Genomic DNA, 903,650 nt, shown 5'->3' with positions numbered 1-903,650 from the left:
CTGAAGCCCGCACGCCTAGAGCCCGTGCTCCGCAACAAGAGAAGCCACCGCAATGAGAAGGCCGTGCACCACAATGAAGAGTAACCCCTGCTCACCACAACCAGAGAAAAGCCCACGTACAGCAACAAAGACCCAACGCAGCCACAATTAAAAAAAAATAAAAAAATAGATGGACTCAATTTCCCTTTTAAAGTAAATATTTCCTTGACATATTTATCAAAGAGTTTCCTTTAAGAAGATAACATTGGTGGAATATCTTTTAAACATACTGAGTTTAGATTTACACTGATTTGGGAGAGTTTAGGGATGCATCAGTGACAAGTCCATTGAAAAACAAGCAGGCAAACAAGTTTAAAAAAAAAAAGACAATTATTAAGTTTAGGGAAACAAAAAGGGTTGCAGGAAAGGAAAGCTAATCATAGAATCCCACATTACTCAGATGTGACTAGCCTATGCATACTTATAATAATGTAAATACTGAACACTGATGTACTCAAGATACTGTGTAACTGTATCTGTAGGATAGGAATAAGGTGAAGGGGTGTGTGTGCCGAGTGAGGTGGGGCTGTCAGTAAATAATGACTAAACGGAAAAGAAAAATAGCCATATAAACATACTACAAGAAATATAACTATAAATACCAAGATAAATAGCTAAACATTTTTGAAGTCATTGCCTCAGGGAATGAGGAGGGAGGTAGCGTTTGGGGACTGCTGATTCCTCAGCAAGCTCTGGAGAACAATCTGCCTCTTTATAATCTGTAAGTATATCATTTTGATAAAAGTAACTACTTAAATCTAAAAATGCGTGTTACATTCCATCATGGAATACAAAAACTACGTTTATACACGTATTTAAGAGGTCTTTAAGGATTAATTACAGTTCATCATTCCTATTTCTGAGGAATGGAATTAGAGGAATGGGGAGAAGAGGAGGAGAACTTTTATTTCATAAACTTCAGTAGAGTTGATTTTTTGAATGAGCACATATTGTTCTGTAGAAGTTAAATTTCTATGTAAATAAACATTGAGGGACTTCCCTGGCGGTCCAGTGGTTAAGACTCTGTGCTTCCACTGCAGGGGGCGGGGCTTCAATCCCTGGTTGGGGAACTAAGACCCTGCATGCCGTGCGAAGCAGCCAAAATAAGAAGAAGAAGAAGAAAAATAAGAAAATATATTAAAAAATTGAAATAAAACTTTCCAAATTAAATAATATTTCATTTATATTAAAATTTGTATGCAATCATAAGCATCGTACATGAATTTTGAAACTCAAACAGTTTGGCTGAAGTATCCATTTATCATTTAGGGAAAATATAATTGTGATGCACAGGAACAGACTGATCAAGTGGCGTATTGGATGAGATTAAGTGAGATCATCGCACATGAAAGCACGTTGTACATTTTTAAATGCAGAACAAATGAATGTATTAATTATAACCCATGGAGATCTAAACCACAAGTGGGCAAATGGCAGCCCAGAGAAATTTATGCTGTTTGGGTTAATTGTTTACTACTAATAATTACCTTAACTCAATTCAGATTATTATAAACAATGAGAACCTATGGTCACAGAAATTTTAAAAACTTTTATACTTAAATGTATATACATATTCTTTTTAAACAGTTATAGAGTGATTAATAAAAGTACTTTCAAACATAAAAATATGAAAAAGTGAAATGGAAATATGAGTTCACATTAAAAAAATATAAAATTTCATACAATTGAGAGGAGCATGTTCCTGTATTTTAAAAATAAGTGATCCTGGGAATTCCCTGGCGGTCCAGTGGTTAGCACTCGGCACTTTCACTGCCCAGGGCCCGGGTTCAATCCCTGGTCAGGGAGCAAAGATCCCAAAAGACATGTGGCGCAGCCAAAAAAATTAAAAATGATCCTAAGTATCAAATCATTAAATTATCTAAATTCCACTGGATGCATTTAAAAGACTGAAGTAACCATTTTATTTATTTATTATTACTTGTATTGGAGTACAGTTGACTTAAAATGTTATGTTAGTTTCTGCTGTATAGCAAAGTGAGTCAGTTATAAATATACATATATCCACTCTTTTTTAGATTCTTTTCCCATGTAAGTCATTACAGAGTATTGAGAAGGGTTCCCTGTGCTATACAGTAGGTCCTTATTAGTTATCTATTTTATATATAATAGTGTGTATGTCAGTTCCAAACCCCAGTTTATCCCTCCCTACCCTCCTTTCCCCTCTGGTAACCATAAGTTTGTTTTCTAGATCTGTGGCTCTATTTCTGTTTTGTAAATAAGTTCATTTGTACCATTTGTTTTTAGATTCCACATATAAGTGATATCATATGATATTGATATTTGTCTTTCTCTAACTTCACTCAGTATGACAATTTCTAGGTCATCCATGTTGCTGCAAATAACATTATTTCATTCTTTTTTATGGCTGAGTAATATTCCATTGTATATCTGTACCACATCTTCTTTATCCATTCTTCTGTCGATGGACATTTAGGTTGCAATGTCCTAGCTATTGTAAAGAGTGCTGCAGTGAACATTAGGGTGCATCTATCTTTTCGAATTATGGTTTTTTCTGGATATATGCCCAGGAGTGGGACTGCAGGATCATATGGTAGCTCTATTTTTAGTTTTTTAAGGAACCACTATTTCATTTCTAAGTGCCAATGTTATCAACATGCCAGAAATTGTATTCTTTGGAACTACTTCAAGAATTATATTCTTTAAAACTATTTATGATCAAAATATATAGATGTCAAATTAAAACCATGTGAAGGGTATATATTTCTTCCTAATGAAAATTAAAGACATTTTAAGTTATTTTCCCTTATATGACCAAAAGAGTTTGAACATCACTTCCTTAAGCCTCTCACTAGAAAGCCTGGTATTACTCATCCACACTCCAGACTAACAGAGACACAGAAACATTTAGAGGAGTGTCTCAACCATATCATCCTTCAATGCTCTTGGCTGAAGTCAAGGTGCTGAGAGCAGAAGCAATACACTTAATTGTCAGGACAAGAGTGGATGTGGAGGGATGGGTCCAAACAAAGAACAGTATACGTAGGATTATGCGTAGCTCATCACATTACTATTGCATACTGCAATAGACCTTGCCTACTGGACTTTTCTAATTAAACTGTTATTTCTCCCATTTACTACATAGGAGTCAAGTAGGTGATGTTTGCAGGACAGGTAATAAAGTATTTTAGGCACAATTCCAGCAACATATATATTTCACCTACTTGTGCACTTTTTAAATTGTCAAAGGTCTGATGACTGTCAGAATTCCATCTGTGGGCTCTCCATGGCCAATTTTAGTCATGCTGCCCTTAAACGATTGAAACTACTCCTTGCTTATTGATTTTTCATACCGTGTGAAATGAAACCTTGTCTCTCATGGAGTTTTGGAAAAGCAGATAGAGATGCTGCCATAATCTTTGATTTAACTTGAGGGCCTCACTTCCTACCTGACTGAGCTCATGTACTTTCATGGAAAATTATACAGCCTCATCAGAAAAGCCTCATGAGTCAGTCCTACGAGGAAATCTAGAGTGGGGACTGCTCCTACCCAGGAAAAAGAATGTCTTATTCAGCAGGGCCCAGCAAGGAGAGAAAGCAGCCTGGATGCAACTGACTCAGCAATGCCCTGAGGAAGGGCAGCACCTTCAGCTTCAAGAAAAGGCAGAGGCTCATGGGAATTCCCTGACGGTCCAGTGGTTAGGATTCCGTGCTTTCACTGCCTGTGGCCCACAAGCTGAGCAACGCAGCCAAGAAAACAACAACAAAACAATAACAACAAAAAAAGGCAGAGGCTCTTTGACAACCTCAAAAAATAGCATTACAGAAATTGCTAGACTCTCGTCTAATTTTGCATTTGGTTTAAAATAAACCTCTTAATGATTGCAGCCATTATGTAGCTTGGCTATATTCTGAACAGGTTGACACACCCTGATTAAAAACCAAATGTATATGGACTTCCTTGGTGGTGCAGTGATTAAGAGTCTGCCTGCCAATGCAGGGGACACCGGTTTGAGGCCTGGTCCAGGAAGATCCCACATGCCGTGGAGCAACTAAGCCCATGAGCCACAACTACTGAGCCCATGTGCCACAACTACTGAAGCCCACGCGCCTAGAGCCCGTGCTCCGCGACAAGAGAAGCCACCACAATGAGAAGCCCGTGCACCACAACGAAGACCCAATGCAGCCAAAAATAAATAAATAAATAAAATTTAACAAAATTTGCTAGGCTATGAAGAAAAGAAGAAAAAACCAAAAACAAATGTATAAACAAAGAATAAAATAGAAAGATTAATTTTTCTTCTCTTAGCACCAGTATAACCATATTTCATAGAATAAACTAGTTGTATACTACATTATCTCCATAGTTCCTTCTGATTCCATCAGTGGTAATCTATGCTTCTAGATGTAGCCAATTCACCACTGGAAGTACAAAAGGACCAAAAAGAAATACTATCTAGATAAAGGATTAATAGAATCATCGACTTTCAGAGCTAGAGATGCCATTAGAGGTTATCCAGTCTAGTGTCTGGTTCCTGATGAGGTAAACTGAGGCCCAGTTAGTTCAGATCACCTAGTCAAAGATGAATAATGGCAAAACTAGCATTGGAATCCAGTTCTAGTAGTCTGCTGTTTTGCAGACCTTCTGTTTCTCTGATCTTGGGGTATGAAAAATGCATTGTAAAAACAATGGAAAAAAAACAAAACAGTGGAAGAGTCCTGCCTCCCTTTGACAGTTCCGTTCATCAGCGTAACTGATAGACATCCACACTCCCTTCTTTCCTGCCTCCTTCCCTCTACAGCCCAGAGAAGTTCTAAGCCCCCATTCCTCTTGTTCACTGCAGTTACAGGTACTCATGGACACAGCTCTGGCCGGTGAAGTGCAAATAACGTCTGTCAGGGACTTAAGGGAAGACTTCACCTTTTGGGATAAAAAATATATAGAGCTACCATTGCCCTTTTCTTTCTTCCTGCCTTGAATACTATTTGTAATCCAGAGCTGAGCCAACCATCCTGTGAAGTGACAAATCTGAAGTAATATCCAAGAAAGTTATAGTGATGCCCTAACAAGTTTAGGTCACTGAACCATCAAAAACAACTACTTACTTCCAGTTTCCCTGTGATAAGAGGAAAAATAACCTCCTCTTTGTTTAGCCACCGTATTTGTATCTCATGTTACCTGCAGCCAAAAACATTCTTTACTGACATTTCCTTTCCCCGTTTTGTGTATAAAATCATACTATACATGGGAGATCCAGGACACCAACTTGGGAGCCCATTTTGAGGGTAAATGTGTTCCTGGTGGCTTAGGTCACCTGAGGAAATTTGGGAAGCGTTTCCTCAGCATTTGCTACCTGTCCTTCTGAGTTCTCTACTCCATTTTCCAGTTCATTTCTTGTAGGGGATTGAAGTGGCCCCCAAAAGATATTTCCAAGTCCTAAGCCTTGGTATCTGAAAATGGGACCTTTTTAGAAAATAGGGTCTTTGCAGATGTAATCAAGTTAGGGATCGTGAGATAACATCATCCCGAATTTAGGATGGGCCCTAAATCTGATGACTAACATCTTTATAAGAGAAAGGAGAGGGAGACTTGACACACTCAGACTCAGGGCAAAAGACCATGTGAAGAGGGAGGTAGAGAAAGGAGGGCAATCTCAAGCAGAGGAACAGCAAGGACTGCCGGCAGCCACAAGAAGCTGGGAAAGAGGCATGGAATGGATTCTCTCCCAGAGTCTTCAGAGGAGTGTGGCCCTGCTGACACTTTGGTTTCAGACTTCTGACCTCCAGAACTATGAGGGAATAATTTTCTATCGTTTCAAGCCACCAAGTTTCTGGTCATTTGTTATAACATCCTTAGGAAGCCTATATACTCTCAAAGATGCTTAGTGCTTCGATGCTGAGAGAATAGTCTAAAGCAGGGAGAGTGAGGCACACAACATACGGAAACATATCCCTAAAATATAATCCTGTTCAGGGCACAAGGAGGGCAGCCCTTAATTTTTTCATGAAAACCCTACTCCAGAATGTAGCATAGGGCTGGAAGGACTGGGAATTTGATGGAAAAACTGTCGTTTACTAAGTACCCTAAAAGTTACCTGGATTGTTTTTTTTTTAAGAGAACAAAGGCAGAGTGAGTAAACATTCTGCCCAAAGGCCAGGCATTGTGCAGAATTCTATCTGGTTACAGAGAGTTAAGTTGAGATGTTTGGAAATGACTGGGGTAGCTTAACTTGTTGAATCTATGGGACAATGATGGGTGGGGGAAGGGAAGACTGTCATTTCACCAGTGAGTGTCACAGATGCTAGATGGTCTGTAGTTCTCAAGAGTCCACATAATCAAGCATATTCCTTCCCAAAATATCAACATCATCCCATTGAGAAACTGCCCTAGAAAGTCCTGGGAAAGCTCAACTATGAACACTTTCATTTTTGTTAGGCATCCTTCTGAGACCCACACACCTTGTGTCCATAGGGGATGGGAAACCATCCTCCTTATCCACATTAATTTTGGATACTTTGTCCAGGATCATGGCCCTAAGTTCATGCCAAGCCTGCTTCCTTCTCACTTGCTTGGGAAGGGAGAATTCAGCAAATTCAACAACTAACTCATCATTGATCAAGAACAAGAGGCTGTGTTTTATTTTAAATAGCCATTCTCTCCATTATAAGTTCTAGTAAAGGCCATATTAAAATTGTAATTAATGAAAGAAATGTTAATTCCAGTGATATTTAATGAGCTCATGATTCATTAACTTGAAAAGAATCCATTTGTTTGCATAAAGTGAATCTCAACGATGGAACTATGTAATTATTTAGTATGAAAAATGATAGCACATTTAATAAAATTAGAACAAATTTTGGTAAATTTTACAGGTTAGGATTAATTAATAATAGTTATATATATAATGGTTTTATATGTTATATGTGGAAATTATTATAATAATTTAAATGTTCTAATGTAGTTCTAATATCACAACCCCAATTGTAGCACCCTATTCTTACTCTTACAGTAAAAGTTTCCAAGTCACCAAAATGAGCCAATAAAATTAAAGTTGTATTCCTACTATCAAGTCTGCTTCTTTAATAACAGATCTATTGGGTGTGGAGATATAATGGTTTTATTTCACCTGGGTTGATATAATGTTCTCTGACAATCACTGTTTTCCTAAAATCTGTATCATGTTCTTAAGAAACAAATACTACACCTGATAGTTTTGTAGAAAGAATGTGTTATCATGGTAATTTTTGCCTCTTAGAAATAAGCAGCAAGATAAAGAAAAAAGGGAACATCTAGTGCAAGACAATTGCTAGCTCTTGAATACATCATTTGGCTCTATTTTATTTTCCTGTGTAGAAGAAAGCATGTCCTTTTAAAATAACTGAAAACCAGCTGCATATAAGCCATTGGGATTTCAGTTATTTTTCAGAGCAGACAAATTATTTTGGATTAACAGAGCATTTATTTTATTATGAGGCTCTAAGAACAAACTGTTCTGTGTTAATGGTGAAAAGAGGGAGACTATTTTATACCAAGTAAAACTGAGGCCCAGATCCATAAAGTAAAATGCCTCAGTCGGTGATAGGACAGAGACTGGAACCCAGATGTCCTGAATCTCTGCCCAATATTCCATCATTAAAATGCTAGAAAGTTTCTTCTGGGAAAAAGGGGAAAAAAGAGAAATCCATAAGGAAAGAAGAAAACCTTTGGTGCCCATGGCAGACCCAGTGACAAGGAAAAAGTCATGCAAAAGTGCCATGATTTTTCCAGAAAGTCTGACCTCTAACTCGCCTCATGGGGAAAGGGGTTTTCTTCTGGTTGTGTGCCCTCCAGGATTATTTTGGGTCAATATCCTGCAGACCGTGGCCAACTCAGTGTGTATTCAGCTGTAACAGTATTTGAACCTCTTGTAAGTTCATCTGTGGGTCCTCCTGTGAATGGGGCCTTTTCACAATAGGGTGAGCCACCTGCTGATGTGGAAAAAGGAAGTACAGATTTGGAACTGGACCTAGGAATTTAGGTGGTCACAGAAAGGCTAAACGGACGATACGTATTCTCTAAAAGTGTATGTTAGATTCTATTTGGATTTCCCCACGATAACTATACTGACTAATGAATTCCAAATATCCACTTTATCTGGCACTGTATAGACTTAGCTTTAGGCCTGGTATAGACATGGCAAGTGAATTGAGTCAGAATGTGGAAAATCCTTTCATGTGGCAGTTTATAGAAGGGACTGAAGTCATCATTCCATTGATGGTAAATGAGCACAGTAAGCTTTTTTTTCTACCTTTGCCAAGTTTCACTAATTCTATTAATTTATATATAGTAGACAATATCTGGTTGGTTAGTTGGTTGGTTGGTTAGTTAGTTTATTCATTCATCTATTCATTCAACAAACATTGATTGAGAACCTTCCATGGGAAAATCTTGGACGAAAACAACGTGAAGGAGACACAATGACCTTGTCCTTAAGAAGCTCACAGCTAGACAATAACAGACAATAACAATGCAATAATGACAAGTTCAGGGTAAGTGGCATGGGGATGGATGGTAGAAAATGGTCAGCCCAACTTGGGCAAGCCAGGGAATTTTGTCAGAAAGGAGGTTAGGGTTAGATATTTGAACAAGGAGACAGAAGGAAGAGCAATTGGAGCTAAAGGCATTTGGGGCAGAGGAAAGAGCAAAGCCACAAAAGTCTGGAGTAACACTAGGTTGCAGTTGCTGAGGACTTACTATGGCCAGGTGCTGTTCTAGGCATTTTCATGCATTAAGTCCTTTGAGTCTTATGACAACTCTATGAGGTGGGTGCATTTATTTGTACAGGACATGAAAATTCAGGTCCAGAAGGGCCAGGTCACTCTTCCTTGATTTCAGGTGTGGTGAAGGCACAGCTGAGAGTCCAGCCCAAGTCATCTGTCCTCAGAGCCCTCGCTTTTCAACAGCATCGTGTCCCGATGGGGCATCTTGAGTCTAGACAGGAGAGTAGTTTGGCGTGACTGAAGCATAGGCTGTGTGAAGGGGTATGGGAGGATCCAGGAACAGAAAGGGAGTGTCGGGGCTGTGCACAGCCTCCAAGCCTCAACAGCTGCCTGGTGAAGACAGGCAGAGCAGAGTGGTTTTTAGAAACAGCCAGTGCTTGGTGCCGGGCCACCACGAAGACCAGAAAACAAAAAGCAGGTGTTGAGAAACATGAATCAATGGCCATAATGTTGGTCGAATCACACATCCAGATGAATCCAATTCTTAACTTACCTTACTGCTATACCACTGGTTTTTGTTCTTTTGTGACATCTTTATTCTTTAGTCAGCCCCCTCAGGTGTTAGACGACATGTATTTATTTTCAATACAGAGTTGTACAGGGAATGTGATGACACTGTTTAACATACCGGGACAGATCCTGAGGTGTGACAATCACCAGAATGGATGGTGCAGTGATTTTATTGCTCCATTTCTCATGGTATAACGCATAAGCCCATGGTTTCCTTTTCCTGTGGGCATGTCTCTTTTTAAGTCACAAAAACAGCAGAGTCAGCTAGTGGAGCACTTGAACTTGGTCAGTGTCTGGTGTCAGGAAACCCTCACACAATCCAATTCCAATCAGCATGTCCCTTTGGAAACTGTGCGCTTCTGGTGTGACCCCAGCAGGTTGCAAGGGCTCTAAAGCTAATGGCTGGTGTCCGGGCTTTAAGACACAAATATGTCCCTGGTGTTTCATGTGGAAAGCAACAAGTTGAGTAAGGATGTCAGCCACCTGGGATTTTTACCAGTGGCCTCTAAGGGAAAAAGTGTCTTCTGGGGCACCAGGACCGACAGAGCCTCATACTATTACCATAGTGACCCTGATGATGAAGTTAGCCCACATGCATCTGAGCATGAGAGGTTTGCTTTTATTCCACGTCTGCTGATAGACTGATGCATTTTTTCCTTCTTTGCTTCCTTCCATTCTGGGTAGAACTGTCTCTAGGGTGTTAAATATATAGAAGACAAAAACTTACAAGATGGAGAGCTATTTTTTTCTAGCCTCTAAAAATGGATTCTTCTTTGGAGGCTAATTATGAGGAAGAGAGAGAGGAGGGAAGGAAAGAGGAGGGAAGGGAAGAGGGGGGAAAGAGACGAGGGGGGAGGAGAGTGGAGGGGAAGGAAGGGGATGGGAGAAGCAGAGAGAAAAGGAGAAAAGGAAAGCAATTTTCCTATTAGTGCAGCAAAACTGTTGCAGTGGTTGTCACCCTAAAGCCCAAGGGTGATCTGGCCACCAACCAAAGCAACATGCCTGATCCCTTGGTCTATGGCCCCAAGTGCAGCCCACGGAAGGCCCAACCAAGTTCTCAGAAATACTAGAGAAACTTACTTGTCAACGTGTCTATCACCCAGCCCTTGGCTATTTCTTACCATATTTTCATCTTTAATACTTAGAGCAGGAGCAGCATTGGAGCGGATGACTTTGAGAGAAATGGAAATGTTTTCCACGCATTCTTCCTGCTAAAGAACAGCGGGAGAGCTGTGTACATTCCATGTTTGTTGAAATTCACGATGAACGGGAGACTGTATCAGAAACAAAGCGTGATGCTACCTCCTCCAACAAGAAGCCTTCGATGACTTCCCATATCTGCTTTATTATTTTGAGCTACCATCTCTGAAGTATTTATATTGTTGGCAACTATGAAATTTATCTCAGTTTAATCTTCAAAACAACTTTGTGAGAGAAGCATAAATATTCCCTTACTAGCATCCTGGGGAGTATAATCAAAGCAAGATCACACACCTGGTTAGATTACGGAGCTCAGATTCAATCTCAGGCTCCGAAGCCTAACCTTTTAGCCACTCAATTACAAGAACTTCCTCCAAAGGCACCATGTCACTCTCTTTGGTGTTTATCATGTTCTGCTTTTTGAAATTGTTGTTTAAAATACTATCATGAAAGATATTTCTGATGTGGAATTAAGTTTAAAAATCTGTATTGGAGGCCCCCATTTTTGCTGCTCACTAGACACAAACTTAGAGAAATGCCCATAAAACCTCAGAGTCTTCCTTCTTTCCTCTGTGAACATAATGTCCTCATTAGGTATTTGGGGCCAGCACACTGGTGCTCAATGTGCCTGCATAACAGGGATGTGTTTTAGACTTTTTTCTATTCTCCACATCACCTAGTAGGACACAGAGTAACAGAAGATGCTAAAAAAAAAAAAAAAAAACCTTTGAATTGAATTGAATTCTTAACACTTGGAAATAGGTAATGTTTCTAAACTTAAGCTGTGTTCTCATTCTTAAATATCTTTTCAGTCTGTTCTGGACTGACTATATATTTGATGTTCTCCATATCCTTAGTCATTTATTTATTTGTTAAAAAACAAGTTTAACTTTGATTTTCCATAGTTTCCACTCTTTATTAGAAATTAACTAGCTTTCCCTGGTGTGGTAGCAAAAATATGGACCACACTGCATGATCCACTTTCTTTTTAGCTACACCAATGGCCAGTGTCCAACGCTGCTTTGTGATAGTTGGGTGTCAACAGTGGAAGGAGTCTAGACAGTCGGTAGCCAATATTCTGCTGAGGGATCTCGTGAGCTGATTAACTCTTGGGGCTTTGGTTTCCTCACTTGTAAAATGAGGCTTGCTAGAGGAAACTTCTAGGTTTCCTTCTAGCTTCCACATCCTATGAAACCCATTCCTTCACCTAGGACAGTGGTGGTGTGGTCTAGGAATAAGACAAAGTGCTTGTACCATTGGCCAGTAGCCTATATAAGCAGCTGGTGACAACACTACTTCATGTACTTTGGAGCTTCACACCCGCCAGAGCTCTCTATCCCAGACCGTAAAGTTGAGATGAGATTTAACGTTCTCCTTCCCAAGATAGGGCGTCTAGGATAGAAGGAAAACTAAAGTTCTATTGCCGTTCCTTTAGTACTGGTTGGATAGTTTACCTCCTTAATGTGTTACTTTTTCAATTAAAAAAAAAGTTAGAAAAATAAAATGTCTATCTCCTTCATCCAAACAGCCCTGCTTTCTTTGTCCCAGATATGGTGACATTTCCCCCCATTAGCATGAGTTGAATCTGGATTCGAACACAGGACATACCTCAACATCTAAATAAATCACTCAGACTGGTCATTTTTATTTTAGCTCATTGGCTCAAACTGGTCACATTACAAACAGCATTTCCCGTCTCCTTTGCATTCTGTATTCCCTTTAGAGCATGCTTTGTACTTGCCTGTCACCTTCACTAAACCCCATGCCTCTTGAGGACAGAGATCTCTACTCCCACCCATGTTGGACCCTAGTGTGGATTCACCTTTGACTGAAGTTAAACGGAAAGGAGCATCTCCAGATGGTGGCTAGGGGTCCCCCAAGTGTTCAGGTCCTCAGAGCTCCCAGGAGCCTTCCTGAGCTTGGGCTTGAAGACTATAGTGTGCTCTTCCGGACCATCTCAGGAACTCTGAGAACCTCTCTTGACTTCCTCAGAGGTCTGCTAAGTGCGTGCTCTTGGCTGGAAGTTCAAGAACCTCCAACTGTGTACTAGTAAAAAATATATATAGAGAGAGAGAGAGAGCCTGGCACAGAACTCCTCAAATCCTCGTAATTTCTTAAGTGATGAGAACACTAGGAACATCTTTGGTTCTAAATATTTGGTCTTTGACCTGGTTCCTGACACAGACCTCCTAAATCCCTTGGAATTTCCTGAGTGACAGGAGTGTCTTTGGTTCTAAGGAGGCAACTCTCGGTCGGCTCCTGGATGGCTTCAGGATGGGAGCTGGTCACCAGAAAGAACAAGCTATGATTAGAAGCTTGGAACTTTCCACCCCATTCCCCCATCTTCCAGGAAGGGGAAGGGGGCTGGAGACTGAGCTAATGATTGATTGTGCCTATGTGAAGAAACCTCCATAAAAATCCACAGTGTAAGGATTTGAAGAGCTTCCAGGTTGGTGAACATGTGACGGCATGGGGAGAGTTGTACACAGAGATGGCATGGCAGCTCCACATCCCTTCTTGTGTACCTTACCCTATGCATCTCTTCATCCAGTTGTCCATCTGTATCTTTTATTACATCCTTTATAATCAACTGGTAAAAGTAAGCGTTTCTCTGATTTCTATGAGCTGTTCTAGCAAATTTTTAAATCCAAGGAAGGGGTCATGGGAAATCTAATTTATAGCCAGTAGGTCAGAAGTGCACATGACAACCTGGGACTTGCCTGGTGTCTGAATGGGTGTAGTCTTGTAGGCCTGAGCCCTTAGCTTATGGAATCTGACACTAACTCCAGGTAGATAGGGTTAGAATTGAATTGAATTATAGGACACTCAGCTGGTGTCTCAGAGAATTGCTTGGTGTGGGGGAAAAAACAAAAAACAAAAAACAAAAAAAAAAAACCCAAACATCTGGTGTCAGAAGTATTTTATGTGTGAGTAAAGGAAAAAAGGGGAGTGTTTTTCTTGGACACCATCTCCCTTGTTCTAGTTCTTAGTCCAAGAATATGTGTATAGCAGATGCTCAATACAATATTGATGAAGTCAGTAAGCCAGTTGATCTTCCCGCATTGTAACCCCTCTCCTCTTGTCTACTCCATAGAAGGTCCTGGCCTTTTTCACAAAACTTCTTTCTTGCTCTGCCTTTGAGAACTGGCCCATGTCTGGAGAAGTTGGAAGGGGTACTGGGGAACAGTCTCCTGCCAATATTTCTGTTTACCAGCATCACTATCTTGTTCTCTCACCTTCTGAATTTCTGTGATCATCTTACCTTGGCCTCCAACGCCAGTTTTCACTCTCCTGCCTGGACTGACCCCTGAGTTCTCAGATTGCTGGCTGGTTCCTGAGGCCAAGGCTTAACCGTAGGGCCTCTTACACGGCTGAGGCAAGAGAGCATGATCTCACAGCCTGCACGTCCAATCTGGCCCAGAGAGAAGCTGTTGGCTCTACTTAAGAGTTTTGGTTTGTTTTTTCCTTACAAATTTAAATTTAGTTGCAACTTTTAAAATTTTCACATAAAAAAATGTTTTTTTCTGTCTTAAAAAATAAGTTGGAGAATTTGACAACACTGAGTCATATTGTTCTTTAATGACTGCTGCAAAACTGGCTCAAGCCAGTCTAGTCAGATATAACTATTGGGTTCTTCCGATAGGTAGACGGTAACTACTAAAAACTTTCAAGAAGGTGGGAGTTAGCCACTCTTCCCGACTTCTCAGTGAGTCTCAAACAAATGTCTGCCACCACTTTAGCATTTATTGAATAAACGCCCGCTGGCATGTTGTGTATTCTGTGAGGTTGATGAAGCTTTACCAAGCTCTCCATCATCCTAGATGCTTTGACAAAATGTTCCCTCCCGGAAGATGCAACACGATTCTAGAGGCAGGATTCTAGTAGCCCCCGTGTCAGCATCAGTAGACTTCAATGCTCTGACCCAACGGCAGGATGCAGGGATCAAGCTTTGGGTAGCATCCTTACAGGTGTCACTAGATTCTTATAAAGGGTTCATACGTGTTTGGGGAGTGTCTCTAAAGCATACTCTAATTCTACCAATAAGAGCCCATTTCTGACGTCTATTATGACAATTAGCAAGTCACTGATTTTAAAAAGCTCTGACATTCCATTTGTTTATTAACTAAACTTCTGATGTTGGTCTGACAGAAGTACTTATAGTATTCACTTCTGGAGTGTGGCCTTTTTGGTATACTATTGGCTGATATCCCTGCAGTATGAATTCCTTACAGTTCATAATGCCTGCTACATCTGGTCTGTAATTTAATGTTACCACACACAACTTATCACATCGTCTAGGCTAGCAGTTCTTTACCCTGGCTGCACATTAGGATCACCTGGAAAACTTAAAAAAAAAATTTCAGTGCTGAACACCACCCCTGAGATTCTGATTGAATGGCCCGGTAGGGCCCAGACATCAGTATATTTTTAAAGGTCCTCGGGTGATGTTAAAGACCAGGGTCGACAACCAGCTTCTTCTAAAGTGTTTTACAATGCATTGCTGTCATGGTAACAATAATTAGCTGGAGCTGAGGGGAGGCTGCTCTGTTCAAAGGGGACGGCGTTCTCCACTGGCCTTGCCGGCACTTATTTGAGTGACCCTTGTCACCTGGCTGGTCCTCTGGCAGCCCTGGAACTCATAGTAAGTCTACTTCCAGCCTCTAAAATATTTCTAGGCTTTCCTAGGTCCAATCCCTGCATAATCAGTCCAGCCTTATTTGCTACCTAGTCCTTGGCATGATATAAAGCAAATAAAGAGAGGTAAAAATTAATGAGGAAATTATACTTCCATGCAAAAGGGCAGATTTTTTTACAGAAAGGAATTTGCTTAAAAGAGTCCATGCCTGAAAAAGGTTTGAAAGATGCCAGGACAGCTCTAAAGAAGATTTTTAATTTTTCTAAGCCCTTATATCTTCTCCTCAGGAAGATGTCCCCAGGTAAATGGCAGAGGCATAGTACTGAGGCTTGTTTAAGCTGTCATTGACTAAGGAACAGGGTGATATAGCCAATATACCCCACCATTGACTTGAGTGTGGTTTTTTTTTTTTTGAGTTTTTTTAGGGATTATTTTATTTATTTATTTATTTATTTTTAACATCTTTATTGGAGTATAATTGCTTTACAATGTTGTGTTAGTTTCTGCTGTATAACAAAGTGAATCAGCTATATGCATACATATATCCCCATATCTACTCCCTCTTGCGTCTCCCTCCCACCCTCCCTATCCCACCCCTCTAGGTGGTCACAAAGCACCGAGCTCATCTCCCTGTGCTATGCGGCTGCTTCCCACTAGCTATCTATTTTACATTTGGTAGTGTATATATGTCAATGCTACTCTCTCACTTCGTCCCAGCTTACCCTTCCCCCTCCCCGTGTCCTCAAGTCCATTCTCTACATCTGAGTCTTTATTCCTGTCCTGCCCCTAGGTTCATGGGAACCACTTTTTTTTTTAGATTCCATATATATGTGTTAGCATACGGTATTTGTTTTTCTCTTTCTGACTTATTTCACTCTGTATGACAGACTCTAGGTCCATCCACCTCACTACAAATAACTAGAGCATGGCTTTATACAAGAAAAGTTTCGTTAGAAAAGAGTACTTACTGCTTATATATTTTACTTATTTCTTTCCTCTAACTACTTATCCTATTATTTATTTCTTTCCACTCAATTTGAGCAAAAGCCAACAAAAATGTTTCTCCACATTAATGATTTTGCGACCATTTTATACGACTACGTGCAAATTCTGATTATTCTAAATATTTGCTTATTTTCTTTTTCCCCCTTCTTGGTTGTCCTAAGCTACTTTCACATCTTTCTCCCCTTCTGTTTCAGCTTGTATGTACCATCTGTTAGCTAGAATAATAGCTCTCTAACTTCCTAGATAGGGATGAGGGTTAGGAGAGAGAAATATTTAGAATTCCTTGGATAAGGCTGGAATAGATTAGCCAGGTATGAGTACTGGGACAAAATTCCTAGGAGACTCCGATATCCAGCGTCAGTCTCCTGCCCTCGTCGTCCTCCCCTACGTAGCCCCTCAACCCCGTCTCCCACGCCCACCATACACAGAAAACTCGAAAAGCACTGACCACAAACCGAGGGCTTTATTTATCAAACACCTCAGCAATTTCTGTGCTGATGCTCAGCCCATTTAATGTTATATTCCAGGCTTAATGGCATCTGTTCATAATCTGAATTTCAGCTGTCTCTCCATCTCTCTCTTCCAGTCCTGTTTCTCAGCTTCGATTGCACATTGAATCACCTTAGGAGCTTTTAAAAATGCCCAATGCCTGAGGTGCCCCGCAGACCAATTAAATCAGAATCTCTGGAGGTGGGATCTAATAATTTTTTGAAGCACTCCAGATGATTCCAATGGCGCAGAAACACTGTTCTAAATTTATGAACAAATGAGCTGCTTCTAATCCACTCATCGAATTCCTACAAGAAGTTCAAAATCCAGTGGTTTTTAGGCTATTGTATAAAAGAGTCTCTCTAGGATAGGGTGGCCAGATAAGCAAATAAAAATACAATTTCTGTTAAATGTGAATCTCAGATTCACCAAGTATAATTTTTTAGCTTAAGTATGTCCCATCCGGGATATCTGAAATCCAGACTTAACCAGGTGTCCTGGATTTTACCTGGTAAGCTTACCCTGGGAGTTAATGACAATGCAGATCTCTGGGCTCTACTCTAATCCAGTAGATGGGGAGTGCAACAAGTGGTTTATATTTTTAACAAATACATCAGATGGTTTTGTTGCAGGTGATGGGCCACATTTTTAGGTGAGAGGTGCTCAGGCACAGGGAAAGGCCAAAGAACCCACACAGGTGCTCATCAGGGCATTCCAAATGAAGAGGACTTATATATTGTTATCTTACCTGGAATGATATTGGAATATCTTCCTCTGGAGATGTTAAATAAAAATAGATAAGACGTATTGATTAACAACTAGAGGCCAGACCTTGCTAAGTGCTCTGCAAGCATAGTTCATCTGTTATTCCAGCAACTCAATGAGTTGGTTACTATTTTACAGCTGAGGAATCTAAGGCTCAAAAGAATGTAAGATGTCCAAAGCCACACAACTAGTGACCAGAAAAACCACAGCCACGGGGCCATGTTCCTACCCTCTGAAATGTCTGGCCAAATAAGCCTAAATTTTATCATCAGAATGTCAAGAGATGTTTTTCATTTATCCGTTTATTCATTCAACAAGTGTTTATTGAACTATAACTATAAATCAGGGACTGAGTTCAGCTCTGGGGATAAAACTGTCAACAAGATAGCTGAGTCCCTGCCTTCACAGAGCATATGTTAGAATGAAAAGGAAAAAAAATAAAGTGAATACAATAATTTAAAAACGTGATTAGTGCTATGAAAGAAAAAAAAATGGGCTGAGATAGAAAGTGATAGAAGAACCTAATTGGGTGGTCTAAGACGGCATTTCAGTTGAGATTTAAAGGAAAAAAGAGCTGTCACCATGCACAGAAAATAAAAGCAAAACCTTTCCAGGAAGACACAGGGACATATGCAAAGACCCGGATGTGGGACAGAGTCATCAACAGAAACTGACTCCTGCCTTTGGCCACACAGGGAAATGGATGTGGAAAGTGGTTGGCCTAGCACGGCATTCTGGGAGGCTGGCTGTAGTTTTCTGGTTGGCATTCTGTGTGTTATGTCTCATTTGCTGCTTTGAGTGATCGGAATATTAAAACAGAAACTTACCATCTGAGCCATGACCACTGTGTTGTCATCTAGAGACTCTTATCTTCTTGATAAGCTCACTCAGGCGTTGCATGTGAACAAGGTAGAGCTTGGCCAGCGCTCAAACGGAAAATTAGATACAATTTGCAAGGTAAAAAACAGAGCTGAGCCGTCAATTAAGAGAACACAGGCATGAAGATCTAACGTTATGTGAGGAGCTAGAAATATTTATTTCTAAGGTATATTTAATAATTCAGTATGTTATTAATTTATCATATTTTTATGATATTATGTTACCCCTAAAAGAATCTTCAGAAATAATAAGCATGACTTTGGTGTGTAGTAACTTACTATATGACATTAAATATCCAAAATATATACACTTTCAGGATAACTAGTCTGATGATGAATATTAGATAATGCTCACAGCTAATTTGCTTAGTCTTGTAGGCCTAACACTTTGTATCCAATTTCACTTAAGCAGTGAGTAGAGGCACCAAAGGGCATGGGATTCAGATGGATGGAGGGTAAGTTTCATTTGCCTGGTCTCTGACACTCACTTAGCAACAATCAATGAGGCACTGATAGCATTATTGATCACAGCGATGGCACTGTTGATTTTAGGAGTCATTGCAAGCCCCCCAGGACTTTGAACAAGGGATCCTATTTCACAAAAGGTAATGATTTTCAACATGTGCCAAATTTGACCCTTTACCCTCTTGGAGAAAAAGGAACACGTTGTTTGGAACTAGAATTAGCCTGAGACTGAACCTTAGTACCTTTTATATTTTCTCATCATTTAAAGAAAAGCCTGAGACTGAACCTTAGTACCTTTTATATTTTCTCATCATTTAAAGAAAACGTAGGTCTGGTTGGCTTGACTCCCCACCATATCCACCCTCATGGGACTCCACAGGGCGCACAGGTTCTACCCTATAAACTCCAGGAAATGCCATTCCAGGAATTCTGCACTGTGACACCCTTCCTTTGAAGAGAGAGGTCGTTACAGTGTAATCATTATGTTGAACAAGCACAACTTGACTTATAATCAGAACTCAGCCATTCTATCACTGTCACTTTAAATGTGTTGACATTTTATTGCCCCTGGATGAAAACTCAGGTAGACTCAGGACTTTTTCCCTGGCTTTTAACTAAATCCCAATCGTATGACCTCTTTAAATCATAAATGAGTTCTTAAATCAGAAATTGGCATCTAGACCAATATATTCATCAATGGCCGAAATTGATTCAATATTGGATCTTTTTCCCACATCCGGCTTAGGTCAGCTTTAGGCTAAAAGTCTGAAATGAGAAAAAGGGGCAGAATTAGCCCTTTATCTATTTCTCTACTAGCTTCTCCCTCTATCTCCTTTTCACCTTACCCATTGTTTGCAGGACAATTTCTGAACCCTCCATGAGAAAGCGAGGGGTAGAAAATTCTATTTGACCAGGTGACTTTGCAAATTCTTATTTGACCAGGTGACTTTGCAAGCTGGCTTCACACTCTCTGGGATGGCATGTGCTTAAAGTAGATTCTGCTGAGCACCTGTGTGGGTTCTTTGGCCTTCCTCGAGCCTGAGCACCTCTCACCTAGGCTAAGCCATGAATAGTACCTCCTGGAATTCTGTCCTGCAGCAGCCTGGTTTTTGAAGAGAGGGGTTATTTTAGTGCAATCAGTATAGTGAATAAACAAACTGAGTCAGAATCAGAACCTAGGTCTTTCTTATTCGTCTTCCAATTTTCATGATAAGGGAATGAGCATTTTCTTCAACTAGCTTCTCTCAACCTGCCCTCAGCTGTTGTTTTGCTGTGGGTTCTCCTCACTTAGATTCGGCTTTGAGTGGTGCTCTTGCCAGCTCCAAGCTGGTTCCTTCTCGCATGTGATCCACAACCGGGTCCCAGACAGACCAGGACACGTTGCTTCCAACAGGCTGGCTGATCCACAGGTAGATCTGTTCATCCTGCTGCTTTAGCATGCCGACCACCGTCCACCATCCCCTTGACTACAATGAACACATGTCAGCTATGTAAAGTTCCAGAAGAATCTCTCAGTAGGTTTGGAATCAGACTGCAGCAGACTCTCTTCTCCTCCTAGGGGACAGGGGTATGGGGCCAACAGTTCTCTTTGCAGCAACACTGTCAATAGAAATGCAGTGTGAACCACACCAATCATTTTCATTTTCTAGTAGCCAACACTAAAAAGAAACATGGAAATAATGGTAATAGTATATTTTATTTAATTCCATATGTCCCAAACATTATCATTTCAACATGTAACCAGTATATAAAAGTTACTAATGAGCCAATTTATAATCATTTTTCCCCACACCTAGTCTTTGAAATCTAGTGTGTATTTTTACAATTAAAGTACATGTCAATTTGGACTAGCTACATGTGGCTAGTGGCTACTATATTGGACAGTGAAGATCTATTTAAAAACCTCTTCTACTTTCTCCATTTTTTAATGTAGCTTTATTAAAGTATAATTTATATGCCATCAAATTCTCCCATTTTAAGTGCACAGTTCAATGATGTTTAGTAAATTTACAGAATTGTTCAACCATTGCCTCAGTCCAGTTTTAGAACTCTTAGGATCTCTTGTTTCATTATACCCAAGTTGAAAATAACCTGCCTAGGTACATCCTTTACTAATTAATTGTTGGCAATAGCCATGTATTTGAAATAGTGTGAAATACACCTTGTTTTCCAGTAGTTTTGAAGTGTATGGCTTCTTTCTCATTCTAAAGAATCACAGGAGAGTATTTTTAAAGTGCTTAATTTATCCCAAAAGGGTTTGTCCTGAGAACCAATCTCTATATTATAATAACATGTAAAAATGGGACATTTTCATCACCCTAAGAAGATCTTTTTCCATCACTACCTGTTCCTACATCTAGGTCCAGGCAATCCCTAAGCTACTTTTAAATCCCTATAGATTTGCCTTTTCTGGATATTTCATATCAATGGAATCATACAATATGTGGTCTTTTGTTTCTTTCAGTTAGAGTAATATTTTTGAGGTTAATTCATGTTGTAGTGTGTTTCAGTATTTTGTTTCTTTTATTCTCAAATAATATAAACAAAATATACAGACCGGATGTACTACTGTTTGTTTATTCATTCCCTGGTTGAAGGATGCTTTGGTTGTTTCCAGTTTTTGGCTATGATGAATAATGTTGCTGTCAAAATTTGTGTACAAGTCTTTGTGTGGACATATACTTTAATTTTTTTTGGTAGATTCCTAAGAATGGAATTGCTGGAACATATGGTAAATTTATATTTAACTTATGAAGAGACTGCCAAATTGTTTTCCAAAGTGGTTACAACATTTCTGTCTACTTTCTGATTCTTTTTTTATATATTCTTGACCTTAGAATCTAAGTGCCAGGGAACTAGTCCTTCAAAAATTCTGCATATAGGGTTCTGCATATTTGGTATCTAACGGTTATCACATAGTCATGTCTGTAGATATAAAGTCGGGAAGAGCCCCATTTTAACATCTTATTATAATACAGAGACTGATTCTCAGCACAAGCACCTCTTAGGAAAAGTTAAGCACTCCTTCAAAATGCTCTCTCATGATTCTTTAGAATGAACAAGAAGATAACACACTTTGAAGCTACTGGAAAACGAGATGTATTTGCACAGCATTTCTAATATGTGGCTATTACCAACAATTAATTAGTAAACGATGTACCTAGGCAGGGAATTTTCAATTTGCGTATAATAAACAAGAGATCCTAAAAACTCTTCTGGTATCCTGGGAGGGACAGCCTTCCTGATTAAGTATTACTAATGGGCAGTCTAACTTTGAAAGACACTCATGAGTGCATCAGTGATGGCAAAGTTATAAATTAAAAGCCCCCGGATGGAGGAAGAATGGAGAGAAACACTGGATACAATCTCCATGTGGATTACAGGAAACTATTCTGTTGTTTCTTGCTTTTATTATTAAGCTTTTATCAGTTTAATAATCCTGTTGGGGTTTCTGAAAAAGGTTGAAGCCAATGTCTTATGACTCCAGTGATTTTTCTTGGTGTTCACTGGAGGGGAATGGGAAAGACAATGTGTAGATTTAATCAGCATTTGATTTTCCTCAATCCCTTTGCATGTAGAGAGGAGCAGCTGGTAGTAGGTAATCTTGCCCTTGGGAATTATCAAGTAAAAGAAAGAGACAAGCAGCAGCTTTTACAAAGGCAGCTTTTATGAGACTGAGCTAAAGAATCACCAGGGAAGCAGCTGGGTTCACCATTTTCATCCAAGTAATTACTGGAAGAGATAGATGGTTTTCAAGGTCAGTGGTAGAAAGAGGAGCTAATGGCCAGCCCTTCCTCTGGGAGAACGTTCACAGGAGAGAGGATGGATGAAGATGTCAATTTCCCTGCTTGCTTGAAAGCAGCCAGGGTATGTTCAGAATCAGGTGGGAAAGACAAGAGTTCAAATTCTGCTAATACCAGCTCTTAGTTATGTAACTTTGGGCACACGTCTTAACCTCTCTAAGCCTTAGTTTCTTCATTTGCAACATGGAGACAATAATACCCATCTTGCAGGTGAGCATTAAATGAGATAATTGGCTAGGACTTATTTCCATCCCCTCTCTAGAAACCAATTCAATTTTTTTTTTTTTTTTTGGCATCTGCTAATCCCAAACTCCCAATCCATCCCTCCCCCATCCCGCCTCCCCCTTGGCAACCACAAGTCTGTTCTCTATGTCTGTGAGTCTGTTTCTGTTTCGTAAATAAGTTCATTTGGGTCATATTTTAGATTCCATATATAAGTGATATCATATGGCATTTGCCTTTCTCTTTCTAACTTTCTTCACCTTATATGATAATCTCTAGGTCCATCTAATTCAACTAATTTATCTAGGAGTCTCCATCAAAGACAATCAACATCTAGCTGTCCTTCTCTTTTGAAATTCTTCCCATTGAAGATGTTTTGTAAAATGATGTCTTCTGGTTATCATAGCCACTGTAACAAATCAGACCTTCAAAACACATCACCTTCAAAAAATGAGTCAGGGAATACCCCGGCATCCCAGTGGTTAGGGCTCTGTGCGAACTAAAATCCCACAAGCCATATGGTAAAAAGGAATCAAAATAAGTTAATCTCTTCTTGGAAACAAAACTCACTGAAGGCTTATTTATTGCATAGCTACTCCTGTGATCAAAACCAATTAGTGATACTATTCCCTCTGTATCAATTTCTTTCTTTTAACAACCTATCTTAAATAAATGTTAAAATCAAATATACCCAATAAAAAGAAAAGAGATAGGGCTTCCCTGGTGGCGCAGTGGTTGAGAGTCCGCCTGCTGATGCAGGGGACACAGGTTCGTGCCCCAGTCCGGGAGGATCCCACATGCCGCAGAGCGGCTGGGCCCGTGAGCCATGGCCGCTGAGCCTGTGCGTCCGGAGCCTGTGATCCGCAATGCGAGAGGCCACAACAGTGAGAGGCCCGCGTACCGGGGGAAAAAAAAAAAGAAAATAGATAAAGGAAGAGTGATCAGGAGACTTAGGGCAACCTTTCCAGTAAAAAGTCAAGATCCCTTGCCTTGGGCTTCCCTAGTGGTGCAGTGGTTAGGAATCCGCCTGCCAACACTTGGGACATGGGTTCAAGCCCTGGTCCGGGAAGATCCCACATGCCGCGGAGCAACTAAGCCCTGCGCCACAGCTACTGAACCCACGTGCCACAACTACTAAAGCCGCGCGCCTAGAGCCCGTGCTCCATAAGGAGAAGCCACTGCAATGAGAAGTCCATGCACTGCAACGAAGAGTATCCTCTGCTCGCCACAAGTAGGAAAGCCTGCGCACAGCAACGAAGACCCAACGCAGCCAAAAAAAGAAAAAGATCCTTTGCATCCTGTAACTATCAAATAAATAAATATTTTAAAATGAAGTTTTAAAATGTGCACAAATTACGTTCATCATAGTGTCATTTACATTTTTTAAATGGAAACAACTTCTATGTTTAAAACTTAAAATTGGGGTAATAAAATAAATTACAATGCTTTCATAATATGGGTTATCATACAGACAAAACTACATTGAAAGGCTTTTTAATGACATTGGCAATGCTGAAGAAAAATAGCAGGTAGTAAAGGCAGGACTGATACATATATTCTTGACTTGTTAAAAAAAATTGTACACAGAGAAACACTGGAAAAGGTAAGTCAACATATTAACAACGAACACAACACTACTTAGCTTTCAGCCTGACATTGTGGCTTGGACTTGTTCCAGGGAGAGCTGGTCTTCCCTGTGGCTGAACTAGGGCCTCTTGTTTCCCTGGGCCTCTAAAAAAGACATGTCTAATGTTATGTGGAGGTGGAGTTTGGGACAGTTTTGCATGCCCATCCTTGAGTGCTATTAATAGCAATACTGAGCCAAACCTGGTTGCTGTTACAGACCACATTGAAAACCAACTGTACCATGTACGTTTATTACCTAGCAGTCAAAGAACTGGATTCATAGAATCAGGAAGAGCTTTCTGTGTGTTTGGGGGGTGGGGGGTGGGGAATACACACACACACATTAGTTTCCTTGAAAGTCATAGTAATCAGTGTTTCAGAGGGTGTTCCAAACTCACATATATCAGGATCCCCTGGAGTCTTAGATAAAATGCAGATTCTTGGGCCCAGTCCCACATCTATTGAATCAGTCTCTGGGATGGCAACCTGAATTTTAAACAACCTTTCAAATGAGACATTCAAACTAAAGCTAGAGAAACTGTTTTCAGAGCGGCAAGTTCCCATGCGTGACCAAAAGAAGTTATGTTCCCTCTATTCTCCGCACACGTGTTTATTTTCCCCATGTTTATTTGGGCACATTCTATGTTGACAGTTAAAAGTCATTAAAGAAGCCCCAGATAGCTGAGTTGAACTTTTCTGTGAACAGAGAAAGTAATCTCACGCATTGGGCCTTAAGCCAATTTTGTTATCAGTGGGAGAAGAAAGAGATCTTCAGAAAGCCCTGCATTTGTGTCACTTGCTCCATTTTCCATCAAAGATGGCTATTACTTCAATTTCAGGCTTCTGGCCTCCAGTTTTTTAAATTCTGTTCTTTCAAGTATCTAAAGTAACAAATGTTATATTGACAGAGAGTTTGGGGAGAAGGTTCAACTCAGTATTATTTTTCTTTCTTAACAATGCTCTTTATTCTGGTTTTCTTCCTTTGTGTTCTTACTAAAAATTTTTATCCTATTTTCCACTTATTAGAGAATAATCAATATACTTCCTAACTTTTTCCTTTCTAGGCTTAAAATAAAATCGATTTCATTACACATACAATTAATGCTCAATATTAGGACCTCAAGCCCATTTGGTCTTGCTCTCCCTCTTGGGACAAGGCTGATTCCCCCCTAAGGGCTTACAAATGGGCCCGGCTGCAGTTTGCAGGTGCAGTCATTTAGCTGGAGGCCCAGTCAAGATTTACATATGCAAATGTTGTGTGGATGTGCCCAAACGGAGTAATTGTGCATGCAAATAGGTGATTAAATAGACAATTACCAAATCTGCATGAACGAATGGAAGTTGTGCATATTCAAAAAGCAGGGGGCACCTGAACATTATGCAAACAGGCAGCTTTCCTCAAAGCCTGTGAAAACTTGGCCCCTGGGGCCTCAGAGTTGCAGAAATCCCAGAGCAAGCTGATCTCAAGTTGCACAAGTGGAATTTACTCTTTGACCTCAGCTGCCATGGTAATGATCAGAACTCTGACAAGGTCATCTTCAGGAAGTACCAAGGCAAAAGGTTGGATTTCTGCCATTTCTTTCTGTATACTAGATTTAAAGCAGAAATTTAAACTCAATATTCTTTTATGATCGGTGGTAAGAAATGAGTTTTGGATATTTCAGTATGCACACTCTTTGAAGCCAAACCTCAGAGCAGGTACAGAGAATCAATCCAAGTTAAAGTACCATAACACAATGGATGCAATTTGGTAATGCTCTTTCCCACAACTGCGCTGCCAGGATTGAGAGTGGGGCTTATTTGATGTCAGGTAGCAGTTTTTAGTCTGTCTTTGCGGGCTAAGGAAAAACACCCATTGGTTTTAATTGCTCATTTCTTCACAATTTGAGATCTCAGGGGTCCTCTACGTCCCACATAACAGTGATGGACGGTGTTGTCAGTGGAGTACATCAGTGAGAAATGATTTCACGTAACTGGGGGTTTTCCTGAGAAAAGATTAGTGGTGATGCCTAGACTAGACCACTAGGTGCCAAAGAGTTTGAGGCAGCAAAAGAGTGCCAACTGCTGAAATTCTCATACTTTTTACCAAGATATTTCATCTCTAGGATCTTCTACTAGGATGTTTTCCCACGTCAATTTTATATGAACTGCTTAGAGTCTTTTAGTTTACAGTGTAAGAAGTGATATTAGTAGAGACCATAAAATCAATTACTCAGCTCAATCAGTAAACTGGGTAAGTGAAATAATTTCTTTACTTAGCACCTGTCAGGAGGAGGAGGAGGTTTCAAAACATTTGTACCGGGGCTCAGAAGTGAATGGAATTAGCCCTGTTCCACAGAGGAAGCAGCCAAGTTTCCTGTGTAGAATATCAGGGAGCGCCATAAGGCATGCAGGTGTGGAGAAGCACCTGGCAAAGGAGATGCTCAGACACCAACTTCCAAGGACTCTCGCAGCATTATCTTCCACAGGGGTGCGTTAGAAGCTAATCCAGGATGCCCCCAGAACTGCAAGTCACACGTACATAGTCCATTTGTCCAGGAATGCATTTAGTGGAGAAACTTACTTTACCAGTTTAGTCTCAGAAGCCAGAGAAAGCTGATAGTTTTACTAAGTATAAATGGAATTGTCAATTCTTCACTTTTCACAAGATCTAAATAGGTTTTTCACCAATTAATCAAAAACCAGCGACACAAATACTGCAAAGCAGTATATATGTATGTGTACACACATACGTGTGTGTAAAATATATATATATATTTGTAGATATATGTGTGTGTATTTTCATACTAATACTAAAATTGTATTTATCTTTTTCACTGTAGCGCCATTTTCACTGATGCTAAAAAAGCCGCGGTGAGTAAACTTGCTGATGCCTTACTAGGAATCAAGGCAGTGCCACCAGTATCATTTTATACTTCACAGAAAAGAAAAAAAAAGAGCCCCCCCCCCCCAGTTTCACTTAAGAATGCCCTTGAGGAAAAATAAAATGCGTGTTCATTTTATTAAATCTCTACCTTTGAGTACACATCTTTTTAATAGTCTATGTGATGAAATGATAAGTACACATAAGGCACTTCTAAGCTGCATACAAAAGTATGTCGGTTACCCTGAGGAAAAGCACGGGTGTGTTTGTTTTAGTTGCAAGCTGAACTAGATACTTTTTCCATGAAACATACTTTAACTTGAAAGAAAAACAGACAAACTCTGGTTACTCAGAAATAGATACTTTGCAGATTTTTTTTTAATGTAAAGTAAGCCTGTCACTTCAAGGAAAATAGCTGATGGTATTTGTTGCCAATAATAAAATTAAAACTTTCAAGCAAAAATTAGAATTTTGAAAACTTGTAATGTACCACTCTGAGTTTAACAGCTTCCCAATATTTAGAGATTTTTCTGATGAAATCCGTGGTAATATAATTGAATATAATTTTTTGAGATTATAAAATGAAGTATCGGGCTTCCCTGGTGGCGCAGTGGTTGAGAGTCCGCTTGCCGATGCAGGAAACACGGGTTCGTGTCCCGGTCCGGGAAGATCCCACATGCCGCGGAGCGGCTGGGCCCGTGAGCCACGGCCGCTGAGCCTGCGCGTCCGGAGCCTGTCCTCCGCAATGGGAGAGGCCACAACAGTGAGAGGCCTGCATACCGCAAAAAAAAAAAAAAAAAGAAGTATCAATTTGAAAAGCAATATAATTCAGTAGTGAGCCAATATGTTCCAAATGACCAATGCATGATGTTACAAAGTTATTCATGGGTAAAAGATCCATCCAAAGTGTAAGATAGAAAAATATATTTTAATGTTATAGAGTTCAAAATGTTTACTGATATGGGCTTTGATTGCACGTTACAATTAACTTTTAAGAAACTATTAATTGTGGAGTTTTGGTCTAGTGTCAAAGAGGAATAGCCACAATTATCTAGAAAATATGTTAAAATAGTATTCCTCCTTCCAACTATATATTTCTATGAGATCTGGGTTTTTTTGTTTCCATACACTTCTACCAAAACAACATATCATAACAGATTTAGTGCCAAAGCAGGTATGGGACTCCATCTGCCTTCTACTAAGCCAGACAATAAAGAGATTTGCAAAAAAAAGTGTAAAATACTGCCTCTCTTCTCATTCATTATTTGTTTTGGAAAAAACAGTTATTTTTCACAAAAATATGATATTTATGTTATCATGTAATGGGTTTATTATTGTTCTTTTAAATAAATGTAATAAATATTTTTAAAATTTTGTGTTAAGTTCAAACATGGTAAACATCAGTAGATAAAATCCATGTAAATAAATCCCCTTTGAGGTCCTCAATAATTGTTAAAAGTATAAACGTGTCCTGAACCTAAAAAAGGTTTGAGAACTGCCAGTTAGAAGCAATGGTTTGTAAACTTGTTTTTAATATCAGAACTCTGTGCTCAAAGGAAATTTTATGTAAGTCTAACTTACAAAAATATAAAATCAGAGTTGCTCTGGTTAAATGGGGAAAAATGAGCCAAAGGCACCCCTGTTTTACCCCTCCTCTCTCCCCTCCCACCCGCCCTTAGTCCCTCTATAATCCCAGCTTCAAAAACCTGTGCAGAAGCATCAATGGATGTATCAGGCAGGCGGCAGGAACTGAGGAATCCCAGGCTTGTGGGGTGGAGAAGGAAGCAAGGGTGAACTGTTAAGATGAGTGATGGGGGAGCATCTAAGCAGATTGTAGGCGTGAACACCTTTGCTGTCTCCTTTTCAGTCCATCAAATGGCAAGCACTCAGGAGTCCAGAGATCTCTTACTTAAAAATACTTATCTTATGGCTTCTGATCTCGTAACTATGTGTGGAATCACTGGTGAAGACACCCAAAAGTGATTAACTGACTTTATGAAGAGACAGTGGTGTCTGAGTGTAGGTGTATGAGGAACATTCTTGGCACATTCTTTCCTCGGAATTATCAGTGTTCACGTGGGCAATTGAGGATTAACTTCCTCCCGAACTGTGGGACAAAATATCATTTTGAAAGACCAGGGAATGGAATGAAATACAGAAACACACAAGAGAGGGAGATAACAGTAGCAAGACTAGGGATGAGAATTCTTCCAGGCGGCTCTGTGTTCTGGACAGACAGTAGTGGCAGGGGGATGATAATGCCGGATAAAAAGGACTTGCAAGTCTTTATCTTTAGCTCTGACCTCTGTCCTGCTATCCAGAAACCCCAGTCTCCAACTTCTGGGCTTTTACTTAGTTATCTCAAAGGTATCTCAAATTTAATTTGCCCCTGACTCACTGTTGCATTCCTTCTGGATCTGTGTCCTGTTGTCATTACATCACCATCATTCACTCTGTCAATAAATCCAGATCCCCTGGAGTCCTGATGATAAAGGTTTAATATCCTTGGAGTGAACAATTGTCATCATCATTCAATGTCTAGAGCTCCCTTTACATTTGGGGAGAATCCACCAGAATTATTAGCACGTATTCCCCTCCCCTCTCCCTGTACATTCAGGCTTCACATCCAGAATTTTGAGCCAGATAGGTTTAACAGAATTGGAACAGAGCACAGACTCAGGGTAGCAGGTTTAGAGGGAGTCGTGCCGAGTAGCAGCAGCCATGCTGCTGCATCTGGGGCTCATTTTTCCTCTAAGATAGTGGAAATCCTCCCTGCTTGTAACTGTCCAGAGGTTCCTTTGCTGCACATTTTCTAAATCCGATTCTCAAGCCTCAAGTTGATTATCCAGACCAGTCAGATAAAATCCTTCCAATAAAATCCTTTCTACATACATAGCCAGAGTCTGTTTTTCTTAATTGCAGTTAAAATTTCTTGAATTATGTATGCCCTATTTCCTTTCTATCTTTTAGATTTCTTGCCTCCAGATCTAATTTATCTCCCCTAGTTTAAGCCCTTATCATCTGGACAAGGGTCATTGCTTCTCCCTTACGTCAGTCTTTCCTCACTCCAACCCAGCCTCTTTCCAAAGATCTTATCAGAGCATTATCCCCCTGTTGAAGAACAAAAGCGACCAGATCTTCATGGCTCCTTTTGCTTACAGAATAATATTTGAACATCTACATACCATTCAAGGTCTTTTAATCTACTCTCTAATATCTAGCACTCAGCTCCTTGGCAACAGCAGCCAATTCAAAATTATCCTTGTAGCCCAAGGACCTAGCACATTTCCTGGCAAAGAGTAAGACGCAATAAATGTTTGAAATAGATGAAAGAATGAATTAATGACTTATTTTTTACTCAGAAACTTTGTGTACTAGATACAACTATTTGCCACTAGTCACACATATTTGCCACTAGACACAATTATTATTTCCCAAATTCTATAGAAACAGTCATGTCTTTTTATACTTATGAAAAAGTATGTATAATGTGTGTTATGAAAGGTTTTTTCCTCACAGTACTCTGTTTGCATTGCTGGTATCACTTACCACAATGTATTATAGTCAATTAGATTCTGACTGCCTTACGCAGTAATACATCAGGCCTCCCAGGGCAAGAGCCATGTCTTATTCATCTTTGGACCCTTAATGTTTAAGCATGGAATAGATGCTTCATAGATTCTTGCTGAACTTGCCTACCAGGGAAGTGTGTGGTTAGGAGGGAGTGGATGAGTTCTGCTTGACAAAAATTCCACTTCCCAAACTCCTACAAGAAAGCTTTCAACATTTCAATGTTAAATGCGATCTTTGCTGTAGGTTTTTGGTCCATGGCCTTTGCCAGATAAGGCCTCTACCTTTTGTTCCCTGTTGCTTGAGAATGATGACTCTGAGGGTGTAATATTTGAATATGAGAAACCTTGACCTCAACCTTTCCTCCTATCCCAGACAGCAGAGTTGCTGGGCTGTGGTACTCACACTGTAAACTGCACAGACAAAATTAAAATAAAATCTCCAAACTATTTCTGATAACGAAGAGGGTTCTGAAAGCCTATGAACATCTCTATAATTATCTCCAGTGAAACCTTCTTATTAAATTTTAAACTCTTTTCATTTTGGCTTCTGTCACATGAAGAGGGTGGATGGGAATGAAGCCTGGGAAAATTATGAAGTTGTTAATCCTGTTTATGTTCATTCAGCACAGAGTTTGGGCTTAAGAGGTGTAGTGTGTGTAGGAAGGTAATTGAAACATCTTTATGAATGAAACCCACTAGTAATTAACAGATGCTATGGCTTGTTTTCCTTTGGCTGGGAAAGGGAGAGGGGTCAACCACAAGCAATGCATTTTATATCTTGTCTCACGTAGACAACTGTGAAATGTTTAGTATGTTTATCAATTTTTTTTGCATAAGCAAAACAAGGAATTTTATTTAATTCTTTTCTATATAATGAGACTAAGATATACTGAGCAATGTAAACGTTTCCAACATTATGGATTGGTTTCCAGTGGTTATCAACCTATCTTGGAGATCCTCGTTTAAGAGTCTTTCTCCCAGGTCCTGCAGCTCCCTTTTTTTAGGGGTGTCTCAGTCAGAAGAGCTATGCCATGAAGGCCCAAGAGGCGTGGACAAATAGCAGCCTGGGCATGCCAAGTGGTGATATCTGCTCACCCCTCATTCCATTTAGACAAATGAAAGATTATAGTCCCATGAGAAAAGGCAGCTACAGCCACACAATGCTTTGTGCGCAAAGTAAATTACTAGTTTCCTGTGATCTTTCTGACAAGTAAATTACTGCAGAAAATAGCATAGATGGGAACACAATGACAAAAAAAAAAAAAAAATGCAGAGATTAGTACTTCAAAAGAGCTATTAGACCTCCAATACAACCATTTCTAAAGAACTCCAGAACCTCACCGCCACCCTAACAGGAGGGGACTTCTTTTTCCCCTCATCTTCCTATAGCATATCTTGAAGAAAAATAATACATGACCGGAAGAGTTGGAAGTGGATTTCTCAGTGATCAAATACCCTTTTTTTTGTGATCAAGTAGATGTTTAAGAAGACAAGAGAGGACCTTGCTGCAGGGACTGCTGTGCCCACAGTCAGTGTAAGGTCGGGTCTTAACAAACGGCACCGCGAAACAGAGGAAAGCTTCAAGTGAGCTTTATTAGGGAGCGCTCCAGGGCGAGGTTCACTGGTCCGAGAGAAAGGGGCCAGAGAAGTCGCACCCGGGCGAGGGTTGGGCAAGATTTTATAGGGGAAGAAGGGAAAGGGGTGTGGTGAATCTGGGAGGGCGCAGGGTATTCCTTATTTGGTGGTCTTTCCGGGTATCCTGGGGGACCGTTAGTCCCGCCCCTCGAAAGGCGGGAAGGCTGGGCTGGGTTCAAAGTCCCCAGGTCAGTTCCTGGAACTGGGTGGTCCGGAAAGTCTCCAGGTCAGTTTCTGGAACTGGGTGGTCCGGAGAGTTTCGGTCTGATGCAACCTGTGAATCTGATTGTGTTCCCCTGCCTCGGGCCAGTTGGCCTTACAGTCAGATCATCCAAGCTTGGCACCAAGGACCACAGGGATAGCGTATGTTCTGCACAAGAAAAGATAGCCTCTGAGAAAGTAAAGATTATTCATACATACATACATCTTAACAGTTTCTGACTCTACCTATTATTTTTGTTCAACAATAAAACATAAATTCTGGGACTTCCCTGGAGGTCCAGTGGTCAAGACTCCGTGCTCCCAATGCAGGGGGCACGGGTTTGATCCCTGGTCAGGGAACTAAGATCCTGCATGCCAGGCCACACAGCCAGCCAAAAATAATAATAATACGTTTTAATTTTGTTTTTTATGTGAAATAAGAGAAGCCTAAAGCCTATTCAAAGCCTAAACTCTAAAACACCCTCTAAAAGTTCTATGAACCTCCAGGGCATGACAATAAAAGGTTTATTAGCTAAGTCACATGGAGCAGACTAGGGGAAGGTATTGAAATAATAGAAGTAATAAACAAATCACAAATATTGTAAATTTCTGAGTTTCAATTTCATCAGGGAAATATCTTGAAGTTGACAGACTTCATAAAATTTTAGAGTCAAATAAGGTTTTTAGCAAGACTTAGTGACATAAAATGACCTACCCAACACCTAAAATATCGCGCGGTGGTGCTGACACCAGAATCCCGACATGGCACTCTGTTGAGTTTCCCCTACTAAAGTAGGGATTTCTTCCAGAAATCTTAGGGCAGGGCGCTAGAGCCAATAAAGCACTTAACAGGAAAGACTGCTCCTAACCCAGCTCAACTGATGTCTTCTTGTGTGACCTTGGGCAAGGGGCATAAACTCTTTCAAGCCCATTATCATCATTTTATTTTTTAAAAAATAAAAATCACTCTTGCTTAAACACTCAAAACCTCAGAAAGTAGAACTCATCCAAATTGGCTAGTAAGGCATATAGTAAGTGGATTAAGAAACGCATGGACATAAAAAATACTAAAATCTTTTCCAAAGCTGGTGGCCTCTGAGGTCCTAAGTGATTGACAGCAATTCCTTCTTGTTCACACTGTACTGCCTCAGTTTCCATTTTCTTATCACAGTTGGTTTTTTCTGGCATTGAGTCCCCTTCCATGGTCTTGACAAAACTGACCTAAGAGCACAAAATCATTGATAGCTGTTTAGACACCAAACACATCACTTCTTCCATTACATTTAAATAGTACCATTTAAATTCAATTCAACAAACATCTTTGTGCCCTTGTTGGATAAATAAGACTTTGTACTTGCCTTTGGAGACTTAAGGCTTTGTGCAGAAGATAGATACATTATCAGAAAATGACCTTTGGGACTATAGTATAGCTTTAGGTCCTCTGTCTCTTTGTCAATTTTATCCCAAATAATCCTGCACTTCAAGGTATTTGGTAGGAACACACGTACACAGTAAGGGAAGAAGTTCTCTTCATTTGAAAGGGCAAGCAGAATGGCAAAAGGTTCAATTCTTTGAGCCCTTTTCTGTAAGCTGTTTATTTGAGGAGCAGAGGAATTTAGTGCTTACTCAGTTACAGTAGACTGCTCCTATCTGCATTGGTTGAGTAGATATCAATGCGTGATTCTAAGGTGGGGCCTATGAATGTGTATTTCTAACAAATTCCCAAATGATGCTGGTGCAGGACCACATTTGAGAGCCCCTGGTCTAAGCAATCAGTATTCAAACTGAGACATGTATACATTTAGGGATACAGAAAAACTTTTCCAGGGGTACTCAGGAGTCGATCATTTTAATGGGATCAAAGTTTCAGATCCTCAATCTCTATATTACTCTTTCCTAATAATAAAGTAATTCGTCTGAGAATTCATCAGTGGTTCTACTTTTCTGCACCCCCTTTTGTGATTGTCCTTTTCCCACTTTGCAAAAGAAAACCACAACCCTCCTCATCAGGAAAAAATTCAAAGAATTGAGTGAGATTACTATTAAAAAATTCCTTCCATTTTTAATCTACTTATTTATGTGAATAAGGTTTCTTACCGCTTATGTTTATTTAAACAAAATAGGAATAGTATTAAGGCTGAACTCTGTCTTATTCTAGCTTAGGTAATTTTTATTCATGGATCCATGAACCCATTAAAAAATAAGACAGATAATAAGGCTTAGTTGCTCTGCGGCATGTGGGATCTTCCTGGACCAGGGCTCAAACCCATGTCCCCTGCATTGGCAGGTGGATTATTAACCATTGTGCCACCAGGGAAGCCCCTGATTGGGATTACATTGAATCTATAAATCATTTCCCGAAAAAGTGTTATCTTAAAAATATTGAGTATTCTGTCCTTTGAACAAAGTATATCACTAAATTTATTTATGTCTTTTAAATTTCTCTTAGCAATTATTTATAATTTTCAGTATGTTGGTCTTGTTCTTTTTTCAGATTTATCCCAACATATTTCATACTTTTTATGCTCTTTTATTTATTTTTTTAAAAATTTTAAAACTTTTTTTATGCTCTTTAAATTGTATTTTAATTTCAATTTCCTATTGCTTGTTGCTAGTATATAGAATTATACTTGATTTATGTATTCAGTTTATCCTACATCCTTGATAAACTCCCTTATTAATTCTACTAGCTTTTAAAAATTCCATCTGATGTTCTATACTGCCAATCATATAAACCACGAATAAAACATTGTAGTTCTTTGTTTCCAATATGGACGCCTTTTATTTCTTCTTGGTTTATTGCAATGGTTACAATGCCCAGTACAATTTTGAATAAAAGTGGTGAGACCACAAATCTTTGACTTCTTCCTAATTGTAGGGAGAAAGTATCAAAGTTTCACCATGAAGTATTATGGTAGGGGTTTTGAAGGTACCCTTTATCATGTAGAGCAAGTTCTTTTCTGCCCCTAGAAGGCTGACAGCATCTTTATTATGAAAGGATGTTAAATTTTGTCAGCCACTTTTTCTGCATCTATGGAGGTGGTCATATGATTTTTCTTAGTTTGTTCATATGGTGAATTACATTGATTGATTTTTCAAATGTTAAACTAACCTTGCATTCCTGGATGAACCCCACTTGGTTGCGATTTATCATTCTTTTTATTTAGTGTTGGATTCAATTTCAAAATAGGCAAAAGATTTGAAAAGACATTTCACCAAAGAAAATATACAGATGGTAAACAAGTACCTGAAAAGTATGTTCAATATTATTAATCATTAGGCAAATGCAAATTAAAATTGCAGTAAGAGGGCTTCCCTGGTGGCGCAGTGGTTAAGAATCCACCTGCCAATGCAGGGGACATGGGTTTGAGCCCTGATCCGGGAAGATCCCACATGCCGCAGAGCAACTAAGCCTGTGAGCCACAACTACTGAGCCTGCGTGCCACAACTACTAAAGCCCACACGCCTAGAGCCCGTTCTCTGCAACAAGAGAAGCCACAGCAATGAGAAGCCAGTGCACTGCAACGAAGAGTAGTCCCCACTTGCCACAATAAGAGAAAGCCCGCACACAGCAACAAAGACCCAACACAGCCAAAAATAAATAAATAAATAAATTTAAAAAAATAAAAATAAAATAAAATTACAGTAAGATGCCATGCCACACTTACTGGAATGCAGTGTTAGGGAGAATGTAAAGCAACTGGAAATCTTCAATCTAGCTAGTGGAAATATAAAGTGGTGCAACCTCTTTGTAAAACAGGTTGATACTTTCTCGAAAAGTTAAACATATGCATTATCATGTGATCAAGCCATTCCACTCCTAGGTATTTACCCAAGAGGAATGAAGGCATATGTCCATACAAAACTGTTCACAGCAATATTTGTAAAAGCTGTATTTGTAATAGCTCAAAATTGGAAACAATCCAAATTTCCACCAACAGGTGAATGGTCAAATTGTTTTATATCCATACAGTGCAATACTAATGCAGCAATAAAAAGAAACTATTGATATATGACAGAACATAGATAAATATCTAAATAATCATGATGAATGAAAGAAGCCAGGTTAAGAAAAAAAGAGTACATATTATATAGTACCATTTTTTTAAAATAAAAATAACCAATAGTGACAGAAATGAAATCAGTAGTTGCCTTGGGACAAGACAGGGTCAGAGTGGGATAGAAGGAGAGGAGCTTTACAAAGAGACACAAGGAAACTTTTAGGGCTAATGAATATAATATGTTCATTATCTTGATTATGGTGATGCTTTTATAGGTCAAGAGTATACTTACAGTATGTGTAGTTTATTGTATGTCCATCATGTCTCAGTATAACTGTTAGAAGTCAAAAAAGGGCTAATATTCTTATCTATAAAGAGCTCTTGTAATCCACAAAGAAAATATAAACACCATTTTAAAAATTTAACCTTATTTGCAATCAAAAAAGTTTAAATTAAAGCAAGAATGGCTGAACCATATGTGTATGTTTAACTTTTCTAGAAACTACCAACCAGTTTTCCAAAAAGCAGTATTAGAAAAATAATGGTACCTGTGTTGGAAAAGATGCTTGTTGTAAAAACACACTCACAGTTTGCTACTTTAGTGAAAACTGATACAACCTTTCTCAAGTGTAGTTTGGCAGTATATATATATGTATATATCAAGAATGCCACAAGCAATCATAACCTTTTTCCCCAGTATTTCCACTCCTTGGAATTTATCCGAAGAAAACAATCAGAGAAAGATAAAAAGATTAATGTATCGAAGCCCCAAAATACTGCAACTTATAAACAGAATTTCAGGAATACATTAATGTCCAAAAAACAAAGGGTTGCTTAAAGAATTTAAGATATGTTCAAATAACGAAATGTTGTGTAGCTCAGTAACGATCAGTTTCTCAAACAATATTTAAAAATATAAAATACATGCATTGCAATATTTAGGATTTATACTATTGTTTCGTATTCATAGGTAAACTCATAGACACATGCACATCTGAATTCTTTTATGATTAGAATTAAATCTAGGGACTTCCCAGGTGGTCCAGGGGCTAAGACTCCACGCTCCCAATGCAGGTTTGATCCCCGGTCAGGAACTAGATCCCGCATGCCACAACTAAGACCTGGTGCAGCCAAATAAATAAATAAATACGTATTTTTTTAAAAAAAGAAGTAAATCTAGTGATAAAGCATGACACAACTTCCTTTTATTCCCCTTTATATACTTTTCTGTTTCCAACCCTTTTTTAATCATGAAATACATAATTTTATAAACATATAAATCAAAGTCATGATAAATAATACATAACTTTTGTTTCCTTCTATCATCCATATCTGATGTAGGACACAGGTGTCAGGTTTGTGTGTGGAATGGGGAGATGGTACACTGATCAGGAAGACTACACAAGGAATGATTTGAGATAGTTCTCTTTCTCAGAGGACTAAAATAATCTCAGTAAAAAAAACCATGGACAATTATATACAATGCCTCTCCTTCCACCAGCTCAGCCTTTCCCATTCTCCCCATTTTTTCAAAAAATTTTTTTTAAAGTTTTAATTTATTGATTTATTTGGCCATACAGCACGGCATGCAGGATCTTACTTCCTTGACCAGGGATCTAACCCATGCCCCCTACAGTGGAAGCACGGAGTCTTAACCACAGGACTGACAGGGAAGTCTCCCCATCCCCTTTTAATATTGTTTTCTTATGTATCATTTCAAAGCATGTAAAATCTATGTTTTTGAGTTTTTTCCCTAAGGGAGCTGGAGTGACACTTCTTGCTTCCAGGAAAGCTACTTTAAACCAGCAATGAAGAAAATGGAGAAAGAAACAGAAAAATAGAAGTGATGGAAATATTTCAAGGTCAGAGCCAAAAGTTTCACTTTGTCCAGAAGGGAAGGGAGGGACCTGAAAAGAGGAGGAAATCAGTGATTGATAGCACCACTTGCGGAAGAAGTTTTTATCAAAGGGGACAATGGTGTCGCCCATATCCTAAGGTCTTCTCCCTGCTCCGAAAACGACTAGTCCCAAGTCCCGCTCTGGCCCACTCAGATCAGTGTCACTGGCTCTGTAACTGACAAACGAGTTTCCCTGAGGAACAATTGGAGGTGTCTTGACAGATCTGAATTATGTCACTGGTTAAGGTTTAGTGACCTTTACCATAAACTGTATTTTATAGGTAAATTAATCAGAGCTTTCTGTAATTATAATTCCATATTCTCTAATTTATAGGTTTTTTTCTTTACAAAGTAGTGCAACATTCTTCCTTCTCCCCCTTTATATGATCTGATTTATGTTAGAGAAATTATTATAGTTCTGATATAAATGTTAAATCTCATATTTGTGGAGGCCTCTCTACCACATTCCCTTTGCCAGTGAATGGCCTTAGAGCATTTTTCTTATAAACAAATTATATCCTACATATTTGCTGGCGCTAAGCAATCTGCCACATTCTTACATGTCAAGACTTAGCCGTGAATTTACAAGAATGGACACAAACAACCTCAAGTCTTTAGATCTTTGATTATTTTGTTTGACCATTTGAGCTCCTTCCTGCTATGGTCCCTCAGCTGCTCCTGTCACAGGATCCAGCTCTGATGTTAAACACCTGGCATTTCAAGGTTTCAAATGTTCAGACAGGTAATTATATCATGATTACACATCTCTACCATTTACTTTCAGCTTCTAAAAACACATTAGGACCAACAGTGTTTCCTGTCAAAAAAAATTATGTGAATACAAATTTCAGTTGTTTACATTTCAAAGCAACACTGTAATAATAAACAAATTCCAAGTGGCTTAGAAAATAATTGGATATACATATTTTTGAAAAATATTTTTTAACACTTATTATTAAACTTCATACTGAGTGTCCAGTGACATGCACAATAACAGATTTGCATCCAGGTATATCACTGTGAAATTTCTGACCACTGTAAAAGTGAAGACCATACACACTTCCAGAGAGAAAAGAAATGTTCACATAGGAATTAGATCAGGTATTAGGATGTCTTTGGACTTCTCAACAATAACTGTAGAAGCTTGAAGACTGTGGAACAGCCCTTTCAAAATTCTGACTGAAAATGATTTTCAAATAGAATTCTTTACAAAGCCAGACTATCAGTCAAGGCTGAAGGTAGAACAAAGATATTTTCAGAGCTTCCGGATCTTAAGAAATTTATCTTCTTTGCGTGATTCCCTAGGAAGCTTTTGAGAGTTTTTCCCCGCTAACCCAAGGAAGACATAGCGTGGGTGCTAACCCAGGAGAGAAGCAAGGGGATCCCAGTGATGATGGTGCAGGGAATTCCCACAGGACCACAGTGCAGTAGGAGATGCCAGTCCAGGGATAATCAGGAGAAATGTATTCAGTAAGAGAAAATTGACGGAACACCTGATAATATCTGAAAATACTGAGAGGAGACTTAAATAATTGGAGGAGATTTTGGGGTTTCACTACTGATGAGTTTACAGAAAACTAAGAAAGGGCAAGACAGTTATTAACGCCAGGGAAATTTTTTTTTTTAAGGAAAGTTAATCAGGGTATACTACTTAGATCATAATCATGTCAACACTGAGTAGTACTCTAACCAAATTAAGATTTAAACATATTAGAGGCTGTCCTCAAGAAGTTGGCGTGACTGGCAGACTGGAATGATGCTAGAAAGATAAATTCTTTTTTTATAAAACTGAGCCACATTTTTAAAAATAATTTTATATTTATTTATTTGGCTGCATCAGGTCTTAGGTGCGGCATGCAGGATCTTCGTTGCAGTGCACAGGCTCTTCATTGTGGCACCCGGGCTTCTCTAGTTGTGGCACATGGGCTTCTCTCGAGTTGCGGTGCACGGGCTCTAAAGTGCTTGGCCTCAGTAGTTGTGGCATGTGGGCTTAGTTGCCCCACAGCATGTGGGATCTTAGTTCCCCAACCAGGGATGGAATCCGAGTCCCTTGCATTGGAAGGCAGATTCTTAACCACTGGACCACCAGGGAAGTCCCAAGAAAGATAAATTCTTATCTTAAAGTAGGAAATCAATAGATAAGGACAAAGAGTAAAAAAGTCAAGAGAGGGACAATCACGCATTGAGAGATGTAGAGGTAATAGAAAAACGAAGGGCAAACACAGTTGAAAGTGGTTGCCTTTGGGTATTTGAGCAGGACATCATTAGTTTGCAACAAACTCCGTAGAAATAGTAAGCTTTTTTAAACCACGTGTGTCAACAATTTTTATAGAACTATTTATGAAAATTTGAATGAAAGGTGGTGATGAACATTAAAGAAAAAAAGCTGATGCCTAGTTCTTTTTTCTTCTCATTACTTCTATTTAGTATATTAATTGTCCTGAGCACCTTCTTTGTCCTTTTGGTACACAGAGATGATACTGGATACAATCCTTGCCCTCAGGTTTTTACAGTCCAGTAGAAGTGATATAGTCTATAGTAATTATAAAAAGTAGAAAATCACAAGCGTCAAGAGAGATGGACAGGGCTTCCCTGGCGGCGCAGTGGTTCAGAATCCACCTGCCAGTGCAGGGGACACGGGTTCGAGCCCTGGTCCGGGAGGATCCCTCATGCCGCGGAGCAACTAAGCCTGTGCACCACAACTACTGAGCCTGCGCTCTGGAGCCCATGAGCCACAGCTGCTGAGCCCACGAGCCACAACTACTGAAGCCCACGCGCCTAGAGCCTGTGCTCCGCGACAGGAGAAGCCACCGCAATGAGAAACCCCTGCACCTCAACAAAGAGTAGTCCCCGCTCGCAGCAACTAGAGAAAGCCTGCGCACAGCAAAGAAGACCCAACGCAGCCAAAAATAAAATAAAATATATTAATTAAAAAAAGAGAGAGAGATGGACAAAATGCCATGAAATTTAGAAGGAAAATATCACTTGCAGCTGAAGGAGCCTCAACGGAGGAGGAGGCATCTTCATGGTCCTCTGCAGGGGCAGGCTATCAAGAGATGTAGGCAGGGGTGGGCCGGGCCAGGGTTAGGGAGGGGTAGGTGAGGAGGGGTAGAAAAAGCTCAGGGTGTTTGCAGGAGGCCTCATGGGGTGGAGTTTGTTGTAGCCCAGAGCATGTGTAAGAGGAATTAAGCTGGGAAGGCCGGCTGCAAATATATTGTGGAGGCTGGTTGTGCCAGCTTAGTGGTTTCTGGGGATTCAAATGCTTTTCCCATGTACTTTGACCCTTTGTTTTCAGAAATGTAAATCTGCAGAAAGAGATGGGGAAGTCTAGCTATTGCATTATTCATAAAGCATGCTGTCTCTTAAAGTTCCTTCACCTACTGAAGCTTCTTATATCCCACAAGAGACTTTACCAGTCTCTCTAATTAAACTTTCATTTCTCAAAGGATTTTTTTCATGTTATGGACACCTTTATACAAGAAAAACTGAGCTGTATTCCTCCCTCAACTCGACCTAAGCCTTTTTCTTCCCCCAAAAGTTAGAGAATGGAATGAAAGTAAATATTCTGAGCTTCCTGAATTCTTCCACATTTTAAGTGATTTTTTGAAACAGTTTTGATTTTGTACTGGATTTGCAGCATCAACTTATTAATATCAGGTGTACCAAAAAAATGTTTTCCTATGATAGGGCAGGCTTGTGTGGAGGCCCTTTTGTCTTGCCTTTCTCACATCCCACTTTTCTGTTGAGTTCTGGAAGGACAAACTGACTCTATGATCCTATGGGATCCCCTCACTGCATCCCCCATCTATAGGAGTATGTCAGAAGCTAAATATCCCTTTCAGGGTAGCCGAATTAAGTTCCCTTACAAACAGCTGCCCCTCTAAAACCATAAGAGAAGCTAAGAGAAGAGCCATTAGGGAAAATTTATCTGAATCTCCCATGTCTGAGTCTTTGCTCTGGTTTCCATCCAATTAGGTCTCTTTAGCTCCCAACTTGGCTTTCTCCCAACTCTAAGCTTTGGATTTTTAACCCTCTATAGACATGTCTGAGAATTCTATTGTGTGTGGATCCCTTTCACTGACCCCTCTGGAAACTGCTCACAAAGCATACTTCCAGATTATGGATTTAATATGACTTCTGATATTACAATCTATACAATGACCCAGCACATCCCAGATCCCCTCTGTAGCTGAGTATGGGGCTTGAGAGAAGTAAAACAACAAAGGCTGGTTTAAGAATTAAGTCCATTTAGCCAGTGTACTTGTTGAACAATGCCCCTGCTTTGGGGCCTGGTCTTTTATTTCCATCTCCTTCTTATTTGTTTCTATGGAGCACAGCTAAATATCTAGGGGCTGGCAAGCCCAAGGCTCCTACCTGCTGCTTCTGGACCAGAGTTTGTGGCATTTAACCACTAATCTAATGCTGGAACTTCTAACCCGGCACCAGGGCCTTAGTAGGATGAAGCCTAGGGAGCAAAATTTATCCAATTACCTGATCCTCAGCTAGTTAGAGGAACCATGATGACAGTTGAAAATCTAAGTAACAGCTCCATCTAGTTAATATCTAGATCCCAAATAAATACCAGAGAAATTATGAAACCAAGAAAAAAAAAAAAAAACCTAAGCAGAGGATAAGGAGAAAGAGAAGCAACCAACAGTGTCAGTTACTGGTTCAGGGATTTATTTACATTTTGTCATTTAACTTGGACAAAACTCTTTAAAGAGAAAGGTGTGTGAGGTGGGAGGGTACTAACACTTTTTGAACACTATATTAGTCAACTTTTGCTGTGGTAATAAACAAGATCAAGATCTCAGTTGTTTTTTTTTTTAAAGAATATGTTGGGGGTAGGAGTTTATTAATTTATTTATTTTTGCAGTGTTGAGTCTTCGTCCCTGCGCGAGGGCTTTCTCTAGTCGTGGCGAGCGGGGGCCACTCTTCATCGCAGTGCGCGGGCCTCTCACTATCGCGGCCTCTCCTGTTGCGGAGCACAGGCTCCAGACGCGCAGGCTCAGTAGTCGTGGCTCACGGGCCTAGTCGTTCTGCGGCATGTGGGATCCTCCCAGGCCAGGGCTCGAACCCGCGTCCCCTGCATCGGCAGGCGGACTCCCAACCACTGCGCCACCAGGGAAGCCCCTCAGTTGTTTTTAACCATGTATTTCTTGCTCTTGAGTCTGGAGGTTGGCCCTGACTCTGTTGGGCTCTGCTGGACCCAGCCAAGTTTGGATGGACTTCACACGCCTTCTTTGGGGAACACTAACTGGGGTATGTTTATTATGGTGGAGGGGAGAATCTCCAGAGGAGTGAGCAGACTCACATGATACCCTAAAAGTCTCTGCTAGGACCAATCTCTTCCACTGACATTCTACTGTTCAAAGAAAGTCCACGGTCAAGCCAAGCCAAAGGTCAATGTGGTAAGGATGCTGTAGTTGGTAGATGCAACCACGTAACAAGTGGTTGGTCAGTACTGTGTTTACTGGAGGTGGGATATTGTTGGAGCTAATAATCTAATCTTTCCCAAGCCCTCATCCTGTGTCAACTACTTTGTTATTTTTTATTTTTATTTTTATTTTATTTTTTGCGGTACGCGGGCCTCTCACTGTTGTGGCCTCTCCCGTTGCGGAGCACAGGCTCCGGATGTGCAGGCTCAGCGGCCGTGGCTCACGGGCCCAGCCGCTCTGCGGCATGTGGGATCTTCCCAGACTGGGGCACGAACCCGTGTCCCCTGCTTCGGCAGGCAGACTTTCAACCACTGCGCCACCAGGGAAGCCCTACTTTTTTTGTTTTTAATTTTAGTTTACTACAGTAGATTTAAGAGATAGAAGGTATAACTGACTTTATAGGTAAGGAATTTGAGACTTTGAGAGGTTAAGGAATTTGCCCAAGGACTGGCAAGTATTGGATCAGGAATTTAACCCCAATCTGATTCTCAACCACATTCTTTTCTCAATACTTTTGTCTAGAGAGACTATATGTCTAAGATCTAAAAGAATCTAAGACTACTAGAAAGAAATTGTGCATGAAGCAGAAATTGTGGGAATCATTTATATAGAGAGTTAAAATATAAACCTAATTAAGTTTAATAAGTGTACATGTTAGAAAATTTTCTTTGAAACCCTCTTTTGTAATGCCACACTTCGGAAGGATGGGGTAGAGTGCAGTAATGATTAGAGTCTAGAGTCACTATATGAAATTGTAGAGAAGCTTTCTTTCCGTGCCTTTCTGTCTCTCTCTGGTTTATTTCTTACCTCATTAGCCCCTGTTGTCTGATCTAGAAGCGCCTACTTCTAGTTTTTTGTTGCAGCCCCTCCCTTGTGCCAGCCCTCCAAGGAAATGTCCGAATTGTACAATATTCCTCTCTCTGGAACCACGTAAAATCTCCAGACCATTAGCATTTCAATCAGGGGGTATATATTTTGAAAGAGGATTCCTGAAAGAGCAATGTCTGACCCCCAGATAATGTTTCTTTGACCCTCTGACCCTGGGACCTATTGCTAAAGGAAATATCTTTCAATGGTGGAACTTTCTGAAAACTCTACAACAGGTCATGCGCACTCCAATTAATCTGAATGCATGGAAAATGATTTCATTTTTATGAAGGGAACGAACCTCCCCCCTCTTCTCATTCATAGTCTAGTCAAGTGGATTTTATGCTTTGTTGAAAATAGATGTGTGGTTGCCAGCTGGGATGCCTCTCTACCTTTTTTCCCACGAGAAGCTTCTTATTTGGAAAAAAAAAAAAGTTTTTTGGTCTGTTAACTTTGAGGAAAGCCACTCCACACATACTGATTGTGAGGAACAGAAACAAAGAGGATTACTTTTATGACCCCTTCCAAAATATCTTCTCTAGCTTTCTACCCCACTGAAACAGAGGGTCTTCTCTCTAAAGGAGGTCAGAGAATGAGAGAAAAGAAAATGTGAGAGCAATTCTCGCCTCCATCTTTCTCCGGTTCATCTGAATATGGGTTTTCTAGCCAATAAATTACAAAATTAGGTTCATTGTAATTAAAAATAGAGAGATTAATCCACCATATTCTTATTGTGTGCTTGGTACATTGTTAGTATTCAATGTCTGTTTGTTGAATGACTGAATGTGTTGCTGAGTATTAATCAGGGCTTAGAGCCCACTGAATACATTAAAGGACTTTTCATTTGTGTTTATTCTCTATCTGAATATTCAGAAATACTGGACATATATATGTCTTAACTTTTGTGATTTAAAATGGTATCTGAACCATCATAAGTGCTATTGTCTGGATATATCATAACAATTTTCTTCAAAAGTCACTAGTTGTAGGAATCATCATCCCTTTCTTCTACATAAATGTACGTACACTGCCAAAATATTTTTATAACATGATAGAATTCTGAATAAACTATCAAGAGAGGGACTACTCTCTTTGTAAAATGTGGAAATTATATTTAAAAAGAAACACCTACCATTTAAGAAACCTTTTATTTATGCAGAATACACTCTTGCATACACATAACACAGCATTCTGCATTGCAGCAAGTGTTTCTTTCAAGTTCTGCCTTGCAAAGTCTTGGCTGACTGACCTAACGGTATGGCTTGGTGAGAAGGCAATAGAGGTCAGTCAGAGGAGAGTGGTGTGGTAGAGACACGACAAAGAGTAAGTTAGTGGATCATTGCTAATGTCAGAATTCCAGAAATGCCTGGGATGCCGGGATCATTCCTGCTGGAGACTGAAATAACATAACATAGCGACCCCGGCTCTGGAGAGTCCTGCCTCATTTATTCTGCACTGGAAACCACCGTAAAAAATGGTCCTTAGCCTCGCTGGAGCACTGACCTACACTTAAACCGAAAGAAACCAGTAAGAGTTTTCCTTACAATCCCCAATGCCAATATGCCTGAAAAAATATGTTGTGGAGGGAAAGGCAGGAGAAACAAAAAGCTTTCATGAGCGTAACTTATCTTTGTCACAAAATCAGTAGGCTTTCCAGAGCCATGGAAATTCAATAGCTTGGCATTCATAATAAAGATTGGTTTGGGTGATTTGTCTCTCTCTAATAAGGCAGGCTTTGGACCCCAGCTTCCCTGCCTTTAAAACTGAAAAGGGGTGGGGATTTCTCCATCACAGCCAAGTCCTCTCGCTTGTCTATTGTCAGGACTTTACAATAGTACTACTTGTCTGGCCAAGCCTTGCTTCACCCAGGAGAACAGACCTCACATTGGGGCGTGGAGTAACAGATGCCCAGCTTTCAGCCTCCTTCAGCCTGCTTGTCAGCCTTTTCATGCATCATAGATTCATCTGTTTCAATGAAAAACCCAGAGCAAAGCTGCAAGTATTTGTTTTTTTTTTCCTGGAGACCACTTTACAGAATGTGTCCAGATATTCACTCTGGAAACTAGGCCGGCTGCAAAAACATGTGAAAAAAATTTGAGTGCTCTGACCTGACCTGGCTCTCATCAGAGGAAGCTTGTGACCAGGCACCCATCAACGTGGTTAGTCAAGGGGCTTAGATGGAGGACAAGGGAGAAAGAAGAGGCTGGCTATAGTCAGTGGAACACCACACCTGAGGTTTTCCAACTCAGTGGCTGGATGACACCCAGCACAGGTTCTTGAACATGGCAGGGGAATCAATAGATGTCAACTGAATTGAGATAAATGTCTAATATATATTGAACTCCTAACATGTGCCAGTCACTTCATCTACTGTGCATTAGTCCTAATCTTCATAACATGCCTAAAAATAGATATGTCAATATTCTTGTTTGACAAAGAAAGAACAATGAGATTCAGGGAGGTTAAAAAACATGCCCCAAATCACACAGATAGTCAGTGTTACAAGCAGGAATCCAATCAACATCTATCTGACTCAAAGACAAGGCCCTTTTAACTGCTCCAGAAGACTTCTCCTAGCTACATTGTCAGGCCAAGAAATGAGCAAGCGAAGCCCACGTTAAATGATATTGCTTGCGAGTTGTGAGGACCAGTGGTCACCTTCTCACACTTAAGCTTACATAACTCTATTGGAGTTTAAAAACCCGGGTTTTAGTCTTGCCTCTGCAATTAACTCATGCCTTTTGCTGTGTGGATGCATGAGATGAAGCATATACACCCACTTTCTAAACCCTACATGCATAGCCTAGAAATGTAGGCTACCCATAGTAGTGGAGGAAGAGCCCCGTCTGGCAACAGAGAGAATGCTGATTGACAGAACGAAGGAACGACTGAGCAGGACCGTTTGGGTGGCAGCTGTCTTTCCTTTCCAAAGCTGCTCTAATGGCCCCTCCTGGAAATGCAGGAGATGAACACCCGTCAATCAGTCAATAAGAACAGATCGTATGCTTACTCTGTGTTCACCCTTGATTAATCTGCAAGCCACCTGCAGTGTGGAGCAGTGGATTGGAGGCTGGGGCCACGATTGAGAAATAAGGTGATGGGAGCCCAGCTGAGTGTGGCAACAGAGGGGACATTGAAGTGGTCAGCGTTGTAGTGTCACTGCTCCCTCGTCCTCCCTTTCTGGGCAGGAGCCCTTCTCCTCACTTCTCCCAGCTACATTCAAAGAGTGAGTCCGGGGCTTCCCTGGTGGCACAGTGGTTAAGAATCCACCTGCCAATGCAGGGGACACAGTTTCGAGCCCTGGTCCGGGAGGATCCCACATGCCAGGGAGCAGCTAAGTCCGTGTGCCACAACTACTGAGCCTGTGCTGTAGAGCCCACAAGCCACAACTACTGAGCCCATGTGCCACAACTACTGAGCCCACAAGCCACAACTACTGAGCCCACGTGCCACAACTACTGAGCCCACGAGCCACAACTACTGAGCCCACGCACCTAGAGCCCATGCTCCGCAGCAAAAGAAGCCACCACAATGAGAAGCCTGTGCACCGCAACAAAGAGTAGTCCCCGCACGCTGCAACTAGAGAAAGCCCACACGCAGCAACGACGACCCAACGCAGCCAAAAATAAATAAATAAAATAAATAAATTTATTTTAAAAAGTGAGTCTGCACAGAACCGCTGAGGTGGAAGAGAGGTTGGCCCTCTTTCCCAGGATGAGCAGCTGGCAGATGGGCCAAGTAGAGATTTAAGGGAGGAGAGGAAACCAACGCACTGAATCCTGGAAACAGCTGTTAATCACACGAATATGCTTAGTGAAAGAGCATGAAGCCGTCAAATACCAGAGGCAGCCTGCTCCCCAGCACGCTTAAAAACTTTCAGCGTGGGCATAGAGAAGGAAGAATGAAGATTCATGTTTGTTAAGACCATCAGTGCTTTTATTTATTGTATGTGTTAGGACTGGGTTTACTGGGAGTGACCAAAAATTAATATTAAATTGGCTTAAGTAAGGTAGAAATATGTTTCTGTGATACACGCATGCATGAGCGTGCATGCGAGCACACGTGTGTGCACATGCACGCACGCACACGCACACACACACACACACACACACACACACAGTCTGAAGATGGTGGGCCAGGGCTGATAGGCTAGCATTAGGAACCCAGACTCCCCCTTTCATGCTGTTTCCCATCGCATCTTTAGCCTGTGACATCTACCTAATGGTCCAAGATAAAAACTCAAACTCTAAGCACCATCTCTGAATTCCAGCCAGCAACGTGGAGGAAAGAGCAAACATACATAACCACCATTTCTTTCAGTGAACTCCTCCAAAGTTTAACATGACATGTCTTATATTTCACTGGTCAAAACTGATGGCTTGATCTAGCTGTGAGGAAGCTAGTTGGCCACGTTGCCAGCGACGACTTGTCTGCTCTCTCATTACGGGAGAAAGGGAGGATGGATATTAGGAGCCAATTTGCAGTATCTGTCGTACAGGCATAATTAAATATAATGCCAAAGTTTCTTCACCACAACCCCTAGAAGAGGCCAGCAGAAAAGGCCAATGACTCCTTCCCATCCTATCTAGATGCGTGGTGTGGAACCTGGAGATAATGGTCAGCAGGTCACATATAGATGCACTGCCATCCCACCAACTGAACTCACTTTGGAAGGTAATAAAACAAAACTTCCAAGGAAAATAGAAGGAGGAGGAGGGGGAAAAAAAGAAAGGCCAAAAAGAATGAGTCCAAAGAGAGGAAAATTAGTAAAACTTGGCAATAGATTGGTTTGGGAATTTCAGTACTACAAGTAGTCTGACATGAATTTACAGAGGTCCCTGGAAATCAATCCTTGGTGTCCCTCTAAAACACGCACACACACACACACACACACACACACACACACACAACATTTTACTCACGTCCTTGCACACCCACAGCTAAAGATCCATCGTCACACTGATGTTATTGGTGTGTATTTGGGACTTGGTCACAGCTAACTCTTGTTTGCTAAGTACTGTCATTTCATAAAGATGATTTACATAAGGACAACTTTCTTAGTACCATTTTACTCTTTCAGGATCACCAACAACTGGGAACATATAAAATATATATTATCTGTGACTTCCTTTGGGAATGCAAAACACATATTGGATGTAGAGGAAGAAGTGTTTCCCTCCTCCCTCCCCTGTTGCTGAAGGTAGTGGATAGGGGAAAACATTATTAGACTCTTGCTTAAAAAAATTTTGGGATTTGGGGGTTTGTGACAGCCCTTTCATATATAATGTGAACTATATAATCAGACTGCCAGTGTATTTGTTGCTATGTAAAGGAAAAACGTATTTTTTCAAATAAGGCAGCTCTACAAAATGTATAAGTTAGTAATAGATAAATATGATTCAAAACTCTCATTAAATGGAAAGCTCAGAAAACTTTGGATTGTATTATAAAGCAGAGCCAATGAGAAAGCCGGTTAACAGCTACCGTGTACTAATTACTACTCTGTATATTTTCTAAAGTAGATTTCCATTTTACAGATAAGGCAACTGAGGCTCAGGGGAGTTAAGTCACTCAAGAGCCAGGGTCAGGATTCACCCTGGATCTAGGTCTTTCCATCATCCAGCATGATAACATTGACCAGCATGTAAATGAGACCACATAATTATACTCATCCTGATGGAAATCTTTTTAGTGGGGGATATAATAAAAACTGATGCTTTTTTTTTTCTTTTAACTAAGATATCTGAGTCAGTGTCTATGAATGCATAATATCACAGATTCCACATGCAAAATATACCAATTTGGGTGAAATTCCACTTTGGTTTTCTTTAATGTAATTAGTTTTTTATTAAAATCATCAGAAAATGTGATATTTTGAAATATGTGAAAATATATATGTGAAAATATATACATTTTCTTACTGTGCAGAGCTTACTTTTTTTTTTGCAGAGCTTACATTTTAAGGTCACATTTTAAAATATGTTACCAAAATTTTCACACAGTATGTTTCCACTCTTTTTTTTCCCCTCAAGTTTATTGATATATAACACTGTGTAAGTTTAAGGTGAAATCCTACTTTGGAATGAAAGAAGCAGTAAGGAGGCTCCAGGAGACAAGATTTAGCATATTAAATCCATGCTGTGCAACCGAGAGGAAGGAGGATGAAGAAGGAAGGATGTTAAAAGTTATAATTAAACATGACATTGACACCTTGCTGGTGAAGACTCAGCACAATGGAAACATTTCTTTGTTCTACTCTCCATGCAGATTTTTCTCCTGAAAATTACATATTAAAATTTGTTTAGATTTTTGCCTTTATTCAAAAAATATATGTACGAAAGGAGCATAGGCAGGGAATCTAAGATGCAGCACTTTCATCTCATTCATTTTTTAAAATTAGAATTTGGAAGCAATAGTTTTGTTTTCCTATAAGCACATTCTTGATAACTAATCTTTCTGGTCATTGCAAATCGTGCTTTGGATTATTTTAGTTATTTAATGGGTAGATTTATTCCTATTGTGTATGAGCAATACTTACCTCATCTTCGACATTATGCAAATACATAGAGACTTTAGCCTTTAACGGAGAGTCTCGGGGCAGGAGCAGGCTGAAGGAATTAAAACAGGGAGGACCACATTCTTTCTCCTGGTTCTTTACCTCTGCTACCTGAGTGCCTTAGACAGAGCCAGCTAATATACCAACCCCACATGAGATAAAGTCTTCCCATATCCTTTCCCGTGTGTATTATATCGGAAAGAGTTTGGAAAGCATTTCCCTAGAAGATTCAACCCTTGGTCTGTTTTCTCAAAAAATTAAACCACTAAAATAAATTTAACATTCTAAATGCAAGTTGATGACATTTCTATGTGAACAAGTCCTGTTTTACTTTAGTAACTTTCTTCATCTGTAAAAATAGGAACACTTCCACATCTACACCATGGGGCAGTTGTGAGAACTGAAAAGGCAGAATGATTGAAAGCAACCCATGGCCTGAATCATAGTACAAAGACAAGATCTATTAGCTTTCTTTCTTCTTTCCCCCAAATCCTAATTTGTGCATGTGCTAAATGTTCACTAAAGTTTAAGCACCTTGAGGTCAGGCACCTTTTCAATTTATCTCAGTTTCTGCAGAGCCCAGAAAATTATCTGACAGATTGAATAATTCTTAAATGAATGACTATTCATTTCCTTCTCTGAGGACTTTTATATCCACTTTCAAATTCTCATTTCTTCCAAATTTTGAAATTTAGGCAACAGCAGATGATACTTCTAAGTTACAATCTCACCGCAACATTTTTTGACACATCATTCAATATGATTTCCCATCTCACTGAAATAATTCTCCAGTTTCTCTTGAGGGAATTGTGAAAAATTGCATTCATGATCTAGCTCTAAATTCTTCTACAGAATGTGGTTTTGATAAGTAAACAAAGACTTCAAAAGTTTCCTTCTATTATGTGTGTACTTAAAATGTTCAGTCTCAAGTTACTTAAGACTGCTCTGAACCTGAAGTAAGAACTAGTCACTTAGAAAAAAACAGAAGTTATTCAAACAAAACTTAGAAGTACAAATCTGCCAAGGAATTTTTTGTTTTTGCTGTTTTGTTATCTTTTTTGTTTTGTTTGTTTTATATCTTAACTACTGGAAAAGTCATTTCCCAGTTATCTAAGAAAGCAAAGTTATCTAACAAAATGATTAGAGTTTTCTAGCTTTTGAGTATAATGTAGGTGTTTTCTTGCTCTCTCTTTTTTTTTTCTTTTCTATCCTCCCCTCTTTCCCTATTCATATTGGTAAACTGCTTTCTAGCCATTTTGAGGAACAGGTTTTTTCTGGCAAAACTTAGTCCAAACTTTTGTTCAAAAGCAAAGAAAAGTTGTGGTTTACACGTGCCTTTATTCTGGGAAAAATAAAATCAAACTAAACATTCTTTGCCTTCAGCCTTCAGTCTTGTCTTTGAAATGCTTATACAGTAGCTGATCTCTGGTAGGACAGCTTTTGCCCTGAAGAGAACTTCTATTTATAATGTTTACATATGATCCCAAAAAAGGAGGGAAAGGAAGAAGAAAATTATATGCACGGAACTTTATTTAGTCTCCAGAATCATAACCCAAAAGGGAGCTGGTCGATCAAAAGAATGGGGGTGGGCAGGGTGGAGAGTTTCCCACTCTCGGTATAGAGATCTCCTGTTTCCGTCCTTGAGAGGTCACTCTCAATCCACTCACAACCCCTCTTGACAGGGAGGGAACCGCAACATGACTGCTGTGCAGTTCGGGAAGTGTCCCAGTGTGGCTAACTCACTCCATCTTCATCAGAGGAGACAGTGCGTGTGGTTGAACGCAGACACTTTGAGAGGTTTGTTCAAAAGCTGAAGCAAATCAAAAGAGAACAAACAGGTGGCATCAGGGAATGCTCAGCTCATGAAACCTGATCAGGTCCACCTTCAGCATTTGTTCTAATAGCCTCCTGCCCGCTCACCTTCCTGCCTCTGCCTCTGTGCACTCTCTTCCACACCACCTTTGAAAACACAAGTCTGTTAAGTCCCAACGACAAAGTCCCAAACTCTTTCACAACCTAAGATATCCCTCATAAGCCACACCCCCCACCGTGTATTGACTGTTACCTCCCCCTATTACCACCCATTATTACTCCAGCAATATCAGACTCCTTATAATTCTGATTTTGATGCCCATGGTGCCTCTACCTGGAAAACCACGTGTCCTTCTGTGTTCCCAGGAGTCAATCACTTCCTTCTTTGGGCTGTTTTCCCATTCTGTGCCCATTTTTATTATTGTATCTATCACAGTATATCAATGGGCAAGTCTCTCCTCTACTTTAGATTGCCACACATGGCCATGCAATGTTTTCCCCTCACAACTCCAGAAAACACTGCTCATGTTGTAGAATATATGAATGGCTCGTGGGACAGCTCTGCCTATACTTGTAGTATTAGTAATAGTAGCTGCTGTTTATCGAGTATAAGCCAAGCACACTCCTCTCTCATCGCATTTTATCTGCATAACAGAATCATGAATGGAGCACCATTCCCACCTCCAGTTAATGGCTGAGGAAAAGGAAGCCAACAAACCATAAGGAATTTGGCCAAGGTCCCACTGTAAATTGTGAATGCTCTAGGCACAAGGTCTGGGTCTAATTCTTCCATCCACCTCCAGTGCCTAGCACAGCTTCTAAAGTGCAGGAACCCTTATGTGTTTATTTGGAGCCTGAGCGAGAAGGCACTGACTCTCCTCGACTACTAGAAGGGTTTTGTATAAACCAGGACTTGGTTGCACAAAGATCTGGAATGTGAAGAAATTGAGGCAAAATGGCAGTTATAAGGTCAAAGAATTTTTTTTTTTTTTTTTTTGCGGTACACGGGCCTCTCACTGCTGTGGCCTCTCCCGTTGTGGAGCACAGGCTCCGGACGCGCAGGCTCAGCGGCCATGGCTCACGGGCCCAGCCGCTCTGCGCCGTGTGGGATCTTCCCGGACCGGGGCACGAACCCGTGTCCCCTGCATCTGCAGGCGGACTCTCAACCACTGCGCCACCAGGGGAGCCCAGCTCAAAGAATTTAAGTAATGTAAATCTGAAAGAGCAAATTCTCTGTCATTCACTCAGCCGTTGTTTGGTGAGCACCTCCTCTACATCAGGCACTTTCGGCGTCTGGGACATGTCAGATCCTTGTCATCATGAAGCTTATATTTGAGCTGAGGGAGACATATAATAAACATAGGCATAGTAGATAATTAAGGTATATAGTATGTTCAGGTGATATGTGCTGTGGGAAAAGAAAACCTGGAACAGGGTAAGGGTGGAGGTGGTCAGTGTGAAATTTAGGTCAGCATACCCCTCACTGAGGAGAAAACATTGAAAGCTGAACAAATACTGAAGGGGATGAGGGAGTTGGCTAGGTGGGTACCTGGAAGAACAGCCCTGGTGGACAGAAAGCCCCACGCATAGTCCCTAAAGCAGGAGAGTATCTAGAATGTCAAGGAACAACGAGGAGGCAATATATCTGGAGTAGGATTGCTAGATCAAACACAGGATGCCAGTTAAGTTTGAATTTGAGGTCCAGTGATGAAGTGTCAGTGCTATAGCTGGCTGTCAGGGTACCGAGGTAGAGGGGTATCTGTGGTAAAAGAAAATGATAAATATTACATGGAACAAGCTTATATTAAAAAAAAGTATTAGTTGTTTCACTGACATTTAAATTTAACTGAGCATCCTGCATTGGTTTTTGCTCAGTCTGGCACCTGCCATGTAGAGCAGAGCGAAGAGGGGAGAGTAGTCTTTTGCCTTTCTGCCTCTCTCTGCAGGGAGCTGCTCTTTTCCCCTCACAGCCGTCCACCTTCTCCTATGTGGCAGGGAGCTTCGAGCTTTAGAGCTTAATTCCACAAAGTTTGCAATCAATGGAGTCTGATTCACATGTACTGTGGTTCCAAGTTCAAGAAGCCAGGAGAGAACTGGATGACCCAGTAGAAGTAGGGACCATGTGGTCAAGAAGACGATGCTCCAACAGGATTGGCTGGAGTCAACCAAGTACCTTCAGTCGTGTTAGACAGGACAGCTCCCAAAGGAAGAAAGAATGGTGGCTGAGGGAGACACCGTGCTGTGGTGGTGTCCTAGTCTAGTCAGACTACTATAACAAAAATACCATAAATCGGGTGGCTTACAAACAACGCACATTCATTTCTCACAGTTCTGGAGGCTGGGAAATGTCTGGAGAGGCAGATTCAGTGTCTGCTGAGAGCCTATTTCCTTATAGACAGCTGTCTTTCCCCCTATGACCTCAGAGGGCGAAAGGGCAAGGGAGCTTCCTCAGGCCTCTTTTATAAGGGTTCTAATTCCATTCATGAGGGCTTCACCCTCATGATCTAATCACCTCCCCACCTCCCAATACCGTCACATTGAGGATTGGATTTCAACATATGAATTTTAGGCGAACACAAACATTCAGACCATAGCAGACAGGGTAGGTGCAGACAAAAGATATTCACACTTAGATATCTTGGCAGACTCGTGGCATTAAGTGCCTAATTAGACTCACTGGAGGATAGAAGCAACAGATAATAAAAAATTCCCCAAAGTGATTCTTCCAAATGTAACTTGGATTTGAAATGTATTACCCATATATGTTTGTTTGTTCGTTTGTTTTGTTTTAAACTGTTATCTTTAAAATTATTATGTCATTAATTAAACAAATACCATTCTTAATTGTCTTAACATACATCAAGCGTCCTTAAGGAGAATTGTTCCAGAAGCATGCTTGATAATGAATGGGTAGAGCTTCTTAGAACTCAGTTTCTCACAGTAATCCACTACTAAGATAGTCCACATTTAGCCGATTACAATGTTAACCCTCCTACCCTGTCTTCAGCACTGCTTGAGTGGATGTAAATTCTAGCATAGAATTGCACCCCAAGCCGAATCCAAGCCGGATTACAGAAATCAGTAAAAAAAAAAAAAAAAAAGTGTTTGAATGTCTTGAAGGGCCTGCACACCTGCAATTCTGTCTTGTAGAAGCTTTGGTTATACTGGTGACAGTAACTTCACAGAATTCAAGCCATTTATCACCAGATTTTCCAATACTTTTTGCTGATTAACTGTAATTATGAGGTGTCACAACTGTAGCCGGCTGTCGGGTTGAGGTGGGGAAGTGTCTGTGATGAAAAGAATTTGCAAGTGAACTTGGGTGAGAGAATGTTTTTCCAGCAGGAGAAGAAGAGGGTGTGTGGGTTCTGGTGTTTCGGGATTGTGGGACGCTGTTTAGCCCCACACAGCTGAATAGAAATTGTGCCCAGGGGTCACACCAAAACCCATCAGAAACCACACATTATAGCTTGAAGCCTCCTCTCTGCGTTCCCTGTGGAGCTGGGGCATCTTTATTTCATATATCATTTATTCCTCCCATGGAGGGATTTCACAAAGGAATGGTCTGGAACAGTTATCAAGTTTCTTGGGACACTAGCTCGTGTGGGTCTTCCATTTGGGGGACCACATCTCCACCACTCGGGTTTCACACCATCCCTTTCTTTCCAGACAAACAAACGTATTTGTTAATTTGTCTATAAAACAAGCCTTTTACATTTCTCTGGAGACCTATTCTCTAGTCATACCCAGAGTCATGTTTTTATTTGGCAATGTTGCTAGAATAACATTCAGCGCAGGAGAATCACTCTGGTACTTTCTCTGTCATAACATATAAACACATGCTGACAGAAGGCAAAGCAAAGAAGAAATACATGTGTTGACTTTGTCAGACTAACTTCCTGACCACTTTCACAGGCTCTGCTTAATGACTACACCCACACATCAAATACTCCTCAGAGATGTGCTTATCAAAAATCATGTAAAAACCTATTGTGAGATTTCGTGGCGGACATCACTAATTGTCTGACACTCCAAATATCACTGGAGAGCTCCAGGCATGTGACGGAAAAAGCTCAAATTAAAATAGTTTTCATCCCCTTTACTTGCCAAATCCCAAGAGCCACCCAGCTCTTTCGAGAATATGGAGAATTCCAAACCCACCCCACCAGAGCTCTGTACAGCAGGAGATGAGATGAGTTGGTCTCAGGCATGGGATAATATCCCTAACGCCAGCACTCGTTCTTCTTCTTTTATTTGATTTCAACATGGCGTGTTGGCACACCCACTGGAGGCCAGGCACCGTGTGGGTGCTGGGAAAAGGTAGCCTCTTCTTTTATAGCCTCTCATCAGGGTCTTGAGGAACAAGTTTTCATCCTCGTAGTGTTTTAACAAGCTCCCACAAAGGCTTTCTTCCTGCCCCCAGACCCTTTTGCAGGGAGATTCTCCTTTCCCAAGCCCTCCCAAACAGCCGACCCACAGGGGGATAGTGCCGGGTGCCTCATCCTTGAGTTCCTGCGTTCACTAAAGATAACCCAAGGCAGGAGGGCCGGGACTCTTCCCCGGAGTTGAGGTGTTCCCTTTGTCCACTAGCCAGGGTGCCATTATGGAGAGGAGTGTGGTGGCTGTTCAGCTTCTTTGTCCAACCTCCCCTCCCCATCCTTTGCTGTCCGTCAACTCAAACTCCTACCGGGACACACTGGGAGAAATGCTGTCACCAATGAAAGGCCTCAGCTGCCTTGCAGCACTGAGTCCCTCTGCCAGCTCCCCCGGCCTGGGCGCTGGCGTAAACGTCGTGCTTCCATTTAGAGGACGATGAAAGGGCACGATGAATACAGTGAAGCCCCTTGAGGTTTCCTTTTCAAGTACACCCCACCTCTAGGTACCCCAAAATGGCCTCCCCAGGTTCTCCTCGTCCCTTTTCTAGTCAGAAGACGATGACACAGAGAAGAAACAGTACTGCTCAAATTCGAAAGCCTTCGTCCCCGGATTGTCTCTGCAAATCCAACACAGGGAAATTTCCTCCTTTCATAATATTAATTTCTGTAGCACCTGCCCCAGTTTCCTTCCTCTGACTCTGCTGGAATTGCCTTCTACCCGCTTAATGAGATGCAGTTTTCACTCTCCTTCCAAAGACCTTTGTGAGTTTGGGGGGAACCTGACAGAGGAACTGAGCTAGTCTTAATGCTGCCTTTGAAAGGTGGCAGAACATTACGGAGCCAGGATTTTCCAGCGGTGAGGGTGAAGCGTGTGTGGGTTCAGGAGGTGCTCCTGTTACTTTAGAAAGAGAGGCAGACAAGTCTTCCCGTGCATCCGTGCAAGGCAAACTCATTCTCTTTCTGCTGCTGATTCTCTCTTCATTCACTTCTTCTCCCTCCTGGAGCAGAGCGTGGCTGCGGGGCCCACAGCTAGATATTTGTCATTCAAGTCTTTTTGGAACAAAACATAGATCACCATTAGCCACGTCTTTAAACACTGTTTGTGTTCGAGGGGGAGAAAATAAAAAAGATAGATCAGGGCTTCCCTGGTGGCGCAGTGGTTGAGAGTCCGCCTGCCGATGCAGGGGACGCAGGTTCGTGCCCCGGTCCGGGAGGATCCCACATGCCGCGGAGCGGCTGGGCCCGTGAGCCATGGCCGCTGAGCCTGCGCGTCCGGAGCCTGTGCTCCGCAACGGGAGAGGCCACAACAGTGAGAAGCGCGCGTACTGCAAAAACAAACAACAAAAAAGATAAATCAGGGAGGGTGGCATAAAATAACCCAAGCTTAATGAAATGTCAATGGTATTATGGATCACCCTTCCTGGTAGGGTACACCTGGACCATAGCTGCCGACATGGGTTCTTGAACAAATGATTCCATTTTTAAAATATTATTGCACTGGTTTGGTTCTATTTTCTCTAACTTACTAAGTCTATTTTATTGCTTTGTTCTCACTATACTTCTTCTAATGTACATGTTACTAAGTATTTCTTGGTAACGCTCCATTGTTTATGATGAAAAATAATACTGAAGAGCGGAGCAGAGAAGAGTCAAAGGGCATTGTTGAAAACACTCTGTGAAAACCCTCCTCCCGATATTCACCTCTGTACGTGCTGCCCTAATGATGGACTTACCGGGTCTAACTGATGAACTCAAAGGCAACCTCATCCTTCAGTGCCCAGCGAGAAATGGTCCTTCTCTGTCAGACTTGGTACGATTCTACAGGCACTTGTTTCCACTGCCCCTGCCCCCAAAGCATCCTGTATGACTCTGCTGTGAACACTGCCTTTCGCATCTCCCTCCCCAGCTAGACCACCAACCTCTGAAGAAAGGGAGCTATGTCTTTCATCTTTTGAGCTGCGGTGCCTGGCACGTAGTGGGGAGACAGGAAGTGTTTCCAGAGTATGTTTAAATAGACTTCTCCCCATGTCTTTTTCACTCTTCCATCTTGCCTGAATTTCTGCTAATTGACCCAGAACATTTCCTTTATCTTTATCATGGCCAATTGAGATAATGATGCCTACCAAATCACACAGACTGTATGTGAGTGTGTTAACTGTTTTAAAAAGCTTATACATTGGTGGTAGCACATTTATTATTCTGTCAATTAGATGATCGTAAGCTTTCTTCTAATCCAGAAAGAGAATCCTGGACTCATATGGTCCTTAAGTAATTTATATAGTGAATGCTTTGACATTCCTTTTCCCCATCTGTGAAATGCAGGGATTGAATGGCGTTGCTCCAAAGTCTCTTTTGGGTCTTGAATGCTCACGGAGGATTAGCCCTATTGTGTGGGGCAGGTAAAGTTGGGATGGGAAGCAGAAGGAATATAATAGAGGCCCATGCAACTATCATAGACTTCAAGAAGCAAAATCTCTTAAGGGGCTATTTTGATTAGTACTCATGGCTGCCAGCTGTGACTCCAGTCACAGGGGCTGAGGGAGAGATTTCACTCCTCATTCAGAAGCTGATTTGAGAAATGGACTGGGGTATAGTCAGGGACAGAATCTGAACACTGATAAGCTTCTCTTTTATTAACTATGAATTGTTTCCTTCTTTTTTAAATATACTTATTTATTTTATTTTATTTATTTATTGTTTCTGGCTGTGTTGGGTCTTCGTTGCTGCACACGGGCTTTTCTCTGGTTGTGGCGAGCGGGGGCTACTCTTCATTGAGGTTTGCGGGCTTCTCACTGTGGTGGTTTCTCTGCTGCAGAGCACAGGCTCTAGGCACGCAGGCTTCAGTAGTTGTGGCACATTGTCTCAGTAGTTGTGGCTCGCAGGCTCTAGAGCGCAGGCTCAGTAGCTGTGGCACACGGGCTTAGCTGCTCTGCGGCATGTGGGAACTTCTCGGACCAGAGCTCGAACCTGTGTCCCCTGCACTGGCAGGTGGATTCTCAACAACTGCGCCACCAGGGAAGCCCTCTTTCCTCTTCTTGATGTTATTCAATACAATACATAATAAAGCCTATTTAAAAAAATAGTTTACTATTAAAAAAATAGTTTATGGAGTTTTTTCCCATTAAATAATATTTGGCAAAATCTAATAAATGTGTTCTTTCTTGGTGTTTGTATTTTGGGGGCAATCTTCCAAAAGCTGCCCAAGCAGAAATGAAGTAATAGTATATAGTCATAGCACACTTTCATACGTTACTGATTCAGTTGTGCAGACTTGTTTCATGACAGTTTTTCAAAACATAACCTTATGCAAAAACAAAAAAGTTTTATATAAAAGCACTAGCTTGTAATATAGGCAATAGAAGTATTATTATTATTATAATTACATCTTAAAAAAAGATTTATCAGTGGGTCTGTAAGTGGACATGTGCCAGGTCCAAAGAGAAATAAAGGTCTTGAAAGATTCCAGTGACATGGTACTTATAAGTAAATATGTTATGGCTTTTGCTGCTGGTTTTTTAATTATTATTATATTTTCTCTTATTTTTTTTAGAGTCAGTAGACAAGAACACTAAACACCATAAAAGGGATAGATTAATAGCAGCATAAGATTCTTTCTTTATATATTAACTTTCACTTTTGTTATAAAATAACAATTTGGGATATTTCAGTGTCGCTCTGATGTTCTGATACTCTGTCCAGGAAATTTTGGTAGTAGAGATAGCTCATTTATTCTGCTGTTCCATATCTAAATTCTACATGACTAGCTACCCAACCATGCAAATTACATTTAAATGAGCTTGACCTGGCAAATTCATACATATTTTTTGTTGCGGCTTTGTCCTTGCTCTGCTATACCTATATGTTTTTTTTTTTTACGTAACCTGAACAATAGCTTCACTCATGTGATTTTGGACTCAGTACTAAATTCAGTGTCTTTCTTTCAAATTACAATGTTTTAAATTCTAGACAGGGTCTTTTAAGAATGAAAATGCACATGTACTTCCTAATTTATTTTTTAAAAATGAAACAAATCAATTAACATTCTACTGAATAAATGAAATGTGGAGATTATATATTATTATTATTTTATACTTATGACTCCTCTGCTTACTACATTCTATCTTTTCATTGTTTTTTCCCCTCTAAGCATGCTATCAATTCCTTTCCCCCTGCCCCACCCCCAGTGTCCCATTCGCTGCTTCTACGATGCACCCTCTAATAACGTGATGGGGGTGATGGCTGGCTGTGTTATAGCTGGGCCGCTGGTGGTATCAGGAAGCAAACTTCACCATTTACTTAAAGCTTCATCGCTAGGAGAAAACTGACCTAGGACTAATTACAAATTAAGAGCATCTGTCTTTCTAAAGTAGCAAATATTTTTATCTGTGGTTGTGTGTGTGTGTGTGTGTGTGTGTGTGTGTGTGTGATTTTAAAGTGACTGTTAACTTACAAATGTCAAAATTAATGCTTTGTTGTTTATTTTTTTCAAAGCATTAGGAACTGCATTTAGTCCTTAGGACCCTGCTAATGACTTTCCCCCATATCTGGCTTGTCCCAAGAATGCTCAATAAGAAGACAAAGAAGCAGCACCAGGGATGAGAACACCAGACCGGACCAACTAAGTGAAACTGTCAACCCCCCAGGGAGGCATTAATAGTTTATTGGGTATGGAAGATGCATAACCAAGTAAAGGAAGAAGGCTAATAACCTTTAACATTAAGAAAAATCACTATTATTGTGACCAGTGTAGCATGAAGCACAAACAGAATACTCTCTGGGCAACAAAAAATAATGTGTAGCCCACCAGAGCAATTAATAAAATGAAAGCACAGTTTCTTGCAGATGGATGTGTAGGGGAATAATGGCGCAGGGCTGCGCTGAGCTGTCATGCATCAGATACTACATCTGTTATGGAAATCAGGGGAAGTGGGGGCCTTTTGTTCATGCGAGAGCCCTCCCAACAGGGATTTGGCTGGAGTAGATTTTCTTGTTATTAAACATGATTTCTGGCTAGTCGAGAGCAGATGCTTCTGCAGCATTTGGAACTAATAACCAACCTTCAAGTGCATGCCACCCCTTAAAGAGGCTGGTACTGTTGGAGAGACCAATTTCAGCTCAAAGATAATGTGTTCAGTTCAGTTTCTACTTTGCACATGAATGACACTGATACCAGATGAGCCTTCTGGCCTAGAGTTTGCTGGAGACAGTAAAACAATGACTTTGGCCCTAAAGAAGATCAGAGCTTTCCAGGTGTACTTGCGAAGGACAATTCAGAATCAAGACAGCAATGTCGACTTTAGTTGGAGAGCAGAGAATGGGAGCAAAGGGAAAGATATGCAAACTCTTACGTATTTGGCAGGTATCGCCAGCCCAGGCTCTTGCCAGGCTCTCACATCTGGGCTGTGACTTTTTTTTTTTTTTTTGGCTGTGTTGGGTCTTCGTTGCTGCGCCCTGGCTTTCTCTAGTTGTGGTGAATAGGTGCTACTCTTCGTTGCAGTGGGCGGGCTTCTCCTTACGGTGGCTTCTCTTGCTGTGGAACACGGGCTCTAGGCACGTGGACTTCAGTAGTTGTGGCTCGCGGGCTTTAGAACGCAGGCTCAGTAGTTGTGGCACATGGGCTTAGTTGCTCCGCAACATGTGGGATCTTCCCGGACCAGGGCTCGAGCCCGTGTCCCCTGCATTGGCAGGCAGACTCTCAACCACTGCGCCACCAGGGAAGCCCGGGCTGTGACTTTTGTTGAATGAAAAATGATTCATGAGGGATGTAGGACACCACCTAATCACTAAAGAAAGGCAAGTTTTCTTGATAAACCACTTGAATTCAACTGCCCAACATGTTTCTCCTGAGGTTTTTTTCCTTTATTTCTCTCCAGACACAGCACATTAATTTAACAACAGCAATAGCAACAAATAAACAGATCATACATTCTTTCCATGCTAACTCTTGCATAGATGATTGTTTTTAAATAACAAATAGGCATTTGGATCAAAAATTTTGCAGATACAAATGAAATTTGAATCAAAGTGACGAAGTTTTTTTTTTTTTTTTTGTCTGAAACTCAAAATAAATGTTTGAAAAATTCTAAAGTGCAAAGACTAGGAACAGCAAATAAGTATACTTTTACATTTGGTAGGTATTCTAATTTAAATATGTACGAGTATAGATACAGTCCGTGCTTTTGCTATTCACCTCAGGATCTTTTTTTATTCCAGGAAGTATCCTGTAGCTAGAATTTACCTCCCTAGAAATGAGACAGTAATTCTGGGATGGAACCCATGCCAACCAAGACATAGCTTGAAATGGCAGCATATTAGGCATTTCTAAACACGAAAATAATAGTCCCTATTTTGTTTTTATTATTGTTCCCAAATTTTAGAGGCTTCATTTTGAACTTGTTAACTCAACCCTTGATTACAGCTTGAAACGCTATTCCTAAATATATGAATTTTGACGTCCTCTCCCAAACTTTCCCCTATGATTCTATGCGGCCTAACAGCTGCTTCAACCTGTTGCATTTCAACTGCCACATATGATCCCCTCTTTGACACAAGTTCAATTCAATATGTAACTAACAAATCACCTAGAGCCTGGGTCCGGAGCACTGAATTAAACCAGAAGGTTTGATTGATAGATTAAATCTACTCTTGAGAAATGTGCCTGCCTTTTCATAGATAAGCTTTCCAACCAAGGCTTTCCAGTGTTGCTATGTATCTGGGACCTTCAGGGACGAATACCATAACAACAACAAAACAAAATTTGCATGTGTAAGTTGCTCTCAGTTCGTGTACTTTCACATGGTTGATGACCTTTGATCCAATACTCACTGTTATTTGGAGAAGGTAGTCAATGAATATTGTTACCCTCATTTTCCAAAGAAAGAAATTGAGGGTGAACTGGGCCATGTGTCTCACTGGATACCACACAGCCAGAAAGTGGTGCAGCTAGGACTGATTCCTGGGACTCTGACCCAGTAAGGAAGGGTCCATTTAAAAGAAACATTTGTAACTGTTTTATACCCATTCCTTTAAAAGTGCAATTGATTTTTTTTTCCCCCTGAGATTATAGTTAGAATTCTTGGGACTTCCCTGGTGGTGCAGTGGTTAAGAATCCACCTTCCAATGCAGGGGACATGAGTTCCATCCCTGGTCGGGGAACTAAGATCCCCCATGCAGCCTGCGCACCGCAGCTAGAGAGCCTGTGCGCTGCAATTACTGAGCCCACGTGCTCTGGAGCCTGAGTGCCACAACAAGAGAGAAGCCCACACACCACAACGAAGAGCCCACATGCCACAAGGGAAGATCCAGCATGCCGCAACTAAGACTGACGCAGCCATAAATAAATAAGAGTCAGAGGAGGAAAGAGGTCATCTTAAAAAAAAAAAAAAAGTTCCTGCTAAAATCCAGGACAAATAAGATCCACAAGCATTTTTGAAGCTAATACTGTCTTTCCACAGAGGCTAAATTTTTGCCGTCTTGTTTGGCAGGTGTTAGGGATACTGACTGTAAGAAGGCTTTTTAAATGAGATGTCAACCTGGGCATCCCAGACACTTTTGATCTATAAAACCACTGTGGATATATGTTTTTTATGATTATTTTTCACAAACAGGGTTGTTAACCCTAATGCCCTGGCTAGTTTCCAGATAAAGGATTACAATTTGCCTTGCTAAAAACGTTCCCTGCTGCTTTAATTAGATATGGTATTTTCCCCTCCCTTTTCGGCACAGTCTGGTTTGCTCTGTCCTGTCAACCAGCTGCTGTCACTCTCTCTAGGAAGATGAAATAATTCTTCTAATGTCAACAGACAAAACGATAGCCACAAAGCTGGATTTCAAAACAATATATAAACTTAAATGACTGATGGTTAATATTTTAAAATTAAACCATAGAATAGGAAAGGAGCTTTGAAGATTATCCCTTTAAGCTGGGTCAGAGAGAGGCCACATTTCCAGGAAACCAGAACACCAAATTAATTTAGCCAACTCTGCTTTTAAAAATCTAGCCGATTCTGGCAAAAGGAAAAGCATAGAAAGGAAGAAAGAAGGAAAAGAGAGAAAGAAAGGGAGAAAATCAAACCAATTGATTTTTGTAAAAAGGTTTACTCAGTTGTTTTGCTATTATATGTGCATAGTAAGAAAGGTCAGCATATTCCTTTTTATTACCATGATGGCAAATAATTCTAGACCCTCTACTAACATCCTAAATTTGACAAAGAAGCATTTATTTAGCTAAGTGAAAACCATTTAAACCAAGGACCCAGAAAGCAAAGAAAAAATAAAAGGAAAAGGAATGTTCCACACCTTGGAAGTTGATTCGTGAAGAAAGATGAAATATTCATAACGTGTGACTGTAAGTTTTCATGGGATTATGTGGGAAAGGCTATATCCCATATGGTGTTTCCAGACTGCATCCCAGAGAGCTGCCATAAGGTGAGAGCTGGCGTGACAGAGGCGGCGTCCATCTGCATTTGGAGATGCTGCCCCTGACAGAGCAGATCTCCATATCTGGACCTGGCTCAAAAGCTGGATGGTCCGCTTCAAGCCCACACAACGACTGTCCTTTGCTTTACACGTGAGATTGCTGGATCTGACTCTGCCTCACAGATAACGCAAATAAGTGCCTCCCCACTACGAAAATAATTCCCATTTTGGGTTGCTTCCTGTATACATACATTTCTATGGATTCCTTTCATTCATACTGCTTCCAAATCTCACAGTTCACACGCTTCTCCCTCTTTTTCTGTTTCAGTGACCCATTTTCTCCCTTTCATTCCTAATGAACCACAAAACTGGAATTTGAAAGTGACAAGTACCATTCTTCAGGTCCTTAATACACTCATTTAGGAAGTTAAAAGTCTGAACATTTGCATAATAAATCCATGGAGTTTCGATGACAAACATAACAACATGGTATATTTATGGCATAGCACATGGAGCCCATCTTGAATGCCTGTATTCAGAGAGGTTATCAGGCCCAGCAATATGGAGTGGTGGGGATTGTGGAAAACTGAAGGGCTCATTTCCTGTATAAAAGGGACAGCTTCTAATCAGCACCACATTTGATTTGTGAATTATAGTAACTAATTAAAAAATTTTTTTTAATTCCATCAAGGTCAAGCTAAACATAGGTATGCCCACTAGCTTATGTATTTATATTCTCAGGAGAATGGTTACAATGTTATACTGATATTAAATTAAGTTCAATGAAACAACAAGGCTTTACTGATTAACACAGGGAACAATGTTCAATATCTTATAAGAACCCATAATGGAAAATAATCTGGAAAAAATATATATATATACACATATATATAACTGAATCACTTTGCTGTACACCCGAAACTAACACAGTATTGTAAATCAACTATAGTCCAATAAAAAAATTAAGTTCAGTGAAAGGCTAAACTAGAAAACAGCCTCAGTTGTTCAGAGATGAGAGGTTGGTTTTCCTCGTCATCCAACGTACACAGGATTTCCCTTCACTAGTGGCCCTGTGAAGGTGACTGACACTCATATGAAGGACAAATCAGATTACTTCCAAATCTAAGGTAGGAGTCTAAGACTAGGGACTTTCCCGACCACACCAACATGCTCTTTTCCTCATTACTGTACTTCATTCGCTTCTGAAAGAATTTTTTTTAAGTGGTTAAAGCAGAAAATGAGACTTTTACGGAACTGCAAAATAAATAATTCAGTAATGCATTAAAAACAATAAAGAATCCAAATCATTAAGAATAACTGTGGTTGGTAACACCAGGGTGGCTAGCAGGAGACCTGATTTCTTGGCTTTTACCAGATCCGTGCCCTTGGACGACCCATTTAACATGTGTTGACCTTGTATAAAATAAGATAGTTGAAGAGTGAAGTAAGTCAGAAAGAGAAAAATAAATACCGTATGGTAACACATATATATGGAATCTAAAAAAAAAAATGGTTATGAAGAACCTAGGGGCAGGACAAGAATAAAGATACAGACATAGAGAATGGACTTGAGGACACAGGGAGGGGGAAGGGGAAGTTGGGATGAAGTGAGAGAGTGGCATGGACATATATACACTACCAAATGTAAAATAGATAGCTAGTGGGAAGCAGCTGCATAGCACAGGGAGATGAGCTCCGTGCTTTGTGACCACCTAGAGGGGTGGGATAGGGAGGGTAGGAGGGAGACGCAAGAGGGAGGAGATATGGGGATATATGTATACATATAGCTGATTCACTTTGTTATACAGCAGAAACTAACACACCATTGTAAAGCAGTTATACTCCAATTAAGATGTTAAAAAAAGAAAAAGGTAGTTGAACTATATCAATCTAGTCAAAGGTCCAGGTCAATCTTACATTAACAGCAGACTCGTTCGTCAAATGGATTTGCCTATAGAACCCACTAACAGAACAGATACAAGTGGAGTAGCTTGCCTGGAAAAATGTAAGGCCTTTGATGTCCTATTGAAATCACAGCAAGGCCTCCTCCAAGCCCATTTTGAAGCCACTGGACAAAATTTTCTCTAAGTTCCTTTCTATCATTGAAATTCAGATTTTTTATTTACTAGAGGTACATTAAATTCTACCCACCATGAAAATAAAATGATCTTTTTTTGCTCAAAATAAAATTCTTCCACAACTTCATTATCAATATTAACAATCCCCTATTAATTGCCCATTTTATACTAAAAATTTTCCTTGCCTTAAAGAAGCAATATAGGGACTTTCCTGGTGGCACAGTGGTTAAGAATCCGCCTGCCAATGCGGGGAACACAGGTTCGAGCCCTGGTCCAGGAAGATCCCACATGCTGTGGAGCAGCTAAACCTGTGCACCACAACTACTGAGCCTGCGCTCTAGAGCCCATGAGCCACAACTACTGAGCCCGCGAGCCATAACTACTGAGCCCGCGAGCCACAACTACTGAGTCTGCGTGCCACAACTACTGAAGCCCATGAACCTAGAGCCAATGTTCCACAACAAGAGAAGCCACCGCAATGAGAAGCCCTTGCACCGCAATGAAGAGTAGCCCCCGCTTGCTGCAACTAGAGAAAGCTCGTGTGTAACAATGAAGACCCAACATAGCCAAAAATAATAAATAAATAAAATAAAAATTTAAACAAAAAAAGAAGCAATATATTTGTGAAGATGAGATTTTAGTATGAAGCGAAAATCTATCATTATAAACCAACTAATAAGAATAAATAAACTTTACAAATAATAATTGTATTACATACATTATATGGCTTATCTGGTAATAAACGAGGTCACCTTTATTTTATGGTCCAAATGACATTGACTCCAAGCCCTAATTCCATAACATCCTCTAATTATTGCTGGGACTCTCCAAGGGTTGCTTCACTTGTGCTCACAAAAGTCTGTCTACTGGAATCAGCCTTCACCCTCAGCCAATAACTAACTGCTGTGATCTTTCTCTGTGGCTACAGTTCCCTCTGCCAATGTCAACTGTTCTCCAAAGGGCCTGTTTGTTAGCCTGCTGCTGATTCTCCTCAGGAGACAGCAGTCTTGTGGATGCTCCAAAAGTCCCTCCTCCTTGAGCTACGGCAGCTCCAGTTGCCGTGGAAATGAGGAGAGAAGCCTTCCCTTCCCAGGAACACGCATGCCCATCTGTTTAGTTGATCTTCAAAGCAACACCCAGCATTTCCAGAATCCTGAAATGATGCTTAAGAGCTGGTACTCAGATTCTTCACCCTTGGTCTTGTGATATAAACTCTCAGCTCAACTCTCAGTAATTTAACACCTGCGTTTAAGTAAATTATGCTTTCAGAGAGTTCCCCCAATACTGGAAGGACATCTTTATTTATGGAGTGAAAGGTGCATTTTGAAGATTTTCTTAGTGTGTCATTCAGGATGGGCTAGGATATATCTTGCATATTCAGAATATGCAGGAACAACAAACAACCCCTAAATCTTAGTGACTTAAAAATCAAGATTAATTTCCTTTTTTTTTGCGGTACGTGGTCCTCTCACTGTTGTGGCCTCTCCCGTTGCGGAGCACAGGCTCCGGACGCGCAGGCTCAGCGGCCATGGCTCACGGGCCCAGCCGCTCTGCAGCATGTGGGATCTTCCCGGACCGGGGCACGAACCCGTGTCCCCTGCATCGGCAGGCGGACTCTCAACCACTGCGCCACCAGGGAAGCCCCAAGATTAATTTCTTGCTCCTGTTGTCTACTACTCATGGGTGAGCTGTAAGAGTCATGAGTTGATGGACTCCGGCTCACCGAGGAGAGGTGACTTGGTGATTTGATGGACTCTTTTCTATATCATCTTCTAGAACCAGACTGAGGTTTCAGCCACTATTGGTTATATTGCTGGTTGCTAAGGCAGCAGGAAGAATTCGGAAAATCACCCATTGACTTGACGCTTACAACCAGAAGTATCACATGTCACTTAAATTCTCAATTCATTGGCCAAAGTAAATCATGTGCCCACTCCTAACTTCAAAAGAGCAGCGTGATCTTACCCTATGTCCCAACATTTGACCAAAAATGATGATTACTACACCCCAAAACAATCTTCCACAAAACTTAATTGGAATCTCTACCTCTAAAGATAGAAAACCACTTGCAATTCTAAAGGCCATATTCTTCACCCACCTTCTACCTCTCAATATTCCAAAAATCTCAAGAATCAGCATTACCCAGCAACTTGACTTATGGTTGTTAAAACAGTTCAGAGGAAAGAGTGGCCATTGACGAGGGGGAAGTTAAGGAAAAGAGAAAGAATATGAATTGGAACTTGAAGGAGAGGATTTAGATTTTTTAAAAGGAAATGAAAAAAATATGGTGGAAATCACAGACATGAAATCACAGACAAGAGAGCATGGGGAGCCGTGAGGAGAGAGTTTGCTTCTCTGTGTTGTATATACTTTGTCGTACAGTTATCAGCGACATAAGTCTGGAGTGGCAGTTTGGAAACAGATTGTGGAAGGCCACGATTAAGAATTTGGTCTTTGTTCTACAGAAAATGGGAGCCATTAAAGATTTTGAGACGAGGTGATGATTGCAATATGAGAAGATAAATCTGTTCATGGAGAAGTTGATGGATTGGAAGAGGGAAGCCTGATAGAAGAAACTAATTAGTCCACTACTGCCGTCATCAAGGGCTAGACAAGGATGGTGACAGCAGGAATGGTGGGGAAAAACAGCTGGGGAAAATTGACAGGGGAAGATTTTAATAGGATTGGTTGTATGACTAAAGGAAAGGAGAAAGGGAGAGTAACCAGCTCTGTGCCTACTTACTCTTCTGGTTAACACTGCCAGGATTAACAGCAATCTCTCAATACACTCTGTGTGTGTGTGTGTGTGTGTGTGTGTGTGTGTGTGAGAGAGAGAGAGAGAGAGAGAGAGAGAGAGAGAGAGAGAGAGAGTTGGGGAAGGAACGGCAGTGAGAGAGAATGGATGTCTGTGGATGCCCCGTAAGACTTTCTTTTTCATCTAGCTGCATGCATTAACTTGGCCCTAGGTACCATTAAGAGAGATTCAGTGTCCAATAAACTGTGTAGTGTTATGATGATGGGTGCCTACTATTTTTAGGATAAATGGTGATTTTGCTTGTTAAATAGTATATACTGCTGAACCAGTAGGACCATTTTGTGATTTCAGTGTTTTACTCTTAAAAATCCTTCTCTTGGACTTTGCAATCCAAATTGCCCTAAAACACAAACTAGGTTTGGCTTTTCAGTTAATTGGTACCAACAAGCTCTTCTTGACGAGTTCAAATCATACCTTCGAACATTATTATCCCCCTACACAGCCCCTCGATCAGACTTCCCTCGTAGAATCAGAGTCTGTGCCTTAAGTTTTACCATATTTTGCCTGCTAACACATTTCTAGCAACATAATATTAATATTTGTAAATATTTTCTTTTAGCTTATTCAGGAGGCTTTGCTCATGGCATTTTTCCAACTGACTGCTTCAAAGGATCCACAGGGCCAGCTGTAATTTCCCCAAGTGACTCTACTTTTGTACTCCATCCTCTGCATCTGGCAACTTTGGGCTATAGCAGGTATTGCTGTTCATATAGGATTCAAAAATATGTGTTTTATTCCCAGTCTTCCTCCCTTTCTTTAAGAGCTGCCCACAGAAATAGAGACACAGATGTAGAGAACAAATGTATGGACACCAAAGGGGGAAAGTGGGGGTGGGGCGGGATGAATTGGGAGATTGGGATTGACATATATACACTAATATGTATAAAACAGATAACTAATAAGAACCTGCTGTATAAAAAATAAATAAATAAAATAAAATAAAAAGAGCTGCCCACAGTCTGTGCTGCCAGCTATAAAACACTACTCAATATTTGTATTTTATACCTAAGGACTTGAGCTGTAGAGCTAGTTCACAGTGGATGGAGACCGTCACCAGGTTACTGAAGACATTTTTATCTGTAACTTTATTAAAGCCACCATTGTGTCCAAGTCAATTATTTATAAGAAAAAAGATAATTTTTTTAATCTCCTATGCTTTATTCTAGATATTGGGTTAATTTAATTTCATTTTTTAATTTTTATTTTTTGGAATTTTTGAATTTTATTTTATTTATTTTTTTATACAGCAGGTTCTTATTAATTATCCATTGTATACATATTAGTGTATACATGTCAATCCCAATCTCCCAATTCATCCCACCACCACCACCACCCCCCGCCACTTTCCCCCCTTGGTGTCCATACATTTGTTCTCTACATTCTGTGTCTCTGTTGAAAGAAGATAATTTTTTAAAGTGGTTTTTTCTCTTTTTTTTGCAATTGTTTGACCCCACAAAAATCAGAAGGCACTAACGGACAACCAACCCAACCTCATGGTGCCCTGAGTGAATACAAGTCAGCTTAGATATATGATGGACTAAAATCCCACTACTTAAGGCTCCAAGCATTGAGAGGAACAGCCATCAAATAAAGTGGTGTTTTAAAGAATTCCAATATTTTCTTCTTAAAAATAAATTGTTTAATACACATCTATCACTGAAAGTCAACACCAAATCAATTTTTTTAACGTCTTTATTGGAGTATAATTGCTTTACAATGGTGTGTTAGTTTCTGCTGTATAACAAAGTGAATCAGCTATACGTATACATATATCCCCATATCCCCTCCCTCTTGCGTCTCCCCCCAACCCTCCCTATCCCACCCCAAATCAATTTTTAATCATAATCGGAAATACAGTATACTGAAAACGGTATCATACTGATGTAAGAGTGCACTGATCACAAACAGCACTGAGAGTAAATAAATTATTATTCTCCAGAGTTTGGAGTCATATTTGCCCTGACTCCAGTGACTACAATTCTAGCCACCACTCTTGGGTTCTCTTGCTTATAAGATGTCAAAGCACCATGCGACTTTAATAAAACAGTGTGGTGCAGCCTTAATAATAGATAAATAGATCACTGGAATAGAAAATAGAGTCCAAAAAGACGTATCTATGAGAGAATTTGGTACATCATGATGGTAAGGAAAAGATGAATTATTCAATAAACAGAACACTTTGGGAGAAAAAATTATTGTGATATCACTTCAAACAATACACCAAGATAATTTTGCAATGAATTAAAAAACTAAGTGTAAAAAACCAAAACTAAAAAGCAATAGAAATAATGTGGAATGATTAGCATATGATTGTACTTTCATTTCTATCTTGTACAATATTATTCAAGCATTAAAAATAAGATTTATCTATGTGTGCTAATATGAAAGGACATCTATTTAAGTAAAAAATAATTTTCCTATAGTATAAATAGTGTTAATTCCTTTCATGTAATAAATGTGTGTGTATATAAACACATATACTCATGTATGTACACACACACAGGCACACAAGGAAAGAAGTGGGGAAGGATAACCCTCACTGCCAACAGGAGACTGGTAAGGAAAGAGTTTGTGGGTGATTGGAATATTATCTATTTTTCATCTATATTTTACCTCTATTGCCTACTCTAATTTTTTTTAATTAAGCAGAGATTTCAGTTATCTGGAAATAAAATAATCCCTCCGAATAAAAATATAATATTTGCTATTGTTCTATGCTGATGAAATGAGACAAGGACATCGTCAGTTCCTTCCAAAAGCCCTCCCTGTATCATTAGGTGAGCTATCATTTATCCATGCATCTGAGCAACAGCTTCCTAACTCATCTCCTGCCTGAGTCCAGCACCCATTATTCCCTCCCATCAGTCTTCATAGAGATGACATGTGGAGAGCAATGCTCCAGCCCCCAGCTGTGTCACCTTGGATGTCCCTTCTGTGGATTCCCCTATCTAAATTGCTGTGCTGTTTTAAAACATTCTGTGTTTTTTCCTGATACCACATAGCACATTTCTTTATTTACTGTCTGCTTACTACTCTGTCCTGATCATGAGGACAGGTCTGTGTGGTTCCGTACAGAAACTTCATCATCTGTCACAGTACCTGGAATGAAGTAGATAAGTAAATAATAAGTATTGAATGAATGAATGAATTGCATGAATAAACGAATATGGATTAAATGAATGAATGAACAACTTATTTAAGACAGAAACCACTAGTTATAAAGTATATCCACCAAGGAGAAAATAGAAACCTAAATATCATTTACACATAAACAGAGAAGATTTAAACACAGGTACCCGGAGAAGAAGTGGGCAGTGAATGAACACTATCTCCTGATTTTCTTAGAATCTTTTTGAACAAGAAGCATGCCAGGAAGCACTGAGTGATAAAGGTCAGATTTGTTATTTACAGAGCTGCCTGCATTTTCCAGCTGTATTTCAGGTCGGGACTGGCAAGATAACAGGATACCCAGGAGAGTTCTTCTTTGATTCCGTAAATGAATGTTCTAAAAGAAACATACTGGTGAAAGACACAGCTCTCAGACCCTGGAAGGAGCATAATGCAGGACTGGCCTGAGGGAGGGAAAAAATCAATAGCTTTAAAAGAGAATGAGACCAGATTCTTTACAGCTAATGTTGGCAAAAGGAGAAGCCTCAGGGGCACTGATATTGGCACTGTCTCCATCAATTTCCTCTGGCTCTGCTTGATAGCAGATACCAGCAGGGCTTAGGGATGCATTGGGGTTAGCCGGGCCAGGGATGGGTAACTGGGGAAGCCCAGCTGGCTTACAGAGATGATTTCTCCCTGCTCAGTTCCCTCCACTCAGCCACTGGAAGCCCATGGGGCATCCACTAGGCAAGAGCCTGACCCTGGGAACATTAATTATATGCCTGAATTGAAATTAGGCATCCAGTCAAGAGCTTTTCCTTCATCAGCCATTGTATTCTTGCCACATAATGGAAAAGAAATGAAAAGATTTTAACAATTAAAATCCTACTGTTGAGGCTAGATCATCTCAAACCGTGCAAAGAACTAGGCATAGTCCTCCTCAATCCAATTGGTTAATGATGGACAAAGGTTTTAAACGTAAACTTTGTCCTTATCACAGGGGTCTGTGTTCTTTAAGGAAAAGAAAATGGTTTCCCATGACAGTATCCATTAATCAAAATCAATAACCATAAAAGCAATTTTTTTTTTTGAGTTAAGGGAGAAGAAACCATCTGGAAAGAGAAACTTGACTCCTCAGAAAGGAAACATCTTCAGCCTAGCTTGCAAACTAAATAATCCCTTTACCAGAAAAGTATGGTTTTTTTTCTTTTTTTAAAAACAATGATATCATCCAGCGTTAGGCTGTGATATAGTCTTTCTGTTTGGGGTTTTTTGGTTTGTTCATTTATTTATTTTTTAATACAGGCATCACTTCAGATTCCAGACTCTCTTTCCTAACTTTAATTATGGCATCTTTCTAAAATTACATTGTTGAGATGGGTGCTCTGACCCATCTCTTCTTGGTCCATCTTTTATAAATAACAAATTTTCATGACCATGCCACTCTCATCACTCTGTCTTAACTACTTTGCCCCAATTTTGAGTTTCATGTGCAAATGACATTTACTGATCATTTACTTATAGATTTTAGTATTTATTTAGTATATGCTACAGGCAATCTACAATTACAGAAAAGTAACTTAGAGCAAGTTTGACTATAGGTTTTTGTATTTTAATTTAAGCTGAGAATCAGTAAGACTACCTTGATGTGAGAGGAGAAATGCCCTATTTTTTCATTTTCTAGCACATAATAGGAAATGTAAGACCTAATTATAAATCAGAAGTCTCTCATTTTACTATTTATAGAGAAAAAGTTATTACTATTCATGAAACTTCAGTGTAGTTCTGTACCAGCACCTCTATCGGGTTCTTCTGATTTTTCATGGTCACTTGGAGACGACTAAGTGAAACTTGGAGGAAGTCAACCTGGTCCCAGTTCCAGAATCACAGACATCTGCTTCACCAAAGGGGAGAACTTTTGAGTTCTGCCTGTGATCCCTGCTGATGGCAAGAGAGTTGAGCTCTACCTGTTTTAAAAGAAGGAATTGCAAAAATTATTCAACTAACTTCAGTCATTTCTCTCATAACTAAAAATGCATACTAGCATTTTTAAAATGCAGAACGTAAGCTCCCATGGCCTAAGAGACAAGATAGCAGTCCTGAAGCTGCTTGGGAATCAAGCAGGTTTGAGTTCAAATACCGAGCTCACAACACATTAGCTGTATAATTTTGCAAAAATACATAAATTCATAAAACAAATACATATATGCATATATACATAGTAATTAAAGTCAATGGTTGCTATTAATCATTGATAATAGCAGTTATATTTGGATAGTAAGATTGAATGACTATATGAATTGAATACATATATGTATTTCTCTTCTTTGGGCTTCAGTGTCCCCATCTGAAACGTAACTTAAAGGGTCGAAATAGTGCATGTAGAGCACTTGGCACCTAGTAGATGTTCAGTGATTATTATTTTTAATATATTTGATTTTCATTATATTGAAAAGTACAATGAAAAATAAAAACTTAATAAATATTTTCTAATAGCAAAAAGACAATAAACTCCTTTCCTTTTCTGTTGAATGTATTTGACCAGAGACCGTGTTGGCTAATCTGGACATTGAATAGAAGCATCAGTGCATTTTTTTTTTCTAGGCAATTGTGGTTGAATAGTAATGAGTAGTTTAAATTATTTTTCCTAATAAAATAATCTTGTGACTTTCTATGCTATAAAATTTGGAGAAATTATCCTTCATTCATGTGCTAAAACTGGCAAGACTTGCATCTTAAGAAGAAATCTAGTCTAACCTGCAGTTTCTTCTTCTACCCATCTTGGTGAGGAGGTGGATGGTCAGAAACCTTCAGACTTTCATTTATTTATTCATAAATGCTGGCCTCATCCATTCACTAATATGTGAACTTTCATGAGAGAAAAAGTCCTCAAATTGCCTAATCTGCAAGTAGTATAAAATATTTGTTTGAGAGGGTTGATATCTAAAGGTAATTTTGTTACTGTTGTTTCAAGAATTGATTTTTCCTTTATTACACAATAACAATATATTTGTCAAAGGAAACATCAGAAATACAGATTTTAAAAGTCATTCAGGGACTTCCCTGGTGGTACAGTGGTCAAGAATCCGCCTGCTAATGCAGGGAACACGGGTTCAATCCCTGGTCCGGGAAGAGCCCACATGCTGCAGAGCAACTAAGCCCGTGTGCCACAGCTACTGACCCTGCGCTCTAGAGCCTGTGAGCCACAACTACTGAGCCCACGTTCCACAGCTACTGAAGCCCGCATGCCTAGAGCCCATGCTCCACAACAAGAGAAACCACCACAATGAGAAACCTGTGCACCGCAACGAAGAGTAGCCCCCGTTTGCTGCAACTAGAGAGAGCCGGCGCGCAGCAATGAAGACCCAACGCAGCCAAAAATAAATAAATAAATAAATAAAATTTTTGAAAAATTAAAAGAATTGTTTAAAAAAAAAAGTCGTTCAATCCTACTATCTAAAATATAACTGCTATTAACAATGCTTAAGAGCAACCACTGAATTTAATCACTGTATATATACATATATATATTGGCTTTTTAAAAATGATATGTAGCTTGGAAAATTCATTTTCCTTAAAAAGTAAGAATCATTAGGACTCCTTCAATCACAAATGCCATATGGCTTAAAAGAGGGAATTTATTGGAGCTTGTACTGAAGGCTGAGGATTGAGACATGAATTAATCTAGTATAATCATTTGGCACTTTAGACAACCCTGTGAGGTGTATGCTGTGAAGGCAAAAGCAGATGTCCATTATGTAATACAAGGTAAATATTTGTACATGTGGTTGAAAATAAATATCTTCACATCAACAAATATGCTTTTATAACATTAAAAGGGAAGATTTTCTGTTTTAGATGTTTCATGGTTTATTTAATCAATTTCTTATTGTTGAACATGTGTAGTAAGTAATATAGTGATTAAAAAAAAAAAAAGACAGACTCAAAAACTAGTTTATTTACACTGGGCAAGTTTTTTAACCTCAGTTCTCTCATCTGTAAAATAAGGATAATAATAGCACACACTTAATAGAGTTATTTTAAATTTGAAATGGATTAATTCATGTAAATTGTTCAGAGCAGTTCCTGGCATATAGTAAGTACTCAATGAAAAGTGGTGGTATTATTATTATAATTACTGCTAAAGTTTAATGTCAGAGTGAAGAATATATTCCCACACGTGAGGTAAGAAATTTAGCACAGTGTTTCTATTCTCTTTTCCTATTTGTTTATATAAGCTTAGATTTGGAATCTATAATAGCATTTTAGATTTGGAATCCATATCAGTATTATTATGGTATTAATTTTTACCTTACAATTCCTTCACATATTCTGATAATGTTTTGACATTTACATTTTGTTTTGTAACTAAACTTATAGCTGTGCTGTGTGTGTGTTTTTAAAATGCTTTAATGTTGACAACCAGCACCACTTTATAACATGATCTCCTATTTAGCTCCTCATTTTATTTTTTCTCTCATAGTATATATTTAAGAAATGTTTTTCAAGAAAGATATTAGATGTTACATTTTCTGTTTCTACTCATATCTGAGCATGCATTTCTGATTTCTTTACACATAAAGAACAATTTGACTAAGTATGAAATTCATGACAAAATTATTTCCTTTGAAAACCTTTTAGATCTAATTCTGTTATTGTTGTTGCTGCTTTGGCATTCTATTATGGATATTGAAACTTGCTTATTTTTTGCTTCATTTGTAAGTAAACCATCTTCCTTGAACTCTGTATGGTTTTACTTCACACTTTGGCCAAGATGCATTTAGGCGTAAATCTTTTTCACTGGCATTGGCTAGAGCATGGTGATGCCCTTCAGTGTGGAGCTTCCTAAGGAAATTTTCTTCTATGATATTTTTCATTGTTTTTTCTATTCCTTTTTTTTTTTTTTTTTGACATGCATGCTATTTTTCTGCCCTTTCCCTTCCACATAATTCACTGGATTGGATATTTTCCGTTTGCCCCACAGATCTAGTTTCCATCTTTTCCACTATGTTCTATGTTCTGGGAGTCTGATCTTTATGACTGTATAACTGATTCTCCTGGCCCTCTGCCTTCCAGTTGTCACTGGCCAATGGGAAGCATCTTCAGAAGATCACAGGGCAGGAAAAGTTGGATATTTATTTCCTCAGCTCCCTCCTCACTGGGTGAAGAAGGCTGGGCACTGCCTGAATCTTTCTAGCTCTAATCACAACTTCTACAGGCTTTCTTTGACTGCCTTCTCCAGGTTTCATTGCTTGCTGCTCCCTCACCCCTTCCAACCTGAGTATTGCTGGTTGTAGATGCTTCATCAGTATTTATTGGTTTTCCTTAACCCTGCCCATACCATTGCTCATATAGTTCCTTCTTTAACGCTCAGTCTACTTGATTATCTATTTAATAATTTCCCACAAGAATGTTTTCTCCTTTACTTGTATAATCATTTTTCTCTAATTTTCCTCATATTTTTGTCCTCCTCTTCATCAGTGAAAGTTTCTCAGTTTTGTCGATAGATAGTGGCTCTTTAATGCCTTCTTTGGATATGGAGGTATTATGGATAATGAGGCATTAATCTACTATATATATAATATATATTCAGTACACTTGCATTGATTACTTATTCAGTTTCTTTTTCACTTTATTTAGGTGCTTTAAAAAAAATCTCAACCTGTTTTCTTTTTAATAATTGTCAGTTCTTGCTCTGTAGAAGACATATTTTTCCTTGCTATTTTGTTAGGTTGCCAGATGTTTACTGACATTTTCCCCTTAAGGCTACAGACAATTATTTTCAAAGACAAGATCTTATTCTGAAACTTCTTGTCACTATTCCCTTCTCTTTTCAGCAGTTTTCCCCCCTCCTCATAGGCTCCAGTTTTCTTTCTCTACTTATCCTGGACTGAGGTGTCACAGTATAACCTGCTTGTACCTTTCCCCTCTTTCTTCTCAGCTATTCCTGGGCTGTATGTAATTTGCATACATGCAGAAAGATGCTGACAGCCAGGATGATCCACCATGGAGAAGCACTCAGGGATGGATAGCGATAGTTGCCCAGTTCTTCGCTATTACAGGTCCTAAGACTTAAAGTAATGAACATGTATTAGGAGAGTTGTGAAGTATTTACCTACTTTTTTCAGGTGAACCCTTTTGTATAAAACAAAGCTGTGATATACCAAGAAGTAGTATGTTATAATAATTAAGAAAATAGATTTTCTTGGTCTAACTGTCAACACCACAATTTACTAACTTTATGTGAGTCACTTAACTTCTCTGTGCTTTTGTTTACTTCAACTGAAAAACAGGAGGAATAATAGTAACCGAACTTATAGGATTGTTTTGTAGATTAAGTGACTAGAAGAAGTAAAGTCTTAGAACCATGCCAGGCATACAGTAAATACCATATAACTGTTTGCCATTATTGCTGTAACTTGCACCCTGAGGAAGTTTTCCCTTAATCTGATTCCTTTATAATTAATGCCAATTATCTAAGATCTTAGTGAGTCAGTTGTCAGTTATGTTTTTTGATGTTAAGTTTTCAGTTTCCTCTTTGCCTTCCAGGTACTTTAAGAAAAATGTATTGAGAAGTTTGGGAGTGATCTTCAGACTTTCTTGGAATAAGCTGGACCACCAATATGCTGTGTATCCAACCCATAATTTCTGGACACTGCAGAATTGGTTTTACTGAAATGGGTTCCAGAGTAATTTCTAGCCTTTTTAGATTGAGGCTGAAAAACGAAGTTTATAAAAGTCAACATTGCAACTGACTTTGGAAGTGTCTTACCCTAAGAAAAGAGAAGTATAGGGTAGGACATATGTACTGTGTTGAAAGAAGAAGGAACACTACCCACGTGTGCTATGGTGAAACATCTCCAGAAAATGTGGAACCAAGTTTCAAATCTTACCTGGTTGCTTTCAGTCTAACACTGCTTAAGGGAGCCCCAGACTTTTCAGAGGAAATTACAAAGGCAAAGATTATACTGGCTTTGGAAAAACTCGAACAAATAAGAATTCTTTTCCCCTTTTATCCCCTTTGGTTTGCACAAGCTTATGCAAAATGATTATAAGAAAAGAAAAATAGATGAAAAATGGCCTCCAACTTCTACTGTTGATATTACGTATATATTTTTTATCCATATTTTTATTTTGCAGTTTCTAACATTGTTTTTGCTTATATGAAATTCCAGCAAAAACATTAATTACATAATTAAAAAATCCCCAAAGCAATAGGAAGCAATATTAAAATATGAAGCAGCTCAATAAATAATAACTTGTTCACTGAGGTAGCCACATCAGTTCGTGTTTGACTTTTTTAATCCAACTGTTTTTTTTGTATTTATTTATTTTATTTATTTATTTTTGGCTGCTTTGGGTCTTCATTGCTGCGTGTAGGCGTTCTCTGGTTGCCGTGAGCGGGGCGTACTCTTTTTTTTTTTTTTTTTTAATATTTGTGAAGGTATTAAACACATCAACCTGAGACACTTTATTAATTAATTACTTTATTTTTGCTGTGTTGCATCTTCGTTTCTGTGCGAGGGCTTTCTCTAGTTGTGGCAAGCGGGAGCCACTCTTCATTGCGGTGCGCGGGCCTCTCACTATCGTGGCCTCTCGTTGCGGAGCACAGGCTCCAGATGCGCAGGCTCAGTACTTGTGGCTCACGGGCCTAGCCGCTCTGCGGCATGCGGGATCCTCCTAGACCAGGGCTAGAACCCGTGTCCCCTGCATTAGCAGGCAGGCTCTCAACCACTAGCGCCACCAGGGAAGCCCGGGGCGTACTCTTCATTGTGGTGCTCGGGTTTCTCATTGCCGAGGCTTCTCTTGTTGCAGAGCGCGGGCTGTAGGCGTGCACGGGCTTCAGTAGTCGTGGCACGTGGGCTCTAGAGCGCAGGCTCAGTAGTTGTGGTGCACAGGCTTGGTTGCTCCGCGGCACGTGGGATCTTCCCGGACCAGGGCTGAAACCTGTGTTCCCTGCATTGGCAGGTGGATTCTTAACTGCCGCGCCACCAGGGAAGCCCTCTTTAATCCAACTTTTAAATGTCATATCCTTTCTATATGTATACATTTGCAGTATGAATCGTGATTTAAATTACTGGGAATTAATAAAAACTGCTATCAAAGAAACTGTTGAGCGATTCAGTTACCCTTTATTGCACCAAACTAATGTCTTGCACTATCAGTACAGTCATATTTTAAACAGTGTCAGCTATTTAAATGAGCCAGAGAATTGACTGAATGTGAATTACACGGGTCCAAAACAACAGGGACATAAATTATTCCTACAGTGGCATTTTATTTAACTTATGTGATAATTATCTCAACTCGAAACAGGCATACTTAGTGTTCTACCAAAATAAATCAGTGATAGAAGGAATTTAGGAAGGAGCAATGTATATGTGCTAAATCTGGCAGACCCACCTAACATGTAGTGAAGAAAAGATTTGGCCATTGTCTAATTATTGTAATCTAATATGGAGAACAAAATTGAGGAATGTTTTAATTAAACAGAAAATAAACAGATCGCTGCTTGGTTATGGCTGTGTAGATGAAAGCTCAGGGACATCTCTGAGCAGTGTTTTGTTTTTAATGGTAAACTTCTTGTGTCTTTGCGAAGAATCAACCTCAGTAGTATACCCCGAATGTGGGTATATATGTGTATGTTTTCCCTCAAGTAAAAAATATAAATACTGTGCTAAAGTTGTGGAGAGGAGAGGACCACACACGTAAATGAAAGAAACTTCAGAGACTAAAATAAAACTAATGGTGTACTTAAAGCTCTTTACGTGGCAATATGCACTTTGATGAGGATGATGGGAGAGTCGGGAACTTTTATGTCTGAGAAGCTAGAATGATAATCATGTCTTCAGCAAAAAGGCATGCATAAGCTCTGCTACAAGTTTCACCTCCAAATGAGTGGAAGGGCAGGTTTTATGTTCCGGAGTTTACCCATACAGGAAGCAATTGAGTTTCTAAAGATGAAAGCCTGTAAAAGGTCCTGGGAACAAGCCAAAGACAGCTAACATCACTGACAGGATATGATGAATGATAAAAAAAATACGTAAAGAATAGAGATATAATCTTTGGGTTGCTTGACTGATCTTTTACAAAGAAAGATTTTAAATATCGTTAAATGTATAAAATCTTGAATATTTTAATATCTAAGAATAAAGGTCTGTTTTTAGTGGTATTCGTTATTTACCTATCAGAGAGCAATATGAATCACTTAGAAATGTAATTATCTCTAAAGAGATATTTTAAAATAAAAGTGACATTTTAGGTATAAACCTAAGACTGACTAGAGCATTTTGTGTAGAAGATGGAGCTGCATGTTGTGATTTTTCACTACTTTCATGTATATTTCAGTAATAGTGTTGCATAACTTTGTTAAAAACAGAAATTCCAACTTTTTCTTTGTCATTCTTTTACAAAATCCTATTTCTAAAATTCAGTGTCAACAATTCAAAACACAAAATAAGGTTTCTGATTTATTTTCCTTCATGTGTTTCATGTGTCTTTAAATCCCCCAACCCCCTGAGCTTGCTCTAATGAGGCATTCCTTTCTGACTCCTTCCTGTTTCAAAATGTATCCTTTCTCCTTCCCTGTGAAAACAACCCATCTCTGACTAATTTTTAATTACTTGACTCTGCTAAGGAAACTAAGAAACTGATTCAACCTAAATCAAGTAGATGGTAATAATTTTTTATGTCACTTTCCCAGTGAGAAGGGAAAAACAGTTCCTGACATCTGGGAGCTGACCTGGTGCTCACAGCTAGGTCTTGGAGTTCTCCTATTAATAAATTCAATAATAATTATAATAGTTAATAACATCAATTATTTCACAGAACATCAACGTCAGACCAGGGTACTCTGGGATCATGATAGATCAAGGCAAAAACAAGACTACTGGGCTTCCCCGGTGGTGCAGTGGTTGAGAGTCCGCCTGCCGATGCAGGGGACACGGGTTCGTGCCCCGGTCCGGGAAGATCCCACATGCCGCGGAGCAGCTGGGCCCGCGAGCCATGGCCGCTGAGCCTGCGCGTCCGGAGCCTGTGCTCCGCAACGGGAGAGGCCACAACAGTGAGAGGCCCGCGTACCGCAAAAAAAACAAAAAACCAACAACAACAACAAAAAACCAAGACTACTTTGTAATAATGTTAAAACACAACAAAACATGAGCATTGTCAATGTCACGAAGTACCATCTACTACCCCCTTGCCCAGATAATATAAATGAGTATTGCTTATTCACCATGTCAGATTTAGTGTCCCTCTATTCTCCTTTTTTTTTTCTACTTAAGATTCATTAAGATATCCAACCATAGAATTCACCCCATATTCTGACAGCACTCAATCCAGAGCAAAATCTCTCCTGCATTCTTCAAGTCACCTGATACAAGTTCAGATCCTACAGTAAGTCACGCTTAACACTTTCTTGTTGAGATGCCCTATGGTTCTCTGGTTGCAATGAGAAATACACCCAACAGTGTTTGATATAGGTGTGTTTTTGGTCTTTTGTGTGGAGGACATTGACACCAGATACCAACCAATGTTTAATAGCTCAGAAAATTCAAACCAGTGACTGAAGGTGAGGCTTTTCAAAAAGTGAACGGGCAGTGCTTAAATCCTATTGGTTAGGTAAGCTTTCTCCCCTAGCTGTAAGAGAGCGTTGCTTGAGTTCGTACATCCATTTTCATTTATTAAATCATTCATTCATTCAATCATACCTTTTTTTTTTCTTTGGCTGTGCCATGCAGCATGTGGGATCTTAGTTCCCCGACCAGGGATTGAACCTGTGCCCCCTTCAGTGGAAGTGCGGAGCCCTAACCACTGGACTGCCAGGGAATTCCCCATCCATTCTTTCATTAAACAGATATTTGCTGAGTACATACACTATGCCAGGAAATGTGTTAGAATCAAGTGATAAGAAAAATCAAAGTGCCTACGCTCATCAAACTTACAGGTTAGGTCTGACAATAATTAGATAATTATTTACAAGTGCAAAGAATGAAGAGGATTTTTGCATTATACACTTCGACATTTCCTCTGTCACCCTGAAATTAAAACTGTTCTAATCAGATACATATTCCTATTTTGTGCCATTTATTCAACACATGGGGGATAAACAGATCAGTTTATTCACTACTGTGTTAAAGAACCTAAGAAAAAAAAGGCTCTCCTTGCTACTGCAACTGAAATCTTGGAGTAAATATTAAACATTAACTATAATTTAAATACAATTTTTAAGTCTTTTCTGATTTGATTACCTAACTCTAATACCAAGAGTTTAAATTCCTTTCCCTACCAGTGGAAAGCAAGATGGATCTTTTAACCTCATCAGCATAACAAGATATGCAGTGGGATAAAACTGAGTCTAGGTTACAGCCATAACCTTGTCTAGTGAATTGCTAGACACACAGCTGAAGAGCTATTGATGATGATATATTCCCATGGGAACAGTGGGAGACTTCCTAGCCATGGATTTGGCATCACCTGAGGGGTCAGACACTGAGCTAAGTATGTGCCACGCTATCTCTCTTAATCTTTACTCATGCATATATTTATTAATTCAAGTATTCATTCATCAAGCTAAACTTTTTGAGCATTCCAGGCACCGGGCTAGATACTGGGGACATACATTAATCAAAGAATCACAGATATAAACATAAGGTTACAAGGTGTGATAAGTGCTAAGGAGGAGGGGGCATATGGTACTATGGGAGTATCTGATGGGGAAAATGAATGGATTAAGAAGAGCTTTCCTGGGATGGTGCTAATTATACTAAGAGCTAAAATGAGTTAAGATGTTCAGGACAAACCTGTGTTATAGGTATTATCATAACCACGTCTTACAAAAGAGAACTGAGTCTCAGCCATATCTAGCAATGGAGAAGTGGGTGAGTCAGAATTTGAACCCATGTCTCTGAGATTTTTACAGTCCAACACGTAGCCACCACATGGAGCAGCTCTGTATATCCTTCCGTTAGAATGTTCCTGCTCTGCTGGAAATCTGTGTACACACCTGCCTTCTCAATTAGACTATGATATCCTAGAGGGCAGAAGCTGTACCTTACATGACACACAGTTCCAGATACATGTGTCACTCTCAAAAGGTTGCCTAGATGATAATCAACATGTTCAGTGCAATTTTGTTCATTTTAAAAGACCTTTTTGACGGGGAAAGGATTTCGGAGATTTTATGTATCATAAAAAACAAATGTCCATGGAATTTCGAATTGATGCTGTTTCTTTCTTTTCTTTTCTCTCAATTATAAAGATATTTACTGAAAGTCATTCTCTGAAAATTATGGCTGCTCTTAAAGCTGTATAATTTTACTTAAATAACCTTGGTGGCCTATAGCTCTTTGAAGGCTCCCCTCTTTGTTCGATTTACTAGGAAAATCAAGGCTAAAACTGTGGCTTATTCTAAAGCAATTTCAGATCTGTGTGATATAGGTCTTGATCCAGCTTATTTTCCCTTCCTCATTTTTTTTTTTTTTGGTGTATCTATTTATTATCTTGTTTTGAATACATCTTATATGTCACCTCTAGTCCTTGGAATATGGCAAGATATAAATGAATAAACAAAAATTATTTTAAAAGGCCTCACAAAGGAAATTAGATTTAGAGAATTAACCTCCATAAATCTAGTTCCATTATTCTTCTCCTATGTGTTTTTTTTTCTTTTTTTTTTTTTTTTAATCTTTATTGGAGTATAATTGCTTCACAATACTGTGTTAGTTTCTGGAGTACAACAAAGTGAATCAGCCATATGCGTACACATGTCCTCATATCCCCTCCCTCTTGAGCCTCCCTCCCATCCTCCCTATCCCACCCCTCTAGGTCATTGCAAAGCACCCAGCTGATCGATCTCCCTGTTCTTTGCCGCTGCTTCCCACTAGCTATTTTACATTCAGTAGTGTATATATGACGCTACTCTCACTTCACCCCAGCTTTCTCCTCCCACCTCATGTCCTCAAGTCCATTCTCTATGTCTACATCTTTATTCCTGCCCCGTAACTAGGTTTATCAGTGCCATTTTTTTTTTTTTAAGATTCCATATATATGCATTAGCATACGGTATTTGTTTTTCTCTTTCTGACTTACTTCACTCTGTATGACAGAGTCTAGGTCCATCCACCTCACTACAAATAACTCAGTTTCATTTCCTTTTATGGCTGAGTAATATTCCACTGTATATATGTGCCACATCTTCTTTATCCATTCATCTGTCGATGGACATTTAGGTTGGTTCCATGTCCTGGCTGTTGTAAATAGTGCTGCAATGAATATTGTGGTACATGTCTCTTTTTGAATTATGGTTTTCTCAGGGTATATGCCCAGTAGTGGGATTGCTGGGTCGTATGGTAGTTCTATTTTTAGTTTTTTAAGGCACCTTCTTACTCTTCTCCTTAGTGGCTGTATCAATTTACATTCCCACCAACCGTGCAGGAGGGTTCCCTTTTCACCACACCCTTTCCAGAATTTATTGTTTCTAGATTTTCTGATAATGGCCATTCTGACCGGCCTGAGGTGATACCTCATTGTAGTTTTGATTTGCATTTCTCTAATAATTAGTGACATTGAACATCTTTTCATGTACCTCTTGGCCATCTGTATGTCTTCTTTGGTGAAATGTCTATTTAGGTCTTCTGCCCATTTTTTAATTGGATTATTTGTCTTTCTGATATTGAGCTCCATGAGCTGTTTGTATATTTGGGAGATTAATCCTTTGTTGTTTCATTTGCAAATATTTTCTCCCACTCTAAGGGTTGTCTTTTTGTCTTGTTTATGGTTTCCTTTGATGTGAAAAAAGCTTTTAAGTTTAATTAAGTCCCATTTGTTTATTTTTGTTTTTATTTCCATCACTCTAGGAGGTGGGTCAAAAGAGAACTTGCTGTGGTTTATGTCAAAGAGTGTTTTTCCTATGTTTTCCTCTAAGAGTTTTATAGTGTCTGGTCTTACATTTAAGTCTTTAATCCATCTGGAGTTTATTTTTGTGTATGGTGTTAGTTAGTGTTCTAATTTCATTCTTTTACATGTAGCTGTCCAGTTTTCCCAACACCACTTATTGAAGAGGCTGTCTTTTCTCCATTGTATGTTCCTGCCTCCTTTGTTGTAAACTAGGTGACCACACGTGCATGGGTTTATCTCTGGGATTTCTATCCTGTTCCATTGATCTATATTTCTGTTTTTGTGCTAGTACCATACTGTCTTGATTACTGTAGCTTTGTGGTATAGTTTGAAGTCAGGGAGCCTGATTCTTCCAACTCTGTTTTTCTTTCTCAAGATTACTTTGGCTATTTGGGGTCTTTTGTGTTTCCATACAAATGGTAACATTTTTTGTTCTAATTCTGTGAAGAATGCCATTGGTAGTTTAGGCATTATAGGGATTGCATTGAATCTGTAGATTGCTTTGGGTGGTATAGTCATTTTCACAATATTCATTCTTCCAATCCAAGAACATGGTATAGTCCTCCAACTGTTTATGTCATCTTTGATTTCTTTCATCAGTGTTTTATAGTTTTCTGTTTGGATGATCTGTCCATTGGTGTAAGTGGGGTGTTAAAGTCCCCTACTGTTATTGTGTTACAGTTGATTTCTCCTTTCATAGTTTTTAGCATTTGCCTTATGAATTGAGGTGCTCCTATGTTGGGTGCATAAACATTTATAATTGTTATATCTTCTTCTTGGATTGATCCTTTGATCATTACGTAGTGTCCCTCCTTATCTCTTGTAACAGTCTTTTTTTAAAATTTATTTATTTATTCATTTATTTAGTTGTGGCTGTGTTGGGTCTTTGTTGTTGCATGCAGGCTTTCTCTAGTTGCGGCAAGCGGGGGCTATTCTTTGCTGTGGTGCATGGACTTCTCATTGCAGTGGCTTCTCTTGTTACAGAGCATGGGCTCTAGGCACACGGGCTTCAGTAGTTGTGGCACCTGGGCTCAGTAGTTGTGGCTTGCGAGCTCTAGAGTGCAGGCTCAGCAGTTGTGGCACATGGACTTTGTTGCTCTGTGGCATGTGGGATCTTCCTGGACCAGGGCTCAAACCCGTGTACCCTGCATTTGCAGGCGGTTTCTTAACCACTGCATCACCAGGGAAGTCCCTCTTGTAACAGTCTTTATTTAAAATTCTATTTTATCTGATACGAGTATTGCTACTCCAGCTTTCTTTTGATTTCCATTTGCATGGAATATTTTCCATCTCTTCACTTTCAGTCTGTATGTGTCCCCAGGTCTGAAGTGGGTCTCTTGTAAACAGCATACATGTGGGTCTTGTTTTTGTATCCATTTAGCCAGTCTGTGTCTTTTGGTTGGGGCATTTAATATATTTACATTCAAGCTTATTATCAATATGTATGCTCCTGTTACCATTTTCTTAATTGTTTTGAGTGTGTTTTGAGGGTCTTTTTCTTCTCTTATGTTTCCCACCTAGAGAAGTTTCTTTAGCATTTGTTGTAAATCTGGTTTTGTGGTGCTGAATTCTCTTAGTTTTGCTTGTCTGAAAAGCTTTTGATTTTTCCACCGAATCTGAATGATATCCTTGCTGGGTAGAGTAATCGTAGCTGTAGGTTTTTCTCTTTCATCACTTTAACTATATCCTGCTACTCCCTTCTGACCTGCAGAGTTTCTGCTGAAAATTCAGCTGATAACCTTATGGGGATTTCTTTGTATATTATTTTTTGTTTTTCCCTTGCTACTTTTAATATTTTTTTCTTTGAATTTAATTTTTGTTAGTTTGATTAATATGTGTCTTGGTGTGTTTTTCCTAGGGTTTATCCTGTATGGGACTCTCTGTGCTTCCTGTACTTGGGTGACTATTTCCTTTCCCATGTTAGAGAAGTTTTCAACTATGATCTCTTCAAATATTTTCTCAGAACGTTTCTTTTTCTCTTCTTCTTCTGGGACCCCTATAATTTGGATGTTGGTGCATTTAGTGTTGTCCCAGAGGTCTCTGAGATTGTCTTCAATTCTTTTCATTCTTTTTCCTTTATTCTGCCCCTTGGCAGTTATTTCCACCATTTTGTCTTCCAGCTCACTTATTCCTTCTACTGCCTCAGTTATTCTGTTATTGATTCCTTCTTGTGTAGTTTTCATTTCAGTTGTTGTGTTGTTCATCTCTGTTTGTTTGTTCTTTAGTTCTTCTAGATCTTTGTTAAACATTTCTTGTGTTTTCTCAATCCATGCCTCCATTCTATTTTTGAGATTCTGGATCATCTTTACTATCATTACTCTGAATTCTTTTTCAGGTAGATTGCCTATTTCCTCTTCATTTATTTGGTGTTGTAGGTTTTTACCTTGCTCCTTCATTTGTGACCTATTGTTTTGCTGTCTCATTTTTTAGTTTTCTTTTATGAGTGGGATTGTGTTCCTGTCTTACTGGTTGTTTGGCCTGAGGCTTCCAACACTGAAGTTTGTAGGCTGTTGGGTAGAGCTGGGTCTTGGTGCTGTGATGAGGACCTCTGGGAGACCTCACTTCAATGAATATTCCCTGAGATCTGAGGTTCTCTGTTAGTCCAGTGGTTTGGACTCAGAGCTCCCACTTCAGGAGCTTCGCCCAACCCCTGGCTCATGAACCAAGATCTCCCAAGCCATGTGGGGTGGCAAAAAAAAAAAAGAAAGAAAAAAATAACAAAATAAAAAATAAAATTAGACTAGGAAACTAACATATATGTTGGAAAGAGTATAAAAATAAAAATATAGATAAATCACTAACTGGGAGGTACAGCAGTACCACAATAATGAAAAAAAAGAGGAGAAGGGAAAAGAAAAAAAAAAGAAAGAAAAAAAGTGGGGGGAGGCCTTGGCTGTGGAGGGTGGGGCCTAAGCAAGGGTGAGGTTTGGGTGGTGGGCGGGGCCTATGTTTAGGACCCACAGGGCTGGAAAAGGCCCTGGGAGCTGTGGAGGGTGGGGCTTAGGCTCAAGGAACAGAGGGGCCCAGGTGTTCCCCCCACCCCTGTCTCAGAGAGCAGGGGACCTCACCTGGGAGCCCAGCAGGCTTCCTGGGCTCAAGTGGGCAGGGCAAATGCCCTCCTCTCCTCTTCTGCTCCTCCTGGAGGGCCCTTCCCACCTGCCTCTCCTGATCTCCCTGGCCTCTACTTCTCCTCCTCCCTCAGTGTCCCCATGTCCTACTGGTTCACTTGGGGGTTCCCCTCATCTCCTTGGGCATCAGGGTCCCCCACCAGAGGTCAGCAGGCCTAGTTGTGGGGAGATGCTAACTCGGCATCTTCCCATACCACCATCTTGACTCTGCCCCGTTCTCCTATGTTTTTTTAATCTTAATCTTTGTATCTGGGAAAAATTAAGGAAAGATATTCAAGGGAAAAGAAAACAGAAAAAGGGCTGTAAATGGAGTGCATCAGGGTGGAGCCATAGAAGGAGTTAAGTGGTGGTGATGATGATGATGGGGATGGTGATGGAGACTTAGAGAATAATTGTCTGGATACTTTCTGCAGGACCTTTGTACCAAGAGTAAATAGTTCTGTCATCTGGCTCCTGATTCAGTGCCAAGTGCCAAGATTGAATTGGTAAGTAAAGGTAATAAAACGTGGAGGATACGGGTATTAAGACTGGCGAATGAGCAAAGTAAGATAGGAAAAAAGGCAAAACTACAATCTTGGGTGAGTGTGGGTGAGAGAGAAGATGGGCATTTCATGGAGTCAGTGTTCTAGAGGACTTATGTCTTATTTTAGAAAAATAAGAATACATTCATAGGTTCCTTATGAAATTAATTTATTTGAGCAGATGTCTATCTGTAGAGCTTTGTGGCTTTGTGGCTAGGATTTCTACATCTTAATAGTTCACCTATATTGCAATCATCACATAAGTAGCAATCTAGTAAGAGCCTAAACTTATTTTCTCTCAAGTCCTCAGGCACTTTAAATCTTAAACTGATTATCATCAATTTTCAAAATAGTCTCTTAGGATAGCTACATAACTAGGTCTTCTAAAACTGAGTGACATCTAGTGAAGGAAAAACAAAACAAACCCTGATCTAAGGTTAGTTTTTAAAGCAGATGCTAGATTTTGGCCAAACTCCTCCACAACGGGAGATTTAAAAAGGCTGTATGTTATTAACACAAAGGAATTCTCTTAGAATCTCCAAACACAAGAGACAGTCCTACCAGTTTAACACAGAGAAGAGAATTTGAGTTTCGTGTGAATATTACATCTGGGCTAATTTCACTGTTTAATTTTATACAGAGATCTAAACATCTGAAAAGAAGAAAAAGTCAGGACTTTCTTCAGTTTATTTTATATTGATGTGTGAGCAAACATTGACACTATGGAGGATTTGGTTTGGCTCGCTAACAAGCCCAAATGGAACCACTCCCTTAAAGGGGACATGTCAGCTAATGGTTTCCACCAAATCAGGTTGCTCATAACAGCAAAAGGATCAAGGAGATAAGAGAGAAAACAGTGGGTAAATCAACTCAGGGAAATTCCTCTGTGTTATTAGTTCAATCAACCATTAAATCAATACTTAGTGAATGTGTATAAAAGATGCTGTGGAGGGATTCAAAGGAAATACTCACTGTCCAGACCCAGGCAACGTCAGTCGGGACTCTAGTCTTTAATTTTAGTAATGGCTTTAATAATTTTAATAACAATTTAAATCCCTTGCCAATTGCAACAGAAATTGCTTATATTCTTGGAAGAAGTGTGCTACTCTTTACTCTGGTCATGATGGGGAGATTCATAATTCCCTTCCATCTTTAACATACTATCTTGTCCTATACTACAATATAATTCAATGATTCTAATTCTTATAGAGCATTAAGTAGGCCCACTTTTAAATCTCTCCAAGTGTATTTCACTGCTAAAATACATCTTGTTAAAGAAGGCCTATGTTTTTAGTGTATAATAATTTGTTTCATTGTTTATTGAACAAATCCATATTGGGTACTCATTTTACACTTTACATAGATACTGTGCTAGGTGCTGGGGATATGACACCTAGGGCTCATGGAGCTTGCAATTGCGTGGTCTTTATTACAGCAATTCACTTGACAAAGTTTGGGAGGCTTCAGCATGGAATTAAGATTTAGAGAACTATGTTCTCAAGAAGCTAGTTCCACTTTTCTTTAAAAATTTTTTTTAATTTCTTTAACTTATAAAAAAAGCCTATAATCTTCATTTAGCCCCAGCGGTACACTAAGGTGCTATGAGAATGTCATCAGGAGAAGTAAAACTATGGTGAGTGATACACAGTAACTCAAGCAACTACATTGGGTTAAAAAAACAAGAACTATGAGACGGTGAGAAAAAAGCAGGGAGGATGAAAAATTACAGGTAAGCGAGCCAGAAAAAAGTCACTACTGTGTAATTATCTGTTACTTAAGGATGTGGTCCCTGTGGTTTCAGATAGACTTGTTTGAAGCATGTTTTTCTTCAGGGTTGGCAGGGTTATAGGCAGGGATTGGAGGACAAAGAAAGAGAAATCTTTTAGGGGAACAAACACAGAAGAAACTGTACTATGAAGTCTCCTAGCTCCTGAACATTGCCACCTGTCTCCTGGACTAACCTGTTGGCAGCTGTAGAAGTTACATGCATTTTGAAGAAACAAACCAAAAACGTCTTGATGATATTTTCCCATAAGAACAATGGCAGAATTTTACTAGCAGAGGATATGGCATCACCCAAAAGGCCGGGCATTGAACTAAGCGTGAGCCATTTCCATGTCTCTTAATCTTTAATCATGTGTGTACAGTTGACCCCTCAACCCTCAGGAGTTGGGAGTCGTGTTGGGGTGCCCACCACCTGAGACAAAAATCCTGAATAACTTAACAGTTGACCCTCCCTATCTCAGTTCCGCATCTGCAGATTCAACCAACTGCAGACCTTGTAGCACTATAGCAATTTACTGAAAAACAAACAAACAAACAAACAAAAACTGCATATAAGTGGATCCACACAGTTAAAATCCATGCCGTTCAAGGGTCAACTATATTCATGCTTTTAATTATTCATTCATCAACCTAAATTTATTGAGCATTTATTAGGTTCCAAGTGCTGAACTAGGTAAGGACACACATTAACCAAAGAATTATAGATAAAAATATAAGTTTATAGCTATGATTAGTGCTAAGAAGGAGGGGCGCATGGTGCTATGAGAGTGTGTGATGGGGAAAGTGACATTGTTGCCGGGGTTAAGAAGAACTTTCCTGATACAGTGCTAATCATGCAAAGATCTAAGAGGAGTAGATGAATAAGCTCTAGAGATCAACATTGTACCTCTAGTCAACAGTACTACATTGTAGACCTAAAGATGTGGTAAGAAGTGGATCTCATCCTAAGTGTTCATTTCACAATAAAAGAGAAAGTAAAGAGAAGAAAGACAGAAGAAAGAAAGAAAGAAAGAAAGAAAGGAAGAAAGAAAGAAAGGAAGAAAGAAAGAAAGAAAAAGAAAGAAAGAAGAGGAAGGAAGAAAATTAAGATATTTTTGGCAAACTTATGTTTAGGTATTATTATATCCCTCTCCTAGGAGAGAGAATTGAGTCTCAGCTATATCTAGCAGTGGAGAAGTGGATAAGCTAAGTAAGATTTGAACCTGAGTCTCTGTGAATATCTACCACACTGAGGTGCATATGCTGAGCTCATGATGCCACCAATCACGATGCTGAAGGCTAGAAGGGATCTTGCTGTGGGAAGTCTTCATCAGCCTCCCCTCCAGACAGGTGGAAGCTTGTCTGAGGACTCCAGTGCTTCCCTCAATGTCCCTCTGATACTGTTTCCCATTAGCAAGTTCTTCTTTGAAGCAAAGTATATTCTAATTACATTTTCTGTTAGCTTCTGTTATTTATTTCCTAAGCAAAACTGAAAAATGTTGACCACACTGTCTCACAGTTGAATAATAACAGCAGAGCAACAAAGCTGAATTCCATGAAGCACCTTTGAAAAGTAAGTCTTGTTACTTCATTTTCTTATCCTGAAATGACATGGATTACTTGAAAGCGGTAATGAGGTTACTTTTCATATTTAGAATGTTCTCATTTTTCTTAGGTTTGTTTTATAATGAGGTCTGCTCTGGGCCCTTCTACTCCCTCTTCTGTTTGAGAGGCCTGATTCCAGTGTCATGATTTGCACTGTCCCTCTGAAAGTGTAGTGCAAGGTGAGGTCCAGTTTTCCTGAAGACTTCCTTCCTTATTGTTACCTCCCACTCCAAGACTGAATATATTTTCTTAAACATAATTGCTTACTTTTTTCACGTATTCACTTGGGGTCATATTAAAAATGTCCTAGATTCTTTTCTTATTTTCTCCAATACAGTTAATTATGTTCCATATTCTATTTTTATAGTTTTCCATCCTTCCCTCCCCAGCTCTATGTTTAACTCAGCACATGTTCTTGCTAAGTTTTAATCTCTTGGCTTTAGATGAGCATAGCCCTCATTTGTTCTCTTCCTTTCTCCTGGGGTGGGCTAGTATCAGCAGAGAAAATATGGAATATTAACTTTGCAGTTCATTCAATAAACACATAGTTATTGAAAGCCTATTGTGTGTCCGAAATCAGCCCAGATGTTTGGTTACAGTGATGAGTAAGACAGATATGACCCCCTTATACTGTGATACATCCTATGATACGGGAAGTATCATAGATCCAGATAACGGGAACATCTAACCCAACTTGTAATGTCAATGAGAATATACTTGGATCAGTAATATCAGAGTTGAGATTTGAAGGGTCAGAATGAGTTTGACAGACAACCGTGGCCAGCCATGGAAAGAGAGAAGAATCTTTCTGGGAGAAGGAGCAGCATATGTGAAAGTCAGAGAATATAACAGTGACATGCTTCTTTTCTTTTTTCCTAATTTTCTTGCAAACTAAAGAATGCAGAAGATCATACATTAATAATTTACTATTTTGTTTGGGAGAAAAAAAGCTTATATCTTATATATGTAGTATTATATAAATAATTTCCTTGTAGAATTATTGCCTATAAGCTTTGGGATCAGATTATGACCCATTTGGAGGGTCCATTTGGAGGGACAACTGGTCCATGGACTGTGAGAGTCATTGATTTAGGAGAATTTTAAGAAGATCCTTAACACTGGAACGGACCACAGGAGGGGAGGGAACCAGTGGCTGGGAAGAGAGAAAATGTCCTTAAAAATGAGACTCAATGGATGAGCCAGGAGCAACAGGGGCTGGACCTTATAAGCTATGTAAAGATGGCAGAATATGATCATAAAAGTAACGGGGGGCTTCCCTGGTGGCACAGTGGTTGAGAGTCCGCCTGCCGATGCAGGGGACACGGGTTCGTGCCCCGGTCCGGGAAGATCCCACATGCCGCGGAGCGGCTGGGCCCGTGAGCCATGGCCGCTGAGCCTGCGCGTCCGGAGCCTGTGCTCTTAACGGGAGAGGCCACAGCAGTGAGAGGCCCGCGTACCGGGAAAAAAAAAAAAAAAGTAACGGGGAGCCCCAGTTTCAAGCTGATTTCTGTTGTTTCACCAGGGAGGGTAGCAGGCATTGTATTCTATCCATCCCTTCTTCTCCTATAGCTTCCTTTGCTCTCCATTAAACTAGATATAGTAGAAATAAAAATAAATTAAAATGATACTTTCTCCTATCCCAGTTTTATGAGAAACGACACCATTGATAAATTTAGAGGGGGAGGTTTGATTAGAATAGACCCATGTTTAAATGATCACCCAAAGGATTTCTAATTGTGGGCAGCCCTTAAATGGAGTAACACATACAAAAAAGCAGAGATCTGGAGTCTGCTGTCTAGAAGCTTCCTATGTACTACTCTGCCTGTGGTCTCTCACAAACTGCTATTATTTCTCTACCTTTCTTCAACCTGTTTTATGTTGTTAGGGAACTGGAAATCCAACCCAATTTTTCTCTTGAGCGATGTCAAGAGATGCCAAGGAAATGGGCAGCATTCTATACAGAAAGCTGTTTTCTTCCCACCTTGGCAGGACATCAGAGAGTGACGAAAGTAACCATGATATGAAAGGGCCACCTAAGTTTTGGTTCCTCCTGGCTGACAGCTTCATTTCAGAATCTTGCTTTGCCAACCATATCCCAACCCACGCAGCTGGAAGATTTACTTCAATGAATCTAGATCATTCTTTAAGCATAGAGGCAACCTATGCCTTTTCTTCCAGACACCCATTTCTTTATAATTAAGTCAACATTATAGGTATCTCCCACCATCTTCCATTTAAAGCTGCGGAGAGAATGAGTAACTCCTGCATAAGGTGGATCTAACAGACCCTGGGGTGAGCATTTTGAGAGTCTCACACAGAAGAATGGCTTGGCATGAGAAGGAGAGGTGGTGCTTTCATTATCCCTTATTATGGACTTGAGGATTTGGATTTGGATTTGAACTGCTGAATTCTGTTCTTTAGGACAGCTCAGCTGTTACCGCTGTTCTGCTCTTGAAGTTAATTGGTCCTACCGCATATATCGGTATTCCTCTTTGTCTAGAGACACACTCACACCATAGTGCTTATGTCTTTATTAAAAAAACATGTCACCCCTTTTATTATTGATTATGAAAAAGAAATACCCTCCATCTTCTGCACATGAGATCAGGAGAACACCTGAGCCTTCTCCCTTTTAATTTCAGGAAAAGTATGAGTTTGCATTTGGAGGACAAATAGAGACATTGCCTTCACCGATAGAACTGGACTCATTGTTGTTCTCCGTCGAGTTACAGAGGGAAAAAATAGCAACCATTTGCAATGTGATCTCTTCTTTTTTGTCCTCTAATACTTCTCAGACTCTGTCTCTGAGACTTAGGACGTGAGCAGAGGACTTCAATAACAATAATAATTACAGAGAGAGAAGACTGTTTATACTTCCCCAAAGTTACTTATCACTCTGAATTGTGGTTTTATTTGTCTTTGACTTTCTTACCCATTAGACTGGCATTCATAAGGACAAGGACAGGGTCTAATTCACCCTCCTCTATGCCCAGCACAGAACTCAGTGTCTGACACATGGAAAGTACTCAAAAATTATTTGCTGACTACATCAATGACTGGGTCCACAAGAGCAAAGGGCATCACTTAAACAATGATCTCCATTGTATTATTTTTCACTCTCGGAGAAGTTCTGTTGCATTTGCCAGCAGCGCCACAAGTGGATTTGGAAGAAACCATATACTCTAGGTCAACCAAATGGGAGATTCACAGTGGCTGGGCCTCCTCATGCAATGGTCTTGCAAGGTCTGGGAGAACAGCCACCCAGGAGGCCCGCTGGTCTCTGCCATTAGCCTCCTTCTAGAGACCTCAGGCAAGTCCCTGAGTGTAGCTGGTCTTCCATTTCTCTTGTTTGTAGACCAGAGGAGTTGGACACAGGAACTTCTAACCTGGAGAGCACAGATTCACGGATGAACACCATGGCAAGCCTGCGAGCTTCCTGGGATTGTGTGTGACAGATTATGGTTTTATGGGTATGTGTACTTACACATATTTTTTGAGAGAAAGGGTTGATAGCGTTCATCAAGTTTTTTTTAAGAAAAATAACTTTTATAAAAGATTAATTAAAAAAAATAAAATTTAAAAAAAGGTTAAGAAACTCCTGAATAGCTAACTTTTGATATCCCTTTCCCGTATACGATTTCTATACTTCTAAAATTCCTTCAGCCACAGCATTTTCTTTTTCCTCTGATTGTCCATTTGCCCCTCATCATTCACTGCCTCATGATACTTTAACTATTTACATATGTCCAGGTTAAACTTCATCTACATTGTTTGAATCTGGAGCTCAGTCTTTTATTTCTCCAAATGCCCACAATAAATGGTGATTGAAAATTTTTGTAGATTTATTTTATCCCAGAACACTATTTCCCCTCAAATCCTCTATGTCTTCCAGGATCAGGGCTATAAATCACACCATCCAAAAGGAGTTTGAGAGAGAGTAGAGGGATTGTTTGCTAAGACCGTCCACATAAGACGCTAGTGGGGTGAGATGCTAGTCCAGGAACTTCTGGAGACACTGAGTGAAGACAGTGAAGATTGCTGACACTCACTAGGAATGGCAGGTAGGCAATTCCTAAAAGTAGTTTGGGTCTGTGGTAGCATCTCCACGAGCCAAGGCCATCGCCTCGTCATCTGAAGAAGTCAAATGTAAGGCATGAAGGAAGAGGACAGTTTTGGTTAGCCTACCTGTATCAGTTTCCTAGCGCTTCCGTAACAGATTGCCACAGACTTAGTGGCTTAAAACAACATAGATTTATTATCTTATAGTTCTTGAGGTGAGAAGTCTAAAATAGGTCTTCAGGGCTGCATTCCTTCTGGAGGCTCCAGGGAAGAATCCCTTACCTTGACCTTTCCAGCTTCCAGAGGCCAACTACATCCTTTGGCTAATGGCCCACTTCCTCTGTGTTCAAGGCCAGCAGCACAACATCTTCAAATCTCTTTCTCTGTCCTTCTGCTGAGTCTTTCATCATGTTGCCACTGTCTGACTCTGAGTCCTCCTGCATCCCTCTCACAAGGATTAGTAATTACCTGGGGCCCACCTGGATAAGCTAAAACAATCTCCCCATCTCAAGATCTTTAACTGATCACAAAGGCAAAGTCCCTTTGATAAGGTACCAGATAAGGTAACATTCACAGTTACTGGAGATTAAGAGGCAGGATTGCTTGGGGAGCCGTTATTTAGCCCATCATTAGACCTCATGTTTGCTTGCATCTATTTATTTATTATGCTACAGCTTTGTAGGAAGAGTCATGTTCACGGATATTATGTGCAAAGGGAAATTACTTGGCTAAGTACATGAACAAGCAGTAAGAAAAGAGGGAAGAACTATGTGCCTGGAGCTGAAGGGAACCTAAAATTTTTAACAAAAGGAACCTAAGGAATGAAGGAGTCTTCTCTCACCAGCAATTTGCCGTATCTTCCACTTCTATATCATTCATGTGGAAGACTGGTAAATTGGGAGGATTTAATAATAATTACAGTATTGTATTATATATAATATATATATATATATATATATATTTTTTTTTTTTTTTAATTTTTGGCTGCATTGGGTCCTTGATTCTGTGTGCGGACTCTCTCCCCTTGTGGTGAGCCAGGGCCACCCTTCACTGCGGTGCGCGGGCTTCTCATTGCGGTGGCTTCTCTTGCTGAGGAGCACAGGCTCTAGGCGCGCGGGCCTCAGCAGTTGTGGCGCACAGGCTCAGCCGCTCCACGGCATGTGGGCTTCTCCCGGACCAGGGCTCGAACCCATGTCCCCTGCATTGGCAGGAGGACTCCTAACCACTGCGCCACCAGGGAAGTCCCTATGTTATATACTGTAATAATATTATAATACAGTTGACCTTTGAACAGCGTGGATGTTGGAGCTCACATCCTTGGTGCAGTTGAAAAATCAAATACAACTCATAGTTGGCTCTCAACATCCACGGCTCCCCCATATCTGTGGTTCCATATCCTTGGATTCAACCAACCATGGATTGTGTAGTAATGTAGTCCCCTATTGGGCTTCTAACCAAGCACAAAGATCTGAAGTCCTTATACAAATTCTACGTTGATGATGGGCATCCACCATTCACATTCACATTGCTCTTCCATAGTCACCGTAAATGGACCTCAGCCATTAGGATGCACTTGAAAATTCCTTTTGCACCATCATATCATAGCATTATAAGTGTGGTGTAACGTGTGGCTATTTCATTGGTACCTGGCTACATATTGGAATGTTTCCCACTGGCCACTATCTATGACTCGGTTAATATCCATGGAGGTCACACCTGGACATGGTGCATCATGGTTTTTTTGTGACTGTCTCTCTCTAATCTATTATAAACTCCCTGGAACAGAGATTTTGCTTTGGTCATCATTATGGGCCAAGCCTAGAAACGTGGCAGGCAAATAGTAGGCACTCGATAAATATGTGGCCAATGAAAGGACAAAAATAAAAACTAGGAGATTTAGAACAGAATGCTAAAGTCAAAATAACCCATAAAAAAGGACATGCAGCTTTGAGAGTTTCAGGAGTCATAACGGATGAGGCGATTCTTTTTTTATTCCTTCTACTTCTAATACAGAATAACTCCCTGGGTTATTTCTAAATTTGCAATTAAGGCACATTTAGAAATAACCAGACTCTTTTAGCAACTATTCCTGTTCCTGAAAAAGATTAATAGAAGAGAGGCACAATTAAACTCTAACTCAGAATTTGAAAATCACTTTTCGGTATTTAAAGAGGCATTAATCATGATCATTAATCAATAGAAAAGAATGTTCACAGAATGCTTAGAAGAAATGTTTGCTGAAGCAAAAAGTCAGAGGAGAAAAGGAAGGCATACATGCCTAGGGCTGAAGACCAACTTTTTTCTTTTTGGTTTAACAAATTAAAGCTGCTGGAAAAGAACAATTCACCAGAGGGAAACATTACTGTACAACCTATAAAATACCGCCAAGGTCAGCAGAAACTCAGCTGTTGGTTTTTTTTCTCCTGTGTCGGTCATTGTTGAGAAACGAGTTCCTTGCAAGCCTGATTTAGATATTATGCCTCAGAAGTTAACACCAAAGATTAAGGAAGTACTTTTATTTCCTTTACTACATGCCGACAAGAATAAGTTACAAATATTTTCGGTAATTCTGTGCTTTTTAAAATTTTTTATAAGACTATCCGTAATGACAGTGCTCTGTAACTCATTCACTTTTGCTAGATCCCTCTGCTTTGTGTTTCTGAGAATTATTCCCAAGCAAGTCACTGTACCTCAGACTTTGAAAGCCATTTTAAAAAAAGCAAGGATGCAGTTTTTATATGAAGGGACTTAGCTGTGTAGAAGTAGCTGAGATTTTCTGAGTAGCTGTGAGATACTCCACGTGGAGTATCTTTGGACATTTCTGTAAAACTTGCGTGTAAGAGTCTTAGCTAAAGACCGGGTTTATGGGCACCCAGGCCTCTCTTGATCCTAAGCTATTCCATGCTGACTTTATAGCTTCAGGTCACTGGGGAAGCCTGTATTGTATTGTCCTGTGTTATTTAGAGATGCTGCTGCAATAAACAAGATCATTTTTGCTTTCCTTTTTTTTGTGCTGCTTTCCCTTAATCGTTGCAATAGCCGGGTCCTGGGTCACCTATACAATAGGTTTCTGCGAACAACAGCACGCGTTGCAAGGTGGATGCTGGTTTAGGAAGTGTGGCTTGGGGCTCCAGCGGGCAGGGTAGCAAACTAGGCTCATCATCAGAATTAAACCTGTGACCTGAGACTGCATCATACTGTTTTATTACTAAAGTGTTGAAGGAAAGTTCCACATTTTCTACGAATTAATCCTAGGCAGTGTCGTGGCTCTTTTCTGTTTATGGTCAAATCACTTAGTCTAATTACTCTCCATGTCCTTCTTGGGACCTGAAATCATCATGAAAACCTTTTTTTTTTTTTTTTTTTTTTGCGGTGCGCGGGCCTCTCACTGTTGTGGCCTCTCCCGTTACGGAGCACAGGCTCCGGATGCGCAGGCTCAGCGGCCATGGCTCACTGGCCTAGCCGCTCCGCGGCATGTGGGATCTTCCCGGACCGGGGCACAAACCCGCGTTCCCTGCATCGGCAGGCAGACTCTCAACCACTGCGCCACCAGGGAAGCCCCCATCATGAAAACCTTTTATATACACAGATTTATCTTCCCCTAACAAACTCTGACTTCTGCCAGAAATCAAAAACTTCCAAGGCCTACTCACCCAGGAAATGTTAGGTCAGATCTTGCAATCACCTCTATTAAAGAAAACTAAACAGCTATATCAGGAAGTAGGTAATAAAAGGCAGATCACATTTAGACAAAGACATGGTTACTTTTTTATTTGAAGAAAAAAAAAGTATGTTTTAATAAATACTGCAGAAACATTGACCAAACAAACATACAAAGTGACTTCAACATTTAAAAAACTGCAATGAAAGTTCTGCTTTATAACAGTTATAACTTATTTTCTTTTTACAATATTTAAATACAGAAAGCACTTGCCAGCTATTTCGTAATACTGCCCAAAGCATAATGCTGCATGAATCAAAGCATAGCATGTTGGTAAAATGTCTGTATTTCGTGGGAAATGACCGGAATGGCATTTTCTTGCAGAGACAGAACAAAGTGCTCGTGAGACACAGACTGAATGCTGTAATTACCTTAATCTCCTTCCTGCCACAATTGAATGGGAGCACAGCTTCAACACTTCAAAAATGAAGCTTTATCATTGGAAAGAAAGCTCGTTTTCAACAAGCGCCAACAATAAAAAGGTCAGATCTGGTTTCTTCTCTGAAAGAAGCTCTAAAAGTAACTGGTCAAAAAATATCTGTAAACTATTTTAAATGCTGACTCTTTTATGCAACGATAGTGATAAAGTATCAAACACGGGCCTTGGTGGAATCTGGTTAAGTGAGGTTTAGCAATCACTCTCTAGAAATGCCCTAGGATGGTGTCAGGACTGACATCACATAATTTTCCTCTAAGGATTCTCGAAAGCTTGGATCAGAGGGTCCTTCTGTATCATGTTCATTGAAAGAAAGTGAAATAAACAAACTGATCATCAGATATTGCCAACTTCGGAGCTTCATCCCAAAGGAGGTTTTTTGCTTTGTACTTTTGGTATCTTAATTCCGGACGGCTTAACTCACAAACTGTGCTTTCTGCTACTATCCTTCATTCGTTAACTCTTCAGATGAAAATAGTACCTACATTTTTTTCCCCCTTGGACCATTCCATGACGTCAAACCAAGACACCTTTTATTTGACTTTGCATTTTTATCAACGATGGCAAAAAAAAAACACAAAACAAACCACACACCCTCTTTTCTAAACAGCACACAAAAATATCACATTGAGCAATTTACCACTTTTTAATGACAATCACAAGGATGAACAGAACCATCAGACTGAATAAAAATTGACACTTTTTTTCTAGCTGACCTATTCGATCTTGGTAGTGCTGGTCTGCATATCTTGCAAGACTGCAAAGGCCTTTCTTGAGAACCATCTCGCTCAGCTATCTTCAGGATGGCAAGATTTCAAAGCCTCACCAACTTTTCCTCTGGATATCCCATGGGTCCTGATACAATTTCCATTTTAATGATGAGCTAGGAGGAAATTAGATCACATCCTCTAGAAAACTAAATGCTAAGGTCACAGTGCCAGTTCCCCAATGAGGACGGTGTATTAATATATACTTTTTGTAAAGGAGATTAAAACACTTAAAAATTAAATCAAAGTAGAGATCCATGAATAGATTGTAACAAAGAAAACAAAAACGCAAGCACCATTCAGAGCGTGGTTTTTCTTCCTGGAGGTCCTCGCATTCCTCCTCACCCTCTAGCCCATCTGAATCTCTCTTTTTTGGCATATTTTTCAAGTCACGCTTCAAAACTCTTCAATGAACTCACTTCTCACCGCTTGTTCTACATGCCGAACCTAAGGACAGGATTCCAAAAAGATGAGCATCCTTCCAAATGCCTCCCGAGCCTCCAGCATACGTGACTTTGGCTATGCACTTTGCTCAGACTTCACCTTTTTTTTTTTTGTTGGTGGTGTTTTCCACACTAGGTTTCCTTGTCCTCATTAAAGATAACCAGAGATTCACATCACAGTGCAACTCTTGGCTTTGTCCTTTCGTAAGTCCGTAGCCACCGCGGAGAGTTCTGGTCTGCTGGGCATGTGTGAAATCCGCTTTGTCGCCCTCTGCGATTTGTTCCGCTTAACGTTTTTATTTGTCTTGTTTACACATGCCAAGGTGGCCACGTGAAAAATGTCTCTGACGCTGTTTTCTGACTGTAGAGCTGAGCATTCGATGTAAGTAGCTGCTCCGATCTGTTTGGCCATATTTGCCCCCTGAGAAGCGAAAAAAAAAGGGCCTGTGATCAGCAATAAGTCTTTGGGGAAGTGTGTCTTCTAACACCACGAAATAATGCATAGCAAAATGTTTCTAATGTGAACTGAATTTTCTAAGGATTGACGAAAAACAATTTTTTACATTTGAACTGCCTTATTTATTATTTCATAAATATTTGCAGCCAAGACCCAATCCTAAGATGTCCAATTATCATCACTCAGTAGACACTGCTTGACTTCCCAGAGGTGCTGAAGGCTGATCTAATGTCACTGGGTCATCAATAAACGAGGGCCACGATCAAATAGTTAGTATGGGTGATTCTAAGAACCTTACTATTGGAAGAGAGTAAAAAAGCTGAAGACCATGAATGTAAATGCTCTGGCAGGGTGATCTGGCCCCTTGAGCCTGTTCCAGCACCTCATGGGGCACTCAATTGCTCTTTTCTTGAGCGTAAATGGCACTCAAGACTAATAGACAAGCTGTACAAAAAACAGGGGTAAGAGAATTTAGAATCAATTTTGAAACATATATGATTATGTCTTAGGGACAAAATAAATTGAGGAAAGGAATAATACTTTCTAGCATCTACAACTTACTTAGGAGACACAAAATATGTAATTTCTAAATGCGGACCAGACAACCAGTGGACACAATAATAAGCATGTGTGCATCAAAATGACTTATTTACCTAGCCAGATTTTTGTTAATTGGAATGAAGGACAAAGAAGACCACAGTATGAATGGTCAAATGATGAATACTAAATAAAATTCTAGCTGTTTCAACATGAACTCTCTTTAGAATCTGGTTGTAAGTTTTAAGAGAATGAACTTCTGAAACCAATTCTCCTCCTTTCTAAATGCCTGAGGGAAATGCGTGCAGAAATGATGAAGCTCTAAGAGACAGTTTTCTGGAGTGCTCTCTTTTACTGACAATGGCCTTTTTAAAGTATTGTATTGTATTGTGTTGCTGAGTGTAAAATAAGATTAACTTTAAGAGTAATACTTTAAGAGTATTACTGATTTTGACCACATTCTCTCTTAGAATCGATTTCACTTTAAACCCAGTGAGAGTTGCAGAGATACAGAGGGTTGACTATGAGCCACTGTTTCTGCACTCAAGTGATCAAATATCATGTGAGTCCCCTACCGAATGACAGAGCATTTCACATTTTAAAGGATTTTTTTTTCCAAACACGTCTTATGTATACACACACACACACACACACACACACACACACACACACACACACACGAATCCTTACACAGTCAACTGCTAAATAAATACTGGAAAGCTCTTTGAGAGAGTCCAGAATCAAAGTATCACCACAATTTCAGCCAAACCTTTTCCCAGATCACTTTGGTGCTCACTTAGCAGTTTTTACATTAATCTGAGCAATGGGCTGCCAGGAAGGGGCTGGGATAGTTGCTGTGAAGGCAGAGGCACAGAAACGCCAGCCCTTCTCATCTGTGTTTACAGATGGTCACGGCCTGGACACATGGTGCTCATTCTGCATCTTAGGAAAAAAAGGGGCTAGCGCCTGGCCTTGACCCCTGGTTGAGCCTTTAGAAAAGCAGCTACTTTTTCTTTTATTTCCTACGAATGATGTTCCATTTCTGACATTCTAAAATCTATGTGTGCCCACTGACTACATACCTACCTGGTCATAGGACACTGGGGTCTGCCTGTGGTTTGAGAGCTCTACTAATGTACTGACATCTGTCCGAAGATCAGATTTGCAGCCGACCAAGAGCATCTTGGTGTTGGGACAAAACTCCTGGATTTCACCTTTCCACTATGGGGGGGAAAAGAAGATGAAAAATTAACAAAGTGCTGGCATCCATAAAGTGGAAAACAAGGCAGGCATTGGAAATGGGACTCAAAAAGGACATTTAAAAGAAATTATCACTTCAGATGCAGAAGCAAACTTGCATTTATCCTCTACGTAGACATTAAATGTTGCTGCTTTTTAAAGTGGATCCATTAGGGAACCATATTCTTCTTCTCTGTGACTCATTAACTGTCCCTACTGCAAGAGACCTGTTGGGTGTCGTGAGAAAGTAACTAAGGCAATTTCTTAATTATTGTGGTATCTCTGAAAGATAAAAGTGCCTTAAGCATAATTATATATTCTAACAAGTGACTACATCCTCGGATATGTTGAGCTGGTACTTCCCAGCATGGAAGACTGGGAATAAGGCAGAGCCAACACAAGCACAGATGTACATTCACTAATCCCACCTAGAGAGACTGAGCTGCCACCATGTGCTGAAATCTCTACTGAGATTCCAGAGACTGGAGATAGAGTTAACAGAACAGAATGTCCTGCCTTTAAGGACCTTCCATTGGTGTGGCTGAATCAACAAAGACCATGACATTTGCAAAGGCCCATCTCAGGTTATCAGGGAGGCATCTGGTCCCATGGCTCATATGTCCTTGAGTTAGTCTCAAATGACGTAAGTTATTAATTTAGTCTACTTTGGCTAGTTGTTTCATGACCCAACAGGAACTCTTAGAACCTCCAGAAATGCCTGGCAGGGAATTCCAATTGTCCTCTTAAAGAGCAAATGGATGACTTTTTGTGGTTTCACTTCCTCAAGCTTGAGATGGCCATCAGGGTGAGAGTCAGGAGTTCAGAGTGTTCACAGGAGAGCTCAGCTCCGGGGCTGAGATCGGGAACCTCCGCCTGCCTCTCCCTGCCCACATTCACAAATACGTACTCAGTGCTCTACGAAATACTGTGGTGGTTACAGAGATGATTAAGATGTAGCTGAGTCTTCTGGAAAGGAATTCACAAGAGAGTGGGGGTGATTAAGTCATGTCTATAATACTAGATAAAAGTGACATCCTGCATGAGTAATTTAAAAGACCTCTAGAGGAGACATCTCCAGATCTAGAACTGTGGGCAATGAACTCTAGTCCAAAGTACACCCGTGGATTGAAGGGAATAATACATACTTTCCATAAGAGCCTAATTTATCCACCAACTCCTCCCTCCCGCCCTCCCTCCCCTCCTTCCTTCCAGCACTATTTAGAGGCATCTATCATGTGCTAGATGACACTGGAGTAAGAACTAGAAGGTGAATTGAAAAAAAGAATAAGATCTCTCCAGCTCTACGTCACCGTAACCTCTTTGATATTCAAGGACTTAAAGGATTCAATTAACCAAGACAAACCATAGCCGGGATTATCACGAGCCTTAAACTTCACACACATGTAAAACACACGCATTAATATCTTTAAGGCCAAAGTCACTACACATTGGGTCTTAGCAGACAAAAGCAAAATAAAACAGGAGCAAGGCTCTTCATCATAAATTATGCATAACCCGATACTACATCAAGTAAGAACTCCAGTACATAAGCAGTCTCTTTTATCTACAGACAAGCAAGAGACAAGTTGCTATGTTGTTCCTCAGCTGTGTGACGGCTCTGGCCTGCCCCAGGTCTAGCAATTATTCACAAGCACCGAAGGCAGGAAAGGTGTATTCCTGCCAGAATCTGACAGTCACATTATTTGTGCTAGATACAAACATTACTCAAAATCGAAAGCTAAAAAGAGCCTTTAATCTTTTAAGAAATTCATATTTCATTGAACTAACTATATTTGTCATGTTTAGTAAAGAGACGGGGTAGGGGGGATGATTAACCTTCAAATCCTAATTTCATAATGACACACAAGGCCAGCAGTCAAACATGATAGGGAAAAATAAACTAATAGAAACACACAAAACACGAGGACACTGCCTTGCTCTTAAGCACATCCTCTGACTAAGTCTGAGTGCGTGGAGAAGAAGGGGGCTCTAGGGAAGGTCTGATTCCGAAACTCCACAGCACTCAGGCCAAGACTGAGAGGTCAGCTAGAGGCTAATACACGCTGGTCCTTGGACGGGCATATGCCTTTCTCTACCTACCCGGAGGCTTAGTCCTAGGTCGGCGGAGCCCGAGGAATGCTCCCCACCCCCCGCCCAGCCTCCCCAGGACCTGTGACCCACCTGCCATAGGGTGCCTTCCTCCTGACCCCCCCTGGGTTCCATCCAGAGCTTCCTCAGATTCCTTCCCCACCTACGGAACCTCACACTACCTTTGCCTCCAGAAACTAGCTATGTGATATCATCTGTGACATGTGTACACGACTGTGTTTACTAGTATCTGACATCACCTGGTCTAATGTCTGTAAACACACCCCTACTCCTCCCCTATTTATTCTACTTCCGTTTCTAATAAATAACATCACTACTGAAATACAGCTTCTTTACTAAAACAGCTATTACTGCATTCATTTCAATCCCTGAATTGAGGTCAAGAGTAAACCTGTAAAGTAAAGCACAAGCTACAGGGTGAATGAGGACGGAAAGAAGGAAGACACACTTCGCAGTAATGGAGTATCAGTATTTTTAGCTGCCCCACTGCCACCCAAAGGATAAACACAGAGGCTCTTTTTTTTTTTTTTTTTTTGCGGTACGCGGGCCCCTCACTGCTGCGGCCTCTCCCGCTGCGGAGCACAGGCTCCGGACGCGCAGGCCCAGCGACCATGGCTCACGGGCCCAGCCGCTCCGCGGCACGTGGGATCCTCGCGGACCAGGGCACGAACCCGCGTCCCCTGCATCGGCAGGCGGACTCTCAACCACTGTGCCACCAGGGAAGCCCAACACAGAGGCTCTTAAAAGGGTATTTTGTTTCTTAAAATGAAATAAAATGTTGAGCAGGTTCATCATCAAAACTTGGGACACATAGGAGTGGAAACCCTGTTATAATGTGCGAGTGTCCTTTTCAGTGTTTTAATTACAAGACATACAGCAGGGAATTAACTGCAGTGTTTGAGCTCCCAGCCAACCACATGTTTCTACTTCATATCTGGGCCAGTACTGATCTGCGTCATCACTCCCCAAGCACTTGCCTTTTTCAGGACACTGTCCAGCGTCTCTGGTCTACTGATGTCAAAGCAAATCAGCACAGCATCTGAATCTGGGTAAGAGAGGGGCCGGACGTTGTCATAGTAAGGAGAACCTGAGAAGAAACAAAGAAACACAGGTTTTCAGATGAATATCCCCTTTGCCTGTCATGCATGAACTCTGCCCTTTTGAATTGAATCCTTGGATGGTCACATGGCTCCCATCTCCTCTAATTCTTGGAAAAGAAAGCAAACAAAAGCCGAGTAGTACTATATTCATTTCTACTAGAAGACAAGGAAACCTCACTTGTATCTGACTTAAATTCGAGGGGAGGAGCCGGGATCTTAAGTTGAAATCTGCACAGTTCAAAGAGTAGAGCCCAAAGGCACCTAGGTGGAGGGCAGAAGTATCTGGAACCAGATGGTCTGGAGTGCAAATCGACCTCCACCACTGCAAGACGGGGGCAGGCGGCTTCAGGTCTCTGTGCCTCCGATTCTTCACGCATGAAAGGAAGATGACAACAGTACCTACCTGGGATTCAATAAGCCTGGGCAGTGCCTGTCACTTAGTAACGGATCAAGAAGTCTTAACTATGGCTATGGCTGTGCTGTTGCTATCGAAAGCTGAGTGGTAGCAAGCACAGTCACAGGAGTTACTTCTTGGGAAAGAGCCCGATATTCAAGATCACTCAGTTAGTACAATGGAGAATGGGGGAGGGAGGAAAAGGGTGGGTTCAGCCACACAAAGAGAACCATCGTGAACCTCATCAGCACCACCTTATCTCCAAGTTACAAGTTTGTATAAGCCATGACCTTTGAGCTTGCGTACTTAAACTTATCCCCAAACCCTGTATAGACTCTCTTCCTGTTATAACCAAAGAATGTAATAAATGCCATACTGGATCCCGTCACCTTTTTACCCTTTTCCATCTCTGGGAGTGACATCAAGGCATGATCCAAGGATCTGAGCCTGCGTTAAATCCAGGGTTCCCTAAAGGTTCAAGTTACCAGCCGATTAATTTAACCACAGAACCCCCTCTGGTCGTTTAGGAAATTTCTTCCATTCTTTTAAAAATCCCAAAGGATGGGCAATTGCATGAGGCCAGTTATTATAAAATGGTGTGCCTATCTATAAAATCAAATAACAGCCGGCCATGCTATTTATTTTTTGAAAAATCATTTTCAGTATACTGACATTTCACAAGCACAACATGAAATCATTTTCCTAGGAATGTATGCATATATATATATATATATATATATATATATATAATTTGACTCCAGAATAGAGAAAAAAAATCTAAGCCACCAGACTTTTTGAAACCCAATTTCATTTTGACATCACCTTCCATTTCTAGCAGGAAAACATGACATGTTGTCCCCTGATAAATCAAAACCTCAAAAGTCAAAGTCAAGGAAAGAGAAAGAACTAAAGAAGCTTTTCAAATAATCTTTTACATTTCTATCAAAACAAAATTTTTCAGGAGGCTGCTCTTGAGATCTCAAAGTTACTGTCCTAGTTAGGGTGCACCATTCTCTTTTCACAGGATATTGTGGGTTCCTGGCATTCACTAAGCAACCCCAGGAATGCTGTGGGTTTTTCACCAGCTGCTTTAGGGATGGAAAGTGACAACTTCAAGCAAGAAGCAAGGGAAATGTTCTAGGAATCAGGAAGAAAAGTGTGAATAAATATAGAACAACTAAGCCAGAATCTGTCCTGAGCTACAGCAGCTCCCTGCCCACATCTGGAATCAGGACCCTGATGGAGTAGAGACTGACAACAAAAAGATACTTTCCAAAAGCTTAAAGCGTTTAAAGTTAAAAAAAAAAAAAAAGCCATTTAAAATAGTAAGACCTGTAAGAATAGGCTGTTTCTGAAAGCTTCTTTCTGAAAGGCTGTTTGCTGAAAATGACACGCTGTGGCTGCTGCCTTCTCAGCCACTCAAAAAAAAAAATCTGAGGTTACAAGAAAAATTCACAAATAGTTCATTAACTTCAACATTTTTGAGAGGATCAGAAATGAGATGGCTTATCACTATACATGCATACACTGGCATTTCCATATTTGTTCTGTGAAGTTCAGACTTTCTGAATTGCAGCTTCTGTTTCCGTGTCCAAAGTCTAACCTGGACACAGCTTCTGCTGTAATTATTGGGGAATCTCTTTTTCTAAACATGGAATCAGAAAATTCCAGATCATAGAGTGGAAATCCAAATACCAGACACATACATGAGGATTTCCTCCGCTCTTCCAAGTTAGCAGGAGATGACCTGACCCCAAATCTAGAAGGTCACAGTGTTCCAACAATTCAGGATGTCAGAAGCCTAACTAGGCTTCAGAGATCTCCCTTCTTGGAAATCACTCCCATTGGGAAGAAAACTATCTCGCTGTGGATATTTTCCAGTCTTCAGCAGACCTGGACTTTGTAGGACAGGCTTCTCCAGGTGCCTTATTCCTTCAGGACATAATCTTTGACTCAGATGAAAGTAAGTACACACTGCTAATCTCTGATCTAAGACTACTCTACATAACAGTGAAAACCATCTTTTCCAGACACAAAATTAAGGAAAGACAGTTGGAGAATTACAAGGGTGCTAAAATAGAGTAATTAAAATTTGAACTACTGGGAAAATCCAGAGGAATGGTTTTAATTTCCAAGCCACCACGTGGCTGCAGAGAATACCCCTCCCTTTGTGTACTGGGCTTCTCTCCCCCTCCCATTTTATGGCCACAAAGGGGATGTGGCTTTATCTTCTTCAGCCCTCTGTCACTGCTGGAGACTCCTGCTTCCTAGAATCAAGGGAACTGCCTTCTGTACTTAGTGGGTGTACCCAAATATCTGCAAAATGTAGGTACTGGCCTGACTTTAAAATGAAGTGGAGTTTGCAACTGAAACCAAATTCTTATGGAGGTTTGATTCTGCTTTTGTTTTTATTTGGTTTAATGTTTTGAATGAAAATACATATTAAATATATATATATATATATATATATATATATATTAAGGTTCATGAGAAATATGCCACCTTGCTTGTTGAGGTACATAAGTAATTTTTAAGAGCTTTAACAAGATCTAATTAGGAGTGACACTTTGATCTGTCCTATTACTTTTGCTAACGAACAGCGCTTTTAGATCCACAAGACTGTCCAAAGGTAGTAATAAAACTGATCTCCACATTTATTAGTTATAAGCATAATTTGCCCAACCACTAACCACAAGAGTAATTTGTCATTAAACTTAACAAGACCACTTATTCTTTTTTTTTTTTTTTTTTTTTTTTTTGCGGTACGTGGGCCTCTCACTGTTGTGGCCTCTCTCGTTGCGGAGCACAGGCTCCGGACGCGCAGGCTCAGCGGCCATGGCTCACGGGCCCAGCCGCTCCGCGGCGTGTGGGATCTTCCCGGACCGGGGCACGAACCCGTGTCCCCTGCATCGGCAGGCGGACTCCCAACCACTGCGCCACCAGGGGAGCCTCATTATATTTTTTGATAGGGCATGGTTAAAACTTTGAATAGAAAAATCCATGGTCTGTAGTTTTTCAGAGTAAAAAAAGAAAACTGATAGAGAATGATAAAAGAACTGTCCTACCAGGAAGAATCTAACAATCCGTCGGCTAAGCACGACCTTCGGGCGGGGTGTGGGAGGGTGTGGGACCCGGGGTGGGGTTGGGGGAGGGTGAATCCAGTGTAACTTGCAAGTGTTTACTCTGCATTTAAGCGCTTGGAATTCTTGCCTATAAAGCCCAAGCTACCGCACAAAGCAAGGAAGAAAAGCAAAGCTTGATGGTGCATGGTGTGATCACAGGCATGCGGGGGCTAACTCGTCACCCAAGAAAAAATAAAGAGGAATTCCAGGAATGCCCCTATGAAGTGAGAAGCAATACAGGGAGGGAGAAGTGACACCAAAGGAAGAAGCAGAAAGCAAGTTGATGAGACAGGAACAATACCTGCCCCTCACTCCTCCATCCCTCCAGAAAAGGCTTACAGCATTCTGTTAAGTCAAACAGTAAAATATTAACTTCTACAGATTTTTTTTTTAAAGATGCATGTGAAAAGCTTCCAAGGTAACTATAGAACTAAACACAAGGCAAGAAAGAACACTGAATAATTGTGTATTATGTAGAAAAGAACTGAACTTTAACTGCAGTATATAGTAGGTACTGACATACATATAGTATGTACTCTAGTACCCAAGAAAGTACTAGATCTAAAGTCAGTTAGTCTAGGTACTGAGCTTTGCTTGTCAAATAAAACTCTCACCATGTGGAATAGGCTTTCTTGCACAGGAGAGTTCTCAGATGCAGCATTTCTCTTATACTTTGTGTAACTTTAAGCACCCAGCACTATTCCAAGGTCCTTTCTATTTAACCATCAGAACATCAAAAGGAAAATTTCAAGAAATTCCACACTGTAAAGAAACGATGACACCACATATGCAAAAAGTGTGCTCCCAAACCCCACAGAGAACAAGCTTTGCTTGGGTGGGGACTGGAATAGTGCCATGTGAGGTTCTCTGAGTCCTTCGAGTTTGGCAAACATCAGCAAAGTTCCAAAAGGCTTCTGAAACTGTTCAGGTCTACCCATCTTTGTCTTCAAGATCATTAATTCTGGATGAGAGCCGTCTTTCCAGCCCAAGAATGGTCACAAAGTGCCTCACCCAGAAACTACTTCTGCAGACACATACCTGTCTGCTTAAGTCATCTCTTCACAAAGACAGAGAACACACCATATATGTACATAATTAAATGTAAGAAGATTCATGCCCAAAAGGGAGGCTTTAGGGAACCTTTTGCAAAATGAGTTCAAACACTGGGAGGCTTTACAGGAGCTTGAGAACTGAGAACTCTAGTTGACTATTTCATAAATACAACTTATTTTACTTGAACCTTAAATCGAACAACTTCTCTTTCTCCCGTAAGAAATTCCTACCTAGAACAATAAACTCAGGGATACTGCATATTTTGGGGAGAGAAAATATATTAACTTTTGGTATTTTTAGTGATCACCAAGGGGACACCTGTACCCAACAGCAGTCACCATGTGGGTGATCTGCCCAGTTATTACAAGATTCCATTTCGTCATGCCATCTCCACTCAGAGTGAAAGTTCCAAATCAGCAATCATCTCAGGAATGTGAATCAAGTCCGGGCAGAACTCTGGGTCTGGCTCAGTATAAGACTGTTGAACTCTTTTTCCAAGCAGTCTGCACTACAGGAACCAGGCCCTCAAATAGGCAACAAGTATTGCCAGGAAGGATATTTTATTTGTTTCTTCTATAGGTTCAGCTTAACAGAAATTATAAACAGATTTTATGAAAATTTGGGGGCATTTCTCTGTTGCTACTGAGAAAAGAATCAATATTTTCAATTTCCGGGAACAATGCAGATACGTAGCTGTATAGAAAGTCAAAGAGGTAGAAATAAGACTATTTTTGAGCTTTAAATAAAGGTTTAGGGTTAAACTCCCAATCTTACTGAGATACTTTAAAAATATAAGAATCAAAACATTTTACTTAAAGTGGAACTATAGTAAGTCACAGAACTTTAGGGATACGGGTAGATAGGTATACTTCTAAAAAAATTACATTATCTTTCAGAAATAACCCATGAGTGAATCTGCCCTGCCACATACTATGTCATCAGGCTCATGTTTCAAAGCTAGTGTGCACAACACCCGGTTGGACTTCTGAGGCAGCTTACGTTCATGCCAGTGAAACTTCTGTTATGTCAAGGGGGTCTCTGAGTAAAGTTGGCCATATATAGTAACTGAGGAGACATTTAAAGGGCATCAGAAAATGGTTGAGACACAAGTAATTCATGTGGCATGGACCACCAGACACCATGAGCTAGCTGGAGGAACTACGTGGTCCTTGGTGTCACATCTAATGCAAAAGAACTGGATTAATGAGAAAACATCTGGTTATTTCAGGTGGCATCAGAATGATCAATCTGGATGCCTCACTGAAAATGTGCAACTTAGCAAGAAACCAGATTGGAAAAAAGCTGGCACTAAATGGGGTTTAAATTAAAGAGAGACAGAGAGAGACAGAGATCTAGACACAGATATAAACTTAGAAAGGGAATTTATATCTTCCTCCTTTTTTTGATCTATAGTTTCAACGGAAATCATTGCACAGTGGACAATTCTCCAAATGCAGTTTTATGTATTTCTTACTAGAAATCACTATCCAAACTCAGGGCTGTTTTGCCTTTAACCCACATTTCTTACAGAGTTTCACGGAGAAAACTCAAGAGTTGAACCTGGCTTTGGAACTCTAAGCTCCTAGAGCTCATTACTACCTATGATCTAACTGGTTTTGTGCAATTTTGCCCTTGATATTCACAACACAAGCACCCATGCTTCTTTGGCTTCTTCATAAATTCTTGCCCTCCCCCTTCCTCTAACAAGGTTAAGTTAAAATTCCTCAACTTTCAGAATCTTGTTCTCCCTGATAGTCATTCAACGTAAGCATGTTTCCAAGTGGGAGGGATGTTAAAGAGTTCTTAAGAACTGAGTCAACTTCGAGAGATGAGGAAAAAATTGTGGTGGGCTTCGATGAGTCACAAGTCAGGGGGCTTGGGCTAGCCCTGCAGCCTTCAACAGTTTTTTGGATCTTCTTGCTAAATGAATCCAGCTTTAGAACCTCCAGGCCCTGCCTCCTATAAACAAGTACTAGACAGTGAGTACCTCGAGGGCAGGCACTGTCCTAGCCAGGCTTGTCCCTGCTCCCACAGCCTTTAGCAGAGTTCATGCACACCAAATGCCCTAAAAAATGTTTACTGGTTTCAATCATTTCTATAAGTCTTGCCTTGATGTGTTAATTTACATCTTAAATCACAAAAAAGGGACCAGTGATCCTTTTGATGCTGCTTTTCTGGATTAATTACTTACTAACCTCCACATTGCTGAAACGTTTCCCTCCCTGTTAAGAAATATTTCAAGAGTGCTTGTCACTGAGACTATTCTTCAAACCTGATGTATGATCTATAAATATAACAATATATTGATAGGCAGACTTATGGCTATAGAGGAGTTTGTCCTCAAAGTCAGGCCATGAGTAATTAAGATTTTCCTCTCTTCTCTAAGAATACTACATCCTCTGTTAATACTGCTAAAAACTAGTACAGGAAGTGCTAACTTTAGCACTCGTGGCCTAAAAGAACCTTGTATCAGGACAGGATTCAAAAGAATGTTTATGAGGCAACAGCATAGTTATTGTGGGTGAATATTAGCAGCTGAACTGAGTATTTTAAAACTCACAATATGCCTTAAATAAAATGTGCATTAACTTGCCCTGGTTAAAAGCTGAAATGAATGATTATTACTCCCTCAATCACATGTGCTGAAATTACACTGCAATCAAATCACTTAGGAAAAGATATGGTGATCCTTAAGTGACAAAGTTTCTGTTATTAGTAGACACTGGCTTCATGCTACAAATTGCCTCTACGCTTGGCAAATCTGGCAGATTCTGAAGCACAAGACAACTTTGGTCTCACTTATCACTTCAAAATGTTGAAACCATTACCCATTGTTTTGCAGAAACTCACTGAGTGAATTTGAAAAATCTGCAACTTTTAATCAAAATGCTCATCTTGTTATCAATGGAAGGGAATAGGAAATATTTCTCATTAAAATCAAGAAATCATAGACCTGTATCCAAAGACTACCTTTTAGAGATAGTCAAAAATCCTCCCTTTTAGAGGAGTCACAGTGCCGTTATTTATAAGAGGGTTTTGTTTCCTTTTTTTTTTTTTAATTTTTATTGGAGCGTAGTTGATTTATAATGCTGTGTTAGCTTCAGGTGTACAGCAAAGTGAACCAGTTGCATATATACATATACCCACTCTTTTAGATTCTTTTCCCATATATATAGGCCATTACAGAGTATTGGGTAGAGTTCCCTGTGCTATACAGCATGTCCTTGTTGATTATCTACTTTATATATAGTAGTGTGTATATGTCAATCCCAATCTCCCAATTTATCCCTCCCCATCCCACTTTCCCCCATGTAACCATAAGTTTGTTTTCTACATCTGTGACTATTTGTTTTGTAAATAAGTTCATTTGTACCATTTTTTTAGATTCCACACATACGTGATATCATATGATATTTGTCTATCTCTGTCTGACTTCACTCAGTATGACAATCTCTAGGTCCATCCATGTTGCTGCAAATGGCACTATTTCATTTTTTTATGGCTGAGTAATATTCTATTGTATACATGTACATCTTCTTTACCCATTCCTCTGTCAATGGACTCTTAGCTTGTTTTCATGTCCTGGCTATGGTAAACAGTGCTGCAGTGAACATTGGGGTGCATGTATCTTTTCAGGTTGTGTTTCCTTTTAGGGGGGCTGGAATAACTTTAAGCAGCCATAAGAAAACAACTGGCAAAGTGCCATTTGCGGCTGCTTCTTTAATTGGTGTGTGCCTTGGGGGTAGCGGGAAAAGTTTCCTGCCTGAGGATCTAGAAGATCTATCAGCGTTAGGGATGCCTAACAAGGGAAATCCAGAGCAGTCAGATGGAAAGGGCACTTGGGTTCAAGAATCTGACAAAATGGGCTCATCATAGGTTGCATGTGAGCCTCACTAAGTGGGGAGAGCTTCCTTCCCCCCATTCTCTGCCTTGCCTGGACTGTATGCATCTTAGGGGTAGGACCATATTTTAATTAACTCTGTATCTCTAAGGCCTGAGAGAAGCCCTGCACATAGTAGATGCAGAAAGGACGAGAGAAAGAGGGAGAGAGAAAATGAGACTATACATTACTGTGCCTCAGAAAGTAGGGAATGAATTATCTTTTCTCTTGGTGCAACGAGGCCCCACAAATCCTAATTCCACTGATGTTCTTTCCTACACCCAAACTGGCAGAGTTCTGCCTGTGCATAATCGTATGCTGCTGGGGGAAAAGGAGAACCCCTTATGAGAAGCTGTCCAAGTACAGAAACCGGATATAAGAACAGCTTCCATCTCCTACTGTCTGCTAGGAGGCTAAGCAGGATGTGAATGCCATTCAAAGGGCAAAGTTTATGCCATCTCTCTCCCTATGTAGGAGAAGTTACACGCCTCATTTTCCCTCTAACTTTCACAAAGTTCTAGAAGGGGAAAAAAAAATCTGACATTTAGGACTTTAGACACTTGGCTTGGATATTTTCTCCAGAGTTAAACTGATAGCAGTTGGAAAAAAGAAATGTATCAAGAGGCATCAGGCATACACAATTATTTTCACAACCCAAACTAAATAAATGTCTTAGTGGGCAAAGAAAATGTCAAATGTTTGTCAAAAAATAATCCTGTTCAGAAATTTGCCATGAAAAGCTTGAGATGAAATGAAAAACAGTTAAAGATACTTGAAATGATTTGTTGCTGATGCAACAGTTCTTGCTAGATGTATTCCACTCATGAACGATAAAACATTTTTGGTGGAAACGGTCTATTCCTAGAACCAGGCAATGCTTCATGACTGTGTTTAATTAACTCACATTTCACCTCACAAACAACACAGTGGGATTGTAAATAATTCCTTTACGCCTTTTTCCCAGTATGTATAAAACTCAATCTAAATTTGAACTAAGATTTCATTACTGGATAATTTTGCTGTGTGGTATTTTCTTAATCACAGTCTTTTCAAACCTTTATATTTTAGTTAAATATGCATAGGTTTTGTTTCATTAAACAAAAATAGAAGTGATTATTTCACTACAGACTTCATTTCAGGTGATTATCTTTAATTTGATGAAAGGCAATATTTATAAAGTTGCCATTCTTTGTGCACAGGTAATTCAGTGGTAATAAATATCAGGGACTCTCATCTCCTTGGAAGCGACGCATATGATTATTCATTTGTTCATTCAACAGATTTTATTGGGTGACTTCTGTGTGCAAGGCATGATGCTGTGTGTGCAGAGACCACAAACTGTAGTTTGGATTAAATACTTGAAATTATACGAAGTGATATTTATCTGCACATGTGAAGCAGAGCCTCCAACTATAAACTGCCCACATTTTGTTTTCTAGGCTTTGTTAAACATGTGCCTTTTCTCTTCTTTAAAAAAAAAAAAAAGTCAATTTGGCTCTTTGGGCACCTAATTTGAAATCTCCATTGGTGGTCCTGTGACTCTGTGACCGTTGAAGCTTGAGTTGGGATGCACAACCCAATATTCCTATAAGCCCACCCATGCCCCCTCCCTGCCCAAATGTGTCTCCTTCTTAAATCCACCAGAAAGCAGTGGCTCTCTTCAGAGCCTGGCTTGCTTTGTAGGTCGTGAAAACTGCAGGATGGGATGGCAGACCCACTGGGACTAAGAGCTGAAGCCAACCAACATCCTGGAAACAAAAAGACTTGCCTGCCTGGTGATCTAAAGTCAAGAAGTATACAGCTGGGAGAGGTCCTGCACATTATGTGGTTCTGTACCCTTTTTTTTTAGATGATGAAATGAGACTCAGGGAGGTAGAGGATCTGCATACAGAAGTCTGTGGTAACCAGTAGCTAAATCTAAACATAGCTTCGTATCAACGACTGGATCAGACTCACAGACCCCATACCTAAATAATTCTTATCACGCATTAGGTCCAAACAGGCGGGGGGAGGGGGCTGAGAATCGGTGTTAATTATTGGTACCATACCAGCTGTCCTGCCCACTAGGCGTAACAAATACCATGATATGTCTGGGAATTCGAGCCCATTAAGTACTAGGCTGTGTACAAATCTGATGATGGAAACTACTGAAATAAGAAAATACTAGAATTCCGTCTATCACCACCTTCCCTATAGTTTCAAGTGTGCAATCCTCAGTACAAACACGGTGAGGTCCCGGTTCTGCTACCCTTGGCGAGGCTCCAGGAAGAGCCTGACTCTCCAGGGAGAAACAAAATCTGCATATCTTACGGCAGCCCTAGGAGCATCTGGCACCAACCGTGAGAGGCGCTCGAGCGAGACTTCTCACTTGCCTTTGTGCCGGCACTGCCTCCGGCGACCCTGTCAGTCAAGGTCTCTTCCTTGTGCTCTCTAATCCCCTGCGTCCCTCGGGGGCTCCAGAGGTTAAAGTCGAGGGCTGTGGGAAGCTCGCACAGCCCAGAAGCACCTCCACGAGGCCACTCCCAACTGAGCGCAGGTTCACCTCGCGGGCCTCCCCGCCCGACGCAAAGCCTGCGTGCTGGCACTCGGGTGCTTCTCCTCCCTAGTTTCACCCGGGATTTGGCTCGGTTCACCCGCGACAGCCCAGCTCCCTGCTAAACCCCCAGACCTAAGCTCAGGGGCCTTCACCCGGCCTTCCCACTGGCTCGTCCTCCTGCTCCAGAGGCTACGCCCTTCCTGGGAACAGCACTCCGCCGCCAGGCACCGCAGGCTGCGGCGACGGGTGCCTGGCTTCCAGCCGGAGATTCCCGGGGATGCTCTCCCGCCCCCACCGCGCCTGGCCCAGCCCGAACCCCTAACGGCCGCGCGGGGAAGCCTTCCCCTCCGCGCTGTAATCGGCCCTCCCTACCATCGCGCGCCAGGTTGGTGGGTGGGCGCGTGGGAAGGCGATAACCCGGCCTTGAACCCCAGACCCTTGAAAATAATTCACCATGCCAATAATTCAACTGGACGGGAAGGTCAAAGGCGAATAGGATGGCCCGCCTTGTAGACTGGAGGAGGGTGATGCAATGGGTCAGGAGGGAATGGCGTGGGCCGGGGGGCACCAAGTGTTCACGGGGGCGGGGGAGGCTCGGATCTGCCGCTCGGCACCGAGGCGGCGCGGGCAGCCGGCCTGCAGCTCGGAGAGGAGGCCCAGCGACCGCCCGCCGGGTGCTGCCCGCGCAGCCAGCGCATTCCAGGCAGTAGGCGTCACGAGCGCCGCGGCTGTTTGCGCTCACTTCACTCTCTCCCCAAGCGCGGAATCCGCCTGTAACTGCGTTGCTTTGGGGATTTTCTCCCACCTCCCACCACCCTCTCCGCGCTCCCCGCCTACCCACCAAGCAGCAGGTTAGATCCTGGAGGGGCGCGCTCGCATCCGAGAGCCAGTTGATTCCAAGGCGGCACACGCATGCCCCAACATTTGGCCTTTCCGGCCGCCCCGAGACGACTCGGGCACAGCTCCGCGGCCACCCGGCTACAAGCATTTTCTACCACTGGGTCACCCCTCGGGCAAAGAGCGCCCTTCTCTTCCCACAGTTTTCCCCCGGACCCAATGTCGTTCCCCCACCCCCACTCAGAAGGGACACAATTTTCACACAGCAGGGAATCCCTCGTAAGAAGCAAAGTTAAAGGAGCGGCGCAGAGCGAGCGCTGGTGGCGCGCTGGCCCGTGCTGAGAGCGTGCCAGGCGCGGAGTCCCGCTACCCGCCGCGCACCCCTGAGCGGCTGGAAACCCGCCCGAGCGCCACGCGGTCCGATGACTCTCTTACCCGAAGTGTCCCACAGGCTCAACTCTATTCTTTGTGTGTCGATTTCAAAACTGGCCGTGTAATTCTCAAACACCGTAGGGACGTAATTCTGGACAAGATGGACAGGGGAAAAAAAGAGTGCAAAGAGGTTATCTTAAAATGCACGACACCCGCAGAACACCCTCGGATAATCGCCTCCCCACTCTCCAACTGAAAAACGAAACCCCAAAACCCGCACCCACCAGGTCTCACACTGAACACGCGGACCCTTCCGAAACCCCTAACTTCCCTCTCGCCCCACCCGTATCCTCCAAGACCCAAGGATCCAAATCTCCCAACCCCAGATTCTGCACACAGGACCGAACAAGTTTCAGAAGCTAGCAGCAGAACGTGCACGCGCATCCCAACCCCTCAACGCTTCCAGCCCACTTTCCCTTTCCGGGCAGTCTAACCAGGAGGAAAGTAGTAAACGGTGAGAAAGACGGCCGAAAAAAAGAAAAACGGGTGAAGGGGGGAAAGTCAGGGGACACCCACCTCGACGCGGGGGTCCCCCGGGCCGCCCCCCTCCTCGCAGCCCCGGCGGGCCACACTCACCTCGGGGAAGCAGTCTTTGGCGAAGACGTGCAGCAGCGCGGTTTTCCCACACTGACTGTCTCCTACCACTACTATCTTGCATTTCACGTTCTGATTAGGATCCATGATAGATTTACTGGATAATTTCTGGCTGGCTCTTCTCTCCTTCATTGATCTTGCCTTATTTTCTCTCGAAACAGAAATTTTCACTTAGGAGGAAAAAATATATATATATTTCTCTTTCTATAAAAAGCAGATATATAAAAATAAATCGCAAGGCTGGCGGGAACCGCTGAAGCGCCGCGCAGACGAGGAGAGCTAGAGGAGCAGGCTCATTCCTCTCCTCCGACAAGTTTTATGCCTGATTCCACACGGCGCTTCCCAAGTCCAATTCCGATCCGACTGCTTTGTTTCACGCTCTCTGCGCGGCTTTATACCCCCGGCCTTCCAATCCTCTTTCTCAATGAGAGAAGGAAACTGATCCGCCTCCTCCCCTTTTATGGAGCCTGGGAGCGAGCGCCGTCTGGCTCCTCGCAGAACACGTAGACAATGCGCCCTCTAGGGTGACCATGCGGGATCGATTTCCAGACCAAGGCTCTGCGACGACTTGAAGACCCCAATGACGCTTTGCTGAAAGATGGGACTGTACAAGTCAAGGAGGAGGTGGGAAACTGAATTGTCTGTGCATATTGATTTTTATCAGAATTTCTTGAAAAAACGTTTTCATAGGGGCTGATCTACGGAAGCCTCATAATGAACATTTATGAAAGCAAAAACATTTCCTGCCCAACACAGAAGGGTGGGGAAGGGTTAAGTGGCTGCATTTTGTTACAAAGTGTTTTGTATCAGGTATATAGGCCATGGAACAATAGCTAAGCCGGGGTACTTCCGATGCCGGAACTGGCTTGCCTGGGTCACAGCAAGAGTGGCTTCTGAAACCAGCGAGTTCCAGTGACTCAGGAGGAGAGAGAAAGGTTTTGAGGAGAGGGAAGGGGAGGTGGGAGGGGAGAAGAAAGAAAAGTGGAAGATGCTCATAACTGAGTGACCAAAGCCATTGGAGACTCAATCCTACTGCACTAGGGACCTAAACACACAAGGTCAGCCATTGCCCCTGTCAGTGAGAAGAGGGGGTAGGAGGGATTCTGATCCTGCCCTTTAATTCCTTTATCTGTAGCTTCCCTTTCTCTGAAATCAAAGCACCCTAGGCTGAACCCAGAAAATAGAAATTTGCTTAGCTGAAAAATGCAGGTCCAACCCTTCACTCCCTCTCCACCTCGCCTCCGCATCTACCCCCTACCCACCCACCTGAAAGTCTCAGAGAGGACTAAAAATGGCCACACGTTTGTTCTCTCTACCCTATAAAAAAGTCCTTCTTTTCTCATCTTCATTTCCTGTGCTTCAAGTGATCAGGAGGCTTCACCTATTTTTAAAATTTTTATTGAGGTATAGTTGATTTACAGTATCATATGCTTCAGGTGTACAATATAGTAAATCAATTTTTAAAGATTATACTCCATTTATAGTTACTATAAAATATTGGCTATATTCCCTGTGCTGTGCAATGTATCCTTGTAGCTTATTCATTTTATACATATAGGTTGTACCTCTTAATCCCCTACCCCTGTATTGCCCCTCACCACTACCCTCTCCCCACTGGTGACCATTAGTTCGTTCTCTATATCTGTGGGTCTGCTTCTTATGGTATATTCACTAGTTTGTTTTATTTTTTAGATTTCACATATAAGTGATATCACAGAGCATTTGTCTTTCTCTCTGACTTATTTCACTCAGCATAATGCCCTCCAAGTCCATCCATGTTGTTGCAAATGACAAAATTTGCAGAGGTTTCACCTATTAAATTGTATTAAGGACATTGGCCAAAAAAAAAAAAAAAAAAACAACCGTATAGGTTCCCCCATGGACACTTCTAGGTTTGTAAATGAGAAGAAGATGAAGTGAAAAACCAGAAAGTTCAATATGGGGAGTGAAAAGGCACAATGATAGGTGGTTAAAAGCATACATGTAAGTATCAGCCCTAGGACCATGAAGACTCAGGGATCTAAGGATGGTCTCCTCTTCCTTTCAGAGTAGAGAAAACTGGAGCCGCTCAAAGGAAGACTGACTCAGTGTGTAGGGCTGTGTTCATACACACACAGGGCTGACTCATAGAAAAGGGGATCGCTGGCCCTGCTCAGATTACTAAAGCAGCACTGGCCAAAGTTTGCTCTGCAGAAAGTGTGCTCACAAAAAGCATCCTGCATCCCAATTAGTGATTGAGACACTGTGCCCGTATCACCCCTTGAAGATGTGCCAAGCATTTTGACATATTACAAACGGTAAAAAGCTCTATAGAAAGGTAGCATACCTAACGTAGTTTAACTCAGCATTCCTCAAAACTACTTAAGCACAGGAAACTTTGATCTAATTATTTACTTGTTTGAGAAGCAATGGACATAGTGGCTGGGGGCAGGAAATCACAAAGAAGTGTATCCGTGTGACCTCGGATAAGTTACTTAACCTCTCTAAGCCTCAATTTCATCATCTGTAAAATGAGAGTCGTAATAGTAATGATGAGGAAATGCAAGTGAAGTTTGCAGGATAGCTTCTGGCACATTAAAGAATCCTCCACCTACTTTATATTTCACACGTAACTCTCATTTTCACTTCTCAGAACTGTTGAACATATCTTGGGAAATTCTGGCCTCATGAGTGCACTCACTAATTGGAGCTAGGAGAATAGATCCACCCTTTTTTTCCTCAGATTTTTAACTTAGGAAGTTGCTCCTTTCTGGAAATATGATTTGACCTACCACATTCCTGAATTGATATAGTTTATGTGGTTAAGCTGCTCTAACTAGCAATAGTTATGAATTATTAGTATTTGGCTGACAATGAATAAGATGAGCATGTAATTTATCATATAAGCTGGGACACTTTTGAGAGCAGAAGGGGGTACCACTAATGGTCAGAACAACAGTTGTAAACAGGGTCTGGCCCAGGCAAAATGAGAGACCTAATCACTTTAATGAATAATCTGGAACCATAGACTATTTTTGGAAATCAGGTGACCTGAATCTCCAGGAATCTGCCAGTTGCTGAGTGAAATTTTTTTAATTTTTAATTAATTATATTTATTTAAATAAATTTATTTTATTTTTGGCTGCGTTGGTTCTTCGTTGCTGTGCACAGGCTTTCTCTAACTGCGGCGAGCGGGGGCTACTCTTCGTTGCGGTGCGCGGGCTTCTCATTGCGGTGGCTTCTCTCGTTGTGGATCACCGGCTCTAGAGCGCAGGCTCAGTAGTTGTGGCGCACGGGCTTAGTTGCTCCTCAGCATATGGGATCTTCCCGGACCAGGGATCGAACCCGTGTCCCCTGCATGGGCAGGCAGAGTCTTAACTACTGCACCACCATGGAAGTCCCTGCTGAGTGAAATTTAATGGCTGTGTAATAGGGTAGAAAAACAACTGCCTGAAGTCACCAGGCTTTGAATCCCTTTAGGCTAAGAATTATTTCCTTGTCTTCTTTGAGTCTCTACTACTGTGTAGTAGATACTCAATATATTTAAGAAATTCATTTAGCATTTAGTTCAACAAATATTTATTAGGCACCTGCTATATTCCAGGCACTGTTCTAGAAACTGTAGATATAACAGTAAACAAGCCAGCCTGCTTGCTGCTCTCACAGAGTACATATGCCAGACAAGAGATAGACAATAAAGAAGTAAGCAAGTACACAAATAAGAATGAATGTGCCAAGTTCTATGAAGACAAAACACGATGGCATGATGAAGCGTAGGAAGGTGGGGATTAGACCCAGTGGCCTGGCAATGCCTCTCTAAGGAGGATGAGTCTTTAATGGTGAGAACAAATCAACCTTGAGAAGGTCCACTGGAAGGTAAGGGAACTGACAGTGAAAAGGTTATATGCAGAAAAGAACTCAGCAGGTGGAAGAAACAGAAGGAAGGCTGGAGTCAGTAGGTCCACTGAAGGAGGGAGAAAATAGATAGGAGAGCAGGAGAAAAAGGACAGGAGCTAATAAATGGGCCTTGGAGATAGGTTCATAGAATTTGGATTTCATTCTAAGGGCAATATGTAGTCAGACACAGGAAGGCTTGAAGCAGGGTAATGACTTGATTATTTGAATGAATGGCTCCAATTCTAAGTTTGCAGCTGTCACTCCACTAACTATGACTTTGATGACACTGCTTATCTTCAATGAGATTTTCAGATCTAAATGATATCTAAAGTCCTAGAAAAGACTAAAATTTTAGATTGCAATGAAAGGTTTTCCCTAAGGAAAACATTCATTTGGAAGGAGTGCAGCCCCATTTAGGGAATCATACATTACCTAATGTCCTGTCTTTTGTTATTCTTCTTGTTTCCTATTACTCTCTCCTTTCTCTAATTACCCCTAAGTTCAAGAGAAGAGAAAAAATAGCAAACATTTCCATATGGATTGGTTACTACATCGTGTGCATTCAGCATTCAGCCGCCCTAAGAAGTCTGAACTTAAGAATTCTTTCCTCTGTGGTTAACAACCCTCTACTTACTAGAGGGAAGCACCCCCTCCCATAGAAACTGCATCCCCTCTGACACAAAACAGGTTGATTCCAGGCCTGGAGAGAGGGCTAACTGAGAGAGAACAGCCATCTAGGGATGGCACAGACCTGATAAACAACAGCTCTGTGTTCTTTCTATGAGCACTGGCCCACAAGTCAGGACATTGGCTTTTAGTCCCAGCTAAACTAAAGCACTGTCTGACCTTGGGCAAACACTGACTGAATTCTTTTCCTTAGTTTCATCCTTACAAGACAATGATAATATCTGCTTCCTTTAAGTCCCACAGTAAGGCTGCTTAGAAGATCACATGCCCTCTACTTTCGAACATTCTTCTTTAGAAACACACGTCAGGCATCCCCCCCTCCTCCCTTTTCAGGTTCAGTGTATTTAGGGAGGTCTGGGCTCACAGTGGAATATTTAAGGCATAATCCTAATTGTTTATTCATGGTTGCCTGCCTCTCCTCAGACACCAGCAGAAGTGTTTGAAGGAGCAAGTGTGCCTTGAGGAGAAAGCCCTGGTCTCTTATAAGCATCGTCAACGGAGCAGAGATAACATTAAAAACAGAAAATGTGCATGATGCTTTCATAGACGTTATGTCAGAAAATATGGATACGAGTCATAGGCATTCTCTCTGAGAATTTAAGAGATGGTGCGTATGAAGTAGCTTCAAATACATGAAGTCCAATATAAAATAACAGCAGGAAAAAAAATTAAAAACTAAAAGAACAGCAGGGTGTAAACTTGTGACCTGCTCTGTAGTGAACGGTGACACTTTCCCAACTGTCCCTTTTTTGAGATGGTTAACTCAGCTGGCCTTATATAACATCAACCAAACAGGAGGCGGGTTTTTTTTTGGAGAAAGAGGAATTGAGGAAAGAAGACTCATAAAAGTCAATGGATTGAACTTGTTGTTTGGGAAGAATCTGTTCTCTTGGAGAGGAATCTTTTCTTTTCTTTTCCTTTAAAATTATGGCTGAGTGTCCTGTCAAGGGCATTGCAATAAGCTGTGTAGGCTGTTTGGTAAGGGTACTTCGGTCTGGGTTGTAGAATTTGGTCCTGTTTTTCCTCATTAATGCTGACTGCTAATATGATTTACTGCTGCTGTGTGGACTTAGCCCTCACCCTTTAGCTGACAGGAAATGACACAGCTCTGTGAATGTGGAATAATAAGTCATTGCCCAACTGATCATCCTTTTCTCTGTTTACAGCAAATTTGACAAAGAATTTGTTGCATACTTTAGAAACGCAGGTCCATAATTTTTGTTCTGTATATCAAAGGGTACATATAACCATTTCCAACTGCCTCTTCCAAACTTCAGTGTCACTGATTCCTAATGACATTTCTTTTATAATTCAGGATTTCCTAGGGGGTAGAACAAACAAACAAACAAAAGATTAACATTTGAAGAATTAATACAGGATGATAAGACTTATTGATACTACTAAACATCCAAATATACTCTATATCAATTTGTCAGTGCAATATGAAAACTACTTAAGAAACTTCCCTAAGAAAAAACTTTAAAGAATGAGTTCTTTAGAAATTGTTGTCTTTGAAAAACATTAGTACATTCAAAAGATATACCATTTTCAGTGTTTTAGGAGTAGTCAAAGAAAAGCAAAGATTATTACTGAACACTAATCAGGCCATCTTTCAGAGACTACCAGAGCTTCATTGCCAATCTGATGAAATATACAGAGCTGAGTTACTTATGGCAATGTCCATGGTCAAGGGGCATTCAATATTTTATTTTATTTTACTTTTTTTTTTTTTTTTTTTTTTTGCGTTACGCAGGCCTCTCACTGTTGTGGCCTCTCCCGTTGCGGAGCACAGGCTCCGGACGCGCAGGCTCAGTGGCCATGGCTCACGGGCCCAGCCGCTCCGCGGCATGTGGGATCCTCCCGGACCGGGGCACGAACCCGCGTCCCCTGCATCGGCAGGCGGACTCTCAACCACTGCGCCACAAGGGAAGCCCCTTATTTTACTTTTTAAATTAATTTTTATTGGAGTATAGTTGCTTTACAATGTTGTGTTAGCTTCTACTGGCATTCAGTATTTTAATCCAAGACTTAAAAAATGGAGTCACAGATGCCCTATCAAATTTCTGGAAAAATCCTTTGTGAAAATTCTTGTCACTTATGTTGAAATACTTTAAGAAAGAAAATGTGAAAACTTCTTTGAGCTTAGCATTTATTTACTGAAAAGGCAGTAGTTGTTAGATCAAATGTATAAACAAAACACTCAGTAACCACTACTTTATTATTTCTGAACTCAGAATGAGGAAACAGGAAATAATTGACTAGAACAACTTGAAATGAGTCATTAGCTTAGGCAAAGACAAAGACAGACAGTAGATTTTAAAGTTAAATAACCTCAATTTGCTGGTATTACTCTTGAGACCAGCAGCTCTCAATTTATGTTTAGGCAGAGGGCTACTATTTTGGTAAATAAAACCAATCAACCAACCAAAAAATTCACAGATGTTCCCTGGAGGACTGTGCCCAGAACTAGAAGTCAAGTTGCAACAATTTTGATAACAAATCTATAAAGAGATGTCTAGGTCTGGTACTCCGTGTATAATATTGACTTAAAAATTGAGTGCCTTAGGCGGGATTACATTAGATCTTGAATCACGCATGATCCATGAACAAGGACTATAATGGATCACTAGTGATTCCAGACGCAGAATTTGAGAATCACTGCTCCAGACCGTTTTTTAGGGTCAAAAGATGTTTCCTTTTGACAACTGATTCGACTTCAGCTGAGTGGATGTAGTACTTCAGATCATAAGCTCAACTGGAGAGGCAGTGCTTACAGAAGAGCTTATGACTGTTAAAGACTGTAAAAAATATGACAATATCAATTCTCTCTTCTTTTTTGTTGCAGAAATGAGAGCAAAATTATTTCATTTGCTTTCATTGAATTACTTGGTATGTCTTATGTTCTTATCCTAGAAGATCCTTTCAGTTAAATATTCTTTAGTTCCAGGGTGTAAGTTCAAACCCCAAATCTTCTTCTTTCCTTTGAAGGAAACCTCTTTGAGGGAAGAGGGCGTCCTGGAAAATATACCCCAAATGCTCAAAACAGTACTCAAGAATATCTAAGATAATGCAGATCCGGATAAGGTCTTGCAACCACCGATTTTTGAAAACATATATAAAGGAGACGAAAATTATTCTTTTATCCCTGGCCAACAAGAATCTTGCCTTCTATAAACATCTTCTAGTCTTGAGGGTCCTCTGGGTCCTCCTTCTCCCCTCTAACTTTCAAGGAACCCTCTCTGAAAGGCACCGCTTTTTACCAGTGCTGGCTATTACACACTGAGTGCTTTGAATGTGATTATGAACTGACTGTTAGCGCCTTCAAATTGTCCACATAAGTAGAGGTCAAATGACTCACCACAATCTGATCCTGGCCCTTATCCAAGACTTTTCTGTAGGTCACATCATTGTCACCAAACCACTACAGACTGGCTATAGGTTAAAAGAATGTGTAAACATTACGATGCAATGTCTGGTAACTAGCAAGATATGTAAGTTGTGTGTGAAAAAAAACAAAAAACAAACCCCTGTCCTGTTCTTTAAAGGCGTAGAGGAGGTCCTAATTCATCGATAATACAATTCACCTTAATTTTAACTCAGAGCAGAAAGCTACCATCAGCACACTGTATGTAGCCATTGATCTTAATAAATATTTACTGAGGATTTATGCCAGGACACTTTGTTTTGGCTTATAGCCTCCATGCTGCTTCTGAAAATGCCCCATGGTGCTTCCACACTGTCACAGCAACGCTATGGAATCGATCCAATGACTGCTCTCAGGAGTACAGCATGTCATCGAGTCCCACGTATAGATGTCTAGATTCCTGTTAGATGAGGTCGCTAAAGGCTCTTAACACATTGGCACCAGGGCAATTAACGGTGGTTCACATATAATTAAAACAGACATTTGAAACCAAAGTTTGAAGTACATCATAAATCTTGGCATGATGAGAAAAGAAAAAAATTAGGGAAAATATGAATGTATTTCTTTTTATTAAAAAACATGAATTAGAAAGAAAGGCTAATATTAGCATCCTAAAGAGAGGCTTATTTACTATAATGTACAATGGAAGGCATTCAACTTCGACTCATTTTCCAAAACAGCTGACTAGCTGTTGCCCAATTAATACATTTTGGAAACTTTCCAGAAGTGATCCTTTCCATTTCCATTTACGAATTCACAGTTTTACTCCCCGCCTCCCGGCCGAGTTCTCAGTTTGTATTTTCAGCAGTCTTGGTGAGTGCTACCTGGCCTACACTTCTCAGTCTTGGGGCCTGGGAAGTCAGGTCAAAAGAGTTGGAGGAAAGAGAATCAGCAGACTTTGCAGTTCTCTGGAGCTTACCTACTGAGCCATCCATGGACTTCAAGACCTCTTGGGGCCTCCCAAATTGACTGGTGCTGACAGGATTTCTCACAGCGCTCTGAAACACACCGACGTGAATGACTAGAGACTATGAGAACAGCAACTCTAACCATGAAAATCTCTTTCTGTAATAGTCCAGAATGTCTGGGTGCAAGGATAAAAGAGGAAGTCTTTCTGAGGGTCAATGATTTGGGTAATTCCAGGCCCCCAGTATCCACTGTTCCCACGCACACAGCCCTGCAAAGCTTTTACTACCACGAGGAACGTCAGTTTGTATTAAAATATAAACAGAGCATTAGACGGCAGACCCAGTCTCCAAAGGAAATCTGGGAGACAATCATGGTCTCTAGGTTTTCTAAAATTACACAGGAGTAAAAACAATGAGGTTATAGTTTGGAGGGCAAAATTTTGCTTACATCGTGAAAATATAAATGACCCTCACATTTATTTTTAAAGCCCAATAAAATTACTATGTTTAAACTCAATGCAAATGAACGGTTGTGTTCGCCTCATGGTTCAATTCAATGATGCACTGCATTCCCCTCTCTGGTCTTAAAACCTCTATGGAGAAGTGGCCGGAAGAAACTGAAATGCAGTTCCTTGCGATGAAACTCTTTCTCAGTTGTGAGCCAGCCCTAGAGGCTTATGGGCTCAGGCACAGTTACTCACTCTTTCCTTTCTGGTCTAAATCTGGTTCGAGTATCTATCAGAGAAAGTCTTAAAGGGACTGAAGGAGAGTCAAGAGTGTAAGCACTGATGGGCCACTGACTTTGACTTTGAAAATGGTGGGTAATTGTAAGTGCTAGAGGCATCCAGATATAATGACTTCATACGGTGTTGGGAATATGGATATTTTGGTTACCACTAACTAGCTTGGTGATCATGGGCAAATATTTAACCTCTCTGGGTGTCAAGTTCTCCACCTGTAAAATTAGAGAGCTGACACAGATGATGTCTGATATCTTGGACAGCTTTAAGGTGCATGGCCTATGCCTCAGATTGGTTTTTAGATCAGTGGGAAGAACTATGTCCCCATTGCCTGCTTTCCTTTCCATCAGCCTACAGCACTTGGCTCCCAATGTAGGGCTACAAATTCAATTTCTTTAACATAGATACTCTTATTCAGGTTATATATTTCCCCTTGTATCCATTTTGGAAATAACGTTTCTCAAGGAATTTGTCCATTTCATCTATGTTGTCAAAATTGTTGGCACAAATCCATAGTATTTTCTTCTTCTTCTTCTTCTCCTATTCTTCTATAGGATCTTCTATAGGATCTATGGTGATAGTCCTTCTTTCATTCTTGATTTTGGTATTTTCTTTTTTCTACCTTTTGTTTTTGATTAGTTTTGATAGAGGCTTCACTTGTATTCACTTTTCAGAAGAACCAACTTTTGATTCTTCCAAATGTTAATTTTATTATTATTTGAGATTCATTTCATTGACTTCTGCTCTCTTTATTTTTTTAATTTAAAAAATTTATTGATTTTTATTTATTTATTATTATTATTTTCTTGGCTGCACTGGGTCTTCATTGCTGTGCACATGCTTCTCATTGCAGTGGCTTCTCTTGTTGCCGAGCACAAGCTCTAGGCACGTGGGCTCAGTAGTTGTGGCTCGTGGGCTCTAGAGCGCAGGCTCAGTAGTTGTGGCACACGGGCTTAGTTGCTCTGTGGCATGTGGGATCTTCCCGGACCAGGGATCAAACCCGTGCCCTCTGCACTGGGGGCGTGGAGTCTTAACCACTGGACCGCCAAGGAAGTTCCTTAATTTTCTTTTATTTTTCTAGAATTTTAAGGTGGAAGCGTAGATAATTAATTTTAGAGGTTTCTTGTTTTTCTAATATAAATATTTAAAGCTATGGATTTCCTTTTAAACATTCTTTTAGCTGCATCTTACAAATTTCAATATGTTGTATTTTTTATTGTTCCATTCAAAATATTTTCTAACTTTTCTTGTGACTTCTTCTTTGGCCAATGGGTCATTTAAAAGTATTGCCTAAAATCCAAATATTTGGAGGAATTTATTGATATCTTTTTGTTATTGATTTCTAATATAATTCTGTTGGGATCAGATAAAATACTCTGTGATTTCAATCCTTTTAAATATATTGAAAGTTTTTAATAGACTAGCATATTGCCTTTTTTGTTTAATATTTCATGTGTGCTTGAAGAGAATGTATATTCTGCATCTGTCAGATGTAGTAGTCTATAAGTCTATTAGGTGACTTCTTGTTAGTGTCATTCAAATCTTCTGTATTGCTATTGACTTTTAAAAAAATTATTTGTTCTATCAATTGCTGAGAGTTGGCTGTTAAAGTCTCCTGTGATGATTGTGAATTTATCTATTTCCCTATTTAGTTTTGTCAATTTTTGTTTCATGTACTTTGAAGCTTTTTTATTAGTTGTATTACATTCAAAATTGTCATGTTTTTGATAAATTCAATTTTTTATATTATAAAATATCTCTCTTTATCTTGGATAATACTTATTATTTGAAGCCTACTATGACATAAATACAGTCACACTAGCTTTCTTATGATTAGTGCCTGGATAGTGTTTTATTCCCTATCTTTTTACTTTTAAACTGTTTGCAACTCTATATTTAAAGTGTGCTTCGGGACTTCCCTGGTGGTCCAGTGGTTAAGAATCCGCCTTCCAATGCAGGGGATGTGGGTTCCATCCCTGCTCGAGGAACTAAGATCCCACATGCTGCAGGGCAACTAATCCCGCGCACCACAACGAAGAGCCCGCGTGCCGAAACTAAGACCTGACACAGCCAAAAAATAAATAAGTTTAAAAAAAAGTAAAGTCTTACATATATATAATTTAAAAAAATAAAGTGTGCTTCATATTGGTGGCATATAGTTGGGTTTGTATTATTATCTATTCTGATAATTCTGTTTTTAATTGGAGATTATATTTAATATAGTAACTGATATAGTTCAGTTGGCTATGATTTTTTGGTTGCTTTTGTTTTTTCATTTTCCTGCCATGCTAAGTTTCCTTTTGTCATATATCTTCTAAACAGGTTTCTAGGTGTCATCCTATCAACTTGGGCTGCTTTTCTATCTCTCAAAGGAAGTAGATCAATAGAACATATACACACTAAACATAGTCAAATGAACAGGGACATGGAAAATAAGTCAGTTGGGAACGTAGGTTCTAGGATGAATCACACAACTCATGGTCATTATGCAGAAAGGACTTATTAGAGGCTCAGTGTCAGTACTGGTGGTAGTTGTCTGGGACCAGCACCAGGCCTGATACTGCTGAATATTTTCTTTGGTGATTTGTGAAAATTATAATTAAAGGAGCAAATGATGTATTGCTGGGTGGAAAGGCTGGCCAGTCCATGGTTGCCCAGATTATAATAATGAAATACTATGTTGGAGGAATAATGAGTAGCAAACAAAATGAGTGTTAATCAGGTAAATCTTCAGCTGATACACTTAACAACAAAGCTAAAAATATTCTAAGCTAATAAGGATGAACAAGATTAGCAGGAAAAAAGTCTTGAGGTTAACATGAATAAGCAAATGATTCTTTTACCACTGAAGTTCAACAATTTAAAAATATTATTGTGAGACTAGGATTCAGAAATAATAATAAAGCAAGTCACAGTGGTGACCTAACTTCTATACTTAGCACCAGTGTGCTATGTCCAGTTCTAGATTCCCTAATTAACCTGGGAGAACTGGAGAGATTTCAGGGAAGCATCAGAACTTTGGTTTTAGAGCTAGACCAATAGTCAGAGAGAAATCTGTCCAAACTTCACATTTTACTGATGATGAATCTCAGAAAGGTTGAAGTGTTTTATCCAAAGGCACACACTTAGTTTGTGGCAGAATTGTAACTACAGCCTTAACTTTTAATCCTTTGCCTATTGCTCTTTCCAGCTCTCCAATGAACTAGGGATTTTGAAATGAGAGGAGATGAGGAAAGATGCAGGGAAGTGAGATTATTCATTATAGAGAAGAAAATGTTCAGATTAGATACAATACCTATCATCAAACCTATAAGAATTTCTTATTTAAACGATGACCAGACACTCTTCATCTCCTCTAACCAGGGACTTCATTCCCACGGATGACTGAAGGAAAGGAAATGCACAAGAAAGTATTACAGGAGGAATTTAGGAAACACAGAGCGAGAACCATTACTTATTAGTGTGGCAGCTCATAGTACCTGTTCCCCAGAAGTTTGATTTTTTAAAATTCGGATATGTTTCACCTATGTAAAATGGTAATTGCTACAGATGGGAGGATCTTGTTCGAGATCCCTAAGCTTCCACACTAGATCATTTTTATTTGCCCTTATTGTGTGCCTCTTTATCATTCTCTTGCGAGATCTTATTCCAAGACAGAGAAATAAAACTTGAAACCAATTAAATAGTCTTGTTCTTAGTACCATCCAATACCATTCCCAGAGTGAGCTGACTCCCTGCTGAGCCTTTATTGTAAGATTGCCACTTTTATCTTTTACTATAAACTACTGGGTTTTGGTGTTAGGTGAGACAGTTTACCTAAGCACGCCCTTGGCTGACCAAAATGTACTCGCAAGAGCTACTGGAAAGTATGACCCACTTGTCAGCAGCAAATGGAATTCTTCTTAGTTAATATTATGGCAAAATGTTAACTTGTTAAGTTGTGAATTGTTCGAGATAACAATTTATTACCAGCTTACTGGGTAAATAAAAACCTGGACACTACAAACTGCATGAAAAACTACAATTAAAAGTCATTGCCTGTAGTGCATTTTGCTTATAAGGCCAATACTTTTTAAATGGAAAGCAAGTTCAAGTAACATTAAAATCTGTATTACATAATTTCAGACATATGGACTTGGAACAACCTGCATGATCTTCTTAGAAATTCAGAGATTGATTGTTGTTACTTTACTCTCCTGTGCTACAGATAAAACAACATCACATCTTTGATAGTTGAAAGTAAATTGAAATTCTTTTTTAGGCAAGTACTTTCAGTCAAGAAAAACAGCTTTATGTTAGTTTATATCAAGGTTGATTCTTTTCCATTACGTAGGAGTGTTTACAGATGATTTTGACAAAGGTCACACAACCAAATCATTATTTTTCTTTAAAGAATGCGCCTCTATAAGAGACAACAAAATGAGAACCAGTCAAAGAAAGTAAATAAGTTTACTTCTCTTGAACATACATGAGGATCATTTGACTTGTCCACATCCCAGATAATTTACAAAGGAAGAAAACAATTACACTATAACACCCAGTTGTTTGGAATGGCTTTGGTGTTTTTAAAAACATCTCATATTTCATGTTGTTTTCCATCGAGGAATATGCACCCATTATAGGACATTATAAAGTATTTTGCTATCCCATGGAGCCTGTGTCATACATTTTTTAGGCCCAGTCATATTCTCCATATATAGAGACAGGAGTTATGTGTAGTGGACTGGGTAAGAGCTTGAACAATGGAATCTGAGAAAGCTGGTTTCATATCTGGACTCTATTTACTTCCTGTGAATGAACACTGTGGGCAAGTCACTTAACCTTTAGCTTCTCTGTGCTTGGGATGATTACTCAATTACACCCTTTTTTTTTTGTGGTACGCGGGCCTCTCACTGTTGTGGCCTCTCCCGTTGCGGAGCACAGGCTCCGGACGCGCAGGCTAAGCGGCCATGGCTCACAGGCCCAGCTGCTCCGCAGCATGTGGGATCTTCCCAGACCGGGGTATGAACCCATGTCCCCTGCATCGGCAGGCGGACTCTCAATCACTTGCACCACCAGGGAAGCCCCAATTACACCCTTTTGATTCTAGTAACTGGGAGGGAAGGTAACATTCACCTCTGACTTCTGTATTATTATTATTTTTTGCTTGTCCCTAAGCTTACTCACTGTGAGAGAAGGCAGAACAACCTGTAGAAGTCCAAGAAAGCTGGTAGTGACGACACTGCAGCCCTATAGGATACCCCACAGTATTCTCCACCCTGGAGGGAACACCAGTACCTTTCTCTATCTTGGACAGAATGAATCTTAAGACATCATCTTGAGTGTCTGTAAACATCAATAGATAGACTTTGCCACTGTTTCGTTTAAAATTACACATGTGGTGTACATTACCTGAATATTAATTAGAGTGATACCAGAATCAGACCTTCCCTTTTGCAATCCAATAGGGAGTTAGAGTTAGATGCCATGATTTCCAGAAAGTCAAGCATTCCACAAAGAATAGCACTAGAGCTATTCTGAGGACTCCCATGGACCTCTATGGCATATTTTATTCATTTCTCTGTACCTTTAATAAGTATGGAAAATGTCTTAGTTAGCTTGGGCTGCCATAACTGAAGAGCACAGACTACGTGTCTTAAGCAACAGAAATTTATTTTCTCATAGCTCTGGAGGCTGGAAAGTTCAAGATCAAGGTTCGAATGGGTTCTGTTTCTGGTGAGACCTCTCTTCCTAGTTTGTAGATGGCCATCTTCTTGCTGTGTCCTCACATGGCCTTTCCTTTGCGTGCATAAAGAGAGAGAGAAAGAGAGAGAGAGACAGAGACAGAGACAGAGAGACAGAGAGACCTCTTCCTCTTATGCTAAGGTCCTCAGCCCTATCAGACTAGGGACCCATCCTTGTGACCTCATTTAACTTTAATTACCTCCTTAGGGGCCTGTCTCCAAAGACAGTCACATTGGAAGTTAGGGTTCAACATGTGAATTTGGGGCACAATTGAGTCCAAAGTAGACAATAAATAGGGAGATTTACTGGCATTGTCTTAATTTCTTAAAGCATTTTTATGAAAAAGGCAGTTATTTAAATGTATAAGTAAATGTGATTTGATTTTTTTTTACCTTTGCTAGATTTTTTAAAGGTAAAATACATTTGTATCTTTGCTTGACTTTGCTAGACTTTTATATTTATGAAATATATTTCAGATATTTCCTAAATCTGAAAATGACCTTGTTATATCACTAGCTGTTGGGTTCAGAAGATCACCATAGTCTTATAAAGTGTCTTGAGAAAAACCATGCAGAGAGCAAGAGACATTAACGTCATATTATAAGGCTAGAGAGATTGAGTACAGCGCCTCCAGTGTAAAACTGATAAAACTGAGGTCTAAAGAAAATCGCAAATAAGTAACTGAGACACCTCTGCAACCTTGACCAGCCTCTGACCTCACTGATCTTTGCTTTCCTCATTAACTCATCCACAATCCTTCTTGCTCCTATCCCGGTTCTTTTAAAGTCCAGAATTAAATGTAAAACTCTTCTGTGGATCCAAGGTGTAACCCGAACCTATAGCTGAAGAAATTCTTGTGCCTGTGTAGTGGTGGCACAACTTTGACCTTACAAATTGATCCAATAAATCTGAATTTCAAAGTGAGTAGAGATTCCTAGGAATTCTGTAGGTCATAAGATGACCTTATTTAGGAGAACAAATAATGTAATAATATACAGCCACGAAGAGAAAGACATCAACTCCGAACTGAAGCAATTTATTTAACACTTGAAGTTGTTGGCATATTTAACAGTCATCAGATAGACCATAATACTGATAAAGCATTATATGGGTTAATTTATAAAATGTATTCTTAGCAGTTATGTAATAAACAACACTTGTCATTGATTGAGTACCTACTGGCATAATTGCTTTGCTTTCCAAATTGAGACAATCTTCCAATGTCACATAAAGTATTTTAAACTACTATGAAACATACATTCATTTGCTCATAAACTGAAGATTTTATAACAAGGGCAAAATAATTAAAATTTTAAAAACAAAATCATAGTTTTTTAAAATATTTATTTATTTATTTGGCTGCATCGGGTCTTAGTCGTGGCACGCAGGATCTTCATTGCGACATGCGGGATCTTTTTTTTTTTTTTTTTAATTGCAGCATGTGGGATCTTTCAGTCACGGCATGCTAACTCCTAGCAGCAGCATGCCAACTCTCAGCTGCGGCACGCGGGATCCAGTTCCCTGACCAGGGATGGAACCTGAGCCCCCCGAACTGTGAGCATGGAGTCCTAGCCACTGGACCACCAGGGAAATCCCCAAATTATAGTTTCTTTTTGTTTTTTTTTTTTGCGGTAGGCGGGCCTCTCACTGTTGTGGCCTCTCCCGTTGCGGAGCACAGGCTCCGGACGCGCAGGCTCAGCGGCCATGGCTCACGGGCCCAGCCGCTCTGCGGCATGTGGGATCTTCCCGGACCGGGGCACGAACCCGTGTCCCTTGCATCGGCAGGCGGACTCTCAACCACTGCGCCACCAGGGAAGCCCTAGTTTTTTTAAAGGTAGTAAATATTTTATTATATCCAAAAGTATTGAGTTCCAGTGCAGTGAAAGCTGTCAATTCACTCAACAAACCTCAAGAAACCGAAGAAACAGAGACCCTCATTTAATCTAAAGAGAGAGAAGACTGATGGCTAAAAACAACCAGGTGCTAAGTTCAGTATTCCTGCTGTGGTTATGAAGATTGTAAAGAAGAATCTATAATCTCATGCTTTTTTAAAATTTGGCTAATAAGCATGCATGCATGTTTGTGTATGTTTCAAGTCTTCCCTTTTATTAAGCCTCAGATTCAGCTCCTGCCTCTCTTCTCTATGTGGATCTGTCTTGTAACGTGGAGTATAAGACTCTCTCTGGCAGACACCATCCAACTATGTCTGCTGTGGCACACATCTATCTTGAGCAGTCAGCACACCAGACCAGCCTATCCGTGAGGAACCTTCTCTCTGGAAGCCAGAGTGCCCTTTACTAATTGATTTTTAGTAGAGAACTGAAGGGTAATCTTCCTAGGAGAATTGATTCTTCTCACCTAGGAGAGATGACTCTTCTGGAGAAGAGTTTGCTTTTTCTGGGCTGCTCTTCTGACTTTGAACTAACAGAATTATTTGAAGAAGCCCAAAGCATCACCAGTTTCCTCCCACCTCCAGTTCTGAAGATACACCACACAATCACCTAGAGGCATCTCAACTAAGTGAGCATGACTGTCCTAATTAGGCAAGAGTCCTCACTATTAAATATTATTAGACTTAATTTGGTGCCCTAGAAAATTCTCGATGAAGTCCATCCCACTAAGGGCAGGGCATTGTAAAACCACAGCAACACGCTCAGAAAACACTTCTACGGTAATGTTTATTAGGTCCCAAACTATATCATTTGGCGACATAATCTCTAGGGTTATAGAAACACCAACCATTAAAGTTGAAAAGAACTCTGGAAATGCCATCGTCTCTGACCCTGTCACTTTACAGATGAGGAAATAAAAACCCTTGGTGGTGTGGTTGATTAGTAAGGAGAAATAAGACTAGATTTTAGGCCTCCTGACTCTTCCAGCCAAGAGCCCTTTACGTGATACCATTATACATCCTAAAATATGCCAGTGATTGAAAGCACATCTTGAAAGCTGTGATCTCTCAATGTGGCTGTATTGGTGGTGGTGGGATTACAGTACTTAGCTTTGCATTTCTAGTGTTTTAACCTTGAGGAAATCAATCTTACTGCATCTGATTTTTGTTAACTATAAATCAGGGATAATTTTGTCTATCTCATGAAGCTGTGGTGAAGATTTAATAAATACTGAATGACAAGGTGCTTTCTGCAAATACAGTGTTAAAATGGAGATGACAGTGTTTCTCTAGAAGTTTATCTGCGACTTTTGGCTCCAGATGGTGGATGTACATGTGTTTATCTCTACCCTACTACCCACCATGAAACCCTGTTAAAATAATAGTAGAGAATAAGGGAGATAAAATCCTGTAACAATAAGAAAATGGTGGCCAGGGAGAGGGGAGGTGAGCATCAATAGATGAGATTTTCACAGAGTTCTAGGAGACAAACATGGGATGAAGGGCTGGTGGGCAATGAAGCTGACCAGTGGACAGACATGAGTTCATGTGGAGAGACTTATGGCTCTGGCTGGAGATGGCTTTCCTTGAAGAACCCTGAGAAGGATTAGGACTGAGAAATGGCAGGTACTATTGAAGGTAAAGAAAGGTATGGGACTAACAACAGAGAGCACAACCCGACTGATCTTCACTAACAAAACACCTGGCATCAAGGTATCTACTCACCACCACTACCCCTGCTACCGCAACCACTGGAACCAAAGGGCTCTTCTCTAAAGAAACTGAAGGAAGTGGTAGAAGTTAGGGCAGATGGCGCTCTCTGTATTCTGCTGCTTAGGGGCACCAAACTATGAGGGTCCCTTGCCTGCCAGTTCCCCCTAGGTAAACATTGCTTGTAGAGAATCCCTATCTCTATACCAGAGCTCAGAGTGAACTTGTGTTTTGCTTTTTTCATTAATATGATAAGGCAACAGAGAAACAGAGGCATTTTTAGAAAGCCTGCAACATGAAAGAGAAAGAAGTAAAGAGAAAAATTAACTTTAGAGAAAAATAAGAGAATTCAGGAAACAGAATGAAAAGTCTCTAAATGGCATCCTTAGATAGACTCAAGAGGATATTACATCCATGAAAAGTAAAACAATATGAAAAAAGGACAGAGGAAAAAAAAGAGCTCCTGGAATTAAAAATTATTGCTGAGATTTAAAAAAAATACAATGTTTATAAGAAAAGGTAAACGATAAAATGTTTCAGAAAATAGTCAAAAGAATGCAAGAAGGAAAATATGTGAAAAGATTTTTAAAAATAATCAATCTAGCAAATATATTGTCCAAATAATGAGTTTCAAAAAGAAAGAAAATTAAAATCGGATGAAAAGACATTATTATCAAAAAATAACAGGAGAAAATTTCTTGTAGCAGAACACGGACATTAAGATTGAAAGGGCTTAATAACATCTATACAAAATGAATGAAAAACACATAATCAGGAACTTCAGTGCGAAATTTCAGAACACTGAAGATAAAGAGAAGTCACTAAAACTTCCAGAGAAAATACATGTGTATGTATATATACTTAATGCTCAAAGTCAAGAAGAAAACTCACATACACTTTTTCAACAGCCACTCTGAATGCTAAACAACAAAACAAAGCCTTCGAGGCTGGGAATATGATATACAACCCAGACTAACTATCAAAGAAACGTGGTATCAGAATAAACTCTTCTCAGAGACTCAGCCTCCCAAGCTTTCTCAGAAGTTTTTGAGGATATTTGTCAGCAAAGTGAGGGAAGGGACCCAGGAAGAAGAGAAGCAGAAGCTCAAGTAAATTGTGTATCCATGCCAGGAGAACAGTTGAAGGAGGTCTCAGAACGCCAGCTGCCCGACAGTCCCACCAGAGCAACCAGGACAGATGGGGAGAGGAAGGAGGCTGTGGAGGGATCACTGCGAGGGGGGCAGCCATGATCCTACAGAAAATAAATGATAAAGGGAGAATATGATAACAATTGAGAATATACTAAAGGCAAATGAATCAAGAACGAAAAAAGCACTTACACAAAAGGAAACGCCAGTGAACAATATTTATATAATTGCACTAACAGAAACACTAGTATTGATTTTCAACCCTTTCAAATAATCTATAGCCAAAGTACAGAAAACTTAGCAATGCTAATAAAATGTAAACTTATCTATGCTTATAGAATATTATGAGCATGTCAGTGTAACAATCGAATTACAAATGATAGAAATTGTAGTCAGGGGAAAAAGCTGGAGGAAATGGAGGGAGTGGGTAATACCTCAGATAAGAAAGTATGGAGACATATGACATTGCCTTTGGGTGACTAAGAAATAAAAAATTTAAATATATTTTTTTCTTAGAGTTACAGAGGTTATGTTTGGAGGAAGCAAAAATAATGACATAATTATGTTTGGTAGGAGACTGGCATTAGTGATGGAGAATGTAAATAAGTTGTTGTTAACTTCTATAGATAAACCCTAAAATTCAGAAATCAAGATATAGCAGTATAGGTAAATTGTTTAGAGATACAGGGATAATTATCCAAAGAATAAAGGAGTTAAAAGTGGTTGCTAGGAGAGGAACTAGAGAAGGATGAGTGATGGAGTCAGGAAGGGCTTAATCCCTTTCATACTACACTGTAATTGACATTGTTGGTTGACTATCCCAAATCTATTTGCCCTTTCTTCCTTCTTGAGACTGCCCTGATTTTGTCTGTATTCACTTGTACCTAAACTCCAAAGATAATCACATTTCCTTTGCTTGGGATCTGCCCAGCGGAATGGGAAAGGAAGGCTCATGGGGTGGAGGAGGGGTGTTAGGACATATGCTGTACCCTCTTCCTGATGATGTTGCCATATGTGGATGAGACACCTTAGGGCCAGTGAAGCCATTTGAGTGTGAGATGAATTGGAAAGAACACAGGTTCTTCATGACAACTGTGAGTGGCTGGATTAACCAGCCTTGAAGCCTACTGTAGTATCAGATAATCCTCCCCTTATTTTTTCAGTCAGTTGATTCAAGGCTTTTGTTACTTGCAGCCAAAAGTATCCAAATGGATACATAAAGCCCTCCTGTATTATTTGATCTTATAAAGCATAAGAAAGTATTATATTCATTAGAAATAAAGATAAAAAACAGTGTATTTAACATTACAAATTTTACTCTAAACACAAAAAGTCCTCCCTCAGCATTGTACAGTTTTATTTATTTTTTATACAGCAGGTTCTTATTAGTTATCCATTTTATACATATTAGTGTATACATGTCAATCCCAATCTCCCAGTTCATCCCACCCCCACCCCCACCCCCCGCCACCATGCATCGCATAGTTTTAAAACATGTGTTTTTAAAAATTATCCAGTCGCAACATCAGCCAGTGGGAAGGTGTGTAAAAGTAAAATGGAAGTCTACGTGCCCAGGAGTCATTAAGCCTCAGCACTGCGCATCTTCTCAAACTGCAGTGTGCATAGTTTTTACTGTGATTATGTATTTTACCAAAAAAAAAGTTCATACTGTATATACTCTTTCACAACTTGCTTTTTCACACACACTATGTCACAGATACACTTCCCTGTTATGAACTTTTTTATGACTGTAGAGATTTCTGCAGATGGATGGACCACAATTTATTTAACCTGCACCTTATTAATAGATATTTAGATTGTCTTCAGTTTTTACTAATACAACAAATGCTGCCAGAAACATTCAGACACATGCTTCTTTGTACCAGTATTTTTCTAAGATAAATTCCAAGATGTGAAATTGCTGGTTCAAAGGACACATATGTTTTAAATTTTAATAGATTAGAAATTGAAAACCCCCTTCTCCCCAAATGGGCTGCGCTATTTTACACTCCCACTAAAAATACAGGAGAAGTCATTTTGCCACATTTTTACCAACCACTGATATTATTAATCTTTTAAAATTTTAGCTCACTGTTGTTTCAATTTGACTTTTTCTGATAAGTAGTGGAGTTTATCTTCTTTTCATATGTTTATTAGCCATGCATATTTTTATTCATATATTTACATTATTATTATCTTCCTACTTAGCTATTTGTGTTTTTCTTGTTATTTTGTGTTCTTTGTCTCTTACAAATATTCCCTTTATTATATATGATCCAAGTATTTTCTCCCAAACTGTTGTTTGTCGGTCTTTTAAGTTTTTTATTGATAAGTGTCACAATGTTATGATCCAGGGCTTTAAAGACTTGGGTAATAATATTTATTTGTTTGACCTTTCTTATTGTCTGCATTAAAAATAAATTAAAGCAATACCAAACTATTGAGCAAATTCTTATTGAATGCCCACTGTGTCCAGTAATCTCAGAAGACGCTAAGGTAGAAAGACAATCTCTGATTATAAACATCATCCAATACACGGAAGAGATAGACCTGTTAGAATAAATAATTCTACTACGGTAGGTTTTTAACATAACAGATGTTGGAGACAGGGGAGAAAGAATGCTTAAAACTACCTATGGATTGTCAGAGAAGAACTCATAGAGGGGGAAGAATGAGTTTGCTATTTCTATGAGTTCTTAACTTTTTATACTGTTGAATTATTATTATATACTAATAGTGTATGAATCAAATATAATTTTCAACTTTTTAGTAGATTTAAAAAATTATTGATTCTCAAAATTTTAATAAATAAATTCTTCAAAATGTATGTATCTTATATTGCCATTAAGTCGTGTGTTTTTAAAGAATTGAATAATGAGTCACGTGAATGTGAAACACACAGAACTATTGCCTTTTTTAAGCATTCATTCTAATATTTCAATTCCTATTTTTAATAATCTGAAATCCTTTATACTTACAGAAATATGAACTATCTAGCATTACTTTCTAGAAACAATTTATAGATGCATGTTAAAGGAAAAGTAACAGTTCCTCGCAATACCTTACGCAGCCTCTCCACACACGTTTAACGGAGGAGACGTCAGAATGCTTCTTTTCAATCTTTGAAATCCTTTGATACCCCTACCCCTACCCTCTTCAACCTTGACATCTGTCTCATCTTGCATCAGCTATCCCACAACAAACTCAAGATAAAATTGTGAATGCAACTGCTCATAATATCTCAATACCTCTTTCATCAGTTAGGGTGTTAAGTACATTGGAAGGCTAGACTACCATCAACAAGGAACCATGAGGTATTGAAATAGTTTTCACATGCCAATCTGTAGCCCAGTTCTGTTCCTATGACCTTTACAGCATTTCTGATCCTTCTCCACCCCATCCCCTTCTTCCCTTATTGAAAAGCGCAGTCCTTTTTCAATATTCATCTGAAACCCACAACTTTCATCTCCAATGTATCTCTGGTACTCCCTCCCAAGAAAGTCAGAGCATAACCTCTGAATACTTTGAATTTTTTAATAATAATAAGAAAAAGTCAAGGTAACTTGGCTCTACCTGTAGTTCTAAGCAATCAGAGATATGTTTCTAAATAGCTCTGGGGGATTTCACCATATGACTCCTATTAATGGAAATTGCTGAGCTAATCACTCCGTGTGACATTACAAATATTAGCTTCCCGTCCAACTTTGTTTGAAGCTTTTCTGTTATTTCTTTTGCTGTTAGAACAAGAACTGTAAATCTGGAAAGGATTTTTAAGATCAATCAAGTCAGTCTTCTAATTTTACAGATGAAGAAATGTTTCAGAGGTTGTTACTGACCATTAAATGGCTGTGTGATTTTGAGCAGTTGGATCCACTGACTTTAAAGACTGGCTTGGAATTTAGGAAAGATGTTTTTAGGCATTATCTACATAAAAGATAAGGGGAAGTGAGGAAACTTGAAGCATAAGCTAGGTTATCTGAATTCAGTGTTGCAAGGGTTTTCTTTTATCCTACAAGCATTATTATTAATGGTTGTGTCCATATTTGGAAGTTGTCCACTTAAAAGATTATATTGTAGAGAACATAAGGGTCACCAGATCAGCCAGCTAAAGGTTTGTCATTATTAATAGGGGCTAATATGGCAGGACAATTTCTCTATATTTTGTTATGGCTCCTTGAATAAAAACCCTGCAAGTTGCAGAAGCATCATAAAAATTAGATTTTAATAAGTTTTGGTTGAGTGGGTTTCCACTGTACAGATCACTGTTAAACCCCTCTTGGACTTTCAGTGAAGTTAAACAATTCTGAATAGCTTTTGAATGAGTGATGAACAAGTCACAAGATGGGACAAAATGCCCTGCTTGTATTTGGCATGCCAAAAATTCTTTCTCAATAACATTGCAATCCTTCTTGCAGTTTCTTTCTCAGTAACATTGCAATCCTTGCAATTTGCAGAAATTGAAATTCTTCTACATTTGTAGGTTTAGTCCATTTATTTCAATCAAATGAAATGCCTGTTTTTCTTTTATGATATCATGTTTTTTGCTTTTTTTTTTTTTTTTTTTTTTTTTTTTACGGTACGCGGGCCTCTCACTGTTGTGGCCTCTCCCGTTGTGGAGCACAGGCTTCGGACGCGCAGGCTCAGCGGCCATGGCTCAGGGGCCCAGCCGCTCCGCGGCATGTGGGATCTTCCCGGACCGGGGCACGAACCCGTGTCCCCTGCATCGGCAGGCGGACTCTCAACCACTGTGCCACCAGGGAAGCCCTCATGTTTTTTGCTTTTTTACTTTAGTTTTTTAGGATAGCAGAAATAGGTTCTTTTGGTGATTTTTTCACAATTAAATATTTTAACATATTACTAGGATTACACACGGCATATGGTGTACTTTACAAGCTATTATCCTTTCAAATATCTTCTCAGGTGGAGAAAAAACATTCGGCATTTATTCATGTATGATTCATGATCTTCTGACTTCGTATTTGTGGTGGCCATAGTGACCCAGGGCTTAAAAAAGCACAAACTATTTCAAGTCAAATCTGACTTTTATCTTTGTCTCTTAAGCTTCTATTCCAATTAAGGTGGAATACTGTGAAAAACAACAGTTCATACAGTTTGTTTTTCGTTAGGGAGAGGCAAATGTGTGACTAATTAAAAGAAAGCCAATCACTATTGCTGTTATAATTTCAAACCTAAAATTTTCTAGAAAAGAAATCCTTTCTCATGTATATATTTCTATCTGGAAAAGTGATTTTTCATCGAACTATTTGAGAAATGAGTGGCCGCTTACTTAAAGCCACAAATATGACAATTTCACATGTGGAGGTTTTTGAGTTATTTTTTAAGATCTTAATTTCTCTCACTGCATAGAGAACAGATGACTCTCATTTCACCATATACTGGATTTTATCATGGTGAAAGATGATTTAATAACTGCAGCCTAACTATTCATGTTATTTCTACTTTGTACTTCCTAAGGAATAGCTCATTACATGACATCAAAGCCAAATCCTGCAATTAGGAAAGAGTTTATATTAACTGGATTTTGGAAAGAGGAAACAACAAAACCACTCCAAATTCTTGAAACAACAAAAGAGAAAACACAGCAAGAAAACAAGCCTTGGCATTTGCTCATCTCTTTTAACCCTTGCTCCTTCATAAAATAAAAACAGGTTGGAGGAATTGCGAACAAAGGGTCTTAATTGCAAAAAAATTTTTAGGAGTGTTTGAAAGGAAATGACAGAGTACATTCATTGAGCCTGGACCAAGCATGCTTGTCTCATGTTTTTAGTTTTGTTCTCTTTAAATACTCATTTAGAATCTGAACTTAGTAATGACACTATGGGATCCTTTCACTTATGTTGTACAGAGAATAGTGGTGAACTCAGGACAACCAACCAACCAAAGAAACAGAAGCATATTTGGAAAAATAAGCCGTGAGGCACAGCTCATGCAAAGAAATCTCATCCCTGGGTCCATGTATGCTTGGTGGGAAGAATCAACATGCTAAAGCTGGAGCCCCTGTGCTGTTAGGGATGAGCTTGGCTTCCGGCCGTGCCTTTTTCAAAGGTACAGAGATTTGTGGAGAGAAATGCACTGATGACAGGTGGGCTCTTCCCTGCTAAGTGGGATGGACAGAGGGGGTTGGCACAATAGCTTGCAATATTCGAGTACAATGATTTTTGTTTCTTATAAAGACGGAAGCTATTCTTTTTAAGCATGTGGTTTCAATGGTGCATGTTTGATTCATGACTAAGAAATCTTTTCCTCCATGATGTATTAGCACCCTTGTATAATTAAAAGTTTCCCTCCTGAAACTTATATTGGGCTGAATTCTGTTTTACCAAGGTAGTGAATATGGCATGGACCATTTAGGTTTAAAACACATCAAAAGTGTGGAAATTTGAGATGTTTTCTCCAACTATTTGTGGGTGGACAAAACAATTACATCTTGAATTTAATACAGTAAAAATCTCTGTCCTTCCTCTACAGTTTGCAGGCATTAGATATAATACTGGTGTGAACAACTTAGAGAATTCTTAGTTTCATCTCCACCTCAATCTTGTCAGAATGACAGGGGTGTGTGAGCTTAGTTGGATTTAACTGGATATGAACCTGAGCACATATTACACATGCAAATCGAGTCTCCTTTTTTAACCATAAAAGGCATGAACATAAATTCCAAAGCTGATTCCACAGTAAATGACATGGGATGGCAATATTAATTCCCTTTGTGGACCTGTTTGTCCTGCTGTAAGACAGAAAACTTTACCTCTCTTGAGGCTTGTCCTTGCAAGCCCATAAACATTTACCTGTCTAAACTTATAATTAAAAAATATATCCTAATCCTTTAGCAAGTAATTATATTGAGTATTATTTACCCTTCGTAAGAAATCCCTTAAAGATCTAAAGGGTGACAGCCTCATCAACTTTTTTTTTTTTTTTTTTTATGGTACGTGGGCCTCTCACTGTTGTGGCCTCTCCCGCTGCTGAGCATAGGCTCCGGATGCGCAGGCTCAGCAGCCATGGCTCACAGGCCCAGCTGCTCCGCGGCATGTGGGATCTTCCCGGACCGGGGCACGAACCTGTGTCCGCTGCATCGGCAGGCGGACTCTCAACCACTGCACCACCAGGGAAGCCCATCATCAACTTTTTATTGCCTCTCTTGATGCATTTCCATTTTTGGAACTCTCCCCTTACTTTCTGCTTGACATACAGGAACACAAAAAGAAATTCAAAGGAAGGTATCTTGAAAGAAGAACTTCATTAAATCATTATCAAATTAGAAAAATTACATACTCAAATATCCCACACATGTATAATAAGATGAGAGATATATATGTTTGCATGTTTGAATGAGATATACAGTCTTGGCAAATGTAAATATGCATAGTTTTCTCATACAACACGATTAGAGAAAATTACATATTACATATTTAGCCAATTACTCTTCAGAATAATTTTCTTCATATTTTCCTTCTCCTGAGCTAAAATGGCCTTGATGACCCACTGCTACCTTCCTTTTCTGCAGTCTCACCCTCACCCACTCCCCTCTTCTGCTCTGCTCTACCATCCTTCACATTTTATGCCTTTACGCAGGGCCACCTCATTCCTCCTCCTCCGGTTCTGTTCATTTTCCCAGATCCTTCCAAGTCTCAGATACTGGGCAAGACTCCAACTGTTTGTGGGTGGACAAAACAATTACATAGAAACTCTAATAGAAACACAGAAGACTCCCTGTCTGATGTCATGGATGGCCCCAGACCGCTGCTGGTTCTCTGCATCTGTTTGTCCCTCGGTCACAAAGAAGAGAATATGTTATCACTCTCGACCAGAATTTGGTTCACAAAGAGTCCTTCCATTCCAATCCACTGGTTTATGGGAAGTCCGGTGTAGCCAAAGCACTTCCTTCTAGAGTAAGTCCATATCCTTGCAGGCTTTGGACACATTTAAGGCTAAGCTTGTCTTGCATGTCTGTCCCTAAGTGTAGAGCAATATGGGGAAGCCCAGATCTGTTGGTACAAGCCTGAGTTCTAATGCAGGTCCTGGGAAATCCCAGGGAGTGTGCCTTTAATTTGCAAGTTAAAGGCACAACCTAAGCGGCAGAGCCTGCTCCTGCCCCAGCAGCTACTCAGCAGGCTCTCTCTGCAGCCTGGCAAGACCTGGGAATTTCAAATTCTGCCATCAGTTCTCTAAACACCTACCTCAGCCTTGTTCGAGTAGATCTGAGTTTTCAGACAGCTCTGCTTCGGCTCTGAAGATAGAGTCAAGGTGGGGGTTTCTCACAGATTTCCCTCTCTCTCCCTCTTTCCACTTCGCTGTGAACCCACAGGGGCAACGTTGAGGCTCCTATGCCCCTATGACAATGCTTCAGCCATTTTTAAAAAAATCATTGCTCTCCTAAGGAGCCTTTTAAGACATGTTTTTCCTAATAAATTAGTAAGTTAATAAAATTTCCCCATGACAATTTAATACCATAGATACACCATATATCCGTTTATGTACTGTATGTATCTCTGTGTTTGATACATAACACAACTTAGATGCTTTTAGTCCCTGAGAACCAATCTTCACCTTTTGGAGGTGATACTGTCCCTATCCAAATGTGTGCTCTTTGGATTTTCTGTTTCGCGGACATAGGGCTGACAGCTAACCAAGGTCTCTTTAGCCTTTAGGTCATCTACCTGTGATAGCTGCCTGTGTACAACATTCCACTTCATTCTCTCAGCGGTAGTTTATTTCATGAGTATCCTGCCAACATTAGGAAGCACCAGGAATCTGCACAGGGCTGTTTCGGCCAGAGGTCGGGCCTTTGTGGAGATGGGAGTGGTCCAAAAATGAAGTCTGTATAACATTCCTGTGGAGTTAACCACTGTACTAGCCAGAAAGCATTCCCCTGATCTCAGGCTGATTGTTGCCTGGTTCTTTAGCTAAATACCCAGAGACACAGAGGTGATGCACAGCACATGCATTGTTTATGAAATATTCCCAGTGGAATAAGGATTGATGCTGGAGGGGGGCTGGTCTGCGTGTCTCACACAGGAATGCTGGCTGGGGGCCTGGGGTGGGAGGGAGAAAAAAGAAATGGTGCAGGGAAGCCCTAGTGAAGAGTAAAGTGATGGTTGCCTCTGCACAGGGGTTCTTCTGAAGACCAAGGACTATGCCTCCTCTTAAACCTCCACTTTGCACTTGCTCTATACAACGCTTCTTGTTTTCGAGACACAATATGGTCAGGGCTGCATTTTAGGAAGCTCAATCATTACTCTTTAGAAGTATATTTAATGACTTTCAGTTATCCACAGATTGAAATGCATTATTAAACTAGAATTTCAGGCCCTCGGTTGAATGACCATACTCATTTATCTGCTACTTTTCTCTGACCTGCAGTCTACATCCTCTATAACACCAGCTCTAAACTCATTATGACCCAAATACCCACTTACATGCCTTTACTGTTGCTATGATCTCTTTGTAATAGGCTCCCCTTCTCTTGCCACCTACTCAAATCCTGCCCTTCCTACACCTTCAAGGTCAGCTTCTAGAAACCAATTTCTGTTTTTTCCAAACAGATATTTGGAAATTTGGAGGATATTAATTCTTCCTGCTTCGAACTCTTACTTCCTTCCCTTGTGCAATCACCAAAGAGGAAGTTAAATGACAATAAAAGGGAGAATAAGGTGTTTAGCCCCTCTACTAACCTGTAAGTCCACTGGGAACAAGGATTCAATTATATCCATCTTTGAATCTTATACAGTGACTAGTGCACATACTGAGAACACAACAAAAGCAATGAATTTCCTGTGTTGATTCTGTTGTGTTGTTGCTTCTGGGCCAGAATAGGGAAGAAACATCCACCTCATGTCATGTCTTCTGTAATGGATAATGAGACCTGAGCTGGCTCTAACAGTAAAGAGACACAGATTCATTTAGATAAACAGAGACGAGGGATGTTGTTGTCAGTCTTTTTGTTTTGTTTGTTTGCTTTACTTTTTAATGTTTTCACTGAGGAAAAAAGAATTGACATGACCAATGGACCATATAACCTAGATGGTTTTCCCTCTTGTAGCTTAATATCTCCTGTTAATTGCAAAGCTAAAAATAGTCCCTTTAACTGGAGCTGATGGAGATCATTCACATGGTGTGCTGGTTCCAACAACCCAACTCAAGGAATCATTCATTTCATTTGTTTTTATTATTTTTTCTCAGATCATCTTTTTTTGGGTGGTCTCCCTGTTGCTCAGTCCCCTCATATTATTGAAAGTTAAACAATGTAGCTAGATGCAAAAATCTAGCTTTTATTATTATGTGTGTAGAAGATACATGTTATTTGTGATATTTTTTTCATTCTTTTCAAAGACAAGTCATATCCAGAATCCAATGAAAAAATTGAAACAGACCAGAAGACACTGTTGAGGTGAAAGTCATTGTGTGCTTGGGATTCAACAGCAAAGCAGTTGAAATTTGAAGTATAGCGGGTTTTTTCTACACTTCTGGTAACCATGGGGTTAGCAGAGTATCTTATATATGAAGCTTGTGGGAAGGAAAAACCTTGGAAATTCTTCTACTGAAGAGTGACTTAAGCCTTGTTCTGACACATGAATCATGGCGTGGTGCTTTCTGTCAACACTCTTTGCTGTCTTCAGAACCAGAAAAGCCAGTATCTGCCTGGTTACTGGTGCTGCCACCACTGCTGGAGAATAGCATTGTGACAGTGGAATTTTTCTGAAATCATTTTTAAATAGTGGCATGTGCCCAGGAACACTCAAATGATATTTTCGTCACAGGTATCTTTTGGACATATTATTGATATCCTGCACTATATAAAATGACATTTGGAACAACTTAATTTTTATTCTTAACTGAGAGAAGGAGAAAATATTCCAAGACATTCTTTTAGCATCTGAAAATGTCTAGGTGTCGTGTATGATGGAACTAATGTGCTTCTCTTGTTAATTTTAATTCAATATTATCTTCAATATTCAAATCTTAAAGTAGCTATATATAGTTATACATTATATATGTTAATTCAAACTATTTGTATTGTCCTTTTCCTCTTTTGTGGAAATCATCATTTTAGATCACTCTTTTTCTTAGAAAAGCAAAAGTAACCATTTTAGTATACTAAAAACTTTCTAGAAATTACTAAATGAGCTCTCTTTAATGGTTTTTAATCCATTCAAAAGGAAGAGGGTATCAGAGAAAAGTACATGGCTAGATCGTGCCAACCAAACTAGTTTTTTATTTACTTATCTGAACATTTTATCAGAAATCATTCTGTGTTTTCTTTGCTCGCTATAGTTCTTTGAACAACTGCTTCTACATTTATTAACACAACTTCACTATACTTCACTCCCCCATAAAAATCAAACAAAATTAATTTATGAAAGTCTTCTTGGGACCTCCCTTGTGGTCCAGTGGTAAAGAATCTGCTTGCCAATGAAGGAGACACGGGTTCGATCCCTGGTTGGGGAACTAAGATCCCACATGCCAGGGGACAATTAATCTCACATGCCATAACTACTGAGCCTGGTGCCTCAACTACAGAGAGAAAACCCCACATGCCACAACTAGAGAGAAGCCCACGTGCTGCAACAAAAGATCCCCTATGTCGCAACCAAGACCCGATGCAGCCCCAAAATAAAAAATAAATAAAAGTTAAGCAGAAAAAACTTTTTTTTAAAAAGTCTTCTTTTCATGTATCAATAGATTCCATTAGACTTTTTCCTTCACTGGCTCTTCCCTCTCCATCATACCTTGACCAGTTTTCTTTGTTGCAACACAAATACATGTTCGTCTAGGACACCGTGATGATGTGTCCTCACAGGGCATCTTAAGTCCACTTTTCCCATCCCCCAAGTGAAGGTTCCATACATGAGTCTTGTGTTACCATGCAGAGGCAGAGGAAATCTACTAGTTTTCTTAATCCACCAGGCTTATGCTCCCTCCTCTCAATCTCCCCCCCACCATACATATACAGCTAATATATAGAATATATATATCTAAAATATGTATAGCTAAAATTATAGTATATAACATATTAGTAATATATTATATATATTAGCAATATGTATAATAAAAATAGTATATATTTTATATAACATATACTATAATATAGTGTATATATATATTTTATAATATATACTATATTTTACATGTATATATATATAGCTAATACTGGTTTCAGTCTCTCGCCTTCTACATGGCTTGTTTTATTCTCATATCCAGTCCCCTTTAGCTCGGACTGTCTCTTTTGTCCATTTTGCCCCTGCATAGTGGGCATACTTTTATTCAGGGGCTGGGGCTACTTTACTCTGGTACCCAGTCTAGGAGCCTACACATAACCAGGGAGGAAATGCAGGCATTTCTTGCTACTGATTCTTCTACATTGTCTTCCACTCTCACTAGTCACTCACTGCCACACCACTGGACTCTATGAATCCACTCTGCCTGTGAACATTGAATATTAGAAATAGCTCCACCACCCCCCTAATTTTTAATTGGCCCTGCTTCTTTGCGACATTCATACCAGACTGCAACAATGTCCGTAATACCTTTAAACACCCAACTGTCTTCATAATCTATATTCAGCTTCCCAGCAAGACTACGATTTCCTTGAGGACAGAGAAAACAACTGATTCATCTTTGTCTGCTGCCCAGCGCTTCACTCGGTACACGGCACGCATATCACCTATGTCCAACAATGGACAAATGCTGAGAGTTTCCTCTCCTTTTCCCCACTCAATAAAAAAGCCTACTATTGTTATCACGTTCAAACCACTGTGGGCTTATTATAGGAAGTGTTTAACTTATAAATTGGTTCTATTCCAGAAAGGCTGTATGACACAGAAACCCATTGACCATCTCTGGAGGTATTAGTCACCAAGATGCTGTGCTGGATGGGATCCTATGAATGTGGTGAAAGGACTGTGTAGAACTGCCTTCTGGGAGCTGGCGGCCATGGAACAGTGAAGGAAGGAAAAAGGGAATGAAGACAGTTTTCTGCTACCAGGTGTGGCTTTGTCCAAATTCTAAGGTAGATTAAGGTCATTTGAGATATTCTTCCACATTTTATTTTTTATTATTTGCAACAGTCTCCCAAATCGTGTTGTGCTTTCCTTACTCACCCCTGCATCCCACCTCCACTGTGACTTACTCACCCCTACTTCCCACCTGCAGAGTGACTTTTTGCTGGTCTATACCTTCCCTGCAAAAGCTCTGTAGGAGTGGGTAATGAGAAAGACTAGCAGAGGAAGCTGATTTTAATGAGAATGACAGCAGCTCTGATTCAACTAATATCCACTAAAGTTGGAATAACTAATAGCATTTTTAATTCTTCTGTTATTCCCATTTTGATGTCTTTCCCCACAGCAAAGTATATCAGTTCCTGCTTTTCTCCAAGTTCATACTCTGCAACTTTCTCACAGCTCTGCTTGCTTGTTTATTGCTGTGGTCGGGGTGTGTGTGTGTGTGTGTGTGTGTGTGTGTGTGTGTGGCAGGGGTGGTGGTGTCTGTGTGTTTGTTTTGGCAGAATCAGCAGGGTCTTTAGCAGGCGGGAGAAGACAATACTGAAGAGGGAAGATCGCACTGGTTCTAAGTGCAGGTCATTTGTAAATCAGGTGTTTATCACCGAACAACTGCTTATACATCTAAATATCCTTCATAACATCTATGTTATGAATCAACATTTTTGTATAAGAGTGAATGGAGGGTTCTGTGGAATTAGTAAGCTTGGAATTCCGTGAGGCTGAAACTCTGATCTATGACTTTGTGCTGGGAAGTCAGGAATGCATAGTATGTGGGAAGTGCTGTTGAGGCTCCGGACCCCTTTGGGGCTCCATTTCATAGTCTTTGCAGCTTGAAAAAATAATCCACTGAAAATCTTTGGTGGGGAATGTAGCCTTCAGACAAGTTTTCTTTATTCTTTTGTGATTCTAGAAATTTGATTATACCAATTAGGGAGAGTTCATATTTCCTAAATGTCCCCAGGGAGTTTCATGTTTTATTCTTTGGTTATTCACATACAGTTACGAGTGTGAACAGGCCTCAACCATCAGAGAACATCCCCAGCTTCTTTGAAGAGTCAGTAAGAAAAGAATGCTCTTCGGGTTGATAATATTTGATGTAAAAGGAATCAATGAACGGCAGTGATGGTGGCCTCCATTGTTCTCCTTTATAAATAATGTAAATCTCTACGTATAGAGAAATTTATATAACACATGAATATGTATATATGTTACACACAAATTTATATGTAGGATGAAAAGTATATATAGCTGAACAAATATATCAACAATCACAAATATCTGTGTTATAGTATTGTGTATATTTACACACATAATATATATATATAGTTCTATGTAGACAAACTGAAATATGGCTAATGTCTGAGGCACAATGATTATGTTAACATTAGAAGTTTGAATATAAATTAATTCACAGCCCTGTAACCAACGCCAGCTCCTAGCTCCTCTTCCCAACAAAGGAACGTGCTGGGAAGCGGCTGACCCAAGCAGCTGTGTGACAGAGAATTCCCGGGACCCTCGTGCCCTCAGCCCTGTACCTTTAATCCATTTGAAGTTGGATTAAAGTACGGGTTGGTGTATTATCGTATCCTGTTGACATATTCCTCCTTGCTCAGATGACATCCCTCTGTGGTCTAAATGGCAGACCCCTTCTGTAACTATGTTTCTCACTGTTATTTTTAATCACATTTTCTTTGCCTAACAAATATTTATCGAAGGTCTACCGTGTTCAGATACCACGATGGGGAGATGTTCCTCTTGCCTTTAGGGAGCTCATCATCTAGAGAGTTATTGCCTTGTATTATGTGTCTATAAATTTGTATGATTACTGTGTGTTCAGGTTTACAGATTTAGGGGCTTTTTTTTTTTTTTTTTTTTTTTTTTGCGGTACGCGGGCCTCTCACTGCTGCGGCCTCTCCCGTTGCAGAGCACAGGCTCTGGACACGCAGGCTCAGTGGCCATGGCTCACGGGCCCAGCCGCTCCGCGGCATGTGGGATCCTCCCGGACCGGGGCACGAACCCGCGTCCCCTGCACTGGCAGGCGGACTCTCAACCACTGCACCACCAGGGAAGCCCGATTTAGGGGCTTTTTGTAAAGGGTATTTATGTGCAGATGTAGTGAAATATAAGAGAGTTATATTACATAGTTATTTGCAATGAATTCTAAGTGCAGATCTAGGAACCAAATTAAGGAAAAAGTCACTGTAATGAGAAGATAAAGTGCATCTTATAAACAAAAAAATAGAGTTTTAGTCTGTGAAGAAAATAAAAAGCCAATAATGTGCATTTTTCTGACAGTGATTGATGAGTTCCCAAATATCTCTAGCCTAAGTTATTAAAGTTAAATAGTAAAACAATATATCTTCATAAATCCTTGTGTAACTTTGACTTTATAACTAACTATGTTATTGATCAAATGTGGTTTCCCTTTACTAAGGAAAAAAAGCCTTTAAAAAATCTCATATAGCTTATAGGTATTCAAATACTTTGTAGAGGGTAACATTTTGATGAAGAAAGTGAGAATAAACCAGGAACATATGGATTACATTTACCTGAAAATGTGTTGACTATTTAAGAGGTTATAAGGGAAATTTCTGGCAAAAAATCTCCCTTGATTTAGAGTACGAAATAAAGCTGAAAAAGATACAAAAAGGTGGGTAACAGGAATATTTAATATACAGAGTCTGCAAGAAGTTGAATTGCTTTCCTATTCAAAAATGTCTAAGTCTATTCTGGAAATACACAGCCAAGTCCTGTAACGACTGGTCCATGCTAAAAACTCAATTGTGCGTGAAATTTGTGGAGTGACCCAAAGAGCAGCCAGTTGCAGAATCTTACAAATATCACCCTGAATAATACAGGATTTCCAACATGTGACTTGGAAAACCTCTTACTAGTAGCTGGGGAGTATATACATTGCATGCGTGCATGCGTTTGTGTGTGTTAAACATCTTCTAGCAACATGTTTTTGGAAATAGAGTACTTGTATCCCAATAATTCATTGTCCTATCACTTTTTATGATGCATTTGCATGAATTTCATTCACAAGTGTAAGGTTACCCACCTTTTGTACCGAGGTCACACGTATAATAACTTTCCTGAGAGATTGGTGCAGGTGTGCACACCTGAGCCTTTGGAAGGGGATGAGGGAGGAGACTTGGGCATGCTCTTCCTCCCGTGTGGGGACGGGGGCATTGTTTGTGGTTTTTCTCTCATCTCTGCTCTCCTCTCATTCTCCTAAAGCCCATGTAGGAGAGATTCCAGGGTTTCTGAAACCAACTTTTCACCAGCCAACTGCTGGAAAGTTCCTCACAGCAGGATGATTATACGTGCTCTGCAAATCTTCGTGGAACCGAAATGCATCCCCTTCTGTCTGCCATTTCTTCCTAGACAGGAGGAGGACACTGAGAAGTTCCAGTGGTGACTGGAAGAGAGAACTATTCAGAAAACAGACCAAAATTAGAGCGGCACCACAGTGCTGAGTGGTCCTCAAGCCTGAAGTGGTTTGTGGGTACAACCAGGGAGGATCAGGTAATCGGTGGGTGGCTCAACACATGGGCATCCTGACTGAAGTCTTCCATAACTTCCAAATGTTTCACACTTCAGCATTGTACCCAGGTCTGGCCCTAGACCTCAAGGGATTGCTCTTGTGGTTTAACATTGAACCGAAGCCGAATGGAACTTGGAATCTCCCAAATTGTTGCCTCCATGACCCCCGAGAGCCAGCAGCCTCCCTCCGTGCCCCGGCCCCACTGAGAGCCACAGCTTCCAGGAGCTCATGATGTGCAGAGTGGCTTGCTGACCATGAGGAATAGAGCTGTTTCCACACTCCAGTTGAAGCCTCTACGTGCAAATTCTTCATTCGTGTGAGTATTTCTCTTTTGTTAAGTACAGTCTGACCTTCTTGAATGATAATGATAACTAGGACATTTTTTTGACAATGCCAAGCATGAATCTCTTTCTGTTTTTCAGAAATTGTACATTCTTTCCCCAGAACACCGTAAGCTTTCTGATCTTATAACACAGTTCTGGAATTTACGGAACATCTGTCTCATTCTTTTTGCAGCCAGAAAGTACGGAGAGGGCCTGATCGTTGCTTTGGCTCCATGGTGGAGCTGGCACCACAGCCCTAGAAGTGCAGGTGAGAGCAAAGCATAACTTTGCTCCCCACGCACAGATCTAGGTCTTTCTTCACCCCAGCGTCACTGGCGGCATGTGCAAATCCTGACAGAAGAACCTGGTAGGTAAATCCCAGAGTTTCATGGCAACCATATCAATGGCAGGATCTCTATAAGCACCAGGCAGTCGGGCCACCCTTCCCAAACGCTCCTGGGCATGTGGGCACGTGTATGGCCAGGGAATTCCTGGGCCCTGAGCTTTGACACCACCTAGAGCACTGCATCTAAGGTGATTCTCTCCCCGTCCTCCCTGACGGTCAGCCCCAGAAACGCCTGCAGGGGAACAGACTCTTGGCCTTGGAACGGCCTGGTCTACCAGTCTCATAAAAAGGGCAAAGCTGGAAGGGTCACACGATTCTTTGAGATTCTAGACCCATCTTCCAAGCCCGCCACTTCTCCACCCCATTCTCTATCCATGGCTCTCAAAGTTTTTTGACTAGTTTCCACAGAAATCTCAGCCCAGCACAAATACACCCATACGCACTGATACATACACTATATGTAATAGAAAAAATAATTTCACAGAACATTACTTACCATTGCATGCTAATGCACTGATTTTTTCTATTTGATTTTTATCTTTTTCTTTCAATCCTTGTCATAACCCACCAAATGCATTTCAGGAGCTACAATCAGTCACAGCCCCATGGCTTTGAATAAAGTGCTCTATATGATGTGGCTTGTTTGCTGTTAGGAAACATTTTAATAATATAATAATGATAGCTGTGATTTATTTAGCATCTACCACATGTCAGGTACTGGGCTGGGTGGTTTACACACATTACCTCTAATCCTTCAATACCTTTGCAAGGTAGATGTTAGGCACATTTTACAGAAGAGATATTCAAGTTTAAATAGCTTAAAATATTTTACTTCAAATATTTAATTTTATAATGCAGTTCGGCTTTTTGAAATATTTTTATGCATAATGACAGAATATATATGTGTGTGTATAGATATATTGAATATATATATGAACACGTATACCCTATAAAATAGTGAATGAGCTTAGAAGGAGGTGGGTTACATGTGCAGGAGAGGCCCTCTGAGAAAAATAATCCAATGAGCTTTGTGGAATAATTCATGAAATGATGTTTAGGCTTGGGCTAGTGTAGCTATAAAAGAAAAGCTTGTCCTGTGTCAACCTGTAAAATTTTTGTAGGCTAAAATTTTTCTCTTTCTGGAGAGAAAAATTTAACATATTTGTTTTTGTCTCCCTTAACATGTTATAAATTTTTTCTTATAGCGTATATATAGAAGTGGGTGTGCTACCCAAACTTGTCTCAACATATTGCCAACAAAGTATTGATAATTATCAATACAATGGAAAAATGCACCAGAGAGTTGATGTTATTTGATCAACCGGTCTCTAAACACTTGGTTAGGCTGATCATCCTCAACAGGAAATGATTCAAAGACAGCGATATTCACTGCTTCTGGTTTTGTTCCGTTTTGTTTTTTAATCTACTTAATACCATTGGTTCTGAAGAGTGAATCACAGTTGATGTTTAAAGACAGTTTGTCTCTCTGGACAGTACAACACTCCCAGGCTCAAGAGTCAGGCTGTGGTACGACAGAGGAAAGGCACCCCCTTCGTGGATATTCCTTGCTGTGTCATGGGCTCCTGGCATTTGTATGTCTATGTTAGGTTGGATGTTATCAAATGCGTTGCTTTTCCACAGCCTTAATACTTATCATCTATTTATACTGTGGGATTATTATATTTTGTAGTTGACACAAAAAAAGCAAGCAATCTGTCTGGATTGTTCTTTATGCCCTGGAACAAGCCTTCTTGACTAATAGCCAGCAGATCACAATCAGCTCTGAATCTCCAGCCAAATACTAATTAATTACCTTATCCCCCTCCTCTCAGTTCAGAGCTTTTCAATGACAGCTGAACTCTACATTCCCACTGACAATCAAAACCAGCAGTTGTCCCACCTGAACACAATCTGCAGAACCAAAAACCACAATATGGAAGCTGCAGGAATTTTTTGATCGTTTTCCTCTGCCTTTTTTGTGGAGGTGGGAAATAAAGAGAAACCAATCACGATTAAATGAGAAAGAAGTTACACATACTGGCTTTTTAGGGAACTTTCAACACTTCATGTTACTTTTCAGGAACAGGAAACTATAAAGGCCAATTCAGATCTAAACATCTGTGGGCTAGGATCCATAATGGGCCAAAGGATCAAATATGACAGAAGAGCAACAGAAAAGAAGCAGGTCCTGCCTTAGTGAAATAAAACACTCTTCAGAAGAGAGTGGTAAAAGCGCTACTTAGAAAAATAAGGCCAGCATGGATGCAAGTAAATTCTTGGGTATAATGATCTTAATTAAAACATCTGTAAGAATTTATAAGGAGTTCACCTAAAAACAATTACAGGGAGTAAATAGATAGTCTCATCATCAGCACATCATCAGAAATATTTTTCTAAAAGCCTACTTGTTATTTATCTGGAATTCCTGTAGTAGTGAAAGTGTGATGATGTGTAGGAGCCCACATGTGCTTATTCACCTCTTGACTTTTACAGTTGTCCCTAAAGAACTACTTAGAATGGCGACAGTCAAAAAGTTAAAGGATCCTGGACATACCTTTAATTTTACATTCTTGGAGTTCCCTTGTACTTTTTTTTTTTTAACAGAAGAGGAGTCCTAAATTATTTTTTCGTTTGTTTATTACGCAGGCTTCCTTAGATCACAAAGAAATATTTTTAATCTTCTTGCCTGGTGTCAATCACATTGTCCTCTTTTCCTTGGCCTATGGGAATCTCCTTCTCCTTCATCAGGGCCTTATAAGGACAAAACTTCTCCTACTCATTCAGTGACAATCATAAGACCCCAAGAAAATCATAAGTCATCAAGTACACATGTTGCTGGAAGGGAATCTGACAAATTTTAAGAGGATATTAAACATCCATAAGGCCATCCATTGGCAACTTGTGATGAAATGAGATGAATGGTGGTCCTCAACTTCCCGGGACAGAAGCTATCTAAAGAAGCTTAGAAATGCTACCCAAGGCATGTAGACAATGACTGTTGAAGCTCATACAGGATAGACTCCAGTTTTGATCGTAGAGCCCTACCTACATTCATTCACTCAAAAGACCATTCAATGAAAGTAAAATTTGGATCTTTTCTTGCCAGTGATGCTGGAATGGCTAGGACCCCCCTGAAAGAGCAGAGAACTGGGTAATTATCTATCAAAGCTCACCTAGGCGCTACACACCTCAGGGATATTTTTTAACTTAATGGAATTTTTTTGTCTTTATTACCTAAATGATTTTTTTAAGTTTCAAAAGTTAACTCTAGCCATGTGTACATTTTGTCACTTCTCTCACGAAATCGCTCATGAATAGCTACATGACTGTTTCATGTAATATGACATCATGCAAATAAACCAAAGCATATTTTCTGAAATACTACATATGACAACAAAAGCCAAGACATGGCTCATGTTCAACAATGGGTTCTACTTCAAACATTTGGCTGAAGGAGAAAATAAATTATAAATTTTTTAAAAAGCTGGGAATATTTTTACACAAAACAGACAGCAGTTACCAAAATCATAACTTTTTTTGTTTTGCTTTCAGCATTGCTGGGTTTTCAGTACTTTTTTTTTTTTGGTCACACTGTCTGCATTTTAGACACAGGACATCAGATAGCTAAAGGCAACGTTCCTCACTCACATTACTCACGCGAGGTCTCGGGATGTGCAATAACTGAACTCACGGTCAAAACAAAAACAAGTTCATGATCCTCAAAACCACAACTTTTAATTATTTCACACAAGTAGAACATTGCAAAAAAGTATGCTGGTATCTTAGTGGGACAACAGCATTCAGAACTAAAAGTATTCTTTCCAGATAAGACGTGTGAAATGTGCATTTCCTAGTTTCATTTTCTCCTGATCGTGGGGCAGATTTTTGGGGTGACAGGCATCTTTAGTCATGGGATTTCCAGATGTGAGGTAGAAATACTGAGTCTTTCTGATTTCCCATTTAACCACTGGCTTCACCACTTTAGTCCTCGATTTCTTTATCTATAATTGAATGCTGTGAAAAAGACAGTATCTAAGACTGCTTTCATTCTACATTTTGGGAGTGTATGATTCTTTCAGAACTTGGTTGTGAATTCTGTGAGTGTTTGAGAAACTTTATCTCACTAAAAGAAGTACGAGTTTAATTCACTCACTAAGTTGTTTGCCTAAATGTATTAACCTTTGTGCCATGATTCTTAACATTTTCACACTGCGTATTGCATGTTGCAGATATTAGTTCAGTGATGCCATCCGGGGAAAATCCTTGTTTCTGCATGAGGCAGCGTCATTGACTAGCAGCCACAGTTTCCTGTGGCCTTCAGGTTTTGCCTTAAGATTTCTTAGAAAAGGAGCTGGTGATAAATATTTCACAGTCTAATTAGAAAGGGTAAGATAATTTTTACAAGTTGGATATCCTCTCTAATTTACATCTCCGAGTAACTGAGGAATGACTAATGTGAAAGCAAATAGTATTTCAATACGTACGTTTATTTGTACCACACTTCCAAGATGCAGATTAATGATAACGCCTTATGAGTTGGTGTTAGGACATTATAGTCTTAAATATCATCTCAACATTTAAAAACACATCCTCCTAAGTATATCTTTTTTAGTTTAAGCTTATGTTCAAAGGAAGAGAACTTTGTTTTGTTTCTTTTAAATCTTGTAGTTATTTTAATAGATGTGTTTACACATATGTAAGGGAGAGAAAGAGTGAGAGGGAAGAAACCTTGTTAACTTAAAGGAAGGTTAGGGCAGGGAAGTTGAATGAGGAAAAAACAAATTCATCATTGTTTGCAGCACAGCCTTACACATATATTTCAGATAATTTTAATTTCTTATATTTATTCCACTCATGTGAATATTGTTTTCTAGTCACTCTGTTTATGTCTATACAAACTAGCTAAGTAAGAAATTAAGACTTCCTATTAAATATGGTGGGGTGAATTTCTAACTTTATCTCAACTCTCTCCCAAAGCCCTACTAAAAAGATAATAAAATTTTTTAAAAGGCATAAACAGTGTTGGGCTGGAGCCAGCTCTTACCTGGTGTCAAGACATAATTGTTAAATATTCAGGACTCTTACAAGCCATTGTTAAATTATCGGTAGCTTGAAAGCAGTCATAGTGTGAGTACACACCACTAAAATGAGCGAATGCTACAAAGTAGGGCCTTTTCTTTCTCCTCTTTCTCCTTCGTTTCTCAGAGAGCCATTTACCAGCACACCACTGAACAAACCCATCAGGAAAGAAACTTTCAGAGAGTGAAAGACAGGAGATGGGAGTTATCAGTATGAATCAAAAGCTAGAAAGCTGATGTTTTAACTGGTAAATGACTTAGTTGACTGAAAAAACAAAGAAAGCCTTCAGTGAGGGAAAGTCTACCCTCTCACCCCAACCCCAAAAGTTATTCAATGCAGAAAACCCTGGAAAGACTTATGAATCTGAGACCTGAGTTGCCTGTGAAAGCAGAAGGGCAAAGTGGGGCTGAAAATAGGAAGAAGGTTTATTAAAAGAGAAATTGGATCCTTAGATCCAGCACTACACCCAGCCAGGTAATAACTACTCCCATAACCTGAAGAAGATGGGAGAGGTTAAATAAGACAGCTATAAACTGTGGTGCAACAGCGGTGCTGAGAGTGAGTCCGATGTGCTGAAACCAGGGGAATTAAGTGAGAAGTAATGTACTGAATGGAGATACCCAACTTCTCTTCTCCTGCTCAGTTTCTAGGATGCTGAGAACCAAGTATGAGATTGGAGGACTAAAATCTAAGGAAACTACCCTTAGGGATGGTGGGTAGTTAGTGATGCTCAGAGTTGGGGATCTCCCAATAAGGGCCTGTTCCCTGCCAGGTTAGCCTGTGGTAAAGCCCACAGCTGCCTTCACCTTTGTGAAAACCAGAGTTTCTAGATAAAATCTTACTCTTAAAAACTTTACTCTTACAATGTCAATGGACAACCAAGAGTCGACAGATATTACAGGAAAGACTTAAGTAATGACCAAAACAACTAGATTAGAAAAAAAGAATCTGAAGGAAATAGAGACAATGTAGGAAAATATTTTTAAATTAATTAACATTTTCAGAGCTATAGAAGAAGATATTACATCCATGAAACAAGAGCAGCAGGCTATGAAAAGGACCATACAGAGAAAAAGAACAAAATCTTTGTAATTAAAAATATGTTAACATAACTTAAAAACTTACCAGGAAACTCGAAAGATAAAAATAAGGACAAATCTCAGTAAGTAGGACAACATAAAAGTAGGAAAATTAGAAAACTTAAAAAAGGCAAGTCTAACTTCTGAATAATGTTAAATTCTAAAAAGGGAAAATGGAACAAAACAGAATGGGGAAATTGTCAAATAAATAATAATGGAATATTTCCTAGGATGAAAATGAATGGATTTTCAGATTGATAGGGTCACAGAATCACAGAAAAATAAATTTTAAAATACTCAAATAAAGGTACATGGATGCAAAAGTTCAGCATGCTAGAAATGGAAGATTCTAAAAGCAACTGGAAAATAAGGAATCAAAAAGTCACTTTGAGAATCAAAAAGAAATATTAGAAAATATAAATAATAGACCAATTCCTTGGAAAAGTTGCAGGAAAATTATTTTCAGACTATAATTCTATTTTAAGCAATATTAACAAACGAGTATGAGGGTAGAAAAAATATATTGTTAGTTGCAGGTAGAAAATAAATATTTTTAATTGCAAGGCCTCAAAATGATACCTTCCACATACCATGTCTTCAGAACTATTGGAGGGTGTGCTTCAGCAACATGAGGGAATAACACAAGAAAGAGGAAGCTAGAGGCTTCAGGAAATAGAGGTTCAGAAACAGAAAAGAGAAGGAAATTCCCAGGACACTGATGAGGAGAAGTCCCAGGACAACAATTGCCCTGCAGGCTGGTAGAGAAACTAGTCCAGAGAAAGAGATTGGAGGGCTCCAGATGGAATAACAGATATGTCGGAATGCCTAGTACACATTTGGAAGAGAGTTTGGGGATGAATTAGCCATTGATAGGTAAAAAAGTAAATAAAGGAAAAAACTGGAGTAATGCTTAAGTACAGGGAAAGCATGTTATACAAAAAGAAATGTAATCATAATTAAGAACATTGTTAATTAATGGCTAATATTTCCACTGTAATAACAATTTTGCTTTAACCAAAAAGAGTAGTGAGGGTAAAAGATAAGTGCACCTGCTTTTCTGTTGGGGTTAGGAATAGAATAGATTGAAAAAGCTAAATTTTTAACTTTCACAGTAGCAAGTCAACAGATAACATCTACAACTGGCTGCCTTCTTAAATCATATACATGTATTATTTTGATAAAAATTAAATGTATATAAAGCAAACAACAAAAAAGAAAAGCAACTAAGGTGGAAAACTTAAGCCGAACTCCATCACTTTTCCAACATTTTGACACCATTATTTGAACAGTTTAGACATACTTAAAAACTGAAAATCATGACTTCGATTTTCAACGACCTCAGGGTCTCCCAAGGCTATAATCATGGTGTTGCCAGGGCTGCAATTTCATCTGAAGCTGAGGTCCTCTTTCAAGCTCATGTGGTTGTTTTCAGAATCCACTTTCTCACAGCTGTAGAACTCAGGGCAGCCTGCTTTTTCAAGGCCAGCAGGAGAGAACATTTCTGACCTCCAGACTTTCTTTGAGCTGATTCATGATTACGTCAAACACACTCAAGATAATCTCTCTTTAGTTTAAATCAAAATTAACTAATTTGGGGCCTTAATTACACGGCATAATCCCTTTACCTTCCCAAATAAAGTAACTGAATCATAGAAGCAACAGTCCCTCATGTTTACAGGTCCTCCCCACATTCAGCAGGGGGAGATAACAGGACTGCAGGACATATAGACTAGGGTAAGGGGATCTTGAGGGCCATCTTAGACTTTTGCCCACCCCATCTGGTTTGAGGCTCTCATCTACAGCTGTATTTTCTCAAAGTCAACTTTAAAACTTTGCAACCCCCAGGAAAATATTCTAGGATGGATCACTTTCCTTTTATATGCACTCAGTTTTTCTCTGTTTCATATAATCTAATGACACCCTTATTCCCTATTTGAATATATATTCCAAATATTTGTTAGAAACTGAAATTTAGAGAGAAAAATTATGGGAATTCAAATTCTCCAGGGCAACTGCTTAGGTTAGTTTTTCCAAGATCTGCTAAATCGAATTTAATTCTTTCTTAAATATTATTATATATGGCTTCCACCCTCCTCCCCAATAAAACAGCTGTTCCTGAAAAGGCAAGGAATTCATGCCTAGATTTTACCTGAACAAGTTTTTCAAAAGAGAACGTTATGAATAAAGCTTGCATTCTGGTGACCTTTCCATTTCTATAAGGGAGTAGTTCATTTGAATTAAATAGAAATAATTTGTTTTTGTAATAAGCAATGGCTGACAAGACCTATATCATTGTTGAAATCTATTGTTTTTATCCTAATATCAGAAGTCCTTATGTTCCCCCTCTCTGGAGACACAGTATTTACCAGTATTACTTCTTACTGGAACATTAAAAAGTCAATTTTCTTAGTCTTTTAGAGCAAAAATCTTGGAGAATTGCGATCCTCTTATAAATGTTCCTGGAAGATAGTAGTTACAAATACAACAGTAAAACTCTGAAGGGTTTACAAGCCTTGGAAAGTACCTTGAATCCAGCATGCATTTTAGAATATATACAAACTATTTATTAAAAAAAAGAAAAGATGATGAATTGGGCGATTGGGATTGACATGTATACACTGATGTGTATAAAATTGATGACTAATAAGGACCTGCTGTATAAAAAAATAAATAAAATTAAATTAAAAAATTTTTTAAAAACCCCAAAGTTATAGAAGGTTTGTAAAAGATGAATCTTAGGAAAGGAATTTTATGTGTGATCAAGCTGGATAAGATTAAATGAATTTATTATAATTGTTTTAAATATAAACTTTAAGATCAATACTGTACTTATGTAAAACTAGAAATTAATTTTCTTTCATCTGTTAAGAGGACGAAGTTTTCTTGGACTATTGCTCTGCTCTTAATAAGACATTATGAAAGGCTTTTCTTTACCTTTTAAATGATTTGCCTAGAAAACAAAGAATGTGTGCCTTTTCAAAAAAAAAAAGAAAAGAGATTGTTCCTGAAATTCAGTTTTAGGAACATATGAACAATCTTTTTAGCAAATTGAAATCAATACACATACTTATTTTTACTTTTTTAGATCAAGTGAATTATTTTTGGAATGCAAATACTTGCTTTTTGTCTTATTTGTTTCGAAATTTTGTAAGAAGAAATATTTAAAATGGGGTGTATTCATATAAATGCTTTAACTATGTATGGAATGTTTTATTAAAAGGGAGAACCCAGCTTGGAAATTATGATTTTCCAGCTCTAATGTGTGGAAACTCACCACACTTCTGGCATCACTTTTCCAAAGGGGAAAAAAATGATAAATCATTTCAATAATTCTTAGTCTGTTCTTTGAATGTTTCATGAGAAAAGTAAATGAAGTTTGGAAAGAAATTCCCCTTATAAGTTCCAAAGAGTATTGCCAAACACTTATTTTGAATTTTCTTTTAATTTCCAATTTTTATAAAACCTTCTGGAAGAGTGCTGCTAAAACAAACTGAAGAGTTCTAATAATCTATGTTACAGTTAAATATGTTAATAGTCACCATAATTGTCCCTTAAACCAATTAGATTTTAGTACTGATTTCTTGCTCTCTATTCCTATCTTTCACTTAATAACTTTATAGTTTTTCTTTAATTAAAATTTTTTTTCTGAGTATGTTTTGAGTTCCTCTAATTCTAGATAATACAATTTTTCTCTTTTATATTGGTCAGCTCATTTCAGAAATAAGATATATTTTGCCATTTTCCTTCTTAAAAATCTTTGTGTGATTTTTCAGCATTCAATAGGTGCTAAAATTGTGAATTTGGTCAACAGAATAACTAAGTGGTACGATATGAGGGGAAGCACCTTTAGCACAGGAAAATGTCTCCAAAATAAAACTATTTTCAACTTTTTAACACCATTAGCAAAGCTACCATAGTATATTATTCTCTATAGAAGAATCTTTTAATCTTTTTCATGTTTAACCAAAATTCACTCCTTTTATTATTATAAAATATATTAATCATACTAAGGTAAATATGTTAAAAGAACTTTTAGCCAGTGTAAAAGGCTGAATGAGGAAGAAATAAATGTATAGCAATGATGTATACTGAATTTAATACTCAATATCTTATAATAACCTATAATGGAAAAGAATCTGAAAAAGAATATATGTATAACTGAATCACTTTGCTGTACACTTGAAACTAATACAACATTGTAAATTAACTATACCTCAATGCAATACAGACTATTTTCTGACCAAATGGGTCATGCAATAATGTGCATAGGTGTTGAACTCTTAAAAGAATTACAAAATGTTCATTCATTCATTCGTTCATTTCCTAATTAGAGTTTGGAAAAAACTTCTTGAAATTCTCATATTTTATAATGTAGCAGATTTGGCTGTGCTAATGAAGTCTAAGTTAACAATCACACTTTTTAAAAATACAGAACTTGGCTTAATAACGATTTTCTTTCTACTAGGCACTTTTGGGAGAAAAGCCATTTTATTTTCATTCTTAGAAGGACTTCATGCATGAGCTTGCCACTTCACAGTGTATTTGTCAAACATGGACCAGCTTATTTTTAATCAATGTGTTAGGAGAGGTAAGTTAAAAGGGCATATCATCCTACACATAGGAGGCAGGATGAATTTTCAAATTGTTACATTAGAGAAATGTCCCACTCTGTAGAGCTAAGCATCTTCAACTGGAGTTTTCACTGTTGATGGGTACTTCTTTTTTTTAAAAAAATAAATTTACTTTTTAATTTATTTATTTTTGGCTGTGTTGGGTCTTCGTTGCTGTTCATGGGCTTTCTCTAGTTGTGGCGAGCGGGGGCTACTCTTCGTTGCAGTGTGTGGGCTTCTCATTGCGGTGGCTTCTCTTGTTGCGGAGCACGGGCTCTAGGCACGTGGGCTTCAGTAGTTGTGGCACGCGGGCTCAGTATTTGTGGCTCATGGGCTCTAGAGCACAGGTTCAGTAGTTGTGGCACACAGGCTTAGTTGTTCCACGGCATGTGGGATCTTCCCGGACCAGGGCTCGAACCCGTGTCCCCTGCATTGGCAGGCGGATTCCTAACCACTGCACCACCAGGGAAGTCCTTGATGGGTACTTCTATGCAACTTGGTTAGAGAGATAGCATCTCCCTGTTAAAGTTATGATACAGGCAGTTTATGCTGATTTTCTTAAGAAAATCACAAATCACATACACCTAACATTTTAAACAAATGTTATCCTTCCTAAGCACTTTTTGATTAAATTCCTCTTATTCATTTTAGTACTAATCCACACACTACTAGCATGGACATTCTTGAGAGCAAAAAATCTTTAAAACTGAATCTTCTCAATGGAATATTACTCAGCCATTAAAAGAATGAAATAATGCCATTTGCAGCAACATGGATGGACCTAGAGATTGTCATACTGAGTGACGTCAGACAGAGAAAGAGAACTATTGCATGATATCCCTTATATGCAGAATCTAAAAAGAAATGATACAAATGAACCTATTTACAAAACAGAAACAGACTCACAGACTTAGAGAATGAACTTAGGGTTACCAGCGGGGGAAGGATGGGGGAAGGGATAGTCAGGGAGTTTGGGATTGACATGTACACACTGCTATATTTAAAAAGGATAACCAACAAGGACCTAGTATATAGCACAGGGAACTCTGCTCAATGTTATGTGGCAGCCTGGATGGGAGGGGAGTTTGGGGAAGAATGGATACATGTTTATGTATGGCTGAGTCCCTTTGCTGTGCACCTGAAACTATCACAACATTGTTAATCAGCTATACTCCAATATAAAATAACAAGTTAAAAAAAACCTCATCATCTTATGACTATTTACAGGGAGTTATTGGAAACCTGAATTAGAAAATATGGATTTAGGTAAATGTGATGTCGCCTATATCTATATATAATAATAAGATGGATTTCTCACAGTTTATGTAATACATATTGTTATAGGTTATAAATGTTGAAAAGTAATTAATCTCCCATCAAGGAGAGCTCTAGGCAAAGTTTAATTGTATAAATGTTGTCATTCACAACTTATTTTTTTAGCCATATCCCCTACTCTAGCCACTGTTCCTCTTCTGTCATACCCATGGTTAAAAACACAGACTTTGAGTCAGACAGACAGAACTAGTTCTAATTTTAGCACTTTTTAAGCTGCTTTCTTTACTTCTCTGATCCTCCAAGTCTTCATCTGTAGAATGCTGACAACAATGCCAACATCGTAGGCTTATTATGAGAAATTCCCGCCTTGATGTATATGAAATGCCGACACCAGTCTCTGCCAGGTAGAACATACTAAGAAGAAGCTCTCTGCATTATCACCCTCCCCATCATTGTGAAGGTTGGAGCAGCAGGAAGAACTATGCCAGAAGTGGCAGCAATAACAGCAATATTGGTTTAAACCCCCTGTCCCACACCAGACTCTGTTTTTCTGTATCAAAACCTGTTTACAGGGAAAATTCTGATATATTCTTGAGGGCATAAATGATTTATGGACCCTCAACAATTATTATTATTCTCAGAAATATATTTAAGTGAGTGAAAATTAAACATATGACATGAAATTTAAAATGACATGAAAATAGTAAAAACCTAATACAGAATTTCAGGCATCAGTGATCCAAATAGCCAAGGTACCTTGTATATTCATGTTCCAATAGTCCTAATTTTTTACCTACTGGTGCTATCTTGGTCAGGAATTATTTCACTGCAAAGAACAGAAAACTACAAATATTATAATAAGAAAAAAAAGAAATTCAAGGGAAGGGATTTATTATGAGGAATCAATGCTATCTCATAACCCAAGGACAGGACGCATTTCTTCCTTCACGTGGGCTTAATTCTTTCTTTATTCAGACTGTTGTTCTCAGTTTTTCTTGGCTCATGTGCCAAACATGACCATCCCTGTCCTGGTATTACAAGGAACTCTATGAAAGTTGTTTTGGGGAGCTTGTACTTTTCCTGTTTCACTTGCTACCTTGTAATAAGCTTTCTGCTTTGGATCCCCAACTATCTCCTAAAGTAGTTGAAGCTGTCAGCCTTAAATGTAAACAAGATGATCTAAATTGAGCCTAAATATTATACCCATTTTAACATATACTATGGTCTGCCTGGCAAGGTAATATGCTAGAGCAGGGGTCCCCAACCCCCGGGCCATGGACTGGTACCGGTCCGTGGTCGGTTAGGAACCGGGCGGCACAGCAGGCAATGAGTGGCAGGTGAGCGAGCGAAGCTTCATCTGTATTTACAGCCGCTCCCCATCGCTCACATTACCACCTGAGCTCCACCTCCCGTCAGATCAGTGGCAGCATTAGATTCTCATAGAAGCATGAACGCTACCGTGAACTGCACATGCGAGAGATCTAGGTTGCACGCTCCTTATGAGAATCTAATGATGATGATTAGATTCATCATAATGCCTGATGATCTGAGGTGGAGCTGGGGTGCTGATGCTAGCACTGGGGAGTGGCTGCAAATATAGATTATCATTAGCAGAGAGGTTTCACTGCACAGAGACCCTAATAAATGAATTGCTTACACACTCATACCAAAACCCTACAAACCCTATCAGTGAGTGGCAAGTGACAATTAAGCTGCATCTGGTGGCAGGCTTTAAGTCAGAATCCGACACTTATTTTAGTCCTTGCATGGCCCGTCCATTATTTTATTTACCACTGCTGTCGGTGCCTCTTTCCCACACTGAGCCTCTTCCCCACACTTGTCTCAGTCATAGTTTTGGTAAGCCCACAAGCTAACCCTAGCCAAAATGAGTACAAACCAAACATCAATGAAGGGCTTCTTTGAAAAGGGGGAAAGACCCAATGATGAGACAGCAGAAGGCTCTACGATTGCCAACAAAAAGAAAGCTGAACTTAAAAGAAAATACCAAGAGTCCTACTTAAATTACGGGTTCATTGCAACAGGTGATTCACATTCTCCAAGCCCGCTTTGTATAATATGTGGCAACCAGCTATCCAAAGAAGCCATGAAACCTTCAAAACTGCTTCACCACATGGAGACCAAGCACCCTGCATTAAAAGACAAGCCTTTGGAGTTTTTCAAAAGAAAAAAAAAATGTGAACATGAAGAACAGAAGCAATTATTGAAGGCCACCACTTCATCAAGTGTGTCTGCACTGAGAGCATCATTCTTAGTGGCTAACCGCCTTGCTAAAGCTAAGAAGCCCTTTACTGTTGAGGCAGAGTTGATCCTGCCTGCTGCTAAGGACATTTGTCCTGAACTTTTAGGAGAGGCTGCTGTTCAAAAGGTGGTACGTGTTCCTCTTTCGGCTAGCAGCATAACTAGACGAATTGATGAAACAGCAGAAGATAATGAGGCACAATTGTTACAGGGGATTAATGAGTCACCGTGGTTGACCCGTCTACCGATGTTGACAACAAGGTGACAATGCTTGCTTTTGTGTGATATATTTTCAGGAGGATGTGCATGAGGATATGTTATGTGCACTTTTGTTGCCAACCAACACTGTAGCTGCAGAACTATTCAATTCTTTGAATGACTACATATCAGGAAAACTGAATTGGTCATTTTGTGTCGGTATATGCACGGACGGAGTGGCTGCCATGACTGGGTGGCTTTCTTGTTTCACTACTCGAGTCAAAGAGGTCGCTTCTGAATGTGAGTCTATACACTGTGTCATCCACAGAGAAATGCTGGTTAGCCTAAAAATGTCACCTGAACTTAACAGCGTTTTGCAGGATGTGATTAGAGTTACCAACCACATTAAAGTACATGTCCTTAACTCACGTCTGTTCGCGCAGCTCTGTAGATGGACGCAGAGCACACACGTCTTCTCTTATACACAGAGTGAGATGGCTTTCTAGAGGTAGATCACTGGCCAGAGTTTCTGAGTTACTAGAGCCTCTCCAGAGATTTCTTTTAGAAAAACAGTCACCACTGGCAGGACATTTCAGTGACACAGAATGGGTCACAAAACTTGCTTCCTTGTGTGACATATTCAACCTGCTCAATGAACTCTATCACTTCAGGGGAGAATGACAACTGTGTTCAAGTCGGCAGATAAAGTGGCTGCATTCAAAGCCAAACTGGAATTATGGGGGCCGTGACTGAACATTGTTTTTTTTTCTTTTCTTTTTCTTTTTTTGCGGTATGCGGGCCTCTCACTGCTGTGGCCTCTCCCGTTGTGGAGCACAGGCTCCGGACGTGCAGGCTCAGCGGCCATGGCTCACAGGCCCAGCCGCTCCGCGGCACGTGGGATCTTCCCAGACTGGGGCACGAATCCGTGTCCCCTGCATCGGCAGGCGGACTCTCAACCACTGCGCCACCAGGGAAGACCCAACATTGGGATTTTTGACATGTTTCAAACATTAGCAGAGATTTTCAGAGACTGAGCCAGGGCCTTCTTTATCCCAGCTGGTGCATGGTCACCTATCTCAGCTTTCAAGAGAGTTTGAGCATTACTTCCCAACCACAAAAGACCCCCTAACTGCGGAGGAATGGGTCCGTGGCCCAATTGTGAATAAGCCAGGTGAATCGACTTTGCTCGTGCTAGAAGAGGATCAACTGCTTGAGATCACACATGACGGTGCCCTTAAAAGTATGTTTGACAATCTCCATACATTCTGGATTAAAGTCAAGGTGGAATATCCTGAGATTGCCACAAAAGCACTGAAAAACCTGCTTCCATTTCCAGCATCCTATCTTTGTGAAGCAGGGTCTTCTGCAGTGACAGCAACCAAAACAAGATTACACAGTAGACTGGACATAAGCAACACACTTCGGGTGTCACTGTCTCCCATCCCCCCAAGATGGGACCATCTAGTTGCAGGAAAACAAGCTCAGGGCTCCCACTAATTCTGGTGAGTTGTATAATTATTTCATTCTATATTACAATGTAATAATAATAGAAATAAAGTGCACAATAAATGTAATGCGCTTGAATCATCCCCAAACCATCTGCCTCCTCTCCACCCTGGTCCGTGGAAAAACTGTCTTCCACGAAACCGGCTCCTGGTGCCAAAAGGTCGGGGACTGCTGTGCTAGAGTCTTTATTCCTATTTAGATGGGAATTCTCCCCTTTTTTCCCACACTTTGTTTTGGGAGCATGGGAAGTGGTATTAAATTTCCTTTTGTTTATTCATACAATGTGAGTTTGTTTTCTATAAAATTATCTCTATTTGTTTCTATCTATCATCTATCTATCTATCTATCTACCTATCTCTCTATCTATCTACCATCTACATACACATTTTAATTCTATCTTTGGGACCAGAAAATTAGCCTTTAATTAAGTGAATGCACTTGCTTTGTATTGCTTCTCAGTTCCCAACAGAGGTTGACCAGTCTTTGAGTCTGAATGACAGTTAACTAGAGAGAGCGGCTCATGGGCCCATTTTGGTTCAGGGCTCCATCTTTGTTCTACTTAATTATGGACAATAGTAGGGACCGTGGGACTCAGACCCTTTAGGTGCAGAGTAAAGGCAGGTTCTTCAAGAAAAGAGTGAGAGAGTGGGGAGGGAAGATTGGAAAAGAAACTTACAGGAGTAGCCTGCAAACTTCAGAAATCCCACCACCTAGGCCAGCAGGTTTCTATTTTTGGTATGCATGAGAATTGCCAGGGACATTTGTTTAAAAAATGCAAATTCTCATGCCCCATCTTTTGAACATGACTGTTTATGTTGAAATAACTAACACGACACATTGTTACTTGTTGGTAAATTCCACATTACTAACCTGTGGTAAGAACAAAATGTATCATATTTATCTTTTCAGCATAAACTGGCTTTTCTAAAGAACATTTTCTGAGTTCTTAATGCAACCAACAAAATGGGAGTGAAAATTCTTTAAATAGAAAAATGATACATGAGGCGATATTTGATTATATTGAATAAACAATATATGAGAAGTAACCCAAAGCTTAATTTCAGGGTCATTGTGATTTGATTATTGTTGAATATAATTGTTTAAAATTCAAACCATCTTTCATGAAGCATTTTCTTTTTTTAAATATTGAAGTATAAATGACTTATTATATTAGTTTCATGTGTACAACATAGTGATTTGATATTTTTATATGTTAGAAATGATCCCCATGATGTCTAGTAACCACCTGTCACCATACAAAGTTATTACAATATTATTGACTATATTCCCCATGCCGTACATTACATCCCTGGGACTTATTTATTTTATAACTGGAAGTTTGTACCTCTTAATCCCTTTCACCTATTTCACCCCTTGCAACCCTCCCGTTTGGCAACCATACATGTGTTCTCTGTATCTGAGTCTGTCTTTGTTTTGTTTGTTTGTTTGTTTTTCTTTAGATTCCACATATAAGTGAAATCCTATGGTACTTGTCTTTCTCTGTCTGACTTATCTCACCTAGCATAATAACTCCTAGGTCCAACCATGTTGTCACAATCGGCAAGAGTTCATTCTTTTCTTACAGCTGAGTAATATATATATACATATATATATATATATATATATATATATATATATATATAAAAACATCTTTATCTATCAATGGATTTTTAGGTTGCTTCCATATTTGGCTATTGTAAGCAATATTGCAATGAACATTGGCATGCATAAACCTTTTCAATTTAGTGTTTTTATTTTCTTTAGATAAATGCCCAGGAGTGGAGTTCCTAGATCATATGGTAGTTCAATTTTTAATTTTTTGAGGAACCTCTATACTGTTCTCCAGAGTGGCTGTACTAACTTACATTCCCAAAGCAACACTTGAGGGTTCCCTTTTCTCCACACCCTTAGCAACACATGTTATTTCTTGTCTTTTTGATAGTAGCCATTCTGACAGGTGTGAGGTGATACCTCATTGTGGTTTTCATTTGTATTTCCCTGGTGATTAGTGATACTGAGCCTCTTTTTCATGTGCCAGTTGGCCATCAGTATGTCTTCTTTGGAAAAATATCCATTCAGATCCTTTGTCCAATTTTTTTAAATGAGTTGTTTGGTTTTTGTTGTTGTTGTTTTTGATGTTGAGTTGTATAAGGTCTTTGTACATATTGGAAATTAACCCTTTATCAGATATATCATTTGCAAATATGTTCTCTCATTCAGTAGGTGGCCTTTTTGCTTTGTTGATAGTTTCCTTGGATATGCAAAAGCTTTTTAGTTTGATGTAGTCCCATTTGTTTATTTCTGCTTTTGTTTCCCTTGCCTGAGAAGACATGTCCAAAAAGAATTCTGTCCTCCAGATCACTGACCCATTCTTCTGTATCGTCTAATCTGTTGTTGATTTTCTCTAGTGTATTTTTCATTTCAGTTATTTTATTTTTCAGCTCTGATTGGTTCTTTATATTTTATGACTCTTTGTTGAAGTTCCCACTGTGTTCTCCATTCCTCTTCCAAGTTCCATGAGCATCTTTATGACCATTACTTTAACTCTTTTCAGTTAAATTACTTATCTCCGTTCCATTAGGTTTTTTTTTTTCTGGGATTATATCTTGTCCTTTCATTTGGGACATACTCTTCTGCCTTTCATTTTATTTGACCTTCTGTGTTTGTTTCTTTGAATTAAGTGAAACAGCTACCTCTCCCAGTCTTGAAGGCGTGACCTTCTGTAGGAACATCCCCTGTGTAGACTGCATGTGTTGGGCACCTCTGGCAGGCCAGCTGGAATTAGAGCAGGCATGGGCCAGGGGATTCTCAGGGTGCAGTGTGTGAGGTCACTTGATGGGATGACTGGCACTGGAGTTGACATTGCCAGAGGTTTCTGGGGCACATTGTGTCGGGGCCACTTGGTGGGATGTCTAGAACTGGAGTGGGCCTTGGCAGGGTGGCTAGAGCAGACACGGGCCAGAGCATCCTGGAGCATACAGCACTGTGACCACCTTGGCAGGACAGCTTGAGCCGGGATGAGTATAAGCAGGGGGACCTGGGATGCCCCACTGGGGCTGCCTTGGGGGGACAGCTGGAGCTGCTCTGAGCCAGAGGCTTGGGACATGCTGGGGATCATATTCCATGCTATCAATGTGTTTATATATGTAAGGTGCTCAGCATAGATACTGGTAGGTGAGAAACACTCAATAAATCTTAGTTTTTACTTTATTACTTACAGAAGTTGGATATAACACAGTAATAAGGTGTTGACCTGTGCTCTTTCACTATATATGTGTTTACTTGTAGATGAATAACAGAGATTTATTAGGAAATCTATGGATTGATGCCATAGAAACTTCAGACTATAACTACAATTAATACTATCATTCCCCCTAATATATTGTTCTTATAGCTTTTCCTTTTCCAAGGGTAACTAGGTAGACAAGTAGATAGATAGACAGGTGAATTAACACATAAATATATAAAATGAATATATTCAGTATAATTAATAGTTATACAGCTTTTAGTACTATGGTGTATGCTTATCTAGGTGTTTGTGTACATATGTATGTAAAAATGTTTTTTATATGAGGACTTAAGTATTTTTCCAGTTAAATGAGTATACATTTCAGTATTAGTGTTTTTCCTTTTAAAAAATACATTTAATATTTCCATATATCCAGTGCTGAAACCTTCATCAGATGTACTTTAAACTTATTTTGTGACTGGATCCTTGAACCCTGCCTACAGCTAAATAAGTTGGAGAAATTTCTACTTTCTGGAAAGAAGCACTGCTGGGATATTTGGGATATTTAAAGCTGGTTACACTTCTCTAAATTTTTAGAATTACTAGCTGTTTAACACTTACTTCTATTTCTATGTTCCTCCTTCTTCTCTAAAACACATCTTCTTTCTTTTGAGGAGTCCTATTTGGTGACTTCTCCCCCACCCTTTTGTTCAACATGCTAAGGTAGTTTCTCTGTTGTTTCCACTGACAGATATCAGTTTTCCATTTGTAGAAAGGATCTGGGGGAAATTGAACGATGATCTAGTCAGCTCACCTTCCCAAGTCAGGAAAAAGGGAAAAGTAAGATTCTATCCGCTACAATTATTATTTTGGAATTGTGGTGTAAACATTCCCCTCTGACCTACACCTGACAAAAAGCGTGGACTATTAACTCCAGTCTGCATCTTTTGGCACCAGGGACTGCTCAGGCATTGAAGGCTGAGTTGATAGTGGCTTCCCACAGTGGGGCTGAATTACAGGGCAAAGAGTTGTCATGAGGACCAGCGTGTTTGCACATGGCTGTGTCAACCCAAGAGTCATAAATGTGACATGCAAGCTCTAAATTTTCTAAGAAGTGTTAATATTTAAGAGTACATTAGATCCAGGAATTTGTAAATCAGCAGTTTTACTTTGAACAGATCTCCTGCCAGTTTTGACATTGTTGAGTAAATTGGCAGCCTGTTTGCTGTTGTTTCCTCTTTTTGAAATTTAACCTCTTGGAAAAACAGCAGTCTGAGATGGTATATGTCTCAACATAGGCCACCAGAGAAGACCACTTAAAATTGTTTTTTTGATCTGGAGTATAAATTCCCCTCCAGCCTTCTAGCAACTTTCTTTCCTCCTTTTAAATCATTTTGACAGGGCATCTTTGCTGGGTTCACTTTTTGTGCCCTTTGAAAAGCTGGGGGCATAGGATTTAGGATGGAATATTCACTCTTGGAGTTTCCTACAGCTCACATTGTAAAAGAAGAAAGTTCTCAAATTTTCACGCTGTGAAAATTTTTTACTTTTTTACTCCAGTTAACTGATGTTTAATTCCATGCAACAGCATTTCAGATGTCAGATTTTTTAACATTGTTTTAAACACACGCAGACTTAGAATTAGCTGTGTTTGAATAATTAACAGTAATAGAGATAGTGATCACAATGATTCAAGTCATTGTTGTAAATAATATATGTTTAATATATCACAGCTTTATTATTTTTACATTGCAAACAAAAGTTTACTGTTTCTGAGTGGATTCAGAGGAAAAGTTTGTAGGGAAGGGATAGGCTTTGAAAAGAAATCAGTTCTAGGATATTCAGCCTCTGAATGTGTCTCTCCATGCAGTGTATAGAGATCTGGATATAATAGGATGATGATTCATGATATTTCTCTTGGATTAAAATTGGTTCAAGTCTTTCTCTGCCACTAGTAACAAACTATATAGCTGGCCCAAATCTGCTTTTTTGGCTTTTTAGTCTCAAATGTCAGTTGGTAGAATTCCATAGAAAGGAGACTTTGTTTGAGACAATCAGCCATGTTGGTAAAACAATGTTTTGTTTGGAAATATCACAGACTGCTGCTTCAAAGTGCTTAATGAATGGGTATGTGTCTGTTTCTACATTTTTTTTTAAAGGAAACCAAAAGATAGGAAATACAAACCTACACATTAAAGAGTTCTGCCAAATGAAGAGCTCTGTCCTTTTTATAAAGACATTCTCTGCCAAGAGTTTGCCAAAACCTAATTGCAAATAAGCATCACAACTTCTCACAAACAAATCAGGAAATCCTGTGAACGGATGCCCAGTGTTTTCATGTGCATTGCCAAAAAATCACTGCCCACTGGGCAGAGATAGAAGGAGAAATATATTGCAATGTCTATATATGGGTGTACTAATATCCTGCGGTTCAGACCATAGCTTCATAGCTATGATAATCCCTCATTTACGAAGCCTTTGATTATCTCCATAAATGGTGAGCAAACAGTGGTCCAGACAGAAAGGGATTTTATAAGTTCTAGTTTCTTGTAGAAAAACAAATATTGGTGTCTCTTTTCCAAATACCTGGAAATATGGATTCTAATTTTTTTTTTAATCTGGAGTTAGTTCAGTTTTATTTTGGTGCTAAGAGGCCAGAAAAATCTCAACTAGTAGAGCAATAATTTTATGGATTTTTATTTTTAAGGCAGTACTTAATGAGGCAGTAAATAGTAAAATATTTTTGAAGTCAGATTTTTGGCCAATCTTTAAACACAATGAATATCATTTCCTATCACTTTGTGATAGGCAGTATGTTACTCCTTTAAATATATGCAATAATTTTAATAGTTTGGATCCCTATGAGCAAGTTAATACATTTTCAAAGAGTTCAGGAAATTTATCTCAAATTATTTAGCTAGCAAATGGCAGGTCTAGATTTTTAACAAAATTTTGTCTTACTCTAAACCCTCTGCTCTTTCTTTTTTATAAATTTATTTATTTACTTATTTTTGGCTGTGTTGGGTCTTCGTTGCTGTGCGCGGGCTTTCTCTAGTTGTGGTGAGTGGGGGCTACTCTTTGTTACGGTGCACAGGCTTCTCATTTTGGTGGCTTCTCTTGTTGCCAAGCATGGGCTCTAGGTGCGCAGGCTTCAGTAGTTGTGGTTCACGGGCTCAGTAGTTGTGGCTCAAGGGCTCTAGAGCGCAGGCTCAGTAGTTGTGGCACACAGGCTTAGTTGCTCTGTGGCATGTGGGCTCTTCCCGGACCAGGGATCAAACCCATGTCCCCTGCATTGGCAGGCGGATTCTTAATGACTGCGCCACCAGGGAAGTCCATAAACCCTCTGCTCTTTATGACTATATTCTAATGATTTCCTTATATCAATAATAAGGCAAAGCATCTCACTTGACTCCAAAAAAGAAATTAAAAATTCTACTTATAATTTAATCCACAGAACTAAATTAGTATTTATTTTCAAAATATCTCTCATAACTTCCTTTATTATTTCTCACATTATTGAAGCGGCATAACTACTTCCACTATCTTTACCCTTAATCTGACCCGGGGCCAACAAATGTACAGCACAGCTGCTGCACCCGCCTTTCCCTCACCCCTGTCAGACATCACTAATAGAAAACCACGCTTTTCTCATTGAGGCCAGCCTCAGCCTTGTGTTCTTCATCACAATGCTCCAGACAAACAATACCAGTCATCTGAACTTGCACCGCCCACCCCTAAAAAAAAACTATATTTGCCATTAGAGATTCATTTCATCCTGCGCACTGTTACCAGAAAAAATCCCCTTAATATATTTCTCTTATAATTTCACTGTTCTGAACAAAGTTAGTCAGAGGCTCATTATGGCCTACTACCTAAAATCAGATTCTGTAGCTCCTCTGAGAGCTTTCCAAAAGTTTCTTCTCAGCCTTTTCTTCCCCTCTCTTTACTCTTCTCCACAGATTTTACCTTTCATGTCCTGAATTTTGCATTCTCCTATCATTTGTGTGTTTGCTCTTGATCTAAGAATGTTGCTTTGTTCCTTTCGAGCAGGGGTCCCCAACCACCAGGCTGCAGACCGTTACCAGTCCATGGCCTGTTAGGAACCAGGCCGCACAGCAGGAGGGGAGCGGTGGGCAAATGAAGCTTCATCTGCCGCTCCCCATCGCTCCTCATCACTCGCATTACCGCCTGAATATCCCCCACCCCCCGGGTCAGTGGAAAAATTGTCTTCCACGAAACCAGTACCTGGTGCCAACAAAAAGGTTGGGGACCGCTGCTTTAGAGTGATACAATGCGCCAGTCATTTTAGGTCAATCTCCCAACTATTTCAAAACCAACAGATTTCTTCTTTTTCCAAATTTCCAGATTTTCAATATAGTAGAAGTTCTCTAATTTAATGAGAGCAAGACCAGTGGTTGACTGGTCAAATAAACAACAACAACAACAATGTTGGTCAAATAAACAACAACAACAACAACAACAATGAATGCTAAAGGAAAGAATCATACATTTAGTAAATATTCTAATATATAACTTTAAAAATTGTACATTAATTCATCAAGCTTCTGATACAGGACCATTTTTCTTCTTTGATTAAGAGTCTGTTAAACAGCTCGTACAGCTCAATAGCCAGGAAACAAACAACCCAATCAAAAAATGTGCAGAAAACCTAAATAATCATTTCTCCAGAGAAAACATACAGATGGCCAAAAAGCACATGACAAGATGCTCAACATCACTAATTATTAGAGAAATGCAAATCAAAACTACAGTGAGGTATCACCTGACACCAGTCAGAATGGCCATCATCAAAAAGTCTACAAATAATAAAGGCTGGAGAGGATGTGGAGAAAAGGGAACCCTCCTACATTGTTGGTGGGAATGTAAATTGGTGCAGCCACTATGGAGAATAGTATGGAGGTTCCTTAAAAAACTAAGAATAGAATTACCATATGATCCTGCAATCCCCTCCTGGGCATATATCTGGAAAAGATGAAAACTTTAATTCAAAAAGATACATGCACCCCAATGGTCATAGCAGCACAAGACATGGAAGCAGTCTAAACGTCCATCAACAGATAAATGGATAAAGAAGATGTGGTATATATATATATACAATGGAATATTGCTCAGCCATAAAAAAGAGTGAAATAATGCTATTTGCAGCAACACGGATGGACCTAGATATTATCATACTAAGTGAAGCAAGTCAGACAGAAAGACAAGTATCACATGATATCAGTTACATGTGGAATCTAAAAAAAACGGTACAAATGAACTTATTTACAAAACAGAAACAGACTCACAGACATACAAAATAAATTGATGGTTACCAAAGGGGAAAGGTGGGGCAGGGATAAATTACAAGTTTGGGATTAACATATAGACACTACTATATATAAAATAAACAAGAAGGGCATACTGTATAGAACAGGGAACTATATTCAATATCTTGTAATAACCTATAATGGAAAATAATCTGAAAAATTATATACATGTATAACTGAATCACCCTGCTGTACACCTGAAATTAACACAGCATTGTAAATCACTATACATCAATTTTAAAAGCCTACTAATAGGAATTTTACAGCATCTTCCTTGCATACAACACATTCATAATGCTTCCTTCATGATTCCCAATTGTGTTTTTTTTAGAAAGTGGAGCAAGAACCTTCCAAGTATCATGAGTGCAAAATCTACCTAAATTTTTGTGATTTTTTTTCCCCTAATAAAATACAAGAAGTTTTCTTGCAATACTTAATCTGTTCATGATTGTTTCTAGCCACTCATATTTAAGTCTTTATAAAGCAATCAATTTAGTTTTCATACAAAAAATCCCCACAACTCTCTTTATGCCCTATACTCCATTGATTTAATTATGTGATTTTAATAACAAGTACCACTGATATATTTGGAACAAACATGTTTGGGCAGCACAGCACTCAACCTGCCGCTGTTCTTGAGGGGTCTTGAGAGCTGTGGGCAGGCAACATGCTGTGACAATGTACTTGAGTGAATGGAGAGCTGAAGTTATTTGAGAGAGTTGGTTGAGTGAATGGTGAAGAGAAATTCTTATTTATATGCATAGTCTATCTCGTTACTTGGCTCTGATTATACACAGATTTTGGGGGGAGGGGCATAATTATCTTTTTATGTAAACTGTTGTAGTTGATGCTACAGAGCTGGAACTTCAAGATTTCTTCGGAGTCTTCCCCACAGCAAATCATACTGACCTTATAATGAGAATATATAAAGTATTCAATACATTCTATTTGCTGATTCAACTCATATGGCAAGGTGAAGAAGGGAAGAGACTTTTTAGAAATCCACAGAAGGGAAACACTCCAAAGATTCACAACCTCAAACAATATATTGTAATTGGACTGGGAGAGATAATCAGAACATAAGAACATTTTGGAAACTAAGAGTATGGTTCCTGCACTAAAATTTTGGATACATTTATGGATATGAAGTAGTGTCCAAAGCACAAAATAAATCAGTGGTAATTGGGGTCATTGTTTAAATAAATAATAATAGAAGAACTTAACATTGAATAATTAAAATGGCATTTTAGAATTTCAAAAACATTTTAAAACATTTTTGTTTCCATTATTTTAGATATTGTCACTCTATTATTCTCAGTTTAACGAAAGAGAAATGGAAAGGCTGAGAGACTTGTCCAAGTGATCTAAACATCGCTAACCAACCACAGGGTACCCAAAATGTTCTTAGTTCTTAGTCAAAAGACTTAATAGCTTTTTACCAAAAATAACTACTTCAGTCAAAGAGAGAAGGATAATTGCTACTTCCACAAAGTAAGAAACCAGCATGTTCCAGCCCAGGAAGCAACATTAAATGACCACCCACATACCCCATCACAGATTTATCTTCTCCAGCTGCAAGACCCTCTTCTCTTTGGCTTCCCACCAACCTAGGAAGAAGAACTAATGAATACACAAAGTTTGAAATAGATGCAAAGGCCGTATGTGTAAGAAGTGCCACCGTGCTTAATTTAATCTCTGGGTCAGCTATTTCTTGCTCACTGGTGCAGTCAAGGATCCAAGCCAGACCTTTGCAGAGACTGTGGTGGCTCGACATCTGCCAATAAAAATACCCACTGTGCAGAACAGGAAACCTCAGCCAGGCGTTGAAAAGTCCTCAGCTTAGGCAACAGGCAACCTTCTTTTTTGTCTGGACAACAAGCTATTGGTGGTTCCCAAAGGCAATCGTGATTGACCACGTGTGTGGCTGTGTCAGGTGCCCACTCAAGAGAGTGCTCTGGAGGCACAGCTTAAGATTCATCCATTAGAGATGCATTTCTTTATTTAAAAAATTTTTTTTCACATCTTTATTGGAGTATAAATGCTTTACAGTGTTGTGTTAGTTTCTACTGTACAACAAAGTGAATCAGCCATATGTACACATATAGCCCCATATCCCCTCCCTCTTGAGCCTCTCTCCCACCCTCCCTATCCCACCCCTCTAGGTGGTCACAAAGCACTGAGCTGACCTCCCTGCGCTAAGAGATGCATATCTTTAAAGCAGAGGTCAAAAACCAGGGGCCCACAGGCCAAATTCAGCCTTCAGATGGATTTTGTGTAGGCTAAACAGCTGTCTGCTTTTTCATTTTTTTTTTTTAACATGAATGCATTTAGATGGGGTTTTTGCCAGTTTCTGTGATGTAAATACTCTTACAATGTCTGATTACAGGCACAGAGTTAGGAAGGGATGTGCACAGCGATTATATAGCATTTCCATCATACACATAAAATAGGAGTAAATAAACTAATGTGCTTATATGATTAAAAAAAACCTAGTAAAATAATCAGAAAATGATGAGTTGTGATTATTTATGACCATTGTTTAATTTAACTTATTTAATTGTAAGTTTTTATAATTTAAATTTTCATAACGGCTGTGTTTAATAACCAGCTCCCAAAATTCTTGAAAATGTAACATTTGGCTTTTGGGAGTCAACATGAGCCAGCCGCAGCACACCCTTGAATACCTTATTGTGACCACAGCAGCCATTGTCATCATTGTTCAGGCTCTGGAAGCTGAATTTGGATCTCAGCTCTTATACTTACTGTGATGTGAGCTCACACACACTACTTAACTACAGAGAACCTTGATTTTCTCAGATCAGAAGCTAAGTTAATAATGTTTATTTTGTTAGTCTATAGTGAGGAATAAATAAAATAACATATGTGAAGGTCTTAGCACTGTATTTGGCACATAATAATCACTCAGTAAATAATGACTGTGTGTTTATTTTAACTCTAGGTAGGAATTACTTGATTAGATTTGTTTTGCTGCTACCTTGAAAACCTGCCTGCAGCACCTCAAAGAAATTTTATGAACAGAGGAAGGAAAGAAATCAAGGAGGCCTGAAAAGACTGGGATGGAGGGCAACATGGGGTTCTCAAGAAAGGAAGAGAACAAAATAGGATCAAATGATACAGAATTAGGATGAGGGAAAGTAACTCAAAAATGCAGTTGAAAATCCTACATCAAGCCATATATATGCTATCCATTAGGGATTCAGTCTCAGTTTCTCACAAAGGCTGTATATTCTCTCCATAAATTATTGAAATAATTTCCTTGAATGGACAACATCAAGTATTGAATAATCCCATCTTATTCCTTTGGCCCAGATAATTCAATCAATAGTGGACATGTCACCCGCGCTCAGAAAATTAGATGCTCTCATCCTGAAATTTGAAATTTACACCCAGAGACTGGAGTGAGTCGGTGTTGAGTGCTGCCACACTGCCAAACTCTCACTGGCCACGAGAAAACGAGGAAAGGAAGTTGATCAGCAGAGCTGGAGAAAAGCGACATAGCAACACACAGAAATGAAGACGGCCTGGTCCCATGCAGAAAAAAGGAGACAGGAGACAAGTGATGACTTTTCAGTTCTTATAAAGTCTAGTTATATTCCTTAAACTTTGTTTCTATGAGATGAACTATTTTCTTTATAATAAATGTCCTTAACCTAAACAAGCTGGAGTTGGATATCTGTTCCCTACAGCCAAATGATTCCTGACCAGATAATCTCTGCCGGTTTTAAAGTTCTATGAAAATACACAAAATCACAGTACTTTACAGCTTGAAGTGGTGAGATTCCAGCCCCCTTGATTGAGGTATGACCAATGGACTCAACGGAATCCAAAGAAATTAAAAGACGTGCATCAAGTCACTTATTTAGCTTTATTCTAAAGCTCACTTCAGCTGGGTCCTAGGCAGTGCCACGATACTCCCCGCAGTACAACCATAATGGTGCGCTTCCAGTTTAGAGCGGTAGCGTGTTAAAGAGTCCCTGAGAGTGATACTATTCTCAACCATCAAATCTCAATAACTCTTTGTCTGGTATCTCTTTTATGAATAATATCAGGCAGAACAGAGCCAAAGCAGGAAGTTGGTCTACCAAGAGGCAGGGTTAAAGCATGGACTTTGCAATTCACTTTGCAATTCAACTGACCCGTGTTCAAATGTTTACTCTTGCTCTGACAATCTATGTGGTTATGGGAAAGAGACATGACCTCTCTAAGCTTCAGTTTCTCCTCTAAAATGGAGATAAATAAAATTATCTAATTTACAGAGTTGTTGGAAGATTAAATAAAATAATGCATAAATGTATTTAGCATATGCCCCTGCCATGTAATAAACATTCACCGAATGTTAAAATTGTTCTTGATCTTAGTATTGTCAATGGTAACTGGTCAGGTAGGAGTCAGGAACTAAGTCCAGTAGGTTCTGTGTATTTTCACCTTAGGATGCAATGATTTTTTTCCTTGGCATAATGATGTAAGTTTATATAATCTGTAGCAACACCCATACATGTGTATTTCTACATGACACAAGTCATTCTTTCAAAAATAGATACTTATTAAATCTTTTCTTAAAAATGCGACTGGGACTTCCCTCGTGGTCCAGTGGTTAAGAATCCGCCTTCCAATGCAGGGGATGCAGGCGGGTTCAATCCCTGGTCGGGGAACTAAGATGCCACAGGCCCATGCACTCTGGAGCCCACACGCCACAACTAGAGAGAAGCCAGCACTCCAAAAGGAAGAGCCTGCGCACCGCAAGGAAGTTCCCACATGCCGCAACTAAGACCCGACGCAGCCAAATAAATAAGTAAATATTTGAAAAAAAAAACCGCGACTGACTTCAATCCAGAATACAGTTGAGATTTAATGTCCTTTGAAAATGGAAACTTTTTTACTGGGTGATTAAAAATGCAGCAGTAAATGTAATAAACCGTCAATGTTAACAGTCAGCATTAAAAACAAGCAATACCTTTCCCGGGGCTTCTATGAGGCAGAGCTACAATAATTACTAACTCAGCAGCTCAAATGAGGAAATACTGTGCAAGCACAGCTACACTTCATTAATGCAGAAGAACCAAACTGTTTTCAGCTAAAAGGAATGTGTAATGCAACATAATTAAACAAGTGGCGATGGATCAACCTGGAAACTTTACAGGACATCATTACAGCTCTAAAATTCCATGATGCAGTGTTTACTAGCAAGATCATGATAATCTAGAGCAACAGTTCTCAAGCTTCTGTGACATAAGAATCCACCTAAGGAACTTGTAAAAAGTGCATTTTCCTGGATCCCACCCCTAGCCATTCAAATTCAGTGATTCTGTAGCACTAACCAGTTATCTGTATTTTAAAATCAAGCTATCTGGGTAATTGTAACCCAGGTGATCTGGGGAGGACTCACTCTGAGAAACACTGATCTAGAATCTCAGATAAAGTAACTTTTTGGATGAGATGGAAGACAATGTTCTGCAGAGACAGCTTTTCTTCACAGGCTCGGAATGGAGGCAGATCTAATTCTTCAAAAAAGAAAAAAGAAAACAACTCACACTATGCCAGTCTTTTCAATTAGCTGTACCTTGACTCTCACTGAACCTTAAACAGTGGGTTCTGTGGAAATACCAGGTGTTAGTAATAGCTCAGTTTGTCTCAAGGGAATTGAATGACTAATATGGAACTGCAGAAGCATAAAGGAATCTCAGGTTTAATGAATGATTCAGTGCACGAGAGGTATTTTTTTCCTCAATAATCTGTAGATATAAATAACCAAACATACATTTCTGCAATAGTGATTGCCAAGTATTTATTTTTAAAAAAAATCTCAGAGACTAAGGGATTTTAAACTTTAGTAATAATACACTTCACCTGAAATACTGTTGTTGTACTTACCCAGTCAAGGGAAGCAGCAGCAAACCTTTCAACAGTCACCAAACTGGTATTTAGGACATTAGAATTCTAATTCACCTCTGATGTCAACTCACTCGCAATTTTAGGCAAGCCATTATCCTTCTCTGGATCTCAGACTGGACTTGATATCTCGAAAGTTCTTTTCTATTCCAGTGGTCTGTAATAAAGTGTTTACTATGTGCCAGGAACTGTTCTAATGGGTTCTAAAAGTGAACCCATTTAATCCTCGCAATCATCCATGAACTATGTACCCATACTTTAATCCCATTTTATAGACAAGCATACTGAGGCACAAAGAGGTTAAGTAACTTGCCCAAGGCCACTGTGCTGGTTTATTTTGTGTCAACTTGGCTGGGCCACTACTGTGGTCCAACATTATTCTGGATGTTTCTGTGAGGGTGTTTTTGGATGAGATTCATGTTTAAATGGTGGACTTTGAGTAAAGCAGATTATCCTCCATAATGTGTGTGGGCCTCATACAATCAGTTGAAGTTCTGACTGTGTGGGCCTCATACAATCAGTTGAAGATCTTCCAGAAGCCCCAGGCTGCCAGCAGACCACCTTCAGACTTCATCTATAACATAGGATTTTCCTGGCTCACCAGCAGACTGCCTTTGGACTTGAACTGTAACTCTTCCCTGAGTTTCCAGCTTGCCAGCCTCCCTTATCAGAGTTTGGACTCACCAAGCCTCTAAAAATCTTGTGAGCTAATACTTTAAAATAAATCTCTCTCTATATATATATGTATACACATCTTATTGGCTCTGTTTCTCTGGAGAACCTTGACAAATACAATCACACACTAGACTTCTGGTACTAGTAGTGGTAGAGCCGGGCTTTGGCCCCAGACAGCCTGGCTCCCCAGGTGGAGGGTAAGAACGATTCTATGATGCTAGATGTCAGCCAAGCATCCCCTCTATGAATCCAGAGTCATCAGTGAATGTAGACTTGTAAATAGAATTTGCTCTTGTTTTTCTCTGTATGTCTATACTGATGATATTGTTCAACTGGGCATAATAAACTCATGAAACATGGAGCTCCAAATGTGATACTGAAGAAACTAACACAATGCATGTTTGATTACAGGAAGCCATGTGTTTGGGATACATACTCAATCTTTCAGAATTGATTTTAGGGAGTAATTGCCATCCTACAAAAAGTTCCTTATTGACAGAGACCCGCCCCCACACCCCCAAATTCTGAGTGTCTGACTCACTGTGGCAGTCTTTTTCTTCTTATTTGTTTATCTTGCTATCTGCTCAGTAGACACTGTCCTGGAAGATTCTTGGAATACTTGGTGGTATAGGTGGATTTAAAACTCTCACTTTAAAATGTTATCCTGTTTTATTTCAATGTACTTAAATAATTAAGCAATAGTAGGTTCTTATGCTTCCTTTGTAATGTGTGCATATGATCGCTTTCTTTCTCAAGACCCAAATTCAATTCTTGACCCTTAGATAAAGGTGACCCTACAGACATAGCTTCGGACTGGCTCAAGAATAGATCAAACAATCAACTATCACCAACTGTCCAAATATCTGGTAAGGAGAGAAAAAGCCAAAGATGTCCTGCATCTTCTTTTCACTAGAAGTTAGTTTTAGATTCCTATGGAAAAGTCAACAAAGGTTTCTGAAACTCAAGAGAAGCCACTACCTTCAAACGTACTAAGTATTAAGGCCGAGAGGTTTCACTGGTGGAGGTTAACCGACTCCCCTACAGACGTCTGGTTCAAGCACCTGAAGGCTGATAGCCTGGGAAAAAGAGGGTCCTCTAAATGAAGGAAACACTTAGCTAAGGTTGGAGATCAATGGACAATTTCTGGTTTTTGTGTGTGGCTCAAATGTTGTCCATAACTCCCCTGACCCAAACTATGAACTCTGAAACATATATTATAGCAGTGGAGGAAGAAGAGGAGAAAATGTGAGTTGTTCTATTTAAGACAGAGACTGAGCCACTGCAGCCAGATTCAGTCAGTGCGAGAAAGAGGGGTTCAGAACATTTGGTTAGTTTCCTCCCTCCCAAATGTCTAGACTCCCAAAGGGGTGTGCAGACTTGCCTCTCACTATTCTGGTTAAAGTCCTCTCTTCATATAAAATGTCACTGGTTATATCGGTTTGTTTGTGTTATCTTTGAACTCGATGTATATTATTCTACCTTTGTCAACATCCATTCCCATTTTCTATAAGCTTTAAACTATCCCAGATGCTGAGCAAATGTGAATTCTTTGGAATGTGGCTGGCCTCTGTAATCTAGTTGCACAATCACTACTTTCCCTCTCCAAATTCTGTGTAACTGTCGATTTTAGGCACGCATTGTCTAGAGCATTTATATGCTGTAGTTTAAGACAGACGCCAAATGTGTAAAAACATAACCTTGATCGATCACTATCAGCCCTGATGCTGTTTAAAAAGAAAATGGACTCTTAAGTCTGAATGCTTATCTGCTGTTCACAATTGCTTAATGTTTCAAAGTGTATGCTCCCAATGTCAATTCCTTAGTTGCCTGTCAAGGCACTTTCCATTAGGCATTTAGCTTCCAGCATGTTCTGTACACAATATAGCCAGAGCTTTAAGGATGCCAATTTAGATGTTAAATATATGAATCAGCATCAAAGCCACATGATGCTACTTTTCCTCGGCACCATAGTGTGACCACTTTCCCTGTGTCTAAACTGCAGAGACACAGTGTCTTGCTTGATAAAGTTGTGTGTGATAAAATCACATCCTAAACCGACCGTGCAATGAAGACTAGACTTGGGCATAATAAAAATGCATGGCCCACATACTTTTTGCTGAGATTTAGACCTCCTTCCCTATCCTCAATCCTCTGCTATAGTTCTATTATTTTTTTGCTTTTTTATATGATGCTGTAAACATGAAAGGAGGAAGGGCAGTCACAAACAAATAAGAACAAAGAGAACAAAGCTAATACAGGGAAGCATTGGCTTGGTCTCAGTAGACATTTGCAACGCAGTTCTGTGTATTATTTATGAGTTATGGAGATAGGCTATGTTAATAGACCAAGGAAAGAATATTAAAAAAAATAAATCAGATAACTTTAGAATACATAGCATAGGCCTGGGGAAAATATATTTATTTGCTTTTGTCCAAAAAAAGATCAATACCCTCCTTTTAAAAGGAAGCTTTTGAGAAAAATCTCCATATGGTATACAAACTTCCTGGAGCTTCCTAACATCAATAGCTGTCTTCTTGTTGGCATTTTAATTGATTTCCCCAATTCTTCTTTTTTTTGGGGGGGTGTCTTTTTAATAAGCAATTTTGTGTGGTCAGTTTTGTCAACAGATCTAATAGATCTAATTCTGTTCATAAAGAAGATTGAAAATAAATATGGTCCTAAAAATCCAGCTTATGCCATTAAATCATTGATTAACTAAATAAAAACCACATCATATTTTTGGTTAAACCACTTGTTTAAGTTATTGTCAGGCTTTCTTCTATAGGAGTTGAGAAACTTGATTAATGAAAGCTGGCCTCTGCGGAAAAAAAGAGCTTAGTCGTTCCATATGTCATAAAAAGCTTGATTGGAGACTGAGCAGAATGTAATTCTTTCCTTTCTGGAGGAAAATATGAAATTCTTTCCATAGCTTTTGTACTCCGATCTCAAACCTAAATGAATTATTTTTGTCCTCGGGATTTTTCTCAATTTGAGACCAGCCATGTTAGGGTAGACTGATCACTGGTGGGATGAGCTGCTGCAAACAGGACCTGAGCTTACCCCACTCCTCTGATTAATACCTCATGGCCTAACACATCATTATTAACAATGTAGTGGGTCTTTAAAGCTTTTGAGTTTTCAAAAGCTGTAATCAGTTAAAAACTGCAGTTTGGGGGCTTTCCTGGTGGCGCAGTGGTTGAGAGTCCGCCTGCCGATGCAGGGGACATGGGTTCGTGCCGCGGTCCGGGAAGATCCCACATGCCGCGGAGCAGCTGGGCCCGTGGGCCATGGCCGCTGAGCCTGCGCGTCCAGAGCCTCTGCTCCACAACGGGAGAGGCCACAACAGTGAGAGGCCCGCGTACCACAAAAAACAAACATCAACAAAAAAAACCCCTGCAGTTTGATCAAAGCCTTGTGTATTAGGAAAACTGTGCTAAAAAGAGAAAAGTTTTTGGGAGAATCTTAATTTTGCCTTGGGCTAGATCTGGAGCACTAACCTGTTGAGTTATCCTCTTGGAGTTTAGGAAAGTGCTGTGTTTTTATCTTGCATACAAGCAATTTGAGAGTCTAATTCAATTTTATTCCAGCCGATGCCCAGCAAGAAGATGCCCATGGAACCCCTCAGGATTCTAGATTTCTTCACTGCCCTTTACTGGCTTCTTGAACAAGGAGGTGTGAAGTTGGGAATGGGTGGTAAATGTGAGTATATTTGGCATATGAGAGAGTTACCCACCACTGGAAGGAGAGATGGTTAATATTGCTCCTAGGAATCTTCTTATCCTGAAACTTTGCTCTGAGGGAGAGCTGGTGATGGTAGATAAGGAATATGCTGCTGGGGATACGAAGGTAGGACTGCTCAAGACTAGAGGAATGGATCAGACATACCAACCCTTCTAATATTTGCCAAGAATTGTACCATATGCTGGAGACAAAAAGGTGAATGGGCTCTCCTGCCGTAAATAATCACAGTATGGTCGGGGAGATTTGTATGCAAAGATGACTTTGAAAACAAATACAATATGTGCATTAATATTTGAACTATGTACAGAACATAGAAGTGGTACAGAGATAAGTGATCACTTCATTGCTCTGAAAACAAGTTCAGGTTTTTTATACATTAAGTTAATTAAGAGAGAATGTTTATCTAGAACGTACAACTGACAAGAGATTTTAACACTAAAATCTGAGCTTTTATCTGTACTCTAATGTCCTCACTTTCAAGAAGTAAGACATAGTGTTGGTGTGCGTCTGTGTGTGTGTGTGGGGGGTGGTGTGTGTGTGTGTTAAGTGAAAAGGGTGATGAAGCAAAAGTTTTTCTTCCTCTCCTTTCCATCCTTCCTAAGTGGACCAAATTGTCCTTAAGTCTCTTTGCTATCACTTCCACTTTCAGCCAAAAATTGACTTTTACAGGCTTCTGCTGATAACTAAGCCAGAATAAGTGAAGTGGGAGCCATATAGATTCATAACTAAGATGTGTAATGGGTTTGCACTTAAGGAAAATATCATATGCAAGGGAGTCATTTTTTCATGACCTCAGCTGAGAAGAAATTGGATTGAAAGAAATTCTGAGGACATGGAAGAAATCGAGCCAGTTTATAAAAGGTATTAGGAAAATCGTTTGCTACTTATTAATTCTGACACAGCCCAAGCACCAGAACTGACATTTGCAGAAGCAAGTGAAAATAAATAAAGACCAAAAACACCAAAAGAGAAACAGAAGATTCCCTTAAGGGAGAATGTGTTATCAAGTATATCCCACAAAGGGGGAAGGAGGGGACTAGAACAGTACTGTTGAAAAGAACTTTCTGTGATGATGGAGTGTTCTACCTATTACAGTAACCACAAGCCACACGGGGCTGTTGAGCCCTTGAAATGTTTCTAGTGCGACTGAAGAACGAAATTTTTACTTTTTCTTTAATTTTTGTCAACTTAAATTTAAATAGTTATATTTGGCTAGTGGCTTCTGACTGATAGAGGGTTGGGGTATTATAGATTTGGGATGAGTGTGATGGAGCGAGGAAGGAAGGCCATCCCAAGCACAGGAGCACATCATTGGCAAAGGCACAGAGCGGGGAATCGGGGCTGCTGGCTTAGGCTGGCATGGCTCTACTGTAGTGTACTGAGGTTAGGACTGGTGAGAAAGGTAGGCTGAGTTATTTCCCTGAAGGGCCTAACATGTCTACTCAGGATTTGTATTGTTATTCTGCAGGCCATGGAGTGAAACTAGAGATTTTGGGGGTAAATGAGAAAAAGATCAGATCTGTGATTTAGAAAAGTAACTCTGGTGTCAGTGTTAATGAACTTGCAGAAGGACGTGGAGGGATGAAGACTAGTTAGAAGGATATAAGAAGGGGTCAAGCAAAAGGTGAAGGTTAACTAGGATCCAAACAAAGGACCAACAAAACAGGGACTGAATATGGTTGAACAGAATGCACAAAATTTGGTGATACATGTGGGTGTTTAGGGGAAACAAGAGACAAAGGTAACTAAGAGGCTTTAAGATTGGGTGGATAAGTGATAATATTCATCAGGCTAGGGTAAAAAGACAAGACTGGGCTTATTGCCTTAGAGGTATTAGCTTGGCATCCACTTAAAGATGAACAAACAAATACAGAAATGAATTAAAAGTCTTCAAATGGGTCTTAGGCCAGAATCTCAAAACCAACATGCCCAAACCTGAGCATGCAATTACCGGATGTCCAACTGGGGGTTGGGAATGCAAATCTTGAGCTCAACAGAGAGGTCAGAAATAGAGACATGATTCTTCTGACTAGAAATGGTAATGGAAGTCATAAAAATGTGAGCTTGATTATCCTCCTTACTAAGGAGGATAAGGGCAGGATAAGGAAGCATAAGGACTCATACTTGGATGAGTCAGTAAGGGAGACAGAGAAGTAAAGACAGAGAATTTGGAGAGGAACTCAGGAGAAAATGACCAAATTAAGAAAGAATAAATTTCGTATCCTGGAGCCTATGTACTCAATAAGATGCAAACACCAAAACAAGCCATTAATTACTGTCTGTAGACTACCTTCCATCTCAGTAGGCCCCAGGGTAGGACAAAGACAGAAAGACCAATGTCTGGGGGTGGGTCAGGTTGAAGGGGCCATGGATACAAGAAAGGAAGTACACCCTATGGTTGTATTACTGCACATGAGGGGAAGAATGAGTGCGGCCAAAATCACGTTAACAGAGGCTTGGGAGGGGCCAATGACAGTGGGAGGAATGGGCCAAGATTGGCTGTTTCTTTCTTTCCAGATTCTGAACAGGTATCTTCGATTCTCTGAATCTGTTTCCTCCCCTCTAAATGATGTATAATTATAGGATTCGTAGGATAGTTGTGAGGATTAAGTGAGAGGATGCACTTGGCATGACAGGGGTTTGACAAATGTTAGTATCCTTCCACCCTTGCCCCTCTTCACAGTTTGGTATCAGGCAGGTGCCCCGTGACTGTTAACTGTAATGTGTCAGTTGAATGCGAAGTGTTTCAGTGTCCTTTGAACAGATCCCAAGCCTCTAGAAAAGGACAATTTCATCAGAGTGCTTGCACTCTTAAATCATCTCAATTCCCTGGAAATCAAAACTCTTTGGGTCAATGTCTCTGCATTCATTTTGAAGCTTACCAATTCTGGCTTTTAGAACACAAAATTTTAAAAAGAGTGGGAGATACCTAAAATAAGTAATTATACATACCAGAGAAGTTTGAAATTAACCCATCTATATATCCATATAGCAGCCAAGTTATTGCTGACTAATTTCCAAGAGGACAGGAGGAGGTTGCGGGGGGACGGGGGAACAGAACTAAGACTCCTCAAAATTTTCCCTGAAAGGTAATAACATATGGATAACTCAATGAGAAACAATATGGAGTAACTGGGTGATCTAAGTCAATGCATATTTGGTGGTTAGGGAAAAGAGGAGAGTTAGGGGTTGCGTTGATCTATCAGTATGATTCATATCTCTCCACTAAAACTATAAGTATAGTTTTAAAAGATATGTTCAAAGCTTCTACCAGAAATTAGTGCTTCTCTGTAATGAGTGAGCGAGTTCAAAATATATGCTTTACTTCAGAAAATTGGCATGTAAAGTGTCCTAAATGAGCAGTATTGATTGGATGATTCATTGGTTTATTCATCCATTTATGCAGCAAAGTATGTTATTGAGCTAACATATACTATGTTCTACTCTGTCTACCAGGAGCTGGGATAAGGTCCTTGTTTTCACGGAGTATGCAGTCTAGTAGGTAAGACAGGCATTGTACAAGTAATTGTAAGCAAGAAGTTTTAGAAAGACACACAAAGGGGCTCTCAACCTGGGGGGGTATAATAGCAATAATGATGATGAGATAATACTTGTAACAGTGTTTACTGTGGAGCAGACATTGTTTTCAAATATTTTACATGTATCATTTTATTTAATCTACTCATCAACCCTTGAAGTAGGTACCTACTTCATATTGTCCCTATTAAACAGAGGAAGAAACTGAGTCACAGAAACAGTCAGTAATTTGCCCAAGGTCACATGGGCAGTATGTGGTGAAGGCAGAATTTTAATCCAGGATGTGATGTCCGAGGGCCTATGAGCTTAATAACTGCAAATTAGAAAAACAGATATATCTAAGCAATCTAAGAAATTGATACATTTCATCTCATGTATTTCAGGCCAGGAAAAAGCACAGAGAAATCTACTTTTAAATGAGTTTTTAAAAGCCTGATTTGTGAGGCCATAATTGACCAACTCCTTTGATCACCACAAATATAATATTTTTTGACCTGTGTTTCTTAGATTGGATTTAGTTTTAGTGTCTGTCTCCAAAGGCAGCCTGCTCATCAGGCACTAGGGTGATCCTTTTCAAGTCACATGGCCTGTGTTTGTTCTCATGGGAACAAGAACAGCAACAACAGTAGCTGTTGCTCAGAACACAAAAGAGAAGATAAGCCTGAAAGCTAGACTGTGTGAACCTATCAGCCTTTGTCGAAGCCTTTCCCACACTTACTGGTGCCACAAGGTGATGCAACCTGAGGCTCAAGCATGATATCAATGCCCAACTGATGCTGCGGGAATTAACACGCACCCTTCCAGAGATGCTGGAACAGGTGCTTTTGGTGCTCAAGTCATATCCCTGGATTCACCTCAGACTCCAGTGAAGTTGTGTGGACAGTTTGGTGCAGGCTCTTCATCTTCTGCCTCAGGGCCTCCATCAAAACCTACTCAGCATAAAACGAAGTAGGGGGCTGGAAAAGCTCCAGGGGCAACCTTCAACACATGCAGTGTGGGTGAGCAAAATTATTTGTCTTCACAGTTAAGTTACGAAGGATGAAGAATAATACTTAAAGACATATAGTCATCCAAAAATTGGATGGTGCCAGGAGAAGGGGCTAGGAAACAGAAGAATACCTATTCTGTCATTGTTCATAGGAAGGAATTAACAGAGACTTCCAAAAGGAATGGAGGATTAAGGACATTGTATAAAGCTATATAGTGGCAATCATACAGAACAAACGTGAAAACCTTTCAAATTTCAAGAATAAAGATACACATACAGCAATGGAAATTCAAACCTTATAGAAAACCATACAAAGTAAGAATAAAAACAGAGATGATGACCTCAAATATTACACAGACCTAAGATCAAACATTATTATCATATTAATAAATATATTAATGGATAGATTTGCGTATTAAACAAACATGTTTTATTAGAGTTACAAAGCTAAACTCAATTATATAATAGATACTTCAAATGACTCAGAAAGGTTGAAAATTAAAATAGGGGGAAATGCATATGAGGAAAATGCAGACAGGTAGAAAAGCAGGGGTTACAATCTTGGTATTAGAAAGAATGAACTTAGGGAAAATGCACTAGTAATAGAATTATGGGCAACTTAGATAAAGGATGAAATGTGTGATATTTAGCAGTTATGGATATCCATGTACCAAATAATCTAGCATTAATAATCATAAAGCAAATAGTACAGGAACTCCGAAGAAAAATAAGGAGAATCACATTAGGATAAACAGACTCTGATTTACTCTCATTCTGAGCTTGATCAAGTTTAAAAAACTATTAAGGATATCAGAGACCTAAATAACATAATTAATAAGATAACTCGATTTTCAACACTGAACACAGAACGTATTTGGGGGGTACTCATGGAACAGTCAAAAACTTGGCCACAAAGAAAATCTGATCAATTCATAAAAGTGGGTAATAACAGAGGCAATATTCTCTGATAACTATGTAATAGTACTAAAATTAATGTAGAAATTAAGAAACAAATCAAAATAGCATGCCACCTCTAAGTCAAAATATCTCCTCTAAAAAAATTCTTGGGTCAAAGATTCAAGTACATATTATAACTATGGACTTAGTTAAAGTGGTTCTTGGAGGAAAATACCTAGCACTAAAATCTTAGGTCAACCACCAAGAAAGAATATAAATAAATGAGTCAAACACCCAAATAAAAAAGTTAGAAAAAAACCCAAAAAAAGCCAAATGAAAGCAGAAATAATTAAATAATAAGACAAATGCAGAATTTTATATTAAAAATAATTAGATAACAGTTATAAAATTAATAACCAAATCCATGAGTTGTTTCTTTGAAAAGTCTATAAAGTTTCAATATATTAGCTAACCTAATTACGAAAAAATGAAGAATGTAAAACTACATAAACAAAAAATTGCAGTGTGGGAATAACCAAAGAGTTTAGATACGACTCAGTTCTACACTCTGCAAGTATGTTTGAAGAGGTTAATGGAATAATGACAACCTAAAGTTATAAAGTCCTAATCCCTGGAATTTGTAAGTATTACTTTATTTGGAACAAAGGTCTCTGCAGATGTGATTAAGTTAAAGATTTTGAGTTGAGGAGATTACCCTGGATTATTCAGATAGGCTCTAAATCCAATGACAAGTGTCCTTATAAAAGAGAGACAAGAGAAGGAGACACAAAGAGGAGAAGGAGGCAATGAGACTGGAGTGATGTGTCCACAAGCTAAAGAACGCCTGGAGCCAACAGAAGCGGGAAGAGACGAGGCAAGCCTCCTCCCCTAGAGTCTTCAGAGGGAGAGTAGCCCTGCTGACACCAGGATTTCAGACCTCTGGCCTCCAGAACTGTGAAAGAATTAATTTATGTTGTTTTACGCTTCCCAGTTTGTGGTAATTTGTTACAACACCCCCTGGAAATTAATGCACAGAGAATGAAATATGTGAACCTTAAGTGCACAGTTCTCCACTCATTGTTAACGTAAAGTGTTGTATCTGCCTCTTGCACTTCCTTTCTTCATGCTACCTCCTGCCCTCATAGCCTGGCCTTCTAGTCCCAACAAATGGCACATGCAAAAGTCTTCAGGCAAGAGAGAAAGTAGCCTGTGCAAGGAAGTGGAGGAAGGCCAGTCTGTCCAGAGCATGGTGTACAAGGAAGCAGGTGGCACCAATGAGTGCTTTTCCTGACAAAAATAATCTAAGGGGAATTTTGGTACTAGCTATTAAGATAATATGTATTTTAACTCATCTAAACACTTTTCATCTGAAGTGGTTCCAGGTCTGGCTGAGTTAGATAATGAAAGAATCAGAGGATTACACAAAGGAAAAGGAACAAAGGACACATTAGCAAGGCAGAAAGATCTCCTAGGAACAAAAGTAACCATACTGACTTCTCATTCTTCAACACAAAAATGGATTTCACACACACACACACACACACACACACACACACACACACACAAGATTGGTGCCATCACTGTGCTGACAATCTCATAAAGAATAACAGTTATTTCAACATCTCAACCCACTCAGTGTATTCAAATAAAATGGAAGGAGTTAGAGCTAATGATTTCTTCTGCCTGTTTTCATTTCATTGTTTGGCTGTTTGCGTTATGATACACTCAATATTTTTGTCATGGATTATTAAAAGAAATCAGAAACAGCTGCTGGCGGCTGTAAGATTATTTGTTTGAAGTACCATACTACTGCTCTTAAAACACACTCATGCACATACACACACACACTCTCTCTCTCTCTCTCTCTCTCTCGCTCATGAATTAGCACTGAACCATGGTTGAGTAGGCAGTGAAGAAAAATGTCCAATCAGAAATGATCTGCATCCCAATCTCCCTCTGACTCCAAAATAAATACAGCAAGTCTTTAAAGAGCAAAGAATTAATAATTGTTTCCATATTCTTCCTTCCTTCCTATTCCCTTAAAATGCTGGATACCCTTATTTTGGTCTAAGATTTTTGTTGAATCTGGAAGGGCATCAAGCCTTCTTCCAAATTAGCCAGTATCATTTTTTTTGGTCTACATCTGCTTTCATCAGTTAGCACTGTCTTGTTGTAAGCAGTTATTTACTGAGGCATATGTTAATTTATTTGGTACAGCCTACTTCTACATCATGACTCAGGTACAGCTATTTTTTCTAATAAGGACTGCTTTTCAGATCCAGGAGTTTCAGATCAGTGTTGTCTTCTGTGTTTTAGAAATCTAAAATATAATTCAAGGATTTCTGTTATTTATTTATTACAATTCTCTTATAGTTTTGGAGGTATACTTGGAAAACTAGATCCTTTTCCCTTCAGTACAGCTTGATTTAGATTAGAAGCATATATGGGAACACGACATTAAATAAATGTACTACATAGTTAAATCATATAGCACATTTCAGGCAACCTTCATCACCCTACTTCCAATACGATTTTATGAAGAGGTGGCAGAGATATAATTATCACATTTTACAAATGAGAAGTGTGATAAACATTGAAATAAATTAACTTGTGAGAAATCACTGACCAGGTTAAGGAGAGAGCCTGGAGGAGAACTGGACACCCTTCCTCTTCACCTAGGCCTTTCTCCATTTTTTTTTTTTTTCTTTTTTTGATGATACTCTGCCTGCAGCTCTCACCTCAACTGATTACAGATATGTGATTGTGCTCATTCTGCTTCTCGGAGAACCTGCTCACATAGCACAGTGTGAGTGACTCACTTAATAAGTGAGCAAATCTTCAATGAGAGAAGATGCATATGATAACAGTGACATCTACCTCTCTAATTTAAGTATTTATTGAATTGTTTATATGTCCCAGAAGATTTGCTAGTCAGTGGGAATACAGTAAGGAATAAGTAGACATAATTCCAGGTCTATAAGGCCTTGGAAGTTTGTGGGGAAACAATGAATTCAAAATCACACCAATAATCATATAACTAAAAATAAAAGGGAATTATGCGAAAGAAAAATACAGGTTTTATGAGAAAGTATGAGAAATCAAGTCTATGAAACCAGGGGAAATTTCCTTGAAGGTTTGACATTTAAGTTGAAACCTGAAGGCCAGCAAGTTGGAATAAGGGCATTTTAGACAGCGTGTGCAAAGGCCTGGCAGCAAGAAAGAAGGAAGATGTTCAAAGAAATGGAAGAAGGGCCAGTATATTGAGAGGATGGTGAACAGGGGAGTAGGTGGCACCTGATTATGCTTCAGAGGTAGACCCAAGCCAGTTCATGTGGAGCCTTGTGTGTATGCTGAGAATTTCATATATTTCCAAAGTGAGACAGAAAGCCACTGACGAGTTTCAAATAGGCAAGCAATATGATCTGACTTTCATTTGTAAACCAGTCACTGTAGCTGCTAGGTATAGAGAAGGATGGAAGTAAGGAAGATGAGCAAGGAGGCTATTACAGTAGAATTATTGTAATGATAAAAAGGGGAACAGGCATACACACACACACACACACACACACACACACACACACACACACACGAATTTAGTACCTGGCTCAAGCTCGGGATGCAATAGATAACTGATAGGTTTCTTCTTCCCTTCCCACATGACAATCTCATTTTGCTAACTCCCATAATCTGAGATCTCAGACAACGAGAAACATCAATAGCCATTTTTTTCTTTATCTGCAGCTGATTTCTTATTAATGTCATTACTCCATCCAATTTGCTTTCATAGCCACTTCAGGCTCAATTCTTTAGAAAACAGTGATTTTTCTAATGCTCACTTTTATCTGAAGCTGCACATTTCACGGGGACATTCTTATATATGCAATTTATGCAGAGACATTTTGGTTGTTGGAGATAATATCATTTACCAGGATCTTGGGTTGACCTACAGCAATGCAGGCCTCACAGTTTTGCAGGATCCTTAGTTCTTTCCACCACATATTTTCTTAAGAGGCTCTCTGGTAACTTTGATTCCAGATCAGTGAAAAGGATGACAGAAATTGTTGCTATTGTAGCTCATTTACACAAAAGATGAAACCAGCAGGCAGGTGTTCCCAGAAAAATAAAGTGCAATTTAAGAAAATAACTCTCTTTCAACCTCGAAAATGACATGGAGGAAATTTGGGTTCTGATTTCAAGAGGTAGGATTTGTGAAGAGTAGTTATCTTAAAGCCTCTTGTTCCCACTCCCATCTTCAGGGTTGAATTGATGGATGCTGAAGGATGTACAGCATTTGTACTGCTTCTACATTGATCCTTTTCTGCATTGGGTCTCCCTTGAGGGAATATGACAGCTTTGGGTCAAGAAAGCAGTAGTTATTAATTTGGCCTTTGATTAGTGAGCTCAGGGATGGAGAAAAACTTAGTTCAAGATTGTGTTTATTCACTTGAGATGTGTCACATAAGACATTTGGCTGACATGCAATAAAAATAAAATGTAGATTTCTCTGGAAATACCTGTTACTTACAGAGCTCACTCAAATGGGCATTAAAAGGCTTTAACATGGGTGTTCTCCTTCCCCAAATACTGTATAGGATTTTTTGATAGGGACTTAGTGGAGAAATGGATACCATATGGGTACCTCTTCCATCTAGAAAAGAAATCTTGCCTTTTTTTCCTGTTAACTCAGACAGAGAAGAGTGGTGTGTGTTTGTTTGCTTTACAAATGGTTGTCACTCAAAGTTCTTCCTTTTCTCAAAAGAAAGTCTAATTACGTATGACCAGCCTTAGCACTAAAATTCAAGTCCACAATCTCTCATGCAGAGTTCCAAAACTGAAAACCCAGTAACTGTATATATTTTGGTAGGTTTGACTCCAAAGCTCATTGGGTGGCAAAATCTGATGTGAGCCTATTAACAGACTTTATTCTACTAAGAAAGAATATTCATTTTGCAGCAGAAATATTAGCATATCTGTTATGTGGTGCTACTTCATGTCTCTCTATATTTATATATATACATTTCAGAATATGCATTGCATTTTCTTTTTAAGATCTTAAATATTTTAAACTTTTGCCCGAGAATTTTGGGTAAGGGAATATGGATCTATGCTACAGACAGCAGAAAATTCAGCTCACTGAGTCTGACCACCTCTCAGCATCTATCAATGTGGACTAGTCCTTTTTCAAATGACTTGATTATTGCCTGTGAATCGCTTCGCTCCTCTTTGGCCAGTCTGATCTGTTCATGGGTCACTAAGGATCAGAATTAAAGAATCGCTGTGTTCCAGGACAAGGGTGCCAATCTAAATTCTAGATTCTAAAATATGCTCTGTTCACTAAACTGTAATATTTAGTAACAAAGATAATTAACAAGAAGTTTCGTTCATTTGTTCATTCGTTCATTCATCCAGTGAATATTTATTAAATACCTGTTATGGAATATCAAATGGTATAATAAAAAATAACAGAGCTACAAGTCAGGAGACTGGGTTCTAACTGGTTCAGCTATTTAACTGCTGTATAAAGTTTGGCAAGTCACTTAATTTCTTTGGGTCATTTAATGTCCATTTTACAGAAGAAAATATCTATTTCCTCTGACTTTCTAGATAAGTGTAATAATTAAATCTAATGATATATATATACTAAAAAGCACATTTGTTCATTTTATTGAAGTTTTGTGCTAAATGCTTTATATGGGTCATACAAAGAATTAATATGCATGGCGCATAAGATTCGGTGGGCGTGCTAGGATGGCCAAGACACATTATCTGTCCTCCAAGAGCAAACTGATAGAGGTGTAACATGTGAAGCGTCAGAACTATTCTAGGTTTTCATTTTTTAATCACTGACATGCAGAACCAAGAAAATTTGCAAGAGAAACTTCTCTGAGTCCTTGCAAAAAATATATATATATGGAAGGGGGAAGGGAGAGAGAAGCATTTGGAAGGAATTTCATCTAAAACAGCTGCCTTGCTAAGTCCCTGTTTCAAATTGCCTGTTAGCTGATCTGACTTAAGGCTTTTTTTTTTTTAATCAAGAAACAAAATCTGTGGGGTTTGCTAGTTCAATTCATTTGCACATTCCACACAGCTACATATGGCAGGACTGGAATGATCATGTTTCCTTCAGCTTTATCATAAATCACAGAGATTCCAATGTGTCCTTCACAGCTTTAAGTTTTCAAAACCATCATGACTAATGAAATATTTACTCTAAGACCTACAGCCACTTGCATGGAGTCACGTTTCTTAGAAGAGAGACTTTGACAAAGAGCGCATCAAGAAAGCAGCTGGAGGCCCCCGGCCCCCAGCCTCACCACCATCCTCACTGTTGGCCTTCACATCTGCCACCTTCAGGTTACCAAATGGCATCCCACATAAACCGTGAACACAGGCTTTTTGCTTAACCCGACAGCTTTCATTTGGAAACTAATCAAGCTTTAAGGATTCTGCTTCAGAGCAGAAACAGGCTTTCTCAAGGTTTTATTACTCTGTAAAATGTATTAGGTTTCAAATCAAGTTAATTTTAAAAGAGAAGCTAGTTGTTTTTACTAGGTGGTTTTAAAGTTTTCACTTTAAAGCCAAATGATCATGATGAGGAAGTTTTCTCTACAGGTTGAATATTGGCCAACTGTTTACAGACAGACTAGAATGTACCCATTCACCGTGAAAGCAGCAGTGATGCAAACGGCAAAGGAAATAAGCTGACAGAAATGCCCTTACCTATGGAAATTGATAAACTGATTTGGAAGAGCATTTTCAAAGATGGCTCTCTGGGGAGGGGGAAGGGAAAGCTGGGATGAAGTGAGAGAGTGGCATGGACATCTATACACGACCAAATGTAAAATAGATAGCTAGTGGGAAGCAGCTGCATTGCACAGGGAGATCAGCTCGGTGCTTTGTGACCACCTAGAGGGCTGGGATAGGGAGGGTGGGAGAGAGGCTTAAGAGGGAGGAGATGTGGGGATATATGTATATATATATAGCTGATTCACTTTGTTATACAGCAGAAACTAACACAACATTGTAAAGCAATTATACTCCAATAAAGATGTTAAAAAAAATAAAAAAGATGGCTCTGGCAATCGCTGCTATGGTCCTTTGCAATATGACTTTGTCACACCTCCCACTGAGGAGTAAATACATTTCTCCTTCTACCTGGTCTCACTGTATGACTAGTTTTGAGCAATTGAATAGGACAAGAGTGACACTGCCTTTTCTGGGCCTAGATCTTAAGAGAGCTTGCAGCTTTTCTTCTGCTTTGTTGGAAGATAAGATTGAGACTGCCATGTAAGGAAACTGGTCCAGATCCCTTGAGGACATGAGGCCACATAGAAGAGAGCCCAAGTGCCCCAGCTGATACAGCAGCATCAACTGTTAGACAAGTGAGGAAAGATCTTGTTCCTTTCCATCCACATGACCTTCCAGCTAAATGCAACCATGCATATAAGCTCAAGTAAAACCAGGAGAAAACGGACAAAAATCATAAGAAATATATCATTGTGGTTTTATGCCCCTAAATTTTGTAGTGCTTTGTTAATCAGCAATAGATAATGGAAACACCGGCATCTGGTTTTGGCCTTGCCACTAATTAGTTGTTTTATGTGGACAAGGTATTTCATTCTATGTACTTTAGCTATCTCACATCTTAAACATGGAAATGTGAACTATGTAAAGCTAAAGTCCCTTCTTCCTCCAGTGTTATGGGAACTTCCCCCAAATCTGCTAACTTGAATCCCTGAGCTGATAGAAAGCCATTGACCTTTTTCAGTAAGAAGGACCAGCGGAATAAATCTTAAAGATGGATCACCAAAATGGGTACCAATGGGGTAGAACAACATGCATCTCTAAAGCATGCAGGCAAACAAATAGTTGTCCCTGGTTCATTGATACGTAAATTAGAAACTCACGCTTTTGGAAAACATAAGGGGTTTAGGCAGCCAAAGTATAAGAGAAATAGAATCAGTCTGTACAATCATTGCTCTCCTTTGTTTTCCATCATTGTGGTTGAAGAGCATTTTGCCAATGAATGCAGATAGCAATGAATGTGACATTATAAGTTGGCTGTTACCACCGGTCATAATCTGTTTGAACTTGTGCATATAGTTTGTACAAGTCAACTGTCAGGAGCCAAAATGGGCCCATGTGCTTCCTTTAAAAATCGTATTCAGTTATTCATTTCAGCACTTTTATGAGCTAACATCATCGCTTGCAGATACTCTGCATAATTGGTGATTTCTGATTGCCTAGCTGAAATTTTTCTCCATGCTGGCTGTAATCATTGCCTGATAGGAACATTTCATTCTTCAGCATGTGTAGTCAGAATTGTTTTAGATTCCTATGTAAAGCTAATCAACCCTGAAGGAGGCTCCCTGGACGTCACCACAGAAGTAACAGCTAACATTTCTGCTGTTTTACTTTGTCTGATCTCTGTTGAACAGGTAATCATCTTCTGTTTACAAAACTAGCCTAGCAAAATTGGACGTGTTATGTAAAACACAATCTGCATCTTTGGCAGGTATCTACACCTGGTCATTGATATGTGTTGAATATCATTACCGAAGAAATGAAGTTATTCTGAGTGAAAGAAATGTGCATGAGGTAACATATTTCATTCTTTTTAAATTGCCTAGGAAGGCTAAGTTAAACAAGGAATTGGAGATAAATCCCTTCCCTACAACTTGCCTTAGATTTTTCTTACCTGCCGTGACTGTTACCAACTAATGTTGAACGGAAAATCTGTGACATTTTCTATAATAAGACAATTTCAACACCGACATAACATATAATCTCAAAGATCTTTCTAGCCTCTAATACCTGCTGCTATGGCAACTTCCAAAGAACTCACTTTTCAAACTATTTGGATATACTGAGAGCTCTTTAAAAATTTACTAACTTTACCAAAACTCTCTGGTATGAATTAGGGCCTATTTTTATCTGCCTGTTAAAAAATATTCCTATTCATTGTAATTTTTGTCAGCTTGTTTTAGTGGTTAAAGTCTAGGGGATAAAAAAAACAAACAAATATAGCAGTATTTTGAGAAGTAAAACATGAAATGTTTGAAAACATTCCATGAACATTGAGATTGTGCTGCAATTAAGGCCAGAATTATTCTGGATTCTGTATTGTAAAACAAGCCCAATATGTGTAGAATAGTAGGATTCATATTAAGTTATTTTAGGCAGCTTTATCTACAAAGGAGATTAAGCCATAACCCATGGCTTGTCCTCAGAAAACAGTGCAATTTTGGGGAAGTAACAACAGGTTATAGAAATTGCAAGGCAACTTTCTCCACACCTGCCATGCTGTCACATTTGAATGGCAGCATCAGTTGCTGGAACAGTCCATTTTCTCTGCAGTGGGAGTCCTCTCCCTCATCTCTTTGAAGGAAGCTGTGTAGCTGAGGAGAGAAGGCAGTCTGTACAGTGTTGTCACTGCTCCCAACATGGCTGTGTTTGCAGCCAACACTCACAAGATATCAAGTCCAGGAAAAAATATTCCAGAAAACTAAGTCTTCTCTGTAACTTTCTAAAGAAGAGCATGTTTGCGAGGCCATTCTGCCTAGGAGCTGAAGTTTGCTGTACAGAAGTGTGTTAATCAGATGAAAGAAGTTAACCATGTGGAAATTTTCCCCACCTGAGGAAGACTTAATGGTAATCTTCTGAATGCTATCTGGATGTTCTTTCTTTTAATTTTTCTAAACCTGATAATAAACCCAAATCAGATAGTATACTTTGCCTTGATATTAAAAAAAGGGGAAAGAGTTTATTTGACTTATGTATAAAGTCGTTATAAAAAGACATGGACTTTAGGAAGAATTGCTTCACAGACAGAATATCACTGATTTTTCTTCCGAAGTTCAGACTTCATTCATTATCTATGAATTGTTACTGTCCTAGAATTAAATTGAATTGAGTTGAAATAGAACTGAAAAAAGTCTTTGGAATGTTCCAGTTTAACATTGTTTAACATAAGTTTGTCTCCATGGAAAGCCTAGCCCCTCAGGATGTTTATATTTCCATCATGCTAATTGACAGCCAGTATAAACCTGAGAACAAGAGCAAAAGTGCAAAATCCACAAGGGGGCTCAACTTCAGAAAGAAGGTTCCAGCCTCAGCTCTTTCACTCCTCATTCTATAAGCCTAGGTGAAACTCCCAGATCAGAGCTTCATGGTACCAAATAATTTAAATGTTGGGAGGCTGAAAAGACACTCAACATTACTAATTATTAGAGAAATGCAAGTCAAAAGTGCAATGAGGTATCACCTCACACTGGTCAGCATGGCCATCATCAAAAAGTCTACAAATAATAAATGCTGGAGAGGGTGTGGAGAAAAGGGAACCCTCCTACACCATTGGTGGGAACGCAAATTGGTGCAGCCACTATGGAGAACAGTATGGAGGTTTCTTAAAAAACTAAAAATAGAGTTACCATATGATACAGCAATGTCATTCCTGGGCATATATCTGGAACATATGAAAACTCTAATTCGAAAAGTACCCCAATATTCATAGCAGCACTATTTACAATAGTCAAGACATGGAAGCAACCTAAGTGTCCATCAACAGATGAATGGATAAAGAAGATGTGGTACATATATACAATGGAATATTACTCAGCCATAAAAAAGAATGAAATATTGCCATTTTCAGCAACATAGATGAATCTAGAGATTATCATACTAAGTGAAGTAAGTCAGACAAAGACAAATATTATGTGATATCACTTATATGTGGAATCTAAAAAATAATACAAATGAACTTATTTACAAAACAGAAACAGACTCACAAACAGAAAACAAACTTGTGGTTAGCAAAGGAGAAGTGGGGGAGGAATAATTAGGAGTATGGGATTAACAGACACACACTACCACATATAAAATAGATAAACAACAAGAATTTATGGTATACACAGGGAACTATATTCAGTATCTTGTAATAATCTGTAATAAAAGAATCTATAAAAGAATCTATATATTCTTTTTCAGAAAAAAAAATATATATGTATAACTGAATCGCTTTGCTCTACACCTGAAACTAACACAATATTGTAAATCAACTATACTTCAATTTTTAAAAAATGTTAGGAGGGATCTAAGACATCATCTATTCCAATTCTTTCACTTTAGAGATGGACAAATTGAGCTGAGAGATGGTAGGAAACTCACCTAAGATCACATGTTTACTTGGAAGAAGTGCTAGGAGCAGAAGCTCAATCTCCAGGGCCTGCTTTCCTCATCCATAAAATAGAGAGGTGGACTGGATACACTTGAAGGTCTAGCTTTATTTTGTTATATTATCTCTGTATACACTAAGCTCTGGAAGAGACCAGAGGAGGCAGATATCTATGGTAACCCTGCTCTACCTCAAGAGATATTTCTATCCAAGGAGAGAGAGGAGGAAAGAGAAAATGTGAAGTGCACATTATATCCTGGAAACTCCCTTTGTAGCCCACCACTGATGCAATCAATGCCCAGCAGGCTTTTCTTGCATATTCATGAGAGATTAAGTCATTAAAATATAACCCCTGCTTCCCAGGAACAGTAACCAGAAAAGCCCTCATTAATAGTGCATTTATGTCTATGCAAATGGCTGGTTTTGCTTCAAAAATTGACCAGTTAGTGGTGGGCATGAGTTTGCATCATGGCTGCATAATGGATCATGGATGAGGGAAAAGACTTCAGCTCTCAAACCTTGTTGGACAGAGTTGGAAGTTACAGGACAATATAATGCAGAGAAATAGTTGCCCCGACCATGTACATTCTACCCTTTTAAGTACCAGAATCCCTGATTTGTTAATAGATGTACAGCCTCTCAGAATGTAGGTTACAGAGTCCTATCTTCCTTGAAGCTAGGTACAGCCATATGATCAATTTACAGCTAAACTATGTAGTGTTTCTCAGTAACAACGCTATTGACAATTTGGGCCAGATAATTCTTTGCTGTGGGGGCTGTCTTGGGCATTGTGCAAAGTTTAGCAGCATCCTCGACCTCTACCCACTAGACACCAGTAGTCCTCTACCTCCTCCCTATCCCAGTTGTGACAACCAAAAAATGCCTTGAGACTTTGTCAAATATCGCCTGAAGGGCAACACTGCCCCCAGTTGAAAACCATTGAATTAAAGGAATGTAAGCGGAAGCATCTGTTCTACTTCTAGGAAGTGCCATTAAGTGGTTCATTCTTTTCTCCTTCCCCTTTCCTGCTATGATGGCTGGAGCATGAGCCGCTATTTTGGACAAACATGAGGAGTAACATTATTAAAGACAGAAGGGCAACAAGATGGGAGGGAAGAGGGTCCCTATGATCTGTGGAGCCATCACACAGCCATGTGTCTGCCCATCTCTGGACAGTTTACGTAAGAGCAACATAAACTTCTATCTCCTTTACTTCTTTGTTCTGCTGGTTCTTTAACTGACACACGATTTCCTTACCACATCTTCAATCATTTCCTATAACACAGTAATCTCAAGGGGGAAATGCTTATGTTCACAACTCAGAAGCAACTGACTTGTCATTAAGGAATCCACCTTTAAAGCTACCTCCTCCCTCACAGAAGGTTTTTCTTTTTATTTTTTTGAATTTTATTTTATTTATTTTTTTATACAGCAGGTTCTTATTAGTTATCCATTTTATACATATTAGTTGACATATCTACACAGAAGGTTTTTGATGAGCTAACTTTGAGGTGCACAGATGTAGATCAGTGGTTCTCAAACTTGGCTACACATTAGAATCATCTGGAGAGCTTTGAAAAATATTAAAGCCCAGGCTGCACCCCAGGCAACCTCCATGCGAACTTTAGGGAGCAGGACCCACACGTCAGTATTTTGTAAAGCTCTTTAGGTAATTCCAACGTGCAGCCAAGTTTGAGAACCATTCATATTGAGCATTTTCCTTCAAGTTCTGATTGTAATTAATTAACCTTGGTTGCTCTTATTTGCTTTGGAAAGGTAAGGCATGTGTTACGCTCTGCACTGGAGACATTCTTTTGCAAAGTATTATGTTTCCACTTCTGGATATTCTCACATTTGGGGTGCAAATGGTGAGAGTGAGTCAGATACAGTTTTGTACCAGTCAGCAAAATCTGGCTGGAGAAATATTTTGATATTTCATGCTATTGAAAATAATTGAACTCATTCAAGGTAAGCCTGTGCTCTCACTGTTCTCCACACACACACACACACACACACACACACACACACACACACACACACACACACACACACACACACACACTTAATCAGTAAGCCAGATGACTTGGGAGAAGCTAGTTTTAGTCTGACAGTTAAAAACTGAATGCAGGGAGTATGAAAATAAACTGAAGTCCTCCACAGGTGGGTGTGGGGCTGCTACTGGGTCTAGATATATTTTTGAAACCAAACTAGATTCTTCTCTCAGAAGAATAAGCAAACAACTCAAAGTGGGAGTCCAGCATCAGCCATGGTGCAGTCCTGGAATAAGAAGAGTCTTGAACACCATCAATAATCCTGTGTATCTCAATGAGGACCACACCGATTAGGAGGGCAAAGGACAACTGCCACTATTATTTCCTGTTTGTCCACTATCTTTGGTGAATTAGCCCTATTTCTTTTCAGTGTTTATTGTTAAACGGTTCTTAATTTAGTCACAATATGTGAGTGATCTAAGAAGAATTACAATAGACTGTTATCACAGAAACTTCTCCAATAATGGAGTTTCTGTTAATGCTAAGGGAGGCGAAAAGGGGGAAGAAGGAATAAAAGGGAACAAAAACACATTGCATTCCTACTAAATGTCAGGCATCGTAGTAAACAATTTACTTGTGTTATCTTTAAAAAGCAATTTCAAAGCAATATTCATAGATCAAGATGCTTATGAGAGTCATAGCAAGATGAAGATGGAGATGAAACAAACCTGAGAGATCATCTATAGGTGAGAAAACTGATGATTTCTCCAGGCTCACTCTGCTGGTTGGGACAAACCTGGATCCAGAATAATGATTTCCTACCTCAAGTTGGGAGTTCTCATTTCCTGCCTCTCTCTCCCCAACGATCTATACCCATCCTCACTCACTCATTATTTACAGAATCTAGTGAGCAAGGGCTTTTCCTCTTCACCAAGAACAGATTAAGGAAATTGGTCCAAACTGTAACACAAAGGATTTACATAAGATGCGAGATATATTTCCTGGTGCCAGAATCTGCTTGTCGTAAGAAGAAGTTGTGGAATATCCTTTCCTAGATCTCTTTTAAGATATAATTCATTGTCATCCACTTATGAGGGTGAAGCACAGCAGACTTGCCTAAAGGTAGAGCAGGTGGTCCAGTGTGACAGTTCCTCGAAATGGCTGCAGCATCTATAACACGTACAGAAAATGTCAAGAGTTCTGCCTGGGCTCTACTTACTACCACATGCCTGGCACTGGTCAAGGGTGTCATTTATCCCAAACCAGTAACAATAATAACTAATATTAATTGCACACTTACTATGGGCTAGCACTGTCCATGGCACTTTACATGTTCCTTTTATTATTCTCATGTTATAAATAAAGAGGTTTAAGTAACTTGCCTAAGGTCATGCAACGCAGCCAGCAAGTAGTAGAAGCAGGATTCAAACTCACGTATCAGTGTCTACAGTTCTGACTTTAAACTGTTCTGCAATTCTGCCTCCTATCGTGAATTATGTCATAAATACAATAATAGTATTTAATAGTATTAATGTGGTTCTAAAAAATACATATGCCCCAAAGGTTATATTTTAAGTTTTACCAAGATAACCAAAGCATCAGATCATTTCCAAAATCACAGTTAATCACTTTTTAGAAATACCCTATCAAAAGTGAAATAGACAGTGGTGGCCAGGGTTTGTATTAAACTATCATGCTAGGGCTTGGGTAGTAGAGTCTGCCCTTGCCCATCAGATGACCAGCACCTGGGGGAGGATGATCCTGCAGGGTTTGAACCTTGTTTTGTTTTGTTTTGGCAATGGACTTGGTGGGAACACCAGAAGTTAGCCTCTAGGAGGGGCAAGAACTGGAGGAGAACAAAGCCTACAGAGACTGGGAAAAGGGTTCCTTGAATATTATTTCTAGGTAGCTGGCGGTCTAGATCCTCATTTTCCTGGCTTATAAAGAACTCGGACCTATTGGTAACTGACAAGTTCAAGGTAGCAAATAACAGAGAAATTTATAGCTCATTTAATGTGTTTTCCCCTCAACACCTGTTATGTGCTGGGAGGACTGGGAAATAAATGCAAGGGGTGGAGGGGTGCACAGACTTAGCACCAGACGGTGGATTGGACAAAATAGCCTCGAAACTCCCTTTCAGCCCAGAGTCCTGTAAGCCTAAACAAAATGGAGAATTAAGGTAATAATGCTACCAATTCTGGGTAAAACACAGCAAAAACAACAAAATAACCCCAAGACACTTCTATATGCGACACCTAGGAAACGGAGAGGACATGTTTCTGTGGTCTACGTTGCTTCAGTTACTCCGTCACTACTTGTGAGCCTAGCAGCCATCTGAGCTCACAATGAAGTGACAGAAGGCTCAAGCCCTTCAGTACTATTTTCCTGAGCTTACTGCCTACTGATTTAAACACATGTTCCCAAAGTGCTAAATGAAATCTTATTCCCAAATTATGAAACTAAATATTTTCCTTAGACATATCTCACATTGCTCTGTATGTCAGGGAAATTTCCCATGACCCTTGGAATCACCTCCATTTTTTTGTTCCCATACACACTTCTTCTGGGATGTAAGAAAATCCGGTTGAAGGCTAACGTATAAGTATCCGGTGACATGTCCAACAAAGCTGTTATTTTATCAGGAAGAAGTGAAAGCTCATTTCAGAAACTGAAGCTTCTTAGGAATGAAGTAAATGGTTTGGTAGACATGGCTTGAAGCCTATCAGAAAATTACGAGTATTGTTTTGTTAGGAGATAGGAATTAACTGATGTTTCTAAAATGCCTGAGTATTAGATCAAGAATTTCAGCAACTTGATGCACTCAAGATGGAGAACCCAATTAAAAAAAAACTGCCACCCTCACAGCTTTTTCACTGTAAGAACAAGGAATGGGTTTAAGCTATTATATTAACAGAGATTTGAATATATACCCAGAAGAAGATCGCATTTCAAGCAGCCAACACCCCAAAAGAGGTTAAATTTGGTTTAACTGTTGATTGCTTTTCAGAGACAGAAAATTTATTAAAGTCAATACTCAGGAGATACAGTTGCTCTTAAGTAGCATTTGAAATCTGATTTAATTCACAAAGTGGCTGATGGAAAGAACAACATTCTAATTTTTCAAATCAAGCAAAATTTATTATTAAACTCACTGATAAACATTCAGATCTAAATGAGCCAGAGAACACAAACAGGCACAAGTGGCAAAACCAATTTAAAATCTACAAACATGCACAGTAATTATTAAAGCCAACTGACAATGGTAAATATTTCAGTGACATAACAGCAAGGGGTAATTTTGCTGAGTACATTCAGTTCAAGCTGCCCAATCACTTAAATTCATCCTGTCTTCCCAAAGTATCCTGTGTCTTTTTTTTTTCTTTTCATTTATTTATTTTCTTTCTTTTTGCCTTGAGGGAAAAAATGGATTTGTTTCATCTCTAAGCTAAAGCTAAGAGACCAGACTGAGAGAAATAATTATAACGACTTATTCAGGCTTGACGGCAGGGAGTGTTGTTGAATAGGGGATAGAAAACATTTAAAAATATTATTCCATATGTTTTCATCCTTCTTATTAGACTCTTATTTTCACATAACATGCTGGCTGACAAAAGTATCTGTCTTCCAGACTCTTTCCAAATATCCACAACTAGATTCCTGAAATTAGTCTCCTAATGTTTTACCTGCTAGGTTTTACTACTCCAAATGTATTTCGTCTTTGTCTTGTTATTTCTGAAATTATTGCTTTGAGTATTGGCCATGACAGGATAACAAAGAATACATAAAGTTTCTGAATTTCAACACCAAATTTTCTATTTAGCTTGTTTGCAGTTAGGGATGGGAGAAACACGTACACAATTCCTATTTTTAAAACTTTTGGTCTTGAGAATATGCTGTAGTTTTAAATTGTATTTTGTATGGTGAAAGTATGTGTATTCAGTGTCTTTTGTAGCATTAGATTCTATATTATTAGATGATCATGGATTTCTTGAATATTGCTTTTTGAAACACTGACCTATAGGAACAGTTGGTGCCACATTATTTCCTCCAGCGTACAGAGTCTTCTATTTTTGTACCATTTGTTTCCATTACTAACCATTGCTAGACCTGCTGGAGAGCTTCCATTTTCACCTACAGAGCCACTCACCACACTTTTCTACTCTGTTCTTTGCCCCTGAAAGAGACTGGTCCATATGGACTGCATCAATGAGCTCCCTTGCCCTCCGTCTTCCTGTGGGGTTTGACTGCTGGCAGGAGGTCAGAAGGCAAGGAAACAGCAAAGTTGAGGTATTTATTCCCCCTTGGATGTGCTATTCATTTTTGTCAGGACCCAGACTGATAATCAGGGAGGATGTATTTTCATTTGTATGAATTTTTTTTTAAAAAATGTGATAAATAACGTTTATTCCATGCTGTGTTCTGTGAAGGATTTGGCATATTTAAAAATAATGCATCAACTATACAAGGTTAAATAAATGAATATTGGTAAGAAAAAAATGAGGCAAAGGGAAAATAAGGGGCAAGGAGTTAACTGGAATCAGTACCTATGTTAGCATGTAAAACAAAACCCAAGAAACCCTTTGCATTGGCTAAACTCATCTTTGAGCTTACTAGCAGACAAAGAAAAAGAGAAAAATGTTAAAAAAAAAAACTTTACAGAAGTACAATATTCTCATACCAAGAACAGAGATATTTCCATTAAGATAAAGAGGAAACTGTAATGCAGTAAATGACATCTTTAACCACATTCTCAATGACCCACTGAATCACAAGAGAATATTTTCCTATGATGCTTTATTCCCCATAACATCAAAATGGTACTGTCTGACCTCTATGATTTTTGCTAAGGAGAATCTGTACATAGTTTACTAACAAAGTCATGTGTTCAGTTTTGTGGGCTGGTTGGGGAGGGAGGCAGGAGTAGATGGTTAGGGAAGCTAACATTTAATGAGAACTTTTAATGAGCTATAATGATGAGTGTTTGGAGTAATATGATATATGCCTATTTTTTGTTTAAAAGATTCAAAAATTTGTTGGCCACCATCAAAATGATCAGGCACCAAGATGAACAAAGCTAAGTTGATGATATATTGCATTAAAAATATTTAATTAACCCATCTGATCACAGATGGGCAGAATTCTGATGTGGGATAGGCATATAGATTATAAATTAAGAAATCTAAAAATCATTTTCCCTTTTATAAAAACCGTGCAATTATTACAACATCCCCACTGGTGGCACTAATCTAGACAGACCCTAAAACTCCTAGAATACAAACTCATACTCAACATCATCATAATAGAACCATATGGTGGTTTACAATGTTAAGAGTACTATGACACACACTGTTTTGTTTGTTTGTTTGTTTGTTTTTGCGGTACGCGGGCCTCTCACTGTCGTGGCCTCTCCCGTTGTGGAGCACAGGCTCCGGATGCGCAGGTTCAGCGTCCATGGCTCACGGGCCCAGCCACTCCGCGGCATGTGGGATCCTCCAGACCGGGGCACAAACCCGTGTCCCCTGCATCGGCAGGCGGATTCTCAACCACTGTGCCACCAGGGAAGCCCCGACACACCCTGTTTTAATCCTACCATAATTTGATAAGATAGAAACTGTTGTCCTTATTTTATAGATTAAAAGAATGAGGCGCAGAAAGGTGAGGTGATTTGCCCAAAGTTTTGGAGACAGTATACAGAAGAGCTCAGAGTAGAATCCAGGAGGTCTGTCAACTCTGATCTAGCGTCTGTTTACTAACTCATGGTCTTAAGGCAACTGGGGGGAAAAAAATCTGTATGTGAAAAAACAATGCTACACTCACATGTTGAAAGTAAAGACCTGAGTGTATAAATTCCAGAGATCAAAGTTTAGAAAGAATTTTAGAAAACTTTTAGTCTAACCCCACATTTTTCTACTGAAGAAACCCAAAATGGCTGACACTCAAAATAGCTTCATCTTCGTTCCCTTCCATTCATTTGTAACACTTGTCTCAAAGGAGTACTAAGCCAAGTGAAAGACTCTCTCAAATACATATAAAACTTTGAATAATCAAGCTAGCAGCTTTAATGCAATTTTTCAATAGGTGTTTTTTGAATTAAAAGCAATCACATTTTATTCCTCTACTGGATTCTAAGCTCAAGTGGCAACGTTGCCTCAAACTACAGATCCCAAACTGCACTGAGATGTCCCAGGGTCCCACAGGAAACTCACAGGGGCTACACAAGGGATTTTAAATTTCGGAGGGAAACATGGTAATAATTGACGTCTGTTGACACCATTAGAAACTCTAGATCAAGGTAGTTTATAGTTTAAACATTAGATCATGCTACATTGCTTTCAATGATAGCTTATTATTATAAAGCTGAGTTTTGGGCAGTTGCTATAATAAAAAGGAAATGTGGTGCCGTAAGCAATGTGAACCAGAAATGAGGGTAGTGATGTCTAATCTGATTCTGAGATTTGAGATGCTGTGCAGTGTCCAACAGGTGCACACATCATATTAGCAAGTAATTGTGGCTGTGCAAGAATGAACTAAAATACCTTTTCTTTCACCATATTTGCATTCTTTTAAAAGTGGCTAGTAGGTTTTTAGGACATAAAATCAAGTTGTTTTGACAACTACTTAATAAAGGAAACTGATGTTTCTGGTGGCATTGGGGCAATGTTAAAAAAAACTCTGAGATACTAAGGATGCCATGAACCAAAATATTTGGGAATCTTGGGCTTCCCTGGTGGCGCAGTGGTTGAGAGTCCGCCTGCCGACGCAGGGGACACGGGTTCGTGCCCCAGGCCGGGGGGTCCCACATGCCGTGGAGCGGCTTGGCCCGTAAGCCATGGCTGCTGAGCCTGCGTGTCTGGAGCCTGTGCTCTGCAATGGGTGAGGCCACAATACTGAGAGGCCTGCGTACTGCAAAAAAAAAAAAAAAAAAAAAAAAAAAAAATTGGGAATCTTTACTCAGCTTCAATCCTTACCAGGTGTGCCACTTTGAACTTTACCTGTCTGTGTCTCCATTTCTTCATCTATAAAATGGAGATTATAATGGGGCATGCCCGAGCAGAAGTGAGAAGAACTACAATCCTGCAGCCTGTGGAACAAAAACCACATTCACAGAAAGATAGACAAGATGAAAAAGCAGAGGGCTATCTACCAGATGAAGGAACAAGATAAAACCCCAGGAAAACAACTAAATGAAATGGAGATAGGCAATCTTCCAGAAAAAGAATTCAGAATAATAATAGTGAAGATGATCCAGGACCTCGGAAAAAGAATGGAGGCAAAGATTGCGAAGATGCAAGAAATGTTGAACAAAGATCTAGAAGAATTAAAGAACAAACAAACAGAGATGAACAATACAATAACTGAAATGAAAACTACACTAGAAGGAATCAATAGCAGAATAACTGAGGCAGAAGAATGGATAAGTGACCTGGAAGACAGAATGGTGGAATTCACTGCTGAGGAACAGAATAAAGAAAAAAGAATGAAAAGAAATGAAGACAGCCCAAGAGACCTCTGGGACAACATTAAACACAACAACATTCACATTATAGGGGTCCCAGAAGGAGAAGAGAGAAAGGACCCAGGAAAATATTTGAAGAGATTATAGTCGAAAACTTCCCTAACATGGGATAGGAAATAGCCACCCAAGTCCAGGAAGCGCAGAGAGTTCCACACAGGATAAACCCAAGGAGAAACACACTGAGACACACAGTAATCAAATTGGCAAAAATTAAAGACAAAGAAAAATTATTGAAAGCAACAAGGGAAAAACGACAAATAACATACAAGGGAACTGCCATAAGGTTAACAGCTGATCTCTCAGCAGAAACTCTACAAGCCAGAAGGGAGTGGCATGATATACTTAAAGTGATGAAAGGTAAGAACCTACAACCAAGATTACTCTACCCAGCAAGGATCTCATTCAGATTCGATGGTGAAATCAAAAGTTTTACAGACAAGCAAAAGCTAAGAGAATTCAGCACCACCAAACCAGCTCTACAACAAATGCTAAAGGGACTTCTGTAAGTGGGAAACACAAGAGAAGAAAAGGACCTACAAAAACAAGCCCAAAACAATTTAAAAAATGGTAATAGGAACATACATATTGATAATTACCTTAAATGTGAATGGGTTAAATGCTCCAACCAAAAGACACAGGCTTGCTGAATGGATACAAAAACAAGACCCATATATATGCTGTCTACAAGAGACACGCTTCAGACCAAGGGACACATACAGACTGAAAGTAAGGGGATGGAAAAAGATATTCCACGCAAATGGAAATCAAAAGAAGGCTGGAGTGGCAATACTCATATCAGATAAAATAGACTTTAAAATAAAGAATGTTACAAGAGACAAGGAAGGACACTACATAATGAAAAAGAGATCAATCCAAGAAGAAGATATAACAATTATAAATATATATGCACCCAACATAGGAGCACCTCAATACATAAGGCAACTGCTAACAGCTCTAAAAGATGAAATCGACAGTAACACAATGATAGTGGGGGACTTTAACACCTCACTTACACATATGGACAGATCATCGAGACAGAAAATTAATAAGGAAACAGAAGCTTTAAATGACACAACAGACCAGATAGATTTAATTGATATTTATAGGACATTCCATTCAAAAACAGCAGATTACACTTTCTTCTCCAGTGCGCATGGAACATTCTCCAGGATAGATCACATCTTGGGTCACAAATCAAGCCTCAGTAAATTTAAGAAAATTGAAATCATATCAAGCATCACATCTTTTCTGACCACAAAGCTATGAGATTAGAAATCATTAAAGGGAAAAAAAAGTAAGAAGCACAAACACATGGAGGCTAAACAATACCTTACTATACAACCAAGAGATCACTAAAGAAATCAAAGAGGAAATCAAAAACTACCTAGAGACAAATGACAATGAAAACATGACAATCCAAAACCTATGGGATGCAGCAAAAGCAGTTCTAAGAGGGAAGTTTATAGCGATTCAAGCCTACCTCAAGAAACAAGAAAAATCTCAAATAAACAATCTAACGTACCACCTAAAGGAACTAGAGAAAGAAGAACAAACAAAACCCAAAGTTAGCAGGAGGAAAGAAATCATAAATATCAGAGCAGAAATAAATGAAATAGAAGCAAAGTAAACAATAGCAAAGATCAATAAAAGTAAAAGCTAGTTCTTTTGAGAAGATAAACAAAATTGACAAACCATTAGCCAGACTCATCAAGAAAAAGAGGGAGAGGATTCAAATCAATAAAATTAGAGGGCTTCCCTGGTGGCGCAGTGGTTGGGAGTCCGCCTGCCGATGCAGGGGACGCGGGTTCGTGCCCCGGTCTGGGAGGATCCCACGTGCCGCGGAGCGGCTGGACCCGAGAGCCATGGCCGCTGGGCCTGTGGGTCCGGAGCCTGTGCTCCGCGACGGGAGAGGCCACAGCAGTGAGAGGTCCGCGTACCGCAAAAAAAAATAAATAAATAAATAAATAAAATAAAATTAGAAATGAAAAAGGAGACGTTACAACAGACACCGCAGAAATACAAAGCATCCTAAGAGACTACTACAAGCAACTCTATGCCAATAAAATGGACAACCTGGAAGAAATGGACAAATTCTTAGAAAGGTATAAGCTTCCAAGACTGAACCAGGAAGAAATAGAAAATATGAACAGACCAATCACAAGTAATGAAATGGAAACTGTGATGAAACATCTTCCAACAAACAAAAGTCCAGGACCAGATGGCTACACAGGTGAATTCTATCAAACATTTAGAGAAGAGCTAGCACCCATCCTTCTCAAACTCTTTCAAAAAATTGTGGAGGAAGGAACACTCCCAAACTCATTCTATTAGGCCACCATCACCCTGATACCAAAACCAGACAAAGATACTACAAAAAGAGAAAATTACAGACCAATATCACTGATGAATATAGACGCAAAAATCCTCAACAAAATACTAGCAAACAGAATCCAACAACACATTAAAAGGATCATACACCATGATCAAGTGGGATTTATCTCAGAGATGCAAGGATTCTTCAATATATGCAAATCAATCAATGTGATACACTATATTAACAAACTGAAGAATAAAAACCACATGATCATCTCAATAGATGCAGAAAAAGCTTTTGACAAAATTCAACACCGATTTATGATAAAAACTCTCCAGAAAGTGGGCACAGAGGGAACCTACTTCAACATAATGTCCATATACGACAAACCCACAGCAAACATCATTCTCAATGGTGAAAAACTGAAAGCATTTCCTCTAAGATCAGGAACAAGACAAGGATGTCCACTCTCACCACTATTATTCAACATAGTTTTGGAAGTCCTAGCCACAGCAATCAGAGAAGAAAAAGAAATAAAAGGAATCCAAATTGGAAAAGAAGGAGTAAAGCTGTCACTGTTTGCAGATGACATGATATTATACATAGAGAATCCTAAAGATGACACCAGAAAACTACTAGAGGTAATCAATGAATTTGGTAAAGTTGCAGGATACAAAATTAATGCACAGAAATCTCTGTCATTCCTATACACTAATGATGAAAAAAGAAGATGTGGTACATATATACAATGGAATATTACTCAGCCATAAAAAAGAATGAAATTGGGTCAGTTGTAGAGATATGGATGCATCTAGAGATGGTCATACAGAGTGAAGTAAGTCAGAAAGAGAAAAACAAATATTGTATATTAATGCATATATGTGGAACCTAGAAAATGGTATAGATGAACCGGTTTTCAGAGCAGAAATTGAGACACAGATGTAGAGAACAAACATATGGACACCAAGCAGGGAAAGCAGGAGGGGGGTGGAGGGGGTAGTGTGATGAATTGGGAGATTGGGATTGACATGTATATACTGATGTGTATAAAATAGATGACTAGTAATAAATAAATAAATAAATAAATAAACATTTAAAAAAAAAAAGTGACATGCCCTAGTAGAGTAATCTTGTGTATTAAGTCAGTATATGCCAACCAAGGAGAAGAGAACCAAGCACAGAACAAATGTTTTCTCTCTCTAAGTATCAGCCATTCTGCTTATGAGATGCTAAGCCTTAACCAAAAGCAGTCTGGTTGCAGCGTCTACCTGCTGCTGCAGTCCTTAAACGCAGATGACACGAGCTTGGGAACCTGTATGGGTGAGGTGCACGAGCTAGAGAACCTTCCTCCCCTATTACTCACCCCCCCATTACTCACCCTGCCCCCCCCACACACTTCATATGAGAGGAAACCTGCCGGAAATTTTTGGAGAAATTTCAGCTAGTGTTGAGTGTTCTCTTGGTCACAATTCCAGAAAAGGTAAGGAACTTAATGTCCCACATGAACTCTCAGGAGCTCTTTATGTGCCCCCTTTGCTTCATAAACAGAGCTGGAATAACTTTAGACCCTGTAGCTAGAATGGGAGAGTGTCTGTACTGACTATTCCTAGGAGGAAATGAATTTTTACTCCCATACTCAAAAGTTAACTCTAGCTTTCTTCTCTTTTGATCTGTAAAGCCATTCACAGCTATACTTTGGAAATGTCACATCTCTTAGGTTGTGTTTTATCTGATTTCCCCATGTAATTATTAGTTTCTAAAAAAGGGGTATATTTTAATTTCCCTTAAAAAGTTTTTTTCTAGCAATTACTGTCTATCCATTCTTTACACTGAAAGTGACATAATGACTTCTAGGCAACAACATTTCTGTAAATGTTACACAAAATAAGAAAGGATGTATTCATCCAGGACTATGTAAATTAATTATGTAAATTAATTAATTATCATATTATAAATCACAGTTTTAGAGGTTATTCCATGGCACTCTAAAACATAATATAATGACAAGTAAAAAGCAGAATACAAAATTGCATATCAGTATGAGCCTAGTTTTATAAAAATAGAAATTAAATATATTTGTATATGTATAGGAAAGTAAAAGGAAATGCAGTACATATTTTTAATAATATGTGGTTATGGATATTCAAGAACTTTTTTTCTTACATTTTGGTTTGGATATCATTATTTCGACTGAAGGAAACAAAATCTACAACCAATATGGCTTAAATAATATTTCATCATCACAGGTGTCTGGAGACGTGTGATTCAAGTGGTTGGTTGAGTAGCTCAATAACGTAAGTGCTCAGATCAATGTTTCTGGATTCTCTTGGCCCTCACAGAGCAAGGTGGCTGCAGCAGCATTACTGTCATATTCTCAGATGACAATGCTCAAAGCAGGAAGGAAGTGGACATGCAGCCCCTCTTATGCAGCCCTTTCTTTTCATTAGGGAAGAAAATATTTCCCCAAAGCCTCTCAGCCATTATATCACATTGGCCCAAACTGGGTCACATGTTCTTCCATGAACATAAGACTACCACATGTGTCATAAAGCAATTATGATTCATCCCTGGGAGCTAGGCATGCAGCCACTGGGAAAAAGTCAGGGTTATGTTGTCAAGGAGGATGATGAGAACTGCTGTAGGATAGGCAGTTAACTGTAGACCCTACATCTGTTAATATATTTCCCAAATAACCTATGGTGATTTATCCAAAATCACAATTTAAATATTATAAAATAGAAAGGCAAGAAATATCAATCTCATTTCTAAAATGACTCATCATAGGATAAGAGAAATAGGAAATAGGAAAATGTGAATATTTTCATTCTTCTACAGTCACATCTGTAGACTAGATGTGGAAAATTCTGGCAGACTAGATGTGGAAAATCCTGCCATTGTATGTGGGGCACTTACCTAATATCTATGATCAAATTCCTTCTTATAAATAACTGAAACAGCTTGAACATCTCATGAGTTGACAAAAGCTGGTCCAAAACCAAGAAATGCTCACAAAAATTCTGGAGGAAAAGGGTTGTTTTCCAACTACTAACATGCCAGGAAAAAATCAGGCATAGTAGACTGTTTAAAATATCAGCTCACTGGGCTGATGAAGCCAAAAAGATTAGCAAAATGTTTGGTATCATCAGAAAACATTGTACATTTCCTGTAAAATGACTTAGTGTCTTGGAATAGAATACTGCATGGAGTTTAGAAATATGTACTGGATTTAGAGGTAATTGACAAAGAAATGTTGGGATAATTAATAGGGTGTGAAAATAGTTTCGAAATCTATTTCTATAAAAATTCTGGACCAGAAGGATGCCTAGACCAAATTCCAGTACTATAGAACAACAGGCAGCCCTGAATTGGCCGTGACTCATAACTTTTAAGTACCAGCTGAGAGGCTGGCTTTCATGATGGCCACCATGACCAGAGAAGGAGCCAGCCCCAGAGATGCAGCTAAAACTGTCAGATGACTCTGCAAAGCAAAGGTAGAAGTCAGAGAAGAAACCACAGTCAATGATGAAAAAGCAAATAAGGCAGATTTTGTCAGGAGGGGAGAATTCCAAAATAGAATGAGACTGTAAATAAAAATGGGAAAAGGCCAATTATGTAGTGGGAAGAAACCATAGGACTGTATGAAAATTTGACATCATTACTTTTCTAGTTTGTAGCGTTTATGAAGGCGCAGGTTCCTGGCTTTCCTCCTGCACTCTAGAGCATCAAAGGCACTTCCCAGCAGTATGTGTACGACAGGAGGGAGGATTCAAGTTTCAGATAATTTTATGAATGGGTGATGCACCACTGGGGGTGGTTTGAATCATATTCTTCATTTTGGTTGCTGTAATTTAAAAACAACCTTTCTTGGGGTCTCTATAATTTGTTCACTTAACAAGTAATGACTGAATATCTATATACTGTTTCAGAACCTATGCTATGTTGTGAGGCTAGTGCAATGATAAATCAAATTCCTGCTGATGGGCAGAATCAGGGATGGATGGACCCAATTGGGCCCAATGTGGCACTTCCTCTGTCCTTAAGTTTGCATGTGGCAAACATCCAAAAAGTAAATAGGGTCTTATTAGAATCCTGCCCTAGCCTCTTCATGACCAGAGTTAAAAAGGCATTAAATGTTTATAATAAGACAGTCTACTCTTCCTAGAAGCTCTGTTATTCAGACAGTAATTTATTGAGAATTTTCTATGAACAAAGCGAACTCTGCTTGGTTTGTGTAGGTACAAATGAAAAAGGAAGAACATGTTTTTGTCCTGTAGACACTTACTGTCTAATGGGAAGTGCAAGTTCATCATGCAATTAGAGGGCTTAGAAGCATATCAAGGAACTCATATATCTTATTTTATTAAAATGATCAGTAGTGATAGACAGCATATGTACGTGATCATTTGATTTCTTAAGAAGTTCATCATGTAAGTCCATGTGCTTGAGCTTACCTAAAATATAACCTAGAGCAAAGTACCTGCTTTGTAAACCTCTCAGGAAAATGTGTAGTAGAATAAATGAACTGGTTTATAAACTAGGCATTTGTGTACTTATTCTCATATAAAACCTCAACCAGAGTCGATTGTTTTATTATATTTGAACATTGAAACATAAAAGCAATAAAAGTAATGGCATGTGAATGATGAGGCTTCATGATTTGAGGTTATTGTCAAATTGTCCCAACAGATGTTAGTAAGTTTTAATAGTTGAAGGTTTTGGTAATTATTTATTTGGCTGATTGGAGACTGTGTATGGTAACATTAAACTGATAATATTAATTATATACTTTAATTATTTCTAGGCTCTTATAGCTTTTGTTGTTACCTGGAATGCCATGAAAATTCAAAACAATAATTAAATGTGAGCTTTGTTATACTCCCCAGGGCAGGAAGCTTGTGCAGGGTGTGCTTACAAATGATAGTAACAATTAACAGTACAAGTAATGAATTATGTCAAAATCATTTAAAACCACAATGACTGTTTTTTTAAAAAATTACTCAATATAGGAATAATAAAAGAAGCCCTAATCATTGGGTTAATTAGCCACCACTCTGATTAAAAATGGTGAGGAATTAGAGATATAAGGAATAAGAAAATGTATTCAATGGAAAAAATAATGAGCAAGCTAATAAGTACTTTGCCAAATAAGATCTGAGATGCATAATACCTCCTGTAGCTCTAAACTGAGGGTGGGTTGTAGGGAAATGTTCAAAGCTTGGGGATAGTGCAGTGAGATAAAATTACTTTACCCCTACATTCCACCGTGAAAATTTTCAAACATACAGAAAGTATTCAAATATACGGAAAATCTGAAAGACGTGTACAGCAAATACCTACATACCTACCACCTAGATTTATCAAATAAGATGATTTGATACCTGAAGAAGCATGAGAAAACATTAGAGAAAAGATGAGAAACCACTCAAGGTGGCAGTTAAAAAAATTAACACAATAAATAAGTGCCCTTTATAAAATATAAGAAACGAAATTAAACAAAAGATGCCATTTAAAATCTTAGTAAAATGTCAAGAAATCAACAAGAAATGCACAGGATATATATGAAGGGAAATATTTTACTGACTCACATAATATGACTTGAGCAAAGAGAAAAGCATACACTTGTTCTTGGGGAAAAAATCACTCAACATTATAGAGATGCAAATTCATCCTAAAATACTGTTGAAATTATTTGCGATCTCAGTAAAAAAAAAAGAATAATTTTTACAAAAATTATTTTTAAATTTATTAGAAAGAATAAATTCATGAAAAGTGAGGGAAAATGTGAAAAATAACAAGGGGAAGAAGAATATACAAAATGTTAAAATGTTTCAAAAAGGAATAATGTTTAAATAATAGCACAAAAATAGATAGGGAGATCAATGAAAGAGAATTCAGAAATACATTCATGGAAAAATGGGAATTTTCATATATGTTAAAATGGATTTTCAAATGTTGGGAAGAGAGTCCTGTTTAGTAAATGTTGGTTCAAATGTGTAGGCATTTGAACAAAATAAAATGTTTACTCTTTACTTCACAACAAATTCCAGACACATTAAAAGTTTGAACATATTTTAAAAGTGTAAAATACTTGAGATAAAAATGAAATCTTTTTTCGTAAACTAGAACTATGAAAGACATTTCTTAGCATAGCAAGAAATAGCTAAGAAATAAGAAATAAATGGTAAGAAATAAGCGAAAACCTAGATAAGCTTGACTATTAAAGTTTTCAAACATTTATGTTTAACACAAAACATTATAAACAAAGTAAAACAATAATGTAACAGCCTGGAGAAATACAGTTGCCACAATATGACTCTTAAAGGGTTAATTTAATAAGTGAAAACTTCTAATAAATCAATACCAAGAAGACAAACCACACTAGGAAGTTGAAGAAAGGATATAAGAATACAGTCCACATGGAAAGAAGTACAAGTCACCAAAAAGGTTATTAAAATTGCACAGCCTTGCTCATAAATAAACATAACACGATACATCTCAAGTCTTTTAAGCAAGTAAGCTCAATCTAAATTGTACACTAGTTTAAAAATCAAAAAAATTTTAAATGTACTGATTTGGAAAGCTGACCCAAATACAATTGCTAAGGGAAAAAGCAAGTCATAGAACAGCATGTGTAATGTGGGATTGTTTTTGCAAAGAAAAAAAGTGCATAGATCCACACCTATGCACGTTTATATACAGACAGAAAATGTGTAGCAGTGCATACACCAAACTCTTTCGAGAGTCTGCTTCTCTGGAGTGATATGATAAAGAGTAGAGAAAAAGGTCCATAGGGACTTATGATTTTCCCTTGATAAAATTTCATCCTTTTGAATTTATTATATTTAGCTTTTTATTATTTTGAGATAATTATATATTCATGAGTTTTTTTAACAATAAGCATTTATTTTATAATACAAGAATATTTAACATTAAATATTAATGAAAGTTTTTTAACATTCTGAAACATTTCAAGAAAAAAGGAAAAATAAACACAAAATAATAACTGGAAAAAAGAATCAATTCTACAGTTTCTTTAGTGAGGAGAAACTAGACATTAATATCCTAGACCCATGCTTATGGTGTCTTAATGTGTTTGCGTTAACTGTGCAGTGACCTGTATATAATTTTCATTCCTTTGGGCGGGCCTAGTCATTTTCAGCTAATAATTTTTTTATCTTCATAAAGTCCTCATTTAAGGTGCATGTCAGGCATTACTGCGGATAGGTATCTGGAATAAGAGGACTCTACCTGCCAGTTGTGGTTGAGACTCTGTTGCTCAAGAGGGGCAGGACAGAGGTATCTCCCCTGCAGCAGGATACTTTCATAAGCCTCATCTGCCACTGGGTGCACCACACCTTCAACTTAAGCAGATACTTTTTAGAGGCTACAACTGATACTCGTAAGAGCTACCCTTTGTTGTGTACTTACTGTGTCAAATATTGCTCCAAACTCTATATCACTAAGCTGAATCACATTAACCACCACATAAGATTATTATGCTCTTTATTCTTTTCAGTGCGCAGATAAGGAAACAAGTTAAAGAGGCTCAGTAACTCCGTCAAGGACACGTGTCTAGAACGGAGTTCATATTTTAATCCAGGACTTCCTAATTCTAACGTTCATACTTTGCATCTATGCTCTACTTAGGGTAGTGGAGTATCTAGTGAAGGGGAATTTTTATTGGTGGGGGGGGAGATAAGAAAACAACTATTGATATATGAACTTTTATGATGGCTAGAGAGAACACTGGTGAATTTGTACAAAGCTTCTTAAATTTCTGCTCAATTTTCAAAGCTATTGTGGCCTGTCAGGGTGGTCTTTACCAATGCCCAATGGCTGGAAAGGGCAACAAAAGAGCCAAAGATAAACTTTTTTTGATGCTAAGAAAAAAAAGGGGCTCAGTAGTCTAACTCATATGCTAAGTACCCGAACACCAGGACCTGCTCTAGTCTTATTCCTGTTAGTTGGAAAGTGCTTCTTTAACTACAGAGGAGAGCAAAGCCTATCTCAGAATGGGATGCCCTTGGATGAAATTTCAAGTCTTGAAATCTCTGGGCCGCTGGGCAAAGACTTGCCTTAATGTAAGTGACTAAACTATGGGTTTCAGACCTAAGCAGGCCTTCTTCAGACATGAATGACACCCACTGATATGCTGCTTGAGCCACAGCATCGGGTCTCTTTTGTCTGGGTCCTTTGATGCTTAGCAGGTCTCTGGCTTGCTGACAGTAGTCTAGATGAAGTGGGTGGGATTCACACTGTTGCAGTTCGACTATAGAGTTGGCTACCACGTTCTCCAACCTCAAGAAGGTATGGGGGAGTCACATTTCAGGGGCAGTTGGGAGCACACAAGACCATCCCTTTGCACGCATGTAAGCATGCTAGGGGAATTCTTGGAATACTGACAAGGGAATATCCATAGACGAGGGAGACTGGGATTTCTGTTCATCTAAACTGGAGGAAACTGAGTGATGTACTCTGGGGCACATTATTCACAAACCCTTGTGAAATATCATACCCCAGATACATTCCTCATGGTGGGATTTATGAAGGCACAAAACTGCCCTACACTGGGATCCCCCTATCATAAATTTTGAGAAGCAAAATGGTTATCTGATGGCCAGGAAGAGTGACCGTCAACTTAATCCCCAAGCAGTAAGATGGCTTTCTGATTTGGCACGAATTTCAGAATATTGATCACAATCAAGACAACACACATAAGCAAACCTAGGTGGAATTTAACCTGAGTCATGCAGATATTGGCTTGTGAGCAGCAAGTAAATGATACCCGCTGCCCAGCATACAACATGGCTTAATGACGTTATGGCAAAGTGGGAAGTAATTAAAACCCATCTCTAACAATTAAGCATGAGATGCTCCATGGGAAGGATATTTTATGGACAGCTGGCCACACAAGCTTAGAGACCTCTTTCACTAAACAACAAGCTGATATACTTATTCTCCAATAAAGTTCTTCCTTCTTAGCCATTTCCACTGAACCCCAATCTGAAGGTTTTATGTAGAGATACCTGATTTATAGCCTTCCCTCACAAGCAAGTCACTAAAACAAAGACTTGTGGGACCTGGGAGAAGGAAGGAAAAAGAGCTTCTGAAGACTCTGCCTATTTATGGCAGGAATGAGCCTATTCCCCACGGCGGCAGACACTCACCATAACCTGCTGTGCTCCACACCTCCACAAGCATGAAGAATAAGGCCAGTTTGTTTTCCGAGTTGACTAATAGATAGTCAGATAGCAGCCATCCCAAATTTGGAAGGGATTTACTCATTCAACTCACTTCCTGGTATAACCAGGCACTGAAACTTACAATTGACCTTGCTGCAAGTTTTAAGCAGTGGTAAATTGGTTTGTTTTTGTTTTTTTTTTGTTTTTTTGCGGTACGCGGGCCTCTCACTGTTGTGGCCTCTCCCGTTGCGGAGCACAGGCTCCGGACGCGCAGGCTCAGCGGCCATGGCTCACGGGCCCAGCCGCTCCATGGCATGTGGGACCTTCCCGGACCGGGGCACGAACCCGTGTCCCCTGCATCGGCAGGAGGACTCTCAACCACTGCGCCACCAGGGAAGCCCTAAGCAGTGGTAAATTTAGTCTTTGTCTTCCACCCTTCACTTTCTTCTAGCCCCAGTCCTTGTTACCAACAATATGATGTGATTCCACTGTGTGCTGAACATCTCCTTCTGAGGTAAGTGCAATGACAAATATAGCCATTACATTGAACACAAAGTGATCCATTGTGAAAATTAGGTCACACGTGGTGTATCTGTGTCATAAACAAAAATGCTACCTGGACGTTGTTTTTCGACAATACTGTTTATCCTCTATTTTGCTTGTGTAAGGCTTTCATAAAGCCTTGATTGCTTTCTGCCCCTGCTTTCCCCTCAACACTGTCACATTTAGGGAAACATCCCCAAATTGGAATTATTGAGCACTACTCTGTTTCTCTCAAGACTGTCGGGGCTTCCAACCCTTGGCTTAAGGCAACCCTATGAAACCTTCTCATTTCTCCCATTTTCTACTACACCTCCCAGAGTCTTCCCTTCTGCCCCACAGCATTCTCCTTTCCCTGCCATCTACCCCTGCCATCTTGAGCCTCCTTGCCCTGTCACAGCATGAAGTCTGGACTGTCACGGAAGCCACACCCCCAGCCTTCTGCTCCGTGCAGCCACCATGGGGAACTTCTTTTCACTCTATTTCCTCGTGAAAAATTGTCTTCTAACCTTTCTCTCTGATAGGAGAAGTGAAGTACTCAGACAGAGGTGGGAGAAGGCAGTGAACCCCATTCAAGTTAATAATCATTATCCTATGATACTCGTTTGGGATCGTGGCTGTTATTTTGTGGTTGATATTGTTTTGTCTTGTTCATCCGGGTTTGGGCCACGTTATTAAAGTTACTTAGTAACAATTAGTAGTTTGTAGGTTTTCTCAGAATATCTGCCTTTTTATCAGTCTACCCTAAACCACATCATACAACAGGAGTACAAGATTTTGTTCTATATAAATGTTTTCTCACTCATTTTGCTTCTGTGTTGTTTTGGTTTAGAAAGAAGAATTGTAATTCTGTCTTCTTTGGAAATATCTCTTCTAACCTTGCTCCTTCTCTCACTTCGCTGCATTCCGGAGTTGCTAGCTACACGATCAGGCCACATAATGCAAATCATTCCCTTAATGGCTATAGATTTTACATGCAGAACTCAAACATATGTTTCCCATTTTTCTCCCTTTTATGCTGCATACTTGTGCTGAATAGTTTTATTGGTAATGGGAGAGATGCCAGAATATTTACAGGATCATGGTCATGGGAGTGTGCTGTTATTTGGGCTATGTCTGGATAATGCCAACATAATCAGTCAAAACGGAAACATTTGGTCAAATAAGCATTTAAAAAAATGATTAGCATAAGGCTAATAGTTTTGAATATTTAACCAACCTTACAGTTATTTTGATGTGATACAGAATAGCAGAATACATTGTTAAATATTTCTTTTCTTCAAAGTGAAGACATTTTTTAGAATTTTGTGTAGTTGCAACATCCGTCAGGAAAACAGGGTTCTATGCCTCTGCCACTGAGATTCTGGAACACGAGCAGATCACTTAACCATGCTGTGATTCAGCTTCCTCCTTCCTAAAATAAGTGTTTCTTAATCTAATTTCTTTTTGGACACCTTTGAAAATACAATGAAATCGATCAACCCCCCTTGATAAATACACATATGAAATTTGCAAACAACTTCAACAATATAATAACTTCAAACTCAAAATAAGGTTTTGTTAAGAACTCTTAGGACAGCTGGCCTTAGGAGCTGGTCTAACAAGTTGGACTTGTTCAGCTTAGAATTTTATGATATCATAAACTTTCTCTTTCTTAATGCTGAGGGACTCGTATACCCTCAATCATTCCTCCAGCACAAGCTCCCTCAGTGCCTCTTAGGTGGGAGTTGAGGATATGCTAAAACATGATGTCTGTTGCCAAACTAGGAATGCTTTTGTATTCATTGGCTCCTTTTAGCGAGGGGAACTCCTAAGAGTCAGGATATATTTTGGTCCTTTCTCACAACCATCCAGGAGTGACTGACAGCGCCACCTTCTGGAGGAAACATGTAGTAGACATCAAAGTGGATGATCCCTGACCCAGCAGTGCTGTTCCTGGGTACCCAGGGCCAAATCTCTCCCTGCCTTCAACCTCAGTCTCACCCCACATTTCTTGAGCAATCTCATTTCCCCTTATTCTAACCAAGGGTGAATCTATCTTTGGCTTCTAGGAGCCTTGAAAATGGTTTAAGTCTGAAATTCAATTCTGTTAAGTGGAAGAGCTCTACTTTTCATTAGAAATCTCACAGTAACAAAATTCAGATCATTTTAAGACACTGGGCTGCAGTGTATATTAGAAGCTTTTTGTCATGTGACTAAAATATGACTTGTCATTAAAATGTTGGTGAAGTACTTTAAAGTATTTAGCCAGAGTGAATGGGGAAAGTATTAAGAAAAGAACACATGCTCTTGTATGATGAATTAATTAAAATAATGCTCCACTCTAGCCCCATGCCAAATGAAGCATCAAAAGGTTATTTGGTTTAAAAGATTTATTTTAAGTCTGCAAAATATATTTTTTGGTAAATAGTTAAACCTGCTTTTTCATGAGCATAGTAACTTTTTATACATGCTTTGAATTTAATTGTAAAATGCAAAATTTTTAAATAATAGACTTGCCATAAAATTGAACTATTCATTAATATCATCATTATAATTCATAAAACTTAATTTTTTGTCTTGATTTTCATAGAACCCCTTTTGGTCTCCAACCTTTTTCTCTGGTCCACTGGGGACAGACCAATTCTGATATGAAATCATTTGCTCTATAGGAATTCCTAAAGGTGTTCTAAAAGGTTTGCTCCACTGCTAAATTGAAAGACCCCCATCCTATTTAAATCTTTTTTTGTTTTCAATCTAGAGAAGCAAGAATGATTATGTCTCCTGAGAAATGACTCTTTTCTTCACAAAAAAAGCAAATTCTTTAAAACCCATTTGTGATGCATCTTAGAAGACTTTTAAGAGTTGAGTCAGCTAGTGGAATATTCCTTTAGGCTGATCATATCCCAGAGCTGGGTTGGTTTTCCAGGGAGATAAATTGAGTACAATAAAGTTTACTGTGGAGGAGTTGCAGAAATGGATCCTTGGAAATATAGGCTCTGAACACATTATTATATTTCTCCTGGCACTTTTAATGAAAAAGTAGGCGTTGACTGTTTACCTCCAGACAAAATTTCTATGTCCTGTACCTAAAATTTCTCAGCCTGCCCTGTGCTTTGCTTCTCCCAAGGGGCTATTAGTCATTCCATAGAATTATATTTATTTTTTTAACTTACTTTCCAGATGGACATATGCATCATTTCATTAAAGCCAAATGGGGTTTATGAAATTTGAGAATAATAATTAATCATGTCAGTGAGAGCGCTTGCGTGAAGCAGACTGTGGGCATTTTCAGAAAAATCAATAATAAAACTAGAAGTGGCTACCATTTAGAGGGTACTTACTATATTCCAAGCACTTCTGATGTATGAATGTATCTTAACTATAATCTTGCCCAGTAAATCTTATTATTCCCTTTTTATAAATTCATCTCATGGAGAGATGAAATCCTGAGAGCTATGAAGTGGTAGAATCTGAATACAGGTCTGTCTGGTCTCGAGTTCACGTACTTTCCTTTCTGCAACGCTGCCTCTTCAGTTAAGAGTTCCAACCTGACAATCTTGCTGGCTTCCTAAATTGCATGGGTTCTCTACAACTGGTAACAGCTAAGTAAAGAATTATTAAAATTCTACATAGTTCACCCACGGACAGTATTTTACCTTTACAAAATATGCCCGTTGGTAGATGGCAAATACCTTTTAATCAGTACTATTCGTCAACCAGGTCAGATTTTTTTTTTTAGCTGAAAAACCGTAAGTGCCAACACACACCAAGATATAGCCCATCATATCCTTAGGAGTCCATTTAGAACTAATTTTTTAAAAAGTACAATGACAAAAAGAGAATCACAAGCACAGCTAAACTGACAGGGTCTCATACAGAGACAATGGAAAGGACAAAGCAGAGACTGATAAATAATCCAAAACAAAGAATTGGTTCAAGACAAATCAATCCAAGGCAAAGAACTGGTTCAAGATAAATCAATTCAAGACAAAGAATTGATTCAAGATAATGAAAGCAACAGTAGAGATACTTTAAACCATTTTCGAAAAGGAAAAAGCCTTACGTATATTGGAAAGATAAAACTCCAGCATGAAGAAACCCCTACCACACTTTTGCATCTGGGAAAAGTGTTGATCATTACTTCAGGGCAAATGGTGGAGGTTGTATTGTTTTAAAAAATGGCCAAAGACAAGGAAGTCTGCAGCGTGCCAACAACCAGTGCCCAGAGAAGGAACAGATGTAAACACAGAAAACTGTTCAAATTTGCCAGCAGAACCTATCAGCCCATCAGCCAGCAGTCAAAGTCAAGAAAATAACCAGAAATGCTTTCCTATAAACAAAGAGAAATGGGAAAGAGATGGGACACTAACAGACACATTTTGAAATTGCCGAAAAAGGAGAGGATGTGCTACACATTCACCCAGACCAAGGACACACATGTCAAAGATGCAGTGTGGTGAGTGTTGCAGAGGGGGGGCGCCCCCTCTCTGAGGTATTTGAGGCTGGGACCAAACAGACCTGAGGGGATGGCATGTGAAATGAATGGGCATGGATGCCAGAATCGTTCACACACTTCGTCACAAACAATGAGGAAACTTTACAGAAATGCATCCCTGGGAATGGCTTATAAAACTTTAGTGTGTCTGTTTCTGGGGTAAGAATGCAGAATGTTCACAAACTAAAAAACAAAACACATTTTTGTGGGGAGATTTCATGTTGTAACATTGTAGGTTTCCATTTCCAAGTTCACTGCTCAAAAAGTGTCTTTTTTTCTGCTAAGGTATTTTGCTTTGGTTCTATCTACATAGATAGAATTGGAATCTGTGGGAACTGCCAGGATTCCTACAGAGCCCTGGTGAACTGAGAAAAAGATTAACAAGGTTTTGTACTCATCATTTAAAACTCAGAAGAATTCTTTAATAAAGTTAAATGGCAGCATTAGAGAACACTTTAAAAAATGTTATAAAAATATAACTCTAATAAAACTGGGCCTCTCTGTGACCTTTCTCAGCATGTGTCATACACAAAAGAAACATCCAGAAAGGTATTGAAAAGCAATTTAAAATGAAGTCTCGTGAAGAGGCAGCAAAGAGGTCTGCCATTCACAAGACATAAAAAAAAATCCCTAAAAATTCTCTTTCCCAGGAGTTCACATGGCAGAATTGATGCCCTAAGTAGTTTTCTCCACACATGTTCAAATCTTCTGTCCCTGAATTGAGCCAATGGTGGTTCTTCTCTCTCCAGTTCTCCCTCTCTCTTCCCTCCACTGTACCGTCTCTCACACATTTACATCCAGGAAAGACGGGCAATTACTCTTTGTAATGAAACGATATGTGCCTTCTAACGGAAATTAGTCTAGCCCTTTCAGCTATGTCAGTTGTACACCTGTCCTTCATACCAGATTAGAACAGCAGAAAGCCAAGAACCAACACGACCTCTTCCTTTGGGGGAAGGACATTATGAATATTCATTTATTAGTGATTTTTTTTTGTCTCTGTCATATAAAAAAGACTTAAAAGAACCAAATGTTTAGAGAACTCTTTATACTTTTCCTCAGTACACTTTAAATTACCAATTTAATTAGCCTTCATTATTTACCCTGAATCTTTGAGTCAAACCTTTAGAAAACAGATATACTTGATCCCCATAGATTCAACTCTCTGGCTTTTCTCAGGACATAAAATTTTATGCACTTTCCAAAAGTGCTGTCTCATTGTGGGAACTTTAGATACAGTAAGAGATAATGGCAGACCCTTAATCAGAGTCCAGGTTATCTGGTTTTCAATTCAATGCCAGTTTTATGTAGAGTTAGCTGAGAAGAGGTGTTAGTGACATAATGTGTAAAGGGATGGATAATAAAATCAAGGACTCCTGAAAGGGGAGGTCTGAGTGGGAAAGGGAAGTGTGCCTTCCCAGACTTGCTTGCCTCACCTCCTTTTCTGGCCCTTCTCTCATCTGCTCTGTGCCTAGGAAGGCTCACTCCATAGGGTTCCTCTGGCCAATGGAAGTCATTGGTGGAAGGGTGGAGGATAGAAGGAAGAGAGAACCAGAATATGTCTCCTACTACCGCTGATTTCATTCAGGCAACAAGTCATTTGGTGGCCAAATTTGGCCAGAACTGACAAGAGGCCACTTATTATCTTTACTTACCCAACTTTGGGTGAAGCTGTGCACATTTTGCTGAATTTGATTATGGAATGCTGACCCTGATCCTACTGGGGTTGTGACATAATCAATGATACGTGTATCATATTGCTTTTCTAAAATCTGAAAAATTGTCAATTCTGAAATTTATGTGCCCCAAGGCGTTTCAGAGAAGGGAGTGTAGACATGTAGTTTGCAAACTTTGAGTGATCTTTCACTCACAAAAAAATTAGACATGTACTTGGACATTACATTTGACTTTTCCTATTGTCTTGGCTTTTCAGAGGGAAAAATGCAGTAGCCTAAAGCAGATGCTAGACCACCTATGTAGGACACACTTGGAGGTTATGATACTATTTCTGCCAAGATTAGCCCATCATCCACTTCTACAGAAGATAAGGCAAAGTTTGGGACTTCCCTGGTGGCGCAGTGGATAAGAATTCACCTGCCAATGCAGGGGACACGGGTTCGATCCCTGGTCCGGGAAGATCCCACATGCTGCGGAGGAACTAAGCCCGCGTGCCGCAACTACTGAGCCTGTGCTCTAGAGCCCACAAGCCACAACTACTGAGCCCACGTACCACAACTACTGAAGCCCGCGCGCCTAGGGCCCATGCTCTGCAACAAGAGAAGCCACCGCAAGGAGAAGCCCGCGCACCGCAACAAAGAGTAGTGTCCACCTGCTGCAACTAGAGACAGCCCGCGTGCAGCAACGAAAACCCAACACAGCCAAAAATAAATAAAATTAAATCTTTAAAAAAAATAAGACGAAGTTTTCATTTGGGGGCTAAATACATTGACAATAAGGTTTCTTTAAAGGGAGAGTTTGTGTGCTGGACATCCTTCCTTCCCCACTCATGGAGGACATGAGGAGCACCTCCCCCTCACCTCAATCCAAGTGAAGGTGGCTTCAGGAGGAACCCTGAGAGAAACTGACATAGAAGATGTGAGGACTGAAGTCTGACTCATCCCCAGAAAGTGTCAATACACAAGGCTGTATGTAGAGTTTGTCCTGTTTGGTGGCGGAGGGAAGGGTCAGATTTGAGTTGAGACAAGCCTATATACTTCCACAATTTTGAAGGGCCAAAAAAATTGTGCTTGTGGTCCAAATGCCACCCTTTGGAAGGGTGTCCTTGAGAGGCACTCTGCAGGGAGGGGTGAGGAGACCTACTAAGGAAACAGACAGACTACTTGAAGCTTGAGGGCTGCCAGCAGGTGGGAGGAAGAGTCATAAAAATACCCAGGTATTTTTGGGGGTGTCTTCGGATATCATTGCATCTCCATTGCGTCTCCAGTGAAATTTTCCAGTCACATAAAAACTGATCTTACACATTTTAAGTGACTCTACAAATTAGGAGATAAACATTCAGTATGTAGTAGGGTTATCAAAAGAGAAGACTGAATACATCTTTCTTTTGTACCACAAGTTTCCTAGCTTAAAGGAGTCCCAAACCAGGGAGAAATTTAAAATTGAATGAGGGTATACAATGATATCGCTCCGAATTAGGCATTTTAACACTGGAAGAAAGAAGAGACTACTTGTTTCAAGGCAGGCACATGAATAAGTGACAATAGGCAACATCCTATAGGTCCTGCCTAGGCAGTGTTTGTGGAGGCTGCTTACAGCTCTGGGCTGAGGACTGAGCTGTGACCAGGCTGAGTGGGAAGATGGATGTGCCATGACCATGTGAATTCGGGACGGGAGCAGGGTGTAGAGGTAAACATGCCGTGTACCTGTCATCTGTAGGTTAGGAAAATGGTGCAGTAGGTTAGGGACTTGATATTCTCTCTCAAAATCATGAGAGCCCTTTGAGGGAGTCTGAAATAGGACCTAACACACAGTAGGCACTCAGTAAATTCTTGTTAAATGTGAATAATGTGAGCAGGGGAGAGAATCTACATAGTTCATGTTCTAAAGGATTCTTTGCACATCTGACTACAAGCTTCTGCTAAGGAGGGAAACTGCCTTCAGTATCACTTGGATATAAGAATAATCATCACTACCAATAGTATGAAATGCCTAAAGATGAAGCAGGCCCTGGTCAGTGGAACCCATGTTCCCCTGGACCAGACTCTCCAGAGGGGTTATCATCGAAGAATGACTATTAACTCCCAGCTATGATTTACCTATAAGGCGGGCCCTGTGATTTACCAATGAGACTGGCCTAGTATTTCGACAGGGTCTCTAAGACAAAGCAATCAAGGTCGGTTCTTACAGCAGAAGCAGAGGGGGTGGTTGAGGTACCCTAAGTCCTCCTCCTTTATGACCCCCACCAGCTTGCTTTTGGGGGCTTGGAAAACATCTCTCAAGACTCTTCTCGAACGTACACACTGACAGACCAGATCCCTTGCATTGCTAAAAACACCTAAAGGGACAATTTCCCTCTCTCGAATCTATCCTGTACCCAGTCATCAGATTTATCTTCCTAAAATTTTCATTGTCTGCATTTCTTCCTGCTTAAAAAATATTCACTAGCTGTTCATTGCTTAGCAAATAGAATCCAAATTCCTCAGTCAGTTATTAAGAGATCTCTACAAACAACTTTGGCTCAACCTGCTTTTCCAGTCTGAACTTCTACTCCGCCGGTCCTGCCCAGGGAAGTCACACCACCCTCGCTGAGTGTTTCTTATGCCCCTTCTTTCTTCCCTTGGCGCATGATATTGCTGCTACCGGCAGTATGCTGCCTCCTTCTGCCTGTTTTTCTGCCCATCGTTTGAAGCCTGTCTCAAATACCACCTCCGTGGTGAAGCTTTTCATACCCAACCCACCGGCATCCACAAGTCAGAAGTTAGCTCTCCCTTGGGTGGTGTCATTTTTTTTATAGAACTTATTATATATTTTCTTGTATTTTAAGAGGAAAATGGCCAAAATCCCTACTAAACATTTGCTTCTTAGGGGCATAAACCATGTTTTATTTTTCTTTATACAGTTTATTGTACGTGGTACAACAGCATTTGTATATAGAGCAATAAGTAAATAATTTAAGAATGTATTCATGTTTAAGGTGATAAAAAGTTTTTAGAATTAGATAGAGGTAGTCATTGCACAATATTGTGAAAGCACTAAATGACATTTAATTGTTTCCTTTTAAGTGTTTAGTTTTATGGTACTTGAATTTCACCTCAATAAAATTTTTTTAGGGCTTCCCTGGTGGTGCAGTGGTTGAGAATCTGCCTGCCAATGCAGGGGACACGGGTTCGAGCCCTGGTCCGGGATGATCCCACATGCCGCGGAGTGGCTGGGCCTGTGAGCCACAACTACTGAGCTTGTGCGTCTGGAGCCTGCGCTTCACAACGAGAGAGGCCGTGACAGTGAGAGGCCCGCGCACCGCAATGAAGAGTAGCCCCCACTCTTTGCAACTAGAGAAAGGCCTCACACAGAAACGAAGACCCAACACAGCCAAAAATAAATAATTTAAAAAAAAATTTTTTTAAATGAATTAATGACTGAACGAATTATTATACGTTTTTAGCATTTAGCTGCCAGACTGGAATCAGTTATCTTTGACTTCTTCCATTATGCAGAAGAGAGTAACATGAACATGTAATTGCATTTCCATATCAGCAGCATGAATGTGCTCTAAGACCACCTTCCCTTAATTTCTCTCTCTTCTAGTCAGATTATCTTTGCAGAATGGTGGTTTTGATGAGCACAGTGAATGGATGGCATTATTCTCCACATCCCACATCTCCACACTGATTGAATCAAGACTCACTGGCCTCCTGTCAAGACTTTCTGAGTGAGAATTTCACCATCTAACATAAAAACAGAAGAATAGGTTTGAAGGTATCTGCATTTCTCCTTAGTTTGAAAGAAAGTTAATCCAAGAATTCATAGGCCAGGTATTTTTTCTTACCTACCAGTGCAAATTACTATCAATTACAAATCCTCCTCGATAGAAATGCATGGTTTGAACAAAGATATTGAGTGGCATCATTTCACCTACAATGACATTCCAGCCACCATGTGATCCTCCTTCAAATGTTGATAGAATTGATAAACCCATGATTTCCACCTCTAGTTTCTCCCTTCTCTAATATACTCTGCATAACGTCACCAGATTTATCTTTCTCACACACTCCCCTAGCCAGAAACATTACTAGCTACTCATTACTTACCAGCAAAAGCCCTACCTCCTTAGGTCAACGGCTGTTAACCTCAGCTGCACATTAGTATCACCTGGTAAATTTTTTAAATGTGCTGATGCCTGGATCTTCTGCATTAGAAGTGCTAGGCAGTCAGACCCAGGTAGAGGTATTCTTTTAAGGCTCCTCAGGTGACTCTAATGTACAACCAGCTTTGAAAACCCCCATCTTGGATGATCTTTCATAAACTCTGGATAGAAAATGGCAGAGATGTGGGATATATGATGAGAAATGAATAACAAGACATTGTACAACCAAAGGAGAGAACTGAGCCAACTGTGATGTTGCTCACAGACGCCCTGGTATGAGCAAGATAGAGTCTTTCCTCTCTGACAACACATAGAAAATGAGACCCTTGGCAGCCCTTGGCAGTTACAGTCTTTTATATCTGTTTCTGGCAGAGGTGTCAGCAATGCAGCCTTATTGTGGGTTCCCAGGGTGTCTTCGAAGGCCACTGTTTCCATTCTGTGCCAAACCTGCCCCTTCCTAGGGGACTCAACCCCTCAGAGACATGATTGCAAGAGCCAGGCTTTACTAGCTGATCATCTTCCCCACTGCATAAAGATAATGAGGGTGACAGTGTTTTATCTACCACAGCTTCTCAGTAGGCTCTTTCCTTCCTGGGGCAGAATTTGGTCACATAGTCTACCTGCTAGAATTTCTGTCCCAAAATGAACTTGAGAGTCTTGAAGGACATGAATGATGCTGCTATGCATGGGCAGACACATTTGGTGCCTCCTGACTTCTTTTAGGAGGGATTCATGTCTAGATTTTGCTACAAGACCGAAGAGTGGGCTTTATCGAAGCACTTTATGACTGTGCTTTTGAAAATGTTTCCCTCTAGTCATCATTATGAAGTAATGTATTAGGTAATGTCTTGAAAAATGGCCAGAGGGCTAAAGTGTCAGCTTTACAGCTCACATACCTGAAAATAACAATGTTGGTTTATTATTTTTATACTACAATATCTTCAGAATGCCTCGTAAACAGAAATTAATAGTGACAACTCTGTCTCTGTACTTAAACACAACCCTACCAATACACGATACTAAGAAAAGCCAAGGCCACTAACAGTACTTTCGAGAAGAATTTCTCTTCCTATTATCCCATCCAGGATACATTTCTGGCCTCTTTTGTCTCAGCCATCACAGCCAACTTCAGTTACCCAAGGTTTGCTAAAATCCACAGGTAATTCTTCATTCACATTTTTAAAAGAATTTTAAACTCTGCTCCCATCTTATCTCCTATCAGAATTTCCAAGAAGCATCAGAAATATGACTCATTATATCCAGCCCTAAAGACAAAAAGATGGCTTGAAATGTGAGAGTGCTAGCAAAGAAATGACCAAATCATTTTGAAACCACCAATGTATTTTTAATTCATTTCTTTTCTTTTCTTTCTTTTTATTTAAACTTTTATATAAGTGATCCAATGCTAACTGTTATTTTTGGAATTTAAGAAGTTATTAACAAATGAAAAGACAATACAATGTCTGCACCATCTGGATTTTAAAAGCATTAACTTGGATTGGTCCTGTACAGAAATCATTGTAGCAAGCATTACCTTCAAATACAAAGTTTGGTTACTTCTCCCAAATAATGCCTTTCAGATTTTTAAAATCAAACAATATTGGTCAATAAAATATAAATTAAGCATATATTTTGTACAAAGCAATATTCTGTGTTCAATATTCTATATATATATATATAAAGTGTATATATCTCTATAGTCCTAGATTCTAGGAGATTTACATCTAATTGAGGAGATAGATTTACTATCCTATGCAATTTCAATGGACCCTCAATAAAACTGCAAAATAAAATATAATGTTCTTATACTACACTAATCAAATTATTCATTTCCATGAATGTCCATCTGCTAGAGGTTAGGGACTAGGTTATTTAATTTTTTTCTATACCCAGTGCCTCATATAAGTAGCTAATTCACATGAGGTAATATATTTTTATTGAATCCATTCATAGAATATGTGCATATGTCATACACAACATATATGTATACATACATGTGTATGTGCAACAGTACATAAAGATACATTATTCAATTAATTGATTGATATTTATTTATGTAGAATTTGGTATGTGTGTAAGATTAGAAGGAAGTAAATGACAAATGTGGTATAACATTTCCATCTTGCCAATATTGAGAAAACAGGGTCTTACCCAGTTTATCCTGTGATGTTACAGTGCAAGTCATAAACTACAAAATATGTAAGAGGGAATTGGTTTGGTCTACATTTCAACTGAATCCCTGGCATAATAGTGTTCTTTATTACATTTTTCTGGACACACTTTTAAAGATTTTAACCATGAGGCAGACTTTGGCATTGCTGATTTTTTAGTGAGGTCCTGAAAAGACTGTAATGAAAAGAAAGGTAATTTCCATCCATATATGTATCTCTGTTTTACACAGAAATGTAGAGTAAAACATGTAATATATATATTTTTTATTACCTGAATTATATATTGTGAGGTCCAAAGACTGAAAAAGAGGTTCCAATTTATTTTTTCCAGCATGCTTGAAGGCAAACGTCCTTTAAAGTGTGCACATCATGAGAATGGAATGTGCTCGAAAATCAGCTGAAAGTTTAAAAAATGAAAGCTTTGCAGCTGTACCTACGGGCTTAGGCTCAGCAGGAGAGGACAGGTCCCCTTCTGGCCATCTGCAAGTTCCGATGAGCCCCCCGGGGAGTCGCAGACAATACTACCCATCCTGACAAAGCCCCACGTAGGCTTTGAGCCAAACGGATGCAGGTGTATGGTAATAATAAGGTCTTACATTTGCATAGCACACTATAATCTCCTTCTCACTACAGTCTTTTGAATTAGGCAGAAAAGATAATTGTCCCCAGGTTATAGACAAGGAAACCAAACTTTGGCAAGGTTTGGTGGTATGAGATGACAGAAAAAATATATTTATATTTGTCTCTGCCCCCATTCCTGGCACAGAGCTCCTAAAACCCTTGTCATTTCCAAAGTGATAAGAGCACAAGGAGCATCTTTTGTTCTAATATTTGGTCTCTGTCCTGGTTCCTGACTCTGAGCTCCTAAATCCCTTGGAATTTCCGGGGTGATAGAAGTGTCTTTTGTTGTCATGAGGTAACTCTGGGTAGGCTCCTGGATGGCTTCTGGATGGGGGCTAATTACAGAGCCGTAATTAGAAGCTTGGAATTTTCAGTCCCATCTCCCAGTCTCTGTGGGAGAGGGGCTGGAAATGGAGTTAATGATTGATCATGCCTACGTGATGAGCCTCCTTAAAAATCCCTAAAGCCTGGGGCTTGGAGAGCTTTGGGGTTGGTTAACAAGCGGAGGTGTGGAAGGTGCCCTTCCAGCGAGGGCACGGAAGTTTCGTGATCCTTCCCATATACTTTGCCTTATGCATCTCTTCCATCTGGATGTTCAGCTGTATCCTTTATTATATCTTTTTATAATAAACTGGTGAACAGTAAGTAAACTCTTTTCCTGAGTTCTATGAGCTGCTTTAGCAATTTAAATGAACCCATGGAGGGGATTGTGGGAACCTCAGATTTATAGCCAACTGGTCAGAAGCACAGGTAACAACCTGGACTTGGGATTGGCATCTGAAGTGGGAGGATGGGGTGTAGTCTTGTGGGACTGAGCATTTAACATGTGGGATCTGATGCTATCTCCAGGTAGACAGTGTCCAAATTGAGTTAAATTGTGGGACACCCAGCTGGTGTCACAGGATTGCTTGGTGTGGGAAAAAGCCCACACACATCTGGTATCAAAGGTGTTGTGAGTATGGTAGGTGTGTCAGCGTAAAAGAGAAACACAGGAAGAGGACTGAGTTTTTCCTACTCAAGTGGCTTGCAAGGTCCCATAGTAGAAAAGGGTAAAACTGGAAATAGAACCTGTAGATTCTATCAAATCTCCTGTAGAGGTCTGAGAATATGTGTTTCCAGTCTTACTCTTTCCTGGCTAAGTGACCTTCTGCAAGTTTCTCAAGCTCTCTAAGTTTGAGCAGCCTTGTCAATAACATAGAATAAAAATCTCTCACATTGTTGCTCTGAGTGTAAAATAATGTGTGAAAACAGTTCTGTCAGCAGCAAAGTACTATTCAAAGTTCAAGTCATACTTACTCTTTTACTCCCCTGCAAATAGTAACTACAGATTTCCAGAAGCATTCCGTTTTTTAAAAACGGGTACACAAAATATTATCTGCAATTACAAAATCCCCAAAGCTCTAAACCCAAAAGTATTTCTAACTCATTTAGCAGTGAAGTCTTGCCTGAACGGACAGGTCCACTTATTATCTTGTTTTCCCTTATTTAGTGTGAATATCCATTATTTAACAGCAGAAATATCAATATAATTATCAATACAACGTTATGAGTTGCTGCCTCATACCCCTAGGTGTTCTGCAATGATTGCTAACATAGTGTATTATCTCTCTAAAATCCATACGCCCTACATCCCGTTGAGATTTTGGAGGAATCATGGGGTTTGTAGTATGGAGTGGAATGCTACTGACTCAGGAGACCACCCAATAACAGGATGCCGTAATTCGGGGTAATGATCGTGTGGGTGTCAGAGGCTGGGTGGTGCTGGGGTCACCACGGGTTGGGTCTCCTCCAGAGCAGACTTAGGACAATCTTGGCAGTGTCACACTCATTCAGTCCCAAGCTACACCCTGATCCCTGGTCCTGAAATTAATATGGCTTTTTGAAAGATTCTTATAGCAACACATCCAAGTGCTAGAACCAGAAGCCATGGTGGAAAATGGATGAGCAAAGACATTGGTCAACAGAGATGTCAGTCGGAATACTTGACCTAATATTCACCAGCTCTGCATCTTTGACTAGTTTATTAAGGTTTTTAAATCTCAGCTTCTCACCCTTAAAATGGGAATGTTAGTGTTTCTGAGGGCCACGGTAAGTTCTAAACGGCACAGCATATGTAGAAGTGCTTTATGCGGTGACTAGTTGATACTAAATGTCCAGTAAAGGGTAGATTTCATTCTCTTTTCCTTTGTTAGCATTTCCATGGTATTTCCATTATCAGAAATCTCTACCATAAGGCTATTTGTGCAGTTTTTCTTCAAATTGCTGATTGTTTTTGTTGTGGTCGTTAATTAAAATAGCTGAAGGTTGTTATTTTTTTTTCTTGAATCTTGGTCTGGATCTATGCCATTCTAAAGTCCAGAAAGTTGAATTTTTGGTTTAATTCCAATATTATTCTGCCAAGTTATTTTTTTTTTTAGAAAACAAACTGTTTTAATAATGTATGAGGTTTATAATGCACGTGTCTCACAGTTTGCAGGAAACAGAGCAAAACACCCCTAAGTGATAAAGCGTGTTTATTGTAGGTCAACTAATTACATTTCTCAATCCTGGAATATTTGAAATTTGATGGCTGGCTCTCGCCTGTACCTTGGCTGTGATTTATTCTGAAGTTCTGAAGGCTGGAGCTCATGATAATAGCACATGAGCTTTGGCATGACTAATTCACTTATAATTTTATATAGGTCTTGACTCAAAAATTTCTCTCTGAAGTTTAATTACCACAAGTCATAAACGCATGAGGAGAGATTCCCCCTGGTGCTCGAATCTCCCACTATGCTGTGCTGGGCAGCTCTAGAGCCCACCAACAGGCCATCAGGGAACCTCACAGGGATGTGTGAATGTTGCTCTCAGCCCCATCTTCTCAAGTACATGAGCATGAGTTGCAAAAGGAAGGCTCGTGTGTTTATCAAGGTGCCTGCAGGTCAGTGGCCTGAAGGACAATTCAATAAATGGACAGATAGTCATAATAAAATTTAAATAAGGATAAAATAAAATAAACCTCACTAATGTGATTCCAAGAAACTCAGTGTCAGGCAAAGTTAAGACTGCCATGTGAACAGGAAAATTTTTATTAAAAGATGTGGGAAACTACTATATGACCTCAGGATAGGGAAGGAGTCTTGACACAAAAATGCACAAACCATAAAGGAAGATATTGCCAAATTTTACGACATTAAAGTTTAAAATGTCTGTAGAACAAAAAGTGCCAATAAAGTTAGAAGACAAGCCACAGACTGGGATATGATATCTGCATACAACTGCCAAAAGATTAGCACCTAGATTAAATAAAGTAGTTCTATAGATAAATAAGAAAAATGAATAGCCTAGTAGAAAAATGAGGAAAGGATATGAATCACAGAAGAGGAAAACTTACTGGCCAATAAATATATGAAAAGACGTTCAATGTGATCAATAACTAGGGAAATGCAAATGTAAACAGATTTGGTGAAATTTTAAAAATTCAACAAATGCAGGGATGGATCTGGTGAAATGGGAAGTTTCATATGCTACTCAAGGGAAGTGCCAGTTGGTAGAGGCACTTTGGGGAAGAAATATTTGGCATTATCTCCTAAGGCTGAATATATGCCTCCTCCTTCACACAGCAGTTCTATTCAGGAAAAGGGCTTCCTACAGATAGAACTAACATTGTTAATCAACTATACTCCAATATAAAATAAAAATATATATATTACTCAGCTTCAAAAAATAAATTCAGTCAATGAATAGCTTCCTGCAGATGGCAGCCAGTGTGCTCGGCATGGGTCACATGGGTGCTGAGATATTGATCCTGGAGGCTTGCGGACAGGTGGGGAGGGAAGGGCCTGCAGTGGCCTGAAGCCCCGGGTTGGATTCCTCTGGACACTCTACAAGGTGCTTCCTCTGTTTCCATAAGTATGCCAAACACATATTTTCATTTTCTAATCAAGGAAAAAAATGAAGCAACACTGCCCCGAAATATGTGGTTTCACTTTCACAAGGAGATATTCATTCATAGGGGTCATACACACGTGACTACAGCATCGTTTACGCTGTATCAAAAAACATGACTACAGCATTACAGATAATAACAAAGACTTGGAAACCACACAAATGTCCCATTCAAAACTTTCTAACCAGAAAAGCCTTCCTTCAAGAAACTTTCTAAAGTTGCATCTCCTCTCCTATTACTCTCTATCCCTTTACTTTCCTTTTTATTCACTTCATAGATATCTTTATTTATTTATTTTGGCTGTGTTGGGTCTTCGTTTCTGTGTGAGGGTTTTCTCTAGTTGCGGCAAGCGGGGGCTACTCTTCATCGCGGTGCTCGGGCCTCTCACTATCGCGGCCTCTCTTGTTGCAGAGCACAGGCTCCAGATGCGCAGGCTCAGCGGCCATGGCTCACGGGCCTAGTTGCTCCGCGGCATGTGGGATCTTCCCGGACCGGGGCACGAACCCGTGTCCCCTGCATTGGCAGGCAGACTCTCAACCACTGCGCCACCAGGGAAGCCCCACTTCATAGATATCTTTAAAAGTGGCATTCTATTATATATTTATTTGTTTCTTGTTTCTCTCCACCACTAGATGTCAATTTCGCGAGGGTAGGAAACTGTGTCTATTTTATTCACTTCTATATCCATAGAACATAAAATAATGTGAACGACAGGAGACGCTCAATTTTTTTTCAATACTGAATGTCCATTTTCCAGTTTAATTGTGTATATTTATAAAACAGAATACTATACAACAATTAAAATGCATGAATTAGGGTTCTGTGTACCAACATAGAAATTTTCTTAAAAACATAATGTTGTGCAAAAAAGCAGGTTGAAAATATATATAAATGATACAATTTTTATAAAAAGTGAAAACATGCCAAATATGCCTATGGGTTACTAATGTATACTATGTATGTATAATAGTATAAAAGGATACACACTAAATTCAGGAGTTACTGGAGTTACCACTGGGAACACAGCAGGGGAAAAGAGACAAGAAAGTGATACACGGGGCTCCAACTGTGTCTGTAATATTTTATTTCTTTTAAAAAATGACACAAGTATGGCAGATGTGTTAGTACTCAATATATTTGCATAGTGGAAATACAGGGTTTTTTTTTTTACATATCTTAGTATATTCTTGTATGTTTGAAAAATCCTATAATGTATACTTAATGTAAAAATACTATCACTTGATAGATAATTCACTTTGTGCTGTATAGGCAAACATGTGGAAGAAGTGGCAAACTGGAGTCCCTGGGATTTTTGATTCTTCTGCCACATGGATCAGTCTTCTTCTCCATCACCTCATTTATTTTTCCTAAGACTTAGTTAAGAGGCCAACTGGAGAAGTTTACCGCCGATCGACGTGGGCTCTCCTTCTGCCACTGGAGCGGCTCAGAAAGTTTCTGCCTCCTGAAGATGTCTTATAGGGCTCTGTAATGCATGCTTTGTTCCACTTCCTGGCCCAGTCTCCACATCCTGGAAGTCCCACAGAGCTTCCTCCTCTGACTTCTGGGATTCACCAGGGCATGGTGGTAGCAGGGATTGTCACTGAAACTGGGCTGCAGCTGCTGTGATCCCGACACTGGGGAATGTGCACTTCAGCATCATGTCCCACTCTCTGATGCTAAACAGCCCTTTCTGTCTTTTAATAGATTCTTGGGGGAGGAGGAAGTGAAGGCTGAGGTTAGCTTGTTCGCTTGTGTGCCTGTCTCAGCCAGACTGGCATCTGGCACCAAGCCTGCCATTTAGTCAGACGGTATTGTTTTCTGTTTTACACACACACACACACACACACACACACACAGAGCATGAGCTCAAGTCATTCAAGCCATATGTCTCTACGCCTGCAAGTTACATTGCACTGGCCCGAATTATATTTAACCACACTCTGAGGTATATACTCAAAATATATGTTCATTGGCATCTGTAAAACCATGTCACATGAGGTTCAATGTTTTTCAAGATGGCAGTAGGACAGAGATAGTAGATGAAACTCCCTTCAAATGATGTCTACTATCTTTAGTGAAAAGAACTTGCAAATTATGGTGAGAGGATCCATTCAACCAATTCTCCCACACACAGAGGATTTGGAACCTTTCTACCGGACCCTCAGTGGACCATTAATGCGACCAGAACTTTCCAAATCTCCTCTGCCCCAGACATCTAAAGATGGCTAGGGTGAGCATAAAACTCAGCCCTCTTCTTCCACCCTTATGTGGCTCTCTTCGGGTTAAAAACTTCGCAGAACCCTTTAAGACCTGCCCTCTCACTCTCTATAGTAACTCCAGAAATTTCAGAACTATCAGAGCAGAGACTGATAAACTATGGCCCCAAAGAACACAGCAACGTCCATTTCTTTACAGATTAACCATCACTGTTTTCCTACTACAATGGCAAGGTTTAGCAGTGCTGAAGCCATACGGCTGCAAAGCCTAAAATAGGCATTATCTGGTCCTTCATTGAAAAGTGTGCTGACCCCTTGGTAGTAAAATCCCGTGGTTAGGAGGACTGACTAGACTGCATGTCACGGCCAAGAAATAGCAGGTCAAAAAGATGCTTATATTCAATTTATACCAGGTTTATACCAGGTGAGCAGCAAAACCAGGGGCCAAATATGCACCTCATTTATTTATTTTTTAAATATTACAAAAATCAAAGAAGTACTCCTCCTTTGCACAGTCCCTTCCTTGACTAGAAATTGTTCCCTGCTGCCCTATTATTATTTTCCTCAACATTAACAATGAAGTAGCACCGGACTTGAGCTTCTCTGTGACTCATTCTCTCTGCTCAAGCTGTGGTTGCTTCCCAGACTTGTCACACCACACCTGATGGCTGGGGGCCAAGATGACCATGACACTGGCATAGCCCAGAGTGCCTGGGCAGGCTGAGGACACACGGCTAGTTAAATGCCCTTTCATGGGCAACATGAACAAGCTTCCCCAAGCTCTGGGTCATCTATTCGTCACCAGTTTGTGATTACTACTGTCCCTTCTGTCTTAGAAGAAAACGCAGGCTCATACTGACTGGACATAGAAGGCGAATAATACACGTTTTGTGTGTTTATGCAAGTCTATGAGTTCCAAAACTACCTGAATGATCCAAGCTACAGGAAAATGACTATTTCAAACAACTCCCATCCATGACTTACTGTAGTTAATGACGTTGGTTTATAAACAGATTGCAACTACCGATATTAAATGCATAATAATGTATTTGGCAAAGTTACTAACCCAAGAAGAATCTGCTCTGGGTCATCTGCTTTGTGGTGAATGGACTGAGAGCAGGAGACTGAAGTCACGTGACTCAGGGCAAGTCACTCAACCTCTTTGAGTTTCAATTTGACTCTGGAAATGAGGAATTTGGACCGAATAACAAGAAAATCCTCTTCCTAGTCTACTCAGCACTTTAACAAACGTTCTCCTGTGTTGTTGTTTTATGATTTTAGACAAGTCATGTATCTCCGCCATCCTTAAATGCCATTCAAAATGATGGAACCAACTTGGCAGCCCTGCAACAGTGCAGAAATATTGCAGGTCGAAGTGCAATTCTTGTTTTCCATCTTGTTCTTCTTATAACAAAGGTATTGCTCAAGCATTAGAGGATTTTAAGGGTGTGTATTTTCTTTTCTTTTTTTTTTTATTACTAAGCTATGCCCACTACTTGCCTTGTCCTCTTGGTACACTCCTTCTAGGTAACTGGCCTCGGTTAGTTGCTGCCGTTGGCCTAAGAGTACAGCAAAGCTAAGAAATCCTGGCAGACATTGTAAAAGTATCTGCAGACTCAGTGTCCCAGGCCTAGCTGAACTAAAGCTTGATTCTGAGCATCACAAAATGGCCAGGAAGATGCTGCAGCCTGCATGACTTGTAGGTGCTTTCCTCCCCTCCACTCAGTCAAACGTGTAGGAAGCATTTGACCCTCCTTAGCTCCTCTCTTTCCCAGGCAGCTGTGTTAATCCTGGTGGAGACATTGTGGTGAAAACTTCAGACTCTGGTCTTTGTTTTCAGGATTCCTGTGAAGAAGAAATCTACTGAGTCTCTAACTGTATGGACACAGGAATGTGGTTTATGGATTCCAGTGTGTATTTTTGGGGTGAGGCTTGTGGTGTATGAATTTGTTCCATGTTGGAGTGGTGGATGGAATGTGGAGGGGTTAGGACAGACTCTGCTGAGGCCCTTCCAAGTTGCCAAATGTTTCTCTAAAGCCCAAGTGTACAGCCAGACTTGGATCTCCTGTCCCTATATTCTCAGCTAGCTGTATTTGTATCTCTGTGGGAGTGTACCTGAGCAGTTGGTACTGAAGGGTTGGCATAAAAATCCTCTGGGACAGTGATTAAAGGAAGACATAAAATCTCCCTGCCCAGCAGCTGAGAGTTCGATGTGGAAAGAAAACAAATTAATTTCTTACTCGGTTTCTTGCCCAGTAACATTCTGCTAGTCAATCGGTCATCTAATCCCAAACACTTAGGGACTTTAATGTGATTCTGATGTTTTAGAAATTAAGTATAAGAGTCAAACATCAGAAGGCTTTGTAAGATGCTAAGCCCTAGATAAAAATAAGAATTAAATTGGAAAAACATTAACTGTCATATCACTTCTTGATGGGTTAATTTGTTTTATATGCCTTGAAGGAGAAAAATGTTGCACTTCAGTTAGAAAACGAAGTGAGCTACAGTGCACGTGTGTCTTACCAACCATCAACTTTGAGGATATTTTTGAGATCTTTAAAAAGATGAACTTAAGTAGCACAGAAAGATTTTTCAGACCACAACACTTAAGCAGACACCCTTGGATTGGTTTGATTGACTTTCATTAGGGATAATTAGGTTTCCTAATTGGTTGGGACCCAAGCAACATTCATCTGTTTCAACCAAAGAAGCTCCCTTTTATTCTTCTTGCCCTCTGATATTGTGATTCCATTTGAAGAAAAGTTTCCACTGCTAAAAGAACTAGAAAAGCATTGGACTCATTTATTTCTGAGGATCCTATGGCCTCTCTAGCTGATACAATGGAATGAAAAAGGAAATGAATCAGGGAGAGACTAGTGTGACAGACACTATTGGTTTTTTACCTAGATCCTACCCGCCTCTTCACCTCACTCTCATCTTTCCATGCTGGCAGATCTCTGACTTTGTTCTGATATCTGGAGCAGCCATGGGTTCAGGGATAGAAACCATCTCTAGCCCAAAGGTGAATCTCTATTAGTCTCTGCTAATCAGGGTAGTCTCAATCTCTGGCCAGTCATTGCCTTAAGCATGGATACGTGCTCTAAATTTGGGCTATGTAGAACTAGAATCTGTTGGGAGTGTCTGCAAAAGACTCCTTGCTAGAGAAAAGAGATGCACAGAAAAGTTTGTTTCCTATGCTAGAACTCTGCATTAGGGACAGCTATATAATTTGTGGGGCCCACTGAAAACTTAAAATGTGAAGACCCTTGTTCCTTTCTTCAACTGTCTCTCTCTCCACCTGTCATGGTGGGTTTTATTTGCTATTTAGGCTTGGGGACCCTCACAGGCACCTGGTGATTCGCCCTGCAACTCAGCATGCAGAGCATACATTACCCCGACCCTCCCCACACCTACCTCTAGGGCCCTGCTGGAGGCAAAGGGTGGCAGTAGTTGCTGGGTAGAGGTCAGGGAGCAGGTGGTCTAGAACCTATCCAGCCCAAGTGGTGAGGCAGGACCATGCATGAGTTAAGGCTCCAAGCCCTTGGTGCATACTCCTTCGTCCTACTGAACTTCACTTACAAAATGCAAATTCAAAGTAAAATCATGAAGAATTTCAAGATGGAGACGACAGAGCATTAGCCCCCTCGCATGGGATTCTTCTGAACCTACGCCCCATGCAGGCGTATTGACTGCATGCACATGAAGCTGGTCTTCATGTCTGCAGGTACCACCTGAATCTGCCTCAGCCATCTTGAAACCACAGGGAAACATGGCCAAGTTAGAGAAGAAAGACAAAAGCACCTGGGTCCTTGACATTATTAAGCTTCTAAATTAACCAACCTTGGAGACTACAAGGTTGGTTATAGTCAATAACCACGTTGGTTATACTCAATAATTCTTGTTATAGGAGATAATAAACCCCTAGTTTTATAGGCCACTTTTACTTGGGCCTTTCACTAGTCACAGTTGACAGTATTCTATCTGATAGGAAAGATCACATGTTGAAGAAAAAGTCTACAAAGGGACTAGAAAGAGGAGGTTAAGCTAGAGGAGTTTTGTTCTGACATTAAATCTAGAGCCACTCCCCTAAAGAACACTGTTCATGCTTTTCCCCAACCACTCTGCAGGGTATGAGAGAGCTGGTGTGTTCTTTGGAACCTGAGCACAGACAATGATGACCTCACCTACACTCCACCCCCTCACATTTCTCCACTTTTAGAAGGCTTAACAAGTTCAAGTAGGGCAGATATTGGCAAACTATGACACAGTGAATAAATACAACACCCACGTTGATTTTTAAGTACACGAGAATTGAGATGATAGAACGAGGTCACTGTGAGCTGCAGGGATAGTCTGAGGCAAAATTATAAAACAAATGAAGTTTGCATGGGGCTCACCTATTTGTAATAGACTTTTCCATCCTTCAGAGTCCCTCTCTTGGGTAGATATCTTGGGTTCTAGGTCATTCCTGCTTAAGGTGCTAACTAGTAAATTTAAGGTACAATTTTGCATAAAGGTTTGATTGTCTAGCCCTTAAAGTTCCTAGAAACTTTGAGATTTTATGATTCTTCACTAACTGTTCTGTGTCCCTCCCACATAGAGATCCTGGGACAGTAGACCTTTGGAAACCTTGAGAAGTTCCAAATCCATAAAACTCTTCCTCGAATTATGGGGTTAAAAGAATAAATAACATCTTCTGAGAAAAATAGCTTCAAGGAAAAGGTAATATGAGAGGAGGGCCTTGAAGGATGTAGGTTTTATAACTTATCTGGAGGGAAAGCCATTCCACCTAGGAGACCAGCTGGCATGCAGATGTTTCCCTCTGCCTCAGAAAGTGGGATATAACACTTAGAAGCTTCTCACCATCATCCTCAGGAATGGTTAGGTACTAACCATGCTTCTCAGACATTTCTGGAGACAATAGCAGGGGTCTATAAATTTTGTATCACTTTTCTACTCTTACAGGTTATACTGGGTGGAATAGCATTCGCCCCCAAATATATGTCTTCCTAGAACTCAGAATGTGACCTTATTTAGAACTAAGTATAAGAAGTTAAGATGAGGTCATTCTGGACTCAGGTAGGCCCTAAATCCAGTAACTGATGTCCTTACGAGAAGGTCTGTGAAGACACACAGGGAGGATGGCAACGTGAAGACAGAGGCGGAGATTGGAGTGAGGCTGCCCAAACCAAGGAGCTCCAGGACCCACCAGAACCTGGAAGAGGCAAGGAAGGAGTCTTCCCTAGAGGATTCAGAGGGTGTATGGCCTTGCCAACACCTTGATTTTGGACTTCTAGCCTCCAGAACCACAAGAGAATACATTTCTATTGTGTTGACCCACCCGGTTTGTGGAAATTTATTATGGCGGCCCTAGGAAACCAATATACAGGCCCCCTCATGGGGGCCACCGACTGTATGGAATGATAAGGTTTGAGAGCTGACCACTGATTGGGCTGTCAATTTCAGAAGAGGAAATGGAGGAGATGCTCCCTCAACAGAATGTCTGGTCAGCACTGTGCATGGAGGCAGGGCTTACCTTTCCATCTAGAATGTGCCCGCGAGGTGAGTGGTATTAAATTGGATGTCTCAAAGGTCAGCATTCCTGGCTGTTGCACACCTACGCAGAGGCCTCTGGAGCTCTCTCACTCCTACCTTTTTATCACAACCCTCTGCCAAACAAAACTGGATGACAAGGTCTTCCTGTTTGAACCAGTGGGTTTTCTCAGGGACATCAGACAAGAAGGCTGAAAGTTCCCTCCATACTAGATTAGCAGCACATGGGTGAACCAAGCTCATACATTATTCAGAGGGGGAAAATGTGGGCTTTGACTGAACTTTTAAGGAATCAGCAGCTATTCTGGAGGAGAGTGACCTATTGTTCTACTTCACAGAACACAAAGAGCAAGCGGCATTCCTTACGGCATAGCTAATGGAGTGCACACAGACACTGTGATGAACTGACCGGAGGACATCTTTTACCAGCTCTGAAGTTCTGTGCAAAGTGCCCTGTTGCTGATCAGAGGAAGGATGTTCACACTTTTTCTATTTCTGTAAGGTTACAACTCAGTGATACTCAGGTCAGGAGTTTCTGGGTAAAATGGTGCTGTCTGTGAAGCATGTACTTGTCAACAGCACCAAGGTCCCCTTAGAAGGGTCACCAGACAGATTAAGTTGACACTTATGCCATTGTCTGGCAGATCCCTCCCTGAAAAACGGGAAGCCTTTCTTGCATGGTGGAGGAAGAAGAGAAATGGTTATGAAATTCATTTTTTTAAAAAGTTCCACACCATGTACTTCTTTGAAACTATAAAAGCATCTTCTAAAAACAGGAGAAGGAAATTCTGACCCAAAGGAGCAAGGGAGGGTTAACAGTACCTTTAGTCCAGAGCATTTGCAAGGGTTCTGAATTGATTCCTGATGAATCAATTTTAGTCAGTAACTAAATTTTAAATATTCTGGAAAGAACAGAGAACAAACACTGAAACTGCAAATATTTATTTGAACACTATGTTACCACTGTGGATTTCAATAACACTACATAAAAGTATTATCTTGTTCACATTTTCCTTGGCAAAAGTGTCTCAATCGGTGGATTAACTTGATCTGCCATTATTAAGTTGGCTTGCTTTTCAAGAGTAGGAAACTGTTCTATTAAAAAAGAATACACTGATAGTACAAATTTGATTTTTAAAATTCCGTTTCCTTGTAGTAAGTGTTTCTGGTGTTTCAAATTAAATAGTTCAGTTCAACTCATGTAATAATTACAGAAAGACAATAAAATTAGTTATTAACTTATCTAACAGTATCTATAATGCTCAAGCTTGTTATGTAAAGTATATTTCAGGAATTAGGCAATATTGGGAGAAACTACATGAATCATTCCAGGTCACCAGATGTGCTTAATAAAACAACTTTTAGTATTTTTTTAGGCATAAAACTTATTTATAATTTAATAGTTCATCCCACATTACAATCCTTCATTTATTCAACAGCTACTGTTGATCTCCTGCCATGTTCCAGGTACTGTGTTGATAACTAGGGATAGAGACAAGACTGGAACAGATGCAGTCATTCACATGAATATTTGAATTAAGAAATATGTTCCCCACGTTAGCAAAGGATCTCTCAGACTTCCCCTTTGATGACATATTTGAACTCCTAATGATGAAAGATAAATTATTATTATCCTAAATCAAGAACCAGTCATTAGAATTTTATATACAGTTTAAGAACATAATTTGTTTGATTTCTTAAGTGTTATTATAACTTTTGGTTAACTACTTTGGATAACCACAAAGTAATGAGCAAGTATGTAGTTTCCCTATTGTGTGGACTCATTTCTATACTCTACCACTCAGTAGCTTTTGATGAATAACTAAACAGCCCTGTATCTCAGTATTCTCATCTGTAAAATGGAAATGATAATGGTCTGTACCTCAGAGAGTTCTGGTAATGATTAAACAATTTAATAGACATAGAGTGCTTGGAATAGTTCCTAGAACATGGTAAATTCAAAGAAACATGTGTATTTGATTCCCTACAGTTGAGTTAATGACATGGCTTCAACAATACAGTAAGTCCCCTACATACGAACAAGTTCTGTTCCGAGAGCACATTCCTAAGTCCAATTTGTTCGTAAGTCCAACAAAGTTAGCCTAGGTACCCAACTAACACAATGGGCTATATAGTACTGTAACAGGTTTATAATACTTTTCACACAAATAATACATAGAAAACAAACACAAAAAATAAAGAAAACATTTTTAATCTTACAATACAGTACCTTGAAAAGTACAGTAGTCCAGTACAACAGCTGGCGTACAGGGCTGGCATCAGGTGAACAGGCAAGAAGAGTTACTGACTGGAGGAGGGAGAGGAGGTGGGAGATGGTAGAGCTGAAGGATCGTCAGCGATAGGAGACGGAGGGCAAGCTGCAATTTCACTCACACCTGACGCTGATGGCACAGGTTCTGGTTCCTTGCTGTATTCAGTTCTATCTACTCTCTTGAAAAAACGATCCAGTGATGTCTGGGTAGAAGCTCTTTTTTTTCTCGTCATAGATGACACAGTAGCACTGCATTGCATTCTGAATGGCTGCTGCAACCTCCGTGTCTCATTCTACGTTCAGGTCCTGTGTCTCAAAACTAACAGTGCCTCCTCAAATAAAGAAAACCCCCTTGCCATTTCCTGAATCATGAATCTCTTCGGTTCTTCAGTTACTTCTTCTTCCTCTTGTCTCTTGCCCTCCAACTCCATCAGGTCTTCATTAGTAAGCTCCTCATGGTGCACAGCAAGAATTTCAATGAAGTCGTCCTCTTGCAGATCTAACTCCAGCTTCTCGCTGAGGGTCACTAAGCTGCTGAAGATCTCTTTGGACTCCTCATCCACCTTCTCAAATCCATGAAAACTGTAAACAAACTGTGGGCAAAGGTTCTTCCAAACCCCATTCATGGTGATGGCCGTAACCTCACCCACGTTCGCCTCTTTGAAAGTTCCCAACTTGAAGGTTCGTACGTAGGGGACTCACTATACTAATACAAGGGTGAGCAAACAAGCAGGCTGTGGGTGAGGAGTACTGGCCTCAGCTTCAGGAGAAGAGAGGTTGAATCCTAGCACTGCTTCAGAAGGGTTCAGTCAGTAAACAGTACTTATTTGAATTGGGAAAATGTAGTACCAGGGGCTTTCAATCATCCATTCTTGTCGCAAGAACTCAGCCTGCTTTCCACTATTCGTGTGACAAATAAGGGAATTGGACTACACGCTCTCTAGCACCCTGTCCACCTCTAAAATTCTGTGAAACTGTGATTCCAATGGAACCACAGTTCAGGCACGGGAAATATTTTGTTAATGAACCATTTGGTTAGAAATGTATTTCTTTTCAAGTGGTATTTGTAGACATTGTTGAAGGACATTGTTGTAGACATTGTTGCTCCTCCCACTGAGAATTTCTTCTATAAATTAAAACAAGGTAGTAGAAGATTCAGGCTGATGAAATGAATTTTGACATGTAATTGATCATTCCAAATAAACTTTTTCTTTAGAATCCAGGGGCTTAGAACTGTTCTGAATGAAGAACTGAGAAGCTATTTTGATAAAGAGTGCCAAATGTGTATGCACTTCTTTGAATTCTTCAAAGTGCTTTTGTATCTATTATTTCATTTTCTCTACCTTGACTGTAACTTTTTCAGAAAAATTCTGCACAAGGAAACCTGATATCTCAGGTTTTCCATCAATTATATCATTGATCCCTGAGCAGCAGATCACTTAGATCTTTGGATCAACTTACTTATGTGAATGCCTTTCTCTTGTGGGCATTAATTTTCTTTTAAATTACTTGGGAAAAGTTAGTTTTCAAATAGTCAAGTTGCAGTTGTAAAAGGAAATATGAATTACACACCCAAGCACAGTCTTGAGACTTAGCAGCCTTCATAAGCAGCAGTTTTGTTTCCATACATAGATTTTTAATCACTGGCACATCCTACTCAAAAACTATACATTGGGGACTATATAATTATTTGAAATATTACCATGGTATTTATATGTATATAAGCAAACAGATTGGGCTAAAAAGAAATATACTGTGGGAAGACAAAAATGTCGAGCTATCCTACATTGTCTTGAGATTTTCTTATGAAAACTCCTTAAATTATTGTGACATATTTAGGACACATCTAAAATTTGAAAAACTTAGGGAAGTTTCAATTTAGTAGCTTGGGTCTGTCTTGACTGAATATCATTGTGCCTGCAAAATCTAACAAGTAAATTGTCAGGTATCCATCACAATAATGAAGGGAAATATTTAACAAAAAGCATGGTCAATGCAGTCTTCTACCTCACAAACTATTTTTTTTCAAATAAGCAGAGATAAAATTAAATCCAACCACTTTGCCAGCAGATGTATATGGAACATCTGTTACATTCTTTACCTATGCAGTACCTCCTGGATTAAGATATGGCATCTGTCTGTGGCGGTTTGTTTTTAATATGGTAGGAGAGGTCACGCATTAACACGTGAAACAATCCCTACAACTTCATTACTATCACCCGAGCCCAAGACACCATCAACTCATACCTAGATTTCTAGATGTCCTTTTGCTCCTCCTTTTGCCCTCCTACAATCCTTGTTCCACACAGAAGTCAGTAATCATCCATTGCACTTAAGATAAAATCTATACTCTTTAGCTTAGTGAAGGAGAGAGAGGAGAGGAGGAGGACGACGAGGAGAAAGAAGAGAAATCATCATGCTATTTTTCCTAGCTTCATTGTTTTCAAATTTCTACCCAGTCTTTCCCTGCCTATTTCTCTTACCTCAACTCCTAGGACTTCTTACCTTGTCCAGGGTACAGACTAAGAATTAAGCCCCATAAGAGTATGTGTCCTCACTTGTCTTGCTCTTTGTACCTGTGTTGTCCATAATAACGTAAAGCATGTAGGAGGCATATAATAAATATTTGTGGACACTAATGAATGACTAGAAGAGTATTATATCCTTTCTATATTGTGATATGTTAAATTTGCAAACTGTGTGCAGGCAATGAAGAACAGGATAAGGCTATATGCATAACAAATTCAAAAAGAAAATAACTTTTTAAAATGAGGTGGACAGTAGGCATGAGGTAGACCTCACAGAAGGTTAAGACTAGAGATGGGCTTAGAATAATAATTTGAATTTCAATAGGTGAACATGATGGATAAAGTATAGCATTCTTGGTCAGTAAAAGATCAAGAGTGAGCCAGGAGTGTGAGCAAGTGGTGGATAGGGCTGAAGAAGGACAATAAGGGGGCCAAAGTGATAGTTCCAGGCATTCAGACTAAGGAAGAGTAGAGACCAAATTGTGGTTAAGAACGGCCAATCAAAGGACCTGAACAGATTAGCAGAGAAGATCAGAACTGATGAAGGAGGAAAAAAGAGGGGATTAAATGTTTTTGAGGAGATAGCCATCATGACAAAGGGGGTATTTTAGGAAGATCCCTCTTGTAGCACATGAACGGTGAAGTAAAAGAGGTAAATAACTCTAGGTAAGAAAACTTGCTGGCCAATTTGGGAGTAAGGTAATAAAGTAAGGGCCATATAAGATAATAGGGGAGAAAAAGACAAACCAACAAGGAAAGAAAGAACTGATGGTGAGCACTTGTGTGAGTGAGAAGGGAGAAAGGCAGTCAAAGCTAAGAAGACACCATGGGAGCTAGAAAATGTCTTTTCTTCTATCCAACAGGAAACTGGAGAAATGCGAAGCCATATTGCTTAATGGTTGGTCACCATTTTACCCCCAAACATAAGGGCTTCCTGTGTGACTTGGTTTCCTACATCCTTCTCTGTATTTGGACAAAGTTAGAGTATGTCTCTCTAGAACCCTGTTATTAGAATATGGCTCTTTCAAAGTCTTGCAGTGAGTTATCCATCTATATTTATAGATTTTCTTATTATCAATCAACATATAAAGTGTTTCAGCAGGAATTCATAGGCTGTGTGTGATGAGCATCCATTAAGGTATCTTCCAAGTACCTCTCCTCTGCCTGCTCCATTCACAGAAGAGGAACTGGCTGGTAATACCTGATTGGACACTGAAGTGGACATATAACTCAAACTGGTGCAATCAGAATTGTGCCTTGGGACTTTTAACCAACAGACAATAAGGAGAAAGGAACTGACACATGTCCATTCTGGAATTCTAGAGAAAAAACCTGTGAATTTGGAATAGCTTTGTCTCCATCTTTTCTGATGCTTCATTGTTCAAATTTTCTCTGATGTCTTAGAATCTCTCCAGCACATTTCTTTTGCATTTTCTTATCTTTTTAAAAAATCATCTTCTGGTTTTTTATTGCATACAACTCAGAGAAACTTAATCAATATTTAGAGTAAAATACTTTCAGAACTGGTATCAAATGTAGATGCAGATGTTTCTAGTGGAAATGGTAAATGCGAGCAAGACAAATGTAACTTGGGAGTTTGGAAAGAAAGCTTGCACACTAATAAGACACTTCACAAAATTCATCTAAGAGAGACAAGAAACACTTGACTCATGAACACAGAATTAGGTTTCTGTTTGTCTTTCTCCTCCCAGATGAGTGATATTTTTGGTAGGAGATATTCTTTTTAACATTTCTCCATCTTATCATCTCCTTCCTCAAAAGGAAACATAAACTTGGAGAGTGTAGAACAGATCAGCAGCAGTCCTATTTAAAAATGTGGAAGGGTGGCAAGCCATTAAAGGAAGCTGAGAAACTGGGGAGAACAAGATGGCATAGGGCCTTACAGGCGAGGTTATATTACCAGAAATAATATGTGAGTTGAGAACAGAACAGTTTAACCAAGGGTATTGCTGGGTTCCCCTGGTAATTGGGAACACAAATGCTTTGCAAGGTTACAACACCCACTCTCCTACAGGTTGAAAGCATATGAAAAGAGCACAGTCTATTTTTGAAAGTGGCATCCGAGAAGGTTTCTACACACCCAGAAGAGTATTTCAGTTCATTAACTAAAATACATTTGTGTTGTGGTTGATTGGTTTTGTGTTCTATTTTACTTCAGAATATTTTGATATGCTCATAGAAGGAGGCTAAAGAAGCTTTTTAAAAAATAAGAATCAATAAGAGGGGGGCTAGGAGTATTCATTCATTTGTTCATGTATTCAAAAATATTTATTATGCAGCCAGGTATTGTGCTAGAAAGGGATTTTACAGGTTGTTTGTTTTAAGGATGCAGTTCCTGCTTGCATGAATCTTGCAGAGGTAAACAGTAAACAAAGAACCATATAAAATATGATTATAAATTGTGACAAGTAAACTGAAGGAAAAGCACACGGTATGTGCTTTTTATGATATGAGATACTGATAGAGATTTAATTTAATTAGTAAAGATGATTAGGGAATCCTCTCTGAGGAAGACTTATTTGAATCTGGAAGACTGATGGTGCCTTAAGCCAAGAAAAGGGGAGGAGTGGGGTGGGTTGGGAGGCAGAGAAAGGGCATTCCAGAGAAAGTGGAAAGCATGTGCAAAGGTCTCATGGAAGGAAAGCACTTAGTGCCTTTGAACAAATGAAAGAGTTCAGGGTAGTTGGCCCATAGTGAGGCAGGGATGGCATGCCATTAGAAGGGGCTGGAAAATTGAGGAGGACAGGACAACATAGGTCCTTACAGGCTAGGCCAGGGATTTGGGGTTTCATCTTAAATGCAACAGGAAGCCACTGAAGGGGGTGGTGGTGATATGAATATCATTTAAATGTTGTAAAGACTACTCAGACTACTGTGTTGAGAATGGGTGGTTCAACGGGTCACCAGTAGAAGCAGGGAGGCCAGGTTGAACGTCAGGGCAGTAAATCCAGGGGAAAGTTGAGAACTATCAATGGAGCACAGTGATTGCAAAATGATACCTGAGTTTTGGGGTTAATCTACTTTAGATCTGCTGGAGTCGCCTACTTCTTGACTTGAGAAACTACATACTTAAAAAAGGCATAGGATAGTTATATGGCATTCCTTCAGTCAATATTTCATCTGAGGTGGTTTTGTTTAAATATTTTATTTTGTTTTAATTTTTAAAAAGCTTTCTATAAAAAGTTTAAAAATACAAATGTGCATAGAAAAAGAAAAAAAAAACTACATCATTTAGATGTATACCCACACATACACAGGTATTTATCTAAAATGTGAAATCACATTTTATGGACTGTTTTGTCACTTGTGTTTTACATTTAGCAACATGTCATAAACACGTTCCCTTGTCAAAATCTGCAGATCTTCATTCTTCTAATGGCTTATTGGCTTTCTTACTGTATGAATGAACCACAATTCATTTTTAATTGATAAGCATTTAGATTGTTTCCAATTTTTCATTATTACAAATAGTGCTGCAGGGAACATCTTTATGCATTTCTGCATACATTTAAACAAACTTTTAGGAAAGTTTCTATAAAATTCACTACTAGGAATAGAATTGCTAAGTCAAAAGATTTATACATTATATAAATTTATAACTACTAGTGCCCTCCAAACTGTTTGTTTTGATTTATATTCCTGTTGATTTTACTATACCTTCAAAAACACTATGGACTTTTACCTCATAAAGTAAAAATGATAACTCATTGTTGATTTAGTTTACATTTCTCTGACCATAGAATGGTGGAACATTTTTCTATATGTTGATAAACTACTTCTGTTTCTTTATCTGAACTTTTTATTATATCCTACTCCCCCTTTCTAATTGTATTTTTTGTCTTTTTTATTATGTTGGGGGAGCTATTCATATATTTAGGGTATTAGCCCTTTGACTATGATATTCAATGCACATATTTTTTGATGCTCTTTTGTCTTTTCATGGGCTTTTGTCTCTTATGGGCTATTTTTGTAGTACAGAAGTTTCCATTTCATATTTAGGGAGTCAAATTTTGTTCCCTTTGTACATCTTTTGACTTTGAGATTTCATGACAAAATCTCCCCTACCTAACAATTATTAAATACTCCAGAACAAGGAAAAACATGCATAGTGTGTTGACTGTCCTAAAAGCAGTTGGCTTAGTACTTCTGAAAAAGAATTTCAAGCATGAGAACACTGAGTCTGGTCATTCCAGTTCTCCATAATTCTTAATTATCATGGACATGGAACTAGTTCTCTCTCACTGATATAATTTTCTATTTATAGACACATTTTCACTGAATTCTATCAAAGACCTAACCACAAAGTTCAAGTTATTGTTACTTGAAAGTCTTAAGAGAACCTACTCTTGATTAATGAGAAAAATTGCTTCTGCTTAGATGGGATGTTATGTATTTTGGACTGTAGAAATGCCTGATGACACAGACTAAAGTCCCTCATACAATCTAGGGATAAATGTCACTTGTGACTTTTGTCTCCAGTCTCCAATTTCTAAACTAGCTCATATCAGGATCTCCCTCCATATATTTAGACTAGAGACAACTGAACACATACTATTAAATCTGTGACAAACAAGGAAGTAACTTAATTTGATGTTAATCCAAAATAAACAGAAATAATTTCCACTACTGTTCTCTTAGTGTGCCAAAGTGAATGCACTAAAAGTATCAGGCCTTTTGCTATAATTGCATTGTAGGAGTTCTTCAAAACATGATCCCCCTTGTTCCGGATTTCATGCTCCTCAATGCAAAATGTTTCTAGGCAACATACTGTATCTTTTACCACTGCCTTCCCTGTGATGATTCAGTGCAAAGAGTGGCAAATATATTTAAAAGATTATGGGAGCCTATTTGATAAATGTAATCACGTCCTAAGTTTTTTTTTTTTTTTTTTTTTTTTTGCGGTTCGCAGGCCTCTCACTGTTGTGGCCTCTCCCGTTGCGGAGCACAGGCTCCGGACGCGCAGGCTCAGCGGCCATGGCTCACGGGCCCAGCCGCTCCGCGGCATGTGAGATCTTCCCGGACCAGGGCACGAACCCGTGTCCCCTGCATCGGCAGGCGGACTCTCAACCACTGCGCCACCGGGGAAGCCCAAGTCCTAAGTATTTTTGAAAGCAAACAATGCTATCCACTTGACTCATTAAAGGATATATACATATATACATGTATATATTAATATATATATATGTATTTTTTAAGATAGTGTGATTAGGTAGAAACTTGCAAACTCTCTTGAGGCCACAGGAAAAAGCGTTTCTATGATTCTACTAGCAAGCAAGCAAGAAAGATAAAAGTGCTGACCTCTTCCTCTTTGATGATTCTATTCTATTTGCTTCCCCAACTGTGTCACAGAAAATTTCTAGAGCAATATTCCTAGGACACACACACAGCCTCCTAGTGAAGTAAGTTTGAAAAATACAGGAATAAAACTAAAAACAGAGAGACATATTACGAAAACAATTTTCAGGACCCGTAAGATGCTGATGCCCTTTGTTAATTTCTAAGACTCTAAGCAGGGATATTGTTTTTTCCTTTGTGAAAACAGAACTCATTTTTCAAAGAATACAAGCAATACCTTCAAACATTGCATGGATTTTATGAATAATTTGGACATGCTGACCTAGGGCATCTGTTTGCCTTAAATACACTGATTTCATATCTCTCCTGTAAGACTATGAAAAAATTAGCTTTTCCATCATCTCTTTTGAGAGTCTTCCCAGGTCTGCCATGCTACCTACTGTCTGCTCCATGTCACCCTTTAATTTCTCCTCCTTTATCCTTCTCTTTATATGAAAATACTAGGATTTATGCCTTCACTGTACCAATCCAGTTGTGTATGCACATATTTTGTTGCCCATTTTATTGTATTTACTAGTGGTTTTTATTTTGTTTCTTACTAAATTATTAATATCTCTAGGTTAATAAAACACGTTCTCGGTTTTTGGTGTAATCATTCACCATCCTCCAGCACTGGGACACACACACAGTCTAGAATAGTTCTCTGCCCAGAGTTGATTCTAGAAAATGTAGCTGCTTGCCCTTATTTGAGAGCGACGACGTGCAGTTGCTGTAGGGGATGAGTGAGGATGAGTCTGCATGTGTCTGTTGATGGTGACTGCCTTCAAGGGCAGCACCTAGAGCAGAACAGAATCAATGTTCAGCAGAGTCATTTCTTTGGCAGCTGAAATGAACCTGCAGGAATCTTGCTGTCACAGATACATTCATTCTTGGATGCTGCAACTGTAAATTCACCCACCCACCTGCACAGCTCAAGGGAAATAATTCCCTCAGCTTTGGAATACATCCCTCCCACAGTGGGTCAGATAACAAGCCTTAAAGGGACACAGTGATGAGTAATGAGAGACTGAGAGATAAGAATCCAAATGATATTTACAGGAGCCTTTAGTGGGCAGCGTGTAATTACAGGGTTCAGGCTCATGTGTTGCTCTTGATTATTCATTTTTCGCCACTTCCTATCTATCTCCTTCCTTTGTCTCATCATCACCAGACAAGAAATTCCCTTTTATTTGAGTAACTACATAATGGGATGCTTTGGTTCATCAAATATTCTGATTCCTGGGTCCTGTCACAATAGTTGAATAGTTCTTTTTTTTTTAATCAAACAATCAATATGATCTTTTATTTCTGTTTTCTTTCTTTCTTTTATTTTTTTTTTTTGGCCATGCCACACGGCATGTGGGATCTTAGTTCCCTGACCAGGGATGGAACCTGCGCTCCCTGCATTGGAAGCAAGGAGTCTTAACCACTGGACTGCCACAGAAGTCCCCTGAATAGTTCATTTTGATTCACAAGTATTCTGAATTCTACTGTAAATAGGTACGTAGGTATTTGGAAATAGGTACCTGGGTGAATCACAAAGATATTCAAGGTCTTGCAATGACAGGAGCATCATTAGGAAAACCAAATCCCCATTCAAAGTATTATACATACAGAAAACAAGCTGAAACAGTTCTGACCATACCACATACCCGAGAAATTGTTAATTTGGAAGAAAAATCTTATTTCCATGTGTTTACTTTGTCTGTGTCACTCACACCAAAGTGAACTACGAATGAACCTTTTTTCTATGCAATTTAGTTGATGTTTCTTTGATAATCACGTAAAATGGGAATTTATTTTCAATTAAGTGGTTTTTATATGATGATAATAAGCCTATCGTTGCTCTTTAATTTTCAACTGAAGTGTTCTCATCACAGGAGGCCCTTGTTCAGAATGAGCAATTGTTGTTCCTTCCTGGGATTCTCTCGGTTTTCATCGGAAATGTGTTCCTCCGAACACTGACCCAGCTCAACCCCACTTAGTCTCTCAGGGAAGATGAGCTCATATCCTGGTGGTGTGGTGCTCTGCCCTGTACAGGGCCCAAAATCTGACCATTGCTTATGTATAAAATGAAGCTCAGAATTTTAGATTGTGTACAATCTAGCTAACAGAGGAGGGTACTGTCCGTGCGGGGAACACTACATGACTCATATTTTCTTTGAAAAATTGAAGTCATATTTCTTTGATGTGTCAACAGTGAGGACTTAGAGCCGACTGCAGAGTCTTTGTACAAAACTGGAAGGAGAGAGGGAGAGAGAGAGAGTAGGAGAGCAAATGAGAGTCTTCTCTGAGATCAAGCAGGGAGAACAACACTCCCAGAAAATATCCTACACCGAGTGCACAGCCCTCAGAATGTAATAATATAACCTAATGATGTGAGAGAAGAAATGGTGAGAGGAAAATGTAAACAGAAATAATTATTCTTGGATTGCTAGGAAAATACATGAGCCGAGGGCACTGACAGCATCTGAATATTTGTGTGATGCAAGAAAACAAGGACACACATTGAGTGAGAGAAGAGGCAGGTAGAGGAAGATATTGTTCCTAGAATATTTGGTGCCATGACTTGAGTGCTGTATTGAGGTTCTCTTGTCTTCCCTCTCCTTCCTCTGTCATCATTTTTCTGTGATCCCATCAGCATCACTTCAAAGATGCAAATCTCAATTTATCCCTATGACAAACATATATCACCCCTGCCAAAAGAAGAGGTGAGAAAATGAGCTCTATGTTCAAAATAGTTCCTCTAACTCCGTTAAAAATAGACAATCCAATTCTAGGGTCCTTGAGGGGAAGTGGGTCATAGGTGGCAGGTGGCTGTCCTTCCAAGGATGTGAGAAGTTAGGGGAGGATGTTAGAAGAAGGAAGGAAGGTGATTCACCCTCTTTCCCTTTAGGAGAGTAGTTCTATAAATTATCTTTGTCTCCCTGATTGCCACAGTTTAGGGTTCCATCAATGTCACCTAGTAATTCCTTTAGCAGCTGAATTACAGCACTTTATTTCCCTAATGATCTCATTTTCCCACCAGGCTTCTGGAGGCTTCAGTGGACATGTTACTGAATAGTCTGGGTCTCCTTGTCAGTGATTTTACAGTCAAGCCAAGGCTGGGACAGAATCTCTGAGGGGCTCAAGGGAAACCAGCTCCATGCACTCCTGCATCGATGAGCACTCGCTGAGAAGAAAGAGGAGCTCACTGTTCCCTCTGGGACCACAGAGAATTCCCAGCATTTCACGAAGAACTACAAGATGTTCCAAGGCAGCTGCTGCCCCACTTCTAGACAATGCATACTTTCTCTAACAAGGCTCTCCCAGCTCTCAAAAACTGGCACAGCATGGGCAATCAGAATCTCACCAGAGAGACAGAACTGGGAAAATGGATCAGGCTGAATGCAGAAGTTGCAACTAGGGTGGTGAACTTGAAGGCACTATATATAACACTAGTGTCTCCGAGTTGAATCAAATGCAATTTTCCTGCTGAGGCCTCAGTTATTTTTAAAAAATGGTGCCGGGAATGACTGATGCCCCAGCACATCAATAGCTTAGAGCTGTTCTTACTGAAATCTGAAAATACTCTTATTAAATGGAGTTAGAAAGAATATCTGGCAAGGCTCCCTCCACTGCTTTCCAGGAAGTGTTACAAAATGGCGGGGCTGGGAGCCATCCCAAATTATAGAATATCATGCTGACAGCCCTAGCATCATTGCTTGCAAAGACATCATTGAATGTGACAGGTTGGAAATCTAGGTGGTATAATGAGGCGCATACGCAGTAGTTTCAAGGGTGCTAGCAGCTATTTCATGGCTCTTTCCCCCTAAGGCAAGGAAGCTTCCCAAATTCATCTGTCTACTTTCATGTATTTTCTTTTTCTTCATTGTTCTTCTCCCTATATCTAATGCACTGACATTCAGGGGGTTGTGCCAGATTTCAAATGTCTACATCCCTCCAGGAAATAAAAGATAGACTTCTCGACCATCTGAATTAAAAGTGAACATCTTACTAGAGGATATATGATCAAAATAGTTGTTTTCTAAAGATAGTCTCATGTAAGATTTATGGCTTGCTTTATTTAGGAATTACGTTTTATTTGAAATCATCAATGTTGTATCAACACTTTACAATTATTTTAATTAAAATAACAAATCATCAAAGTTCATATAAGACAAGTATATATGATATTTGTTATTTTAGAAATGGGTGATATAAAATAAGACTGAAGCTGTAAATAATAAGGCTGGTGTGGACTGAACTGGGATTATATAACTGAAGATGTCCCAGTTTTCTGCAGAGGCTGATCTCAATTACACACAGGATGAAATATCAGAGTTTGCAATTTCCCTGATTCACAGTTAAGAACAATGTTATAGCTTAAATGTGGAAAAATTATATTCACATATATGCAAAGGGAAATAGATAAGCCATGAAGCTCATCTTTTCATTTTGTAGATAATCTCTCAAACATATTTAGCTACACAGTTTTGTTGTTCAATAGACTAGTTTTACTTGTAAGATGATAATACATGAAAATATTTTTTTTTCCAAGTAAAGCCTTTAGTTATGTAAACAACCACCATGGATCAACCACACAGCCTTTTTCTCTTTGTGCAATAGTAACAGCTGGTAGTTGAAAGAGATCTCTGATCCACCTGGCATTTTAGATACTTTGTGGGGAGAACAGCAGGACTTAGTACAATGGGCAAGAAATTTTGAGTTAGTGGATCTGAGTGGATGATCCATTTCCTGCCCTCTTCAGTTTCTCCAACTATAAAATGGGAATCTTAATCCCTTTCTCATAGGCTGTGAGATTCTTTCTGAGAGACCCTCCTTGCTTTATTCACTTTCCTCCTCTTCTTCCTCCTTCTCCTTGCTTGATTTCTCACTTGCTCCTTCATTCACCTTGAGACCAATATCTCTGAGGGCAGCAAGGGGTTCATTATGGGAAACAGTCACTACCTCCTGGCTCAGGAAAGGGGAGTTCCAGTGAGTGTGTGGGGGTAGGCAGAATAGAAGAACAAACACAGAAGGAGTTGCTCCTAAAGAAATCATTCCGCTGCTATGTCCCCAGATCCTTGACACCTAACCCAGCCTAACCCCATGATGAGTCTCTTCGCTTCATTCACCTGAGGTTCTGATGGAACCTGGTTTTACTACCTCAGGCACTCTCTGTGCTATGTCTTCCTGAGGATTACCTAGAAAACGTCAAAGGCAAAGAATGATGTTTTATAGGAATATTGTACTTTCTCATATCCTCACATAGGAGAGAAAGAGAGAGAGGAAGCAAGCTCTCTGGTGTCTCTTCTAATAAGGGCACTAATCCCATCATGAGGGCTCCACCCTCATGACTAAATTACTACCCAAAGGCCCCATCTCCAAATACCATCGCATTGGCACAGTGGGGATTAGAGTTTCAACACACGAATCTAGGGGTGGGGGACACAAACATTCAGCTCACAGTGGAAGGCTACTGTGCAATAAATATGTGAATGGGCTTTATAAACTCTGAAGTAGTATATTAACTGAAAGTGTTGAAATCATAAGGAATGAATAAAGTCAGACATATAATACTAATAATAAAAGGAGCTAACCTTCGTGAAGTGCTCACTTCATGCAAGTCATTATATACAGTATAATATAATTAATACAATTTAGTCTTCACATGTGCCCATAACACCACTGTTATTATCATTACTAATAGAAAATATCTCCAAAAGTAGATTGATCATAACTAGATTATGTTCTTTGGAAAGGACACTAAAGTAAATACATTTCTAACATGTTTGACCAAGGAGAAACACAAAACAAAACAGAGGAAACACAAAAACATTAGGAGTGAAAAGATAGTAAAATCACAGAACGTCAGAGATAATAAGAAAGTTGAACTGACTGTTGTTCATTCGTACATACTCCATTAAAGAAAATAAACCTGAACACATTACAGCTAGATACAAATTACCAAATTCAAGTAGCAGAGAAAGGAGAAAAGAAATATAAGATGGAATAGGCCCCATTGCTAACAGTTGCTACCTCTGGCCAGGGGAGTAGGAGTGACTGAGGGGGTCCAAGGAGATCTAGCACATTTTGCTGTGTAATCATTAGCACTAATTTACTCTTGTATAAGTCTTCTAATTGGGGGCACATATTCAGACACCAGTTTTAATCTTTAAAACACATATAAAGAGTTTGTGCAGCACTGTCATATAAAATTTGAGTTTTAACCTTCTTCTAGGACAGCTATTCAAACTCTGAAAAACACCATGAATGAAATGAGGAATACAAAAATAACTGCAACACAGTTCACAACATCTGAAAACAAAATTAAATCCTCTTTACTTATATGTCCCAGGAAAACTTTTACTTTGTTTCAGTCATCTGAATTGAGTTATGTCTGTCTAAAATTAGTTCATACGTAAAAGCATTCTTTAGTGAACAGATAAATTCCTCAAGATCTGCCTGCAGCTCTGAAAAAAAAAAATATCTCTGTCCTGGGAATAATTATTTAGTGTTTATATATTCTTTTTGTCACATTTTAAAAATGTACTCTACGATGACTTTATAAGATAAAAAACAGTTCACTGCATATTTACAAGGTGCTTCAAGAGAGGACCTGAATTCCCTTCCCTGCTCTACCCTTCTCCATCACAATCACCCTAGACTTCTAGTAGCTGTAAGAATAGCTGTTTTTTGTGTAGTCCTTATATTTTACATGTTTTCCATTAGCACCTGCTGGCTGTTACAAGCACAAATGAGTAAATTTGCTTTGAGTAGGGTTTTGGGGCTTGTGTGGGTGGGGAAGATGTTCTCTCAGTCAGAGTTCAAGTAACCCTCTTTGGAAGAGAGCTTTTTCACCTTCATAATCTATGATAACCCAGACAATTAGCCTGTGTGAACTAAATAGCATCAGTGTTCACTGGCGGTGCAAAGGATAATCAAAACGTCAACAGTTGAGTAATGAGAGAAAATATCTATTAAATACTTAAACAATGTGCTAAACACTTTGTATGTATTTTCTTACTTGGCCCTCAGAGCAACCTACTAGAAAGGATTTATTCTACTTCTTTTTTTAATGGATGAGCCAACTGAGGGACAGAAAACTTAAACAACTTACTCAAGGTCACATAGCTCAAGCTCAAGTTGGAATCTGAACCATCCAGGCAGTCAAACTCCAAAATCTTTACTTAAAATTCTCTAATGGTCACTATACATCAGAATAACTTTATTTCAAATACATAATAAAGGGATAATTCCTCCCATCCTATATTGGTGTACGTGCATGTCTCAGTGTTCTGGAATAATAACATTGCAAAATTACCACAAGTTCAAATTAGCTTTGAAGACAATGAATGATGTAGAACATTCAGGAAAACCCAGTACCAGGTGCTATCAATTGAGGTTCATGAGTCATGACAGTCAACACAATACCGTATGTGAGGCATTAGCTTACTGGAATGTACATAGCAGCTTCCTGGCACCCAGCCATCTTATATGTTTTCCATTTTTCTCACCTTGTTGCAGATGGGCTTGTTTTATTAAGGGAGATGCCTGAGTGTGTAATCAATAACACGAAAATAGAGCCTGGCAGCTGTCTAGATTACAGACGTTCTTACGTGGCCCATGCATGCGCCCACAGACACACAGAATCCAATGGCAACAGTGCATACTGCTTAGAAGAAATCTGCCAATTAATAGTATCACCTCTAAAGTGCCTGTGAGTTGGGGGCCAATTTAAATTTAGTTGCATCAGGTTAGAATGCTGATGGAATGACTCATGTAAAAAAAAATCAGCCAGGGTCCAATACCTTTCAAGTGCATTTATTAATAGTGCTTATTTTAATACTGACTCTTCTGGTAGAAGTACTGCTTTAAGATGACAAGTAAAAAATACAACACAAATGCAAGTGGAATGGAATCAGCATGAAAATAAGCCTTATGTTTTAAATATTTTGGAAAATGTATTGAAGAAGATGAACTTTAAGTTATGACTGAAGTTCAGCAAGTCAAGTTTTTGCCTTTCAGAGAATGTAGAAAAATGCATAGACAACATTTCATCTTTTATATGTATGAATGTACTTTTGAGATGTGTGTGGGTATATTGTGTGTGGCTGTGTATGAAAAATGCTCTGTGAGAGGAGAGGAATAAACCTCCTGTAGACCAACTCAGGGAAGCTATGGCAGAAATATTACAAAACTACAGGTAATCTGATCAATAATTCTCTGAAATAAGTGAGAATACATTTCACACTAATATACAAACACTGCAATGTAGATCTTATTTATAAATTTCACTTGCACACAATCCAAAGGCAACTTGTTGAAGTTAAAAAAATAACTGAACTATGAATTGGTTTGACCTCTAAGTAGAGTCTATGGCATCGTGATGAAAATGGCAGTGCTACTAAAGTGAAATTTTGCATTTGAGGATGACATGGCTGTTATCTGAATGTCTGCGGACATCTGAGAAGACTTTCCACACTACAAACACATTTGGCTCAAATTCCAAACTATACCTATTAAACTGTACACCCTTCAGACTGAGTCACCATTCTTTCCTTGTACCTCCTTGCTGATCTCACCCAACACTGAACTCTGCAATTCCATGAGGTCTTACCTAGACCCTTTGGGAAAGCTCAAGACTATTACTATTTCCAATGCCAAGAAACTCCCCAAAGGAGGGCAGCCTCATACTCCTACCGGCCCCTGGCCTCTACTATCAGCTTCCTCCAATCCATCTTCTATGCTTGCTGCCCAAATGATAGTTCCAATATAAAAGATCTAACTGTGAAACCTTGGCTTAAAGCCCTTAAAATGCTTCCCTGGTATCTACAGAGTAAACTGTAAACTCCTTTGCTTAGTATACAAAGAACTTCAAGATCTGGCCACTGCCGAAATGTCAAGTCTCATCTGTCATTTCCTGCCTTGCTCTTTGCAAGCCAGAAATATTGAACTACTTATAGTTCTCTAGTGGACCAGGCTCTGGTCTGGTGCCCTGCCTTTACACATGCTGTCCCTGGAAGAGTCCTCCCTGCCTGTGTGCCTGACAAATTCATTCATTCTTCAAGCCTCAGTTCAAATGCTACCTCTTCTGAGAAGGTTTCCTTGACTCCCCAAAAGCTGGCTGTGCCATTTCTCTGGTGATCTCCTTCAGGTTTGCGCACATATCTTTAAAGGAGTCATCCTATTGTTCGATGGCACATCTCTTGCCTGTATTTAAATTACATGAGGGCAGGGACCACATCTTTCCATTTTTCATCGCCAGCATCCTGGATAGAGTCTGGCATAAAGTGAAGGTCAATGCATGTTGTCGAATGAAGGAATGAATGAATGAGACATAGATGTTCTCCTCAAGTGAACAGTTCAGCAAGTAGAAACTGTTCAGACTCTTCAGGACTCTAAGGATACAAAAGGCAACGTTTCCAGTGGTCTAGTTGGGCCAGTACTCTTGTGTTTTGCTCAGCAACCTAACTAACCTTGAAAGAGCATTTTACAAATGGCTGGCAGACCCATTTTAACTTCTTAGCAGTCATATCTTTGCAGTGAAGGTTTTGAGGGATATTATCCACTCAGTCTGTCCAGAGTCATCTGATCGTCACCTGCAGCTGACCACAAAATCAACTCATAAATACGCATTCTCTGTGTGATCAGAAGCAGCATAGCTGAGTGTGGTTAAGGGTACACACTCGGGGACCTTAGACTGAATCCTGACTCTGTTACATACTCTTTATGCCTCTGGATGAATCTGTAAATTAGGAACACTGATAGTACCAGCCTCAGAGGGTTGTTGTGAAGATTAAAGCAAGTGTGTACATGTAATAATTGCTTAGAATATTTGTCACATAAAAAGCTCTAAATAAGTGTAGTTACTATTATTATCTTTTTTAAAAAACTTCCCCTATTCCTCCTTACCTTCACACAAATTGGACAATAGCAGCCCTGCTCTGCATTGTCATGGAGCCCGGAAACAAGTCCAACCTCCCCTCACACTGAAAGTAACAAAGATCCGCCAGAGATGCACAAAGTCACATGCAACAATTGCTCAGAATCCTGTGTCTTGTTCTCAAGAAGCTGCTCCTCTGAGCTGAGCTCTGTCTGGCCTCGAACTCGCGGTTCTTCAACCAGAGCTGGATCTAGCCACTGGCCCTTGGGGTTGTGTTTGTATTGTGTCTTCTTAAAAATCTAATTAAAAATTGCTCACAGACTCTGCTGTGGCTTGCCCTCTGGCTCTCCAGGCCTGTTACTTCAAGTAGAATTCTTAACAGTGGTTCCCCAGAACTCAGCCAGGACAGTCTACCATTACCAACAACCCACTCCCACACCCTCCCCCCCGCCGCCCCGCCCAGTCCACCAAAAATGGGAAGGAGTTAAGGGAAAGGGGAGAATTCTGACCATGCAGGTAGCAAATGACTCACGAAGAACGGTGAAGAATGGCTTGCAGAGCCTCCTGCAGATTCCCTAGTCTAACTGTAATCACAACCAACCTTAGAGTTGACATTTACTTGTCAGAAAAAATCAAAACAAAATAAAAAAAACCTTCCAAGAAGCCCTAGGGATGGACTGGTATTTTTAAAGAGTGGATACACAATTAGATAAAAAAATGGCTTGTTTCCTTGGGTTACAACCCCTGGGTTAGATTTTCTAGGATTTTCCTCACTATGAGAGTGGTAAAAAGCTTGACCACATGGGCTTAGGAGAAAGTTCCAAGATGGCAAAAAGCTCTAAGGTGATACCAACTCTGCTGTAGCCAAGGCCTACAGCCAGAGGGTCAAAAGGAGTTCCCATATCTTAGTCCAGCTCACCAAGGGTCAAAGCTCAATAATGAGAGTGTACATTGCATTGATCCGTGTCCTCTCTGAGAACCTTCCTCGTGAACCTGCAGCAGTGGTAGGTCTCATGAAGAATTTGAGGGTTTTGAATCTCAGCTAACACAATTTTCAGACATTGCTATTGTTCGAAAGTTTGGCGTTTCATCCATTTGGTCCGTGGACAGTTTGCTCAGGGAGCCATCTCATTTCCTGAGATGATAAAAGCTCATGATTGGAAACTACCTAAAGGTACACTACTGGATGTAGTGAATGGACTACTGGTCCATTCACTCTGTTGGCAGCAGCTGCTAAATTCTAGCATTACAAGTCAAGGCCGCATTATTTAACACTGTTCTTAAAGATTTTCACAGAGGCTCTCCCTGGCCTGATGTGTCAATGGGGAGGTGTTCAGTTAGCATTGTGTGGGGCTGTATAAAATATATCCAAGAAGGAACACCCAGTGTAAGTTACAAATCTATAAATCCAATTATGACCAAGGCTGTGTATGCCAATTTCACAATTAATACTTTACACTTAATTTTAGAATTTTGTGTCTGAGTCTCTAAAACCATTTTCCTGCTTAAAATATTTTCTTTTGTCAATGCCTTGAAAAAATGGCCTAAGCATGTTTCATTCTGAGTTTATTCTTAACTTTCTAATATTTTGCCAAGGGACCAGCCTTTGGACATTGAATGAGAGTTTTGTCCGTAATTCATACCATACCATTCTATTATACTTAGGTCCAAATAATTTTTAAGCATTAGGATCCCTCTTGGCTGAATCTAAAATTCACCCATAAAATCTAGATGCTTAGAAAAATTGAGAAGTAAGAATTATAACCTAGCAACACTATACATCTTGATTGTCGCATACTATCATACCTCACACAAATTGGCCCAATATGTAACACCCATTCCAAAATGTCTCATGTAAATGTAATAAGGACAGGTGGTAACCTAATTAGAATTTAGAAACGAACTGGCTGGATATTAGATTTTACTTCATAATGGACAAGGGAAACACAAAAGAAAGATTTAGCTAAATGTTAACTAAAAATGATAAGGCTTCAGAGGATGGCAATCATCCGATGTTCTCACTCAGTCCAAAGTTAAATTAGAAGTAGACAGTTAATAACTGCTTTGGTTTCTTCAGGGAATATTTTCTCCAATAGGATTCTTGGCTGAAGTGACATTCCTAATGTTTTTTCCTAAGGTCACTCTCATTGCTAACTTTATAAAAACAAATTTGTTAAAACCAAGTCTTTGAACTCTGAAAATTAATACGGTTTTATAAAAAAGATGACTGCTTACATAGATTCTCCACAGGGAGCTTCCTCCTAGAACTGTTATTTACATGGAACAAGTTAAGACTTCACATATAATGAAACTATTTTACCATTAAATAAAGCTATATTATTAATAACCAAGGTACCAGAACTGTCCATTCATAAAAGGCACATTCCTTTACACCTTCTCTTTACACAAAATCAAAGTACAAAAAGTTAGGGATGAATTACCTGTCACCTCAGTTGGAATTAGAACTCTTTTAATTTTTTTAATTGTGATAGTGCCAAGACTTAAAGCCCCTGCCATAAGAGACAGACCATGATGAAACTGAAGACAAAATATTTGGGGAAATCTGGCTTGGCCAAGATTATGTAATGGCAACTAAATATCTATGAGGACCTGTTTTAAAATGAGGCTAAACACAGAAATCCTGAGTACTGAATGGACCTCTTCACCTGTTTGTCCGAAATATAACTCATATGAACATATCCCAAATGGAATCCACTATTTTTCCTCCATCATATTTTGTATAACTCTGCTCTTCTTTTGGCTCAGTTATAAAGGTGTTACCAACTAAAATATACATGGGAATTCAGCATACAATAAATGTACACTTCCAGTCAGTAAGAAAATGTGTGTTATTAAGTGAATGGCGTCAGAAAATAATAAACCATTTGGAGAAAAATGAAAACAAAATTGGATATCAATATTGAACACACTCCTTAAATTACTAAAGGCTAAAAAGGATTAAAAAGGAAACACAGGATATTTCTATTACCATATAATGGAAATGGTATTTATACAAAAGACATGCAACTCAAACTGTATTAAATTTTTAGTGGTCAATAGAATGACACTGAAAAATTATATCCAGCACATTTGAAATAAATTATTTTTCATCTTTAAGTCTTTAATAAAAGTCTTGATCTATAATCCCTCAAGAAAAGAAATAGGCAAATAATACTTACCTGGCGGGGGAGATACCATGATCACGAAGGTGGTTTTCTCAGGGCGAGGCTTATCCATTGCACTCCGGATGTGCTGACCCCTGCGATTTCCCCAAATGGGGGAAACTCGACTGCATAATTTGTGGTAGTGGGGGACTGCGTTTGTGCCCTCCCCTGATAAAAAAAAAAATAGGCAAATAGTATGAACAAAGAGGTTACACACAGACACACACATACCTATAAACAGATTATAAATATATAAAACATGCCCAAACACCTTTGTAATTACATAAGTGCAAATTTTAAGAGGATACTATTTTTTACTTAATAGTCTACTTAAATCAGTCTGATTATAGAGTTTTGAGAAATCAGGGCCACCCTATTTCACGTGTTGCACAACTTCAGGAGCAACTGTTTCTGTAGGATTGTGTGTTGCACATTTTAGAAGCCATGCAGAAAACAGGTCATCACAAGCACTCACTGTTAATGACACTGTAAATGAATACAGACTCATGTTTTACATACTCTAACTTTAGAACTAGCATTTCATCTCTGGGAAAGTATCTCACTCACAGCCACTGAGAACAGCCTTGCAGGCTAACACACGGCCCAACTTCAGGCAGTTCCATTCCCATAGATTACGGTGTGAATGACACCCCCAAAGGAGTTAGGTAAATAAGTGGGCCCTGACTTGGATAGCTTCTCACACATGTGTGCAAAGACATATATGCAAGGATGTTCATAGAATAACCAGAAAACTGGAGGAAAAATGTCATCCAGTAAGGAATTACATTACTCTTGGTACATACACAGAATAGTATAAGAGGCAGCCATTAGAAGAATGAAGAATCACTCTATAGATGATGATTTGGGGAGATCCCTAAGGTATGTTTTTAATTTAAAAAGCAAAATTCAGAGCACTGCAAATACATGCTCTGATTTGTATTTTTTTGGTGTGTGTGTGTGTGTGTGTGTGTGTGTGTGTGTGAGATACTAATTGTATCACCATGGCAACAGTCTGCCTAATTCTGCCTCTGCCTCTTCATTTTCTTACACTAGCCCTCAACTTTCAAATCTTCATATGTCCCTGGTATAAACAGGCATGAGCCTCATCGTGAAATAATAACCATGCTTTACTTTCTCTCCTATTCTACTGATATATGTGTAGAGTATCTTTCAGATTTAAAATCAAAACCTCTCCTCTAAACAAGAGCTAACTGATCAGGTGGATTGAATCTACCTCTGGTGGTACAATCTTACAAAAAACGCTTTTCCCCTGAAGGGTAATGATTTTGCAGCTTGTGGTAGGCTGAAAATATGCCCTCCTCCCTCAAGATATATCCACTTCCTAATCCCTAACCTGTGAATATTACTTTATATTAAAAAATAAGGGCAAAAGATATGATTAAGTTAAGGATATTGAAAGGTGAACCTTATCCTGGATTATAGCCAGGTGGGCCCTAAATACCATCACAATGTCCTTATAAGGGAGAACAGCATCCTACAGTTGTATAGAAAGCAGAATTTGTAAACAAAAATCTTGGACATCTAAACAAAATGTTGAAGGTGTGACCTAGTTTCTTCTTGCTGCTCATGATTAAATGAAAGAGGAAAGAAATAAAGAAATAACTGTTAAACAAAAAGAAACCAGAACTTGATGATTTGAGAAATTCTCAGCCTATCCAAATTGCAAATGATGCCAAAATTAGGAGATTCACTGTTAGGAGAGCATGCCCTGGAGAGAAGTCTAAAGATACAGTTGGACAACCTCTAGCTAAAGAGATCAGGTGTGTGACTCATGGATCTACTCAATCATCTCAAGGAAGCCAGGAATTAAGATGGGATTATCCGAGAAAGATCTGTGGAGGGCCCTCTTATTTAATGATGGGAATACCTATAACACACAGGAGACCCACAAAGTTTTTAAGAATGTTACCTCAGGAGAAACACTGTCAGTTTGGACAGAAAGAGAGATAAAACAACATGAAAAAAGTCTGCTGGACTCCCTAAATTCTGCAAACAGGAAACATGCTTATAAATCTACTCAGCTACAAAAGTGTGCTAACCTTCAAGGAAAAGGAAGAATGACTTTGAAGGGTGGAGACATGGATGCAAAGGGGTACAGAGCTGAGTGACAGAGGATTATTCCTAGGACTAGAAACCTGATATTTGTCTTGCAGGATTTGGAACTTGCTTAGAACTGGTAACCCCTTTATTCCTTCCACTTTCATTCTTTTGGAATGAGCATGTCTATAACTGTTATAGTATACCTGTCTTCAAATTGAATTTTGGAAGTAGATAGCTTGTTTTCTGGTCTCACACATAGATAGATGGAGATAAATTTTGCCCCAGGAGGAATCATGCCCGACTGTCACCTATACTTGATTTAGATTATTTACAGGATGAGATCTGGGGCTTTTGAGCTAATGTTCTTTAGATGAAATTTTGGACTTGAGTGGTTACTAAAATGAGTTAAGACTTTTGAAGATGTTGGAATGGGCTGGCCGTATTTTGCATGTGGGACAGAGATGAAACTTTGGCAGCCAGAAAGAAAATTGTGGCAAACTGAAAAAATGAAACCCCAAAGATATATTCACTTTCTGATCTTTGAATATATGAATATTACCTTATATGGCAAAAAAGTGAATATTATATTTTATGGCAAAAATATGATGAAGTTAAGGGTCTTTAGAGACAGAGATTATCTTGGATTATCCAGGTGTGCTCTAATTACAAGTGGTGTCCTTATAAGGAGAGATATCAGTCACAGACACACAGGAGAGGAGGCAATATGATCACAGAGGCAGAGACTGGAGTGATGTAGCTACAAGTAAAAGAATGACAACAATCACCAGAATCTGGAAGAGACAAATAAGGGATTCTCACCTTGAGCCTCAATAGGAAATGTGCTCCTGCTGATATCTTAATTTTTGGACTTCTGGCCTCCAGGACTATGAGAGAAATAAATTCTCATTGTTTTAAGCCATCCAGTTTGTGGAAATTTCTTACAGCAGTCCCAGGAAACTAACACAGAGTAAATAACAAAGAGTGTGGATTTAATTAATTTTATTATTAGAATGTAGAAAGCACTTAAGAAGAAGAAACCATTATTTAAAACACTGTTCTTCACTCTAACAAACTATCCTTCCTGATATTCTGGCAAGTAGAAACTGATAAAAAGTTTACAACCTGTTGCTGGTCATGGCAAGGAAAATAATTGCCTACAGACTACAATGATTGAATATCAAATTTTTCCTTTCCTTTTGCTCCCAGGCAATGATATCAAAGGAAGATTTGCAGAAACACCTTTACTAAGTTAAAATTTATTACCATGTTCCTGGATTTTAGAAAGAACAAAGACAGGGTTCAGCTGTAGACAAAATACTTTTATGATTTCCAGTCATTTGATCTTGGCAAAGGCACTTTCCTTTTATGAATCTCCATTTCCTCATATTAAAATGGGGATGGTGAATTAATCTCATGGGGTGGTTGTAAGGTTTATATTATAACAAAAGTGACACATAACAGGCACCCAAAAATATCATTAGTCCTATCATAAAGTGCATAAGAACCTTATAATTCATCCCTTTTTGCTTTGACCTCTAGGAGGCTCAGAAAAAAATTTAATGTTTGTTATAGTAAGTCATTAACCTGAATGATTAGTATATGGTGGTTTATTTTTCTATCAATATTTTGAATTTTCTGTTAATTTTAACAACTTTATTGTATATTTTATTATCATAAGCTGCTATCTGGAAACAGATTTGCTAGCTATAATTAATAAATGATAAATTATGATCTGTTCATACTGTCTGTAAAGATGCCTGTTTATATTTCCTAACCTGTGCTTATTTGCTTTGGTGGCTAAGTGGGGGACTCAGAGCATTTAGCAGAGAGAAATGTTTGCTCTCTTCAAACAATTATCCAAGGGAATTACTCCCACCTTGGGAAAGGACATCTTCCTTTAGTATGAACATGTTTAGAAATGTAGCAAGGCCATGGCTACTCTCTATGCATGGAAGAAAAACCTTTGCCAGGAAACACTAAAGAGCTGCTTGTGGGCATGTAATGCTTAGAATAAGTATCAGAAATATGTGTGAGAGAGAAATAAAGTTTGTATTCTAAATATCAGTAAGCTGAGTAAAATTTGACATTTAAATCTCAAAAATTAATTTCCAAAATATGCAAACAGCTCATACAACTCAATGACAAAAAATCAAACAAGCCAATAAAAAAATGAGCAGAAGACCTAAATAGACATTTCTCCAAAGAAGGCATATAGATGGCCAAGAGGCACATGAAAAGATGTTCAACATCATTAGAGAAATGAAAATCAAAACTACAATGAGGTACCACCTCACACAGGTCAGAATGGTCATCATTAGAAAGTCTACAAATAACAAATGCTGGAGAGGGTGTGGACAAAAGGGAACCCTCCTAACACTATTGGTGGGAATGTAAATTGGTGCAGCCACTATGGAAAACAGTATGGAGGTTCCTTAAAAAACTAAGAATGGAGTTGCTATATGATCCAGCAATCCCACTCCTGGGCATATATCCAGACAAAACTATAATTCAAAAAGATACATGCACCCCAATGTTTACAGCAGCACTATTTACAATAGCCAAGATGTGGAAGCAACCTAAGTGTCCATTGACAGATGAATGGATAAAGAAGGTATGGTATGTATACACAATGGAATATTACTCAGCCATTAAAAAGAATGAAATAATGCCATTTGCAGCAACATGGACTGACCTAGAAATTATCATACGAAGTGAAGTAAGTCAGAAAGAGAAGGATGAATACCATATGATATTACTTATATGTGGAATCTCAAATATGGCACAAAATGAACCTATTTACAAAAGAGAAACAGACTCACAGATATAGAAAACAAATTTATGATTACCAAAGGGGATAGGGGGTGGGGGAGGGATAAATTAGGAGTTTGGGTTTAGCAGATACAAGTTACTATATATAAAACACATAAACAACAAAGTCCTACTGTATATCACAGGGAACTAGATTCAATATCCTATAATAAACCCCAATGGAAAAGAATATGAAAAAGAATACATATAAACTGAATCACTTTGCTGTACACCAGAAACTAACACAACATTGTAAATCAACTATACTTCAATATTTTAAAATCTCCAAAATTACAGGATATATTTCCACTGCACACATTCCACGTAAGACTAAGCCTCCCCAGCCTTCAGGCCTCCCCTGGGAGGAGTGAAAGGGAGGGACAAAGAATTCTTCCACAGGCTTCTATAAAGACTATGCCTCCTCCCAACCACTTGTCCTTCCCAGTCTCCCACCATCTGGATGATTCTTTTTATGCCCTCCATTCCTGTAATGTTAGACACTTGAGAATATCTAGGATTCCCAAGTCACCCTTCAACCCCTAGAATCAAATCCACATATGGCTCTGTACACTCTCCAATTTTCGGACCCTTGACACCCTTCCAATGCCTTCTGGAACTTTAGTATCAGTCATCAATAAAACACTCAAATTCTTCTGAAGATTTTCTTCAGAAGGTTCACCTTTTTGCTCTAATGGAAATCTGACCCCCACTGAAGACTCTCTCTTTGGTCCCTCTAAAGTGACAGCTGTTTCCTTTCCCACCCCCTTCTACCATGGGCCCTGGAAATGGGCTGAGTCATCTTTGCTCCTCATGCTGCTTCCAGACCACTCTCTTTCCAATCTTTCTTTAGAACCCCAGCTTTTTATGTAGTGTCATCAAACTATACCACCCACCACTTCACAGTTTATACCCCTCATTCTGGATGACTTTAACTACTGGATTGCTATCACACTCTTCAAATACTAGCCACATTTTGGTGCTTTGAATACCCACATTCCAAGACTCTGGACTCTCAGATAATTTACCCCTCATCTGTAATGTCCTGGAAGTTATACCTTGTCCTCCACACTTCAGCCAGTCATTCCCATGCTCACACCTACACTTTGTCATAATCAAGAACTAACTACAACCCTCCATCAACTCAGTTTCAAGCTCCCCAAATTCTTACTGCATCTACCTAAATTCCTTCTACCTTGCTATAATGCCCTGACTCCAGTAATTCTTCAGCCCTGCTAGAACCTCCAGTCCACTGATTCTAACTCCTTTTCATAGGACCTCACCATTTCTGCTTGATACGTTATCTCCTTTTGGCTTCAAGACTGCATGTTCTGACTTGAGAGAACTGACTTGAATTGCTTCTCTGCCTTCTTTGCTCATTCTTCATTTCCCCAATCTCTTATTATTGGAATCTCAGAACTCAATCTTGTATCCTTAATTTTCTCCAGACTTTAGTGCCTTTAATACCATATATGCATTGAAGGCTCCCCCAAATTTTTACCTACCATGTACAGTACAATCCAGGCAGCTCCTCTGAACCCCAGACTCATGTATCTAATGTCTACTTAGCATCTCCACTTGGATGACAGTCTTGTGGAACTCATGCCCACAACTAAACTCTTGATCTTCATGTACCATCTCCTTTCCATTGTCTTCCCCATCTCAATTAATGACAACTCTTATCGTTCCAGTTACTTAGGCCAATAACCTTGAAGTCATCCTTCACTCTTTTCTTTTTCTATCTAAATTTAATCTGGATGGCTCTGCCTTCAAAATCCAAAATCTGACATTTTCTTATCATTCCCAGCACTATCATCCTGGTTCAAGGTGATCATATTTTGTTTTGATGATTACAATTGACCCCTAACTGCCCTCCCTCTTGTGTGTGTGTATATGTGTGTGTGTGTGTGTGTGTGTGCGCGCGCGTATTTTGGCCACACCGAGTGGCATGTGGGATGCTTCCCCGACCAGGGATCGAACCCTGGCCTCTGCAGTGAAAGCACCAAATCCTAACCATTAGGCCACCAGGGAACTCCCACTGCTCTCCCTCTTTACTCTATTCTCAGCATAGGGAAATAAAATGTATTTTTTAAATAGAAATTATGTTTATTCATTATATTTTCAAACCCCTCTTGTATCTTATTCCTGCCCCCTGGTACTCCTTGTCCCTCTTTCTCTGCTTTATTTTTCTCCATATCATTTATCACCATTCACTATACATATTACATATTTTACTTATGCATTCTGTATATTGTCTGTCTCTCTCCAGTAGAGTGTAAGCTCCCCAAATGCAGAGATTTTGCCTGTTTTGGTCACAGCACTAGACACATAGTAGGTGATGCTCGGTCAACCTCTTTTGAATGAATGAATCATATCATGATGGCAGTCTATATTAGTTAGCTCAAACTGCCATAACAAAATATCACAGAATGTGTTACTTAAACAACAGAATTTTATTTTCTCACAGTTCTGGAGACTGGAAGTCCAAGATTATGGTGCCAGGGTTGGTTTCTGGTGAGGTCTTTCTTCCTGGCTTGTAGACAACTGCCTTCTCACTGTGTGCTTACAAGGCTTTTCCTCTGTGATTACATGGAAAGGGAGAGATCTCTGCTATCTCTTCCTCTTCTGATAAGGATATCAATCCTATCAGATTAGGGCCCCACCTTTATGACTTTATTTAAACTTAATTACTTCCCTAAAGGACTGCAGCATGAATTTGAAGGGCACCCAATTTAATCCCTAACACTGTCCAAGAGGAGAAGCTAGTGCTTGGAGAAACTTTAAGTTCTAAAAGGAGGTGCCTTGCAGTGTCAACCCTGTTAATAACTGACACCCATATGCAGCTTCTCAGTTAATATGCCACCAAGTTTCTATTCCTACTTGCAGATCTCCTCCACCACCTGGACCAACCTTCATCCTTCATCCCTTCCAGTACTCAGTACTTTCATTGGCTTGTTTGCATTAGTGTTATCTATACACAGGGAAGAAATATCTATAGGTATAGACTGATTAGTACTAAACTCTAAGTCTTAAGTGTTGTTCACTGCTGTATTCCCAACCTCACCTAGTGGCAGGCATGTAGTCAGTCCTCATTAAGGATTTATGAAATGAATGATCTTGTAGAGCAGAACCAGGTCCTTTACCCTTGTGCGTCTCAACTTGGGGCAGGCAGCACACTGGTGTTTGCCCCATGTGCTTGTGCTTGCAAGAAGACATGGGATAAGCATGTGCACCTCTTTAAAGCACAAATTTGACTTGATTATAAGTCATTTAAAACATGTCATGGGGGGAGGGATAAATCAGGAGCTTAGGATGAACACACACACATTACTATATATAAGATAGATAACCAACAAGGACCTACTGTATAGCATAGGGAACTCTACTCAATATTCTGTAATAACCTATATGAGGAAAGAATCTAAAAAAGAATGAATATATGTATAACTGAATCACTTTGCTGTACACCTGAAACTAACACAACATTGTAAATCAACCATACTCCAGTAAAATTTAAAAAAAACAACATGTCGTAATGTTAAAGCCAACTTTGGTCTATTGCAGAAAAAGAAAGCAAAGTTCACGTAAATGTTGAGGCTAAGATGGTTTCCTCAGGCACCACTCTCTCACCTTCCCCAAGGATCTATTTAACTCTGGGTTTTCCCACTAAATACTAAGTGCTACCAGTTACCAGAGAGAAAATGCAGAAGACACTTAAACCTATTCACAGATTCATACAGAGAAATGTAAGTCCAAGTTCAAGGATGACTATTATGAACTCATATGGAGATTGTTTCCATTGCTTTCTCTTAAAAGCACAGCAAAGAGAATTAGACCATATGTAGGAACCATACAAATGCAGCCGTAAACAGACAATAGGGCTTCCCTGGTGGCACAGTGGTTGAGAGTCCACCTGCTGATACAGGGGACGTGGGTTCGTGCCCTGGTCCGGGGGGATCCCACATGCCGCAGAGCGGCTGGGCCCGTGAGCCATGGCCGCTGAGCCTGAGCGTCCGGAGCCTGTGCTCTGCAACAGGAGAGGCCACAACAGTGAGAGGCCCGCGTACCGCAAAAAAAAAAAAAAAATGCCATTGGTAATTTGATAGGGATTGCATTGCATCTGTAGATTGCTGTAGGTAGTATAGCCATTTTCACAATGTTGGTTCTTCCAACAACATGGTACACCTCTCTATCTGTTTGTATCATCTTTAATTTCTTTCATCAGTGTCTTATAGTTTTCCACATACAGGTCTTTTGCCTCACTAGGTAGGTTTATTCCTAGGTATTTTATTCTTTTTGTTGCAATGGTAAATGGGAGTGTTTCTTTAAATTCTCTTTCAGATTTTTCATCATTAGTGTATAGAAATGCAAGAGATTTCTGTGCATTAATTAGTATCCTGCAACTTTAGCAAATTCATTGATTAGCTCTAGTAATTTTCTGGTGGCGGATTCTCTATGTATAGTATCATGTCATCTGCAAACAGTGACAGTTTTACTTCTTCTTTTCCAATTTTTATTCCTTTTTCTTCTCTGATTGCCATGGCTAGGACTTCCAAAACTATGGTGAATAATAGTGGTGAGAATGGACATCCTTATCTTGTTCCTGATCTTAGAGGAAATGCTTTCAGTTTTTCACCATTGAGAATGATGTTTGCTGTGGGTTTGTCATATATGGGTTGAAGTAGGTTCCCTCTATGCCCACTTTCTGGAGACTTTTTATCATAAATGGTGTTGAATTTTTTCAAAAGCTTTTTCTGCATCTACTGAGATGATCATATGGTTTTTCTTCTTCAATTTATTAATATAGTGTATCACATTGATTTGCATATATTGATAATCCTTGCATCTGCGAGATAAATCCCACTTGATAATGGTGTATGATTCTTTTAATGTGTTGTTGGATTCTGTTTGCTAGTATTTTGTTGAGGATTATTGCATCTATATTTGTCAGTGATATTGGTCTGTAATTTTCTTTTTTTGTAGTATCTTTGTCTGGTTTTGGTATCAGGGTGATGGTGGCCTCATAGAATGAGTTTGGGAGTATTCCTTTCTCTGCAATTTTTTGGAAGAGTTTGAGAAGGATTGGTGTTAGCTCTTCTTTAAATGTTTGATAGAATTCACCTGTGAAGCCGTCTGGTCCTGGACTTTTGTTTGCTGGAAGATTTTTAATCACAGTTTCCATTTCAGTACTTGTGATTGGTCTGTTCATATTTTCTATTTCTTCCTGGTTCAGTCTTGTAAGGTTATACCTTTCTAAGAATTTGTCCATTTCTTTCAGCTTGTGCATTTTATTGGCATAGAGTTGCTTGTAGCAGTGTCTTATGATGCTTTGTATTTCTGAGGTGTCTGTTGTAACTTCTCCTTTTCATTTCTAATTTTACTGATTTGAGTCCTCTCCCTCTTTTTCTTGATGAGTCTGGCTAATGGTTTATCAATTTTATTTTCTCAGAGAACCAGATTTTAGCTTTATTGATCTTTACTATTGTTTACTTTGTTTCTATTTCATTTATTTCTGCTCTGATCTTTATGGTTTCCTCCCTTCTATTAACTTTGGGTTTTGTTTGTTCTTCTTTCTCTAGTTCCTCTAGGTGTAACGTTAGATTGTTGATTTGAGATTTTTCTTGTTTCTTGAGGTAGGCTTGTATTGCTCTAAGGCTTCCCTCTTAGAACTGCTTTTGCTGCATCCCATAGGCTTTGGATTGTCATGTTTTCGTTGTCATTTGTCTCTAGGTATTTTTGATTTCCTCTTTGATTTTTTCAGTGATCTCTTGGTTATTTAGTAACATATTTTTTAGCCTCCATGTGTCTGTGTTTTTTGATTGTTTTTTTCCCTGTAATTGATTTCTAATCTCATAGCGCTGTGGTCAGAAAAGATGCTTGATATGATTTCAATTTTCTTAAATTTACTGAGGCTTGATTTGTGACACAAGATGTGATCAACCCTGGAGAATGTCCCATGTGCACTTGAGAAGAAAGTGTAATCTGCTGTTTTTGGATGGAATGTCCTATAAATATCAATTAAATCTATCTGGTCTATTGTGTCATTTACAGCTGTGTTTCCTTATTTATTTTCATTTTGGATGATCTGTCCATTGCTGTAAGTGAGGTGTTAAAGTCCCCCACTACTATTGTGTTACTGTTGATTTCCTCTTTTATAGCTGTTAGCAGTTGCATTATGTATTGAGGTGCTCCTATGTTGGATGCATATATATTTATAATTGTTATATATTCTTCTTGGATTGATTCCTTGATCATTATGTAGTGTCCTTCCTTGTCTCTCATAACATTCTTTATTTTAAAGTCTATTTTATCTGATATGAGTATTGCTACTCCAGCTTTTTTTTGATTTCCATTTGCATGGAATATCTTTTCCCATCCCCTCACTTTCAGTCTGTATGTGTCCCTAGGCCTGAAGTGGGTCTCTTGTAGACAGCATATATACAGGTCTTGTTTTTGTATCCATTCAGCAAGCCTGTGTCTTTTGGTTGGAGCATTTAACCCATTCACATTCAAGGCCGTTATCGATATGTATGTTCCTATTACCATTTTCTTAATTGTTATGGGTTTGTTTTTGTAGGTCCTTCTCTTCTCTTGTGTTTCCCACTTACAGAAGTCTCTTTAGCATTTGTTGTAGAGCTGGTTTGGTGGTGCTGAATTCTCTTAGCTTTTGCTTGTCTGTAAAGCTTTTGATTTCTCCGTCAAATCTGAATGAGGTCCTTGCTAGGTAGAGTAATCTTGGTTGTAGTTTCTTCCCTTTCATCACTTTAAATATATCATGCCACTCCCTTGGAGCTTGTAGAGTTTTTGCTGAGAAATCAGCTGTTAACCTTATGGGAGTTCCCTTGTATGTTATTTGTCATTTTTCCTTTGTTGTTTTCAATAATTTTTCTTTGTCTTTAATTTTTGTCAGTTTGATTACTATGTGTCTCGGCATGTTTCTCCTTGGGTTTATCCTGCCTGGGACTCTCTGCGTTTCCTGGACTTGGGTGGCTATTTCCTTTCCCATGTTAGGGAAGTTTTCAACTATAATCTCTTCAAATATTTTGTTGTGTCCTTTCTCTCTCTCTTCTCCTTCTGGGACCTCTATAATGTGAATGTTGTTGCATTTAATGTTGTTCCAGAGGTCTCTTAGGCTGTCTTCATTTCTTTTCATTCTTTTTTTCTTTATTCTGTTCTGTGGCAGAGAATTCCACCATTCTGTCTTCCAGGTCACTTACCCGTTCTTTTGCCTCAGTTATTCTGCTATTGATTCCTTCTAGTGCATTTTTCATTTCAGTTATTGTATTGTTCATCTGTGTTTGTTTGTCCTTTAATTCTTCTAGGTGTTTGTTTTTTAATTCTTCTAGGTCTCTGTTAAACATTTCTTGCCTCTTCTTGATCTTTGCCTCCATTTTTTTCTCAAGGCCCTGCATCACCTTCACTGTCATTATTCTGAATTCTTTTTCTGGAAGGTTTCCTATCTCCATTTCATTTAGTTGTTTTTCTGGGGTTTTATCTTGTTCCTTCATCTGGTACATAGCCCTTTGCCTTTTCATCTTGTCTATCTTTCTGTGAATGTGGTTTTTGTTCCACAGGCTGCAGGATTGTAGTTCTTCTTTGAAATACCACTTTATACCTCTTGGTTTTTGTTAAGTAATTTTTTTTTTAGGTATTGACAATGTTATAGCAAAACAACTCTCTTACAATGCTAGTATGAGTGTTAATAGGTATAACTCACTGGAAAGAATTTGGCAAAATCTAGTGATGTGGAAAAGATATAAATCCTATGAGCCAGCTGCAATTGCCCTCATAGGTTTAAGGGGTGCATTAAAAATAAGGTCAGTATATTCAAGGCAGAAATATTTTTACTAGTAAAAAATTGGAAAATATTATATTCTTCAGATGTATATTTACAAAAAATGCCACACAGCAGCCAAAATGAATGAGCTAGAACTCTGAATATTAACATGGTTGAATCTCAAAAGTTGAACAAAAAAAAGCAAGGTATAGAACAATGTGTAAGTATAATGCCATTTATATAAATTTGAAGTATAAGAAGAAATATAATTGATCAGTGAATCTCTCTAATAAAATGTCATCCTTAAAAGTAATGAACATTAAATATAGAATAAGGATTACCTTAGGGTTGGGGGTAGGGAAGAACATGTGATAGAGCAAGGGTGCAGAGGGAATTAACTTTTCTTTAAATGGATTATTTCATAAGCAGAGGGTTGGGTATATTGGAGTTCATCAGATTATTGTTAGTAATTTTTTTGTGTACATAATATAAAATGAATCATAAAAATCTGTTAAATCCAGTGTTTGATTACACTTGTGTTCGAAGTAGTTTAATAAAGCCAAGTAAAAATGTCACATCAGTTTCCATATTTCCATTAAGATGACAATTCTGTCACCGTATGTGACTTGATACCAGTTAATGTTTTGCTTTTTCTTTTCCTATAGATGAATGCCTGAGTGGAGATTAATCCAAATGCCAAAAATAAAATAAAATGAAATCAAATAAAAGGAATAATTGAGAAGAACTAAGTCCTTTGTAGGATGAGCATCCTTTGGCAAATCTCCCTATGCTAATTTAGCCATGCAAACAAATAAACACGTACCCATCTTGACCACGGGTATGTGTTTACTTGTTTCTCTGTAGAATGCGAAACCTTCCCTGGTTCAGGGCTGAGTCAGTGTTTTAGTAGTGGCTCCATATCATCTTCTTTTACCTTCAGCATATTTCTTTTATGCTCTGTGCTTGTAAAGATCACACACAACTATTGCATTTACTAAGTATCGTTATAATTGTTTAACAGCTTTCTATCCTAAATAAAAGTCAATCTGTGCCCCTGTTGCTTGTTCCTCACTTGTATTTCTATCTTTGTGCAGATACAAAGGCACAAAGACAAAAGTTATCCAGCACATGAGAGTTGTAAATTCAGATGTCACAGAGGCGAGGAAAATAATTTAAATAAATGATGCTGGCCAGAGGTAAAGGAAAAAAATATCCTTTCTTTTAGGCACAGATACTAGTGAGGTCCAGGCTATTTTCGGGAAGTAAAAATACAGGTTCTATATTACCAGATCCTCCAGTTGTTCAAAAGATACAAAAAAATCTAGGTCTGTATGTTAAATCTCTTGAATTTTAAACGTTGGCAACTAATTTAACATATAATTTTAACCCTGTTTGGGCTAAACCAAACAGATCTGCAGCCATGATTAGCCCCTGGGTTGCCAGTTGGAGACTTCTGCTCCATATACTATGGAAACTGCTGATGAAGAGAAAGCAACTTATCCTTGGGATGTAAAACAACAGCCAAAAAAAAAAAAAAAAACCCTTCAACAACCAAAATAGTTTGTTTTCCTAAAACAGTAGGGAGAACTCAACAGTTCCTTAGAAGTACACATGTATTTACAGACGCCATTTGGAAGATAGCTCCAGGAAGCCACCAGATCCTCTGCTTCAGAACTGTGTCTTGGGCTTGATCCTTGTCACCCTCTGGAAGTGTAAGCAACTTTTGGCAAGAAAGAGCTCTCTGCAGGAACGAGCTCTCTGAAGGAGGTCCTTTTCGTCTTGTCACTTGAGCAAAGCTATATTGTAACTAACCTTAAACCAGGCACCCCCATGCTCTACTCATCTCCAGCCCAAAGCACACCTTTCAAATCTTTTGATCACACAATACCTTGCCTAATCTGTTGGTTCTTTCCATAGATTGTCAATTTTTAAAAGTGCACAATGTGAGAGTTGAGAGTTAAGTTTTATTTGGGACAAAATGAGGACTATAGCCTGGGACACAGCATCAGAGAGCTCTGAGAAACTGCTCCAAAGAGCTAAGGGGAAAGGTCAGTATATATGTGATTTTGATGTACATGCAATGAAGCACATTTTTTTTGCAGAAGGTTTCTGCTAGTCTCATGAAGGTTACTGCTAGTCACGAGGAGCAGACATCACCATGAAGGATTTTTGTGCTTTTCTAGATATGAGGAGATACAAAAATTGGGCTCATAAAATCGGCTCCTGAAAATAACGGTCTGAAGACCGGTTCTGCCAGTTTTTCCCAGAGCACAAAGTGCCTCATTTCTACTCTCCACCCTGTATTCCTTTCAGAGGGTGTTGAAAGTCAGCAGTTGCAGCAGCACATGATTTAATCCTTGTAGAGGCAGATGGAAAGTGCCAATGGCAAGTGCCAATTTGTAGTTGACAGATCGAAGAAGTAGAAATGAAGAATAAGTAATTAACAGATGACCAGATCTCTTCCCTAGCTTCCCCTTCAGTAATCTCACAAACAAACCATGGAACAAGACAGCATCTGAAGAAAGATCGCGAGGCGTTGACAAGCCTGCATGCAGTGGGAGATGGTGATGAGTCTGATCCCCTATCTCCATGATTAACTGAAATTACCTCCCCTTTAAAACTTTCCCTTTAAAAACTTTTGTGGCTGAGCAGCATCTTCAGAGTTGGTTTTCGGGACACAGGTCTGCCTTCTCCCAGATTGCCAGTTTTTCTGATTAAAGCAACTTTTCTTTCTACCAACACTTGCCTCTTGGCTTTTCGGCAGTGACCAGCCAAACCCGAGTATGGTAACAGAAGTGTTTAATCAGAGGTGGGATGACCCCTAGACCAGAGGGCCATAGAGGTGGTTCTAGGTAAGTGGCTGCCCTTCCACCTTTGTCATTAAATGACTGTCTGTTTTTTCGTTATTGTTTTCATTTTTTGTTTTAAATACTCGGGCATTTAGAAATATTTGTCACAATCCTTAAAACAACTCCTTTAGAAACAATTTAAATGTCTAAAAGTAGGAAAGTAGTTAAGTAAATTGTTACAAACATCAAGTGAAATATGAGGCTAGTGTTAAATCAATCATTATAAAATCTATATTCAAGGTGGAAAGTATGAAGAGTGTTAAAAGAAGTAGATTATTTATATTATGATTATAACTGTGTAAGCTGTATAAAACATCAGCTCATTGTTATCGTAATTGTTTTAAGGTACTGGGATTAATGGTCACTTTTTTTCCCTTCTTTTAAATTTTCCATTAGTTATATTATTTACATAATTAAAATTATTTTCAAACCAATGTTTAAAATTAAACGCCCCTTTTCAGAATTATGTAAACAAAAGGATTATCACCCTCCCCCCACCCCAGAAACCTAGGGGTCTACCTTCTACTCTCCAGGTAGAAGATAGAAGAGCCTCCAATTATCTGCTTTCTGTATTCTCCCATCAGGATTCACCAGAAATTTATCAAGGACGCCTTCATGATTGAAAAGTTCCCTAGAAGATATTCCATAATGCTATGGTTTCAGATCTCTGTTTTTCCACAAACTTTCTCTGGAGTCTTATAATCCACATTTGCATCAAATACCACATGGTTCATGTGGTGGGGGAGGGGAAACTGGCTTGCTTTAATATTTTTGTGAGTTTCCTTGCTTATTCTTTCTAAGTGAAAGAAGCAAAATTGGTGGTCCAATGGACATAAGAGTCAAAGGAAGCTCAAAAAAGTAAGCTCCTAACTCTGCTTCACTTGCTTCAAGCATTAAAATTCACCCTTTTTATCAACAAAGGAAGGATTCTCTAAAACAAATGCCAAATGACATGCCAATCTTCTGTTATTCACAACATTAGTTTGAAGAAAAATTCATTTGTATAGGGATGGCAAGGTTAGATGCATAAATTGTTTTGAAATATATGTTTTCGCATGTGGTATTTGAATTAACTGGATAAAATCTAGGATGTATTCTGAGCATTGTTTCCAGATTAAGTTACTATTCATGGCAAATAATTGGGGATGGGGGTGGAGGGGAGCTAATTCTTATTGAATATCTGCTGTGTCCTAAGATCTTTACATATATTATTTCCTTTAATATGTAAAACAGTCCCACTTGGTAGGATCATTACCTTAATTTTGCAAAGGAGAAATAAGATCAGGGAAGTGAAATAACTTACCCCAAACAAACAGCAAATATACGGTATAAACAGGATTTAATCCCAGGTGTATCTGATTTTAAAACCCATACATGTTTCATCCTCTTAGGCTTTCTTGACTACAATCTATTGAAAACCTGTTCTAAATTAAGAAAGTAAGTCCTTTGTTCAGAGCTACATGTATCATGTCAATATTTTGGAAAGTATAACATGCTGAGTTGTTTTTCCTTAAGTGCTATGATCTGGTGAATAGCCAATAAAAACTGGATGCCTACCTCATCCACTGCTTTAAGCAAATGAATATTCTCAAAGTGCTCTTGCTGCAGGGGAGGAAAAACTTCCTTCTATCCTTGTAGGTTATGTGCCTGGGCCTAAGAATTAAACTGACATAAAACAGATTAACAGAAAAGAGGCATACCCATTTATTTAATATATTTATATGTATACAAGAGAACTCAGAAGGAAAATGAAAAACTGAAGAAATCATTATGCCCAAAAGCTTATATATCTTTTCACACAAGTGACGATAAACTGTGGAGATGTGACAAGACAAAGGGACTTGGACTAGGGGCAGTAAACTGTGGGACAGTGACTAGGAAATGTATGAAGGCACTAATAGAAGATAAGGATTATTTTAGTAGGTTTGTCTGTACAGGTCCATTTCAGTGTCAACTCCCAGTCTTTGGTGATAAAAATGTTCTTTCTTTCTGGTACAGGGAGGACATTTTTCTCATGGAAAATTTTATGACCAATGTGCTTTTAGGTAGAAAGGTGGAGGTCAGAAATTTTATAACCAACCTGCTTTTAGATAAAAAGGGGGAGGTCTGAAAACCCTTCCTGCAACTATTGTTTCTTAGGTGTGTTCAGCTCAAAATAATCAATATGTTAAAGTGGCATATTTTGGGGTGGCACGCCCTGATCCACTCCACTGGCTTTTCTGTTTTGCTTTTTTGAAGTTGTGCTAGCAGGACATGATGGTTCAACCATTTGTGTTTGATTGCAAACCAAGTAAGACGATGTTCAATTCAGGGTTTCAGAAGAGTATTTTAAAAGCCATGCAAATAAAGGAAGCTAATCTCTTAGCTTTGCCTGGTGTTTTTCTTTTCCTTTTTCTTAGTTTTTGTTTTTTTACAAGAAGTTAATATGGTAATACCCCTGGCAGAATATACAAAATCCCGACAGCTGGAATCTAGGCTCAAAATCATTATGAAATACAGATGTGGTCATGTTTCCCAAAGCCTGGTTCTGGTTGAAATGCTCTACTTCCCTCCAGAGAGGTCTCAGGAAAATGCATATTTGGTCAAACAAAAAATTCCCTCAAGTTATCTTAAGTGGTTATACATTATAGCAGCTTTTTAAAAATCTGAAAAACTGCTGGATCAGTATTGAAATGATATCTATATAGTTATAGATATAATGCAGATAGAGGTAGAGATAAAGATACAGATGCAGATGTAGAGTTAGAGATACAGATATCACACTCACCCACACATACACACACACACAATCACACACATGAATGGGTCCAATAATCTGGAACTCATCTGTTGCTTTCAAAGACAACAGTGCTGGCATGTCTAAACTAGACAAGTCATGCACCTGCTTTAAGATGATAAAGGATGATTCTATAAGGGTCTATAAAAATGACCTCTGGATCATGTATGGGATGAAATAATCCTAGCATAAGGATCCTAGAACCTCAGTGAGATAATAAGTTCATCAAATGTTACCCATATGCCAATAGCTTTGTTGACAAATATAGTGATAAAAGGGTACAGGGAAGTATTTAACAAGTATTTTTCATCCAACCCTTCAGAAATCAATCTTTGGGATTTCCTGGTGGTGCAGTGCAGGGGACACGGGTTTGAGCCCTCGTCCAGGAAGATCCCACATGCCGCGGAGCAACTAAGTCCGTGTGCCACAACTACTGAGCCTGCACTCTAGAGCCCGTGAGCCACAACTACTGAGCCCACATCCACAACTACTGAAGCCCGTGTGCCTAGAGCCTGTGCTCCGCAACAAGAGAAGCCACCGCAATGAGAAGCCCATGCACTGCAACGAAGAGTAGCCCCTGCTCACCGCAACTAGAGAAAGGCCCTGTGCAGCAACAAAGACCTAACACAGCCAAAAATAAAATAAATTAAATAAACAAATAAATTTATTTAAAAAAAAAGAAATCAATCTTCATGTTCCCACAATTGGCAGACTGCAAATGCTGGTCATTCCCAGCACCTTGCTAGATAAACATATAATAGTAGGCATTTAACTCTGAAAAAATTTTATATAAATAGCTATGGAAGCTGGTCACCAGTTAAGAAGAACCAAAGATGATTTGTTGACCATATGACTTCATCCAGCATAGGATGAAAACAGACTTCACCCAGCCCTAGCATCTTGTAGATGCATTGTATCATTGTCAATTTTTCTCATTATGTAGATTAATAGATTGCCAGTGTTAAACATTTTCCAAATTATATGAAGACTTGAGAGCTCTGTGATCATCCTTTATGGTCCTCAGAATCCTGTCTGTAGCCTTGGGATTGGGCTCCTGAGAGATCACCAAGAGGTACATACAGTTCAGATTATCACATCATGAACCATAGCAAATCATGGTTCAAGCAATATTTCTGGTAATCATTTACAAAATTCTATATGAATAATTTTCACTGTTTAGTTGTTCTGGAGTTGAGACTCCTAAATAAATGATATCCTATTTGAAAAGTCATTGGATATCTGATACTCCCAAGAGCCAGGAAATCACAAGCATTTGAATCTTGGCTCCAACTGAATCCAGTTCTTTGGGATTTGTAGCTCTCTAAGCATGCCTTAAAGTCTACATAAAGGCTTATTCTTTACTGGTTATTTCAACCTGCATGGACTTTGTAATCATCCTAATCCCACAGCAATTACTATTAGTGCCATTTATTTATATAACTTAATCATGGGCTGCTTTCTATTAACACTTTACATGTGTGATTTAAGTTCTCCTGAGATTTCAAATTCCTGAGTTGAGGTCAGCTCCTATGACATATTTTTTTTGTACCAGTTTGTCACCAAACACAATCCTAATTTCACAATATGTGCTTAGTAAATAGCTATTAAAATTAATCTTTTGGGATGGGCAAAAAAACAAATGCTAAATCCTCACTTCTCTTCACTTGGAATAACAGAAAAAATGTGTAGGGGGATGTTGAGGGGAACCTTTCCTATTGCCTTGAAATTATCTCTAGAGTAGGGATTAATAATTCTTTTCTATAAATGGCCGGCTAGTTATTATTTTAGGCTTTATCATTTATATTTTTTTTACAACACTTTAAAAATTGTTCATAGCTCACAAGCCATACAAAAACAGGCCACAAACCATATTTGTATCATGGGCCATAGATTGTCCATTGTGCTCTACAGCACACAGACAAAAAACAACATGTGCTCAGTACCCTCAGTCAAAAGAGCCACCAACAGTAAGGGCCAGACTAATTTCTTCAGGGCTCAACTAAAGGGAGCAAAATCTACACAATTACTTATCTAACTCACTAGCTATTGTCTATCTATCTATCTATTTATCTATCTATCTATCTATCATCTATCAATCATCTGTCCATCTATTTATCTACTGTCTATAAACCAACCACCTATCTATATAGTAATTATCTATCATTAATCATCTATAATAGAGCAAAACTCAGTTATCTATCATTTATCATTTATTTATCTATCATCTATCTAACTAAAGACTCAGGTATGGAGAGTGGAGGGGGAGTCCTCAGCATCTTTGGCCTTGGCCTCAAGGGGAATGCTGTATTAGCCTTCAGATATTATTTTACACTTTCTCTAAAGCGTGAGAGGTGCCTGGGCATGGAGACTCCGAGAGAATCTCTCATAGAGACTGTAAGATGCCTTCAAAAAGGGATGCTGCATCTTATTTTACATTTAGGTGTCTGCTTATGTGAACTTGCTGATCTACCCTGAGCCTATATGAACAGGAGAGGAGAATTAGGAAAAAAAAAAAAAAAGGATAAAATTCTCATGGGTAGGGTTTGAGCCAGCATGTTGACACTCCACCTGGGATGTAGGAATAGGAATTTGTAGAGTATACTTCTGGGGGCAGGAAATGAAGTAGAAAAACAGACAGCATTAAAGCCAGCTTTCCCATGGAGAGCTATGCAGTTGGAAGCCTTGCAATGACCTCCAAGGGACTCACCCTTGTGCCCACGAGAGCCAGCATGACCCGGCTGGTGCCACAGCCCTAACCCTGGTCAGGGCTAGTTGGAGAAGAGGTGGCTACCAGTAGAATGAGGACCACAACAGGAGTTAGGTAAGTCTGGAAATGCTCACTATTTTCTCTTACTCTCCTCCCCAGTAGCATCAACACACAGAAAGATCTACATTTTGTAGAAAAGTGTGGACGATGTATTTGAAGCATCCACTGGCACACATACTCCCTAAGCAGTAACGAGCCCAGCTGAATGCCTGTCCTAGAGTTAGGGGAAGAGATGCATTTTAAATCAAGCTTGAGATTCATTTTTCAACTAGACTGAGCATTGATAACTGTCCAAGATGTTATTAAGGGAAAAGAAAAGGGATTTGACAGAGCACAGTTGAAAGCAGTGATTGGAAAAAAAATGTTTCTTGTCTGTACCCCACTGAGTAGAACCATACACATTTTCTTTCTTTTTCTTCCTTCTTTCTTTCTTTCCTTCCTTCCTTCCTTTCTTTTTTTTTCTTCTTATTTTCTGATAGATGTGTCCATAAACATTCAGCTTCAAGTTTTTTCATGAAATTTATTTGTCCCTGCTAGGACCTGAAGTCTGTTAGAGGAACCAGGAGATAGATTGTCTCACGTTGGCTCCCCAGAAGCAAACCTGAGAGTATGATTCCAGTTTAAGTGATTTATTAACAAAGTGCTTCCAGGGGAAGCCAGTCTGGGAGCAGGAAAAGGAGTGGGGAAAGCAGGATAGGAAAGAGGAGGAAGCCAAGCAAGGAAGTGATCTCAGGCAAAGTCCCCCAGAGGCTACCTTCATCCTGATCCTGCAGAAAACTATGGACTGTGAATTCTGCCTCTAATAGTCTTCACCCAAGTCAAAGGGGCTGTCATACTCCCACATCTGGGAGTCACTGGTTAAGTCCACCTTTAGGGAATATAAATAACCAGAACTTCTGGCTCTCAGTCATCCAGGAGCCCATGGGAATTCCTACAGTGGGGAAAAGGAAATTGTGAAAATGAGTTCCAAGAAGATCTGGACAGAGAATCAGCATTATCTGCTACAACATTCACAGAAGGTTAGAGTAGAATTGTTCTTGGAGGATGCAAGACCAGGGCACACCTTGATTAGTTGTAAGTTATGCCACACATGCAAGCACACATGCGCACACACGATGTTATCAGTAATGACGTACAACAGTTTATTGATTTTTTCCAAATAATTTGCTTTGTTATGAATGCAATGTTATCCCCATAATAATGTCACTCTTACTAGCAATCCCATGTTATTCTTCCTTTACTGGGACAGAAAGAATTGGAGGTATGACTGGGACTCAAGATGGCAAGTACCTCAGGAACACCTTATTTCTGCTGCAATTCACCCTAAGATACAACTACTATGGTTCTGATGATAGTTGTGACAATTAGAAATGATTTAGAGCTTATGGGTTGTGGTTTTATAATTATCTTGGATTTAAAAAAATTTATCTGTGAATAAATTTCAGTTTATTTCTAAGGCGTATAGGAAGGTGTACTTCTTGCTAGAAAAATATGCCAAAATCAGTACTACAGAAGAATCCAGCAAACAGCCTAGTATAGATGTAAGGCAGTGTACACTAATGATTAGACGTGTGCAGTTACATTGTCTAGGGTCAAATCCTAGTTTTGTTAGCAAAAAATCATTTTCATTGGATAACTTGATTAATTTTTTACACCTAAATACCCTCAGGAGTAGGAATTAAAGAATTAAAGAGGAATAAGATTCGAACTTGCTTTATCAGGCTGTTGGAAATTAAAGGAGATCATATGTGTAGAGTGCTTAGACTCGGTGATAGCATAGAGTAGGTGCTCCTTAAATGTTCATTTTTATTAAGAGCATGGTTTCAGGAGTTGGAAAGACCTCTGCCTAATTCTCTTTGTCCTTGGGCAGGTGAGTTCTTCTCATTAAAGTGCAGATAATAGGATGACTGAATTTCTGTGGTGATTAAATGCAATAGTACATGAAATACCTAGCAAACCGGAAGTGCATAATAGCTGTCATTTCCCTGTCCTTTCATTAGATACACAAATACTCTCCATACATGAAGGAGAAGTGGTTGTACAATGTCAGCATGAATGCTTTCAGACTCACCCTTTCATTCAATCTCTTTTGCATAAGTACAAATGGAAGCCTAGTTTAATCTTATGACTTTGAGAAGATGACAGCAAAGACCATTCCATCTCTACAAATTTCTAGTGTTAGAATGTACTCCCTTAAATTAAATTGAAATTTCCACTCATCTAATTTCAACCCTCTTTGCTCCTGGAGCAATATGAACTTGAAGTGTACTTCGGTTAATTCAGTTGGCCAACAGAACTACAAACTTTCCCTTAAATTAAAGCCATACTACCAGAGACTAAATGCTCATGGGTTCAGCAACACATTAGGTGGAATATTTCCTGTGCCTTGACTGTAGCAAGGCTTCGATGCAAAGGAAGGCAAAGTATTCACAGAGAAGTCCAAACTGTTAGGTTCCCTTCAAAACCAGTCTCTTGAGTCTGCTCTATAGCTTCTGGCTGGTTGATCCCAGACCTCATTTGTTGGTGTTCAAAACAGAGTCTGGATTTCATTAACTGGGTTGACTTGAGGTTTGGGTTGGACAATCACATAGTTCTTTTTAAAAAATTGTTTAACTTGTGAGGAAGGTTTTTGCTTAGAGTATGAAGCATGAAGTAAGTCATGTTTTTTTTTACTCTCAATTGCATTAAGGGCTTAAAACAAAACATTACACAGGGAGCAAGTTCAGGGTCTCTATTTGGATTGTACTGGCAGCTCTATGAAAAGAAGATGCCCTGTGTGTTAATGGCTTTGAGCAATGGTGTGACAGAAAGGGAGAGTGAAGGTATGCTCTCTGGTTCATCCCTGTCATCCAGAAGACCCATGCTCAATGCAGCATTATTCATTATAATCGATATGTGGAAACAAGCTAATGTCTATCAAGAGAAAAATGGATAAAGAAAATGTGTTTTATATATATATATATATTATATATATATATATAATGTATTTATTCAGCCTTAAAAAGGAAGGAAATCCTGCAGTATGCAACAACACTGATTCCACTGATATGAGGTATCTAAAATAAACAAATACATAGAAGCAGACAAAGGCAACAAAAGCAAAAAACAAAATAATAAGTATAATTATATCAAAATAAAAAGCTTCTGCATAGCAAAGGAAAACATCAATAATATGAAAAGGCAGCCTATGAAATGGAAGAAGATATTTGCAAACCACATATCTGATAAGGTTAATATCCAAAATATACAAGGAATTCAAAGAACTCAATAGCAAAAACTCCAAGTAACAGGATTTAGGAATGGGCAAAAGGGGGACCTTCAAGATGGAGGAGGAGTAAGACACGGAGATCATCTTCCTCCCCACAGATACATCAAAAATACATCTACATGTGGAACAACTCCTACAGAATGCCTACTGAACGCTGGCAGAAGACCTCAGACTTCCCAAAAGGCAAGAAACTCCCCACGTACCTAGGTAGGGCAAAAGAAAAAAGAAAAAACAGAGACAAAAGAATAGGGACGGGACCTGCATCTCTGGGAGGGAGCTATGAAGGAGGAAAGGTTTCCACACACTAGGAAGCCCCTTCACTGGTGGAGATTGGGGGTGGGCAGGGGGGAAGCTTCAGAGCCACAGAGGAGAGCGCAGCAACAGGGGTGCGGAGGGCAAAGTGGAGAGATTCCCGCACAGAGGATTGGTGCTGACCAGCACTCACAGCCCGAGAGGCTTGTCTGCTCACCTGCCGGGGTGGGCGGGGGCTGGGAGCTGAGGCTCAGGCTTCGAAAGTCAGATCCCAGGGAGAGGACTGGGGTTGGCCACATGAACACAGCCTGAAGGGGGTTAGTGTGCCACAGCTAGCTGGGAGGGAGTCCAGGAAAAAGTCTGGACCTGCTTAAGAGGCAAGAGACCATTGTTTCCAGGTGTGTGAGGGGAGTTAGAGCACCGCCTAAACGAGCTCCAGAGACGGGCGCAAGCCACAGCTATCAGAGCAGACGCCAGAGATGGGCATGAATCGCTAAGGCTGTTGCTCCAGCCACCAAGAAACCTGTGTGCAAGCACAGGTCACTATCCATACCTCCCCTCTCGGGAGGCTGTGCACCCTGCCACTGCCAGGGCCCCGTGATCCAGAGACAACTTCCCCAGGAGAACACACGGTGCACCTCAGGCTGCTGCAATGTCATGCCAGCCTCTGCCACCGCATTCTGTACCCCTCCCTCCCCCTGGCTTGAGTGAGCCAGAGCCCCCTAATCAGCTGCTACTTTAACCCCATCCTGTCTAGGCGGGGAACAGATGCACTCAGGCGACCTACATGCAGAGGCAGGGCCAAATCCAAAGCTGAACCCCAGGAGCTGTGCGAACAAAGAAGAGAAAGGAAAATCTCTCCCAGCAGCCTCAGGAGCAGCAGAATAAATCTCCACAATCAACTTGATGTACCCGGCATCTGTGGAATACCTGAACAGACAACAAATCATTGCAAAATTGAGGCAGTGGACTTTGGGAGCAACTGTAGACTTGGGGTTTGCTTTCTGCATCTAATTTGTTTCTGGTTTTATGTTTATCTTAGTTTAGTATTTACAGCTTATTAACATTGTTAGATTTGTTTATTGATTTGGTTGCTCTCTTTTTACGTATATATATATATTTTCTCCTTTTACATATATCTATATATTATTTTCCTTTTTGTGAGTGAGTATGTGTATGCTTCTTTGTGTGATTTTGTCTGTATAGGTTTGCTTTTACAATTTGTCCTAGGGTTCCGTCTGTCCTTTTTTTAGTATAGCTTTTAGCACTTGTTATCATTGCTGGATTTGTTTATTGGTTTGGTTGTTCTCTTCTTTCTTTTTTTTATTACTTCTTAATTTTATTATTTTAATATTTTTTATTTATTATTTTAATTTTTTTCTTTCTTTCTTTTTGTTTTCTCCCTCTTCTTCTGACCCGTGTGGCTGACAGAGTCTTGGTGCTATGGCTGGGTGTCAGGCCTGAGCCTCTGGGATGGGAGAGCCAAGTTCAGGACATTGGTCAACCAGAGACAACCACATAATATCAATCAGCAACAGCTCTCCCAGACATCTCCGCCTCAACGCTAAGAACCAGCTCTACTCAATGACCAGCAAGCTCCAGTGCTGGAGACACCATGCCAAACAACAAGCAAGAAGAAATACAGCCACACCCATTAGCAGAGAGGCTGCCTAAAATCATAATAAGTTCACAGGCACCACAAAACACACCACCGGATATGGTCCTGCCCAACAGAAAGACAAGATCCAGCCTCATCCACCAGAACACTGGCACCAGTCCCCTCTACCAGGAAGTATACACAACCCACTGAACCAACCTCATCCACTGGACACAGCCACCAAAAACAACGGGAACCTAAAGCCTGGAAAAGGAGACCCCAAACACAGAAAGTTAAGCAAATTGAGAAGACAGAGAAATACACAGCAGATGAAGGAGCAAGGTAAAAACCAACCAGACCTAACAAACGAAGAGGAAATCGGCACTCTACCTGAAAAAGAATTCAGAGTACTCATAATAAAGACAACCCAAAATCTTGTAAATAGAACGGAGAAAATACAAGAAATATTTAACAAGGACCTAGAAGAACTAAAGAGCAAACAAACAATGATGAACAACACAATAAATGATATTAAAAATTCTCTAGAAGGGATCAATAGCAGAATAACTGAGGCAGAAGAACGGATAAGTGACCTGGAAGATAAAATAATGGAAATAACTACCACAGAGCAGAATAAAGAAAAAAGGATGAAAAGAATTGAGGACAGTTTCAGAGACCTTGGAGACAACATTAAACGCACCAACATTCGATTTATAGGGGTCCCAGAAGAAGAGGAGAAAAAGAAAGGGGCTGAAAATATTTGAAGAGATTATAGTTGAAAACTTCCCTAACATGGGAAAAGAAATAGTCAATCAAGACCAGGAAGAGCAGAGAGTCTTATACAGGATAAATCCAAGGAGAAACACGCCAAGACATATTAATCAAACTATCAAAGATTAAATACAAAGAAAAAATATTAAAAGCAGCAAGGGAAAAATACGAATAACATACAAGGGAATCCCCATAAGGTTAACAGCTGATCTTTCAGCAGAAACTCTGCAAGCCAGAAGGGAGTGGCAGAACATATTGAAAGTGAAGAAAGGGAAAAAAGTACAACCAAGATTACTCTACCCAGCAAGGATGTGATTCAGATTCAATGAGAAATTAAAACCTTTACAGATAAACAAAAGTTAAGAGAATTCAGCACCACCAAACTAGGTTTACAACAAATGCTAAAGGAACTTCTCTAGGCAGGAAACACAAGAGAAGGAAAAAACCTGCAATAACAAACCCAAAACAATTAAGAAAATGGTAATAGGAACACACATATCAATCATTACCTTAAATGTAAATGGATTAAATGCTCCAAGAAAAGACACAGACTGGCTGAATGGATACAAAACCAAGACCCATATATATGTTGTCTACAAGAGACCCACTTCAGACCTAGCAACACATACAGACTGAAAGTGAGGGGATGGAAAAAGATATTCCACGCACATGGAAATCAAAAGAAAGCTGGAGTAGCAATTCTCATAACAGACAAAGTAGACTTTAAAATAAGGACTATAGAGACAAAGAACACTACATAATGCTCAAGGGATCAAACCAAGAAGAAGATATAACAATTGTAAATATTTATGCACCCAACATAGGAGCACCTCAATACATAAGGCAAATACTAACAGCCATAAATGGGGAAATCAAGAGTAACACAATCATAGTAGGGGACTTTAACACCCCACTTTAACCAATGGACAGATCATCCAAAATGAAAATAAATAAGGAAACACAAGCTTTAAATGATACATTAAACAAGATGGACTTAATTGATATTTATAGGACATTCTATCCAAAAAGAACAGAATACACGTTCTTCTCAAGTGCTCATGGAACATTCTCCAGGATAGATCATATCTTGGGTCACAAATCAAGCCTTGGTAAATTTAAGAAAATTGAAATCATATCAAGTACCTTTTCTGACCGCAAAGCTATGAGACTAAATTTCAATTACAGGAAGAAAAACTGTAAAAACTACAAACAAATGGAGGCTAAACAATACACTACTAAATAAGCAAGACATCACTGAAGAAGTCAAAGAGGAAATTAAAAAAACCCTAGAAACAAATAACAATGAAAACACGACGAACCCAAATCTATGGGATGCAGCAAAAGCAGTTCTAAGAGGGAAGTTTATAGCAATACAATCCTACCCCAAGAAACAAGTAAAATCCCCAATAAACAACCTAACCTTTCACCTAAAGCAATTAGAGAAAGAAGAACAAAACAACTCCAAAGATAGCAGAAGGAAAGAAATCATAAATATCAGATCAGAAATAAATGAAAAAGAAATGAAGAAAATGATAGCAAAGATAAATAAAACTAAAAACCAGTTCTTTGAGAAGATAAACAAAATTGATAAAGCATTAGCCAGACTCATGAAGAATAAAAAAGGAGAAGAGTCAAATCAACAGAAATAGAAATGCAAAAGAAGTAACAACTGACACCACAGAAATACAAAGGATCACGAGAGATTACTACAAGCAACAATTTGCCAATAAAATAGACAACCTGGAAGAAACGGACAAATTCTTAGAAAAGCACAACCTTCCGAGGCTGAACCAGGAAGAAATAGAAAATATAAACTGACCAATCATAGGCACTGAAAATTAAACTGTGATTAGAAATCTTCCAGCAAATTAAAGCCCAGGACCAGATGGCTTCACAGGCGAATTCTACCAAATATTTAGAGAAGAGCTAACACCTATCCTCAAACTCTTCCAAAATATAGCAGAGGGAGGAATACTCCCAAACTCATTCTACGAGACCACCATCAATCACCCTGATACCAAAACCAGACAAAGATGTCACAAAAAAAGTAAACTACAGGCCATTATCACTGATGAGCATAGATGCAAAAATCCTCAACAAAATACTAGCACACAGAATCCAGCAACACATTAAAAGGCTCATACACCATGATCAAGCGGGGTTTATCCCAGGAATGCAAGGATTCTTCAATATACACAATCAATGTGATAAACCATATTAACAAAATGAAGGAGAAAAATCATACGATCATCTCAATAGACTCAGAAAAAGCTTTCAACAAAATTCAACACCCATTTATGATAAAAATCCTCCAGAAAATAGGCATAGAGGGAACCTACCTCAACATAATAAAGGCCATATATGACAAAACCACAGCCAACATCGTTCTCAATGCTGAAAAACTGAAACCGTGTCCACTAAGATCAGGAACAAGACAAGGTTGCCCACTCTCACCACTATTATTCAACATAGTTTTGGAAGAGTCATGTACCACAATGTTCATTGCAGCACTATTTACAATAGCCAGGACATGGAAGCAACCTAAATGTCCATCAACAGATGAATGGATAAAGAAGATGTGGCACGTATATACAGTGGAATATTACTCAGCCATAAAAAGAAAGGAAATTGAGTTATTTGTAGTGAGGTGGATGGACCTCGAGTCTGTCATAAAGAGTGAAGTAAGTCAGAAAAAGAAGAACAAATCCCGTATGCTAACACATACACATGGAATCTAAAAAAAAAAAAAACGTGGTTATGAAGAACCTAGGGGCAGGACAGGAATAATGACGCAGATGTAGAGAATGGACTTGAGGACACAGGGAAGGGTAAGGATAACCTGGGATGAAGTGAGAGAGCGGCATGGACTAATACATACTACCAAACAAAATAGCTAGTGGGAAGCAGCCGCATAGCACAAGGAAATCAGCTCAGTGTTTTGTGACCACCTAGAGGGGTGGGATAGGGAGGGTGGGAGGGAGACGCAAGACGGAGGAGATATGGGGATATATGTATATGTATAGCTGATTCACTTTGTTATAAAGGAGAAAGTAACACACCATCGTAAAGCAATTATACTCCAATAGAGATGTTAAATAAATAAATAAATAATAAAACTTTCAGCTACTCGAAAAAAAAAAAGGGCAAAAGACCTGAACAGACATTTTTCCAAAGTAGATACAGAAATGGCCAACATGTACATGAAAATGTGCTCAATATCATTAATTATCAGGGAAAATACAAATCAAAACCGCAATGAGACTGTTGGGATGGTTATTATCAAAAAAAATAAGCAACAATATGTGTCAATGAAGGTAACAAAAAATGGAAACCCTTGTGCCCTGTTGGTGGGAATGTAAACTGGAGCGGCCACTGTGGAAAACAGTATGAGGTTCTTCAAAGAATTAAAAGTAGAGCTATCATATGCTCCAGTAATCCCACTCCTGGGTATATACCCAAAGGAAACAAACCATGATCTCAAAAAGATACCTGCACTCCCATGTTCACAGCAGCCTTATTCACAATAGTGAAGGTATGGAAACAACCTAGTGTCCACTGAAGGATAAATGAATAAAGAAAATGTGGCATATATAGACAATGGGATATTTATCATTCATCCTTAAAAAAGAAGAAAATCCTGCCCTTTGCAACAACATGGATAAACCTAAAGGGCATTATGCTTAGTGAAATAAGGCAGATCAAGAAACACAGACACTGCATGGTATCACTTATATGTGGAATCTTAAAAAAATTGAACTCATAGAAACAGAGTAGAGAAGTGGTTGCCAGGGGATGCAGGGTAGATGAAATAGGGAGAGGCTGGTAAAAGGGTACTAACTTTTAGCTATAATATGAATAAGGACTGAGGATCTAATGTATAACATGGTGACTATACTTGATAACTGAAATTTGCTAAGAGAGTAGAACTTAAACGTTCCCACCAAAAAAAAAAAAAGGTAAATGTAGAAAGGTATATTTGTGAGGTGATGGATGTGTTAATTAACTTGATGGGGGGTGGGCAATCCTTTCACAATCTATATGTATAAATTCATCACATTTTATACTTTAGATCTAACAATTTTATTTGTCAATTACATTTCAATAAAGCTGAAAAAAATAAGAATAGTGGGAGGGATGGTTTTCAAAGAGAACTAATATTTGCTAACTATCCGTTATGAAAGTTATGAATCAAGTGCTGTCCATTTACAGACTATGAGTCCTGGCCTCTGTCGATAAAGGTTATCAGGCTAAATGTGGGATACAGTGTTTGACCCAGAATGGTAAGTGGCATAAGGATAAGGCAGTAAAAAACAGCACTCAGCCTTTAATCGAGCATTCCCTACTGTACACCTGCCCAGCATCTGGACCTGTGCTGGGGTCTGGGGAAAGGCCAGGACCTCGTTCTCGAAGGGACACATTTTCAGGCCAGATCACCACAGCACAACAGATAAACAGGATACAGTCAGTGAAGGTTCACATAATCTATTCTGAGCTCAGTGGACAGCATCCAGTCAGCTTTTGTCCTGTGAGACAATGTACCACCTGGAACTTGAAGATGGCATAAGAAGTAAAGTGGTGATGAGAGGTAAGGCACTCTTGGCCTGGAGAAAGAAAAGGCACAGAAATGATAATCAGCTGGTTGCAAAGGTCCCTAGGGGGCTTCCTGGTGTCCAGGGTAGAATGTGGGAAAGGGGCCAGGGCAGGGAAGTTGGACAAATGACTCTAAGAGCTGCTGATGAGCGGATGGTCCTAGAGGACTTGGAGAGGCTTTAAGGAAACTGTCTCAGTCAGGAATCTTCTAGCAGCAAGTGGCCTTAAACCTGGCCCCAACTGAGCCCACTGGCTCCCATAACTGAAAATGTCATGAAAGAAAGAATTAGAGCAAAGAATAAATTAAAAGTTTAATACTCTCCCCCCACCCCCCTGAAAAAAAAAAAACCCACATAGAACCAGAAAGAAGAAGGGTGGTAGCCAGGGGCTAATGGGAGGCGGAGGCTGGGAATTGCTAATCAATGGGTGTAAAGTTCCAGTTACACAAGCTAAGTCCTGGGGGCGTGCTGTACAACACTGTGCCAACAGTTAACAATACTGTATTGTTCACTCAAAAATTGGTTATGAGGGTAGATTTCATGTTAAATGTTCTTACTTCAATTTTAAAAAACAATAGAGAAAACAAATCTCTATGGAAACCTCAATGAGGAGTTTCCGAGGAGATCCCAGGGAAGGCCACCAGCAGAGAACTTTGTTCTACACCCGTATTTCCTTCTTCTCTCAGACAAATGGAGTAATCTTTCTTCCATCCACCCTCTCAACTCCTGGTTGTCACACACCAACATCTAAAGCTGTATGGTATGTCAAAGATAGTCACCTATATTGATTTTCTTCCTTTCCCCCAGCATTGCCCAATATCTCCATTTTTTATCTCTATGATAAGAACCAGGAGAAGGTGAATGAGGTGATATCTTAAAATTCCAAGGTTGCTTTGTCCAAACAAACAAACCAAAAAAAACCCCTAAGTAGAAACTTTAATTCTACCCTAGAGCAAAGTGTCTTGGTGCAGCCCCAAATTGCTTCATCAAGCATAAAACAGCCTCAAAATTATTTCTTGCTTCCATCATCAAAATGCAATCTTAGTCTGAACAAGAACAAATAAATCTTTCTGTCTCCAGGATAATTTCTGTAATTGTGTTCCCACAGCCATTTGTCTTTGTTTTTGTTTTCTCCTTATAAGCTCCTTGCCAACTGCTGTTTTAAGGCAAGTTGGGGTATCATAGACTATTAGGTATTGGAAAGGGTCCTAGAGATATTCTCATTCACAAAGGAGGAATCTAAGACCAAGGAAGGATAAAGATTTACCATAACATAGTTACACAATTATTAGCAGCATAACTGCTTTGAGACACCAACGTCTCAGAATGTCCTCCACCTAGGCACACCACTTGTTTTGGCTGACTCTGGCTTAACTGGCCCTTTGCTTGCTGACGCAGCCTTCTACAGCACTTCATGATAATTCTTGATGAACACTCTGGGTACAGAGCTTCTAAGTCCCTATTGTGTTCGCGGGCAGCTAGCTTTCTCCTTTGCATCCTCATTTGTATCATAACTGATATGCCCAGAAATATCATCACGCCTTTTCTTCTAGGAACCACATAGCTGTTCTACTAAGAAGCACCTTGGGCAACCCCCGTCTCTTTTCCTGCTTTTCTCCTGTTCTTCCACCCTCCTAGAAGCTGCTCCCACACTCTCTATCCCTTGATTTCTGCCTTTCTCAAAACGGGTTGCAGACTCCAGCACAGTGTTTCAGCATCCTGCACATCATCACTGACTTTGAACCCAGGCAAATAAATCCTGTTCAGTGTAAGAAAACAAAGAGGACAAACATGAGGAAGTATTACATTCCAGAACCAGACCGTACACAATTCTCCCAAGTCTTATTTACAATTAAGTCAAAGTCAGTTAGTTTCTAGTTCTTCTCCTTCATCCTGAGACTGGAGTTTCCTAAAAGCCATGATGATTTTTCCCACTCTCTACATTATGAACAGGCATCTGTACTCCTTTTTCCAGAAGCCTCCTGTCCCAATAGATAACATCAAAGAAGAAATTGGGGCAGAAAAACAAGGTGCTCTTATTAACATTCATTTCAATAACCTCGGTGGGTACAGATGCTATGCCTTTAGATATTTTTTATTCTCCTCACTAAAGGAAACTGCTAGTCTTTTCTTTCTACAATAGCACTTTTATGAAATATTCTGACTTTAAAATGGAGGAAATGCAGCATATTACAATTCCTCTTGGAAATTCAAAGGATATATAAGTATAATCTACACTCTGAGCAGTTCTGCCACAAAAAAACTTGTTTAACTTTGTTTAAACCATTATTTACCAGTGGAATCGCTGGAATCTAGAATGTGTATGCATGTTAACATCCTAAACCATACATTCTTTGAACCGTTTTTCTGGTGTAAAGGCAGCACTGACTCACTGTAAATGTTCCTTTATTACAACTCCACATACCTTACCTGCTCCTTCAGAAAATAATTTAACAACTTGAAAAGTTTAGTTATAACTAAAGTGTATAGTTATAATTAAAGTGAATAGTTAAAGTGTTAATTGACCCATATTCTCTACATACCAGGAGTTATGCTAAGTATTGTTATTTTCGTTAAAGAGACAAAAGTTAGATTAAACAATGTATTGGTTGGGGAGTTTTTGACTGTAAATAAGAGAAATCTCTATTCACAGTGGCCTAAGCAATTAAGGAATTTTTACTATCCAATAGAGCAGGAAATCTTGAGGCAGAATGACTCTAGGGCTGATTAATTCATTGCTCAGTGACATCAACAACAACCTGAAATCCTTCTATCTTTCTGTTCTCTCATCTTCAGCATTCTCATTTTGTCAAAGACCAGCCAACCTCAAGATGCCATGCAGATATGACAACATATGGCAAAAAAAGAGAAAAGGAATAAGTCTTCCCTGGCTTCTTTTCAAAAGTGGAGTTTTTTTCTAGAAGCTCCTATTATGAAAAAAAATCAGACTCCCCATAATCAGCTATTACTATAAGCTGACAGTTGGAGAAACAAAGTTAAAATCTCAACAAAAAAATTGATCCTTAACATCTTACTGGACAAACTGTACCTCTTTCACATTTATAATCACATTATTCAAACACTATTTTTAAAGTTTTCTTAATTATTACTACAAGTTTTGCCCTCATCTCTCCCGCAATGAATTTCTGCTTTCGCCTTCCTGAGGACCACAAAGCCCTTTCTGCACATTGGCCACAAGGTAATTCTTAGAGGAGGTCTTAGCTTATGCCAGCGCATAAAAGAAAGCCTATAATTTTGATATCTTAAAGTATGGCTTCTTGGACATCCAGTTACTGGCTGGTTTAACACTTCCTTTCCTCCTTCCCACAATGAATTCTTAATAAACAATAAGGTCTAATTCTAAATTCTTAGTTTGCGGTCTAATGTTCCACAACATTGGCTGACTGCATACCAGGGCGATCCAATAATTGTCAAGGGGAATGACCTCATAGATGGGCTTAATATTGCCCAAAGAGCTGGGAATAAAGTCAGCTCTCCTTGCCTTTTCTGAGTAAATGGTGGAACACAAGCAGAACTGGGATGATATCAGAAAGAAATGAGGGGTGGCTGCTTGGAAGGCATCTAATAATACTTGCTGTAAGTATCTTATTACTGAGTATTAAGTACTTAAAGTGGGTTGGTTCCTTGAAGATGCAAGGCCATACCCTCTCACCTATACTTCTGAGCACCACCGTGAATTCATTCTGAGTACTTGGGTATCAGAGTCGCCATCTTAATCCTGTAGGGCCCAAGTAGCAAGATAAACTCCAAGAAAAGCTGCTGACTGTTAGAATTAGAATACTACTGAAAATTACTAGTGCATACTTATATGGTCATTTATTCCTTCAAGGTTTAAATAACATCAGCCTTAATTGTGCACGTACCAAATACAGTGTAGCTATAAATAAGAGTTACTTTAGGGAAGAATATTCCAACCTAAGTTATGTGTAGTTTAAAGTATGTATTTAAAAAAGAAGAAAAAAGTGACCCAGACACAGGCCATTTTTTCCCCGGTTCCATCCAACTGGCTTGAAATTTACTGGCATGATTCACAAATCTAAAACATTCGAGTCTTAAAAACATGAAAGCCCAGATGGTTTTACTGGCTCAGACATCTTTCTATGATTGTATTTTGTCAGACCAGTCACCTAAGAGCATGACTAACACTGATTTGAGTTCATCCCTTCCAAATGTTTCTAAAATGATTGAATCAAAGAGAAGAATAATGCAATAATAAGTTGATGTCCCATTATGAAATGTGAAATGATCCACATAGTTCAATAAAATTTCAGGGCCAGAAATAACTTACATGGCAGTGGATTGCAGACACTGGCTTAACTTGATCCAAAAAATTATTGGGTGAAAGATGGTTTAGAGATGATCCAGACATTCACTAGCTTCCAAATACTTGCACTTAGAGAAATGGAAAATCTATATATGTTAGCCATTTCCCCAAGTCCACCTGGCCATCTAAAGCAAACAGTCTAAAAAAACCAACGGGGAGTGTTCGTGATAGCAGGAAATTAGAATTTTTGTGGGTTTTACACTTTTTTCAGAGACATCTGCTTATAGTCATCCTTATGGTATCACTATTCTCATAGTTTCAGTGCAACTATTTTCAATTTTGCGGCCAAAGCATGTTTTCTTCCTTCCTGCCAATCTGTACTTTCTAGAGAGTTGGGCAAAGTGCTAATATGAAATAGATCTCACCAAGGTAGGCAATCTTAGTCAAAACTGGAAAACGGGAATCATCTGCTTTCTTCAGAGTACCCAGAAAATCTATTCTGTTTCTCTTCTCTATGAGTTTTTCATTTTTGGTTAGCTAGTTTTACCCTTTTGGCAAAATCTCTTCTTTATTCCTCAAGAAGGGGAGAAACACAGACATACACACATGTAATATATACACAGCATATATATTCAATTACATCAGTCATGTGTACCTTAGCCTTACTGGATATTTTCATTTAATACTGTTTTTTTAAATACTTATAAGTTTAAAAGTTTTGCATTCTTTGTAAAATAAATGTAATCCAAATACCTCTGGACCTCAGCAGCTTTTGGATATAAGGGCAAGTTCCATTAACAACTATAGTACAACTTCCACATGTCTTGTCCCCATCTGCTAACCAGGACCTTAAATCTCCTGCAAATTCTTCTGTTCTGGGGGCATTTACATCTTATAGGAAGACAGGTGTAAAATATATAAAAATAATTGTAATAAAAGGACTAATATGTGGTTTTAGAAGAGATGTGCAGTTTGGGGCACAGAAGAGGAAACAATTATTTTTGGCTGACTGGGCTTTAAAGATTTAAAAGACAGAAGTTACAGCAGCCCATTTAGAGAGGACAGAATGGGCAGCACGCATACAGGGGCAGAGGCAGGGAGATGCAGTGTGTGCATGGCACACCAAGTCCTCTTGTTTGGGGTCTGGGTCACTGAAGGAAATACAACTAGAGAACCTGAGCTTTCGTCTGTGGCAATCACATTCACTACATTATGTGCCAAGCCCCCAGCTCAGTGGTGCAGATACAGAACCTTTAAAAAAGAAAAACTGATTTTTGTGTGTGCTTATTTATATTGGAAAGACTGTAACCACCAGAAGCTGCCCAGAATAGATTCCTAGTGAGTTTTGAGGATGTTTGTGTTTTCATTTACTGTTTTGATAGAAAGATACCACTTTGGAAATGAGAGTAGGATATAAGGAGTGCATAGCACAATGTTCTGTAAATGGTGAGTGTTCAATAAATATTCAGAGAAGAAAGAAAGAAACTGCCATAAAAAGAAAAGATTTTGCTTAATTTGAGCATGGCTTGCAAAACTGGTTCTCAAGCTGCATTCTGCAGGTGATCTGAAGCCACGGAGCATCACTTAGAAAAAGCCTTCCCATCTGGCACCCCGACCTGCAACACCCTTCAACTAGAAAACCTTCACTTTTATATATTTTATATAAAAGGGCGCTGAAAAAGATTTTCTTTAAGGGAAATAAGGATTCCATGGCTTAAAACTCTTGAAAATTATATTCTTGCAATAATTGAATTGGGTCCCTGAAAAGGGTCAAAGATCATTTTTAAAAGTCTAAGGAAATTGTGATTCCAGGAGATCACTAACTTGATTACAAAGGCTTTAAAGTAATATTTTCAGGAAAGAGAGAAAAAAGAATTATGATGAGCAATAAGAATAATATATAAAGATGATTGTATAGGAGGTTTGAAGTAACAGAAAATAAGAAATACTCATTTTCTGTAATTTTCATAAGCTACTCACTGAGTAAATGTTTTAAACAGTTAAAATTAAATTCTAGATACAATAAGTAAATACCACCTATGAATACTGACACTTTGCAGTAGGCATTCATGCATAGAAATGCAAAATGGGAGAGAATCATTTTCAGACAGAAACATATCTACTCATGAGGGAATACTTAATAGTGCTATACATCAAATGTTATTCCCAAGAAAATCTCTGAACTTAAGAATGGAGGTCCATATACAGATCATCTTATAAAAAGTGTAGTATAGACAGTTGGCCAGGTAGAAACTTTGACCACTGCTCTTTTCGGGATTGTTGGGAGGGAAGTAACAATACATTTTAGCCTGTAGGAGGAAGAAGTCAGGGAAGAGAATAAATTCTACAGTGGACGATGTTCAATAAAGGCAAAAACAAGATGGAAATAATAACCATATTAAGATTAGCTTGGCCTATGGGAAAAAAATTTGGAACAAAACATATAACCACAATGTAAGTTGGGATCATAAATAAAAATGAATGTAGAATGGACGAACTATCTTGGTGAAGGCTTAGCCAACTGGGGGACTGGCTAAGTGCCATTTATTTATAAGGGGGATTTGAAAGACAAATTTTGAACAAAGTTGCTGCAGTTATCAATAACCAAGATGATTTATAATAATGATAAGACAGTTAATGCAAACATTTGCAGATTAACTTGTTATTAATAATGAAATATGATTATGTCTTATCAACTAGAGAGTTTTACTTGGAACATGCTTACGACTGTTCATCTTTCAGGAACTATAATAGGGCTTCCCTGGTGGTGCAGTGATTGAGAGTCCGCCTGCCGATGCAGGGGCCACGGGTTCGTGCCTCGGTCCGGGAAGATCCCACATGCCGCAGAGCAGCTAGGCCTGTGAGCCATGGCCCCTGGGCCTGCGCGTCCGGAGCCTGTGCTCCGCAACGGGAGAGGCCACAACAGTGAGAGGCCTGCGTACCACCCACCCCCCAAAAAAAAGAACTGTAATAAACCACGTAATAATTATGTCATTCTTGTGGCTCGAGAAGGTAAGTAACGCTCGTCTTTTCTCTATGAGAGGTAACAAATAAGGGTACTTCTGCAGGATACCTGTCCTTGAGGATTTTTAGGCAACACTTATCATGTGGGTTGATAAAAAGGGGAATGATGAGATCAATTCCACCCATAATTACAAACGTAGTGTTGCATATGAGAATGCATTCATGTGAGAGACTATCAACAGCCTGAAACATTTGGCTACTGCTGTGAAAGACATCCTCATCATGACTGAGGACCTAAATCACCTTGCCAAGAAGTTTTGCCAAGATAGAGGAGCAGAATATGGAGTTCTTTCATTTGATATATAGAAGAAAGGGTCTTCAATACAAGACAGATTAACTTTGGATAGAGCCATCCCCACCCATCACCATTCTTATCTGACAGAAGAAATTCACTCACAGAACCATTTGTTATGGAGGATGTCATTCTGAAATGGCTCACCTGACAAATATTTTCGGCCACAGGAATAATATAAACCTTTCCATTAAGGCCCTAGAGTCAGCATTATAGATACGGTTTTTGGTTTTTGTTTGTTTTGTGTGTGTGTGTGTGTGAGACTCACTTTAGGTGCACTTTATTACAATATTTGCTCTGTTGCGGTGGTTGGGAACTGAACACACAATATCTCCAAGGTATTCCTGCCCTGCTTTTTTTCTTAAAGCGTCTTTATTGGAGTATAATTGCTTTACAATGGTGTTTAGTTTCTGCTATATAACAAAGTGAATCAGCTATACGTATACATATATCCCCATATCCACTCCCTCTTGCACCTCCCTCCCACTCTCCCTATCCCACCCCTCTAGGTGGTCACAAAGCAGCGATAGATACTGTTTTAAACATATGAGGCCTTTCAACCAAACAGAGATTCTGTAATGAAAGATCAGAGACAAACTGAAAACTCTCCTTTGCTGGAGAAAGTGGTTCTATAAGCTGAAATCAAAAGTAACAAAGCTCATTTTTTTTTTTAACATTATCTACTTTTTTTTTTAAATTACTTTATTTATTTATTTATTTTTGGCTGTGTTGGGTCTTCGTTTCTGTGCGAGGGCTTTCTCTAGTTGCAGGAAACGGGGGCCACTCTTCATTGCGGTGCATGGGCCTCTCACTGTTGTGGCCTCTCTTGTTGCGGAGCACAGGCTCCAGACGCGCAGGCTCAGTAGTTGTGGCGCACGGGCCTAGTTGCTCCGCGGCATGTGGGATCCTCCCAGACCAGGGCTCAAACCCGTGTCCCTTGCATTGGCAGGCAGATTCTCAACCACTGTGCCACCAGGGAAGCCCCAAAGCTCATTTTTTAAGAAAACCAGAATCTACCAACACCTGGAAATGCCAGGTGTTTTTGGAAGGTTACTTCTCCTCAGATGACCTGAAAGTGAGCTGTGCAGTCATAATGCTTACTGTGCTGATTGGCAGGACTTATGAAAATTCACCTCCCTGACTTGACAGTAAAGGATGTGGTATGACATAAATTCTACCTTAAGACCTCGGAAATTCCATTGCTCCTTGAAACGAGCCTATTCTCATCTAGCAAAACCAGTAATGGGAGTTATGATTCCTTTTTTTTTTTTTTGCTATTACAGACATTTGTCATTACAAAGTTTCAGCATTTGTAGACAGAAATGAAAACTCAGAATTGATTGTCAAAAGATGATTTTCACAGAGCCATGTAAGTTCACTCCACAGTGTTTACTTCTTATCCAAGCCAAAAATATCTGCTTTCTCATCGAAATTTAAAGTTGAACACAATTAAGGTTTACATTTTGGGTTTTATACATAATTTATATTACTATAATTTTTAAAGCAATAAACATTTTTTACATTAAAGTTGAGAATAAGAGAGGCCTTTTTAAAATGTGTTTTATATTATATCTCCATGAAGGAAATGAATATCCAGTGCAATAAAAAGATGATATTAAGAAGTGTGTGTGTGTGTGTGTGTGTGTGTGCGTGTGTGTGTGTATGTGTGTTCCCAGTAAAAAATTTAATAGCTTCCATCAGATTCTCAAACAGATTCATGACCCATAAAAGGTCAAGACTACTAATAAAAAGTTAGTTCACGGGCTTCCCTGGTGGCAGTGGTTGAGAGTCCGCTTGCCGATGCAGGGGACACGGGTTTGTGCCCTGGTCTGGGAGGATCCCACATGCCGCGGAGCGGCTGGGCCTGTGAGCCATGGCCGCTGAGCCTGCGCGTGCTGTGGGAGAGGCCACAACAGTGAGAGGCCCAAGTACCGCAAAATAAAATAAAATAAAATAAAAAGTTAGTTCACAATCATGTCCTTGGTTCTATTCTATTCAACCTTGTAATAAATATTAGGTTGAACCATATACTACTGCCCATGTGTGACCATTTTTGACCTACAAAAACAGCAGTTTTACAAGGCTCAGCCTAATAGCTTAGATGAATTGGTAGGAAACATGAAAACTAAGGAAGAATCATATATTGGACCCAGTATCACATCTGAAAAAAAATCTGGGCCTTCTGAGATATGGGATAGAAATTTACTACAATGAAAGAGAACAAAGACAAATGTAAAATCCTGTGTTGAGCTGGATAAACAAAGTTTTTCAAGTGTAGGATGGCAGAGATATTTCACCATCAGGTTAAAGAAACCCCAAGGATTTAAATGATGACAAGCTCAGTATGAAATAATGACACGGCAGGGCTGCTAATGAAGGTAAAGCAACCTTAGCATTAGGAGAACTGTAGACTTTCACTGAGTGCTCTTTTTATGCAAGACTTTGTTTCTGGATGTACTTTATTTAACTCTCATAACAGCACTCTGAAATAAGTATTAACAGCTCTGTTTTACAGGTAAGAAACTGAGCCTCAGAAAAGCTACATAACTTGTCCATAGCTAGTAAATGTCGGTGCTAGAAAATCTTGTAACCATAATTATTAATAATAATTATTGGTGAAATATATTGAGCTCTTCCTGCAAACTAGGAACTAAGATAAAGCATATTACTACATTATTTCATTTAACACTGATATTAATACTTATAACAACCTTATTAAGTAAGTACTATTCCCATTTTACAAATGAGAAAATTGAGGGTCAGAGATTGTATCTAGCCTGATAGGTCTTCACTCTCCAGCACCAGACACAAAAACAAAAGCACAGAGTATTTAACCAGCTCCCATAATTGGGAAAGGTCAAATCCCTTATTTTATGTATATCTCCAAATGGTTCTGCTTCTTTGATCAAATTATGACTAATACACATGTATACATCAATCCATATTTAGGTTTATATAAAACTCTGGAAGATTTTACACCAAAATGTTTACAATGATTACATACGGGAAAGAGAATTTGTGGTGATTTCTGACTTTTGCTTGCTCATATGTATACTCTGAATTCTTAACAGTGAATGTGTTACTTGACACCTAAAATTTTTACAATGAAGTAATTTTTAATGCTTTTCATTAATGAGTCCATTTATTAGAAAAAAAATAGTGGAACTGAACCCATTCATTTGAATTCTACAGTGGTATCACCAGTGCATGCAAGTTCCCCAATACTCAGACAAGTCAACAAATATATGGGAAAGAGTGATAAAAGCTAACTTCTGTATTTAAAAAGAAAATTAATGGAGCCAGAATAGTCACCTGCCATGTAAATGTACAAGCTCAGTTGTACCATTTGTTTCTATAAACACATGGGGGAAAATTCATACTGCCGCCATGATGCTTCACAGAGGTGGAGGCCTGGACTTAGGAGCACCTGACGCTGCTCTGAGAGGCCCGGTCATGTCCACAGAGGCTGGGTGTGCGGCCTTTGGGGTAGTTATCTGGAGAGTTTGGAAGCAGAGAGAGGTGAAAGGCAAGTTGTAGTGACACATTCAAGATGATGAGCCCAAGGTCAGTGCTGAGAAGCAAAGAATAAAGGAAAAAATAGGATTGAAAGAGAGAATCAGGTAAGACGTTCAGAGAGAAGTAGGAAGTTTTGTGCAGATGAGAAATAGGGCTAAGCTAGCAGATGAGGGCAAATGAGCAAGTTGGGGGTGAGGCAGGAGAAATGGGGAAAGGAGAAGGAGAAGTGGCAATGAAAAGTGCAGGAAACAGTATTCCACGTCTCCGAACACATCCTTTTCTGACTTGAATGAAAAACCACCTCCTTTTTGTGCTTCTCTTTTTCATCTTTTCCTTTCCTCTCTCACCTTCCTAGCCCCATAGCTCCCTTCCCTCTGTCATTTTCTCCCTTGCTGTGTTGTATCAAATTAAAATCCCTTTGTCCTGTGAAGCCTAAAATTGATGTAAGTAGGGAAAGAGAGAGGATATAGAAAGAGAGAAAGTAAGAGGAAAGAGGTTATGGCCATGTACCACATGTCTCCAGTGAATTAAAAAAATGCAAATGAGACTAAAGAAGGCTTATGCATAATGCAGAGAAACTCAGATAGAACTTGGAGAACTCTTTGTCTGGGGTTCTGCCACAGATGTGAAAAGATTATAGTCTTTATTTGGGCTGTGAGTTGGACATATTTACAAGCATTGTGTTTCGTGAAAACAAGTGTAATTTAAGTTTGATTTTCTGGCAAAAAATGTTAGAATGTATAAATATATATATATGTGTGTGTGTATGGGATTCTTTGTAAGATTATTATTTAGGGCAGGGGTCAACAAACTACTGCCCAACGGTCAAATCCAGGATGCTCTGTTTTTGTACAGCCAGTGAGCTGAGAATAGTTTCATGTTTTTAAATGGTTGAAAGAAAAATCAAAAGAAGAATTATACTTTGTGGCACATGAAAGTAATACAAAATTCAAATTTAAGAGTTCAAAAATAAAGTTTTATTGGAAGAGAGTCACACTATTCATTTATATATTGTCTCCGGTTGCTTTCACTCTGCAGTGGCAGAGTTGTATACTGACAACATATTTGCTATCTGGCCCATTACAGAAAAGTGTGGACTGCTGACTTAGGGTGTTGTTTATTGAAAGGGAAAAGTACATTTTCCTATATTAATTCTCATAGTTTGAGAGAAATGAGGTACTTCCAAAGGGTCAGAATGTCACTCTTTCAGTGACCGCCGCCCCCCTTTTAGACTCCCTACTCTGTCTTCTCCAATATAGTGTTATCTCAGAAAAAGAAATCTATGAGTGTGCTAGTCTGTTTGCTTGTTAAAGGTTTTTGTTCTTTGTTTTTGCGCATAAACAACAGCACCCAGATTCTTATTCTGGTGTTATTGTCACTCTTTGGTAAAATTAATTTGGTAAACAAATGATTGAATAATGAATGAGTTTAAATGCCAAGTATATCCCATTCTTGTTTTGCATGTTTACCGTTGTATTTCTGGAGGATGATACATCAACAAACCAAAGGAAAAACCATCTTCTTCAGATAAACCCCCAGACAATAATAAAATTGTCTTAATTATTCAGCTCATGATCTAGATTGTCTAAGGTCCTTTCTGAATATTAAGTAAAACATTATGCTAAGTGAAAAACCATGACAGAGCTCTCAAGGACCACGGGGTCTTCATGCTCAGCATAGCAGAAGGCTTTAGCAGGTAAATCAGCTACAATTTCATCACAGAGAGCTTTTGCAGAATTTTTAAAAACAGAAGATACATAACTTTGAAAAAATATAGTTTAATTGTGTAGTCTTCATAGAGTTCACAAGTGTAAGAAGGAGATTTCAAATATCATAGAAATAATACACCCTTAAGATGACAGCCTTTTCAGAAGCCTAACCAAACACTTCACTAAAACTCACTCTATGAGTTACAAAGGACATCTTATTAACTCGCACATAAGTTCAACTAGAGAAATGTGTAAGTGATGTTTCTTTTTCTTAAATGGTAAAAATTCAGCACTACAACTACAGCATTAAATACTTTCACAGCTGGCTTTGTAAAACTTCCCTTTTATTCAAATCTATTGGGTTTGATGTAGATGAGACAACTGTTTTTATAAACAATCAAAATCAAAGCATGATGTTGATACTAAAAAAATAAAAGCCAAAGATAATTTTTCTCTCAATGCACTTGTTTTCTAGATTAATTGGTTCATGGTATCCATCCTTTAGAACATTTGGGTAAGTGAAATAGTGGATCTATTAAGCAATATCAAAATAATCAGAATTATAAAAATCATCAGTAAAGCTAAAGTGGCAGGTTCAGATACTGTGTTTCACCCATATAGCTTCAACCTGTAATCCTGCTACAAGCTGTCACCCCATTAACCATCAACCTTCCAATTAGAGCTTAGGGGGTAAACTTTTGTAATTGGTACAATATTTAAAAGTTACCAGTAATTATATAATTTATAAAAGTTGCCACTTGTTATGACAAAGCTACTCATGGGAGATAGGGAATACATGTAATTTAATATAACAGGCTGATTGTATAAATGGTTTGGCCACATCACTATTATTATTATTTGCAGAACAGTAAGTAATGCTTCAGTGCAGTCTAAAGCTCATCACTTACTGTGTGCTTACATCGTACACTGCTGGTTCAGGTCTTTCTTTTAAAGAGCACTAGTTGATGATATCAGATGCAACAGAAAAGTGACATCTCTAGACCCTTACTCAGAATCAGTGTAAAGCAAGTTTGTGTTTCAACCCATCAAAAAGAGGATTGCTTCCAAAACAGGATTGGTGCCATGAATTAAGAGCAAATGAAAGTGGACAGAAAGGATGTAGCTGTCATTTGAGAGGCCCACTGATAGCCTCCTCACTCAGTTGACTCTGTACACAGGGCATTTGGCGGAGATGGTGTCCTATTTAATGTAGAAAGTCACATCCAGCTTCCTTGTTACTACTAGTGCAGCTACGCTCTTTACAAACCTTAGAATTGTGATGCATGAATTACAGCTATTTTCAAATTTGGCACATGCCTCGACTTCTGTATTTAAAAATGCATGTTTAAATTTCATCACAAATTGATATCATTTATGATGGTTCCAACATAGGAGATGTCCACAATGATATACTGGGTTGGCCAAAAGGTTTGTTCGGGTTTTTCCATAAAATCTTATGGAAAAATTGAACAACATTTTGGCCAACCCAATAAGTCTTCAAACTTAACTTGGAAAACAATTATTCCTTATCCTTTTGCAAACTGCCTTCTAAGCCTATCTGCTTTATGAATTAAGTATGTGAAGTATTAGTGTAAGGTCTATAATTATAAGGTATTGTTTTCCTTGGTTTTGTGGTTATTTAGGTATGGTAAGCCTAACAGATCAAGAGACTGGGCTTCCTTGGTGGTGCAGTGGTTGAGAGTCCGCCTGCCAATGCAGGGGACACAGGTTCGTGCCCCGGTCCCGGAGGATCCCGTGTGCCGCGGAGCGGCTGGGCCCGTGAGCCATGGCCAATGAGCCTGCGCGTCCAGAGCCTGTGCTCCGCAACGGGAGAGGCCACAGCGGTGAGAGGCCCGCGTACCACACAAAAAAAAAACAAACAAAGAGACAATCGCTGTTGAAAAGACAGCTTGTTGATCACAGCTCCCAAGTGGAGGGGGCACATAACACCATGGAGGGGCCACGTGAGGAAACACCAGGGTCAGTCAGGAGGCAGAGGGAGGGGGCAAAATGTGAGCAAGAGCTTTCTCTATGGCTTCCACAGTAAGCAACGGGTGAGGCAGATTTGGGACTGGCTAGTTTGAATAATTTCAGTGGGCTCTGGGGCATAGCGGCTGTTCCTAGTTGTCTGGTATCTGTTCCTTGGGTAATTAGGACAGGTGGATAACGACCCGGAGTATTAGAACCCAAAGTAAAGGAGGTGGCTGGGAATGTGGGCTCTGATTTGGTTGAGTTACATTTGAAAAGCTCACACACTGGCAAGTTGTTTATCAAAGAATTAGCTAACCCTGGGAAAAGCAGTTCCTCCAGGGTCAGCAAGGGTCATAATGGTAAAGCATCAGAACACAGAAAATAAGACATGGTTAATATAAGCATTCAGCCATCTGTATTGTATAGTGTCAAATGTGTTTCTTTTTATTATGAAAAATGGCTTTGGTCTGTATTATTACTGATAAGACTGAGATTGTTCAGTGGCAACATTTTCATATTGCTTTTCTCCTCTGGAAACTCTGTTATCTTCCATCAATTTTATCTCATGTCTTCTGACTCAGAGAAGGAATCATCTCTACCCTAATTATGAATATTGGTCTTCATCTTACTGCTTTAATACCAATTCTAAAGCAATTTTTCATGAATAATTGTCTCTCTTAGTGTATACTTTGAATTTTCTTGTTTTTTTCATCTCCTCTACTTACAATGTGTTCAGATCGTCTCTGTTCTAAAATCTTTCCCTGTATAGGGTTGACACATCAAGCAATTACCATAGCATTCTCTTTTCTTCACTGTCAAAATTCTTGAAAATTAGTCTGCATCTATGGCTTCCCAGGCCTTGCTTTCACTTCTTAATCCCTTATAGACTGGTTTCTGCTCCACACTTTTATTGTGATCAAATTTAGCAATATTTTCTAAGCCCTCCAATCTCCTTATTTACCTGCAGAATTTGAGGCTATTGTCCTCTTGATTAAATTGTCCATTCCTCTTAAATACGTGGCATCAAATGATCTAGATAAAACTGTTAGGTCACTTCCAGTCTCCTTCCATGGCTTCCATAAAGCTCTCTACTCTCCTCACAGAGAGAACTCTTTCTCCAGCCCAGAGTCACACTGATAGAACAGTGCATATTATCCCAGGCTTGAGCTGACCAATGAATAAGAAACCAGAGGTCTGGGCTTCCCTGGTGGCACAGTGGTTAAGATCCCGCCTGCCAATGCAGGGGACATGGGTTCGAGCCCTGGTTCGGGAAGATCCCACATGCCGCGGAGCAACTAAGCCCATGCACCACAACTACTGAGCCTGTGCTCTAGAGCCCACGAGCCACAACTACTGAGACCCGCGTGCCTAGAGCCCATGCTCTGCAACAAGAGAAGCCACTGCAATGAGAAGCCCGCACACCGCAATGAAGAGTAATCCCCGCTCGCCACAACTAGAGAAAGCCCGCACGCAGCAACAAAGACCCAATGCAGCCAAAAATAAAATTAATTAATAAATAAATTAAAAAAAGAAACCAGAGGTCATTTTGAGTGATAGTCCATCAATTCTGAAGATACTGGAACCATGAACTGAAGAAAGAAATGAGTTGGAGTCTCTGGGATTTGAGTTTTCACCAGCAAAGCCTCTGCCAGTGACACCCCTTTTGGGGCCGCAATTCATATGTCAGAGCGGCAGTGAAAATGCAGCAGTGACAGAAAAGAGGGTATGCCCTGAGTAACCTACATGGTCTGCTGAAGACATAACTGGCTCCTTATCTCCCCTTGATATGGTCTGTGTTCTGTTGTAACAAGTCTCTTAGTCGCAAAAGGTAAATCACTACATGATTATGTGACATGTAGTTGGGATTACTAGTTTTTGTCTTTGGCAAAGTTATACAGAAGTATCAATGCACATGACCCAGAGGGAAGGAAATGGGGAATGCACCGACCTGGTCTTCAGAACTTTGGCAGCTTAGAATGTAGTGATGGTTAATTTTGTCAACTTGACCTGCCACAGAGTGCCTAGATTAAACATTATTTCTGGATATGTCTATAAGAGTGTTTCTGGATGAGTTTAGCATTTGTATCCAGTGGACTCAGTAAAGCAGACTGCCCTCCCCAGTGTAGATAGGTATCAGCCAATCCACTTCCGGCTTGAATAGAACAAAAGGTGGAGGAAGGTGCTTCCTGTATGTCTCATCTCATCTTCTCCAGCTCTCAAACTGGGATTTATACCATTGATGACTTCCCTAGTTCTCAGATCTTTAGACTTGGACTGAATTACACCACCAGCTTTCCTGGGTCTCCAGCTTCCAGACCACAGATTGTGGAACTTCTCAGCCTATATAAACATGTTAGCCAATTCATCATAATACATTATCAATCTATCTATATTTTTATATGTTGCATAACAAATTTTATACATATAATATATATTATATATATTATATATATGTATGTGTATATCCCCATCTTACTTGTTCTGTTTCTCTGGAGAAGCCGGTCTAATACAGATATAGTGGGAGGAAGGATCAGGCTTTTGGATAGAGTCCCTCTAGGAGCCTTACTGATTTTCCTTGTTAATCTGTCTTCTACACCACCCCCTGATAAGCCTTCAGCTATGTTCATACTGCTACTCTGGTGGTTTTTCCCCAAGACCTTTCCCAACTTAATATAGTCATTTCGCTCTGGCATTCCAGGCCCTCCTTCGCATGATCTCAATATATTTCCCAGCTGCAGCTCCCTGTAAATTGGCTCTTCCTTTAGTGAACCCCTTATTATATTGCCACTTTTCTTTTGTTCATATGGTTTCTCCCCCTACTTAAATCCCTGGCTCCACTGGCTCACCCAGTGTTTATTCAGCACTTATTACGTACCAGGCACTTTGCTAGACAGTGGGGATTCAAACATGAGCAAAAGCAGCACAGCCCCTGCTCTCATGGAGTTTTTAAACCAGTGGGAAGACAGATATTAATCAAATACCACAGATTCATGTAAAATTGCAACTCTGATAAGTGCAAAGAAAAGAAAAAGACACTCAGAACACCCAGAATTACCAAAACATTTAAGAAGCGAACCTCGCGGAAATGTTCAGGAAAGAGAAACTGAGAGTGTGGCAGTGTGACTACAGCACAGAGCACACACTCATTTGCTGCCCAAATCCTTCTGATACACTGAGCCTCCCAGAAGCCCTTCTGTTCAATTCAGCAGTAAGTTGTGATCACTTAGTTGATTCACCCTAGAATTTGTGTATATCATTTTTATGCCCTTTCTCTTGCTCTACCTCTTATCTAATCTTCCCTTTAGATAATAATCAACTCAAGGTTAGAGACTCTGATATCAAATCTTTGTATTTTTTTGGTCATTTCCTGGAACAATGCTTTGGACAGAGTAAGTGCTCATTAACTATATATTTACTAAATGAATGGTCTTAAATTTCCCAAACATGTGTCTAAATAATATATGCTCTGATGAAATTTTCATGAGGTAAACAAAAAATACTATAGAAAAAATGAGATGATGCTACAATCTGTAAAATAGACAACCAGTCTCTAGACTGTTGAAAACTGATTAGGCATCTATAGGAGAAGGAAATAAAAACAACTATCTATATGTATGTATGTATTGCATAATAGTGAAAAGCACATGCTTTGGAATCAGACTACCTGGTTTCAAATGCAACCTCCACCAATTACTAGTTGTGTGACCTTAGGCAAATAATCTTTAAAATGGGAATGATACTCATAGCACCTACCACACAGGATTGGGTGAAGATTAATCAAGCTAAAATATGTAAAGCATTTGAAACATAGTGTACGTTGCCATATGCCTCAAGAACCTGTCAGTCCTCAATCACATGGGAGAAGTTTGGTTGTCACTTCTCAAGTTCTCTCTCCCAACTCCCCCAAATCAGGCTTGGGTGATCATCAGGGCTCTGCATGGAACACATCTGGCAAGATCAGGTGCTAAAGAGAAGGGGGAGTCATCACAGGGAAGTCACAAGATGGGGTAAGGAAACAAAGCATCAGAGGCAGACAGAGGTGGATTCAAATCTACCTCTACCAAGTTATTCCAGCTCTCAGAACCTCAGTGTCCTCTCTTGCAGAACGGAATTGTTGCAAGGATTAGAGAATGGGGCCTGGCTTTTATGGTATAAACTCCAGGCCCCAGGGAAAACCCTTTCCTCCTCAGAGTCCTCAATAAAGTGAGATATCCCTTTACCAGAAACTAAGATTGATTCCATGATAACTTGGTAAAAGGTTCCCTTTATACCAAGGTATGTAGATATTCTATTGTTCAGAAAGCAAGACACTCAGTGATATAGATTCATTGTCTCTCTCGTCAAACAAGAAGGCTTGATGTCTACCAGAGGAGTATCTTTACCTCTAGTGAAACTACTAATTGTTTTATACTTTCATTTACTTTCCATATACCTGGCCAAATTCTCATGTTAAAAATTTTTTAATTAAAAAATATTTATACCTATCTATTATCTTAGAGAAGCTCCTAGCAATTCTGTTGATTCTGAGAAATGCAATATTGCTTTTGGCATCTAATTATCACTTTCGAAATGGAGAGATTTGGAGGCATATTTTTATGATGCCTCACAACATCCTAACAATGTGTTACTGTTTAGACTTTCTCTGAGAGCCTGTTCATAGTCAGTGGCTGCTTTTCTAAAACAAGACCTCTAGGACCTAATCGGGACCTTTTACATCTAGAAGGCAGATACAAGGAAACGAAAAATTTAAAAATATATATAGACAGAGGAAATGTTACCACGGAACGGCTGTGGGTGGCGACCTTACTGAGTTTACTCAGGTCTCACCAGCCAGAACAGTGCCAGGCTCCCAGAGGACTCTGTCAGCATAGAAGCCATGTGGCTGACAGGGTCTTGGTGCTCCGGCCTGGTGTCACGCCTGAGCCTATGAGGTGGGAGAGCCGAGTTCAGGACACTGGACCACCAGAGACCTCCCGGCCCCAATGTAACATCAATCAGTGAGACCTCTCCCAGAGACCTCTGTCTCAATGCTACAACCCAGCTCCACCCAATGTCCAGCAAACTCCAGTGCTGTACACCCCATGCCAAACACTAGCAAGACAGGAACAAAACCTCACCCATTAGCAGAGAGGTTGCCTAGAAACATACTAAGCTCACAGACATGCCAAAACACACCACACAATGCGGCCCTGCCCAACAAAAGACAACATCCAGACCCACTCACCAGAATACAGGCACCAATCCCCTCCGCCAGGAAGCCTACACAAGTCACTGAACCAACCTCACCCACTGGGGGCAGACACCAAAAACAACAAGAACTATGAACCTACAGCCTGTGAAAAGGAGACCCCAAACACAGTAAGTTAAACAAAATGAAAAGACAGAGAAATACGCAGCAGATGAGGGAGCAAGGCAAAAACCCACCAGACCAAACAAATGAAGAGTAAACAGGCACTCTACCTGAAAAAGAATTCAGAGTAATGATAATAAAGATGATCCAAAATCTTGGAAATAGAATGGAGAAAATACAAGGAACGTTAACAAGAACTAAAGAGCAAACAAACAATGATGAACAACACAATAAATGAAATTAAAAATTCTCTAGAAGGAATCAATAGCAGAATAACTGAGGCAGAAGAACGGATAAGTGACCTGGGAGATAAAATAGTGGAAATAACTACCGCAGAGCAGAATAAAGGAAAAAGAATGAAATGAATTGAGGACAGCCTCAGAGACCACAGGGACAACATTAAACACACCAACATTCAAATTATAGGCATCCCAAGAGAAGAGGAAGAGAAAAAGAAAGGGTCTGAGAAAATATTTGAAGAGATTATAGTTGAAAACTTCCCTAACATGGGATAGGAAAGAGTCAGTCAAGTCCAGGAAACACAGAGAGTCCAATGCAGGATAAATCCAAAGAGAAACATGCAAAGACACATATTAATCAAATTATCAAAAATTAAATACAAAGAAAAAATATTAAAAGAAGCAAGCGAAAGAAAACAAATAACATATAAGGGAATCCCCACAAGGTTAACAGCTGATCTTTCAGCAGAAACTGCAAGCCAGAAGAGAGTGGCAGGACATATTGAAAGTGAAGAAAGGGAAAAAAGTACAACCAAGATTACTCTACCCATCAAGAATCTCATTCACATTCGATGGAGAAATTAAAACCTTTACAGACAAGCAAAAGTTAAGAGAATTCAGCACCACCAAACTAGGTTTACAACAAATGCTAAAGGAACTTCTCTAGGCAGGAAACACAAGAGAAGGAAAAAACCTACAATAACATATCCATAACAATTAAGAAAATAGTAATAGGAATATACATATCGATAACTACTTTAAATATAAATGGATTAAATGCTCCAACCAAAAGGCACAGACTGGCAGAATGAATACAAAAACAAGACCTGTATATATGCTGTCTACAAGAAACCCACTTCAGACCTAGGGACACATAGAGACTGAAAATGAGGGGATGGAAAAAGATATTCCGTGCAAATGGAAATCTAAAGTAAGCTGGAGTAGCAATTCTCATATCAGACAAAAGAGACTTTAAAATAAAGACTATTACAAGAGACAAAGAAGGACACTACATAATAATCAAGGGATCAAACAAAGAAGAAGATATAACAATTGTAAATATTTGTGAACCCAGTATAAGAGCACCTCAATACATAAGGCAAATACTAACAGCCATAAAAGGGGAACTTGACAGTAACACAAAAATAGTAGGGGACTTTAATACCCCTGTTTCACCAATGGACAGATCATCCAAAATGAAAATAAATAAGGAAACACAAGCTTTAAATGATACATTAAACAAGGTGGACTTAATTGATATTTATAGGACATTCCATCCAAAAACAATAGATAACACTTTCTTCTCAAGTGCTCATGGAACACTCTCCAGGATAGATCATATCGTGGGTCACAAATCAAGTCTTGGTATATTTAAGAAAATTGAAATCATATCAAGTATCTTGTCCAACAACAACGCCATGACACTAGATATCAATTACAGGAAAAAATCTGTAAAAAATACAAACACATGGAGGCTAAACAATACACTATTAACTAACCAAGATATCACTGTAGAAATCAAAAAATACCTAGAAACAAATGACAATAAAAACACGATGACCCAAAACCTATGGGATGCAGCAAGAGCAGTTCTAAGAGGGAAGTTTATAGCAATAAAATCAATCCTACCTCAAGAAACAAGAAAAATCTCAAGTAAACAACCTAACCTTACACCTAAGGCAATTAGAGAAAGAAAACAAAAAAAAACCCAAAGTTAGCAGAAGGAAAGAAATCATAAAAATCAGATCAGAAATAAATGAAAAAGAAATGAAGGAAACAATTGCAAAGATCAGTAAAACTAAAAGTTGGTTCTTTGAGAAAATAAACAAAATTGATAAACCATTAGCCAGACTCATAAGAAAAAAAGGGAGAAGACTTAAATCAACAGAATTAGAAATGAAAAAGGAGAAATTACAGCTGACACTGCAGAAATACAAGGAATCATGAGAGATTACTACAAGCAACTATATGCCAATAAAATGGACAACCTGGAAGAAATTGACAAATTCTTAGAAAAGCACAACCTTCTGAGACTGATCCAGGAAGAAATAGAAAATATAAACAGACTAATCACAAGCACTGAAATTGAAACTGTGATTAAAAATCTTCCAACAAACAAAAGCCCAGGACCAGATGACTTCACAGGTAAAGTCTACCAAAACTCTTACAAAATACAGCAGAGGGAGGAACACTCCAAAACTCAATTTAAGAGGCCACCATCACCCTGATACCAAAAGCAGACAAAGAAGTCACAAAAAAAGGAAACTAGGGCTTCCCTGGTGGCCCAGTGGATAAGAGTCCACCTGCCGATGCAGGGGACACGGGTTCATGCCCCAGTCCGGGAAGATCACACATGCTGCGGAGTGGCTGGGCTCGTGAGCCATGGCCACTGAGCCTGTGCGTCCGGAGGCTGTGCTCCGCAACGGGAGAGGCCACAACAGTGAGAGGCCCACGTACCGCAAAAAAAAAAAAAAAAAAAAAAAAGGAAACCACCAGCCAATATCACTGATGAACATAGATGGAAATATCCTCAACAAAATACTAGCAAACAGAATCCAACAGCACATTAAAAGGATCATACACCATGATCAAGTGGGGTTTATCCCAGGAATTCAAGGATTCTTCAAAATATGCAAATCAATCAATGTGATACATCATATTAACAAATTGAAGGAAAAAACCATATGATCATCTCAATAGATGCAGAAAAAGCTTTTGACAAAATTCAACACCCATTTATGATAAAAACTCTCCAGAAAGTAGGCATAGAGGGAACCTACCTCAACATAATAAAGGCCATATATGACAAACCCACAGCCAACATTGTTCTCAATGGTGAAAAACTGAAAACATTTTCTCTAAGATCAGGAACAAGACAAGGTTGTTCACTCTCACCACTATTATTCAACATAGTTTTGGAAGTTTTAGCCACAGCAATCAGAGAAGAAAAAGAAATAAAAGGAACACAAATTGGAAAAGAAGTAAAACTTGTCACTGTTTGCAGATGACATGATACTATACATAGAGAATCCTAAAGATGCTACCAGAAAACTACTAGAGCTAATCAATGAATTTGGTAAAGTAGCAGGGTACAAAATTAATGCACAGATATCCCTTGCTTGCCTATACACTAATAACAAAAAAATCTGAAAGAGAAATTAAGGAAAAACTCCCATTTACCACTGCAAGAAAAAGAATAAAATACCTAGGAATAAACGTACCTAAGTTGGCAAAAAACCTGTACTTAAAAAACTATAAAGCACTGATGAAAGAAATCAAAGATGATATAAACAGATGGAGAGATATACCATGTTTTTGGACTGGAAGAATCAACATTGTGAAAATGATTATACTACCCAAAGCAATCTACAGATTCAATGCAATCCCTATCAAACTACCCATGGTATTTTTTACAGAACTAGAACAAAATATTTTACAATCTGTATGGAAACACAAAAGACCCTGAATATCAAAGCAATCTTGAGGAAGAAAAACGAAACTGGAGAAATCAGCCTCCCTGACTTCAGGCTATACTACAAAGCTACAGCAATCAAGACAGTATGGTACTGGCACAAAAACAGAAATATGGATCAATGGAACAGGACACAAAGCCCAGAGATAAACCCACACACATATGGTCACCTTATCTTTGATAAAGGAGGCAAGAATATACAATGGAGAAAAGACGGCCTCTTCAATAAGTGGTGCTGGGAAAACTGGACAGCTACATGTAAATGAATGAAATTAGAACACTCCCTAACACCATACACAAAAATAAACTCAAAATAGATTAAAGACCTAAATATATGGCCAGACACTGTAAACTCTTAGAGAAAAACACAGGCAGAATACTCTATGACATAAATCACAGCAAGATCCTTTTTGACCCACCTCCTAGAGAAATGGAAATAAAAATAAACAAATGGGACCTAATGAAACTTAAAAGCTTTTGTACAACAAAGGAAAGCATAAACAAGATGAAAAGACAACACTCAGAATGGGAGAAAATATTTGCAAACAAAGCAATGACAAAGGATTAATCTCCAAATTAGAGTAGCAGTGCATGCAACTCAATAACAAAAAAGCAAAAAACCCAATCCAAAAATGGGCAGAAGATCTAAATAGGCATTTCTCCAAAGAAGATATACAGATTGCCAACAAACACATAAAGGATGCTCAACATCACTAAGCATTAGAGGAATGCAAATCAAAACCACAATGAGGTATCACCTCACACCGGTCAGATTGGCCATCATCAAAAAATCTACAAACAGTAAATGCTGGAGAGGGTGTGGAGAAAAGGGAACCCTCTTGCACTGTTGGTGGGAATGTAAACTGATACAGCCGCTATGGAGAACCATATGGAGGGTCTTAAGAAACTAAAAATAATATGACCCAGCAATCCCACTACTGGGCATATACCCTGAGAAAACCATAATTCAGAAAGAGTCATGTACCACAATGTACATTGTAGCTCTATTTACAATAGCCAGGACAAGGAAGCAACCTAAGTGTCCATCAACAGATGAATGGATAAAGAAGATGTGGCACATATATACAAGGAATATTACTGAGCCATAAAAAGAAACGAAATTGAGTTATTTGTAGTGAGGTGGATGGACCTAGAGTCTGTCATACAGAGTGAAGTAAGTCAGAAAGAGAAAAACAAATCCTGTATGCTAACACATATATATGGAATCTAAAAAAAAAAAAAAAAAAAAGGTTCTGATGGACCTAGTGGCAGGACAGGAATAAAGACACAGAGGTAGAGAATGGACTTCAGGTCATGGGGAGGGAGAAGGGTAAGCTGGGATGAAGTGAGAGAGTAACATGTACATATATACACTACCGAATGTAAAATAGATAGCTAGTGGGAAGAAGCCACATAGCAGAGAGAGATCAGCTCGGTGCTTTGTGACCACCTAGAGGGGTGGGATAGGGATGGTGGGAGGGAGACGCAAGACAGAGGGGATATGGGGATATATGTATACATATAGCTGATTCACTTTGTTATACAGCAGAAACTAATACAACATTGTAAAGCAATTATACTCCAATAAAGATGTTAATATATATATATATGTATGTATTTGGTTTCCTAAACTATGCAAACTGGGAGTGACAGGAATATGCTGTGATTTTCACAACAGTTAAGTGACATTCTGGAGCAGGCACAGCATGCTTTCAAAGCTCATCACTTTACAGAATTTAAAAGGCTTGGAGTTAGATCTTGATGCCTCTATGGTACATGCTGAGTTCAGCTCTTTATTAGAGCCATGGGTATTGATTTTGATTTTTCCATATTTTTAATGTCATCTTGATTTGGATACATGGGCTCTGGTGGGATGAAATTGATTAGGACTAAGCCTAAGAAAAATTATTAAGTAGGCAAAATTTATTTTTATTGGTCTTTGCCTTTCTATTGGCATCCTTTCTTCCATGACAGCTGCTCACCCATCAGGCTTCCCAGTGCTTTCATAAAGTGTGGGACTTCCATTAATTCTGGACCATTTTCCCTAGAAAATTCTTCATGTTCCAGCCCAGTGAAATTTATCTGTTGAGTGTTACCATCTCTCAGTCTTTGCTTAGTGACAACTAACCACTATGATTTACAACATCTATTCTGATGAGTTAGTGAGTACTTAGTCTGCTTGGGTTGCTATAATAAGATATCATAGACTAGGTGGCTTAAACAACAGACATTTATTTCTCATGGCTCTGGAGGCTAGGAAGTGTAAGATCAAGGTCCTCGCAGATCTGGTGTATGGTGAGGGCACTTCCTGCTTTGTAGTTGGTCATCTTGTTGTGTCTTCACATGGCAGAGAGGGGAGAAAGAGAGAGAGAGAAAGCTCCCTTGCATCTTTTCTCATAAAGGCAATAATCTCAACATGAAGGCTCCACCTTGATGGCCTAATTACCTCCCAAAGACTTTCCCTTCAAATAGCATCACCCTGGGGATTAGGTTTCAACATATGAATTTGGGGGTGATACAAACATTCACTCCATAGCAGTACTACTATCTTAATGAGCAATTTCTCCCTATGCTAGAATAGTCTTAACTTCTCTGCTCCTTTGAAAAATTAAACTCACTCAACTCAAATATAATTTCTTTGAATCTTTCCTGATTCCTTCTAGGAATGATTAGTTACCTTTTATCCCAATACTTTGTATAGCTGGTCTATGCAATTGCTGATAAGACTTTATTATTTCATTTTCTTTTAATATTTTTGGGGTTTTTGCACTGTCCTCCTTTTCTCATTAAACTCTGAGATGTTCAAAGACTGGAATGTTCCCTTATTTGTTCTTACGTTTCCACTACCTAGTATAGAGTCTGGTACTTAGTAATTGTTCAATAAATACTTATTGAATAAATCAATGACTATAATAATGTGAATGCGAAATCCTCTCAGATCTGTCAAGATATCTAACCTTTCAGAGGTTAAAGAGTAAACAATGTATCTCTCCACATTAAAGGATGCTTTGAGTAAATCTTTTTTTCCTGAAAAACCGATCCAAGGACAACAGCTTGCTCAGAGTCATAGCAGCTGTACCACACATACTTTACCAGTAAACCTTGAAAATGACAGAGCCCAGCCCCACAGATCCTTTTGTTGTGAGGCTGTTTCTCTGGCCAGAATGATTCTGCATCATTGCTCTCTTTTTTGTGCCAGAGACAATTTAGCTGCACCACGTTCCCATCTAAGGATTTGGTATCCCCAATTCCCTGTGCGTAAACAATACATTCTTAAACAAGGCAAAACGGATATATTTCATCATAAAGTCTATTCAGTCACTGAGTCTCTTGTCCTTTCGGAAAATGACAGCACTCAGTGATTCCCATAGCCAGCCAGTCAGAGCAAAAAATATCTGGGGGTGAGCAGGCCTTTCTTCGGTGGCTCCCCCCGTCACATCACATCAGCAGCCATCTACACCTCCACATAGTTTAGGCAATGACCAAAGATATTCCATAAGCTGAAGTTACACTTCAAACACAAATGAGAAGAATCCATGTATAATGAGATATTCTCGTCATTCACACAGATGTGATTAACCTCCAGTGCACTCAGAAATAAAAGGATAATGCACCTCTACCCCTCATCATCAAAATTGCCTTGCTTCATGTCTTAACACGAGGAGAAGACCATGAGGAAAGACATTTGTAGGGGTAATTTAGTGGATATTGCTTCCTATTGCTATAGAAAACCATATTACATAGCCATTTTTGTTATTTTTGTGGCCAAAATATGTAATCACAAACGTACGTTCTAGACTTTTGTGGGAAGCTAGATACAGGCTGTTAGCCGTGAGAAACAGATCATGTGGATCTTTGAATCATTTGCTTTGGCAGATATATTTATATAGTTCCTAGATATTTCCAGAAACAAATATAACATGTTGAAATGTGCAATATTTGGGACTGTGGTTAAGAAAGACATAATATATGTCAAGCAAAGGAGAAAAAAAAAACACATCTGGCCTTAACAGCATACTCTAGTTTATCACAAACCTACCTTTTATTTCCTATACTTCTCTTATTTCTCTCCTGTTGCAGATGTCTTTCTTTAATTACTTTGTATGCTGAAAATTCAGCTAGCTTTCTTATCTAATTCCATATGTTTATAATCTTTTGTCTGAAATACTTCTGCTTGAGTTTCTTATATTCCATTTTCTAAATGTCTTTAATTAATTCCTCCAGCTACCCTCTTAATCTTATCCTCTCCCAATTTATCCAAGACCCTGCCATCGATTACTGTTAGATAATTACAATCTTTTTTTTCTCCCCTGGCATCTTCTCTTTTGCCCCAGATAGGAAGATGGCAGCATGAGTGGACAAATGATCCCACAATTCATTAGCTGTGTATAGAGTTTTGCACACGTTTTCTTAATTCGCTGAACCTTGGTTTTCTCATCAATTTCATCTATTTTCTTCACTATACCCCAGATAAGTAAAAAAAAAAAAAAAAGAAAGAAAAAAAAGACTAATTAATAACTGATAGAAGTAGTAGTCTTATGACTACATCCTGACCTGCCTGGTGGGAGATTTACCCCCTGTCGAATACCTCCCAAATCCTCCTTCTATTTGCTCAGTGCTCCAAGACCTAGTCCTCCTGTCTGTCACATAGCATACAACCACGTTTCTCCCTTCCTCCTCTTGCCCACTAGAGGGGTACCCGTGTCTTCTGTGGATGCTGAAAGTGGCATCTATGCCAATGTTGTCCACTGTTGCCTTCCAGAGGCTGTAAGGTTGCGATTGCCCAAGGCTTAAGAGTATCCATATCTGTAGCAAGGTTGCTGATTATCAAAGCCAGACAGAATATACTAACAAAAAAGATGCCTCTGTCTTTAACATCATTGCCATCACCATAGACAATCTGCTACCGCCTGTACTACTGCTTCTCCTACAGGCACCAGCAGTTCCCAATGTAATTGACAATTTGCATGTCAATGTCCCATGGGGGAGTTTAGAGAAATGACTCTTTTAATTTACATAAGCTCTGTTGTTACACCCCTCACCCTAGGACTTGGCAGGACTGCACGGGAGTTAAGCCAAGGAGCATCTGACAGACACCTAGTCACCCTTGGAATCATTCCTGTATACTCTCCACACATCATGTTTGGACTTTCTCCTCTTTGAAAGAGCTTCCCTCCTCACACTGGGCCTTCCCCAGCTACGTAGGCCTCTCTCACCTCCTCATTTTCCAGGTGCACTCACACACACAATCCCCAAATCGAGGTTAGGCTCAAGCTGTGACTCTTGCTAAAGGTAAGTTACCAATAATAGTAACGATCTTGTGATATTACTTTGAGGATTAAGTGAAGAGTGTGTGTATAGTATGTGCAACACATTTAGAATGGCATCTGGGGGTTTCCCTGGTGGCGCAGTGGTTAAGAATCCGCCTGCCAATGCAGGGGACACGGGTTCAATACCTGGTCCAGGAAGATCCCACATGCAGTGATGCAACTAAGCCCATGCGCCACAACTACTGAGTCTGCGCTCTAGAGCCTGCGAGCCACAACCACTGAAGCCTGCGCGTCTAGAGCCCCTGCTCTGCAACGAGAGAAGCTACCGCGATGAGAATCCCATGCACCGCAATGAAGAGTAGCCCCTGCTCGCCGCAACTAGAGAAAGCCCACGTGCAGTAACAAAGACCCAACCAGCCAAAAATAAATTAAAAAAAGAATGGCATCTGGGGAGGAGGAACAGGGTTTCAAGGGGAGAAGCAGGCACCCTGGGACTGGTGTCTGAGAGGGGTCACACGATAGCCTTGGTGCACAACAGATCTCCAGGATGGGTATGTAATGTTCAACAGTAAACCCCGGAAAGAGGGTGTACTCCAAGACGAAGTGTCCGCTTGGTGAAATTCTACACACCAGGCCACACCTGTCCCACAGGCACCCCCAGTCGAATATGACTCATGAGGAGAGAGAAAGCTGTCAGGTTGGAAGGAGCCTTGAAGATGGGCCAAGAGACATCTCAGCAATGATCTGCCTGGACCCACCTGAGCACAGAGTGGTAAGCTGCACATTCTACGAGAAACAGGTACAGGGGAAAGTCCCCAACTAACACCATATTTTCTCTTCCAAAGAAGAATGAGAGTTTGAAATAGAAATTACATTGAGGTATAAACAAATATATATTGTTCCCTTATAAAAGGAAAATAGTCTCAAAATAGTCTATCTCTGAATCCTGAGTTCCTTTAATGCTTTAGTGACATCATGTTATTTCACTCCCTTCAGTTCACTGAAACTGCTACCTCAGGGGTCAGTGATGGCCAACAAACTGAGGAAGCCAGTATCCTTTTCTCTGTCTCATTCTAGGTGATCGCTTTACAGAACATGATGTTTCTCTCTCTGGAGCCCTCACCACATCGCCTCCCTAAAACTTTTCTCTTCCTACTGCTACTTCTCTACTCTTAAGAATCTCTTCTTTTTTCTCCTCTTTAAACAGTTTTTAAACTCTGCAGTTTCTGCAGTCCAATACCATTCTTGTCCATATCCTTGTGCATTTGTCCATAATCTCTCCTTACTTGATACTTTCTCCCAGATAATCTTATCTACCATTAGGCTTTGGTTATCACCTTTATCCTTGGTTCTCAAAAATTTTAATGCATTAAAATAACCCAAGAAAATTTTTAGAAAATCAGATTCCTGGGCCGCATCCTCCAGGCAATCTGATTGACTATATCTGCGATGAGGCCCAAGAATCTTCATTTTTACAAGCATCTCGAAGCAAGTATCTTGGATGCAAATATTCATAGATCACCTCCTGAGACATACTAATAGATTGCTCATGACTTCCAAGTCACCAGTGTCTTAATCTGTTTCTTGAATTCCAGACCCATGTTTCCATCTAGCTACTTAATATTTCCATTTCCTAAAAGGTAATGCAATAGTCTGAAAGACAAATTTTATTACTTCATCCCCCCCCAAACACAATTTACTTCCTTGTTTGCACTTCTTGTCTTAAGTTAATAGCACTATCAACTCAATCTACAAACTAGAAATTCTCTCTACTTATCATCCAATAAGTCACCCAGTTCTATTAATTTTATCTCCAAAATATCTCTCAAATGTATCCCTTAGCTCTGCCAAATTTAAATATCCATGGTTCTTTCCTGGGCAATTCAAATAGCCCCTTACCTGACCTCTCTGCTCCCAGGCTCTCTCACCTCCAGTCTTCTCCTCCACACTGCCAGCACTTCATTCTCTAAAAGGCAGATCCAAGCATGTCAGTACAATGCGAGAGCAAAAATCAAAACCAGAAACAAAAAAACCTTTGATGTTTTCTTGGCTTACAGAATTGCTAATGCCCTAGTATAGCATTTAAGAATTTGCCCAATCTGAATCCAATCTCAAACCAAACCCCTTCTCTTCAGCCTTCTCACCATATATAACAGTAAGCTCACTATGTTCACCCCTATTATGCTGCCGTACTTTAAGCATACTTCTCTGCTAACAGAATGCCCTTAACCCCATCACAAGATGTTGAAATCCTTTCCAAGGTTTCAAACCACACCTTCCAATGAAATATGTCAAAGACAAAATTATAAGCTGTCCTCATAATTCTCCTCAAATGTGAAGATGTCTTCATTTATTTATTCATTAACCAAATATTTGTTAAACGTCTATGACACACTAGGTCTTATGTTAGGCACTGACAATTCAACAATGAATAAGACAGACTCTGTTTGTGTGTGCGTGTTTGGTTGTGTGAGATGAGAGACATGAGGGAGAGAAAAGGAGAGAAAGAGTGTGTTTTGAAGGGAGAGGAGAGGACCCCTGTTTCGGAGGGTACAATGGATTGGCTTGCTCTTCTAAACCCAAACAACATTTCTAGGTACAGAGGCTGAAAAGCTAAAATCCACATGCATTACTTAGGGTAGGGCGAGCCTGTTATAACCAAAAGATCAAGCAATAATCCAGTGACTTAAAGAAGATTCAAGTTTCTTTTTTTCCCCCTCACTCATGGAGTCATCCAAAATGGTTAAATGGACTTTGCTCCACAAAGTCATCCCAAAATCCAGGGTAGCAATACAGCTCTACACCCTCTGGCTTTATTGTTATCCACATGGTTGATCCTGGGTCAGATTCCAGCCAACAATAAGGAGAAAAAAATGTGTATAAGGTATGACTATTGTCTTAAGGCATATATTACTTCTACTTGCATCTTCTAGGCAAGAACTTTGACATACAACCACATATAACTTCAGGGGAGATTGGAAAACAGAATGTAGCCATGTACTCAAGAAGGAGAAAATTGATTATTTCAGTCAACTAACAGTGCTTTTCATGAAACATTTCCTAGATTCCCTTATGCTGAGATTCCAGGTATTATCTTAGAGTTTGGATACTGATTCATTTCAGGAGAGAAGCAAAGTGAGGAGCTTCCGTGTTGCTTGTGTAGATCATGGCAAAGGCGCCCTGGTTCTGGAATGGACAACTACAGCAGTCACTTCCTGATTCTACAGGTAGTTTCCTCCTTTGGCAGATTCTTGGCAAAGGCTGAGGTATCATTCTGGAACAGGCAGCCATGATGACATATTTCTGATTCTGTAATAATTCTTCTGATTATGGTGGAGGCAGCACCTCCCCTGGCCCAATTCCACTGTGTGGATTTGGAAGTGTTTCCTGAATCTCAACATGGTTTTTCTTCAGCCCTCCCAGTGATTCTGTAAGTCACATAATACCATGTAATAACTCCCTGCATGCTTAGGTAGAGTGGATTCTATTCTTGACAACTGAGCTCTGAGCAATATACCTTTTATGTCTCCAAAAGCCTGAAATCTCCTTAGAGATCTCTGGCTCACATTTTCATGAAGGTACAGACAATTTACACTGAATTCCAAAAAGCATTTACTAAGAGATATGTCAGTCTATGGATCCCTAAAGAGTGTAGGAAAGAGTATTAATTTCACTAATATTTCTAAGATCCGACCCTCAAACCTTAATACCCAACTGCCCTACATTTTATAGACCTCGGAAGATCTGTTATGTTGGGGGCAGGGAGAAGTAATACAAGATGCCTAGTGAGTGAAGCCACAACCAGAGCTCTTTCTTTAAAATGTATTATATTTAAATTTCAATCAAAATGTCATTTATTATGAAAGGTGGAGTATTTAGGAGAAACTGGACTGAGGTGTGAAATTTACTTTGAAATGAATCAAAAAGAATACAGTGGAATGAGGAATGGATAGAAAAATAGACAGATGGATAGATACATGATAAAGCAAGTAAAGTAAAATGTTAATGGGGTAGAATCCAAGTGGCATATATATGGCTTCATACTGTAAAATTATTTCAGCTTTGCTGTATGTTTGAGACTTTTCACAATAAAATGTTGGAAAAATATTGTTCACTAAAAGTAATATGCTTCTTGTACATATGCAAACAGGACAGAGATACATCTTGAGGAAGGCAGTAGTTCTCTATCCTTCTTTGATTTATCTACTGCCAATTTGGATGTATTCATCCATATTTTCCTTTGCTTATCACAAGCATAAAATATACATATGTAAATATAAGGATTTAATATCAAATGGGATAACAGTATACTGCATTTTGTAAATTGCTTTTTTACTTTATAAATGCGTCACGGATAGCTTTCCAAGTCAATTCATATAGGTCTCTGTCCTTTTTAAAAGGTGTGTAGTATATCAGAATATGAATTACCCAATTTGTTCAATTATCCTGTTACCGATGACTCTTCAGATTGTCTCCGGTTCTTTGTTGCCAAAAATCATGTGATAAATTTCTCATGCATATGTCTTTAAATACTTAAATATTTTTATATCTAGTAAATGAGTAGATGGAAGTGGAATTGCTGGTTAGGGAGGCATATATATTTTACATTTTAATTAGCTCTGCCAGATAACTTTCTAAGAAGGTTGTTTATAGTCCAACCAAGAGTGAATGAGAATCTCTCTTTTCCCACAGTCTCACAAGCACTACAGATTATTAGTCATGGGCATTCTGATGGTGATCATGATGTTTTAGGATTTTTTCCAGAGGAAACAAGACTGCAGAATGGAGATTAAGTCCAGAACAAATGATTTACTAAGACCACATAGGTTACTAATGCCAGAATAGGGAAAGGAACTGTGGACTTCTAATTTACAATGATCCTTTCTTTCTTTTTTTGAACATAGCCTAAAGATACTAAGTAAAAGCATTTATGGGTGATAGTTTTCATTTCTTATCAAAATGAAAATGTTGTTATCTTTCCATCAAGTTTAGTTACTTTTAGTCTCTCAGCTTCCTGATATTTCAGTTCTGTGACCCTAACTGTAGGCAGTGGTCAAATACAGAGTGTAAAATATAAGGGATACTTCAATGTACCAATCAGGGAGTGACAGAAGTGTGACACAGCCTCCTCTCACGCTGCTCCCAGAAAGGCATGGGCCAAAGTGGTGACACTGAACACAGAGAATGGGCATTAATGTGCAGAGTCAGCCTGCCATAGAGCGCCCAAGCTCACTTTGCAAACTTAGGCAAATCTTTCCACTTCCCTGTTTGCATTTTCCTTATATGTAAAGAGGTACTTTTCACACACAAGGAAACTTATTCTATGTTTTGAAACAAAAATGTTAGCCAAGTCTCTAGATATGTAGTAAAACCTTATTTTAATATAATCTATCCTACAAAGAAAATAAGTAAAATGAGAAGGAACAAAAACTTAGGAACAAGACACATTATATAGCATGCCTTTGTCTGACTCTGGAGTATTTGAGTAATTGTGTTGTATTCCCCTGCATTATCTATTTTGAAAGTATTTTTCTCTGTAGGATGGAAGCAGCTATTCAAATACTTCACAGCAAATACTTAGGCAATTTAAGATACATACTCTGCCCCCATAACAGAAATAGTATACAACTGTTTCCCACTCACAGATTAAATCACAGAAAAATGTTATTTTTATGGAACAACTCCTTATGCTAAAGCTTCAAAGGATCTCTACTACACCTCCTTTCTTCTCTTTATGGGCCAGAAAGATTTTTTTAAATGAGCTGGTCAGTATATTTTCCAAATGTCAGAGAAGCATAGAACCAACAGTAAATAATGATAAGCCCTAAAACTTGATGATCTGCTACTCATCTAAAGGCGAACTAATTATTGAAGGCCTGGAATGAATGAAAGTGGGGCAAGTAAATCAAAATTTCCAGGTAACTAGGCACAGTTAGTGTTGATTGTGGCTGTTCTTAATCTTAGGGGAAAAAAATCACTTTTGGGGGGACTGTATCTTCAAGTTCTCAGGTACCCTGAAGTCTAGGGAGTACTCAAATCCTTCCAAACATTCTGAACCAAGCTTTCTACAAAAAAAGGACGAGACTGTCATACAGAGTGAAGTAAGTCAGAAAGAGAAAGACAAATACCATATGCTAACACATATATATGGAATTTAAGAAAAAAAAATGTCATGAAGAACCTAGGGGTAAGACAGGAATAAAGACACAGGCCTACTAGAGAATGGACTTGAGGATATGGGGAGGGGGAAGGGTAAGCTGTGACAAAGCGAGAGAGTGGCATGGACATATATACACTACCAAACGTAAGGTAGATAGCTAGTGGGAAGCAGCCGCATAGCACAGGGAGATCAGCTCAGTGGTTTGTGACCACCTAGAGGGGTGGGATAGGGAGGGTGGGAGGGAGGGAGACGCAAGAGGGAAGAGATATGGGAACATATGTATATGTATCACTGATTCACTTTGTTATAAAGCACAGACTAACACACCATTGTAAAGCAATTATACTCCAATAAAGATGTTAAAAAAAAAAAAAAAGAAAGGACGGTATGTAGGCAGGACCAACACACTAGGGGATGGACCTTTTTTAAAATCACTAAGGGAGCTGAAAACATGTTGCTGTGGTGTTAACTCAGTGCATCTGTGGACCAGTCCTCTTTGAGATCATGGTCATTTACTGTATTACTTGTTCCCATGTCAGTAAGGTAGGAATGGGTGGACTGGGGCTACCTCCAGCTTGGAATAATTTCTTATTGCCCGCCCTCCCCGCAACAACCACACACACACACATATTCAGGGAAGGCCCGGGGACGGGCAGTCTAGTTTAGCTGTTCTAAGTTGTATGGGAATATATTCACCTTTCTTTGGGTTATCTCTTCAACATTCAAATACAATATCAAGGTATCAGCCTATGAAAAAGGAACCAAGAGGACCACTTGTCCTGCTTTTGGATGTAAGTTAAGGAGAAGCGGCCGCCTCAGGATATCCTTAGTTCAATCTACGCCAGTGGTTCTTAACTGAAGGTGATTTGGCAATATCTGGAGACATTTCTGGCTATCACAACTGAAGAGGAGGTACACCACTGGCATCTAGTGGGTAGAGACAAGGATGCTGCCAAACATCCTACAATGCAGAGGACACTTCCCCCCCCCACCAAATGTCAATACTGCAGAGGCTGAGAATTTTCAACTAGCTCACAAGGGCTGGCATGTCACCAACAGGTTTAGGGCCAATAACTTGCTTGAGCTTTTAATCACCATTCTCTCTCTCTCTCCCTCCTTCCCTCCCTCCCTCCCTTCCTCCTTTGCTCTCTCCCTAGCTCCAAATATGGGAGACAGACTACTCAGTTACCAACCGGAAAGATTCAAATGTTGTAATCACAGCTAAATCCTTTTAAGAAATAAGACTACTATTGGTCATTTCTTAAATTTCTTAGTATTCACATTTCTTGTGAGTTTAATGATTAATGTTAAGTAAAGTGAATAATTCCAGCTTTAAAATCCATTTTGGATTATGACTATTTGAACTGGCCATGTTAATATACAATATACAACTCAATATGATCAACTTAAGTGTCCTCACTTTTAGGTTATTTCAGGTCAAAAAAATAACAATATTCAAGGAAAATGTTCAAGCCAACCATGGAAATGGATTTTAGTTTCTTTGTACACTCATGTAAAACACACACAGTTACTCATGTTTTTTGAATATGAAGAATAATCATACAGGAAAATTTTCTACTTGGCTCGACATCTATGGATTGATTTAACTAAGCCAGGTGGCAGAACATCAGTCTGTGTAGATTTATGCCAAAGGCAAACACAAGGTATTCTCTAGTCCAGGTAACTTACTGATTACACTGCCAAATAAAATAGTTGCAAATGTTGACAATACACATTTGCTCATATGTGAAAAGATCATTTCCTCTATATTTATGGAGAAATTGTATAATCTGAATCCTTTGATATAATAAAGAAAGTAGAAAATTGGTTTACTGTCTTCACAAATCCTGGCTTTCAAGCCAATTGCCTTGCTGTAAAAATTCTCTTTTGGATGTCAGAAGTTGACAAGCAACTATTTCTTCCTCTTTACATTCCTGCTATTACGGTCTTAAACCACTCCCAGGACCATCCATCCAGGATCAGCTACATAACTTTTGGTACCGAGTGAAAAATGAAAAGATGGGGCCTCTTGTTTAAAAAGTATTAAGAATTTCAAGATAATGACATGGTGATAGCAGAACAGTAAACCAAACATGGGCCTTTGTAAGCCCGGGACCCTCTGCAACTGCACTTCACAGGCCCATGAAGCCAGCTCTGCTTCCGTCCTACCCCAATAGATTCTTGTGAGGTCACAAACACAGAAATGCCATTTTAAGCTATTATGCTGCAGGGCTCCACAGTCAGTTCAAACAGGCTCTGCACTGCACAACTCTGTAAGGGCATTCATGTCAGGGGCTGAGGGAACTGCATCCTCTGGATTGTCTGGCATACAACGTGCATACTCACATGCGCCTGCCCTAAACACCAGTTACACAAACGATACTCTTCTCTGTTTTAGCAGAGTCCTAATACGCAGCTGATACCTTTCTCATCCACCAAAATAAAAAGAGAAATGATTCAGTTAATCTTCAAATTCAGTTACTCTTCTACCTTTGTGATCAGTCACTGAAGAGGGTGTTTCACATTTATTAAACTCTAGTTCAAAGATCATAAGAAAATTCCCTTGTATTTTTCTCATAAACAGAAATATATTTCATGCCTTTCAAATATTTGAAGCATTGGTTTTATGGGATTTCCATGACAGTATAACCCATTTATGGATCATAGTTTTATCATGGTTTACCTATTACTTGAGGCAGCAGTGGGATCTATGAAAGACCTCCTGGGTTGGTCAGAGGGAAATGCCCCGTGAACACTGAGCCAGCACAGAGCGTTAGTGAATATTCAAGCTGGAAGTAATCTAAGAATCTATCTTTTCCCACCTTCTCCTTAAATGGATGAGGAACTGAAAACTGCACTTGCCACAGGTCACATATGTAGAAGTTGGAAGAGTAAAGACTAGATCCCAGATTCCGGGGATCTTGATTTCCAGTACCATCAGAGTATAATATATGTGCTTAAATCAGACTTATCCTGAGTGAAAAGTGATAAATACTTCTGTCAGCATGAGAAAAATCAATGTCTTCTGAATAATTGTAACTGTGACTCAGATTTGACAGACAACATGTTAGCGGTTACCAGTCAGGTGCTGTGAACTCACACTATCACGATGGCACAACTGCTGGAAATGGATGCTGTTTGTCATTGCATTATATTAGCACCTTGGTTAAGATGCTTTATGTGTTGTCACTGTAAACCCTCTCTCTTCAGGTGTTTATAACAAGCTCATAAGCATTCAGTGCATATTCAGACATCTGAAACATAAAACTATCTGCAATAAAAATAATTTAGAAGTATTTGTTAAAAATGCAAAACCGTCTCAGGCACTTACAACATTTTATCAAACAGAAAAGGGAATGCTCACAACTCTTAAACAAATATTTTGCAATATGTTTAAATCTGAAAATCATCTCTAAATCTTGAAAGACACATTTTATTATTTCTCCACTTACAGCAAACCATCAGAATTATTGCCCTCCGAAGTTATGTCACTTTGTCATTGTCTTTCTGTTTTACTTGGAGTGACTGTTCCTTTCTCTCACCATAACAGAGGGAGGACAATTTTTATCATCAGAACCAGGCTGTGTGAGTTCTTCCTTAGAAGCTCATGTTTCCTACCACTTCTGTAATACAGAACTGATTGTTTTCCTGCCGATTCATTACTTCTAGATATTCTTTGCCCCAAAGGGATTTTAAGATTTTTTCTTCTGAAGAGTATTAAAACTGAATCTCTCCTAAAATTTGGCCAAATATTAATAGTCTGATGCCCCATTGTTCTAAAAAAGACATTCGTAATTTCTATAAAGGCTAGCCCTCCTCCTAAGGTGATATGTTTGTAACTTGGTGAGCCTACACTATTTTCATCATCCAAAAACGCTGACATGAAATAATATGTGGAATAGGAGCTGTTTCTAAAACAATATATCAGATATTTTTGCATGTTAGTATAGGTTGCATTATTGGCCCCAATTCTTCACCCCTCCCAGTATTCATACTTCCAGTCTTGTGATTTTGCAATTCTGTCCCTTGGCCTTGGACTTGGCCATGTGACTTATATTGCTCAACATGACCTGAGTAGAAATGCAGAATTACTGTTGCTCTTTTGTACCTTTTCCATTCCTATGAAAAGGGCTTGCTAATAAATTATTCTTGTTTACAAGCCACTGAATTTTGAAGTAGCTTCTTATTCAATAGTTAACTGATCCGTTGGGTTTTCAGTGTCAAAACCAGGAACAAAACTAGCTGAAAATACCATATTTGGACTTCTCCTGGAGTCCAAAACAAGGCCAAAAAGCACTCTGTCTTAAGTTATCATGCTTATCATCCTCAAACACAGAGGAAAATGCTTCCATTTGGAAACCCTAATAGATGAAAATGGTCCACAGTTGTGGTGTTTGCTGAGAAAAACATGGCTCCCCAACTTTTCTGAAGAAGTAGTTTCCAAAGTTCGGATACTCTGGAAATGTTTCCATATCTGGAAACTAAAGCTTCCTTGCCATTCTGAAAATACCCCACTTTAGATAATCTGCACCTCTCACTTAGAATCACATTGCTACTTCCCCAGGATAGAGTGTTTAATTCTTAATTAACATGATTTTGTAGTCAATGGACAACTACTCTTTTTCCAACTTATTAAATAACAGATTTTTAAATTTGTGTTTTGTTTTAATGCTTAGAACTAAAGAATTCAAGTTGGATATACAGAGAACTTGGATTCTGCATAATTCTCATGAATATTATAAACCTTTGACCCAAATGGCAAAGTACTTTCAATTGTACTAATATTTAAATAAATGAAAGAATAGAAATAAGTAAGTTAGGACAATAGATTCTTACATCATGTTTACTGATTTCATAAAGCATTTTCTAACTAAAATACGGATGCTTCCCCACAAGTATAATCGCTCTAATGATTTAATTCAGGTCAGTTTTGGCCTGAGACTTGCTTCAAAAGTGAATTCAGGATGTTTACTCAAAAAAGCAACAGTGTAAATGAAACAAATAGCTAATGAAGGTAGAGAAATTATAAATAATTTTAATTATTAAATTATCTGAAAATGGATTTTGCCCGTGGAAACAAATAACTATTTTTCATTTATTTCCTGTACAGTAAGCAAAATGGCTTTAGAGGTTTAAAGAAAAATCAATGTTTCATTACCTGAAGACCTTGCTGAGGATTGAGAATATTTTTCTGCTGTTGACATCTCATTAAGATTATTTAACAACTAAGCAATCTATTTGCCTCCTTGGTGCTAAAATTGATATATTTTTCAAAATACAGTCCAGCGTTTTCAAAGAAAAACCCATAGATTTTGACCCAATGTCAATACCTATCACTGAGAAGTGTGGAATAAAATGAAACAATAAATGTGGAGTCAAGAGGACAGAAAATATATTAAGCAATAAATAAAGTCCTGCCTTAATGATGCCATTAAAAGTGGCAAAGACATAACATGAATATTCTTTTATAATGAGTTTACTTTTTAAGTTGCTACTTTGTATTAATTGGATATTGACAATATATTAATTTTATCATTTTATAAGTATGCATTAGAAAACATGAGTATTTTGTTTGTTATCTACTTACACACATAGAAAGGCATTTTCTAGATTCTTTTAGACAGAAAAACAAGATTTCTATGTTTGTTCATTTTTGATATAAATTCAAGCTTACGGAAAGGTTGTAAGAATAGTTCCTAGAATTAGAATTTTCATGTACCCTTCATCCAGATTTTCTAAATGGTAATATTTTACCATATTTGCTTTATCACTCCAACTCTTAATATATATATATATTAAAACTACTTAAGGGTAAACTGAAGACGGTATTGTATTCATGTCTAAATATTTCAATGTGCATATCTTAAAACAGTTGTCATACATAATCACAGTACAGTCACTAATACCAGGAAATTAACATTGAGGATGGCAGTGGAGGAGGATGCAGAGTTCGCATCTCCCCACAACTAGGGTGCCTGCCAGATGCTGGTGGGGGACCTCGACTCCCAAGGAGATGGAAGGAATCCCCGAGTGACCGGTAGGACGAGGCAGGGAGTAAGCGGGAGGAGAAGTGGAGGCTGGACATAACCGGCACACCTGAGGGATGGCTGGGAGTGGGGAGGGGTCCCCACACCTGGAGGGACCCTCGGGGGATCGGGGGATCATGCAGGAGTGTGCCTAGTGTCTCCCCTACCCAGTCGGGCCTAGGAAGCCTGCTGGGCTCCCAGGCCTGTTCCTCCATTCTCTGGGGCCCCTACCACCATCCTGGATCTTAGGGGCTGGGAGGGAAGGAGAAGGGGGGAAGGCAAGGAGAGGCAGATGGTCGGGGGAATCCTCCAGGACCAGAGGATCAGGGGAAGCGTGGTGGGCATTTCCCCCACCCACTCGGCCCCAAGAAGCCTGCTGGGGTCCTGGGCCTGGTCCTCTGCCCTCCAGAGGCCCCCTCCAGCAGCAGGGGTCCTAGGGGCTTAAGAGGGAGGGAAGGGAGAGAAGAAGAAGAGAGGCCAAAGGGGAGGGGCCCTCCGGGATTGGAGGATCAGGGGGGAATACGCTTAGCATTTCCCCCACGCACATGGGCCCAGTGAGTCTGCTGGGGTCCTGGACCTGATCCTCCAACCTCCAAGAGCAGAGGCACACCTGGGCCCCTCCTGCTGTGTTGAGCCTAAGGACCCCCTCTGGCCCGCCACCACCCCCAGGACCTTTTCCCACACTGTGGGTCCTAAGAATAGGCCCCACCCACCACCTAAACCCCACCCCTGCCTAACCCCCACCTCCCACAGCCAAGGTCTTTTCTGGCTTTTTTTTTTTCTTGTTCTCCTCTATTTTACTATTGTGATTCTGTTTTACCTTCCAGTTGTTGTTTCATCTATGTTTTGATTTTTTTAATTCTTTCTAACATATCTGTTACTTTTCTAATCTAATTTTATTTTTTACTCTGTGTTATTGTTCAGCTCCTTTTTTCTTGCTGCCCCACATGGCTTGCAGGATCTTGGTTCACAAGCCGGGGGTTGGGCCAGAGCTCCTGCAGTGGGATCTCCAAGTCCGAACCACTGGACAAACAGAGAACCTCAGGCCCCAGGGAATATTCATCGGAATGAGGTATCCTGGAGGGGTTCGTGCCCCAGTCCGGGAAGATCCCACATGCCGCGGAGCAGCTAGGCCTGTGAGCCGTGGCCGCTGAGCCTGCGTGTCCAGAGCCTGTGCTCCGCAACTGGGGGAGGCCACAACAGTAAGAGGCCTGTGAACCACAAAAAAAAAAAAAAAAAAAGAAATCTAAATATAGAGAATTCATTCTGTCTGATTTCAAGATTTATATAAAACTGCAATATCAAGACAGTACAGTATTGACATAAGGATAGTATCAATGGAGAAGAACAGAGAGTCCAGAAATAGACCCACACGTTTGTGCCCAGTTGATTTTCAACAAAGTTGTCAAGGTAATTCAGAAGCAATGGACACTTTTTTCAACAAATACTGGACAATTGGATATCCATATGTAAAACTGAAACAATATCAAAACAGAATCTGAACCTTTATTCAATTATCTTGAACCATATAAAAGTAGCTAAAAATTCTAAAAGTTCTGTGAAAAATCAAAGGAAGAAATCTTTGTAAGTCTGGATTAGGTAAATATTTCTTGGATATGACACTAAAAGCATAAACTATAAAGCAAAATATTGGTAAACTGACAAAATTAACAATTTCTGTTCTTTGCAAGACAGTAAGAAAATGGAAAAAAACACAGATGGGAATAAATATTTGCAAAATATATCTTATAAAGGACTTAGAATATATATGCAAAATCTCTTAAAATTCAATAAGATAAGAAACAATCCAGTTGAAAATAGCCAAATGGTTTGAATAGACATTGCACCAAAGAAGATATACTAATTGCAAATGATTACAAATAAGTACATGGGGGTAATTATTCAACATCATTATTTATTAGGAAAATGCAAATTAAAAACCCGTATCTACTAGAATGATTAAAATGATAAAGGCTAAAAATGCTAAGTGTTAGTGACGATGCAGAGCTGCAGAGCAACTAGAACCCTCATATGTTGCTGGTAGAAATACAAATGGTACAGCTATTTTAGAAGAGAGCTGACATTTTCGTATAAAGTTAAACCCATGCTCATTATTTTGTGGTAGTCTTGCTGAAGGCAGGATCAATCCCCCCTTCCCAAAACTGGTTCAGATATCAAGACAATTGATGCCACATATGCATCAGGAGAATATGAAAAAGTTTATTACTCACATAATGAGGCTTTCTGGGGACAGCAAGGGAAGCACCCAAGCCAGTTCAAAATGACTTGAACAAAGGAAGGAGTGATGACTTTGTTTTTTATTGTGGTTAGGACCAAGGTGAGGGTTACAGAATAGTTTGAACTTCTCCATTGGCACTAAGGGAGGAAGCACACAGGCTTTTTTATGGCTTGCCCAGATGTGGAAAAGGTAGAAAGGGAGAAGGATGGGGCTTCAAAGCCCCATCTGTGGTCAAACATCAAAAATGGAGTTAGACACTTTATTATACTTGCCATACAACCCAGCCGTTCCACTCCTAGATATTTACCCAAGAGAAATGATAACATATAGCTACAAAAACCCGCATGCAAATGTTTATCACCCCAAACTGTAAACAACCCCAAAAGTCCATCAGCTGGTGAATCAGTAAACAAATTGTAGTACACAGATATAATGGAATACTACTTGGTAATAAAAAGGAATAATGTATACGTGCATGCAACAGCAGGAAGAATCTCAAAAGTACTGCACTGACAGAAGCCAGATACAAAAGGCTACATGCTCTATGGTGACATTTATATGACAATCTGAAGAAGACAAAATTATAAAGACAGAGATCAGACAAGTAGTTGCCAGGGGCTGCAGGTTGGTAGAGGGAACTGATTTCAAAGCACAAGAGAATTTTTTGAGATATATCTTAAGTGCATGGCTTTATATTTTTCAAAACTCAATAAACTATACTTATGGAGGATGAAATTCTTGGTATGAAAATTATACAACCATAAACTTGAGATAAAAATAAACTTTTAGAAGACAGAGCTAATATTACTACTGTCTTTAATTTCTAGATAAGTAAACCGAGGCTAAAAACATTTAAATGGTGTGCTAAAAACCACCGAGGGGGAAAGTGGCAAAGGCAGGGCTTGAATCCACTGAACCCGCATTTCAAGCTTGTCCATGATATTAATTTTTTTTTACCTAACACAAGCAGTTTTATGACTTTTTCTCATCAACAATGTAACATAAAGAGGACTTAGATTTGTATTGTGTCATTCCAAGGGGTCATATTAGGTCCATTAGGCCAATAGGTAAAAGTTACTGCAAATCAGATTTTTAGTTCAACATAAAAAAAAAACCTACTTGAACAATGAGGCCTTCCTGAAAATGGGTTCCTTGTTTTTAGAGTCCAGGTAAAAGCCAAAAGGCCAGGAAAGCAGAGCACAGGAGGTGTTTGAGGAATTTAAAGAAAAGTGTGCTATTGCAGTTGCTGGCTTCTAAATGTCCAGTCATCACTCCTGCTCTGTAAAGACCTGAGTTGCATCTAATAACGTGAAGTAAGTCCTAAGGCTTGTGAGTGTTAAAAAGAGAAAAACATATAACTGCTAACCTGAAGATTCATATGGTAAAATATTAGTCTATTCCTACAGGAAGGGATTACATATGTGATATGTTCTAAAAGCAAATACACAACATAACAGAGTTAAATATACTTCTTTAGAAATCCCACATAAGGTAAAATAAAGATTATTATCTTCTCAAGCAAAAAGGTAAAACACTTTGTGCAAATTGTGATACACATTAAGAAAAATCTACAAATAATATCTACTGATTAAAATTAAGCTAATTTAATTAGAGACGGAATGTAATTCTTTCTCTTACCATTTATGGATTTAAATGTAAACTGTTATGTTAGGGTGGTGGGATTAGGTGATTTGAGCCTATTTGGTATGATTGTAAAGTATGTTAATTGTAAAGCCTTGAGGATAAAGAAATGCAGCTAATTGCTGTGTGCACAAGAATAGCGTAAACATCTACTGGGCTGGGACTCAGTTAGAGCCCCTGAACTCAAAGGCAGAATTTAGCCCAGATCATTTGAAAATAATAGCATCCTCCCTTATAATTATGAGATCAATGACTGACAAGATAACTAGTATGTCTCGTAATCAAGGTAACAGCTTTTGCAGATCTAATTAGAGTATATTCTATTACTTGGATTACATGCCAAAGGTGTTAAACTACTCTTATGTACTTAAAGAGGATGGCTAAATCTTAGGAAACTAACATGTATAAGCTATATTCCTCACTTCATAAACGGTAGGAGGCAATGAATAAATCAATACTAATTATAATTATAGTTTTAGAGCACAGTTAGGACAAAGCAGCTATCCTTTCAGGAAGAACATCAGTTTGAGTACCTAAAACCCAATCAAATCTCTGACTTGTACTAACTGTCCTTTCAATGTAACTTTGTGGTGAGTATTGGAGACAAGCTCAGGATATTTACAAGTTAGTCTGTCACCAACCAAAATGTCTATTTGTGGCAGCTTGGTCTCAAAATCACATAAGCCTGGCTTGATATACTTGCTATGATACATAGACCTTTGCCAGCTTTGATGGTGGGCATCAGTGGCTTTTGCCTCTCCACCTTTTACTGGGTCACAGTGCCTTCATTTTCCTTTGAAAAGCCCTCTCACCCTGATAGCATGCAAGCTTGGTGGGTCTGTAAAATACATATTCCAATCTTCTCTGCCAGACACTGGGTTCAAAGCTAGAATAGTCAGTACCTGTAAGCCATCCTCTGCAAGGTAGTGACAGATCCATGGATGGGAATGTGAGCCAGGCAAGGTCAAGAAAAGGACTCTTCATGGTTGATGTAGTTGCTAAGTCAATGGTGGCCATCTTTTGCTATTGAGCCAGAAGGCAATGAGAATTAAGCCACTAAAAGAAAGGAGAGCTGAGGGTGTATATTGAGAGAAATATAGAGAGCTCTTATAATACTGTTTAAGTCTCTGAATCTAACTATGCCTGAAAGCCAGATTCACCCATTGAAATGTCTAGCGATAAAATAAAAATATTCTGTTTGCTTAAATAAGCAATGAAAGGATTCTGACCAACACAACCTACCTAATATTTCTATGCCTTGGTGCCCTAATTTGTAAAACTGAACATAAAAGTTACTGTTTTATAAAATTATTTTAACTCTGACAATTGTTGTTTGACTCCATTTAGTATCTGTAATGCCTTTCTGTGAAGTAGGTGTTAATTTTATCTCCATTTTACTGATGAGGAAATTGATGCCTAGATGTTAGGGAATTTGGCAGAAGTAATGTATTAGGGTAATCAGCATTAATTGATATAAAAATAATCTCAAAACTTCAGTGGCTTTATACAAAGTCTAGTGCTAATAGAAAGTCTAGTTTTAATACAAAGTTAAAGCAGCTCTCCCGGGCAGCATTCTCCTAAGTGGTTTGCAGGGATCCAGGCTCCCACCTTACTGGGGCTCTGCTTTTCTGTACCTTCTATTTCACACTAGTGTCATCCAGCCAGCAGGTAGAGATGGTTGAGGGGTATAGAACATGGGTAAGGCACAGGAGATATACAACTACCCCAACTCAGAAGTGATACATATGATTCCTGCTAATATTCTATTGGCTAAAATTATTCACAGGATACCATCTACTTGTAAGGAGTCATGCAGTCTCTCTGTTTGCCCAAAATGAAACTTACATGTAGTATTGTCTGTACCGTACTTAACACTGGTTAATATGGGTGGCGCCTGGATTTCAACCCAATCAAGCTGACTGTTTAGTTCAGGCCCTTAAGCGCTATGCAATGTTATAGTAACCTGTTGTCAGCACTTACTGAATGTGTGTGACAATGCTAGGCATGTGGTAGGTATTTAATAAATGTAAGGTTTTTGCTGAGGAAGAAAGAGAGAGAGAGAACAAGAGATAAAAGGAAGGGAGGAAGAAGGGAGGAAGAAAGGAAGGGAAAGGAAATAACTGGTTAGAAACAATTAAATTATTTTGTGTTTCTTTTCTCTCTAAAACTCCTTAATTTGATAAATAGGGACAGAGAGCAAACAATGAATCGTATATTTTTAAAATTATAATACTTTAGAAAAAGGAAAATGACAGCAAAAGTGAAACACCAGCAAGGGTTAAATGCAGACTGGCCCGTCTCCTAAGTCAACCCATCCAAGTAACAACTCAGAAGGCAGAATCCACTGTGATAGTGTTTTGAGTGCCAGTGGTACATTTTGGTAGTCCTTGAGTTTTTGTATTTGCAAGTATAATCCAAATTATAGGCCTCAAGTCTTCTTGTATTTATGCCTGAAATTAGCTCCCTTTGAATTTTTTTCCCAGCTATTTATTGGAGGTTTGAAGGTACTGTCTGCCTCTCCTCTCATGAGTCCATCAGAATTTTCCAGCCAGCCTTCTTAACTTGCCACTTCCTTGCCTCAGGTGACCCTCATGAGCTCGCTGCTGGGCTCCATGCTACTCGATGGGCATAACTAGTGGGCAATATTGAAAATAGATAAAAGGGAGCACTGGTGTCTGCAGCCTTTTTGGTAAACCTAATGGCGGGCTCTGGGAGGGCTCATGCCAAGGAATACTTCCCAGAACTTCTGCTGCCAGTGTCCTTGTCCCTGTGGTGAGCCACAGCCACCCCCTTCTTCTGCAGGCGACCCTCCAACACTAGCAGCACACAGAATTTACTCTGCACTAGTGAGAATTTCCACACTACTTGTTTGAAAAAGTAGCCAGGAATTTCCTTTCAAAAACCTCTATATGGGAGGCTTCCGGGAAGATGGCGGAAGAGTGAGATGCGGACATCACCCTGCTCCCCACAGATACACCAGAAATACAACTACACGTGGAACAACTACAGAACACCTACTGAACGCTGGCGGAAGACCTCAGACCTCCCAAAAGGCAAGAACCCCCCCACGTACCTCGGTAGGGAAAAAGAAAAAAGAATAAACAGAGACAAAAGAATAGGGACGGGACCTGCACCAGTGGGAGGGAGCTGTGAAGGAGGAAAGGTTTTCACACACTAGGAGCCCCTTCGCGGGCGGAGACTGCGGGTGGCGGAGGGGGGAAGCTTCGGGGCCGCGGAGGAGAGCACAGCAACAGGGGTGCGGAGGGCAAAGCGGAGAGATTCCCGCAAAGAGCATCAGGGCCGACCGGCACTCACCAGCTCAAGAGGCTTGTCTGCTCCCCCGCCGGGGCGGGCGCGGCAGGGAGTTGAGGCTTGGGCTTCGGTCGGAGCGCCGGGAGAGGACTGGGGTTGGCGGCGTGAACACAGCCTGCAGGGGGTTAGTGCAACACTGCTGGCCGGGAGGGAGTCCGGGGAAAAGTCTGTACCTGCCGAAGAGGCAAGAGACTTTTTCTTCCCTCTTTGTTTCCTGGTGCGCGAGGAGAGGGGATGAAGAGCGCTGCTTAAAGGAGCTCCAGAGACAGGCGCGAGCAGCGGCTAAAAGCGCGGACCCCAGAGACGGGCAGGAGACGCTAAGGCTGCTGCTGCCGCCACCAAGAAGCCGGTGTGTGAGCACAGGTCACTCTCCACACCCCGCTTCCGGGGAGCCTGTGCAGCCCGACACTGCCAGGGTCCCGGAATCCAGGGACAACTCCCCCGGGAGAATGCACGGCGCGCCTCAGGCTGGTGCAACGTCACACCGGCCTCTACTGCCGCAGGCCCGCCTCGCACTCCGTGCCCCTCCCTCCCCGCCGGCCTGAGTGCGCCAGAGCCCCCGAATCAGCGGCTCCTTTAACCCCGTCCGGTCTGAGCAAAAACCAGACACCCTCCAGCGACCTACACGCAGAGGCAGGGCCAAATCCAAAGCTGAGCCCCTGAGAGCTGTGAGAACAAAGAAGAGAAAGGGAAATCTCTCCCAGCAGCCTCAGAAGCAGCGGATTAAAGCTCCACAATCAACTTGATGTACCCTGCAACTGTGGAATACCTGAATAGACAACCAATCATCCCAAATTGAGGAGGTGGACTTTGAGAGCAAGATTTATGATTTTTTCCCCCTTTCCTCTTTTTGTGAGTGTGTATGTGTATGCTTCTGTGTGAGATTTTGTCTGTATAACTTTGCTTCCACCATTTGTCCTAGGGTTCTATCCGTCCGTTTAAATTTTTTTTTAATGATTATTTTTTTATTTTAATAACTTTATTATATTTTATCTTACTTTATTTTCCTTTATCTTCCTTCTTTCTTTCTTTTTTTCCTTCCTTCCCTCCTTCCTTCCTCCTTCCTTCCTTCCTTGCTTCCTTCTTTCCTTCCTTCCTTCCTTCCTTCTACTAATTCTTTCTACTTTTTCTGCCTTTTATTCTGAGCCGTGTGAATGAAAGGCTCTTGGAGCTGCAGTCAGGAGTCAGTGCTGTGCCTCTGAGGTGGGAGAGCCAACTTCAGGACACTGGTCCACAAGAGACCTCCCAGCTCCACATAATATCAAATGGCGAAAATCTCCCAGAGATCTCCATCTCAACACCAGCACCCAGCTTCATGCAACGACCAGCAAGCTACAGTGCTGGACACCCTATGCCAAACAACCAGCAAGACAGGAACACAACCCCACCCATTAGCAGAGAGACTGCCTAATATCATAATAAGTCCACAGACACCCCAAAACACACCACCAGACGTGGACCTGCCCACCAGAAAGACAAGATCCAGCCTCATCCACCAGAATACAGGCACTAGTCCCCTCCACCAGGAAGCCTACACAACCCACTGAACCAACCTTAGCCACCGGGGACAGACACCAAAAACAACGGGAACTATGAACCTGCAGCCTGCAAAAAGGAGACCCCAAACACAGGAAAATAAGCAAAATAAAAAGACAGAAAAACACACAGCAGATGAAGGAGCAAGATAAAAACCCACCAAACCTAACAAATGAAGAGGAAATAGGCAGTCTACCTGAAAAAGAATTCAGAATAATGATAGTAAAGATGATCCAAACTCTTGGACATAGAATAGAGAAAATGCAAGAAACATTTAACAAGGACCTAGAAGAACTAAAGATGAAACAAACAACAATGAACAACACAATAAATGAATCTAAAAATACTCTAGATGGGATCAAGAGCAGAATAACTGAGGCAGAAGAACGGATAAGTGACCTGGAAGATAAAATAGTGGAAATAACTACTGCAGAGCATAATAAAGAAAAAAGAATGAAAAGAACTGAGGACAGTCTCAGAGACCTCTGGGACAACATCAAACGCACCAACATTCGAATTATAGGGGTTCCAGAAGAAGAAGAGAAAAAGAAAGGGACTGAGAAAATATTTGAAGAGGTTATAGTTGAAAACTTCCCTAATATGGGAAAGGAAATAGTTAATCAAGTCCAGGAAGCACAGAGAGTCCCATACAGGATAAATCCAAGGAGAAATACGCCAAGACACATATTAATCAAACTGTCAAAAATTAAATACAAAGAAAACATATTAAAAGCAGCAAGGGAAAAACAACAAGTAACACACAAGGGAATCCCCATAAGGTTAACAGCTGATCTTTCAGCAGAAACTCTGCAAGCCAGAAGGGACTGGCAGGACATATTTAAAGTGATGAAGGAGAAAAACCTGCAACCAAGATTACTCTACCCAGCAAGGATCTCATTCAGATTTGATGGAGAAATTAAAACCTTTACAGACAAGCAAAAGCTGAGAGAGTTCAGCACCACCAAACCAGCTTTACAACAACTGCTAAAGGAACCTCTCTAGGCAAGAAACACAAGAGAAGGAAAAGACCTACAATAACGAACCCAAAACAATTAAGAAAATGGGAATAGGAAGATACATATCGATAATTACCTTAAATGTAAATGGACTAAATGCTCCCACCAAAAGACACAGATTGGCTGAATGGATACAACAACAAGACGCATATATTTGCTATCTACAAGAGACCCACTTCAGAACTAGAGACACATACAGACTGAAAGTAAGGGGATGGAAAAAGATATTTCATGCAAATGGAAACCAGAAGAAAGCTAGAGTAGCAATTCTCATATCAGACAAAATAGATTTCAAAATAAATACTATTAGAAGAGACAAAGAAGGACACTACATAATGATCAAGGAATCGATCCAAGAAGAAGATATAACAATTGTAAATATTTATGCACCCAACATAGGAGCACCTCAATATATAAGGCAAATTCTAACAGCCATAAAATGGGAAATCGACAGTAACACATTCATAGTAGGGGACTTTAACACCCCACTTTCACCAATGGACAGATCATCCAAAATGAAAATAAATAAGGAAACACAAGCTTTAAATGATACATTAAACAAGACGGACTTAATTGATATTTATAGGACATTCCATCCAAAAACAACAGAATACACATTTTTCTCAAGTGCTCATGGAACATTCTCCAAGATAGATCATATCTTAGGTCACAAGTCAAGCCTTGGTAAATTTAAGAAAATTGAAATTGTTTCAAGTATCTTCTCTGACCACAATGCTATGAGACTAGATATCAATTACAGGAAAAGATCTGTAAAAAATACAAACACATGGAGGCTAAACAATACACTACTTAATAACGAAGTGATCACTGAAGAAATCAAAGAGGATATCAAAAAATACCTTGAAACAAATGACAATGGAGACACAACGACCCAAAACCTATGGGATGCAGCAAAAGCAGTTCTAAGAGGAAAGTTTATAGCAATACAATCCTACCTTAAGAAACAGGAAACATCTCGAATAAACAACCTAACCTTGCACCTAAAGCAATTAGAGAAAGAAGAACAAAAAACCCCAAAGTTAGCAGAAGGAAAGAAATCATAAAGATCAGATCAAAAATAAGTGAAAAAGAAATGAAGGAAACAATAGCAAAGATCAATAAAACTAAAAGCTGGTTCTTTGAGAAGATAAAGAAAATTGATAAACCATTAGCCAGACTCATCAAGAAAAAAAGGGAGAAGACTCAAATCCATAGAATTAGAAATGAAAAAGGAGAAGTAACAACTGGCACTGCAGAAACACAAAAGATCATGAGAGATTACTACAAGCAACTCTATGTCAATAAAATGGACAACCTGGAAGAAATGGACAAATTCGTAGAAATGCACAACGTGCCAAGACTGAATCAGGAAGAAATAGAAAATATGAACAGACCAATCACAAGCACTGAAATTGAAACTGTGATTAAAAATCTTCCAACAAACAAAAGCCCAGGACCAGATGGCTTCACAGGTGAATTCTATCAAACATTTTTAGAGAAGAGCTAACACCTATCCTTCTCAAACTCTTCCAAAATATAGCAGAGGGAGGAACACTCCCAAACTCATTCTACGAGGCCACCATCACCTTGATACCAAAACCAGACAAGGATGTCACAAAGAAAGAAAACTACAGGCCAATATCACTGATGAACATAGATGAAAAAATCCTCAACAAAATACTAGCAAACAGAATCCAAGAGCACATTAAAAGGATCATACACCATGATCAAGTGGGGTTTATTCCAGGAATGCAAGGATTCTTCAATATACGCAAAACAATCAATGTGATAAACCATATTAACAAATTGAAGGAGAAAAACCATATTATCATCTCAATAGATGCAGAGAAAGCTTTCAACAAAATTCAACATCCATTTATGATAAAAACCCTGCAGAATGTAGGCATAGAGGGAACTTTCCTCAACATACTAAAGGCCATATATGACAAACCCACAGCCAACATCATCCTCAATCGTGAAAAACTGAAAGCATTTCCACTAAGATCAGGAACAAGACAAGGTTGCCCACTCTCACCACAGCAATCAGAGAAGAAAAGGAAATAAAAGGAATCCAAATCGGAAAAGAAGAAGTCAAGCTGTCACTGTTTGCAGATGACATGATACTATACATAGAGAATCCTAAAGATGCTACCAGAAAACTACTAGAGCTAATCAATGAATTTGGTAAAGTAGCAGGATACAAAATTAATGCACAGAAATCTCTGGCATTCCTATACACTAACGATGAAAAATCTGAAAGTGAAATCAAGAAAACACTCCCATTTACCACTGCAACAAAAAGAATAAAATATCTAGTACTAAACCTACCTAAGGAAACAAAAGACCTGTATGCAGAAAATTATAAGACACTGATGAAAGAAATTAAAGATGATGCAATTAGATGGAGAGATATACTATGTTCTTGGATTGGACGAATCAACATTGTGAAAATGACTATACTACCCAAAGCAATCTACAGATTCAATGCAATCCCTGTCAAGCTACACTGGTATTTTTCACAGAACTAGAACAAAAAATTTCACAATTTGTATGGAAACACAAAAGACCCCGAATAGCAAAAGCAATCTTGAGAACGAAAAACAGAGCTGGAGGAATCAGGCTACCTGACTTCAGACTATACTACAAAGCTACAGTAATCAAGACAGTACGGTACTGGCACAGAAACAGAAAGATAGTTCAATGGAACAGGATAGAAAGCCCAGAGATAAACCCACGCACATATGGTCACCTTATCTTTGATAAAGGAAGCAGGAATGTACAGTGGAGAAAGGACAGCCTCTTTAATAAGTGGTGCTGGGAAAACTGGACAGGTACATGTAAAAGTGTGAGATTAGATCACTCCCTAACACCATACACAAAAATAAGCTCAAAATGGATTAAAGACCTAAATGTAAGGCCAGAAACTATCAAACTCTTAGAGGAAAACATAGGCAGAACACTCTGTGACATAAATCACAGCAAGGTCCTTTTTGACCCACCTCCTAGAGAAATGGAAATAAAAACAAAAATAAACAAATGGGACCTAATGAAACTTCAAAGCTTTTGCACAGCAAAGGAAACCATAAACAAGACCAAAAGACAACCCTCAGAATGGGAGAAAATATTTGCAAATGAAGCAACTGACAAAGGATTAATCTCCAAAATTTATAAGCAGCTCGTGCATCTCAATAAGAAAAAAACAACCCAATCCAAAAATGGGCAGAAGACCTAAATAGACATTTCTCCAAAGAAGATATACAGACTGCCAACAAACACATGAAAGAATGCTCAACTTCACTAATCATTAGAGAAATGCAAATCAAAACTGCAATGAGATATCATCTCACACCAGTCAGAATGGCCATCATCAAAAAATCTAGAAACAATAAATGCTGGAGAGGGTGTGGAGAAAAGGGAACCCTCCTGCACTGTTGGTGGGAATGTAAATTGATATAGCCACTGTGGAGAACAGTATGGAGGTTCCTTAAAAAACTAAAAATAGAACTACCATATGACCCAGCAATCCCACTGCTGGGCATATACCCTGAGAAAACCATAATTCAAAAAGAGTCATGTACCAAAATATTCGTTGCAGCTCTATTTACAATAGCCTGGAGATGGAAACAACCTAAGTGTCCATCATCAGATGAATGGATAAAGAAGATGTGGCACATATATACAATGGAATAGTACTCAGCCATAAAAAGAAACGAAATTGAGCTATTTGTAATGAGGTGGACAGACCTAGAGTCGGTCATACAGAGTGAAGTAAGTCAGAAAGAGACAAATACCATGTGCTAACACATATATATGGAATTTAAGGGGAAAAAAATGTCATGAAGAACGTAGGGGTAAGACAGGAATAAAGACACAGACCTACCAGAGAATGGACTTGAGGATATTGGGAGCAGGAAGGGTAAGCTGTGACAAAGCGCGAGAGAGGCATGGATATATATACACTACCAAACGTACGGTAGATAGTTAGTGGGAAGCAGCCGCATAGCACAGGGAGATCAGCTCGGTGCTTTGTGACAGTCTGGAGGGGTGGGATAGGGAGGGTGGGAGGGAGGGAGACGCAAGAGGGAAGAGATATGGGAACATATGTATATGTATAACTGATTCACTTTGTTACAAAGCAGAAAGTAACACACCATTGTAAAGCAATTATATTCCAATAAAGATAAAAAAAAAAAAGAAAACAGATAAAAGGACAGAAAACAATGCAATCCAATTATCAATTTCTCCAAATATGTATTATTCCTCTCCTAAAATCCCCTCAGCATAGGAGAGACTGTGCTATACCTTTCAACAAGACCTTATGGAAGATTCAAGGATAATAAATTAGCCTAAAACTGCTATTGGACTCAGATCCATTCTAGAGACTCTTCCTGGCCAGTTCTTCATTTGCTTTCAGCCTGATACCATGTGCCAAAGAGCCACTGATGACTTCCATCACCCGTACCGTCATCCTCCATCAGCAGAAATGTTCTAGGCATGTCAGGGCTTCAGATCTGGGCCAATCTGCCTCCAAGCCTCCAAAAGAATATAAATGATTTTTCCCCCCTCAGTGCAAGGCCAACATGGAGGTCTTTATTCCCTGATCCCAAACTAACAACCATTCCCTTCAAGGAAAACTCCTCCGCTTGTATATGTGTGGGTTTTGACCTATGGCTCAAACAACACAATTATACAGTAGTCTGAAATCAGGACATTTCCATTTGTTGATGCTGTAATTTTTTTTAGAAAAGAAGACTACACATGAGATACAACAGTTTGATCCATGGAAGGCTGCAATAAGCTTGCTTGAAAGCCACAGATATTTATTTTGGCCAAAAGGTAAAAATACTAATTTCCTGAAATGAATAACCTGTGTTTAATAGATTATGCCAACTCAGTGGTAACTAACCAGAGTCCCTGAACCTTAAGATAGAGCTTGGCCTTCCCAAGATACTTACTTAAGACTCTTTAATGTACGAATGAATGAATAAATGATCATAGCTAATGGTAAGGTAAATATCTGTGGAGATCACAGATTCAGAGTAATATGCAGTCCCAGTCCATGAAAAACCTCCTAGTTATTTTTTCTGAATAGGAAGTTTGGTTTATTGACACCCATCTCCTAAACATGTTACTGAAGGTTATCAACAATTAATCATAAGTGTTAGTGCACTAGACATACAAATAACCATTACCTAAAGAGAAAATGTGATAACCTACATGAAACGGGCCAATTCCTTGGAAGACACAGTCTGCCAAAACTCACACGAGAAGATACAGACAATGCGAACAAGTCTATATCTATTAAGGAAACTGAATCAATAATAACCTTCTAAAATAGAAAGCATCATTCCAAAATGGGTTCACAGGTGAATTCTACCGAACATTTAAGGAAGAAACTATACCAACTCTCTACAACCTCTTTGAACTGATAGAAGCAGAGGAGATACTTCCTAACTTATTCTATGAGGCCAGAATTATCTTAATACCAAATCCAGACAAAGAAATTACAAGAAAAGAAAACTACAGACCAATATCTCTCACGAAAATAGATGTAAAAATTCTCAACAAAATATTAGCAAATTGAATCCAACAATGTATAAAAAGAATTATATACCATGACTAAGTGGCATTTATCCAGGTATACAGGTTGGTACAATGTTTGAAAATCAACTAATGTAATTCCTTATATCAACAGGCAAAGAAGAAAAATGAAATGATCACATCAATAGGTGCAGAAAAAACATTTGACAAAATCCAAATGATTTTATCCTGTCATGACAAAAACACTCAAAAAACTAGGAGGAAAACTTCCTGAACTTGATAAAGAACTTCTACAAAAAACCTACAGCTAACATCATATTTAAAAGTGAGAATCTAGAAGTTCTCCCTCTGAGATCACGATGAAGGCAAAGATGTTTTCTCATACCACTCCCTTTTAACATTGTATTGGAAGTCCTAGCTATTGAAATATAACAATAAAAGCAAATAAAAAGGTGTACATATTGGGAAGGAAGAAATAAAACTGTCTTTGCTCACAGATAATATGATTGTCTAAGTAGAAAACCCAAAAGAATCAACAACAACAACAATAAGCCTCCTGGAACTAATAAGAAATTATACCAAGGTTGCAGGATACAAAGTTAATATACAAAAGCAAATTGCTTTCCTATATAACAGCAATGAACAAGTGGAATTTAAAATTCAAAAGACAATATAATTCACATTAGCACCCCTAATGTAAAACACAAAACTATAAAACTTCTAGACAGTAACAGGCAGAGAACAGAGGATTTTTAGGGCAGTAAAAATATTCTGTATGATACTATAATGATGGATACTTGTTACTATACATTTATCCAAATCCATAAAGTATGCAATAGCAAGAGTGGATCCTAATGTAAACTCTGAACTTCGGGTGATAATGATGTGTTAATGTAGGTTAGTGTACAATTGTCACAAATGTACCAGTCTAGTTAGGGATGTTGACAATGGGAGAGGCTATGGATGTGTGGAGGCGGGGTGTGTATGAGAACTCTGTACTTTCTGCTCAATTTTGCTATGAACTTAAAACTGCTCTAACTGGCAAGAACCTACTGTATAGCACAGGGAACTATACTCAATATTTTATAATAACCTATAAGGGAAAAGAATCTGAAAAAAAAAAGATATATGTATGTATAACTGAATCACTTTGCTGTACTCCTGAAACTAACACAACATTGTAAATCAACTATACTTCAATAAAAAAACTGCTCTAAAAAGTAAGTTCCATTTTTTTGAAGTGACATGCTCAGAATGCATTTAATTCGAATTTTCTGGAATCCTTGAAATTTTCCCATGCCTCACAGAGAGTTTACTTTTTGGATTTGGGGTAATTCAAAAGTATTCTGGGTAATACTTACTGTATTTTGGTAATAGTGAATGAACAAAGAATAAACATTCACAAAAAAAGACTTCAGAAATTACTATATAATTCCAATAATCCATAAACCCTGTCCAAAAAAATCCTTCTTATATGAGAAAGATTTTATCCTTCAACACTAACCTTATATTCAACTTATTCCAAATAAGATATTCACAACCCTAACCCATGACACTCCCACAAACATACAGACACACACGCACAAACACAAGCTCAACTTGCCAGTGACTACTCCATTTTTGCCATATTTTCCCATCAAAAGCAGCCCTGAGGAGACAACTCACTAACCAAGAAGAGAAGACATTTCACTGAGCTGAATCCACCATATGAGATAGCTTTCTGCAATGACAAGTAACACTGACTTTCACATAAGCGCTACTTGCCATGAATAAAAGTTGCTTTCTTTCTTTTTTTTAAAATATTTATTTATTTATTTATCTTGGCTGTGCAGGGTCTGAGTTGCGGCATGCAGGATCCTTAGTTGCACATGCGGGCACGCAGACTCTTAGTTGTGGCATGTGAACTTTTAGTTGCAGCACGCATACAGGAATCTAGTTCCCTGACCAGGGATCGAACCTGGGTCCCCTGCATTGGGAGCGTGGAGTCTTACCACCTGGACCACCAGGGAAGTCCAAAAGTTGCTTTCTTGACTGATGATGTTTCAAATCGAGAAATACAATCAATTTTGGTCTGTAATTTTATTTACTTGTTACGTCTGTTGTTAAGATTATGGTATCAAGTTTGTGCTGGTTTCACAAATAAGTTAGAAGTGTTCCCTCCTCCTGTGGTTTGTGAAATAATTTGGGTAAGATTTGTATTATTTCTTCCTTAAATATTTGATAGAATTCTTGTGAAGGCATCTAGGCCTGGAGGTGTCTTTGGGGGAAAATTTTTAATTATAAATTCAGTTTCTTTAACAAATATAGGGCTATCAACATTTTCTATTTTACGGTGTGTCAGTTATGTAAGTTGTAGTTTTCAAGGAATTTAACCATTGCATAAAGTTGTTCATAATATTTCATTATTAAGCATTACATTCTAATAACATTTCTCATTTTTGATGTGGTTAATTAATCACCCTTCTTCATTCATCTCTTCTTCCTCTCTCTCTTGATCTCTCATCACCTTTGTAAGGATTTGTCAATTTCATTATTCTATTCAAATAATTAATTCAGCTTTATTGATTTTTCTCTTTTGTCTTTTTCTGTCTTTGATTTCCCACTTACTGTTTTTCCCTTTTTTAAACTTACTTGGGTTTAATTTACTCTTTTTATTAGCCTTGTAACTTGAACTTTTCTTCTTTTCTAATATAGGCCTTTAGAGGTATAAACTTCCCTCAAAACTTTGCTGTAAATGCATCTCACATATTTTGATATTTTGTGCTTTTATTAACATGCAGTTTAAAATATTTTCTAATTTTATTTGTGATTTCCTGATTCATGATATTTCACAGTGTGCTACTTATTTCACAGGGTACTACTTGTGTCTTATTTAAGGTGATCCTTTGTAGGCAGCACATAGTTGGGTTTTGCTTTTTTTTAAATCCTAATAATCTGTGCCTTTTAAGTTTTTAAACCATCTACATAGAACATAATTATTGTTGTAAATTACTGATTCTTAATTATGATATCTTAAGTTGTGCTTAAGACTACCACTATATATGTTTTCTATACCTCTTGTCTGTTCTTTTTCCTCCTTTCTTTTACTTCCATTAGATCAACTTTTTATTAATCAGTTTTATCACTTCTGTTGGTTCCTTAGCTATGTCTCATTGTCTTAATGTTTTAGTGGATACTCTGATGACACTATGCTTCCTTAACTCATAATGATCTACTAAATATTATACCACTTCACGTACAGTGTGAGAAACTTGTAATAGTACACTTCAGTTTACCTCTTTCCTGTCCTTTGTGCTGTTGCTGTCATATATAGTATTTGTACATTAATTATATAACCCCAAATTAATTATAATTATTTTTGCTTTAAATTGTTTGTTAAACAATTTAATTTTTTTATTTAACCACATATTTACTATTTCCACCACTCTTTATTCCTTCCTATCAATCCAAATTTCTGGATTTACAGGATGCTTTAGACTGAAGAACTTTCTTTAGCATGTCTGCTGTGTTGGTCTATTGCCAACAAGTCTCTCAACTTCTGCTTATCTGAAAACATGCCTTCATATTTGAATGATTACTTCAACTATGCACATAATTATCATGCCAGTTCTTTTTCATTAACTGCTTCAGAAATGGCATTCCATTATCTTCTGGCTTCCATTGTTTTTGATGACAAATCAAGCAAAATTTGTATCATTTCTCCCCTATATGTAATGTGCGCTTATTCTCCTGCTGCTTTCAATATTTTTCTCTTTTGTTTTGGATTTCAGCAGACTGGCAGGCATGTGCCTCTGTGTGTATGGTGTGTTAAGGTGTTCATCTTATAAGAAGCATTTAATGACCTTCTGAGACCTGTGGGTCAATATTTGTTATTACATTTGAAAAAATTTTGATCATCATTTATTGACATGTTCTTTACATGACTTCCTTTTTCTTCTGGGACTCCAATTGTTTGTTGGTCTGCTCTTATTGACTACATTTTCTTTTGATTTTGGGTCACTTGTCTCTGTTTCCTTGCATGTTGCATATGTTATAATTAAGTTCCAGGCACTGTGAAAAAGAAATAATAGAGGCTGAAGGTAAAATTATTTCTGCTGTTTTTTTTTAATTTTGAATTTTATTTTACTTTTTTATACAGCAGATTCTTATTAGTCATCAATTTTATACACATCAGTGTATACATGTCAATCCCAATCGCACAATTCAGCACACCACCATCCCCACCCCACCGCAGAACTCCCCCCTTGGTGTCCATACGTTTGTTCTCTACATCTGTGTCTCAACTTCTGCCCTGCAAACTGGTTAATCTGTACCATTTTTCTAGGTTCCACATACATGCATTAATACACAATATTTGTTTTTCACTTTCTCACTTACTTCACTCTGTATGACAGTCTCTAGATAGATCCACGTCTCAACAAATGACTCAATTTCGTTCCTTTTTATGGCTGAGTAATATTCCATTGTATATATGTACCACATATTCTTTATCCATTCGTCTGTTGATGGGCATTTAGGTTGCTTCCATGACATGGCTATTGTAAACAGTGCTGCAATGAACATGGGGGTGCATGTGTCTTTTTGAATTATGGTTATCACTACGTATATGCCGAGTAGTGGGGTTGCTGGGTCGTATGGTAGTTCTATTTTTAGCTTTTTAAGGAACCTCCATACTGTTCTCCATAGCAGCTGAATCAATTTACGTTCCCAACAACAGTGCAAGAGGGTTCCCTTTTCTCCACACCCTCTCCAGCATTTGTTGTTTGTAGATTTTCTGATGATGCCCATTCTAACTGGTGCGAGGTGATACCTCATTGTAGTTTTGATTTGCATTTCTCTAATAATTAGTGATGTTGAGCAGCTTTTCATGTGCTTCTTGGCCATCTGTATGTCATCTTTGGAGAAATGTCTATTTAGCTCTTCTGCCCATTTTTGGATTGGGTTGTTTGTTTCTTTAATATTAAGCTGCATGAGCTGTTTATATATTTTGGAGATTAATCCTTTGTCCGTTGATTCATTTGCAAATATTTTCTCCCATTCTGAGGGTTGTCTTTTGGTCTTGTTTATGGTTTCCTTTGCTGTGCAAAAGCTTTGAAGTTTCATTAGGTCCCATTTGTTTATTTTTGTTTTTATTTCCATTACTCTAGGAGGTGGATCAAAAAAGATCTTGCTGTGATTTATGTCAAAGAGTGATCTTCCTATGTTTTCCTCTCAGAGTTTTATATTGTCCGTTCTTACATGTAGGTTTTGAATCCATTTCGAGTTTATTTTTGTGTATGGTGTTAGGGAGTGTTCTAATTTCATTCTTTTACATGTAGCTGTCCAGTTTTCCCAGCACCACTTACTGAAGAGACTGTCTTTTCTCCATTGTATATCCTTGCCACCTTTGTCATAGATTAGTTGACCATAGGTGCATGGGTTTATCTCTGGGCTTTCTATATTGTTGCATTGATCTATGTTTCTGTTTTTGTGCCAGTACCATATTGTCTTCATTACTGTAGCTTTGTAGTACAGTCTGAAGTCAGGGAGTCTGATTCCTCCAGCTCCGTTTTCTTCCCTCAAGACAGCTTTGGCTATTCGGGGTCTTTTGTGTCTCCATACAAATTTTAAGATTAATTGTTCTAGTTCTGTAAAAAATGCCATTGGTAATTTGATAGGGATTCCATTGAATCTGTAGATTGCTTTGGGTAGTATATTCATTTTCACAATATTGTTTCTTCCAATCCAAGAACATGGTATATCTCTCCATCTGTTGGTATCATCTTTAATTTCTTTCATCAGTGTTTTATAGTTTTTTGCATACAGGTCTTTTGTCTCCCTAGGTAGGTTTATTCTTAGGTATTTTATTCTTTTTGTTGCAATGGTAAATGGGAGTGTTTCCTTAATTTCTATTTCAGATTTTTCATCATTAGTGTATAGGAATGCAAGAGACTTCTGTGCAGAAATTTTGTATCCGGGAACTTTACCAAATTCATTGATTAGCTCTAGTAGTTTTCTGGTGGCATTTTTAGGAATCTCTATGTATAGTATCATGCCATCTGCAAACAGTGACAGTTTTACTTCTTCTTTTCCAATTTGTATTCCTTTTCTTTTTCTTCTCTGATGGCCATGGCTAGGACTTCCAAAACTATGTTGAATAATAGTGGTGAAAGTGGACATCCTTGTATTGTTCCTGATCTTAAAGGAAATGCTTTCAGTTTTTCACCATTGAGAATGATGTTTGCTGTGGGTTTCTCATATATGGCCTTTATTTGAGGTAGGTTCCCTCTATGCCCACTTTCTGGAGTGTTTTTATCATAAATGGGTGTTGAATTTTGTCAAAGCTTTTCTGCATCTATTGAGATGATCATATGGTTTTTATTCTTCAATTTGTCAATATGGTGTATCACATTGATTGATTTGTGTATATTGAAGAATCCTTGCATCCCTGGGATAAATCCCACTTGATCATGGTGTATGATCCTTTTAATGTGTTGCGGGATTCTGTTTGGTAGTATTTCGTAGAGGATTTCTGCATCTACATTCATCAGTGACATTGGTCTCTAATTTTCTTTTTTTGTAGTATCTTTTTCTAGTTTTGATATCAGGGTGATGGTGACCTAATATAATGAGTTTGGGAGTGTTTCTTCCTCTACAATTTTTTGGAAGAGTTTGAGAAGGATGGGTGTTAGCTCTTCCCTAAATGTTTGATAAAATTCACCTGTGAAGCCATCTGGTCCTGGACTTTTGTTTGTTGGAAGATTTTTAATCACAGTTTCAATTTCATTACTTGTGATTGGTCTGTTCATATTTTCTGTTTCTTCCTGGTTCAGTCTTGGAAGCTTATACCTTTCTAAGAATTTGTCCATTTCTTCCAGGTTGTCCATAGACATAGAGTTGCTATGTCTATTGGCATAGAGTTGCTTGTAGTAGTCTCTTAGGATGCTTTGTATTTCTGTGGTGTCTGTTGTAACTTCTCCTTTTTCATTTCTAATTTTATTGATTAAGTACTCTCCCTCTTTTTCTTGATGAGTCTGGCTAATGGTTTATCAATTTGGTTTATCTTCTGAAAGAACCAGCTTTTAGTTTTATTGATATTTGCTCTTGTTTTCTTTGTTTCTATTTCTGCTCTGATCTTTATGATTTCTTTCCTTCTGCTAACTTTGGGTTTTGTTTGTTCTTCTTTCTCTAGTTCCTTTAGGTGTAAGGTTAGATTATTTATTTGAGATTTTTCTTGTTTCTTGAGGTCGGCTTATATAACTATACACTTCCCTCTTAAAACTGCTTCTGCTTCAACCCGTAGGTTTTGGATCGTCGTGTTTTCATTGTCATTTGTCTCTAGGTATTTTTTGATTTCCTCTTTGATTTCTTCAGTGATCTCTTGGTTATTTAGTAACATAGTGTTTAGCCTCCATGTGTTTGTGGTTTTTACGTTTTTCACCCTGTAATTCATTTCTAATCTCATAGTGTTATGGTCAGAAAAGATGCTTGATATGATTTCAATTTTCTTAAATTTACTGAGGCTTGATTTGTGGCCCAAGATTTGATCTATCCTGGAGAATGTTCCATGCGCACTTGAGAAGAAAGTTTTTGGATGGAATGTCCTATAAATATCAATTAAATCTATCTGGTCTATTATGTCATTTAAAGCTTCTTTTTCCTTATTTATTTTCATTTTGGATGATCTGTCCATTGGTGTAAGTGAGGTGTTAAAGTCCCCCACTATTATTGTGTTACTGTCGATTTCCTCTTTTAGAGCTGTTAGCAGTTGCCTTACGTATTGAGGTGCTCCTATGTTGGGTGCATATATATTTATAATTGTTACATCTTCTTCTTGGATTGATCCCTTTTTCATTATGTAGTGTCCTTCCTTGTTTCTTGTAACATTCTTTATTATTAAAGTCTATTTTATCTGATATGAGCATTGCTACTCCAGCTTTCTTTTGATTTCCATTTGCATGGAATATCTTTTTACATCCCCTCACTTTCAGTCTGTATGTGTCCCTAGGTCTGAAGTGGGTCTCTTGTAGACAGCAAATATATGGGTCTTGTTTTTGTATCCATTCAGCAAGCCTGTGTCTTTTGGTTGGAGCATTTAATCCATTCACATTTAAAGTAATCGATATGTATGTTCCTGTTACCATTTTTTAAATTGTTTTGGGCTTGTTTTTGTAGGTCCTTTTCTTCTCTTCTGTTTCCCACTTAGAGAAGTTCCTTTAGCATTTGTTGTAGAGCTGGTTTGGTGGTGCTGAATTCTCTTAGCTTTTGCTTGTCTGTAAAGCTTTTGATTTCTCCATCGAATCTGAATGAGATCCTTGTTGGGTAGAGTAATCTTGGTTATAAGTTCTTCCCTTTCATCACTATTAAGTATATCGTGTCATTCCCTTCTGGCTTGTAGAGTTTCTGCTGAGAAATCAGCTGTTAACCTTATGGCAGTTCCCTTGTATGTTATTTGTCATTTTTCCCTTGCTGCTTTCAATAACTTTTCTTTGTCTTTAATTTTTGCCAATTTGATTACTATGTGTCTCAACGTGTTTCTTCTTGGGTTTATCCTATATGGGACTCGCTGCGCTTCCTGGACTTGGGTGGCTATTTCTTTTCCCATGTTAGGGAAGTTGTCGACTATAATCTCTTGAAACATTTTCTTGGGTCCTTTCTCTCTCTCTACTCCTTCTGGGACCCCTATAATGCGAATGCTGTTGCATTTAATGTTGTCCCAGAGGTCTCTTAGGCTGTCTTCATTTCTTTTCATTCTTTTTTCTTTATTCTGTTCCACAGCAGTGAATTCCACCATTCTGTCTTCCAGGTCACTTATCCGTTCTTCTGCCTCAGTTACTCTGCTATTGATTTCTTCTAGTGTATTTTTCATTTCAGTTTTTGTATTGTTCTTCTCTGTTTGTTTGTTCTTTAATTCTTCTAGGTCTTTGTTAAACATTTCTTCCATCTTCTCGATCTTTGCCTCCATTCTTTTTCCAAGGTCCTGGATCATCTTCACTATCATTATTCTGAATTCTTTTTCTGGAAGGTTGCCTATCTCCACTTCATTTAGTTGTTTTTCTGGGGTTTTATTTTGTTCCTTCATCTGGTAGATAGCCCTCTGCCTTTTCATCTTGTCTATCTTTCTGTGAATGTGGTTTTTGTTCCACAGGCTGCAGGATTGTAGTTGTTCTTGCTTCTGCTGTCTGCCCTCTGGTGGATGAGGCTATCTAAGAGGCTTGTGGAAGTTTCCTGATGGGAGGGACTGGTGGTGGGTAGAGCTGACTTGCTGTGGTGGGAAGAGCTCAGTAAAGCTTTAATTTGCTTGACTGTTGATGGGTGGGGCTGGGTTCCCTCCCTGTTGGTTGTTTGGCCTGAGGCAACCCAACACTGGAGCCTACCTGGGCTCTTTGTTGGGGCTAATGACCGACTCTAGGAGGGCTCATGCCAAGGAGTACTTCCCAGAACTTCTGCTGCCAGTGTCCTTGTCCTCACGGTGAGCCACAGCCACCCCCCACCTCTGCAGGAGAGCCTCCAACACTAACAGGTAGGTCTGGTTCAGTCTCCCCTGGGTTCACTGCTCCTTCCCCTGGGTCCCGATGCACACGCTACTTTGTGTGTGCCCTCCAAGAGTGGGGTCTCTGTTTCTCCCAGTCCTGTTGAAGTCCTATAATCAATTCCCACTAAGCTTTAAAGTCTGATTCTCTAGGAATTCCTCCTCCCATTGCTGGACCCCCAGGTTGGGAAGCCTGACATGGAGCTCAGAACTTTCACTCCAGTTGGTGGACTTCTGTGGTATAAGTGTTCTCCAGGCTGTGAGTCAGCCCCCCCAGCAGTTATGGGATTTTATTTTACTGTGATTGCGCCACTCCTACCGTCTCATTGTGGCTTCTCCTTTGTCTTTGCATGTGGGGTATCTTTTTTGGTAAGTTCCAGTGTCTTCCTGTCGATGATTGTCCAGCAGCTAGTTGTAATTCTGGTGTTCTTGCAAGAGGGAGTGAGAACACGTCTTTCTACCCCACCATCTTGGTTCCTCTCTCTTGTAAAATTATTTTTTGGTTTTGTTTATATTCTAGAGAATTTAAGCCCTTTTATCTGTTCAGCAATTAGAGCACAAGGATGATGCTTTAGATTTTTTCAAAAATCAAGGTGAGCTGGGACTGAGCCAGAGTATTAATTAGATTGAATTCACCTCTGGTTAATCCCTTCTGCACCCTTCTACACCACCACTCACTGCTAAGGGCTGACCACTTTGTTCCTGGTAGCATTTGAGCTAAATGGGGGTGGGGGTGGGTGTGGCCCAAAGTTTCAAGTGGCTTTGGTCCATGTTTGGTTTGAATATCTTATTGGTTCTGTTTTTCTGAAGAACTCTAATAAAATAGCAAAAGGGATTTTTGCAGATGTAATTCAGTTTATCAATCAGTTGACTTTGGTTAATCAAAAAGGAAATCAAACTGGGACTTCTCTGGCAGTCCACTGGTTAAGACTATGCACTTCTAGTGCAAGGCGCACAGGTTCCAACCCTGTTAACTAAGATCTTGCATGCTGTGCAGTGAGGCCAAAAAAAAAAAAAAAAAGGAAATCAAATTATCAAATTATCTATGTGGGCCTAACCTAGTCACATGAACCCTTTAAAAGCAGGGTTTTCTCTAGCGAGCGGAGAGTAGCAGAGGAGGAAGTCAGATGGATTTCAGTGTTGGGGAGTTGAAACCAGGTTTCTGGCTTGAAGATGAAGGGGGGCACACACAAAGGACTGAGAACATCTTCTAGACACTGAGAATAGCCATCAGCTGACAACTAGCAAGGAAATGAGAATTTTGGTTCAAATAGCCACAGGCAACTTAATTCTGCCAACTTTGAAGCAGATATTTCCCCCCAAGCCTCTGAACAGGAACTCACCTCTGCCAACATCTTGATTTTGGCCTTGTGAGACTCTCAGCTTTGCTATTCTGAGATTCTGACATAAAAGACTCTGAGCTAATAAATGGGTGTTCTTTTAAGCCACTGAGTGTGTGGCAATTTGTTATGCAGCATAGAAAACAAATATAACCAAGACATAAAGATGAGTTATACTATCAAAGCTAAAGGTAGTTTCTGGTAATGGCCACCTGCCTTGGTATCTGAATACATGCAGCGCTAAAAATTCCACATTTCAGAAAATACTAATTTCTCTCTTTTACTATTCAAAATTCACCCAATAGGATGAGCCAAAAAGTATTAAGACCATATGTTGTCTAAAAAAGGCTTCTCACAAATCTCTACCTGTTTTTCTTTATTCTGACATACGTACATTTAAATTTATAATCAGCAGCATAAATGTGTCAATGATCTAGAGTGACACTGGCTATTTAAAGGGTATTGAGGGCTTCCCTGGTGGCACAGTGGTTGAGAGTCCGCCTGCCGATGCAGGGGACACGGGTTTGAGCCCTGGTCGGGGAGGATCCCACATGCCGCGGAGCAGCTGGGCCCGTGCGCCACAGCTACTGAGCCTGCTCTCTGGAGCCCCCGAGCCACAACTACTGAGGCCCGCATGCCTAGAGCCCGTGCTCCACAACGGGAGAAGCCACCGCGATGGGAGGCCCGCGCACCGCGGTGGGGAGTGGCTCCCGCTCACCGTGGCTGGAGGGGTCCCGCGCGCAGTGACGAGGACCCAGCACAGCCAAAAATAAATTAATTTAAATAAATAAATAAACAAAGGGTATTGAAACCAGAGTAGTGGGAATTGTCCCTTAGTACTTGAAGACACTAAAAGTAAACATGGTTACTACATGATGGTAACTTATCAGAAGTCCACTCACAGAAACTAAATCTCTTTCCTAAAAGATTAAAAATCTGGTTCTTAGGGATAAAGTTGACATCTGCTAGTACATATGTATTATGCACAGGTGTCTCAGTATTGTAAATTCAACATCTACCTTCACTTGTGTTGAACAACTTTCTGGTTTTAGCTAAATTGTTTTAGAAGATTCTTATTGAAAACCCAGGAGTATGAAGAGTCATTTTTTTAAAAAAAGTTTTGAAAGCATGTTTTCTTTCAACATTAAGCTGCAGCATGTAAACAGTGGTCTGAAAAACACTGTGCTCTTCAGAGCCTTGCTTCACATTTCTCTGTTCACCTAACACTGTTCTCACTAAACCTGGGGCCAAGACAGTTTAGTGATTATGGTTAAGGACAAGGAAAACATCAGGAGTCCAGCAGTTAAAGGTATAAATTTACCATTTATTAGTTGAGTAAATAACAGCATCTATGAGTCTCAGTTTTCTCATCTAAGAAGAATTTCCTTGCAGAACCATTATGAGGATTATTTCAACAAGGTAAGTCTAAAGTTTATCACTGTTCTGACCCAATTTGTAGTGCATATTTTTATTAATATTTACTCTGAAATCTAATTGTTTTGATCTCAGCTCATTCCAAATTTCACCAAAAAAATTCCTGAATTGTACTTACTAAAACTTTGCTCTCAATGTTATCATTTATTCAGAACACTGTTACTTTTTTGTCAATAGTTCTTCACTCATCATCAAGGAATTAGTACTACGAAAGTCACCCCAGTCTGAGTTAAGGATGCTATGTATAATGAAGGCTTAGTAGCTTAAAGTAGGTCCAAAAAGGTATTTTAAACTCAATCCCCTAGTTGTTAATGGGGGATATTTACATTTTCTGTAGGGGATTTATTAGTCCAGATCAGAGGTACCACATTATATTAATAACTTTTCTGTGTTTTAGCTCCTGTAGGCACTTTAGGCCAAATTTTGTTCAGTAATAATCACTGTTATAATGAAATGATAGTGTTCATTTTCCAGGCTTTGTATACAAGGCCCAGCAATTTTTTTTTTTTTTTTTTTTTTTACACATAGAAACCATACTCACCAAGCTATACTTCATGAGTCTGAACTAGGCCATTTAGTATTTTATAAGTTTAAAGCAAGACTCTATTATTTATTCTAACTGTGACAGCATAGCTTTAGAGATGGGCAGCCTCCACACAAGTAATCTGCTGATTACTGCGAGTATGCATATCAGAAACCAGCAAACTCCAATTTGCATTGAATGCCAGCTGCATAACAACTTATCAGAGAAGCCCAGATACAAGAGTAAAGAAATATCCCTTCCTTAATTATGAGCATGTGTATGCCAGTGCAAACCTGCATTAGTATGAATGAGCATTCTGGGATAATAAGGTAATGCTATTAAGATTCATTACACATTCCTAATATGCATACCAACACCTCTTAGTGGTAATGTTAGGTCCCAAACTCCAGGACTGTTCTGACAAAGTCCAGTGAGAATGGAAAGAGGTCCAGGCAGGAACACCAGTGTATGTCTTAAATAAGACTTTGTAACATTTAGAAAAGATATTTTTGGTGACTGCATATACTCATTCAGTGTTAACATCAGGTCAGGTGATCTTGATTAATTATCATAAAAACCCAAAAATCTTTCTGTTTTGTATATAGGCATCTGTTTTATGTACTGCCGTACATAAAAGGAAAAATTAATGCAAAGTGAAAAGCAGATTGGTGAGAGCCTACTTTGGCCTCAGGTCTGTTTTATTTGGCTAAAATTTAAATTTGAACGACATTAGATGGCATTTGTAATGTCCACAGCCTGTATCGCTTTTATATTGATTTATTCGTTTACATTATCCGACTGGTCCCTGACGGTATTTGGGCTTCAGACTCGAGTTCTAAATGATGATCTATTTGAGGGACCAAATGTCTCCTTAAGACAAATGGACCAGGCATGTAAATGTGACTCTGAATCATTTCCTTAGCTGCCGTGTCAGAGTCTGACAAAATACAAATGCTGGATTCATCTAACTTCTGAAGTTGTAATATAATGGGAAGTGTCTTGATTTGGGAAACAGGAAACAGAGTTTCATTTACCCATTCATTTAATCATTCAGATGACCAACATGCACTGACTGCCTGCAGGGTACCATTGTTGGAATACGACAATGAGCAATAATATTCTCTCCTAAGATTGTTGTAAGGATTCAACCTGACAATGCATGTGTATTAGGTAAAAATCTTGCTCTTCTTTGCAGATTCCCTTGACTGCCCTCCTTTTTTCTTTCTGCCGGTCACCATGTCGTCCATGCCAAATAGTCCTTTTATGACTAGATGAAGTGCCGTACCTTAGGGATCCAGCTTGCTGAATGAACACCAAGGTGCTAGATAAATTTCCTGGACATATGAGAGTGTGAGCCTCCTGTGGAGTAAATTTCACCATTGGGAAATGAGAGATGAAATGGAACTAGGTAGATAAATGTCTCCTCTTCCTCTCATCTTGGATTGCTTCCAAGGTGCAGTTCTTCTTTGCAAATCTTCCATATGCCAAGCAAATATATCCGATAGGTAACTTGTTGATGTCGTCACTGACACGTTAAAATGATTGCATTTCATTGTTTATTACCTTTTATGTTATTTCCCTCTCCTCTCTCCACCTTTACTACTCTGGGCTTTTGTCTCCCAAATAAAGTTACTACTGTGCATTTGGACAAGTCATCCAGTCTTTCTGAGCCTCAAGAATAGAGCTGAATAATTTATAGACCTCTTCCAACTCTCAGTGTTAGAATTCTATGATTATCAGCAGGGATACCAAAATTATTTACTTTCTAAAACAGCCATTTTCTAGAACTGTTAAAGCATTATATTAAAAGTGATTTTTTAATGTAAACTTATAAAATCAAAATAGCTTTCTCTTTCTTAAAGAGCATTTCTGGTCCCCAAATCCTATTTTGTATCTGAAAATTAAAAAGAATTACATTAGGCAATTTCTAAGTGAGCCACACATCTCTATAATTCTATGATTTTATGATTCCATTTGGACAGTCTTGTGTTTGAACAATTTTTTTAGAGGGAGGAAAGGAATTGCCATCTATTGTGCCGAAAGTATAGTTCCAAGCAGCAAGCAACTTACTTTATAAACATTAGTTTGTTTAGTCTTCACAAATGAAATAATTGTTTTCTCTTTTCTAAAGTTGTGGAAATTAAGGCATGAGAGAGTGATAAATTACCAGGTACACATAGCTAATAAGAGGCAAGCACAGGTGAAAAAGCTATCTGCCCAGCTTTTTAAAATTTTCATCTCCTTCCCTTGATTTTCTTCCCTCCACAAAAACCTATTACTTAGGAATCACTCATTGACCCACAGCTGCACAAATTTAATACTCCTTTAATATTTTACCTTTTGCCAGCATGGTAAAACATCTAGTAACTTAGAGCTATAATATCTCATTCAAATAGTCCTTGTAGCTGTTATGTCAAGGGTAACTGACAAGTTTAAAATATTTTTTAACTTAGCAGATTACAATGTTAACTTCCTGGATACATTTCAACTAGTTCAATATTTCATTCACTATAGTAATAGCATCCAGCAGAGTCTATTAACCAACACATCTGTGCTTTGCAAATACAAATATAAAATATGTTCACAAGATAATTCTGACACCTAAGAAAGACTAAAGGCCTTTTCTATTTTCAAAGAAAGTTTTCGTTACATTCAACTTTAAGCACGTGTTTATTTTATTATATCTGAATAATTTAAAATTGGCAATGCACACATGGACTAAGGTAAGTCTATGCTAGCAAAATAAGAAATTATACCAATATATCATTCACCAACTTTAAGAGGCATAACATGAAATAGGAAATTAAATCTACGTTTCTATCTAATACAAAAATATTTAACTCAGTTTTTTAATCACTAAATCATCACTATAATCAGATATTAAAATCTTCCCCATGGTACAACTAAACATATCAGTGAAAAAAAATTTTTTACTTTAACTATTAGACATAATTAGATACTATCTTCAAAACATAGCTTAAGTAAATAAGAATGTCTCAAAAGTAAAATAATCTTATGTAGCTGTGCCTGGCTCCTATACTTTGATTTAATTCTTATGATTCTAATTTAAAAACTTGGTCTATGCGTTGACTGGTTAGAATACCCTTGGATAACCCAGTTTATTAGAAATTTGCATTTTCAGCGTACTCCAGTCATCCGAAGAACCTCAGTGTCAAAAATTGTAGGATGGAAGATGACATGGAAGGACAGAATGCAGGTAAAGCCAAAAAAATGGGTAAAATATATATGGTGCTTCATTTTTGATATAAAGCAAGGGGCCTCATGCACTAAACCAAACAAAAGCTTCCAAATGATCCTAAGTGGTATTTGGACGCTTAGCCAAGACTTCTATTTCCGTCGTCTATGATGATACACAGAGTTTCTACCGAGAGACTCCCAAATGGCTGGGTGGCCAGATGCCAACACCCCATATCAAGACTGAGCCCAGATTTAATCTTTTGTTTGGTGGGAAAAATAATACAGCTATTTTTAAAGTGTTCTATTTTACGAAAGGCCTTCTCACTACTGTTTTACTCACGGTGGAATAAATGTGTTGATCAACATTTGCACATTCGTAACAACCAGAGGTAAAAACAAGTAGAAAAGTCCAAAACTAGCATTCTGTCCTCAGAGGCTCATACCTCCCTCCTGCATATTGTTCCCAACCTCTAGCACTCTAGAGACTTTGGTTTCCCTTTAGCTTTATAGGAACGTGTTAGTTCAGCCTTCCCCCTAAGTAGTCCTTTCCAGATCAAGCTACGTAGGATACCTCATTAGAGGAGCTCATAAGTTATTTATTCATACACAAATGGACATAAAGATTCATTTGTTTATTCAGTTCCTCAACAAACGTGCTGAGTGTCCATTTTTGGCCAGGCACTGTGCTGGACACTAGAAAAATATCACTGCAGTAAACTTAGTTAACACAGTGGTCGGAAAGACAGACTTTTGCCCAGTTATCTGTAACCTCACTTTGCTGCATTTTGAAAGAGTAATATGCAGGTTGTTAACACAAAGGAAGAGACACTGGTGGAATAATTTTAAGCAGAAATATACATATTTTAAATAGAAATTACTCTCCTAGAACTCTCATATCCCTTCATGTCCCATGAAGGATCCAACATCTGGACCTCTAACCCACAAGGCAGCAACACTGAATTCCAACAGCTCCAAGTCAAGACTTCCTTTAGTCTACCTTCTCCTCCACTGGCCCTGGAAGATCCAGGTGTGATAACTGGGGTTGAAGTGACAAGTAGGGAGCAAGAGAGGAAACAAGCCCTGCCCTCTGTGGGAGGTTAGGCCTAAGTCAACAGGAAATGAGAAGCTGTGGATTGAACGTGAGATTGAAATTCTGATTTAGACAACATCAAAACTTTTACCACCCAGTATCTGTCTTCATTAATAAAACATGATTGTTCCAATATTGGAAGAGTATGAATTCTGCCTGTGAGGCAACCAAGGGGTAGGGAAAAGGAGATCCAATGGAGCATGTTTGAAGAGTAAGAATGGAAAATAATTAAGCCCTTTCCTATTTGTAGAACACAGATTTAAGCCTATTCAACAAAGTAGTTGCAATGATTATTTTTTGTACATTTATTGCCTATGTAGCCAAGTCATTGGCTTTTGATAAGATATTTTTCTGTCTCTGATTTCCTATGTGCTTCTGCCTAGAAACACTGTTTAGGTCAACTGCTGTGCAGTCACATCACTCCCATACTTAGCAGCAACCTGCTCCCTCCAGATTCATGTACACTCCTAACTATTCTGAGCCTGCCTAATTCTCTAAATGTATTAACTGGCACTGGATTGACACTTTATACGTTGTTCAGCAGTTGTTACATTGGCTTCTAATTTATTTCAGCTTGGCATTACAGAGATAATGTGTCACTAAGGCAAACTTGTGTATTTACAATATTAGAATAGCTGTCTTGTTATTTTTTCATTACTACTGTATTTTCTGAGTCTCCCTCATTACCATGTGTATTGTTTCATTATTTACATATTGAATGCTATTATCTCTAAGGCTGTCAGCAGAAGCATTCTGAGATAATGACACTGCGGGAGGAGAATTATCTAAATATGGCGCTTCCTGCTCATGCTCAAATAAATTATTGTCTAACTCTTCAGATGCTTCTTCTGGGTCCTCATTAAGACACTCATGGCCTAGGGGAGCGTCATCAGCTGCCTTTGTCTAGGGTCTGAAGATACAGACACAAACTAGAGATAGAGAAACCAATCAAGACCTGAAGTGAAGGAGTTCCAGTGATAGTAACAGGGGATGTAAACATATCCAATAAAAAATATATTTTAGGGCTTCCCTGGTGGCGCAGTGGTTGAGAGTCCGCCTGCCGATGCAGGGGACACAGGTTCGTGCCCCGGTCCGGGAAGATCCCACATGTCATGGAGCGGCTGGGCCCGTGAGCCATGGCCACTGAGCCTGCGCGTCCGGAGCCTGTGCTCCGCAACAGGAGAGGCCACAACAGTGAGAGGCCCGCGAACCGAAAAAAAGAAAAAAAAAAAAAAAAAATATATATATATATATATATATATATATATAAATAGCAATAGCTTTAAAAGAGGATTGTATTTGTTTGAGATTCTGAATGCAAAACAATGACTGAGAAGAACATGAAATATTTCAGGTGTTTTGGTTTGGTTTGGTTTGGTTTGGTTTAGAGATTGCCTGTTCAAAAGCAGATGGTCCTCAGGACTTTACCCAGTGTCCTGGCTTTAAATACCAACAATACACCCATGCCTCCCAAATTGCTATCCCTATTTCTGGCCTCTTCACTGAGCTTCCAATTCAAATAGCCAACTTCAAATTTGACATCTACACTAGGTTGTCTATTAGCACCTCAAATTTGACATGGCTAATACAAAACTCTTTTTTTCCCCTCCAAAATCCCTTTGTTCCCACTCTCCTCTGCCATCCATCCTCAGCACATGTCATCATCACGTACTCTACAAAAACCAAGAAATCTCCCTTGACTCTTCTCTCCCTCTTCCTCCCCACATCTAACTGATCAAGTCCTGTGGGTTTATCTCCAAAATCGATTCTGAAACCATCTATTTCTATCTCCACTGAGACCACCCTTGCCCAGGGAATCATCTCTTAATGAGCATCACCTCCCAACAGGGAGAGCAGCCTCCATTCTTCCCACTCTGCCCACAGCAGCCAGAGGGAACTTTGTAAGACATGCATCATGCCATGGCATGCTCCTGCTTAAAGCCCTAGGGGCTTCTCATCATACTTAGAAAAAAATCTACACCTCTCCCCAAGGCCTGCCAATCCCTGAATGGTTTGCTCCTGCTTACCTCTCATATCGCATTCCCTCTCACTCCTTCCAGCCACACTGGCTCACTTCTGCCTCATGCTCTTTGCACATGCTGACCCCTCAGTCTAGAATATTCTGCTCCCAGATCTACGTATGGATGGATGACTGCTTCCCCCAAGATCCTCAGGAAGGACTTTCAACTCCCCAGCCACTCTCCCTCATATCAAATACTCCTTCATGGTACTTATCACCCTCTGAAAGTACCTGGTCCATTAATTTGTTTGCATACTTATTATCTGTTTCATACCACTAGACTGTAAGCTCCATGAGGGCAGGACTCTTGTCTCGTTCTCCACTCTATATCTAGCATCAATAATGGTGCCCAGCTCATAGCAGTCCCTCGGTGAATATTCACAAATGAATGAATGATTGGAATTCAAACATTTATGACTCAGTGTCAGAAGCCCACACTGCCAGTCTTCTTATGTTGTTATGTTATATTATGTGAAACAGGCTTGTCCCTGGCTATCTTCCTGCATGTCTGGGAGAATCCAAATTGGAGACTCAATTTCCAGGTGGTGATGGGTGTTCAGGGCTTTTTACAAAGCTAGTGTCTCAGGATCTGACTAGCTGTTCCATGCCTCACCTAGTGTCATCAAAGTGAGAGATCTGTGTCCCAACTCCTATTCTGGTGTGGGGAAGACTGCCCCCTTCTCTCTGCTACTGGAGCCTAGAGCCTCTCTGCCTGGAATGCTTTTCTTTGGCACAATCATCTCTCCTGGCCTTTTTCCTCTACAGATTCCCCAGCAGTTGACAGATTAAACTGACTCTCCCCAGGTCCCATCAAGAATGCTATGTTTACTGGAAAGATAGAACTATTGTTCCAATACTTTTTGACATCCTGTAATTATATGCTGTGGTGATTCAATATAAAGTTTAGCTATGGATTTTTATTTATTTTTGAGGGGAGTTAAATAAAGGGAGGAAAGTGGGTGTCAGAATTGCCTCAAAAATTTTTTCTCAAAGCCCTACTTAGTTTTCTAGACTGTTTTAATGCTGAAAACAAACTCCCAAAGTGTGCTCTTAGCTCCTAAGGTTGGTGCTGCCTGCAAACAGTCCGTTTCCCCATAAGTGAAATAATATGTAAAAACAGTAAATAATAAATATTGCCTTCTACAACACCACCAAGACCCCAGAGGGGGGGAGGTAATAAAGAGTTATTGAACTGTTTCCTTGGAAAAATTATAATCCCAAATAATATTTCTGAAGTCCAAAAAGTAGGTCAGAAGGTGGTTCAGTAATGTTTGCAAAACAGTTAGTTGATATTAGAATAATATAGAATCCGTGAATCTTCTACAGATAAAAATGAAATTTGTTTCAACAACAAATTTCAGCAATACAAATCTGTAAACTATCAAAAAATTATTATCTAAAAAGGTCAATTGAATGAAAAAGTATGATTAATCCTGTGCTTTTCAGGCAGACATAAATCGTTTTGCAATACAACTGCTGCTGTATATCTGCTTTGCAATACAACCATTTTGCAATACAACTGCTGCTGTTCATATCTTGTTTAGCCCTTACTGTGGGCCCAACACTACTGGGTGTGCTCTGTGTATATTCACTCATGTACTTCTCAAAATCCCCTGTGAGGTAGAGAACAATGTCTGTCTACCTTTGACAGGTAAAGAAACAGAAGCACAGAAAGGTCAAGCCATTGCCCATTCGTACTTAGCACTCAGTGATAAGCTGGGTTTCAAACTCAGGCTATACTTTCTCTAACCACCAAACTATGCCACTTGTACGCGTAACTACCAGAGGTAGCATCCAGTGACATTTATCAAGCCCTCTCACTGTTCCGGGCACTATGGAGAGCACACTGCAGGTAACATATCATCTAATTTTCCCAAAAATTCTGAGGTGGAGAAATTATTATCATAACCTTTGTTTAAAACTGATGATGGTATGATTTTATGGAAAGTTTCTCCTATACCGCCCACTGCTAGAAACAATTCTTATGCTTTATTAAATTTTGCAAAGTGTGAGCAGCTGCTGGCAGCTCAGTACACATGGCTATTTCTTCAGTAGCCCCACATGAGGGACAGAATTGCCGGCTACAAGCCATTTTCACTCTTCTTTTAATGTGACATCTATTTTTTGCATCTAGAAAGATGTTAACTCTTTTGCTCTAACTGAGGCAGGCTTTTTTTTTTTTTTTTTGCGGTACGCGGGCCTCTCACTGTTGTGGCCTCTCCCGTTGCGGGGAGCACAGGCTCCGGACGCGCAGGCTCAGCGGCCATGGCTCACGGGCCCAGCCGCTCCGCGGCATGTGGGATCTTCCCGGACCAGGGCACGAACCCGCATCCTCTGCATCGGCAGGCGGACTCTCAACCACTGCGCCACCAGGGAAGCCCAAGGCAGGCATAATTTTAAGGTGATGCTTCTTGATCTTCTAGCTGTGCAAACCTGTCCAGGAGGTTACTTTTCTCATTCCAACCCTGCATTAGGGTTGAACACTCCAAGAGAAAGTGTAACCTCATTGAGGAAGCTCAATAATAGCTCAATCTGTGAGGGCCACAAATCATAAAATATGACTCCCTTCTTTGGCTAAATTAATTGGACCACATCACAGAAACACTAACAAAGGCCTCTTATAAGCCTTTTATTTTATACTTTCCAGCCAGTGAATCCCTTTCAAAGTGAAGTCTATAATATTATTTTATTAGTCCACAAGTAACAAACGTAATGCAGACATCAATCTTATTGGAATGGTTGAGAAATCTCTGGAGCCAACAGAAGAGAACTGGAAGCGCCATCAAGCAGCAGTAACAGGGTAATTTAGCAATAATCACCATTTAAAGCAACACGTGATTGCATAATCATGGAGGTGAACTATCAAATAGTAAAATCGGGACTTATTAATTACAATCAAAAGAAGTGAACACTGAGTACTTCTGATATGACAGGTACTGTTCTGAACACTTGAAATGCCTGATTTTATAGTACCCACAGGAGGAGATACTATTACTGTTCTCATTTTATAGATTAGGAAACTGAGGCTTAGAGAGGCCAAGTAAATTGTCCAGAATTATGCAGCCAGTAAGCAGCAGAGCCATGTCTGGAACCCAACCATTCTGAACCCTATATGTTTGTAGTCTGCTAGGTTTTGTCAACCCTCAGCTTCATAGATTGATAACAGCACAGGGTGGCCATAATCCAACAGGCACTGGCTCACTTCAGCACTTTGCCCATGTAGTTCTCTGCCTAGGGCACCTACCTTTGCCAACTCCTTTTTTACTAAGATTCAGCTTAAGTGTCACTGTGGGAAGGCTGCCATTATGCCAGCCACCCCTGCCCATGGTTGTTCCAATGGCATGGTTAGATACCCTTTCCCTGGCTTGAAATGCATGATTCACTGTGTGCAAAGAAGAAAAGGGAGTCAGGTAGGCAACCTGGAACTGCAAATAGTGAGAAAGAGAAATCTGATGTCTACAGCTACCACAGTCTCATATGGGGGAAAAAAATCTGCATTCACCTGACTGTGGTTAAATACCTCTGATTTTTTGAATTACTGACTGCCAGATAATGTTTATATTATATACCTGTTTTACAAATGCTTAAGGCTGAAGCTGTAATGAAATAGGCATCCGTTATTTATTTATGAGGGCTTTTTCACAGTCCGTGTTCCTTCTTATTTCAGTCCAACTTCATTGTAACAAAAAAAAGGTCATATTATAAAGATAAGCTAAAAGATTTTTGCCTTTCCTGGTGTTGGAGGAAAGCAACTGTATGGAAGTCTCTGGATAATAAATAACTTCTCTACCTCTTGCTTTTCTTGGCAGGCTTCTGAAATATTTATTGCATTTCCTTCCAAAGACTTAAGAGTATCTTTCTCCTCCAGAGAGTATTGCTCTGTAACCCAATGCCTGTCCCACCGATGCCTACTTCAGCTGTGCTTCCATCTCCTGCCCCCTCAACTGACCTCTGTTTTTCAATGTTGCCTTTGGGTTAACTTCTCCTGACAATCTCTGTTGCCTTTCGTTTAAGCTGTTACACTCCAGATGGCTCCTCTTTCTTTGATGTGGCCCAGAACATATTATAAACCACAGAACACAGCTCTATAATGTAATAGTTCACCAAAGAACCCCGGCACTAATCTACCCAGTTGAGTTCTTAACATAACTCTAAAGAAATGGAAAATATCTAGGCAAAGAGAGGGAGAAATTCCCATCTGTATATCCCCTCTGTGTGTGAAAGAAATTATGCTCCAGAATTACATGGCTTCAGAACTTTCTTCTGTGGAAATGTCAGAGCAAACAGCCATTGTGGACAAACCTAATGATCAAAACCTGACAAGGTGGCCACTGATAATCAGTTAGTGGGCCTGATTCAATGGCAAGTTGATCCAAAGTAGATTTTTTTTTTTTTAAATCCCAGAGCTAAAAGTAAATAGAGTCATAAAACGTTTTTAAGAAAAATTTCACCCATCCCCCCACAATGTAAAAGACCAGTTAAACAGCTTCAAGAGAAACTGTCCATCTTGAGTCAAACTAGCAGGTAAAAAGGAGAGAATGGAATAAAAGATTGTTCAACTGTCTTTATGACGAATGAATGTTGAAAATAAAATGGATGACTCAAGTGAAGAGTAAAAATTATCCCAGTATTTCTGGATTTGGTTTTGCATACAGTAAAGTGAAAAAGAGAGAGAAAAGAGACAGAGAAATAGGAGGAAAGGGGGAGGGAGGGAAGGAGGAAGAAAGGTTACATACAGGGTGTCAAAAGACCTTGTTCAATTCAGATTGTGCAGCTGAGCTGCAGAATATCCCTGAGCAAGATTCCCAACCTCTACGACCACACTTGCTCATCAGTCAGGCAAAGCTAATTAGGACCATCCACCTTCCCCACCTAAAAACCAGAGTTCATACTAATTAACCTGGACATTTTGAACAGTCTGAGTACCACACACAAAAAGGTGAAAAGGGTATTTCATGGTTGTTAGCAATTACCTGTGATTTTATTGAAGTTGTCAAAGGAGTCATACAGATCTGCCCCGGGAGAGACCTCCCATACCATTGCAGTGACCACACAGTTCATGTTTTTAAAAAAGAAGCATTTCTCCCTGCACCATTTCTTCCTCTCTCTCTCTTTCTTTCATTCCTTGTCTCTTTTTCTCTTAAAAATTCTTGTTTTCTTTTATAAGATTGTCACTCTCTTTTGTGATTTTACCCTAAATCTTCTAAAAGCTAAGAAGACAATTATAGTAAAATTTGATGTACCTTCCTCCACATTCTCCCCACCCCATGCCCCCAAAGGCACCCCGTGTTTCTTCTTCCTCTTTATACACTAAACCATACTTTCTAGTCATGCTACGTTAGCAAATGAAAGCGTTAATGCCTACATTCTCTGATCTTCTCTACTAATCCTGAAGTTTATTAATATAGATGCATGTTAACACAGCTTTGGCATCTAATTCTGGACAACTGAAAAAAGAGCACTTGAGGATTGACTTTAAAACAATGTCTTGTTTTGTGTTTTAATGACTGCATACAAAAAAAAAAGAAGAAGAGTTAACTTTATTCTAAAGTAAATATATCATTTAACGTGCTAGGAGGGTGTCGAGTCCAGAGTGGGCATGGAAGTTCCATGCCTCTGCCCACCCCCGATACCTCGTCCTCTGCACCTCTCCATTTGCTTTTTTTTTTTGGCCGCACCGCGCAACATGTGGGATCTTAGTTCCCCACCAGAGATCGAACCCACCTCCTCTGCATTGGAAGCACGGAGTCTTAAGCACTGGACCATCATGGAAGTCCGTGCACCTCTCCATTTGGCTGCTCCTGATTTGTATTCTTTATAATAAATGGGTAAATACATAAATAAATAACAAGTAAAAAGTCATCAAGCTATTTCACTGGGTGAGTCCTTATGTTGCCTTCTGATGCTATTGCTTTCTTTTCCCTCAAGCCCTTGTGAAGAACGGTTTCACATGCAAACATGTTACCTTCTCTGACTTTTGGCTCATTCCTAGGGTCTTGTGTTTTCAAAAGGTCAGGTTATATATCAAAAATGTACTGCAAAGTTATTAGCTTGATCTTTGAACCAGAACAGGTTATCTGGGATCCAATTCATAATTTGTCAGTAATATATAAAACAAGTTGAGGGAGATAGGGGGAAAAAATGAAAAAGAAAACTTTACAAAAAAGCACTAGTTTAAAAAACATATTATAGAAAACCTTTAAATATTATTAACTGAAGGTGTTTTAGGATATGCGAAACCAGAAATCATAACAGTATACACAGTACATAGTCTTAGAAAGTAAGTTTGAGGACAGCTAAGAATTATTTAAGCTTTACATCTAGAGATGGAACACTTTTAAAATATCACCATTATCCATTCACCAGTTTTATTCTATTATAGAAATAAAAATAAATTTACCTATTAGTGAACCTTTAATTTTAGATTTGGCTACTCTGTGCCGGTACTATAGTAGCTACCAGGAATAAATCAGTGAAAAGTTAGTCTTTTACCACAAGTGCTTATAGTTTAGCCAGAGCGAAGACAAGCACCTGAACATTTTCAATACCAAATAGAGGAAGTACAGAAGAAGCACGCTTATAACTCATTCTTTGATGATCTATCCCTGGGTCACAGGGTCACAGGGTAAGAAGCACTCAGACAGAGGGAATGGCATGTTGAAAATAAATAAGAGCCTGACAATGCCACTGTCAGTGAAACTGCAAGCATTTTGGTACAATTAGAGCCTGAGTGTGGTAGCTCCCAAGCACAGAGCTACAGAAGAAAGCACAGAACAGAGCACAAAGGGCCCTGAATGACATGAGGAGGAATTTGACTGCAGACAACGGCAGGCCATGGTAATGTCTAAGCAGTGGAGTGATGTGCTTTCTGTCAGAGTTCCACATTCAGAAGGTCACTCTGTCTGCAGTATGAAAGATCTATGAGAGAGATCGTCCCTCGAACACAACAGATCCAAACATATGGGTATATACTGACTCTCTTTAAAACTTACAAAAAAGAATAATGTAATAAAAATGTATAAAGCCAAAAGACCAGAAAAAAGCAGGAAACAGAACAAGGAAAGAAAATAGACATGTGAATGGTAGTAAGTCAATGGAAGAGTCATTAAGCCGTGCAGATCAAACTGAAATCTAAATGCCTACAAGCAAGGGTGTGAATGAGCATCAGACTGGTTCACACAGAGAACACTAGACTCAGAAATAGAGACTCAAGGTGTCTGAGATGGTGGGAGGGAACAGTGTGGCTTAGAATAATATTGGCTGAAAGCTTTCAAGAGGAGTCATCAGATTCCAGACCTCCTCACCAGCTCACACAACTAGGCAACTCTGTTCCAACCTGAGAGAAAAGACCAGATGTTTATTCTGTGAAGAAATGGAAGTGGAGAAGCTCTAAAATCAACCCCACAAGATTTAGGAAAGAGTGAGTGTGAGATGCCATTCAGAAAACAGAAAAATTCACTGAAATTCTATGTCCTGAATGGTGAGAATTCTCGTTTGAGTCACAGAATACTGGGGAACAGACTTCTCTCCACAGAAATTAACTAACCTAGAAAAAAGAAATGCAGACCTTGACAGTTGTAATCTTCCAATGGATTGGTCAAGTTTCCTTTAGTCATCCTACCATAAAACCAACTAAATGACAAGCATCTGTCTCCAACACAAACACACACACGTATAAACACACACATGACAATTCTTTCATCTGGTTTTAATTCCCTGAATCTTAAATATGAATAGACAGGCAAGAAAACTAGCCATCCAGACATACGAAAGAAGCCTCCTACATAGAAGGTAGAAAGGCAGAGACCAAAAAGAAAAAAGAAGCAAAGAAAGAAAGAAAGGGAAAGAAAGAGAGAAAGAAAGGAATTAGAGGAAACAGAATTAATGGAGAAAGCATAAGAGCATAAAATTCTTCAAAACAGGATTCATAATTTATATCCTCAGGAAGATAAGAGACATTACATACATGAAATAAGAAGAGAAGAATGAAACAGAAAGAGAACATAAGGAAAAAATCTGAGAAATAAATAGAATAAAAGTATTGAAAGGTAAAGCTGGAGAACTCTCCCAAGTATGAAAACACACACACACACCAAAAAAAAAAAAAAAAGATGAAAAAAAAGGAAAGAAGAAAAGTAAGAGGATAAATCCAGTAGATCCTATATTTGAATTACATGAGTACCACAGAATACAGAGGGATTTAAATTAGAGATATAATAATATATCCCAGAACTGAAGAACATGCATTTCTAGACTGAAAGCACTATAAGAATACTCAGAAAAATAGCTGAAAAAGACCCACAGCAAGTTAAATTACTGTAAAATTTCAAAATGCCAGAGATATTGAAAAAAAATCCTTACATCTTCCATAGAAGGAAAAATAAGTCACAAAGGATTAAGAAGAGCAATGGTAGAGTTTCACTTATATATGGAATCTAAAAGTTGAATGCATAGAAGCAGAGAGCAGAATGGTGGTTGCCAAGGGACTGGGTATAGAGGCAAAGACAGATTTTCAGTTATGCAGGATGAATAAGTTCTAGAGATCTGTACAGCATGGTGATGACAGTTAGTAATATTGTATTGTATTGTATCTTGAAATTTGCTAAGACAGTGGATCTTAAATGTTCTTACCACAAGGGGAAAAAAAAAGATAACTCTGTGAGGTGATGGACAGTTAATTAACTTGATCATTTCACAATGTATACATATATCAAAACACCACTAGGTTGTACATCTTAAAAAATATCAAACTTTTATTTGACAATTATACCTCAATAAAGCTAGGGAAGAAAATAAGAGCAATGCTAGAAGTAGAAGAAAGGAAATAATAAAGATCGAGCCAAAAGCAATGAAATTAAAAACAGAAGACTATTAGAGAAAATCAATCAATTCAAAAACCAATTCTTTGAGAAGATCAATACAATTGATAAGCCTCTACCCATATTGGTCAAGAAAAAGAGAGAGAAGACACAAATTAACAGTATCAGGGGTGACATCACTATAGATAAAACAGATATTAGGATAATAACAAAATATTATGAACAACTTTACAGTAATAAATTCAACAACATAGTTGGAATGGACAAATATCTTGAAAGACACAAACTATCAAAACTCACTCAAGAAGAAATAGATAACCTGAAAAGCCCCACATCTATTAAAGAAATCAAATTAGTAAACATCTTCCTACAAAGAAAACTTCAGGACCAGATGGCTACACTGGGGAATTCTACCAAATTCACCAAACATTGAAGGAAGAAATAATATCAATTCTGCAGAAATTCTACCAGACACCTGAAGAAGAGATAACTTTTCCCAACTCATTCTATGAAAACAGTAGTACTCTGATAGCAAAACTAGATAAAGACATTACTTGGAAAGAAAACTACCTACTAATATACATCACTAGTGAACATAGGTATAAAAAATCTTAACAAAAATATTGGCAAATTGAATGCAACAGTATATAAAAAGTGTAACACATCATGTCTGAGTGAAAGTTAATTTAATATTCAAAAATCAATCAATATAATTCACTACAGTAACAAACAAAAAGTATAAACATCTGATCATCTCAATAGATGCAACAATATCAATGAACAAAATCCAACACCTTTCTGATATAACTCTCAGAGAACTAGGAGTAGAAGAGAACTTCTTCAATCTGATAAAGGGCATCTATGAAAATTTACAGCTAACATCATAACTAGTGATGAAAGGTTAAAACTTTGCTCATTAATATCAGAAACAAAACAAGACAGTCTGCTCTCCCTACTTCTACCCAACTTTTTCCTGGAGATTGTAGCCACAATAAGGTAAGTAACAGAAAATAAGGGTGTTCAGATTAGAAAGGAACAATTAAAACTGTCCTTGTTCAATAATGGCATGATCACCTATGTATAAAACCCTATGGGACCTACAAAAAAGCTACTAGAATGAATAAGTGAGTTTGGCAGGGTTGTATGATATAAGATAAATTTTTTTTAAACTATTGTATTTCTACATACTAAAAAAAACACACAGAAATTGAAAACTTTCAAAAATACTATTTATAAAATATAAAAAATATAAAATACTTAGGGATAAATAGAATAAAAGATGTGTAAAACTTTTACATTGAGAACTATAAAATAATGTTGATAAATGTTTAAAAACACCTAAATAAATGTTAACATAAATGGTGTTCATAGATCAGGAGACTCAATATTCTTATGATGGTAATTTCTGATAAATTGATCTATAGATTCAATGCAATTTCATCAAAATCCCAGGGTGCCTTTTTTTTGGAAAGTGACAAGCTGCTTCAAAAATTCATAATGAAAAGCAAAGAACTTTGCATAACCAAAGCAACTTTTAAAAGATAAACGTATTTGTAGAACTACATTACCTTACCTCAAGACTTATTTGTAAAGCTACAGTAACAAACACAGTTTGGTATTGACTTAAAGACAGAACAAAATAGAGTTCAGGAGTAGAACTACAGATACGGATAGTCAATTTTTAACAAAGGTGCAAAGGAAATTCAGTGGAGAACAAATCATGCTGGAGAAACCGATTTTTGACAAAGGTCCAAAGGATAAAGGATAAACAGAGAAAGGATAGTCTTTTCAATAAAAGGTGTTGGAAAATATATATATTCATAATCAGATAAAAAAACTTAATTAAGTGGGACTACATCAATTTGTATATTGTATCAATATACAAATAACTCACACAACTCAACATCAAAAAAACAAACATCCCAATTAAAAAATGGGCAGAGAATCTAAATAGACATTTTCCAAAGAAGACATACAGATGCCCAACAGACACATGAAAAGATGATCACTATCACTAATCATCAGGGAAATGCAAATCAAAACCACAAGGAGATATCACCTCACACTTGTCAGACGGCTATTATCCAAAAGACAACAAACAACAAGTACTGTCAAGGATATGGAGAAAAGGAAACCCTTGCGCACTGTTGGTGGGAATGTAAATTGGTGCAGGCTCTATGGAAAACAGCACAGAGATACCTCAAAAAACTAAAAATAGAACTACCATATGATCCAGCAATTCCATTCCTGGGTATTTACCCAAAGAAAACAAAAACACTAATTTAAAAAGATATATGCACCCTTATGCTCATTGCAGCATTATTTACAATAGCCAAGATATGGAAACAACCTAAATGGCCATCCACAGATGAATGGATAAAGATGTGGCATACATATACAACAAAATATTTCTCAGCCATTAAAAAAGAATAAAATCTGGCCATTTGCAACAATATGGATGGACCCCAGAGGGTATTATGCTAAGTGAAATAAGTCAGAGAAAGACAAATACTGTATCACTGAAGTGATTCTATGTGGAATCTAAAAAACAAAACAAATGAACAAACATAGCAACAGAAATAGAGTCATAGACACAGATACCAGGTGGTTGCCAGAGAGGAGAGGGGAGGGGGAGGGGAAGGGAGAGAAATAGTGAGGGAGATTAAGAGGTACAAACTTCCAGTTGCAAGATAAATGAATCATGGGTATGAAATGTACAACGTGGGAATACAGTCATTAAATATGTAATATCCTGTATGGCAACAGATCATAAATAGACTTACAGTGGTGATCATTTTGAAAAGTATAGAAATATCAGATCACTATGTTGTGTAACAGGACCTAACACAGTGTTGTAGGTCAATTATACTTCAAAAACAAACAAACAAAAAAACTCATAGAAAAAAGATCAGATTTGTGGTTACTAGAGGCAGCAGGTGGGAAGAGGGGGAACTGGATGAAGGTGGCCAAGAGATACAAACTTCCAGTTATAAGATTAAATAAGTACTAGGCATGTAGTGCACATCATGAGAAATATAATTAACACTGTTGAATGTTATATATGAAAGTTGTTAAGAGTAAATCCTAACAGTTTTCATCACAAGGCAAAATTTTTTTTTCTACTTCTTTGATTTCGTATCTATATGAGATGATGGATGTTCACTACACTTATTGTGATAATCATTTCGTGATGTATATAAGTGAAATCATTATGCTGTACACTTTGAACTTACACAGTACTGTAAGTCAACTATATTTCAATAAAACTGGAAAAGAGAAAAAAAATGAACTTGATTCATACCTCACACCACATATAAAAATCAACTCAAAGTGGACTCTAGACTTCAATATAATACCTAAAACTATAAACTTCTGGAAGACATAGAGAATTTTTGTGACTTTCTGTTAGGCAAAGTATTCTTACATACTACACCAAAACACAATCCATTAAAATACACACACACGTATCTCATCAACACTGAGACTTCTGCTCTTCCAGAGAAATGGTTAGTAGAATGACAAGACAATGCACCGACTCAGAAAACATTTTTTAAAAACTAAATATCTGCTAAAGCACTTGTATCCATAATATATAAATAAGTTTCAATAAAAAGAAAGCAGAACTCTAATAAAAAGTGGGCAGAAGATCTAAAGAGACATTTCACCAAAGAATGTGTACCAATGACAAATAAGCACGTGAAAGATATTCAATATCATTAGTCATTAAGTAAATTCTCATATAATCTAAAACTACAATATCACTATTATAATATCTAAAATTAAAATGACTTTCCACACCAAGTGTTGGTGAAAATATTAAGCTGCTGGAATTCTTATTGACTGCTGAGAACAATTTGGCAGTTTCATAAAAAGTTAAATTTATACCTACCTTATGACCCAGTAATCCTATGCTTAGGTATTTACCCAAGAAAGATGAAAGCAAGCATCTATATAAAGACTTATAAGTGAAAGTTCATAGCAGCTGTTTTTGTTTTGTTTTGTTTTGTTTGTGTTGGTAGTAGCAAAAAACTGAAGCAACCCAAATGTTCATCAACAGGTGAAGAGATAAACTGTAGTATATCCATACGATAGACTCTCACTCAGCAACAAAAAAGAATGAGCTACTAATATATGCAACGACATGGATGAATCTCAAAATAATTAGTAGTGAAAAAAGAACCCAGATTGAAAAGCATATATCGTGTATGATTCCATTTATATAAAATTCTAGAAATTGCAAAGTAATCTATAGTGAAATAAGGCAGACTAGTGGTTCTCTGGGTGTTAGCGAGGTAGATGGGGCAAAAGGGAAGGATTACAAAGGGACTCAAGGAAACTTTTGTGGACAATGGCTATGTTTACTTTCTTGATCATGGTCATCAACACAGGTGAATAAATGTATCAAAATTTATCAAATTGTGCACTTTAAACATGTTCATTTTATTACATTTACCTTAAAAAGATTTTTAAAAACTTAAAAGCAGAAAAAGAAAATTGAGTGGAGAAAAATTTTATTAAGGAAGGATAAGTCTCAAAACGGAGAGAACAGGAAGATGTGACAGTATCCAAATTAAAAGTATTATTGTCCTGTACTGTACTAAGGATTTGGAAGATGGAATGGAGAGAAGTAGATAGATCTGAAAACATATTTATTGAAGTCTAGTAATGAGGAGTTGGTATTTGGTGGGGTGGTGTGAAAAGATCAGTAAAGAATGATTCTAGGTTTTGGGTCTGGATTGCCAACTGGCTGGAACACCAGTGGAGGGGCAAGACTTGGCAGGAGAACATGAATTTAGTTTTTAATATGTTGAACTTGATATACACAAATATAGAAATGCCCAAAAGGTATTTGTGTAATGGTTTGAAATTCCATAGGGTGAGGTCAATCTTAAGTCCTCAGAAAATGGATGATAACTGAAACAAAGTATTAGTTGGTTAGCTCACCTAATAGGAGTGAGTTAAGATATGATTTAAATGCTGAGGTCTAAACCCTAAGAGACACAATATTTTATGGTTGGGTAGGGCAGAGGATCTCACAATATAAATAGAAATTTATTTTGATAATCCAACTCTCAAAACATATACTTAGAAATTATAATTCAGAGTCAAAGAACTTTCCGATGATTTAAAAACATGAAGTCCACAGCAGCTCACTATAAGCTGGTAGACATTCTACTCTGGTTATTAGTTAGGAGAACTCTGTGATGGACATTTAGGCATGCAGACAATTCAGTAAACCCCACAATAACATCTGCACTTAGAGTAACTCTGCAGTAAATGGCTCTTGTTTTAGACTTTATACTAATTATGGCAGATAAAATCATGTTGCTAAGGGGAAAAATTGGAAGAATTCCACATGGCATTTTTAGCCTCGTAAATTTAAAATGAGAGAATTTTTCAACCATATTACTGCTAATTTTTAGCCTACCCACACCTGGTATAATATTCTATGTTACATTTAAGTAACATACTTGGAATTATTAATACCAGCTTTGACTGGAACCAATATAATGACTTGAGATTATTTTTCATGTGCCCTGAAATTTAAAAAAATTAATAAGTCAAGTGACAGACACATAAATGTGGCCATTATGTTTTCATGAAAGATATTTCCATGGATCATATTATAAATATTGAGCAGGAAAGCTATAATTTTGGTCTTATATATAAAGCTAAACTCAAAATCAAAAATAAATATGCAAATAAATGATTAATAATCCATTACATATTAACTACCAAAAATACATTTATTAAAGCTCACACATTTCACTCCTTGGAAATTTCTAATCAGATTCCATTAACTCCAATTTTAGAAATCCCTATCTTGGTTAACTGGTTTACTGCCCAAAAGCAAATTAGAAGTAATAAGCTATCTGTAGACAGGCCCTCAGTTTGAGACAAGCACTTTAATGGCAGAAAGCTGTGATGAGAGATAAAGAGAAATTTCTTTTTAAAAATAAGCTTTAGAAAATAGAAATCAGAACTCCAAGCAGACCAGTTATGGCCATTTAGTGCAGAGTAAGCAACGTGCTATATTATATTAGGCTCTGATAGTTGCACTATACAGTGAATAATAAGTATGATAGTTCCCAAAAGGTTAAATATAGTAACATTATGTAAAGTTCATTTTTAAAAAGATTTTAGTAGAGCTAAAATTGGTTAACAGTATGATTCCATTGTTTATGTTTTGCTTATGTGAAGTAGTTTATTTTCAAGTAATGAAAGTTCTGCCTTAAAATAAAACCCATTCATGAGAAGGAATCTTTTAAAGAACATTGATGACTTTGTATATAAACTACTTATTAATTGACAGCAAGTTTACCTCTTTGTGTCACTTAGAACTCCTTAATTTTCACCTAGTATCATAGTGTAGAACTATTCCTGCCCCTGTTAGATTATTACCTCCTTGAAGATAAAGGTTAAATATCAGACACTTGATTGGACAGCTACACGTAAAACAATGAGATTAGAACATTCCCTCACACGATATACAAAAATAAACTCAAAATGGTGTGAAGACCTAAATGTAAGACCTGAAACCATAAAATTTCTAGAAGAGAAAACAGAACACTCTTTGACATAAATCATAGCAATATTATCTTGGATCAGTCTCCTAAGGTAAAAGAAATAAAAGCAAAAATAAACAAATAGGACTTAATTAAACTAAAAAGGTTTTCACAGCAAAGAAACCATCAACAAAACAAAAAGACTACCTACAGAATGGGAAAAAATATTTGCAAATAATGTGACCGACAAGGGGTTAACTTCCAAATTATACAAATAGCTCATACAACTCAATATTAAAAAACAAACAACCCCATCAAAAATATGGTTAGATCTGAACAGACATGTATCCAAAGAAGACATACAGATGGTCAACAGACACATGAAAAGATGCTCAATTTCACTAATCCTTAGAGAAATGCAAATGAAAACCACAATGAGGTATCACCTCACACTGGTCAGAATGGCTATCATAAAAAGTCTACAAATAAATGTTGGAGAAGATGTGGCGAAAAGGGAACCCTTGTGCACTGTTGGTGGGAATGTAAATTGGTGCAGCCACTATGGAAAACAGTATAGAGATTCCTCAAAAAACTAAAAAATAGAACTACATAACTACATATGATCCAGCAATTCCACCCCTGGGTACACATCTGAAAAAGTGAAAACTCTAATTCAAAAAGATACATGCACCCTAATGTCCATAGTAGCATGATTTACAATAGCCAAGATATGGAAGCAACCCAAGTATCTATCAACAGATGATTGCATTAAGAAGATGTGGTGTGTATACACACACACACACACACCATGGAATATTACTCAGCCATAAAAAGAACAAAATACTGCCATTTGCAGCAATATGGATGGACCTAGAGAATATTATGCTTAGTGAAATAAGTCAGAAAGAGAAAGACAAATGATGTATGATATCACTTATATGTGGAATCTAGAAACTAATACAAATGAATGTATATGTAAAACAGAAACAAACTCACAGATACAGAAAGCAAATTTATGGTTTCCAAAGGGGAGAGGGACAAGGGGAAGGACAAATTAGGAGTATGGAATTAACAGATAAAAACTACTATATATAAAATATATAAGCAACAAGGATATACTGTATAGCACAGAAATTATACCCATTATCTTGTAATAATCTATAATGGAGTGTAAACTGCAAAAATAGTGAATCATTATGCTGTACACCTGAAACTAATGCATTATTGTAAATCAACTATACTTCAATTAAAAAAAAAAGGAAATGAAATAAATAAATCAGACACTTGAATTCATCCTCGTATCACGCACCCTCCAGTTGCACTCTGTATTGCCTAACATGTATAAAGTGCTGAGTAAGTGAAGAAAAATGACTTACAATATACACATCTACATCCTTTATACTTTTAGTGATAATTAATAGTTTCAAAATCTACATTTGGATAACACTGTAAAGGTAAATTTACGAAATAAATAGGATTTAATCTCAAAAATTCAAATTAGCTGGGAGGAAAGTCAGTTCAAATGGGTGAATGAAAGTATGAATTATTGAATATCCTTAAGGAAATACAGAATAGACAGAAGCTAATGCTGTGGATTTCCAGGACACATAGATTGAAATTGTTTATTATAATTCAATTATATATCATATAATTTTACAGTTTTAGGTAGATTGCAATTTAAATTTCATGGAAAAGACTTTAAAAACAAAGTTTTACTGTAATACGCTCCTTTACTGTCTTTTTAAATTTCTAATTAATGGGGTGGGGGGTGTCAACAATAAATAGTTTGACCCTATGTATGTTCAGAAACCATAGGTTTTGGCACTCTAAGGAAATTTCCATTTAATTTATTACAGGCTTCCCTCAGAGATATTTTGGGTTTGGTTCCAGACCACCACAATAAAGTACTACTGCAATAAAGCTAGTCACACAATTTTTTTCTATTTCCCAGTGCATGTAAAAACTATGTTTACACTATTCTGTAGTCTCTTAAGTGTTCAATAGCTTTGTATCTAAAAAAAAAATGTACATACTTTAATTTATAAAAATATAAAACAAACACAAAAATTACAATAGCAACAAAGATCACTGGTCACAGATCACCATAATTCACAGAAATATTTTGAGAATTACCAAAACGTGACACAGAGACATGAAGTGAGAAAATGCTATTGGAAAAATGACACCAATAGATTTACTCAAGGCAGGATTGCCAAAAACCTTCAATTTGTAAAAAACACAATTTCTGCAAAGCACAATAAAGCAAAACATAATTAAACGAGTTATGCCTGTATTGTATATTTTATTTTCAAGGCAATTTGTTAAATAAGATTTAATTTTTAAACTTTCGAGAGACATCTATATAAATGTGTTCACAACTCCAATCTTATATTTGTTTTGAAGAATATTTTTGTTATCTCTATGTAATACTCATGCTCAGGTTTAGGGTTCAATCACAGTATATTTAACCATGCTTTAGGATTTATTCAGAAACAAATCAGTAGTTGAATATCATTAATTTCATTAAAATAATAAACATTTTCTGATTATCAAACATTTGTCTTTTTTTTTGATGCCTATAATGAAATACTATAAAGAGTTAGAGAGTAGATTTCAGTTGATAAGACAATGCCATACAACTGTAAGTTTGATATGCAGGTGCAGGTTCTGGGTTATAGAAAATGAGATAATTTCTGAATAACAACAGACAAATTCTCAGAATTCAGTCACACCAGAAGATGATTAGAAGTTTCCCATGTATAACAGAAAGTTCTTTCATATCTGAAGCAGGGACAGTTGGTAAACATAATAAACATTCTAGTGTAACTCATGGAGGAAAGAGATAGCAAAAGTCAGAGAGCTGAGTCAGCTTGATAAGCAAATAGTCAATCACTTGTTAATAAACTCTTTTCTTGTTAAGTCCATTAAGCTCTTTTATTAATATAACAATGTAGGTGATGCTGTTTTGAATAGAGAATTATTTGAGCAGGCAGGGCAGGGGCTAATCTTTTCACTCATTCATTCAATACTAAGTGCCTAAAATGTGTCAGTCACTGTGCCAGAAGCAGAAGCTATAAATAAGAATATGACATTCTTCCCTTAAAAGTTGTATTGTCATCCATGAAAGAAATGGTTGATAAGCTGGACTTCATTAAAATTAAAAGGTTCTGTCCTGCAAAAGTTGATGTCAAGAGAATAAGAAAACAAGCCACAGACTTGGAGAAAATATTTGCAGAAGATAAATACATGTGATAAAAGACTGTTATCTAATAAATACAAAGCATTCTTAAAACTCAACAATAAGAAAATGAACAATCTGATTTAAAAATGTGCAAAAGACCTGCACAGATACCTCACCAAAGAAGACATGCAGATGGAAAATAAGCATATGAAAGAATGTTCAACATACTATGTCATTTGGGAAATGCAAATTAAAACAACAATAAACAATCACTACACAACTAGTAGAATGGCTGAAATCCAAAACACTGACAACACCAAATGCTGGCAAAGATGTGAAGCAACAGAAACTCTCATTCATTGCTGGTTGGAATGCAAAGTATCTCAGACTGTTAGGCAGTTTCTTACAGAACTAATCATATTCTTACCATATGATTCAGCAATTGCACTCCTTGGTATTTACATGGATGAACTGAAAACTCGGGTCCACACAAAAGCCTGCACATAGAGGTTTATAGCATCTTTATTCATAATTGTCAAAACTTAGAGGCAACTGAGATGTCCTTCAGTAGGCAAATGGATAAATAAACTGTGTTACATCCAGACAGTGGAAGAGTAGTCAACACTAGAAATAAATGAGTTATGAACCAGTAAAAAGACATGGAGAAACCTGAAATGCATATTACAAGTAAAATATTCAAACTAAAAAGGCTTCAAATATATACATATTATATGATTCCAAAATATGACATTCTGGAAAAGGCAAAACTATGGAGAGAGTAAAAAATCAGTGGTTGCCGCGGGATTGGAGGAAGGAAGGACAAATAGGCAGAGCATAGATGACTTTTAGGGCAGTGAAACTATTCCACCAACTATGCAATAGTGGATATTTGACATTATACACTTGACAAAACACATGAAACGTACAAACACCAAGAGTGAACTCTGCCAGGACTTCCCTGGTGGCGAAGTGGTTAAGAATCCGCCTGCCAATGCAGGTGACACGGGTTCAAGCCCTGGTCCAGGAAGATCCCACACGCCACGGACCAACTGAAGCCGTGCAGCACAACTACTGAAGCCCACACGCCTAGAGCCCGTGCTGTGCAACAAGACAAGCCACCGCAATGGGAAGGCCACTCACTGCAACGAAGAGTAGCCCCCACTCACCACAACTAGAGAAAGCCCGCGTGCAGCAACGAAGACCCAACACAGCCAAAAATAAATAAATAAATAAGTAAATTAATTAATTAATTAAATAAAAAAGAGTGAACTCTGCCAACCATTAAAATAAAGCAGGCAGTTATTTTAGCAGCAAAACGGGTTTACTTGGGATAACAGAGGAATTGCAATTCAGGACATGCAAGCTATGGAAAACCACAGGCAAGTCCGGTAAACAAAGAAGAGGAACATCACTTTATAAGGGGAAAAAAGAAAGGAGCAAGTTGGGAGAGGCTGCTTTGAACAAAAGTTGATTGGAGGAAAGCATGAGTTCAGGGTGGTGACAGTTTCTCACTGGCTGAGTGGTGGTAGTTTCTCATTGGCTGGGGCTGCTTCTGGGCAAGGAGAAAATCTTCCTTTCTCTTGTTGGAGTCGTAAAGTAAATCTTTCTTTCTCCTTCTTCCCGTTGGAGATGCAAGGTACATCTCTTCCTGTTTGGGGGCTGCAGATGGCAACAAGTGGTAGTGCATGAGAGCTCCCCCTTCAGGCCTTCCTGATTCCATTTTAAATGAGGTCTCCCTTTATTAATGTTCACAACTCTCATGTAAACTCTGGACATTGGATGACGATAATGTGTTACTGTCGTTTACAGATTATGATAAGTGTACCACTCTAGTGGGGGAAGTGTTGATGGTGGAGGAGTTTGTGCGTGTGGGGGGGCAGGGAGTATATGGGAATTCTTTATACTTTCCACTCAACTTTGCTGTGAACCTAAAACCACCCTTAAAAAAAATAGTCTTAAAAAAATGTAGTGGCTACTACAAAGGCAGACAAGTAATCAAATGATGACATTATAGGGTCTTATATGTTATGAGGGAGGCATGTAGTGGATACCATGGGAGTATAGCAAAAGGCAAGAAAACATCCATTCTGATTGGAGAGGCAAAGCAAGGGACATCAAGGAGGGAGATCTCTGCTTATTTCCAAATTCCCTAGGGCAGGAAAATAATTCAGACAAATCCTAAGCATGTGTAGAAAAAGGAGGAAAAATTAGGCAAAGTCCTCTTAAAAAAGAAGAAAAATATGTGTTTCTAAACCAAAAAAGGGCATTTGGCTATTGACACAATTCATAATGTCATTTCAAAAAACAAACAAAAACAAAAAAAATCAAGCTAATTCCTAAGGAGGTATTAAATCTAGATGCTAAATCTAGAAAGAAAATTCACTGAAGGACAAAAATGTTTCCAAGTTTAATGAAAAATATAAACCCAAGAAGCTCAATAAATACCAAGGACAAGAAACATGAGAAAATTACACCAAGGTATACCAGAATCAATGATGTCACCAAACCACTGATCAAGTCTTAAGAGCTGCCGGAGAATAACACATTGTCCACAGAAGAAAATGAGGATGAAAGCAGATTTCTCATCAGAAACAATGAAAGCAAGACAACAGTGAATCAACTTTTTAAAGTACTAAAGAAAAGCTTGTCAACCAAGAATTCTATACTCAGTTAAAAAAAAAATTTTTTAATGAAGGTGCTGAGAGAATTAATCACCAGCAGACTCTAACTATGAGAAATGTTAAAGGAAGTCCTAAAGGCAGAAGGACAGAATACCAAATGGAGATATGGATCTACAAAGAAGAATAAAGAACACTGAATTGATAAGTACATGATATATATATATATATATATATATATATATAATTTTAATTATTATTTATATCTTTTTAAAAGATAATTATTTAAAGAAAATTAGTAACAATGTGTAGGGCTTATAATATATGTATAAGTTAACTGTATAATAGTTAATGAAATGAATTATATGATAACAATAACACATACACCAGGAAGGGAAAAACAGAAATATACTATTGTATGATGAAATGGTACCATGTCATTTGAAAATAGACTATGATGAATTAGAATTGTATGCTCTAAACCCAAAAGCAACAGCTAAAATAAAACAAAGAGTTACCACTAATGAGCCAACAAGGAAGTTAAAATAAAATCATTTTTTAAAAATCCTCAGTTAATCTAGAAGATAGAAAAAGAGAGAAAAGGGAACAAAGAACATATGGCATAAATAAAAAACAACTGGCAAGATGGTAGATTTAAACCCAAACATATCAGCATTTACATTAAATATAATTAATCTAAGCACCTTAATTAAAAGGCAGAAATTGTCATATTAGATAAAAAATGCAAGATGCAAATATATGCTGTCTATAATAAATCATTTTTAAATATAAAAATGCAGAGAGATTAAAAGTGAACAGATTTTTTTTATTTTTTTATTTATTTTTTTTATTTTATTTTATTTTTTTAACATCTTTATTGGGGTATAATTACTTTACAATGGTGTGTTAGTTTCTGCTTTATAACAAAGTGAATCAGTTATACATATACATATGTTCCCATATCTCTTCCCTCTTGCGTCTCCCTCCCTCCCACCCTCCCTATCCCACCCCTCCAGGCTGTCACAGAGCACCGAGCCAATATCCCTGTGCCATGCGGCTGCTTCCCACTAGCTATCTACCTTACTACGTTTGTTAGTGTGTATATGTCCATGACTCTCTCTCGCCCCGTCACAGCTCACCCTTCCCCCTCCCCATAACCTCAAGTCCGTTCTCTAGGAGGTCTGCATCTTTATTCCTGCTTTACCCCTAGGTTCTTCATGACATTTTTTTTTTCTTAAATTCCATATATATGTGTTAGCATACTGTATTTGTCTTTTTCTTTCTGACTTACTTCACTGTGTATGACAGACTCTAGGTCTATCCACCTCATTACAAATAGCTCAATTTCGTTTCTTTTTATGGCTGAGTAATATTCCATTGTATATATGTGCCACATCTTCTTTATCCATTCATCCGATGATGGGCACTTAGGTTGTTTCCATCTCCGGGCTATGCTAACATTAATCAAAGGAAACATGGAGTGTCTACATTGATATTAGACAAGAATTTCAGAGCAAAGAATATTAGCAAGGCTAAAGAAAGTCACTTCTTGAAAGGGTCAATTAATCAACAGGGTGTAAAGAATCTTACACATTTATACACCTAACGGCAGAGTTTCAAAATACATAAAGAAAAAACTGATGCAACAGCAAAAAGAAAAAAATCCAACATTTCAGTCAGACATTTGACTATCCCTCTTTCAGTAACTGATAGAACAAGTAGACAGAAAGACAATGAGAACATGGAAGATTTGAACAACACTCAAACTTGATCTAATTGACATTTATAAAGCATTCAACTCAACATCAGCAGAATATTCATTCTTTTCAAGTGTACACAGAACATGTACCAAGAGAAAATATATTCTAAGTTGCAGAGAGCTGTATTGTTCTGCATATTAAAGTGAGACAATTTGTGCTGTTGAGGACAGAAAATGAGGTAAAGAGAGGGCAACGTTGAGGGAAGTCAGAGGCTAGAACCTGATTTGGAAAAAAATAGCTAAAGAACTTTATACGGTCAGATAAATCTAATATCCAATTCCAAGTTATCTGTACGGTATATGCCCCTTCCCTTCGCTGGGTAACCCCAAATCTCAGTGCATGTCTTGTAGTCACAGCTGCCTCTTGTGAGCAGTATGAGGATAAGGAAGACATAGAATAAAGGAACAGGAAATGCTCCCATATTTGATTTGAAGCCAGGTCAGTGGTAAAGAAGCAGCCTCAAGATGCAGAGTAATGAGAATTCAACAAAAGCAGGAAACTGGAGTCAGAAGTGGCTAGCATAAATATATTTGCAGAAATCCTGAGGGCATTGGACTTGCCATAAAACATAGTGGCAGAGTTTGGCCTGACCTTATCCTGATGCTTAGGAGCAGTATGACCCCAGGGAACATCTGTTTTACATTTCCCCCGCCCCCAACCAGTCACCACAAGAGAAAAGAAACAGTATAAATCTACTTCTCTGTTGTTAGGAATGATTCCAAAGCTCTCTACCTAGAGGACAAAAGTGGTTACAAATTGTTTTTAAGTAACATTTCTATTACACATCTATCATCCAATTTAATTTGAGCACAGTATCTCAAAGCCTCAGCAACAAGTTGACACCAGCAGTGAAACACCAGTGAGAAAAAAATGGATGCTATCTCCAGGGAGGGAGAGCAGGTATGTATACAAGGACTTACTGCTGTGGATGTACCTGAAGGCTAAACCCCAGCTGCTTTTGTGTCTCTGCCTCCACATATTTTTGACATTCTTCGATTGATAACGTTCAGCAGCAGGGAAATGCAAATCAAACCCTCTTCTTGGCTGGCTAACATAGGCAGAGAATAAAACAAAATGTGAGCGTTAGGATAGTGATAGCATACTCAGACTGTTTTAAAACATCTCCTTCATAGAGGGGAGGGCTTGGGGACTCAGTCACCTGGAGGAATTCAAGAGGATATTTGACAAAATTCTCTGCATTTAAATTTTTGAGAGATACTGAATCTTGGTACCACTCATCAGTTCCCACTGGTCAGTCTCCTTCTGAAAGTTAAAATGTTCCTTGGTCTCCTTGCTTGGATCAGAAGGTTGTCATACAAAGAACATCTGAGCACCCAAGGCTCCCACAATCAGCAACTGCAGTGGGACAGAGGTGGTAATGAAGCCCAGGTCCCAGAGCAGGGAGGATCTTTTAACAGTCTGAAATTAGACATGGCACTGCTGCTGATGAAGCTGTCTTTTTACTTGTCTGTATTGGCCAGATTATCACTCCATAAAGGTGGTGAAACTGTTTAGGTCACTCACGTTGTGCCTCCAGTACCTGGCACAATGCCTAAGAAAGTGCTTAATAAATTGCTGTAGAATTGGACGATGGCCAAATTCAAAGAGTATGAACAAGTCTGGAATAAAACAACAACACACACACAAAAAAAATGGTTTATGGTTCCAGCCATGGTAGGAGCTTCAACCACCAAGTGGTACTAAATCAGGGTCCCTCCGAGAGATGGAGTTGTGATGTTTCCCAGCTATCAAAGCAGGACAATTCCTTAAGCTCCAGTGACATGTGGCCAACAAGGGTAGTTAATGTTGTAGAGATTTAGAGAAAGCATTTGTGGGTTTTTTCTCAGCATAGTAACAAAGTTCAAATTGTTGGCCATCTGTAAAGTAAGCAGAAAGTTTTACAAATGATCTCCTTCCTCTTTCTGGGCCTTTTTTACCATCCTTTTCCAGCACTGAACTCCTTTTTCCCTACTCTGCTACAGCCAACTTCCTCCTCATTCCCCTGCCCTCACCTAAATAAGCCAGATCCACGTAACCACCAGCCAAATAATAGTAAACATTTCCTATTTTAAAAGATACCAATTTGGTAAATACACTTTTAGCAAGGTGTTATGACTTCTAAGAACTTCCTCTGTTACCCTTCTCGGGCATATGTGCATTTGCACTGAAGAAATCATATCTTAACTCAGGAGAATGCATGTAAATGGGGCTTTTTGAGAAATCAATGAACCTGGATTTTAAAATCTTTTAAAAAAGATGAAGGCCATATAGCAGGAATTTTAATCCAGCATGAAAAGAATAAATTGTTTTCATTTAAAGTGAGTGGGAAAAAAAGAAAACCAATCTGTTTGATTTGTGGTGCTCCTTGTACTAGCCTTAAGACATTTAATCTATAAGAGCATTTTCAGTAGAATAACAAGAAATCTAAATTAAATATCTACTAAGATCACTGTAGCGTTTTGTTTCATCTCTAAGAAATCTGCACATAACCTTGCATATGTGTGCTTCTTTATTGGACATTAACAGAAAATATAAATCATAGTGTGTCTTGTAAAAAGACTAAAACAAACATGGTACAGGATTCTCAATTTCCCCTTTGCCTTCAACCATGGCCTTTCCCCCCTTTTTTCCTCTCTCCTCCCAACTACACTTTTTTTTTTTTTTTTTTGGCTACCTCACCTACCTCTGAACCTTGACTAACTGACAAACCACAAGGCTTGCAAAAACAGCCCTTAGAAAGTACTGCTCTGACAGTTATCGGGCAGGATGGCACGAACAATCCCAAGCCAGAAACATGAAAACCAGAACAATCTCCAGCTGCAAGTTTTGCAGCAACTAAAGACACAAAACTACTTGAGCCAAACCACAAAGATACATATTCCCCTCTCTTCCTTACCTGATAAATTTCATCAATTCAAGAGTCACCCCGTCATCAGGTTTTCCCTGCTGTACATCAGATTAATAAAGCTTTTAAGGCCTATTTGAGTTACTTAATGTATTTTCCTTTGAAAGTCTTAATGTGAATATTAACATTCAAATATAAGCTTCTGTGCATTGAGTTATACAAAGTCACACATATCTGTCTGTTGCAGATTTTACCAAAACATCCTTTACCTCATTACTAACTGGGCTCAAGATGTCAGGTGGGGCAGCATATAGGGATTTGACTATGGTGTGGCTACTCATGGGCAGGTAGTAGATGCATTTCTCCTTTATTCTATTTCTCCCCTTCATCTGAATTATCTTTCCCCAGTTTCCTTATCTTCTTTGTAGTCTAAGATTATATCAAAAAGTCATTTGCCATGGGTTCCTTAAGATCATTTATTAACCACTTTCAGACATGACAGGTCTACAGAACCTTCTGTTTTAACAGAATAAATCTGCTTATTCTTGAGCTACGACCGATCATAGAATCTGCATGCGTGACATAATTTTTACTTGTTAAAATTTCCTACTTTTCATTCTGATGGATTCACAGACGCTTCAGAGTTGAAAAGGAGACTTTGAAAGTCATCATTCATTTGTGCAATGAGATTTCCCATGTAACATACATAGTGATAGTATTATCTTTACATTGCAGAATATGTTTTACAATTTACAAAACATACACATATGCAGGCTTTCTGGAGTATGACATACAGAGACATTCAGCTTCTCCTTAAATACTATTTATAAGTGTGGGCTCATTACATTTAAGGCTGTCTACTTATAGAAATCGTGCCAGCCAGTGACAGCAAATGTAATTCTTTGATACCGACAGCTGAATCTCAATTGTTCCAAACTCTCACCTGCACAACTGTAAGAATTTTCATTTTTCACAGAAAATTTCTGGGAATCCTGAGTTTCTTATGGACTGTGGTCCTTGCTCATCACTCTAGCCAGCTTGCCTGAGATATTTCCATAGCAACTCCAGGCATTTCTACCAAGACTCTATTCCAACCTCAAACTCCATCCTATCACTGTCACCATTGGCACTGAATGCCTTCACTGGAATCTCAGTCTGGAAACATGTGTCCTGCTTACAGAGGACGCTCCTTCTGTGTTATTCGCAGCCTCTCAGAGAGCTTGTGGCAAGATTGCCTGGACCCAGAATTGTTAAGGCCGGGTGGCTCTTTCAATTCACACACACAGTCACTTTCTCCTCAGGGCATAAACACACAGCCAGGATGGCTGGCTCAAGACAAAAAACAAGGTTAGCCACCACCAGATAACTAGAATTGTCATTGCTTTCCAGAAGGCAAACACTATTATTGAGCCTGGGCTACGCTTGATCTATTTTTTCTTTTTTTAACATCTTTATTGGGGTATAATTGCTTTACAATGGTGTGTTAGTTTCTGCTTTATAACAAAGTGAATCAGTTATACATATACATATGTTCCCATATCTCTTCCCTCTTGCGTCTCCCTCCCTCCCACCCTCCCTATCCCACCCCTCCAGGTGGTCACAAAGCACCGAGCTGATCTCCCTGTGCTATGTGGCTGCTTTTTGATCTATTTTTATGATGAGTTCTCTCTCAAGGCCACCTTTGTCTTATCTTGCAATCTTTGACAGAAGCACTCCTGTCAGTAATACATTTTACAATATGCTTGAAACTTAGTTTTGGACAGTATTGATCTTTCTCTCATCCAGGAGGCAAAGGATCCTAAACTCCTTTCTCAATCGATGAATATAATTGAAAACTCAGGAGAAGAACTATTGTTTGGGTTATTCACCAGAAATCCCAGCTTCTGCCAGGTCAATCCTCCTTTTTATATTTCTTCTTTAAAAAATTCTGCATCTTATTATCTCCTATCCTTTCATTCAAGTTGTGCCCTCTGGAGAAGACTAACTCCTTGTGAAAGTCCATTCAGACCCTAGCTACCAAAGACCACTCACTCTTTTTCAACCTGAATACACCGATTCCTTCCCTTTTCTCATAGAAAACAGCTGGTGGATCATTTCTCAGGCTGGCCACAACCCTGGGATCTGCTCCAGTCGGCTGATGTGCCTCTTCAAATCCAGTGCTTCGGCTAAAGGCCAACTTCAATAGGGTATAGTTGGAGGTGTCCTTTTCTTAATCTGGGTACCATATTTCTATCAAAAACTCCTAAGACTGGGGATTTTGCCCATCTTTCAATACCAGGCAGAACCTGAACTAGTACTTTTACACTTTATAAAGTTCACTCTAATCAGCCCACACCACTTTACTTGACAAATTCTAGTCAAAGTCACCAGTGACATTCATTTGCTAAACGTAGTGATCAGATGCAACACTCATATATACGCCCAGTTGCTCTCTGGCCATCCCCACTAACAGGTATCTCAGACTTCACCCGCTCAAAAGTGAAACCCTATTATTTCCTCTGCTAACATGCCCCACCCACATTCTTCCTCTCTGGAGTTTCTCAATTATTGTTAATGTCCTCCTTCCAGTTGCTCAGGCCAAACACCTTGGTGTTATCCTCGGATGCTCTTTACATATCCCTTGTTTAATTCATCAGTAAATCCAGGCAGCTCTTCCTTCAAAGTATATCCAGAATTTCTGCAAGTATATCTCACCTCCCCCTCCAGTGCTGCCCTGATTCGTACCATCTCTCACCTGGCTTAGTGCAGGCGCATCCTAACTGGCCTCTGCTTGTCAACACAGCAGCCAAAATGAGCCTGTTAAAACACAAGCCAGCTCATGGCACTCTTCCCAATATCCTCTGACAACTTGGCACCTCTTTCAGAGTAAAACCCAAAAAGTCTTTATTATGGCCTACTGAGCCCTGCAAGCCCTGCCTTCTCCTCACCTCTTACTGCCCTTCCCTGACTCTCTCTGCTCCAGTCACCCCAGCTTCCTTCTGTTCTTGAACAGCAGAAACGCCTCCTGGAATGTTCTTCCCCCAGACACCCAAATACCCTGCTTCCTCACCTCCTTCAAGTTTGCATTCAAATATCATCTTATTCAAAAAAAAGAACTGGAGTTCTAATGGACTAGTACTAAAAATTATTTCCAAGAATAGGTAAAACTTGTTTTTCTACAGTATTACCCATTAGAATGTTTTAGTATTTCAGGATGAGAAAGAGACTTTTAGAATTGTGTAGAATTCTAATTAAAAAGAAAAATTAACCAAGGCATGTTAGATTTCTACCTTTTGATTTTTTGCAATGGCATTACAGTTCCCTAAGTTTAATATTTGCCATTTCTTTTCTAAAATGTTCTTAGGTGATTTGATTGGCTAAGATCCCCTTGTCAGATGCCCACTCTGCATTGCTGGAAGTTCCACCCTTGCCCCAGTGGATGTCTAGAGTTTCCCACCTGCATACCTCTCTGCACTCTAGCTCCTCCACTGAGATCATCCCTGCTCCTGCACCCATAATGCTGAAAGTCTCCCTGTGCTCTGTGACCCATATCAGATGCTACTTCCTCCAAGAAGCTTTCTCTGATCTCTCCTGCAAAAAGGTACCTCTTCTTCCTGGGAACCCACAGCATTGATTTGCACTTCTTAGTGTGTCTGTTCTTGTATGTGACCTTTTGACGTGACTCATGTCCCCTAAATAGCTATTATGTGTTTCCTGACATTATATTTTATTTGCTGTTTTATTCCCTGCAGTGCTTAGAAGTACCTCACATAAAATGAGATTTCAATAAGATGTTCATTGAATAATTAGGTAAAAATGGAATGAGTAATAAGTAAAATTAAGACACATTCTTAAACTGCCCTGTTTTTAATTATCATTGTTTTAATTAAACCTATTCAAATAAGAGTATCATTATCTTAAATTAATATTAATGACAGTAGTATTTGAATTGCCTCCAATCATTTTAAGGTCATTATTTAAAATGTGTTTTAATTATTAGAAAAATACCTACTACTAATATTTTCCTTAGCTTTTTATTTTCAGGAGTGGTTGCATTTATATAAAACATATTGAATATATACAGGCATCTAATATAAATATGTCTATATATATTAGATATGGATTCATATGTATAAATACTCAGCAGCGGTCATCCTCTCAGCAAAGAACATGTACATATGCACAGGTTATATTTTCTTTGTAGGTTGTGTATGTTTGTGTGGGCATCACATAACTTTTCAAGTAGGACTATTGATCAAAGATGGGAGTAACTAATATAAACACCCTTAGGCATTTCCAAGGACCAGAATACTTTGAAGTATTTCAGCAAGAACATATTGACCTCTTTGGGGAAAAGAACTGTGTGCAGCAATCAGACATGACTATCTAATGTTGAAGATCAAAGTGTATTGACTGAAATCTGCAGTTACCATAGCTACTGAGCCCTGTGAATTTACTAGAGTTCTCTTATTGCAAGCACAAGATTTACAGTTAAGACCTGCTTTATTGACTAGAAGGGTTATCTGTTCATTAAATCTGGGATTTTGCTGGAATGATTTTCAGCCCACATTGTTTACTAAATTGAATCTGATTCAGTGAAATTAAAATTAAAATGCAACATTCTCAAGATACACATTTATCATCCACTCTATCAGTCTTTTAAGGATGTGTAAAATATCCTAAGAGCAACTCCAGTCCTAGAAGATAAGATGTTTATGAAGTGTTTTCATATGGGGCAGGTTCTCGGTTGACTGTAAAGCCTGAAACAGGAATCCTGTGGCAAAGTTGACAAGTAAGACCAAGCCAATATGTCTCAAACTGCCTCCCACAAAAATAGCTTAATGCCTTTTCCCTGGTGACACCGAGTGGCTTTCTGAAGCTAGGTTTTGAATCCCCAAATCTCAATCATCAGAGCCTGTCTGGTTATCTAAAGCTACTTTCTGAAACCTTCCTTCAAATGAGGATCTTTAAAACAAAATCCTACCCTTGGCTGCCTTATCTACAATTGACCTGGTTCTCAATTTCTTATTAGATCTATTATTCTAAAAAACATTTCATTTATTCATCTAATTTCTGAATAAATATTTGCCTGTTGAGCCACTGCTCCCAATGAGGTATTTTTGTAACTAAATGGGTGTGGTTGACAGAGGAAAACTGAAGATGAAGCTAGTTAGTAAGTCTCCAGTTACTTGCCGTGTGAGTAACTGGATTCCCCCCGTTATTAGTTGCCTTTATGTTCATAAATCTGCCCTGTATTGACTTTCTGGGGCCTTAGGGGAAGGAATTTCCAAAACTTGCCTTCTTGTTTATTATACCAGATATCAAAAAATATGCAATAAGAAAAACTAGATGGAAGTCCAAAAGCATGATTCTAGCAGCTAGGCCAGGTTTGAATTCTTGGTCATCTCAGCCTCAGTTTCCTCAACTGGAAAACAGAAAAAATAATAGTTTCCTCTTCATGGTGTTTCATAAAATTTTAATAAATTAATATATATGAGGTTCTTAACTGAGTGCTTGACTCCTAAGTACTCAGCGAAGTTAGGTTATTATTTTCAGGACACCTTCTGCTGAGAAGTCTTTAAAAGTAAGAAGGAAGAGAAAGAAAAGATGAAGAAAAAATTCTTTTGGTTCCAAATATAACTTAGAAGGTACAAGGAGGTCACTTCTAATTTTATTGTACAATCTCCTATTCCCCTCTGATCAGGCAACACATTTTAAGTTTTGTTCTTAGGAAACATTAGACTTTTGGAAAATGTCACAGTTATACTATAGAACTTAACAGAAATACTTCATAGTAATTAGAAACACTGACTACTTATTCAAGTTCAGATCATTTAGGACAAAATGAAATACTGAATTATAGTTTACTCTAGTTCCCCAACTTGGAAAAAGAAGAGTTTTGTGCTCTCTTTTTAAGCTCTTTTCTGGGGTGCCATCTGCAGCCTTAAAAACAAACAAAAAACAGTATAGTGCATGGGAACTCCAAAGCCAGGGGCCATAGCCATGGTTTCCTTACTAAGAGTGGCCTAAGTCCACATGGCCCTAACTAGATACACATATAAGTGTATGAAATTTGTGAGTAAGAAATAAAGTTTTTGTTCAATATACAAAAGCACCACATCTCCATTTCCTTGCCTCCAGGCATCCTCTCTATTTGTTAATAAAGAAGAGCATAACATAATGATATGCAGCCATGTGATAAAAATCAGAATATATTGAATATCCATTTGGAGTATAACTCAGTATCTGTATCTGTTTAAAATACTGCCAAGTGTGATCGTCAAATAGAAATCAAGCTGGAAAAGTAGTGCACAGCAAACGTCCGTTTCCTCAGGTTAAATTAATTCATCCAATTGCTCACCCGCCCTTAAGTCAATAAGTCCTTTCTCTTGCTCAGGTGATCCACAGCCTTTAGGCAATGCATTCTAGGACTGTGTGGGCAAATCCTGTATGTACCTCCCGAAGACTCTCTATTTAAGTTTTTATCTATACCAGTTACCTCTGCATCAAACCCAAGAAAGAGTCAAACTGGAATCTTTATACCAAGTGTATATATAGGAATCAAGAAAATATATGAAAAAAATAAAGTTGCTATTGTGATAAATAGAAGTAGGAGCAAGCACTCTGTTCTACAAAGAATTAATATGTTTCTCAGCTGTTCTTATTCTGAGACAGCTTTGTTGTAATTTGGCAAGATTCAGGAATGCCGGAAGTTTTTTCCGGTTGGCCCATGGACAATTTTATATGGGGTAGAACAATAATTGCTGGCCAGAGTATTAAAGCCCAGAAGATAATTAAATAATGCAAAAGGAACAAAGTGGACTTTGCAAGCTGTGCTGCTACTTCCCAGTCTCTTTCTCTGCCGAGAATTCAGATTACTACTCAGTGGGTTTATTATATAATCTTGCTGTGAACAACTTATAAACTATAACTGGGATTTTCATCTAAAAGAAAATAAAAATTTTAAGAGAAGTAAACTATGGTATAGCCCCCAACTCTTCCAAATTAACTATACTGGAATAAATATATCTTCTCCTAAGTGCTGTGACTTGGTCTATTAGTTTAAATCATGAAGAGGGTGAGGTTTTTATGTATTCTCTTATTAGATTAAAATGGAATGTGTTTGGGACCCAGTGGTTTTGTACACAGACAGAAACTTATCAGCAGATACTTTCTAAATAAGCTTAGATATTTTCTAAGTAAACTTCTAAAGTTAGTAGTGATTCCAAATATTTTTATGACTTCCCTAAATTTGTTTTCTTTTAATTCTAATTTTATAGATTTTAGTTATGTTTGAAATTAGAGTCCAGTTTAAATTATTTTTCTTCCTGAAAACAGATTTGAAATTGTAACATAGGGACTCCAATGATTAAAGAAGATGACTGGAGCAACTAATGCAAGACGTCTTGAAAGTGACTTCCAGCAAATATCTGCTTTGAAATCCCTAGTTTAAAAATGTTGCCAAAAGTACTTTTCCACTTTATTTAGATAATCAAACAAAGCCTACAAAGAAAAATAAAAATGAGATGAGAACACTCCCATTAACCATTCAAATGGACCCAAAATGAGAAAGATTGAAAATAGTTCATTGGGAATTCCCTGGCAGTCCAGTGGTTAGGACTCCACGGTTTCACTGCCAAGGGCCTGGGTTCAATCCCTGGTCAGGGAACTAAGATCCCACAAGCTGTGTGGCACAGCCAAAAAAAAAGAAAATAGTTCATTAATATTTTTTGTGTTTTAGAGTAATCATTTTTCTATTGAAACTGAGTTTGGGAGAGAGATCAAGATGGTGGAGTACAAGGACATGGAACTCACCTCCCCCCATGAACACATAAACTTACATCTACATGCAGAACAGTTCTCACTGAAAACTAACTGGACACTGGCAGAAGGACTCCTGTACAACCAAGGCTGTAAGAAAGATACACATGTTAACTGGGTAGAACAGGAAGAAACTGAGCTCAAGGACATAGATGGTATAAAATGTGTGTGTATGTGTGTGTGTGTATATATATATATATATATATATACACAGAGACACATTTTTTTAAGCCACCAGAAAGCTATGTACTCAAAGAAATCTAAAGGAACTGAATTTCAAAGAAGGATGAGCCCTTCCAGGTTGGTCTAAGGTCAGTTACTACTTTCATCAATAGGAGTAATTGCCAAGTCTGCACACAGGTAAGCAGAGTATCTTGCCTGCCATAAGCCATGGGGAGGGGAGTGTTGGTACCTAAGAGAAGGAGAAATCAGCAAACCTTTTACTGGTCACATGAGCCTACTTGAAGGACTGGAATCTAGAGCAGTCCCAAATGCAGAACTAGTTCCGTCCAACTGCCATTGATTCTCTCCCACAAGTTCATGGTGGTTCAGGATGCTCTGTGCTGGGCTAGAAAGCAAAGAAAGATCTCTTGCAGTCCTAGTGGTGCACAGATTCCGAAGTTTCATTAGAGAGAGATGCTTGTATTACACATAACAGATATTGCCCTCAAGACATTTGGCATAAGAGGTGAACTGAACTTAATAAACGTGCAACACCATCTCAGACCTAGCTCAGCTCCTGACTGGATCAGAAAGATCATTCCCTCTCTAGATATCTGACAGAGGAAAGAGCAGTCCCTCTCTGGAGAAAAAAAGATTTATTCTAGTCTCTATGGGTCTTTTAAACACAATATCTACCATACAATTAAAAATTATAAGCAAAGAAACTAGAGAAGGTAAAAGGCATTTTAAGTTGATAGAAGCAAAACCACAGATGACTCAGATGTAGGAATTAACATACAAGGACTTTAAATTAAAACACAAAATTTTAAAGAATTTAAAGAAAAAGATGGAGAATTTCAGCAGAGAAATGAAAACTCTAAAAAGAATCAAATGGAAGTTCTAGAAGTAAAAATACAATATCTGAATTAAGGATTTGTTGGACAGGCTGAACCGTAGCCTAGATTCAGTAAAAGAAGTAATTAGATAACTCATAGGTCAATAGAAATAATATAAACTGAACCACAGAGTTGAAAAAAGAACTTTAGAGACATGTGGGACAGTAACAAATGGTCTAATATGTCTGTAATTGGAATTCCAGATGGAAAAAAACAAAGAAAATCCAGCAGAAGAATTATTTGAAGAGATAATGGCTGAGATTTTTCTCAAAATCAATGAAAGACATTAGCCCATAGATTTAAGAAGCTCAGGGAACCCTAAGAAGCATGAATAAATATTATGAAAACCATATCTAGACATATACTGGCTACACTCCCCAAAACAAAAAGTAAATAGAAAAATCTTAAGTCAGATCACAAATTCACATTTTATTTAGAGGAACAATAATAAGAAATAAAGCTGAATTATCAAAAATAATAGAAGCTGGAAGCTAATGGATTGATATCTTAAAGTGTTGTATGGGGGGAAAAATCAATCTGAAATTCTATACTTAGCATAAACATCCTTCAGAATTGAAAGTGAACTAAAGACATTTTCAGATGAACTTCAGATGAACAAAATCTGAGGCAATTTGTCACCAGCAGACCTGCCCTACAAGAAATACTGAAGAAATTTCAAGATAAAAGGAAATTATTCCAGATGGAAACTTGGACCTTCAGAAAAGAATAAAGAGCCCCAGAAATAAAGGTGTTCAATGACATTTTTAAATTTAAAATAATTGTTTTGCTGGTTAAAGTAATAATGATAATGTATTATGGGGTTTATATGATATACAGAAGTATATGAAATGAAATTACTTGCAGACACAAATAAGAGAGAAGCATAAACTCAACTACAGTGACTCATAGCTAGGCATAGCTGTGCCTTTGGTTATTTTATTGACAAATAAACTATTTGATCATAGAGAAACTCACATGTCAAAATTTTCTCACATAGGTAATATGGGAGTTGAATTGTCCTAGAAAAAATTCCAAAACTGAACTCCAGCCTATTGTTACACAAACTGTTGTGTTACTACTTCCAAATCCCTTGTAGGTTTGGTGGGAGGAGGTCATGTAAATGAGGCTAGACAGGTGAGAAATGGGTATAACATGGTGGACCTCAAAGGCAGGCTTGGCAATGGAGGGCTATTGAAAGCACTGGATCCGGGATGTGTCATGACCAGAAATGTGTTTTCTGAGGCTGATGGAATTTCAAAATCAACTCTTTAGTATAAAGGAAAGCCACCAAATTCTTAAAGGCTTCCCTGCTCCCACTAATTCTTTGAAGGAGAGACACTCATTTCTATCCCAATTTTCCTTCATCTGTTCATGAAGATGATCATGCACTGGCCCACCCAAGCTATACAAACCTTTTTAAAAATCTACATGTTCGTTCTTATACCAAACACTTTCCTTTTTTTTTTTTTTTTTTTTGCCACACCATGCAGCTTGTAGGATTTTAGTTCTGCTGACCAGGGATTGAACCCGGGCCCTCAGCAGTGAGAGTGTGGAGTCCTAACCACTGGACTGCCAGGGAATTCCCTACCAAAAACTTTCATTCATATGACTTTCCTCTCTGTCCTAAGGGCCCCAAGTTGAGTTTCCAAGACAAATGATTTTTCTCTTTACATTACCTACTTTCATTAAATGTTATACCAAGTCTCTCTTTTTTCAGAGACCCATTAAAGGTTTAACCTTTGAGTTTCTATCTTTTTGGTATCACAAATTTTTACTTTACTATGACTTGTTCATACGTGTGATTGTTTACTGAGTAACGATATTTCCTTTAAGCTTCTTCTCTCTACCCAACTCTTTTCTTTCACCTCCCTCTATTTACCTTTAGTTATTTAGTACTTTTCCTTTGTATGTTTCTGTTGATCTTTCTATATCATCTTATTCTTTTCTTCCTTCCTCCCTTAGTTTTCTCTGGATTATATTACCCTTTCTCAACCATTAAAACTTTTCCTCAAATAGAGAAAAAAGTCTTAAGTTATAGCTCCTGAAGAGTCTAATCAGTAGGTCACAGAGACGCCTACTAATCTGACTTATTAACTAGCAACCCAATTTTTTCCTGTGCACAGCTAGGTTTAGAAAATACTGAAGAGCTGTCAAATTTAAGGTGTAGTACCATTAACACACTGACTTTTATGAGTATACCATGAGGAGCTTCCTTGAAGAAGAAACTATCAAGTATTAATTCTAGGAAGCCCACTTTCACCCCTGAAACCATAATCAATTTGATTGTTCAATTTTTTATTTTATTTTAAATGCTACTTTATTAATTTATTTCCTTTGCCTTTTTCTTCTGGTGCCTTGCCAGGGGTGTTTCTTATACTTTTCTTCTCTCCTCAGAGCTTAGTCTTAAAGGCTGGTGTGGCAGCAATGAAAATACACCTCTCAGGTGTCTTCTTGGTGGGAGCATCATTGACTGCTGGCTGTGGCTGCTGCCTTTCTAGATCCATCCCTGTGTTTGTGCTGAGGCCATGCTTCCTCCAGGCTGCCCCCAGACAATGACTGAGCATGGTAGGGGTACTGATGCAGGCCCATTCCCACCAGATGCAGGACTCCTCCAAGGGGTGACATTAGCTCAAGGACTGCCCATCAGCCTAGCTAAATTTTTCAAGGAGAAGTCTCAGCCCAAGACTCTTCCTGTTCATTCCCCCTTCCTTCCCTCTCTCCTTTCCTGGGGTCAGACCTGCATCATGGTCTGAAGACTCTCCCCACCTTCTCCTGCTCCCCCTCTTTATCCTTTATAGGCATCTCTCTACCTCTCCCCCAATAAATCTCTTACATCCCATCCTGATGATACGTTTCATGAAGTTTGAGGTGTTGTCAGCTTAACTATATCAACTGTTCCTCTCTGCTGCTCACACGATGCTAATACCTCTGTGACTAGCTCTCTGACCATATCCTGTGAAGTTTGTTTATATATTCTCTCTTTCCACATGGGCGTTTGTTTAAAAACAAAAAATCGTGTTTTATCCATATCTGAAATACTCTGAATACCCATATATATCACCAAGCAATATCCTCACCCAAAGCGCCTCCATTGGTAACTCTTAGAAGCCATCAAAATTGCACTTGGATGGTAATTAGCCTCATCTCCCTTTGCGAACAATCTCAACTGTATTCTCTGGAAGAAATCCCAAACCTGCCTGAAACTGTTGCAAGAATATTAGCATGCCACTAAGATCTTTCAATTAAAAAAAAAATGAAATGGTCTAGAGCAACGATTTTCAAACTTTAGTGGGTGTTACAAATACTTGGAAGGCTCTTTGAAACGCAGGTTGCTGGGCTCTACCTTAATTACGGTTTCTAATTAAGTAGGTCTGAGGTGGGACTTGAGGATTTGATTTACTAATAAGTTCTCAGATAAAACTGAAGCTGTTGATCTGGGAATCCTGCCTTGGGAATCACCAATCTAGAGCAATGATTCTCAAATGTCCAGGTGCAAAAGAATCCTTGGGGAACTTGTTTTAACTGCAAAGTCCTGGACCCCCCCATCCCTGCAACTCAGCCCTTGATTGAATAGGTCTGCATAGATCTGAGAAGTCTACAAATTTTACAAGCTCCCCAGGTGATTCTGTTGACAGTAGACAAAAGACTATTGCTTTAGGTTTTTAAAAAGCTCCCCAGGTGACTTAAACATTCGTTCAGGGCTAAAAACCAGTGCTTTGGTACTGATTTTCAAATGATTTGGCAGTACTTTTAACCATTCCCCATTTTTGCTATCCTTTCCCTCCTCTGCGTCTTGAACAGTTGGTCTGAGGCCCTCTATAAACTACAGCCTTACAGTGTTATCTGCCCAGCACTCTCCTCCTACCACCCCCTCCTACCCCTCCCCAATTACCACAGCCACCTCCCCTCATCACTATTGGCTGGTAGGCATCTGATCCATGCTAAGGCATTAAAACTTAGGAGCTATTAGCTGTTCTTGCCTACCTTGTAAAGAATACAAGCAATGGAAACCAAAGGTAAAGAACAAAAGACTAAAGATGACCTACAAGAGGGTAAAAATAAGAATATTAGAATCTCTGGATACAGTTGTTACTGAGCCACGAGTATAATCTAGTCTTTACTTCTGTGAGGAGTTTCATATCCTTAACAAAAATCCATATATTTTTTTGTTTTTATTTTTGCTACACTCATTTGACTTAGAGATCTATAACTTGCAGTCAAAAGAGTTTAACTAATGACATTATAAAAGTACATATACCGCTCATTGACAAGACCTGATCCCCCGGACCCCCTTTGAAGGAGGGCAGATATTTTATGGATAAGAAAAGTAAGGCACTGAAAGATTAAGAAATCTGCCTAAAGTCACACAGAAAGACAGGGCCAAAAGCAGAACTGAAAACTGTCAAGTGGTATCTTTCTTTTATACTGCACAGCCTCTCCAAGCATGAATTTAATTTACCTAAAACAGCCAAAGGCAACATAGTGGCTTCTTGTAAGTAGTGTGCGTGGAACTCCTAAGCCAAACCTGTGAGAACAAAATGGAATTTCCAGGGATTATTTACCTATTGCTAATCTATTGAATTAAACAATATGTTTGGTCTTGGCAGACAGACATCTCCAGGGTCCGTCCTTCATGGTTTCTACCCCTCCCTGGGAAAGGTCAAGTGCACTAATGGCTTTCTTTCACTCTTTGTCAGCTAAGCGTGAAAATCTTACTGGAGGGAGAGTCCCTGACCTATTGAATAGTGAACCCAATTGCGCTGGTAATGTGTGTGGAATCCACATGCTGGCCACAATCCTTGCTGAACCACAGCCCAGGCACACTCCTTGACTTTTATGGCACTTGAATGATGATGTTGCACTTTAAAGTGTGTGAGGGGGTTTTAAAAGGTCTGGTCTTATACCAAGTTTTTCCACTTCATGTAAAAGGAATACTTTCCATCTATCTACATGAAAGGGTACAGGAAGAAGCACAGGAAAGGCAAGGGAAATTCTCCTTGTCTATACTTTTTCTATCTTGAAACATGACCTACTCCTTGAGATGCTGGACATACTCAAATGACCCCATCAGAATTCTCAATTGCCAGGGCTGTCTGTCTTCTGAAAGCGGGGCTTTTGCTGTAAAAGAGATGTCTAGAAAAATGAATGAATTCTGCAAAGTTACTAGCCATTTTCATTAATCTAAGTCTCCAGATAAAATTTCAAAAACACTTAGATAATGCACTGTAACAGAATCACACACACAGATTTTAAAATAAATATGATGCACATATTTCCATGATCATGTGCCACAAACACAAAAGAGTAGTAGTGGCTTTTTTCTCCAGGATGGTAAACTTTAGTGTAGGTAACTCAAAATATTGGACAGTATCTGTGGATTGGAGGTTGTGGGTTATATAGGTAACTAGATGCTTTCCTGGGGAAGTGTTCTGAATAATTTGATCCCAGAATGATGTGAGATTAACCACAGAAGGAAGGTTTCCCTCTTACAGAAAGGAAAACGAGTAGTAAAGGACATGGCTTATAAATAGACTTTACAAACAGAAAAAGAGCAGTTATATATATAATTTAACATGTTTTGCATAATTAACTTTCTTCTGTTTTAAAATATTAAAACTAAGAAGTTTTCATTTTTATCTTAGTCTGTCCAGGCAGCTATAACAAAATCCCACAGACTGAGTAGCTTATAAGCAACTGAAGTTTCTCACAGATCTGGAGGCTGAAAGTCTGAGATCAGGGTGCCAGCATGGTCAGGTGAGGGGCCCTCTTCTGGGTCACTGACTCCTCACAGTGGAAGGGCAAGGGAGCACTGTTAGCCCTCTTTCACAAAGGCACTAATCCTAATCTCCTCCCAAAGGCACCTCTTCCTAATACCACCCCCTTGAGGATCAGGTTTCCAACCAGTAAATTCTGGGGGGACACAAACATATTCAGACCATCGCAATTCCCTTTCAGTGGCAGGAACAACAACAGTCACTTACAGAGACTGCACTGTGTCAGGCTCTGTGCTAGACTCTGTTCAAATATTATCACACTTAATCATCACAACCCTCTTGTAAGGTGACTGTTATTATCATCCTGGTTTGGATTCATTACCTGTTGCTGTATGCAAATTAACCCCCAACAGCTTCAAACAATGACCATTATTATCTCACAGTTTCTGTGGGTTAGGAAGTCAGGCACAGCCTAGCTAGATGCCTCAAGCTCCCGTTCCTGGCTCTTGGCAGGCCTCAGGTCTTCACCAGCTATTGCCTGGAGACATCAGTTCCTTGCCACATGTGCCTTTTGACAGGGTTTCTCACAACATGGCAACTTGCTCCCCTCAGGGAAATTACAAGAATGAACCCCCAAGAAAGAAACTTCAACCTTGGGAATAATAACCTTGGTAATAACATTCTACGACTTTTGCCATATTCTATTCGTTAGAAGAGAGTCATCCAACCCAGCCAACATTCAAGAGGAGAGAATTACACAAGTGTGCAAATACCAGGAGGTAGGGATCATCGGGGCTATCTCAGAGGCTGCCTACCAGAGAGTTTGTAGTATTTTAACAGTTGAGGAAACCGAGGCTTAGAGGAGGTAAACAGCTTGCCCAAAGACATTTGGCTCTTCTATGATGGAACAGAGACTCATTTCTGGGCTGTTGGAGACCAGAGATCAAGTTCTTAATCCACATGCTATAGAAAAGTATATATATTTTAAGAAATTGGTTTTTGTTGAACTCTTTTGATGACCATTTCTCCTGTAGGAAAAGTAAACACCAAATAATAGCAATAATTTAGATTTATCAAATGCATTGCACTATTAGACATACAGACATACAGTGTTAGACTTTCGGTGTATTTTTATGCTTTTCAGGATCTAGCAATTTTCTCAAGTCCATCACTCTCTCGGGTTTTTATAATAGTCAAAAAAACAGAAATGATTGAAACACATTTTAGTATGTTTTATGGATTGAGATTCTCAGAAATGTTTATTTGTTTTAGGGTTAAGGTGAAGGAGGAAAATGTAATTCTGCATAGAGTCAGCTTTATTAGAGAATGATTACAAACACCCCACTTCAAACTAGTTATTGCACTACAGTTAGAGAACTGAAGTTTCTTCTTTTGTCTCAAAAAGAAACAGATGCAGGGACTCTTAAGGCCATGGAACTATAAGCATTTATTCCCTACAGAGTACTGATATCCTGAGATTTCTTGTTTAGGTTGAAATGCTTGCAAAGTGTTGAACAGTAGGTGAGTCCAGAGAGCAAGTAAAGAAAGGACTGTGGCTAGGTTTTCATAGGTGCAAGTTTTATCACAATACCGGAATTAGCAACAGGGGAAAACCAGAGAAGCTTTCTGACAACTGCATTATTGGTTCAATCAGGCTCTCTGTGCAAACCAAATGGCCTGTGTCCCAGTCAGCACAGAGGAATTATCCAACTGTCACCTTTCTTCCAACTGAAGGTTGTGTCATAGTTGAACTACTACCTTAGGGCTTTCATTTTTATGTATTGTTCCTATGAAGAAAACTTTGGCATTACCAACAGTCTTAAGATACTCACCCCCATTTCTTTAACACCTAACACATTGCTAGTTCTTAATAAATGTTTAAGAACTGCCTTGCATTTTTATGAACATGTGGATGGTTTGAACTTTGGATTTTTATCTGTGTATTGATTGGGACCAGCTGGTAACATAAGTGACAAAATTCTCAGAGACAGGTTGCTTGTTCACAATACACTTCATTCAGTGAAAGGAGAAAAGGGTATAAATTTTTCAAGACAGTTAACCCTTATGGGATTTCCAGATCGCTAGCATCTAAACTTCGAGGATTATTCTTTAAATCACACTTTTGTTTTTCACTTATCTATGAGGTTATCTGAAAACCCAATTTATTCTGGAGAACATTCTCATCCTAGAAGTTAGATAAAATTATTTCATATTTGTGAATCTAGGCGTCTGTTTAATAGTCCCTCATGAACCATTAAGAGGTGAAGAAGGAAAAATGTATTTCTTTTCAGAAAATGGTATTAATATTAGTAAAGAGTTTGATGTGATTGTACCTCTTATTATAATCCACATTTCTTTATTTCCAATAAATTGCTTTATCTAATCCACTAGGTATTATTACTTGGAAAACTGTGTCATTTACACTGAGTAAATGTCAGAGTAACCATCTGTCCTTATGCCATGTGAAAATAAAAAATGACACTGTCTATGAATTGCATAGCAAATCATTACCATGTAAAAATAAATATGAAAACGTGAATAGTTTACCTGGCCACAAACAATTTTAAAATAAATAGCCAAATGATATGTCTTCACATAATTATTTCAAATTTTTTAAATATCATACTGAATTTGTACAATACAATTAATTGGATCTGATATCACCAGGGTTTGAGGCCAAAGTTCATCTTTCTTGATCCACCCTTACTCTATTTTTGCTTTGAGCTATTTTGGAGTAGAATAAAATAGGACTACTGAGATTTGAACTGGCAGGAAAGAAAGAAGGGGGATTTGGCGCCATGCAAGAAGAATCCACAAGTCAGTTTTGTTCACCCTTAACCTTGACCATGACTCTACTTATTGGTTTGCCCTCCATCAGGTGTGAAGACACTGCCAATGATTCTTACTCAGCAATTCACGCCCCTTGAGTTATTTTGTTTTTAATTATCCATTCTTACAATGTTCACCATGAAGAAGAATAACATTCCTTGAGAGCTAAATGCTTGGCATATTATCTAATTTAATCTTCAACGCTACAATCCCAGGTAAGTGGTAGTATTCTCCCCATTTACATAGGAGAAAAGTGAGGCTTCAGAGTCAAATGACTTTCCTAACTTCATAGAGGTAGTAAATGATTCAGCTGGAATTAACACTCAGGTCTTTCCAACTCTGTACCTATACTCTATAAACTGTTGCTTATGAAATTTTTGAGATGGTCACTGAGGACTAAGGATGCCATCAGGATCACAGTGAATGTTATTCACTCAAAGGGGAAACAAAGCTGTGATTTTTAGTTTATGATCAATATAATTTACCCAAACCATAAGTTTCAACAGACCTAATCATACAATGGAAAAATGGTGAGTAATATTCAGCTGTGAAGTAGTCAGCACGATGACATCCTGCCTACAAGATCACCTAAGCATTCTTTAAGAGTAAAATAAAGTAGAAAAAAGTTCTTTATCAAACTTTACATTTACCCATGAACCTCTACAATGAGATTCTTTGTGGTTTCAATAGACATACACAATAAGGTATTTTTTATTGCATCATCATGTTTTCTCAAACATCTAAACAAAATGGCATATCTTGTTTCAGTCATGAATTAATCTTAACTTCGCCCCCTCCACCAAATTTTAAGATATACCATACTTAAAATCGTTCAAAATAAATGTTAATGTTTTCTTATTTGGGGGTTAATTAGAACAGTTAACATTTCCATAAATATGAATGCCTTTTGTTTTACTTTGTTCTGTTTTTTTTTAAGCATTTGGTCCACTGACCTGATCATTAAGCCATGAATGAAGCCAAAGACCTTGCCTCATGGTTTTAGTTACTGTTGAAAATGCAACATTATTTTGTTTCACAAAATCTGTCACATGGTTGAACACATGCCACCAAACTGCTATGACGTAGCACTGCAGTATGGCGTGCTCTTCTCATTCATTAAACTGATTTCCCATTGTTTTAAGGAAAGAGCATAGACATTAAAGACAAATGTTATATTTCTATAAGTAGACACTTTTTAAACCTTCTGCTGTTTACAGCCAAGATTCAGATTCTTGGCTCCAGGGTCCAGACTACTCTCACAAAAACTTGTTTTAGAACATGTGCTCTACATTTGTTTCCTAGGATGCAAATGGCTTGGGCATGTGCTAAAACTCAACACCAAAGGGATTTAGTCAGATTCCTGTAGTTTTTTTTTTGTTTTTTGTTTTTGCGGTACGCGGGCCTCTCACTGTTGTGGCCTCTCCCGTTGTGGAGCAACAGGCTCCGGATGCGCAGGCTCAGCGGCCATGGCTCACGGGCACAGCCGCTCCGCGGCATGTGGGATCTTCCCGGACCGGGGCACGAACCTGTGTCCCTGCATTGGCAGGCGGACTCTCAACCACTGCGCCACCAGGGAAGCCCCAGATTCCTATAGTTTGGAAAACATTTTTTTATGCAATTTGGGTAAAGATCATAAAATAATGCTTTTTTTCTTCTTAACTTCTAACCATTGGGCAGCTTTTCAGATTGTTTCCAGACAATTTTATTAAGATACTGAATCAACCTTCATATGAGAATGAATGGATATAATATTGAGCTCAGGTAATATCTTTTGAATGTATTGAGAATAAATTTTCACATCCATTTAAATATATTAATTGATGAGGATGGGCTTTCTGCCTAAACGAAGAAGTCTGATACCAGAGAGCACAGCCACACATACAGTCAGAATAGGTTAGTGGGAGCCTTTCTTTCAGGGATACTGTATCTGGGGAAACTTGAGGGAAAAAGCTATAATATTGCTTTATACTAACACCCCAGTTATTACTTTCCAAACTGCTTTCACTCAGTATCGCTAGGCTTGTGTCAGAAATCCAAAGAAAAATGAAAAATGGCAATTACTTCATTCTCCTTACAGGTTAGTTGCCAAAATTAAATCTTTCTGATGTTGTTTAGTGGGCCATGAAAGTAAAATCATGTTTCCATTACCCAAATGTTAGAATTTTAGGAACTATCAGCCAGAATCATATTAAAATAAAAGTTGTTTGGAAAGTGCATTACAATTCTTTAAAAAAGGCCAAACTGCTCAATTTTGTTTGATTTTAAATTAAGTTCTAGGGAGGAGTGGCCAAGATGGCAGAGTAGGAAGACCCTGAGCTCACCTCCTCCCACGGGCACACCAAAGTTACAAATATTTACAGAGCAACTATTGATGAGAACAACCTGAAGACCAGAAGATCTTCTACAGCTAAAGATATAAAGAAGGAACACAACAGGATGAGTAGGAGAGGCAGAGACGCAGTGTAGTCAAGACCCATACCACCTGGTGGCCCACACACAAAAAGGAGGATAATTACAATTGCAGAGGTTCTCTCCAAGGAGCGAGGGATCTGAGCCCCGCGTCAGGCTCCCATGTCCAGGGGTCCTGAACCTGGAAGATGAGCCCACAGAACATCTGGCTTTGAAGTCCAGTAGGGATTGGGGAAAGCCAGTGGGCTGTGGGAAACATAGACTCCACTCTTAAAGGGTGCACACAAAATCTCACATGCTCCAGCACCCAGGTCAGAAGCAGTAATGTGAAAGGAGCCTGGGTCAGACCCACTTGCCAAACTTGCAGAGCCTCCTGGAGAGGGAGGAAGCAATTGGGACTCAATGGGGAAATAGATGCTGGCAGCAGCCATTTGGGGGGCCCATTCTACCACATGGACACTGGTGCTGGCAGGCACCATTTTGGAATCCACCCTCTAGCTTGTTAGCCCCAGGACGTGGCCCCAACCACCAGCCAGTCAGCACAAGTCCTCGGATGCTTCAGGCCAAGCAACAAGCAGGAAGGATACAGAGACTCACCAACCAGCAGGCCTGCTGCCTTAAAATCCCCTAAGCCCACAGCCGTCCCAGGACCTGGCCCCACATGCCACTGTGTAGGCACCAGCCCCAGGACCCCCAGAGCCCTGCAGCCAGAGACACTGGGACACGGCTGTACATACCAGTGAGCTGGCACTAGCCCCAGGACCAGCATCACACATCAGTCAGTAGGCAACAGACCCAGGAACCCCTGGACCCTGGCCCTGCCCACCAATGGGCCAAAACACCAATTCCAGGACCCAATAGGCCCTGCAGCCAGAGACCCCAGGACCTTGCCCCACCCACCAGTGGCTGGTACTAGCCCCAGGACCAGCCTCAGCAACCAGTGGGTAGGCATCAGCCCCAGGACCACCTGGCCTCTAGCCCTGACCACCATTCCCACAAATCAAACAATGTGATACACCACACTAACAAACTGAAGAATAAAAATCATATGATCATCTCAATAGATGCAGGAAAAGCTTCTCACAAAATTCAACATTCATTTATGATAAAAAAGAACTCTCTACAAAGTGGGTATAGAAGGAACATACCTCAACATAATAAAGCCCATGTATGATAATCCCACAGCTTAACATCATACCCAGTGTTGAAAAGATGAAAGCATTTCCTCTAAGATCAGGAACAAGACAAGGGTGCCCACTCTCACCACTTTTAGTCAACATAGTTTTGGACGTCCTAGCCACTGAAATCAGACAAGAAGAAGAAACAAAAGGAATCCAAATTGGAAAGGAAGAAGTAAAACTCAGTGTTTGCAGATGACATGATACTATGCATAGAAAATCCTAAAAATGCCACCAAAAACTACTAGAATTCATCAATGAATTCAGTCATGTTGCAGGATACAAAATTAATATACAGCAATCTGTTGCATTTAGAGACACTAACAAACTATCAAAAAGAGAAAATAAGAAAATAATGCCATTGACAATTGCATCAAAAAGAATAAAATGCCAGGGAATAAATTTATCTAAGGAGAAAAAAGACCTGTATTCAATATAAACTCCCAGTTATAAGATAATTAAGTACTAGGGATGTAATCAACACCATAATAAATATAATTGAAAGTAGTTAAGAGACTAAAGCCTAAGAGTTCTCATCTTCGGATGAGAAAAAAAATTTTTTCCTATTTCTTTAATGTTGTATCTATGTGACATGATGGATGTTCACTAACTTATTGTGGTAAACATTTCATGATGTAAGCAAATCATTATGCTGAACATCTTAGCACAAACTATTGGGTGTAAGATAGGCTCGATGTATTGTACAACAAGGGGAATACAGCCAATATTTTGTAATAACTGAAAATGGAAAGGAACTTTTAAAAATTGTATGAGAAATTTTTTTAATCTTAAAAAATCATTATTTCCTACATCTTAAACTGATACAGTGCTTTATAACAATTATATCTCAATAAAACTGGATTTACATTTTTTTAAATAAATGAAGTTCTGAGGATGGAATAGAGAATGTCTTTTCTTGCATTTTTAAGTGAGCTATTTCATTGTGTTTTCAGCAGATTTCTGAGTCACCTCTGCTTTGATTTTTTTAGCATTTTGTAAATATTTCTGTTTATTTAAATCTGCTTTGAGTTCTTATTCATGTGCATATGTTTATATACACAAATTATTTATATACACAAATAAATATAAATGTATCCATGAGAAATCGTTCCACTGCTACCTCCCACTGGTGAACAAAAATATTGTTTCAATGATTGTCTTTGTAACCTGTGAGCAGTTTTAGATAGTGCTTTACTCACTTATTCATAAATTAATACAACAAATGATTTTATTACACCATGTGTCAACACTACTGAAAACTCTGTAGTATGAAAATACTAAATATATATAATGAAAATTCACTAGTATTTGTCCTGAAAGCTCTGAATTGTGAGTTTCTTGAAGATAACAAGGAGAATATTAATTTTAATTTAAGCCTGACTATATACAAGTCAATAGGACTATAGGACCCAGTTCCATTAAAAACAAAATTTTGTAAAGGATTGGGTAAAAAGCAAGAAATTGCCTTGTGATAGATATTACCATATATCAATATAAAATGATAATAACAGAATCAAACTCTCCTAGGTAATCTTCACATCTCACTCTCTTCCTTTTTTATGATCTTATAAAATATTTATTTCAAGTAATTCTCTTAACAATTGAGAGAAACACATAAGCTTGCTCTTCCTCTTTCAAAATTTTTCCACACTTAGTTTGGGTATAAAATTTGTTTATTTATTGAAATATATATTACAGAATATATTTTTCCAGATTTATTGCAATATAATTGACATATAATACTTTATAAGTTTGTGTACAAAATAATGATTTGAGATACATATATATTGGGAAATGATTACCAAAATAAGATTAGTTAACACATCCATCACTTCACATACTGACTTTGTGTGTGTGTGTGGTAAGAACTTTAAGATCTACTTTCCTGGCAATATTCAAATATACAGTACAATATTGTTAACTATAGTCAGCATGCACTACATTACATCCTCAGACATTTTTCATCTTAAAATTAAAATTTGTACTATTTGACCACCTTCACCTATTTCCCCCATTTCACATGCCTGGTAATCAATACTCTGCTATTTCTATGAAATCAATTGTTTTAGATTCCACACAGAAGTGAGATCATACAGTACTTGTGTTTCTCTAATTTATTTCACTAAGCATAAAACCCTCTAGGTCCATCCATGTTGTCACAAATGGCAAGACATCTATTTTATGGCTGGATAATATTTCATTGTGTATGTGTGTGTGTGTGTGTGTGTGTGTGTGTGTGTGTATACACACACACACACACACACACACACATATATATATCATATCTTCTTTATCCATTCATCTTTTGATGGACACTTAGGTTGCTTCCATATCTTGGCAATTGTAAATAATGATGCTATGAACATTGAGGTGCATGTGTCTTTTTGAATTAGTGTTTTTGTTGTTTTTTTGGATAAATACCCTGGAGTGGAATTGCTGGGTCATATGGTAGTTCTATTTTTAGTTTTTCGAGAAACCTCCATACTTTTTTCCACAGTGGCTGGATCAATTTATAATCCCACTAACAGTGTACTAGGGCTCCCACTTCCCCACATCCTCACCAACACTTGTTATTTGGGGGCTTTTTTATGATAGTCATCCTGACAAGTATGAAGTGATATCTCATTGTGGCTTTAATTTGCATTTCTCTGATGATTAATGATGTTGAGCATTGTCTCATGTGCCTTTTGGCCATCTTATTTAGAAAGATGTCTATTCAGGTCTTCTGCTCATTTTTTAACCAGGTTGACACATTCATATGTTCTTATGGTGTTAATTTTTTTTCCACATGAAGAACACCCTTTAGCATTTTTTTGTAAGGGAGGACTAATGGTCATGAACTCCCTCAATTTTTGCTGATTTGGGTAAGTGTTTATCTCTTCTTCACTTCTGAAGGTTAGTAGCCTTGGTTGACTTTTTTTTTCAATATTTTGAATATATCATCCCACTGTCTTCTAGCCTGCAAAGCTTCTGTTGAGAAATCCACCAACAGTCTTATGGGAGTTCCCTTGTATGTGACAAGTCACCTTTCCCTTTCTGCTTTCAAAACTTACTCTGACTTTTGACAATTTAATTACAATGTGTCTTGGTGCAGCTCTTTTGGGTTCAATATATTTTCGGTCTTCTTCAGCCATATTGCTTTAAATAGACTTCAGTTACTTATTCATTCCTTTCTGGGATTCCCATAATGAATATATTATTCCATTTGATGGTATCCCAAAAGTCCCATAGGGTTTCTTCACTTTTTTCTTGCTCTTTTTCTTTTTCCTCCTCTGACTGGATAATTTCAAATAACCTATCTTCTGGTTCATTGATTCTTTTTTCTGCTTGGTTGAGTCTTTTGTTGAAGCCCTCTATTGAATTCCTCAGTTCAGTCACTGTATTCTTCAGCTTTAGGATTTCTCTTTATTTTTTATTTTTTTGTAAGGTTCTTTGTTGAATTTCTCATTTGTTCATGCACTGCTTTCCTAATTTCATTTAGTTGTTTCTGTGTTCTTGCAGTTCACTAAACTTCTTTAGGAAGATTATTCTTTGTTAGACAGCTCATAGACTTCTACTTCTTAAGGGTGAGTTATTAGAAGCTTTATTAGTTTCCTTTGGTGGTATTATGTTACCTGATTCTTTGTGATCTCTGATTCCTTGCATTGGCCTGCACATTTGAGTAAGCAGTCTTCTCTTCCAGACTTTACAGGTTCGCTTCAGCTGGGACAGACCTTTACTAGTCAGCTTCACTTGAGGTTTTAAATAGGTCAGCTGGTAGTATCCATGGGCATGTGGGACTTGCTATCAGGGTCTCCAGCTGGGCAAGACCACTTCCCATGCTCTGAGGTTGAGGGGAGACCCACTGTTGGGGCTCTACAGTAGTGCAGGCCTACTAGCTGGGCTCTGCATACAAAGAGGGCAGCTGGGTGGCTCCCTAATTGGACAGGGCTGCTGGCTGTGCTCTGAGGTCAGGTGGGGCCTCAAACTTGGCTCTGAAATTATCTCTGGTCTGCAGAAGTTTCATGCTGCATTCCTGGCAGGGTGATGCCATTGGGTTGACTAATCAATTGGGCAAGGCTATCAGCTGGGCTCTGCAATCATTTCTGGTTGGGTGTCGTCTCAGGTTGTGTTCCCCAACTGGGTGATGCTGCTGGCTGGATTCCATGTTCAGGCAGGGCTGCACATAGGGCCTCATGGATGGACAAGGCCTCAGATTTGCTATGCCACTAGGTAGGGATGTAGACTATGCTGTCAAGTTGTGTGGGATAGCAGGCTGGGTTTTGGATCAGGTAGGCCACTGGCTGTACTCCTTTGTTGGGCAAAGTTGCTGACTGGGTCACAGTCAGAAGAGTTCTCCAGCTGTATCTCACAGTTGGGTGGGGCATTCAGGCAGGGTTGTTGTCTAGACCCCCCTAATCAGGTAAGGCCACAGGCTATGTTTCACAAGTCGGCAGGTTCATTAGCTGGGCTCTCTACCTGGGTGAGATTGCAAACTATGTTCAGCAATCAGGCAAGGCCATAGGCTAGCCTCTGTTGTGAGATGGGGCAGTAGGCTGTGCTCCATGTCTAGGCAGGACCATAAGCTATGTTCTGAGGCTGTTCACGTCACCATTCATGCTCCCATGTTATGCAGTTCTGGAGACTGTACTTGACAGCTGGACAGTACTGCTGGCCTGGTTCCCTGCCCTTACACAGCTGTAGGATGGACTCCATGACTTCCCAGATTCTCTGGTCATGCTTCCTGGTTAGACAGGACTGGAGGCTATACTCAGCAGTTGGACAGGGTTGCAAATTTGTTTTTCTGCCTGAGCAGGGCTATAGAACAGGCTCCATAGCTCCTAGCTGGCTAGAGACCCAAATCAGGCAGAAGTGCCAACCAAGCTTCCTGGCCAGATAGGGTCACTGGTTCACTCTGTAGATAGGCAGAGCCACTGGCTGGGATTTATGCTCAGACATGCTTCAAGGAGGAATGTGGTCCACCAAGATCTGAGTGCTGGTTGCTGTAAGCCCCAGCCCCCTTCTCCCTCTCTGATCCCCAGTGGTCAGGCCCTGTAGATTCCCCCAGTGAGCTCCATGTCACAAGATCTGAGTGAGCCTCCTGGGAAGCATCCCACAACAGTGAGAGAGCTAGATGTTCACTTTGGTCTCTCTTCCCACTGGAGAAAGTGCAGGCTCAGGGGTGCCCTCATGGTGCAGCTCTGTGCAAGCCTGGGAAAGGGGCAATGTAGCTGGAGTATAGCAGCTACTCTTACTCTTCTAATGCAGTCCTTCTTGGTCTCTGTTGTCCAGGAGGTACTTCAGTCTTGCCCCTGGGTTTTGGGATTTTCTCAATCGTGTACTGTTTATGGATAGTTGCTAGTTGGTCTTATGGTGAGGGGTGTTGAAGTCAGGAACAACCTATGTCACCATCTTGATGGTGTCATCATCTTCACATCTCTCTTGATGTAATCCATTGGTCTATGTCTCATATAGATGCCCAGCTAGATCTGTCCCTCTCTGTGTTTCCTGTATACACAAAGGCATCAAAGGTTTTAATAAATAGAAGACAGATGACACTTCCTTCATTTCTCAGAGAGGGAAGGTAAGATGAGCACTAGCACCACAGATGGACAAAATCACACCTTCTTTGAACACCTGGACTCAGGCATAGGTAAAGCCCCAGAGCCCACCCCAGAACCAATAAGAGAATAGGCCCTTGGGAAGGTCAGAAGTCAAGTTGACTGGGGATGAAAAGCAAAAATGAAGACCACTTCAAGGGGAACAGAAGCTGGTAATAAGACATGGCCTAAGGCATTTTTCTCTTATTACAGACACATACCCCACCTTCTGACACCAGCCACATCAGTTTCTCTCTCTTTAGCACACGGAACAAACCACAAATATAGAGTGCAGACAAGGAAACAGAACACACTTCTTTTTTTAAAATTAATTAATTAATTAGTTTGTTTGTTTATTTATTTTTGGCTGTGTTGGGTCTTCGTTGCTGCATGCAGGCTTTCTCTAGTTGTGGTGAACGGGGGCTACTCTTCGTTGTGGTGTGTGGGCTTCTCATTGCGGTGGCTTCTCTTGCTGTGGAGCATGGGCTACAGGTGCATGGGCTTCAGTAGTTATGGTACATGGGCTCAGTCGTTGTGGCTCGTGGGCTCTAGAGCACAGGCTCAGTATTTGTGGTGCACGGGCTTAGTTACTCTGCGGCATGTGAGATCTTCCTGGACCAGGGATCAAACCTGTGTCCCCTGCATTGGCAGGCGGATTCTTAACCACTGCACCACCAGGGAAGTCTCCAGAACACACTTCTTATGATTCTAAACTATTTTGAATAGCCAAAAGCTACCTTATATTTATTATTTTAAAGGTGACTTTAGCATTGAAATTCTTGACAGATTAAGAAAAAAACATAATTTTTATAATTTCACAATTTTGGATATTAACTTGAATTATTTGAACACATAATAGGTATAGTTTAAATATAGCAGGTCAAATCATATATCTAGCTATCTATTAACTGCTAATAGTAAATACCCAATATAAAATAGTTTATAAAGTAAGAGTTTTCTAATTTTTCAACACAAGTACTATAGTTCATAAAGTCAGAGTTTTTCTAATTTTTCAACACAATGAAGAAGTCTATTGCATTAAGGAATCTCCATTCCTTTCACCAAAAGAAACGCAAGAAATATTTGTGAGTTGGATGCTTTCCACGCTTTGTTTTATTAGAAATCATCATGGCTCAGAGAGCTGTGGGTAGAGACCACCATCCAGCTCAGTTCAAGAAATAAAGCCTGAGTCTAGTCACTGTTAACTTAGCAGTCCTCAGTATCTTCATGGAACAATTTTATTGTTTCCCCTCAACATCATGGAACAATTGCAGTGTTAAGTGATACATAGCATGTTTTCCCCAAGATTTTAAACATGTGAATAGTCACTTTGTTCTTCACCTTATCAGATTTCTGTTGTGAATGTAGACAAAATTTTATGACTAACACATATTTCTAAGCCAGCATCTAATTAGTATTATGTAAGCTATAATACAACATAACTCAAACTAGAATATTTTAAAAACCAAAACACATATCTTCCCAAAGTGGTATCTGCTAGTAAAACCAGTATGTATATTTAGCTAAATCTGTTCTTTATACTAGATGTATATTTATTTCAAAGTCAATGTATTTTAAGTCAATCTCCAAAATGCTTCTCTTAACCACTTTTTTATGTTCTCACCATGATGCATTATTTAAATGATACTCTATTACTGACTTTGTGGATACAAGAGGATTCCAGAAGAACACAGAGTCATTTAAAATTAAAGGTATTCTATATCAACCAGGATCAGCACTTTATAAAAATAGAACTATATATATAACATACACACCCACAAGAAAAACAATTCCCCACACATCCGCTTTAATCCCACAAAATAGATAATCAAACAATGAATCTATTCACCACTAAATAAATAGGAAGAGGCACAAAATAACTCTTTATACTTTACAGGAAAGTTATGGATCCTGAAACCCTGTTTCTCTTTCCCTCTTTTCATCCACCAGTGCCTATCATTTGAGTAGCTCTCAAAAGGCTAGAAAAGCAGAAAAGATGAAACATTTTATAGTTTTAAAATGTATTTCTTAAGATAGTATGTACACTTGTCTAATTGTGGAGCAATTATTGACCATCCATTATATACCAGACACTGTCTTAGGTTCCTTATATCTATCTCATTTGAATCTTCCCACAACCTTACAAGGTAAATGGTAGCTTCTACTTTTATGGATGATCAAATCACATCTGAAGCTAAATTAATGTTGGAGGTGGACAGTTAATGAACTTGGGTCACCTGTCTGACTTCAAAGATCATATTCCCTCTCCACTTTGTAATCTGGACCTTAATCTGTGTACCTCTATTTAAAGGATGCAGGACATTAGGGTTAGTTTTGTAGCACGCCACAATTTGGGGTCCAGGATATTTTTTATGTCTTCACAAGATATTCAAGCAACACAAGCACAGGTGCCAAAAGAATTCCCATTTCCTGTTTGTATTTTCCCCCTGTTCCAAGCTTCTATTCTCCACATTGCCAAAGCATCTACAGCACTAGTATTATCACTTTCTCTAGAGTTCAGGACTCCCGCCTCTAAATCTCATACCTGTCACTTTCTACTGAGAACACTTTCCTTGACCCCTCATTCCTGGAGTAGATATCTGTGCATTTTTGCTACAATTTTTGTACTGCTTTTTTAGCTAAGGGTCTCCTCACTTGAATTTCAGTACAGTTATCAGTCTGGTAGGTCTTTCTCAACAAATTCAGGGAAATAATTAGTCCTCTTGGGAGCTGGTTTAAGTAACTATTTTCTCATTTTCCCCAAGGGGAGAGTATGGCTAATATCATTCTAGGTATAAGAGAGATAAGTCAATTTATTACATTCAATGGATGTCTAAGACATTAGCACTTAATTCGCTCTCAGGACCCTATTGAGAAGGCTAGTAGAGTGTTTTCTGTTTAGTCTGCGTCCACTCTGCATACTCTCCCAGGATCAGAGCATTTTCACAACTATCAGTAAAATATTTTAAGATACCTCTGAATTTTGTTTTCATCCTTTTATATCTGTTCCCTCTCACTTAATCAGTACAGCCCCTGTACTCATAGTCTTGGGAGAGTCTTGTGACAAGATGCAAAAGAGAAGAAATCCATGAGTCCCAGAGCTGGAGAGGATTCGATGGTAGAGACAACACGTCTTGGCAACGAAATGAGGGATAAGAACTGGGGACAATAAAGCTTTCCCTGTTCCTTCCCCAGAAAAGGAAGTGACTCTGCTGAGTTCTGAGCTGAAGGGAGGGCATCTATTGACTCTGAAAGCAAAGGAGTTTCCCAGCCCAGATTCTAGACACTGCACCTGTGTGTGAGCAAGAACTGACAAAGAAATGGTGGCATGAATAGGCAGGCAGGGCTACAGGCAGATTTGCAAAGTATCTTAGCACCTCAAATGTTATCTGGAAGCAGGAGAGAGCCTCAGGCTCTGAAGGGGCCCTGCAGGGCAGTAGAATGGACGTCCCATCACTGAGAGCTGTAGACTCCTAACCAATAACTCACTCGCCTACTCCCAGGAAATCCCAAGTCTTAACACCCCATAAGATGCCAGAACTCAAGCATAACTTTGTGGGGCAAGGACATGAAACTCCAGAAGAGCCAAGGTTAAGTTTTCTATCAATGGAAGAGAATGAGGGCTCAAAGTAAATATTAAAACAAACAAAAGAAATGCCCAAGTTTTACACCAAGATCATACCCCTGTTGGTCTTCAAAGCAACCCCAGAATGTTACAAGGGCAGATCTGTTTCTTTACTTTTCTCACATATGATTAAATTACAACTTTGACAAGTAGGTTGCCATGGCTAGTAAGAGGCAGGTCTGGGACCTAAGGCTTCCTGTTTTAATTTATATCCTATCTACATTCTGAAAAACAACTTCACTCTTGTAAATTTAACCTGAACTCATCATGGAAGACTCAGCTTTTAATTTCTAATAACTCTCAAACAAATAATTTACTTGCTAGATGTTTATAAAAATGATATGAATAATTGCAATGACCATAATGAAGAAACAGCACCATTCATAATTAAATAGCCACTTTGTTTTTGCCAGCAGACAAAATCTAAATACTACCAAGATACTGATGATGTATTATCTTTAGAGTGTTATTTCAACATTTTGAAGGTCACTAATTCATGAAATTCTGTTTTACATGATGCAAAACAGTGATACTGATGAAAATTTCTACCCCATTGGTCACAGAGGTAGCAGATCTCTGATACTGACCTCTGATATTTGCATATTCTGATGTATTTTAAAGTTTATGTATGCCTGTTAATATTTGCTCAGCATGTACGATGTCTTGTTATACTTGACAGAAAACCTATGTACATATCATGAACTAAGAATACTTACAGAACAGAATTTTATTAAGCATAGTTTAAATTCATACAAATTGAATACATAATTTATGCACTGAGAATATGCAAAATAACTGTTTAGTTTAGATTAGGTTAATTGGGAAAAGATTTCTTGAGGAAATTAATTACCATTTCAATTTTGAAGTAATTGATAAATATAAGCAAAGAGGAGAATATACACCCAGAGGGATGAAACTGAAGACATGCAATTTATGGCAGGTTCAGTGGGCAAACTACTCCTCTAAGAAGTATCCATCCATTCTTTTATTCAACAGACATACATTGAACACAGTTTATACTGAGAACAGTGTTAAGCACTGAGGATATAGAGTCACGTAACACAGCATTCCTGTCTTCAAGTTTACAGTTTCACAGAAGACATAGGCAAGTAAAAATACACTAGAACACAACAAGATTAAAAAAAAAAAAAGATTCCATTCATTTTCCCAGAGCTGTAGGATACAGGTAGGAAACAGAAATGAAATTAGGAAAATGGGCTTTGGAGGGTCTAGTAAGGATCAGCTAATAAGAGTAAATACTATCCTTCTCCTTCTTTCTTCTTCAAGCTTCCCTAGAAAGAGGTCTGCATTTGTTGCCTCAACACCACCCATGCTTTAACTCCTTGCAATCTGGCTTCCATGCCTATAGTTCTATTATTCTACACAATCAGAAGTCTTCGATGACTCCTTGGTGGCCCAATCCCTGGGTCTTTGCTCAATTGACAATTCTCTGGAGTGATCCCTTCTTTAATCTCTACCTTCTCTTCCAGAACACTTTCTTTCCATGTTTTCCTGTCACCCCTGAGACCTCCTTTTCCCATCTCCTCAATGTAGGCATTCCTTGAGTTCCGCACTTGATCATTCTCCCTCCTCTCTTTACATGTGCTCTCTCTCCTCTGGCAATGTCATCTAGCTGTATGAGCTCCATTCTGTATGGATGATTCCAAATTCCATTCTTAGAATCCTCACTTTTCCTCAGGTCTCCAATATCTAGAATTTGATTGAGGAAATTCTACCTTAATATATGACCTAGGTAACTTGTATCAATCACATTTTTAATTTTTGGTATTTTATGATGCTTTGACATCTGGGACTTCACTGACTACCCCTCCCAGGGTTAACTAATTCCAAGAGATAGCAAGCTACTTGCTGGTGAGCATGCCTTTCATATGCAAAACCAACCAACTTCAAGTTCACATTCCTACCTGCCTCTTATCAGGACCCTGCAGCCTAGGATACTATCCCCCTGCCCTAAATCATCGCAGGGCCAGGTGCTAGACAACTAGAGACAACTACTATATTCAAACTAACAAATCCTAAGCCTACTCAGCTGCTTACCCTGCCTCTTCCATTCCCTCCCTTGAAAAACCACAATAGAGGGTTTTGCCCGTGCTTTCCCCTTGCTTCTTCTGCCTCCTGACCAACCCTGGTGCTTTACCATATAGCCCTGCATGACATACCATGCCTCCTATCTCTAGAAATCTATGAATACAAAAGCTTCTTCCTTAATAAAAATCATCCCTATGTCTGTGTGTCTTTAACCATATCTGCTTAAAACAAATCCAGGGTACATTTTGAAACATAATTGAGCCTATGTTTTTGAAAATAAACTTCACAACCCCCTATGCTCCCCATTTTTATATTAGTACCATGATCCTTGAAATCAATAAGACCCAAGCCTTCAGAGCCATTTTTGGCATTTCCTTCTCTCTTGCCACATACATTTTCTCACTTGCACAACTTCAGCAATTACCTCTACACAATTATATAGGCTTCCTTTCTATTGTCACAGCCCTGATGTGATCTTCCACTGTCTCTCACTGAGATTATTTTAACAGCCTCCCAACTAAGCTTCCCATCTTCTTCCTCTCCCAGATCCAATCCATCCTACAAAATGGGACCAGATTTATTTCCCAAAAGTCACCCCCAATCATACTGCCTGCCTGGCCAAATACCTTCAGTGGCTCCTCATTCATTGCCCACTGCATAAAAATTATATCCTTAGGCTAATTCAAAAGAAAAAGTATAGTTCAAGAGATAGAAAAAGAACCCAAAGAGTCTAATGTCTTAAAAGCTAAAGGAAAAAAATAATTAATTGAATGAAGATTATTAGCATCCATTGCCATGCTCCATTTTTGTTAAAACATTGTATTAAATGGAACACAGATAATTATATATACCAATAATCATTATCTCCAATCATATACTGAAGATAGAGGTTGAAACACTTTGTTAAGGACTACCAGAAGGTGACCCCATTGGGGGGTAAGAGGTCAAAGCACCTCCTGCCTTTCCTGATTATGAAGCCCTCAAGAGTGATTTTCAGGTTTTGCCCATGTTCACTGAGTCCACATTTCTAGGAAAACTATTATTCTTCTTGAGTAGAGACCTTTTATCCCAGAGTCTAGAGATAATTTTGTACTCAAACATGAAGACCATAGACCTAGTCCAAAAATTTTATTATAATCTCAAAACAGATGAACATCTGTTCACATGAAAAATGAACGCGGGCTTCCCTGGTGGCGCAGTGGTTGGGAGACCGCCTGTCAATGCAGGGGACATTGATCCCTGGTCTGGGAAGATGCCACATGCCACGGAGCAACTAAGCCCGTGTGCCACAACTACTGAGCCTGCGTGCCACAACTACTGATGCCCTCGCGCCTACAGCCCATGCTCCACAACAAGAGAAGCCACCACAATGAGAAGCCCGTGCACCACAAGGAAGAGTAGCCCCCGCTCGCCACAACTAGAGAAAGCCCGTGCGCAGCAACAAAGACCCAACGCAGCCTAAATCAATCAATCAATAAAAGTAAATGCTTAGAAAAATTGGAGGAGGATTAAAAACAACAAAAACAAACAAACAAACAAAACAACAAAATGAATAATGGCCCGCGATACAGTCTTCCAGAGGAGTATACGCTGACAACAGGTTCTAGCTAACAATTTGTCTGTGTTGGCATGACAATAAAACTATATACAGTAATATGGTAACGCTTAAGTCCATTAAAGCAGGAAACATGCATATGCTTATATAGTATATATTATAAAAGAAATCCCTAGAACCAACTAAGACATTTGTTTTCCTTTTTCCTTGGTATTCACTTTTTTTCCCCTAGCTGGACATAGGGTGTTATTGGTTATAAATAATTTGTGGTAAAGCTTTGCCTTTTATAACAGAATGAGAAATACATGATAAACTATGTAGAAGGTATGATACACAGAGCACATTCCAGACCGAAAGGAACAAAACATGTCCCAACATCTCTCCCATCCCAAGTTCAAAGACTTGTGCATTACTGTAACAAATTACTTTGTGCAGTATTGTGGTATTATATTACCAAGTGAGACAGAGTCACCCTGTGAGATAATAAGGTAGAAATCTATGGTATGTAATTGTTCTAAAGGCTGGTGATGCCTGAAATCTGTCCTGAGATGTTTGATACTCCACATAGTTTCAAAGGGGCCCACAACATCAGCACAGGTTCCTGCCTGCCACTTTGGTATTTTGTGATCACTCCTTGGGGTGTGCTAAGGAATTTCACAGTCAAACAATTCTTTGAACATATGGTTACTATCTCAGAAAATACAAACTAAAAATTCAGATCAACTAAAGTGAAAAAATTTAAAGCAGCAGGCATTTGAATATAGTTTTTTCAAATGATATTTTACAATGATTTTATATCATAAAAGCAGAACTCATTTTAGTAAAGAAAAAACATGAGACTTTTCTCATGATTATTGTGTGTACTAATGGTGATTTTACTTATTAACATAGAGTATTTCTCTCATCTCAGTAAGTTATCTTATCCTATCTTAAAAGACAGACATGTTGATTCATATTTAAAAAGAAAGGAGGGAAGGAAGGGTGGAGGGGTGGAAGGAAGGAAGGAAGGAAGGAAGGAAAGAATGGAGGGAGAAAGGGAAGGAGAGGAAATATTATCCCAAAGTAATAAAAACAGGTTTTTCCCTGTTTGTAGAATTTAATTAACATCAATCCATTTAATTTTATTGAGTACTTTGCATTGTAAAAAAATTATATACAGTAAGCATAAGTGAAATAAAAACTGAAATCATCATTCATCCCTTCAGAGTTTAGCATCTAAATGGGAGAGACCTATAGAAAAGTGGAAAGAAACTCTACTATACGGTATAATCAACATAAGGTAAAAGAGGGTCCCGTGGAGCACAGAAGAGAGACAGCTAAGGATTTCTGGGCAAGGGGCTCCCTGAGATTAGTTTCCAAGAACATGAAGAAGTTAACCTGGTGAGCAGAGAAGAAGATGAGCTTTCCAGGCAGGGGAGAAGCAAGTACAAAGCCTGGAATTGCGTGTGAGAGAGTGTGAACTTGGAGGCATGCGGGTGGATGATGAGTCTTTGAGGAAGTTTGGGTCTCAGACTCAGAGCACTGTTTCTCAAAGTACATGAGGATTGCCTAGGACAAGTTTCTCAATGCATATCCCATGGCCACCAACACATGCTTTCAAAATCAGATCTGCAGTGGTTATGAGCCCTCCAAGTTATTAAGATCACTGGAGGAGCTCTTTAAAAAAAATACCCTTCCTCAGTCCCAGCCTCAGAGATTTTGACCCAATGGGTCTCAGGTGGGATCTGGGCACATTATCTCCCCAGACAATTCTGATGTTCAACAGGGTCAAGAATCAACAGGGGGGCAGCTGCATTTTAACAAGCTCCCAGGTGATTCTGATGCTCATTACCTTTCTATAATTGCTGCCCTGAGTCTCAGTGCAGCACAAGTTAAGCAATATTCATCAGAGCAATTGTCCTCAGAGTGTATCTGGACCCGCAGCATCAGCAAGACCTGGCACTTGTTAAAAATTCGAATTCTTGGACCCCAACCTAGATTTACTGGATGAGAAACTTCAGGGGGTGAGCCCAGCCACTTGTGATGTAACAACCCTACAGGTGATTCTGATAGACTTAAGTTTGAGAACCACTCACTGAAAAGAAATTGTTGTATTGGGTGTGCATGTGGGGTGGCAGAGGGAAAGGAGGGCAGGTGATGTACAAACCTATTTCCCTGTGTTGCTATGTAAGGTAGAACATTTTTATGTTTCTTTCTTGGAATGAGGCACATTCCTACATGAATTGCAAGTCAAGAAAATGAAACAGATGACAGATGATGCTTTTAACTTGTGTTTTTTCTGGTATCTGACCCTCTCCTGGCCATCCCATCTTCCTAAGGCAGCTATAGTTGATGATTATTAAACAAGTGCCAGGAAAAAATGAGTAAGGGAGTTTAAAATATAAACTCTTAACAAAAACCTAGGCATGTGTTTTCCACTTTCTTACTGTTTCAAAATACATTTGACTTGTCACATCACATTCTGTCTCACGACGTTTTCATCTTAAAAGGCAGGGAAGGAGTGTCTGATATTCTTGAGACAGAGATATAGATGTTCACTTAGCCACATGTTTGGTTAATGCATTAGGTGTCCTCAAAGTTCTGCATTTTTCTGCCGGTTTTTAGAAACTTACATTCTTAGGAAAACACAGAAATAGCTAATTAAGTCTCAGTGACAAGCACCTTGAGTTTTGATGTTATCAATTATTTCTTGCTTTAGGTTTTCCTTCTTCCCTAGGGAGGCTGCATGAGCTTTGGAGTTACAGAGACATGGGTTCAAGTATGGGCACTGTAGCTTCTAGCTCTAGGAACTGAACCAAGGTATTTCCTGTCTATGAACCTCCATTTCCTTTAGGTGTAAAATAGGAATGATAATTCCTCCTTTTGATGGTTATTGTTAGGAGTGGATGACATGAAGCATATGTCATATGGAGATATTCCGTTATGTTAGGTCTCTTCCCCTTTCTCTGAATAGCCACCTTTTAACTGAACTGTCATGGGACAAGCTCTCTAAGTTGGATCTGGAATATTCTGAATCTTTTTCTTCTCTTCCCAGTGGTAAGCCTGGTGTAAGAAACAGCACTGCAGTGGATGGGTTGGTTATCTCATGAAGGCATGGGCTAGAAAGCTCTACTTACAATAGAGAAAAACATATAAGGATGCAGAGTCTTGTGAGTTAATTATAAACATTAATTCAGTTAATTTAGCCCAGAAGCCAGTAAACTTTGGATGTGACTTTGAGCCCACCCCTTATCTTCTTGTTTGGGCAGGAGACCTAGAATGGTGCAGCTACCCCTAGCCTAAATGCATGTTCAGGCCCAGCCCATGTTGTAAATACACGTTTGGAAATTGAAGCACTTAATTCATTTAAAGGCTTCCCCAAATAAACCTAACAGTAATACAGGGCCACAACCTGACAATTTTTCCATGGAGATTGATGTGTTTTAAAATGCAAAATTTTCCTAATTTTATAGAGGTAATGCTGCCCATTTACCTTTCATTAATTAATACCCCAGTAGGTCTGGAGCAGTACCTGTGAACATATTAATATTTCTGCAATGTAATATATAAATATTCACATTAGTAGGATAAATAAAGACCAAAAGAACTTCACCTTCTTTCATGTTTTGCCACAAAATAAGTTCAGATCAAGTCAAGTGTCACAACCAAATGAGAAGAAGAAAATTTACAGTTTTCAGTACTTTCTGACTTTCAGAAAAATGGGCAAATGATTGAGGACCTGTGATATATCTTCCTTAAAGGTGTTTTCAATCCTATTATGTTACTGGATCCAAAATCCTCATGTTTCATGGGCAGGATCCAAAATAGTATTTAAAGCCACTTGCTCGAATCATAAAAGGGCAGAAATTATTTCCAATTCTGCTATCACACTTTAGACTTGTATTGATAATAAAACATGTGCATGAGTGATGGATTCTAATTTATTGTGATGATTTTAAGTTACTGGTGGGAAAAACTGTCAAGTGAGAATAAAATGTACTTTGCCAACATATTTAATAAGTGTTTTCCAGAGTTGACAGAAAATTTAAAGGAAATTATTTGTTTGTAAATTAAAGAAAGTAAGACTTCAAAAAAACCACTTAAATTTTAGCTCCTAAAAACTGTTGAAAAGTAATCACTGAGCATAATTCTTCTAGCACATTCATTCCTCTATTTGAGATGGCTTTAGAAGCAGGGAAAGCTCTTCAGGACCTGCCAGGGTCCTGAGTACCGTAATACCTGGTTGAGGAGTAGGACAGTCAAGTTAATGGATGCAAATGTTACATATGATGAAAATGGAGAGAAAGAGTGTGCTAGGACTTCCTGAGTATTATTATGAAAAACATTGCTGGCTGGTTACATTTTGGACTTTCCCAACTATACCTATGCTCAGAATATCTTTGTGATAGTTGTGTAGGGATCTCATAGGCATTTATTCACTCATAAATCCTTATTTATTGAAGTGCTGATTATGTCCTAGAAAGAGTACTAGGCCCTGGAGATACAATGGGGAATGAGAAGGTTTAGTCTGTTTACAATACAGTGGAGACGTGTAAACAGTCCTGGAGGAAAAGAATTTAAGTTAGATAGATGAAAAAAAATAGAGGTTTTTTTGATCCCACAGTCATCACATTTTCTTAACTTGCTCTGCATGCCTTGACATGATTTGGGATTCCTACCTTTGGATAAAGTGGGAACAGAATGCAGCTAATAAAAATAACTACCATTTATTGAGCATTTTGCACCAGGCCCTTTGCTAATCTCAGCTACATAATTATTTCATTTTACCCTCATAATTCTGTTAGGCAGGTTCAATTATTGTTCCTAATTTATGGATAAGAAAACCAAACACCAGAGAGGACAAAGAACATTTTCACACAACTAAGTACAGGCCCACAATCCCTTAATTATTATTCCAAAGTCCAAAGAGCTCTGTAAACCAAATATGTTTTTCATAATCATTTAGCATCAAATCCTACACTGAACTATAGTCTTTATATTTCTCACTTAAGAAGAAAATTCCTACATTCATATATTTCTTTACAGAAATAGTTATGTGCTTGATTGAGTACAGCCTAGAGCCTGCTGGGAGTATTACATAATACATAATATATGCACTGTATTATCTTTCTTAAATAAGAATAATTCTAATTTATGTAATGCATCTAAGAATTGTAGATAAGAAAAGTAGAATTCTAGCTTACTCATCTCCAGGCTATTCTTACCAATAAGTCCTCACAAACTTCTTTTAATAAGCCTGTGATACTCAGGTGCCACATAATTTATCATCTGAACATAGGAGAGTAAAAGAAGGCACTATTCATAATTACTCAGGGACAATGGACGTAAATTAGGACTATTCCAGGCAAACCAGGATGTATGGTCCACCCCATTTTGGTGGCCATGTGGCCTGAAAAAGTGTGAATGCCCATTAATTATAGTGAAATCTTTGCATCTCATCTGGACTGCATTTGCCGCCTCAAGGAATGTGAGGACCTTTACTGTAATGCCTCAGAAGTATTTTAAAAGCTCTTGGCTTTTAGAAAGCTCCCTCTGGCCCAGTGTGGATGCCCCATGAGAATGAAAGTAAGTATAGCTGTAAGGAGATTACTTCAACAATTTACATTGGGCAGAATATGATAAAGACTGAAAAAAATATAGCACTAATGTGGACAAAGGTACAGCCTACACTCAAGGGAAGGAATCAATGGATTTTCCACTGGATGACCAATTGGATATGGGAGATAATTGGGAGCCTAGGGCAATTTCCAGTTTTATGACTTGGAAGCTTGAAAGATGATTGTTGAAATAGGGACCACAAGAAACATTATCAGCTGTGGAGAAAATAGCCTAAGATTATCAATTTTGAGGTATCTATGAAATACTACAAACTCTACTAGCAGAAAGCTTTAAATATAATTAGGTAAGAAACTAACCCTGTCCACAAGGGCTGAGCACAATCCTTTAAACATGGTTGTTGCTAAATAGAGATTTTTGTCTATTGTCTGTAAGTATTCCTGAGGTTTTTGACTTCTGATCCCCAGAATGATTAGCTGTAGTCAAGGATTATTTACCTATTCACTTTGATATGTTAATAGTAAACTTGGTCACATGTCCTGGTGTTACAGTAGAGTCTTAATTTGCTTTTTCTGGATGATCCTCTCTAGCAAGGTAGGCCCTTTCTAACAGTACTGGCCAATGGATTCATTGGGAAAATTTTCTATTCTAGCCCAGGCTTCATCTTCATGTCATTTAAGTGAAAGTCTGATGCCAGAAAACTTTGACCTTCCCTGTGTATCTGACAAAGTAAATCTGTCAAGATAAATTGTAAAACACTTTGAATTGGGGGGAAAAAAGGATTTTAGACGTTCTATCTAGTACACTCTTCCAGGTCGTCCCTACATTTCATTGTTTTTGAGTTATTTTACAACTCCAATTGCAGAAAATTAATAGAAATGCAAATGATCCTTGTCCATAGAAATGCAAATGATCTGTGTCTAGTGAAAATGCAATTGATTATTGCCCTATCGATATACACCAGTTTCACATCTATTTGTAAATTCATTTCAGCATTCCTGGTTGCCTAAACATGTATGTTTCTTGAATTCCCCTTTGAACAGTGTGTAACATCTTTCTGCTTCCCTAATTAATGAGTTAAATAAAATTTTTAACACATGTTCATTTTATATTTGTATGAGAGTAGTGAGTTTGCCTTTATTTAAAATTTATCTTTTTACAAACAACAATGACAAAAGTGTGATTTAATAAGAACTTACTATGTGGCACTTTGTTAAGTATTCTCCATACATTATATATTTTAATTCTCACAAATACCCTCTCTGATATTTTCTACTATTATCATTATGATCCTTTTACAGATAAGGAAACTGAAGTTTTATAAGGACAAGTGGCTTGCCCAAACTTACCCAGCCTGCCTGACTCCACAACCAATGTTCTCATCCACCACGATACACTTAGATATTTATCAATATTGACTGCAAATTTTGTCAGAAGTCTCAATAATAAAACTATAAATTTATATATATTCTTGATTTTCATTAATGATACATATGACAGAATGCCTATGACTATATTCATATTTTTCAAAAAGAAAGTGATTATATGGTTACAGGGTTTGACCTACTACTGGATTACAGGAAAAAATTTCAAATTCCTAGCATACAATGTCCTGCTAACTCATGCCTATCTTGGCAGCCATAACTGGAGCTCTTTTCCACTAACCCCTGTGCCCTGAGGATATTGAAAACACAAAGCTCCTTACATTTCCACTCATGTTACTTTCTTTGCCTGAATACTTTCCCCAATTTGCACCTTTGGAATATCTATTCATACTTCAAGACTAAGGATAAGCATCACCTCCTCATGATGCATTCCCTGAGTTTCTCATCACCCTTGTATTCCAGCACCATCCTGGGTACACTTTGCTATAGTATTTATGACACTGCCTTTGAATCATCTGCATACTTGTTTATTTTTAACTACTTTTGGGAGAAAAATCTCGATTTTCTTTATAATCTTAGAACCTAAAGCAGTACCAGGTTCAGTAGGTGCTTCAAAAAATGTTTATATAAGACATGAATTAATAAAATAAAATATGAAGATTTATTTTTCTTCCTCTAAAGCTACCATTATGTTCTTAGAAACAATCACCCTTTCATTGATCTTTTTCTAAATAGAAATGGAGGCACATACTAGAGAATGGACTTGAGGATATGGGGAGGGGGAAGGGTAAGCTGTGACAAAGTGAGAGAGAGGCATGGACATATATACACTACCAAACGTAAGGTAGATAGCTAGTGGGAAGCAGCCGCATAGCACAGGGAGATCAGCTCGGTGCTTTGTGACCACCTGGAGGGGTGGGATAGGGAGGGTGGAAGGGAGGGAGACGCAAGAGGGAAGAGATATGGGAACATATATATATGTATAAGTGACTCACTTTGTTATAAAGCAGAAACTAACACACCATTGTAAAGCAATTATACTCCAATAAAGATGTTAAAAAAAAAAGAAATGGAGGCACATTAGCCATTAAGTCACAAAACAACACAAAGGCCTTTATCTCTGCCCTTAGAACCCTAAAACTGCTTTCCTATCATTTATCCTATAATTTCTTCAGAAATTTATTATTTTTTGTTAAAATGATATATAAGCCAGAGTTCTAAGCCACCTCCAGGAGTTACTCATTTTTCCCTGGTTATCTCCCATGTGTACATGAGGTATACATGTTAATAAACTTCTGCTTGTTTTTCTCTTGTTAATCTGTCTTTTATTACAGGTGTCTCAGCGAAGAACTCAGAAGAGGGAGAGAAAATTATTTTTTCTCCCTTACACTGAGAACAGGAAGTAATTTTTGTTGACCTTGGTAAGTCAGCTTCCATCTTATACAATGTACAAATGGGTGTTTAATTAATACTACTTCATTATGCCACTTAGAGGTAATGAGACCATATTCAAACCAATAACGACATCAAAATTGATATCCCCAGGGCTTCCCTGGTGGCGCAGTGGTTGAGAGTCCGCCTGCCGATGCAGGGGACACGGGTTTATGCCCTGGTCCGGGAAGATCCCACATGCCGTGGAGCGGCTGGGCCCGTGAGCCATGGCCGCTGAGCCTGTGCGTCCGGAGCCTGTGCTCCACAGCGGAAGAGGCCACAACAGTGAGAGGCCTGCATACCGCAAAAAAAAAAAAAAAAAAAATTGATATCCCCAAACAATTAGTAAGTTACTTTTTATTATTACTTCATTTTGTATTATTCTACTACAAGAATATAGTAATACTCAAATGCTCTAGTCAGATTTACTAAATATACTAGATCTGTATAATCTGTAGTAATTAATTGATTGTGATCTATTTATTATTTTTGGTAATAACATCTCAGGAACACTTAAACCATGCTGAGCTTCACAGTCTGGGCAGACATTTGACTGTTTAGGAGGATTGTGTATGTGTCTCTAAAAAGACCAAAGTACACATTGAAAACCAATACAAGAATTGTGTTAAAAGGAACACACATCAATCCATTGGGCAAATGGGAGCATGTGGTAAAAAGAATGCCTTATCCACACATCTGGTTTGCTAATATATGCAAATAAGGGTATTAGGAAACATCTTCTCTATAATGGTTTCACTTAAAGAATGTCCTCCATTTATCCAATGGGGATGGGGGCAAGGCAGTGCCAGTGTGGAGTAATTACATAAATAGGGATAGGGACACAAAAGTACAACTTTTAAAATTTTAATGCCTATAGGTTTCGGTTTCAAGGTAAGCAAATATTACTGGCCCATTATGGACCAGGTACTGGGCGGAAAGGCCCCACCACATGGGAACATGTGCATAAAGTACCCATCCACAATGCTCTTTCTGTGTGATTGTATATTCCTTTTATAAATGTCTTAGCTTCTGGAAATAAGGGGGAAGTGATTTTGAGGGTGTTACCATAAGCTCCAGCTCTTTGAAGTTATTAATATATGCTTGTATTTTAACATATTTTTCCTATAAATTCATTTTGCTTCCAACTGTAACGAGAGCAACAACTGACTTCAGGACACATGGTTTTAAATCATTACTGCACTATAGGGTTTGGCACTGTCCCAGAGGACCAGGATATTTAGTGCAGAAGCCTTGTTTATAAATGCTTCTTTATAAAGAGAATGAAACGGGCCAGTTTCTTGATGGACTTCTATTCTTTCACACAAATGGCTGCATGTTCATATGGAAAACATAATGGAACACCTCCATTTTGAAGCTCTATCATCACCCGAAGCAAAATTCCCACATCCTGAGTTCCCATCTCTTAACAATATTGAAACAAATCTAAGGGGTAAACACACTGGATCAACCATTATTCAGCAGGCACTTGCTTTACAAGGAAAGGGTCACAGTTAACTGTTCAAACATTTGGAACCCAGAGACTAGCTGAGTGATAATAGAGTACAGGCATCAGTGTTGGCATTTAGTCTTGAAAAGTTGTTGATCAGAGACTTCAGGGTCCTTGAGATAAATGCCTTCTTTGAACATGTTTATAATAGTTCATTTGTAATGTAATTTTTAGGCTTATGAACAGGGAAATCTTTCTTCCATGTTTCTCCAAAGGAGCTTTAAGACATCTATGAAACTTTGAGCAAACCACAAAACTTCTATAAGTCTAAGTTTCCTGCACCTGTAGAATGGATAAAATAATACTCCCATGCATGGAAAGAATCTGTTGGTACACTTGAGATTCATCTACAATGCAGGGCAGATTACTCACAGCAAAACAAATCAGACATCAGTCCTTCCTATTAACAAGTTCTGGTGACTGGCCAGGCAGAGAGGTGTCCACATAATTGGAGTCTGGACCAAAATGGAAGTCCAGTCCTAGGACCTTGGATCCAGGTGACCCATTAAAAAAACTGGCAGTTGTACCATGAGGAGAGTTATGATGTGCAGAGCAACAAGGGTAACTGGGTTTCAGCACTAAATCTTTGCTTCCTAGTCAAATAAATTGGGAGAAGAGCCTGCTTAAGAATCAATAAGAATATCCAAGTTACCTTCAGCAAGTCACTTACCCCTCAGTGTGACTGCATCATCTATAAAATTGGGACATCAATGGTACCTATCTCGCAGTGTTCATGGTTGAGAGTAATCATTATCTAAGTGATGGCTTATTATTAGGAAGTCACACTATAAAAGGAGCCTACATTCAAATATCTAACATCTGGAACGTTAAAATTATTTTTGTAGTTTAAGGCCCTGACCTACTAGGATAAAAATGCAAATATGAAACTTTGAAAGGAAACTTATTTCACTTATTAATAGCTATCTTCAGGTTGGTGGAGTCTGAGCCCTGACAAAGTAATGGCCAGAGAGTTAAAAGAAAATTTGGGTGGGGACAGGAGGTATAAGAAGTTCAGAATGAAAGTGGAACAAAGGATAGTTAGTCTGATTAGTGAGTCCTTCTCAAATCTTGGAAAGAGTAAAAGAGCCCTCATGTGCAGGAAAGAATACCCATCCAGAGAGGAAAAGAATTATCATCACAGCCTCACTCACTCAAGTGTCCCCGCTAAGCACAGCACCAGCCTTGAGCTCAGAATTTAAAATAAATGCAGACAGACTCAATGAAAAGAAGTCAATGGGTCTAAATAGAAACATGTCATTTTCTTCCCTCACTCAACCTCTCCTTCCCTCTTCTTTTTCTTTCTTCCTTCCTTCCTTCCTTCCTTCCTTCCTTCCTTTCTTCCCTATATATTCATTGGACTTTAGAGGAAGCATATAGTTGCTTCAGGCAACTGTCTAAATCATAACAGTTTTTCAAGAGTAAATGTTTTGAAGGCTGGTGTAGAGGCGTGCACAATGGCATGTTGGTGAATATCTAAAACTGTATAAACTAAAATGAAATGAAAGGCTCTGTGAAGCCATCCCCCTAAATATTGAAAACAAGAATTAAACTGTCTCAATGAAGGTAAAGGGAATTGATATGCATTTACAGCAGTTGAATAAATAATATGAGCAGAAACAGCACACAGTGAATTTAGAGCTCATTTCAAAAATTGTGTAGACTTCACTGCATCAGTGCTTGTAGGGAGCTTATCTCCTTCCTACAGATGTGAAACCTAAAAGAATTTGATAAACACTCTTTCTAGGCTCTGTATTAAGAAAGCGGTATTTCTTTTACTAAAGGCAGAGCATAAAAAAGAATATTCAAAGGTTACGTACATATACATACACATATACATACATATATATTATTTATATAGAGATATATATGCATACGTGTATGTGTGTGTGTGTATGTATATGTGTGTGTGTTGTGAATATATCCCCATCCCTCTTCTGAGTTTATTTTAGGAGAAAGAGCTGCTCCATAGGTTTAGCCAAGTTTGCCATTTTCTTGATGAATATTCATTTCTTTAGGGAGAGAATAATTTGCACATACTGCTGACAAGAGGGGGCCAGCTGGTGTGTGACATTGTCCAAAGGGACAAATGAGTCTCACCAGCATTGCAGAAAGACTTTTCAACCTAAAATTGTAACTACCTTTATGGCATCTGAACGGCAGATGAGTTTACACTTACTTGTAAACTGAAGGGGTTCAAAACATGCCACCTCAAAGTATGCCACTCTGGCATAGGATGACTTTGAACGGAAGGCAATTGAGAAAAAGCAGAGACAGGCCGAGCTCTCTGCCTTTCCTGTATCTATCTGTAAACAGAACATAAATGCCTCTTGTGAAGGTGTCCCTGCTCCTTCCCATACCAGGAAGGGAACAACCACCTTATCACCAAAGACAAGATGGCACCAAAAGTCTACACAAACAAACCTTACTAACTAGCCCTTATTTTCCATTAGTTGCCCCATATATTTGCCTTCCCGTAATTTCCCACCCGTAGAAGGTCAAAGTCCTTTCCCTTATCTTACCACTTCTCTACAAAGTTATTGTTCTTCACTAAGATGCTATACAGGCTCAAGTTCCAACCTCCCCTTCGAGTTACTCATTTCTGAGTACTCCTGTGTGAATGCATGATGAACATATTAATAAACTCCTGTTTGTTTTCTCTTGTTAATCTATCTTTCATCAGTCTAATTTGCAAGGCCTCGATGAACCTAAAATGAGTAGAGGGAAATAATTTTTTCCTTCATGTGAATCCCACTGGGTCCTAGGATATCTATTTATCAAAATCTTAAAACTTCAGAAATGTTGAAAACTAGAGCTCTTGTTGGCAAGGAAAGCTGAAGGTCATAGGTAAGAGAGGAGATTGGAAGCTTTAGCTTCTTGTTAACTGCTCACCACCTACTTCTGGCTACACATCTAACTTCAACCAGAGCCAAAATTAATCTCTCCAGTAGCTGGAAACAATTCCCCATTTTCACACACACACAGGTTTCTCTGAGCATTTAATGACTATTTCAGGAGATAATAAAGCAGCACCCCATCCCCAATACACCACAAATGTATCAGGACCTTGGCATATATTACTTCTTTATATCCTCATGACAACAGTGTAAGACATTGTAATCACTCCCATTTTACAGAGAGGAAACCTGAGGCTTAATGCCAAAATCACACAGCCAGCAAGTGGTAGGACCAATACAGGCCTACTCAGAGATATTGCAGGTTCAGTTCCAGACCACCTCAATAAAGTGAGTATCACATAAAGTGAGTAACACTAATTTTTTGGTTTCCCAGTGCATATAAAAGTTATGTTTATACTGTAGTCTATTAAGTGTGCAACAGCATTATGTTTTAAAAAACAATGTATGTACCTTAGTTATAAAATACAAAACAAAAAATTACTAAAACAGTAGTATCAAAGATCACTGATTACAAATCACCATATCAAATGTAATAATAGGGCTTCCCTGGTGTCGCAGTGGTTGAGAGTCCACCTGCCAATGCAGGGGACGCGGGTTCGTGCCCCGGTACGGGAAGATCCCACATGCCGCAGAGCGGCTGGGCCCGTGTGCCATGGCCGCTGAGCCTGCACGTCTGGAGCCTGTGCTCCGCAAAGGGAGAGGCCACAACAGTGAGAGGCCCGCGGACCGGGGGAAAAAAAAAATTAATAATAATGAAGTTTGACATATTGTGAAAATTACCAAAATGTGACACAGAGTCATGAAGTGAGCAAATGCTATTGGAAAATAATGGCACCAGTAGACTTGCTTGATGCAGAGTTGCCAAAAAACTTCAATTTAAAAAAAAAAAAAACAGCTCAATATCTGCAAAGCATAATAAAATGAGGTATGCCTGTATTAAAACCAGGTCTATATGACATGTACTTCTAACCACTACCTCTCCATGTTGCCTACCATGCATGATAACAATGCCTTTAATTGTGCAAAGAAGATATCAGCATAATCTCTACATAAAATCATTCCCACCTGTCTACATCCAGTTCAGTGGATTAATCAAACTGAAAGAAAAGTAAAGCTAAGAAAAAGTTTTATGGAAAACATAAAAATTGAGAGTCTATTCAAATATTTCATAAAAATGATTCATCCCACACTCTTCCTATAGCAAGTTCTCTGGCTCTTTTATTGAGTCTAGTTTCCATTTTCTGAGGTTACACTTCATTACTGCAGAATTCCTTGAAAATAAAAACATCAAACATCAAAGCAGAACTTGTTTTCTGACCTATTTTTGATGATCATTGGAAACAATGAGGTTTCTATGCATTTCTCTCTCCTTTTTGTTCTTTCTTTGTGATTACTCCCATCTTTTGTAATTCATTACACCCCAAGGCAATTACTGCTTTTGGTGAAATGCACGGCTTTAAAAGGAATTTCCATGCAGAGTCACAGAAACTGAATGCCACATTTCTGAGCAAAGCACTCTTCCTTGGGGCATTGTGGATTAGCCTTTCCATGCTAACGGGCTTGGATGGAGACAGTTCCTTTAGCAGTGCATTGAAAAGTCTGAAAATAATTGTCCTTTTTAGGTTAGTCCTTTGGTGACTGCCTAAGACAAGTTACATCTTATGGTCCTCTCTCCCTAAACCCAGCTGTTGTTCATTTAGCCACTTAGCTAAGGAAGTCGGCCTTTGGTGGAGATAGAAATTAAACACAGATCAAACTGAAATCTCTCTGTGATTGTGAGACTGTACTCACCTCTAATGAAGATATATCAGAGCTCTGGCCTAAAGCTTTGGATTTTCAGACCATTTGGGCCAGCTGCCACTGCCCAGAACCCACATCACTGTAAACAAAGTAACCCAGACCCTTCGCAACCAATGCTGTACATCAGCATACATGGCCTGAAATATCATGGGCTTTGTCAACACAGTTAAAGATTTTTTGCCTTATTTTATTTAACTGAATTAATACTTCCAAGAATTAGATCATAATATAATGTCCGTGGCAATTTAAGTACAGATACACTGAAGTCACGCACAAGTATTAATACCAAATAAGTGAAAAGCCCATGTCACTGCTGTCACTGGCATTACCACCAGGGCACTGGGGTGGTGGGTGCCTTTGCCACGTCTAGGATCACTGGGGTCGCAGGCACTTCCACCATGGTGGTGGGGAGGATGGAGAGGAAACAAGTTTCTGGGTGTCTCTGCCATATCCAGGGTTTTCAGGTTCGCAGTGGCCACCACCATGGGGGGGGGGCCAGAGTTGGGAGTGCCACCACGGCTGAAGAGACCAGGGTCACTGGCCCTGCAGCCACTGCTGCCTGGTACCATGGGCATCACTGTGGCCTGGAGACCAGAGTCATGTGTGCCACCACTTCTGCTAGTAGGAGGTTCTTTGGGGCTGCAGGCTCAGCTGCCACAGCCAAGAGGCTGGGATCAGAGACATCGTCTCTGCTGTTCCCCTGGGATCCTACCTCTCTCTGTGTTCCAGTTCACCCACCTTCAGATGTACAGATGAGTGTACCTCTCCAGCGTCCTGGTGTGCTGGGCACAGGAACTTTGTTGAGTTATGGATGTTTTACTAGCTGTAGATTGAAGGGGAGAAACAAAGGGAGTGTCTCATGCTGCCATGATGCTGACAACACAGACTATTCTATCTTGGATCTCCCTTTCCGTATGAGTGAAAGAGAAGTCAACATGCTACCCTAGGTACTGAAAATAAACTCCTCCACAAAATAGTCACAGTCCCTGCCCTTGTGGGGCTAGCAGTCAAGTAGTAAATAATAACAGTAATGAGAATATTAAAAACAGTAGCAAACCTTGATTAAAAGCATACTGTGGTATGAGCGGAGCGGCTGAGCCCATGAGCCATGGCCGCTAACCCTGCAGGTCCGGAGCCTGTGCTCCGCAACGGGAGAGGCCACAACAGTGAGAGGCCCGCATAACGCAAAAAACAAACAAACAAACAAACAAACAAACAACAACAAAAAAAGCATACTGTGTGCTGGGGATTGTTCTAAGCTCTTTACATGTACTATCTCATTTAATCCTTGCTTGAGTTGTCTTTACTCACTGTCTCCACATCTTCACCTCTCCTTCTTTCTTGAAATGACACCATTCAGACTTCTGTTCCCACTGGAACCAAACAGAACCTTATGGGGCACCCCCAAGTACAAAGGCCCTTCCACGTCCCCTGCCTCGTTTGTAGGAAAGCTTAAGTCTCCCAGCCTCCCTGAGTCACAAAAGGAAAGGCTTAAGCAGTTAATGATGAGGACAATAGAGTCACAGACTCAGAGTCTGATGCACATTCCTGAATTGTTTTACAGGTACTATAACTGCCACCAGAGGGAAAAAGCTAACTGCATGATAACCAGACTGTAGACAGGACACAAGCTGCTCCACCTTGAGCAGTACTAAATCTATGGTTAGCAAAATTCTAAGACGTGGCCTTAAAAGAATGGATTAACACTATTGCTCATAATAATCTATACCTTTGTGGGCATCAAAATAATTGTAGCTTGTTCTGCCCACATACGTAAGTAGGTAACTAAAACTGTCAGCAAAGAGATGCTTCAAGCCCATGTTGATACTTTTCACTCTAAGACCTCAGTGCCATTTCTCAGCATGAAGCAGTTACAGAAGACAGACCTTCGTTCCTCACCTCATAGAAATATGGAATAGTATGGGGTGAGGGGGATTGTAAGCAGCTCTTTGAAGGAAACTGCCCTCAGCAGGACACCCCTTTTATCTTGTCACTTTAGCAAAGCTAAATTGTAACTAACCTTACACCAGGCACCTGCCATGCTCATCTCTGGCCCAGGCACACTTTTCAAATGTTTTTGATCACACAGTACCTTGCCTAACCTATTGGTACTTTTCTTAGATCAGAGAAGTAGAAATGTCCCTACTTAAATTATATCCATTTGATGTCTAACCTTAATCTGTGTGTGTGTGTGTAAAATTAAATAATGGGTAATACTGTAAGACTATTCCACCTAATTTTTTTCAATTAGTGTATAATGAATGTCTTCTCATATCAGTAAATATTACACAACATTCTAATGACTCTGTAGTATTCCATTATATAAATATATACCATATGTTATGCAACCCATCCCCTATCCTATTACTGAACATTTGTTTTTTATTTTTATATGCATTTGTAGTTATTTTCTTAACACATATATGATGTTTATGCATACTTTCAAAGATGTGGAATTGTTGGATGAAACACTACGCAAAATTTTATAATTTCTAATACATATTGCCAAAATGACTACCAGAAAGATTGTGCCAGCATTGTGTTCCCAGGAATGGTGATGCTAACTGAACCAGCAGTGTAAAATGTTGGTTGGCGTGCTGTAATTCTATATGTAGATATGTCCCCAGTGTTGTACATTGGCAATCACTGCTTCGTTCATTATAAATTACTGAAACTGTAGAATGCTTTTGGCCATAGCTTGTAGTTGATACAGCTGTTAGTCTCTTTCTCTCAGATTGCGGTAATGTTTACAATGCCTCTAATAAAGTCAAAGGACTTGTACCAATAATAATTAAAAAAAGAAGTATAAATGAAGGATAAGTAATTAACAGATGACCAGATCTCTTCCCCTAGCTTCCCCTTCGGTAATCTCTCAAACAAACTGTGTGAACAAGATAGCATCTAAAGAAAGCTCACAAGGAGACTACAAGTCTGCATGCAGTGGGAGTTGGCCACAAGTTTTATCTCCTATCTCAATGATTAACTGATAGTACTTCCCCTTTTCCCTTTAAAAACCTTCATGGCTGAGCTGAATCTTCAGAGTTGTTTTTGGGGGGACATTAGTCCACCTTCTCCCCAGATTGCCAGCATTCTGACTAAAAGCAATTTTCCTTTCTACCAACATGTGCCTCTTGGGTGTTGATTTTTGAGTGGTGAGCAGCCAGACCTGAGCTCAGTATACCACCACCATGAATTGAAATCACCGTGCTTGAGGTCACCAACTATCATCAAGTTACCAAATCCAATTAAATCTTTCTCAGTCCTCATCTTGCTCAACCTCTCAGGTGGATGTGACAAAGTTGACTCCTCTCTCTTTCTTGAAATACTTTCTTCACTTGCTTTCTTGAGTACCACTCTCTTGCTTTCCTCTTTTCTTGGAAGGCTGCTCCTCTTCCATCTCCTTTGCTGACTCTTCTTCAGTGCCCTGCCATCTTAATGTTGGAGTGTATCAGGCCTCAGCTCTCATACCTCTGACCTCCTACCTTCCTAGGTGATTCCTTTGTCTTGGTAATTTTAAACACCTTACACATGCCGATAACTCCAGCTTCATCTGTGTCCCCGGAATGGTAGGCTGCCCACTCAGCTATTCCATTTGTGTTAGTTTTCTAGGGCTACCATAACAAAATAGCATGGACTGGGTGGTTTAAACAACAGAAATTTATTTTCTCACCGTTCTGGAGGCTAGAAGTTAGAGATCAAAGTGTCAGCAGGGTTGGTTTCTTTTGAGGCTTCTTTCCCTTGGCTCCCTCTGTCTTTACATGGCCTTCCTTCTGGGTATATCTGTGTCCTAATTTCCTCTTCTAATAAGAACTCAATCATACTGGATGTGGACCCACCCATTTTACATTAATTATCTCTTTGAGACCCTATCTTCAAATACAGGCACATTCCGAGGTACTGGGGCTAGGACTTCACCACGTGAATTTGGGAAGATACAATTCTGCCCACAGCGGAACTAGGTACTCAGTTTCTCCACTTGAATGAATAATGGGCATCTCATGACCAAGACTGATCTTTACATCACACTCCACCTCACCACGATCTCCAGAAAACTTGCCTTTTTCTCATTGTTCTCCAACTTCATTTGGTTTCCGTTCAATGTCTCTTCCTATGTAATATAGCACTTTCAAATATTTTCAAGCCCCCAACATGCTATATCTTCTTATGTTTATTGTTTGTCTCCCACTAAGATGTAAGCAGGGCAGGGATTTTGTTCTGTTCATTGTCTCATCCCCAGCATTAGGAATAGCTGACTGATACGTAGTAGTTACTCAATAACTTGCTGCTGAATGAATAAATATAATTATAACAACAACTCTATTACACAGGTATGGTATTGTCTCCATTTGATAGATAAAGAAATAAAAACTCAGGGAAAATATGTAACTTGCCTTAGGTCATAGAGCTAGTAAGGAATGGAACTAGGATTGGACTCAGGTAATCTGAATCCTGACTGCTGATAAGCAATTAACATTTCAGTGTGGCAAATGCTATTTCTAGAGGAGCTCAGAGTGTACTGCAGCCCTTAGGAGAGGCACCTAACTCAGGAGTTACAACAGGAGACAACTGGTAAACAAAAGTTATGTGGAAGAGAGGCCCAGGGTGAGGCAGCCTCACATACGTATGCAAGGTAAGATCCTACACCAGATTGGTGCTCAGTAATTAAATAGACAACTACTATATTATATAAACCTAAAGAAGTCAAAGCACATTATCATGGAAGAGCACTGTAGTACTCAGCACTCCATTTATTCATAGAATCATTAAACTTAAAGAGAAGAATGAAGAACTGACTACCATACAACTGACCACAGCTCCCAAGCCTATAATGAAGCTGTCAGAACTGACTACTCCAGGCCAAATATATTACAGTACCATTGTTAGTCAACAAGGTCACAGCAATAATTAAGATCTAGTTCTAATTTTATTAGGGTCTCGGGGAAATGGTAAACAGCAGAAACTTTCAGTGTGTAGCAGACCTCAAAGATTCTGTAAGGAAGTTTATAACTCCCTAGTAGAGGCAATCACAGCTCAAGTGCTTCATAACTCACAACAGGAATAATGAACTGCATTCATAAAGAGAGAGAGAGAGACAGAGAGATTTTTTTAAAACCAAAATGAAAACCTGGGTTATTTGAACTTGAATCATTAAAAAAAAAAACTTGAATCATTTTATTTCACTGAAGAGAGCCCATTTTAGTACTCATCATGCTAATTTGACGATAAAAACCCATTTCTGACATTAAGTACAATAATTAGTAAAATTCTAAGAGTTAGTGAAGATATGGATGGTTAGGAAAGTTGAGAAATTAATTTCTGAGGTATGCTTCTTTCTGAAATTATGCTATCTAGAGTCTGGATTCTCATGTAAGGTCACTGATTTCCCCTAAAGTTGAAGTTACCTAACATACAAATCCTATCACCAGTCTAGCTGAAGTGTTAGAAAGATAATGGTAGGCATTGTAGCCTATAGAAGCTGGAAAGGCTGCAAGTGTTATGCCCAAGTCCAGATAAGTACGTAAAGAAAAAGAAAGCATGCCACCAACTGGGCCAACTGATGCCACCCAAATCCAGCCTATGAAAAATTCTTTATTGAAAAACATGCTATTGGAAGATAACCATTGGACTCCACTTGTATGTTCCATATTGATAAATCTGAGCCATTGGCAGTGTGCTCTACCTGTTGATAGTCCTGGGAAGACTTAAAAATATACTTATGGGAAATGCTTGTCAAATTCTGTGTCAAATTCATATACCCCTATGGGTATATTGACTAGAACAAGACTGAATTTATAGGTTAATTTGGTAGAAACTGTAGCCTAAAGAAGCTACTGAATCCAACATTTATGATCATGACATATCTCTCTATTTAATTCTTCTATTTACATATCCTAGAGCAGAGTTTCTCAACCTTGGCACTATTGACATTTGAGAGCAGATAATTCTTTGTTGCCATGTGCCTTGTAAGATGTTTAGCTGTATCCCTGGTCTCTACCCATCTGATAATAGTAGCATGCCCTGCCCGGATGTGACAATCAAAAATGTCTCCAGACATTGCCAAATATTAACTGCAGCATTGTTTGTAATAGCAAACTATTAGGCACAACTTAGTTGTCCATTACTAAGAACACAGATCAATAAAACTTGGTTTATTTTTGCAACAAAATTTTATTCAACAGCAGGAAGTAAAATAGAAACACTAGATCTATCGATCTATCTATAAATGTGAATAAATCTTTAAAAACATAAAGTTGAACTTAACAAATTGTATTAGATTAGTGCCATGCAGTACCATTTATATACATTTTAAGTACTTAAACAATAAATATCCAAACAATACTTTAAATGTGATAAAAAATTTTAAAACTTGCATGGGAATGATTTCCATAAATTCTAGGATAAATAAAAATATGGTAGGGCTTTAGCTTAGTTTTCTCAATCTTATTTATTTAAAAACAAAATGATCTGAAAAAATAATGTGAAATATGCTTCAAGTCTTGATGGTAAACTTTGAGTACCTGTTATATTATTTTCTGTACAATTCTGAACACTTGAAGTACTTCATAATACAAAACAAAATTATATTTCAGAATAATCCGTAAGCTACCTTTTAAGATACTGGCAAACTGAAAATCTTATGCTTTCTCAGGAGTAATTTGTTTTCAAAGATTTCATTAGACCTTTTAAACAGTTTCTGAATTTCCCTCAATACTCACTTGTAAATGACAGCTAAACATTTGTTTCAAGTAAGTATTATTCCTCAGTTAATAATCCAAATCCTAGAATATTCCCTCACAGGTTAGTGCTAGAATTGCCAAAGTAGCCTTTAAATTGTCCAAATATAAAACACTCTTGATTGACCTTAGTGACATTAGAAGGTTCAAACTTTGACAGCGTTATTTAATATTTAAATTATACCAGGTAGTGCGCTGGATCCTTATTTTGGAACGCTTACGTTGGCAGTAAAGGCCATCTCTATCACTGGGGTTAAAAGAACTGGATACACTGGCTGATTTACAGGCCAGCTTTGCAATTACTTTTTTTTTTTAATAGATCTTTATTGGAGTATAATTGCTTCACAATACCGTGTTAGTTTCTGTTGCACAACAAAGCGAATCAGCCATATGCACACGCATGTCCCCATATCCCCTCCCTCTTGAGCCTCCCTCCCATCCTCCCTACAAGTGCTACAGTTTTACAGATGCCCTTCCCCAACTTCAGCAAACACAGTGAATTCACAGCTGCAATCAGAACTTGGTCTTCCATCTTTTCATAGGACCTATTAATTATTTCTCATTTTTCATGAAATGACGTTCTAAAGAAAAAAAATTTTAAGGAAAAAATACATTGTCTCACACTGAGACTAACAATCCCCAAAAAGTCTGTAGCTACATTTAAGTCAAAGGTCAGTTCAGATGGAAATTTCAACCTACTTTTCAATTTCTAATCTTTTAAAAGGCCATGTGACTTAAAGCTATTCCTTTCGTACGGCAAGAAAATGGAAGCTCCTGAATGATTAGAGTAGATGATAATCATAATTATGATAAAAGCACCATCAATGTACTCTCCGGGAAGATATTTTATGACTTCAGAGCTTGGCACAAGAAATGAAGAGAGGAAAAAATGTGCTTGTTATACTTGTGTTAGGCATTTGAAGCCAATCATATGTCAGTGATACAAAATAGCATGTTAGAGGGTGTCAAATTCAGAAATCGATAAGAATCTCTCCCCTTTAATGGTACAAATTGAACGCATGTTTCAAATGCTGGCAACAAGGGATGCATTTGTTTCTAATCAATAGGTACTTCAGTTAGTAACACATGCTGCTTTTTTAAGATATGTAAATTGTTTTCCAATTTACCCATTTGAATTAATCTTCTCTACTTAACATCCAGAGAATACAATGTAGGCCGTTCTTGAATTTATGACTCATAATATGCAAGAGACATTTTTGTCATTTGTATTTACTTGATTATGAAGAAATCACCGCAGGTAGTAATTCTTTCAAGGCCAAAGACCCTGTTGAGTGACTACCACTGGGTAGAGGTGATCTGAAACACATGAAAGACTTAAACTCAAATTAATAACACTGGAGAGGGCCAAACAGGGTATCTCTGGCGGAGGAATCTCTTGCCCGTTGTACTTTACTGAAAACAAGGAGATTAAATAGGGTTTACAAATTGGGTGTTGCAATTCCAGCCATTTTCCTGTGCTTCTCAAAATGCTGGCATTCAAGCTAATATTCTCCAGGCAGAAAGCTGAAATTTTATTTTCTGAGGAGTCTAAACTGCCCAAGGGAAGAGACCTAAAGATACTAAGAGTAGAAGTTCAGAGAAGAAAAAAAAAGGCCCAGTCTGGACAAAGAACTTCAAATTACTTCTTTATTTTTATTTTTTTTTTCCAGTTAACTTCTTGATGCCCAGTTCTTGAAAGTGAGCAATCAGTTTAGGTCACCAGACAAATGAAGAATGTCTCAAATAATAAAAATCAGAGACCAAATAGACAAACACATTAACTTGGAGGAAACAAAGAACATGCAGGGAAAATAACACCCCTGGGGGAAAATAGCTAACATTTATATTCTCAAAGAGGTAAGAAGATTCTATGTACAGATTCTATGTACATGAAATACAAACTTGAGGCTATAAAATTGATGTTGATGTTTTCTGATGTCCTTGACTGCAGCTTTGGATGTAGAAAAGACAATGCAAAAATTTACTTACTTTGATTTCAATATTTAGTTTCAATTTATTAATTATATTTTCAAAACCCTAATTTTTTCTTAAGCTTTTAAGGTCGGTTTGCTAATCTTGTTATTTAGTGTTTACATCCAGCAAATTATAACACTCAGTTTTAAGGGTTTTTAAATAATGTTTGTTTTAAAATAATGTTTATTTCTATTTACAACTCAGTAATTAATTAAAACATCCTGAACTTTTCAAACTACAGTTACATTTTAGTTTTTTTCAATTATCTAATCTAACAGACAAAACGTTTCCATGAACTTAAATAATTCTTATAGAGATAATGTATCTGTTCTAGTTATCTATTACTATATAGCAAATAATTCTAAAGCTTGTTGCTTAAAATAATCATTATGCACATGGAGTCTGTGGATCAAGAATTGGGAAAGGTAAAGCTGAGATGACTTTTCTCTCTTCTACAATGTCTGAGGGTCACAGCTAGGAAGGTTCAAAGGCTAGGGTGGGGGGTGGAGTGACATGCACTGGGAGAAGAAATCACCTTGAGGCATTTTCACTCACATATCTGACTATTGATACCAGGTGTGAGATGGGACCTCAACTGAAACACTATGGTCCTGAACACCTACACAGGACCTCTCTATGGTGGCCTGGGCTTCCTCACAGCGTGGCAGCCTCCAGCTTCTGACATGGTGTCTCATGGCTCCAAAGGCAAATGAGAGAACCAGGGCAAAGCTGCATGACTTTTTCTAATCTAGCCTTAGAAATCATACAGCATCAATTCTGCTATTTTCTGTTGGTTGGCTAGTCACTAGGTCAGCCTGAATTCAGGGAAAGGACATAGACCCCACTTCTCAGTAAGAGGAATGTCAAAAATTTGCAAATATATTTTAAAACCTATAAATTGAGCATAACCAAAGTTCTCTTAAATATACCAATAATGTACATAAATGTAGTAATACTTCACTTAAAATCATGTCTAAATTAATTATGTGTTTTATTGGAAATGCAGATTGTCACTCAAGTAACTTTATAAATACATGAGGTACCAAATGTCCATGAATTCCTTCTTAACACAAAAACAGAGTAGTTTTTCAGCCATAAAAAGGAATGAACTTGGGTCGTTTGTAGAGACTTGGATGGATCTAGAGACTGTCATACAGAGTGAAGTCAGAAAGAGAAAAACAAATATCGTATATTAACGCATATATGTGGAACCTAGAAAAATGGTACAGATGAACTGGTTTTCAGGGCAGAAACAGAGACACAGATGTAGAGAACAAACATATGGACACCAAGGGGGGAAAGTGGTGGGGGAGAGGGGTGGTGGTGGGATGAATTGGGAGATTGGGATTGACATATATACACTAATATGTATAAAATGGATAACTAATAAGAACCTGCTGTATAAAAAATAAAATTAAATTTTTAAAAAAAACGTAGTTTTTTTCTCTTAAACCATTCTTTACTTAATTCTACATTGTACAGCTAAAATATTCATGCCCACTAAGAAGGAAAATACCATCCGGTTACTTAAAACTAGAGATTTTGGTAACTCAGACATATAGAGCAATATACTAAATCCTTTTTATAGTCCCGTGTCATGGTAAAATCGTTCTGAGACTCAATTTCCAATGTGTAGAGGTTCCCATACAGCACCAAGTAATGCTCCAGGCACTAGCTCAGTACTGTCAGGGAGGAAGAAATTTTCCTCTACCCTTCTAGGTTCTTCTGGCTGGTCTAAGAATTCAACTGATATGAGATAGATTAACAAGAGTAAATCAAACAGAAGTTTAATAATATGTGTGCATGGGAGAGACCCAGAAAAACTGAGTAATTTGCCAAAATGGCCAAAGCCCTCACTTTAAATACCATCCTCAGCTAAAGACAAAACAGGATGCTGAGGGCAGGGAGGCAATTATAGGAGGTTACCAGGAAAAGCACAGTAAAGAAGGGTAAGCTTATTTTGCATATTTAAATCTTTGCCTTTTCCATTCATAATTTTCTAGAGATTTGGTCATCTTCCTCTTCCTGGCACAGTGAGGGAGACACCCTTACAAATGAAGATTTTCTTTAAAAATGTAAATGTTTCTTACAAGAGGGTAACTCTTACTTGGTTTTCAGAGTTTTTCCCATGCCTGCTGTTTCTTAGAAAATAACCAGCTTAAAATAATTACCATCCCAAAGAGGCAACCCTTGGGGGACAAATTTTGCTCCCCTACAGTATCCTACAATTCAATTTCCTGGATAGAGATTCCACAGGTTGAGGGCTCAGCCCTACAAGACTGCCCCCAGCTCCCCCTTTAGATACTGAGTCACAAGTCCAGGTTATTACCTCTACTTATCACCGACTCGCTATAAAGCAGAGGTTCCAAGGACAGGACGCCTCTTCAGTCTTGATTAATTTGCTAGAGCAGCTCACAGAACTCAGAAAAACATTTTACTTATTAGATTTCCAGTTTATTATAAAAGATACAACACAAGAACAGCCAGATGGAAGAGGTAAATAGGACAAGGTATGGGGAAGGGGCACAGAGCTACCATGCTCCCTCCAGGTGTGCCATTTTCCCTGAATCTCCATGCATCCACCAACCCTGAAGTTCTCTGAACCTTGTCTTTGGGGGTATTACGGAGGCTTCATTACACAGGCATGACTTATTAAATCATTGGCCATTGATGACTGATTCAACCTCCAGCTCCTCTCTCTTCTCTGGAGGTCAGGGGAACGGGACTGAAAATTCCAACCCTCTAATCACATGGTTGGTTCCTCTGGTGACCAGCCCCTTATGCTTAGGTGATCTAGGGGCATTACAAAACTCACCTAATTAACATAACAAAAGACACCTTTATCATTCTCATCACTTAAGAAATTCCAAGGGTTTTAGGAGCTCTTTGTCCCGGAAACAGGGACAAAGACAAGATATATTTTTTTTTTACTATAAGTCACCATATCACACATGGCCTACCAAATTGAAAAAGGAATTGGTCTCCCAGAATGTAGACCACTACATTCAAGCTAGTCTCACTATTAGTTTAAGACTACCATACACACCCATTATGAATACTTGACTGATCTTTCATTTCTTTGACAATGTACACTAATTTTTTTCTAAATTTAAAGACCTCTGAAATAAGATATGTAAACATATTTTCTAATAATGACGATCTTTGTATATCATGGTAATCCAATGATATGTAAATGTATTTTTTATTTAATGATAAAGACCTTTGAATCTGAGGGTCCTAAGATACATAAATGTATTTCCTATCTAACAAGACCTGTGCAATTGAATAAGACCTTGCACTGTCAGATTCTTAGCACCATACCACTCTTAACTATTTAAAATGATGTTGAATTTACGTGGCTAGGTCTTATGTGCTATAATAACTGATAAGGTCATTCATTCTACTAACAATTCAGAAAATAAAAGATTCAACATGTGATAGTAAGAAGAAAAAATTAAATACAAGCCTAGAAAGATAAAAATTGAGGAAATCTACCAGAAAGCAGACCAAAAGATGAAAAGAGATAAAATTTAGAAATAAACATTAGATAATTAAAAGACCAGTCAAGACGTTCCGACATTCAGTATTCCAAAAAGAGAAAAAGGTTGAAATCATCAATGAAATAGTTTAAAAAATTTTCCAGAACGGAGATACAGAAGCTTCCAGTTTCAACTGGCTCTAAAGAATAACCAGCACAATGGGCAAAAACAAACATACATAAAGGCATATTAACAGGAATTTTCAGAAAAGTGAAAAATAAACATTTTAAGGGCACTAAATAAAGGAAAAATTCCTAGAGAGAGAAAAATCAGGTTCTAAAATGTCAAAAAAAACAAATAGTGACAGAGATCTCAATAGCAACACTGAACACTAGAAGTTAATGAAACAATGCTTTCAAAATTGAGAGAAAATAATTTATGACATAGAATTCTCTACCTAAGCAAACTGTCAACCTGCTATGAAGTAGAATAACAAAATTATAAGATAGGCAAGCGCTCAAAAAATGTATCACCTAAGCACTCTAAGGAATTTACTGGAAGGTATGGTTTATCCACACAAGAAAGTAAATCAAATAGAGAATGATATGAGATCCAGGAAGTGGAAGGCAATGAAAGAGAAAAGTGAAAGAATGATGGTGAATTAAGTTCTCAGGATCAGTGAGGTACAGCAGGCCCAAGAAATAACCTGTATAAATTGGTGGAGTCCAAAGAGTTCTGAGAGAGAGGTCTCCAAGGAAAGGAAATTAATAGAATTCTTGATGGACTTGAATGTGTTCAAAGATTTACAGAACTGGGAGCACGTTGGTAATGGGAAGGAAGAAATTTTTCTCTACCCTTCTAGGTTCTTCTGGCTTTTCTAAGAATTAAATTGACATAAGACAGATTAACAGGAGAAAAATCAAACAAAGTTTAGTAACATGTATACATGGCAGAGACCCAGAAAAACTGACTAACTCACCAAAAATGGCCGGAACCCTCACCCTAAATACCACCTTCAGCTAAAGACAAAAGAAGATGTTTGGGGGTAGTGGTTTGGGACTTCAAAGGGGAGGAAGACAATTCACATGAAAATGAAAAAGCAAATGTTTGGCAAGCAAATGTTTGTTGGGCCATGCAGAGACAATGGGACAGACTGGAGTCTGATCTCTAGGCCCTGCTGAGTTTCCCCAAGACAGTATCTCTGGTGATCTATTCCAGGAAAAGGACCTCTGTCTAAATTCTTTAGGCAGTTAGGGGGAAGGTCAATGTTTCTTCCTGAGCCTTTTGGACCTTGATTGTTTTTCAGCTCAAAATAATCTACATGCTGGGCTTCCCTGGTGGCGCTGTGGTTAAGAATTCGCCAGCCAATACAGGGGACACAGGTTCAAGCTCTGCTCTGGGAAGATCCCACATGCCGTGGAGCAACTAAGCCCGTACACCACAACTACTGAGCCTGCGCTCTAGAGCCCATGCACCACAACTACTGAAGCCCATGCGCCTAGAGCCCATGCTCCACAACAAGAGAAGCCACCGCAATGAGAAGCCCATGCACCGCAATGAAGAGTAGCCCCCGCTTGCCACAACTAGAGAAAAGCCCACACACAGCAACGAAGACCCAATGCAGCCAAAAATAAATAAATATATTTTTAAAAATAAATTAATTAATTAAAAATAATCTACATGCCAAAGAGACATTTAGGGGTGGCAAATCTTGCTACCCTACATTGGGAATAAATTAGTGAGTGTTAAGTACAATTTAAAAATTAGACCCTAGAAAAACACAAAAATAAGATATTTATCAACTTCAAAGAAACAAAAAGGTATAGATGAAGGAAAATTATGAATAATAATGATCTGAATTCTGAATATTGACTTAAACTTGTTATAACTGTATTAGAAAGATAGGCAGAATAGAGGAAGAGAGGGTGCATATGTGATGGAGGAAGGTGAGGTGGTGAAAGAGAACAAGATCCTCATCCTGCAAGTGGGAAGCCAATTAATAAATAAAATTTTAAAATCCAGAAAAAAAATATAGTCACACTACTTGCATGTATGCCATATCTCCCTATACTATTTGAGTACATGGAGGAAAATCCCAGAAGAATCAACTAAATATGTTGGAATGATTGTTTCTGGGTAGTAGTAAATGGTAGGGGAGGGAAACTATTCATAATAAACATCATGGGATAACAGTGTATAATAAACATTACATAATAATATGCAGTATACATTATGGAAATGTATCACTTTAAAATCATATACATGTTGTAGAAGCAGAATTCTAAGATGTCCCCCAGGACCTCTTCTCCCCAGTGTTACACACTATATAATCCCCTCCTTTGAGTGTGGTCAGAACCTATGACTTACTTCTAGCCAATAGACTATGGCAAAGGTGATGGGATGTCACTTCCTTGATTATGTTACATTATTTAAGACTCAGTCTTAAGGCTGGAGAAAGAAGCTCTGTTGTTGACCTCAAAGAAGCAAGCATGTTGGAGAAGCCCTTGTGACAACAAACCACAGGCTACCTCCAGGACCTGAGGGCAACCTCCAGCCAGCAACCAGCAAAAAGCTGGGGTCCTCAGTCACAAAGCTACAAGGAAATGAATTCTACCAACAATCTGAATGAGCTTGAACTTGGTTTACTCACCCATGTCTGGACCATTTCATGTTTTGTCTCTCAGTGGAAATAACCAACAAAACGACTAGCATCAGTCCAAAACGTACAACTGAATGGATCCTTCTGACAGGGACCCAGGTCATTAGCTCTTCCAGGACTACTCCTAGACCCTGAAAACAGAGTTCTTTGTTTGCATTCTTTATTTTGTGAACAACTATTTTTAAAAATATTTCCTTCTTCTCCAGGAACTTATAATCACAGTGATGACTGAAGAGCAGCAGAATTTGTCACCCCAAAATATGCCTCCTCACATAAAGATTATTTTAGGCTTCTTACTGAAATGGAGCAGGACCCTATGGGGCCCTGGGTACGAATCCGTTATGTGTCCCCATTTCTTGTTGGTAAGAAATTGGCTTCATTCAAGCTCCTTGACCTTCCCTGAGTTCCAAAGGGCAGATTCAAAGAGTTGCTTATCAGGGAAGGGAGGGAATGCAGAAACAAAGGAGGAGCAGCCAAGAAACAATTAGTGCAGCCATGGGGCAGAGTCCTGGCTTCTTCTCAAGGAATATACATAACCAAATACCTTTGAGTTCTTCTGCAGGAACTAAGGCCCCCACCCAGGGTGAGGACGGTAACTTTTGGCTGAGCATAAGGTTCCTGGAACACTGCCCTCTTACGTCACCATCAACCAATCAGAAGAAAGTCTGCACACAGTGGAAGATAACGAAGACTGAACTCCTCCCTAAATGATTCTCCCTTTTTAAAAATTTTCATGGTCAAGTAGACTCTTTGGGGTTGGTTTTTGGACATGAGTCTGCCTTCTCCCCAGATTGCAGGCCTTCTAAATAAAGCAACTTTTCTTTTCCAACCAACACTCATCTCTCAAGTGTTAGCTTTCGAGCAGCGAGTAGCTGAACCTGAGTTCACTAACATTTTTAAGAAACAGCAGACATAAGAAAAGTTCTGAAAACTCAGTAGAAATTACCCTTTTGTAAGAGGCATTTACATTTATAAGAGAAATCTCCATTTGTAAGAGTGTCTCCCTCTTTGTACCAGGAAGAGGAGGATGACTCAAAATCTCTAGAAACTCTTGAAGGCAAGGACTTAAGTCTGCGTAACAACCATACCCTTGTTTACTGTGCTTTGCTCCATAACCTCCCATAACGGGCCCCCTCCCCCAACCCTCAACATCTATCTTTTGTCTTTAGCTGGAGATGGTATTTAAGGTGATGATTAGATGGTATTTGAGGTGATGGCTTGGACCATTTCTGGGAATTTCTGTTTTCCTGGGTATTTCCTATGTATATAGGAGGTACACATGTTACTAAACTTCTTCTTTTCTCCTGTTAATCTGTCTTTTATTACAGGAGGTCTCAGCCAAGAACCTGGAAGGGTAGAGGGAAAATTATTTTTCCTCCCCTACATGGTCCTACAGTGAAAAAAGAATGGAGACTAGGAGGCAGTTACCTGATTTTCTAGGCAAAAGAAGATAGTGCCTGAAGTAAGATGGCAACAGTGTGATAGGAACAGAGAGAAACAAATAAAAATGTTATTTCTAAGAAATAAATGGATAGAATTTTGATTCAATAAAACAAGAATAAGAAAAATGTTCCTTAAAATTAAAGTCAAGGATAAGAAATGAGGTTCTCAATCCCAGATGTTTTGCCTCTCCCATCTCCCTCCCATCTCACAGACTATCAATAAAGAATAAATGGATTTAGATAAGTAAATAAAGAAAATATTGTACTCTGTAACTTGGGGGTGTTGCGGGGGAGCGTTGAGCTCTGCCTCACAGAGATGCAGTTCTATTTTTTTTTAATATTTGAATTTTACTATTTTTTTATACAGCAGGTTATTAGTTATCGATTCTATACATATTAGTGTATACATGTCAACCCCAATCTCCCAATTCATCCCCCACCCCCACCACACACACCCCCACCCCCGCCACTTACCCCCCCTTGGTATCCATACAGAGATGCAGTTACTATTAATGCATTTTAAGAGATAAAAGGCATCCTACAGGGCATCTCTGAAAATTCTTCCCCCTCCTGATTTCCAGGCAAAGGAATTTACAAACGGATGGTTTCCCTTGAGCATTCTTTCTGGTGATGGAAATCCACAGTCAGTTTTCTCATTGAAAGCAGACTTTCCCCAAGGCCACACACATCTAGCCTGCTAGTCTGAAGGCTGCCGCCAACCACTCACTCTCCCTACCTCTAAGATGCCTTCTCTAAACCAGTTTCATCTGGGGGAAGGAGGAGAACAGTACTTGAGCACAAAAGCTTCACAGAAGAAATACCACTTACAGCTGACTGAGTCATTTTGCATATGTGCATCTGCCCCAAATTAGAAATACTTGTGAATGGAATACCACAAATGTCTTTGAAGTTCATTACTGTTAAGAGTTATGCACTAAGGGGGCCTTTTCCTTGTTTACATAGCATGTTATGGTCTCACAGAGACTGAGGGAAGTGGAGTAACCACTCTGGTTTACATTATAGGATGGTTCGCAGAGATGAAAGGATTTCGTGCACTGAGTCTTACCGCCTGTGTTATTACCACCAGGGCAGATATCGCAAGGAGTAAATCAAGTTAATCTGCCAGAGCCTTGGGTTATGTATGTGGGGATTATTACACAAGATAATTTCACGTTCCCGGGAAGGTTCAAGTTTGCAGAGGACTGGATGACCTCTTTGCCTATTCCAAATCTATGGTTTTTATAAGGTCTTTGCCATATTTTCTCTCTTTCTCCTTTGGTAAGAGTTTAATAATGTCTCTATGTTTATTTAATGAACAGTTTTCTTACATTTAGTATAAAAAGTATACTGTGAATCTGTAATTGGGAAGATCTCAACAGAAAAGGAGATCACCACAGTCTAGGAGAGAATGACCAACTCACACGTCAGGTAAGGCAAGAAAATAGGGATTTAAAGACACTTGATATTTAATTGTTTTAAACACCATGCAGGCCAAAGAAAACTGCATACAGGTGACACTGTGTTTAATGAGACTACAGGTGTAAAAACTATGGAACCAGAGCAGAGGGTTCTGGAGAAAAAGAGAAAAAGTTATTAGAGAAACATAGGTGAATCCAAAGAGATTTTGTACATACCCCTACCAGAATTGGGTTTCATCATTTTGTTGTTGTTGTTACAATGGAGTTGGGAAGCACACATTTTTTTTTTTTTTTTTCTTTTTCTTTTTCTTTTTTTTTTGCGGTACGCGGGCCTCCCACCGTTCTGGCCTCTCCCGTTGCGGAGCGCAGGCACCGGACGCGCAGTCCCAGCGGCCATTGCTCACGGGCCCAGCCGCTCCGCGGCACGTGGGATCTTCCCGGACCGGGACACGAACCCGTGTCCCCTGCATCGGCAGGCGGACTCCCAACCACTGCACCACCAGGGAAGCCCGGGAAGCACACATTTTTAAGGACATTTGTAGGGACTTCACTGGCGGTCCAGTGGTTGACTTGGTGTTTTCACTGCAGGGGGCCCGAGTTCAATCTCTGGTCAGGGAACTGAGATCCCACAGGCCCCACAGTGTGGTCACCAAAAAAAAAGAAGACATTTGTAGTGATGACACTCCGAACTTATGTTTTTTTTTAATCCAATCTCATCTTTAAAACCTTCCACAATAGTCCTCATCCTCTACCCTTTAAATATATTTACAGCTCTCTGTGGAACCCCTCAATGACCAATTTTATCTGAGTAAATCAACAATTTCTCCAATTTAGTAGAAAGTCCTCTTCTCTTGAAAGCAGAAGAGCTCCTCTGAGCTCCCAGGTATGCTTTCCTAACCTAGAAAGCTGCCTTAAATATAGTGTGTGTTTCCCCTAAAGGTTTTGCAAAAGTTGACAGTCTTCTTAGGACCCCCTTTCCATCTTAAACTTTTTTCCACCAAGCTACCCACAAAAATTAATAAGCATCCTTGGGGTATTTATGTGAAGCTCTAAGCAGAGCATAATTAAAAACCTTTGACATTTACTTTTTATTTTATTTGACGTTTAGAGAAAAATTCAACTCAGTTTTTCTCTCTAGTCCCTAATATGTTTTTATTACTGACATTCTCAACTGGTAGGTATAAGGATTGCCATAGATCTCTGAGGAGACAAAGCAAAAGTTGGTATCTGGTGGCATGGTGGCAGGGGAAAGGGGTAGGAAGTGGGGACAGGAAGAAAGAAATGAGCAGTGTGAAAATTCATCCAGAGATGAACCATGGGAAGAACTGGATAATGTTCACATAACTCATACTTTTCTGAAAAGCTTAAAATTAGGCATGATTTATGATATAATATTGTCCAAAAAAGTTGCAAACAGATCCAGTCCCTCATGTTGATTTAACCCCTTTAACTGCCTCAATTGCACTGCATTCCCTTTATTAAGTCAGGCTACCTCCTACTTGCATTGCATTATTTCAAAATATAATTTTCATTAAGTTAGAGACATGATTCTCAAACAAATATTAGGGAGCACTTGTTAACAATGTATTTACCTCATTAATAAGAAAGCCAGCAGGATGACAAAGCTAATTGAAAGATAGGGGAAACTGCTATATAGAGAGTCAATAAAAGAAAGAATGAAATAGGATTTCTAGGAAAAGATGCAAAAATCACAGTCTTTGCTGTTATCATGTCTACAAGACAGAAATCATTTGCATGTCTAACTAAGAAAAGTCATTTGCAATTTTTCAGTCTTCTATAAGGTAATATCTAACTTTACTGAGTTTGGATCCTAATCAGTAATAAGGTGGGCAATGTTAGATCATCTACCACACTTCAGAAACTTGAGAATGCATCAGAATCACCTGGAGAGCTTGTTAAGCCAGATGGCTAGGGCTCCAGCCCCAAAGTTTCTGATTCAGTAGGTTTGGGGCGGCCCCTAAGAATAGGCATTTCTAACAAGTTCCAGGTGATGCTTCTGTTGCTGGTCCAGGGACCATACTTTGAGAGCCACTGCTCTAGTTTCACACTAACAAGACTTGTAGTAATATTTCTGCATTATTTTCAAGTGTCATATATGTCAGGATAAACTGTGAAGGACTTTGAAATAGATCATTAAGATTATTAGATATCTTCCATGGAAAACTAGGCTTCTTCTAATTCTTGATTTTCTGAATCCTTGGGGTTTATACCCTTCATTGTTTTTGAGATATTTTAGAATTCTGTAATTTGTAGAAAACAAATAGCTATGCAAATGAGTCTTGTCCATAGACATGCAAATTAGTTCTGTCCAGGAGGAAGGACAATTGATTTCCCTCCCCAACCTTCACTCTGTATGCTTCTGTAAAAAAGCCATTTTTGCATTTATTTGCAAATTCATTTTCAGTACTAGTTATTTATATGTATATATACATATTATGTGGTTCTCTGCACTTTCCTTTGAACTTCTTGTCACATTTTATTGGTTTCTTCAATTAATGAGTTAAATAAAATCTTTGGCACATGTTTATTTCATATTTGGATGAGTCATGATTAATACCCTTTACAAAATTATCCTTTAACAGATATTTTTCTTAAAAATAATTCCCAAGTTTGAAATTTCGCATTTAGTTGAAACTATTTTCATGGCAAGCAAACGAATGTCTTCCTCCAGTAGAGCTGGTTTGCGGGTTTTGGACTTCCTAACATTTAATATTTAAGAGTTTTCAAAATTTAGTCTGCTGGGCCACTGACCAGACTGGGATCCTATGGATTTCAGCTGCCTCTTTCCTTTAACAATAACACAGCTGCTCTTACTTTTTTAATCCTTCTTCACTGTCATCATTTATCTAACAGTGAATTCATATTTGTTCCTTTCAAGTTGTATTATTCAGAGGTATAGTTTGGCCATTTCTATTATTCAGGGTGTTGACCTCAGCCCTTAATTAACAACAGCAAAACCACAAAATGTTTGCTACCTGTTTCCAAGCCTGGAAACTCTTAGTCAAACATCTGGAGTGTGAGGAGGAGGTAGACTTTTATGCCAACTTAGAATCCTTTGAATTTCTAGGGTCAGCAGGAAATCTTAGCTGCCTGGTGGGGTCACAAACAGATATTCTAAACTCTAAGTTCATGACCCTGGATGCTGCCCAGCTTCTAATCTGAATTGCTTCCTTCCAATAGAGCATCTGTGTTCTATAAGAGGAGCTTGGATTCTCCCCACTGCCCGGAAGAAGCCCTTCCTGGGCCCCTCAGCTCTGGAATTTATAACAGACTCCGGTTAGACTCTCACAGTTCAGCTCTTACTCCACCCACTCTCAGTGAGTTCATTTGGAAAACGGTGGTAACACCCAGTATTTCCCAGAAACTAGTGTTCATTTCCCTCATGACTATAGAATGCTGTAGGGTATATTATGAGGAATATGGAGGTCAGGCTGAGTTCACTCCATGTAATAACTTTATGCCAAAGAGGAAATAATACCACTCATTTCTCCTGGGTGTAGAAAACTAAGGCCCTGAATTTTTTAGCTCATTATTTTCCCCATGTTGGCTCTTCCAGATTAGCATTAGTCTTTCTATGCCAAGTACTTATGTTTTCATAGAAAATACACTTAGGATGCCATATTTTAAACAACCTTAAGATATTTTTCAAAAGAGGCCATGGATCAGCCTAAAATTTTATTTATGCAGAACTTTTCTCTCAACATTTCCCTAGCATCCAAGAGTTCCTAACAGTAGGCAGGAGGCCCATCTTCTGACTTATCATCTCAGTATTCCTTTGCCAATTTTCTCTATGCAATCAACAAAAGGAAAATATCATGACAAAGATATCTTGCACTGATTTCCTCAATTTAAGTGAAAATTGGGGAATGGAGGTATGATTTAAATACCAGAACATGCCCCCAATCTTTTAGTTAACGTGGGATCACCTCGGCCTTTTAGGTCAATAGAAATATCACTTCAAACATCATATTTGCAGAATGGGAGGGAGAAGGTTGCCAGAAAAAAAATGCAGAATACTTGTCCAGTCCTAAATATTGCCAGGCACTTATTTATACTAAAAACTTACTCACTGTTTAAACAAATTCTAAATTTAATTGGACAATCAACAGAAGAATGGATAAAGAAGATGTGGTACATATATACAATGGCATATTATTCAGCCATTAAAAAGAATGAAATAAAGGAGATTGGTTCAAGATGGCAGAGTACAAGGACATGCTCTCACTCCCTCTTTCGAGAACACCGGAATCACAACTAACTGCTGAACAATCATTGACAAGAAGACACTGGAACTCACCAAAAAAGATACCCCACAGCAAAGACAAAGGAGAAGCCGCAGTGAGATGGTAAGAGGGGCTCTATCACAATAAAATCAAATCCCATAACTGCTGGGTGGGTGACTCACAAACTGGAGAAAACTTATACCACAGAAGTCCACCCACTGGAGTGAAGGTTCTGAGCCACACATCAGGCTTCCCAACCTGAGGATCTGGCAACGGGAGAAGAAATTCCTAGAGAATCAGACTTTGAAGGCTAGCGGGATTTGATTGCAGGACTTCAGCAGGACTGGGGGAAACAGAGACTCCACTCTTGGAGGGCACACACAAAGTAGCGTGTGCATCGGGACCCAGGCGAAGGAGCAGTGACCCCATAGGAGACTGAAACAAACCCACCTGCTAATGTTGGAGGGTCTCCTGCAGAGGTGGAGGGGCGGCAGCTGTGGCTCACCAAGGGACAAGGACACTGGCAGCAGAAGTTCTGGGAAGTACTCCTTGGTGAGAGCCCTCCCAGAGTCCGCCATTAGCCCCACCAAAGAGCCCGGGTAGGATCCAATGTTGGGTCGCCTCAAGCCAAACAACCAACAGGGAGGGAACCCAGCCCCACCCATCAGCAGACAAGCGGATTAAAGTTTCACTGAGCTCTGCCCACCAGAGCAACAGCCAGCTCTAACCAACACCAGTCCCTCCGGTCAGGAAACTTCCACAAGCCTCTTAGGTAGGCTCATCCACCAGAGGGCAGACAGCAGAAGCAAGAAGAACTACAATCCTGCAGGCTGTGGAACAAAAACCACAACACAGAAAGATAGACAAGATAAAAAGGCAGAGGACTATATACCAGATGAAGGAACAAGATAAAACCCCAGAAAAACAACTAAATGAAATGGAGATAGGCAATCCTCCAGAAAAAGAATTCAGAGTAATGATAGTGAAGATGATACAGGACCTCGGAAAAAGGCAAAGGTCGAGAAGATGCAAGAAATGTTTAACAAAGATCTAGAAAAATTAAAGAACAAACGAACAGACATGAACTGTACAATAACTGAAATGAAAAATACACTAGAAGGAAGCAATAGCAGAATAACTGAGGCAGAAGAAAGGATAAGTGACCTGGAAAACAGAATGGTGGAATTCACTGCTGAGGAACAGAATAAAGAAAAAAGAATGAAAAGAAATGAAGACAGCCTAAGAGACCTCTGGGACAACATTAAATGGAACAATATTTGCATTATAGGGGTCCCAAAGGAGAAGAGAGAGAGAAAGGACCAGAGAAAATATTTGAAGAAATTATAGTCGAAAACTTCCCTAACATGGGAAAGGAAATAGCCACCCAAGTCCAGGAAGCAAAGAGAGTCCCATACAGGATAAACCCAAGGAGAAACATGCCAAGACGCATAGTAATCAAATTGGCAAAAATTAAAGACAAAGAAAAATTATTGAAAGCAGCAAGGGAAAAACAACAAATAACATACAAGGGAACTGTCATAAGGTTAACAACTGATTTCTCAGCAGAAACTCTACAAACCAGAAGGGAGCGGCATGATATACTTAAAGTGATGAAAGGGAAGAAACTACAACCAAGATTACTCTACCCGGCACGTATCTCGTTCAGATTCGACGGAGAAATCAAAAGCTTTACAGACAAGCAAAAGCCAAGAGAATTCAGCACCAACAAACCAGCTCTACAACAAATGCTAAAGGAACTTCTCTAAGTTGGAAACACAAGAGAAGAAAGGGACCTACAAAAACAAATCCAAAACAAGTAAGAAAATGGTCACAGGAACATACATATCGATAATTACCTTAAATGTGAATGGATTAAATGCTCCAAACAAAAGACACAGGCTTGAGGCTTCCCTGGTGGCGCAGTGGTTGAGAGTCCGCCTGCCAATGCAGGGGACACGAGTTCGTGCCCCAGTCCAGGAAGATCCCACATGCCGTGAAGCGGCTGGGCCTGTGAGCCATGGCCACTGAGCCTGCGCATCTGGAGCTTGTGCTCTGCAACAGGAGAGACCACAACAGTGAGAGGACCGCATACTGAAAAAAAAAAAAAAAAGGCTTGCTGAATGGATACAAAAACAAGACCCATATATATGCTGTCTACAAGAGACCCACTTCAGACCTAGGGACACATACACACTGAAAAGTGAGGGGATGGAAAAAGATAATCCATGCAAATGGAAATCAAAAGAAAGCTGGAGTAGCAATACTCATATCAGATAAAATAGACTTTAAATAAAAAATGTTACAAGACACAAGGAAGGACACTACGTAATGATCAAGGGATCAATCCAAGTAGAAGATATAATAATTATAAATATATATGCACCCAACATAGGAGCATCTCAATACATAAGGAAACTGCTAACAGCTATAAAAGAGGAAATCTACAGTAACACAGTAATGGCGGGGACTTTAACACCTCACTTACACCAATGGACAGATCATCCAAACAGAAAATTAATAAGGAAACACAAGCTTTAAATGACACAATAGAACAGACAGAATTAATTGATATTTATAGGACATTCCATCCATAAACAGCAGATCATACTTTCTTATCAAGTGCGCAAGGAAGATTCTCCAGGATAGATCACATCTTGGGTCACAAATCAAGCCTCAGTACATTTAAGAAAACTGAAATCATATAAAGCATCTTTTCTGACCACAACACTATGAGATTAGAAATAAATTACAGGGAAAAAACGTAAAAAACACAAACACATGGAGGCTAAACACTACGTTACTAAATAATGAAGATATCACTGAAGAAATCAAAGAGAAAATCAAAAAATACCTACAGACAAATGACAATGCAAACATGACGATCCAAAACCTACGGGATGCTGCAAAAGCAGTTCTAAGAGTGAAGTTTATAGCTATACAAGCCGACCTCAAGAAACAAGAAAAATTTCAAATAAATAATCTAACCTTACACCTAAAGGAACTAGAGAAAGAAGAACAAACAAAACACAAAGTTAGCAGAAGGAAAGAGATCATAAAGATCAGAGCAGAAATAAATGAAAGAGAAACAAAGAAAACAATAGCAAAGATCAATTAAACTAAAAGCTTGTTCTTTGAGAAGATAAACAAAATTGATAAACCATTAGCCAGACTCATCTAGAAAAAGAGGAAAAGGACTCAAATCAATAAAATTGGAAATGAAAAAGGAGCAGTTACAAGAGACACAGCAGAAATACAAAGCATCCTAAGAGACAACTACAAGCAACTCTATGCCAATAAAATGGACAACCTGGAAGAAATGGACAAATTCTTAGAAAGGTATAACCTTCCAAGACTGAACCAGGAAGAAATAGAAAATAGGAACAGACTAATCAAAAGTAATGAAATTGCAACTGTGATTAAAAATCTTCCAACAAACGAAAGTCCAGGACCAGATGGCTTCACAGGCGAATTCTATCAAAAATTTAGAGAAGAGCTAACACCTATCCTTCTGAAACTCTTCCAAAATATAGCAGAGGGAGGAACACTCCCAAACCCATTCTACGAGGCCACCATCACCCTGATACCAAAACCAGACAAATATACTACAAAAAAAGAAAAGTACAGACCAATATCACTGATGAATGTAGATGCAAAAATCCTCAACAAAATACTAGCAAACAGAATCCAACAACATATTAAAAGGATCATACACCATGATCAAGTGGGATTTATCTCAGAGATGCAAGGATTCTTCAATATACGCAAATCAATCAATGTGATATACCATATTAACAAATTGAAGAATAAAAACCATATGATCATCTCAATAGATGCAGAAAAAGCTTTTGAAATTCAACACCCATTTATGATAAAAGTTCTCCAGAAAGTGGGCACAGAGGGAACCTACTTCAACATAATAAAGGCCATATATGACAGACCCACAGCAAACATCATTCTCAATCGTGAAAACTGAAAGCATTTCTGCTAAGTTCAGGAATAAGACAAGGATTTCCACTATAATCACTATTATTCAACATAGTTTTGGAAGTCCTAGACACGGCAATGAGAGAAAAAAAGGAAATAAAAGGAATAAAAATTGGAAAAGAAGCAGTAAAACTGTCACTGTTTGCAGATGACATGATACTACACATAGAGAATCCTAAAGATGCCACCAGAAAACTACTAGAGCTAATCAATGAATTTGGTAAAGTTGCAGGATACAAAATTAATGCACAGAAATCTCTTGCATTCCTATACACTAATGACGAAAAATCTGAAATAGAAATTAAGGAAACACTCCCATTTACCATTGCAACAAAAAGAATAAAATACCTAGGAATAAACCTACCTAGGGAGACAAAGGACCTGTATGCAGAAAACTATAAGACACTGATGAAAGAAATTAAAGATGATACCAACAGATGGAGAGATATACCATGTTCTTGGATTGGAAGAATCAATATTGTGAAAATGACTATACTACCCAAAGCAATCTACAGATTCAATGCAATCCCTATCAACTTATCAATGGCATTTTTTACAGAACTAGAACAAAAATTCTTAAAATTTGTATGGAGACACAAAAGACCCCGAATAGCCAAAGCAGTCTTGAGGGAAAAAAACGGAGCTGGAGGAATCAGACTCCCTGACTTCGGACTATACTACAAAGCTACAGTAATCAAGACAATATGGTACTGGCACAGAAACAGAAAGATAGATCAATGGAACAGGATAGAAAGCCCAGAGATAAACCCACGCACCTATGGTCAACTAATCTATGACAAAGGAGGCAAGGATATACAATGGAGAAAAGACAGTGTCTTCAATAAGTGGTGCTGGGAAAACTGGACAGCTGCATGTACAAGATTGAAATTAGAACACTCCCTAACACCATACACAAAAATAAACTCAAAATGGATTAGAGACCTAAATGTAAGACTGGGCACTATAAAACTCTTAGAGGAAACTTAGGAAGAACACTCTTTGACATAAATCACAGCAAGATCTTTTTTGATCCACCTCCTAAAGTAATGCAAATAAAAACAAAAATAAACAAATGGGACCTAATGAAACTTCAAAGCTTTTGCACTGCAAAGGAAACCATAAACAAGATGAAAAGACAACCCTCAGAATGGGAGAAAATATTTGCAAATGAATCATCGGACAAAGGATTAATCTCTAAAATATATAAACAGCTCAGGCAGTTCAATATTAAAAAAACAAATGACCCAATCCCAAAATGGGCAGAAGACCTAAATAGACATTTCTCCAAAGAAGACATACAGATGGCCAAGAAGCATATGAAAAGCTGCTCAGCATCACTAATTATTAGAGAAATGCAAATCAAAACTACAATGAGGTATCACCTCACACCAGTTAGAATAGACATCATCAGAAAGTCTACAAACAACAAATGCTGGAGAGGGTGTAGAGAAAAGGGAACTCTCTTGCACTGTTGGTAGAAATGTAAATTGATACAGCCACTATGGAGAACAGTATGGAGGTTCCTCAAAAAAGTAAAAATAGAATTACCATATGACTCAGCAATCCCACCACTGGGCATATACCCAGAGAAAACCATAATTCAAAAAGACACATGCACCCCATATTCATTGCAGCGCTATTTACAATAGGCAGGTTATGGAAGCAACCTAAATGCCCATCGACAGACGAATGGGTAAAGAAGATGTGGTACATATATGCAATGGAATATTACTCAGCCATAAAAAGGAATGAACTTGGGTCATTTGTAGAGACATGGATGCATCTGAAGACTGTTATACAGAGTGAAGTAAGTCAGAAAGAAAAAAACAAATATCATATATTAACACATATATGGGGAACCTAGAAAATGGTACAGATGGACCAGTTTGCAGGGCAGAAACTGAGACACAGAAGTAGAGGAAAAAAACATATCAGCACGAAGGGGGGAAAGCCGCGGGGGCTGGTGGTGGTGGTGTGATGAATTGGGAGATTGGGATGACATGTATACACTAATGTGTATAAAGTGGATGACTAATAAGAAAAAAAAAGCAATAATAAACATAAAAAAAAAGAAGAATGAAATAATGGCATTTGCAGCAACATGGATGGACCTGGAGATTATCATACTAAGTGAAGTAAGTCAGACAGAGAAAGATAAATATCATATGATATCGCTTATATGCAGAATCTAAAAAAAAAGAAAAAAGATACAAACTTATTTACAAAACAGAAACAGACTCACAGACTTAGAGAATGAACTTATGGTTATGGGGGTGGTGTTGGTGGGGCAGAGGGACAGATTGGGAGTTTAGGATTGACATATACACACTGCTATTTTAAAACAGAAAAGCAACAGGGACCTACTCTATAGCACAGGGAACTCTGCTCAATACTCTGTAATAACCTAAATGGAAAAAGAATTTGAAAAAGAATAGATACATTCATATGTGTAATTGAATCACTCTGCTACACCTGAAACTAACACAACATTGTTAATCAACTTTACTCCACTATAAAATAAAAATAAAAAAAACAAATTTAGTTGGACATCCTGTATTTTGTTTGCTAAATCTGGAAACCCTAGGAGGGGGTAACTCATTGCCCTGATACATATGGAGATCCTTGGGGAGAGGGAGAGCCCACGTCGTATTGCAGGTGACCTAGGCTCCGAGCTACTGATTTGGCTGCATTCTCAGGCTCACTTCTCTCTTCTCTTTCATTGACCCAAACACTAGACCCAGTCAACCTTCCTTGATTTTTCCAAATCTCCACTCAATGCAAATTAAGTTTTTACTGAATATTCAGAGGTGCAAAGAGAGGTGGCTAAAACCTCAGAAAATCATAGTCGTTTTTCAGTCATGCTCATCACTACTGTTATCTCCTTTCCAGTGGATTCAGCTTCCTAATGAGTTTCTGGGCCACATCTCTGCCCCTCAGTCACAGCTCAGGTGTCCCAGCCCCCCCCATTCCTGTATATTACTTACTGAAGAACAGTCTGGAGCTAAGCTAACACCAGGCCCACTAGGTGTGCCCCGAAGCCCTCCTCTACAATGGGAAGCGTGCCTAAAAGAAGGGCAGCCACTCCTGAAATGTAGTTTCCTTATCAGCACTTCAATGTTGTTTTTACTCCCCTGTAAATAGGAGAAGCAAAAAACATTTTTATAAAGTTCAGGAAAACAAGGCTCAGGAGAAAAGACTGAGCAAGTTAGGATTAAGCATCCTGAGAAAGAGCCATCTAAGGCACAAATCAGTCTACAGATGTACAAAATGCTAAAATAAATATTAGCAACTAGTCCTCCATCTCCATTTAGCCTGTATCTAGAGGGAAATAGGCCTAATTATACCGGTGATTTTCACATCCTGTATAAATAGGCCCCTTGAGCCTGCCTGTACCAAAAGAATCACACTGAGTGATAACTCAGATATCATAAACAAGGGCCTCCTCTCAATATAAAACTTCCTGTGACTAGTCAAAGCACTGCACACCCAGTTCTGGGACTCTTGGGATGCCTTACCGTTACATCCACTGCCTCTAAAGATAGTCGAAGCGACATCTCCCCAGGGCCACTGATGCCAGTGCCTTCTATGAGAACCTGGATGTTGCATTAATCGTGTTTTTTTTATTTTCTGTATTTTAATGATGCTTGGACATCTTGGGACTTTGTGGAACTGGGAGAGACTGCCTTCCCAGAGTTAGCTATTCCCTAAGAGAGCAAACAACTTGCCAGTGAGCACACCTTTCACATGCAAACCAACGAATCCAAAATCCATGCCCACATCCACCTCCTTCTATCAGACACCTGCTGTCCTGGACACTATCCCCCTGCCCTAAATCACCCCAGAGCCTGGTACCATACTGAACAACTAGAGACTCTACCCTTACAGCCCAGACACCAGCAAAATTATTCAAACTATCTAGTCCTAATCCTGCTCAGATGCTTACCTTACCTCACCCATCCTTTCCTGTGAAAACCGCAGAAAAGCTTCTGTACGTGCTTTCCCCTTGCTCCTTTCTGCCCCTGACTAACCCTGGTGCTTCCCCATGTTGCCCTGTGTGGTGCAGTGTACCCCCTCCTCTAAGGAACTGTGAATAAGAAGCTGTCTTTTCAGTGGTTCTCCTAATCTGTTGGCCTTATCATACCTGAATAAAAACAAAATCCCAGGTATATTTTAAAACAGACTTCTGAAATCTAAAAGAAAGGGTACAAATGAACTTATTTACAGAACAGAAATAGAGTCACAGATGTAGAAACAAACTTATGGTTACCAGGGGGTAAGGGGGGAGGGATAAACTGGGAGATTGGGATTGACATATACACACTACTATATATAAAATAGATAACTAATAAGGACCTACTGTATAGCACAGGGAACTCTACTCAATACTCTGTAATAGCCTATATGGGAAAAGAATCTGAAAAAGAGTGGATATATGTATATGTATAACTGATTCACTTTGCTGTACACCTGAACCTAACACAACCTTGTAAATCAACTACACTCCAATACAAATTTTAAAATAAATAACTAAATGAGACAGATGTCTGGGCCAAGGATGCTCTCTACCAGGGTTCCCAGAGCGATCAACTCTCAAGGTGCCCTTGAAGTACTGCATCCCCTGGATGTTTCACTACCACATCCTGGCAGGGAGGCAAGAAAGGGAGAAGGCTCTTTCTCCTCCTTGTTGTCCCCTGTGGCTCTATAGCTCCAGCGTGCCTTTTGAACTCAGTGTCTTCAGCTTCTCTGCCCTGCTGAATGGAGCCCAGACACTAGTTTTGGGAGCCGGGCTAGGAGTCAGCTCCCCCACTCTCCATCCTCACTCTTCCCACCCGGGCACATGCCCACACAGAACTTTCTTAGCTGTGGCCCTTTCCCAGGCACATTAATTGATATAAATGGTCTCATGCAGGTGCCTGCCTCCTAGATTCAGAGAAAGGTGGGTGTAACTCTCACAGAAACAGAGGACCCAGGTACTGAAAGGAAAGACTGTCAAAACTTATATGTTGTTGAACATTAGGATGACTTTCCAAGGTAGATTTAAACATCTTCCAAGACTTTGAAAGTAGCATAATCTACCAAATGTTTGACTGAAATATGTTGTGAAGAGTACTTATGACCCTACTGTATTCTATACCTCACTGAATTACATAAAGTATATATTATATACAGTATAATGTGTGTACATAGTCACAATTATTTAATATCTATCCATATATTACATGTATGTGTGTATATATAATATATATTAATATATATAACATGTATACATACATAAAATAATACATATATTCACAGTTATTTAAAATAAAAATTATATAAGTTATTTAATCACAAAGTAAATAATATTATTTAATTATTATTATTAATTTAAATTTAAATAAATTATTAGAATATACTGTCAAACAAAATAGATTTGCCCAGAGGGCAGATGAATTGCCTCCAGAAGAGGAACAGCTTAGTTCCCAGGTCTTTTGAGGAGACAGAGCCTGTGGAAAAGGCTGGGCCATCAGGAGAGGATCTGAACCAAGATATGTTCACAGGAAACACACAGTAATTGTTGTTACTCCCTTTTCTTGGGACATCCAGCCTGACTCTACCCTCAGACACAGCAGTCCCAAAGCAGAACCACAGGCAAGCACTTTCCAAATGTCCTTCTCCAAAAGAAACTGTCTCACACTTGGGTGTTGGAGCAATGTCTAGCTATTCATCAACTTCCTATTTCCTTGTACTTCTAGACTCTCAGCACAGTTATATTTCCCAGCTTCCCATGAGTCAGGTGTGCTCCTGAGACTGAATTCTAGTCAATGGAATGTGAGCAGAAATGATGGGCACCATTTCCAGGCTAACCTTTTTAAGAAGTGAACCTTAAGGTGAATGCTAAAGGTGACAATGATGGTAAAGCCATAACATGAAAGGTGCCTGGGTCCTAATGACTCTATCTGGATGAGAGCTGACCTCTAACCAGAAATATCTGCTGAGTTTAGTTGAGTAAGAAATAAAATTCATTGTATCTGAGCCATTTTATATGTGGGGATCCATTTGTTACCACAGCCCAGACTTTTTCAACTAAGACAAGTATCTACTGTTTCAGCAGCTGGAACCATACCTAATGTCTCTCCACGCATCAAACACCAAAAGCCATTTTCTATTTGCTCTGCTCGCCTGCATTGGATTGACAGAAATCCCACAGGCTATAGAGGTTGCTGAGGATCAAAGATATTCCATGCCAGGTAATGCTTCTGCAAACCAGTATTTCAAGATTCTGCTTTGGAGATTACGCGAAGAGTATGCTTTGTGATTGCTTTTAATTGGTACCTGTCATCTGCTTGATAGAATTTTATTAACAGAAGTGTAAACATCCATTGCAATCTGCAGAACACAGGAATCTTAAACAGCTTAGGAAATCCAATCAAAGTTCTTTTTATCTTTAGTGTTTACTGATAACTCATTAAATGTTGCTCAGTGTTACAAGTTCTACAGCAGAAATGTTTCTTCACAGATGTAGAGAACAAATGTATGGACACCAAGCGGGGAAAGCAGGGAGGTGGTGGTGGGATGAATTGGGAGATTGGGATTGACATATATACACTAACATGTATAAAATAGATAACTAATAAGAACTTGCTGTATAAAAAAATAAAATTAAATTTTTAAGAAAAGGAAACGTTTCTTGAAAATAAAGAGATACACAGCAATAGAGTTGAGGGCTGCTCAACATTGTACAAAAGAGTAACAATCTTTTACTTCAGAAGACTTTGCTACAGACAAGAGAACAGATAGTCCTTAGATATTACAACTTATTTTTTTAAACAAAGAGACTCTACCAAATAGTTCTTCTCGCCCATCAAAGGCGATGGTTGTCAAAGCCATGTATTCTTCTGAGACAGACATACACACATACTCACACACACAAATGCGCACACTTTTTAAAAACAGAATTTAAATCTTGTGTATAAGCCCAGGAGATTTTACACTTAATCTAAATCCAACCGGAGATGGAAATGGTCTCAAGGTCTGTAGTCCATTTGATTCCCTGGAATGCAGTTGTATTGTAACATTCTCATTCTAGCAGATCTGACCAAAATAAGGCAGTAACACAGATCTCATTATATATGTACACTCAGCGCTTAGGCACTGGTGTGTTAAGTGACAACATGGCCAACGAAACTTCAGTTTCAACCTTGGTTATTGTGCACCCATAAAATAGAATCAGGTGAATAGGCTGTGGCTGCATTAAAAAAAAGCTGGCTTAAGCTGATGGAGTGGAAATCCTCCTCTTAGGCCAGTTGTGCACCACCCTGCACTGCCCTTATGAGTGTTTCTCATTTAACTGGAAGACGGCTTCCCTGAGCAAAGCAACCAGGTCTTCCTGGCGGCAGGTGACCCAGTTTCACTGCTGCCACTTTGGCAGGTATGTAGCATAGGAGGTGATATACTCCACAAGAAGTCTCTGCTGCACAGCCTCCAAATGACACCAGAGGCTCTCTCAGAAATTAGTCACAGCAACCTTCCAACCTTCCAATTAACAAGCCCATTTACTTGAATGTCACAGAAGCCGACATGATCAGAGGACAACAAAATCGTATGGGGACTCTGCAGCTCTCAACCCCAATCATAATCGAGTTTTCATATCCGGCTGCATTAAAATCTGAATAATTTACTCTGTTAAAGTAATATTTATCACACTGACATGTAAGTGTGGGTACAGTCGTGTAACATGTCTGATATCTATCTAAGCTAGAGTTGGACACCACTAGGGAGTCTTTCTGGGTTTTGTCACTATGTTGTCCTCTTCTTATATCTCCTGGGATGGTTGCAGGTAAGGAAAAGACTTGGAAGTATGATCTGTGCCTCACTGGGGTCTTGCACTGAGGCTTAGTCTAAAACTAGTCTTGCTGGCCCAGCCCCTGCCTTGACCAGCATAGTCCCCTGAATGGCCTGAGGTCATCTTATGGCTTCCTTCCTCCATGTCAGCAGGTGATGGGGACCTGCACCCCCTACTCTGTCATCCTCCACAGACGTTAGTACTGGCATCCTCCATTTGAACAACTTAGTGACAAAACCCAGAAAGACTCCCTAGTGGTGTCTCCCTCTAGCTTAGGCAGATACCTGTCCTCTGCACATTTCTCAGGCACGGGGAATGGAGAATCACACTCAAGCAAGCACCAGTTTCTGCAGTTCAGGGAGATACTCAGCCCTAGAGCCCCTTATTCACCCAACCACTACACCAGCATCCATCCTGTCAGTTTTCTGTTACTGTGAGAATTAAAATTTTATTGCCAATTTCTGTAGAGTTTAAATCTTTGGAACACAAAAGGACTCTTCTCTCTTTCCTGGGGATAAAACTCAACCCTTAGAAATACAACAGTTAATCTTCCATTTCCCAAGCCTACTTCTTCAAAGAAACTGCTGGTCACATTTTCATACTTCATTATATTAAATTCTCAAAGTTCATCCTGTTCAAATAGGTAATGCAACTTTTTATTTTTTAGGGCTCCACAACTTGATTGGCAGCACTTCTTGCTGGTGCATATTCCTCATCTTTTCTTCCCCAGCCTGTGGAAAGCAGTGCCTGGCACAGAGTAGATACGCAGTAAATGCTTAACGAGTGACCTTTTTTTAATGATTTTAGAATGACACGTTCTTAAGCACGACACCACAAATACCATCTCTTCCCTTCGTGTCACATACTCCTTTTCCTTCCTTGTTGTAGGTACTTCAGAGAAGCAACCACACTGGAAATCGACACCCTCTTTCATCTGTAATAAATTTCACTCTAATCTGACTTGCCAGCAAAATGACTTGGGGCCGGAACATAACCCCATAATCTAATGGGAAATGTGCATTTAGCAGGTAATAGATGCTTCAAAAATCCACTTTAGCTTCTTCTAGCTTTGGTCACAGGAAAATAAATAAGAGCCTTTGGTTACTCTTCCTTCTCAAATAAATACAATGTGAATTTAGAAGATAGTAAATTAAGTTTCAAAACCAGCTGGTTGACCTTATATCTTCTATCAGCCAAGTGGTCGCCAGAATAAATAACACTCATTTCTCTCTGTGTCAAGACTTGGTAAGTTTCAACTGCTCTGAGTGTGGCTGTGTGTTTTCCCTTCCTCTTGTGCCTGGGACCTCACCGACAGCTTTGGCTCTGGGTCTCGGGAAACAGACCTCATCTGGTTTACATTTCCTTTGAGCCCCACTCTGAAGGCTAATGGGGAGATTTCAGATTTCTTTGCTAACACTGTGGACTAAGTGATGAAAACCCCAACGGAATTCAGACTTCCTCAGTATTTATATATGTCTGTAGGGTAATTGTGAGTTAATAATCTTTTCCTGAGACCACTTTATTTTAACAATTATTTCTGGCATTATTCTCCCTTTCCCAAAGGAAATTTCCTTAAGTTTATTGCTAGCACATATATAGAATGGTCTTTCTAAAATGCTACAGTATTGTTTGGCTTTTCAGTTTATTTAAAAACAGTAAGGTCTTCCTCTGACCATTTATTATATTTTAATATAAGAATATCTTTAAAGAACAATTAGAAAACAGGATTTTTTTCCAGAAGAACTTGTTATTAAATGCCAAATTATTTAATGTAAACAAAGCCATAAATCTCTCTAATGGTTGCTTCTCTTTCTCTTTTCAGTTTCAATAATAAATATATTTATTCAATGGGATTAAATGTAGTTCAGTTTAGAACCACCCTCCACCATGCAACTGTCAAATTCTTCAAAATATATATACAACTTTGGGTACCTCAGGTATTCCATATTACTTAGAAATTAGGACTTCAAAACCTTTATAAATAACCCATCTTATTTACATAAAATTTCTTCCACTGCAGTTTAACATAGTTGCAAATTATGACCTAGACCTGACATATGGCATTACAAAGTGCAGGTGTTAACTTAGATCAAGGAGATGTCTAGTTTATCAGATGTAGTTTGTAGGAGCTGGTTTCTTCCTTCTCTTTTTAAGTCTCCTGTCCTTTCTGAGGCTTCATGGCTGCCCAATAAACTACATCTCTAGGAACTGGGCTGCTTTTCATTTGAAATCACTCATATCAGCCTACCTTGGGTATTTTTTTTCATTTAATTTTATTTATTTTTTATACAGCAGGTTCTTATTAGTTATATATTTTATACATATTAGTGTATACATGTCATCCCAATCTCCCAATTCTTCCCACCACCACCACCCAGCTTTCTGCCCTTGGTGTCCACAGGTTTGTTCTCTACATCTGTGTCTCTATTTCTGCCTTGCAAACTGGTTCATCTATACAATTTTTCTAGATTCCACATATATGCATTAATATACAATATTTGTTTTTCTCTTTCTGACTTACTTCACTATGTATGACAGTCTCTATGTCCATCCACATCTCTACAAATGACCCAATTTCATTCTTTTTTATGGCTGAGTAATATTTCATTGTATATATGTACCACATCTTCTTTACCCATTCGTCTGTCAATGGGCATGTAGGTTGCCTCCATGACCCGGCTATTGTAAATAGTGCTGCAATGAACACTGGGGTGCATGTGTCTTTTTGAATTATGGTTTTCTCTGGGTATATGCCCAGTAGTGGGATTGCTGGGCCATATGGTAATTCTATTTTTAGTTTTTTTAAGGAACCTCCATACTGTTCTCCATAGCGGCTGTATCAATTTACATTCCCACCAACAGTGCAAGAGAGTTCCCTTTTCTCCACACCCTCTCCAGCATTTGTTGTTTGTAGACTTTCTGATGATGCCCATTCTAACTGGTGTGAGGTGATACCTCACTTTAGTTTTGACTTGCATTTCTCTAATAATTAGTGATGCTGAGCAGCTTTTCATGTGCTTCTTGGCCATCTGTATGTCTTCTTGGGAGAAATGTCTATTTAGGTCTTCTGCTCATTTTTGGATTGGGTCGTTTGTTTTTTTAATATTGAGCTGCCTGAGCTGTTTATATATTTTGGAGATTAATCCTTTGTCCATTGATTCATTTGCAAATATTTTCTCCCATTCTGAGGGTTGTTTTTTCATCTTGTTTATAGTTTGGTTTTTTTTTGCAGTACGCGGGCTTCTCACTGTTGTGGCCTCTCCCATTGCGGAGCACAGGCTCCGGATGTGCAGGCTCAGCGGCCATGGCTCACGGGCCCAGCTGCTCTGTGGCATGTTGGGATCTTCCTGGACCAGGGCACGAACCTGTGTCCCCTGCATCTACAGGCGGACTCTCAACCACTGCGCCGCCCGGGAAGCCCTGTTTATAGTTTTTGCTATGCAAAAGCTTTGAAGTTTCATTAGGTCCTATTTGTTTATTTTTGTTTTTATTTCCATTCCTCTAGGAGGTACGTTCAGCTTACCTTGTTTTATGGGATACTCTTTTTTTGAGGAGAGTTCTTAATGGGAATATGGAATACTCTTCATATTCATTTACAGCTATAGCTAAAGGGTACTCTGGTCAACCAGGTTGATAGGCAGCAGGGCAAAGGGGGAAGCAAAAAGGAGCAGATGAGACCAGGATTCTGTGATTACTTCCACCATTAGCTTATTATCAGAAAGCAGGTTCTCAGCTTCTCTATCTTTCCAATAAAAGCAATAAAATTTATCTTTACCATTTCAGAGGGCCATTATAAGACTAAAAAGGATTTGATAGATTTTTTTTAAAATGGATTCAGTATGCTATTATTTGATGATACTATAAACCTAAGGGGAAAATAGACCTTTTTTTTCCAAAAGCAATTCATAAAAGTAAAAATACTAGCAGCCAATAAGCACATATAAATATTAACTTCTTTAGTGATTAAAGAAATTAAGATGAAAAACAGTGAAGTTTCTTAAAAAATGACCCTATAGGCTGGTGTGTGTGGTGGGAAATGGGTTTTCTTACATATCATAAGTGGAAGCATATTTTGGTCCAAAAATGAAGGACAACATTTTTCAAATGAATGCAATTTACTGTGCATAACCTTCACCCAGAAATCCTATCTATAAAAATCTATTCTAAGAAAGATCATCAGAAAAGTATGCAAATACCTGTATATGAGGATGTTTGGTACAATCTTTTTTGTACCAAAAAATAGTAGTTGGAGTAAGCAGTAAAGTTATTATTATTTTGACAGGGTACAAATGATATGATGGTCAGAATCCCTTTTGAGTGCATTTAAAGCAAACTGGGAAGGCAATACATTGATTGCCAAATGAAGTTACCTTTTTTTCTGAAAGTCACATGTGAGAGGTAACTATAGACTGTCTGACAGTGCACAGGAATTATATGAGTTTGATCCACACTTTCAAGACATACCTTTTTTCTCCCAGTATTCCATCTCATTCTACAATCACCTCCACTGCTAAATTAAGATCACAGCTCTCAGCCTGTTCCAAATACACTCACACCACCCCCTCCCCACCACTGACACGCATGTGCACACACTCCACATTTTAACTATTGACATAAATACAAAACCCCAAGGGCCATAATTTACCTATAAATATAAAACCCAAGGAAAAATGTCAAAAAGGTTTCCTTACTTTGGGTTAATGGCAAAAGATGACTTTTTGAAAACTACGGAGTCTCACTCAGGAGGAATCACCTTGCACAGTGATCCTTTCTGTAGGTATGAGCTTTGGGCACTAGACCTCTTCTTATCTTCTTTCTTAGTCATTATGTATCATTTTAATTATTTGTAAGAGAGGCAGAAGAGACTGCTATATTGCGAAGTATCAAAAGGGAGAGAGAGGGACTTCCCTGGTGGTCCAGTGGTTAAGAACCTGCCTTCAAATGCAGGAGATGTGGATTCGATCCCTGGTCGGGGAACTAAGATCCCACATGCTACTGGTCCAAGCACCACAACGGAGAGCCCACATGCTGCAACAAAGATCTCACGGGCCACAACTAAGACCTGACGCAGCGGAGATCACCTTCCTCCCACAGATACACCAGAAATACATCTACATGTGGAACAACTCCTACAGACACCTACTGAACGCTGGCAGAAGACCTCAGACCTCCCAAAAGGCAAGAAACCCCCCACGTACCTCGGTAGGGAAAAAGAAAAAAGAATAAACAGAGACAAAAGAATAGGGACGGGACCTGCACCAGTGGCAGGGAGCTGTGAAGGGAGGAAAGGTTTCCACACACTAGAAGCCCCTTCGCAGGCGGAGACTGCGGGTGGCGGAGGGGGAAAGCTTCGGAGCCGCGGAGGAGAGCACAGCAACACGGGCACGGAGGGCAAAGCGGAGAGATTCCCGCACAGAGGATCAGGGCCGAACGGCACTCACCAGCTCGAGAGGCTTGTCTGCTCACCCACCGGGGCGGGCGGAGCAGGGAGTTGAGGCTCGGGCCTCGGTCGGAACGCTGGGAGAGGACTGGGGTTGGCGGCGTGAACAGAGCCTGCAGGGGGTTGGTGCACCACGGCTAGCCGGGAGGGAGTCCGGGGAAAAGTCTGTACGTGCCGAAGAGGCAAAAGACTTTTTCTTCCCTCTTTGTTTCCTGGTGCGCGAGGAGAGGGGATTAAGAGCGCTGCTTAAAGGAGCTCCAGAGACGGGCGCGAGCCGCGGCTAAAAGCGCGGACCCCAGAGACGGCCATGAGACGCTAAGGCTGCTGCTGCCGCCACCAAGAAGCCGGTGTGTGAGCACAGGTCACTATCCACAACCCCACTTCCGGGGAGCCTGTGCAGCCCGCCACTGCCAGGGTCCCGGGATCCAGTGACAACTCCCCCGGGAGAACGCACGGCACGCCTCAGGCTGGTGCAACGTCACGCTGGCCTCTGCCGCCGCAGGCCCGCCCCGCACTCCATGCCCCTCCCTCCCCCCCCCCACCCCCGGCCTGAGTGAGCCAGAACCCTCCAATCAGCAGCTCCTTTAACCCGATCCTGTCTGAGCGAAGAACGGACGCCCTCCAGCGACCTACACACACAGGCGGGGCCAAATCCAAAGCTGAGCCCCTGGGAGCTGTGAGAACAAAGAAGAGAAAGGGAAATCTCTCCCAGCAGCCTCAGAAGCAGCGGATTAAATGTCCACAATCAACTTGATGTACCCTGCATCTGTGGAATACATGAATAGACAACGAACCATCCCAAATTGAGGAGGTGGACTTTGAGAGCAAGATTTATGATTTTTTTCCCCTTTTCCTCTTTTTGTGAGTGTGTATGCTTCTGTGTGTGAATTTGTCTGTATACCTTTGCTTCCACCATTTGTCCTAGGGTTCTGTCCTTCCTTTTCTTTAGTTGTTTTTTTTAAAATTTTTTTTCTTAATAATTATTTTTTATTTTAATAACTTTATTTTACTTTATCTTCCTTCCTTCCTTCCTTCCTTCCCTTCCTCCTTACTTTAGACAACGAATCATCCCAAATTGAGGAGGTGGACTTTGAGAGCAATATTTATGATCTTTTTCCTCTTTTCCTCTTTTTGTCAGTGTGTATGTGTATGCTGCTGGGTGAAATTTTGTCTGTATAGCTTTGCTTCCATCATTTGTCCTACAGTTCTATCAGTCTGTATTTTTTTTTTGTTTGTTTTGTTTTCTTAATAATTATTTTTTTATTTTAATAACTTTATTATATTTTACCTTATTGTTTTACTTTATCTTCTTTCTTTTTTCTTTTTTTCCTTCCTTCCTTCCTCCCTCCCTGCCTCGCTCCCTCCCTGCCTCCTTTCTTTCTTTCTTTCTTTCATTCTACTTCTACTAATTCTTTCTTTCTACTTTTTCTGACTTTTATTCTGAGCCGTGTGGATGAAATGCTCCTGGTGCTGCAGTCAGGAGTCAGTGCTGTGCCTCTGAGGTGGGAGAGCCAACTTCAGGACACTGGTCCACAAGACAACTCCCAGCTCCACATAATATCAAACGGTGAAAATCTCCCAGAGATCTCCATCTCAACACCAGCACCCAGCTTCACTCAATGACCAGCAAGCTACAGTGCTGGACATCCTATGCCAAACAACTAGCAAGACAGGAACACAACCCCACCCATTAGCAGAGAGGCTGCCTAATATCATAATAAGTCCACGGACACTCCAAATCATAATAAGTCCACAGACCTGCCCACCAGAAAGACAAGATCCAGCCTCATCCACCAGAACACAGGCACTAGTCCCCTCCACCAGAAAGCCTACACAACCCACTGAACCAACCTTAGCCACTGGGGACAGACACCAAAAACAACGGGAACTACAAACCTGCAGCCTGCAAAAAGGAGACCCCAAACACAGGAAGATAAGCAAAATAAGAAGACAAAAGAACACACAGCAGATGAAGGAGCAAGATAAAAACCCACCAAACCTAAAGAATGAAGAGGAAATAGGCAGTCTACCTGAAAAAGAATTCAGAATAATGATAGTAAAGATGATCCAAAATCTTGGAAATAGAATGGACAAAATGCAAGAAACATTTAACAAGGACCTAGAAGAACTAAAGATGAAACAAACAACGATGAACAACACAATAAAGATGAAAAATACTCTAGATGGGATCAAGAGCAGAATAACTGAGGCAGAAGAATGGATAAGTGACCTGGAAGATAAAATACTGGAAATAACTACTGCAGAGCAGAATAAAGAAAAAAGAATGAAAAGAACTGAGAACAGTCTCAGAGACCTCTGGGACAACATTAAATGCACCAACATTTGAATTATAGGGGTTCCAGAAGAAGAAGAGAAAAAGAAAGGGACTGAGAAAATATTTGAAGAGATTATAGTTGTAAACTTCCCTAATATGGGAAAGGAAATAGTTAACCAAGTCCAGGAAGCACAGAGAGTCCCATACAGGATAAATCCAAGGAGAAATACGCCAAGACACATATTAATCAAACTGTCAAAAATTAAATACAAAGAAAACATATTAAAAGCAGCAAGGGAAAAACAACAAGTAACACACAAGGGAATCCCCATAAGGTTAACAGCTGATCTTTCAGCAGAAACTCTGCAAGCCAGAAGGGACTGGCAGGACATATTTAAAGTGATGAAGGAGAAAATCCTGCAACCAAGATTACTCTACCCAGCAAGGTTCTCATTCAGATTTGATGGAGAAATTAAAACCTTTATAGACAAGCAAAAGCTGAGAGAGTTCGGCGCCACCAAACCAGCTTTACAACAACTGCTAAAGGAACTTCTCTAGGCAAGAAACACAAGAGAAGGAAAAGACCTACAATAACGAACCCAAAACAATTAAGAAAATGGGAATAGGAACATACATATCGATAATTACCTTAAATGTAAATGGACTAAATGCTCCCATCAAAAGACACAGATTGGCTGAATGGATACAAAAACAAGACCTATATATTAGCTGTCTACAAGAGACCCACTTCAAACCTAGAGACACATACAGACTGAAAGTAAGGGGGTAGAAAAAGATATTTCATGCAAATGGAAACCAAAAGAAAGCTGGAGTAGCAATTCTCATATCAGACAAAATAGACTTTAAAATAAAGACTATTAGAAGAGACAACGAAGAACACTACATAATGATCAAGGGATCGATCCAAGAAGAAGATATAACAATTGTAAATATTTATGCTCCCAACATAGGAGCACATCAATACATAAGGCAAATACTAACAGCCATAAAAGGGGAAATCGACAGTAACACATTCATAGTAGGGGACTTTAACACCCCACTTTCACCGATGGACAGATCATGCAAAATGAAAATAAATAAGGAAACACAAGCTTTAAATGATACATTAAACAAGATGGACTTAATTGATATTTATAGAACATTCCATCCAAAAACAACAGAATACACATTTTTCTCAAGTGCTCATGGAACACTCTCCAGGATAGATCATATCTTGGGTCACAAGTCAAGCCTTGGTAAATTTAAGAAAATTGAAATTGTTTCAAGTATCTTTTCTGAACATAACGCTATGAGACTAGATACCAATTACAGGAAAAGATCTGTAAAAAATACAAAAACATGGAGGCTAAACAATACACTACTTAATAACAAAGTGATCACTGAAGAAATCAAAGAGGAAATAAAAAAATACCTTGAAACAAATGACAATGGAGACAAGATGACCCCAAATCTATGGGATGCAGCAAAAGCAGTTCCAAGAGAGAAGTTTAAAGCAATACAATCCTACCTTAAGAAACAGAAAACATGTCGAATAAACAACCAAACTTTGCACCTAAAGCAATTAGAGAAAGAAGAACAAACAAAACCCAAAGTTAGCAGAAGGAAAGAAATCATAAACATCAGATCAGAAATAAATGAAAAAGAAATGAAGGAAACGATAGCAAAGATCTTCGAGAAGATCTTCTTTGAGAAGATAAACAAAATTGATAAACCATTAGCCAGACTCATCAAGAAAAAAAGGGAGAAGACTCAAATCAATAGAATTAGAAATAAAAAAGGAGAAGTAACAACTGACACTGCAGAAACACAAAAGATCATGAGAGATTACTGCAAGCAACTCTATGCCAATAAAATGGACAACCTGGAAGAAATGGACAAATTCTTAGAAATGCACAACCTGCCAAGACTGAATCAGGAAGAAACAGAAAATATGAACAGAACAATCACAAGCACTGAAATTGAAACTATGATTAAAAATCTTCCAACAAAAGCCCAGGACCAGATGGCTTCAAAGGCGAATTCTATCAAACATTTAGAGAAGAATTAACACCTATCCTTCTAAAACTCTTACAAAATATAGCAGAGGGAGGAACACTCCCAAACTCATTCTACGAGGCCACCATCATTTTGATACCAAAACCAGACAAGGATGTCACAAAGAAAGAAAACTACAGGCCAATATCACTGATGAACATAGATACAAAAATCCTCAACAAAATACTAGCAAACAGAATTCAACAGCACATTAAAAGGATCATACACCATGATCAAGTGGGGTTTATTCCAGGAATGCAAGGATTCTTCAGTATACACAAATCAATCAATGTGACACATCATATTAACAAATTGAAGGAGAAAAACCCTATGATCATCTCAATAGATGCAGAGAAAGCTTTTGACAAAATTCAACACCCATTTATAATAAAAACCCTGCAGAAAGCATGCATAGAGGGAACTTTCCTCAACATACTAAAGGCCATATATGACAAGCCCACAGCCAACTTCGTCCTCAATGGTGAAAAACTGAAAGCATTTCCACTAAGATCAGGAACAAGACAAGGTTGCCCACTCTCACCACTCTTACTCAACATAGTTTTGGAAGTTTTAGCCACAGCAATCAGAGAAGAAAAGGAAATAAAAGGAATCCAAATCGGAAAAGAAGTCAAGCTGTCACTGTTTGCAGATGACATGATACTATACATAGAGAATCCTAAAGATGCTACCAGAAAACTACTAGAGCCAATCAATGAATTTGGTAAAGTAGCAGGATACAAAATTAATGCACAGAAATCTCTGGCATTCCTATACACTAATGATGAAAAATCTGAAAGTGAAATCAAGAAAACACTCCCATTTACCACTGCAACAAAAAGAATAAAATATCTAGGAATAAACCTACCTAAGGAGACAAAAGACCTGTATGCAGAAAATTATAAGACACTGATGAAAGAAATTAAAGATGATACAAATAGATGGAGAGATATACCATGTTCTTGGATTGGAAGAATCAACATTGTGAAAATGACTCTACTACCCAAAGCAATCTACAGATTCAATGCAATCCCTATCAAACTACCACTGGTATTTTTCACAGAACTAGAATAAAAAATTTCACAATTTGTATGGAAACACAAAAGACCCCGAATAGCCAAAGCAATCTTGACAACGAAAAACGGAGCTGGAAGAATCAGGCTCCCTGACTTCAGACTATACTACAAAGCTACAGTAATGAAGACAGTATGGTACTGACACAAAAACAGAAAGATAGATCAATGGAACAGGATAGAAAGCCCAGAGATAAACCCACGCACATATGGTCACCTTATCTTTGATAAAGGAGGCAGGAATGTACAGTGGAGAAAGGACAGCCTCTTCAATAAGTGGTGCTGGGAAAACTGGACAGATACATGTAAAAGTATGAGATTAGAACACTCCCTAACACCATACACAAAAATAAACTCAAATGGATTAAAGACCTAAATGTAGGCCAGACACTATAAAACTCTTGGAGGAACACACAGGCAGAACACTCTGTGACATAAATCACAGCAAGGTCCTTTCTGACCCACCTCCCAGAGAAATGGAAATAAAAACAAAAATAAACAAATGGGACCTAATGAAACTTCAAAGCTTTTGCACAGCAAAGGAAACCATAAACAAGACCAAAAGACAACCCTCAGAATGGGAGAAAATATTTGCAAATGAAGCAACTGACAAAAGATTAATGTCCAAAATTTATAAGCAGCTCATGCAGCTCAATAACAAAAAAAAAAAACAACCCAATCCAAAAATGGGCAGAAGACCTAAATAGACATTTCTCCAAAGAAGATATACAGACTGCCAACAAACACATGAAAGAATGCTCAACATCATTAATCATTAGAGAAATGCAAATCAAAACTACAATGAGATATCATCTCACACCAGTCAGAATGGCCATCATCAAAAAATCTAGAAACAATAAATGCTGGAGAGGGTGTGGAGAAAAGGGAACCCTCTTGCACTGTTGGTGGGAATGTAAATTGATACAGCCACTGTGGAGAACAGTATGGAGGTTCCTTAAAAAACTACAAATAGAACTACCATATGACCCAGCAATCTCTCTACTGGGCATATACCCTGAGAAAACCATAATTCATAAAGAGTCATGTACCAAAATGTTCACTGCAGCTCTATTTACAATAGCCCGGAGATGGAAACAACCTAAGTGTCCATCATCAGATGAATGGATAAAGAAGATGTGGCACACATATACAATGGACTATTACTCAGCCATAAAAAGAAACGAAATTGCACTATTTGTAATGAGGTGGATAGACCTAGAGTCTGTTATACAGAGTGAAATAAGTCAGAAAGAGAAAGAAAAATACCGTATGCTAACATGTATATATGGAATTTAAGAAAAAAAATTTCATGAAGAGCCTAGGGGCAAGACGGAAATAAAGCCGAAGACCTACTAGAGAATGGACTTGAGGACATGGGGAGGGGGAAGGGTAAGCTGGAGAAAGTGAGAGAGTGGCATGGACATATATACACTACCAAACATAAAATAGATAGCTAGTGGGAAGCAGCCGCATAGCACAGGGAGATCAGCTTGGTGCTTTGTGACCACCTAGAGGGGTTGTATCGGGAGGGTGGGGGGGAGGGAGACGCAAGAGGAAAGAGATATGGGAACATATGTATATGTATAAGTGATTCACTTTGTTATAAAGCAGAAACTAACACACCATTGTAAAGCAATTATACTCCAATAAAGATGTAAAAACAAAACAAAACAAAATAAAATTTATAAAAAGACCCGATGCAGCCAAATAAATAAATAAATAATTTTTTTTAAAAAAAGGAGAGAGAATGGAATTGTCTTTCAGTACATCGATACACTTCAGTATTTTTAAGAGTACCTAAAACATAGTAAATGGCCAGTAAATATTGCTGAGTGAACAAATATTGTATTCTGTGTAAGAGATTTAAACCATGCACGTGGCTTGGCTCTTGCTGACAGCCCTACATATCCGACAAGCCTGATGCACAGCTGAATGCATAATAGGAAGAAAATGCCGAGGATGGCTTTTCTTCTTTTCCCAAAAGCTCCTCCCACTTCATAACTTAATGAGGACTTGAAACCTTACAGAATCTCTACCCTGTGCAGTGCTCCACATCACCAACTCAGATGCACCAAAGAAAGATTGTTAAACAAATCTTTCCCTTTGCCTGAGAAACACTGATTAAAATGAAAGAACATTAGTATCGTTTCTATCAGTTCTTTCAGCGTCCTTGACATACTGAAATACTACCTGATCGTAAAGGGCTGCAGCCTATGTTAGCTCCCTCAGAGGGAGGGAAGAGGAAGTCCCTGATCGTTCATGCATCACAGAATGTGGTAGTGGGGCGCGGGCTCTTTTTCTCCCCTCCTCCTGAGGTCATTCTCCATTCTGAAGCCCTGAGCAGTCTCAATAAACTCTTAAAATTCTCCCACCGAGTCAGTGTACAACCAAACCTACCATGATTCATTGAGGTGATCAAACTTGTTCTTCAATTTATTAAGCTATTTTCCTCAATGATAGTCCATGGCAGTGGGAAAAACCCGATAATTTATGTGCCTACCCCCTGATACCTTCCACTGGGACTCATGCCTTCTAAATATTAGTAGGAATGAGACTTACAGAGAGCAGCCCCCCAAAACCACTTTGTAAATGAAGGGGAAAAAAAAAACTCAGACCAGGTCTTCTCACCCAAATAAAACAGAATGTCAAATCAATTATGAGGTTATACTAAAATGGGTATAATACTTTGATGTGTTTATTATATTTGCTTTCCTTCAATTCTGCAGTCTCATACTTAATCTACAAATGAGGAAATCTTCATGGTTGTAGGTTTATCAGCATCATAATCTGTATAATAATCTATATTCTTACAACCGCTCTGGTCTTCCTCATGCACTATACCCTGGAGCAGTGAGGAAACCAAATCTTCATCAATGATAATTTTGTTTACAATTGTCTCTTTCAGATAATTCAGTCCTTAGCAGTGCTCCCTGCTCCTTCTCTCTGTCACCTTCAGTGATTGTATTCTTTGCCTGCCTGTTGTGTCATTTGTTTGCTTGTTATATTGGCATTTGTAACTGGTGAACTTGAGGTCTGTTTTCCCTGGATCTGGGTCTCCCTGCCATCATGATCCACCCTCAGCTTTCAGTACCATTATTATCCACCCTGCAGGCTGTCTTGTCTTAGCCACTCCCTGTCTTGTCCCCAAAGTCTGCCATTTAATGCCCGTATCTATAAATTGTACCCTATTCTTGCTCTAATTCACCCATGAGTGCCATTAGCTATTTTCTTCATCTACTAGTTCTACATCAATATGGCTGCCCATCGTGGTGGTGAGACTACCCTTTGAGGTAAATCCCAAATGAGAAATGAAGCAAAATCCCCTCTGCTTTCAACTTTACCTTCAACCTATCTGATACAACACTCACCCTGACATAGTGGCCTGGAATAGGGGCTGGGTGAGGGGAGAATACTTGTCTCACTGTCTGCCTCCTTAGTCTCTAGGCTCTTTTCCTCCCCATAACCCACCAGGGTTATCACTATACCCTGTTAGAACCATGCATGATAAACAGAGTTCAGGGAATGAAAAACTGAGAAAAGAATATGAATCAGGAGCTTTTAAAATGTATTTACTAAATTAAAAATAGAATTACCATTGATCCCAGCAATTCCACTTCTGGATATACACCCAAAAGAACTGAATACAAGTACTCAAAGAGATATTTTAACGCCCATGTTCACAGCAGCATTATTCACAGTAGCCAAAACGTGGAAGCAACCCAAGAGTCTATCAACAGATGAATGAATGAACAAAATATGGTATGTGTACACCAACAACGGAATATTATGCAGCCTTAAAAAATAAGGAAATTCTGACACATGCAGTAACATGGATAAACCTTGAGGACATTAGGCTAAGTGAAATAAGCCATTCACAAAAGGAAAAATACTCAATGATTCCACTTACATGATGTAGGTAAAGTAGTCAAATTTATAGAGACAGAAAGTAGAAGGGTGGTTGCCAGGTACCCAGGAGAGGGAGGGAATAGGAAATTATTGTCTAATGGGTATGGTGTTTCAGTTTTGCAAGATGAAAAGAGTTGTGGAGATGGATGGTGGTGATGGTTGCACAACAATGTGAATGTACTTGATGCCACTGAACTGTACCCTTAAAAGTGGTTAAGATGGTAAATTTTATGTTACATGTATTTTACCACAATAAAAAATTTAATGTATTTATTAGGTCTGTTTACTTCTGCACAAGGAACTGAACAAAAAAAAACTCTATGAGACGGCACGCTGAGGAAACCAACATGTGTATTTGATTCTAAGGAAAATAAGCATGGAGAAGGATCTTCAATAAGGGAGACTTCCTAGAAGGCCCTCGAACCAGAAGATATTCAGGTTTCTTTGACAAAACTAATACCCTGATACTAATGAAGAAGGAATTGCTCTTCAGAAGTTATTTGCTGAGATTGTTCATAACCAAAGAAGAAGCATAATATTTACTTTTCCTGAAATTTCTTGCTCTGCATACGGGGCCACTCTTTTCTCCAAATCTTGGCTCAAAAAGATTTTCAGAGTGCACCATTCAAGTTTTAGTCTCTGTAAATAGTCCTCCCTGTACTCGTGGAATCCTCAACTTGTACCCTTAGTGCCTAGAATAGTACATGGTACATAAGATACCATGTACAATATGTACAATAGTATATAGGTTTCGGTGAGGAGTATGTTTCAGATGGGGACTAATCCAACACCAGTTAAGGATCAGTTACATTAGTTATCCATGAGAGAACTGTTGGGGGACTGAAGTAAGGGAGTGGAAAGAGCTATGCACCAGCAGGGGATAGATTCAGGAAATGCAAAATGATGGGATTTAGCATACAATCAAGGGAAAGGTAATATCACTTAAGGAAAAGAGGAAGATATGCCTGCTGCTGAAAATTATGCATCCCAAATCAGACATGATATAGGCTATGTTTCTCGAAAGATGGCAATAGCAAGACTGCTGTTTATGTTTTCAAATAAATAAAAAATCTGGCGCCTGACAGTCTGCTGCATGTTAGCTATATAGCAAGTAGGCAGATGGGAAAGATGCTTGGGAGAAAGAAGAGGCAGCTTCAACCCGGGGTGCCGAGGACCTGTATTTCCAGTTACTCTGGCTGTTGCACAACAGGTTTGCCACCAACCTGTGATTATCTGAGCTTATGGGGGAGCAGAAATAAAGAACCAAGGACCCCAAAAAGAATCTGCATTTCACTTTGGAAAGCATTTTTCAAACGACACAATTACAAGTCTATCCCTATTCAAGGAATTCACGTTATAAACCCTACAATTAAGTCTGATGCAAAAATGTGACTTGCAAGTTGGTAAACTACTTCCACGTCCTGTGCCCCTGCTCAACTCACACTTATCACGTCTCTTGTGTCTGCGTCTGAACACAGTGCATGGTCTCTGGGATTATAAAATTGCCACCTTCTACTCTCATTCTCTCCAACCATTTGCTTTTGGTGATTTGAAAGCAGATAATCTAGGCAGGATCAGCTACATAAATTTGCGAGGCCCGGCGCAAAATTAAAATGCCAGGCCCCTTGTCAAAAAATTATTAAGAGTTTCAAGACGGCACCCACAACTGTGGGCTCTTCTGAACAGGGGACCCGGTGGGACTGCACAGATCACACATGCACAAGGCTGGCCTTGTACCTTGGCTTTAACATAAAGCAGCTGGGCCAAGTTGTGTTAGAGGCGGTGCAGAGGGTGGGAGAGGAGGAGGAAGCACAGACTCACTACCTTGTAACACTTCTTAAAATAAGGGAAATACCTGTTTCATTGTCTGACAAAATCATAGCTACCTAAATCCACCCCATATGTGCCTATCATAACAGTCTACCCATTAAACAGGTGGTTAACCAGGGGTAACCGAAAGGGAACAGCTGCAAATACTGTTAGCTAGAGTGAATGACAATTCCTGTTTGAAAAGTGAACTGATGGGTGGATAGATATATCAGCTGTCTAGAAGACAAATTCATTAAGGTAAACATGCTCCCAACCATTGTGTGGAACACCCAGAGGAGGCAAATTGAGGGGTGCTAGTTTCAAACTACATGGTCCACAGCGCTTCAACCAAAGGCTAGAGGTGAGAATTAGTGATGAGCCAGAGAGGAATCTCTTTCATTCACTTTAATTCCTCTCACACTGTGGAGTGAAAAACAGAAAAGAGATGCCTGGAATGCCCTATCACTAACTTTAACCCTAACTTACCTGCAAATTGGTTGGCCTGAGGAACTCCCTCTGAGAGGGAAGAATGCAGTAAACCAAACCTTCGTTCACTGCTCAGGGCATTTTTACGTAGCCCCTATTAATAATATTCATGAAATTTAAAACGCACATGCTCATATATGAGGGGCTCCTGCTGAATCTGGAGCACAGCTTGTGTAAGAGCTTGTGATCTACAGCATATAACTAATTTCCCTCAGATGGGGAAATTCCCACAGTACAATCATAACATGGGGTGAGATGTGGAAAGTCACAGGTAACCAAGATTTGTTTACAGTTACTATTGGGGTCATCTCTTCAGCTCTTGAGCAGTCTGCTCAGCCACCTTCAGTTCTCTGCCTACTTGGTACAAGTGAGTACAAACCCAGAATGCCACATTGAAAGAGAAGCAACTGGTTTGTTCAGATTTAACGTCAAAATATTATTCTAAAATTATATTTTGTACATTTGCATTACAAATGCTCATGATCCTAACAGCTAATCTATTGTAATATGTCTATGAACTGGTTTCCTCGTACGGGGCCTAAAAGGTGTTGTCCGGGAACTAAGGTAGGGAAGAGAGATGGTCTGGAGAAATTTAATGCCAGCCATGCCTCTTTCCATTTCTGTTAGTTTAATCTCTAGAGATGGCATTTGGAAGCATTCTTCTTACAGACTGAAGCAGAGTGAAATGAAATGAAGTAGGAAATGGTCAGAGTTGGGAAGGAAATGTTGGAAACTGGTAAGTTGTGTGTCTAGTAAATTTTTTAAGCTAAGAGTTAGTTGTAGTGTTTTTCTACAGGGCAGAGTTGGAAAAAAGCACAGGCTCTAGAATTAGCAAGATCTGACCTTCCAACTCACTTCTTATGCAACCTTTGAAAAATCACCTAATCTCTCTAAAGTTCAGGTTACCTATCTATAGAATTGGAATATAAAGACCTGTATGTAGGTTTGTCCTTTGAATTTAGTAACTTAATATATTCAAGACCCCAAGCACAGTTCCTGGCATACAGACACTTAATAAATGTCACTGTCCTTCTCCATTCTCTTTCCCTCTTTTCCTTTTCTTTTTGCTTTTCTCTTTTCCTTTGGTCTTCATCCTCCACTCTTCGTTACTAAGAAGACGGAATTTCTCCTCCCCAGAAAATCATTACAATCTTTTTCAGAATGAAGCAAGTACAAGATGTGAAGTATATTGTCTTCTAAATCCTAAATTCCTGAATTTAAGCCCTGCTAGTTTCCAGCATGTGTTCCTGGTAGCAAACGTTTATATCCAATGATTTTCATTTCTTACCTTGCTGAATCATGTGCCTTCTTTAGCAGGAAGCAAATCAACAGGAAACTTCTTGATATGCTGAGGTGCTGTACTTTAAGACATTCTTTCATTTCCGTGATACAGAAATATTCCTTACTGGAGCACATGTTTCTAACAAAAGTATTCATTAACTTCATGGCTAGTGCCAAAGACATCCTGTAGAAAAAGAAGTGATTCTCAGTGTAAGTTGCTCATTTCTTTGGGCTGTGAAATTATATTGTAGAAAATGCATAGAAATACATTTCTATATACAAGCACATGTGCACACATGTGCACATAGCCTATTGTTGGAAAGACTTGCTATGGGCACTGGTACTTTTGGAAACTAGAAACCAAATGGGATTAATTACCTTAAGTAAATATAGACAACTATAAAGCAAGGTTTTAACTATGTTTCTTTATATGGTAATACATCTCTATTTCAAGTCCCTAAACGACCAATCTATTAGCTTGGAGATGTGTCTGTGGCAGACACTGCTAGCTGGCTACGTAATACACATTTTCTTCTTTTTCCATGGTTAATATAACCTTGATTTTATTGGGGGCAGCCAGATAACCTCCCTTGCAGCTAGAGGTGACCATGTGACACAGTTTTAGCCAGAGTGGACAGAAAGTTTCTGGGATTACCAAGAAGGTTTTGTTTTCCTGATAGAGGTGCCTTCACACTTCCCCTGTTGCTTTCTCCTTCTGCTGACTAGATGGCTGAAGCCACAGCAGCCATCTTACCACAATGTGGGAAAGGCCAGGAGAATGGCAGAGACTACGGCCTCCATATTCTTGCGCTACTGCATCCCTGAGGACTTCCCTAACTTGCTTAAGCCATTGTGACTTGGGTTTTCCTCTGAAAGCATCCCCAAACTGCCATAATAATCCTCTTCCTTGGCCAGAAATTTCCATTAGATTTGTTTCTTTGGAGTACATATGCATAATGATATTTGCCATATTCTGACTACCACACTTGTTGAGGTGACCAAAAGAGAATCTATGAGTATGTTCTGAAAACTGTCGAGCACTTAAAAATGGTAATTAGTATAATAAGGACAATGTCATATTCATCTCTCTATCCCCAATAGCAGGTACAGTGTCTGCCCCTGGTTGTTCATTATGCATTTAAGATACAGGAATAATTTTGTTTCTTTAAAAATCAGACTAGCTGGAGTACAGGTCAGAAAGCATAGTCAAGCCCTGCCTATCCTGTACAAGAATGGCAAATATATAGCATGCCTGCCTACACTCCCGCTTCTCTAACTGCAGACATAATCAATGAAACAACCAATCCTCCCAATGAGAGAAAAATTATTCTCAGCATAGTGCCTTAGACAGTTACTACAAATCCATCAGCTTAAAAACAAGAGATTATTTGTAACCTACAAGGAAAAGGCAGGTGCTCTAATAATGGGAGGTCAAGGTCCTCCAGGACTGAGCCTCAGGTTGTTAGAAGCAGCACCATAATGGAAGGAACAAAGTGAAATATCAGGTCCCTGTTGATGGAGAAATGATAGAAGGCACCACCTGGGAACACAGCTTCAGGACTGGAGGTCAGGTCTGGCAGCGGATGCAGGATGGCTAAGTCCAGCAACAAGGAGGACCAACCAGGAGGTAGCCAAGTAGCTTTATTCCTACATCTCCACGCCTATCACCACTTCACACCCTTGCTCTACTCTCCTTTTATGTAAGCGTTCTTCTCACTGTTACCTGTCTTTTTTCTTCATCATCTTATGTCACCTCACATTTCTCCCCATTAAGGGGTACCATGATTCAGTAGAAATGCTTTGCAACCAGGCAGATCTGGATTCAAATACTAGTCCTTACAGGGTGGGGAAAGTTGAGTGGATTGTTAAATCTCTCCGTCTCCACGTTTGTCCAAAGAGGATAATGACAGAACTTCACAGGCTTGCGGTTAGTATGGAACATGCTTAACTACAGTGTAACACAGGGTCCGGCGTATTGTAAGAGCTCTTCCTCAGCTGGAGTAAGAGTTCATTTGCCATCTTAGATCCTGGACACATTGCCATCTCTCAGGAATAAAGAAGTTACCTAAGATTCAGTATGGTTCCAGACATTGTGTAAGGACTCAGTGAATATTCTAATCCATGAAGGAAGAGAAGCTTATTTGGAGCAAGTGAAGTCATAGGTCTAGTTTGTACAAAGTAATTTCAATGAATACCCACAATGGTAACTTCACCCTGTTCTCAGACAACCAATGGCCATCAGACATATTACACTTTAATAAACTTTAATGAAAGGAACTTCAAATTCCACTTATATTTTCCAGTGAAATTCTATCTGCTCCAATAATTTTTAAACATATGGAATTTATTTTCCCTCACACCTGGCTATATTTAATTTGTTATGAGAGGTTCCTGACTGTATTATGTGACCTATTCCCATGATGCTTAAGAGTTAAATGTGTTTCCTGCTTTCCTGAATTCCAAATAAACTGAATAAAATAACCAATCCTTGGATACACAAATATAATATCCTGAGCCTGCATACACACACACACACACACACACACACACCGTGTTCCTGTTTTCTATTAACTTGCAGCTTGTGGATATGAGGGACAGGAGAAGTAATAAGGACAAGGAAATTATGAACCACTTAAAGAGAATTACTTGAAATTTTCATATTGTGGTTATTCTTAAATGCTCTCATCCATCCTAATAACTTAGTATGTTACTGACACCTTAATAATTTATTCATTTGTTCATTTGATTTGTCTGGTTTTTTCCTTATGAGCTAAATAGTGTGAATACTTAGAATAGTATTTCAAATTTGAAAAGGAAAAATTGCTTTAAAAACACTAACAACAATAACAACATAATACCCTATTCAAATGTTAGCCGTATATTTTCTTAGGCCTATCTTAAAAATAAAGGCTCAAGTGTAACTATTCAATACCCATTTTTTAAAATCAAGACTATTCTGCACCCATTATTATGATATATTAATTCTATCCCAAGAAGACAGTCTTATATTCTATTTCCACAATTTCAACTATTAAATGATGTTTTATAATACTAGAAATGTATACAAATTGCATTTCATATCTAGTTTTGCAGGTGTAAAGGCAATATGGAACAGTGAAGAAGCACCATCTGAGAAACCAGACGTGTGAGATATGGTTCCTTCTACCACTTTCTGTAAACATAATTTAGACTAGTCATGTGTGTCTCTGGGCCCCAGTCAGCTCATGTATAAAGTGGGGTTAATAGTTCAACCATCTCAAACCAAGGTGCTGAACTATATGATCCAGTGAAGAGCTTAAGAGTATGATCTTTGCAGTGCCAATTATTAGCTGTGTAGCCTTGGGCAAGTCACTTAATCTCTGGATCTCCCATCTTCACTGAGAGGTGAAGGTTAAATTCAATGATGCCTATAAGCCCTTTGACATAGTTCCTAATCATGCCATGGTGAGAGTTTGGTAAGGGTCAGGTACCACGGTTTTTGTTCATTGACATACCCTGAGGACCCAGGAGACAGTCTGACACATAAGTGCTTAATAAATATTGTTGAATTCATTTTAACCGAAATACCAACTGAGGTCACACTGACCCTTAAAATATAAGTAAGATTGACTCAAAATCCCATCTCACATGCTTTAGGAAATTCAGTGTCTTACTCAAGAATTTTATAAATGTATGGAATCTTACTATTCTCTCTGTCATATCTGGTTCAGATTTCCTTCTTCTCTTGTGGTTTATTTTGTTCTCCATTATAAGGCTTTTTTCTATTTCTTGATTGCCACAGTTACTTTCCTTTGATTAGCTCCACCATACACACACCCACAATCCACAACACAAATAACCAGATACCATTCTCATGACGAACCTATGTTTATCTGATTCATAGGAGGATTTAGGAGTAATGGTGAGTAACGGTAAATCGCAGAGCTATACACAAGACAACCTGCACTTGAATGTTAAGCTTCTTCCTACCCTAATAAAAAAATTGTTCACAAAAAATAATTATGAGAACACTTATAGCAATTATTTTGAATACGTATATTTTATTGTTCTAATTAAAAAAATCGTATCTTAGCAGTTGCCACCAGAATCCTTCTCAGATGTATGACATTTGTTTGTTTAGAAAGGTTTATTTATTTACCATGAGTAGGGATAAAAATAAAAGAGTTTAAATATTTCCCAACTCTCCTTTAGTTGATCTCACAAATACACATCCTTCCATCAGCCAGGCATATCAGAACCCATCTGACACGAGTATCGGAATCTCTTTGATGTCTATTCTGTACAACCTGTGTGAGACGTCACAGGTTTCATTTCTGAAGGTTCAGCAGTTTGTTTAGGAAAATGCCACTCAGAGAACCAAAAGAGCATCTGTCTGGATCCAAAATTAGTATCTTACTCACCATATGTATTGCCACCAGGAAGACATTCTGGATGAATGTGGCAGAGTGTTTTTCAAAGTGTTCTTTTGTAATTTAGAAACTGTTAAGCCTTAAAATGAGACTGTGAGGATATGAAAATGAAGTATGGTAGTAAATATTCTTTTCAGCAAATGGATTACTTACCATAAAAGAAATATTCTATTTCATGTTATTTCCCCAACTCTTGAGAATACGAAGAACAGGTTAGGTATTTTTACTCCATGTGATGAATAAGAACAATCCCCACTGCCAAGGGATACCCACAGAAGTTATCTACAAGGGAGGTTGCTTGGGTTTAGAGCCTGGAATGCTATGTCAGGAATTTTCCAAGCTCGTAGAAGCAGGTTCAGTACTAGTCATTCCCTCTTTCCCTTAGAGAGATCCAGAGACCCAGAGCAGCATTACTGGGGATAGAAGGGCCAAAAAGCTGTCACACTCCTTCAGTGAGGTAAGAACTGGAAGGGTATCCTGGACCACATCTGCCCCATTTCCCAAGAAATAGTCCATGTTCTTACTAATACCATCTTATGCTTGTACACCATCTTTGTGAGCATAGTGATTCATTCAGCAAACCATGTCTAAGGCACTGTGCTAGCTTTTCACAGGAGAGACAGCAGAGTGTTGAGATCCTGGACTCTGGAGCTAGACTGCCAGGGTTCCAGTCTTGGTTCTGCACCTGCCAGCTCTGTAACTCTGGGCACATAGAGTTTTCTGTGTTTCACTTTCCACGGGAATCAACTGGAGTAATCACCTATCTCAAGAGGGAGAAAAGAGGATAAAGGGGCAGTCTAGCAAAGAAAACAAACAGGTATATGACCAATCCAAGTAGTATCCAAACAATGATGTGTTAAAATAGAACTACTAAGCAAATACCTATACCCAAGGAGGTGGGGATTAGGGCACATTTGCATCTAGAACACTAGAGTGATGGTAAAACCACTCTAAGATAATACACCAAAATGACTGTTCAAGATGACACAGGGATGGAGTCTGAAGGAAAAAATAGGAATATTTATAAGTCCCATATAGACTCTATTGTGCTTCTCACCTTCTGAGCTATCCCCAGAGTCTTACAATATATATGTAAATAATTGAAATAAATAAATATTATATTATTTATTTATATGATATATTATATGTATGTGTACATATGTGTGCATATATATACCATCAACTTAGTACATACCTTTGGATTTAGAACCAGAACACCAGGTAAGCTTACGCTACTAAACTTCATTAGTCAGTCAGTCAGTCCATACCACCAAAGACAGATCAAAAACGCTAGCATAATAAGCATTCCTGGCAAAGTACATATCCTTCCCCAAGCATCATACAAATTACCTTTAAGAAGACTTGTATTCAAAGTTCCCCAAATCCTAAAGTCTTTGGGAGAGAAATACTGAACCCTCCCTAATAGTCACATCAAGTTCCATTTATAATACTGTTCTGATCACATTTCCCTCTCTTAGAAACCTAAAAATTAAACCCCGGGCTCTGAGACAACCCATAAAAACTGTGGCAATAAAAAGCAAAAAGTGCAGACTTTTAAAATAGGTCTGAGAATGTCATTGTTTCCAGAATGTAGAAATACCATGATTTAAAACCCTGGTTAGAAGCAAGGAAACCGTTAGCAGCTGGCATGGAAATTACCCCATTATTTATTACTGTTATTAGGTGAGATTCTTATGCCACATAACTCAATAGAGAATAACATCTATTTGATTGCATGGGATGAGAGTCTGGTCCATTATTATTAATTTGCCTTCACTCTAGCCATTAAGTGACTGTTCCTTTGGATCATAAAAAGTAGTACATGAATAACACAAAAAGGTTTTTACCCCATTCTCAGTAAGATAATGAATGCCAGCTACTGTACCAATAAAAGATTCAGCCGCCTGCTTGGATATCTTTCTGTCACTGGGCTCAAGAGCAAACAAAACTGCGTCCAACTGGTGTCCACTGAGTGAATATTGCTCCTTCCCTTGGTTGTTAATCAGTTCAGAACGCTTGAGTTTTAATGAAAGAGACTTGCAATTGCATTATGTTTGCTCTTGATGCATTTCTTATATTTAAGGGTGAATCAGCATTTAGCGTAATTCTTTTACACCTCACTCACCTGCCATTACTCAGTCGGGGCCTTCAACCTTAAATAACTTTTTAGATAATCAAAGATTTCTGCTTTAGACACCCAAGTTTTTAAACTTTAAACATCTCTAAAATAAATCTTTCTATAATGGTAGGTAGGCACACCTTTTCCCTGTTTACTTATTATTTTTTTGAGTGTGCTGAATCTAAGTTAACATTGTCTTGATGACTGCTTTTTTAGATTGGTTATTGTTTTAGGCTAAGCTTCAAAGGCAAGGTTTCTATTCAGTGCTTTTGCCCTTGTAGTAGTCAGCGTTCTTCAGAAAAACAGAACCAGTAGGATCTATGTAAATATATAGAGTAAGAGATTCATAATGAGAGATTTGCTCACACAATGATGGAGAATGAGAAGCCATCGGCAAACTGGAGGCCCAGGGAAGCTGATGGTGTAGTTCCAGTCCAAACCCAAAGGCCTGAGAACCAGAGGAGCCAGTGGTGTAAGTCCCAATCTGAGACCAAAGACCTGAGAATCAGGAGCACTGATGTCCAAGAGCAAGAGAAAATGGAAGTTCCAGTTCAAGCAGAGAGAGAAGATTTGCCCTTCCTCCACCTTTTTGTCCTATTCAAGCCCTTCAGCTATTGGATGATGCCCACCTGCACTGGTGAAGAGGATCTTCTTTACTCAGTCCACCAATTCAAATGCTAATCTCTTCCAGAAACACCCGCACAGACACAACCAGAAATAATGTTTTACCAGCTATCTGGCATCCCTTAGTCAAGTCGGCACACAAAATTAACCATCACAACCTTCAAGCATCCAATGCAGTTCACGTGCCCATCTCCAAGTTAGAAGCTTACTGAGTCCTCTGTCCCAGGCAGCTCCCTAAGTCCTCCTGTGGGTGCCCCAACACCCAGGGGTCTGGGCAACTATGATTTACCCTTATGTATTACCAACTGCTGTCTCAGGGCAGAGTCTCCTCACAAATATTGTGTCTCAAGACCTCTTGGTCATCCACTGCAAGCCATTTCCACTGGGTTCCACACTCTCCACATAGATAACAATAAGATTCCTCACTACCAGTGCTTAGAACTTCTCACTGACTTTTTGTTAAGCCTGTTCTCAAACTTCACCTGCATCCAGAAGTACTTGCTTCTGATTTTTATGCTTCTTCCATCTGCGAGGGTCTCTGCAGCCTCAGGGCCACACTAGTCTCTGATCCACTCTGCCTGGGACAGAGTATGAGTTAATAACATTTGACCCCAGGATACATGTCAGTGGAACTCAGTATTAAGTCCCAAGGTCCAGTGGTCCAGATGCCATTGCTGGCCTCCTTAAAGACCTCCTGGACGATGGAAAGGATGTTGCTAGAGCTCCTGATCATGGGCTGCAATTCAGGTTTGGGCCTAGGTTCTATATAATGGTTAATCAGAACAAAGGCAAGTGACCTGGCAAGGACTTAGTCTTATAACTTGTCCTAAATTTGCAGGAGTAGGGTATGGAGGCAGTAATGAGTAATGGTTAAGAACACAGACTCTGCTATCAGACTACCTGGGTGCCAATCTCATCAGTAGCTCTTTCTAGCTAAACTTGGGAAGGTTTCTGGAGAATAATGAGTAGCATTCCTCCACCCAGTGTTGTTAAGGAAATCATTGGTGTGAGAAACCATCTACATTAAGATGGTTTAAATTGGTTTAAATTAAAACCAATTACATTAAGCAGATTTTATTATTCCACTCTTTTCATCAACATAACTATTCCAGGAAACTCTGGCCTGGAAAACAATAGTTTTTTATTCCAAGAACTTTCTGAAAGACCAAATAACTCTTTAATAGAAAGCGTAAAATGATAGTTTACACCCCCAGACTCCTGGACTCCTTGTTTCTAAATTCTCTTTGCTGTGTCCAATTCTAACCTTTATGTCGTGATCTTTATCCAATCCTAATCAAGCCCCCTGTTTTGAAAGTCCCACCATAAACCAGTCTTCTAAAATTTCAGTAATATCCCAACATTGCCTTTCCCTCTCTGAAGTACTACTAACACTCTGTCAAGGTAATGCTCTCCCTTATAGCAGTAAGTAAGAAACTTGGCTTTGTCTTATCGACAGATTGTTGTCAGGGTATTTTGGGGAGTCAGAATATATAAAGCCCTCAGCTTGATGCTGGTCCCACCATAAGTACTTTATGAAGTTAAATATGTAGATGCCCTGCAGCATTAGTCACAACAGTCAAAATGTTGGAGGGAAACTAAATCTCCATCGATGGATGAATGGATAAACAAAATGTTACATATAGTGGTGAATACAATGGTGTATTACTATTACATACTAGATTTTTCCAGATTTGCAACCCACCTCTACCACAGTGCCTGAACTGCTTGCCAAGAGCAACTCTTTTGCATTAAAGTGTAGAAATAAACAAAGACCAAGTCAATGATAAAGGCAAAGGCTATATATTCAGCATTTACTATATATAACAAGGGGGTCAGCCACTGCCACTTGTGTTTTGGCAGAGACTCAAAGGTAGGTAAAGGAGTAGGAAATGTTTATGGTGGAAAAAAAGGAGGCTGAAGGTATGCCTTTATTGAAAGCTATTGGCTTGGGAAGCTATAGGCAGGCCAACTAGATGCTGGGCATCCTTTGTGATTGGTGAGGGATGCATATTTGGCTTTCTCTGGTTGGTCCTAAGTTTGAAGCAGGGATAAAAATTAGAGAAGCTGTCAGTTATAAATCAAGTCCTGGCCATTTTGCACCAATTGTTACAGAAGTTATTGTTTAGGTTCTTGGATTGTTATTAGAGATAGCAATCAGGCTTACTGCAAGTCTGACTTAACAGTAGGTTGGTTTCCTGGGTCGTTTATTGTAGATAAGGGGGTTGGTTTCCTGGACAGGCAGCAGGTCACAATCTTATTTTTATACATGATCTGGCCATTGTCCATTTGTATATTCAATTTCTCAAAGCAAGATCTGTATGGGAGCTTGTTTTTATCTTGTTCTTTGGGTTCTGTGGCATGGTTCTCAACATAGTGTTAAGTGTATAAATTTGCATAAATAAATGAATGACTTCATGGTGGATATTGGGAGTGAATCCAAGCTAAGTTAATTGTATAAGCTGATGTGACCTTGAAGGAAAAAGAAAAACAAACTGATGGAATTCAAGTTAAGAACAGAAGGTTTGGGGCACAAGGGGAGATATGGTGAAATCTCCTGGGATTGCTTCTTCAGAAATACCTTTGACATCTAAGTCTCGGTTCTGTTCCCAGAAAACTTTTCTTGGTAAAAATTTACCTGGTCTTTTGGATTTGCCCAAAAAAATGTGCAGCAAAATGAAATCTGACTGCTAGTTTCAAAGCATATATAGTCATGGAACTAGAAGTATGAAGCATGGAACACTGCACAGACTGGACAAGACTACGTATAGGGTCAAAGGTTGAGGGTGTAGAGTGACAAAAGACAAAGGATAGGATGAGAGAGTGTCTTTGGAGACAGTTTTGGGGGTGAATGCTACCCTACTCAATGGCTCCTATATCTACAATTAAATCCCCCCAGAATCTGGTCTCCATCTGTATTCCCCAACTCATTTCTTCATTCTTGGAAGAAAACTGGCAGGAAGCCAAACTGCCTACCAAAATGTACTCTGCATTTTTTTTTAATCTTCTTCACTTTTCTTCATCTCATCCCTGTCTTGCCTGCCTTAAGTTCATCTTTTCTTTTCCTTTTCAAGTCAGTATCTATTCTACCTATCTTTTTCAACCCAATCCTAAGCCAATCTCTTTGAGACCGAAACGTGGAAGGGATAATGGCTTACAGTTCCCTGCATTGCTACAGTCCCTATTTCAGAGTTTCACACATGGTAGGCAGACAGTAAATGATGACTTATTGTGGCAATTATTAAGGGTCTCTGGCACTGCTAGATGAGTTTTCATGTTAAGTCTTGGCTCAAGTTATAAACACAGCACATGGCTTCCCTGAAATAAGTTCATAATCTGTTTACTTATTATACATTAAATGAATTATTCCTAGTAAAACAGTATTCATTTTCCTCCTAAGTATTAGCTATAATTTCAGTGGTTAATGAGTAACTGAAATAGGTTACTTAAGTGAATGTTTCCTGTGTTTTCACTGATCACAATAAGATATTGTACACCCATTGTTTCCCATATTTTTCCAAATACAGCAGTATTAGTTTTATTTTAACAATAATTATCACTTAGGCAACCATCTGCCAGCACATGTTTTTAGGAAACCTTTCTCCAGTGATTCCGGTGAGTTTTGCCAAACTGTTCACAAAAATAGTCTATGACTGTAACTCAGTTTTAGCTAGATTGTTGTCATAACTTTAATGTTTCTATTAACATAAGGAAAATTATATTAGTTGTTCCCCAAATTCTTAATACTAATATATAATTATTTTTCCTACCCAAAGTCTAGTGTTTAATCCCCATTTTCTGTTGCATTTATGTAAAATATGGCTCATAATGTCACATTTCTCAAGTTAATTTCTTTAAAATTTAGTCAATTTTTATTAATTTTATATTAACTACTCTTATATGTGTATATGCATACACGTGTCATTGAAACCAAACCTTAACTAAACCTGTTGATCAAGGTGACCTAAAAATTTTACTTTTATTGTTGATGTTTGGCATTTCATGATTGGTGGGTTGAATTGTGAAGTAAATGAACCAATTATTTTGGCACCTGGTGTATGTGTATGTGTATGAAAACTCACAAGGGGTGGTGTTTTAAGGGGTAGGATAAAAATAAGCTAAGACTCCCTAAAAATTCTACTTTACCATTTGCACGCTAGGGAATGAGAGCCTACGAAGGAAGCGCTCACTCAGCCTTAGGCATCGTATAGCCTGGCTGGACCATCACATGCCTATAATTAGAAACTTCATCATCAATCAGCAATTATAGCAGATGAGAAGATAGAAGCTAATGATGCCAGTACAGACAATTGCTGAACACACTTAGATGAGCTACAGCATCTGATTGAATTGCCAGATAATTCTGAGAATTTCAATAAATTTCTCCTAGTTTAAAAATAAAAGTGGAAAGAAATCACCTGAAATCTATCACAATGGACATATTTTTGTAATTAAATACTGGAAGTAGAGTTTTATTGGAAAGATCAGGGAGTAAAGGTTTGTTCTTTTTTTAACTTAAAATAAACATACAAATCAAAACTGGTAGAGGTAAATGAAAATAATGTGACTAAATCGTGGAACTTGAAAAATGGAGCGAAAGATAGTCAGGAAATTTGCATGGAAAACCAATTTCTTTGTCTGAATGAAAAATTAGACTAGCATAAGAATGAAAACAAATCCTAGTGGATAAAACCGCAGTAGAATTGTTTTGTGTCAGGTCATATCTGCTGAGCCCAGAAAGCCTACGAAAGACACTAGTTCACAGTAAACACCTTTTGTTGGAGCTGTCACGAGGACCACATTAGTGAACTTCCCTTAATACAGCTGATGAATTTGTTTGAAAAGAACACAGTAAAGTCATTAAATCATATCTAAATTTCAAAAAAGGAATCAGCTTTTTCAAAGAAACCTACCAAAACTGTATAAATCTAGATTATTATGTATGTTATCCCAGATCTGATTTAGGTGATGCACGCCTGCATTTATAATATGTCCCACAAATATAAATAACTTTCTCTGAATACAATAAAGAAACTGATATATTGTCTAGATATGTATTTTTTAACCCTGAAGTGACATTTGAAATGTGTGAAAAGCTGATATAAAAAGAATTACAATAATATTAATAATAGTGATATTATAGCAGCTAACATTTATCATGTAACAGCTATGCTTTAGTCGCTGAGTTCTGCTCTTTAATCATTATTCCATGGGCAGATATGTTGCAAAATACTTTAGCAGGTATATTGCTAGTAAAGTGAAGAAGCACTTGCTTGGTGGGAAGAAGAAAGGCAAAAGAAGAGGAGGCTGGAGCAAACTGGACCAAACAGAAAGCCAAAACTTATGACTGGGCCTTAATCTTAAATAACTGGGAAGGGATGAAAAAGAAAGAGTAGAACAAAGGAAACTACAAATGGAGTCACTTGCAGTCAGGGAAATGTTTTTGAAGGAGTCTTTGGGGTGTAAGTGTTTTCCTACCATACTGGTTGCCTAAGGTATATGATGTTAGTAAAATAACTGGGGCACATGTGAAGACCTCTCCTCTGTAGTGTGAGACTCCTGTCATCCTGAGGGCCACAGCCTTCAGGTTTGGGGGCCAATCAGTGACTTTGGTGCCTCCCAGTTGCCACAGAATTCTGAAGTCCAAGAAGTAAGACTAGCAACATATTAATTTCATCAATCCGAAGGCTCACTTTATTTCTGCACCGGAGAAGAAGGGGGAGGGGCTTCTTTTCCTGATGAGAAGTCGGAACCACAACTCTGGGACTCTCAAAAACTTAATTCAGAGAGCCCTAGTTATACCTTCCTTTAACTCACCTGCTTAACTGAATCCCCTAGCTCTCCTCACTAGGAATCAAGTAACTCTCATAAAACTGATGCATTTTATGCCTTTTTATGATTGTATAAGCCACAAATGATTGCCTCTAGGTTAATTTTGCACCACTTCTTCCCTATACCTTCTTAACAGTGAAATGTTGGAACTGTGTGCATTGTGGCAGAAGTCAAGAGAGTCAACAGTTGTGGGTTTAGACGCTGAACACTAAAAATTGCCAGATCTCTTATCTGAGCTCTCTTTCTTAATAGAAATGGAAGTATTATCTCAGATCTTCTTTTTTCCTCAAGTGTTACTTGTTTCTAACAAAAACCTTAGCCTAAGTTTCATGTATAGATACTTCACTGTGGGAAAAGTTTATTATAAGAATTTAAATGTATATTTGGGAGTCCTAATGCAAGGGAGCAACAACTTTCTCATTCAACTAATTGAACAGCTGAGAAATATTGTTTTATATTACATCAATTAGGATTTATTTTACTTGTCAGAAAGGCAAATTCCCAACTCAAATTACCTTTAACAATATAGGAATAAATTCCCTCAAGTAACTGAAAAATTCAGAACGTTCTGGATTTCCAGCAAGAGTTGATGCAATAACCCAGCAATGTCACAGAGGAGCGTTGTCGCTCCATCTCTAGGCTCTGTTTTGCATGGTGTCTGCCTCATCCTCTGTCTTGCTCCTGATCCAAGATGGCTGTTCTTATCCAGGCTACATGTGGGGCTTCATTTTCTTCCCTCAAACATGGAACAAACATGGAAGTCTTGAGCTTCACTGTGAGTGAACCAATTTAGGTCAGATGCCTGTCCTAAACCAATCACTATGGTCAAGGGGAAGTCACTTGGCTAGAGAGCTTACCCTACCTTAAGTTACATCATGGTCATCACCATGTCAGGACCACATCAGAACTCAATGATGCATAGCAGCAATTCTCAAGCCACAAACTAGAAATAATAAACTAGAAATCCTAAGAGTTTCCAGCCATAAATGTCTTTCTAAAGAGATTTGGGTAGGCCTCTTTCATCAGATCAATTATCTTTTGGTCCCTTATGGTTTTTTAGTGTCCAGAAGAATTTAAACTGGGTAATATATAGTTGTATGGGAAAATGAAATAATATGACAGAGGCTAAAAGGAAAAAGAACCTTTGGACAGGTTAGAATGAAAAGAATAAGAAATCCTGTAGAGTATTTCTTTAAAAACAAAAAGTCAAGGAATATTTATAATCAGTGCTGGCATATGCACTGATTACAAATATTGGATTTGCACTGCCGTTGGAACAGGCATCCAGGTGGCTATAACAAAATACCACAAACTCAGTGGCTTACAGCAATAGAAATTTATTGTCTCACACCAAAATCAAGGTTTTGGCAGGGCCATCCTCCCTCTGAAACCTGCTGGGGAATCCTTCCTTGCCTCTTCCTAGCTTCTGGCAGTTGCTGACAATCTTTGGCATTCCTGGGCTTGCAGCTGTATAACTCCAATCTCTGCCTGCACTGTTACATGTGTTCCTTGTGTCTTCTGTCTTCACATGACCGTCTTCTTATAACAACAACTAATTACATCTATAACAACCCTATTTCTAAGGACACATTCTGAGTACTGGGGGGTTAGGACTTCAACGTATCTTGTTGGGGGAGAGGGGACACATTTCAACTCATAACAGTAACAGATACTAACTAGAATAAGGGAAATTTAGCAAAGTACAAAAAGCCTAACAAAGAAGCAAAGTCATATATATATATATATTTGTTCTCTAAATCTGGAAAGATACAAAAATTTCCCATCTGTATCATGTAAATCTAGATCTTCACATGTGTTCAGTGTATCATAATTCAATCAATGGCTCTGCAGAGAATCCCCAAAGGCAAGCCTAACCGATTGCTGTGAGAATGCAAAGGGTCAAGCTCAAGAAATTGTATTTTACTGCCAAACATTTCAGCCATGTTTGGTTGGTCAAAGAAGAAACAAAAAAATAGCAATAACAAAAGCAAATAGAAAATCACCAATCATGAAGGCTTTTAAGTTCATTAACTGTATAATGAAAAAAAATCAGAACAACAATATTTGCTGTTTAAATAGCATTGTTAACTTTTTAGGGAAAGAAAAGAAATGTAAAGGGAAAACATGTCTAAAATTCCAGACCAAAATAAATTTTGTGTTTGTCTTTAAATGTATTTGTATATTTTTTTAAACAAAGTTTGTCTTCTTCTTGGAAAAAATAATAATATGCTATGTTGTATAAAAAATATATTTCTTTAAATAATCTTTAAATAATCCCGGTCAATCAATGAGCAAATTCACACATAACGCTTAAGACTTATTTTAAGTTTTTATTTTCAGAATCAAATTAACAAGGGACTGTGTGTGTGTGTGTGTAAAATCTATCAAAAATATAAAATAAGAAATTCATTCTGTTGTGAGATTAAACAGAGAAGAAAATACAACAGTGAGAAAAGGACCTTGAAATTAGTCATATTCAAGGGTGTTGCCAGTTAAAAAAATAAATGTCTTAAAGAGAATTTAGAATAAGATAAGTTGATTGCCACATATGACCTACAAAGAATACCATTCTAAGAAATATACCAAAATGACTTGTACTAGCTTTACATTCCGCTCTCTACAATTCACTTAACTTAGTTTATATCAACTCTGACCTAGATTTTTGCATAATCTACAGACTCTGAAGCAAGTTCCCCTAGCCATCCGCACTCAAGTATGCACAGACAGCAATCTGGCCTTGAAGAAGCATAACAGCTTTAATGAGTAGGAAATCAATGAGGAATTTTGACACATGGTGATATGTTTAAACAATTAGGCCTGTCCTTAGCTAGGAGGCTCTGCTTTTTTTTTTTTTTTTTTTTTTTTGCGGTACGCGGGCCTCTCACTGTTGTGGCCCCTCCCGTTGCGGAGCACAGGCTCCGGACGCGCAGGCTCAGCGGCCATGGCTCACGGGCCCAGCCACTCCATGGCATGTGGGATCCTCCCGGACCGGGACACGAACCCGTGTCCCCTGCATCGGCAGGCGGACTCTCAACCACTGCGCCACCAGGGAAGCCCGAGGCTCTGCTTTTAATATGACAATGAAACTGACTATGTCATTTCAACCTTCTAATGGCTTGGAGCAACACCACTCAGTGCCCATCACCAATCTGAATCTTCCTTTCCATGGAAAGCACATGGCTGCAGGCGGATGTGTTCTGGATCAGCTGTAATTATATAGGTGTGATTTATTGGTTTTCTATCTACTGCTTTCTGTTTACACTGGAAATAACGCAATTTGTTTTCCTTCTGAAACTCCCAAAGTGAATTGTTCTAAAGTGATGCATGCTTAACTCATACAGATGATTCAAACTGTCAATAATCAAAAAATCACTTAAACGCACAACGCATGGCAGTCCCCCCACCCCCAATTATTTGATCTAGACTGTTGTTTACACTTTTCTTTACCTGTGATCCCACCATCTTATGCCTGAGGAAGAGGCTCAGAAATATGGCAAGAGGTAGAAGAAATCAGTCTTGGGGGTTTTTATTGAGTAAGCAGCCAAAAATGATGTGCCATGGTCAAATCAGTCAGAATCCTATAGACATTTTATAGTTTTTAAGATTCTTAAGAGATATGGTAATATGAAAAAATGTCTTGTCCTTCTATGAAGTAGAAATGCTGGCAGTCCACCCACACATGATCAAATCTGCTATTTATTTCCCTACTCATTTGAGTCACAAACATTTATTGAGCACCTGTGCCGGGTACCAGCAATGCAGCGGTGAACAAGACAGAACATAAAATTTCTAGTCTTAGGAAGGACATGATCTATGAGGAATTCTTCAGTTCCTGCCTGCCCACCCTCCCCACCCCTCCTTTTTCTATCCACTGTGTGCTGCCCTGTTCTTGAACTTACCAACCTTTACCCCAGTTTGATTTGCAAGCAAGCTCAATACATATTTCTGATTTAAAAAGGCAGTGGTTTGGAGGTGAAATAGTAGCCATCTCACTTTATTAACAGAAAACTATACCATTAAAAAATATAACCTTTTATCTCATTACAAAAGCAACACCTAAATATTAAGAAAAAACTTGGAAAACATAGAGAACAACAAAAAATAAACTCCCTTGCAATCCCAACTCAAAATCACAGTAAACCGTTGGTTATTTCCTTTCAGATGTTTACTTTGTCACATTTGCTTCTGTTTTTTCACTTAATGTAGAAGAGTTATTTTCTCATATGTTAAATTATTTTAAAAACTCATCTTAGTGATTGATAATTTACCATGTAAACTTTATTGAATCATTCTCCAATAATTACTCTAATGAGAAGTCAATTTTAAAAGGGCAGAGAACATGGCTTTATTTTTGTGCTATGGTCATTTTAGCGAAAGGTAGAAAAAATGGAATACCTTCTCTCTGTTTTTTCTAAGTGCTTTTTTCTTAAGCTGTCATATAAATCAAGATACAATCCTTTTTTTCTTCTCTTACCTTGGCGTCTGTATAATGTCTGCTGAGGCCCACCTTTGACATTTATGATTGTAGATATAACACAGATGGAGCAAAGAGACAGAGGGCAGAGAGCTAGTTCCTATCTGCCCTGGGGAGCTAATCTGCTGTGTTCATGAAGGTAGTCTAAAGCTGTGTAGTAAACACTTGTTTAAAAGTTTAAGGCTTGGCGTACAGAAAATGGGAAAATAAAAACTAATTTCTAGGTGGCAAAAGAAAGAAAAAAGTAATGGGATTCAGGGCACACTACCAAAATATGACACTTTGACATATGAATGTCTTACACTACTAAAGGAGTTTGAGAAAACAGCAGCAGAAGGTGGTTATTTTGACATCCTCCCCATCCTTACCCTTCTTCCCTGAAACAGGTCATAAAACTCTCCTGGGAGAGGTGCCCTCCAAACATCTGGAAGAAACAAGCGTCCTTATCTCTGAAGACAAAGGGATGCCAAGAAGGATCCTAACAGAGAGGCCTTGCTAAGTCTTTCCCAGTCTGCTACGATTACCTCATACTCCTTAACCTGTCGTATTCCTTCACGACTGTCCTCTCTTCATCAAATCCAGCATAAAATACTCAAGTCTAACAGTTTCTGTGGGTCTTCATTTCCTTATGAAGACTTCGTGTCATGTAAAACGCATATTAAATAAATTTGTATGCTTTTATCCTGTTATAATCTGCCTTTGTCAGTTTAACCTTCAGACCCAGCAAGGGACCCTAATAAGGTTGAGGAAAACTTTATCATCTCCTATGAGAGAGAGAGAGAGAGTGTGTGTAAAGGAAGGAAGGAAAGGAGAGGAGAGGAGGAAAATGGAGGGGAGAGACGCACATAAGATAAAGTAGATACCTGCCAGCTGTGACTCCAGAGCTTACTTGCTGTGTGTGACCTTGAGTAAGAATTACTCTTAATTATCTTCCACAATCCCCCACAATCTTCGGTTTCCTCCTCTGTACAATGGACACAATAATAGTAGCTATTGTATAGGGTTACTTTGAGGATTAAATGACCAAAGTTAAATGTCTGATGCATAATAAAAACAAGATAAATTCTAAATATTACTATTATTGCTATAATGGAAATGCTTATTTCAAAAAGAAACTGACTAGAGTTAACATTTCCTCTCTAAGGTGAATATACCTGCACGATATTTATACAAGCTAAAGTTTGAGAAACTCTGAGACATATTTACCAGGAAAAAGTTTAAACAAAAATCTTCTAGTGAATATTGCATTATTGCTACAGCAGATTCAGAGTGATTGGTGTTTATGAAAATGTCAGTGGAAAGGGTCCATTCCAAATAGGCCCTGCGAATTATTTACAGAATAGCTAGCGTGGACTCCAGAGTTTCTATATGCTCTTTGCTGTATTCCAAACTTTTTCTGAAATTACTGGTTTAGAGTTTTGCCAATCATAAAGCAATAGCCTATCTCCCCAAATACCACCACCTACTACATACACACATAGAATCAACATCAGCGGCCTGGAAGTGTCAATCTGCATCAATTTTGGCAGAGGAAAAAAAAGAAATCTGGCATTCTAACTAAATTACTCTGCTTACTCTCATTCAGATAAAATCACTTACTTCATAAAGAATTTAAAAACACATTCTTCTAGAAAGTGTATCTTTGAAAGAGAACTATAGAATCAGAATTGCAAAGCTATATAGGACATGAAAAATACTTTGGTTTGTCAGTGAGGGGGAAATTTCTCCCTCTAAACCTCACGAGATCTGTGCCTGAATTTATAATAAAATTGTCACAAGACAGATTAACTGAAGAAAAGAAACAAGTTTAATCCCTGAGCAGAAATGTCTCATAGAAATGGGACCTCAGAACTGGCCACAACAAGCAGCTTTCACACTTTTTAGACAAAGAAACGTTAGAAACATGTTTGGGTGCTTAACTAGTAAGGAATTTAAGCGAAGTTTGGGCTTGGGTAGCAAATTAGTAAAGAAATAACAAGGTTTGTTTTTACAGGCTTCCCAGGCCCTGAATTCCCTGTCTCTGGTGATAAGGATGTCTTTCTACCTCCTGGTACAGGGAGGGCACCTTTCACATGGGAGATTTTTTTTTTTTCCTACTTTCAGAGCGATAGAGAGGAGGGTCAACACCCTCTTGCACTGGCTTTTTCTTAAGGAACTTTAATTCAAAATAATCAATATGCCATTGAGGCATATTTTGGGGCCACCTGCTCTGGGTTCCAACAGCTTGCTAGTCAGTACTTCATAGTGGCCATTACTCAGGCTCAGTAATGAGACTGCCTTCCAGATGCTGGCCCTGTCACTGTTGGACATCAGCCAGTGACCTCACTGTACCTCGATTTCTCAGTTGTAACGTGGGGCTGACAACTGTACCTGTCTCGCAGGGCTGTTCTAAGGCCATAAGGAGTCAGTATGTATGAAATACCTAGAATATTTTTGACAAATACTGAGTACTCAAAAGATATTCATTACTATCACTTTTCTTATCTGATCTAACAATCTCATTTTATAGCTGTGAAAACTAAGGTCTGGTAAAACTAAACAATTTACCCAGGTCACACAAGAGGAATGCTAGGACCAGGACCTAGGATTCCAAACTTCACATATATCTCTCCCCAATATCCTGCTGAACTGTCAGAAGATAATTCTGTTTTTATTGATTTATACTTAAACCTCTCTCATCACCCTGAAACCTATAAACTACCAAACGAACTGTTAAAAATAATTTTGTTTCCCCATAATACAACAAAAAACTGTCACCACAGTAGTCACTCTGCTCTTGAACAAAATGATGATTTCCTCAATAATTTAATTCAGAAGGGGGTTTTACACGTCTCATATTTTAGAGATATGAAAGCACATATCGATATTATTGAAATATGCAATCTAAGAAATCAATCATGGAAAATGAATTGTGATGTCGCCTCGCTGTGGCTCATAATTGTGCTCTTTTCATGTATGCTAATTGCTTGATCACCTATTGTAGCACAGCCCTAATTTTATTCATAGATTTTTTTGTCCTTCCTCTAGGAAATGTATGGATGGCTCGGGCAAGGATCTCTTTCTCTTTTGAAATCCCTGAGACCAACAATCCATTTAATTATTTTTAGTAATGACTTTGGTGAATGCATTAGACATTCTGCTGTTTTACGACTCACTCTGGATGTGGATGTTTTGCTAGTGCTAAGTTAGAACACGGTACCCAGGGGTCTCTTTTGGTAATGCCTAAAAGACACCTTGGGGGTTTGCTGAGATGCATTTTGGGCTTCCTTCCCTATTCCAAAACAGTTTGTATGGCTTCTTCTCTATTTCAACCTGTGGGTTACAACCTGGAGAGAACCAGAGGTTGACCTCTTGACCACACGGTGAAGCAAATGGAAATGTGTATTAGGTATTTTTCCTTCACCCTGATTCTCTCTTCATCCTTCAACTTTAGTTCCTCCCATTTCAGTGACCCACTAGACCTTTTATTTCTCTGGCAGATACCATTACTTACCCTTTATTTCCTAATAATCACAATGAATTTTTTCCTAACTCTGTAAATTATTCTCTTACAGTTACAATACATAATAAAGCTAAGTAAGTAATATTATAAAGCACTTAGAACAGTGCACAACACATAATAAATAATATATATCGCTTATTAAATAAAAAGAAACCTATTAAACTAATTTATTTTATATAAATTCTTCCTTAAGAATATGTTTTTCTTAAGAAGTTTTTTTTTCTTTTCTTTTCTCTTTTCTTTTTTAATTTCTGCTTACAAGGAGTTTTAATGACATAGCCTAAAGGGTAAACATTTTTACACTGAGAACATAAAGTGGACATTTTGGTAATCCATAAAACACATTTATAGCAGCTACTTACCCCACTTATTTTAGTCCAAGATTATACCCTGAAGGATGTGATCAAAAAGAATGTACAACATTAAAGAAGGAACACTTTCCAATCTGTTCACTGCACTGTTCCACGGTCAGAGACTCCCAGTTTCTCTAGTGACCAGGCCCCACTAACCAGCAACCAGCAGCATCTGCACAAGGCAGGGCTTGGCAACCAACCAGGCCAAGGGCCAACCAAGCCTACCCACATAGTCAACCTGCCACAGCAGAAGGACCCATGCAGCCCTCTTAGGGGGAGCCCCTAGAGCATAGAGCTTGGGTGATGAGAGGGGAGTACACTACTGGGATGCACAGGACATCTCCTACAGAAGGCCACTTCTCCAAGGTCAAGAAATGTAACTAATCTACTACATACATAAAAATACAAATAGCAACTTAGACAAAATGAGGTGGCAGAGGAACATGTTCCAGACAAAGGAACAAGATAAAATCCCAGAAGAACTAAGTGAAGTGGAGATAGGCAGTCTACCGGAGAAACAGTTTAGAGTAATGATCATAAAGATAATCAAAGAATGCAGGAGGAGAATGGATGCAGAGTGAGAAGTTAGAAGTTTTTAACAAAGAGTTAGGAAATATAAAGAACAGCCAAACAGAGATGAAGAAAACAATAACTGCAATGAAAAATACACTAGAAGGAATCAATAGTAGACTAAATGACACAGAGGAATGAATGAATCAGTGAGCTGGAAGACAGGGTAGTGGAAATCGCTGCCACTGAACATAAAAAAGAAAAAAGAATGAAAAGAAATGAGGACAGTTTAAGAGACCTCTGGGACAACATCAAACTTACTAACGTTCACTTTATAGGGGTCCCAGAAGGAGAAGAGAGAGGGAAAGGGCCTGAGAACATATTTGAAGACATAATAGCTGAAAGCTTCTCTAACCTGGGAAAGGAAACAGTCACCCAATTCCAGGAAGTGCAGAGAATCCCATACAGGACTAATCCAAAGAGGAACACACTGACACATTGTAATTAAAATGACAAAAATTAAAGATAAAGAGAGAATTTTGAAAGCAGCAAGGGAAAAGCAACAAATAACATACAAGGGAATTCCCATAAGCCTATCAGCTGATTTTTCAGCAAAAGTTCTGCAGGCCAGAAGGGAGTGGTACAATATATTGATATTTAAAGTGATGAAAGGGGAAAACTTACAACTAAGAATACTCTACCCAGCAAGGCCCTCATTCAGATTTGATGGAGAAATCAAAAGCTTTATAGATAAGCAAAAGCTAAAAGAGTTCTGCATCACCAATCCAGCTTTACAACAAACGTTAAAGGAACTTCTCTAGGTGAAAAAGAAAAGGCCCCAACTATAAACAAGAAAATTACAACATGAAAAAGCTCACTGGCAAAGGCAAACATATAGTAAATGTAGGAAATCATCCACACACAAAGCTAGTAGAGACATGAAAAGACAAAAGTAGTAAAATCATCTTTATCCACAATAAGCAGTCAAGGGATACACAAAACAATTAGCTGTAAAATATGATACTGAAAACAGTAATTGTGAGGGGAGGAGAGTACAAATGCAGGGTTTTAAAATATGCATTTGAAATTAAGAGATCAGCAACTTAAAATAATCACATATATAGAGACTGCTAGTTTTAATTGAGCCTGATTACTGAAATCTTTCAAGGCTTGCCCTCTCCCCTATCCCTGCTGTCTCAAATACAGTGAAGATGAATTCAAGTAACTCTGGTTACACTGTGATGCTTGTCTATGTGTGACAGGGACACAAACAGCAATGAAATCCTGTGTCTAATAGGGTCATAACTTTTCTATGATGGGATCCATAATCTCAGTGATAGTCATCTTATTAAAAAATAGAGTAATTTGCCCTCACATACAGTTTTCTTTTGAAATTTTAGATTCGCTTTATCTCTGTTTCTCTTCCCCATCTCAAGAAGAGAAATAGAAAAGGTATCATCAACTAGTCTATATACTTGAAGTTCTCTTAGTCTGGTCACTAAAACGTCTCACCAGCAGAGATATCACCATCCCAGTTCCCTTTTCTGCAGGCGAAGCAAGAAAGAAGGGGAAACTACTGCTATAAGTACATGGACTATCTCTACCCTCTTCTCTGCCAATCCACACATTTCCCATCCTCTAGACTTCCCCAGCTGAGGAGCTTTCAGTGAAGAGTCTCACTGACACTGAGCATTCCTTTACTTTGCATCGGCTGCTCACTCGCCCAGGCTGATTCAGAGGAACAGTTTATGCTGAGGGTAGGAAGTCTGGCTGCCAATAACTAATTGTTCACATGAGAAATATACAGCCCTTCTGCAATTCTATGATTCCTCAATTAAATGAGCATAACTTTAGTTCCAGGAGTTGTTTGTAGGAAACTTTCAAATGTCAATGTAAGACATAAATTCAATATTTCTTGATTGCATTGAAATATAGTTCACTTCTATTAGGCTCAATATTTAATTAAGTCACTGAATGTTAGAGTGGCAGGAACACTAAAAGACATCTAGAGAAACCACATCTTCATTTTACAGGTGAGAAACATGAAGCTTAAAAGATCAAAAATATTTCCTTGCATTCCACCAGGAGCTACTGGCAAAAGCGCTCTGGCTAACCTATTCAGGAGGCATTATGCTCGGTGTTTAAATAGATAGGAAGATGGGAAAAACAGTCCTTCCCATAAAGAAGCTTTAGGTCTGGAGATGAGGGTGTGTCAGGAGTTTAGCTAAGCTACTCCATAGTACTGCTGCCTTGGCATCCATATTATTTGGCCAAGTGGCCTCCGAGGTCCTTAAATTGACACTACCCCTCATGTAAGCACATGCTCTAGATAACAGCCCAGAGAGTTACAAGCAAATGTAAGTCCCTGATATGACTTTCCCAAAAGCCCTTGTGATCACAGTTTCCTCCACCTCCCAGCAACTTCCCCTTATTTACCCCTTAGATAAGACACTCGTGGAGTTCACCAAAACTCAACTCTTGGTTTGAATTGATCAATCCAGCCTTAGCACAGGAACCCCAAAGCACTCCACTCATGGAACCTTATAGAGGCATGTGCCCCAGGTCCTATGTCTCTCTGTCTCTGCACTCTGCCTTGAACTCTGCATGTGATCCCACACAGTGTGCTGGGTACTTCCTCCAGGACCTGTGAGTAATAAATGTCTCTATTTCAATTTCTCTGTGGTCTGCTGTTGAACTACTGCACATCATCCAGTAGCCTGTGCTCCATTTAACTAGTGTTAATATAATAGATTCATTACATGGTCTTTCCTTGAATTTCCATTATCATGTAGTTCAAAAAATAGTTGTGAAATTGATCATCCTATGCTTCTTCACCTGCGAACTAGAGATATAAACATAATTATAGCAATTCTCTTCCCTTAGGCTGCAATATATTAAGAGAGCAGAGAACAGTTGCAGTATATAAAGTACCTGTGTATTTATTTAAGTGCTCTATTAAAGGGATATATACAATATTTTAGGGGCAGTATAATTATTTCTACCTGTCTGTGTTCAAGATAAGATTTCAATGGAAGATATTTGAGTTGAACCTTGAAGGAGAAGTCAGACCCTCTTAATGCCAGGTTGAGGACTTTCTAGGTAGGGGAAATTTTGATTTAGATTTAGATTTAGATTTCAGAAAGGACTTGTGGTAGACAGAATAATGACTGCTCCAAGGATGTCCACATCCTACTCCCCAGAACCTGTGAATGTGTTATGTCACATGGCAAATGGGAATTTAGGCTGTTGATGGAAATAAGGTTGTTAATCAGCTGACCTTAAAATAGGGAAATTATCTTCAGTTATCCGGGTGGGCCCAATGTAATTACAAGGGTCCTTAAAAATGGAAGAGGGAGGCAGAGGAGGTCTGAGTGGTGTGATATGAGAAGGACTCAGCCTGCTATTGCTGAAACTGAGGAGGAAGGAAAGAGAACACAAACTAAGGAAAGCAGGAAGCTGCTAGAAGCTGGAAAAGTCAAGAAAACAAATTCTCCCATAGAGCTTCCAGAAAGGAGTGTAGCTCTGCTGAAACCCTGATTTTAGTTTAGTGAGACCCATGTTAGACTTCTGACCTACAGAGCTGTAAGATAATAAATTTTGTGTTGTTTTAAGCCACTAAATTTGTGGTAATTTGTTACGGCAGCAATAGAAAACTAATTCAGGACTGAAACAGCAGTCACGTCCTGCTTGCAGTGTCACTTGGGTAGTATTTATACTTGTGCATAGAGAACAAGGAAGAAAAGCAAAGGTGTTCTCTCATTTTTAAGTTTCCTCTCTTTTGACCCAAGCCTTTTCCCCACTCAGGTTGAAGCTACACAGGTAAACACTGCATTTCCCTTTCCTTTGGCAATGGAAAGACCCTGCCAGGTGGACAGACTAAATAATGTCTCTGTGGAATTTTCCAGCCACAGGCTTTGCTCTCACTCAAGCAGCCGCTGTGAGCTCCCTAACTCAGAAACTGAAAGGACCGCACAAGACCACCCTAGATGTCTGCATTCCTTCGGTCCTTCGGGCCCAGGGTACTGGCTGCACAACATGCACTACTAGGCTGGTTTCTATCTCCCTGCCATTTCTTGTAATCTGGAAGTCTGCATTCCCTGGCTCCTCACTCCTGCCTGTGTTTCCAGCCATTGGTTCAATTTGACTTCTGGGATGGATCTGTTACAGCCTAGGTTCCCCCACAAAACCTAGCCTTGAGTGCAGGTAGTGATCCTATAGGGAACAGGAGTTGGAGCTGAGGGAGAGTGAAACAGGGAAGGCGGGAAAGCCAACGCAACGGTGCACTACCAAGCTACCACCATGTTGGAGAACCAGCCTCAGTCCCCACGAGGACTCAGACAGAAGGTGCTGCCTCCCAGCTTGTGCAGGCTGCCTTGGCCTTGCAGAAGTACCACGAGGTAACCTTATGTCATCTTTGATTTCTTTCATAAGTGTTTTATAGTTTTCTGAGACCTCAGAAAACTATAGTTTTTTTTGCCTCATTAGGCAGGTTTATTCCTAGGTATTTTATTCTTTTTGTTGCAGTGGTAAATGGGAGTGTTTCCTTAATTTCTCTGATTTTTTGTTGTTGGTGTATAGAAATGCCAGAGATTTCTGTGCATTAATTTTGTATCCTGCAACTTTACCAAATTCATTGATTAGTTCTAGTAGTTTTCTGGTGGCATCTTTAGGATTTTCTAGGTATAGTATCATGTCATCGGCAAACAGGGACATTTTTACTTCTTCTTTTTCAATTTTTATTCCTTTTATTTCTTTTTCTTCTCCTATTGCTGTGGCTAGGACTTCCAAAACTATGTTGAATAAGAGTGGTGAAAGCAGACATCCTTGTCTTTTTCCTGATCTTAGTGGAAATGCTTTCAATTTTCACCATTGTGTATGAGGCTTGCTGTGGGTTTGTCATATATGGCCTTTATTATGTTGAGGTAGGTTCCCTATGCCCGTTTTCTGGAGAGTTTTTATCATAAATTGGTGTTGAATTTTGTCAAAAGCATTTTCTGAATCTATTGAGATGATCATATGGTTTTTATTCCTTAATTTGTTAATGTGCTGTATCACATTGATTGATTTGCATATATTGAACAATCCTTGCATCCCTGGGATAAATCCCACTTGATCATGCTGTATGATCTTTTTAATGTGCTGCTGGATTCTGTTTGCTAGTATTTTGTTCAGGATTTCTGCATCTATGTTCATTAGTCATATTGGTCTATAATTTTCTTTTTTTGTGATATCTTTTTCTGGTTTTGGTATCTGGGGGATGGTGGCTTCAGAGAATGAATTTGGGAGTGTTTCTCCCTCAGCAATTTTTTTGGAAGAGTTTGAGAAGGATGGGTGTTAGCTCTTCTCTAAATGTTTGATAGAATTCACCTGTGACGCCATCTCGTCCTGGGCTTTTGTTTGTTGGAAGATTTTTAATTACGGTTTCGATTTCATTACTTGTGATAGGTCTGTCTATGTTTTCTAATTCTACCTGGTTCAGTCTTGAAAAATTGTACCTTTCCAAGAATTTGTTCATTTCTTTGTGGTTGTCCATTTTCTTGGCATATAGTTGTTTGTAGTAGTCTCTTATAATCCTTTGTATTTCTGCAATGTAAGTTGTGATTTCTCCTTTTTCATTACTAATTTTATTGATTTGTATCCTCTCTTTTGTTTTCTTGATGAGTCTGGCTAAGGGTTTATCAATTTTTTTTATCTTCTCAAAGAACAAGCTTTTAGTTTTATTGATCTTTGCTATTGTTTTCTTTGTTTCTATTTCATTTATTTCTGCTCTGATCTTTATGATTTCTTTCCTTCTACTGACTTTAGGTTTTCTTTGTTCTTCTTTCCCTAGTTGTTTTAAGTGTAGGGTTAGATTGTTTATTTGAGATTTTTCTTGTTTTCTAAGGTGAGACTGAACTGCTATAAACTTCCCTCTTAGAACTGCTTTTGCTGTGTCCCATAGGTTTTGGGTCATCATGTTTTCATTGTCATTTGTTTCTATGTACTTTTTTATTTCTTCTTTGATTTCTTCAGTGATCTCTTGGTTATTTAGTAGTGCATTGTTTAGCCTCCAGGTATTTGTGTATTTTTATAGTTTTTTTCCTGTAATTGATGTCCAATCTGATACCATTTCCATGTATTTTTATTTTTTTAGTTTTTTTTTCCTGCAATTGATTTCCAATCTCATAGCATTGTGGTCAGAAAAGATGCTTGATATGATTTCAATTTTCTTAAATTTTCTGAGACTTGATTTGTGACCCAAGATGTGATCTATCCTGGAGAATGTTCCATGTGCACTTGAGAAGAAAATGTATTCTGCCACTTTTGGGTGGAATGTTCTATAAATATCAATTAAATCTATCTGGTCTATTGTGTCATTTAAAACTTGTGTTTCCTTATTTCTGTTTGGATGATCTGTCCATTGGTGTAAGTAGGGTGTTAGTCCCCTACTATTATTGTTTTACTGTCGATTTCTCATTTCATGGTTGTTAGCATTTGCCTTATGTATTGAGGTGCTCCTATGTTGGGTGCATAAATATTTATAATTGTTGTATCTTCTTTGATTGACCCTTCAATCATTATGTAGTGTCCCTCTTTATCTCTTGTAACAGTCTCTATTTTAAAGTCTATTTTATCTGATACAAGTATTGCTATTCCACTTTTCTTTTGATTTCCATTTGCATGGAATATCTTTTTCCATCCCTTCACTTTCAGTCTGTATGTGTCCCTAGGTCTGAAGTGGTTCTCATGTAGACAGCATATATATGGGTCTTGTTTTTGTATCCATTCAGCCAGTCTGTGTCTTTTGGTTGGGGCATTTATCCATTTACATTCAAAGTTACTATCGATATGTATATTCATATTACCATTTTCTTAATTACTTTGTGGTTGTTTTTGTGGGTCTTTTTCTTCTCTTGTGTTTCCCATTTAGAGAAGTTTGTTTAGCATTTGTTGTAAAGCTGGTTTGGTGGTGCTGAATTCTCTTAGGTTTTGCTTGTCTGAAAAGCTTTTGGCTTCTCCATCGAATTTGAATGAGATCCTTGCTGGGTAATCTTGGTTGTAGGTTTTTCTCTTTCACCACTTTAAGTATATCCTGCCACTTCCTTCTGGCCTGCAGAGTTTCTGCTGAAAAATCAGCCGATAACCTTATGGGGATTCCATTGTATGTTATTTTACGTTTTTCCCTTGCTGCTTTTAATATTTTTTCTTTGAATTTAATTTTTGTTAGTTTGATTAATATGTGTCTTGATGTGTTTTTCCTAGGGTTTATCCTGTATGGGACTCTCTGTGCTTCCTGGACTTGAGTGACTATTTCCTTTCCCATGTTAGGGAAGTTTTCAACTATAATCTCTTCAAATATTTCCTCAGACCCTTTCTTTTTCTCTTCTCCTTCTGGGACCCCTATAATTCGAATGTTGGTGCATTTAGTGTTGTCCCAGATGTCTGTGAGATTGTCTTCAATTCTTTTCATTCTTTTTTCTTTATTCTGCTCCTTGGCAGTTATTTCCACCATTTTGTCTTCCAGCTCACTTATTTGTTCTTCTGCCTCAGTTATTCTGTTATTCTTTCTAGTGTATTTTTTCATTTCAGTTATTGTGTTGTTTATCTCTGTTTGTTCTTTAGTTCTTCTAGATCTTTGTTAAACATTTCTTGTATTTTCTCAATCCATGCTTCCATTCTATTTCTGAGATTCTGGATCACCTTTACTCTCATTACTCTGAATTCTTTTTCAGGTAGATTGCCTATTTCCTCTTCATTTATTTAGTGTTGTAGGTTTTTACCTTGCTCCTTCATCTCTGACATTTTTTTTTTTAAGATGTTGGGGGTAGGAGTTTATTAATTAATTTATTTTTGGCTGTGTTGGGTCTTCATTTCTGTGCGAGGTCTTTCTCTAGTTGTGGCGAGCAGGGGCCACTCTTCATCGTGGTGCGCGGGCCTCTCACTGTCGTGGAGCACAGGCTCCAGACGCGCAGGCTCAGTAGTTGTGGCTCACGGGCCTAGTTGCTCCGTGGCATGTGGGATCCTCCGAGACCAGGGCTTGAACCCGTGTCCTCTGCATTAGCAGGCAGATTCTCAACCACTGTGCCACCAGGGAAGCCCCCTGTGACATATTTTTTGCCCCCCCTTTTTTTTTTTTCAAATGAGTGGGATTGTGTTCCTGTTTTACTGGTCATTTGGCCTGAGGCTTCCAACACTGGAGTTTGTAGGCTATTGGGTAGAGCTCTGTCTTGGTGCTGAGATGAGGCACTTCGTGAGACCTCACTCCAATGAATATTCCCTGGGGTCTGAGGTTCTCTGTTAGTCCAGTGGTTCATACTTGGAGCTCCCATGGCAGGAGCTTCGGCCCAACCCCCGGCTCATGAACCAAGATCCCACAAGCCATGTGGGGCAGCAAGAAAAAGAGAATAACAAAGGAAGATGTAAAATTAGACTAGGAAACTAACAGATATATTAGGAAGAATATAAAAATAAAAACATAGATGAGTCAGTAACTGGAAGGTAGAACAGTACCACAGTAGTAAAAAAGAGGAGGAGGGAAAAGAGAAAAAAAAAGAAAAGAAAAAAATGGGGAAAAGGCTTTGGCTGTGGAGGGTAGGGCGTAAGCAACTGCGAAGTTTGGGAGGTGGGTGGGGCCAATGCTCAGGACCCACAGGGCTGGAAAAGGCCCTTGGGCTGTGGGGGCGGGGCTTAGGTTCAAGGAACAGAAGGGGCCCAGGCGTGCCCCCCTCCGCTGGTCTCAGAGGGCAGAGGACCTCACCTGGGAGCCCAGCAGGCTTCCCGGGCTTGAATGGGTGGAGCAAATGCCCTCCTCTCCTCTCCTGCTCCTCTGGGCTGGAAGGGCCGCTCCCACCTACCTCTCTTGATCACCCCAGCCTCCCTCCTATGTCCCCCAGACCAATGCGGGGGAGGGGGGCTTGGAGGGCAGGCTCCCTGGCCCTACCGGACAAGGTAATTGCCCTCTGCTCCTCTCCTGCTCTTCCCAGAGAGTCCTTCCCGCCTGCCTCTCCTGATCTCTCCAGGCTTAGGGCACCAATCCTGTCTGGCCTCCACTTCTCCTCTCCCTTCAGTACCCCCACGTCCTACCGGTTCACTTGGGGGTTCCTCCCATCTCCTTGGTCGTCAGAGTCCCCCACCAGGGGCCGGCAGGCACCCTAGTTGTGGGGAGAAGCCAACTCTGTGTCTTCCCACACCACCACCTTGACTCCACCTTCTGGATTTCATTTTAAATACATGTTTCAGAGAGAAGAATGAATTATTACTTATCAATTAATTAGCTGCCTGGTGTGTTCAAGAAGAGTGGTGGAACATTCGTGTGTAAATCTATAAAGGAAAAGTGCTGGGAGAAGCTTGTGTGCTGTGTAATTAGAGCTAATTAACACATTTGCTAATTGACTATTATTTAGCACTCCAGCTGCTGAGAAAAATCCACAGGCCCATTAAATATTAATTAGCAAAAGTCTATTGTCTGATCCTGTCAGATTCTGTATTAATGAGATTTTTTTTACAAGCACAGCTTTGTTAGGCTGGGTACAGAGTAACGCACAGTAGTTGGTTATTAAGGAACAAGAAAATGAGGATCTCATAATAAACACATATGCTCTGTGTTTCAATCATTTTTTTTCTCCTTCAACTGATTACATTGTCAAAAATACTAAAAACGAAGTATTCATCTGTGTTTGCATAGCTACCTACAATCTTGAGGTTTATATGACTACTATTACATCAGTTCTTGGTGTTTACTGGACAGCCTATGTGACACACCCTTTAGAAAACTAAAGGAAAACTAACCTATAATTGTAGAAACAAAATGCTCTCCGTAACTTTTTTAACAGCTTTAGTGAGATGTAATTCACAAACCATCTAATTCCCCCATTTAAAGTATACAATTTGGGACTTCCCTGGTTGCACAGTGGTTAGGAATCCGTCTGCCAATGCAGGTAACACGGGTTCAACCTCTGATCTGGGAAGATCCCACATGCCATGGAGCAACTAAGCCCGTGGGCACAACTACTGAGCCTGCGCTCTAGAGCCCATGTACCACAACTACTGAGTCCGCACGCCTAGAGCCCGTGCTCCACAACAAGAGAAGCCACTGCAATAAGAAGCCCACGTACTGCAACAAAGAGTAGCCCCCACTCGCCGCAACTACAGAAAGCCCGTGCACAGCAACGAAGACCCAATACAGCCAAAAATAAATTAAATAAATTTCTAAAAAATAAAATAAAATAAAAAGTTAAAAAATAAAGTGTACAATTCAAAGGTTTTGGTCTCTTGCATTGTTAATGTTTTTTAATGTTTAACTTAATGCAATTTTTTAAACATATTTTTTAAAGATATAAAATTAAATTTGTCACAAACCATTTTAATGCCATATTCAGTGGCATTAACTGCACTCATAATGTTGTGCAGTTTCCCATAGCTTTCATTAGATTGATTTGTTTTGTTGACCTAAAACAAATAGACTGCCAGTTACTTCTCCAGCAAAAATGGGTTTATTCAGAATCACCAAAGAATTGGAATTCAGGGTCTGCAACCATGGTGAGCTACATGTACGCTCCCAGCAAAAATGGCAAGGAAAACTCTTTTGTAAAGGGGAAAAGGAAGTTGAGAGGGCTACAGTAAACAGAGTCTGTGGCTTTTGTTGGCTGAGTTCTTACCAGGAAGAAAAAGGAGTGTCTTCTTCCTGTCGGGCTCTGCTATCTTCACAGGGCATGAGAGGGCCCTCTTCTGGTCTCCCTACTCTATTCAACTGAGGTTTCTGTTCATTAATTTTTTTAGTTTTAAGTCTCCTTGTGAGTGAAGGCACAAGGTCAGGACAGATCCCTCTGCTCTTCCTACTCTAAAAAGCTGAGTTTCCAGGTAGCTAAAATATCTCACTGCTCAGTCAGCAGCAGCAACTCCCATGAAAATTGCTCTCTGATTGGCAGCCACTTGGTGCGGCGCCTGTCCTGTTTTCTCCTTTCTAGGTTAGCTCCGCCTCCCACACCCACAGTTGGCCAAGCAACCGTACCGAACAAGAGCCATGTGCCCTCTTCCTGCCTCCAGGCAGGAGTCCCCCTGGCAATTCCAATTTGGTCAAAGGCCAGGTATCCCGAGACTTCATTGGACGGAGACCACTTTTCTCCCCATCACGTGCCAAACAAAGCCCATCGTCATCCTTTTTCCAGAGGAAGCCTATTAAGACAACAAGCCCATCAAAGTGAGCGCAAATGAATGTGAAAGTTTATTTATTCCTTTCACAATAGTCCTGCACAGGTTCCCCAGATAATTAACTTCATGAAAACCTGCTCTTTCTTCCTTTAGCAATCTTGGCAATACCAAAACCAGGGCACAGAAAAGCTGGCACTTTTCATAAAATTCTATTGTTTAATTTGTATTAAAACAATATCTAGCAATATTGATTTTGTAGTTATACTATGAAGCTAGAATAATAATTAATAATTTTTAAACTAAGGAAAATTTCTGTCAGGCACTAAAGTATTTCATATTATATCTCACTTAATCCACAAGAGTTGTAGAAGTTATGGGTTATAACACAGCTGTTAGGAGCTTTGGTGCCACACACGGACCTGAGTTTGATTTCAGGTTTCTCTATTTAATAGCCATTGTCCTACAAAATGTTTACTAGGAAATGTCACTTGGTGCCACCCAGAAATGACAGGCAGAGAATCCATGGGTGCACACAGTCCCCATTCTAGCAACATTCTACAGAGAAGTGTACTTGGGCAGGGGTGTAGTTGGGCACCCATGGGGTTATGCTCCAGGAGAGGAACTTATGGGGCAAACACAACAGTGACCTCAGGGAATAAACATGTTGGTTAAAGTCTAAATCTGAGTTTAAGGCCATCTGTTCACATAAGAAGTGCACAACACATCTTTGATTAATGACTGAATGAATTTTATATCCCCAATACTGGTAAACCAAAGTTGTGAAATTATTTACTTTGTCATTACGGAAATATCAATACTCTCTTTCCCTTAATTTTGTTGCCAAGATAGGATGGTGGCAGTAGAGAGGGATACAATGATAAATTTATTCTGCATTCTGGCTGTTTATATATTTTCAGTCAGCTTTGTTGATGAGAAACCTAAACTGAGGAAGCTAAATTCCATATGGCAAGTTAGGGATTAGTTTAAATTAGCAAACGTTTTTAAGACCTTCAGGAAAACTTCAGAGCAATCCTAAAAAAAAATCCTTATTAACTTAAAGGACTAGAGCTGGGGATCTCTTTTTGGGGTCCAATGCTCTAAGTTCACCGTTTACTCAAAAGTGATTGATATACACTTTTACATATACCTAAAAAGAAGGACAATATTGCGAAACCAGGGCTCCATGTACCATAGATCATTTAATTGATTATTAAATGGGACCCCTAGTGGACAGATGTGACAATAAACTTTGGTTATGAAACTGTGGCTACTAGTATCTAGGTTTGCAAAAAAGTAATTAAGAAAAAAACAAAACATAGAGAGGGGTTGATTCTAGCCTTTGGGGTAGAGTAAGACTATCACAAAGACGGGCATAGTAAAAAAATGTTCATCTGAGGTGAATTCTGGCATTTCATAAGAGATCACTAGCTAATCAAGACCCTTACCTCCCATTCTTTCATGCATGAGATTTTACTTGAGAAAGTGTTAATATAATCCCCATATAATTGTGCATATAATGGTTAAACAGCAAAGCAGCAAGATGAATGGATGAAATCTCAAATCCTATTTGAGTTGTAGGCAAAGAGGCAAGGTAAATGCATGGAACGTGGGACAGAATTGTTTTGGGGACAAGGCTCATTCCTGAGAGACCTCTCCCCCTTCAACCACCTTTGGTGCTTTCTAATGATTTCACATGATTCAGGAATGTTATGGAAATATTAAACGTAAGTATGCATTACTGTCTGATGATTATAAAGATCAAAGGTATGTTCATTAATCAAAATACTATATAATGAAAATATAAATCTCCCAACACCCCAAAAATTCCATTTAGAATAAGCAAAAAAAGGAGTTCCCTGGTGGTCCAGTGGTTAGGACTCGGTGCTTTCATTGCCGTGGTCCTGAGTTCAATCCCTGGTCGGGGAACTAAGATCCCTCAAGCCACGCAACACCCAACAACAACAAAAAAAAGAGAATAAGCAAAAACTAAATAAATAAATCAGCTAAAAATGTTAGAGCTTAAAGTGAAAGTTTTGTTCAGAGGAAAAAATACCTTTAATACTAAGCAAGGTTTATACCTCAAATCAGAATGCCAAACGGCATAGAAGGTTGGTGAGACATCCCCATGAAGCAGACTGAGTCTAGAAAACTCACCTGGGTAAAGGGTCTGACAGCTGGAACTCATCATCCCAGCTTCTGTTATCACTGTCTCAGGTCACAAACATGATCAGTTGAATGAGAAACACTTCACGTAAGCAGTCCAAGGCAGAACAGTGATTCAAACCATTCTCCATACCAGAATTCCTCAAAGAGTGGTTCTGCTGTCTGTCTCACCAGCCTAAATATCCTCACATATCTCCTGCTACTCAGAAAACACTCATTTCTCTGCCAATATCAAATGGGCCAGAATCAATTGATGACTTCCCCATCCTTCCTTCTTTTCTTCCCCATCTCCCTCCCTTCCCTTGAGTCTAAAGCAGACAGGAGAGAAAGGAACGCCTAAGTGCCCACTGAGACAGGCATGTGCCACTGTCTACTTTAAGTTCATTCTCAGAGTAACATGGGTAGCAATAACCTTGGAAAAAGAAAGTTAAGAAAACTTGAAAACAGATTGAACCTAATTCTATCCATACCAATACAATTTTGGTTACATAAAAACCTCATGCAACCACCACCAAGGAAGGTAAACAACAGAAATAGAGATATTATTTGGGAAAATACAGTAGGGATAGAGAAACATGGATGTAGAGAACACTGCCTTGTAAAATCTATGTAACTTTCTGTGACTCCATTCAAATTTATTAATTTATAAATGTAAATATCCTTTATGAGACATGAATGGATAAACTGTGATGTATCCAGACAATGGAATATTATTCAGTGCTAAAAAGAAATGTTATGAAACCATGAAAAGGCATGGAGGAACTTTAAATGCATACTTCTCCGTGAGAGAAGCCAGACTGAAAAGGCTACGTAATGAATGATTCTAATGATATGACAGTCTGGAAAAGGAAAACTATGGAGACAAGCCAAAGATCAGTGGTTGCCAGGGACTAGGAAGGAGGGAGGGATGAATAGGCAGAGCACAGAGGACGTTTAGGGCAGTAAAAATATTCTGTATGATAATAGTGGATACATGTCATTATATATTTGTCCAAACCCATCGAATGTACACCACCAAGAGTGAGCCCTGATATAAACTATGGAATTTGTGTGATTATCATGTATCCGTGTAGATTCATCAATTGTAACAAATGTACCGCTCTGGTGGGATAAGTCAATAACAGGGGATGCTATGCATGTGTGGGTGTAGACAGGAAATCTCTGTACCTTCCCCTCAATTTTGCTGTGAATCTAAAACTGCTATAAAAATAAAGTTTATTAAAAATAATACAAAATAGGGCTTCCCTGGTGGCACAGTGGTTGAGAGTCCGCCTGCTGATGCAAGGGACACGGGTTCGTGCCCCGGTCTGGGAAGATCCCACATGCCGCAGAGTGGCTGGGCCTGTGAGCCATGGCCGTTGAGCCTGCATGTCCGGAACCTGTGCTCCGCAATGGGAGAGGCCACAACAGTGAGGAGACCGCATACCGCAAAAAAAAAAAAAAAAAAAAAAGTAATAATAATAATACAAAATAAAACTTAATAAAAAATATATATCCTTTACGATACATAAAATCTGTGGAAGACAAAAATTATCATTCTTTTTCTGTACTTTTAGTAATGTAAGAAGCAATCATTGTAGAATTGGTCTTAGAAGGAACTCTCCTGGCCAACAGACTACAGCCATGCTCCTCTCTGCAGTGTCTGACAGCCACAAAATCACAATAGGTGCTAGAAAGCTTTCTAGAATAAACACTTAGAACTGAGCACAAATGATGTTGAGGCCTGTATAGCAGTCTAAGGAGACCGTGACAAAAGAGAGATTAAAGGAGAAGCAGTGGAGACCCCTGAAAGGGACTCTCGAGAAAGAAAGATGAAATTGCAGAGTGAACTAAACCGTAACAACATAGTGGACGATAACAGATGCTTCTAGCACAGCTTGGACGGGGGCTCGTTCCACCTCAGCCATCCTGGGTACGTGTGCACTGTGGAAGGCGGGGCTGTATGTGCATTGAGAGAACTGTCTTACTAAATCCCGAAATGATTAGGAGCTCGACCAACCCTGGGATAACATTTCCCTGCCCTCACTCCTCAGTGAGGCGAACACAGAACAAGTGTTCTCCTCATCTCCCTGGACTTCTGAGACTGGGCATTGACTGTCCAGTTCAGTGGCATCAGAACAACAGCTATGGCAACCAGGACACAATTTTAGCTCAGATCCTGTGTCCCTGTTGGGACTTGATGGCAAAGTCTCTAGGTGACTTCCCATGGCAATCAGTGAGGGCAAGGGCTCACTTTTTGGACTCGTGCTGTCACCTGTGTTTCCTCCAGGAAGTGCTTGGTGAGGGTTTTTCTGCAAAAGACTAACCTCTTTGCAGCCAGGCAGATGGAAATTAGGAGCCACCTACATTTAGGCTTTTATTTGCTTTGTATTCACCAGGTAATAAAACCTGAGACAAAAGGATGGACCAAAATGGGTCCTGAGAAAATTGCCTTAATGAATCCACATTATCTTCAGTGACTCCACTTTGAGTCAGCAAGGTGACAAGAATGTATTTAGAAATGCTCAGATGTGTGAAAAAAACCTTTTAAACTTAATGGATGTCTAAATGATTACTCCAAAGGCCAATTGTTTCTGTTTGGGTCCCATGCGCTAAGCATCGTGCTTGAGTTTACATGCTGTAAACAGGCTGCAACTTACCACAGTGTTTTTTGTTATTTGTAAAGTTGATTGCCAAATGTCTTGGTATTAATTTATTCAATAAGCTTCCTTTTGAAGTCTGAGGATACATAGGGACAGAGTTATTGTTGGTGCTGTACTCTTTTATTCAAAAAAATCAGATAAATATTTCAATGACACCGAGTGATAAAGGAAGTGTTTCATTACCTTCAGGCTGAAGATTCTCAGAGGGATAAAAGGAACAGGAACGGGAGGGAAAAGTTATGAAATGTGCCGCTGTCAAAAATCCAACACAACCCACATGGGTGGGCAGCTCTCCTGCCAGAGCCATTCCTGCCCCTCCTTATAAAATGGTCATTAATATTTAATGCCTGCTGGAAGAGAGAGTGGCTTTGTGAGCTGTGGGCTGGGTGATTGGTATTGTTTTCTTTCCTGATATTTACCAGAGCTTCAGGGCTCAAGTGACATTTCCATCCCACTTGCTGTGTTTCCTCCACAGCCAGTTCCTTAAAGGCAGAGAAACAGGTTGCTTTCCCCATCTGCTCCACACCTCTGATCTCCAGACTTGGCAAATGAGCCTTCAGTCAAATAAAAAATATTTTGATAGTAAATCCTTGTTTATAATATCCTCCTGGGGAGGGAGTAATCAGCCTTAGAATATCAGGCAGGCCAGCAGTTTAACAACGATTTGAGTATCATGAACTGGTTAAACATAATTTCCTCTCTCTTTGTTGCTGAATATTTTCTATTTCTCCTGTCTTTTGCTCTTCTCTTCAAAATCCCACTGCCCAAATAATAATATTTTGGCGGATTAATCATCGTAAACTGACTATAATCACTGGAAAAAATCATGTTTTTGTTTCTTCTCACTTACATCAGAAAACTAGTTTGAACTCATAAACCAGTAGTGTTATCTTTTGCAGGCCTGTAAAAACATACAGTCTCTACATGGTCGGGTAACTGTAGCCTTGTGACTGTTATATAAATATCTATGCAAAATTGCACAAATACAAAATCAGACCTCTTAATTACTATTGATTATCATACTAAGTGAAGTAAGCCAGACAAAGACAAATACCATATGATACTGTTTGTATGTGGAATCTAAAAAAATGATACAAATAAACTTATATACAAAACAGAAATAGATTTACAGACATAGAAAACAAGCTTACTGTTACCAAAGGGGAAATGGGGGGTGGGGGTGGGGGAGGGATAAATTAGAAGTTTGGGATTAACATATATACGTTACTAAATACAAAACAGATAACCAACAAGGACCTACTACTATATAGCACAGGGAACTATACTCAATATTTTGTAATAACCTATAAGGAGGAAGAATATTAAAAAGAAAAAAGCCATATATATATATATATTCTGTATATGAATATATTCTGAATATAACTGAATCACTTTGCTGTACACCTGAAACTAACACAGCACTGTAAAATAATAAAAACTTAAGAAGAAAAAGAAGCAACTAGCAAGTGACTAAGGAATTATGTAGAACCATGCTAAACCAACTGAAATCTCAATGTATTTTTTAAAAGAGGGATTGTAGTAATATTGACTTACCTCCGACTATAATTAAACAAACTAAACCAATAAACTGTTCCTAGTGTATTAATAGGTCTTTTACATTTTGGAGAACTTTGCTTCCAGAATTCTGGAAGGCAGATAAAAGCAGCAGCAGAAGAAACTCCTTACACAGAGACCCATGGAGGAGAGGAGTTTATATACCAGGGAACAAAAATACAGGCAGAAAGAGAAAAAACGAAGATGGTAATGAATCAAACAATGAATTAAATAGCATTACTGAGAAAAGAAAGTAGAGTGTACCTCCCAGCCTCCACTCATGCTTTCCTCTTCAAAGTAATACTTGAAGGCATGAGCTGCAGGATACTAAAAAAGATCCAGGGATCTCCCTGACAAATAGAGAGCATGGTCTGGAGAGTGGTGTCACTGAGAAGAGTTGGTGATGATGTCAACAAATGAAGCCAGGAAAGGTGACTCAACGAAGCCACTGTTGTCAGTAAGAGGGAAATGGAGAGCTCAGACTGTGGGCAGAGTTGGGGACATTGGCCTCTTGTAAAGACACTGACCTATAAAAATATATTATTTAACAATGTTGATTTAATTCATATTCAGGCAGTTTGTAATTAAGAAGGGGAAAAAGGAATCAAAATCCGAAACAAAATCTTACCCATGTTTTGAATTTCCCATTGAGTGCTTGGGGTGGGGAGTGGGGGGATAAATTATCAAAAACAAAATTCCATTAAAGTAATTACCCAAAGAATTCCTTGAGAAAACAACAGCAACAACAAAAAGGAAGAATTGATAGAGGTATTATACAACAAGTGGGATATTTTAAAGTGATACATCAGCAACAGAATGCACATAGGATGGAACAAAAAGGTCACTGGTGACAAAGCAATCATTCTGGAGAATGTAGCCAGAGGGAAAAGGAATATATGAGAAGGAATGCATGTGAGAATCAATTCGGAAAATAAATCATCAGGATTAAATATGGAGGTCAAGATGAGGAAGCCAAGTTTTTCCAGGGCTCTGATATGTTATTTACATGACTCTTACGGAAATGGCCCTTATCTTCCATCATTCTTTTTTTTTAATATTTATTTATTTATTTATTGGTTGCACCGGGTCTTAGTTGCGGCAGTTGGGCTCCTTAGTTGCGGCAGGCAGCCTCCTTAGTTGCAGCATGCATGTGGGCTCTAGTTCCCTGACCAGGGATTGAGCCTGGGCCCCCTGCCTTGGGAGAGTGGAGTCTTATCCACTGCCCCACAAGGGAAGTTTCTCTTCCATAATTCTTGTCGGAAGCAACATTTCTGCAGCAGTCCTAGGATAGCCCTACGAAGATATATGAGATATTGTCCCTTCTTTCCAAGTATCTAGGTACCTTATATTTATTTATAAATAAAAGCTGCTTTTTCTTGGCTAAATGAGTGGGACAGTGAAGAAATAAATTAGTAACTTTAAGTAGTAAAAATAACCCAAGTGAACCCTCAGATTTAGAAGATTGCCAGAATCAAGGATGACTCTATTTTAGGGCTTGGCTTTATTTTCATTCTCTGAAAATAAGCAATGAACATGTATGAAGCAAAATATTTAAAGGTTATCAAAAGGACTGAGTGTAATAGTAAAAAATTGGAAAGAATCCAGCTTTCCATGAATAGGGAGCTGGCTAAATAAATTACTGTACATGCATGCTGTGAGAAATACTACGCAGATGTAAGAGAAAATGACAAAGTTCCTGATGTACTACTGATAAGGAAAGATCTCCAAGAGATATCATTAGGTGAAAATAGCAGAACACAGAACAGTCTATAGTGTGCTACATTTTATGGAAGAAAGAGAGAAAATAATAATGCATATGTGCATTTCCTTGGTTTTGCATAAAGAAATTCTGGGAAGATATTCAACAATTAGTAATATATTTACCTGCTGGTGACAGAAGAAAATGGGGCTGATGAGGACAGAGGTGGGAACAAAACTTTTTCAACAAGTAAGAAATAAAACAAAGTAAAAAATTAATTACAATTAATTTCAGTACACAGAGACTATTCAAAGTTACTGTATTTTAAATTTTTGTTCTTGCTGTTTTACTACCATGGTATATTCTAACTAAGAATATTACTATTTAGTTTTTGGTTTCAGCACTCTACTGTACCATTTATTGCTTTCAAAAGTCCACTCACATTTTGGGGGTTGACACAGAAATTTTTTCCCATAAGCTGATGACTATTTCATAGAGGGAAAGTGTTCTGACCTTACTAATTACCTCTTTTGGAATAGAAAAACTGGCTCTGGTAAGGCTCGGTTTTAACTCCATTCTGTCATTTCAGGAAGTTCAACAGGAAGTTTCCTCTCTGCTCTTGAGTAGCGGCATTTGAGAACAAGGTACTCACTCTTCCAAGGGAGAACTCTCACAACAACTTTGCGAGTGTTAGATGTCCCATTTGTTGTTATCTGTGACTTATCTGTCACAGTTTACTTAGTTTCAATTTTTTTTTCTACTGGAGAAAAAAATCCAATGATTTTAGACCCTTTATCGCCAAGGTCTTTCAGAACATAACTCCATGACCCCTTGTGCCTTCCCCCTAACCCTTCTCTTCAGAAATCTTCACTTAAACATTTTTTAACAGGCATTATTGGACTTCCCTGGTGGTCCAGTGGCTAAGACTCCGTGCTTCCACTTCAGGGAACACGGGTTCGATCCCTGGTCGGGGAACTAAGACGCCGCATGCCACACGGTGCGGCCAAAACCAAATAAATAAATAAAAATAAACAGGCATTATTTTGGAAAATGTAAACTCTTCACTTATCCTTGAAAAAATAACTTGAATCTTATTACTAGTATAGCAATCTTATAGTTCTCATTTGGCATCTACCTACTTGCATATTAAATTTGCCTGTTGAGTGGCTTCCTTCCTTTGTCAACATTGATCTAGCTAGTGACTTCCAGGACCTTATAACTTAAACTGCTTGGGCTGATTTCAAGGCTATATTTTGGATATCTGTTGAGGGAAAATTTAGTGAAATTTATAGTATGATACATAAAGCAATTCATTTGCTTTGGTTGCAAGTAACAGAAAACCCAACTAAAATTGTCTTAAGCAAATATACTGATTCACTTAAGTACAATTTTCAGGTGCAGAAATGACTGCAGCCATGAGTCAAGGGTATATGATACCATCAGAGTTCTGCCTGTCTTTATGATTTTCCTGACTCTGCTTCCCTCTTATGTCAGCTTTGCTGTTCAGCTGACTTCATGCAGCAAAAGTGGTTGCAGTAGTTCCAGCCTTACCACCACACCTTACCGTTTATGCTATGTTATGCTGCAGAATAAAACAACTCCCAGATTTCAATGGCTTACATCAACAAAAAATTATTTTCAATTCACTATACATTTCCACTGGAGGTCAACTGTGGCTGGGTCACACAGTGTTCATTGCAGGACGCAGGATCTGGGATATTGCCAGTGTTATGACAGTGCAGGGGAAAAAAGAATATAGTGGAAATACATGAGGGTTCTTAATGGTCCTACTCAGACATGGCACACATGTTTTCCTCCTGTATGTCATTGGCCAAAGTAAGTAAAAATCTACACTATCTTAACCAATAGAAGCACCTTCACTCCAGCATTCCAAAGTAAGTCTTGAGATTAATACTGATTAGATGAGCTATGGTTCCATGCTCAATTGTTAAACTAATCATTGTGGCCAGAGAAAAAGAAAGCTCTGATTGGCTTAGCCTGGGTCACATGACACACCCTTGAAACCAGGGTTAAATTTAGGTTCCCTGGACCCACAAGGATCCTCCAAAGAAAACTGAAGGTCTTTGAGGCAAGACAGGGGAAATGGTTGCTGGGGATAAAAATCAGCATCTAGTATAATATAGATTTATATTTAACGATGCTTATGTAAAACTTCTTGTAGGTAATTTAATGATTGTTAAAAATTAAAACAAAGGAGAATTAGACCATGCTATCTCTCCACATTTAAGTCATTCTGGCACGGTATGTTTCCCCAAGTTGATGAAAAGAATGTGGGTTTGGGGATTAGAAAGACCCAAGTCTCTGTTAGAAAGACCATTATGTCTCTCTTATTTATTGGCTTTGTGATTATGGATACGAAAATCTTCTTTCTACCTTCATTTGTAAAATAAATTAATAATACTTAATAGTGCTATATTAAATAAGACAATGTACACAAAGTAAGAGAAAACATAATAGGTGCTCCAAAAAATTATTCCCTTCCCACTCAGAAGGTCTGATAGAAGCTGTTAAAGAACTGCAAAGAGTGGTCAAGCATGCCTCTTCCAGCAAAGAAAAATTAATTAAATTTCAGAAACAGTGCTTTAGCTTCTCCTTCTTAACCTAAAACAAACAAAGGAAAAAAACAGGGTTTTGCTATTGCTAATGCCTTTCTATAAAAGAGAAGTTACAAAAGTCACATTCTCTCCAAAACTGAGATTGGGGAAAAGAAAGTGGAGGGAATTTAGAGACCTCTTTATCATCAATGACACATATATTTATGAAAAGAAATGGAAATATATAAACTGCTAATACACTGTTAACACACTCATATATCTGTCACTATGCAACTTCCCCTAGAGAAGGTCATATGTCAATTACATTATGTACATGATTTGGTTTTAAGCACAGCCTATTCATCTGCAATTAATATTTTAGAGACTGTGTTTAAAGATCATTAAGTAAGAACTTTAAGGCTTCAGAATGATTCACCAGTTAATTGTACTTGGATATCTACTTAAACTTTACCAAGGACAGGCTGATGTGATTTCATCTTAATTGCTATTTTAAAATTGGCTCGTATAGTGTTTATATATATATGGAACAATGGTTCTTGTATTCTCTTGTGGCACATGCAGCAATGCAGCTCGCCCCAACATCGGTTCAAGCCAAGGTATGAATGGTTGCAAAGTTCAGGGAGAAAAAAATATCATAATTACACTCTATGATCTGCCCTCCTGATTGTATAAAACGCAGTCTACCCATCCCCCACCTAGCTGAGTATTCCCAAAGAAAAGTCCTACTTAGGACCAGGCACGGTAGATTAAAAATGCAAACATTAGGGCTTCCCTGGTAGCACAGTTGTTGAGAGTCCGCCTGCCGATGCAGGGGACGCGGGTTCGTGCCCCGGTCTGGGAGGATCCCACGTGCCGTGGAGCGGCTGAGCCCGTGAGCCATGGCCGCTGAGCCTGCGCGTCCGGAGCCTGTGCTCCGCAACGGGAGAGGCCACAACAGTGAGAGGCCCGAGTACCGCAAAAAAAAAAAGCAAACATTAAAGCAAACGAATTGCAACGTCAGTTATATAATGAAGCCCCTGTCACCTTGAGAGCTTCTCTTCCCACATGAACACGAAGCAGAGAAATCAGCAGCTTGGTAGCTGTAGCAACCACACCGCCAAGCCTGGAGAGCTAACGTTTTCTATGTAGGTTTTGTGCCCCTCTAGCGCTTTGTAGATTCTGCTAATGTTAAGGCCTCTCAGATTCTCAACTTGGTGAATTCATCCAGCTGGGAAAATTAGAGCTGTGATCAGGAGATAAAAAGAGCCTTGCTTTGTGTCTGACAAAATTAGGAAAACACTCTTCAGTTGAAGCAGACATGCTCCTAATGGCCACCCACAATAGCATTACAAATAATAGCAAATATTTATCATGCATATTCTTTATTTAAATTCTGATAAGAATACAGAGACAGATTACTTGGGTTAACAAACCACTGTATTAGTTGCCCCCAAAGATTGCAAATTTAAGACATATGTCAAAAAATCTGTTTGTTATATAGACCTGGAATTGTGTGCCATGCTGAGGAGTATTTATTAGACATTTGTTGAATGTTACAATCCAGTAGTCTAGCATCAAAATCCAGATGTACCTATATAATTGTGTTTTTCAACAGAACAAAACATAATGTTCATAAATGAACAAGTTTCACATTTATCTCCTATATCTTTAAAAGAATTTCTCTTTTTGTACATATTTCTGGGAAAAGAATAAAGAGTATGAGACAAAGTAAAAAGGAAATACTCTTCCTGACCTAAGGGGTACATCCTGATTTGTTGAACGTTTATAATTTACTTACTTTACCACTGCTAAGGAAGGTGAAGCAGACACCAGACACTAGCTGTGTCCCTGGAACTAGGTGGATGTGGAAGCCTCACATTTATGCATGTGTCACAGAGACTGATGGGTGCCCCAAAGTAACCATCCTCCCTTCCTCCCTACTATTAGAATCCTTACATTTGGGGGAGGGGAATAATGCAAACGTCTTCAAGATTACATTTCCCAGCTTTCCTTGTAAAAAATGGTGGCCTTGGGCTTCCCTGGTGGCGCAGTGGTTGAGAGTCCGCCTGCCGATGCAGGGGACACAGGTTCGTGCCCCGGTCCTGGAAGATCCCACATGCCGCGGAGCGGCTAGGCCCGTGAGCCATGGCCGCTAAGCCTGCGCGTCCGGAGCCTGTGCTCCGCAACGGGAGAGGCCGCAACAGTGAGAGGCCCGCGTACCGCAAAACAAAAACCAAAAATGGTGGCCTTTCACTGGGCAGTGCTCCCAGAAAAGCTTTTTAAAATAAGTTGGCCATTTATGTCCTTCCTTCTTCTTGCTGGAGCTACTGAACATTTTATATCATGAAGTTGAGGACCAGACCTGAGGGACAGCAGAATGGGGAGCCATAAGGAGCCAGAGTGGCAACTGTGAAACCCCTACCTCCTGACATCTCATAACATGAAAAATAAATATCTGTCATATTCAAGCCACTATATTCAGGTCTCTTGCAAGTCACCAAATGCACTTCCTAACAGATGCAGCATAAAATAACCATATAAAGCTAAAAGAGTTTTAAACTATGTGGTATAGAGTCAATGCTTTTAGAATTAAGATGGGAAAAGCTATGGAATAAAGACTTAGTTATTAAAGAAGATTTCATGGGAGAGATATGAGTAGGAACAGATGTGGGATTTATCTCAATAAAAAGTAAGAGAGTGGTTTATAGATATAGATGAATGGGGAGAGGTTGAGGAACATTAAATAGCCTGGACTAACTGGAGCACAAAAGTCACATCAATCTTTGACGCACAAGAATTTGGTTTTCATTGGATGAGTAACAAAAAACAATTTAGGTCCTTGGAAAGTGACATAATGAAAGAAGTATTTCAAGAAAAGTTATTTGTCAGGAAGATACAGGAAAGCAGAGAGCAAAGAAAGAAGAGGAGAGCACTCTGGAGGCAACGGCAATAGTTCTGAGAGATCTGGGGCTAAAGTGGTGGTGCCGGATGGTTAGTATCATTCAGAGGCAGAACACATCCCTGGAGGAAGTGGAGGTGTCAGGGTGTAGCATAAACAGAATGCGGGAAGCCAGCGGTTTCAGAGGAATGTGGGCAGGGAGTTCACACAGAGAACTATGGAGAAACAGACAAAAATAAGAATGAGGAAACTCTACACTGCTACATTTCCAAAAGTGAGGTGAACCAAATTTGGAGTTTGACCAAATGGAAGAGTCGAAACAGAGATGGAATTATGCATGCTCTCCTCCCAGAGTTCCTGGCAGTGGGATTTCCACCAATGCTAATAAAAGTTAAAAACCCACATACAAATAAAGCCAGTGGTAATTAGAGGTAGAATCTCAAGTGGTCTAGTTATCTCTACCTTGGAGAAAAGACAGGAAGAGTTTGGGAGGCCTCTGTAAGGCAGATCAAGAGGTACTGATGAATAATTCTGGTTATGTATCAAAGGGTTACCATGAGCCTGCACAATTTGAGAGGGTATCTGGGTCCAACTGATATAGAGGTTCTCCCACCACTACTGACCAGTCTGTTGAGTAACATATTATGTAGCTGCACATTCACTGCACCTGATCCATTCCTCAGCATCACTGTCTGAGTCTGGGAAAAGGCAGAAGAAACACTGTCTTAGAGTACCCTCTGGGAAGTGGTCTGCTATTCCTATCTCCCCAGAGGATCAGGTCCACCTAGGGTAAGGAGCAGAACCGCAAGTCACCTGTGGTTCTAGTAAATAGCGTTTAGTATAAGGAAACAAGCAAACAAATGAAAAAACTATAATGGGAAAGGGTTAGTAACAATATCAAAAAATTTGGTAGTTTTGCCACTATACTGGTACTGCATAAATGCTGAGGTGGCTAAAAACTTAGAATAATCTTAGATCTGCTTTTACCCTATATAATAGAATTTTAATTGTTTGCAATATCCATTATCAACAGAATACCTAGATATTGGTTAAACGAAGTAGAAAGAGAAATGATTTCTATAAATATGCACCAGCCATAAAGAGATCACAGCCCAAAACTTGCAGACTCTTATTTGGACAAATATGTCTAAAAGAAATTCAGGAGTCACACCCACATACTAGTAGGTATAGAGAGGATGCTATTAAACATCATTGAAATCAGGAAGACATAAAACAAATTATCACTTTAATGTGATAATTATCACACTCTTCTCCAAATCACATTTTCCAGTTCAATTTTACTAGAGTGAAAAAGTAAGTTCTAGTTTGATAAAGAATATTTTCTATGAATAGCCACAATTCAGATCATTTGCTTATCTAAAAATAATATTTACTATATGATAGGCAGCATATAAACAAGTGGTATGAACTTGTAGCATAATAACTATATAATTTTCTATTCCCCAATAAAATTTTATTAAATAGAAAATATTATAAAGTGGAATATTATAAACTACATGCAGAACCAGAGGTGATTCTGAAACTAGGAAACCCATTCTTCTTATAATAGCAGAATTCACTGCATATATGTAAAGATTCTTCAGTCTGGGTTATTTCCATGTAAGAGACTCAAAGTAAACCTACACTTGGCTTTCGATTTTTTCTCCCATTTCAGTCACTGAATGACTGACTAGTGAAACTCCTCTTCCAGATGGCCCACGTGGTCTGAGTCAGACTTTGTGTAGTCAAATATTAATTCCCTTGAGGCAATATGCAAATGAAAGAGAGCATATATGGAAAGCCAAAGCCCTAGTGAATAATTCCAGCAACACTTCTTCTTAGCTATGCCAAGTAAACCACCCTAAAAATATTCCAGTCCTTCAAAATTATAAAGTTGCTAATGGATGAACATCAGAAATCTAAACAATGACTTTTGAAAATGTGTATTTGTACTTAACTCTCCACTTTCAAATGCAATGTTGTAACACACAGACACACACATATACACTCAGCATTTTTAAAGAAATAATTCTGAAGCAATCAATAAGAAATTTAAAACAAAAATAATCATTGAGGAAATAGAAAAAAATAACCAAAGCAACATTGAAACTTTGTGCAGTTTATATCTTCAAGTTAACTTCTTGAATTTTTAACACATTCACGTAGTTCAAATTAAAAAAAAAATTAAAATGTCTACACTGAAACATCTTGCCTCTCCTCACTCCTGTCTCCCATCTACTCAGGATCTCAGGGTGACTTCCATTTCTCCTCTAGTTCCAGTGAAATCCTGGGAGATTAATGGGCACTATATACAAAGTACAGAAACAGATGTATGTGTGTAAACTCACACATATACATACGTAGAAATTTAATACATGATACAGAGGACATTTCAAATAAGAGGGAAGGATTGACTCTTCAATAAAAATCACTGAATCTGGAAAAAAATTATTCTTATTTTATAGCATAAAAATATGAATAAATACATTCCAGGTGAATTAAAGTTATAAACCTTAAGACCATAATATTAGTAGCACTAAATAGAGTATAACTTTTATCATCACCATGGGGTTAGCAAGAATATTGAAAGAAAGCCAAGAAACATAGAAGGAAAGACTACCAAAACTAAACTACTTAAAAGTTGACAACTTCTATTCAAGAAAAAACTCTATAACAAAAGTTAAATGGTAGAAAGGGAAAATACACATATATGCAACATGTACAAGAGGCAAAGTTTTAGGCAGAAAGCAGTTGGCCTTTGGCAAGCAGCTGAGCACAAGTGGGGCCAGTGAGAGGGCAGAAGACCAAGTAAGGAGGAGAGAGTGATATCATTTATTATGACTTCTCTCTTCTGCAAGGAGGTTTCAAAGCTCAGGAATTTGGGGTATGATTGGCTTTTTGGAGGGAAACATGGAAAAGGGAATAAACTTTAAACACAAATAAAGCATTGTGAAGTATGTAAAGGGCTAATTCATGGGGAAGCTTAGAACTACCACAGACTCTGGGGTTGGAGTTTGGTCCAAGTTGAACCAGATCCTTTACAGGAAATCTCTAGTATTAAAATTTGAAACAATAAATAAGAAAAAATAAGAAGGATACAACGCATGTGTTTGTGCTTGTGTGTGTGTATACACACGTACTTAATTTAGCATGACTTGTTATGTCACTGTTTTATTATAGAACTTTCCATCTTGGAAATAGTTTTATATTTTAAAAGAATATATATATTTGCATTACTGAAAAGCAGTTATTACTTGCTTTTACTCATGACTGGCCATCCATTTTTAGAGAGAAAATACTCTCAGCCAATGAGCAACAAGGCTGTATTGTGCTGTCCTCAGAAAAGTGTTTGCTGACAATCTGTTTGCTCTACCATTGGCTTTATTATGTTTATTTGTGTTTGCATCAAATAAAACACATAGTTTAATAGATTTATTTAAACTATAAGGCTAACCACTTCCTGCCCCCAAGAAAAAGAAGACAGTACCTTCTCTAACACCCCCCTCTTTTCCAAGTCTTCTTTCACAGGAACAATGACTTTCAATTCCCTTACTGACTCAAACTACATGAACTTTTGTTTAAAGACTTGGTGTGGTTAGTCCTGTGAATTGCACATTGACACACTAGCTAGTAATGATGGGCATGGTTGTAAGAAGTTAATATTTTTCCTACAAACCTTTAATCATGTTATTTCAAAGATACAATCCAGGGTTATAGTCATTAAAATAACCATTTAAAAAAAACTAAAATTAAGTAGGATTTTGTTTCCCAGTGACCCAAAATGAACAGTAGCAGGCAAAATACACATGCACACAGCCAAACTCAACCAAACTGCCTTTGATGCCTCAGGGCCAAGATAAATGCACTCAGCTCCTTGAAGCTAAGCCAGAACCACTTCCTTACCAAAATGGAGACTTCCTTAAGCTACAAAGATCAGTTCAGAATCACCATGAGTTTGCTGAGAACCAAACTAATGACAAATCTTGCATTATGTTTAGACCTGCCTGTAGAAATATTGCTGATGATTCACATTATAAATAGTAATAAAATAACTAGTTTGATCTTTTTAAATTGAAGGGCTGTAATAAAGATGACATCAAGAATTGTGGCCTGTTTTCCAAGTAATAGCTATAATCTGACAATTGGTACACAATAGGTATAATCTTTCAACTGGCTAACCATAAAACGTATCACTAGGAAATGTTCTTTCAAAACAGGCTCAAAAACCTAATGTTTTGAAATGGTTTGAAGTCACAACTGAAGATGCTTAGAGAGGTTTACTTTTCGGTAAACCTTTATATTGAAATATACATACATTAAAGAGCACCATATATACATACAGTAAGTGCACAGCTTAACAAATTTTTATGAATTCAACACACCTAGATGATCACCTAGATCAGGACTGAGAGCATTACCAGCACCCCAGAAGCCTCCCTCTATCCCCTCTCAATCATCCTCAGTCATTATTCCTCCAAAGGCAACCAATATTCTGACTTCTGTCACCATATGTTAGCTTTACTTGTTATTAAACTTTATATAAATGAAATCATACATTATCCTATAGTATGTATCCCTTTGAGTCTGGCTTTTTAGCTCAATATTTTATCTGTAAGAGTCAACCAAATTTTTACTTATTGCCATAGTTTGATATTTTTCCAGTGCTACAAAATATTCCATTGCAGAACACATCACAATTTATTTTGGGTTGTTTGATGGACATTTGGGTTATTCCCAGTTTGATACTCTAACATATGAAGTTAATATAAATGTTTTGTACATGTTTTTGGTGAACATCTGTATGCATTTCTGTTGGTTATATATCTAAAATTGAAGTTTCTTGTGACATGAGGTATATGTTTAGCTTTAGTAGATATTTCAAATAGTTTTCTAAAGTAGTTGTACCAATTTACATTTCCAAGCAGTGTGGGAGAGTGTTAGTTGTTCTACATCCTTACCAATAACTGGTGTTATATGTTCGTTGTCTTTTTCAGTTTAGTCATTCTGGCAAGTGAATAGTGCTATGTTATTGTGGATATAACATGCATTTCTCTGTTAATTAAAGATGTTGAGTATTTTTTTATATTAATGACTTGCATATATTCCTCTAAGTGCCTACTGAAGTCTTTTGCCCATTTTCTTTGGGTTGTCTTCTTATTTATTTCACTACTATTTATTAATACAAGCTCTTTGCTAGATATACACATTTCAAATATCTTTTCCCCTCTATGACTTGAGTTTTAACTCTCTTCATAGTATATTTTAATGAACAAAATGTCTTAATTTTTAATAAGACCCAATTTATCAAGCTTTTTCTTTATACTTAGTGCTTTTGTGTCCTTTTTAGAAAGCTTTGCTCATTATGCTTAAGTGAAAAAAGTAAGAAAGAGAAAGGCAAATACTGTATGATATCACCTTTATGTGGAATCTAAAAAATACAACAAACTAGTGAATAAAGCAAGCAGACTAACAGATACAGAGAACAAAGTAGTGGTTACCAGTGTGGAGAAGGAAGAGGGCAGGGGCAGTATAGGGGTATTAGATTTTAAAAAGGGGTTATGGGATTATATGAAATCATGTGTGTGAAACTTTTGAAAATTGTAAAGCACTGTAGAGCTTAAAGAATCTTTCAATTAAAAAAATAATAAAAATTTAAATGATAAAAAAACAAGTAGAAAGCTTTGCTCAACCCATGGTCATGGACAACTTGTCCTATGTTAAGCTTAACCTTTGGTTTACTTTTCACATTTAAGCATATTACATTTAAGCATTCCACATTTAATTAAGCACATTAAATCCATCTGAAATTAATTTTGTATATAGCGAAAGGTAGGAGTTAAGGTTCATTTTTTCCACATGGATAATCCAGTTCAGTTAATCCAGCTCAATTCATTTTTTAAAATCTTTTCTTCAAAATGCATCTTCATTGATAGTCAAGTGACTGTATATGTGTAGATGTTTCTGGACTAACTATCCTGCTCAGTGATCTATTTGTCTATCATTGTGCCAGAATCATACTGCTTTAATTGATAGAGTTTTACGATTAGTACTGATAACTTGACATAAATCCTCCAACTTTGATCTTCTTCAAGATTGTCTTGACTCTTATAGATCCTTTGATTTGCCATAAAATCTTTAGAGTTAGCTTATCAATTTTAATTCAAAGAAATGATGGTGAAATTTTGGTTGGGATTGCATTGAATCTATAAATAAATACAGAGAGAACAGACATCCTTGCACTGCACATTCCAATCCTTGGAAATGGCATATCTTTTCTTCTGGCCTTCCCTCATTTACCTCAATAATATTTTGTGGTTTTCTGTTTATACGTTTTCAATGTTTGATTGATTTATTCCTAGGTATTAAATGTTTTATGCCATTGTAAAGAATATTATTTTGAAATAAATGTACCTGCATGCTTATTGTTATTATACAGAAAAACAATAGAGTTTTTTCATATTTACCTTCTATTCAGTATCCTTACTAATTTACTTATCAAGCCTGATACAAGTTTCTTTTGGATTTTTTATGTACACAATCACATCATATATCTCCAAAGAATGACATTTTTTAAATTTCTAATTCTTACGAATTTCATTTTTTTGTTTGTCCTATTGCACTGGCTAAGCATTCTGTACAATACTGAATAGAAATAATGATACTGAACATCCTTGTCTTAGTCCTGACTTTGGAAGAAAAGGAATTTACTATCTCCCCATTAAGTGATTAGCTGTAGTTTTTTAGAGATACCCATTAATAGTTTAAGAAATTTCTTTTTATATCTAGCTCCTAAGAGATTTTAGCATGTATGGGTACTGAATTTTATCAAATGCTTTTTCTGCATTTATTGAGATGATCATGTGGTTTTTCATATTCTTTTACTGTCGTGTCTTATGATGATTGGATGTTTAATATTAAATCAGCCACACATTCCTGGAATAAACTTAACTTGGTCATGATGTGCTTGATATGCTAATATTTTATGTAAGATTCTTGAATATATATTTATATAAGGAACTGGTTTTTCAATTTTCCTTCTTGTAATAACCTTGCTAGGTTTTGATTTCAAGGTTATGCTGCCCTCATAAAATGAGTTGGGAGATATTTCTTCTTTTTCCATTTTTTGTCTTTTTTCCTAGGTGATGGCCCTTCATAAGCCTCAAATAAAAGTCTGGGGTATTTATGAGGGTCTCTACTTGGCAAGCCTGAATTCCAGTTTTTCCTCAGTACTGTCAGATTGCCAAAATATCTGCAGCTTAGCTTTTTAGCCTCTTAGCAACAGTACTCTGCTGGGTTTCTGTGTGTCTCATCCTGGGCACATACAGCTTAGAAGTAACCAAATGACTCAGGGGGAAACTGCACACAGAATGCTGGGTTCAATCCTCTGCAGATTTCTCTTCTCAGCACAAAGACCTTTCTAGTCCTAGCTGTCTTATAGCTCTAAATTCCAATTTTTTGTATCCGTTTCCCAGAGAAGCTGTCAGACCTCAAAGGTGCTTTCTTTTCTACCTATGTGCCATATTCCGAGGGGTGAAAGCAGCAGTGAATGTAGGATTCATCTCAATTATGTTCTTTCTCTGGGATCTCAGCCCTTCAAGTCCTGGCTGTCTCGATTGTTCTCCAATGACTCCGTAAAGATTTTTGTTTCTTTGTTTACCTTGCATTTTTATCCAGCTTTTAGGGTCAGTGTCATCAGAAAGACTAGTCTGGTGAGAGCTACTCCATCATAGCTAGAATTAGAAGCCGCTGAATGGAGCTCTAAAATAGACGACCTTGCAGCATCACCTCCCACTCTTATCATTTCACATCTAGGAACAAACCGCTCTTTGGCTGAGATCAGGAGTTTGTGCCCCAGTCAGGGGCAGGATGAAAGACTTTGTCTCAGTCTCCTGAGCCCTGTCGTTGTTCACTTACTGGGAGTCATCTTCATGGTCTATTGGTGTTGCCTCATTAACAGGGCGATTCACAGGGCATAATTTTACCCAAACTGGATTGCTTAATTTTGCTCAATTGACACTAAAACAGCAGATACCATGACATTTTAAGTTTGGTTTTTGTTTGTTTTTCTGTTCAAACAGCAACCATTTCCTTCTATATAGAGAAAGAATAAAATATTAACTCACAGGGGCTTCCCTGGTGGCACAGTGGTTGAGAATCCACCTGCCAATGCAGGGGACGCGGGTTCGTGCCCCGGTCCAGGAGGATCCCACATGCCGCGGAGCGGCTGGGCCAGTGAGCCATGGCCGCTGAGCCTGTGCGTCTGGAGCCTGTACTCCACAGCGGGAGAGGCCACAGCAGTGAGAGGCCCGTGTACCGCAAAAAAAAAAAAAAAATTAACTCATAAATCAAGAATCTGAATCTACCACCTAAGCAAGAACAATTTATATACCTATGATTGATTCATTACTTGTAACTTCAACAGTCAGTATTTCAAGAGATGTTGACAGCATAGATTTCTTCTACATGGGCCCAAACCTATATCCTGTTAATGTTGACCATATACAGCCAGAAATTTATAATAGAGTCAAGAGGACTCCTCTGGACAATCTATTTTCTTATTTCTCTTAAAGGGGTAAAATACCTATTGGTTGAAATACTATTCTGGCACTGCATCTAAGAATTGCATGAAGACAAGTGTGCCTAATCTATGTCTTTTTTAATTTTAAAAATTAACTCTGAGCTTGTGGTTTTCTAAATCCTACAACAGAAAAACATTAATATGATGGTAATGACATTGAAAACTTATTGGCATTCATTCCTGAATAGCCATGAAAAAGGATAAAAATAAGGGGTTGGAGGACTTGCGGTGGGATGGGGGAAATGTAGTCATTGCTCAAGAAGATACTTGGTCCCTGGTTCTAGGTTGTTTCCATCTTGTTTCTAACCCTTGGTTCTAGGTTGTTTCCATCTTGTTTCTAAACCTATCTCCTCAGTGCCTCTCTCCTCACTTTACAACTTTTGGTTATCCTGGAAGGGCTCACTGTCATTGAGACTATGGATCGCTAAAAACTACTGATTTGGAACTGCTTTGCCAGGGTGGTTCACTCATGCTGATCCAGTCTTAAATGGCTGAGACTATTAGTGATTTAGCCCTGATAGAGATCTTGCTGTAGCTCTACCAACAGTGAATAATAAAGTCTGGGACCACCTTCATATGCTATGCAGCTCTTTATTGAAGACATGACCAAAATATCACCAGCCTTTAGAGTAGGTAACAGGTGGAAACATGTCACATTTCTGCTTTGGGACAAGGGATGAATTAATAACTATCCAATGCTAATTTCCTTCCTAAGAGTCTCTAATTAGATAATGCCACACTATCAACTGATGGTAAGGAATTGCCACAGTATGGGAAAAACCAGATGTTCTTTTAAAGAATTTTTGAGACACTTGGACAGTAGAAGAAAAAAATTCAAAAAAAAAAGGGAAAGTAATCTCTCTAAGATCTTAAACATCAAACCAACAAACGTGCACTAAAAGCTGTAGGGGATGCAAAGACTTGTAAAACACTATTCCTGTCCTTTAGGAATTCATGGACTAATTAGGAAACAATTAAAAAAGTATCTGTTGAATAACACTGATAACACTCACATGCATTCACAGGGGCTGGGAGCTTTCTCCCAAGTCTGACTGCACTCATTGGTCTACATAACTCTTTTTAATTTGAAGTTCTCTCTACACAAATGCATTGTAACCTTGAGGACAGAACCTCCGCCTTCTTCATAAAGCCTAAAGCAATATTTGTAAAATAAAAAAGGTTTTTGATGTAGCCAGGGCAACTCCGGGAAACTCCCTTTCAGAGCAAATTTACTGTTTCCAAGTGCATGCACACACCTGAGGAAAGGGGATATGTTCTGAGGCCTCAGGGTACAGTGGAATGTAAAACTGTTTCTGCGGGAGTACTATTAACATCAGGAGGGAGGAAACTGCCATTCACACTACATACTTCTTCCAAAAAGATTTTTCTGCATATGATTCAGAAATTATCTGTGAATGACTCACAAAAATGTTCTTAATGTGGGTTTTAGTGCTGCCAAACATTCTGTTTGAGCACTTGGATTTTTACTTGGGGGTTGACAGTCATCCCCCCTCAACCTTCCCAGCCTGACTTGTATAATGAGGATGATGTTCCTGCAACTGCAGCACAAAGTTAATTCCCCAAAGCGGAAGCATATGTAAAAAATAAATAAAATTCGATATGTCAAAGGAGGTAATGGTTGCCTGATTAAGTGAGAAGTTCTTAGTGCCTAAGGAAGAGTCCCCTTTATATACATGTCTAAGGTGCTTTCAAATCAACTTTGCTATGCTTCCTTCTCCTGTCATTTAAAATCACCTGAGGCTTAAGAGGTTATGAATTTTATTTGGTTTTCCATCTTTTGATGTAATTCTTTCCTGAGGAAATTCTTTCTTGCGTTATCATGGCAAAGTCATTAGGGCCCAGGTAAAGAGCCCTCTTCCTATGTGTTGTTCATGGTGGTTGCCTTTCAGAAGCATTCAGTTCTGCTACTGAAGAATGCGTTTCTCTCAACTTTAGATAATTGTGACTAAGACAAAGCCTGGTTATAATAGCAGCTCAAAAAATACCGACTGGAATTAACTACCTCTACAATTACCCGTAATTAAAATCTATTAATAAAAATGTAGCAAGGCAGAGAAGAATTACTTGAAAAAATAAATCTGTTATTAAGAGAAGCAAAATATACAAAAATAATGAATACAGGAAATATTCATGATTCTCATAACCTTGGTTTTCAGTATACATATCAAATATATCTTTGCTGCTCTGTGGAACTGAAACTGATTAAAAACCAAGGTCCTCTGTCAGTAGGAAAGACATTATAATATAAGGAACTTGTGGTAATTACTTGAAGTAACATCAAAGACTATTCTTATATCTGTTGCAAACATATTTAGATATGTATATGTATTTAATACAAGCATATATTATGCTATATATGTTAATAAGCACATGTTTTTTTCTTTTTAAACTTTCATTCAGAGGAACTGAGGTTTTGTGACTGGGGAAGACCATAACCTTTCAGGTTCTACTTGTTAAATAAGAAAGGAAAAGAATTGTTTAAGGCAGTGATGCTAGAGAAAGCTTTGAAAAGTACAGCACATTTGAAAATATTAATACTTCAAAATAAAATGTATTATTAATACCGTCTCTTTATTGTAATGGGAAAGGCCTTGGTTTGAATTTCAGTTATGGTAAGCCACCACTAGCCGCTAGTGCTCAAAACTGAGATAATATACAGCATACTAGGTGTAAAAATCAGAGGTCTTCACACCTGTTTTACTGTCCTTAATTCCTTGTTGAGGGCTGCCAGTAAAGATGTGCAGACTTCAGGTCTTGATCTCATGGAGACTGGGAACTACTCAAGGTAAACACTTAACTCACAAAACTGTAGCATTTCCAGGTTGGAAGATTAACAAGCATCAACTCCAGTGGCTTTCCCAAGCAGAAATCTTCTGAATGACAGGCCTCTGTTTGATTACTACAGTGACAAGAAGCTCACTGCTTTGCAGAGTGTTCACCATTAAACTACTCTAATCCAGTTGAAGTCTTTATTTTATAACTCTAACCATTGCTCTTAATTCTTCCCTTTGAAAATATAGATAAGAAATTGAATCCTGTGACCAAATTAAATCTTTCGAGTGTCAAAAGAAAGCCTCATATCCCCATAGTGCCATTTATCACACTCAGGACATAGTAAATGCTCACAATATTTGTTGGATGAATAAATGAATTGTTTTAGCTTTTGAGCTAAAAATTGAGGCAAAAAAGTAGGACTCAAGAAAATTTCTCTTTGTCTTTCTTTCCACCATCCTTTAGTCTCATTTCCCAGACTAATACCACATTAAAACACATTTGCAGATGTACTGGTGAATGAGGCTGGTTGAAAAGCACTGGATTAATGGAGAACTCCACAATATTAAGCCAATAAGTCAATTTGGGCTCTGAATTCCCAGAGTTTTTGATTCATAACAAGTGCAGAAAGACATTAAAGCCACCAGAGATGACATTAAACCAGAAAGGATGGCTGAGGGGAGCTTATCCTCGTGGTCAAGAGACTTCATGGTCCTGCTTTTTCAGAAATAGAACCAAACCTCTGCTGCTTCAGGTGACATCTTTGAAAGCATCTTCCAAGTCAGTGACCTGAAACATTAGCTTCTGACAATTCTTCCACAGCTTGTGACCTCAGGAGAACACTTCAGCCTAGTGTGAGTCCTTTGAAGTGAACAGTGACCCCAGCTTAGTTTTTCTGGAACACAGAGCATTATTTTGGATGAAAACAACTTTTGTAAACAAAAAACAGAAGGTGCCAACTCTCACCTCGGAGTCTGGTAGCAAATGAACCTGAAAGACTTCTTCAGGGTTGAGCTTAGTGATTGGCCAAGAAAACAGGCTAAGGTTGGGAAGGTTATTTTTGAAATCATCTGGGCTTTGGGTCCATGAGCACAAAAGGAACACTGCCATGGGGTCATTTACTTGAAAAAGGAAAAACAACAAGGACTAAAATATAAACTGACATCACAAAAAGAAAATGAAACATAGCTATTTTGACTTCAATAAATGAAAGATATAAATTCTCTCTACAAATCACAAATGCTTCCTCCTTTTTACTCAATTGATTTACTGTATTTGCTAATTAAATTAGAGCTCCGTCCAAGAGTGCGGCATCAGCTAGGATGGAGAGGGAAAGGCACGTTCTCTGTATTTCTTCTGGGGAAGGCACATGTTGCCACTCGGCATCACTGATCACAACAGTACGTGGCTGACACTTCACACTTCATATGTTGCTGATTGATCACTGGATCAATGACAGAAAACGAAGTTGAATATAGATTTGCCACTGTATGTGAGAGTGAACTTAAGACTTCAGGGTTTTACTGCCTGGGTTCATATTCCAGATTCTGTTTGGTGACTTGAGGGAAGTTACTTCACTTCACTGTGTCTCAGTTTTCTCTTCTGTGACATGGGGAAATAAGAGCACCTGAATCAAAATATTTTGCTAGGAGTTTCAAAGAGGTGATGTGTGTCAAGTTCTCAGTAAGTACACCAAAATACTATTATTTCTGTAATAATAACTGAATTACATTATTACATGAAATGATGTAATCCAATTATTATTGATACTACTTATATTTCTAATGTATCTCTAATTATTAAATATATATTTATCAATATAATCACTAATATAATTATTATTACTATTATCATCATTATTACTGTACCAAGTATTATTGAATCTAAAACACCCAGGTATTTTTTCTGTATTTTCCACTGGTCTTGAGAACATCTGGGGATGGAGCCAGATGCCTAGGGCCAGTCTTTTGTTACTAACAGCGAGACAGCTGGCTGGAGCACAGAAACCTCCAGAAAGCAGTTCCCTCAGGGGCAATCCTCTCCCCTCTCCCACACCCCTTGCCACATGTGCAGCATTCTTCTAATCTCCAAAGGCTGGTGCCGGGCCCAGCTCCTGGGCTTTATTTTGATAAATGTTTCGGGCTACAGAGTGCCAAGAAACTTGATTCCTTTGCTTTTCAAATACCAAACCTCTACCTGGAAAAGGAATGCTTAGATCAGAGCACAGAGATGAAAAGTTTTAAGTTAAATATGCAGTTCTCCCCTTAACCTATTGTCTGCTCTGTTTCTCAGCTCTGAAAAGTTGGAAGAAGAATATCTTCAGATAAAGAGTGCCGTAAATCACTAGTGAAAAGTTAAACATGATTTAGCAAATGTTCATTTTATCTTGGAAAGCAGGGTTATAATGGAACTGCCTTTATGTTTAAAGCCAACAATGTTCTTGATGGAATTATACGTATTTTAATAAAATCATTCTGCAAAGTACCATAGCTCAAATTCTTTACTGTATTTCTAAACTCTTTATACCTGGTGGTCAGAATAAGTTACACCTGGTTATTGTAAGAGAGACAAACACTATATCGTTCTTTTTCACTGGAAGGGAGAACTAATATTTCTTGAGTACCTGCTAAGTGCCATATGTTTTACTTATGTTGTACTATTTAACACAGCAAAACAGCATCATTTTACAGACCAGGAACCTGACACTCACAAAGCGCAAAAAACATTCTGAAGTTCATAGCACTAACAAGTAGAGGAGGTAGGATTCAAACGTACGATTTCAAAGCCAAGCTCACACTTAGTACATGAGAAATCATGTGCTATCACCGATCAATTCTTGCTCATTTATTTGCTTACATGTTTACTGTCTATATTCCCCTGCAATAATATAGGTTCCATGGGAACGAGGTCTTGTCCATCTTGGTCATCTCTGTATCTTCCAGTGCCTATGATAATTCCCATCACAGAGAAGAAGCTTAATAAATATTTTTGATTAAAAGATGAATGGGGCTTCCCTGGTGGTGCAGTGGTTGAGAGTCTGCCTACTGATGCAGGGGACACGGGTTCGTGCCCCGGTCCGGGAAGATCCCACATGCCACGGAGCGGCTGGGCCCGTGAGCCATGGCCGCTGAGCCTGCGCGTCTAGAGTCTGTGCTCCGCAACGAGAGAGGCCACAACAGTGAGAGGCCCGCGTACCACAAAAAAAAAAATAAAATAAATAAAAATAAATAAATAAAAGATGAATGAATGAATAACACATTTCCGACATGCCCAGGATGAGTCATTTGGAAGTCAAGTCAATTCTCACGTTCCTTCTTGAAATAAACAATGATGATAATAGTTCCAATATCTTGTGGCATTTTCTCATTGTGACATGTGGTAGAAAAGAAATCTTTCTTTCTGTTTTGAAAATACCAGTAATTATCTTGTTAAGTCTAGAGAGCACTGTCATTCCCTATGAGTCTGTCATGGCACCAAATCCATGTTGTTGAAACCTGAAGAATTTTCTAACTTTGTAAGGTTTATCAGAAAACTCTCCTTAAAAGATGGTTTCCAAAATTCTTTTGGAAAAGGGTGAGAATAGAAGCAGTGATTGCTGGTGTGACGTGGTGTCATGTATTGCTTTAGACTTGATGTCATGTTCCTCTCACAGGTTTCTTCCTTATTAGCTCAGCTGGTTAGAACTTGATATAATGAGGTCTAGATCATGGGTTCAAACCCCTGGTGGAACAATTAGCTTAAGTTTGTTCCCAGGACACAGGACTAACTCTGAGCCCCTTATAGTCCCCTTTACTTTGGTTTTGTGCTGCAGAAAGGCCAGGAGAAATAGTCACACAAAGCAAAACAGATGCTTACTGAAAGAACAGCAGGAGAGTCATCCCTCCATAAAATCTCCAGATCTCACATTTATACTCCTTCAAAGAGTTATCTTACTGACTCAGACTTCATTAACAATTGATTTTATACATTTCCTAATTAGAGCTATAAACAGTGGAACAAATCATCTATAAACAAGCTTATAAATAACCAATTGGTTTACATAAAATTAATTTTTTTTAATTTATTTTTTGCTGTGTTGGGTCTTCGTTGCTGCGCATGAGCTTTCTCTAGTTGTGGTGAGTGGGGGCTACTCTTCGTTGAGGTATGCGGGCTTCTCATTGTGGTGGCTTCTCTTGTTGCGGAGCATGGGCTCTAGGTGCGCGGGCTTCAGTAGTTGTGGCACACACGCTCAGCAGTTGTGGCTCGCGGGCTCTAGAGCGCAGGCTCAGTAGTTGTGGTGCACAGGCTTAGTTACTCATCAGCATGTGGGATCTTCCTGGATCAGGGATCGACCCCGTGTCCCCTACATTGGCTGGTGGATTCTTAACCACTACACCAGCAGGGAAGTCCCAGTTTACATAAAACTAAATGTGAAAAAAACTTAAGATTTCCAATGACCAGAAATAACCCTTAGGAATAAAACTTCTACTGTTAATACATTGGCTAAGAGTGCCTTAATGAGAAAACAGCTACTCAGGTTATTCTGGTGGATACACATTAATATAAATTGTATTCATAAACTTTCAGAAAAGTATTAGTGACTTTATAAGCAATAACAAGAAGGCATCTCATTAACTGAGAACATTTAGGTCCTGGAGGAGATCGATTCCAGGAGACACACAGCCAAGCAGTCTAATTTCAATAAAGAGTTATTCAATTTAAGTCAAGAGCTGAATAAGAAATTGGACCACGATCAGGTCCACAGAAAGATGACTCCTTCTGCTGAGAAAATGTGAGGTCTTTAAAATAACGCCAGATCACATTAGTTTGATGAACCAAATGCCAAGTATAAATATAATTATATTTCAATATAATTTGTTTTTCTTATTTGAACCTCTAGAGAATGAATGGTTCCACAATTCATCAAGTTAAAAAAGGGGGCGGGTCCAGCTAAATTCCCCTTAGCAGCATCTGAATATATCTATCCCAGATAAGCAAGTGCTTGCATCTCCTCTCACCCAACAAGAGCATGTCTACTCCTAGATTTCATACTAGTCAGTAGCCCTGAAAACTCAGCTCTCTGTTGAGTTCAATAAAAGTAGTGAACTTGCAATGTGCCTGGCTATATTTTTATTTAAAGGGTGAGAGTGATATTCCATATAGCTCTCTACATTCCTGAGTGGGAACTCTAAGTCTGGATGCCTCATTTTTTGAGGTTGCATCTTGGGACAATGTCTCAAGTTGACAAAGATATCAGAAAAGTGCTAGGGGTCTCCAGGGGCATGGATGCAAAGGGCTATGTTGCATATTACCCATCTTATTTGGGCCTATCAGTGAACAGGTTTCTTGATAGCAGGGGTCTGGTTATTCAATGGGGTCAGGGACTGAACATGGGAAAATTATGGGATTAGCTCAGAAAAGGGACCAGGGACGTTGAAGCTATTGTTAAGAGAGAAGCTGGGGTGATGGACTGTGTGATCCTGACTAAGCAGAGAAGTATACGAAGCCAAAGATGGTTCACAGACTAACAGAAAAATGGAATGATCATAAACCTAGAGGTTCAGTAAAGCCAAAGAACAGATTCCATGGGACTAACTAATGAGAGAGCCGGAGATGCAATAAGGAAAGGATGTGATAAAGGAAGGAATCAGCCAGTTGAAGATCAACTCTGGACTGAACAGTTCAAGGTGCTGGTAATCCACTTTAAGGTGTATCAATAGAAAGCTCCCCAACACTTGAAACAGTCAAGAAGACATGGTCATCTGGACAGACTAAAAGGAAGTCTCTCTGGATGTTGTAGAGGGCAATCCCATGTTAAGAGAGTTAACTCCCTTTGGAAAAAGAAGCTTTTTTTTTTTTTTTTTCAGTACGCGGGCCTCTCACTGTTGTGGCCTCTCCTGTTGCACAACACAGGCTCCGGACGCGCAGGCTCAGCGGCCATGGCTCACAGGCCCAGCCACTCCGTGGCATGTGGGATCTTCCCAGACCGGGGCACAAACCCGTGTCCCCTGCATCGGCAGGCGGACTCTCAACCACTATGCCACCAGGGAAGCTCCGGAAAAAGAAGCTTTTTATTTTAGACTTCAGATAACCACAATTTCCTGGAGGAGGCAAGTTATCATATCCTTTCAGTTCCCTTCTAACTTCATGATTCTATAAACCCAGCCCAACTTGCAGCTTTTAGGTGGGGTGGGTAACTGCAAGCTGAAAACTACCCTCTCTATTAACTTTAGGCTGTCTTATGTGGAAAAAATTTTCAGTGCCTAGCCTGGCTCTGCTGCCCTTCTAGTTAAAAGAAATGCAAAAGTTTATTATAGAGTCATATCAAAATTCCATGTTTTCTCATAAATAACTTTACAGCTGTGGCCATCTAAAGCATGACCAGAAAAGCTTGTCTTGGTTTTAAGATAGTTGTTTTGAAAGTAGGATTGATTGGCAGTTGATTATCCATGGTTCTGAAGTCAAGATCCACATGGATAAAGAAAATTCACGTATAACCCAAAAATTCCATGCTGATGGAAACAAGGGAATAAAACCACGAGATAAAATTCCCATCTCTGTCCTCGTTCAATCTGTGATGGATGTGTTAATGAGCAGTAAAATGGGCAGAAGAGTCACAAGTGGGTGAATGCCTGGGTACACAAGGATGCTAGCAAATCTATAAGCTTGGATAATAGAATGAATAGAATGGTGTGGTGAGAAACCCAGATTCAATGTGATTGATTCGCCACAGTTTTGCTGTTGAGAAAATTATCTTTCTTTTTAACACAACTTAGATCCAGAATGGCTTTCATCACTCAACTCAGCTATGATATTTTCTTCTGGCATCAAATCAGTCTCCTGGGGTTATAATTGTTTTGTCCCAAGGATTACTCAACTATACACACACAAAGTCTGTACAAACACAGGCAAGAAAAGTACACTTGTCACATAAATAATAAAGCCAAACGTGCTAATTCTTTGCTGCCTCTGCAGTGACCCATCAAGGAACTTTTGCCAAACAGACTGGAGTCAAGTCAGTGTTACAGTTTTAAGGTGAAAGAAACTCTAGGCATAAAAGTGTGCCAGTTTCCTAGCCAACGAGGCTGATAGATAAACGTGTCTGTAAGTTTACTCCTTTTTATAGAACTCAGTGGTCTCTGAACTTTTTGAACTACTCCTATCAATTTAAAACAAACTGGAGGATTCATCTCCAGTAAGTGTTGGTTATATAAATATAAATTTGTGTATGTATGTGATATCAACCTACTCTAAAAATATGTTCTGGATGCAATAATGTTTAAAAGCATTTAAAATGATGTGACAAACATAAAATAAATATTTATGAATGTCTTGCAAGTTTTCATACTTCTAAACTATCATTGACTAATATCCTAACTAATATCCTAATAATGTATACTTAGAGTACGATATGTTGTTAACCATAGTACAGGTAAATCCGTATTTTAAAATAGTTACATTGATACTTGTGAATTTTTACTAACTTCTTGTCAGATCTTCTTAATGTGACTGACAAAAAGCTCCTAGTACAAGGAGAAGTGTCAACTCTGCCATGCTCTTACTATTGCCTTCACCTTGCATTATTAGTTCTATCTTGCATTATTAGTTTAATCTTGCATTTGAGTTTTCTGTGCAAGATATTTTATCAGTCATTTGCTCCATAATTGTAAAGGTTGTAAGGTTAATTTGTTCCATAATTGTAAAGGTTAATTTAGTAAATATATAAGTGAAAATACATATATAACATAAAAATATGATCCAAAATCCACTTAAGAGGACACTTGAATTACAAGGCATTGCAGTACAGTGGTAGTAATCAATCACATGAGGACACCAGTTCCAACTCTCCATGATGTGGAACTCCTACTCTTCCTACAAGATAGCTTCTATACCAACTGTCAAATGGACAGGCGGTAGGTGAATATCACCGTTAAATCATACATTAAAATCAGCTATATAAGCAACAAAAGAAAAAAATAGATAAACTGGGATTCATCAATATTTTAAAACTCTTGGGCTTCCCTGGTGGCGCAGTGGTTGAGAGTCCACCTGCCGATGCAGGGGACACGGGGACACGGGTCCGTGCCCCGGTCCGGGAAGATCCCACATGCCGGGGAGCGGCTGGGCCCGTGAGCCATGGCCGCTGAGCCTGCGCGTCCGGAGCCTGTGCTCCGCAACGGGAGAGGCCGCAACAGTGAGAGGCCCGTGTACAGCAAAAAAAAAAAACAAACAAACAAAAAAAAAAACACTCTTGCACATTAAAGGTCACTATCAACAGAGTGAAAAGGCAGCTCACAAAATAGGAGAAAATATTTGCAAATCATGTATCTGATAAGGAATTAATATCTATAATATATAAAAACTCCTATAACTCAAAAACAATTTGAAAATGGGCAAAGGACTTGAATGGATGTTTCTCCAAAGAAGACGTAAAAATGGCCAATAAGCACATGAAAAAATGTTCAACATCATTAATCACTAGGAGAATGCAAATCAAAATTACAATGAGATATTATTTCACACCCATTATGCTAGCTTTTTTTTTTTTTTTTTGCGGTATGCGGGCCTCTCACTGTTGTGGCCTCTCCCGTTGCGGAGCACAGGCTCCGGACGTGCAGGCTCAGGGAAGCCCCTGGGAAGCCACCAGGGAAGCCCCTAGCTATTATTTTTTAAAAATAAAATAGTAATGTATTAGTGAGGATGTGGAGATATTAGAACATTTATGCATTGTTGGTGGTTATATAAAATGGTTCAGTCACTGCGGAATAGTTTGATGGTTCCTCAAAAAGTGAAACATAAAATTACCATATGATCCAGCAATTCTACTTCTAGGTATATACCCAAAAGAATTGAAAACAGGGACTGAAACATACTTAAATGCCAGTGTTCGTAGCAACATTATTCAAAATAGTCTAAAGGTAGGAACCACCCAAATGGATAAATAAATACACAAATGTGGTATACCCATGCAATGGAATATTATTCAGCCCTAAGAAGAAATGAAATTCTGATACACGCTACAACGTGGATGAGCTATGAAAACACTATGCTAAATGAAATAAGCCAAACACAAAAGGATAAATATCATATGCTTCCATTTACATGAGGTAGCTAGAAGAGGAAAATTCATAGAGACCGAAAGTAGAATTGAGGTGACCATGGGCTGAGAGGAAGGGGAAAAGGGGCTATTGTTTAATGGGTACAGGTGATACGATCACCTCCCAGATGCTGTAAGGTTTATGTATGTCTTGGGATTGTTATACACATGATACCTCTAGGGCCACCACATATTGTTTTACCAGTGCACTGCACAGTGGTGCCCTAAAAAGTGTTGCCTAGTAAGCGGGTGTGTGGGTCTGAAATTGAATTTGTGCTGTGCTCCCGAAGCCATGTGCTTTGGAGGAAGGTTACATCATGCTAGAGGAAGGGGTGCACTGTTCAAATCATTTTGAAACAGAGTACAAAACTGTCACGTGTATAATAACCAATAGTTCTTGTTATTACTACCTAAGTTCAAAACCCCAAGGCTAGAACAAATAATTTCAGGATTTCATACTAATATTCAAGTACACCTTTCTTGGCCTATCTAGAAAAAGTTAAGTTTGCCAGTTGACGTACCATCTTGTTAGCCAAGACACTAAAAATCTGTTATATTTTCTGAGTGAAAAACGGTAACAAAGAATTGTTGAATGGGGCGGGGGGGGGGGGCGGTCTTAAGGCTCCAAGATCAAACTCACACTCATTAAGTAGCTAATTCACTAAAATGTGCTGCAAATTATTTTTTGCCAAGTAAATGAAGACCAGGGGCTAAGAGGTGAAGTGAGGTCTCCAATGTCACACAGGTGATTAATGGGGAAACTAGCAAGAGAATCCACATTCCCAAGCAGCTGAGGCTCCTGCCACAGACAGTGAGTGTGATGTTCCCCAGGCTGGGGAAACAAGCATGAGAAATCCAGTCCAGGCATCGCTGGGACTGTTGGGCTCCATAGTGCAGGATGTTAGTACCCTCAGTGTAGATTAAGATGTTTATGACATCCTCATATGAAGTAGAGCTAAACAATGAGTAAAGTAAGAAAAATGTAATGACATCACCCACCATTTTCATGCCTGTGTTCTGCTTTTCTTGGAACTTTCCACACTATCTGTATTCTGGATCTGCTAAAGGCAAGGCATACATTGTCTTATGTACATATATAATACAATGTATGCGTTGTATATAGATATTTATATATTTATTTTCCTCTCCATTTACCTAATCAATCATACTTGTTCTAAAAAACTAATTTTATTTAGTGAATGTTCTGGAATTTCAAATGTTCCCAAAAATAAGGAAAACAAAGCCCAGTTCCCTTAATAAGCTGTCTCTGACCCTTTTTTGAAATATAACATGTAGATGTAGAAAATGAATCTGGGGAGAAGAAACGAAATTAAGCAAAAAGAATATATATATATATATATATATATCATATATATACACACATATATATATATATATCATATATATATGATTTCCATTTGACTGATAATTCTCATTCCCTCTCCCTACTCTCTATGCATCCTCATGTGTTTATGTCATTTCTGATTTCAGGTTCCCTGAGTGAACTCCTGTAGGCTATAAGCTATAAGCTATAAGCTAAATGACTAACAAACACTGGCCAAGTTAAACCAAGATGTTACAGGTACGAGAAGGGCCTGATTTCTCTGAAAAGACGTGAAGTGAAAAATCTTCACCACTAGATCAGATTATTTCATGGCAACTGAAACCAGCCTACCCCTAATGGATCAAGAGCCATGCCTTCCCCTGCTGCTGTACACATGGATCCAGTTTGTGTGCTCTCTCCAGGAATGGTGCAGAGCTGGGAAGGTCTTCCAGAGGTCACCTTTTCCTAAGGCCTCCAGGCAGTTTTCCTCTAAAGCATTACAGATTTTTTTACTCCCCAATTCTTTAAAATTCTCTGAACAACTGACAGTTAGATCTCTGATGTCTACAGGAAAAAAATGTTAGTGTCAACGAGTCTTAATTTTATTCTTAGGCAAATCTCTGTTTAAGGCAAGGATACCCTTTAAAGTCAAATTCAGTTTTGCTTTTCTTTATTCTCGCATTTTGATTATATTTAGGAAGTTGGTATTAATGGGAGGTCAGATCATAGGCTAAAAGAAGAATTATGTCCATTTTGAACAGAGACTTTTAGACAACAAAATGATCATTTAGTGTCTATATTAGATTCCTTCCTGAACTTAGCCTTTAGGCAATCAGTTTATTAAAGGTTCTAAAAGCATTTGGCCTTTATGTGAATGGGAGTAAGCTCTACAGAGTTTCTAACTATAATGAAATCAGAAGGGTCATAAACCCTTGCACTGTAGACGTTAATTAATGGCCAGTTTATCCCACAGCAGAGTAAAGTGCTGGGATAGCAGGTGTGTTTGGGGGAGGTATACGACTGCCTGGAAAGCAGCTGGACTTGGAAGCCTTTGGACTGAGAACAGAGAGATAGCAAATCTCTTGCACAGGGGCAGTTCATCCATTCCTTTGACCCCTGCGTGCCTTAACTAGACTCCTTTGTTTCTAGTAAATTCTCCCTCTACACATAGAAAAGCATGGTTTTCCTGTCTCTCAAAGGAAATAAATTTGCTTCCCACTCTCTCCCCTCCCCTGCACCTGGACTGGACATTGTCTTGAGGCAGGAGAGGCTTCAACACAACACGTGATCATATTTAATGGTCTCCGAAATGACTTCTGTGAAATATCCACCTACTTGCCTCGGCTTGATTTACTGCATTGCCTGGAAATAACAAATGTAATTACTTTGGAATCAACATAATATGAGGCCAGATTGCTTTAACATTCCTTTTGCTTGAGAGGAACTTAATATGAATGAGAACCAGCTGTCTGTCTGTCATCATGCGCATTTGGTCAGCTTTCATAACTGATGACAGATACGGCTCTTTTGGAAAATACTTTAAAGTTACATAATTGTAATGGCCATTTTTTTCTCTGACAGCTTTAACATCTATAGTGAATCATATAAAGCACGTGTATCTTACCTGAAACCAGAGATAACCTGGTGTTCTCCAGACAGTTATCTGCCCTGGAAGAGTTTCCCCCAGCCTAACATTTTAGATTTCTTTAATAAAAGGGTAGTATGTTCTTATTCAAGAAGAGAAAACAAATGAAGTTTGTGACTTCATAACAAAAGAAATTCCCTAGTGTAACCTGAAGCTTTGAATGGCAAGAAGGGTCTTCGGAGTATGTATGTGTGTATAAAATTTGACTGAATTAGCCTTTATTTCACATCTACTAATTTATTGCCAGACTCTCTGTCAGACAATAAAACTTTTAAAATGAACTAGCATTTTGGGGATCTCTTACACTACCTATATTCACTTTCTTATTTAACCTTTACAACAACCCAACCTTGTGAATTAGGTATTAAGACCTGCCTCTTTGCAAAGAGAACACTAAAGTTTAGTGACACTAGTAACTTTCCCAAGGTCACAGAACTAGTTAGTAATGAAGTTGAGAGTAGGATCTAGGCCTCATTGATTCAAGTCAGTAAGAAAACCATTAGTGAAAGAGTTCAGAAAGACTGGCAAATACAACTCATCATAAAAAAACTGGTAACTGTCTATATACTTGTAAATAACTAATTAGACAGTATAAAACAGAAAATTGCTCCCATTCATAAGTCAGAGTAAGAAGAGCATGACAGACAAATAGATCAGTGAAACTGGAGCACAACTGCATGTGTGCATATTTGATACATGACAGAGGTGTAATTACAATGGAAAAAGGAAGGGCTAATAGACAAGTGGCGATTGGAAAATAAGATATTCATATGATTCCCTACTTTATACTATATAAACATTAAAAATATTTCAGGGAGATTAAAAACTTAAATGTGAACAGAAAACCTTTAAACACTTCAGAAGAAAATAAAGGAGACTAAATAATGCTGAAGTATATCCTTAAATAAAACACAGAAAAGCACAAATGACACAATGAAAGATTAATAAATTCACTGTATTAAAAATAAGGCTTTTTTTTTTAACAACAAGATACAACACAAATAGTGAAAATACAAACCACAAACTGGGAGAAAATATTTGTAACACATGTAACTAACAAAGAATTAGCATCCAGAACATGTAAAGATTGCACAGAAATCAATAACCCAACAGAAAAATGGGCAGTTCACAAAACAGCAAATCCACTGTTCACTTAATATGTGAAAAGATTTTTAACCTTACTAGGAATAAAGGGAAATAAAATTAAAACAATGAGGTATCATTTCACAATTATCAAATTGGCAAATGTTTAAAGTCTGAAAATACCTACTTTTGGCCAGATGTGATACAATAGGAATTCTCATTTACTGCTGATAGAACTGGAACAACCACTTTGGAGCACGATTTGGCATGTCTAGGAAAGGTGAAGATGCACACTGCCTAACACTTAGTAATTCTGCTCACATGTATATATCTTAGAGAAACTCTAACATACACACAAGAAGAAATTTTAAAATGTTACTTGCAGTACTGTTCATGAAAACAAAACAATAGAAACCCCAATATATTTAAATTTTAAAAGGACATATTTTGATAGATTCATAAAATGTAACACTACGCAGCAGCTAAAATGAACAAACTAAATCTACCTATTTATGGCAACATGGATAAATCTGAAAAATATAACATTGACAAAAGAAACAACTGCAAAGTATAATATATAGAAAGTTCAAAAACATGCAAAAATATAACATTATCAAAACAACTTACAGAAAGTTATGCTTTACTGAACAATGAAACATTGTTTGTATTTATATAGCAGTATAAAATCATGCATATAAAAAAAAGGTAGTGCTTCTCTCTGAAGAAGGACAGATAAGAATGAAATCAGGGCGTTTCATAAGGAAAGGCCCTTGAATTTTTTCTTCTAAAAAAATCTGTAATGAATATGGTGTTGGTAGATGATGGAAAGAAAGAAACAGAGAAAAGAGGAGGAAGGCAGGAGGGAAAGAGGGATGGATGAAAGGAAACATGAGGGCAGGGGGAGGCAGGAAGGAAAAGAAGAAAAAATATGTAGAGAGTATAAAACCCTAGATCAAATCATTGAGATTCTGTCTTTTAAGGGTAGAATCATTTAAATTAAAAAAAAAAGATTAAAAGAGAAAATTCCAGATTTTTTTTGAAACACGTAGTGAACAAATGGGGCTAGGTATGATATGATTTAATAAAATTCACTAATTTAAATCAACTAGGAGAAGGTCAATTTGAATTAAACAATTCCAGAAATTTTGAGGATTTAAAGGCATGCCATTATAAAACTTATTCTGTGCCTACAGCTATTCAAACTGATTCAACAAACAGTTTATCTTTATGTGTGTGGCAGGTTTATGCCTTGAAATGTGACGCAGGTTGGTCTCTGTGTACCCACTCTCCTCTTTCACTTGTACCCCAAGGGCAATTTTCCTTCCTCTTATCCAGAAACAATAATTCAAAGAAATCTATGAGCTAAGTGCCTAATCTTTTTAAAAATCTGCATGTGTATATTTCTCTTTAATATTATACTGTACATACTGTCTTTAACTATTTGTTTTACTGAACAGTGAAACACTGTATTTTTTATCAAAATGAGCTCATACTCAATATTCTTTTACTTTTTCCAGTTCACATTCACTATCTTTATTTCAAAAGATGTTCATTTCACCTAATATTAGAACTTAGATTCCATGGGCATCACCAGAAAATCTGCAAACAGCAAAGGCTAGAGGGGTGTGGAGAAAAGGGATCCCTCTTGCACTGTTGATGGGAATGTAAATTGATACAGCCACTATGGAGAACAGTACGGAGATTCCTTAAAAAAGTAAAAATAGAATTACCATATGACCCAGCAATCCCACTACTGGGCATATACCCACAGAAAACCATAATTCAAAAAGACACATGCACCCCAATGTTCATTGCAGCACTATTTATAATAGCCAGGTCATGGAAGCAACCTAAATGCCCATCGACAGACGAATGGATAAAGAAGATGTGGTATATATACAATGGAATATTACTCAGCCATAAAAAAGAATGAAATTGGGTCATTTGTGGAGACGTGGATGGACCTAGAGACTGTCATACAGAGTGAAGTAAGTCAGAAAGAGAAAAACAAATATCGTATATTAACGCATATATGTGGAATCTAGAAAAATGGTACAGATGAACTGGTTTGCAGGGCGGAAACAGAGACACAGATGTAGAGAACAAACGTATGGACACCAAGGGGGGAAAGTGGTGGGCAGTGGTGGTGAGATGAACTGGGAGATTGGGATTGACATGTGTACACTAATATGTATAAAATAGATAGCTAATAAGAACCTGCTGTATAATAAATAAATAAATAAAATAAATAAGGGCAAAAAAAAGGAATTTAGATTCTACTCATGGATCCAAATACTCCATTTAAGACTGACTTGTACAAATCATAGCCAATCCAAGCCCATACACTGCACTTAGTTGTTTTATTCCTTATGTCTCTTTTTATCTGGAACAGACCCTTTATTTTAATGACCCTGAACCATTATCTTACAGGATACACCACCTTCTGAATTTGTCTGATTTCTTTTCCGTGGTGAAATTTGGCTTGTTCCTTACTTCATAACTGAGAGCTACATCGAAAGGCTCTGTGGATTTACGTTAAGCACGTGTGGCTAGACAGTATCATCAGTAATGTTACCAATTTCATTTTGCATCACCTAAGAAAACACATACTACCTGGTTGACCCATTAATGATACTTAACCACTGGATGAGGGTGGTGATAATTTGGTTTCTCTATTTAATACTAATATTTTCTCCTTTACAACCTGAAAGTAATCTGTGTAGTGTTACTCTGGGGTTATACAAGTGTTCCTTTCATCATACGCCATTGACTAAATTGGTAATTGACAACTGATAATCCTGAATTAATAATTTCATTACTGGTCTGTGTAACAAGGGAATAAAACAAGCGAAAATCCCTGCTCTTGTGGAGCTTATCGTCTGGTGGGCGAAAGACATCAATAAACATTAAAAATTAGAAAAATGTGTAAATCAACTATACTTCAATTTTTAAAAATTAGAAAAATATGGGAACTCCCCTGGTGGTCCAGTGGTAAATAATCCACCTTACAATGCAGGGGACGTGGGTCAGGGAACTAAGATCCCACATGCCGCAGAGCAACTGAGCTCATGCACCTCAACTAAAGAGCCTGCGCGCGCGGCAAACCACAGAGCCCACGTGCTCTGGAACCCGCGCACCACAGCTACAGAGCCCGTGTGACCTGGAGCCTGAGCACCACAACTAGAGAAGAGAAAAAAACCCCGCATGCCACAACTAGAGAGAAGCCCACGCACCACAACGAAAATTCCTGCGTGCCTCAAGGAAGATCCCGCGTGCCGCAACTAAGACCCAATGCAGCCAAAAATAAATTAAACACATAAATAAATAATCTTTAAACAACAAAAAAGAAAAATATAGTATGAAGTATGTCATGTGCTGAAAAGTGCTACAGAAATAAATATAGCTGGGAAGTGGTAAGGACCTTCCCTGATCACCCTGTGGAGAGATGACCTCACAAGCAAGTGTTGGCCCTCACATCTGATAGTCTTTCTGACCTAATATTCTCAACTCAGAATAGAGGGTTCCAGTGAGAGGATATGCCAGGTTTCTGGGGCTACTGCAACAAATTACCACAAACTTGGTAGCTTAAAACAACAGAAATTTATTCTCTCACAGCCGCTGACCTTCTTGGTGGCTGCTGGCAATCCTTGCCTCGGAGACACCCCACTTCAATCTCTGCCTCTGTCTTCACTTGAGCTTCACTGTGTCTCAAGACTCCCTCTCCTTTTTCTTATAAGGCACCAGTCATGGGATTTAGGGCCCACCCTAAAACCAGGATGATCTCATCTCAAGATCCTTTATTTAATCACATCTACACAGACCCTGTTTCCAAATAAGATCACATTTTCAGGTAACAGGGGACCTTATCTTATTGGTACCACTATTTGACTCAATAAAGAGGTAACAGAGTATGTTAACTATAGTCAATGCATCAACAGAGTGTAGTACAGGCTTCCACTTTTCATTCTCACTGGCTCCAGGAATGAACATCAATATAATAAGAGTATATTAGACTGCCTATACATACATTCATATACATATACATACTATAGTGGCTTTTAGAAACTGTTTCCTAGACAAATAGTGTTATAGAAATCAGAACTTCCTAAGATGGAATTAAGCTAGATAGATAGGTGATAATGAATTGCAAAAAACTCGCCCTTCCTCCTGTGTTTTTCCTTTACTCTCACATGACTACCACACTCACAACACTTCTGACGCCAGAAGTGTGGGAGTTTTTGCTATACCAAGCAATTCTGTGATACCAGCTGGGTATCCCACAATTTAACTCAATTCTGACACTGTCTACCTGGAGATAGCATCAGATTTCACAGGTTAAGGGCTCAGCCCCGCGAGACAGTTCCCCACTTCAAAGCCAATCGCAAGTAGAAGGTCCCCAGGTTGCTCACAGCTTTTGCCTGATGGCTACAAATCAGAGGTTCCCATTACCTCCTCCCTATTGAATTCCATTATCTGCTAGAATAGCTCACAAAACTCAGGGAAACAGTTACTAAAGAATGTAACAGTTTATTAAAGAATATAAGAAAGGATACATATGAATAGTCAGATGAAGAGATACATAAGGCAAGGTCTGGTAGGGTTCTGAGCACAGGAGCTTCTGTCCCTGTGGAGTTGGGGTATGTCACCCTCCTAGTATGTGGATGTGATAACCAAGCTCTCCAAACCCTATACTATTGGGATTTTCTGGAGGCTTCCTCACAGAGGCATGATCAATTGCTAACTCCATTTCCAGCCCCTCTCCCCTCTCTGGAGAATGGGGAGTGGGGCTGAAAATTCCAAGCTTCTGATCATGACTTGGTCTTTCTGATAACCAGCCCCCATCCAGAAGCCCACCAAGAATCACATCATGAGAACAAAAGACACTCCTATCACCCAGGAAATTCCAAAGGATTTATGAGCTCTGTGCCAAGAATCAGGGTCAGAGGCCAATGTATATATTTTCTATTATTTCATAGATGGTCTCTCCATCTCAATACAAAGATGGCAGCTGTTTAGTTGCATCCTTAGCAAAGCAACGTAACATGTTAAAGTTCTTCAAAAACACTTGTTTTCAATAATTAGTCTATTCCCCCAGCTTGTTCACACAACTACTTTATTCAATAAAACAAATTTTAGCCTGATCTGAGGCTAATTCTTATGAAATCTGAATGAATTAAGTGTGAGTTGATGAAGTGTCCTGATGCTGAATTTAGCCATCAATAAAACAAGTTGTAATATCACTTTTCTAACCTTAGAAGTAGATTTTGATCACACAGCTGATTCTAATGACTTCTAAATAGAAGAGAGAAGTCAACTTCATCAGTTAAAAAATTAGGGGACGAGGGGAAGATGGCGGAAGAGTAAGACGCAGAGATCACCTTCCTCCCCACAGATACACCAGAAATACATCTACACGTGGAATAACTCCTACAGAGCATCTACTGAACGCTGGCAGAAGACCTCAGACCTCCCAAAAGGCAAGAAAGTCCCCACGTACCTGAGTAGGGCAAAAGAAAAAAGAATAAACAGAGACAAAAGGTTAGGGACGGGACCTACACCAGTGGGAAGGAGCTGTGAAGGAGGAAAGGTTTCCACACACTAGGAGCCCCTTCACGAGCAGAGACTGCGGGTGGCGGAGGGGGAAGCTTCGGAGCCGCGGAGGAGAGCGCAGCAACAGGGGTGCGGAGGGCAAAGCGGGGAGATTCCCGCACAGAGGATCAGGGCCGACCGGCACTCACCAGCTCGAGAGGCTTGTCTGCTCACCCGGCGGGGCGGGCGGGGCTGGGAGCTGAGGCTCGGGCTTCGGTCAGAGCGCAGGGAGAGGACTGGGGTTGGCAGCGTGAACACAGCCTGCAGGGGTTAGTGTGCCACGGCTAGCCAGGAGGGAGTCCGGGGAAAAGTCTGGACATGCCAAAGAGGCAAGAGACTTTTTCTCCCCTCTTTGTTTCCCGGTGTGCGAGGAGAGGGGATGAAGAGCGCTGCTTAAAGGAGCTCCAGAGACGGGCGCGAGCCGCGGCTAGGACCCCAGAGACAGGCATGAGATGCTAAGGCTGCTGCTACCGCCGCCAAGAAACCTGTGTGCGAGCACAGGTCACTATCCACACCCCCTTCCAGGGAGCCTGTGCAGCCCACCAGTGCCAGGGTCCTGGGATCCAGGGACAACTTCCCCAGGAGAACGCACAGCGCGCCTCAGGCTGGTGCAACGTCATGCCAGCCTCTGCCGCCGCAGGCTCGCCCCACACTCCTTTCCTCTATTTGTGAGTGTGTATGTGTATGCTTCTGTGTGAGATTTTGTCTGTATAGCTTTGCTTCCACCATTTATCCTAGGGTTCTATCCGTCCGTTTTTTTTTTTCTTTAAAAAAAAATTTTTTTTCTTAATAATTATTTTATATTTTAATAACTTTATTTTTTTATCTTTATCTTCTTTCTTTCCTTCCTTCCCTCCTTCCTCCCTCCCTCCCTCACTCCCTCCTTTTCTTTCTTCCTTCCTCCCTCCCTTCCTCCCTCCCTCCCTCCCTCTCTCTCTCTCTCTCTCTCTTTCTTTCTTTCTTTCTTTTTCTCCCTTTTATTCTGAGCTGTGTGGATGAAAGGCTCTTGATGCTGCAGCCAGGAGTCAGTGCTGTGCCTCTGAGGTGGGAGAGCCAACTTCAGGACACTGGTCCACAAGACACCTCCCAGCTCCACATAATTGCAAACGGCGAAAATCTCCCAGAGATCTCCATCTCAACACCAGCACCCAGCTTCACTCAACGACCAGCAAGCTACAGTGCTGGACATCCTATGCCAAACAACTAGCAAGACAGGAACACAACCACACCCGTTAGCAGAGAGGCTGCCTAAAATCATAATAAGTCCACAGACACCCCAAAACACACCACCAGATGTGGACCTGCCCACCAGAAAGACAAGATCCAGCCTCATCCACCAGAACACAGGCACTAGTCCCCTCCACCAGGAAGCCTACACAACCCACTGAACCAACCTTAGCCACCGGGGACAGACACCAAAAACAACGGGAACTACGAACCTGCAGCCTGCAAAAAGGAGACCCCAAACACAGGAAGATAAGCAAAATGAGAAGACAGAAAAACACACAGCAGATAAGGAGCAAGATAAAAATGCACCAGACCTAACAAATGAAGAGGAAATAGGCAGTCTACCTGAAAAAGAATTCAGAATAATGACAGTAAAGATGATCCAAAATCTTGGAAACAGAATACACAAAATGCAAGAAACATTTAACAAGGACCTAGAAGAACTAAAGATGAAACAAACAACGATGAACAACACAATAAATGAATTTAAAAATACTTTAGATGGGATCAAGAGCAGAATAACTGAGGCAGAAGAACAGATAAGTGACCTGGAAGATAAAATAGTGGAAATAACTACTGCAGAGCAGAATAAAGAAAAAAGAATGAAAAGAACTGAAGACAGTCTCAGAGACCTCTGGGACAACATTAAACGCACCAGCATTCGAATTATAGGGGTTCCAGAAGAAGAAGAGAAAAAGAAAGGGACTGAGAAAATATTTGAAGAGATTATAGTGAAAACTTCCCTAATGTGGGAAAGGAAATAGTTAATCAAGTCCAGGGAAGCTCATGCAGCTCAATAACAAAAAAACAAACAACCCAATCCAAAAATAGGCAGAAGACCTAAATAGACATTTCTCCAAAGAAGATGTACAGATTGCCAACAAACACATGAAAGAATGCTCAACATCATTAATCATTAGAGAAATGCAAATCAAAACTACAATGAGATATCATCTCACACCAGTCAGAATGGCCATCATCAAAAAACCTAGAAACAATAAATGCTGGAGAGGGTGTGGAGAAAAGGGAACACTCTTGCCTTGCTTGTGGGAATGTGAATTGGTACAGCCACTATGAAGAACAGTATGGAGGTTCCTTTAAAAACTACAAATAGAACTACCAAATGACCCAGCAATCCCACTACTGGGCATATACCCTCAGAAAACCATAATTCAAAAAGAATATTGTACCAAAACGTTCATTGCAGCTCCATTTACAATAGGCCGGAGATGGAAACAACCTAAGTGTCCATCATTGGATGAATGGATAAAGAAGATGTGGCACATATATACAATGGAATATTACTCAGCCATAAAAAGAAACGAAATTGAGCTATTTGTAATGAGGTGGATGGACCTAGAGTCTGTCATACAGAGTGAAGTAAGTCAGAAAGAGAAAGATAAATACTGTACGCTAACACATATATATGGAATTTAAGGAAAAAAATGACATGAACCTAGGGTTAAGACAGGAATAAAGACACAGACCTACTAGAGAATGGATTTGATGATATGGGGAGGGGGAATGGTAAGCTATGACAAAGCGAGAGAGTGGCATGGACATATATACACTACCAAACGTAAAATAGATAGCTAGTGGGAAGCAGCCGCATAGCACAGGGAGATCAGCCTGGTGGTTTGTGACCACCTGGAGGGGTGGGATAGGGAGGGTGGGAGGGAGGGAGACGCAAGAGGGAAGAGATATGGGAACATGTGTATATGTATAACTGATTCACTTTGTTAAAAGCAGAAACTAACATATCATTGTAAAGCAATTATACTCCAATAGAGATGCAAAAAAAAAAAATTAGGAAAATATTATGAGATGCTTACCACATGTTGTTGCGTATAAAATACCAAAAAAGATAGATAGGATTGATTTTATACTCAGAAATTCCTTACAGTTGATGTCATAGTCTGGTTGAACTTTATATTTTGACTGTGACATTATCTTATTTTTAAAGAAGATTAGGTAAATAATATATAAAGCTATAAATAAAAAGGGAATCTCTAAACCCCAAGGTCCTATGGAAAGGAGTCATAACTCTCTCAAACAAATGTGGTAAGTTAAAATATACATACATAGGAAACAATTACCCAAGTATTACAAAGAATCCAGTCAAAAGTTAATTCCATCCGGTTAAGTGTATGCCAAAAGCCATAATATTTTATTCTAATACAATAAAGATTAAATCAAACATCCCCAGAATCTGGACCAAAATACATAAGAATTATTTTGATAAAATACAAGCTAGGCAGTCATACTCCTTTTTGTAATTTTTCACATCAGTCACCTTGGTAAAATGCAAAGTGCCTTTAGAATAATACAAACATCTAACATATCAGCTCTGCCACTTAATAGTCACAGGATCCAGAAAAAAGATCTCCTAAACAATGTGACCTACAGCTTCTTCAACTGAAAAACTGAATCATAGTCCCTATCTTGCAAGGTTGTTGGGAGGTTATAAACAATGTGGGTGAAATGTCTGATTTTGAATGCCTACTGTTATTCTTAGGCTGTGGTCTTTCAAAGGTAAACCTGAGAAATCATACTTAGGTGCATTTGCCTACTTCAGTAACTCTGTGTCCAAAAAAAGTGAATATTTCAATAATAATTTGTAAATTGCATCTGAACGTGGAAAGATGGCTTTTATATACTTATTTAATTGCAATCAAAGAGAAGTGTGTTGTTCACCATGTGGTAGACACAGAGATATGACACTCAGATTCCCCTTCCAGAAAGGACTCGCTGCCCAGCTGTGAGGAATGTGGGTCACTCTTGGCCTCCAGCTGTTAGTCCATCAGGGCCTGCCTCAGTCTTCCAGCTGAGGTCACACCACATGTGAGGTAACCCCCAGACAATGACACAATGGTAGCCAAGGGCATGCTCTTCTTGCAGCAGCCTCCAGCCAATGACTGAACAAAGCAAGGATACAAAGGTCTGCTATTTCCACCTAACGCAGCAGCCCTCTAATGGGCAAGCTGTGCTCTGAGCTCCTGCTTGGCTGGCAGAGGCTTTGCCAGGTTGTCACACAGACTCACGGCACTCTCTGCCCAATCCTGCTTCTCATTCCCGTTCACAGGTTCGCTCCCCAATAAATATTTTACACTTCTAACTGCCTCAGTATCTGCTTCCAGAGAACCCAATCGTGACACATAAGTCTTTCAGAAATTTATGTTATTAAACAACAGTAACAACAACGAACCCGGATAGAAGAATCAATGGAAATGTAGTTCTTCACTACTTTGTCTAAAACGTCCCAGACAGGCACCTATTCTATTCTTGTTTTCTCCCCAGCTTTACTGAGATATAACTGACATATAACTTTGTGTAAGTTTAAGATGTTGATTTGAAAAATAATCATATTGCAAAATAATTACCACCAGACTTCCATCCTGTCACAGAATGACCATTTCCTTTTTGTGGTGAGAACAGTTAAGATCTATTCTCTTAGCAACTCTCAAGTGCGTGATACAGTATTATTAACTGTATTCTAATGCTGTACATTAGATCTCCAGAATTTATTCATCTCATAACTGGAAGTTTGTACCCTTTGACCAATATCTTCCCAGTTCCCCCACCCCTGAACTCCTGGTAATCACTACTCTATTCTAAATGAATAATTCAGTCTGCATTTGTAAGTGTTAAACCAATGTTAATATTTGTGAGTATTTTTTCCTGTTTGGTCTAATATGAATTTGCTTGCTACAAGTTAAGCCCATTTCTCCATGTATTCACTGTGAAAATGAAGAAAAAAGCACCTACCCTGTGATTCACGACATTTAAGCCATTCTTTCGCTATTGATTAAGATTCTCAACTTCTTTAAGCATCCCTCTGAGGTCTTATTTTCCAAGCTACTAATCATTTTTATTGCCTTTCTCTGGACGTTATCCAGACTCCCCACCCTGCATCTGTCTTCAGATGAAGAGCTTCAAACCCATAGCAGATCTCTAGTAAGAAGCTGGCTGTGGTAGAGTAGGATAGCCAAGCTCCATGGCCACAACTCCACTGACAAGGATTAACTGTGAAAACTAGTGGCACAAGCTTTCCAGTTACGTTCATCTATATCATTCAGTAACTAAATAATCTGAAATATTTTATTTGTTTATATCTCACTTCATTCTGAGGAGTATTTTGGATGGTATTTAAAAGGCACCAAGGATCAGCGATACATAAGGCATGACTCCAGGAGATACACAGAATTTCATGTTTTCCATCAGTTCCACAATAAACATTATTAAAATCTTCCTATTAAAATAAGAATGGCACTTATACACACACGTCCCTAAAAGTGATGGTGAAGGACACAATACAATGAAAAAGGACCACATCCTTTTATCTTCCTCTGTTAATCTTTTAAAATAAGTGTCACCCGCTCAGCTTGCAGTCAGTGTTCTTTGTGAGCCAGCATTCTTGGCCTTGACAATCTGGCCAGATCTGCTTTTCTAGCACATTCTCCAATAATCCCTTCCCCCACCCTAAATTCCAGTCAGACTGAACTATATGCCATTTCTCTCCAAACACTGCTGCTTTCCCTAGCTCTCCACCTTACTTTCATTTCCTATGTCCTCAAATGCATTTCCTCCCCATTCAAAATAATTGAAGCTGTCCAAAACCCAATTTGAAAATTCCCTTTGCCTGGAAGTCCTTTCTAATAATGTGTCTCCTATCATATTACTATGGCCAGGAACAGTCTTGTCTTTGTGCTTTTGACAGCTTTCTGCCAAATAGTCATCCAATAAATCATTGAATTAGCTACAAATATATGCCAGGCACTGAAGTAGATATTGGAAATATCACTATAATCTAATTTGACTTGGTACATGTCCTCAAGAAACTTCTAGGCATGATGAAAAAAAAAGAACCACTGAAAATGCAATGACCATAGTTCCACTGAAGGCAGAAGGCTCTTGGGCTTGTGTAGGAGACACAGGAAAGGTTCCTAACTCAGACTTCAAGTACAGGGAACCCTGATGAAGACTAACATGCAAGCATTTAGCCAGGAGAACTGGCTGGGTGGTGGTGATTGCTACGGGTAGAGGAATCGGTCATGAGAACGCCAGGGGAGAGACAGCACTATAGTTTCAAAGCATCTTTGTGGGGGACATGAAGATGGGTGGGGTAGTAAACCCAGAGATGAGGCTGAGATATACGCAGAAGCCAGGTCACAACAGGACTTTTACACATGAGGGAGTCCAGATATTAGCCTGAGGACGATCGCAAGCCACTGAAAGATAATCATAATTTGCATTTTCAAATGATCCTTCTGTCTTTAGTGTAGAGACTAGGTTACAAGAGAGCAGGGCAGAGAACAGAGAGATCAATTAGTAGCCTGCTGCAGTAATCCAGGCCAGTCGCAAGAAGTGTGTAATAGGAGGCTTATACGCATATAATTTAAACAAGTATAATTTGCCAAATTCCAATTCAAATGCATACCCACTAGCTCTCACCCTTTCCATGAATAAAATTTTAAGTGAAACTGACAGAAAATATGCAACTCGCCATATGATCAAGGGGTCGCTGACTGCCCTGTGCCAGACTGCCTTGTCCAACATCTGGATTTTTTTTATATCTTTATTGGAGTATAATTGCTTTACAATGGTGTGTTAGTTTCTGCTGTACAACAAAGTGAATCCAGATGTATTCACTTTGTGAATACATATGTATATGTATACCTATATACATATACCTATGTATACAGTTATACATATATCTATGTATACAGTTATACATATATCCCCATATCCCCTCCCTCTTGAGCCTCCCTCCCACCCTCCCTATCCCACCCCTCTAGGTGGTCACAAAACACTGAGCTGATCTCCCTGTACTATGCAGCAGCTTCCCACTAGTCATCCATTTCAACATCTGGATTTTTAATACACCTGGTAACACTTAAGCATTGTAACCATAATTATCATGAAGAAATTTGCTGAGTTTCCAAGCGTTGCAGTAGTTCATGGTTCACACGCTCAAGCAATCAACAGTGCAAGCATTTTTATTCTTGCAACAGGCATAATCATGGCACTTAATTGATAAGCAGTGAGGACAGACATATAGAGAATACATGCAAGAAAACCCACTACCAAAGGAAGGTGCCATATTCTCCTCCTTACATTCCTTTGACCATGGGCAAAATCAGCAGGCACTTTACTTCTGTCTTTGTATAAAGCTGACTGCGAGATGAGAAACAGTGTAGAGCCTACTACTTTGGGAGTTTATCTCTTTGGTCAGAAAATGGCACAGAACTCCCAGTATAATATAAATATGTTTTTGAATGGCAGAAGAGGAGATATGGGAAATATACCACATGATATTTCCCCAATGGTTATAGCAAATACTCCCTGCACGATCACCAGCAGGTCTCAGAGAGGATGCGTCCTCTTCACTGTGGATAACACAGTGTTATGGTAAAGAACTGGGGATCGTTTTAACGGCTGCCATAGCAACTAACTAATTAATATCAAAAAGAAGAACCATAGGGGCTTCCCTGGTGGCGCAGTGGTTGAGAGTCCGCCTGCCGATGCAGGGGACACGGGTTCGTGCCCCGGTCCGGGAAGATCCCACATGCCGCGGAGCGGCTAGGCCCGTGAGCGATGGCTGCTGAGCCTGCACGTCCGGAGCCTGTGCTCCGCAACGGGAGAGGCCACAACAGTGAGAGGCCCGCGTACCGCAAAAAAAAAAAAAAAAAAGAACCATAAATAAACCATTCTGAAAAAGGTAATTCTTTTGGGTAAATGTCCTCTCTTATCTAATTCACCGAAAATTAAGTAATTCAACTCCGTTACCTAAGCAGACATTTCTTTTAAAACAGATTTACAATCATTTTTGTCTTGAACTACACATCAAGAAACTATATTGCTCACGTCAATGTTCTATGGATTCTTAACGTAGCTGTTATTATTTGGTTCTGTTTAGTCTTAATAGATGAGGTATTTGGTTGTCCCTGCTTACAAAACCATCTGGGCCATATGTATGGTGTCACCGTCCTACGAGAAAATATTTGAGCCCAGTTTGTCTTCCTGTTTGTCTATGAGCTAAAGTGGTTCAAAATTTACAGTCTGTGGATTATCTTGACCATATTTTGCCCAGAGCCTCCAGTTAGGCATGTCTTCTTGTCTGGCTCCTAACTTTCATAAAGAGGTGACGGTTTTCCCTCGTGTCAGAGATTTTGCTCAGCTAACAGACAGAGGATAAGCTATACAAGGTAACAGATGAGATTGCAAACCCCTGCTACTTGCCAAGGCTAATAACCTTGAATTCTTTGTTCCTCAGTAGAAGACTGAAGAATATGCAATCCATCTATTCCTTTAGCTATTCAAAAATCTTTACCAGATTAAGTCCGATAAACAAATTATGTAATAGGATAACGTCATATTGGTTCCTAGTTAAATTTGTTTTTTCTGGATGTGCATTAACTATCTCTCATCAGCATATATTGAGGAACAATATGAAAAAGAACCCTGTAAAACTCAGCACTATATTTGCTCTCAGGATGATGTGAAATAAATACATTATCTCTTATACCACCACCCATAACCTCTTTAAGAGGACCCATAGGATAAATTTTTCATAGGTCTTAGTGCTGGAAGGAACTGTGTTTTCCCCCAGGCAATTGGATTTGTTTTTCTTTTATGAAACAGGGACCTGGTAATGTTCCTGTCTTGGTGTAGGTTGCTAGACAGCTTTTAGCCAAATCTGGTGGCTCACAGATTCACATTAAATTACTTTGTGCATTTTTTTTTCTTATTACAAAAGGAAAAACATAGTTATTGAGAAAAAATTGAAACTTCTGATAAGAAAAAAAAGCATAAAAATTACTTGTACTCTCACTACTCCAAGATGGTCACTATTAACACTTTGTTATATGTCTTAAAATTTTATTTCTATGGGCATGTATTTTATTCTTTCTTACAAAAATGGAATAATACCACATACCACTTTGTAACATGCTCTTTTACTTAACAATATATTGTGAACAAAATTTTTATTATTAAATGTTCTTCTACAACATTTTCATTGACTGTTGAGAATAAACATCTGTAGACGTACCAACATCTATTCAACCATTACCATATACTAGTTGAATAGTTATGCTCTTTCCATGTATATATTATAAATATGTTCTGACGAATATCTTCATAACAGTGTCTTTACAATAATCTTTTACAATAGCCTCTATTTTCTTAAGAATAAATTCCTACAATTAAAATGATTGGGTCAAAATCCAGAAAAATTATAAGGTTATTGTTAGGAATTAAGAAATTGCTCTTTGACAAGTAGGTAAATAAATTGAATCACTTAAAAAAAAAGAAAAAAGAAAGAAAGAAATTGCTCTTTGGAAAGCCTGTGCTAGTTTTGGTCCAACCAGCAGTTTTGTTAAATGACACATTATGTCAATTACAGATGCTTGTCTATATTGTCTAACAATTCACACACGTGTGCACACACAGCACAGACACTCACAGAAACAGATTCTCTGTGATTGTTGCTGGGCCTAATTTAACAGATATGGATGGGGTAGCCACCAGCTTACCATGACTCCTGAGACTGGCGCCCCAGGGATGGGCCCAGTTTTCATGTCTCTGTTCAATGATCCTGCCCAAAGCTATTTAAGCTAAGGGTGGACATTTGATCCAAGTTAGGCCATTTTACTATTTCTCTTTGTGAAATTTCACAAGAAAAGAGGAGACATAGAAACTGGAAATTGTTAGGCTTAACCCATTAATTGAAGGCCCCAGTGAGAATATTCACAAATTCCTGCTGTTGAAGTTCTAAGAGCTACAATGACCTTTACCTTTCTGAGATACAGTTTTCATCAATATCAGCTCAGGTTAAACTGGCCGATGAATAATGATTAAAATAGTAATAAAACTAACATTTATTAGATGCTTACAATGAAACAAGCGACATTCTAAGGGCTTTATCTTATTAATTCCCTCAATCTCTATAACAATCTTGTGAGGTTGACAATATAGATATTTGACTTTAAAGATGAGAAAACTGAAGCAAAGAGTAGGTAAGTGATTTGCCCACTTGCCCAAGGTCAGGTAGCTCCTATGTGGCAGGGTTGCAATTTTGAGCCAGAATAGTTTGGTTGCAAAGCCCACGTTCTTACTTATTCCACTGCGGTGGCCACCACTCCTCAGGAAGTCCCGGAAACCTCATGTCACCACACGCAGGGCCATGCTGTCACCACCACTGGAGTGGGCAGTCCATAGACACATCTTGTTAATCCAAGCCTACTTGTGACCCTAGAGATCAGCAAACTGGATTTGGGGAGGCTTCCTGACAGATTCAGCTGGAGGTCACCTGAGGAACATCACCTGGAACAGGATCCTGCTCTACCACACAAGTCTATATCCTCGCTCTGTGGCTAAACAGAAGCTGAATGTGGTTGCTTTTACCTGGAATCTTACAGTGTATTTACTGTCACTGATCTAGGGAGGGGTGCGATTTAGACCTCAAGGTTGGTATTTTATTATTGTTGTGGTTGTTGTTGTTGTTGTTGTTGTTATATCAGAAGATCCATTCAGTCCTCACCTGGAAAGCAAGAGCTTCAAAGAGAGTCAGAGAGACATCACCAAGCCAAGGTGCAAAAAACAGGTCATCCTACACAATTACAACTTGTAATATTACCAGGTTTACAACATACTTATTGAGTTGACGGGAAATAAGGTATCAGATTGTTGTTTCTACTTGCATACCTTGTACTGTGATTATTTTAATTATTGAGATCTTTTGAGATGCTTTCAGGAGCAAACTTGACATTCCTGGATGGAGACTACACAGGGATAGACTGAACTGTGACGATGATTTCTCTAATAATGACTTCCTATGATAGGTCCACACTGACTTGATTAACAATATTGTCACACTAATAATCAGAAAACCAGAATTTCTCTAATTTTACAACCCCTCTCCAATTTTAGAGTTGCTACTTCCCCTCAAATTGCTTACAAATAGTCTGGGAGTCCCCAGACGCGGGGGTGGGGGGGTCTTACTTCTCCACAGCATCAGCCTGCTTGGTATCAGCTACCCTGCTGATGTCCACTGATGGCACCATTGCTGCTGCGGACACCAGCTAAAGGTGCCTGTGCCACAGCTAATCCCCACCAAGCCTGCGCAGCGGCCACCAGTGCCTGCTCTCCCAGCACTCTGAAGAGAATGCTGTTTCCTGTTCCTGCAGGAGCTGCCAGCACCAGAGCCACGACTCCCTGGAACATCCACTGGCCCTCAGAGTGAAGGTACACAGGCCTCTTGGATTAGTTACTTCCTACATTGCAGCTACCTCAGCCTGAGAATAATGTACCAGGTGGCATCCAAGGTTACCTTCCTTTTCACTCCTGGACCGTCATCTATGAACCAGTTTTGTTCACCCCATTTGTCTTCCTCCAGGGTGTATTCTTCCCTGGAGACTCATGATCTCTCATGTAAATAGACACCCCCTCCACCAGACATTCCTGACACATCTGAATACAAGGGTGAACACTGATTAGGCCCAGACTGGGATTCTTTCTGTTATATCTATTATCATTATTGTTATTATTCTATCATTATCATCATTATGTTAATGACGATGATGATAATGGTGATGATGATGATGATGAACTGGGGTCCATTAGTGACAGTTACCATATATCAGACCATATTTTGAGGGAAAATTAGAAGCACTCACTTCTTTTATCTCATTCATCCAATATAAAAACATTTCTAAAAGATCTCCACTATTTAATAAGCCTAGCACAGCACTTTTCTTCTTTAAAATAAACCTAATCGATGTTACTATACTATGTACTCTAGTACATAACTGACGTACTAGGAAAAAGATATGTGTAGGAAGCCTAGCACTGACTTTTTCTTCCTGCTCACACAAAACTGTCATTGCATATTAGAAAAGTAAGAGGAAAAGAAGCTTCAGAACATCCTCTCTGTAGGATATCTGGCTTAGGAGGCCTGGGTTCTAAATACACCTCATCCTTTAACTCACTGCGTGCATTTGGAAAAAGCTCAGAACCACTCCAGATCTCAGGTTCCTTGTTAATAAAATAATAATAATGCAGATTGTTTTGAGAAACAAAAGTGACTACTTAACAAACAATTTTCATTCTATCTTTCATCATTCACCAAGAATTGTTAAGAACATTATATTAAATGTCAGTTTCAGAAAGTTGCTGTAAGGTTATGAGTACGTGACGGGCAGACGAATATATCAACGGAGAGAGAGAGAGATAAATATTAACAAGATTTTTAAAGGAAAAGCTCAAAACGTCTCCTCACCAGTGTGGTACTCATAAAGAAAACTTAGATACAGCAATGAGCAAAAGATTTTTCCCTCTCTATCTGGATATCTATGTATCTACCTACCTAACTAGCCAGCCAGCCAGCCAGTTATCTATCTTAGTTTGCTGTGTATTCCCCACAACCACACAACCACAGTCACCTTGAATGCATGACTGAGGGTGGTAACTAAAGCTACAAGAACAGTAGAAATAAGTGAGAGATATCAATAAAGGGAAGTCACTGTCCTGTTTTTCCTCTTCACCTCGCCTATCTGACCCAGCTCTGCTCTACTCCTATAGATGCTTATATATCACAGACAACATTTTCCTGATAGCAATAATTACCAGGATGAAACATTTTAATTTAGTTTAGATACTATTTTAAAGGAATCGGGAAATTTGATATCTGTCCAAGGCAACTGGTTCTTTTTCTTTTAAAACTTTGCATACTGAGAAGAATATGTTAGGCACTACATTGCCTAGAACTGTGGAGGAAAAAAAAAAACAGATGGATCAGATATAGATTCTTCCCTCAAAAAATTAATACTTGAGAATGTACTGGAGAATAGGATTTACACATCTATAAGAATGCATATATAGGGGGGGAACTATTGCTACATAACAAATTACTTCCAAACTTAGTAGCTTAAAATAACAAACCTTTATTATCTCACAGTTTCTGTGGATCAAGAATTTGGGGAGTGGCTTGCAGCAAATAAATTCCTCCTTAAAGGGGTTGGAGGAAGGGTGGGGAGTTTTGTCTTGCTCAATCTGAGCACCTGAAACTTAGTAGTTAAAAAAAAAAAAAAGAATTTGGGAGTGGCTTAGCTGGGTAGTTCTGACCCAGGGTCTCTCATGAGGCTGAAGTCAGGATGTCAGCTAGGGCTACAGGCATCTGAAAGCTTAACTAGGGGGCAAGATTTGCTTCCATGATGGCTCACTCACATGGCTGATAGCAGGAAGCCTCATTTCCTCGACAGAGGGGACTCTCGTAGAGCTGCTTGAGCATCCTTACAATACAGAGGCTCCTCTCCCCAGAGCAAGTGATCTGAGAAAAGGAAAGGTGGAGCCTGCAATGTCCTTTATGGCCTCCCTTGGGCAGTCACACACCATCATTTCCAAAATGTCCTGTTGGTTTCACAGGTCAGCTGTATCTAATGTGGGAGGAGACTACATACAGGCATAAACACCAGGAGGCAGGGACCACTGGAGGCCATCCTGGAGGTTGGGAGTCTGGAGTCCCCCTAGTCTCACGAACCTGCAGGTCAAGGTCACATGGATATTTCAGACTTCACCAGCTCTTGTCCCACTCACTGACTAAACATTTCAACCTCTTAAAGTCTCCTTTCTTCCTCAGCATTTCTGGGAGTTCCTAGAGAGAATGCCACACTGCCACGTGGAGCCATGCTCCTGCCTAGGGTTGCGGCTGCATTGCTCCACCAGGCATTGCCAAAGAGGAAATGGAGCCCTCGGTGCCAACCAGGCAGCATTTGTTTCAAAATCAAGGGGTATCCTCTCTACTCAGAATCTTTCTTACTGGGTCAAAGCCATCACTCTTGACTCCTTCTCTTCCAGAAGACTCCTCAACCCTCATGCAAATAGACCTGTCTCACCATTCACCAGGCAGGCCCAGATATGTCTGTATTCCACTTGGAGTCAGCATTTCTACCCTAGGCTACCAATTATGACCTGATGTATTTATAGTAATAAAACAGAAAGTTTAAAATGCCATAAGATGGAAGAACATTTTAATACATTTGCTGAGTCTCAGTCCAAGACAGTGTCTTTTTACTAGGTAAATTTCCATCACCACTACTCTTGTGATTAGGTCAAATGAAGTCCAAAGTCCAGCCTATCAATCACTGGGTGCTAACCTGTAGTGATAAACCCCATAGCAACACACGGGTGGATGAACAAACAGGTCAACAGCCACTTTAGTTTAATGACTACGGAAATGCAGCCTAGATTTAACCCAGAAGCTGGCTCTGAACACTCTAATTCAAGGGAAGGCCAAAAGTAAAGTTTAAGGGCTACTGCATTAAACTCATCTTTATTTTTATTCTCTCCCCCTACCCACTATGAAAAAAACTATATTTTTAGTCATCTACTTAGGTATTCCTCAATAAAGCCTGAACTTGAGCAGAAAGATGGAGTGAACTGCATGGAACATTACCTTGACACCAGAGCCCTTAACAGAAAAAGTCCCACATTGGTCCTTCTGTCCCTGATCAAAAGCTCATTGCCTTAAGTCAGAGTTTCTGTCACCAAAGAAGCCAGAAAACATCCAGACTAGAAGTAAAATGGCTCCACATGTTCATTTATAAAAGAAGGAATAAATTATACAGTAGACATCCAAGGCAGACAATTATAAACGAGGCAGGTTCCCATCTGATTTTTTAAAATTTACATAGTAGAAATTCTCATTGATGGGACTAGTTGAGAATGTGAATTCATGCATTCAGAATTGGAAAGTGTAAATATTCAGCATTATCATGGCAGAAGTCTAGCTTTGCTTGGCAAGGCTTTTTCATAGCAATAATAAAAGTAAATTGTGCTACTAAGACTTTCAGTCAGAAATGTTTCAATCCATTCAATGGTCTAAGGATCACATCAAACTATTAACTCCCTGGGAACAGATGTGGGATGTATTCCTTTTCCATCTTTGTCATAACAAATCACCACAAATTTAGCAGCTAACACAACACCCATTTTATTACCTCACAGTTCTGTAGGTCAAAGTCCAGTTACAGTCTGACTCAGCTGGTTCCCCTGGTTAGAATTAGCACAAGACCGATACCAAGGTGTTGGCAGGCCTGAGTTATTTTCTGGAGACTCTGGGATGAATACACTTCCAAGCTCATTCAAGCTGTTGGCTGGACTCAATCGCTTACAGTTGTAGGACTGAGGCACCCATTTCTTTGCTGGCTGATAGCAAGGAACTGGTATTAGCTCCTAGAGATCTCTCTCTCTGGTCCTCCTTAAACAATAACCTTCCCCATCATCCAATCGGTTGACTTCCCTTCTGCCCACAGATGGAAGAAAGCTCTGCTTTTAAGGATTCATGTGATTACATTGGGCCCACCTGGATAATCCAGGGTACTCTCCCTATCTTAAAGTCAGCTGAGTAGTGACCTCAATTACATTTGCAAAGGCTCTTTGCAAATAAGGTAACATACTCACTGGTGTGACATCAGAGAGTAAAGGTCATGGGGCTAAAACTTCATCTATCCCATGGGGGAAGAATGTGGAGGGGGAATGTTCCCTTTGTAATAAATACTTCTCTATTGCTCGGACTTTTTTCCTTACCTCAAGCAAAGGTTAGTTTTGTCATCTTATAAGCTTTCTTTTAAAAATATTTAACAATCATCTATTTTCAAGAGCACTCAATTTTTTCAGACCCCCTCATTCACAAATAATATCAACTGCATTCTTATCTGATAGCCGTCATTGTTTGGCCTAGTTTGATTTAAGATGGGAACTTTAAAGTTAAAAATTACATCTGTGAAGGTTTTTACAAAGAAATTTCTTTTCCCAAAGGGTATATCACTGGAATCACTTACAGAATTGAAAATATATCTCCAAATGTGATCAAACATGATTTTTGAAAGAAAAAAAGTGTTATGTAACTAATTAAACAATCAAGATTTTAAAACATGCCTTATGTACTCTCAGCACTAAGCACTGTGAGAAGCACAGAAGAGAGAAACGGTCCCCATGGCACGTGAAATCTCATTGGGAAGACAAAGATAAGAAACACAAGATAATGACAGCATACTCTCCTGTGTTATGTACAATTTGTACCTTTGGAGGTCAGAAGAAGAGACTGTCACTGACGGGGTGGGGGGGGGGGGGAATGTGTCCTAAGGGAGGGGGAACTTGAGCTTGGCAGTAATGTTCTGTCTTTTTGAACCCTATCCATCTACTCCTCCTTCCCAAATAGGAAGTCTGGTTTGAGCCTAGCAACCTAAATCCCTAAGGGAGGGAGCAGCTGCTGGGTCACTGTGTTCCAACCTCCTCTTATCACACTAGTGCAAATTCTTCAGGGCTCTGACACAGACAGCTGCAGAGGCAATCCATGCAAATAACAACGGACTCTGCTATCCCAGGTCAAAAAAATCAGAAGTTATCATAATAAACTTAATTCCTGTTCCACGTGTTATTTAGCACTTGGGGATAAAATGGAAATATGCAGGATTAGGAGGGAGCAGCAGCTAAAATGGTCCACAGCCAAATATTCTAATTCTATTCTACTCTATTATAACCTTTAAAATACCATCACTTTGGCCTTCAGCTCTCCTAAACTGACTTAGGACTTTGGCAGTGCATAAAAGTTGTTACTGCACTACTTTTCTTTTCACAACATAATTAGAATTCCCTCACTTCCTGGGAATATTTATCCATCAGTTTAAAATAATTTCCCCAGAATGTTAAAAGACTGCCTCAGACAATGTCCATCTCTCCTCACTAGTTATCAAACAGATAATCTGACTTGGATTAAAAACACTGTTTATCATGACCCATCCCAGAAGAGGGTATCAGCTGAAGTCATATACATCAATGCCTGCTGTTCTCAACCCTGTTACATTTGCCAAAATTCTGAATAAATTTAGTAACATTACACAGAGTGCCTCTTAGACAAGGCTATCCGTGCTGCTCAAGGAGGCTGGAAGCTGAAACCAAAACATGTTGGATGTTTAGTCCTGTCAGAGTATTACTGTTAATAACAACGCTCTGATTACATTAATAAATAATAAAATATTTTCTCTTTTTATAGCCCTCTGCAGTTTAGAATACTCCATGCACTTTACATAATAATATGCAGCACAGCAGTTGTATTTTCTAGCGGCTGCATGGCATAGTGGAAAGAGCATTAGTTTTGAAGTTAGACATTAACTGGGCTCAAAAGTAACCTAAGTCCTTTACCAGCTATGAGACAGTGGGCTACCTTCTCTGAGCCTTACTTTCTCATTAGTAATTTGGAACTAGAAATATTTCTCGGGTAAATATTACTAAACTGAAGAACTGAAATAAATTAATATAGAGAGCAAGAATTTAATAAGGGATACTGTGATTTCCCTATTATAGGATAAGGACACTGAAACTCAAGTATCGAATTATTTATCCAAAATTTTACAACAAATAAATGGAGGATTCTAGGGCAGAATTTAGATTGTTTTGGGTACCCCTGGTTAAATGAGGTGCATACCATACATACATGTGTTCTCTCACATGCCAGGGAAGTAAATAGGAGGGAGAGATGGGCAGATTGAAATCTGGTGTCAATATCCATTTCCTTACTCCCAACATCAGGAAAATTGCAGAATCACTAACACACAGAATTTCTACGAGGAGCCATGAACCAGGATGTAGTCAAGGGGCTAATCTTTGAGGCCATTCCACAGCTAGACAAAACACTTTCAGTACAGGACTCTTCCTTAAGTAACTAAGATGGTTCAGAGAATCATCTCAAGGCAGAGAACCAAAGCGTCCTTCCCAAGTGGCAAAATTAACTCCCCTCCACAAATGGGCCCCCTCCTGGGACCTGATGTGAGAATAAAAAAAAAAAAAAATCAGGGATAAAAAGAAGCTACTTAGAGACCTAATGTAAGCTCTTTTTCAGGAACTGTGAAGCATGCAATGCCATCATAATGTAAAATGCATTAAACTGTCAGAATGAAGATCCTGTCTTCAATCATGTGAAGTCCCTCAAGATTTCCATGGTAAATTTTGCATTAAGCAATCTCCTGATCCTTCACCACCACCACCCAAAAAAGTTGCCTTAGAAAGGAGAACACGTTGAAATAGTTTAATAAAATGTGTGATTCATGAACATACACCAAGTAAAACTGTGAAACATTTTGTTAAGTTAATAGATTTAAACCCCTAATTCCATGGGTATTCCAAAAGTATTTCCATAAGTAATCCCATAAGTAGTATTAATTAAACATTATTTTGCTTAATTCAAAAAATCAATCAAAAGTCTAGTGACTAGGTGTTGATAATCAATCGTTAGGATTTTCCTCTTTCAGGCCCAGTGTTGAGTTATTGGGTAAAATTGGTAATTTAAGAAGGCTATGCAAATATCCTTAGGAATAGATACAAGTCTCAATCAGATATTTTGGAATTTGATAAATATATTTTTCCCTTTGAGGCTGAAAAGGCACTGATAACCGCTGTTTAGAAAGTTCTAATTTTAGATCTCATGGCATTTTAAAATCTAGAGACTCTTCCTTTATTAGTAAGTGATTTACAGATAAAAAGCAGATGTTCTGCCTTCATAGACACAATGAAAACAACTGAGTAATGTCTTCTTCTCCTTTTCTTCCCTTACTCTTCTTTGTAGTCTTTTCTAGTCCAGAAGCATGATTATGAGAACATGAGACCTAAAAATTAAACTGAAATCTCAGGTTTCATGAACTTGAATTCCCACACTCTCTCCTGCCTCTGGTTTCCAGCCCTCTTAAAGGGCTCTATCTTCTATGGATGATGACAGAAAAATCACTCATAATTGCTGAGCCACAGGGAACCATATTGAAGGATCCAAACAGATTCTTTGTCAACTATAGGGAATTCCAAGAATATTGGGTTCAATGACCATTTTTCAAACATTATAGATTTTGCATTCATAATCAATTCACAATGTCTAGATTTTGCCTCATGTCCACAAAGTATCCCCCATCCTTTATTAATAAGAGCTTATTTTAAAAGACAGAAAAAAAAAAACCTGTTGTCTAGAACCTAAAGAAAATCTGAAAAGACTAAATTATACATGTATTTATTGAGAAGTAAACCATTCAGTCTTAAACATTTCAATAGATTTTTGTTAGAATCAAGAGGTAATTAATTAGGAGTTTTGAATTTTGCCTAAATGCCCGGCAATATAACTTATATTTATAGAAAAATATACTGTATCATCTTCTGAAGTCAACAAGCCTAATTATTTAGGGTATTGTTGAACAAAACAAGAATAACTACAAGAACAGGAATCATATTAATAAGCATAAAAAAGATATTCATAGTTTGCAAGTCAAATAAATTGTCTGCAGTCCATAAATGGAAATATATTAAATTTTTAAAATTTTTGAGCATTTTTTAAAACAGTAAAAGCCTGTGTAAGTGAAGTCTTAGAACCCCAATAATTAAAGCAATTAAAAGTCCAGATGTGTTAATTAGAGTGGGCCCCAGTGCGAAATGCTCTATCTCCTCATCCCCTAAGATCGCTCCTGAAGCACCTCTGTTATTCAGATGGTTTGGGACATGGTTCTGTTTTGTCCACATCACTTAGTAGCATTCAAATCTGGATAAGATTTCAGCTAGTGAATTTCTGCTACCACTGTTTTGTTTGTTTGTTTGTTTCCCTTAATCTCTCCTAAACTGACTGATTCAGGATCTGGCAATGCAAAAAGATTGTTGCTCACTTGCTGTTCTTTTCCCACCATAACTGTTTTTAAATCATGTGCAGTAAAGTCCCTTAATCTATCTTTCTGGCCCTCAGTTTCATTTGTGGTTTCTAGATAATTTCATAGTTTATGTCTATATATTTTTTGAATTTTATTTATTTTTTATACAGCAGGTTCTTATTAGTCATCCATTTTATACACATCAGTGTATACATGTCAATCCCGATCACCCAATTCATCACACCACCACCCCCTCCCGCCAACCTCTTTCCCCGCTTGGTGTCCATACGTTTGTTCTCTACATCTGTGTCTCAATTTCTGCCCTGAAAACCGGATCATCTGTACCATTTTCTAGGTTCCACATATATGCGTTAATATGCAATATTTGTTTTTCTCTTTCTGACTTACTTCACTCTATATGACAGTCTCTAGATCCAGCCACGTCTCTACAAATGACCCAATTTAGTTCCTTTCTATGGCTGAGTAATATTCCATTGTATATATGTACCACATCTTCTTTATCCATTCCTCTGTCGATGGGCATTTAGGTTGCTTCCGTGACCTGGCTATTGTAAACAGTGCTGCAATGAACATGGGGGTGCGTGTGTCTTTTTGAATTATGGTTTTCTCTGGGTATATGCCCAGTAGTGGGATTGCTGGATCATATGGTAATTCTATTTTTAGTTCCTTAAGGAACCTCCATACTGTTCTCCATAGTGGCTATATCAATTTACATTCCCACCAACAGTGCAAGAGGATTCCCTTTTCTCCACACCCTCTCCAGCATTTGTTCTTTGTAGATTTTATGAGGATGCCCATTCTAACTGGTGTGAGGTGATACCTCATTGTAGTTTTGATGTGCATTTCTCTAATAATTAGTCATGTTGAGCAGCTTTTCATGTGCTTCTTGGCCATCTGTATATCTTCTTCGGAGAAATGTCTATTTAGGTCTTCTGCCCATTTTTGGATTGGGCTGTTTGTTTCTTTAATATTGAGCTGCATGAGCTGTTTATATATTTTGGAGATTAATCTAATCTTTCTGGCTCTCAGTTTCATTTGTGGTTTCTAGATAATTTCAGAGTTTACTTCTAAAAGTCAGACTTTATTCTTGAAGTTCAAGTTTTCCTTCCTGTCTCTTACTTCAAAGACACATATAATGTTTAAGAAACTCAACACTAATAGAATTGTACTATTTTTAGTGTAGGCCCACAAAACTGATGACTCTTACAACTAAGTTGCTATTAGACCAGATAATGACCCACTCCAATATATTGAATATACATATATTGAATATATATATACATATATGTATATGTATATATATATATATCCTGGTTTAGGAACTTGGATGGTGCTAATATCCTCTAGCCTTGATTGAGAAGACCAAACAGAAAGGTAGGAAGGAAGTGTCTCCCTAAGTATACTGATTTTAAATAACACCTTGAACTTTTTAAGAAATGTATTCATGCCATCAGAGTGAAAATTATGCTGATATTTATGTTTCAAATACCTATCTACAAATACTCCACAAGCAAACAATGGCTGTTTCCCTATGCCAGAAGAGTAAATCAAAGCCACTGAAAAAGGTAGTACTGCCTCCCTACTGCCCCACTCCAACCTGAATGATGCTTCCCTTAAACCTAAAGCAAGGTGAGTCAGGTGGGGATGTCCTCACGAGGAACGTGATCAATCTTAATATCCCAAAAAGTGGTCATTTCAAACCTTTGTCTGGGTATTTGTGTAGCCTTCAATATAATGGACTCGGTTTCTCGTACATTTCTTAAGGAGGAGATTTAAGGGCCTAACCTGGACCTGGAGGATGAAAAAATCCAGGGTCAGGGAGAAATCACTCCTGAATCTGACAGGCATAATTCAGGAATCTGTGCAGATTAGGTTTTGCTTCATGGAATACTTTTCTGCTTACCACGGACCCAAACACTACTGTTTTTGAGAATTAATATTTGTTTGAGGAGTCAGTAATTTTATGCGGATTCATTTTATTCAATAGTTGCTGACTGGATGACCAAGAAGAATTCTTACTGTCATTTCCCTCCTGCATAGATGTTAGAAGGGAACCAGACTGGGAGCTTCTAAATCCACTTGATGTTTCTACTGAACCAAGATTGCCAAGGCTCATCTTAGACTTTCCTGCCAAGCCTGCTCAGATCCTAATAACTGGATGTTACTGAAGACTTGAAATCTCAAAGGTTAGGGATGTGGACTGCTGGGAACTACTGGGTCCTGCTACCAGATGAGGAAAAGAGAAGGATCTAGGGCAACACCGAGCCTAACAGTAAGCAAAGATACATCCTGTAGAGTTTTTAAGAAGGAGGCATTCTTCCTTATAAGAAGGTGGACATACAATCACGGAGCAAGATAGGAACTGGGGCGTTTGCTTGAGCCAACACGCAGAAAGCATTTAAATGCCTGTATGGTTTTCCCTTCGATGATAGACACTCTCATTTGAGGCACATAATTAAAAATTTTCTCTTCCTATGATGTAGTTCCTTTTAGTTTTCCCAACGTGTTAATCAGGTTGTATATACCTATACAGCATGCATTTGGGAGGGTGAAAAACTAAGGAACAGGACGGGAAAAGGAACTACGGTCTGGCTTGGATCACCCTTCTGCTGATGCTTATGCAGAGGGAGGGACTTGCTGAGAGGACTGTAGTCCAAGAGTCCAAGACAGTGATCAAGAGCAATGCAAATGGAGGACAACAGTGGAACTGGAACCAGCTAGGTAAAACTGGCCTTGAAGAAGCAGATACAGCAGATGACTCAAGAGGTAAACTGAAATTAACTCTCCTTTTCCCAAATATGTGAGAAAAGGCACCATTAAAGAAAGAAACTGACATACGGAATTGCAGAAGCTTAGACATTGGGCAGGTTGGGGTTGGGAACCCCGAGGTAGAAGGCTTTGTACCTCTCATGAGCAATCAAATGAAATTTCTACCCCAGCTTTTTAACACATATTCTAAGGTCACAGCTGTACAAAAATAGAATGTGTCCTTTGGGAACAGAGAAGGAACTGCTAGTTTATTAATGAAAAATTAAACTTTCTTTGTTATTGGTTTCTTGGTGGCTGACCAAGTGATTTCATCTAGGTGTATAGGCAAGAAAACATGAATAACAGCAGAAAAATTCATTTTACCGAGGCAGCCTCTATAACCTAAACATATATATTAGGTTTGAAAAACGACCAACTGCTATAACCTTATTTAGCAGGCAGACCACATCAAGTTGGAAAGATATGACTGCAAACCCTATAAAAAGCTTTGGGTTATTTTCCCCTCCAGTTTGGCAAAAAATAGTAGGAATAAGTCTTCCTACTTATAGGCACCATAATTATGAATTATGCCCTGATGACCACAGTATGAAATCAAACAAGTGCCTCACTCACAGACCCCCAGACATTTCCCTCTGTATCTGCTTGAAGACCAGCTCCAATAACATATGCATTTGTTTGAAATTGTCTTTGGAGCCTGAGTTCAGCTACTTTTCACCAAGCTATTTAAAATGAATTACGTGGTCTAAATGGATATTGAATCCTTTAAGGACAAATGCACCGTATGAATACAAACATAGCATAGAACTAGGAGAAAATTCTATTGGGTTAAGGGATAATGCAAATCCTGCAATAAGAACAGAGAAGCACAAGAGCCACGGGCATTGCCGTCAGAAGAAACCACAGAGGACTCCAGGGGGAGGTTGAAGGTGGCGACACAACACCCTGCAGAGCCACTACCCTGACTGCCACACAGAGGCCACATGTGTTCTGCACACCTAAGCATTCCAGAGGTGGGACTGGTGAAACCCACAAGATTAATGAAACCAGGCTCAAAAGAAACTTTGGGCTTCCTCAAAGATGAGTTATTTACAAGTGCCCAGCTATTATCATTCCTAGAGAAGGACAGCAAACTGTCGACATTTTTTTAATGTTAAAAAAGCATAGGGAAAGGGAAAATCTAGGAGGAATTGTTGTACAGGATGATTATAATAAGATTATAAAAATAAATGAGCTCTAGCATCTGAAATCACCGAATGTAGCAAAGACGTCTGGAAGCTCACAAAGATGTGTTTCATCTTCCTCTGAACATACAGCTAACCTACATTTCCCAGCCTCCCAAGAGTTGGGTGCAAACATTTTCTGAGTTCTGGTCAAAAACTGTGAGCAGATGTGATATATGTCACTTGCAAGCCTGCCCCACAGAAACCCCCCATGTGCTTCATGCTCTTTTCCCTTTTACCGGCTAGATGCACTTGATGATGAAGCCCTATAGATCCTTGCTTCTCAGAGTCTGGTCCACGAATCAGCAGCATTGGCATCACTTGGCACTTGTTAGAATGCAAAATCTTAGGTGCCATCCCAGGCCTCCTGAAACAGAATCTGCATTTAACAAGCTCCCTGGGTGATACATGTACGCATTCAAGTTTGAAACACAAGAGTCTAGACTGGAAAATGGTACATCTGCAAGATGAAAAGAGCATGAACCCCTGAACTGTCATATGGACGAAAGTCACAGACTGACTAGAAATATCTGCCTTGCATTCACGAAAGACTGGGAGATAAACTATGTATGAACCACTGTTGTGGTTTTTCTTTGCTTTTATTTTTTAACACAGAGGAGCTTACTCTAACAAATACAACAAAACACAGCTACTCCTAAACCATCTTGAGCCTGCGTTCTGTCCTTTTGAAACTTGGAATATCAACAAAACCTTTAGAAGCAGCTTGAACTAACCAAGAGACTATTTTATCACATGACAAATCTCTGCATGGCTTCAAACGTAGGTTGCTCTAGGGTTTTTTATACTAGTAGATGAGTTGTGTAAAATAAAGGTAGAATTTTTCAACCTCCATCTATTTCCAGGTCAAGATTTCCTTCCTTCCATTTTTCCATAATGTTATCAAGTCCTTTTTATAAGGGCCAGTGTCGGCTTCAGCATCCCTGCTGGCTTTGAGCATTTATCATTTTAAGAATGAAATCATTCTTCCTGGCATATTATGAGCCCTTTTTGTCGGGTAGTTAACTAAACTGGCACCAGTTAACTGTGATCTAAACTTTATATTGACAGATCTGGCAACTGACTGACATTCCTTGCACTAATTTTGGCTGTCCAATCTGAAAAAAAAAATATGTTTGAAGTATGATTTATCTTAAGCTGACAGCAATCTTCATCAGGGTGCCAGCCATTGACAGAGTAAGGGAAAGGACCCAGCATAAAATCCTAGCTGAATACGCTTTCAGGGCAGGAAGGGAGAATTTAGAGCCCCTGGTCCTCAAAGTCATAATTTAATTTAACAACCAAGGCTGGAAGGAAAACAACTGTTTCTTACTAAGCCTCACCATCAACATTCTATTTTTCCCTGATACCACATTTGTCTTACCTTGTAAAGCTCAGGATTACCATCTTCAAGTCTTATAATAATACCTGACACACACCAACTATTCCTGCAGCTCAGTAGAAACCCTGAAATGTAATTATAGGAAAAGATCTAATAAACCAAAGATTAGCAACAGAAATGTGAGCACCGTTAACTGGCTTTGGGGGGGAGTTGGTGGGGGGTGGGGAGGCTGATATGAAAGCCAGAAACTAACCAGCTGAAGGAATAATGACACAGAAGCAACTGACAAAATTGGTAAGATCCATCAGCATAATCATGGTGCATTAATGACAGTATCTGGGTAGCAGCAGAATCATTTGACCATCAGACCCTGAATTGTTACATCTCTCTTTTCCCAATGAAAATGAGATGCTGAAATACTTTCAGACATTAACAAGAAGCTGTATGGAACCATATTAATGTTTCTTAGACCAATCACAATTAACAACCCAAACTCTGTGTTTTCAGAGTATGCCAACATTATATGTAAATACATTAGTATGTTGCTATTCACTGTCATCTTTTACTTTTGGTACGTTTGATAAGAGGTGTGTATTTGTGTGTATAAACACTAATGGTGAGCAAGATAAAATAGCCCTGGGTTCTGTGCTTAAATCCTTGTATTGGGATTTACGGCAATAAACGAGGTGGAGTGGGGAGGGAAAGGAGTATATATTGCCTAGAAGCTAAAATTATTTCCTAGCACCATCAAGCCAGAGTGAATAAAGTTCTCCTGGGGAAATACTGTTCATTCAAATGGGCTGCATTGGACACTATGGTACCATTAAGTGATACCAAGTAATCATTTACCAAACAGTTAACCTTTGATGCTAAAAAAAAAAAAGCTTCAGCCTCTTTATCTCTATTTACATTTTTGGTAGCCAAGACGTAAATGTAGGAATAAAAGCACATAAAAGATAAGACACAAACTCATATATGGTAGGCACCAAGTCAATGTGCTACTGACTCGTTGTTCTCTGCCCTTGGTCCACCTTACTCATTACTTCATGCCACCTACCACCACTGCCCAGCCCATGGGGGTTCATGAGACTCTATTGGTACTTCCAAGGCCTCTCTTCCCAGGCAGCTCTAACCCTCTGCTTCTTCCCTCACCTTCTCTCCTCCATTAAACAAATTTTTCACATGACCCATTTCTCTCCCTCCTCTTGAAATTGGTTAACCCATGCTTAGTTGTCAGACTTCCTTTAGTGTTTAAAATCAGGTAATATTCATGTAACAGAAACCTCCTGTGTCTTGACCACCCCCCCAAAAGTGACTCATAGAAGAATTTAGATATTGTGATGAAGCTGGGAAAGTGATGGGGGAGGGGGGATGCTGAAGGTATAGTTTTGAGTAGATAAGCCTCTCAGCAATTTTCAAATGGCTTGATGAAAGTAGCTGCTTTTTCTGCAAGTGTGTAAGACTGTCTTCGCCACCAAGAAAACTTCTATGACTTGAAAAGGCAAGACAGGCGAAGATAAGGCAAAACAAGATAAGTCAAGGGATGGGAAGGGGAGAGAGCAATGGCAGATATAAGCCAGGCACTGTGAAAAGTGATGTTATATATTTATTTAGTCTCAAATCCCTACATGATGCCCCTAACACTCAATTTTACAGGTGATGTTTCTGAGGTTTAGAGGCATGAAGTAACTTAGCCAAGGTCACAAAGTGGCAGAGTCAAGATTTAAAACCATCTGTCTCGGTCCCAAGTTCATTCATTTCCCTTGGCCCAGGCTGCCCCGGGCACAGCATATTCTGCCCCATCATTCTGTCAGATAAGTGGAAGGGCTCATTTCTTTCTTTCGTCATAAAGGAAATTTTGCTGAGGTCTCACTCTTGGACACAAAACCTTCCCAAGTATTACCTTTCGTAATACATCTGAACTCTATCATTGCTTTTCCCCACTGTCCAATGCAAAGCACCCACGTGCTAAAAGGGTGTCTTGACCTATCATCTGCTCTCCTCTTGACTAATGTCAATATTTCAAACTTTGCCCCCTTTAGAAAAACAAGGATTCTCTGTCTGCAGTACGTTCAAGATGGAGCTGATAAACAGGTGGAATTCTCTTTACAGAGGAACAAGAGAAATATACTGGGGAAACTCTCTGAGTCAAGCTGCAGGTCATTAGTAGCATGACATGCAAGAATTCACATTGAACCTGGCCTCCTCTGACATTAATGCAAATCCTCACCCTGGCCCTGGGGGCTGAGGAGTTGAGAAAGGGAGCGATGTGACGTGATGGATACTGGCAGCTTTGCACTGGGGATGTGAGGAGGGGGAAGCAGGCAGCAAATACAGCCTGCGGGCTCATTCTCCCCACCCCGAAATCCCCCATTCTGTGCTGGGAAAGGATCTAGGCCTACATATGAAACAAAGTGGCTTTGTTTTGTCATTGTGTTTATCTGTCACATTCAACAAGACTGTACACTTAAGGCAGCAGATAAGCTCAAGAAAAATACCTCAGAGCAGCCAGGTTAAAGGAGAGGCAGCGCCATGCTGTAGAAGGACAATAAGGCTGGCAGGCAGGTCTTTGTCATCCAAGTGAGATTGTGCACATGACTGAGATAAAGGAAATGAGCACCATCATCTCTAAAGTCTGGTCTGAGCCCTCCCCTCCCGCATTGCTTGAGACAATGAGATATTAGGGGCTAATTATGAGTTAATATCCATCTCCCCACACCCTTGTGGAAGCAGCTGGAGGCATTTCTCTTGCCAGTGATTCTGACTGTTGACTCTCTCCTGCTTCGCAACCTCAGCCAAGCCCAGGAAAGCCTTAGTTCATGAGGGATTAAAATGAGCTCCTTATGAGAGGCAAGTGCTGCACTAATCACTTCAACACACACCATCTCGTTTCACTGCTGCAGAAACTGCATAATAATTATCATTGTCTCCACTTTAGAGATGAGAATATTGAGGCTCAGGCATACTAAGTGAGCAGCCCGAGGCCAGCAGCAAGTTTGACTTGAGAGTTGAATCTAGATGTTCTGACCCCAAGACAACTGCTCTGAACCTGTGAACCTCGGTTTCTGCTTCTACAAATTCCCCTCAACACACACACACACACACACGCACGCACACACAAACACAAAGTGCAGATGGGGTATATCTGAAAGCATGAGGCAGAAAAAGTATGTTTGGAGAATGCACTGAAGGCCTGTTCCTAGTTCTACTGAAGAAAGAAAAATGTACAGGGACATAGGAGTTTGCTTCAGATCTGGCAAAATCAAGTTCAGGTTCGAGTGCTAGATCCCAGCTTCTGCTAAGGAAGAGATGGAGCCACGAGACAGCCGCGGGCAGCTTTGCAACTGAGAATAAAATAAGATGCTGGGCCCTCCGTGGTATGGAAGATTCTGGAGGAAAAAGCCCTCCCTGGGACCTTGCTCATGTTCTGTAGCCGTGTTCTGAGCCAACCCAGTAGATAGAGATATGGTGGAAAGAACAGAAGGACTGATGGAGCCACCTGGTTGGATATTTGTCAGGAATATCGTAGAGAGGATTCTAATATCAAATTAATGAAATTAAACTACATAACCTTTGAAATGTCTCGTCAACCCTAGGATTCCAGGAGAAGAAACATGACTTTGTGTTCTTATATAACTTCGCACATTGGGAGGAGGAAATGATAAGAACAACAAGGGTGGTAATAACAAGTATTCATGGAGCTCTCACCATGTGCCAGGTGCTCCTATCGCCGATCATTCGATGCTATAACCCAGCACCATACGGACAAAAACAATGGCAAGAGGTAGAACAAGGATGCAACAAATTAATTAACGGAGTAGGAATTTAATTTGAGTGGAGTCCAAGGGGAATTGTAATTCATTATGGCAGCCTGCACAAGACTTCTCTTGCCCTTCAACAATGCAAAGAAAGCACTAGACAAAGGAAGCTTCACGAGGCCACCCCATCACTGCCAGTGTTCCTGGAAGTCTCCATATCCACAGGCCTGCAGGAGAAAATGCAGTGGAACTGTGTAAAAGATGATGCTTCTGACACTGATCCTGACATGAAAGACAGGTGTCACCTTTTCTAACTCTCAGAGCCCACAGTGACAATCAGAGCAGTAATCACTACTCGTGAAAACACGACGATCATACGTACTTTCTCCCTTCGCTGCTTACGCCACAGAATTTGATGCTATCCTAGCATTTGACTGCTTGCCCTCCTTGGACTCTTCTCCAAGTAGCTCCCCAATTATATCACAAGTTCTTCAAGGGCAAAGCCCTGGTCCTTTTCTGTGCACCTCAATAGTAGTTAGTTCAATGATAAATATACTCTAAGTGCTCAGTAAAATACGCATGGAATGGAGTGGAAAATCAACCCTGATGTGGAATCAGCAGCCACTTCCACCCAGTGTGTGTGTGCACACTGTCCCTTGTTGGGACAGCAGCTGTGATGTGTGATCCCCACTTTGGTCTGCTGTCTCCTGAAGTCTCCCCGAGCCCCGGTGGGTGCCCACTGGATGCAGTCCTCATGCTCTGCTTCAACAGACCCTTGCAGTTCTCTTCAGGCTTCTCTGTTTGTTGCCCACCCCTTGTGACTTTTGAGGGTCCTGTTTTTCTGAGGGGGGATTCTTTTAAACGTTAGTCAATCTTTTTCAAATGCTTCTGTCCTATAGAATTGTACTGTAGTAGCTTTCCCAGGATTCTCAAACTTCAGCAAACCTAACAATTCCCAGGGTCCACCCTTAGATGTTTGTTCTGGAATAGGATCAGGAATCTACAGTTTCAATAAACCCCAACAGATGATGTCTGATGCAGGTGGTCCATGAACCACCCTTTGAGAAACACTGACTCTCTCTCAAAGGAATTGTAAGTTAGGACCTTAGTTGTATGATTACTTATTATCATGATTCCCAAGAAGCAGAATTCTGAATGTGCTTCACCTCTGGGGTCCTGGAATCACTGCTAGTTTTTCAGGACTCAGGTGTATCAACCAGAGGATGTTCTGAGAGAAAACACAAGAAAGAAGCCTGGATTCAGTCAGAAAGCTGTCCATGTGCTTAGATACCAGACTGAGAGGGAATGAAGCCAGAGAATCAATGGGAAAGCAACTGCTTTAGGAGGAGACAAGGTCAGAAGACTGGTCTCAGGTCACAATGAAGAAGTATCATAGCTCTTGACAGCACAAAGGGACAATGAGTTGTCCACGTGGTTTACTTTGACTGAAGCCCCAAGCCTCTCTGTGGCCACGTCATCACTAACTTAAAGCTGTAATGCTTACCAGCGTTTACATGTAGTATGAGGGAGATCTTTCAGCAAAAGTTGTGAAGTAAGTTAGGACAGTTTTCTATATATTTCTCCTTTACTTTGGTTATCTTTATTCATATTTTATTGTACAACCTTCCACTCACCTGCTTAATAAGGTATCCAATGGTTTCAGACTCTTTCTTTCCTTTCTACCATCTGAACCTACTTTCCAAAAAGTGTATGTACATTTAAGGTTAAGGAGTTCATACAGCTTAAAATATTACCTCTCCCACAATTATTTATCTCTTATAAAGTTATCTATACCAAGTAATGTAATTGCAAACCATCAACCATTTATGAGAAATGTAATTTTGCAAGCAATAAGAATTTCTAGTACTTATTTGCACAGATATGAGACTGACATTGCTAAGAAAATTTCATGAGGCATTTGAAACCATTTAAGCTGAGTTTTAAACTGGCCTAGAAGTCAAGCAAAGAGCAGCCATGGACAAGGCTGGTTGCATGATTTACTGTGAGAGTATCCCCTTCTCCTTGGCTCCCTTGGTACCCAAGTCTGCATTCATCTAACATTTCTCACACCAACTGTACTGAGCTTTGGTTTCAGTTTCTCCCCTCCCCTCAACCAGACTGTGAACAACTCACAAAAAAATCCAAGTCTGAGAGGCTGGCCTATAAGACATCCCTTGATTATATCCCCCTCAACAACAATAGTTTGGCATCCATCCACATATAAAAGTGACTTGTGGGAGCTGTGGGATCCCGGTAGGATATTATGAAACCCTCGTGCAGTCCAAGAAAGAGGAAAGCCATTTTGAGAAAACAGGCTGTACCCAGGAGGCTGATTTGCTGACCAGGGTCCTAGCTATAGACCCAGATATGGCTCCATACCCCTAAGGACTTGGCTACAACCCATTTGGCTTTGGTTCTATCATCAGCACCATAGATCAAGGCCCCAGGAATCTTGCCCATCTGTGCATCAGGTAATAAGCAAACAGACCCTATGGACCCGAAGTGCCTGTAAGCTACCTCCAGCCCCTCCCCGCCATGGCCTGGGGGCCCCTGGAGAATAATAACTTAGACAATCACCACCAGACAAGCGAGCCTTTGTGGAAGTCCAGAAACCTAGGGGGAAAGTAGGAGCAAAAAACTCCAAGAATGGACCCCTGGAAGAGAGCAAGAGGAAGAGCTTACCTTTACCACCTCACCCCTCCCCCAAGGCAGCACAGCCCAGTACAAGAGAGCCCTTCTCAGCCCATGATTTTTCCCACCAGAGAAAGTCAGATGTGTGAGTGAGCATCCAGCTTCCCCAGCTGTGCGGGAGGCTGCCAAAGATCCCCATGTCTCTCTCACCTCATCCAGAGTAGTGAGTTGTGAGCTGCTTGACTGGGGTGGGGGGGTTGAGCAGCTGGGAGAACAGCAGCCAGGGCTCAGAACAGATCCTCCTAATGGTGTTTTGGACTCCATCAAGAGGCCTGCCCACAAGCCACTGGGGACTCCTCACCTGTAGATCCCCCCCAGCTGGCCCACAAGCAACCCCAGCACTCCATGCCCTCACCCACACACACCCCCACCTCACAGCTGGCTCCCTGTGTGTTCTCCCAATGGCAGTTAGTGTGAGCTTTTACAGATAGCTAGTGAGCACGCACAGAAAGCTGGTCCAAATCTGTGGGTCCCGGAGAGACCACAGACTTGAGCATTCAGCACCACCCTAGGAAAAGGAAATGAGAAGACGTCAACACTCAGCCTGGCTTTGCATGATCAGAAGAAAGCAGACAAGTTTAGGAATTCTTCCATAGGAGAGAGCAAGAAGTGCAGTGCAGGGATATCCATAGAGAGGGTCTGAGAAAGCCTCAGAATCCCTAGAAGGACTGATAGAAGGTATTTCTCTCCCAAAGTCAGGCAGTGAAACGGAAGGAGATGACTACTACTTCAAATGTGAAGACAGCAACACAAGACTTCAAGGAACATGAAAAATCAAGGAAACAGGCCACCACCAAAAGAACACACTGTTTCACAGTAACCGATCCCAACGACATGAAAATCTGTGATTTACCTGATAAAGAGTTCAAAATAGCTGTTTGAACAAAGCTCAATGAGCTACAAGAAAACACAGAAAGACAATTCAATGAAATCTGGAAAACAATACATGAACAAAATGAGAAGTTTAGCAAAGATAAAAACCATAAAAAAGAAGCAAACAAATTCTGGAGTTGAAGAATACAATGAATGAAAAATTTTAAATGCAATAGAGAGTGTCAACAGCAGAATAGATCAAACAGAAGAAAGAATCTGTGAAGTAGAAGACAGGAACACTTTGAAATTATCCAGTCAGAGGAGAACAAAGAAAAAGAATGAAGAAGAGTAAAGAAAGCCTACATGAACCATGGTATACTAGTAAAAAAAAAAATCTGCAAATTATTGGTGTGCTGCAAGGAGAAAAGAAGGAGGAGGAGGAAGAAAGCTTATTTAAAGAAATAATAGCTAAGAACTTCCCAAATCAGGGTAGAAATCTGGACATCAAAGTTTATGGAGTTAATAGATCACCCCAAAATTTCAATCCAAAACAATCTTCTCCAAGACACATTATAATAAAACTGTCTAAAACCAAAGACAAAGGAAGAATTCTAAAAGCAGCAAGAGAAAAAAAAAAATCTCTCATACAGGGAAGCCTTCATAAGGCTATCAGTGGATTTCTCAGCAGAAACCTTTCAGGCCAAAAAGTAGGGGATGATATATTTAAAGTGATAAAAGGAAAAAAACTTCAAAAACCCTGTGAACCAAGAATACTTCACACATCAAAGCTTGTCCTTCAGAAATGAAGGTGAGATAATACTCAGTCTAGTCAGGATTATATCAAAGTCAAATGCAATGATATTCTTTGAATACATTGAGCATACCATAGATTTCATATTATGATATGGCCTAAAAAAATTTTTTTTAAATGCTGTGGCCACCAATAATCATAGAGCCATTAATTCAAAGCAGTATATCCTTTAAGCACTTGCCTCAATTATCTGGAGTGTTCTAAAGATACAGGTGCCTAGGCCTCCCTCCAGACTTGAATCAGAAGGTAGACTTCAAAAGCCCACCAGAAATTCTTATGCACCAAAGGAAGACAAAAATGAGAGCCATTGATACAACGGATATTGAACAACACACTGGGGACTGTTTACTTGAAGGCATTATGTAGAACAAGGACTGTTGATTTAGAAGAGATTCGGTGCTGGAAAATCAAAAGGATTCTCTAACTGCTGAGAATTACTTAACATAACCTCATAATCTGCCAATGGTGTACATGACTTCCTGGGAAGACTTTAAGAAGCTGTGGTCAATAATCCATGATGATTTTGCAAAAACATTAAGAGACACAAAACTCCTTGATTGTGATGGACATAATCATAAAATGCCTTGAAGAGTTCTCTGCTCCATCTCACAGTGCTGCCACCTACAGCCCTGCTCTGTTTACTTGGAACATGGGAATTTACAGGCAAGATCCATTTTGATACATCTGCATTTGTTTGTGTTAGATTTAGGAACCTTGCACCACAACCATATCTAAACAGTCAGCATTGAAATTTATCCCCTCTGGCAAATAACTAGGCAGAAAGAAGAATACAAATGACTAAGGATGAACCGAATGAAGCAAATGTCCAGAGAAGGTGGGCAAATAAGACTAGCTTAATTTCTGTCTTTTAGCTTGCCAACCTCCAGCATCAATATTGTTGATGGAGCATTATGTGAATGTAAACTGACCATTTCTATTCAGGCTTACTCAAACTAGAACTGACTGCACTCTGACTGGAATTCTCTTCTCCTACTCCTTCTCATGGCTACTGCTTTAACTTAAAAAGTTTCCATCTTTCTTCCCACCCACTCCCTCCTATGTTTCATCTCCTTCAAGCATACAGCTCACTGTATTTTCCAAAGATGGACGGACCTGCTCTTCTGCAATGTGACTTTGCCACTTACCTACTAAGAGACAGAATCTATTTCTCAACCCCCTCTTGAGTTTAGGTGGGCACTGAGATTGATTTGACTAATCGAATGCATCAAAAATGTCCTTGTACCACTGCCAGGATCACCCTTAACTATTCTAACTTCGTGATTTTTTGGAAGCCAGACACAATGTAAAAGTATGACTACCATGAGACAACCATTTTGTGAGAAATCTGTTAAAGTAACCAGATTGGGCCCAAGATGGAGTCACTCATGCTAAGCCCCATCCTGGAGGATGAGACCCCACATGGTGAGAGAAAGATGCCAAGACCACCAAAACACTAGTCATATGAGTACAGAAGTCGTGTTGGAAGTAAACCCTCCGTGCCCAGCTATCTCAGTTGATGCCATGTGGATCAGAGATGCCTGCCTAGCCAAAACCCACCCCATTCCTAACCCTGGAAATCAAGAACAAAACAAACAGTTGTTTTAAGGCACTAATTTTTGGGTGATTTATTATAGAGTGAAGGAGGGCAGAATATGCCATCCCAGAATATGCCTCTTTGGCATAAAGATTATTTTGAGCTGATTATTTTTGAGAAAGAGCAGTGTAGAAGCTCTGAAAATAAGATAGAAGTTAAGCTCTTTAAGGGAAAGTTACATTTATAAAGGAAATTTCCATTTGTAAGAGTCTCCTTCTCTGTACCAGGAAGAGACGGATGACTCTAAATCACAAGAGACTCTTGTCAGTGGAAAGGTGTCCACTTATACCTGTATAACAAACCTTACCCTTATTTACAGTACTTTTCCTGGTAACCTCCCATAACTGGCCTCCCCTCTCCCCCAGCTGGTCTCTTTTATCTTTAGCTGAATATGGTATTTAAGCTGGTGGCCGGGGCTCAATTTCCCTGGGTCTTTCCCGAGTATATGCGAGATACACGTTAATAAATTATTTGCTTTTCTCTTGTTAATCTGTCTTTTGTTATGGAGGTCTCAGCCAAGAACTCAGTATGGTTAGAGGGAAAAATACTTTTCCTCTCTTACAACAGTAATAGATAACTGGAATAGAACACTTAACCTTTAAATTACTTATTTATTTATTGTCAATCTTCATCCACTAGAATATAAGCTCCAATCAAGCCATGGCCTTTTGTCTTATTCATCACTGTGTGCACAGTGCCTGGAATAAAGTAGGTGTTCAATAAATATTTGTTAAATTATTATTAAATGCCTCTTCTCCCTGGAGACTCTGAAAACTCACTTAATAATGTACTCTGGCTAATATTCTGCTTGTGCCGGTTCTTCTTTCATTTTTATTAAAGGCATTCATCTTTTTGAGGAAATACATGTCATGCAAAGTCCAGAAAACATACTAGCAATGCAGCATCATCACACTGATCAACTGCAATTTTCAAAAGCAGAACCAAGAGAAGCATTTCCTTCGGGGCCCCCAGCATTTAATTTTGAGTATAGTTCCTAAGCTCCCACCCGTGTCACAAAATTTTAAAAAAATAAAAAAAACCCAGTATTTCCTCTCTGATCACTGCAATGGCTGATGTGCAGCCGTACAAAGGAAGCGAACTTCATGTATTAACTGGAGAGAGAGAGCGTATGGCTTTCAAGGATAAGGGACTGTATCAGAAACAACCAGCAAGAGCTTAGGTTCAGGTTTTATTATATTTTCAAGGTCCTCACAGTCCTTCACTGATTATTTGATTATCCCAGCATAGTATGATTTTCTCCATTGAATGGCTGATATTGAAGTCTGTTCATTTCTTCCTTTATATACAATAAAACCCCTAAGAACTCCAGTGGTTTTGCATCTTCTAGCTTAAGTGTCAAAAGCCATCCTAAATGTTTGCAAACTTGCAGTTAGAACCTTCCCTTTAGCATATTTATGCACCAAATATGTTTTTTTCAAAAACAATTTCTCTGCTTCTGTAAGCAGCCCATAGCAATAGACTCCTTTTGTTTGTCTACAAAGTAGCTAAGAACCTTAGATGGCAAGCATACCATTGCTTTGCCAAAGAAAAGCAAAATCTGTTTCTTCCCAGATATCAGGAGTTCATTTTCCCCAGTGCAGCGTGGCAAGCAGTCACAGACTTAGGGATACGCTGTCCCATGTTCTGCACAGATGTCGTGGGTAGGTGAATGTACATGTCTTATATACAGCCATTAGCCCTAGGATAATGGCAGCAAGAATGTTAGCAAGGCTTTGTTTGCCCTTCTCTGTTTTATAAGTTTTTTTCATGCTTCTCCTTTCCCTTACAGAGCATTGTAAACACATTTGGCACTTGGGGTTTTGTCAAGGCTTTTTTCAGATTTTTCCTTATATAGATGCTATTCATCTATTCTCACAATTCTCTGTAAAATTTGCAGCATTCTGGTACTTAATATTTACTTTTTAAGGTGTACAGGATACCCACTAATGGAAATTCACATTGTTAGCAGGTTACAATTTCCTACCTTGATATCTGATAACTGTATTTGTGAGTTTTTTCAGCTCCATGTCTCAGTTTTAAAACATACCATGCTTAATACAGGTGGAAACCATCATACATATTAAATGAGTCAAATTGCACCTTCCGCCAATATCAGCGTGATACCAGTCTTCCCACCACACCTACCATGAGCAACACTGGCAACCTAAACAATCCTCCCTAGCTCCCAGCTTGGGGGCAAAGAGAGATTCCTGTGGTTGTGCTCAAGTAGGATGAAACTATTAAAGAGTAAAATACCAGAGCTGTTTCTGATTGTAGAAAGATGATGGGGTCATTAGCAAGAGATTCTGTCTGACATTGACTTCGGTCAAAATTTTGAAAAGTCCTCTTTTCATCGTCTAAAGTAATATCACATGACGGTTATTAAGATGATGAAGAAAACACAGGAACAAAGCAAGGCTAAGAATCCATTAGAGTCAGTAGTGAACTCATTTTTTGGTAATAACCAACTATCCAGGATCTGTCTACAGCTCGCTCCCTTTAATAGCAGAACCTGACATCTACATTTCTGTACAATAGGGGGCCAGTTTTCAGCTTTTATGTGAAAGTTACATAAGTTCCACAAAAAGAGGCAAAATTAAAATTGCTGAATAAGAGAGGCAATCATCCTGCTAAACCTTGTACTTTGAGTAAAGATACAGATAGCTGCAGAGCTGAGGACAGAAGAATAAGAACTTCCAGGGAGACTTAACAAGCATCAGGGATTTTATAGGAGGTTTTGCAGGGGAGCAGAGATTCCTGACTCAAGAACAAAACACCATCAGTTCAAACATGGAAGAGAAGAGCATTAATCCTTCTACAGTGTGAACCCTAGAACCTAAAAATTTAAGAAGACCAGACTAGTTCAGAAGAGAAACCATTCCCTTACCTACACTGATTACATAGTTTTACCAATTTCTATTAATGGGACATTGGAAATTAATATCATACCTCCACTTGTTATCATTCAAAGTTTATGCAGTATAACAACATAATTCTCATTCCATTAAACGGGTTCATTACTTCTCAGTCAATCCTTTTGATTATCTTCATAAAGTCATAACTTTTTTTTTTTGTGGTACGCGGGCCTCTCACTGTTGTGGCCTCTCCCCCTGCGGAGCACAGGCTCCGTACGCGCAGGCTCAGCAGCCATGGCTCACGGGCTCAGCCACTCCGCGGCATGTGGGATCCTCCCAGACCGGGGCACGAACCCACGTCCCCTGCATCGGCAGGCGGACTCTCAACCACTGCGCCACCAAGGAAGCCCAACTCATAACTTTTTAAAACCCTCTAGATATCTCATGTCCAAGGTGAGAAGGCTAGGTAAATAATACTTGACATTGCTGTTCTTACAAGGTGTATTTCTACCAAGAACCTGCTACATGGCACTTGCTATACTGACACAGGTTTGAGCCACAGGTGCCATTTTAGCTCACACAACTCTACAAAAGAACAAAGATCATAGATTGCAAATTATTGTCCATTCCTCTCTCAATGCACAAGTCTAACTGAAGCACTCTCTGTCTACCCATCAAGTGCACAGAGACAGATGCCACCTAGTGTTTCATAGGCTCAAATGCATCCCAATTATACTCCTCTGAGTCTAGTTCCATGTTGGGATTATCCAGATATAGGCATGACAAAGGTACCGTGATGTATTACATGCAAAGAAAATTTAACATGTTATGGTCCTAGTTGTTCCATTAACCAGCTGGATTATGTTGGGCAAAACTCCCAGGTGTCTTGAATTAGTTGCTCTCTACAACCTCTTATAAGTAACAGACTCTATTTCAGTTCTGACTAATGCAAAGCCACCCATGGAAATTTAAACTTTTCACATTGAAATCTTGATTTAGAGCAGAACAAAATTCCAGGAAACCAAACAACACTTTCTGAGGCTAACCTGTGATGTATACTGACTCCACTCTGTAAAGAAGAATGTTTTCTCAATTAATTAACAGACGTGGACTTGAAACACAAGTACACATTAGATCACTCTAGGCAATGGTTTATCACCACGTACAGTAAGGAATAAAAGAAGTAAAGACAGGGTGACCATAACTCTTGGTGGTTTTTAAAAGACCCCTAACAATTCACTATAAAAAGCATGAGAGCTGCTTAAACTTTCGTCTGATAGTTGGAAGTAGATATAAAAAATGTTCTCCAGTCTTATGTACTAGAGGGGTCTGTAAAATTTCTTTTTAACTAGACCACATGACAATTAAAATCTTTCCCAAAAGAAAAATGAATGGAAAATACAACAAAATATGATACCTGCTAAATCTTGTTTCTTACCCCGCTAAATCTTTAGCTCATGTTCTGTTCTCAAATAAGTCTGGAAACCTAGAAGGTGGTCAGGCCTATGTCAAGTGGTTTATGAAGGCAGACAGCAATATCCTACCCAGGAAATCTGTCTATGGCCTAAGAGACGTGCAATCGATCTGGCCTGCCTGGGGGATGTATTTGCAACCTGCCCCTCAGTATACGGGATTTGAGTGAACAGTATATGGGACACTGACCTTCAGAAGTATAAACACACATTCGTCTCATGTGGACTAACTCTACAAAATGTGATGAATCCTGTGCATTAATGATGTGGAAAGTCTATAAACCCACAGAGGACATTTTGTGCTTTGTGTATCTTTTCTCCCTTTCTGTGCTTCTCGGTGTGGAAATTGCTCCTAATAACTCGAAACAACTCAAGACAAGCCCTTCAGCCTGACCACAAGCCAAGCTTATCTTGATGTAGGTTGAGCTTCTCTGTCTGCCAGGGCCATCCCACATGTCAATTAAGGAAAGCTGCTTATTATGAGGTTTTTTTGTCCTTATCTATCTTGTGTAGAGGCCAATCTATTCAGGTAACTGAAGCAGGTTCTGTCATCTCTGAAGACTTAAGAGCTGCTAAGAAGTTACCTCTCCCCACCTCCTGGCTCTGAATTTTCCTGGTGTCAATCACCAGCTTTTCTTCAAGATCATGCTTCAGATCCAGTTCCTCCATGTCATTCCATCCTTAATCCCATCTAGGATCAATTCTATTTCTTTAAGAATGAGTGAGATTTCATTTCTCTGAAATGATTTAGGTACCAAACGGACTTGATGGCAGAGAAGCCAATGTTCCTGATAGGCTGCCTTCCTTCTTCCATTTTCTATGACTCCTTGAAGGCCAAGGTCTGTGAGCTCCAACAGACTTGTGAATTCTTTGGGAAGATCTAGCCGCAGACTGTACTCTATATAATAAATGTCTTTGTGTCCAAAAACCAATTATCAGATCACTCTTCAGAGTTTTTTCTTCAAGTTAAATAGCCCAAATACTTTGTATTCACTTTTTCCTGTCCTATTTTCTTCTGCTTTCTTTTAAGTCTTCTTATATCCTGTCATTTTACAGTGTGGATTCTACAAGTCAGATACACTTCGGCACTAAGTGAAACTGAGATTAATCTGTCGCTTCCAAATATTTATTATTTCTGCATATCACATGCACATCATACTATATAAACAGTATCATTCTTATTTTGTTAACCCCAGGAGAAATCTGCCAAGGCCAGGAAAACCCATAGCCCATTGTGACTTTTCATTTCTTTCTTGCTATGCTTAGTCATCATCCTTCAGGTCATTGTATATGGGCTTTCTGTCCCATTACATGTTGGAAAATGCCACACTCATTCTCACAGTGTCCTTGTCAATATGAACAGGGAGTGGGTGGCCGCTGACCTGAGACTTGGTATATTATCAAGGACATAGAGTATCACAGATAACTCTTGCAAGATGTTACTGTTTGTGATTTTGTGATTTCAATAATCTAAAGGGTGATTTTATTAGAAAGGCTAAGAGCTTTCACATTTATGACCTCTTTCGTTCTCATAGCCTCACTTTGATGTAGGCTGAGCAAGGCAATATATTATCATCAACTTTTTACAAATGCAAAAATTGAGGGTCAGAGCAATTAGTGATTTGCTTATTGTCTACTATTAGAAACGCAAGTCACAATAAGAACTCAGAATTTACAATTCTTTAGGAATCATCATTCTATACCAGGGTTTTCAAATTTTGTTCAGTGGGAGCTCTAAGGGCTTCTGGGAGCTCACTCAGAGACCTACCACAAGGCAAAGAGGAGGCCAAGTGGCCGGTGCTTTATGCCCCAGCCCCTGCTTTGATCAAGGCTGTTCTACATGCATCTATTTTATCAGTTGGGTTTCTGTTCAATCTTTAGTTTAAAAGATTTCTGCTTAGAAGTATATGCATTATTTTAAAAAGAACATGAAGGTAGGGGCTTCCCTGGTGGCGCAGTGGTTAAGAATCCATCTGCCAATGCAGGGGACACGGGTTCGAGCCCTGGTCTGGGAAGATCCCACAAGCTGTGGAGCAACTAAGCCCGTGCACCACAACTACTGAGCCTGCACTCTAGAGCCTGTGAGCTGCAACTACTGAGCCCACATACCACAACTACTGAAGCTCACGTGCCTAGAGCCCCGTGGTCTGCAACAAGAGAAGCCACTGCAATGAGAAGCCCATGCACCACAACGAAGAGTAGCCCTCACTCACCGCAACTTAAGCTACTAGAGAAAGCCTGTGTGCAGCAATGAAGACCCAGTGCAGCCAAAAATAAATAAATTAAATAAATAATTTTTAAAAAGAAGAAAGAAAGAAAATCTACCACAGGATGGCCTTTACACCTGTGTCAAAAATAAATTTTTTTAAAAAAACAACATGAAGGTAGTAGGCGCCATGAAGGATGAATGGATCCAAAGAAGAAAAAATAAGCTAAGACATGAGTGATTAGAGATCAACGAATGTTCAACTAGTGCCCGCTCAAGCTTCTGTCTGGCAGCAGCCCTGCTCATCAATAGGTGATCCCTCCTCGTAGAATAATAAAGGTGCGGCAGACACTGTTCCTACCCTTAATGAATGACATCCTCTGAGAAAATGGGACAGCTACATACAAAAATGCACAGACACATATGACACGATTATGCTAACATATACAAGACAATAATGGTTCATAAAGCTCTAGTGCTGGCATGATGCTGCAGCAGCCACAGCAAAACCCCATCCAACTCTCTCACTCTGCCACTGTCAGTTGTATCACTCCGCACAAGGGACAGAGCATTTTAAAGAGAGGACTCTGCCAAGGGAAAAGGCAAGGTTGAAGAGAAGGAAGTGATTGTTCATGGTTCAGGGTGAGTCTTCAGTGAAGGAGACAGTTTAGAATGAGAGAGCTCCCCTTGATGGTTCATGTCTCTCCACACAGCCACACACGCATCCCTTAGCACATGACCGCCACACCTGAGAGCCAGGAAGATCTCTGGTGAAGCAATGGAGCTTAAGCTGTAGAGCCATTTACATGTATGGACCCCCTCCAAGGCCCTGGGAGAGATGCTAGCAATGTGTTTTTGTAAAATTTGCCAGAAGTGACGTTTTTTGTTTTGGGGTTTTTTTTTTTTTAGCCACAATTGTTTTGGTGATTGGATCTTTCCATTTGGACTTCATCATAATTCCCTCATGTCAGGTGGCACTGGAGTGGCTATGGGCTTCTGTCACATCCAGCTAAGAGGAAGTTGAGCTGAGAAACATTTAATTTGGTTTAGTGGGATATGTTTATGTGGCTCACAACTGTTTCTTTATATAGTAAGTTTATTCCTGGCTATCCCATTCTAGGAATGGCTTCCAGAAGTACTTGTATCGCCCTCTGAGGCAAACTATAAGAGCCTAGTCTAGAGGTCATATTAAGATATGCTTGTTCATACAGCACCCAACACTCAGAAGTATGTGGGAAATAGAGAAAAAAACAAGTTTTGAATCGTATAGAACCAAAAGCTAGTCTGTAGAAAATTTTTCCAATCATCATATGGGCAAAATTTTTTTTTTTTTTTTTTTTTTTGTGGTACTCGGGCCTCTCACTGTTGTGGCCTCTCCCGTTGCACAGCACAGGCTCCGGACACGCAGGCTCAGCGGCCATGGCTCACGGGCCCAGCCGCTCCGCGGCATGTGGGATCTTCCCAGACCGGGGCACAAGCCCGTGTCCCCTGCATCGGCAGGCAGACTCTCAACCACTGTGCCACCAGGGAAGCCCCCTGGGCAAAATTTAAGTAGAGGATTCATTTACCATCCTCATCAAAACAGAAGCTCTCACCTATTGGGAAAGACTCAATAATGCTGAGTGTATAACGGTAGGTGAACCATATTTTTTTCTGGGAATTATGAGAAATTGAATTTGTCAGTAGTCCTATGTATGTTTGAAGGGCACAGTCTTGGATTAGTACTACACAGTAGTACATTTATGTATGGTCATACTTAAGCATCCCAACTATCAAACAAATTTTAATCAACCATGTTAATGGAAACACTGAATTATCTTCATATCTCCTCCATAGAAAATATTACAAAATCAGTTCACATGAAAAAGCAATCAAAAACTAATCAGCCAAATGTAAACAAAATTGTACTGTAAAGACATGTCAGACAGTTATAATTTAAAATATGATGATGTTTTTCTGGATATAATTATACTTGTAGTTATTTGTCAGTTTTTAATTATAATTTGTTTAATTACTCTTCTCATTCCAAGTAAATACCACCTTTGATTCTCATTATGTATTGTCTTAATCTTCTATTATTTCTTAAAGGGTTCCAAAATTGTATAAGCTTCTGGCCTACAAATCCTAGATTTTCTCATGGGAGTGACATTTGAGGTAAATTATGCTGGGAAGATTTTGTACTTCAAAGCTATTCAACATAAACTTCATAAACACAGTAAAGATTAAATATTATTATTTTCTTCCGTGTCTAAACTTTCTATCTGCTTGAGAACTCTCCTTCTACATAGCACTTAGAGCAAAACTGAGTCTTCATGATTTATACTACTGTCTTCTTCTTCTAGAAAAAGATGAATCATGGTTCTAATTTTTATGTTTATCACCACTCTTTGTTCAGCCTCACAAACGATTTAAAAAGCACAATCATTCTTGCAAAAAATTCAGAATCATTGCCAAATGAAAGTGATTCATGCTTCACCAAAAAAGAAAAAAACAATACATTATGAACAATAAAACCTCTGTAAGCATAAAAGTCATGAATTCATTTCTCAAAAATCTATTTTGCCAGACTATTCATGCCTTTAATTTAAGGAAGTAGTAATCATATATTTTAAGTTTTCACATGCATATCATTTACTAAATTTACATCAAATATAATATAATGTATCTCCAACATAGTATCTAAGTATGAAAGTCAGTATTTTAATATAATTGCCCATTTATATTAAAAGCCTCTTATAAAAATCTTTCCCCTTCTGAAATATCTCTTTTTTCCCAATGAGAATAATAGTCATAATTACAGAGTAGTAACACATGACAGATAATGTTCCAATTTTAGAAAATTAGCTCTTTCTTAGCCTTGCAATGAAACCCTTTTTATCTGACTTTGGTATCGGTGTCGTATAGAATGAGGGTATTATTTGGCTTTTCAGGGTAAAGAGACACCTAGTAAAGAATTCACTAAGACAAAATTGTTATATTAGCTAACACTAACGGTACTCAAAGAAAAACAAGATAACTAAAGAAAATGGTTTTGTTCAACATGAAGCAGCTTTTTAAAATCACACTTTAAGCCATTACTTAAATTAAAATCAAGTTTTATCATCACAGCACATTGAATTTTTTCTTCTGGTAAATCTGGATGTCCAATGAGCTATTTCAAAATATTTCTTGACATTGTGTAAGTCTAGTAGTATATCCAGTCTGTTCATCGAATGGTTTAAAATGTAGTCTCCAACTCCTCAAACCAGGTTATCTAGAATATTTGAATGTCAATAATAATATAGTGAAACAAGCCCTGGCCAGTGTGTCTATGCCCAGGCTACCATTGCACAACCTCTTACTAAGCCTCAATTTGTCTGTAAAGCAGGAAGTGGGCAGGGTTGGTTAAACAAGAGTGGTTATTTTATTTTATTTTTTAAGGAATTATTTATTTTTAGTAACTATCCATCACCGTGAATAAATCCATATTCTCTTTAATTCTCACAATAACCTTGGGAAGTAGTTATTATTTTCTCCATTTTGAAAATGAGGAAACTGAGTCTCAGAGAAAGGGAAGAAAACCAGTAGAAAACTCCCATTTATTAAGACTGATAGAGACTTTGCTTGTTATTGCAGTTACTCCTTTACAAACAACTCAGTCAGATCTTAACCCTACTGAATAGGGAACTTGGTCTCAGCAAGGCAAAGTCACATTGCCTTGAAGTGGCAAATTGGGCTTTGAATCAGCGTTGCCTTGACTGCAAGCCTTGGGGTCTTTCTCACTACGGGGCTGCTTCCCCTTTTTTTTCTTTATTGTGGTAAGAACAATTAAAATGAGATCTGCCTTCTTAACAAAATTTTAAGTGCACAATACAGTATTATTAACTGTAGGCATATTGTTATACAGAGGATCTCTAAAACCTAACATCTTGCATGACTGAAATCCACTGAGCAGCAGTTACCCATTTCCCTCCTCCCAGCCCTTGATACCTACTATTCTACTCTCTGTTTCCATGAGTCTGACTATTTTGGATACCTCATACAAATGGAATCATGCAGTATTTGTCCTTCTGTGACTGGCTTATTTCACTTAGCATAAAGTCCATAATGTCCATCCATGTTACCACAAATGGCAGGATTTCCTTCTTCTTTAAGGCTGAATAATATTCCATTGTATGTATATACCACATTTTCTTTGTCCATTCATCTGTTGATAGATATTTAGGTTGTTTCCATATCTTAACTATTGTGAAAATGCTGCAGTGAACATGCGAGTGCAGACAGCTCTTCAAGATTCTGGTTTCAATTACTTTGGACATATACCAAGAAGTAGGATTGCTGGATTTTACAGCAGTTCTATTTTTAATTTTTTGAGGAACCTCTATACTGTTTTCCACAGTGTCTGCATGATTTTACATTCCCATTGACAGTATACAAGTATTCTTCACATTGACAGCCATATTTGTTTTTTGTTTTTTGGGTTTTTTTGATAGTATCCATCCTGACAAGTATGAGGTGATATCATTGTGGTTTTGATTTTCATTTCCCCTGATAATTAGTGATGTTGAGTATCTTTCACATATCTGTTGGTCGTTTATATGTCTTTTTTAGAGAAATGTCTGTTAAAGTCCTTTGCTCACTTTTTAATTGGGTTATTTGGTTTTTAACCATTAAGTTGTAGGAATTCCTTATATATCTTGGATATTAATCCCTTATCAAATATATGGTTTGCAAATATTTTCTCCCATTACATGGGTGTCTTTTCATTCTGTGGATTATTTCCTTTGCTGTGTAGAAGCTTTTTCATTTGCTGTCATCCCACTGTCTACTTTTGTTTTTGTTGCCAGTGCTTTTGGAATTATACCCAAAAAACCATTACCAAGACCAATGTCATGAAGCTTTTTCACTATGTTTTCTTCTAGGAATTTTACAGTTTTGGATCTTACATTTAAATCTTTAATCCATTTTGAGTTGTGTATGGTGAAAGGTAAGGGTCCAATTTCATTCTTTTGCATGTGTATATCCAGTTTTTCCAGTACCATCTGTTGAAGAGACTATCTTTTCCTCATTGTGTATTCTTAGCACCCTTTTCAAAGATCAGTTGACCATATATACATGGGTTTATTTCTGAGCTCTCTATTCCACATTTTTTCATGATAAAAACTCTCAATTACTTAGGTACAGAAGTTATCTTTAGAGGTATAAAATTCAAATATGAAAAGTCCACAGCAAACATCATACTCATTGGAAAAAACTGAAAGCTTTTCCTATAAGATGAGGAACAAAGGCAAGGATGCCCACTCTTGCTACTCCTATTCAACACAGTACTGAAATCCTAGCCATAGCAATTAGGCAAGAAAAAGAAATAAAAGATATTCAGATAGGAAAGGAAGAAGTAAATTTATCTCTGTTTGCAGATAACATGATCTTATATGTAGAAAACTCTAAAGACGCCAAATAAAACTGCTAGAACTAATAAATAAATTCAATAAAGTTGCAGGATAAAAAATCAACATTCAAAACTCAGTTGCATTTTTATATACTAAAAATGAACTATCCAAAGAGGAACTAAAAGACAATTCCATTTCTAACAGAAACAAAAGAATAAAATACTCTGGAATAAACACTTAACAAAGGAGGTGAAAGACTTGTACAATGAAAACTACAAAACATTGAAAAAGACAAATAAATGGAAAGACACCCAGTGTTCATGTATTGGAAGACTTAATATTGTTAAAGTGTCCATACTATCCAAAGCCATCCACAGATTCAATGCAACCCCTAAAAATCCCAATGATATTTTTCACAGAACTAGAAAAGGCAATCCTGAAATTCATATGGAGGCATGGAAGACCCTAAGTAGCCAAAGCAATATTAAGAAAGAAGAACAAAACTGGAGTCATTACACTGATTTCAAAATATATCACAAAGTTCCACTAACTAAAACAATTTGGTACTGGCATAATAACATCTTCTCGAATCAATTTTTCTCTCAGCTCTCTTCCAGTTAGATAAATGGACCAATGAAAGTGAGTGGATTGCCTAACCACCAAAGATATTTCAATGTTCCCCCACAAAAAAGCTCCAATTTGACTTGTGAAGATATGTTTACCAGAGCATTTCCATCAGCCCAAAAGCAGGTTGGGAGAAAGAAAATTATTAATAGGCCTCAACTGCATTCAAGCTCTGATGGCCCAGAGAAATCATGAATATCATTTTGGAGCCACGACTTCATAAGAATAATTAATCTTTAACAATATCACTACTGCAAGTTTTAAAGGAATGTGTTTTAACACATAAACCTGGATAAAATGGAAAGTGAGTGCATATCAACATCAAAATGCTCTAATTAGCAGTCTCACTGAATGAACTGTTTCAGCCATACGAGATATTACATCAGTTCCTTTATCAAGAAATTTTCCAACAACTTTTCCAGGAAATAGTCTTGCTTAACAAATCAAGATATGCAATGTCTTTTTTCCAATATCAAACGGATTCAGTGGCAGCCCCAAATCATGGACGAGAAACCGGCCCAGTCCACTTCATAGACCAATATCTAAACAGCCCAAACAACCTTAGCCTGCCACATCCTCTTCTCTGGGCAGAAGAACTGGATTAAGTTCCACTATCAACAGTTTACTAAAAAATGAACAACCAAGTGTCCGAAAATTAGCCAAAAGGACCATTAAAAAGAACTGACAGGTATATTATTGGCCCCAAGAATAAAAACATAAAGTAAGCCAAAAAGAATACTTGAAATATGAGCAGCTTAGAGAGAGACTTGTTATGCCAGACCTATGACAAAGGTACAAGCGAAAAAACGTGAATATTCTACTTATAATCTAAACATGGGGATTTATCAAAACCAGACACACTTTTGACTACTGAGATTAGTTTGAACGATTAAATATTCCCTCTTCTTTGGGAGCAGAAAGTAGCTTCTGTTTCACTATGGCACGAAATGTAATGTAACAAGGACTTAATTAAGTGGAGAACATCATTCCTCCCAGATGAATCTGCATTATGGGAGTACATAAAGGGCTCTGTCACTTGTCACTCTCTTGCAGTCTATGGGCAAATTCCTGAAATATTAATATACCTTAGTTGCATGAATGAATCAGCAAGTTGAGAGCCCTGTCTTAAGATGGAGAAATAAAATTCTACATATTTGTGCCTATTTGATTATAATATCTTACCAAGAGCACCAGTCACAGCATCTGTTTGATAATAACAAAATACCCAGGTTTGCTCTTTGTATTTTTCCTGTTAGTTTCAGCTGCTCCCTAAGCCATAAAACCAGAAATAAGTCAGTTTAAAAGATAAGCTTGAGGTTCTGAAACAGAAGAGAAAGGAACCAATGAGATTGTGAAGCAAAGAGATATACAGGACAAAGCAAGCAATGAAAAGCTGAATCCAAGAGGAAACAAGGGTTTGGGGAGCCTTTCACTTCTAGATAACCAATTCAATCTGTCAATGATATGTCCCTGTTATGCTGTTGCTAGAAACTGCCACCATCTGACAGATACCTGGTGGATGCTAAAATTCTGTTGTCTGATCTACTTTTGGGGAAAATCTGAGCCAACCTTTCCTTCTTATCTCTAGCATACAGTCGTCTTTTCCCAGAGTCCCCTTAGCAGATCAGGTATCAGGACTCAAGGAAAAAACTTCCACAGATATAATGTATAACCACCCTCATCATATACGAAATGTGTTCTTTCCTCTAGAGGGCTGATATATTCTATTACAATCTTCTTACTCCCCTAAGATTGTATCAAAAATGTCTGTCTCCTTGACAAAGGCAGACCATGTGGGTTCCCGTTTATCCCTCTTCTTACTCAAATTAGTTTCTACTCTCTAAAATGGAATGCATTTTACATGACCCCCCCCCTCCCCGGGCTGTTGTAGAAAATAAGACCACAACACAGAATCTAAACTAAGACCTGGTTGATTTACCAAAACCTACTGTTCTAGCTCCCTTTTTTTAACATCTTTATTGGAGTATAATTGCTTTACAATGTTGTGTTACTTTCTGCTGTATAACAAAGTGAATCAGCTATATGTATACATTTATTCCCATATCCCCTCCCTCTTGCGTCACCCTCCCACCCTTCCTATCCCACCCCTATAGGTGGTCAAAAAGCACCGAGCTGATCTCCCTGTGCTATGCAGCTGCTTCCAACTAGCTATTTTACATTTGGTAGTATATATATGTCAATGCTACTCTCTCATTTTGTCCCAGCTTACCCTTCCCCCTCTCCATGTCCTCAAGTCCATTCTCTATGTCTGCATCTTTATTCCTTTCCTGCCCCTAGGTTCATCAGAACCCATTTCTTTTTTAGATTCTGTACGTATGTGTTAGCATATGGTACTTGTTTTTCTCTATCTGACTTACTTCACTCTGTATGACAGACTCTAGGTCCATCCACCTCACTACAAATAACTCAATTTCATTTCTTTTTATGGCTGAGTAATATTCCATTGTATATATGTGCCATATCTTCTTTATCCATTCATCTGTCGATGGACACTTAGGTTGCTTCCATATCCTGGCTATTGTAAATAGTGCTGCAATGAACACTGTGGTACATGACTCTTTTTGAATTATGGTTTTCTCAGGGTATATGCCCAGTAGTGGGATTGCTGGGTCATTTGGTAGTTTACTTTTAGTTTTTTCAGGAACCTCCATACTGTTCTCCATAGTGGCTATAACAATATATATTCCCACCAACAGTGCAAGAGGGTTCCCTTTTCTCCACACCCACTCCAGCATTTATTGTTTGTAGATTTTTGGATGATGGCCATTCTGACCGGTGTGAGGTGATACCTCATTGTGGTTTTGATTTTCAATCCTCTAATGATTAGTGATGTTGAGCATTCTTTCATGTGTTTGTTGGCAATCTGTATATCTTCTTTGGAGAACTCTCTATTTAGATCTTCTGCCCATTTTTGGATTGGGTCGTTTGTTTTTTTGGTATTGAGCTGCATGACCTGCTTGTATATTTTGGAGATTCATCCTTTGCCATTTACTTCATTTGCAAATATTTTCTCCCATTGTGAGGGTTGTCTTTTTGTCTTGTTTATGATTTCCTTTGCTGTGCAAAAGCTTTTGAGTTTAAGTCCCATGTTAGTTTTTATTTCCATTTCTCTAGGAAGTGAGTCAAAAAGGACCTTGCTGTGATTTATATCAAAGAGTGTTCTGCCTATGTGTTCCTCCAAGAGCTTTATAGTATCTGGCCTTACATTTAGATCTTTAATCCATCTTGAGTCTATTTTTTTGTATGGTGTTAGGAAGTGTTCTAATTTCATTCTTTTGCATGTAGCTGTCCAGTTTTCCCAGCACCATGCATTGAAGAGGCTGTCTTTTCTCTATTGTATATTCTTGCCTCCTTTATCAAAGGTAAGGTGACCATATGTGCATGGGTTTATCTCTGGGCTTTCTATCCTGTTCCATTGATCTATATTTCTATTTTTGTGCCAGTACCATACTGTCTTAATTACTGTAGCTTTGTAGTATAGTCTGAAGTCAGGGAGCCTGATTCCTCCAGCTCCGTTTTTCTTTCTCAAGATTGCTTTGGCTATTCGGGGTCTTTTGTGTTTCCATACAAATTGTGAAATTTTTTGTTCTAGTTCTGTGAAAAATGCCAGTGGTAGTTTGATAGGGATTGCATTGAATCTGTAGATTGCTTTGGATAGTATAGTCATTTTCACAGTGTTGATTCTTCCAATCCAAGAACATGGTATATCCTCCATCTGTTTGTATCATCTTTAATTTCTTTCATCATTGTCTTACAGTTTTCTGCATATAGGTCTTTTGTCTCCTTAGGTAGGTTTATTCCTAGGTATTTTATTCTTTTTGTTGCAATGGTAAATGGGAGTGTTTCCTTAATTTCTCCTTCAGATTTTTTGTTGTTAGTGTATAGGAATGCAAGAGATTTCTGTGCATTAATTTTGTAACCTGCTACTTTACCAAATTCATTGATTAGCTCTAGTAGTGTTCTGGTAGCATCTTTAGGATTCTCTATGTATAGTATCATGTCATCTGCAAACAGCGACAGCTATACTTCTTCTTTTCCGATTTGGATTCTTTTATTTCTTTTTCTTCTCTGATTGCTCTGGCTAAAACTTCCAAAACTATGTTGAATAATAGTTGTGAGAGTGGGCAACCTTGTTGTGTTCTGATCTTAGTGGAAACGGTTTCAGTTTTTCACCATTGAGAATGATGTTGGCTGTGGATTTGTCATATATGGCCTTTATTATGTTGAGGTATGTTCCCTCTATGCCTACTTTCTGGAGGGTTTTTATCATAAATGGTGTTGAATTTTGTCGAAAGCTTTTTCTGCATCTATTGAGATGATCATATGGTTTTTATCCTGTAATTTGTTAATACGGTGTATCACATTGATTGATTTGCATATATTGAAGAATCCTTGCATCCCTGGGATAAAGCCCACTTGATCATGGTGTATGATTCTTTTAATGTGTTGTTGGATTCTGTTTGCTAGTATTTTGTTGAGGATTTTTGCATCTATGTTCATCAGTGATATTGGCCTGTAGTTTTCTTTTTTTGTGACATCTTTGTCTGGTTTTGGTATCAGGGTGATGGTGGCCTTGTAGAATGAGTTTGGGAGTGTTCCTCCCTCTGCTATATTTTGTAAGAGTTTTAGAAGGATAGGTGTTAGCTCTTCTCTAAATGTTTGACAGAATTCACCTGTGAAGCCATCTGGTCCTGGGCTTTTGTTTGTTGGAAGATTTTTAATCACAGTTTCAATTTCAGTGCTTGTGATTGGTCTGTTAATATTTTCTATTTCTTCCTGGTTCAGTCTCAGAAGGTTGTGCTTTTCTAAGAATTTGTCCATTTCTTCCAGGTTGTCCATTTTATTGCCATATAGTTGCTTGTAGTAATCTCTCATGATCCTTTGTATTTCTGCACTGTCAGTTGTTACTTCTCCTTTTTCATTTCTAATTCTGTTGATTTGAGTCTTCTCCATTTTTTTTTTTTTTTGATGAGTCTGGCCAAAGAACCAGCTTTTAATTTTACTGATCTTTGCTACTGTTTCCTTCATTTCTTTTTCATTTATTTCTGATCTGATCTTTATGATTCCTTTCCTTCTGCTAACTTTGAGTTATTTTTGTTCTTCTTTCTCTAATTGCTTTAGGTGTAACGTTAGGTTGTTTATTTGAGATTTTTCTTATTTCTTGAGGTAGGACTGTATTGCTATAAATTTCCCTCTTCGAACTGCTTTTGGTTCATCCCATAGGTTTAGGGTCATTGTGTTTTCATTGTCATTTGTGTCTATGTATTTTTGGATTTCCTCTCTGATTTCTTCAGTGATATCTTGGTTATTTAGTAGTGTATTGTTTAGCCTCCATGTGTTTGTAGTTTTTACAGTTGTTTTTCTGTAATTGATATCTAGTCTCATAGCATTGTGGTCGGAAAAGATACTTGATACAATTTCAATTTTCTTAAATTTGATGAGGCTTGATTTGTGACCCAAGATATGACCTATACTGGAGAATGTTCCATGAGCACTTGAGAAGGAAGCGTATTCTGTTGTTTGTGGATGGAATGTCCTATAAGTATCAATTAAGTCCATCTTGTCTTATGTGTCATTTAAAGCCTGTGTTTCCTTATTTATTTTCATTTTGGATGATCTGTCCATTGGTGAAAGTGGGGTGTTAAAGTCCCCTACTATTATTGTGTTACTGTTGATTTCCCCTTTTATGGCTGTTAGCATTTGCCTTATGTATTGAGGTTCTAGTTCCTTTAATACAGCAAAACTATAGGTTTTCTCTTATACATAGCCACAATCTATGACCCTCTTACCTAGGTACATTACAACACTCAAGGAATGTGGACAGGAGAATACTGTGATAATCAGAGAAGGGAAAATATAGAGCATTAAAAGAGGGTTACAGTTGAGGTTATCAAACTTTTACTTGAAAGGCTCTTCCTTTCAAGTAAAAGAGTCTGTAATTCTCCAATAAAGTGTCAGGGCTCTGTTAGTTTTCTTCCTCTAATAGGTTATATTACCTGATGACATGCCTTTTAGGGAAGCTGATTTCTTCATCAACACTCACCAGTAGACACTGAATGCCACTGAATGACTGAAATCAGTGAAACACTCCAGAACTCAAAGCCACCCCACAGCTCACAGCCCTGAGGATCCCAGGACTGAACCTTGCTGGACACTGAGCCCCACAACTTAGCATGTCAACAACATTTGAATGCTCCTCTCCCTTCCCAGTCTCACTCAGCTGGTGGGCTATCACTCTTATAAATCCAAAGACATGGGTTCAACATATGCACTGTTATATTTAAAATGGATAACCAACAAGGACCTACTGTATAGCACAGGGAAGTCTGCTCAATGTCATGTGGCAACCTGGATGGGAGGGGAGCTTGGGGGAGAATGGATACATGTATATGTATGGCTGAGTCTCTTTGCTGTGCACCTGAAACTATCACAACATTGTTAACTGGCTACATTCAAATATAAAATAAAATGTGTAATAAAAAAAAAAGACATGGGTTCAATTTAGCCCTGAGCCAAATGGTTTTGCCCTGTTCCAAGAGTGTAAACTGACTCCCTAACCCACAGCCTTCATGCAATTATCCAGTCCAGGTCCAGGTGGGGATGGACATCAGTCCAACTGTGTCTCACTTCTGTAAGGAAACTAAGAACACCCACTCCTCCTGAGGTATGTCAGCTTGCACTTGCTGAGAAGAACAAGGACTCCATGTCTTTTATTGTATCCTCAATGAATGAAGGCCTTATTCAGGAGATGTGGAGAAAAAGTAATGCTATCCAACAAGACTGCCAGGAGTAGGTATTATGTTCATGTTGAGAGGAGCATACTGGGGTCCAGCCTGTCTTGCATATCACCCTCAAATCTGTCACATTTTGGATTCAAGACAAAGATTTGCAGTGACAATGATGAGTTGTCTCTACAATACCCAGGAAAGTCAGCTTACTGGTCTTCCTACCACCATGTGTCAGAATCAGGGGAGAGTGGCTGCCTGTGTAGGAACCTTACTGTGCCAAGATGGTACTACCTATATAGGAAAACCATACTCCTGTGTGTTTATCCTTTACTATTCACACAGAACACTTCACTTCTGACACTTCTGGTCACCAAATGGGTGGGGTTTTTTCCCACACCAAGCAATTCTCTGCAACACCAGCTGGGTGTCCTCCAATTTCACTCAATTCTGACACTATCTACCTGGAGGCAGCATCAGATCCCACAGGTTAAGGATTCAGTCCCACAAAGCTGCTACCCTCCACTGCAGATGCCAATCTCCAGTCACAGGTTGTCATCTGTACTTCTGATCAACTGCCTGTAAGTAGGGGCTCCCATGATGCTCTCCTTGGATTTGATAATTTGCTAGAATGTCTCACAGAACTCAGGGAAACACTTACATTTACTGGTTTATTATACAGGGATATGATGAAGGATACACATGAACATCCAGAAGGAAGAGATGCCTAGGGCAGGGTATGGGGGAAGTTGTGCAGAACTTCCATGCCCTCACCAGAAGCATGCTACCCTCCCAGTACCTCCATGTATTCAACAACCCAGAAGCTAACCAAACTCCATACTTTCAGGATCTGTATGGAGGCTTCAACACATAGACAAGATCAATCATTAACTCAGTCTCCAGCCCCTCTCACCTTCCCGGTGGTGGGACTGAATGTTCCAAGCTTCTAATCATGGTTTGTTCTTTCTGATGACCAGCCCCCATCTGGGAGTTATACACAAGCCACTCAGAGTCACCTCATTAGAATAAAGGATGCTCCTGTCACCCAGGAAATTCCAAGGGGTTTAGGAGCTCTGTGTCAGGAACTGGGTCAAAGACCAAATAGAACAAAAGGTGTTCCTATCACCCTGGAAATTACAAGGGTTAGAGGAGGGCTACACCAGGAATTAGGAGCGGAGATAAATAGATAGATAGATAGATAGATAGATAGATAGATAGATAGATGATAGACAGACAGATAGAGATACGTAGATACACAGATAGATACACAGATTTTGCTATTATTTCACACTGCCCATCTGTCCCTTCTTCTCTAGGAGGTCTTCTTGTTCCCAGGTTTCTCACAGTCCAAGAACACTGAAATTGATCCCAAAAGATAGTAAAGGCCAGAACCTCCTGGGTTTTTCTGTTTTGTCACTTAATAATTCACAGCGTTATCCATTTCATCATCCCCATCAGTGAGCATTCACAAACCTCCCCGGCTTCCCAGTACTCCTCCCTGAACCCCTGTGCTGCTTGTTTTATTGTTGAACATCCAAAGGGTTTAACTGTGTTACTATAACTAAGAGGAAAGAGTAAATTAATCAAATTGTTACCTCACATATTGTTCTCTTGACTCTAAATAGCATTTACTCCATTCTGCCTTAAGATGTTCGTGTCAACTCTGGTAGAACTAAAAAGGGCATCACCTCAGGTTCTAAGCTTTGTGAATAATTAAAAACTATGTTAAAGGAGATGATAAAGAAGGAGAGTGCTTGCCATCTTCGCACTTTGCTGTGACTGGGAACTATCACTGTAGTGAGTCTTCCATGTTTGACACATGAAAATGTTTGACTTGTTACCAGAGGAGGATTACATGTATGGTCTTCACTATCAAAACTCATCTTACCAACCAAAACAAGAGGCAGTTTCAGAGAACCATTCTCTTATCCTAGTATTGTTTGTTTCTCTTCTTCCATTAACTTTTTGTTTGTTTGTTCTTTGGGGTTTTTTTGTTTTTTGTTTTTTGCGGTACGCGGGCCTCTCACTGTTGTGGCCTCTCCCGTCGCGGAACTTTTTAATCTTCATTCTTTTTAGCCCAATTACTGATGTATAAATGAACGTTCTTTTAACTTAGGAGTTGCTTTGTCTGCTTCTAAGAGGTATGGAAGGATTTATCATAAAGCTGCCAGGATCTATATTTTAACTTAACATATTTCCTTAGTGTGTTGTTGTACCTGATACATTTCCAGCCCTAGAAATTCCTCTGTCAGATTAAGTGGCATTTCATGACTGGATAAGACTTCACTCCACCCCCCGCAATGCTAATCTACCCCCAGAAATGAAAGCAACTGCTTTCACAGCCGAAGCTGACACCGAGTCTAACAGGAAATGCCTGAGAATGCTTAGTCTGTCAGGTGGCAACAGCTAGGGCTCATTAGGGAGGCTCTGGTTCCAGTTTTGCCATGGCAACCTCTAAAGATACATATCTAGTATGTTAGTGACATGCTGACATCACAGTTTGCTCCTTGAAAGAGGAACAAACAGAGGTGAGACTCCCTGATTTTCACGTGAGGTTAAAATGATGCCATGTATGGGGAGTGCAGAGAGAGAAAGCTGCTTTTACATGGTTTAAACCGCTGTCCAAGATAAGGGCAGTGAATATGTTACTGTTTTGCATCTTCTTTTTCAGAAGAAATGTGATCTGCTACAGACTAAAAAAAAAGCCTTTTTTACAGATAAAAAAAAGTCTGTTGGTATCTAACAACAGCCAAAAATCTCATTTATTTTTTTAAGTTTCCAACCAATACTTTACCTCTTGTGAAAAATAAACTACAGAATACTGTTTATTTGTAATTATGCCACAAAGTTTACGTCTTTTTTCTTTTTTTTCTTTCGGTACGCGGGTCTCTCACTGTTGTGGCCTCTCCCTTTGCGGTGCACAAGCTCCGGACGCGCAGGCTCAGCAGCCATGGCTCACGGGCCCACCCTCTCTGCGGCATGTGGGATCCTCCCGGACCGGGGCACGAACCCATGTCCCCTGCATCGGCAGGCGGACTGTCAACCACTGCGCCACCAGGGAAGCCCACGTCTCTTTAATCTTAATCATAGTTCTTTCTTTCCTTAAGCACTGGAATAACAATGGATTATTACTTTAGCAGAATACTGCAATGAGGGAATATTATTTTTGTGGGATACTGCAATGATGACTGGACAGGGCATTCAGGTTCTTTCAAAACTGTTGGATTCCACTTCATTACCCCTGAAGACAGAAGGTGCACAGAGAAGATGGAGGGAGTTAGTGGTGATTTTTGAGAGTCACCCTCTCTGTGCTACTCTTTGAGCTGGAAGGAGAGATGTGGAGAGTAGCAAGTAAGTCAGAGAGACAGCAGAGTTGGCAGGGAAGAAGGGGATTATGCTCATCAGAGCCTGATGTGAAGGATTTCCTGTTAAACTCGACCTCTGAATCTTTCAGGTGTGCTTCTAGCTCTGGGAAAAGGGGAGAGAAACTGCACAGCCAAATTGAGAAGGTCCCTGTGGCCTGGGTGCTGTCTTCAGGCCTACCCAAATTGGGACCAGATCTCTTTGTTTTTTATCATGATGAGACAGAAACTGCAGGACACTAGGAGACACAAACTGGTTAAAAATGTCTCCTCTCACTTTATTCCCCTTTAAATGAAGCACCAAGCCACATCTACACATTATGTTGATTCCACTTCTTCCACCAGCTTCCATCCTGTTTCTTTGCTCTCTTAGCTAACCCCCAAGGCCTTCAATTCTTTCCCCATTCTCTATTCAAACCAATCCAAAGAGAATTTTGTCCACTTCCTTCAACCAAATCCACTCTTACCACAGTCATAAATGACCTCCCATGGTCCAAAGGACTCTGACTCCATTTGTCTCAGGGATACCAGAGTCTCCAAGTTTTCCTCCTTCCTCATCAGATCACTCTTTTTTCATTTCCTTGGCTGTTCCATCCACTTTCTCCCCTCCCCAAACTCACCCCAGGACATTAACTCCCTTGATCATCCCGACTAGTCTCGTGGTTTTAAACACCACGTGTGTGCTGACAACAACCAAATTTAACAGCTCAGACGTGTTCTCTAAACTCCAGACAAAATAGCTTACTTAATATCACCACTTGAATGTCCAACAGAAATTTCAAATTTAGCATGTCAAAAACTCAACTCCTATTTCTGGCAGTGAGAATGGACGATAAAGAAGCTGCCTGAGCCTTGCAGCTCACAGCATCGCAGGCTGGATGCAATGGCAGGACATGGGGTTGGCAAAGGATAATTAAAGACCTGTGAGGAACTCCACTGTAGACTATGGAGGTGTTAGTAGTGACAGTAGTCACTACTTTATGTGTGGCATCTAAAGTGGGTCAAGGGGCTTCCCTGGTGGTGCAGTGATTAAGAATCCGCCTGCCAATGCAGGGGACACAGGTTTGATCTCTGCTGGAAAGATCCCACATGCCGTGAAGCAACTAAGCCCGTGCGCCACAACTACTGAGCCTGCGCTCTAGAGCCCACAAGCCACAACTACTGAGTCCAAGTGCCACAACTACTGAAGCCCACATGCCTAGAGCCCATGCTCTGCAACAAGAGAAGCCACCCAATGAGAAGCCCACGCACCGCAACAAAGAGCAGCCCCTGCTCGCCACAACAACAGAAAAGCCCACACGCAGCAACAAAGACCCAGTGCAGCCAAAAATAAAAATTAATTAATTAATTTTAAAAATAAGAATAAAAAAAATAAAGTGGGTCAAATATAGGGACTTCCCTGGCGGTCCAGTGGTTAGGACTCCGTCCTTCCACTGCAGGGGGCGTGGGTTCAATCCCTGGTCGAGGAACTAAGATCCTGCATGCTGCACAGTGTGGCCAATAAAAACAAATGTAATCTAAAGTGGGTCAACAGAAACGGGAAGGACCTTCAAGACGGCAGAAGAGTAAGATGTGGAGATCACCTTCCTCCCCACAGATACACCAGAAATACATCTACATGTGGAACAACTCCTACAGAACACCTACTGAAGGCTGGCAGAAGACCTCAGACCTCCCAAAAGGCAAGAAACTCCGCTCGTACCTGGGTAGGGCAAAAGAAAAAAGAATAAACAGAGACAAAGAATAGGTACGGGACCTGCCCTTCTGGGAGGGAGCTGTGAAGGAGAAAAAGTTTCCACACACTAGGAAGCCCCTTCACTGGTGGAGAGGGGGGTCGGCCGAGGGGAAGTTTTGGAGCCGCGGAGGAGAGCGCAGCAACAGGGGTGCAGAGGGCAAAGCGGAGAGATTCCCGCACAGAGGATCGGTGCCGACCATCACTCACCAGCCCGAGAGGCTTGTCTGCCCACCCGCCGGGGCGGGCGGCGACTGGGAGCTGAGGCTCGGGCTTCGGTCAGATGCAGGGAGAGGACTGGGGTTGGCGGCGTGAAAGGGGGTAGTGCGCCAGAGCTAACTGGGAGGGAGTCTGGGAAAAAGTCTGGACCTGCCTAAGAGGCAAGAGACCATCGTTCAGGCGTGCGTGAGGAGAGGAGATTCAGAGCACGGCCTAAACAAGCTTCAGAGATGGGTGTGAGCCGCGGCTATCAGCGCGGACACCAGAGACCGGCATGAAACGCTAAGGCTGCTGCTGCAGCCACCAAGAATCCTGTATGTGAGCACAGGTCACTATCCACACCTCCCCTCCCGGGAGCCTGTGCAGCCCGCCACTGCCAGGGTCCCGTGATCCAGGGACAACTTCCCCGGGAGAACACACAGTGTGCCTCAGGCTGGTGCAACGTCACGCCGGCCTCTGCAGCTGCAGGCTCGCCCCGCATTCTGTACCCCTCCCTCCCCCTGGCCTGAGTGAGCCACAGCCCCCTAATCAGCCACACCTTTAACCCCGTCCTATCTGGGCGAAGAACAGATGCCAGACGGTGACCTACATACTGAGGCGGGGCCAAATCCAAAGCTGAACCCTGGGAGCTGTGAGAACAAAGAAGAGAAAGAGAAATCTCTCCCAGCAGCCTCAGAAGCAGCGGATTAAATAAAGCTCCACAATCAACTTGATGTACCCTGCATCTGTGGAATACCTGAATAGACAACGAATCATCCTAAATTTGAGGTGGTGGACTTTGGGAGCAACTGTAGACTTGGAGTTTGCTGTATGCGACTGACTAGTTTCTGATTTTTATGTTTATCTTAGTATAGTTTTTATCACTTGTTATCATTGGTGGATTTGTTTATTGCATTGGTTGCTCTTTTTTAATTACTTTTTTTATTTTAATAATTTTTTTATTTTTAATAACTTTATTTTATGTTTTTTCTTTCTTTTTTTTCTCCCTTTTCTTCTGAGCTGTGTGGCTGACAGGGTCTCGGTGTTCCTGCCTGGTGTCAGACCTGAGCGTCTGAGGTGGGAGAGCCGAGTTCAGGACATTGGTCCACCAGAGACCTCCCAGCCCCACGTAACATCAATCAGCAAGAGCTCTCCCAGAGATCTCCGTCTCAATGCTAAGACCCAGCTCCACTAAATGACCAGCAAGCTTCAGTGCTGGACATCCCATGCCAAACAACTAGCAAGACGGGAACACAACCCCACCCATTAGCAGAGAGGCTGCCTAAAATCATAATAAGGCCACAGACACCACAAAACACACCACTGGACACAGTCCTGCCCACCAGAAAGACAAGTGAGAGCGTGGCATTGACATATATACACTACCAAATGTAAAATAGATAGCTAGTGGGAAGCAGCCGCATAGCACAGGGAGATCAGCTCGGTGCTTCACGACCACTTAGAGGGGTGGGATAGGGAAGGTGGGAGGGAGAAGCAAGAGGGAGGAGATATGGGAATATATGTATACATAAAGCTGATTCACTTTGTTATACAGCAGAAACTAATACAACATTGTAAAGCAATTATACTCCAATAAAGATGTTATAAAAAAAAGAAAGAAAAGAAAGAAACAGTATACCAGACACAAGAATAGCTGGGGAAAAAAAAGTGTGTCAAATATAAAGGGAGGGACAAAACCAACATACGTAGATCAGCATGCAGTAAATCCTTCCAATGATCTCACCTTTCCCAAGAGTCACCTGCTAATTTCCACTGGTAAATGCATTCATAGCCATGCAAATCTCCCTATTTTAGGAAAACCCCATCATTTACCCAGCTATAAGATCCAGCTTCACTTCAAGAATATTGCACAATTCAGTCACCCATGAAAATATATTCCCCAAAATTCTGAGTTAGTCAGTCAAATATGGTGTTTTCTGAGGTGTCCCTACCCGAATGAGGTGACTTCTCATTCTTCTTTAATTCATTGAGTAAGTAAATATAGTGTTAAAAACAAGACAACAGTCCCAAAGTGGAGTTGCTTATGTTAAGCCCATGGCATCAAGCAGAGATCTAACTTAATTACAGTTTCAGTTCTCCCAGAAGAGGAATCTTAAACCAGTCCCCCAGGAATTGCTTGATCAGCATTAGTTGCGTAATTTGTCTGGTAGAGCCCTGTCATCCACTAAAGGAAAGTAACCTTGCAATAACCAACCTGCTTTTCTGCGAAGTATAACCGACTGGTTCCCGCTCCCTTCTGCCTATAAAGGATTTCATTTTGTGCTGCTCCTCAGAGTTCCTTTCTATCTGCTAGATTGGGTGCTGCCTGATTCATGAATCATGCAATAAAGCCAATAATATCTTTAAAATTTACTCAGTTGAATTTTGTTTTTTAACAATAGGAACATACATGAACGCACATACACACACACAAACACACACATACACATCTTCCAGATATATAGTAATGCTCAGGAGAACAGAGTTGCAAACCACACTAAGGAAAGGAACACTTCTCTATCCACTGCTACACAACTACACAATATCAGTATTTTACATCATTTGAAAAGCACACATGCCCTTTGTATTCCTTTTATTTTCATTATGAGAAAATATTCTATGTATGAATAATTCATATCATAGAAAAATATTATTTTTAACACCTGAGTAACAATCGAGCCCTCTACGAAAGCATCTTTCTATTGATGTTCATCTGTTACCACAATAAGACCCAGCAAAACTTTTATTTTTTATAAATTTATTTTATTTTATTTATTTATTTTTGGCTGTGTTGGGTGTTCATTGCTGCGCATGGGCTTTCTCTAGTTGTGGAGAGCGGGGGCTACTCTTCGTGGCAGTGTGTGGGCTTCTCATTGCAGTGGCTTCTCTCGTTGTGGAGCACGGGCTGTAGGCGCGTGGGCTTCTGTAGTTGTGGCACATGCGCTCAGTAGTTGTGGCTCAAGGGCTCTAGAGCACAGGCTCAGTAGTTGTGGCACACGGACCTAGTTGCTCCGTGGCATGTGGGATCTTCCCAGACCAGGGCTCAAACCCGTGTCCCCTGCGTTGGCAGGCGGATTCTCAACCCTGCGCCAACAGGGAAGCCCCCCGGCAAAAGTTTTGAAATTCAAAATTCTTTTCTTAGTTTTCTAGCCAGGTCAAGTCTCAAACTTCACTTTTCTTCTATAAAATCAGCACAGGAAACAGTCTGAGATGTGTAATAGCTCTGCAGGAGTATACCCCCAGAGATTGAAAATTGAGCGCACAGGCACACACACATGCACGCACACACACACACACAAGCACGCACACACATCACCTCTCATCACTGATGTTGAAGATAGTACCTTCTTTGCCAGTGGCCACAGGAGGCACTGCCACCCTGCCAAGCTGGTGGAGGTCTGCCCAAGGCTGCCAAAGTACAGAGGTGTTGATGCCAATGCTAAGGAAACCAATAACAAGGCCACGAGTCCTGGAGGAGATGCCTGTCTTGGACTGATATTGCTACTGACACCAATAATATCACCTCCGTTGCCAAAGCTGCCCTAATCACTATTGCCTACTAGCATAGTGCTTCTGGCACATTGCCATTACGTTTTGTACTCTATATCCCTCAGAGATTAAAAAGAAAGATCACATTTGGTTTTTAGAGTCTTTTATTTGAAACCCCCTTAGAACTTTTCAGTGATAGACATGGTGTCCTCAGAAGTGCATTTTTCTGTAGCCCTTGGCCCTGAGTCTTAATAAATTTGAGTCTTTCTTAGGAGAACTTTCAGTCATGCACACAAATAGAGGCCTGGCAGGCCTGCCCCATGGGTCAACACATGTTCCCAGGCTGCTTGAATCCTTGGAGGAGCAGCTTAGGCTACTCAAGCTGAGGGCTATTGCCGAAATGGGGATCTGACAGATGGGCTAGAAAGAATTGAAGTTTAGGAATATAGATGGCCAAAAAAGCAGCCAATGCCCAGGTATCTGAGGAAAGAAGTGGGAAACCCTAAATTGACACAGCATAAAACAAATAATAATAATAAAATAATCGGGGGCTGGATTGAATGGCATTAGTTTGTAAGAGCACGTGAAGAAGTTGAGAAAGATGGTCTTTTTCATCCCTCATATCTTTCTCTAGCTTTGGAAATCATCATGATATGCCCTAAGACCATAATTCGTGGGAGACCTTTAGTTTCAGTATGTAGGATGCTTTTGGTGTGGATTTGAAGGTTTGTTATCGAAAAGCAAACATACATGGAATACCACTAAGCAATAAATAGGCACAAAATATTGCTAATTCAACAACTTGGATGGACTTCAAGGACGTCACACTGAGGGCAAAAAGTAGTCTCAAAGGGTTACATACCACATGATTTCCTCTGTACAGCAATCTCTAAATGACAAAGTTATAGTGGTGGAGAACAGATTAGCAGTTGTAGGAGTTAGGTTTGGAGGAAGAGTGTGACTTTTATGGGAAAGCACAAGGAGTTTCTTTGTGGTGATCGAACAGTTCTGTATCCTAATTGTGGTGTTGGTTACTAGAATCTGCACCTGGTACAACTTTATAGAACTACACACACACACACACGCGCACACACACAAAGAGTACACTTAAAAACTGATGAGATCTGAATAAGTTCTGTAGTTGAATAATATTGTACCAGCACCAACTTCTGGATATTGACAATGTACTTTAGTATGTAAAATATTATCACTGGGGGAAACTGGGTGAAGGATACACTGAAAATTCTCTGTACTATTTTTGCAACTCTTTGTGGGTCTAAATATATGTCTAAATAAAAAGCTATGTTACAAAATCAAACAAATAACTTTCACAAGAAAATAGAGAAGGGACTAATAGGCTGTTCAGAATTATCCAATTAATGAAGTATATAGGAAAAAATGCATAGACTTGTTGGGTACTGCAATTGTGAATAAAATGGTCACAATATTATTAATATTTCCTAAGTGTTATCACCATCTTCTAATCCTCAAGTCTAAAATTTTATCATTAAAGAGTAAGTTTTTCAAAAAAGAAAGTCTTTAATAATTGCCCCAAAGCCAATTTATATCTGTTGATAAAGAACCAATTAAAAGAGCTATTTAACCCGTGACAATATATAAATCATCTCCATATCTAAGAAATAACAGTAGTATGAAGAATTAAAAACATATTACTTATTTTTATTACTCATTCCATATTTATTAGGTGCTTACTTTATAATAGGTACTATGGGTGGCACTGGGAATACCAAATAAATCAACATGAGTTGTAACTTCAGAGAATTCACATTGGGCCTTGAGAGTAAAAATAAATACAGTGATGCACACATCTACCAATCTCCCATACCCCAACTCAATTTACAATAACTATTTTTCTTCCAGTGCTATGAACGCAGACAAATGAGTCTGCCAAAGTTACCCTGCAACAAGAATTAAAACTTGTTATCAAGCAGTTTCTTCCTGACCACAGCTAGGTAATAGGAGTTAATAGCTCTCAAAGTGGAGTGGAAGCTAAGGCAAGATAAGAGGTGACTGATTTCGGTAGTAAAATAATTAAATTCCATTAGGATCAATTACCGACTTAGAGATTTTAGCAATTTTCTTTTTAGTCATTCACAATGACTTTCCCTCTCTTACTGCCTTATGCCACAATATTTATTATCTACAAAGGAAATTAACCCAATCTGCTCTTCTCCCCTCAGTTTGATGCACAGTGCTCATATTTTCATCAGAATGGATCTTGTGGGTTTCCCTGGTGGCGCAGTGGTTAAGAATCCGCCTGTCAATGCAGGAGACACGGTTCGAGCCCTGGTCCAAGAAGATCCCACATGCTGTGGAGCAACTAAGCCCGTGCACCACAACTACTGAGACTGCGCTCTAGAACCCATGAGCCACAACTACTGAAGCCTTTGCACCTAGAGCCCGTGCTCCGCAACAAGAAGCCACCGCAATAAGAAGCCCGCGCACCGCCACGAAGAGTAGCCCCCACTCACCACAACTAGAGAAAGCCCGCACACAGCAACGAAGACCCAATGCAGCCAAAAATAAAATAAATTTATTTTAAAAGAAAAGAATGGATCTTGCATTCATTCCATTCTTTATTTGTGTCATATTCACATTTCCTTTGGCCTGCCTCCAGCACAATTTCAATACCCAGCATGAGAGCCACTGACTGCAAAGCATGACTGGCCCTTGCTCAAGTTTCTGTAAACCAGAGCTATTATCTGCTTTATTCCTAATCTACTCTATTGAACATTCTTGTTTTAAAAAATCAGATGCTTAACACCCTTGAGTATATTGTAAATTTTAACTTGAAGAAAAAGTTATATGTATAATGTTTATTACTGATATATATACTTTTAAATTTATTTGTTAAAAAGAGGTAAACCTCATGTCCACTCACCAAATGGCAGTTACAGTCCCTTTCAGCCACATCAGCTTGAAGTAGGTCCAAGTCTACTGTCCTTGGTCCAGCACTACAAACTCACCAGCTGCCCATCACTAAAATAAGTTCTGTGTATCCTCCATCCTTCGGTTTTCTTTACCTTAGTCATCCCTGATTCGTATCAGTGTTGGGGAGGAAGGGGGGAAGGGGATAAATTAGAAACTTCCTTTCTTTCATATTTGGGGTGAAATTTATAATAAAATAGACATTAATCCAAGTTGACATTCTCTTCAGACACATACCACTTCGTTATGGCAAAAAAGTAGTCATTTGTTGGTAGTGTGTAATCCTTACAATATTCATTTATTCAACAAATACGTATTGAGCACTTATTTGTGCTAGGCACTGTTCCACAGACTGGGATAGAAGAGTGACCAAAACTAACACCTCTGCCCTTATAAAATGTCCATTCTAATGGAGGAGAAATAATCCATGGATATGAGAAATAATCCAGGGAAATGACAAATAAATTGCTCATTTGCACAGAAATGTAGTGGCTGATTATTTTATTGGGGGCACAAAGTTATGTGACAGGAAAAATAGTTTGGGGGGGTTCCATGTGTGATTAGAAAAAATAATTCTCTCCTTAGTGTAGTGTGCTTGCTTCTTAGGGAAACCAGTGAGGGAATCAGCCGTAGGTCACACTATTGGGTAGACAAAACGGGAACTGGGTACCACATTCATTCTCAGTCATGGTGTCTGAGCCCAGCTCCTACTGATGAGTAGAGGAGAGCTTCCACTAGCACCCAGACAAATATGAGGCCCTGGGGGTTATAAGACCCAAGAGAGGGTCAAGGTATGTGTTGAGGTGGTTGTTTCTTCCTCTTGTGAAAAGACTGAAGCTTCCCAATAGAGTTCTGCGGGCACCTGACCAAGGAACATGAGTGGCTGCTTTGAAGCTAAAGGAGAAAAAGAAAAGAGGAGGGATCGAGAGACAGCACCTATACCTTGAAGCAGGGAGTCCACAGACCCTTCCCTTGGGTCTTATAAGGGAACAACAAAGTTACAACTTTGAGATTCGTGCCTTATCTCCATTATAATCAGGTGTGTGTTTGACCTGGGAAAAACTAAGCACATAGGAGCATCTCAGGAAAAAGATGGCAAATGGCCCTGAAACATACTGCTGGACTTTCCAATGGAGAAAACACACACAGACACACACACACACACACACACACACACACAGACTTGGCAGAGCTTCCATGGGTTATCAGCAACAACACAATGATCCCTAATAGAGGGGAAAAAACCCCACAACCTCTCTACATAAGATTGTGAGGCTGAATTCTAGGTTATCCCCTATACACACACAAGTGAGCAAAGAATATCTTTAGGACAGAGGAGGGACTTTGTCATACCAGAGTATAATCATACAAGTAAATTTCCAAGCACTTCTACATGGTTCTACACCAAGTAATTAGGTAAAAATAGAGTCTAGGCCCTATGTAACCAATTAACTCTACAAAAACGCACACAAACCTTAGGACAAATTTGAGCCACATAACTGACTGATATAAAAATCTATACTCATGCTCTGCCTACTAATATTTTACATGTGGATTTTACATATAAAATATATTATATTACTGAAAATGGCCCAGAATACGCAGCACACTTTTTATTAATATTTCTTGGGGACCTATAGTATAGAGTAGAGCCCATAGGAAAAAGAGTATCAGCAGTTGCAGGACTGACTTTTTGGTTAGTAAATTACATATAGTATATTTCTTTCCTTTACATAGAACTTGAGCCATGTGGATAACATAATTTATGAATACATACTATATTAATTAAATTCTAACCTTACAGAGGTAAAAATACGGATAAATCATTAAATTATTTTTAAAAGAAATTTTTCAAAGTTTTGATGTTTGAATACTTCAGTTAATGTATTGAATATGTTTATATTTTGTTCATGCACATTTACTGAGTATCAATTGAGTGCATTGCAGTATAATTAATTATAGAGCTACCAAAACATCTGCCTGGCTTAAAAAAATAAAGTGATGCCTCAAAATATGTTTCACTTCAAAGTATCAACTTGCTATATTAAATTATTTTAACAACAGCCAAGACAAACACATTTTTAAAGCAGGACAATTTTAAATACAGAGTTAGTAGTATTTCAGGTTATCATTACAAGTTCTCCTAGACAGTTTACCTACTGGCAAATACACTCGCAAAGACAGAGCTTTTGAATAGTGAGGAAAACACTGGGTTTCATACCACATTCAGCCTAGACAGTCTTGAGGATCCTAACTTCTTTGGAGTGCAAATAGCTCGGCTTCAAAGAGAATGAGAAAGCTGAACACACTCGCCATCAGATATTGCCAGAGCCCACAGCCAACAGGAGACACGCTGGGAAGGTGGTCTCTCTTAGCTGCCTCCATCATTACTTCAGAAAAGAAGACAAATATCTTGCAGACACAGCTCGCTAAGCAGGATCATTCTCCAAAATACTGGAGGAGGAGCTACTTCTCCCTAGTACAATGACCCCTGCAGAATCTGGGCCAGGAGAATAGATATTTCCATGATCCTGCTACGAAAGGCAGTGTAACAGGCTCTTTGTGACCTCACTTCTGTGTCTTCTGCTAGAGGTTTACAGAAATGCAGAAAACTGACCCATTCTTTTACCCCTAGGGCAGGTGTGTTTCTAAAAGTGACTCTGAAGATAGTTCCTAGTAAGTCTAACAAATATCTTCATACAGATGAAACGGTAAGGAGAACCTGAATTTGGCTTACTACAAATAGAAATTCTGTTTTAGTCATCACTGGATTTAGATACAATAAATATGTGTGAAATTGAAATGATATCTATTACCTCGGTATAACTGTTCTAATATATGTATACATTTTGAAGAACATCATTCTAGAGGGACAGGGATCTGGATTACCAAATAAAACAAGGTGAGGAAAGATTTTTCTAATTCTAAATGTCCATATCATGCACAGTGTCAACCACCTAGATGACGGATTTTATTTTTGTTTTTATTTTCCTTGCTGGATATACACAGGGTCCACCTTCAGCTTGTTCAGATCCCAGAGTCACTCCTCAAAAGGTTTACTCTGACCATCCTATATAAAATAGTATCCCCCTGCTCTCTAATTTTCTACCTCGCTTTATTTTTCTTAATGACACATACATCATGCTAGCATTATAATACATATTTGTTTGCTTATTGTCATATCCTTCAGTAGAATGCAAGGCTCTTCAAAGAGGAGGGTATTTTAATTATATTCATTGCCATATTGTCACCGATGGATGAATGGATAAAGAAAATGTGAGATATACATTATTCAGTGATAAAAAGAAAGAAGGAAATCTTGCCATTTGCAACAACACGAATGGAATTTGAGGGCATTATGCTAAAGGAAATAGGTGAGACAGAGAAAGAAAAATACCACATGATCTCACTTATATTTGAAGGGGGGAAACATCTCATAGATACAGAGAACAGACCCATGGCTTACAGAGGCAGGAGATGAGGGAATGGGCCAAGTGAGTGAAGGTGGTCAAAAGGTACAAGCTTCTAGGTATAAAATAAATAAGTCCTGGGGATGTAATGTACAGCGTGGTGACTATAGTTAATAATATTGGATTGTATACTTAAAGGTGTTAAGAGAGTAGATCTTAAAAGTTCTTATCAAAATAAATTTTGTAACTATGTGTAGTGATGGATGTTAACCAGATTCACTGTGGTGATCAGTTTACAATATATACAAATATCAAATCATTATGTTGTACACCTGAAACTAATATGTCAATTATATATTTATTAAAAAACTGTTTTAAAAAATCACTGCTAGACTCACAGATATAAAGAACAAACTAGTGGTTACCAGTGGGGAGAGGGAAGTGGGGAGGGGCAATACAGGGGTAGGGGATTAAAAGGTACAAACTATTACGTATAAAATAAGCTACAAGGATATATTGTACTACACAGTACAAATGGAGTATATAAATGGAGTATAACCTTAAAAATTGTGAATCAAAATATTGTACACCTGTAACACATAATATTTTACGTCAACTATACTTCGATTTTTAAAGAAAAAATTTTAAAGAAGAGGAAAAAAATCACTGCTATATCCTCAGCACCTAAGTCAGGGCTTTGCGCAAAGTAAGCTCAATAATTATTTGTGGATAGAACAAGTGAATAGAGACTTTTAGGGCAAATAGTTTCATTGAAATGAAGTACTAATTTCTGAATGCTGGCCCTTACATCAGTAACTTTTGTATACTTCCAGGACACATGCACATACTTGGAAAGCCATGTTACAGTGTTCTCTAGAAGTCTATTTTCAAAAATGATTGTGTAAGGACTATGTAATAGGATAAAATATATTAATAAGAAATAATTCTATTATGAAGATCATTTTATCCTCATTCTATAATTGCTCTGTATTTCTTGAGGCCGACTCCCAAGTAAAGTCAGGATATACCTTGAGTCTCATTGAACATCAAGTGCTTCAAAAACGCAGTTTGTGTGAGCTGGTAAAATACAAGAAATGAGAGGGATGATTAAAGGAAAATAGTGTCCCACCCTATTCCATTTCTAACTTTGGCTACAGTTTGGTCAATATCATTGCTGACAGTCAAGCACCATTTGTGTAAGAAGTAGTATAACAATACAATTCCAATTTTTTTTTTCAGAAAGGAAATTAACAGTGGGACTTGTGGTTAAATAATTTATTACTTCTCCTCCCTCCTAAAATCCAACAAAATAACAATAAAAGGATGGATTTTTAAAAAAAATACCCAAGGACCAAAAACTCTGTGACTGGGCTTCCCTGGTGGCGCAGTGATTGGGAGTCCGCCTGCCGATGCAGGGGACACGGGTTCGTGCCCCAGTCCGGGAAGAGCCCACATGCCGTGGAGCGGCTGGGCCCGTGAGCCATGGCTGCTAAGCCTGCGCGTCTGGAGCCTGTGCTCCGCAATGGGAGAGACCACAACAGTGAGAGGCCCACGTACTGCAAAAAAAAAAACGACAACAACAAAAAACTCTGTGACTGCGAAACAGATGGATAAATAGTAACTGACTTGGCAGAGAGAGGGAAGCCCAGAGTTAAGTCAGCAGAGGAGAAGGTACAGGAGCAGCTAATTGATACTTCAGAACCCAAAAAAAGTTCAGGAATTAAAAACACTAGGTAGGTAGCTCTCGAGGTGGGGATTCAAGTGAGGCAGAATACAGAAGGGTACATTGAATGTCTGTATAAACTTGTACGTGTCTTTATACAAAGTATGCCCCAAATCACACACACACACATTCACACAACCCTCCCTTGTTCAGCATGCAGCTATCGCTGTAACGTGTAGGTTACAAGTGATATATGTGTAATCAGAGTCTCAGAAGGCCAAGTGAGAGATAAAAATCCATTTTTCTAAAGAAGATATACAAATGGCCCTCAGGTACACAAAAAGGTGCTCAACATCACTAATCATCAGGGAAATGCAAATCAAAACCACAATGAGATATCACCTCACACCTGCTAGAATGGCTATTCTCAAAAAGACAGTGGAAAAGTGCTGGTAGGATGTAGAGAAAAGGTACCCTTGTACACTGTTGGTAGGAATGTGAATTGGTGCAGCCACTATGGAAAACAGTATGGAGGTTCCTCAAAAAAAGTAAAAATAGAACTGCCATGTGATCCAGCTATTCTACTTCTATTGATAGATATATATCCAGAGGAAATGAAATCACTATCTTGAAGAGATATCTATACTCCCATGTTCACTGCAGTATTATTTACAATAGCCAAGACATGGAAACAACCTGTCTGCCAACAAATAAATAAAAAAAGAAAATGTGGTGTATACAGATAGAGAAAGACAAACAGGGTATGATCTCACTTACATGTGGAATCTAAGAAGCTGAATTCATAGAAGCAGAGAATAGACTGGTGGCTGCCAGTGGTGGGGAGTGGCAGAAATGCGTGAAGGTGGTTAAAGAGTACAAACTTCCAGTTATAAGATGAATAAGTTTGAGAATATAATTATAGCATGATGATTATGGCTAACGATACTGTGTTGTATGTTCAAACATTGTTAACAGAATAAATCCTAATAGTTCTCACAACAACAAAAGGTAACTATGTGAGGTGATGAATGTGGTAATCATGTGGTAATCATGTTGCAATATGACAGACGTATATCAATATACTATATATCAAATCACTATTTTGTACACCTTAAACTTAAGCAATGTTATATGTCAATTGTACTCAGTAAACCTGGGTGGGGGGATCTGGGGAAGAACACATGTTTTGTTTTTGTTTTTGTTTTGAGAATTAAACGGAAGCACTATTTGCAGGGAAAATGGCTGAGATTTTCTACAACTGATGATGTTTTAGATGTTTCTAAAACACTAACCCACGAATTCAAGAAGTACCATAACCCCCAAGCAGAACATGTAAAAAGAAAGCCTCCCCTAGGCACATCATAGTAAAACTTCTAAAAAAAATCTTAAAAGTAGCCAAAGGAAAAAATTTGTATTACTTTCTAAGGAGCAACAGTAAAACTGAGACCTGCCTTCTCCACAGAAATAGTAGAAGATAGAAGACAATGAAATGACATCTTAAAATCTTGAAAGACTATCATTGCCAACCTACAGTATTATATAGTTAGTGAATACACACTTCAGAAACCAAGATGAAATAAATACTTTTCCAACAAACAAAAGCCCTGAGAACGTATCACCAGCATATCTGAATTAGAAGAAATACTAAAGGAAATTCTTTAGGCAGAAGGAAGATGAGTCTAGAAGCAAAGAAATAAAGAAAGGAATGAAGACCGCCAGGAAAGGTAAGATGGAAGTAAATATAAAAACAAAGAATTTGACTATGCAAAACAATGATTGTAGTGTTTTTGCCTGATTTCACATACATGTAAAATACTTGCACAACATGAAACCAATCATTCAAAAGGCAAGAAGAAGAGAAATTGCATTAAAGTTTTCAAATTTTCAAACATTATCAGGTAAGTGGTAAAAGTAAATGGACAGCCCAGTGTCACCAGCTACTAGAGGAAGACTCCTAATATGAAAGGCAGATGACGGTAACAAACAAAGAGAAACTGTCTTAGAAGAAACAGAGACTACACAGATCTATACTTAGAAAGATAAAACAGTATATCCATGTAACGAGAAAAGAAGTGAAAAAGGAACATTTAGAAAACAAAATATAAAGTGCTTTTGAAAATTAAAATGACAGCAGAAATTAAAACTTCAACAAAAGGATTTAAAGATAAAATTAAGTAAATCTTTCTAAAGGTAGAATAAAAGTAAAAACATATGAAATATAGGAGAGAAAAGATGAGAAAAGATTAGGATTAGTCCAAAAGATCCAACATCAGAATAGTAAGATTTTTAGAAAAAAAAATAGAAGAGATGAAACAGAAGGAAGGAAATTATTTTTTTAAAAATTTTTCAAGAAAATTTCCTCAAATTGAAAGGCAGGAGTTTCCAGATTAAAAGTAGTAACAAAAGGATTGGAAGAAAACTCACTATAAGGCATATCAATAAAATTCAGATCAGCAGGAGCAAAGAAAAGATTAAATAATTTCCATAAAGATTTTTTTTAAAGTTCAGATTCAAAGGATCAAGAATCAATATGACATCAGATTTTTCAATAGCAACACTAGAAGCTCCAAAATTAGGGGGCAGTTCTTTCAAATATTCTGCAGAAACCTGACTTCCATCTTAGACATCTAAACCTGACCAAACAAGAAAACATTTGTGATAACAAAACAAAATTATGAGCAGACATGTAAGTTTCCAAAGGATGTTCTCAACTAAAATACAGGAGAAAACCATGAAAGAAGACATGAGATCCAGGACGCAGGGGATCCATCCCAGAAGCAAGGTAAAGACAACCTTCCCAAGGGCAGGAAAGGGGAGTCACAGCATGGCAGTTGTGCACTGAGCCTTGTAAGTACACAGTCCAGATCAGAAGAAAGGGGCCCCAGGATGATGTGCTTTCAGCTCTCCACCTCCCCGCAAAAAAGGGCATAGACAGATTACCAAAGATTTTCATGTTTTTGAGATGAGATTTATACTTCTGGCAAACAGTTTGAGAATGAGTTACTAATCATTTTTGCTAAATTACATAGAAACCTAAGGAAAGATAAAAGAAGGGAAGAGAGAAAGAGTGAGACAGAGAAAGCCAATTACTAACTCCAGGAAAACCCAAGCTTGTAAAATATAGAAAATGTTACCATACCTTGCCATACTTCACAGCAGTGAATAATATTTCTATCGTACCAATAGTGTAATTGGTAACTAACTACTGATGTCATCAAAATGATCATGTAACAATAAGAGAGGATGAAGAGGGGTTGTGGGAGGTGGTTTTAAAGCACTAAATTCTTACCTTCCATAGTAAGAAGCCAGTAAATATAACCTAAAACTGAAAAAAAAATCAAGAAATAAGATTGCACACAAGTTATTTAGAAATATAGCAGTAAACAGCAGAAGAAACAGCTTAAAGTTGGAAAAGGTTGCCTCTGGAGACTAGAAATCAAAGAAGGAAGGGGTGGAGCAGGAGATAGCCGTTTTTCATTATGAGATTTGTAAAATATTTGACTCTTTAAACAACATACATGTAGAGCTTTGATAAAATACTATTAAATTTTAAAAGAGAGGGTGACATGAAGCTTTGTGAGCCCCAAAATAAAAGTAGAGTTAGTCATTGGTCTGACACTAAACTTGAAATGCTTGGATTCTAAAGCTAAAACCTTGATTTTCTATTCCCCATTCTTCTTAGGGGATTGATTAATTTATAGTGAGGGAAAAAAAAAAAAACCTCTGTGAACTACTAATTACTAGCAATTAAAGTCCCTTTTCCTTATGTCCAGCTGCAAATCATTGTTGCCTAACAACTAGGACTGCCAAGCTCATTCTAAGGAGGTGTATAGCTTATAACGTACCTTATAAAAGCCAAGGTGAAAATCTACACTTCTTGTTCCAGTTTCCTTGTGTGACTAAACAAAAAGAATGAATAGCAATGTGACTCTGGAAAGCTGCGTGTGTACCAGGTGCAAGGACAGATCACACTTCATGTTAGTGAATACACCAAGGATTTCATTGCTAAACGACTTCACTCTGTTGAAAAGCATTACTGCCACCAGAGGACCTTTATTAGCAGAAGCAACTACGAACGAATGAAAATGCAACATAAAGAAACACAGGCATTTCCAAAAAGCACTGGAAGATCAATGGCTCTTTTAGATTTATCCAAAGAACAGCTCCTCCTCCCCACTTCAGATCCAGCCGGCACTGGTATGCTGCTTTCTTTATCACACCAGTTTTCCAGATAGATATTAACAAAGGAGCCTCTCCATTGTTGCTTCCTTCTGCCTATAAGCATTTTTAAGCTAATATTGAGCTTAGAATGACATCCGGTTAGCATGGCACTGCAGCCATAATTCTCAACTCTGGTTTGGGGGAAACTAAAGTATAATAATGGAATTCTACTGGGCATCCTCTAAATTCCCTCATTACCTACTTGTGTAAATACTGATTCTTGCCCGATGACAATAAATGGTGAAATTTACAATGGGGATTTCTTTGTCCCCCTGGTTAAGTGAGCCCACCGAATATCAGATTCTCTGTCCCCAGTTAGTGAGTTCAGCCACATCTGATTTTACCAACTCCCAGCTGCCAACGACAGAATATGCCTCCCATTTTGAAACACGTCTCCCACAGAGGGAATAGGAATGGCTATAGACCAAGCAGTTACACATCATGTGTTGTGAAAAGAAATCAATGTGATCTGGGTTTTGAGAAGTTCTCGCTGTGGAATGTTTCTGAAAATAATTATGCAGTCACAGCATCCAGTTAGCCATTCCTGAAAACTTGCTTTCTATTGTGCTGGCCACTTTGGTATGCTTTCTAATTCTCAGATGGTTCCCATTCATACAACTCAAAAATGTAAGTACTAATTGCCTTGTTCTGGACTCTCTTAGTAGGTGTAAACTTTCCATCTGAGGCATGAGGGCCTAGTCCCATGATTCTTGTTAATGTTAATAAATAAAGCGCTGTAGTAAAATGTTGGCCAGGGTAAAATAACTCTCAAAACATATGGACTCAAGATGATCATTCACACACAGGCAACAAAGAACTGAATCCAAGAACCTAAATGTTTAGTTTTCTTCCTAGCTCAGACTGGTTTTCTGCCTCATATATCTGCAAATAGGTGAAAAGAATGTATCCCTTGACCCTTCTATTCATCAGTTTCTAGTTGGGAAAATTGTGTTGCACTTTTCCTGTGTAGAGAGATATTGTCAAGGTGGGCATTTTTCACCCATCAACACCTGATGCTAGTATATTTACTGGGCATGATCCATGGAGTTCAAATCTTTGGGGACAGACAGGATCTACACATGAAAAAGTTAATTAACAATGATAAGGAGAGTTCCCTATATGACAAATAAATAAATGAAGCAAATAAAATAACGCTATAGGAATTGGGGGACGGGAGGTACACTAGGCAGGGGTTATAGATGGGAGGAAATGACAATAAATTGAGATTTTAAGAAAGTTTGAGATTGAACAAAATGGAGAGGCAGCATAGTTCTATAATTTTTAAGAGTATGAACTCTGGAACAAACCGCCTGGCTTCAAATCCCAGCTCTGCCACTTAGTAGCCTTGAACAGGTTGCTTATCATTGCTGAGCTCTAATTTCCGCACTTGTAAAAGTGGGATTAAATAGTATCTGTCGTATTAAGAGGGTGGTGAGATTAAATTTAGTTAAAACATGTAAAGCTCTTAGAACAAAGTGTAGCACAAAGCAAGTCCATAAATATAGTTGCTGTTATGATGATTACTATGATTATTATAAATGAGAGAAGAGTGGAGAAGACATTCCTGGCAAGGAAAATATCCCAACACATCAAACTAATAAATTATTAAATCACATTTAATCACATGATTATGCTGATAAGAAAAGCTCATGGCACACCAGCATCAGGAACTGTTTCCATTTGTCCCTGATACTAGTGAACTGGCAGTTTGGAAAGGTAAGTATTCATATGGTGAGACTTCACTTAAGTTACAAATTACCCATAGCTGCACTGGAAATTTTCACTATTTGCCCAAAACATAAAGAGTGGAAGCATATGTCATTAATCTAAAAAGAGACAGTTCACATATTTGTTTAATGACTTCAGCTCAGTCCAACATGAAGACCCAGGTGCACTGGATGCAGGCATTAGTACAACACTAAAAAACAAGAAAATAAGGTGCCAAACAGTCCACATGATTTAGAACCCATTCCTCCAGTCACTATGAATGCAAATGTCTCATTTACATAAAATCCACTTGTACTGATGCTGATCGGGAGCAAAGGAGAGGGTATCACTTCTCTTATTTAGAATCAGAAACAGGAAATTAGAATTCAAATTATTCCCATTGGAAATGATGATAGGATCTTTCAAATTGTTATGTTGATCAGCTTTAATATTTGGATATTAATACAAGAAATATTCATTGAATAAAGAGCACTTATTGAGTGTTAACCTGACCCAAAAATTGTCCTAAATGTTTTTTATACATTTTTTCATATAAATTTTTACAATAATCCTAACAAGAAGGTTCCATTACTATCCCCTCTTTTACTGATAAAGAACTGAGGCTTAAAGAGAATGAGCAAATGTCTAGTATCCTACAGTGTGTCTATCTGATTTTAAAGCCAGTGACGCCTACTTAATATTAATTAAGGGGTTTAATCTAGCTCCATGGGCTCCCACCTCTATCCCCTCCTTCCCACTTCCATTCCTAGAAACAAAGTATCCAAAGAGAGGCTCCTTCTCCTTTAAGTCAGGCAGAAAGTGATGCAAGGAAGACATATGGAAGGAATAAGAATGGAACAAGTGAAAAAGCCATTGAATTTGTCCACCTGAGTACAAAGGAGAAAACCCAATACTCATATTGTCATTACATGCCATTATGCCAACAGTAGCAACAGTCTAAGCCTAACTAGGAAGTACATTGACTAAATGGTTGTCTTTAGCAAATATTGAAGACAATTTGAGAAATCTAATGCACAGAAATAAATTTTGTGTGTTTATAGCCAGATGCATCTGATAATCTCTCATGGTACGAGAGTTCTTAAAATGTTTTATTTCAGGCAATCTGTAGGAGTAAGACACAGGAGCCAAGTGAATCAGCATAGAAACTTGCTGTTGATTCTTTGATTTTTGAAAGCAATAGTTGTTTTCATCTTGAGAAGATTGTTTTGGAATCTTACATGGGCTTCCGTGCCATTCAGCTGGCAGCTGCTTCTCCCCAGTGCTTCTCCCAAACATCAGTGGGTCTCAGCTCCACCAAGGACTCCCACGCCCGTGGGCCTCTCCCTGGGTCCTCAGACCCGCACTACTGTGCAGGCTCCGCACAAGTTATCCTTTTAATACTGCATCTCTTAATTCCAAGCACCACCCACATTACAAGATTCACGGGAAATTCACTTTACAAACAAGTTGTGGGTAATTGAAATCAAGACCAACATAAGGAAACAACTTTAGAACCTTTATTTAAATATGGTTATTTCCAGAATTCATGGGAAAAGTAAAAAAACAAAGCAACAAAACACAAAAGTTAAACCCTTCTCAGATGAATCCCATGGAGACACATCCATATTAGTCCCTGTCTTTCTTTTTCTTCCCTCTTCTGAGACAGCTTCTTTCTTCAAACCTTTAAATCACAGATCTACACCCACCCTTTTAAGAGAAACCTACTGCCAGACCACACGAGTTTCTTTTACTTTATGATCAAGCCATAAGGAACCCGCAGCAGTAAAGTCCCAAACCTACATTCAGCCACAACTAACACCATGGTGGATGGTGAAGTGAAGTGAAGGAGTTTCAATCCTCCAAGTCTGCTGCCACCCAAACACAGGTTACCCTCTCATGCTTCCTGGTTCTCCAGCAGAGAAGCAGTGTATCAACACACACACAGCAATTCTCAGCAAACGTTATCAGAGAATTTTCAGAAAATTACAATATCAATCCATATTAAGGAAAATAAATATTTCCTTAAATACAACACACACTGAATTTATTCTCAGACTGTATGATTCCCCATGGACTCATCCTCATGCCCAGAGGCCAAGTGCAAGAAAAGCAGTCTTTTCACACCACTAAGCCAGTTGCCCCTAATTACCATCTTCTGATGACACCAAGGTCTGGTCAACAGTTCAGAAAGATCCCTTTTCTTTCCCTCAAGCTTGACCAAATGCCTTGACATGGCATCTCTCATATTGATCTCCATAACCAGAAGGATCACATGAGGATTCACTGCTGTCTTGTTTACAGGAACTGTTCTGTGGTCAACAGCAATGTTCTACCATTTACACTCAAAAAAAAAAAAAAAAAAGTTATTTAATACAAACAGAAATCAAATAAAGTTTCTTTACATACTTTCATTCTAAAATCGCAGCATTTGAAGAGAAAGCTCATGCATTGGTTCCATAGGTTTTGTACAACAGGTAATTGTGGTTAGTTCCACTGTTCTAGATAACACCTATTTAGTTCAATAATTTTGTGTGTGTGTTTATTAGACAGGACTGTGCTACCCATAGTAGGCCTTTCATGAGTTTCTCTATACTAGAGAAACCTGAGTCTTAAGAATGTCATAAATACTCATTTTCTTTATAGTCCAGAGTCCTCTGCTCCTTGATCTCTTTCCTCTTTTCTATTTTTCTGACTTCCCTTATTCCCTTTCCCCATCTCTCCCCTCTTTCTGTGACTATATTCTCCCCGGCACACACACGATATTTGAAAACTAAGAGTTGGAAACAAATCTGAAGCATCTCAATTACAATAAACTAAAATTGAGTACCCGTGCCTTCTGCAGGTCTTTGACAGTCAATGAATGTAAAGCAATGAACAAAGCACTGAGTTGGCTGTTGCTTATAGAGCCCTAAATTGATTTAATATCTGAGAAACATTTTCAAAAATCCCTGGATGGGAAGAATAATGAAAGCCTGCCAGAGAAACTAAAAAGGAGTTCCAGGACTTCCCTGGTGGTGCAGTGGTTAAGAATCCACCTGCCAATGCAGGAGACACGGGTTCAAGCCCTGGTCTGGGAAGATCCCACATGCCGCGGACCAACTAAGCCCATGTGCCACAACTACTGAGCCTGCGCTCTAGAACCCACGAGCCACAACTACTGACCCCACGCGCCTGAGCCCATGTGCTTGTAACTACTGAGCTCATGTGCTGCAACTACTGAAGCCTGCATGCCTAGAGCCTGTGCTCTGCAACAGGATGAAGCCTCCGCAATGAGAAGCCCACGCACTGCAACGAAGAGTAGCCCCAACTCGCCGCAACTAGAGAAAACTCATGTTCAGCAATGAAGACCCAAAGCACCCAAAAAAAAAAAAAAAAGTAGTTCCATTATTAGGTGGTTCTTAACAGAAGTGCAGAGGGAGTAATTTGAAAGATGTGCACAATCTCAGTGGTAACCTGACAGGACAGAAATTATGCAAACCAAGAGTCAGGAAACTAAGGGCCATGGACCAGACTAAAGTCACTGCCTATTTTTGTTAATAAGGTTTTATTGGAACAGAGTCACACCCATTCAATTATATAATGTCTGTGGCTTCTTTTGCTCTGCAGCAGCCAAGTTGAGTAGTTGTGACAGACACTCTGTGGTCCATAAAGCCTAAAATATTTACTATCTGGCTCTTTACAGAAAAACTAATGTAATATTTAGAAAATTTGTGTCTCATACATTAATTAATACAAACAGAAATAGATTGTATCTTATATCATCCCTGTAATTGGAAATTGCCACTACTGTTGTGATTGTTATAACATGTTGGGTCTACGTCCTTCTCAGTAATTAAAAAGAGTGATGGGAGCCTGAACCAAGATGGCAGAGTAGAAGGATGTGCTTTCATTCCCTCTTCTGAGAACACTAGAATCACAACTAGCTGTTGGACAATCATCAACAGGAAGACACTGGAACTCACCAAAAAAGATACCTCACATCCAAAGACAAATGAGAAGCCACAATGAGTTGGTAGGAGGGGTGCAATCACAGCAAAATCAAATCCCATAACTGCTGGGTGGGTGACTCACAGACTGGAGAACACTTATACCACAGAAGTCCGCCCACTGGAGTGAAGGTTCTGAGCCCCACGTCAGGCTTCCCAACCTGGGGGTCCGGCAAGGGGAGGAGGAATTCCTAGAGAATCAGACTTTGAAGGCTAGTGGGATTTGATTGCAGGACTTTGATAGGACTGGGGGAAATAGAGACTCCACTCTTGGAGGGTACACAAAAAGTAGTGTGCACGTCGGGACCGGGGGAAGGAGCAGTGAACCCAGGGGAGACTGAACCAGACCTACCTGCTAGTGTTGGGGGGTCTCCTGCAGAGGCAGGGGGTGGCTGTGGCTCACCATGGGGACAAGGACACTGGCAGCAGAAGTTCTGGAAAGCACTCTTTGGCATGAGCCCTCCCAGAGTCTGCCATTAGCCCCAACAAAGGGCCTGTAGGCTCCAGTGTTGGGTTGCCTCAGGCCAAACAACCAACAGGGAGGGAACCCAGCCCCAGCCATCAATGGTCAAGCAAAATAAATTTTACTGAGCTCTGCCCACCACAGCAACACCCAGCTCTACGCACCACCAGTCCCTCCCATCAGGAAACCTGCACAAGCCTCTTAGATAGCCTCATCCACCAGAGGACAGACAGCAGAAGCAAGAAGAACTACAATTATGCAGCCTGGGGAAGGAAAACTACATTCACAGAAAGATAAACATGATGAAAAGGCAGAAGGCTATGTACCAGATGAAGGAACAATATAAAACCTCAAAAAAACAACTAAATGAAGTGGAGATAGGTAACCTTCCAGAAAAAGAATTCACAATAATGATAGTGAAGTTGATCCAGGACCACAGAAAAATGGAGGCAAAGATCGAGAAGATGCAAGAAATGTTTAACAAAGACCTAGAAGAATTAAAGAACAAACAAACAGAGATGAACAATACAGTGACTGAAATGAAAAAAACACTAGAAGGAATCAATGGCAGAATAACTGAGGCAGAAGAATGGATAAGTGGCCTGGAAGACAGAATGGTGGAATTATCTGCTGAGGAACAGGATAAAGAAAAAAGAATGAAAAGAAATGAAGACAGCCTAAGAGACCTCTTGGACAACATTAAACGCAACAACATTCGCACTATAGGGGTCCCAGAAGGAGAAGAGAGAGAGAAAGGACCCAGGAAAATATTTGAAGAGTTAATAGTTGAAAACGTCCCTAACATGGGAAAGGAAATAGCCACTCAAGTCAAGGAAGCACAGTAGGTCCCATTCAGGATAAACCCAAGGAGAAACACACCAAGACACATAGTAATCAAAATGGCAAAACGTAAAGACAAAGAAAAAAAAAAATTTTTTTTCTTGTGGTACGCAGTCTTCTCACTGTTGTGGCCTCTCCATTTGTGGAGCACAGGCTCCGGACACGCAGGCTCAGCGGCCATGGCTCATGGGCCCTGCCACTCCACAGCACATGGTATCTTCCCGGACCAGGGCACGAACCCATGTCCCCTGCATCAGCAGGCGGACTCTCAACCACTGCACCACCAGGGAAGCCCAAGAAAAATTACTGAAAGCAGCAAGGGAAAAATGACAAAGAACATACAAGGGAACTCCCATAAGGTTAAGAGCTGATTTCTCAGCAGAAACCCTACAAGCCAGAAGGGAGTGTCATGATATACTTCAAGTGATGAAAGGGAAGAACCTATAACCAAGATTACTCTACCCAGCAAGGATCTCGTTCAGATTCAATGGAGAAATCAAAAGCTTTACAGACAAGCAAAAGCTAAGAGAATTCAGCACCACCAAACCAGCTCTACAACAAATGCTAAAGGAACTTCTCTAAGTGGGAAACACAAGAGAAGAAAAGAACCTACAAAAACAAACCCACAACAATTAAGAGAAAGATCACAGGAAGATACATATCAATAATTACCTTAAACGTGAATGGATTAAAGGCTCCAACCAAAAGACACAGGCTTGCTGAATGGATACAAAAACAAGACCCATATATATGCTGTCTACAAGAGACACACTTCAGACCTAGGGACACATACAGACTGAAAGTAAGGGGATGGAAAAAGATATTCCATGCAAATGGAAATCAAAAGAAAGCTGGAGTAGCAATGCTCATATCAGATAAAATAGACTTTAAAATAAAGAATGTTACAAGAGACAAGGAAGGACACTACATAATGATCAAGGGATCAATCCAAGAAGAAGATATAACAATTATAAATATATATACACCCAACATAGGAGCACCTCAATACATAAGGCAACTGCTAACAGCTATAAAAGAGAGAATCAACAGTAACACAATAATAGTGGGGGACTTTAACACCTCACTTACACCAATGGATAGATCATCCAAAATGAAAATAAATAAGGAAACAGAAGCTTTAAATGACACAACAGACCACACAGATTTAACTGGTATTTATAGGACATTCCATCTAAAAACAGCAGATTATACTTTCTTCTCAAGTGAGCATGGAACATTCTCCAGGATAGATCACATCTTGGGTCACAAATCAAGCCTTAGTAAATTTAAGAAAATTGAAATTATATCAAGCATCTCTTCTGACCACGCTATGAGACTAGAAATGAATTACAGGGGAAAAAATGTAAAAACCACAAACACATGGAGGCTAAACACTACGTTACTAAATAACAAAGAGATCACTGAAGAAATCAAAGAGGAAATCAAAAAATACCTAGAGACAAATGATAATGAAAACACGATGATCCAAAACCTATGGGATGAAGCAAAAACAGTTCTAAGAGGGAAGTTTATAGGTATACAAGCCGACCTCAAGAAACAAGAAAAATCTCAAATAAATAATCTAACCATAACACCTAAAGGAACTAGAGAAAGAAGAACAAACAAAACCCAAAGTTAGCAGAAGGAAAGAAATCATAAATATCGGAGCAGAAATAAATGAAATAGAAGCAAAGAAAACAAGAGCAAAGATCAATAAAATTAAAATCTGGTTCTTTGAGAAGATAAACAAAATTGATAAACCATTAGCCAAACTCATCAAGAAAAAGAGGAAGAGGACTTAAATCAATAAAATTGGAAATGAAGAAGGAGCAGTTACAAGAGACACGGCAGAAATACAAAGCATCCTAAGAGACTACTACAAGCAACTCTATGCCAATAAAATGGACAACATGGAAGAAATGGACAAATTCTTAGAAAGGTAGAATCTTCCAAGACTGAACCAGGAAGAAATAGAAAATATGAATAGACCAATCACAAGTAATGAAATTGAAACTGTGATTAAAGATCTTCCAAGAAACAAAAGTCCAGGACCAAATGGCTTCACAGGCAAATTCTATCAAACATTTAGAGAAAAGCTAACACCCATCCGTCTCAAACTCTTCCAAAAAACTGCAGAGGAAGGAATACTCCCAAACTCATTCTATGAGGCCACCATCACCCTGATATGAAAACCAGACAAACATACTACAAAGAAAGAAAAGTACAGACCAATATCACTAATGAATATAGATGCAAAAATCCTCAACAAAATACTAGCAAACAGAATCCAACAACATATTAAAAGGATCATACACCATGATCAAGTGGGATTTATCCCAGGAATGCAAGGATTCTTCAATATACGCAAATCAATCAATGTGATACATCATATTAACAAACTGAAGAATAAAAACCATAAGGTCATCTCAATAGATGCAGATAAAGCTTTTGACAAAATTCAACACCCATTTATGATAAAAACTCTCCAGAAAGTGGGCATAGAGGGAATGTTTCTCAACATAATAAAGGCCATATACAACAAACCCACAGCAAACATCATTCTCAATGGTGAAAAACTGAAAGCATTTCCTCTAAGATCAGGAACAAGAGAAGGATGTCCATTCTCACCACTATTATTCAACATAGTATTGGAAGTCCTAGCCTCATCAATCAGAGAAGAAAAAGAAATAAAAGGAACACAAATTGGAAAAGAAGAAGTAAAACTGTCACTGTTTGCAGATGACATGATACTATACATACACAATCTGAAAGATGCAACCAGAAAACTAGAGCTAATCAATGAATTTGGTAAAGCTGCAGGATACAAAATTAATGCACAGAAATCTCTTGCATTCCTATACACTAATGATGAAATACCTGAAAGGGAAATTAAGGAAACACTCCCATTTACCACTGCAACAAAAAGAATAAAATATCTAGGAATAAACCTACCTAGGGAGACAAAAGACCTGTATGTAGAAAACTATAAGACACTGATGAAAGAAATTAAAGATGATACCTACAATTGGACAGATATACCATGTTCTTGGATTGAAAGAATCAATATTGTGAAAATGACCCAAAGCAATCTACAGATTCAATGCAATCCCTATCAAATTACCAATGGCATTTTTTATGGAACTAGAACAAAAAATCTTAAAATTTGTATGGAGATACAAAAGACCCCGAATAGCCAAAGCAGTCTTGAGGGAAAAAAACAGAGCTGGAGGAATCAGACTCCCTGACTTCAGACTATACAACAAAGCTACAGTAATCAAGGCAATATGATACTGGCACAAAAACAGAAACATAGATCAAAAGAACAAGATAGAAAGCCCAGAGGTAAACTTACACACCTACGGTCAACTAATCTATGACAAAGGAGGCAAGGATATACAATGGAGAAAAGACAGCCTCTTCAATAAGTGGTGCTGGGAAAACTGGACAGCTACATAGAAAAGAATGAAATTAGAACACTCCCTAACACCATACACAAAAATGAACTCAAAATGGATTACAGACCTAAATGTAAGACCAGACACTATAAAACTCTTAGAGGAAAACATAGGAAGAACACTCTTTGACATAAATCACAGCAAGATCTCTTTTGATCCACCTCCTAGAGTAATGGAAATAAAAACAAAAACAAACAAATGGGACCTAATGAAACTTCAAAGCTTTTGCACAGCAAAGGAAACCATAAACAAGACAAAAAGACAACCCTCAGAATGGGATAAAATATTTGCAAACGAATCAATGGACAAAGGATTAATCTCCAAAATATATAAACAGCTCATGCAGCTTGCTATTAAAAAAACAAACAACCTAATCCCAAAATGGGCAGAAGACCTAAATAGACATTTCTCCAAAGAAGACATACAGATGGCCAAGAAGCACATGAAAAGCTGCTCAACATCACTAATTATTAGAGAAATGCAGATCAAAAGTACAATGAGGTATCACCTCACATCAATTAGAATGGGCTTCATCAGAAAACCTACAAACAACAAATGCTGGAGAGGGTGTAGAGAAAAGGGAACCCTCTTCCATGGTTGGTGGGAATGTAAACTGATACAGTCACTATGGAGAACAGTATGGACGTTCCTTAAAAAACTAAGAATAGAATTACCATATGATCCGGCAATCCCACTACTGGGCATGTACCCAGAGAAAACCACAATTCCAAAAGACACATGCACCCCAATGTTCATTGCAGCACTATTTACAATAGCCAGGTTGGAAGCAACCTAAATGCCCATCGACAGATGAATGGATAAAGATGTGGTACATATATACAATGGAATATTACTCAGCCATAGAAAGGAACGAATTTGGATCATTTGTTGAGACGTGGATGGATCTAGAGACTGTCATACAGAGTGAAGTAAGTCAGAAAGAGAAAAACAAATATCGTATATTAACACATATATGTGGAACCTAGAAAAATGGTACAGATGAACCGGTTTGCAGGGGAGAAATTGAGACACAGATGTAGAGAACAAACGTATGGACACCAAGGAGGGAAAGCGGCGGGGTGGGGTGGTGGTGGTGGTGGTGGTGGTGTGATGAATTGGGCGATTGGGATTGACATGTATACACTGATGTGTATAAAATGGGTGACTAATAAGAACCTGCTGTACAAAAGAAAAAGAAAAGTGATCAAAAAAAATAAATTAAATTAAATTAAAAAAAAAAAAAGACTCTGTGCTCCCAAATGCAGGGGACACCAGTTTGATCACCGGTCGGGGAAGATCCTGCATGCCATGTGGCATGGCCAAAAAAAAAAAAATACAAAACAAAATTCATTATGCTAAAGGAGAAGTAGCAGGAGATGAAATTGGGAAAGTGGCAGTGGCTGTATCTTGTCTTGGGGATGGGGAACCATTAAAAGGAAATGAAAGGAAACAGTAACTGTGTTTGGTGCCTTACATTTTATCTCATTAATCTTCAAAGTAACTCAGAGGCTTATTGCCTTTTTTTACAGATAAGAAAATAATTAAAGTAATAAAGCATTGAACTATGTATACAGCCCCATTTAGGACTAGGCACTTTGCATGCCTTATCTGTAATTCTTATAGCAATCCTTTTACAAGGTAGATATGGCTTACATCATACAGAAGAAAAAACTGGGTCTTAAAGAGGCTATGGGTCCTTCTCAAGGCCACAAAGCTAAGTGGTGAAACCTGGTTCAGGAGGAAGCCCACTTTCTTTGCACCTTACTACCCTGAGATGCTCAAACACCTCAGTCAACATGCAGTTTAGAAGGTCATGGTATTGGTCATAGAGGGTGGATTGGAGCTGTGCAAGGGCAGTAGGGGTAGTGAGGGGAGGACAAACCTGAGGGCTGTTTAGGAGGTGTAGGGTGGAACGCAGTGTTGGATGTGACTGGGTGTGGAAAGTGAGGAAAAGAGTAGATTTGAGAATATCAGGATGGATTAGAAGGTGGTTCCATTCACAAAGGAAGGTTCTAGGGGGAAAGAGCAGTTTCAGAGGGTAAAGTTGATGCCTGAGTTATATGAGGTTTTTAAATTCATGTTTTCTTTTTAGGGGAGGCATAAGTTGCAGGATAAATTAAAATACTCAACTCTCAGTTTAATGAAACAAGTGAATTAAAAACAAATAGTGATGTTCAGTCTTTTTCACAAGTGGGAAATGTGAAAATTGGCATTTGACTTAGTCATTGCCAAATCTATCAGCAAAACCTTGTGCAGACTTCTTAAAGACCTTTTCAGTGCCGCTTCTAATTGCTGTAAGACATGATGTTCCAACGACCTGAAGGCATTAATGCCGTACTTAAGTACCATATTAATAGAGCAGGATTCATTAGAGCCAGATTTCATTAGTTCAAACCCTGATTCTACAATTAATAGAAACTGTGCCTCAGTTTCCTTGTCTATAAAAGAGGGATAAGAATGGTACCTACCTCACAGGTAAAGAGGTCTAGAATAGTGCTGGGCCATATGTGCTTAATTAGCACTCCATAAACATTAGCTATAATTACTGCTATTTGAAAGTGAGCTTTACTCTATCCTGAAACATGTGTTGTGTATCCCAGGATAACAGTAACTTAACTTTTCCCTATAATTCTGGAATTGATTGTGTGTTCCACATGATGGTTTCAGGTTAAGCATGGGTATGTCCTAGAATTAACCCATTAGTCAATCAGCAAGTATGTATAGCGTTTCCACCCCATGTGGAGCATGAAAATTGTGAGGATACAAAGTAACCATGAGATATAGTCAGGCCCCTGATAGAACTACTAGCACTGATACCTGGCGGAATGGATCTATCTACCCATGACACAAGCAAACAGAAATGAGACAGTGATTATCCTCTGACATTCTTCCAGGCAAAAGGGGATGGAGAAGTCAGAACATCTTTAATATGGAATGAGTCATGAAAGTCCCATTGTAATCAGTGTGTGCTACTCAATTTACCATTTGTAAAAATTCAGAGGGGAAGAGAGAGCTCAATGAAGCCTGCAGTGGTCACATAAGAAAGGCTTCACAGATGAGGAGAAATATGAGTTGATGCTAGTAGGTAGAGAGAGCAGGAGAGATCCTGCAAAACAAAGAATCACAAATGCAGTCTGCTGGGCAGTGGATAGACCGCACTGACTGTGGTTATGGGGTGCAGTGGTCAGATGCCATATGTGAGATGTGGACTTGGCCTCAAATTTTTTTTAGTAATTTCTAATTTATTTTGCCAATACTAACTACAGAAGATGAAAAATAGAACTATTTTTACACCTTAAAATATATGTTTATTCATTATATCTGTCCAATGAGCTGTTATGCAAAGCACTGTCCTGCTTGTTTCAAAAAGAAAAAATATCCTTTGGAGAGGCTCGAAAAACAGTTCACACAGTTCTAAGCCTACCAAATGTGTTTCTTATGGTTGGAGTTCTCCCCCTTGGAAGGCAATGATAGAAGCTGGACTTGGCCTCAAATTTAATGGCACAAATAATATAAGAGAATGAATGAAGGATGTAGAGGGGCTTAGTGTGGGCTTTTTATGGAAACTGCCAGCCTCTCAAGCTTTCAAATGGGAACATTAGTTTGATAGTATATGATGCATTTAAAACCTGTTCAGCTCATGGTTGGTTGTCATGTGCAATGCCACACGTGGTGACAGGAAAGGAGGTTGGGGCAGGTCACTTTAACTTAGAGTGGAACAATAAAATGGAATGTTAGACTCTCGACAATTTGTCAGATGGTTCAGAAGAGAATCACATAGAGTCAATGAGGAAACTAAGCTGTGGTCAAGGTGTAAAGTGGGAAGTACATTAACATGGAAACAGGAAAGACTTTCCTGCAGCAACATTTGGATAGATAATATTCTCCCCTCCCACCTTTCCATAGCTGAGGACTGAAGCACAGAGAGGTTAATTAGCTTATTTTAGGTCACACAGCCAGTAAAGTGGTAGAATGAGACCACAAAACCAGGCATTCTGATTTCAGAACTATTTTCTTAATCATAGATACAAACATACATACACACTTACATACATGCATACACACATACAGATAGTGGATGAATGCCTGGGCAGACAGACATAGCCTGACATGATACCTGGAAAATTAAAAGGAAGCAATACTGTAGCTAGACTTTTAGACCTTAATATGTGAGAGGCACTTCAGAGGCCACCTAGTACAGCAGTTTTCAAACTGGACTAAAGCCTTTCCATGGAGCAGACTTGAGAAGTGTCATGTAGGTTAGGGAGGCAGGGAATAGGCAAGCCAGCAGGCCTCAGAGCCCCTCTGTCCCTGCAACCACCTGCACAGCTCCCCATTTGTCTGTTTTATGAACCGGGATTCTAAGCAAGATATTTTTATGGAAAGAATTATGCTGTTACAAATAATCTGAGGATCACTGTTATCTATCCCAATGCTCTCTCAAAAATGAGAAAACTGAGGCCCAACTTCATCTGGATCACAAGAAAGGCTATGGCAAAATTGAACCAAGCACTCACTCTCCTAACTCACTGGTGGAAAATATGGAACGCCTAAAGGTGACTTTCAACTTTCCCATCAGGAGCTGTTGTTGAGGAAACTGACTCCATTTTTTTTTCATTTTTAATATTTTTTATTAAGGTATAGTTGATATATATTAGTTTCACGTATACAACATAGGGATTCAAAATTTTTAGAGATTATACTCCATTTATAGTTATTATAAAATATTAGCTATGTTTCCTGTGCAGTGCTATCCTTATAGCTCATTTATTTTCTATATAGCAGTTTTTACCTCTTAATACCCCACCCCTACCTTGCCCCTACCTGCTTACATCTCCCCACTGGTAACCACTAGTTTGTTCTCTATATCTGTGGGTCAGTTTCCGTTTTGTTATATTCATTCCTTTGTTTTATCTTTTAGATTCTACATATAAGTGATATCATACAGTATTTGTCTTTGACTTATTTCACTAAGCATAATTCCGTCTAGGTCCACCCATGTTGTTGCAAATAGCAAAATTTCATTCTTTTTCACAGCTGAGTAGTATTCCATTGTATATATGTACCACATCTTCTTTATTCATCTGTCAATGGACACTTAGTATGCCTCCATATCTTGGCTATTGTAAATATGCTGCTATGAACATTGTGGTGCATGTTTCTTTTCAAATTAGTGTTTTTGTTTTCTTTGGATATATACCCAGAAATGGAACTGCTGGATCATATAATAGTTCTATTTTTAGTTTTTTGAGGAGCCTCCATATTGTTTTCCATAGTGGCTACACCAACTTATGTGCCCACCAACAGTGTATGAGGATTCCCTTTTTTCCACATCCTCACCAACATTTGTTATTTGTGGTCTTTTTGATGACAGAATTCTCACAGGTATGAGATGGTAACTCATTGTAATTTTGATTTGCATTTCTCTGATGATTAGTGATGTTGAGTATCGTTTTATGTGCCTTTTGGCCATCTGTATGTCTTTCTTTGGAAAAATGTCTATTTTTTTGGAAAAATGTCTATTCTGCCCATTTTTAATCATGTTGTCTTTTTGATATTGAGTTATATGAGCTGTTTATATATTTTGGATATTAATCCCTTATTGGTCATACCATTTGCAAATATTTTCTCCCATTCAGAAGGCTGTCTTTTCGTTTTGTTAATTTTTTTTTTTTTTTTTTTGCTTTGCAAAAGCTTTTAAGTTTAATTAGGTTCAGTTATTTATTTTTGCCTTTGTTTCCTTTGCCTTAGGACTGACACCTATTTTTTTAGAGGGAGCAGGAAGGATGAAGGATTTGCCATGTTATGACAAATGAACAATCCTTCAATATTAAGGTAAATGTGACGTGGAAAAAAAATTGCAAGGGAATCCTAGTCTGTTACCTGCTACCTTCCCATTGATTAGGAATTTGTCCTGTGATCTACTTGAGTATCATACTCGAATAAGAGAATCCTCCACTAGTGCTATGTCTGATACTGTGGGCCAGGACTGCTGAACAAAGAAAGACTTCTTCAGCAATCCTCACCCTATGTCAGCTTGTTCTCTTAGGCATCGAAGAAGGACCAGTTTGCTGGCAGAGAGTTCCTAGTAAGTACAGATATTGTGCTGCAAGGAGCACACAAAGGCACAGTTCTCTTGCAGGCTGCTTGGATAACTCAAAATGGAAGGTGTACTGTGGTTAATCAACTTACAGGCTCAGAACCCTGAGATGCTATCCCAGTCGTATCAAGAGGGACTCTAGGGCTTCCCTGGTGGCGCAGAGAATCTGCCTGCCAATGCAGGGGACACGGGTTCGAGCCCTGGTCTGGGAAGATCCCACATGCCGCGAAGCAACTAGGCCCGTGAGCCACAACTACTGAGCCTGCGCGTCTGGAGCCTGTGCTCCACAACCAGAGAGGCTGCGATAGTGAGAGGCCCGCACACCGCGATGAAGAGTGGCCCCCGCTTGCCGCAACTAGAGAAAGCCCTCACACAGAAACGAAGACCCAACACAGCCAAAAAATAAATTTATTAAAAAAAAAAAAAAAAAGAGGGACTCTATCTCACAGGAACAGTCTCAAAAGATTAAGCAAACACACAGATACTTGAATACACACACACAAACACACACACACACACAGCACAATGCCCATTTATTAACTCACAATAAGAAATTCTGCTCTTAAGCAGACTAAATTGTTCACGTCTACAAAGTATCATTTTCCTTCCCAATAAGCAAGATAGGCACATAGCAGGTGATCAATACGTATCTATTTAATTTAATTAATTTAACTATCAAATTATAAGTAGAATGTGGAGTCATCAACTTACAGTCAGGGACACATCTCTCAAGGAAACTGAATGGTCATAGAGTCGGCACATTCATTCCCTGTAAATGAATGGTTTATGCAGGATGCCAAGTTATCTGAAGGTTGCTGGGAAACTGCAGAATTAGAAGTGAGGGACAAGGTATCTCAAGAAATGACTCTCAAGAAAGGAAGATTAAGACCTGTTCATGTAATACTGGGTGAGTCCTGTGAAGGAAAACATAATGCTTGAGTGCACTAGAGATACTTCTTCTCCTTGATGAGGTTGGATGGGCCCTGCCTACACTGACCCTAGTTCTCCTTCTGTAACTCCATGGCTGGCCAGATGCATTCTGATGCACTCAGACTTTTTCCCCCTCGGATCATAGCTGTCTCACCAGCCCGAATATGGTTCTAACTCTCTTTTCATATTGACCCAAGTCTGCTCAGATCCATAAGGTACTAAACTTAAATACTAAGCTTTCAAAAGCAGTACCATTTTCCTCATTTTTTGTTTATTTTTGATAGAGAAAGGAAAGCGGGGGAGATGAAACATATTATAGCCTCTGGGTAGCCACAATCCAGATTATATAAAAAGAACTCTGTAAGTTTAGAATTCCATATAGAATTTTTATGCCTGCCAAAGTAAGATGAAGCACGTTTTATGAGAGAATCATTAATATCTGTCACATATAGACTACTACTGCTTAATTATAAATCAATTCCATTTTTGAGCTCTTTGCACTATTTTGGAAGTGTTTTTAAATCCTTACCAAGCTAATGAGATTTAAAGTGTTTATTTTATTGATATATTAAACCTATAATAAATGTTGTGAGAACAAATGTATTTTGTTACACCAATATCACCAATATTCTGTGTATTAACAAAAAATAGGTCACGTCTTAATAATTTCATGTCACATGCTCCTTCCACTAAAACTCAATCATCCGTCCTTGTGTCTTAAACCTACTGCTCATCCTAAGTACAGCATGTGCCCAAATAGAGGCATCTTACATCATGTTCTCTATTTTAACAAACTTCTATTAGCACATGTGAGGTGTATCTATTCTGAATCTAAAGCCTTTCCACCAAGAATACGTACGTTTCTCTTGTTCTGTAATAGGCAGAAATATAACCAAAATGTCACAAAGGCAATAGAGAGCCCAGCAGACAGACAAAGAAACAAAAATCCCCTCGTGGATGCATCAGGGTCGAGGCCAGTGAAACTCTATCTGAATTTGCCAGCTCTGGGATTTCTCCAAAAACAAATGAAAAGCCTATATAGAGCATGCATTCCAGGGATTATGAACTCATTTTGGTTTATGCTCTTTAAAAAGGTCTACAGCTGTATTCAAAATACATCCAGCTAATCTCTAGGCCTGGGGACGGACATGAAGCCAGGAGCCCCAGCTGGGACATACAGGCAGGAATCAATTTAAACCCTTTTGGCAGGACATGGGGTGGTTTGCTATAATGAATGTTAAGGAGGGATACCAGACCATGGAGAATTGGGTGTTTTTCTTTCCTGAGTATTAAAGAGATGATAAATTGATGTATAAAAGTATGTAGGAGACTCTCAGAAAAGCTATTGTTCAAGCTGGGTAGGTGCTATGTCAGTGTGACAATGAAGACTTAATAAAAATAAATCAGGGTTTAAGGGTTAGGGAAGTCCTGACTGTGCTATTGAGAGGAGAAAGATCACCTAGGACTTCAAGCTAGGACTTAACAGAAAAGAGAGGGCATTCATTTGTAGACACTTCAACATCAGTGAAGCAACAAAGCTCCCAAAGTTCTTAGAATTCTACATGTTTCTTAGTAACTACTTCCAAGGGAGCTAATAATCGTATTCAAGAACCATAATTCAAAAGTAAAAATGATAGAGGAGGGGATATTTAAAGCTTGAAATCAGTTTTGTAAGTACCAAGTGAAGTGATCTATAAATATAGTTATAATCCAAAATGTGCCTGTTCAGGTTATGAGAATTCACATTTATGAAGCGTTTTATATAATACTCCTTCCTTTGGCTTCTGAGGCATTTCTTCCCATTGACAGGGGCCAGTTTGGATTTCCTTTACCTCCTGAGCCACATGTAGTCACCCTTGCATATGTAGTTAGCTTGTACTGCAGCAAATTCTCCCCTCAGGAAACTTTGGTTTTGCTAATTTATAGCAGCAGAAATAATCTCAGGCCATTTATGATGTCAACATGTTTAGTGAATGTGACATAATTTGCCTTGTTTTCATTGCTTTCCTTTGTCTTTGAATTGTGTTTATTATTGTTAAAAGTTTACTTGTTTTGTGGTAAAGTTTGAGTCATAGTATTATCTTGTAATAGTAATACTTATATATAACCTTCTGAGCACTAACAATGTGTGAGGCACTTATGCCAAGCACTGTGCACATGTTAATTGGTTAATCCTCGCACAACCTAAGAGGTAGGTATTAGGTATTATTATTATTCCTTTATCTGACGCGTAATCTGAAGCACAAATTCATTATCTTATTCAAGATTATAGAGTTAGTAAGTGGCAGAACTGGGATGCTTTGTGTTTGAGTGTAATCTTAACTATACTATGATAAGGGGTAAAAATTGCCTAACAAGAGCAAAGGAACAGCTATTTTCTAATTAATGAAGGGAAAAAACCTTGACAGGGTCCATTATGACAACTTATTTTAACAACTATTAAAATAATTGTGCCCAATTTAATGGAATATTGTGTTGTTTTAGTCTAAGTAAATGTTCATGTGAGGGCTCAAAAACATATGACCTAACAAAACATGTACAAGGATCTGAATGCTGAACATTATAAAATGTTGATTTAAAAGAAAATCAAAGAAAATCTAGAGAAATGTACCATACATTGGAAAACTCAACATAGTAAAGATAGCAGTTCTCCCCAAAATGACCTATAGATTTAGGAGAATTTCTATCAAAACCCCAGCCAGGTTTTTTATAGACGTAAAACAGCTTATTCTAAAATTTATATGGAAAGACCAAAAGAAATTAAAATAGCTAAAACAATTTTGAAAAAAGTGAATAAAATGAGTGGAGTCACTCTACCCAATACTAAGGCACACTACTAGATGCAGTAATTCAGACAGTCGGTACTAGTGGAGGGAAAGACATATAGATCAATGGAACATAAGAGAGAACCAGAATGACCCATATAAATATGCCCAATTGATTTTTGACAAAGGTGCAAAAGCAGTTCGGTGGAGAAAGGATAGCATTTTCAGCAAATGGTACTAGAGCAATTGGACATCCTGAGAGAGAGAGAGGGAGAAAGTGAGAGAGGAGGAGGAGAGAAGAGAAAAAGGAGGATGAGGAGGAAAAGGAAGGAAGGAAGGAAGGGAGGGAGGGAGGGAGGAAGGGAGGAAGGAAGGAAGGAAGGAAGGAAGGAAGGAAGGAAGGGAGGAAGGAAGGAAGGAAGGAAGGAAGGGAGGGAGGGAGGGAGGAAGGGAAGAAGCTATACCTAAACTTCATAACTTATGAAGAAAAATTAACTTATGTGAAAAATTAACACAAAATGGATCATGAACTTAACTGTAAAATGTAAAACTATAAAACTTTAAGAAAAAAAAAAAACATGAGAAAATCTTCAGGATTTAGAGTTAGGCAGAGTTCTCAGACTTGACATCAAAAATGCAATCCATGGGCTTCCCTGGTGGCGCAGTGGTTGAGAGTCCGCCTGCCGATGCAGGGGACACGGGTTCATGCCCCGGTCCGGGAAGATCCCACATGCCGCGGAGCGGCTGGGCCCGTGAGCCATGGCTGCTGGGCCTGCGCGTACGGAGCCTATGCTCCGCAACGAGAGAGGCCACAACAGTGAGAGGCCCACATACAGCAAAAAAAAAAAAAAAAAAAAATGCAATCCATAAAAGGAAAAATTGATAAATTGGCTCTAAAATTTAAAATGTTTCTTCTGCAAAAGGCCCTGTGAAGAGGATAAGAATACAAGCTAAGAATACGACCAAGAGAAAATATTTGCAAACTACAAATACCTATCAGACAAAGGATCAGTATCTAAAATACAGAAAGAACTCTCAAACTCAACAATTAAAAAAAAAAAGATCCAATTAGAAAATGAGCAAAAGACATCAACATACATTTCATTGAAGATATACAAATGATAAATATGTTAACTTCATTAGCAACCAGGAATATGCAAATTAAAACCAAAAGGAGATATTAGTATACACCCATCAGAATAGCTAAAATAAAAAATGACTGATAACATCAAATGTTACCAAGGGTACAGAGAAATTGGATCACTCTGCATTGCTTGTGGGAATGTAAAACGATACAGCCACTCTGGAAAAATGTCTGGCAGTTTCCTACAAAATGAAAAACTACACGTGCACTTACCATATGACCCAACAATTGCGCTATTGGACATTCATCCCATAGAAATGAAAACCTATGTTCACACAAGCACCTATACATGAATGTTCCTAACAGCTTTATTCATAATAGACAAAAACAGGAAATAATCCAAATGTCCTTCAAAGGGTGAATGGTTAAACCAACTGTAACACATCCTACCATGGAATAGTACCTAGTAGTAAAAAGGAACAAACAATTGATACATGGGACAATTTGGAATGGATCTCATGGAAATTAGGCTGAGTGGGGAAAAAAGCCAATTCTCAAATACACAGTGAGTTATTCCATTTATAAAACACTTTGGAAATAACCAAATTATAGAAATGGAAAACAGATTCATGGTTGTCAGGAGTTAGGGGTGGTAGAGACAGGGTGATATGTGGTGACTAGGAGATAATATGAGGGAGCCTAATGGTCATGGAACACTCTTGAACCTGGATTGTGGTGGTTGTTACACAGATATACACGTGATAAAATTAAATACAACTACACATACATATGAATACAAGTGTCTGGATTGTACCAATGTCAAGTTCCTCGTTTCGGTATTATATTTAAGCTGTGCAAAAGGTTACCATCAGGGAAAACTGGGTGAAGGGTAAGCAGGACCTCCCTGTACATTTTTGGGCAACTTCCTGTCAATCTGTAATTATTTCAAACCAAAAATTTAAAACAAAATATGAAATTTTCCCCATTTAAATTTTTGGCAATCACATTTTTGAATTACAATGATTTACCCCTTTAAGGTTTTCCTTTCAGGAGTAAATTATACTTGCAAAACAGGGGAAGACTGTTCAGATAAAAAGCTGTCCTTTTTCTTTGAGCAGAATATTCCCTAGAGGGATTTGGGATAAGATGTAAAATATATTTTGTGCTGGGTTCCCCTCTCTGAAGCACCCATATCAACGCCCAACATTTTGATGCCAGGAAAACCAAGTTCTATCAGCATCAAGAATAACCTTGAGAGAGAACAAGTCACTGAAAAACAACACTCAGACTGAGAAATTTAAAAATGCATTATGGTTTTCATTAAGAAACAAAAACAGATCTTATTAACTTAATTAATTCAAAATATCACTGTGTTACAAATTAAAGATTCACCATCTGCAAAACTTCACCTATAAGCTACATGGCACTATACTGCTATATCCATATAGGTATAGATACAAAGATAGATAGGGAGATACACATACAGAATACAGATAGATCTAGATCTGGATCTGGATGTGTACTTACCTGGTGTAATAAAACATAGTTTGGTTCTTTTTTTTTTAATACAACTGATATTTTTAAATTTATTTTATTCTTTTAATTTATTTTTGGCTGTGTTGGGTCTGTTTTTTTAACATCTTTATCGGAGTATAATTGCTTTACAATGGTGTGTTAGTTTCTGCTTTATAACAAAGTGAATCAGCTATATGTATACCTATATCGCCATATCTCCTCCCTCTTGTGTCTCCCTCCCACCCTCCCTATCCCACCCCTCTAGGTGGGCACAAAGCACTGAGCTGATCTCCCTTTCTATGCAGCTGCTTCCCACTAGCTATCTATTTTAAATTTGGTAGTGTATATATGTCCATGCCACTCTCTCACTGCGTCCCAGCTTACCCTTCCCCCTCCCCATGTCCTCAAGTCCATTCTCTACGTCTGCATCTTTATTCCTGTCCTGCCCCTAGGTTCTTCAGAACCATTTTTTTTTTCTTAGATTCCATACATATGTGTTAGCATACAGTACTTGTTTTTCTCTTTCTGACTTACTTCACTCTGTATGACAGACTCTAGGTCCATCCACCTCACTACAAATAACTCAATTTCGTTTCTTTTTATGGCTTAGTAATATTCCACTGTATATATATGCGACATCTTCTTTATCCATTCATCTGTCAATGGACACTTAGGTTGCTTCCATGTCCTGGCTATTGTAAATAAAGCTGCAATGAACATTGTGGTACTTGAATCTTTTTGAATGATGGTTTTCTCAGGGTATATGCCCAGTAGTGGGATTGCTGGGTCATTTGGTAGTTTGCTTTTAGTTTTTTAAGGAACCTCCATACTGTTCTCCATAGTGGCTGTATCAATTTACATTCCAACAGTGCAAGAGGGTTCCCTTTTCTCCACACCCTTTCCAGCATTTATTGTTTGTAGATTTTTTGATGGTGGCCATTCTGACTGGTGTGAGGTGATAATTTTGTAATTTTGATTTGCATTTCTCTAATGATTAGTGATGTTGAGCATCCTTTCATGTGTTTGTTGGTAATCTGTACATCTTCTTTGGAGAAATGTCTATTTAGGTCTTCTGCCCATTTTTGGATTGGGTTGTTTGTTTTTCTGATATTAAGCTGCATGAGTTACTTGTAAATTTTGGAGATTAATCCTTTGTCAGTTGCTTCATCTGCAAATACTTTCTCCCATTCTGAGGATTGTCTTTTCGTCCTGTTTAAGTTGTCCTTTGCTGTGCAAAAGCTTTGAAGTTTCATTAGGTCCCATTTGTTTATGTTTGTTTTTATTTCCATTTCTCTAGGTGGTGGGTCAAAAAGGATCTTGCTGTGATTTATGTCATAGAGTGTTCTGCCTATGTCTTCCTCTAAGAGTTTCATAGTGTCTAGCCTTACATTTAGGTCTTTAATACATTTTGAGTTTATTTTTGTGTATGGTGTTAGGGAGTGTTCTAATTTCATTCTTTTCTATGTAGCTGTCCAGTTTTCCCAGCACCACTTACTGAAGAGGCTGTCTTTTCTCCATGGTATATTCTTGCCTCCTTTATCATAAATAAGGTGACTATAGGTGCATGGGTTTATCTCTGGGCTTTATATCCTGTTCCATTGATCCATATTCCTGTTTGTGTGCCAGTACCATACTGTCTTACTGTATCTTTGTAGTATAGTCTGAAGTCCGGGAGCCTGATTCCTCCAGCTCCAGTTTTTCTTTCTCATATTGCTTTGGCTATTCTGGGTCTTTTGTGTTTCCATACAAATTGTGCAATTTCTTGTTCTAGTTCTGTGAAAAATGCCAGTGGTAGTTTGATAGGGATTGCATTGAATCTGTAGATTGCTTTGGGTAGTATAGTCATTTTCACAATTTTGATTCTTCCAATCCCAAAACATGGTATATCTCTCCATCTATTTGTATTATCTTTAATTTCTTTCATCAGTGTCTTACAGTTTTCTGCATACAGGTCTTTTGTCTCCTTAGGTAGGTTTATTCCTAGGTATTTTATTCTTTCTGATGCAATGGTAAATCAGAGTGTTTCCTTAATTTCTCTTTCAGATTTTTCATCATTAGTGTATTTTAGTGAACATGTGTCTGGATTGTGCAACCAAACCTTTATGGTACGTAAGTATAGCTTCCTGGAGGATGGTTTCAACAATCATAATAATTCGAAAATAACACATTGAAATCAGAGGCCATCTAGCTATCCTGTAAAATGACAAAGATGTCTGCTTAAATACTGCCTAAAAACAGCTTGTGCCTGGAGCTTGCTAAGGAAGCAGGTGACAGTTAAATTATTCTCGCTTATGCACCTTTCACTCCGGTGCTCAATTCAACATAGCCTGTGCTGGTTTGTCATGTCCAGCATTTATTGTGCTTCTTTGTCATAAAATCCAAAGCTCTCTACCATATGGTGTCATTTTTGAAATGTTAATCTGAGTGGAGCTTGTGATGCCAGTTAGGTTCCCAGCTGGTCTCTGTATAGGCTATTTCACAGACATTAGCCCTGTTTTGAATTAAACTAAATTAGAGAATAAAATGAGATATTGTCATGCAAAGTCAGGCAATATTATTTGACATCTGCACCATCTCTGAGAGCTTTATTGAGTGGTTATTTTAAAATTTAAGCTAAGAAGGAAAGAACATACAAACAATAAGTTAGGGCCAGATAACAGTGTAGCAGATAATTAATAATAATATTTAATAATAACAAAAATAATAATAATAAATGATTATGATGTTACATGAAGAAAGACCTCTATCCACAGCTCCCCTCCCTTTGGGCCAAGGACTAGGAAGGAAAATAACTTTGTCTAAGACATTTCAGACGCGAATCTTCAGTTCTGCCTGACTAAAAAAAACAGCCATTAAGACAGATATGGGTCAGAAATGAGCCTGGTTTTTCCCCTTCCTATCATTTCAAAGGGCACTATTTGAAAGCAGAGAGATGAATAAAAGGAATTAATCCTACTTTGCATAATAACTTAACATACTAAGTCCACTGTAAGAGAGGAACCTTGCTAATAACTACACGGGGTTGAGGGTGACTAAACTTCCTCATTCTCCTATGACTTTATACTGTCCTTTCCCTGAGAATCATGGTGTGTGTGTGTGTGTGTGTGTGTGTGTGTGTGTGTGTGTGTGTGTGTGTGTGTGTGTGTGTGTGTGTGTGTGTGTAAGGGTGCATTCACGTGCACCAGTATATGTTCATGTGCACATACAAATAAACAGTTAGTTGCTGGAAAATCGGAAACAAAAATTCATCTCTGTAACTTACACTGGGGGTAGACCTTAAAAAGGACAGACTTGGAACACCAAAACTCCTCCCCACCATCCTTCACTTGCAGCTTTCCTGCAGGACTTGGGAAATCAAAAGTTGTTAGAAACTCTCCTGCTATAGCAGCAGAGCCTAATTCCATCCCAAATCCCCAAATACGGGGAACGGTTTTACTGCAAAGCAGAAGTGGGTCCAGCATGCACAGCCCCTGTGGTCAGGGAGGTTTCCTACAGGGTGAGGGGAAATTTGCCCAGTGGTTTAAAAAGTGGTTCCCACAGAGAGAGGTAGATCTGAAGTCAGGTGGACAAGGGCAGGAATTTGGGTGTGCCCCTGAGAGGACCACTTGTGAAGCCTTTAACTTCCCCTTTGAATGTTTTCTTTGGACAGTATCAATGCCTCTCTGTGTGAATGCCCTTTAATGGGGCCCCAACCCTTCAGTGATACCTAGCTCACCCATCAGCTGGGTGTTCTGGTGGTGCAATGAGAAATAATGGCAGGAGGTGAGAGGAGTCTCACATTTATTTAGTCCTCCCTTTAGTCCTACACAGTCAAGACACACACAGCCATATACACACAGCCATACATACACAACCACACACAGACACCCACACAACCAAGACAAAGGAAAAGGGCAAAGGCCTGAGCCAACTACCTCTAATCCATTTTATTAGGAAAGCAAAGCTGTTTCAAACACCCTCAGGATATGCCCCCTTTAAGGTCTCATTGGCCAAAACTTCTCCACTTAGTATCCTGAGTGTCAAAGAAATTAGGAGTGAATATTTAGCTTTCCCAGTCTCCATAGTAGAAAACCTAGGAGGAAAAGGGTTGGTAATTGGCATGTAGAGAGCAGTTCTGTGGTGTCTGCCTTTCCCTGGGTCTGGGCTATAACCAGTTATCATTAACTTGTCCACTAGCAAGCGAAGGGGAAGATGACACACGAGATGGTTTAGAGACCCATGGCCTGGGTTCCATAAGCAGCTTTGTGAAGTAAGATGAAAAGAACCCCTTCCTCCTCTCAATGTCCCTTCCAGGCATTCTAGGGGTTCATCCTCCTGTCTCAAGCTCATATCCAATTCCAAAAACCCGTGTTCTGGGTTTCACAGCTCCACAGGATATACCTATAGAACTACATGAATACAGGTTTCCCAGCATGACCTGGTGTGGACTCTGGGCTGCTGAGGAAACTGACCAACCAAGAGTTAGACTTCTGGGGTGGTAGTCTGGGAGACTGGAAGAAAGACAAGAACAGTGATCTTTGCCCTGGAAAGTCCTAAAATACTGGCAATGACCTCATCTTTCATCCTAACTCTCACTGCACTTCCATATCAGGTTAGTAAGTTCTCCTGAAGGTTATATAATCTATGACTCAGTTAATAGGGGCACTGTGTGCCCAGGAGGACTTCTAATGGAAAATGCATCCATAAGGAAATGCAATCCAAAAGCATCAAGGAGCACAGACCATGCATTATGATAACCTTAGTTCATTCAGTAAATCAGCAAAAGTGTGTGTCATAGGAAATTAAAAATAGCCTTTTTTGCCCATTTTAAGTAATATTCCTTAATGACCTTAAATGAAACAGAAAATTAAAAATCTGTGAAATGAAAAGGGCAAATTGAAACACTTATTTATATGTGGTATGAAGGCAGCAAGAAGTTAATACTTATTTCTGTATTTAGTGCACTGATGGAAAAAATGAGTTGTTTACAAGTTCTTTACAATATTACAATGTGAATGCTATTTTTAAGGTTACTTTTCATTCAAAGGAAGAATCCAAGAGATAAATAAGAAAGGTAATATATAGAAAAGAAATGACTCAGTGTGTGGGCCAGGTCAGAACTTGGTATATATGTAAGATGCCTAACTTCTTCCAGATTTGATTATTACAATGATGCCTTACTCAGGGATAGTAGTCTTAGATACCAGCCCATAAATGAAGGGAGAGCTTTTTGCTACACATAGTTCGACAAAAGAAATTTGATTTGGATGTCACTATTCCTAAAAAGTCCATGGGTTTGCACTTAAAACCTATCAGAATGAACTTACCTATATCAAAACTGACCCACTGAAATGTAAACATTAAGAGATCATCACACTGTGGAACCCTCTTGCACAGTTGGTGGGAAGGTAAATTGATACAGCCACTATGGAGAACAGTATGGAGGGTCCTTAAAAAACCAAAAATAGAACTACCATATGACCCAGCAATCCCACTACTGGGCATATACCCTGAGAAAACCACAATTCAAAGAGTCATGTACCACAATGTTCACTGCAGCTCTATTTACAATAGCCAAGACATGGAAGCAACCTAAGTGTCCATCTACAGATGAATGGATAAAGAAGATGTGGCACATACATACAATGGAATATTACTCAGCCATTAAAAGAAATGAAATTGAGTTATTTGTAGTGAGGTGGATGGACCTAGAGTCTGTCATACAGAGTGAAGTAAGTCAGAAAGAGAAAAACAAGTACTGTATGCTAACACATATGTATGGAATCTAAGAAAAAAAAAATGGTTCTGAAGAACCTAGGGGCAGGACAGGAATAAAGATGCAGACGTAGAGAATGGACTTGAGGACATGGGGAGGGGGAAGGGTAAGCTGGGACGCAGTGAGAGAGTGGCATGGACATATATACAGTACCAAATGTAAAACAGATAGCTACTGGGAAGCAGCCGCATAGCACAGGGAGATCAGCTTGGTGCTTTGTGACCACCTAGAGGGGTGGGATAGGGAGGGTGGGAGGGAGACACAAGAGGGAAGAGATATGGGGATATATATACATGTATAGCTGATTCACTTTGTTATAAAGCAGAAACTAACACACCATTGTAAAGCAATTATACTCCAATAAAGATGTTAAAAAAAAAAAAAAGAGATCTTTTGGCTAAGAGGCCAGTTGGTATTGTAAATGTTTTCATATATTTGTACACTCCTGTGCATAGTAGCATTATTCACAATAGCCAAAAGGTAGAAGCAACCAAGTGTCTATCACAGATGAATGGATAAACAAAATGTGTACAAAAATCTCTTTGAGTCCCTGCTTTCAATTCTTTGGGGTATTTATGCAGAAGTGGAATTGATGGATGATATGGCAATTCAATATTTAATTTTTTGAGGAACTGCCATACTGTTTTCCACAGTGGCTGCACCATTTTACATTTCTACCAACAATACACAATGGTTTCAATTTTTCCACAATTTTTTTTCATAATGGGTGTGAAGTGACATCTCATTGTGGTTTTGATTTGCATTTCCCTAATCATTTGTGATTCTGAGCATATTTTCATGTGTTTATTGGTCATTCGTATATCTTCTTCTGGAGAAATGTCTATTCAAGTCTTTGCCTATATTTTAATCAGACTGTTCTTTTTTTTCATGCTGAGTTGTAGGAGTTCTTTATATATTCTGAATATTTATCCCTTTTCATATCTGATTTTCAAATACTTTCTCCCATTCCCTGGGCTGCATTTTCATTCTGTTGGTGGTGTCTTCTAATCCACAAAACTTTTTTTCATTTTAATTTAATTCCACTTATCTATTTTGGCCTGTGCTTTTGGTGTTACATCTAAGAAATTGCTGCCAAATCCAATGTCATGAAGATTTTTCCCTATGTTTTCATCTAAGAGTTTTATAGTTTTACCTCTATGGTTTAAGACAAGGATCTGCTTTCATTCTTCTGCTTGTGAATATCCAGTTTTCCTAACACCAATTATTAGAAAGATTATCCTCTCCCCATTGAACATTCTTGACACTCTTGCCAAAAATAATTTGGCTATATATGTGAAGTTTATTTCTTGGCTTGCATTATGTAATTTCTTGTACAATATTTTGTTTTCTTTTGAGTTATTAATGGCCTCATTCTTTCATTTGCTTCATTATCTATGTACGTATCATTAATTCACACCAACTGTCCCCAAGATATATAAAATTCCCCCCATTATAGTTTTTAAAACCTGGCAATATATCAATTTGATACATTTTCTTAATTGCTCCTTGAGAGACATTGCTCTTAGAGCCCTCTGTCTTCCTTCTCCTCTTTATAGGCTTCTGCACAGCTGTTATCTGGAAGTTTCCCTTCACTATCATCCTGGAAATCCACACTGCTGCTTCTTGTGGTAGGTCCCCCAGGACCTAGGATTCCATGTATTTCCCAGGATTCCATATATATTTCCTTTCCATTTACTTGCTTGTATTGGCGAAGCACATCATTCAGTAGCTTCCTGAAAATATTTTTGTCTTCACACTTTAGTTTTAATATAAGTATAGAATTCTATGTTTGAAATATATTACCTCAGAATTTTGAAAGCTTAGCTCCACTGTCTTCTAGCCTCCAGTGTAGCTATTACAAAGTCTCATTTTAGTAAACAGGACATCACTAAAGGATTTTAGATGAAAAATTTTAGGGTCATACCTTTTTAAAATAGATCACATTGACTGCCGTGCAAAGGATGAAACTAAGAGGCATACATATTTTAAACTTTAAGTCAATCAGGTCAAGAGAAAATGGACTAATTGATCTTTTGCAGGATATAGTGTAAAGAGGATTTTTGCGTTGACTATGAGGAAAGATCAACGACCTCTAATTAGCTTCCAACTTCCCTTACATTATTCTAATTCTATAAATACTAAAGTACTGTCTATTAGCTGTGTCCCAGCACCAAAAATGCATTGCCAAACTCATCTCATCATGGTGCCATTCATTATTTACATCTTGACCTCCTTGAGGTTAAGGTCGTCCTTTTACTCATTTTGATATTGCTGTCATGGAGCACAAGGTCTACTTAATAAACATTGTGCAATTGTGGCATAAGGAAACCAAAGTAGCATAACCTGTGCCCCTCTAGCAACAAAGTTTATTCTTTTCCTTTCCTTCATTGATCACCACCACAATTATTACCCACTAAAATTATACCCAATCTCTCACGTTGACTTCTGTGTCCTAAAGAATTTAACATGCCTATGGGACCCCTGTACATACTTACGATTAAGGAGTCATATGGAATTTGTTTTAGATTTTGAAAGAACTTTTGATGCCCCTAGTACATTTTCCCCAACAACAAAAATCAAAAAAGAAAAAAAAAGATTTCAATTTTTTGCTTGCTGCTTGAGGAGACACTGTGGTGAAACAGAAAGGCATTAGACTGGAATTTGGGCATTAATATCCAGTCCTTAACTTACTTTGAATCCAACTCCCTCTCTCCGCCTGGACTTCAGTTTTTTCATCTGTAAATAAAAAGATTTGATTGCACCCTAGTCCAATCAAATAGGCTGGACAGGCTTTATTTAGGACTAGCTCCAATTGGTTGGCTCTAACAGTGGTGCACTGTATGAGGAGGATTATGCATCTAGGTCTGGGCTCAGGGCTAAACAGCATCCTGTTTGAATAGCAATGTCTGCTGTGGAAGGGGCAGCACCATGCTGTTAAGATGCCAGCCCTGGAATGGATAATCACTACAGTCCCTTTTAGTTTTCAGATACTGTGACTAACCTACCTTATTTTTCAGACCATTTGCCTTTTTTGTTGCCCTAAAGTGTCTCTGAGTTTTCCATGTCCCCTTATAATGGAAGAGACTAAAATTGGATAAAGATCTCTTGAAAAACTTATCAGATGTAATATGTCATAATTCCTAAATTCTACATTCCTTCTTACACACCGTATTTGCTTCTTTAATTACAGAGTTGAAGTGCCAACCCATGAAACATGGGACAGAGGATATTAATAATAACTAATTTCCAACTATAGGGAAATATGCAAAATTAAGTAACTCAGCACAGCATATTGCATTAGTTTTCCAGGGCTACTATAACAAATTACCACAAACTGGCTAAAACAACAGAAATTTATTCTCCTACTGTCCTGGAGGTTAGAAGTCAGAAATCAAGGTGGTTTTGGTGGGGTCATGTTCTTTCTAAGGGCTCTGGAAAGAGTCCTTCCTTGCCTCTTCCTTGCTCTGGTAGTTGTTGGCAATCCTTGACATTCATTGGCTTGCAGATGTATCACTCCAATCTCTGCCTCCATAGTCACACTGCCTTCTTCCCTGTGTGACTGTGTCTCTAAATCTCTCTCTTTCTAAGAAAACCAGTCATTGGATTTAGAGCCCATCCTAACCCAGTATGACCTCATCTTAAATTGATTACTTCTTCAAAGACCCTATTTCCAAATAAGGTCACATTCACATGTTCTGGGGGTCAGGACTTCAACATATCTTTCTGAAGGTCACAATTCAACTCACAACTTATAGCAACTTCTACATTTGCCAAAAATAATAAAATTATTAAATTGTGATAAATGTTCATCTTCTATTTTGCATATCTTGATAATAAATATCTATAGTTATTTACCTAGACTGGTATCCATAGTTTATTGTTGAATAAAAATACCAGACTATAGTATAGTAGGATCTTATTTACAGGATGTTATAGAAAACGTCTACATGTATATACCTGGACCAATAGACATTTGGCTAAAGCAAATATCATTTTTTTTGTGTGTGTGGTATGCGGGCCTCTCAGTGTTGTGGCCTCTCCCGCTGCGAAGCACAGGCTCCGGACGCGCAGGCTCAGCAGCCATGGCTCACGGGCCCAGGCGCTCCGCGGCATGTGGGATCTTCCCGGACCGGGGCACGAACCCGTGTCCCCTGCATCTGCAGGCGGACTCTCAACCACTGCGCCACCAGGGAAGCCCAGCAAATATCATTTTTATAAGAAAAATAAAGCTTTAAATTTATAAGCTGGCCATAACTAATAATAATAATAACACCAACAATAAAAACTTTACATTGTTTACAATGCTTTATACTTTTCAAAACAATAACAGCAAAAGTAAGAATAAGAACATCATTTTAAAAGACATGGTTTTTTTTTAATATTTAAAACAAATAAAGATGTTTTAGTTTCTGTGTTTAGTCCTTATCCTCCTAAAATTTTTGGTTAATCAGTAATCAAAGATGAAGAGTCTTACCTTCTTCCTCATAAAGGAAGAAATCCCTTCAGTGAAGTCCAAAGTAACTTTATTCAAATAGGTCACTTTGTGTCTCTTAATATTATGTAAAAGACTGTCCCTATTATGTGATCACTAACTAGGTTGTGGTAAAAACAAAGATGACGTCAGGTATTCAGCCTTAAATGAACCTACAGAAGTGAAATCAGAAAAGCAGTGCAAAGAAGGAGCCAAGCCAAACATGAGCCTGGGGGCTGATTGGAGACCCAAGTATGCACTGTTCAGCTAATCTGCAGGGACATCCTTGGCTGAGAACTAAAATCTGTCAGTGGGGCACGCAGCTTCACTACTTCCACCTGTCTTTTAGTGTATCATTATTGCAAATTAAATAATTCAGTTGAAAGCTAAAACATTTGCTGCTCTAGCTGTAGAACCTCTTGACTCTAATATGTGACATACTAAATTGAGTCCTCTTTCACTGAAAGTCAGAATATCATGGAGTTCAAACCTGAGTCTCTCAGACTCCTCTGCCCCATGTTAAGAAGGATGAGTGTATAGAATCTGACATAGTTGACTTTTTAACTACTAAGGAAGGAAGTTCCTTTAAGCCTAAGAAAGCAAAACCATCTGGTATCACACAGCTGTGGAAATACTGTGTATCTAATTATTCATGAAGGTACCTATAATTTGGTCTTGGTATATCCCAGAAGACTTTGAAAAAGCAGAGTTTCATCGTGATTTCAGATCAATAGCTTCTAAATCATTATTCTGGTTCAAGATATTTCTCATCAGAATGAAAAATGTTTTCATTAAAGAAATACAGAAATGTCATACTGGTTTATGCAGAGGCATGACAGAGGGCATGCGTATGTAGTGCTGTAGAAAAAGTAATACTGTCAGTCGTTCCACAACCTTGGCCTTTTAATTCCATCAATCAGAACAAATGAAAGAAATATATTTAACAACAAATGGGGCATCTAAACACCCAACTAATGAATATTTACTGTCTTACACCCTCTACAGGTTGATTACTAAGAAAGAATAATTCACCCTTTTAAAATAAAATCATAAAAATATAGAATGTTACAGTTTAACACTTGAGAGAGATTTTCTGCTTCCTGTAAAGGCAGATTAGAGTTTTGTTTTTTGGTTTTCTTTGTTTTTTGCCAGACAAATATTCCTTCTGAGAATAAATGGAAAACTAAAAAGATATTTTTAAAAATATAAATATTTGAAGCATCAGAGAGTTTCAAAAACAGTGAGATTTTGAAAAAGCGGACACCATAGAGGAAAGGAACACAGAGAAAATGAGCTCAACAGTCAGTGTGTTGCTTTTACCCTGAAGGTGTTTGCCAATTTACCAGTGCTGGCTTAAAGTCTTAAAAGCCAAGTAGAAGGCTGTGTCTGAAAGGATGAGAAGCTAAATAGAACTTCCAAACATCTTGAGAAGCCGAGGAAGACACAAACTGGAGTTCAGAGCACACTAAGGAAAAGGAATCTCGATAAATCACCAAGACTTTCAGTCAGGACCCCTGAAAGACTTTTGTGAATCCCTGCAAATAGGGGTGAATCAGACAGACAGTATTCAATCAGCCTCACAAGTCCTGGAACCCAGCTTTGAATAACCTCAATTCCTGGCTAGATTAAGGTGGCACCCCCTACCTTAACTGCCTGTTTAAAACACAAGAAACTCCTTTCTGAAAAATAAAAATCATTCAAAACGAATTTTTTCATATATGATATCTGGCATTAAACCCTAAATTACCAGGAAACAAAAGCACTTGATCAAAATCAAGAGAATAACAAACAGTATAAACAGATCCAAAGAAAGTTTATGGGCATTATTAGACATGACTTTTTAAAACTATGAGTAATACCTTCAAGACATGAGATGGCAAGTTGGAGAATTTCAGCAGAGAAATGAAAATTATTTTTAAAAAGTCTAATAGCATTTGGTGAGTCTAACAGCAGATTAAATAAAGCTGATGAGAAGACTCATGAACTGTAAGGTAGGTCAGGACAAGTATACAGACTAATACATGGAGAAACAAATAGAAAATACAGAAAAGAGCACAAGAGACATGTGGTACACACACATGTGTAATGGGAGCCCAGGAACGAAAAGCGAAGAATAAGTAGAGAAGCAACATTTAATGAAATGATTTTCCAAAACTGATGAAAGAAACCAAGCCACAGATTTGAGATGTTCTATTGCACAACCCCCAATAGGATAGATACAGATAAAAGAACACCTAGGTACATCATTGTACAACTGCTGAAAACCAAAGACAAAAAAAAATTATTAAGCAGCCAGAGAAAAAAAAGACAATGCTTCATTCAAAGAAGCAAATAAACTGACAGATGATGCCACAAAAGAAACAATGAAATCCAAACAAGTTGGAGTGACATTTTCATTGTGTGGGAATAACCCTACTACTTATTTAGTCCCACTCTGTCTCATTCATACCTAATGAAAAAATCATATCCAGAGGGGCTAATTATCTAGCCCAAGCACAGCCAAACCAGAACTTCAGGTTGCTCACCACTCTCCTAGTTTACATGCATTCTTCCCCATTATCCCAGTCATACAACCACTAAAAGAAAATAAAAAACATTCTACTCCAACAAAGAAGTCCTATTTTCTGTATACATTCCTTTCCAAATATGTATTTGGGCATCCTTCTGAAGAAAATCCCTTTACATAACCCAACTGATAAATTACAATCAAGCATATTAACTCAGCTAAAAATATACAGATTCCATTTTCACTCTCTGCAAATATTTCTTGCTGGGAAAGTGCCCACTAAAAAAAAATACCCTAGTCCTGGCTATTGTAAATAGTGTTGCAGTGAATATTGGGGTGCATGTGTCTTTTTGAATTATAGTTTTCTCAGGGTATATGCCCAGTAGTGGGATTGCTGAGTCATTTGGTAGTTTACTTTTAGTTTTTTAAGGAACCTCCATACTGTTCTCCAAAGTGGCTGTATCAATTTACATTCCCACCAAGAGTGCAAGAGGGTTCCCTTTTCTCCACACCCTCTCCAGCATTAATTGTTTGTAGATTTTTTGATGATGGCCATTCTGACTAGTGGGAGGTGATACCTCACTGCACTTTTGATTTGCATTTCTCTAATAATTAGTGACGCTGAGCATCTTTTCATGTCCATCAACAGATGAATGGATAAAGAAGATGTGGTACATATATACAATGGAATATTACTCAGCCATAAAAAGGAACAAAATTGGGTCATTTGTAGAGACATGGATGGACCTACAGTCTGTCATACAGAGCAAAGTAAGTCAGAAAGAGAAAAACAAATATCGTATATTAAGACATATATACGGAATCTAGAAAAATGGTACAGAATAACCTATTTGCAAAGCAGAAATAGAGACACAGACGTAGAGAACAAACACATGGACGCCAAGGTGCGAAAAGGGGGGTGGGATGAATTGGGAGATTGGGATTGACATATATACACTACTATGTATAAAACAGGTAACTAATGAGAACCTGCTGTATAGCACAGGGTACTCTACTCATTGCTCTGTGGTGACCTAAATGGAAAGGAAATGCAAAAAAGAGGGGATATATGTATACATATAGCTGATTCCTTTGCTGTACAGCAGAAACTAACACAACGTTGTAAAGCAACTATACCCCAATTTTAAAAAAAGTACTCTAACCTATAAGCTTTATTGATTTATTTTAATTGCTACATTCCCAACTCATCTGGAAATTGGGTATGGGAAGCATCATTATTCTGTGTGTTATCCTTTATTCGTATGAATACTTTTCATTCCAATATCTCAAACAGGACACACCTGCATTTTCAGACAGCCTCAACAGACCCATTTTATTAAGAAAAAGTTTTGCATATACAACAAAGATCTTTTGCTGCATAGGAACCTCCACTTTCCTAAGTCACCTATTCCACAGCTCCAGCAGTAGATATTTATAAACGTCATTCTCCTTAATGCCACATCAGAAAATGTGGCCTTTCAACATGCACATTTGTGCAATTCAGAACAATGGGGGGTCTCCTTAAACGACTTTCCCTGAATACTTTCAGGGATACAAATTGCTCTGCATGATGACGGAGACTGGTAATACTTCTCATTTTTCTAAAACATTATTTCCCTTTTTTCCATAACTGAAATAGTTAAAGTGCCTCTAGCAAATAAAATGGAGGCTGCTCACATTTAGAAATATAAAGGTGATAAAGCCTACTACAGGAGTTTTCTGTCAGGTTTACAAGAAAGAATCAGAGACTGGAAAGCCTCAGGATTTAACTCGGGGAATGTGAGAGCATCTTGTGTCACTGACTTAGCAGTGCCCTCTGATTTTCTCATGAAATGCTGCCTAGCCCTCAGGGCACCAAATGAATCAGGAAAAGCATATTCATTTTGCTGCTACTAAATTCAGAATTTTGTATCTCTGACTAATGTTTTAAAGCTAGTCATTACCTAAAAACAGTCTCATTATTTTTATTAATTGCAGCTCAAAGTTTGCCCTTTAAGTAAGGTTCATGAGTGGGCAAAGTCTATTTTTGCCATTTTAATCCTGTACCTTTCACAGTAGCATCTGTTTTAACATTATGTTGCTGTGCTAAATATCTCAGTAACCACCCATGTGTGTGCCAGATGGAGGTGACTGCTCTAACTCTATGTGGTACCTGTCAGCAATCCAACAAACTAAAGGAGTTAAATTACTCCATCTGCTCTTCCAAATTACCCGGAGACTGCCCCTCAAATGTTAATGTTTTTGTTTATTAATAAATAATAAAAGGATACTTTGTCAATTATGTGCCTTGACTGATTCATAATTTGTGCTAACAAATATCTGTCAATAATGAGTGCATGAGCCAAGAAGCATTTATTAAATACCCACCGTATGTTTTTATTGTACTAGTTACTTTAAGATACTGGAGAAAATAACTATACCATTAAGGAGGAGAACATACCCAGAGGATAATTCATGGTTCAATCAGCATTATGCATCATGGGTAATATTATAATGTAAATTAGATGATACTGACAATTAAAGAAGAAAACATACAAAGAAAATAAAATTTTTAAAAATAGGAAAACAAAGACATCAAAAGAAGAAGTGAACATAATGTTCACTTGTTTATTTGGGAGTGCAGGCGGGGAATCCACATTTATTTAATCAACAAATACTATTAAACGTGGACTACATGTTTCAAGCTATGCTAAAGGCAATAGTGGAGAAAAGAAGAATAGAACATAGATCCCTCCTTCCAAGAGTTTTCATGCTAGTAGCTGTAATAAGACACAATCACAAGGTGGTGAAGGAAGACCCTGAGCTCACCACCTCCCACGGACACACCAAATCTGTAACAATATACAGAGCAATTCCTCCCAAAGAAGACCTGAAGGCTGACTGAACAGTTGCTGCACATAGAAGAACCACTTAGAAACAGGTAGGAAAGACAGACACAGCATCTATGGGAACCCCATCCCCAACACAGCGACCTGCAGTAGGGAGGGATGTTGCAGAGGAGCCCAGGTGTAGACTCTCCTGCCCTAGGACACAGTCCAAAAAAAAAAAAAGTTTAAATAGCACCTGGGTGGGAAATCCATTTACTAACCCTAGAGTTTCTGCCAGACAGTGAGGGAACGGCTAGAGCCTTCTCCGAGGTCAAAGGCTCTGGTGAGCACCATTGTCTGCGTTCCCCCAGGACTTCCCCTCAGCCTGTGCCCATTCCACCTCTAGCCATGCCACCAACACAGCCTTTGGGTACAGCACTCCCAAGGGACAGCCCCCAGCCCACACCCACTCAAGCACCAGCTTTCCCACCAAAGTGGTCTCAGGGCAGTGCTCCTCAGGCACTGCATCCAACCCACCCACTCCCTCTAGCCAGCCTGCCAAAGCCTCCAAGCACAAGCAGCCTACACAGGGGATGCTCCCATAGGAGGCCACTCCTTAAAATCCAGCGGAGGTAGCTGTTTCACCTAATTCTCCTAAAAACCAAAAACAAAACTCAAACAAATTGAGGAGACAGAGGGATATGTTCCAAATGAAAGAAAATAAAACTCCAGAAAAAAACCCTAATGAAATGGAATAAGTAATTCACATGGAAGAAAATTCAAAGAAGCAGTCATAAGGATGCTCACCAAACTCAAGAGAAGAATGGAGGAACTCATGCATTGTAGCCTCAAAATGATATGTTCAAGTACTAACCCCCAGTACCTGTGAACATAACCTTATTTAGAAATAGGGTCTTTGGAGATGTAATTAAAGATCATGAGATGAGACTATCCTGGATTTAGAGTGGGCCCTAAATCCAATGACTAGTGTCCCTTATAAGAGAAAGAAGAGGGGGATCTGAGACACAGAGACACAAAGAGGAGAAGATATGAAGATGGAGGTGGGGATTGGAGCGATATGCCACAAAGGAATGCCAAAGATTACCAGGTAGCAAGCCACCAGAAACTAGGAGAAAGACATGGAACACCTTCTTCCACAGAGCCTCCCAAAGAAACCAACCCTGCCAATACCTTGATTTCAAAATCTGTCTTCCAGAACTGTGAGAGAACAAATTTCTGTTTTTTTAAGCAAAAAAAAAAAAAAAAAAAAAAAAAGAATGGAGGAACTCAGTGAGAACTTGAACAAAGACTTAGAAAATATAAGAAAGAACCATCAGAACTGAAGGATACAATAACTGAAATTTTAAATTCTCTAGAGGGAATCAATAGCAAATTAGATGATACAGAAGAATGGATAAGCAATTAGTGGAAATCATCCAAGCAGAACAACAAAACCAGACAAAGATGCCACACGAAAAAAGAAAATTACAGGCCAATATCCCTGATGAACATAGATGCAAAAAACCTCCACAAAATATTAGCAAACCAAATTCAACAATGCATTAAAAGGATCATACAACATGATCAAGTGGGATTCATTCCAGGGATGCAAGGATGGTTTAAAATTCCTAAATTAATCAATGTGATACACCACATTAACAGAACAAAAGATAAAATCTTATGACCATCTCAACAGATGCAGAGAAGTATTTGACAACATCCAACATCCATTCAACATCCATTCAACATCCATTCAAAGTATTCAACATCCATTTATGATTAAAAACTCTCAACAAAGAGAAACTTCTTTCCTCTCAACCAAAGCAGGTATAGAAGAAACATACCTCAACATCTTAAAGACCATATTTGACAAACCCACATCTAACATCATAGTCAATGATAAAAAGCTGATCAAGATCAAGACAAGGATGCCCATTCTCACCACTTTTATTCAACATGGTATTGGAAGTTCTAGCCACAGCAATCAGACAAAAAAAAAAAAAAAAGGTATCCAAATTGGAAAGGAAAAAGTAAAACTGTCACTATTTGCAGATGACTTTTTATTTTTCACTATTCTCTTACTCTTATTTTTATTTACTTTTTTTGTCTTTTTTTTTAACATCTTTGTTGGAGTTTAATTGCTTTACCATGTTGTGTTAGTTCCTGCTATATAACAAAGTGAATCAACTATATTTATACATATATCCCCATATCCCCTCCTGCTTGCATCTCCCTCCCACCATCCCTATCCCACCCTTCTAGGTGGTCACAAAGCACCAAGCTTACCTCCCTGTGCTACGCAGCTGCTTCCCACTAGCTATCTATTTTACATTTGGTAGTGTATATATGTCAATGCTACTCTCTCACTTCATCCCAGCTCACCCTTCCCGCTTCCCATGCAGATGACATTTTATATATAGAAAAACCCAGAGAGTCCACCAAAAAAAATAAAAAATTCTTAGAATAAATGAATTCAATAACATTTCAGGATATAAAATTAATATACAGAAATCTGTTGCATTTCTACACACTAATAAGAATCTATCAGAAAGAGAAATGAAGTAAATAATCCCATTTACAACTTCATCAAAAAAAAAAAAAATACCTAGGAATATATCTAACCAAAGGGGTGAAAGACCTATACTCTGAAAACCATATGATATTAAAGAAAGAAACTGAAAAGACACAAATAAATGGAAATATATATTGTGCTCACGGGTTGGAAGACTCAGTATCATTAAAATAACCATACTACCCAAAGCAATCTCAGATTCAATGTAATCCCTATCAAAATACCAGTAGCATTTTTCACAGAACTAGAACAAATGATTCTAAAATTATTATTAAAAAAAGACCCTAAATAGTCAAAGCAATCTTTGAAAAGAAAAACAAAGCTGAAGGTATCATGAACCTTGATTTCAAACTATATTACAAAGTTGTAATCCAAACAGTATGATGTTGGCACAAAAATAGACACATAGATAAATGAAACAGAGGAGAAAGTTCAGAAATAAATCCATGCTCATATGGTCAATTAATCTACAACAAAGGAGGCAAGAATATACATAGGAAAAAGACAATCTCTTCATGTTGTGTTGAGAAAACTGGATAGCTATATGCAAAAAATAAATAAATAAAACTGGACCACTTTCTTACACCATACACAAAAATAAACTCAAAATGGATTAAAGACTTACATGTAAGATCTGAAGGCATAAAATGCCTAGAAGAAAACATAGGCATATGCTCTTCAACATCAGTCTTAGCAATACTTTTTTGGATATGTCTCTTCAGGCAAGGGAAACAAAAGCAAAAATGAACAAATGGGACTAAATCAAATTAGCAAGCAAAGGAAACTAAACAAAACAAAAAGGCAACATACTGAATGGGAGAAGATATTTGCAAATGATAACTCTGATAAGGGATTGATGTCCAAAATATATAAAGAACCATACAAGTCAATATGAAAAAAAACCTGATTAAAAAATGGGCAGAAGACATGAATAGATTTTCCAAAGATGACATACAGATGGCCAACAGGCACATGAAAAGATGTTCAACATCACTAATCATCAGGGAAATGCAAATCAAAACCACAATGAGATTCCACCTCACAGCTGTCAGAATGGCTATTGTCCAAAAGTCTACAATAACAAATATTGGTAAGTATGTGGAGAAAAGGGAACCCTAGTACACTGTTTGTGGTAATGTAAATTGGTACAGCCACTATGGAAAACAGTATGGAGTTTCCTCAAAAAACTAAAAGTAAAACTACCATACAATCCAGCAATTGCACTTCTGGGTATTTATCTGAAGAAAACAAAAACATTAATTCAAAAAGATATAGGTACACCTATGTTGAGTGCAGCATTATTAACAATAGCCAAGATATGAAAGCAACCTAAGTGTCCATCAGTGGAAAAATGGATAAAAAAGATGTGTGTGTACAGATATAGAGAGAGATATTATAGATACAGATATATAGATATAAATATCTATAATATAGATATCTATATATATAGATATATACACAATGGAATATTATTCAGCCATAAAAATAATGAAATCTTGGGGCTTCCCTGGTGGCGCAGTGGTTGAGAGTCCGCCTGCCAATGCAGGGGACATGGGTTCATGCCGCGGTCCAGGAAGATCCCTCATGCCACGGAGCGGCTGGGCCTGTGAGCCATGGCCGCTGAGCCTGCGCGTCTGGAGCCTGTGCTCCGCAACGGGAGAGGCCACAACAGTGAGAGGCCCGCATACCACAAAATAAAATAAAATAAAATAAAATAATGAAATCTTGCCTTCTGTGCAACATGGATGGACCTGGAGGGTATTATGCTAAGTGAAATAAGTCAGACAGAGAAATCAAATACTGTATGATTTCACTTATATATGGACTCTAAAACAAACAAAACAAAATAGAAACAAACTCACAGATACACAGAACAAACTGGTAGTTGCCAGAGGGGAGCAGGGTGGGGAGACAGAAGCAATAGATGAAGGGGATTAAGAGATACAAACTTCTACCTATAAAATAAAAAAGTCTCAGTTATATAATTTACACAGATGGAATACAGTCAATAATATTGTGACAACTTTGTATGGTGATTAATGGTTACTGGTCTTATTGAGGTATTCACTTCATAATGCATAAAAATATTGAATCACTATGTTGTACACCTGAAACCAATATAATATGGTGTGTTAATTATAACAATAAAAAAGACACGATCACAAATATCTAATAAAACAGGCATTAAAAACTGCCTACTTAAAGCTGATGTCAAATGTTACCTTAAAAAGTTTAAGGAAAGCTATGAAATAATGTTGCAATAGCAAGACTGGTTCCTTTGGCTAAACGTGATATGTTATTTCCAGTAAAAAACAATCTACTATTCTTTTTTTTTTTTGGAATTTTATTTTATTTATTTTTTTATACAGCAGATTCTTATTAGTCATCAATTTTATACACATCACTGTATACACATCAACCCCAATCACCCAATTCTTCACACCACCACCACCACCACCACCACCACCCTGCGGCTTTCCCCCCTTGGTGTCCATACGTTTGTTCTCTAAATCTGTGTCTCAATTTCTGCCCTGCAAACCGGTTCATCTGTACCATTTTTCTAGGTTCCACATATATGCGTTAATATATGATTTTTGTTTTTCTCTTTCTGACTTACTTTACTCTGTATGACAGTCACTAGATCCATCCACATCTCAACAAATGACCCAATACCGTTCCTTTTTATGGCTGAGTAATATTCCACTGTATATATGTACCACATCTTCTTTATCCATTCATCTGTCGATGGGCATTTAGGTTGCTTCCATGACCTGGCTATCGTAAAGAGTGCTGCAATGAACAATGGGTTGCATGTGTTCTTTTAAATTATGGTTTCCTCTGGGTATATGCCCAGTAGTGGGATTGCCGGATCATATGGTAATTCTATTTTTAGTTTTTTAAGGAACCTCCATACTGTTCTCCATAATGGCTGTATCAATTTACATTCCCACCAACAGTGCAAGAAGGTTCCCTTTGCTCCACACCCTCTCCAGCATTTTTTGTTTGTAGATTTTCTGATGATGCCCATTCTAACTGGTGTGAGGTGATACCTCGCTGTAGTTTTGATTTGCATTTCTCTAATAATTAGTGATGCTGAGCATCTTTTCGTGTGCTTCTTGGCCATCTGTATGTCTTCTTTGGAGAAATGTCTATTTAGGTCTTCTGCCCATTTTTGGATTGGGTTGTTTGTTTTTTTAATATCAAGCTGCATGAGCTGTTTATATATTTTGGAGATTAATCCTTTGTCCGTTGATTCATTTGCAAATTTTTTAGCCCATTCTGAGGGTTGTCTTTTTGTCTTGTTTATGGTTTCCTTTGCTGTACAAAAGCTTTGAAGTTTCATTAGGTCCCATTTGTTTATTTTTGTTTTTATTTCCATTACTCTAGGAGGTGGATCAAAAAAGATCTTGCTGTGATTTATGTCAAAGAGTGTTCTTCCTATGTTTTCCTCTAAGAGTTTTACAGTGTCCAGTCTTACATTTAGGTCTCGAATCCATTTTGAGTTTATTTTTGGGTATGGTGTTAGGGAGTGTTCTAATTTCATTCTTTTACATGTAGCTGTCCAGTTTTCCCAGCACCACTTACTGAGGAGGCTGTCTTTTCTCCATTGTATATCCTTGCCTCCTTTGTCATAGATTAGTTGACCACAGGTGCGTGGGTTTATCTCTGGGCTTTCTATCTTGTTCCATTGATCTATGTTTCTGTTTTTGTGCCAGTACCATATTGTCTTGATTACTGTAGCTTTGTAATATAGTCCGAAGTCAGGGAGTCTGATTCCTCCAGCTCTGTTTTTTTCCCTCAAGGCTGCTTTGGCTATTCGGGGTCTTTTGTGTCTCCATACAAATTTTAAGATTTTTTTGTTCTAGTTCCATAAAAAATTCCATTGGTAATTTGATAGGGATTGCATTGAATCTGTATAATCTACTATTCTTTCTGACCATCTTCTCCAACATTTGACCAAGCCTCCTAGTATTCTCTATGTTGTGCTAGCCTGACCATTTGTTTAATGATGATTAAATGCAGTGATGACAGCTCAGAAATTGTTCTGATAAAGGTTTCTTTGATATGATAGAAGTGAACAAAAGCCTTTTTTTAGACATTGTAGCTGACAATCCACTGATAGCCAATAACTGACATAAAGGTGTATATACTGCAGCAGAAGTCTGAGATGGAAGAAAGCCACTTGAAGCCATTGTAAGAAAAGTAAACATAAACCAGATGTCTACTGAAGTCTAGATGCCTTTTGAGATCTAAATACAAACATTCAAACTCTTATTTTATGCCCTGTGGAGATACAAAACCCTCTCAAAATCTTCAGAGAATTTCTTAGGAATTTTACATTCTCTTGGTTGTCACCTCTAGTTTAAGCTCCTAAAATTTTTGAATTGGTTCTGTTAGAGAACACCTCACCATCCTGTTCATGCATCCTGTTCAATTTCATGCTACATTGATCTAAATGTGGAACTGTTTTCCTTAATTTCCCAAAATCCAATCATTTCCATGGGTGTATATATATATATATATTTATTTATTTATTTTTTATTTATTTACATATATATACACACATATATATATACACACACACATATATGTATGTGTATATATATATATATATATATACACACACACACACATATACATATATGGAAAAAACTTGACTGCAAATTTTGGATGTGGGGGAATTTGGCCACAAGACAAACAAACCAAGATTCAAGTTTAGATATTCCTGCTCCAAAAGTCACTTGGCCATTTGCACAACTAGAATTTCAATCTCCTGCTACATTATATTCAACTCTCCTCTTACTCCCTCTTCTCTTCCCTCTTGTTCCTCACTCCACCCCTCTCCCCATTTCCCATTTACTTCAAATTCAGGGTAGTCTGTCATCTTGGCTTTTGCCAATCCATGAATTTAGAATTTATTTCTTTACCCCGAAGTGGCTTATCAAGGTATTTTCCTAAACAAAGTCTATTCCCTCAAGAGAAATTCTAGTTTCAACCATTAAAGTTATAAAATGTTTTACTCTAATACAATAATAATTCCTAAAGATGGCAAGGTAGTGGAGTAAGTGGTAAATGCATTCTTTTTTTTTCCAAGTTTTAGTATTAATTTACACTGCCTCCAAAAATTTAGTAAAATGTGTTAATAATAATAATAATGTTCATACCTTTGTCCTGAAATCCCACTCCATAGAACTGTGCCCACTTCATAGTAAATACTCAATACATGATATTATCATTAGTTACTATTCTAAGGAAATTAAATTTATATTTGTTGAATGCACAAAATGTTCTTTACAGCATCACATATTATAAAACAATTTGGAAACAATGTGTCTGAAAATTGGTGAAACGTTAAAAAAAATACTAACGTTTGCTAGGATATAATGCAGCCATTAAACATTTCCATGTTGCTACTGGACTATATCTCTATCATCTCGTGAAATTTTTTGCAAAAAAAAATTATCAGAAAACAATGTTACATTTAAACTGTGATTAATTATGCAACAAATATGTACATGGATAAAAATTTAAAGGAAACATGAACAGAATAAAAATATCACAGTAGTGATAAAAATAAAATAAAATAAATCACAGTAGTGTCTATGGGTGTTTTCAAATTCTTTTTTGTTATTTCCCTTGTTGCAATGCCTTTTGTACAATAAATAAAAATCATAATACTTTACTATAACCCAACAAGTTCTTCCTCCAAAATGATTCTGCAAGTCAATGTAAAATTTTGATGAAGATTTTGGTTAACTTTCCATGAACAGTGTCTTTCCTTGAAAGGTAATTGAGAAGCCTGGTCCATGCAGAGATGGACATGCCACAGTCCTTAAGCAGCCCAGGAGAACAGAAAGGCAGGCTTCGAAAGCAGATAGATCAGAATAGGGCACATGCTTTTTAATTTATAAAATGATGATAATAATACCTACTCCACAGTGCTGGGTTTGGACTGAATAGACATTGTCTTTTTTAATGGCTGATACAAAGGGCAATACTGGGCACAAAGTAAGCAAACTTGAATATGGTTTGCTTTACAATTTACAGCTTCCTAGAAATGCTCTCTGATTGTCTGTTTGCATTTAGATGAAACTGTAATCTTTATCCTACATGGTAGTGAAGACCTCAGCTATAAGGCCTGGTGGAGGGTTTGAAAGGCTCCTTCCTGGATTACTGGTGAAATGGAAGGCTTGCCTCTCTTGAGCCCTTACTCCAGGGCTGTTGTCCCCACAATAGGTTGTGCTCACCCTAGGTGGTACAGAAATATTAGGATTTCTACTTCCAATTATTTATATCTTATTCCTATAAAACTTATTTTGTGTTTAATAATTTACATATTATTTTAATAATTAGTTCTTCAAAATAACATGTAAGATAATAAATATGTATACTAAGGACATCTGTTCAATTTTTATTGACAGGTGTTTGAACAAATAGTTTAGAGAACACTATTCTGAAAGTAAATTAGAATTATCACCAAATTTAATTTCTACAAAAGAAGATACATGTAACAATATATCATAGGGTACCCTAACCATCATCTCAGCTCTACCATCTTGTAGTTGTTTAGTTCTGCCCTCTCACACCCACTCCATACGTATAATGACTTCCCCACCAGCACTCTGCCAAGTATCCAGGCCCTCTCCCTATCCCTAGATTTGGGCTTATGCACATCCTAGAGCCTTAAGAGACATAGACACAGAGGATAATTAAAGGGAGGTGAGGAGCTCACCCAAAGTTTTGTGGTGTGGATGGGTGTCATTCCTATCAAGCAAATACTAGGGGGAAATGAAACAAAATGCTCTCCAATTTTGATGGTAGAACCTATTGGCAAAAGCTCAAGAGTCAATGGGAAAATCCCATTTCAATGAAATCTGAGTGACAGACAAGTGAGGACACAACTTTCATGAATACCTGGTCTTCCAGGTTCACTCACCCAGCAATTCCAGGACCTTCTCCTTTCTCCCCAGGATCAGCTTACAGGCTTCTTTTAAAGAAGGGTTTCTCCCTTCTCCCCATACTTGCTCTTCTTCCTTATATTTAAGTCTTTAAGCCATTTTGAGTTTATTTTGTGTAGGTTGTGAGGGAGTGTTCTAACTTCATTGATTGGCATGTGGCTGTCCAGCTTTCCCAGCACCACTTGCTGAAGAGACTGTCTTTTCTCCATTGTACATTCTTGCCTGCTTTGTTGAAGATTAATTGACTGTAGGTTTGTGGGTTTATTTCTGGGCTCTCTGTTCTGTTCCACTGATCCATATGTCTGTTTTGGTGCCAATACCATGCTGTTTTGATAACTAGAGCTTTGTAGTACAGTCTGAAGTCTAGAAAGGTTATGCCTCTTGCTGTGTTCATTTCCCTCAGGACTGCTTTATAAATTCCATATAAATGTTAAAATTGTTCTAGTTCTGTGAAAAATGTCATGGGTAATTTGATAGGGTTTCCATTAAATCTGTAGATTGCTTTGGGTAGTATGGCCAATTTAACAATATTAATTCTTCCAATCCAAGAGCATGGAATGTCTTTCTTTTTTTTTTGAATCATCTTCAATTTCCCTTATCAATGTTTTGTAGTTCTCAGTATATAGGTCTTTCACCTCTTTGGTCAGGTTTATTCCCAAGTATTTTTTTTTGGATGCAATTTTAAAAGGGATTTTTTTTTTTTTTACTTCCCGTTTCTGATATTTCATTGTCAGTGTAAAGAAATGCAACAGATTTCTCTATGTTAATCTTGTAACCTACACACCTTGCTGAATTTGTTTATCAGTTCTAACAGTTTTTGTGTGGAGTCTTTATGACTTTCTATGTATAATATCATGTCACCTGCATATATTGACAATTTTACCACTTCCCTTCCAATTTGGATAGCTTTTATTTATTTTTCTTGTTTGACTGCTGTGGCTAGAACTTCCAATACTATGTTGAACAGAAGTAGTGAGAGTGGGCATCCTAGTTTTGCTCCAGATTTTAGTGAGAAGGCTTTCAGCTTCATTTTTTTTAATTTGAGAAAACTGGAAGCCCACAGATTCAGTAAGATCAATGAATACCAAGCATTTTTTAAAAATGAAAAATTTAGCATGGCACATTAAAATTAAATTGCTTAAAAGTGGTTATGAAGACAAAATCTTAAAATCAGCCAGAGAAAAAGATGCATTGCATAGAAGAACAAATATAAGAATGACATCAGATTTCTCATCAAAAACAGTGCAAAATCAAAGACAGTGAAGAAACACCTCAAAGTAATGAAAGAAATTGACTGTCAACCTAAAATTCTATACCCAGTGAAAATATATTTCAAAAATAATGCAAAAAAATTTTTTTCAAACATAAAAAGATGAAAAAAATTCATTGCCAGCAGACCTACATAGATGACACCAGATAGAAATCTTGAGCTAAGCAAAGAAATGAAGAATAGTAGAAATGATGACAATATTGGTAAATATAAGACACTGGTTTTTTTTTTATTTCTTTAAAAGATAGTTGCCACAAATACTGAAGCCCACATGGCTAGAGCCCGTGCTCTGCAACAAGAGAAGCCATGGCAATGAGAAGCCTGTGCACTGCAACAAAGAATAGCTCCCGCTTGCCGCAACAACTAGAGAAAAGCCCACGCGCAGCAACAAAGACCCAACACGGCCAAAAAAAAAACAGTTGACAGCTTAAGAAAAAAATAATAACCATGTACTATGGGGTTTATATATATGAAGATGTAAAATAACAAATAGCACAAAGCCTGGGAGGAAGACAATGGAAGTATACTATTAAAGGATCTTTTACTGTACATGAAGTGTTATAATACTTGAAATTAGGCTTTGATATATTAAACCCTTAACCTCAGTGCAACCACACACACACACACTATGCCTAATAAGAGGACAAGAGATTTTTTTAATGGAATCATAAAAAAAAATCACAAAGAAGGCAGAAAAAGAGAAGAAAAAATAGAGGGACAAATACAAAACAAGTAACAAGATAATGGATTTAAAACCAACCAATTCACTAATCATATTAGATGTAAATAGTCTAAGCACTGCAATTAAAAGGCAGAGATTGTCAGATTGCGTTAAAAAATAAACAAGACCCAACTGTATGCTGTCTACAAGAAATGTACTTTAAATATAGACACCAATAGGTTAGAAGTAAAGTGATGGATAAAGATAGACCTCACTAACACTAATCAAAAGAAAGCTGAAGTTTCTATATTAATATCAAAGTAAATTTCAGAGCAAATACTATAACTAGGGATAAAAGGGTCATTTCATAATGATAAAAATGTAAACTCATTATGAAGAATCCCAAAGGTTTAAGCACCAAATAATGGATCTTCAAAATGCGTGAGGCAAAAACTGATAAAACTGCAAGAAGAAATAGGTAAATCCACAATTTTGGTTAGAGATTTTACCATCCCCTCACATTCTTTTCTAGGGCATACAGAACATGTACCAAGATAGACTACTTTCTAGGCCATAAAGCAAGTCTCAAAAATTTTAAAGGTTTTAAATCTTACAAAGTATTTTCTCTGACCACAGTAGAATTCAATTCAAAATAAATAAGAGGATATGTATGGGAAATCTCTACATATTTGGAAACTTCGATAGAAACCACAGGTCAAAGAAAAAAATCAAGATGCAATTTAGAAAGCATTTGAAGCTAAATGAAAATACAACATATTAACATTCATGGGATACAGCTAAGGCAATATTTGAAGGGATATCTATAGTTCAAAATGCCTATATTAGGAAAAAAATATTCTCAAATCAATGACCTCAACTTTTACCTTAGAAACTAGAAAAAAAATTAAACACAAATTGATCAGAAAAAAAGAAATAGTAAAGACAGAAATCAATGAAATCAAAACAGGAGAAGAGAAAATCTATGAAGTCAAAAGTTTATTATTTGAGAACATCAATACAATTGATAAACCACCAGCCACACTGATCAGAAAAAAAGAAAAAAATTTATTAATATCGAGTGAGAAAGGGGATATCACTATAAATTCTACATATATTAAAAAGAAAACAAGGGAATATTATCAGTAACTTTAGGCCAAAAATTGTGACAAACTTAGATTAAACGGGCATATTCCTTGAAAGTTTTAAACTCCCAAAACTTACTCAAAAAGCAGAAGATAACATAAGTCATCATTTATCCATTGAATAAACTGAATTCATAGTAAAACATCATTTCATAAAAAAAACCATAGCCCACAGTTCACTGAACAATGCTACCAAACATTTAAGGAAGAAATAGTACCAATTCTATACAAACTCTTCTAAAAAATTAAAGAGGGAATACTTTCTAGTTAATTCTATGAGGCCAATTATACCCTGATAACAAAACCAGACAAAGACTTTACAATAAAACTACAGTCCAATATCCCTCATAGACATGGATGTATAAGTTCCCAAGAAATATATTAAAAGGATAATATATCATTACCAAGTGGGGCTTATCCCCAGGATGCAAAGTTGGTTTAACATTCAAAAGTTAATTAATATGATTAACCATACGAACCAACTAAAAAAGGAAAACCATATGATCATCTCAATAGATGTATAAAAAGCATTTGACAAAAGCCAACATCCATTCCTGATTAAAAACAATAAACAAAAAACTCTCAGCAAACTGGGAATAGAAGGAAACTTCCTCAACCTAGTAAAGGGTTATCTATGAAAACACCTACAGCTAAAATCCTAGTAAAGATTACCACAAAGAATATCCATTTCCATTCAGCATTGTAGTGAAGGTTCCAGAGAGCACTGTAAGGCAAAAGCACATACCTACACACACACATACACACACACAAACAAATAAAATAAATGGCATACATAAAGAAATGGCATCCAAATTGGAAAGGAAGTAGTATTTTTTTTACAGATAACATGATTAACTATCTACTACAAAATTTACTAAAAAGCTACTAGAACTATCAATGAGTTTAGCAAGATTGAAAGACATAACATCAGTGGATAAAAATAAATTGCATTTCTGTATACTATAGGAAATAATCAGAAGTTAAATTTTAGGGACTTCCCTGGTGGTCCAGCGGTGAAGACACCACGCTCCCAATGAAGGGGGCCTGGCTTCGATCCCTGGTCAGGGACCTAATCCTGCATGCATGCCACAACTAAGAAGTCCGCATGCTGCAACTAAGTGTCTGCATGCCGCAACTAAGAAGTCCACATGCCTCAACTAAAAAAAAAGACTACACATGCCTCAACTAAAAATCTTGTATGCCACAATGAAGATCCCATGTGCTGCAACTAAGACTCAACACAGCCAAATAAATAAATAAGTTAAAATTATAAAAATACCCTTTACAATAGCACAAGACTAGAAACTATTTAAGGATAATTTTGAAGAGATTTGTAAGACTGGTACACTAAAAACTACAAAATGATACTGTTCGGTTTTTGCTAGATTTCACTCATTCACACAGTTTCTTGCTTATAGTATCTATAGCCACATGGAAAACAGGAAAGATTGTCATGGGGTCTCCAATAGACCATTCTGACATAACCAGCCAGCACCCTCTGTGATGAACTGAACAAACCTACTCCATAAATAGTTTCACTTAGCACTAAGAAATAATACTGGTACCAAATGGCTTCACAGGTGAATTCTATCAAACCTTTAGAGAAGAGCTAACACCTATCCTTCTCAAACTCTTCCAAAAAATTGCAGAGGGTGGAACACACCCAAACTCATTCTACAAGGCCACAATCATCCTGATACCAAAACCAAAGATATCACAAAAAAAGAAAATTACAGGCCAGTATCACTGATGAACATAGATGCAAAAATCCTCAACAAAATACTACCAAACTGAATCCAACAACACATTAAAAGGATCATACACCATGATCAAGTGGGATTTATCCCAGGGATGCAAGGATTCTTCAGTATATGCAAATCAATCAATGTGATACACCATATTAACAAACTGAAGAGTAAAAACCATATGATCGGGCTTCCCTGGTGGCGCAGTGGTTGAGAGTCTGCCTGCCAATGCAGGGGACACGGGTTTGTGCCACGGTCCAGGAAGATCCCACATGCCGCGGAGCGGCTGGGCTCGTGAGCCATGGCCACTGAGCCTGCATGTCCAGAGCCTGTGCTCCGCAACGGGAGAGGCCACAACAGTGAGAGGCCTGTGTACCGCAAACAAAATAATAATAATAAACATATTATCATCTCAACAGATGCAGAAAAAGCTTTTGACAAAATTCAACAGCCATTTATGATAAAAACTCTCCAGAAAGTGGGCATAGAGGGAACCTAACTCAACATAATAAAGGCCACATATGATAAACCCACAGCAAACATTATTCTCAATGGTGAAAAACTGAAAGCATTTTCTCTCAGATCAGGAACAAGACAAGGGTGTCCACTCTCACCACTATTACTCAACAAAGTTTTGGAAGTCCTAGCCACGGCAATCAGAGAATAAAAAGAAATAAAAGGAATAAAAATTGGAAAAGAAGAATTAAAACTGTCACTGTCTGCAGATGACATTATACTATACATAGAAAATCCTAAAGATGCCATCAGAAAATTACTAGAGCTAATCAATGAATTTGGTAAAGGCAGGATACAAAATTAACACGCAGAAATCTCTTGCATCTCATACACTAACAATGAAAGATCAAAAAGAGAAATTAAGGAAACACTCCCATACACCATTGCAACAAAAAGAATAAAATATCTGGGAATAAACATACCTAGGGAAGCAAAAGACCTGTATGCAAAAAACTATAAGATACTGATGAAAGAAATCAAAGACGACACAAACAGATCGAGAGGTATACCATGTTCTTGGATGGGAGAATCAATATTGTGAAAATGATCATACTACCCAAAGCAATCTACAGATTCAATGCAATCCCTATCAAACTACCAATGGCATTTTTCACAGAATTAGAACAAAAACTTTCACAATTTGTATGGAAACACAAAATACCCCGAATAGCCAAAGCAATCTTGAGAAAGAAAAACAGAACTGGAGGAATCAGGTTCCCTGACCTCAGACTATACTACAAAGCTACAGTAATCAAGACAGTATGGTACTGGCACAAAAACAGAAATAGAGATCAATGGAACAGGATAGAAAGCCCAGAGATAAACCCACGCACATATGGTGACCTTATCTTTGATAAAGGAGGCAATAATATACAATGGAGAAAAGACAGCCTCTTCAATAAGTGGTGCTGGGAAAACTGGACAGCTACATGTAAAAGAATGAAATTAGAACACTCCCTAACACCATACACAAAGATAAACTCAGAATGGATTAAAGACCTAAATGTAAGGCCAGACACTATCAAACTCTTAGAGGAAAACATATGCAGAACACTCTATGACATAAATCACAGCAAGATCCTTTTTGACCCACCTCCTGGAGAAATGGAAATGAAAACAAAAATAAACAAATGGGAACTTAAAACTTAAAAAGCTTTTGCACAGCAAAAGAAACCATAAACAAGACGAAAAGACAACCCAGCAAATGGGAGAAAATATTTGAAAACGAAGCAATGGACAAAGGATTAGTCTTCAAAATATACAAGCAGCTCATGCAGCTCAATATCAAAAAGACAAAAAACCCAATCCAAAAATGGGCGGAAGACCTAAATAGACATTTCTCCAAAGAAGATATACAGATTGCCAACAAACACATGAAAAGATGCTCAGCACCACTAATCATTAGAGAAATGCAAATCAAAACCACAGGGCTTCCCTGGTGGCGCAGTGGTTGAGAGTCCACCTGCCGATGCAGGGGACATGGGTTCGTGCCCCAGTCCGGGAAGATCCCACATGCCGTGGAGCAGCTGGGCCTGTGAGCCATGGCCGCTGAGCCTACGCGCCTGGAGCCTGTGCTCTGCAATGGGAGAGGCCACAACAGTGAGAGGTCCGTGCACCACAAAAAAAAAAAAAAAAAAAAAAACACGATGTGGTATCACCTCACACTGGTCAGAATGGCCATCATCAAAAAATCTAGAAACAATAAATGCTGGAGAGGGTGTGGAGAAAAGGGAACCCTCTTACACTGTTGGCAGGAATGTAAACTGATATAGCCACTATGGAAAATTGTATGGAGGTTCCTTAAAAAATTAAAAATAGAAGTACCATATGACCCAGCAATAATACTGGGCATATACCCAGAGAGAACCATAATTTAAAAAGACACATGCACCCCAATGTTCACAGCAGGGCTATTTACAATAGCCAGGTCATGGAAGCAACCTAAATGCCCATCGACAGATGAATGGATAAAGAAGATGTGGTACATATATACAATGGAATATTACTCAGCCATAAAAAGGAAAGAAATTGGGTCATTTGTAGAGATGTGGATGGATCTAGAGACTGTCGTACAGAGTGAAGTCAGAAAGAGAAAAACAAATATTGTATATTAACGTATATATGTGGAATCTAGAAAAATGGTATAGATGACCTTATTTGCAAAGCAGAAATAGAGAGGCAGACATAGAGAACAAATGTATGAATACCAAGGGGGAAAGGGGTTGGCTGGGAGGAATTGGGAGTTTGGGATTGACACATATACACTATTGATACTATGTATAAAATAGACAACTGAGGGGAACATACGTATAGCACAGGGAACTCTACTTAATGCACTGTGGTGTCCTAAATGGAGGGAAATCCAAAAGGGAGGGGATATATGTATATGTATGGCTGATTCATTCTGCTGTGCAGCAGAAGCTTACACAACATTGTAAAGCAACTCTACTCCAGTAAAAATTAATTTTTTTAAAAAAGAGGAAGAGACAAGAGACACCAGACCCCTCTCTCTCCCTCTCTTCCTCTCCCACCCCCACCCCCACTACCTCCCACCGTCGCTGCACACGCACAGAAGGCCATATGAGGACGCAGTGAGAAGGCAGCTGCCCGCAAGACAGGAAGAGAGGTCTCACCAGACACCAACCCTGATGGTGCCTTGATTTTGGATTTCCAAACTCCAGAATTGTGAGGAAATAAATTTCTGTTGTTTAAGCCTTTCATAAAAATAATAATAATAATACTGTTGGGCATCAGAGGCAGCAACATCATATCCTCGATTTTTGAGGAAGGCCCTTCTCGGGGTTTTGCAGATTTCCTGTTTCTAAGGTAAACTAATTTGCCAACCATTAAGTGGAGAGGACAGGAATATTGTATTTGTTTTCCAAACATGGGGTTAAGGAAGGAATATTTGAACTACACAGCTCTTTCCAAATTCTCTTTTGTTTATTTAAAAGAAGATCTATTGGGAAGAGAACATTTATATAATTTTGGGCTTTTCTCATAACTGTGCCACAGTTCCAATCCTTTAGGCTGCAGGCCTGGAGTCATTGTTAACTGCTCCCTCAAGATTGGCTTCATGCACATTTTTCTCAGATGTATTTTCATCAGCTGCATTCACTGATGAAATTCACAGACATAAAGTGGAAAAATATTTAAGGGAAACATTTCAAATGCATTATTAACAAGTAATGACCAGAGGTTTTTCTCAATAAATTATCATAAAGCTTTCTGAGGCAGATTGAAAAGCCACATGTGAATGGCTTTACGTATTTCCAACTATGGATATTTTGTAATCAATTATAATAGCATTATATACCTCATTTCTGCCATAATACATTCAATTACATATTTAACATTTCCTGCTGACCTTTCCAAATACAGGAAAGCAAATCCTACCTACCTGATTGGTATGTTTGTCTAATGCTTATGTTATTCTCATTATCTTTAATTCAAGTGGACATTCGCTTTCTTTGGTTATATTGCTGGATAACCAGTTATGTACCTGATTTGTAGACACATTTAAACTCCAATGCCTCAGGGGGTTGATTCATACATATCTGTTGTCATTCTACTTTATTTTAACAATTTATCTCTCCCAACAGTCTCATAAAGTAGGTTGGTATAACTATCCCCTTTTATAGGAACCCAGAGATATTACCACTACGTTCCTGGGTGAATTTGCGTCCGTCAGTCGGAAGGGTATTAGCCCATAAGGTTCTAATCTATTACATAACCCAGACCTACCCCACTTCCCAGAAGAGGCACAGCTTTGCAGAAATGTTATCGCAAAGAGTTAAAAAGGTAGATAGCACTTTGAAAAGTACTTTATAATACAGGTCATTAATAATCAGTAATTCTAAGTAATTCTAATAGTACCAAGCATAAGAGACCTTCTCCAAATATATTGTTCTTCCATAATTAACTTGTGGGATCATGGAAAAGGAGACATTTAAAGAACATAAACTACTTCGTGTAAGGTTTGGATTTTTAGGAGTGTTTTGTTTTGTTTGGCATAAGCAATGGACTTGAAGGGAGAAGTATAACCTGAAGTGCAAAATGTGCATCTGTGTTTAATTAAGATCATTTTGAAGAGTGCCTATTAAGCAATGTGATTTTAAGGCTCAATCATTGCAATATGACCAAAAGCTGAGTGAAGAGTAAATTGATCAGCTTGTAGTTTTGTCTAAGGATTCTAATTTTTGTTCTCACTAAATTGTTTTTCGTCTAAACGGGCTGGTGGTATCACTTTTATTTAATACATACTTATCCTAAGAAATAAAATTCTCTAAAGCTACAGGTGCTCAGAAATCCATCTCAGTTTCATCTACTAAAATTAGCAAAGTCGACCAACTCCATGCAAAAAGTACCTAAAATGTTTTCAGTCTTAGAAGATTCTCTCTGTTGTATTAATTCTGCCTCCATTTTTTTTCCCTGAGTAAAACAAAACCTTTGACTGTCTTTCTATAGGTCCAATCCACCTTAAATCAGGTTCTAAAGATACTACAGGGAGAGCAAAGAGACCCAGAGGCCTTTACCTGGTCTCTACCTGGCCCCAATGCAACCATATGAACACAATCTCCCCAGGAGCCCAAGCCAATTTCACCACTGCCCAACAGTGAAAATTTTGGTCCAAACCATCAGAGCAAAATATTCTCTCACAAAGTACCTCAAGGTCTTTAATATTCATCCACAACAGGAATAGCTGCAGTCAAGTCTAATGTTTAAACTCTAGCCTAGAACATGCCTATATACATCAACTTTGTAGAACCAAAGGTTGACCCAAAGAAGTTTCGGTTAGTTCAAAGAGCAGTCAATCTTTTGGGGACAACTAGCCCAAAATATATCTACAAAACTTAAGTATATTTTATGTAAATAGAAATATGTCTATAAAATTTATGAAATAAAATAACTTGAAGCTTGCCATTTATTTACCTACCAAAGAGCAAGAAATTCTACTGAGAGAGACAATGAGAGAGATCTTACAGCAGAAATTTTCTGGCCCTAAGGTTAAGAATCTTTTTTCAATTTTTGTTGAAAAACATATAGTGAGAAAAATACACATAGTATACATTTTGACGAATTTTCACAAGCCAAATATGTCTTTTACTAGCTCAAGAAAAAGAAAATGCTCAGACCCCAGAAGTCCCTCTCATGCATACTACCATCATGTCTATTAATTTAAATTTTTTAAAATGCTATGAGGTAGACACTATCACCCTTCCCATGTCCAGATAATGAAACTGAGATAAAGAGAACATGTTACTTGCTCAATGCCATATTACCAGCAAATTGGGATTTGAATCCAGGCAGTCTGACCTCAGAGCTCATCTTTTTTACAGCTACACCATGATTTTCTAGCTGATGTATCCATTGAAAGCTGATACAAAAATCCTAAATCTATTTTTTTAAAAACGACTACAGAAGTTTCTGTTAAAATGAACCAATTCCTCCCTTATGCTCAAGTTGCTTCCTTAGTGCCTATGCCACCCCAACACAGAAAAAACATCACCTCTTAGAGAGAGTTGATAACTGTGGAAATTGAAAAACTCAGTACACTTGTTTGCCTAAGTTACCACTAGACAATCAACTAGACACTGTGAGAAATTAGACTATCAATAATTATTGTGACCAGGGGGAAAGGTGGAAAAGGGGGATAGATTATTGGGAGTTTGGGATTGACATGTACACACTGCTGTATTTAAAATAAAATGCCTCTCCATGAAAAAAAAAAAGTTACTGTGTCTACCAGCTATCACCGCCTTAGGGTAGGGGTCAGATGAACAGAAGGGACACTGAAGGTTCCAGACTCTATGTCATCCAGGCACAGCAGTCAGTACCTGGTAACACTTGTAATATACACACACCAGCCCCACAGAGGGATTACCTGCTGGGGGAGAAGTGGGGTTCATAAAGTGCTTTGAGCAATGGTAATGTCATTGAACTTCCTGGGGTAGGAAACTGAAGGTCAAGCTTCTTTTGGATGTACTGATGTCATTGTTTTAAAAGCACACTTCATTATTTCCCAGATATACCTTATAATGTTAAAAGTCTATATCGATGGAAATAAATGAGAAATTCATCTATCTCTTTACTAAGGAGAGAATCCACCTGGAAGTCTTGGTTCTGAGCTCCAAAAGATCTACCATTCTTTCCCTCAGCAAAGACTCGTTGAGTACCTACTATGCGCCAAGTACTGTTCTGATGTTAGAGATGGAATGGTAAATAAACGGACAACATATATTCCATCGAACTATTACCCTGCTAGTTCTGTGGCAAACTATCAACACGTCTACTCTCAAAACCAATTTTTAGCTTCTTTAAATGACGCTTCTCAATCTTCTTTGGTGAAAAATGATTCTGTGCCTCATCTATAATTTTGTTATTGAATGTAGGCAGAGATGAGGGTTGAGAAAAAGAGGCTGACAACTTATAAGTGGTATAAATGTGTGAGAAATATTTGTATAGTAAGTTATGAAGAGGACTATACAATGAGAAGTCCCACCATAATTCCACACCCAGAGTTCATTGCTTAAAATGCTAATGAACTTTTAGGAAGGGACAGAGCAGTGGTAGTGATGACCAAGATCCAAACAGCCAGAACCCTGAAGCTGGATACACAAGTTCTGGTAAACTGAGCTTCCTGGTACGAAATGTACAACTTGGAAAGTTCTCATTCATTTGTGAAACAAAACAACACTTTTACTTACTAATGATCACATGGCCTGATATACTAATGGCTATATTAAACACAAAGTCTCTCAATCAAATAAACCATTAGTTGAAGAGTTAAATACATTAATAAAAACACAATTAAGAAATGTGCTAATTTTTCTTCTTACTAAAGACATTATTCTGTCATTGCTCCTAGACAGGTACTTTCAATAATAAATTAGACATAAATATATTCATTTAGGGGACATTTTTTGCTGCCATAATCACCTCACTTAACATTTTGTTTATGTATGATTAGAAATGCTAAAATAAAATGTCAAGTATGTTTTGGAAATTAGAATGTAAAATAGGCAGCTGATGACATTAGTCTTAATGTGGCAGAATGGCCTTTTCCTCTCATTCCCTTCTTGCCTTACCTCCTCACTCCTTCCTAGATGGGAGTGAAGATAACTGAGGTAAAAAGAAAACTCGATTAAAAAAATTTTAGCGTAATAATTGTATCCATTGAGAGAAACAAGATCACGCTGTGGTGATAAATGTGCCCAAGATCTGAGAGTCTCAGAGCTACAAAGGTTTATTCCCTGCTCATGCTATGTGACCACAGGCGTTTGGAGGAGGCTCTGCTCCATGTCATCTTCTGGCATGCAGGCTAAAAATGCAGTGCCTTCTGGAATGAGTTGCAGAGAAACAAAGAGTGGTTGAAGCTCCTAAAGTTTCTGCTAAAGTTAAATACCTTAATTTCAAATTGTATTGGATGAAGAAAGTTACACAGCCAATTAATGGGGGCAGGGGAGTGTAATTCTTCCCTAGGGGAGAGGAAAGCAGATATTGGTTAAAAAAAATTTTTTTGGTTTTAAATTACAATCCTGCACAATAATGCACCAAAGCTTTCTATAAAAGGTAGCTGTCGTGGTCCGAGCACGGGTTGGAAAAGAATTTCCAGACACAAGGCAGAATGTAAGGAAGACATAGTTTATTAAAGAGAAGGGTCGCTGCAAGAACAGCAGGTAGCTAGGAAAAGTCGACAATGAGCATGGGTTGCTTGTCTGTTTTTATAGCCAGGGAACCTGCAGGCCATCTGCTGACTGGGCAGAGTATGTATGGTTTCAGTGTGCTGAGCAGGAGTAAAACAGGGCAAATGTCTTTCCTTATATGCGATGGGAAAAGGACAGGGCATGCTGCTTGGGAGGGCTCTGGCACATTGCAATAGTCACACTGTGACAGAATGACAGGAGTTCTGTAACTCTTTGTTCTGGCAATATTGGCCCTTTGAGTTTATCTTGTTCTTTGTTCTTGGAGCACACCACAGTAGCTTACTTAAGCAAAATTAAGTTTCCATGTCTTTTAGGGGGTCCATTATGATGAACCTAAAGGACCTATGGCAATGAACGATAATAGAAGGATTTGGAAATCTCCCTTTGAAACTGAGTCCTAGAAAAGAGCAAGTCACTTGAAAAAGTATCAAAGGCCACTGGGGAGGGAAAAGAGATAGATACCCGTGAAGAAAGGATGCCAAGATGCCCAACTCTTTCAGACTGCCAATTTTGGCTGAAATGCTTCCTTCTTCCCTCAACTGAATTTTTATAGCTGGGCATATGATCTCCCACAATGAAGATAACTCCCATCCTCCGTGCAGCTGGTGTGGCCATATGACTAAATTCTGGCCAAAGGGCAGTAAACAGAGATAAAACGTGGTAGTTCCAGGATACTCCTTCAAGAGAAAGTAGACCATGGCCTTTGCCCTGTTCTCTACCCCATCCTTTGTACTGCTGCCTTTCAGCAATGTTGCCACTTGGATTCTGAACATGAGTTACAACCCTGGAGTGGTGAGACTGAGAGGTGGAAGAAGCCTAGTGACGCAGAACACTCTTGCTATTTGTTACAAACCCTCCGTACTGTCTGTTACTGTATACCTCAATGTGATTTATAAATATTTAAATTAAGAAAAGAAGATTTTAAAAATTGCCAAGGAAGCATCGTTAAAGGAGGTTGGATTAAAGTGGGTCTTAACAGTGTGGTACTGGCACAAAAACACAAATATATATCCATGGAACAGGACAGAAAGCCCAGAGATAAACCCACGCACATATGGTGACCTTATTTTTGATAAAGGAGGCAAGAGTATACAATGGAAAAAAAGACAGGCTCTTCAATAAGTGATGCTGGGAAAACTGGACAGCTACACGGAAAAGAATGAAATTAGAACACTCCTTAACAACATACACAAAAATAAACCCAAAATGGATTAAAGATCTAAATGTAAGGCCAGACACTATAAAACTCTTAGAGGAAAACATACGCAGAACACTCTATGACATAAATCACAGCAAGATCCTTTTTGACCCAACTCCTAGAGAAATGGAAATGAAAACAAAAATTAAAAAATGGGACCTAATGAAACTTAAAAGCTTTTGCACAGCAAAGGAAACCATAAACAAGAGGAAAAGACAACCCTCAGAATGGGATAAAATATTTGCAAATGAAGCAACTGACAAAGGATTAATCTCCAAAATTTACAAGCAGCTCATGCAGCTCAATATCAAAAAAACAAACAACCCAATCCAAAAATGGGCGGAAGACCTAAATAGACATTTCTCCAAAGAAGATATACAGATTGCCAACAAACACATGAAAGAATGCTCAACATCACTAATCATTAGAGAAATGCAAATCACAACTACAATGAGATATCACCTCACACCAGTCAGAATGACCATCATCAAAAATTCTACAAACAACAAATGCTGGAGAGGGTGTGGAAAAAAGGGAACTCTCTTACACTGTTGGTGGGAATGTAAACTGATACAGCCACTATGGAGAACAGTATGGAGGGTCCTTGGAAAACTAAAAACAGAACTACCATACGACCCAGCAATCCCACTACTGGGCATATACCCTGAGAAAACCGTAATTCAAAAAGAGTCATATACCACAATGTTCATTGCAGCTCTATTTACAATAGCCAGGACATGGAAGCAACCTAAGTATCATCGACAGATGAATGGATAAAGAAGATGTGGTACATATATACAATGGAATATTACTCAGCCATAAAAAGAAACGAAATTGAGTTATTTGTAGTGAGGTGGATGGACCTAGTGTCTGTCATACAGAGTTAAGTCAGTCAGAAAGAGAAAAACAAATACCATATGCTAACACATATATATGGAATCTAAAAATAAAAAAAAGGTCATGAAGAACATAGGGGCAGGACGGGAATAAAGACACAGACCTACTAGAGAATGGACCTGAGGACACGAGGAGGGGGAAGGGTCAGCTGGGACGAAGTGAGAGAGTGGCATGGACATATATACACTACCAAATGTAAAACAGATAGCTAGTGGGAAGCAGCCACATAGCACAGGGAGATCAGCTTGGTGCTTTGTGACCACCACCTAGAGGGGTGGGATAGGGAGGGTGGGAGGGAGGGAGAAGCAAGAATGAAGAGATATGGGGACATATGTATATGTATAGCTGACTCACTCTGTTATAAAGCAGAAACTAACACACCATTGTAAAGCAATTATACTCCAATAAAGATGTTAAATAAATAAATAAAGTCTTAAAGAATCCAGAGAGTTCAGATAAGCAGAGTCAAAGAGAAGAAAGAGGGGAAGGAAAGGAAACTGAATTTGTCAAGCATCTCCTAACAATCACTTGCAATTTCTGCGCACTTTCTCTATACCAGGACTTGCACTAAGCACACTATTTTATTCATTTCTTACAAAAACCCAGAAATGCCAGTATTATTATTGCCATTTTTAGATAAAGAATCTGATTTTTTTTTTAAGTGTTTAAAAATTTGCTCAGAGTTATACAGCTAGTAACTGGTGAACCCAGGTTTCTTTGCTATAGAAGCTCTTCTCTTTACATAAGGTAAAAATAAACATAGGCACTCTGGAAGAAATGTACCTATGGTTTTTCAAAAGGCAATCTGCTGGAACCAAATTCATTTTTTTTTCATGACAAAAGCATGTGTTTTATTCTATTTAAGCCACTTTTTTTAATGTTGATCACAACCTACTAAACAGATTATTTAACATATTGATGGGCCACAATTTGAAAAATTATTAATAGATTAAAATGTATTTGGTTTCACTACATACTTTGAAATTACTCTTCAGAATGACTATGCTAATTTACAAGGCACATCAGGTTCTTTTTTCTCTACATCCTATTCAGCACTTGAATTTTTTTTTTTTTTTGGCCAGTCTAATGAATGTAAAGCAGTGTGTCATTGTTGTTTTAATTTTTCTTTCTCTGGTTACTAATAAACTCAGTTTCTCTTCATGTGTATATTTACTACTTGACTTCCTCAGAAAGTGAGTTTGCCTGTTTTTCTATTGGGTTGCTCGATTTTTTTTTTTTTTTTTTTTTATGGCTGCGTTGGTCTTCGTTGTTGTGAGCGGGCTTCGTCTACTTGTGGCAAGCGGGAGCTACACTTGTTGTGGAGCACGGGCTCCAGGCGTGCAGGCATCAGTAGTTGCAGCATGTGGGCTCAGTAGTTGTGGCTCGTGGGCTCTAGAGCGCAGGCTCAGTAGTTGTGGCACACAGGCTTAGCTGCCCTGCAGCATGTGGGATCTTCCCAGACCAGGGATCAAACCCGTGTCCCCTGCATTGGCAGGTAGATTCTTAACCACCGTGCCACCAGGAAAGTCCCTGGGTTGCTAGATTTTTTTTTCTTGCTGACTTACTATTCAGTTTCTTGTACAACTTAGATCTTAATTCTTTATTGATTTGTTGCATATATGCTGCAAATACTTTTTCCCAATCTGTTAATCATTTGTTAACTTTGTCTGTGATGTCATTTATTGAACAGAAATCCATTAGTCATTTTCTTTATGGTGTTTATTTAAGAAATGCTTTCTTGGGCTTCCCTGGTGGTGCAGTGGTTAAGAATCTGCCTGCCAAGGCAGGGGACACGGGTTCGAGGCCTGGTCCGGGAAGATCCCACACGCCAAGGAGTCCATGCACCACAACCACTGAGCCTGTGCTCTAGAGCCCGCAAGGCACAACTACTGAGCCCATATGCCACAACTACTGAAGCCCACGTGCCTAGACCCCATGTTCCACAACAAGAGAAGCCACTGCAATGAGAAGCCCATGCATGACAACAAAGAAGAGCCCCCACTCGCTGCAACTAGAGAAAGCCTGTGTGCAGCAACAAAGACCAATGCAGCCAAAAATAAAATAAATAGATAAATTTAAAAAAAAAAAGAAATGCTTTCTTCACTCCAGGTCATCGTGATTTGCCTTTCAATTTTTTCTTTTTCATTATCTTTATTGGAGTATAACTGCTTTACAATGTTGTGTTAGTTTCTGCTGTATAACATAGTGAATCAACTATATGCATACATATAACCCCATATACCCTCCCTCTTGCATTTCCCTCCCACCCTCCTTACCCCGCTCCTTTAGGTGGTGGCAAAGCACCAAGCTGATCTCCCTATGCCATGCAGCTGCTTCCCACTAGCTATCTATTTTACATTAGGTAGTGTATATATGTCAATGTTACCGTCTCACATGATGCCAACCTACCCTTCAACCTCTCTGTGCCCTCAAGTCCATTCTCTACATCTGTGTCTTTATTCCAGTCCCGCCCCCAGGTTCATCAGGACCATTTTTTTTTTAGATTCTACATATACGTGTTAGCATACGGTACTTGACTTACTTCACTCTGTATGAAAGACTCTAGGTCCATCCACCTCACTACAAATAAATCAATTTCGTTTCTTTTTATGACTGAGTAATATTCCATTGTATATTTGTGCCACATCTTCTTTAACCATTCACCTGTTGATGGACACTTAGGTTGCTTCCAGGTCCTGGCTATTGTAAATAGTGCTGCAATGAACACTGTGGTACATGACTCTTTTTGAATTATGGTTTTCTCAGGGTATATGCCCAGAAGTGGGACTGCTGAGTCATATGGTAGTTCTATTTTTAGTTTTTTAAGGAACCTCCATACTGTTCTCCACAATGGCTGTATCAATTTACATTCACACCAACAGTGCAAGAGGGTTCCTTTTTCACCACACCCTCTCCAGTATTTATTGTTTGTATATTTTTTGATAGTGGCCATTCTGACCACAGTGAGGTGATACCTCATTGTAGTTTTCATTTGCATTTCTATAAGGATTATTGATGTGGAGCATCTTTTCCTGTGTTTGTTGGCAATCTGTATATCTTCTTTGGAGAAATGTCGATTTAGCTCTTCTGCCCATTTTTGGATTGGGTTGTTTGTTTTATTGATATTGAGCTCCATAAGCTGCTCATATATTTTGGAGATTAATCCTTTGTCAGTTGCTTCGTTTGCAAATATTTTCTCCCATTCTGAGGGTTATCTTTTCATCTTCTTTATGGTTTCCTTTGCTTTGCAAAAGCTTTTAAGTTTCATTAGGTCCCATTTGTTTATTTTTGTTTTTATTTCCATTTCTCTAGGAGGTGGGTCAAAAAGGATCTTGCTGTGATTTATATCTTAGAGTGTTCTGCCTATGTTTTCCTCTAAGGGTTTTATAGTGTCTGGCCTTACATTTAGGCCTTTAATCCATTTTGAGCTTATTTATGTGTATGGTGTTAGGAAGTGTTCTAATTTCATTCTTTTCCATGTAGCTGTCCAGTTTTCCCAGCACCACTTACTGAAGAGGCTGTCTTTTCTCCATGGCATATTCTTGCCTCCTTTATCATAAATAAGGTGACCATAGGTGCATGGGTTTATCTCTGGGCTTTATATCCTGTTCCATTGATCTACATTTCTGTTTTTCTGCCAGTACCATACTGTCTTGATTATGCAACTTTGTAGTGTAGCCTGAAGTCTAGGAGCCTGAAAAACAGAGCCTCCAGCTCTGTTTTTCTTTTTCAAGATTGCTGTGGCTATTCAGGGTCTTTTGTGTTTCCATTCAAATTGTGCAATTTTTTGTTCTAGTTCTGTGAAAAATGCCATTGGTAGTTTGATAGGGATTGCATTGAATCTGTAGATTGCTTTAGGTAGTATAGTCATTTTCACAATGTTGATTCTTCCAATCCAAGAACATGGTATATCTCTCCACCTGTCTGTATCATCTTTAATTTCTGTCATCAGTGTCTTACAGTTTTTGGCATACAGGTCTTTTGTCTCCTTAGGTAGGTTTATTCCTAGGTACTTTATTTTTTTTTGTTGCAGGGTAAAAGGGAGTGTTTCCTTAATTTCTCTTTCAGATTTTTTATCATTGGTGTATAGGAATTCAAGGGATTTCTGTGCATTAATTTTGTATCCTGATACTCTACCAAATTAATTGATTAGCTCTAATAGTTTTCTGGTATCATCTTTAGGATTCTCTATGTATAGTATCATGTCATCTGCAAAGAGTGATAACTTTACTTACTCTTCTCTGATTTGGATTCCTTTTATTTCTTTTTCTTCTCTTATTGCTGTGGCTAAAACTTCCAAAACTATGTTGAATAGTAGTGGTGAAAGTGGGCAACCTTGTCTTCTTCCTAATCTTAGAGGAAATGGTTTCAGTTTTTCACCACTGAGAACAATGTTGGCTGTGTGTTTGTCATATACAGCCTTTATTATGTTGAGGTATGTTCCCTCTATGTCTACTTCCTGGAGAGTTTTTATCATAAATGGGTGGGGAATTTTGTCAGAAGCTTTTTCTGTATCTACTGAGATTATCATACGGTTTTACTCATTCAATTTGTTAATATGGTGTATCACATTGACTGATTTGCGTATATTGAAGAATCCTTGCATTCCTGGGATAGACCCCACTTGATCACAGTGTATGATCCTTTTAATATGCTGTTGGATTCTGTTTGCTAGTATTTCGTTGAGGATTTTTGCCTCTGTGTTCATCAGAGATATTGGCCTGTAGTTTTCTTTTTTTGTGACACCTTTGTCTGGTTTTGGTATCAGGGTGATGGTGGCCTCATAGAATGAGTTTGGGAGTGTTCCTCCCTCTTCTATATTTTGTAAGAGTTTGAGAAGGATAGGTGTTCGCTCTTTAAATGTTTGATCGAATTTGCCTGTGAAGCCATCTGGTCCTGGGCTTTTGTTTGTTGCAAGATTTTTAATCACAGTCTCAATTTCAGTGCTTGTGATTGGTCTGTTTATATTTTCTATTTCTTCCTAGTTCAGCCTCAGAAGGTTGTGCTTTTCTAAGAATTTGTCCATTTCTTCCAGTTTGTCCACTTCACTGGAATAGAGTTGCTTGTAGTAATCTCTCATGATCTTTTGTATTTCTGCAGTGTCAGTTGTTACTTCTCCTTTTACATTTCTAATTCTGTTGATTTGAGTCTTCTCCATTTTTTTCTTGACGAATCTGGCCAATGGTTTATCAATTTTGTTTATCTTCTCAAAGAACCAGTTTTTAGTTTTATTGGTCTTGGCTATTGTTTCCTTCATTTCTTTTTCATTTATATCTGATCTGATCTTTATGATTTCTTTCCTTCTGCTAACTTTGAGGGGTTTTTGTTCTTCTTTCTCTAATTGCTTTAAGTGTATAAGTGTAAGGTTAGGTTGTTTATTTGAGATGTTTCTTGTTTCTTGAGGTAGGGTTGTATTGCTATAAACTTCCCTCTTAGAACCGCTTTTGCTGCATCCCATAGGTTTTGGGTTGTCGTGTTTTCATAGTCATTTGCTTCTCAATATTTTTTTATTTCCTCTTTGATTTCTTCAGTGTTCTCTTGGTCATTTAGTAGCGTATTGTTTACCATCCATGTGCTTGTATTTTTTACAGTTTTTTTTCTTGTAATTGATACCTAGTCTCATAGCATTATGGTCGGAAAAGATACTTGATATGATTTCAATTTTCTTAAATTTACCAAGTCTTGATATGTGACCCAAGATATGATCTATCCTGGAAAATGTTCCATGAGCACCTGAGGAGAAAGTGTATTTTGTTTTTTTTGGATGGAATGTCCTGTAAATATCAAGTCTATCTTGTTTACTGTGTCATTTAAAGCTTGTGTTTCCTTATTTATTTTCATTTTAGATGATCCGTCCATTGGTGAAAGTGGGGTGTTAAAGTCCACTACTATTATTGTGTAACTGTCAATTTCCCCTTTTATGGCTGTTAGCATTTGCCTTATGTATTGAGGTGCTCCTATGTTGGGTGAATATTTACAACTGTTATATCTTCTTCTTGGATTGATCCCTTGATCATTATGTCCCTTGTAGTAGTCTTTATTTTAAAGTCTATTTTGTCTGATATGAGAATTGCTACTCCAGCTTTCTTTTGATTTCCATTTGCATGGAATATCTTTTTCCATCCCCTTACTTTCAATCTGTATGTTTCCCTAGGTCTGGAGTGGGTCTCTTATAGACAGCATATATATGTGTCTTGTTTTTGTATCCATTCAACCAGTTTATGTCTTTTGGTTGGAGCATTTAATCCATTTACGTTTAAGGTAGTTATTGATATTTATGTTCCTATTACTATTTTCTTAATTGTTTTGCGTTTGTTTTTGTAGGTCTTTTCCATCTCTTGTGTTTCCTGCCTAGAGAAGTTCATTTAGCCTTTGTTGTAAAGCTGGTCTGGTGGTGCTGAATTCTCTTAACTTTTGCTTATCTGTAAAGGTTTTAATTTCTCCATCGAATCTGAATGAGATCCTTGCTGGTAAAGTAATCTTGGTTGTAGGTTTTTCTCTTTCATCACTTTAAATATGTCCTGACACTCCCTTCTGACTTGCAGAGCTTCTGCTGAAAGGTCAGCTGTTAACCTTATGGAGATTCCTTTATGTGATTTGTTGCTTTTCCCTTGCTGCTTTTAATATTTTTTCTTTGAATTTAATTTTTGATAGTTTGATTACTATGTGTCTTGGCGTGTTTCCCTTTGGATTTATCCTGTATGGGACTCTCTGTGCTTCCTGAACTTGACTATTTCCTTTCCCACATTAGGGAAGTTTTCAACTATAATCTCTTCAAGTATTTTCTCAGACCCTTTCTTTTTCTCTTTTTCTTCTGGGACCCCTATAATTCAAATGTTGGTGCATTCAATGTTGTCCCAGAGGTCTCTGAGACTGTCCTCAATTCTTTTCATTCTTGTTTCTTTATTCTGCTCCCTGGTAGTTATTTCCACCATTTTATCTTCCAGCTCACTTATCTGTTCTTCTGCCTCAGTTATTCTGTTATTGATTCCTTTTAGAGTATTTTTAATTTCGGTAATTGTGTTTTTCATCACTGTTTGTTTACTCTTTAGTTCTACAAGACCCTTGTTAAATGTTTCTTGTATTTTCTCCATTTTGTTTCCTAGATTTTGGATCATCTTTACTATCATTACTCTGAATTCTTTTTCAGGTACCTTGCCTATTTTGTCTTCATTTATTTGGTCGTGTAGGTTTTTACCTTTCTCCTTCGTCTGTAACATATTTTTTTGTCGTTTCCTTTTTTTTGATGGGTGGTGCTGTATTCCTGTCTTACTGGTTGTTTGGCCTGAGATGTCCAGCACTGCAGTTTGCAGGCAGTTGGATAGAGCTGGGTCTTGGTGCTGAGATGAGGCCCTCCAGGAGGCCTCACTCTGATTAATATTCCCTGGGGTCTGAGGTTCTCTATTAGTCCAGTGGTTTGTACTCAGAACTCCCACCACAGGAGCTCGGGCCTGACCTCCAGACTGGGAACCAATATCCCACAAGGTTCGTGGCACAGTAAAACAAGAAAAAAGGAAGAACGAAAGAAAAAAAGGAGCAGTACAATATCAAAGAATAAAAAACAAAATAAAATTAGAATGATAAAAAATATATTAGGAAAAATAAAACTATAATTGAAACAACTGCCACAAGGTAAAATAAAACCACAACAGAAAAAAGAAAAAAAAATTAAAAACGGGTGGAGGGGGAACAAGCCAAAAGGAGAGATCACTAACAAAGTACAAAGAATAAAATAAAATTAGAAAAATAAAAGATTTATTAGGAAAAATAAAAATATAAAAGAATCAACAACAATGAATCAACAAGGTAAAACAGAACCCCAATCTAAAAGAAGAAAAAAGAAAAGAGAAAAAAAAAGCCTTGGCTATGGGGGCGGAGTTTAGGCAGGGGTGGAACTCAGGCAGGGGTGGGGTTTAGGTTGGGGTGGGACCTAGCTGGGTTGGGGGGGGTGACATTTGAGCCTGGGGCAGGGCCTAGGCCAGGCAACATTCAAGTGTGGGGCAAGGCCTCTGTTTAGGTCCTGCATGGAAGGGGAGAGGTAGCAAATCCTGAGGGTGGAGTTCGGGAGTTTGGAGGTAGGGCCCTGAGTGAGAGTGCGTGGGTGTGGTTTAGGCCCAGCTCGTTGGAGGGGGATCTCCAAGTGTAGAGGTGGGGACCTGGGTGGGGGTGTAGGGGTGGGGCTTGGGCTCTGCACAGCAGGAGGGAGGCTCCAAGGGCAGAGGATTAGGCCCAGGAGCCAAACAGGCTTCCCAGTGCCTAAGTGGACAGGGAAAGCACTGGCCCCATTCCCTTCTGTTCCTTTGCACCCCTCCCCTACCATCTCCCCCAGGGTCTCCCCTGTCACCACTGGACCCCTAAACATGGGTGGGTCCCGCTGGGTGTAGGAACTCCTTCCCTCCCCCAGCCACCCCTCAGGGGTGCCGGTCCTGTAGGTCTAGCCTTTACTTTTGCTCCCCCTTCCCTCCCTCCCATTCCCTCAAGACCCGTGCAGCTGGAGAGGGCCTAGGTGGGCAGAGGATCAGGCCCAGGATCTCAACATGTTCCTGGGGGTCCAAGTGGGCAGGGGAAACCTGGCCACACTCCCTTTTGATCCTCTGCCCTCCCAATGGTTCCCCAATTTCTCCATTCGGGTGTGGGATCCCTTCCCCTCCCCCAGCCGCCCCTCAGGGGCACCAGTCCTGTCCCACCTCCACTTCTTCTCCCCCTTCACTCCCCCTGCGCCACATGTCCTAACCAATCGCTGGGGGGTTGTCCCGTCCCCTCAGGTGTCCGTGGTCCCCCACGAGTGCCTGGTAGGTGCCCTAGTTGTGAGGAGACGCGAATTCCGTGTCCTCCTAGTCCGCCATCTTAACTCAGCCTCCCCAAATTTATTTTAGGGAAACACTAAAACCTTCTCCCATGGATTGGTGAATCCTCTCTGAATCAAATCTAAATTTAACATTGACTCTAAAAGAACACAATTATAAGGATATATTTGCAACCAAAATAAAAATCTCATAATACTTTCCAAAGTCAAGTGAAAATATTTTTAGATTATGTGCATTTAAAAATTATTTATGCTACTATTCCTACTATTCCTCTCCATCAATGTAGAAAATTAAGCGCAATGTATCTTAAATAAAGCATGCCTTTAGATTTAGGAGGGTAATATGCTTACATTTCAAATATATATTTTATATCATACTCATTTATACATATCAATTATCTTATTTAACTATGGATTAATATGCTTTGCAAACAGCCTATTACTCCAATGTACGTTCATTTAGCAACACAACATAAATGTTAAAACATTTGGGAAAACAAGCTAGGTCTATCTAATAGAATGCTTTGCTGTGGTTCCTAACTTTTGTTTTCTCATCAGTGGTAGAAATGACTGCTGAATTTGTAGTGTTCATGCTTCCATCTGAATGAGCAAATGTAATTCTGTGTAATATCCCAGATACAATATACATTATATGCTTCTTTAGAAAACAATAATTACAGAGTTTCTACCTATAAGAAGTAAACCTGCAATTGTCTGGCACTGAGAGGCTTCAGTGAATCAAACAGCTGATTGAAATTAGAAAATTTCCTCATTTTTCTACTTTAAAGCCATGCATGTCCAATGAAAGACTTCTACAGATACACCAGACTGCAGAGAACATTTATATTTTACCTGAATATGAACTTAGTGTCTACAACAATTTTTAAAACTAGAAGAAATTACTGGAAATGGCCCACAGTTGACAAAGGTTACAACATAAAACTATCTAATGCCAAGTCCTATTGTTGGGGAAATGGAATAGTGAGAGTAAATGCACCCCGATGTTCATTGCAGCATCATTTACAACAGCCAAGATATGGAAGCAACCTAAGTGCCCATCAATACATGAATGGATAAAGAACATGTGGTACATATATACAATAGAATACTACTCAGCCATAAAAAGAATGAAGTCGTGCCATTTGCAACAACATGGATGGACCTTGAGGGTAACATGCTAAGTGAAATAAGTCAGACAGAGAAAGACTAATACTGTATGATTTCACTTATACATGAAATCTAAAAAACAAAACAAATGAACAAACATAATGAAACAGAAACAGAGTCATAGATACAAAGAACAAACAGGTGGTTGCCAGAGAAGAGGAGGTTGGGCAGAGCAAAGAGTTAGGTGGGAGAGGTTAAGAGGTACAAACTTCCAGTCACAAAATAAATGAATCACAGGTATGAAATATACAGTGTGCAGAATATTGTCAATAGTTATGTAATATCTTTGTATAATGACAGATGGTAACTAGACTTAATATTGTGATCATTCTGAAAAATTCAGAGATTTCAAATCACTATGTTGTATACCAGGAACTAACATACTGTTGTAGGTCAGTTATACTTCAAAAATGAACAAGCAAAGAAACTCATAGAATTTTGGTTACCAGTGACAGAGGGTGGTGGGAGGGGAATTGGATGAAAGTAGTCAAAATGTACAAACTTCTAGTTATATAATAAATAATACCGGGTGTAATGTACAAAATGACAAATATAATTAACACTGCTGTGTGTTATATATAAAAGTTAATAGAGTGAATCCTAAGAGCTCTCATCACAGGAAAAAAAATTTTTTCTCTTCTTTAGTTTTGTATCTATTATGAGATGATGGATGTTCACTAAACTTACTGTGGTCATCATTTCATGATGTATGTAAGCCAAATCATTATGCTGCACACCTTAAACTTATACAGTGCCATATAACTCAATAAAACTGAAAGAAAAAAAAAGGCTTACTCTCTTTGCTTACACCTTTGAACCCCTGCTGACACTAAAGCAATAGTAGATGGGTTCCTTGCCAAAAGTCTACAAATAAACAGTCTTTTAAATTTGAAGGAAAAAAAAAGTCTAAGTGATGTGAAGAACCTGCAGCAGAACCAAAGAATAGGTCCGCCATGGAGAAACAAGTCCAAAGCCACTAAGTATAAAAAGCAAAACAGATAAAGATGGGGGTAGGAGTAAGGAAAGCAAAATTTAAAACACAGCAAGCAGATACAGAGCCATTCTTCTAGCTTCTCTGAGGACTTTTTGTCCAAAATCACAGACAGATTGAAGCCTACCTCTCTGTCAAACTTCCAATGAATGCTCTCTCACACTGCTGGTGGGAGTGCAAATGGGTACAATATTTTTAGAAAATGACTGTTATTAAGAACCTTAGAACTGTTTAAAAAAAAAAAAAACTGTGATCCTTACTGGATCAATTCTAAAAAAATCTATCTTAAGGGAATATTTCTAAATAAGGGAAAAACAACATGCACAAAGATGTCGTTTAGGGATTGATTGTTTACAATAAACAAATAAAAGAACAACACACTATTAGCAGAACCATTAAATACATTACTCTTCCCAAAGGAATATAGCCATTTAAAGTGAAAAACTCTTGCAAAAAAATAAAAGGGAAAAAATGTTTATTTATGTTGAGTGAAAATGCAGTATGATCAAACTATGTCAAACAGGCTAAAACTCTACCTAGGTGAAAAGCAAAATGTGTGCACACTAATTTTTCTTTCAGTGGTGGGACACCTTCTACTTTTCTATATTTAATCATCTATGAAGAAGATATGTTACTTTTTGCAAGAAAACGTCTGATAAATTTTATTTTTATATAAACCAGAATATACTCCACAAAATGTTAAATGAGGATAAAGCCCAAAGAAGGCAGTAAAGAGAGAAAGAGATTATTTTCTTTCTCCTACCAGCTAAATATAGTACTGCAATGTTGATCCAGCCGTTGGGTTTTCCTACTTCTAATGAGGGGCCTGCCACAGCTCCCTGTATGAGGCTCGTCATCATTCAGGGCAGGCTAGCAGTCAAGGCGTAGTTGGCAGAGTGGATTAAACAAGGAGGCTGTGCATGCTCGTCAGTTTATCAGCAAATCCACAGTGACACACATTTTCTTTTTTCCTCCACTCATGGATACTAAAACTTCAGGTGGGCGGGCTATGCAGTTTCAGGGTACACTAGCAAAGCTAGTGGGTCAGCCAAGAGCCAAGAGTGACATGAACAATTTCTTTGAATAATGATTAAGAAAGTTTATGTGGATGAATAGATGAAAGAAAAACTCAATTGTATCTTTTTCTAGTGAAAGAAGGCCAGCTTAGCCACAATCTGAACATCAAAGTCAGTGACTATTTTAAAAGGCTAAAAATACTAAGTGGTAGGGGATTAGTTTGGTTAAATTTTTTTTTTTTAACAGAGAAGCTTAATTGTGGCAAATGGAAATCATAACCCTTTTTATTTATTCTACTCATCCTCCTTTCCTCATACCTTTTGAAAAGTCCTGTGAGGCCAAGTTATACCGTCAAAATATAGCCTCTCTCAGAGCATATCAGACTATAATTAGTTTCCTTTGGTTTGGGTCATTTCATCTGCTCAAAAATGCTAACTGTAAAACCAGGGTATAGATACCAGGTTGACTCTTTGTTTTTTGTTTGCTTCTGTATTGCTGACCCAGAAAGCCGTTATCTATGTCATTAAAAAGTATTATTCTGTAATTCAGAAGTTTCAGTGCTTTTCATTCGGTTAGAACCTCTGAGCATGGAGACAAATGACACAAAGGAAGAACTAATAGATATTCCCTATCAAGGAATGTTTCATTACCTCTTCATATAGTGCCTGACAACACGAGTGCTCAAAAAAAATATTTGGTGAGTTGATGAAAGCTATCTTCTATTGTTCTAAAATCATTTCATAGGCAAGAACCACGACTTAAAAATCTTTTGTCTCTTCCAGCACACACTACCGTCATGGGCTCCTAATAGGCAATCAATCAAAATTTTAGGTAAATAAACCCCCCAAAATTGATATTATGAGCAAACACATAAAACCTGCTAAGCAAGTTTTATGCAGGGTACCTAAGAATAAATTTGTCTTTTCGTCTCCACATTCCTCTGATGTCCAACTGCCTCTCATAGACAGATATCCAATCTTTCTCCCCCTTTTAAAATTTAATCATATACTGTTACTCCCCACTTATACCAGCTTAAATTGAATTTGAACAGGGATGTGAATGATTGAAAATTACGACTCGTAATGAGCCCCTCCTGCACCCCTCTTTGTGCAACCTCACTTAGTGTAATAAACGCACCCTACCACCCCTGAAAGGAAATGCATTAGCCCCAAGACAACATCGAACCACCACGGACACAGCTGAAAAATCAATAATCACTTTGCACTGGTATTTGACTAGAAGCAAGGCAACTGCTTTTCAAAATCTGATTTTTTTGGAAAATATAATGGTAAAACAAAGCATATTATACAGCCATTTAAAGTATGTCTGACACCTCCCAAAGCAACTTTTCCTATAAGAGAGTAGTCATGCAATAAATATGGCCCCATATAAATACAGTATAGCATAACGCATTCGAGTAACTTACAGTCATTCAGAGCAGCAGATAATTTTCTCAAGGCTCTGTGAGAAAACTGAGAAGCTAAATAACTCAGTCATCAAGGCTGTACTGAAGATCCTGGGCAAATATTAACCATTAATAGGAAACGGGATTGGGAATTAGGTTTGTCTAAGGAAACTTGGTTCTTTGCAAATTCTATTAGGCAGAACTTGCAAAGAAGGGAGGATATATAAGACAATCCAGTTGGACAGGAAGACTTGAAGAAAACAACTTGGTGGAAAAATAAATGTGCCCAGGATATTGGCATTCCTTTTAGATTTGGGGAACAAAATTTGGGTACTGTCCAAATTACTGCAGGAAATTCAGCTTACATGAAAACTATAAACTGTCTGTCTTTGGTCCCATTTGTTTTCATCGGACCAGTGCTTTGTGCCTCAGTCTTATTCTGTTGGCCAACCATGCCCCTGCTCACACTCAGCTTCCCCGGGAAGGCGTTAAGTCCTGTCCATGCCCCTACATATTTGCCAGCCCTCCTCTTTGCTCTCAGACCTCATCTTCCAGTCCCCTCTCCCTCGTCCACCCCCACATTAACCCTCTCGGCCTTCCTGGCCACCTTGCTGCTCTTCGACCCAACCAGGCCCCCACCCGCCTCTGGGCCCCCGTGCTTGCTATTCCCTCTGACGAGAACAGTAACAGTGTTCTTATTTCCGTGCGGCTTGCTCCTCAACTCCTGCTCAGATAGCTTCCTCCCTGTAGACCCACCCTAATACCCCTATTTAGTACTGCAGCATCAAACACACACACATACACACACACTCATTTGGATATAAGCCTCGTTAAGGCAAGTGTTTCTGGTGGTTTTGTTCACTACTGCCTTCCCAGCACCTAGAAAATTACTCGGAACATAGTAGGCTCTCATTAAATGTTTATTGAACGAATGAATGAATAGAGGACTGGATGCTACTGTGAGGTTAATCGATTTACTTTAAATACCAACTGATAACATATGAAACAGTTTGCTTTCACATGGTTTTAGATAACAGTGCCAAGATAAAATGTAGATCAAACCTCTCGAACCATAATGGCAATTGTCAATGTTTCACTGATCAAAGGTTTTTTTGTTTTTGTTTGCAGGATCTCAGTTCCCTGACCAGGGATTGAACCCGGGCCACGGTAGTGAAAGCGCCAAGTCCTAACCACTGGACTGCCAGGGAATTTCCTGATCAAAGTTTTTTTAAAAATTGATGTCCACTTTATCCATTTGTCAAAATTATTGAGTGGTGGGCTGGAAGGGGGAAGAAGTATAGATGAAATAAGAGTGGCAGATGGTGACAGTGGTTGAAACTGCATGGTAGGTACACGGAAGCCCATTATACTATTTATGTTGTATAGGTTTGAAATGTTCCATATATTAAGATCTTTTAAAAACGTATATTGAAGATTAAAAGGTACAAACTAATACATGTAAAATAAATAAGCTACAAGGATTTATTGTACAGAACAAGGAATATAGCCAATATTTTATAATAACTATAAATGGAATATAACCTTTAAAAATTGTGAATCACTATGTTGTACACCTGAAATGTATATAACACTGTAAATCAGCTATACCACATTTAAAAAAAAATACCTATATTGAAGTTTCTTTCCAAATTGAACTGGGAAATAGGGAAAAAGAAGCTTATCAATTTTCATGGTAGCCTGTGGGCTATTTCTCTACGTTCACATTTTTAAAACTCTGAGCTTTCCCCAGGAAGTTTGCTTGGAAACACAGTCACTAGAAGTCAGAATTCCCCCAAGTAAACTTTGTTGGCTTTCCTATCTTGATTAAGGTCGTGGAGCTACCCAGGTATGAGGCCAAACTGTGCAGAACGCCATGTTTGGAAGGGAGAATGTGATCACAGCCTTTGGAGTCAGTAAATAGATGCTCATCCCAGTAGGGGTGAAAGCAGGTAAAGGCGCATTGTACACACCTGCACCAACCTCCCATGCTGCCTAGAAGGGGACAATAGGCCTGATTACAAACCCAGCTGTGGCAAGCCAGTCCTCCCTCCTCCTGACTCATCTCTCTAAAATACAGCCAATCTATGACTCCAGGAATAGCTAAAATCCTTTACAAATAATGATAGATTCTGGGGTTAAAAAAACTTTTTTGAATGCTAAAATAGTCCTGAAACAAATAAAAGTCAGTTCTGCATTTTTATATCCCTTTTTAGATGTCTACAATCCTCAAAATTCAAAAGACACATGATTTTATACAAAAATTATGTGTGTCTTACAGCATGGTGATCATTCAGCCTTGTTGATGTGCTTTTTTAATTTATTCAGCATATGGAATATTTTTTCAAGGGCTGGGGCAAGTTCTAGCCTCATGGTTAGAGAAAGACCTATATCTTCCAGAACAGCCTGGAAGAATATACTACTACCCTCATCTCCCTGAATATGACCAATTGCATTTGGAAGAGATATTAGAGTTTAATGATTCTACTCTGACCTCTAATCCATTTGCCTGCCACAGTTCACCAATTCATTGAAGCCCCAGCTTGAGTAAAAACAGAATACCATCCTTAGGTTCATTTAAGCCCCTGATTGCTGGGCCAGTTATTACCTAGCAGATAACTGACATGAAATTTTCAAAAGAAACTAAAGTAGAGGTTTTAAAGACTGGTGACTAGCAACAGTGTAATGAGTTTGGTTATGTCTGTTGTCCACCTTACATATTTGTTACAAACAGTTGCAGAAAAATAATTTTAAAATTCAAGAAGACATTATTTCAATAAAAAAGTTTTTGTCACCAGCTAATACCCACTAGGATGACTACTATACAAAAAAACAGAAAATAACAAGTTTTGGTGACAATACGGAGAAACTGGAACACATCTGCATTGTTGGTGAGAGTGTAAAGTGAAGGAGACACTATGGAAAACAGTATGGTGGTTCTTCAAAAAATTAAGAACAGAATTACCAAACAATTGCTGGATCATGTATTACATGCCGAAAAGAACTGAAAGCACAGTCTCAAAGACATATTTATACACTCATGTTCATAGCAGCATTATTCACAATAGCCAAAAGGTAGAAGCAACCCAAGTGTTCACCAACAGATGAATGGATAAATAAAATGTAGTATATACATGCAATGGAATATTATTTGAACTTAAAAAGGAAGGAAATTCCAACACATGGTACAACACAAATGAATCTTGAGGACAGTATATTAAGTGAATTAAGCCAGTCACAATAACAATAATAATAATTTATGATTCTACTTATATGGGCTACATAGAGTAGTAAAATTTATAGAGAGAGAAAGTAGAATGCAACTGCCAGAGGCTGGGGGAGTGGGCAGTTGTTGTGTAGTGGGTGCAGAGTTTCTGTTTTAAAAGATGGAAAGAGTTCTGGAGACTTGTTGCACAACAATGTGAATACACTTAACTACTGAACTGTATGCTTTAAAATGGCTGAGATGGTCAATTTTATGTTGTATGCATTCTACCACAATTTTTTAAGTCTAGAAAAAAAAGGCTTTTGTCTATCTGGTGGAACAAAGCCTTTCTCCGCCTGTTCTCTGGGGTCTTGAAATCGTTACTGACACTGGATGTACAGGCAGCCGTGCTCTGACACTTACAGCATTCAGATGAATTGCTCCAAGGATCTAGTGTAAATCAACTGGAAGCACCAGAGCATGGCTGCAGATGGCAGAGGAGACATTGTGGCTGACAGAGCTTGATGAGAAGAGACTTTGAGGGACAGGGAGGTTGAGTCTGGCCATGTCCAATGCCATAAAAGGCACCACACTGAAAAAGTCCAAATCAGAGCTTTCAACTATCTTGGCAACTAATGCATACTATAGCAAGGTCCATCTATCGAATGCACCACCCAGGGCAGGAAAATATGAGTGCATGGACACAATTTTAGGCTAAACAAATGCAACAATAATTGTAATTGGATCACCCCTTCCTGCCGTTCACCCATCCCTCATGCTCCTTACCCACAGATTTACTGAACAGCAACTGAAAACCAACTACTGGATACAACTGTGTAGTTCTAGAGCCAGAAGAGCTTCTAGATATAATCTGTCTCAAGGCCACCCTGATCATTTGGTATTAGCTGTCTTGAATGTGATGCTGAGAAAGATTCTAAGGCTACATCTGGGCTCAGTGGGAAACCATGACTTGATGACTTGCTTATGTCTGGCCCAGATCATTCAGAGAGATTGAAACAGAATTGGGAATAAAACTACCTGTCCAGAGTCTGTTCTGTTGAAGAGCAACTTCTCATGGATGAAGAAGCAAGTTGGTAAGCCATAAAATGGAATTTGCTTTACATATCGCTTCCAAGTTCCAGTCCACAGAATAGGAAATGACTTGGGGGTGGGAGGAGAGAAGGGGGTAGTTTGGGAATACCTGCTTCAAGATAACTAGAATTTTCATAAGTGAGGTGGGCCTCTGGATATGAATGACTCACCAGAAAGGAGACAGTAGAGAATCACAGAGGCATAAGGCCACCACCAGGAAATAAAAAAGAAGGCTAGTAAGAGAAAAAACATTCATAACAAGATAAGCTTTGTAAGAAGCCAAAGAGACCTTAGAAAATTCCAATCCAACATATTTCTTTTGTTTTCTCACGATTCTATTTTTACAGAAATTGTCTACCTTGTCACCCCTGTTCTTGAGCACATTAATCATATCATTTTAGAGTTTACATCTAATAGCTCTACTATCAGGACAATCCATGGATCTATCTGGTTTTCCTTTGGTTTTTAGTCATGTGGTCCTGTCTCCTGGCATCCTAGTTAACTCTTAATTGTCATGTATTGTATATGAAAAGTTAAAAAGGACATGCTAGCTCCCTCCAGAGAGCATTTAATTTTTCTCCCAAAAGCTATTAGACCAAAGGCAGATCCAGTTAGGAGCTGAGATGCTTTGAGACTAGTTTTTAGCCTTTGAGAGGGCTGGTCTACTTCTGGTTTATCCTGGAGTCCAGTCTTTCAACAGTCTCAACTCAGACATTTACCATGGACACTCCTCCTTGGAGTTCTGAACGCCATTTTTTTTTTGTTTGATTGGCTGGTTGGTTTTCGGCAGGGGGGCGGGGGGGGCGGTGTTTGGGGGAGGGTTTGGGGGTTTTTTGGTCTCCCAAACTCTAAGAGAAATCAAAAACCCTAGGCCTCCACTTTTTACCCAGCCTCTCATCCCTGCTTACAAATCAGCAAAAACCTAGAGTGGGGAAGTAACAGAGAATTTCAGGGTTACTTCAATGTGTTTCCCTTTTCTCTGTCTTGTCTCTTCAAGTCCTGGCTGCCTTGGTTGTTTTCTGATGATTTCAACAGCTATTTGTGTATATATGTGTACATGTGTGTGTGTGCGCGTGTGTGTGTGTGTGTGTATCGGTGAGAGGATTGATCTGATACGAGTTTTCTATTACAGCCAGAAGCAGAAGGATGTTTTATTTTCAATAAATTAATTATTCCACTATTGGATGGTACAAAAAAAGCATAATAAAACTGAAAAAGACAAAAGGAAACGGCTCACCCATAATCCTATCATCTTAATATAATCAATTTAGTATTTTGGTATTTTCTTAAATTATTTTCTCCTATGCCTTTTTACGTCATTCTAATAATAGTGTAAATACAACTTTACATCCTAGTAAGAACTCTAAGGAAACGTGTACAAAATTTTAAAGTGTAAATCCCTTTAGAACTCTTTAGTAGGTGATGTGAGGATTCAAATAGATGTAATCTGTGGCACCAAAGAGCTTATGATTTGTTTAAGAAGGCCAAAAAAATGCATAACTCTTAAAGGTTTTTCAACTCAGTGACGAGGGCTATTCTCTAACTTCTTGACTTAGCAACAAATAATAAAATTATTTTCATAAACAAATGGCCCAAGGGAAGTTTAAACCTAAAAACTGAATAACTGGACAAAATTAACATCACAGGACAAATTAAAAAAAAAAGAAAAGAATCTTTCAGGACTTCTGCTTAAGCTTCCTTTCTTTAAAAAGAAATCTATAAAAATTACTTTCCTCCATCTTTCATTTATTATATCCTCCCAGTAGTAAATACCCTATATGTGCTTGTGAGCCAGCCAGCCAGCTCTTGGCTGACTGATATATCTAGTTAATTTAAGATCAAGCTGCCAAGGTACTAAGCTGACCACAACGCCTGCTTCTGATGAGCTGTTATCCTGTGAAGCCAATGTGCTAAGGATAGAATTTCACATAGATTTTCCACATCTACATTGCAGAAGAAATTATTTGTGGTGTAATAGATTTTTTTGCCAGACCAACTGAGTCAGCACTTTGTAGTGTCAATTCCTCTTCCCTCTTAGGTTTTAGATACATGCTTGTCCTGGAATTGATGCAGGCCAGCATGATACCTTACAAGTCATTCTTCAGACCAAAGAGGACCAGGAAGGGCTCATGACATTTCTCATTCTTTTGCAGCCAGACCTGATGGGCAGCTGTCTTTAGAGGGGTCTCCCCCTTCACGTACTGCTTAGCCAACAAATCTGTGAAACACATCATGGGTATTAAACCTGACTAGTATGTATGAATCTAAGGATTTCTCAAAAGCAGAGTATAAAATTATGAAAAAAATATTATTCATTCTCCTGAATAAAGTGACTTGGCTTTTTCTATTTGCATACCCAAGTTGAAATTTCTTTGTAAATAAAGCATGGTGTGATATCAAGTTTATGTTTCAAAGAAAATACTATTAATAATACTTTGAGTTTTATAATATCCATTATATCCAACATAAACAAATGAACAAGCCCATAAAGACAAATAAATAATTTAACATGAAGCTGGGAGATGTTTCAGGTAAGTCACAGAGGACTATGTTGGCAGGGAAGTAACATGTTTTACTCTTTTTTGGTACAACTCATAGATTTCTTTAAAATGCATGTAAAGCAGCCCTTTGACACTCACAAGTACATGTACCCAGATATTCATAAATTCCCAAATCAGAACTGTTTCTGATACCTACTGGTTCTCTTCCAAATCATGTTGCATCAAGAGCCACACGTTTCTTAGGCAGATCTTCACATCACTCAAGTTTTACCCTCTCACACAGTGACCATTTTCACACACACACACACACACACAAGTATTGTGTATGAAAATTAGCAGAGAAAAACAAAGCTTTAAAACTATATTAAAATACAGGAGCCAGGGAGCTGTCCAGGCTCACAGGAAAGCAAATATTGAGCTGTCACCTACTATCCTTTACCCAACCTCAATTCACACCTTTTCAAAACTGCAATATAAAGTACATATCATGGACCTTGAGATCCAAGAGAAATCACTGAAAACTGCAAATATCAAATCCTTGAAGGACAAAGATCAATTGGTATTGACTATCTGACAATGATGCAAAGCTCCCAGTGTGGTATATAAATATTCTTGGAAGGTTTAAAAAGATATCAAAGGACTCTGATAGTGTAAAATGGAAAAATTTGACATTCAGAAAACAACATCATGGAACTACCAATAGGTTCACTTTAAAAAATGGCTGGTACAAGTGTAGAGGATCAACTAAACAAGCCTTATAGGGTCTAAATCAAATAGACTCTTCCTTGTGCTGGCTGCATCTTCAAGGGATGGCTGGAGGTAGGTGGTCTCTTTCACATTACTATACTCGTAACACATAAGAGCAAGTGTCCCTTTTATTCTACCCACATCTATAGCAGACTTATTTCCTTAAGTAAATATTTTTCTAAATATGACATCTTAAGTGCTTTCAAGATCATTTTATTACTACAACACCCAAGAAAATATATTCCATTTTTTCAAAGGTCATAAAAGAAACCCAAATAGAAAGGCACAGAAATGTGACAACAATTATCATTTATTACACCAATAAGTAAGCTTTGGTTTCCACAGCCACAATCAGAGTTTCAGCCAGGAAAAAGCCTGAGCAATGACCAAGGAAAATGCTTTAATTTTTTAAATAACTTTTCCTATTCCTTTAAGATTTCTAAAGGATCACTTGCGTAATCCAGGTAAACCACAGAAGGAAACGGATGGCAAATGACAGTGATAGGATTACAGCACAGTAATACTAGCACCAAGAATATAATGAAATGAAATTCTAGTCCTATAGATTGCAACAATATAGGACCTGCTAACGGGTAGTATTAGACAGGCTTTCCTCACTGGCTCAAAGACTCAGCCAAATGTCTGAATCTGACAAACTTGTTTTCCACCTAGAACGCATTAAATCTTTAAAAATCCAAACACACAAAGAAAAAATAAGTCTTCTAGTGTAGACTGAAAATAAAAATCTGTATGTTTGAAATGCAACAGAAGGGAAGCTTTCCTTTGCCAGTGTTTACAGACTAGAATATTTTGAAGAAGTATCTAAGGGTGCCCAAGCTTTAAAATGGATCAGAATATGCACGGAGATCACTGTCTTTTTCCATGTGGTGAGAATTGAGTAAATAAAGGAGAAGAGAGGGATTTGAACGTGCACTTAAAGAGGAGGATTTTTTTTCGACGTGGGGACTTTTGTGTGAGTTATTTAGTTGTTACAAAGCAAGGAGTCTAATATTGAATTTCCTGATGTTTATGTCACAGTACATACCATCCAAGGACTAGTCTTGGGGCCAGTCAGTTCAGCTACCTGAGCCTTAGCTTTGCATCTGTTTAAGGAGAGAGAGATCATTCCTGTCTTCAATCCCAGCTCTAAAAGGCCTTCAGTCTGTAAACAGGAAAGACCCTTTCATATGTACGTACAAGTCTAGTTTTTACCATTGTTTCTCCTTCTGAGTCAAAACCATTGCTTGTATGCATGTCCTCAGCCTCCTAACAAAAGTAACAGGCAATTCATTTCTGATTCTCAGGAGTGAAATATACTAGGTGGGAAATTATATACTAGGATTACACAGGCAATTAACCAGCTCTGTCAATTGAAGTGTGACAGCTGTTAATCAAATCTTTTAATTCTTCTCTATTTTTTAATCTGTTATTATTACTCTTATAACAATTTTCTGATCTCTTTACTTTCTCGCAATCTTTTTCTCCTTCAGAAAATCCTAACTGAACTATTCCTGACCTTCTTTTATGTTGGATAATTTTCCCCCTGGAAACACTGGCTTCATTTCATTTCAGCCCTCTAGAGCTGGCCCTCATTCTAGCTCCCTCTGCTGATTGCAACCAATTTGTTTTCAAAGGTCTAGGCAGCCATCAAAGGAAAGCACTAACTCACACTCCTGCTCTGTAACCTCCAATGATGATAGAAAAGAATATGTTTCTTGGTCAAACATGGAGGCATTTTTCAGGCTATATGGTCCAGCCCTTTATAAATAAGAAAACTGAGATTTTTAAAGACTCCACTAAAGTAACTGTAGTATAGGATTTTAACATTGCTTCCATAACTAACCATTGTCACATGACATATGGAGGGACCTGCTGACTTCTTCCTCTGATTTTAAGTCCGAAGCTCCAAACAAATCACGTTATTATTATCATCATTACCATAAGAGGAGTTGGTTCAACAGCAGCTCTATTAGTCGGGGTTTCTAGTGGAAACAACAGAATCCCCTCTGGCTAATTTAAGCAGAAAGGAGATTTATTAAAGGATATTAGGTAACTTACAAAATCATAGAGAGACTAGAGGCTCAGGTTCCAGGAACCTGAGGACCTGACTTTACTGTCCCTGCCACCACCTCCAGTACAAATACTACTTCTTACCACCTATGCCATACCTGAAAGTCAGCTGCCTCAACAGCCAGGCAAACCAGAGAATGGAAGTCAGCACTGCCCTGTTTGCTCCTGCTCTTGCAAATCAACGCCTCACACAGACACAAGCCCAGCATCCCACATTTATTTCAAGTGCAAAGGGCACTGAGACTCATAATGTGGGAATTTCCCCAAATACACAAAGGCTATTCAAAAGTAAATGAGTAGCCAAGGATCTAACAAATGTGAACTTCAGTTGCTAAATGAAAAGCAGAATTCCAGCCTCCTCCGGCTCCATCCCCCTCATCTTGCCCATTTTATTACAGCAAAATTACATTCACAAATGACTCATTCCTGCAGTGAACAGAGAGAAATAAACATTCTCTTGATCCACACACATCCAGAGCAATACTTGGATGAAGTCCTCAGCTAGACTCATTCCCCCAAAAATGAATGCTTATACATTGCTTATGTTCAATGCAACAAATAAATATCAAGCACGTGCTGTATCTAGAGCTTGTTCTGGGTGCTGAGGGATGATAAATAGATGAGTAAAATATGGTCCAGCCCTCAAGGAATTTATAGCTTGGGAACAGGAGAAATATTTGGGGACTAAATGTAATACACCTTGACAAATACCATGCAATAAAAAAAGTACATGAAATGTGTCAAGGAAACAAGTAACTAACGCTACCTTGAACTGGAAAGCTGGGGAAGTGGGGTAGCAACCTTTGCACCCAAGTGCAAAAGAGTTTTACAGATGAGGAGAAAGAATGTTTCAAGCAGAGGACTTAGTGACAGCTAAAGCTTCAAAGCACTTAGCAATACCAGGCATGTTTCCAAGCATTTTACATGTAGTAACTCATTTAACCCACTCAACAAACCTATGATGTAGCTACTATTAATATTCCTGTTTCACACAAGAATTGAATGTGGGTGTCCTGATTCCAGCATCTGAGCTGTCACCATGATCCCAGCATCCATGCTGCCCTCCTGCAGTAGCAAATGTACAGATACTGAGGTGTGAAAGAGTACAGTGCATTCCATGCAGAACTGAAACTTTAAGTGTTGTCACTGTATATAATGGTTTGGTACTAAAGAAAAGGCTGAAAGATAAAGTCATCCTTAAATGCCTTAAATTTAAATACCTTTCTTGGGCTTCCCTGGTGGCGCAGTGGTTGAGAGTCTGCCTGCCGATGTAGGGGACACGGGTTTGTGCCCCGGTCCGGGAAGATCCCACATGCCGTGGAGCGGCTGGGCCCGTGAGCCATGGCCGCTGAGCCTGCGCGTCCGGAGCCTGTGCTCTGCAACGGGAGAAGCCACAACAGTGAGAGGCCCGCATACTGCAAAAAATTAAAACTAAATAAATAAACAAATAAATAAATACCTTTCTTAAGCAGCAAGAGTTAAGATCAGAGTGGCTAATCTTTGCCAGGACAACAGTGGTGAGGGGGAAGGGTAACCTTTTTTTAAAAATTATTTTTCAAAATTGGTAGTAGAAAAAGTGAAAGCTGTGCTAAAGAAAGTGAGTCTTGCTCTGTGCTGCTATGTTTCCCAGCTTAACTTTGGTGCCTGGTTGTGCCCGGTGACAAGAGGCTGCCCTCCCGCTCTGACAGTGTTTATGCCCAAGGTGGCTAGGGTAGGCACCTCTTTTCTCCTTCACCCCTCATACCACATCCCTAGGACCACAATCACTTCAGAGGGAAGCACAGTAAACATTCTATTGAAGCCAAGTTCAGAAACCTTGTGACTTGAGGCACAGAAAGTTAAACCAAGCTACTTTTTTGAAATCCTCCCTAACAGAATAATTCCCCACTAGAAAAGAAGGATCAGCTGGTTTACTTATGCGACTCATCCATCCCTGACGTCTGTGATCCTGTGATATGATTCCAATCTGCCTTCATGGAGGTCTGTCTGCTGAGTTAATTTTATGTACCCCTTTGTGCTGGCCTCTTATGTTTATTTCATTACAATATTTACAAAAGGACTTGAGAAATAAGTCACTATGCAAATGGAAGTATGAATATATGATTCAGAGGAATATTAAAATTCATTAACCTTATTTACATTTAAGCTATTATCATGTATATTTGAGCACACTGCACCTGCCAGAATGGATGTGAAGCCACATCAGCAGTCCACTGAATAATCTATTCACTGTCTTTATTTCCCTGTCAAGTAAAGTAAAAACTTCCTCATCTTGGACACATTCAAAATCACTACCAAGCTGATTTATTCATTAGCAGTTCTTATTTCTAGAGAAGTCTAATACAAATTTCAAGTTGTCCTTTGGCATTTGGAGGCTCTATTCCCTTAAAGAATTTTTCTGATCTTTGTTAATTTTGAAGTACTGTGTTTCTCTTATCATCCACTTGGAAATGAAGTAGACCAAGCTCATCATTTTAAAGACTGACAAAGAAAAGCTATATCTGCATGACACCATCCCTCACCCCCCAAAACTCAGTTCTATAAGAAAAGGAAAAATATAAAAGAAGAACAGTCAAATTGGTGACTTGGTATTAGTTAGGCAAAGCAACCAACTGGTTGGAATTTTCACTTTTTCAGTCATTTATTTGGCACTATCTTGATCCAGTTAGTGTATGGAATCGAGTGACAAGTCAAAACGGTGAGCAGAGCCACTCTGATGATGTTTTACACCCTCTACGACAGTGAGAACTGAATCTGCCTCAGACAGTCCACTTGGCTTTGGATTATGCAGCAGAGGAAACAACAGGAAAAAAATGTGTGATTTACAACTGCTGTTTGACAGCATAAATCCAACTAAAGGGCAGTTTTTTGGTTCTACCAATGCCTTCATGAGTTTGTGAATGCAAGCTGGCAAGTGGGAGCTGATGAGAGATCCACACAACAGAAGGATGATATTCTGAAGACCCAAAGGAGCTAATGAGAAGGGAAGAAGCTGAGCGCTGTAGGATGCGAGGGTCAGAACAGCCCAAAGGCCAGCACAGCTGAAAAGAGAGAACAGGAATTTCCAATAGGCCATTGTTAACTTGTTTCTTGTGGGGTATGTAATATAAATACCTCCTCGCCACTCTTCAACTTATCTTCAGTAAAGTCTGCATGTTCATAAGTGCTTTGTGTGTGAGTGGATTCTTAGAAGGAGTGTTTAGATTTCTAAGTCAATGTGGTGCAGCAAAGAATCAGCATAAGAACTTGGAGCCTAGAAGCAGAGGGCTCAGTGCAAACAACAGGTCGTAAGAACATGTGGCATCTAAGAGCTGCAACATAATCAATAATCAATCATAATCACATACTCAAGCCACGGAAATGGCGGGTTTGAGCACTGGCTCTCAAACTTTAACTTGCATCAGAATCACCTGGAGGACTTGTTAAAACAACTCTCTATGCCCACCCCTGAGGTTTTCATTCAGTAGGTCTGGGCTGGCCCCAAAATTTATATTTCTACCAAGTTCCCAGGTGATGCTGATGCTCCTAGAATGGGGACCACACTTTGAGAACAATTCTCTCTAGCTCTAGAGATGGCAGGAGGCCTGAAAGCCCTACTAACTATAAAGCAGTGATTCTTAGCTCTGGATTCATGTTAGTATCACATGGGGAGATATTTTAAACTATTAATGCCTAGGCCCACCCTACTAGTTAAATCAGAATTCTTAGAGGTGGGAAACTAGGCCTTGATATTTTTTAAAAGCTCTCCAGACAGTTGCCTGTAATGCCAGGATTAGGAGGCACCACCACAAGGTAACAATCAAAGGCAGAGTCCTAGACAGCAGAAGTTGTGCTTTCTGGCATATGGAACTCTGATGTGGAGAATGGACAATAGGACACAGTGGCTTAAGTGGACAACCCCAAGTGCAAAGAGAGGCAGCATTTAAAGAACCACACTACATGGGCTTCCCTGGTGGCGCAGTGGTTGAGAGTCCACCTGCTGATGCACGGGACACGGGTTCACGCCCCGGTCTGGGAAAATCCCACATGCCGTGGAGCGGCTGGGCCCGTGAGCCATGGCCACTGAGCCTGCACATCTGGAGCCTGTGCTCCGCCAACAGGAGAGGCCACAGCAGTGAGAGGCCCGCGTACCGCAAAAAAAATAATAAAAAATTTAAAAGAACCACACTACAGCTTCTCACTCAAGGGCACAAGGGTAGCAGGCAGTCAAAGGTGGTATAGTCTCTTCTAAAGAAAAGCCTGGAGATTATCATGGGTCAAAATAAGAATAGAAGGCTTCCCTGGTGGCGCAGTGGTTGAGAGTCCACCTGCTGATACAGGGGACACGGGTTCATGCCCCGGTCCGGGAAGATCCCACATGCCGCGGAGCGGCTGGGCCCGTGAGCCATGGCTGCTGAGCCTGCGCGTCCGGAGCCTGTGCTCCGCAATAGAAGAGGCCACAGCAGTGAGAGGCCCGCGTACCACAAAAAAAAATAATAAGAATAAGAACAGAAAGCTTAGGAAAAGCTTTGGAAATAGCATCTATACCATCTACATATACCTATAGTATCAACTACAGATGGAGTAGTTTACAAGTCTTTGCATTAGAACCACACGAAAAAGCAGCTTATCAATCTAATCTCTTTAGCTAACTCTATACATAGTAGTAACAACCATCATCCTAACACCATGCGTACAAATTGAAAAGTGGGAGCTGAAGAGATATAAACACAATGGGGAGAAGACAACTGAAGATTCAAAGGGGCTGATAATTATGTGTGTGGTGGGGAAGGAATGGGGTGGGGGGGTGTTGCACACACGTGTGTATTTGTGCGTGTGTGACTGTGGGTGTGTAAGTGTCCCAGAAGACTTGGAGCTAAGGCCTAAGGACATTTAACTTGAGAAATTAGATAGCACCTCCCCCTTCCATCTGGTCACAACCTTTGATGTGCATGGAGCCCATGAACCTCCTGTAAAGAGCATACGGTATATGCACACTTGGAGGTCCAAACCCATAGACTTGTGTACCCACTTTGGTAAGAGAACTCAAGTTGGCTAAATTATGTGGATCTCTATGGAGCAGAGCCCTTGAGGAAAAAAATAATGGAGGCGGGATGAGAGGAGACACCTGGCCAGCACAGACAGACTTCACAGAAGAACACAAGCATCTGGGAAAAGTAGTGGTTCCAGGTATCATAGGAGGCTTTATTTGAATCACTTTATAGGCACTTTTGTAAAGCAAATAATCATTGCATCAAGATTTTCACACATTATTTTTAGCATAGGAACACTGTCATCAAGCAAAAGCATATCGGAAACAAAGTTATAAAGCAGAAAAAGACAGAACTGCTCCACAGGGAAGAGTGGCAAGCCCCGTCCCCAAACTGGGGCTCACCTTACTCCCTACTCCAGTCCCTGAGAAGCCCTGCACATCACAGTTTGAAAACCGCTGGATAACACATTTGGTATTGTGAACCTGAATTTTTCACTCAGAAAACTGATTTTTATACAAGATAAAAAGGGAACTGTGGTATTTTCATTGAACCCTGGCAAATAAGAGGTTAGACTATTCTTTGGTTTCTAAGTCATGAGAGGTGCCAGAGGAAGAACTACCAGCAGAGTTCAGCCCAGCTCAGAGAGCAGTTCTGCAGATGATGTCTAGTAGAGCTGCCTTGGTCAGCAAGCCAGTCAATGTGTCTTTGGTGCACAAGTCTACAGAGGTCAGGTAAATTACCACCTTAGCCTTTTCCTCTCTGTGTATTTATTTTCTTAAGGTCAAAAGAAGGTAAATTCAGAAGTACCTTTATGCCTGAACGTCAAAGTCAACCTGCCTGGAACCAGGTCCTGTGGCATAAACTCTTTTATAGCTGGGTAGTTTTATTATTTGATTTAAAACCTTGTATCACCAACTGACAGAAGGTGTCTATAAAATAGGAGGTGTAGCAATGAAGGAAGGCACCTGGGAATAGGAATATATGCAGATGGTGCATCTGACCCAGCAGACGGGTCATATCTCAACTGGTGATGCCCATCTGGGTTTATCTTGATACCCTGAACATCCCTGCTTCCCTTCTCTAGTGTTTATTAAATTAAATCTTTAGTCTATCTCTACCCGTGTTCCCCACTTAATGTTTTCATCTTCTCTCTACTCCAAACACCACTTTCCATTATCCACACTACCGGCACAGTTTCAAAATGTTGTGTCCTAACTAGGCGAGTCCAATAGTGAAAACATTTCCAGATCCTGGGCAAGTTGGAGCAAACCCCCTCACTCACTTTTCTTGGCCATGCTTTCCCTGCTATGTTACACTACTCAGGGTTGTGCTTCCTCAGTAGTAATAGTTAAAATATTTAATGAAGGGAATAGTAAGGGCACCCATGGCCCTACTGAATGCCAGTACATCATTTATGACACACACTACTGCAGTCTTTGACATAAACACTTTGAATCCTCAATAAAATAACAGTATTCCACATTCCAGGAAATAGGGTAAAATGAAAGTTTACTAATGTATTTGTAGATATACCACAGTTAAAGAGATCCTTAAATACACTGTTATAGAAGATTACATTATAATAAGGATTCAATATATATTAATTAGTATTCACTACTCTCTATTTTTAGCTGAGTCATATTATTCCCATACACATCACAACACCTACGAATACCCATAAATACACACCCAGAAAATTCCTATTACAAAATCAGAAATAAATTTTATTCCTAAAAGTCAAATATCTTAATCAAAAGGTTCACCAACTTCCATGGACCATCTGTCTCACTAAGGCACTTACTCTTTTCTAACAGAAGCTGTACTACCACCAAATTCCTCTTTTGCATGTACCTGCTTTCATCTTCTGGAACAAAGAATTATAATTTCGTCATGAAGAAGGGAAGATTTAAGACATTCCCTTCCAAAATAAATCAAATCAGACTTATTTTAAAGGATATTTCATTTTTAGGACTTTTTTATGAAGGAAGAAATAGGTCGTTAATTTTGATAGGTTTTAGTATAAGTAAGTATATAAACAAAGCTCCCCCAAATACTTTTTCCCTTTTGAGTATATGTTGAATTTAATTGTAGAGTTAAACTTGTGTAAAGTGTTTAAACCAGCAAATCATCTTAGCTAGCCCAAAGGACCTATTTTCTATGCTTTTCCTCTTGTTTACTTAGAGCCACTAGTCAATTAGCTAATTGTTCACATTCTGGATTATTAGTGGATTATTATTTTCAGCTTTGAGAAATCCTTCTAGATTAAAAAAAACATAAACTTTAGTATGACTTTGAGTGCTCCTGTCATAGTAAAGATGCATAAAAAGAGGTCAGTTGCTTCAGAGTGAGTCTCCTCTTAGTAAAGATTAACTCAGGTTTAGAAACACGATATTAGAGGTTTCTCTTAGGGCTCCTGGGAGAAAAGGACTACATCTTACATGACACTGATTTAGAAAGCAGAATGCCAACTTCTTAATTTACCGTCACAGGATATTCCCTCAGGAGATGGTCACCAGGCGAACAAGTCACAAATCAGAAAGATGTTCATGACCCTAGAAATGGGTGCGGGGGGAAGGAGCAGTCCTAGTTAGCCTAATATGTGGAAGTTAAGCTAAAGTATGAAAATTAATCTAAGGCAGGGATTCTCAACCTTTAGCTTGCATCAGAATCACCTAGAGGACTTATTAAAACACAGATTGCTGGACACCGTCCCCCAGCACTTCCAAATCAGTGGGTCTGTAATAGGACCCAGGAATTTGCATTTTTACAACTTCCCAGGTGATACTGCTCCCAGGCCCACAGTCAAGGAACTAGATGAATCAGCTTTGTCCACTGATGGATATATCTGTCTGTATAACCAGTACTGGTATCTAGTACTAAAGTCCATCCTCTCCTGAGCAATGGTTAATTCACAAATTTTTTACTCTATAGATAAGGAATTCTTTATCAGTCAACTATGGGACAGCTATAGCCCATGTTATAATTCTCAAAAACTTAGTGTGTGCTACTTGTGCTTTACATTAAAACCTTCCTGATGAAATCATTTGAAAACATGCTATTCTCTCATTTAAAAAGCATGTTTACAACAGACCTGTTAAATGTACTGCTTGGGCCAGTTAATTCCATGCATTGAGCAATGATTATTGTTAGCTTCTACTTCAATCTGCAACATTTTACTAATTTCAAGGTCTGAAGATGCCACCCGGATCAGCAAGGATTACATTCCTCTAAAAGTAACAAGAAACGTGATTTACAGAAGCCTTGACCTCAGGTTTATTTTTTCACATAATAAGAAATTTGAATTGAAGCAGTCCAGGGCTGCTGCTGCAGCTTTTCGAGTATGCTGCCAATGACCCAGACTTGTGCTTCCTACTCTGCCATCTCTTGCATGTTGGATTTTGTCCACCTGCTTCTTGCTTCACTGTAAAAAGATGGATGCTGCACCCTCAGCCTCATGTCATTATTCCAGGTAGAAAGAATAACAAAGTAAGGAAGAAAGGAGAGTACCTGTATCAGAAACTGAAAAGCTTGCCATGAAACCCAATTTAAATTTCATTTGCTGGCACTATGAAAAATGACCAACTCTAGTTGTTCAGAAAGGTGATAATTGTAGCTGGATACATAACTGTCCCTTTTCCCATAAAATTGGCATTCCATTAGGAAAGACGAAAGGAAGAGCTCATTTACCAATGTATGCTCCACTGCTGTATTTGAATATAGCATCCCCATCACAGACCTCAGCTCTCAGGATGTCAGAACAGTCCCGCTAATCTTCAACCTAAGCACAGAATCACCAGACCAGGTCATAAAGAAAGCAAGCAAGCACCATTTTTTTCTTTTGTAAGAACTGTAAATTCCACCAAATCATTAGCATGAAATATCAGTGTCACCACTGATGCCCAAAGTGCTAGAGATTTGTGAACATATATATGAATAAAAGCATTTTCCCATCAAATATTTCTATAGCAGCCCAGGGGCTCACCCTCCACAGTAGGCAGGACTCCAGGGAGGGAGTTTCAGTATTCCCATGACACACTGTGTGCCAAGGCATTGCACTAGATAATAAAGGGTTGCAAAAGTGAATAAGACATCATCCCAGACCTCAAGGAACTTAGAGACTAATCTGAGAATGACCAGGGTAGGAAAGAAGGGGAAGGACATGCTGGATCTTATTTCTTTTACATTCATTTCTTCTCCCACTACATAGGGCAGCTAATCTCTGTATAAAGGATCCAAAAGGTGATGCTGCATTTGGGTCATGATGGAACAGCACTCCTGGCTCATGGCAGCAGAGATTCACTGTCCAATTGTTGTGTCTCCTTTATTCCCAAGAAAAACTATCCTCCAAACGCAGTCTGGCACAGTGGTTCAAGGTACAAGCCCTGGGGTAAATGCACAGCTCATACGCTTAATGCGTGAACCTTGAGCAAGTGCTTAACCTCTCTGCACCTTAATCTCTTCATCTGAATATGAGAGGGATGATAATGGAATCAATCTCACAGAATCTGTCATAGGTTTCAAATGTATGGACACAGAACTGTGCTCAAACTCTCAATGTTATGTGGCATCCTGGATGGGAAGGGAGTCTGGGGGAGAATGGATACATGTATATGTATGGCTGAGTCGCTTTGCTGTGCACCTGAAACTATCACAACATTGTTAATTGGCTATACTCCAATATAAAATAAAAAGTTAACAAAAAGAAAATCTCTCATATTGGTTGACTGATGTTAACATTTTCCAAGGCCCAGATTAAAAAAAACAAAAAAATCCTGATTTATGTCTAGCTAAACTCACTTAAAACAAACAAACAAACAAAAAGAGCTGTGCTCAACAGAGAAGCACTAGAGGAGCATTAACTGGTACTTGTAAACAGCATCATGTGGGAGAAGCCGGGACTTTCATCACACACAGCACTCTATACTCATACTCTGCATCAAGCAGTGCCTGGACCTTTTTCATAAAAGCCCCCCAGATTTTTGCTCAAGAATTTTCCCTGTTGAAGGATCTGTACCCCATCCTAAGGCCTGTGTCTAAAATCAGTCCCGATGGCATCAAAGCTTTTGTTTTCCAGAAAAGAAAGCCAGAGGATGAGTTTTCTTGTTCTTACAATAAAAGAGTTGGCATGACCCAGGGAAAACAGTTCCTCTCTTTAGGGGAGAGTCTCAGATACAAAGCAATTGAAGTAGAAACTTGACTTCATTAGAATTCTTTTGACCACCTGAGCTCATTCCTCCATGTGCTCCAACAAGGCAAAATAAGCCACAAAGGAGTCAGACTGGCAGAAGTTGAAACATAAAGAGTATTATTTTAATCTTAAACTGGCAACTAAAAGACCCCTCAACCAGGCTGTCCCAACTGGATCCGGCATTCATACCCAGAGACTTGGGATTTGGCTGCAGCTAATTCCAGAAGGCTGAGCTGAGGTTTGGGAGCCTCATCTACCCTCACAAACTGGTGCCAAGCAGGTCCAGTGTTCATCAGCTCACTCAGACATCACCAGCTCCCTGAGGAGGAATGACTGTCACAGTCCAGGACAGTCCAAGATGCAAACAGAGATGATTTTCTGTTTTACTAACATGAGTCCCTGCCTGTCAGTGTTCCATGCAGTATGTTAGTCCTCTCCTTTCACCTTCCTGAGGCCAGGGTGGTGCTTTCCTCTTCTCTCTCTAACCCCCACAGGACTAACCCTGCACCTTGAACACTGTGGGTGTTCAACAAATATTTGCCATATATATAAATGGCCAATAATCCAAAGGTCACCTCGGGTACCATAACTGCTGGCTGCTTATCTCTGAATGAGATCTTCCCTACTGCAGTCCATTCCAAAACAGGATTAGAAACAGCCTCCGTGGGCACATAGAGGACCACGACCAGGGGAATCTTGGCCCAGACTTCAGCGTTCAGCATCACCGGGACCTCGCCTTGGAAGCCCGACAGAGAACCCCCACCAAAAGTGGAGCCAAGCCATTGTCTGATGAGGCTCTCAGGATGCAGAAGGGACGAGTGCCAGGTTGGCTCAGCTGTTTGCATCCCATGAAACCACCCCTTCCTTGATCTGTCAGGTTAATCACAGCTGCCTAGATCCTACTAAAATTGGGAAATTAAAGCACTGTAGCACTGCTCCATTATCCCATTAGGGATACATCCTATTCCTATTTCCATTCCAGCAGGCAGAGAGAAACACTCATTCATCACCCTTAAAATATGATAATTAAGAACTGGACACTCATCTCAATTCTTCTCTTTACCTTGAGAACAGCTATAAAACTGCAATTTCTAGCTATCACCTTGACAGAATTCCCTCAAGCTTTGGAGGGTTCAGTGACTTGCCTCCTTCCAAAATGAGGACAGTGGTCTTCTTGATTCTCTTTTCTGGACACTTTATATTCACTTAGGCACATATCCTTTCAGCATTCCTGCACTTCATGGTGGCCTCCACATGGTTGTTTTATGCCTAGACAGACATTTGGTATTCATTCAGCAGCTCAGAATCTAAACCCTTTCTATGTTTGGTGCATTTCTATCTGAAGATTAAAATTTTAGGTACTTGCTTTCCTAGCATTATCTATAACTAGGCTCAAGCTTGTAACCAACCAAAGAGATCCACTCACACCAGACTAGACTTAGGATCTAGGGACTTGAGCAGGAAAGGACAGAGCGTTTCTCTCTCTCTCTCTCTCTCTCCCTCCCTCCCTCACACACACACACACACACACACACACACACACACACACACACACACACACACACACACACACATGCATATGCACTCAGTGGCTACAAGGTTGAGTCCTTGACAACAGTGAGGTGAGCACTAGTTGTGGTAAAAGCAATTTCCTAGTGCAGAAGTGGTACAAATGTTTGCATCTGTATCTTGGTAGCAGCTGAAGACCAGTCCTGATGCAAAGTCTGAGATGTTGATTCTGGCAGATTTGCCCCTGGCTTGGCACTATAGCCCTCCCAAGGATTCTATAATTTGCCCCACCTCCTCTCGATAAACTCTTTTTCTGATTAATCACTCAATCTCTATTGTTTGCAACTGAGAGCTCTGACTAATGCAATAAATTTCTTAAACTGATGCTTTTCTCCAAAATCTCCTCTCATAGTAGTGATCATTTTGGACCCCAGTGGGCTGAGTCTAAACCTTGATTCAGGGTTCAACATTCAGACACCCATGTGGGCACACTGACATGGTTCAGGTGAAGCCCAAGCTCACGCAGCTAGTGAGTAGAAGAGCTGGGGCTGAGACTTGGATCTGGATTTTCTGACACCAAACAAGTACTTTTGATACAATTCTGTTTCTCTTGGCACAAACAAACACCTCTTGAGATGGCAAGCTAGCTCAAGTAAGTGCTGTATTTTACAGTTTCTTGAAACGACTTTAAAAGTATGAGCTGAGCTATTCATCCTTGCCCATAGAAAGCCAGATTGTTGTTTCTCATTGTCACAATGTAGATAACTGCTAATAACACAGCTTTCAGCCCACTCAAGGCAAAGCTTGTGCTAATTCTACAAAACCTTTTTCCCACTCACAGCTAACTGGCTACTCCGCAGTGTGCATTTTTGCTCCCAACCATGGAATTGTACTCTTAACAAGAATCAGTTGTGGGGCTTCCCTGGTGACACAGTGGTTATGAATCCGCCTGCCCATGCAGGGGACACGGGTTCGAGCCCTAGTCTGGGAAGATCCCACATGCCACAGAGCAACTAAGCCCGTGCACCACAACTACTGAGCCTGCACTCTAGAGCCCACAAGCCACAACTACTGAAGCCCACATGCCTAGAGCCCGTGCTCCGCAACAAGAGAAGCCACTGCAATGAGAAGCCCACGCACCACAACAGAGTAGGCCCCGCTCACCGCAACTAGAGAAAGCCCACGTGCAGCAACGAAGACCCAACGTAGTCAAAAATAATAAATAAATTAAATAAATAAATCTATTTTTTTAAAAAATCAGTTGTGTCTCTTCTGAAACCTATTTATGAAAATTGTACTTGTTATTGCAATTTAATAATTTAATAAAATATTGGGGAAAACCAACAAAATACTCATCTAAAAAGAATTTATTATTTTGAAAGGATTCAATAGAGGCAAACTGGTGAGGATTTAGGAGGTTTATAACCATAAAACTACAGAAAATCATATAGGTATAGAAAGATTTTGTTCTCAGAATTCTTTCCAACTATACTGAAGTTCTCAGTCTAATTTAAAGACACTGACACCGGGAATCATGGAAGATGCATTATGGACAACGTTTATGTAAGAGAGAAAAACAGGTATTCCAATCAGCAGAACAGTACTTAACGAATGCCCTGACCCCATATCAAAATACTGAATAATGAATATGCATGCACATGTTTTAAAGTACATTTAAATAAATTGTGTGAGTTATCACGCATCCTCTTTTATGACTTTCCACTTTTAGCTGACTTTGTTGATTAAATAACTAGCTTCTGGGTCCAGTCACATCAGATAGGAGACCAGCTATTGTAATTCTCTTTGTGGTTCCTCTCCTGGCAGACAAACCTGCCTGTTCTGGATGATGCAGTTATGGGACAGGCTTGATTCTCTGTTGCCTATTCCAGGATGCTGTGATCTAGAGTTTCCAAACAGAGAACCTCAGACACCAGGGAATATTCATCAGTGAGGTCTCACGGAGGTCCTCATCTCAGCACCAAGACACAGCTCTACCCAATAGCCTATAAACTCCAGCTTTGGAAGTCTCAGGCCAAACAACCAGTAAAACAGGAACACAATAACACTTATAAAAAAAAAAAAAATGAGCTGGCAAAAATATATGTCACAGATGAAGGAGCAAGGTAGAACCTACAAAACCAAATAAATGAAGAGGAAATAGGCAATCTACCTGAAAAAGAATTCAGAGTAAAGAAAGTAAAGATGAGCCAGAATCTCAGAAACAGAATGGAAGCATGGATTGAGAAAAATACAAGACATGTTTAACAAGGACCTAAAAGAACTAAAGAATAAACAAACAGAGATAAACAACACAACAACTGAAATGAAAACTACGCAAGAAGGAATCAATAACAGAATAACTGAGGCAGAAGAAGGAATAAGTGAGCTGGTAGACAAAATGGTTGAAATAACTGCCGAGGAGCAGAATAAAGAAAAAAAAGATGAAAAGAATTGAAGACAATCTCAGAGACCTCTGGGACAACACTAAACACACCAACATTTGAATTACAGGGGTCCCAGAAGAAGAAGAGAAAAAGAAAGGGTCTGAGAAAATATTTGAAGAGATTATAGTTGAAAACTTCCCTAACATGGGAAAGGAAATAGTCACCCAAGTCCAGGAAGCACAGAGAGTCCCATACAGGATAAACCCTAGGAAAAACATACCAAGACACATATTAATCAAACTAACAAAAATTAAATTCAAAGAAAAAATATTAAAAGCAACAAGGGAAAAAAAAAAAGTGACATACAAAGGAATCCCCATAACGTTATCAGCTGAAACTCTGCAGGCCAGAAGGGAGTGGCAGGATATACTTAAAGTGATGAAAGAGAAAAACCTACAACCAAGATTACTCCACCCAGCAAGGATCTCATTCAGATTCAATGGAGAAGTCAAAAGCTTTACAGACAAGCAAAAGCTAAGAGAATTCAGCACCGCCAAACCAGCTTTACAACAAATGCTAAACAAACTCCTTTAAGCGAGAAACACAAGAGAAGAAAAAGCCTCACAAAAACAAACCCAAAACAATTAAGAAAATGGTAACAGGAACACACATATTGAAAATAACCTTGAATGTAAATGGATTAAATGCCCCAACCAAAAGACACAGGCTGGCCGAATGGATACAAAAACAAGACCCATATATATGCTGTCTATAAGAGACCCACTTCAGACCTAGGGACACATACAGACTGAAAGTGAAGGGATGGAAAAAGATATTCCATGCAAGTGGAAATCAAAAGAAAGCTGGAGTAGCAATACTTGTATCAGATAAAATAGACTTTAAAATAAAGACTGTTACAAGAGACAAGCAGGGACACTACATAATGATCAAAGGATCAATCCAAGAAAATATAACAATTATAAATGTTTATGCACCCAACATAGGAGCAAACATAGGAGCATACATAAGGCAAATGCTAACAACCATGAAAGGAGAAATCGACAGTAACACAATAATAGTGGGGACTTTAACACCCCACTTATACCAATGGACAGATCATCCAAACAGAAAATAAATAAGAAAACACAAGCTTTAAATGACACAATAGACCAGATAGATCTAATTGATATTTATAAAACATTCCACCCAAAAGTGGCAGAATAGACTTTCTTCTCAAGTACACACAGAAGATTCTCCAGGATAGATCACATCTTGGGTCAAAAATCAAGCCTCGGAAAATTTAAGAAAATTGAAATTGCATCAGGCATCTTTTCTGACCACAATGCTATGAATCTGGAAATAAATTACAGGAAAAAAAACTGTAAAAAAACACAAATACATGGAGGCTAAACAGTGTGCTACTAAATAACCAAGAGATCACTGACGAAATCAAAGAAATAAAAAAATACATAGAGGGCTTCCCTGGTGGCGCAGTGTTTGAGAGTCCACCTGCCGATGCAGGGGACACGGGTTCGTGCCCCAGTCCGGGAAGATTCCACATGCCACGGAGTGGCTGGGCCTGTGAGCCATGGCCGCTGAGCCTGTGCGTCCGGAGCCTGTGCTCCGCAACAGGAGAGGCCAGAGCAGTGAGAGGCTCGCGTACAACAACAACAACAACAACAAAAATACATAGAAACAAATGACAACGAAAACAGGATGACCCAAAACCTATGGGATGCAGCAAAAGCAGTTCTAAGAGGACAGTTTATAGCAATTCACTCTCACCTCAAGAAACAGAAAAACCTCAAATAAACAATCTAACTCTACACTTAAAATAACTAGAGAAAGAAGAACAAAGAAAACCCAAAGTCAGTAGAAGGAAAGAAATCATAAAGATCAGAGCAGAAATAAATGAAATGGAAATGAAGAAAACAATAGCAAAGATCAATAAAACTGAAAGCTGGTTCTTTGAGAAGATAAACAAAATTGATAAGTCCTTAGCCAGACTCATCAAGAAAAAAAGGGAAAGGAAGCAAATCAATAAAATTAGAAATGAAAAATGAGAAATCATAACTGACACTGCAGAAGTACAAAGGATTATAAGTGACTACTACAAACAACTATATGCCAATAAAATGGATAACCATGAAGAAATGGACAAATTCTTAGAAAGGTACAATTTTCCTAGACTGAACCAGAAAGAATTAGAAAATACAAACAGACCTATCACAGGTAATGAAATTGAAACTGTAATTAAAATTCTTCCAACAAACAAAAGTCCAGGACCAGATGGCTTCACAGGCGAATTCTATCAAACATTTAGAGAAGAGTTAACACCGATGCTTCTCAAACTCTTCCAAAAAACTGCAGAGGGAGAAACACTCCCAAATTCATTCTACAAAGCCACCATCACCCTGATACGAAAACCAGAAAAAGATATCACAAAAAAGGAAAATTATAGACCAATATCAATGATGAACATAGATGCAAAAATCCTGAACAAAAATACCAGCAAACAGAATCCAAGAGCACATTATAAGGATTATACACCATGATCAATTGGGATTTATCCCAGGGAACCAAGGATTCTTCAACAGATGCAAATAAATCAATGTGATACACCATATTAACAAATTAAGAAATAAAAACCATATGATCACCTCAATAGATGCAGAAAAAGCTTTTGACAAAATTCAACACCCATTTATGATTAAAAAAACTCTCCAGAAAATAGGCATAGAGGGAACCTACCTCAACATAATAAAGGCCATATATGACAAAACCACAGCAAGCATCATACTCAATAGTGAAAAACTAAAAGCATTTCCACTAAGATCAGGAACAAGACAAGAATGTCCACTCTCACCACTGTTATTCAACATAGATTTGGAAGTCCTAGCCACAGCAATCAGAGAAGAAAAAGACAAAAAAGGAATAAAGACTGGAAAAGAAGAAGTAAAACTGCCACTGTTTGCTGATGACATGATACTATACATAGAAAATCCTAAAGATGCCACTAGAAAACTACTAGAACTAAACAATGAATTTGGTAAGGTTGTAGGATACAAAGTTAATGCACAGGAATCTCTGGCATTCCAATACACCACCAATGAAAAATAAGAAAGAGAAATTAAGGAAACACTCCCATTTACTATTGCAGCAAAAAGAATAAAATACCTAGGTATAAACCTGCCTAAGGAGGCGAAAGACCTGTACTCAGAAAACTGTAAAACACTGATTAAAGAAATCAAAGATGACATAAACAGATGGAGAAATATACCATGTTATTGGATAGGAAGAATCAATGTTGTGAAAATGACTATACTACCCAAAGCAATCTACAGATTCAATGCAATCCCTTTCAAACTACCAATGGCATTCTTCACAGAATTAGAAAAAAAAAATCTTACAATTCGGATTGGAACACAAAAGACCCCAAACAGCCAAAGCAATCTTGAGAAAGAAAAACGGAATTGGAGGAATCAGGCTCCCCGATTTCAAACTATACCACAAAGCTACAGTAATCAAGACAGTACGGTACTGGCACAAAAACAAAAATAGAGATCAATGGTACAGGATAGAATGCCCAGAGATAAACCCACGCACATGTGGGTGTCTAATTTATGACAAAGGAGGCAAGAACATACAATGGAGAAAAGACAGCCTCTTCAATAAGTGGTGCTGGGAAAACTGGACAGCTATATGTAAAAGAATGAAAGTAGAGCACTACCTAACACCATACACAAAAATAAACTCCGAATGGATTAAAGACTTAAATGTAAGACCTGACACTATAAAACTCTTAGAGAAAAACATAGGAAAAACACTCTTTGACATAAACCACAGCAAGATCTTTTTTGAGCCACCTCCTAGAGTAACGGAAATAAAAACAAAAATAAACAAATGGGACCTAATGAAACTTAAAAGCTTTTGCACAGCAAAGGAGACCATAAACAAGATGAAAAGACAACCCTCAGAATGGGAGAAGATATTTGCAAATGAAACAATGGACAAAGGATCAATCTCCAAAATATACAAACAGTTCATGGAGCTCAATATCAAAAAAACAAACAATCCGGTTAAAAAAATGGGCAGAAGACCTAAATAGACATTTCACCAAGGAAGACATACAGATGACCAAGAGGCACATGAAAATATGCTCAACATCACTAATTATTAGAGAAATGCAAATCAAAACTACATGAGGTATCACCTCACACCAGTCTGAATGGCCATTATCAAAAAAGCTAGAAACAATAAATGCTAGGAAGGGTGTGAGAAAAATGGAACCCTCCTGCACTGTTGGTCGGAATGTAAATTGATACAACTACTATGGAAAACAGTATGGAGGTTCCTTAAAAAACTAAAAATAGAACTACCATATGACCCAGCAATCCCACTACTGGGCATATACCCTGTTTGTTTATTCTTTAGTTCTTTTAGGTCTTTGTTAAGAAAACCATAATTCAAAAAGAGACATGTACAACAATGTCCATTGCAGCACTATTTACAATAGCATGGAACCAACCTAAATGTCCATTGACAGATGAATGGATAAAGAAGATGTGGTACATATATACAATGGAATATTACTCAGCCATAAAAAGAAACAAAATTGAGTTACTTGTAGTGAGCCTGATGGACCTAGAGTCTGTCATACAGAGTGAAGTAAGTCAGAAAGAAAAGAACAAATACCATATGCTAATGCATATATATGGAATCTAAAAAAAAGAAAAAAAATTGTACTGATGAACCTAGTTGCAGGGCAGGAATAAAGAGGCAGACATAGAGAATGGACTTGATGACATAGGGTGGGAGGGCAAAGCTGGGGGCAAAGTGAGAGTAGCACCAACATATATACACTACCGAATATAAAATATTTGGCTTGTAGGAAGCAGCAGCATAGCACAGGCAGATTGGCTCGGTGCTTTGCGATGACCTAGAGGGGTGGGATAGGGAGGATGGGAGGGAGGCTCAAGAGGGAGGGGATATGGAGACTTGTGTATGCATACAGCTGATTCGGTTTTTTGTGCAACAGAAACTAACACAGTACTATAAAGCAATTACACTCCTTTAAAGATCTATTTTAAAAAATATTCTGAGATAAACTAAAAGGGGAAAAAAAGTGCTTGCAGGATGCTTCCCTTGGACTTAGCTGTCTTAAAGAAATTATTAAGTTATGCTTTGTCCTATGCAGGAAGATAGCCCTGAGACAACAGTGGGTGATGTGAAGTTTACATCCAAATATACCAGGTTATAATCCAGAATTTGAAAAGGGTGGCAATTTTTGTGATCCTGTATAGATGATAACAGGGATTGGGTAGGAGCATGCTCAATTTTCCTACTAGTGAACATTGGTCATGCAAGTACATGATAATCAGAATCTTCTTCCAAAATAATAATCCATCCCTCTTTTTCTTATTCAGAAGTTATTAATTAAGCACCTACTGTTATGGATTGAATGTTTGTGTCCTCCCCTAAACTCACAAGTTGAAATCCTAAACCCTAATGTGATGGTATTTGGAGGGGGGACCTTTGAGAGGTAATTAGGTTTAAACTATGTCATGAGGGTGGAGCCCCCATGATGATATTAGTGCCCTTATAAGAAGAGGAAGAGATGTAACAGCCTTCTCTCTCTCCATGAGCACACACCAAGGAAACGCCATGTGAGTACACAGGGAGAAGGCAGCTGTCTGCAAGCTGGGGAGTAATTCCTCACCAGACTCTGGATCTGCGGACAACTTAATCTTGTACTTTTCAGCCTCCAGAAGTATGAGAAATCAATTTCTGTTGTTTAAGCCACCCAGTCTATGGTATTTTGTTATAGCAGCCTGAGCAAACTAAAACACCTACTATGTGCCAAAAACTATTCTAGACATTAGGGATGAAAGAGTGAACAAAACAAAGTTCTGCTCTCAAGGAGGTTAGATTCTAATGGAATCATTTATCTTCCCCACCAGTCTGTGAGTTCCTAGAGGGTACAAATTGCATCTAAATCATCTTTGTATTTCTAGCACTTAGCACAATGTCTGCACAAATTAAATGTTCAGTGAGTTGAATTAAGTAAAATTGAATCAAATTGAAGCTAATTTTCTGAGAGTAAGATCTCACCAAACTTGGTAGTTATCTTTCTATCATATCAGAATTTTGGACTGTTCTCTATTTTTCCAAATTTAATTTGAATGATATAACAACCTTGTTTGAATTATGCCTCAACTGCACAAAGACAATCCTATTTCCCAAAGAGGATTTTTTTTTTTTTCCAAAAGCAGACTTCACTTCAGCAAATTGTATTTCAAAAGATTACATCAGGGCTTCCAAAACAGTTTTTAAATACGGCATGTTTACATACAGGAAACTTAGGTCCTGAGAGCCAGTTCCAAAGTAAGCAATGGAAACAGTCAAGATCAAGATCTATAACAAAGGAATTTCATCCAGTCGGGGCATAAGAGGAATGAATGTTAAGTCTTCACAAGCTGTATATAAACATGCTGAGTGTATGTGCATGCATCCACATTAGTCATTTTGTCTTCTTCCCACAACAACCACTATTGATACTTAATATTTAAAATGCTATTTTTGTTTTTCCAGTTCATAGATATTTTTAATACAGAAATTTTGATTCAGCAAATATTTGAATGCCTACTTTTTTGCCAGGCATTGTGTTAGAGACTCCATATAGGATATAGCATCATCCAGTTTTCACACTGATTTCTCCCCTGAAGAAATACACACTGTCTTTTAAATCTATTTCTACAGACAACTTTTCACAGCTCCTGAGAAGAAAGTTGCCATGTAATTCTGAGTATCCGTTTCCCTGCCACACCTAAAAGGAAATTATTTTCTGGAAACAGCAGAAGAAAATGAAATCTGATAGTCTCCATGAAATCTGATAGTCTCTTCTGGGGATGTTGTTTTCTAGACCTGGTAACTGTGCCATTTGCTTGTGGAACTGAGGAAACAGTGTCTGGCGAGGCTGAAAAGGAGAAGGTTCTGGTCTACCTCAGCCTTCCTGCCCTTTTTGGGCTCCCAGGCAACTCACCTGGAGGAATAAAGACAAACTTCTCCACATTCCTGGGAACTTACAGAGAAGCACTCATCTATGCTGTAATAAGTAAAGCAAACTGCAGTTTTAACAATACTATTAGTGCTATTATTCTTAATGTTAGTCTCAGAAAAAAAAAAAAGGTAGGCCTTGGAGAGTGGTGCTGAAACTTAAAGGAGATGATACAACACCAAACATCCAACTGACAAACTGTAACCTAGAGTAGATCAACTAGATCTTCCATAAATGTAAATAAAAGACACAGATCTTCAAGAATGCCTTCTTCCAGGAATAAAGACGCAGACACAGAAAATGGACTTGAGGACACGGGGAGGGGGAAGGGTAAGCTGGGACGAAGTGAGAGAGTGGCATGGACATATATACACTACCAAATGTAAAATAGATAGCTAATGGGAAGTAGCCGCATAGCACAGGGAGATCAGCTTGGTGCTTTGTGACCACCTAAAGGGGTGGGGTAGGGAGGGTGGGAGGGAAATGCAAGAGGGAGGGGATATGGGGATATATGTATATGTATAGCTGATTCACTTTGTTATACAGCAGAAACTAACACACCATTGTAAAGCAATTATACTCCAATAAAGATGTTTAAAAAAATTTTTTTAATTAAAAAAAAAGGAATGTCTTCTTCAAACAGATATTTATGTAGCCCTAGCAGCATTAAGGCCTAAGGCCCAGGGAGATGACTGTGGTGCTGTGGGGATTTTGTTTCTTTAATTGATATAATAATCGTCAAGAAGATAAATGAGAAAAGTGCAATATATTTATTAGAAAAACCAAAAATACTGGGTCTCACAATAAACTCTGACATGGATGTCTGTTTACCTGAGCCTTAAAATGTCTCATCCAGTTTGTATCCTTTCAGAAACAAAAGAGCAAAGAATAAAACTCATCCATGTCCTCTGGACAACTGCCAGCCCATCTCTAATGTCCCTCACTATAGGAAGCTAAGAATATGGACAAAGAGAAAGCAAATGACATTTAGTAGAATGATTTTTTTAAAAAATTAAAGGTGGCTTTCCTATTGTGCTATTTTTCCTCCCTATATACAGCTTCTCTGGATGGAGCTATGTTATGTAACTGCACTTGCAGAGAGGGGATAATTTGCTGGACCCAAAGGAGTTCTTGGAATACTGAGAGAATATGTTACGAGATGGACCCTGAAAGAGGAGCATCTGGTTGCCCTAAGTATAATGCTTGTGGCAGAGAAATCACCGTAAATAGCTTTAACAGAGACCAAATGTGTCCACTTCAATCCAGTATTTTATCACCCACCAAGGGAATTTATCAGGGTGAAGGGAGAGATGGGGGGAGTGGAGTCATTTTAGCAAGGCATGGTTCATAACTCTTTTATTAGGACTAACAGGTCAGGGTCTTCATTCAATAGCTGTAAGATAAAGTTAAAAATCACTGTTATCCAGGCACATTTAAAGAATGAAAACAGAGAAAACTGAGAAAGAAGAAAACTAGTCTCTCCAAAGCTGGGGCAAGAGGAGGGATTGTATTTAAAACGTGATTTAGAGAATTAGAAAGGAAGGTTGTATGTGCTTTTTTTTGCTTAAACAAAATATCCTTTGGTGGGGGAAACAAATTATAACTAAAATTTACCAAGGTGAACAGTAGTCAGATCCTGATAAATTTGGGATTTTCTTACCCTATCTCCAAGGAAATGAATTGAAGACTCTAGTCTTAGGAGAATTAGCATGTACTAGAAGTGAAATAATAGGCTTGTTCATAGGAGGAATATAACCATCGAACATACTGGTTTGCTGCAAATTAACAAAAACACAACAAACAGTTGGTAATTCAAATACATGTCTATACAAAAAGTGTATGCATATTTAAGAATTATTTATTTTACTTAAATAGCAATAAGCTGCCACATGGCATGGATTAAAGGATATTTTAGTACATTGTAAGGTACATCTCACTCTTTCTGAGGAGGGTGGGGAAATACCATACAAAAAAATCAACTGATTGAATTCTGGTGAAATACAATCGCAAAGGGAAATTCAGGCATCCTGTGAAGAGCCCATAGGACCAACTAAATCTCTGGCATTTTTCCTTGTCAGGATGGCAAAAAAAACACCGTGTGCCACTTCTGTTGGAGTCCTTGCCCAATGTCCTGGCATCACCAGAATCCTCTTGCTTTGGAAAATTATTCTGAACTTGGACATGAAATTTGACCACAATAACCACGGCACTCTCCTTCCTTATGTGAGCCTGTTTTAACTGCTCTGAATCCACTCTCCAGAGAAGTCACTATTTGTTAGATGTCTTTTGGACCAAGTTGCATGTCCTTCGATTTAAATTTCGCATAAATGGAATAATAAAAAATAAATAAGGCCTGGCATATGGGCAAAACTGAGGCTTCTATCTTATTCCATCTTTCAAACTATTATTTTCAGATCTAATTGTATGCAGGCAATTTAAATCAGAAAGAGCATTTGTGTTTCCCCTGCTGCACTCCCTCCATTCTTATAATGAAAGAGCTAACTGCCATCTTCATCAGCACATTACAGCATGAAAACAACCTGAACCTTACTGCAGATGATTGATTGAGCCACTAAAGGCATCGAAATCCTATAACAGAGCTGTCTGAACAATATCAAATGCCCATAGAGATGTACCGTGGAAAGAACTCAGACCTATCTCAACAAAAATAAACCCTGTTTAACTGGAATCACCAGTCTCCTCGCCTTTGCCTCACCCTCTCACCTAATATGTCAACCACGATAAAGTCCCACCTTTGCCTTGCCCAGGTGGAATTGTTTATTTTTTTATTTTTTTAACATCTTTATTGGAGTATAATTGCTTTAGAATGGTGTGTTAGTTTCTGCTTTACAACAAAGTGAATCAGTTATACATATACCTATGTCCCCATATCTCTTCCCTCTTGTGTCTCCCTCCCTCCCACCCTCCCTATCCCACCCCTTTAGGTGGTCACAAAGCACCAAGCTGATCTCCCTGTGCCATGCGGCTGCTTCCCACTAGCTACCTATTTTACATTTGGTAGTGTATGTATGTCCATGCCACTCTCTCACTTTGTCATAGCTTACCCTTCCCCCTCCCCCTATCCTCAAGTCCATGCTCTAGTAGGTCTGTGTCTTTATTCCCGTCTTAACCCTAGGTTCTTCATGACATTTTTTTTTCTTAGATTCCATATATATGTGTTAGCATATGGTGTTTGTTTTTCTCTCTCTGACTTACTTCACTCTGTATGATAGACTCTAGGTCTATCCATCTCAGTACAAATAACTCAATTTCGTTTCTTTTTATGGCTGAGTAATATTCCATTGTATACGGAATTGTTTGATTTAATAAAGGGCCAATACCTTGACCAGTGTGCTCTGTATATACTCTGGATACTTTCTATTCTTGAACACATACTTCTAACATCTTTTAACTCTCTGGCAACTGCCTTTGGTCTCTATACCAAACCTACATTTGTTGAATGACAATTCAGCAAGGCTCTCTGACCTCTACCACATCTGACATTTTTTCCTCTGGGTCACCTTGCTGCCTTCATTGCACACGTTGACTATCATTCATCCCTTCTGTGGCTAAAGCCACAGAAAGCCAGGTCCTTCAAAAGCTGAAGCCAGTATCTTGAGCTGACTGCAGTTATATAAACTGCTACCCAGCAGCCACTCATTTCCACCCATCCCCCCTTCCTCCTCTCTGAGCTGTCAGTCAAGAGTAGGAACTCTTTTAGTGCCTGCATGTTTCTACTTAAAATAAAGTAATCAGAGTGAATGTTGCTTTTGTTAAAGAAAAGCCAGCCTCAGCCACAGAGTTACAACTAGGCTTTGATGATGGGTCTTCATCTAAAAATGACAGTCTCTGAAGGGTGTTCTTATCAACCTTGGAAAGGGCATGAGGAAAGACTGGGGGTGACAGAAATGTTCTATAAATCGGTTAGGGTAGTGGTTACCTGAATATATACATTTGTCAATAAATTCTACTTAAAATTGACACACTGTACAAAAAGTACACTTCAAAAAGGGGATTGTAAAAAAAAAACCTATAAACAGATAGTAGGTAGGTAGGTGATAGATAGATAGATAAAATGAAGCAAAACTGAACTCATCGGAGTGACAAACCATTCCCAATTTCCTAATTGTATATCCAGGATTGAATTTCCTAAACTGAATATAGTTTGGAGTTTTTATTTTATTCAGAAATTGTTAATGCAAAACTCTAACAGGCCAGCAAGTCATCTAAATCCTGCCAAGTGTTTGATCAGACAGCATGAGTTATGACCTTGACACAACTATAGGAAAAGCAAGCAACCTAATTTCCCCTATAAATACACTGCTGGAGGCAAGAAACTTGGTTTCACATGAGGATTTCCCAGAATCAGCATCCTCCACAATTCTCACTTTTGGTGGCTAGGGAGGGATTCTAAACCGAGGGGCAGGAAGTCAAAAGACATGTGAAGAAAATTCTCAAATACAACGTTTATAGAGGAAAATAACATTTGTTTTCTTCATTGTGTAAGGACATCCAAGGTGAGAGCCAAGCTCAGCTGCTCCTTGTAAATCAAAGTAACCTTTTCATTTTTACCTAACAAAGCAGAGAAAGGAGAAAGAACAAGGCTACAGAGTGTTCTTACCTAGTGGGAATACTAAAAGGAATGGCATTGTTGACAAAATGTGCAAGGTATATAAATCACACAGGTTAGAAGTAACAGGGCACACAATTAAGTGTAATATTGGGAAGGCACGATTCTTCTTTGACAAGGTTGAATTGTTGAATATAAATCCTAGGAAGAAGCAATATGAATGCGGAAAAAATAAAGAAGATCTGGAATGTGGTACAGTTTCTGAATATCAGATGTTACAGACCAAAGGAAAAATACCACAAAATATTCTGTGTGTGGTCAACCCTTGATTATCAAAATTAGTATTATATAGGAATGCACATAAATTCCAAAAGAGCAGGTGATTAAGAAACAATTTATATTTAATTTTGGAGGGCAGTCACAGAGACTCCTACACACACACACACACACACACACACACACACACACACACACTTACACTCCCCTGGTCTTAACATTCTTCACACTCCATGGTATCGTTCACAGTGTGCATTCCAGCTGAAGTGGAGGAAACCAGGCAACAAAAGACAGGCGTACGTGTTCCGTGAGAATTTCACTGTGTTCTTAGGATGGATGCTGACAAATAACTTTAAAGTAGCTCAAAGAGAGAGACATTATTCCTTGAAGATGCTGCTCCTTTGCTCATATGAGCTAATATATTATAACATTTATTTCTATTTAACAAGCTGGCAGCTTCCCAGCTGTAAATTAGGAGGTATTTCTAAATGAGTTGCACTAAGTCTTCAACACGGCATTTCTTGACCGTTCAGAGGGACTGCTGCCTAACCAATCAAGTCATGAGAATAAATCTAATCAGGTACACTGTGTCCTTTCAATGATTTTAAAAAAAAATCTACACTTCTGAATGTTAGCATTTAAAAACTACTTAAATACCCCAAACATTTGCAAATATACACCTGTCTTCCTAGAAACACTTAGCTGCCTAATTTATGTACCCATATTATAATGCATAAGTACCAATATGCACCAGGCATGGTACAAAGCATTCTGTACACATCAACTCACAACAGTTCCATGAAGTAGGTATTGTTATATCATCATATAAGAAACAAAGGAACTGTGGTTTATAGAGGATAAGCAATGGGCACAAAGTCACATGGCTAATAAGTGATGGAGCCAGGGTTCAAACTCAGGTCTGTCAGAAACCTAAGTCCATGCAGCTGCAGAGAGCAGCACTGGCTTGTGGTGCTCAACATGACACCCAACTAATTAGGATAATAAGAGCATCAAAAGCTGAAACCTCACATGCACTGAGAAGAAATCACTCTTTATAGTGTGAAATAAAATTCACATTGTATGGCAAGACAAGAAAAATTTAAACATGAAAACTTTTCTCTGCCCTTTGGCCTCCTCTCTCCTCTCACTGTGCACTGTGTATCTGCATTATGCATCGACCAACCTCCCCCACCGGCAGAAATACCTGCTCAACCATAAAGAGCAACATTTTCCTAGCATCAACAAGACAACTCACTAAAGATAACATTCCTTCTTGATCTTGTAAGGGGCTGCGATGACGCTTAGATCTGGATTGTGTAAACTGTCAATAATACGTCATTTAACGTACAGCCCTCTGTCTCAAAAAACTTCTATAACTGTGCCTTAACTTCTAACAGGTGGAAGAGTTCTTAGAGCTTTCTGAGATGCTGTTCCTAGGTTATAACCTCAATTTGGCTCGAATAAAATTTTCCATTTCTTTCCTAGATTGACTGATTAAGTTTTCGTGGACAAGAGCATTTGTTCATTAGAGAAGTTGGTACGTCAAACTGGTTAAGAACACAGACTATGTAGCCAGACCACCTGGTTTCAAATTCTGTCTCTGTCACTTACTAGCTATGTGACCTTGGGAAAGTTACTTAACTTGTCTGTGCCTTGGCTTCTTCTTTTGTAAAATGGGGATAACACTACCTAACATATAAGGTTTCTTTACAAGGGTTACATTTATGTGTGATACTGGCATTGTGAGAATCTTTCTTAAAACGTCTTTTCAAGATGCATAGCATACTGAACTATTCAGAGAAAAATATTTATGAGATTAAGATAGTGGGGTTGGAAGGCTATAGATAAAACAAAACTGACCATGAGGGAGTAATAGTTAAAAATGAAATATGAGTATGTGGAGGTTCATATATTCTACATACACAGGTACTCCTGTCTGTGTTTGGAATTTTCCATAATAAAAAGTTTTTTTAAATATTTTATGTAAAACATTTAAAATTATACCTGGCACATAGTAAGCACCATATACAAGTTGGTATTATTACAGCAAGAACTTCATTTTCAAAGCACTTATATAAATTTATTTTAATTCTATTTACATTTAGCCTCTTTTTTTATTTCTAGTACATAAGGAAAAGTAAGTAATAAAATGTTCTTCTATATCTCTAGTTGGCTTAGGAGAAAAGGCAAATGAAGCCATCCAAGGAACTGTTATCAAAAAAAAAAGGGAAAACAGTCCATCATTCAGATAAGTGTTAGAGTGACAAATCTGATTTAGGGCCCAGCTCCTAAGAGTAAAAGATTCCAAGTCATGAGAAAAAAAGTTAAGATAGAGACGTCTATACACAATCTGAGTTAAGTAGCATCGTATAGTAAAAAAGAGAATAGGATGTAAAATCAAATAAAAACAGCAGTAATAATAACAATACTAGCTCTCATGTATTGAGGAGATATTATGTGTGAGGTACTGTCATAAGTGGTTTTACATTTATTACATCATTTAATCCTCCCAACCATTAATTATCTCCATTTTATAGGTATGAAAACTTTAGCCCAAAGAGGATAACTAAGACCTGTCACATAAGTCTGCGACTGCAATATTTTTCTTCCCCAAACATAACTGGCTCAGGAACTGAGAAGTTCCAGAGTATTTACCAGGCTGACAAATAATGGCATGCCCATCATCACTCAACCAGCTAGTTAACGCAGGAGCCGACAGACTCAGGCCAGCAGCAGGCAGACTCTAGAGCCCTCACTCACAACCACATCACTACAAAAACCTGGGTTCAAGTCCTGACCACCTCAGCTTATACTCTGGTGCAAGTCGCCTCACTTTTAACCTGTCCTAAGTCATTTCCACTGCTTCACCTTTCCTTGTTCTTTTTGTCTGAAGCGATAGATGGTGCCCTTTTGCAGACCTCAGCAGCTCTGAGTTTTAACAAGTCACAAGGAGTCAGAAAAGATCTCAGCAAAGCCCAGATCACCACGTGGTTGTTGCTAGATATTGACAGTGACTGCTTGTCAACACACAGCTAATGCAGTAGCTGTCAACCCTGACGATACATTAGATTCATCAAGAGCTTTTAAAAATTACCAGTGCCCAGCCCTACTCCCAGATCAATTAAATCAGAATCTCCAGGGATTTCCCTGGTGGCGCAGTGGTTAAGAATCCGCCTACCAATGCAGGGGACACGGGTTCAAGCCCTGGTCCGGGAAGATCTCACATGCCGCAGAGCAACTAAGCCCGTGAGCCACAACTACTGAGCCTGCGCTCTAGAGCCCATGAGCCACAACTACTGAGCCCGCATGCCACAACTACTGAAGCCCGTGTGCCTAAAGTCTGTGCTCCATAACAAGAGAAGCCACCGCAATGAGAAGCCCACGCACTGCAACGAAAAGTAGCCCCCACTCCACACGACTAGAGAAAGCCCATGCGCAGCAACGAAGACCCAACACAGCCAAAATTAATTAATTAATTAATTAATTAATTTAAAAAAAAAAAAAGAATCTCCAGAGATGGAGTCCAGGCAGTGGAATTTTTTTTAAGTTCCCTAGATAATTCTACTGAATCCGGTGTTGAGATCTGCTGAGCTAAAAGATGGGAGACATCCACAGTTAGCATGGAGATTTAATAGAAGTAAAATAACCTAAATATTGAAGTAAACACTCCAAAACAGTGTTTCCCCATATACTGTACCCTACGTCTGCTTATTCGGAATATCCTAACTCCAAGATTAAATATGTTAGTGTATTATTCATAAATTTACAAGATAGGCATATATACATGTGTATACATACATATACACAAACATATATGTGATGAGTATGACTGTGTGAGTGCATAATTGTTACACTACTACAGTCCTATAGTATTCTATGCATCAGGTTTTCAGGTAATATTAACATCAAAATGTCACTAGTAGTTCCATTCTACCACCATACACATACACACACTTTATGCTAGTGCTCTGTAAGGCTAGAACCTCACCTTCGCATCTTTCTAAGATTGAAGAACGTTAAGTTATTTGAGCTGCTGACAAATGAAAATGTCTTGTCTCTAGTTATAGTCACATTTGAACCAAGGAAAAAAATGCCTTAAACTCTGGTTTTGTATTGTCATTTAAATTGGAACATTTTGATTTTTACAGCAACTTCTGTAGATTTTTATATAGGCATATGTTTAATAATTTTTCATGTGTCACACAAAGAATTTAATGTGCACAACTAAAAGGGGGAAAAGGTCATGGTATTAAGATATTTAAAATAAATTGAACATTCTTTCCACATTTTTCTGGATGACTTACCTCCATAAATTATACCTTTTGCACTATGCCATTTGTTTCCCCCAACTGTTTCTATATGGTGCAATAATTACATGCTCTGTTGAATTCAAAAGGGTTATTGAAAGAGCAAATATAAGGAAATGTAAAGGAAAAGCTGCAGTTTGGTCTCTGTTGGTACATAAATAAAGATAAGTGAATAGAATTTCATGGCAAGGAAGAAAGACATCAAGATTCTGTTCAGGTTACATTTTACACAAAGCTCTCCATTGGAAAACACACACTAAGCCACCTTAAAATTGTAATTTTCTCATGTCTCTTTTTCCTTACATAAGCAACAAAGAATCACAAAATGATAATAAGAAAATCTGCTTGAATACCATTCTAATAGCATGTAAGAACAAATGAACAATTTATACTATAAAAATTAAAGATAAAAGTAAACAAGATTGGATAGTCTACCCTCATGGGCCTGTGAGCAATTTGAATCTGAGTACATTCTTTACAATGCTTCCAGTTTTGTCTTAGTATCATAGATGTTTAAAGCTGAGAAAGCTGATGAAGCTTATCAAGTGCAAAAGCCAGAAGATGCCAACAAAACCTCAGCAACCGATATACACAGCTTCAGTCTAAATCGTTCTCTGACCGCCATTGGTAAGGTGAGGATAGGATGCTGCTGTGTACATACTTCCCTGCACTCCACACAGACTGTGCTTTGGGAACCACCTTTGAAGGTTGCCTCTAGCGTTCTTTTTCCTGTATCAAAACATGGCACACAGAAGGAGAGGAAGATGAGAAAATAAGGAAAAACCACATTATGATTTTCCCTGGACCTCAGCTCCCCTATGAAGAGCCCAGTGTACTCCAAATGCATTTATGCTGAATTTCTAAATAGATTCCTGATAGAATAAGAACTAAAATTATCTCACTGCCAAACAAAAGGCTTCTGCATTGAAATGTGACAGCTCATTGCTCAAGCAGCTTATTGCCAGAAGGATACACACCGTTTCCAGCAGAAAATTGGTTTCGGGAACTCACCCAACAACCCAGACACAAAATAAAGTTCCCTGGCTCTTTGCAACTCGTCAAGGCCATTGGGATTCACCCCTAGTCCATTCAACAGAGCCTTGAATCTCCTTCAAATTTAAAAACCCAAACTAACTAAACCAGATTATGCCTCAAATGCCAAAGACTGGCATTGCTTTCTCGGGCATTTCTATTTTGTCAGTGAATTTATTCCATAGACTTGCTCGTAACTACAGACAGCATTCCTTAATTAAGCCCCAGTAGAACTAAATTTAAGCTCTCACCTGAGAAAACATATTCCACCATTGCTCAAGAATACGGTTTGGGGCTTCCCTAGTGGCTCAGTGGTTGAGAGTCCGCCTGCCGATGCAGGGGACGTGGGTTCGTGCCCTGGTCCCGCGAGCAGCTGGGCCCGTGAGCCATGGCCGCTGAGCCTGCGCGTCCGGAGCCTGTGCTCCGCAATGGGAGAGGCCACAACAGTGAGAGGTCCGCGTACCGCAAAAAAAAAAAAAAAAAAAAAAAGAATACGGTTTGCCACTACATGAATGGTTTTTTGTTATTTATTTATTTATTTTTGGCTGCATTGGGTCTTCGTTGCTCCGCACAGGCTTTCTCTAGTTGCAGCGAGCACGGGGCTATTCTTGGTTGCAGTGCGCAGGCTTCCCATTGCAGTGGCTTCTCTTGTTTCGGAGCATGGGCTCTAGGCACGCGAGCTTCAGTAGTTGTGGCACACGGGCTCAGTAGTTGTGGCTCATGGGCTCTAGAGCGCAGGCTCAGTAGTTGCGGCACACGGGCTTAGTCGCTCCACAGCATGTGGGATCCTCCCGGACCAGGGCTCGAACCCGTGTCCCCTGCATTGGCAGGCAGATTCCTAACCCCTGTGCCACCAGGGAAGTCCCACAGGAACCATTTAGCTCTGTTAAATATATAGGTTTCCCAAAAGTTCTGTGTCATTTTTGCCTTCAGAAAAGCACAACACATGTGTCCTTGGTAGTTAGCATTTGAGTACGAATAAAGAAATTCATGATTTGGTGGTGTTTTCAAAGATGGACTCTAAAATTTATTTTTGTTTTTTACGATTGCACCGCCAGATGCGAATTTAGCAATCATGAAGTCTACTCTGCTCATTTTACTGATTGGAAAAAAGGAGACCCAGAGAGGCCAACAGATGTATTCAAATCATGCAGCCATGTAGGGTAGAACCAGAGCCCAATCCAGCTTTCCTGTTTCCTTGTGCCTCTGTTCAAAGGAACAGAGAAAGTACATGAAAAAATAGGAAGTCTAAAATATGCAGATTCTCCCACAGAAGATGATATGTTCTTGCAGGTGGCTCCTAGGGGCCTGTCAAAAGCTGCCAAAGATTCCAGTCACTTTTCCATCTGAAGGGAAGGAGGAAGCCTAAAAAATGGAAAAATCATGAGGGATCCCTGCTCAAGCTCCAGCCTCCCATAAAACTGTTACGGTCTTTTCAGTTTTATAGGCATATATTACTTAAAAGAAAATCTGAAACATAAAATCCAAATGTGTAAATCAGATAAATCAGGAGGCATGGTTTATTTTGCAAAAACGGAATCTTTGCTTTACTAAGCTCTTTACTACGTTTTCTCTAAAATAATGACCCCCTTATGATTAATAAATATTCTATTCAGGTGCAACCTTCAGGGCCATTTCTATCACATTAAGCAAGGTATGTCTCCATGGTTTACTCCACTGAATTTTAACTTTCTTTTTTTTTGTTTTTTGGGGGTTTTGGGGGGGATTTTTAAAATTCTATTTATTTTTTTATACAACAGATTCTTATTAGTTATCCATTTTATACATATTAGTGTATATATGTCAATCCCAATCTCCCAATTCATCCCACCACCAGCCCCTGCCACTTCCCCCTTAGTGTCCATATGTTTGTTCTCTACATGTCTCTATTTCTGCCCTGCAAACCAGTTCATCTGTAACATTTTTCTAGGTTCCACATATATGCGTTAATATACGATATTTATTTTTCTCTTTCTGACTTACTTCACTCTGTATTACAGTCTCTAGATCCATCCACGTCTCTACAAATGACCCAACTGCATTCCTTTTTATGGCTGAGTAATATTCCATTGTATATATGTACCACATCTTCTTTATACATTCGTCTGTCAATGGGCATTTAGGTTGCTTCCATACCCTGCTATTGTAAATAGTGTTGCAATGAACATTGGGGTGCATGTGTCCTTTTGAATTATGGTTTTCTCTGGTTATATGCCCAGTAGTGGGATCACTGGGTCATATGGTAATTCTATTTTTAGCTTTTTAAGGAACCTCCATACTGTTCTCCATAGTGGCTGTATCAATTTACATTCCCACCAACAGTGCAAGAGGGTTCCCTTTTCTCCACACCCTCTCCAGCATTTGTTCTTTGTAGATTTTATGAGAATGCCCATTCTAACTGGTGTGAGGTGATACCTCATTGTAGTTTTGATTTGCATTTCTCTAATAATTAGTGATGTTGAGCATCTTTTCATGTGCTTCTTGGCCATCTGTATGTCTTCTTTGGAGAAAAGTTTATTTAGATCTTCTGCCCATTTTTGGTTTCGGTTGTTTGTTTTTTTAATATTGAGCTGCATGAGCTGTTTATATATTTTGGAGATTAATCCTTTGTTGATTCATTTGCAAATATTTTCTCCCATTCTGAGGGTTGTCTTTTCCTCTTCTTTGTAGTTTCCTTTGCTTTGCAAAAGCTTTTAAGTTTCACTAGGTCCCATTTGTTTATTTTTGTTTTTATTTCCATTATTCTAAGAGGTGGATCAAAAACGATCTTGCTGTGATTTATGTCACAGAGTGTTCTGCCTGTTTTCCTCTAAGAGTTTTATAGGGTCCTGTCTTACATTTAGGTCTCTAATCCATTTTGAGTTTATTTTTGTGTATGGTGTTAGGGAGTGTTCTAATTTCATTCTTTTACATGTAGCTGTCCAGTTTTCCCAGCACCACTTGTTGAAGAGACTGTCTTTTCTCCATTATTTATCCTTGCCTCCTTTGTCATAGATTAGTTGACCATAGGTGCGTGGGTTTATCTCTGGGCTTTCTATCCTGTTCCATTGATCTATATTTCTGTTTTTGTGCCAGTACTATACTGTCTTGATTACTGTAGCTATGTAGTATAGTCTGAAGTCAGGGAGCCTGATTCCTTCAGCTCCGCTTTTTTCCCTCAAGACTGCTTTGGCTATTCGGGGTCTTTTGTGTCTCCATACAAATTTTAAGATTTTTTGTTCTAGTTCTGTGAAAAATGCCATTGGTAACTTGATAGGGATTGCATTGAATCTGTAGATTGCTTTGGGTAGTATAGTCATTTTCACAATGTTGATTCTTCCAATCCAAGAACATGGTATATCTCTCCAACTGTTTGTATCATCTTTAATTTCTTTCATCAGTGTCTTATAGTTTTCGCCTACAGGTCTTTTGTCTCCCTAAGTAGGTTTATTCCTAGGTATTTATTCTTTTTGTTGCAATGGTGAATGGGAGTGTTTCCTTAATTTCTCTTTCAGATTTTTCATCATTAGTGTATAGGAATGCAAGAGATTTCTGTGCGTTAATGTTGTATCCTGCAACTTTAACAAATTCATTCATTAGCTCTACTAGTTTTCTGGTGGCATCTTTCGGATTCTCTATGTATAGTATCATGTCATCAGCAAATAGTGACAGCTTTACTTCTTCTTTTCCAAATTGTATTTCTTTTTCTTCTCTGGTTGCCGCGGCTAGGACTTCCAAAACTATGTTGAATAATAGTGGCGAGAATTCACGTCCTTCTTTTGTTCCTGATCTTAGAGGAAATGCTTTCAGTTTTTCATCAAGAACAATGTCGGCTGTGGGTTTGTCATATATGGCCTTTAGTATGTTGAGGTAGGTTCCCTCTATGCACATTTTCTGGAGAGTTTTTATCATAAATGGGTGCTGAATTTTGTCAAAAGCTCTTTCTGCACCTATTGAGATGATCATATGGTTTTTAATCTTCAATTTGTTAATATGGTATATCACATTGATTGATTTGCATATATTGAAGAATCCTTGCTTCCCTGGGATAAATCCCACTTGATCATGGTATATGATCCTTTTAATGTATTGTTGAATTCTGTTTGTTAGTATTTTTTTGAGGATTTTTGCACCTATATTCATCAGTGATACTGTTCTGTACTTTTCTTTTTTTGTAGTATCTGTGTCTGGTTTGGGTATCAGGGTGATGGTGGCCTCATAGAATGAGTTTGGGAGTGTACCTTCCTCTGCAATTTTCTGGAAGAGTTTGAGAAGGATGGGTGTTAGCTCTTCTCTAAATGTTTGATAGAATTCATCTGTGAAGCCATCTGGTCCTGGACTTTTGTTAGAAGACTTTTAATCACAGTTTCAATTTCATTAATTGTGACTGGTCAGTTCATATTTTCTATTTCTTCCTGGTTCAGTCTTGGAAGGTTACACCTTTCTAAGAATTTGTCTATTTCTTCCAGATTGTCCATTTTATTGGCATAGGGTTGCTTGCAGTAGTCTCTTAGGATGCTTTGTATTTCTGCGGTGTCTGTTGTAACTTCTGTTTCATTTATAATTTTGTTGTTTTGAGTCCTCTCCCTCTTTTTCTAGATGAGTCTGGCTAATGTTTTATCAATTTTATTTATCTTCTCAAAGAACCAGCTTTCAGTTTTATTGATCTTTGCTACTGTTTTCTTTGTTTCTTTTTCATTTATTTCTGCTCTGATCTTTATGATTTCTTTCCTTCTGCTAGCTTTGGGTTTTGTTTGTTTTTCTTTCTCTAGTTCCTTAGGTGTCTAGCTCCTTTAGGTGTAAGGTTAGATGGTTTATTTGAGATTTTTCTTGTTTCTTGAAGTAGGCTTGTATTGCTATAAACTTCCCTCTTAGAACTGCTTTTGCTGCATTCCCACAGGTTTTGGATCGTCGTGTTTTCATTGTCATTTGTTTCTACGTATTTTTCTTTTTTTTATCTCTTCAGTAATCTCTTGGTTATTTAGTAGCACACTGTTTAGCCTCCATGTATTTGTGTTTTTTACAGTTTTTTTTCCTGTAGTTGATTTCCAAACTCATAGCATTGTGGTAAGAAAAGATGCTTGATGCGATTTCAATTTTCTTAAATTTTCCAAGGCTTGATTTGTGACCCAAGATGTGATCTATCCTGGAGAATGTTCCATGTGCACTTGAGAAGAAAGTGTAATCTACTGTTTTTGGATGGAATGTCCTATAAATATCAATTAAATCTATCTGGTCTACTGTGTCATTTAAAGCTTGTGTTTCCTTACGAATTTTCTGTCTGGATGATCTGTCTATTGGTGTGAGGTGTTAAAGTCCCCCACTATTATTGTGTTACTGTCGATTTCCTCTTTTATAGCTGTTAGCACTTGCCTTTTGTATTGAGGTGCTCCTATGTTGGGTGCATATATATTTATAATTGTTACATCTTCTTGGATTGATCCCTTGTTCATTATGCAGTGTCCTTCCTTGTCTCTTGTAACATTCTTTGTTTTAAAGTCTATTTTATCTGATATGAATATTGCTACTCCAGCTTTCTTTTGATTCCCATTTGCATGGAATATCTTTTTCCATCCCCTCACTTTCAGTCTGTATGTGTCCCTAGGTCTGAAGTGGGTCTCTTGTAGACAGCATATATATGGGTCTTGTTTTTGTATCCATTCAGCAAGCCTGTGTCTTTTGGTTGGAGCATTTAATCCATTCACATTTAAGGTAATTGTCGATATGTATGTTCCTATTACCATTTTCTTAATTGTTATGGGTTTGTTTTTGTCAGTCCTTTTCTTCTTTTGTGTTTCCCACTTAGAGAAGTTCCTTTAGCATTTGTTGTAGAGCTGGTTTGGTGGTGCTGAATTCTCTTAGATTTGCTTGTCTGTAAAGCTTTTGATTTCTCCACTGAATCTGAATGAGATCTTTGCCAGGTAGAGCAATCTTGGGTGTAGGTTCTTCCCTTTCATCACTTTAAATATATCATGCCACTCCTTTCTGGCTTGTAGACTTTCTGCTGAGAAATCAGCTGTTAACCTTACGGGAGTTCCCTTGTATGTTATTAGTTGTTTTTCCCTTGTTGCTTTCAACAGTTTTTCTTTGTCTTTGTGAATTTGATTACTGTGTGTCCCGGTGTGTTTCTCCTTGAGTTTATCCTGCCTGGGACTCTGCGCTTCCTGGACTTGGGTGGCTATTTCCTTTCCCATGTTAGGAAAGTTTTCAACTAAAATCTCTTCAAATATTTTCTAGGGTACTTTCTCTCTCTCTTCTCCTTCTGGGCCCCTTATAATGTGAATGTTGTTGTGTTTAATGTTGTCCCAGAGGTCCCTTAGGCTGTCTTCATTTCTTTTCATCTTTATTCTTTATTCTGTTCCAGGGCAGTGAATTCCACCATTCTGTCTTCCAGGTCACTTATCCGTTCTTCTGCCTCAGTTATTCTGCTATTGATTCCTTCTAGTGTATTTTTCATTTCAGTTATTGTAGTGTTCATCTCTGTTTGTTTGTTCTTTAATTCTTCTAGGTCTTTGTTAAACATTTCTTCCATCTTCTCCATCTTTGCCTCCATTCTTTTTTCGAGGTCCTGGATCATCTTCACTATCATTATTCTGAATTCTTTTTCTGGAAGGTTGCCTATCTCCACTTCATTTAGTTGTTTTTCTGGGGTTTTATCTTGTTCCTTCATCTGGTACATAGCCCTCTGCCTTTTCATCTTGTCTATCTTTCTGTGAAAGTGGTTTTTGTTCCACAGGCTGCAGGATTGTAGTTCTTCTTGCTTCTGCTGTCTGCCCTCTGGTGGATGAGTCTACCTAAGAGGCTTGTCTTAACTTACTTTCTCATTGTAATTGGGAGCAAAACACAAAGTGTGAGATACCCAAGACCACAGTGAGCTGACACCAGCTCACAGCAGCTCACAAGAAGCTGTTGTGGGCACCTCTTTCCAATTCTGCATTCAGTGGTTAAGGAATCGGACAGCTGATCCTGAGTGGACCACAGAGGCGGACATAGAGAAGGCATGAAGACAACTTTGTATAGGTTCCACCAGTTGCTTAGAATGTAAAATTTTAAATCATACAGAAAAGGCCCAGGCCCCTGGTGGGATTTCATGTAACCTGGAGCCTAAGGCCTGAGCAGCTTAACTCCCTGCGAAGAAAAAGAAAAGGAAAGGACACCCCAGTTTGGAAGAGAAGTTCAGGGAAGCCATCCCAATACCTCAAGTTCTATGCCAGGCACAGAAACCATGGCCCACGCAATGTGCCACTACGAACAGTGCAGCGACATTGAAACAGCGCAGCCAAAACTGCACTGGGCAGGGGATGGCTGGGCTTAGTGACCCCAAGCATAGCCATAAAAGAGGGGTGACTGGGCTTCCCAGTGGTTGAGAGTCCACCTGCCAATGCAGGGGACACGGGTTCGTGCCCCAGTCCGGGAGGATCCCACATGCCGTGGAGTGGCTGGGCCCGTGAGCCATAGCCGCTGAGCCTGCACGTCCAGAGTCTGTGCTCTGCACCGGGAGAGGCCACAGCAGTGAGAGGCCCGTGTACCACGAAAAAAAAAAAAAAAAAGGGGGTGACTAAGGCAGTCTCACCACTCTCACCCGAATGCAAGAAAGCATGCAGGAATATGTGGGAGAGGACAATTGGTTGGATCAACTAAGAAAAGATGTCACATCTGTACCTCTTGGCTGGTGTCATCCAGAGATATATCTGTTAAGTGGAGCATACAGGATGGGAAAACACTAAATGAAAGCTACTACTTTGGCCTAATTGTCCCAGACCTGTCCTCTAACATCCAAATTCCCTTCAACCTGAATTATTTCATCCAAAGCCTTAATGACAGAGCAAACAGTCAATCAGAAAACATGCATGTCCACCACCTACCTAGGGGTCACCAGTTACTGAGACTATTTGTGTATGGGAGTAATCACCAGGTTCACAGCATGTTAATGACAATATTAAATGAGATTCATTATGTCACTCTAGCAAAGAGTAGAAAGTATTTGTAATTAGCAGAGTCCTGATAAATTCAATACTACAACCTCAATTGGGGAACAGCACATTTAGGGTCCATTTAGCATCATTATATTCCCCATGGGCTCCTTTGTGATCTTTATGCACCCAAGCCATGGGTAAGGGTGATATGAACCAACTGAACTTGACAACGGCCCATTTGTTATCCCTTGCTAAACATTACTGATCTTGCAAAGACACAGCATGTGAGTTTCCTAGCATTCAGTCTATAGCCAAACCATCCTATTTTGTCCTAAAGCCGCTGTGGCTTTCCAAAATTCAGAGGATACACACGAACAAGGATAGGTTACAATCATGACTGCTATTTAAACTGATTTTCCCACTGAGCCAAACAATTATAATAGATATGTATGTGTGGGTAACAAATTTAAATATTCAATTTCATTCATGTAATCAAACATTTCTTTTCTTATAACCCAATTCCTGAGGTATGAATAAAAGTTTAACTGAGAATAGAACTTGTTTATCTTCTCATTATTGATAGCTTTGGCTCCATTTACATCACTGGGGTTAATGAAAATATTTAGGACAGGAAACATTTTTAAATTTTATGAGATTTATTGGTCCAGTGTTTTTAAAAAATTATTATCTAATACATTTTGTGTTGGGCCAATGGTGAAATATTTTGGCATTAAGAACAAAAGGGGTTTTGCCTAAGGCTTTTGTCATTTGCAAAATGAACTAAAAAATAAAGCCCAACATTCACCTTATTCCATTACCCCATTATGGGCTCAATCACCCAATAAAAAGTATCCAGCTGGGTACATGGACTAGGGTCCAATAGTAATTTATTCAGTTCGAATTCTTCCAATTAATCATCTCAGCTCAACAAGTTCCAACTCTTAGTTCATTTTGTCCCAGATAGACCCAGCTTAAATGACTGTTTTGGAAGAAAGTAACTGTTCTACCAGTCAATCAAGAAATTTCCACTAGAAGATAAAAGGCAAGTGGATTGAATATGGAAATTTATCCAATTCCAATAGAATCTGTTGTATCCTGTGATAATTTGGTCTTACATCTGTGCCCCATCTAGGCAGGATCAGTCATCCAGTCATTGCACAAAATACCAAATTCTCAAACTATCTGCAAATACACTAAAGTTCATTTGGGTAGATTTTTTTACAGAACGTTTTTATATATTTTTTTTAATAATACATGTTCACTGTAGACAAGTCAGAAAGCATAAACAAGCAAAAATAAAATGAAGTCACCCATATTTTCCTTCTACTTCTAAGAGAGATTTTGTGAACGTTTTGCTCTGTAGTTTTTCAGCCCTGTGTGTGTGTGTGTGTGTGTGTGTGTGTGTGTGTGTGTGTGTGTGTGTAATATTCGAGAGATCTGAGTCTTGGACTACCTTGCCCACATTACTTGCTTTAGCCACATGTACTCATTTATCTCCATCACACTAAGACCATATCCGGTCTCTATCTCAGGAAGTTTTGAGCTTAGAATCCTAAGTTTTGAGCCATGATCTTCATTGCTTCTCCTGACCATTAACTGTTACTGAACTTCTTGCCTGGATTCTGTCCCCTTTACTTCTCACCCCCTCCAGACTTCTAGCTAACATTTTGTTTCCACCTGTGAGTCCTGCTGGGTTTGCCTGCCCTGCTAGACACTTGGCCCTACAAGGCAGGCCCTTTTGATAGCAGCCTCTGCCTTCTATCCACCCTACCCTCTGGTCTCCAAGCTCCAGCATCACCAGGCTTCCTGCCTACATTCTCTCTTTCCACCTGCACAGCTCTGTCTCTTGCTAGATCTCCCAACACTGCAGTCTTCTTTGTTGGACCTTCCATGATGGGTGACCTAATCTTCTGGTGTCAGCCCTATTGGTCTGACACATCCCTTCACTAAAAGAAACCCACTTCTGACTCTTGATATGTGTAGACAGCCCATTAAGTACTCTGTTTATTTAATATTTGAAGCCTGAGGAGATTTCTTACCCCTTTTTTCCTAAGATCAACATGAAATCATTTTTGTAGACCAGTATTTTAAAGCAGTTACCTGCATGATCAATTATGCTAACTTTTATGCAGTTGTAAAATAAGTATAATGTCCATTCTTGGAAAGAAAACCACAGATGCACATAACTTATCATGTTCATCCCAGATAGGAAAGACTACTGCGTGATTTACAAGTTCAGGCAGTTGTGATAATACTGTTCAGTGTCAATACGTTATGAGAACTCACTGGACTTAGAAATAATATAATTTTCAATAGGACACTTTCACCGTGTTCTGACTTTGACCCTTCTGGTCTGATATTCTTATCCTGAGTCCACACGCCATCTGCTTAGAGTAGGCACCTGAAAGTATCTGGTGAGATGATTTAGCTTGCTAGGCCCAGATGAGGCCTGCCAGAAGAATGAAGAAAATTTAAAAGGAGGGGAGGGAAAGCAATGCTGCCTCCATAGGATCCCCTGCAATATTCTATAAACGGCACCAGTTGGACACCAAAGACCATCTAATGCAACACAGAAGAGTCAATGTTGGATGTCATCCACGTCTCCAGAGTCAACCATGAACATCAGTAAGCATTAACATCTGGGTAAGAAATGAGATTAAGGGAGTGGACAGCCTTTATGTTGCCTCACCATACACCATCTCCATAAACAAACTCCCTCTCTTCCTTCCACTGCCAGGTGATGGAATCTTGAGCCCAAAGAAATAGAAACAGGACTGTGAGTCACAGAAAGAGAAGATGGGGAGGGGGAGCTGTGAAGAGCTATGTGAGAGATAATATCATGTAAATTTGACTGAATATTTACACTAAAGCACGATTTAAAATTTAGTTCACAAGAATACATGAACATGACAACATTGTTTTTCCACTGCCAAGTGAGAATAGTGGCTTAAAAAGCAATCAAGTTCTATTAAAGATATAGAACTTTGATTTTTCCGACCTAATTTGTAATTATTTATATAACTTCTGATGTCATGTACACATAGAAATCAGAAGAAAGAGAGCTGACCCATTATGAAGAGGACTGAGAAATTAGATGATGAATAAAATGAGATCACAATGACCATATCAAGCAGAGGGTATTCGCCTGGTTTGAGACTGATATTCCAGGTCCAAGGTGAAGCCAAGAGCAGGTTCTTTTATGCCTAGGGAAGTACACCCTTACACAGTAACACAGACTTACAGAACATGGTAAAAGGACAAGAAGGGTTTAATGCCTCCACCCAACTTCTCAAATCCAATGGGAAAGAAAGGGAGTACCTCTAGCCAAATGGGGGAATAGCTCTTTCTCAACACTCCAGGAAAGACGTCACCATGGTTGAGAGGTCAAATTGGGGAAGTAGGTACAGTTTGGTGGCCACAAGTCCTCAGGAAACTGGGTTCTTTATCATCAGTCCAGCCAAAAAGAAGTCCTTCCATCAGCAGGACCCAGCAGACACAAGGCAGAAGCATTGGTCAGCTATGCATCATATTGCCTAACTCTGCTGAGAGAGAGAACATCAGGCACCCTGGCAATAAGGCGGCTGAGTTCAGTCTGACTTATCGGGAGTGGCCAGGCAAATTTCACATTTTTAAAAATCAGGAGTGGCCAGGCAAAGTTTTTAAATACACAATTAAAAGCCCATCATACAATCTGGCTTCAAAAATCAAAGTGAAATTTTTTAAGCAACTTGCACCAGCCAACTTTATATTTAAGGTCTATGGGTGTCTCTTACAATGTAGGGAATGATCTGGAAATCAGAAAAAGGAAATCTCAATTATTAGTAGAATTTGCTTGGAAGGGCCTCAACCCCATGGAGGATTGTCCCTAACCAAGACTGCTTGCACTGTCTGCTTAATTTTTTAATATCATAGTACCAAAGTATTGTTGAGGCAATAGGACTATTTGTGTCAATAGATGTTTATATACAGAAATAAAACATTTTTAAATTTCTTCTAATTTATTTATAAAAATATTTCTGCCACTAGCAAAACCCAGTTTATATATCAAAATGCACATGTTAACATTTAGTCAAGCTTGTGGTCTGAACAAAAAAAATAAAAGAAGCTGTAAAGATTCTGGCAAGTCAAACAAATATCTGCATAAATAATCTTAATTATCTCAATTATTTGTATGGCTCCCTAATTACAATTACAAAAGGGATGAAAGATAACAAATTATTGAATCCTATTTTTAAATGACTTAGAATCTTAATCTCCATTGTAACTTTCTAAAATTTCTAAGAAGATATTTAACTACACTCCCACTTGGCCTCATTTAATTTTGTGTAAATGTATTTACCATCATGATTATAACTTTGAAAATATTGCCTTATAAATATTTTATCAACAAGAAGTTTTAGTACTCTCCCACCCACTGACTACGGGAAAGAACAAAACTAAAACTGTCTTCCTCCAGTTGCATAGAAGAAAAATTTCCATATATATCCACAAATTTTGACAAATGTGGGGAATTTATCTTGAATCATTCTGAATGGAAGCTTCTAAATTCCAGTTGTGAGAGACCTGTGAAGAACATTAGTTATTGAGTTTTTAGAATGAAAACTCAGCCTTTTTTTTTGTGATAACAATCTTTATAACCTACAGATGATTCAGCTAATGTACATGGAGAAGCTAATGTGAGATTAGATAAAAAAGGCTGTTTATTAGAAATGAGATGTATTTTCCTCCTATAATTAATAGCTTTAAAAAACAATCATACCGGGCTTCCCTGGTGGCGCAGTGGTTGAGAGTCCGCCTGCCGATGCAGGGGACACGGGTTCGTGCCCCGGTCTGGGAAGATCCCACATGCCGTGGAGCAGCTAGGCCCGTGAGCCATGGCCGCTGAGCCTGCGCGTCCAGAGCCTGTGCTCCACAACGGGAGAGGCCACAACAGTGAGAGGCCCGCGTACCCCAAAAAAAAAAAAAATCATACCATCCTACTCCCTGACACACATAAAAGCATCAATAATTATCTTTCTTTACCTCAGTTTGCATTTTAGGATTTAAAATTACTTGAACCCCCTCACAGTGTTAACTTGGAGAGAAGTAAGAAAGGGGCATTACGACTTTCTTTAAAGGATAATAATACCTGTCTTTGTCCTACACTGAATTCTTTGAGCCCAATTTCAAAAACTAAGTAAATGATACATGAGCATATGTACAGGCTTATGTCTGTAAATCACTTTCTACCCCTGAAACCTGAAAAAAGGGAAGACAACGGTTCAGAAGAAAAGCACTAAAATAAAATAAAAATTTATGCCTGTTGAAGTGCTTTTTCAATCATTTCCAGAAATAACTGGCAAAATAATGCTAAATGTTTAAGCCAAATTAAATTGCTTACAAATGATCAGAAATCATGGTTGCCATGGTTTCAGGTGCCCAGAACATGGTGTATAGACTAAATACTGCCTTGCAGCAAAAATGCCCGTGTATTAAGTACAAGCCTCAAAAAAAAGAAAGAAAGAAAAAAAACTAATTATAGTGTTCTCAGGCATTTGAAATCTTTCAGAAATAACAATAATAATGATTAATAATAATTCTTTTGAAGGGTCAGCTTACCTTACCTGTTAATGTGACAGCAATCACTCACCCCTGTCCTGGGTTCTCAGGCTTATCCTTACACTAAAACCCAAACCCTCCACAGATGTCTAGCAGAGAACTAAATGGCCTCATGCTAATAACAAAGAAAGTCCAGCCAGCCTCTGACTCTACAGGTAATCAACGCTCAATAAGAAGCCCTCGATTTGCTTAGAAGTTGCTTAAAGTTACTTTCCCCAAAGACTCTCAAACTTCATGGTGGATTTAAATTGTTTTTTTCACTAAAGCAGATCTCTGTTTTCTCTTCCTTTATTTCCTCAATCCCACTCCAAGATGGAGTTTTTGTGGACTTAAAATCAGTCAGTTGATCAGTCAACATTTATTGAGCAACGCTATATCAGACACTATTCAGATATTGATTATATCACCAATGGAGGCAGAGACCCTGGAAGTGAGGGCGCAGGCAAGAGTTTACGATACAAGTAGTTACCATGAGACATGTTAAGTTTTGAGGTCCCCTGAGCACCCGAGTTAGATATATGAGTCCACAGCTCAGAGGACAGATTAAGGCTAATGCAAATTTGGAAGGCATCCTCCATTATTTAGAACTACACACATGAGACTAAGGATGAAGGAAGAAAAAAGCAGTGAACCAGAGGCAGAACTTTGAGAAACACCCATGTTTAATCAGTGGGCAAGGAAAGTAAACTGCAGAAAGGCTTATAACAGAAATGTCAAGAACTGTGAAGAGTTAGATTTTACCCAACGTGCAGGCTAACTTGTTTCATGGGTGCTGGCAGAACACAGGAGACTCCTGGATCAGAGATAAAGGACTTCATGACTGACAACAACTGTTGTAGCCAGAATATCATTTTCTTGCATTGGTCCCCCAAGTATTAACTCCCACAGGGTGGTGCTACACTACATCTCTTCTGTTTCTCCTACGTAAATGGTTAAAGAAAGGAAAGGGCCTGGAAGACTTGTGAGAAAGTCATTATAGACAGTGAAGACAGAAAAACTGAGCAAAACGAATAAGCCCTTAGTCCAAGGGCTGGTCCAAGGTGACTAGAGTCACTTCCTGCCATGGACCAGAACCATGACATCCACCGAGCAAAATGGATTTGCTATACCTGTCAATCATCTATGCAGACCACCACTGGGCCTAGATCATTGAGAACAAACCAAAATCAAACGATTATGGGAAAACACCCAGATTTAGTTATAGCAACTTCAAGCAATAGTGAGAAATCCTAATCAGGGAAATTAAAACCCTTTTTCCATCATTTACTAACTCACCATATACCCAAGCCACAAGTACAACAATACATTCTCGGCACAGAGAAACAAAGAAACAAAAAATCAACCCTACGTGTTGAGGAAAGCTAGTCGTTAGGTACTGTGAGTTCAGTGGTACAAATCACTGCTGTGTTGAGAACTGGCATAACCCTTCTTAGGCAAGCAGTTCTCTGGAAAAGTACTTACAAATTTGTTTGGGAACTTCAGGCATGTTTTAACCCCATAAGTACCCTTAATTACTTGAGCATATGTATTTTATGGTTCACTGAGGAAGTTATAATCTCTAGACACAGGTTTATGAATTGGGGGCAACTCAAAGACCTTTCCCTGTTGCAAAATATGGCACTTCTATGGAGATCTAAGCATGCAAAATATGGCGATTCTATGAAGATCTAAACTGTGGTTTTTGAAAATAAACAGATGACTAGGAGAAAAAGAATCTAATTGTGGGTCATAAAAATGTATATTTTGTATAATTATACGCATGTATTTTTAATTATATAAATTATATATATATAGTATCTTATTAAACTATATTGTAATTATTAAGATAAAATCACTCAAATACTATTTGGATCAGCTTCTATACAAATACGTTGTTTATAAAGAGATCACCCATAGTTTCATAACTCCTGTGAAAGAACTTAACCAGCCACAGAAATCAATTTTAACAGTACTTTCTATCACCCAACACTTCAATTATGGGATTTTTTTAACTCATACAAGTCTTTCATGATCCTTTTGTGTCCATGCTTCATAACGGATTTATTAGTCTCTCAAAACCCAGATCAGGATCTACCCTAACATCACACCCCATTCACTACTCCCACCCTAATAGAGCTTGTCACACTCTCCAGGACTGATCATAAGTCTGCCTATTGTTGCTTCTACAATACTGTATGGTAATTTATTTGCTCAAGCATCTGTCTTCCCAAAAGTCTTCCCAGCAGGCTGGGACTCTGTCTTAAACATCTTTGAAGGGGATGGGAGAGTGAGTACAGAATCATTTCCAAACCTAATAAGGCAAGTAAAGAAATTCCAGTGAAAAAGAACACTGCCATCAGAAAGGAAGCTTTTAATGAGGTCTTTTCTCCAACAGTCGTCATTGCTCCATCTTGTCCTGCCTCCTTCTAAATCTGTTTTTTTCATTAATTTGTTTGGGATTGATTATCTCCTAAATGTCAAGCAAACAATGTTAGATACTATAACTATACCCCAAGAGAAAGAGATTAGAAGCTCAAGAATAGAACCAGCCACTTTGAAAATGCGGTGAGACCATCGATTAACTCGGTGGTACAGGCTACTGGGCATTCTGGGTCACAGAATTAGGAGCCAGTCCAGACCTCCCAGAATCAGGCAGGGAGGCCTCCTGTGTGTGTCTCAAAGCAATTTCAGAGGCTTTGAAAAAAGCCTACAAAACCCAACAACCCACAGAAACACAGGTAGGAGGCAGGGGTGGACAAATCTTAGAAGTCAGTAAGGTCTTTGTTAATCAATCGAGAAAGAAAAACATTTATCAAATTCTCACTATCATTTCTTATTAAGCATTCAATTCTTATTAATACATGTCAATTCTTACTAATAATTCTATTGGATGTTCCTTGGAATCTAAAAAAACAGGTAAATGGCAAGGTGCTTGCCAATAAGTAACTGAGAATTAAAATGTGGAACAAGACTTCATCTAAGAAACAAAATAATTTGCAGCAACGTGGATGGGCCTAGAGATTATCACACTAAGCAAAGTAAATCAGACAGAGAAAGACAATTATTATATGGTATCACTTATATGTGGAATATAAAAAATAATACAAATGAACTTATTTACAAAACAGAAACAGACTCACAGACATAAAAAACAAACATATGGTTACCAAAGAGGAAAGGGGGGCGGGTATAAATTAGGAGCATGGGATTAACAGTATATAAAATAGATAAACAACAAGGACTGCAAAGCACAGGGAACAATATTCAATGTCTTTTAATAACCTATAATGGAAAAGAATCTGAAAAATGTTACTTACTATCCACATCTTTCACATAAGAGAAAGACACAAAGTCTGTGTAAGAAAGTCTGAAAAGCCTAACATATTTGGAACAGATTTTTAAAGCTGTAGTCATAGCATGTGCACTGCCACATGTGCTGCTGCTGCGGAAATTATTTTTTTTCGGTTTTTTTTTTTTTTTTTGCGGTACGCGGGCCTCTCACTGTTGTGGCCTCTCCCCTTGCGCAGCGCAGGCTCCAGACGCGCAGGCTTAGCGGCCATGGCTCACGGGCCTAGCCGCTCCGTGGCATGTGGGATCTTCCCGGACCAGGGCACGAACCCATGTCCCCTGCATCAGCAGGCGGACTCCCAACCACTGCGCCACCAGGGAAGCCCCGGAAATGTTTTTATACACTGTTTGTTGTTGTTTTACATTCACTTTAAAACTCCAAGGAAAGCCAGAGGAGGGATTAGGGTTCATAATAAATTTTACAAGCTTGGGCAGTGAAGAAAACTCCAGAGTGTTATGAGGTGTTAAATAAATTGAATTGGCTAAACTTTCTGCCCCATTGTCATGATGGCCTTTATACTTCTCACAATGTGGAGAGAATTAGGTGTTAGCCTGGCCTGGAAAGATAAATGTCCAACTTCCAGACAAGAGTGTTGATTTAGCATGTGTTGTGTGGGCCACAAAATTCTTGTTCTAATCAATTCTGGCTTTAATGTTTGCAAAAAATGCATATAAGTAAGGATAAAGAAGAGAGACAGACAGAAAACGATGGCAAAACTTAATTCAAAACGCAAGTATTTTTCATTTTCTCCCTCATTATTGAAGTTTTCCAGCAGGGATAGTCATAAAAGGACCCCAAGGGCAGAATAGAACTGGTACAGCTTTTTTCAAGTATTACTAAGAAGCCAGTCTTCTATGCATTTTAGATGCAAGCTCAAAATGGATGCATAATTTTTGTGCAAAACTATTTGCCTCTTTTGCTATATAAGTTAGTTTACCCAGGCTTCTCCCCTGTTCACTATATAGTCTCCTTATCAACTTATAACTGTATGCATTATGGAGAGGTCTACAGTAACAACTAATACAGCAGGCATCCTTCATGCACGGGGTTATTCCAGTCCCATCCAAGTCAGCTTGTTAAGACAAACACCAATGACATTCTTCTCATGGAATGGATCCTAAGACGTTTGAAAATCTGCAAATCTGTGAATACCACTATAAAGTTTCTCTCCTACTGAAAAAAGAGAATAGAAAAATTAAAGCAACCCAAAACTTCTATTTTTGTGGGAATGGAGGGAAGCAGGACTTGTTTGCTCTTCTTTTTCCATCACAATTCATTTCTAGTCAAAATTTTTTCCACAAAAAGTTAACTTTTTAAATATTTGGTGTTGGGCTTCCCTGGTGGCGCAGTGGTTGAGAGTCCGCCTGCTGATGCAGGGGACACGGGTTCGTGCCCCGGTCCGGGAAGATCCCACATGCCGCGGAGCGGCTGGGTCCGTGAGCCATGGCCGCTGAGCCTGCACGTCTGAAGCCTGCGATCTGCAACGGGAGAGGCCACGACAGTAAGAGGCCCGCGTACCGCAAAAAATATATATATATATTTGGTGCTAACTTTGTCTATAAAAAATAATAGAAATGAATAAATCAATCAAGTAAATACAAAACTGATTATTGGAGTAGACCCAAAAAATGATTAAAAAAAACACAAATAACAACTTTAATATAGCATCAAGAAAGATAATATTAAATGTATATAAAAAACATTAATTTTAATAATGTAGTACAACTTCATAGCAGTAAACTTGAAAATCCAGATAAAATGGGTGATTACCTAGAAAAATACAAATTAACAAAATTGGCTTAAGAAGACTTCTTAAATTTAGATGGATCCATAAACATAGAAGAAAAAATTTTAAGTACTAAAATCTCTGCCCCCATAAGGTACCAAGATGTTTTCATAAGAAAGCATTACCAAATCCTCAAGGAAAAAATAATTTCTATGCCAAATGAACCAAGTAGCATTCTTCCCAGGAATACAAGAATGGTAAATATTAGAAAATCTACTGATACAAATCACTGCATTAAGAGATTAATGGAGGGGGAAAAAAATATAGGAGTTTCTTTAAAAGAATTTGACAAATTTACCATTAATTCTCAATTTAAAAAAAATCATATTAAGCAAGGAATAGAAGGAAATGACTTAAATTTGATAAAGGACTTCTACCAGCAACCTAAAGAAAATCTCATACTTAATTATGAAATTTGGGGCTTCCCTGGTGGCGCAGTGGTTGACAGTCCGCCTGCCGACGCAGGGCACACGGGTTCGTGCCCTGGTCCGGGAAGATCCCACATGCCGCGGAGTGGCTGGGCCCGTGAGCCATGGCCGCTGGGCCTGTGCGTCCAGAGCCTGTGCTCCGCAAAGGGAGAGGCCACAACAGTGAGAGGCCCGTGTACCGCAAAAAAAAAAAAAAAAAAAAAAAAAGAAATTTAATAGTTAAGAATAAGACAAGTGCTTCTATCACTGATATTCTTCTACACTGTTTGTTTAAGATTAATGACTTATCATCAGTTCTTGTTTTGAGCACATAGTAATTCATATGATTGAAGGTGTACAGTCTAAGTCATGAGGACCACAGATGGAGAAACTTGTTAGAAAATTCAAGCAACAAATATATATTTTTAAAACTCAAAATTTAGTATCTAAACCTGTTGAGGATTGTTTTTTCTTTATAAGCCTGCTGAAGAAGCTCCAACTTCTCTAAACAGAATTCTCTGCTATAAAGTCATCTAAAAATTAAAGAAAATACATTTTTTTACATATACAGCTTGACAGGAATATGAGTCAAATGATAATCAGTACAGTAAGAAGCATTTTAATGCCTCAAGTTCCACAGCAGCTCAGGTTAACTACACCATAAATTCATCTCAACAGACCTAATTCGGGGGAAATGGCATTACAGTAAGTGAATGGATCATAAGCTCCACAGGCACTGTGCCTCCCGTGGAGTAGCTTTCATTGCTAACAGAGAATGCTGACTGTATTTATTTTAATTAAAGTCTGTAACTGTGTACAAGTAGAAGAGCATTTCTTCAGTGTATCAATTTTATCTTCTTGGGATCTAAACTAAAGGCTATAGGTTAGAAGAAAGACAACTAGACTATTCTGGGCCTTTGTGACACAGCACGTCTGAAATAAGTATTACAAAAAGAAATATACAAGATAAATGTTAGTAATATTGAATTATGACCCAAAGTATAAAATTACTATCCATGAGTCAATACTGATATAAATAAATTATTGAAAAAAAATTATTGAAGAAATAAATGAGGGGAGAAAAGACAAATCTACCATAGAGAAGAATTCCAAATAATCTATGTATTAGATACTCTACCCGTAGGGAGGTGGAGCATAACTCCTACCCCATAAGCGTGAGCTGCACATAGTGACTTCTTTGCAACGAGTACAGTAAGAAAAGGGGGAAAGAGTAACTTTACAGTGGAGAAACCTGATAAACAGTACTTCAGCCAGGTGATCAAGGTCAACATTAACAGTGATATCAGACTGACAGCATGTACCCTTGATATGATGAGAATGATACTTTACCTATGTAGTCTTCCTCCCCAAAACCTGAAACCCCAGTCTAATCATAATAAAAACATCAGACAAATCCCAGTTGAAGAGCATTCTACAAAATACCTAACCAGTACTCCTCAAAACTGTCAAGGTCATCAAAAATAAGAAAATTTGTAAAACTGTCATAGCCAACAGGAGCCTGAGATGTGATGTCTAAAAGTAACGTGGGGCTTCCCTGGTGGTGCAGTGGTTAAAGAACCTGCCAGCCAATGCAGGGAACATGCGTTCAAGCCCTGGTTCGGGAAGATCCCACATGCCACGGACCAACTAAGCCCATGCACCACAACTACTCAGCCTGCGCTCTAGAGCCCACAAGCCACAACTACTGAGCCCTCATGCCACAACTAGTGAAGCCCACACGCCTAGAGCCCATGCTCTGCAACAAGAGAAGCCACTGCAATGAGAATCCCGTGCAATGCAATGAAGAGTAGCCCCCGCTCGCTGCAACTAGAGAAAGCCCACGCGCAGCAACGAAGATCCAACACAGCCAAAAATAAATAAATAAAATAAATAAATTTATATAAAAAAATAAAAGTAATGTGGGGTCCTGGATGGGATCCCAGAATAGTAAAAGGACATCAGGTGAAAACTAAGGAGATGTGAATGAAGTACGGACGTTAGATGATAATAATGTATCAATATTAGTTCATAAATTGCGACAGATCTACAATACTAATTAATGTAGGGTGTTAATAATAGGACAAACTGGATGTGGAGAAATGGGAACTCTACTCTCTTCACAGTTTTCTGTACATCTGAAACTATTCTAAAATTAAATGTTTATTTAAAAACAACAACAATAAAATACAGAGAAGTGACCTATCTTCTTTTTTATTTATTTCTCCAACAGCACCCAGCAAGTGAAATGGTAAAGTAGAGCCTCAGCACTCACAAAATTAATATTCATTAAACACCTTGATTAATAAATTAACTGGGCAGAGAATTTTACTTTGGAAACGACTTTTCATCACAGTTTTGAAGACATGTCTCCCTTATCTTCTAGCTTCCAGCATTGCTGTTGTAATACTGATGTCCCAATTTCTAAATCTTTTTTTTATATATATCTAACATTTGTAGAGTGCTCTTATTGTCCCTGGAATCCTGAGATTTCATGATGCTGTGCCATTTTGCTAGGAACTATAATGGATCCTTCAAATGAAAAATTCATCCCTTTCCATTCTAGGTTGCATATTATTCTGCTGATTTCCTCCCATCCATTTTCTCTGTTCTCTCTCTCTTAGAACACCTATTATTTTGGTTTTGGATTTTCTGACCTGTTGCCCTAGTTTTACCTTATTTTTCTCATTTTCCATCTATTTTTTCTTTTTTCTCCACTTTCTGAGAAATTTCCCCAACTTGATATTCCGTTTTTTGAATTTTTTCCAAGAACTTTTTGTTTTGTTTTTACTGTTTCCTTTTTAAAAATAGTTATCCCATTCTTGCTTCCTGTATGATATCTTCTCTGACATTTTAATTGATGGTTTTTGAAAAATTATATAATCCCTAAATAGTCTGGTGTCTCATGTTTGTTTGTGTCTCTCTGTCTTTCATGAAAGAGGCCTTCCTCTGATGCCTGGTAATTGCACATTGACTGCACATATTTAAGACTGGAGCATTAGAAGTTGATTAGAAACTGGAATACTATTCAGACTTAAAAAAGAAGGAAATCCTGTCACATGTTGCAACATGGAAGAAGCCTGAGGACATTATGGTTAAGTGAATTAAGCCAGTCACAAAAAGACAAGAACTATATGATTCTATTAATAGGAGGTATATAAAGCGGTCGAACTCATAGAAACAGAAGAATGATGGTTGCTAGGGGCTGGGAGGAGGGAGAAGTGAGGAGTTGTTGTTCTGTGGGTAGAGAGTTTCAGTTTTGCAAAATGAAAAAGTTCTGGAGGTCTATCATACACCAATGTCAAGGTACTTAATGCTACTAAGCTGTACAGTTAAAAAATGACTAAGATAGCAAATTTTATGTCACGCATTTTTTACCACAATTTAAAATAACTTTTTAAAAATGCTGGTTAGAAGCTCTGAGCACAAAGGTGGGACTGGTTTGTCATGGGCTTGTGGTAAGATGAGTTATTTCAATAAAGAATCCCTGGTGTTAATGTCACAAGAGCTTTCCTCTTGGAGAGCCATGGGATGCTCAGATCCCCAGAGAATGATTACCCAAATTCCTCTTCTACAAGGTATAGGCCTGGCTGCCAGCTTTCTGTGAGGTGTGTAGGGAAAGACAGTCAATGATTTCAGCGTTCAGTGTGCAAACTTTAACTCTTCCCTCCTGCTTTCAGTATGGTCGGTCCCCTGTTCTCAGTTGTGCTTGGGATCCTCCAGTGACTTTCTGCATTACCCTCTCCAGAGAATATATCTTTAATCTTCCAGGATGTGAGAAAAGCAAGCCATCATACAGGTCTATGGAGTTGGGATATGGATCTGGGGAACCAAACTGCTTCAAAATCAGACTACTTTCCTTGTCCTTACACGGGTATTAGCTCTAATTCTTGAGCCCTGGAGTTACAATAGTGCAAATCAATTTGTTACTCAAATTTCCCTACTGATAGCTTGAGATTCAGTTATCTCAGGTCTGCTTCGTTAATTCCCACTTTTCCTTCTACTTATCAATTTCTCAAATTTTGTCGTTCATTTCCTCTCCTGTTCTCTTGTCCTTGTGTGTTTATGCCTTAAAAAAAAAATAGTTACTGTTGTTTTAGAGAGGTCTGGTGTTTGACAAGCAAGTGGTGGCTATTGCATATATTCAATCCACCACCTTTACCTAGAAAAAAGTGGTTTGTTTTCTACAGTTTCAGACTCAATTTCCTGTGTTAGCAGTGATGTAATGGAAAGAATGGAAGATTTAGATTTACCTTAGCCAGATTTTGAGTCTGACACTTTGTTATATGAGTGTAAGTTAACTAACTTTTTTTATTCTCAGTTTTTCTGTTTATAAAATGAAGGTGGTTAAGTTTTGGGCTTATTTTGAGGATAATGTGAAAAACATGTGAAAAGCATATGTAAAATAATATATGTAATGCCTATGTGAAACATTAGACTTGCTTATAAATATTAATTCCCCTTCCTTGTCCAAGATTTGCTGTTCAATTGACCTTCCCTTAGCAACTGTAACATTCTGGTAATAACCTCATTCTGGGCTTAGTTTCTATAATGATGCCTCCAATCATTTACCAGCCATCCTCTCCAACCTGAGGTCCTCCCCCAATTCAGTCTCAGCTGGATCTATGTCTCATTTGAATGCTATGCCATTTAGTTGGAATAGTGCAAGTTTTTAATTTTTGTATTTTTTATAAAAATGAATGCATTATTTTTTAGTCCTTCAATCAAATCTGCTTTTACCTTATTATAACTGATATTTTCAAAATTTCTCTTAAAAAATAAAATGAGGGGCTTCCCTGGTGGCGCAGTGGTTGAGAGTCCGCCTGCCGATGCAGGGGACACGGGTTCATGCCCCGGTCTGGGAAGATCCCACATGCCGCGGAGCAGCTGGGCCTGTGAGCCATGGCCGCTAAGCCTGCGCGTCCGGAGCCCGTGCTCCACGATGGGAGAGGCCACAACAGTGAGAGGCCCGCCACCGCAAAAAAAATAAATAAATAAAATAAAATGAGCTTAAGTTAGATATCAAGACCTGGAAGACCATGTAGAACTTCAACCGTCTATGGAGCCCATAGTATTGTTCATTTCTTTGGGGGTGGAGAGCACCTGGTTACTGTCCTCCATGTAATTACATTTTCTCCCAACCCACACAGTGATAACAAAACAAAACCATCTGTAGCAAAAGCATGCCAACATTTTACAATGAACTGGGACTAAGCACTACTCCATACAGACAATCGAGAGATTCAAAAAAAAGTGGCTTAGATTTAATTATTAACTAAATTTACAAATATTTCTTCAGTACCTGTTATGTTCCAGGAATCGTCCTAGGTACTTGGGATACAGGATTCATAGAAACAGATTTAAATAAAGAGTTCTTACCCTCATAGAGCTTATATTCTAGTAAGGTAGAGAAACAAAACACAGTTAATAAGTAAATTATAAAGTGTATTTTTTTAAATAGAACAAGGAAAGGAGGATCAGAAGAACTATTGGAAGAGAGGTTGCAATCTAAATATAGGCATATCTCATTTTATTGCACTTTGCTTTATTGCACTTCTCAGATATTGCATTTTTTACAAATTGAAAGTTTGTGGCAACCCTGCATCAAGCAAGCCCATTGGCACCATTTTTCCAAAAGCATTTGCTCACTTCGTGTCTCTGTGTCACATTTTAGTAATTCCCACAATCTTTCAAACATTTTCATTACTATTATATTTGTTATGGTGACCTGTGATCAGTGATATTTAACATTACTATTGCAGAAAGATAACTTGCTAAAGGCTCAGATGATGACTAGAATTTTTTAGTAATAAAGTACTTTTTAATTAAGGTATGTACATTGGTTTTTAGACATAATGCTATTGCACACTTAATAGACTACAGTATAGCATAAATATAACTTCTATATGCACTAGGAATCCAAAAAAATTGTGTGACTCATTTTATTACAGTGGTCTGGAACCGAACCTGCAATACCTCAAGGTAGGACTACAGATTGAACATTTCTCATATATTCTGGCTATCACCACCAAATCAGTTGTAGCTGTTTGGCTACAAGTAACAGAAACCAGCTCTAAACAGAAAATGTATTAAGTGTGTATCCGAGAATGCACAAAATTGACAGTAAGGCTGGAGAAACAAGCTGGAAAAGGTCAAGAATCAGGGCAGCTCCAAAGCAAGTGGATTTAATCAACATTCTTACCACAATACCATCACTAAATGAATGATCTACCATCTTGTAACCTTTCTGCATTAGTCCAATCAATATTGGAAGCTTCACAAGAGTCTGATTAATCTAGCTAGTGTCACATGCCTACTCCTAGTGGCTAGATAACTTCCCAAAGGTAGAAAATTTCTAAAGGGAGAGGTAATTCTTCAAAAAGAAATTAGCTACACACTCTAATAAGATTCCAACTATATGACATTTTGGAAAAAGGCAAAACTATGGAAACAGTAAAAAGATCAGTGGTTGCCAGGGCTCGGTGGGATGAGGAGAGGGAGGGATGAAGAGATGGAGCACAAAAGACTTTTAGGGCAGTGAAAATACTATGATACAATAATGATGTATGCATGTCATCATACATTTGTCCAAACGCACTGAGTGTGCAACACCCAGGGTTAACTGTAATGTGTAACTGGACTTCGGGTGATTATGACGTGTCAATGTAGGTTGATTAACTGTAGTAAAAATACCACTCTGGTGGGGGACGCTGGTAATGAGGAAGGCTGTGCCCATGTGGGGGCAGGGAGTATATAGGAAATCTCTGTACCTTCCCCTTATTTCTGCTGAGAGCCTAAAACTGCTGTAAGAAATAAAGCTTTAATTAAAATTTTTAAAAGGCAATTATTGTACTTATGCTGAAGTAGGGGAATCGGTGATGGGTAACCAAAACACAGTACATGTCTACTACCATTAATGCCAGCTCCAGAATTTCTACGTAGAAGTAGCAATCTGGTTGAAAGCAGACAATAGGGTATTTTTTTAATGTTACATTTCGATAGCCATCACACAGCTTTGACTTAGATTGTATCTTCATTTGGGTAGTTTGAAGGGTTGCTGAAAATTACTGGCTAAATTCAACGTCTCCAAGCCACACCTTGGCCCCTCTACCAACCATAACCCCAAAGACACCCCCTAATTGCTATTACAGTTCTCTTCGCCTTATTCTGGAATTCCCAGTAGGATTAACCAGAGAGGCCACTACACAGAATCATGGCACAACAGTGACCTTTAGAAATAAACCACAAGGCACATCCTAGACTGAACTAAACAATGATTAGCCAATTGGATTACTCCTTAAGTATTTCTAATTAGCCAAGGAAGACTTCAAAACTTTTCAAAAGAGGATTCGGAGCTGGCATATGCTGCCATGGAAGGAGCAGCATAGATTTTAATCCCCCCAAATCCCGATGTGGAAATAGACAAAACAACACACACACATCAAAAAAAAAAAAAAACCACACACAGACAATATTTACAACAAAGTTAAGTGTTTTCAGTTATCATACTAGCAATGATTATATTAATATTATTATTGAGATGAGTCTGTGTGTAATAAAATAAAAAGCGAACTAGAAATAAGTATATTGTAATTTTCTTATCCCTCAAGTCCTTGACAATTATGATTCCCAATGTCAAAGGAGTTAGAGATTTAATATATGAGAATATAAGTAAAAGTCATATTTCTGAATTTGAACTGGAAGTATCAGTATGAATTCATGAGGTTTTTATATTTAAATATATATACACTTAACTATATATTAATATATAATATACATAATATATTAATATGTAGATAATATAGATTAAATATATATTTATATATGAATTATGTGTGTATATATATAATTTTTTAGCTCTGTTAACTGAAAAGGCCTAAAAATACTGACCAACCCAGAAACAATGAGCATCCCTAATACACAGATGTGGTCTTGAAATTCTATTTTCCAGGGGCTTCCCTGGTGGCGCAGTGCTTGAGAGTCCACCTGCCGATGCAAGGGACACGGGTTCGTGCCCCGGTGTGGGAGGATCCCACATGCCGCGGAGCGGCTGGGCCCGTGAGCCACGGCCACTGAGCCTGCGCGTCCGGAGCCTGTGCTCCGCAACGGGAGAGGCCACAACAGTGAGAGGCCCGTGTACCGCAAAAAAAAAAAAATTCTATTTTCCACAAGAGAAATCAAGGCTTCGTGGAGAAATGGCTGATTCCAGGTTAGGAACAGGAAATGTACCAGGTGAGGCTGAAAATTTTGTCACACCAGCAGTAAGGAAGCTATCAGTGACTCCCAGGATCATGTCAAAAGAACCTGGAAGACAATTTGAAGAAGCTCCCACTAGCAAAAAGGAAAGTGCTTAATAATTATTAAATGAATAAATGCACTAGGTTTTCATATTTGTAAGGATATATTTCTGGGCTTTTAATTTTGTTCCAGTGGTCTATCTATCCCTTCACCAATAATTTGCTTTAATTGTTATATTAATAATATATTTAAGGTAATTAACTCGATATCTAGTAGCAGGACTGGTGTCCTTATTCTTCCTCAAAATTTTCTTGACTCAGGATCACAAGTTTCATGAAAAAAAAAACACTACTGATATTTTCATTTGAATTTCATTGCTTATAAATTAAACAGGACAGTTGCCATATGGCATTGGGTAACCTCAACCATAAACAGAGAATGGTTCTCATTTATTTAGATCTTCATATTTTTCAATAAAACTTTATAATTTTAGAAATAAGGTCTTACATATTTTCTATTAGTTATTCCTGGTTCCTTATCATTGTTGTTGCCATTGTATATGAGACCGCTTCTCTAATTACATTTTCTAATTGCTTTTTGTCTCCGAATAAAATGCCATTAGCTGTTCTATAATTTGATTGTATCTAGTAACTTATTGAATTTTCTTATTGGTTCTGATTTTCTCGGATTATCTACATAGACAATCATATAGCCTATGAATGCCAACCAGTTCGTTTCTTGTTTTCCAGTCCTTATACCTGTTATATGTCCTTCTTACGGCATGCAATAACAGGAGTCTCAGTATAATGTTTATATAGCAGTCATTGTTATTACCTAAGTTAATAGCAATACCTCTGTTATGGGTTTTTCAATGCATTTGTATTTTATTTACATATGAATAAGATATTATATGAAATGTATATATAATCAGATTTCAGGATGAGTTTAAGTTGGAATGCTCTAAAATATAAGCAGCCTGTCACTGTCGAAATGTCAAAACCAAACATCTAGCACTAATATCTATAAGTGTCTGAATGAGCTGTTTGACACCTAAGAATCAACTATTTGTAGATCACTGCTCTTCTGACATGAACTGAAGTTTATCACTTAGTATAAAATTTTCAAATATGTAGTTCTTCGAGATACAAAAGAGAACATTCTTCAATCATCCTAAATAAACCCCAAATAAACAACATGTCTGCCAAGCAGAGTGCAGTTTTCTTTTCAAATGTATCACCACTAAGCATGATACTTGCTGTGCGTTTGACAGATATTCTTTTTCAGCTTAGGAAGAGCTCCTGGTTTGCAATTACATTTTATCTGCTGTTAATATCTTTTATTCTTGGAGTAAAATTAACTTAGACATGATGCATTTGATCACGATAAGCACTTGCAAATTTTGCTTGCTGACATTTTTTTATTTTTATATCCATGTTCAGAATTTTCTTTTCTTATATTGTCCTTGTACATTTTGTCTTATAATCAGTTATACAAGTTATCATAAAATGTGTTTGAGAGTAGAAAATTCCTCTTTTTTCATTGCAATAATTTGTACACAGGTAATCTGTTTCTTGAGGGTTGTTAGAATTTACCCTTAAACCATCTGTGTCTGTATTTTGTACTTTTTTATATGGGGTGATTTTATTTTACTCAATGTTGTTGATGAATCTAGGTCTGTTTCAGTATTCTATTTCTTCTTTAATCCAATTTGAAAACGTCTATTTTCTTTTTTAGAAAACTGTTCCTTTATTATAAGGCTTCAAATGCTTTGGTAGAAAATTGTTCATGATAATCTCTAATATTTGTTTAAATCTTTTCACCATCAGTAGTTATATCTCCTGCCGTCTCTCTAATATTGTTTTATTCTGCATTCTCTCTTCTTAGTGACATATATCATTTAGTAATTCTTAGCAATGTTATAGGAGAATTAAATTATGAGTCTTTCTTTGAAAAGGTTATTTCACCCTCTCTCTTGAATGAAAATTTAGCTTAATATAGAATTCTATACTGATAGTTTCAGCCCTTTAAATATATTGTTCACTGTCTGGCTTCTATTTCTGGTAACGTAAAACCTGTTGCCAGTCTATCTATTGTACCTTTGTAAGTAATCTTTTTTCTTTCAGGTTGCTTTGCAGATTTTTCTCTTTGGCAATGTGCAAATTTACAATAATAACTCTAGATGAAAGAGAGAAATTTAAAAATTAGGAGAATGGAGGAGCCTATATTCAACTAAAACAAAAGCAGAAAAATTTCCAGAACTAATGAAGGGCATGTTTCCTTAGATTGGAGAAATATAACAACATCACAACAGAATAATTGAAAATAAGTCTACTACATAGAATATCCCAAAATACTGATACATATCTAAAATTGATCAGAAATTTTAAAAAGAATTTAGCAAGGTCACAAGATACAAGGTCAATATTTTTAAATCAACTGTATTTTTATATGAGCAATAAGAAAATTAGAAAATAAACTTTTTAAAAATATCATTCCACTAGCATCAAAAAACATCAAATGCCTAAAAATAAATCTAGTAACAGATAGGAAACACCTCCATGCAAAAAGTACCATGTGCATGGCTTAGAGGATTTGATATTATAAAGATGTCAATTCTCTCCAAATTGATCTACAGATCCAATGTAACCCCAATCAAAATGCTACCACTTAGGGGTGGGGGAGGGTAATTAACAACCTGATTATAAAATAGCCAAGATCATCTTTAAGAAAAGGAACAAAATTGAAGGTCCTCTCTACCAGATATCAAGACATATTACAAAGCTACAGAAAATAAAATATGCTACTGGTACAAGAATAGATAAACAGACCAATGGAAAAAATTGAGTCCAGAAATAGACCTAGACATTTGTAGTACTGTGGAGAACAAGTGATGTTATCAATAAATGGTTCTAGATCAACTGGTGGAGGGGGAAAATGTTAATGTCTACCACATACCATATATATAAATATCCATTCCAAATGAATTGCAGACCTAAATGTGAAAGGCAAAGCACTAAATCCCCAGAAGATTACATAGGAAAATGTGTTCCTGATCTTAGGTCAGGCAAAGATAATTTTCAAAGGGACACAAAAAGCACTATGTATAAAGGAAAAGATTGATAAATTAGACTTAATTTTATTTTATAATTTCTGTTCATTAAAGGGCACCATTAAGAAAGTGAAAAGACCAGCAAACTTGGGAATTAATTATTAATATTACTATTACTATTGCTTTGTCTTTGTATCTCAGTCCCTATTTCTTGCTTTCTACTTTATATAGTTAAATTTTTATCTGTTTTTTTATAACTCTGTCAAGCAAAAAAGACTTGATCAGGCGCTTATCAAATTTGGAGTTATGCCTGGAATCACCTGGACATAAAAAAAGAAGCTATATGATAGTGTTAATCAAATGTGCTTGGGAAGAACCCAGAGAACACGGCAAAAATACAGACTACAATGCTTAAAAACAGCTGGAACTGAAGCATAAGATAGTAAGTTAAGTAATGGTCTGAAAAAACATCATATACATATGAAAATTCTTTGAATAGAGAAAATAAACTGTAGCTTCAAACATGAACCATAAATCAAAAGTTATAAAGGCAAATAATATACATAATATAAGCATTGGTCTCTGATAGAGCTGCTTCTCATGTGGGCAAACCCTATGAATTCTGCTCCAAGATGAGTAACAGCAGGAATTTATTTATTTGATGATGATTAAAGATGTTCCCTAGTGGAGATGTCTACCAGCTGGGGGAAAAAAAAAATTTCAATGACAGACACTTTGCATTGTTGCATCTTTTCTAAAAAGTAGGTTTTTTTATTATTATTCTAATCTTCCATAAACTATAGAGATGCAGTTAGCTGCTTCATATTTTGTTCACAGGGCCTAAATCAGACATCAGTAGTTACCGCTAAGAGCCAAATTCTTTATTTTGCTCTGTCAAGTGTTTCATAACTTTTACTGAAAATGATACCCCAATGTAAATGGCTTTGGTTAAACTTAATTTTTGTTTAATATCCATCCTAATTATTACAGATGTAGAAGCGACATGCTGGTATTTCATTATCGTCAATATTTATATTCCTTGAAGGCTTAAGTATTTCTAGCTAAAAAAATATGTGAAACAGTTCTATAATTTGAGATTTCAAGATAGAGAAAAATGAACTGACTGAAATTAATCAAAACAGCTTTATAGAATATACATATTCTATATATATATATATCCCATTTATATATATTCCATATACATATACCCTATATATATGCTTTATATATTCAGGAATCGATTACTATGTAAACAACTACACTGTCTATACAGGCCAACAGTCCTTTACACCACCTTGGGAGATCTGGGCAGGCAAAGTGCAACTAGCAAGTTTGCCTTGGAGGAAATCAATAAGTTCCTTTCTACTTACCCTCTCTTCCATAGCAACAGAAGCAAGAAACAAAATAAGCCTATTTAACATGCAAAAGATGTACCTTGCTTTTAAATGTTTCTCATCTAGAAGAGAAGCCATTTTTATTTTAGCACTTTCAAGTCTTTGAACATTTTCTGGCCCTACTCTATATGTCAGTTTATATTCTTCATATATCAGGTTTGCCAATTACCCTGGGGGAACATAAACATACCCCAGTTGTTTAGCGTAAAGATAAAAGCAAATACCTTCAAGTCAGACTGCCTAGATTCAAATCCTAGCTCCATCACTGTCCAGTCACTTAATTTCATATGCCTTAGTACATTCATCAATAAAATGAAGGCAATAATAATAATTAATAATAATATCTTTCTCCTAGGTTTGTTATTGCAAACTGACCCAAGCCAAATTGGCCATTCAACAATCGTCAGGTTCTTTTGGTAAATGATGAAATCCTCCTTGATAACAGACTCCACAATTAGAAATAAAGGGGAGCATCTCCCCCTTCTCCACAATTTTCTTCTTGGTAGAGTATTAAAATGAAAACAAGTCTTAAGCAAAATTCTACCAAATGCACCATCAATTACTAGCAAGCAAACACAAGGAAAGCCACATGACCTATTGTTTTAAGTTTGAAAAAGCCCTACTCTCTGTGTTAGAGCCCTCCAAAATTCTCCTTGCATGAAAGACTCACTCTGAGGCCAATGCAACAAATTTCTGATGGCAGGACGCGATCTGCTCAGGAAAGGCAACACAGTCCTCCATAAACCAAAGGGGTACTACAATAACACACAAAGCTAAGTCACCTTGGGACAGAGTATGCACTCTGCACTGTATGCCATTTTATCGCAATATGGAGAAAGTTCAGTTATAAAGATTATAAATCAAAGATCTTAAAATGCAAATGAAGAAAAATAGCTTTACAGTAGGTTATGGAATGGATCTGTACAAAATCCTCTGTTGCTTATTAATATTTAGATATTAAGTTGAGATCTATTTTCTTATATTCTAAGTGGAAGTTTCTGAAAGTCATGGACCTACCAAAAGAGAACTCCAAATGAGGCAGAGTAAATACTTATTTGACACTACCATGTCCTTAGCACCATGCTAAGAGTGATTCAATATGCAAAAGAAATATATTTTTCCTACTTTCAAAGACCTTATAATCAAAATGAGGCAAGGAAGACACAAGTGAAGTAACAGCAAAAGACTAATATTGTATCTATAAACATATATACAAAATTTGTGTGCAAGATCTACAAATGCTTTAGAAGACCATGAAGAGAGAAACCAAAGAAGGTGAGGTTTTCATGGGAAGTCTCAGATAAAAGGCATGAACCTTTGAGCATGAACCTTAAATAATAGTAGGATTTAGAAGGATTGAAGAGCAGGCATTCCCAAATATGGATGTGATGTGGGAAGAAGTAGGAAGCCATTGAAGCTGTCTAGCTGGACTCATTTTAGTTGGGAGGTTCAATATGAATGGATACAAGGTAAGTATGGCTCACCAAAGAAGACCATCACCTAATTCCTAGAACCTGGCACATATCACCATACATCACAAAAGGGACTTTGCATGTATGATTATGTTAAGGAACTTGAGGTGGGGGGATTATCCTGAATTATCCAGCTGGGCCCAGTGTAATCCTTAGGTCCTTATAAGAGGGAAGAAAGAGGGTCAGAGCCAGAGAAACAGATATGACAAAGGAAACAGTGGTCAGAGTGACATGGCACCATGGGCTAAGGAATGCAGGAAGTCCCTAGAAGCTGGAATGGCAAGGAATGGATTCTCCTCTACTCTCCCCAGAGGAACCAGCCCTTCCAAGGCCTTGATTTTATCCTCGTAAGACACACTTTGGATTTCTGGCCTCCAGAATTATAATACATCTGGAACTCATCAGGATAGAGGCAGTTGTTTGAATGGCAAGGTTCCTAAGCGTTCTAGCACTCAAACAACTTCTCTCACTGACCCCCACGCCACTGTGTTACATGTTGCAGTTAAATGTCAGGACTTAGGCAAAAGTGAACGCTGACCAGGAGGAGGTTACTGTTGCTGAGCCGTGATACATCTCAGGAAGGATCGTTGAGCACAGAATTGAACATTTTTATGCTCCTTTACTTAACCCACAACTACTCCTTGAAATGTTCAGAGGCATATTGAAATGATTCAATGACATGTTACATGCAAAATCCTTAGCACAGTGATTGATACAGAGTAAATGTTCAATAAATAATAGCAATATGGAATTTAATGATGACAGTAATTACTGGCATGCAGAAAGAGGGTTATGTCTGTGCCTGAATAAACTAGACTCCCCCAACAACCTACCTCCAAGTGGAAGGGGCTAAGCCTAGAGGAAAGACTTCCATAATGGCCCTTGGTCCCTGGAACACAACTGAGCTCTTTCCTAAGCTAATTGGCTGCCCTAAATACCATGATAGTTCTGCCACTACTGTTTCAGGACTTAAGAGGTGGTCCAGGAGAAGCTTCCAATTCAACACTCAAAGGGTGCAGGAATTAATAAGTCTACTTTCTAATCTCTTTCATACTCACCATGACCCAATACGTGTGATAAATACAAAGATGCATGATCCATATCACCCTTCAAGGGTGATCAGCAGACAGCCTCCAACTGTTGGCTCTTTCACAATCTGCCTCAGCTGCAGAAAGCTGCCTGACTGTAGGTTAACTCCTATTCTGCGGCTGAGCAAGGTCAGGGTATGAAAGCTTGACCATTCTGGCCCAACACAGGACAACTCTGATAGCAATTAGCCTTGAGTTGGCCAAGGTTTTATCAGGCCTGCATCAAAGTCCAAATATTTTCTCTACCCATGCTCATTTCCTTCCTCAGGTGTTAATCCCTAATATGTTTTTTGCAACCCAAACTGACTTTCAGTGTCTAAAAGTCACCCTAAAGGGGACAGAGAGAGGATGAAATAAAAGAAGATTGTCAGATTCCCAAAACTGTATAGGCAAGAAACAGGCCAATAAAACTACTCAACTGCAAATACATGCTATCCTTCATGAAGACGGATGACTCCAAAGGGAGAAAGCTTCAAGCCCAGGGGGTGGAGTTGTGAACCACAGAAAATTATTCCCAGGCCTTGAAACCTAATTTCATGGATGGATGAAATTTGCATGGATGTATTTCAAAGGTGCCTGGGACCGGTGACTCCTTTATTCCTTCCATTGTCTCTACCTGAGCAAATTTCTCTACCTGAGCATGGGTAGAGAAAATATTTGGAACTGGAATATTTTGAACTGGAATATTTATATCTGCCCTAGGCCTATCCCACCATTGTGTTTGGGGAGCAGGTAATTTGCTTTTTCAGTTTCACAGATTCACAAATGGAGATGAATTGTGACTCATGACTACCCAGAACCTCACCCATATCTAATGAGATTTAGAACTTTTGAGCTGATGAGATTTAGATGAGATTTTTGGACTTTGAGTTACTGTTGCAATGGGTTGACACTCCTGGAGATATTGGGATGGAGGTGAATGTATTTTACATGTGGGACAGAAGTAAATTTGGAAGGGATAGAAGGTGGACCATGATACGTAGAATAATGGTCCCCAAAGATATCCCTCCTAGTCCCCAAAACCTGTGAATATAAGAAAAAAGCAACTTTATAGATATGATTATGTTAATGATCTTGAAATGGAGGAATTATCTGGATGGACCCTTCACAGGGTTTACAGTGGCAATAGAAACTACTATAAGTGCCCACCAAGGACACTTTTTTAAAATACGCTGGATCTAGGAGCTTTGTGTTAAATAGTAGAGTGAGATCAATTGATTTTTGAATACGAGTCACATTTTTTCACAGAACTGACTTTAATCAGTAAAGCATTAAAATTTAATGTAACACTGTTGGTGAATATCAATTAACAGATTGTATTTGAATAAAGAGACTGTATATATCTGAGACTGCAGTTTCTGACTCCAAGCCAATTCTTGGCACCTTACCATCACCATACTACCTCTAGAAGGAAGCCAATTACAGAGCTGGACATCTCTACCAAGGGGGTTGGAATCCAATGTCCAAGAGCAAAGATGAATCAGAAATCTATTCAACATAGAATCACTGTCAAGTCCCTCCAGGAAAACAGAGGAGCAATTTACCTTCCCCTCCTATCCAGAACATCAAATCGAATGGGGGGAAAAAGAAATTTAAAAAAAAAAAAAAGTGTGAGTAAAGTAACTTTGCTTTTTCTTATATTACAGGAGAGGGACCTGACATCTGTTTGGATTTTCTTTTCACTCTGAGCAGAAGGTCCTGGCAATAAACATCTGGAAGCTTGTCCACTATAAACTATTTGGTTTCTTTTCCCCTGTTTCATGAGGCCATGGTGATATTAGACACTTGGAATTCCTCCTTTCATCTGCTTCATTTCCACTGACAGTTCATAAAGGATGGGCCACACTGGGAATGAAAGCTAAGCAGTTACTCTTAAAATACCAAGAGAATATAGGCTCCGTATACAAGAAAGATAATTTTTTTCTAAGTTGTAGTAGTTTCAGTTTTCTGGGGCAGCACCCAAATTCCCATGTGGTGCTGAAAGACCTGATCTAGTAACTTGGGAACTCCATATGGGGCTTTTTGTTCTTATGTTATTCTTAATAAAAATGGTTGTCATTTACAGGTTTTAAACAAAGGGCCAAATTCTCTTTGTGCACTCTCTATATATATTCTTATTTAACTCTCCCCAAAACATTTTAGATATTAACTGCCTCTGCTCTATACATAAGAAACTGAAGTTTAAAAACCTTAACAAATTCGTGCTGATCCCTACTAAAAAGACACAGAGGCAGGATTAGAACACTGGTCTATCTAAGCCCAGGACCCACATGCTTAACCACTATTTACCTACTGCTTCCCCTCACTTCTGTATGAGAAGCAAGCAGTAAGTTTAGAATTAAAATCATTCAGTAGAATAATGTTTTATTATATTAATTTGATCAAAAATGTTCTTCCTAATTCCTGTTAATCCCTGACCCTTCTCTGCATCCAGAGCTCTGAAGAACTTGGGCATGTTTATGCTAGAAGCAATCATTACAGAAAATTATGTGCTGGCCTTCCCATCAGACTAGACAGACACTACGGACTTCAGGGAGAGATATTAGATATTGTGATATTCCCTTAAGAAGGTGGCCTGTGTGCATCCCTCTCTTCTGAGTATGTCCCCAAACCCCCAGATTTGTAAAGGGTTTTAAAAGCAGAAAGTACCTGTGCTTTTGTCCCCAAATAGAACCTGTGAAAGTGTCAAGTGTCCCAGGGAAGTCTTTCAGAATCTTCCATGACAAATATGGTATAGGAGAAGTAGAGCTGAAATGGCCAAGCAGGGTGAGAATGCCAGAGTCAAGTAGGACAACCTCTGGGTCTTTCCTCCATGCCAAGAGGTTTGGCCACCCTGAGGAGAGGCAGCTCTGGAGAGGCCCTTGCAGATGTTTGTCCAACAACATGTTGGACATGCTTTAGAAGACCATGAAGAGAGAAACCATGACTGTCACCTGCAGGACAAACTGACAGGAGAGAAGACAGAAGTTGTCTTTCAGGATGTCTGACTACAGAGGTGACAATCAAGGACCAGTCCCACCTCACCATCACCACCTCCCACTCACTGGCTTTCACCGAGCAATTCTACTAGATTTAGACCCTGCCGTGCAGATGGAGGAGGGAAAATCCAAAATTGACTAAGTTCACCTTGAATTAAGTTTTTGACTCAGTGCAATGTGAGATTATGCTGAGTTAAATGATATTTAGTTTCTGATATCTAGTAGAATGGAAATTCAAAAGATACATTAAATTATGAGGGGTATAGGGAGGGAAAAAATAATTATCCCTCTACCCTTCTGAGTTCTTGGCTGAGACCCCTGTAATAAAAGATTAACAAGAGAAAAACAGACATTTATTAACAGGTATACTCACATATACCTGGGTGATACCAGGTAAAAATGAGTAACTCCCCGAGATGGCTTAGAATTCAAGGTTAAAGCCCATATTAATAGGGAAAGGGGAGGGGGCACGTAAGCCTCTTGGGGCAGAGTAAATGATTTTTAGGAAAGATGAATGCGCCCTTGAAGAATAGATGGGAGGTATAAAAGTTCAAGACAACATTTGTCTGGGTGTGGTGCTGACTTCTGGTCTCTTCTCCTGTGATAAGAGCCAATCTTCCCTGGTTGATGAAACTCCTTCCTGGTGAGGGGATTTATGACAATTGAGTTCCTTTGGGAGGATCTGTCTTTGAGCAGAAAAGGAGAGTTAGGAGAAAGCCCCTCCCTGCATTTGCTGTTTGTCAAGTGCCTACAGCTCAAAATAATCAATAAGCCAAAGCAGCATATTTTGGGGTGGAATGTCCTAAACTCCTACAGTCACAGTTTGGAGTGTCATATTCTGCCACACTTCAGGGGAAAAGATGATATTTTCTTGAATACTTGAGCTTGTAAGAAAGATGCATCAGCCATAAATGATCATAAACTAGATCATAAATATAAATTGTGAGAAAATAATGTCTGTGCTTTCTAATTTTTACTTTTAATGAAAAAATGTCAAGCACTCACAAAAGAATAATATAATGAACCCCAGTTCCAGAAATTATCAAGATATTGTCAGTCTTATTTCATCAGCTATCACATACATGCACACACATGCACACGCACACACATGTACCCGCACACACACACACTTTTATATTGCGGAATATTTTATAATGAATTATAGGCATCATATAATTTCAAGCAAAACTTCTTCTGCATGTATCTTTAATAGGATTTTAAAGGAATTTTTTGGCATTACCAAGGTACCATTATCACACCTAATAAAATTAACAATAGTTCCCTCATGTAATATTTATGCCTGTTCAAATTTCTCTAGTTGTCCCACAAACATCTTTTTTAGGTTGGGTTGTTTGAATCAGGACCCAAACAATGTCCACAGATTGCATTTAGATGATAAGTCTCTTAAGTCCCTTTTAATGTATAAAAGTTTACTCTCTAAAATCTGTGATGTTTAAATTTCAAATACACATGTAATCACGTCTATGGACGGAGATAAGCACTAAATTCACAAGCTTACAAGCTGATCTAAATGTTGTGCTCCAACTCCAGGACAAAGAAGAATTCATCAGAAAGGGGTCTGTCTCCCTCTAGTGCTTTTTTCCAATTGTAACTGATTCTCTTTCTCAAACCAACTAAGAAACAGAAGAGTAATCCTGATGTAAATAGTTCCGTGCTGTAAAAAATAGTTCTGCGCTTGTAGCTGCGTATTTCTTACATCATACTATTATAAGAAAGGAATTATTTCTTCCTTTTAATAATGAAAGATAAGTTACTGAATGCCGAATACAGAGTCAATTCCTCATGATATTTTCTATCATGGAAGATGTCACAGTTCATCATTCAAAGTAACATTATGATTGTTCACACCAGAATGTCTCGCTAAGATACCCCTATTGTTCTTTTTTTTTAATAGATCTTTATTGCAGTATAATTGCTTCACGATACTGTGTTAGTTTCTGTTGCACAAAAAAGCTAATCAGCCATATGTGTACACATGTCCCCATATCCCCTCCCTCTTAAGCCTCCCTCGCATCCACCCTATTCCACCCCTCTAAGTCATCGCAAAGCACCAAGCTGATCACCCTGTGCTATGCTGTTGCTTCCCACCAGCCAACTATTTTACATTGGGTGGTCTGTATATGTCGATGTTACTCTCGCTTTGCCCCAGCTTCCCCCTCCCACCCCATGTCCTCAAGTCCATTCTCTATGTCTACCTCTTTACTCCTGCCCTGCAACTAGGTTCATCAGTACCTTTTTTTTTAGATTCAATATATATGTGTTAGGATATGGTATTTGTTTGCCTCTTTCTGAATTACTTCACTCTATATGACAGACTTTAGGTCCATCCACCTCACTACAAATAACTCAATTTTGTTTCTTTTAATGGCTGAGTAATATTCCATTATATATATGTGCCACATCTTCTTTATCCATTCATCCGATGATGGACACTTAGGTTGCTTCCTTGTCCTGGGTATTGTAAATAGAGCTGCAAAGAACATTTTGGTACATGACTCTTTTTGAATTATGGTTTTCTCAGGGTATATGCCCAGTAGTGGGATTGCTGGGTCATATGGTAGTTCTATTTTTAGTTTTTTAAGGAACCTCCATACTGTTTTCCATAGTGGTTGTATCAATTTACATTCTCACCAACAGTGCAAGAGGGTTCCCTTTTCCCCAACCCTTTCCAGTTTATTGTTTCTAGGTTTTTGATAATGGACATACTGACCAGCGCGGGGTGTTAATTCATTGTAGTTTTGATTTGCATTTCCCTAGTAATTAGTGATGTTGAGTATCTTTTCATGTGCCGCTTAGCCATCTGTATGTCTTCCTTGGTGAAATGTCTATTTAGGTCTTCTGCCCATTTTTTAACAGGATTGTTTGTTTTTCTGATATTGAGCTCCATGAGCTGTTTGTATATTTTGGAGATTAACCCTTGCCTGTTTTTTCATTTGCAAACATTTTCTCCCATTCTGAGAGCTGTCTTTTTGTCTTGTTTATGGTTTCCTTTGCTGTGCAAAAGCTGTTAAGTTTAATTAAGTCCCATTTGTTTATTTTTGTCTTTATTTCTGTTACTCTAGGAGGTGGGTCAAAAAGGATCTTGCTGTGGTTTATGTCAAAGAATGATTTTCCTATGTTTTGCTCTAAGTTTTATAGTGTCTGGTCTTACATTTAAGTCTTTAATACATTTGGAGTTTATTTTTGTGTATGGTGTTAGGAAATGTTCTACTTTCATTCTTCTACATGTAGCTGTCCAGTTTTCCCAGCACCACTTATTAAAGAGACTGTCGTTTCTCCATTGTATGTTCTTGCTACCTTTGTCATAAAATAGGTGCCCATATGTGCATGGGTTTACCTCTGGCATTCTGTCCTGTACCACTGACCTATATTTCTATTTTCGCACCAGTATCATACTGTCTTGATTACTGCAGCTTTGTGGTATAGTTTGAAGTCAGGGAGCCTGATTCCTCCAACTCCATTTTTCTTACTCAAGATCGCTTTGGCTATTCAGGGTCTTTTGTGTTTCCACACGAATTGTAAAATTTTTTGTTCTAATTCTGTGAAGAATGCCATTGGTAGTTTGAAAGGGATTGCATTGAATCTGTAGATTGCTTTGGGTAGTATAGTCATTTTCACAACATTGATTCTTCCTATCCAATAACATGGTATATTTCTCCATCTGTTTATGTCATCTTTGATTTCTTTAATCAGTGTTTTACAATTTTCTGAGTACAGGTCTTTCGCCTCCTTAGGCAGGTTTATACCTAGGTATTTTATTCTTTTTGTTGCAATAGTAAATGGGAGTGTTTCCTTAATTTCTCTTTCTTATTTTTCATTGGTGGTGTATTGGAATGCCAGAGATTCCTGTGCATTAACTTTGTATCCTACAACCTTACCAAATCCATTGTTTAGTTCTACTAGTTTTCTAGTGGCATCTTTAGGATTTTCTATGTATAGTATCATGTCATCAGCAAACAGTGGCAGTTTTACTTCTTCTTTTCCAAACTATATCCCTTTTTTGTCTTTTTCTTCTCTGATTGCTACGGCTAGGACTTCCAAAACTATGTTGAATAGCAGTGGTGAGAGTGGACATCGTTGTCTTGTTCCTGATCTTAGTGGAAATACTTTCAGTTTTTCACCACTGAGTATGATGCTTGCTGTGAGTTGCATACATGGCCTTTATTGTGTTGAGGTAGTTTCCCTCTATGCCCATTTTCTGAAAAGTTTTTATCATAAATGGGTGTTGAATTTTGTCAAAAGCTTTTTATGCATCTATTGAGATGATCATATGGTTTTTATTCCTTAATTTGTTAATGTGGTGTACCACATTGATTGATTTGCATATACTGAAGAATCCTTGCAACCCTGGGGTAAATCCCACTTGATCATGGTGTATGATCTGTTTAATGTGCTGTTGGATTCTGTTTGCTTGTATTTTGTTGAGGATTTTTGCATCTATGTTCATCAGTGATATTGGTCTATAATTTTCTTTTTTTGTGATATCTTTCTGTGGTTTTGGTATCAGGGTGATGGTGGCTTCGTAGAATGAATTTGGGAATGTTTCTCCCTTTGCAATTTTTTGGAAGAGTATGAGAAGGATCAGTGTTAGCTCTTCTCGAAATGTTTGATAGAATTCTCCTGTGAAGCCATCTGTTCCCGGACTTTTGTTTGTTGGAAGATTTTTAATTACAGTTTTAATTTCATTACTTATGATAGGTCTGTTTATATTTTCTAATTCTTCCTGGTTCAGTCTTGGAAATTGTACCTTTCCAGGAATTTGTCCATTGCTTTGTGGTTATCCATTTTATTGGCATATAGTTGTTTGTAGTAGTCTCTTATAATCCTTTGTATTTCTACACTGTCAGTTTTTCATTTCCAATTCTGTTGATGTGAGTCTTCTTTTTTTCTTGATGAGTCTGGCTAATGGTTTATCAATTTTGTTTATTTTCTCAAAGAACCACCTTTCAGTTTTATTGATCTTTGCTATTGTTTTCTTCATTTCTATTTCATTTATTTCTGCTCTGATCTTTATGATTTCTTTCCTTCTACTGACTTTGGGTTTTCTTTGTTCTTCTTTCTCTAGTTGTTTTAAGTGTAGAGTTAGATTGTTTGAGATTTTTCTTGCTTCTTGAGGTGAGACTGAATTGCTCTCAACTTCCCACTTAGAACTGCTTTTGCTGTGTCCCATAGGTTTTGGATTCATTGTGTTTTTGTTGTCATTTTTCTCTATGTATTCTTTTATTTCTTCTTTGATTTCTTCAGTGATCTCTTGGTTATTTGGTAGTGCACTGTTCAGCCTCCATGTATTTGTACTTTTTACAGTTTTTTCCCTGTAACTGATTTCCAACCTCATAGCATTGTGGTCAGAAAAGATGCTTGGTATGATTTCAATATTCTTAAATTTTCCGAGGCTTGATATGTGACCCAAGACGTGATCTATCCTGGAGAATGTTCCATCTGCACTTGAGAAGAAAGTGTATTCTGCCATTTCTGGGTGGGATGTTGTTCTTTCTATAAATATCAATTAAATCGATCTGGTCTATTGTGTCACTTAAAGTTTGTGTTTCCTTATTAATTTTCTGTTTGGATGATCTGTCCATTGGTGTAAGTAGGGTGTTAAAGTCCCCTACTATTATTGTGTTACTGTCGATTTCTCCTTTTTGGTTGTTAGCATTTTCCTTATGAATTGAGGTGCTCCTATGTTGGGTGCATAAACATTTATAATTGTTATACCTTCTTCTTGGATTGATCCTCTGATCATTATGTAGTGTCCCTCCTTATCTCTTGTAACCATCTTTATTTTAAAGTCTATTTTATCTGATACGAGTATTGCTACTCCAGCTTTCTTTTGATTTCCACTTGCATGGAATATCTTTTTCCATCCCTTCACTTTCGGTCTGTATGTGTCCCTAGGTCTGAAGTGGGTCTCTTGTAGACAGCATATATATGGGCCTTGTTTTTTAATCCATTCGGCCAGTCTGTGTCTTTTGGTTGGGGAATTTAATCCATTTACATTCAAGGTTATTATCAATATGTGTGCTCCTATTACCATTTTCTTAATTGTTTTGGGTTTGTTTTTGTGGGTCTTTTTCTTCTGTTGTGTTTCCCCCTTAGAGAAGTTTCTTTAGCATTTGTTGTAAAGCTGGTTAGGTGGTGCTGAATTCTCTTACCTTTTGCTTGTCTGTAAAGCTTTTGACTTCTCCATTGAATCTGAATGAGATCCTTGCTGGGTGGAGTAATCTTGGTTGTAGGTTTTTCTCTTTCATCACTTTAAGTATACTCTGCCACTCCCTTCTGGCCTGCAGAGTTTCTGCTGGAAATATCAGCTGATAACGTTATGTGAATTCCTTTGTATGTCACTTTTTGTTTTTCCCTTGCTGCTTTTAATATTTTTTCTTTGAATTTAATTTTTGTTAGTTTGATTAATATGTGTCTTGGTATGCTTTTCCTAGGGTTTATCCTGTATGGGACTCTCTGTGCTTCCTGGACTTGGGTGACTATTTCCTTTCCCATGTCAGGGAAGTTCTCAACTATAATCTCTTCAAATATTTTCTCAGTCCGTTTCTTTTTCTCTTCTTCTCCTGGGACCCCTATAATCCGAATATTGGTGCACTGAGTGTTGTCCCAGAGGTGTCTGAGATTGTCTTCAATTCTTTTCATTCTTTTTTCTTTATTCTGCTCCTCAGCAGTTATTTCCACCATTTTGTCTTCCAGCTCACTTATTCGTTCTTCTGCCTCACTTATTCTGTTACTGATTCCTTCTAGTGTATTTTTCATTTCAGTTATTGTGTTGTTCATCTTTTATGAGTGGAACTGTGTTCTTGACTTACTGGTTGTTTGGCCACAGGCTTCCAACACTGGAGTTTGTAGGCTATTGGATAGAGCTGGGTCTTGGTGCTGAGATGAAGAACTCCATGAGACCTCACTCTGATGAGTATTCCTTGAGGTCTGAGGTTCTCTGTTAGTTCAGTGGTTCCGACTCTGAGCTCCGACAGCAGGAGCTTCCACCTGACCCCGGGCTTGTGAACCAAGATCCCACAAGCCGCATGTGGCAGTAAAGAAAAAAAAAAAAGAACAATAAAAAAGTAAAAAATAAAATTAAAGAGGAGTTCCAGGAAGATGGCGGAAGAGTAAGACACGGAGATCACCTTCCTCCCCACAGATACACCAGAAATACATCTACACATGGAACAACTCCTACAGAACACCTACTGAACGCTGGCAGAAGACCTTAGACCTTCGAAAAGGCAAGAAACCCCCCCACGTACATGGGTAGGGCAAAAGAAAAAAGAATAAACTGAGTCAAAGGGATAGGGACAAGACCTGCACCAGTGGGAGAGAGCTGTGAAGGAGGAAAGGTTTCCACACACTAGGAAGTCCCTTCGTGGGCGGAGACTGTGGGTGACAGAGGGGGGAAGCTTCAGAGCCGCAGGGGGAGAGCACAGCAACAGGGCTGCGGAGGGCAAAGCGGAGAGATTCCCGCACAAAGGATCAGGGCCAACCGGCACTCACCAGCCCGAGAGGCTTATCTGCTCACCCGCCGGGGCGGGCAGGCCTGAGAGTTGAGGCTCGGGCTTCGGTCGGAGGGCCGGAAGAGGACTGGGATTGGTGGCTGAACACAGCCTGCAGGGGGTTAGTGCGCCATAGTTAGACGGGAGGGAGTCCAGGGAAAAGTCTGGACCTGTCAAAGAGGCAAGAGACTTTTTTTCCCTCTTTCTTTCCTGGTGCGCAAGGAGAGGGGATTAAGAGCGCTGCTTAAAGGAGCTCCAGAGACGGGCACGAGCCGCGGCTAAAAGCGTGGACCACAGAGACAGGCATGAGACGCTAAGGCTGCTGCTGCCGCCACCAAGAAGCCTGTGTGTGCGCACAGGTCACTATCCACACACCCCTTCCGGGAGCCTGTGCAGCCCGCCACTGCCAGGGTCCCAGGATCCAGGGACAACTCCCCAGGGAGAATGCACGGTGCGCCTCAGGCTGGTGCAACATCAGACTGGCCTCTGCCGCCGCAGGCTAGCCCAGCACTCCATGCCCCTCCCTCCCTCCGGCCTGAGTGACCCAGAGCCCCCGAATGAGGGGCACCTTTAACCCCGTCCTGTCTGAGCGAAGAACAGACGCCCTATGGCGACCTACACGCAGAGGTGGGGCCAAATCCAAAGCTGAAACCCTGGGAGCTGTGAGAACAAAGAAGAGAAAGGGAAATCTCTCCCAGCAGCCTCCGAAGCAGCGGATTAAAGCTCCACAATCAACTTGATGTACCCTGCATCTGTGGAATACATGAATAGACAACGAATCATCCCAAATTGAGGAGGTAGACTTTGAGAGCAAGATTTATGATTTTTTCCCCTTTCCTCTTTTTGTGAGTGTGTATGTGTATGCTTCTATGTGAGATTTTGTCTGTATAGCTTTGCTTCCACCATTTGTCCTAGGGTTCTATCCATCTGTTTTTTTGTGTGTGTTTTTTGGGTTTTTTTAATAATTATTTTTTATTTGAATAACTTTATTTTACTTTACCTTCTTTCTTTCTTTCTTTTCTTCTTTCCCTCCTTTGACAATGAATCATCCCAAATTGAGGAGGTGGACTTTGAGAGCAAGATTTATGATTTATGATTTTTTCCCCTTTTCCACTTTTTGTGAGTGTGTATGTGTATGCTTCTGTGTGAGATTTTGTCTGTATAGCTTTGCTTCCACAATTTGTCCAAGGGTTCTATCCGTCCATTTTATTTTTTTCTTTTTTTCTTAATATTTATTTATTTTATTTTAATAACTTTATTTTATGTTACTTTATCTTCTTTCTTTTTATCTCCTTCCTTACCTCCTTCCTTCCTCCCTCCTTCCCCCCTCCTTTCTTTCCTTCTTTCTTTTTCTTTCTTTCTTTCTACTTCTACTAATTCTTTCTTTCTACTTTTTCTCCCTTTTATTCTGAGCCGTGTGGATGAAAAGCTCTTGGTGCTGCAGCCAGGAGTCAGTGCTGTGCCTCTGAGGTGGGTGAGCCAACTTCAGGACACTGGTCCACAAGACACCTCCCAGCTCCACATAATATCAAACAGTGAAAATCTCCCAGAGATCTCCATCTCAAAACCAACACGCAGCTTCACTGAATGACCAGCAAGCTACAGTGCTGGACATCCTATGCCAAACAACTAGCAAGACAGGAACACAACCACACCCATTAGCAGAGAGGCTGCCTAAAATCATAATAAGTCCACAGACACCCCAAAACACACCACCAGACATGGACCTGCCCACCAGAAAGACAAGATCCAGCCTCATCCACCAGAACACAGGCACTGGTCCCCTCCATCACGAAGCTGACACAACCCACTGAACCAACCTTAGCCACTGAGGACAGACACCAAAAACAACGGGAACTACGAACCTGCAGCCTGCAAAAAGGAGGCCCCAAACACAGTAAGATAAGCAAAATGAGAAGAGAGAAAAACACACAGCAGATGAAGGACCAAGATAAAAACCCATCAGACCTAACAAATGAAGAAGAAATAGGCAGTCTACCTGAAAAAGAATTCAGAATGATAGTAAACATGATCCAAAATCTTGGAAATAGAATAGACAAAATGCAAGAAACATTTAATAAGGAACTAGAAGAACTAAAGATGAAACAAACAACGATGAACAACACAATAAATGAAATTAAAAATACTCTAGATGGGATCAATAGCAGAATAACTGAGGCAGAAGAACAGATAAGTGACCTGGAAGATAAAATACTGGAAATAACTACTGCAGAGCAGAATAAAGAAAAAAGAATAAAAAGAACTGAGGACAGTCTCAGAGACCTCTGGGACAACATTAACTGCACCAACATTCGAATTATAGGAGTTCCAGAAGAAGAAGAGAAAAAGAAACGGACTGAGAAAATATTTGAAGAGATTATAGTTGAAAACTTCCCTAATATGGGAAAGGAAATAGGTAATCAAGTCCAGGAAGCACAGAGTCCCATACAGGATAAATCCAAGGAGAAATACGCCAAGACACATATTAATCAAACTGTCAAAAATTAAATACAAAGAAAACATATTAAAAACAGCACGGGAGGGCTTCCCTGGTGGCGCAGTGGTTGAGAATCCGCCTGCTAATGCAGGGGACATGGGTTTGAGCCCTGGTCTAGGAAGATCCCACATGCCACGGAGCAACTAGGCCCGTGAGCCACAACTACTGAGCCTGCGCGTCTGAAGCCTGTGGTCTGCAACAAGAGAGGCCACGACAGTAAGAGGCCTGCGCATGGCGATGAAGAATGGCCCCCGCTCTCCGCAACTGGAGAAAGCCCTCACACAGAAACGAAGACCCAACACAGCCAAAAATAAATAAATTTATTTTAAAAAAAAAACAGCAGGGGAAAAACAACAAATAACACACAAGGGAATCCCCATAAGGTTAACTGCTGATCTTTCAGCAGAAGCTCTGCAACCCAGAAGGGACTGGCAGGACATATTTAAAGTGATGAAGGAGAAAATCTTGCAACCAAGATTACTCTACGCAGCAAGGATCTCATTCAGATTTGATAAAGAAATTAAAACCTTTACAGACAAGCAAAACCTGAGAGAGTTCAGCACCACCAAACCAGCTTTACAACAACTGCTAAAGGAACTTCTCTAGGCAAGAAACACAAGAGAAGGAAAAGACCTACAATAACGAACCCAAAACAATTATGAAAATGGGAATAGGAACATACATATCGATAATTACCTTAAATGTAAACGGACTAAATGCTCCCACCAAAAGACACAGATTGGCTGATTGGATACAAAAACAAGACGCATATATTTGCTATCTACAAGAGACCCATTTCAAACCTAGAGACGCATACAGACTGAAAGTTAGGGGATGGAAAAAGATATTTCATGCAAATGGGAACCAAAAGAAAGCTGGAGTAGCAATTCTCATATCAGACAAAATAGACTTTAAAATAAAGACTACGGCCTTCCCTGGTGGCGCAGTGGTTGGGAGTCCGCCTGCTGATGCAGGGGATACGGGTTCGTGCCCTGGTCCAGTAAGATCCCACATGCCGCGGAGCGGCTGGGCCCGTGAGCCACGGCCACTGAGCCTGCGCGTCCGGAGCCTGTGCTCCGCAACAAGAGAGGCCACAACAGTGAGAGGCCCATGTACCGCAAAAACAAAAACAAAAAAATAAAATAAAAAATAAAGACTATTAGAAGAGACAAAGAAGGACACTACATAATGATCAAGGGATCGATCCAAGATGAAGATATAACAATTGTAAATATTTATGCACCCAACACAGGAGCACCTCAATACATAAGGCAAATACTAACAGCCATAAAAGGGGAAATTGACAGTAACACATTCATAGTAGGGAACTTTAACACCCCAGCTTCACCAATGGACAGATCATCCAAAATGAAAATAAATAAGGAAACACAAGCTCTAAATGATATATTAAAGAAGATGGACTTAATTGATATTTATAGGACATTCCATTCAAAAAACAACAGAATACACATTTTTCTCAAGTGCTAATGGAACATTCTCCGGGATAGATCATATCTTGGGTCACAAATCAAGCCTTGGTAAATTTCAGAAAATAGAAATTGTATCAAGTATCTTTTCTGACCACAACGCTATGAGACTAGATATCAATTACAGGAAAAGATCTGTAAAAAATACCAACACATGTAGTTTAAACAATACACTACTTAATAACCAAGAGATCACTGAAGAAATCAAAGAGGAAATAAAAAAATACCTTGAAACAAATGACAATGGAGACACGACAACTGAAAACCTATGGGATGCAGCAAAAGCAGTTCTAAGAGGGAAGTTTATAGCAATACAATTCTACCTTAACAAACAGGAAACATCTCGAATAAAAAACCTAACCTTGCACCTAAAGCAATTAGAAAAAGAAGAACAAAAAAACCCCAAAGTTAGCAGAAGGAAAGAAATCATAAAAATCAGATCAAAAATAAATGAAAAAGAAATGAAGGAAACGACAGCAAAGATCAATAAAACTAAAAGCTGGTTCTTTGAGAAGATAAACAAAATTGATAAAACATTAGCCAGACTCATCAAGAAAAAAAGGGAGAAGACTCAAATCAACAGAATTAGAAATGAAAAAGGAGAAGTAACAACTCACACTGCAGAAATACAAAAGATCATGAGAGATTACTACAAGCAACTCTATGCCAATAAAATGGACAACCTGGAAGAAATGGACAAATTCTTAGAAATGCACAACCTGCCAAGACTGAATCAGGAAGAAATAGAAAATATGAACAGACCTATCACAAGCACTGAAATTGAAAGTGTGATTAAAAATCTTCCAACAAACAAAAGCCCAGGACCAGATGGCTTCATAGGCGAATTCTATCAAACATTTAGAGAAGAGCTAACACCTATCCTTCTAAAACTCTTACAAAATATAGCAGAGGGAGGAACACTCCCAAACTCATTCTACGAGGCCACCATCACCCTGATACCAAAATCAGACAAGGATGTCACAAAAAAAGAAAACTATAGGCCAATATCACTGATGAACATGGATGCAAAAATCCTCAACAAAATACTAGCAGACAGAATCCAACAGCACATTAAAATGATCATACACCATGATCAAGTGGGGTTAATCCCAGGAATGCAAGGATTCTTCAATATACGCAAATCAAGCAACATGATACACCATATTAACAAACTGAAGGAGAAAAACCATATAATCATCTCAATAGAGGCAGAGAAAGCTTTCTACAAAATTCAACCCCCAATTATGATAAAAACCCTGCAGAAAGTAGGCATAGAGAGAACTTTTCTCAACATATATGACAAACCCACAGTCAACATCATCCTCAATGGTGAAAAACTGAAAGCATTTCCACTAGATTAGGAACAAGACAAGGTTGCCCACTCTCACCACTCTTATTCAACATAGTTTTGGAAGTTTTAGCCACAGCAATCAGAGAAGAAAAGAAAATAAAAGGAATCCAAATCGTAAAAGAAGTAAAGTTGTCACTGTTTGCAGATGACATGATACTATACATAGAGAATTCTAAAGATGCTACCAGAAAACTACTAGAGCTAATCAATGAATTTGGTAAAGTAGCAGGATACAAAATTAATGCACAGAAATCCCTGGCATTCCTATATACTAATGATGAAAAATATGAAAGTGAAATCAAGAAAACACTCCCATTTACCATTGCAACAAAAAGAATAAAATATCTAGGAATAAACCAACATGAGGAGACAAAAGACCTGTATGCAGAAAATTATAAGACACTGATGAAAGAAATTAAAGATGATACAAATAGATGGAGAGATATACCATGTTCTTGGATTGGAAGAATCAACATTGTGAAAATGACTCTACTACCCAAAGCAATATACAGATTCAATGCAATCCCTATCAAACTACCAATGGCATTTTTCACAGAACTAGAACAAAAAATTTCACAATTTGTATGGAAACACAAAAGACCCTGAATAGCCAAAGCAATCTTGAGAACGAAAAACAGAGCTGGAGGAATCAGGCTCCCTGACTTCAGACTATACTACAAAGCTACAGTAATCAAGACAGTATGGTACTGGCACAAAAAAGAAATAGAGATCAATGGAACAGGATAGAAAGCCCAGAGATAAACCCACGCACAAATGGTCACCTTATCTTTGATAAAGGAGGCAGGAATGTACAGTGGTGAAAGGACAGCCTCTTCAATAAGTGGTGCTGGGAAAACTGGACAGGTACATGTAAAAGTATGAGATTAGATCACTCCCTAACACCATACACAAATATAAGCTCAAAATGGATTAAAGACCTAAATGTAAGGCCAGAAACTATCAAACTCTTAGAGGAAAACACAGGCAGAACACTCTATGACATAAATCACAGCAAGAGCCTTTTTGACCCACCTCCTAGAGAAATGGAAATAAAAATAAACAAATGGGACCTAATGAACCTTCAAAGCTTTTGCACAGCAAAGGAAACCATAAAGAAGACCAAAAGACAACCCTCAGAATGGGAGAAAATATTTGCAAATGAAGCAACTGACAAAGAATTAATCTCCAAAATTTATAAGCAGCTCATGCAGCTCAATATTAAAAAAACAAACAACCCAATCCAAAAATGGGCAGAAGACCTAAATAGACATTTCTCCAAAGAAGATATGCAGACTGCCAACAAACACATGAAAGACTGCTCAACATCATTAATCATTAGAGAAATGCAAATCAAAACTACAATGAGATATCATCTAACACCAGTCAGAATGGCCATCATCAAAAAATCTAGAAACAATAAATGCTGGAGAGGGTGTGGAGAAAAGGGAACACTCTTGCACTGCTGGTGGGAATATGAATTGGTTCAGCCACTATGGAGAACAGTATGGAGGTTCCTTAAAAAATTACAAATAGAACTACCATATGACCCAGCAATCCCACTACTGGGCATATACCCTGAGAAAACCATAATTCAAAAAGAGTCATGTACCAAAATGTTCAATGAAGCTCTATTTACAATAGCCCGGAGATAGAAACAACCTAAGAGCCCATCATCAGATGAATGGATAAAGAAGAAGTGGCACATATATACAATGGAATATTACTCAGCCATAAAAAGAAATGAAATTGAGCTATTTGTAATGAGGTGGATAGACCTAGAGTCTGTCATACAAAGTGAAGTAAGTCAGAAAGAGAAAGACAAATACCATATGCTAACACATATATATGGAATTTAAGAAAAAAAAATGTCATGAAGAACCTAGGGGTAAGACAGGAATAAAGACACTGACCTACTGGAGAATGGACTTGAGGATATGGGGAGGGGGAAGGGTGAGCTGTGACAAAGCAAGAGAGAGGCATGGACATATATACACTAACACACGTAAGGTAGATAGCTAATGGGAAGTAGCCGCATAGCACAGGGAGATCAGCTTGGTGCTTTGTGACCGCCTGGAGGGGTGGGATAGGGAGGGTGGGAGGGAGGGATATGCAAGAGGGAAGAGATATGGGAACATATGTATATGTATAACTGATTCATTTTGTTATAAAGCAGAAACTAACACACCATTGTAAAGCAATTATATCCCAATAAAGATGTAAAAAACTAAAATAAAATAAAAACTACAATGAGATATCATCTCACACCAGTCAGAATGGCCATCATCAAAAAATCTAGAAACAATAAATGCTGGAGAGGGTGTGGAGAAAAGGGAACACTCTTGCACTGCTGGTGGGAATATGAATTGGTTCAGCCACTATGGAGAACAGTATGGAGGTTCCTTAAAAAACTAAAAATAGAACTACCATATGACCCAGCAATCCCACTACTGGGCATATACCCTCAGAAAACCATAATTCAGAAAGAGTCATGTACCAAAATGTTCATTGCAGCTCCATTTACAATAGCCCGGAGATGGAAACAACCTAAGTGTCCATCATCGGATGAATGGATAAAGAAGATGTGGCACATATATACAATGGAATATTACTCAGCCATAAAAAGAAACGAAATTGAGCTATTTGTAATGAGGTGGATAGACCTAGAGTCTGTCATACAAAGTGAAGTAAGTCAGAAAGAGAAAGACAAATACCATATGCTAACACCTATATATGGAATTTAAGGAAAAAAAATGTCATGAAGCACCTAGGGGTAAGACAGGAATAAAGACACGACCTACTAGAGAATGGACTTGAGGATATGGGGAGGGGGAAGGGTGAGCTGTGACAAAGCGAGAGAGAGGCATGGATATATATACACTACCAAACGTAAGGTAGGTAGCTAGTGGGAAGCAGCCGCATAGCACAGGGAGATCAGCTCGGTGCTTTGTGACCACCTAGAGGGGTGGGATAGGGAGGGTGGAAGGGAGGGAGACACAAGAGGGAAGAGATATGGGAACATATGTCTATGTATAACTGATTCACTTTGTTATAAAGCAGAAACTAACACACCCTTGTAAAGCAATTATACTCCAATAAAGATGTAAAAAATAATAATAATAAAATAAAATTAGACTTGGAAACTTACAGATATGTTAGAAAGAATGTAAAAATAAAAATACAGATGAATCAACAACTGGATGGTACATCAGTACCACAACAGTAAAAGAGAAGAGGAGGAAAAAGAAAGAAAAAAAAGAGGGTGGGGGGAGAGGCCTTGGCTGTGGAGGGTGGGGCCTAAGCAAGGCGAGGTTTGGGCAGTGGGCAGCAGCTATGCTCAGGACTCACGGGGCTCGAAAAGGGCCTGGGGGCTGTGGGGGGTGGGGCTTAGGCTCAAGGAACAGAGGGGCCCAGGCGTGCCCCCCACCCCTGTCTCAGAGGGCAGGGGATCTCACCTAGGAGCCCAGCAGGCTTCCTGGGCTCAAGTGGGGAGGGCAAACACCCTCATCTTCTCTCTTGCTCCTCCAGTCTGGGAGGGCCCCTCCCACCTGCCTCTCCTAATCTCCCCGACTTCTCTCCTATGCCCCCCCCCACCCCGGGCCAATTCGGCTGAGGGGAGTGGCCTTGGAGGGCTCAACACAGGCCTGGGAGCTCAGCAGGCTTCCTGGGCTCGAATGGGCAGGGCAATCGCCCTCCGCTCCTCCTGTTTTCCTCTCAGCCTCCTTCCTATGCCCTCAAGGACCCACGTGGCCTGGAGGCGGCTTTGGAGGTCAGGGGACCGGCCTGGGAGCTCAAAAGGCTTCGGGGGCTCGAGTGGGCGGGGCAATGGCCCTCTGTTCCTCTCCCACTCCTCCGGGATCCCCCTATTGTTTTAATAGCACCTTTATTTCAAACTGCTATTGTTTCTTTCTATACATTACTATATTTGGAGGGTACACAGGGGTTTCTCTAAAAGCAATTCCAATGTCTTACAGTTCTTTTTGTCATTGCATAGGATGATGAAAGATAGAACAGAAGAGAGAGATACAATGAAAGAAAAACAGATTATAACAATCCTTAAAACTGGGAGATAGCACCAGACAGCACCAGGAGAGGTACACACACTATTATATATAATCAACATATGCTAAATTAATATATTTTAAATAATAATTGATTATACAAAGTGTTATAATTGATATTTAAAAAAAAAAAGAAGTGAGAGAGTGGCATGGACATATACACTACCAAATGTAAAATAGATAGCTAGTGGGAAGCAGCTGCATGGCACAGGGAGATCAGCTTGGTGCTTTGGGTCCACCTAGAGGGGTGGGATAGGGAGGGTGGGAGGGAGACGCAAGAGGGAGGAGATATGGGGATATATGTTTATGTATAGCTGATTCACTTTGTTATACAACAGAAACTAACGTACCATTGTAGAGTAATTATACTCCAATAAAGATGTTAAAATAAAATAAAGGAGAAAAAAAACAGCAGGAGACTAACACTAAAAGATATGCATGTCTCAGAAAAAATTTTAAAAAGGGTAAGAAAAGATACACCTAACCAAGTAAGACTTGTTTGCCTTGAATAATTTTCACACCTATGAGTAAGTATATGGATAGGCATGCATTCATCTGCCAAAATGCTAAGCTTTAAAGATATTTTTGTTTATTTATGTTTAAAAATTGTCATTGTTCTGCCACAAGCCATTTTTAAAAATGCATTCCTGAAAGAAGAAAGTAAAGCTGAATTAAAGTGAAAAGGAGGCAGGGTATAAATTATACCCCATCTCTTGAATACCAGGCAAACACCCCCAAAGTCCCTCATATAGAAATTCTCAGGGTAGTAGTAACTTAGCTATTCAAGACTGGTCTCTTACACATGTGAGAAATCTTTTCAACTGTGTCAAGAGAATGCCAAATTTAGGAAAACACTGCCACCTTCAAATTCTTTACAAAAAGCTAAGGTTCAACAACAAAATCCAATATAATTTTGATTAAACATGAATTCAGTCTCCAGCCCAGCTCAAACCTGACTTGACTGCAGGCAATGTTGATTTATTTCTCACTCTCCACTGAAGCCTCAGGTTTTATTCTAGCAATCATAGAAACAGGACCAATGGATAACTGTTTTTAGTGTTTACATCACTCTCTATCAGGGTGACCTTGGCTTCAACTGGATAACTCAGATCTTAGGAAATGGATGAGTGTCTGTTTGTTTTATTTTTGCAATTACACGTTGGGGGGATGACAGCAAAGACAGTAGGTATTCCCACTACAATTCATTCTGAGGCCAGAAAGAGGAATTTTCTCCATAGCTGAGTTCAAAGGAGAGACACGGGAGTGGGGCTGGTGGAAGGCTGCCCACAGAGGCGAAGGTGAGTTGCACTGTCACATCTCTGGATTACCCTCCTGCCCTAGGCCACACCCTCACTGCCCCACCCCAGCTAGTGGCAGTGACAAGGAAGACACAGCCCCCGTGTGGGTTCCACCCCGATGAAGAACAGCAAGACGGCCAGGGCTGACCCCTGTGGAACCTAGGAGAGTCTGGTCCTTCCACAGGTCTTACAGAAGGACCACTTCTGACTCCTCCTCCTGGCACCATGGGCACATCTTAGAGAAACAGCTGTCCAGACTGCCGATTCTCATGATCGAGGGTAGTTTTGTCCTATCAAGTTTTGGTGAACCCTGAAACAGATGATGGGACTGAGCCATCACTTCTAGGCAAATACAGAGTTAGATTCCTGCAAACCTCTGGTCTCAGCATTTTCGTAAACCCATCAATACATAACCTTGTTTTTTTTTGTTTCTTTGGGGTTTTTTTGGTACGCGGGCCTCTCACTGCTGGGGCCTCTCCCGTTGCGGAGCACAGGCTCCGGACGCGCAGGCTCAGCGGCCATGGCTCACGGGCCCAGCCGCTCCGTGGCATGTGCGATCTTCCCGGACCGGGGCACGAACCCGTGTCCCCTGCATCGGCAGGCGGCCTCTCAACCACTGCGCCACCAGGGAAGCCCCATAACCTTGTTTTATGTGTGCTTCTGCTGAAAGGTGCCTTATTTAATATCTGCTGTTGATTCATTAACACTGAACTCATGTCCAGCAGCTCTCTAAGTCCTGCCTGAAATAAGTTTATTACCACACGTCTCTTCTGGTAAAGCCCATGGCAGCCTTCTCAAACTTAACCCACACTAGACAGTAGTACTGCAGCTCTCCACCGGGGCCACTTTAAAAGGCAAAATCGCCCCCCAAAAAGCACAGACATGTGAAAAACATGGCACTAACTACCGTGTAAACAACACGTGCCGACAGTGACAGAGCTGAAATAGGAAGCTAGCGCGTCACCTTGTTCCCCCTCAGCTGCGTACATGCCTGTCAGGCGACTTTTGTGAGCTTTCGCGCATGTCTGGGAATGGGGCTTACAGATAAATTTTACAGCGTAGATGAATTTGTAAATACAGACTCCAAGAATAATGACAACCGCCTCTGTATGAGAGGAGCGAGCTCCGTCCCTAAACAAGCAACTCCCCAGGAGGCGGCCTACCTTGGCGCGTCGTGAAGACCTTGGTGAAGACCGCATATGACACCTGCCAGGCTGCTTTCTTCACCTGCAGAAACTACTACCGGTACAGTAATGGGCACTGCGCTTGACCACCTTGAGGACAAGGACCGCACTTGCGAAACGACGTCAGTCAAAAGCGGACTCGGAGGAAAAGAAATGGCGGCTCTCACGCATGCGCCCTCGGAAGAACGGAACCAATGAACTGAGACTGATTTCCCATCAATGCCTGATTGACAGGAGATGGGGAGTTACCTGCTGACCAGTGAGCATCCGCCAAGAATCTCTCCCCGACTTCAGGCCAACTAATTCACTGCTTGGACTCTGATTACTTGCCCATAGATAACAGCCAGCCCTAAATCCTCAACGTACTTGCTATATAAAATGCATTTCCCGAATTGCAATTTCTCTCGGTTATTCCTGTAAAAATTCAGTTTCTGGTGATGTGAACTTGCCTCAATTTACCTATTTAGGATGACATACTGAAATGACAGACCACTTGGGACAACTTGTTAACCAGGATGAATTCCTCTGGCAAACTGGGCGGGCTTACCAGTTGTCTTTCCTTCAAGTCTGACTCTCCTGGCATTTTAGAATCAGAGACAGAGAGGACCCCAGAAAAAGAAGAAAGGCCTTCTCACTGTGGGAAAAAAAAATAAGTATTGGAGTCATTCATTTAAATATTTTAAGAATCTAATCTTATACCCCAATGTGATGAAACAGTATAGATCAGTTAAAAGGGTTTAAAGCAGTTTCCCAGGTGTAGTGGTTGATGACATACAACTAACTGCAGGTGTGCACTCCAGTACTCCCTCTCCCAGTGCCCCCACGCCTGCCCACACCCACACCTCCCACACCTCCACCCCACCTCCACCCCCACCCTTGCAAAAAAATCAAGGGGATATTTGAAAACTACAGGAATCTATTAGCTGGTCCAGGCTCCTGGAGGCTAAAAGCTACTGAAAGTCGCATCCCTTAACATAATAAAGCCAGAGCTCAGCCCTCACCTACTGTCTTCTGGCGAACAGAAGCCACTTCCTCTTCCCCCCCGGGGCATGAAAAATATTGAGACATTCTGATATTCCCTCCCAAGATTACGCTGTGAAACAATGAAGCCTGCTTCACTTATACCTCCGTACCTATGGGGAGACCACTTTGGAGGGCATTCTCTTTTATAAGAGACGTTTTTTAACATCAAGCAGTGTCTTCCTTCCCATGTTCCTCCTATTATAGATTAAGGCCTGAAACAAGAGCAAATATAAGGAATACTTTTTAAGTCATCTTACTGTATTTAGTCTGAACCACTGCAAGTTCTCTCCTCTGATTGACAGGAGTGACAGAAATGGCTTCGATTTGCTGCGGGGGGCCAAGCCCTGGGCTGGGAACTTCATCGTATTGTCACAAAATCTTATTGGGTCAGTTATTATTCCCATTTTATAGATGTGGAAACTGAAGGCCCAGAGTCACAAGTCAGTAAGTAGTGTTGCTAAAATTCAATCTTAGACCCATCAAGCTGCAAAACCCATGCTCTCAATCTCTATGCCATTTGACTACCACATAGGCAGTGTTCTTCTGACATAGTGCTACTGTTGCAAGAAGGGGGACCCCTTCCAGGGTCCGAGAGTGGGCTCTTGCCTAACACTCGGAAATGAATTGTCCGAAGAGACACACATGCTGACAAAGCAAGGGGCTTTATTGGGAAGGGGCACCCGGGTGGAGAGCAGCAGAATAAGGGAACCCAGGAGAAATGCTCTGCCACGTGGTTCGCAGTCTCAGGTTTTATGGTAACTGCCTTAGTTTCCAGCTTATCTCTGGCCGATCACTCTGACTCAGGGTCCTTCCTGGTGGTGCATGCATCACACAGCCAAAATGGATTCCAGCGAGAAGGATTCTGGGAGGTTGGTAGGACATATGGACTGGCATCTCCTCTCTCCTTTTGACCTTTCCCAAATTATTCTGGGTGGTGGTAGCTTGCTAGTTCCTGTTCCTTACCAGGACCTCCTACTGTAAGATAACTCATGCAAGTGGTTACTGTGGTGCCTGGCCAGGACAGACGGTTTCAGTCAGTGGTTCCCCTAATACTACCTATAAGTAAGTTATGCTTACTAGCTCTAGCTTAAAAAAAAGAAAAGAAAAACTTATTCACTTCTGAATCTTAGACATTAAAAAAAAGAATATGAGTTAATATATGACAAAACACTTATCTTTTATGAGCATGAGTAGTGTATACCTATCAGAAAACACATGCTATAAAGGAATAAGGAGAACCTAAGATTAAATGTTGCAATGAAATTTCAGGGTAGGACAACACCAGCCAGACAGCAGAAGCCTCCCAAATTTCACTAATCGCTACAGTCACATTAATCTGGTGGTGGCATATAAGGCGGATTGAGGGCATGGGAGTGGGAAGGGCAGAGCCAGGAAGGCCTGTTAGGAGAATATTGCAACAGCTTAGGTATGAGCTCATTACAGCAGTGTCATTGAGAATGGAAAAGAGGAAACAAATACAAAGGATGATATGGAGATAGAATCCAAAATGCTTGGTGAGGGAAGGAAACTGTGAGGTTTTCAGTCTAAGAGGAACCTTGCCAGGGAGAAAGAAGGGGCGTGAGCTGTCTACTTTGGCTGACATTTTTGATAAACCTTAAACAGTTAGCCCATAAACATCTGTCTTCAAGCTGCTCCTCCCAATCTTCATACACATCCCTCGAAAACGCTACCATTTTTACATTTTATCTTTCTATTCCCCTCATGAAATCACTTATTTATTTTAAACAAGTTTCTCCAACAACAAAAGGAACCTTTATATTCTATATCCCTCTTCCCACCCACTCCCTAAAAGTCCCTACTTTTTAAGTTAATCCCCTTATAATATCTGAGTCAGTAAAATATTTGTTAGACTAATTTCCTCTAGCACTAAATTTCATAGATAATCAAAAGGAGGTATATTCTACTCCTATTGCTTTTCTCAGAAATTTGTTAACTGAAGGATGGTCTTAACAAACTTACGCATGCTATATAGTATTTTCTTCTAATTAAATGCTTTACTATCTCAAGCATTAATGCGTAGACAGCTTATAGACATTGAGAATTCTCCAGTGAGTTGCTAAAGCTGACAACAACCAGATACCAGCATGGACAGACCCCATGAATCTTCATAACTTTCAAATTAAGTCACAAGAGACTTTTGTCTCACTGGTGAAACCTAGTCAGGAACTAGGCAAACGGAGGGAATTCAGGGAACATGCCCAGGGCCTTCCTGCCAGGGCAGTAACTGGCCAACCTTCTTTAGTTGGTCTTGCCAGAATTTCCTACATTGGAGGAAATGATACAAGTAAGAAATGAGGACACATCCTGAAGAGATGGTAAGAGATTAGTATTAGTTTTATGATGTTGGCAAGTGGGAAGACTATATCAAAAGACAGAAAATTCCAATGAATGCACATTTATAAGACACTTATTTCAGTATAAAACCCTATACTAAATTCTGTGGCTAACACAAAAATTGTTCTTATGTTTCATAAATATTTATGGAATGCCTACTTTGTGCCAGGCACTCTGTTATAAACAGGGGATAAATACAGTAGAAAAAAGACAAAATTCCTGTCCTCATGGAAACCACTATGTAGTGGGAAAGGAAGACAAGAAACCAACAAACAAAAAGTACTGTGAAATGCTGTCACAGAGAAGGTGTTATAGCGCATACAACAGGATCCCACACAGAGCCAGCTGCAAGGATCAGGGGGTTGCAGGAATTTTTTGAAGGAAGGCCATGTGTATTGGTTTCCTAGGGCTGCCATCACAAATTACCACAAAGTTGGTGGCTTAAAACAACAGAAGTTTATTCTCTCACAGTTCTGGAGGCTGGAAGTCTAAGATCAAAGTGTTGACAGGATCACACTCCATTTGAAGACTCCAGGGAAGAATTCTTCCTTGCCTCTTTCAGTTCCTAGTGGCTCCCTGCCATCCTTGGCCTTCCTAGGCTTGTAGCTATATCACTCCACCCTCTGCCTTTGTCATCACATGAACTTACTCCTCGTTTTCTCTGAGTTTCTGCATCCTCTCCCTTTCTTATAAGGACACGAGTCATCGGGTTAGGGCATCACTCTTAACTAACCACATCTGCAAAGACCCTATTTCCAAATAAAGTCACATTCTGAGGTTCCAGGAAGACATGAATATTGAGGGAATACTATTTAACCCACTAAACCGGACAAGAAATTACAGAGGCCTGGTCTAAGGTTGTGGCCATATAAATGGAAAGAAGAGGAAGGAGCCCAGAGCGACTCTGTTCTTCAGCATGGATGACATATTGGTGCCAGCTCTGAGCTGAGGCATTCCAAGCAGAGGGAGCTTTTCTTGGGGTGTTGGTGTTACCAATTCTTAAGATTATAGCTACTATTCTTGAACATCTGTTATGTAACATGTTTTCTAAAACTCACAACAACCCTGCAAAATAGGTATTATTTTCAGGTTACAGCTGAGAACACTGAAGCTAGAGGAGTGAGGAACTTTCTCAGAATCCCTCAGTTTGGAAGAGGTAAAAGATGGGAGAGAAGGGGTGAGTGGAGAATATGGAAGAGCGCCCACACGAGTTTCCTAGGCCAGTATTTATACCAGGAAATGATCCTAGAGTAATGAAATCTTGGCAGGATAGTTACATTCCTTAAATTACTATCTTTGGGAAACTCCATACGTTGTCGCTAACATGGTTTATATGGAGAAATTCACACGGCAAATTTGATGTTTCCTTCCCTTTACACCTTTATATGTGTGAGTCTTCTACTGAGGAATCAAGCAATCTTGTCCCTCAGTTAAAAGTTGTAAAAACCAAGCTATCAAAATTCAGCCATCCCTAAACTTGGCATTCATCTGCCAAACCAAGAGCTGTCCTGCCTTTTCATCCCATCATTGGACTAACCCATCCACAGGCTCTCAGCCTCTGGGAGCTTCTTCTTGCGCTTGTTAAAGAAAATTACTCAAAACACAGAAGTAAGGCAAAAAATAATTTTGTGACCTTTTAATGCCCTGCTGGACAAGCTCTAATAAGCCCACTTGTGGGTCATCTCTTTTGAGGAATGTAAGTTCGTTTCACTTAATATCACAGTTGATAAGGGCAATGACATTTTACAACTCTGTAAAATTATAAGTTTAACTTCTTAAAAAAACGATAAAGTGTGATTATTTTTTCTGTCTAGCAGAGAAAATAACCTTCCAAATCAGTTTTGTAACACCGACAAGTTTTGTTTCTAATTTAGCAATTTTTACTAACATGCATTTTCCTATTGACTTTTTTTTGTTGTTGTTGTTGTTGTTTGTTTTGCGGTACGCGGGCCTCTCACTGTTGTGGCCTCTCCCGTTGCGGAGCACAGGCTCCGGACGCGCAGACCCAGTGGCCATGGCTCACGGGCCCAGCCACTCCGCGGCATGTGGGATCTTCCCGGACCGGGGTACAAACCCGTGTGCCCTGCATCGGCAGGCGGACTCTCAACCACTGTGCCACCAAGGAAGCCCCCTATTGACTTTTTAATTTCACTTCTTACTTTCTCTTTGAACGAGTTTTGTCGTTCTGCTAGTTTACTCCTTAATAATAATGTAAATAAAACTTTAATTCATGCTTACCGTCTTTTTCTGAGGCTCATGCTGATAATATTGAAATGACTAATATATCCCAGGTAAGAAATGACCCTCCAACCCTACCCCAAGTACTTCTATAGCAAGCACTATTGTAATGGCTTGTTTGCCTGCCTTCTCTGCCAGACTAGGCAGTAACTTCTAAGGAGTCACTGAACATTTCTGTCTTACGTCCCACTGTTGTCTCCAGAACCCAGAGGGTGAGCTCAACAAAAATCCTTGAACGAGTTTCATACTCAAAATGCCTCTCCTTTCTCCCACACTTTCTCCCACTCTTCTTTTTCATCATAAGCTGAAACTCCCACATCTTCTCTTTTAACTTGAGAATGGCTTTCTTAACCATCTGCAACCTTTCTGAAAAGTACCAACTTATTATCTAGTTAAATGATACGTTTTTCTCCCAATGGCAGACACACAACAGGATTTAGGCTAGAACAGGATAGAATTCACATCATCTTCCTGAGCATCAGTAACCTTCAAAAATAAATTTTAATAAAAATCATTACTACCATTTTGAAAATTAAAATGTCAGTTTTTATTAAGGATAGAAATTGGTTACATGACTAGCATATTATAAGGACAGTGCTGTTAAATGAACTCTAAAATGGACAGCAATATGTAACACACCTGAATTACATAATCTTCTCAAGCAGAAGATGCTATATTCATACCCATAAACCAATTAGCATTCAGTGTCTATCCAGTCAAGGAATGAGCCTCAGTATTCTGATCCAGCTCTTTGTTGAAAGACTATTTTTTTAATAGGATTTTTTTTCATTTATTTATTTATTTTTGACTGCGTTGGGTCTTCGTTACTTTGTGCGAGCTTTCTCTAGTTGCGGTGAGCAGGGGCTACTCTTTGTTGCAGTCTGAGGGCTTCTCATTGCGGTGACTTCTCTTGTTGCAGAACACGGGCTCTAGGCGCGCGGGCTTCAATAGCTGTGGCACACGGGCTCAGTAGTTGTGGCTCACAGGCTCTAGAGCGCAGGCTCAGTAGTTGTGGCACACGGGCTTAGTTGCTCCGCAGCACGTAGGATCCTCCCGGACCAGGGGTCGAACCTGTGTCCCCGGCATTGGCAGGTGGATTCTTAACCACTGCGCCACCAAGGAAGTCCCTGAAAGACTATTCTATTGGTATTAAATTTGTGGTAATAATGAAAGCCTTGGTAGGTATCAAATATAACTGCCAGTTATCAATTTATTGACTCAGCTATAAATTCAACCTATATGTCTACTCAGTAAAAACAAATTGGGCCCCTTATCCTTCCTTTGTAGCTGGCAAGATATTAAGCTTTCTCAGTAGAGGGCGCTGGAGAGGCACTGCAGGAGGAAAGAGCCTTGTTCCTCCTTCAGTGTGTTCAATTGCAGGCTCCTCAGAATCCAGGTCCCCGACAGAGGAAGGGTCCCCCATACGCAGCTTCTCCAGCATTAGGCTCGTGCAGCATGGGCAGCTGCTCCAGTGTCCAACGCCCAAACCCAAGGCCTCCCCAGCACTGAGCGCCCATAGTACCAAATGGCCAGCGGCACCCGGCCACCAGCAGTTCCCCCCAGAAATCCCCTCAGGCATGTTGTAATGGAGGGTCGCTGGAGAGACACCTTCTAAACAGATTCCTCCAGTACCCTAGAGGATGGATCTCCAGCAAGATTCCCTGGCACAAACTCTATGGCAAAGTCTGGATCTAAGTTCGGGGCTGTAGGGTGGGCGGGGGAGGTTTTCCCTGGGTGCTCTGTCTAAGCTACTCCTTATATCTGTTACTCCTATTATCTGGTAGAGTTTTCTCTGTTTCTTATGAGCCAATCCCTCATTATTCCAATCCCGTCATAGTTAATAATTCTTTATATTAAAGTTTCCCTGTTCAAATTACTGTGTGCCTTCTCTCTCCCGACTGGACCCAGACTGAGACAAACCCCTAGAAGCAAAATGAAAGTCAAACACCTTTTTAAAGATACCTTATTGGATACTTCATATAAAGAGAATTTTCCCATGCAAAAAGTTTAGCCATACAGAAATGAAATAACATATTTAAAGAAATAGAAATCATTTACATATTTGGGATTTAGGTAGCTAAGAAAAATGAAAGCATATAGATTTTTCTTATGCTTTTCTACTGATATAAACAGTTCAAATCATCGTAACCATGTTTGTTTACTTTGAGATGAGCAAGATATATCATTTTATTATCCTGGGAGGGTCTCTGCAGTGTCCCCGGTACTTAAAATTGGCTTAATGCTAAGTTAAATGCAGGTCAGTCACAGACAACCAAATGACTTACAAGCTCTGGCTACCCTTCAGTAAAGAATTTTCAAATCCTTCTGTCATCTTTAAGGAAACATTTCTCAATTGTTTAAGTAGAATTGTGAGAGACTACAAAAGGGAGAAGCACCGTTCGGTAATCAGAGCCATGGGCAAGTTATATTACATCACTAGGCACCAGTTTCCTCATGTGTGAAAGGGGGATAAAGATAGCACCTACCTCACAGGGCTGCTGTCAGGACTGAATGAGTAAAGATATGTAATACACTTAAAATTATGCCTAGCAAGTAAGTGTTTGCTATTATTCTTATTATCCATGATCTTATTCCTGAAATGCTATTAATTTTACAATACAATTATAAAATAGACACTATACTCCCTTCATAATTCCAACAGGAGAACCAACATTTTATGTAAGTACTTAGGCTAAGTAAGCAGCAGTAAAAATGTTCTGTATGTCCAGTAGCCTTATACTAATATGGGATTTGGTCAAGTAATGACTACCTGCATCAGAAATACCATGTAAGTAGCTTCTCAAGTGAGTTTTGCTAGGATTCTAATTCTATTTGGAGTAAACGCAAATTTTGTAAATGTTAAGAAATTGCCAATGGCATAATAATCATCCAAACTTCTTATATGTTAGAATGAAGGCTACCTCTTTTTTTCTAAGAATTTGGGGTTGCAGAGAAAGTGAAGTTTCTTTAAATTTAGTTTTATAATTTTTGAAGTTTTATACCTTAGATATTATCTTTGGGTTTAACTCCTGCTGATGGGCAGGTAGATAACTTCAGACAAGTGTTTTCACCTATTCAAATCCTAGTTTCTTCCCCTATAACATGAGGATGGAAATGCCTGTGCTGAAAGATGTTCACAAGAATTAAATGAGATAGGGAATTCCCTGGCATCCAGTGGTTAGGACTCCACACTTTCACGGCAGGGGACCCAGGTTTGATCCCTGGTTGGGAAACTAAGATCCCGCAAGCTGTGCGGTGCAGCCAAAAAAAAAAAAAAAAAAAAGAATTAAATGAGATAATGTCTGTAAAGCTGGGATCACTCATGACATCACCACTGCTCAGTAAGGGAAGGCAGCAGCCATTCTTATTACTATTGCTGAGGATTTTATTACCTAACTTTCTGCCTTATTAATTTCATGACCTCTTTTTTAAACAAGTACGTGTCAGAAGAAGATCCTATAATGTCAATGTGCGTATGATAAAAATTAACCAGAACCTGAAGGTACCTTGAACTTAGTTGCTTACATGCCAGCTTAATATTTCTTTTCTCTCTATTTTCCTTTCCTTCCAAAATAAATGTCTCCTTTCTAAGCTCGAAGTGAAGAGCATGTGAATATTTCTCAATGAGCTCTTTCACCTGTTTTTCATTGTTTGGCTGAGAACCACCTTGAGCATTCCTTATACAAAGTGTGGTAATTTCACCATCCACTGTCTCTTGACATAGAGCATGAAATTTTTTCAGTGTGCTTTCATAAAATCCGCTCGTCTTTTTCAGGTAAAGGAAAATATCTGTGTCGAGAACAAGCCTTTCTCCTCTTCTCATAGTCTCAGGTGTTGAGGACCTGGGTGGCTTTAAAGAGTGACTACTTTTCCATGTACTCCCTCTGGGGCTCTGTCTATTCCTGTTTTTTTCTAAAAGAGAACTTGCTTTTAATAGCAAAGACTCTTTGAGCTTCTTGATAGCCAGAAATGATCCTTGAACGGAGATTCTTCCATTGGCTTCCAAAGGACTGAAGCATAAAGCTGGGATTTCTCTTTTCAGGTCCATTACCAGACTTCCCAGACCAATTTCACTCCGAAAAACAGAAAGATCAAGGACAGCATTTACAGAGCTGAAGACCTAAAATTAAACAGAGAAATTAAAACAGCACCACCTAGTGGAGCAGACTACATAAACACACTCTTTTTCTGCCACTTTCTTGGTCTCCCCTGCAGTAGCCCCTAAACCAGGCCTCAACTGCCTAGCACAGCTGGCTTCTTGTGCCATAGCTGCCCGTCAGACGGATGCCACAACCCTATCAAGCCCACAGTGTTCGATTTGGGATTCACATTTCTCACTGGATTACCCTAAATAAAGGTGGTCAAATATTTTTTCAGAGGCATAATGCTTTTTTGAAACAAAGTCTTAAGCAGAACCCAGAGAAATACACTGTTCTGGTTCTGCTCTGTAGATAGGGGTCCCCGTAGAGAGTCCTCCAAGTTAGAAGTTCCTCAGATGGCTGCACAGAACCCTAGGTTTCTTACAGAATAAAGTTTTAAACCAGTGCTTTGAATTTTACTTTTTCCTCTTACTTCCACCTTTACTGTGTCTTCAAAGCTCCTTTTCAATGTTCATCCTAATTGTTTTTTCCCCTACAAAAGAAGTCTTTAGGTAGATGCCTGACATCATCTATGACAGCATAAAAGCTCACTGTCACTTTAAAAACATTAAGAGGGTCATAGAGAGACATAAAAATGACCAGGCAATAACAAAAAAATTTCAAGACACAGGTTTGACCTTTAACACCGACTCAGGTTAAGAGGAGTTTGCACTTTCTTTTCTAGAAGTCATGGGATGAGGGTGCTTTGTGCCTCCTATGTAGAGGAGATACTCTGCAGAAGAAATGGGATCCAGATAATCAGCATTACACTTACCTTTTCACTAAAATGGGAGACAGTGAGTTGAGCGGGTCTGACCATCTCTGCTAGATAGTGTTTCTCTTTTCTGATGACATTCTCTGCAACTAAGTGGAAAAAGGGCCACCAGAAGTGTTTGTGGCACAATACACTAATAATTATTTTAATTAATAATAATAGAGATGTTCAATGCTTTTAAAATACCTAAGATCTTTTCTGTGTTTCCTCTAAATTCAGCATTTACATAGTTTTTCCTTCTACTTTAACACATTAAAATTTATACATATATATGTATACATACATACGTAAAACACTTGCATGTTTTGTATGTTATATATAATACATAACAAACACCTAAAAGTAAATCCCCCACCACTCTGTTAATTATGGTCATGAGGAGACTTCACCTTTCTGAATCCAGGATATCACACTGTCCTGGTTTGTTTTCCTCTAATTCACTGGCTGACCTGCTCAGTCTCCTTCACTAATTATCCTTCCCTCCCCATTCTCTAGGCTTTGGCATGCCCCCTCCCACCCCCCTGCCCTGCCGCCGCCTCAGGCCTCACACCTCTTTGCTAACCTTACACCCACCCCCTGGGTGATGTCAACAATTTCCACAGCTTTAGACATCATCTCTCTATGTAAATCACCTTGAAAATTCTCTCTTCAACATCGACCTTTCTCCCTTCTGCCTGTGGAACTCTCTACTTCATTATCTGAATAGACGTCTCAACGACCAAAATTCAACTCTTAGTAACTAGCTCCCTTCCAAAAGTACTCTTCCTCCCGTGTTCAGCAACTCAGAAAATGACACTTAGTCCATCTACAAATTCTGAACACCCACCAGTTCTCAATCACCTGCCCTGCTACCACCCTAGTCAAAACCAGCACCGACTGGTAGCTCTTATGCTCCACATGTGTCTGCCAGATGGATCACGTTTAAAAAGGACATCACATTCTGTCAGTCCTCTGCTTAAAACCCTCCAATGGCTTCCCATGTCACCTAGAATAAAATCCAGACACCTTACTTTGACCCATGTGCTCCTAAACATAACCTGGTCCCAGCTGCCCATCTAACCACATCTCCTATTCTCTCCTCCTTGCTCATCCCACTCCAGTCACACGAACCTCCCCACTGCTCTTCAGAACGCCCAGCAGGCTGCCCCTCAGAGAATGTTTCCCAGTCCTTCCGTGTGCCTAGAATTTTCTTCCCCCTTATCTGCATGAGTCATTCCCTTACTTCATTCAAGTCTCTGTTCAAATGTCACCCAAACAGAGTATTTTCCTAACCACTCTACCTAAAGTAGCGCTATCCATCACACTCTATCCCTTTATTCTTCTTTATATTTTTTATAGCACCATAGTATATAATATGTATAAATATATAAGTATACATAAATATACAAATAAATAAAGCACACAACAATTATATATTCATTTATTGGCTTGTTTATTATCTCTACACAGATGTATGCTTCATGAAAAAAAATATTTTGCCTATTTCATTCATTGCTGTATAACCTCAAGGCCTAGAATGGTGCCTGAAAAGTAATAGGTGCTCAATAAATACTTGGGAATAAATGAATGAATGAGCCCTCTCTTTCTCTCTCTGAGTTAATCAATGCAATACACAAAACTAATAATTTCCCTTAATAATATAAAATTATTAACTTCTACTTTCCCCTTAGAGCAATAATAAGGAGCCCTTCCCGCCATCCCTTACCTGAACATCCCCATTGAGAAGGAATGACATAACGAATGGTGAGAGATACCCTCAGTCTTTTGGATACCCACAGATACCCACACTGATAACCCACAGTCTTTTGGATCTCTCTCTGGACCCTATCTTCCCTCAAGCAGAGCAAGGTCTCTTCTGCTCCTACTCTTATGTAGTACTTTTATCTCCAAAAGGCTGGCATGGAGACTCACCTTTCTTTGGCAACTTATTCTACCAGCCACTGTGCTGTACCGAAGGCTGCCCCATCCATGAGGCTGGAGGGGTGAATAGCTCTGCAGACCCAACTTCCTCACTTATGTCAGTTTGGAGGTGGGGAACAGAATGGCTCACTCTAACCTCAGATCCAAACCATATATCTTCAGTCCAACGTTCCCAGTAATAAAGCAGATACTATATGAGAATATCCATTTGTTGGTTTGATCAAAGAGAAGCAAATGGTATAATTATACTGCTGAAGCCACCTCAAAATTGTCCAAGTATTTACCTTTTTTGTGAGATTATAGATAACTTTTGTGGGGTTTTTTTCTGTATTTTACAAATTTTCTACAATAAAACATATCACCTTTATCCCAAGATATAGACAGCTTTAAAATATAGAAAAAAGAAGTCTTTAACACTGCCAGTTATTGACAACTCTATCATGAGACATTTTCACATTGCTTAACACACTATTGTGCCACTTTTATACTCAAGAATAGAATTATTGAGGAACTTCAAGATGGCGGAAGAGTAAGCCTTGAAGATCACCTTCCTCCCCACAAATACATCAGAAATACATCTGCAGGTGGAACAGCTCCTACAGAACACCTACTGAACGCTGGCAGAAGACCTCAGACCTCCCAGAAGGCAAGAAACTCCCCAGGGGCAAGAAACTTACCCTACCTGGGTAGGGTAAAAGAAAAAAGAAACAACAGAGACAAAGAATAGGGACGGGAGCTTCCCTGGTGGCGCAGTGGTTGAGAGTCCACCTGCCGATGCAGGGGACACGGGTTCGTGCCCCGGTCCGGGAGGAACCCACATGCCGCAGAGCGGCTGGGCCCATGAGCCATGGCCGCTGAGCCTGCACGTCCAGAGCCTGTGCTCCGCAACGGGAGAGGCCATGGCAGTGAGAGGCCTGCGTACCACAAAAAAAAAAAAGAATGGGATGGGACCGGCACCAGTGAGAGGGAGCTGTGAAGGAGGAAAGGTTTCCACCCACTAGGAAGCCGCTTCGAGGGCAGAGACTGCAAGTGGCGGACGGGGGGGAACTTCATAGCCACAGAGGAGAGCAAAACAACAGGGGTGCGGAGGGCAAAGCGAAGAGATTCCCGCACAGAGGGTCGGTGCCAACCAGCACTCACCAGCCCGAGAAACTTGTCTGCTCACCCGCCGGGGCAGGCGGGGTCTGGGAGCTGAGGCTCGGGCTTCGGAGGTCAGATCCCAGGGAGAGGACTGGGGTTGGCCGCATGAACACAGCCTGAAGGGGTTAGTGCACCACGGCTAGCCAGGAGGCAGTCCGGGAAAAGTCTGGAGCTGCTGAAGAGACAAGAGACTTTTTCTTGCCTCTTTGTTTCCTGGTGCAGGAGGAGAGGGGATTCAGAGCGCTGCTTAAAGGAGCTCCAGAGATGGGCGTGAGCCACGGCTAACAGCGCAGACCGCAGAGACGGGCATGAGACGCTAAGGCTGCTGCTGCTGCCACCAAGAAGCCTGTGTGCGAGCACAGGTCACTATCCACACCCCCCTTCCAGAGAGCCTGTGCAGCCCGCCACTGCCAGGGTCCCGTGATCCAGGGACAGCTTCCCAGGGAGAACGCACGGCGCACCTCAGGCTGGTGCAACGTCACATGAGCCTCTGCCGCCGCAGGCTCGCCCCCCACGCCGTACCTCTCCTTCCCCCCAGCCTGAGTGAGCCAGAGCCCCCGAATCAGGGGCACCTTTAACCCCGTCCTGCCTGAGCGAAGAACAGACGCACTAAGGTGACTTACACGCAGAGGTGGTGCCAAATCCAAAGCTGAACCCCAGGAGCTGTGTGAACAAAGAAGAGAAAGGGAAATCTCTCCCAGCAGCCTTGGGAGCAGCGGATTAAATCTCGACAATCAACTTGATGTACCCTGCATCTGTGGAATACCTGAATAGACAACAAATCATCCCAAATTGAGGAGGTGGACTTTGGGAACAATGATATATTTTTTTTTTCCCCTATTTCTCTTTTTGTGAGTGCGTATGTCTATGCTTCTGTGTGTGATATTGCCTGTATAGCTTTGCATTTACCATTTCTCCTAGGATTCTGTCTGTCCATTTTTCTGTTTTCTTTTTTTTTTTTTACTTAAAAATTTTTTTCTTAATAATTATTTTTTATTTTAATAACTATTTTATTTTACTTCATTTTATCTTCTTTCTTTCTTTCTTTCTTTTTTTCTTTTTCTTCCTCCCTCCCTCCCTCCCTCCCTCCCTTCCTTTCTTTCTTTCTTTCTTTCTACTTTTTCTGCCTTTTATTCTGAGCTGTGTGGATGAAAGGCTCTTGGTGCTCCAGCCAGGCGTCAGGGCTGTGTCTCTGAGGTGGAAGAGCCAAGTTCAGGACACTGGTCCACAAGAGACCTCCCAGCTCCACATAATATCAAACAGTGAAAATCTCCCAGAGATCTCCAGCTCAACACCAAGACCCAGCTCCACTTAACGACCAGCACGCTACAGTGCTGGACACCCTATGCCAAACAACTAGCAAGACAAGAACACAACCCCATCCATCAGCAGAGAGGCTGCCTAAAATCATAAAGATCAGATCAGAAATAAATGAAAAAGAAATGAGGGAAAGGATAGCAAAGATCAATAAAACTAAAGGCTGGTTCTTTGAGAAGATAAACAAAATTGATAAACCATTAGCCAGACTCATGAAGAAAAAAAGGGAGAAGGCTCAAATCAATAGAATTAGAAATGAAAAAGGAGAAGTAACAACTGACACTGCAGAAATACAAAGAATCATAAGACATTACTACAAGCAACTATATGCCAATAAAATGGACAAGCCGGAAGATATGGACAAATTCTTAGAAAAGCACAACCTTCCGAGACTGAAACAGGAAGAAACAGAAAATATAAACAGACCAATCACAAGCACTGAAATTGAAACTGTGCCTCCAACAAAAAAAAGCCCAGGAATAGATGGCTTCAAAAGTGAATTCTATCAAACATCTAGAGAAGAGCTAACACCTATCCTTCTAAAACTCTTACAAAATATAGCAGAGGGAGGAACACTCCCAAACTCATTCTACGAGGCCACCATCACCCTGATACCAAAACTGGACAAAGATGTCACAGAGAAAGAAAACTACAGGCCAATATCATGGATGAACATAGATGCAAAAATCCTCAACAAAATACTAGCAAACAGAATCCAACAGCACATTCAACGGATCATACACCATGACCAAGTGGGGTTAATCCCAGGAATGCAAGGATTCTTCAATATACGCAAATCAAACAATGTGATACACCATATTAACAAATTGAAGGAGAAAAACCATATGATCATCTCAATAAATGCAGAGAAAGTTTTTGACAAAATTCAACACCCATTTATGATAAAAACCCTCCAGAAAGTAGGCATAGAGGGAACTTTCATCAACATAATAAAGGCCATATATGACAAACCCCCAGCCAACATCATCCTCATTGGTGAAAAACTGAAACCATTTCCACTAAGATCAGGAACAAGACAAGGTTGCCCCTTCTCACCACTATTATTCAACACAGTTTTGGAAGTTTTAGCCACAGCAATCAGAGAAGAAAAAGACATGCAAGGAATCCAAGTCAGAAAAGAAGAAGTAAAGCTGTCACTGTTTGTAGATAACATGATACTATACATAAAGAATCCTAAAGATGCTACCAGAAAACTACTAGAGCTAATCAATGAATTTGGTAAAGTAGCAGGATACAAAATTAATGCACAGAAATCTCTAACGTTCCTACACACTAATGATGAAAATTCTGAAAGTGAAATTAAGAAAATATTCCCATTTACCACTGCAACAAAAAGAATAAAATATCTAGGAATAAACCAACATAAGGAGACAAAAGACCTATATGCAGAAAATTATTAGACACTGATGAAAGAAATTAAAGATGATACAAATAGATGGAGAGATACACCATGTTCTTGGATTGGAAGAATCAACACTGTGAAAATGACTATACTATCCAAAGCAATATACAGATTCAATGCAATCCCTATCAAACTACCAATGGCATTTTTCAAAGAACTAGAACAAAAAATTTCACAATTTGTACGGAAACACAAAAGACCCCGAATAGCCAAAGCAATCTTGAGAACAAAAAACAGAGCTGGAGGAATCAGGCTCCCTGACTTCAGACTATACTACAAAGCTACAGTAATCGAGACAGTATGGTACTGGCACAAAAACAGAAATAGAGATCAATGGAACAGGATAGAAAGCCCAGAGATAAACCCACACACATATGGTCACCTTATCTTTGATAAAGGAGACAAGAATATACAGTGGAGAAAAGACAGCCTCTTCAATAAGTGGTGCTGGGAAAACTGAACAGCTACATGTAAAAGAATGAAATCAGAAAACTCCCTAACACCATACAGAAAAATAAATTCAAAATGGATTAAAGACCTAAATTTAAGGCCAGACACTATCAAACTCTTAGCAGAGTACATAGGCAGAACACTCTATGACATAAATCACAGCAAGATACTTTTTGACCCACCTTCTAGAGAAATGGAAATAAAAACAAAAATAAACGAATGGGACCTAATGAACATTAAAAGCTTTTGCACAGCAAAGGAAACCATACACAAGACCAAAAGACAACCCTCAGAATGGGAGAAAATATTTGTAAGTGAAGCAACTGACAAAGGATTAATCTCCAAAATTTACAAGCAGCTCATGCAGCTCAATATCAAAAAAACAAACAATCCTATCAAAAAATGGGCAGAAGACCTAAATAGACATTTCTCCAAAGAAGATATACAGATTGCCAACAAACACATGAAAGAATGCTCAACATCATTAATCATTAGAGAAATGCAAATCAAAACTACAATAAGATATCATCTCACACCAGTCAGAATGGCCATCATCAAAAAATCTACAAACAATAAATGCTGGAGAGGGTGTGGAGAAAAGGGAACCCTCTTGCACTGTTGGTGGGAATGTAAATTGATACAGCTACTATGGAGAACAGTATGGAGGTTCCTTAAAAAACTAAAAATAGAACTACCATACGACCCAGCAATCCCACTACTGGGCATATACCCTGAGAAAGCCATAATTCAGAAAGAGTCATGTACCACAATGTTCATTGCAGCTCTATTTACAATAGCCAGGACATGGAAGCAACCTAAATGTCCATCAACAGATGAATGGATAAAGAAGATGTGGCACGTATATACAGTGGAATATTACTCAGTCATAGAAAGAAAATAAATTGAGTTATTTGTAATGAGGTGGATGGACCTAGAGTCTGTCATACAGAGTGAAGTAAGTCATAAAGAGAAAAACAAATACCGTATGCTAACACATATATATGGAATCTAAAAAAAAAAAAAAAAGGTCATGAAGAACCTAGGGGCAAGATGAGAATAAAGACGCAGACCTACTTGAGAATGGACTTGAGGATACAGGGAGGTGGAAGGGTAAGCTGAGACAAAGTGAGAGAGTGGCATGGACATATATACACTGCCAAACGTAAAATAGATAGCTAGTGGGAAGCAGCCACGTAGCACAGGGAGATCAGCTCAGTGCTTTGTGACCACCTAGAGGGGTGGGATAGGGAGGGTGGGAAGGAGGGAGACACAAGAGGGAAGAGATATGGGGACATAGGTATATGTATAACTGATTCACTTTGTTATAAAGCAGAAACTAACATACCATTTTAAAGCAATTATACTCCAATAAAGATGTTTAAAAAATAGAATTATTATTTTTAAATACACTTTAAACTTTACCAGTCCCATGAATTATTTTAATGAAATTCAATTTTTAATTTCATTACAGAAGTATTTCTAAGATTACAAAAACTTGATTGGGAAATACCTTTTTTTTCTTTGAATGTTACATATGCAACTCCCTTGGTTCTTGTTGGATATATCACATCTTCAACAACTCCACCCTCATTCTCAATATCTTGAAAGTGACTCTTCACTAATACGGTCAGCGATTGATCATTAATGGAACCAACTGGAAGACCAGCAACTACAATTGTTCTTTCAGAAGCTTTGGATTCCTTGACCTTCAAAACTGATGCCTGCAAAAACACAGTAGGATACTCTTCAAATATATAAGATTCTGCTTAATATAGGCAATGTTACACACCAGTGGGAAAAGCTATTTTATTCAATAAAGGCGCTCTTGCAATTGATTAGATACTTGAAAACAAATATTAAGGTTAGAGCCTGGCCTCATACCATATGCCAGCATAAACTCTATATAAATTTGAGAGTTAAAATGTAAAAAGGAAACCCCTTTTATTAATAAATGGAAAACACTGGTTAACATTTGTCTGATTTTAGAAAGACCTAAAAATAATTGTAATCACAAAGGAAAAGATTGAGATATAAATTTTTTTTAAGATTTTTTTTTTTGATGTGGACCATTTTTAAAGTCTTTGTTGAATTTTTTATAAAATTGCTTCTGCTTTATGTTTTGGTTTTTTGGCCCTGAGGCATGTGGGATCTTAGCTCCTTGACCAGGGACCACCTGCAGGGGAAGGGGAAGTCTTAACCAATGGACTGCAGGGAAGTCCCGAGATATAAATTTTTTAAATCAAAAATTTTTTAAAAGTCAAGCTAATCAATGAAAAAAAAAGAACAAAATACCTAGGAATAAACCTAAGCAGACAAAAGACCTGTACGCAGAAAACTGTAAAACACTGATGAAGACATTAAAGATGATACAAATAGATGGAGAGATATACCATGTTCTTGGATTGGAAGAATCAACATTGTGAAAATGATTCTACTACCCAAAGCAATCTACAGATTCAATGCAATCCCTATCAAACTACCACTGGCATTTTTCACAGAACTGGAACAAAAAATTTCACAATTTGTATGGAAACACAAAAGACCCCGAATAGCCAAAGCAATCTTGAAAACGAAAAACAGAGCTGGAGGAATCAGGCTCCCTGACTTCAGACTATACTACAAAGCTACAGTAATCGAGACAGTATGGTACCGGCACAAAAACAGAAATAGAGATCAATGGAACAGGATAGAAAGCCCAGAGATAAACCCATGCACATATGGTCAACTTATCTTTGATAAAGGAGACATGAATATACAGTGGAGAAAAGACAGCCTCTTCAATAAGGGGTGCTGGGAAAACTGGACAGCTACATGTAAAAAAATTAAATTAGAACACTCCTTAACACCGTACACCAAAATAAACTTAAAATGGATTAAAGACCTAAATGTAAGGCCAGCCTCTATCAAACTCTTAGAGGAAAACACAGGCAGAACACTCTATGACATAAATCACAGCAAGATCCTTTTTGACCCATGTCCTAGCAAAATGGAAATAAAAACAAAGATAAACAAATGGGACATAATGAAACTTAAAGGCTTTTGCACAGCAAAGGAAACCATAAACAAGATGAAAAGACAACCCTCAGAATGGGAGAAAATATCTGCAAATGAAGCAACTGACAAAGGATTAATCTCCAAAATTTACAAGCGGCTCATGCAGCTCAATATCAAAAAAACAAACAACCCAATCCAAAAATGGGCAGAAGACCTAAATAGACATTTCTCCAAAGAAGATATACACATTGCCAACAAACACATGAAAGTCTGCTCAATATCACTTATCATTAGAGAAATGCAAATCAAAACTACAATGAGGGGCTTCCCTGGTGGCACAGTGGTTGAGAGTCCACCTGCCGACGCAGGGGACACGGATTCGTGCCCCGGTCCGGGAGGATCCCACATGTCACAGAGCGGCTGGGCCCGTGAGCCATGGCCGCTGAGCATGCGCGTCAGGAGCCTGTGCTCCGCAACGGGAGAGGCCACAATAGTGAGAGGCCCACGTACCGCAAAAAAAAAAAAAAAACTACAATGAGGTATCACCACACACTGTCAGAATGGCCGTCATCAAAAAATCTACAAACAATAACTGCTGGAGAGGGTGTGGAGAAAAGGGAACCCTCCTATAATGTTGGTGGGAATGTAAATTGATACAGCCACTATGGGGAACAGTATGGAGGTTCCTTAAAAAACTAAAAATAGAACTACCATACGACCCAGCAATCCCACTACTGGGCATATACCCTGAGAAAACCATAATTCAAAAAGCGTCATGTACCACAATGTTCATTGCAGCTCTATTTACAATAGCCAGGACATGGAAGCAACCTAGGCGTCCATTGACAGGTGAACGGATAAAGATGTGGCACATATATACAATGGAATATTACTCAGCCATAAAAAGAAATGAAATTGAGTTATTTGTAACGAGGTGGATGGACCTAGCGACTGTATTAAATAGTGAAGTTAAGTCAGAAAGAGAAAAACAAATCCCGTATGCTAACACATATATATGGAATCTAAAAAAAAAAAAAAAAGTGGTTATGAAGAACCTAGGGGCAGGATAGGAATAAAGATGCAGATGTAGAGAATGTACCTGAGGACATGGGGAGGGGGAAGGGTAAGCTGGGACGAAGTGAGAGAGTGGCAGGGACATACATACACTACCAAATGTAAAATAGATAGCTAGTGGGAAGCAGCCACATAGCACAGGGAGATCAGCTCGGTGCTTTGTGACCACCTAGAGTGGTGGGATAGGGAGGGTGGGAGGGGGACACAAGAGGGAGGAGATATGGGGATATATGTTTATGTATAGCTGATTCACTTTGTTATACAGCAGAAACTAACACACCATTGTAAAGCAGTTATACTCCAATAAAGATGTTACAAAAGAAAAAAAAAGTTAAGGTAACCACAAAATTTTGTAGTTTGGAGTTGGCTGTATGTTTTCTTGATTGCAGAGTTGAAAGTACATAAGGTAATAAAAAACATATTCTTTTTTTTCTTTTTTTTTTTTTTGGTAAAATTAGGAAAAAGTCACCATAAAAAAATAAAACCCTGGAAATAACATTGGAGCTACAGTGAAGTAAACCCTGCCTTCCAGCACCTAACTGAAATAGAATTCAACCACTGAGAGCACATGCTATTGTAGACTGTGCCACCCTGGGAATAGAGGACCAAGTGCAAGTAGATCCTTCCCTGGGCTCACTCTCTGTGAACTTCTTGTATTAAGGTTTTAATTTGTTCCCCAGCTCATTTAGGGGAGTGGACCTATAAACTTCTCCCAATGCATATGTAGGTAGTCCAGCTTGATTACACCAGAGCTCAGACATAATCTATCCTAAATTACCCCCAGGGAGGACAGGATGTCTCACAGGTCCAAGTAATGGTTAATAGATCATAAAGATGTTTCGGTTTTTAGTTCAGAGGACTCTATATACTCAGAGTAGGACTTCACTGGGGATAGGCAAACAGCTTCTGACCTCCCTGATCAAGAAAACAGTCTAAGCACACACACAGTGTCCATTCTAACCCAGGAGCATCTTAAAATGAAAGTAGAAGAATAAAAAAGAGAATAAACACAATTAAGGGGAGCAATCAGCAGCATAGGGGAGATTTCAACAATTTCTTGAAGACGGAAAAGATACAGAAGTATGTGGAAGGATAAGACAGAGGGAATCCAGAATAAAGAAAAGGGGGTTGCAATGCAAAGGTGACAACTTTCATGGCAAGAACCTCAGAAATGAAAAAAGGGACCAAAACCAGAAAGATTAGTTGAAAAGCTAGCGGCAAAACAAAACTGAATGGACACTCTAGGGAGAATCTGACCTGCTAGTGTGGGTGCTGGCACCCCAGAGCAAGCCCCCTCCCCCTCCACTTTCTGGCATTTGCAAGGGCCCAAGCCTAAAGATCATAAGTAAATTAAAGTGTGCATGTTTTCAGTAAATTATAGAATACCAAAAAAAGAGAATCTATTTGACACAGCTGCGAGGAACATTTTTCTGTAAGTGGAAAAAGGAAAAATACACATGACATTGGACCAAAAGGAGAAAAAGTAATCACAGCACACTATTATTAGGCCCTGCTGTAAACAGTAGTTACTGTTTGCATAATAATATAGACACTCTCATTGGTTTTTATCTTTTAGACTAATTCTGTTAAATCTTCAAAATACCAAAGACTTAAATATGATTATAGAATAAAATGGAAACATTCAACCCTGTCAATGTAAGAATAAAGGCAAAACTAACAGAAGTTGAGAAAAAAAGATAGAAAGAAAAATCTATACTTATATTACTGAAAATCATGTAATACCATCAAAATTTTAAGTATATTATGAAAGTTACAAAAACAGTCCACAGGAGAATTTAAAAATATTAATAAAACTTTCAAGCTTGAAAGGTGGGAGAAGTCAGAGGTTACTTGAGTGAAATCCTTATTTATCATAGCAGGAATTCAATAATAGAAAATGCCTAAAGTCAATGATGACCGCCCCCAGGATATGCACTCTCTCAGCATCTCCTCTGACTTTTCAGCTGGTGGTTATAAAATAAGGTGGCAAAAATGTACCTGCATTTCTTAGAATATAGAGTATCTTGTCGATTAGTTAATCAATTAACAAATACAGTATTAATGAAGCAGGTGTTCTATATCTGGCAATATGCTGGGTACCAAAGATGACACATACGAAGACATAAAGCACACCCCTCACCCTGACATTGTTCCACCATAAAACCTTACTGAGCATTTATTATGTGCGGGGCACCTGGATGGGCCTTAAGATTACCAACACACACACAAAAAGAGCCTCTAAGTTATGGATGAGAAGGAGGCAGGCACATACACAAATCATTTCAACAGAGCTTGGTAGGCACAAAAAGAGGGAGGCCTACTTCTCTACAAGAAGAACAGACCAACACCCCAAAATCTGAGAAGGATACAGGACCATTCACAATAAAGCTCACTTAGGATTAGGAAGCAAGATTAATTCTGGCTAAAGCAGTCAAAGAAGGCTTCATGAAACAGAGACCTTGAAGGTTGAGGTCGAATTTTAACTAATGGTCAAATTTAATTAAAAATGCAAAAGAGGGCTTCCCTGCTGGCGCAGTGGTTGAGAGTCCGCCTGCTGATGCAGGGAACACGGGTTCGTGCCCCGGTCCGGGAAAATCCCACATGCCACGGAGCAGCTGGGCCCGTGAGCCATGGCCGCTGAGCCTGCGCGTCCGGAGCCTGTGCTCCGCAATGGGAGAGGCCACGACAGTGAGAGGCCCGCGTATAGCAAAAAAAAAAAAAAAAAACCAACAACAACAACAAAAAATTGATTAAAAAAAAAAAAAAAGCAGAAGAGTTCACAGCAAAAGCAAAGGGACAGAGGAATGGAGAATGAAAATGGCTCATATTGAGACATATAAAGCAAAGGTAGTATATCCTGAAAAGGAAACTCATAATAATTATGGACTCTTCGTTATGGGAGGTACTTTTAATGGAGGAAAACAGTTTCTTAAAATATTCAGGGACAAATAAATTGCACAGGAAACAATAAAAATATAAAAATGTGTTCCTCCATCCTAGCCCCAAGTGGTAAGATGTAATTATCCCAAAATAGTTCTTTCTAGAAAAGGAAAAAAAAAAAATGACAGATTTTTGAGACTTTAAGGGGATTTTTATTTCACATGAGATTTGTCTTGATTTACTATACATCTGGCTCTAACAGTCGACACCAACCTTCACGGATAAGTGGCTAGTGAATTAGCTTCCTTTTCTTCATCAGTGCCAAAGAAAATCTTTAAATCAATTTAAATTCGGAAAATCTTACTCCGCCTCTGCCCTCATCAATACTAATACCATATTTCTTTGTTCAAATGTCTACATTTATCTTTGAAATCAAAGAAACTTCTCCTTGATGTCTATTGATGTCTTCTACCCACCGTTAAGAAGAAAAAGAGAGGTCTTGGAGATAGCCCTTTCAAGAGTTACCATATGGAGTTACAGAATTTTGAAACAGCAGCATTTTGGTCGGCAGGTATTAAAATGACGGCAATTTCCCTGCATCGATGATACATTTTAAGAGACTTTTGACCATAGTATCAGAAAACAAAAAGAAAAACTGTGAGTTTATTTTTGTAAGTAAAGCACTTGGGAGAGATAATTAAATTTATTCACTGAGTTCGCTTACATTCCTTTTCTCAAAATTAGGTGTCTATTTTCATTCACGTTGCCTTTACCGCCACCGGTAAACAAAGTCGCACTTGCACTTCACAACTGCTTGGGCACTTCTGACCGGGAATTGAGGGCCCTGCCACTGCTTTTAAGCGCTTGATACAAAGTACACGGAAGCCTAAATCTTAAATTTGCTAACTGTTCTTGCTAGGCAGCAAAGATGGTGACAACACAGAGCCCTTTGTGTCTGGAGAAAGAACTAAGGCCACAAGAGAAAATTCCCGCTAAGACGTCAGGCTGCTTTCCCAACTGTGTCCTTGGCTAGAATCCTTCTTGCTGGCCCTTTACAAAAGGAAACGGTGGCCTCCATTTCTGGGCAATTCTCTCCTCTACTGCTCCCAAAGTGTGGCAGGACAACAGTTAAGCCCTAACACTGGCTGCGAGTCCACTCGTCGACCAAACAGCTGTGTCCCCGACAACCAGGCAGTAGGTGCCGGAGGAGGCCGCGGCGATGCGTCCCTTTGGAGCTGGCCTGCGGTGAAGCGCGCGGAACTGCCACCCGTACAGGTGCAGACAAACCGGGCTAGGTTTGCCTTCAGGGTCCCTCCCCGCGCCTCCCCGGTCACCCCGCACCCTCGCCCGTTCTGCCCGGCTCCGCGTCCTCCTGGGGGACCATGGTGACGGGACGAGGACCACTCCGCCCTGCAAAACCCAAAGCAAAAGCAACTTGCCATGGCGGAAGAGAGACGCGCCCTCGGCGGCCGGCGGGGCCCAGAGCTAGCGGAGCGCGGGTGGCGCGGCGGGAGCTGGCTGACGGGTTTTGGTTTCGGTTTTCTGTTCCCGCTCGTTTGGAGACAGCCCCTCCACCCCACCCCGCGGTTCTGCGGCCTCAGGGTCTCGGGGCCTCGGGATGAGAGCCCGGACCTGGGGCAGTTGCTCTCCGGACGCCCTCGGTAGTTTCTCAACTTTTGAAATCAAGCTGGAGAGAGGTCGGGGGGGATTCCCCGGCGGGAATGCGGGGATTCTCCGGGTGCTGTGTCTGTCCTGTGGGCAGTGGATCGTCCTTCCTATGCCATCTTTATCTCCCTAGTTGTGTTCTCACCGCACCACGCCTGTTTCTCCTCTCGTCCCCTGTCCAGGACCAGTGGCCAGGTGCGCAGAGCACAGGATGAAAGGTCCCTGCTAAAAGAGAGCTCACCATCCTGGCCATCCCGCGCTCAGATTCCTGAGTCTGGCACCACAGGGACACAGGGAATCTACATACATAGCTTAAAAGTCAAAGAGAGCATGAGTAAGAAAAGCAAATAGCTGGCTAGTATGCAGAAGTTCAATTCCACTCCTAAGAAATACAAATTGAAATCATAACAGGATCCCCTTTTTTCCATGATTAGAGTGGCAAAAATTAAAAAGTGCTGATAATACCCAGTGTCAGCCAGAGTATGAGGAAACAACAATGTTGCTGCAAGCATAGATAGGTTAAGGATTTTGGCCCCTCTCAAAAATGTAAAGTGAAAAAAAAAAGAAAAGTAAAAATGCATATATATCCTTAGAATTAGCAACTCCACTTTCAGAAATGAACTGAAGTTACAGTGCACAAGTAGAACTAAGATACTGTACAGATATTTTAATTGTGCATTGCTTGTAATACAATAATTTTTTTCGGAAAGTCTGGGATCCACCCAGTTAAACCATGAAATAGAACTATTTATTATATGGTCGATGGCACATCTGTTAAGGCCTAAGGCTATGAAGATTTTAAAACAATGAGGTAGATCTATAAGTAATTCCCCAATTTATATTTTATATTCAGATTCCTACACTTAAATGCCCGCTTGAATGTCTGATAAGCATGTGAAGCCTAATAGGACCTTCCTCCCATTCTTCCCTCTCAGTAAATAGCACTACCACCCACTGAGGAACTTAAACTCAGAACTCACTTGTCTTCCTTAATTCCTCTTTTCCTTAGCTCATTAGTACATTCCATAAACTGCACACTATCTCCAACTTTATCTCTACCACCCAGATCAACTGCGTCCTCCGTCCTCCGTCTTGCCTTCGGCCTTGTTCAATTCATTCTGGATACCACACCCAGGATGATATTTTTTAAATGTAAATCAGGTTTGATCCCTGTCTGAACACTTCATTGTTTTCCCATTGCACTTTGAATAAAATTTACTTCCCCACCAAGGGGACTTGCCCGCACCACCCCCCCACCCCCCCACCCCCCACCCCCGTTTCTATGTCATGACCTGGATGGCACCTCCCTAATATTCACTTAACTGGCTCATTGCTGTCATTGGAGCCTTAGCTCAAATGAGCCCTCTTCAGGGAGACTGTTTCTGATCACCCAGTCTAAATTTGTCCCCCCAGTTATTATTCTATCACCCTGTTATTCCATCTTAATAGCACTCACACCTTTCTAAAAATATGAAGATACATTTGTTTATTTTTTCTTACCTGTCACCCCCCTCCCAACACAATAGACAGTAGTGTTGCAGGAAGGCGGACCCCTTCCAGGGCCCGAGAGTGGGCTCTTGTCTAACTCTCAAAAATGAATTGTCTGAGGAGACACACGTGCTGACAAAGCAAGAGACTTAATTGGGAAGAGGCGCTCGGGCGGAAAGCAGCAGGGTAAGGGAAACGAGGAAAACTGCTCTGCCACGTGGCTCGCAGTCTCGGGTTTTATGGCGACAGGGTTAGTTTCTGGGTTGTCTCTGGCCAATCACTCTGACTCAGGGTCCTTCCCGGTGGCAGGTGCATGGCTCAGCAAAGATGGATTCCAGCGGGAAGGGTTCTGGGAGGTTTGTAGGACATATGGACTGGTATCTTCTCTCTCCTTTTGACCTTTCCCGAATTCTTCTGGTTGGTGGTAGCTTGTTAGTTCCATGTTCCTTACCAGGACCTCCTGTGGTAAGATAACTCATGCAAGCGGTTACAGTAGGGCCTGGCCAGGGCGGGTGGTTTGGTCAGTGGTTCCCCTAACAGTAGTGCTGCTCACCAACATTCCTTGTTGTCAATTCAATCCCAAGTGGAGGGATCGCCCTTCTCCCTTTGATGTTAGGCATGGCCATATGATTCATTCAGCCAATGAAATGGGAGGAGAACTGACATGTCTCATATTTGGATGGAAGCATTTCATTGCCGGTGCAAGAGTCTGCAACACTCTCTTTGCCTTGGTGCACATAGAAGCATGTATTGAAGGCAACATGCATCAGTGAGCCAACACATAGAACACAGCTGCAAGAGGGAGTTGCCTGGACCCATAACAAAATTTACGTGAATGAGAAATAACTTTGATGTTTAAAACCACTGAACTTTTTTTCAGCAATATCACCTGCCTACTCTGACTAATATATCCAAGCCATTAGAAAAAAAGAACACCATGAAAATATTTGCAAATCACACATCTGATAAGGGATTTGTATTCAGAATACAAAAAGAACTCTTACAACTCAAAAATAAGATAACCCACTTAAAAATGGACAAAAATTGAATAGATATTTTATCAAAGCAGATACATGAATTCATAATATGCGCATGAAAATATGCTCAACATCACTAGTCGTTAAAGAAATGCAAATTAAAACAATGAAATACCACTCCATACTGACTAAAATGGTTGTAATCAAAAAGACAGATAACAGCAAATGTCAAGAATGTGGAGAAATGAGAACCCACATGCATCGCTGGTGGGAAAGCAAAATGTTACAGCCACCTTTGAAAACAGTTGAGCAGTTTATCAAAAGTTAAGCATAAATTTACCATATGACCAAGAAAATTCACTCCTAGATAACTACCCAAGAGAAATGAAAACATGCTTGCAAACAAAGACTTATAAGCAAATGTCCATAACATTATAGTAATAGCCAAGAAATAGAAATAACCCAAATGGCCATCAATTGCTTAAAGGATGAATAAAATACATTTTATATATATATACTATGTACATAATATATATATTATATGTATATTATATATATACACATACACACATTTATACACAATGTAATATTACTTGGCAATAAAAAGGAATGAAATACTGATACATGCTATAACAAGGATGAAGCTCAAAAAAATCATACTAAGTACAAAAAAACTAGACACAAAAGGCCATATAGTGGCCACATTTAACCAGAAAAGACAAATATGTGAAGAGACAAAGTAGAAAAGTGATGCCTTGGGCTGGAGGTGGAAACAAAGATAAACTGTGAATGGACATGAGCACCATAATCCAAACTGGGATCCTCTCCAGGGAACGAGAGACCTCAGATTAGAGTGGACAATGCAGGTCTACTCATCTGTGAGATCAAATCTGACCCAGGGTGACCCTTAACCTTGTATGTGCCAACTATTCCAACTTGTATGTGCTGACAGCATTCAGGACATGCTACCCCAAAATATGGCTCTTTGGCATACTGAATATGTCAAACTAAAGGAAATGGCATGTACTGGAAGGACTTTCTGACCTTCCTCCCGAAGCAGGTCATAAAACCCTCATGTGAGAGGTGCCCTCCCTATACCCACAGGAAAGGAACATCCTTATCTCCAAAGACAGAGGGACACAGAGAGGAATCTGAGTGACTAGGCCTTACTAAGCTTCCCTCAGTTTACTACACTTAGCTGTTATTCTAGGTCCTATCATTTTCCACTTTCTATCACATTACTCTTCATCAACCCTAGCATGGAAACACTCGGGTTTAACCATTTCTTCCCATCTTAATTTCCTTGTGAAGCTTCCTATGTCACAAAAAATTTATATTAAATAAATGTGTACGCTTTTCTCCCATTAATCTGTCTTTGTCAGTTTAATTTCCAGATCCAAACAGGGACCCTAAAAGGCTTGAAGAAAACTCCCTCCCCCCCAGTGCCAAACTGTCTCTGAGGAAGCATGAGTCCAAAATAATTCTAGCAACCTATTACTAAAACTACATCCAAAAGAAAAAATTTTAATCTCTCACAGCCCCAATTAGAAGGCCTCCTATCTCACTATACTTTTTTTTCTGTCTCACAGCTTAAGTAAAATCAAATTGGTCAACATTTTCCTGAATATTTTTAATTTGTGATACCGAAAAAACAAAAACAAAACCTGTTACTAGATGTTTCACCTGTATCTTGATAATTACTGATTTTCATAAGATGTGGCATTCATTGGGAAGATTTCTAAAAATAGGATAAAAAGAAAGTTATTTTTAAAAGTGTAGCAGTCAATGCTGAAAGGGAGCAGTGAAATAGTCCTTTCTTGCACTATTTATAAAAGTACAGACTGATGCCTACCTTTCTGGAAAGCAATTGTAGCCATATGTATCAAGATCCTTAAAAGAATTTATATCCTTCAACCTCTCACACTAGTAAGTATCACCTTGAAATAAGGTCAGAACTGCAGAAAAAAGATCTGTATAACAAGATACATAAAGGTTTATGTACACCTTAGCACTTATAAGTATGAAAAAATTGGAAACAATCTTAATGTCCAACAATAGGGAAAAAATAACATTTCACAAGGTGAAATGTAACATGATTAAAAAATAAAAAGACTGGAAAGGAGGACATAAAAATGTTTACCATTATCTGTGGGGGTGAATTTTTGGTGATTTTTATTATCTTCAATATACGCTGTGTATTTTTCAAGAATAAGCATCTTTTTCTTTGCAAATACCAACAGGATATCATTAATGCTATTCACTATACAGTTTTGGCTTTCTGCCTTCCCAGCATATGCTAGGATTGAACATCCAAGTTCTTTTACAGTTGGGTGGAGCTGTATATTTAGTTCTGGTTGAGTTGTGAATGGAAGGAACATTTTTGGACCAAAAATTTCATTGCCAGTTCAAGACCCTTCAAAACTATTTTCCTCTGGCATCGCATCTAGCAATGAAATTGGTGGCTGCTGTTACCCTGGTTCACTGAGTGCTACCATGAGCATTCCTTTCATTGACCCAACATGGACATGTAGAATGAGCAATGAGTAAACTTTTGTTGTTTTAGGTCTCTGAAATTTAGAGATAATTTGTCACATCAGCATCACATAGTCTATCCCAAATGATACAGAAATTGGTATTCTGAAGTGGAGTATTGATGTAGTGAAAAGAAAAGGAAAGGAAAGGGAAGGGAAGGGAGAAGAGAAGAGAAGAAAAGAAAAGGAAAGAAAAAGAAAAGAAAAGAAAATCCACAACACAATCTAAAATACAGGGTTTGGCTCAGAGACCAAATGGCAGGTGATTAGAAAATAGTTATCAGAGATTAGGATGCTGATCCATATTATGTAGTGGAAAAACATTTGGTAAAACTGTCACACATGATAGCTTGGAAGGCAAATAATATACCTAATTAGCTTGTAGGTTTTTAAAAAAAAGTGTGAAAGCCAAAATTAGTAGCATATGTCTTGGTGCATTTAACAAAGAAACTAGAACAAGAAATTCTATGACATAAATCACAGCAAGATCCTTTTTGACCCACCTACTAGAGAAATGGAAATATAAACAAAAATAAACAAATGGGACCTAATGAAAGTTAAAAGCTTTTGCATAGCAAAGGAAACTATAAACAAGATGAAAAGACAATCCTCAGAATGGGAGAAAATATTTTCAAACGAAGCAACTGACAAAGGATTAATCTCCAAAATATACGAGCAGCTCATGCAGCCCAATATCAAAAGAACAAACAACAGAATCCAAAAATGGGCAGAAGACCTAAATAGACATTTCTTTAAAGAAGATATACAGATTTCCAACAAACACATGAAAGTCTGCTCAATATCACTAATCATTAGAGAAATGCAAATCAAAACTACAATGAGGTATCACCACACACCAGTCAGAATGGCCATCATCAAAAAATCTACAAACAGTAAATGCTGGAGAGGGTGTGGAGAAAATGGAACCCTCTTGCACTGTTGGTGGGAATGTAAGTTGATACAGCCACTATGCGGAACAGTATGGAGGTTGCTTAAAAAACTAAAAATAGAACTACCATATGACTCAGCAATCCCACTACTAGGTGTATACCCTGAGAAAACGGTAATTCTAAACGAGTCATGTACCACAATGTTCATTGCAGCACTATTTACAATAGCCAGGACATGGCAGCAACGTAAGTGTCCATCAACAGATGAATGGATAAAGAAGATGTGGCACATATATACAATGGAATATTACTCAGACATAAAAAGAAATGAAATTGAGTTATTTGTAGTGAGGTGGATGGGCTTATAGACTCTCATATAGAGTGAAGTAAGTCAGAAAGAAAAAAGCAATACCGTATGCTAACATATATATATGGAATCTAAAAATAAAAAATGGTTATGCAGAACCTAGGGGCAGGACAGGAATAAAGACGCAGACGTAGAGAATGGACTTGAGGACATGGGGACGGGGAAGAAGGGTAAGTTGGGATGAAGTGAGAGAGCAACATTGATATATAAACACTACCAAATGTAAAATAGCTAGCTAGTGGGAAGCAGCTCCATAGCACAGGGAGATCAGCTCGGTGCTTTGTGGCCACCTAGAGGGGTGGGATAGGGAGGGTGGGAGGGAGACGCAAGATTGAGGGGATATGGTGACATATGTATACACATAGCTGATTCACTGATTCACTTTGTTATACAGCAGAAACTAACACACCATTGTAAAGCAACTGTACTCCAATAAAGATGGTAAAAAAAAAAACATATTTATGACCAGTAGGACAGGACATACTACACTTATTATTCCTTATTATTCTGTCTCAACTATATCTAGTTCTCATTTTTACAAGACGGAATTTCCTAGCCCCCTTATATTTTCTTTCTTTTCTTTTTTCTTTTGTTTTGACACACCGTATGGCATGTGGAATCTTAGTTCCCCGACCAGAGACCCGACCCATGCCCCCTGCTGTGGAAGCAGGAGTCCTAACCACTGGACAGTCAGGGAATTTCCTAGCCCCGTTATGTTTCAGTGAGGCCATATGACTATTTCTGGCCAATGAGATGTGAGAGGAAATGGCACAGGTCACTTCTGGGTCACAGCATTTAATTGCTGGTGCAAGACTCTCCAGATTTCACTTTTCCCCACCTGCATGATTCTGGAAGCATGTCTCAAGATGGGGCCTGAAGTGATTAAGACAGAGTCCCTTACCAACTTGTGTTGGACGTTCAGCATGAGCGAGAAGTAAACTTTTATTTTACTAGGTCTCCAAGATTTGGGAGGTTGTGCTATCACAGCATAGCCCAGCCTCTCCTGACTGATAAATCTACAAACAGCAAAAGGGACTTGTAATTCCACATTATCTGTCTTTCCTGACTTACATAATGACAAAGTCTTTTCACACATTAATAAGTGGAGATAGCTCATCCTGGACACATAGTTGAAGGCTTCCCACCATAACATGCAATATGTTAAATAGTCAATACAGTATCTTTTGGTATATTTTAAAGAAAAGTTTCCTCCTGTAAAATCTGTAAAACTCTGGAAATAAGCAGGAGAGCCAGTGCTTGATTTCTGAGTTTTAGTCAGATCACACAGAGGTGGAATGGTGAAAGGAACCCAAAGAAAAAGCATAATTTTCTAGGATAAGTAACATTTATCAAAACCATTGTGAAAATTTAAGATCAGATGAAATTATCTATTTTACTGTCTGAGGAAGGCCCCCAAAAGAAACAAAAGGGACTGTTTCCAACTTTGTCCTAAATATTAGGAAAAAATTATTTCTAATTGGAAGTCTACCATAGACTAAATATAACACCCTCTGTGCTAGTGAGATTGTACCAATCAAAATTAAATGAGGTTCTTTAAAATTTTCTTAATATATTTTTTAAATTATTATTTTTGGCTGCATTGGGTCTTTGTTGCTGCACGTGGGCTTTCTCTAGTTGAGCGGGAGCTACTCTTCGTTGCAGTGCACAGGCTTCTCATTGAGGTGGCTTGTCTTTGTTGAGGAGCATAGGCTCTAGGCGTGTGGCAGGCTTAAGTAGATGTGGCTCGTAGGCTGAAGAGCGCAGGCTCAGTACTTGTGGAGCACGGGCCCAGCTGCTCCGCGGCATGTGGGATCCTCCCGGCCCAGGGCTCAAACCCGTGTCCCCTGCATCAGCAGGCAGATTCCCAACCACTGCGCCACCAGGGAAGCCCCATAGGCAACACTTCTTATTCCAAAGAGAAATGTGAGAGAAATGAGTATTTCTGATGGTAGTATAACAACTTGAAAACCTAAAAATGAAATATCAGAAGCAAAACCAAGCCTTTTTTCTTTTTAGTTTTTCCCTTTATTTTAGATGGCAGGCAGCATTGGATAGGTCTAGGTTTAGAATCTTTTCTAAAAGCATTTCATTTCTGCCAGCATTTTAATATGAATTTAATTCTGCTGTTGGCTCAGACCATGACAGAATGAGCCAACATGGCAGGCGGACAACTGGATCACTTATGGTTCATTTCAATGGACATGGCACCCAGCCACAAAATTTATGAACAAAACAGTTTTAATATAGTTATTGCATTTGTAAACATTCAGCACAGGTGGAAACAAAGAATTCAAAAACAGAAATATATTTTGTATCTAAGAATAAACAAACACGAAAGAATTATTCATTTTTTTTAAGGAAAAGGATATTCATTTTTGTCAAGCATTAACAGTGATTTGGGTTCAAAAGTTCTAATTTTCATAGGATTCCATGACTCTATTCTTCAAAGTATGCTATGTAAGGTTGCCCAAGGGAACACTTGACTACCTCGACTTCTCCACCTCCATTTTTCTCCCGTTGAAAGTGAATATTAATAAAATCCTCTACAGTTTCTTCATCTATGATCTGAAGGTCTTCCAGTCCAGTCAGAAGCACCGTCTTCTTAGATACTCCTGAAAATACCTAAGAAGCAAAATAAAAAGATAAATAGAAAATTTTCTAAGCGCTTTGAATTATAAAACTTTACATTTATAAGCTCTGCTTAATAGTTTGGATGTTATCTTGAGAGAGACAACGGGCCTCAGGAAGATTTTCAAGCAAGAGAATATCAGAGTTGGATCTGAGTTTCAGAAAGATAACTCTGGTGCCATTGTGACAAATAGAGGAAAGGAGGGCAACTCTATGGACAGAGAGACCAGTTAGAGAGGTAGTGAGAGGTGGAAGTGACAAGATCAAGTCACGAAATGAATGCTGGAGGGGAAGCGAAACCAAGAGTTAGGCATGAGTTCTAGCTTTCAGGATGGCAGGCTAGGTTAATTAATAAGATTCTAACGGAAACAGAATCACAACTTTTTATTTTCTGTGGGATGGGGCCGGGCAATAAGTTTCCAAAATGAAAGAAGAGAGATGACTTTACCTGAAACTTTTTCAGGTATGTTTCTGTGTACGGAGAAACAGTAACTCTCTGGCAGTTTTCATTTATATAAAGAGGATAGTCTTTTATTTTCAAAATCTTGTCAGCAACTAGAAGTAAATTTTTAAAAATTATTTTCTCCTTTATATCAAACATTTTTTAACCAAAGTTAAAACCTCCTTCAAACAGAATGTCAGAGTAAACAGTGGCTTGAGGGATTAATTTTTAAGAAATTCTACAGTCCACTTTAAAGAATTCACAGTACATAATTTTAAAAAACATAAGACCAAATGATAATGAGATTTAAATAGCTCCATCTGTCTTAAACTATCAGTCAATCAATGCACAGTGAGCTGCGATGTCCTCAGATAGACCTACCTTGAGCTACATAAAATGTAATAACCATTTGCAAACAATAACCCAGCCATCCTAACAAAACCCAGTGTTTCCCAATCTCTCAAGAAGTACACATGCAAATTATGATTAGAATACTCTTTCTCTCTCTCTTTCTGTGCATATATATATATATATACACATACATACATATAGCAAATTACTATATTACTATTATATATATAAAATTACTTAATTGTCCTGTAACTAATACATGACATTCAATAAACCTGTATAATGATGTTAATCAAAGGTGCAGGGGTGCTGAATGTCATCTAAAAAAAGTGAAGGCAAATAACAAAAATTCATCAACTTTCTCCAACACAAGAAATAACCAGATTTATTTTTAGCAGCTTTTTTTCCTAGAGGGAAAAAAGGTAATGTGTCAAGATTGCATAGAGTTTAACAGAAACAGTTCGTAAGAATATCCAATCACTTTTTTTCTCCTCTCACCAGTCCACCTTGAATTAGCAATATAGTACAGTGGTTAAGAGTGTAGATCCTTGCTGGCAAGGATGTGGAGAAACTGGAACCCTAGTACATTGCTGGTAGGAATGTAAAGGTGTAGCCACTGTGGAAAACAGTATGGCGGTTCCTCAAGCATTAAACATAGAATTTCCATATTATCCAGCAATTCCAGAAGGATCTGGAAAGACATTCACCTAACCATAACTAGCTACATAGCAGGAGAAAGGGAAGTTTGGAAATTTAAGGAAATGTCTCCATTTTTATTAAATTAATGTTGTTCTCTATTATTTCAATTTTCTTTAAAAAGCATGTATTACTTTATTATGAAAAACTTAAATCAGTCAACGGTTTTTAATTGTATATTTGGATTTCGATCATATGCGCAAACCGTGGAGAAGTCCTAAGAACTAGATTAACTAGAGGAAGAGATTTTTACATTGAGAATCATTTGAACATATTAACAAAAGAACTTGGAGAATCTTCTATTTTTCATTATAAGAATATAAACCTCCCTAAGATGATTTGATAAAAGTCCATTTCTACCTAAAAAAGGAACAGCTGTTCTCTCTATTACCCCCTTTTCTTCCTGGAATCGATTACCTCCACCTGAGATCCTTGTCAATCGTAATAAGTGAGATGAAGAGACAGTTTTATATATTTTTTTTTCAGAATGTTTCTCTGCCACACACCCACTGTGCGATCTTGGGTAAGCTGCTTACCTTGAGTACGCCTTAGTTTCCTCATCGATAAAACGAGTGTAACACCTACATCCAGAGCTGTGCTATGGATCTGAGCAGATATATGTATAAAACACCAAAGACCCCATGCCTGGCACGTGATAGAAATGCACTAAGATGTAGGTACTTGTTATCTGTAATCCTATCATTCTCAGTAGCACCCAGGGAAATCATTTTCAGGACTCTACCATTTCATAAGGTTAAAAAAAAATCCCCTGTTATTATGCTGTCTAATAAATTCCAAATAAAAGCAGTAGAAAGGGATACTTTCAGACCTGGCAGAACGTAATTTAAATGCTAGAGTACTGTCTAACTCTCAGTGCGGGAATACCTCCACTTTCCACAAACGTGACGACGGCGCTCCGGGACTGCTTGTCGTACTCCACGCAGTCCACTTCTCCGCCTCCGTTGCGGGATTTACAAAAACTCAGTTCTAGCTTGTCTCTCATCTGACTTTCAGGCAGTTCATCAGGAATGTCAGTAACATGGATCTTCATTTTAGACACTTCTACGTGAACCTGGGAAATCGGTTCACGTTCAGAAATATGGATGAGAAAAGTGTCCGTGTTTAACAAATTCTGAAACGCTTTAATCACGATGTTACCTGGAATCTGACTCCTAAGTTTAATGGAACCGGGCTGGCCATAACCTTCACATTTACATCCGGTATCTGCACGTGATGGTGCCCCACTCTGATCACATTTTGGGCAACTGAAAAATAATTTGGGAAGTATTAATTTCCAATATTTCAATACATTTTTATATGTTTGGTTTAACAACAAATAATCCTGAGTATTTTAAATTTTCTTTAATTTTAAGGGATCTAATTTTTACATTTTTCTTAGGATTTCTAAGTGATGATGGTCTTGCCACCATAGTAGGATATATTAATGTCAAAATATATCAGCAAAAAATTACAATGTAGAAATTCTCGACAAGTTCTAGATTCATCCCTTAAGAGATAAGCCCGATGATTCCTCAGAAATTCATATATTACTTCAGTACAGCCACACCCTTCCTTTCCACTGTAGACAGAATTATCAGAGAACTCCCTTAGTACATTAAAGCTCAGCCAGAAATTTCTTCCATGTTGAGTAAGCTAGGAAAACTTTTTAGGTCAGTGCCATTCTGACAATTAATCTTATTTATCATTTGTCACTGTTCCTTAATATGTTACAAGCAACAAAGAAATAAATATTTGTTCTTGTCTCTGTATTTCCCCAGGATTACATATTAAAGACCACAAAGACTTAAATACCAAAGAGTGAGTCTTTTTTTTTTTTTGGTCATATTTAATGAAGAATTCTACTCTCCTTAAAATGCTCTTGAGATCATTCATTAAAAAGTCGATAGTCTTCATATACTGATCACAAAACTATCTAGTCTAATTTAGCCATGCAAATGGGAAAGGCTTAGTAATATAATTATGCCAAACATCATTAGAAATCCAATAGCAACTATAGGACAGTTTAAAATGAATGTGCGGGGAATTCCCTAGTGGTCCAGTGGTTAGAACTCGGTGCTCTCACTGCTGAGGGGCTGGGTTTCAATCCCTGGTCGGAGAACTAAGACGCGGTCAAAAATAAATAAATAAATAAGAATAATAAAAAACCAAAATAAAATGCATGTGGGTATGTGTTTATTTTTAATTGTGTTACATAAGAGTTTATAACCCTTCAGTTGTTGCTATTTGGAGCTGCTTACTCTAATAGGTCATAAAGACTAGACACAAATTAGTCTCGGTCTTATAAACCTCACATGTGTTTATAACAACCAGACAGCACACCACAGCTGGAGGAAGAGAGAAACAAGGCTAGAAAACAGGGCATTGTCATGTGGGAATTCAGACTCATTGTACCATGATATGGCTCTCTAACTTGAATTACATCTTTTTTGTTGTTATTGACAACAGGCAACAATAACAGAGATTATCAACTGTAAGTAATACTTAGATGATGATCTTTCCCTCCCAATGCCCACACCTCCCCCACCCCCCAAACCTCCAACATCTGGTGATCTGACACAGCTGAGAGGGCTACTTGTGTTTCAACTTCTGTGACTCTGTCAAAAGCCAACTCCTATTTAATTGTGTAGAAACCCAAAGTTGTCCAGAAGAGCAGGACCTCAGAGCCATGCCAAGGGTGGAAGCAGTGATGCAGCTGTTTTTGAAGAAAATCCTGTTCCCAGCATCCCCAGGTAATTCCTATGCAGAATACTTGCTTCCCAAATCCTCACTTCCATCTTTCAGTTATATCTCAATTACCACTGCCAACTGCCAACTGCCAACAGGGCTCTCGGCCTCCCCCTTCACCCTCAGCTGCAGGGGCGGACCCAGGGTGGACAAAGCGTATGTGCATATAGTGACCTGCCAGAATGCCTTTCTATTTATTTTCAGGCTATAGTAACAAACCAGGTGTCAAGGAGACATGAGTTATAATCATAGATTCCCAGAATCTGAACACTGGAAGGGCTTGTGAAGACCATCTGACCCCACCCATAACTTAATCTAACTTGGAAAATACGAGAACAAAAAGCCCAGATGGTGGCCTGCTCAGAGGAATGTTGGTACAGTAGAACATACAAGGGTACTTGAGGTTTGGCTCTCAGCTCTGCAATTTATCACCTGTATGGACCTTGAGCAAGTTCCTTATCTTAGGTAAGCTTCTGTTTCTTTAGCTGAAAAATTCCTAACATGTAGCAATAATGACAACTAACATTTATTAAGTGTTTATTACATATCAGAGACTGTGCTAAGTATTTTTCAACATTTCTCATTTAATACTCAAAGCAACCCCCTGAGGTAGGTACTGCCACAAAATGTGTCATAAAGAAATTGAGATTTATAAAGAACCCAACCAAGTTACACTTCTAGAACGGGGCACAGCTGGCACTCAAAGCCAGATTCTCCTCATTAAGGTGCCCCCAGATCTCAAGAGGGTCCCACACCATGGCAGACGTGGCAAACATCAGGTCCCACTCCCAAATCTCTGACTCCAGGGCTCTTGCCATTCACAGGTCTTGTGCATTTAGGTAAATCACTTAAACACCTGAGAATCTGTTTTCTTAGTTATAAAATGTAAATAGTAACTCTCTATCTTATTTCTTTCATGGATTCATGTGAGTATACAATGAGATAATGTCTGTGAGAACTCTCCTAGAATGATGTAGAGCTTTACAACCTTGAAACATTATCACTAGTATTATCATTTGCAGGTAGCAGTTGCAGTAGAAAGGCATTGGTATTGGACATCACAACACCTGGGCTTGAGTCCCAGCATTGTCACGTCCTGAATGAGTGATCATGTTCAAGTCACTCAACGTCTCAGAGTCAGTTTTCGCATCTGTAAAATGGGGATAATCATACCTACCTCAGGGTGTCACTATGAGGATGAGATGAAATGATAAATGTAAAAATTGTAAAGCAATGGCCAAATATCTACAAAAACTCTTTGAAAGTCCCAGTGCTTTCCAAAGGTAACATGGTCAAATTTTTGAACATGAATCATACCTTCTTCTTTTTCAAAGGTGATAAGTGCTTGTCCTTTTTGTAGCTCATAAGGGACTTTTGAGCTCACTTGACACGAATAGGAGGTATTTGAAAACTGGCTGTCACTCTCAGGATTCTCTACAGCTGTGAACTTTATCTTTGTTTCGGGAATATCCTCGTTAATCTAATTCAAACAGAAATGTTTGATTAAAATCAAGACAAGAAATAACTTAAGTCCTTCCAATGATAATGTGATTTGATCATCCAATAATTCACTCTCCACTGACTTCAGAGCCCCATGGAATACTGAGCGTGGTCTTATTTAATATCTTTAGTAATTGCTTCTTCCCAGGGAAGTACTCAGTAATGGAGTCAGATGCTGATCCTTCAATATTATTTCACAGATGAAATTGTAAATATATAATCTCTCACTTTTTCTAAGTGTTTAAACTGGTCAATATTGTGTGGTGTTTGAGTCTAAAGCCTACATCATTCCTGTAGAAAAATACCCTTTGAACAACTGTGCCAATAATAAGCTATCTCACAAAGAAATCATTGCACAGTATATTTACCCTCACTGCAAAGAGGTATGAAATAGAGTCAGGTGTATATGGTTATTTTGATGGCAAACTCAGATAACTTCATCCAAAAAGAAAGACTCGTGAATTCAATGACTTAAAGTTTATCAAATTTAAATTCCCCCTTCCTCAACACCTGCCCATCAACTTTTTAACCATTACCCCAACTGAGGTTTATAAAAATGTGAAGGGACACTACCAGCAAGATCTGTAATCTGGAGGATAAAGTTAAGGGGTTATACTTAGCCGCTTAAAATCACTGGGATGAACAGTCAGTACAACCACACATAAATGCACAAATGAATTGAGTGTTTGCATTTCTATTTCCCATGGTCATTTTACATGTTGCAAGAAAAGGTTTTATCGCAAAGACATTAGAAATATCAAGTGAGTCATTTGATCTCATCTGACATTTATTCTACATGTAACTTTGGTAGAATTTCTGATTACCATAACTCTGACTTCAAAACGATCTGCAGTGTCTTGAGAAAAGGCAGAGTGTTTCCCAATAATGTAGAAACATCCAGTATACCCTGAGAAGTCAAGAGCTTTCCGGAGTGAGAGTGAGAATGCCTGCTTCTAGTCCTGAGTAGACCGTGGCAGGGAGCAATTCACTTATGCTCTCTAGACCCCAGTTTCAGTTCTCTGTGAAGTGAATCAACTGAGCTGGCTGGGTTCCCGAGGCCCTTTGAGTTGTAGGACTAAATGATTCTGGCTCCAGCCTGAGAAGTATCCAGAATCTTAACAGAGACTTCTCTAAATCTCACAAACACCGGAAACTTCACTTCCTGATATTCAACATCCTATCCCCCATTTCAGAAACAAAAAGTGACAATGCTTTAAGCATTTAAATTGTTTAAAGTATTTTTTTTAACAACCTGGGTTGTTATGAAGAAAAAAGGAGTGAAAGCTATGTCTAACTCAAACACAGGAGAAATTAAGAATTTAAATGAAGATACTCATCCAATTTCTTTTTAACTGTGAAACTCACTTAAATTACTTGGATGAGGAGAACAATAAAAGAACTTGGTGAGAAGACCAAGAATTTGATCCAAAAGTGATTGATAATGACCATCATTGGGGGGTAGTTTTGGATTAACATATATATGAATATTAAAACATGTATTAGCATAAGTGTGCAGCAAGATGAAATTCTACAGTGATCACACACCTGTGACCAGCACCCAGATTAATAATCAGAACAAGACCAACACCCCAGAAGCCCTCTTGGGTTCCCTTCCAGTTCCTACCTGCCTCTAGGAGTAACCACCATACTAACTTCTAACATCGTGTTTTCATGCTCTATTTCAACGGAAGCATATGGTGTGCCCTGTTTCTCCTTTTCTGGCTCAGCACTGTGTTTATGAAATTCATCGATGTTATTGCATACAGTTGTAGCCTGTTCATTCTCATCGTTGTGTAGTAGTCCACTGTGTGAATACACCCTAATTTATCAATTCATCCTACTGCTCTCAGTTTGGGGCTGTTGCAAACAGTGGTGCCATGGATGACCATAATGTTTTAGAAATGAATTCTGTATCGATAAATTGCTTTTCCTGAAAAATGGGGTCTGTGAAAAATGAGATACATAAAATAATTAAAGAAGTACCTGGGAGTTCCCGGTTGTCGCTTGCAACTCAGCTTCAAGCTTTTGGATCTCCTCCTTTAACTGAATATTTTCCTTTTCAATTTCACTAATTAATTTCTAAAAATAAAAAGGAAATAAAATAACACCCAAAATTTAAACAGTCCCGACCTCATTTTTCTTCTCTTTTCTTAATATTTATTTATTTTGGCTGCACAAAGTCTTAGTTGTGGCACACGGGATCTTTGTTGCAGCATGTGGGATCTTTAGTTGCGGCATGTGGACTTGTTAGCTGTGCATGCACGTGGGAGCTAGTTCCCCGACCAGGGATGGAACCCGGGTCCCCTGCATTGGGAGCGTGAAGTCTTACCCACTAGACCACCAGGGAAGTCCCAGCCCCGACCTCATTTTTCTAATTAATTAAAGAAGCAAAATTTCTCTCACTTTGAACAAGGCAAAGAAAGACATTAGACAGTCTCAAAATAAATATGATCACGTGAATAATACCTTTGCCAAATGTTTTACATCATCACCTGTCGACTTTCTTAACACTGCCAAGGATTATTATCTCTATTATACAAAAAAGGAAACCACTTTTCACACTAAACCAAAGTCACAAAAATGTTTATAGTAGAGCAAGGATTGATACCCCTGTCTTCTGGATCTTAGTTCAGTGCTCTGTCAATTCCTTCCTAACTATTTGTGACTCCAATATGACTTTTAAGCTGCACCATAACTGTGGACATATGTTACTCTGGGGCAATTTATAAATATTTTTTTCTGTGATTCCCACAGTATAGCTGCCTTGATATGCCAGACAGATGGCCTTGAGTAAGTGGTTTAACTACCTGAGCCTCCATTCCCTCTTAGGTCTAATTGGATAATTGCTAACGAAACTCTTAACTTCTAGGTGCAAATCAAAGAAATGAGAGAGGAAGTGAAAAAGCAGCTAACATTGTAAGCTGTGTAAGAGAAAGAAAAGAAATATGATTCTTCTTGTCAGTCTTGAATAATAGAGGTAAAGAAAACTGAAAACCCTAATATTCTTCCAAATTCAACATAATGTTGGACAAAGACATATGAAACATGCCTCGCTGCAAAATAGATGTAAGTTAATTTTTAATAGTACTCAGTAATTTTTCCTTTTTACCTGGTTTTGTTCATCTTTCATAAATTCTTCAGCTGGCCCATACTCCTTAAGAACTTGTTCTTTGTTATCTTCATCAGTTGCCATGATTCCCTAATTACTATAAAAGGTAAATACTTTAAAAATAGTACAAACACACAAATTCAAGAAAAAGTAACTTTTACCCTCTTACAGAAGAAACATCTCTTCTTTGCTATATGTTATTTCCTATCACCGAAGTCTTTATTATCATGAGGATTATATCCAAAGTCTCTATTTCAAATAACTTTCGCACCTATAAACATATAAAAAGGTTCTAAAAATTCTTTGCTTTTCAACACCGTAAGAGAAAATAATAGGTATTAACATTCCTTTGTAGTTCTCATTTCAATCATAATATGATGCTCCATTTTAAAAGACTATTATTTTGGTCTTCTAGACTTTTTCAAAGGTTTTTATTTAAATATTTAATTCTCCCTATTATACTCCCCAAATGTAATGGAGTAAAAAGACCTCCAAACACCGTTCCTCTATGCGTACAGGGGTTTTCACAAACCCTCCTGAGTTCATACACTTGGACAGGAAAAAAACTTCATCTTTATTTCTAATATCCTCTTATTGAAACTTAGCATTCTCTTCAAATATGAATATAGGCAAAAAGCCACATAGTATTTGCAGCCCCTGTGACAAAAGTCACCAAGACGGTACAGATATTTTCATAAAATATTTTAACTCTTCCAGATATCCTGAAACATATCCTGAAAATTGCTTGTGTTTAACCCTGCTTCAAAATTATGATAGTTATTAAACTCATGACTAGGTCTTGTAATAAACTGTAGTATATTGATATATATTACTATATTAAATATTTGCTTTTTAAATAACCTGATAATCATATTTCAATATAATTGGTTTCCTTTATAATTCTATGTATTTTGTTTTATACAACTTAAAAACTTTATTTTGAGAAAGGCCCACAAGCTTTTTCAGACTGGCACCAAAAAAGTTAAGAAACCTTGCCTGCATATCAATTTACTAAGATGGAGTTGTCCCGGATCAAATATGACACAAGGATTATCACAACAGTTATTGTTTTAGAAGCACATTAATAATGTGTCTGTTAATACAATCTTCCAAGATTTCAAGTGGCTAAATTCTCACTATTCCTATAGAAGAAACAGAAAAGACATGTATTCTTCTCTAAAAATAAAATAGAAGACTAGCAAAAAATTAGTCATGGCTTAGTTTACTCAGTGTGAACACAAGCAGTGTCCAAAAAAAGGGGTCATATGGTAGTTCTACTTTTAACTTTTTGAGGATCCTCCATACTGTTCTCCATAGCGGCTGCACCAATTTACATTCCCACCAACAGTGCACAGGGGTTCCCTTTTCTCCACACCCTCTCCAGTATTTGTTACTGTAAGGTCGGATCTTAACCAAACGGCACCGCGAAACAGAGGAAAGCTTCAAGTGAGCTTTATTAGGGAGTGCTCCCGGGCGAGCTTCACTGGTCCAAGAGAAAGGGGCCAGAGAAGTCGCACCCGGGCGAGGGTTGGGCAAGATTTTATAGGGAAAGAAGGGAAAGGGGTGTGGTGAATCTGGGAGGGCGCAGGGTATTCCTTATTTGGTGGTCTTTCCGGGTATCCTGGGGGACCGTTAGTCCCGCCCCTCGAAAGGCGGGAAGGCTGGGCCGGGTTCAAAGTCCCCAGGTCAGTTCCTGGAACTGGGTGGTCCGGAGAGTTTCGGTCTGATGCAACCTGTGAATCTGATTGTGTTCCCCTGCCTCGGGCCAGTTGGCCTTACAGTTACCTCTTGTCTTTTTCATGACGCCCATTCTAATAGATGTGAAGTGGTGTCTCATTGGGGTTTTATTTTTTTGTTCTCCTTTTTTTTTTTTAAACATCTCTCATTGGTTTTTTTTGTTTTTTTGCGGTACGCGGGCCTCTCACTGTTGTGGCCTCTCCCGTTGCGGAGTACAGGCTCCGGACGCGCAGGCTCAGTGGCCATGGCTCACGGGCCCAGCTGCTCCGCGGCATGTGGGATCTTCCTGGACCGGGGCATGAATCCGTGTCCCCTGAATCGGCAGGCGGACTCAACCACTGCGCCACCAGGGAAGCTCTCCCTCTGCATATTTATAATCACGTTCTCTGACAATGAAAAACCTGACTCAGAAAATCAGAAAATCAAAAAAAAAAAAAAAAAAAAAAATGCAAAGGGAGAAAAATAGAATGAATGCTATGAATTGGAACTGGAGATATCAGCATAATCTCATGATTTCTGATATGTTGATAGAAAAGTACAGAAATTTAAATATAGATATGTGTGTGAGTGTGTGATATTCCTCAGTTCTGTCTGCTAAAAGGGCCTGGAAACAAAGACAACAGCAGTGAGCACATCTAGCACCCAGAATTTAGTTTCTAGTACCATTCTCAGCTACCAGGAACCAAGGCTATTCAGAGAAATGGCTGCTTCTAGAAGTAGGACAGGAAAAGTACAAGACAAGCATCTTATGATGTCAGAAAGCAAGAAGTGCTCAAAGAATGATGAGGATATGTCACAAGAACATAGAGTCCACCTTGATGAGGTTCTCACTGCACAAATCTGGGAATCAATTAAGCACAGAAATAAATAATGACAATAATAATTAAATCCACTGAGCAAAACAGAGAACTATGAGTCGGTAAACATAGCTAGCTAGCTAGCTAGCTAGCTAGGTAGATAGATAAGATAGATAAATTGATAGTTTTGTGAGGAAAGGACCATTTAATTAGTTTCAAAATACTTACCCACAAGTACTGCAAACCAAAATCCAGTGCAATCTCAATCATTTAGGTGTTCTGAGCACTCACCAGTCCTGGCATTGACAAGCCCTCGAAGGAGATCAACAATTTCAATGGGGATAAATATCAGTTTGCCCTTTTGCTTTGAACATGTCAAGCTAACCTACAAGAATATAAGCACTGTAAGGGCTATGATTTTTGTTTTGTTCTCTAAAGTATGCTTTAGTTCATCCAGAACGCTACCCTAACAGTACCCAAAAGAGTGCCAGGGATATAGTCTACACTCAAGAAATGATTGTTTTTAATTGAGTTAAAATTTCCTTACACTGAACAACCTGTTATTGCACTTCATATAAGTGGAATCATTTGGTATGCACCCTTTTATATGTGCTAGAGTTTTAAGCTCAACATGTTTTGGAGACTTGTCCTTGTTATTGCATGTATTAGTAGTTTGTTCCTTTTTATTGCTGTGTAGTATTCCATGCATGGACAGCCTACAAGTTGTTTATTCATTCTCTCGTTGGTGGGCTATTTGGTTATTTCTGGTTTGGGGCTATTATGAATAAAGCTTCTCAAAACAAAACAAACAAAAGAAATACTTCTCCACAAAACACTAATTTCAAAGGGGAAAAGAATAACTTTACAGTGAAGAAGCCAGGCGGACCACACCATAATGAAGTAATCAAAGTAAATAATGAGATACATCAAAATCATCTGACATATGATAGGCACACCGAGAACACAGCACGATTCCTATGATATTCCTGCCAAAGATGCATGAGCCGAATCTAAACAAGAGGAAACATGAGATAAACTGGTCTGTTCTCTTCAAAAGTGTCAAGTTCATGAAAGCCAAGTAAAGACTGAGAAACTGTCCCAGGCAGGAGATTAAAGAGACATCACAACTAAACACAATGCATAACTCTGAACTGGGTCCTTTTGTTATAGGATATTATAGGGACAACTGGCAAAATTTAAATTAGATCCAAGGATTAGATGGCATAATGTATCAATATTAATTTTTCTGATTTTAATCACTGTATTGTAGTTACATAGAGAACATCTTTTTTGTAGGAAATAAATAAGAATTCCAGGGTAATTGGTCATGAAACCTACTCTCAAATAACTCAGGAAAAAGACAATTTTTTACTTGCAGATTTTCTGTAAGTTTGAGGAGTTTAAAAATAAAAAAGGTATATATAAGTAGCTCTTTATTGCGTTAACAACTGCAGAGTCCTTATAACGGTATTCATCCCAAGTCTTACACAATCTAACCCCAACTAGTCTTATTTAGACAACTCCTGGACCAAGTCCCTTAACCACACTGAACACTCTAAGGGTTTCTCTTCTCCCTCCTGTCCCTCAATGTCACATCCTTCCTCCCCTCCCAACCTTAACCTCCACCTAATGAAACCCTACTGTTCAACATCCATCCCAAATTCCCCTCCAAGTTCTTGAAGCCTTGTCTGATTCCCTCAAATGATTTTACTTCTCCCGCTATTATCTCTTTTGGGGAGCTTTATTTGTGTACCTGTGTCATTTTCCATGACTAGATGGTCATGACCTTGAGGCCAGGGACCACGTCCATTCTTCCTTGTATCCATTCAGAGCACAATACACATTCACACACTGAAAACACTCAATGTTTATAGAATTGTGCAGTATCTTGACTGAGGTATTTATTCAGCTCAGGACATCCCAGGCATGTGAAGTTCTCTTATTACATTTCCAGAAAGCAGAAACTGCAACATTATTTAACTGTTCTTTTAGTCTATATTCTTTTTTTTTTTTTTTTTTTTTTTTTTTGCGGTACGCGGGCCTCACCGTTGTGGCCTCTCGCGTTGTGGAGCACAGGCTCCGGACGCGCAGGCTCAGCGGCCATGGCTCACGGGCCCAGCCGCTCCGCGGCACGTGGGATCCTCCCGGACCCGGGCACGAACCCGCGTCCCCTGCATCAGCAGGCGGACTCAACCACTGCGCCACCAGGGAAGCCCTATATTCTTAATATAGACTAAGAATAATAATAAAGGCTTGTAATAAAGGCTCTCAATAATATATTTAACTCATATGAATGGTCTACTACATAATATTCCCAGGACTTCTTACAGCATATCTAGTAACTGGATACTTTCCCTCTTTGCATAAATGGGATGTACAGTAATAGCTTTCCTTTTATACAGTCAAATGGTAGGCAGAATAATGGTCCCCTTAAAGATGCCCACATGCTAACCCTCAGAATCTGTGAATATGTTAGGTTACACTGCAAAGGAGAATTAAAGTTGTAGAATGAATGAAGGTTGCTAATCAGCTGACTTCAAAATATAACGATCTTGGACTTCCTTGGTGGTGCAGTGGTTAAGAATCTGCCTGACAGTGCAGGGGAACCGGGTTCGATCCCTGGTCCGGGAAGACCCCACATGCCGCGGAGCAACTAAGCCCGTGCACCACAACTACTGAGCCAGCGCACCGCAACTACTGAGCCTATGTGCTGTAACTACTGAAGCCTGCGTGCCTAGAGCCCGTGCTACGCAAAGAGTAGCTCCTGCTCGCCACAACTAGAGAAAGCCCACATGCAGCAACAAAGACCCAACACAGCCAAAAAAATATATACATATATATAAATACAAAGATCTTCCTGGATTATTGGTGGGGAAATAATGTAATCACCAGGGTCCTTCTACAAAGTGAAAGAGGAAGGCAGAAGAGCAGAATCAGAGTAAGATGTGACAACAGAAGAATAGTCAGAGAAATGCAACACTGCTGGCTTTGAGGATAGAGAAAGGGCACCACTGAGCCAAAGAAGGTGAGCAGTCTACAGAAGCTGGAAAAGATGAGAAAACAGGTTCACCGCATTAGCCTCGGGGAAGGAAGGCAGCCCTGAAGACGCCTTGATTTTACCCCAGTGACGCCCAGTTGAACGTCTAACCAGCAGAATTTTAAGATAATAAACTTGTGGATTTTCAGCCACTAAGTCTGTGGTGATTTGTTATGGCAGCGAATGAAAAAACCAGCACAAATCACCTATACCAATTCACCACCTATTTCCCTTAATATACTCACATCACCGTGATGCCCCCCAACCCCCCCACCCCCCCACCCCCACCCCGCCTGATAGAAGCAAATCTTCCCATATGCATGCCTGGCGGCAAAAAGAAAGGAAATGAGGAGAAGGAAGGAAAAAAGGAGGTGGTGATGCACAAAGTTGTTTTTGTTTTGTTTTGTTTTTGTTTTTTAAACTTCTGCATGTTGTATAGATAGGGAAAAGTCGCATTCTCTTTTGGACGTCTCTTTCAAGAAAACCCCTGCATATTCTGAAAAGTGAGGTACGGCTGCCAAAACCTGCTCCTCCTGCCAACAGAGTAAATGTCCTGAAGGAATCTGTTTTCCTAACAACTGTCTCCAGAGACACTACAAGAACAGTGGGGAAACACAAACCATTTTAAGTTTCAATTTCCGAAATGAAGCAAAGCAAAGGAGACGGGGTCAGAGGCCGGGACGGCACAGAGAAGGCCCCGTGGGCCGGGGGCAGGCACGTCCCCTCGGTGGCTGTGTGGTCCCTGCGACCCCGGCAGCGGACAGCGCAGGGGCGCGGCGCTGGGGCTCTGCGCCCGGCCCCCGTCCGCCCCCGGCTCTCCGCCGGGCGTCTCCCCGCAGGAGGTCCCGAGTCCCGCGGAACCTGCCTCGTCGCCATCCACTGCCTCTCCAGCCCTGGACCACTAGAAGCGGGGACGGCAGGAGGGGAACGGGGCACCCACTCACCCGCCTCGGCCCGCCGAGCGCCGCGCCCCGGTTCCCGGAAACCTCGCTGGCTGCGCGCAGGTGGAGCGTCCGCGGGAGGCGCTGAACCTCCGGGCCCGGCTGGCGCCGCCTTGTCCAGAAGAGCTTTGAGCCTTTTTCAAGTGGGTGTCCCCCAGATCAACAGTTTGGTTCCTTTAAAAAAAAGAAAGAATAAAAGGAGAAGAAAACTACTCAAATGATGATTTTCTTTAAATCTAGTCACTGCTCGAATACCAAACCTGGTGTCTCCAATGATTAGTCACTAACAAGTTACACCTATTTTCACTTTCGATTTTTAAAACGTGTTGGTTTTGTTTTTGTTTTGAGGAAATTTATTCCCAAAGTATTCCTTAAGTTTCCATAGACATCATTTTAGGACATGCTTTAAAAACCACTCCTTTGTATGTATATTACAGGACGTGTTTTTGGAAAAAGTGGATAGAAACCAAATAAAGGCAAAGTGGGAGTCTCTCATCAGATTGTAATGGTAACTCTCGTTGTAATTTATTGATCATTATAACCTTAATCTACAAATCTTTGCAGCCAGCACAAGGTCAACTTTTGTGTACAGGTATTTCTTTTGCAACTTCCCAGGAAGTTGGGAAAGCTGTGGTGTTCAGTTGGTTTCTACGACCTGTGTCCCTTGAAAGTTTTCTTATAATCATTTTGTTTTGTTGTGAAGCTTATAAATACTTCACTAAGTGTTATCTTTTCCTTTGAAATGGAAAACATCTGGTTGACTTCAAAAATTGCATTGTTTCTGAATCCTACACAGAGAACCACCCCACAGCTGCACTGGCTGGTAAATAGAGGTCAGGGAGGAGATGTATCAAAATGACTTCCAGGCATAAATTCTAGTTTACAGTGCTGTGTATTCATATATAACTGATATATAATCTGATAAAATGAAATATTAACCAAAGTCAAATTCCTTTATATCAAGAATATTATATGCATTTTCAAATAAATTAATACATTGAGATATTTCCAAATGATGTAAATATCAATAGGTTTTGATTGCATGCCACTCCTGAATTAAAAATTGGTTTGCTCTGCAAAGGGAAAAGGAAATAAACATTTACAGGTGTATTAAATATTCACCTTTTCTATGTAAAAAAAAAAGAATATTGATGGCAATCAGTTTAAAGTGGCCTTTCTAAGTGAAGAAAATAAAGTGGTGCATAGACACTTGTACTCATCAGCCCAGTCAAAATAGTACAAAAACTCTAACTGTGGCAGCCTGAGAATTACTTTTGGTCTCCCTTAAAATTTTGTTTTTTATTTTATTTAAATTTATTTATTTATTTATTAATAATTTATCTATTTTTGGCTACATTAGGTTAAAAATTTGTTTTTTTAAATTTTGTTTTTTATTCTGTTTTTATTTTATTTATTTATTTAAATTTATTTATTTATTTATCTAATTTATCTATTTTTGGCTGCATTGGGTTAAAAATTTGTTTTTTTAATTTTTGTTTTTTATTTTATTTATTTAAATTTATTTATTTATTTAATCTATTTTTGGCTGTGTTGGGTCTTCGTTGCTGCATGAGGGCTTCCTCTAGTTGCAAGCAAGCAGGGGCTACTCTTCGTTGCAGTGCATGTGCTTCTCATTGTGGTGGCTTCTCTTGTTGCAGAGCAAGGGCTCTGGGTGCGTGGGCTTCAGTAGCTGTGGCACCCGGGCTTAGTTGCTCCTCGGCATGTGGGATCTTCCCAGACCAGGGCTCGAACCCGTGTCCCCTGCACTGGCAGGCGGATTCTTAACCACTGCGCCACCAGGGAAGCCCCTTTTATTTTATTTTTGGCTGCACTGCAAGGCTTGAGGGATCTTAGTTCCCTGACCAGGGATTGAACCCTGGCCCATGGGAGTGAAAGCGCTGAGTCCTAACCACTGGACCACCAGGAAACTTCCATCCCTTAGAGTTTTAGAGAACATGAACTCTAGAGGTTACTTAGTTCAAACCTCATTTCTTCTTTTATCTTATTTTTGTTTTTTATAAGAAGATACTAAGCAACAGGACCATGACCAGAACAGGACTCATCTAAGATTGACTCCAATCCTGTTAAAGGACAAAGGATACAGTTAGTAGGGAAGCCTTTGGGCCGCCCACATGCTGAAACTGAGCCATGTGTAACAGTCTGAACTCAAGTGAACTTCAGGTCCAGTACTCTGCAAAGCACAGGGGTTCCGAAGATGAATAGGCAGCTCCCAGATATATATATATATATATTTTTTTTAATTTTATTTATTTTTGGCTGCATTGGGTCTTTGTTGCTGTGCGGGCTTTCTCTAGTTGTGGTGAGCGGGGGCTACTCTTCATTGTGGTGCGCGGGCTTCTCATTGCGGTGGGTTCTCTTGTTGCTGAGCATGGGCTCTAGGTGTGCGGGCTTCAGTAGTTGTGGCTCGTGAGCTCTAGAGTGCAGGCTCAGTAGCTGTGGTGCATGGGCTTAATTGCTCTGCGGCATGTGGGATCTTCCCGGACCAGGGCTCGAACCCGTGTCTGCTGCATTGGCAGACGGATTCTTAACCACTGCACCTCCAGGGAAGTCCCAGCTCCCAGATATATTATTGTTAACAATCGTAATTGCGATGATCTACTGAGAATTCCTAGACATTTTATAAACCTTTTATGTTTTGCCAACAACAATATGAGATATAGGTATTATCCCCATTTTGCAGATCAGGAAACTATGGCTTAAAGTGCTGACCCAAAACCAAGCAATTAATCTGTGATGACATTCATATCTTTCTCTACTCTCAATCATGAAGTCAGTCTCCACACTATGTTCTACAGGGCATGAAAAATGAGGGAATTCTATGGGCAAGTATGATTAGGAAATGCCGCATACTGGATTCACACTTGGGAGATTCACAATGCACATCCGCATGTTGAGTTTTGAGAAGTATTGCAGGGAAAAATTATAGCATACATTTAAAAGTTTAACTTTATTTAATCTTGAATTTATCAAACTCATTTGACCACTAAAGCCTTTATTTTCAAGGAGCAGCTATTAAAATCTTGAAAAGTTTCTAGTGGGGCAATTTGAGTAATGCTTTACTAATGATTTTAATGATTGAGGACTTGCTTCCTCAAAATATGGCACCTTGGCATATCGACTATTTTAAGTGGAAAGAGTTTGAGAAAACAGTAGAAGCAAGACGGTCACTCTGACCTTCCTCCCCACTACCATCCTTCTCTGAAATAGTTCAAAAAGCCTCCTGTGAGAGGTGCTCACCCTATACCTGTGGGAAAGGAGCATTCTTACCTCCAAAGACAAATGGACCCAGAGAAGAATCCTTAACAAACCAGCTTTGCTAAGTTTTCTCCAGTTTACTTCAATTACCTCATACTCTCTGACCTATCATATTCTTCCATGACTATCCTCTCTTCATCAAACCTAGCATAAAAATACTCAGTTCTAGGGCTTCCCTGGTGGCGCAGTGGTTGAGAGTCCGCTTGCTGACGCAGGGGACACGGGTTCGTGCCCCGGTCCAGGAAGATCCCACGTGCCGCGGAGCAGCTGGGCCCGTGAGCCATGGCCGCTGAGCCTGCGCGTCCGGAGCCTGTACTCCGCAACGGGAGAGGCCACAACAGTGAGAGGCCCGCGTACCGCAAAAATAAATAAATAAATAAATAAAAAATACTCAGTTCTAACTGTTTCCGTGGGTCTTCATTTCCTTATGAAGACTTCTGTGTCATGTAAAACTTATGTTAAATAAATTTGTAGGCTTTTCTCCTCTTCATCTGTCTTTGTCAGTTTCATTTTCAGACCCAGCCAGGAACCCTAAGAGGGTCAAGGAAAACTTTTTCTTCCTTTCTATCTATCTATCACACACTCAATAAATATTATACCGCACATGAGATGCCTTGAACATGTCATGTAAATCTACACTGCCATGATATGAGATGTATGTTGCGTTAGAAATTTATCTCCCCACCAGATGGCAATGGGCTCCTCTCAGGCTTCCCTATAAATGCACCATCCCCACACACACCAGTGCTACATACTGTACCATGTGTGCTATGAAGTGTGATACTAGTAGTAGAACACCAAGGAGAAAACAGCCCCCTCTACCTCAGGAAGTCAGGAAATGTTTCCTCCACAGAAGAGGTGAAGATTGAGTTGCCTCTTAAAGGTAGAGGAAGTGAACTGAGACCAAAGGTCAGATGAAAAATCCCAGAGAGGCATCATGAGTTTAGTGGATATGCAAATCATGAGAAAACCACCTGATATCTATTACGTTATGCTCTTTCTTTTAGAAAAGGTCTAGCACACCAAGTTTATGCTGCTAGTTGCCAAGATTTTGGTAATCCTGTTTGCAGTTCATCCTTGGGGAAGTTGCAACATTTATACTGTGCCCAGCTTTGTGCAGGGTCCTGGGCGACACAAAGGAATTAGGTAACATCATTCTCATTTTCAAGAGGTTTGCAATTGACATATCAGGAGTAAAGGACTGTTGCCAAGAGAGTAGATCTTAAATACTCTCACCACAAAGAAGAAATGATAATTACATGACATGATGGAGGTATTTAGCTGTGGTAATCATTTGACAATGTATAAGTGTATCAAATCAATATGTTGTATGCCTTGTTCACCTTAAACTCACACAATGTTATTTGTCAACTGTATCTCAACAAAGCTGTAAAAAAATAAATAAAATAGTAGACAACGGTTTTTTTTAAAAGCAAAGGAAAATAAATATTCTATCCCTTACTCTCTATCAGGCAGGCAGTACTATATAGTTAAGAGCATGGTTTTGATATGAGATGTTGGTTTGAATACCAATTTCAAGTTACTGAAGTTTCGCAGCCTCATTTTTCTCCTCTGTAGAATGGAGCTGTTGTGAAAGAGATACTGCTACATGTCAAGGTCTAAGCACAGTGCCTTAGCCAGGATAAGCATTCAAGTAGCTTGACACTGGTGGCCCAGGTAGCTGTTACCATCTTATACCTGGGTGAGAATTTTTTTTCCATTTTATTCTTGCACATTTCTTCTGCTTTGTCTTCCTACCTGAAAAAGTACACTTAAGACAAAGACCATTTTTTATTTCTTTTGTGTCACCTGCAGTTATTAGTAAAATGACTATACTTAGTACTAGCAATATAAATATTATACCTATTTCTAACTAGTAGTTAGATACAAGAGTAGGAGTCAAATACGCTAGGCTCAATATTATAACCCCTTTGTATAGGTTTTCATGTTAGTGTATGAATAAGTTTGTCTAAGTGAACAAAATATTGTGAGCTAGATCAAATATTTATAAATAGAAGTTTATAATAGAAGTTAATCCAAGTAAACTAATAATAAAATTAAAGAATAAAGGACATTACCTTCTAGAATCATGCCTGGGCCACTGATTTATCATATAAACATACTTGATCAGTCAGAAAATTCTGTTTTGTTAAAGTATTTAGAGAATAAAGCTACTGTCCTTGGACAATGCTGGAAAGAACAAGTAAGTGTTTTGCTCATGAAACAGAGGTTCAAAAATAAAAATTGATCCTTGATATCCTTAAGATATCAAGCAGTAAACCTCAATATTATATTATGGAAATTATTTTAAGAGAATCTGAGGATACTGCTGATGTTTTCCTGCTTTGCTTGCAAACTGAATACTGCTTTTTTTAAAAAATTAATTTATTTTATTTATTTTTGGCTCTGTTGGGTCTTTGTGGCTGTGCACGGGCTTTCTCTAGTTGTGACGAGCGGGGGCTACTCTTTGTTGCTGTGCACAGGCTTCTTGTTGCCGTGGCTTCTCTTGTTGCAGAGCACGGTCTCTAGGCACCCGGGCTTCAGTAGTTGTGGCGCACGGGCTTTAGAGCGCAGGCTCAGTAGTTGTGGTGCACGGGCTTAGTTGCTCCACGGCATGTGGGATCTTCCGGGACCAGGGCTCAAACCCATGTCCTCTGCATTGGCAGGTGGATTCTTAACCACTGCACCACCAGGGAAGCCCCTGAATATTGCTTCTGAATTGGCTATACTCCAATATAAAATAAAAAGTTTAAAAAAAAATGAATACTGCTTCTGACAGAATTCTCTCAGGGTGAAGTGATAGTAGGATAAAACCAATTGTTTGGCTTGAACTTAAAATCACAGGGGAGGAAAAGCTTAAAGAAACTTGAGATTCTCAGAATGCTTAAAAAGAACATAGCTTTGGAATGTTGGAAAAATCAAAATATTAAATTCTGATTATGTTCTCACCAAAAATCCCAAATGAGAAAGAATCGGGCAAAGCATCCAAGTAAATCAATGTAGCTTCCCAGGGAGCTCAGCAGTTAAGAGAATATGCACAAACATAGTGAAAACAACTTTTGCTTGGGCTTCCCTGGTGGCGCAGTGGTTGAGAGTCCGCCTGCCGATGCAGGGGACACGGGTTCATGCCCCGGTCCGGGAAGATCCCACATGCCGCGGAGCGGTTGGGCCCGTGAGCCATGGCCTCTGGGCCTGCGCGTCTGGAGCGACGGGAGAGGGCACAGCAGTGAGAGGCCCACATACCGCAAAAAAAAAAAAAAAAAAACCCACAAACATATCAGGCAAAAAACTCAACTTTTTAAGTTAAATTTGTTTTCAATTTGTTCTTAGTGTACCTAGGTATATGTAGGGGCATAATTTCTACTAAGATATATCTCAGTATAGTGTATGATTTCTGTTGAATCGTGTCCCAAACTCACCAGAAAGGGAAAATGTGTCTGTGGGTAAGAGGACTTCCTATAGACCAGTGCTTGTCAAACTTTAATGCCCATCCGAATCAGCTGGGGATCTTGTTAACATGTAGATCCTGGGAATTCCCTGGTGGTCCAGTGGTTAGGACTCAGAGCTTTCACTGCTGGGGCCCGGGTTCAATCCCTGGTTGGGGAGCTGAAATCCTACAAGCCATGTGGCACGGCCAAAAAAAAAAAAAGCAGATCCTTGTTCCATAGGTTTGAGGTGGAAGTTCTTCATTTTGAACGTTGCTTGGTGATGCTGATGGCGTGATGGCACTGGGTCTTGGACTATACTTTGAATAGAAAGGCTGTAGACTAACCAGTTCCCTAAAGAACAAAGAGGGAGCAGAAATGTTCACTCCAGAGTCAGGGTACTGTGTACTGTGTGGTTCAGCCAGGGAGCACAGGGCCTCTTCCTGTTTGCCAGCCTGGTGGCCTAGGTTCATGAGTAGAAGGAAAGGCATTTCTTGACATCCATGGTAGACAGGACAACAGCAGTTCCTGTCTTTCATGCCATCTCCTTCAGAGGACAAAGTCTCCTTGTCTGCAGCTAGGCTGTCATTACAGCTACTCTGAAATGGAAAGGAAGGAGTAAGCCATGAGGGTGAATGGGTCAAAATGATGCAAAAGTGGAAAGAAGTAAGGAGAAGCCAGAAAAAAAGAACAAGACTAGTATATCCAGGAACACTGAAAGGAATATTCTTTTCTCTTTCATTAGTTATTCATTTCAATTTATTCTAAATAGTTTTCCCTGGTGTCCGGTGTAACAAGGTAGAATGACCTCACACACAGGGCTCATTTTAACAACAAAATATCTTCATGGGGCAGTTTGATGATGTTGGACACATAAAACCAGAGGTAATTCATCCCTCTAAAAGCTTAAACTCCTCCAGAAAAATTAAAAAGACAAACAGTCTTCATCCCCAATAAAAATAAAACAAAGAAGTGTCCTTCAGATCTTATTGCTTGGTGACTTTATGCATTGGAATAGAAACACTATTGCCTTTTGGGAGGTTGACCTCAGCTGTTTTTCAACCATTTGAAGAAAAAGAACTCTAATTTTGGTGCCAATACTCAAAGCAAAGCTTTCTCAGGTGGATGAACAACAGCTGTAGGTGGCTTGTCATGGAAATTGCACCACCTTAAAATCACCAGGAGAACTGGGCTGAGTCTCTGCTCTGACCCTTACTACAGGGTCACACTGGTCACACTACACATTCACATGCAGTGTGTTCCCTGGAAATTCCTGGTGTTCCCTGAAAATGTGCAATGCATGCTAGGGAGGGATTCTGGGCTTCCAAGACTTGCTTGATTGCTGCTCTAGAATTAGATAGAACAAGTCAGTCAAACAAGTCCAAGATTCAGTCATGTTCTCTCTTTCTCTCTCCCCCAACTATTTTGTCATGTTATTTTATGAACTTTACATAAGACAGACAATTGTTGTCTTTACATAAGACAGTAATTGTTGAGTGGCTTTTTTTGTGGTCTAGTCTCTATCCTACTACCCTGAACGTATCCCAAACAGCAATGCGATTTTCCCTGCTCTTCACTGGCTCCTTTCTGTGGTCACTAACCTGATCTGCCCTCTCCTAGGGACACTGTAACCAGATGGCCCAGGTTTCTTAAGGCTCCCTTTCAAATACTCTATCCAGTTTCATTCTGTGCCACAGCCAGTGTGTCTTTTCCTCCACACCCTCTCACATTAAAATTCACAGTTGAGGGCTTCCCTGGTGGCGCAGTGGTTGAGAGTCCGCCTGCCGATGCAGGGGACGTGGGTTTGTGCCCCGGTCCAGGAAGATTCCACAGGCCGCGGAGCGGCTGGGCCTGTGAGCCATGGCCGCTGAGCCTGCGCGTCCAGAGCCTTTGCTCCGCAGCGGGAGAGGCCACAACAGTGAGAGGCCCGTGTACCGCAAAAAAAAAAAAAAAAAAAAAATCAGTTGATTGTCTAATTTTCACAGGAAAATTTTCATGATGGTTAATTTACATCTAGAATTTACCTTGCTAATGATTCCTTTTGTCCTTTCATCCTACACACCCCTGCCATATTATTCTTCTAAAAGTTCTGCTGTCATCGTGTCATTCCACACCTTAAGCATTTACAGGTGACATCTAACATATACAGCCCAAACTCCAGAGTGCAGTACCTACCCTCCCTCCCATGCTCCCAATCCCAAACTGTTTCCACAACAAGCTGGCTACAGCTTGTCTTTTTGACTTTATTATTCACTATTCTCTTCTCTGTATCCAACCAAATTAGTCGGCTATCCTCTAAATCCAGAATAGCCTTATCAACCAACTGGTCTTCTTTCTTTTACATTTCCGTTTCCTGAGATGTTTTCCTTCTCCTTTCTATTATTTCAGTCATACGATTGTACACATGAACTCCTAACAAACACATATCATACCTTAAAGGCAGTGGTGATATTCAAGATATCAATAACTGATCAGTATGGACACTGAACCATCAGAAGAGCTCTAGCCAGAAGGATGGAGTGGTGTCCTAGAAGATCTTTCTAGGCTAGGCATTAATCCTACAGTTACTGGATCCTAGAAGGTGGCGGTGGGGGGAGTGCTGGGAATTCCTGGTGGAGATATGGCCAGGGCAGTAGAGGCACTGGGGTGGGCTTGGGGGAAGACTGCAACCAACTGGCACAGAAATATTTCATTATTTAACATCTGATATGAACACCAGGGTACAGTGGCTGAACACCAGTATCAGGCTTTGCTGCTACATCTCCAGGCTCAAGTTCAGCTCCTGTCCAACAACCCCAGGAGTAGTGATCCCTCCCTCTCTAAATTATTTTAGCATGTTTTGCCCATACCACTTATTAGGTACATTCATAATCTTGCATTGTTAATTGTCTTTTGGGGGACTATTGTGCAATTCATCCCCAAAAGATGGTAATCTTTTCCAAAACAAGAGTTGTACTATATCTTTGTCTCTCCCTAAATGTCAAATATAGTGCCTTTCTTGGGCAATTACTTATCCTATATTTATTAATGAAAATCGATTGAATGAGTAACTGAGAACCAATACACCATATAATGTGGTCATTTCAAATGACCTCACTTAGAGAGTGAGGGAGTTACAGACATCTTTGAGACTCTGATAAGAGCTAGAGACTCTCTTATCAGAAATATCCATAGCAACACGAAATTGTGCATACAACTTCAGGTGTCTTACATATCCCCTAAAGCCATTCATAGATTCCTGGGAGTCCATGGAATCTAGGTTAAGGACCCTGGTTTAAAAGGAATGTTATAGAACCAGAACATCAACCTAAAGAATCAACTGGGTTTTGTTTTGCTTTGTTTTTGCATCTTCTAAGTACATTTATTCATTCCATGAAGGAAATGGCCCTTATACAGGTGTGCAGTGATGTCCCATGTTTCCATATAACAGAGCTTGCTTAAATTCACAGCTAGACTGTGTTTCACCTGATGTGCACTCTAAGTAAAGCTGGTTAATGATGGCTGTGAGCAGGCCCAGGACTTGAAGTTTTCAAAACTTTACTTCTTTTATCAGCACTCTTGATTTTATAAACGATGAAGCCCATCAACGCCATTCCTACCCAGATCTCCTGGTAAACTTGAGTACAGTAGGGCTTCGTGAGGGATCCAAACTTTTTTTTTTTTTTTTTTTTTGCGGTACGCGGGCCTCTCACTGTTGTGGCCTCTCCCGTTGCGGAGCACAGGCTCCAGATGCGCAGGCTCAGCGGCCACGGCTCACGGGCCCAGCCGCTCTGTGGCATGTGGGATCTTCCCAGACCGGGGCACGAACCCGTGTCCCCTGCATTGGCAGGTGGACTCTCAACCACTGCGCCGCCAGGGAAGCCCCTAATTTGGGTACTAAGTTAAGAGACTTAACTTGGGTGTTACCTTGGTATTCCAGTGAGAGGGCTATTTAGAAGATCTCATCCTAGTTCACCTCTTGGATCATGGTGTCTCAGTGCTATCCCCTTGCCTCTACCTGGAAGGCAGAAGAGCAGCAGGACCCACAGGCTTGCCGTAGTGGTCTAAGTTTCCCCCAGGAATACGGTACTGCTGACTAAGGTTTCAGCTAAAGTGCACTCATTATCAGTTATACTCATAGATGTCAGATGAAAAATGCCAGTAACAATCTGGAGTGGGACCATCTTTGGTTGAATTCATTAACAGGTACCACATGCCAAAGTGTGGCTAACTAAGGGGGAAAGGGACAAGTGAAGAGGCAAGATCACTTTGCCTTAGACAGAACTCTGTTCATCAGGGAAAGCAATCTTGGCACATAAACTAAAGTGCAGACATGAGGCATAAAATAGTGAGATCATCGTCACTAAAACTCTGTGTGGAATTCACTCCCACCGAGGTACGCACCACGACTCAAAGAGATGGGACTTCCATCAACTCCCCAAGGCAGTTAACTAGCCTTCTGTAATAAATTTCTTTCTGGAAGAAAGAAGAGCACTTATTTACAAGGGAAGCTGCCTGCTATGGTAGAGAAATGAGAGTCTAGAAAAATTACACTGTCTCATATTTCATACTGATTTGCTTCACTTCTTGGGAAAAAGTAGAAAATCTTTTATATACTATTAATCTTTGGATTGGTTCCTATGTCAGAAACTTCTTCTTGGAGCTCACTACTACTACAAAGACATTAGATGTGGATAGTGAAGAGAACCTCAAAAGCCAATAATATGGAAGAATAGGTCAATAAATGCTAATTAAAATTAGAGCCAACTGGGAGGGATAAATTGGGAGACCGGAATTGACACATACACTCTACTATATATAGAATAGATAACTAATAAGAATATACTGAATAGCACAGGGAACTCTATTCAATACTCTGTAATGGGACGTCCCTGGTGGTGCAGTGGTTAAGAATCCGCCTGCCAATGCAGGGGACACGGGTTTGAGCCCCGATCAGGGAAGATCCCACATGCCGTGGAGCAACTAAGCCCGTGCACCACAACTACTGAAGCCCACACGCCTAGAGCCCATGCTCCGCAACAAGAGAAGCCACCGCAATGAGAAGCCCGCGCACTACAATGAAGAGTAGCCCCGGCTCGCCACAACTAGAGAAAGCCCACATGCAGCAACGAAGACCCAACGCAACCAAAAGTAAATAGATAAATAAAATTAAAAAAATATATATATATATATAATACTCTGTAATGACCTATATGGGAAAGGAATCTAAAAAAAGAGTGGATATATGTGTATGTATAACTGACTTACTTTGCTGTACAGCAGAAACTAACACATTATAAATTAACTATACTCCAACAAAAAAAAATTAATTAGAAAAAAATAAATATTGGGACCAACTCAAAAAATAAGTTAAAAAAATATGTTTTAATTCACACACACAAAAAGATGTCCATCAACAGATGAATGGATAAAGAAGATGTGGTACCTATATACAATGGGATACTACTTGGCCATAAAAAAGAACGAAATAATACCATTTGCAGCAACTTGGATGGAACTAGAGATGATCATACTAAGTGAAATAAGTCAGAAAGAGGAAGACAAATACCATATGATATCACTTATGTGTGGACTCTAAAATATAACACAAATGAACTTATCTACAAAACAGAAACAGACTCACAGACATAGAGAACAGACTTGTGGTTGCCAAGGGGACCCAGTGGGGAAGGGAGGGAGTGGGAGTTTGGGGTCAGCAGATGCAAACTATTATATATGGAATGGATAACAACAAGGTCCTCCTGTATAGTACAGGGAACTATATTTAATATCCTGTGATAAACCATAATGGAAAAGAATATATAAAAAAAGTTTATATATGTATAACTGAATCACTTTGCTGTACAGCAGAAATTAACACACACTGTAAATCAACCATACTTCGATAAAAAATAAATTTAAAAAAAGTAGAGTCAACCTATGCTTTTCTGGCCATAGACCTAAGTAATATTACTGAGAGGCACAAAAAACAGTAGATATTTTCCAAGAACTGTTTGGAGAAATTACATCAATTCTCTGGACACACGTAGAAGAGAGGATGTGCGATAGAAGAGGCTGTGACTCAGCAGCAGCCCTAGTTTTCATCTGCTTTGACAACTGTGATGAGATATTGAGGGGTCTGAAAAGAAAAGATGAATTCTCTCTACAGCATCCTGCAGTGCCCTGCACCACACGTGGGTGTATCCTCACCGAAAATACTGTGATGATAACGTAAGATTCAGGGGTGCTCGCGTGGTGCAGGAAAAGAGTGTCAGGAGAAGCAATTTCCCTGCTTTTGTGCATCTAATTTACAACAGGCTCTCAAATCCAAGTTACAGGAAGCAAGGAGTTGGGGTGAGGAGGGTGGGATGGTGGGGGGACCAAAGAGTTACTTGACTATCTTCTGCTGTTTCTTGATTTATGGCAATCCCTGTGTGTGAGTGAAACACACAACTTCTCTCCAACCATCTGTCTTGGTTATTGGGCACAGAGTCGAAGTAGTATTAAGCCTACCGTTTTAGCACTTTTGTCCACTCTCTCCACCAAACGGACATCTGGCCATTGCGGGAAGAGTGATTACGGTGATGCCTTGTACACAGAAGTGACCTGTGAATACTTGTTGAATAAGGTAATATGAACCAACTTATGGCCTTGACCTCACTCTTTACCTATTTACTCCACAGCCCTGGCCTTAAGATGCCCTGCTCCCTGAGTGAACACCAGCTATGTCTGAGAGGAGAAAAAAAAAACAACTCAAAGAATTCTAGGCTGTCAAAATCTGGAAATGTTAGGAAACTTTCAAGTGAAACAGTAGTAACTTTTCCAGGCCCCAAAAGCAGAAGGCCTTAACTGTGGGTTACAGGTTTATCATTAGAAAATGTTTAGTAAGATGAATGGATAAACGAAATGCAGTATATACAGACAATGGAATGTTATTTAATTTTAAAAAGGAAGTAAATTCTGACATAAGCTACAACATGGATGAACCTTGAGGACATTATGCGAGGTGAAACAAGCCAGGCAAAAATGGACAAATATTGTATGATTGCACTTATATGAGGTACCGAGAGTACTCAAATTCATAGAGACAGAAAGTAGAATCATGGTTGCCAGGGACTGGGGGATGGGAGAAATGGAGCGTTAAGGTTTGATGGGTACAGAATTTCAGTTTGGGATGATGAAAGAGTCC

The 903,650-nt window shown here is 39.0% G+C and overlaps 3 protein-coding genes, 1 long non-coding RNA gene and 2 other non-coding genes across 8 annotated transcripts in view; 1 reads left to right on the top strand and 5 right to left on the bottom strand.

Annotated features, from left to right (window-relative positions):
• Positions 1–72,344: 72,344 nt before the first annotated feature.
• LOC132428813 (small nucleolar RNA SNORA79) lies at positions 72,345–72,492 on the bottom strand. The gene has a single exon (XR_009520207.1). It is a non-coding gene; the product is annotated as a small nucleolar RNA SNORA79 (small nucleolar RNA).
• A 30,249-nt stretch (positions 72,493–102,741) lies between these two features.
• RND3 (Rho family GTPase 3) lies at positions 102,742–122,995 on the bottom strand. The gene is made up of 5 exons (XM_060016825.1): positions 122,627–122,995; positions 122,054–122,141; positions 109,674–109,783; positions 106,435–106,569; positions 102,742–104,775 (listed from the first exon to the last, which is right to left on the bottom strand). The coding sequence occupies exons 1-5, from the start codon at positions 122,774–122,776 to the stop codon at positions 104,524–104,526; spliced, it is 735 nt and encodes a 244-aa protein (XP_059872808.1). The 5' UTR covers positions 122,777–122,995; the 3' UTR covers positions 102,742–104,523.
• A 158,005-nt stretch (positions 122,996–281,000) lies between these two features.
• LOC132428829 (U1 spliceosomal RNA) lies at positions 281,001–281,164 on the top strand. Its single transcript, XR_009520221.1, has one exon. It is a non-coding gene; the product is annotated as a U1 spliceosomal RNA (small nuclear RNA).
• A 2,735-nt stretch (positions 281,165–283,899) lies between these two features.
• Positions 283,900–752,421, bottom strand: LOC132428173 (uncharacterized). The gene is made up of 5 exons (XR_009520076.1): positions 752,336–752,421; positions 514,428–514,604; positions 486,146–486,341; positions 343,533–343,599; positions 283,900–284,011 (listed from the first exon to the last, which is right to left on the bottom strand). It is a non-coding gene; the product is annotated as an uncharacterized lncRNA (long non-coding RNA).
• Positions 752,422–846,291: 93,870 nt separating this feature from the next.
• On the bottom strand, positions 846,292–865,322 carry RBM43 (RNA binding motif protein 43). The gene is made up of 4 exons (XM_060015415.1): positions 865,023–865,322; positions 858,443–858,653; positions 850,683–850,771; positions 846,292–849,888 (listed from the first exon to the last, which is right to left on the bottom strand). Exons 1-4 carry the CDS (start codon positions 865,320–865,322, stop codon positions 849,157–849,159), a joined length of 1,332 nt encoding a protein of 443 aa, XP_059871398.1. The 3' UTR covers positions 846,292–849,156.
• An 8,696-nt stretch (positions 865,323–874,018) lies between these two features.
• Positions 874,019–903,650, bottom strand: part of NMI (N-myc and STAT interactor) — a 52,411-nt gene continuing 22,779 nt past the window's right edge. The window contains exons 2-9 of one of the 3 annotated variants that reach the window (XM_060016822.1): positions 889,785–889,955; positions 883,270–883,366; positions 882,144–882,239; positions 879,978–880,140; positions 877,074–877,180; positions 876,801–876,987; positions 874,875–874,981; positions 874,019–874,420 (exon numbers count right to left, since the gene is read on the bottom strand). In XM_060016822.1, coding sequence (XP_059872805.1) covers positions 874,235–874,420; positions 874,875–874,981; positions 876,801–876,987; positions 877,074–877,180; positions 879,978–880,140; positions 882,144–882,239; positions 883,270–883,353 — 930 coding nt within the window. In that variant the 5' untranslated portion in view covers positions 883,354–883,366; positions 889,785–889,955 and the 3' untranslated portion in view covers positions 874,019–874,234. Of the gene's footprint in view, positions 874,421–874,874; positions 874,982–876,800; positions 876,988–877,073; positions 877,181–879,977; positions 880,141–882,143; positions 882,240–883,269; positions 883,367–886,031; positions 886,222–889,784; positions 889,956–903,650 lie in introns of those variants that run through there. The other 2 variants (XM_060016823.1, XM_060016824.1) reach the window with 2 other exon arrangements.

This window comes from Delphinus delphis, chromosome 7, assembly GCF_949987515.2.
Source record: "Delphinus delphis chromosome 7, mDelDel1.2, whole genome shotgun sequence".
NCBI lineage: Eukaryota > Metazoa > Chordata > Mammalia > Artiodactyla > Delphinidae > Delphinus > Delphinus delphis.
The sequence above is the reverse complement of the archived record's forward strand: the minus strand, read 5'-3'. Positions and strand labels throughout refer to the sequence as shown.

Coding starts and splice junctions, on each gene's coding strand:
- RND3 (XM_060016825.1), bottom strand. CDS start 122,776: ATGAAGGAGAGAAGAGCCAGCCAGAAATTATCCAGTAAATCTATCATG. Junction 109,784..122,053: donor GAGCCTGTGGGACACTTCGG/GTAAGAGAGTCA, acceptor GTTTCTTCTCAG/GTTCTCCTTACTATGACAAC. Junction 104,776..106,434: donor CCCCAGTGTCCTATGACCAG/GTAGGTATGTAG, acceptor TTCGCTTCTCAG/GGGGCAAATATGGCCAAACA.
- RBM43 (XM_060015415.1), bottom strand. CDS start 865,322: ATGGCAAGTTGCTTTTGCTTTGGGTTTTGCAGGGCGGAGTGGTCCTCG. Junction 858,654..865,022: donor GACGAGTGGACTCGCAGCCA/GTGTTAGGGCTT, acceptor GTGTTTTTGCAG/GCATCAGTTTTGAAGGTCAA. Junction 850,772..858,442: donor AACATTCAAAGAAAAAAAAG/GTATTTCCCAAT, acceptor TTTTCCACTTAG/TTGCAGAGAATGTCATCAGA.